Source organism: Myotis nattereri (assembly GCF_964212035.1).
Source record: "Myotis nattereri genome assembly, chromosome: 14".
NCBI classification, from domain to species: Eukaryota; Metazoa; Chordata; class Mammalia; order Chiroptera; family Vespertilionidae; genus Myotis; species Myotis nattereri.
In genome coordinates this window covers 30,229,459-31,382,891 of record NC_138089.1, presented here as the reverse complement: position 1 = coordinate 31,382,891, position 1,153,433 = coordinate 30,229,459, and the positions used below count along the sequence as shown (strand labels likewise).

Genomic DNA, 1,153,433 nt, shown 5'->3' with positions numbered 1-1,153,433 from the left:
TTCAAAACTTCAAATTGAACGAAAACATTGGTGAGTTAATCAATAAGATATTGGTCCATATACTCTCCCGCCATTTATCAAATGCTGTTTGATGTGTTAAAATCAATGGAGATGTGCCCTTTCAAAAACGTTTATTACATAGTGTTTTGTTTCCAATAAGTGGGTTCACCCATGATTAGAATAACAATGGTGACCTTTCCTTACGTGTGTTGAGCCCTTGGCCAGGCTTGTTCCATTGAACTCTCTTAACAACTTTTCAAGGGAGAAGGTGTCAGTGAATTCCCACTGGTATAAGCATGATGAAGAGGAGGGTCACAGAGCTTAGGTTCCTCCCCAAGGTCACACAGCCAGCAAGAAGATGGTGGGTTTGAACCCAAAGACTTTTCTTTCTGAACCATTAGGTCTTTGTTTTTTAATTGAGGAACATAATATTTACCTCTTAAGGCAATGGTGAGCATTAAGTTAGGTGATGTTTGAAAAGAATTGGGCACAGGGATTCTCCAATTGTGGTCCTATCAGAACCACTTGGTAAACCTGCTTTAAACACAGGGCCCAGTGCCCACGCGACTTGAGGGATCCTGGGCCTCTGTGCCTTACCAGCTCCCAGGGGATTCTGATATGCACCAAAGTGAGAACCATCAGTGCAGCACCTTACACAGGGTGGGGAAAAAGTAGGTTTACAGTTGTGAGTACACAAAACACAGAGTTTATTCTTGCATTATTATTTATTAATTATTGTATTACTTTGCATAGGAACAACTGCAGACCTACTTTGGCCCCACCCTATATCCACAAAAACATGGAGGAGCTAGAAAACAAGCAAGCACAACATTCCCCTGAGGTCCAGGTGTAACGAGAGAGCAGAGGGTGGACAAAGACGTGGGGCCAGAGAAAGCATCGTGGTCCCCTCTGTGCCCTATCTTCTGCAGATGCCGCCCCCTGGACGTGGGAGGGCCAGGCCTCAGGAGCTGGCATTCGTAATGCCCATGACCGCATGGCTGCCCTTGTGCCAACAGGGGCCCCGAGGCGGCCACTGGCAGCATGCCTCTGCGTTCGGGCCACTGCGGGCTGCCGGAGAGGAGCACCTGGTTCTGCTGCTCTTCTTGACTGTGCAGTTTGCCTGCTTGTGAGTCTGATTGAATGTTTCTCAACCAGAGCCCCCTGAGGCTCCCGGGGCCAGGCAAGTCTGTTCCCCCTGCTGACAGAGGTGAGACCCCCGCAGACCCAGAGCCCCGCCCGGGCCCTGAGTAAATGTCTGGTGCTACCCCGGCTGGGGTAGGAGCCATCAGGTTTGTCTCCACCTGGAGACTCAGAAAGAAGGGGACCTGGAAGTTCCTTCAGCCACCACGCAGCACTGGGCCTTGCTTTAATTTTTATAAAATTGTGATTCTTCACTTTTGCTCTCAGAAGGCAGGTGAGGAGAGCAGGAGGTCACAAACCCTCATTCCTCCCAGAGCTACTGGGATCGAACTGCTCTGGCCCAGGAGTGTCCTCCCCACCCTCTCCCACCCCCTCACCCACACTCAGGAGGAGGTAGGGAGCTGGAAGCGGTCACTCCAGGCCACCTCTTCCCAATGGGGCTGTCCCCGCTTGTCCTCCAAGAACCCCTGGACTGCCTTTGGCAACTTCTTCCCATTGACCTTTCCTTCCACCCCACCTAAGGAGTGCCTGACATTTGCATTTAATAGACCTTGGAAATACTTTCACATCAGCACATATTGTCTACTTCATTCTTATTTATTTATCTCTTCCTATTTCATTGCATTTTGAATGGTAACATATTCACACCGTTCGAAATGCAAGTCGTATGAAAAATTATACAATGAAAAGGCTTGTTCACCTATGCTCAGTTCCCATCGCTGCTACTCCCAGACAAGAAACCGTTTGTGTGAACTTGTGTCTTCCAGACTTTCTTGATTGCACTTAAAGTCACATATGAAGGTATTTTCTTCCTCTTGCCTTTTTATCCAAACAGGAACATGTAACAAACTTGGGTGCACATTTTTCTTTTTCCTTCTCTTGGCCAACTTTCCACATCAAAACAGAGAGAGCGTTCTCATTTTTTCTGACTGCTAACAAGTACCGTCATTAATGTAGCCAGTCCTGAGTGGAAGGCCGTTGGGGTTGTTTACTATTACTTGTAACCACAAGCATGGCTCTTCTGATCTAGCTTGTACATGTGGTTTTGTGCCCATGAGAACATATCGGAGTGGTTTCCACGTAGGTTGTTCAATGTATTAGAGTTCTCGTGTCATCATGTTCTTGGCAACCCTGTGTATTAGCAAATCGTTTAAAAAAATCGTTCTCATTCAAGTAAGTACATAAAAATGTATTTTTACAGCTTTTAAATGGATTTCTTTTATTATAAGAACAAGTGAACATATTTTCAAATATTTGTGGACCTTTTTTTCTTTTTCTGTGAGCTGTCTTTTCATATCCTTTGTTCATTTGAAATTGGGTTGTTAGTCATTTTTATTGATTTATAAAGACCTTTCTATACACTAAGAAAATTCATCTGGCCATATAACTGTTATAAATAATTCTCTCAGTTCCTTGTTTGCCTTTGACCTTTTTTGATTACATTTTCCTGCCAAATTTTTCTCAAGACAGTATCTGCAGATAGTATAAGAGTCTAGGAACTACAAGTTATCAAAGAGAAAGCCACAGCCCCAAAAAGGCATCACTTGCTGAAAGTCCATGACACCAAATGTAGATTTAATACCCGATTTGATTGCAATTTCAACCTCTATCTGGAATATAATCTTAAACAACCAACCTGGAATTTTCTAGTCAAGCACCAGTCAGGTAAATTGTCACCTGGGCCCAAAGGAGGAAGAGGTGGCTTACATGACAAAACCCTTGCTATTCTCTTCCTCCCAAAAGAAGATGTTCTGGTCTAAAAATAATCATTTATTTGCTTTTGCTAATACCTTCCCTGTCACATCCTTCTTCCTATAAAAAACTTCCATTTTGTCCAACCCCTAGGAGTGCCCTTCTGGTGGCCACATGGGATGTTACCTGATTCATGAATCACTGAATAAAGCCAATTAGATCTTCCCACAAGCAACTGTTTTTTGCCATGTTTAGCTGTTTCACTGGCACTTGCCTCCACATTTCTAAATAAGCGCATATCGCTTTTCTTTATCGTACCAATTTTAGACATTTTCTATTGATTTTTGTCAATGATGTTGAAGATTTAGCGTGCTATACCCCCTTCCCTTCCCTCTCCTCTATTTGCTCTCTCTCTATGTAGATTATCCAATTTTTGGTTAGGTCAATATTTAGTGTTTACATTCTTCAACTATTTAAATATTGTTTATAATTGAGCTGAATAATGTATTGTGATTAGATTTCCATTCCAGTACAGATCTTTCCTGGAGTTAACAATTGCCTCCGTTTGTTTTTTATGTTGTTCGCTTGCAATTGTTAGTTTTGGTAGGTCCAAAACAGTTGAATATTATCAGTTTCATATGTTTCAACTTCAGAGGTTCAGAAGGAGTCACCCCAAGATGTGCCTCTGTAGTATGCAGATTGTTTTGAGTTAGTTTCTCTGAAGGCTCAGGAGAATCTTCCTTTCCCCCTTTAATTACCAGAAGAACCTGAATCAGGGGCGTCCTCATAGTAAGAGATGATCACAGATAACCTCTGTTGACCTACCGATAGGACAGACAAACGTCTACTTACTAAACTTCTGTTATCACCCTGAAATGACCTTTTGAAGCCCCCAATGTGCATTATCTCATTCCTAGCTCAGATGTCTTCAATCCCCCTTTCTGTCTTTGAACCTCTGTTGCATGGAGGGTCTCTGACTTTCTCATGTATGTGGGGTTCCCATACACGTGTATGTATTAAATTTGGTTATTTTCTCTTACTAACATCTCATGTCTATTGGATTGTCAGATCAGCCAGAAGAACCTTGAGGGTGGAGGAAAGTTTCTCCCTCCCCCACGTATATCTTTTTTTTTTTTTTTTCAAACTCTCAATTATAATGTTAAATCACTCTCAATAGAATCAAGCACATGAAGGAAGACATTTGTTTTCTTGAAGATAGCCATAGTCAATTTCCTGGATTGAACAGAGGTGAAAATTCAGGATCTTAGTTCCTTTTGTAGATACACATAAAATTGATCCTTTTGCTTTCAGTCTTCCTTGCCTTCTGGGACATTTGTGCTTCTGACTTCTGTGTCCCACAGAGGGTTCTGTGGGTACACTGGATTGTTTTTCATTGGGATACGTCTTTGTGACACTTGAGTTTCCTTTCCCTACTCCGCTACATCAATTACCACATGTATTCAACCACTTTTCCATTTTTCCCATCACGCAACTGCTCTTCCACTTTCTTCACTTTTGTGGATTTATACCTCTTTTATTCTTTTCTGAAAAATTGTAGACAATTTTGAAATGGACAAAAATATATGAGTGGATGTTCTGGCTAGCCCACCCACTTAGGTTATCTTTGCTTTTGTTGTCTTTGATTAAGCTATTTTCCAACTTCATAGAGACAGAAGTTAACTTGTAGAACTAATTGTAATGCAAATTTCTGGTCCATAGCTACACAATTGATTCCTGATCATGGCAGTATAAATAGGTTTTATCCAGTAGAGAATATAAATTTCTGTAAACCCAATTTTCATTTAAGCCAGTTGTAACATCTAACTGGTTGCCTAATTAATTAAATGAGTTAATTTAAAATCTTTGCTGTTCATTTTATATTAGTACTAGAGGCCTGGTGCACGAATTCGTGCACAGGTGGGGTCCCTTGGCCTGGCCGGTGATTGGGGCAATTGGGGCGTCTTGCCCAGTCCTGATCAGGACCAGCCAGGGGGAGGGACCATGGGAGGCTGGCTGTGGGAGTGCACTGACCACCAGGGGGCAGCTCCTGAATTGAGCGTATGCCCCTGGGTGGTCACTGCATGTTAGAGCTACCAGCTGGTCCTCCAGTCATCCGGTCTTAAAGGTTGCTTAGGCTTTTTAGCTCTATAGATAAGGTTATGATTTCATCTTTTAGAAAAACTATCTTGTAACAATTTTGGAGTTCCTGTTGTTATGGATAATAGAGTCACCTGTAAGAACCAGGTAGACTGTGAGCTGTGTGCCCAGAGAAGTATATATAGTTCATGAGTAGTTTAAGCCAAGGCACATTTTTTTGGTGCTTATTGGTGAATCTTAAGTGTCAATAGAACTTCAACTTTGCCAACTCTATATCCTCTGTGTATTTTTCCCCCCCTTCATCTCAATTAATTCTGTGTTTCAGTTTTGGCTCATTTACAGCCCATAAGTTATACCTCTTTTGTGATAGAAATGACTGGGAATTTGGCTTGATGGTCTGAATGTTGATAATTTCTGTAGATAAATAATAGATATGTGTTCTCTGCTGGTGAGAGATAATAGAGAATCTGGTTTGTTAGTTTTTTTATTTTATTTGTTTGCTTATGTGTTTGTCCATTTTGAAAACAAATTAATTTAAGAATTCATGCCCACCAGCAAGGAGAACAGCTCTTTTTGTCTGTGTCATGTGACCTGTGGCTGAAATTGAAGAATTAAAGCTCTCAATGTGTATGTATGTATTTCCCTATGTCTGGAGGGCATAAAAAATTAGGTTGCAAAGTTTTTTAAATTAAAGGATCTTTGTTCTAATTGGTTTATAGGGTAAATAAGTGCCTAAATAAAATTCTGAAAAGTAAGATAAATTCCTAATCATTTAAATGTGCTATAAAAATGTGCTAAAAATTGTTCTTCCTGAAGCTAATTTAGAACATTTGTAAGAATCCAAGTTCACATAAAGTAAAATGTTAGGCACACAAGACCCATTTACTAATGTGGGTTTAATAAAAACAGCTTTGCCTTCTCTGATTTATCACTCATAAATATAATACAAGTAGATTGGAAGTGAAGACTTACAACTGTCATTATTTGAGGTGATATAATCATTTACCTAGGAAAAATCACAGTCAACACACAATCTGTTAGAACTGATGAAAGTTCAGAAAGTTTTCCAGATATCAGAGCCAACTATAAAATAAATAGCATTGCCTTATATTAGCCATAACTTACTAGAAAATATAATAAAAAAGAAGAAATTGTTCACAAGAGCAAGAAATCTATAAAGAGTATAGGGATTACCAGAAACAAAAACATACAGGATCTCCATGGAGAAAAAAAATTTTTTTTTAATTATCTTTTACCCCTCATTCTTATATTAAAGAGGCCTTTTAAAACAGAATTTATCTTTCACTCTAGCATGCAATGTACCTAATTTTTTTCAATAATTCCATTATTGAAAAAAAGTGAGAAAAAACATAGATGGTGATTAATCAACAATAGGAACCACACCTGGAGAGGGGAGCTGACAGGAGTCCTGCAGCAAAGATGGGGACCAGCTAATTTTGCTGGAGCCTTGGGTAAGGGCTGTGAAGCCATCCATTTGGTACCCTTCTTGGCCTTAACTCCAGATGCTGGGATGGAGCAGGAAGGAGATTCCTATGGAGAAATCTTAAAACTTCTATTAAAGGACATCAGTAAAAACAGTTTTATAGTTGTAGTTATGCTAAACACAGGGTTAATAAAGCTATTGTAATAATTATAACCTGCATATTTTTTTTCCTTATGAACTACTGTATTTCTACTTTTGCCCACCCCTGTATAAGATGATTGAATGAAAAGGAAGATGCTTGGATTAGATAACTTAACAATCTGGAGTTTTCTCATCACCACAGATTCACCCATAAATTCAATGTGCTCCCAAACAAAATTCCAGGTGGAATATTTTTGGGGGGATTGAGGAGAAACATGATAAAATTGCTCTAAAAATTACATGGAGGAATAAAAGTCCATGGGTAGCTTAGTCTGAGATTAGAGGGTGGGAATTGTCTTAACAATATTAAGATACACCACAATGTGAAAGTACAGAGAGAGAAACCAAAGGAGCAAAGTAGAGTTCAGAGACAGACCCCATTACTTATGGGAAGTTACTGTACAACAGACCTGACACCACAAATCCATTGATTTGTCTATAATTCTTTGTTGAGCAATATTAATTGTTTAAGGGTATAAGTGTTTCCTCTGAGCTCTGTTTTAATCATATCCCTTAGATTTATATGTAATAGTTTAAAAACTTTTTATTTTAATATAATTATGGACTCACAAAAAGTTGTGAAGCCTACAGAGAGGTCCCATGTACCTACCACCCAGCTTCCTCCAATGGTGACATCTTCTATAACTATAGAGCATTTTTAAAGCCAGAAAATTTATTGGCACAATTAATACAATTGAGTCTTACTCAGCTTCTACCATTTTGTATGCCTTCATTTTTTGTGTGTCTTTGTGTACAATTCTATGATATTTAATCACATGTATGGATTCATGTAACCACCAGCGCAATCAAGATATGCACTGTTCTGTACCCACAAAGGAGCTCCCTCAGTATTCTGCCCATTTATAGTCATATCCACTTAAGTGTCCTCCATTTCTCTAATTTTGTCATTTAGGTAATGTCATATAAATGGAATCAAATTGTGTGCAACTTTTAAGATTGGCTTTTTTCACTAAAGATCCATCCAAATTATTGCAAATGTCAATAGCTTGCTCCTTTAATTGTTGAATAGTATTCCATTGTATGAATGTACTCCAGTTGATTTAACCTTTCATCTGTTGAAAGACATTTGGGTTCTCTTTTAGTCTTTGGTTATTACAAATAAAACAACTATGGAAATTCATGCACAGTTTTTGTGCGAATATAAGGTTTCATTTCTCTGGGGAAAAAATACCCGGGAGTGTTATTTTTGGGTTGTATGAAAAGTGTATATGTAATTATAAGAAACTGCTAGGCCCATTTGTAGACTGGTCCTGCCATTTTATATTCCCACCCAAAATGTATGTGTGGCCTAGTATTAGCAGATACTTGGTATTATCAGATTTTTATTTTAGCCATTCTAACAGGTCTGTTGTGGTATGTTATTGTGATTTAATTTGCATTTTTCAATAGCTAATGATGTTGAACATAATATGTTTATTTACTATCCTTATATCTTCATTGGTGAAGTGTTTATTCAAGTTTTTTGCCCATTTTCTAACTGGATTGTTTGTTTTCTGACTGTTGAATTTAGAGAGTTCTTTTCATATTTTGTATAGAAGTCCTCTGTCAGTTATGTGATTTGCAAATATTTTCTCCCATGTAGTCTTTTCCTTATTAATTTCTGACTATTTGCCATTTCAGTTTTGATTTCCTGTTTGATCCATAAGTTTTTAAAGAGAGTTAATGGGCCACAAAAAGAATTGGAATTTAATAACACAGCGTCAGCCAACAGAGAAGTTTATCGAGAGCTGATGGGGAAGGCATGTTGCTTAGGGAGGGCTTTTAGCTGAGTCTTGAAGAATAGGTAGTGATTACGGCAACCTTGAGGATTATCAGTTAGGAGCTATAAAATGGTGAGAGTCCTAAAGTGCAAAATAGCAGAGACTTTCTTAAGACATCTCAACCATGATCTTGATACCCCAAATTAGGTGATGCAATGCCCATTTCATCCGAAGGGCAGCGCCCCCTCAGAGGTGGCCTGTTTTGTGGACCAAAGGTCTCCACTTAATGCTGCGTGGCAGGAAGATTTCTTAACATAGTCTGGAGGTCTCCTCCGAAGGGCCATAAATGAAAACGTGGCCAAGGTTGGGCTGATAACTACAGTGTGTGAAGTGCAGGGCTATTAATTAACGTACTTGCACAGTCCAGTAACTCAGAGGACACAGGGCAAAGTGAGGAGGATGGAGGATGAGGAAAGCAGCATGAGACTAGGTGCCGCCGGCTGGAGGAGGGCTGATGAAGGCCACGTGCTGATCAACAAGAAAGAACTCCTGGGATGTGCAACCTGACTCGGCCCTTCTCTGCCAAGATCATAGCAGCACCTGGACACCGGGACCCGGAAGCTCTGCCTCGATGCCATCCCCAAAGCCAAGTCCTCTGCTGCCACTATTTCCAAAGAATTGAATCTGCATTATCTACCTGCTTCACATGCTTCTTTCCAAACCTCTTCCCTCCGGTGCATCTCATGGAGGGAAACTTGGTCTCACACCGGGAGCCTAGATGCAGGGTAGACTGGGAAAGCTAGTTTTCCTTCTATGAATACTTCGGGGAGATGGAATTCCTAGCGAAGGACGCTCCCCAAACATGGGAGAGTTGCTCACAAGAGGACAGACAGTCACACATGTGACACATGCCCACTAGGATTGTCTAAGCCAAAGGTAAGCCTGAGAGTTAAATGTGAGTTCAAACAGGGCCTCCGATGGGGGACTATGGTGTCAGGGAAAGGACCCATTTGGCCCAGACATCACATGCATGAAGGGCTTTTCAACTTCTGACATTATCACCAAATGAAGTGACAATGAAGGTCGCAGAGAGACAGTCACGGGACAGAATGAAGTTCATTCTCCAGCTTCCAACTTGTGCACTGTGATTGGACTAGACTGCCTCGGGCACACGACAAACGCGTACATTTTATAAATCCCATAATTATCTTGGAATTAACACTACATAATTACATTATAGCGTATGTTTGTGTGCTAAACTATTTAATTTGTTACAGGCAACCATTTGAAATAAAGCACACGTTTTGTTATTCTGATCTGGCATTTCTTTCTAGGGGACATCTCAGAAAGGGGAAATGGCTTTGAGATGCTCAGAACTCAAAGAAGGGGGGCGTTGTGGGCTATGAAGGCAGGAAGAGCACCCCAAGGCCATCTTTGGGGGGGAAATGGAGATGGCTTCATTGGTAAGTGCCCTTCCCAGAGCAAATGAAATCCTTTATCCAAAGGGCTTTACAAAGTCATTTCTGTCCTTGACTCAGACCTCCCTGAGAAGGAAGCCCATTCCTGTGACCTGGGGGATTCGCAGGTTCCCACCACCTGTGCAGACCCTGCCCTGCATCCGCAGCTCAGAGTGGGCTGTGGGCTGTGGCTGTGGCTGACCTGGTGGAGCCCCTGGGAACTCAGGGTGGGAAAGACCCAGGTCTGCAGGGGGGAGATCTGAGGCGATGCTCCTGTCAGTGTGGGTGTGGACAGGGACCATGAGGAGAATTAAGCAGACTGACTGTAATTGCAGGGCAGCCTTGAGCTGTTTAATTTGCACCTGAAAGGAGCAGCCTGGGGTCCTAATTAACTGAGACAGAGGTTATACATCAGGGCTTCCAGAGAGGTGCTTGGGGTTTGCCTTGTCAGGGTTTCCTTGTGGGAGGGTTTTGGAGGTTGCCCAGAGAATGACGTTGATGGGGCCTTGGGGATTTAGGGTCCGAAGTCCATCCTCCTACCAGCCCTGGAATGGAGGGTCACTGTGTCGGGCCCCAGACTCCAGGGTCCCAATCAGTGTCCCGTGTGTGTGTTGGTGGCCAGGGTGGCAGACCCTACACTGGGCGGTCAGAGAGGCCCTGCTCTAGCCCCTCCCTCTGCCCGGAGGCCACTGGGGGCCTCCTGCCCTGGCCAAGCCAGCCCTCCTCATTTCTGTTAGATGCTTCCTGCTGTCCTTGAGCTTCAACCCTCCTCCTCTTCTGTCACCCACACCATGAAGTCAGGTGGATCCCCCCTGAGGTGCCTCTCACATCTGTGCGGTTTTCATTTTTGTTTGTTTTTAAACTCACAGGTAAATAGGCTTGTTATATGCCTGCCATTGTTCAAATCTCTTTGCAAATAAAATGTACCGTATAGCTATTCTAAATTGCTTACATGTATTAGATTCATTTAATTCTCACAAAGTCTGGGAGGAATTGTTAGGCCCGATTTACAGATGAGTAAACTGAGGCACGGGGGACGCATGACTTGCCTTAACCTCACAGAGCCAGGAAGGAGCAGAGTTGGGATGCGAACTCAGGCCACGTAGCTCCAGAACTTGGACGCTTAGCCACCCACCAATGCTCAGGGGGCCGGCCACCGCCCGCGGCTCAGTCTTGGCACTTCCTGCCCGAGTTGCTGCACATGGCGGTCCTAGGTTTTGAAAATTTGAAGTTATGTGATGTAAACATATTAATAAGTCTTTGTTTGGAGTACATTTTGAAATACTGTAACTCTTCAGTTAAAAAAAATAAAGTCCACAAACCTTTCCAAGTTGGCAGGCCCAGGGAATTGCAGACACAGTGATGCTGGGCCCACCGCCTGGGGCACCGGGCCAGCGGGTCAGTGCTGTGGGCACCACGGGATGCTGCCACGCTTTGGACATTCGGTGAGCCCATGACTAGTGCCCGGTTCTGTTCTCAGGCACTGATGTTATAATTGAAAATCTTTTTTATGTCCTGTAACAATGGCATCCCAGTGACAGTTAAGTGGTGGAGCCTGCAGTAGTGTTCCAGGAATGGAGCTGACATCAATAGCTTGTGACCGGAGGTGAGAGGTGCCAAAATGCCTCAAAGAAGGCTGAACAAGCTGGTGCATGCTGCTGCCACGTTCAGGAGCAAGCCCCCTGCAAAATACTGGAGACGCTGCTGAGCAGTCGGAAAGCAGCTTTAAGCCAGAGGCCTGGCTCTGTGGCTATAGATTTAGGCACAACAACAAACATCCCTCCCACTTTACACATCCTTCTTTGGGAAGATTAGCCTCATAGAAAGCAAATTTTGAATTAAATGGAACTGCCCTGTGCTAAGCTCCAACTGTATTCTTTGCTATTTTTTCTTCTTACCACCGAGAGAACAGCTGCCAGATTAGTTTTGCTGAAAGGCTGATCATGCCACCCTCCTGCTCAAAAACCTCCTGTGGCTCCCACTGCCCACTACAACAGGTCCTGTTACTTAAGCCATTCAATCAGAGGCGGGCTGAGTCTCCCATTGGGGCCAGAGGCCCCTGAGGATGGAGCCAAGACTCCGACATGGGGTGCACAAGCACACTAACAGGGTCACACCGCTGACTGTTGAGGGAGGTACTGGGGTGGTCTGATGGGGTTCTCAATACCTGGGATGGGGTGGGAACTCCTGAATGCCCAACAGGTGAGGCACTAGCTCAGTGCCTGGCACCTAATAGGTCTTCATTAACCATTGTGGGATGAATGAATGGATGAATGAATGAATGGTTGTTACAGGAGTCTTTGCCTTTGAGTTCTCTATGCACAGGGACAGAGACCAGCGCCCTAAAGGCAAAGGGGCCTCCCAAATCTCGGGCAATTCTGAGTATTCATTTCCTTGGTCTCCGCTAGAGAAATGACCTTAATAATGAAAAACATTAAATATTTCTTCCGTTTGTCTAGAGCAAACGGGGGGCTGTCTGGGCATTGCAGGATGTTCGGGAGTATCCCTGCCTCTGCTTAGCAGCTTGGGTGGAGGGCACTACTGGCATCTAGTGGGCAGAGGCCTGGGATGCCAGTAGAGGCCCCATCCAAGTTATAAATGAAATGTCTCTAGACATCGCCAAATGCCCCTGGACGGAGGCTGGATCAGCCTCAGGTTAGAAACGCTAGTTTAGGGCAGCGATTCTCAACTCCAGTGGCCTATGAGAATTACCTGGGAGCTGAACAACAACTACAAAAGGTGCCCGGGTCCCACCTTGACACATTCTGATGTAATTGTTCTGGGCCGTGGCCTGGACTAGGGAGTTCTGAAGACACCCCAGGTGCTTCGAATGCTTAGCCAGGTCTGAGGGACACTCGTCTAGTGCTCGGCCCGGGAGATGGATCATTACGGCGGTTTGCTGACTGGAGAAGTTAGGTCCAGAGGGGTGTGGTGTTGCCCTGGAAGTGGATGTGTTGGGATTCGAACTCAGCTCATCTGACTCCTAACCCAGTACTGGTTTCAAGGGGGCAGTGCACAGCCTGGACAGACTTGATATTAAGGGGGTCCTCCATGTAAGCCTCCCCTTTCCCCGGGGTTTCCCCCACCCATGGTCTCCCACCGCCTCACCACACTTCAGTTTCCCTGTGTTTCTTTATACAAAGGCACAGCAAGCCATCGTTGCACTTTAGTGTGAACATGAGTTGCTTTCCCTCTTCCAGGGGAATTTGCGAGTTATGTCTCTTCTATAACAGTGAAGGGGTTGGGGGATGTAGTAGAGGGTAAAGGTGGGATAGATGGTGATGGAAGGAGACTTGCCTTTGGGTGGTGAACACACAATACCATATATAGATGATGTACTATTGAACTATAAATCTGGAACCTATATAATTTTATTAACCAATGTCACCCCAATAAATTCAATAAAAATTATATATATATAAAATAGTGAAAAGGAAGGCTTTACATCAGCCCATAGGTGAGGTGGGGATGGTTTTGGGTGGGTTCATGACACCTTTGAAATCCAATCAAATAGGTAATTGCCTCTGGTTAAGGCTCACCTCATTCTAGCTGTTTCCCAACTGCAACCCAGTTCCATTTCATCCACAGGTAATTTTAGAGCATCTCCTGTGCACACAGAGTTAGAGATCTCTGCTGGTGGGGTCCCCTTCACAGGCTCTACGTCCCCACGGGGAGAGCACCTTCTCCGGCTTCTGTGGCACCCACTGCACTGTGGCCCTGAGTGGACCCGGAGTGTGGGAGGCACACAGATGTCAGCCCCCAGCCAGGGCCCTGAGGAAAGATCACACAGGTGCACCATCACGACTAAATCTTCAGGCTGCGGCGGAAGTCCCCCCTACTGGCGGGGTGGCACCAGGGGAAGCCAACTTCCGAAGCCCCAGAGAAACAGAGCACAGAGGGGAAGCTTCTCCAGAGAGACGTCTTGAGCAGAAAGCACTTTTATTGGGATGGTTTTGTTCTAAGAAAAGGGAAAGGGACAAGGCCAAGAGACAGACTGCTAACCGATACCTGGAGGTGGCTGGACGTTTCTGCCCCATGCTGTGCAGAGCGGGGACCCCCGCCCACATGCCCATGCCACTCACTCCCAGAGACCGAGGTCTGCCCCGGCTTCAGTGCACCTTCTTGAACACTTGCTTGCAGACCACACCCTCCACTCTCATCTCCTGAAACAAAAACAGATGCCTGTCATTGGCCAGACGAAGGCCACACGAGGGGTCAGTACTTCTAGGGGCAGCAACTTAGGAAATACTCAGTGGCTGCTATTCTTCCCAAGAGTTGGTTTGAACTAACCAATTCCTTGGAGAGTTGGTTGAACTGGATCAGTGCAGATGAGGCTACAGCCTGTGATGAGAGCTGGTTGGGAAACTGATGTGGCTCAGAGCTGACCAACAAGACTGACCCTCTGATGCTCCCACTGCCTCCCTAATGGGCCCAAAGACTCTCCGAACCTCAGGCCTAAACCCAGGACAGAGTCTGTGCCCAGCCTTGGAAGAAATCAGGTCCAGACACAAGACTCGACCCCTCAAAGGGCTCAATAAGTTGCCACAGACTTGGGTGGCAAACTCGCATGCTGCTTCCAAGCTTCACTTGCATGCTGAGTTAGCTGGGGAGCTTGAAAAATGCCTGGGCCCAGGTTAGACCAGTTCTATCAGCACTTCAGTGGGTGGGGTACTGAAATTGCTATTATTAAACACTCCTAGGTAGTACTAAACACTCCCAGGTAGTACTCCCAGGTAGTACATAGCCAAGAAAGCCATGCCCTGCCTGCAGGCAGCCCTGATGATTGCTGCCAGGGGGAATGACAGCACAGTGTTGCCACCCCTTCCAAGGGTTTTTTGTTTTTTGTTTTTTTTGAAGGCTAGAAATCAAAATATTCATGTGACATTTCCTGTTAAATTGTTGGCTGAAGAAGTCTGAAGCCCATTGATGGCCAAATAAATGAGGCCTGTGGCCCCAGTCTGCACCCTCTGTCACGGAGCCACAGAACCACTGAGCGGAAAGGCCCGGGGAGATCACACAGCTACCCGCTCTCGTGCAGCTGAGGAAGGAAGGCCCAGGGAGGAGATGCCCAAGGCCGGGCACTGCAGCCTGGCTCTCTGTATCTTCCTAAGCCGCCTCTGAATATAATGCTCTCATGTCTCTTCGCCCGTACACGTCCCAGAGCTCTTGCAGGCCCTGATCTTTGCAGAACCCCTATGTGGTAGGAGGGCATTTTGCAGATGAGCTGAAGGAAGGAAGGTACCGACTCAAAGGCACTCAGTGAGTCAGGACTAGAACCCAGGTCACCCGGACCAGACTCCTTTCTTAGAAGGAAGATGGTTAGGGAAGTCCAAGGGCACAGAAGTGATGAGAGGTCTCCTCTCCGAGGAAATGTTTAGCCCTCCGGATGCTAAGGTCCCTTCTCTGGATTTGTGGGTGCTTTTTCCAGGCAATGAATGGAGCAGAAGTAGCTTTGACCAGAGGTCCCAGGCTGGAGGGCAGGGTGAGTGGGGCCCACAGCTGAGCTGAGAAAGGCTTCACCTCCCTGACCTGGATTGTTGAGATCATGTCTTGCTTAGAGAATTGTCCTGGGTGCTTGCCTGCCACAGTTGGCATGGTGAAAAGAGACATTACTTGGGAGTAAATTTAGTTCTGCCACTTTCTAGCTGTGTGACTTGGAGGTGAGTCTCTATGCCCTCATCTTGCAAATAGGAACCACAGCAGGACCGGTCCCACCCTCGCCCCAGGAACCTACCAGGTGCAGCTCATCACCCTCAATCCACTGGGTCCAGCCGCGTCCTTCCTTCTCACCCTTCTGCACACACTGGAGCCTGTCCCCATCCCAGCTCACCGTGGTCTGCCAAGCAAAAAACCAGTTTATGTCAGTCTTGAGCTAGCACCCACCCCGAGGGCTGGAGGAAGGGCAGCCCCAATCGATCATTCAGTCAATTTCACAGAAAGTTTGCAGCCTAATACTCCTTGTCCATCACGTGCTCTTTAATACTCCCCGTCCATCACATGCTCTTATGAAAATATACAAATCAGACCTAGCCAGTCTGGCTCAGTGGATAGAGCACTGGCCTGAGGACTGAGGGGTCTTGGGTTTGATTTCCAGTCAAGGGCAGGTACCTCAGTTGTAGACTTGATCCCTGGCTCCTGGTCTGGGCTCGTGCAGGAGGCAACAGATTGATGTTTCTCTCACATTGATGTTTCTCTCTCTCTGTCTCTCCCGTCTCCCTTCCACTCTCTCTAAAAACCAATGGAAAAATAACCTTGGGTAAGGATTAACAACAACAAATTAAAATATGCAAATCAGTTTAAAAATTACATCAACCTTAACAAATTTCATTTAAAAGGACAATTAAGAGAGAAAATGTCATTGAGGCGGGGCAGCTGAGAATGGGGCTGGAAGGGAGGAGGGGCTTCGGAGGGCTGAGTGCACACTGGGTGTGTGGGGGTTGGAGGGACAGTGAGGGCGGCTGTCCTGCATCTTGCTGGTAAAAAGCAGACTTCACAGACTTCTCTGCCCATCCCCAGAATTCACTCATTCATTCACTTGGGACACCAATAAGACCACACCCCTGCCCTCAAATTGCTGTTCATCTTACGGAGAACAACCCAGACACAAATGCCAGCTACAGGTAGGAGTGGCAGCTCCTGCAGGCACTCCAGTGCGTCTCTAGATCCTCCTGACTGTCCATGTGGAACATGGATTAGCATCTCCGTTTTACAGATCCGGCTCAGAGACTTGCCAAGTTCATCCAGATGGTCAGTGGTAGTGCCAGGTTGGAACACAGACCTGCGGGGCCCTGAAGTCCTCCTCCCCACCGACCTTCACAGCTTCCCTAGTGGCCCAGGGTCACCAGTTACAGACCAAGGCGGCGGGAATCCAGATGAGAGTCAGGGAAGGTGAGGCTCTGGGAGGGGGAGGCACCAGGGCTGGGCCTTGAGCAACAGAAGAATGGAGCTGAAGCAGAGGAAGGGAGAGTGGGGAGCAGGCTGTTGAGAGACCACCATGAGACGAAGGCCCAGAGACGAGATAGCACAGATGTGCTCAGGAAGCTCTCGGGATGGTGGGGAGAGAGAAGGAGGTCCCCTTTCCTGTCGGTGCTCACTACCCATCTGCACCCACCACCTTGAGCCCTCACATCTTCCTTGAGCACTGGGTGCCCTGCCAGGCGCTGGGTGTGCGGAAGGGAGGACAGACCGCAGGAGGCCCAGGCTGTGCCAATGGGAGACATCACGGTCTTACTGGAGCGGCAAAGGGCCCACCCAGAAATATGGGGCTCAGAGTGTTGGAATTTAGAGGTGAGACAATCCAGGAGCTCGTGGTCTAGGCTGGGGCCTGTGCACAGGTGCAGTGGGCATCTCTCCTACCTGCAGCCACCCGCCTCCCGCCTCCAGCCCTTCCACACGGTGCCTGCTTCCTCACTAAAGCAGTTAGAACTCCTCTGCCCCTGGTTCCCTGTGTGACTCTGAGCAAGTCCCTTCGCTGGGCCCTAGTGTCCCCATCTGTCATGCCAAGGGGTCAGAGGCCCCGCTTCACAGAGGTAAGGTTCTAGGGTTCTTGTGCTCCTGCCCTGGCTCAGCTGAGTCAGGACAGTTAGCAACAGCCTGGTAAGCATTCAGGAGAGAAGGAGAAATCTGGGAATGGGTGTGGGGTGAGTGTGGCCACTCCCTATAGGAGGACCACCTGCTCCTGGCTGGTAACCCATCTCTTTCCTGGACTTGCTGATCACTACTGCCCTCTGCTGTTGGGATGACGCCACAGGGAGACACATGCACAAGGGTGACAGGTGGAGCCAGCTGTTCCCCCACCTTTGTTTGCACAGGAATAAATCGGACTTCTGCCCCTGGAGCATGTCCCCTGGAGGTGACGGGGTACAGGAGGACTTGGGTGGGGGCTGCTCTTCCCCTGCAGAGCTCACTCGGGGCACATGGCCAGCCCCAAACCTGAGAGAAGATCCCACCTCCAAGTCAGAGCATAATGAAGTTCATGTCTGATGAGGGTTGACATGGGTCATGACCATTAATGACCTCAAGTCACAAGACAAGATGCCCATTCACTGGCCGCCTTGTCCATCCCCGGCCTGTGAAGGGGAGAGGGGACTGAGAAATCAGGCAGCTCTGGACTTCAAGGAGCTGCTAAGAATACCAGAACAGCTTCTCTTCGCGTGCTAATCCAGAGTCTACTCTGCAAACTGAGGGCTCCAGACTCATCAGAGGCCAAGAGAGACTCACTGGGTCTCGGTTACGATATACATACTTCTGCCTCTACCGGAAACAGAAGCGTCAATGAGCATATTCACACCCTCTGTACTGGAAAACACAAGAAATGCTCTAAAAAGAACATAGTCATGCAAAGAATGTGTGGGATCTTGCTTCTTCAGAGATAATTACTCTAACTTCTAGACTTCTGTCTAGTGTTATTTTCTATTGATACACATATACATATTTCTGTTTTTTAAAAATTAGGGCTGGCATATGAGGCAGAGCTCAGATATGAATGGGATTTGCTTGCTGAAGTTGGACAATAACTAAAGTCTTTCGTGAAGACTGATGGGCGTGCTATTTATCACGACTAAATGTTTCAGAAGCTCCTTCCCTTCCCAGAGACGTGCTGAGCTGGGCGCCAAGGAGCACGGCTATGTCCGCTTGCTGTAGAATTGAATGCGTCTTTGTGCAGGCAGAAGATCTGTTTGGAGCCTTCCCACAGATAGCTGTGATGACTCCAAAAACGGGACTTAGTTCTCTTGCCTCTACTCCACAGTCACTTCTGGTGGGAGGGAGTTCCTTTTAAGCTTTGTGTCCTGTGGGAATAAACTATCCATTGCCCAGAGGATCAGATTTATCCTAAGAACAGAAAAGGGGGGAGGGGGAGAGCCAGGGAGGAGATGATCACCCACAAACAATGGAGAGGAAAGAAAGCAATGTTGCAAGGGGAATGGGTAACAAACAATGGTCCCTTGTTCCCTTATGACACAAAAGAGATCTTCTGATAACCACCTTCCTGGGACCCAGGAAGAGGCCATTCTGTGGCCACCTTTGCTAGAGCCGGAGCAGTGAGGTCTGGGACAGGGGCTCAGCTTGTCCCAGATCTCAGTCTAGTTTGGACCCTCACCCTGCAGAGTCCATTTAATCGGGGTCTCACGGGGGAAATTTCAGCCAAAAGGATGTTCCTGAAGCTTCTCAAGCGGCAGATGCTCTGAGGCAAGCATGTCAAGCTCGCGGCCTGTGGGCGGCATGTGGGCCACAGCGAATATCTTTGCGGCCCAGCCAATGTAACGTATGTAAGAAATGTTTTAATAAAAATTTTGTAACTTAATTTTTACAATATCCTGTTATACATGATTATTAATAACGAACTACAATGCTCGCTAATTGACTGATTACTATAATTGTGTTGCATTCATTTCCCTTCTGTGCCTTCTGCACAGGAGCACCATTTCTCTCCACTAATACTAGCAGCGAATATTTTAGCAGCCGATTGCCACGTCATTAGTCTTGGACTGACTTGTTTGGTGTGCACAACAGGAAATATTTCGCTTTCGGAGAACAAGAAAAACAGGTTTATTTGCGTAATGCTTATGAATTTGTGCAGTTATTCAGTGTCTGGTAAGGTAATGTTCAAGAAAAAATATTTTTATTAAAATGTTCTATTATTTGATGTTAACGATGACTCATTTATTTCAGCCCTTTGTATTCAGCATGTCTTTATCGAAATAAACTCACGTTTCTATGAAAATTGAAGCTTTTGTTTTTTTGTGGTCCACATAAACTGAAACCTTGTTTATTTGGCCCGTGTTAGCCTTTGTGTTTGACATGCTTGCTCTGGGGGCTGAGGTGAACATGGTACAAAACACGGGGATGGGCAGTGCTGCCTCCAGTCCTCAACCCTATGAGCTCTGGGGCGTCACCTTGGATATGAAGCCCAGACAAATCCAAGGACAAGGGGGGAAGTATGGCTACACTCAGCTCCCCTTTCAACAGTACTTCTCATCGCATCGTCCAACTAAAAGTCGGCCAATGGGCTGGAGCCCAGAGCAGCTGGTTGTAAAGCAAAGCCAGTCTAACTTTTCTATTAAAAATGAATAACCTCCAATACTTTGGCCTTGTCAGCAGCTTTCCCCCAAAGACATGCACCAACAGATGAATGCAGACAGCTCTGCATCACTCTGACAAGGGACTGTCACCTTAAAAGCCATTGTCTAGCTCCCCTGACCACTTAGAAAGCCCCGCTGGCACAGCTGCACGGGGACAGTGACAGAAAACCTGACTCCTGCAGGCGGCCCGAGGGAGGATGTCCCAGGGAAGTCTCGAGCCTCCTGGCCCTGTGCTAGTGACCTGTACTAGAAGTGACAGGCCATTCCCATTAAATGGATCCATTTTTGGTAGTGACCTGGCATGAACCACAACTAGTGGGATTCAAGTTGGCTGCCAAGAATTTGTGACATTTGTTACAGTTCCCACATGTCCAAACTCCCACTCCGGTGAGCAGGGCAGGGGGACGATCAATCACTCGTCCTTTCACTCTTACCCGCCCAGCTCTAGGAGGCCCCCTGCTTATGAACCCAGAGGCTGGGAGTGGATCTTGTTTTCTGTGGTTGTAGAGCCAGAGCTTCACAGGGCAGGTCTTGTCCACGCTGATTCTGCCTGCAGAGGCCAGAGCCAGGACTGACACAGGCCTGACTCCAAACCTGTGCTCTTTAAATGTGAGGGATGAATTGAAAAACCCAGACAGTGTACTCCTGCATGTGGTGTGAATTACTACACGAGGCCAATTGGCCCTTCCTCCTGGGGTTCGAGCTTCCAGTGTGCTCTACCCTTTGAGGGTTCCTGGGACAATGAGGACGTTCGCAGCCTCTGGAGCTTGTGGGAAGGTCAAGGAGGGTCACACAGAACCCTGTGCGGGGAGGGTTCCATAGTGCTTCACTTGACCTTTAAAGCTGATAAAAACGCAGCTTAGTTAAGTCACCAGCCCAAGCCACCTAGGGGTTAGGAGTCCAGCCATCACTTAAACCCACTTCTCTCTGGCTGAGGAGTGCACTCGCTGCCGTGAGGCCAGGCTGCTGCTGAGTGGCTGGGCTGGCTCCACTTCCTCTGATCCATTCCTAGGGGGCTGGCAATTACCTAAAATCAGCACATGCGAAGGGAAAGCCAATTCGCTCTAAAAGCAGATTAAAACTAAATTAATAAGGCCTTAAAATGTGAACAAGTAATTAGGGACATAAACGCTGTTAAAAGCAACTACTACAAAGCAATGAAGCCACAAAAAGGCCTTTGTGGGCATGAAGAATGCAATTCCAATACCACAAAGAAGCTTATAGCAAATGATAACTAATTCTTAGGACAAACACAATGATAAAATGTTAAGACTCTGTTGTCTCCGCTCAAAAAAATAAAAAACCAAACAACATCAACAAAAAAACACCAAAAAATGTTGACTCTTCTTGGCATGTTATTTTTCAAACCTCCTTAAACATGTAAGAAAGTACCCTGAATCAATTTTAAACAAAAGACTGTCCGAGATCCCGAGGCCCCAGGAGGCCATGGTCCTGGGTGGGGAGGAGGGCAATGGGGCTGGAGATGGTCGCAGAGCTCCTGTAGAACTGCACGCTGTCCTAGGGGACCAGCACTGAGGGTGGCCCTGAGGCTGGGCTCAGCCTGCAGGGAAGGCAGACGTGGACACGTCTGGGATGCTGGGAAGGCTTCCTGGTGGAAGGGGATCACTGTCACCATCATCATCCTAACAACACACACTGAACACTCACTACGTCCTGGACAGGACATTAAACAGAACATGGGTCGCAGCAAGTTGATTCCTTAAACCACCTGGAGCAGTTATGCTTCTCCCCATTTTACGATGTGGAGACTGAGGCTTCCAGGCCATGCACCCAGGAAGTGGGCAGATGAGATTGCCCTCTAGCAGCACTCTTGGCTACTGTGCTCTGCCGTGCCCTGATCTGACCCTTGAATGAGCAGTAGGCTTTTGCAGCACGGTTCTGTGCAAGGAAACAACAGTCAGCCATTGTGGGTTCCACGCCTGCACACCAGCGTCAGGTGCAGGACATAGAGGCAGGTCACACACTACTGGAAAAGAAGACAAGCAGACAGAGGATTCCAGCAAAACAGGAAGTGCTGGTTAAAGGCAGGTGCCGGCATGTAGCTATGCAAGGGGGAAGCCTCCTCATCAGCCTCTGACCTGGGAACAGAGGTCCAGTAGGGAAGGGTTCCTGGAAGAGGTAATATTGGGGGTCATGCTGGAATTGACACCAAAAACTTCATAAAGTCTGGGTTATAAAGTAAAAATTGAAAAAGAAGCCCAAGAGACTCCCAGACAGAGGGCACAGCCTGGACAGATGCAGGCTGTGCAGGGGCGACATGAGGGGCATTGCCTTGCTGGACTCTCTTGGCATAACCCTCCCATGGAGCCCGAGCCTGCACCTCCCACCCCTGAATTTACTGGGGAGACCACTCACGGCCTCTCTTCTTCCTCAACCTCACATCTCTGTGGCTCCACCAGCCAAGCCTGGTGCAATGGAGAATCCAGATGTTTGCTTCTCCGGCAGGCAGAGCCGGCTCTGCTACTCAGTCAATACAAGGATTATCGGGTCCATCCGAAGTGGGGGGGGCATAAGGGGATGCCATCCTGCCAAAAAGGCTCAGAGGGGCTCTGAAAGGCAGAGTCCGCCTCTATTTTTTTTTTAATCTTTCAAGGAGGACAGAAACAAACAGCTCCCAGAAGATAAGAGATGCTGGCTCGGTAATCGGGGAAGAGGGAGCAGGTCAGGGGTCTGAATCCTTTCAGTCCCAGAAGGATGTCAGCTCCCACCTTAGAATCTCTGGCAGAGAAAAGGTGCATCACCATTGCTGAATGAATAGGGATACTCTAGTTATTTTTCAGGCCATGAACACCCATTTTTAAAAGGCAAGATAGCCCAGGCAATGTGGCTGTTCATTCTTCCTTAGGTCAGCCTTATAAAATGGGATTAGCCCCTGGTATGACAGGGCCCTGACTTTCTCAGGCCCGGAGCACTTGGTCATCATGCAGGGCCACACAGCCAGCGAGAGCATCAGCCATGGTGTAACCCCCTTCTGCCCAACTCTGAACATGCACTGCCCCCTGTGCCCATAGGACTATCGTGCTGCCATGGATGCCGTCACCGGGAAATAGCACCTACTGCAGGCTGTGGGCCTGGGTTCTCCTGCCGGAGCTGGGCACTCAGGAGAGACCCAAAGAGAGCCTTGGGCAGGACTGAGCTCCAACCCATGCCCACCTCCTTCTAGCGGGGTGACCTCGAGCCACTTACTCCACATTGGAGCCTCCATTTTTTCATCTGCAAAATGGGTTTGCCATGGAACGGAGCCAAAGGAGGAAGTGAAACAAGGGGCTGCAAGGACCAATTTCAGTGCTGGGCACATACAATACTTGGTAAGCAGTGGTTCCCCTCTGCCCTCGCCCAGCCTGTGTCTATGGGCCTACCTCTGCTCATGGGACCCTGTTAGCTTTTCTCTGGACGGCCAGGTGTCCCTCCACACGTTACAGGCCCCAGAATTTGTCTTTTGATGGACATGGTTTCCAAGGTGCGAGAATTAATAACTCATATCACTAGGACAGTTGCGTGCAGGCTTTCCTGCATCTACTCCTCATCAGGGAGTAGGTATCTCTCACTGTATAATTATCCCCACTTCACGGACAAGTAAAGGCACAGAGAGGCGAAGTAACTTGCTTAAGGGCAGTAGGTTTTAAGTGGCAGAGATGAGATTCCCAAGATGATAGTCTGGCTCCAGAGCTAAACTGGTTACAAATCAGCCTGACTGTCTCAGAGGGAGCTGGGCTGTGGACAAGCAAGAGCTTGAAGGAGGGCCAGGAGCAGCTGCCCTCAGCCCTTGAAGCTGGGTTGTTGGCCTGCAAAGTAGCCTCCACCATCGGGGATGGCAAACCAGATGTCACTCCTCTGCACCCGATGAGTCCACTCCCTCACACGACCGCTTTGCAGAGGGACACTGCATTTCAGATTGCAAGAGCTTCACAAAGGGATTAATCCAGAGCTTTGACCCCCTTAGCATAACAACGACGTCATCTCTCTCTAGTGACAATCTAGAACAGGGGTGGGCAAACTTTTTGACTTGAGGGCCACAATGGGTTCTTAAACTGGACCGGAGGGCCGGAACAAAAGCATGGATGGAGTGTTTGTGTGAACTGATATAAATTCCAAGTAAACATCATTACATAAAAGGGTACGGTCTTTTTTTTTTAGTTTTATTCATTTCAAACGGGCCGGATCCGGCCCGCGGGCCGTAGTTTGCCCACGGCTGATCTAGAATCAGACCAGCAGGAGCCAAGCCCTGCTCTGCCAGCTACCTGATCTCATACAAGACACCTGTTCTGCCTTTCATTGTCTTCATTGATAATACAGGAAGAATTCTGGCATTTTCATCAGGGAATTGTGAGGATTAAAGAACGAATGCGTGGAAAGTGCTTAGAATTCCCAGCACGTGGGAAATATGAACACGCTTTAGCTATTATTAAATGGCAAGTGGGTCTTGCAGTGATAGGATCGATGGCGACCATTTATACTCTTTGAGGGCCTGCTATCTGTACTTAACACTCATTTGACAAACACATTGGAGCCCCTTGTGCTAGGCACTGGGGATACAAAGGAGTAGGCCCCACTGTCTGGAATCTCAGATGCATTAAGAGGTGTCACAGGTTCCTGGGGAGCGGCACCTGCAGAGAGAAGCAGGGAGGAGAAGGCAAGAATGAGGATGGGGAGTCAGGACAAGACTGATGGAGCAGTTAAACCTGGGCTGGTCTTGACCAATGAGAACTTACCTTCCTGGAGGAGGAGGTGGGGGCCTTATCCCAGGGAAGTGAGCAGAGAAATGCAAAAAGGGGATGGCAAGTGAAGGCACCTGCAAAGGGTGAGGGGGGCAAAGTATATGGTGTGAGGTAGGGAATGGGGCTAAAGGGCAGGTGTGGCCTGGCTTTGCCTGTGAACCCTGGGGAGCCTCTGGTGGTGTTGAGCTTTGAGTAGCATGATCAGATTCCCTTTTTAGAATGGGAAGGTTGGGCTGCAGTGTTGAAGGCAGAGGGAGGGGGACCAATGCAGTCATTAAATAAAACAATCTACGGAACACAGCCTGGCACACAGTAAGCACAAGAGATGCTGCTATCATTACTACAGGCAAGAGGTCGGCAGAACTGTGGGGATGGGGAATGGGGAAAGAGACGCTAAGCTGCAGAATGTGTGGAACTTGTTGACTGATTGCCCATAAACGCTTTTCATTTATCTTCATGGGGATCATTTACATGGCTACGCGGTGCTCTATGGAATTAAAACACCAGTCACTCCAACCACCATGGTCACCTGGCAACTAGGAACACCGGCAGGAGGCAGTCTGTTCTGTAAACCACACAAAGCAGGAATCTCGGAGATCTGAAGGAGAGTCACCAGTAGTGTGATGGGGGCAGGCCCCTCAGGTCTGTCTGTGAAATGGGAGAGCAGCATCCCCTCTAGGATCGCTGGAGGCAGGGCCTGCCACAGAGTAATAGCCCTCACGTGGGGTGGGTCGTTGAGGATTATTACCACACAGCTACAGATACCTTTCTACCAACAGTTTGTTTTTTTCTTTTGAATGATTTTCCTGGACTATAATCCCATAAGCAGGATCTCTAAGGTGACTCTTTTGACTCATTGCACATTGTAAGCTGGGATTTCTCCCCTCATTTGCTGAGGGTGCAGCCAGTCTGTTGCAAGGCTGACAAAGGTGGGTGCTGCAGCCTGGGCTCCCCTGCACCCTTACCCCCTGCCTTCAGGCCCATCTTCTTTATACAGTTCTTCCCCAGAGTGCTCCCATCTGACCTAGGATCCTCAGCCAGGAAAGAAGGGGGAAGGCAGGCAGGAAGGAGAGCATTGACACCCAGGTATTAGAGCAGCGGTTCTCAACCTGTGGGTCGTGACCCCTTTGGGGGTCAAACAACCCTTTCACAGGGGTCGCCTAAGACCATCAGAAAACATATATAATTACATATTGTTTTCGTGGTTAATCACTATGCTTTAATTATGTTCAATTTGTAACAATGAAAATACATCCTGCATATCAGATATTTACATTACGATTCATAACAGTAGCAACATTACAGTTATGAAGTAGCAACGAAAATAATTTTATGGCTGGGGGTCACCACAACATGAGGAACTGTATTAAAGGGTCACGGCATTAGGAAGGTTGAGAACCACTGTATTAGAGGCAGCTAGCTAGCACTATTAGAGGAACACAGAAAGAAGTCTTTGGATAGTTAACCAAAATTAATGTGCTCTGATGGAGGCATTTCAGGCAGCAGGACAGGGACCTGGGGTTCCCCTTTGGAGGACAAGGGTGTGTGTGTGTATGTGTGTGTGTGTGTGAGTGTGTGTGTGTATGCGCGCGAGCTCTAGCACAACTCAATTTATATAACAGAGACAGCAACAAAAATATCAAAAATGCTTCCCAGGGAGGAAGCTATTGTGAACCAGGCATGGTCCTTGCTCTCTGAGAGTCCCATCAGCTCCAAGTCAAATATGAATAAATCCTAATCACATGTGAAATGTCTGCAATAGGACCCGGGCTGGAGGGGTTGGTTTCCAGAGACTTCCATGGGGGAAATGGGGCCCTAAGGGCAGTGATCGAGTTATAGACTCTGGATGCCTGCAGGGGAGAGTGGAGGGGTTTTCTGCCCCACCCACCTCTCTGCTTCCACGCCCTGTGGCGCCAGGGCTCTGGGTTGACTGTGAGGGGCTGGACATCCTCAGAGATGGGGATGGTAAACCTTCAGTCTAGGGCATCAGAGGGCTCTGGCCCTTTGTTGCACACAGCATTGTGGCTTCACAAGGCACAGTCCCCTGAACTAGCTCTATGGTCCTCAGAAAGTGCCTTGTAGGCAGCAGTCATGATGCCCATTTTGCAGATGTGAAACAGAGGCACTGTGTGAATCCTTTAAGGTCACTCTTCTCCACATCGTCACGCCTTGTCAATACTGACTACCTCCAGGTTGTGATGGGGCTCACAGTAAGTGCCAGCCCTCAGCAGAGCTCCACGGGAGGCTTTGTAACAGAGACTATCTAATCAGAATCCCTCCTCGGCCACCAGCTGGTTCTTAACCTCTGTCAGCCTCAGATTCTCATCTGTAAAGTGGGTATAATGACACTTTCAGAACAGCAGTTGTGAGAACCAAAAGAGGAAAATTGCGAAAATCATTTGGTCCGGGCATGGCACTTAGTAAGAACCGAGTACATGCTATTTTCCTTTGTTGCAGCCTAACAAAAATCAAAGCCTAACAAACCAGTGGGATTTTTGAAAGCTACTTTGTGAATTTTATTTGGGTTGCTTTAATTCTCCCTTTAGTAATCCTCACAAGCATGCTGCTGACACGATTTCAAAGGTCGGAGAACTTCAGCTAGGAATGAAAGAAACTCCGTGTTCCCACCCGGGAAAGGCACCAGCCGAATGCTGGGGGCCTGATCTGGGCAGAGGAGGCTCCCACGGGCTGCCAAATCCGACGGCATTCTCAGCTCTGCAGCCCAGGGAGTTACTTCTGCCATTGGCATTGTGTTTTTAAAAAATAAGAACCAAAAAAATCTCTTTAATCATTAAAGCAGTGGTTCTCAACCTTCCTAATGCCCTTTAATACAGTTCCTCATGTTGTGGTGACCCCCAACCATAAAATTATTTTCGTTGCTACTTCATAACTGTAATGTTGCTACTGTTATGAATCGTAATGTAAATATCTGATATGCAGGATGTATTTTCATTGTTACAAATTGAACATAATTAAAGCATAGTGATTAATCACAAAGAAAATATGTAATTATATATGTTTTCCGATGGTCTTAGGAGACCCCCGTGAAAGGGTCGTTTGACCCCCAAAGGGGTCGCGACCCACAGATTGAGAACCGCTGCTCTAATGAGTCAAGAAGAGGATCAGAAAGCTGGCAACAGTTTATACCCAAGTGTTAACAGCAGTTTGGTGGATTTCATGTATACCACATATAAGTAGATGGACGGATGAATGGATGATGGACAGATGGAAGCAAGAAAGTCAGGGAGGGAACGGAAGGAAACATAGATGGTTAAAAGGGACAGAATTCAGAAAATCTGTAAGTGCTGATATAGAAAGATGCCTAGGAAATATCATTGAGTGAAAAACCAATGTACAGCACTGGCCAGTAGCTCAGTTGGCTAGAGTAGCGGTCGCCAACCGGTGGTCCGTGAGGTCTGAAAGGTTGGCGACCACTGGGATAGAGCATTCTCTTGATACAACCAAGGTTGTCAGTTCAATCCCCGGTTAGCGCATATACAAGAATCACGCAATGAGCACATAATTAAGTGGAACAACAAATCGATGTTTCTCTCTCTTTCACCAATTAAAAAAACACCACCGATATTTGAAGTGGGCCTTTCTTCCTTCCTTTTTGGCTTTAGAGATATTGACTAATTAACTGATTAATAGATGGAGGAAGATTTCCAGACAGATCCACCAGAAACAGTAACAGGAATAACCTCTGGGAGTGGGAATCAGGCCCAGAGAGGGAAGGGGTCCTTTCCATTTCAGTCGACTGACTCTCTACTCTGCTATTTGAATGTTTTCCCCTTTACAATCAAAACAAAGGACTGCACAGGAGGGCGGAGGCTGGAAGTGGAAGGCAGGCTCTGGGGAAGGGGTCATCCTGAGTTCAGAGCTGAATATGAAGGTGAGGCCTCAGCTAAAGGAACAGGCGCCAGGCTCCTGCGTGAACAAAGCCACCCCCTCCAGGGAAAACCTGACCCGGTGTCCCTGGTGGGATGACAAATGGCCCTTCTGCCACCACCACGCAGAGCAGGCTGGCTGTGGTTCCTGGGAATCAGCTGCTCGAGCTAGGGGGAGCTGGGAACAAAGAACCCCGTCATTCCTCATTCCCAGGGATTCCCTGGCCCCAGAGTGGGGGACACTATTTGAAGTTGAGGAGCACCTTCCTTTTTCAAGGTCCCCCACCCTGCCACAGCCTACAATTGCTCCATTCAATAAATGATAATGGTTCAATAAATGGTAATGGTTTCAAACTGGGCTGGAGATGTCATCTAGATGGATAAGGGCATGCAGGAGGCAGGGGAGAAAACCTGGGTCTCGTCTATACATTTCCACCAAAATGACAGCCTCTGCTGCTTGTGGGGCGTGTCAGAGCTGAACAGAACAGACTGAAAACGTTGTGAGTGACTCTGGCTACACGGATCTGAATCCCTGCATGCCTCAGCCTGGGCAGAGACCGTGAGCCATGTCTGTGATTCTGGGCATGGATGGCAGTATCTACAGGGGTCAGGTGATGGACGAAACCGGCCAGCGGCACATGGCTCTCTACACCTGGTTTAGAGAGGCGCAGGCACAGAGATGTTTCTTTACTCCAAAGCAGTGGATCAAAAGCTTTAGTTGCATCAGAACCACCTGGTGGGCACCATGAAACCCGGATTGCAGTTTCTGATTCACAGGCCAGGGGCGTGGCCGGAGAACCTGTTTCTAACATTCTTGTGCTGCTGCTGCTGCTGCTGGCTTGCCCTTAGGGAGCCATTGCTTAGCGAGCTGCTCAGGAACCCAAGGCACAGCGATGAGGATGGGCCAGCTGATCCTTGAGTTCAAGGAACAGGGTGGGGTGAGCGGACTTCGTAAACTGGAGACTGTTCCATCTAAGGGGGCAGCTGTGACAGTGTCTCAGGGAGCCACATGGCACAGACATAATCAGGCACCCAGTGTTTTTAGCATCTTGATTTTTTTTTTTTGGTAAAAACAGCTAGAAATATGGATTTTTTTCTATGAAATATTACAATCTTTGGCAATAACTGGCAACTGGCTTTGAAATTTTTCAAACATTGCACAGGCCAAACAAAACATATCTGCAGGCCAGATTTCACCCTCTGGCTAGGAAACTTATCTTGTTCCCATGGAAGAGAGGCAGGGTCAGAGATCTCTGAGCCAGGGAACCTCTGAGAGGAATGTCAGCCTGACCTCTCCCAGCAGGCTGACCACACCTCTCCCAGCAGGCTGACTACGCCTCTCCAGCAGGATGGCCACACCTCTCCCAGCAGGCTGGCCACACCTCTCCAAGCAGGCTGGCCACACCTCTCCAAGCAGCCTGACCACTCCTCTCCCAGCAGGCTGACCACGCCTCTCCATCAGGATGGCCACGCCTCTCCCAGCAGGCTGACCACGCCTCTCCATCAGGATGGCCATGCCTCTCCCAGCAGGCTGACCACTCCTCTCCCAGCAAGCTGACCACTCCTCTCCCAGCAGGCTGACCACTCCTCTCCAGCAGGATGGCCACGCCTTTCCCAGCAGCCTGACCACTCCTCTCCCAGCAGGCTGACCACTCCTCTCCAGCAGGATGGTCACGCCTCTCCCAGCAGCCTGACCACTCCTCTCCCAGCAGGCTGACCACGCCTCTCCAAGCAGCCTGACCACTCCTCTCCCAGCAGGCTGACTACGCCTCTCCCAGCAGGCTGACCACGCCTCTCCCAGCAGGCTGGCCACACCTCTCCAAGCAGCCTGACCACTCCTCTCCCAGCAGGCTGACCACACCTCTCCCAGCAGGCTGACCACGCCTCTCCCAGCAGGCTGACCACGCCTCTCCAAGCAGCCTGACCACTCCTCTCCCAGCAGGCTGACCACGCCTCTCCCAGCAGGCTGACCACGCCTCTCCCAGCAGGATGGCCACGCCTCTCCAAGCAGCCTGACCACGCCTCTCCCAGCAGGCTGACCACGCCTCTCCAAGCAGCCTGACCACTCCTCTCCCAGCAGGCTGACCACACCTCTCCCAGCAGGCTGACCACGCCTCTCCCAGCAGGCTGACCACGCCTCTCCAAGCAGCCTGACCACTCCTCTCCCAGCAGGCTGACCACGCCTCTCCCAGCAGGCTGACCACGCCTCTCCCAGCAGGATGGCCACGCCTCTCCAAGCAGCCTGACCACGCCTCTCCCAGCAGGCTGACCACGCCTCTCCCAGCAGGCTGGCCACACCTCTCCAAGCAGCCTGACCACTCCTCTCCCAGAAGGCTGACCACTCTCTCCCAGCAATGGGCTCCCTGAGGCTGTGGGCTCCTTAAGTCCTCATCACTCTCCTCTCCTTTGGCCACATTTTGCACGCCAGCCACACTGAAGTCTTCCAGACTGCACCTCTCTCACCTGAAACCTCCTCCCAACCAGGCCTTTTCTGACCTCTGGGCCTTTGTGCACATGGTTCCCTCTGCCTGGAATGCTTTATCCTTTCTCCAAGTCAGCCCTAATTCTTACTTGTCCTTCAAGGCCTCACTCAGTTGTGACCTCCTCCAGGGAGCCTTCCATGACCACTGCCCCCCAAACCCTAGTTCTATGCTCCTCAGCCCACTGTGCTTCCATCACAACACTGGGCTGCAACGGCCTGAAGTTGCATCTGTCTCCTCCACTGGCCTGGGGGCTCCAGGGGGCCGTGCTACCTCCGTGACCCCACACTGAGTCCAGGGCCTGGTGTGGGATAAGTCCGAAATAGCACTTACCAAGTGCTGCTCTCTTGGCCTTGGCCTTCCTCTCATCCTCTTCCTGTTTGCCTGGCGACTTCCTGTCTATCCTTCAAGCCACAGCTTAGACTCCACTTCCTTGGGAACTTCTCCTGACCCCCCAGAGCCAGGAGGAGGTACTTCTCTGCCTCTCCTCCCTCCATGGCACACATCACAGTATGACTGGCTGCTGCGGCCTGTCTCCCCCACTACCCTGAACTCCGTGAGGGCAGGACTCTTACATGATTCATCTCAGTAACAAAGGGATGCAAAGACAGAGCCGGCACCTCGAAATACTTGTAGGACCCAGAGAGCAATGAACACACCTGAGTGAATGATCCCAGGTGAGAAATGACACCTGTAATTTGTAATGTGCTGGGAAGAACATGTTAGAATGAAGCCACCTGATGCTGAGAACAAACTGGCTTCCTCCCAGCTGCTGGACTGGCTGGTGGGTGCAGAGCATGTGGAGCAGAAGGGGCCACCACCTTGCTCAGGCCCCTGAGGGCCCAGAGACCGCTGCCAGCATGGCATCTTGGCATGCAGCTCCCCTCCATTCACAAGCCTCAGGCTGGCAGTTCCTGGAATTCTGTTCTAACCCTCCCACAGAACGCTCTTCACTATGGCCTGCCATCCAGCTGGGCAGTCAGGAGAGAAAGGCGAGGTGGGGGCCAAGGGCGGGCCTGGGCAGAGGGGCCTTCCCTCCCCAAAGGGCAACAGCAAAGTAAAGAGTGGCCATCTAGTGAGTCCTGAGACAGCAGAAGGGACCATGAATCTTGCCCGACGTCATCCGGTTTGCCCAGCCGCTGGGCTCCCTGATCTGCTCACCTATCACTGTCCTACTGCTGGGTTAAGAAAAGAAGGTGGCCTTGTGTCCCTTCCCTCGTGTCCAAAACCCTCCCTTCCTCCTCTTCTTTTATAATCAAGTACAGAAGTGCCCCTCTCCAGAACTCCTCTGGATCCCTCCTCTGCGTCTTCCCTTTGTCACCACTGATCTCACAGTGTATGGACTGTGTGTCTCCGCCACAGACTCTGAGTTCCCGCACATCAGGGATTGTGCGTGCTGGGCTGTGTCCCGGCCCCTGGAGCAGTGACTACTAGCATGTCAGGAAAGCGGCGGGTACAGTGCAATGGTTAAGGGCAGGCACTCTGGTGCTGACGGACCAAATTCAAATCCTCCCTCTGCCATTTACTCTGCTTCCCAGAAACCACACAACAAGCCCTGCCTCAGTCTTTTTATCTGTAAAATGTTGTAAAGACCGAATTAAAATAAAATGTGAACAGTACCAGGTACATAGTAAGCCCTTGAGTATTACCTAGTATTCCTGGGTGATCAATGAATGTTTTCCGCATTAATGGAGGGAATAAAAGAGCAAAGATAATTAGCCAGGTTCAAGCCAACACATTCCAGAGGCTGTGGGTGACCCCAAATAAACAGATGTTTTTTGTGCTCTGTGAGTTCCCCAGGAGTGAGCTGGGGACGACTGTTCTTACAGTGCAATTCCATGCAGCGGGCCAGGGGGCGGACCATGGGCAGAGGTCTGAAAGGCAGGGCAGGCCCCCACCTCACCATGGCAGACCTTTCCCACAGAGCGTCTGGGCAGATGAGAGGCCTTGGGTCTTTACAGACACAATAGTGTTTTCTCCCACTACCGGCCTCTCCAAGGACACACCAGGGCGGCCACCCCCTCTTCCGCTATCATGCCGAACAGCAGGCTCGAACTCACTCCTGACTGCCTTCAGATGAATCGACAACAGAGGACGAGTCCTCCAGGCCTGGGGTTCCTCAATCCGACACCAGCACTCCTCAACCCCTGTCCTAAGGAGCCTCGGCCGTCTGGTTTCTGCACAAGCTACCAGCAGAGAGGAACCTGGCCGAGAGCCGGAGTGTGGGCTTCAAAGTCCAAAGACCTAGGGCTCAGATCCCATCTCTCGCCAGTCCCTTCTCCTGGGGAGCCTGCTATTGCATAATATGGGGGACTAACCCCTCCCTCCCTGGGCTGTGCGCAGTGCAGGGCAAACAGCAGACCCCCCCCCCCCCCGCCCTAATAACAGAAGGGGGCGGGGAGGACAAGAGGGAGGGCCTCATCGATAAGCAGAAACCAGCTCTGGACCCAAGACTGAAAGGGAGACCCGAGTACCCTGACCTCCCAGTGACCAGAGAATGTTGATGGAGGCCTGGGGCTGCCCTTCCGGAGTTTGCTGTGGCAGCACTAATTGGGGTCTCCTGGTCACCAGCTTCCCACCCTTGGGGGCGGGTCTCCACCTCCTCCCCCCATTGCTGCAGCCTCTGGCTGGAGCTGCAGAGGAGCTGACCTTTCCAGTAGGTGTTGGCTGCAAGGTTCAAAGGAAGCTCTGCAGTGCAGAGCGGAAGACAGGTGGGGACGGAGATGGATGGTCAGGAGCCAAATCCCAGTTTGGGGACAGAAAGGGGCAGGTCAGAAGGCTTCTGGCAGGGATCACGGTGGCCCCTGCTTCCTAGAGTGGCTTCATGCTCGGTCATATGGGAAGTTTACACTTTAAGAGGGTTTCCTGTGTTTCTTCTTTATTTCCTCCCTTCCTGCTCTCTCTCCTTCCTCCACCACCCAGAGTGCAGCCAGAGAACAGTCAACAGACATGCCTGGAATTCCAGCCCACCCCTCCCTCTTGGTGCTGCTCCAGGCATGTTACTTCATCTCTTTGAGACAGTTTTCTCATCTGTTAAATGGGTGTACTCATACCTCCCTCAAAGGTTGTTGGGAGGATTAGGCGGAGTCAAGTGTATAAAGCACATGTCGGGACACAGAAGAAACTAAAGCAGCCGAAATGTTTAGAACTATAACCATCGGGTTTGCACGGAGGAGGATGCTGGATGAGGGGTGCTGCCTACTTGGGGCACCAGGCTAAGATCCCTGGTCCCTAAGAATACAAGGGTCCTTGCTCCCCTCTCAAATGAATGAGCCCAGCCCTTGGTCAGCGACCCCCCCCCCCCCCCCCGCAGGAGGTCCTCACCATGCACTTGCGGTCATCTATGCCCGTCAGATCCTCCTCAAACTCCTTCCCAACCTGGAAGTCCATGATGTAGTTTCTAAAAGTGCTCAGCGTGCGGATGATCATATGGTCGCCGTCCTGCACGATCTCTTTGTCTGGCTTCAGCAAGTTGGCGATTTTGCGCAAGGCCACATTGACATCTGCAGGGGGCCGGGCAGAGAGGGGCAGAGAGTGGGCCGGAAAACTCAGAGAACTGCTCCTCAGGGAGAGGGGCCCGGGAGCCTGCTCCCGGGAGCACAGCTGGGGTTCCCTCTCGCTTGCACGCTGTGCGCAGCCAATTTGCGCCTTTTTCTTTATTTTGTTCTTTGCAACAAAGTTTTCCGCCCTTATGCTACCCCTTGAAAAACAACTAGGAAAACAAGCCCAGCGTTCCTAGTAAAATCATCCACGTCTAGAGCCAACTTTTAGAGCCAACTCTCTGATATTTACCACTAATGAACCCTGACCACCCCACCCTCCAGTTCAAGCCTGCTGGCCACCCGGGGCCCCGCGGCCGCCCTTTCGCGCAGGCTCCGGGGAGGAGCGCCTCGGAGGGGCTCGCGGGCGCCCCGGGCCAGGCTCGGCGAGCAGTGGCTTACCGAGCGCGCGCAGGTACTCCTCGAAATTCTCGTTGGCCAGCATCTTCCAGTACCCGGTGAAGTCGACGGGCATTTCGGGAGGCGATTGGGGCCGGACGGCCGCGGAGAGGGCGGGGGTTGGCTCTTGGCTCTGCCGGGGCAGCGGCTACCGCAGCGACCCGGCCGGTGGGCAGCCCGGAAATGTGCGCCCTCAAGTGGGGCGGTGACAGCTGGATTCCAAGCTCGCACAAAGCCCGCGGGAGGATCCATTGTAGCCGTCGCTCCTCCTTCCTGAGCGGGGGCGGGGGCGGGGGCGGGATGTTGGAGGGCTAGGTTTGTCCCTGGCCCGCGGCCACCTTCCATCAGACCTTCAGTTCGCTCATCTATGGGGGAAGAAATGGGGGCGCGGGCGGGGGGCATGTTGCTTCATTGGCCCCAACTCTTCGGTTCCTGCAGGATTCCTTCAAAATCCTTGAACGTCTCACATTTGGCGGCCATTGACGGTTGGGAAACAGTCTCTCTGGGTTGCTGGAGCCATTAAGGAAAGGGGCCACTTTAGAGGCCTTTGTCTAAAGCGCTGCGCCGGTGGCCAGGCCGGTGGGCGCCCAGTCAGGGTCGGGGAAAGCTGGGCAGCTCTACTCTGGGAGAGAAAAGTGGGCCACTCTCCACATTCCCCCCCCCCCCCAATAAAAACAAGGTTGGTGTTGTTTGAAGTGTAGCTAAAAAGGCCCCCTGGGAGGTTCCCATGCACAAGTTTGAGATCCACTCTTTATGCAAATGTAAGCAATTATTAAGACACTGCTGTCACCTGATGGCAGCGCCCACACCAGAGCTCTGCACGGTTTTTTACATTCTGCTTTATATGTTCTGGAGACATTTCCCTATCTGCACATACACAGTGTCCTGCTTCTGCAGGATAGTCCACTGTATCCAGCTTGTCCCCATCCATGGGCATTTGTGTTGTTTCTCATCCTTTGCAATGAAGATCTTTGATCACACCTCATTTCCCACCTGGAGTGCTTGGCACAGTGCTTTCAAGCCTCTCTCTGTGCCAACAAGGAGGTGCCATCATCATGTGGGCTGACTTTTTGACCCTCTATTAAAGACTAAATATCTCTTTGAAATTGCTTTTTTGCACAAATCATAGCCTAGGTGACAGCAGATACAGTCTCTTTTCCTGACAGTGGCTCCCTCCCAACTGCCTCTCCCCCGCCCTCGCACACACACCATTTAGTCTCCACATGCATCAGGCTGCATTAGGAAAGGATGCCTCCTCTTGAGGGCAGGGTCACTTCATCCGAGGGAGCGGCCTGGAGTTCAGCCCCTTACCCGCCTTACTCTGCACCGGGGTGTCCACCTTGGCACTGTTGCCATCTTGGGCCATATCATTCTTTGTTGGGGCGGGGGTTGTATTGGGGGATGTTTAGCAGCATCCCTAGCTAGATCCCAGTGGCACCTCCCACAAAGATGTCTCCAGACAGTGTGAAATGCCTGGGGGGGAGGGATGCGTGTGGGAGGAGATCACCCCTGGTTGAGACCCACTGTTCTGACAGCTGTACCCTCCTCAGGCCAGTCTCCCCCTCCTCAAGGCGGTCTCCCCTCTCTTCTCACCTGGCTAGGGATGCTCAGGCCACCAGTGGTTACCACAGGCCCTGGCTTTATCCCTCCCTAGCCAGCCCAGAGCTCATCTCAGGGGGACAGCCAGGTGATGGGACAGCCAATCCTGGCCCTGCCCAGCCTAAATGTGCAAGAAGAAACCCCTTCAGCTCAGGGAGGTGGCTGGGTGGGGCCTGGCTTGGCCTAGGTTCTCTAGGGCCTCTAACCAGGGCCAGCTGGGCTTCCCTGTTGGCTTGACTCACTGGGATGGAGGTGCAGCCAAAGGCTTAAACAGTGAACTGGTCATTCCTTAGTCACTTCCAACTAGTCCAAACTCCTTTCCCTGTTCCCCTGTACCATCCACTCAGCCGACTGGACTCCTCCCCCTCCCCAACCTTCTCCCTTTGTGCTGAGTCTGCTGAAATGGTTCATGCCCAATGTCCAGCACAGTGCCTGGCACACAGCGGGCTCTGCCAGTGCCAGCCCTCTGCCATGCCCAGAGCAGTCCCTTCACGCTCTAGGCAGAAGCCTGCCTCTCCTCACCATCCCCATCCTCCCAGGTCCATCCCAAAGAACCAAGATCTGGCCGCTCCTCCCTCCTCTGGCTGGTTGGGACCTCTCCTATTCCCCTGACCTCACTGTGCCCAACTGGCCAGCTGGCACATGGCAGTTAATTCAGGGGGTTTTTGCCCGTTCCTGTCTGCCTTTGTTTAGTCCCCCAAAAGGTCAGTATACTCCTGCCCTCAGGTCTCCTCCCAGGAGGGCTCTCCTGGGTGCTGGCTGTGCTGCTTCTTGCAGCTGGGGCTGGTGGTGAGGGTAGGCATTAGAGGCAGGATGCTGGGTTGGAAGTTGTCTGTCACTGTCTACCTGAGTGACCCTGGGTAAGTTGCTTATCCCTCTGTGCCTCAGTTCCCCCATGTAAAATGGGGACATTCCGAGAAGCAAAGGAGAAAGGGGATATAAAGGGCATGGCACAGAGTCCTGCTCCAGAAACAGTGCTATTTGAGGAGCCTTAGAAGTGAGGGAAGAGGCAAGGAGAGAAGGGTGCTAGCCTGTGCCCCCTTCTGGGGCCTTGAGATTGTTCCGATGAGTTGAAGTGGGAGTGCCCTGCGGAAGGGTGGAAGCATTAGGTATCACCACGGTTATCCTTGCTCAGCCACTCCGTCATGCTCAGGTTAATCCATTAAGCAGTAGTTTTTGGAGCTGCTTTCTGTCTGGGTGATCACCTGGGATGTGTTAAGTAAAGAGAGCAACCGAGGACAGTGTGTAAAGAGAGAGGGGATCTGTGTGGGGTTGGCAATTAGTGAGGTGGTGAGCACAGCCAGGATCAGAGAAGTCAGGAGGAAGGAGGACAGGTCAGGGGAGGGGAGAGATAGGTGAACAAAGCAATACAGAGGTGGGGGCAGAGCTGATAATGATTGGGGGGAGAGAGAGAAAGAGAGAGAGCGAGAGCAAGAGAGAGAGAGGAGAAGAGAGAGAGGAGAAGAGAGAGAAGAGAGAGAAAGAGAGAGAAAGAGAGAGAAAGAGAGAGAGATATCCTAGGACAGTGGTCGGCAAACCGCGGCTCGCGAGCCACATGTGGCTCTTTGGCCCCGTGAGTGTGGCTCTTCCACAAAATACCACGTGCGGGCGCGCATGTACAGTGCAATTGAAACTTCCTGGCCCATGCGCAGAAGTTGGTTTTTGGCCTGGGCGAGTCTATTTTGAAGAAGTGGCGTTAGAAGAAGTGGGGGGTGTCGGTCGGTCAGGCGAAGGGAGACACTGTGCAGGCAGGCCGCGCGATTCATGCACGAGTTGAGTGAGCCAGAGAGTTGAAGGGGTCGACCTCAACAAACGTACCTCAATCAGATTGAGGACGTTTTTAGCAAAGGCCAGCTTAGGAGTACCCTAATTAAGTTAATAACAATATACCTACCTATATAGTTTAAGTTTAAAAAATTTGGCTCTAAAAAGAAATTTCAATCATTGCACTGTTGATATTTGGCTCTGTTGACTAATGAGTTTGCTGACCACTGTTCTAGAGCAGCAGAGATATGAGATGAAGGATTAGTCCCAAAGCCCTACCAAGACCACAAGGAAGGGATCCAGCCAGTGGGAACCTACCCTGAGGGTGCTGGGAGGCACACAGAACAATTCTGGGTTGTGGGGGAGGGAAGACAGGACAAAGCCAAGGACCCCCAGGGGGCTTCTGGGGGACAGCTCAGAGGAGCAGGAAGGAAATGTGCTGGCTCTTTATTTAGCAGATCCATGGGGATAAATTAGAGCTGAGGGGACCATCTCCATGAAATCCCGCGATTGGATTGGTCCTGATCTTACAGGTTCCTTGTGAGGTGGGTGGTCCCACCTACATTGTTGAGTGGTCAAGCAGCTCGCCCAGGGTCCCAGCAGCTGGGCCTGCAGGAGCTTCCCCAGGCCAATGGGGCTGCAACAGAGAACCCAGAGGCAGACCCCGAGGCTCCAACCTCCCCAACCCCTGCACCCCCCGCCCCCTCAAAAATGATCCTCACAAAATGCTGGGGCAGGAGTCTCATCCCCGCCCTCTTTGTTGGCTTCCCACACCCAGAGACCCCTAGCAGGTGACAGGTGGCCTTGTGCTCTTGGTTTGTGCTCATGAAGAAAACCTTCATCTGGTACCACATCCTTGCTTCTCTTCTCAAGGGCTCATTTATTTTGGAGACCTGTAAAATCTTCTCCTTTCCTGTGTGCAAACATGACTCTGGGGAGCAGCCCTGCTCCAGACCCTGAGTTGTCACGGCGCCATCTGTGAGGTTAATGATTGAAAGGACAAGTGTGACCCAACAAGCTTCCTTACTGTGTCCACCATGTCAGGGAGGGAGAGGGCTGGTCAAGAGACCACAGGGAATGAGGGGCACCAAGGTCTACTGAGGACACTCGCCTTTGATGATGCAAATGTGCAAATGACACACTATGTCCACAAGCCCCAGAATCTTAAATCCACTTTGATGTGTGTGTGTGTGTGTGTGTGTGGGGGGGTGTAGGGGGGGAGAAGGAAGGGGGTTGGATGTGGCCTGGGGATTTTTTATGTCTAGAAAATGTACATCAGTCACCTGCCATCCATACATGGAAATTGTTTCTACAAATTGTGGCACACTGCATGGGAAGGGTTTCCTTTTTACTCTTTTCTTTCCTTCCCTCCCGTCCTTTCTTCTCTCACTTTTTTTTTTTTTTTAAGATTTTAAACAATTGATTTTTAGAGAGATGGGAGAGGAAGAGAGAGAGAAACATTGATGTGAGAGTGAGACATCAATTGTTGGCTGCCTCCTGCACACCGCTTCGCTCACTCTTTTTTGCTTCCTTAACTATTTCATTATGGAAAAATTTAAACCTATATAAACATAGAATTATATATTGAAGTTCCATGGATTCATCACCAGCTTCAACAATTATTAATCCATGGCCAATCTTGTTTCCTCTATTTTCCCATCCGTTCCCATTTCCAAAATTATTTTGAGGCAAATACCAGACATTGTATCATTTCATCGGGAAACATTTCAAGAAGTATCTCTAAAAGATAAAGGCTCATGAAAAAAATTATCCAACACCACCATTAGCAATCTTGTGTTTTCACTTTGATGAGACTCTTAAAATACATTTTTGGCCAGTAATAATAAATTTAAAAATATGAATTATATATATTCACAACTTTCCCCACTTTCCCACATTTCAAGAAAGATTGTGGCCCAGCCAGTGTGGCTCTGTGGTTGAGCGTCGACCTATGTACCAGGAGGTCACTGTTCAATTCCCGATCAGGGCATATGCCTGGGTTGTGGGCTTGATCCCCAGTGTGGGATGTGCAGAAGGCAGACGATCCATGATTTTCTCTCATCATTGGTGTTTCTATCTCTCTCTTCCTTTCTCTCTGAAATGAATAAAAATATATGTTTTTTAAAAAAGATTGTGTTTCATGTACTTTATCCTGGGACGACTTGGCTAATCAGAAGTGCTGGGAGGCAGGGAGGATTGGAGGTGGCCCTGAAGGCCGACTTAGTGGACAGAGGAGAGCAGGCAGCTACCCTCAGGAGAGGAGGGAGAGTGGAAAAGGCTGAGGGATGAAGGAGTGCAGTGAGGAGGCAAGAGTCTGAGCACAGAGTTAAGAACTTTTCAGAAGTAATGTTGTGACCACATATGAGCTTTGTGCTGATTATAGAATCCTGGTATGATTCCGTAGGGTCTTCATCTTCGGAAGAGAATGTGGTTTAAAGAGGTCACATAGATGGAGTGTGCCGGGCTGGGGACTGAATTTGTGTCTGGCTCTGTCTGACCCTAAAGTCCAAGATCTTAACCGCCAGTTGTCTCCTGAAGAAGGCAAAGATCTATGGGGATCTTGCATGCTGGATCTGATAAATAAGCCCACAGAAGAAAATCCCAGAGAGAAAATAAGTCTCCTAAGTCATCATCAATATGGAAGCAGAGCTCGAATCCCCAGGTGAAAAGAAAGCATAGGGCATATATTCTAAGCAGAAAAATCTATAAACAGTTAAAGATTAATGCACCTTAGTGAGGCTCCAGCCAGCTTTAAAAAGAACAAATCTTGCCCGAGCAATGTTTTGGCATTCTTGGGGCAGAACTACACAATGAAGAGATGAAAGGGAAGCAGCTGGTCAAACACATTGATTTCCAGGAAGCACGTGGCCCAGCCCTCTGAGGACTTCCTGAGACCTGAGAGTGAATGCAGAGCAGGGCTCATGCTGTCCCCTGAGGAGGGGAGGTGGCCTCAGAGGGAGGATTGCAGGGGTAGGGTGGGCCAAGAGCCCCTGTTCAGGCCTGGCCTCAAGGCTTCAGTCCATGTCCTGTCTCCTTAGAAGCAGTCCAGAGTGAACGTGCTTTTTAGGCAGCTGATGGGGGTTTGTGCTTCCAAAAAGGGAGAAAATAGGCCAGGAGCTCATGGATTCATTGACAGAGAACACACTCCAACTAGCATTAGAATCATCTTTGTAAAGACCCTACTGACCTGTGACCTTCCTTCCTCCTCCTCCCTACCCTCTGGATTGATAGAGCCCAGTGATTTACACACAGCTGGGTTACAGAGTCAGACTGGTTTTGAACCTCAGGCCTACCATCTCCTGGCTGTGTGATTTGGAGTAAGTCAATGTCTCTAAACCATCATCTCGTAGGGTCGTTTCAAGGGGTCTGGCACACACATCTTCAATAAATTCTAGTTTCTTTCTCTTCCTTGTCATCTGAAGCCCTTGACCATCTGACCTCAACATCTGTTCCCAGCTCTATGCTCCGTTCCCTTTCAGTCACCCTCCCATGCTGGTGGCTTGGTCTTCTATGCCCTCTTAGCCAAGCTCCTGTAGATACTGGGCCCAAGTATCCTGCCCCTTCTCCTCTTCACCCATCACAGCCTCATGTTCCATCTTCACCATGATCTCTGCCGAGTTCCGAGAGCCATGAACTCCCCAATCATGTTGTGTTGCTCACACCACGTGGGGTGGACTGAGCTCTTTCTGGGTATGTGTGCTCGTGCATGCCTGCTTTCCTCCCTCAACAAAACTGTGGGTGCTTTGTGGCCAGTGACTGTGCTTTAGATTCCTTCCATATTTCTCACGGCTCCTGCTCATGAACTGGGCACACAGTAACAAGAGCTCCATGGACACTCACCAAGAGAACTGGGGGAAGTGTCAGAGCTGTGAGTTTACGGCTCCTTTCAGCAAACAGTAAGCACCTTGTAGGGAGGTGGTTGGAGCTGGGCTTGATGCTGAGGGTACTGCCATGCGTGAGGCAGATCCTCAGGAAGTTAAGTCTAGTGGGAGACAGAAGTGTAGCAAGTTGAGGTTTGTGCTTCAAGGACAAGGTGGTGGTTGAGCACAGGGACAAGGTTTAGAAGGATGAGTAGGCGCTCGCCTGGCTGAGGGTGGAGAGGGTGCTCCCAAGAGGGAATGGCACATGCAAGAGCAGGGAGGAGTAGGAAAGGCTGTGGGATAATCGGGGAAAGTGGGATAATCCAGGGAGGCTATAGCATTGGATTATCTGAGGGGAGCAGGAGGGGGGCGGGGCGGTCGGGGCGGGGGGGGGGGGGGGGGGTGTACCAGGAAGGATGGCATGTTCTGACACAGTGGGAGAAAATGTTGGGGAGATGAGTGTGGCCAGGCCACGGGCAGCCTGATATGCTATAACTAGCTGCCTGGGCTCTATCCTGTTGGAAATGAGGGACTGCTGAAAGGTTGAAGTACAGGAGCGTCACCAAAGGAGGGAAGGAGAGACATGCAGTCCTGTCTTGGGGATGAGCGTCTGTGCAAGAGCCCAGAGAGATGGAGCCTAGCGTGGGGGTGCAGTGGGCAGCAAGGTGGCTCATTCCACTGCCAGCAGATCGCAAGGGCTGTAAGATGATGAGCACAACTGTCTTGTTCTAATGCCACCACAGCCCTGGGCTCTGGCGATGAGAGGAGGATGTGAAAGTTATCTGCCCACCCATTCACAAATCCACCTCCATCTAAACAATCTCCATGTATCCACCCGTCTAACGCACCACCACAGAATGCACCCTACCGCCTACCCATCACCCATCTGCCCACTCATTCATGCACAGCGCTGCCCACCCAACCAGCCATCCTTCGGACCATCCTTCCAACCATCTAGCCATCTTTATTTTAAACAAGTTTTCACTTCAAGGCATAACTAGGAACAGAGGGATGCAGAGAAATTCCTGAGGCCTGTGGCAGACTGCCAAAGTGGCTATCTCATCATCATGAGATGGGGATATTTGCCACCCCCGAGACTGTGAGCTGGCCGCATGACTTGCTCTGACAAGTAGAATTCGTGGTGGAAGTAATGTTGCACCAGTTCTGAGCGAGGCCTCCAGAAGCCTTTGCAGCTTTTGCTCTTTGTGCTCTTGGGACCCTGCCACCTACACCGAGTGAACAAGTGTGGGCTGGTCTAATGAATAAGAGATACACAGCCCAGTCACACCTGTGGCCCCAGCCAACAACCGACAGTCAGCCACCAGACATGAAATGCGCCCAGCTGAGATCAACTGATACTGGCCCAGAGCTTCTCGCTAACTGCTAGACCAGTGGTTCTCAACCTTCTGGCCCTTTAAATACAGTTCCTCATGTTGTGACCCAACCATAAAATTATTTTCGTTGCTACTTCATAACTGTAATGTTGCTACTGTTATGAATCGTAATGTAAATATCTGATATGCAGGTTGGTCTTAGGCGACCCCTGTGAAAGGGTCGTTCGACTGCCAAAGGGGTCGCGACCCACAGGTTGAGAACCGCTGTGCCAGACTCACGAGGAGACATACATGGTTCTTGTTTTAAGCCACGAAGGTTTGGGGTGATTTGTTTCACAGCAAAAGTTAACGGATACAAGTCCTCAAAGTCCTGCCTGTCTCCACGTGGGCTCCAGGGCCCAAGGCCCCTGCCTTTATTTTCCTTGGCAGACGGGTAAGTGGATGTGGAGTGGCTGCAGACAAGACGCGGTAGAGTTAGACCAGGTAGGAGAACAACACCCAGCCTGATGAAGATGATGATGAAGATGATCCCAGCCATTGTTTGAGTGTTCATTGGACAAACATGTTGAATACATTATCTAATTTAACCTTTAAACCACATTGTGGGGTAGGTGTTCTTATCAGTTTTTAATGGATAAAAACAATGAAGTTTGGAGAGATTAAGTAACTGGCTCAAGGTCACATAGTTTTAAGTTAAAAAACCCGTGATTCTAAACCCATTCAGGGAGACAGCCATGGAAACAGGGCAAGCAGGGGGGCTGGGCTGTGGGAGCACGGAGAAGAGGCTGTCTCCAGCTCTGACTGCAGGGGTGGGTGGGGGTTAGGAAAGGGACACCTTGAGATGAGAGGGAAATCCACATCTTACAAACATCCATTTGTACAAACTTGCCATCCTTCTCCCGAGAAGCCAGTTGAGTTTTGGCCAAGTTAGGGCTCCCAAAGAGGTTGTGAGTCGAGGCAAAGCTGTGGAGGATTGGGACCCCACGCCTGGCTCGACACCCCATGTCCTGTGCTCAATGTAGCTTCCCGGGAAGGACGACCCTGGGTCCTCTGCAGGTTCAGGCTGAGAGTGACCAGCTCACCAGTCCAGCCGCAGTCCATTCACTCTGCCTCCTCCCTGCAATCAGGCTGCCCCAGACCCATGCTCACCTAAGCACATGCTACAACGTTGCCTGTGGGCCCAACCTGCCCTGGGCCCAGGCCTGTCTGCCCACAGCGGCGGGAGGGACAGAGAAGGAGGTGCCATCCTGCCCATCCATCCCTTTCTCCCTCTAAGGGCATGCTTTTCCCATCACTGTACCAGCTCCTACACAAAACAGGAGCAGGAGCGGTGGACACACTGCTGGGTTGCTCCTGGTTTTGTGGGCACTTGCTAGAGCAGTGATGGTGAACTCATTTTTTGGGTTGATTTTTCTTTGTTAAATGGCATTTAAATATATAAAATAAATATCAAAAATATAAGTCTTTGTTTTACTATGGTTGCAAATATCAAAAAATTTCTATATGTGACACGGCACCAGAGTTAAGTTAGGGTTTTTCAAAATGCTGACACGCTGAGCTCAAAAGGTTCGCCATCACTGTGCTAGAGCAAGCATGTCAAACTTGCGGCCCACAATGAATATTTTTGCGGCCCAGCCAATATAACGGTATGCAAGAAAACATTAATTTTATCATTGCTCTTGTTTGATTTTATACTATACTTTTTAAAATAAACCTACGTTTCTATGAAAATTGAAGCTTGTGTTTTTTTGTGGCCCAAATAAACTTAAACCTTGTTTATTTGGCCCGTGTTAGCCTTTGAGTTTGACATGCTTGTGCTAGAGTATTGTTAGTGCCCATCACATCCTTCCTGTCAGCCCTTGCAGACATGTTGCTACCACATGGACCAGGGTGTGGGTCTCTCCCTGGTAATCTGGAACTGTGACACTGCAATAGGGGGTGTGGTGGGAAGTCACAGGGGCACTAGGTGATGAGCAGTGGCGAAGGAGCATAGAAGCCAGTCTGGGGACAGAGGGCAGGGAGGGTGGGAGAAAGAGGAAGAGAGGAAAAAGAGGAGGACGAGGATGAAGAGGAGAGAGAGGGGAAGGGGGAGGGAATTCAGTCTTTTTTCTTTCCAGCTTCTTGTGAACCCTGTAAATGTGTCCTGTCCTTGGGCCCTTCCCATTGCTGACATCCTGGTGCCCCCATCTCTCTTATTTAGGCTAGTTTGAGGAGCTCCTGTTTATCAAAATGAGAAAGAAAAAAAAAAGGCCTTGAAGGTGCCCAGCAAACACCAGGAACAATGTTTGCTTACAAATTGCTATGTCTCTCTATGGCAAGTGAAATTCATCACAAATTATCTACTGAAATAAAGAGATTGTTTTGGCTTGCATGAAAGATAATGAAAGTGACATTCTGAAAAAGAATAGGAAATGCGAATTTCAGCAGCTCTATGAGATTCCCCTACTCCCCCCCTCCCGCCCCCCGCCCCCCCCCACACACAAAAAATCAATTTACTTAAAAAAAATCTAGAGGCTACAATCTGGTAACATCATTTAGAATGAAAAATACACATTACACATACCATTTGACCCGGCAATGCACCCCTGGGAGTCTTCCCCACAAAAACACTGGTTTGTGAGGGCTGATGTTTAAGGGTGTCCATTGCAGCATTGTTTGTAGCAGCAAAAAAAGGAAAATCTTTAGATGAGAACTTCCTAAACTCTCTTGAGTACTGTGTTCCACATATTATTAAGTGTATGCGTAAATAAAGGATTCTGTGTATAAATAGACCGTATTTTTCCGTGTTTTAGACATTATTTTTTTCTAAAATCATTAGACTGAAAATCGAGAGGTGTCTCATACATGGAAGTTAGCTGAGGAGGGAGCCACGCAGGTGCGTCACTGCCCATACTTTGTCACACAGGCTTCCTCCAATCACAAGTCTTATTGTTACTGACATCAGCTGATGCCGTAATTGCAGGTGGAGGTGGAGAGTGTGCAGATGCGACAGGGACCTGAGCGTTCTGAGCCCATAAAGATGTCAGAAAATAAAAAGATAAGTACCAGTAGGTGATTGTCTTACTCTGCAAAATTCAAACAATGCAATCAGCTATGCAAAAGAGCATGGAAATAGAGCTGCAGAGAGACAATTTGGACCTCTTCCCACTGAGTGTATGATCAGGCAGTGGAGAAAACAGGAAGAACAACTCCTTAAGGTGCCAAAAAAGAAGAAGGCCTTAAGAGGAAAACCAGCAAAATGTTTAAAATATTGATTTCTTAATTTTGGGTTGGAAAAGTGGGGGGCGTCTTATACACGAAAAAAATACGGTACTTCAAAAACACTGATTTACACAAAGTGCAGCAGGCGCGTTTAAATCATGGGCTTCTCAGCACTATTCAGATGCCTATTCAGATATTATTTCACGAAGTATTTATTGAGCTAGAAATTGTATTGGAGGAAGAGAACAATGATCAAGACGAATTCTTGCTTTCAGGGAACTTTGAGTCACTGCTGAATCAATAATTTCAAGAGTGATGAAATTCTCGTCCAAGAGAAGGGCAGGGAGCTAGGAGAGGCGTGGGCAGGTCTGACTTACTCAGGACTCCCACAGGGCTTGGGGGGGCGGGGGGAAGCGACTTGAGGTGGAAAACTGAAGAAACCGTGGGAATAAGCCCAAAGAAGGGAGAGAACCATATGCAAAAGGGCCAATGAGAAAGAGAAGGTTGAATGTGAGAAACTGATAAAAGCAGTGGCTGGAGCAGAGAGAGCAAGAGCTGTGGGGGTGGGAAGGTGGAGGGGGGTAGGCTTGAGGGTGGGAGGATTGGGGGTGTGTGGGGCAGGCCACCGCAGGAGGAGTCAAGTCTTCACTCCAAGGGCAAGCAAAGGAAGCACCAGAGGATTACACACACACACACACACACACACACACACCCACACACACACACCTTTGTTGAGGTATAAATACCACATCATTTATCTATTTTTGTTCATAGTTTGATGAGCTTCAGCAAATGTATACAGTCGTGCGACCATCAGCACAATCTAGTCAGAACATTCCTGTCACCTCCGCAAGGTCCCTGTGCCCACTTGCAGTTAATCCTCACTCCCACCCTCAGCCACCACCGGCCTGCTTTCGGCCTCTATAGTTTTGCCTTGCCTAGAAATTTCATATTAGTGGAATGATACGCTATGCCATCTTGTATGTCTGGCTTCTTTCACCCCGCATATTTTTGAGATCCACTCATACTGGGGCAGGTGCCTCTTGCTAGGTTTCTCTTTTAGTATTCCATTGTGCGGATGAATCTGTTTTTCCATTTACCCATTGATGGACATCTGCATGGCCCCAGGTTCTGGCTACAGTGAATAATGCTGCTATCAACACTCACACACACGTCTGAGTGGACATGTTTGCATCTCTTTTGGGTGGGTACCAAGAAGCGGAATTGCTGGGTTGCTTTTAACCATTCCAGTGGGTCCGAAGTAGCGTCTCACTGTGGTTCTCTCATTTCTGACAGTGGGGAGCTTCACTTCGGGTGCTTCTGTCCTTCATGTATCTTCTTTGGTGAAGTGTCTGGCTTCTGGGATTTCACATTTGATGACTCACTTGAAGGACTCAGAAGCAATTATTTATGCCTATGGTAATGGGCTATCACAGCAAAAGGACACACAGCAGGACTAGCCTGGGGAGAAGACGCGGCAGATGGAGTCTGGAGGAGCCCAGGCCAAGGCTGCCCAAGTTCTCCCTCCTGGGGAGGGGGTCACACAGAGCACACTTTCCCCTCCAGCACTGAAATGCAGCATCAGCATGATTGTTTCTGCCCAGGGTTCGATTCCTGGTCAAGGGCATGTACTTGGGTTGCTGTTCCAGGGTTCAATTGAGGCTCCAGGGTTCGATTCCTGCTCAAGGGCATGTACCTGGGTTGCAGGTTCGATCTCTGGCCCATCAGGGCACGTGTGGGAGACATTCAATCAATGTGTCTCTCTCATCTCTCTCTCTCTCTCTCTCTCTCTCTCTCTCTCTCTCTCTCTCTCTCTCTCCTTCCCTCCCTCCCTCGCTCCCTTCCTCACTCCCTTCCACTCTCTCTCTAAAAATCAATGGAAAAAATATCAAGTGAGGATTAACAACAACAACAACAACAAAACAAAAAAACAAAACAAAACAAGAACTCTAACAATTCCCCCCAAAAGAAGACTAAAACCCAATTATGAATGATCCAAATATTTGACTGGACCTGTGTAGGGTTTTTATCATGGGCTGGTGATGAGGGCACTTTGCCTGCACGACCAGCCATGACCACCAAAATTCCGGGCTCCTAGAAGGAAAGCAGGTGTTCATTATAAATTACGTCTGCACAGTCGAGGCAAGCTGGTACAGGATTCAGTGTCACTCAGACATGCAGGCAGTGCTCCAAAAGCCAATTTCTCCGGTGCCAGCCAAGGGTCACCCCATGAGCAGGTCCTTCCAAAGAGCAACACCGGGCCTGCTGCACACGCCCAGTCAAAGCTTTGGATCATTTTTAAACTGGGTTTTAGTCTTCCTTTTTTTGGGAAATTTTTAGAGTTCTATTCTTGTTGTTGTTAATCCTCACTCAAGGATTTTTTTTTTCCATTGATTTTTAGAGAGATTGGAAGGGAGGGAGGGAGGGGGAGAGGAAGAGAGGTGGAGGGAGAGAGAGAGGCAAACATCGATGTGAGAGAGACACATAGACTGGATGCCTCCCACATGGGCCCTGACAGGAGGAAGCGATGGCTCCCCCAACTTGTCCACAGAACACAATATTGTCATTGTTTCTCATAGTGAAACTCCCATGACTTTGTGGGATTTTAGAATTTTGATCATTTGGGGAAGTTGGGACCAGATGAATTCCCTTCTGGTTTTCGGTCTATGGTGCCATGAACATGTCCCTTTGGGGTTATTTGAATAATTCTAAAAACTTTTCTAGGGTGTGCCTAGGTGCATTATTACAGATTGCTTATTAGTTACACACGTGTGTCTATAACGCTGAGTTCTGGCCCAAGAAAATAACTTCATGACTGAAATGGAACGCAGTCTATGCAGGGAGACCTTTGCAAAAAGTGAAGGCAGAAACACTCAGCATAGGAAGTGCGAGGATGGGGATAAGGACATTCATAGTCATGTATTAACCCAATTACCAAACGCACCTTGCAAATCCGGAGCGCTGTCAGTTTAAAATGGAATTTCACATCCTTCTGTCCCAAATGACACAGAAAGCATTATAAATGAAAATGTCTTTCCTGAGGCTAGACACAGAGCTCCTCTCCTTCGGCAGCACACGCTATCACAGGAGAACCTTTATTTAAGGCTGGAAATTCTATTTACCCAGGAGCCCAAGCCACTGTTTTTCTATTCTTGCAAAATCAACAAAACACCCAGGCAAACCAGATGCAAAGAAGGCCCCAGTGAGTGGAAAGGAATGTGAAATCAGGTGTGTTGGTCAGAGTCCAGGCAGCAATCAGGAGCTCAGCAGTGATACACATTTTCTCTTCTCTGATACTAACAAGGGGTGGTTACGGGCATCAATGGGACAAAGGGAGAGTAGAGAAATATATATATGAGTGTGGGTATTGTCTGGTATTCGCTGGCACCCTGCCCCAGGGCGAAAGGACCCCCTCCCTCTCTTGGGCCGGTGAGAAGCTGACCTGTCCACACTGACGTCTGAAAACCACCCCACCCCGGTGAAAAATTCCTGCCGGACAAACGGCTCCCGGAAAATGACCAAACCGCAGGACAGACCGCAGGTTTCACCTGACCCTGGAAAGCCCCGACTGCCACCAGTTTCGGCCAGCAACAATTACCTCAGAAAAGTATAAAACCTTGCCCCTGCCCAGGTTTGGCGCGGCTTCTCCGGCTCCCCTCTCTGAGCCGGTGAACCCGCCCGTGTGCTCCCAATAAAGCCTGTTTCATCTGGTCTCTGTTTGGACTCACGGTTTTTCCTTGCGGCGGCGTAAAACCTAAGAGGTATGTGGGTTTGTATGTGTGTTGTTTTATTTTATTTATTGATTAAATATATTTTTATTGATTTCAGAGAGGAGGGGAGTGGGAGATAGAAACATCAGTGATGAGAATCATTGATCGGCTGCCTCCTGTACGCCCCCTACTGGGGATCGAGCCCGCAACCCAGGCATGTGCCCTTGATGGGACTCAAACCTGGGACCCTTCAGTCTGCAGGCCGACGCTCTATCTACTGAGCCAAACCAGCTAGGGCTATTGTTTCGTTTTAGGACAATGTAAAGGCTCAGAAGTGAATGTTTTGCTTGATGGAGTCCCATGATATAGTCATGAATCAGAGAGATGGAGGCATCTACTCCCAGCCTTGTTGGGCCTGGAGCTCTGAGCCTGTAGAAAGGCTGGACAGGGAGATGGTGGCATGTGAGGATACCGCTCTCGGGTGCATACTGTAATAATAAACCCCTTCTGAAGGGGGTGATAATAAATCAAGCTCATCATGCTGCTTATTTTGCCCTTTCCTGCCTCAGGGCCTTTGCACATGCGGCTCATTCTGAAAGCCAGTGGCCTTGACCCATTCCCCAAGTCTTGTGAATTCATCTTTCAGGTTTCAAATCCATCTTCTCTTCCCTGCCATAGGGGGTGAATCCCTGATGTTTTTTAGGGTCTAAACTCTGTACAGTTTTGAAGGTCCCTTTTCAGAATAAGAATAAAAATTATGATGTGAAAGTCAGACCCCTCCAAGGGTGTTGGAAAGTGAAAAGCTAGCACTTACGCTTCTCGGTGAACCTGCTGCCTCTTGGTGTCAGAGCACACAGTGTATTTGCTCTCAGAGCCCTCATCACAGTTCTAACCATGTCTAGTCCTGTGGGTATTTGATTCCTGCCCACCTCCCCAGTGGACCACAAGCTTTTAGGGGGGAGAGACTGTGTCCATTTTGCTCATTCTTATACCCTTGGGGTTTAGTCTAGTGCCTGGCACATGAGAGGTCCTCAATAAATAGGATTTGAATAAATGAATCCTGACTTTTGAATCATAATAATCAAAATCATACAACTACTAGCTTCCACCCATTGACAGTCACCTCTTGCCAGGCCCTGGCTGGCAGTTCTGAAGGTACAGGTACGTTGGAAGCCTCAATCTGTGAAAACGGGAGAGAAAGCCACAAGGGCCCTGGGAAGTGAAGGGAGACTGAAACCGAGGTGCCCCTGATTCTTACTGTCAAGGGCATCGTGACCCCCAGAATAAACACGACTTCATGAGTGGTAGGGACTGCTCCCAAACTTTTTTATTTTTTACTTTTTAAAGAGGAGACTCTTCTGAAGCTGCTTCTTCCTGCTTTTCCCTCTTGGGAAACAGAACCCCTCGTCCTATACATACCCCTGCAGCCACGTTAAGCCAGTGGGTCTCAGCTAGGATGATTATATTGCGCCCCAGGAGGAATATGGTAATGTCCGGGGGCATTTTTGTTGTTACAGCAGGATGTGGGGGGATGTTACTATCAGCATCTAACGGACAGAGGCCAGGGATGCTGCTAAGCATCCTGCAACGCACAGGGCAGCCCCTCACAGCGAAGAATGATCTCAATATAGCCCAAGCTGAGAAACCCTGCCTCCAACCCAAAGGCTCCCTCTCCACCCCTTTTCCTGAACAGCACAGCTGTTTGCAGGGTGTGTGTGTGTGTGTGTGTGTGTGTGTGTGTGTGTATGTTTTCCTCCTTTGCCTTCTACACTCCACACAGAACAGTGGGGCAACACTGCTCAGAGAGCAAGGAGGAAGATATTCAGCAGAGTAAATGTGATGTCATTTCAGTTATGCATTCAGCTTGTTAAAAGAAAACTAACATTATTGTAACAGGCCCTGTTCTAGGCCAGTACATCGGGTGGCCTGGGAATCTTGTAAAAATGCAGAATCAGAATCAGGAGCCTGAGAGCCTGCATTGCGAACCAGGCCCCCGGGGATGTCCGTGCTGGGGCCCGGCACCACACTTGGAGTAGCAGGTTTCTAGGTACGGAGGACAGATCAACAAACAAAACAAAGACCCCCCGCCCTTGGAGAGCTCCTAGTCTGGCTAGAAATATATTGGACCCTAAGAAAGGTAGTCAGGCTGAGGTCAGAGGCACTCGGAGATGGTAGAAAATCAGAGCTGGAAGAGAACTTAGAGGATGTCTGTTCCTATTTTAGAGGCTGGGAAACTGATGCTCACAGTGGGAAGGGAGTTAGTCAAAGTCGCATCCTTTGCTGTGGCAGCTTTTGGAAAAGGCTGTTGGTTTCCTATTCCCTTGCATTATCAGGGTACTTAGGGACCCCTTTAGGGTAGCAATCAATCATGGTGGTGGGGTGGGGGAGGAATGGTCAGCAGCTTCAGAGGTTGCAGGAGTACAGGTCTGGGGGACCCCCAAGGAGGCCCCCACGGCTCTGGACCCAGGAAATCAATTTCAGTCATCCCCCTAATGACACATGCAAACACTGGCATATATTTTGGGAGATTTTAGGTTTCTTCGACTGACCCTCTATTTTTCTGCATGACTAAATCTGTAGCAAGGATGAGCCAGGAGAAAAACCTCTTCCTATTGGGAATGGAAGGATAAATCCTGAACCCACGCCAGGCTCCTGTTCCCATCTCCCAGGGCCCAGCTGAACAAGGCCACCTACCCAGAGTTTCAGATTGGAGAACCGTTCGCATGGTGTTAAAAAGCAACTGCCTCCTCCACTGCTAGGAACATAAACTTTTAAATTCAGGCCCGTTGTAGCAAATTTCATGGAGTAGCTAAAAAGAAGAGCAACATCTGGCACACTGGTCATTAATAATACAACAAAGGAAGAAAAAGAGAAACTTTTCATTAGTAGTTTTTGATGTCAATTTATTTTATCCCTTTGTCAATATTCAAACAGGCAGGCCAGCATTAAACATTCAGAAAGATCCTCTAACAGAGTCGAGGCATCTGTCTTACCTCAGTTTCTTCTTAGAAACCTGGACATCAAGAGCTCGGGTATTTATAGAATAGCTGTGTTAAAAATATCTGCTGTGTCAAAAATATTGTTTGAGGATGACTGCTTAGAAATATTTTAGTTGAAATTTTATCAATGGCCAGTAAGCAGGCAGATCCTGGTTCTTAAAGGAAGATCTGGTGTAAATCAGCAAAAGTGTGGCTTCCAAACTTTTAAGTCCTCAGTTGGTATTTTGTTTGAAATCTGGTGTTGACAAAGCCCACTGTTTGTTAATTAGCATCCTGTCAAATCTCTCAATCAAGACCACGCTGCACCTGGTCCTAGTTAAAAAGTGCATTGTGGGCAACTCTGATGTGACCCACAGGGGACCCTGCCATGCGCAGAACCACCTTCAATGTGCATGTCACAAGTACCCCTTACGAAATGAGAAGGCCTCTTCACCCAAAGGTGCTGAGAGCTTTTGCCTACTCCTAACGGCCTGCCACGCCATGTTAACTTCTTTGATAAATGTTCATCCTCCAGACACTTGCTCTTCCCGAAAGAAGGCATCCCTTCCTGGGACAGAAGACTCCTCAGAAGTAAAATTATTCTTGAAAGAAAACAAATGAAAAATGGAAAAAAAGAAAAAGAAAAACAAAGACCGAATGCTCTCTCCTCAGGAGGAGCTCAGTGAAGAAGAGGCTGGCCCTCCTAGCTTGCCTCTCCTTCGCTGTTCTGGGCACTGTTGCCTTTCCAAGAACTGCCCGTGGAATAGAGGTTGTGGTCCTTGATGTAGGCAATGACGGCGTCCGGGAGCAGGTACTTCACGCTCTGCCCGTGGCCCAAGGCCCTCCTGATGTATGTGGAGCTGATGTCGTTCTGCACTGGCTCCCTGACCAGGAGGATGTTGTGCTGGCACCTCTGCAGGATGGGAGAGTCTGAGATGTACCCTTTCAGGTCGTGGCCAGCCCGGCCCACGCACACCAACCCGAACTTCTCCACTATTTCCTGGATGTGCTCGTCTTTCCAGAGGTTGGGGGTCTGGAAGGTCTTCAGGATGTCTGCCCCGCAGAGCAGCTTCAGCTCAGGCACAGCTGGAAAGACAAGGGCAGATCCCAGCAAAGTTACAGGAAGGGTCATGGCCGGGAAAGATAATGTATTCCATTTGCAATGTTCATAAACGCTCCTTGGAATGTATTGGAAACTCAATGTCTCCATGCTCATGACTTAAAAAGAAAAAGCATGAATCTGAAGCCACTTCAGGGACACACAGTTACAGGTAATAATTCAATCAATAAATCTTTGTTTGCTATTGGTGAAGTGCCAAGTGACACAAAATAGTTTTTATTTTTAGTGGTTGCTGGGTCCCACGCAGAGTGGTCCAAAGGTGGCTGTGCTGTACCCAGAACCCCATCTTCTGACAGAGGAATCCTTCTTTAAGCCCGAGGACTAACAAGCTGTGGGCCTCAGACAAGTTACTCCCTTCTCAAAACCCATTTCAGCTCTAACGTTTGTGCTTCTCTAAGTAAGCCCTCATCATAACGGTTAATTGTAAAGGATAACCGAAAGGTCTCAAGGCCCCAGCTGATGACCTTGTCATCTGTTTTCAATGAAACAAAGCTCTAGTCTAGAACAACTGATCAATGTGGATAATCCTTTGACATTTGTTCTAACAGAATGGCGATATTGCTGATAAAAGAGTACTTAACATTTATCGGGTGCTTACTATGAGCACTACTGGGTGCTAAGCACCTTTTGTGTATAATCTCATTTGAGCCTCAGAACAACTTTATGAGGCAGGTATTATTGTTGCGCCCATTTTGCAGAGGGAGAAAGGAAGGCACAGAGAAGCAAGTGACTTGCCTGAGGTCACTCCCTCATCCAGGCAGTTAGTATTCAAACCTGACAGCCAGCCGCTAGGTGGGGCATTTGTAACTGGTAGGCTCTGCTGCCGCCTGCTGGCAGGAATTGTACATGCACCAGAACCGAGAAGCCCTTCCTGGATTGTACAGGAAAAATCAAGTCCATGGGAGAAGCAACCGGCAGGATCTCCGGCCCTTCTGGAAGGGGATCCTAGCTTTGGTAAACAGCAAAGGCTGGGGTCCTAGAGCGCTGGCATCTCAGTCACCAGGAAACCTCAGCTGGGAGGGGCTTCAGGGATACCACCTGCTGGGGAAAACCTGACGTAATTGCTCAGTTTAGGCTCCTCTACTGTGGAACCTTGAAAGGAATCTGGACCTGGACCAGAGAAAGGAAGTAAAAGAGGGGCACTAGGCCAGCTGTGGAATGGAAAGTGACAAACCGAGTATCACGGGGAGGTCCGAGTTCCAGCCCCAGTCGGGCACAGGCTTCTGTGGGGCTAGAGCCAAGGCCTTCCTTCTCTGGGCCTCAGTTCCCCACCTATGAAATGGTGGGCACTGGACTTGTTTACTCAGCAGATGTAATTAGAGAAACACTTTTCAAACACTCTAGCAGGATGATATTGGTATAAGGGAATGACATTCAAACGTATATTAATGCATGATGCACGAATTCTCCATGGTTAAGAACAGGATTCTAGACACCTTAGATTCTAATCCTGTTATTTAACAGTGTGACCTCAACTTTAAAATGAGGATATTAATAGTACTTATCAACTAGGATTATTTTAGAATCAAACCAGCTTATAAATGTAAAGTACTTTGAGTAAGTGTGGTATGTGTTACCTGCATCCATCAGTCCATCCATCCACTCACTTATCCACCAATTCATTCATTGACACATCCATTGAACACTTACGGGGTATCCCACGGCCTTTTATAATCAATGAAACTGCGTTTAAAATTTTTCCAATAACTCACACTTTTCACTAATTTGGGCTGGTCCCATTGCTCCAACATATGTGTGGGTTTGAATTATTCTGCACCTGTGAGGTTTTTACTCATTTCTTATTTATTCAATCATTGTACTACAGCCTAACACCAGAGTTTGTCCTTTCAAACAGTTGGGTGGTTTTTATATGGCCTTCCTCTGGGGGAGGTTAAATGATGTACATTTAATTCCAGGGTCTCTGGAGGCCTAGGGCACACACCCCTGTTCCTATAGGTCAGAGAACAAAGACACTCCCTTCTCCTCCCAGTAGATATTTGTGGAATGATTTCCACATATCGGCTTCATTATTAGATGCCGCTTGACTCATTAACAATGACAGTAGGAGCATGATTCACTCTGAGCCCCTGCTCACTCCTTCTCTGGTCCTCAAGTCAAAGGCATGTCTTCTTCCGGCCACAGGTGCTCAGACCCCAACTCTGGGCAGTCCTGTCATCGGGCCTCACAGAAGTGTTCCCATATCCCTTTCAAATCCACTCACATCACTGCTACACAATCTTCAGGTCAAGTGGGTCTCACCATCCTAGTCCACAGTACATAGTCTGAGGTGTTGAGTAAAGGCTACCACTGGACTTGTCCCAACAGTGATGCAGTGACTCAAACAGGAGGTGCGCTGGCGTTCTCGGGCAGGGTGCTCTCTCTGAATTGCCACCGGCTTTGAAAAGCAGAGATTCACGTGGAATGTGAGGGAAGTGCCCCCAGGACCTTTTCCTTTGAATGTCCAGCTGCCCTAACACCTTTTAAAATGTTTTTTTAATTGATTTTGAGAGAGAGAGAGGGAGAGGGAGAGATAGAGAGGGAGAGAGACAGAGAGAAACATCATCGATTGATTCCTTCCTGCACCCCCCCTACTGGAGAATCAAGCCTACTGTAACCCAGGCATGTGCCCTGACCGGAAGTTGAACGGATGACTGTGCGAGCTGCCCTCTTTGACATTAAAGGGCACCAACCTTGAGGTCAGTCAGTCCTGGGTTCGAATTTCAGACCTGCTGGGACTCTGGGATAGTTGTAGCAGACAAGCCTGCTTCCTCAGTTGTAAAATGGGGATGATAAAAACCTCCTGAGGAAGTTATGGAAATCGAGTGAGGGAGGGAATGCTATGTGCATTCCTGCCTAGTGCCGGATATGCCCACGGCCACGTGGGCCACACGGACACACACAGGAGCGTGGGACTTCTGGGCCTACACAGGAGGACACCAAAGATGAAGCCAGGTACTGGCATCTGTAGGACAGCACCCCGCTTAGCCAGACAAGTCAGTGTGAAATGGAATCGGATGAAGTGCCTGCTCGGGTTACATGGAAAGGGCGTCCTCTGAGGGCCACTGGGCTGTGCTCAGCCCCATCAGCCCAGGGCGGGGACCAACTTCACAAAAGACAGACACAGTCGGCTGTTAAAGGACCCAGGCATCCCCCATCCCAGTGTGACACCCATGTAGCCCAGGACGCAGCAAGCAATCCCCATGACTGGTGAGGCCAAGGAGGACTGCAAATCACAGGAGTGATGGGCAAAGCAGGGCTCTGGCAGCCAGAAAATGCTGAGCTCAGCCTATAATTTGCAATCCCAGAGTAGAACAGCACACAATAAAATACACAGCACACAAACGGTCCTTTAGAAATATGTCACTAGTAACATACAAGCCACCTCATCAAAAGCCAGACTTATGCTGAGAAAAACTCCATCTTCCTCTTTTAATTGCTCTACAATTTTTTTTCCTGATTACAAACATATCTGTGTCAATTATGGAATATTATGGAATATATAGAAGATATGTGTTAAAAGCAGGAAATAATAATCCTATATAATACAAGCCTAATATGCTAAGTGTCTAGTCGTCCGTTCAACCAATCAAAGTGTAATATGCTAATGATATGCTAAGGCTGCTCAACCACTTGCTATGATGCGCACTGACCACCAGGGGGCAGACAGTTGACCAGTTGCTATGATGTGCGCTGACCACCAGGAGGCAGACACTCCAACTGGTAGGTTAGCTTGCTGCTGGGGTCTGGCCAATTGGGACTGAGTGAGAGGGGCCGGACATGCCCTGGAGCCCTCCTGCAGTCCCTCCCCAGCTGGCCAACCTCTTGCGTCCCTCCCTGGCCTGGCAATCATACACCGGTGGGGTCCCTCAGCCTGGTCTGTGCCCTCTCGCAATCCGGGACCCCTCGGGGGATGTTAGAGAGCCCATTTTGGCCCGGTCCTGCTCAATACAGGAGCTGTTCCCTGGTGGTCAGTGCGCTCCCACAGGGAAGTGGGCCTAAGCCATCAGCTGGACATCCCCCAAGGGCTCCTGGACTGTGAGAGGGCGCAGGCTGGGCTGAGGGACCCCCCCGCCCGAGTGCACGAATTTCGTGCACCAGGCCTCTAGTTATATATATATGAAAGCCTAAGTGATCGAACGACCAAATGACCAAACAATTGGTCGCTATGACATGCATTGATGACCAGGGGGCAGACGCTCAACACAGGAGCTGTCCCCTGGTGGTCAGTGCGCTCCCACAGTGGGAGCGCTGCTTAGCTGACTGACAGGCTCCAGATGCTGGGTTCACAGCTGGCAAGTGCAGCTGTAGCGGCACGAGCTTCTCCCACCTCCGCCTTAGTGCTACTGAGCAGTGGTGGTGGCAGGCGTAGGGGGGCTGGGAAGAGCGGGAGTGGCACAGTGCCTGGCTCGGTTCGGGCTCCTCCCTGGCCACCTGCTGCTTCATGGGATGTTGGACTGCCAGTTTTAGCCTGATCCCTCGAGGGTTCCCAGATTGCGAGAGGGTGCAGGCCAGGCTGAAGGATCCTACCAGTGCATGAATCTATGCACCAGGCCTCTAGTAATAATAATAATAATAATTCTGCTTTCTACAAATCATCAATAGTTTGGTATATTTTAAAATATTTATATTTTTCTATATACTTGAGATTATATATATAGAACTGTATCCTGTTTTTTTCCACTTACCTCATGAGCATTTCTCTAAACCAAGAAAACCTTTTGTGTAGATTCTTCATCCAGGTAGCCTATCTAGTAATAGACAAAGATTGAAATTGACCGTACCTTCGCTACACCTCCCACTGGCTAATCAGCAAAATATGCAAATTAACTGCCAACAAAGATGGCGGTTAATTTGCATACATAGGTGCGAAGCGGCGGAGCGAAGACTGAAGGTGGCTCCAGCCAGAGCAGCAAGGGCTGTGAAGGCGGCTCTGGCCGGAGTGGCACTGCTTTTCCTCTGGCACCCGGGACCCAGGCCTACTGCATGAATCTTTTCATGCAACAGGCCTGTAGTACAGTATAATTTACTTACACATGCCCTTATATTTAAACACTGAGGTTTCTTTTATTTTCTGCCATTATAAAAACTGTGTGATAAACATCTTTCTGCATACATCTTTGTCCTGATTTCTAATTATTTCCTCAGCTAGATTCCTGAGAAGGTGGGGTGGGAACTATATCAAGCAAGAGGCATGGACATTTTTCCCTCCTCCTTTAAAAAAAAAATTTATTGATTTTTAGAGAGTGTGGAAAAGGAGAGGGAGAAACATTGACCGGCGTCTCCTGCATGTCCCGTGAGCACCTGCAACCCAACTCAACCCCACCTAGGCATGTGCCCTGAGAGAATCAAACCAGTGGCTTCTTGGTGCACGGTTGACACTCAACCACTGAGCCACACTGGTCAGGCAGGGGCATGGACATTTTAAAGCCCCTGATACATTCTGGTCAACTGAAAGCCCACTTTTCATTCAATGTAAACTTCCTTTTTTAATAGTTACTTTACATGAGAACAAGATGAGTAGCATTTAGGGTTTGAACAGAAAGAAGGGATATGAGACAAACCCCAATGTTACAGGGCCAAGCAGAGTGGGCTAGGAACCCCTAGAAAAATAAATCCCAAAAGAGAGTGTTGTGAGCTTTGGCAGAGGGAGTGAGGAGTCCATCTCAATGAAAGCAAATGGGATTGTTTTCACGGGGAAGGTAAGTTCTAAACTGTGCCTCAAGGTCAGACAGGTTTCGACAGGGGAGCTGAGATGGGAAGGGGAGGAGGGGGCAGGCCAGGTAAAGAGCCGACAGGGATTCTGGAAGCATGTGCAGAGGTAACATGCGAGAAGATGGGAGCCTCAGGGGGGCATGCCTTCCACATCACGGGCTGGGGGACGGGGGGGGGGGGGGCTCCCAGCCTCTCACTGGAGGCTCCAGCATTCCCCAGAGGCACGGAGTGCCCAGCATCCATGCTGTTTCCTGCCTTTGTGCCTTGCTCAGCTGCGTTTCTGCCCAAAAATGCCCCCAACTCCAGATAACCTACTGATCCTATGAGTCTCAGTGCAGGTGTCTCCTCCTCCAGGCAGCCTTCCTAATCCCTGCCTGGACTCATCACCATTCACAGCCTGTCTCCAGCTCAGGTCTAGGGTGGGGGCAGGCTGCCTCTGTTCTCAGCCTGAGCCCAGAGCCTGGTCCGGGGCAGTGCTGAGCGAGCATCTCTAGACCCTATTAGGAGTGACTGCTGAGCCAGAGATGATTCAGAAAGGAGGCAAAAGGCTGAGAATTAACACTTCTTGTGCTCATGACTGTGACAGGGGGAAGAGCCCATGCAGTCCGGGGGAGAGGCGGAGAGCAGAAGAATATAATAAACACTGTATAAACTGGTTACACAGGACACTCTATAACTCCTTCCTCCTTAGATTCCTGCTCCAGTACACAGTTCCCCAAACTGGCCTTAAAGCCTGTCCCCAGAGTGACCGTGAAACACCCAGATTCCCAGGTGCCATTTCCACTTGGGCGGTCTGGGGTGTGGTTTGGGAATTCCTGTTTTTAACAAGCCTCACAGGTGATTCTGCTACGAGGGATCCTTTGACCGGCATTTGGGGACTACCGCATGAAACCTTTGGGGCCTGCTGGCATTTTCAAGTCCTTTTAGAAGACTGTCTCTCAGTCTGTGTTCTGGGGAGCACTAGTTGTGGGAATTACTAACATGCACCATAAAGAGTTCCATGACTAAAACATGACAATGCCTGCTATTTCCTTTTCCTGAGGGGTCACAATGCTCATGAACATAATAAAGGCTCTGAAAGGCCTGCAGTAAATAAACCATTTTAGGTTTGTTTAACCATGACATTCCCAAGCCCCATTGATCTGGAGATAGTGTCCCACCAATCAAAGTTGGGAGAGCTGCAGATGGGTTGCTGGAATTTCAGCCCAGTGGGAAAGTAATTAATTCCCTTTTGTGTCAAGTCCTGCCCTCCCATCACCTGGTGTTCCTGTTTGTTTGCAAGAGTGGGCCCTGTTTGACTCCCACCCCAGTACCATAGCTGCCATTAGAGAAAGAAGGTACTTTGAAATCATAGCTGACAAGGTTCTATCATACACCAGGAGTTGACAACAGGGTAGAAACCCAGGGTTATAAACTGAAAGGACAATCCAAATCAACTTTAAATTCCCTTAAAAACAGGTCTTCTTTCCCGAGTAAAACACTGAGTTACACTGTTGTATTAGTTTCTCAGTTTACGGGTTATAATGAAACATTTTGTATTCAACAAGAAAAAAACCCACCCTGAAAAAAAACAAAAAGAACAAAACAACAAAACAGAAAGGCTAAGGCTTTTAAAAGAACCCCAGCATCACTCACCCATTTATCCCTGTGCAGCCCTGACTGTAATCCATGTCACAAGCATAAGTCACAGGGTAGGTAAACCCCTCTGGGGCAGGAAATCCCAAGTTAGCATAATGATTTACAAGGGGTGGTGGCAGACTGATTAATTTGACCATTCAGCCTGGGTAGCGTAACCCCAACCAGGCAGGCCCCAGAGGTTCTCCTTCCCACAGAGGAGGGGGTCAGTACCCACCTGCCGGTGCTGGGGAGACAGCTCTGCCTTGGCCCCGACCTTCCTCCTGGGGCAGATATCTGAGTAGTTCGCTGTGATGATGCCTGTGTTGTAAACATAAGGCTCAGGGTGTGTCTGTGCGGCCTACTGTCCCCCAAAGCCACCCAGGGGCTCCCAGATGTTAAGTCTCAGCCTGCTTCTGTCCATTTTAGGTAGCACATTCCACAATTATTTGCTGAGGGCCTACTATGTGCCAGGCCCTGTGCCAGGTGCTAGACAGAAAGCAGACACTGTGGGGTCGTCCAGAGAGCCCTATCCAAGACAGTTCACTGCCTTCTGTGAGCCCAGCATGAAGGGGGTGGGGGGAGTTAGCGTATTCCTACTCTTTTCACATTTTCTTTCAATATTTCACTTTTTAAAAAGAATGAGTAGCGGTTATTAGAATCAGACAGACCTGAGTTCAAAACACCAATTTTCGTTTGTAAAGCCGGGACAAAAAACACCCACTTTTTAGGCTTTTGTGAAGGTAAATGAGCAACTACACAGAAGGCACTGACAGCTCGATCCCAAAAAAGATGCTCACTCTTATCCTAAGTTACTATCTTAGAACTAGAGAGAGTGATGGCTAAGAGTCTGGCTCCAAGCCAGGCTGCCTGGGTTGGATCCCAGCTCCTCCCCAGGCCTGCTGTGTATCCCTGAGCGAGGGTTTCAAGTCTGTGTGGATGGTTCGGCATCTGCATGATGAGGAATAATGACAGTGCCTGCCTCCAACGGGTGGTTATGAACATTAAAAGAGCTGTACATGCAAAGTGCACTGAACAGTGCACACAGAGCAAATCTCGTTACACGTTAGCATTTCAAATATGATTAGCCTCACCAATTTGGCATGCGTGGCTCTTTTAGCATTCTGTCTTCTGCAAATCAAGAGACAGCTTTGTCTTCTTCTTTTTTCAAAAAAAATCAGACACAGGTAATCACTATGTCATATCAATTTGATCTTCCATCTCCTACCTACTGTACTATGCATTAACTAGAGCTGTATTTGAGAGGGAGCAGTGCCTGGTGGTAAAAGCATACGCTTTGCAGCCAGGGCAGGTGGGTTCAAGGTTATGTTCTCCTGCATGTCTGATCCTGGATGGGTAACTAACACCCTCGGAGCCTCACTGACTTTGTCTGTTAATTGGTCATGAAAGTTCATGCCGGCCTCATCTCCACTGAGTATCCCAAGAACATGAAGAAGGAAGTGCTCTACCCTGCCAAGTGCTGGGAAGAGGCTCAATGCTGATGATTACTGGGGGTGGGCTCAGTGTAAAGATGAAGTTCTAGCATTAGACTGCCTGGGTTGGAACTCTGGCTCCAGCTTGTAGCTGTGCAATCTTGCTGGGTTTCTTATGCAATCTGCCTCCAGTTTCCTCATCTGTAGGATGGGGTATAATGACAGCCCCATCCCAGAGAGCTGCTGTGAGGATTAACTGACGAGCTTAGCACTGGCCCATACACAGGAAGTGTCCAATAAATGTTAGCTGTTATTATTATTGTTGTCAGCCTATCTTCCCCATAAGATTGTGAACAGGGAGCGCATCTAATTCATCCTTATAGTCTTAGTATTCAGGAACTGCTCACCCAGAGTCAGCTAAATTCAGAAATGATGGAAGGAGTGGATAAAGAATACATTTAATTCTGGTCCAAAGTCCTTCCTGATAATCTCAGAGACTCAGCTAAATTTTCTTAAGGCCTAGCTGTGCTCCTATATTGCCTTTCTAATTTGGTTTTAGTAAGCTTCATCTCTACAGTTTCACTCCTGGCTTAGTCTGAAATCTCACATCAGATTGAAGTAGGTTTGGGTCTCACTTCTGCTTGCTTACTGCAGGACTTTGAGTATGTCCCTGACCCTTTCAGAACCTCCATTTCCTTATCGGTAAAATGGGGCTAAACCCACCTACTTCTCAGAGTTGCTGAGCTGATTAAATGTTATATACATGCAAGCATCTAGTACACACACTAGGTGATCAATAAAAGTACTGAATGTCATTTAGTTTACTTACCTTGAAGCTTCTAGTTCAAGTTAACCTATTTTGAGTATTAGCTAGATCTCTAAACTCTGGTGTGCAAATGATTACTTACAGTGTGAATGCCTCTTCCTCAGAGATCTCCACTCTGCCCCTGTGGGAAGTGGCCATCACTTCCTCTTGTTGCCTGCCTGAGTGGTACCCTGGTGTGCCTCGCCCTAAGCCTGAGGACTGATCCTAGGAGCACATTCTCTATGTCCTAAGAAGCCCCAATAGTCTCTGGGGACACCTGATCTAAGGGTCACTGTGGCAGGAGCAAAGTCAGCCACATGGTGTTCCCACCTGCAGATCCCTGGCTTTGAAGATGGCCATGAGCCTGGCTTCAGAGTCCAACAGACTGGGGCTCCACCACTTGCCTCCTTGTTGTGTGACTATGATAAGGTTAGCTTCTCTAAACCTCAGTTTTTTCATCTGTAAAGTGAGGACAACCTAAGATCATGTTTGCGAAGGGGTACATGAGATGATGATGGACCATATCAAGTCACGTGACCAGGGTTCTCCTCCCACAACATGGGGAAAAGGTGAGATATAAGTTATCAGATGCCCTAAAAACCTGAAAGCTGGCCTAGACTTAAAAATAAGCAACCTGATAAGGAGAAAAAGAATCCTCAAGAAGCCCCACAGTGAGTTTACTTTACAGTGATATTTGTCACTGTTACTATGATGGAAATCCACTGTTGACTCTATCAGGAAGATATTAAATGGAGCAAAGGATGGGGTAGATTTATCATGCCTTCTAGAAATCACCTAAATTTACAATTAACCAGATTTTCAACCTTAAAAAAAAAGAGCTTCTGGTAGTTTTCGATAAACATTAGTAATCAAATTTTCTAATGCAATGAATAAACTTGGAGATGAAGCTCACTCCAAATACTGAAAACATATCTGCTAATCAGCTACCTAATAAAATGGTGTTGACTATCTGTATCAGGGGCTTCTCAACCTTGATTGCACAAAATAAATCATCTGGGTAGCTTTTAAAAATGACCTGTGCCTATACCCCAACCTAGACATATCATAAACGCGCACACACGCGTGCGTGCGTGTGTGTGTGTGTGTGTGTGTGTGCGCGCGCGTGTGTGTGGCGGGGGGGGGGGGGGCGGGCGGGGAGGGTGTTTAGAATTTTTTTAAAAAAGCTTCTCAGGTGATTCCTACAGCAGGGTTGAGACCACTGGCTTGGACAGATCTCTGTATTAATGAAAAACCTGGAAAATATGGCCACAGGTTAAGATCACCAGGGAACTCTTAAAAATCCTGACAACATCCCAGCCGCTGGGGTAAGACTCAGGCACTGATACTTTCAAAAGCTCCTAGGTGATTCAATGTGCAGCCAAGGTCCTTAAAAAAATGTATTTGGTAAAATTTAGCAAACACCTGCATTTTTCAGCAGAAGCACTAGTAATATGATGTAGTACTGTGGTCAGTTCCTATTTATCCAAGAATGGCTTCTCTGTTTTGAGGATAAATTACAGGCCAGTGTTAGGGATGCAGGGAAGGTAGCAAACGTTAAGCATCTACGAGAAACCAAGTGTTTTTTCCTACACTATCTCATTTACTTCACACTGTACCCCAGTGAGGTAGGTGGTGTCACCCCCATTTTATTAGGTGAGTAACTGAGGCTCAGAGAGGCTGACTCACTTACATCAAGACACTTAGCCCGTAAACTGGGCTCCAAAAGCGGGGCCCTAGGCCACATTCCATAGCATCTATCTGTTTCTGCTTATGTCTCAAGCTAAATTATCTGTTGGATTGTCTATTGTTTTGTTTCCATTTCCTTGTTATCCTAGATGAATGAGAGCTAACTATAGGGCTTATTCTGAATGATGATCTAGGCGGAAATTCATCCCTTCTGTTAAAAAAAGAGAGAGCACATGTCCTAACAATTATTTCATATTTGCTCTCCTTTTAACTTGGCAACAGGTTCTGAAGTAGCACTGGAACTGCTGAACGCTTTAGCTGGTTCAGTCCCCCCTAGAAGGTAAATAATAAGCACCAGGGTATGTAGCTAAATGTTTACTTGAACTTTTTCTCCCAAGTGACTTTGAAAATAAGTAAAAAATGAAAAACGTCCTGCTTCTCTAGCAAACTCTCAGTGACGTTTCCCAGATACAAGCCTAACCCATCGTCCTAACATGCAGGGCTTGCCAGGGCTTTTACACAGCAAATTACTTACCCTGAATACTAACAGCAACTCCAAAAGGGAAAAGAGAGTCATGTAACTAGTTCTAGATTCATAGGCCCTCTCACTCTCCCCCTCCCCCACCTTTAAAGTCTGAATTTATAGAACCCAGGACTTGTATAATTAGAAAAGATAGCTATTATGTACCCACAGTTTTCAAACTACTCAATGCTGACAATAATGAAAGGTCCCACTTATTGAATATTCTTATGTGGTCCTGGGTCAGAAAAGTTATTTCCATCTTTAAAATCCTAATTAGGATTTATTGTCCCCATTTTGCAAATGAGAAATGTGTCTCAGAGAAGTTAGGTCAAGTGCCTAAAGTCACTGAGTGCCTAAAGCTACCCAGTGGTGGCACTGGAGCCAGATGGTACATACAACCTGCTGAAGCAAGACTGGGCGTTTCCAGAAAGCCCATCCCAAAGGGCAGTGGTTTGTGATTTTTCTCATTCAGGACCTCTCTGAGATCGTGGGCCTGTTGGTCTCTCTCCCTCTAGGGCAGCGGTTCTCAACCTGTGGGTCGCGACCCCTTTGGGGGTCGAACGACCCTTTCACAGGGGTCGCCTAAGACCATCCTGCATATCAGATATTTACATTACGATTCATAACAGTAGCATCATTACAGTTATGAAGTAGCAACGAAAATAATTTTATGGTTGGGTCACAACATGAGGAACTGTATTTAAAGGGCCAGAAGGTTGAGAACCACTGCTTTAGGGTGAAGCACTTCTTGGATTTTAGCTGTGAAGGCCTGGCTGAAGCCCCAGGCAACACTCCATCCCTACTTTTCACCCCCCGGGCCCTGCAGACATGTCCCATGGCCCCGGGTCATCTCAGGAAAGCATGCCCACTGTTACCTCAGCACCTTCACCGTCTCTGTCCACTGCGCCTGCTCACTCTCCCAGGGGTCCACCCGGATCCAGTCGGACGTCTGCAGGGCCAGCCGGACCATGGCCACTCGGTGGTGGGCAGCTGCAAGGTCTTTTTTCTTGTAGTTGTCACTGACAGGAGAGATGATACCCCCGATCACCTGGTACATTCCTAGGCAAAGTAGAACAGTGGTGTTGCTCGCCACCTGCCTGACTTCAGGCAGGTGCTCAAAATCTCCGTGCCTCATCCTGGCATTCTCTCCTGAGTGGCCAGCTCCCTTAGGCATATCCTTATTTTAAGGATATGTTACTGCCTATGTATTTATTACTCTTACATACCTTTCTGTGAATTGAGCATCTTTAACTCTAACAATACTTCTTGACTTAAAGTCGTTATGTCTGATATTAATGTAGCCTCAACAGCTTTATATATGCACTAGAGGCCCATTGCATGAAGAGATTTGTGCAACAGGCCTTCCCTTCCCCTGGCTGCCAGCACTGGTTTTCCTCCGGCACCCAGGACCCAGGTCTTCGCTCCTCCAGCCGGAGCCTTCAGTCTTCACTCTGCCACTTCGCACCTACATATGCAAATTAACCGCCATCTTTGTTGGGTTAATTTGCATACTCCCATGATTGGCTGGTGAGCGTAGTGGAGGGAGGGTCAATTTACATGTGTGTCTATTATTAGGTAAGATGGTGTTTTTTTTATAACCTTTCTCTTTCAACCTACGTATGCTTAAGTTTCAAACACATCTTTTGTAAATAGCTGAATTTAAAAATATTTTGGTCAAGTATGACAATTACTGATTTGTAACTGGAACATTAAATTTACCAATATTTAATGTAAATGTTGACATATTTAAGTTTCAAGCTACCACCTTTTATGTTGAGGTGTTTTTTTTTGGTCACAAGCTTTATGTTTTTTTCCCTTTTCTGCCTGTCTTTGGACTTCATTTCATTTTTTTCCTCTCAGACTAAAACTTATATATGCAGTCTTATATCCAAAGTAAATTAAGACCTTTACCCTCTTCCTCAACAACACAAGGACTTCAGAACTCTGTAACTCCATTTAATATCTCCTTACATGTTATTGTTGTAGATATTTTAAGTCTATTTATTCCCCTAACCTTAATAGAACATATTATTATTTTATACACCGATCACATTTAAATTAAAAAACCTTTTATTTATTTTAGAGATCAAGGGAGAGGGAGAGGAAGAAACATCAATGATGAGAGAGAATCATTGACTGGCTGCCTTCTGCACGCCCCACACTGGGGATCGAACCCACAACCCAGGCATGTGTTCTGGCCAGGAATCAAACTGTGACTTCCTGGTTCATAGGTCAACACTCAACCCTGAGCCATGCCAGCCAGGCTGTTTTTATTGATTTTAGAGAGAGAGGAAAGGAGAAAAAGAAGGAGAAATATCAATGTGAGAAACATTGATCAGTTGCCTCCTATATGCTCCCCACCTGGGAATGGAACCTGAAACCTGGGCATGTACCCTGACCAGAAATCAAACCCAAGACCCTTTGTTGCCACAGGCCCTTTGTTGCCACAGACGATGTTCCAACTGAGCCACCCAGCCAGGGCGAAAGCATAACTTTTAAAATCTGTATATGACCGATGCCAATTTCCAAGTCTATACAGGTTGTTTTTGTGGCCTGTTGTTTGTTTCTTATTTATATTGTTTCATTTTTATTTATATTGTTTCATTTGTGCTTATTTTTGACTGCTTGCTGGTCAATGTCTCTAACTGGTTACTTGTAGAGGCTCCCCCAGGCCTAAGATACATATATTTTCTTCCAGAAAGGCTTCACATTTGCTTTTGACAGGCACCTGGAGTGGCACGCATGGGCAGAGAGGGCTTCAGAAAACGTCCCCTCCCCTGCCCTCCAAGTTCCTCTCAGCTGCAGCAGGGCATGGCAGAGATCCATAAAAACTCCCTAGACTCCTTGAGAGGAGTAGTGGAGGAGGCTGAGGAGAGTTAGCAGGGTTACTTGTGGGGAGATAGGGTACAGGGCACCGAGTGTGCAGCCGAAGGCAGGAACCATGGTGTTGGGAGTACCAGGGAGGGCCCAGGCATAGGCCCAGACAGCAGGAGTAGTTAGTGCTGAGCCATGGGACGCTGAGGAGGCTTCCATTGTGGAGGCACAGAGGCCAGAGGCCAGTGCCGAGGTCGAGGGCAGCCCCCTTGGCTAGAGGGCATTCAGGGCCAGGCTCCCCTTTTCGGATGCCAGGATGATATGCTCCTATGAAGCTTAACTCAATCTTGGGGAGTAGGCAGGAAGAGATTAACTTGATTAAACACTGACTTGTAAAAGTAAGCCTAACATCTGAAAATAGTTATCTTGAAGTAGCATTTTTTTTTTTTTTTTACTATTCATGGAAATGGTGGCTTAAGAGCAAGTTGAGTGTTGTAGAAAGCAAAGAAAGTTATATTTCTACACATCTGAGTCCCATGTTATACATGGAACTGGTTAAGTTCCTTCTCTTTCCCTTTTAGAAGAGAACTAGACTCTGCTAGGTGCTAACTCTCTTGGGCAATTTACATACATTTAACCTTCACATTTGTCTTTGTTTTACTGAAGAAAACAGGGTGTGAGGCACCCGGGTCCCTTCCAGGTGGTTCTGCTAGGCACTTGGATACTCAGGTGCCACCTGTGATGGTTTAGCTCGTCTTGACAGGGCAGGTCATACGCTGAGAAATCATTGCTGTGTTACAGCACTCGGGAGGAGAGTCGATAAAAATAACAGTTTGGGCTAAAACTCCTTCTTGCCCTTTGAATGGTAATGAGTTCAAGCCTTTTTCCTCTCCCACAATCCCAGTTTTTCCTCTTTTGTGACCTCCCCTCTTCCAATTGTTAGATGCAGGTATTTCTCTGGTGACCCCATTGCTACCCAGACACACCACCATTATGGCGCTTGTATGATAATGATCTGTTTGACTTCGTCTTTCCCATGAGACTGATGGCTCCCTAAGGGCTCGTAATTGTCTTCATTCTGGTAACATGCCCAGAACACTGCTTAGTATGAAGTTATACTGTCCTTACCTTGAGGTTACCATAGTAATACATGGCTGTGAGTTTAATAAGGTGGATAGAGCTCCTTGTTTATCTCCACCCCCTGTGGAAAATCTGATACAATGGCAATAAAGGAATAAAAGAAGTATGAAATCACAAGGGCAAAGTGAGTGAGAAAGGAGACAACAATGGATGGAAAGGTGAACAAAATTTTGGAAGCTAGAGAGCTGATGAATAAAGGTGACAGCAAGCAGAGTCTGCAGGCAGGGAAGGTGGTAAGAGGGAAGGTGCCCTGCTAGGCATAGCCCAGAGCAGCTCAGGAACTGCAGGAGCCAGCAACCTCTCTGGGTGGGGCGCCCGAGGACTGGAACTAGTTGAGAGTTTGCCTAAGTAGCCCTTAGATCCAATCACCTACCTTTTTCTCCCATCCTGGCTGAAGGCCATAGGTCTGTTTTCTGCTGAGGTTGGACCAGAAAGATTCTTTTTTTTTTTTTATTAATTTTTTTTTATTGATTTCAGAGAGGAAGGGAGAGGGGGAGAGAGAAACATCAATGATGAGAGAGAAGCATTGATTGGTTGCCTCTGCATGCCCCAAACTGGGGATGGAGCCTGCAATCCAGGCATGTGTCTGACTAGGAATTGAACCACAACCTTCTGGTTCATAGGTCGACACTCAACCACTGAGCCACATGGGCCAGTCCATAAAGACTCTTGACTCCCAGATACAGGCACAGTTGAGAGGAGGACTAAGTTTGGCTCCCACTATAACAGACTGGAGATGTCTCTCTGGGAAATAGGCCTACCCAAGAGAAGACAGCTACAGATACTCACATTTGGGGGTCTCAGACCTAGGACCTGGTCATATGGCCATGAGCCCCACCAGCTTCACCCAAACACTCAGAGCCTCCAGCCAGCATTTGCGGCCTGACCTGAAAATATGAGTGGAGAGCCTAAGAAGAGACACATTTTAGAAAGGTGCTGATCACGAGTGGCAGAGACCAAAACCACCACCAGGAGAAAAGGAACTCGGACACAAAAACAATGCAGAGAGCCACAGGACATTTCAAAAATCTCCAAATAATGTCAGAGAGATAAGAGATGACATCCCCATCCATGAAACAAGAATGGGATGCTTTATAAAGAAATAATCAGAAATATTATACTGACTGAAATATAGAAGGTAGGAAATCAAATAGATGTTTTTCTTCACATACTTAAGTGACTGTCCCATTTCCTGTTATTAAATAATCTGTCTTCCACTGACTTTGTTTTTCCCTTAGCATATATTCTTTTTAGAGAGATTTTATGTTTCATTATGCTGACTAGAGTCAGAATCACATTCATTTAATCACTTAAAAAAATTACAAATTACATTTTAATGTCTGAGAGAGCTTTCTGAGTACCTGGTTAGTTTTCCAGGAGAATCTTGGGATACTTGCTCAAGTTAAAATAAAGAAAAATAGCCAGGGGTATTTTCACTGGAAAGCCAATCGATAAACACTGTGCCAGTGAGGAGTTGGCTATATTTCCACTTAGTTGGGTCTCTAAGCAGAGGAACAGAGCTGCTGCCCTCAGCGCCCTTCATGTTTCTGGCTGAGGTTAGCCCTGGGGACTTGTGTCCTTGGCTGTTTCTCTTGTGAATGGATCTTTTATTCTCAGGTCTTATTATATATACACTAGAGGCTTGGTGCACAGATTTGTGCATCAGTGGGGTCCCTTGGCCTGGCCTGTGGGGATCGGGCCGAAAGCAGCTCTCTGACATCCCCTGAGGGGTCCTGGATTGCGAGATGGTACAGGCCAGCCCGAGGGACTCCACCGGTGCATGATTGGGGCTGGAGAGGGACCATAGGAGGGCTCCAGGGCATGTCCGGCCTGTCTCACTCAGTTCCAATCAGCTGGGCCCCAGCAGCAAGCTAACCTACCGGAGTATCTGCCCCCTTGTGGTCAGTGCGCATCATAGCGACTGGTCGAATGGTCAAACAAGTGGTGGGACACTTAGCAGGCTTTTATTATATAGGATATTTTTTCATTACATTATATTAAAACTGTTACTTAGAAAACTCTACCTTTTTAAAATTATAGTTGACATATCTATAATAATAAAAGCATGATATGCTAATTAGACTGGATGTCCTTCTGGGCGAAGCCGGGGCTGCAAGGGAACCCCGGGCCCTGGGTACCTGCCAGCGGCTGGAGGGAAGCCCGGGTCCTGGGTGCCAGAGGGAAGCCGGTGCCAGCAGCCGGGGGAAGGAAGGCCCACTCTTGCCAGAATTTTGTGCATCGGGCCTCTAGTAATATTATATTAGATCAGGTATACAACACAGTGATTCAACAGCTATATTCCTTACAATGTGATCACTCTGTACTTCAGTTTGTTTAGTTTGAATCTGGGCCACCTTACTGAACTGATTAGTTCTAATAGGTTTTCAAGCTCTTCTCTTGGATCTTTTTTTTTTTTTTTTAGGAACATGGTAACATCACCTGAAAATAATAAAAACAGAGTATCCTTTCTATAACCATATTACTTTTGACTGATGCCGTGGAAAATAATAGTGGTGAGTAGGCATCCTTTTCATTTCCTTGCTTCTGTGGGAATGCGACTGAAGTGTTAGGCCACTATTTATCATAGCAGATAAGCATCCTTACAGTTCTAATTTAAAAAGAGCTTAAAAAATACCACCCAAGCAGGTGTTGGGATTTTACTGAATGACTTTTAAGTGTGTATTGAGATGATGATTTAGGTTTCATAAAAATATACTGTCTTAGTAATGTGATATATTAATAGATATCTTTATGGTATACTGTCCTTGAATACCTAGGATAAATGCTACCTGGCCATGTTGAATTATTCTTTCATTAGCAATTTCATAACCTACTGTTTTATATGGGTGTTTTGCATCCAAGATTATACTGTTAAACACTAGCTATAATGTCACAATATCCTTATCCAATTTTCTTTGTTCTAGAAAATGGCTATGGTAGATTGAACTATTGGTCCTAATCCTCTGTCTGCCATGATGAGATTACACACCCACACCTCTGCCATTACCTCACGAGGCAGAGTCCCCTCCCCTTGACTTTGTACTTGGACATGAGACTTCCCTTGGCCATTGGGATATTACCAGATGTGACACGAACAGAAACTTAATGACTTGCTTTCTTGTTGGCCATCCTGCGATTGTGCCATCTGAGAGAATATATGAGGTAGCCAATATCCCATCTATTCTCCTGGATCACAGCATTATTTAAATACTATACTTTAAACTAATGAGAATTAGATAACATATGGACAGCTGTGGCACTTAGCTGGTGCTCAGCAATTGTTCCTTCCTCCACTCCCCAGCCTGGTGAGTCAGCAGAGGAGAGAGCTGTGGTAGACTCCATTTCCAAAGATGGTCAGAACATTTATCTCCCAGCCTGTATGCTCCTCTAGAACCTGGCCACTCCTCCACCAAGAGGTGAAGTGTGTGCCTCTCCCCTGGGACCAGGGTGGACACTGCTAAGAGCTTTACCCAGTGGCAGAAAGTGGTACTGTGTCACTTCAGAGACTGTGCCATAAAAATGCATGTACTTCCACTTTGTGATGTGGGGAGACTTGGTCTCAGAGCCTGGCTACCAGACCGTGAAAGCCCAAACTAGCCTACGCTGAGAGACCCCACAGCGCAGTCACATGGACGTGTTACCGTCAATGTTAACACCCCATCTGATACCCAGCATCAACTGCCAGAGTGAAGAAGTCTCCAGATGCTTCCTGCTCCCAGCGGTGCTGTCACTCCCAGCCGAGTTCCCAAACATCCTGGAGCAGAGACAAGCCATCCCACTGTGCTCTGTCCAAATTCCTGATCCACTGAATCTCTGAGCGTAACAAAATGGTCAATTTACACCACTAAGTTTGGGGTGGTTGTTATGCAGTAATAACTGGAACAGGAATGGAGATTCAGAAAGGTTATGTGATTTTCCCATGGAAACACCACCAGAAAATGGCAGAGTTGGGATTTAAACCCAGGTCTGCCTGCACTTTCTCTATTGCCCTGTGCTGATGACTGACCCTGAGGTTTTGAGAACCCTTAGTCAGCCAGGTCTACGAAGGGTGCCACCAGGCATCTCCGCCTGTCTATGCAGAGCCCCACACCAGGTCACTGTGGTGCGTGACAGAGATTCCGCCCCCTCTAGAGCTGACCTGAACAATGAGACCATCTCCCCTTGCAAGACTGGGCTGCAATAAAATGTTACTGCTGCTTAAAATGCTAGCAGCCTCACAAACCATGAAGTAAGACTTAATAGCATTTCAAAGTGTAAAGACTTCATTATTTCCACAGAGAATGCTTCGGCACATTTATCAGCATTGTATTAAGAACGAGCATACATATTTCAAACAAAGCTACACTTGTCAAAACAACTGAGAAAAGTGTTGGGTAATGCTTGGCCTTGCCTGCCCTGTCCCACAAGTTCTGGGCTTTTGCTCAGAAAGCTCAGTGTCCCTGTGGGCACAGGTACAGCCAGGCCTTACCCATTTCATGGACCCTTCTGTCCATTTTCTTCTTTCTGTGGTTGTGCTGGCCAGAAAACAAAGCCTTGAAACGCAAAATAATAATAATAATAATAAATAAATAAATTAAGAACTATTAGGAGCAGTCCAAGGAAAAGGAGCCAGAGTGATGATAAGCAGGTTGGGGAAAAAAAAAAAAAGACAAGAACCTCAGTTACTAAATGGATCTGCATGCTTTTTAAAAAAAGGTTATTTTGACTAAACTTGGCCTCCAAGCTAAGCCTGGAGAACATGACCTGGCTGAGGTTATTAAGGCTTCGCAGCCATTCTGGTACCCTTTTATTTTCATCAGATTTCAAGCCTATTTAACAAGTTTCTCTCTCTCTCTCTCTCTTTTTTTTTTCTTCTTATTTTGTTTCTTCAGCCAGATTGCTCTTTGCTCTTTTGGCCCAAATGGACTTGAGACTGCGTATTTATTGCTCTGCTCTGTGCACTACTGGCCAGAAGCACCCATCAGTGTCACAGGCCACGGTGTGCCGGGATCACAGACATCTGGAGGAGGGAGAAGAATACATCCAGGTATTCTCATCACCCCAAAGTAGATTGGTGGCCCTCTGGAACCACAGCTGGGACCGTGGTGGCCATTGCTGGAGGTGTCGTCATCCTTCCCCCTCTTCAGTGCCCTCGGAGTGTGCAGCTGTCTGCCCTTCATTTCCCTCTTTCTGTGCCAAGGCTCTTTCAACCAGCAAACTCTCCCTGCATGCGGCAAAGCACTGGTCTCCAGATCTTTCAGTGCCTGAGCTTGTCAGTGTGAGGTTCTCTGCCTTTCACTTCCAAATGTCCCGCTTTCTTTGTGTGCAATTTCCTAAAAACTTGGCAAAGTAAACAACAAAGCAGCAATATTTCCTGGAGTTTAAACTTCCCTTCTTCGTCTGGATAGAAAGGACTGCTTTGTTGTCTCTCTCTACTGCCCTGTTTGCTACAGTCATTTCTCTGAGTCTCAGGGACTTAGTGTTGGTCAGCTGGGAGTGCCTTCTGTTTATCTGAGTACTGACAAAGCCTCCGATGGGGTGGCTGGCTCCTTGGGGTCCTACGTGCTTTCAGGGTATTATAATGTTTTCCTTTTGCGTGTCTCTGTTTTCCATCATTTAACTCCTGCCTGTGTCTCTCTGTCTGCTGAATAGAATGAAAGTCCTTGCAGAGTTGGTATGTTTTAAAAAGAACTCACCGGAACTCCAAAATGTGAAGGTATTGGCTCCTCAGAAACTTCTCTTTGGGGGCCTTAGATCTGGCAGGAACTCCACAAAGAAAGGCAGTAGGGGGCAGGTTGTAATCAGACAATTCTGGCTTGGTATTAAGTCCATTGAAGGAGTCATGGGAAAGCAGCTTGAAATACTGCCTTGGGCAACCTCTCTGTGTGGAAGCTATGCAAAGCAGCCTCATTTCCTGTAAGGAACAAGGAGTCCCTGGCAATCTGTCATTTCAGTTGTCCTCTCAAGATAGGCTTTTTAGTGGCAGGAATGTGAAGGCAAGCAGACAGAGGCACATCTGAGCAAGAGACTCAGCCCTGCTGCTTATGAGCTGTGTGACTTGAGGCAAATTGCTTAACCTCTCTGTTCCGAAATCTCTTCACTTGATTCAAATGAGCTAATAATATAGGAGACAGAGACCAGTTCAGGCAAACACCTGGTTGAAGAGCACACTAGAAACATCAGTTGAATATATCCCTGCCTCTCTTGTTTTCACCACAAACACCATTGCTCTTCTTAAGGCAAGAGGGGACCACATTCATTTACTTAGCACGTGTTTTAAGGCAGGCAGTACACCAGCACGTGAATTCTGAAATAAAGTGGGAGCCCTGCCCTCAAGGGGGTTTCAGTCTTGGGAGAGACAGACAGTCACCACGAGGTGGTCAATGCAGGCAAAGGTACATGGGGAGCCCCAAAGAGGCTCTGAACAGGTGGAGCAGATTTTCTGGAGGAGGGGGCATTTAAATTGAGTCACATTACAATGCAGAAGGCAGCGGGTGGCCTAAGAAAGGTGAAATCTTGTTAATCAAATCAATTCTTTCCACTTTAACTGTACTGAAAAGAGACCTTCTTTCTTTTTTTAAAATCTGCAGAACAACTGAAGCTTGATGACTCCTTGATTCTGCACTAATATCCTTGCCCATTTCTTGATACTTTTTCAATTTTCCTTCATGGTAATTTACACCCAAGGAAACTGTCCAAGATCTGCTAAGAGATTCAATAAAATAGGTCATGGAGTTAAATGCTGCGGTGAAACACAAGGCTTAATTTTATGGATAAAATTTAAACTGCTTAGCTGCCTTTTTGCATTATTCGTGTTAAGACTAATGATGACTCAGGAATGGGAAGGGATCACTGTAGGAATCAGGAAGCCATTTTCCTAATTCTATAAGCTCATCTGGGGCGGGGGGGGGGGGGGGGGGGGCGGGGGGGGGGCGGTTGTGGTCTTTGCCCTTGAGGTTAACAGACATGGCATTTGGGGAAGAGACCTGACCAGCCTGCTAGCCCATTTCCACCACCAGGGCTGCTCCTGGCCCTGCTTCAGGTACAGGGAGCCTGAAACTGGAATTCTTCCTAAGATTGACATTGGGAGGAATGAGAAAGAGGAGGACAATGTTTCAATGTCAGTACTTCCTGGTATCTCTCTGAGTGAGGTCCACATTGATGTCATCGTTAACAATTCTTGGCAGTGAGGCCGTAAGAACTGCAATTTCCCCCAGCCATCCCAGGGCAATGGGATTCTTATGCATCAGTGGAGAACCATGGGTCAGCACTAACTCTGGAGGGACCACTTCCTTTCTATTATCCAGGGTTCTTTTATTAACCGAGCACTGGACTGTAAACAAGACCTCTTTTCTATAATGACCACAGTACCAATTTTATGAGAATGGAATAAAAGAATATATCTCAGTCAATTATCTCTCAGCAAAAATATTTTTAGAAAAAAAAGGATATGGGTTTCTTAGGTTGTAAATACTTTATGGAGTTTAACGCAATTTCATTTTTGTGGTTTGTTTCTAACAATACCCTAAATTTACATGTCTAATGTATTCAATGGTCAATTCTGATTATGTAAATGATAGATGATCTTTCCATTTGCAATATAAGATACAATTTAGAGTTGAAAAACTACCTTAAAGCTAACCATTCTCCCCAAGCACTAAAAAAGTAGTCCAGGTGGGAACATTTTTCTTAAAAGTTTTTATTTTTCTTTTAATTTCAAGTATTATTTAGATTAGTTTTTCTGTAGCTGTTCTGTGTAATATAGTAAATGGGCACCTACCAGCCCCAACAAAGAAAAAGGGTTCTGTGATCCAATGGTAACATCCTGCATTATTATACTAGAGGCCCAGTGCATGAAATTCGTACACTCGGTGAGAGACGGCGGTCCCTGAGCCCAGCCTGCACCCTCTTGCAGTCCAGGAGCCCTCGCAGTCAGGCATCCTTAATGCTGAGCGGTGCTCCCCCTGTGGGAGCGCACTGACCACTAGGGGGCAGCTCCTGTGTTGAATGTCTGCCCCCTGGTGGTCAGTGTGTGTCATAGTGACCGGTCGTTCTGCAGTTGAGTCTATTTGCATATTAGCCTTTTATTATATAAGATCATACAACCAGGATACTGAGATTCATATAATCTACCAATCTTGTTCAGATTTCACCAGTTTTACATGCACTCATTTGCGTGTGTGTGTGTGTGTGTGTGTGTGTTCATCCATCTGGAGGTTTCATGTATCCACACCACACTAGACATACCTAACAGTTCCCTTACCACAAAGACCCTCAGGTTGCCCTTTTATAACCATGCCCACTTCCCTCCTGTCCTTCCACCCCCAACCCTAACCCCTGGCAACCACTAATCTGTTCTCATTTATTTAATTTGATCTTTGCAAGAATGTTATATAGATGGAGTCATACAATATGGAAACTTTAGGACTGACTTTTTCACTCAGCATTATTTCCTGGAGACTCATCAAAGTTGTTACGTGTAGCTTCTTTTTATTACTGAGTCAGGTTCTACGGTATGGGAGAATCATAGTTTAACTATTCAGCCCTTGGAGGACATCTGGATTGTTTTCAGTTTTTAGTCATTATGACTGAAGCTGTAATGAACATTGTGTACAGGTTTCTGTGTGAACGTAAGTGTTCATTTCTCTGGGATAAATGCCCAGGAGTGCAATTGCTGGGTCGTAAGGTAGTTTTGTTTCACATTATTTACTTTTCCAAGGAACTGCCAACCTTTTCCAGAGTGGTTGTGCCATTTTACGTTCCCACCAGCAATTCTGAGCAGCTCAGTTTCTCTGCATCCTTTCTAGCATCTAGTGTTGTCATTAGTTTTCATTTTAGTCATTTTAATAGGGATATAGTAATACCTTCTTATGGTTTTAAAATTGCATTTCCCTAATGGCAAATGTTGTTAGATGTCTTTTCATGTGCTTCTTTGCCATCTGTATATCCTCGTCAGTGAAATGTCTCTTGGTGTCTCCTTCCCATTTCCCAATTGGACTGTTTGTGTTTTAAGTTCTGAGACTTCTTTATATACTGTAGGTACTAGTTCTTGGTTGGATACATCGTTTGCAACTTCAACTCTTTTTGAGGAATAGCAGAAAGTAGAACGAAATAATAAAAAAGTTAAATAAATAATTATTGATTTGTTTTCTTTTTATCTTCAGCTAGGGGGAAGGAGAAAAGGATGAGAAAACAGGGAAAGATGCCTCTTATAGTTTCTGGGGACATGAGTAACGGTTCCCATTTTTTCATAGCACTGTATATATGAGCAGTAGTGGTGTAGAATGAAAACCAGAACGCAGGGTTCATTGGTCTGAGAGCCATCGGTTAAGTGCTGTTTACCTCTAACCTGGCGTAGTCAAGTCTAGTGCAAGAATAATGTCATAGAAACTGCCCCTCAGAGACCTGTCTAGAGTCTACTTCATTTAAGCCACATCCCAAGGTAGACATATAAGGATAAGAAAAATGATGATTTGTTATTAACAGCACCTTCTTTTGAAAGGATTTGAATGTTAACACATGTGTAGCCACAAACCCTTGAAACCTCACAGGATAAGGAAAAACTCATTTTGGTCCAAACAATTGCTGGAATAATCCAACACCCCCAGAAAAAAAAAAGTTTTAAATTAGAAATGTGAAATAAATAATGTTTCAGACCAGGCTGGCGAACTGTGCATGAATATATATTAAAATCACTCTACTTCATTAATAAACATCATCTGTGAGCCCAAGATTAAAGTAACATGCTGGGATTATTTAAAATTTACTCAGGCTCTCATGGTATCTCGTAAAGCTCAGAAGACCCAGAACTGGAGCTGTCACTGCCTTAAATAGAATTATTACAGCTTAATTTCCCCCCTTATCTCAGATTATGCAGTATTACCTGATCATGATGCATTTAATTCTCTTTATACTCACTCTATATTAGAGAATCAAAATTAAATCACAGGGGTAGCAACAGTCATGTGCAATACACTGGACACTGATCAGGTGTTTTTATTTAACACAGAAAACCGCTGATGCTCAATAAATATGCTTCCATTTAAAATGCAAGTTACTGAGAGGAAAACCTAGGAGCCATAAAATACCTTACCCCTCCTCCAGGTTGTCCAAAAGGAGAAAAAGAACAAAGCTTTTGACTGGTTATCTTTACGATGCAGTTTAATCCGGGATGCCACACACATGTGGGGCAAGATCATGAGGAAATAACTTCATAAAGTATCAAGAAAGGGATAAAGGAAACAGGAGAAGTTGTGTGGTGGTTTCCTCACTTCCATGCATAGATGTGAGATTATTATGTGAACCTGTCTGCTCATGGTCATAGGAACAGGAGCCGCTTTAAGCCAGCTCTGGGCTGGGGCCTGCTCTGGATGTAGCGGAGAGGCCAAACATGTATTGGATATATCCCGCAGGCTGGATACTTTATGTACATCATCTCATTTAGGCCTTATAATAAATAACAGTGTAGGGTTAGGAGATTTTATCTCCATGTCGCAGCTGAGGAAACGCAGGTTGGGGGTGAAGGGCATTGCTCAAGATCATGAACTAGTGAGTGGGTTTAACAACCAGGTTAACTTCAAAACCAGTGCTCTTTCTATGACCCCCATGGTCACAGGGAGGGGCGTTTGTCTCCTCTGTGGTTCACTATTCTGCAATCCTTTCTTTTATAGGTTGTGGCAACCAAGAGAGAGCAGAAATAGAGAATCCAGGACCCAAGAGCAACGAAGTCAGAGCTGAGTGGCTGGGTGGGGTCTGTGTGCTGGCAGGCTGCCAGACATAGGCCCCCTGGATTCTGCCTAGGCCAGAACAAAGATTTGACGGAGAGCAGACCTGTGGCCACTTTCTCTCCATGAGTCTAGAAAACCAGTGTTCTCTTTCTGGAGGAATCTGTTGAGCTGACTATAGAAAAAGCAAAAAGGATAAATTCTGGACTACAGTTTGAGACCCTGAATTCAAACCACAGCAAAATCAGGAACAGGGTCTGAGACTGATAATTTCTAAGCACTTAGAAAAAGTGATGACTGCTCAGAGCTAGCAAGAGTTCATAGAGAATAAGTCATTTCCCTATTTGGGGGAGTTTCCACATGAGCAGGCAAGTAACAGCAATGAAGGCAGAACCTTATCCAGGCATCAGACAAGATTTTACAAGATCACCTTAGCAATGAAGTGGGAAATGCATACTGGGCCAAGTTGCAGGCAAAAGCTGTCTGGGGCTGTGCACCTGCCCTGAAAGCTGCATCCAGTTTGCTCTGGTGAAGGGGGCCTGAACCAAGCATGTCAAACTCAAAGGCTAACACGGGCCAAATAAACAAGGTTTAAGTTTATGTGGGCTGCAAAAAACCAAAAGCTTCAACTTTCATAGAAACATAGGTTTATTTCCATAGAGATCTGCTGAATACAAAAGGCAGAAATAAATGAGTCATTGTTAACATAAAATAGAACATTTTAATAAAAATTATTATTTTTTCTTGAACATTAACTTACCAGACACTGAATAACTGCACAAATTAATAAGCATAACGCAAATAAACCTATTTTCTTGTTCTTTGAAAGCAGAATATTTCCTGTTGTGCACACCAAACAAGTCAGTCCAAGACTAATGAATGACGTGGAAATTGGCTGCTAAAATATTCACTGCTAGTATTAGTGGAGAGAAATGGTGTGCCTGAACTTTTAAGGTGCATAAGGAAAATGAATGCAACACGATTATGGTAATCAGTCATTATTGAACGTTGTAGTTCATTATTAATAATTATGTATAACAGGATAATGTAAAAATTAAGTCACAAAATTTTTATTAAAACATTTCTTATATACCATTATATTGGCTGGGCTGCAAAAATATTCATTGTGGGGCGCATGCGGCCTATGGGCCGTGAGTTTGACATGCTTGGCCTGAACTCTCAAGTCAGCAATCCAGGCGCTGGATGGGGATCTGGGCTATCCAGGTATAGGTTGCTAAGAGTATTCTAGCAATGGTTTTTCCAGAGGTTCTCTGAGGATTCATGTGCCAAGATCTCACCTGGTGGCCACTTGGTTAAAGACTTCCACAGAGTCCCTTTCACCTAAAGTCCACATTCCTTACTTGGCATTTCAGATTCCAAGATCTAGCCTCCACCACTTCTCTGTGTTCTGCCATCCACCCCGACTCTCTGCCACACATCTGTCGTCTTCGGGACTTGCACATTCAGAAGGCCTCACAGAAGCCTGCTGCTGCATCTCTGCAGGGGGGGCAGTGGGAAGAACACTGGCATTTGGGTAACGGCCTGGGTTCATGCCCAGTTCCCCATGATTAGCTGTTTAAGTGACCACCTCTTCAAGCCTGTTTCCCTATCAATAAAGGTAGGGAGAAAATGGTCTCCTGACCATTGAACACTTTCTTTTTTTGTTAATTCTCACCCAATGATATTTTTCCATTGATTTTAAGAGAGAATGAAAGGAAGGTACAGAGACACAGAGAGAGAAACATCTATGTGAGAGAGACACATCTTTTGGTTGGCTCCCGCACATGCCCCAATCAAGGCCAGGGATGGAGCCTGCAACTGAGGTAGGTGCCCTTGACTAGAATCAAACCTAGGACCCTTCAGTCCACAGGACTATGCTCTATCCACTGAGCAACACCAGCTGGGGCAACTGAACACTTTCTATGTTCTAGTCCTTGTACTTAAATAACCTTCTTTAACGATTATAGTGTATGCGGCGTTCTCTTGCACATGGTTGTTATTCTTGTGCTTAAAGTATTCCTTCTCATCTCAGCCTTTCCCCTTGTCCCATTTGATTCACAAGTTCTCAAGAGTAGGACTAGAAGTACCTTCATTTTTATAAAATCCTTCTATACTTTGAGATTTGCACATTAGAAGGTTCTTATGTTCTACCCTTTGGTAACTTGCCCGAGGTCACACAGGGACCACTTTTGCTCCCCTATTATGCCTGCATGTTGCATAGTTCCCAGCTCAACAAGTAACTTGTTGAATAAATGGAGGAAGCATGGGTTGGTGGTTATGAGCACAGATTTTCTGGGACAAACTGTCTCTACTGGGTGTGTGACCTTGGAAAACTTACTCAATCTCTCTGAGCCTCAGCTTCTCCATCTGAAAAATAGGGAGAGTAACAGTACCCACTTCGTAGGGTTGTTATGAAAGTTAAATGAATTCGTGTAATGCAGTTAGAACACTACCTGACAAACAGTAAGGACTATATGAATTTGTTAGACACAAAACAAACAGGTGCTACAGAGTCATTAATGACCAAGTATTAAACTCACAGAAAGTTTGATTTAAAAAAAGAAAATACAAGTGGACTGTTGTTGAAATATAGGCCAATGCTCAAATTAAGTTGATTAGAAATAATAAACGTTGAAATAACAGAACACAGAATTCAAATTGAATTCAATCTCCTTTAGCAAATTTGTGACTACATGTTGGGAAAACAACTGCTTACAACTGGGAATACATCCAACATCTTAAGAGAAATTCAGTCTTGAATCCTTAATATATTCAAAGAAATGCTTTAGGTATGTCTGATGCTATTGACTAGTCCAGTGATGGCAAACCTTTTGAGCTCGGCGTGTCAGCATTTTGAAAAACCCTAACTTAACTGTGGTGCTGTGTCACATAGAGAATTTTTTTGATATTTGCAACCATAGTAAAACAAAGACTTATATTTTTGATATTTATTTTATATATTTAAATGCCATTTAACAAAGAAAAATCCACCAAAAAAATGAGTTCGCGTGTCACCTGACACGTGTGTCATAGGTTCGCCATCACTGGACTAGTCATATGTTGGGTTGAATCGTTTCTGTCAAAAATCAGCAAATCTAGAAAAAAATGCCAAATGTACTTCTTCAAAACCACCCATACCTACTATACATCTTCATCCATCAAGCCTTTGAGAATCCTCTCTGTGAGTGTTGTACAGCATGCAGTGCAAGGCAAGGAAGTGCCTCTGGTTAAAGGATACAGATACAGAAAATCCGGACACCACACATTCCTATAAGCCCGTATCTTATTCCCAAACAGTCTTTCAAGTAAAGGAGAGTAAAAAAATAGCTGGTTCAACATTTTATCCTGTATGACTTTGTTTTACTATGTTATTAATGAAAATCTACAGATACAAGTTTTCACAGGACTAAAGACGGTTACAAGTTCTGATATGTTATAGGGCCTCTGTCAGTTTTTAAGGTTTCCTGTTGTTTCAGGAGGAAAAGGAAGCAGTAAACAAAGGAAGGAAAGGACAACTGCAGTTTGAAGAAAGGATGCTTATGAAAGGAGAAAACGTTCAAAATTTGAGCTACTGCTGCAAACTGGGAAGACACTGTTAATTTCTATTTAAAGGTACTAAACAAATTGCTTTAGCTTGTTTAATTCAGTTTATATGCATGCAACAGCAAATGAAAATTGTGAGTTGTTTTAGTAAAAATACACCAACAGAAGGAAGATTTTGTTTTCTTCGAGAAAAAAGAAGGTCATCTGTGGGGCCAGGTTTTCATCCACCCTTAGCCGTGAGCTGATTCTGATTGAGAGAAAGGCTCTGTTTAAATATTTGCCCCTGGAGAGGCAGTGGGTTGGATTGTGCCTCCGTGCACAGATGTGCTGGCTGGGGAGGCTGCAGTCAGTGGCTGGGACTGTGGGTCAGGGAAGATGATGCCTGACTATACAGCAAAGGGAAATTCACACCATATACCCCTCATGGTGGCAAAAAGGTCCCCTTTTCATGATCTGGTCCTCCCTACCTTCAGCCTCGTCTCTCTCTCCCATGTGCTGGAATGCGGTCTTTTCCACCTCCCTGTCTGCCCGTGCTGCTTTCTCTGCCCACAATGCCCCTCAACTGCGCCTGCCTAAGTCTTTCACATTCTGCAAGCTTTCGGTGTCACCTCCTTCAAGAAGCTTCACTCCACTGCCAGGCGAGAGACATCCCGCCTTTGCACCTAGTGCCACAATCACCTGCTACTGTGCACCTCTGGCCACCTACACCGTGCACTCCTTTGGGGCAGGGGAGAAACTTTAATCAACTGTATTTCCAACCACAGTGCCTGGCCTGGGCGAGATGCAGTAAATACCTGTGGGATGTTGAAAGGTGTCAACTCGATGTATAACATTCAAAGACATGGGCAGGAGAATTCATTCTGGACTTAAAACTGACCAAGTTCTTCCATAGAAAAACGACTGAGAATAAAGGCAAAGAAGGTACTGGAGGTCATTTGTGACCAAGGATCCTTTACCTATTAGTACCCCAAGTGATAGAAATCATATATAATATAATGTGTCCATGCAGTCTGTGGTTACTGTGACTTTTGGGGACCAGGAATACTCTCTGACACTCACAGGGTCATGCCAGAGTCTTACCGTGTGGCTAAAGCAGACTCTGCAAGTACATTAAGTATCTGAAGTCCCCAATACAGCTGTCTGTGAAACAGCACATTCTAGAAAACAGAGTACAGGCCCTGCCCTGATAAACCTCACAGCAAAGATAATGGCCACAAAGCCAGGGGCATTTCTGATGAGTCAAAGTTGACAGGAAAAGCCACTCAGTAGCTAAGAGTCAAGCAGATATTTATAGAAAGCCAAGTAGAAGCTATATACCCTGAAAGAACATTATTCCACACACTATTTAAAAATATATAGGGAGTATATTCCTTCTTTCCCCAAAATAGAAATATTCTCCCCACCCCCAACATACTTGCTTTATAAGAAATTGTGGAAAATGGGATTGCTGCACCAAGGGTATATACTTTTTTCCTAAGAGAAAAGGACATTTTTTATTTTTATTTTAAAACAACAGCAATTATTGACCTTAAAGTTTAAACAGTAATTTTTTAACACCATCTAATATCTAGTCAGTGTTAAGATTTCCCCAACTCATGAATATCATTTTATAGTTGATTTGAATCAGGATTCAAATGAGGTCCATACATGATATTTGGTTTCTATGTCTTCAAACCTCCATTGAATCATACATTTGCCTATTCCTCTTTCTTGCATGCTGCTTATTTGTTAAACAAATTGGGTCACTTGTCCTACAGAATTTATCCCATTTAATATATGACCGAAGCAACCTTGTGGAGTCTTTTTTTTAAAGTTTGATATTTCTGTTATCAAGGTATAATTTGCACTTATATACTTATATACATAGCCCATGGACACAAACAATAGGGTGGTAAAGACCTGATTTGGTGGTGGGTAGGGGCTGAATGGAGGGGAGTTAGGGAGGGGGGGAATGAGAGACATCTGTAAATACTGTCAACAATTAAAATAAATAAATAAAATAAAAAAGGTATAATGTGACAATAAGTCACATATATTTAAAAGGTATAATTTGGCAAGTTTTGACATATGTATACACCTGTGAAATCAACACCACAATTGAGATAACGAATATATCCATCATCCCCCAAACTTTCCTTGGGCCACTTTGTAGTCCTTCCCCAGGTTGCTCCCCAACCCCTCAATTACTAATCTGTTTGCTGTCACTGTAGTTTGCATTTCGAGAAATTTATATAAATGAAACTCATATAGTATATACTCTCTTTTGGTCTGGCTTCTTCTATTCAGCATAATTGAGATTCATCTGTGTTTTTGGTTCATTCTTTTTTATTGCTGAGTACTACTCCGCTGTATGGATACAACACCATCTGTTTTATTTATTCACATCTTGGTGTACGCTTGCATTGTTGGCAGTTTGGGGTTATCATAATTAAAGTTGCTCTGAACATTCGTGCACATGTCTTTGCATGAGCATATGCTTTCATTTTGGGGGGAGGTGGGTAAATAGGTATGGAGCAGTTGAATCTCATGGTAGGTAAATATTTAACTTGTAAGAAATTGCCAAGCTGTTTTCCACCGCCGTTGCACCATTCACTTTCCTACCAGTAGTATATGAGAATTCCATACAGCTAAGTTTTGGGGGAGTCAGAAATTATGTGTGGATGTTTGACTGTGTGTATGTGTGTGTGGTGGGGAGGATCAGTGCTACATAACCCCTTCATCGTTCAGTGGTCAACTGCAGAATGTTTGCTTACCCACTGAGGAAGAGCAGAGGTTCTCAAGGGCACATGCTACCTCTTCATCTGGCTGTGTAGGCAAATGCTTTCTGGGAGCACCTGGAAGGGTGCCCTGACCAAGACACAGGTCCTATAAAATATTCAGTGTCTTTAGCATTTATGGGCAACGTGAGATGGGCAGGGGTATGGGGGGACTCTGAGAAGGATTCCACTATATGGTCAGGGATATGTCACACGGCTAAGGAGTGTTAAACCTTGGAATATGATGGAAGAAATGTAAGCCACCAGCTATGCTGTGAATGAACAAACCAAGCAGTTTTAATAATGGTGATGATGACAGTAGCCAGCAGAGCCCCAGGAGGCCCAACCCACCAGTACTGGCGTAGGCCCCTGACTGACCTGTTTGGTGCAGGTGGTCTCTGGCCACCTCAAACAAGCGCAGGTGCATGTTGGTGATGGGGTTGAAGGAGCCACAGGCCAGGAGCACCACGGGTATCCGGCTCTTCATCTTGTCAGGCACATCCGCACCTGCTGCAGTGGCCACCCTGCCTAATGGGGACAAAAACTCACGTTAGGGAGTTCACATGAAGATCAATCAGTGTCTCTAAACCACACACAGCACATTAGTTCTCACTTATTAGATGACTGAGGAGGCAATAATAATAATAATAATAATAATAATGACATTTATGGAGGACTCCCCATGGGCCAGGGACTGTGCTAAACACTACATCAAAGTATATCCCTCATCTCACCAAATCCTTTCAACAACCCCCAATGGTTACTTATACGGCACAGGAACCTGAGAAGCCACAGGGCCAGGACTGAAACCCAGAAAGACTGACCTCAGAGACCATGTTCTGCTCATAAGTACAATACCCTCCCTGGCCTCTGATGGGTCTCCCTGTGGTCAAAAGGAGGTATGTAATGTCATCTTTGATAGTCCAAGTAGAACTCAGGTCCCAGAGTAGACCAACACTTTTAAAAAAACGTATTTTAAAATAATTTCCAACTTACAAGAAAAGTTGCAAAACTTATGCAAAGAATTCCCATATACCCTTTACTAAGATCCCCCAAATATTAACATCTTACCACATTTGCTTTATCATTCATTCTCTCTTTCTACACACACACACACACACACACACAGAGACACACACGTATGCATACATATATCTACCTACAAATAATTTTTTTCTGAAATGATTGAGAGTAAAGTCTAGACATAATACCTCTTTATTTCTAAATACTTTAACAGCACTTGCCAACTGGTGGTCTGCAGACCACTGGTGGTCCGTGAGTTGCAAAAGGTTGGAGACCGCTGCTTTAGTATATGTTTTCTATGAACAAAGACATTTTCTTATATAACTACAGAGCAATGATTAAAATCAGAAAATGAATTGTTGCAGGGCTATGATCTATTTTGCAGATCTTTTTTTTATTTTACCTATCATTCATCTAGGCCCAAGCATTTTGAGAGGGCCTATCCCACCTTCTTGTCTCTGCATGCTATGGCTTTCAGCACTGGTGAGGTTAGAGGAAAGCAGAAAACAGCCTGGGCTCCAGGGCAGGCTGGCAGACGTGGCTCTCCTACCTCTGAGATGCTGCCTCCTGGAGAGACAGTGAAGAGCTCCACTGGGGTTAGGCCTTCGTTTGACTCCTACTTCTACCTCTTACTGGCTGTGTGATGTAGGGTAAATCACAGTTCCTCTCTGAGCTTCAATTTACTAAAATTCAAGGTGGGGGTAATATTACTTACCTTTATATATTGGTTGTGAGGATAAATGAACTATATATGTTATGTGTCTGGTACCTAAGAAGTGTTTAATAGATAATCACTGTGGCTGTGGTGATGATAATGACAATGATAAAACAGATGTTGCTGCATGACAGGGGGAAGCGAAGGAGAAAGGAGGTGGCAGTGGGCTTGTGGGTGGCAGCTGCCAAATGGTTCCCAGTGATCCTCAATTGCCAGTGTTCACCTGTACTCCCCTCACCATGAGTGTGGGCTGGACTTGTAACTTGCTTTTAATGAACAGAATGCAGCAAAGGAGTGGAATTCTACTTCTGAAAGAAGTTACAAAAGAACGCAGACTTCCCTCTTCTGCTTTTTCACTTGCTCACTTGATAAAGTCAGCTGTCCTGTTGTGAGTTGCCTCATGGAGAGACCCATGAGGCAAGCAGCTGAAGGAGACTTCTGATGCCAACAGCAGATAAGGAACTGAATCCTGCCAATAACCATGTGAGTGAATGTGCAAGTCGATCCTTCCCCAGCTGAGTCTTCAGATGAGACTGCAGCCCTGTGTCTTATAAGAGACTCTGAGTCAGAAGACAGAGTTAAGCCACATCTATATTTCTGACATATAGAAATGATGAGATCATAAGTGTGTGTTGTTTTAACCTGCAAAATTCAGGGGTAACTTGTTATGCAGCAACAGCTAACTAATACAGTGGCCAACAGGAGGAATGCATTCACTTCCTTTCTCACTCCTCTTGCTATGGTGGCCTTGGCTGTAATTCTGCAATTTCAGGGGTAACATGGACAGTTATGTCACTGGAGCCTGGGACCCTCTTTGTATCTAAGAACATTGTTTAAATCTGGCCCCAACTGTCTGCTTCTCCAGGCTTGCATCCAACCACTGCCTGCCTCTTTATATTCTAGGAACAATGAATTACTTGTGAGTGGTTCCTTTGTGAGCTCCTCATGGCTTCCTGCTTCAAGCTTCTGTTCATGCTATTTCAGTTTCCTCCAACTGAAATAACCCAGCACACCCCAATCTGTTAAGACTCAACTCAGGTGATCGATCACATTATTTATGGCTTTAATCGCAATTTCTTGACTGCCTGCTAGGTGCCTGTTATCAGTTAGGAATGCATTTGGTTGCAGATTTTAGAAGCCTAACCTCAGTGGCTTAAACAAACAGAGGTTATTTGTTTCTCACATGATGAAAAATCTAGAAGTTGTCAGTTGCTGGCATTGGATCACTGGCTCTCCAACGCGCTGCAAGTTTCTCAGCTTTTCCTTCAGATGACAAGATTGCTGCTATAGCTACAGCATCATGGGTACAATCAAAGAAGAAGACTCAAGGTGCTATACTAGTTTGATTGTCCCCCTTAGTCAAGAACACAAGAGCTTTTTCAGAACCTCCCTCCCCCACTATAGATTTTGCTTCTGTCTCACTGGCCAGAACTAGGTCACATGGCCACTCTTATAAGGGAGGCTGGAAAAGCAAGTATTTAGCGTTGTAACCTCTCCAGTGAGAATCAGCAAGGTAAAGGGAGCTGGGAATAGGATGTCCACAGTGTCCGCCACAGAGTTGGAGATATAATTGTCAGGGAGCTCTCCTGACACTTAGCTTGGGCTAGCTACTCTCTACCTTCAGCAAATCACATACCACATCAATTGCAGAAACCTGCTCTGTGTCCTTCCTCCTCACCAGACAGTAAGCTCTGAAAGAGCAGGGGCCGTGTTTTCTCTACCTCAGAAGCTGGGCTTCATGCACAGAGACGGGCTCCCTGGAAACTGAAAAGGGCACTGCCAGCCGGAGAGCAGACCCGCACACTGTGGCGGGAAGGCCCAGTGCACCTCCTGGTGCACAGAAGTTGTTCTGGATGTATTCCGAGTTGCCGCATGAAGATAAAAAACTCTCAACTTAGGTGGGCTCCTTTTGAGGCAGCAGAAACACCCCCTACAGTATGAGAAAAAGGAGTCTGCAAGCTGCTGCTGCTAGCTCTTCCCAGGGAAGTTGGATGATTTAATGAGATACTATTTGCAGAGAGTGCTGAACTATTCACAAGAGCAGCCTTGTGATGGGTGTTATCTGGAGAGGCTGGCTGTTTTTCACAACGACTATAAAGCCTTTCAAAATTCTATTTCATTTTGACAAAATATAATTTCCCAGGGCCATTAAAACATGTAACTGCCCCATTTCAGGTAACCTGGGGTTTGGATCCACTTTTCCAAAAGTTCCCAGAAACTGTAAATTAGGACATTTATTTGAATGGTGGCAATGAAGTGTGATGTTGGGAAGAATAAGTGATATTTAATAAGTGGCTTTCTTTTCTCTCCCTGCTGTGAGTGCACTGAGCCACCCTGCTTGAACAGTGACTTACACTGCCTGGGCAGCACCCCAGGCAGGAGGCGACAGTGAGCACACAGTCCCAGGCTCAGGAACGAGGTCAGAGCACCTGCGTCATCTGTACGCTCTAACTTGCCTCAGCTACACACCCTCCCAACCCAAGCCTAGAGAAATACAGTGGTAGGGTTGAAAGGCACTCACTCCTGCAGTCAACCAGGAGAATAAACCAGGCTCTGATTTGAGTGTAAGTCTCATCAGACACAAGGCCAGAAGCTTCCTATAAAAGTGACTTGTCTGCCCTATCATGTAATAATACCTTGGGAGAGGAAGCAAGTGTGGGCGACTTGCTATTGGGAAAGGCTTGTCATCAATGAGCATTTAATGGAAGTCCACACATGAGCAATAATTGCTGTGGAAGGATTTAACAAGTTGAGAAGGCAGCATACAGCCTTCTTGGAATTCTTCATTAAATAGGAGACAAGGCAAACAGATTCCACTTCTGGCCCCAGCCCCCTTTCCAGTGTACTGCTTCCGCCGCTATAGTCACCCAGACAGCATTTCATCTCGCTCGTCAAATACAGCGTGCAGCTTCCTTTCTCCTTGCTTCTGCAAGTGCTGTTCGAGCACCTGAACTGCCATCCTCACTGCTGCCATCAAGGTTTCTCCTTGGAGTCCCTACCCAATGCCCCTCCACCCCATCCTACCCCCATGCCCCGCCTTGTGCTAATGTATTTGTTACACATTTGATCACTTCCTTCCTTCATCAATCACCGAACCATCATTGCTTTGTTTCCATGTCACTCTTCACCAAGTAGATGAATTCCTACTGGGTGGTTTCTTATTCATCTAGGTTCCCTCAACTCCTACACTGTGCCTAGCACACGGGGGGGGGGGGGGGGGGGTGCGGGACGGTGGGAGGCCCTCAGAAATGTGTGGAATAAACGAGAGAATGACTGACTATCCCCAACCATGCATAGTCCCTTTCAGATGACCACCTTCTCTCTCTGGTTTTGTCACAAACCATCACTAGACAGGGTCTTCCAGAGATATAATCTGACCTTTCTGGCTTCCTAGAGTAACTTAAGACCATGCTCCAAGACCCCACCCCACCAGACCAACTGAAATCAAATAAAGCATTCCTGCCCTGTTGTGCCATCTTCAATGCCAGGATCCCACCAACAGGAACATACCAGTCTCCTGCACATGGACACCAAGGTCGTCCCTCTGTCCTGGACAACTGGAGTGTTGCAACAGGCTGCCACTGTGCCAGGCAACAGGACTTTGCAGCTGTGATTAAAGTAAGGGTCTTGAAATGAGAGGTTATCCTGGATTAGCAAGGTGGCCCAATTTTATCAAGAGGGATGATGAGGGAGAGTCCGATAAAGACGTAAGGACCAGAAAGGAGAGAAGATGTTGTGCTGCTGGCTTTGAAGATGGAGGAGGGGCCCTGAACCAAGCAGTGCACGCAGCCTCTAGTTACTGAAACCCGCAAGGAAACGCTTTCTCCCCTAGAGCCTCAGCAGGAACCCGGCCCTGCTGACACCTTCATTGCAGACCTCTGAAAGCACAGAACTGTAAAACTGTGTTGTTTTAAGCCAACAATTGGTGGCCATTTGCTACAGCAGCCATAGGAAAGTAACACCTCACCTACTTAGGGGCTGGTTCTCTGAAGTAGCCTCTGCGCCGGGGCAGGAAAGGCTCAGGAGTTGAGCTGATAAGACAGATATTAAAGGGTGTGCTGGGCACAGGGACCAGCACTGCCAAAGTCCAGAAACCACTACCTAAGGTGGGTCATGAACTAAAAAAGCATGTCAATGTGGTTGTGTGTCGGCGTGAACTCATGTGTGGGTGGCCTGAGATGAGGCTGCAGAGGGTGTAAGGATCATGCAGGCCCCCAAGGGTGCTGTGCAGGATTTTATCCTATGGACAATGAGAAGCCTCTGAAGGATTTTAAACAGGGGTGTGACTTCCTCATATTTCTGCTTCTGAAGGAGCTCTCAAGTGCTCCCAGGATGGTGCATCAGGAGGCTCCAGGATGGCTAATCCCAGCACCCCTCACTGGGTGAAGGTCCCCGGCTTCCCAGAGAATGCCTTCCCTGCTGCCCACATTTCACCTCAATCACCAGGTGATGCGATGCTGGCAGATGCCCCACATGTACTAAATTCTAACTAAGCATGTGCCCCTCGGCCCATTTGTCACAGGCCGTCGCAGAGACACAGTGAGGAAAGGCGAGCTGGGAAGGTTAAGTGCCCGTTGCTGCTGATGTAATGTGCTAATACGCATCGCCTGGGAGGCAGTCAATTTACCTTTCCTTGCCGTGAGTGCCTCTAACAGGACCCAGCCCGGGAGAGTGGCTGCAAACATCCTTGTTTATTATAGACATAAAGCAGATGGCTTCGGGCAGAATGGAAATGGATTCTATAAACATCTTTCATTACACGGACCTCTTGACCGGACTCCTCATCTTAAAGAAAACAAGAGACGTGGTATGTACAGGGTTGGGCAAAAGTAGGTTTGCAGTTATGAATATGCAAAAACAGTTTATTCTTGTATGATTGTTTATTAATTAGAGTAATATTTTCCCATACAAACAACTGTAAACCTGCTTTTGCCCCATCCTGTATTTGTGGGGTCGACGAGCACATTTTTCAGGACCCAGTAAAACCATTTCCATCTGTGGGAGTGTGTCAACTTCTCCAGGGCAATCCACCTCCACATGAACTCTGGGCGCTTTTTCTTTTCAACTTTGTTGGATGCACTCGCTGTTGCTATGGGCACACAGTGCTGCTAAGAACAAAAGCAAAGCGGGCCTTCTTTGTCAGTGTGAGGATCCTCTGCCAGCCAACCCTTGGAGGAAACAAACATGCCAATTAAGCCCTCGTCCCAATTATGAGACTCCCAGGAAAGCAGGCAGCCTGGCTCTTCTGTTTTGAGAACTTTCAAAAGATTTGAAGGAGCCCAGGAATGGAACAAGGTCTCTTGCAACCCTACCCTCAGGAGTTGAGACTAATTTCGACAGCTGCAGGAAGGCGGAACTGAGTGGCAGCTACCAGCTTTACTGAGTGACAGGCGGGCGCTGTGCTAAAAACTACACACATCAACGCTGATGCTTTCAACACACCCAGAGGGGAAGGGTTTGTGCTTGCATTCTGGTGAAGAGTCCCAGCCTCAGTGAGCCACATGGGAAACGGAGATAAATCCCCTGCATCCTAGGTCTATCATGGGGTGATCGAAACTGACCCATGTACCTGGCCCATAGGGGGTTCTCCAGAAATATTAGCTCCTTTACCTTTCCTTTCATTATGTTTAAAACAGAATTCACCATTCCCGCATCTGCTGCTATATGCTGTTCACTTTGTTCAAAATAGGCCCCACACTTTTTATATTCTCCCACAATCAAAACCTAGCAGCCCTTAGGAAGCTGTCAGCAACCCCCCACTTGTTAGGCAGCTCATTCAGACCAGCTGGGCCTGGGAGGTGGACCACAGAGGAGAGCTCCCGAGGAAGGCCACTTCCATCACCCTGCTGTAGTCATCCATCTAGCTCCAACCAAATTAACTCAGCTGTAAGCATCCCTGAGACTGAGTTAAGAGTCAATACTGAGGAACTGAGGAACAGAGGAATGAGTAGTTTGATGTCATTCTGGTAGAAATAACGTCTTCTGATAATGAAGAATAAAGATGCCCCACATCACAACGGACTTGCTAGCTTGGAACAAAGAAGATGTAGAAGAGTAGGTAGAAGGTGAGAAGTGCCTGGGATCTGCTGTGAGGAGTGCAAACTATCAGATAATTAAAATAAAAGAACCACCAGCCACTCTGCTAGTGCCTTGGGGACAGGGGCAAGTAAAACCTGGTGCCTGTCCTTAGGATTATAATTTAGCAGGAAGAACAAATATTTAGAACCTGTAGGGCAGAGGCTGCTGGTCACTTCCCAGTATCCATTTCCCCTTCCTTTTTAGGTACAGAGCCCCTGTCTTTCGCTGGCACATTGCTATATTCCCCACCTCTGCAGGAGGGTGAGGCCAGGTGCCTAAGGTTTGGCCAGTAATCTATGAACAGAAGTGTTGGGTGACACTTCCAGGAACTCTCTTCAAAAGAAAAAGGCATGACTTTCTCCTCTTCTCACCCCTGCTTTCTAGAATGTGATGGCTGGAGTGCAGCAGCTCTCTTGCATCCTGAGGAGGACTAACTGCAGGTTTGACAGAGAATAAGCCAAGAGGAAGGCAGGACCGTAAGAAACCTGACACTGCCATACCAGGCCCAGACTGCCTACCTCTGGATTTCCTTGACCCGCGAGGGAAATAATCTAAGCCACCATTATTTTCTATTTTCTGTTATAGCAGCTAAGCCTAATTTTAACTGATATACTGACACATAATGCATGTTCACTGAATTAGTATGTAAAGAAATAAAAAAGTGTGCAAATTTTTAGAAGTTTCTCTTGCCCCAGTTAGAAGTATTTTTTATATGCAGAAACTCAAATGGATATTGTTTGAAAGGGAAAATACACCTAAGGAAAAAAAATCTACCATAACTTAATTTCTCATATGAATTTTTCATGGGAGGAAAAAATCCTTATTCAGGACTCTAGGAAGCTGAAATGTGCAGCAGCAAATCTGCTTTTCTGTAGATCACAAAAACCAGACTCTGTCCTATCTCCTTGCCCAAAAAAAACAGATTCATTATGGCGCACTGTCGCACTCTGCTTCGAGTGGGCATTTGCCATATGGCTTGGCAGTTTAATGGTTTTCTGATACTTAACAAAAATAAAGCACAATCATTTTGCAAGAAGTTTGAGTTCCTAGATGGGTCTTTTCCAAATAACAGCTGTGCCTCAAAATTGAGTTACTTAATTTGCAATTTGTGGACACAATACTCAAACATTTACAAGTGAGCAAAACCGCAAATCACTTGGGCTATTTCCAGCCTTCAGAGTTTATGAAGTTTTTAGCAATGTTATGAGTGTGCAGCTGTCAACAAGCTCAAGCCATTGTCTCTGAACCACCAGACCCGGCAGGCAGCAGTGATGTCCTACTTAGCAGCAGGCCATGCAGAGCCAACCACAAACCCTCTGGAGAAAAAGGATGTGAGGGAGAGAAATAAATTTCACCGCAAAGCCCACAGACTACATTCCTATGCCACTCTCTCCACTCCCTCCCACATTTATGTAGGTGACACCTAACTCTACAGCTCTAGTCCTGACCTTGCTTATGGGCCCCTACAAGTCCATGGGTGGCCACCTGGCACTAGCTTAATCACAAGCCAGACAGATGTGGATTCAAAGCCAACTAGCACTTCCTCAGCGATCCTGACTGAATATATCAGCCAGGAGAAGCCAGGCGAGGTGCATTCACAAACGACTCCCCAAATATCAGTAGCTTAAACCAATAAAGGTTTACTTAATGTTCTTGTTACACACACATTCTGTTCGGGGCTCTGCTCTATGTTACCTTTGTCCCTTAATCCAGAACTCAAGCTGATGGTGCAGTAACTACTTATAATGACTAACTACAGTCAGTCACTGTAGCAGTGAAAAAAGAGGGACCTCCCCAACCAGGAGTATCTGCTTGGCCTTAAATTGGCACATCTTACTTCCAACAACCCACCCAACCTCAGTGAGTTAGAAAAGACAATTATACTCTGGGTCCCAAAGGTGGAGAGCCAGAAATATTTGATGAATAGCCCTGAGCCCACTACAGTGAATTAATTGAGCCTCAGTATGAAGATACAGTAAGTCTTCACGTAACACTGTGGATAGGTTCTGCAACTTTAAGCTAAACTATGCATAACGAAACCAATTTTACCATAGTCTAATTGACATAAATAAGAGTTAAGTCCCTCTGGCATCTCATCAACATTACAACAAGATGACGTTATTCAAGGACCTGCTATAATTACACGTTTCTCCTGAGACTGTCATGAAGGGTATCTAAGTTGACCCACTTAGAACAGCAGCTGACCCATAGGAGGTTCTCCAAAAATACTAGCTCCTTTCCTTTCCTTGTGTTCAACACAGAATTCACCATCTCACACACTTGCTTCCTGCTGCCCATATCCCTTTTCTGATAAAAATTCCACTTTTCCTAGTCACCCGTCATCAAAACCTGCCAGTTATCTAAGACATCTTTTCATCCTTCATCATATTCCCCCAATATAGTTAGCCTCCAAGTGTGGCCTATGTTCCCTACAGAAGGTCTTCACATTCTGCCACTAGTGAGACCCACCCCACTATAGCATTTCATCACCTTCTCATGTCAATTAGGGCTTTTAAAATTGTGGGAGAAAGGAGTTCTGGTTATCTTGGTGCTTCTCCACACCAAAGGCAAGGCAGTGAAGGGGCAGAGGATTATCAGAAGGCTACCAGGCCATTCCAGAGACTAAAGGAAGAGCTGAACATGAGCGACCTCAGGGCGGACAAGGGATAGGGCAAGTGCTCTGGTCTCAGCCTGGACAGGGTCCCATGGTACAGACATGGTCACCAGTGTCCAACGCTGTTCCCAGAGAAGGGAAATGGATGTGGGCTGGACAGCTCCCAACCCCACGCCTATGGCTTCCACAATGATAAGGAAAGAAACTCTAGAATCACCTCCCCGCACTGACCTGGCCCCAATCTGCTAAACTAGATCAACCAATTTGAAAGTGTGGATTCAGTCACTCAAACTAATGTGATAAACTACTGAGTGTTTACCATGCACCAAGCACTGTATAAAATCTGGGCCTTTGTGCCAAGCCAATGACAAAGTTCTCAGTAATTTGTTCTCCACTGGTTGATTTGCTAGGCCACGTCCTTCATCTGGCATCAGGGAGATTTTGGCCTCATTCTACCACTCCTAATTATCTCCTGACCACCCTTTCTTCCCTACATGTGCTCCATATCCTCACCAAGCGCAGACCATCTGCCATTCTGACGTGTCCTCTCCATCTTCCTGCTCCTTGGGCCTCCGTGTATGCCATTTCCAGGAGCTAGAATGGTCTCTTCCAGGACAACCCTCCACAGAGCTTCCCCTGGTGGCCCATCTGGAAGTCAGTGCCCCCTCCTCTGACCTCTTAGAGGTGACACTGTCTATATTGTTGCACCCCTACACCGAGGGCAGGGATTCCCATGGGATCCAATGCAGAGTGGAAGATGAATAAGGAATAATCACCATATTCACTGGGGAACAAGGTAAAAGTGAAAATAAAGTAAGAGCCAGAGAGTACCAGCCACTGCCCAGTATGGTCTTGGCTGAGCCACTGGGGAGGAAGAATTCCCCAAATCACAATGGCAGAGCCCAAGTTTATCTATCATTCCATCCCTTTCTTCCAATACTTCCTGGTCTTCCCAGTTTGCTTACCCATCTAAGTTTCTAGCTCCCAATCTGGGGTGTCAGCTCCCTTTTGGACTAGAATTTTGCTCTTGCACCATAAATTGTGTCTGCTGCCTTGGCTAGACCTCATCCTGGGATCCTGATTTCTGATTCTCACCTCCGAGGCACCTTTTGATTCTTATGTCCTTTCCCTGTTTCTGTCCAAGCCTTATCCAGGGCCCATGCCCAGGGCCCCACTCCAGTCCAGCAGTGGGCAATGAGCCACATTTAGTATTGGGAAGGCAGTCCCACACCCTCGACAGCTCCGTGGACTTCCCTGTATGGCAGCAAAATGCAGAACAGTTCATAATGATAACAGGGGATGGCACAATGACCCATCTAGTGCCCAAATCACAAAGCTGGCAACCATCCGGGCTCTTCCCTCTCCCTGGCCTTGACAGCCTGTCCGCTCCACCTCTGCAATATCTTTATTATCCATCTCTCTCCCTCTCAAACTCCACAGTCATTGCCTTGAACTGGGGCTCATTATTTCTCAATTGGACCTGAGTGCACTCTTCACCTGTCTCCTCTCTCACCTTCTCTGATCCATCCTCTGCTCAGCTGCTCAAGGGGATCTTTAACATGCACATCTGATTCCTGCTTAGTCCCCTGCCACCCAATCACGTTCTGGATAACGTTGAAACTCAGCACGGCATCCATGGCCCCTTATAATCTGGTCCTGACCTGTTTCACAAACCTCATCACTTACTTTCCAACCTCCTCCCTATGTCTGCTCCATCAAATTGCTTTCCATCTATTCTAATCTCCTTGGACTGAATTTTAGGACCAGCCCTAAAAGCAAATAAAAAATTCTAACAAAGAAGGCAATTTTGTTTAGCTTGCCTGTTCATTCTTCACTAAAAAAGAAAATGCGGCCGAAACCGGTTTGGCTCAGTGGATGGAGTGTCGGCCTGCGGACTGAAAGGTCCCAGGTTCGATTCCGGTCAGGGGCATGTACCTGGGTTGCGGGCATATCCCCAGTGGGAGATGTGCAGGAGGCAGCTGATCGGTGTTTCTCTCTCATCGATGTTTCTAGCTCTCTGTCTCTCTCCCTTCCTCTCTGTGAAAAATCAATAAAATATATTAAAAAAAAAAAGAAAGAAAATGCGCTGCCACTGCCATCAAGCTCCTCAAGACAACGGGGGGGGGGGGGGGGGGGAGGGGATGACAGGAAGATCCCAAAATAACTGGAAAGGTGGGAAGCTGGCCAGGCTCTCCATGAAGGCAGAATAGACCAGTGGAGACCCAGGGAACCACAGCAAGGAAGAGGCAGGCAAGAGATTTGCTGCTCAAGGAGAGGTGTTCACTTGAGAATTTCACTGGGCACAACATAACCAAGTCTGGAGAAATCCTTTCCCACTTCATGTCATATAATTTCCTCCAGAAATTATAAGCCAAGCAGCCAATCTTCCCTTCTTCATTGAGCTATAAGAAGACTACCATGGTCATGAGCAGATAACTGCACATCTGAGCAGTGATCTATGAATTCAGAGCAGACCTGAGCCAGGTTTGGGGTAGTGATTAATTAAAATTTTTAACCAAGTTCATCCAACATATATTTCATGGTGTGTATAATTGCTATTGTGTTGGCCAGAAATTACATCCAAATCGTGGGCAGTTCATAGAAACAACTGCAGTCTCTATGATTCTTAAAGAGACAAAACTTATTTTGTTTCTCCCCTCAGCTACTGCTTTAGAATCCACTAGTAGGACTGGCAGAATATCCCCCCCTAAACACATGCATAGGCTAACATTTCTCATGTGTGGAGGATACATGCATTCAAACAGTGGAGGGCAAGGGGGCACTTCTGACCTTGAACTGAGGTTGCCTGTGCTTGCACTTGGGGCACTTCTGTAATGGAAAAAGCTTGGCATTTACAAGCTCTATGACCTTGGATAAGCCCTCTAGTCCTCTATAAAGTGAGGATAACACGATACTCATTCATGGGGGTGCCATGAAGATAAACTAAAGATACACATTAGGACTATACCTCCTACTTAGGTTTAAGAGGAAGAGGAAGCTTTTCATCACAGAGTTAGGAAATAGGATTCACGTGTGCCAACTTTGTGTGAAGATACCACTGTCCCTGACAGAGTCTACCCGTTCCTGAAAGAGCAGGTCAGATGAAGCCACTATTGGTCTGAGGGCATCCAGCCCTTCACAGTATAGATGAGGGATACAATGAGACAGTGTTCCAGCTCACTTGGGCCTGGGCTGGGGCAGTCCAGGAAGCCCAACATATCTACGAGCAGGTCATACACAACACTCCAGCTGACCTACACCAGGCTACCTCCCCAGGACTTGCTGACTTTCTTTACTATGCATGAGGTTAATTTGCTTCTATGATTTCTGTAGAACTAATGTATTTACCTGTACACTTTGGCTGATGGCTCTTTTTATAGGCCATTAAAAATTATTTTTTAATCCTCACCCAAAGATATGTTTTTATTGATTTGAGAAAGAGAAAGAGAGAGGGAGGGAGGGAGGGAGAGGGAGAGGGAGAGAGAGAGAGAGAGAGAGAGAGAGAGAGAGAGAGAGAGAGGAAGAGAAAAGTGTGTGTGTGGGGGAGAGAAACACCAATCAGTTGCCTCCTGTACTCGCTCTGACTAGGGATCAACCCCCACACACAACGTTGGCATGTGCCTTGACCATGAATCAAACCCACCACTTTTTTTGGTGTATGGGATGATGCTCCAACCAACTGATCCATACTGGCCAGGGCTACGGGCCATTTTAATACATGGTGGTTGGTGAGTGTGCATGCCACAAACACAGGGCTTCCAGGAGCTGGAGCAGGGAAGCCCTAACACATCAGCACAATCATCTCCAGTGAGTCCAGTGTGCAAAGTACGTACTTTCTGCAGAGGCTCAGGCAAGGAGTGTCCTGGCTCCAGGGGAACAGGCAGATCCTGGGGCCTCAAGGAGCCGAGCTAGAATCCAGTCAGGCCAGAAGAACTAAAGAGCAGCTCCTGCCCAGAGGTTGGAATAAAGACAGATGCAGACATCTGGAGGTCTGAGCGCCAAAATGAAGACAGTGAGACTTCATCCCATAGGCATCTAGCTCATGTGAATTCTCTCTCCTGCATGTACTGGCCTCACTAAATCAATAAAATAAAAATTTAAGTGTAAAAGAAAATGCAGCCAAAATGCAATTATTTAAGCTCATGGTCTTTCTCAAGTGATGGTCCAGGAGTGTGGCTGAGAATCTGCTGCTCTTTCCTGTGGCACAGTGGCTCCCTTCTCCTTGCTAACAGACCCAAGTTTTGTTCAGCTTCATGAACAAGGGACCCAGATCCATCTAGGAACCATAGCACCACACCCCTTTGCCATGATTGGGCAGGGATAAGCATGTGACCCAGTGCTAGCCAATGAGATGTAAAAGAAAGGGCCTGAAGGCCTCTGGGAAAGATTTTCCTACCTGATGAAAGAGCAATGATGAGAAGGTCCTTTTTTGACCTGGACACTGTGATGTATGGGTGTGACAGGAGCCCTCTGTCTCCATGAAGAGAAGGCCTAAAAACTGCAGAGATGAAGGGCAACCCAAAGGCTTGGTCTCATTAAGTCACTGCATTAACCTAGTACTACCGCTCTCTAGACTTTATTATGTGAGCTGTTAAAATATCTTTATTGCTATAGCTCCTGCTGGTCAGGTATTCAGTTACTTTGGCCCAAAGTATCAAAACAGATATACCTCAGGAAGCCATGGTTCTTGCCTTCCCCCAACAGTGTGTGCACATTCCTGGCCCAAGTGAGAGTCCAGTGTGCAAAGTAGGTACTTTCTGCATAACGTGGCCCCTCAAGTCCAGGCATCTACTTTGCCTGGGTTGCACCTGAAGAGAGACTGTGCCTGTGATTGAGGGAATCCCGCTGTGTGGGATCTGGGGAGGCTTGGTGTGTTGAATCCTAATGTGGGACTGTACTGGGAGTTTTGCGGGACTACTTTGAACAAGCATGATTTTTGGTTGAGCTCAGAACCTAATCTCAGAGGAAGCTGCCTTTTGAGCCTCTTACAGACCCCACTCAACTGCATTCACTGTCCCCTTGGGCACCACAGGGACCTTTCTGAGGGCAGCTCTGTATTTGGTGGGATTGTCTTCACACCATGTGCTTCCCAGGAGACATCCTCCTTGCTCTAGCTCACCACAGGCAAGGACAGCTGTGCCTCTTCTGCTTCAGTGCTGACTGCTTGCCTATCTGTGCCTTTTGCCCAACACAGCCTCGTGACTCAAGGAAGCCCTAACACATTGGTACAATCATCTCCATGCCTTTGGCTCCCGATGGTTCCTTTGCTTAGAATGCCGTTTCTACCCATTTCTACCTATTAAACTTTGTTCCTCTAGCACTAGAACATATTAGGCCAACATAAAAGGTCTTAACAACAAGAACAAATTACTCGATTAAAAAATAGACGAAGGACTTGAATGGACATTTCTCCAAAGAAGATATACAAATGGCCTAAGTACATGAAAAGAGGCTCAACATCACTAATCATTAGAGAAATGCAAATGAAAATGACCATAGATGCCACTTCACACCCATTAGGATGTCTACTACAAAAAATACAGGAAACAAGTGCTGGAGAAACTGGAGCCCTTGTGCACTGTTGGTGGGAATGTAAAATGGTACAGCAATTATGGAAAACAGTATGGCAGTTCCTTAAAAAATTAAAAATAGAATTATCATATGACCTAGCAATTCCACTTCTGGGTATATACCTAAAAGTACTGAAGGCAGGTCTTAAAGAGATAATTGTACAACTATGTTCATAGTAGCATTATTCACAATAGCTAAAATGTAGAAGCAACCTAAGTATCCATTAACGGATGAATGGATAAACAAAATGTGCTACATACATACAGTGGACTATTATTCAACTCTCAAAAGGAAGGATATTCTGATACATACTACAACATGGATAAACCTTGAGAACATTATGCTAAGTGAAATAAGATAGTCAGAAAAAGGCAAATACTATAGGATTCCACTTATATAAGGTACCTAAAACAATCAAGTTCAAAGAGACAGAAAGTTGAATGGTATTGCCAGGGGCTGGATGGAAGAGGGAATGGAGACTGGTTGTATAGTGGGTATAGTTTCGGTGTTGCAAGATGAAAGAGTTTTGGAGATGGTGTGTTAACAATGTGAATGTACTTAACATTACTGACCTGTATACTAAAAAATGACCGAGAGTAAATTTTATGTTATATGTATTTTACCACAATTAAAATCTATATCTACAAAAGCCGAAGCGACCGTTCAGCCGGTAGCTATGACACGCACTGACCACTAGGGGGCAGACGTTTAACACACAGGCATGGAAACATGGAACAGACTGATGAATCTCAGAGGGAAGGGGTAAGAGGGGAGAGTGGGAAGAGATCAACCAAAGATCTTATATGCATACTAGAGGTCTGGTGCACAGATTCGTGCACTGATGGGGTCCCTCTGCCTGGCCTGCGGGGATTGTACTGAAACCGGCAATCCAACATCCCTTGAGGGGTCCCAGATTGCGAGAGGCCACAGGCCAGGCTGAGGGACCCCACTGGTGCACGAATCCATGTACTGGGCCTCTAGTTTGGTAAGCCTTCTCTGATACTAGGCTCCAAATGCACTCTACTGCTCACCAACCTCTAATTTGACTTCTTAGTTTCTGTGCTTTCAGGATTGTTTTGAGACTTACACAGTTGTCCAAACCAAGAGAATCGCAGAGAAATAGAATCAGAGCCCTGATTGAACTGTTCTCAAAGTCCATTCCACCTGGAACATTTCAATGACCATGAACCAATAAATCGCCTTTTTTACATTAAGCTAGTTTGAATTGGCATTCTCTTGCAAACAAAATCAACCTAATTGATAATACACTCTATCTGAAATACTAGAACACTAAGAATAAAGAAAAGATGCTAAAGACTTCTAGGGAATAAGAAAAAGAAAGTTCATAGACAAAGGAATAAGACTAGCATCTCACCTCTCATTTACAACATAGATGCAAGAGATAATGAGCAATGCCTGCAACATTTCCAAGAGAAGATGACTATGAATCTGGAATTCTCTATCTGGCTAGACCCGTGGTCGGCAAACTGCGGCTCATGAGCCACATGCGGCTCTTTGGCCCCTTGAGTGTGGCTCTTCCACAAAATACCACATGCGGGCGCGCACGTACAGTGCGATTGAAACTTCGTGGCCCATGCGCAGAAGTTGGTATTTTGTGGAAGAGCCACACTCAAGGGACCAAAGAGCCGCATGTGGCTCGCGAGCCTCAGTTTGCCGACCACTGGGCTAGACTATCATTTAAGTATGGGGATAGAATATATTTTTAGATATAAATGGACTCCAAGTTTATCTCTCAGGCACTTTTCTTAAGAAGTTCTTTGAGGATGTATTCCACCAAAACAAGGAAGAAAAACCAATAAAGTAGAAGAGAAGAGATACAACCTAGGCTGAGATTTGCACAGGCTGCAGAGCAACAGCCCAGAGCAGAACAGGAAAAGGTGGGCCTCTAAGAAAAAGGTGAATGCTGAGAGGTTGGGTAAACTGAGGTTACAGTGAAAACTTCTCTTCAAACTCTAATCATGCATACATATATATATTCTGATAAAAATATAAATTAAAGTGTGACTTTACTTTAAGCCCTTGATGGAATAAGAGAAAAGAAAACTCATTTGACCTTGATATTAGGAATTTCCCTTTGGGTGGTCCAGGGCTACTTGACCCCGGAGTGAACATTTATGTGATAAAAATGATTTAAATGCTATTTAATGATATTAAACTTTTACTGTCAATCTGGTAAAAGGCATAGAATGCTTAACTGTGAAGACAGAATTTTTTTAAAAAGGCAATTTAAGAATATAGCTAGCTACCAGAAAAGAAGTAGTTGGAAAAAGAATGAAGAGTCTAAATACTCATGAAGAGTCTAAATACTGATTCCAGTTTATGAACAGGAAAGAAATTTGGTTATGATATATATGGGGAAAATAGTACATTAAAGATGGGGCATTAACTTTTCTCACATAAAATGAAGCTGGAAGGTAGGCAGCTCAGGGATAGTGCAGAAGCGCTGATATAATCAATACTGAAGAACCCCTCTAGATTTTTCTGTCATTCTTAGAATCTGCCTTTCACCTACCCTCAAGGTTCTCTCATGGTCACATGATGGCTGCGGCAGCTCCAGGCATTTTATCTGTGCTCCAGGTAAGAAGGTACAAGAGGGGAGAAGGGCAAGAGAGTCCTTCTTGCTGAATCAGCCCCTTTATAAAAGAGTCTTCCTGAAGCTCCACCCAACAACTTCTGCTTACATCTCATTGACCAGCACATGGTGATATGATTGTCTCTGTCATAAGGAAAACTAAAAAGTGCAGTTTTTTTAGATGACACATTGCTACTTCCAACAAAAGTGGGCTTGTTTGTAAGGAAGAAGGGGGAATGGATATTGAATAAGCAATTCACCATTTGTTATTCAAGAAACAGAAGTATATTATTTAAAGTAAAAAGGTAACCAATAAAAGAATAAAAAATAATAGAACCATCAAAAATGAGAGGAAGGAGGAAGGGTAGAGTGCAGAGTATAAATGAGTTAAACCAGTTTTTCATAATGGAACTCAATGACTATCTTATCAGAATACAATTTAGAGTTGTGTATTTAACCTCCAAATTAGTAGGACTAAAGACGCTACTTTTGGGAGGTAGGCAAAGGGGTAGAAATGGATCAGTAACTTTTTATTAAAAGCCCTCCTGAATTAGTTGAATTTTTAAAAACCATGTGTGCTCATTATTTTAATTACGTAAGTAACAGTGTTGTCTATTATATTGGGAAGCAGAGCATCACTATTTCATTTACTCTTGGCAACTTTGCTAAGTGTTGGGTATTTTTTTAACTCCCCTCACTGGCTTAGAAAGTGACAAAAAACCAGCCATAACCAGGGCTTTCTTTACTTTACTTCTTTCAAGTGACTTATTTTTTTTTTTTAACTCTAGCTATTCACATTCAAGACCCTTTATGAGAAGACAGACTGGCAGGCACATCACCTCTTTTGTTTCTGGTGGGGCAGGTCCCCCTATGCCTCACTTCTCTTAAGGAGAAGCCAACCTCTCCTTGTGCTCATTACCCCAGCTGCTCCCATCTGCCTTCTGGGCAGGGGAGTAGGTCTCTACCTGGCTGGTCTGTACTCTCAAATTGCTGTCCTAATGTCTCTATAATATGTTAGCAGGCAGTGGCCAAAGGGAGTTCTGCTGAAATAGTCAGTAGTTTAGGCCATTTTGGACTAAATCCTAGAATGCACACAACAGTGCTGAGCGATGCAGTTTAATTTATGAGCATGCAGGTCTGCTGTGAAATTGGGAAATGGAAGTAGAAGACATTAGCATTCACATGGCAAGGGCAGGCCACGTCCAAAACGGTAATAGGCCTTTCACAGGGGGGACTCTCCTTCGGACACACTCTGCCAGTTAAATGTGTGCTCACGAACCTCATCCGTTTATTTTGATGCTGCCGACCACCTGAGAGGTAGGTATGTGTTTCTCTTGTCCTTATGCCCTTAATGTTGCCCAACACCCTCCATTGTTTTTAACAGTAGAACAATTGTATCCACATCTAAAAAGAATTTCATGGTTTGGATGTGGTTTGATCTTCAGGAGGGAAGGCAGAACAGATGGCTTCTCAACTTCCTTCTAGCTAGGCATGCAAACGATTAAACAGCTAAGTATTTCCAAGTTAAAAAGGGAAGACAGACACGTTTGTAATTTAACTCACAGCAGTTGTACACGTGGTTCATGCCATATAGTCTCCAGTTTAAGAAGTTCGTCAGCCGGAGATTTTTGTCTGACCCTGACCTTTGAGTCCATTTTTAATGCACAGAGTAAAAGAACATCTACTTCTGCCTTCCTTATGAATGAAAATACATTCTTCCAAAGAGTTCAATGCAAATATTACGTGTGCCCCAGCAGTAAGTTAAAGTATATTGGAAAAGAGGTTGGAGAATAATGTTCCCCAAATATATCAGGTTCTAATTCCTGGAACTGTAGATGTTACCTTATTTGGAAAAAGGATCTTCACAGATGTGACTCAGTTAAGAATCTTGAGATGAGGAGATTATCCTGAATTATCCAGAGGGCCGTAAAAGCAATCACATGTATCCTTACAGGAGGAAGGGAAAGGAAGATTACACACACACTCACACACACGCGAATACACACACGAATACACACACATACACACACGAATGATGGAACAAAGAGAAATTTGGAAACACTGTCCTTAAAGATTGGGGTGATGTGGCCACAAACCAAGGAATGCCAGCAGCTACCAGAAGCTGGAGGAGGCAAAGAACAAATCCTTCCCAGAGCCTCCAAAGAGACTTTGGTTCAATGAGACTCATTTCAGTCTTTTGGCCTCGAGAATTTGAGAGAATACATTTCTCTTGTTTTAAATGACCACCAGGTTTGTGGTAATTTGTTATAACAGCCTGGGAAACTAGTACACCCACAGAGGTACTGGAGGGTAGGATTTGTTTGTACAAAATTCATCCCTAACACACTAGAGTTCTTTTGATGGCATTTAGCAGAATTCAAATTTCTGCCTCCAGTAGGTGGGACATGCGAGGGTTGAATGCAGGACAGTCAGGCCCATGAAGCACAGGTTAAGAAAAGCAGGCTGCCGCACTCCTGGGTCCTTGGGAACAGCTCTGAGCAACAACCCCTCCTGAAGTGGGGGCTGAGTGCATGAAGTAAAACATGGCTGGTTCTTAAAGCAAATATCTGAATAGATAAGAAACTTTGCATAAATTAACCTCATAGCTCAGATAGAGCTGAATAGGTTTGTGTGTGTTGGGAGAACACGTCTTTAAACAAATGCAGTGTAATTATTAAACATAGCCAGATGCCTGCAAGCATATGGTGCCAGGCTGTTCTCTGAGGGTTTATCTATAATAGTGAAAAATTTAGAGACCCAAAATGTCTAGTGCCAACAGGGGAATGGTTAAATCCTATATAATACTATGCAGCTCATAAAAAGCTACGTATTGCTTCATGTACTGACATCAGAGGTTATTAATGAGTGAATGTTAAGTGTCTCTCCTATAGGCGTGAGGGTTAAAAAAAGCAAGTTGCAGACAGTATTATAGTTATTATCTCATTTTGGTTAAAAATGCTATATATGTTGTCCTAAAAAGAAATAATATATAATATATGCACCTATATACCATATGTGCATACATCTATTGGATGGGTACACATTGCACAGTAAGTCATTACCTCTAAGGAAAGGGGAGGGCTGTTGGGGAGACAGACTCAAACTTTTTACTTCATACAAATACATTTTTTCCCCCTAAGTGTGGACTCTTTTTGTACAAAAGAGAATATGCAGTGAAGACACACTATGAGAACCTTGTCCAGTGAGGTGTCTGGTAAGCGGTGGAGACCCTTATCACTGTGTGCCTGACGAAGCTGTGCAGCAGGTGGTTACTTCAGAAAGTGGCTGTGGCCTCCTGAGCTTGCCTGGGAGCCAGCTCATGTCGCAGGGCTACAGGCAACAACGTTGGCTTTTACATCAACCTCCCTAGTGGTGCTGCCATTTAAAAAAATAAAAAATAAAAAGAAAGAGAAAAGCAGCCAGCAGACCAAAGTCCCAGGCAAGTGTGTCCTGTCTCTCCTATAGGCAGGGGGCACGAACCCAGCGATTCACGTGGAAGCCAAGAGGAATCTGTCTTTTGAATGCTTTCTGCTGAGAAATCCTACATGAGAATGTTTATAAAGATTGTCTGCCCCCTGGAAGGGTGGTTTTCTCACCAGATGAGAGACAGTTCCTGTGCTCAGGAGTGAACACAGCCCTCCCTATGTTGGTGAGCTGCCCAGCAGGATGGGAGGCTGTGCCTTAGAAAAGGACCCTCCTAGCCTCCCTCTTTGGAGTACACCCCAAGTACACCCCAACTATGCTCCAGCACATATGAAAGCAGAGCTCTTGGATGAAAAGAGTCCCCCAGTTACTAGCCCAGTGGAAATGCTGTTTTGGATTCATGTACAGCCAGGCTGATCAACTGTCTACCAAAAAGGTGTTATTACAGCTACGGAAATATGCATTGAACTCACACTGTTCAATTCAGAGGCTCTGAAAGATGAATGGGAGTGTGGCTCAGGACCCGAAAGCAAAGATGAGATTTCTGGACAAGAAACTACGAGCACAATTTCCTTTTGGATAAAAGCAGGGGTGTGCATCGCTCCCATCTCAAACACACGCTACATGAATGCATTGCTCTGAAGGCGACAGGTCTCTCCAAACACTTCTTAAGTGATGGCTCTTAGTGAAATTACTGCTTTTTGCAGAATGAAAGGAACCAATTCTCTCTCTCACCTATATAATCTGAAGTGCTTCTTTTTAAAAGTACATTTCTCCAAGACTTGCTGCAAATCTTTAAAAGTCATGACATTTTATGATTCCTTAATACAAATTTCAGGAAAGACTTTCATCTCCTGTATTTTAAAGAAATTGTCACAAAAACAAAGGTTGGGAGCTGGATTTTTCCTTAAGCTGGGACTGCTGTATGTAGAAGGCTTGTTTTTAATCAAAGCATTGAACCCTGCTGGTCTGCTGCTCTCATTTGCAGAATGTTCATATCTAGTCCAAATCCCCCATTTTACAGTTGAGGAAACTGAGAACCAGAGAGGTGAAGTTAGTTACCCAAAGTCACACAGGAAGGTATAGCTAGAATAAAAACTCAGACTGAGACTTCTATCACACCGTGACAACGCCTTATAAACCAAGCTTTTTGGTTATAGAAGATAATTTTAAGTTTTACCCAAGGAATGCATCATGACACAACCCTTGTCCTCAGGCCTAATGAGACCGGCACAAATGCAGAAGACCCCTTTTGTGCAGGTAAGAAATTCAGAGAAACGTAAGGTTAGGAAGGACCTAGAGTGATTCTCTACTCCACCTCCTTTCCTTGAGGCAGAAGTCACTGACATCATGCTATGTGAGGTGTAGTTATCTTATTTCTAAAACCCTTCAGGAAAGATTTCATAACTTCACTTACAAAGAGGAATGCCTGATTTCTTCTCAACAGTAGGATCCAAGAAATAACCATAAAAAACCATTGCATTGTCTTTCACCTAAAAACACAAAGTTTTCCTCATCTCAACACCTCAGAAGTGATTCCTTAAAATCACCTCCTAACTTAGTACAACATAGACATTTCTACTGGAAAAGGAAAACATTTTGGAAAATAAGAGTATGAAGTTGTCATGAAAGCTTAACTATGATTTTTGTAAGGATCTGTTAAGAATGTAGAAGACTCATTCAGGCCTGTTTATATGAAGAACTTTGACAGAAATGATATTTCGAGACATAAAACATTTGTAACACAAAAACTCCTAAGTTATAAACTATACAATGGCTCCTGCCGGATGGTTTTCATCTCTAAGTTTTATAAAAAGTCCTTTTTTTTTTTGCAAAGCAGTTTTTGTAGTACGTCTTAGCTAGAGAAACTACATTTCTAAGTAATCTAAAGGGGGAAATAAAAAAAACAAAACAGATTAAAAACTCCACCCATGATTCCACACATATTCATGCCAAGTGATTCAAAGGCCAGAGGTAGTTCTGAGAGGAGGAAGTCTAACATCCGTGATATTAAGAGAGGGGAAGCTAATAACGTGCAGCACTTTATCTGAAGATGATACCGCTGACCCACTGCCATGGCTTGGAACTGCTTTTCCATCTCTGATGAGATTAAAGGCTCCTGAGAATCAGGGGCTGCTTCCCAGCGGCAGCTGCTGGAGTTGGGACGGCCCACATCTGTGGCACAGTGCAAGCTGTTGTGTGAGGAGCTGACAGGTCTGAGGACAGGGTAGACACCAGAGTCTTGGACTCAGGGTCCTTGGGCAAGGGTATAAAATGGCCTCTTTAATCTCGTCCCCCCCCACTCCAACTCCCTCCCCCCCAACCCTCCATTTAAGAGCTTCTGCAGCCATGGTTCAGTGCTTCTGTTCCAGCCATTTCTCCTCTGCTGTTCCAGGCAAGGGTTTCTCTGAATGCCCCCACCGCCTTCCCCCAATGTTCAGGAATCTTCCAAGCACTGATTGATGGTATCTCTGGGGCCCACTCCTTGATCAGTGTCCAGCCCTATCTTTAGGCCTGAAGGGAAAGTTCTATCTCAGTCCTCACCTAGAACCCAGAAAGCCCAGGCTGGAGGTGATGCTGGGAGGGCACTGTGCCAGGGAAGACTCTTGCACCCTAGGGTCTGCCCTAAGCCAGCTGTGACGAGGCCAGGTGTGGGTCCCAGAGGAGGTTCAGTAGCATTTCAGCCTGGAGACAGCCCACAGCTGGTGGGAGAGCCAGAGGAGTCATAGCCATAATCCAATTTAGCGTGGGTACCCAGGAAATTCGAGGTGCCCAGAAATGAGGTCACATGGCTCCGAGCACAGGAGGTGAGGATAAGCGGTAGAGTTAGCATGTAAGAGGAATATCATTACTAACCATTTATGGGACGCTGCAGTTATTTCATATTATTTTGATTAGATGTTATTATTCCCCTTTTGCAGATGAAGACACTGGGGTTGAGAGAAATGAACTAATTTGTTCAAGGTTACATAGGAGTGAGCTCAGTTTGACTCCACACTCCTGGCTTCCTCTCAAGCTGTCTCCCAACACTTGGGCATGAACAAGGCGACAACAGCACTTCTCAGTTCTGCATGGACCTGTGAGCACATGCTTGGGGGACTTTGCAGCCAGGTTTCCCAGGTCCCCAATAGAAAACTGTTTAAGTGGAACTGCAAAATTCTCACAACTAAATTAAATTCACTTTAATTTTGAGAGCAAAGCAAACAGATGCCCTGCAGCTTTTTCCTACGAGAGGAGATGGCGATCCAATAAACTGCCTCCACTTCCCTCCCTTGAGAAAGGTTGGTGATCACTGTAGAACCAAATGCAGTTCTGTGCTCAGAGAGCAAGCAGCTTTAGCTGGAACTTTAGAAGTTAAGAAGTAAATGCAAAAAAGAAAAAAAGAAAAAGAAAAACCTGAGCTTGAACCAGGGAAATGCACATTCACTCAAGAGAGGATTTAAAAAACACTTGAAATACAAAATGGGTTTCATGATAAGCATCTTACCCCTATTTTACTGAAACCATGGGATTTAAAATGTTAAGGGAACAAACAGATACAGGGAGAAAAATCTGCCAGACATTACAGTTTAAGGAATCAGGGCTTCATAAATGTCACCTTATTGCATCATTTTCTGTGTCTACTTAATTTTATAAATATACTTATACTTAGATAAAAAGGTTCCTAAGAGGTCATCCTGAAAATAAAATGAGGCTCAGAGATATTTTTTCTTTAATCCTCACCTGAGGATACGTTTATTGATTTTTTTTTTATTTTTTATTTTTTGAGAGAGAGAGAGAGAGAGAGAGAGAGAGAGAGAGAGAAACCACATCGGTCAGTTGCCTCCCTTATGCACCCTGATTATGGAACCCACAACCTAGGTACATGCCCTGACCAGGAATCGAACTTACAACCCTTAGGTGTATGGGACAATGGTCTAACCAACTGGGCTACACTGGCCAGGGCTCAGAGACGTTTTTGAAAATCCAATGCAAAATACCTCACAATGTGTCATTGAATAACACCAATGATAAGTGATATTAAATCCTCATAATTTAAAAAATCTTTAATTAGAAAATAATATGCTATAAAATGCTCAAACTATAAAATGCTTTTTGAGTTGCAGCTATTATTTTCTGAGCAATCAAACAGATCATTTAGCAGTAGTTTCTCAGTTATTGTTTCTCTATATTATAATCCTGTGTGCAGTAAGAAAAGCCTGCATTTGAGACCCCAAACCCTTTCTCCTTCCATGTCCACGCCGCTGTGAGTCTTCCTTTTGGCCTGAACTCTCCCTCCCTTCCTGGCCCCCACTTCCTAAGGTGAGTTTCTGGCCTCTGTCCAGGGCCTAGCATGCTGGCCCCAACATGCTTATTCTTAGATTCCTGGCCCTCAACCTGGTCCACAGAAGGTGCTAAACGACGCAGGCATCTGGCCAGGAGCTACTTGCCTCCTTTCTTTCCTTGGGGTTCTTTCCTCCATGTAGAATGCCCCATTCCCCAGTTTATTCATACCACCTGCTCCAATTTTCCATAAACGAGCAGCACCACCATCCAATCAGTGGTGTGGGAGTGATCTGGCCCCCTTTCTTTTCCTCCCCACCCCGCCCAATTCATCCATCACGGAATCCTGTAGACTCCACCTAAGTCTCTCCCTGAACGCCCCTCCTTTCTACCCCCTGTATAACACTGGCTTTCCTCACATCTATGGGGCCACTGCTTGGCCTGCTCCCCACTCCCCTTCCAGCTTCTCCTGAACTCATTCCTCCCCTGCTCCTTTCTGTCTTCAGGCTGGAGTCAGCGTGTGGAAAAGGCAGACCGGTGGTCTGTGATATGGTTACTGCTGGTTCCATAAGTCTCAGCTCTTAGCAGTCAGTCCCCGCCTACTCATGTAGTCACTCGGTACCCAGCAGCCGAAGAAGACCTTTTACCCACCCTTGACTGGTTGCCAAAGCAGGCTCAAATGGTTAAATCAGGGAATAACTAAAAAAAATGCCTTAGTGAATTCTAACTTTAAACTGAACCCACACAAAGAGGTGATTTGACGCAGGGCCAAGGCTTTGTTTTGGGAGCAGGGATTGGAGCTTTTACAAACCCCATCTGTCAGCAACATGCCCCTTTCCAGTTCCTTCTCAGTGGAAAGGGTATTTAGAGATGCACAAGAAGCCATGTGAGGTAAAGCACCTGTCCTGACGGTCTGACTTCCCATGCCTCTCCCCCTGCCAATCTTTCATAGCCTAGTGCAGCCGTGGGCAAACTACGGCCCGCGGGCCGGATCCAGCCCGTTTCAAATGAATAAAACTAAAGAAAAAAAAGACCGTACCCTTTTATGTAATGATGTTTCCTTTGAATTTATATTAGTTCACACAAACACTCCATCCATGCTTTTGTTTCGGCCCTCCGGTCCAGTTTAAGAGCCCATTGTGGCCCTCGAGTCAAAAAGTTTGCCCACCCCTGGCCTCGTTCCTTCACCAGCACCTCCTGGGGGCAGGGATGGTGGCAGCCATTCTCACATTTTTTTAGTCTTTTCAAAGCATTCACTCATTCCTCAAAAAAACCCTACTCTTTCCTTCTACCATACTCATAGTCTATTAGTTTATGGGATATTTAATAAAGCCATATGGTTTATTAATAAGTACAGTTGGCATTAAACTGGAAACAAACACGATTGACTGTAGGTGTGGAGCGCAGGAGCGGGGCAGAACTTGGGCAGAGAGCTCAGCCTAGGCCTGGGGGTGGGGAGCGGCAGGCAGACACCCCCAGGTTTTCCAGGGCCTGCATGTGACTATATGTATGGCCCATCTCCCCAACTCTATTATGAGCTCTGGACCAGAAGAACCTGGCTCAGTTCACTGCCTTTACGATCTTTGTGTCGGCAAAGGACTGGGACATAATCTGTGTTTAGGAAATTCTGGCTGCATGGAGAAAGAAGCCTCCCCACAGACCAGCCCTATGCCAATCCCAGCTACTCCTCTAGCAAATCCAGCTCCCAACACACCCCTTCCTCTCCTGACTTGGAGTCATTCATGGAGTCAGTCACATAGTCAGCAACACGTTCTAACTCAGATCCAAGGCATGACAGCATTTCAGGGCCAGATGCAAGGGACCAGACACTCTCCAGCCTCATGGCTTACAGATCAGGAAGATGGAGACAGGCTAAGAGATCCGGTCAGAGGCGCACAGCACCTTGTGACCAGAGCTCCCCTTACCCATCTTCTAGCTCAGACTCCTGTCCTCTCTTGTCCCTGGGTCCCAGGAGCTAGTAGAGCACACAGAGTCCCATGATGGCACAGCCCCAGGCTAAGGATGGCTCTGGAATAGCTCCACTCTATATGAGTGTATCATAGGTGAGACCCTTTGGGCAGGAATCCCGCCTTCCTCCCCTCCCCGCAAAGCCTGGGACATGAGAAGTACTAGATTAGCTGAAAAGTGAGCCTGCAGCAAGTTAGCCTGCAGATAAAAATAAAGTCAACTTCAAGCAAGGGGTATAATTTTAATGTAAACCTTGCACCCCAAATGACCCATGAGGAACCTAGTGACTGGCAGATGTGCCCACTCACCTGCAGACACAGAGAGCTGGCTACTGGGTTATAGAGTGAAAGAATAAATAGAGATAAACTTGCTTCCTGGGCTTGCAAACACTTCATTAATAACACTGACCTCCTTTTAATGCTGAAAGCATTTGTTCTACAATACTTCTGATCACACAAATAAGATGCAAAGCAGTAAATCCATTATTGTCCTGATTATGGTAAAGACGCATGCAGAATTTACGACAGAAGCAAAACTATGAAGTCTAGGCCGATTTTGCTTTTGAATAGAGAACTGGCCTACCTCACGATCCACCCCTTAGTTCATCACAAAAATGAACATGGATGCAGAGGATCCAAATAGCCCAGTTGGCTAAGGAATGTATTATGGGATTTATTTTATCAATGACTGTGATAATTATGCTTTTTTAAAGACAAATTTTAAAACTCCTTCACTGCCATTAATAATCCCTTCATTCAGCAAACATCAATCAACACCTACTAAGTGTCAGGCAGTAGTAGGCCAGGAACCACATTCCTGCCCACAGGGCTCACCTGTCTGAGACAGTGGAAAGCAGATGGGCTAACCAATGTTCACAATCCAGTGTCGTTAAGAACTGGCATAAATGGAAACAGAGGGAGCCTGAGTACACAGAGGAGGCCCCAGCCCAACGAGGCTGAGAGGGGTGTAAAAGGGGTATGAAAGGGTTCCTGCAGGAAGTAACGTAAGTTTTGCGTTTTGAAGGATGAATAGGAGTTAGGTAGGTAAGTGAGCTGGGAAGAGAAAACAGTGTTTGCAAAGCATGGTAATGTGGAAGGCCAGGGGCATGTTGGGGCCACAAGAGGGTCAACAGAATAGCCAAGGTTATTGACAAGGGGATATTTGGGATGACAAGGTTTTCCAGGGTTGCCAAGGGCCGTGTTCTATGTTAAGGTTGAACTTCATCTTTTTAAAAAAATCTATATTTTATTGATTTCAGAGAGGAAGGGAGTGAGTGATAGAAACATCAATGATGAGAGAGTCATTGATCAGTTGCCTCCTGCACACCCCCTACTGGTGATCGAGTCTGGCACTTGGGCGTGTGCCCTTGACCAGAATTGAACCTGGGACCCTTCAGTTCGTAGGCTGGTGCTCTATCCACTGAGCCAAACTGGCTAGGGCTGAACTTGATCTTGATGGTGGTGGCTGGTGGGCCCCTGCATAGTTTTATGCAGGGGGGTGATCAACCCACAAGTGATTACCTGAGGGTCTCCTGAACAGCTGGGCAGCACCCAGGGACACCTTCCTTTATTCAGGGCTCCTGAGGCAACAGCGACTTAAAAGCCTCATTAGCAGGCTGGTCTCCAACAAACAACTAAGCCTGCCTTCCCTTCCATAATGCCCTCTCTTTGAGGCCGCAGGTACTTTAATGGCATTCTAATTTTAAGAAGTGATAAACATATGCTATGTTTCCATTTACAAGTTTTTGATTATCAGCCAGGCATTGTAGTTGCAAATTACCCATTTCTATTGTAATTATTTTTACTTCTCTAGATGAAGAAGAAAAAGAAGCACTTTTAAATTACTAAAGTGCTCGAGCCACAGAGGGAGGGAAGAATTAAACACTGCTGCATCTTCCACCAATGGCACTATAATATTAAGAGTTTGCAAAATGAAATGCAAGCTTGTGGGCTGCGTTAGGCCAGGCCTGAATAGGAGCCTTTGCTCACCGCCATCATAAAACATGGCCCCGACTGCAGCAAACCAGGGAAGAGCTCGGCTGGTGGCAGAATTGCTGCTGTGAGGGGTCTCACAAATGGCTCCTTAGAAACCAGCTGCTTTAGGTGACAGGAGTGTGCTCTTGGACTAACTTTTTTTTTTTGCTTCTAGGAGAAAATTTTAAAGATGTAATGGTCGCTAACTCAGATGCACCCAAGCATCTGAATGTCTGGTAATATTATGACTGGAATTCCACAAGGATCCAGCCAAGCTAACTGGCGTCAAGGACCCCGAGACCCTGCACTTCCTGTCCTGGTAGGGACTGGCTGGGATGAGGGTGAGGAAGAGCCTTGGGAATGGATGGGAGGTGATGAATTCAGGCCTCTAACTGAAGTGAAGAGGAGGCTAGCATGTGGAGATGCGTGCTTATTGGCAGCTTCACGGTGGGGTGGACTGTGCAGTGAGGACCCTAGAGAGCCCACTACCAGGCCTGAGAAGGCCACTCTTGCCCATTGCACCTGCCTAATCCCCATGATGGTAAACTCATGCCTTCACACCCCCACTTTCTCCCCACCATGTCCCTGGGCCCAGTGAGACATTGGGGTGGCATGTTCTGATGGTTGGGGAGTCTGGGAAGAACCCCTCTATTCCTCACCCACTCACATCAGCCTTTCTGTGAGAGGGTCCAGGTGGTATTTGCAGGTCACATCTAACAGAGTCTCTTCACAGCTTCACCCAGGCTGGTTGCCAGGGCGACCCCACCATGGAACCTCCAGGACATAGCTCATGTGAAGGAAGGAGTGCCCGTGGCTATCGCCTCTGGCAGCAGAGCCAGCACAGGGCACCCACAGTCCTCTCTCCCAGGATAGCAGCCTCCCTTAAGAACCACCCCCTAATCCTATAAGGTACAGAACATCCCATCACCCCAAAAAGTTCCCTTATGTCCCTTGCTACTCCATCTCCCTGTCCCCTTCCCTCAAGCAACCACTGAACTAAATTTTTCCACCACAGACTAGTTTTGCCTGTTTTAGAACTTGAAATAGAATCATACAGTGTATAGTCTTCTGTGTTTGGCTTTCACTCAGCATATTGTCTGTGAGATTTGTCCACGTGGTGTGTGCATTAGCGGTGTGTTCCTTTTCATTGCTGAGTAGTATTCCATTTTTTGGCAATACTACAGTTTATCTATTCTTTTGATGAATCCTTTTTTTTTTTAAAGTGAAGATGATCACCTAACCGAGGTTATCTGTTATGAAGTCACTCTCACTTGTATTCCAAACTGTTTCTCTTGTGGGGAGAAGATCATCCTGCTTAGAGTTAGCAGAACCCTGCCTGTTCCACAGAGGGGATGAAGAACCGATGTAGTATATTCCATCACCTTTGTGAAAAGAAAAAAAGAAAAGAAAAAAGAACACAGTTCTAGAGGAGAGACTTCCAAAGTGTGATGAGATGCAAGATGAATCCAGGCTAGAACTTTAATATTTGTTTTACATGTGTGTCCCATATCTGGCCTGTGAAATTAGTTTTCCTCCATGAAGGAGATAGTTTGCTTTTAAAATAAATTCATATGAAAAGCTTTACTTAAAGAAATATTAAATATAGGGGGATAAAGATATGGGAAAAATTGTGAGACTTGTATGTAGATGACAAAGGACTGGAAAACATTACCTAGATGCACATTAAGTTCAACGGGGAGCTTTAGAAACACCCATGCCTGGGTCTCACCTCCAGAGCCTCTCACATAATTGGCCTAGGTGTTATCTAGGCATCAATAGGTTTAAAAAGCTCCCTGGGTGACTCTAACGTGCAGCTGGGATGAAAAGAATGGTCTGGAAAGCCATGGTTCTCCAAGTGTGGTCTTTCGGATGGCTGTGTTAACATCACCTGGGCACTTGTTGGACAAGCAAATTCTCAGGCCCCACTGCAGACCCACTGAATCAGAGACTGGGGCTGGGGCCCAGCAATCTGAGTCTTCACAAAATCTCCAAGCGGGTCACCTGGAGCTCAAGTTTGAGAATCACTGACCAAGGGGCAGGTGTGACAAGCCCTATAAGCAGCCTTCACCAGCTACCAAGACTGAGGTCTGCACTATAATGGTATCTGTCCAGGCAAGGTCAGCCCCTTCTGCCAGATCTAGCCCCCAAGAAGCCCTTCTATTCCCTGAGACAGAGAGGGGGGGTGGAGGCCAGGTGGTGAGCAGCTGCTGACCAATTACAAAGGCAATGACATCCTAGGGTCCACTGTGTCTTAACCTCAATTAATACACAAACAAGTTGGTCATCCCCAGAAAATCCAGTGTTCACTGTAATTTTATTTTCGTCATGATTTGTGATTATCACTGACCTCCTTCCACTCCATTATCCTTGTTAATTGAGAATTGACTATGCAGTTAAAATGAATGTTTCTTCCACTAACAGAGCTATACCAGATTCATCTTAAAGTCCCTCGCAGCTCAAAAAATTTGATGAGTCTACGAATATATTGATCTGATACAATTCATTTCACCAAGAATTCATGAAAATTACCACTCAGAGGTCACCTATTATGCGATCACATGTCCAAAGGCTTATAGGAAAGAAATCGAATTTTAGATGAAGAATAACATTGTATTTAGAGAGCTAAACCAGTGCTTGGCCAAGTCTGACCTCTTGGTTAGCAGTGATGTCTGCTTTAAAAGATGCTCAACACAGTCAACAGATTTGGCAAAGTCCTTGGAAATATTGAGATAATAAGGCAGGAACAAAAACTCTGAGGGCTGCTCACCTCCATTGGCTGGCTATTTTGACAAGGAAAAAATGCAAAGAAAGAGGAAGCTAAAGGGAGATCGGGGAATCTGTTTATCTATTCCAACGCTAAGTCTGAAAAATAAACTTCCATGTGAAACCCAAAAGATTAAAGGACTTGGCAAGGAAAATCTGCTAGCGAATCGGCAGTGACAAATGGCATTCCTATTGAGTAGTATGTACCATGAGAAGATGTGTGATAAGACACCACAGTCCTTTTCTCATATCATAACACAGCAAAGGAATAATGCCACCACGAAGGATAATTCAGCCCACCTGGGGACGGACAGTCACACACTGCAGGAAATCTCAGTGATCAGGCATCAAAACAGACCCAGCTAGCTATCTCGTAGTTACTTGACTCAGGACTGACTATAAACAGCTAGACAAAAGCAAGAGTACACCTGGAGAGTCAGGCATGACTTCCTGCCCCGCTGAGGACTGTCCCACTTGGCTCGATCATGCCCCTCCACCTCTGCCCCCAAGGCCAGCCCCACCACTGTGGTCATTTATCTGTGGGTCTCAGGATGTCTAATTCAGCCAAAGATTGAGCACCTCCTAAGGGCTCAGTGATGACTTTAAAATAAGATAACTTTTTATTATAAAAAATTACAAAATAGCCCCCCAAATTAGAGAAAATAATATAGTGAACGGCTACAGAGAAGTCTCTAAGCAATCGTTAACAACTTTCCATGTTACTTCACTTCCCCATCCCCCACCCCCGGAAATAAAAGCAGATGTGGATGCCCCTACAAGGACCCCAGAAACAAATGTGCCCCAACCCCATCTCACATGGGGGCTCCATCATTCCCAGAGGTGCAGGAGGGCGGGGGATTTCCTCTGGAGACTTGGAGAACCTTGCTCCTACAGGCCCACCGAATGCAAACACAGCCCCAGGCCCTTCCAGGCAGCCTGTGGATGGGTCATGTCTCCCACTCAGTAACTAGTTTGGTGCAGGAGGCTGGATCTGGAGTCAGACAAACCTAGCTTGTAGTCCCAGTTGTGTCACTTGAGCAAGTTGCCTAACCTCTTGGAGTCTCTGTTTGCTCCTCTGTAATATGGGAAATAAGGCCTGCCTCAGAGGGCTGTTGTGAATACTGGCTCTGTCATAGGGCACCAAGCATATTGTCTGGGCCATAGCAAGCTTAGTGAATTTAGCTGCTGATACTCAAGATTGGAGTAATGATCTTTAAGACCATAAAGGCAGCCAAAGACATTAGGGTGAGTGAGGGCCAGGCAGAGTGAGGCCTGCCTTCTACCAGATCTCTGGCAGCCCTTCCCCAACTCCTCACTAGGGGGCGGCTCCTGTGTTGAGCGTCTGCCCCCTGGTGGTCAGAGTGTATCATAGCGACCAATTGTTCTGCTGCTCGGTTGATTTGCATATTAGCCTTTTAGTATATAGGATAGTTCTGATGGTCAGAAGTCCAAAAAGAGTTTCACTGGGCTAAAATAGGTGTTGGCAAGGCTATATTCCTTTCTGAGGCTCTAGGGGAGAATCCATTCCCTGCCTTTCCAGATTTCAGAGGCTGCCACATTCCTTGGCTCATGCCCCCATCCACCTTCCAAGGTGGTGCTTGTTCTGGCTCTGACACCAGCCACAGCTGGTCCAGTCTCACTCACACTGCGTCACTCTGACTCTCCTGCCTTCTTCTTTCACTTACAAGGACTCTTGTGATTACATTGATCCTATCTGTATGATTCAAGATATTTAAGGTCAGCTGATTAGCAACCTTAATTCCATCTGCAACCTAACAAAGCCACAAGAGGCACCATTCAGCGGGCTGCTGGATATTCCAGAGAGAGTGGGTGATGGAGATAAGGATGCAGGAGGTATTTATATAAAGGTGAGAGTTAAAAACCAGGGACAGGGATGAAATTATCCAGGCGGAATGTACAAGAGGAGAACTGAAGAATCCTAGGGATTCACCACTCAAAATGCTAGCAGAGGGAAGGCAGCAGATGGGGAAATCAAAGAAGAAACAATTAGGCTAGAAGGAGGAAAATCTAAGAAAGAAGGGTCAAGAGGTGGGCATGATCAGAGGTATCACATGCTGCACATGTGGCACAGAAGATATGGGAGATTTGGCAATGTGGAGGTCACAAGTGACCCACAACAGAGCAGTCTTCCTGAAGAGGTAGGAAAAAACCCCTCAATGTATTCCCATTAATACAAAGTACTTCAACCAAACTTTATGAGACCAGATAGCAAATAATTTTGGACTCCTTGCTTGATCTTCTGAGCAATATTTGAGGAAGAAAGGAAAAAACAAAATGCACATGATAGAAGGAGAAAAGGAAGGGAGACAAATGTTGACAAACTGATTAAATACCATCTGCATAACAGAGCGGTGACAAAAGGCACAAGGTGGTCATACCCACTGCTTCTTGAATTCATCTTTTTTTTTTTTTTTTTTTAGAGAGACTGGGAAGGATTCTTTTGTTGACCCTTCACAGCAATGACAAGAACAGGTAAGAAGGTGTGCGTGAGCACAAAGTACGCATAGGCTCCATCTGGTGAGCCAGTGATGATGGACTGTAGTGGCTGAACACTGCAGTTGAAGATGCAGACTCAGGATGAGTGAGTGATGTCTGCCGTGTGCACAGGACACGGGAATAGGCCCGAACACCAGGAATTCACTCTCTTATCCTTTATGGAATGCATGTTGAACCAAAGGGAAATGGTTTCATTGCTTTAAAACATCAGGATCATGAGTCCTTTTTATATAAATTCTAAAATGCCCATATCTCAAAGCATATAAACTTTAGCCACTAAACCCTATTGAACTTGCTACGTGAACAATTTTAAATCATTCTCAGAGTAAGTCCTTCATTTGTAGTGACAAATATTCTAATAGACTTAATAATAATAAATACATGGAGAATGTTTCTAGACTCTGCATCATGCCCCCAAACTCTTGTCATTATTCCTCCTCTGTGTAGAAAAAAACAAGCATCTAAAATGGATTGGGACCCACAAAATTATAGAGTGAATTAAGTTGAAATGTCAGCACAACCATCTTGTACGCCTCAATTGTGAATAGATATTTTGATGAAGAGCTTACTAAATCTTTAATTGGAGATGGAGTGTTACTATATAAAGGCAATGACTACAAAGCATTTATCACACTGCCTAAAGCCATCACTACAGAAATTCTCTCCCATCCTCTGATATTAGTGTCAGTACGGTGAATCCAGTATTAATATTAAAACGTGGCACTGGATACAAATGAAGTTAAATGTTTTCTCCCAATGAATTTTTCTTTTAAGACCATCTTTAATGTGCTTGAGAAATTAACAGAAAAAAACTAAATTACAACAACGGGAGAAACATTGCCACAATACAGATAAATCTTATTATACACTCAGGCCCTCTTTTAAAATGCTGGGTCTCAAACTGCACAGCTGCAGAACACTAGCCTTCTGCCACTTCAAATACTGGTGGAACATCCCAATTCATAGGAAAAAGATATGGTATTATTTTTCTAATTTAAAGGTTTCTTCCCATAATTTTCATAAGCTTCTGGGGTTGGTTAGTTCTTAATACAGTCTTTGATTTGGTATAAATGGACCTCTGATTCAGCATTTGGTTATTTTCAGTTTATAACGTTCATGGTGTTTAGGGAAGAATGCCACAGCAGACATTGTCAGTGCTATGCCCTGACACTTGGGCCTCACCACTTTAGAGAAGCCAGCTTGACTTCCATGTGCCAGCGTCTGCATCCCTTTGCCCTGGTGCTTCACCTAGTGACTGGAAGCTGCCACCATCCTGGAGAATTCATCTCCCCCCAGGAGCAGTGCTCAGCCAAGAGGGACATCAATGATGTGTACATAACCAGCTCCAGAAAAGGCTAACTCTGAAAGGGTGTTCTACACTGGCTGCTGGGGACTCCAAGCAGGTGTAAATTCCAGTGGTCCACAGTGGTGACCTACTTGATGGTGAACTCTTCTGGCTTACTTCTCTACTTGCTGGAACTTCCTCCCAAATAAACCATGCGGACTTAAATCCTTGTCTCTAATAAAGACATATGCCATGATTTCTCAATGTTTGGCCAAATGAATGAGTTTGAGAACTGCTGTTTTAGGACATGCCCTTGGCGACACTCTAGGCAGCAGAGGATGATGGGTACAAGGGCTGACACAGGGAGAGTTGTCATTAAGAATATACAAAGCAGGCCCAGCTGGTGTGGCTCAGTGGTTGAGCATCAACCTATGAACCAGGAGATCACCGTTCGATTCCTGGGCAGGGCACACACCTGGGTTGTGGGCTCGATCCCTAGTAGGCGGCATGCAGGAGCAGCTGATCAATGATTGTCATCATTGATGTGTCTCTCTCTCCCCTTTCCCATCTTCTCTGAAATCAATAAATCAATAAAAATTATATATATATATATATATATATATATATATGAATATATAAAGCAGACTCTGAGTTACTGAGTACCAAGGCCTGAGCAGGACAAGAAGCTGAGTAATATGGGGCTACCAATTGCTGGCAGTGTGTGTGTGTGTGTGTGTGTGTGTGTGTGTGTGCGCGCGCGCGTGCGCGCGCGTTGGGGTCAGAGGTTGCTAAAACTTCACCAATGAGGCCCCAAAGGGAGTAAGGAGGAGAGAGGCTGGCAGAGGGATATGAGTTTGTAGGGCAGGAAAAGGGCAGTTGCATTCTTCATCTTAAAAACCCTGAGAATATGAGTCTACAAGGCCAAAGTGAGCACATCTGCAGGCCATTCAGCCAGTGGACCAGAGTACAGGCCTCTACCAGAGACATGGAGGCAGGCAGACAAGCCCAGCTTTAGAAACTGCTGATTAAAAGACTTACTCAGATTAAGGTCACAAATGCCATGCCCTTGATACTGCAAATAGAAGAAATATCATTAACTTGGCTCATTTGAGGGTCTTTTAAAAAAAAGTTTTGGGAGTAATAAAACAAAATAGCAAGTTCGAAATATGTAAAAAAGTTATGCATAGTTCTACTGTTCAAATGCAACTATTGTCCCCTTTGAGGCTTCCCTCACAGAACACATCTTAATGTAATGGCATTCTGTTTACTGAGCATGTAACAACTTCCCACATTACTGATCCTCACATTTTTTAAATACTGCACAATATTCCATCAACCTGGTGTTCTGTACTTGGACCATCTTCCTATACTGTATATTCAGGTCATGTCTAAGTTTTCACTATTATAAAAAACAATGCATCTTTATACAGTAGCTCCATTCACTTTTCAAATTATTTTCTTAAGACAGAATTCCTTAAGAAGCCAAAGGAAGCCCGTTTCCCTGAAACAGGCAGCCCTCCTCCTTGTATCATCTGCGGTCCTTTGATTATTCATAAAATATAAAGTGGGTAACAGACACTGGCATCATTTTTTCACAAAAACATTAAGGCAATAATGACCAAAAGCATTATAAAAGTTACATAAAAGAAGGCCTGATGCGAGAATTAAGAAGCAAAGCAGGCTTTGATACTAAATCTCTGATAGGATTCATGCCATAAACACCTATTTCTGATCTTTAAAGTGAACATTTGAAAGTCAATAATTTAGTTAGACTACTATACTAATTCATGTAACAGGCATTCTGTCCTAATGATCACCTGCTCGTAGAGAAACATCTAGCCTTTTCAAGTTTGCTCTTTACCTGGTCTGGTGTGATTACTTTACTGACACTGACCTTCAATCTCTCCAATATGGAACTTATTGGGCCCAAATTGGGGTTTACATCACTTGTTTTCATCATTTTCCCCCCACCAAGTGCAAACCCATTTCAGCGAGCAGATTGGCTGCCAACAGGGCTCTGATGGCTGTGGTTAGTATGCAATTAGGCTGACAGGGGTGGTCAGTCTTGCTCCATACTCCCCTCTTCTGAACATTGTGACTCGGTGGGAAGGACTGGAATCAAGGTATTAAACCCCCACACATCTGCCTCTAATATGTTCCAGCACTCCTACCTGGCTGTGTCCTGCCTAGACGGTTCCTTTTGTAAGAGGAAGCAAGGGAGGGAGTGCTGATGGGAAAGGAAAGGCAGGAAGAAAGATTGGCTCTAATTTAAAACCATCTTAGGAGCTCTGAAAAGTTCCAGGTTGACGATGGACACGTTTACTCCTCGGAACCCCCAGGCCTTCTGGATTTCTGCACAGTGATGCCAGTCCCCTTCCTTTGCTTCAGGGAAGACGGCAGCTCATCTCTCATAATGAGGTCTACATCTGAGACTGGAGAGGATCAAAGATGCGCTTTGTCAACAGCTCTGGCCAAACAAAATCACTCTCTAATAATATTCGGTCATGGAAAGAGAATGTTTCTTGGAGCTGTTTGGATCACATCCTATTTAAAACCAGCCTTTTAGTGTTATTTTCTCCTTGTTCTCAGTGGAACTGAATGGGCTTGCAGGCAGGTGTGGTGCCCCTCTGGAGGCTGCAGGATGCTCATGAGGGATGGTGCTGGAACGGCACAGCTCCGCGTGCAGACAGGTGTCCCTGCGCTCTGGACAGCAGCAGTCAGCTTTGCCCTTCTCTCCTCTCAAATGGCAGGTCACTAGCTACAACATAATAAAACCTGTGCCGACCCCGTGTGCCCAGAGGTATCAAAGAAGGAGAAAATAAACAGGTTCTCAGGTGGACCCTTGTCACCCAGGAGAGGGCTCCAGCACCCACTGCACCAGGGCCACCCCCAGAGGAGGTAATTCCAGGGCAACTGGAGACGGCATGCCTGGCAAGGTGCCCACTGGGACTATAGGAAGGCAGCAGCTCCAGGGATTCTGGCTTTAGGGGCAACTCTGGCCAGAGGCAGGGATAGCAGGGAGGCAGACATGCAAATCAGATTTTCACTGGGCAGGTGGCCAGACGCAAAAAGGACACTCCTGGGTAATAAGAGCAGACAGCTCTCACTTCCAGAAGACACTGCCAACCTCATGGAAGGCCCTTTCACCCAAAAACCCATCATTGAGAAACTTAGACTTCCCTGAAGCTGATTTCTCCAGGTCCGTACGCGCAGCAGAGTGCCTTCCCACTCCTAGTTCCCCGATGGGCACTGTGGGTCTATGTGCACGTGAGAGACAGTGATGAGAGAACCACGAGTCCACTGTGGCTTGTTAGGCACCAGCACGCAGTACTGCACTGCTAAAGCTCTGGGGCTGCAGCTGCCATCCTGAGGCCTGCCCTGCAAAATGGAACCTGTCTGTCTTCACCAGGGAACTATGATAAACGAGCCAAGACAGACACTGGTCAGGACAAGCCACTTTATTCAAGAGCTTCGACAGCCTAAAGCGGTTTAACATAGATGCATGAAAGATTTATCCGGATGATAAAATATCTAAACTTGAAAGGCACATAAGTTATAATTTTGCGGGTTTTTTCTTTTTTCCTTTTAAGATTTCACAGAGTCAAGCGCTTTAGGTAATGAATGAAATGCACATAAAGTTGACTTCATTTCACACAACCTGTCTGGTTAGTGTCTGCCGCGAGCCCTTTCCTTCCCGATGGGATGGAGATCAGAATCAAGACCACCCATCGGTTTCTGTGGCCTCCCATCCCCGTGGAGAGCACTGGGAGGATTAATAAATATAACAGCGGCTATTACTGACTGAGCACCTACTATTCCATGTGCTGTGCATTAAGACTAGCACTTCATATACTTATAATATGAGCATTACTCAATACTCATAAAAGCCTTATGAGATAGGTACAGTGATTCTCATTGTACAAATGTCCAAAGTGAGCTTCAGAGAGCTTCTGTGACACATATGAGGTCACACAGGTAATTTTATCTGACTCCAAAGCTTTGGTGTTCACCACTAAGCTGCAACATAAATGAAAATGCTTGGCCCCTAGCAAGGGCTCAAAAACACTGGTTATCTTTCTCTATCTTTTAATAGCACACTTTCTCTTAAGAGCACACTTAGATGGTTGCCTTGCAGGTTTTTGTCCATTCATTCATTCATTCATTCATTCATTATGGGCCCAGTACCCTGCTGGATTTAGTACTGACTCTAAGCTCCTAGCAATTAACACATGAAGGCGAGGGTCAGCAAGGGGGTAGGCGTCAGGGACAGCCCCTCACAGGAGACCCACACCCAGCTGTGGATTAGAGACACAACCAGAATAAGACAATTTTAGATCTTTTTCAACTCTAGTTTTCCCCCATGACTTCTGCTGTTTTCTTTGGCCTGAGCTTTGAGGCCTGCTGACAGTGTGACTGCCTAGGAGGCCCTTTATCATGCAGAACACCCCTCTTCTCCACACAGGGCTGATGCTTTCTGGTAAAACCACTGCAACAGATAACTCAACTCCCCTGCTAATCACCATGCACAGTCCCTCAGAGCCACTCCCTAACCCCCACATCTTGCCCTCTGCCTGCCTCATTTCACCAGTTTTTGCCCAGAATAAAGAGTGATAATAATAGCAGTACTAGTAACTTCCTACATATTGGGCACTGCTGTGTGTATTTTAGATACATTAACTCGGTAGATCCCATAATTACCCTCTGAAGTAGGTACTATTAGTATTCCTATTTTAGTTCATTTAGGGGAAGAGGGTAGAAGTTAATATTTCTTTAGGGCAAACTATATGCCAAGCACTGTGTTCAGCTTGCACAATTATACCATAAGTGACCTGCGCAGGGTCATTCGCAGAGCTGGGAAGTAACGAACATGAATTTGAACCCACGTCTGTGACTGCCAAGCCTAGAGCTCCCTTTCTTCTCTCCCAGTCTGGCACTGACATGGTCTGAGAGGGAAAACAAAGATTGCCCTCCCTCCCTCTCCCTACAGCACCCTTCTGCTAATGTCTGTTCTGGTGTGTTGTTGCTTTTAACCCCCACCTACAAATGGCACCAGACTCCTCTAAACTGTGCTCCCCCACCCTCTGAGCCTCCCAGCCACTTTTCATGGAGCAAATCCAGAGTTTACACCAACAGTGTGCCAGAGTCAAAAAAGGAATTGGGGTCATTCAAGCGAATAAAACACACCAAACAGCTGGCAGGTGTTTCCTGAAGCCCAAATCCCTCTCCTAAATCCCTGGAGTTTTAAGATCTCAGGGGTCCTCAGCGAGGAGATTTCTGGACAGTGTTAAGGGGTGGCACTACCAACAAAAGTAAGGAAGTAACTGATGCTCAGTGGAGGAGTGTGAGCCTTATGTTGGGGGCGGGGGGGGGAGGGGGCTCATGCAGCTGGCAGTAACAGGTGAGTCTTTCTGGGAAATGGGCACCTGGCTGGAAGCAGAGGGGCTTTCCTGGGCAAGGCCAGGGGGTCAGAGCCCCTCCTCTGGGCTCCTAGGGACCCAGCGCTGCAGGCTGGAACTGTTTACCTCACCTGGCCCACCCCAGCTGAGCTCCAGGAGGGCAGGGCCCTGTCTGATTACTCCTTTTAATCCTGAGAGCCCATGTACCGTGCGCACCAGTTGCATGTTTCCAGTCATCATTTTAGAGAACAGGCTGTTGGGGAGCCTCAGACAAGGAAACAGGACTCAAGGAAGGGAGGGGGGGGAGGGGGGCGTGAGGCACTCACGATTTAAAGGATGTTCCAGAATTCACACAAGAAGTAATTTTGATATAAAACACAGGTTTATAATTGAAAATTGTAAATTTTGTATTGATTCATAAAGTATACAGTATAGGGTTATGTATGAAATAGCATATCGGGTAAACGGCCTCCACGGCTTTGCTGGCACATACGCACTCTTTTGTTGAAATTTTCCACATTTTGCATAAATGTGGCTGAATTTCGATGAGGCTCATTTTCATCTTGATGGCTTGGTTAATCGACAAAATTGTCGCATGTGGGGTTCAGAAAATCCACGAGTGATTGTTGAGAAACAAATGCATCCACAACGAGTCACTGTTTGGTGCGGATTTTTGGGCTGGAGGCATCATCCGACCATTCTTCTTCGAAAATGCCGCTGCTCAGGCAATAACAAAAGAGTACGTATGTGCCAGCAAAGCCGTGGAGGCCATTTACCCGATATGCTATTCCATACCTAACCCTATACTGCATACTTTATGAATCAATACAAAATTTACAATTTTTAATTATAAACCTGTGTTTTCTATCAAAATTACTTCTTGCGTGAATTTTGGGACACCCTTTATTAGGATCAACATCCTGCTCCATCCAGAAAGGCCCCCACGTGCCTTCACTCCCTGCACACCTGGAACACCGCCAGGTCGCTTCCGGTCGCCCGCTTCCGGTCGCCCTCCACCTTCAGGGAGTGCGAAGACGCCCATTTTACAGAGGAACCCCCTGTCCCCCAGTTCTGAGCAGACCAGCCCCACCGACCGTCCTCTTCACTCAACTGGGTCACATTCTCTCCCGACGAGACGTGTCTGCTCCGCTGCCCTCCACCCTGGAGTCCCTGGCTTCATATAGAAGCTGGAACCCCAGCGCCCCCTGCAGACGGGGCCCACCTGTTGAATGCTCGCCCCGCGCCCTAGGGAGCGCTGTCTGTCTTCGCGGCGCGGGTCTTTCCCACCGGACTGTGCGCTCCCCGCGACTGTGAGTTCCTTCGCCCCCAGCGGTGTCCCCGCCCGACGCGCAGGCCAGCGGCGGGCCCTCGGGCGCGCGGTAAGCAGGCGCGGGCCCTTCTGTGTAGCGGCCAAGAGCACCAGCGCCGGAGGGGGGATTCGAACTCACGTCGGCCGACCTCGGGCCAAACTACCGGAGTAACAGGGGGCGGTGGACGAGGCGGCCCAGGCCAGAACGCGCTGCGAGGCTCGGCACCCCGCCGCCACCTGTCGCCCCGGCGTCCAGGTCCGGGCGGGCGCCCGCGAGGGCACAGGCGGGCTGACAGGGCGGCCGGGTGCGCTTACCTGCGTCCCGAGGCTCCTCAGGGGAACTTCCGGGACTGGGACTTCGGAGGCCGAACCGGGGCTGTGCCCGCGCGGCCCGCACCCACGACCCCCGGGAGGGGAGAGCCGGGGCGCGGAGTGCCAAGCCCCCTTCAGCGGGCCACCCCCCGACGCGCCCGGTACGACCCCGCGCCGGGGCCGGGTCTCCAGCGGTCTTGACCCCGCGCTCCGCGGGCTCCCCCTGTGGGCGGAGTCACAGGAAACTTAGCTCTTCGCCCCGCCCCCTCCCTGGGGTCGGCCTCAGGAGACCGGGTTCTGCGCCCGCCCCAAGCCCCGCCCACGCGCCCCTCCCCCTTGCCTGCCCCCACCCCCTGACAGTGGTGTGCGTGTTTATTTGCTTTTTATTTTCCTGTTTTGTATTGCGTTTTATTTCTTAAGTCATTTAATTTTACTTTAATTTTTAAAGATCAAATTAAAAATATATATCAAAGTAATGCAAGAGCAGCACTTTTTACACAATAAAATGGTCTAAGTGTTCCCGAAATGAAAGCAACAGGCCCCCCTCTCCTGCTCCCCACACACAGCCCTTTATATCAGTTCCTCCATTTAGTTCTTCTGGTGGTCACCCCTTGTCGCTACAAAAATAAGCTTACATAGCGATATTTTGATTTATCTATTGACTTTCTGCCATGTTAGATGAGGATTTACTCTCTTACTGTGCCCTTGCCTCCCTTCTCCTGACAAATTTACACCTTCATTCCCAAGTCCTGCCCGGGTGAGCTCTGAGACCTCAAACCAGGAGTGGATGAAGGTTTTTGGGACATGAAGCTTATAGAATTGCAGGGGAAGGTAGAAAGGAAGGCTGTTTTAGAAAGCCCTACAGAATTGAGGCTAAGAAAAGCAATCACAACAAAATCCTGGGGTCTTGGAGATTCGAATCCCTATCCTCTGAGATCTTCTTAGGTAATTTATTTCCTGAATTTGTCTGTCCAATGTGGCCTGGCTTCCTCTGCCCACTCAGGACCCTCCATAAATCCAGATCCTCTCAGGAGTGGTAGGGCAAAGGTCCAGATTCATCCGTTTCTGCCAAAAGAATTTCCTAATGGAGTGGATTGGAGTGTGCAAAAAACAGACATCAAGAGTGATGTCAAGGTTTTGTGATTGCTGCACGCATAATACCCAGCTTTTCCTAGTATTGGTGACAAATTGTTAGTATAGAGAGTGTTTTTATAATGCTGGCTCTGGGCCCCTGCCTGGTCAGCGGGTCCTCACAGTGCTTCCATGAGGCTGGCTGGACAGGTACACTGTCCATGTGCCTTGACAAGGTAACCTTAGGCAAAGTCACTTTACCTCTCTAAGTCTCATTGTCCTTCTCTGAAATTGGAGGTAACAACCTCTACCTCTTGGGGAAGATTAAGTGGCTTAGTATCTACATGTACAAGGTTAGTTATTGGTTGTGTGTGTGTGTGTGTGTTTCTTCATTTTAAAAACTATTTTTAACAGCTCAAAAATTTTAAATATTGGTCAAATTTATTGTTCTTTTCTTTTTTATTGCCTCTGGATTATGTACCATACTTAGGCCATCCCCACTCTGAGATTTAACAAAATTTAAGGATAATTATCTTTGGATATTCTCTTATTGATACCTCAGTTTGTCTCCCAGCAGAGTTGAGGCTCATGAGAATTAGGGACTTCTAAGAATCTCTGTGTAGCATGTTGGTTTCACAGGTTGAATTAAAGTCAAGGGCTAATTCATTCTGAGTCTGGGCCCTGACCTAGGGAAGGAGAGGCTGGACACAGAGGGCGAGACAGACTGGGCATGGCTTCCTCCTGCAAGGGGCGCTCCTTTGCCTGGGTAGTGAAGACTAACCAAAGCTTGGTCAGGGCGGGAAGCTGGCTTCCTCGGCACAAAGTAGTGCTTCTTAATGGTGGGAGGTAGGAATAATGGCCACACTGTACCTCGTCTAAGTGGGGAGGGGCAAGAAGCAGTAGTTGAGAAATCCATTCTGGAGAGGCAACTGGCTCCTAATATTTTTAGAGAGGAAATGTCTAGATAAGAATTATGCCCTGCCCTAGTTGGTTTGGCTCAGTGGACAGAGTAAAATGGATGGAGTAGAATAAAAATATTAAAAAAAATAATTATGCCCTTTTTTTGAGGGCACAAGGGGGCTACTGGATCATGGGTACATTTGGGATCATATATTTGTATCTCTCCTTTATTTTTTATTTTTTAAAGAGAATACTTTTTTTTAATTTCCTTTTTATTGATTTCAGAGAGGAAGGGAGAGGGAGAGAGAAATAGAAACATCAATGATGAGAGAGAATCATTGATTGGCTGCCTCCTGCATGCCCCCCTCTGGGGATTGAGCCTGCAACCCGGGCATGTGTCCTTGGCTGGAATTGAACCCAGGACCTTTCAGTCCGCAGGCCGATGCTCTATCCACTGAGCAAAACCAGGTAGTGCTGTATCTCTCCTTTATTGGAAAGCTTTATTTCTCCAGAACCCTATCTGCCCTTATGGCTCAAGGAAGTGGGCAGGTAATGCTCCCTATGTAAGAGGATGCTTGAGTCTGGCTCCCTCAGAAGCAGATCTCGAGACAAGGGTTCAAGTAGTTTATTTGGGAGTCCAGTAAAGGATGCATTGTTCAGCCAGCTATAACAGGTGTCTGGAGCTTAATCTGTGGGAAAACTAGAAAGCAGTGTAAAGAACATGCCTCAAAATTGTCCACTAAAGAAACAGGCTGTTGGAGGGAAATCTCAAAGGGGAAAAACTTGAACCGCTATGTTACCTCATTTTTTTAACATTTGACAAATAATTTCTAGGCATATAAGTGCATTACCAAATGAGATCAAGCTATAACATTACTGTGCAGTTTTCTTCTATGACTTAATGGTGTGCCAATTAAGCTTTAATAGGAGCACTTTAAGCACACTGTCTCTGGCCTAGAGGTGTATCCCAAACACATTCTGGAAAACTTGCTCTTGGGCAGATCATGATGGGACTGAGAACTGGGTCAGCTCTGTGTTGGGATGGGCCCTTGGCTTCTGAGTGCTCAGAAAGGAGACTGGTAGACTTTTTAAATGATCGAAGAGGGCAGACTTGTCAAGCAGTCCAGGTCCTGCACAGGTGGGTGTTTTCTTACCACCAATGAACAGAGAGTGCCAATGCCAGCTCTTTCTAATATGGCCATTGAAGCAAGCCTCCTCTAGAAAGCCACCATTGGCCATACTTACTATGAAGTGCCAGTGATCCCTTTAAAATATGAATCAGTTCACAATACTTGCCCTCTCATAAGCCCTCAGTGGCTTCTACTACAAATAAGATAAAATACCCAGTCCTCCCTGATGGCCTCCAGGGCCCTGACAAGCTCTCCCTGACATGGTCTCCTGACAGTGACCATTCCTCGCCTCCAGTCTCCCTGGCTTTGTTGCTGTCCCTTGAACACACCGGGCCTGCTTGTCCCCCAGAGCCACTGAAATGGTACACTTTCTCACTCCCAAGGGAACTTGTCCAACTCATTAGCTTTCTAATAGACCACCCTACCTACACAACCAACAACAGACCCCCCCCCCCCGTATCACTCCATTCATAGCACTCATTATTTGTCATTGACATATATTTTTATTCATTATTTGTCTCCCTCACTTAAGAATAAGGTCCAAAAAGGGCTGAGTTTTAAAATATTTTGTTCTGTTTTGTTCCTTGATATGTCCCCACACTTAGAACAGTGCCTGGCACCTGCTAGGTGTTCAACAAATATTTGTTGAATGAATGAATAAATTGAGCCAATGAAAACTAAACAAAATCAGTAAATATATATTTCAAAAATGTTCTAGAATGCAGACTTTAATTCAGATTGGATTCCTCTTAAATTGGGGAGAATTGCCATAGTAGAGAGAGAAAAAAATAAAATGAAGTGGCTGAGATACATTATATAATATGATTCATAATTACAGGTGAGTATTAGATTGAGAACTTTTACTACTGTATATTTGACCCAATGTCTGTGTTAAATATTTAAGCAAAGGTTAGCTCAGAAGGCTACATACTCATTTAAAAGTAGTAAGAAGAAAAAAAGTTTCCCCTAGTCATTTTAATAATTCAGAATGGTGTTCTGTAGTGTCTGTTGGCATTTGGGGGCCCAAGATGGTAACTGCTTACCTGAAAATAGAGGCCTTGATGAAATATTTATGATCTCACTCATTTTCATTTTCTGCATATTTTTTATTCCTGCTTCACACATTTTTTTTTTTTTTACCTATTCTTCAGCTGCACAATTCACACACTAAAGTTAATAGAAATTGTTTCATGGATTATTAAATGCAGCTAAGCAATGAGCTTTTGGTAGAACATAAGGCCAAACTGGGGCCATTTTGCTGTTCTAACGAAGTCATGTTTCCTTAAAGGTCCAGACTCCGAATTTACAGAGGCCTCTGCTCTGTATTGTGACGTTTCCTTAGACAGATGCATGTCTGCTGCAGAAGAGGTTTTAACATGGGAAACAGAGCCTCCCTCAAAAACAGGGTTTACCCTGGTTCAGGTAAGCAGTCTTATAATCAAGAACAGTTGGAATCATGGGATTGATAAGTGGACCTTTGAAATTATGGAAAGAAGACACCAAATTGTGCCAATTTGCTAATAAAAACATTGCCCTCTGGTGCCAGCAGCAGTCGAGAGCATTTTGGTTAGCGTCTACCTGGGCTTAATTGTCTAAGGAATGTTCCAGTGGCAGCACTCCAATGCTGTAAATTATATCCCTTAATGGAGCTTTTATATTCTGCTCCTGTTGCTAAAACTGTAATCTGGGCTTTGATGTCCATCTGGGTCCACTTGGTACAAAGAGGCCTTCTAAGGAGGTCAGAGTCATGATACATTGTTCACAGTGGAAAGCACTTTAGGACTAACCCATCATTGTTCCATGAGAAGAGAGTATCCAAAGAGGTTCGATGATTTTCTCAAGACCACACACAGCTGGTCAGAGTTGGGGTTGGAGTATCAGTCAGGATCTTTGTTGTTGCTGTTTTGTTGCTGCTGTTACAAAACAACAGAAATCGTCTCTGCTAACTGAGTAGATGTGAGTTTATTGTAGGATTGGAAAGTTGGAGATCCAGTCTTGGGAAGGGATGGGAAGAAAGCAGTTCTGGAAAGTTAGGAAGTGAAATCCCTAGGAATGATCTCTGAGCAGAAATGGTCTAAACCAGCGGTCACCAACTGGCGATCTGCGGACAACTGGTGGTCCATGAGGTCTGAAAGGTTGGTGACCGCTGGTCTAGACAGAATGCCACTGCAGGGGTAGATGATTAAGTTCTAGCCATTTCTTCCGTATTATTTCACTTATTCATGAGTCAAAGTCCTGGGAGAGACTCTCTGATTGGCCAAGATTAGGACATACTCCCTTGTCTGTCCTGGGGAAGGTGTTGGCTAAGCTTTTCGACTTTGGATGTTGGAGGGAAGGTCCCTGAATCTAATCCCTCACTAAGACTCTCATAACAAATCCCCAAAATGACCCCCCAAAATATGCTGTTAGGGAAAGGCAGAGATGCAGGGAAGCCAAGATACAATGAAGCCCACATTTAGTTTGGAGTGGTAGACTCCTGTGCAGCTACAAGTGGCCATGAGAAGCAAACAGGAGTTTGCTTGGAATTACTAAGGAGGCTTTGTCTTCCAAACACAGGAGCTCCCATTCCCTCTCCTTCCTTCTTCTGTCTTAGAATGTGGGTATGATCCTGGAGGCCAAGCAGCCGTCTTGAGTCTATGAGGTGACAAGCATGAACTACAAAGTTACTTGCTACCAATGGTTAAGTGGATAATTAGACGGCGTCTGATAGGCTAAATACATCATAGAGCTGCTGTGTTAGTTCTAAATCGCCTGCCTACAGACTTCTTATTGTGTAAGAAAATCAAAAAGTTATTTGGCCAGGCCAGTTGGATATGAGTAACATGCAGCCTCACATAATATGATAACACCTATTGGTCCTAAAATTCTGGTTTCTTGATTCCTCAGGCAACACCATTTCTGTTCCACTTACAAAGATGTGATTTCATGCTTTCAAGGAACTGATGGCTGAATGGAGCTTAAAATAACAACAAGGGCACAGATAGAGTTCAAAGGCCAGTCCTTCTGCCTAGGCCCTTGCCCCATCCTCCTGCCTCGGACCTTGGGCTGTCACAACCATTCTCTTCTGTATCTTCGCCTTCACCTTTTCCCTGGTCCTTCCTCTGAGCTTATAAAGAGGCTCAAGTCTAAAAGAATCCTCTCTTTACCCCTGAGCTTTCTAACAACCAATCTCTTGCCTTTTCTTCTTATTCAGACTTCTCAAAGAAGTGGCCTGTCCACACCTCTCCTCCCATTTAATCCTCTACCCAGAGCATCTAGCTTCTGTCCCTGCCTCCACACTGACATTGCTCTATGGGGAAATTTTTGTCCTCATTTCACTGGCCTATAGGCCGCCTTTGATAATGTTGGCCACTGCCTTTGTAGAAACCTCTTCCTCCTTGTATCTGGGACTTCACATTCCTCTTTTTCTCTTCTTATCTCTTGGAGTATGCATACTGTCTTGCTGGGCCTCTTAATCAAGACATCAGACCATACCCTAACTAATGGGAGGACACTACCTCTGCCCAGAACCTGAATTGTGAGCAGAGAAACTCAGAGACTAAAAATGGTGGTGCCCTGGCAGGATTATTGAGGAGCTCCTGGCACATAGGGCCCCAGAACTTCCAGGTTTCTGTCTGCCCCCTGCTTGGTTCTTCAGCTGCCTAGTGGCCTCCCTGCAAATCTTTTCTTCTATATTAGCCAGAGTCAGTTTCTGTTGCCAAGGGATACTTTGGGCTAGGTTCAGATCTCTAAAACACATGTCTGCAGAGCAGGCCCTGGGCCCTGGTGTGTGCCTGCATTCCCAGGGAGCTCATTCTTCAAGGCTCAAATCAAATATCACCTCTTCCATGAAGCCCTCTGTGATGCATGTCCTTGCAGTTGAACATGTTGGTGTTTCTACTTGACTGCCCAAAGCCCTGACCTCAAATGGTTCCTTAGGGTCGGCAGCACTCACTGGTCCCTTCCGAGCCACCTCTAATGCTCACAGAGTAGTCTGTCCAGCTGGTCGGTTGGAACATAGAGCTATGTCCTGGTCTTCTCCACTAACCCAGTGTCTCCTAAATGATGCTGTCCTGCCTCAGGTGAGAGCTTACGAAAAAGATGACAGGATCCTTTCAGCAAAATCATCCTTGGACTTTGATCTGTCCTCTGAGAAGGAGCTGGGAAGAAACTGCCCCATCTCTGAAGAGCCCATTCACTCTTTCCTCCCTTCCATATCCGCCCCCCCCCCCCCCCCCGCGCCCTTCTGGGCCTGATTGGGTCTCCATGAAGCAGCCACTGAGGTGGAAGTAAAGGTACAAAAGGTTTACGGGAGAGAGAAGGGGCAGAAGCAGGAATGGACTAGGGCAGCTGACAGACCATGATGCTGACTGACAGTCTTTGTCATCCCGTGGCACTCCGGAGCTTAGATTACCCACTAGAGAAGCCCTGTGTTGGATGGAAATGGCCAGGCCCCTGAACCCCACTTTGCTTAGTCGTTGGCTGGGGTCTGGCCTGAGAATAGCTTGACTTTGCCTTAAAAACTGGGGCAGATCTTGCAGAAATTAGCAGCTGGAGGCTGTCAGGAAGCCATGCCCCTCCCACTTGGGAAGCAAGCCTTTTCGGGAGACGGATCTGAGCAGTGTATATCCACGTCTGCCACACCTCCTACCAACCAGTATTTGTCCACAGGGGCCCATGGAGGGGCCCAGGTTCCCATGTGGCTCCTGTCTCTGTGCCTAAGTTTCTGCGCGTGATGTAGTGGGTAGGGCTATACCTGTAGCAAGGGAGAGGTTTTGTACTGGGATGTTTCTCAGCAGCTAGAAGGGTTCAGGAATCTGGAGAAGGGCTGCGAGTAAATTAATAAAGAGACTAGACATGAAATATAAATGTGGAATGCATTCTTGTGGGAGCCAGAGGAGACCTAGCTTCAGTAACCAAGTTCTCCGAATCTCTGGACCCCTAGCTTTTTAGTAACACAAATTACCCTAAAGCAAAGCAGATATACATATTAAAGGCAAGGTTTGGTATACAGTAGGCATTGTCAGGTTGGGGGAACTGCCTTCGGCCGTCAGGCAGCAGGCAATAATATATGCAACTCTTTAGGTTTGGGGAAATGCTTTCAGCTATTCCAGCAGGCAATAACATGTATCTTCAGTCCTGCCGAAGCCTCAAGATCCACCAACCTTTTGAGGAACTTTTTGCATTTATGACCTGCTGGAATTAGCCCCCAGCAGTTTTTCCCATATCCCAGATCCTAAAATAATAGCCAGGACTGCAAACTTCACCACTGAGTAGCAAAGGCTCAGCTGTGAATCATGGCTCTGTGTCCTTCCCTCTCCCGCTGGCCCTGCCTGCCCTCTTGCCCACACCTCCTCTGTGTGCTGCCAGTAGTTGGAACAGTACTGTGCTCAGAGGTCTCACTGGCTGAATGAGTGAAGGGATGAATGAATGAATTACAAAATGAGTGAAGGAAAGAATGATGGCCCGGATGAAAGAATGCGAGAATGATGAAATGGCCTGACAAAAGAACAAATTGAATAAAGATACTTCAGCAACAGAACTACCAGCTGAGTCACTTAGCAAGGAGATGACCAGGTCCACCCTCCAGGGATTCTTTGAAAGATCGCTTAACTGCTTCATCCAGTAGCAGAAGCAACGTCTGCTTTCTCTCCTGCCCATTTCCCAGTGATAACAGCTATTCATTTCACTCCAAGCCTTCAGCTTTTTGGTGAAGTTGCCATTCTTCCCTCCAAGGCAGCTTTGCTAAAGGCATGTAGAGCACAGACTGTCTGTGAAGGCTGGTGGCTCTATAGAGCTCAGACCAAAGGTGGTAATGCCTGCATCGCCCCAGCCTTCCTTTCATTGGTCTTTATTGCTTCATGCTTTGCTCAAATGGCATCTGAGCCTCCAGCCTCCAGTTGTGGCTGCAGTTGGTCAGAGCCCAGTGCCCCTAGGGGAGGAGAGAAGGCTGAGTGCTCCCTTTCACATGGTCCTCTGATGACTGACAGCCATGCACTAATTGGCCTGTCTCTCCTTGGACAGTTCCAGAGCCTGTAATTGGGACTGATTCTGACAGCCTGCCCTATCGGGAGAGTGTGCTGCAGAAATGCATCCTAGAGGAGGGCATAATTTTCCCAAGATCATTTTCAGAAAGGACAAATGGCCCTGCTGGTGTGGCACAGTGGTTGAGCATGAACCTATGAACCAGGAGGTCATGGTTCGATTCTTGGTCAGGGCACATGCCCAGGTTGGGGGGCAAGAGGGAGCATGCAGGATTCTCTCTCATTATTGATGTTTCTCTCTCTCTTTTTCTCTCTCTTTCTCTCTGAAATCAATAAAAATACATATTTTAAAAGAAAGGACACATGGAACTTCACACTAATGCTTTAGTCAAGACTCCCTCTATTTTGTCTTCCAAGAGAAGGGAGTACAAAACAAATTACTAACTGCTTATGCATTTGCAGTTTTGCATATATTGAGTTAGTCAACTTAGGCTAAGTTCTGCTGTGGTAACAAACAACCCCCATAGCTATATCTCCTACAAAAACAAAGATCTATTTTTTGCTTGGGCCATATGTCCATCATGGGTCAACTACAGCTCTGCTCTACTCCATGTTTACATAGTGGCCATCTTGGGGACATTGCTTTGTGGCAGAGGGGAGAGTGACATGGAAAACCATAAGTTGGCTTTTATCACTTATATGCAGAGATGACATATCCTTTCATTCATGGCTTATTAACCTTAAGAAATCATATGCCAGTTCCAAGTTCACAGACTCAAGATGTATAGTCCTCCCACAAGTTACAGACCTGGTGTTAGTGAGATAGGAGAGCAGGATTCTCCCCCAGAGAAGGCTAATATTGCAAATCATATTGAACAGAACCCCTTGCATTTACAGTGAGGAGCCCATTGAGACAGTTTGGAGAATCTAGTAAGCTCTCAGGTGTGTGAAGGGCTCTGTATTTACAGGTGAAGTAGAGGCTGGGCCTCTAGAAGCAGCATGATTTAGTCGCCGAGGTGTCCTTTAAATTTCATCTCTGCTTGTTTGACTTTGAGCAAATTGCCTAAAATTTCTGAACCTCTAAATGGGCATATTAGTATCTACCTATTAAGGCTATTGCAAAGATTACATCAGAGATCTGGCAGGTCCATAATACTTTGGAGATTTTACTCTGATAAAATAGTTCATGCTTGCCTTGGACAATGGAAAATTCAGAAAAATAGGGGAAAAAAATAATAACATCAAAGCACTTCTTGCCACCCAAAGACAGCCAGTGTTAAAATTCTGGCATGTTTCCGTCAAAAGATGAAACATGCTATTTTTAAAGCTGCAGCTGTTTCTGCATTTGGGCTGAAGGACAAGGGAGACGTTTGCTGGGGAAGACAACTTAATGGGCTTACTAGCTGCCCTCCCTTGTCGTCTTTGGCGAGTCTGGGTGGGAAACACGGAAAGTTCTGTGAGTTCTCTGCATACTACTAATCAAACAGAAGTCTTTTAGTCCTCTGCTGGGCGCCAGAGGAAGGGAGGTTCCCTGGCTGGAGCTCTGGCAATCAGAAAAGAAACGATGTGAACACAGTGGGAAGCGTACGCGGTTATCTGAGACAGGAACACACAGAGGGAGAAAATGAGGGATTCCCAGGGAGAGATAGACAGGAGGGATGGAATGGAGAGCAGGGGACACAGACAGACACAGAGAGCGACCCGGACTTGGGAGCCAGAGAGGAACAGGAGCACTCACAGGCAGAATGCGAAGCTCGGTGACACCAGCATCAGCCTGCCTCTTCGGTGAGGAGAAGCCAGACCAAGTTTGCTTGGGGCACAGATGGCCAGCGACCCTGAGAGACCGAAGCCCGATTTCTAGCTCTCAACACATTCCTGCTCTCTGCTGCAGCCCACCCCCTGACTCTCCACAAACCTTTAGGATAAAGGTCTGTTTCACAAAACGGCCTGATGTTGCTGGTGCTTGGGGAATGCAGGAGGGTCTTTGTCCTGAGAGGGACAGAGTGGCTTAGGGAGAGGAGCAGGTACAGTGAGACTGGGCTGAGGTCTCTTCAGGGGATTGATAACTGAGCCGAAAAGAGAGTTTGGAATAAGAGATGAGGGACAACCCCTAGAAAAACAAAATCCCCTTTTCTAGGGGAATCCTTGAAATCTCAAGGAAGAGGCTTTGGATTCCTGCATTTCTGTAAGCTTGAGGCTTGAGTTATATTTGGGTATCAGAAAATCTGTTCCTGGATATGTATTATATCTCAAATATAGTCAAATATCATAATGATGGCTGTATATCGAGATATATCTATTTAACGCGGTTGGACTCAACCTGTCCACATGTTGCATACCCTGCTTTCTCTCCTGAGCATTATATTTTGAACGTTCTCCCACATCATTAAAAACTCCCCATAAACATCATTTTAGGGCGTGCACTTTTTAACAGCCATTGTGTTACCCTCCCTCTGCTCCCCCTCCCCCAGCCTCCTCCCTGCCCCTGCCACCCACTGGCTTTGTTTTATGAATTCCTCTTGGCTGAGCTGGAGGAGGGGCCTCTGACAAGGTCCTGGGTGGATCAATTATGGAAAACATGGCCTGAGTCACAAGATGAGTGATGGCTGTGTCTCCCCCACCCGTTCTGGGAGCCATTGCAGAGCTGCTTCCAGAGTTCTTCAGCTCTTTGCCATTGTGGTTAATGAAAAGGTGAAATCGGAGCCAATGAGCACAACATGTAGGCAGCACCACAATTAGCCCTTTGGAAGGTAAAGGATCCACTTTAAAATAAAAGAAAATAGTTTTACTCCCACCATGAAATGGCTGCAATTTTCTAGCTTATGCAGAACCTGCAGTATTTCTGTAATTATGTCCCCTAGGTCTTCTATTCACTGTAATTTCCTCCTTTCTTTTCCTCTCTTTTGCCTCTTTCTTTCTTTTTTTTTTACTCCTAAGTAAATTCCCTTTGGTACAGAGAAGGCTAAATAACATTATTTGCAAACAGGAGAAAAAGGCTTTTACATGATGAATGCATTTTGCTTGGAACAGTAGAAAATGAAAGGCCAGATAATTAAGTTCTTATCGTAGTAGAGCTGGGCTGTCTAACATTCAGCCCAAGCTATGCAGGTGGGACTTGCAGGAAAGGGCAGGTGCCCTGCTGGTTTCCTGGGAGGTGACTGACAGCTGTGGCAAATCACAGGCGGGATGAGGTAGCAAGGGTGGCGGGGCCAGACCAGGCCTTGAGATTGTGGTCTCACCTCTCTGTGCCTCGGCTTCCTCACCTGAAAAATGCATAAAACTCCCTGCCTTGCAGGCCTGTCTTGAGCATGTGAAAGCGCCTGGCACCGTGCCTGAGTCAGGTCAGGGCTCAACAATGCTCACTCTTCCTTTGACCTGGTGACCACTGAATGAAGGAACATTTATCACAGACAGGGAGAGCCCGAGCTGACCATGACTCACTGCCTTCAGGAGGCTTATGGCTCCAGGAACCTAGAAGGCGGCCAAAGTGAGAATCTCTGAATTTTCTCAAAGCAGCACTTTGAGGGGTTTTGGCGCCGACAATCTTGCAAAACAGGTGCTGTTATCCCATTGTATACTTGAGGAGGCAGAGACTCAGCAACTCGCCCAAGGCCACACATCTTGTAAGTGGCAGGGCCAAGACTTACATCCACTCTGACTCCAGAGCTTATGCTCATTTCCCTGCACCTTTGCTCGGATCCTGTCCTGGTTCTACTGTGCACTACTTTTTCATCTGCCCAAAGGGGTCAAACTGGTCAAGGGCTGGCCTTTGTTATCACACAGACATGGATTCAAGCTCCCGACCCCCATCCCCTAGCTGTGTGACTTTAGGCAAGGAACTTAACATCCCTGAGCCCCAGCTGTAAAGTAGAACCCAGATAGAGGCTGCCTCATAGATGCTGTGGACATAAATGAGAATGTTTGGAAGGCAAGGGTGGGCGGTGTCTGGCACCTGATAAGCATCCAGTTAAATCATAGCTTTCATGACCTCTCCTATGTTGTTGCTGTGAAGATTCATTGATGTGAAAGTCTTTAGAACTAGACCCACATTGGCCCTTTCTGCAAATTTTCTTTCGCTGACTTCCATACCCCTCCTGGTAATAATGCCCGTGGGACCCTTTTCACCCAGCGTGAGAAACCTACCCCTATCCCTCTTAATGCTCTGCACTGTCCCCTGAACTGAGGGGACAGTTACCATATGAAACTGTTTGCAGGAGGCTCAGCAGCCAGTGCAGAGGCTTAAGCATCAATCCCCCTTCCTGATTAGTTCCCCTGCAGATCCTAGTCAAACAGAGTCCCCAGTCCCTTAGCGTAGGCAGCGCTGAGACGTGGCAGGGGCAGGGGGAGGGAGAGTGGCTGGTCTGTGATTAAAAGATTCACCGCCATCACCGGCCAACAAATCATGCCCTTTGGGAAGACTAAAAATTGACTGCAGTGTCAATTTACTGCCGACGCCTGGGAATCTGTGCCCTGATCGGGGATAGAGAAATCAGCGTCTTTGTCAGATCTCAGAGTCAGGTGGGGGTGGGAGGTCAGACCAGGTCAGGCTGGAAGGAGGGGTGTATGATAGGCTTGTGGGGGCCAGGACTCCCACCCCTTTCTCTCTCCTCCCCTCCCTCCTTCCTTCCCTCCTTCTTTCCTTTTCCTACCAATAATTCTTGAATCCCAAATGAGAATGAATCTGACCCAGCTCTGGCCTCAAGGGGTCCAGAGAAATAAAGGACAATGACATTCATTGATTAGCCATGATAGAGGTAAGCTCAGCCTGGTGGCAGTGTGGGAGGGAGGAGGAAATGTCCGGGGACGCCTTCTAGAAGAAGTGGCATTGGAGCTCAACTTTGAGGAATGTCGGACACACAGGTGTGTGAGATGAGAAGAGCCTAGGCCATGGACCGGGGACACTTGGGGGATACAAACAATTCGGCACGGGTTGGGAGTGGAGTGGCAGGACAGGGAAAACAAAAAAGGAAAAGGGAGACCAGGAAGGCAGGCTGGGGCGGAGGCCAGGCAGAAGCATCCTGCAAGCCAGGCTGCAGTGAGAAGAGTGAGTCAGACAGGCCCAAAGCATGTCTGATGGCTTCACATTCCAGTTCTGCCATTGAGCAGCTGTGTAGCTCTGGGCCAGTCTATGAAGTAGGAATTCTCACACCTACCACACAGGGGTAAACCTCTGAGCCAGTGTCTGGCCCAGTAGAGCACTCCGCTAATAATACCTCCTTCTTTTCCCCAAGTGCGGGAATTGGAGAGAATGTGGGACAGGAAACCAGGCAGGCCAGTGTCTGGCCAGTAACCCTTTCCTCTCTGGTCGAATCATCTACTATCAAGCCCTTTCAAACTCATACTGTAGCTGGAACCATAGAATCTGTAGCCTCTCACTGGTCTCCAACTAAGGGGAGTGGCTTTTGTTGGAAGGTCTCATAGGAAGATGGAGGGGGAAGTTACATCACACATCTTACCTAACTTTTTAAAATATTTTCTTTAAAAGATTTCTTCACCGACTGTCTCCGGCCCCCGCCCCCCCCCCCCCCCCCCCCGGCCCCACACACACTCTTTCTCTAAATCTCCACTTTACAGATTCCTTTGTTCCTACCCCAGGGAAACCATGTTGCACAGCTCCAGGGGGCACCCTTCACACGTGTCTGGTGTCCCCTGTTCCCTGTGAGGCTATAGTTGGCAGCCCTGCCACACCCGCCTCAACAACCCAGCACAGCCCACTGTTCCCAGCAGGCCAGAGCTCTGTCAGAACGCATTTCTTGCCCCAAACCTGGGCCTCCATCATCCCGCCACAGCCACTTCTCGAAAGTGACCGCTCACTGCAGGGACTGTTCACCCGCGGAGCACAGCCCTCTGCAAGGAACGGAAGCTGTGCGGCAGCGCTTAGCTCCGTTTTGCATGTGGGCAGACTAAGGCGCCGAGAGGTGAGTTCAACCGCCAGTTCACACAGCTGCCAAGAGACAGTCCCTCTCCTGTAAGCCCGCTCTCTGCACCATTGTGCAGTATTGACCTTTCTATCCTATTTGGGTTATGGAGAGGAAAGACTGTGCCCTGCATGCCTATTCCTTGAAGATGTATCACAATGCTGTGCACATATTAGAGACTGAAGGAAGAAATTCATGGCAACAAAGTTAAAAGCCTTTAGATCAGTAGGGACACAATCACATGTTGCGTTCCGACTCCATATGAGGCAGTTAATGCGACGACTGTACGGTAGTTCACAGACGGCGGCACCAGGCGGCCTGGTGTTCCAAGTCCAGTTCCATCACTGGCTGTGAGAACGTGAGCAAATTTTTAACCTGCCCGTGCCTCAGTTTCCCTGTCTGTCATGTTGAGGTAGTTTGTGTGACTATTGTCATTCAATAATTTCATAGGTTTGAACATTTAGAACAGAGCCTGCATGTTAGTAAGTGCCATAGAAGTTTAGGTTGCTTTTACGGCTAATAATTTTGGGTGCTCACTCTCCCGCTGGACTATTCTGGAGAAGGGTCATAAAAGGGATCGTAGCTAGATCCTGTCCATTCAAGAGGTTTTGAGGCCTGGGCAAAGGTGTTGAGGGCATTTTAACAACTTTGCTGATTCGTGAAGAAGAGAATTGATCAGCAGGCCAAACTTTTCCAATCTTGGCCCAAGTACAGGTTCAATCACTGTGGTTTAAATCATAAGCTCTGGCTGCCCCAGGAAACACAGGTGTCCTCAGTGCCTGGCTCCTGGGCCCATGCTAATTTGTAGGTTTGCATTCAAACCAGCAAAATAGAGCAAGTAAAAGCAATGAGCAAGGCAGGGAAAATCAGGACATTTTTTTCCCCTCCACTGTGTCTAACGGAAGAATAGAGTCCACTCATGGAATAAATGAATTTAGTCATCATTGCTTTAGGAGAACCACTAACATTAGAAAATAGATCCCACATCCCAGAGCCAGGAAAATTCCAACGACAAACTCAAGCTACATCAGGAAGGCAGTCTTGACAACTAAAGCAGTGGCTGGAATTTTTAAATAAATGGATATTTTTATGAAACAATACATTAGCCATCAGATCCTACGCTCAGCTTCTACAAAAGACTGAAAGAGACATCTCCCCTGCCTCCCCATTTGCCCGTTTCTAGAACGTGATTTCATGGCTGGGTAGAGGCCACCGGACTCGGACTCCTTCTCTTGCTGGTGGGCACCTCTGTTCCAGCCAGCCCCCTACTTCTGGTACAAACACAGCCAAAATAATTGCAATGGGTAAGAACAGTTTTCCCCATTGCCCCCCCCCTTTCTTTTCTTAAAATAATTCTTTATCCCCTTCCCCTCTGTGTCAATCATGCCATGCCAACCCTGCTCAGCGTCTGAGACCACAAGCAGAGCCGGTCCTTCCCAGGAGAGCAGCCTGCAGGACGGTGCGCCCAGTTCATCACAAAATTATGCACCATTTGTGCTGTTTTGTGGTGCTTCTCAACTTCCAAACCAACGAAGGCAAGGCGGGAATTCTATAGGAGGGAGCAGGGATTTTTGCTTCCACAGAGAAGTCAAGACATAAGCATTTGCTAATACCTGCTTCCCCAGCCAACGCACCTCGGCCGACTTCCAACTGGGAAGCTCCAGGGCCTTAATGGGCTGTGAGACTGTTCATTTTTGTTAATTTCGCAGCTGACAGTTTCTCCTCTGGTTTAAGCGGGCCTGTGGCCGGTGATTTGTTAGTTCTCATTGGAAGGGAAAAGGTGTAGCCCTGCACTCCGCGGCTTCCATAAATCACATTTCCAGGCGGCTTTAGCATGCCAGGACATTTCTGAGCGCAGGGCCTGACATGAATAATCCCCAGGATGGGGCCCTGTGTCGGCAGCAGCACTTGAAGCACTTGTACGATCCCATCTGTGATTCACCGAACATTCGTGCTGAGGCTCAGACAAAGGTGAATTAGTTCCAGACAAAAATGCATCACTGCTCTATTGAATAGTCAATTATTAAACACATAATGGAATCTGTGGTTAGCAAGGCATGCTGAAGATGTGCCGGGCTTGCACAATTTCTAAAAGGAAAGGAAGATTGGCAGCTTTCGAAAAATGAAACGATTCCGTGATATTTCAGGTAAACTTGGAAACACACATCTTTCCTTAGAGAAGTAAGTGTAGGATTTCTGTTCATCTTTCACATCTTCTTCCATTTCTCCCTTTGGTGAGACATTGTGGCGGTCCGCTCTTGAAACTCAACAGTCAGGAATTCTGGAGGGAACGATTAGGGGTGGATTGTCCAAAGTGGTACACCATCTAAGTCTTTATATTTGGGGGATATTTGGGCCTTTATCCAACTGATGTGCGAATAGATATGTGTGTGTTTTGAAATTCATAGGGCTTCAAGCAAAATAGAACATCCATAGTTTGCCTTCCTACCTGGTATCCTGGTCTCAAATTATCAATGGGTGCAAAGCCCAGAGGGTAACAAATGCCCGGATCTACATGTCTTAGCACAAGACGTTAGATACAGTCTGACATGGGGCAACAAGGACTAGCCTCCACCTTGTGACTCAGGGCCCAGCCTCCCTCCATTTGGGGATGCTACCATGTTACTGCATGTTCTCTGAGGTCTCCCTGGCCGAGGAAGAGAGAGACGGAGCGGATCCCTTCATGAGCCCGCCTTGGGTGCCCCAGGCTTTAATCTCCATAATGAATGCTGCTTTCTTCACAGGCACTCTAGACATTTGTCATGTGCAAGGAATATTTCTATCTCCACGATAGATGATTGTAATGCACACTAATGTTACAATGAGTTAGAACCGGACTCATCTGAGCCTCTCTAGACCTGGTAATGGCACTGTGCATTTATATAGCCCTTTTATTTTCTAAGAGCGTTCAGATTTATCATCTCATTTTACTCCTTCAACATCTTTCTGAAAGATGAAAGCCCTCGGCCTCCCTGCACTGTCCAGTTGGAGAAACCATGTTCAGAAGGGCTTTATGCTTTACTTATGCCCCCCAGGAGTGGCTGGCCCATCCATGTTCCAATGGCAGTGAAGTTAGGGTGACAACAGGTGGAAGGACTCTCCTTGTGAGCACCCCTCTCCCTCCACTCTCCCACCTCCTGTCCAGGCTGCCCCGAGGTGTCCCCTTTACCACCTGTCTAGAATCTGTCCTTCTGCACTTACTGCCACCACCTCAGATCTTGCAGAGACTTAAGTATCCAACTGAATACCATAGTAATAATTCAGTCAACTCTCATGGATTACTTCATGATTGGATCTTAAGCGGAGCATACAGAGCTGGAAGTCAGGTGAATGCATCCTTTCTTAAAATTCCCAGAAGTCTTTAAGGCTCTTGAAAATATGTTAGAACTGTCAAAACTAAGAGGTTTGGCATTTTAAATTGTGAAATACAAATCCCAGCTCTGTTTGGTATTAAATAATATAAAATTGCAATTTTTGAAAAAAGGGAGACATAAAAGTAGAGATTTAGAATTAAATAAGGTCATCTGTAAACATACATTTATCCCTACTCTCTCCTGAGATACCAATAAAGTGTCAAGAAAGAGGAATAAAAATGTTATAAATCTGCCAAGACAAAGACAACAGGACCAAAGATGACAGTGAGAGAGATCAACATGTTTCGGAAGATGGGGTGTGGATGGTGGAGGCAGCTGAAATGAAGGCAGTGGATGCCATGAGTGCTGGTCATTCACACTCAGAGCCAGAGGTTTCAGGGATGGGAAGTCAAGTTATCTCTGAAGACAAGGATACGACTAGAGACAGGTAGATAGATTACAAGTCTGTGTAGGGAGCAGCTAGACCCCCGCAACTCCTCTTCTTGGCTGGCTATGGGAGATGGCTCTGAAGAAATTCTCCAGGGAGGCCCTGAACTCAGGACACCCAACACAGAGCAGAGGGGGGTCTGGGGATGGTGTTGAAAACAAAAAAATCAAGTCCAAGTTCATAATTGATTGGGGAGAGTCCAGCCCCTTTCCTTTGCTCAGCTCCCACAGGAATGCTGATTGTAGACTCTAGCTTATAACCGCCATTCAGAAGTCAGGAAAATATTCCAGAATGGAGAACAGAAAAAAGGTAGAAGTAGGACTCCCCCCAAACAAACAAACAAACAAGCAAACACAAACAAAACACACACACAACAACAACACACACAAAGAAACAAAACCAATCTCTTGCAAAGAAAAGAAAGAGAAAGAAAATTATGGACTCAATCTACAAGGTCTAAATCTAACTGATAGGAGTTCCAGAAAGAGAGGACAGAAAAGATTGGTGGGAGGAAATTTTCAAAGAAGTAATAAAAATACATTTCCCAGACTGAAGGGCTTGAGTTTCAGATAGAAAGGGCCTGTCACATGTCCCACACAGTGGATGAAAAATGACCCACGCCAAGGCCAGAGTACCAGAGATGGAGCAAAGATCCTACAAACGCAAAGGAAGAGCAAGGGAGGGAGGGAGGGAGGGAGGGAGAGAGAGAGAGAGAGAGAGAGAGAGAGAGAGAGAGAGAGAGAGAATGAATTATATAAAAATAAGTGGAAATAGCATCAGACTTCTTAACAGCAACCCAGGATGCTGGCGGATAAGGAGCAATGCTTCAACATCCTTAGGGGAAATGTTTTTCAGTCTAAAATTCTCTGCATGGCCAAATTGTCAAGGACAAAACAATGACTTCTCAGGCACCCATTTTTAAAGAATGGTGTGCTCCACAGAAATGAAGGAGTCAAAGAAAAACCACTGCAAAACAAAAAGCAAACACTATGGGGTTCAGGAAATGGAGGAGCCAACGCAGAGAGAGGCGAAGGGGGTTTGCAAGCTGATGACAAAGGTGTCCTTGGTGGCAGCCATGCAGCAGCTCTAAGAAACACCTTTTTCAGATGAGAGCAGGGGGCTGGAGGGATCGACAGGGGGGAAAAGGAATGGAGATTGTCTCATATATTTGACTATAATGAGAATTGTTTTACAGCTGGGTCAATGTTTAGCATGAAGTAATGACTGGTGCCCAGAAAAATAAGCAAATGTAAAGGTAAGGCAATGTTAACTTCAGGAAAAATGAAAACGTGTACAAGAAAAATAGATGTAATTATAATACACTATCTATCTCAGTCGTGGTTCTAGAAATGTGCACACTAGAGTAATTCGTCCAAAAGTTGTGATGTGATTCTATTGGGAGGATGGGGCAGAAAGAGAGTGAGATGGCTCGGGAGCCAGGAGGAGGGAGAGAGAGCTCAAGTCTCACCTTTATAACAACAGTTGATGGATACTGACTACAACACACCAAGGGCTTGCCCTACAAGTGTCCTGCTTAGAGGGATAAAGATGCCCACCAGAAAAGACATGCACAGACTTGGAAGTATTTTCCTCTGAGGAGCCGGAGAGGGGTAGAAGGGACAGTGAGAAAGTCAGACAGGAACAGACCCAGGTTTGGTGGTGCCTGGAACTTGTACAATTGGGGGCCCTCTAAGAAAATTACAAATGCAAAATTAAGAACAAAGGTTTAGGAGGGGCTTTTCCAAATGAGGGGCTCTGAAGATTGAGCGTCAATCATTTCCTGATGCAGCCACTTCTGAAGTCAGGAGACGCTGCTTTTCATGGTAAACTTCACGGCATTATTCATTGCTTAATGCCATGGGTGTAGTATTATTTTATGTATATTTTAAAAAAGAAAAACAATGAGCACATTGCTAAAATCCAACTGACTGTCACTTGAATTCCACCATTTCTGCTTGGCTTTACATAGTGCTGCTGGGACCAAACCAATCTGTGCAAATTGACACTCGCTCGCCACTTTGCATTGCTTAGTGCATGAAATGCTTCCTCTTCTGTTTGCAAAGGATAAAAGTGAATTTTCTCATAAAGCTTTGGGCCTGCTTAGCCAAGCGCCCTAACACTAATATGTTTAAAAAATCTGCCCCCTTCTGGGGGGGTGGGGGGGACAATGTGGGGGGGGGGGTAAGGACACATTTGTAATACTTTAATCAATAAAGAAAAAAAAAAATCTGCCCCCTTCTCTTACCGGCCCCTGTGCCCAAGGCTCCTTGACACAAAGACAACTCTCCTTAGCTATTGGGTGAGTTCCTCTAAGGAGCAGAAACCCTTAATTTAGGGGAACCTCAATTGGTACCTTAGATGCTCCATATTAGGTGACAAAACTCAGACCAGAACTCAGGGTAGGGGGTAGGAAGGGGGCATTGGATGGCTGTAAATTTTGGTGGGATAGAGCCTCTCACAGAACACTCTTGCCAGCCCATTCCCAGCTCCCCCAAAGTCATCTAACAAGAAGGCCATCGTGCTGTCAAAATGGTTCAGTTGTACTTGGCCGTCCTAACGGTTTTAGCCACATTCAACAGCCGTGCATTGAGCATCAACTGTGCACAGGGCACCGTGCAAGGCTCTGTGCTGCCCGGACCCCAAATGAGTGGCACCTGGCCCCGCCCATAAAGAGTCCTCACCTCGGTCTCAGGCTCGCCTCATGCAGCTCAGCCTTGAGACTGCCCTCCACCTTCCAATGCTAATCAGACCCTTTCTGTGGGCCCGACTCTGCTGTCAGAAAAGATGGAGTTCCTGGAGGTCACTGTCTTGCCAGGGGCCATGGAAGTCAGAAGAGAGTGCTAAGTTGTCCCTCCTTCTGAGAAAGCGACCGTCCAGCTGGGAACAAGCACACCTGTTTCAATCTGGAGCTGGTGGAATGGAATTCAGAGGTGAAGAAAGTGCCCATAATTGGAAAATATCTTATAGATCCGGGTTTTGTCCCTTTTTGACCAAGATTTAGTAAATGTATAAACAAATATAGAAAAGTATCAAAAGTCCAGATGTTCACTTATTATTGATCAAATAAACTTGCAGTTGCAATCACTGCAATTTCCCCCCTTCCTGGGGCAGGTACTGGCTGTGTCCTGAGCCAGGGATGCCTGAATGACTCCTATTACATCATTAAGAGCCAGACTGGGGTTCCTCTTCCAGGAAGCCTTCCAGGACATCCAGGTGGAGCCAAGCCCTCCCACTGTGCCCCTAAACCTCCTGGGAGACTCTCTTTATTAAGTGCAGATCACCTGGGACAGAAACTGCCTGTCTTCCCACCAGATGGTGATGAACTGAGGTCAGGAAATGGTTTGCTGCAGACTGCAGTGCCCAGTCCAGACCCTGGCAGCTGGTCGATGCTCAGAGGATTCTTCTTACACTGAATGAGGCAGTCTGTCATCTCCTGCTATTTGAACCCATACGTAACTGACCCCCTTCAGGCTGGCTGGGTGACTGTGTGGACGTGAAGGAATAGGTGGATGAATGGGTGGAGGACTGGAGGGATCACAGACGCTCCCCTGAGGTATGAGTCATTTCCAAACTTGGTGCTTATAGGTCATGCTGGGCCTCTGCCCCAGAGGCAGGCGCTGTGCCATTTCTCCTCGCTCTCAGGCCACCCCCCACTCTGCTGGCCTGGCCTTAAGAGGATGCCGGCACTGATCTGCCTCGCGTGGCCAGTGCAGGCCTGTCAGGTGAGCCACAGGTGTTCAGACACTCCGGTTTGTACGCTGCCTGCTTCGACCTGTCCTCCTGACCGTTCATGTCTGTCCCTCTGAATGTCTGATGAGCTGTTTCTTAACTTTGGAATGTTATGCGAAAAATTGGATACAATGTAGGGCATGAGAGACAGAAACATTTTAAAATGAGTATTTCTAGATTGGACTGGCTTGAAATATTTACAAATCCTAACATAATTGAAAGTCAATCCATTTGGAAAGGGCTAAGATCCAAGCAGGCAAATAACCTAATTTTAAAATAGGCAAAGAAACCTAAATAGACAGTTTTTCCAAAGAGCATATACAAATGGCCCATAAGCACAGGAAAAAATGTTCAACATAATTAATCATTAGGAAAATGCAAATCAAAACCATGATGAGATAATACTTTGTACCCACAAAGATGGCTATAATAAAAAAGATAGTAAGTCTTGGCAAGGATGTGGAGAAATTGGAACCTTCATATATTGCTGGTGAGAATATAAAATGATACAACCCCTTTGGGAACAGTCTGGTAGTTACTCAAAATGTTAAACATCGAGTTACCATATGACCCAGCAATACATACTAACTTCTAGGTATATTTCCAAGAGAAATGAAAACATGTCCACAGAAAAAATTGTCCTCAGATGTTCAAAGCAGCATTATTCATAATAGCCCAAAAGTGGAAAAACCCAAATGTTTATCAACTGATGAATAGATAAACAAAATGTGGTCTATATGTACAACGGAATATTATTCGGTCATAAAAAGGAATGAAGTACTAGAAACGCTATAACATGGAACATTATGCTAAGTAAAATTTTATGCTAAGTGAAAGAAGCCAGTCACAAAAGACCACACATCGTATGATTTCATTTATATGAAACATCGAAAACAGACAAATGTATGCATACAGAAATTAGATTAGTGGTTGTTCAGGGTGGGGGGAGGGGTAATAGTGAGTGGCTGCTGGTGGGTACAGGGTTTTCTTCTGAAGTTATGAAAATGTTAGAAAGTTGATCGTAGTGTTGTTTGTACAACTCTGTGGATATGCTTAAACCCATTGAATTATATGCTTTAAGTGGGTGATGTGTATGATATATGAATTATATCTCAATAAAACTGTCATTAAAAAATTTCAAACAGGGCACCTCTCTGCGACCTGCCCTGACACCTAGCTTCTCTCACCACTGGGGGCCTTCTCCCAACCAGGGCTCATCCATGTTCCTGGGTCTCATGCTAGGTGTTCCTGGGTCTCATGCTAGGTGTTCCTGGGTCTCATGCTAGGTGTTCCCGGGTCTCATGTTAGGTGTTCCTGGGTCTCATGTTAGGTGTTCCTGCGTCTCATGTTAGGTGTTCGTGGGTCTCATGCTAGGTGTTCCTGGGTCTCATGCTAGGTGTTCCTGGGCCTCATGCTAGGTGTTCCTGGGTCTCATGTTAGGTGTTCCTGGGTCTCATGTTAGGTGTTCCTGGGTCTCATGCTAGGTGTTCCTGGGTCTCATGTTAGGTGTTCCTGGGTCTCATGCTAGGTGTTCCTGGGTCTCATGTTAGGTGTTCCTGGGTCTCATGTTAGGTGTTCCTGAGTCTCATGCTAGGTGTTCCTGGGTCTCATGTTAGGTGTTCCTGGGTCTCATGTTAGGTGTTCCTGGGTCTCATGTTAGGTGTTCCTGGGTCTCATGTTAGGTGTTCCTGGGTCTCATGCTAGGTGTTCCTGGGTCTCATGTTAGGTGTTCCTGGGTCTCATGTTAGGTGTTCCTGGGTCTCATACTAGGTGTTCCCGGGTCTCATGCTAGGTGTTCCCGGGTCTCATGCTAGGTGTTCCTGGGTCTCATGTTAGGTGTTCCTGGGTCTCATGTTAGGTGTTCGTGGGTCTCATGCTAGGTGTTCCCGGGTCTCATGCTAGGTGTTCGTGGGTCTCATGCTAGGTGCTCCTGGGTCTCATGTTAGGTGTTCGTGGGTCTCATGCTAGGTGTTCGTGGGTCTCATGTTAGGTGTTCCTGGGTCTCATGTTAGGTGTTCGTGGGTCTCATACTAGGTGTTCCTGGGTCTCATGTTAGGTGTTCCCGGGTCTCATGTTAGGTGTTCCTGGGTCTCATGTTAGGTGTTCCCGGGTCTCATGCTAGGTGTTCCTGGGTCTCATGTTAGGTGTTCCTGGGTCTCATGTTAGGTGTTCCCGGGTCTCATGCTAGGTGTTCCCGGGTCTCATGCTAGGTGTTCCTGGGTCTCATGTTAGGTGTTCCTGGGTCTCATGTTAGGTGTTCCTGGGTCTCATGTTAGGTGTTCCCGGGTCTCATGTTAGGTGTTCCCGGGTCTCATGCTAGGTGTTCGTGGGTCTCATGCTAGGTGTTCGTGGGTCTCATGCTAGGTGTTCGTGGGTCTCATGCTAGGTGTTCCTGGGTCTCATGCTAGGTGTTCCTGGGTCTCATGTTAGGTGTTCCTGGGTCTCATGCTAGGTGTTCCCGGGTCTCATGTTAGGTGTTCCCGGGTCTCATGTTAGGTGTTCGTGGGTCTCATACTAGGTGTTCCCGGGTCTCATGCTAGGTGTTCCTGGGTCTCATGCTAGGTGTTCCTGGGTCTCATGTTAGGTGTTCCAGGGTCTCATGCTAGGTGTTCACGGGTCTCATGTTAGGTGTTCCTGGGTCTCATGCTAGGTGTTCGTGGGTCTCATGCTAGGTGTTCGTGGGTCTCATGCTAGGTGTTCCCGGGTCTCATGTTAGGTGTTCCCGGGTCTCATGCTAGGTGTTCCCGGGTCTCATGCTAGGTGTTCCTGGGTCTCATGTTAGGTGTTCCTGGGTCTCATGCTAGGTGTTCCCGGGTCTCATGTTAGGTGTTCCCGGGTCTCATGCTAGGTGTTCCCGGGTCTCATGTTAGGTGTTCCCGGGTCTCATGTTAGGTGTTCCTGGGTCCAATGTTAGGTGTTCCTGGGTCTCATGCTAGGTGTTCGTGGGTCTCATGCTAGGTGTTCGTGGGTCTCATGCTAGGTGTTCCTGGGTCCAATGTTAGGTGTTCCTGGGTCTCATGTTAGGTGTTCCCGGGTCTCATGTTAGGTGTTCCCGGGTCTCATGTTAGGTGTTCCCGGGTCTCATGTTAGGTGTTCCCGGGTCTCATGCTAGGTGATCGTGGGTCTCATGCTAGGTGTTCCTGGGTCCAATGTTAGGTGTTCCTGGGTCTCATGCTAGGTGTTCCTGGGTCTCATGTTAGGTGTTCCTGGGTCTCATGCTAGGTGTTCGTGGGTCTCATGCTAGGTGTTCGTGGGTCTCATGCTATGTGTTCCTGGGTCTCATGTTAGGTGTTCCTGGGTCTCATGCTAGGTGTTCCCGGGTCTCATGCTAGGTGTTCCCGGGTCTCATGCTAGGTGTTCCCGGGTCTCATGCTAGGTGTTCCCGGGTCTCATGTTAGGTGTTCCCGGGTCTCATGCTAGGTGTTCCCGGGTCTCATGCTAGGTGTTCCTGGGTCTCATGCTAGGTGTTCCCGGGTCTCATGTTAGGTGTTCCTGGGTCTCATGCTAGGTGTTCCCGGGTCTCATGTTAGGTGTTCCCGGGTCTCATGTTAGGTGTTCGTGGGTCTCATGCTAGGTGTTCGTGGGTCTCATGCTAGGTGTTCCCGGGTCTCATGCTAGGTGTTCCTGGGTCTCATGTTAGGTGTTCCTGGGTCTCATGCTAGGTGTTCCCGGGTCTCATGTTAGGTGTTCCCGGGTCTCATGCTAGGTGTTCCCGGGTCTCATGTTAGGTGTTCCCGGGTCTCATGTTAGGTGTTCCTGGGTCCAATGTTAGGTGTTCCTGGGTCTCATGCTAGGTGTTCGTGGGTCTCATGCTAGGTGTTCGTGGGTCTCATGCTAGGTGTTCCTGGGTCCAATGTTAGGTGTTCCTGGGTCTCATGTTAGGTGTTCCCGGGTCTCATGTTAGGTGTTCCCGGGTCTCATGTTAGGTGTTCCCGGGTCTCATGTTAGGTGTTCCCGGGTCTCATGCTAGGTGATCGTGGGTCTCATGCTAGGTGTTCCTGGGTCCAATGTTAGGTGTTCCTGGGTCTCATGCTAGGTGTTCCTGGGTCTCATGTTAGGTGTTCCTGGGTCTCATGCTAGGTGTTCGTGGGTCTCATGCTAGGTGTTCGTGGGTCTCATGCTATGTGTTCCTGGGTCTCATGTTAGGTGTTCCTGGGTCTCATGCTAGGTGTTCCCGGGTCTCATGCTAGGTGTTCCCGGGTCTCATGCTAGGTGTTCCCGGGTCTCATGCTAGGTGTTCCCGGGTCTCATGTTAGGTGTTCCCGGGTCTCATGCTAGGTGTTCCCGGGTCTCATGCTAGGTGTTCCTGGGTCTCATGCTAGGTGTTCCCGGGTCTCATGTTAGGTGTTCCTGGGTCTCATGCTAGGTGTTCCCGGGTCTCATGTTAGGTGTTCCCGGGTCTCATGTTAGGTGTTCGTGGGTCTCATGCTAGGTGTTCGTGGGTCTCATGCTAGGTGTTCGTGGGTCTCATGCTAGGTGTTCGTGGGTCTCATGCTAGGTGTTCCTGGGTCCAATGTTAGGTGTTCCTGGGTCTCATGCTAGGTGTTCCCGGGTCTCATGTTAGGTGTTCCTGGGTCTCATGCTAGGTGTTCCTGGGTCTCATGCTAGGTGTTCCTGGGTCTCATGTTAGGTGTTCCTGGGTCTCATGCTAGGTGTTCGTGGGTCTCATGCTAGGTGTTCGTGGGTCTCATGCTAGGTGTTCCTGGGTCTCATGTTAGGTGTTCCTGGGTCTCATGCTAGGTGTTCGTGGGTCTCATGCTAGGTGTTCGTGGGTCTCATGCTAGGTGTTCCTGGGTCCAATGTTAGGTGTTCCTGGGTCTCATGCTAGGTGTTCCCGGGTCTCATGTTAGGTGTTCCTGGGTCTCATGCTAGGTGTTCCTGGGTCTCATGCTAGGTGTTCCTGGGTCTCATGTTAGGTGTTCCTGGGTCTCATGCTAGGTGTTCCTGGGTCTCATGCTAGGTGTTCGTGGGTCTCATGCTAGGTGTTCCTGGGTCTCATGTTAGGTGTTCCTGGGTCTCATGCTAGGTGTTCCTGGGTCTCATGTTAGGTGTTCCTGGGTCTCATGCTAGGTGTTCCCGGGTCTCATGTTAGGTGTTCCTGGGTCTCATGCTAGGTGTTCCTGGGTCTCATGCTAGGTGTTCCTGGGTCTCATGTTAGGTGTTCCTGGGTCTCATGTTAGGTGTTCCTGGGCCTCATGCTAGGTGTTCCTGGGTCTCATGCTAGGTGTTCCCGGGTCTCATGTTAGGTGTTCCTGGGTCTCATGTTAGGTGTTCCTGGGTCTCATGCTAGGTGTTCCTGGGTCTCATGTTAGGTGTTCCTGGGTCTCATGCTAGGTGTTCCTGGGTCTCATGCTAGGTGCTCCTGGGTCTCATGTTAGGTGTTCCCGGGTCTCATGTTAGGTGTTCCTGGGTCTCATGTTAGGTGTTCCTGGGTCTCATGCTAGGTGTTCCTGGGTCTCATGTTAGGTGTTCCTGGGTCTCATGTTAGGTGTTCCCGGGTCTCATGTTAGGTGTTCCTGGGTCTCATGTTAGGTGTAGGCCAGTATCTCTCACCTGGATTGCGAGTTCTTTGAGGGTCAGCTTGACACCTTCTGCCTCTTTCATTGTCTCATTGAAGAAAGCACAGTGCTGAGCCCCAGGAAGTTCACTTTTATTTGATTGGCAAATATTGATAAATTAATAAATGTCCTTTAAAATGCGACGAGAGGAGAGAGAAACAATCCCCTCATAAACTATTATCAACAGGTGGTGTGTGTGTGTGTGTGTGTGTGTGTGTGTGTGTACATGCAGGTGGAGAGAGAGAGAGAGAAGAGAGAGAGAGAGAGAATGTCCTTGGGTTTCTGAGTGGAAGTTGTTGATACCTCTCCAGTCCTCCTAAAGCAGATAGGCAGGCGAGTGAGGAGAGAAAAGGCAGCAAGGAGTGAAGGAACCAGCATTTTAATTCCTGTTCAGCTGATACCTGGCCCATGGCTTGGGTTCTGGGACTCAGCAACTCACCTGTGGAAGAAGGGACTGGAGATTAAGTCTCAAAGACACCGTGCAGCCTGGATCCCACGTGACTGGGTCCCGGGGAAAGATCCGGACTGAGGTCTGGAATATTGGTTCAGGCCACAGACTTTGGAGGACTGAAATCTCTTTCCCTCCAGAGCAGGCATGTTCCTAGGTGCACTGATCTGGGTGGGGCTCTGGTCCCCCTGGGCCCTAGCTGTGCTGGTAGCCACGTTTACTTGAGTCAAGAGTATTCAGGGGCGGTTCCCTTCCCTCCCACTTCCCAGCCCCATCCTGAGTTTTCACTTTCCTTCTGGTTCCAAAAAAGAAATGAAAGAACAGTGTGATTAGAGCACTTTCCAAAGATGTGCCCATGAGGTGAAGTGTGGGGGTGAGAGTGCCCTGCGATGGGAGAGCGTCCTGTCCAGGGTGGGTGCCAGCCGGGATAGGCTCTGGTCACCCACGATCCTGAACTTGTTTTGATTCCTCTTTCTTTTTTATAAAATATATTTTATTGGTTGTTTGTTTTTTTTTTACAGAGAGGAAGGGAGAGGGATAGAGAGTTAGAAACATCGATGAGAGAAAAACAGCTGCCTCCTGCACACTCCCTACTGGGGATGTGCCCGCAAACAAGGTACATGCCCTTGACCGGAATTGAACCTGGGACCTTTCAGTCCGCAGGCCGACGCTCTATCCATTGAACCAAACCGGTTAGGGCTGATTCCTCTTTCTTAAGTGTATATATAGCTCACTTTTAATTCAAAGTTAAACATTAGTATTTGGGGTCTTTATTAAATCAGAAACATGCTGTAGGAACTTAGTTCTAGTTTAAATTAATTACTCTGTGGTAAAATTGGTTTTGATATACGTACATCATTTTGCTTAAAGTTAGTTTCCAAGAACCCTATGGACATTGAGGACTTATTCTAATAGTGATCACTCCCACATTTTTAGTATCAAGAACTGTAATTCCTTACCGTATCCCCAGGGGGCAGTTGTCATCCCCACTTTTCAAATGGAAAACCGGAGGGCAGAGATGAAGGCACTTGCTGAGGCTCCACAGAGCCCAGGTGCGCTTGCCTCTGAACACCAGCTCCTTCCACCCATGATGCTGGCTTCAGTGACAGGGTCTGGGCCCTTCCCTCTGTGCACAGCCCCTCCTCCCCGCCCAGCCCACCACTTGTGTACAGAGGCACGCAGCCTATATCCGCTGACATGTTAGGCTTGATCTGGACTTGATCCTGAAGAGACAAGGCTCCAAAAAAACAAATCACTCTAGGGCATGTCCCCAAAGGGTTTTGTTCACTGCTCCCAACAGAGCCGGGGGCATGGTGGGAAGAACACCCCCTCATTCGGCCGATCCCACCTCACACTCCTGGGAATAAGTGCCGGCTGCAGGAGGGAGGCTTCTACCCCATTCCCAAATGGTCCTCCTGAGCCAGTGTCCCTGCTGCCACTGGCATCCCCTCGGAGGGAGCTGCAGCCACTGGTCATTTGGCTGGAGCCGGGTCAGCGTTCACACATGCTGACTCTCCAGGCTACATTCTCTGGTCTCCATCATGGAGTCTGTCAATGCTTCGGAAGACTATTTTTATAAAAAGTCCTATTTAGCATGGAAGTAATGCCAGAAATGCAGCCTATAAAGAAAGGCGACAAATGATCACTTCCTCTTCCAGTCTGTCCCAGGACTGAAGCTGGAAGGCTTACTGCAGAGTCTATTCTTGGACATTCAAGACAGAAGTCTCTTTTCTTTTTATTTTTTGAAATGCCAATCAAAATGTAGTGCTGTTGGCAGTCTTTGGGAGTCAGTGGCTAGCATGTGAGCCAACGGGGTAGATTATAATCCACAGACGAATTGTGGTGATGGAGATAAAGTCAGGGTGTTATGGTAATATACAACATATATTTATGTAGATGAAAGCCAATCTCTGCCTGAATGCTATCGTGTTCCAACAGTGTTTATGGGGCAGCTATAGTGTGCTAGAGGAGACCTGCAGGCAGTGTTATATGAAGGCCCCAGATAATAATAGCAAGCACTTCTGCAGCACTAACGCTGTGCTTTATACACTAGTAGGTCAGTACTATTATCTCCATTTTACAGATAAAGAAACTAAGGCTCAGAGAGGTTAAGTAACTTGCCCAAGATCACACAGCTAGCATGTGACAGTGCTGGGAGACAAAACGTGGGCCACCAGGCTTCAACATGTGGGCTCTTAACCACTGCACTGACTGTCGCTTAGATGCTCAGATGCATGTTTGAGGAGCTCATACTGGCGAGGTCAGGAGAGGCTTCCTGGAGGTGGTGGACAGAGCCCAGCTTGGGGCCTCCTGAGCCTCTGTTGACCCCCTCCCCCTCCGTGCCTCCTCCATGCCATGTGCTCTTTCTTACTATCTTTCTAACCACACCATGCACCCAGTCCTTGTGGCATATCTCTCATCCTCATTCCTCCTCCTCACTAGCTCTGTGAGGGCAGAAGCTCTGCCTTTCTCTTCTCTGTGCCCTTGGCTGTCAGCCCAGGGTCTGGCCCAGGTCGGGGGAGCTCAGTGAACTTAGGGTGAATGGAGCTGTTGTTGAGAGGTCGAAAGGAGTGGATGGGGCATTTCAGGGTGGGACTGGGAATAAATGGGGTGGGGGTCTGAAAATCTCCGGGCCCATGGGGAGTCCAGGTCAGAAAGGCAAGATCATGGAGGCCCTTGAATGCGATGGAGGAATAAAATCTAACAAAAGTAGAGCTGCTCTTGGGCAAGTAGGCTTCAGGCAGGAACAGTTTGAGAAATTTGAATGGACTTGAGGTCATGGGGGACATTGGAGATACCTAAAACATGGACCATCAGATGCAAACAAGAACCAAGGGAAGACTTCCGATATCTGTGAGTGGGAGGCTTAGAGGAGGCCAGACTCGGGGCTCAGGGAAGAAATCAGAACTAACTCTAAATTGATTAATAGCAGAAATTGATGGAAACTTGCCATGTGGTGAAACAGGGGGTGACTCCAGTGGGTGTTAGGGAAGACTTACCACAGAGGCCACACCAGCTCCCCTCCTTCCCGGGGCTGTCTTGGAGAAAAGGCCAGTGGCCCTGTTCATTCACCAGCTGCCTGCATCCTTCGGACTCCCTCAGCCTCACCCAGTGTTTCCCGTGACATTGGCTGAGCCAACAGCCTTTCATTTCTTGTCTCCCGGGCTGCGGCTTCAGGCACGTTTTCCTCTCGTGCGAGGAAGCAGACTTTTTTTAACCCACTCCATCATCCTGGAGTGGGAAAGAGGAATTGCTGGCCCTCAGCAAAATTGATGCAAATGCCAACTCTGATTTGAAAACAGTCCCGTCACTGAGAAGCTGAGTTTCTCTCTTGAGTTCCCAAGGAAAGTAGAATAATCATTTATTAGGATAATAAAATTATGTCCCCGTCTGACGGTGTCTGCTTTCCCGCACTCAGCTACGAAGCAGGTGCTGATTCCCAGGACTCTGTTTTGTTAACACCTCCCCCCCCACCACTTTTAAGCACTGGGGTCTTTCAACACTGGAAGCCCCACTGCACAGCCCTACCTCGTAACTTAGAGGCAGAACTGAGGGCTCCTTGTAAATTTCCCATACACTCTTCCCTCATCTTCTCACCTTTGCTGGGGTGTTCCCACCTAATCTGGATGTCCTCTCTCTCCCCTCCGGCCTAGAGCGAGTGCCACCCTTGGCACTAGTAATGGTAACTGTTATTTACAAAGCACTCACTCTGTGCTCAGAGCTGTCTGCACATGATCACATGTAATGCTCACAACAACTTTGAGGGGATACTGTTTTTATCTGCATTTCCTAGTATGAATGAAGACAATAGACACGAGAGGTTAAGTGAGTGTAGATCAAAGACACAAAACCAGGGAGGTCTCTGGCTCCAGAACCACGCCCTTCCCGTGCTCTCTGCCCAGCTCTCAGCAGCACTGCCCAGGTCCTGTCCCATACAAAAGAGGGAGCAGGGGAGGCCATTGTGGTTTCTGGGGCGAAGGTAGTTGTGACAATGTCCAGGGTGGAACTAATATCCGGCGGGTAGAATAAGATAATTTGTCCGGTGGCTGATGAAAAGACTCCACGTGTGTTCTCATTGCCATGTCACGTTAGCCCTTTAATGTACTTGACATTGCAATTGAACACGGGATTCCTATAGAAACCATCTCGTTCGCGGAGCCCCTGCTATTTACTGGGTGCTGTGCCTGGATCCATCTAACCATTCATCCCAAGGATCCCTTGACATACGTCTTGCTAGCATTTCCACTTTACAGTGAAGTAATGTGCTCAAGGTCAAACTGATTAAGTGGCAGAGCCAGGATTAAAAGCCTGGCTGGCTCCAGAGCTGTCGGGGGCACTGGCTCTCTTGCCCCTGTGCTATCCCTCTGTGTGCCTCCTCCTCGCTTCCTCCGTTAGGGCCGCAGCTCCTCAGACCCTCGGTGCACACCTCACCGCCACCCTCCATGCAGGTAGGGCCCCTCTCTGTTTACTACTGCTTAGCTGCGTATTCCCTCCCCATCTCTGAGCTCCATACCCCTCCCCCCAGGTCCCTAGAAGCTCTTTCTCCAATGAATTTTATGTAAAAGCTTAAATATGCATGCCTTTTTGTAAACAATCTGGACTTCTTTTCTACCTGCTTAGCTTTTAATTTGTTTTAAAAGTATTGTGCCACACACCCATTCTGGTTCTGACTTTTCCTATTCAAAACCATGCTTTTAAGATCTTTCCACGTTAATTTATATGTGCATCCAGTCCACAGCTTCTCACTGCTGTCTCATATTTCATTCTCCAGCACATTCCACTTAATTATCCCCCCCAGTGATGGACCCTCAAGTTCAACTTCCTGCTATTCAAAATAATAATGCTGTCGACAAACATCCTCCTATTGGTTCCCTTATTAGATCTGTGGAAAATCTCCGGGTTGTATAAATGAAAGTGGAATTGCAACATCACTGGATATAAATACCCATAATTTTACTAAATTCTGTTAAATTGCTTTCCAAAACAGCTGTACTGACTTAAAACTCCCAGCAAGCAATGCACAAGTATTTCCATCTCCTCACATCCTCACCTAAACTATGAATTAACCACTTTTCCAATTTCTGCTACTCTGATGGCTGCAAAGCACTGTCTCATTCATGATTTAATTTGCATATCTTTGATTACGAGAGAGTAAGAGCATCACCTCATTATCATTTTCTGTAAATTGCCTATTCATATTCTTGCCCCTCTAAAAAATAATTGGGCTTACTGTCTTTTTTTTTCTTGACCTGGAGTTCCTTGGTGGAGTCTAGTGTAGACATGAATGCGTTATTGGTAGTCGATACTATAAAATCTTTTGCCAGTCTGTCATTGACCTATTAATGTTACCTATGGTGCCCCTTGTTAAACCCCATGGCTACCAGCTCCTTGTTAAACCCCACGACCACCAAGTTGTGACGTTTACTTTTGTTTTCAGTCTTATGGTATCTGCTTTGGAGTATATGATTACAGATATTTAACTGTATTTTCTTCTATAAGGTGTATAGTTTTACTTTCCATGCTTAGGTGTTATTCCATCTGCAATCTCTTGGCATGAAGTGACTATGTATGTAGCTTTCTTTTTCTCTTCATGACAAGCCAATTTCTCTAATACCACCGACTAAAAAATCTTTACTTCTCTGTTGTCTGTGGTACCGTCTAAGTCAGGGGTCCTCAAACTTTTTAAACAGGGGAACAGTTCACTGTCCCTCAGACTGTTGGAGGGCCGGACTATAGTTTTTTTTTAAAAAAACTATGAACAAATTCCTATGCACACTGCACATATCTTACTTTGAAGTAAAAAAACAAAACGGGAACTAATACAATATTTGTATTTGCCTGTGGCCCGCGGGCCGTAGTTTGAGGACCCCTGGTCTAAGTCATCTATAAAGTTCTCATATATACATGGGAGGAGGGCCCCTTGGCCAAGAGTGTCCCTCCTGATGCAGACGGGCATTTCTGGGTCCTGTCCAGGCAGTGAGGAGAGATCTGGACACTGATGGTGGGGCCATGCTTAGTAAGGATTACTCTCAGAGGGCATTGCTGACCTCCAGACTGCTGAAAACACAGCAGGATGCTAACATGGACCCTGAAATGGCCTCAGCTCAGTCTCTGGCTCAAACCCAGCTTCAGGGGAGCAGTCTATATTGCAGATACGAGTATCTGTAGAACCAGACGCAGATCACAGTGCTCTGAGTCTGAAGCCCAGTTGTACTACATATAAGCTGGGTGAATTTGAGTTAGTTACTTAATTTTTCTGAACCTTAGTTTTATCACCTGTAAGTGGGTGGGGCTTAGAATACCTATTTTATAGGGCTATCAAGATCAAATGAAGCATCTTGCACATTTCCTAGCACATGAAAAGTGTGTAACAAATGATAGGTACCTGGGGGCCAAAAGGAAAAGCTTCATAGGAAAGGTGCTGCTTGAAAGATGAATAGATGTTTGCTAGGAGCTAGGCTGGTGGGGCTTCTAGATGGGAGGGAGGGAGGGAGGGAGCAGCAGAACACAGGCCCCGAGGCATGAGATAGCTTGACGTTTCAGGACACTGTAAGTGGTTTGGTTTGGCGGGAGCATCATGTAAGGGAGAGGAGGGACATGCATTGCCTGGGCGTACACATCCATGGGTAATAATATATTGTCTCAGGCAGCTCTCTAACTGCTTCACATGTGTGTCTGGCCATCTGGAGAGATGGCTGCTTTTTCAGGACTGGGGGCTCCTGCCTGAATCCCTGACCCTGCGGGACTCCAGGTCACCCCCAGCCAGAGCCCTCCTCGGTCTCTCTGAGGGTTGGAGGCAGGTTACAGTGTGTGGCTCTCCCTGGCCCCACTGCTTCTTTACCTACTGCCTGCCATCTGGTCCCAAGCCAATGCCACTTGTTTTTATTTTTGCTTTTTTACAGCAGCAGCTCATTTCTACTACCGATTTTTGTCTTAGGACTTAGGGAAGTGGAACCACTGTGCATGTCATGGAATAAGGGGTTTGTTATAAGAACTAGAATTTCTACCATTGCCTGATGAGGTAGTGGTAATTATCTGTGTTCTGGGCCAAAATATGTCCCCCCAAATTCATAGATCAAAGTCCTAACCCCCTGGTCTCTCAGAATGTGACTGTATTTGGAGAGAGGGTCTTAAAGAGGGAATTGATATTAAATGAGGTCACTAGGGTGGACCTTAATCCAATCTGACTGGTGTTCGTACAAGAAGAGGAGATTAGGACAAACACACACAAGGGGAAGACCATGTGAAGATACAGGGCGAAGACAGCCATCGATAAGCCGAGAGGCCTCAGAAAAAACCAACCCTGCGGATGTCTTGACCTCAGACTTCTAGCTTTCAGAACTGTGAGAAAATAAATTTCTGCTGTTCACTTCCCTCAGCTAGTAGAGCTTTGTTAAAGCAGCCTGAGCAAACGAACACAATCCGAAGGATATAGAGCCACTGTTTATCCTCTGGTGTCCCTGGCATGGATGGGGATGTTGGAGCTTGCAGGGAAAATCTGAGACACTAGGCACGTCTGGCCCCTGAAGGGGGAATGTGAAGTGGGGACTCACGGAGCGGTCTATGGGAAGCTGCTGCGTCTCTGGCTGCCACCTCCGTGGTACCCATGGCCCTACTGGCGAGGCTAGGGCCACTGGTGGTGATGACGGCTAGAATGTGGGGGGGGGGGGGAACTAGGCCCAGAGAGATGGAGAACAACAAATTGGACCCCATCAGGCACCTCTGGGTCTGTCACCTTCTCTGACTTTAGAAATTTTCAGAGAGAAAAGTGTACTGCTTCACTACTTCTTCCACATCTCATATAGGCGCCACTTTTAAGTCAATTTGAACTTGGGGCCATAGAGAAAAGGGGGTTCTGGACAACATAGCTTCCAACTTGACCCAGCTGTCAAAGGAATGGTGCAGCTCTCTGAGATGCTCTGGAAAACGAAAAGAAAGGCAGGCAGAGACCTACCAGGCTTTTGTAAGTACCACAAACTAGAACCCTCATCATTGGCACATTAAAGGCCCTTGGAAGTCTCATTAAAAAGAAACCCATTTAATTTTGATCAAGCATTTCCCAAAATTCTTTGGCCACTCAGCCTTCTTTCTTCGAGCTTAGCAACTCTTGACAACCTGGGCGAGCTGGGTGAGTGAGGTCGGGCACTGCTGTTGAGCCGTTGTCCACCTTCCTGCTCAGTCCCCTTTTTGGCCTGGTCTGCTTCCCAGACAGCTCTTCGGCTCAAGGGTCTCCCTCTGCCTGCTCTTGCTAGCTCCTGTCCTGCTCCCGGAGCCACACAGCACCCGCCCCGTCACTGTCAGCATGTAGAATGGGACAGGGCTGAGCAGCAGATCAGGTGGATGACATGTGTGAAGGGCTCTGGAGGAACTCGGCCCGTGAGTTTCTGGCTGGCCAGTATGCAACAAAGCCTTTCCCTGAAAATTGTTATTTGTGACAGGTTCACTCTTGGAAAAAATTTTGAGCAGATTTCTTGCTGTTCCCATAATAGCATCATGCTCACCCCCTTGCATGGCAAGATGCTTCCTTGTGTGGGAGAGGATGGCGTAGAGTGCAGTCAGGAAGGGAATTCCTGTAGCCCAGGGAAGCCCCCAGGAGTGAGGCACACACATGACTCTTATCCAACATCTGGGTCTGTTGCCTCAGGGTCCAGGCTATCGCAATGTTCACACTTTGTCCTACCAAGTCCTGTGGATCTGAACAAATACATCCTCACCCTCCAAAACCAGAGGTACCAGAGGTGCCAGAAATGCAGGCTGTCAGCCCAGATAGAAACCAGAGCAGGCACAGCAGGCGTTTTGCAATGTGTATTGACGCTCCTAATTCCTTTGTCCATTCAAACATCCACTGAGGACTTTAAAGCTATGTTTGCCTAAATCTGATCACATGTTGGAATTGGAAAAATAAAAATAAAAAAGGCAGACATGTTCCTGACAAGATTGCAGCAAGTGCTTAGCTCGACAGGGCTTTAAATAACTGTTACGGGGAAAGAGCTAAGGAGTCTAAAAAGAGTGCATTCCGCTTCTCCTCCCGAGCCCCACTCCCAGGGTCAGCAGACAGAGGGGCTATAATTACACCTCAAGTGGGTTTGATGACACAGGAGGGAATTCTGCAGCCCTAGGTTGGAATAAAAGCAGAGGCCTCTGTTCAGCTAGGCATAGCTCACAAATCTCCCAGCTTTCTCCAGATAAAAACAGTCCTGAGAATTTCTGGGGGTGGTGATGGGGGCAGAGATGGATATAGATGGATTTATTTTAAGCAGCTTTAAACCCTGGCCTCAAAGACCACCTCTCCTTGACCCTTCAAGTCTGTATAAATTAGGGTTGGTAAGCCAGTAGTATTTAAGTATTTAGGGTGATTTTCCATATTCTTTGGGAAATCTATTCTGTAGTTGAAATTGCCAGTTTCTCTTTGAGGAACCAGAACACGTGTGTGTGTGTGTGTGTGTGTGTGTGTGTGTGTGTGTGTGTGTGTGTGTTGGGGGTGGGGGGTGTGCCAAAGTGGCCACTCAAAACTTCCCTCTTCCCCCGGCCTCTGGGCTCTCCTGCGGTGAGGCTGATCAGGAAATCCCTGCTGGTCCCCTGGGAACTCCGGGGAAGAGATGAGAAAGGAGGGCGTTGTGAAAGTTAGCTTTCCAGCATGAAACACCCTCCCTAAGGCCGGTTCAGTCTGGAGCACAGACACTGGCCCAGAAGACGCATTTTCCAAAGAACCAGCAGAGGGAGCTTAGAGTGGCAGCCAAGGGCCTCCAAAGGCCTCAGGCAGAGCATTAGCAATTCTGATTTCCATCTGTTTGTCTCTGTTTTTTTGACATCAAACAAATAACAAACAACCCCTCCTGAAGGTTGTCAGTGGGTTTGTGCTCCTCAGCGGATCAGCGGCACCCAGTCTCGCTTTGGGGGTGGGCTTCCCACAGAGCACCGCTGCCTTAATGAAGAGCAGTGTGCTCACCTGTGCGTGTCCCTGTCCAAACCCAGGCATAGCGAGCCCTGGAGGAGTGGGAGCAGCTGCCCCCGGGTGCAGAGGCATGGCCTGCTGTCACGACCTGACAGGCCAGGTGGCCTCTCAGAAAAGAGTCCGTCCTGGTGGATATATTTTCCAGGACAGGACCCCATGCCCACCCATCAACACACTTTGTCCTGGGTCTTGCTCTTTTCATTTTACAAAATGTGCTGGCTAGCTTTTCACTTAGGTCTACACCTTCATCCATTACCTTTCAGCTGTGACAGTTTGTGGTTGGGGCTTCTGAGTGTGTGGGACTGTTATCGGGTTATTGAATCACTAGTGGCCCAGTGCACAAAATTCATGCATGGGGTGGGAGGGGGATGGTGTCCCTGAGCCCGGCCTGCTCCCTCTCTAATCTGGGACCCCTTGGGGGATGTCTGACAACCTGCCGTCAGACATTCCTCTCGCAATCCGGGACCACTGGCTCCTAACTGCTTACCTCCCTGCCTGCCTGATTGTCCCTAACCGCCTCTGCCTCGGCCCCTGCCACCATGGCTTTGTCCAGAAGGACCTCCAGAAGATCTCCCAGTATAATTAGCATATTACCCTTTTATTAGTATAGATTACCATGTAAACACACACACACACACACACGCACACACGCACACACGCACACACACACACACAACTTTATGTGGTTCTTGGGAGAATGCAAACGTTCTTGGTGCGTTTTTTACTTTCCACTCAAACTTCTTACATACTCCCAAACTAGGAATAGGATTGGTCTCAAAGGCAGGCTTAGCACAGGGCTCACAGTGAAACCCTACCTGAGGGAGGAGCCAGCTGTGGGTAGGGATGAACCGAGCCCCTCCTAGAAAAATTTCAGGCACTGTGTCTGATGAATGGCTGGATACATGGGGCATGGGGGCTTCTCAGTGCCCTGCAACCTCGTCTACAGATGACACACACAGACTCAGCAGCCCTCAGCCTCCACATGGAGCCCCTCCCTAAACAGTAGGCAGCAGGTGGAAGAGATGCCTCTTTTTCCTAACAAAAGGCTCCTGACGACCACAGCCTTCATTTACATTTTTTGACTTATTAAACTGAGTCATTGCTCTCAATTACATTTATTAATGGAAACTAAGATCTTCGGAGTGGGAGGCTTATTGGAACATATGGTCAGCTTTCCACTCGGAGAGCCTGGGGCTGAGGAGCACAGGGAGGCGAGCGGCTGGGATTTTAATAACCACTTGTGTTCCTGGTTCCCACTTCCTCAAATAATGAATTAAAAGGAGCTCTGCTTTTTACCTTACGAGGAAGGATTGGACAATTTAAATGAGAAAAAAAATCAAGAAAAAGCTAGGAGATATATATATATATATTTTAATATTTTTTATTGATTAAGATATTACATATGTGTACCCTCTACCTCCCCCCCCCCCCCGCTCATCCCCTCACCCCCCCGTTGTCCGTGTCCATTGGTTAGGCCTATATGCTTGCATATAAGTCCTTTGGTTGATCTTTCCCCCTTGCCCCCACCCTCCCCTACCTTCCCTCCAAGGCCCGACAGTCCAATCAAAGCCTCTCCGTCTCTGGATCAGTCCTTGTTCATCAGTTTATGTTGTTCATTATATTCCACAAATAAGTGAGATCTTCTGGTATTTATCCGCTCTCCAGTTCCATCCATGCTGTGGCAAATGGTAAGAGTTCCTTTTTCTTCTTCCTCTTCTTAAAGAATACCTTTCAGCATTTCATATAATGCTGGTTTGGTGGTGATGAACTCCTTTAGCTTTTTCTTATCCGTGAAGCTCTTTATCTGACCTTCCATTCTGAATGATAGCTTTGCTGGATAAAGTAATCTTGGTTGCAGGTTCTTGCTATTCATCTCTTTGAATATTTCTTGCCACTCTCTTCTGGCCTGCATGGTTTCTGTTGAGAAATCAGCTGACAGTCGGATGGGTACTCCCTTGTAGGTAACTGACTGTCTTTCTCTTGCTGCTTTTAAGATTCTCTCTTTATCTTTTGCTCTTGGCATTTTAATTATGATGTGTCTTGGTGTGGTCCTCTTTGGATTCCTTTTGTTTGGGGTTCTCTGCGCTTCCTGGACTTATAAGTCCATTTCTTTCACCAGGTGGGGGAAGTTTTCTGTCATTATTTCTTCAAAAAGGTTTTCAATATCTTGCCCTCTCTCTCCTTCTGGTACCCCTATAATTCTGATGTTGGTACGCTTGAAGTTGTCCCAGAGGTTCCTTACACTATCTTCATATTTTTTGAATCTCTTTTCTTTTTTCTTTTTCGGTTGGGTATTTTTTGTTTCTTCGTATTTCAAATCTTTGACTTGATTCTTGGGATCTTCTTGTCTGCTGTTGGATCTCTGTAAATTATTCTTTATTTCAGTCAGTGTATGCTTAATTTCTAGTTGGTCCTTTTTCATGTCCTCCATGGTCTCACTATACTCCTTGAGGGATTCATTAAATTTATCGGCGGTTTCCATAAAATTCTTGACAAACCTTATAAACGTGGCCTTGAACTCTATATCCAGTCGTCTGCCCTCCTCCGTTTCTGCCAATTGTGACCTGTTTCTTTGTCTCCGCATTTTGGCTGCTTCCCTGTGTTGATAGAGTGGCCCTGCGCGCCAGGTGTCCTGTAGGGCCATGGCTCAGCCTCCCCAGTTACCTGGGGTGGACACTCTTGGTGCACTCTTGGTGCCTTGGTTGTTGTAGGATCACTGGGAGGAATTGACCTCCAGGCCAATTGGCTGTGGGAAGCAGCTGTGTCTGAAGTGGGAGAATGGTCCCCCTCTGCCCACTGGGTACAGTGGCTCCTGGATCTAAGGAGGTGCTAATTCAGCCCCTGCCTGAGGCCACACAGCCGGAGCCACGAAGAGGCTCAGCTGTGAAGCAATGCAAGCTGCTGCGGGGCCTTGGGCCTTCTCTTGGAAGTTCCGGGTCTGCCTGGCTGGGCTGTAGTTAGGTACATTCACCTGCAAAAGCCTCTGCCGCAGCCTGGGTGGGGCGGGGTCCCAGGGAGTCAAAAGGGTGGAGAAAGAAGCTATGGCTGATTCTCCGCGCCCGGAGTCGCGCGTCTCAGTGTCCCGGTAACAGCTGCAAGCACCTCTGAGGGAAATCCACCCTCAAGTTCGCCCGCTGCCGCCTGACAGACCAGCCTCTCCCCGTATGAGTCCTGGGTCCCCAGAGACTTCCCGGAACCGGAGTTCAGAGCAGTCGGGAGCTTGTGATTCAAAAAGACAGCCGCGTCCTCGGGTGCCACCCCCTTTCCGCGCGTGCGAGCCGCCGCCGTACCTCTGCACTCAGCCTCCGCAGCTTCTCTGGCTCTCAGTGTGCTTTTCTTTTCTTCTAGTTGTAGAAATTACACTCAGCCAGCCTTCCTGTTGTTCTGGATGATTTTTGCTCCGTCCTTTGGGATATTTTTCAATTGTTGTGTGAGGCGACTATTTCCCGGTGTTTATCTATGCCACCATCTTAGTTTTTCTAGGAGATATATTTAAATACTATTAATGATGTCTATGGATATCGACTTGAGAGTTATTTCTCTAGCTTATTTCTCAGTGATTTTAATACATGGTGGAATAAAGGTTGTGGATTTGGGGCTCCATAAAGGACTCCATCGATGCCTGGTTCACAGATGAGGAAACCGAGGCTCAGAAAGGTAAAGCAGCATGCTCAGCGTGACCATGTCTGGAGGAAGAGCTCGAAGTGTGAGAAGTGAAGAGAGAGGCTGATGGATTGGGCTCATTAGGAACGCTTTTGGAGAGGAGGTGGGCTTGAGATTTGATTTGAAGGATGGGTAGAATTTGGTCATGAGAAGAGTAGGGAGAAGGTACCGAGGTAGGGGGACACTAATGGAGCAAGGTTTCAGGTGTGAAAAGATGTTTGTGGTGGTGATGGGAGGAAGAACAGATGAGAGGCCAGGGAAAATGATGGGATATTGATGACGAAGAGGGGAGGAGCTAACATTGATTGAATGCTTCACAATAACCTTTGAACAGGGTTCCTCAACCTCGGGGCCCTTGACAGTTTGAACTGGGTAATTCCTTGTTTTGTGAGCTGCTGTGCATTGTACCATGTTTAGCAGCATCCCTGGCCTCAATTTATTAGATCTCAGTAGTACAAGGGTACTCTTGGCCAACTTGTGACAATCAAAAATGTCTCCAGACGCAGTCAAATGTACCCTTGGGGCAAAATCACTCCCAGTTGAGAACCATTGCCCTAGAAGGTAGGAAATTGAATGTCAGGGAAGTTAAGTAACTTCCCCAGGATCCTTTAGCTAGAAAGTGCAGCAAGCAGGCTTTGGATCAAAGCAGTCTGGCTGTGGAGCCTGCATTCTTCACCACACCACAGCGAGGCTGGATGGGTGGGAAGTAGAAGTGATTCCAGCAAGGAGGCCAGGAGAGATGGCTGCTGAGCCTGATGCCTCCCAGAAGCCATTCCCCTTCAGCACTCTTGGAATGGGGCTGGCAGCAGGATGGGGACAGCCCAGCACAGTAGGAGGTGGCAACTGGGCAACTACAATTTCCCCAAGCCAATAACTCTCTGAATATTAAAGAGTCAAAGAGAGAAACATTTATTTTTTCATCAAGCCAGGCTCTCAGGCTCCGGGGGAATCTGTTACTGCTATGTTGCAATATTTCAAGAGTAATTACCTAGCCTGCTTTGGATTAAAAATGCACTTGCAGTTAAAAAAGTTGATGGGCTAAAAAAAAAAAAAATTCTAAATCTGGAGATGATGTTTGTTTCTCTCCAAATCTAATTCGGGCCCCACACTGCCGCTATAAAATCTATTGATCTGTCAGCTCATCTCACACTGGAATAATGTAAAGTAAATTTATAAACTCAAACACCTGGTGAATCAGTTAAAAAAACACATTGCTTCTCAGAGCATCTTCCCTGACGCTTCCAGCCCATTTCATGCTGCTTCTTTGCACTCCTTTAGTTACTTAACCAATGTGATGTTGTGAAAGTAATAGCAATAAGGTTTGGAGCTACAGATATATAGGTAAGATACAGTTTCTGCCTTCAAGGAGCTCACAGTCTGTTGATCAATCTGGGGTAAGCATGTGCATCATAGGAGGTGTGCAAGGCAGCCCAGGTAGTGGACTCAGCATGTGCAAAGGCCCTGAGGCCTGGCAGAGCTTGGAGTTTGAGAGGAATGGCGTGTCGTTTAGCATGTCTGCGAGGCAGAGTGCAGGTGAGAAGACAGCTTGCATTGCAGGCAAGGTGCACCCCACAGCATCCTATTTCTTTCCATTCTGACCTTTGTCTCTGTTTCATGTATCCTTCAGTCTATCTCCCAGTACCTTGCCCCCTGTCAAGTATCAAGTCCCCTCTCCACATGCTTTCCTAAGGACTGCCATTTTTGTTGCCCCCTCACTGACTCCTTATGGCTCTCAGGGTCCATTTTGGTAGTAATCAAAATTCTATCAGCATATTGAGGTACTTTGATTATAATTTCCTGGTTCCTCAGCAGACTTTTAGGAAAAGGTGGGTACTCAACATTCTATTGATTATTTATTTTGGAATTTCACAAATCGACTTGAAGAGCTGGTGTTGCTCATTCTGGGTGAATGTGACTGAACTCCCTCTGGGGATCCTGGCTCTGCTTGACATCACATGACTCTACTCTCTTCTGGGTTTTCTTCCACTTCTTTGGTTGGTCCTTCTTGGTCTCCCATGAGACCACTGCCTCTGTGTACCCCAGCATCCAAACGCTTCTGGCCTTGGCTCTGCAGCCTCTTCATTGGTCACCTGCTGCCTGGCTGAGCTCCCACCCTTTGGCTTTAACCACCATCCACTTGCTGACAACTCTAAGTCCAGCCCAGAACTCTGCCTGCATCCCGGACCTGTTTCCACCAGGGCTGCTTCTGCCCCGGGTCCTCTGAACTTCCCACATGCCAAACGGAATTCATCATTTCCACCCTCACACCTCCCCTGACCCACTTCTCCTCCTGTGTTCTATAGCCTGGTGAGTGCATCAATGCCAATTCAAGATGCCAACCCAGAAATCTAGACAACATTCTGGAACTCTTTTTCCTCTCCCTAGTCCTTCCAGACACAAGCCCAGTAGAGTCTCCCGTCAAATTATTTCAGGAGCCTGCACCTTCCTCTCCATTTCTCTTAACTATGTATTCATTTTGACTCCATTCTCTTTTGCTGAGATACCTGCCTTTCACTGCTCTTCCTATCTTAATGGGAGTCCCACAATCTTTCTAAAGCCCAAGACTGATCTTTTCCTTCTACTATTTAAAAATTTCCTGAAATTTTTAGGAATGATATTTAAAGCCCTCAGTTGAAAGATCAAGCTAGATTATTACCTTGCTCTTGCCACCCTTTCCAACAAGCTCCTGGATGGCAGACATCATGGAACGCTGGGATTCCACAATGTTTGTTGAATGAATAAATGTTTTTTTTACTCTCTTGGAAGTGACATAGGTATATTTTCAGCTTGGAGTTGAGTAACATAACCTCCCACCCACCATCGTCTCTGAGCCCTGTTGTTTAGAACCTAAACTTTAGATCAACAGGGTCTGACCTGAGACCTCTGCATGTTCTGACAGCTCATTATCTGCCTCACAGAAGGTGAATTTCCTATTCTGTCATCAGGTCATTGTCAAATGCCCTGCCTTGTCACTCAGGATATGTCAGGGATGAATGTTCTTCAAAAGGGAGCTGGCCTTCTTTTTATTAACAGGCTTGGCTGATACCATAACAAGAGGACTTAGAGCTTTTCTTTACAGTATTTGTGAGCGAATCAGAACCATAAGATCTTTTTATTTGGTAGGAATAAATCTGTCTCAGCTGGCATTGCTTGCTGCGCTATTTATTACTCTCCTAGCAATAACACAACCTTGTGTGTTAATGCTTTCATGATACAAAGGGCTTTCTCATGTTGCGTCTCATTTTTATTTCTGATCTTTGTGAGGTTGGAATGGAAGTCATTCTTCTCTGAGGAGCAGAACTGGGATTTGGACTAGAGTTCAGTGGACTCACAGTCCAGTGCTCAGTAAACGATGGCCGCCGTGTCTTCTTTGGAAAACAACCCATCTTTATAAGAACACCGCCATTTCTAAAGTGGTCTCCTGTATGTTCTTTTTAAAGTTTATTTTATTTAAGTGAAATCTTTCACTTTCTGCCTTTATCCCTTTGATTCTTATTTTACTCTCAGCACTGGTAAAATGGTTGAATAAAATAAAGGTTCTCTTTCTGTTCTAGCATTTTCCGATGACCAACCAGAGAAACTGCAGCTCTGGTATCAGTATATGAGCACCTTGGACAGTGCCCAGTTCACTGCTCGGGACTCAAGTCCCTGTTTTCAAATTCCCACCTAAATTTCGGTCATGCAAGATGAAAATTCTAGAAAGCTTCTGTACAACCTACAGCTAATAATACTGTACTCCACACTTGAAAATTGTTAAGAAGATGGATTTCATCTTATGGGTTGTTGTTGTTTTTTGCCTTTAAAAAAATTTTTTTTAAAATTTTGTTTTATTGCTTAAAGTATTACAAAGAGTAGTACATATGTCTCCCCCCTCCCCCTTGACATTCCCCGGCCTCCCCTACCCCCCAGTGTCTTGTGTCCATTGGTTATGCTTATAGGCATGCATACAAGTCCTTCGGTTGATCTCTTACCCCCCGCTTCTGCCCCCCTCCCCTCCCCGGCCTTCCTGCTGTAGTTTGACAGTCTGTTCGATGCTGCTCTGCCTCTGTATCTATTTTTGTTCATCAGTTTATAATGGTCTTTATTATCCATAAATGAGTGAGATCCTGGGGTATTTTTCTTTCATTGACTGGCTTATTTCACTTAGCATAATGCTCTCCAGTTCCATCCATGCTGTTGCAAATGGTAAGAATTCCTTCTTTTTTACAGCAGCATAGTATTCCATTGTGTAGATGTACCACAGATTTCTAATCCATTCATCTGCTGATGGGCATTTAGGCTTTTTCCAGATCTTTGCTATGGTAAATTGTGCTGCTATGAACATAGGGATACATATATGCTTTCTGATTGGTGTTTCTGGTTTCTTGGGATATATTCCTAGAAGTGGGATCACTGGGTCAAATGGGAGTTCCATTTTTAACTTTTTGAGGAAAGTCCATACTGTCTTCCATAGTGGCTGCACCAGTCTGCATTCCCACCAGCAGTTCACAAGTGTTCCTTTTTCTCCACATCCTCTCCAGCACTTGTCGTTTGTTGATTTGTTGATGATAGCCATTCTGACAGGTGTGAGATGGTACCTCATTGTTGTTTTGATTTGCATCTCTTGGATGATTAGTGACTTGGAGCATGTTTTCATATGTCTCTTGGCTTTCTGAATGTCCTCTTTTGAAGAGTGTCTATTTAGGTCCTTTGCCCATTTTTTGATTGGATTGTTTATCTTCCTTTTGTTAAGTTGTATGAGTTCCCTATAAATGTTGGAGATTAAACCCTTATCAGTGATAACATTGGCAAATATGTTCTCCCATGCAGTGGGCTTTCTTGTTGTTTTGTTGATGGTTTCGTTTGCTGTGCAGAAGCTTTTTATTTTGATGTAGTCCCATTTGTTTATTTTCTCTTTAGTTTCCAATGTCCTAGGAGCTGTATTGGTGAAGAAATTGCTTTGTCATATGTCTGAGATTTTGTTGCCTTTGGATTCCTCTAGTATTAACCACAATAAAAATGTTCTTATCTGAGTATCTAAAACAGCGGTTCTCAACCTGTGGGTCGCGACCCCTTTGGAGGTCGAATGACCCTTTCACAGGGGTCGCCTAAGACCATTGGAAAACACATATATAATTACATAGTTTACAGTAGCAAAATTACAGTTATGAAGTAGCAACGAAAATATGGCTGGGGGTCACCACAACGTGAGGAACTGTATTAAAGGGTCGCAGCATTAGGAAGGTGGAGAACCACTGATCTAAAGGTTTACTTGCATCGGGGGAGAGAAAATGGCGGAGGTTTAGACAGACGTGTCGGTGCCTTGTCCCGGAGCAGATAAGGGCGGGCAGCTGAAACGGGTAGCATACAGCCCGAATAAGCAGAGGAGATTCAGCTGAGACAGTCTGCAGCCAGGAAAGACAGAGAAATCCTAGATAAAGGGAACGGTTAGAGGCTGAGGCTGAAACCTCTCCAGGTGCGCCGGCACAGCCGCGGAGACCGTGCCATCTTGGGTGACTGTCGCCGGCATCCAGAGACCAGCTACTAACCCGGCAACAACGGCTCTCAAGCAGCGCGACTACGTGAACTCAGAGGAACTCGGCTTCTCCCCACAGAAAGGTTAGACTTTCCCCAAAGGTGCGGTTTGCAGTTTAGGTTGGAGAGTGGAACGCGCACAGGGGGGTGGGGGCTCTGCGCCCCACAAAGACCGCGGCCGTTGGAGCCAGCGTGACCCACGAGTGTGGAAGGGCACCCCCAGGGCTGCTGGCAGAAGGGAACGCTATAAATAAGCCCACAGTTGGACGGGACACAAACGGGCAGCCTCAGATTACGCCAGTTTGCCGGCTACTCGGTGCCAGGAGCCAGAGCGCGCGCAGAGACTTCGCGCAGATTTGGAAGGTGAAGCGTTGCGAGTACGCACAACTTCCCAGGCTCTTAAATCTGTGCGTTTGATTGTTGAACCCAGTGCAAGGGACTACCCAGTTGGGGTCAGTCACGGAGCTTGTAAGGGAAGGCTGTTTTGGGGGAGCCTGGGAAACAGAGCGGGGAGTGACTACTGGAAAACCAGCTCTGGGCGGAGGACATTCCCAGACCAGCTTCCAGTACAATAGAGAACACCTGGTCAGAGAGGTCCTATACCCTCGGAGGTCAATCCCGACGCACTGCCACCCAGAGGCAGAGCCACGAACTGACTCTTCTGTAAATACAGATAAGGGCTGTCTGGGAAACCAATGTAGCCTGCCTTAAAATCAGGACTGTGGCTTACAACACAGAGGAACAGTGTATCAGAGGAAAATTCAACATTCTCCTGAATACCTGGTGTGCCAAAAAGAGGAGCAGAAGATCTGAAGCACCTTCATTACAGCCCATTTTTTTTAATTATTTTTTTTTAATTATTGTTTCACCTTTTAACTAAGAAACCATTTATTTTCTTTTTTCATCACCTGATATTACCCTTTTAATTACTACATTTTTATTTTTAACCAGTATTATTACTGCTGCCATTTTACCATTTTTTTTTTAAAGTGTCATTTTATTTTCTCTTTATTTTATTTTGGGACTAAGGTTCTCCATTCTATTTTCATCGTTCCTTTAGCATCATTTTCCTCTACCTCAATTGTGCTGCTGTGCTAAAACTCTCTTCCCCACTTTTCCCCTTTTGCTGTCCTGTTTCTCTTACCCTATTCCTGCTTTAGATTTTTCCTATTCTTCATACGCCCTGTCTAAATTTCACCCTACTTATATATCCCTTTTCCAATCACCTGCTCTAAATCCTTATCCACCTCTCCCTTATCTTTCTTCACTATCCAAATTTTTTATTCTCTCCTTTTCTCTATTGTTCTGTTGTTGCTTGCTCGATTGTTGAGTATATTGTGTTTTTTTTTCTTTTCTTTTCTTTAAGGATTGTATGTGAGGTTGTTCTGCTTTTTCTTTTTCTTTTTCTGTCTCCCATTCCCCCTCCCCACCCCACCCCCGGCCAGTTATTTTTGTGCTTCTGCTTTCCCTTGCCTCACTTGATATTATTGGCTGTTTGTAGTTTGTATTCACTCCAGAGATCCGTTGCTGGAATTTGTTGGGATTAGTGGCGGTTCTATCGGAGTTTTCTCCTCATATGAATAGTCTCCTCCCCTCTTCTACTTCATTCTATTTTTCTTTTTTTTTCTTTTTCTTCTTTTTTTTTTTCTCTTTTTTCTGTTTTTCTCTCTATCTTTTTCTCTTCTTTCTTCCTTACCCCCCAACTCTCTTAGCTTGGGTGGCCATCTTTATTTGGGGTTATTAATACCGTAATTCATTTGTGTTCAGTGCCTGGTACGTTGTGCCTTGTTGTGTTGTATTTTGTGCCTTTAAATCAACGCAGCAGATCCAAGCAACAGCGGCCTCCTGATCTCCACACGCTCTGTCTGAGGAACAGCTGCTGTGGGTGAAGCCTCCCTCCACCAGCCAGAAGAGCCACAACAGCTGTGAACAGCACCCATCAGAAGACCCGCTAACAACAGAGGAGCAGCTGCTACCACAACCGCCCAAGGAGCAACCACAGCCCGAGGAGCCACTGCCACCTAGGGAGCAGCCACTGAACGACTCAATATCTATATACGTCAGTGAGATCAAGCATGGGTAGACAAAGAAATCCCCAAAGGAAAGAAAAGGAGGACTCACCAGAAAAGCAGCTAAGTGATACAGAGGCATACAACATGACAGAAAAAGAATTCAGAATAAGGGTCCTAGAGTGCATACACCGGATGGAGGAAAAAATCGACAACTTATCCAAGAAGCAAGAAGAAACAGATGAAAAAATCGACAACTTAACTAAGACCCAAGAAGAAATGAAGTGCGATATAGCTGCAATAAAGAACACCATTGAAAGTATCAACAGTAGACTAGGAGAAGCGGAAGACCGAATTAGTGAATTAGAAGACAGGGAAGCAAAACACACCCAAACTGTACTTCAGTTGGAGAAAAAAATTAAAAGACAGGAGGAGAGCCTAAGGGAGCTTTGGGACAACATGAAACGAAACAACATACGAATAATAGGGGTGCCAGAACAACAGAAAGAGGAACAAGGATTAGAAAACCTATTGGAAGAAATAATATCAGAAAACTTCCCTGAGGTGGGGAAGAAAAAAGTCACACAAGCCCAGAGAGTCCCAAGCAAGGTGAACCCGAAAAGACCCACACCAAGACACATCATAATTACCATGGCAAATGTTCAGGACAAAGAGAGAATCTTACAGGCTGCAAGAGAGAGACGGAAAGTTACATACAAGGGATCTCCCATTAGATTATCAAATGATTTCTCAACAGAAACACATCAGGCCAGAAAAGAATGGACGGAAATTTACAAAGTGATGCAAAGCAAAGGACTGAATCCAAGAATACTCTATCCAGCAAGGCTATCATTCAAAATTGAAGGGGAAATAAGAAGCTTCACAGACAAAAAAAGGCTAAGGGAGTTTATCACCACCAAGCCAGCAATGCAAGAAATGCTAAAGGGACTGGTGTAAAAAGAAGAAATAAAAATCCCAGAAAGAAAACAGCCACACACACAAAAAAAGAAATGGCTACAAACAAGTACCTTTCAATAATAACTTTAAATGTAAACGGGCTAAATGCTCCAACCAAAAGATATCGAGTGGCTGAATGGATAAAAAATCATGACCCATACATTTGCTGTCTACAAGAGACCCACCTCATTAGAAAGGACTCACACAGACTGAAAGTGAAGGGATGGAAAAATATCTTTCAGGCTAATGGAAAAGAAAAGAAAGCTGGGGTAGCAATACTTATATCGGACAAAATAGACCTCAAAGTGAAGGCCATAACAAGAGATACGGAAGGCCACTTCATAATACTAAAAGGATCAATACAACAAGAAGATATAACCCTGATAAACATATATGCACCCAATGCAGGAGCACCCAAATACATAAAAAATCTTCTGGAAGATATCAAAGGAGAGATCGACAACAATACAATCATAGTAGGGGACTTTAATACACCACTGTCATCACTGGATAAGTCCTCTAGACAAACAATCAGCAAAGATACAGCAATACTAAATGACTCACTAGATCAGATGGACTTAATAGACATCTTCAGAACACTTCACCCCAGTGCCACGGAATATACATTCTACTCAAGTGCTCATGACACATATTCAAAAATAGACCATATATTGGGTCACAAGCAAAGTATCCCCAAATTCAAGAAGATTGAAATCATAAAAAGCGTCTTCGCAGACCACGATGGCATAATATTAGAAATAAACTGCAATAAAAACAACCCAAAATACTCAAACACCTGGAAGCTGAATAGCATGCTATTAAATATTGATTGGGTTACCAATGAAATCAAAGAAGAAATTCAAAACATCCTGGAAACTAATGACAATGAAAACACAACAATCCAAAACCTATGGGACACAATGAAAGCAGTCCTGAGAGGGAAGTTTATAGCTCTACAGGCCTATCTCAAAAAACAAGAAAAAATGGTAGTAAATCAGCTAACTCTACAACTCAAAGAATTAGAAAGAGAGCAACAAGAAAACCCCAGAGTGAGCAGAAGGAAGGAGATAATAAAGATTAGAGCAGAAATAAATAACATAGAGACCAAAAAAATAATACAGAAAATCAATGAAACCAAGAGCTGGTTCTTCGAAAGGATAAACAAGATTGACAAACCTCTAGCCAGACTCACCAAGAAGCAAAGAGAGAGGACCCAAATAAACAAAATCAGAAATGAAAGAGGTGAAATAACAACAGACCCCACAGAAATACAAATGATTGTTAAAAAATACTATGGACAGCTCTACTCCAGCAAACTAGACAACCTGGAGGAAATGGACAAATTCCTAGAAAAATACAACATTCCAAAACTCAATCAGGAAGAATCTAAAAATCTCAACAGGCCAATAACTATGGAAGAAATTGAAGCAGTCATCAAAAAGCTTCCAGCAAACAAAAGCCCAGGACCAGACGGCTTCACAGGGGAGTTTTACCAAACATTCAAGGAAGAACTAAAACCTATCCTCCTCAGACTACTACAAAAAATTCAAGAGGAAGGAACACTTCCAAGCTCATTCTATGAAGCCAGCATCACCCTAATACCAAAACCAGGTAAAGACAACACAATGAAAGAGAATTACAGGCCAATATCCCTCATGAACATAGATGCCAAAATCCTCAACAAAATCTTAGCAAATCGGATCCAGCAGTACATCAGAAAGATCATACACCATGACCAAGTAGGATTTATCCCAGGGATGCAAGGATGGTACAATATCCGCAAATCAATAAACGTGATACATCACATAAACAAATTGAAAGAAAAAAACCACATGGTCATATCAATTGATGCAGAAAAAGCATTTGACAAAATTCAACACCCATTTTTGATAAAAACTCTCAGCAAGGTGGGAGTAGGAGGATCATACCTCAACATAATAAAAGCCATATATGACAGGCCCACAGCCAACATCATTCTCAATGGACAAAAACTTACACCATTTCCCCTAAGAACAGGAACAAGACAGGGATGCCCCCTCTCACCACTCCTGTTCAACATAGTACTGGAAGTGTTAGCCATTGCAATTCGGCAAGAAGAAGAAATAAAAGGCATCCAAATTGGAAAAGAGGAAGTAAAACTGTCCTTATTTGCAGACGACATGATATTATACATACAAAACCCTAGAGACTCCATCAAAAAGCTACTAGACTTAATACATGAATTTGGCAATGTAGCAGGATACAAAATTAACCCCAAGAAATCTGAGGCATTTCTATACACCAATAGTGAACTTTCAGAAAGAGAGATTATAAAAACAATCCCGTTTACCATCGCACCAAAAAAACTAAGCTACCTAGGAATAAACTTAACTAAAGAGGTAAAAGACCTCTACTCAGAAAACTACAGGACGTTGAAAAAAGATATAGAGGAAGACATAAACAGATGGAAGAACATACCGTGTTCATGGATTGGTAGAATCAACATCATTAAAATGTCCATACTACCCAAAGCAATCTATAAATTCAATGCACTTCCCATTAAAATACCAACGGCATACTTCAGAGATCTAGAACGAACTCTCCAAAAATTCATCTGGAATAAAAAAAGACCCCGAATAGCTGCAGCAATCCTGAAAAAGAACAAAGTAGGTGGGATCTCAATACCAGATATCAAGTTGTATTACAAAGCCACTGTTCTCAAAACTGCCTGGTACTGGCACAAGAATAGGCATATAGATCAATGGAATAGAATAGAGAGCCCAGAAATCGGCCCGAACCAATATGCTCAATTAATATTTGACAAAGGAGGCAAGAACATACAATGGAGCCAAGATAGTCTCTTCAATAAATGGTGTTGGGAAAATTGGACAGATATATGCAAGAAAATGAAACTAGACCACCAACTTACACCATACACAAAAATAAACTCAAAATGGATAAAGGACTTAAATGTACGACAGGAAACCATAAAAATTCTAGAAGAATCCAAAGGCAACAAAATCTCAGACATATGCCGAAGCAATTTCTTCACTGATACAGCTCCTAGGGCACTTGAAACTAAAGAGAAAATGAACAAATGGGACTACATCAAAATAAAAAGCTTCTGCACAGCAAAAGAAACCATCAACAAAACAACGAGAAAACCCACTGTGTGGGAAAACATATTTGCCAATGTCATATCTGATAAGGGCCTAATCTCCAAAATCTATAGGGAACTCATACAACTTAACAAAAGGAAGATAAACAATCCAATCAAAAAATGGGCAAAGGACCTAAATAGACACCTTTCAAAAGAGGACATTCAGAAAGCCAAGAGACATATGAAAACATGCTCAAAGTCACTAATCATCCGAGAGATGCAAATCAAAACAACAATGAGGTACCATCTCACACCTGTCAGACTGGCTATCATCAACAAATCAACAAACGACAAGTGCTGGAGAGGATGTGGAGAAAAAGGAACACTTGTGCACTGCTGGTGGGAATGCAGACTGGTGCAGCCACTATGGAAGACAGTATGGAGTTTCCTTAAAAAACTGAAAATGGAACTCCCATTTGACCCTGTGATCCCACTTCTAGGAATATATCCCAAGAAACCAGAAACACCAACCAGAAAAGATATATGCACCCCTATGTTCATAGCAGCACAATTCACCATAGCTAAGATCTGGAAACAGCCTAAGTGCCCATCAGTAGATGAATGGATTAGAAAACTGTGGTACATCTACACGATGGAATACTATGCTGCTCTAAAAAGGAAGGAACTCTTACCATTTGCAACGTCATGGATGGAACTGGAGAGCATTATGCTAAGTGAAATAAGCCAGTCAATGAAGGAAAAATACCACATGATCTCACTCATTCATGGATAATAGAGACCATTATAAACTTTTGAACAATAATAGATTCAGAGGCAGAGCTGCCTCAAACAGATTGTCAAACTGCAGTGGGAAGGCCGGGGAGGGTTGGGGGGCAGGAGGTAGGGGGGTAAGAGATCAACTAAAGGACTTGTATGCATGCGTATAAGCATAACCAATGGACATAAGACACTGGGGGCTAGGGGAGGCTGGGGGACTGTCTAGGGCGGGGGGATAAAATGGACACATATGTAATACCCTTTGTAATACTTTAAGCAATAAAAAAATTAAAAAAAAAAAATAAAGGTTTACTTGCATCAAAAAGTCATTGCGAACCAGCGAACCAAGAAAGGGACTATGATAACCTTGGAAGACAGCCCCGCACTTTCAGATGAAGAAAGCTAGTTCTCCTGGTCTCCTCACAAAGCAGGACCAGGCTGCACCGATGGTGGGCATATTTGGTCCCGTGGGGCCTGGGTTCCCAGGGCTTTGAAATGCAGGTATCGCCATGCAATTATAAGGGAAATAGTGACTGGTCTACAAAGCCAAGAATGACACCAGATAACTGTTCGGTCACTCAGGCGATTCGCTTTCTCTGTCCTCCGAGTCTGCTGACTGAACTCTCACTCTTCAGAACTCAGCTCTGGCACCACCTCCTCTGGGAAATCTCCTCTCCTCCTTCAACCCAGACTGAGTAGTTCCTGCCTAGATGATCTCAGGCTTTGTACACTTTTTGGTTTTGTCTCTTAGCAAGAGGGGACTCTGCAATCATACAGTGGTTCTGAATCCCGAGGCTACCACTCACTAGCTGTGTAGACTTGGGTGAGTTTGTTTACTTCTCTGAAGTGGGATGATGATGATGATGATACCATACACCATACAGAGCCAGTGCAGTGAACAACATCTCTGTGTGCCCTGTGACGGCATTATTATGATTGGCACAGTTTGGCCACAATCAGAGCTACTTATTTGAATCCCATGGCACCTGACCCATAATTGGTTTAAGTAGGTATTTGTTGAGTTCCAGTATTTACATAATAGGTGCTCAATAGGCATTTGTCGAATTGTTTATTGAATTGAAATTAATCCAGACTTATACAGGAAAAGCAGTATTGAGGCAGCCAACCAATCAATAAAAATGTTATTAAGTGCTGACCAAGGGACTAGCTTTGTGTGAAGATTTATAGCCTTAAAACAGCATAAAACTTAGTGCCCTCTGTAATATAAGCTTGATGTTTACAATAATTATAATTAATAAATTCCTTTAAGTACCAAACTCAATAGTCTAGCACAGAGCAGGATACTCAGTAGACATTTTAACAAATGTCTAGTAAATCAAATTTTCTTCCTGAGTTTAACCTGAGAAGAACAGTTTACAAATAATAAAAACCCATGACAAACCAAAAAACCAAAAACAAAACCACCTAACCCTTTCAGGACATGATTCCCTATGGCAACAGGTGACAGCCCCCTTACGTCATTTGCCCTTTGCCCAGCAGCTGAGAGCACAATCCTCAAAGCCTGCTGTCTCCCTTTGAATTTTTAAGAAACTTTTATTTTGAAATAAGTATAGACTCACAGGAAGTTGTAAAGACAGTGCAGAGAGGTCCCATGTGGCCTTCCCGAATTTCCCCCAATGATTACATCTTATGTCACTTTAGTACAATAAAAACCAAGAAAATGACATTGACACCATGTGTCTGTGCAGTCCTCCTTCTGAACTGTGACTTTACCTTAACCAAGACAGCAGGGGGAAAGGCTTCGGGGGAGAGAGCCTCAACCCCCCCCCCATACATGCATTAGCCCCAGAGCCCCTGGAGTGGGGGTGTCTCAGCCGCTGGCATCCACAGAGACCCCTGCAGGAGATGTGTGAGGGAGTTTGAGATCGTCCCGGCTCTCCGCCACCAGACAAACAGAGATGCGGGTATGGAGGAGGGAGAGGACAGTTCAGACCTAGAGAATTATGTGCTGGTTCTCCCTAACCCTGTCTCAGCTTGTTTCCCCCTCAACTCAGAGATTACCCGGGGCCCTGGGACATAATTCTCCCACGGATCCCCAATCCTAGCTGGGCTCGGTGCCTTCTGCTAGGCTCATAAACATGTGTTCCCGGGGCCTGATCCACATTTAGGAGAGGGAACCGAGGCAGAGCCCAGTGCGGTGGAAACACCCCACGCGCCCTGTTTGTGAAGCCTCAAATAACTCGCTTACCGAGGTGTCGGCGATGGTATTTTATGGGGGCTCAGAACACCTCGTAAAGGCCTTTGATTCAGCATGCTTAATTTTAAAGAGATCCTTAAATTGTAGGGCGTCTAAATGCCAGTGTCCTTTGAATATTTATACACCTTCTTTGAGGAGAGAAATAGCAGAAATGGCCAAGACAGAGGGAAAGCCCAGGCTGCCACCCCCAGTGGCTTCCAAGGGAAAGGCTGGGGAACGAGGGGCTGAGAGAGAGAGAGAGAGAGAGATGTGGCCGTTCAGAGTGCTCCACACCTGTGTGCTGAGCTGGAGGCTGAGAAACCTGTTCTGCAAATCACATGGCAGCCGGGGTGGGGAGGGGGGCGGTGAGCAGCCCCCACAGAATATGTGTAACTACAACAGAGCCAGCATGTGTTGAGGGGCCTACTATGTGCCCGATTCCTTTCAGAACTTAATTTAATCCTCACTGTAACCAAATTAGGCAGCGGCTTTTATTTCCTCTCTAGAGAGGACAAAAATGGGAATGGTAAGCATTGGACCAAGAATTCAATTTATGTTGCTCTGGGGGACTCACTCCCCAAGCTTCCTCACTGCAAAATGAGATGAGAAGAGAAACAGCAACCTGGGTGAGAATCCAATGAAATCACCACAGCAGAGCCCAGTGTGTCTTTGATCAATGTTAACACCCACTGGTATTTTATTTTGATGAACAAACACTTACTGAGCGCTTGCTATGTGTAAGGCACTCTTCCAAGCACTTTACAAGTGTGAAATCATGTGCTCATCAGAACAACCCTATGAGGTGGGGTCCTTATCATCTTACAGGACGTATTTCAGTTCCCACTGCCCTTTGCCCTTAGTAAGGCGTTGGCTGTCTTTACCACCCATTGATAAGCTCACTTAAAACAATGTGGTGGCCACCTACGGGTGTGTCAGTGGTCCAGGGGGAGGTAGAGACTAAACACTGTTCACCGTTTCAGGGAAGTGGGAACTGAATCTTAGGAGATAAGAGTCCTGTGCTGAAGTGTCAAATTGTTAAGAGCATAGAGTTTATGGTAAAGATACCTCAGGTCAAAATCTTTGCTCTGCTGCTTACTAGCTATGTGACCATGCACAAGGGACTCAAAACTTTTCTAAGCCTCCATCTCTTCATCTGTAGAATGGGTACAGCAAATCATACTTCGCAGTAATACGTTAACAGTCCTCAACAGCTGGTATCGCCTGCGATGACTCAGGTGTGGGGCAGAGCAGGAAAGGCATGCCAGGTGCGCAGAGCAGCGGGAGCACAGGCGAGCAGTGGTGCATCAGCCAGAGCTTCAAGATGGCTGGAGAGTTGGATGCAGAGGTAGATGTGGGGCGGGCTGGAAGGCAGTGACGCTGGACAGAGGGTGCTCCTGAAGGGCCTTTGGGACAGTGAGCTCTGTGAGTGGTGGCGGAGTCACATGAAGCACTGCCGCCTGTGTGTGCTGAAAGTACCCTTAAAACCCTTTCTTGGGGACCCGAGGCCTGGCAACTGCATTGCATCTTGTCCCCTCTGTTGTCGATTTTCATGCCCCGTCTCTGGGTGGTCCATGGCAGTCAGTGGGCACCTTCTTGGAAGGGCAAATGGTATCACAGCATTGATAGAGACGCCAGGCCCAACCTCCAATGGAACCTTTTAGTTAGAGGGAGCCAAGAGCTGGCACAGAGAGAGAAGTCAAGCCCAGTTCACCAATTATACTAACTTCAAAACAGACAGGAGATCTGGGCTCCGCAAACAGTGTGGGGAGAGATGAACATGCATAAGCAGGAAGGCGTAGGAGCCATATGTTGGCATGCTCCACCCACAAAGCTTCCCCAGAAACCGGCCACTCATCCAGCGCTGTCTGGGAATGACTGGCAGGGAAGCATACACACGGATCAGGAATGAGCAGACGCATCCCCTCTACAGCAACTGCTGCCACAGTGGCCTCCGTCTCTGCTGTGCGTGCTGCCCTGGGTACTGGTGTATGCGGCAGTCTCCTGGCCAGGTGGGAGGACAAGCCATCTTGGGGACATTTGTGGGCTCCTCTCTTGGGAATCTTTGGGTCTTGAGAGTGCTGACCCTGCAGTCAGAAGTGCTGGGTTCAGGGGATAGTTCTGCCCCTCATTGAGAGGATAACCTGGGCAGTTCTGCTAATCTCTCTGGTCTTATTTCCTTTAACTGTAAATGGAGACAATGATGCCCACTCACAAGCAAGTATGAGTCGCTTATTCTTTCAGTAAATATTTTCTAGGCACGTACTCTGACCCAGACTATATGCTGGGCCCAGGAGATGGATGGGGGTCAATGAGATGGCCCTCCAGGAACTCCTAGTTTAGCAGAAAAGGCAGCTCCATAAACTGGCAGTTGTGCCTAGGGCATCATGGCTGCCAGGGTGGTGTCTAAGATTGAGAGGCTGTGAAGGAAGTTCCCTGGAGGTTCTCCATTTCCGTGTGAAGTGAAACACAAGCATATATGCTGAGAGCAAGGAGCTTGCGGAGATGGCAGGAGCGTGAAGACTATGGGAAGGATATGAAGTGATTGATGAGGAGAATATGAGAAGCCATCGACCACTGAAATGCGGCTAAGAGGATCATTGGGCAATTGAAGGAAGCTGTGTGTATGAAAGTGATAAACAGCTAAGGGCAATGGCGTTGTCAGTTTTTGCTAACAGTTGTATTGGTACTTACTAATACTTCTCTATATGAGACCTTCACTTGGTCTTTGGTGGCTAAAGTTGCCTCCCCACTCTGTGTTCCCTGGTACATCCATATCTATTCCTGCCCTGCCTCCTGCCCCTGCTCCTTCCTTTCCATTTAGATAAACCCACCCTATTCTCCAAGACCCAGCTCTGGGCTACCTCCTCCAGGAAGCCACCTGGGATGCCACTGTCATTATCTGCTATGTGAGTACCTTCTCTTCCATCTAAGGGTCCAGTAGCCCTGGCTGTCAAGGCCTTTCATTCAGTTGAGTCCCTATGCCCTTGGGTTTTTATTAAGCAGCTTCCTCACTTCAGGGTGCACTCTCCACCCCTCCCCCCAGCAGAATAGATGGGAGGGCCTGCCCTCAGCAAGCTGAGTGGTGAGGGGGGAGAAGGACCATCTCAAGGACTTTGATGTCTGAGCAATTAAGGCTCTGCAGGATCAGGGAGCACTTATCCATCTCTGGATCCCAGATCTTGGCATAGGATAAGGCACTTGGAAGGGCAAGGCCTAGGGCCTAAGATATGTTAAGACTGGCAAGGTTTTCTCTTTGACCAGAGGAGAGCAGAAGGAAATGAAGCTGGAGAGGCCTGGGGGTTCTGAACACTTGGGGGTATTGTGAGAAAGTGGGCTGGCAGAGGTAGCAGGGTGGGTGGGCAGTACATCAGCAGTCAGCAGGGCCCTTGGCCAGTGGTGCATCGGCCCATGCACTGAAGGGTCTCGGGTTCGATTCCCAGTCAAGGGCACATGCCTGGGTTGTGGGTTCACTCCTCACCCCCTGTCTTGGCACATGTGGGAGGCAACCAGTGGATGTGTCTCTCTCATATCAGTGTGTCCTTCTCTCTCTCCCTCCCTCCCACTCTCTCTGAAAAGCAATGAAAAAAATATCCTCAGGAGAGGATTAACAACGGAAAAGAAGTCTGGCAGGGGAGGCCACACCATACAGTTTGGAGGAGCAATTTGAATATGGTAACCCACAGCCAGCATCAGGCAGCTGCAGGCGCTGGTGAGGTGGGGACAGGGGCAAAGGGAAGAAGCTTCCAGTCATGATGGGGCCTGCATGGAGATTTATGCAGTCATGTTTGGAGCTGCTACCTGAAGCAGAGAGAGCAGGGCATGCTACCTGGCTTCTCTCTTCTCCTTCCTGCCTTCCTCATTGCTCAGGTATCCAGATACCAGCTCATCTCGGAGCTTGGGAAATGCAGCCTTGCCCTCAAGGTCAGTCCCTCTGTCCTACAGAACAGAGTGGGAGAAGAGTAAGTCATGGCCTGAGGGTACACAGACCCAGGACTAGATTGTCCGTGGAAATGATTCCGTGGACTGATGGACACTCTGACTCTTACTCTCTGGTCTTCGTGTGCAGTCTTTGGGGGCCATGGAATCCTGGGGTGCAGGTTCAGCAGCTTGTTGATAACAGAGAAGTTGGGGTGACCCTCAGGGACAGGATAATCAATGAGGGCCCCTGGGCTCCAGGATTCACTTCCCATCAGCTCAGGCAGCAAGCGGCCCATTCCTCTCACTCCCTTTTTGCGCAGTCAGCACTTCCCTGCCTCTTCACAGTAATCACCATGGACAGCTATTGACTGGTGAGGATAGGTCTGAAATCTGAAGGTGAAGATTCCCTCACATCTAGCTGTGCCACTCCCAATGCAGCAAGGTGAAGCGCTCATCTCTTGTCCAACTCCAAAAGCACAGTGCTCCCTCACTCCCATCTCTCCTTCTAAAGAGGATCTCTGAGTTCCTAGTGAGGATCACCTCCTCCAGGAAGGAGTCCCTGATTGCTCCAACCCAATGGCATCTTCCCCTTAAGTCTGACACCAGGTGCAGTCGATATCAACCCTTTAAATGCCAGGACTAGGATATCTGGAAGCAGATGTTCTCAAATTTAGTGTGTATCACATCACCTGGAGGGCATGTTGCAGCACAGATTTCTGGGTAAGTCCATGGTGGGGCTGGAGAATTTGCATTTCTAACAAGTCCCCAGGAGCTGCTGCTGCTGCTGATCTGAAGTGATAATTACTGCTCAGTGGGCCCATGCCATTTCCTTAATGACCCAGTAAGAGCCTGTGGGGAGAAGGGACCCTATTTATCAAGAGTCTTACTGGTGCTCTTCTGCTAGAAGCAGGTGCTCAATAAGTCATTGCTCATATAGTAACCAAAAACTTTTTTCTTCTTCTTGTGAGTGGCAGGGAAGGGAAGAGAGAAGAGTTTAAGGTTATTGGGATGAATTTTATGATGCTGTAAAATCTTGAAATTCATCATCTAGAATGGCTCTTTCTCCTGCTGTTAAATGAGTTAATTAATACGTGAAATGTTTAGAATAATATTGGCAACATGTTAAATACTACGGAAATGCATTTTATTATTATTGGAGGGGGCGCTTGGAATTCTGCTGGCCCCCTTGACTTGAGGAACAATCTTTGAACCAGGGCTGCCTCGGGTCTTGGACTATTTTCTCTTTTCTTGGGATGGAATATGCCCCAGGAAAATATGTCAGCAGCACCTACCTCTTGAGGGGTGAATTAAGGATGGGTTTTATTTTCTTCTTTACACTTCCCTGCACTTCCCTAATTTGCTACTGCAAACATGTGTTATTACTGCTACAAACAGAAAAATGTCATTTACAAAACCCTGAGTATCTGTACCACAACAGTACACAAGACGCAAGTTCCATTACCAGTCCGAACAATCACTTCCTTCACCACTAGCACCAATGCCATTTCTTATTTATTTATTCATTTATTCACTTAAGATATTGATTGGGTATTTAACATGAATTACCCTTGTTCTAGGATTCAAAGATACACAGGTAGTACCCAAGAGGTCAAGGGCATGACTTTGGCATTGGCAAGACCTGGGGTGTAATCCTGGCTTTGCCACCTGCTGGCTGGGTGTCTGGATAATGGACTTTCCCTCTGTGTGTCTCAGTGTCCTCGTCTGTCAGTGGGGATCGTATGCTAACTTCCCTGCAGTGTGTCTGTGACATGCAGCCAACACTTGCTGAATGTAAGCTGGGTCCTTGTTCTGAGCTGATCCCTATCATGATGTCGTGGTAACATCAGTGATTCCAGGATACCCACATGCATGGCTTTCTCGGCTCCCACAACATACAATTTGGGGGTTGTTTTCACCCACATCTTTGAGATGGGGACTGTAGGTCTAGAAGACCAAGGGACTAGCTCAGAGTGTCACACAGGCCCTCAGCCTCCTGCCCTGATCAGACCTCTGTGTCACATCAGTGGGCATGCAAGGTGGCACAGCGAGGCCAACCTTCTCAGGAAATGGCTTTGCTATTTCTGCTTTGTATCAAGGAGCTGAGTCAGTTTGGCTGCCTTGGGTGCACACTCTCCAGCTCCATTGTCCACTAAAATAAGGGAGACCTTCCTTTCTCAGGAGTGAAGGCCAGAGGACTGATTCTAACGTAGTCCCTGTGGGGGGCATCTCACACCTGTCACTGCATGAGGCCCCACGGCACTGCATTAAGTGTGTCGAACTGCAACAAGACCCCTTCGTTGCTGAAAGCTGCCACCTGCAAATAAATATTTCTATCTGGGGAGCCCAGTGAAGCCTAAAACATTAGTGAAAACATCCTTCAACATTACTAATATGATTAGGATAAATTGGGCAGCCATGGCATGCTAAATGAAAGAGTGGGTGCCTGGGGAATTTGAGGTGGTGGGAGGTTGGGCTTGCTTCAGGCAGGATGTGCCATTTTGGAGATGGTGGTGCCAATTCTCCAAGGGAGAGACTTGGTGTGTCCATTGGAGATAGATGGATTGGTAGATACACAACCGCTCTGCAGGGGTGTAAGAGACCCAGTCTGTGGCCCCAGCTCCAGCACCAGCCATCTGTGGGACCTCCGTGTCACTTCGCTGGGCGTGTGAGAGCCCTCTCACATCTCTGAGACTCAGCAGTCTCCTCTGTGGGATAAGAACAACAGTGGCATCTTCACAGAGATGTTGGAAACACCACGTTAAAGTGTGTGAAAAAGTTGCGTGACATCTGGGGAGTGTTGTATAAATGGCATGTTTGCAGTATATAAAAATGTGGTGAAGCTTCATTTATGGTGGTGTTAAGGGCTAAGTCTTGCACAAATAAAATTTTCCAGATGGGTGGAACTTAGGTGGGTTTTTTGTTTCATTCTTTTATTGAGAAGGTTTTTTTTACAATCTAGTCTAAGAAATTTATCTAGAATAATGAAAGTGTGATATGCTAATTAGACCGGACAGTCAAATGACCTTCCAGACAACCTTCTGGACAAAGCCAGGGCTGCGAGGGCCGAGGCAAGCCGCTACGGCTGGCTGCGAGGCCGAGCCCTTTGCACGAATTTCATGCATCGGGCCTCTAGTATATACATAAGGGTGTAGGGAGGTGAAGCAGGGAAAGTACTGGGCTAGGTGAATGGTCTTTAAGGAAGAAGTATTTGATGTTTCTGGATTGGTTGTAGGCAATAGTCCAGAAATTTCATGTGTAAGCAGAATGCGGTGGCCTATGGTGGTTGGCTATTCTTTCTATATAATTACTGAACTAGCTGCCTGATTCAACAGACATTCGGGAATTTGAGCAGTGTTTTGTTGGTTTCAGCCCATAGCTGCTAACTGATTAACTTCCCTTGCCTTCCTCCCACCCTCCAGCCTGCTGTAAGTTAATTTTAGGACATCACAGAATTTTTCTCTGGTCTCCTGCATTTCTTATAAATTGGTAGTTAGCTCTAGGCAGCGGTTCTCAACCTGTGAGTCGCGACCTCTTTGGGGGTTGAACGACCCTTTCACAGGGGTCGCCTAAGATCATCGGAAAACACATACATAATTACATATTGTTTTTGTGATTAATCACTATGCTTTAATTATGTTCAATTTGTAACAATGAAATTGGGGGTCACCACAACATGAGGAACTGTATTAAAGGGTCGCGGCTTGAGGAAGGTTGAGAACCACTGCTCTAGAGTCTTTATTATGTTCAGTTTTATAGCCACTCGATAGGTGGTGCTGTGTTCTTCTAAGCGTGCAGTGACTGGCTGCCTCTCTCTGTGATGGTGGCAGACAGGGATGCTCATTGCCCAGCTCTGTTAATGCATCCGCAGTGGCAGATGTCGCTGTACCATTTCTATCATGCCATCTATGTTTATTAGCTAGAATTTGTCTATAAATAGATGCTTCTTTTCATCAAAGCTGCAGTTACCCTGAGGGATAGTTTATTTGAAAAAAGCAAGATACTAGTAAATTGTTTCCCCCTCGGCTCACCAGTTTAAAAGATAATTAGTTGGTTCATTTGCATCTTCCAATGATGATTAAATAGCGTGTTTTTGATTTGGGGGAACTCATGGATTTGAACCTATTTGAAATCTTTTCATTTGTTTCAGTTACCATCATTATTAAAGTTTAAATGGCCTCTCCTTGGCCAATGGGAGCTTCTTCGAGTTGGCGCCTGAGTCCTTTTGACATAAGCCTGCACGTCTTTGATAGTTTTTTTGTTTAAGTAGGATAAGATGTCCTAGACTCAGCTTGTGCAATTCCCACCCCAGATCTTTAATCAAACACTTCTCCAAGGATTCTTGGTTTCTTTTAGTGAGAAATGGGCATGAGGGGTGCTCAATATTCCGGATTAGTCCTTATTACTATGGCTTTTCAGTCAACAGAGATGGGAAACATATATGTGTATGTATATATATTTAAGATAAAATATACTGTGAGTTAATACTGCTGCTACCAATTCAGGTTTATGACTATAGAATTTTACTAAACCTCATTGGTCTTATATGTCTATATGCTTTTTCTCCCATACTGAAAATAACAATTTTTTTTAAAATATATTTTATTGATTTTTTACAGAGAGGAAGGGAGAGAGATAGAGAGTTAGAAACATCGATGAGAGAGAAACATCGATCAGCTGCCTCCTGCACATCTCCTACTGGGGATGTGCCGCAACCCAGGTACATGCCCTTGACCGGAATCGAACCTGGGACCTTTCAGTCCACAGGCCGACGCTCTATCCACTGAGCCAAACCGGTTTCGGCTGAAAATAACAATTTTTAATGTCACCAGATAAATTACTTATTTGCTTTATTGCGCAATATACACCTAATAGTCTAAGGATAACAATACAAATACCACCATGACCATTATGAGTTAAACATTAAATACAGGTTTAAGAATTTTTGCAGTGCTTTTTGTCCTTAAGATACATTCCACTAGGGATGGATGTAGGTCAAATTGCCGTGTTTAAAAATTTCATGGAATAATCTCTATGTGATTATGCTACCAACTGAGTTCAGAGTTAAGTTCACTTATTTCATTTTGCTTTTGCTTTTTAAGGGATTACTTTTTACAAAATTTAACTTTGTTTGATAATTATGTAAAACATGTGTATGGCTCCAAAATTAAATCTATGAAGCAAGGCATATTTAAAGAAATCTGTGATTTAGTTTTAATAGAAGCAAAAATATTTTACATACTTATAAGTTCCCCTTTTGTAGATAATTGGTTGCATACTATACATTTTCTCTGCCTTGCCTTTGCACTTAATATGTTCTACAGATTTCTCCATAGTTGTATATAGATTTATTCCTCTTTCCTTTTTATATATGATAACATTTCTTATGAGTATCACTGTAATTGTCTATCGCTATCTACCTTCTACCTTAAAGTGGTGAGATCTCCCAGCTTACAGGAACTGTGTGTAACTAAGAGTTAACAGCCTCTGAGTTAGGACCCATGTTGCTCTGCTGTAAGGAATGGCTCTGGTCTTTTTGGTAGGTATCATGACTACTGAGCCTGTAGTACATTTCTTGCTCAGTAAAAATTAGTTGAATCAAACTGCTTCAAAATGTTCTAGACATGTTTACAATGATCAGAACAGTCACTGTAACGATAAAAAATTATATTCACAGCAGACTTATCCATGGCATTTGGTCTCTTTGGCTGGTGAAGACGTTGGTGTCTGAGATACGTTATTTTGCTATTAGAATTTTTTCTAGAAAACCTGTCCTTTCAGGGGATGATGCAGGCTGAGGGATAAAAAATTTATAATTTTGCAGGATTCATCTGAATGAGAAGTTGTTCTGTAAACCAGGAAGGGGTTCATTAGTTTTCTTCCTTAGCATTATTGAATTGGTTGATCTATTCATGTGTTCTCTTAATTTATAAAACAAATCATTTCCTGTGCATATACTACATCCAGACACAATGTTGAACATTGGACCTCTTCTCTGAGCCCAGGGGCATCTTTCCTTGTCTTCCTGAAATATTCCCACATGACCTGTCCAGTCTTGGTCCCAGATGATGATTTCTCCGTCCCTAAAAGTATATGGAAACCCAGGCAGGTGGCGAGGACTGGCTAGTGTCTGCCAACACCTGTTCAGACGCAAGGAAAACACTGGATGGCTTCAGCTGTGTGTGCTGTTATCCGGCTGAAAGCATCTGTTTATTTAAATCTTGAATGGACTCCGGTCAAATATATTCAGGTCTTCATAAGATACTGGGGTATTTTTAACAATGAAAGCCTTTATTAGTTAAGCATTAATAATGTAGTTGTTTTGCCCTAGCTGGTTTGACTCAGTGGATAGAGTGTTGGCCTGTAGACTAAAGAGTCCCAGGTTTGGTTCTGGTCTGGGGCACATTCCGGGGTTGTGGGCTCTATCCCCAGTAGGGGGTGTGCAGGAGGCAGCCAATCAATGATTCTCTCTAGCTCTCTCTCTCCCACCCTCTCCCTTCCTCTCTGAAATTAATAAAAATATATATTTAAAAATAATGTAGTTGTTTTTAGCATGAAAGCAATGGGCCCTTTTCTAAATATAACATTGTCTTTGTTTTCTCACAGCTGACAGCCGTCAGTTCTGGGACTTAGCCTTGTTCTGTACAGAACCTACTCTTTTTTTCAACACAATCTGAAGGGGTTAGGAGAGTGCTTGCTCTTATTGTGCTGTAGCCTTCTACAAAAACAATTTGCTTGTAAAGGCTGTTACAAATTGCTCCACACACACCTTCAGCCTGCCATTAAATTGCCCCTTGGGTTTACTGCGAGGATCCAGGATCGTGCCAAGGAGAGAATGTGAAGACCAGCAGGAGGCAAAGCAGGAGGTGAAAGGCAGGAATCTCAGGAAGGTACACACAGGCCTGCGCCTGCACACATTTTCGCCCGTATACTCACATAACCCACGGATGCACTCACGTAACACACACTTGTGTGTGCACACATATACATGTACTGTACATGCACATTCTTTACACACATGCACACCAACTTGTGCACGCACACGTTCATGTCTGCACGTTTACACATTCACCTACCTACTAACAACTGTATACACAGACTGGCAGGTGGGGAGGGCTGGCTAGTGTCTGCCAACACCTGTTCAGAGGTAAGGAAAACATTGGATGCCCACTCACATCCACCCTCTCACACACTCACACATAAATACTCATAAAACACACACTCATATAGACGTGCACACACTCCCGCCCAGGTTCAGATAACATACTCGTATGCCATTCTTCATCAAACTGGAACATTGAAATGGTCATTTCAGATGAAAGCTGTTCTATTTTTCCAATGCTACCCTCTCCACTGTGTTCAGAAGTAAGACATCTGGATAGAAAGTCACCTATTGCCACTAACTTTATCCTGAGTGTCCTACTGGGCAGCAGGCAGGCTCTCTGTGACTCAAACCCAAGAGACTGTGTGTGTGTGTGTGTGAGTGTGTGTGAGAGTGTGTGTGTGAGTGTGTGTGAGTGTGTGTGTGAGTGTGTGTGAGTGTGTGTGTGAGTGAGTGTGTGTGTGTGAGTGTGTGTGCATGTGTGTGTGTGTGCGCGCGCGTGCGTGTGAGTGTGTGTGTGTGTGAGTGTGTGTGTGTGAGTGTGTGTGTGTGTGTGTGTGTGAGTGTGTGTGAGTGAGTGAGTGTGTGAGTGTGTGTGAGTGTGTGTGTGAGTGAGTGTGTGTGTGAGTGTGTGTGTGTGCATGTGTGCATGCGTGTGCGCGCGTGCGTGTGTGCGTGTGAGTCTGTGTGAGTGTGTGTGTGAGTGTGTGTGTGTGTGTGAGTGTGTGTGTGTGAGTGTGTGTGTGTGAGTGAGTGTGTGTGAGTGTGTGTGTGTGAGTGTGTGTGAGTGTGTGTGTGTGAGTGTGAGTGTGTGTGTGAGTGTGTGTGTGTTTGTGTGTGTGAGTGTGTGTGTGTGAGTGTGTGTGAGTGTGTGTGAGTGTGTGTGTGTGTGTGAGTGTGTGTGTGTGTGTGTGTGTGTGTGTGTGTGAGTGTGTGTGTGTGTGTGTGTGTGTTGCAGCAAACTCTTGTCCCAGAACCAATGTCTGAGAATCAAGGGGGCAAGTGTGATACTTTCTGCTTCCCAGCTGGGGGAAAAGGGGCAGAAGGAGGGCCTGCAACTTGCCCAAGGTCATCAGCGAGGTCACAAGCAGCTGACACAGCCCAGAAGCCAACTCCCCCGAAACCATGCCAGTCAGGCCTTGAGGATGTTACTTGCCGGACACTCCCAGGAAGAAATGCTTGTTTTTGATTTCTAAACATTCTCTACTGTTAATGAATCCTTTAATCAAACTCATTAGTTGTGTTTTTCATTATCTAAAATGACCCCTGGAATAAGGCCCCCTCCATTGTTTAGAGAAAGTAGCTGTATAGTTTGCATCTCATTTATCAAACTTTTATAAAGTAGCAATTATGTGCATGCTTCATGAGCCAGGCACGCTCTGAAATTGCTGGGAATGTAATTTTTCTGGGCACTATTTCATTGCTGCCTCCCCGAGTGACAGAAAATGGAGCTGATAGTACAAGTGAGACTGTCTTCGAAGAGGAAATTAAAGGCCTGATTGCTTAACGCGGGTCCTCTCTCTGGAAGATGAGATTTACACTGAGGTTGTCTTTTTGTTGTTCTGGACGGAAGGGGTCTAAAATCCAGACCCTCACACCCTGGCATGACACCCCCAATTCCCCCCACCCCCAACTCTGTGTCAGGTCTTAACCAGGGACTCATGAACCCATGAACCAAGGCCAAATCAGGCCTGCCCCGCCCTGCCCCCACCCCTCTTCCAGCCTCTCCTGTGCTTCAAAGGAGCTGGAGAGATGAGGTTTCTTTTTATTGAGAATCATTTTGCATTTCTCTGAGCCCCCTGCCAGGTGCCCTTGTCAGACCCCTGCCAACTACTGTTCCGTTAACTTTGTTAACCCATTTCCCTTTCTTTCTTCTGATGAGTAGCTCTCAATGCCTGGTCCCTTCTGCCAGCAGCATCAGCAGCACCTGGGACCTTTTCAAAACGCAGGTTCTCAGGCCCCGGCCCAGAAAACACTGAATCAGAATTCCTGGGGCGTGGGGACCGGAGATCTGTGTTTAACAACCCCCCCCCCCACCCCCCCCCCCCCCCGGGGATTCTGAGGCTCCCCTGCTCTGGAAGAGAGGGCTGGGTGCAGAAGAAGAGATACCTGTCAGCCCAGTGGGCGTTTTTAGAACTGACCTCAGCCCAGTGAAGAAGGGAAAAAACTGTGTTGTGGGCAGCCACAGCCTTCCTGGGCAGGAGAGAAAAAATTAACAATCTGGGTTATGCCGGGGCACCAGGTGGGGGCAGTGACACAGAGGAGCAGTAAAGGGTCCCGCCTGCTTCACTATGAGAGGGGTTTGCTGAGAGCAATGCCAAACTCACCGGCTCTCAAATTTTCTCACACGTTGAAATCACCTGGGGCCCTTAAAAAGCGATTGACGCCTGACTCCCACCTCCAGACATTCTGATTTAATGGATCAGGGGTGCGACCTGGGCTTTGGGAGTTTTTAAAACTCCCCAAGTGACTCTGATGCTCAGCAAAGCATGGGAGCCAGTGGTTAGCCCTAAGGCAGGAGGTCCCAATGGTGGGAGTTCAGACGGTGGGGAGCTGGATGTGGGAGGCAGCTGACTTTCTGGTGCCTCTGGGATTACCATGTTGAGGCGGTCACCTGCTCAGCCTGTGGGGAAGCTGGTCTGGGTGGGCCGAGTTGCCTAACACACGTGCACACGTGGAGGAGGGTCTAGGAAAATCATGACTTTTCTGAGGCAGAAAACACATTGCTGACTCCTGATCTGATTCATTAGGTTGTAGAGGTGCCAAGCCCAGCCTGGCCAGAGCCCCTTGGCAGCACACCCTGTACCCCGATAACAGGACAGCTACAGTGCCCCCAGGTGTAGGAACCTGTTGTTCCTTGTCCGCCATGCCCGTGGAGGGGGAATCTTGAGTAGGATGGAGGTTCTGAGGTCCATGGGGGAGGGGGGCGGCTCTCTCTGCTGTTTCACTTCCCCCAGGAGCTCCGGACCTCTCATCGCTGACCCGAGGATGATACAGCCCCTCATGTCTGCTGTCTGCATGAGGACAAGGTGCACTGGACCTATGGTTCCTCCACACCTGTGTGTGTCCCTTGCTTCGGAGTGGGCTTCCTGGGAAGCTAATCCCACCAGGGCCTGGGTGTGGGGATGCTCACCTGAGTGCACTGGGAACACCTGGAGAGTTAACATGCTCATGCCTGAGGCCTGCCCCAGAGATCCTGTTGTCACGGGCCTGATGTGGTCTGGGTCCTGGCTTTGCAAACGCCCTAGATGTGCAGTCAATGGGAGGATAAATAATGATTCCCTAGAGTGCTCTATGATCCTGTCTGAACCAGGGCCTGAGGAGTCCTAGCCCAGAGGGGCAGGTAAGGGCACTTTGGGGCTCTGAGGCGGGACAGAGTGAGGTGTATGGTAAGAGAGGACCGCCCCACCCCAACTCCAAAAGCAGTCACCTCCTCTGCTGTCCCAGAAGGCCAGCCTTGGCTGAAGCATCTAAGGGCTGGTCTGGTGCCCAGCTCCCTGCCCACACTCACATTCTCAGCTGCCACGATTCATCTTCCCAGCAGCCTCAGCAGCCAGCTTTTCACCAGCACTGATCCTGAAGGGTGGGAGGTGCTCACACCTACGTCCTCCAGAGTTCCCAGGGCCTTGCCAAGCGTCCTCTTCCCAGCTGCCTCGCCTCACCCCTCCCTGGGAGCGAGGTGCTGCTCCATTGTTCCTGGGCTTCAGACTTAACCACAATGCTTCATTCATGGTTCTTGAACTTGCTTAGACCAGATGGCCAAAAGCCATGAGGAAGGACAGTGTTTCCAGTAGGAAAATGACTTGGATTAGACCAGCACGTCGTTTGTAGAGGGGGTGGTAGTCTAGGGCAGCTTACAATTAGAGCTATTGTTAATCCAGGAAAAGCTTGGGGAAATTTTTAGCACTGGTCATCGGATATACAGCAGGTGTCAAGCAAGCCCTTCTCCAAACCTGGCAGGGAGAGACAGAGCATTTCACCAAGTTAGCATGAGTTCCACTTGCTGCTTCTCTCCCATTTACCAACTTCCCAGCATAGCCACAGAGCTGCCTAAAACACCTGTTATAATGGGAGGGGGGTTCGGGGTGTAGGGGGAGAAGAAGGAACATCAGAGGGCCTGGCTACATTAGAATGAAAGTTCCCTTCTGTCCCTAGGTGGGGCTCAAGGGTTGTGCATGTTCTAATCATTAAAATTCCAAAGAGGTCATATCTACAGGCCTTGGTGGCCACAAGCCGAACATGTACTAGTACATATGAGCTAGAAGGCATGCACTGGATGTCTGGTTCATCCTGACAGGCCCAGAACCTGGCCGAGGGCCTGGAACACAGTAGACACTCAGTAAACACTTTTGAGGAAGGATGGAGGGTGGTCCAGCCATGCGAGAACAGTAGCACAATGGGCAAGGCCATTTGGTCCAACAATTATTGGGTGATGACCTTGTGCCAGGTACTGAGCTATGACAGTCAACAAAAATAGACATGCCCATGCCTTCAGGCACTGACAGCCCAGTGGGGAAGGCAGGCAGGAAGCACCGTGTAGTTTTTTTGAGGTGCAGTCAGTCTAATGTGCTACTGGGAGGGGGTGTTAGGGAAGGCCCCTGAGGACATGACACTTGCAATGAGATAGGCAGTGAGAATTAACTGGGTCAGAGCTTTTCCTGCAGAGGGTACAGCTCCTGTGGAGACCTCAAGGTGGGAAGAAGAATGGCTCATTTCAATTCCTTGTGGCCAAAGCACAGACCGTGGAGGAGAGAGCCAGGTGGGATGTGGTTAGAAGGTGGGGGCTGTACCTTGAATGATCTTGAAGGCCATGGGTCAGGAGGTTCGCCTTTATCATGGGGACCACAGCAGCCAGGTCTGTGGATGAGGTGTTCCTGCGGGCAGTGTGTTTTTAGGATCAGTGTATTTCTGCGCTCCGCTGAAAGGAGTCCATGGTTAGTCAGGTCCGCTGCCTTGGCTGAAGGAGAGGTTCACGTCTAAAAATTACATCCTAGAGGAGGGTCTTGAAGGCTCTTCCAGCTCTGGCCTCAGAGAACGCTCCATGGAACTTTCCCTGCCTTGGGCCAAACCCATTCTGCTTCCCTCTTTCAGCACCTGAAGCGTTTGTTTCTATTTATTTTCTTTCCTATTCAAGCTTGTATTTCAGTTTTTATTTTGACATGTCATTGGACTTTTCTATTGTTGTGTAATTCGTTTATTTCACCACTTAACTCCTCAAGTAGATTATAAGCTCCTCCAAGGCAAGGTCCCTGGTCGCCCTACATCCTCCCGAGAGTGTCCTACACAGACGGTCCTTCCTATAGGCCTGTTGAAAAGGATGTGCAAAGACCTCTTTGGTCTGATTTCACTTTGACTGTGGTTCACTGGAAAGCCCTTAGCACTTGATTGTTTTTGGCCTGAAAACTTGATTTATAATTTAAACAATTATGACACACTAGAGACCCAGTACATGAAATTCATGCACTGACGGGGAGTGGGGGGTGTTCCTCAGCCCAGTCTGCACCCTCTGCAATCTGGGACCCCTAGGGATCAGGCCTAAACTGGCAGTCGACATCCCTCTCACAATTCAGGACCGCTGGGTCCTAACCACTCGCCTGCCTGCTTGCCTGATTGCCCCTATCCGCTTCTACCTGCCAGCCTGATCACCCCCTAATTTCTCCCCTGCTGGCCTGATTAACACCTAACTGCTCCCCTGCCAGCCTGATTGCCTCCAACTGCCCTCCCCTGCCAGCCCGATCACCCCTAACTGCCCTCCCCTGCCAGCCTGGTAGCCCCTAACTGCCCTCCCCTGCTGGCCTGGTCCCCCCCAACTGCCCTCCCCTGCAGGCCTGGCTGCCCCCGACTGCCCTCCCCTGCCGGCCATCTTGTGACGACGCGGGGGTGGCCATATTGTGATGACGTGGGGGCGGCCATCTTGTGATGATGAGAGGGTGTGAGGGTCAATGTGCACATTACCTCTTTATTATATAGGATGCTGTTGGTAGCCACCAAGATCCCCTCCACGAGGCACAGATGCCCATCCGCCAGCACTGACTGCCCATGGTCCACACCCCTGTGCTCCAGGGACTCGCCCTCAGATGAAAGGAAACCGCCCTACCCACCAGGTTACACCAGGGGCTGTCCATCGAAGACTGAGTCTAGTTGGGAGCCTGGTTGAGCCTCAAGGAGGAACCAACTCTCCAGAGCAACCCGTGGTCAGGCTGAAGCCAGTCTCCCCAAGACCACAGCTCACCAGTGCCTCCCTGACCCGTGTGCTTCTCTCACTCCCCCTCCCCTGAGATCACAGCTCCAGGAAAGACCCATCCTGGGCTCTGCCTCTGGGGAGCAGGATCCAAGACAACAATCATGTTTGCATTTTGTTCTCCTTTGACTCTTAATTTATTCCATTATGAGAAAAAATCGGGGGCGGGGGGTGTCTATTCTGCCTATTCCACTAGTTCTGGGCTAGGATCTGCAGAAGATTTTATAAAAAATGCCCTGTCAGTCCACTTATGAGCCTCTCCAGCAGCATCTCATTTTAGACATCTTGTGTCATGGCCTCCCTTCCTTCTGGAGATGACCCAGGAAGTTCAGTATTTCTGTCTCTTTCAACCTGAACCTCCCAGGGTGCTTCCGCTGTGTAGCATTAGCCCCCAAGTTCTTTGTCGGACCTTAGGTTACCATCGCTATTTCCCTAATTATGGCCATTGTTGTATATTTTCTGAGTTACAAATTAGGACTCAGGGTAAAAACTGGCAGAAGACTTTAAATTGGGAATTTGGGGCCAATCCATAAGCCAATGATCAGGCAGGCTCAGGGGGTGGGAGGGATCCCCTAAAGAAGTGATGGGTATCTAGCTCAGGGGCAGGTGCATGGGCTGATTTCTGAGGGAGCAGAGTTTTTTGTGTCTCTCTGATCTGAAGGATTTGAAGCCAGATGGCCTGGATTGAAGTTACAGGCTAGAAAAGAAGTGGGTTTGGAGCATGGCAGAGGGGTGAGGGCGTGGATCTGGGTGCGGAGGCTGGGTTATCAGATGTATGATCAGGGCTAATTATTTTACTCTTCGAGTCTCAGCTTTCTCATCTGTAACAATAGGCATGATAGTAGTACCTACCAGTATTCGCAGGGAGTTAGGAAGATACAATGTAATAATGTATGCCAATGTCTCAGCATTGAGCCTGGCCCAGTAAGCATCTAATAAATGCTTATCATTATTATAAGGCCCCACGCATGTATGTCAAGCAGTCGGTCAGCTCTGCCACTAGGTAAAGGCGGCCCTGAGGATTCTAAGAGCTTTGTTTACTGCCCACTTCTAGACCATGAGAAACCTCAGATCCTGGGAAAAATCTCACATCCTATCAATCAGACCACTAGCATCAGCCTTCCCAAGGCCTGGTATGGCTAGAAACTAACCAATCAGTCGGTCTGGGCGGCCTGATACTACTTGAGTCAATTTAGCAGAGACGGGGTTGAATCATATATGAACATTTATTCCAATAATGCCGGCAGTATGAGAGAGCAGCAGGTCATCCACAAAAATCTGCTCTGCCCCCAACCATAAGCCAGCTGCTTATATTGGGTAGAAAGACAAAGATTACATGGGGAATTAGGCAAAAGCAATAAGAATGGGTATGCAAAATGGACTGTTTACACAGGTTATGCAGGCTGGGGAGTTGCAAAGGCCTCGGGGTATGCAAAGAGCTGGTGGCTCTGGTTTCTGCAACAAGGTTGCTAATCTTTCCATACTAGGCAGCTCTCGGATGTGGAGGAAGGGCCACATTTCCAGGTGAGCTCACAGGTCCTGCATGCAACTCGCAGCAAGATTAGAATGTGTTTTCTTTCTTTCTTTTTTAAAAAAATATATTTCATTGATTTTTTACAGAGAGGAAGGGAGAGGGATAGAGAGTTAGAAACATCGATGAGAGAGAAACATCAATCAGCTGCCTCCTGCACACCCCCTACTGGGGATGTGCCCGCAACCCAGGTACATGCCCTTGACCGGAATTGAACCTTGGACCTTCAGTCCGCAGGCCGACGCTCTATCCACTGAGCCAAACTGGTTAGGGCAGAATGTGTTTTCTTTAATCAGAACAAAACAATCAGAGTTAACAGAGCACGATTAGTATTTTTTATAATTATAGCTGGTCCCCAATATTCTATTTCTGCCCCTAACAAAACTACAACTGGAGAGAGATGCAGAGCACCCCCATCCCAACTCAGGACCACGGACCGAGGGGCAGTCAGGTTGAGAAGGTGGAGAGGGCTGGGGAAGGAGAGAAGATGGGCAGCCAGGGTATGTGGGAAACAACGGAGCACACAGGTCTGGGTCCCGACCCCCGCTCTGTCGCACAGTAGCTGTGTGGACTCTGACAACTCACCAAACGTTTCTGAGCGTCAGTTTTCTATGTAAGATGGGTACTCTCTCCCCCGGAGTAAGAACCTGTGCTAATGCCTGTAAGATGCCTGATGTCTAGCAGCTTCTCAGGAGATAGTCAGGGCTATATATTCTGGGTCAAACCTTCTAAGCTGGTTTTGTCTGCAGCCACACCCTGTCTTGCCCCTCACCCTGTTGACAAAGCTCTGATTCTGAACGGCAAGGCTACAAGGTTCCCTCTCTCATGGGGTGGAGGACGAGGCCCCAACCTACGGAGAAGGGTGCTTGTTTTGATGGCTCTGAAGCCTGTTCAGCCTCTGTGGCCCGATGCCCTGGGGTTCACATTGCTGACAGTCCTCGGATTCCCCTGCAGTCGGCCCAGGAGACCACCAGGGTGGAATGTGGGCAGACACTCAGCCCCACGCGCCTGCCTCGAGGTCTGCAACAGCTGCTTTCCCATTAAGCATCCCAGTTCAGACGGGGCCTCACACCCTCAGGTCACCGAAATGAATGCACTTCTTCAGGAATGCTGGGGATTTCACACTGGCCCCACATGGCTTCCCCTGGGGCTTCTGAGTTTCAGAGACATTCTGTGACCACGCACTGGCTGCATTGGGCATGGGCGTGGCTATGGCCTCAGAGCCCCAAAGCCGGGAGGGCACGTGCATTTACAGAAACTATGGCGAGTGTGGGCGAAGCTTCCCCATCTGAGAGTGGTTACCCTCTGAGGCTTGTCATGACTGTGTCCTCTTTAACCCTTTTTTTCACACTCAATACGGGAGGCCCTTCTCCCTGATGTGAGATGCCCCCCACCAGGGGATGGAAACTATGGCTGGTGGGTTAAATGTCTGAGGTCCTCCACCACCTGTTTTTGCAAATAGAGGCTTATTAGAACACAGTCCTGCACATTTGTTTACATAATTATCGCTGCCGCAGAGTAGCTGCAACAGTGACCACGTGGCCTGTCAAACCTAAAACATTTACTGTGCAGCTCTTTACAGAAAAGGTCTGCCTACCTCTTCCCTGCACCTTGTAGGCAGACTTAGTGCCAGACCGCACGCTGGGACTTGGCTAGAAAGGGGTTTGGTTCAGGGAGAGGTTGAGCCAGAGCTTTCCTCTGACAGGAGGCCCCTTCTCCTGGGAAATACTGTGCACACATGGCCGAGGGACATCTGAGGCTGAGAACCCAGGGTGCCCAAGGTGTGTTCTGGAGACCCCTAGTCCTGCAAGAAGTTCCCAGATAAAGGGGTTAGAAGTCAAAGATGTTTGAGAAACACATTCCTTGGCCTCCTCTTGAAAAGTCACGATGTAAATTAGTATATTAAAGGCTCTGAGAAGTCCTGTGGGGAGCAAACCTATGTACTTTCTCTACTGGAAACGGATCACAGAATGTTTTTGTATTTCTATCCCAATCATAGCCCACAAAATCTCCAAAAATATCTGGGAGGCAATGGGGAAAGGCAATTAAGCATCCCAGTTCAGACAAGGCCACTGGTCCTAATTTCACTGATATAAGTACCCTGGATATAAATGGATTTAAGGCGTTATTTATTGGTTAGTTCTAGAGGACTCTCGCCTAGTTTTAGAAAAGAGCAGAGACCCTGGTACAGCCTTTCCCTGCACTACCCCCCACCCCCCCTTCATGGGTGTTGCAGAATCTGGGTGCTAAGGGTTCTCTTTCCCTCAGTTGATGACTCTGGGCCAGTGAGCTGTATGTCGTGCAGGAGTCAGGGAGGGGCCTCAACACCAGCATTAGAGATGGTGAGGGTGGATAGTAGAGGTCATTTTGTGTCTGAGGTCTTAGGGGGCCTTGTTGCTCCTCGTCTCCCCTGAACTGTGCTGATGTTGGCACCAACCACTAGGGAAGAGCCTCTGGGGGTCACCTCGTTCTCCAGGGCCCGGAGAAGGAAGGGCATCTTGAGGCCAGCATGAGAGAGACCCCCGAGCATGGTCTGAGCTGTGCATGTGCCCAGGCCCTTCTTGCCAGCCCCTCCCCCTTATTGCACATTCTGGCAGGAGCGACTGGGAAATGAAGAAGGATATACACCTCTAAGTGGCACTTCTGGTTGGAGTTGGGGGTTGGCCATTGTATTTTGGGCCAAGGATACAGAGTCCCTCGTGGAGCTTACTGTCTAGTGGGGAAGAAGCCTGAGAAGCCAGCATAACACTCCAACGGGGCTGCCAAGCCCTGGTGTGTGACGCTGGCCTGAAGGTCTCTGAGGTCCTCCAGCCAAAGAGATGCCAGACACAGCCACAGGGCAGACAGCCGAGGTGGAAAAGTGATGGGAGCATATTGAAACCTGTAAGCAAGGGACAGAGAAGGGATTTTGGTTCGCTTCACCACGGTGGGCCCAGGCCTTGTCTGTCCTATCAGATATAAGATACAGGTTGATACAACGGAAAACAAGCCAACACACACATCTACAAAGAATGAAACCCACTGAGAAAATGAACAGAACACCTAATAAGGAGTTTTTAAAAATCTGAACAAAGCAGCCATGAGAATCCATTTAATCTGGATCAGAACAGTAAGATGTTTAAAAAGGAAAATCATGAAGCGATGGAAAGGTGGTGGGAGGTGGGCTCTGTCCCACCTCGCCGATGAGAATCAACATTGCCAGACATTTCTGTGTGCCATAAGAGCCTTCAAATGCTGCTACCCTTTGACCAGATGGCTTTGTTTCTAGAAATATGTCTAAGAGAATGATCAGAAGCGAACTAGAACATGCCTTATGAACAAAGATGTTCACACAATACAATTTATGATATCAGAATATTGGAAGCCTTCTAAATGTTCAACAGCAGGGGAAGGATTAAGTAGATCTACCCTTGCACACAGTGGAATATTTTACAGACCAGAAATATGATGCTTCCAAAGAATTTTTTTTTCACTTTTTCATTATTTATTAACCAAATTATACAAACAACTGTCATTCATTTTTTATCCTCACCTGAGGACATTTTCATTGATTTTGAGAGAGGGGAGAGAGGAGAAGAGAAGAGAAGAGAAGAGAAGAGAAGAGAAGAGAAGAGAAGAGAGAAACATTGATCAGTGGCTTCCTGCATGCACCAGAAACAAACCCACAACTTAGGCATGTGTCCTGACCGGGAATTGAACTCACGACCTTTCAGTATACAGGATGACACTCCTACCAACTGAGCTACACTGGCCAGAGCCAAAACAACTGTCATGCTTAAAATGCCCAAGCACCCAGCTGGTCCTCTCACTCCCAAGGTCACACCCTCCTTAGCCTGTCCCCCACCTCTCGCCCACTTCCCCTGACAAGCCCAAGGTCAGTCCTGGGAGGAGGCTGGGGCAGAGCTGGAGGTGGGAAGAGATAGCATTGGACAGACAGTTAGTTTGGATTAGGGAAGAGATAAGGAGGGCTAGGTTCTTAGAGACCTTTCTTAATACCAAATAGCCAGCCCTATTCCCAGCCCCTTTTGAATCATTTCCCATAGCTCAGCTTCTCTCTGCCCTGCACACACTACCAAATGGTGTGGCCCTTACGTCATCCTTACTCCTCCACATCCATCCCTGGTCCCAAGCCGCCACCTGAGCCTCCCTGTAGTGGGGATCCCTGGACCCATGGGCTCCACAGAGCTCCCAGGGATGAAGTGCAGAGAGCCCGGGGAAGGGCCGTTAAGAACCGGAACCTTGCAGAGCTGAGACAGGTGTGGGCTGGGAACCAGCATGGTGATGGAAAAGAGGAGTTTTCTCTGCAGGCCCACAGTCTCTAAGGCCCCCTTTCCCAGCATCCCACCAAGAACCCCAGGGGAAGGTCCTTGGCTCCCCCGGACAGGGCTCTCCAGCTTCACGCTCTTGGCTGCTTCTCCAGTCAGCTCCCAGAAACTCCCAAACGCCAGCTCAGAGTCATGACAGCGGCCAGTTGGTGCTTCTCTCTCCCAGCCCATGTGCTCGGCAGGAGGTGGGGCAGCGGCTGGATCGCGTTGCCCAGAGTTGGTCAGCTTCTCCTTCCACCCTCCACCGAGTTCTGGAGGAGGTTCCTGATGAGGGTCTCAGTGGCCTTCTCCATGTCCCCGAATTCCCGGGCATCCTCAGCATGGGCTGACCCACACTGTCCCATGGTGCCTGGTGTGCTTGGTCCTGTGGTGAGAGTGTGCCGTCTGCGGCCTGCCCCGGGGAAGCCGATGGCTTATGATCTGCCTGCAGGTGGCTGCTGAGATAGGACAGGCGGAGCCAGCTCACCCGAGCTCAGCACTTACACCTCCAAAGATGATTTTAATGACACCAAATTCTTCTGATATAGCATTACATTAAAATGCAAAACTGTAGAGATTTCTCTAAATAATTTACATATATGTATAACATGATAGATAGAAAATGTTAAAAGTACATATTTATCAATGGTGAGATTATGTGTCATTTAAAATTTTTCCTTTTATGTATTTTCCAGATTTTCTGCAATGATCACGTTTTATGTTTATAACCAGAATATTTGAGCAAATTCTTTAGCAGTTCAGAGATGTGAGAGACCATTGGCCTGGAGTAATCAGATGTTTCCTAAAAGACCTGAGTTGAGAAAGGCCCTGTAGACAATGACCAGTGTTGTTACAAGAGGTTGATCAGGTGGGTCCTATTCTCCCCACTGGACGGCCGGGGAGCCTGAGACCTTGGCCTTGCTCAAGGTCGCTCACCAGCGTTAGTAATCAGGAAGAGAACCCCGCTCCCGATTCCGGGCACGTGGGTTTTTCATTAGGCCCAGCTGCCTGGTGATGGGAGGAGCCTGTGGGCATCTGCTCATTAAGCTCTCAGCCCTCGCCCTCTGATTGTTTATCTGGAGCGACTGCAGAAGCAAGCCTGGGACGCCTGCCCCTGGGACGCCTGCCCCTGGCCCGGCTGCCTGGCTTGCATGCATCTCCTGGTAGGTCTTAGCAGCCATTGCTCCAAATCACGGGGCCTGCTGCTCGGGGCTGGCAGTGTTTGGGAGCACGCTGCTCCCAGGTCCACTAAATCACTCCCAATGCAGCAAGCGCAGCAGGTACTGTGAGCTCACATCAGCAGTGTCTTGTGCTGGGGGGACTCTGCAGGTGGGGGACTCTGCAGGTGGGGGACTCTGCAGCTGTTTGTTTGAGCAACACTTGATCAGAACGTGCATTCTGGGTCCTTTGCAGGTTTCCTGGGGGAAAACAGCAGCAGAGGCTGGCACCAGGAAGCGAAGGTGCAGTAAAACAGCCACAGGGACGTGGAGTGAAGAATTGGAACTTTGGTGCCAGACAGACTTGGGTTTGAGTCCTGACACAGGTGCCTTTCAGTTAAGGTTCTTTGGGCAAGCCGCTGAATCTTTCTGAGTCCCGATTTTCCCCATCTGTCAAATGGGTATGATGATACCCATCTCACTGGGAGTATTAAACACTGTGATCACGATGCTCCATAATTGTACTCCGATGGCTAATGACAATGGACTTTATTTTTAAGAAGTTACTACTTACTATTACATATAATGGGGTAATATTTCATTTTAAGCATATTATAACCGAATGGTGCAATGTGAAACATGGCAGAGCAGTTTGGAACAATTGGAGCTGTTTGAGAGACTTTGAGAAGGAGGAGACATTGAGACATTGTAGTGGCTTTTAGGAGGACAGCCTTGCTAAGGGGAGAGCAGTGTAAATAGACTTGCCAACATTAAGAGAACTGTTAATGGCTCTGCGTTTGGCTTAGGTTGTGTCCTTGCTGCAGGAGTGGGAAGACATATGGGCCCCTCACTCTGCCCTTGGGCCACACCATTCCTATCTTGTGCCTCTGCTCATATCATTCCCAGCCTGGAGTGATCCCCTGGTCTTTCTGAGTCCCATTATCTCCTAGATCTTCTCAGATCTCTTTCCACACCACCCCTGCCTTTCTACCCAAAAGTCATCGAATTGTTCAACATGGTTTCCTCCTCTCTCTCTCTGCCCCTATTATTTGTGTCTCCGTCTGAGAGGCTGTGCAGAGTAGTGGGAAAGGCAGTGGTACCGGATAGAACCAGACTGTCCCTGCCACACATTTGTTCTGTGGCCAAGGGCAGGTTATACAACTGCCCTGAGCATCAGTTTCATCATACAAATGTGTGAATTGTATTTATAGTGATCAACTCTTGAGCACTCATATGCCAAGCACTGTGCAAAGAGCTGTAAAGACGTTATTTCCCTTAGTCTTTGAGTATATGAGGCACGCAGCGGTGTGCTGGCAGATGTTTAACAACTGGCTCTCTGAAAAGAGCAGCCTTGATTTGTTGTTTGCCAATTTCTGGGGTGTAAATATTCTCACTGTGGATAATTTCAAGCTGTCAACTTGATGTCACTGAATAGAGTTGGGAAGAGAAGTGGACAATCAACTCCCACAAACCATGAGAGCCAGTATCTCACATGCTTCAGGAGGTGCCACCATCCCTCTTCTATGGGTGAAGAAACGGAGTCTCTGGGGCTTAAGTGACCTGCCTAAGCTCCCCCAGGTGATGAAGGCAGAGCAGCAACTCTAACTCAGGCTGTTTACCTCCACAACCTTTGCTCTCTCAGCTTCACTCAACTAAGGGACTGTTACAGGATCCCATTTAACTAGGGTACTTTCGATGTGGCATGGTGCCCAGCACACAGTAGGTCTTCAAAGCTAATGGCTGTTGTTGAAGTCATTGTCAATGGTCATGTGGCCAGGTGGTTTCCAGGCCCTTCTCTGAGGCTGGGCCTCAGCAACTCGGGAAGAGCCGGGGTGGAGGACTCTGAGGCCGCTCCTCCATCTCTGTCTCCTTCCTGCCACAATTCAAATGTTCCTGTTTCCCTGGTGAGAACATTTGGAAAATGCCTTCTCAGTTCAATAATGACCGCTGCAGCTGCCGGAGGGCAGTTGGTTATTTCACATGACTTAGTACAGTTTCATAAACACATTTGAGATGGTCCATGTCCGAGAGGAAGGGAGAGGTCGGTAATCCCGCAGGTCCCTGTGGGAGTGAGAGGGGAAGAGAGAGCACGTGTTCCCTTGGAGTTCGTTTCGTCTGCTGGTGACAGAAGTTGCAGGGAAGAATGTGATCGCCCCTTGGCCACTTAGAGAAAATCTCTCCCCAACCCAAGTTATACACACATACACACCAAACCCCAAATACTACAGTCAGGGGCGCTGATCGCGCTGTCAAGGAGAGGGTTATGAATATGGGCCAAGGGTTACTGTGGGTGACACCAAGGGAAATCTCAGGGGAATTGTGTCTCCTCCGACAGAGACATAGATGGAGGGACACAGCTTCCTTCAGGGCCTGGGCTGGAGGTGGGATTCTCCCCACGGGGCAGCTTCATCACAGAGATCAGTATCAGGGCACATGGTTCTGAGTCTAGAAGCCTAAACAACAGTGAGGACAACTAGAACAAACACACCAGATACTTATCCTGTGAATCATCTGCTTTAACCCTCACAGCCACCCAGTGACATAGGGGTACGTTATCACCCTACTTCATGGCGGAGGGGACTAAGGCTTAGGGATGATAAGCAGATAGCACCCTGCTGAGGGTTTTACAAGCACAATATCTCACTTAACTCAGCCAGGCCATCATGCAATCAGTGCTATTGGTTTTTCGTCTGTTAGAAATGGGGGTTCAGAGAGGTTAAGTGAACTACTCAGAGTCACAGAGCTCATAGCGATGGAGTGAACGGGTACTCAAATGCCCTTGACTCTGTCTGTACTCATGACTGCTGGGTGGGCTTCCTGGAAAACCTGAGGTAGTTGACCCCGCCCAGGTCCTGGCCTCCAGTCTGCCTGCTAGATAACTGACCCAGCCTACGGCCCCTGGGGAGAAATGTGTTCCTATGTTTTGATATGAGACCCCTAAATGCCTTCTCATTGCTTTCAGGTGCTGCACAAGTTCTTTCTCTCTCTCCCCCAAAGCATGCCACGTGGGTGAGAACCGCCGTGTTTTGTTTGAGAGTCTCATTCCAGTTTGACTAGGGCAGCGGTTCTCAACCTGTGGGTCGTGACCCCTTTGGCAGTTGAACAACCCTTTCACAGGGGTCGCCTAAGACCATCCTGCATATCAGATATTTACATGACGATTCATAACAGTAGCAACATTACAGTTATGAAGTAGCAACGAAAATAATTTTATGGTTGGGTCACAACATGAGGAACTGTATTTAAAGGGCCAGAAGGTTGAGAACCACTGGACTAGAGGAAGGCTGTGCATTTCTCTTTAGCCACTGGACCCCTTCACTCGGTCAACCATGTTTTGTACGAGACCTGCAACAATCAATTCCCTGCAACCTCAGCCCCTGTCCTAGGCTAGTGCCCAGGACTTTGGGGAGCTGAAAAAGTGGGCAGTGCTCTCTCATTGAGAAGGGTGACCCTTCTGTTCTCATGGTCACTGCCCTGGTTCAGACCCCTATTAGCTCTCACCCAGAACCCAGTGTGAAATGAAAATGCTGGTCCCCTTGTTCAGCAAGTACTGAGAATTTCAAGACAGTGACAGCAGAGCATTAAACCAAGCACAAGCCTTTCCAAGCATGAGGCCCTGTGTGCCTGCACAGGTCACACAGCAAGGAAGCCAGCACTGCTCCTACTTGGACTATGGTAACGACCTCCTAACTGGTCTCCCTGCCCCTCCTCTCATGCCCATCTTCAGGTCTTTCTTCACACAGCAGCCATAGCCACAGTTACTTCCCTTGACTGTGTTTCTGTGTAAGCTGGTTCACACCTCCACAGAGGGAAAGCTAAGTGAATACAGCAGGTGCTCCAGAACTGGTCTCACTAGACCTGTGTTCCCCGATCTCAGCACTATTGACATTGTGGGACAGACCATCTTGTCATGGGAGATTTTGCTATGCACTATAGGATATTTAGCAGCATCAACATGTCTAGATAGTTGGCCGCTACTTACTGAATGCCAGAAGCATTCCCCTTCCATCCCTTACACATTGTGACAATCAAAAATATCTTTAGACATGACTGAATGTCTGGGGGGACAAAAATCACCCCAGCGAGAACCACTGCTCTAGGCCCAGAAGCCCTGAGTTGGGGGCAGAGCCCACGGGAGGCATGGGCAGCAGGTGAAGAGGAGGCCATACACCATCTGGCCCTTGAAGTCACCATCCAGGCTAGGTTTGTTTCTGTGGGATTTGGGGGAGCATGGTTGTCCTTCCTGACATCTCTACTTCATCCTTGAAACCTGAACACACCCAGGTAAGACATCAATTCTAAGTCACTACAACTTTAAAAATGATGTTTCAATTTTTAGCTTTTGTATCATTCTCTGGGTATTTTACAGGATTTTATCTCTGTAATTGCCTGTATTATAGATGAGGAAACCAAGTCCTAGGTAGGCACAGTGATTTATTTGTCCAATGTGGTGGACATCTGTTACTTTTGCTGGCCTAGTTTGCATGTCCCTTCCACAAAGGGGTATTGCTGTGATTTTCTTTGGGGATCTGGACTCCCATGCCATGTGATAGGCTTGAGCCAAACCTTCCTTCCTATTTTGGGGGTGATCATATGACCCCAAATTGGCCAATCAGAATTTGTCCCAGGTTTTGTGCTGAAACTCATGTGAGCCAGGCCCCTCTTTGCCTCCAGGGTTGCTGAACTTGTAGGATGGAAACCTGGGGTTCTTGGGGTGTACTTATGCAGGGAGCCTGGATGGAGGAGGGAGGCAGAGTGGAGGGATGGAGAGCCTGGGTCCGACAGGCCTCGGTTGAAGCTTGATTCTTGTAGGGTCTGCAGGCAGATGTACCACTGAACTTGGCAGTTTTGTGAGCCTGTCATGTCCTTTTTGCACTTCAGCCAGTTTGAGTTGAGATCCTGACACTTGTACACAATCGATCATGACACATCTGGGGTTGCGAGCACACTGAAGGCCCATGTCCAGGTCTCCGCCGACTCCAAGCTCAGGGCTTATTTATAGCAAAATGCTGCTCATAAAGGCTGTGCAAGAGCTTTGATGCAAGGGCAGTTTTGTTGTGTGATGGCCCCAGGAATCAGTCCCCAACCTGGCCAGGGTCACAATGAGACAGTGCTCTGGTTCCTGGTGGCACATACTTACCACGTCCCTTTGAGGTTTCTTTCCCACTCATTAATGCATTCACAGGGAACATCTACCCAGAGACACAGCAAGGAGCAGGCCTCATAAATCTTTTAAACTGACATAAAAGAAAGACTTTGATTTTTTCAAATCCAGGGTAGGAAGGGCAGCTTTTTTCTGTTTCAAATATATTTATCTTTTAAGCATCTTCAGGCCTAGAGTTCATCAAGTGAATCTTCCTTTAGCCATTAAAGTGAGCTCTCAGAAGCAGCCAGAATGCAGATCTATTTGTCTTTCATTTTCTACTGCAAGGCTCCAGCTCTTACAATGGGATCCCTCCTCTTCCAGCCCAACTTCTCTGGCCAATGCTCCAGGTTTTGTATAACCTTGTCTGGTCCCAATACAGCTACCGTCCAGTGGGGAAGATGAAGAGTAAATAGGAAATTAAAATACAGGGGCGAAGTGTGCCATTGAGGGAAGCATGGGGGCTGTGTGAGCACAGTGGGGGGGTGTCCAGTCCAGCGTGGGGATCAAGAAAGACTTTTCAGATGATAGGGATTAGATGGCTAGAAAGGGGAGGGGACATCACAGGCAAAATAAATGTGTGTCTACTGGGGGGGTGGGCGGGAAAGAAGAGCTTTGTTTATTCAGCCTCCTACCCCATGCTCAACATCCTGGAGCCCCGTGAAATCAATATCTTTGAAATGGACTGAGGCAAGCGGGGGTCACGTCCTCAGGCCCTGGTCCAGAAATAGTAGAGCCCGGTCTTAAAACAAATCTGACGGGGTGAGTTACAGGCAAAATTAACAGGTGACAGCTGGAGGTGCAGGTGGGTGGCAGGTGATTCATTTGTTACCACTGCCAGCCCACATTTGTCACTGTTCTCTATAAGCCAGTCCCTGGCTGGGCCCTGGGGACATGGAAACCCTGCCTTCGAGGAATTCATAGACCAGATGAGTGAACAGATGAATCCAGTCCTGTGTGGTGAGGAGGATTCTGGGATGCTGGAACTATGTGATGATATCTCTGGTAGAGACAGTGCAAAATGTTTGGGGGCCCCAATGAGGGCAGCCCCATCTACCTGGAGAAGTCTGAGAAGGCTTCCTGGAGGAGTTGGCATCTAAGTAGAGTCCTGAAATGCAGGTAGAAGTTAGCCAGTCGAAGAAGAGTATATGGAAGGGGACTTTCCAGGTGGAGTACAGAGGGTAAAGTCCTGGAGGGAAGAACAAAATCCTTCCTTCAGAAAATTGAAAATGTCTCAGGGTAGCTGGAGGGCAGCATTCTAGGGGAGAGGAAGGGGTGGAAAGATGTGCCACTTAGGAGGTCAACTGGGACAGATCATGACTGACAGTGTGGGGCAGGGGTCCTCAAACTATGGCCCGCGGGCCACATGCAAATACAAATATTGTATTTGTTCCCATTTTGTTTTTTTTACTTCAAAATAAGATATGTGCAGTGTGCATAGGAATTTGTTCATAGTTTTTTTTTTTTTTAACTATAGTCCGGCCCTCCAACGGTCTGAAGGACAGTGAACTGACCCCCTGTTTAAGTTTGAGGACCCCTGGTGTGGGGCATGGATGGGGAGAAGGATTGGGGAATGTTACACAGGTGTGGGGAAGGGGATGTGAGTGAGATTGAGCCAGAGTTCTGTGCTTTGGATCAGGAAGGGGATGTAGAAGGAGTAGGTTTGGGAAAAAACGGAAGAATTCCATTTCACCATGAAGAACTGAGAAGCCTGTGGGATATCCCACAGTGGAGGCTGGAACTGTGGGCCTCAAGCTCTGTGGGGAGGCTGGCGGTGGAGGGACAGGTGTGTGAGTCATTGGCAGGGAGTGGAGGTTGAAGCCATGGGGTCAGCTGTGTTCATGGTGGGAGTTAGGGGGAAGGAGGGATATAGAATGAGCACCATGGAACTGGAAGCAGATCTCTGGGCACTAGCAAGAGTCAGGGACTGGCCAAAGATGATTAACCAGAGAGACGAAAAGAGAGGGAAGGAACCAGGAACAGGGACAGAGTGGTCTCTGGTGCCCACAACTACAGAGAAAGGGGTCATGAGGTTGAGTGGGCTTCCGCCCGGCAGACAGACTGGTACTTGGGTTCTGGAGGGTCTGTGTCAGATAGAGGGGACATGGGTCATAACATGGGACTTGGTCACAGGATGGGAGCCAGACTGTAGAAAATGTGCAAAGATAGGTGGTGAGCTGATTGGGGTTGAGGCTCTGTATGACCTAATGGGGGGATATGGAGTATTTTCTTGGGTGGGGGGTGTCATTGCTTTTTCACTCCTTCCATTGTTCTCCTTTCCCACATCATGGTATCCAGACAGGATATCCAGGCTCTCTCTGTATTTCATTCATTTATTCATTGGGTTCCTTACCTCATTCATTTGTCAGATAATACTTGGAGAGGGCTTAGAACAGTGCCTGGTATTATAAAGTAAGAACTCAATAAATGTTAGCTTTTTAAAAATGATTTGTCACTTGTCACTTTGAGTTGTTATAAATTGTGCCAGACCACTCTCAGGTGACCCCCACTGACTCATGCCCTTGTGTAATTCTCTCCCCTTGGGTGGAGATGGAACCTGTGTCTCTCTTCTACCCGGTAGATCATGGCAAAGGTGACGGGATGCCTCCCCTTGATTAGATTACCTTGTGTAGCAAGAGTGATGGGCTATGACTCCCGAGGTTCTACTATGTTATGTGAGACTCCTTCTTAGCAGGAGAGAGAGAGCCTCTCCTGATGCAAGTTGCCTACCTAACTGAGGCCCTCAGCCCCTCAACCCCAGGCACTGGGTTCTACACAACCACGTGAGCTTGACATGTGTTTCCCCAGCTCCAGAGAGAAACACAGCCTGGCTGATGCCTTGATTGCAGCTGTGATCAGAAGATCCTTCGAAGCTGTGCCCAGATTCCTGAGCCACAGAAACTTGGAGATAATAAATGTGTTAAGTTACTCTGGTTGTAGTAATTTGTTAAAGCAGCAGTAGAAAACTAATACATTGATATTCACACACTTAACAAGGAATTATTAAACACCACCTGGCCCGGTGTTAGCCGCTGTGTTGGGGAGAAGATACATAAGACACAGTGCTTCTCCTTGGGCTCCCAGTGGGTTCCTGAAACAACGAGTTCCCAAAGCAGGAGTTTGTCTGTCAGTGGAAGGAGAAGGGTGAGGGAGGACTTCTAGGCAAAGGGAATCACTGCGGCAAGGCTCACAGGCCTGAAGGGACTGGAGTATTCTGGTTGGTGAGAGCTTCAATGGAGGGCAACTTGGTACTTTAAAGAGCAGACTTGAGCGAGTGTAATGTCTCCTAAGACCTTGACAGCCACACTGGAGAAGCTTGCAGAAGGATCTGAGTGGAGGAATGAGTGTGTGAGTGAATGCTGGGCTGAAGGCTGGCATGTGGGTCTTTACTGTTGGCTCAAGGCCAGCATGGCACTGATGTGCTTGTCCTGGGATGTGGGTGTAAATTCTGCAGCCTCCCAGGAGCCCCCTGGGCAGGAGGTGGCCCTGGTAAGCATGAGGCTGAACTACTGTCTGTCAAGGTTCTCAGAGCACCTGTGGATGGTCCCTCCTCCCAGAGCCATGGCTACAGCCAAGGCCTTTCTCAGTGGCTGGGGAAGGTGCTTTTGCTCTGTGCCACACAGAGAAGGGGAGGGATAGTTCCCAGAAACCTTCCAGACCAGATGATGTGGGCTGGTCACTCTAGCAGCAGAGGTACCATGAGACCTCTCCCTGTTCTCCCGTCAGCCTTCCAGAGATCCAGAAATAAGGCATGGATTCCCCTGCAGGCTCCTAATCTACCTTCTGAACTCAGCCTTTCTTCTCTCCCCTGAGCCTCCCTGCTAAGAAGAAACATTGGCTCTGTGTCTCGAATGCACCGCCCTCTGCGTTCGCCAGCAAGGAAGCATTCACTTCTTCGCAGGACAGGGACCGAGCTGGGGCAGTGGTTGGCGATGGGTGTTTCTCTGGAAGGAGGAGAGTGTGGGCTCTGCCCATGATCAGATGCCTTTCTCCGGCCTTCCCTAGCAGGCGTCTGTGCTGGTGGTGTCTGGCAATCAGGCCGCCCCTGGAATGCAAGCAGGAGGGCCGGGGCGACTGGCTTTGGCCTTGGCAGCCCTGAGATCAAGGGCAGTTGTTATTTTCATTTGGATGTCTCAGAGTTGTGAGACCGGTGTCGCCTCCCATCTCAGCGTGAGCCTGGGGAGTCACATGCCCAGTGGCAGCTGTGTTGCTGTAGATGTGACAGTAAATATCCAGAAAATTGAATGCTTTCTGGTCCTCAATTTAAGAAGTCATTTGCTGGATGGTGCTAAGAACAGTCATTAACTTGAGAGAGCACCCTCCTGCCTCATTCCTTAATTAAAAGAAAGACAGAAACAAAAACCTGGCTTTGGGAAGACCGGGGCTCTGAGCATAATGCCCTCGAGGGAGGAAACAGACAGGGTCTCGCTGGGTTTTCCCTTTCACATGAGGCTGGGCGCAGGGAGTGAGTGGCACAGTGGCACAAGGAGCGAGTGGGCACGCCCCTTCAGAGACCTGCGTCCTGCCTTATCTTCTGGCTGGAACCAAAAGGCAGGGGCAGGATGGAAATGGGGCAGGCAGGAAAGGGACAGGTAGGCACTGCATTGTGCCTCCCCAAAATTCATGTTGAAGTCCTCCCATGGGACTGTATTTGGAGATAGGGCCTTTAAGGAGGTAATTAAAGTAAAATGAGGCATAAAGGTGGGACCTTAATCCATAGGACTGTTGTCCTCCTAAGAAGAGGAAGAGACACCAGGGGCGGTGCACACAGAGGAAGGGCCATGTGAGGACATAGAGAAGGTGGCCAACCATCTGTCAGATGAAGAGAAAGGCCTCACGAGAAGCCAAACCTGCCGACACCTTGATCTTGGACTTCTCGCCTTCAGAGCTATGAGAAAATAAATCTCTGTTGTATGAGTACCCAGACTGGCATTTTGTTATGGCAGCTGGAACTGACTAATACAGGGCCATCCTTTAATAGCAGAGTTGGCTGTGCACAGGAAGGCAACGATTAGAGGGTCAGACAGGCCCAGAGGCCAAGGCTAGTGAGGCCCCTCAGTCCGCTGCTCCTGGAGGGTGGTGAAGGCTACGGTACCAAAGGCGAGCTGTGGCTGTGGTGGGCATAGGCGTTAGGGTTCAGGTTTGCATGAGTCAGTCTCTCTCTCTCTCTCTCTCTCTCTCTCTCTCTCTCTCTCTCCCCCCCCCCCCCCCCGCCCCCCCTCCTAACCCCCGACTCTGTCAGGCTTTTCCTCACCTGCAGTAAGTCCTCCTTTTGGAACTGCCTTTCTGGGCACTCTTCTCTGGTCTGGCTAGTGGGGTCAGAGGATCCCAGAGCCCCTCTGCTTGGGAGGACGTACCTCTTTTTGCCTCCCTGTGAAAAGCCAGGGAGGAGCCAACTCATGTGTCACTCATGCAGGGAGGCCCAGAGGTACCTGGCTTAGGCCAGGTGCCCCTGGGCTGATAGGGGAGTAGGAAGGCCCTGAAGGTCAATATTGGGCCATGGGCCTAGGGAAGGGGCTCTGGAGCTGCTGGGGCTGGCTTGTGTCCATTTGGCTTAGGCTGGTCTTCATTTCCAGCGGCAGGAATCCTCCTGTTCCATGAAGCTGCTCCCACAGGGTGTGGGGCCAGACTGCTAGCGTGACGGTGTGAATGGGCTAGAGTAACCCCTCTGCCCAGTCCTCAGAAACCTTAGGAGCTGGGTTAGGGCACAGGTCAGGGGTCTTAGTCATGACTATTTCTGTCTAACACAGAGCTGCACTCAGGTGGGGGGCAGGGCGTGAATTCAAATACTTCCTGGGCTTCTAGGAGGCTCATCATGTCCAGTGGTGTTTGCCCCATAGCTGAAGCAGTAGGCAAGGAGACACTGCCCTTCCCCCTCAGCAGAAGGTTCCTGAAAGGACAGTCCTCTATAGGAGGAAATTTGTGGCCCGAGTATCTGACCTGGGCTCCCCAACACTTCCCTCCCGGGTCCTCTGCACCTTCTTTCCTGACCTCAGGTTCAGCCATTGCAAGCCTTCCTGAGACTGGCCGGCTACACCCATGGCTGGGTCTCCTCCACTACTGAGGGGCTGTGGTTTTGTCTGAGGTGTGGCGGGGTGGAACCCCTGGTCTTTCTAATCAGATGAGCCAACACATTTGCTGTTTTCATCAAACTGGTTTGAGCATGATTTCTATCACATAGCATCCTGACAAATACTGCAAACTGGGCATTTTCTTAATTTTGTCTTGTTCTCAACATGAGGATTCTCCAATCTACCTCAGGAGAGGTAGGTGGGATTAAGGAAGCTGGCGTGTGCACCAGCTTTGGAGGAGTTAGCCTCTGGGCAGAGTAAGCGCTCAAGGAGTGATTCCCCCCATAATTATTGGCAGCGTCCTCAGGGTCACATTTCTGTACAGCCCTTCTCTCTGTTTTTTCATCTCTCTTGTCTTTGTAATCAGCCATGGCACCAGTTCTCCTTGAACCCTCTTATTCCACCCTTGCCATCATTGCATCACACACTGAAGGGACAAGCAGGTCCCTGGTGGTTTCTGACCTCTGCCCTGTGCCCATGCTCCCCCTGCCCACTCCCACGGCCCACAGCCCCCCAACATCCTGCACCTCTCAGAGGGGCTAAGAGTATACTCTTTACGATGCCCATTACATCCCTTAAAGACTTGATATTTGATATTTTTGTTTTGATATTTGATATATTCTTTTCTGCAGAGAATCTGTTATTCTAGTGTGTCTGAAAAGACTCAAAGTTCTGTTTCAAATTGTATTGTGTGAAAAGTTGTTAGGCAATAATCGTGGACCGATGAACACAACACATTGAATTTGAAGTCTTTGTCAGTGAGTTTTGTGCCTCTTGAAAATATACTTTTGGTAATAAAACGAAAGCTTTCAAAAAATCTAAACACTAGGTATGTATTTGTTGGTGAGGTGTCCTGATTGTTTGTGTCCTACTTAAACACTTAAGCCAAACTATTTGAGAGAGAAAAATGGTAAACATGATGTAATTATGTGGCAAAAATATACTTGGCTATAGATGAAAGGGATTTGGGTGTTCCTAATACTATTTGTTTTCTTTTCTTTAGGGTTAACATTTTCTAAATAAAATGGAAGGAAAAAAAAAGTAGATAAGACCCATCTGGCGCCATGCAAAGTAAAAGTGGGTAATGCTAATTGTCAATAAGCACCCTAAATCAGGTGTACATATATTTTAAAACTGACGCATTTTTTATTAGGCATTTTCGGTATTTTTGTTGAACCATCTGGCATCTGGAGGCACAGTCTCCGCGTTCCCAGCTCTAGTTCTGAACAGTGTGCCCTGACCTATTTCTCACACCTGCTGTTTCCTGCCTCCCACACCCTTGGCTGTGACCTGGTAGCCATTCTCCCCTTCCCCGCTTCCTTCCCTGTCTCTGAAGGTGGGTCCTTGGGAGAGCACATCTACCTCTTGGAGCTGACCACGCTGCCTCTGGTGGACTTGGGTAAACCCTCCTCTGGGTGGTGAAAATTCTCCTGTTCTATGGGAGCTTCCTGATGCTCGAGAAGTTGAACCAGAATTTTATAGAAATGAAACCCAATTTCCCTGTGCTTATCTGTTACTACAAAACATAGACGTGATAGATTTCCTTTTCGCTAAGCTTAGGGTGTACGTTTGGGATGGACGGCTCTCAAGTTCAGGCCATGTGTCTTCTGTGAAAGCCTTGAGGTCTCAGGGGCACCCCCAGGCAGCATGTAGATGGCTCCATAGCAGCAGAAATGAGGTCCAAGAAGAGGCCCAAGGGACTGGCAGCCAGAGGACACATGGTTTGTCTCTTAACACACTGTGGGCCCTGAAAGCAAACATAGGTTTCCAACACATACCCCTAAGTCAAGAATCCCAAGTGCAGGTCCTCCCAGAGGCACAGAGTAATTGGTGACTGAGCTACTTCCCACACGGACAATTCCATGCAGCATGCTCCTGGGTGAGTAGCAGTAGGGATTTCATTAGTTAAAAATGGGGACAGTCACAAACAGCCCAGGGCAAAAGCTGGCGAAAAATAGGAGGGTTCACCTGGACATCCTGTGGCACCTCCTCTCAAACATTACCATTTTCAGGCCCAGCCCAGGCCCTCCTGTTCCCACGAGTCCCTCCCTGCCTTCTTGGCTGACGGAATGCTTCTCAGGGTCACCCCCTCTGGCCCTGCCATGCCTTACACAGAGGGATCAATCTGTGGGTTTCAGTTTAGTGAGATGCCCTGGCTGACAAGCTGATTTTGTCCATGATATGACTCTCACCTTACACACATTCAGGGGTTCCATTCACAAAGTATAATGTTGGGAGGAGACAAGAATGGGTAAAAGCCACAGGCAGTGTGGTAGCACTGGGGTTTGAGGTGTAACAAATCACTTGCTGAACATTATGCACAATAATGAAATCTCCTCCTCCATCAGGGAAGAGCCACGTTGATTAGCTGCAATATCTTTGTATCTATCCATCAGCAAAGCCTAAACTAAATTAGACAAGCACAATCTTTGAGTGGACCTCAGGGCAAGGGTCATGCTCGCTCAGAGGTCACAAAGCCTGGGTCTGTAAGCCTGGGCCCATGGTGCTTCATTGTTCTCCCTTCAGCAGGCACTGGCTGACCAGGGACAGGCAGCCTTGGATGGAGACAGCTTTGGTTGTGGGAGGGGGGGGTGGCGGGGAGGAGTGGGGGGCAGGGGACTCACATAGTGCCATGCAAAAGACTGGCTATCCATCCACATGGGCAGGTACTGAGTAAACAAGCTGGTGGCTCTTTGGGGAGAGGGTATAAATGGCGTCCAAGACTGACACTGTTGTCACAATAGCTACATTTTGGAGGAAACCATGAGCTCCTATTTAGAAAGCAAGGCCTGGGAGAGGATTCCTTCTCTCTAGAGTCCTGTCTACTTCAGAAGATTAATCTGACCCTCCAGGACTAGTCTTAAACTCTTCTATATCGGCCCTCAGGAGGGATTCATGTGTCCTTTTTTGGGGAGGGAGGCCTGAGAAGAGAACCCCTGACCCTACCCCCCACTTGGCCTCAGAAAATCTACCTGGAACATTCTCTTCGTTAGGTGCTGCATTAGTTTCCTGCGTCTGCTATGATAAATCACCACACACTGTGAGGTGAAGAACAACAGAAACGTTTCCTCTCACAACGCTGGAGGCCCAAAGTCAGAAATCAAGCTTCAGGACCCCGCTTCCCTCTGAGGCTCCAGGTAAGAATCCTTCCTTGCCCCTCCTGGCATTTGGTGGCTCCAGATGTTCCTTGGCTTGTGACCTCATCCCTCCAACCTGCCTCCATGGCCATGTTGCCTCCTGCTCTATGTCTTTTCTGTGTGTCTCTCTTATCAGGGTGCATGTAGTTGCATATGGGCCTACCCAGAGAATCCAGGATGAGAACCAATCCTCATCAAGATTCTTAACTTAATTCTATCTTTTGCCAAATAAGGTAATATTAACAGGTTTCTGGGATGACAACATGCACACATTTTCAGGGTGGGGAGAGGGGAGGGATACTATCATTCAAGCTACTGCAGGTTGTTAGCTACTGGAAGGGTCTGCATCTTACCATGCTCTCCACAGGAGAGCATAGGCCTGGCATACAGAGAGCGCTCCTTTGACACTGCAGAATGGGCAGATGAAATGCACACACAGAGCGGCCATGAATCTTAAGAGGTGCCAGCGGCTGGAAGGAAGATGGTGTAAGTTCTACACCTGCCCTTGTCCTTGACAGAGCAGCCTTCTTTACTGGTAACAGGTTTTGAGACAAAACATGGCTTGAGTCTCCCAGGACCAGCCTCGAGCAGGGCAGCTGTATCACCTTCCACAAGTCATAAATATTTGGGGAGCGAATCAATTCCTGTGGCTGTTGTGGAGGGATGGATGGTAAGCCGAGCATTTGCTTTTTATTCTGGCTCAGTCCAAAGCACCTGAGTGTGTTCGAAGCTGAGGCTTCTGCTTTTCTTCCCAGCAAGGTGGTTGCTGCACTTTGACACAAGCCAACTACCTTGTGACCAGGCGAGGTGGCTTAAAGACTCCCCAGGAGGTGGGCCTTCATCTTCGGCCATGGGATTGGCCATGGGATGGTGATAGAGGGAATTTACCAGCAGTGGCTGCCAGGAAGGGCACCCGCAGGATTGAAATGGATAGAGCCAGGAAAGCTGGGGTAGGGGGCTTCCCTTTGGGACTCTGGGAGTGAATTCTGCCTGAGGAAGAGTGAAGAGAACCAGAGTTAAGATGGGTGTGGCCTGAGGGCCAAGGCTAGCTGGGAGAAGTTGACAAGCATAGAAGTGATTCCTCCTGGGCCCAGAAAACAAAGTGTGACTCCCTCACTCGGCCACACTGGGTGTCTTCTATGTACACAACCACTGAACTCACTGGGCAATGCTAATCCCTGTCAGCCATGCTTAGCTGGTACCAAATTGGCTGCATGACCTCCTGAGCCCTGAACAGGAAGCAGGACGAAAGCCCCTCTGCCTTAGTTGTCCCTCAGCCAATATACAGTTCTCCAAAGGGGGAGTTCAGAACAGGCCTCACGCCATCTGTCTCTTCTGTTCATTTCCCTTTCCTTTCTCTCATTCACCAAGGGTGAGCTTTCTACCTCTGGTGTCTACTTAAAGGGATATTTCCATCTACCATGTCCACTCCCTCTGTCCCTGCCACCATGCTGGCTGGCTGGATGCCGAGAAACCTGGTTTATGCAGGAGAGGAGAAAAGCACATGAGTTTCATGGTTTCTAAATATTAACCCTGTTTTTCTTACTTTATCTGCAAGCATGTGTGACTATGTTGTGTGACTAATTGTGGAGATAATGGTTTCTTTCATTGAGAAGCTTACATTTACAAAGAGAGGAAGAACTTTTAACTTAACCTTTTTTTAAACAAACAAACAAACACCAAACCTGTAAAGGCCACCAACAGCAAGAGCAAACATTCTAATTGAGGAGAGCAGAGCTCTCTCTGGGGTGTGGAACTCCAGCATAGAATGTGGCCTGGAGCTAAGAATCAAAAAAGATGGTGGCTACCGTGTCCTAGCTGAAGACCACACCGTGTGTTTGCAATATGCAAGTACAATAACCACTTCCTAAGGCTTCCACGACATTTCATTGTCAAGCGGAATCATTTGCCCCCCTTGAATCAGAAGCACCATTGCCAATGTATTTTTTAAAAAAATATTTCAGAGAGGAAGGGGGAGGGAGAGATAGAAACCTCATGATGAGAGAGAATCATCGATCGGCTGCCACCTGCATGCCCCATACTGGGGATCAAGCCCTCAACCCAGGCTTGTGCCCCGACTGGGAATCGAACTGCGACCTCCTGGTTCATAGAGCGTCGCTCAACCACTGAACCACGCCAGCTGGGCACCAATGTATTTTTAATAATGCACTCGTCTTTCCTAGCAAAGATTCTAATTCAGCTTGCATTTTCCTGTGGCTCCATGTTTGAAGTCTCACTTAAGCTCATAAAGGGAAGTATGAACAAAATTCTGACTTGCAGTGTTGTGGTCATTACTGCTGGAGACGTGCAGTGGCTCATCATAATAGCCATGACCGTCAGATCTTTATGGCACACTATTTTAGCTGGTTTGCAGTTAATTCAGCCAGTTACAGATTCTTCACAGGCAAGGGCTTAGCTTTTAATCTGATGCCATATCCATCTCATGTGGCTTTAAGATGGTCCAGTGATTTCCCTATCTTAAAGGTTGTACACAATTTGATTGATACCTCAGAGCTCAAATGTTTCCAAAAGGGAAAAAAAAAAGTCATTTCACGAATCAATTTCCCCAACTGTTCAATATTTTTGTCATGAGTTCTCAATTTAACCACTGGAACTGAATCATTTTAAAAAATCTATTCTCAGATTATAACATCTGAGAGACCAAGTATACTCCTTAAAAATAAATGTCCAAATAGACTTTTAATGTTTCTAATTATTCCCACTTTTTAAATAGGTTTTTCTGATAGGGAGCAAAGCATGCACATTGTGGAAAAAATTTAATCATGAAACAGCACAGTGAAAATGTTTTTTGAAATCACCAATAACAGATCCACAATTAGCATTGTGGTGTACATCCATCAGGTTTTTTTTCCATTAGGTTGAACCACATGAAATTGCCAATAGTTAATCATTCTTGGTTTACAAAATAGCAATTTCATATGGTTCTACCTAATATAAATATATGCATACAAACCTCTATATTTATTTCAAACTTGATTCTTGTCTAATATCTGCAACAATTCTCCATGTCTAAATGTACCTTTTAGAAAAGTATTACTTGGATTTCATCAAGTGAGCCTCACAATTATTTAACTAGTTTCCTGTTATTGGATAGCAGGGCTGTTCGCTCCCCCTATCTTTAAAATTTGCTATTGTAACTAGGACTACAATAAACATTCTTGTTCCCGTCTGGTTGTTTTCTAAACGCATTTTTAGAAGTAGATATTCTGGGTCAACGGGTTTGAATGTTTTAAGTTATATTGGCCGCACAGTAGGGTCTTGGAATGAGCACTAGACAGGGCTTTCCACGTGGATGCCCAGGTTTGAAACCTGTCTCATCTAAGAGCCTAACCCAATTCTATCCTTTGGTAAATAGTGTTATGTTGACTTTAAAGAGTGATTTTGAGATTAAATAAGATACTTTATATACAGTGTCTACTGCATTTATGGTCTCTAAAAGAAGCTCAAAAAGTGGTTAGCTCCATTCATATGAAGGCTTTTTACCTTAGACCATGACAGTATTTTGTCCAGCGGCATGTACTAACCACAGACAATGGGACTTCAGGCATTATGGAGTCCACAGGGGTCCAATACCTTTCCCTCTTCTTTCTCATTTTCAACTTCTCTCTCTTTCCTCCAAGTTCCCAATTCCAGAGGCCAAAGAGTTTGTCTCATCTCTTGTAAGGCTAAGACTTTTCCTTACATACCTCACCTCTGACATTAAGAAAGGAGCCAGGAAGGAGCTCAGCGTCGGATTCACAGCACAGGGATGCCTGGGACCAAATCTCAGCTCGCCCACTCGGAAGCTTTGTGATCCCAGGCAGGTTAATGGACTGTTTTATGCTCAGTTCACCCCTTTGTGAAGCAGAAATAAAAATAATAGTCCTTAGACGGCCAGCAGAAGTTAACATAGGTAAAACACGTGGAACAGTGTCTGGCGCACAGGCAGCATTGAATAAATGTCAGTGATCGCCACTCCTTCCTCACCAGAAAGCAGGCTCTGGGAGAGCAGAGACTGACTGTCTTGTTCACTGCCCATTCCCAGCGCCTACAGCAGTGCCTGGTGGGCAGCAGGCCCTCATTCAGTATTTGTTGAGTGAATGAATGGCTCTCTGAACCCCTTCGTTGGCAAAGCGTGGCTGTGCCTGCTGGAGGTGCCACTCGTGTTGCTGTTTTTCACTCATGACAGAGCCATTCTAGAGTTTCCTTCTAACCTCTCTCTCTGCGGGAGAAGATGCTACAGTTTCTCGGGTATAAATATTTAATGTGACTTGAGCTGCAGACGCACGCTCCTTTAGTGCACTTGGGTCCCTTGTGTGTCTGCCCGATCCAGCAGGCACTTGCTCTGTGCAACAAATATTTATGGATCTGAATCACAGGGCGCAACGGCCCAGGCATTTCACCATGTAGCATCCTGTGGGAGGGCGGTCACCAGCCATCAGACACGTGGCTTCGGGCAGAGCAGATGTGCACATACCCACACGTCCCAAGTCCCCTGCCCTCAGCTGGGGCCCCAGTCTAGTGGGAAGCATCTCTCCCCTTTTGCCACGAGTGATGCAAAGGATGGAGAGAGCTGGGAGAGAGCAGCAGAGAGAATTTATGGGAGGGTGATGATGCCAAGCAACATCTCAGATCACTTCCACTCAACACACACTTCACTGAGCACGTGCCATACACCAGACAGGGGCTGGGTAGCAGGGAAAAATATGAACAAGACACAGGGGAAATAAGGAGACCATAGGCCTCTCAAGGGAGGGACTCTGTGTCTTATTCATCTCTGTGTCCCAGGCTGTCACGGGGTCCAGCACAGAGCAGTCAGTGCACGTTGAATACACGGACCAATAGAAAAGGAATGCTCAGCTGCAGCTGGATTGTATGGGCTCCCCAAGGCGTTTTACTGAAGGAGCAGCTGTTTCTAAGGGGATAGGGGTGGAGCACAACCATGGAGATGTCTACAATGCAAGGCTCTTTATTGAAGAAAAATGACCTTAGATTACAAGGAGTCATTTTCTGCACCAAAAATCATTAGGATGGCTGTCTCTTGAGAGAGGTAACTGTTAAGGGGTGATTAGAAGTGAGGAGCAAGAGAGGTGAGGTGAAGAGATCCGTCCAACCAGACTGTGCTGGTTCTGTCCCCATGATTGGGAATTTGGGTGTTAATCCTGGGCCACTGGAGGCTTAGAAACACTACCTCTCTGGATGCTACGGTGATGGGGAAGGGGCGATGAGAGCAATGGCCAAGACCAGCCAAGGCCGTTGCTGCAGAGACCCAGGTGGGGCGGTGCAGAGGAAAAAGACACCAGAGAAAGTTATAAGAAGGGTTTCTTTTCTGATCCATCCTCCAGATGTCTGAACACCCATTCCGAATCGCCTCCCTCTGAACATCGTGATTAACAAGTCTTAACTGAAGCAGGGCAGGCTGCCTCCCTGAGCCAGGGGAGGGTCAGAGAGCATCCCAGGAGCAGCCCGTACTGCGCTCTGCTCTGTCTGGAGGCCTGTGGGGGATTCTTGGGCTCCACACATGAGGATGGGCTCTGCCTTGCACCCACACATCTTATCTCATCATCTGCATCTTTAAGCCATAGCAACCAAAAGAAGGTGAGTTAAGAGGTTGCTTCAGAGTTCAGCAGAGCTACAAGTTTTCTATGAAAATGTCCTCTTACCCTGGTCCATCAGTTAATGGGAGAGAAAAGGTCAGAGGAAGAGGGAAGGAAGAAGTCAGCAGGCTTTTCAGGAAAGGGCCGAGCCACCAGCTGGGCTGTGCTACAGAAGAGCTTCTCATTTTGTCAGATAGAGTCTGAAAGAGGGAGGTCAAATGCAATTCTTACAATGATAGAAACAGAGAAGCAGACTTTTCTAAAAGCTGCTTCCTCACTTAAAAAGAAGAGAATGCAAACGCTAGAGAGGCCAGTGAGAACAGGAAAGAGCACCGGACACGGAATAACAGACCTTCATTCCACTCCCGGCTCCTTCAGGGAGGCCCATGGGTTACTCACTGTATGTTGGGAAATGCAGAATGAAGGCAAGGTCCGGAAGCTTCTCTGAAGCATCTCACGTCTGGCGGGGAAGGAAAACAAGTAGAGAAAATTGAAACATGAGAGGTGTCATCGGAGGATGCTCTGAGGACAAGTGCGGATGCCTACAAATTCAGGGACTGTCAGAAATAGCTTCCCGGAGGAGCTTATGGCTGACCAGAGTCCTGAAGGGTGCCTGAGGGTCAGAGATGAGAACAGGGTGTACTAGCTCTCTGTGGCTATGAAACAGATCACACCAAAACTTGGATTAAAACACCAGTGAACACTTAAACAGTTTCTGTGGGTCAGAAAGTTGGGGGCAGCTTAGCTAGGTGGTTTGGCTTAGAGGTCTCTCAGGAGGTTGCAGTCAAGACTTCTGCTGGGAATACAGCCTTCGAAAACGCTTGTCTGGGACCAAGGATCTGCTTGCAAGATGGCTTCCTCACGGGGCTGCTGGAAGGCCACCTCTGTTTCTTGCCTGGCATGCCTTCCCAACCTTCCACCCACAGGCCGGTCCTTGCAGGCAGGACCACAGCACTGCTCCTGGGCCTCATGCCCTTTTCCCACCTCTGTGATCCTAAGACTCACTGCCCACCCAGGGCAGGCTGAGGAGCCGGAAGCGGAAAGAGGACCACTGGGTCAGAGAGCCGTTCACAAAATTCCAGGGGCAGGATGTTTCTCAGCTGGTTTCTGGGAATAATAAACCATCCCAAACTCAGCGGCTTTCATAGCAGGTATTTATTCTCACTCATGTGACTGCAGGTCAGCTGGGTCGGGGGTTGGCTGATCTCGCCTGGACTGGGCTGGGCTCAAACAGACTTGGCTTGAGGCTGCAGATGGTCTGGTCAGTGTCCCATGTCTCTCTTCCTTCTTGGACCCATTTTTCCCATGGTGATGACAGAAGCACAAGGAGTCAAGGCCGACCTCTCAAGCACCTTGCCCAGCTTCAGGTCATCAGCCCTGCCCCGGGTCAGTGGTTGGGGAAGCACACCTGGCCCATCTTGAGGCCGTGGCGAGAGTAAGGATGAAATCCTACTACAGGGAACATGGAGAAGTGGGGTGTGGGTATGCACTGGGGGAAGGAGTACCTGGTTGGGGATAGGCTCTTCCAATCAGAGTTTAGCCTGAGTTGGATTAATTAGGTTCTCCCTGGTGTTCACCAGCTGTAAATGGAGTACTTCCAGGGCACAACAGAGAGCCCCCAGGGAACGCGGGCCAGCTGCTCACGGACGAGAAGCTGGCCTGCTCCACACCATTGCGCAGGAGGCCAGGAAGGCCTCGGGACGGGAGCAGCAGCACTGCTGTTTGCTGTTCCCCCATTAGAGCCTCATCCCTCTAAGCAGGGTGTGGGTGACAGGAAGATGGGGACACAGGTGAGGGTCGGCCGAGACGGGTAGCGACCTGGAGATGATGAGCCAGGTGTGGCATGGCGGGTGAGGCTCTTCTGTTGCCCTGTGAGGAAGCAATCGTCCTGCTTCTCAGGTGGAGAAACTGAGGCCTGGCTGATTAAGGAACAGGTCCTGGGCCCCCACCAAGTGACAAGCTACAAGCCAGGGGCTTCCTGACTCCCGGCTGAGAGATTGTCCCACCAGAATAAAATCAGGGAAGCTGTGGGTCCAAGTTGGAGAGCAGGCTGTCCTGGGGCACCTGTGCCTCTCCCTGCTCATTGGGGATGTCTCCATGTTTTTGGTGCTAACAGCTCCCAGGTCAAAAACTCTACTGCCTATGGGGCCTCCCCCACCTGCCTGGCCCCACAGGCAGTAGAGGGTGGGGAGTTCATATTCCACTGAGCAGAGCAAGGAATGCTTCCAGTGGCTACCCTGCCTAGATGGCCTTGGTGTTGTTGTTTCTTCCAGATTTTCAAGACTATCTGGAACTCTGGATATTAAAGTGATTTTTTTTAAAAAATTGCTAATACTGCAGCAAAAGAAAATGTCTTTGGGCTTCGCTGGGCCTTCAGACCACCAGTATGTAACTTCTACAAAAACCCTTTGTGTCACATTATGTGCCACACAGCTCACTAACCTCCTACAAAATTAGATTTTCCTCCAAACCAGCTCCAACCACTCTGGGGAGCTTTGGGTGGTTCTGGCTGCGATGCCCGACTTCCAGAGGAGGCATCTGCTGGCTGCCAGTGATTTCAGAGATCATGTTCAATTGTATTCATTCAACCAGTATTTATTGAGTTGCACACAGCACTGGCGGTACAGTGGTAAATAGGACAGACATGGTTTGTGCTTTTAGGAACTCAGAGTGTACCGGAAGGCATGTATCACAGACGCCTTAATCACATTAATAAATATGAAGAATGAAAGGCAGAAGGTGTGAGAGAAGAGTGTAATGGGGTCAGTTTCATCTGGGAAGAGTGGTCAGAGAAGGCCCAGGTGACAGGGCGGAAGAGCTTTTTGGGCTGGGTATCAGTGGGTACAGGGCGGTGGGGGGCCGATGACCTTAAAGAACAGGGAAGGGCTGCCCAGCAGGGCAGTGAGAAGGATAAACGCAGTCCAATGATCTATTTGGAGGTAGAGCCAACTGGACACAGTGGTAGCTGTTTCCATTAAATGTTACTGTTTGGGATAAGTCGAGAATTGCTGGCTGCTGCTGGCCACAACGCCCCTGGTTAGGCCGGATCTGGGTGGAGGATGATAGCTCACTCTTCATTTCTCAAGTGTGAGGCGGGGGGGGGGGGGGGGGGGTCACTCCCCTTTCCTGAGAGAGGTCCTTTGACCCGACGGCAGCTGCAAGCCTCATCAAATGTGGGCTCAGCGTCTGCAGGTCAACATTTGCCTTTTGGATTTGGTTTTAACCAAGTGGTTTCCAAACACGTAACACTTACTCCCCCTGGGCTGAGTGGAGTGTGGGGAACCACAACTTCTCCACTCATGGCTCCCAGGAGAGCAGTGATAGTAGTTGGTTCGTTAAGGGCCTGGCACTACTTGAAGTGCTTTACATGTGGTTAACCGATTTAATGGGGTACATTGTTATCCCCATTTTGCAAATGAGAAGACTGAGGCACAGAGAGGCCAAGTAACTTGCTCTAGGCCAGCGGTTCTCAACCTGTGGGTCGCGACCCCTTTAGGGGTCGAACGACCCTTTCGCAGGGGTCGCCTAAGACCATCGGAAAACACATATATAATTACATATTGTTTTTATGATTAATCACTATGCTTTAATTATGTTCAATTTGTAACAATGAAAATACATCCTGCATATCAGATATTTACATTACGATTCATAACAGTAGCAAAATTACAGTTATGAAGTAGCAACAAAAATAATTTTATGGTTGGGTCACAACATGAGGAACTGTATGAAAGGGTTGCGGCATTAGGAAGGTTGAGAACCACTGCTCTAGGCTGTACGTGTAGCAGATGTCAGAACCCCTTTAGTCCATTCTGAAGTCCATGCACCTAAGCCCTACTCTCCATGTGCCAGCAGTCACAGCGGTCTTGTGATGACCCCTCAGAGAGAGGGGTATGTCCTGTGTATGCATCATACTGTGTGGCTGTGAAAGGCTTGTGAAGTGACTGTTCTCACATCACCCCATCAGTCCACCCAGCAATGCTGTTAGAGGGGATTTGTCCTGGACATGCCCATCTTGGCACCTTTTCTAGCTGGGGGGTGGGTGGGGGAGATGCTGCTGAACGACACAATGGGGTGTTGTGCCTATTGCAGGCAGGGCTGCTGATTGAACCAAGGATCAGCCCTTAACCCAGGGGGGTTCTGTTTATAGGGTGCCAAGGTGGCCAGAAAGGAAGGACTGACCCATCAAGGGGGAGGGTTGTGAGCTAAGCCCATCAGCAGGTTCCCTGTAGGACTTTGCCTGGAAGAAACACATAAAGAGCAAGAGGCCAGCAGGGGAGACCGCAGAGTCTTGTGCGGAAGATGGATAGGACAGCAGGCAATGACAAACAGAGACGTCCTGCTGCCCTCCCAGGGCTGAGTTTCCCTTCCCAACATTCCCTCAGCACAGCCATTGCATTTTTGTTTTAAGAGGAGGGTCCTCAGAATGCTGCAAAGGCCTTAGGAGTCATTTTCCTGATGAAGAGACCGTGGGCCACTGGGCTGCCCATGCTGCCAGAGACGGGCCGGCTGCTCTGCATTTACATCTCAGGGAAGCTGGTGCAGGAGATGGTGCAGCAGGTACCTGGTTCCCTGACTGCAGGCTCCAGTGACAGGTGACAGAGGGCCCGCGTTTGCTCTTCCAGTGGAGCGGGGACTGTTGGGGTGTATGGTCCAACCCCTCAAGCTCCCCTGATGCTGTCTTTCCTGAGGACCATGCCTTTGACAGAGGCTGCACCTTTGTCATTGCTTTGCTTCCTCTTTCAGATCCTTGGATTTATGATGCCCTCCTGCAAGGACAGTGTTTTCTAAAGTGCATTCCATGGAATTCAAGGCGTGTGACACTGTTCCTCCCTACTCACCCCAGCCCCCTCCTCTCCCCCGCCCCCCCAAGTGTTTCAAGTGTCCACAGGTTGGGGAGGCCCTGCCCGCTAACTTGCCCTTCGATATTCACAGGGCACGTTGGCATGTTCTATAGCTCCCAGAATTCTGGAAACTTCCTTAACATTGCCTTTTTTTAAGGTTTCCAAACTGAATCGACCACTAATACTCTTTCTCATATAATAGCTACTAGTAACCCAGGGCACCAGATTCTGTGGAATAGACTGGGGAAATCTTTATCCGGGAGATCTCAGGCATGTCCACTGAGCATGTGATAGACTACTGGCAGCTAATTCTGTCTCAGGCCTTGTGCCAGGTGCTGGGGCCAGGCCACAGAAATATCAGAGCCAGCTGGCCCTGTGTGAAGGATACAGACAGGGAGCCCCAGGCCATCTCGAGGCAGGGAAGGCTCCCTGAGGGGGGGACTCCACTTGAGATGAGTCTCCAAGAACAGGGAGTGTCACAACAGACAAAGGCCAGGACCTAGACTCCACTCCTCACCCACCCCTGACCTTCTCATCACCAAGGAGAATTTCTCCTTTCCCTCCTATGCTTCTTGCACAGGAGCGTAAACTTTCACCTTGACCTGGAAGGTGTTTCCTTCCACAAAACTCCCCCCTCACCCTCAAAAAAACCATCATCCCCACCTCTGGATAAGCTGGGTTCTTACTTCTCTTCTGAAGTCACAGGCTCCCTCTGGAAGAAGAAATGCACTCAGTTCCTCCTGTTCTCATTGCATTGTTCCAGCACTCACAGCACGGCTACATGGCAGAGAGAAGGAGTCTGGGGCTCCATGGGACCTCTTCCATCCTGAATTGCCCCCAGGCTTTCAGTATGGAGCTACAAGCCCCGGGAAGCATACCCCAGGTGAGGAGGCTCAGACTCTGGGGTGTGGTGTACTGGTTTCATGCCTTCTGATTTGTTTTTATATAAAGAATATCTGGTTGAAAATCTTACATGGATTCCCCAGATGTACAATAGATCAAAATGCTCTGCTTTCATTGGCATAGGGGAAGTGTGTGAAGCTCCAGCCACATAGTCCCACTCCCAGGAAGACCCTTAAGACTCTGTGTGGATGCCTATGGGTCCATGATACAAGCTTTGAAAACCACTAATGTTAGTCTAATCTTTTCCTGGCCCTTGACTAATTATTTAATTCCTTTTTACCATTTGAAACTAAGCTCAGGCCACCTCCTACAGGAAGCTTTCCATGATTCCTAAGCTGAGTTAGGGGGTGGTACTCCCCTGGCCCCATGCTTTCCTTTATCACTACCCTGATCACTCTGTTGGAACCAGAGATCATTGAGGACCAGGATCATGTACCTTGAACATGGAGTCTATACAATGAATACTAATAGGCTGATATTTAATGAACCTCCCCCTGAAGGCAAAACAGGAATTTATATACAGCATTCCCAAGAAATAATTTCACAGACCCTGCATCAACACCTCCAGAGACGGGGAACTCACTCTAAACTGAGCTGTCCCTTTCTACATTCAGACCACTGTGATAGTGAAAGCCTTCCTCTTCACGTTGAGCCAGAACATCTTCCTGTATCTTCTACTTTCCAGGGCTCTCTAGAGCAAGGCTCACCCTCTTCCATAACTGGACCTCCAAATATTGGGGGAGAGATATCACAACCCTCTCTTCTGGGCTAAACTCCACTTATATAAACATACACACATGTACACGCACACATACACACATACATGTTTGAAAATAAATGCAGATGTGTTTTCTTAAAGCCAGCTTTCAATAAATTGAAATTTAATGCTTTGAAAGCAGGATTTTCTTCTTATTTTTTTAAAGTCAGCATTATTGAGGTATAGTATTAAGACAGTAAAATCTCCCTGTGTTAAGTGTACACAGCTCAATGAATTTATGACAAATGTATACAGTCACAACCACCAGTACAATCAATACATAGCGGGTGTCCCCAAAAATGTATACACACACTTTGAATAATTATAAAGGCAGTGTTTATTAAAATACATTTCATTTTCAAAATTGAGCTATCGGCTGTTAAAGCATGTATACATTTTTGGGGGATAACCTGTAGAACAGCTTCACCCCAAAAAAGAACCTGTGTGCCTCTTGCATCCAATCTCCTCCTCTCACCCCAGCCTCTAGAAACCACTGATCTTATATATCTGTCCCTATAATTTTGCCTTTTCAAGATGCCATGTAAATGAAATCCTACAACATAGAGCCTTTACGCCCGACTTCTTTCACTTAGCACAATGCTTTTCAGATTCACCGTTTTTGTTTCATGTATCAATAGTTTGTAGCTTTTTATTGCTACCTCTTCTATCTTATGGAAGAATTTGTCTAGTTGGTATTACTTTTTCCTAAAATGTTTGGCAGAATTCTCCAGTGAAGCCATTCGGGTCAGAAAAATATATTTTAAACAACAGGAATTTGTTGTTATTTTAGATACTTTGACACTGGGTGGAGGGGTTGCTTGACCCTTTCTTCCCTCACCAGGGAGGGGCTGGGATGCCCACATAATCTGCAGCTGCTGCTGGGTGGGCTGTGGATCAGACTGTGGAGGGCGGGGGCAGGAGAAGAGAGAAGGATGAAGACTCAGCAGCGACTCTGGGAGGAAACTGGTGGGAGGAGTGAAATGTCAAAGAAACAGCATCCAGGGCTTCCAGAGCAGAGCGCAGGGAACGGGAAAACAACGATGATGCCTCAGACCTCCTCGTGGCCTGTTCATGCAGGAGACCATCACACCATCAAGGCCGCACTGTTATTTGTTTGCTATTTCCATCCTCTGCAGAGAGAGAAGAAGCAGGCGCCAGAAAGAGGCTGTTTCTCAGGAGATTTCCCGCCACGCATCCAGAGCAAAGTGGTTTGGACAGCGTTAGAGAAGTGTCTGATTGCTTTATGGGCTTGGTGAGGCAAAACTTCCCCCTGCTTTGAAGTGTTCCTGATGCTACTGAAAATTCTCAGTATTTAACGCCCCAGGGCCTTCCCAATGGCAACAGCCTTGATTTGATCATCCCTGGTCTTGTTTCCTAAGGACAAATCTCCGGGGCTGCTTTCAGACAAGTTTGCTGCGCTTTGCGCCTTTGTAAAGCCTTTCTCCAGCTACAGCTTGGATTGGATTGGATTTTAAAGTGACACCCTACTTACGTGCTCATAACATATCCCTGGGGTACAGCATGGCCATCACTAACATTCCGATTCTAACGTACCACTCCAGAAGGCAGAGGCATTACAAAATCAGCAAGGAAGTTGGTAGATCTCGACAAAGGCAACCCACAAGGATACAGGGGGGATTTGATGCCAGGCTCAGGTGTCCTTAGAAGGTTTCCCAAGAAGCTTGGCTTCACCCCTTGTGCTCACTGTCACCTCTCAGCTACCCAAGTGTCCCATGTTCCACCTCCTGCTATTAGCATCCCAGTCAGTCTACCTTCCCAGCTCTTTACTGGAGGTTTCCGTGTTGTTTCTTTTTGTGTGTGTGTTTTTGTGTTTTGTTTGTTTTTTTGGGGGGGGGAGTCTTTTTGCTTTAAATAAGCTATTATCACCCTGGCCTGTGTAGTTCAGTTGCTTGAAGCATCATCCCATGCACTGGAAGGTCACTGGTTTGATTCCCTGTCAGAGCACATACCTAAATTGTGGGTTCCATCCTCGATGGTGTCACTGGGAAAGCCCTGGTCGGGCTCGGGCTGCCTGTCGCTGTGTCCAATAACAAAGGCAGGGCTGAATCCTATAAGGCGTTTATTGAGAAGGCTAGCTAACCAAGGAGGCAGGGTGCTTACAAGCGTCAAATCCTGTCTTCCAACAAGGTGCGGGGGACAGGATTATAAAGGAGAGTGGGCTGGGGTGAGGAATGCAGCTATGTGCAGGCCTGGGGGTCCACAGATGTCAGCTACTATAATTAGTCATCAGGCAATTGGATGTTGTTGATGAGATGATGTTTTGACTCCTGTTGGGTCAGTCTGACCCTGCTTATCAGTTCTGCTTGCTGGAGTCACAGCTGAGTCACCTCCTCAATCGCTTCACACAGGCCTTGGAAAGGAAACTTAAGAAAAACTTAACCCCCTATTCACATAAGTATATGTGTTCTAAGATTTAAAATAATACGATTATTTTTCATATTAATTCAGGTGCTCTATCTATCAGATTATAAGTCCCCCCCTATCAGTTGGGGCACCTACAGCAGGCAACTGATCAATGTATCTCACATCAATGTCTCTCTCTTTCTCTCTGTCTCCCTTCCTCCCTCTCTAAAATAAAAAATAATTTTAAAAAAATAGTAACTTGTAGCATCAGATCAACCAAAAAAAAAAAAAAGCTATTATCCCACTCACTCTTTTCTCAAACATTTATTGATCAACCCTTATGTGTTTGCTTCATGATCAGTTAGGGGTCTTATCTTTGTGCTCCCATAGCATCATCAACTGTGTGACCTCTCCCAGGTGCCCTTGCCTGGCTGATGGGCGAGCTATTAATGACGAAAAGGGAATACACACTTCACACCCATTAGATCACCTATTATAAAACAAAACAAAGTTCAATTTGGTGAGAATGTGGAGAAATCACAATCCGTGTGTATTCCTGGGGGGAATGTAGGATAGTGCAGCTTTTATGGGATGCAATACGGCAGTTCCTCAAAAATTTGAACATGGAATTATCATATGATCCAGCGATTCCACTTCTGAGTATATCCCCAGAGGACTTGAATGCAGGGCCTCCAACAGACATTTATACACCCATGTTCTTAGTAGCATTTTCACAATAACCAAAAGGTGGAAGCTATCCAAGTGTCCATCAGTGAATGAGTGGATAAACAAAATGTGGTATCTACATACAATGGAGTTTTGTTCAGTCTGAAAAAAGAAGGGAGATTCCGTCACACACTACAACATGGATAAACCTTGCACATGGACAAACATTATGCTCAGTGAAAGAAGTAAGTCACAAAAGGACAAATACTGTATGATTCCATTTATATGAGATACCTAGAGTAGTCAGATTCATTGAGACAGACAGTGGAATGGTGGCTGCCAGGGGCTGGGGGAGGGGTGGTGGGGAGTTTTTATTTAATGAGTACAGGTTCAGTTGGGGGAGATAGAAAGTATTTTGGAGATGGATGGTGGTGATGGTTATACAACAATGTGAATGTACTTAATGCCATTTCGAAATGGTAAGATCTCATGTTATGGAGGTCTCACCACATAATAAAACACACGAATACACTCAATCATCCTCCTTCCTCAACACAAGACAGAAACGCAGAGTGGCCAAGCTGCTTTCAAGTACCTACTGGGAGGACACGTGAGAAAAGTTCTGTATCAGCTCTCTGACTATCAAGTGCTGCCTATAAGGGGGTCTGTGTTAGGTAGGATGTTTTGAGTTGCAGATAATGGAAAGTTCCACATACACTGGCGGATTTCCTGGATTCCATAAGTAAAAATGTCTAGTATAGGTGCAGTTCATCAGGGCTCTGACTCAGTCTTCCTGTAAATTATTTTTTTCTACCCTGCAGTTCACCAAGAGTCAGTTTCACCATCTCTAGGTTACCCTCCGTTAGCAGTTTTCTTAGCAACTGTGTCTCTCATGTGCTGAGAGAAGCAGAGAAAAGAGGTAGAAAATCAGTGCCCGTGGCCTCCTGCCAGTTTTCTGATGCTGGTTATGGACCTTTCTGGTCTCCAGCTGCGTGTTCATCCTTGGGTGCTGACAGCCAACGCACATTCTTAAAATATAAATGTTCATTTTCTGTTTAGGCTCAGCCAGCTTCTATTATTTGCAACCGAAGAGTCCTAACAAACATGGAAGAGCTCCTCTTTATACCTGAGTGAGTTACCTCCAGGACAGGAACCAGACTCTGGAACCAAGCCATGCTCACGATTGCATGCCATCTCTCCCCCAGCACCACACGGCTCATTGTCCTGCAACCAAACGTGAAGGCCTCCAGCCCCTCATGTAAGGCTGATCTTGCGGAGGGTAGCCCCGCTGCCCTCCTGACGACTATAAGGAGAACCTTTTAGGATCAAGGTGTGGCCTTTACTAATCATGTCTCCCCACAATTATGGTAAATCCAGAGAGGACAGTGGCTGAGTCAACCACTTCCAGGGCCCAGCATGGAGTTGATGCTTACAGCTGGTTTTAGAGACAAATTGATGGATTGATGGTGAAGAGACTACCTTACATTTCCAATTTCTCACTGGTAACTGTCATTCTTTACAAAATAGATCCTTTGACATTATAAGAAGCTATATTCAAGTAATTGCTTACGCTGTTCCAATTACTCTGCTTAACTGCTTCTCAAAGTGAATGAAACTCAAGAAGGGGAGAGCTGCAAAGGCCGAGTCTGTTCTCCAGCTGGATCCTCTTCCAAGCAGGTCTGAGTGGCTTCTAGTTTGCTAGAAGCTGAATGATAAACTAGAGGCCCACCTAGTTTCCACTAGGTCCCAAGGGTAATGGCAAAAGGAAGGTGTGTCTGTCCTGAACAACAGATAAACTTTTGATTGCCCAGTCTCTTGCTAGTAAACCAAATTATAGAACACATTGGGGACCTCCCTCCTCCACAAAACAAAACAAAACAAAACTTCTGTTCATGTTTTGCTCATCCTGCTATAGTTTTTTTTATTTCTTTATGTTCTCCCAAAGCTGGAATCTGGGAGAAAGTAGTTCTCATGAATGTACTCATTCACTTATTATCTATCTATCTATCTATCTATCTATCTATCATCTATCTTTTTAATTTTTAATCAACAAAATGAACTAAGCAGTTCCACTGAGTAGGAGATAGCAGGGGATAGGCATGCAAATTAGAAATAGAGTCTGTTGAATTGTTGTGTGTTAACTCCGAGAACTCTTGATCTCAAGATGTACTAAAGAGGAGAGGTGTGTCTAGGAATAATTGCCTTCTTTGAATTTGAAGAAGAGAGCTGAGGCAGACAGAAAACCTCCCAGAAGTCAGCCTTCATGGGTTTGCAATGTAGTTACCTTGAAAGAATATTAAGCAAATAGGTGGTGTGATGGGGTGGGGTGTCGTTTGGGGGGAGTGGTGGGAGTGAGAAAATAATGTTTTCAAGAAGCATTAGGACAGAGAAAAACAATTTGCAGGCTTTTCTGTGCAGTCTGAATAACAGCTCCTATTTTCTCTACAAAATGATCAAAGACAAGATTCAGGAGGGAAAAGGCACCACCAGCCCAATCTTCTGCAGGATCTCTGGGCTGGTGATAAAAGATTCTGCAGTTGGAAACAGCTGCGGTGTCAGCCCAGTCCAGTCCCTTCGTCAAAGCTCCCACACAGATGTTCATTAGCAGAAGACAGACGACCCTCTGCTGGTCATGGTCATGCTTTATTAGTGACAGGGGAACTGGACAAGGGGTCACTGGCCAGACCAGTGCCCACTGCAGCGTATGAGGTGGTCAGAGAGTGCCTGCAGCCATACACAGGGGTTCAAGGGGAGGGGTAACTTAGAATGGACCTACAACATGAGGGCTTTGGGAGGGTGTATGCCACCCCAGAGCCTCCTGAAACATGAAAGAAAGTGTCATGGAATCCAGGTTTTGGGGGTTGACTCTGATCTCTCCTCTTTCAGAATCAGCTAGCCACTCCCAAAGAACAACTATTTCCTGAGAAAGACAGAACTTCAACTTTGGAATGTAAGTTTCACTTTCTGTCATCTATCATATCAAGGTCATAATGTGCCTACCTCATGAAACTGATTGGCACATGTAGGTGCTCAATGAAGCTTAGATACTCTTGGTATTAATGTTAGCATACGTATGTAATATTTTCCCCAGGACACTCCCTGTCAGGAAAACAGAACCCACCCTAGATCTTTCAAATAGAGGAATTTAACACAGGAATTGGTGATGCAATAATGGAAGAGCTGAGAAGCCAAACCCTGGGAAAGTGAGGGAACCTTGAGATTAGCAACAATAGGAAACTGCTATCGGTTTTAGTGCTGAAGGAACAAAAGGAGGGTAGTTCCGAGGCCGAGGCCATCAAGCTGGACTTAGAAACATGGTGGGGCCTGTACAATGGGAAGTGAGACAACGAAGGAAGGCTCTGTCTCTCCAGAGCTGGGATCACAGGACAATAGCAGCCATTGCCTCTCTCTCCTGCTGAGACAGCACCAGGGGTAATGCAAGACAAGAAGTAATACTCTGCTTTCTTCATTCCCCCACCCTCCAGCCTTCTCCAGTGTCTCCCATTAGCTGAATCTACCCAGGAGCAAGTTGGCAAGGGAGCCTGGGAAGTGTAGTTCTGTACCACACAGAGTACCTGTTTAGCAGAAAAAGAGAAGGGAGTGGCTACACCAGCAAACAAGCGCTCTTGATGAAGGCTGAAGAGTTGACATTCTACACATTCCTGGAAGCTACTAGAGATGGTTATTGACATTATAAGAAGCTATATTAAAGTAATTGCTTATGCTGTTCAAATTATTCTGCTTAATTGCTTCTAAGAGTGAACAGAACTCAAGAACTCAAAAAGGCTGGTCTTCCCAGCCTTTTGCCCTTGGGCTTGCCCTCTGCTGATCATTTCATGCTCCTCTTGTTCATTTAAGTCTGCGCTCAGGGCATTTCTTTCCTCTCAGGGGTCAGTGGCTGGCAGTAGTTGAAAAAGCCGCCTCTGTGGAGATTTATACTGTAGTATGGACCAGGACCCTGAAGTAAGGGGCATGTTCTAAATGGTGGCATTTCATGCTTTCAGTGAGGTTTTTTGTTTTTGGTTTTGTTTTCAACCCCAGGGTCTTTATTTCTAGAGTCTTGAAATCACCTCATTTTATTGCACTTCGCTTTATTGCACTTCACAGGTGAGCGTTTTTTACAAACTGAAGGCAAAACCTTCACCAGCAAAAAGATTATGACTCACTTTATTGCGCTGCTCGCTTTATGATGGTGGTCTGGAACTGAAACCACAATATCTCCGAGGGGTACGCCTGTACAACACAAGCTCTGTTTGTATATACTGATTATTTTATTTGTCATCACATTCATGTGAGGTAGATGGACATGAATTGATTTCTTCATTTTTTCAAAGAAAGCTCAGAGAGTTAGAGAAATGTGTTTAATGTGATAGGTCTTTAACTGGGAGAGCTGGGATTCAAATCCAGGTTTCTCTGACTCCTATGTGAGGGGTCTCCCCACTCTGCATGGTGCCTTTCTCAAGTGAAAAAGAGTGGGTTCAGGGCAATGTCATTCATTGGAGTAGTTCATTCTTTCTGCTAGTGAAATGCCTCCTTTAGCACATCTTAAATTCCCATATATGTGGGGTCTGTTTCTGTAATATTTTATTTTCCCCAATCTGTAATAATAAAAGTGTAATTTGCTAATTAGACTGGACGACCTTCCGGATGAAGTCGGGACTGCAAGGGAAGCACTGGTTCCGGGGGCCTGCCAGCGGCCAGAGAAAAGCCCGAGTTCCAGGTGCTGGAGGGAAGCTGGTGCCAGCAGCCGGGGGAAGGAAGACCTACTCTTGCACAAATTTCATGCATTGGGCCTCTAGTTTAACATATTTATATAAGACTAGGGGCCCAGTGCATGAATTCGTGCACCTTGAAAGGAACTGTGGGCCATGAGGCTGTGGTGGGCACAGGGGCAGATCTCAGCCCATCCTCCGCTCCCCCTCTCCCCCCCCCCCCGGCCCCTGCTGCCATGGCCCCCAGTCTCCTGTCTGCCGGCAGCCCTGCTCCCGCTGCCACTGCTCCCACACACTGATGGCGCTGGCCCCACCCGCACCCGCTGATGGTGCAGAGTGATTGGAGCTGGTGCGAGCAGTGTGTGCAAGTGGCAGCTGCTGCCCCGATCACCCTTCAGGAACAAGGGAGGTAAAGAAGCTCTTAGGGGCGATCGGGGCTGGCAGCCACCACTCGCACCTGCTAACGGTACCAAGTGATCAGGACTGGCACCAGGTGCCAGCAGCGGGTGGGAGTGGTGGCTCTGGTACCAGCAGCAGGTGCAAACGGGGCAGGTGCTGGCAGTGGGTGCGAGCACCAGGCGGGACTGCGGTGCATGGGAGCAAAGAATTTTCAGTAACCGCCAGAGGCTCGCCTCGATGATAGCGACTAGTGCTCTGCCTTGGTCTGGCGCCCCTGCTCATCTGCTCCACCATCCCACCACAGCCGCTGCCTGCCATGTTCTGTGCATGCCTCCTGGTGGTCAGTGCACGTCATAGCGACCGGTTTTTCAGTTGTTTGGTTGTTCTGCCATTCGGTCTATTTGCATATTAGCCTTTTAATATATAGATTATCATGCATGAGTATCATGCCGTTTTAATTATTTTAGCTTTAAAGTGTGCTACAATATAGGGAAAAGAATGCTCCCTCTCCCTTCTTTTCTTTTTCCTTCCTCTTAACATTTTTCTTGGTTCTTCTTGAATATTGCCTTTTCCAGGATAAACTTGGAATCTATTCATCAAATTCCAAAAAGAAATCGATTGGACTTTTTATTAGATTATATTGAATAGCAAATTAATTTGAGGAGAATTGTCACTTTGCAATAGTGAATCTTTCTATGTAACGTCTCTCCATTTATTCAATTCCTTTTTATGTCCTTTGGTAAAGTTTTATGGCTTTATTCAAGCAGGTCTTGCCCATTTCTTGTTAGATTTATTCCTAGATTTAGAGTTTTGGTTGTGGACATGAATAAGGTATTTCCTCCCCTGAGATTTTGTAATTGCTCTTGCTGATGTAGCGAAAGCTCCTGGCTGTTGTATGCCCTTCTTTCCAATCACCTTCCCAAACTCACTTGTTGGTTTTAATGGCTCTGCAGTGCCCTAGCCTGGGTTTTCTAGGGATGGAATCAGATTGTCTTCCTTATCATATTTAAGCGGTTCTTCCTTTCATGCCTTTATTCCCCCACAAGCACTCTATAATTTATTTCATTGCCTTCATATCCCCTCTTGAATTGTAGTTATGTCTGTGTATTTTATTGCCTTTACCAGATTGTCTGAGAGTAGAAATTGTCTTATTTACTCTTATGTCATCTCTCCCCATCCCCCCAAGACCGTAGCATATTACTTGGCATAAAGTAGATAGTATATGCTCAACAAATGTTTCTGTACTAATTAGTCATGCTTTGTAGCGTAGTGAACGACACAGATTAAATTCAGATTAGGTTGTGTGAAAAGAACATTTTGTTTGAACCACCTGGATCCTAAGATGACTTCCTTGTATCCTGAGGAGGTTCTCCTAGTTCAGCCAACTAAATTGGAATCACACTGCCCCAAGGAGGGAGGGCTTCTGTGTACAACAGGGAACAAAGAAGTCAAATTCTTGGCTTTGGAATGAAAAATTCAGGCCCAGACAAAAAGGCAAGCATTGTGGTTCAATGAAGTTTCTTTCTCCTTCCTATTCAGCCCAAACACACACACATGCACACCCCTAAGACAACAAAGATTCTGCAAAGAGGGAAGGGGAGTGACTTTGAAGTTGCACCCAAGTCAGCAGGGAGAACCCAGTGCCTACAGCTCTGTCTCATCAGCGCCATCAGTGACCCCAGGGAAACTATCCATCTCTTTGGGCGTGAACAGAGGACATTGCCCCCCTGAGGAGCCACGTCTGTTATCCTAGAAGATGAAGTCAGAGAAGATCATCCCAGTCCCAGTGTCAGTCAGCAGGTCAATGATGACGAACTGGCAGGAGTGATGCTCTTCTGGGCCACACAGCTTTGCTAAGTCTCCATCCTACCCACCCCATGCCAACACTGCTCTGCATGGGCTCGGGCACTCCTACGCCCCAGAGAGGAGAGGGGACCTTGACACCTAAGGGGGTAGCCATGACCTAGAAGGAAGAGCCCTTCTCCTCTGCACCCAGCCAGCCCTTGGCAAGGCGGCCTAGAGGAAACCTGCTCCATGTCTCCCGCCTTTTGGAGACAGAGGGTAAACAAACACAAACATCCGTTTACAATTAATCAGTCTCTCAAGGGACCAGGTTGGCTGAGCCAGCGGTGACTCCTCCCCTGTATCCACCCACCACCCCCCTGGCCTGGCAAGGAATCTGGTACATCAAGGAAGGTTAGTAGCTCTCTGCTGGGTGAAGGCCTGGAACTCAGCCCAGAGGCTGCTCCAGAGATGCAGCTGGAGGGATGGCTTAGAGCAGCAGGACCAGAGGAAGGCCCTTCCTCTCCTCCTTCTCAGACCATCCACCTGCCTCCCCCGCTCCCTCCTATAAGGTACCAGGCAGGGTGTGAGGCTGTTGGCTGTCTGCTGCAAGGGCCTTCGGGGGAGCCGATGCATTAATGGTTCCAGTCTAGCTCAGCCTGGTGGGGGGGAGTGGGGGGAACGCTTCAAAGCTGGTTTCCGTGGTCCTGTGAGCTCCCTCCCAGTGCACTGCCACGTCCAGGATTGAGAAGCAGAGCGAGGGCAGCACTGTGCAGTCTGGGGAAGTGAGATGGGCACCATTAAGGTGTTTTAAGCTCACCCACAGCCCCAACTACAGTAACTGTAGACAATCGGAGAATGTCTAAACTGGGAGGGCTTCAGAGATGTTTAATCCAGCTTCATTTTGGTACTGCTGGGGTCCCCTGAAGGGTAGTGGCAGGCCTGTGGTCAGAATATCCTATTAATCAAACACACAATTTCTGTATCAGAAGCTGTGTAGACACCAGGTTTAAATGTAAATATTTTTTAAATTGTTGTTTATTTTATACCTATCCCCATAGGGCTCTGAGGCAACTTACTCATGAATTAGGGCAATTAAGACAAAGATTTTTAAAATAGCTCGCTGAAATTACATAAAAAGAAAGAGAAAATTGCATCAGGAAATCAGAATAAGAGGTCATGATCTCTAAATTTAGCTCACAGCTCATGGCATGCCTATTGAAAAGGGATACACACTGGTTGTTTAGATTTTTGTCCCCGAAAAAGGCGAGTCGTGCAGAAATAAACATCTGGCGAAGTGATGTGCCATATGGGAGGGGAAAAAGTGCCTTAGAGATAGGCAGAGGTCTAAGAGCCAGGCGTGACCTTGGACAAGACATTAGCTTCTGTGAGCGTGAAGTTTCTTATCTTACAATGAAGGCAGTTACGGTAAGCAGGGTGCCCAGTAGGCACTCTCCCCATTCCTGGCTCAGGCTCCTAGGAGGAAATGTGTCATGGAGACTTTACATAAGAAGCAGTGGGTAATAGATGAGACTGTGCCATCTGGTTAAACCCGCCTCCTCTCTGGCCTGGTGGCCCAACCATATCTTGGAAGAACACTCCTTTCCAAAGGGAAGAAAACACCCGCTAAGCCCTGGAAGTGGGAGCAGAGACTTCTCTGCCTGGGCTGTTTCAGGCCCCCGGTGCGGCAGGTGTGGGGTGATTCTGTCTAATTCAGTGTTTGCCGCTTGTATTGAAGCAAAAAGCAGTTGAGGCTGTGGAAGGTGCCACCATTCCTTAGACACGTCTGTGCACCTCTGAGGCTGGCCACGTTCCCAGGACCCTCCCAACGTGTTCTGTGGAAGCCTGCTCCCTGTGACGCCTCCTCTGTGGGCCGGTGTCCTCACAGGACCCTTCTCTCAAGCCCTGTTTCCTATCAGACCTCGTGGGGCAGAAACACGTATTGTAAAATTACTTTTGTCCGTTCACCTCTCATTAAAACGGCCCCCTCCCGACTCCCACCTCAGCAAGGCTGGTGCTCTGTGCTAGGCACCTGAAGAAAAGAAACAGAGAAACAAATTTGCAATAAGGTAACACCAGGAATAATAATAATGATGTCAGCAGCAAAGATTTACTGAATGTTCATGGTGGACTCTACAAGGATTGTCTCAACCCTCAGGACAACTCAATTCTATCTCTATTTTACACAGAGTGAAACTGGCGCTCAGAGAAGTTCAACTTGCTCAGGGTCACACAGCTGATGCATGGTGGGAAGGGAGTAAATTCATGAACCTAAAGTTTTCATCACCTCTTTTATCCGTGCAGTGGTTACTCCATGGCTTTCCTATGGGGGACATTTCATTGCAAAAGAGCGCTTAACTTTTGTCCTACAAAAGGGATGCACTAATTGTAAAATTAGCTATTGGTGGAAGAGGTATTTTCAATCAATGAGTACCCTCCCAGAGCCCCTTGGATGGCATCCTGGGCATCCAGCCTCACCAATAACATAGAATAGGAATACATACATACTTCATGGATTGTTGTGAGGTTTAAATGAATTATTGTGTGAAAAGTGTTTAGAACAATGTCTGGGGCAGGGTAGGTGTTACATGAATATGTTTTTGTCACAGTCATCATTGTCAGGGTGGTGGCTTCCATTCCCAGCCATGTCTGAGGAAGTTCCTCCGACAGGGGGAGCAGGTGGGCTCCCAGGAGAAGGAGAGCAGCGGGTGCCAGCTGCACTCCCCGGCCTGGCTCCTCCTTGGCGGCCAGAGCACGGAACCAAGGGGCTTTGGCCAAACATGGGTGAGATGGCTTCTCCCAGGCTGGGCATTTCCCAGCATTCCCAGATACAGGCCTCTTGTGGTGCTGATACTGGATTGAGCTGACTGTTGTTATTTTCTGTAGTGTTACCCCGAGAAGAATATACCTGTCAAAAAGGACTCTTCATGGTTAATTGGGCTCAAATTCATAACCAGAGCCTAGCAGCCATTGTTTGCAGAGTTCGCTCACGCACGCTGCATTTCAGGGAAATGCCACAGATTGGGCTGCCAAGCCTCTTGTACTCTGTTCCTGCTGTCTGAGTTGACCCTAGTAAGAGAGCTCCTAGGACCAAAATTCAACTAAGATTAAGATTTTCCCCATCCCATCAGAGCTGTGCAGCTATATCCTTATTTATAGTTTCACCAACCAATCAGAGTGGCTCCATTTTAACCAATCAGAGCAGTGCTCTTTGGACCAATCAAATTGAATAGATTTGGAGTCCTTATTTGCATATAAATGGACCAATCAGAGACTGGGGGTGGGCACTAATTTTATATAAGCCAGCTTTACCTGTGGTTTTCATCCAAGACTGTTTCCCATGCTGGTGCTGCCTTCCCTGGGCTGCCTCCTGGCTAAGCTGCATCACAATTGAGCTGTTTCCACTAAATAAAGTCTCACCCCTTCACTGCATCCCAAATTGGGGATCCTGTTCTCCTTGAATTGGCCTTGATGAACTTCGTTGACAGCAGTAAGGGGAGAGGAGGATTCCCAGCATCCATCCCTTGCATCAGAAGGGAAGGATCATCTGGATCATCACAGAACTGTCAGGTGTTACCTCTTCTGTGCCAGAGTCCTGTCTCCTCTCATCCTTTCATTCTGAGCTGGATCATTTGATGCCTGATGGACAGGGCAGGTGACAAGGAGATGTGGGTAAGGAGAATTTGCTTGATGTAGTAGCATGCACTCCCAGCCTCCCCACTGCTTGTGTCCACAGCTATTCCAGTTATGGCCCTCCTGCCCTGAGCTGGGCTCCCACACAGGGCTGGCCCTTCTAGCACCGTGGTCAGCAAACCGTGGCTCGCGAGCCACGTGCGGCTCTTTGGCCCATTCAGTGTGGCTCTTCCACAAAATACCACGTGCGAGCGCGCATGTACAGTGCGATTGAAACTTCGTGGCCCATGCACAGAAGTCAGTATTTTGTGTAAGAGCCGGTATTTTGTGGAAGAGCCACACTGAAGGGGCCAAAGAGCCGCATGTGGCTCGCAAGCTGCGGTTTGCCGAGCCACAGTTTGCTGACCACTGTTCTAGCATATTCTCTCGGCAGCCTCAGCATCCACATACATCTACCATCTGATCGCAGCAGCTGTTGAAGGTCTGACTTCACTCTGTGCACAGCCCAGTGCCAGGCACGGAGCATCACAGGGCCCAGAGGGGCCTCAGGAGGCTGGGGCTGCAGTGGGCACTGGCATCTCTCTTTCTGGGGAGGCTGGGCCATTTTCACAGAATTGTAACATCTCTGGACACTAGGAAAACGTGGAGTCATTTGGTGGATGCAAATTCAACCCCATCGTGATGTCCAGACTCTCCTAATTAACCTAATTCATGAGATCAATTGGGGTCAACCCACCATGGTGCCCGCCCTTTACCTGTATCATTGTTCAATTCAGGAAATGCGTCCTGAGCACCCACTACATGCTGAGCACTCCTAGAGTCCAGGGCACAGAGGAGAATCAAAGAGGTGCAGACCCTGTCTCCTGGGAGCTGGGGGCCAGGGGAGTGAGGTCTAGTCAGGGATATGCCTTACCATCACATGAGGACAGAGACAAGAGAGGCAGGAAGGACAGCGCCATGTGCAAAGCACAGCCTGGTGACTAGCACATGAGCTTTGGGGCCATGCCCACTGCGAGTCAAGCCCTAGCTCTCCCCTTCATAGCTGCGTGGCCTCAGGCGATCTCTCTGAGCCCCAGGTTTCACTTGTAAATCAGAGCTGATAATGTCCTGGCGCACTGTTGTGAGAAGTATGTCTGCAGATGCACATGTAAGTATTCACTAACTTAAATAACCTAACAGACCCATGGCCTGGGTTCTATTACACATTCTGTTGTACCTTGTAAGTGTTTGATAACAGCTGCGCTGTTGTTGCTATTGTTATTGATGAAGCTCAGATGAAGGAAGGACTGATTCTGTTGGCAGAAGGCCAGGAAAGACCACACTGAAGAGGTGAGGTCTTTGCAGAGAGCTGAAGGGTGACAAGATGTTCACCAGGCTGTCATCAGGGAGGAGGATGTTGCCGGCGTTAAGATCAGCACACGTGCCAAGAGCACTGGGGTGAGACCCGGCGTGGTGTGTTCGCCGAGCCAGGTGGCACCATTGTAGCCTGACTGACGGCTCCCATGATCCTGCCAGTCCCACCCCGCAGGCTCGTGGGCTGGGAACATGGAAACAGCTTCCTGTCCACTTCTGAGAGGAGATGCCACCATCCACTCAGTCCTGTGCTGACTCCGGCACAGGCAGCTGACGGGTTGCGGTGCTAGTGCCCTTTCTGTTCCACCCCCGGCTCTGGCCGCCTCGCCCGGAGCCCACGCTGGCTGGGGAGAGCTAATTGGCAGATGAGGCATCGCAGGAGGCACGCTGTCCTCGCCCCTGGCTGTCCCTGACGCTGTGGCAGATGGCCTGCCTTCTCCAGCCCTTCAGAGACACCCCCTCGCAATTACTGCTCCACAGCTGCCCCGCACAAGGTTAGTTTGGTGCTTCCAATGTGTGCCTGGAAGATTATGTAACCCTCTGGCAGGAGAAAGCCACCACACTTGGTGAGTTTAGAAAGATTAAATGTGTCAACAGTGGGCTTTGAATATGAAATAATGCAAATGTCTCCTTAGTCTCTTTTGAATTAAAAATAAAAAAGTCAATACAGCCCAGCTGGTGTGGCTCAGTGGTTGAGCATCTACCCATGAACTAGGAGGTCATGGTTGGATTCCTGGTCAGGGCGCATGCCTGCGTTTTGGGCTCCATCCCCAGTGGGGGGCATGCAGGAGGCAGCCAATCAATGATTCTCTCTAATCATTGATGATTCTATCTCTCCTTCTCCTTTCCTCTCTCTGAAATCAATAAAAACATAGCTTTTTAAAAAAAATTTAAAAAGCTATGTTTTTAAAACAAAGTCAAGATTGGTTCACATTCTGCCTTAAAAGACTACAGATTGAGAGTATGTTGAACTCAGCCATTCATTCTGCAAATGTTTATTAAGGATTTATTATGTTGCAGACAAATGCAATACATTGAAAATCAAGGATCATAGTTAATGATCCTTGCCCTCAAGGGGCCTACATTCTAGTAAAATGGGAGATAGACAATAAAAAATACACACAATAATTACATACATTACCTATATGACAGAAACTGAAAAATGTCATGGAATTAAAAAAACACACACACAAAAAAACCCCAGCAGGGGAAAAGAGATCAGGAGTGTCAGAGGCTGGGCAATGTGCATATTAAATAAGGCGAAGTCAGGTTTTTATTGAGAAAATGGATTGGATGTAGAGTGCATTCAGGTGCCTTTTCGCTCTCCTGGGAACGGGTGCTTGGTAGGGAGGTCTGGGTGGAGGGGCTGAAATTGCTCTGGGGCATCCTGAGACATCTCCCCTGATTGTGATGGGAGCTGTTGGGGAGGCTGGAGAAGCACGTCTCCCCACAGAGGGTGACCAGCTATCCGGGGTTGTCAGGGATGGAGCGGTTCCCAGGACATGGGAGATTCAGAACTGAAAGCTAGGAAGTCCCAGGCAAATGGGGACAAATGGTCACCCTATCCCCACAGCAGTGCCTCTGTGGGATCTTCTAATCCAGCCCCAGCGAGCCATCAGCCTTGCCACACAGAGCGGGCCAGCTCCCTGAGGCTCCAGCCTTGTCTTGCCCATCCTTAACCCTCCCCCGTGCCTTGTTAAAATGTCTTATTGTCTTAAACCCAAAGCACCTTTTCTCCCAGATGTCCTGTGAGATATACAACAGGGTGTCCCCCCAAAATGTATACACTCTTTTAACCTATTATTAATCCCAGTGGTCTAAATTTGTAAAGAAAGAAACATTGATTGAGCTATCAGCTGTTAAGTCTGTATACATTTTTTTTTTGAGGGGGGACACCCTGTATATAGCACTTGTTGTTTGGCTATTGAGACTTTGAGGTTGTTTGTTATCAGAACATACTGTCGCCTATCCTGATTGATAAAGTGTGTGAATGAGCTGTGTGGAGATCCTATGGCAACTTAGGCTGAAGCCATAGCTGGTATTGCAAACTGAGGCTGCTATGAGATAGATGCATGGGACTCTAACTTACCAGAAACATCCATGTTCCGTGTGGGAAGTGGGAACTGGAGTGTGAGGCAGGCGCCTGGAGTTTTATATGTTAAAATGTAAAGGCACTGATGAAAGGTACAGGCTCTCCTTCCTCAGAAAGGGTTGTTTTGAGTCTGGTGTTAAGCTGCATCCAGGACCAAGACAGATACTTGTGAGCTGACCTCAGTTCCAGGTGCCTGGTTCATGGGTTCCCGGAGCCACCTCCTCCCTCGTGCTGGCAAACTGGCTTTAGATTGTATTTTTGCATGAGGCCTGAGAATCCTGGTAGATTCAGGGACCCAAAATGTAGTTGTTTTTTTTTTTTTCTCAGAGAAGTGGAAGATGTTAATCCATGAGTGGACAAAGAGGCATGAACATTTGCTTATGCAGGCATATGCCGTTTTCCTGGATTTAGGTACCAAAATATTAAATGGAATTATTTCAAATCCTATGTCTAAAAAAAGAATTAATCCACCGCTGTCTCCCAGCATCCAGGACAGTTCCTAGTGCATAGCAGGTCCCTTGAGATATTTCGTTAGAAAGTGTTTATGATAGAAGCAACTGGGGAACCCCTGCCTGAGGCCTGAGGTGGATGCAGGATGGGGGTTACGGAGAGTTTGCGTCCATCTGAGAGGGGAAGGGTGGTATCCCGGGAGAGTAATGCAAGACATCAAGGGCAATTTTCAAGGCGAGACACTCAGGAGGGGGAAAGTGGGCCTGGCACAGGTTTGGAAAAAATGTGTCAGAAAAACATACAGATTTGGGGTTGGAAGGGAAGCTGGGGGGCCAGTGGGTGAGTCACGGCTGAGCGAAGTCCCGGTGAGATGTAGGAGGGGTCTCCTGAGTGTGAGCCCAGGAGGGCAGGGACTTTGTCTTGTTCACTGCTGTCTCCCAGCATCCAGGACGGTTCCTAGTGCACAGCAGGTCCCTTGTAGGCATCTGCTGGATGACTGACTATTGGGAAAGTACATCCTGGTGGACTTCCTGTTCTCCAAGAGGAAGTGACAGAGAGAACGGCAGGATAGAAAGGTATAAGAAACCCAGGGGAAGCACCGGGATCCAGCAAACAAGACTAGCCCCACACATAGAAAGAAGGGAAGGAGAGAACTGAAGAGGCAGGTGGTATACTTGTAAAACGCAGCCTGAAAGGAGTCAGGGATGCCAGAGAGATGGAATGGCAGAGGGAACATACAGGAAAGGAGGTGACGGAAGAAAACTTGGGAAGGGAGAGGAAGGGAGGGGAGGGGAGGAGTGGTTTAGGAAAGGAGTCTTTGGCATGAAGAGATTGGTCTTCTTCAGAAACATCAACAAACAACAACCTTGGTTCCTGCAGCTGAATCAAAAGTAGGGAGAAGGGAAAGGCATTTTCCTAGTAGACAGGACTCACAAAGCCTGAGCAAGAAGCCAGGGACCGCTCAAGGATGCAGGCGACGGTCACAGGGAAGAGTGGGGGTGTGAGAGGAGCTGAGCCACACACACTCGCTTGGGCAGATTCCTACTCCCAGGATGGAAGGGGCAGGTGAGACTGACCCTGTGAGGCAGGCCCCGGGGGTGCCAGGAACGTAAGTCTCCACGGGGCCATGGGAATCAGGAGGTGTTAAAAACACAGGTTAGACTTGGTGGAGATGAAACCTCAGGTAAGACCTGGAGGCGGGGGCTGCACCAGGGCAAGTGCCAGTCTGACTGCTAGAGCGCCTGAAATCCAGAATTCGTTCTGCGTCTCACATTTGTTCTCTCCGCCTCCTCCCCCCAGAAGTCATGCTGTAGCTCATGGCTGGCGACAGCAGCATGGGTTCTGAGCACATCCCATTGTGTGGCTAAATTTGGTGGGTGTGGGGCCGGGCTATTCTCGTGTGCCCTGCTAACTTGCCAAGTCTTTGAAAAGCAGGACACGTGCGATTTGGGATTGGCAAATCCAAGCTCCTTTGGCTTCAGGAGTCACACCTGGTTCGAGTCTCCATGTGGAGGGCGGCTGCTCGTGAAGGAGACGCTCAGACTCAGCTGGGGGAGCTCTGCTGGCTGAGTGGGGGAATTCAAATCTGGGGGGAAGGCCTTTCACTTGTTTGGATTTTAATTTGCACAAGGGTGGGGGGAGGACTCCAGTTTTGAACTCTGATTTCTCCCCTAGCATTTAATAATGGAGAGAGCGCCACAGAGCTCAAGTTCAGGGTATTTTTAAGTTGCTGCCCCTCTGCGCTTGGGGTATTTTTATGCTGGCATGTGGTACGGCTTCCTCTACTGAGCTATATCGGACAGTGTGGCTTGCAATTTGAGATGGGAAATATAACCGGGGTGAATTTCTGGCCTGGGGTACAGTGGGGACTCGGAGTGATTTTACCTAATACAGTGGGGTCTTGACTTACGAGTTTAATTCGTTCTGAGACTGAGCTCGTTAAGGAGCTCGTTAGCTCAAGTTACTCTATCAACTCAATGCAAAAAATCAGCCGAGAGACAGCTGGTATCTCAAAAAACTCGTTAGTCGGGACACTCGTAAGTCAAGGCCCCACTGTATTCTGTTCTGATCATTTTAGAAGCTTCTGGGGGTAACAGCTAAACTGCTCACCCCACAGGCTGGCCTCTGCCTCTGAGAGGACAGGGTCCCCAGGCCGGCCCTAGGCGTGGCTGTTTAGCCCATTGGGTAGGTCTGCAAGATGTGGGTGGGGTTAGGCCAGAACCCTAATCCTACCTGCCTCCTGTTTCCACAGGGAGGAGGCGTCCATCCCGTCATCTCCTACCTCAGAAGCCCCGGGGACAGTGAAGCTGCTGATATGCAGCTGGGCGTGTCTTGCCCAGGAGAAGAGTGGGAGAGTTAAAGGGACTGCTTACCGATGACACATTAACCCAAAGGCGCCTCTGCGTGAGTTTGAAAATGCTTCATGTGGACAGGCAGGGCTCGACGGGACAGCGGTTAGTGAATAGATGACCTCTGTGCAAAGACAAATGTGCCCCTTTAGCTTTCCTAAGATGCTTGCTAAGGGGAGCTGGGGCCAGACTCCACTTCCCACGTGCCCCTTCAGGGGGCGCTTTGGGGCAGTGCAGAACTGCACAGCCATACTGTCCTGTGTACCCTCTTCTGTTCTTGCACTGGCCACCCCTCCCCGATTCTCCCTTCATTCTAGGGCAGGGGTGGGCAAACTTTTTGACTCGAGGGCCACAATGGGTTCTTAAACTGGACCGGAGGGCCGGAACCAAAGCATGGATGGAGTGTTTGTGTGAACTAATATAAATTCAAAGTAAACATCATTACATAAAAGGGTACGGTCTTTTTTTTTTTTTTTAGTTTTATTCATTTCAAACGGGCTGGATACGGCCCGCGGGCCGTAGTTTGCCCAGGGGCACTTGCATGGTGCATGAGGCCAGGCCTGCCTCAGGAGGCCCAGCCCAGACCAAAGCTCTGGCTGCTTGCGCCTGGCCCAGCCAGCCCCCCGTGTCCCCCTGTGCCCCCGAGCCACCTGCACTGGGAAGTCTACTTTTTCCCTCTGCCAAGTACTGGTCTTTGTTTCTCCAGTCCTCAGCCATTATTATAGGCGGCCTCTGAGGAGGCTTTGCTGTCTCCCCTGGAGCTTTGGGTACGTCTGCCTTGGGTTTAATTCAGGAGCGGCTGCTGAGGCTGCAGTTCCTGCTTCTCTCTAAACTGAGTGCCCTCGAGCTAGGATTTGCCAGGGCCTGAGGTTTCCTGGGACGTGGGCTTTCAGTGTGAAAACCAGGAAAGTTCTGGGGGAAATGGGAGTGTTGGTCACCCTACCTAGCGCCCCGATTCTCCCTTCATTCTAGGGCAGGGGTGGGCAAACTTTTTGACTGGAGGGCCACAATGGGTTCTTAACCTGGACCAGAGGGCCGGAACCAAAGCATGGATGGAGTGTTTGTGTGAACTAATATAAATTCAAAGTAAACATCATTACATAAAAGGGTACGGTCTTTTTTTTTTTTTTTTTAGTTTTATTCATTTCAAACGGGCCGGATTCGGCCCGCGGGCCGTAGTTTGCCCACGGCTGTTCGAGGGGCTAGTTCTCTGTACTCTCATGAGAATGAACTCCTCACACTAATGCCTCCCCTTTTACATTCTCGCTTCCACACTGGCCAGCAGCTGAGGCCTGACCATGAGGTGTGATGGCACTTTCCTGGAATATTAAGTGTGAGTTTGAGTTACCATAGACCAGTGGTTCTCAACCTTGGCTGCACGTTAGAATCACCCGGGAATCTTTTTAAAAATCCTGATTTCTGGGCCTCATCCTCCGGAAATTCTGTTTCTTTGTTATGGGGTGGGGCCACAACATTAGTAACAAAGAAACAGAATTTCCGGAGGATGAGGCCCAGAAATTAGGATTTTAAAGAGATTCCCAGGTGATTCTAATGTGCAGCCAAGGTTGAGAACCGCTGGTCCATGGGGTCAGAAAGCCCCCAGACACAGGTGTTCCTGTTGCTTGCAGGGCCCACCTGAAAAGCTGCCTCAGCTGTGCCGCGTCTCACGTTAGCATCCAGCTCCGTCATGCTTAGAGGTCTTGCTGTGCTTCTCTGGGTTAAAATAACATTGCTGCTGCTCCTGTGCCAAAGCGGCATTCCTCCTTTCAGATTCACTGCCGGCCGAGCGTTCCGAGGTGGGTCTGGGAGTTGCGTCACTGTCCTCTGTCTCTCTTGTTCCCAAGGTGCTCACATGGCCGACTGCCAAATCCTCGGGTGTTTTGGTTAATTTTTTCGGTTAGGACAGTCTGGTCTGTCGTCATGCCGCCTACAGCCATACCTTCCAGCAGTAACCATGTGACGTGACGTGACGTGACGAGGTGGCCAAAACGCAGTTTATAGGATCTGCTGAGAGTCACGTGACAAATCCGTGCATAAGGGGTTTGGCTTGGGTGGCTAATATGCTGACACCTTTCACTCCAGGGCAAAGATAATCTGTTTGCAGCCCCCAAGCCATTATTTCTTTATTTGCATTCAGTATTGCAAAGCCATTCATGAGAAACACATTTCTAAAGCATCGTTACTGTAAGATGTGTTAAACTGAGTGTAAACATTTTATCAGCAATATGTTCTAGAGAGGTTCCCCCCCCCCCCCCCCAACACACTTCTTCCCCTTCTTTTTCTTATTTTGTTTTTTAACTGAAACCTCATTTCACAGACGCCTGGCTCCTAGGCTGGGTCACAAGTTAATAACGTCTCCACCTAGGAATAAACTTGGGCCGTTGCCGCTGTCTTGTCATGAATTAGGCCACGGTGAGCTTTTCATTCCTTTCGGCTGCGGCAGGAAGCAGTGCATCATCATTACGAAGCTTTCTTCCTTACTTTATCTGGCACCATCGAATGTCATCAGAGGCCCGGAGGGCCCGTGTTCCTTGGCAGGAGATTCCAGGCACACGCCACACACACGTTTGGTTTACTAGCCTGGGAGGGGGGAGGGTGGGCGGCGGCGAGGGGCTGGCACTCTCTACACCGACGGAGTCTGCTTGGCATAAATGTTACTCAGACAGCAGAGATGTTCTTGGAAAGAGACACCTTTCAAAGGGCAGAATCAGATTTCCTCTTTGGCGGACAGCATTCTAGAGTGAAAACAGCTTTGACCCTTGGCCTGTTCTGATGTTACAGCTTCCTCAGTTTAGGTTTACAAGTTTAGGCTTCAAAATTGTGTTTGTCTCTTCCGAGGCACATTGTTTGCAAATGGGGTACGGAGCACCACCTGAGGAAGGGGCGTGACTTGTGCTCAGAGCAGTGCGTTATTGCCACACAGGCGTGCGGGGCCATCAGGTTCACCTGAGTTTGACCTCTGGCTCCATCTAGCCGTGTGACCTTAGACACACGAGCCCCTCCGCTTCATTTTCCGTTCTTCCAAAGCAGAGGTCGCCTTGCCGAGCTCCTGGTGAGGATGAAGAGGTAGGCCTTGTCGGAATTTCAGTCGCGGTTATTTGCAGAATGATTATTGTGTCAGACTCCAGTGCAGGGCTGCGCTGTAGGCTCAGTGTGTGCGGGGTGCGCTGTGGGGTCGGTGTGTGCGGGCTGCGCTGTAGGCTCAGTGTGTGCGGGGCTGCGCTGTAGGGTGGGTGGGTGCGGGCTGCGCTGTGGGGTCGGTGTGTGCGGGCTGCGCTGTAGGGTGGGTGTGTGCTGGGCTGCGCTGTAGGCTCAGTGTGTGCGGGGCTGCGCTGTAGGCTCAGTGTGTGCGGGGCTGCGCTGTAGGCTCAGTGTGTGCGGGCTGCGCTGTAGGGTCGGTGTGTGCGGGGTGCGCTGTGGGGTCGGTGTGTGCTGGGCTGCGCTGTAGGCTCAGTGTGTGCGGGGCTGCGCTGTAGGGTGGGTGTGTGCGGGGTGCGCTGTGGGGTCGGTGTGTGCGGGGTGCGCTGTAGGCTCGGTGTGTGCGGGGTGCGCTGTAGGCTCAGTGTGTGCCGGGCTGCGCTGTAGGGTCGGTGTGTGCGGGGTGCGCTGTGGGGTCGGTGTGTGCGGGGTGCGCTGTAGGCTCAGTGTGTGCGGGGTGCGCTGTAGGCTCAGTGTGTGCGGGGTGCGCTGTAGGCTCAGTGTGTGCCGGGCTGCGCTGTAGGGTCGGTGTGTGCGGGGTGCGCTGTAGGGTCGGTGTGTGCCGGGCTGCGCTGTGGGGTCGGTGTGTGCGGGGCTGCGTTGTAGGCTCAGTGTGTGCGGGGCTGTAAGAACAGAGCTTGAAGGCCACCTGCGATTTGCCACTGAGAACAGCCTCGTTCTTCCCGGGTGGGGGACAACCGCAGAACCGTATGAGAGGCTCCTTCTGTTTGTATAATCGCTCCAAACGGACTTTGTAAACACACCTCCTGGTGTAGGATGAAACTGATTAGCGACGGAGGCATTAAGAGGAAAGATCAGTTTGGGGAAAAGCGCAGACGTTTGTAGAGCGTTTGGAAAGCAGTGACAGCCAGCTCCCAGCTAGCTTTACTCCTGGCCTGCAGTTCGAAGAAAGGCCTTTGGGAGTGTGCTCCTTATACTCACGACCTCCACGGGGGTTGGAAGTGGAACCCGGGTTTCTGCTCTCCTGGAGTTGGTGTGAAGTGCTGCGGAGCTCCGGAGGCGCTGGGCGAGCTGGGCTTGGCATAACTCCCAGCCCTCCGCGGAAACTGTCCTCACCCCAGGGACCTAGGTGGGTGGAGCCAAGTAACTGCAGTCTCAGGGTCATTACCTGGGTCCTAGGTGGGCCTGCTGATGTGCTGAATCCTTCAAAAAAATGCCCAGCTTCTATTCTCAGGACCCTGTCTCCCAGCCACCAATCTTCAGGCTTACCAATAGAGGCACACCTACTTTTAGTGCACTTCACAGGTACTGTGTTTTTTACACATTGAAGCTTTGGGGCAGGCAAGCATGCGTCAAACAACAGTGCAGTTTTTCTAAAAGGTTCAGATGATGGTTAGCATTTTTAGCAATACAATATTTTAAAATAAGGTATGCACATTATTTTTTAAGATATCATGCTATTTCACACTTAATAGACTGTAGTATAGTATAAACATAACTTTTATAGGCACTGGGATATTAATTCGTGTGACCTACTTTAATATGATATTTACTTTATTGCAGTGGTCTGGAACCAAGTCTGAAATATCTGAGGTGTGTCTGTAATGTAACTTGCGCAAACTCTCAGGGGACCTGCTATCAAAGAACTCATAATTTGGCGAGGGAGCTATGCATGTAGACATTTCATTACCATTCAACATCATAAATGCTCTGATAGAGGTCATGTTATGTTAGGAGAGGGCTCTAGAGAGGTCCTGAGGGATGCGAGAGAGCCTCTTGGAAGGCATGGTTTCTGAAGGGTGGCAGGGAATTTGCTAAAGGAAGAAAGAGGAAAGGTATCATGATAGAGAAATACTATATGAAAATTTCAGGAGGTAGCAGGGTGCATTTGAGTAACTGAAATTAATTTACTAGAGTTGATGGACAAGTGCTTGCTGGGATGGGGAGTGGTGAAAAGAAGGGCCAGGTAACGTGGCCTAACAGAACACAGACAGGCGCTCGCAGTTTATTCTGAAGACAATAAACAGCTGATTCTTTACGAAAAGGAATGAAATGATAAGATTTACAATAGAGAAAGTTCATTATAGCTCTATTTATATTGACTCTATTTCCTGTTTTAGTGATTTGTTCTTGTTTACTGGTATGCCTGGTAATTTTTTTTTATTGCATTCTGGACATTGTGTTTAAACAGGTTTAGATGATATTTTCTTCCTCCACAGAGGAATAAGTCTACTTTTTTCTTTTGTTTCTAAACTTTAATGAGAAAAAATATATATTCGCGTCGAGCTCAAGAAAATGTGTTTGGTGTGTCATTACGTCAAGGGTTGGAGATGCATATGACAGAGCCAGCAAACAGGATATGCATAAACAAAGATATGTGTGGTCTCAGAATGAAAAAGTGGTATCTGCCATGGTTAAGGCTCAGTTTCCTCATCACTCAGCAGCATGTTGGGGATCCCACAGCTGATGGGGACACATGTCAAGACCCTGGGCATTGCAGGGCACCCTCCAATACATCTACCTCTTGCAGTATGTGGTGCATCTTTCTCAGCCCTTTGGATCAGCCCTTTGGGCACCTTGTTGGCCAGCTCCATTAGTCCTGCCCACTCCACCTTCAGCATCATATGTGTCACAAAATTGGGGTTGAACTCCACAGAGTTAATGTAGACTTTGGTGGCATGTAGGTGCAGGGGGAAGCCACGGGACCCCATCTCCCAACATATAAGCTCAGCAGGTTTGGGTGAATAGCTTCATGCTGCCACAACATGCTCTAGCCAGCCAGAGTGGAAAGGAAATAAGTCTTCTTGCAAGCAGATAGGATATAGCAAAACCACCTTGATTCATGGAGGCTTTTCTATTTCTGCCTTGACCTTATTCCTGAGATATAGCCTTTCTGGGATATCAGCTGAGTCCCTGGATGCTTACCGAGCCTTTACTCAGGGTCGGCCCCAAAGTCTAATTATTTTGTCTTTTCTCCACTGTGAGGCTACAACATTCCACAATTAGATTTTTACTGTCTTGACAGCGTCTTTGCACTTGGTTTTCTGTGTGTGTTCCATGTGTTCTTTCTCATGCTCCAGCATGTAGCTTGGAAATCACAAATTGACTCAAGGGGAAATTCAGGGTCAGGTTTACCTCTCTGTGGTCCCTTTTCTCCAAGGTCTTGGGCCTCAAGGCTTGGTTTCTATGTAGCTCGAACTCTAAGTTATGTCTGTCCAGACAAGGAAGACTACTGTAAGCTCTAGACCGAGCATGTCAAACTTTCGGCCCGTGGGCCACATACCTCATTTATTTGGCCCCTGTTAGCCTCTGAGTTTGACATGCTTGCTCTAGACCCGTGGTCAGCAAACCGCGGCTCGCGAGCCACATGCGGCTCTTTGGCCCCTTCAGTGTGGCTCTTCCACAAAATACCACGTGCGGGCATGCACGTACAGTGCGATTGAAACTTTGTGGCCCATGTGCAGAAGTCGGTATTTTGTGGAAGAGCCACACTGAAGGGGCCAAAGAGCCGCATGTGACTCGTGAGCCGTGGTTTGCCAAGCCACAGTTTGCCGACCACTGCTCTAGACCAAGCATGTCAAACTCAGCCCATGGGACACAAGTGGCCCACAATGAATATTTTTGCGGCCCAGCCAATATTACAGCATGTAAGAAGCGTTTTAATAAAAATTTCATAACTTAATTTTTACAGTATCCTGTTATACATAATTATTAATAATGATCTACAATGTTTGCTAATGACTGATTACTATAATCGTGTTGCATTCATTTCCCTTACACGCCTTATGCGCAGGCGTACCATCTCTCCACTAATACTAGCAGCGAATATTTTAGCAGCCGATGGCCACGTCATTAGTCTTGGCCTGACTTGTTTGGTGTGCACAACAGGAAATATTTCACTTTTGGAAAACAAGAAAAATAGGTTTATTTGCATTACGGTTATTAATTTGTGCAGTTATTCAGTGTCGGGTAAGTTAATGTTCAAGAAAAAATACTAATTTTTACTAAAAAGTTCTATTATTTTATGTTAACGATAACGCATTTATTTCAGCCCTTTGTATTCAGCATGTCTCTATAGAATAAACCTATGTTTCTATGAAAATTGAAACTTTCGGGTTTTTTTGCAGCCCACATAAACTTAAACCTTGTTTATTTGGCCCGTGTTAGCCTTTGAGTTTGACATGCTTGCTCTAGACCACTGCTTTTCCCTCCCCTGCCTCTATGTCCATGCCAGAAAGGAATAAGTGACTTAAGGAGAAAAAAACAATGTTGAATGCAGGCTTCACCACAAAGCATTTCCCTTTTTCAAGGATTTTGGCCCCTCAAGTCTTGGAGGCTTTGGTTATTCTCTAAGACCATCCAATAGCTGTTTCTAGCTTGTTATCCAGCTCTATAGTTTTTTTCTTAGTCAGAGAGTTAGTCTGATACAGTCAATTCTGTCTTAACTAGGAGCGTAAGTCTGGACTTTAATATATGTCTTCAAAGTGTATAAACAGAAAACTAGATTCAATTCTTATAATACTTATAGGCTTATACAAATAAAAAAAAAAGAAAACAAATTAATAAGTTTAAGCCAATCTAACCAATTTTGTTAGCCAATTTAAAAATGGGTTAAAAACAAAACCAATAACATAAAAATTATTTTTAATTTAATATGATGAAGGATTAAGATAAGTGACTATCTTGTAGTGTCAGGTTTTTAATTGCGCTGTTGTGATGATTCAATTGTCCTATCCCTTTTCTCTATTCTAGCCACTGAGTAACCTAAATTCCAATGTATGCAGTGTGCTGTGACCTTATTTGGCCTTTACTTTCCATGAACATATTTATGCATAGATCAAACATGTTCTTTTCTCTGGCTCTGAGCACTTCAAGTAGTGTTCCTTGGCATCAACACAGTGATAGAAATGAGCACAGAAGTAGGCACTGACATGGCACGGCTTCCTTGCATCTGGGGGGTCATCTTGATAGTTCAGGATGTACTTATGTTGATGTTCTTAGATGATCATTGAAATGAAAACACAGATTTTAAGAATTACCCTTATTGCAGCCTTGACAACTCTGTGAATATGACAGCGGACTCCAGTTATCGAAACCACTCAACCATGGGTCCAACTCTCCTCCCCTGTCCTTCTCAGCCTTTTCACACCCACAAGTGAGAAATGCACCAGGCCCAGCTGATGGGCACAGGGAGCAGAGGGCCAGGCCGGTGGTGCCTTCCAGTCTGGCTGTTTTCCGCTCAGTGGGGTCTGTGCTTTCAGAGGAGATGACACCCTGCCTGGAGATTCAGGCTTTTCTTCTGGGATCTGTAACACAACAGCAGCAAGAAAAAGCGGGGAAACTTGCTGTTCCTGAGCTCCATGTCTCCTTCTGGGCCTGGCTGACCTTGGGGTTGAATAGACAGGAATAGACAAACCTATAGCCTAGAGCAGGAGGGAGCAGGGAGAGGCCAAGAAGCCTAGAGAAAACAGAACTGACCTAGATGCCATTTTTAAAATGTTAAACACACACACACACACACACACACACACACATTAAAACAAATTTTCTGCAAGGTGGCCATCAGCATGGGGTAGTGGAAAAGATACTGAACTTAGAGGCAAAGAGGCTTAAATTTAGATCCGGCTCTGCCACTGACTTGATATAACCTCAGGCAAGACACTTAACCCTTCTAAATCTGTGCTTTTGAATGTATAAAATGGAGACACTGACATCTGTTTCACCACATCATGAGAAAAATATGTGGTCAGGGGCTTAGCCTCCTGTCTGACACACAGTAGGAACTTAACTGATGTACTTTTCTCCTTTGAGTAGATATAAAGCCTTTCCTTTCACTACCGAAGTGCAGAGTCTTTAATGTGTAGCAGCCACTTTAAAGTGTAAATAAAAGATACCTGAGCAAGGGTGTGGGGCACTGGGGCTGGAACCTGGAGTAAGTGGAGGCAGGGGCCAGCGGGCTCAGGAAGCCGGTGGCGACTAAGGAGGGAAGAGAAGTCGGGGCACACCAGAGAGGAGGTTTCTGACTGTGTTATGCCCAGATTTCAAGGTCCCCAATAGACCACCAGGGAGCCAGCCGAGTCCGATGCAAAAGCAGAGAGTCTTTATTCGAGCTAGCTTGGCTCCCTGACCACACTCCCCGACGCAACGGCAAGCCAAGTGGCAGAGAGAAAGAACTCTGTGTAGAGAGGGGTTTTATAGGGGGTTGGAGTAAGGGGAGGAGAAAGGACTGTGGGCCCTGCCGATTGGCCAGGCGCAAGTCGGGGCCTCGTTACACAGGATGTGGTCATATCTATGGTGCGCACTTCCCTTGATTGTCATTGGTTAGTTTAAAGAAGTCCTGGGTGTGGCTGGCAGAGGCTTGGGCTTCTGGGAAGAAGCTCCTTGCCGAGCACATGGCTGCCCAAAAATGGAGGATCCAGGGTAAGATGGAGGGCGTAGCCCTTACCCTGGGGCAAGATGGAGGGCGTAGCCCTCGCCCTTTCAACTGGTGGAGGAGACCCTAGTATATCCTTGCAGACATGCCACAGGTTGGGTGGACCCGGAGGTAGAGTGAGCCGAGGTGAGTCTCGTGCCCGCACCGGGCAGCTGAAAGGGCAAGGTCAGGTTGAGGAGCTAAGATGGCCTCAAGCTGAACGAGGGGTGTGATCTGGAAGAGCAGGCAGTGTTCTTAGTCTGGTTTCTGAGACCCGGTCACCGAATGAGATAGGGCAACCAAGGCGGCCAGAGGCCCTCTAAGAAAGCCGGGAGCAGAGACCAGGCAAGTCTCTCTGTCCTAATTCCTGCTTCTATCAGAGAACAGCCGTGTAAAAAGTAACCCAAGGGAAGAACAGACGCAGGCAAAACCACCAAGGCTTGGCTGTCACAGTCGCGTTGGCAGTGTGAGAAAAAGCTAGCAGTACCTGTGGCATGATAGACCCTGAGGCACATTTGTTACCTGCTTTAAATGCCTGTTTTATGAGGGAAGTGAAAGAGGTAAAGTCGCTTGAACAAGGCCGCAGGTGGTTGCCTCTAAAGTGGGGAAAACCCCAAGTTGTGAGTGTAAGACTCCCAACCATGGGCTGGAGTGTGGGCTCCTGGATAAAATGTGTCAGAGATGAAACAGGAAGAAGACCCAGCACTGTGATGAGCTAGAATGCTGCTTGTGGGGCGTGTGAAGGAAGAAAGGGCAAGGATGCTTTTAATTTTATTATGTGTGTATCTGTCCCAGTATCTAGCTGAGGGCTAGGCACTTAAGTGTTCAATACGAGCTTGTTGAAGAGAGAGAGAGAGAGAGAGAGAGAGAGAGAGAGAGAGAGAGAGAGAGAGAGAGAGAGAGAGAAGAAAAGGAACTATCACTAAAATAACTAACATTAGCACAGTGCTTATTCTATACATATGTTCTGAGTTTTCCATATATTAACTCATTTAATCCTTCCTCCCATTATTATCCTTATCACATAGGTTTGTCAGTATTACTATCATCATTCCATTTTAATGATGGGGAGACAAGTACAGGAAGATTAAGTAACCTGCCTAAAGTCTAGTTGCACTAAGATACAGGATGTCCAATTAAGTTTGAATTTCAGATAAACAATGGATACCTTTTATATGTCCTATAATATTGCACAGGAATATTTCTACTGCAATATTATTTGTTGTTTATCTAAAAGTCCAATTTAATTGAATGCGATGCATTTTTATTTGCTAAGTCTGGCAACCATATTCTGAAGAGACACAGCTAACAGGTGGCAGAGCAAAGAGTAAAGCCAGTCTCCACTCTTAACTACCACACAATGAATTTTAAATGCCTTGCTTTTGTTTTTTTTGAGGCATATCTTTGATGATATCACTTTTTCTCTGTATTTTTTAACATTTTGGTCAGTTTTGGTAAGTTATATTTTCTTAGGGAGCCATCCATTACATCTAGGTTTTCAAGGTAGTTGTCAGAGTGCATTGTCTTGAAATTTTGGAATCTTAGGGTTTGTGATTTTCTCTTTTTTGTCATTCCTGATCGATGTGCTGTCTTTTCTCTTGTCAAAGGCACAGCCTTTCCATTGTTTTAAATATGTTCCTGAGAACAAACATTTTATTTTATTATGTATGACCATAGGGTTTTCTATTTCAGTTTTATTTTTATTATTTTCTTCTATCTCATTTAGTTTTCTTCTAAACTTGTTCTATGTTCTTAAATTGAATGTTTAGTTCATTATTTAAAATTTTCCTCATTTTCTAACACATAACATTAAGGCTACACATATTCTGTTAAATATCACTATTTTGCTGATTTCCCATAAGGTTTTTTGTGTAATATTACCATTTTTTTCTAATTAAAATTCTGATCTTGATTTCTTCTTGAATTTACAGATGATTTAGAAAAGAGTTAAAATTTCAAGTGGATGTATTGTTTGTTTTTTATAGACTTAGGTTTTTAAAAATATTTCCTGGTTTTATTATATTATTTCTATTTGTTTTGGAAATAGCTGACATATTCTTATGCACTAATATATAAAGTTCTAAGGGTGTTTTAAAAGAATGTATATTTTTCTATTTATTGAGTATGAAGTTCAATGTCTGTGTATGTGTGTGTTTGTCATTATTTATTCAAGTGCTCTATAGCTTTTTAAATATATTTTTACTAGAGGACTGGTGCACAAATTTGTGCATGGGTGGGGTCTGGCCGGCCCACCCCGTTTGGGGCCAATCAGGCTGGGCCAGCTGGGGAGAGGGGCCATGGGCGGTTGGCCAACCGGCACCGCCCCCTGGTCAAACACCCAGTCAAGGGGACAATTTGCATATTAGCCTTTTATTATATAGGATTGTTGATAGTATTACAATAGAGTTTTATTTTATATTTATCTACTAGATTGTATAAGTTCTGAGAAAAGGGTTAGTTACTAAGTTATATTAGAGTTTCTTAATGTGATTGTGGATTTACCTGTAATACTTCTGGAAGTCATTGCCTTATATATTTTAAAGTTATGTTATTGGCTCATTAAAGATTGTTGGCTGTCAGAACATCTTAGTAGGCTTTACCTTTTATTCTTACAAAATGCCTATGTTGTTTGACAATACTTTTAGCCTCAAAATCTACTTTATGTGATAAAAAGTACTGCCATCCCTGTTTTTCATTAGTTTACACTTGCCTTTTTCAGTCTTTCTCTGTCTTTTTAAAATATATGAGTCTGCATAGAGCATACAATGGCAGTTTGCTTTTTCACCCAATCTTAAGGTCTTTGCTGTTTTTAAAAATAGCTTTATTGAAGTGTAATTATGTACAGTAAACTGTGCTTATTTAAAGTGCACAATTGCACACCCATGAAATAATCACCAGGTGATTGTTTTTAATGATTGCCTAATGATTTTTTCATTATTATTTTTAATAGCAACATTAAATGCAGCGGTCATAACTGAAATAAAAGACATGTTTGTGTTGGTCTTAATTTGTGCTTTTTGTACTACTATGTTTTTTTTTTGTTCCTGTTTCTTCCCTAACCAATTTTTACTGCCTTATTAGAGTTTTTATTTTTAGTTACTGTTTTTGCCTCTGGTGTTTTGCAGGTTTTTCTAGATGTTTCTAATTTTTAGTGAGATGGTATATTTTGAAGAGAATATTCATGTTTGTATTTCTCTACCAACAAGCTGAATGCCCCAACTTCCCAAGAGAAGACCTTTATAGTGTAGTTCTCTTCAACTCAATTTCAGCCACATACCCAACACCAAAATGAAGCCGTTAGTATGTATTTACTTCCATTCCTTCGGTCCCTCCTTCACCAACTCCTGGGTTTTGTTGGAATCCTTGGGAATTTTGACTCCCAGTTTTGTGTTTTGTTTTTTTTAAATATACTTTATTGATTTTTTACAGAGAGGAAGGGAGAGAGATAGAGAGTTAGAAACATCGATGAGAGAGAAACATCGATCAGCTGCCTCCTGCACATCTCCTACTGGGGATATGCCCGCAACCCAGGTACATGCCCTTGACCGGAATCGAACCTGGGACCTTTCAGTCCGCAGGCCGACGCTCTATCCACTGAGCCAAACCGGTTTCGGCGACTCCCAGTTTTAAAAAAAATGTTTTTATACCTCTTAATCCCTCATATTGCAGGTGACAATCCCTTTACACTCATCTGTTTGGATTTAGCCGTGATTGCCACTCTTTCTGTCCTCCTACTTGCTGTACTCACTCCTTTGTCCCTTCCCTCACTCACTGATGCTCTGGCGTCTGACTCAAGGTTCCCCCTTCTCCACTCCCATCATCATCCTCGGCTTCATCCCCCATGCTGGTGACACAGCTCACATTCCTGAGTCCCATGCCCTCCTCTCCTCCCATGGGGTTTTCTCAGACGTCACCTCAGTCACTCACTCCGGTGCCCATTCCCCAGACTTTGTCATGGTTGATAACTGAACTCTGTCAGCCATTGTGATGTAGCGCGTCCCTTTCCCACTGTCTCCCCAGCTCCCTGGCTCGGGTTCTCTTGCTCAGCCACTCTCCAAGTGATCTCATCACTCTTCACTCTCCACGACCCTCTCACATCCTCCTTTCCCTCTCATCCAGCCTGGATTCCATGATCCAGCCCTAAAGGCTCCCGTGCACATCCTTTGGACTCACTGGCCCCTGCTCCTTGTAGGAGCTGAATAGTGCCCACCCACGTAATCTTCTCCTCAACACTTGGTACCTGAATAGGAGCTTCATGGGCAGGGGCCCCGTCTTGCTTATCACTCTATCCTGGAACAAAATAGGGATTTAATAAATAAATTTTGACTGACTCCTACTCTTTGAATATATCATCTTACCTTAAAATTTTTTGTTTTGAATTTTTTTTAAAAAAAAATTGTTTATTTTTGATTTAAGAGAGGTGGGGGGAAGGGAGAGAAAGAGAGAGAAACATTGGTTTGTTGTTCCACTTATTTATGCATTCGTTGGGTGATTCCTGTATGTGCACCAACCAAGGATCGAACCTCCAACCTGGGCATATCTGGAAGTTGCTCTAACCAACTGAGTGAGCCGGCCTGGGCCTGAATTTATTTTAATTAGAGTACTTGCTGAAGTGATTTACTTGGTATGCTGGGTGGCATGCGTTATGACTCTCCTAAGATGAACAAATTTTCTCTTTCCATCTGAATATTTTATTGGATAGTATAAGATTCTTGGGTTACAATACTTTTCTCCAAAGAAAAGTCTTCTGGTGTCCAAAGTTGCACATGAGAAATCTGTTGTGCTCTGATTCTCTTGCCTTTGAAACTCACCTTCTCCCCCTGTTGGGATGCCTGTAACCAAATCTCTTTATCCTGAGAGTTCAGAAATTTTATCAGGTGTGTATCTTTTTTTATTTTATTATTTCTGCCTGATACTATATGTGCCTTTTCAATTAAAGTTCTTATATATTTTTCAACTCAGAGATTTGCCTCCCTTTTATATTTTTGCTTTCCTAAGTCTGTTTATTTATGTATTTCTGAAACTATGCATTTTGCATCTTAGGTCTCCTGGATCTCCATGTCTCTTATTTTTTTTCACTTATTTTTCCTCTTGTGTAGTTAAGATAGTTTCCCTACCTGTTGTTTTAAATGACTAATTCAGTTTTTAGTACAATCAATTCTATTTTGTAGTTCTGCAACTGCGGTTTTCAAATCAGAATTTAAAAAAATTTAACCAAGCTTTTTAAATTTTCTAACTATATGGCTTTATGCATTTCTATGAATGTTTACTTAATATTTCTTCTGTTTCTTTCACTAAAGCTTCCTCATTTAGAAATGAGTGCGATCATGTGATATTTATCTTTCTCTGACTGGCTTATTTCGCTTAGCATAATGCTCTCCAGTTCCATCCATGCTGTTGCAAATGGTTTATCTGACTCTTTGCTTGATCTCCCTTCATGCTACTATGTAGTGCAATGATTTTCCACTGTTGTGCTGCAAGAATTTTTAAAACGTGCAATATCTGACTATTTAGTCTTTTCCCTTAGATTGTCAAATAAAAAAATGACACCAGCCAACACAATAGCGGTCCAGTGTGAATAAATCAAAATTATATCTAGTTTTTTTGTCAGATCAGCAAAAAAAAATTTTTTTTGGTGTGCACGGAATTTTAGGAATTAGTTTATGTGTGCCATGAGATGGAAAAGGTTGGAAATTGCTGATACATTGACTTGTAATCATTCATCCTATACTATGTCTTGGGCATGGCTTTCTCTAGCACATATTCAGGTCTGGCTAAAGTTCTCTCAAACAGTGGTAGATTGAAGAATTGGAGAGCGAGAAGGAGGAGGAAGGGAAGGACTGTGGTTTTCTCTCAGTGCTGAAAGCAATGAATTGGTGGCTACGGCAGCTTTCTCTCAACCTTGGGAGCTCACAGCTCAGTGTCTGGGGCCTGCTCATGTTGCTGGTGGTCAGATGTCCTCAACCCAGACTTTGTGCCAGAAAAGTCCTCCCCTCCCTTGTCACTGGGTCCTCCATCCTCCAGGTGATAGAAGCAGGTCCCACATAATAGTCGTTGACCCTGCCCACACCTGTCCAGCCCCCTGGGAACCTGAAACCTCAGATGTATGTCGGCTCCTGTTTAAGATTCGGCATCAAGGCTGCTCCCATCTTCATTGTTATTTTTGCTTTCTTTTGAGTCAGTGCTGCAGGGAATTTGCTGATAAAGGGCATCAGGAATAGGGGCTCAGACTGCCACTTTCTCAGATCTCCTTCTTAATCGGCTTTATTTTTTTTAGCTTTTATTTTTTTCTTTATTAAGGTATTACATACGTGTCCTTAACCCCCACTGCCCGCCCCCCCCACACACACACTCATGCCCTTACTCCCCTGGTGTCTGTGCCCATTGGTTAGGCTTATATGATGCATACAAGTCCTTTGGTTGATCGCTCCCCCTTCTGCCCGCCCCCTTCCCTCTGAGATTTGAGCATCTGATCAAAGCTTCTCTGTCTCTGAATCTGTTTTGTTCATCAGTTTATGTTGTTCATTATATCCCACAAATGAGTGAGATCATGTGATATTTATATTTCTCTGACTGGCTTATTTCGCTTAGCATAATTCTCTCCAGTTCCATCCATGCTGTTGCAGATGGTCAATTCACTTGTCCAGTGTGTAAGGGTAATCACCCTCTCCCTGTTGGCCTTACCACTGCCCACGCCCCCACTCCCTTCCCGGGATTGGCCAAGGACTCATCAATAACAAGGGGATCATCACCTTTTCCCCTAGGGAGGTGAGGTGGGATGAAGGGGTTAGGGCCAGAAATGGAAGCGGGGAAAGAAGGGCAACATCCATTGTCTACCTGTTAGGGGCACTGTGGTCAGTGAGGTCTGAGAACACGCCCTGCTCAGTGGGCATGATCCCAGCAGGAGCCAGAGGGTGACGGGGCAGGAATAGCACCGTTGGTTGGGCCTCAGTGTAGGCCTCAAACTGGAGAGGCCCCCGATGACACCCTCTCTCCAGGCAGGAGGCCCCAGGCAGGAGAGCATGGGGAGCAGCATTGTTTCTGAAGTGAACTTTCCTGGAGTGTCATCCTGCTCTTCTGCTCAGAGGACCTAGCAGGCACCTGTGGGAAGTGGGCTGGCCAGAGATTTGGGATGCAAATCATGGCCACCTATCTTTTAAAAACTTTTGGTTGCGGGATAAGATTGAAAAGTGGAATATATTTGGGAAGCAGGTTAGAGTTCATTGGGGAAAACTGATGGTTCTTTAGTGTTCAAGTGTCTTTAAGGCTTAGGCAATCTGCAAGTTTATCAGAGAAGAGGTCCATGCTTCCTTCCAAACCACAATGATGTCAATCAAAAGTCAAGGAATCATATTTGTAATGGAAGCTGTTGCAAATAGAGATGATATCCAGGACCTATTACTCAGATTCTGCTGGTATCACTGTTCTAATAAAATGAACTGTTTAGCTGTCTGTCTCCCATGTGGCTGATCTGTGCTATGTGCTGAGGATACTGAGATGTGTAAGACAAGCTTCCTGTTGGGAGAGGGATATGAATGGGAGAAAGGCAAGAGAATGCAAAGAAAACGAAGTAAGTGGAATGATACAGGGAAGTATAGGATCCTAGAGGAGAGGAGGGGCACCTAACCCGGCCTAGGGAAGAGGTCAGGAGAGTTTCCACGGAGATGCTCTCAGCCACCTGGGGAAGCCAGCTGCCTGTACTTTGCTGAAGGAACCTGTGACCCATGATATTATTTGCAGGTCAGTAAACAGTCCAGCTGAACAGAATCTGAATCAACTCTCCCAATCCTACCCTCAGCCCCCAAACAGAGGCACCACGTGGGTCTGGTCAGTGTTGAATACTGGCTGACCATGGTCAGGGCCAAGGACCTGCATGGGTGACCCAGAGTAGTAAGTCAGAAGAGAAAGGATAGAAAGCCAAGTGTACCCAGCCTAGAGGGCAGGAGCAGGCCAAGAAGAGTAGACAGAGCCAATTTTAGGGCCAAAAACTTGAAAGATTATGTATAGGTTGGAGCAGAGGCGTGAGTGTCTGCAATGACAACTATCATGAAGCTGAGAAGCCACACTTGCTATGCATGCAGCAAGGTGCCTATGAAAATGACCAGGACTGGAAAAAGACCGAGGGGAGAGCTAAGTGGTTGTTCCCTCAAAAACTCCAAAGGATTGGGTAACAGCTCCAAGTAACAAATGCTTCCCAAGAGTCATTTTGCCAAGTGAAGGAAGCCAGCCACAAAAGACCAATATGTGGTTCTATTTATAAGAAGAGCCCAGGAGAGACAAGTTCATAGAGACAGCCAGTAGAATGGAGTTGTCTAGAAGGGAAGGGTCCCAGGGAAATGGGGAGTGATTGCTAATGGGTCTGAGGTTTCTTCTTGGGGTAATATAATTTTCTAAAATTGATTGGGTGATAGTTGCATAACTCCATGAATATTATAAACCATATTATAAACCATTGACTTGTACATTTTGAATGGGTGAATGTACTAGTATATGAATTATATATCAATAATTTTTTCTATTTAAAAAATAAAAAGTAAACAGTAAAAAATATAGTCTATAGTTTTCAAACCAGGTAAGGGTAAAAAGAAAGAATTTTTAAAATATTATCAATTCAAGGGAAGGCAAGAAAGTTAAGAAAGAAAATTAAAAGAAACAAAGTAAATAAAAAAATGTACCTGGTAACAGCTAAGTATAAGATATCAGCATTCATAAGTTTAAAATCACCTATCAAAAGTAGAGTCAACTGATTGATTATAGATAATAAAAATCAAGCTTTTTTTTTTGTTTTTCACTAAACACTTCCCTAATATAAAGTCATGGAGAATATTGGCAAATAAAGACATGGGTAAGATATATCTACCAATACAAATCAAAAGGAAGAAAGCTATGTGGCATTGCCAATATAAGAGAACATTGAATTTAATGGAGAAGAATATTAGGGATAAATAGGAGCCCTACATATTGATCAAATATTCCATCAAGAAAATATAACAATCATAAACATATAAGCCATGATAAATTCATACAATGGAAAACACCACAGCAATGAAAATGAATGAGCTAGATCTTAAATGTATCAACATTGGTAATCTAAAATATGAATTACTGAGTGAAAAGAGCAAGGTGTTTCTCAAAAACATAAAGAATGACACTTTTATCTAACTAAGTTCTAGGACATAGAACAATGTACATTGCCTATGAATAAATACATAGTCCATGATTTTATAATTTTATGACATACCTGAGCAAATGCTTGAATCCAAGCACTGCTCCTTTAAATACAGGAATTACAGGGGTTTAAGGAAGTGGCTGCCCCCCTGGCAGAATCTGAATTGTACAAATTTCACCAATAACTTAACTAAATTCACATCAGATTCAAATGCCAGAAAATTCACAGGACGCCTACAAATCCCTAGTCTACTGTTCTGCACTGGGCACAGGAAGATGAGTGAGGTACAGCCCCTGCCCTGAGGGACCTCCCAGACATCAGGGCTGAAGGGAAAGTGAACACAGTATGATGTGACAGATTGGAGGGATGGGGGAAGTTCAGAGAAAGCACATCCATTCCTCTCTGTGGGCTCCGGGAAGACTCCGGAGATGTGTCCTGCACAGTCTTAAAGGATGAGTGTAGCTCTCCGGGTGAATGAATGCAGGTGATGGGTGAGGCTGGCATAAACAAAAGCATGCAGCCAGAGCAGCATGGGGTATGTGGACCCCTACATGGTTTGGAGCCCCTGGTTTGGGTATAAGAGTGCAGATGGTGGGGGTAGGGGAACACCTGGTCAGAGAGATGGGCAGGGGCAGATCACAGAGGGCCACGTTGACATGCCGAAGAACTGGACCTTGAAGCTAGGGCTAAAGGGGGCCACTGCAGGGTTCTCAAGCTGGGCAGGGGCACAGCCAGATTAGCATTTTGGATGCTTCCTTCAGGCCGCCAGGGAAGGGACCCAGAGACAGCAGGTGGCTTTAAGACATAGGGAAGGTCTGAAACAGAACCTGTGGTTGAAGAAGTAGGTAAACTTGGTACAGTTTAGTGAGATTGGCATGAAAATAAGACCAATCTGCAAATACAACCAGGTTGAGCTTGGGTGACTGCTAGGCAGCCATCAACAGGGTTTAGGGGAGGGTGGGTGGGTGAAGACAGTCATGAGCTCATTCTCTGATGCTTCGCAGTCCTGAGGGTTATGAGGAGTTCAGTCAACCCCCTTCATTCTTATGCCTGCAGATTGTGTGATTTATGCAGGTCAGCGACCAAAAGTGGGGGGAGAAGTGATTTGTAAATTATTTCAGCTTCTGGCTTTTTGATATATTTTTTTTGGTAATAATTATCTTGAATTTGCATTATCTATGACCAAAAAAACCCATTGATACAAAGATTGCAGTGAGATGTTAAGCATAACTGAATTGTATTGAAATAAGAGAATTGCTAATGGGTATTCCTGACATTTTTGCAATATAAAACCTGACTTTGTCACATTTACAAGCTACCGTGAGCCGGGATCCAGAGGCGGTGTGTTATCATCGCTTAGCATAGTGTTCCTTAATTATCAGCACTCTCACACTTCCTGCACAGCAGATTTGAATCTCTAGAAATAGCACAAACTTGAAAATTAGCGTTTTTCCCTTAAATAATCAGGACGCTATATTTATAATTTTCATGGGATTGATGTCTTAACGAAGGTAAGCTAACTTCACACTCAGAGGTGAGGTATTCTTCCCCGCTTACTGTGTGATTCCCCCTTCTCTGGGGTCTATTTTTTCAGTCCTAAAACTTCCCTAGTATGACTCATCCTCACCATTTCCCCCTCCCCAGAGGTGTTTTTGCACTTGGCTTGCCCTTGCACTCATTTACTGTGTTGGCAAGGAACCCTTGATGGAATGAAAGGTTTGCTTTTCTTCACAGTTACTCACCAACCTGTGACATTCACAACACTTGATCACAAGAATTGCACCATTTTTTAAACTTTGACTGAAGTTGAAATGCCTTGTCTAGGTTATTGAACTCTAAATGACATATAAACTACTGCCCATCACCTGTCAGTTGAGTGGGAGAGGAAGAGAAAAGAGGATGAAGATGAAGCAAAGAATAATCGATGGAGAGAATTCTGAGTAGTCCTTAGAGCAGTGAAATATATGGATTCAACTCTTGGAAGTGTCCTCCCCATATGGGTCCTCATCCTTCCTCTGTACCCACCTTACCCCACTTCACAGGCCCACCACACCCTCAGGGCCCCCCCCCCCGCCCAGGCCCACCTCCCCAGCATGCATCCCTGCTCCCAAGTCCCTCTCCTACCACATTATAACTGCCACCTTGCAGTTTGGTCGATACTGCTCATTTAGAAAGAAGGCAACCTTTGGGGATGAATTAATCTTCCATTATCAAATGCCTGGTGTCAAGCATCCTAGTGATTCTCCAGTTACGGCAATTTTTCAGGAGTGTGAAGAGGTGAAGTGAGGAATTTCAAGCCCCGAGGCTCTGACGCCGGCTTTCAGCCAAGCTGTCTGTGCACAAGGCCAGCCTCTGGAGAATCAACAGCCCGCACTGTCAACATGGCTCATGTTGCACATGCATGCTATCATCCTTTTGCAGCAAGCTTCCCCATGAATGAAAGGTTCTTTCTGGCAAAGACATTGCGAACTTGAGGGGAAGGGATGGTAGCCAATACATCTTTGCTTTCTGCAGTGTTGGAGCGATGCGCACTTCCTGACGGTTATGGGTGTTCAATCAATAGATCCCGATAATAGAAAGAGAAAGGCACAGAGAGACAGAGAACGCCCGGCAGAAACAGCACAGCGAGGTCTGTCAGAACGGGAAGACAAACAAATGTTAGAATAGAACATTGCCGAAAAGAGGAAACGGGAGACTGAAAGGAGACAAGAAAAAGTGAAAGGTGAAACAGATGAGAATTTGGAACTTTGGGCTCTTAGGTGTATGGCTGGGAGAGGCCCCAGAGGGCACTGAAGCCTGTTCCTATCCGAAACCAGAGCTCTGTGCCCGAGTCATGGGGCTTTGTCTGTCTGGTATCATTGAGAACTCAGCAGGGCTGAACGGGCAGGGAGGGTCTCTCTGGAGCTGGTAGGCATTGCAGCTGTTGGTCGCTGGCCCGTGATGCGGTCCTTCACACGGGGAATCACAGCTCCGAAGGGAGTATGTAGTGAATATTGACTGTTTTTGCCACCTTGCTTGCGTCTTCTTTCAGGGAAAACTACCCCAATTCACTTCAGGAGGACCAGCCCTCGCCACTCTCAGGCTAGGTGCTGTGGGAGTCTATTCCTCTTAGACTCTGGGGGTCGGCATGGCACCCAGGCTTGGCCAATCATCGTGTTGCAGTCTCTCGGCCAGTGGAGCGGTTCAGGGATGGGCGAATGACCCAATTCCGATTCAAGACAATAAAACACAGCTGTGGCGCCTGCTGGGGCTGTTGAGAAAGGAGCCGCACTCCAAATGGTCAGAAATATACCAAGCGATGCTTCACAACCTCTGGCAGGGAAGAGTGAAGAGATCAGTGAATCCTCTCCTCAAAACACAACAGAAAATTGGGGAAATTGTCAAAATAACTATTTCAGAGCTCTGGAAATGGACCAGAGGCAAATAGCATATTGAGAAGCGTTTATTCATGCAAAAGCTGCTGCGCTTCGGGTAAGAACAGTGGGAGTGTGTGGCATTCTTGCCTGGGACTGTTCATAATCCTCATTTCCCTTCCTCTAAACTTGGTTGTAAAGTGATTCTTCCACAGTGGCGTGGGGTGTGGGCACCAGCAGCTTAATCACAGCTGGGAGAAGGAATTTGTAAGCATGTATATATAAAGGATTTGCATTCAAAAATATCAAGAAGTCTTACAACTCAATAATAGGAAGATAAGCAGCCCAATTTAAAAACAGGCAAAATATTTGAGTAGATATTTCACCACAGGAGATAAATGAATGGCTACTAAGCACAGGAAAAGGTGCTCAACATCATTCATCACCAGGGAAATGCAATTAAAACCACAATGGGATACCATTGCACACCCACTGGAATGGCTCTAATTCAAAATGACAAAGTCAAGTAAGTGCTGGTGAAGGTAAGGAAGTCCTTTTACCTTGCTGGTGGAAAAAAATAGATTAGTATAGACACTTTGGAAAAGTTTGGCACTTAAAGTTACCTGTAATGTGGCTTAGCGGTGGAATATCTGCCTATGAACCGGGAGGTCACAGTTCAATTCCAGGTCAAGGCACATGCCTCAATCTTCGCTGCTGGGGCATACAGGAGGCAGCCAATTGATGATTCTCTCTCATCATTGATTCATTGATGTTTCTATCTCTCTCTGCCTCTCCTTTTTCTCTCTGAAGTCAATTTTATATATATATATATATATATATATCTGTAAACTTACCATATGGCTCTTCAATTCTATTCAGATATCTAATCAAGAGAAAGAAAAATATATATTCACACCAAGGCTTGCACACACATTTTCATAGCTTCATTTATAAGAGCCCAGAGTTGCATTAATTGGTGAATAGACAAATAAAATGAAGGGCATTTATATAATACAGTTGTATTGAGCAATAAAGAAACAAACTGCTGATAGATGTTACAACATAAATGAACCCTGAGAATATGATGCTAAGTGAAAGAAGCCAGACACAAAAGACTGTATGTCATTTGATTTTTTAAAAATGTCCTAGAAGGGAAAATTAGTGGTTGCCTAGAGCTGGGGTAGGAACAGGGGTTATTACAAACAGGCATGGGGAAACAATCTGGGGTGGGGAAAGAGCTTTAAAATTGGATTATTGTGTTGATTGTATAACTCTATAAATTTACTAAAAATCGTTCAGTTGTGCCGTTCCAGTGGATGCATTTTATGGTATGTAATTTATACCTCAATAAATCTGCAAGAAAAAAAAAAAAAAACAGAGATGCTTAGCTTCACTTGTGGTCAGAATCATGCAAATGAAAGGACTTGAGAAATAACACTTGTCACCAATCAAATGGCAAAAAACATTAAAGAAATAAATTACATACCACTGGCAAATATGTAGGGGAAAGGTTGAAATAATTGTTTTAGCTTTTTAATATAAAAACACGGAAATAATTACTGTAATTAAAAGCATCTATGTTCTCTGGATCTACCATCCCACACCTAGAAATCAATCCCATAGAAATAAAGATGCAGCATTCAAGGGTGTTTTAAAGGGTTTTGTTGCAGCATTATATTTGGTATCAAAACTGAAAAAACAGTCTGGAAACAGAATGGTTGCCCATCAATGTGGAAGGAATAAATGGTGATGAATCCATACTGCGGCTCCGGTGTTCAGTTACGGTTAATCTGAGGAGCGCCTGTGCTGATCCTGGGGAATTAGTTAGCGCCCAATCCCTGGGCGGGCTGGAAGAGCAAGGTTGAGTTTTCAGGCACGACTTCTAGGATAGCAGCACAGAGCTGGTCCACCAAGGTTTCTGTCCTCTCTGGTATCGACGGATAGCCAGCGGTGGTGGATTGTGTGATTGTTCTCAATTATTTGCTCCCCTTCCTTGCAAGGGGAGCCACATGACTTGCTTTGATCAATGAAATGTCAGTGGGAGTGAAGCGTGCCAGTTCCAAATCAAAGCTTTAAGTGCCTTCTCCTGGTTCCACTATCTCTGCAATCTGTCACAACAATGGCGTGTTCTAGACAGGGGCTAATGTCAGCCTGCATCCTAGGACAATGAAGATCCAGGGGTAAAGAGTCCCATCAAATCTACAGCAATGGGCACCCTCAAGGAGAAATCACTCTTTGTCATTAGCCACTAACTTTTTTTTTTTTTAAAGAAGCATAACCTAAAAAAGCTGACTAATACAGCCAGATATTCAGGAAGCTACAGCCCCAATAGCTGGATCCAAGATACAATGCAGCAGTCATCTAAAGCAGCAGCACTACTGCCCCGTGCCCTGACTCTGGCTGTCCATGAAGCTGGGCATGAGGTCCTGGGATTCCTAGTACAGCTCCCCTGCCACAGCTTCCATGACCACAGCTGAGAGGAGAAGCAGCGAAAGCACAGCTCTTCCACAACCTGGCTTCCAAATCCCTCTCAGGTGCCTGTTTGCCAGAGACTAGATCCAATGAGAAACTGTAGGTCCAGGAAGGGTTGGAGATGTGTACCATGAGACCGATTCCAATAGGACTAGAATGCAATTGAGTGTGCTCACCTACAATACCTGCTACTCATATTGCGCAATATCACTCAGGCATTAAAAGAGTGTGTTAACCCCAGTCACTTAGGTTGTCATCTGCCACTGGCAGTTCATACTACAGGAGGCTATAAAGTAAGCATATCAAACTCAAAGGCTAACAAAGGGGCCAAATAAATGAGGCATGCGGCCCATGGGCCATGAGTTTGACATGCTTGCTGTAAAGGCCAAAAGAACATAGGAGCCAATCAGAGGGGCTCCCATTGGCTAAAGTTGGGAAAACTTGAGTATTAAAAGAATTGTAAAAGATTAAAATGCATCAAATATATATGCAAATGAGTTTCAATGATACTCAAAGAGTGTTAGTGAAATAATAAATTTAGGCAATTGACTTCCAATATCAGAGGGTGAAAGGCTTTGGGAAGACTATGTCATGGATGGATAAGCTGACAACACCTGAACCACCAATCCATCTCCATATCACTCAAAGTGGAAAAAAACATGCAATACAACAGGAAGTCCAAAGAGCTGAATCTAAGTTTTATCAAGCCTCTAGATCAGTGATTCTCAACCTTCCTAATGCCGCGACCCTTTAATACAGTTCCTCCTGTTGTGACCCCCAACCATAACATTATTTTCGTTGCTACTTCATAACTGTAATTTTGCTACTGTTATGAATCGTAATGTAAATATCTGATATGCAGGATGTGTTTTCATTGTTACAAATTGAACATAATTAAAGCATAGTGATTAATCACAAAAACAATATGTAATTATATATGTGTCTTCTGACGGTCTTAGGCGACCCCTGTGAAAGGGTCATTCGACCCCCAAAGGGGTCGCGACCCACAGGTTGAGAACCGCTGCTCTAGATCTAACTGCCAGTTTACATCGACTATAGGGGATACAGGAACATGTTAATTGTTACCTTGAGAATGTGGTCATCTAAATTTAGAATGTGGTAAGTCTACATTTACTTGAGTAAATGACCAAGTTTTTTTTTTCACAAATAATAGCCTGTGTAAAAGGGGAGAAGGGAAAACTATTATGAATTAAAAGTCACCCAAGGGAAATATCAATGGAATGTGACTTGAAGTCATCTTTAGAACTTGATTAAACAAAATGTAAAGAGACATTTCCTTAGATAGTAAGAAAAATCCAAACACAGATTATTGGATGATATGAAACAATTATTCATTTTGTTAGTATCATAGGTATTGTGATTATTTTTTGAGTCATCACCTGTTAAACTTATGTGGGGAAGTATTACGGGTAAAATGTGATCTCTGAAATTTTCTGGGAACTACTGCAGGCCTTGCTAGAAAGGAAGGAGGGAGGGAGGGAAGGAAGGGAAGGGCGGTATATTTGTTTTCCATTCTTGTAATGAATTATTACAAACTTAGTAGCCTAAAAAGACCCCGCAGGTTTATGATCTTGCAGTCTGCTGGTTAGCAGTCTGACATAGTTTCCATTGGGCTAAAATCAAGGTGTTGGCAGGCTCTGCTCCTTCTGAGGCTCTAAGGGAGAGTCCATTTCCTTGCCTTTTCCAGTTTCTAGAGACCCTGATTCATGACCCTCTTCCTCTACCTTAAAGTCAGCAAGGTTGCTTTTCTCTGTCATCCTATACAATAAAAGGCTAATATGCAAATTGTCCCCACCATGGAGAGTTCAGCTGGGAGTTCGACCAGGGGGTGGGCCAGCCAATTGCCCACGGCTCCTCCCCCGACCCCTCCCCTGATCTGCCTCCCCCACCCCAATCAGGGCAGGCCAGCCAGACCCCACCTGTGCATGAATTCATGCACCAGGCCTCTAGTTCTAACATAATTACATCTCCTTCTTAACTACAGTTAAGAAAGAGTCTCCAATTTTCAGGACTCACATGATTAGTTTGGGCCCACCTAGATAATCCAGCATAATCTTCTCATCTCCATGTATTTAATTACACCTACAAAGTCCCTTTTGCCGTGGAAGGCCACATTCTTAGAGGATAGAATGTAAACATCTCTGGGGGGCCATTAGTCAGCCTATCACAGAAAGGACTAATGAAACAAGGTTGGCAAAATGCAAATATTGATCATTGTTGAAGCTGGGTGATGGGTACCTGAGAGTTAATTATACTTCCCTCACTTCTTTTGTGTTATGTATGAAAATTTCCATAATAAAAGCCTACAAAGAATGAGTTAGGTCTACTGCAGCTGACTATAGAGGATTTACATGATGAATTATTAGGTAGGAAAAGCAAACTGCAGGGAAGTATAATATAATCCTAGTTTTATAAAATAAATAATGCCTGAAATGTTATATATTTGTTTGCTTGCGCATGTTGCTCTTTTCTTTTCTTTTCTTTTTTCTTTCTTTCTTTCTTTCTTTCTATCTATCTCATGTATACATCTATGATTAAATGAACCTGGAAAAAGCTAGAATAGAATATTTACGTAGGCTGTTAATATATTGGTTACATAAGATGTGTGTATTACAGTAGGGGAGAGGGAAGGAAACTCAAAAAGAGTTCCGGTAAAGCAGTTGTTTGATTTAAAAACCAAATATATAAGTCTATGAAAATTTTATGCATGAAAATATATAAATGTATATCTCTTTCTGTGCATTTACTTATAGAAATACACGAATGGATGGTCACTCAATCTAGTTATCTCAGCGTAGAGGATATTTTGGGTGACTTTTTACTTTCTCCTTATACTTTTCTGTAGTTTGAAAATTGTTTATGCTAAACATATATTCTAAAAAATCATGAAAGATACAGTAAAGTGATTTTAATTGTGGAAAATAAGAGAAATGTATTATTAATGTTCTCAGTGTCAGGTGCTTACCCTTTGCCCCCTGACCCTTCCCTCTCTTCCTACTCCTCAGTAGAGGCAGCGAACTGAAATTCTAAGCAGTAACAATGAAGTTAAATTCATGTGGCTGAGAGTAAGAAAGATGGGCATGATACCCTCAAACTTTAGACTTTGTTAGAAAATATTTACAATTAAAGATATTGTATTAAGTTTCTTGAACAACCACTAAAATAATGGAAATAGACATTATAACCAACAATGGAGAAAAGGGAAGTTAAGAAAAGTACAACATAATCAAATCACTGGGGAAAAAAGTCTGGACAAGAGAAAAAAATGTTTGGGGAAAAATGCTAAAAAAAAATTAGCAGCGCAGGTATAAACATATTCAACTAACCTATTAAAATACAGCGGCTATCATGTTGACTGATCAGAAAAAATATTTTTAAAACCATTTATTTGCTGCTTTCAAGAGTATCTAATAAAATTAATATAGAAAGGTTAAAAATAAAGGATGGAAACAGTATATCATGCAAATGTTAACCAAAGGAAAACTGTTCTACTAGATGAAATAGATTTTAAGGTGAAAGGCATTAAAATGCTGCATGACAAATGGTAATTCATCAGGATATAATTATGACCTTACTCTCCTAATAACACTGCCTAAAATAGGCAGGATTAAAAGAAGAAATGGAAAATGCCCCGTCCTAATAGGGGGTGTGAATACACAGCTGTCATAAACTGATGGATTAAGAAAGGAGACAAACATTAGGGGCTCTAGGGCCCATTAGTCACATGCTGAGAGGCACAAAGCTGTAGACTGAATGTCTGTGTCTCCATGACCCCACCCCCTGTTCATATATTGAAACCTAATCTACAATGTGATTATATTAGGAGGTGGGGCCCTAGGGAGGTCATTAGGTCATGAGGGTGAAGCCATCATGAATGGGATTAGTGCCCTAATTAAAGAGATCCCTCTCCCCTTCCATCATGAAAGGTTATGGTGTGAACATGGCTCTCAGTGCCGAAACAGACTCTCACCAGACATGGCATCTGCCTTGATCTGGGACTCCCCAGCCTTGAGAACTGTTAGAAATGAATGTGTGTGGTTGGAGCCACCCAGTATGTGCTATTTTTGTGATAGCAGCCCAAATGGATTAAGACTTGCAGAGACGGAAATGGGGAGGGAGGATCAAGGTTTCAGGGGCTATGGAGCCTGTTTCCAGTCACCCCCCAGGTACACCTCATGAAGATCATATGACCCTCAAATTACATTTTTTCCCCTGAGCTCATTCTAGTTGTGTTTCTGAAAAAAATCTGTCACTGTGAAGATGAAGAAGTTCAGCCAAATCTTTCAGGCCAAATCAACGCCAATCCAGACGTTGGAATACAAATTGAAAAACATTATTTGCTAACCAGATACATTTTTTCAAGTATATGTAAGTTTTGGACCAGAGACAGAGGAAGGAAAGTTTTACTTGGAAAGTGTAGGATTGAAAAATACAATATTAAACGTGAATGATGTGTATAATGTGCAGTTAACATTCCTTGTGAGTGAAACTCAACCCACAGAGTGATTACTCACTCTGCAAAGGGCTGGCTTGCTTTGCAAATGGTTTGCCACGGGGGACCTTTGAGTAATGAGTTCCTCAGTGCCTTCTGTGCGGGCTCCTGTTCCCAAGGTACAGCCAGCTCTGGGGCCAGGAATCCTTGAGAGGGAGGCACTCCTAACCTGCTGCACCTGCTTCTGGCAGAAAGGAGCCCAAGTAGTTTCCTGATCTGGGAATGGAACCGCTGCCCGCTCACTCCAGGTGGCGCTAGGGAACCAGGGGCCGCTGGTATTCCTCAGTTGTCATCCCTGAATGAGTTACAGGGCTGTAAACGCACTGCAGTAATAACCAGAGAGGGTTATGGTTGTGATGCCAGGCTTAGAGAGAGTGCCAGGCCAAGCGGATGAGGGGTTTACAGTCCACTGTGGGCAAAACACTTTTGAAAGTTGTGAGTTAAAAAAAAAAAGTTGTGTTACAGAGACCTTCTGCACAATGGATGACTGGACACATTTTAATAAATTTGAAATGAATGAATGAATAAGTTCACTGCAGAAAAATAAAAAAATATCTACAAGTAAAAATAAAATAATACTTTTATTTTTACTTAATTAAAAAATACCTCCCCACTCATAAGCAGATAATTGCAATTAGCATTTTGGTATTTCCATTTAAACTTTTGGTTCAATGAATATATAGCTACATATATATGTGTGGTTTCTTAACAAAAACAGACTCATTCAAATGTGATATTTACCTAACTGTAGAGTAAATATTTCTTGCCATTTATGTGTGGATATGTAGTATGATGATATATGATATGATATGATATGATATTCCATTGCATGGAAGTACTATGCTTTGTTTCATCCATCTCTTAATGTTGGTAGCTTGTCTCCATTTTTGCCTATTGTACTAGAAGAATTTGTACAGCCATCTTTGTAAACATTTCTGTTGGCTTCGCATAAACCCCCAGAAGGATTCGGTCCAGGTCAAAGGGACTGCTCATTTTCCAAATCCCCATACAGGGGAATTTACTGGTTGATTCTCTCTCCATCAGGATGAAAACATTCAATTTCATTTCATCACCCCGGGGCCTTGATATGTGTTTCATCTCTCCAGTTTGAGAAGCGCAGAAAGGTACCCTGTATGTGTTTAGGTTTGCATTTATTTGGTAGTTGGTAAGATTGTGCCATTTCTGAGTGTAGGCCTCGAGAACACTTGTGTGTTTTTCCATGCTGTCTTGCACTTCTCTCACCTACATGAGAACACATCCAGGCAGATGACAGACACCCCAGTTGCCCTTGCAGAGGACAGCCTGGATTAGCGCAGAGCCAGGTGGCCCCCAGGAGTGGAGCAAACCCAGACAAGATAAGCTCACAGCTGATCCCAGGCATATGAGCAATGAATGCTTATTTCTGTGGACATGAAGCTTTGTGATTGATTGTTATGCAGCATTATTACAGCAAAAACGGATACAACCAACACTGGTTACTGCAAGGAAACTGGTTTGTGTGTATGGAAGGGATGCAGTTATAGGAAAAACATATGCAGCAAATGCCCATGATGCAGACATTCGGACTTGTATCTCTCCCTCTCATATTCAGCTGTTGACGTTTTAGAAGCAGACCCTGAAGAGGACAACGCTTAACTCAAAGGGATGACTCCCCAAGGATGGCATTTAGGCGGTGCTGGAGGCCGAATCGCCTGGTCTCTCTTTGCAGGCAGAAAGGGATTTGTAGCCAGACCAGAGTTCTTCCTGGGCTCCTACGAATATCGTTTAGTGTGGGGTGAAAACGAATAGTGAGTGCACTTTTAGCAGAAGGGCAATGGGTTGCTCAAGAAAAGACTTTTTTCTCTTCTCATTAAGGAATCTCTGTTCTTAATGTTTCTGTCAATAGTGTCTCCTAGGACAGACATGTGGTAAGTGGCATTTTTATGGAAGCTGATTGCCAAGTCCAGCCCTAAGAGCTAAATTCGGAGAGCTGGCTGGGATTGACAGGAGAGACACAATTACAATCCAGAGGAAATCTCTCACTTGAGTTGTGTAAATGAGGTTAAATTTCCACAGCGCGTTACCCCCTTATTTATTTCTCAATTATGTAGCACATTTCTTGGAGGAAATGGGATTATACTGCAGCAAAAGAAATACATGCCCATCGTAAGGATGGATTTCTTCTTGTCGGTAGACTTGGGAAAGGGATTTAGTAGGGGGGCTGTGAAGTCTCTCCTCGGAGGCTCATGAGAATGGGTTCAGGCATTGGCTGCTCAGTGGGGCCGGGGGCACTGGTTGGTCAGTTTGGTTTTCATCTTTTCTGGAAGCAGAAACAGAAAGATCAGAGAGGCTAAAATCCTAAAATCCAAGTGCCTGCCAGTTCCTCCCCTGCCCCACTTCGTTCAGCCTTATTAGATTCTGGGATTTTCTCTCTTTAACCCTCACGCCGGCTTCCTAGTTGAGGGCCACCTTTGACCTTTATTGTTAGTCCCATTTCCCCCTTATTTCCTTCTCCAAATTCTGTTTGGGAGCCATGGGTGGTGCCATAATGGAAAAAACACGGTCTGGGCTCAGACATCCAAATAGGCATTCACAGACGTTCATGGGCCAGGTTTTGTGCAGAACATGTGATTCAGAAGAGTTTCCTGCCCTCATTCTAATGTGGGAGACATAAATAACCAAAATATAGATAATGTGCTGTCAGGTAGGGACATTCGTGTTAGAAACGAAGCAGAACAAAGCATTAAACATGATGTGTAAAGGTGGCACGTCAGAGAAGGTGCCAGGGAAGGCCTTTCTTTGCAGGTAACATTGGAACAGAGACCTGAGTGAAGGGATGAATAATGCTTATAAAAATGGGGGGAAAGGCTAGTGCCAAGTCCTGAGGCTGGAATGTCCCGGGGATGCTTTAAGAAACAGCAAGGAGGTCAATATGACTGAGCTGAAAGAACCAGATGGAGAGTGATCTGAAGTGAAAGTGGGAAGGTAACCAGGGGCCAGGCCATCGGGGCCTTGCAGGACATGTACAAGGACATGTAAGCATTTTGGGTTTCATTCTGAATGGCATGGGACTGGGACAGCCTTGAAGGGTTTTGGGTTGGGAAGTGACAAGATTTGACTTGAATTTCTACAGTGCTTCTCGGGCTGCTGTGTGGAGTAGACCCAGGGGCATGGGTGTGAGCAGAGAGGGCAGTGAGGAGGCTGTGGCAGCAGTCCGAGGAGGGGCCATGTTGGCTTGGGCCAGCACAGCAGTTAAGTGATGCCTCATTTTGATACCGAGTCGGATCTGACACTGCTTCTAACTGTGACCTTGGGCCAAGTTGTTTGGCTTCTTGGAACTTCAATTTCTTGTAAAAAAATCCAGAATGAAGGCACTTCTTTGTAATCACTGTAGGTCCTCAGCCTAGTGACTTCCCAGGCCACATTCTCCATTCTGGATGACAGTCCTCCCTCCCCTGAGAAGGAAATCCTACAACCAGTTTAAAGCTGTGGGTGCAGAGGGCTGAGTTAGTCCTCTTCGTAAGTGTGTGGCCCATCATCATCATGGTCCATGCACGGTCCCTCTGTTTTTTTTTTTGTTTTGTTTTTTTACTGCTTTACTCTGCATTCCCTAGTCCCATTCTCCTTTCCTTTCACCCTCAACCAATCATTCTAATGTGTTTTATGTGTATCATTTTGCAAAGGGCATATTGTTCTTCTGTGTGCATGTATTTTAAATTTACCTCAATAGTGTTATATATTTCATTCTCTTATATATGTTACTGAGCTCTGCGATTTCCAGGTCCAAACTCGTGGCCATGTACATATTTGATCCATTGCTACTAACTGCTAACTAGTGCAGGCACCATCATGTACGTCCATTATGATGTGCGTAGCAATCTCCCAACCCTCTGCAACCTGGAATAACTCCACATCCTCATACTTGTGCCCTTGCTGGGTGAGGATTTCTTGGGTTTGTATCAAAGGAGCAGTGAAGCTGGTTCATAGGTATTTATATATCTAATTTGACTAAGTACTCAGCAGACCTTTCCAGAATGGCTGCACCACTCCCACCAGCTGTACATGGAAATTTCCATCCCCTGCATCCCCTCCAGCACTTGGCATTATCCAGTTTTTTAATTTTAACAGTCTAATAAGTATAAAGAAGTGGCTCTTGGTTAATTAGCATTTCTCTGACTACTAATGAGTTGGAGCATCTCTTCAGATGCTTATTAGCCTTTGAGTTTCCTTTCCTAGAAAACATATCCTTTGAACATTTTTACTTGGGGGTTGCTATCACTATGTATTTTTGTATATTCTAAATAATGAATTCCTTGTTGATATTAAAGGCCACAAATATGTTCTTTCATTCTGTCATCTATAACTCTTTCCAAAATGTCTTTCATTGAGTTGAAAAATAATTTCGATGTGATCAAATCTATGTAATTTTTGCTGTGTGGTTTGTGCTTTTGAAGTATTGTTCAGAAATTGTTTTTCCTACCTCTCTGTCACACCAGTCATCTACATTTTATTCTGGTCATTTTAGATGTTTATCTTAACACACTTTTAGATCTTTTATCTACTTGGAATAAAATGATATTAGGTAGTAATCCAACTCCATTTTTCTTGTTTTCCAGTTTTTTCAACACTGTTATTAAACAGCATTTCCTTTGATTTATAGTGTTATTTTATCGTATCAGAGGTACGATAATGGGTCTGTCTTGGCTCTCTATTTCATAATCTGTTTGTAGAACAATACCAGACTGGTTTTATTACGATGCCTTATATTTTATTACTTGATAAAGCAAGTTTCTCCTCATGTCTTTTCTTTTTTTTAAAGGTGTCCTTTTAAACTATAGATTCTTATTCTTCCATGGGGATTAGTGTGGTATAACTTACATACATCAAAAGTTACATATAATTTTCAAAATTCATTTAACTGAATCTTTCCAAGTTCATTACATGTAAAATTATATCTCAGTAATTTATGTGGAAGAATAAAAATCCAAAATTAGGCAAGGTAATCTTAAATATAGGATATCTTTACCTCCCAGAATTTTCCTTGTGCCCATCTTTTCTCTTAGTGTTAATTTTCTTTGTCCCATCCTTCATCATGATTATTTTCTGTTTATTTTTACGGTAGATTAGTTTTATGTGACTTAGAACTTCATATAAATAGAATGAGTCGCGGGGGTAAGGGGAAGAGATCAACAGAAGGACTTGTATACATGTATATAAGCCAAACCAATGGACATGGACAACGGGGGGATGGGAGCATGAGTTTGTGTGTGGGGGGGAGGTTGGGGGTTAGTGGGGGGGATGAGGACACATTTGTAATACCTTAACTAATAAAAAAAAAAATTTAAAGAAAAAAAAAATAGAATGAGTCCATATTCTTTTATACCTAGATTTTCATTTTCTTTTTAGATTCATAGATGTTGTTGCAAGTGCTAGCATTTCATTCCTTTTCATTGCTGAGTAGCTTTGCTTTTCGATTTGCCTGTTGGTAGACATTTAGGTTGTTTTCAATTTTTGTATGTTATGAAAAAGGTCATTATAAACATTATCGTTGAAGTCTTTTTGTGGATGTAGGTTTTCGCTTCTCTTTGGCAGATACCTAGGAGGAGAAATTCTGGGTCTTAGTGTAGACTTGTATCTTACTAGAAGACATTGCCAAGCTATTCTTAAAAATCACTGTGGCATTTTACATTCCACCAGCAATGTCTGAGAGTTCTAGTTGCTCCCCACTCTCACCAGCTTTGGTATTACCAGTCTTTTAGATAGAAGCTATTCTAGTGAGTATGAAGTGTATTTCATTGTGATTTTAATTTGCATTTCCCTAATGACTAGTGAGGTTGAGCCCTATACATGTGCTTATTGGCTAATCTTTTGTGAAGTGACTCTTCGAGTCCTTTGGCCATTTCTTTTCTCTTCAATTACTATTTATCTTTCATTATTAACTTGTAGGAGTTCTCAAGACCCCCCTTCAATCTGTTGAAGAAGAGTCTTTGTTAGATGAATATATTGTGAATAATTTTCTAGTTTGTGGCTCGCCTTTTCATGTTCTCGCACCTTTCATTTGATTCAATTCACCACTGGCTTTACATCTTTTGAGAGTGGATCAAGCCTTCCCCTTCAATGGGACTGGGGATCTGGGGACCAAGGCTCTGGGTATCTCTCTATACTTGGCAGCTCAACTTCCAGCTTTCTGAGCCAAGGGAGTGTTCTCTGCTGTGGGGAGCTCCTGCCAGTTGCCACCCCTTCCTGTCCTTGTGCCCCGGGAGACCTCTCTCCGCCCTGTTCCCTGATCCAGTTTGCAGAGAGCCCCTCAGCGTATCTGGTGAGGCTCAGACACTTCACAATGTTCTCAGCCCTCCTGTCCTGTCCCCAGTGGTCAGCGGGCACTGCCTGGGAAGGCTCGGAAGACCTCAGAGGGGATTCTTTCAGTCCCCTGTCTCCATGTGAAGTACAAAGTGTGTATATACAGTTCCTTTAAAGCTCCATGTGGAAAATTTATTGTAATTGCCTTGAATTTATATACTAATCCGGGGAGGATTAACATTGTCATAATACTAAGTTGTCCTATTCATGACCTTGGAATTGGTCTTTATGTGTGTGTTGGGGGGGAGGGGGTGTTTATTAGAATTTAAATTTTACTCCCTACAAGGTCTTTTTATGCTTAGATATTTTATGATGTTTCTTGATATTGCAAATTGTATCTTTTTAAAAATTACATTTGGTAATTGGTTATGACTAGTGTGAAGAAATGATACTGATTTTTGAAGTTGCCCTAAAATTCAACAATTTTGTCAATCTTTCTTAATGCTGTTTGATTCTGCTAGTGTTTCTAGTTAGATGCTCATAATATTTCCAAATAGTGAGCAATTTTTTCTTTTTTTCCAAAGTCCTTTTACCTCTTTTTATTTTCCATTGGCCAGAACCTGAGTGCTCTGTTGATCAGTAGCATACAATCATTTTTATAGCACCTGACACTTCCCTGCCCTTGCTTCATGCCTTCCTGGCCACAGTGGAATTGAATCAGAAATTAACACCCGCACCAAGCTGGGCTAATCAGATCCTTTCCTCCAAGAATGTGGAATTGGAATTCAGAGTCAGTGGTCAGCCTCTGAATTGGAAAATGGTGTACAGGTGGATAGGAGCAGTTTGGTCATTTGCACACAAAGCAGAGAGAGAAGGAAAGGAGCCTGTCAACGGAAGTAGTAGGAGATGGTGCAGCCAGAGAGAGACAGGGACGGATGGAAGCACACAGATACTCCTGAACACACAGAGAGAGAAGGAGAGAAATATCATGGAGATGCAGACACGGGGAAAGTACACATTCATATACACAGCCACCCAGCCACACAGCCAGAGAGAGAGAGACAGACACACAGACAGATACAGACATGGGGAAACATGCAGAGACAGATACAGGAAACAAAGAGAAAGAGACAAACAGATCAGAGTCCGACTCGGCGAGGTCGTAGGAGCTCATCAAAGAAAGAGAGGCAGAAAGGCTGCCTTGGCTTAGGGTCCCTGGGAGGCCGGCCTGGAACTCCTGCCCTTGGCGTGGTGAGATTCCTCTGAATCCTCAAAACAAATCCCACTTGACTTGAGGCTCGCTCCAGGGGCTTCTCCCGACATTAAATGCACACGTCAGCCCAGAGCGCTCCTCGGCACACTCCAGTCGGGCACAAACCTGGCTTGTACCTAGAAAGTTCAAATACATCACATACCGAACCCTTCCCCATTGGAACTGATGACTGTTCCCTCCAGAACACACCTTAAGCCTTCCTGTTTTCCCAGAATCCTGGGAGCCGCCTATGATTCCTCCCTTTCCTCAGCCCCTACAGCCAGCAGCCCTCCGCCTGATCAGTTGTTTCTCTAACCCATGTCCACGGTCCCTGTTCTGGTCTAGCCTCCATTGTCTCTCACGTGGATCACTGCAGCATCCTCTTAACTTATCTTTCTGCCTTCGCATTGCTCCCTCCCATCCAGTCTCCACACAGCTACCAGAAGGGTTTTCTTAATATTTAAATTGTCTGATAATATTCCCCTGCTTTTAAAATGCTTTAACAGCTTCCCATTTCACTTTGCACAAAATCTAGCACCTACCATGGCTTAGCAGGCCTACATGACCTGCCCCTGCCCCTCTCTGTTTTCACCTCATGCCATCCTCCCTCAGTCACTGGGCTCCACCTCGACACACCAAGCTCACATTGACCCCAGGGCCTTTGCACATGCTGGGCTCTGCCTGGAATGACACTTTCCATGACCTATTTATTTATTTATTTATTTTTATTGTTGAAAGTATTACAGACGTCCCCCATTTTTCCCTTGCCACCCAGGCCCTCCCCCCGCCTTAGGCCTTTACCACATTTTCTGTGTCCATAGGATATACATATAAGTATATAAGTTCTCTGGTTTCTCTCTCCCCTCCCCCCCTCCACCCCCCGTGTCTCCTTAAGGAGAATAGAGGGACAACTTGCTAGTGCAAGACCATCTAATGTACACCCTGCTCCTTTTTCCATAGCTCACAACTTGATGGTTTCCTTTGCAGCACTTACCTATCTTAACGTTTACTGTTCTGTTTCCTCTGTATATTTGCATGTGTTTCTGCTGTCACTGCTCAAGAACTCCGTGAGGAGAGGGACATCCATTCTGACCATATGGTCCTCATGTAGTGCCTGACAATAGTCGTAGTGCAATAAACATTTGATGAATGAATGAGTGAAGGAAGAGGGAAAGGAAAAAAGAAATGAAGGAAGAAGCCCTCACTGAGTTGGGAAGTGGGAAGGTGAATAAGGATTGAATGGCAGTGACCTAAGTAGGCATCTCATCCTGTGGACACTGGCCCCAGCTGACACCTAGCCCCTATCCTGTCACAGAAGGTCAGCCCCAGCAAGGCTGCTCATGGGGGCAGAGGGCAGAGTGGAAGGAGCACCCGATGAGGAGTCTGGAAAGCCTGCCTCCAGGCCCAGCTGTGCGACCAGGGCTCAGGTTCCTGTGGGTGAACTGGTGGATGGGATGTTGATGGTTTCTTCTAGGTCCCAGCCCTCACCGATATCTATATAACGAGTTTTCAGGTCTGTGAGAACCTGTCCATCTTGCTGGGATCACAGACTGTGGAGACCGTGTTTGACACTCCAGATTCCTCTCTGGGCTGGGACTGCTTCTGGGAAGAATAAGGTCTGAGGGTGCTGACCTCCCCATCCCCCCAAGGCGCCAGGGCATGGTCATCTCCAGGGAATGTGCTAGAACAGGGCATCTTGAGTGAGGAGTCTGGTCAAGCTGACTGTTTTTGTCTTTCCCCCAGGGCCATGGTCGGCAAACTACGAGCCACATGTGGCTCTTTGGCCCCTTGAGTGTGGCTCCTCCACAAAATACCACGTGTGGGCGCACGTACATGCAATTGAAACTTCGTGGCCCATGCACAGAAGTCGGTTTTCGGCCTGGGCGAATCTATTTTGAAGAAGTAATGTTGATATTTGGCTCTGTTGACTAATGAGTTTGCCACCCACTGTCCCAGGGGAAGGGTGCAAAGAGCCTGGTGTTACAGTCTATAGATTAGGTAGTTTCAGAGATTTCAGCCTCTCTTCATTTTACTTTATTTGCAGAAATTAGCAGATCACAAAGCCATGGTAGGTGCTGGATTTTGTGCAAAGTGAACAGGACGATATTTCAGTCATTTATGAAAAGATAGAGCCATCCCTGCGAGATGTGGAATCAGTCCTCCTTCCCAGTCTGTCTTTGCCGTGGGTGCTTTCCCTTCATTTAGACTGGATGCCCTCCCACGTGTCTGGGAGTCCGGATCCTTGATGGCAGGAAGTTTCCAGGCACTAACAGCTGTGAGTCATCTTATCCTCCCCTGCACCTCCAGACCACGTGCCCTCCACGCTCCTGACTCCCCACAGGCAAAGGAGGTACATTTTAGGGTGTCTTTCTGCCTCACAATTGCCTCCTGTTTGGACAGAGTGTCACTTTACAACCACAGGGGAGGTGTCCCAGAGCCAGTTACACCCCATGACCTGTCTCCACATGTTCTCCCCACAGTTGATTGAACCAGGCTGGGCAGCTGAACCCAGTCAGGCCACCTGGGCTCTCTGTCCTGGGAATTCTGCTTTGGGTCTGAGAGGCATTGATTCCAAGCAGTGTTTTGAGGTGTGGCTGGAACCAAGGCAGGTGGGGCAGCCACAGCCTGGGCTGCAGAGCGGCTTGCTGGCCGAGAGAGGAATGGTGCACAAAGAGCTGCTTCCAGGCTCCCGGGCCAGCCCTTGGGGAGGCCCAGCTGCCCTGCCCTCTCCTGGGTCCCTAAACCACATCTGTATCCTTGTCATAACATGAACACATCCATGGACTGTGTCTATAATGGTTCTAGCTAATCTGAGTAGGTTGCTGCAACGTAGGACCACACGAGTCTTGACTCAATTGGAAATTTGTTCGGAATATTTTCGTTCTCTCATCTTTTAGTGTTAAGCTTCTGGAAAACAGGGATCTGAATTCACACATCTTTGTATCCTTAGGGTGCCTAGTGCAGTGGGATACATTAGTAGCGATTCCATTGCAAATTTGTCAAATAAACACACTCTTCATACTAGAAAATATACCCAGATGATCTTATTTACATTATCCATTAAAAAACAACAACCCGTATGCATCAATAATATTTTTTAACAAAAAGTGATTATTCTTGAAACTTCTTAGTATTTAAACAGTAAATACTTAAGAAAGACATCATTTTAATGTAAACTTGGACGACCATGTCTTGTAAGGAACAGCTTTGCCAGAACCCTCTGCTCCAGACCCTTCAGTGGCTCCCATTGCCTGCCTCGTTATATTCAACGTCCTGGAGCAGGCGTTCAGAGCCTCCCAGAGTGTGGTCCTGGGTTTCTTTCCTTCTAACTCCCCCCTCACACTGCAGTCACGTTAGCTCTCTCCCTAGTCCTTACTGTCACCATGTACTCCGACTTCTTTTACTCGTTACAACCCCCCCCCCCCCCATCCACCCATGGCTCTCAAGAACCTTCCCTTCTTTTGGGAGACCAGTTTAGAATCTCACGCCTCTCTATAGCAGTTCAATCTGCTCTCTCTCCCTCCGGAACTTCTCAAAGCGGTGGGCAGGGGGCCATGGTAGGGAGGCAAATTCACACGCAGGGGTGTGAGCTCAACGAATTGAGGGGCAAGAGGTGGTTCAGACCATCAGTCCATCGATTAAGTGTCCACAAACTCTTCCTGGTACTTACCATAGGCAGCTGCTGTGCGCCAATTGCTGGGGTTTTCCTTCATCTTCCCATGGCCCCTTCACCACAATTGTCAGCACAGACAACTGGTATTTCCTCAGTCCCTTGGGAAAGGACAGGGACGCCAGCCCTCGCCCACCAGATGAAAGCCTACTCACCCATTCCTGTGGAGACATTCTGAAGCCTTCTATAATAATAAAAGGCTAATATGCTAATTAGACCGGATGTTTTCCAGACATCATTCTGGACGTCCTTCCTGACGAAGCGGGGCTGGAGGGAAGCCAGCCCGGGTCCATGGTGTCTGCCAGGGCCAGAGGCAGGAAGCAGCCTGGGTCCCCGGTGCCGGAGGGAAGCCAGTGCCGGCAGCCGCGGGAAGGAAGGCCTACTCTTGTATGAATTTTTGTGCATCGGGCCTCTAGTTAATAAATGAGAGCTTTGCGAGTTTAAGCACTGGAGACAGTGGGAACACCAAGAAGACCTCCCTAAGCCTGAGGATAGCAGGAAGGACTTCCTAGAGGAGGTAAACTGAGTTAAATTTGAAATGTACGGGTGAGCGTGTTTTCTGGCAACCATTTTTGAACTGCCTTTGTGCTTACCCCACCCCACCCCCTGCCAGGCCTGGAGCGGTGGCTGAATGTGAATGGCTCCCTGCAAACCCTTTAGCCAGACCAGAAATACCCCTGTGACGGGTATGTATGTGCCTGATTAACCCTTCTGCCCTGCATTTGCTTGTCATTTCTTTCTGGTGCTCATTCATAGGAACAGAGTTTGCTAAAGGCGAGGAGGGGCCACCGGACACAGGGTGACCGTGGGTCAGGATCAGCATTTGCCGTTTTCTATATTCAGCATCTTCAGGCGCCTGGAACAATCCATCCTGCCCAGCTCGTGCCTGCTGCACAAGTCTCTTCGGGTCATAGGAAACTCTGTAATACTCATTTTTCAGAAATCGAAGTTCCCTTCAGGTAGCACATCAAGACTGACGGTAGCTTGGACAAAACCAGGCGTTGGGTGAGGAATGCAATGCATGGCAACCTGTCCTCTTTCCTGAGAGACACTGTTGCGCCAATCAGAAAATCATAGCCTGGCTGTGTAATCAGCAACATCTCACTCCGGAAAGCATCTTAGGGCTGGAGTGATAGCCACTGAAGCTGTGGATGGCCTTTCCCGAGATTTCCGAACAGCCACACTCTCTGGCAGCCCCGGCGGTGTTTCCAAACACATTGGAGCGTTTTCTGAGCCAGCTCTGTTCTTTATAAACCAGAACCGATGCAGCCAAGGTCGTGGGTTCATTTCCACCAGAGACTCTGTTCTTCACTTTCTGCAGCTCTAAACATGCTCCAAGCGAATCGAGTTCATTTAGTTAAAAAAACAAAAATTAATGGATGAACCCCACATTCCATTCTTGCCTAATTCTATGTGTCGTGTTTACTATAATTGCCATTTATTGCACACCGACTCCTTGTCCAATGCACTGTTTTACCTAATCTTACTTAATTACAACACCCCCAGAAGGTTTCTAGGTTGAAAAACAAAAGTTCAGGTGGGTCAAGAAGATTCTTGAAGGTGCTGCAGCCCCTCGGAGGTGACAGAGAGGGGAGGGATTTCCCCAATGACACCCCCCGCCCCACGCCAGTAGCCCAGCTTCCTCCGCCATGGAGCCGCTGCCGGGCCAGGCCAGGGCACCAGTGACTGTTGCCAAGTCCAGTGGAGAGCTTTCTGTCCTCACCTGGGCGACTCTGTCTGCAGCATTTGCCTTGGCGTCTTCCTGCAGCCTCCATGGCCCACACCCTGTGGCTTTTCCTCCCTCTCTTCTAAGTGCTCCTGCTATCTCCTGAGTGACTCTTCTAATCTCTCCTCTTAATGTTGGTGCAGCTGCGAATTCTGTGCTCGGCCCTCTTCGCATCTCAGTGTCCGCACCTTGGCTTGTCTCCTGCATTCCCACGGCTCTGACAACCATCTACAGGCTGCCAACTGTGCCATCTGTGTCGCCAGTGTGGCCCTCTCTTTTCTGTCTCAGACCTGCAGCTCTCACCACCCACGGCACCTCAGTGTCTTGGATGCCCTGCAGGCACCTCCAGTTCAGTACACCCCAAAGAGAGCTTGTGACATGGCAGTCCCCAAAGACAATCAGGATTACTCTCATCAGGCCCTCCATCGGTGTGGGCCTCAGTCACGGGTCTCTTTCTTCATCCACGCAGCTCTGTCAGCTCTGGGCGGTACACGCCTCACCTGCCAACCCCCTTCACACTTCCCTGTGCCTTCGGGAAAGCATAGACCTCTCCTCTGAACGATCCCTCCACTCTTGCTCACAGTGTCGACTGGCTCTCCTCCAAGGATATGGCTTCCTCAGTAGCTTCCTCGAGTGGAGATTGTTCTTACTCCTTCAGAGCCTAGACTAGAGGTAGATGCCCTCCCTGCTCCTTATTACCATTTCCTGATGATCATTTCTTCCTTCTTCCTAGACAAGCCTCCATCCTGTTCGACTTGCATGTCACTGGATTATACACCCTCTCTCGCTGTGTGTTGACCTCTTACTCATCCTTCCTCACATAACAGTCATCAAAGACTTTTATACCTGGCTCAATGTATCTCTCTCTTTCCAATGTTTTCGGTGATTTTTGGCATTCATGAAATGAGGCATCCAACTTCCTGACCTCTCAGGTGCTTAACTGCCTCATCTCCAAAGTCTTCCTCCACTCGTCAGTCACCCTCTCCTGTGAGCACACCTAAGGTCTTCTCATTAGTAATTACTGCAACCTGAAAGTCTTAACTTAAAGCAGAGCAAGCCCTGACCACTGCCAGCTGCCCAGTATGTTCTTTTTTCGTGCCCTCACTCTAGCAATTTGTGGACTCCCTGAGATTCTAACATTGAGGCCTGACACAGTTTCACTACCCATCACCCAACCCCCCTTATTTTCAAACATATATTTCATCACTATTTACTTTCTTGAATACACTACTCCTCTTCCCTCTCACTGTACTTTCCTGGAAAACCCCAAATTCTACTGATTAAAGATAACTTTCTACCCATTCTACACCTGCATTTAAGAAGCTAAAGATGACTGGAGAAAAACAGTTGGTCTCATTTTAAATTTATCATCGCAGATCTCAAGTGGGCCCTCAGATTGAGATAACTGTTTCACAAGTCTCTTTTCTCAAACTCCCAGCATCTCCTGACTCTCAGCTTGTAATCTTGCTTTTTTCATTAATAAAATAGAAGAAATAAGAAGGAAACTGCCTCTGTCTCCCATCAGAACATCCATCAACCTACATGCTTTTGAGTCCAAATGCTCTGTCTTCGGGTATTACAATGAACACACGCTCCCTGCTTCTACCCAAGGCCAACCATCCCTCCTAGAGACTGGCTTCCTCAGGAGCTTTTCTCCTCTCGTGTTTTACTCTCTCTTTCCTACAACATCAAAATTCCCCTCTCTGTCAACTCATTCTTATCAGCATACAAGAATGCTGTGATGTTAACACAAAACTTTTCTTAACCCCGTATTCCTCTCTACTGCCCTATTTCTTCGCTCCCCACCATAGCAAAACTCTTTGAAAGATTCTATCTTCACTTTCTCCACAATCTTACTTCCAGTTTTTTGTTTTGTTTTGTGTTTTTGGAGCCCACTTTAAATAGCTTTTGTCTTCACCACTTTATTGATTCACTCTTGTTGAGATCAATACCCTCCACGTTGACAAATCCAATCATTTAGTCTCAGGCTTTGTCCTGGTGTCTCAGCAGCATTTGCATTGCCAACCACTCCCTCTTTCTTGAAAACCTTTCTTCACTTGACCTTCAGGGTACCAGGGTAGACCTCTCTCCTGAAATCTACACTCTGACTACCTTTCCAGTAGCTCCATATGTATGTCTCAGCTACTCATTAAGTTGTGAGATATGGGGGGAAAATACTTAATATCTCTGCACCTCAGTATCTTATTTGTAAGTTAGGCATAATGATCTTACCTACTTTATAACGATGTAGTGGGGATTAAATGAGGTAATAACATGAAGAGCATTGATCTTAATGCCTGGTGTATAGTAAGCGCTCAAGAAATGGCAGTTTTTCCTGTGTCCCTGCCCCACACTGGTGCCTCTTTTTGGATATTTTCCACTCAGTGGATGGTGTCATCCTGTCACTGGAAGCAGAACCTGATATCACTCTTGATTCCTTCCTACTCCTAACCTCCCATATCAATCAATTACCAACAACTCACAAGTCTACCTTTTAAAGATTTCTCAAATCCCTACCACCCCCTTTTTCTATTCCTGCTACCTCTTCTGCAGTTCATCTCTTGTCTGGCTGTGGCCTCCAATTGGTTATCCTGTCCTTTCTCCACCCTGCAGCCACAGTGAAGCGATCACTTTAAAATACACATCTGTTCATGTCACTCCCCTTCAATTTCTCCCCACTGACCTCAGGGGAAGGTCTAATTGCTCAGTATCACTCTGCATTATTATCCCTATATAAGACACTCCGCACTTGAGCCTTGGCTCCTTTCTCCAGCTTCCCCTCTCACTGCGTCCCACCCAATCTCCAGATTCCAGGTTCAGGTTTTCTGAACCACTTGCCATCTACAAACTTTGCCGTGAGTTCTTACCTCAGGGCTTTTGTAGGTGCGTAATCCTCACATGTGGAAACAAACCCTAAAGGCTGAGGCCTCCCAAAGCCTGAGTCTGCAGGGGTCCCGAAGCCTTTCCTGCAGCCTGGCTCATCTTCCTCTCTGGCTGGAGCCATCAGTCCATCCTGACCAAGGGGCGGGGAGGGGGTAGCTCTTCTCTGTTTTTCAGCCTGTGCACGCTTAGCCTAGCTCAAGCCTGGGGCACAGCAAGGAGCTGGATAAATACTTGCTGAATTCAATTGAGAACCGTCCTGCAAGCTGGGACTTGTGATTTGCTCTCCAGCCTGCTGGGAGATGTTCCAGCCATGCCCAGAAGGGGGCTTTTGTGTAAGATGGCCGCTGGCTCTGCCTCCCAGGCAGGGTAAGAGTCCAGGGAGGGTAAACTCCCGTTGGGACCCAGAAGATTAACCTACAAGAACAAATAATCAGCCCTTTGTTGTTCCCGTTGAAGTTATTTTCACATGTGGTACTCCGTTAGGAAGCAGGATAGAGTCATGTTTGTTCCTACATCAGTGGATCAAATCTCTCAGTTTTTAGAAGGCTTGCACATCCTGAAAAAAAATAGTTTGTGTGTGTGTGTGTGTGTGCATCTGTGCATGGGTGAGTATGTTAAGGCTAAAGAGATTAACCTCCCTGGGAGCTCCAAATTCTTTGGGGGCTTTGTGTATGTAAGTCAAACATTGCCATATTTGAGATGGGATTCTCTCTTCAATCCCTAATCAGTGGTCATCGTACTACTTCATACAACACACACTTGTGATTCAGTCTCCTTAATTTTAAACTTCTTTTGAAAAGCACAAAACCTTCCGATGAGAGGGGCTTCCTTTGGAGTGCCCTGCATAAGCCATAGCCTCTTTGGTAGGTCCAGGAGGAGGCCAGATGCCCACGCTGCCGATTTGTGTTCTTCCACTTGTTTCCAAGCTGCCAAATCGCATGGAGAGCCCTGGACACAAGGCCAGGCAGGGCTCCACCAGCTGGGAGGGCGGAGAGCCTAGAGCGCGGCAACATGCTTGTCAAGGAGTGCTCTCCAGGCCAGGCCAGGAGGCCCTTGGCAAGTGGAGACATCTGATGGCCTGCTGGGTGCATCACAGTCTGAGGACAGTGGCATGGAATGCATTCCCAACTGCCTACCACCACGGGCTTAGGTGGAAATGGCCAAACCAGACACTCCCTCAGGCATGGCCAGCATCTAACCAGTTTAATTTGGAGCTTTCTGTCCAGACCACAGGAGCACAGCTTGTCCATTATCCTTTATATCTTTTTTTTTTTTTTTTGAGTTAATCAGTTTTTACAAGATATGTTTCCTGTTCTACGCGAGCTACAGGACCTTATTCCATGGGTGGGAACTACCAAATTCTTCTCTCTTTTTTTTCCCCCCAGGAGTTTGTTTTTATAAATAAAACTGGAAGTCCAATTTCATTTTATTAGAAGTGAAAATTCTGTGCCTCTTTCAAGTGCATTTCTCATCCGCAGAAGCATGTGTTCCTCTGGAGTCTTTGGGCAGGCATGGCATTTGTTTTCACACCAGTTGGGGCCATCTTCACTCTCCCAGGAGTAGATGTGATCGGGAGGTAGGGCTGGCATGAATTGAGTCACATTGCCTCATGGTTTTCTCAACACCCACTCTAGTCTATCCTCCTCTTGTCTCCTCAACATTGCCAGGAGATGCTTCTACCTTCCCCCAACCAACCCCTATCTGACCGTGCAAATGCCCCAGGTGGAAATACATCTGGGTTTAAACAGACTGCAATGACAAGCCTCACAGCAACATACCACTTTGGATATTTCCATATAGACTGTTATCCATGGGGAGAGATGCTGGTCCCTGCTGGTTGTTCTTGTGATATCCTGAGAACAAGAATTTTCTGAGACTCTCATGGGAGAATGTGATATTGCAGACAGCTTTATTTCTGTGGAATCAAGCCCCTGGGCTTCCCTTTGTTCCCCCCAAGGAAGAAGTGTGGCTGTGGCTTCAGCAGAGCTGGAATCAGAGCCAGTGTCCAGAGCTTTGGCTCCATGTGGGAGCAGCGCCCAGTCCAGCATCAGGCTAGCTTCATTTGTGTGCCCTGTTGCAGTCCATCAGTCCATTGCATCAGTCCATTGCATGACCACATGGCTTGGAGGGAACACACAGGAAGGAGCAAAAAAATAGGAACAAGAGAGCCAAGAGCCAAAAGAGAGAGTTCCTTTGTCTGTGGGAACAGATAGTCCCAAATTTTCACAGGCTCACAATGGCCTTGCCTATGCTAGCCAATCCGTGGTTCCCCAGGCTTGACTGACAGGCCAGTATCTCCCCCATGTCACCCCAACTTCACTGTGTATGCATCTGTCTCCCCTTTGTTGGATCCCTTCCCCCATTGATTCTTCCGGGAATGGGCTGGTGGTTCCCTGGGGAGTGCAAAGTTGCAGGTTCCTGGTGAAGCTGCCCAGGTGTCATGCCTCTAATGTCTGACCTCCCACTTTGCTCCTTTCCTATTATTAATGACTAGCTAATCACAACGGTATTGAGACCTGACCATTTGTTTCCCTAAAACCCCACTTAGCAGTTGGGTGAGATGTAGTTGGAGAGGCAGTGCTTGCAGGCATGTTCCAGTCCTGGAATCTCAATGCCTCACTGATATGTTTTTGGACTGAAAACCCAACTGGCAGGAGGAGAGCTAGACTCTGTAGACAGGGAGCCCATCTGCTATGCCTTTGTTTCTGCGGTGACCACAGCAACATACCTTCACGGGGCATGCGGCTGCTCTCCTTGGCATTTGAAGGAGCTGCCTGTCCTGGGCTCTGGTTAATCATTATTTCCCCATAATTTAATTAAAACTGGCAGGCAAAGGTGATCTCCTTTTCATAGCCTGGATTGCATGCTGCGCCTGACATTGGCCCCTGGAGTCTTGGAGTCTGGGAGTGAAGTGCTCTTCTCCTGAGCCAGCCTGGGCTACAAAAGGCCCTGGCCCCTTGGTTTCCCATCTGAGTGGTTTGTTCGTTGTTGCCTCTAAAACCCCACTTGGAGATTCAGCTTGCTTTCTGTCCTCTGGGGAGTCCCGTCTATGCTGGAGGTCTCCCTTCCATGGGTTGGTGACAGCAACATAGCGCACAGCTGTTGAAACACAGAGCAGGAGCTGCTGGACTTGGAAGCTCCCTCGGAAAGTGACCGGCAGGGACTGACTCAGGAGCATGCCCACACGCGCTCCCCACCTGAGAGCGACAAATTAGGCCTCGGGAGAGAGGTTGGCTTCTTAGACGACTCTCACCCTGGGTCTCCACGCCTGTGTTCTGTGGAGCCACTGACAGTTGTCTCAAATTCCCTTTGAGATATATTTGGAAAAGAGGTTTTTACAAGCCCCATCTGTCCTGCTCTGTGACCACCCACTGTGCCACTTACTCCAACATCCTCCTGCTTCCCGGGGAAGTGCAGTCTCCTCTTGAGAAACAGAGCCCCTCTGCCACCCTGTGTTGGCCCAAAGTCAGCCGCCCGCCCGGGCAAAGCAGACCCTGCTGGCTCCAGCCTGTCATGTGGGCAGTGGGAGGCCGGGAAGGGCGGGCTTGAGGCCCTGATTCCTGTTTCCTGAGGTTCAGCTTTCCCTTGGAGACTCCTGGCAAGTCACCACTGCCATCACCAGGGTGGCCTCAGGCAGTGCCACTCCCCTTCTAAATCTTAATGATTTGCAGCTTTTGCTTATTTCCCTGTGGGCAGCAGCTGGCAACAGGCAGGAATATTTAACCAGTACTCTCCCACAAGCTTCTGGATGACACTAGCGCAGTGATGGCGAACCTTTTGAGCTCGGCGTGTCAGCATTTTGAAAAACCCTAACTTAACTCTGGTGCCGTGTCACATATAGAAATTTTTTGATATTGGCAACCATAGTAAAACAAAGATTTATATTTTTGATATTTATTTTATATACTTAAATGCCATTTAACAAAGACAAATCAACCAAAAAAAATGAGCTTGCGTGTCACCTCTGACACGCGTGTCATAGGTTCGCCGTCACTGGCCTAGAGAAAGAAAACATAACTAATAATTGGCAGTTCAATCCATCTGGGCCCCTAAGGGAGGGACGCCTCTTGAACCACCTCCCGTAGCCAGAGGCCATGTCTGCCCTCCACAATGGCCAGCACACCCACATCCTCAACTCCAGGTTCCTCTAGGGATGCTGCGCCTCTTCAGTCCCGTCCTCCTTCCAAGAGACAATATCTTGTCAGATGACCATCTGCTTCCATAGGTGATGCTCCTCCCTCTCTTCTCAGGTTTCTTTCTTTCTTTCTTTTTTTCATAAGCCTCATCCAAGGATATGCTTTCATTGATTTGAGAGAGAGAGAGAGAGAGAGAGAGAGAGAGAGAGAGAGAGAGAGAGAGAGGTGAGAGAGAGAAAGAGACAGCAATGTGAGAGAGAAATATTGATTGGTTGCCTCCAACATGTGTCCTAACCGGAAACTGAACTCGCAACCTTTTGGTGTATGGGGAGATGCTCCGACCAAATGAGCCATCCAGTTAGGTCACCCTCCTCAGATTTCTTGATCCCAGACCCTTATTGTCAAAATCCAGCACAAGTTTCGCAGCCTGTCTTGTACACCGAGTAGTGGTGGTGGGAGACGGAGTGAGGTGAAATCAGCAAGTCTCTTTCTAGAAGCAGAAAGCATCAAGCAGTCGAGGGAAGTAGAAGTGGTAAAATTTGTGATATCCTATAAATCTCTCTCTCTTCCCTCCTCATTGGCCAAACTAACTCTTACAAACCTCTTTCGGCAAGTGCCTGGCTAAAGGATTGAAGACCCCTGTTAAAAACAATTCATTTTCAAAAGAGATGTAACATATTTAATCATTAACAATACTTTACTTCCCTATACTTTTTTGTCATAGTCCTTTTTTATTTTTCTTCCATTGCTTCCTCTTTATAATATGGGGAAGATCCGTGGGGTTTTTTGTTTGTTTGTTTGTTTTTTACTATCCATTGCCTAAAATACAGTGTTGCCTCCACGAGCTCTCAGCAAACACTGCACGAGGGAGTTGAAATTAGCAAGGGCTATTTTGTCATTGTCCTGTCTGGAACCAAAGCCTGGAATGGAGACAGGCTTAGACACAGGATGTTTAACAAACTTAAATAATTTATACTGTAGCTACCATAGCATCTCATTCAAATAAAAATTTGTCAAGTGCCAACTGTGTGTCTTGCCTGTGCTAGATGCTGAGAATAAATATGAAAAGACCTGACTCCTACCCTCATGGGGCTTATAGCTCCAAAGGAAAGACACGCCTGGCTTTTGTCATCATCGTTTCTGAGGTTTCCTTTGAAGTTTTACCATAGGTGAATGCATCTGTAAGAAATATAATTCACTGTTGCCTAGGTCTCAAACTTGGTATGAATGGAATAATACCATAATTGGTCAGCCAGTCCTTTGGATTGTCTTGGTTGGCTCTGTTTGTGGAATTTACTCATGTTTTTAGTTTTTCATTGCTTTATTGTATCCTATTGAATAAAGGTGTTACAATTTATTTATCTCTTCTACTGTGGATTGATCTTTGGGCTATTTCCAGTTTGGAACTACCACAAGCTGTGAGGCAGTAAACCCTCTGATACCTGCCTGCTGGTCCATGAGTACAAGGGTTTCTAGAGTAATTATCTAGGAGTGGTACTCTTAGGTCACAGGATGTGTATCTTGAACTTTACTAGTAACAGTTTGCCAAAGACTTGTGCACTTTCCATCCCCACCAAGAGGATAAGATAACTCCATCAGTCCATGTTCTCAGGAACAGGCTTTTGGTTTTGGAAAATCTGGTGGTTAAAATTTTCATTATCCTATATAATAAAAGGCTAATATGCAAATTGACCGAATGGCGGAAGGACCAGTCACTATGACGCACACTGACCACCAGGGGGCAGATGGTCAATGCAGGAGCTGCTCCCTGTTGGTCAATGCACTCCCACAGGGGGAGCGCCGCTCAGCCAGAAGTCGGGCTCATGGCTGGCGAGTGCAACGGTGGAGGCGGGAACCTCTCCCGCCTCTGTGGCAGCGCTAAGGATGTCCGATTGATGGCTTCTGGACTGCAAGAGGGCACAGGCTGAGGAATCCCTTCCCCCCATGAGTAGACGAATTTCATGCACTGGGCCTCTAGTAAATTAATAAGTGTCTACATGCATTTGGGATGATAGAACTTGGGCACTTAGATATCTCACAAATATCTTCTCCCAGTTGTTGAGGCTCCTAGTTTTACTCTCTTTATGGTACTAGATGAATGCATATTTTTAATGTAATCACCTGTAGTAATCTTTTCCTTTATGGTTATACTAGAGGCCTGATGCATGACATTCATGCAAGGGGCTCGGCCTTCGCAGCCTTGCCTCGGCCCTCATAGCCATGGCTTTGTCTGGAAGGTCATCTGGAAGGTCGTTCAGCTGTTCTGTCTAATTAGCATAGTACGCTTTTATTATTATAGATATTGTTGTTGTTGTTTATTAACGTTTCTCTATACCAAGGTCAGGAAGATATTCTCCTATATTATCTTTTAAAAATTTTAGAGTTTTGGTTATTTCTATTCATTGATTTAGGTCTGTTTGATGTCCCAGTAATGTTTTGTACTATTCTCTGTAGAGGTCTTTTATTATAATTATTCCTAGTTATCTTTTGATGTTTGTAGTTTTAAATTTTTAATTATTTGTGGCTGGTATATAGAAAGGCAAATGATTTTGTATATTATTTTTGTATCCAATAATCGTGTTCAAGGCTCTTATTGATTCTAATGATTTTTTGGTATAGATTTTTTTAACTTTCCACATTCAGTTATATAATCTGCAAATAATAATGGTTTGTTTCCTTTTTTCACAATCTTTATACCTTTTTCTTCTTTATTTTTAAAAGAAATCATGTTTACCTAGTTTTTCAGTGCAAACCTGAACAAAAGAGGTAAGATTAGCATTGCTTTAGTCACAGAAAGGAAAGGTTTCAAAATTTCACAATTAAACATGACATTTAATATGAGTACTATTTGTAATAATATCTAACATATAATATAGACATATACATAATATATAGATACATGCAGATATTCATATACTTATTTTAAAAGGTGAGGAAGTTTCTGTCTATTCATAGTTTTCTGAGATTTTTTTAAAAAATCATGAATATATATTGAATTTTAAAAATACCTTTATCTTTCTGCATCTTTTAAATTAGCATTTCATTTATTTTTTTTTAATATATTGATGTGGTAAATTATATTACTCTGTTTTCTAAAATTAAATGAACCTTGCATTTCTGAAATAAGCCCCAATTTTTAATACTTTACTAGGTAAGGGTTTTTTTTAATTTTTTTTTTTATGGTGGAGAGAAACATTTGCAACTAATTTCATGAATATGTTTGTCTAATGAATTTACCCTCCCTGAACTGTCCTGGTTAGATTTGGTCATCAGATTATGCAAACTCACACACACAAAAAAAATTTGGAGCCATTCTTGCTTTTTCTATAATTTAGAAAATTTCTGTAAGATTGAAATTATTGGTTCCTTAAACATTTCTTAAAATGTTACCCTACTGTTTTCATGAGAGAAGATTTAAATCACTGGATTTCTTTCTTTATTGTTTGAGCCAATATTCTTAATTATATTTTTATGGTATGTAATGCTTATATTGCTAATTTGCATTTAAATTATTTTGAAACTTTTCAGACCTTCTGAAAGTTTTAAGAATACCTCAGTGAAAATTCACACACCTGTCACCTAGTTTCACTGATTGCTAACATTTTGCCACATTTATGCTTTCCTGCTTTCTTGAACTCTCACTCTCTCCATCTCTTTCCCTCACACACAAACACATACTTAATGATTTATGCACACACTCACGTTTTATTTTTCTGCATTACTTACGAGTTCGCTGTAGATATAATATTTTACTCTTAAATATTTCAGAATGTAGCATTTTCCTACTGCCACTCTCAGGTAATTTGACATTGATATCACTCAATTATCTAATATTCAATCTATATTCATATTTCCCCTCATATCACAAGAGTGTCATGTATAGGTTTTAGAAAAATTTTATTGACTTTGGATCTAAGACAGAATCCCATGTGGCATTTCCCATTTCTCCTTTACACAGAATAATTTCCAAGCCTCTTAAAGATATTTTTCATAACATTGATGTTTTAAAGACAATTTTCAGTTTTTTAAGGAATTTATTTATTTCACCAATTTTAAAATTTATCAGCATAAATTATTGATAATATCATCTTATTTTTTAATGTCTCTAGCACTTGTCGTTTTGTCTTCTTTTTCATTTTTAATATTGTTTATGTGTGTTTTATCTCTTTATTTTCTGGATTAATTATGCCAGATTTTTTTTCAGTTTATTTAAGTTGATGTTTCAAATAATTCAATGATATTTTTAAAGCACCAACTTTGGCTTTATTGTTCCTCTTTTCATTGTTTGCTTTTTATTTCATTATTCTGTCTTTTTATCTTTGTTATTCTTTTTATTTTATTTTAGGGATTATTTTAATGTTCTTCTATTGACTTATATTGAATGCTTAGTTCATTAAATGTGGATAAACTTTATTTTCTAATGCAAGCATTAAGGATATAATTTCCCTCTAAGTACTGCTTTAGGTATTGCTAAAAGGCTTAATATTTAATACTTTTGTTCAGCTTTGTAATTCTAGTATATTTTTTTTCTTTGATTTATGAGTATTTTAGTTTTGTCTTTAAATATCTGAACATAAAAGTGTAAAGCCATTTGTCTTCTTATATTTTTGTTTTGTACCTTAATTGCATTATAGATAGGAAATACGGTATATTTGTCAGTTTTTGAGTTGAATTGAGTCTTACTATATTGATTAATATAAATGGTTCCTGTGTATTTGAAAAGAATACATATCTTCTAGTTGTTGGGTGTGAGGAGCTATAACATGCTTTTTATTCATTTTAATAATGTTGCTATTTAAATCTTCTGTATCTTTACTGTTTTGATTTTTTTTTTTTTGGTCTACTTAATATCACTTAGTAAAAGGAATCTGTTAAAATTCCCTACGATGAATGATATTTCTACTTTTCCTTTAGTTCTTTCAGCATTTTGCCTCATTTCTAGGCTCTTTTCTTAAGAATCTAGAAGTTTAGAATTGTTTTATCATCCCTGTGAAGTAAACATATGATATTGATGTAGTAACCTTTTTAATTTGAAGTTTACTTTGGAGGGTATTAATATAACTACTCTAATTTTCTTTTGGTTAGCATTTGCTTTATATATTTTTACTAGTGGCCCAGTACACAGATTCATGCACATTAAAGGAAATTAATTAGCAAAAATATTTTAATATCACTGTTCACCCTTTCTCTATAACAGAAGTATCAACCAAATTCCCGATTGACAGTGACAGATGAAAGCACACGTGTGTGATTGGCGCCAGTGAGAGCTTATATGTATTGGGAATGCATGAGTCAACATAGCCTTTTATATATATATAGAATAAACTTGCTTAATTAGACCTGCTTTCTGATTTACATAAACTTTTTCTGGCCCAGTGAAGCACCCCAACTTCTCTTTCAGGTCATTGTCAGCAACACAGCAGTAAATATCAACATGAAGCAGATTATTATTGTAGACCACGCAGGGAGAGCAAAGGGTAAAATATTTAACTGCAGTTGTGTTTGACTATATTCTGCGCAGTGAGAAACTGCAGTCATTTTCAAGGACCATCATTTTTTACTTCTTTTCAGTTGGTTCAAGTTTCTAAACTTTTTTAAAAAAAAATATATTTTATTGATTTTTTACAGAGAGGAAGGGAGAGGGATAGAGAGTTAGAAACATCCATGAGAGAGAAACATTGATCAGCCGCCTCCTGCACACCCCCCACCGGGGATGTGCCTGCAACCAAGGTACATGCCCCCGACTGGAATCACACCTGGGACTCTTCAGTCCACAGGCCGACGCTCTAGCCACTGAGCCAAACAGGTCAGGGCAAGTTTCTAAACTTTCTAAATCTCCATTTTCCAGCTAATGAAAAGAAAATGGGATTCTACCAAGTCTCCTATCTGCCTAGTCCAGGACTTCAGTGTGGGTCAAATGAGATGAGGCACGGGAAAACTCTCCACAGAAATTTGGTTAAAGTGTGAAGAGTTTGCACCTCGCTAGAAAGCAAGTCATGTTCCTGGGCTGAAGAAACTATACGGAGGCTAGTCGTTGCTAGAGAGAGGAAGCTGAGCATTGCTACGTTAGGTCATTACTCGGTGCCCACAGCAACCATTTCCGGGCTAGGCTGGACTGTGGGCCATATTTTGTGCCATGGGGTCTTGGCAGCATTGGCTGAGATTTGTGGGGTGTCACTTCGGGGTGGTGGCGGGGCCTGTGTCCCACTTAGGGGAAGCTGAGTGTTGCTTTGTGGGCAGCAGGTCCACGGTGTCAGTGTGCATCATGGCAGCTCCTGCATTGAGCATCTGCCCCCTGTTGGTCAGTGTGTGTCATAGCCACTGGTCAGAATGTCAGACACTTAGCATATTAGCCTTTTATATATACAGATACATACTTTGAACTTCATCTTACTGAGTTCTTAGTTTTTAGACAATATGTTTTAGTCATATCTCTTGAAATCAACACATAGTAGAATTTTTTCCCAATCTTACCATCTTTGTGTTTTAACTGAAGTTATTCCATTTACATTTTGAAATGTTTGCATTTATCTCTATCTGCTAATTGTGTACGTTTCATTTGGCTCACTTTTTCTGTTCCTACTCTCCTCTACTCTAACCTACTCGAGGGATAGTGACTGTTTCTCATTTCTGCTATTCCTGTGTTTTTTATAATTCTTTTTCATTTTCACTAGCCAATTCCATGTTACTCCAGGTCCTTGTCAATAATTCTCTATATTAAATTTTCTGTCTTCAAATAACTGTGGGGTTTCTATCTCTTGACATGACACTGACTAATATATTTTCTATGACATACGTGCTCTTATTGCTTAATATTTTAATTCTCTCATTTTTCCCTTGAAATTGACATTGCTCTTGTATTTGATACTCAGCATATTTACATTTAAAAAGATATTTATTACCCAGCCAGAGTGGCTCAATGGTTGAGCATCCACCTATGAACCAGGTCACAGTTCGATTCCCAGTCAGGGCATATGCCTTGGTTACCGGCTCAGTAACCAGTGGGGGGCGTGCACGAGGCAGCCAATCAATGATTCTCTCTCAACATTGATGTTTCTATCTCTCTCTCCCCGCTCCTTTTCTCTCTGAAATCAATAAAAATAATATTTTAAAGAAATAAATAAATAGGTATTTATCAATACAGTTGTCCCCTCCCCATTTGTATTAGTTTCCTATTGCTGCTGTAACAAATGGCCACAAACTGAGTGGCTTAAACAACACAAATTTATTATCTTACAGTTTTATGGTCCGGAAGTCCAAAATGGGTCTCACTGGGGCCCAGATCACAGGCGTTGGCAGAGCTGCATGCCTTTCTGGGAGCTCTAGGGAGAATCCATTTGCCTGCCCTTTCCAGCTTCTCACAGGTGCCCACATTCTGTGGCTGCTCGCTCTCTTCCTCAGCCTTCAAAGTCAGCACGTTGGGCCAAGTCTTTTTCCTGCTGCTGACCTCCTCTTCTGACTTCCTCTTGCACAGTTAAGACATCATAATTATATTGGGCCAAGGATTATCAGATAATCCAGAATCTCCTTATTTTAAGGTCAACTGAATGAGAGCCTTAATTCCAGCTGCCATCTTAATTCTCTTTGCCACGTAAGGTAACATATTCACAGATTCCAAAGACTTGGATGTGGACACCTTGGGGGTGGAGGGGTGAGAGCTTTATTCTGCCTCCCACACGCCATTTCTTCCTGCAACTCAATAGTTTCCACCTAGGATTCGTTTCCTATGTCTGTATAATTTCTGTTCATAAGAGTAATTTTGATGATAACCTCTTTCTTTTATCTTTTCTTTTTCTTTTGCTATGAAAATGGCTCTATTTCATTTTCATGGTTGAAAGACAATTTTACTAGGCATAGAACTACAGCATGCGCATTCTTTTCCCTTTTTTTGTTTTTTTTGGTGTTTTTTTTTTTTTAACATTCTTTTCTTTTAGTATTGGTGTTCTGACTCCTACTGTCTCTACAGAAAGTAAGGATCAAATGGCTTTTTTATTTTTTTATTTTTATTTTATTTTAATTTGTTTTTATATATTTTATTGATTTTTTACAGAGAGGAGGGGAGAGAGATAGAGAGCCAGAAACATCGATGAGAGAGAAACATCGACCAGCCGCCTCCTGCACATCCCCCACCGGGGATGTGCCCGCAACCCAGGTACATGCCCTTGACCGGAATTGAACCTGGGACCTTTCAGTCCGCAGGCCGACGCTCTATCCACTGAGCCAAACCGGTTTCGGCAAATGGCTTTTTTAAAATTAAATTTTCTTTTACTCCCCCCCTTTCTCATTAATTATTTGGAAGTTATTTGTTCTATCTGATATTTAACTGCTTACCCTTAACATTTTAGAAAGAATACTTGATGAGCAAAGTCTAAAAGTAATCTATATCGCTACTCTCCTTTGAAGAGTACATGAAGCCTAGAATATTTTCATTCTATTCTCTCTATTCAAGTTTCTATGTTACTTTTGCCTAGTATTTTATTACTATCTTGTTTATATACTAGTACCACTAAAATTTCTTATTATTTCAACTATTGTTTTTATTTTAATGTTAAATGTTGTTAGATTTACCCACATGTTTTTTTTTTGTTTTTTTTTTATTGGTCACTATTTCTTCTTTCATCTTAAAGTTTCCTTCTGTGAGGGCCTGTTGGTAAATTAGCACTGTGTATCCAAAAGTGTCTTTATTTCATACTCACTCCTGAATAACAACTCAGCTATTTAAATATTTTTTTAATTACAGACATGTTTTAAGCCCTTTAAAGATATAGACAGCTGGTCAGTTTCTATGAGGAGTTTTAAAAAGCCCCAATCTCTGTTTGTAAAGTACGAAGGTTAATATACATGTATATATGTCTTCTTATATAAATCCTGAACATCTTTAATCATTGTTTGCATAGTTGCTCTTTGGCAAACCCTTCCTCCCCCCTCTTCTCTCTCCTTCCAATATAACTGAAGTATTAAATCAACCTTTAGACCAATGTTAGGGCAATGTATTTAGTTGGATTTTAGTAGTACTCATCCCCACTTGGCCAGCATGGCTCAGTGGTTGAGCATCAACCTATTGACCAGGAGGTCATGGTTCAATTCCTGGTCAGGGCACATGCCTGGGTTGCAGGAGGCAGCTGATTGATGATTCTCTCCCATCATTGATAATTCTATGTCTCTCTCCCTCTCCTTTTCTCTCTGAAATCAAATATATATATGTACTCATCCCCAAATGCTCAATTGAAAAGTAGCTTGATGTTTTTAACAGTAGAGCCAGTTTCCAATATTCATGGCTGCAGCAGGGACGGAACCACACTTTGCCATTTAGGCAAGGCATTGGGTTCTGATGTCCTGCAATTCCTCTGCTGGAAAATACATATCGTTTATCACGTGCTGTCCAGTCGACATTGCATTTTGGCATTCCTGATATTGTAGAACATCATGTGAAGGGGATATAATATATACTGTCCCCTTTGGACACATGATTCACTACACATAACCATGCCTACCTCGAAAACATTTCTTAAATACTAAGAAATTGAAAGACATAAAACTTTAAAATGACTAAGGTGAAATGATTTCCTTGGAGCAGTCTGCCAAGTCAGCTCGAAGCTGTGAGAGGGGGAGCGCAGACACGGTCGATTCTCTCTTTGAAGTGGGAAAGCAAATGCAATGTGTACCCCTTCCTTTCTTTCACAGGGACCTCCCCATGGGGCTGTTTGAGCGGAGGGCATTTCCTGTCTTCGATTCCTGTCAGCTCCGGACATTATAAGCGTTAGTGTTTGTACACTTATTACCCCTCATTATGTAACTGGCCAGGGTGTGGAGAACGAGCTCTGAACTAGGACTGAGAACTAAAATCTAGCCCAGGCTGTGTGACCTTAAGCCAGTGATGGAATCTTTCTTTGCTTCCACTTCCTCATGTACAAAATGAACACTATCTCTGCACTACCCACCTCTCAAGCTACTCTCACGCTCTACCACCCTCCATCCACCAGTAAGAATTTTTTAAATGTTCTAGCAAGATGCTCAAGCTACTTGAAAATATAAGTTCTAGATTTCTATAAGAACGGTGTATATGTAAGTGATTTTGCAATACAGTGTTTGGTGAAATAGTCAAAAAGCAATGATGCAGAAAAAAATCCTCTGTTCAGAGAAGGTAAACCATCCACTCATTCATTCAATAACTATCTAGCCATATGTCAGGCACATTAGTCTCTCCTCTCCTAAAGTCTATATTCTACTGGGAAGAGACAAAAACATGAGCAAGAAAACAGCAGCAAGGAGTGATTGCAGAGAATAAAAGAGAGCAATGTTACAGAGTAACTGGGTGGCCTCTCTGGAGAGGTGACACTTAAGATGAGTCCTGAATGTCTTGCAATAGTCAGAGGGACGTACAATCCTAAGAAGTGGTCCAACCCTAAGGCAGAAAAGACTTTGATGTATTCCAAGGACAAAAGGCCAGTGGACAAGGAGAGAGTGATGTGAGAAGCCAGCAGGAGCAGGTCAAGTAGGGCTTTCTGAGTTAGAATAAAATGTTTTTCTTTTATTTCAAGTGTGATGGACAGCCTCTTGGGATTTAAGATAAGCATGTGCTGGGAGTTAGGAGAACATGTCTATTGGAGGTAGGACTGCGTAGGTTAGATGGGGAGGAAGAGGGAGAGACTGTAGGGCTGCCATCATAAAGAGTCAAAGACTGGGTAGCTTAAATCATTTATTTTCTCACAATTCTGAAGGCTAAATATCTAAGACCCAAGTGTTGGCAAGGATGATCTCTTCTGGTGCTTCTCTCCTTGACTTTTAGATGGCTTTCTTCTCCTTGTGTCTTTACATGGTCTTCCTTCTGTGATGTGCGTGTCCAAATTTCCTTTTTTTAAAAGGGCATTTCTCATATTGGATTAGGGCCCACCCAAATGACCTCATTTTAACATAATGACTTCTTTTAAGACCCTATCTCCAAATACAGTCCCATTCTGAGGTACTGGGAATAGGACTTCAACATAGGAATTTTGGGGATATGCAATTCAACCCACATCAGCCGAGGATAGAGTGTGAGCAAAAGAGTAGAAGAAAGGTTAGTCTGATGCGTTTTGACAGACAGTGAAGGGAGCAGCCTGGCTGGAGCCTAGTTTACACATAAGAGAATCACAGGAAGGCAGGTTGGGAATGAAATGAAGGCCAGGCTGATGAGGGTCTTGAATCCTGATTAAGAAACTTCAACTTTCTGCTACAGGTTCTTGGGAGCCTTGCAGAGTATCTGAGCAGAGGGGAGAGCTGGGTATGGGTGAAGGGGCAGTTGATTGTGCGAAGGTCATTCAGTAGAGGATGGAGACAAGGGGCAACCGGGGTATGGGGTTCAAGTCAGGCTCCTAGAGATAGAAAGGGAAGAAAGGAGTATGGAGCATCCTCAGGGGAGAACTGCCAGGAGTGCCATAGACAGCAGACAATCAGGACCCGATTGCGGGAAACTGTGGAAGCACGCTGAAAGACAGGCTGCTGTGCAAAACTGGCCCTGGGCTTATGGTCAGGGCGACTCAGGGCAGCCCACTGTTCTCTGTAGCCTCCATGGAGGCGGAACACCTTGCCTCACTTGGGTGGAAAATCATGACTTCAGAGGCAGACAGACCTCAGTTCAAATGACAGCTCCTTCATTTACAGCAGTGTGTGACGATTCATTTTATGTGTCAACTTGATCGGCCCATGGAGTGCCCAGTATTTGACCAAACATTATCCTGGGTGTTCCTCTGAGGGTGTTTCTGGATGAGATTAACATTTGAATTGATGGACTGAGTAAAGAAGATGGCCCTGCCCATTGGGGGGGTGCCCCTCATCCAATGAGTTAAAGACCTGAAAAGAACAAAAAGGCCGATCCTCCCTGAGCAAGAGAGATTTCTGGGCCTGACTGCCTTGGAATTGGGTGGGGCATTGGCTTCTTTCCTGCCTTTGGACTGGAACTGAAATGTCAGCTCTTCCTGGGTCTCAAGGCTGCCAGCCTTAGAGGGAAACTGTATCATTGGTTCGCCTGGTTCTCAGACCTGATTTGGACTGGAATTACACAGTTGGCTTTCCTGGGTCCAAGAATCAGGTCTTGGAACTTGTCATCCTCCATAATTGCATGAGCCATTCTTTTTATTTTTTATTTTTATTGATTTCAGAGAGGAAGGGAGAGGGAGAGAGTGATAGAAACATCAATGATGAGAGAGAATCATTGATCGGCAGCCTCCTGCACGCCCCCCACTGGGGATTGAGCCCACAACTGGGGCATGTGCCCTTACCAGGAATTGAACCGTGACCTCTGGTTCATAGGTTGACGCTCAACCACTGAGCCACCTCGGCTGGGCTGAGTCAGTTCTTTATAATAAATCTCTACCTATCTATATATCCATCCAACTAGGTAGATATAGATGTAGATGTAGATACACATATACATATACATATATCTATATTTATTTCTTTTTAAAAAACTTTAATTGTATTTTATTTTTTACTTGCTATTTAATTGTAATTTATGGTTAATATGACACAGATGGACTATGTGGTTGTGTATCATAATGCTAGAAAAAGTAGGGAGCTTGTCTCTTGGCTCTCTCTATATCTCTCTATATATCTATATCTATATCTATATCTATATCTATATTCGTCTATGTCTATATCTATATATCTATATATCTATAGATCTGTATGTCTGTATATGTATTTATTTCTATAGATATATAGATGTGTATATCTGATATCTGTTTCTATATATCTTTATCTCTTTCTATATATATTGTAAATGTTCTGTTTCTCTGGAGACACACAGTGTAACTTAATCTCTTCAAGCCTTGGCTTCCCCAGGAATCTAATGGGAGTAATAAATCACCTTTCAGAGTTGTTGGAGGAGTAAATGAGGCAATGCGTGTAATGTTTGGCTCATAGTAGCTGCTCAATAAATGGAACATTCCTTCTCATTCCCCTTAGTGGAACAAAGCCCTGGAATGACAGAGCAGAGCGATGTAGTTACTCACTGCACGTCTGAACTTCTCTGGTGGGACATGTGGCTGGTGCTTCCGTGGCAGGGCTGGCAAAGGTGCTGGTAGGGCTGAAGCTGGCATGGTTCCATGTGTGTCCATATCTGTCCACATCTGCCTGCATAGGAAACCACAAATACTGGTTAAAAAAAAAAAAAAAAAAAAAGGAAAAAGGCCACCAACAACCGGTGTGGCCCTGGGTGAGTTTCCACTGTCCCTGGCAATGGCTGCATTTCCTGTGTCTCTACCATCTGACAGGGAACGCTCTTTACAATTCATTTAACCTCAAAATTAGTCCTGTTATATTAGCTCCAATTTGTAGATGAGGAAACTAAGGTTCAAATATAGTAAGTAGCTTTCTTCGGTCATACATGGTCAGAAAATAGGAGAGCTGGGTTTGGAACCGAGGCTTTTCTGATTCTAGAAATCATTTTCTTTCCATTCAGCTCTGGTCCCTTTTATGAGCTTCCATAAGTCTCAACATTTGTGCTACAAAATGGGATTAATTACACATGAATTACCTCACATATTTCCCTTTCTTCAGTCTTTGTTGTAGGGAATGAATGAAAATAAGTATTTTCCAGGTACAGTGGGGCCTTGACTTAGGAGTTTGATTCGTTCGGAGACCGAGCTCGTTAAGGAGCTCGTTAACTCAAATTACTCTATCAACTCAATGCAAAAAATTGGCGGAGAGACAGCTGGTATCTCAAAAAACTCGTTAGTCCGGACACTCGTAAGTCAAGGCCCCACTGTACTCCTGATGTGTTATAAACCACCCAAAAACTTAATGGCATAAACAATTGTTTTCTTCGACTCATGGAACCTGTGGGTCAGGAATTCCGGCAGGGCACAGTGGGAATGGCTTGATTCTGTTTCTTGATGTCTGAGGCTCAGTTGGGAAGATTCAAACGGCTGAAGGGGACTCAGCAGCTAGGAAATGGAATTATCTGGAGGTTCTGGGATGACTCAAATGTTGGACTCACCTGGGACAGGCAACGCACCTGCATGGAGCCCTTCCACAGGCTTCAGATCCTCACAGCATGGCTGTCTCAGGGTGGTTGGACATCAAGGCTCCCGGCTCCCAAAATGAGCATCCCACGTACAGGGCAGAGGCTGCATCACCTATATGTTCTAGGCTGGGAGGTCACATAGCATGACTTCTGCTGAATTGTACGAGTAGAGGCAGTCACAAGACTGCTCAGATTCCAGGAGGAGAGAGAGAGAGAGAGAGAGAGAGAGAGAGAGAGAGAGAGAGAAGAGAGAGAGACCCCATCCCTCAATGGGAGAAGTGTCACTCAATTTTATGGCTTTTTTTTTTTTTTATTTTTTATGCCACCACAGGAACAGTTTCTTGCTATAATCAATGATATCTTTGTTTTTGGTTTGGCCACTCTGCCTTACCAAGCATAGAACACTCTTGTCTAAACAATGTTGAACATGAACCTGATTTGATGGTGAACAAGCTTCCTTGCTGTTTCCTGAAGAGAAATGTCTGAACTTTAAAAAGCTGCTTGGCAGCAGCAGAGTCTGCAGAGCACCACAACATCTGAGAGCAATGCTGAAAATTCTGTAACCCGTCCAGTCGCCTGTGGGATGAGAAGACCTGGCTTTGCCTGCCCAGATGGGGGAGGGGAACAGTAAGTGACTCCAAGAGCTTTACGAATCAGCTTTTCAACCTCTCTTTTAACGATAAATACTTTAGTTGAATTAAATTTGGGTCATGTAAAAAACCTCAGTTTAATTTTCTTTTTAAAAGTAAGTTTCCATAAGCTGGTATGATTTATTTATTTTCTTCATTTAGCCAGTTTAAATTATTCAGGGACTGTGTTTTAGTGCTTAATTGGGCAAGTCATTAATGACCCTGGTGAAAATGAGATGGAATAGCTGTGTTTACATCATGCCTGTTTCTGTTAGATTTTTTTTTCTTCTTTTTAACAGGAGAGTTATTTATTTGAAACTATTGACCCAAATACATTATCTGAGATTTATTTCTGCATCACCAGGTGGGGCTCTGGGCTTGGGGCTTAAAGAGGCCAAGGTCTTACATCATCCTGTTTATCATTTATTTGAGCAAGGGCTTTAAAGCAGCGGTTCTCAACCTGTGGGTTGCGACCCCTTTGGCGGTCAAACGACCCTTTCACAGGGGTTGCCTAAGACCATCCTGCATATCAGATATTTATATTACGATTCATAACAGTAGCAACATTACAGTTATGAAGTAGCAACGAAAATAATTTTATGGTTGGGTCACAACATGAGGAACTGTATTTAAAGGGCCAGAAGTTTGAGAACCACTGCTTTCAAGAAACATGTCCCAGTGGTGAATCAAGAATAAAGGGGCAGACTCAACAAATTCAGAAGCTTGTATCACTTTGGTGACAATTGGTTATTCAAATGGTCATTATTCAGAGGTGATAATGGATAGAGATTAAAAAAATCTAACCTCCCCCCACCCAGGATACCATCTCTGATTTGAAACTATTCTTTTGTTGCTTACTTACCTTGCATGCTTCACTCAAAACCATGATGTGTGGGAGTTTGGAATTAGGCAGCTGTGAATTCATATTCTGCATAATTTATGTGGATGCAGATAAATTTCTCAAACTTTGTGAGCCAGTAATTTGGTTATAATAAAATAGGGAAAATAACACCTGTTATTGTAAGGGTTAAATGAAGTACGGGACATAAAGCCTGGTTGCAAAGCCTGGCACGGAGTGAAAGGGGACACATTAGCTGTTGGGTTGTTTTATTCACTTTTTGCAACTTCAATAGCCCAGCCGAAGCAGAAGACACAGCAGTGCTCCATATAGATGACGTGGCCTTGAAGCTCTTGTGAGCTGAGTATTTCCAAGGAGTGAACTTACTCGCCTTCATCCCTTCTAAGCCAGGTTGTTAGTGCCTTTCTCCCAAACAAAACAAATCAGGGTTATGACTGGCATTTCAGAGACTTGGGCCGTAAGGATAACAGGGAGACCGTTTTACAGCTATTGGACATTGGCTATGTGCCAGACAACTTACTGAGTTTTCATAAACGTTTTCTCATTTACTTCTTACAATGACCTTAGAAGATGTAATACTCCTTAATCAACTACCCTAAACTATTAGTGGTTTAGTGGGCAGCTCTGCTGTGAGCCAGGCTGGGCTGATCTTGGCTAGGTTTGCTCAGGTGTCTGTGGTCAACTGATGGGGCAACCGGTACAGACCAGACTAGGATGGCCTTGGCTGGCTGAGACAGCTCAGCTCCACCCAGTGTGGTCTCTCACCTTCTTACAGGTTATCTTGGGCTTGTTCTCATGGTGGTGGCAGGGGTCCAAAAAAGGAAGGGGAAACATGCATGTCACTGTCGTGTGGCCAAGCTCTGCGTTAGGGTGGGAGAGCACATTCAGAGGAATGGATTCAGGAAAGCATGAACAAATGGGGGCCATTAGTATACTTGTTCTTCCGCAACAGGTAACATTATTACCTCCATTATAGAGGAGGAGATGGAGGCTAGCAGTGCTGTGCCTCTAGTCTTGGGCATTGGCCGAGCGGCTCCCTCGTGTCTTGTTCTGCTGTGTACTTTCTTAGTGATCTACTACATGGGTTGGGAATGTTTTCCAATAAGCTATATGTCTCCCTCTCTCCCATTATTTGGTGTTCATTTGAAATTTCAGGTAAGACTTTTAGGAGTAACCAATTAGTCCTGATGAAACCCAGTCGAATGGCATGGAGGCACAGTGCAGGTAAGATGGTGAGGTAAGTCTACTTATTAGAGAAAATGAAGGGGAGGCAGATATGTAATTGGATGGAGCATAAATTGAAGAATATGATACAAATGTATGCTTCTGTTTGTCGGTTTCCCTGATTGTGCCAGGTCTGCTGCCCCTTCTCCAGGCCATTTTCTCTGAATCCCGACACCCAGACTGAAAAAGGCCAGACCTTAGCATTGGCTTGGGGCATTTATTTGCTCTTTGACCTTGGGTAAGGAAGTCGCCTAACTACTCCGAGCCTCCATTTCCTCCTGTGTGCAATGAAAATAAAGCACAGATGTTCGTTGTGTGGGTTAAAGGAGACCTGCAGGGGAAGCGCCCTGCCGGATAGAAGCCTCCATGATTCATGGCTGCCTCTCCCCCCCACTCCCCCCAGCTTTTCTTGGTACCTGGAAATGCAGCAGCTTGGCCTGCAGAACTGAGGGGTCTCCTGGTGAGCTGCCAGGGTGGTGCAGAGAGGTTGAGCAGCAGGAGGGCTGTTAATGGATTTCATGGCTTTGTTGAGCACCCCAAACTACAGTTATTAATTATGGAGTGATGTTTAGACACTGTTGTGATATATACATTTTGTTAATTGATGGGGATAGCTCATATCTAGCAATATAAAGAATATTCAGGCCCATAACACTTAGAAAGCATGGTAATTGCCGTTTACCGCCCTCTCTTGCTTCTCAGGCAGGAACAAAGGCATTGAGCAGAGGACAGACAGCTCTCCTTGGTCTGGCTCTCTGTCTAATCTGGCAGGGTGATGGTAAATGTGTTGCATTAATGAATAAATAACTATCTTTGTGTTTGTTTCTCTACTTCTCTATCTTATTTCTTATTTGTTCTTTATACTAGTAAGCCCTGAGCTGTGTATGATATAGGCACTACCTATATGCAAATACGTATGGTCAAGGACTTATTCTGAGCTATTAGTTAATGTTCATTGAGAACCTTTATGAACCTGGCACAGGCTAAGAGGCGCCGGATCCCTGCGCGCAGAGAACTGACATTACTCAGCCACGTAAGGTGTTTGTTACAATGCATGATGTCAGGTGCCCTGGTCTTAAGACGTGTGGAGTGACAACATCAAGGTGGTAACTTCTGGCCTGGGCACCATACTGCCGGGGAGTTTGTGTGTGCTCCCACCGAACCGTCAGCAGGCCCAGCACCCCAAGTGTGCCTTTTCTGATTTGGTGTATCAGCGTCTGAGGGCCATGGCAGCCCCGGCCATTGCCCTTTGGGTCTGCGGGGATTTACCCGGCCCGACAGCTCGGAGCCACACTCCCGCTTTTCAGCTCTCGCGTGGGCCTGGCGCCCTCCCCAGACCAGACGGCAGAGAGCTTCCAGAGACCCCGCCAAGGGCCAGACCCGCAGCGACGCCCGCCACCCCTCCGCGCGGACGTCAGCTCCAAGGGTGTGGCGGGGCAGGTCCCCAGCGCCCCCGCGGACCAGATTCAGGCCGCTGGTGACCACTTTCCCAGGGGGCCCGCCATCCCCGGAGGCAGCTGTTTGCAGAGCCGGAGCTGGCGCGCGGGGCGGAGGGCTCCCCGCTGCCGCCCGCCGGGGCTCCGGGACCGAGCGCGAGGAGGGCGGAGGAAAGTTGGGGTCGGGGCCGCGGAGCCGGGAGCGCGGAAGCCGGGACCGCTGTCCGCGGCTCATGAATATGCAGGAGCCACCTCCCTCCGTCCGTGACGTCACGGGCCGTCCCGGGGTGAGCGCTGGAGCCGCGCGGGGTCCGAGCCAGTGAGCGCGGCTGCTGCCGGCGAGCGAACGGCGCGGCGGCGGCACCGGAGGCCGAGCGCGGCGGCGCCCGAAGCGCACGCAGCGGGCGAGGCGAGGCGAGGCGAGGCGGCCCGCGGCCGGGCGGGCTCGGGAGGCGCAGCCGGCGCGGGCGGCAGGCGGCAGACAGCTCTGGGCGGCGGCGAGGATGCTGACGGGGAGGCTGTGCTGGGTGCCGCTCCTGCTGGCGCTGGGCGTGGGGAGCGGCGGCGGCAGCGGCGGCGGCGGCAGCCGGCGGCGCCGCCTCCTCGCGGCTAAAGGTGGGTGCTGGGGAAGTTTCCTTCTCTCCGAGGAGGGAGACGGGGCGGGCTTGCGGGTGCCAGCGGCGGGGACCCGGCTCACGCTACATTTGCTCACCCTCCCTTGCCGCAGCTCCCCGGGCTTCGGTGCGGCCGGGATCCCCGAAGTGAGCACCCTGCGCCGGGGACCAGAGAGGTTCCACCTGCAGACGCCGGCCCAACTTCTGGGCGGGGTCCAGGGGCCGAGGAGGAGCGAGCTTTGGGGGAGTCTGGACAACTTTGGGGGCTGTCTTGCTGGGGCGGGGGCCGCAGCGCGTCGCGGGCGCCGGCTCGGAGCGGAGGAGCCGGGCGCTGGCGCGGGGAGGAGAGGCAGTTGTCTGCTGTGCCCGGAGGGAGGGACCGGAGCTCAGCCCCCAGCTCGGGGATGGGGCGGAAACTTGTGGGCCGCAGGGGAAACCCCCCTGGCTGGCCTCAGTTTCCCCGGGGCGGGTCTGCCTCCCCTGGGAACACGCGCCCCCCGGGTGGGCCGTGAAGGCGGGTAGAAGTGCGGCAGGTGACGCTCTCCACGGTCTCTTCACTTCGCTCTGGCGCAGGTGGCGGAGGAGCCCGCCCCGTTAAGCAGGAGCTCTTGACCTCCCTACGCCTCCCGCCCCGAAAAAGCCAGATCTCGGCGAAGGCCCGGCGCTGCCTGGAGGCTAGGCTGGCGAGCGGCGGAGTTTGACCGCTGCCTGGAGAGCCGAGCCGGGGGAAGCGCTGGGGCGGGGGCGCCTGGAGGGCGGATCTGAAAAGAAGGTCACGTGCTTCAAGGACCTTTGGGAGAGAGTGTAGGGAGGAGTAGACAGGGCGGGGGCGGGGGGGAGGGGGCTAGGAAGGGGGCGGTGGGGAGCCAATACAGATCTGGGCTGGAGCGCCCGGTTTAGTGAGAACTTGTTGATTCTCTTCGCTGGCGTGCATTTGGTTTGAGGGCTGTGGCCAAATCTGCCAGGTAACATGGTCGCGGGAATCCTGTCTGGCCATCATCAGGGGTTGAAAGGGTTTTCATCTGTAGGTAAAGAGGCTCCCTATTAGAGGCAACTTGATTTGCAAACTGGCTTTGAGCCATAGCTTACCAGTCAGGGAGGGAATGTGTACCAGGCTTAATTACTTTTTGGAAGAGGAGGAGGAGAGAGAGGCCGACCATTAACCTCCTCTGGGCCTGGGTAATGCTGGTCTTGCAACTTGAGTGGTACATGGGAGACTAGGAGAGTTGTTGCTTCTCCGGTAATCGTTTACTTCTTTTGGTAACATGATTTCAAAACTATTTTATGAGCAGGCATCCTATTTCTTTTCATCAAATTCCCCCAACCCCCTCTACTGGAGGGGCCATTTCATTTTTGGGAAAACAAAGAAAAATTCATTATGAAAATGAGTTGCTGATAGGAAGGGGTCGTTCCGAGAGACTGTTGCTTTGCTGAAACAAATATAAACCAATGAACTTCAAACCTCTTCCCCAATATAGACACTTGGCTAAATAGGCAAATGATTATTTTTGGAAATTTTCCATCACTTTGTAGTAGAAGGAATGGTGTATTTATAAGCAAATGTCTGCAAACAGGGGAGTTCACAGCAAGTGAAGAAAGGGGAAACACTTGTGTGGGAAGAAGATCTGGTGTGCCCATCATTGCAGAGGTCTCAGGTCAGCATGGAAAGCTTTGTAGAGAAAAGAAAGATTAAAAAAAAAATCCAGGCTAACGTGATTTCACGTTTACCTGAACAATTGTGTTCATTTTAACTAACACTTTTCATGTCCCCCACTTAGAATATATATGTTCATTTCATGGTGAAACAAGCCATTTGCCTTTCCAATGTAAAAAGTTGATTGGTTCTGCAGAGTGAGGCTGCTGTGGAATACTCCATTCTTCCTTCTTTCCCATCCCAACCACAAGGGGGCTGCAAAGAGCGCCGCATAAAAGCAGACAAATGTATAATATTTGGTCAAAACAGAAGCGTTTATTATGACACTTTCGTTGGTATTTATAGAACTGACTTTTCTTATTACAGTGTACTTGAATCTTACATTTCCAAATCTCTCATGATATGTGAAGAACATTTGAGAAAATAAAGGTAAGGTTCACGTATAATGCGCCCTGCCGCTGACTTTGCCATTGCTAAGGTTTATGTCATTACTATTTCCATCACTGAAAAAGAGGAGTCAGGACGGCGTGTGAAGAATAGTGAACAAAAATGGCTTTCCTCTTCTATACAGTTCTGTTTTCACGTGCAGGAGAAAATGGGGAGTGTGGCCGCGTCAACTGCCTGGCAGGGTTGGGTGCACCCTCTGGACAACTGTCTGGAGGCACATCCTCTGGGCTTTGGGCTCGCCCGCGCTGTGGCCGTGGAGCACAGCCTGTCCTGCCTTTGTCTTCCTGGCTTCTTGCTGTAGGGAGCTGAGTAGCTAATCTCAGCAACTGTTTAGGCTTTTCACAGAATTACTGCACGTTCAGTGTAAACATATTCCCGATTTTGGAAACACCACATTGGCCCAGCATTTATTATAACCCCTCCCCTCTACTCTCCCATATATTGGCTATTCAGAAAGGACAAACACTTCTTGAAAAGATGAGTTCCCACACACATGTTTTATAAACAAAGCCTGGGAAGTGTTGTGGGCCCAAAGAGTCTCTGGGGGCAGACGAGACATGTCTTAGCCCAAGGAAAGACAATGCAATTGAGACAGACTTCTTAAGGTGTGTGCTAGATTCAGCGATGTGTCGGTGGTCTCAGGTTTCAAGGACCTGGTACACAGTTTCTTTCCCATTCTCAACAGGTCGTTGAGGACAGTAACTCAGGATATACCATCAGTTGTTGAAGTGCCCACCGGTGTGCCCAGAGCCGGGCCCTAGTGCTCAGGAGGATTCTTAGGACATATCGGAAGACCATCCCCACACCCATCTCATTCCTACTTTTTTGAGAACTTTGATCTAGTTGGAGAGATAAGATTTTTATGTGGAAATTTTAAGAGAATGACAGTAGACAGAATTTTCCAAAGTGTAGTACTATATGGCGGGGACAGACAAGGGAAGTGGAGGTAGGAAGAGGGCATGGGTTTGGTAATGAGGAGGGGGGTAGGAAGAAGACAGCAGAATTATAATAGTAGTGGTATAATTGTAGTAATTGCAGTTTAAGGAGCCCCTCCTTACTATGTAACAGGCACTATGCTACTCCCTTTACCTGGGCTGTCTCTAATTTTTAACACCCATGGAGGGCTGGTGTCAGTCCATTTCACAGATGAAGAGCTAAGTCTGAGACAGGGTAAATGCCTTGCCAAGACCGCCAGTAGAGGGCAGGGCGCCGGGGTGAGAATAAGGAGAGTCACCTGCTCAGTGCCCCTGGCTGTCATCAGATATTCTCCCCTTTGGTTTTAAAAGCTGGTCTAGTGGCCACAGGGAAGCGGAGCTGATTCTATATCTGAGTTCCCCATGAGCCCCGGGGCCCTGCCCACAGCAGCAGGAGCGTCCCAGGATGTTGTTCAGAGCCTGCTGGTGAGGTGAGGAAAGTGGGCCTTGCGTTCATGAATGGAAACCAGTGTTTGTGCTTTTGAGCAGCAGCCTCATCCTCCCTCCCGCAGATTCAAAAATCATTCTTGCATATTCCAAATGGCACATTGCAGTACTTCCCGCAGTGGGGAAGGTGGTATGGAATTTTTATGGTGAATTGTCCTAAATCATCTCTGGGCAAGTAGCATGTGTCTCACAGGGGCGTGACAGTTATTTCTCACAAATGACCAGAAGCCCTCAGCAAGGCGTCAGAGGGTGCACTCTGACTTGCTGTCATCCTGAGTCACCTGAGTGGTTCCTGGATCAGGCTGTGCTCATTCCTGCCCTGGATCCTCTGGACTATGTCTTTCTCAGCCCAATTCTTTCTGTTACTCAAGACATGGACAGGCTTAGACATGGTCTCCCTAGGAACCTTCCCAGATGGTCCCCAGAAGGCCATGGCTCTCCCCCTGGTGTGCCTGGGTGCCTTGTCTGGCTCTAGCACTGCTCTTTGAGGCCCGATGACCGGAATCTGAATCCTGACTCCCCTGCATCTTTAGGGCCACCCTGCTGCCTGGCCTCCCGAGGTAAGCTGAGCAGTGAGGAGTGGTTGCCACGCTATCATTTCTTGACATGGATATTTTGGGTGTTTTCTCCTGCCCTACATGAAGTAAAATTTGGGCTTAGTAGCCAGAGAAATCTGGGTTCCAGTCCTGGCCCTGCTGCTTCCTAGCTAGATATTCTTGGGCACATTAGTTAACCCCTTTGAGCCTATTTCCTCATCTATAAAATGGGATGCAAAGATCTACCTTGCAAAATGGTCATCAGGATAGTGCTTAGAAACCACCTAGCCCAGTTCATGGCATGTAAACAGCACTAAACACAAGTGCCTGTAATTGTTGATTGCTGGAAGACTGTGCCCTAGTGTCTGAGTTTGGGTGAAATTCCCCCTTTCTGACCTGTTGGCAATTCAGTAGCTTTGTTCATTTCTTCTCTCAGTTCAAACTCTGCGCGCTCTCTCTCTCTCTCTCTCTCTCTCTCTCTCTCTCTCTCTCTCTCTTTCTCTCTCTCTCTCTGCATGTCCATGGGTGTGGAAATATATAGAAATGTAAATATACGCCCATACACATACCCACATTTGGCTTGACTTGAACCCCTTTCACTAGTGTATGTATGCCTTGCAGACCAGGGCCAATTCTCAAAAGCAGGCCCAGCTCAGAGTAAGGACTCAGAAATGTGTGCGCTATGTAAATAAATAAACATGTCTCCATGGGCCAGCACTGGAGGTATGGGGTTTGAGTCTCTGGGGGAAGACCTGTAGTGTGATTTTGGTCATAGGAAGAGGTCCCCTGCCCAGTTAGCATTCCTCCCGGAGTTGCTGTTCAATGAAGCAGAGAAGCATTCTTTTCTTGTTTAAGACAACCTCTGTGATGATACCTGTTTATCTGGAAGGGGGTTTGTAACCAGATGACAGCCTGAAAAGGTATTGTTTTTATTATGTGTTACCTAGCTCACCACTAATTGGACCCTGTGGGACATGGTTCCATTGCAGTGGTAGGTTTGAGGATGGACCCCGAGAGGACTGAACTAGGGGAGGAGAGCTGAGCTGAAGACATAGGACAGAGGGTCACTGTCCTCCTCAGCTAGGGCTGCTGTAACAAAAATGCCACACAGACTGGTTGGCTTATAAGCAGCAGACATTTATTTCTGTAGTTCTGAAGGCTGGAAGTCCAAGATCAGGGTGCCAGCATGGTCAGGTTCTGGTGAGAGCGCTCTTCCAGGTTGCAGACTGCCAATTTCTCAATGTATCCCCACCTGTGGAATGCAGAGACAGGAAGTGAAGTCTCTGAGGAGACTCCTGCAAGGGCACTAATCCCATTCATGAGGGCTCCATCCTCATGACCTCATCTAATTCTAATTATCTCCTAAAGCCCCTGCCTCCAAATAACATCAATTTGGGGGACACAAGCATTCATCCATAACAGTCACGCTATGAACTTTGGGGGAGCAACAGGCACAAGGCAGGAGAGGGTGCTGTCCAGAGGAGGATGCCTGGGGTGAGAGTCAGGCCAATCCCAACATGCACTGGGCTCTGTTCTTTAGCCTTATCAGCCAATAGCTACTTCTCAGTATCCTGTTATTCTCTGTGAGGGGAACGAGCTATCAAGAATTCCAGATATCACAGTCTGTCTAGCACAAACATTGCACATAACACCAATTATTGGAGAATTTGATAACATAGAACATGGGAAAAGGGTAGACTGTGCATTACAGCCACTCAGGTGTGTGCTCTTATTATTCCCATATTACAGGTGAGGAAACCGAGACCAGGGTGGTGAAGCTCCTTACCTAGTTCACCCAAGTAGAAAAACAGAGCTGGCTTTTGAATCCACCGAGGCTAGTTTCAGAGTCTGCCCTCTTATTCATTGTGCCAGCCATTCTCAACCCTGGACGCACAGCAGAACCAGTTGAGAGAGTTTTAAAATAACACTAATGCTGCAAACCCACCCCCTAAGATACTGGTGTAATTGCTCTAGGTTAGGGCCTGGGATTTTGTTCAAAGCTTTCAGGTGCTCCTGATGCCCAGTTAAGGTAGAAAAGTGCTTCGCTTGACTGCTAACAGTTCCCCAGGGAATACTTTATATCTTTGCATGCTGTAAGGCTATTCCCAGGTGGGGGCCTCATTCCTCTATATTTCACCACCTCCAGTTTTTCCCATCACAGTGCCCATAGCCTTCCTATCTCCCCAGGCAGACCATGAGCCCCTTGCGGGGGAAGTATCCTGTCACCTCTGTGTGACCAAGTTCCTGGCAGTGTCCAGGCAGGGTCCATAGTGGGTGCTGAGTATTGAGGGAGTGTCTGTATGCCAGTGTGATGCCAACCACACCAGCTGTGAGTCCCTTAGGACTCTGCACATGCACAGTTCTCCTGGTCAGTGCCACTTTCTGCCTTTGGCCACTGGTAAGAGCTACTCACCAGGCCTCTCCCCTTTAGTTATCAGCTTGTCCTTCCAAACCAGTTACAACATCACTTAGTAAAGGTCAGAGGACATGAACCACACCACTGTGTGCGAGGGAGTCAGATCCAGCAGGTGCCATTGGAATTCTCACTGAGAAAGGCTGTAATGCCACTCTCATTGCTTCTAAAATGCTTCACTGGCTGAAATTTGATACACATTTTGCCAATTAAAAAACACACATCAGTTTTATGACTTCTTTGCATTTCCATGATGTATGTTGTATTATATAGTTAAACAAATAGGTAGTCTTCAAACAAGTCTGACAAGAAACTCACTGTGGAGAATTAACAAAGGCATGGTCTCCAGGTCATGTGACCTGATCAGGGTGAGGCTTGGGGCAGACCACTCAGCCCTCTGGCGCCTGCTTTTGCATGTGCAGTAAGGATAAAACAGCACCTCCCTTCTCTACTCAAGAAAGTTCTCTACCCACATGGATACTGGAAACCCTTTGAAAGGATAAAGTGCCTGAGAAAATAAGGTGATGAGATTTAAGAAATTTGTGTTGAAACTTTAGGACTCAAGCCCCCCAGATGAAACTCTGCAATCGTTCTGTCTTTATACTGTCTTAGCAATGTAGTTAATTATGTTTTCAGGAGAAGTTTGAATTTAGCATTAATTTTCTTCCCAGTTCTGTGATGCAGAGCCTGCATATGTCACACAGCTGGTGGTCACCATGGTTACACAACGAATGCAGCAGTTGCAGACCCATAGATTTTCAGGGAAGAACCACTCAAAACTGTTAATATTATGCCATGTGTATGTGTCATTTTCCAATTTGCATGGGTAACTGCATTGCAGCAAATTAATTAAAACATATGTTAATCTAAGGCATGTCTCCTCGTAATTAATGAAATATAACCATTATACGGGTATTTGATTTATTATTTTAATTTATAAAATGCTAAATTCTCTTATAAAGTTACATATAGTAATAGGAGAAGCTGACCCATATATAGCATTAGGAAAAATAATCACATTTCTATAAATTAATCACTCTCTAAAAGGATATAGTTCATTAACACCATGAACTGAAAGTGTTAGATGTAAATTAGATTAACCTTTTTAGTGACACTTCCATTTATATTGCATATTCTCCTCAAACTCAAAGCACTTTACATATATTAATTCAATTAACCCTCCACAGACCCTTGTTAAGTAAGTACATATATCAAAGTTGGAAGGGAGGAGAAATGAAACCCTTCAGAAATATTGAGGTCCCGGTCTTCGGAGGTGTTATTTATGATTTCCTCTGCAGCAGCACAGTTGACCCTGGACTGTGTAGCTTGAGAATACGTATTCAGGCTTCCTCTCTAGTGCTGCCAAGAAACACTTAGCCTGTCACTCCATACCTGAAGCTGGAGATGCTCTTCCTGATCCTCAGGCCAAAGGCTTTCAGGAAACTTCTGCCTTGTTTCATAAACTACACCCCAGCAACCCTGTGGACATGTTTGGCTGTGGGCAGGGTGTCTCCAAAGTGGGTGTGGGTGATGAGACCTTAGTGCCCCGTTCTGGCATCTGGAGGGTCATCTTCCCCTGGGCCAGCTGCCACTCCCCCTTGAACCTCCTTCCCTTGACCATGAGGACACTGTGAACAAGGCCTTGAGATGCGAACGGGAGAAGAACAAGGAGCAACAGGGAGATGAAAATGGCTCCTAACTTCTTCATCTGGCCTGCCTCGGTGGGGTGCAGACTGTGGTCCCTTTACCAGCTGGGGTAGAGAGTGAGGGCGGGAGAGAGGAAGGATTCTCTGTCTAGCTAGAAGTCTGTTTCTTGGGAAAGTTTTCTGAGCTGGGTCTTCTGCTGTAGCTTTCACCAGGGATGCCCATTCCTGTGGCAGCCATGCCTGCTTGCAGGGCTTAGTATCATGGCCCCAGTGCTCCTGAGGTATGTGCGTGGGGGAGAGAAAGGGGATTGGGATGGAGGAGGGCTGGCATTGGCTTCGTTTGATTGGATGTGTATTTGGTGGTTGGAGGTTCTGAATGTTTATTTTTCCAACTCTTTCTGTTCCTTTAAGTTCTGTTACCCACAAATGCTCTCCTTGTTTATTCTACAAACAAGTCCCCATGAGATACAGTGCAGCTAGTGGTTTTGAACCTATCACGGGAAATGCTAACCCAAAGGAATGGATAACGAATGGTTAGGCATTGCCTAGAGTGCAGGAGAACAATTCTGGAGTGTGGCGGAGTCTTCTTCTTGCCTCTGGAATTAGAAAACCACTTAATCTGGTCTTCTAAGCAAACGTGCAAGGATAGTTTAAGCCCGTCCAGTTCTAGAGTCTCAGTTCATTATGCTCACCAGCACTTCTTGGCATGCGTCTCTGCTGCAGATTGCCCCGTTTTCTTCTATCCAGACCCTGCCTGGGAGGGATTTAAGAATCAGGATAGAGAACCAAGAGCTAAAAGATAAGCCGTCACTTAGGAAATTCACAGAAGTACTGGGGAATGAAAGTATTCAGTTTGTAGTTCATGGTATTTTAAGAGCTTCCCTCCCTCCCTTCCTCCTTCCTTCACCTTCTCCTTCCCTTCCACTCTCCCCCTCTCCCTCCCTCTCTCCTTTTCTTCCTTTTTTTTTTTTTTTTTTGGTGGTGGTGTTTTTGTTTGTTTGTGGGAGGGTATATGGTCATTTGGAGTAGGAAAGGAGGCTGGACGTCATTAATAATCAAAGTTGAGATAATTTCACATTCAAGACATAGATTTTACCTTCCTAGCTTTCCTTTTGTTGTCACTTTTCTCCCAAAGGAAAATTAATTATTTCAACTTTATTGCACCATCATCAGAAATATCAAGATAGTTGTATCTTGTTTGGTTATTAATTTTAAAACTATATTTAAGACTTTTTAGTGATTTATTATTCTTTTAATTAGATGTCATGAATAAAGCATTTTTATTGCACTAGCATCATTTTTCTCTTTGAACATGCCTCTTCTCTACCCTACGCTTCCAGCAGTTTTAATTCCAGCTCTGCTACTGAGAGGAACTCGAGTCAGAGACCAGCCAACCATCTTTGCTTGAAGCTGTAGCTTTTCCTGGAGTTTTGCTTTCAGACATGTCCCACTACCTCTTTGTCCCAGAGCCCCAGAGGCGCGGTGGGGGGCAGGGAAGGTCTGACAGAACAGTTGCCTCAACCTTCAGCACCCGTCTTGTCCCACCATTCCTTCATCCTTTGGCATCTCTTCCTGCCCTCTCCCCCTTATGCTCTGGACTGCTCTAAAGCCACTCCGTAAAATACTATCAGTAATGATGCAAACCATCATCATCCTGGTCTTATAATTTTTTTTCTCTATCCAGTAGAAAATGTGAATAAAACTATCTTTAGAAAACTTCACTACTTCTATTGATCAGACCAAGTCACCTGGTTCACACCATGGGCTCCTGAGTAGGAAATCTAGAGCTGCCATGGCCCCTGCCCCAGTCTGCATGACTGGGGTGCGCTAAAGGTCTTCAGACATCACCTTATTAGAGAGGACGCACTTTCTTGTAAACTAAGATCACGGGGAACAACGCACGATCTCATTTGGTGACATTTTCATTTAGAAAAGGAAGGAAACTGCATTTTCATTCATGCAATCGCACGTTGGTGGTGTTTTAGGCAGCATGGCAGGCTATCTGGAAGGTGCAGGCATGTGAGGCCAGTGGGTTTCTATTATGGTGCTCAGACCTTATGAGAGTGATATCAGCAATTGTGCCCCTATTGTGTGGACCCTCTAGGAGTGAGTCTACGAGACACACCTTCTGTGATCTAAAAGTTGGCAGTGGCTGCTACAGATCCCTAGGAAACTGGGCTCCTGCCCATGCTACCTGCACTGATGCATCTACAGTGTCTTCAGCCTTGGGTCCTGGCATGAGACAACCTGGTGCTTGGCATAGGCAGCTTTTGTGACTGTACACTTGGACATCCTCTCTCTCCAGGACCAAGGCAGCCTCAATATCTGGGGACTTTGAGCCCTGTCAGTCCCCAGCCCAACTTTTCCCTGTGGATTTCAAAGCTGGAGCTTGGACCCAACAGGGTTTTACTAAAACAGGGTGGATTTTTGTAAAGGATCATGAATCTAGACCTCTGATTTTCATCCCTATCAGAACCAATGGCCCCCTTTTACAACACACATTTTGTAGTGCCCCTGTTGTTACCCTGAAATGAAATTTACTGATACTATTATTTGCTTGTGTACATAATTTAACAAATCAATGTAATGCCTCAATTGAAATATTAAGGAACTAAAAGGAAAATAATGTATAATCCAATAATATGTCATGCTTAGACCTAACTATACCAGAAGAAGCAGTAAATTAGATGCTTGCTGTGAATTCCACAGCTACAAACGCAAATGGACCCAGGTGTGTAGCATTGAGAATTCAGATATCTTCAGCAGTATTGGGGTGATGTAATATTTAGAAACTAGCGGCTCGGTGCACAAAAATTTGTGCACTGGGTGTGGGGGGTGGGGTGTCCCTCAGCCTGGCCTGTGCCCTCTCGCAGTCTGGGACCCCTTGGGGAATGTCCACCTGCTGGCTTAGGCCCGCTACCCGGGGGATCGGGCCTAAGCTGGCAGTCAGACATCCCTCTGGCAGCCCAGGAGCCCTCGGGGGATGTCCACTTGCCAGCGGGGACCAGGCCTAAGCTGCAGTCGAACATCCTTAGTGCTGCTGAGGAGGCGGGAGAGGCTCCCACCATCACCGCTGTGCTGGCAACCGTCAGCCTGGCTTGTGGCTGAGCAGAGCTCCCCCTGTGGGAGCACACTGACCACCAGGGGGCAGCTCCTGCATTGAGCGTCTGCCCCCTGGTGGTCAGTGTGTGTCATAGTGACCAGTCATTCCCAGTCTTTCTGCTCTTAGGGTCAATTTGCATATTACCCTTTTATTTTTTTTTCATATTACCCTTTTATTATATGCCTGGTGCATGGGTGGGGGCTGGCTGGTTTGCCCTGAAGGGTGTCCCGGATCAGGGTGGGGGTCCTGCTGGGGTGCCTGGCCAGCCTGGTTGAGGGGCTGAGGTCGTTTTCAGGTTGGCCACACCCCCTTCAGGGTGGGGGTCCCTGCTGGGGTGCCTGGCGAGCCTGGGTGAGGGGCTGAGGGCTGTTTGCAGGCTGGTCAAGCCCCCCAGCAGGGGCCCTCACCCCTTGAGGGTGTGGCCAGCCTGGGTGAGGGGCTGATGGCTGTTTGCAGGCTGGCCATAGCCCCTTCAGAGTGGGGGTTCCCCCTGGGGTTCCTGGCCAGCCTGGGTGAGGGGCTGATGGCTGTTTGCAGGCTGGCCACGGCCCCCAGACATCCAAGCTCCCAGTGGAGGCTGGCTGGAAGCAGGTATCTGGGATTTATTTATCTTCTATAATTGAAACTTTGTTGCTTTTAGTGGAGGCCACAACTCGCCAGGGCAGGTGGGAAGCTTGGCTTCCTCCATCGCCAGGGCAACCAAGCCTCCTGCTTGCTCCAGCTCCGTGGCTGCTGGCCGCCATCTTGGTTGGGTTAATTTGCATATAGTCTCTCTGATTGGCTGGTGGGCGTGGCTTGGGGCATAGCAAAGTTATGGTCAATTTGCATGTTTCTCTTTTATTAGATTAGGTGGTGAAATACTTCTGGTGAAGTTCTGAACAAGAAAAGTATACTCTGGCTTCAATTCACAGGCTGGCTCTATTCCTAGAAAACTCATGGTTTATTAAAAGCTACACAAGAATATTTAGTTGACCCAATCCAGTGCCACCTATGGATTGAGAACTCTGGGGCTCCAGATTGGTGTGCTGGGGGACGCTCAGGCCAGAAGGTGCTGGCACCAGCAACACTCTCTCTCTCACAAGTTCCTGGATCTAAGAGGTACCAAAGATGGACCGCCATGTGTGCTGGCAGATTGAAATTGCTTTAAAGGGTAGACAGCTTCTGAAATTATAGTCTTTCTGGGACCCTTCTGGGGAAAAAGGGGAGAATACCACTAGTTGGTAGGCAGCTAGAAAAGGTTGTCCTATGTCATAAGAAGAAGGCCTTCTCAGTGGGGCATGTTGGAAGACCACACGGAGTCCGTAAACCATATGCTGGAACATCATTCACCAGCAGAAGGAAGGGCTGGTGCATCTCTTAGTCTTTCCCCTTTCCTTAGGCAGAAGAGCAGGGTGGAGGGACGGGCAGAGGGCAAAACACTCGGCTCCTCTGGCCTGAGACTGTGGAATGCCCACCTTTGCAGGGGAGCGGGGAGAGTAGAAGAGCTTTGGATCCAGTAGGAGATCGAAGTTTAGAAATGAACTGGATTGAGTCTTAGTAATAGAAAGGAAATGAAAAGCTATGTAATTGGACTGGAATATCCTTAAGGCACTTGCCACCCAGTGGTAAAGAGGAGCTTGACATAGCACTTTTGGGGGCAAAAAATAACATCATTTCATGTTTGTAACCCAATGGATTAATCTCCAACACTCTGCCTAGAGTGTTTATTATGGTCAATACTGATATTTCAGAGATAAAACACTGTTGTTCTCTTGGATGGAAAATTCTGGGATGCAGATTTTTATTTTGTTTTGTTTTTAATCCCTAGATGTCTGTTATTTCCCCTGCTTCCTTTACACGAGCTTGTGGTGGTACTAGGAGAGAGGCTGAATTGCCAAAAAGGGTTTCAGTAACTTTGAGCTGAAAATGCACTTTAATATTTCGATTTAATGGGAAATGGTACATCCCCTTAATAAGTAGTTCAGTGACATTTGGCAGTTCTGTAATATTTGACTTGGGGTTGAGTTTATAAAAATTTCAGTCGAACGGTAACTTCAGGGCACTAAGGGATGTATGTATTTCTGAAATGGGAAGACCGAGTTGACATTCTGATTCTAAAATCAACATCATCTCTGATGCGTCACCATATTTTCAATTATAATGGATGATGGGCTGAGAATTTAAAATCGGCTTCCCTGCAAATGCCACACAGACCCAGCTTGTGTGGGATAAAGAGAGGAGCCTGGTGGGAGGGGGTTCTCGGGCCCACTCTTCCAGCTCAATGTATGAAAATGCTTCCTTCTCTGAGGCTGCTTTGGTTTCTCTGCCCCTCCCCCACGCTGCCCCTGCACCCCAGGGGTTCCTTGGGGATTTTTTAGAAAGTGGAATCTTTTCTAACTTTGTGGGGAATTTATGTCCTGGTTCACCTGAAATGCTTCAACTTGGGAAAGGTCAAACCATGGCAGTAAAAGCCTGAAGTTGTATGAAATACCTCGGACAGCCAGACAAAAGTATTTCTAACAGAAAATTTGGGGAGTAAAACAGATGGGTAGGGGCATGGGGCTCTATAATCTCTTTGGCATTTAAGGATAAATTCAAATTTTCTCCACCTGTTTGTTTCCCTTTTCAGCCTTATCTCACTCTCCAAGTAAAAAATGCCTTAAATTGATTATACCAAGTTCTCAATAAGGCACTCTTGGGCAGCAATTATGGTCAGGGATTATGCTCAGGCAGTCCTAGGATGCACTGTTTTTGTGGAGTACTGTTTTTTTTGTGTGTGTGTGTTTTTTTTTGGTGTGTGTGTGTGTTTTTCCAGGAGCCCCAGGAGCAGACCTCCTTGTACCAGAGGGTGGTCATGACAAAACCAGGTCTGTCGAGGCCTATTCTGCCCATAGCCAGCCCAGGATGGGGAAGGGCCAGTCACCTTCCCCACCCCACTCAGCTGGGCCTGGAGCAGCTATCAAGTTAGGTGGAATTTGCTACCCGTGGCTTAGACATAGGGGCCTCCTCCCTAGAGGGGATGTGAACTCCACACTGGACCTTACAGCAGGTCTTGATCGCATCATCTGACTCAGTAAGATGCTGGTTGGATAAAGATGAGACATAGCCAGCCCTAGTGTGTGGGGAGCGTGATTGTGTACTCACAGGGGGTGGTTGTAACAGACGTCATTGGTGTCCTGCTCACATATCCTCGGCTCCTGCCATTTGCATGCATCGAGGCCCCGCTTCTAGCACCACCAGCCCTTTGCCTGTGAGCTTTCTGTGGTCACTAGACCTCTCTCTGCTTGACTGTGTGGCAGGTCAGAAGTCCCGGGAATTACCACCAGGAAAGGTCCTCAACCAAGGACTCACAGCAGTTGTAGGATCAGTACCTCCATCCCTTCCTCTTCCTCCAAGTGAGAGAACATCTGCAGCTTTTCACACAGCCCCCAGGGGTCCCCAGGAGGCCTGCGCTCACTCACCCACATGGTGACTTGCTCCCACCCTTTGTTCCTGAGTCACTTCTTCTCTTCCCTGTTGGTCTTTCCTGGGATCACCTCCTAGGTACACTCCCTGCACTCAGATCCTTGGCTTAGGGAACCCAACCTGGGAGAGGGATGCACAGAAGATAGTTTATAACGTAAGTGCTCTCTCTGGATTCTTCTTCTATAGTAAATATTATATTTCAAGGTCTGAATGCTGGGGTTCCTTTACACATACAGTCAGACATGCTTGGCATCTGTGAGTGGACATTTGGAGGGCCCTGCTCACCCCTGACAGGTGTCTCCCTTCCCTGAACCTGGAGCACTCCCGGGCAGCACTTATTCTACTTGGCTCACACCCATCTGGGGTCAGGAGGCTTCTGTGCAACAAACACACTGCAGTGTCTGCAGCTGGGGCGGGCCCTGGGCGTGGTCGTGGGGGGTGACTTTTACTCTGGGCCCAGGACTCTGAAGGCTTCTTGAGGGCAGGGTGGCCCCAGCTCCTTCCCCAAGATCTGGGCTAAGGCAGGCCCCATCCTCCCGAGGTGAAAGGAGTTGAGTTAGGCTGAGCGCCTGCAGCACACATCATCGACGCGTCAGGGGGAGCACTTGGCGCCTCTGATCGCAGCCAGATTTCTCCAGTGCCTATTTGCAGCATGTTCCCAGAGCACCTGTAAGTGAATTTGCAAAGCAGATCCCTCTGTCTGCCTCGCTTCCTTCTCTGATGTGGAACAGCCAGCAGAACTAAAAATCTATCCCTACACCCTCCTCCGCTGGCCCAAGGGTCTGAATTACTGTGGTCGTGCAGTTATTTCAGGTAAGGCACTGAAAAATCAGATTGATACAAATTCTGCCCTTTCTCTGAGAGTCTTAATGCACCGAGCCATTGTCAGCTGAACAGTGTGATGTGAATTGGGCCATCAGCTTGGCTTTCGTCACACAGTCCCACTCACGTGGGTGGGATTTAGTATTTTTTTATTTTTGACAGCCAAATGACTTTATTTCAGAGGTGTGTGTTATCAGCATATAGAATAAGGTAAATAGGCCATCTCGGACGCGGTGTACAACATCTGATTTATTTAAAATGTTCTCTTAATTCTAGGTGCCTGACTGATGTGTGGTGTATGAATCCTGATTTGATGTGTGGATTCTGATTATGCCACTTAGAAGCTATGAGGTCTTGGAAAAATTGCATCACTTCTCTGAGAGTCAGATATCTCATCCCTAAGATGAGTATGTTAAATCCTAGCTCAGATGCTGTTATAAAGATAAAGTCAAAGGCTTAAAATACTTGGCATACAAAAGGCCAATGTTCTGGTTATCTACCGCTGCCTAACATATTACCCCATAACTTAGCAATGTAAAACAGCGGCCATTTTACTATGTTCATAAATCCAGTGGCCTGGGAATTTAGACGGGGGGGGGGGGGGGGCGGGATAGCTTGTCTGTGCTCCATGATGCCCGTGGCCTTGAATGACAGGGTTGGTTGGGATCATCTGGTGGTTTCTTCACTCACATGTCTGGTGCCTGGGCTGGGATGACTCGAGGACTGGGCTCAGCTAGGGCAACTGACCAGAGCTGCATGTGGCCTTCACCTGTGGCTCAGCCTCCTCCCTGCATGAAGACCTCAGGACAGTCATTCTTCTACTTGGCAGCTCAGGGTTCAGTGCACAAAGTGAGAGGGAGCTGCAAGGCCTCTGGGGACCCAGCTGGGCCCCTCTCCTAAGTCACCTAGAAGCAGGCCCTGTGTTTCTCTCACTAGAGGATGACTTTTGTGTTTTCTCCTTGATTCTATTTGTCCATGACCTTGGCCTTAGTCTGTCATGGCCCAAGAAAGGATGGGAGGCACTCACTTTCTGGGCAATAAGTCTGGAGCACATCCATGAGGGGGACCACATGTAGGGTGGGAACTCTGAAGGAAAGATAGGTCTCTGTTGGAGGTGAGACCCAAAGCCAGTGGGAAGAGGGGGTGACAGGGTGGAAGAACCTGAGGATAGTTGCCCTCATTCTCCGACTTTACACACATCAGCTCAGCTCATCCTCACAGGGATTCCGTGAGGTGGGTCTCCTGACTTCCCCGTTTTATAGTTGAAGAAGCTGAGTCTTTGAGAGCTTTAGTAAGTCTGTAAGGAGTGGCGTTGGGACTTGAAGGCAGATCTGACTTCAGAGCCTGTGCTCTTAATATTGTCATGGCTGGCAGCCTCTCACTTAGAGACTTCTTTCCTTTTCTTTTCTTTCCTTTTCTTTTCTTTCCATCCTTCCCTCCTTCCTGCCCTCCCTCCCTCCCTATTTATTAAATTTATTGGGGTTGACTTTGGTTAATAAGATTATGTAGGTTTCTAGTATACATTTCTATGATACAAGACCTGTATATTGCATTGTGTGCTCACCACCCAAAGTGAAATCATCTTTCATCACCATATATTTGTCCTCCTTTACCCTTTACCACCCCCGCCCCCTCCCTATTTATTATACAGTAATCATTTTCCATGACTCCATTCTGTACTTATAAAAGCAAGAGTGTGCCTTCTCCTCCTGTATTCCCCGCCTGTGCACATGGAGTCCCTCAGAAAATAGCCTGGGGCTTGGCAGAGAGGCCACCACCTTCTCCAGGGGCCCAGCCTGGCGATTGTCTTGCTGGCCACACCAGCTGGGCTCCGGTGGATTGGGAGCAGGGAAGGTATTATTGTTCATATCATAGTCTCCAAAAGGAATTTTGTTCTTGTTTATTCTGAAGTATTGGTTTTGAAATTGAAACACAGAAGGGCTATACAAGGCTGTCCCATTCGGAAAGGACTCTCCCCCCCCCCCCCCTTGTTTTCAGGTTAAAAGCAGTAACTATGAAGCAAACAGAAAGAAACCCTCCAAAGAATATTGTGAATGGCGCTGACAGGTTAAAGCTGTTGGGTAAATGCAGAATTTACATGACAAAATCCCGAGCACAATGCTGATTGTCATTCACCAGTAATAGGATTCCCTGAACAGCTAAAAATCTTAATTAAAAAACACATACATTAATTTATTTTTGCTAGTAAGTGTCCTTTTGCTTTAAGAATGACTTTGGGTAGAATATTGCCCTCCCCAAACTTAACTTTACCAAGGCTGGATCTGCTTCCTCCCCGACCCCTCACCCCCACTTCTTTTTCCTGATTTAGCAGGTTGCATGGAACATTGAAGGCTTTGGCCAATGCTGTCCATTGGAGAGAGAATTCTGCCCTCAAGAAGATCTAAGTTTTGATGGGAAAGCTAACAATCTAACAGATTAAAATATTAAATCATGGTCTGGACAGGAGGGCAGCACAGGCATTAGCTGAGGCTGGAGAGTCAGGGCTGGTAGAGGTGATGAGGGGAGGTGGTGCCTCCTCTGAGTGGGAGCCCTTGGAGCCACCCAGATCTCCAGCCTTGTCTCCTCTGGGACTGTGCCAGCCCCATTGGACACTTAGACCTCAGGGGAGGACACAGGTGTTTCACCCTCCAGGCAACACCCCTTCCTGTCCCCGCAGGACCTGGGGTGCCTTGGTCTCCTCCCTATCCGCAGCCTCCATCCAAGTCTTCACCTGAGGACAGAAATCAAGTCTCCTTATCTGGGACTTTTCTATGAAGCTTCACCTTTCTTTTCTCATAATTGTGTCTGACTGTAACTTGTACCTACCTCAATTAGAGTTCATGCAATCCTTTTTTTTTTTTTTTTTTAATTTGAAAAACTGGATTTGCCAACCAGGAAATAAAGTCTATAAAGGGGTTGGTTTTGTGTTGCAGATTATCTCTGTTTCCCAGCACCTGGTAATTAACTGTTGACTAGACAGAGGAATGAATGAATGAATGAATGAATGTTGATTCACTGAGCTACCTCGGAGTGTGTAGGACTCAGGGGATTTTGGAGAAGGCAAATGATGTTGGGGAACAACCCAAAGTCAACAGAGAGCTTGTGCTACGTGAAGCACAACCTGAGACCAGCCTGTTTTTACCATGGGCTTCCGTCTGAAGGCGTGGGGAGCCTGGTGGCCTCCTTTCTAATGCTGGACCCCATCGCCCTGAGCTAGGGGGCTGGGCCAGGGCAGGAAAGGTTCTCAGGCACTGACAGTCTCAAACACCACGGGAGCTCTTGTGTCAAACTCATCAAAAGCAAGTACTTTCTCTTGTTTTTCGGATTCTTTTTCCCTGCTGCGTTACTGCCTGTGAGAAAGCCGCTATCCACCCACCCGTGGGGGGGCCCCGTGTTTGATGTTGATTCTCGCTGCTGATGCAGCCAGGGCTGTGCAGAACCAGGGCTTAGCTAGGACGCCAGGCTGCTTGTTCTCCTTCCCAAGGAGGGCCTGGGCCAACTCTCACTCTGAAGTCTGGTCAGAGCAAATACCTGCTCCTGCTTGATTTGCAGCCTGGGTGTGTTGTTGCCCTGGATAGAACCCTTGGCCAATGTCTCCTAGGAGCCTGGGGCTGTGGGACTATCAGTGAGGACCAAGAATACTGCGGGCCTGCTCTTGGGAGGGCTTATTGGCCACAGGGTGTCTGTGCCTACCTGCAGCACATGCCCTGGAGGTATGGGAGTGAGTTATGTATGCTCATTTCCCCCTTAGCTTTATCTCCCTGCTGTCCACATTTCCCCTTCATCTGCCTCAGTAATTACTTTCCTCATTTGGCACAGCATGCATTTCTATATAAAAGGCTGAAATCCATTGCAGAATGTGATGGGGCATCAGTGGATAAAGTAATAAATTGGATTTCTGCCGGGGTGACATGAGGAACTTGAAGACACGGCTGGCCATGATGTACCAGGTGGGCTGCGGGGGGATGAGCTTTGGGGAAGGGATGTCCATTAGGAACCTGCAGAGAAACAACCCGTAGCCTGTGCTCCTTTTAAGGCAGTGGCTCTCAACCTTCTGGCCCTTTAAATACAGTTCTTCATGTTGTGACCCAACCATAAAATTATTTTCGTTGCTACTTCATAACTGTCATGTTGCTACTGTTATGAATCGTAATGTAAATATCTGATATGCAGGATGGTCTTAGGCGACCCCTGTGAAAGGGTCGTTCGACCGCCAAAGGGGTTGCAACCCACAGGTTGAGAACCGCTGTTCTAAGAGGTGGGTGTGTTTCTGTATAGTCTCATGCAGTCTCATGCAAAGGAAACCCAGCATATCTGGGAAACAGATCCCCTGTGAGGCCTTGCGCCATCCTACCAATGTGACATCATTGAATATGGACTTGGGAAGTGAGGTGCATGGTGAGTTTTTGTGAGCGGTTACGAGCCAGCTCAGCGAACCGCCACACTTTCCCTCCTCTTTTCCCGTCTTCTCTGTCTCACCCTCGTTCAGACCCCTGTTGTTATGTCTCCTCACTGTGTGTTCAGTCTCTTTTCCCTTCCACGCATCCTTCACCAGATCTGAACGTATCAGCCCCTATCAGAGCGGTGGGGGTTTCCCATTGCTTAGAAGAACGCCCGAGAGCCTTCTTGGCATTGATCCTGGACGCCATGGCCATGCCATCTCTGTACCCTTCGCCTTACTCCCAGGCTGAACACTGGGCTTGAACCACCAAGGGACCAGTACCCACTGCTGTCTTTCTTGACATTTTGCCTATTTTATTTTTTTGTACCTTCCATCACTTTAGCTAAGTATTCAATCATTTTAGAATATTTGCTTGGTATGCTATGTAGGGATGAGCATGTAGGAAGCCAGGGGCTGATTCAGTTTTGCTTCTGGGTGCCAAGGGATTCTTGAGAAGAGGGGACTGTCTCCTCAGTGTCCATCATCTTGGGTTGTTGCAAACACTCTTGTGAAATAAGTTACAGTTTAGAGGGTCACATCGTTGGTCTGGAAAAACTTAAGATTCTCTTGGGTATATGTTAAGTTAGAGACAATGGATTCAAATGTGTAGCTGTCCCTTTGCCAAATTGTTAACCCTTTCTTCTAGAAATAATAAGAATTTATCAAAATTTCTGTCTGGGTTGAGTAGTGGAGATACAGGGAAGAATAGGGCCTGGTCAGAGTTCACAGGCTGTTGGCTGACCCTGGAGTCCCAGTACTTCTGTCAATTGTTCGAATAGGGAGCCAGAGAAAGACTCCCAAAATTAGCCTCAGCAAAAGTCCTACCAACTTACCACCCACCTCCCAGGGCTCTTGTTTTGTTGGGGTTTTGATTAAAACAAGAGAGAACTCTGAAAAGCTGACTGTGTATAAGAACGTAAGATGGGATTATTATTCATTTATGTTATCACTGTGTGTGTGTGTGTGTGTGTGCGTGCGTGCGTGCGTGCGCGTGCGCGCGCATGCGTACACGCACCTGTCCCTGCACCTTCAGCTCTTTTCTGGATATTATGGGGCGGTGTGATGGGAGTGACAGGAGAGGCATAAATGAAGAAAAAGATCCCACCTCTGCCTTCAAGGGGCTTACACTCAAAATGTGGATAAAAGTGGAGTTTTAACAAGACATAGAACCCTAGCCAGTTTGGCTCAGTGGTTCTAGCGTTGGCCTGAGGACTGAAGGGTTGTGGGTTCGATTCCGGTCAAGGGCACCTACCTGGGTTGCAGGTTCAATCCTAGGCAACCAATTAATGTCTGTCTCTCTTACATTGACGTATGTCTCTCTCTGTCTCTACTCCCTTCCACTCTCTTTAAAAATCAATGGAAAAAGTATCCTTGGGTGAAGATTAACAATAACAAACCCCCCCTCCCACCCCCACCCCCCACACACAAGACATAGAATAAAATTAGGTGACAACATATGGTGTTCATCACTTGGTTCTCTAGGTGATCTAAAAGTGGAGAAGGGAACGTGGATTCAAGTTACAGAGTGGCAGTTTCTACAGTTTCACAGATGCGAGGATTAGAGAAATGCAATCTGGTTTTTATCTTTATAGCAGAGCTTGCTTTTGCAAGAAATAAGACTAGAGGATTTCCTTGAATATGGCTTATTTTATAATTTAAAAAATGCATCCTCCTTGTAGAAAATTAAGGAAATACATAAAAATAGTAACAACATTTTAAAATTTGCATTAAAAGATTAAAAATTATCTATATTCCATATCACTCAGAAATAATCCTAAAAGTATTTCAGAGATTTTTCTATGCATATTTTTACATAATTTCATTCGTACCATACATACAATTTACACCTTACTTTTTGTCATTTAACATTATCATGTAAGGATTTTTCCAGGTTATTAAGAACTCCTCATAAGCATTGACTTTATGGCTACGTAATATTTCAATATGTGAGTGTACCATAATTTGAGCACTCATTTCGTCACAGATATTAATGGTTTCCATTTTTTTCATTATAAATAATTTTGCAGTGAGAATTTCATATCTTTTTATATCCTTAAGAAACAGTTCTAGAGGAGGTATCAACAGATGAGGACATTTTAAGGTTCTTGATAAGTTTGCCAAACTGCTTTCCAAGAGGAATCTATTTATATTCCTGTTTGTATTCTTCTGTTTCTCCATCCTCTATCATTTTCTTAACAAGTATAATTAACATACAGCAAACTGCACATATTTAAAGTGTACATTTTGATAAGCTTTGGCATACCTGTTCACCCATGAAGCTGTCATTACAACCAAAATGCTGAACCAATTGCAACCTCCAAAATTCCCCTCATGACTATACTCTCTCCCTGCTGTGGTTGCCCACCTCCCTCCCACCCTCACAGGCACCCAGGGTTCTGTTCTCTGTCACTGTAGTTGATGTCTTATAGAATTTATATAAATGGAATTATTAACGTATACTCTTCTTTTTGTCTGGCTTTCTCCCTCCCTCCAGTATAATTATTTTAAGATGCATCAGTTGTAGCATGTATACACAGCTCATTCCTTATAATTACTGAATAGTATCCCATTGTATGGAGGAACCATAATCAGTTTGTCCATTCAGCTGGTGGAAATCCGGTTTGTTTCCAGATAAAGCTGCTGTGAACGTTCATGTACAAGTCTTTAGTGAACGTGTGTGTTAATTTCTCTTGGGTAAGGAATGGGATGGATGAGTCATATGGTAGTTGTATGTTAACTAACGAGCACCTTTTGTTAGCAATTACCTTTTAGGATATTAATAGTATTAATAATTAAATCGCAGAGACCCCTTTAGGTATTTAGCAGAGAGTAGCCACGAGGATGCTCTGTGCACAGGGGCTTCTTCAGCCCTGCTCCCCACATGGGCCCAAAACCCCAGCTCTCCTCAGGATACCCCAGACACCTCCCCATTTTCCTCAGAAGAACAGGCTCAGTCCTTCTGGTCTTTGATTGGAGTGTTCTGCTTGGATTCAGCTTTTATTCTCCTTACTACACTTTGTGGTAAAATGACCTCGTCCTCCTCTGCCAATGATCTCGCCTCCTTTTCCTCGTCTACATCCATTTGCCTTTTGAATATGAGAAGTGGGGTGTAGAGACGGTGGAAATAACCATAGTACAAGCTTGCCAGGGAATTCCATGAAGGCAGACTGGCTCTTCTTGTTTGCTGTCTTTGGCATGAAGAGACATTCAGTGGATAATTGTTGAGCAAATAAATGTGCGAATTTACATAATAAGGGAAAAGCTAAGCATTGGCAGCAGTCAGAAGAGGGAGTGAGCAAACCTACCTTCCTTGGGCAATCCGAGAAGGTCTCTTTGAAGCATATGGCACGCTTGTGAGAAAGTAGTACAAGAGGAAGTATGAAATGTTAGATTGTGTGGTTCAGAGAGCAGAAGTAGAAGAAGGGAACCACATTTTGTGTTCTAGAAACTTTCCATACACCCTAACGTGTAATGCTGACAAACATGTGGGCTGGAATTATCATCTCCGTCTTTCTGATGAGGTGACCGGAATGCAGAGTTTGCAAACCCTGCCCAAGGTCCAGCTAATAATGAGCGCGCTGACAGAGGACACAGTATCTCTGAGGGACCGGGAAAGGCCTTGAAATGGCAAGAAAAAGGGTGAGATCATTTTTGTCCTCTGAGTGGTGTGAGGCACCTGCTCTTGTTTCATTGGTTCTGCAAACATGAACCCCTGTGCTCTGCAGAGGAACTTGCTGTGGCTGCAAGGTTCAACCACCTTTTCCTCTCTTCTTCCTGGGAGCCCATTATCAGGTGAGATGTGGACCCCACTGAAGCAGCCCAAGGACACCCAGCTCACACACGGCCTACCTTGGGGCCTGCACCCCAGCATAGCTGGGCTTATTTAGGATCCAGGTAGATGGGCAGGGAGTGATATTATCTCCATGCTAATCTTTTCTAGTTCTTTTGTGGATCTCTGAGAGTCACTCACCACACTGATTCTAAGGAGAAGAGTTTCTGCTGTGTCTGATAGGTTTTGTTTTTGAGTTCTGTAGATTGTCAGTTCTGTGCTGGTATTTCTGTTTGGGAACTGCAGTCATATCCAGAAGGCCATTGCTTTCTGGCTTCACATTCCTGCCCGCGGGAGGGACGATGGCTGTGGTTGTGTCTCTCAGTATGATTGGTCAAGGAACTCTTCCTTGACAGCATCTTGCAGGGTTCTGGGGCATCTTGCATGGTGCTGGGTTAGGTGCCAGTAGGCCATGCCTTTGAGAAGTCCATCTCTGTGGCCCAGGGCTGAGCACAGCCCTTGGCACTTGCTGGAGGAACTCAGCAGATAATGAGTGAATAAGGTTGCTGGTGGGCCTGGAGGACATTGCCTAGCAGCTTCACCTCAGGGCAGAGGCTCCCCATTTTTCTCAGCTCACAGCGCCTTTGTGTCTTAGTAATTGCTTTACAGTGCCCCTCGGCCAAAAAATACCCAGAAGTTCCACTTACTAAATAGATTGGTCTCCAAACTTTAATAACTATTTATGTTCTAACAGCTTAGTGCCTGTAGGGCTCCGCAGTGTCTCAGACCATGGAATCACATCGGGCACTACCATCCTCATGTCTTGTTCCGCTTTGATTTCCACACAGTTCTTGCCTTTTGTCACAAAGATGTGGCATCATGGAAGCGACCTAGTGTTGAAACGGAGAACAACGTGTTTGCATGGTGTCCGACAGATGTCCCTGCAGTTCTTTCCAAAATCTGAGCTACTCAGTGAGTTTGCATCTCTGTGAGTTTGCTGTGGCTCCCCTTGCCGCTTGCGCACACACTTGGGGAACCATGGCCCTAGTGTCCCTGCCCTCCCTCAGCTCACTTGAGTGTTTGTTGAGTGCTGACAGTGTCCTCTGTCTCAGGGATGAAGTTCTGCACAAAATGCTTTCACAGGTCTCCTCATCGAGATTATATTACATGTCACAATATCATCCAGTCTTGGCCATGCTGGAGGTCGGTGCAGGTGCTATGGGCAGAGCGAGCTGCATCTAAGAGAGTGCATGATGAGATAAGGAGGCACGGGTATGGTGCACGTACATGTTCTCATCCAACCTGGAGAGCCAGAGGAAGCTGCAGGGTGGAGGTCTCAAAGTGTGAGCTGGAGGGGAAGGGGAGAAAGCACTCAGGGATGAAGGGGCCGCTGTGCCTCAGCACCCAGTATGGGCCAACCAGCCCAGAGGGGCTCACGGGAGGGCCGTGGAGTTTGGATGGAGGAATGCACTTCCGGGCTGGGGTGCCTTCTGAAGAGGAGGTAAGACAGGCTCAGATACTGAAGGGCTGAGTCCTGTGCCTTCTCCCTAGAAGCTGCGGGCAGCACAACCCCAAACCTTTCCCAGAGCAACTTTTCTTCTCTCTTTCTTCATTTTTATTTAAACAGAAGAGGAAAGCATTTTTTGGCCAATGCCACAAGCCACTATTTCCAGGACGTTTAATTCCTTCCACCTATCAGCCAGCCACACATCTCTGGCCGTAGTGGATGCCTCGCTTCTCTTCTATCGGGGAATGACCTGCTTGTCCTTCAGAACAGCAAGTTGACAAATGCCATCTGATGTTTCTCTCAGGCACCCCCATTCATCTTGATGGCAGGCTTTAGACACTACCACCACGGTTGATATTTTATACTTTGGGAGTTTTCTTCCGTGACTTCATTTTATGTGTTTTTTATTTTAGATCCACCCTTTCTTGGTCCCCAGAATGTTTACACAGGGTCATTTGGTGAAGAAACTGCTTTTCCATAATTCTGTTCAAAGGCTGTTGAAAAGAGTTAGTGAAAAGCTCTGTCATTTACACAAGCCCGGTTGAAGGCAGCAGTTCTTTCTGCAGGTGAAGGATTGGCATCGATTCATTCTTTGAGCAGTAGAACTTTCTGAACCAACCTCTTTGCTTTGGTATATCAGGCAGTATCTCTCATAATCTTTGCTGTGGCCCAGAAGAGAGGTAGAGGGGCAGGAAGGCACAATTTGGACTTGTGAGCAAGCTGTGGATCCTGTGTCGTTCTGGGCTGATCTGTTCTACTCTTGTGTTCCTCCCAGGGGTGGAGTGAGCTTGACATCCTCCACACCTGGGGCCTGGGCTACTGGGTCATGGTCTTGGGACCTCTGCTCTGATTTGCATTGAGGGATAAGATGGGCAGGTAAATGAAAATGCGCCCCCCCGGGCACCCCAATTCCCGGCAGGGTGGCTAGCTCTGCTATATGGTATCAAAAGACAGGAAGGCAAACACATTCCTTTCTTAGGGTGTCAATCCCAGGTCTGGCCTAGCCCTCTTGAGAATCAGGATATGCACAGAGCTTAGCTTGCTTCCTTTATGGGACCCATCTCTTTCTCTTGTAGGAGCCCAAAGCCCCCATCCTGCCTCCTGCTTTCTCCAGCACCCTCCGGCAACCTGAAGTCCCAGTGTGCTCCAGTAGTATTCTGAGGCATGTCCATTCACTCACCACCCGTAAAACCCATGCCCTTCTCCCTTGCTCCTTTCTTTCAAGATCAGCTTGCCTGAGGACCTGTAGAACAGTGGCTTGATGATTGGCCCACTTAGGTAGTATTCCTCCGTTTACCTCTTGAATATGCTGGCCCGTGGTCAACGCTGGCCTCAGAGAGGACAGGGAGGAAAGGTTGGAGCATGGGCCACACTGCACTCTCATGGTTAATTAATTAATTTGTCTCACACACTACAGCATGAGATAGTTGAAGTCAACAGTTGCCATCCTCATCCTATATAATAAAAGCCCAGCGACCGACTGGCAGAATGACCAGAACGACTGTTCGACCAGTCACTATGATGCACACTGACCACCAGGGGGCAGATGCTCAATGCGGGAGCTGCCCCCTGGTGGTCAGTGCACTCGCACAGTGGGAGCGCTGCTCAGCTGACCAGGATGAGCAGCTGCTACTGCAGTGGGAGCAGCTACTCAGAGGGCGGGTCCACAGCCACTAGGCTGACCAGGATGAGCTGCGCTCACATGGTGGGCCAATCCCTGCAGGCTGATCCCTGCAGGCTACGCCCCCCAACAGTGCACGAATCCCATGCACTGGGCCTCTAGTAGGTACATAACATTTGTTGATGGACTGAATGAGTGGAAAGAAGGTGCTTAGAGTCAGGCCTGTGGCTGAGTCATGTTTTGGCTGGCCCCAAAGCCGGGGCTAGGGATTGAAGAGAAGAGTCATTAGGAAGAGTGAGTCAGGGATCAGCACCCACTATGCAGCCTGTCCCCAGTAGGAAACCGGAGTACAAATCGGGATTGGAAAATGTGTAGGCACATAGGCATGTGTAACCGTGTTGAGGGTGGAGGAAACCTGCAGCTCATTAAGGGTCTGTCTGATAAACCGCTGCCCTCCTTGGTAAAGGGCCTCGCTGGGCTGGTCTCCATGCCAGGGCTCCTGAATCTGCCCGATCGTGGCAGGAGTAAGGCACTGACTTGGAAGCTACAGGGATGTCAGGAGCCGTGGAATAAAGGCTACTTTTGAGAGATCATGTGAGTGAGAGATCTCCTGCTTTTCCTCTGCCTTTTTCCATGACTGGTCCAACTGCAGCCTGCCTGGTGGCCTTGTCTTCTGAAGTTGTCCTCATTCGGATGTGATGAATTCAGTTGGTTATACCCCCATGTGACCTTCTGGGTATTGAAATCAGATAAGAAGCGGCCAGGCCGGCCACTGTGGCTCAGTGGTTGAGTGTCGACTTATGAACCAGGAGGTCACAGTTCGATTCCCAGGTGGGCCATGTGCCCTGGTTGCAAGCTTGATCCCCAGTGTGGGGTGTGCTGGAGGCAGCCAATCAGTGATTCTCTGTCATCATTGACGTTTCTATCTCTCTCTCCCTCTTCCTTCCTCTCTGAGATCAATAAAAGAATATTAAAAAAAAGAGAGAGAGAAGTGGCCAGCAGTGGGCACTGTCATCTTCCAGCTGCACCTCAGCAACAACCCGTCTTCTTTGGAAGGACCACTAGAGACCGGTCATGGATGTTACCACATTTGTCCTTCAGGAATAAGCCAAGGGAATTAGTCATATGGGACTCGAGGTGGCCACAGGGGAAAAGTCCCATACATTCCTGGGAGCCTAACTGTGCTTTACCCATGATTTTGTTTCTAAGACTTTGAGTGCCTTTCTGTCTTCCCTCCTGCTTTAGAAAAGGCTCTTTTGTTATTAAAGGTGGTTGCCAACCTTTTCTTTGCCTGACAAATGAGAACTCCCAGTTTCCCAGGAATAAAATAATTTCAATTGTGTTTTGGAAATTATGAAATTATGGCAAATAGCTATTCAAAATGAAAAATTTCCTCCATGCTTTTACAAATCTCTGCTAATATTTATACATAATAACATGGATGCAGACACTACCCACTTGTCAGGTGGTCATTTTGCCAAGTGGTCCTGCTGGTTCTATTGGAGTGAAGAGAACCACTGCTGGGGTCCAGCCCCAGCAGGTCCAGGGGTCCCCAAAGGTGTGGATGGAGTCACCGAAGAGGGAAAGACTCAGAGGCAGCGTTCAGTTGATCAGCATGGTTGGGTTCTCTAGCCAAGTTCTGGTCGGGATCTCCAGCCAGGTTCTGTAGCCATGTTCTCTCGCTAGGTTCTCCAGCCAGGTTCGGTTGCCAGGTTCTGTTGCCAGGTTCTGTAGCCGGGTTCTTCATCCAGGTTCTGTCTAGGTTCTCCAACCAAGTCCTGTAGCTAGGTTCTGTCTCTAGGTTCTGTGGCCAGTTTCTGTCCAGGATCTTTTGCCATGTTCTCTCGCTAGGTTCTGTCTCTAGGTTCTGTGGCCAGTTTCTGTCCAGGATCTTTTGCAATGTTCTCTCCAGCAAAGTTCTTCTGTCTCTAGGTTCTGTGTAGGTTCTGTGTCTAGGTTCTGAGTCTAGGTTCTGTGTCTAGGTTCTGTGTCCTGTTGTCTTGTTACATCTGTGTTTATACCAGTTGATTCCAATCCTATCAATCTCTATTCCAAAGGTTAGGGCGTTTCTTATCTCCATTCCAGGGAGTAAAGATTATGTAGCTTAAGCATGATTGTTCGTAGTTAAAGTGATTAATTACCCGCCTGGCACTTAGTTAAGGGGTTTTATTCCCTCCCTGACTTCAGGGGAAAATCCCTACCTGGGGAAACAACCTTTCTCAGAGAGATGACCTTGGTTAAAACACATAGTGCCAAGAAGGTGAGCAAACATATTAAGAACAGTATGCCATATATGCCAGGTCCCTTGAAACAGCAAGGATGGACCGGCTCCCTGCAAACCACATGAGACGATGCACACCTTAGGCCCCATAGTCTCACATTTAGGTTCTTGGAAAATGGGAGAGCGAATGCAGGGTGTTGGGTCTCCTGAAGTGTTTTGTAACACAGGATCCATGCTGTGTGGTACTTGGAAAGTTATAAAACCTCCTCTTCTTTAAAATGTGCAGTAATTCTAGTTCATTTTAAAGACAAAATAAAGATGTGTATGTATATAATACAAACACACACATATATATGCATATATATATATATATATATATACATACACACATATATATCTGTTGAAGCAGCAAATATGACTAAATATTTTGCATAAAAATATTAATAATTGGTTATTTGGTTCAGAATAGGTTGAGAGAAACTCAAACGGGTCTCTCCACTTGGAGAGCATGTATAGCTTCTTGAACATAGGAGGAGGTGCTGGGGGAATTTAGCACTCACACCAGAGGCAACAGGGACCAAAGAATTAACTGGAGTCCACAGAATAAACTGGAGGTCAGAGTTCACCAGATTCCAGTTCTAGAAACTTGGTCCCTTGAAACTGTGGAATACTAGTTAATGGAATTCTGGGGATAATTGAGGATTAGTCTTCAGACCTGTTCTCTTTTGCAATCCCTTTTCTCTGTTATCTAGGTTTCAATAAATATAATTTATTGAGGATTCTAGCCATAAACATTATGACCCTCAAGACCACCATCTTCTGAGAGCTCCAGTAACTAATATCTTTTTTTTTTTAAGAGGAAGACAGAAGGTAACTTATTTATGACTTTGTGTTCTGATTAGTTTGGATCTTGAAGCATTTCAGAAACTCAATATGTAGAATAGATTACTGCATAAAATAAGGGGAAAATGGAAAAAGAAATTAAATATATTTTAAGAAACTCAGATGAAAAATTATTGACATTTTAATTCATATTCACGTTGGTAAGTCTGTTCTCTAGCAGCAGCAAAAGATATAAACTGCTTTTATTTGTTCATAACTTTGAGCTATAAAAGAGTTATTATTAAAATGTTTTCTCATATGGTAGCATAGCCTTCAAGTTTAAGAGCTTGGGAAACTGAAGAAAACATGCAGAGTATTAATAATGTCATGAAATTGTGTAGGGTTTTGTATATGATGCTTTTTTACCCCTGTCAACATGTTTACATTCATTTTCTCATTTGCAACTTACAGCCTGTGAGGTGGGCAGGGAGGGTTTTATTCTCTCCATCCATCAGAGCTGGATACTGAGACATGGAGAGTTAAGGGACTTGCCCAAAATCACCCAACTAGTAAATGACAGAACTGCTACCAAAAGCAAGGCCTCCCACATGTCAGTCCCTGAAGCGTCTTGTTCACCCAGTGGCTCCCACTCCCCCAGTCTCGCTGGCCTACCCGGGGTCAGTTACTCATTCTTGGGAAGGTTGCATCTTCATCCTGGTTGAGACCATTTCAACCCATCTGTACACATACACATCTTTATTTTATCTTCCCAACAAACTAGAATTATTGCATGTTTTACAGAAGAGGAGATTATATCACTTGTCAAAGGCCACACAACATGGATCATGTGTTACAAAATATTTCAGCAGGCCCGACACCCTGCACTCGCTCTCCCATGTTCTGAGAACCTCTTCATCATTGTCTTGCTCTACAGTAGACCTTAACTGCCTTCTGGTGCCAGGGCCAGAGGCCTCTTCCTAGAGCATATCCACAGTCACATCATTGCCACTTGGAGACTTTTCGGGGGCTTTCTGCTGCCAAGCACAGAAATCACCTCCTCCCCGCACCCACCTGTCTTTCTATCTTGTCTCCGCCTACTCCCTGGTGGTCCTCTAAGGGTCAGCCTCACTGAGTGATTGTCTTCACGGGGGGTGGGGGGGGTGGGGGGTGGCGTGGCTGGGCTTGCACTCCTGCCTCTTTGCTCTGTGCACGGTATGTTCCACCTGTAATTGACTGACTCTCTGACACTGCTGACTGGCTAAGTTGTCTATGGACAACCTGAAGGCAGGGGCCTATGGATAGAGTGACATAAAGGATGTCACACTGACTTTGGAGTCAGGTTTATGTGGGTCCAAGTCACCTGGTCCCATCCAGTTGGCTGTGGGAAGTAAAGCCAGTCATTAGGCAGTTGCAAGAACTACCTGTGGGCTTAAAAAGAGTGATGCTTATATCCTACTCAGAGATTTTATTATGATTTGGGCTCGGGAGTAGCCCAGGCATCAGAATTTCTAAATGCTCTTCAGACAATTCTGATGAACAATGCAGTTTGAGAGTCAGTGATGTAACTTTCTTGAGTTGCTAGGTTGGAACTGACTCGCATCAAACGCCTCTCAGCCAGGCCTGCATGGCTCAGTGGTTGAGCCAGGACCTGTGAACTGGGAGGTCATGGTTCGAGTTCCAGTTGGGGTACATGCCCAGTAGGGGGAGTGCAGGAGGCAACCAATCAATGATTCTCATCATTGATGTTTCTATCTCTCTCTCTCCCTCCCCCTTGCTCTCTGAAATCAATAAAAATATATATAAAAAAATAAAATATGAAACATCAGTTTCTGACAGAAGTGTGGTCTGTCAGTAACCTCTGGTGACAATGCTTGCTGCAAGCAGCCTACAAACCGCTTTGCCTTGCTCATCCTGCACCCAGCTGCAGTTGTCCAGGGTGGGCCTTCTGCAGCTGGGGCATGTAGCAGGCTTTCCACCCAAGGCTGCCTCCTGCAGTTCCACTCAGAAGGAGCTGACTGCGTGCTGACACTGTTGTTTTCAAGGGCAATTGCAACCTCTCTCTTCACCAGGTTTCCTGATGGGTCAGTGGCCGGGAGAGGGATGCCCATTTTAGAAATAGCTCTTAAATGTAATGATGGGATTTGGCTTCCAGAAAAGCTAAACACATGATGAGGAGACCCATTGTTCGCCTGCCCTTTGCCTCAGGTCAGATGCATCACATCATGTTATGGAGGGCTGATGGTCTTTGTAAAAACTTGGGTAGGCAACACTGCCTTTAATGGCGAATTTTTGCCTCGAGGAAATCAATCAAAGGGAAGATTATGGCTTAGAATTATCAGGCTTCCTTCTTGGCGTTCACTTGCTCTTCTCAGAACGGAATAGCTATTAGTAGTCCTTCCTGATACCAGAGGAAAGAAATGACCACTGAAGATTTGGGCTCTTGGTGCTGTTCAATGAAATGCTGATAGAATAAATAGCACCTCTGATTAGGAGGGGCATGAGGAGCTTCATTGCTCTGCAGGGCTAGAGAAAAATGAGAAGAGAGGACTCATAAAAGAGCAGTCAATTATTTTAAAGATGAGCTGGCATCTTTTAATTCCTCACCAGATAATGAAATATCTATTTGAGCCTCCGGCTGTTGTATCATTTCTGGTGGATTCAACAAAATTTATTCAACAATCATTTATTGAGTGCTTCTCTGTGCTAGGCCCCGGGCTGGGGGCTGAGGAATGAGCCCTGGTTGCCGCCCATGGAGACATCAGTGGAGACATCAGTGTTGCTGGGGAGAGGTGTGGGATGGAGAGGTGGGCCAACTTCTTGGAGGAGGTGTGGCCTGAGCCAGGCTTGAAGGAAGGGGAGGGACTACCCAGGTGGGAAGAGTTGTTGAGCAGGTAAGGGCTCTCTGTCCAGGTGAGCTGGTCTTACCTAGCCATGAAGCACTGCCTTCATGACCAGGCAGGTACACTGGATTCTGAGCCCGCACATGGCTGCAGGTTGTAGACCAGGCCCAGGTCCCAGTTACGCAGTTACAGGGCGGGACTGAGCCTCCTTGATAGTAGATAGTGGAGTCAGGAAAACAGGAGACAGAGACTCTAGCTGCAGTTCTGCCTCCGTGCCTATGTGTGACATAAGCCACCAAGGCCCCTGGGCTCCAGGGTCACTGACTGCCAATCGCAGCCCCTGATGTTCCCTAAACCCCTGACTATAGGGCTGAGGCTGGTCAGGGACATGCAGCATCTGCAGAGGCTTCTTGGAGGAAGGCTCTGATGGGGCCCTGGGGGATGTAGGTTTCACAGTTTGGGAGGTTCCCATTAATTCTCCTTTCAGGCCTCCTAAAAGCATTTCAGTTTCTGCCCTTCCCCTAGGCTGCAGGCAGGGGCTGCATGAAGAAGGAAGTTATGATGCTATTATGAGCCTCTCTCTGAGGATTTGAATCATCTGATAGTTCTAAGTCTAGTGGAGAGGAGAGAGCATGGGCTGAGGACCCTGGCAATGGGCTTCACATTCAGCTCTGTCTCTTGATGACAGCACCCACTCCCCCACCACCCACCCCGCCCCCCACCAGCTGCTTCTCAGTAAAATGAGGGTAATCCCAGGTACCCAAAGGCTTGTGAGGATTTTATGAGATCATCTTTGAAAGAAAGGCCTTAGCAGAAGGCACAGCCAATGGCCGGCACTTAGTAAACTGTTGTCAGTAATATTAATAAGCCATGACAGTTCCCACGGTGAGGGGGATGCATGCTGAGGCACGAGGGGCAGTGCTGGAGGTGCCCCCACCGCCTCAAGCCACGAGGATTACGGCACCATTGCTTCCTCCTGCCTTGCTCCCCAGGTAGCTCTCAGTAGTGTTTATTGAACAAATGACTAGGTGAATGAATGAATAACAGAAATGGCCCTCTGGTAGGAATTTTGTCTGCACATCTGTCTTTAATGTTAGAAATCAATTGCTCCTTTAGTCTACCTTGAAAAGTAAAAACGATTTCTGTAGAGTTTTAATACAAGTGACTGTTGGGTAATCAGGTTCTTGATCAGGCTAGTGGGACAGGAAACTCATGCTTATTTGGTGCTTACTGCGAGCTGGGAGCTGAGGGCTTTCCTGGTGGACACCTTGGGTGAAGCCTTGAAGCCAGCAACCCTTGATGCGGAGGGCTGCAGCCCAGAGGTGGGCTCCGGCAGGGCGTGGTCTTCAGGACCCATCCCGCACCTCTGCCAGGTTTCCTTCATCTCTGAGGAGCCACAACTCGGTGACTGCTTTTGAAGAACACTTGTGGCTGAGAAGGAAGGCAGGTATCTGGGCCTCCCAAGCTGAGATCCAGCCACAGCCTCATTGGTAGCTGGCGTAGGTTAGTGGCCTAGGCTTAGAAACTTTGCTGAGGAGTGGAGGACTCATTTCAAAGGATGGCTCCAAGAGAGGGGTCTTTCTGACCTAAAGGCCTGGCATTGGGGAAAATTGGGGGGTTGAGTGACTTGTCCTCAGGAACAAGGGGCCATCAGCTGGCCTGCAACACCTGAGATTGGGCTGTGGGGCAGAGGGAGGCTGGGCACTTGGGGTGCTGGCCCTGCGTGGCTGGGAAGAATAGCATCTTCAGGAATCTGGTGTTGCCCACTATGGCAGGTTACTGGGGAAGGAGGGGGCCTGGGTCTATGTCAGGAGGAAGAGATGAGCTTGGAATTTGTGAAGTCTGGTGTTGGGATTGGGGTGGAAACTGCCGAATTCTCCATGACAACCCAATCTTTGTTGCTCCCGTCCCAAGTGACCGCTTTTGTGGTTCTACTGAAGCCCGAAGTGGTAAGGCTGAGAGATAGCAATTTGCTTAGCCACAGGACTCACCCTCTCTCCTCCTGTCCACGTCTACATAATGGTCCCGTACACTGTGAGTTTTCCGCTCTGGGGGAAGTGACACACCAGGCCTCATTTGACCCTGCTTCCCAGCTTTCCCCAGGGGTCACTGTGCTATCTCCCCAGAGCCCCATGAAGGGGAGATGGGCTGTCTGTGGGCGAACAGCAGTGCCCTTCAGAGAGCTTCACTGGCTGAATTTACACTCTTGCTTAATGTTTTACAGTGTATGTCATGCTGAGTAAATTGAAATTGGACAGGAAGGTTTTTAACCAATTCATCAGTCCAAGTAAATCCCTGTTAAGAGGTAGAAATGAGCTCTTATGGGGATAATAGCCGTAGGAAAACAAAGCACAGTCATATTCTCCTCTTTCCAAATTGTATATAAAATCAATTGTTGGTTCCCTGCTAACGAGCCTAATGTTTTGTGCTATAATTTATTCCGGGAGACCAGGTCTGCAGGGTGTTGGCATGCCAGTGGCCCTCTAGCACCGCACAGAAGTCTCTGATATTTGTCTCGGAGAGGCGAGCTGAGGATGCCCGGGTTCAACCTGGCGGGTAGCGGTGTGGCCCGAGAGTGTAGGGCTCTAAGGAGGAGACTTTCCCACTCACCCTTACCCCAGTGTGCCTGGCGCTGAGCACCAGTAGGACAGAGGTCGTGCTGTCTTTCATTTAATCCCCAGGACACTGTGTCACTCTGCAGAGGCGGAGCTGACTCTAGTGAGGAAGTGTCTCCTGAAATGCCCCTCAGAGGTTGGAGAGCTGGGGGTGGTAGCCCCAGCGCTGGGCCTAACCGCGAGAGCTGCAGCTTTCTGGAACCCAATTAGGGAGGAGGGGGCAGGCATAATCCCAAGAACCGGAATAGGAGGCAGCACCTGGGCCAAAGGTCCAAGCCGGCGACTCAGAAGGAGCCCATGGAGGTCGTCCCTCAGGCACTGGGATGGTGCTCTCCCTCCAGGCAGAGACCATCTGTCATGGGCCCACTGGCTCCCAAGTGTCAGGACTAAGGGGCTGATGAAGACCTGACAAAATAAGATTCAGGGGATTTTGGTTCCAAGAAAGCACCTATGAAGTCTGAGTTTTAGACACAATGGTGATAGGAGCAAAAAGCCTCAGGCTTCTTAAATCACAGTATCGTCAAGACCAGGGACTGGGCCTGTTGACATGGTGTCCCGGCCTCCAGGCCAGGCTGATGCAGGCCCGTGAGAGCTTGTCTAGTGGATGAATGAATGAATGGGCCATTTTCTCATTGCCTCACTACAGGGAGTGCATCCTCACTGAATCCATGTCATGGGCAGACTTCTTGCCATCCCTGGGGAGCGGGCTGGAGCAGGCCACAGTCCTTACAACAGTGGCCACAGCACAAGAGCCACCGCCTTCATGGTGCTCTTAGAGCCTGTCAGGCTCTTGCCGAGGACTTCTGACACGTTCCTTCAGCAATTCTCCTGACACAGTTAGGAGGCCGGTACTGGGATGCAGAGACTGAGGCTTGGGGGCAGCATTAAGCTGACCTTCCATGGAGGGAGCTCTAATCGTAAGGCTGAAGAATGCAACCAAATTACCTGACCTCTGTGCATACATTATTGACCTCTCAGAATCTATCCCAGATGCTGTCACCAAATATTTCTGCAGAGCGGTCAGCGCTGACAGACAGGCTGGAAACTGTGGGAAGAACCTGTTCGGCCACCCAGGGTCAGGACATTGCTTTTAGCTCCCTCCTTGGCGTACCCTGACCCCCTTCTCTGGAACAGCCCAGGGATCAAGGCTCGGCCAGGTGGGGGCAGAGCCATCTAAATTAGCCACAGATCTGAATATTAAGGCAAGAATTACTAACATCTGCCACTTAAGGGAGCAGCTGCTTGAGGCACTGCGCCAGGTGCTGCACCTGTGGGATCTCACAGAATCCTGGAAACCATGCAGGCGGAAGGTGCTCCTCTCCTCAGCATACAGATGAGGGAAACTGAGGCTCAGGGAGCTTAAACAACCTGTCCAAGGCCACTCAGCCAGTAATGATAGAACCAAGCTTCAATTGGAATCTGCCGGAACCCAGAGTCCCGCCTTTCCCACTCACCCTTACCGCAGTGTGCCAAGCAACAGTCCTGTGATGGATTCACCCAGCAGGTGGGTGGCTGGGCCAGAAAAAAGAACCATGGTTCTAGCTGAACAGGGGTCCTGCCACGGACGATCATCTCACCTCTCCAGGCCTCTTCCCACACCTCTAATATAAGGTCACTAAACAAGCTGAGGGCTGGCGACTCTGGTACTGTTTGTGTACTAATATGTGTGTATCGATGGGAATGTGCATATGTGCATGTGTGCACGTGCATGTATATTAGCAAGTGAGAGACCTACAGCCTTCCCTCCCCACAAGCGTGCTTCCTAGGAGGTGGCTATGCAGTCTGCTCCTTTGGGGACCTCTAATTGTGAAGTGCCTGCCCCTTCCATCTGCCTCCTCTTCCGGCTCCAGCCAGTTGCCACCTGGGCCCAGGCTTGGGGGCAGCATTAAGCTGACCTTCCATGGAAGGACCAGCAGCCAGTTGCAAATAGGAATCAGTGAGAGAGAAAGGACAAAACCTCAAATCCTCCAGAGCCTGCCTCGCAGCACGAACGTTTGATTTGTAGACGAGAATGGGAGACAGTTATTCCTCCTGTTTGCTCAGGTCTTCCTGTGTCCTGATCTGATCTCACCTCCTACCACGTTTTCTTCACCAAGGGCTGGGCAGCAATTCAGAGCCTCATGGGCGAGCAGTCTGGAGGTTTGGGCAGGGATGGGATGGGAGAGGGACTGAAGGAGGTCGGGCCACTGAGAATACCAGCTCCTGGTGGGGAGAACCCCATGGGTGGGGACACTCTTAATAAGCACCCTTAGGCCCCTGTTGCCATGAGACTTCACTACCTGAGTCTCACTCTCTGCCCTGTTCTCTTGTTCCTTCCGGAATTTCAGATTGGTCTCGAGTAAAATAGTGGTGTGGGCCATAACATTGTCAGTTAGTGTGGATATTTAAACCTGTTCCTTTCTCTCTCACCCATGAATCTCCAAGGAACCTGCTGGATTCAGTATTCTGCCCTCAGGATTACTGCGTCTTTGCTGGCATCATTCTAATTCACATGCTTTGCAGCATTTCAGGGACCCTCCTTTCCTGTGCTGACTCTTTACCAGGTCTGTTTGGCTGCAGGCTGGGGACAGTGCCCCCGACCAGGCAGTCTGGGCATTGCAGGAAAGCCAGTGCCTGGCACAGGACAGACACTGCTTCTGTGTACTGGCCAGGGCAGAGGTCAGTCACATTATCTTTTATTCTTCACCTGCTGAGAAAAAAAATAACTTTGGAATTGAGGTTATTTTCTGATGCTCTCTGCTCAGCGTGTTTTTAATGTTTCCCCCGCTGGCCTGTTTCTGTGACACGTGGGAGGGCACTGCTGTTTCTCATTTTGACTGGGAGAGGGGGCTGGTTCTGGGAAGGCCCCCAGCGAGCATCAGCTTCCGGGGCGCCCTGTTTTGAGTTCAAACACCAGAGATCGGGCTTGTACGAAGCTGAGAAATGACCAAAAGGGGATACTTTGTCTTAACAGAAATAGGGAGCAGAGAAAAGCATGGGCTCCTTTGAGCACATCTGGTCAGTAGTTCAAAGCACTTGAGTTCAAGGAGATGCAGTGCCTGCTGGTGCCAGATGTCACACTAGGCCAGCGGTTCTCAACCTGTGGGTCGCGACCCCTTTGGTAGTGTAACGACCCTTTCACAGGGGTCACCTAAGACCATCCTGCATATCAGATATTTACATTACGGTTCATAACAGTAGCAACATTACAGTTATGAAGTAGCAACGAAAATAATTTTATGGTTGGGTCACAACATGAGGAACTGTATTTAAAGGGCCAGAAGGTTGAGAACCTTTCCCAACCCAACTGGTTGTAAAATCATTTTCTTGTGAGATAGTCCTAAATTTGTTTTTGAAATGTTGCTCTGAGGATAATATCTCCTTTCTGACTAAAAACGTCTCGATGTGTGAGTGCATGGGACAGGGTCAGAGAGCACGGCCATATAAACTTAAGGTGTACAGGCTTCGATTCTGCTTCTCCACCTACGTGGCTTCTTCACAGAAAGTACATGGAAACCGAGAAAGCCAGAAATCAGGATAGTTACTAAATTTGAACACCCACAGTAATGTACAGAAGAGGAAGTGACTAGAGACAGCTATCTGTATGACTTAGCTGTGAGTGGCATTTACATAATCGTAATCTTATAAACACTGAATGTTGGGCTAAGCAGAGTGAAACATAACTATTGCAAGGACCGGGGGTGTGGTGGTGTGTGTGTATATGCAGCTATATACATGCCTGTGTGTATGTATGTGTATATATGTATATTTGTGTATGTGTGTATGCATGCCTGTGTGTATGTATATGTATGTAGTTATGTGTGTGTATGCATGCTTGTGTGCATGTATATGTGTTTATGTGTGTGCTGCATGCCTGTGTTTATGTGTATATGTATATTTGTGTATGTGTATGTGCGTATGCAGGCCTGTGTGTATGTATATGTGTGAGTGCTTATTTGTGTGCATGCCTGCATGTGTGTCTGTGTATATGTATATTTGGGTATGTGTGTGTGCGTGTGTGTGTCTGTCTGTGTGTTTAGATGTATGGAAGGGGAGAGAACAAGCACTAAATTCTTATCTTCTAAAGTGGAAGTCAATAGATAATGCTTAGAGGTGAAGAATGAGGCAGCAATGTACACATGCTTATTTAGAGATACGGAAGTAAATAATGAAAGCACTAGCTGAGATAGTTAACACAGTTGCCTCTGGGAAGTAGGCAAGGGGGCAGAGGGAGGATTCAGGATAACTGTTACTCTTCTGTGAAAAGCCCTGTAGAACTGACTCTTCTAACGATATGTATGTGGAACTTTGATAGAAGTAATCATAAATTTAAAAAGAGAAAGATATTAAAAAGTGGATACCTAATACCTAGTGATTCCCTGCTCTTGTCCCAGGATGTGCATACCCACTTGGAGAACAAGGCGGTGGGCCTAGGGGTCTGTGAGCGCTGGACCCTCTGACTTCCAAGGCTTCTACCGCAGCGGCCTGGGACCCCAGTAATGACCAGTATTCCTGAAGGTCCGTGGTGGCTGCTGGGTCCTGCCTCCTCTCTGAGGGCTTCATTAGCGGAGCCCTTGGGGTTTGTCACCCGTTCATGAGGGTGTCATGGTGAATGTGGGACAACTCAGTTGTTATTTGTCACTCATATTGCCTTGCTCATGAGACTCAGAAGAACTTTAGTCCATTTCTTTCTCAGTGTGCAAGTAGTTGGCGACCAGCTTCCTGTGGAGAGCTCCCGATGGGGTTTTTTGCTTGGTTTGGTGAGGACTCATTTTTAATTTTTGAAAACCGGGACGAACTCTTCTCTCTGCTTTTTATTACATCACTATTGTCATCATCTTTAGTCAGTGTTTCTCTCCAGCACTGAATTCTTCCCCCTCTCAATCTTCTCCTTTCTCTCCCCCAGTGATCCCCTATTTCAGTAAAGTCATTTTCATTCCTTCACTTGGTCAGGACATCTTATAGTCATAGTTGACTCTTGTTTGTTTCTCTCACTCCACATCTCAGCCGTTAGGAAATCCACTGAGCTTTCCTTTCAAAATGCATCCATAATCTGTCCATTTCTCTACCTGTACAGTCACCGCCACCCTAGTCCAGGCCACCTTCATTTCTCCCCCGGATCACTGTAGTCGTCTCCTGATAGTTTCCTGCTCCCACCTTGGTGTTACAGTCTGAAAAAGCAAATCTTAAAACTAATGCCTCCTATGGTCACCTAGAATAGAATCTGACGTCCTCACAGTGATTCGCAAGATTCTGCAGGATCGGCTCACCTGTCTGGCTTTCTTTCTCATCATTCCATTTCCAGCATTCCCTGCTTCAGCCACACTGCCCTTGTAGTTCCTTGACCACTGCTCCTGCCTCAGGGCCTTTGCACTCGCTGTTGCCTGCTAGACTCTTCCCCAGATATCCAAGTGCCTTGCTCCTTCATTTCATTTAGGTTTTTGCTTAAATGTACGCTCATCAGAAAGGACTTCCATGACTATCTTTCCCTGTACATCACTGTCTATCCGGTCCTGCTTTCTATTTCTTCATAGCATTTGACATTTCTACTATATTAGGAATGTATTTATTTACTTATCTTCCTCTTTGGACTGTAATCTCTATGAGAGTATTTGTCATTTTGACCCCTGATACATCCACCACCCAGAACAGTGCCACTACAAAGTAGACAACTTGATAGTTATTTGTTGAAGGTCCCAGTGAATGAATTGTGCACCCACAAGTTGGCAGACACTTCTAGGCACCACATAGAGACATCAGACTTGTGCCTGCATCAGATATGTCACGCCATGGAGAATTCTGTGATCACAGGGAGTGGTCCATATGACTTCCAGCAGGAATTGTGGGTAGTGTGATGCCTTCTTAGTTCCCTTCAATAACTTGCCTAGAAGGCTGGAATGAACAGTGTGTAGTTGTATGAGGGGTGGGGCAGAGAATTCTCTGCATTCAGAAAACCTTTAAGGGTATGTTTGATGGGGCAAATCAAAGTGATCTCTGTCTATAGGCCACCTGTACGTATTGGAGTGTACTGATGTATCTCAGTGGCATCCATTCTCTCAGCGTTTTGGTAAATGTCATTTTCTCAACTGTCTTTTTGAGTAGATGTGGCTGTGTGCATGGGGAGTGAGGCAGGCCCCACTCCCAGATTTCCTGCTTTGTGAAAATGTAGTGATATTTAACCAAGACTTTTGAGTATCTGTCATAGTCTTAGCTCTGTTCTAGGCAGTAGAGATGCAGATGGAATATCAACTTAGAGTTTAAGCCTCTGGGTAGTGTCAAGAGTGACCCATGGCAAAGAGCATATGTCAGTGTGGGACTGATGCCTTTTGAAAGTATAGGTCCCTGTGTAACTTTTAGCATTGCCTGTGCTTCACGATGGTCATGCCAAGCTTCCATTACTTGGGCTTTCTTCGTTGACAAATGGAATGCCAGGCATTAATTAAATGCCACCGACTTCCTGCCAGCTCAGTTTTCTGGCTCTACTTAGAATTAAGTGGTGGGAGAGGTTTGGCAGACTAAGTCGAAGGAACAAAGAGAGTTCAGGCTTCCAAACTGTGTCCCTGCATTTGCTGAATCAATTCCAATGAGTTGCATAAAGCTGTTCGGCTGCTTCGTGGAGCAAGATGGTTGCCTTTTCAGAGAGAAGCCACTCCTCCCACTGATCCACGTTGACTTTGGGCCGCCCGTGGCCCCGAGGACCTCTGTCTCTCTTGGGCTCATGATGCAAGATGAGTAAGTGGAAAGGTGGGTTTCCAGGCTGGGCCTCACAGGTGGGGAAGGAGAAGGCAATTCTGTCTGTTTTTCAAGGCTGCCATGCCCGCCTCCCCCTTTTGCTGTTCAGTATCTGTTCTGAGTATTCAAACAGGGTTGGCAGGAGCATTGCCATGATTGGTATATCCCCTCCCTCTGTTGGCAGAGTAAGAATAATAGGCCCGAGAGATGAGGCACTTGCTAATACAGCCAATAATATATATATATATATATATATATATATATATATATATATATATATATGAAGCCATATGCCCTGGGGGCAGCTTTCCCCAATTGAATTAAGTATTCATCAGCAAATTAAAATATACTACTACTTTTCTCTTTGCATTTTTGTTTCTAGTTGAATTTTTATATTTTTAGGTATGTTATTATTATTACTTTATTTTTAGATTACAGGTGGCCAAATGAATTTATTACATGTTCTAATTATTGTTTAGAGAGGGCTTTTGATATTCATTTTTAATATGTTTATACTTGTGAGTGATAGTGTATCTTATTAATATTAAAACATCTTTTTTTTTTAGTTATGAATTCCCATGGGTTCCTAAGCAAATATATTATTCTTGGTATTAAAATGCTTCTGTGGGGTCTTAATCCCTGTTGATAATTACTGATGGTTGGAAATGCCGGCAAGTTAGAAATGTTCAGAGAGGCTTCTTTATTTGGCATCTGCAAATTACAAACTATCCTAGATCTGAGAAAGCTGTTAGGGCAAAGGCTTGCCAACTCTGCCCCACCACTGGGTGGCAGGATTCGGAACATAACCTGTTAGTGAGTACAGGTCCATCTAGCACTGGTTCTCAACCTTCCTAATGCCGCGACCCTTTATACAGTTCCTCATGTTGTGGTGACCCCCAACCATAAAATTATTTTCGTTGCTACTTCATAACTGTAATTTTGCTACTGTTATGAATCATAATGTAAATATCTAATATGCAGGATGTATTTTCATTGTTCGCGACCCACAGGTTGAGAACCGCTGAATAGTTTCGTTGTATTGTTACTAAAAATAAACAACCTCCTGTGAAGTATTTACATCATGGCTAAAGTCTAACACTAGCTTTTGTTGCAGCCTGTGGAGAAGACATGTGCATACAATAAGAGTACAAAAGAAAAAAATTATTAAGGACTCGATTAAAATTAATAGGAACTAGGCATAACCAGATAATTATAAGATAAGATGACTAATGTTGATATTGGGTAGATTCCAGATATTTGTTCAAAGAGAAAAATATATCTTGATAGCTATCCATGAAGGTTCCAAATGAGCAATACTCCAAAGCAGTCATTGATATTTTAGAAACAAAAACAACAAGTAAAAACTTCAAAGATTAGCTCTCTCCTATGTGAAGTCTGCCTCTAATCTGGTGTTTTTCCCCTTAACTGGCAGGATTGGGGGTTGGTTTTGGCATATTCTATCTGCATGTTTTGATCAGTGAAACTTGATTATGTATGTGTCACTCACCTTTCATAAGCAGCCATTCATGTGGAAATCTGTTTACAAAAAGAGTGAACTGAAAAAAAAAAAGATTGGAGGGATGTTTTTTTATCTGATTTAATATAATCTAACCACATTAAAACCTTAATTTGCAAAGACATTTTAAGCTGTGGGTCTCATCTGGAGAAATACGCCTGAAAGCATCCCTAAAAGAGAAATGAGCTCTTTTTTAAATTTATTGTTGTAACCTGGTTCACATATTCATTCCAACGCTTAGAAGTAATCCCCTGTTTTAATCTTACAGCCGTGATAATCCACTTGCCATTATACTGTGAACTTCAGGGAGAGGAGAAATTATTGCGTAGTACTAAGACAGTTACTCATTGTATTTCTTAAAGTATAGACTTTATATATAGCTTATTTCCATTAAATCTTTAAATATCAGCGTGATTTCAATTGCTTGGAGAATCAAAATGCCACCTTTCTTTCATTACAATATAGTATTAAACTATGTAATAATTTAATATGTGATTTTTAAATGTCTTTTAAAATTAATTCCCAGATTATTTAGATGGTACTGTGTACCTTGTTTTGTTTTGTGTAAAGTGCTTCACATTTTAAATGGTAGCTTACCCAATCAATAGCATAGCATGTTATTAACTTTGCATATTGGTAATAACATGAAATTAAAACCCAGTAGTCTGATGCTTCCAAAGATGAATATATAAAGCAGTATTATTTTTTAATCATTTGTAATTTGATTTAACCTCCCCAAATGTTCTCCCTTCATTACATTTCTTTTTTTCTCCCTTGGTTCTCTCTCAGAACCAAAGTAAAATTTATTGGAGTCAGTCCATAAATTGATCCATCTCTGTAATGAGCCGAGCAGTGGGTTATTTATAGCAACGGTGTGTGGTAGGAAATGCTCCTCATGGGAGTTGAGGGAGGGGCAAGAGGGAACTTGGGAAGTGTGTTTGAGGACGCCTTGGAGACCAGGGTTTGTAGGCACCCACTGCACGGTAACTGAGGAGACCAATAAATTCTGATCTTAGTGAGGAGCCCAGATTCTTACTCCAGGATGACCTATGTTTATAGAGGCTACAGGTGTCCACAGAAATGCTTCTCCAGGACACTAAAGCATCAGCTACCGAGAAATGCATCTCGTCACTCCCTCTCCTCCCTTTACCCCATTCCTGGGTTTCTGTAGTCACACACCACTGAGACTGTTCTCTACTCACTGCTCTCTCCAGTGGGTACTCCTCCAGTCTACTGTTGCTGGACCTCTCAGCAGTGTTTGACATAGGCTACTGCCTCTTCCTTTCGGAAACACTGCCTTCTCTTTGCAGCTGGGATACCAGATGTCCCATTCCTCTTCCCTCCCTCCCCACCACCTTCCCTCTTTCCACTCCTCTGGCCATTTCACACAGACAGCCCCTTGGGCTCTGCCCAGGTGCTCTTCCAGCTCTCCCTGCACCATCCTGAGGTGAGCCCACCCGGTCCTGTGAGGAAATGTCTTACATACCAGCTCAGCATGCAAGTTTCCAAAAGCCACACCTCTAACGCCCACCTTCTATCTCCAGTTTTCTGCTAGATATTGCCACTTGGGTTCTAGTTGAATATTTCAAAGGTCAAAACAGACCTCTAGGCCCCCTATTCCTCATTCCCAATCTCTGGCAAATCTTTTCCTTTTTCATATTTGCACCACACACATGCTCCAGCCAAAGCAACAACAAAAAACACACAAACACTCCTTTTTTACCCATTATGTCCAAGCTAGCAACAATGCCATCAGCAAAAGGTGTCCCTGGTCTGTCCCCTTCCCTCTGTCTCCACTGCCACCGTGAAGTACAAGAAGGTGTTGTCTGTCACCTTCACCTGCATCACCTGTTACCTGGTTTCCTGCTTCTGCTTTCCACACCTTCTCAACAGTTCTTTCTCCATAGGCGTTCTGAACTTAGCAGATTTTTTAAAAAAATATATATTATTGATTCCAGAGAGGAAGGAAGAGGGAGAGAGAGGTAGAAACATCAATGATGAGAGAGAATAATTGATGGGCTGCCTCCTGCATGCCCCCTACTAGGGATTAAGCCCGCAACCGGGGCATGCGCCCTGGATCGGAATCAAACCTGGGACCCTTTAGTCAGCAGTCTGACACTATCCACTGATCCAAACTGGCTAGGGCTATTCAGTAGATTTTTTTAAAAGACAAATAATATCATATTCTTCCTTAAAACCCTCCATTGGCTACCCACTGTATTCTGCCTAAAATCCAAACTCAAGCATAAAGCACAAGGTTCACAGGGCAGATTGGAGCCTAGCTCCGGAGAGACCACTGAGGAGCTGACCATTTCTGCCTAAGGAGGGAGTAAGGCAGGAACACTCCCAATAAAATGGGGTGGAACAGAAAAAAAAGAGCTTTTTAAGTTTGGTTCCTTGTAAAACCTCTTAGATATTCATCCCAACTTTCTATCAGCCCACCATTTGATCAACAGGCCTTCTAGGCTGTTCTCTAGGCTGAGGTTCCTCACTGGGGTCCATGGCTGTGTACATCCTGAAACCCTGACATTGTTTGCAACATTGTGTGTTAGTGTTCTCACAAACATTATTTTTCCTGGGGGGAGAATCCATGAATATATGCATGTAAGTTCTTTGGTTCATCTCTTCCCGCCCCCCTCTTTTCCCCTCCCCTCTGAAATTCATCAGTCTGTCCCATGCTTCTGTGTCTCTGGGTCTATTTTGTTTGCCATCATCTTCTCCAAGAGGTCTATAGCTGCCACTACAAATAGCTTATTTAAATACTGTGACTTTGTTTTTTGTTTTGTTTTTAAAAGTCATTATGGGCCCAGCCAGTGTGACTCAGTGGTTGAGCGTCAACCTATGGACCACGAGGTCCCAACTCGATTCACAGTCAGAGCACATGCCTAGGTTGCTGGCTCGACTATGTACAGTCACGTTTGCAGTAGGGGGTATGTAGGAGGCAGCCGATCGATGATTCTCTCTCATCATTGATGTTTCTATGTCTCTCTCCCTCTCCCTTCCTCTCTGAAAAAAAAAATTGTTTTAAAAGTCATTATGATATTTTATTGCATATGTTCAAATTATATAACATTTTAAAAATAAATCCAAAATTATCACATAACCATTTAACATAGATATTCATATATTTATGCATGTATGTATACAATGATGATATATGTCACTGTGAGATAATTATCCCCATTTTCATCACGTGTTAAAAGAAAAAAAAAAGAATTAGAAATATCATAGTATTTCATCTGTAAATAATACGAATGGCAAAAATCATGCCTGATTTGAATCATTTTGTTTAAGTTATTTAACTGTGACAAATTTTTTGGAATTGAATTTTGCTAAGTAATATTTTCATAGCAGGATTTGAAGAATTAATTTAAACTCTTCCTTAGATTTAGAGAATCAACATTTCTAATTGGATTGGGCAGACAAGGCCAATTTTACAATATCTAAATAGTAAGATGATTTCAACAACAACAAAACACTTTGTTTTGTTTATAGCTTTGGGATCATGCTCTGTCTTGTGTATTTTGCTTGTCCATATTGCGTATTTTCAATAAACTTGGAAATTAGAATTAGTTATTTCTATCCTTAAAAAATCAGAAATTGTCCTTTGAGGAATGACTAGAGGCAAAGCCAGCTACATAATTTGTCCAATCCAGTGCAGAACTAAATTGTGGGGTTTGGCAAGAATGAAACATAGATTCAAGTACAAACTACAAAATACAAATTGTACAGTTTTGTTGTGTCTGTATATCTGTTTATATTTGCCCTTTTTTAAAAAAAATTATCTTTATTGTTGAAAGTATTACGGATGTCCTTTTCTTCCCCCCTATAGCCCTCCCTCTTCCTGGCCCCTGACTGCCCCCCACCCAGGCCCATGACACTATTGTTTGTGTCCATGGGTTATGAATATCCTATATAATAAAAAGGTAATATGCAAATTGACCATCACTCCAACACAAGATGGCTGCCCCCATGTGGAAACAAGATGGCCACCACAGCAGGGGAGGGCAGTTGTGAGCAATCAGGCCATCAGGGGAGGGCAGTTGGGAGGGACCAGGCCTGCAGGGGAGGGCAGTTGGGGGCGACCAGGCCTGCAGGGGAGGGCAGTTGGGAGGGACCAGGCCTGCAGGGGAGGGCAGTTGGGGGGCGACCAGGCCAGCAGGGGAGAACAGTTAGGGGTGACCGGGCCGGCAGGGGAGGGCAGTTGGAAGCGAGCAGGACTACAGGGGAGGACAGTTGGGGATGACTGGGCCGGAAGGGGAGGGGAGTTGGGGGCGACCAGGCCAGCAGGGGAGGGCAGTTAGGGGTGACTGGGCTGGCAGGGGAGGGCAGTTGGGGGGTGACCCAAGCCTGCAGGGGAGGGCAGTTGGGGGCAACCAGGCCAGCAGGGGAGGGCAGTTGGGGGGGGACCAGGCCTGCAGGGGAGGGCAGTTGGGGGCAACCAGGCCAGCAGGGGAGGGCAGTTGGGGGCGACCAGGCCTGCAGGGGAGGGCAGTTGGGGGGCGACCAGGCCTGTATGGGAGCAGTTAGGCGTTGATCAGGCTGGAAGGGGAGTGGTTAGGGGGTGATCAGGCTGGCAGGCAGAAGCGGTTAGGGGCAATCAGGCAGGCAGGCAGGTGAGTGGTTGGGAGCCAGCAGTCCTGAATTGTGAGAGGGATGTCCGACTGCTCTTTTAGGCCCGATCCAAATGGGCAGTCGGACATCCCTTGAGGGGTTCCAGATGGGAGAGGGTGCAGACTGGGCTGAGGGACCTCCCCCCCCCCCCCCATGCACAAATTTTGTGCACTGGGCCTGTAATATGCATATAAGTTCTTTGGTTAATCTCTTCCTGCCTCGCCCCCCCCCCCCCTCCCTTTCCCTCTGAAATTCATCAGTCTGTTCCATGTCTCTGGATCTATTTTGTTTGTGATTTTATTAGGGATGAACCTGAGGAGAGAAAGGTGATAGAATCTAGGTTGCTGTGGGATTCCTTTGGGGTCTGTGTTTAGGGCCTGGCTGTGAGAGGGCCAGTTTGTGTTACCCGTCCTGCAGCACTGTCTGGTGGGACTCCCTGTGATGCTGGGAATGTTCCATATCTGTGTTATATTCAGCACATATTCCGGATGTTGCTGCCAGCAGCATGCACACTTGCAATGTAGCTGGTGTGACTGAGGAACCTGAATTTTTAAACTTTATCTAATTTTAATTAATTAAAATTGAAATAGCCACACATGGCCAGTGGCTACCACATTGGACAAAGCAAATTCAGCCCCTGTTGTCTGAGTCTAGCTAGACGTTAATTAATTATTCCTGATGTCCTTTAGCATTCTAGAGCTCCCTGAGCTCCTCACCGTCTCTCCCCTCCTCTGACCTGGGAGGTGGGTTGGACATGTCTTCTACAATATTGTTAAGGAAACACAGTTACGTTTGCATGATTTGCCTGCGTTTCTAGGAATAGAACTGAATTTTTATAAAGCAAGTTCCAGAATGTATTGAACGTTTTAAATAAGTTATTATGTATGCTAAGGCTTTTGTTGTGAGTCATTACTGTAATTATTAATAATAACAGCTGCCCTTTCTCACACGTCTTTCTCACATGCTTCTCTGGTACGAGGAGACGTGCTGTGTTAGGTCATTACTTTCCATCCCAGCCTTCTGGGGGTGTTAGATCCCGACCCAAAGAGTCCTGGGATCTTGCCCGCTGTCAGTGGCAGAGCTGGGTGTCTGCATTCCTGCGGGTGGTCCCCAGTCCCCGTTCCCCTTCGCTTGTCACCGGGTGCAGCATGCGGTGGGGAGGGATGTGCTCCGTCCACGCTGCTGCCCCACCTCCCTGGAGCACATTCAGCTTCTCTCATGTCTAGTGGGAGAGACCCTGCTTCCCTCCCCTGCAGCCCACACTGTTCAGGGCCTCCCTTGAGTGTTCTGTGTTGCTCTGGATGGCCTCCCGCAGCCCTATGTTTCTTTATGGAATTGTGCCTTCCTGTGTTGCTCGGTCGCTCTCAGCTCTGCTGTTAGTGGCAGGGCAGTGTTGATATGCTTTTACCTGGCTGTAAGGAGAAGCACATCTTTCAAGATCAATGCAGCTCTGGCTCCAGCACACAGAGAGCCAGAGAGCGGTTGGGTCAGCAGTAGCCATCGCACTCCCGGGGGCTGGCTGCGGACTGGTGTTACTGGGCTGTGTTTGAAAGATGGCGGAGATGCCTAAGAGACAGAGTTGGTGTGAGGGCTGGGTATCTATAGGGAAAGTTACATGCAATCATCCTCAGCGATTGTTTTCATACACCCTCCTCGCCTTAGGGATACATCATACATGCCTATTATCTTGCTTGAGGCTGTTTAAAAGATTCCCCTTGCCATACCAACCTTAAGGACAGGCACCCTCAATGATTTGATTTAGTTCCTCTGCCTTTTGGAAAGTCTGGTATTTTTAATAATCTGATTAATGCAAACTGAAAGTGTAACTGCCTTTTCCTTTCTGCTTATATCATTTCAAAAGATACCAAGCAACGACCATGCCCAGAGCTGGGCCCTTACAAACTGCTGGTGGCAGATGCCTTGGCCAAATGTATCAACTGGCTTTAAACTGCTTATCCCCCTGCATTCAGTAATCAAAGTCATAGAAATGTATCCTAAGACAGATGCATAAGAGCTGGGGAAAGCTTATGTTTACAATGTTAATCGCCACATTATCTATAACAGGAAGTACTGGATGGCAGTGGAGCCCCTGAAAACAGGAACCAATATACCTGGCTGCCTTCATCACTCTCCTCTTACATCTTGGCTCCAAGTAGTCCCACCTTTCTCATCATTCAGGGTCTCTTTCCAGAGACGGCCATTATGTCATTGGTCTGGAGATTATATTTTATAGGTGAGGGAAATGTTACACAGAAAAGTAAAAATAGTTCCTTAAAACTGTTTTTTTGTGTTTTTTTTTTCTGCAAACCAGCACACAGCACGGGGACATTGTGGCTGGCAGTGGAATTTACCCACCTCGAGTGGTAGCAGGCTTCCTGGTATCCTGTCTCCAGTGCCCTTGATCCTCCTGGTGAGATCTATTGAGGTGCCAGGCACACAAAAATCAAATTGCACACGTTGAGGGCAACAGGTGAGGCACCCGACCTTTGGTGAGGTCAGCCTCTGAGCTGCAGGAACTGGAATAAATTAAATAGGCTGCTTTTGATTTTGTTCTTGGGAACCTGGACTCCCTGTTCTGCAGACGCAGTGGTGACTCTGAACTCCACGGAACAGCGAGGAAGAGGGAAGCAATGCTCTTGGGGAATGAGAAGGGTCAGGCCGAATACTCCGAAATAGAAATGGGCCAGGTTGCGATTTAGTATCCTCACTAGGTATCTCCCAGCTTTTCTAGGTGTGTTAACATTGTTCAATGTACAGTATTCTCAAGACATCTCACTGGAGTGCTGCTTTGACAACCCAGGGGCATTTGCTGAGTGGAGATGGAGCAGGTGTGGCTTCTACCCTCATGGAGTGTTTTGCCCCCCAGGGAAATGCTGACTTAGAGCTACCACCCAGGGTGGCAAAGATTTCTTTTAGCAGCTTGCTGGGCCTAATTAGACTCTCCCTTTAAATTTCATGCATTAAAAACAAAGAAGCAAGAAAAACAAATCATGCTGTCTTCCAAAAGATAGGCCGTCTTCAGCCGGGTGGAATTGTAAAATTACCAGCATTGAGAGCGCAGCCCCAGTGGAATGATGAGAACCTCCAAATGTGGTGGCTCCTTGGTCCATATCCCACAATATTTGAGGAGCATCAGTCATCACATAGTCACTTTTCAGTTATCACATGTTTATTAAGCATCTACTATGTCCTGATTGCTCTGCTAGGTAGTGAGATACAAGGATGAATGCGATGTAATCCTTGCCCCAAGGATATCATAGTCCGCATGGGGAGACTAAGAAGTAAACAGATCCCTGGAAGTGGTAGGGGCACTGGGGAGGGCCACCTGCCTGGCCTGCGGGATTAGGGAGGCCTCCTGCAGAGGCAGGGAGCGAGGGGTGATAAGGATGTACAAGCAGAGAAAGTTGCTAGTGGTCACCAGAGCATGGTGGGGTTTGAGTGTTTGGGAGCGAAGTTTTGTCCCTGTGCAAATAAAAGTCTACTGCTGGCTGGGGGCCTGCCTGGATTTGGAGATTTTTCTATGAGTAAATTTTATCAAGGGTCTGGACCTTGTGACAGATGAATTTGTGTGTAATTACTTAGTCACCCCTCCCTGGTAAGATCAAGGACAGCATGTGATAGACACGGGTCATCTCGCGTGTATAGGGTGGAAAGGAGTCCAGCCACCCTCCCTCCTCAGCAGGGACAGGGAAAGCCCTCCGGCCTGGGACAGGCCTTCTTATCTGCTTCACAGTTGGGGGAGCACCTGGACTTGGTTATTCAGTCCATCCTTGCAGTGGTCTTCAAAGGCAGAACTAACAGCCAGCCCAGGTCACAAAGGTGAAAAATGGCCAGTTGGGTCCAGGACCTCTCTGGAGTTTCAGCTGTGATGTTGCAACCCCTATCAGCGCCCTCCAGCTCTGAGCATCTTGGCCTCAGATGTTGTGGGGCCTCGCAGGCACCTGAGCCCCACCTTTCCACCTTCTGCGCCCTTTTCTCAGCCTGCCACAGACTCGGGTTTCTTCTGCCTCCTCTCCTCCCAGGCCCTCAGGCTGCCGTTTCCTCTCCCCTGCCTTCCTGAAGGTTTTCACTTCTGCGTGGTGTTCGGCTCTGTTTAGGCAGAGAGCTGTTGCCCTCTGCAGTGGGTTGTGCACTTCTCTCCACATGGCCTGCCACAGAGCCCTCCCACTCTCGTCCCTTGGGGTCTCCCTCTGCCTTGTCTACCCTCATTTCCCCAGGCCTGGAGTAAAGGCTGCCTTCTCCTGGTTCTGGGTCTCTCAGAACCTGCAAGGTGCGCATATCCCGGAATCTCCCTGAGGCCTTTGATTTCTTCCCTCTAAAAGGGGGATGTGAAAATCGATTGGGATAACGTTTGCAACAGTTCTGCACTGAGCCGACTGCATCTGGGGTGTCAACAAATGGCAAGCTTCTCCCCATCCCATACTAAGCAAACCTCCCTGTAATGTACTGACACAGGCTTTTCCTGCCCACCCTGCCAGTCCACAACACTCCCCAGGCCCCTCCCTTCTAAAAGACCCCTGTCAGCAACAGTGTAACCCATGTGCAATTGAATAAGCAGATTTGAAAAGTGTGATATAAAAGTTTTTAAAGCCCTAGCTGATTTGACTCAGTGGAGAGAGCGTCAGCCTGCCGACTGAAGGGTCCCGGGTTCGATTTTGGTCAAGGGCACATACCTTGCTTACAGGCTTGATCCCTGGCCCTGGTTGGGGCGCATGTAAGAGGCTACCAATTGATGTGTCTCTCTCATCATTGATATTTTATCTCTCTCTCTCTCTCTCCCTATCCTTTCCTCCCTGAAATGAATAAAAACATATGTAAAGGAAGTTTTTAAAGTGTCACTTTATGCACAAACTTGAAAATAATTTGACCCAATTTTTTCTTACAAATGGCATGATTTCAAAGCCAGGTGGCTGGCCTATGAACTGCTCCCTCTTGCCCTGGTAAACAGAAATACCTCATAATTTGTCCACATTCTGTGAATCCTTTTGTTGCTTGCCTGCACTGAGGTCTGCAGGCCATTTTGGTAAACACAGCGCTATTATTTTAACAATCACTGCTATTATCATTGGGAGCCTTTTTTATACCCTGCAGGGGTATAAATGTCAATCAAGTGTTCATTAAGGAGCATTGTTAGTCCTGAAAATTTCACCCAAATGCCTGTCTGTACGTTTGATCCAGGAGGTAGTTCTGATAAAAACCATGAAAGAAGTCAGACCACCATCATGATATGCTACAAAGGGTAAGCAATCCATGGAATATTAGGGCCAATGCCGAGAAAATAAAAAACAACTATAAAATAAAATATGTGAGCGAGCTTGCGGATTTACGTGCTTCTGGAGTTCAGCCCCCTTTCTTCGTATTTATCCCTACGCCTGGAAATGCACCTGTTTTAAATTGTCTGACTCCTTCAGAAAAACCATCCTTTGCTTAAAATACAATTGTCCTGCAAGCTCAAAGATGTCATCCACCATGTAAAAGAGGAGTCTAACTTTTTATTGCTAAGTCGCTGGCCTTTCAGTAAATAACCACCTGCTTATTAAAGAGGAGGAGGCACTACAGGTAGGGCCAACATGGAGGCCCCGCCTGGGTGTTTTAGAGCTAAACAGTAGATGCTGTGTGACATGGGTCATCTCATGAAAGTGCCAGACAGGATGCCCTTGTAGTTCTCACTGGAATGTGTTAATTCACGTGTTTCCTCCAAATGTGCCATGAACACCATTGTTGGTATGCGGGGTGACTTTAAATGAATACAGAAATAAACTGTTTTTATGTTAATAGCTATGCCTCTATTTTAATATTGTCTTAAAGCATAGCCAGGGTATCATGCTGGTGATATAAAATTTCCTTTTTTAAAATAAAATTATTTAAATGAACAAAAGGGGTCTATTTAAAGAAACATTTTAAGTCATTAATACCACAGGTGGCACTGGCTCTAGAAGAGATCATGAAAGTATTATGCAAACGATGAAATGTTGGAAAATGTTGATTTTAGCTCATTTAGGTAAATATAGGCATTGTGTTGAGGGAGATCCTGGCAAGCACGTATTGTTCTTTGGGGGCAATATGTTGCATAATTGTATGTAGTGCTATTTTATATGCAGCTAATTTCAGAAGCTAAAGCAACCATATCTATTAAATGCTATTTTATTTGATTAATAAAAATGCTAGACTGTTTTAGGATTGAATAAATATAAAATGCTAATTGGATATAAAATTCTTATTTATGTGATTATGGGCATTGCCGTAAAACTATGAGACACTTATTACTGTTTAATATTGCTTTAATTAGAAATGCTCTTCCAAAAGTTAGAAGACAATGAGCTCCTTACCAAACAGTTCCCGTGGAGCCAACGTGATGTCGCAATAAGATCAGATGTCAACAGGGAGACTTCCTTTATCCCAAGAAGGCACAGGGTGATGTGAAGTTGTACTTTTGAAGGCCAGGGTTTAAATAGGCTGCCACCAAGTTGTTGAATTCAATTTGGTATTTATTGAATGCCCGCTCTGTACCATGCTCCGTGAGGTCCCTGGGGGAGGTTGTGATGTTTACATGAGCCAGGATTGTTTCAGGAGCAAACAAGAGAAAACCTGATTCAAACCGGCCCAGACAGACAGACGAGGAATTTACAGGTTTACACAAGGAGAAGCGGAGGTGTGGGCTTCAGCCATGGCTGAATCCAGGCGCCCAAGCAGTAATATCGGGACATAGCCTCCTGTGTCTCTCAGCTCTGCTTGCTTCTTTACTCTCCCAGGTTCTGTTGGGAGAACTTGAGGCCAACGTCTACTTGGTTTCAGGTCTAATAAAAAGAGAGCTTTATACTCTAATAGAATGGAGACTCGTTGGCCAGGCCTACTTGCTGTTTCTGTTTCCTGGGGTGCGGGTGGGATCACCACTGTGGACTGAGGGGAGGGGTCAGGTGTTTCTGGTACCAGCAACCAGAAGAATGGTAACGGACAAGAAGCGTTCTGTCTTCAAGGGGCTCACCGGTAACTGGGGACAAGGTGCGCTTGCACGAGACGTTTCACACTGGGCAGGAATGGAGGGGGCGTTGTAGGAAGGTGGTCACAATGCACAGAGGCATGGAGGAGGAGTGGGGATGGGGCTTTCGGTAAACTAAGGATCAGGGATTGCTGGTGCCGTGGTTCTCAAGGATGGAAAAGTGTGAAGTGTGTTCCTGTCACAGTCTTCCGGGAATTGAAAGATTGTATCCTGCCATTGGACAGCCCCTACTCTTACCTTCTGAGAGCTGGTGGGAGTGGGGAGCGGTGGGCAAGGAGCCTGTGGAGGCTCAGAGTCTGCCCGTACAGCTCAGAGCTGAAGCTCTCCTGCAGCGGTGCTGGCCTTTGCACTGCTTTCCCTGTAGGGCAAAATGAAGAGCCTCCTCCAACAAGTACTCAATCCAACAAGCACTTACTGAGCACCTACTGTGTCTCAGGCTCATCGATCGAATCAGAGCTATGCTGCCCCTTACTTGCATCACCAAATACTGATGGAGCTCCTCCTGGTTACCCAGGATTCTGTAGGTTTGTACAATGAAAAGTGTAAGTGTGGACTTCAGCTTTGGCTACCATGGGAGAGTCAACCAAGAGGAACAGGGATGTGCCCTCAAGGAGAAAGGAGGAGGAAGGATGCACAGGGGGCTGCCAGGAGCTCTGGAGACGTGAGGGACTTCTGGGAGTGCGGAGCTGGAGAGTTGGTGATGGCTGCCCTCCTCCTTACCTCCTTTTCTCCTATGTTTCTCTCCTCTCTTCCTCCACTTCCCTGCGGGAGCCCAGGCTCCACTCGAGAGAGGACCTTCAGAGGCACCTCAGCGTCCATCAGGACCCAAGACCACATGTGGTCAGGCAGAGTCCTTATGCTTCTCCTCCCTCGTTTCCCCAGGTGCCTTGTCTTATGCACCCTTTGAAGTCTTTTCTATTGGGACGAACAGGGAGAGTAACTTTATGTTCTTTTCTTGCAGTCCTGCCTTTCTTCCCAAGCCCATTTTCAATCCCCCCTATAAGAGAAGGAGGGCTTGCAGCCACTGTGGAAAACAGTATGGAATTTCCTCAAAATATTAAAAATAGAATTTCCATTTGACCCAGTGATCCCACTTCTAGGAATATACCTTACAAATCCTAGAGCACCAGTCAGAAAGAATATATGCACCCCTACGTTCACAGCAGTGCTATTTACAACAGCTAAGATCTGGAAACAGCCCAAATACGCATCAGTAGATGAGTGGATAAAAAAGCGATGGTACATTTATACCATGTAAGATGATGCAGCTATAAAATAGAAGAATCTCTTACCCTTTGAGACAGCATGGCGTTACCTGGAGAGTATTATGCTAAGCGAAACAAGTCAGTCAGAGAAAGACAAGTGTCACATGATCTCACTTACATGTGGAATCTAATGAACAAAATGAAATGATGAACAAAATAGATTCAGAGACGTGGAAGCATGGAACAGACTGACAAATCTCAGAGGGAATGGGGAGAATGGGAAGAGATTAATCATAACCCATGGACACAGACAATGGGTGTGGTGAACACCTTTGCGGGGAGGGTGGGGGGAGGCAGAGCAAGGTGGAGGGAGTCAGTGGGGGAAAAAGAGCAGACATCGGTAATACTTTCAGCAATAAAGATAAATTACAAAAAAAGAGGGAGAGCTGATAGATCAGTACCTGAGATTTTAATTGGACCATGATTCCTGGTGTGTGTGTGTGATGAAAGTCTGGGACACATGCTTTCTTTCTCTCTTATGCTCTCATAGGAAGATCTCTAGCCTCATCTTTCCTCTTTTCCCAGGAACACCTCTTGGTGGGTAATTTATGCTGAACCCTTCTTGCAGGCCTGGTGGTCTCTCTTTATCTTTCTCCTTTACCCACAGAGGTTCTGGAACACACTAATCCCATGTGTCTCTAGATCCATGTGGCCTGTGCCTTGTGTCCCAACCTCTGTACTGGGGGATTCTGGGAGCGGGGGGCTGTGTTTCCCATTACCACTGCTTCCTGTCTTGGAGTCTGCAAGGAGGGATGAGCTATGCAGTGCCCAACTAATTCTTAATCTGCTGATAATGAGCAAATGGGCACCAGAACCTCATCTTAACACCCAACATGCCCTCTCCCGAGGGCATTTTGCCCAAAAAGTCCCCCCTGCCCCCCCCAAAAAGAAACTCAAACTGTGCCTGGGTCTTCCCGAGTATTGGTCTCATTAATTTATTATCACTAATTCCCCAAACAGTGGACCAACATATGGGCTTTGTGGGAAGCACATCTTGGTTTAAATTCTGACTTTTCCATAAAATAGTTGTGTGATTTGGGGCCAATTTTAGTCTCAGTTTTCTCATTCATCTGGGAATAAAAATGCTGATCTGGTGGGGTCCAGAGAAATCACACAGGTGTTTGGCAAGTGAATGGTGAATAGCAGGGTGCTGCACAGATGCGAGTTGTGACTGGTACAGCCCCATTACTTGCTGTAGCCCAACCCACAGGACCTGCTGTGGGATCTTCACAGGAACCTAGGGAAGGTCTCCCAGGGTAGCACTGACTTAGCCTCGCTGAGTCCCCAGGGATGCGGGCTTTCTCTGCCGGGCCTCACCCACAGAGGTGTGCAGGCTGACCTTGTACTTTTCTGCTATGAAGGAACTAGTCCAACTCTTGGATTTGAGCATTGTGTCTTCCTGGACTGAAGTGCATTTGCCTCTAAGAAATGTCAACTTGCCTACATCCAGTCCCGTCTGAGAGTTGGCTTAGCACTCGCCAGTGACCTTTCCTGTGTCCCTACAACATTGCATACTGTTGTCCGACTTTTACATCCCCGTCACTTGGTCCTTACACAACCTCGGTGGGGATTATACCCATCTGGCAGGTGAGGAAGCTGAGACAGAAGCCTTACGCTAGATCTCCTATAGTAGGAGCCCCCACATTCTGCCTTTATTATTCCCACACGGAGATGATTTTTGTGAGGATTTAATGCTTTTATTATTCTGACCTGGTTGAAATCCTGGGCTGCAAGCAAACCTTCCGAATGTGCAGTGTCCTTGAGAGGACTGCTTCCCTTTGCCTCCTACCCAAGTCTCTGCTTCTATCCCATGCTTGCATCACACTTCACACCAGGTGCATCCTTCCCAGGTGCACTTTCTGTTGCTCCCTGGGCCTCTTGGATTGGAGAAATTGACTAGAAAATCAACAATGTTTAGTGAGAACACTAGAGGCCCAGCACGCGAAAATGCGCAAGACCCAGACCCTGCCATGCCGTGAGACCCATCAGTGCACCTCCTTGTGACTAGTCGTTTGGTCGTTACGGTGTTACGGCCACTGGCCTTTTATAAAATATAGATACTATGCCCCCGTGCACTGTTAGGCAGTGAAGGTGCTGTAAAGAATTAAGAGAGGTTTCCTTTGGCACTAGGGAATCTCCAAAGATGGTTCCCTCCTTATGATTTATTTCATTTCTTCCCTTCATTAGAATCCTAATGTTCTTCCAAAATGACTCAGGTCTCAGGCTCAAAAGACTTTGGCTTTGAACCAAAAAAAACCCCTTGCGTTCTGGTGTCCTGGCCTCCATCTGTCTGACATTTGCTGGGTGCCGGTTTCTGAGCTGTGGCTCTGACTTTGAGGAGCTGGGGGCACATTTGGAAAGTTGAAGGCTGGTGATATCAGCCCTGCCCCTGGGACTCCCCTGGCATCCATCTGTCCAGGCCAAGGTCCTGCTTGCCGAGAGCATCCAAGGATGCTTTAAAGGCATCACATTTCCTTCCTGAGCTCCGAACATCGAATTTTCCCTCAGGGACCCCGAATGACCCAGTCACCCATGAACAGAGATATTTCTTTGGGAAATTGGTTTTCATTTCCAGCCTCCACACCTCACAGCATAGCATATATTGCACACGTCAAGTTAAATATGCTGTTGTCTCTCCCGATTTTCTCTTCCTCTCGGGGACCAAGCAGGCAGGGGCTTGTGCTCAGGGCTCTGTCAACCAGGGAGCCACAGGGAAGTTTTATCGACTTTGCTTCCTACTCCATCAGCTGACCTTTCTCCTCGCTCTTGCCTGCGATCCCTTGAATTCTTCTTCTCTGGATTGCTCGCACTGGGCATCCTGAGTGGGCTTCTGTATACAGAACTTACCCACTTTTCCACATACTTCTTTTCAAGTGACTAAGGGAGAGCTGCGTGGAGAAGGAGTTTGAAGTCTCAGGAGGTCTGTTATTGATGTCTACCACGGTTGTGACAAGGAAGAGTAGTCATAAGGTTGTGGCTGCCTATCTATCTGCCTTCTGTGTTCAGGTGTAAAGGGGAATAAGGAACCTTCTGGCTGCAGGTTTCCTGTCTGCAGCAACATGTATGGTAGTAGGTACTTTTAAAAAAATATATTTTTTTATTGATTTCAGAGAGGAAGGGAAAGGAAGAGAGAGAAGCATCAGTGATGAGAGAGAATTATTGATTGGCTGCCCCCCTGCACGTCTCCTACTGGGGATTAAACCTGCAACCCGGGCATGTGCCCTGACCAGGAATCAAACTGTGACCTCCTGGTTTATAGGTCGATGCTCAACCACTGAGCCATGCCGACTGGGCTATAGGTACTTCTTATAGGTGCATTTATAGATGGTGTTTTGATAATTGCCAATATTCCATTGCATCTGTATCCCTGATTTTTTACTTTGAGCTTCACGTCTACAGAATTGGGTTAATCCTAGTTCTTTTCATGGCACACTATTATTATTATTGCTTCTCTTTTATTTGTTAAAATGTAATGAACACTTGTGAACCCACAACAACCCAAAATTGTATATTACCGGTAACTTATATCTCCCAGCCTACTATGTCCCTGCCTCCCTTTCTCTGCAGAATCTCATGATTCTGAAGGTTGTGGTTATTATTCCCATATTTATTTTTTTAAAAAGTTTTAAAATAACCTGTGATACCTAAACCTTAGTTGTTTAGTTTTACTTATATTGAACTTACTAAAAAATGTATCTTACTGGATATTGTTTTCTAGGCCTTCTTCCCCCCCCTCCCCCCCTCCCCCCGCCCCGTCACCTTTAAGAAGTTAATGTATATATCTGTATAAATTCCAGTATGTGACATATCCACACTTTATCACTTTATTTGTCCCTTACACTATTGATGGGCCTTTGGGTAGGTGACTGTTTAAATTTACAAGATGATGCCAAACTGCTTTTCAGAATACTTGTACCATTTTACACTCCTACTGGCAATACATAAAATATCCACATTATACTGCATTCTCTTGAACATGGAATATTCTCAGACTTCTTATTTTTCCAGTTGAATGAAATCTCATGATCTTGATTTTCCAATTTCTTGGTGGCCACTAAGGCTTAGCATTTCTTCATACGTTATTGGCAATAATAGTTTTTTGCTTCTGTGAAAATGCCTGATAATGTCTATTGATAGTTTTTCTACTGGGTTGTTTGTATTTTTCTATTTTTTTAATAGGTGGTTTTGTTGTTTTTTAAATATAATTTATTGATTTTTTACAGAGAGGAAGGGAGAGGGATAGAGAGTTAAAAACATCGATGAGAGAGAAACACTGATCAGCTGCCTCCTGCACACCCCCTACTGGGGATGTGCCCACAACCAAGGTACATGCCCTTGACCGGAATGGATCCTGGGACCCTTCAGTCTGCAGGCCGATGCTCTATCCACTGAGCCAAACCGGTTAGGGCTATAGGTGGTTTTCATAGATTCTTGACATTAATCCTTTGTTGGTCATCTATTCCATAGATATCTTCTTCTATAGTTAGATCTTTCTCTTTCCTTGAGTCATCTTTTTTAAATTTTTATTTATTTATTTATTTATTTATTTTTATTTTTTCCCTTTATTGAATAAGATATTACAAATGTGTCTTGATGAATACAAGTTTTCAATTTTGTTGAAATCAAATGTAACAATTTTTTTCCCTTTTGTTGCTAGAACTTTCTGTATATCGTTTAAGAAGTCTTTTTCTATCCCAACATCAGAAAGATACACACACCCACACACACACACACACACATACACATACATACACAGTTGAATTTTGTGAATGATGAGTTAGAGATCTAATTTCAGTTTTTACATATGGAGAACCATATTTCCTAGTCCATGGATTGAATTACCCCTTCCTCCCCCTTGGATGAGCATGCTGTTTAGTCCTATGCCAGCACCATTCTGTCCTAATCATTACACATCTGTATTGAGTCTTTGCATCTGGTAAGGTTAAGTTCCCCCTCTGCATTCTTCTGTAGAAGTGGTGTGGCTGTACTTTGTCTGTGTCTCTTTAATATCCATTTTGGCTCAATGTGTCAAGTCCCTGGAAAAAGCTTGTTTTTGTTTTGCAGGGAGTTGGATCAAATTTACAGGTCAATTTTGGGAACACTAACATTTCTTTAATTCTTAAAACTTTTCATGAATGTGGTATATCACTTTATGAGGGAGAGGTTTTGGAGTTCATAGTTCTCTTAGGACCCTGGAATTACAGGGCGTATGTTTAAAAGGTAATGCCATCCTCTTCCTCCTTGCGAGTCAGAGGTTTGGACGCCTTATATTAGAAATTACCATTAATAGGCATCAAGTCTGGTCAGAAAGTTTTCTTTCCTGCTCCGAGGGGGATTGTGAGACTTCAGATGAAACTACGTCTGGTGTAGTGTCTGGTCCAGGGTGATGCCTCAGTGATCAGCATTGAACATGATGTAGAGAAATGAGCCTCTCTGAGCTTGGGAATCAGACAGACCTGGCTTTGCATCCTCCTCACACCTACCGACCAGGAGGCCTGGAGCAGGGATTTCACATCTTTTAACCTTAGTTTTCTTTGTTAAATTGGGGATAATAGTGTTTAGACCACAAGGCTGCTGGGAAGGTTCTGTCAAGTGTGCATTTGAGTGTTAGTTGCTTGATACAAGGAAGGAGCTCAGCAAAGAGAGGTTATCTTTCTTGAATCAAGGCTGGGCAAGGACATGGACCATCTCCCTTTAGCTTCAGGAACTGCCTGGGCCCTTCTCATCAGGGTCTTGATGCTGCCCTGGCCCGGCCCACAGTGGTCTCAGGAGCTGGCAGCCCCATGGCCTCAGCTGATTTTCTGGCTTACAGTCTCCAGTGGTTCTCAACCTTCCTAATGCCGCGACCCTTTAATACAGTTCCTCATGTTGTGGTGACCCCCAACCATAAAATTATTTTCGTTGCTACTTCATAACTGTAATTTTGCTACTGTTATGAATCGTAATGTAAATATCTGATATGCAGGATGTATTTTCATTGTTCGTGACCCACATGTTGAGAACCACTGGGTCACACATTTATACAAGATCTAAATAGGTTTCTAAAAACCTCAAGGCCAAGTTTAAAACGAGATGACCTCTGATGGGAGGAGCAGGAGCTTCCACTCTGCTTTCCCTTTCTGCCTGGATCTTGTGATTATTGTTTGTTTGGAATCCCCTAATGGGCACATTATGTTTACCTGGACCCACAGGCTGGTCTGCTGGGGCAGACAGCTGGCTGCTGTGAGAGCCTGGGGAGAGGCCTGCCTCCAGGCCTCAGCCATTTGGGGCAGTGTCTTTGGTGATGGCCTGGGGTGCCTTGAAGTTTTCTGCTCTTTAAGGAAGAACCTGAGCCTTGGTTGAGGCCTCTGAGGGCAGCTGTTCTGGGAGCCTCAAATTGACCTCAGATGTGCCCGACAGAGGTGGGACCTACTAAGATAATGTTTCTGATACATCCCCGTTAGCTCTTATGCTCCAGCTGACTCCCCTAAACCAAATCGGAGACCAGACACATTCGTTATTTATTTAAATTCCATTAAATTCCATGAAAATATGTGGCAAGAAAAGTAGATATTCCTCTGTTTCATTCTCTGTGCAAATTATATGTGTGGGACATTTTAAATCCCAGCTCTTTTTCTGAGATCTGTGTTGTCACACAACTGAAAGCTAAGAGACGGCATGTCCAATGAGAGCTGACAGTGCGCTGCTCAGTGTGATGAGTGCTTTAAATAATCTTTTCCTTTAAGCTTCACAGCAGCGCTGTGGGGGTAGTGATGGTTAACAACATAAGTACATTGCAGACGAGGGACTGAGCCCCAGATGTCACTGTTTTGATTCAATCCGACCAAGTATAAAAGATTCTGCACATACAGTGGCACTCAGCAGATACTACCCTTCCCTAGGGTCATATTTGAGAGCTGAGGAAGGACCTCATTAACTGGTTGGTCTTTACGAAGACATTTAGCTAGCACTTATCTTAGAAAGTTGTTGTGATAAACGAGTTAAATGTAAATTGTTGAGACCAGTGCCTGGCACATAGTATGCACTTGTTAAATATTAGTAATTAATGAAGTAATAATATACTAAGTCCTAATAGTCAATAATTGATACAATTGTGAATAATATTACTGAAGATTAGAATTATTAGTTCATTTTATCCATGTCTTGACCTGTAAAATGGGGGTTGCCTAAATGGAGAGGACCAGATAGGAGACTTAACAGAGTGTCAGGGCCCAGTGAGCATTGATCCTACCGCAAACTCAGGCCAAGGGTTTCACACGCTTGCTCTAGATCAGCGATGGCGAACCTATGACACGTGTGTCAGAGGTGACACGCGAACTCATTTTTTTGGTTGATTTTTCTTTGTTAAATGGCATTTAAATATATAAAATAAATATCAAAAATGTAAGTCTTTGTTTTACTATGGTTGCCAATATCAAAAATTTCTATATGTGACACGGCATCAGAGTTAAGTTAGGGTTTTTCAAAATGCTGACACGCCGAGCTCAAAAGGTTCGCCATCACTGCCCTAGATTGTCCCATCTCAGAGGTCATTGCTGGATAATGGCCAAGTGAAGTGTCTATAAGAGCGGAACTGTTTCCATGTGCTCTCTGTCCTGGCAGGGATGGTGCTTGCTCTGATGGAATAGTCCAGGTTTTTTCTCTTGCCTACCTTGTCTCTCCTTTCTCCAGTGTCCCATCTAGTGCCATCTTGCATCTTGTCTGAGAGACAGGAAGAGCCACCCCAGGGGTATTCATCTTAACTTCCCATCTTTCATGCTGACTAAGGGTTTGTGTGCCTAGGAGTCCAGTGTTAGGGGTCTTTAATCCAGGGTTCTGTAGTTGTTGATATGTATCTTGATTCTTGTGCAGGAATGTTTGAGAGAAGTGCACAGATATACTTCAAAATATCCTGCCTTACTTAAAAAAAAACAAAAAACAACACCTATAGTGTTGGCTTATTTGTTCTCATTTTGTATATGCAGAAACTGAACCTCAGAGGAGTTAGGCCACCTACCAAGCATACCCTTCATCATTCAGTCAGCGATCCAGTAAGTAACCTAAGAGCAGGGTGAGATTTAACCCAGGTCTCTCTGAAGTCACAACATAGTACAACTTTAAATATGTTAGACTGTTTGGCTGTTTCCCACATTTCTCTTGTGCTCTTTTGCTTCCCCCATTCTTGTTTCTTTCTATACACTAGTGTGGCTATCTACTAATCTTGTCTTCTGCCATGTCCAGTTTGCTGTCCTGATGAATTCTTGACTTGATGCATTGCATATTTCAGTTCTAAGTGCCTTTCAAAACTCCTTCTGTGCTCCAATTTCTGTTGCAATTTTACTATCTTTTAGTCCATTTAGTTCATCTTTTCTTCTAATTTCAATGTGTTAGTCTCAATTATTTTAAAATTCTTGTCTGCTAACTTGACTATCTGGATAATCTGTGGGTCTGTTTTTATGGTGTTTCTTCCCTTGATTATTGGTCAAATTTTCTTACCTCTTCATATGTCCAGTAATTTTTTATTGTATGCTGGTCATTGCATACCAAAAACTGTGGAGACTTTCATACAAAACACTGTATTTTCTACCAGAGAGAGTGTCTTCTTTTTTCTGTTAGGTAGATATGGTGAGAAAATGATTACCTCAATTGAGTAAGACATACACTCCTGTATTACACACCAGTCAATGCTCAGCGCCTCTTTGAGGTTTTCATAGTCAGGCAGTCTTCCTCATTGCAAGGATGAAGCTGCAGCCTTTCTTATGTCAATTAATTAAGTAGGTACCTTTATTAATATGCAGTCCTCTTATTCATTCACAGAATTAAAGCCAAAAAGGGAGATCTTAATCATCTGGAAGGTGGCTTTCTTAATGTAAGCAGATGACTGACCTGACCTTGGTTTCCACTTATGACAGGTGCCGTCTGGAGAGCCCTCCAGAGACAGTGCGGACAGTGATGAGATAGAATGAGGGAAAAGTCTGTAAAAATTCACTTCTGGATATCTGCATCCCAACAGGGAAAGTCTATATAGCAATTAGTACTCACAAGGGCAGTAGGAAGGGTGAAACTTTAAAAATATTTAGGTCTTTCTTTACAGACCTTTTCTGATGCTGGGGAACCTCTCAGAGACCTAATTTCCTGCCTTCCTGGCCTTTCAGTAATACACTAGCATAATAAAGGTCTTCATTTGGAGATGTCTGAACTGGAAAAATAACCATACTTCTAGTCAGAAACATCTCTGGTTTCTAGTACCTTCAGCCAATACAAGTAAAATTGTGTGTGAAGGGATTCTTGTACTAATTTGGTTGTGACCTTTGGCTAGTTCATAAAAGACCCACTAGGTTGTTTTGTGGGGTCTCCATGGTTTTTATTGGGTGCCAAGCAACGTATAAAAATCTAAAACAAAACCTGTTTTCCATCCTGGAACATGCACTGCTGTTCAGTTCTTCACACTATGGCCATATAATACACCCCTTTCGTTGGTGTATTGAAACCAAAGTTTAGAATTCATAGACATAGGAGATGGGTAGCCTCCATCTCCTATGGCCATTGGAGAAGGCTAGGGAAGAGAGAATGGTAGTCAGGGGTTAGCCCTGTATATCAGCACACCTGGCAAAGGAGGAGCTTCAGCCGGGCCCAGGAACCCAAGGGAAAGGAACTACAGACACTTCCCTGGGGGTGTCGGAAGTTCTTGGCAGGGCAGCTCTGAGAACAGTGTTCCATGACTCCTTGGCCATCAGAGTGACCTCCAATACCCTCAGGTCAGGCCTGGTCTTGGTCCTAAACCACTTTCATGGCTTGGTTTTTGTCTCCCTCCTCACTCCAGATCCTCCCAGCTTGTGTTGTGATTATTGGTTCCCCCTTTCACAGTATTTCCTGTTTGTACTTACTCCTTGATAACCTTGGCCTCCCTCCCCATCTTTCAGCCTCTGGCTACATTTCCTCAGGCTGCCCTAGGCTCCTAGATCTTCTCTCAGCCTCCGCCCACCAGGACTCCCACACAGAGTCCCCCTACTGCCTCCCTCTCTGTCTCCTTGGGGCCCCAGTAAACCTTTTAACTGATAACCTAATATGAGCTCATCCCAGAGCCAGTGCTGAGAGGCACTGAAATATAATTCCTGCCATTGAGCAGTGACATTCTACTTGAGGAGACAAAAGTTTCTCAGTTCTTAACAAGATGGGACTATATTTAATTATGTGTTAAATGGTCTGCTGCTGATAAGTGCTAGAGAAAAGCGAATGAGAGAAAAGTTAATGTAGTTTGAAGAGGCAGAAGAAATGGATTTTGACCTGGGTTGTGTGTTCCCACCTACTTCTAGACTTTGGCCAGTGTCATCACCAGCTGGCAATGTGTTTGGCAAACAACGACTAAGAATGAAATGATAAACAAAATTGTAGAGGTGCCAACCCACATAACCAGGATGGTGATAACTCCTAGTCTCATATTGACAGCTTAGTCTGGACCGTAATGTATAGTTGATCTAGAGTTAACAATATCTAAGTTCATTCATACTATTGCTCATATTAGCAAAATTATGGTGAGGGAGCCAGTTAAATCCACGTTTAGGTTTTATGGTTTCTCAGTGGGGTTTCCGTGGTTCTTGTGTGGTAATGAGAATGTGGTATTCATGAACAGACAAAGAAGACTGACTTATGGCTTTAAATCAAATTAGACATTTTTTCCTGTGAGACATATTTTATTCTATTCTAAAAAAAAATTAAACTGCAAGAAAAATACGTTTGGCCACAGATTTCATAATAATCTTCCTCCCACAAATCTAAAATAATCTTATGAAAAATTCAAAGCCTGGTTTTTAAAATACCTATCAAGCTTTCTTCAATATGTGAATCCTCTAGCAGAAAAGCCTTTGGTTTAGTCCAGTGGTCGGCAAACTGCAGCTCGCGAGCCACATGCGGCTCTTTGGCTCTTTGAGTGTGGCTCTTCCTAAGCCTTAGGAGTACCCTAATTAAGTTAATAACAATATACCTACCTATATAGTTTAAGTTTAAAAAATTTGGCTCTCAAAAGAAATTTCAGTCGTTGTACTGTTGATATTTGGCTCTGTTGACTAATGAGTTTGCGGACCACTGGTTTAGTTCTTATGCGAATGTTCATGGAAGTGATTGTTCTCCAAATCTCTCTGAACCTCTGCAGGCACCGCGGGCTCCATGGACATCACCGGCTGGCTTCACCTGCTTCCCCCCTAAGTGCCATTTCTCCCCTAAGTGAGATACCCAGTTGATTGAGCGAGGTGTGCCTCCTGAATTGGTGTCCCCGCTACTTCTTGCCAGCTGTGTGACACTTCCTATGCTGCTTCCTTTTCATGCCTCAGTTTCCCCAATTTGCCAAACGAGAATGTTCCTAATTACTGATAGGATTATTGTGAGGCTGATATATAATTTTTTAAGTGCAGTGTCTGGTATCTTACTGACAATAAATAGTAGCTCTATCAGTAAAGACTAAGGTAAAATGAGTAAGGCACTCATCTCGGGTGTAAAATTAAAGAAGGCATCAAAAAAACCTTATTAAGATCAATAATATTTAATGTAATATTTTAGAAAAGTAATAATTGCAAAAATCCATGATAAATGTCAAAAATTTAAATACATAAGATCAATGTTATTGATTTTTTTTTCTTTTGACTCCAGTTTGGCTCAGCATGGCACTGGAAATGAGGAGTCACTACACACCTGTGCCCGTGCCTGTCCCTTTACTCCTGTTTGGTCCACTGGGAAGTCCCTCTTCCTCTATGCCCACTAGGGATCTGAAAATGAGATGGAAGGGGTTGAGGGATTATCCATCCATCGTGCAGGGATTGCTTCACCAAGCTGTTGAAGAAATAGCGTTCAGAGCAACATGGGTATGTCCAGGAGTACGCAGGCCTGAGTTGGGACCGAATGGTTAGGAGTGTACACCCAGGCCAATGCCTGATTTTATGGGTGTGGAAAAAGGACACGGGAGCAGGAGAGGCAGGTGTGCTGACAGCTGGTGTGGCTAGAACAGCGGGAGTGCTGCCAGTGGGTGCTGCTGGCCAGGGCTGCCTGCCAAGGGGACAGCCTTTTTCCTTCCCCATCCCATCTCGTCCCAGTTTCTTTTTGAGTTTATGCTTATCCAAGGAAAGGCGTGCCATTGAGTCCCACCACATAGGAATTTAACTCTGTTTGTGCTACCAGCAATTTTGAGGAGAGGAAAAGAACCATTGAAATAGTGCTGGGGATTTAATCCACCATTCCACTCCAAGCGGGTGGACTCCAGAGTGAGCACGCCTGGGGGTAGCAGGAGGTTCAGCCTGGCCTGGGCTCCCGTGTACCCACTACCATGTAAGAATCTTGCGATGCTGGATGGTCCTGTGTTTGTGTACTTGTGTGTGCACAGGTGAGGCTGTGCACCATGGTAACTCTACATGAGCTGAGTAACCACTTCCCCTGGCTTTCAGCGAGAACCGGGATCTTGTTTAGGAGTGGAAGAAAAATGTTGGCTGGTTCTGTGCGAGGGCAATTTAAGGGATTTCCTGGAGGTAACTCAGACCACCCGTTGATTTTCACAGCACGTGCTAACTTAGAACCTAGCCTTCGGGTGAGATACAATTTTGTCATTTTATGCAGGCACCTAATCACTCACTTAACTGCCAATAGTGACTGAGTGAGGACTCTTGGCAGGGATGCCAATGCTAATAGGATATGGTCCCAGCTTCAGGAGCTCATGTTCCATTGGAGAATGACGGCGTGTAAACAGCTGATTCCAGCACAGGGTGAGCATCTGAGTGGTGCTGGGGGCATGATTCTGTGGGGAAATAGCTCCTTTTCTTTCCCAAGTCCTTGAGTTTGTCCAGTGAATATCCCATGCTTCTTCCAGGGAGCAGGTATGAGCAGACCGGCTGTCCCCAGGAGCTATCGCCTAGGTCTTTGCAATGGCTGGTGTGACCATGCCCCTGGCATCCTTGTCCCTGGCATCCTTTTTTCATTGGCCGGTTCCCCAAGACTCTCCTCACTTCTTGTTCCCGGAGTACACCTCTCCTGACCTTCAGCCTCCTATGAACTCCTCCTATGCTTTGCTGAGTGAGGAGGTGCAGCAAGGTGGGCGAGGCAACCCCAAGGAGGTGGGAGCCGCACTGCTTGTGTGGGGCTTGGGAGGCCATGTGGGATATAGGCAGCTGTTCTTGCAATTTATGGAGGTCCCTGAGGCCCACGTCCAACATTTAGCCAGTTTTCTCTAGCACCTGCTGTGTGCTTTCATCAAATCTGCCAGAATCAGAGCCAATGCGTTGCCTCCATCAGGACTTCCAGCGTTTCAAAGTTAACAGAATTTTCCTAATGATATGAACAATCAGAGGATTACAGTTTGGCTGCTAAAGGACATCAGAGAGTCGGCAGTGTTATTTGCCCAGCATGTGCTTTTAGTGATGGTGGTGGTTTAGCTGGCTGCAATTCTGCTCAGCCACTGGTTTGATGGTCCAAGGCCACATTCTCTATTATGCTCAAACATCTGGGCGAAACATGGACGATGCAATCACTCACCCCAGAAATTGATCCAAATGCCATTTGTTTTGCAGATTTCCCCGTCTATTTAGGTGTTTGGCATACATAGACTTTTTTTAATGTGTTTTTTTTTTTTTTGGCATCATACAAATAGAAGCCTTGTTGACTTTATTTTTGCATCAACATGGATGTTTTCCTTTGCTGATATTTAATGTGCTGTGTGACAGATAGCTGAATAAATATGAAACGTGGAATGGACTTATGCTAAACAAATTCTGGCTGTGACATTGAAGAAAGGTTTATTTCTCTCTGATGTTTACAGGAGGAATATTTTCTCATTCCTTAGATTTATCCAGCCAAACTGTTCTTTCTTGAGGTCCCAGTTCCTAATTATAAACCTTGATCTTTAAAACTGACCTTGGTGAGTCATTGCTTGCTTTGGAAAGATTTCTTATTTATTCCCTTTTATTGTGAAAGTAATTCATGCGCACTAAACAAAAAATTAGATCGTTCAGATAAGCAGATACAGGAAACAATTTAAAATCATCAATAATTTCATCACCCAGAAATGAGGACTGCAAACATTTTGTTTGGTGTTTATCTGTCCAGATATATTTATTTGCCATTCATTCTAGTAAATATTTAGTGAATTCCTATTTTGTACTCAATGCATGGAATCATCCTGTATATGTTCTTTGAGGCCTACTTATTTCTCCTAGAAGTGTACATCTTTCCAAGTCAATAAATGTGTGTTTACAGTGTCTTTTAAAATGTTTTCCAGTTGTAAAAGCATATTGATATATTCTGTTGTTATTTTTTGTTTCAATTATCAATAGGTTTCTGCTGTTATAAACATTGCTGCCACACTGGTCCATATACATATTTCTTTGCATGCTTATCTGACTATTTGGAAAGGTTTTCATATATATGTACATTCAAATGATAAATAAGCTGTAGAATCCACCTATGTTCCCCCTCCCCCACCAAATGCACCGATATGTGTGCGGCACTGGTGATGAACCTGCTGTGTCAGCAGTGGTTCTCACCTGTGCTGTGGCCCCTCCCTGTCCAGACTGGGCTTCAAGAGGTTTGCCTTTTGATCATCCTTCAGTTTCAGCCGAATGTGACATTCTGAGAAAGAGTTTTCTGATTCCCCGTCAGTCCAGATTTGTATCATTATTGCTGCCACTCCCAACCCTCCCATAGTATCTGTACTTCTCCAGTCTTGTTAAGATCAATGAAGACAGAGACCCTTTCTGTTGGGCTCACCATCACCTTTCCATCCGTTAGCATGGAGCTTGGCCCATACATATTTGCTGAATGAAGAAAAGTAATTGTCTGTGGTTGTCTCCTGCTTTTCTTTGAGTTTCACTTCTATCTTTTAGGGGGCTTCTGTGCCTGCCACCAACGAGAAGGCCTTGGTTTTATTCTTTATGTTGGTGCAGACTCAGTCGTAACAAGATGAGAACATACTGACTCACATATATGAACATTCCAGAGGTGGGACTGGCTTCAGGCAAGGCGAATTTGTGTGCTCAATGGTGTCCCCAGAAACTCCCCTTTACATTTCCGGGATTAGCTTTCCTGCAAGCTGACCTCATTCTCTGGCAGGGCTCTTCTGGTGAGGCTAATGGCCCTTGGTTGATGTAGGTTTACATCTTGCTCTTTCCTGAGATTCCCATCAAACATCCTCGGGCTGATTCTGAATGGCCTGAGTAGGTGCACAGGCCCTTCCCCGAACCTTCTGTTGTGCCCAAGGAGAGTGCATCCTCCAGGCCCCTGGGTCCCATGGGAACCCAGAGGTAAGAGAGGGAGACAGGATTGATTGTATCACCGCTCGCTGCACTCTACAATTGCTGTGAGGTCTTCAGCATGCCAGACCTCTCAGAGTCTTGCTTTGTTGTTGATCTGTTCATGTAGAAAATTAGAAAAGTGATGCTGGCTTTATTGTTGTGCTGGCTTTGTCCAATGAAAGAATGGATATGAAAGCATGTTGGCAATTACAAAACAATTGGAAAAAATAACTTTTCATATTTCAGGTTTGGAAATCTCACTGTCTTTACCCCAGGAGCAGTGAGTGGCCTGTGTGTTCCAGGGCTACAGAGGGTGTTGGCCAGAGGAGTGGTCTGAGCTCGTCCACGCCAGGTCTCCTGCACCAAGGGCCGTGAGGCATCTCCCCACAGTTACAGCATGTGCAGACCCACTTGGACAGACCCAGGGAACTTGCTCAGGTAGCTCCAGGCTTGAGCCATGGTGCTGCTCCCTGGCAGTGTGTTAGGGTGCAACGTTTCCAGGAATCTGTAATCCCTTGATGGGTGGCATGGCCACGTTAGAGTCAGGCGCGTTATATCCCCCTGCTATTGCTTTGGTGGGCACCTCACTGCAGGAAAGGGTCTGAGCAGCCTGAGGAGCAAGCGGCAGAGGATAAGGGAGAGGCCATCCCCTACTCCAGGACATGCCCAGCAACTCCTCCAACCCCATTTCTTTTTAGCTCAGACAGCTGACCTGCCCATGGCTTGCTGTGTGATATTAGACCCACTACTGAATCTCTCTGAACCTCAGAATCTGGTCTCTGTGAAACTATCCCAGTTGTGCACTTTGAAACGAGATAACATGCGGCCATCACCTAGCCGAGGGCTCAGTATATGGTCTGTGTTTACTCAATGCTCATTATCTCCTGGTCTGACCCTTCCAGTGACTCCCCACAGGACCACTTGCTCTGACTGATGAGCCAGAGTGTAAGCCTGGTCCTTCTTTACTCTCTGGACCAATGGGACTCCTTTCTCTGCTGATGCCCTCCCCCCACACCTCCTCCCACAGCAGAACTTCCCTGTGTCCCTGTAGGAGGGTGAGTGTCTGGGGAGTGGGATGTAACTGCTGAGCCCAGGGTTTGAGAGACGGGGACATTGGGTGTGGCTCAGAGTGGGGGGGGGGGGGAGGGGGCTGTGAGGGAGAGGACCCGGCTCTGAGTTGCAGAATGGTTCTAGTTAGAGCAAGAAGCCTCTGGGAGACCTGAGGGCCATTGCAGTAACTCAGTGGAGAAAACCTGCGAATCTGATTTTGCTGGAGAAGTGCAGGAAACTCTTGAAGACAAAGGGAACAGTGACAGGAGACTTTGTGAGACTTTGCAGGATTTAGATGCTCAAGGTGGAACCTAGTCTGGGCGCTTCCCATGTTGAGTATGTGGCCATCTCCTGATTTCTCTCCACTGTATGGCACAGAGCCTGTCCGGAATGAGTGCTCAAAAAGCAAGTGCTTAAAACAGTGACCGAGAAGCCCAGCTGGTGTGGCTCAGTGATTGGGCATCGACCCATGCACCAAGATGTCTCTGGTTGGATTCATGGTTAAGGCACATGCCGGGGTTGTGGGCTAGGTCCTCTGTGGGGGGCATGCAGAAGGCACCCCATTGGTGTTTCTCTCTCATTGATGTTTCTATTTCTCTCCTTTTCCCTTTCTCTCAAATCAATAAAAAAATAGAATCTCTCTTTTAAAAACAACAGTGACACAGAAGGGTAAAAGGGGGAGAGAGAAAAAGAGGAGGGAGCCATTGAGCAAGAAGGTGTGCTGTGAGCAAGGGGAGGGAGAGGAGAGAGAAGCAATAAAGAATGACTATGTGTGTCTGTAAAGACACTTCCACTCCAAGCAACAGAAAACACAGCACAAACATCTATTTATCTCTCAGGACGAGCTGTCTGGAGGCAGGCTGTCCAGAGCTTGAGTGGAGACTTAGCAGTGCCACCCAAGGCCCTGGCATTTTCTCTCTCCCTGCAGCTCAGCCCATGTGCTTGCTGTCCCCTAGGGCCTCGGGGCTGTGGCAGCAGCTCCAGACACATAATAGTGTTGGAGAAAAGTTGGGGGAAGGAGAAACTGAAAGGAAGAAGGGTAACCAGCTGCATTGGTCCCTATTTTCAGGAAAGCAATGCTTCCTCAGACACCCCAGCAGACCCCTGCTTCTAATTCATTGGACAGACCCGTGTCTCATGATCAGCTGTAAGGAAGGAGTCATTAGATTTTGCATCCTCTGCATTGAGGCAGGCAAGTCAGAGGCTGGAAGAGGGTGTGGGGTGAGTGGTAGCAGGTTTTGAAGACCTCATGGGCTTAAGCCTGGGTGACTGAGGAGTTGAGGGCTGAATTAACATAGTGAGACAGACCAGGAGGCAAGGGAGACTTTAGAGGGAAACTGGTGAGCCTGAAATTCCAAGGTGCATCTAGAAACACTGCTGGCACTGCCTGGAGGTGGGGCTGGAGATAGACACATAAAGGTGGCTGTCACAACTGGGGAATGTGGCCTGGGGGACAGAGCTCAGTCCTCCTCTGTCTTCCAGGCAGTAGGAGGGAGAGGGGCCAGGGGGGTTGTCTAGGCCAGCGGTCGCCAACTTTTCAGAACTCAGGGACCATCAGTAGTTTGCTGACCACCAGTTGGCAACCGCTGGTTTGGGCCACACAGCATGGTGGAGGTGAGGGAGGCAGGAGGGCCTGTCCAGTAGATAGATGGGTCCAAGAGCAGTGGAGGGTATGAGCGGGGTGGGTGGGCAAACTGCCGCAGGAGAGCACTGCCGGGGAGAGTGGTGGGCCATGGAGTCCGTAAGAAAAGCCAGGGCAGTCCAGACAGACATGGTTCTCTGAGAACCTTGCTAGGAATTGATTAGTCTCATTCTGGGGAAGGGAAAGCTGTAGAAGGAACTGTAGCTCAGGAAGCCAGAGGCTGGGGGCTGCGTGGGCCCTGGGCCCTGCCCTGAATTTCCAAGGCTGTTGAAAAGCCAGCCAGTTCCGGCTTTGAGAGAGGCCTGGCTACTTCTCCCAGCACCTTTGTTTTGGCTCACAAGGCTCCGGAGGGCACAGTGTAGGAATCGAAAGAAGTACATGGAAACATGTGGATGATATGGAAACAGGGATGTTGGGGTGCTAAATACTGAAATAGCTTTTCTTCTGAGGTTTTCGTCACCCAGATACATAAACTGCATATATGAACACACCGTGGTACATTATAGACAATCTGATTCTTGGGTCTAAAGTTTTAATTTAAGAAAATTTAATTGAAAAATACTAAAAATAATCAGAAACATAAATAGAGCAGGCCTGTCAAAACCACTAAACTCAAAACTGTATTGAAAAGAGTATAGATGTGGTAGGGGCAGAAATAGAATATTGGGACCAGCTATAATTGTAGGAAATATTAATCATGCTCTGCTAACCGTGATTGTTTTGTTCTGATTAAAGAAGGCACATTCTAACCTGGCTGGGAGTTGCCCTCAGGACCTGGGAGCTCACCTGGAAATGTGGTCCATCCTCCCCATCTGGGAGCTGCCTATTACCATGGAAAGACTAGAGGCCTGGTGCACAAAAATTTGTGCATTCGGGGGGGTCCCTTAGCCTGGCCTGTGCCCTCTTGCAGCCTGGGACCTCTCGGGGGATGTCCACCTGCTGGCTTAGGTCTGCTCCCTGGGGGGATCAGGCCTAAGCTGACAGTCAGACATCCCTCTGGCAGCCCAGGAGCCCTCGGGGGATGTCCAATTGCCAGTGGGGAGCAGGCCTAAGCTTCAGTAGGACATCCTTAGTGCTGCTGAGGAGGCGGGAGAGGCTTCTGCCACCACCACTATGCTGGCAGCCGTCAGCCTGGCTTGTGGCTGAGCAGAGCTCCCCCTGTAGGAGCGTACTGACCACCAGGGGGCATCTCCTGCATTGAGCGTCTGCCTCCTGGTGGTCAGTGTGTGTCATAATGACCAGTCATTCCCAGTCAATCTGCTGTAGGGACAATTTGCATATTACCCTTTTATTATATAGGATAGAGGCCTGGTGCACGGGTGGGGGCTGGCTGGTTTGCCCTGAAGGGTGTCCCAGATCAGGGTGGGGCCTCCCACTGGGTTTCCTGGCCAGCCTGGGTGAGGGGCTGATGGCTGTTTTCAGGCTGGCCAAGCCCCCAGCGGGAGCCCTCACCCCATGGGGGTGTGGCCAGCCTGGGTGAGGGGCTGAGGGCTGTTTTCAGGCTGGACACACCTCCTTCAGGGGAGGGGGTCCCTACTGGGGTGCCTGGCCAGCCTGGGTGATGGGCTGATGGCTGTTTTCAGGCTGGTCAAGCCCCCTGAGGACCCAAGCTTCCAGACTCTCCTTTTTTTCTTTTTTTCCCCCCTGGGATTTATTTATCTTCTATAACTGAAACTTTGTAGCCTTGAGTGCAGCCTAGGGCCAGCCAGGGCAGGCAGGAATCTTGGCTTCCTCCATCGCCGGGGGCAACCCAAGCCTCCTGCTCGCTCCAGCTTTGTGGCCGCCACCATCTTTGTGATGGAGTGATGGAGTGATGGTTAATCTGCATATTACTCTTTTATTAGATAGGATTAACAACCTTGTTGCAGAAACCAGAGCCACCAGCCCTTTGAAGACCCCCAGTCTTTGCATACATGCAGGCCTTTGCAAATCTCCAGCCCCTATTACCTGTAAACTGCCCATTTGGCATATCCTTTGGCTACTTCCCATGTAATCTTTGTCCTTCTACCCAATATAAGCAGCTGGCTATGACAGGGTGCAGAGAAGATTTTTGTGGATGACCTGCTGCTCTCCCATACTGCTGGCAATCCTATATTATAAAAGGCTAATATGCAAATTGTCCCCCTTGACCAGGAGTTTGACCGGGAATTCAACTGGGAGTTCAACCAAGGGTTGGGGCTGGCCAACTGCCCACAGCCCCTACTCCTGGCCATCCCCGACCCTCATAGGCACCCCACCCCCACCCCGATCAGGGGCAGGGCCAGCCTGCAAACCACCTGCGGCCCCTCCCCCTGGCTGGCCCCACCCATCGATTGGGGCAGTCTGGCCCAACCTCACCTGTGCACTAATTTGTGCACCAGGCCTCTAGTATTGTAATAAGTGCTCATATATGATTCAACCCTGTCTCTGTTTAATTGGCTCAAGTAGTGACAGGCAGTGAGGACCCATTGATTGTCCAGTTACAGATACTGTAGAAATGTCCCAGCCTGAGCTGTAAGTGAGGGATAGGGCCCATGTGTGCCTGGGATGCCTAAACCTCTATAGTCTGAACCTCCTTCCAACTCCCTGGCAGGAGCAGAGCTCAGCCCTGTGCCAGGTCCCCCCTTCTCTACCCTGGCATTTCTGCAGCTCCTTGGGATGCCAACATTACACTAAACAGAGCAGTCATCCTTTGCTCCCTCTGCCAGCCTCTAGGGCCAGGACAGTGTTAGCCCTTTTGCTGAATGGAAAGCTGGTTCCTTCTCTCTGCTTTTGTTTCCTGTTGCCATTTTCTCATTCCACAGCAAAAAGAATCGCAGGTGCCCTTCTGTGTCACCCATCATTGTCTGGGCAGTGGGGAGTGGGACCCGGTCAGTTTGCCTGGGGCAGGGTGGTGGTGAGACTTGGTAAACTGATCCCAGAAGGCCATCTATGAGGAGAGACCTGCACAGGTGAGGAGCAGGTGGCCCTGGGGGATCCATGGGTTGTGTTGAGGTCCTCTGATGCCAGGGAGGATGTGATTTTAAGTAGGGGGTTCAGGATGGTTTTGGTGAGAAGATGATGTTGAGCAAAGGCCTGAAGGAGGTGAGGGAGTGAACCATGTGCATATGGGGGAAGGCCACCCAGGGAATGGAACAGCGAGCATAAAGTCCCGCAGACAGCGTGTGCCTGGTGAACCTGTGGCAGGGACAATAGAAGAAGTGCCCTGGGCAGCGTGAAGTCCTGGATCCCATGGGGAGCTGTGGGTCCCAGAGAATCCTTGTGCTTTGGTGGCATTCTGGGTAGCAGAAAGAGGGTAGACTTTCTGCGGGCCCAGGTTCAAGGCTGAGCTTCCCACTTCCCACCTGTGTGGCCTTGAATTGGTATTTCCATCTGTGTCTGGTGTTCATCTTCTGGGGAGAAGAAGCCCCACTTTGTGTGCAAACAGCAGCACTTCGGAGCTGGGGGAGGTCTTAGGGGCTTGTTCCTGTCATAATCTTCACTCGTCTGCCCCACATCACTTCAGATACGGAGACAACCTAAGTAGGACGTGTGCGCTGGCTATGGAGACACTGCTTTAGGGCCGGCCCCAGGGCCCCCACTCCTCCCTTTCCACTGATTGCTGCCTTTAGCGCCCGCCTTCTAGGAACTCTGGGCTCCCACCATCCACACGCAGTGCCACACGGACAGCACAGGCCTTGGCACTCAGTAGGCACTGGGCCCTGGGCAATAGGCACTCAGTGACAAGTGCCACATCACCCAGGAGCCGGAACTTTTATCTTATTTTATTTGTTATGTTACTCATATTCTAAATGCTCATTGAATTGATTCACAGTACACTTCACCTTCCCAGTTAATGGACTGCTACATGTCTGTGGGACATTCACCTTCTCTACATCTCTCTCTTCTCATTGCTTCATTTGGAGCTTACATCTGAGGATCAGGGGTCTCTCCAGCTCTGAGGGTCTGATATCCTCTGTGGTCACGTGGGGGCCTCTGCACTGGTCATGCAGGAGGGAGGTAAGTCCTGCTCGCTTCCAAAATCCTCAACTCCATCACTATAGGAAAGAGATATGTGAATGGTTAATTTTATGTGTCGTCGTGGCATCGCCACAGTGCCCCAGTATTTGGTCCAACATTATTCTGGCTGTTTCTTTGACGGTATTTTTGATGAAATTAATATTTAAGTGAGTGGACGTTGAGTAAAGCAGATTGCCCTCTTTGTGGGTGGGCCTCCTCCAACCAGTTGACGGCCTAAACAGAACAAAAGAGGGGGGCGTTCTTTGAGGAAGGAGGAATTCTGCCTCCAGAGGGTCTTTGGACTTGAACTGGAATATCGACTCTTCCCTGAGTTTCTAGTCTGTTGGTCTAACTTCCAGATTTTGGACTTGCCCATCTCCTAGTTAATTGCATGAGCTGATTTCTTAAAATTTTAATTTCTTTACCCCTCTCCGTGTGTGTGTGTGTGTGTGTGTGTGTGTGTGCGCGCGCGTCCTATTGGTTCTGTTTCTCTGGGGAGCCCTGACTAACACACGTGGCGTAGTCGGGTCTTTTTAAGAAATGTGTCAGACACAGTGCCAGGCAGAGCAGTGTGAGCCTCATCCCGATTTTGGTGGGGGTCCCATGGAAGCATTTAAAGCAGAAAGACGTGCTTGGATTTATATTTTAGGAAGATGCTGGGGAGGGTCAGACGGTGGGTGTGGAGACTGAGGTTAATGGAACCAGTGTCCTTACCCGCCCAGGTGGGAAATGACCTATGTGGTGGCAGAAGTGGGGGTGGAGAGGATCAGAATGGGGAGATGTATAGGCAGAGGAACCTAATAGGAGCACATTGCAGGGCTGTGCCTCAGGTAAGCTCATTGCATGAGGGGTGAGGAGAGCGTCAGGATGTGTCTGTTCCTGGCTGGGTAGGTACCCTGGGGGTGCCGGTGCCTGGCAGTACAGGAGGAAAATCAGGCTGGGGTAGTAGTGAGGGGAGGTGATGCGCTTTATGTGGAGCATGTCCAATCGGAGGATTCGTAGGGAGCACAGCCTGGGTGTCACAGCGTGGTGGGGGGTTGGGGAGGTGGTGGTGGTGGTGAAACTCTGGGGCGTGTGTAGAGCTTACCTCTGCATGTTCCACCAGAACATCATTGCCACACCGCCATTCCAGTGCCTTGTCCGGCATGAGCCCAGCCTAGGACTTTGCCCAAGGGCCCAACACGAAGAGCAGGCTGGTGATGCTGAGGGGACACTTTCAATACCTGTCACCAGAACTCTGCAAAGGTGTCAGACATGGTAGGTGACAGCCAAGAAAAACAAATAAAAGAGACTCAGAACTTAGGGTGGTGGACACACAATACAATATGCAGATGATGTATTACAGAATTGTACTCCTGAAATCTATGTAATTTTATTAACCAATGTCACCCCAATAAATTCAATAAAAAGGTAAAAAAATGCTCTGAGAAGATCCCACACTACAGGTATATTGCTTTTGTTAGAGGTAGTCGGAGAGGGGGTTTCTGTGTGTGTGTGTGTGTGTGTGTGTGTGTGTACACACGCATACTCAGGTAGAATCCTCATGCACACACACATCCATTTATGAATAATTGAATCTCTATAAACCTACCATCAAGTATCTCATTTGAGCTTCACAGACCCTTCCCTTAGCCTCCCTCTGGCAGCTATATTGTCCCCGTTGACAGATGAGCAGGGTGAGGGTGACCTGCCTGCAGAGCCCCTCTGTGTGCTGGGAGGGAGGGGCGCAGTGGTTCTGGCTCCAAGCCTTCCCTTTGGGGGCAGTGTAGGCCCTGTCCCGGATGGCAGACCCAAGGCCAGACAGCCTCTGGGCTCTCTGGTGTGACTGGGATGGTGTTACCTCCTCCCTCAAGCTGACCAGCCTCTGAGCAGGACTCTGACACCTGGATTCTAAAGGCCTCTGTCCGGTGCATTATCTAAATTGTTACATGTCACCCTGGGCAATGACAGGAGTAAAAGCCACTGCTAGCCCAGTGAATAAATTCTTGGTGTTGATCAATCATCGCACAGTGTAGACTCTTAATGGGCACAGTTTACACGGGGACTTGGCAGACTTTCATCTCCTAATTGCAGATGGAAAACGGATGCCGATCTCTGCTGTGCCATAAAAATGTAAACTAGAATCCTCTCCACCCAGCACTCATTTGCACCTCGTATTTAAATACAAGTCAGAGAAAAACTACTCTCCGGTGAGATAATAACTTTTATGACATGTGCTGGGGCCCCATGCTTCTCTCATCTGATGCCCCCAATTCTTCCTGGAGCCATGGCTTCCCCGGGCCTCTCTCTGTGGGGAAAGCAAGGGTGTTAGTGATGCAGACAGTCCCCAGCCTCGTAAGTGCCCTGCTGTTACTGCACAGGCTTAAGCACTCTGAGTGACTGCCCTGTGCTCATTCATGTCTCTGTGCACTGACGGGGTCACGAGCTTTCAGAAGAGCTTCGCTCCAGCACGGAGCCCCGGGAGAAAGTGGATTATCATGGCCATGCATGCAGTGATGGCCTGAAAACAGGTCAGGAGTTCCAGGTGGGCACAGGTGACTGATGTGGTTTACCTGCAGCCTCGCCAGGAACCAGGCTTACTTCACTCCACTCTTAGCTCTCAGACACCAATGAGTCCTATTCTGCTCAAAAATTCCCCTGCTAGCCCTAACCCGTTTGGCTCAGTGGATAGAGCGTCGGCCTGCGGATGCAAAGTTCCCAGGTTCGATTCTGGTCAAGGGCATGTACCTCGGTTGCGGGCACATACCCAGTGGGGGCGTGTGCAGGAGGCAGCTGATCCATGTCTCTCTCTCATCAATGTTTCTAACTCTCTATCCCTCTCTCTTCCTCTCTGTAAAAAAATCAATAAAATATATATTTTTTTAAAAATTCCCCTGCTAGAGGTAGGGCCATGAGTGTGGACCTGACATTCGAGTATGGCCTGGGTGGGCTGTGTGTGCATGAGTCTCTCTGTATGTTGGGGCTGGTTTTTAATTCATATTCCAGGAGCCCTATTTTAGGATGGTTTGAGGGGGCACCATAAACTCTCCTCTCTTCATGGTCCCAAAAATCTTTACTCAGCCACACTCCACTGTACTTGATATTTCACCCATACGTGATGTATTTCTTTGCAGTTTAAGGCAAGCAGACCCCTGTTAGGTCCAGATGACAGACTCCCTGTGAGCCGTTCTCCATGGTTAATACATTAGGTCAGATTAGAGTGTGGAGCCATTGACTGTACACATGAGGTAATGCCGGCCAACACACTCACTTCTGGGGTAAGAAGATCCAAGACCACAGTGGGAGTGCAACTCGCCCCGCCAGGCAGAGGGTGGACTGGGACCCAGGGCAGCTCTTCTGTAGGGAGGCCCCTGAATGAGCGTGGCACATGCCAGGCTGTTTTGATCTGTGGAAGTGGAAAGCTCTGTTGGGAACTCTGCCTTCATTCCAGGGAGGAGGAATCAGTAGGAGGCAGTGGGAATGGGGAGTAGCCTGAGGCTGGGGAGCAGCCTGAGAGTGCTCTGAGGGAATGAGAGGAGCACAGGGGTGCTGGAGGCCCAGCCTGCTGGGCGGGAGGGGACCAGTACAGGCCACAGAGGCCTTAGCCATCCCATGTTCAGGTGAGAGTGGCACAGAGAACTCCTGTGACATTAGCATGTGCTGGCCCCTTGGACTGCCTCAGGCTGTGTCTCAGGCATGCTTTGCTTTAAGCCTTCCTTCCATGGGCTCCCAGTTCCTGCTGCGTTCAGTCCCAGCCCCTTAGCTGTACAAATGCTAGTGAGAGCGGAGGGCGGACTCTGTAGGCTGATCAGTTGTGTGGGCCGTGGGTTGGTTCCTTTGGACTGATATCATAGTCCATGTGTGACCTCTAACGAAAGGACTCAGCATCATTCTAAGTAAGATTTTTAAATGAATCACGTGACTCAATGTGGGCAAATTGAGGAGCATCGTTAAACACTGTGATTGATTTTTTTGTATGTTTTATATATTTTGTAAAGTCCCAAGTGTTTATGAAGCTCAACTTGTCCTTGGGCTCTGGCCTCTCTGGTCATGTCAGAGCTGAATTGGGACTGACAGTTGGGAGGGACAGATGGACTGACAGGCAGAGTCACAGTGTCACTGTGGTAGGTGCCAGGACAAGTTTATGTAGGATGTGCAGAAAAGAGATGAGCCCCATCCTAGAGATGGAGGCAGACTACCCAGGAGAGGTGCCAACTGAGGAGAGGAACGGGGGAGAGGGGCCCCCACAGAGAGCAGTGCATGTATGGAGGCCGGACGGCGAGGGGGCGTGGGCCAGCGCAGGTGTCCTCAGGCTGAAATCGATGCTCGGAGACCTGGGGTGGCAGGTGAGCTGACAGTGAATTAGGCAGGGGCATTTGGTACTGGCGCTACATGATGTTCAGCCTGGAGAACACGGGGAGTGGGGAGGGGCTTAAGTGGGCGAGTGGCGCCATTGTGAACACATCAGAAGGACAGGAGGTGTTGCTGTGTGGAGAATGGGTTGCAAGTTGCAGTGGCAGGCAGGAGTTACCTCCTCTGCAGACTCAGGCAAATGCTGGTGTGCCTTATAGAATATTAATCGACTTTATTGTTAATGTGATGCTTGGCTGTCCTCATGGGAGCTAGGTCTTGTGTCTCTCCAGCCAGGCCCCAAAGTGGACGTTTTGAACAAGACATATGAAATGAAAAGCGCTCCCCCCGACACACACACCCCGCTTCTCTGTGTGAGCTCTCCTGGGGTTGGTGCCCTCAAGACCCCACCATGACCCCCCTGCCAATATAGGAAAGGTGCTGGGTGGGTGAGGAAAGTGAAGTAGAATCGGGAGGAAAGCCTTCAGCCTTCCATGGTGACCTCTGACCTGCACTGGGAGATGGTCCCTGGTCACTACCACTTGCTCAAGGTCAATATGTCAAGGAGCAGGCCCTGGATTCCACAGGTTTCACCACCTGGGGAAGGGAACCAGGCCCAGGACAGCAAGAGGAGAGCCTATCCTGCAGGTGGGAGTTACTTCAGGACGGGAGACTGGCAGAGGGCTGCTCGTGTTGCAGTCCAGGTGTGTGATGCTGGTGGCAGGAATGGGGGGTGGGGGGGGGCACGGAGGCAGAAAATCGGTCTCCAAGAGGAACTCTAGGCTGTGCCAAGCGTTACTGGAAGAAAAGGAAAATCTCAGAACACGTCTTCCTTGAAGAACCACTAATTTGTGGGATGAATTTCTGCTATGATTGAAAAATGTTGTCTCTTCTATGCAAACTACTTATTGGGTGCCTGCTATGTGCCAGCTCTGCCTGGCACTGGGGATTCACTGGTGTCTGTGAGAGACCCACCTGCCTTTCTGGAGTAACTGAGTGTAGTGGGAGAGATGAGGAGTAAGCACAAGAGGTTTAATTCCCCCCCCTGATATGCATCCTGATTGGGAGAGCTCTGAGTCTCATTTGTGAATCTGCTTCTTTCTAGTGGCCAAAGCAAAGAGTAAGGAGGTGGTGAGGGAACCAGGGAGAAGCCCGACATTTGGTGCCAGGATGCAGAGCTCCTGATTCTCTCCACCTGAGACCTGGGCTGGCTCTTGTCCCCAGCTTCTTCGCTGGGGACTTGCTCTGTCCCTGCGATGCAAACCCATTGAAGAGAGCAGGTGGAAGTTTCTCAAACAGAGATCGTTTTTCTTGAGTCTTGAAGAAAAATGGCACTTTGGCCCTGGACCTGCCTTTGCATCCTCGGAGCCTGTTTTCTATTTGTGAAACAGAGCAGACTGGATGATCCTCCGAGGGGGGAGCTGCTCTGTGTCCCCCTGAGCATTTGACTTCTCATTTGGAGGCTGCACAATGCCCTGCCCCTTTGCAGGGTCCTGGGCCTATGTCTGAGACCTCTGCACAGACCAGCTCTGCAGAGCACACTCCCTGCACCCAGCGTGCGGGGCCTGGCTTCCTGGGGCAGAGGCGCCTGCTGGTTCAGTTTTCAGTGCTTTGAGCCCAATCTCTCCATCGGGAGGTGCTCAAGCTGCCACCAGGAGCCTTTGTGGCTTCTGGGGGTCCCTGGGGAGCTCTGAGCAGAGTCTTTGTTTACCAGGTGGTTCTCCCTGGACACTGTATCTCACTGCCACCTCCCCTGCTTCCTTCTCAAGCTTCTTCTTGACAGAAGCCTGGTTCCCAGAGAAAATTGCTTAAGCTGGGAGCTCTGAGCCTGGGTGTGGCCTCCTGGTGCCAGGCCTGGGGTTCTGAGTCCTGCTCTAGGCCTCAGAGCCACCGTCCTCCCCAGCTCACCCCAGCAGAAGGGTCCCGTGGCGGGGATATGGTTGTTTGGAGACAGTCAGCAGGAGGCTAAGTGCTGAGCCTCTGAAGCCAGACTGCCTGGTTTGAATTCCATCTCTGCTCACTGTATAGTAAGCATGGCCAGTCTGGGTCTCAGTGTCCTCATCTGCAGAATGGGGATAAATGGTCACGGAGAGCTGATTTGTGCAAGATGAGGATTCAGTGTGGGGACATATGTAACGCCCTTACCCACTTCTGATGCATCATTAGCACAGGAAATCCCAGTTGCTTTGTGGTTATTGTGAATAAGACATTATAAAGTCTGAGCACGGAGGTAGGAGAGTTCCACGGTGTAGGCATCCCATGGCACACGGGGCCTCCTGCGTCTGTGCTCAAACTGTGGGCAGCCTTTCCCCAAGGTGACCTGGAGTGAGCCACAGGCAGGGCCCGCCTCAGCTGGATGTCCTTCTTCCTAGGAGGCGAGGGTTTTTCCTCCTGCTGGTCACCGAAAGTGGTAAATGAGTTTTCTGCAGCTCCCTGGGCAGCCTCAGTGGGGGGTTGGTCACTAGCAGACACCCCGTGGCTCAGACTGCAGGCTGGATCTCTGTGTGATGGCTTCTTGTCAGCACCGGACTATCTGTTTTGAGTCTCATGGTGGTCCTGCGAGTGGATGTAGAAATGTACAGACGCAAGTCTCAGGTTTGGAGACTCAAGACAGTCATTTGGGCTTTCTGAGCCTCAGTTTTATCATCTATAACATGGGGATGATAACACTTATCTTACAGGATTGTTTTTTCAGGCTCAAGCTACTGCATATAAAGCACCTGGCACATATTTGCTGCTCAATAAATAATGGTTGCTATTTTTCTTAAATGAATATACCCAGTGCCAGGGATTTGGCCCTTTTGAGTAAACCTTAGTGATCACTTACAAAATGATTTGAACTAGACTAAGAATTGTAGATCTGGAAGGAACCATATTCAACTTCTCCCACTTGGCAGATGAGAAATTAAGGCCCCAAAGAGGGTTGGTAACTTGTCTGGTAGGATCTCTCGGGTCAGGCACCTTACTGTTTCTCAAATCCTTTCCCTTCAGCTCCCTATTATTTGTTTGTAAACAGGAACTTTGAAAAGTAACTACATTTCAAAGTAACTACAGCCTCCTCCTGCAAGTGGTTTTGTTTCTGTTCGCTTCTTGGGTACATTAGAGATTTGCTCTGCAAAATTTTATTTATGGGTATGCTGACCCAAACCAAAGATGTGTGACCTAGAGGTAGGCCTTAAAACACATGCAAATGATGGACACACAGACAGGCGATCCACTCAATCAGGTGCTTGTGTTATAGCACAAGCAGAGGTACGCTCTGAGTTTGGCTCCCGACTCTGCTACTTGTCCAGCTGTGTCACATCATCCTGTCGAGCTTCATCTGAGAGAGAAACTACCAAACAGACAACACGACCGTGCAGGGTTTGGTTATTGTTAATGTTACAGATGGCTGTTTCTAATCTCCCACTGCCTCCCCATGATATTCTTGTTGCTGGGGTCAATAGCTGACAAGGAGAGTGTAAAACTGTTCTTCGTGAGCAAAGCAGGAGGAGGGGAGAGAGGGATGAGGCAGCTGATGGCTGGAGAGATGTCCAAGGACCACTTAAGTAAAAGATGTTTTCAGCGTGATGTATGACGTCCTCCCCAAAATCTTCACTGATGTCTGTTTTGCTGGGTTTACTACAGGAGGTTAGGTTTGCTTTATCAGGATAAGGGCAGAGTTGAGTCCTGCTACAAGAAGGGCTTGGGATGGGCACGGAAGCAGCTTACTGGGCTGTGCATGGAAATGGCCTATGACCCTGGGGCCTGGCGCTCCTGGGGACAGAGGAAGTACCGTGCACATGGAGTGATGCTGGATCAAGGACTCTGGCTGCTGCTGCTAATAGTGAAGAGGATCCCCGCCCCCTCCTCCTCCTTCCAGATGCTGGCTCAGTCCTGCTAGGTCCTGGAGGGGGCAGTGAGTGGAGGTGTTTGCTCTCCTGCACCTCTCTTCACCCCTGAGACCCCCCAGTGGGATAGGAGGAAATTAAGTTCCTAACCCCATTGGCAAAGTATTGATGAGTTCTGCTGGATGAATCCAAGCCTCAGCACTTGGGTATTCTTGACATGAGGATCTATAGCTATGGAAAATATTGGAGTGGGGAACTATTAAAGTGTTTTCTGAAGTCAGGCCACGGCTCACAGATTTATAGGGAAGGGTTTTGTTTGGGGGGAAAGTGCCGAGAGCATAAAAGCCGACCGTACCCAGTGTCTTTTCCAGACAGAAATGATATTTCAGTAGGTAAAATAAATAGTGTATAGAAGTGCTTGCAAATACATCACTGCGCCCTTTATGGACTGTGTGGGGTGTGCATGTGGTAAATGTGTCCCAGGGCTCAGAAAGCAGAAATAAACTAAATGGCCAAAAATTTTTGCCTTCCCATAAAGAGCCATTTTTTTTTTCTCTGCTTCCCCTCTCCATCATAGAATGTGGTGCTGTTTGAGGAATGAAACTGCCACTTGTTTCTTGTTGGATTGGTCACAGGAGAGGGTTAGCCAGAGTCTAGTCCTCAGAATGTCCAGCCCCACGGGGTGATGCTCCGGGGACTGGATGGGCTGAGTATGGGACCCAGTTTACCCGCAAGGCCTCCCTTCTCCCTTAGCTCACTGTTTCCAGACAGGAATGTTTGAGATCTAAGAGCTGACTCCTCATTTCACAGGTGGGTGCAAGGGGCCCATTGAGGGGAGGTGAGACCCCCCCATCTTGAGGCCTCCTCACTGGACACTGCCCGTGCCTGGGATGCCAGTTTTCCTCCGGGCCAGGGGTTCAGGTCCCTGGGTCAGAGGTGTGAGAGTGGCCGTGGGAGCCCCGTTCCGCAGCACTGCAGGTGATGGCCTTTCCCCCACTGACTGGGGCTGCAGGGATTGGCACTGATGGAACACACAATGGATTCCATGATGAGACTTGCTCTTCAGCTGCCTGTCTCAGTATAACTTTGAGAAACAAGTGTCCACCCTGCTTTTGCAGTTGTCAGCCTAGGGGCTTCGTCAGGGCCAAACTGACCCAGGAGGCGGTGGGATGGGGGGGGGGGGGTGGGAGGAAAAATAGCTTTGCCTTGAGCTCAGGCGTGGGATGACGAGTGTGTTCCCCAATGCATGTCCACCCAGAACCTTATAGACATAGAGTGTTTGCAGATGGAACTAATTAGGACGAGGTTGTACTGGATGACAGTGGGCTGTACCTCCAAAGACCAATGTCTTTACATGATGAGGAGAGGCCACGGAGACACAGAGGAGGAGGCCACGTGAAGGCAAAGGTCACCGAGAAATGCCAGGAGCCGCAGGAGCTGGGTGAGGCAAGGAAGGGCCTTCCCTAGTGCCTTCAATGGGAACATGGAGCTGACAACACCTTGAATTTGGACTTCTGGACTTTTACACCGTGAAAGGACAAGTGTCCGCTATTTAAGCCACTCAGTGTGTGGTGATTTGTTACTGCAGCTGTAGGAATGCAAATAGTTCGAGAGGGGTTCCTGGGTTTGCTTCTTTGAGGAGGGTAATGGAGTGTGGGACTTAGCCATGGGGATAGCCGTCCAGAAGATGAGAATGTTCCAGACTGGGTTTTCTGTCTCTGAAGGTGTATTAGTTGGGTTTTCCAGAGAAACTGAACCAATAGGACTTATGTATATGTATGCATGTGTAAACACACACACACACACACACACACACACACGACTTTGTTAGGAGGAATTGGCTCGTGCAATTCCAGAGGCTAAGAAGTCCTCCAACCTGCTGTTTGCGAGCTGGAGAGCCAGGGGAGCAGTGCAATTGAGTCTGAGTCTGGAAGCCTGAGGACCAGAAGGTGCGAGGGCAGGAGAAGATCCAGGCTCCAGCTCGGTGGGTCAGGCAGGAAGAGAAGAATTCCTACTGCCCTCACCTTTCTCTACAGATTGGGTGTTGCCCACGTGCCTTGAAAAGAGCAAACTGCTTTACTCAGTCCACTGGTTCAATGTGAATTTCCTCTGGAAATATCCTCAGAGGGACGCTCAGAAATAATGCTTTGCCAGTCCCCTGGGCACCGTGTGGTCCAGTCAAGTTAGCCCCTAAAGTTCACCATCCCAGCAGCTCTGGTAAAGGAGAGTGTGTCTCCTACGGAGGGAATAGTGGGGCTTCCAGGTGACAGCTGTGAAGCACCACTGCCTAGCATGGGGTTGCTTCTGCAGAATGCCAAGGCCTTCCTCCTGGCATTGCACGGTGGGCTCCCTGGGTCCCTTCCACATTCATGCTGATGCCTTTTCTTACAATTGTTTCTATTTCCTCTTCTCCCTTGCTCCCCAGACTTTCTTAGGATCTGAGACATTCTCACTCTCAGAATTCAGTTCATTTACTCAGGCTTTTTAGAGGTTTTTCTTGGTCTGTCTGGAGTGGAAATGGGGAAATCTGGAATAAATGGAGGAAGGAAGCATTTTTTTTTTTTTTTTTTTTTTTTTTTAGGAAAAGTGAATTCTCTCCTTTGTTGGTTCTTTTCCCACATTTTTACTTTTCAGGGTGGCAAAAATAATGAGTTTTGTGACTAAAATAAAACACATGTGTTCTTAAATTCACAATTGAATTTAGATCTGTAAAGGATGCTGGGGAAACACAGAACAACGGATGAGAATGTGTAGCCCATACATGCAATACCTGTGCCCCAGGTTGTATTGCCTTTTAACTTCCTTGTTTGAAATTTGAAGTCATTATCATATGATTATGGTCAAGCCTTCAGAGCAGTATACCTGAAACTACTGGACTCAATGACTCAAGAACTGGGTAGACACAGAGCTGAGAAATGCTGTATTGCTGCAGAAGTGTAAAATTTATAAATTTTAAAATGACATTTCCTCCACATCTTTGGAGTTTGGGGTATTAGCATTTCTGGCCTTGAGGTCACTATTCTCTGCCCCTTCTCGGGTTCCTCTTTATTTCTGCTCCCCATCTGCAGATCCCTCTGCATCACCTGGATAGTCTAACGCTGAGTCTCCACAGACCTAAGTAGGAGACGTCGACAGATTTCAAAGTTGCCAGAATACAGCAGATGGCTCATAGAGTTCCCGAAGGCTGAATTCAGAGAAGCCAAAGCTATTTCTGAGCGATCACAGCTTCAGCGGGTTCTCTCAGCATTTCACCTTGGCCCCATATTTTCTGTGATAAAACACACTGCCCGCCACAGCATTTGGCAGCACCAACCATTGTCCAGAGCCGTGTGCTGGCAAAAGCAGCAGAGCAGGGGCAGCAACAGGACGTGGAGAAGAAGTTGCCTTTCCCATCTGGAGTGCTAACTGCCGGGCACCACCCTAGCTGCTTCCCATGCCCTATGACATGCAATCCTCTTGTGAGACACATAATATTGTACCCATCACAGAGATGTAAATGGAGAGTTAGGAAACTTCTCCAAGGTTATACCTCTGGTAAGAGTAGAATTCCCAGGATGGCTGCCCCCTGAGCCCCTGCTTTCCCTGATACCAGCTCTTTAGAAGTAAATATATGCTGAGCTGCATCGTTGGGAAGCTAGGGTGTAGCCAGAAGGAGGGGGTGAGGTTCACATTTTCAACCTTCATTTTCTGTCTCCTAATGAGTCCAGGAGGTCTCCTCTCACCAGGCAAGTGGGAGATTCAGAGCACATTGGGCCAAAGGGGCTGGGGAGAACTTGTCCCCCACATTCTCCCATTGAGGAACAGTGCCAGAGTGGGGAGGACACAGGACCAGTCATGTACCTGACACTCAGTGCTCTTCCCACACCCCTCCTCAGTCCTTTAGCAAGAAAAGTGGCTGTCATCTCACTGGAGATAATTTAACTGCAATCAGAACGCCTTAATTCACGTTTGCAATTGTTAATTAAAAATGTGTGCCCAATAACATTTTCACTAAGTACCCAAAATGGCAAATAAATTGCATCTTCTGCCTTGAATTCTCTTTGGTGGGACGCGATATTAAAGTCAGAGGCAGCATAATGGCCCTGCAGTGTATCTTAGGTGGAGGAAAAGGGGAGCCCTAGATGAATGAGCACATTTCTGTCGCTTTTTCATCCTGGCCCTTCTGTGGAGGGGATGTTGGCTCTGCTGCTACCTCTTCTTGCGTTTGTTCATCTTGGAAAAGCTCAACAGTGCCACACAAAAGGCTAGACTGTCCTTCTGCCAAAGACTTCAATGACAATGCCTAATGCTTTTTAAGGACCTCAAATAAATCCAGTTAAAGGACTGGCATTCCTAGGAAGCCAGCGTGGGCTCATGTTTTATTTCCTTTGGGTATGCTGTAAATCAAAGTAGATTTTGCATGTGGCACCTTGAGGGAAGGCATTCTTGGACTGTGAAAGGTGAGAAGAGCCTGGTTTGGTCTTTCTTGATTCTTTGTTAATGCGGAGCAACACATCATTCTCAAGTGGCAGGGACAGATGGCCATCACATCCATGGGGTGTTTGAGGTGTTGGCTGCCTACGTCATGGTGGCCACTTGGAAGGTCCCCGGGAGGCACTCCTCACTCCCTGAACTCTTGTTGTCCAAACTCAGGAGATTAATAGTTTGGATAAACATTTTTGAGATAGGATAGGTATCCCTTGCTATTCAAACTCTTGCTGTTTTGCTGTTCAACTTCCAGGAACTAAATAGATTCAGATGATTAAGCATTCTTCTATATTTGGGATAAGCATCCAAGTTCTCTTCATCCAACTCTCTAGGTTTGAATGTCAAGGGCTGTTTGTAGTTTCTTTATTCCAGGCACTTCTTGACAACAAGGCCAGCATATGTGATTTGGAATTTGGTGTAATGGAGATGAAACAGACTCAGAAGATGTTTGTGAGACCGGGTCCCACTGCTCCAACTGTATGGAGTGTTGCTGCCCAAAACTGGCCCTGGGACGAAATCAGATGGCTGGCAGCTTGCACGATCTGAGATGAGATGGGGAAGATTCCTGTCTTCAGTAACTGTGCTGCACACGAACTAATCTGTCCAAAGTCACATGATTAGTAAGGGGCAAAGCTAGGATACAGGCAGCTGGTTCTAGTATTTCTGTCTTCAGCCACTGCACTGGTGACTGTGACCTTGGGCCAATTCCTTTTCTTTCTGGACCTCAGGAGCCCCCTTTAAAATGGGGAACTTAGACTCCAGGATTCCCAAACCTCTCACCAGTCCTAGCACTCTGCAGCACTGGGGACATTATGATATGCTGCTCTGTACCCAGAGGTGTAAGTAGAGGTGGGAGGGACCCATTGACCTTCTTCCCCTGCCCTCCACCCAGGCTAAAGGAGGGTGCTGCCCTGGGCATCTTGCAGAGAGCTTGTCATGAAAATTATGTCTGTGCTAAATGAACAGGCTTGCTGAGGAGAACAGGCCCATAAATTTACTCACAGGGACTAAATGAACTTGTTAGAAATATATTTCACATGTAGCCTTTTTATGAGTCTTCTGCAATATATTCTTGTTCTTTTGCTCTGTCTTTGCTCCCACCAAACCTAAGTTCTAGGGCCAGGCAGGACCCTTGCTGGGTGGTCCAAACTGGTAGAGAATCACAGAGGCATGGTGCACGGGCTGCAGTGGCCAGGGACCTGGCAACCTGGCCTCCAGTCTCATGTTTACCATGTTTATCTGCATGATCTTGGGCACGTCAGTTGGTATCACTGCCCCTCAAGTTCCCCATTTACGAAATGAAGGTCTAAGGTAACAAAATACTCTTCTGGGTTTGGTTGTGAAAAACGTGTGGACCTAAGTGGGGTTGGGGGTGGTGGTGTGTCCTATAGAGATAGGAGGGGCAGAGTGAGCCTTGGTTAGACCAGTGGCATTGGAGTCAGACTAGGTTCAGTCGAATCTGGCTGTACCAGTTTCCAGCCGGTAAGTTACCATGAGTGCCTTCATCTCGTCGAGCCTTGGCTTTCTTATTTGTAAACTTTGAATGATCACCTTTAATGAAGGGAGTTGTTTCAGGATTAAAAGAAGAAATTGGAGGCCTGGCATGGAATAGTATGCCAGCATTACACTATGCTCTGAGACCCATCCCAACAGAATGGCGCCGCACAGACCTCCTGCGTAGACCAAAGGACATGGCATGGTGCAGGGTGAACCTTACTGCCGCAGGGGCCATGCAGGAATCAGGGTCTGCTCCCAAGACAACAGCTCCACAATGATAGCAGACATTTTTGTGGCACACCCCACTTGTGCCAGGGGATGGGCCACAGAGAAGAGCCTTCTGCTGCTGTACCTTCCTTAAAACACCAGGCAGGCCATCTTTTTCCCCCAGTCCAATGGTGCATTTCTCTAACCGCCCCCTCCAGAGGCCTTTGGCACATTTTAAACTGTGTGCAAAACACCTGGGTATTTAATCCTATATAATAAAAGGGTAATATGCAAATTGACCCTGACAGCAGAACGACTGGGAATGACTGGTCACTATGACACACACTGACCACCAGGGGGCAGACGCTCAATGCAGGAGCTGCCCCCTGGTGGTCAGTGCGCTCCCATAGGGGGAGCTCTGCTCAGCCACAAGCCAAGCTGACAGCTGCCAGTACAACGGTGGTGGTGGGAGCCTCTCCCACCTCCTCAGCAGCGCTAAGGATGTCTGACTGTAGCTTAGGCCTGCTCCCCGCTGGCAAGTGGACATCTCCCCAGGGCTCCCGGGCTGCCAGAGGGATGTCTGACTGCCAGCTTGGGCCCAATCCCCTGGGGAGCGGGTCTAAGCCAGCAGATGGTCATCCCCCAAGGGGTCCCAGATTGTGAGAGGGCACAGGCAGGGCTGAGGGAGTGCACAAATTTTTGTGCACTGGGCCTCTAGTAATGCAAATATTGCTTACCTTCCTGCAAGCCTCCTTCACTCAGTATCGATACCACTAATGAAAGGGGCCACCCCCAGTTTAATAAACAAATTAGTAGACTGAGAATAGAAGAGAGATAGAATAGCCCTGTCCGGTTTGGCTCAGTGGATAGAGCATAGGCCTTCTGACTGAAGAGTTCTGGGTTCGATTCCAGTCAAGCGCATGTACCCCGGTTGCAGGCTTGATCCCCAGTAGGGGCTGTGCAGGAGGCAGCCGATCCATGATGTTCCTTTCTCATCGATGTTTCTATCGCTCTATCCCTCTCCCTTCCTCTCTCTCTAAAAATCAATGAAAAACATTTTTTAAAAAAGGAAGAAAGACAGGAATATCCTTCAGGGTTCCTGGGTTTTCAAGTGGGCCAGGCAGTATCTGAAATTGTGTTTTATGTTTCTGAAAAAGTATCTTTTTTGTGTGGGAGTGTGCACACCTGAATCAAATGATGGGTTTTACTGGGGAGGGGCACTCTTAATATTCCTAAAGGGCTAAAGATCAAAGTGTTGCAGCTCATTAATCTACTGATTCATAATTTTTTTAAACAGGAGGAGTTTGAAATAATTAGTTGTATCATAATATATAGGGGGAAAAAACATCTCTCATTAGCCCTTTAACAACTTGAAAGGGGATAAACTTTTCAGGCTTTATCAGTGAACGTTTTCAACTAATGCTGAGTAAATTTGCGTTTTGTAAATGTGAGCCAGTGTGTATGTCTCTATGCTAGAAAGGTTTCTAGACTCTGAGAGCATGGGGTGTACGCTGACAATCCCGAGTCAACTCTCTGTTTGTTTTAGAGAGAGTTCTGCAGTGCATAGAAATAAATAAGTCATTTTCTTGGTGACAGCCCAAGGCAACTGAATGAGTGCTTAAACCCAAATCTGTGCAGTGTGGAAAGGAGCAAACACTTTTTATAGAGGGTGTCTCTAGCAGTGGGGGTGGGGGTGATGCTATGGAGAAGCATTTAATGGAAGTTCTCATTTTTCAGTCATTAACCTAGAACAGGGATGTCACTCTCCTGTCAGAGAAAGGCGGTAAAAGTTTCAGGCGTCTTGATTCCAAACAAATTGGAGTCAAGTTTGAAATAGAGTTTGCCCTCTCCACAGAAGCACTCTGTGCTGCTTCCTTGGGGATGATCCTCATGCTGCCAGGAGGCCTCCCACATGGGTGACAGGCCTGCAGTGGCTGGGCGTGGCTGGGCGTGGCTGCGGAGGGCTTGCAGCCTTTCCTACCTCCTCTCCTTAGAGCATTTCCTGAAGCTGGAAGGAGATCCCAGAGAGGGCAGAGCAGGGAGGGAGAACACAGGGAACATTTGGCTAATCAATCAACCTTTTTCCTCCCACCTCTTCATTCAATAATTCATTGACTCCAAGTCAAGTAAGACCTAGATCCAAATGTACATTTCTCATCCATGAAGTGGGGATTGCAATGCCTCCCTCGCAGGGTGGCTGTTGGGAATATACCGATGCCAATCCCAGGGTGCATAGCGGGTGCACAGTACAAGTTAGGACTGAAGGATTGTTAGCCAGTTCTGGTCCTCAGGGTCCCATTCTTGACACTCTTATGCCCCTCATTGCCTTTATAGGAATTCCTGGCAGCCAACCCTTACCTGGGTTAGGGAAGCTTGACACACTAAGGCCATTGTTTCTGCCTAATTATTGGAACATACTGGAATTTTTCTGAAATAAACATTTTCCATGTGGAGTTTTGAATTCTAGCCAGGGTGCCCACCCCAGGCCTATGTCGGCTAAGGAACATTGACCGGATCTCTGCATCCTCAGGGATTCTGATCAGTCCCAAGGACACGGCCGAGGACATGGAGACCCCAGGGGCACCGTGTCAGGGAATCACTAAGTAGGTAGCAATCGCCCATGAGTTGGAATGTTCTTCATTGTCCTGTCAGCTTTCTGTAAAGTGTATGGAGCAATAGGGAAAGGTTGACTGCAATAGCCTCTTAGACCTTCCCTCCTGCCCAGCCCCGCTGTCCATCCTCAATACTGTGAATGCAAAGGTGGCAGGGCATTCTGGCAAGAGGGGGACTTGGGAGTCAGGGTTTGAGTCCCAGCTCGAAATCTCACTGCTGTGGGCACTGGTGTCCGTTATTTAATTTTCCTCTGTCCCCATTGCTCCACCTAGGATAATAATGGGCTCACAGGGCTGTGTGTGGATGAACTGAGAGAATTCATGTAGTTCCTTAATCTCCTTTACTCAGAAATAACTAACGTATGTTTTGTGTTCTGTGTATGTATGGATTTTAGTATATTCGATGTGCTTCAATGCATTTAAAGGGTCTTTGTTCTTTTCATTGGAAAATGTTTTCTAGATAGTAGGTATGTTGATTGCGACTGAGTTTTTTATTGTTTCCAGTCTTTTCATTAGATAAAGATAGGAAAATTGTATTTGGTTAAACTGTATAAAATTTTTATGTCATTGGTTAAAATTATTTAATATTGGCACCTTTACATGGTGTAAACTATTTTTATGAAAAGACACAGTGTGAGTCCAAAGTGACATATGCCAATAAGTTTGCCTTTACTTAACTTCATCAATCCTGACAGTCTGGGCCACTCTTCCTAGATGTCTGCTGGGGCTAGTTCCTACTCATTGCTCTCCTTATCTTAAGGGTTTCCAGGCTGTCCTTTCTCCCTGCCGCCTCCCTCCCTTCCTCCCTTCCCCTCCTTTCCCCTCCCCTCCCCTCCTTCCTTCATTGGCTGTGTAATGGATGCAAGTCCATTACTTGCCTACACTATAATTTAATCCGTATTTTTCCTGGGTATTGTGATTTCAGTTTTTCTCTATTGCAAATGTGGCTGTGGTGAACATACTTGAATAATAATCTTTGTTGCAAATTTCTGATTATTTCCTTCAGATAAATTCCTAAAATCCGAACTTTGTGGATCAAGGTGCAGAGACCTTTTTAGGTTTATGGTACATTTTGCCAAATTACTTTTCTTCTCCTGCTTCCACCATTATTCACTGTTAGGTTTTTAATCTAATTTTATGTTCCTCGTCTCATGGATAATTCTGGTTTCTATTTTCATTTTTTGTATAATAGTACTTGTGTTGTTAATACTAACAATACTAAAAAGCATGCTGAACGATTTTGAAGTAAATTAGAGTTTCCAATTGCTAATTCAGGTTTAGGGCTTATCTTAAAAACACTATTGGTTTCCTTCCCCACAGCTCTGCCCTGATGCCTCTCTGCTGCCAACAGGCAGTTTGTGGGGTGAGAACAACTCAACATCTGGCATATATACACACACACACACACACACACACACACACACACATATATATATATATACACACACACACCCACACATATATACATACACACACACATATATATATGTACACACACACACATAGAGTAAATGCATATATATTTTAAAGTATTTAAGTTACTAAGTAAGTATAAACACATGACTTAAATACTATCAACTAGATTAAAAGTCAATGGTAACAACTTCTAAGTATCAAAAATGTTGAACGATGCCTAAATTATTTTGAGTTAGATGCATTGGAGCTTTCTTTTCCTTATTTTAAATTGTTTTAAGAAATCAAATCTCTGATATTAAGTATTATTTTGTAAATACAAATCATTGTTCATCCCCTGTGAGCAGGCTTTGTACCAGGTGAGCTCACGCCGTGTGTGATATTGCTTCCCCAGCTGCTAACGCTGCAGTACTTTGCACTCACCTGGCCTGAGTCTCCGTGTCTTGCACATCAGCCATTCACTGTAGCTCGACCTTGCTTTCCTCATCCAGTTTGGCGGCTTTTTAAAGCAGGGCCCTCCTGCACACAGCCGAGGCAATCCTCGCCCCAAAACAGACTGTGCTGCTCAACCCAGGGCTCCTCTTTGCTATTTATCATAGAGACACCTCGCAAAAGTTTTAGTCAACACTCTTGGGGGGCTAATATGCAAACAGAGGAGTAGCCTGAACCTCTTCAGGGAGCCAGGCCATGCATTGCACAGGCTAAACATGGTCAGAGGATTTAAGAGGATGTTACCAGGTATGTCATAGACAGGAGCAGATCTCCATCCCTGAGATCACTCTCAGGGGCTGTTTCTGTGCCCGGGCGGTGGAAAAAGGACCACCAGTGACTGATGTCCCCAGGTGTGCACAAGTTAGTATTCCTCACCCAGCAACCCAGTCCCACCTTATCCAGATTTTGCTGGGGATCTGAATGTTTTATTCAGCCCTGGTAGCTTTTCCCATTGGTGAAAGGAAAATTCCAGTGGCAAGCAATTAGAAGAAATCAAAGAAAACGGAACACTTCTTGAGAAACGTGACTTTCCTTCTATTTAGTTGGAACCCAGTGGCAAAAGAACAAGAATAAAGTCATGGCTTGGAGGCTGTTGATAATGCAGTTCTAGTGACAGTCCCGTTGCGAGGGAGAGAGTATTTTTCATGATTACCAGGTGGGATGTGCTGGGTCTGGTTGTTAGGAGGCCCTGCAGTGAATCAGTCATGTCTAGCAGGATGGGAGGATGAGGGAAGAAAATAGGACTTTGACATCCAACTCCTGTTGCTGATGGCAGTGAAAAAGTGAAGGAAATGAGTGCCCTCCAAATCAGGCGGCCCGAGTGGGGAAGGGCCACTGTAATGAGGACCGGCGGTACCTGCCACCGGAGCTTCTGCGTGCTCTCAGAACAGTCAGTTGGCCCTTCCATTCATCACGTTAGGTCCAGGAGAAGTAGAGAGACATAGCTGCTCATTTTGATCATCTTGAGATACACAAGCTGAGAGTGTGACTTTAATTAACTGACTCGAAGCAAGTTTATTTAGAGTCGCTTCCCAACTGTCTCTGAGGGCCACGTGGCCACAGACAGCCTGCTCATGGCTGAGATGGCCATTGACTCTGCACAGGTAGCTGTCTGGTTCACATACACAGGATGCTTATATTCCGGAGACCAGAGGGTTAGCAAGAGGCTTCTAGGCAGGCCCTGGTCTCTCCACGTCCAGGAAGTTGGAGCCAAAAAGAGAATTGAGTTCCACCTTAGAAAGATCTTGAAAGAGGACAGACTCAGAAGAAAGGCAGTTTTCTCTTTTATACATTACTAGAGGCCCGGTGCATGAAATTCATGCACGGGTAGCGTCCCTAGGCCGGGCCTGCAATCAGGGCCAATTGGGGCCTCCCTTCCCTGGCTGCCTGCTGGAGCCTTCCTTCGTTCCGCACTGCCCCCTGGTGGTCAGCACATGTCATAGCGAGCGGTTGAACTCCCGGTTGAACTCCCAAGGGGACGATTTGCATATTAGGCTTTTATATATATAGATGGAGACGGGGTATGGGAGGGAAGATGGGAAGCTGGGCCTTCATGGAGGTTTTAGCATTTGGGCCCAGGGCTCTTCATGCCCCTGCCTCTCTCTTTAGAGTCACCTTTTAACACTTACATCCTGCACAGATTCCTTGCAGAGCCTCGCTTCTTCTTGCTTCCGACCTTTGCATGTTTCCCCTTCTGCCTGAAAGGCATTTCCCCACCTTGTGGACCCGACCATTTCCTATGAAGTTTGTAAGGCACATCTGTGTCATTTAGATCATCAGTGTTATTGCTTCTCTCAGCTTACCAGGCTAGAACTGTGCAGAGAAGGGGCCTTGTGCGTCTGGATTTCCACTGTGTATGCAGCATCCCTAGCAATAGCTTATGGCGAGTGGGTGAGATAAACCTTTGCTAGGGCAGGATGAGGGGGCTAAGCTGCCTTGGTGATGACCACACTCTCCTGCATCATTCAAACCCCAGGCCCGAGTCTTTATTTTTTTATACAACAATTGTATTGAAGTAGAATTCACATATCATAGAATTTACCCATTTAAGGAGTATATGATTTGATGATTTTTAATACACTCACGGGGTTGTACCACCATCACTCCAATCAAGTTTAGAATTTTAGAACATTTAGAACATCAACAAAACCTCATGCCCATTAGCAGTCAATACATAATTAAGTTCGATTCCTTTTGCATTTGAAACCAAAAAGAAACCTGTACCCATTACCAGTCTTGCCTCCACCCGCACGCCCCAAACCCCCTCCCTCCCACAGTCACTAACCTATTTTCCATCTCTGTGGATTTGCTTATTCTGGCCACTTTGTAAAAATGGATTCATACAATATGTGTCCTTTTGTTCTTGGAATCTTTGATATAGCATAATATTTTTGAGGTTCACCTGTGCCATATTAGGTATCAGTTCTTCTTTCCTTTTTATTGCCAACCAACATTCTATTGTACAGATTTATCACATTTTGCACATCAATCCATCAGTTGATGGGGGGCACCCCTGACTCTTACAGACAGTTCTGGTGTCACCTCCTTCCGGAGGCCTTTTTTTGCTCACCTCTGTTACAGAATTGGGAAAATTTCCTTTCTCTGTGTCCCATTCCGGTATGACACTGTGAGAGCAGGGCCATGCCTTTCATTAATGCACCCTGCAACTTGGCAACTGGCCTAGCTTGGTGCTGTCCGCCTTCAGCTGTTCCTTCTGAGTGAGTTTTGCATATCTGCATGCCATCTGTGTCATCGTTTATGTTGAAAGATTTATAAAATAAAGGAAAAAAGCAAGAATATTTAGGAAACAACCATGCTGCTTCCATCCAGATTGCTAACATCCTTCAAAGCCACCTTCTCTCTCGTTAAAAACACGAAATTTAAAAATTTTAATAATTTATGTTCCCTTTGATCATCAGTCTTAGTCAAATCCCCTTTTCTCCCTTTTCCTTTCACTGTTGTGGGAAACACTGTTCTTCTACTACATTTTTTTTTTGTATCTTTCCCAATACATATTGTAATCATGAGAAGTATCAGTTGTAGTATTTGGGGCATATGCTAAGTTCTTCCTAAGTGATATCATAAAGTACATATTGCCCTGCAATATTCTGATCATTCAGCTGTGCTTCTATACATAAAAATCGAGTTCATTCTTTCTAACTGCCCTATAACATTCCACCCGTGCTTTTTATTTATATAACTAGAGGCCTAGCACATGAAATCGTGCGTGGGTAGGGTCCCTAGGTCTAGCCTGCTATCAGGGCTATCTTCTGTCCGCTCGCCAGTCCCCAGTCCTGCAGGCCATGGGGAGGGACCAAGAGGTCTGCCTTCCGCCCGCTCGCCAGTCCCCAGTCCCACCCCCCCACCATCCACCCAGTTCCCCATGGTTCCCTGTTCGCCATGCTGCGATTGGAGCCTGCGGGCCGGGGGTGGGGTAGGAGGGACTGAGAGGTGGTCAGTGCACCTCATAGCAACTGGTCAAGTGGTCGTTCCAGTCGTTATGGTCACTGGACTTTTATTATATAGGATATTTTCTTCTAACTCACTTTTTATGTAAGTTAATTTAAGAAGTAAACTTACGTTACCACTATAAATGAGAAGTCGTTATTATTTGCCTTAAATAATGATGCGAGGCAATAAATAAATGTGTAGCTATTAAAATTAAAGTCTAAAGTATAAAAAAACTTGACCAGAAGGATATTGTTCCCATGGTAACTGAGAGGAGAAAGGAGGCGATAATATGGCTAAGGAGCATGATCTAAAGGGACATTAATCTATCTGCGATGTTGTCATTGTTTATTTAAATGGAAAACGGATATTCCTTACCTTAAATATTGATATAAGGAAATTAAAAAATGTGTGGCTGTTAACATTAAAACAACCCTCTCCAGTGTAACTCCTGTTGTCAGTGTGCATACGCATTTGTACCTGGAGCATACCTGGGCAGGTACATCTTTTTATTTTATTATTATTATTAGTTAAGGTATTACAAATGTGTCCTCATCCCCCCCATTAACCTCCAACCTCCCCCCGCCCCGGCCCCGCACACTCAGGATCCCATCCCCCCGTTGTCCATGTCCATTGGTTTGGCTTATATACATGTATACAAGTCCTTCTGTTGATCTCTTCCCCTTACCCCCGCCCTCCCCTACTTTCCTTCTGGGGATTGATAGCCTGATCGCTGTTTCTCAGTCTTTGGATCTGTCCCTTTTCATCAGTCTATGTTGTTCTCTATAATCCACAAATGAGTGAGATCATGTGGTACTTATCTTTCTCTGACTGGCTTATTTCACTTAGCATAATGCTCTACATCTTTTTTTTAAAAAAATATTTTATTGATTTTTTTATAGAGAAGAAGGGAGAGGAATAGAGAGTTAGAAACATCAATGAGAGAGATCGATCAGCTGCCTCCTGCACACCCCCCACTGGGGATGCACCCACAACCAAGATACATGCCCTTGACTGGAATTGAACCTGGGACCCTTCAGTCCGCAGGCCAACGCTCTATCCACTGAGCCAAACTGGTTCAGCAGGGAAGGTACATCTTAGTTCCTATTTACGTGATTGAATAAATGCAAGGCTGATTGAAAGTAGTAGGATTTCTGGCATCAATCCAACAGCCCGGTGGTGAGCTGTGCTGACAGGAAGGCGTTCCTCCCATCCTCCTACACACAGGATGACTCTCAGACTTGGCAGCATCCTGCTAAGAGTAAGGCAGCTGATCCATTGTAGCATTGATCAGGGGCCAGTGCTGTTCCACACACTTTACACATATTAATTTGGTTTTCATTAAAGCTCTATTAGATAGATACTCTTATCATCCCCATTTTAAAAATAAGGAAACTGAGGCAAAGAGGGGTTAAATAGGTTGCCCACGGTCACAGAGCTAATGAATAGACAAGCTGGATGTTGACGTGGGCAGGTGACTCCAGGCCTCTCAGATCCTTCCCTCTGCCTATTGGGACTCTCTCCATCAGCTGGCGGGGCTGTGCTGCGCCCTCCTCCGGGGTGGTCCTGTGTTAAAGGCCTCAGAGCAGGCTGCAGTGGGAGCAGGAAACTGCAGGTCCACTTCTGCTGAGTCCCCCCAGCTGCCTCAGTTGTCCCTCCAGCTGCTCCATACCCAGTGGGAAAGTCCAGACTTCACTCCTGGCTGTCGCTGCAGCGCAGCTACACTGACAGTTTCACCATCTCCATTCTCTCCTAGTTGACCAGCTGCACTCGGCCAGCCAACAGAAATGAGCACCCCCACCCCTTCCATGTGGGGCCTTGCACACTGGGCTCCCTGGGGAGAGGCCCATGCCAGCTGGAACTGGAGGTTGAGCTGAGAAACAACTTAAGGGACCTGCAGCCTGGGAAGCAGGGGATTAACTCTGAACAAGACATGGCAAACGTCTCCACCAGGGACACAGCGACCAGCATGTCCTGTAGAGGGCCAGGTCCAAGGAGAAATAAATCACCTTCCACTCTCACAGCTCCTCCTCATGGCCTTTGACTGCCTTCTTTGTCTTCCTGAAGGCAGTTGCCTAGGAAATCCTGGGATTTAACAGTAAAATCAAGAAAACCATCTTTTATGGCAAGTTTTCTGATCCCAGGTGTTTGAAATCAATGTGTGAGAAACAGTTTGGGCCTTCCTTCTTAAATATATATTTTTTTATTGATTTCAGAGAGGAAGGGAGAGGGAGAGAGAGAGAGAAACATCAATGATAAGAATCATTAATCGGCTGCCTCCTGCATGCCCCCTACTGGGGATCGAGCCCACAACCTGGGCATGTGCCCTGACCAGGAATTGAATGGCGACCACCTGGTTCATAGATTGACACTCAACCACTGAACCACTCCGGCTCGATTGGGCCTTCCTTCTTCAACCGCCAATGATAATCTCCAGATTAGGAATATGTATAGAATGAGAGAGCAGAAGCAGACATTTATTAAATGCTTCTTAGAGGCTACACATTTTACCTTTGCTTCCCTCTTTCAACTTCTCAGCCTCTCAGAGGGGTGGGGAGGGGCTTTGAGTGCAGGGTGGCCAGGTGACAGGCCAGGGTTTGCACTTAGAAGGTTGGAGGAGAGTCACGGTCTGTCTGGCTTCAAAACTTCCTGTCCATTGCATTGCTTTTGAGAGAAGCACCGTGGAGTCCCAGGGGCTGGACAGGGGCTGAACAGAGTCTGGGAAGGAGAGGCAGGCTGGGTCCCGAAACAAAGGCTCAGGATAGTGGTGACTCCAGTGACCCCCTTGCAAGGTGACCCCACTTGAGCTGCCTCACTTGGCATTCTCCAGGCTTACTCCTAGCTGTGGTTCCATAGCTTCCAAAAGCCGTGTTACACACCAGATCCTGTACTAAATCTGTAGGTCAGCTGGCGGAGGGAGCAGGCCCAGGGAAGATAGCAGCATTATGATTTCTTAGTGAAAGACAGTGGAATACAGTGGGAAGGAACATGGGCCAAGAAGCAAGCAGACTTGGGGGACACAATTGATCTTTGATTTGGGGTCTGCAGTCAGGCAACCTGCCCACGGTTGGACCCTTACCGTGCCTTCTTTTATCTTCACCAAAAGCACGCGAGCTGGTTCTTCCCCTCCTGTCCTCCAGACCCATTCTCCACATTCTATACTCTGCTCTGTGCCCCAGGAGGCTGAACTCTGTAGACTGCTTCATCCAAGCTCCTTGCCCTCTTGCTAAATTTGACCAGAAGGAGGCTCCTGGATTAGGCATGGGGGCGGGGGGCGGGGTAGGGAGGGAGGGGGCAGACCACTGTTTTCTTAATTGATTGATTTTTAGAGAGGGAAGAGGTCAGAGGGAGAGAGGGAAGGAGACACAGAAACATCGATTTGTTGTTCCATTTACTTATGCATTTATTGGTTGCTTCTTGTATGCGCCCCGATCTCAGATCCAACCCACAACTTTGCTGTGTTGGGATGACCTTCTAACCGACTGAGCTGCCTGACCAGGGAAGGGAAAGGTTTCTCTTAACTTACCCAGGCCTCCACGCCCCCATGTGTAAAGTGGATGTAATACCAATGTCCTTGTCTCAGCGTTTTGAGGCTTAAATGAGATCATCTGTCCGAGCTGTTAGCACAGTGCCTGGCACATGGCAAAGCCTCACCCTGTCCTTATTGTTTTCTCAGCCTTATGCTGGATGACCTGGGTGAGTCAGTGAAGCCCTCTGAGCCCCTGTTTCCCACCTGTGAGCGGATGCTAACAGCACACACTAGGCCTACTGTGTGGGTTGGGCAGGCGACCCAGAGGCTTGCTGGGAGGGATTAACTGAAGAGAATCAAGGAAAAGACTATTTACTAGATTTAACCACATAAAATTGCTAGCGATTTGGCTCTTTTTGACCTACAAAAAGCAGTTTCCCATGGTTTAAAAGTGTGGGCAGTGTTAAAGGGACAGCATTAAGGGACAGCGAAGCACCCAGGGCTAGCAACAGGGAGGCCGTTAGCAGCCTCAGGATGAAAGGAATGATTACTGGGCTTTGCCAGGAGCTATGACCATAGAAGAGGCTGGCCTGCAGGAGCTGCGACCCCTCCCCCCCCCCCATAGGAGTGTGGAAGGCTACGCTGGGACCAATGGAGAGGGAGCCAGAGGAACAGTCACCCCAGCCTCTCCTTCTGCCCTTCAGTGTTCTCCTGGTGCCTGCCTGAGGTCACACCTGCCGGAGGGAGGGCGAGGGAACTTGGGTGAAGCAGTCCATAGATGTCAGGCCCACATACATGAGAGAGAGGTGGAGAATGGGTCTGGAAGGGAATGCTGTGCTTTGGTTCAGAGAATATTTTCTGAGGACCCAGTACTGGCCTGGAGCCAGCTTCCTTGTCATCCTTATTGTTAGTATAGTTGAGGGCTGGAAGGCCAAGCTGGAGTGAACAGGGATGCAAAGGTTCAATAACATCAAAGAAAGCCCCCTCCCCCCAACCCCTTCCTGCCAGAGGACACCTTCTGAGACTGCCCTGGATTCCATACCGCCTCTTGCGTTCCCTGGCTGGTACCTGAGGCTGGCAGGCCCACTCCCTGTCCCCTGCCTTCCCTCCAGGCCTCCTGCAGCCCCAAGGGAGTAGGAAACATGGCCTCTGATGCCTGTGCAAAGCCAAGGCCAGGCTGATGGCTGGAACGGCTTCAAGGTCTTTCATAGAACTGAGGCTTAAATGGCAAATTGCTCCAGGGGGAGGCTGTTGGGAGAAGCCATCAATCTCCTGACATGTGCAATTTGCACCAGTTCGCAGACCTTCAGGACTTTTTCTGATGAATGAAAAACTGTCAGACCTGGCTGAAATATCGCAGACTTTTATGAAGCCCCATGAAAAACAAAGATGAAGACCCCTCCTGCCTTCAGGCAGTTCTCCATCCATCTTTGGCTTGGCCCCTGTGCATCGTCCTAAACAGCTCTCTCGTCCTTCATCCATACGCCACCTGCACGCTTGCTGGGCCTGGTGAGGACTTGCCCACACTCCTGTTTCTCCACCTGTGGTCTCAGTCCTGCCTCTGCTCCCTGCTAGCACTGTGTGATCAGCTCCAGAGAACAGTGCTTCTCAACCTGGAATCAGCTGGAAGGTTCCAAAAAGTACTGATGCCTGGCGTCTCACCTCATTCACATCAGAGATGGTGATGTCATTGGTCTGGAGCGTGGCCTAGGTTCCAGGATTATTGTAGCAACTCCCCAGTTGACTCTAGCTTATGTCCACGCATGAGGGCCACTGCTTTCAAGCCGGGTTCTACGCTTGTGCTGCATCAGAATCCCCTGGGTGGTGGTGGTGAAGGGATTGAGACAAAAAGTAGAAAAAAAAAAAGAGAGAAAAAACTCATGGACATGGACAATAGTGTGGGAATAACCACAGTGGAGGAGGAGAATTGAAGCCTTTTTATCCCCTTTTAGGCTTCACTGGTTGAGCCTGTGCAGAGAGCCAGTATTTTCTTCAAATGTTTCTGGTATCAGATGATCACACAGTCAAAACCTGCTCCCGCCCATCTAGTCTTATCCTTAGAGACGAGTCTTGACTAGACTTGCGGAAGGGGAGCGGGTATTTGTTCAAAGCTGTTATTTCTAGCCAGTTGTGTCTCCCGTCACCATGAAGTAGGCTTGGAAACAACTCCTCAGACACTCATTGGCCTCCCTGTGCTTCTCTTTGGAAGTGTAGCCCTTCCTGTCTCCTGCTTGGAAAACCCTGGGCCTGGGCTCTGGAGGCCAAAAAACCTGGGTTCCAAGCACAGCTTCTCAGTTCATTGGCTGTGTGGCTTAGATCTGTTACCTAACCTCTCTGAGCCCACGTTCTTTCTCTGACAGCCTCCCTTCCATACAGTGAGGATTTGGGGAGGACTAACTGGCATACCTCGGGTGTGGGCACGGAGCATCGTTTTTCCCTCCCCCGTGCAGCACATAGTCAGGCAGTATGGTAGGGACCAATCGGCACAGCTGCCATGAAGAAAGCACAGCTACCAGGCTGGTTATGGTTCAGTGGTTGAGTGTCGACCTGTGAAGTAGGAGATCAGGGTTCGATTTCCCGTCAGGGCATGTGCCCGGGTTGAAGGCTCAATCCCCAATGTGGGGCATGCAGGAGGCAGCCAGTCAATGATTCGTTCTCACCATTGATGTTTCTGTCTCTCCCTCTTCCTTCTCTCTCTGAAATCAATAAAAATATGTTATTAAAAAAGAAAAAAGAAAGGAAGCACAGCCAATCATGAGCCTGCAGGGGTGAGCACAGACCCCTCCCATGGGTGGGGCTGGCAGTCAGGACATCCACAGGGACTCTCCGTCACTCCTGAGGGCAGGGAGGACATAGCAACCCACCACCCAATAGGCCAGCTCTCTCGGTCAGCAGCCTGCCGTGCCCTCCCGAGCCCTGTTATCCTCTGGGCTCTGGGCGTGAGGTAATTTCACGCCCTGGCTCTCTGCATCCTGGTGATGGATGTGTGTAGGTGACCTTGGCTCCTCCAGCCACTGTCTGCACACATGATGATGTAATTGAATTTGTGTACACTGTGACATTTACTAGAGGAAAGCAATCTCGTTCCAATCCTGGGTCTCTGGAGTTACTGGATTGTTTTCGAGGATAAACTAGCTGGTCAGCTGGGTGGGGACAGAGGTCAGGGCCGTGGTAACTCTCTCACTAGCATCACTGAGTGTGAGGAACAGAGGAACAAAGGTGTGTAGCAAGACCCAAGAGTGCCAGACGCCTCCAGTGTGGTGCTGAGTCTTAAGGGAGGGGACGTGTGCAGATGCCAGAGCAACAGCGACTCACGCAGGAGCTCAGCAGAAAGGAGTCTGGGTTTGCCTTTCTTGTTTGACTCTCCGGTCAGATGTGTGGCATAGGTCTGACCTCTCTGAGCAACTTCTGTCTTCCCTTCTGTCTTCCTCACTCCTCTCCTTCCTGGTTCTGCTTCCATTCCTGCCCCTCGGAGCTTCGAGGCTTCTGGAAAACAACTAGCTCACCTGAGCCTCAGTTTCTTCATCTGTGAAATGGGATCAGTAACCTATCCCAGAGAGGCGTTGCAGGCATGGAGTGAGATGATTACTATAAAGTGCCTGACTTGTAGTCAGGACTCAATGCACCTTCCCTTCATTGAAACCTTCCTTAGGTGTTGAGTGTCTCATCTGTTGACACATACCTATGAATCGCCTACTCCTAGTGAGGCTTGGTCCTGACTCCAGCGGTCACCACAGTTAGTCCTCAGGCAGCTCAGTCTGACTGGGAAATCCCAACACACAGACATTGCTCTGTCACAGGACACAGTGATGGTTTATTTGTGGCTGGTAATGACCAGTGTTCCCATAGAGCTCTTGGGAGGGAAAGGTCCTTGGGGACCAATATGGTCAGGGCTTCTGTGAGGAGATGAGGGTGAGCTGACTTCATTATGGGCTGGAGGTGGGGAAGTCGAGCAGAGCAAGGAAGCCAGGCATTTACCAAGTGCTTCCCTATGCTAAGAACCTACATGGTCAATTTATTTAGTCCTTACCTAAACCCCCCAAATAAGCAGGCTTTTCCCCCCTGATAGAGGCTGAAACACCAGTAATAATGAGAGGGTAAGTGGTTGTTCCCCGAGAGCCCGGGCCAATAGTATAAGGTGTGCAAATCCAAGGCCACGTGGCCAGGAAGTGGTGGGAGTAATTTACAAATCTCAATCTGTTTGATCCCACAGACGTCCCTGTAACCACCTTTCTTACCACTTACACACCCACCTGCTCATCTCTCTGCCCGAGGTCCCTCCTGGTGGCCAGGAGAGGAGACAACACTCCCCCAACTATTGACTAATAGACAAGGGTGTAGGTGGGTCTGTCTGAGGGACAACACCTCACAAGAGCTACATTGTGTGTGTGTGTGTGTGTGTGTTCTTCTTGGACAGGTTTATTAGCAGAGGTTGGTTCACTGAGAGCTCCCCCCGTGCAATACATGTTTGCCGACTACTATTAATTCCCCATGAGGTTGGTCCTCACCGGGGAGGGGAGGAGGAGAAGGAATTAAGGAAGAAAACGTAAAACCAATGTCATAAGAGGCACCATTCCTATTCCGTCCCCCAGTGACAGGGCAGCTCTCCCTCACGTGGGTAGCAGGGACTAGTTCACCCCAACTTTGATTTCACCCAACTTCTCAGGAACACGGCTATTTCTGGAACACACCTGGGAACGCCTGCAGGTTTATGTGCTGCTGTTTCTGAACCTGACAGAAAATTGGTTTTGGTTTTGTTGAGGGTTTTCTGTTTTATTAACGTTGGGTTTTTCCCCTAGATAGGGAGGCAGCTCAGCGATGTGTGAAATCTCGGTTTTCATCCTTTTCCCTCTCAGAATTTCATTCCACTTCACCTGCTGCTTCCTTCCTGAGGCCTCCCAGAGATGGATGGCAGTGTCCACAAACCATTTTCTTATTCCTCTTATCTTTTTTGCTTAAACCCTGACCCAGAAGGGCCCACCTCTCCCTTGAGGAGGCCTTGGATTTTCACTCGATTTTGAACAACCATCACGCAATCAACAAGTTCTGTACATCTGTCTAGATTGTGGCATTTAAGCAGGTCTTTGGAGGTAAAAGGGGACATATGTTCTTGAGAAAAAGCCTCATAGAGGAAGAAGAGCTTAGATTTCAGAATCACCTAATTGTGTAAATCTCAGTGGTGAGACCTTGGACAGATGAACCAACCTCCTTAAGTCTTGATATTTGTACACACAAGGAAATAAAAATGCTCACCCTCAGGATTGTAGTGGAGGGTAAAAGAGGGATAAAACAAAAGCATCCAGCATGTAGGAAGTAGATGCTCAGTAAATAATCCCCCCCTTTTTTTCCGTCTCCCTGAACAAGGAAGCAAAATGTGCTCTGTTTTAGCACTAATCTTAGAAAGGTGGTCACAAGGAAACATCTCATTTTCAGCACCTTGGTAGTTAATCAGTCTCCCAGTCTACTCAGTGTCTACCGTAGAGTTGACTTTGGCACAGTCCTGTATAATAAAGAGCTAATATGCTAATCAGACGAGATGGTGGAACCACCTTCCCGAACAACCAGTGGGTGGGGCCGCGAAGCAGCTGGGGCTGTGAGAGCTGAGGCAGCCAGGGTTGCAACAGCTGAGTTGAGATCCTTGCACGAATTTCATGCATCGGGCCTCTAGAAAGGTATAAAAGAAGGAAGCTCCAAGGAGTTGAGGAGGGGTATGATATGATTGGACCTGCAATAGTGGGCGTCCCTCATGTCGGCCCCATCAGGAGCAGAGGTGCACAGCGGCACCTGCCATAGATATAAAAAGGTTTGAGAAGAGGCTGACCTTAAGCTTTGGACTAAATTTGGATGGGGAGAGGGAATCTAGAATGGAAGGGACATTTGGGGGAAGAGAGCGAGCTTGTTCATCAAGGAAGCCAAGCCACATTGGGCAAGCCATGTCAGGGAGGCAGAGGTATAGAGAATGGACATTAGAGTGAGTGACCAGAGTGAGCCATGCAGACTCTTAGTTAGGAAGTGTCATGGTGACATCCAGTGTTACAGCCTCAGCATTCAGCACAGTGCCTGGTACCCAGTAGGTGCTCAGTAAATAGTTGCTGACTGCTGTCTGGATGAATGACTGGTTGGATGACCAAGGCTCAGCTCAAATAGCACCTCCTCCCGGAAGCCTTCCCTAACCCTCCTGCCAACCCCACTCTGGTTGGGTGACCGCTCTGTCCTACACAGCCCTCGGTGTACCTCTCTGTCAAAGACCATGCCTCCCTGGGTTGGCCTTGTCTGACTGTGGTCTGTCACCCCCACTGGACTCCAGTCTGCCTGAGGACAGGACTGTGTGCTGTGTCCTCAGCCTGGCTCATGGAACACATGGGTTGGGTCAGTGCCCACGAACTTGGGTTGGCAGAATAGGAGTCATTCTTGGATGGGAACTGAGAAGGAGAGGAAAGAGGATGTTTACAAAATGTAGAGAGAGCTCCTTTATAGGCTACAAATTATGGGCACCTACAGCAGTGGACCTAACCAAATACATCGAGAATAGGCCATATTTGGAAAGATTCAAACTACTTAGCAACAACCTATTTAGAAAAAAAAAAAAAAGGAAGTATTTTGCAGCATTGAATGGTGCTGGGTTCCTAGAATGGTGTCTTGGAACTTTAGTGAAATGATGTCATGGTATGGATGTTGAAAGCATGACTTTGATGCCCAAGATCACTTGTCTTGAACTTGGAGGGTAGGCTGGGGCCCAGGATCCTGACTATTGAATCCTCTTTGCGAGAGCCCTTGCCTCGTGCCAGAGCCTCTTCCTGGAACAAGTGATTTCTCTTCTCTCCCTACACTGCAGCTTCAATAGAAATTTCCCCAGGACTCTCTGGCCTTCTCTTCTCCGTATCAGGCACTTTACATGCATCAGCTCATGTAATCCTCATAATACTCATTTCACAGATGAAGAATTCGAGGTCCAGAGCAATGACATGGACCATCCTAGGGCGATCAGCTGTGACCAGTGGAGCTGAGATTTGAACCTGGTACTCCTGACCCCTGAGTCAATGCCAGTCTAGTGGTGCCATGTTGAAAAGAACCTTCAAGGCAGCACACACGCAGCAGGGACCTTTGTGACAGCACATGTTTTGTGGCTGGGAAGAAACGGACGCTTTGTGTGGCATTTCTCTGCCCTTCTTGGCTGTCCCTGACAGTGGCAACATCTTTTCTTCCTAGATCCCTTTGGCCACTGATACCACCGAACTGAATCTTCGTGGGTGGAAATGTTACACCCCAGGAATTGATTTTCCTGCATATTTCCAGGAAAGTTAACTGGCTCATGAGTGCTATTTACAATCTGTTTTAATTGCATCCTTGAGAGCAAATGTATTCCTTTTTCTTCCATGTTACAGTTCTCACTTGAACAACCTCTTACCACAGCAGAGAAAAGATCAGAGCACATGACCGGTGCCTTGCTTCCTTAAAATGTGCCACTTTTCCAAAATGTAGGGCCCAATTATCACTGCAGCTATGAGCTAATTATCAGATATAAAATATGGATCACAACTAATTATCAAGATCTGACCTTATTTTGAAGTCATAGATTCCTATAAACTAGGTTACCATGACTAACGAGATAGAGATTTAAGTAGGAATTCAAGAACTGCAGTAACGAGGGGTTATAAAATGTTTATATTTTTAACAAATGGCACAGGCAAGAGATACTTTTCCTAGGCTTCTCTCTGGTGAAATTTTCCAGAAGTCCACCCCCTGCAAGGTCTTATTAGTGGGACACAGAGGATGGAGAGTCCATTTCGGTCTCATCCTAGAATCTTCTATTTTTTATTTTTAAATTTATATTTTTATTGATCTCAGTGAGGAAGGGAGAGAGAGAAAGAAACATCAATGATAAGAGAGAATTGGCTGCCTCCTGCACTCTCCCTACTGGGGATCCAGCCTGCAACCCAGGCACCCGACTGGGAATCTAACTGTGACCTCCTGGTTCATAGGTCAATGCTCAACCACTGAGCTACACCGGCTGGGCGAATCTTCTATTTTTAAAAAAACCTGAACATTGTATGCCTGCTGTCTTCAGAGCTCTGTGCAAGGTGAGATGTGAGATTGTGAAACAGCCAAGCTGTATACTCCCCTTCATGGGGCCCAATGGGTAGGTAGAAATGAGATGTGGTCACGCATTCCAGAGAGGGGAGCACTGAAACCCCATGTGGGGTGCAAGCATCGAGGGGAAACTCTCATCTGGCCTAGTAACAGTAGAAATGGGGTTTGATGAGTCACTAGGTTTTTATGAGAAGGAATGAAAAAGGAGCATCATGGATGGAAGAAATGGCTTGAGCAAATATTGAAAGGGAGATGGAAAGACACATGATGTGTTTAAGGAAGTAAGAAACAGCAATAAGATTTGCGTGTCTATAGCAGAGGTCTTCATTGTGAGCTAGGACAGTCCAGAAAGTGTGTTTCAACGTTGTAAACAGCTTGCATTGCACATGTTTACTTTCCTGGGGAGGGATGACCTATAACTTTTGTTGGCTTCTCAAAAAGCTAGTAATTCCAATAAATTTTTGGCCTGGAGGACAGCTTTTGTGAACTGAGCACTGGTGAACAGAGGGAGAAATGCAGAAATGTATGTGAGAACAGACTACTGGGGGCCTTGAAACCTAGGGTTAGACATCTGGACATTACTTGGGACTCCGCTGGGGTGGGGAGAAAGTCAGAGTGGAGGTGAGAGAGGCCAGGTGGTCGCTGTTCAGATGATGGAAGAGGCAGGAAGGCCAGAGGGGAGCTGCTGTGCTTCCAGAAAGGTGGGTGAGGCCTGGGCAGGGGGACAGGGGAGACACGAGAAAGGAGAGCAGGAGAAGCTGGAGAAGCTGTGGAGGAGCAGGTGAAGGGTTTGGTGGCCTTGGGAAAAGCAGGGAAAGATGCACGACAGCAGAGTATGATAGTGTTTGGACCAGACGGCGAGATTCTAACACAGCTCCACTGCTTCCTGCCTGTGCAACTTGGGGCAACTTACCTAACCTTCTTGTACCTCCGGTTCCTTAGCTGTAATACTAGCTCCTCCCTGAGTTTTGTAGGCGGGGGTCAAGTGAGCAAAAAGACCCACCAAGTACCTGGAAGGCCCGTGATGAGTGTGGTCAGCTCTGTTTCCAGAAGGCTGGCAGCCCCCCGAGGGCAGGGCTTTGATGCTGAGTGCACGGCCATCTCCCCAGGGCCTGGGACCGTGCTTGGAATGGAAGGGGGACTCCACCCAGGTGTGTTTCCTGGTGAATGGAGCACTCAGGGTGATGTGGCCAGGACCCGGGACACAGGCATGCTCTTGATAGAGATACGTGTGCTCATGGGAGCTCCGTGGGGATTCCACTCAGGTCGCCTCCTCAAGTCTGTGTGTCGAGCCCTTGATTGCTCACCATCTTGTCCAGCCCTCATGATGGCCTCCCTCAGGGTATGAATATTCCATTTCAGGTGAGAGAGTGAGGTCTGGGCAGTGAAGAAAGGGGCCCTTTTAAGATATTGGTTGGAAGCCGCTGAGGTGGGCCTGCTCCTTGGCCCTGTGTCTTCTCATTCTGCCTGTGGTTTTCATGGATCCTCAACCCGTGGTTTCCCAAAGTGCATTGGAAGCAATTATTTTACTAAGAAAACAAAGTTGTAAACAATAAAAATTAGGGACACTTGGTAATGTAGCAGGAACTCATTCAGGATGTGAGTAGATTTGCTTACTGATGGGGGTAAGCCAACACCCTGTCGCAGATTTCAAGAGGAATGGCATCACAGCCTAGCCCTGCCGCTGACCAGCGCTGTGCGCCAATGAACTGCTTATCTCTGGGAGCCTCAGTCTCTTCACCTATAAAGTGAGGATAATGAGGCCGCTTCCTGGGCTGTTAGGATGATTAAATAAGATGTTATAAATAACCCAGCAAGAGGCTTGGCATAAAAGAAAAGTTCCATAAGGGTTGTTCTCTATCATTTTTGTATTATTATGCCTTATTTGTGCCAATAGTCCAGCTTCAAGGGAATAATATTGGCACGGTTGTGGGATAGTTTTCCAGATATAAGAGAATAAACTTGGCAGGGAGGAGGGGGTGTGCAAGGAAGGGAGTGAGGGTCAGGGAGGAAGGCCTCCCACAACTGTCACCAAGGCTGCCCCACTGACAACATGCAACATTGACAAGGAACTGCCTGATCTATTCCCCAAAGTCTTCCTTCAAATGACCTCTGTGAAGGCAAGGGCAGCCTCAGCTTTCTCAGACATGCGGGAGCTCTGGACCTCAGGGGGCTGTAAGAGCAAGCCTGTCCGGCCCATCCCCTGTGAGCTGCAGGGTGGGGTTGGGAGAAACAAGACCTGTGGTCGACTTGGGTAACTGGTGTTAAACCAGTGACGGACAACACAGGAAACCTTCGGGCTTCATAGACATAAGTACTGAGTTCTGAATCCGAGTTTCAAGGATGTGTCATGAAACTGTCATTCCTGCCATTTTTTTTTTTTTGACATTTTCTCAACATCTCTGGGGGCCAGGTCTGTGCCAAGCTAAAGGAGCCTGGGACAGGATGAGTCATGGTGAATTTCCAGCCTGCAGAGGGAGACAGACGAGTGAACAGACTGGAGCTGGACACTGGGTCAGGGCTGGCAGAGGGAAGCCCTAAGTAGAGAGGAGCAGGGAGCTTACTCAGCTTGTGGGCCAAGAAGCAAGATTCCTCAAGGCTTTCCTCCAAAGACTCTAACCTTCTCAATTCCCATGGAAATGGTAACTTTGATCATTTCCTCAAACTGAGCTTTCCCGGATCAAATTCTATTTTGCAACCAATGTGGTAGGTATACCTTCAGAGGAGAGGAATTAAAGGCAGGCAGATAAATGCATTTGAATGCACGGTTTTCTTTATTCGGAGCATTAATCAGTTGCTCACACAACGTCCACAAATCTATTCATCCCCAGGCTCACTAACAACATAGGAATGAGACGAAAAGCTCAGTCAGTCCAGCAGCGCTTCAGTTTACCCTGTCTGATGATACTGACTTTCCCAATAGAAGAGCTCTCCAGACTGTCCCGGGGGACTCCACGGCCCTGGTTAGCACACAGGAACCTGGCTTCCATTCCCCCACCTGCCTACTTCTCTGCAGGTCTGGAGTGGGTGTTCTCCTAGAACTGGAGGTGGGAAGTCCCCTATATCTTTTCACTTTTCCTCTCCTATCAGAACTCCCGATAGGCTGTAAGACCAGAGTCAAGTTCACTTCTCCAAGAAATCCATTCAGACTGGTGGGGCCTACCGGGACACCACACAGCTAGTTTCATTCTGCAATAGGCAGATAGAAAGTCCTGCCAAGGCCTGAATGAGTCATGCTGTTTCTTGCCACAGTGCCTTTGCATGTGCTGTTGTCTCAGCCTGAGGCTCCTTTTGCTCCTCTACTTCTTCAAGACATGGCAAAGTGCCTCAGAAGCTGGTGCTCACCTCTCACACAATATTTAAAGTGTTTGTTTATGCAGCAGCCTCCTTTTGACCAAGAGTTCCTGCCTGCTAGCAGTCCCCAAGCTAGAGGAATTGTTACCTTATTTATTATTATTATTATTATTATTATTATTATTATTATTAAACAGTGGTGGTGGTGAAGTGCAGAGAAGGAATCCTAAGCAAGGACTCAGCATGAGTGGAATTGAGACAGTCATTCAAGGAAGGCCAGGGGCATGGTGAGTGTGTGCTAAGAGTCCCAGGCTCCCAGTTTGCAAAATGCTAGCGCAATGATGTCAGTCTTCCTAAACATCCTCCTATGAGAGACCCTTTCTCTCTGGTTACAATGGTTGATCTCAGAAAGTCTTAAGTAGCAGAGAAAAGGACCATTCTCCAGATTGAGGGGTTTCTGTGCTACAGGCAAGCATCCCACCCTTGCGAGATATGTATTATACTGAGGGATTATCTCCCTATACTGCTGATATGCAATGATACAGAACACACATACATGATGTGGGTTTTGACTGTAAAGACAAATCAAGCCCCACCACCCTCTCATGTGGCCACTGAGGGAACATTTAATCTATTACTTGGTTCCATGTGATCAGACTTCAGAAAAGTAAATACTAAATATTTATAATTGCTGCTCTGAAGTCTACCTGGCTGAGCACACAGGGCTGCGGACTGGGCGTGCCCCTCCGTAGCTGAGCCGCACCCCTGCTCCCACGGCTCTCGTGAGTCACCATGTGAATGAGTTGTGTGCTCACCACCTGCACCCCCAGACTCCCCGCTTTTTTAAGATTATCGTATGTTGGGAGGGTTGGAAGGCATGGGTTCTGGTCCCTGCTCTGCTGTGCCCTTAGGTGAGTGCATCATCTCTCCTCTCTAGGACTATTTCCTCATCTCTGACCAGGGTTCTTACACAGGTCTCTGTACCATGGACCTCTGTAACGTCTGAGGAAGCATATGGACCCTTTCTCAGATTAATGTTTTTTTGTTTGTTTTTGGGGTTTTTTGCTGCTTATGGAATTCATTTTTATTTAATTTAAATTCTTTATTGTTTAAAGTGTTACATATGTCTCCTTTTCCCCCCATTGACCTCTCCCCGGCCATCCCCACCCCCCAGCATGTGCCCTAACCCCCCCCCCCACCCGTCCCCCATCCCCGTCCCCTGTCTGTGAACATTGGGTTTGCTCATATGCATGCGCATGCATACAAGTCCTTTGGTTGACCTCTTATCCCCTCACCCCCCGCCTTCCCTCATAGGTTGCACAGTCTGTTCGATGCTTCTATGAATCTGGTTCTATTTTGGTTCCTCAGTTTATGTTGTTCATTATATTCCACAAATGAGTGAGATCATGTGATATTTATCTTTCTCTGACTGGTTTATTTTCATGTTTTTAAATCAGTAAAATAAAATGTATTGGACTATAGAAGAAACTAATTCTATTGAAATAGTTATCAAAATATTTATAAATTGTGATATTGGTATCCATATGCTTATTTATTAACATTAAGTGGCAAAAATCTAGTCCTGGGTATAATGCCTATCGTAATTCTGAGGTAGTGATGAATGTAAATGAGATTTTGAGATGTCTATGATAACTGCAATGTGCCATGCAAACACCTGTGATTTCTATTCGTCACAAAGTCCCAGGTCCTAGATCCACAGCTAGGCCTACTGTAGTCTGTTGCTTACATGCATATTGAAGAAAATCCTAAATTTTTGTGAGATTAGTGAGGATAATGATGCAAGTTTTCCTATGCAAATTTTAGGTACCCCCCCTGAATTCTATCCATGAGCCCAAAGACTAGATGGTGTCCCTGGGCTCTCTCAACCCTCGTGCTTTACTGGTGTCTGATTCTGCAAGAGTTGGCCGCCATCTCCCAGCCTGAGCCCCAAGCTAAAAGGAGAAAGGAGAAAAGGAATTTCCTCAGCTCCCCATTAGTTGAGCATCTGCTATGTGCTAGGCACCATTCTAGATCTTCCATATGCATGATTTTCCCGAGGGCTGGGTAAAGTCACTCCTCCTCTTAGGTAGTAAGAAGTGTGTAGGGAAAGAGTGTTGGAAATAAACCATTTAAAGTTAAGCGGTTCAAAACCCTGGTAGAACTCCATGGGTTCATCCTTCAACAGTTCCTCCAGAGACCTGCTCTGAAATAGGAACGTCTAAATCTCCACCATGTTCTCCTGCAGTATCTTGTCACCCTTTTGTAGGAGGTGCCATCCTACACCATCAACCCTGACCCAGAGTAAGTCCCTTAATCTTTCTGAGCCTCGGTTTCTGTATCTGTTAAAGGGACTCATAAGTACCTCATATTGAATAACAATGATGGAGTAATACATCTGGGGCAGTGTGGACTCTGGGCCCATTTGGACGAGTCTAGCCATGATGTCTGGGTGCTGTCCTCGCATCTGGAGTGTGGTGCACGAAGACCCTCTAGGGCCTTTGCTGTTGCTGCTCTGGACCTGGTGTGAGAGATGGAGCACTAACCATCTGCCACCTGCCACCCTGTCCAGGGAACAAGCAAGAACAAGGAGCAGAGTGCTGGGGAGGTGTCTCTCAGCATCACTGGGTGGGGGGTAAGGGGGCTGCTTGCTCTGTTACAGGCCCTGCTTCTCGCTGCTGAAACCCTTGACTTCCTTCCACAGACCTAGAAAAGGCCCCCAACAGTTGTGGGTCCCCTTTTGCTGAATAAGGATCTGGGGCAGTATCTACTTAGGCAAAAGGTTTTGATTCTCATTTCTCCTTCCCTGGCATCATTGGCAATTATCTCTGAAGCTTTGGGCTGGTTGCTCAACCTCACCATACTTCCAGTTCTTCCTCTGTGAGAAATGGAGTAAGAATGTGGAGAACCATGTTGTAGCGCTTACAATGACATTCAAAACCCAATAAAACCCAATCATATAGAAAAAAAAATGGATCTTTCTTAAATGGCTTTTGGGTACAAATGAAAATCAAAACCACAATTAGAGGCTATTAATAGAGCTAGACACTATATACCAAAACTTACGGAATGTGAACGAAGCTATACTTAGAAGTAAATCCATAGCACTGAATGCTTCATAGTCAATGACAAAAGTGAAAACAAATAAAGCATTCCAAATAAAAAGTTAAAAAGGAGACATCTGAGGAAATTAGGAAGCAATCAAGCATAAATGCTGTAGAAATCGATATATTAGAAAACAGAAAAACATTAGAACTTGTAAGTGAATGCAAAGCTGATTCTTTGAAGAAACAATAAAATGGACATGCTCTTTTAGATATAATCAAGAAAATAAGAGAGGAAGCACATGTACACAAGATTAAAGATGAGAAAGGGAATATAACCACCACGGATATGGAATAGATTAAATCAAATTACAAGAGGATATAATACATATAGCTCTAAGCTAAGGTATTGGGAAGTCTGAAATGATGGCATTCTGAGAAAATGTATGCGGTGAGATTTGACTCAAAAAATTAACTTGGCTCACAGCCATGGATGCAATTTAAAATGACGTCTAATGAGTTGTTAAAAAGTGAGTTTCAGAGAAGGGTCAAAACAGACCTAAAGTTAGGGTTTTACTGTAGCAGGCGAGTGAGTGGATGGGGCAAGACAATGAGCAGGACCCAGTCAAGGGCACAGGGAGATCAGAACGTTGTCAGGTGGGTAAGGGCAAAGGCAGGTCAGTGGGATGTGAAGGGTCCTGGGACAGGTTGGACCTGGAGACCAATCCAGTGTCTGCTTTTTGAGACATAGGCGTGACTGTTCGTATCCTGCTTTTCCTTGTCTTCATGGTCAAACTTCCTCACCCCTGAGTTTTGTGGCTGCCAAATGAGAAGCGGTTTTTGGAAAGCTTGAGCACTTTTACTAATGCAATTTTAACAGTAACTTGAGGGAAAGGACTACCCTTGTCATGGTCAAAAAGTAGATTTCTGCAAAGCTGTTGTGTTGATAACTTCAGACTGCCGATGCTTCCTATGGGCTTACATGTGTTAACCTGAGGGGTTGCCAAGAGGGTGAGGGCCAGAGGGAGATACCTGGGAAGCAATTTGCCTTTCTTTCTAGGTCACCGATTCAGCAGTAACTGGCTGCTGAAACGCTCCATATATCTCTCAGGAGGTCAGAATAAGCTGGGGTTTTAAAGGCCCAATTCCCAGGGACCATTAAATGCATCATCTTGCTTTGCTTCATTCATTTAAAGAGTGAAGTTGGCAAATGCAGCCTTGGGAGTGAGGGGCACCAGACCCAAAGAGGAATAAAATGCTACATAGGAATATTAGATCTTAATTGGCTACTTTTACTATCCCAATGGAAGGGTTAATCTTACATGATCTACTCTGTGGTAAAGAGAAGGGGACTAATGATGGTCAAGTTCTCATGATTGGCAACCCATTTTGCATTCACAATTCCATATAACACTCACCTTCACCAACTGATATGCAGATATTCATATCCCTGTTCAACAGAACTGGAAACTGAATAAATAGCTTGTCAATGGCCTTTTAGCTAGAAAGTGGCAGAACTGAGATTTACACCTTAATTCTAAGGCCCTTGATGTTTCCATTCCACCATCCTTCAATTGTCCAGTAAGGAATAAGCTCAGAAAAAATATTTTCTGGAATCTTCCATCCTGTTTTTCACAGTGTTTGTCTGGGAGCCCAGCAACAGCCTGTCTGTCTGCATGAACGGCTGTGAACTGAAGAAGCAGTCTCCCATTTTCTACTTCTTTAGGGAGGCTGCACAGCCTCTGTCCTGGTATGGTTTTCTTTTTTTTCCCAAAGCTTTCTCTTCTGTCTGTCTCTGCGACCAGGAATTCTGTTTGCAGGCCCCAGCCTTTTGTTTGATGCCATAATTGAGAGAAGGCACCAGGTGAGGAAAGGATCCTGTGAAGGAAGACACGTGTCTATTAAGATCAAAGCTGCTTTCTGCAGATGTTCTGCTGGAAGAAGGTCTAGACAGAAAAGTGACCAGGGCTGAAGGCACCAAAACTTTTGTGCACAAGGAGGAGAGGCTGGTGATTGTCAAACACTCTTCCCATTTTACAGCTTTGCCACCTTGGGAGAAGCACCCTCTACTTAGGCTCTTGGCATAGTAAACTGAAGCAGTCGGCTATCGGCTTACAGTCTCTTTGACCACCATGACCTCCACATCTCCTTCTCATGCATGAACTTTATTGCCCTTCACTGACAGACACTCACAGATGCTTAGAAGTCAGAAAACAATGGCGAGGAAGTAGACTGTGCGATGCTGTTTTTTTCCTTTCTGTGGTGATCACCCTGGACCTGTTGTCAGCAGCAGCCCCATCACTCACATTTCCATGTCAAGGAGTTTGGTTATTTATCATCCGTGTATTTTAATCAGTGCAAGAGATGCCTGGAGTAGATTTCATCAATCTTGAGGGAAGAGAGGTTTGACCCCAGACCCTCCCTGCACCCCCAGTCTGTGGGACTCTGATGGATTATGCAAGGTAACGTGAAGTAATGGGAAGGTGTCTCACTAGCTCAAAGAAAGTCATGGTGATGTTACAGCGGTTCGAGGGACCTCAGCCTCCTCCTTTCTATACTTGGACGGCCATTCTGAAGATTGGGTATAAAAGCTCCCAGAGCAATGCCAGCACATGGTTGGGGCTGAACAGCTTTGGGTTCCTTACCGCTCTCAATTTGTGTTTTTAGAACAGTTACTGCTGTTATTCTCTGCAACTATCACTTTCTTATTTAGTTATCCAACTCCACTGATGGGGTGATGCACAGCCTTGATCTGCTTCCAGAGGTTTCTGACTAATACCTTCCCTGTCCCTGCAGTCTTATGTCGATGATACCTCCTTAGTCCCAAAGAGGGAGTCGCCACACCAGGCATCCACTTTGTGCCAAGCACATTCCATTTAAGGCTCCAAAAAGTCCAGGGAAGTAGGTATTATGACCATATCAGACAGGAAAAGATGGAGTCTCAGGAAAGTTAAATGATGCCCCAGTGATCACTCAAAGTAAAGAGGTGGTGTTCAAATGGGAATTGGAGTGTGTCTTACAATCAAATGCCGGGATCACAGGCACTGTCACCACTCTTGGTCTTGAGAGCTCCTAGGTGGCCATTGGAGGAAGGGCACTGTCCTGGGAGAAATGGGGCTGCTTGCATTGTTTTGATGTTGGTGCCTTTGCCTCATTGGCTTTGAAATAGCTAGTCTCCTCACCTTATCCTGCCACCTTCCTAACTAGACTCAAAAATAGGGATGCATGTTAAGTTTCCTTCTCTCTGGTTGACACAAAGGCTCTGCCTTCTTGGCAGAAGTTGTGTCTGTGCAGTCTTGACACTGTTTGTAGGACACTCATTTGGTTCTATTCCAGGCTCTGTGTTGGGCACTGAGGACACAGCTCTGTTTCTCTAGGGCCCCCAACACCCAGGCAGTGGCAGACACATCCAGATACTTCTCAGGAGATGGTTTAAAGGGTGGCAAAGATTCTGGTCTGGAACAGGGCCATTCCTGGTGCATTTATGCAGGAAGCAGGATTTGTCCTGGGTATCTGCCACTCTTTCTTTGGGCAGCCAGGTGGAGGGTGGTACTAAAGTTTGGTGCAAAGGACCTGAAGCCAACTGTTTTTGAATACCAGGTCTACATCTTACAAATTCCAGGAATACAGGCAATTTTCTTAACCTTTCGGGTCTCAGAATCTTTGTCTATCAGCAGACCCAGGGAACCCTTTCAGAGGTAAGGCCCAGATAGACTGATGCCTGGAGGTTCTTGGCACAGTGCCTGGCACAGGGTAGATCACCCCGAGGTTCCATCTGGACTGCCTCTATAGTTTATGCCTTTGCCACCGTCTTCCCATTCAGATAGACTTCAAGAATAACTGAGAATTTGGATTTTAGATGCACTTGGTGGTAATGTGCTTTGTTCTCTTTCCACTGAAGAGTAATGCACAGTGATTGAATTGAAGTCTGCCTTGTGACAGTTCACTTCCTGGGCCGGCATTAGCTGGAGCATGACCTTTTTGAATCATCCTGATGGATGACTAATTTCTGGTGGGATATCTAGTTCCTGATGGAGTGGCTAGTTGGTAAGAGGCCAAATCCTGGTGAATTGGCCAAGTTTCTTCCTCAAGAAAGGGCAACTGTCATTATAATTTATTGAACATCTGCTATGGACCTGACTTTGTGTGGGGCACGTGTGAATTATATGTAATTTAAAGCACTCCAAGAAATTGGCATATCAGTAACAGCAATGAAGAGCTTGGGTCCTAATATAATATTACCTGGTTCAAATTTCGTTTTTGCCACTGTAAGCATGTGACTTAGCCACTGTGTGTGTCTGTGATGATAATAGGATCTGTTTCATAGGATTTGGGGGAGGAATTGTCTCATGCCACATAGGAAGTGTCCATTATTAACATTGATCTACCCTTATCTTGCAGACAGAGAAACCAAGGCTCAGAAAGTGATGAGAGAGTCTTCCTCTTCTAAGAAGCAAACTCAAGTTTAAATTTTGCCTTAAATCTTGCCCAATATCCAATTCTGGATCTCAGAATTGTCCTATATTCGTTTTCAATTCAGGCAGCTCTTTGCAATGTGAGGACATAAGCCCTCCGCTCATTGGGAGTGATGCCCCTAGCAGCATCCTAGAGACAGCATGGCACTGAGGCATGAAGCCATGGCAGATCCCTCCTAAGTATAGACTACTGAGGCCACCTTAGAAAACAGACCCCACTGGTGGGAAGAGTAGAGTTCACAAAACCTCCATAAGTTTCATGGGCTGAGGCTTGATTGATGCCAGGGGCTGTATGAGAAGTAACTTATGACCATCCCATTGATGAATAATAAGCTCTGTGTCATAAAAGTGGCTGGCTTTTAGCTCTATGCTTTATCTCTGTTAGTCCCTATAATCATGCTAGAGTGGCATGCATGTTGTCCTTGCGATAAGAAAGCTGAGGTCTGAGAAGTTCACATCTTGGCCTCATAGCACAGATTGGCAATGGCAAGATTTGAACCTGGATTTCTTGGATCATTTAGTCTGTTCTCTCCCTTCACCCATGCTGCCTTTCTCTATGAGGATAGGGTTACAGGGTTAACAGAGGGTCAAGGGAAGGCCCTGGCAGGAAATTAGGGAGATGTTGAGAACAGACAGTCCGGGATCCCAGTAAGAAGTTAGATAGAGCAATGCTTTGTGGGAAGGAAGTGAGACTGGGCATGGTATATGGAGTCTATAGGATGGATACCTCAACCTGAAAGTCCAGGAAAATTGCATGAGGGCAAGATTGATGGCCACAGGTTTTCTGGGTTGCCTCAGCCCTTAGGCAGCACTGTCCAATGGACAACAGTGGGAAAGCACTCCATAAACCAGGCTATCACCCCTGGCTATAACTGGGCCCCATAAACCTAGCTATACTTCCATTCTCAAATGGCCAGGGCAGGTCAGTGGTTCTCATTTTCCCTGGCCCCACAGTTATTATTTTATGTTACTGGCTGTCTATATTTGGAGTCCATTTCAATTCCAAAGCCCAGGTCTTTACACACCTTAAGTCATGGGATCTCGTATTTGGGGCAGGGAAATGGATGACACTCATGAGATTCTGGTGGAAGCTATACACTCTCTTCCCAGGAAAATATACTTCCTACAAATGTTGCATACAATTCCAGAGTGTATCTAGGACCCATTGGATTTTTCCATCAATCCCAGAAAAATCTGTAGATTAATTGTAAGCCTTGTTTTAAACTATTGGGTTGAACTAATAGGTTGAGCAGAAGTCAATGGGAACAAACAATTCCATGTGGTAATAAACAAACAAAAATGGATAAAATACCTCCCACTAAACAGGAATGTGAGGGCATAAGCCCTCCGCTCATTGGGAGTGATGTCCATAGGAGCATCCTAGGGACAGCATAGCACTGAGGCATGAAGCCATGGTAGATCCCTCCTACGTAGAGACTACTGTGGCCACCGCAGAAAGCAGACCCCACTGGTGGGAAGAGAAGCTATGAGGAAAACTTCAACATTTTATTGAGAAGCAAAAATAAAGCTATGAATAAGTGGAAAGAAAGACTATGTTCTTAGATGGTAAGAGTCAACATTTAAAAGTATAAATTCTCCCACTATTAATCATAAATTTAAGCAATCCCAGCTAATAGTTCAAAATGGTTTTGTTCTGTGGGTGGAGGAACTTTCAAAGATGATACTAAGAACAGAGGTTGGCAAACTATGGGCCACCCAAATCCAGCCCACTGCTGTTTCTGTAGATACAGTTTTATTGGAACACAGCCACATTCATTTGTTTACTATAGAGACTATATGACCCACAGAAAGCCTAAAATGTTTATTATCTGTCTCTTTAAAAACAAGTGTGCAAACTTCTGACCCAGAAAATTAAACACATAAAAATATCCCCCAATGGGCAGACTAGCCTTACCAAATTTCAAAATGTTTTATAAATACATATTACTTAAATTAGTTTGGTATTGATACAAAAATAGAAAATTGCTCAATGAAACAGAAGAAATAGGTCCAAATATTGGGAGAACTTACATCTAGTATTTGACAAGGAGACACCTCAAATCAGCAGTGAATGATGGACTATTCAATAAACTATGTTGATATGTAGAAAAAGGGGGGGATCTTAATACTTTCCTCATAGTTTACATGAAAGGAATTCTAGGTGAATATAATATTTAATAACAATGGAATCATAACAAAGCTTAAATGAAACAAAATCTACAAAGGAAATAAGGTGAAGTATTGACTTAAAAAATTTTTAAAACCTACCCAGTAACTTTACCATAGCAAAGCCAAAAAGACACATGAAAAACAAGACACAGTATCATCAATAGGAGACAGAGGTTGAATGTAAAGAGTGCCAACAAGTCAATGAGAAAATAATAAAACTAATAGAAAATCTGCAAATCAGCAGAGATCGTCAACAGGCAGTTCATACTAGACAATAAAGAAATAAAAAATCTCAGATAAACATATGGAAAAATTCTCATTCCACTCTTGATTAAAGTGTAAATTAAATTTATTGATTTATTTTTAGAAAAGAGAGAGAAAGAGGTGTGTGTGGGGGGGAGGGAGAAACATCGATTTGCATTTCCACTTACTTATGCATTAATTAATTGCCTCCTGTATGTGCCCTGACCTAAGATTAAACCTACAACCTTGGTATATCAGAACGATCAACTAAGCTACCTGGCCAGGGCTAAAATGTGTAAATTAAAACAATTTTGATATCTTAATATACCTGTCACCTTAGCAGATTGTTAAAGATATAAAAAGTGTCAAGGGTATGTGGAAACAGACATTAGCATACATAGTTTGGAGGGATTAATTACAGTCTTGTTGGAGGGTAATTTGTATTTATGAACATTGAAAATTCATCTGCACTTTGACATGGTGTCCCCATATTTAGAAATTTATCCTACAGATTTATTCAATACACAAAGATATATAAAATAGGAGATTAATTGCACATTGTTTGCATTAGAAACAATCTTAATACTCATCATTAGGGCTTCATTGTGTCAGTGTTTCTCAAACCTGAGTAATGCATCAATTTCAGTTAAGGAAAAAAATTCTCAGAAACTCTTTTTATTGAGTTTAATTATTTTTATTATGATGTCCTCTAAATTATTGAACTAAGTATAAATTTTATAGATTTAAAGTTCTTATAATGTATAAATTATATACAATCAAATACAAAACTAATAAAATTCCAGTAAACAGTATTAACTCTACTAGAACATTAATGGAGTATTCCGCTGAAAACTACAGGGTGGATGTTAACAGTGGGACTGTGTAGATATGGATTCAATTTTATATATAAAACCTATACTTTCAACAATACTAAGGCATGCTCACATAAATAGGCTTTAAAAGTCTATTAATGCATTAAGGCTTTGCTTGTTGGTTCAGGCTGTTCAGATCCATGGCTAATCAGAACCTACTTATGCCAGTTTAAATGCCCTGTCCTTGATAATCCCATGAAGCCACCCAGCTATTTGAAGATAATTTTAGCAGTGTGGCTTTTTGAAATATGTGTTCAATAGTATTTACTCTAATTATCACGGTAATTGGGACCAGCAACAATCTTCCTGGGGCATTTATTGCTGTTTTGTTGTTAACCTGTGGGGCATATGCTGTGCGTGCACAGATGCAGATGCTGTGGAGGGCGTGGTTTGAGTTCAGTGGCTTCCATCTGGAGGCCTCAATTTCCCTTCTTACTTTTCTCCTTTCAAATGATTTTGAAATCTTTACTTCATACAGACTGCCATTATGCTGTTTGAACTTCATTTGTAGTGATTTGCATGGTAAAAAAGGAATGATGGTGAGAATGATGTTGCTGCAACTTTGGGCAGTTCTTGGTTAAAACGTGATCCAGACGTGGCTTTTACTCACTGGCTTATGAATTATCATCAAAATGAAAATGCAGAAACCACAAAGTCTGAGTTCCTGACTAACAGGCTCACTGTAATATGGTGAAATTGGAAAGTTACAGAGAAAGATTTGGAACAGAGGGGAGATGGGAGAGGAAGTCCCAACTCCAATGTCATAGTCACAGGATATATTTCCTGGGAAGGCCTGGTGTGTCTGCTTAAAATGTGCCTGAGCTTTGGAACCAGGAGAAGAAGAGTTCAGATCTGGGCTCAGCCACTTCCTCACCAGCTGACTGATTTGGGCCTTGCAGAATGGGGAGTGCCAGAGCTGGTACCGTGGCAGCCTGGCCCTCAGCTCAGGGTCACCCACTCAGCTCTTCTGCCAGGCCTTATTGACCCTTGCTCCTCATTCATGATGCCACCTTGAGCCCCTCCAGGCAGAGTCCCCCAGGGCAGAGGTCAGGGGCAGTGGCGATATGGGGGAAGATGTGCACCATGGTTCTCCTGAAAGATCGTGAGGACGCAGCTCTGGGTGGTTCAGTAGATGTTGGCGGAGAGCATGTAAGCATTTAAAATCCTTACATCAAATGTTTTCATGCACTTCCCTGCCAAGAAGTCCAAAGGGTGCTTGGTTTAACTGTGGTTATTTACAGCCGAAAGAAAGTGGCTGGCAGTTCGCAGGAAGCCAAGGGTTTTATTTCTCACTCCTGTTTTCCATTTCTGTGATTTATGACCCTTGATTCTGGCCGAACTCGCCTGAGAAGCTCTGTACTCAGTCCACTCCCACCCAGCCCCTGTGGGAAGCAGGCCTGTTTTCTGGAGGTGCAGGGAGGGCCTAGGGGGTGTGCCCTTGGGAGAGGAGGCCCAGATGCTGGACCTACTGTCAAGGGATGGCTGGTCCACCAGGCTGCCCTCTTCTCTTTCTGGCCTGGGGCACACTAGCCACAAAGCTCTTGGCATACAAACTGAGGTCAAAGCTACATACAAACTGAGGTCAAAGCTACAATTCACTGTTGTTGTTTTTCCCACCTGCCATTTGACTTCTGGTTTTCCTCAGGTAAAATGTTTACTTTTGAAAGACTGCCCGCTCTGCTCAAGGCTATCATCCTCCACTTTTATCTGCATTCTTTGGCACTTCAGTATCTGAGAGATATGTCCTCACCTTGCCTACCCCCTACCCATGACTTAATTTAGGGAGGAGGTCCAGTCTGGAGTGTGCACTGGCCTGGGCATTGACTGAAGGTTCCTCTCCCTTCCAGGCAGCTCCACGACAAGCAGGGTGGAAATGGTAGGTATTCTGGGCACATAGGAGGTGCTTCATGAATAACTGCTGAAGGGACGAGGGCTGCCCAGTTGTCTGGGCCCATCCACAGAAGTGCAGTTCTGCCTCTCTGCCCAAATCGGTACATTCAACTATGTTCACTGAGGTGTAAAAACAATAATATTCATAGTAATTCTCAGTGCAACTGAGCATGACCTCTGTACTAATCTCTTCTAGTGCTTACGACAACGCTGTAAGAGAGGTACTATTATTATTCCCATTTTACAGATGAGGAAATAGAGGTGAAGCAATTTGCACAAGTTCTCAAAGCAAGTTAGTTGTAGAGATGGGACGCAAACTCGGTTCCCTTTGACTCCCGAGCCTGCACTTGAGGTCCCTATAAAATAGACTTCTTTCAGGTCATTTGAGTCCCTTAGGCTTCAAAGGCTCTTTTTGTAGGAACCTGCAGGGGTTCTGCTCCTGCCCCTGTTGGAGTTGTTTCTTGGCTTCCCAGTCAGGAGTTCTCTCTCTCTCCTGAACATCCCGCCTGGCGCACTCACCTGCCCCAGATCTCTTCCTGATGCTTTTCAGGGGCGCTGTCTTGTCTGCCCCCTGCATTTTCAGCATCCTGAAGTAGAGGCTACATCTGGGAGTACCAACCATGCCCAGCAAAATGCCTCCACCCGTGATCCTGATCCTGGCTGCTTCCTCCTCCCTCTTTTATCAGCCGTTCCAGAAGTTTATCATTTTTATTAGCTTTCTCAATGAACCTGCTATTGGCTTTCTTGACCCTCTCTAATTTACACTTATCTTATTAGTATTGGCCTTAATCTTTGTTCTTTCTTTCTTCTACTTCCTCTGGGCTCATTTTACTCTTCTTTATCCAGTTTAGGAAGATGGATGTTTTAGCTCATCAGAGTTTGTCTTTTCTTCACTTAAGGCTGTGCATTTTCCTCTAAATACTTCTTCAGCTGAATCCTGTGAGCTTTGATGTGTGTAATTCTTATATCATTGTATTCAAAATATTTTCTTAAATTATATATTAATTCCTTTTTTTTTGACTTTTGTGTTATTTAGAAGCGAGTTTCTTAACTCCCAAATAAATGGGGGGATCTGTTTTGGTTTATCTTTTGATAACTGATTTCTCCTGAAAAACTATATTACTCTTACTTCAAAATAGAAACACCTCCCTTTATCACTCCTGGCCCTGTGACAGGAACTTACTCCTCACCATCACAGTTTCTTATAGCCCCTACCACACCTCCCCCCGCCCCCCAAGGCTGTGTCAGTTTCGCCACTTACAAGTGAAGAAATTGAGGTTAAAGACTTCACCTGATGCCTCACAGCTATGATGTGAGTTGGAGCTGTGGGGGTGGTGAGAAGATGGTCCAGTCAAACCCGGCTCTTTCAGATTCTAACGCTCAGCTCTGCCCCACCTCCTCTCCATTCCGTAGTCATGGGGATGTGAACAGTGAGGAGGCGTGGGAGTGTCCACGTCAGCATCACCACGCCAGCTTCTCCCTCCCTGCACTTACCCCTTCGCTTTCTGCCCTGTGCCTATTTTCACTAATTACAGTGCTCCCCCAGCCTTCCTGGGTGGTGGTTTACAAACTCAGGCTCTGGTCACTGGCTCTCCTTGTTTCAGCTCCCGCAGAAAGGAGCAATGCGCCTACAGCCAGAGCACCAGAAAAGGAATCATAAAAGTGCAGAAATAGCTTGGAGGGAAGGGCCTGGCCTGTCTTGGGATGTGAGTGACATGTCAGTTGAGCAGCCCATGGATGTGAGCGCTGCCTGCCTCCCACACTCCACGTGACGGGCAGACCTGTCGGCCAGCCGCTTCTTTGAGATTCCATCATAAAACAAGCCCATCCGGGTAGTTCATCCTTAGCAAACACCAAAGAGAAAAACGAAGACTCTGGCCATTATTTGCCACACAGGCTTTCATTACGGTGTTGTCCCCAGCATGTTTCCTCTACCCTCCTGGAGGCAGTCTCTTTGCTGTCAAATTACTCAGGGCAGGCGGAGAGAGAATATGCTCCTGCACATGTCCTTTCCTGAGATCCGTCAGTAAATAATAAATGAACTCGGGAGTTTCTAGAGCCTTCTGTTTTATAATGAGGTGGTTTGAGCTTGAGGTAGTAAGAGGGAAAGTCCTTTAAGGAGAAATGGAGAAAGGACATGGTCCAGATATTCTGAGTGTTAGGGATCTAACCTGCTAGGTGGCAATCCTTTAAAAGGTTTTAACTGGTGGAGGTAATGCTGAATCCACACTGGCCAAGGGCTGGGGCAGGTGTTGGATGGGTGATCCGGCAGGGCTGTCCCCTATATGCTGTGGTGTCTTCTCTGGCTTAATGTGTGCTAAGCAGCCAGTTTAGTTTGTGGTGTGTGTTCAGGGTGTGTATAGGGCAGGAGGAACTGATCATTCTTTGTTAAAATAACATTTTTTTCATCTTATACAAAAACTATGCATGATCATGCTGGGTAAGATCTAATTAAGTAAAAAAAAAAAAGAAACCTTCCTTTAATTTCAGCATTTATAGTCACTTTAACACTCTTGAGTACATTTTTTTCAGACTTTGCTCAAGGAAAACATATTTATGCAAATGGATCTTATGGTGTGCATTTTCTTTTGAATCTTACATTTTCATATAACTATATGTTAGAAACATATTTTTGTGTCAATAGCTATTCTGGTGTAGTGTGAATGGCTGCGTTGTATTTCAGTGAACCATGATTGATTTAACCAATATTGTATTGTTGGGCTTTTAGTCCCCCACAACCTCCCCGCCATAAACAGTATTGCAATCGGTAACCTTAAAGTTAATTTGATATGCACATCTTTAATCTTTATAACCCTGGGATGAACCCTAGAAGAATTGTTGGGTCAAACGGTAGCCTCTTGTTCTCAATGCTTTTCATCTGCATTGCCTAGACTTGGATTCGTTATGCTTTCACTCACATACTTTCAATGGGAAGAGTCTGTGTGTTTTCTGTTCTCAATATATTACACAATAGACAAATGAGATAGACATTCCCAGGCCTGGAGGGTATGTACATTCTGAGCACAGCCTCATGATAGCACTTAACACTTCGCATTGTAATAATTTGCTTACCCTTCTTTCTCTCCCAATGCCTGGTGCATAGTAGGAGCTCAGTGAATATCATTTCATTCAATTATTGAATAAACATTTATTGGGTGCCTACTATGTGCTGGGGACACCTCAGGGAGCGAAGAAGATTAACATCCCTGCTCTCGGGGAGCTTTTGTGGAACTGAGCTCTGTGGTCAGTGACTGCGCTCTCTCTAGCAGTGGTTTCTCCATCCATCAAGGCCCAGCTTCTCTTCTCAGGTCTTCCCTGATCACCCTGGGAACTCTTCAGCAGTCAAAGCCTGAATGATTGATTTGGCACTTGGCCTATGCAGTGTGAATTGTTCTCTTTATTTTTATAGCTCTCTCTGGCTCCCCCAGCTTGACCTAGGACAACTTGAAGGGTGAGAACACCCTGAAAATGGAGACCATGGCTTCTGCATCTGTGGGTTCCCAGCTCCAAATACTGCCTTACGCAGAGCAGCTCACGGGGTGATGCTGTCCACACCTAATCATGCCCATCCTGGTACCCTGCCTTGGAGCGACTAGTAACACATCTTCTCTACCCTGGCTCTCCAGCATTTAGTGCTTGAATTGCATTTTCCACCTCTGAACTTACGAGGACAAGTGGCTCTAAGATGAGTAGAAAAAGCCAAATTCTCTCAATGAAGTAGACGGCATATAAAACATATTAGAAGCAAACACAAGCCAAAAAAAAAAAAAAAAAAAAAGCATTCTGATCAAGTGCATGTGATGCCCGAGAGAGCCTCATGGTGTGCCTCAAGTTCTCTTAGCCACAGCGAAGCATTGGGTTTCTGGCCATAGCTCTGTTCTATCCTTGCCCTTCTCTGCCTACTGCTCTCCCTCTGTTCTTTGCTGGGCTACCCTCCCCTCTGATGTGTTCCAGGCCATACCAGGCTAGTTGATTAATTTCTTATCACAAAGCTCTCATACACGCCGTAGGGTTCTCAGTCTTTCTGTCAGCACCTGCTCAAAATTCCTTCCTTAAAACAAGATTCTTAAGAGCCTGTGAGTTCTGCCAGTGTTTTTGTTGCTCTAGTTATTTCTTTCTCTGTTGGTACCACACAGACATTTTCAAGTGTCAGAGAGGTGGGAGGTCCCCTTCCTCTGTGGGAATGGGCTCTGCTAAGCCCTGTGCGGAAAAGCCTGCCCCTCACTGCTGGGGAGGCCTTCCCACAAAACCACACCATGCAGCAGTGGGAGGGGTTTGTCAGCCTCCCCCCTCCCCCCTTCATTTAGAGGAGAAGGAAAGAAAAAAGACACTGACACCTCTGGTTTGAAAACACTCAATCCTAGAACACGCTTTCATCTACTGCCCACAAAGCCCTTTCCTCTTGTGTCCTTTCATCCAATATCAAATGCTCACCTGGCCGTCACTGTCAGCATTTGGAATGGCGGACTTGCTCCTCTGCTGGAATTGAACTATTTGATGATTTACATGTGGACTCACCAGGAATCCAATCCAGATCTGACTGTGATTATTAAAGCTTGCAGCTCTATTTCAGGGAAAGCGGGTAAAACTGGCGGGAAATGAATCTACCATGGAACATTGCTGGGGTTGGTAGAGAAATCCTCCTGCAAAAGGTCAACGGGAGAAGCTTAATTTGGGGGTATTGGGATGGGAAGGAAGGGGTGCGGATGGAAGGGGAAGCAGGGTTACTGTCTGTGTGGGTGGTGTTTGGGGGCTTCCGCAAGCCCACTTGAGCTTTATCCTCAGGACTCGTCCCCACCCCCATCCTCCTTTGGATCCCTGTGATCAGCTCTCATCCTTAGCTTTGCATCTGTGCGTGGCTTAGCCCCTCAACGAGGTGGCAAGCACAGAGGCACTGAATTAGCTTCTGCTGGTTGCTTGGTTGATGGATGAATTGGGAATAAGAATCTGGATCTGCCCAGTGCACAGTGCTTGTCACTGTGTTTGGGGAAGATGGTTCGGGAGAACTGACCCATACTTTTTGCCAACGTGGAACCAAAGTGTGATACAATATATTGTTGGGAGCACTAGAAAATTAAAGGTGGCCTTTCAATTGGGATGGCAAGCCAACAGCAGCCTGTGAGGAGCTCCCCGTAATGCGTGTATTGTCTCCAATAGGGGCCCTTGATGACTGATTGGTGAAAAGCTGTGGCACAGCCTAGAGTTATTATGCTCACTCACAGAAGAGGGCAAGAGTGACAGCACGGTGATCTATTAGTGCTGTCTGTGGGGTTAATGGTGAGCTATCCTGCTGCTAGTGGTCTATGAAGAGAGCAAAGAAAAGGGAAATGGTGCGGGGGAAATCAATAGTATTAGCAGAGTCATAGTAATGAATGCAATCACTTACTTCCGGCATGGTTTTTATTGAACAGGTTATGAATTTGATACTTTTTTTTCTTTTTCTTTTTTTACTTTACAATTTGGAGAGAATGAGAGTTTGGGAAAAATAATTCAACTTTCTGGTAGTCAGCAGGCACATTGAGTTGATTGAAGCTGGGTTTTCAGCCCTGGCCGGGTGGCTTAATTGGAGCATGGTCCTATACACCAAAAAGTTGCAGGTTCCATCCCCGGTTGGAAGCACGTATATCAGAGGCAACCAGTTAGTTTCTCTCTCTCTCTCTCTCTCTCTCTCTCTCTCTCTGTCTCTGTCTCTGAAATCAATGAAAACATATCCTCCAGTGAGGATTTAAAAAAGAAAAGGTAGGGTTTTCATAATCTTTGAAAAGGAGAACTGAGAAATGACTGTATATATAGAGGAGGCGATCTGGGATGCTGGGGTATAAAGTATGAGCTTTGATGTCAGAAAGACCTGTTTCTGAATCCTGGTTGTTATTAGCATGGCCATTGGCTAATTTATTTATCTGTAAAACAGCATAAGTCGGTTTCTCTAGCTAGGATGGTTATGAGGCTTGGGTAGCAACATGCATATTTGGAAAGGTGTCTAGCACAGCAGCTGGTAGGAAACAGCTACTCATCAAACCATGTCTCTGGTTTGCTGATGCCATCACCAGCCTGGCATTTCGTATTTCATTCCAGTCACAGTTCTGTGGCCTCTGAGTCACAGGCCAAGAAAGCATTGTGTGGTACATGTGACTTTTTGAATCTTTTGATTAACAATAATCATATTAGTATCAAAAGCTTAAGGAGAGAGCTCAAGTGTCTAAGAGCTATAGAAAGTCCCTCGAAAAGATAGCAGTAAGCCCTGGAAATACCCACGCAGAGATGGAAGGTTCAGGTATTATGGACACTATAGAGGAGATTACGAGGCTGTACAGAAAGGAGGAATGAGAGTCTACGTGTAGATTGTTTTTTTTGTTGTTGTTTTTTTCAAAATGAGGTTCACATCGTTGTTTTTTAAGAATTGAGAAAAAATTCTGAGGAAAAATATATTGGTTTTCGTGTGTATCTTTTTAAATGCTCCAGTGCATAAAAGTTGGATTCTTTTTGATGATTTGGCAGGGAGAGATTGACATATACTTTTGGGAGATGTGTTTATATACATAGTTTTCACAATTCAGTGATATGAGGTGTATTATCCACATCTTTCAGCTGAGGAGACTGAGAACAAAATATTGAATATGTAGACTCAAGTGGCCCAGCTGGCAGGAGGCCAGGGTTCACTTCAGTCTTAGGGAAGCGAGAGGCTACTGGCCCCTGAGCAACTTTCCTGGAAACGCCTTCCCTTCCCAGGCCCAGGGGGTGCCTTTCCTTAGGCTCCGACAGCAGTTGGGTCTTCCACCATCACCTCATGTAATGCACGTATCTGTCTCGTGCTTATCTGTTCACTAGTCTTTATTTCCGGAATGAACTCCTATATCAGAGAAACCATGTGCTCTTCATCTCTGGACCTTTGGACCTTCCTCGGGGTGGCTGGTGCATAGTAGGTGCCGGAGAATGTTGTTTGCATGCATCTTGGAAGACAGCACCTTGGTGTCCTTTAAGCCACAGTGTGTGTCAGCATCCTCTATTCAGGGTCCTGTTTGGGCTCATGCTCATCCCAACTCATCAACCCTAATGCTTTTCAAGTCCTCATGCCCGTGGCCTCCTAAGATCCTCAGCTTCCTGGACCCCAGCTTCCTGCTGGTTGTTTCCACTCTTTCCAAGGGGCTTCTGCCTACACAAGCTTCCACGCTCCCCTGCAGCTCACACTTGGCCGTGTCTGCTCATCCCTCGTGAATGAAGCCACCACTCCGCATGCCCTCAAATCAGTCCTCTGCAGGGTCTGGTGCTCTGTAAGCCCACCTAGCTGGGCAGCATTCAAGGTTTGCTACAAGAATATGATGAGTGCAAGATGTGCTACAAGGATACGTAGGATGATGTAATAGGGGCCATTTCAGTCCACTTCTGCCACTTCCCAGCTGAGGGACACCTAACACTCAGAGATTCCTTTCCTCATCGACAATAGGGCTAAGGTTTGTATCATGTAGCGAGTTTATCAAAGCGCAGATCTGACTCTGTCACTGTGGAAACGCTGTGTGTGGAAGTGAACCACTAGGTAGAGAAGCTGGCTTACCTGACCTCCCACATCAGCTCCACAACATACACTGATTTGGGGGATCTAGGGATCCATCAACAGGCTATTTCTTTGTGGAAATTGAACCTCAGAAGAAAGGAAGGTGCCTCTGTTGATGACAGAATGGAACAAAAGGCGGGGATGTGTGAGAAACGGCTGGCTCTCTGCAAGAAGACACACATTTTGTACGATGGTGGCATTTGCCAGTTTGGGTTTTTCCCTGCTGAGGGCAAACCTCTCATGGACGTCGAGACACCACTAAAAATGAGCGATGAAGAAAAGAGAGAGAACACAAAAGGAACGCACTTGGAAGTTTCATTCGTTCCTTTGTTTTGAAAGATTAATTTCTTAGTGCCAAGGGTGATGTTTTGCCGCGTGCATGTTTGTCATTAGTATTCCTCCTGAAAAGTTAAACACTTGAAACGGATAAAGATTACCTGCCAATGCTTTCCCCATGAATCAGATTGAAAATGCAAACTGTGACAGGAGGCAGAGACATTCATTTTATTTAGTAGGGAATCTGGAGAGGAAATTGCTGGGTTTCTGCCCTGCAGCCCCAGGGGCTGGTAGGTCACACCGGCAAATTCCTCACCCACTTCCCCTGCCCCCATCGCTGCTCATGTCCTCCTCTTCCTTCTGGCTTCTCTCCTTTCCAAACTGTGCCCCATGATCACGCCACCCCTACCTCAGTTAATAGCACTTGGGACCTCTTCAGAGATGACAAGATTCTCTTTCGGGGAGGGACAGAGCTTTGCTCATTTTTATCTATTGAATTTAGCTATTTTTCTCCTCTGGAGATCAGAGAAGGCTAGGGGTTAAATGAGCAAACTTTGCTATTTAATAGCCGTTTGACCTTCAGAAAATTACTAAACTCTTCTGAATTTAAGGTACTTCATTTATTATTATTTTTACATAAAATTGGCTGATTCATTTAACTAATTCTACCCACTCTGTTGCTCACCACCTTCACCTGCCTGGAGTTAGTGTCAGGCAGGGCATTTCTCTCCAGCTCTTTGGAGACACCAGTTTTTAGAAGAGCTACAATGACTGAAACACCTTAACTCAAGATGAGGCCCAGAAATCAGGATTTTAAAAAGATTCCTAAGTGATTCTAAGGTGCAGCCAAGGTTGAGAACCACTGCCTTAACTGGAGCAGCAGATTGGGGCCAGGTCAGCTCTAGACTCCCAGCAGGTGGGGGCCCAGTGAGAGGTGTCTGGTGCATTGTTCTGTGCCCCGGGGTGGGGTGGGGTAGGGTAGGAAAGGACAGTAATGCAGGAATGTAATTCTTTCTGCTTCTTCCTGCAGTCTGTCTCCTGACTTCATTCCAGGACCCTTGGCTCCTCTCCTGTGGCTGGATTTTGACTTGCCTTCTTCTCTCCTGCTCCTTTACCTCAGAGGGCTGTGCGCTATGTTGGGAGGACTGGCAGGAGGAATAAGGGGAATATGCATTGCTGTTTGCATAGGGGTTTACCTGTTGAGAAACTGTGGGGTGGGTTCACTTCTAGACTGTGCTTTACAGATGGCAGGCAGAGGAGCCTGGGATGGGCATTCTTAGAATGGCTATGTTTTCATTCTGCCGCCTTTCTGGGGTCGCAATGAGATAGACTCACCTGGGATCGCCAGATCTCCATAAGCTGCTGATCTTTGTTTACCTCTCCAAGCCCCTCCCTACAGTCTAATGGTTAGTGGAATGCCTCCACACAGGCCCCTCCAGGCAGAGGAGGGGCTTCCTGGTCCCCGTCACACCTCACAGGTGGGACTGCCTCCCAGCCTAGCTCTCACCATGATCCCCCTCAGGAATGCCTCTGCTGCTCTTCTGTGCCACTGCAAGTCTTTCCGTTCAGTCCATGAACGTTCCCCTGATCTCCCATAGTTTCCTGCTATTTACTCATGCCGAGGCTTGACCTTTGCCAGCGGCTAGGTTAGGTGCTGGTGATACAAAGAAGAATTGTGCACGGTTCCTGGCTGCGGTGAACTCCCACCGAGGCTTTCTCTTTTATGTATTCCCCATGTTTGTTTCAGTCCTTAACGTAGGGCTTGATGTCCAGGAACATGCAGAAAATGTGTGCACTCCCCAAATGGGTACCGTCATGGGCAACATCCTTCTTTCTACCCCAAGGCCTTTGCGCATGCTGCCTCCTCTGCCTGGATTGTTCTTCCTCTGCTTTGGACAACGACACTCCATTATGTCTTAACTGAAATAGTATTTCCTCATGGAAGCCTTTTGAGTGCTGGACACTATATGTTGGGTCATTTTTATAAACACTTGTGGCTTCTTATACTCTTCTGTCATAATATTGATCTGCTTGTGGGATGATTTGAATCCTTAGGTCTCCTTTTCCAGATTGTAAGCTCTGTTAGGTAAGGGTGATCTAATTTGTCCACTGCTCTTTGTTCAGTGGCAAGTCTACTATGGTGCTAGTTGCTGTTTGGTTCATTTGCATAAAATAAATGGCTGAGTGAATGATTGGTTGAAGACTAAAACCAGGCCTTCCCAAACAGCAATCCTCACCATTCAGAGACATCCGGAGTCTCTGCCTTTCTTTTCCTTCCAGCTGCCTATAGGCAATGCTTTGTCCCCCCAAGTCTTCCATCACTCAAGCCCTTTGTTCCTGTGTATTTCCAGGTGCCAATGTGGTTCTTGTGTTGATTGGCGCATAATGAGCTTGTGTTTTCTGTGTAAAATGTTCCCTCCACTGGCTTTGGGTCCCCAGCTGTGCTGGGGAGTCCTTCTTGAGCACAGGGTGTGACCTATTCTGGTGATCTTGCTGCTGAAGGACATCTGTGGGCAGGACAGAGCCATGAGTAGTAACAGGAGTGAGAACATTGGTGTCATTGTGTCTTGAGCTCAGCAATCATTTCTGAGTACTTTCCCCCCCCCCCTTCTTTTTCTTTATTTCTTTTTTTTAAGGTAGTAAACTTTGATCCTCTGCCTCCATTCAGTAAGCATCAAAGGTAGATTCTTGCTACTCATTTTTTTTTAATGTGACACAGAAATCAGAGCTCAGTAAGAGACATTCTTCATTGTCTTTAGAAGGCTCGTCTTACCAAAGAGAATAGGTTGGCTTAGTGTAAGCATGTTGGCTTTTCATGGTGTTGCATGTGACTGCAGAGCAACAGAAGGGCAGATCCCAGCGAGTCAGCATGTCTGGTGTGCTCTTTGCCTTTCTCATGGCAAATCGGGCATGTGTGCCTCTCGCATCTGCCCTCCTGAGAGGCACCAACACGCGCTTGCTGCATCGTTCCCCTGTGCTGGCGACGAAAAGGGGACAGGTATGTGCGTGGGGCCGGGATTGAGGACACAATTGTGTTAAATAAATAAGCACAGCCTTCTTCCTTAAAAGCCCAAGGGCATGACCAGAGCACCAGGCAGGGAATGGGAAGCTGGGACTCCTATTCAGTGAAGCCCTTAAGCAGCTCTATGAGAGCTTTAGTGTTTGTGGACTTTCCCTAAGGTGAGAAATAGGGCTTTATGTGGATAAATATTTATTCATATGCATTTCAGCTGCCTGACAAAAATCTAATTTCCTTCAGTAGCTGTGAGTCTGCTAACATCTTCCAGAAAGCAGGCCCACAAACAACTGCAATAAAATCTGCTGCTGTTTCATGGTGATTTTACCCTATTCACAGGTTCAAGGAGATAATATTTGAGGGCTCTCTGATATGCTACACTGTGCAAGGCACAGTGATGTAGGCTACCACCTATTGCTGAACTTGAGTAAATTCCAGAGTCACAAATTCTTGGTGTTTGAGGGAAGCATGAAGGCTGTCTGTTCATCACATACTTGACTCCCCTCTCCAACATCTGCAATAAGCTTTTTCCACCCCTGCTTACCCATTTCCAGTCACAGGGAACGCTGTACCCTCCTAATGAAGCCCAGTTGCTCTTTGAATTAGGACTCATCCAATGTGTGTGTTTGTGTATGTGAGGGTGTGTGTGCGCGCATGTAAGTATGAGTGTGTGTGTTTGCATGTAAGTGTAAATGTAAATGTATATGTAGCATGTATCGTCCATTATTTTATTTCTAGTGTGTGTGGATGAATCTCCCACACATTTCTAAAGACAAATAGAATTTTTCTAGGGATTGTCAGATATTTTGGATTCTTGCAGCCTCCCTCCACTGATACAGTTAATTGAGGGTTGATCTTGTTTGCAAATGTTATGCATTATTCATCCAGGGTCTCTATGGACACCTCATTTCCTGCCTTATAGAAAGGAAATCAACAAACAGATGGGTGTCATTGCTGTTGCATTGTTGCACTGAAAGAAAAATGGTGGATTTGTTCCCCTGTTTGCACAAGGAGCCTTCTCCTGCCAGCAATCAGGAAGCCTCACTGTCTGCCAGGGACAATATTTAGACCCGCATTAGATCTGCTTGCTTTCCTCGTTATGTACATGCAGCCAGGGCTGTGGTATAAGCCGATATTCAACACACACATAAGCATTTGCTGTTATTGTAATTATTACAATATTACTAATGTGCGCCCCTGACCTTCAATCCAATGAAGGAACTAAGGTTAACCTGGTGTATTTGTCATAAAGGAGTCCATTTTGGGTCCTCAAGATGATCACATTCCTTTCTAAAGGCTCATAAACTGTCTATTTAAGATGTTCTCTACAATTTTCCAGAGCACCACTGTGTATCTTGCGACAAATGTTTTGGGGTTCATGCTTTCTCATTTCTTAAAAGTGAAGACTTTTGCCATTGCCTGATCTCTAGGCATTGCTCTGGTTCTGTTATCGCACAGCTGTCTCTGACAGGTCGCAGCGATGGTGTATCACACACCACTCTGAGAGCTTCTCATTCATTGTCTCATGTACTTCTTGCCTTTTCAGGTCAGCACCAGGATCATCTCCAATGTACAAATATGAACACGGAAATATCTTAGAGATATATATGCATCTCTAAGGTTTAAATGTGTTTTTTATTATTGACTTGAGAAAGAGAGGGAGGGAGGGAGAGAGGGAGAGTAGGGGAGAGAGGGAGAGAGAGGGAGGGAGGGAGGGAGGGAGAGAGAGAGAGAGAGAGAGAGAGAGAGAGAGAGAGAGAGAGAGAAGAGAAGAGGAGAAGGAGGAGGAGGAGGGGAGGGGAGGGGAGCGGAGCGGAGGGGAGGGGAGGGGAGGGGAGAGGAGAGGAGGGAGAGGAGAGGAGAGGAGAGGAGAGGAGAGGAGGAGAGAAGAGAGAAACATCAATTGATTGCCTCCCACATGCACCCTGACCTGGAATCGAACCAGGGACCTTCTGGTTCACAGGATGATGCTCAACCAACTGAGCCACACTGGCCAGAGTAATACCTCTCAGGTTTAGAGAACTTAATGTCTTGCCTGAGAATGTTCAGCTGGCAAATAGCAGAATCTGAATTTGAACACCCACATCATTGTTCACATGGAAGGTGGTTTGAAAACTGTCTTGAGAAAATTTTAAAAATGGAGGGAAGAGGATCACAGTTGTCATCTGAGAAAGGGTTTGGGAGCTGGATCCAAGTTCTGGATCAGGAACCAATGTCATTTAAGACCAAGCAGACAGGAGTTGTGATGTGCCGACTTTACCTTTATTGAGTTTAAGGGAAGGAGGTCAAAAGAAGACCCTGAGATTGGATTAAGCTTCCCCAGTAGGTCAAGAAACAGAGATTAGGTCAGAGTCCAGGAAGGGGTATGGTCAAGGATTAGGCAAATAAGCTAATTAAAGGTTAATAAGATGAACTGTGGCCATCCTTCTTATTGGATTTATATTTTTAAGATCCTAGGTTAATTTATATGCCCTCTTGCTTTTTAGCTGTCTCTCAGTGACTTACATTGGAGGTTCCATTTTCTACCTCCCAGAATCATTCTCTCGGGATGACTCCACCCTTTTATCCAATCAAAACTTTATCCATCCAGTCAGCCCTGAGCTGGGTGATTGTTTAGGGGATAAAGAGGTGAATAAGATAGACTCCAGTTTTTAAGGAATGCACTTTTCAAAGCAGAAAAAAACAAAACAAAGCAAAAAAGTGAACCCACCTTATACAGTAGGTTGAGGCTTATATAGAGATTGTCATTAGGTTCTGTGAAGTCCCCTAAAGGGGCAGCTAACCCAGCCAGAGATGGGGCGAGGAATGCCACTGAAGGCTTCTCGAAGAGGTGAGTTTTGAGTTAACCAGGTAAGGCCAGTCACTAATAGCATGGGAAGGAGTTAAAGAAAGCAGCATGTGAAAGGTAGGAAGATATGGGAATGTCTGGAACATTTAGAAACTTCAAAATGTTGGCAGATTCGAGTATAAATTACAAGGCCAGCAGTATCATCAAGCAAGACTCAGGCCCTATCCCTTGGGGCCCTACAGTCTAGGTTAAGGAGTCCAGATTTTAAAGAGTTTGGAGCCACTGATCTCATGGGCTCATCGGAAGGCTGAAGGCAGCAGGGTTTGCTATCTCAGCAGCCATTCAGTCTTCCGTGAGATCTCTGACACACGGGATTCTTCCATGGCCCATTATTCTTTCCCCCCAAGAAAAACCAGATGCAAACACAATCACTTGGTTAAAATAAGATTTAGAACACTTTTATCACAGAAGAGATGGTGCTATCATAAAAGTCTCTGTCCCACAGGCAACATTTTCTATTAACAGTGGAAGATTTAACAGATGTCCATTATCTGAGAATGGGATTTGTTCAGATAATGGCCAGACAATGAGTTCCAGACAGAGTTTATAATCCAGAGTCTCCTTTATTCTTGTGCAGAGCGCATATATCAAGGTTGACTTTTATGTGGCACCTGGACGCATCATAACTTGTTGGGGAAGACATTGTTCTGAAGGTCTTATATTTTTTATCTAGATTACAGCTGAGTCACAATCCCTCACCCCACCCCATTTCACATTCATGTCTACCAAGTCTTCACTAACATTCAAGGTCATTTTAGATGACCTTCACAGAATTAAAACTGCAGAAAAATTAAGCAAGCTAGCTCCCTATTGCAGCTGTTACTTGGCCTCCTCTTTGCACCCCTCCCAACTCCAGGTCTTCCCACCCCAATGTGTCTGAGGTGCCTGAGAGACAGACCATCAACACTGGGATGACTTGACCTGTCACAATGGATGTGGTGATGTCATCCATCATCCCTAGCTCTTCCCCTGGGCTCTCTGGGAGAGGTAGTTACAGCTTGCAGGAGGATATCTGAGGCAAAATCTAAATATGGGACTTCACTGGTGCTTGCCCCATTCTATTTTCTCTGCCTTTGTAGTCCATGTCCCAGCTTCCCGGAGACCTGTCAGCTCAAAGGCTACTCATTTTCGACACAGCCTGAACTCAATTACACAAGCTGGGTGAGCCCTGGTCTCTGCTCACCCTCTCACCTCACATTCCACGTGCCCAGACCTCTTAAGATTCTTCCTTGGGGCTTGTTTTCCCATCTGTGGTCTCACGCACCTTTCAGAAATCAAGCTTGGTCCTTCTGCTCTTTTGTGGTTGATCTCTGGCTTCCCTTCTTGTCCAAGGTTCAGATTTGACCTTGGATTATATATTCTCTGAGTGCCCTGATTGAACACTTCGGTGGCTCCCCTCAGTACAGGCCCTCGAGTCCATGCCCCAACCCTGGCTTCATAATGAGGGCACTGGTCCCAGGACAGCTCTTCTGATGTGCCCAGTGGGCAAAGGAGCACATTAGTTCAACAGGCTATAAAGAACCAAGACATTGAAAGAGAAGTGAAGTCCCATATTTTCAAGCCTACTCCATTTTGGTGATCTTTCCCCCTCCTCTCCCCCGCTTTTTTATCAATCTGTTCCATCCAGGATGAGTGTGGGAAAACAAAACAAAACATGGCATTATTAAAGAATAAGCAAATGCACATCAAATTCTCACTGGTGGCTAGCATAGTGTCAGGTGATACAGGGGAATGGTGAGATGGAGCCATGACACCTGTGCTCAGAGAACTTAAGTTCTAAGGGTCACACAACATAAACAGAATCTGCAGTGGAATCTCTTGGGGAGGGAGGGCTGGACCAGCGAGGGAAGACTTCGTGAAGGAGGTGAGGCTGAATGTGATCCTTGAAGGATAGGACAACTTGGTCTAGGGAGAGGGGTGAGGATTCTGAGGGGGGAAGTTAAGGCTCATAGGCAGGCTGCACATCATATTCCTTCATAGTAGGAAGTTGGAGGCCACCGAATGCCAGGTTGGAAAGTGTGAACCTGACCCTGACCACAGTGGGAGTAATGAAGGTGTGCAATTCAAGTGGAAGGATCTAGAACAAGGCCAGGCTTTTGGTGTGGTGAAGTGGACAGAGTAGGGCTCTGTCACCAGTTGTGTCTCCTTAGACCCATTTTTGACTTGGAGCCAGTCACTGTTTCTTCATTAGAAAGGTGGGCTGATGACCACGAACTCCTAAGGTGGTTGTGGGCATTGCTGTGAACAAACAGATAGTCAGTGCTCCATAAACACTCGGCCCCTGTGGCAGGGAGGAGACTGTGGACTGAGTGGCATGGGGTTAGGACAGGATAGGCCCAGGGGACTGTAACCAGGTTGAACACACCTTGTTGACGTGACCTGGACAGAAATTCTTTAGCTTTAAAAAAAGGAGTGACTAAACCAGAGACCAGAAGAAATCTCTTCCCCAACTGTGCCCCTCACACTGCTGGCTTCCAAGGAGCTACGCCAGTGAACAGGTTTCCACGTTCCACCCACTGGGTAGTGTCAGCTCCCAGCTTCCTTGGGGGAAGGAATTTCTAGTAAACATCCAACTCTTCTGGGGCACCATGTGATGGAGACACCGAGAGCATGTCATTACCACGGCCGTTAGCAGTTTGAAGACATTTGGAAAATGTTGATGGTGGCTGGCTGTACTCCTTTCTAAAATCATTTTCCAAAATCACTCAGTAAATGAAAACATTTCTTCATTTTTTTTTTTTTTGATGTTAAAATGCAACCAGCATGGGCCATCCATGACTCTGGGCCTTCTGTAGTGCCTCTGAGCCAAGCATAAAGCCTCAGAAACAATCAGGAAAGGAGCAATATCTCATTAGGGAGCCTGTTGATGTGCTTAACAGTTATATTGTGTTTTAAAGTTCTGTTATGAATGGAAACAGCAGCCCCCTGGTTCACCTTTATTGCTCACCACACAATAGAATGCAGTTTCCATTTGCTTTCTCTGATTTTCTCCCTTCATCTTGGTATTCCCAGTCCCTAGTCCTTGCCCAGCTCCTAGTGGGTGCTCAATAAATGTTGCCTAAAAAAGGATGCAATTATTCAAACCTGGCTGTGCCTCAGAAGTACCCATATGGGGCTTTTAAAGAGAACGTGTCCTGGGCTTCCCTCCTGCCCACGGCATTGGCAGCCTCCTGGAAGTCTGTCCATGCAGGTGGCTGTGGGAGAGATTCGGAATCTGTATCAGTGATGAGACTGAGGCTCCTGGGGGCTGAGTATCTGCCCTGCAAACCTCCTGGCCCTTTTTGGGAATGTTTAGACCTGAAATGCTCTATGGTGTGTCTCTTCAGTTCACTGAGGAATCTTCTCAGAATCAACCCCTGGGGAAATACTTTGGATGAACTGGGTAATCCTGCCCAGAAGAATGGGTATCTTGCTAAGGTGGTAAGGGTGGCACTGGTGCCATGTTTTGCCTGCGTCCTGGGCATAAAGTAGTGAACAGTTCATGGCAAGACGTTGCTGTCCACTGAGCATGAGCTTGTTGTTTACAAATGTTATTCCTTTGCTCCTTGCAGGAGCCTGGGAGGGAGGTGTTATGGTTTTTCTCATGAGGAATCAACTCTTCCAGGGGTGGAGGGTCTTATCCTGAGAGCTGGGAGGCAGAGCAGGTGCCCAATGAGGATGTCGGCAGGCATTGCCATGTGCTCCAGACTGGTAGGGTTTGGGAGACTGAGTTGAGGTCACCTTGCAGAGAGCAATGGGCTAGGAGTCAAATGGCCCCTGTTGGATTTCTGCCACTGTGGCCTCAAACAAGTAAATTACAACACGAGGGAGTTGTATTAACAGTGAAAACTCTGCTCACTGTGAGCTTTCTCTGCTCGCTGCTCTGGGGCATACAGAGAGGGGATGGAGCGCCAGAGAGGGGGATCCTCTAGAGTTCCACCCCACCTCCTTCTCCACAGTGTGGGGGTGACATGGGCAGGGAGGGCTGAGTTGAGTACTGCCTGGCAGGGCAGGTGGACTCTCCTAGCCAGGGGTCCTCCTCTCTGAGTAATGGCCAGGGGGCCAGGAATGAGTCTGCTCTGCCCTTCCAGAAGCTACCAGACCCACTCACCCTTCCCCACAGTGTGCGCACACTATCTGGGCTGCTGAGCAGATTTAAACCCTTTGTTACCCCACATGTTCAGGTGGGAGCTACAAAGTTGGGCAGTGACAGAGGGAGAGAGGGAGGAAGGGAGGGAGGGAGGGAAGGAGGGAGGGAGGGAGAGAGAGAGAGAGAGAGAGAGAGAGAGAGAGAGAGAGAGAGAGAGAGAGATCTCACAGCCTTTAGGCCCATGACTTTGCTACCGGAGTTTCTCAACCACAGCACAGCCCAGGCTTTCTCAGGTGGGGGGTGGCGGGGCGGTGGAGGGGAGGAGGCAGAGGCATTGCCCCCCATTGCTGCTCCCTGAAAAATTATTCTTATTATTACTGAAGGCTAAGTAAAACAACAAAGTCCACTTAAAGTCAAGTAAATGGTAAAGTAAAAATAATGGCACCAGACCCTCCAGCTAAGAGGTGGCCCGACTACGTTCCACACTCACCTGGGCTCACCTATTTCCCCTTCTCAGTCTCTTCTTTTAGCGGCTGTCACCACTGACCCCCATCCCTCCTTCTTTCCCCTCAGCCTTAAACAGTGGAGTCCAGGTTCCCTCGGATCCCCTTCAGGTCCTGATTGTTTCATATTCTTGGATGCTGAATTTCATTGTCCCCGAGGCCAATGTCTGAGTGTTGGCAGAGCATGTGGTGGGCTTTGCCTCAGCGTCCACATGGGGTGGACAAGGGGCTTAGATCTTATCACGAAGCCATGGTGGTCTTCCACTCTAACCCCTCTCAGCAGGCAGCATGCAAAATGATTTTGACTGGCACAGGGTGAAGACATGGTTGACTTATAGTTCTGTATTTATTTCATTGTATATTAAAATATGCAAGGTGGGACAAAAGTAGGTTTACAGTTGCAAGTATACAAAACAGGTTTTTTTTTTCGTGTTGTTACTTGTTAATTATTGTATTACTAGAGGCCCAGTGCACGGATTCGTGCACCGGTGGGGTCGCTTGGCCTGGCCTGTGGGGATCAGGCTGAAACTGGCTCTCTGACATCCCCCGAGGGGTCCCAGATTGCAAGAGGACAGTTATCAGGTGACACACTGGGAATGGGGCTCTCTCCTCTCTGGTTCCGGGTACATCACCCAAGAACCACAGCTGCCAAATCCCCGTAGCTTGGCAGCTCCTGCATTGAGCGTCTGCCCTCTAGTGGTCAGTGCGTGTCATAGCTACCGGTCAGATGGTCGAACAGTCGCTTAGGCTTTTATATATATAGATTTTTCATATTAACAACAGTGCATCTCCTTTTGCACCGCCTTGTATATGATTAGCATGCCAACCTATTCTCAGATACAAGTTAATAATATCTTAAGACAAGGATTACTCAATAGGTGAGTTTTTTCAAAGTCAAGTAGATAATAAGAACAAGAAGTAAGTAAAATTACAAATAGCATCCGGATAGGGCAAGAACCTGAGCAGGGAGAATGGGGGTGCCAGGACTGTTGGAAACACGGCTCTGGGGGATCTACAGTACAGGATCTACGCCTTGAGCAGATGCAGTTCCTCCTGATGCCAGCCCATAGAGAAAGTCAAACTCTTCTCATTAACAGGGCTTTGACTCCGTTTCCTGTCACTAATATTCTTCGTATTATGAGAGAGACACCTGCTCCCAACCCCCAACACCAAGATGAAGCAGAAGCACATGTTGCGTGAAGTTGGAGTCAGGCCTTTGCAGCTAAAAGAGCTCTCTATCCAGCGGGGCAAGGAGCGGAGAACCGTATCTAAGGTCACAGACTCCAGAAGCATCAGAGCCAGGCATCAAACCTGCTTCTGTCTGGGCTCTTTCTCTCTCTTTCCTGGAGGAGATGTAAGGTCTTTTCAAACTCTACGGAATCTATGCCTTGACTTAAGTGTATTTTAATTTCTCTCCTTGCCCTTTGAGAAATAAAATTGACCTTCTATTTCCCCGGGGCTGGCTGATTCCTTTAACTTTCACAAGCATTTTAATTAGCATCAATTCCATGTATTCACGGAAATGAATTTTTATTTCAAATGATGTGGGGACGAAAGGAAAAACATATTCGCAAATGAAATGTTCAGCACTCAACTCTAATTTAAAAATGCAACTTTATAAGTGCCTAAATTAAGTGGCTAGAGTGCTGTGCAATATTAATGTCATATCCTTCAATCTGTAGCAGACTCACGTTGGAAAAAAGCAGACCACCCCCCCCCCCCCCGTCAATATCTGTGCCCCCAAGTTATACTGTCAGAAAGCTCCCTTTGAATATGGAAATTGGTAATTTTATGGAGCACGCTGTCTGCTCCTGGTGGCAGCCTTCATTTGTAGCACACTAACTCTGAACGATGTTCTAACACGTTTATAATCCGGCTGCAGACAGGGGGACTCTCAATGCCCTTTTGAGTTCTTGAAGTGACTTAAATTAAGACCAAGACTAATTATAGAACCTTAAGCAAACTTTAGTGATGCTCCTTGATTATGGGAGCCAGGCAGTGTCCTCAACCCCGTGAGAGACTTTCAGAAAGATTGTACGAGCAAGATTTCTCTATCCTTTTCCAGTTAATTCTGTCTGTCTCTCAGTACCACACCATAACTGCCCATACAGTAAGGCTGTCTGGGGTGAGGAGCGATTATGGTGGAGAGAATGTTAGTGGAGTGGTAGAATCAATCAGTTTGCAACACTGACTTTTGTTCTGAAAGTTCTCCACGAATTACTACCATGTGGGGAGGACAGTCTCTGAAATTGCCTTGGCAAATGGCCATGCCCCTCATTTTGGTACCCAGGATGGCTTGACCATATTCCTCGATGCCCTCAAACCAGACATCAAACATTAAAAATTAGTTATCTCTTGCTAACTTGGCCATCATGTGCCTGTTTAACACAGGAAGCCCAGTGCCCTAGGGAAGAGCTGGCAGAACCGGTGCGCTGTTTACAACTATCCCACTCCTGGTAGCATCAGCTAACGGAGAGTGGGTAACACGCCTCTTCCGCCTTACGCAATAATTAGTAGCATCAGGCCTTGACGTGATGATTGCTATTATTTCACATACACTACAGACACCTCCGATTCCCATGAGGTGTGTGGAGACTTGGTCTGGCGTCCTGACTGTGAGCGTCAGTCGCACCGCACTAACACGTCTGCACTGGATGGTGGAGGAAGAGTGAGTGTCTGGAAGAGAACACCTGGGGTCTGGGAACCATGTCAGTGACCAGTGACAAATATCTGTGTCTCTCTAGTGCTATGTGTTTTCCAGGAACAGCGACAGCCGTTGCAAACCCTGTAAATTAGCTTTAGAACTTGAAAGTAATTGAGCTACAAGCCGGCAGCCACAGTGTTGGTGAGTGGGTTGCTGTTTATTTGTCTGCGATGGGCTCTTGTTTCTAATGGCTGTGCAGTTGTGTCAAGCTGCTCTCCCAGGAGACAAAGCACAGGGTAGATGAGGAAAGGTCAGGACACTAGGTGATGATTTAGGCAGCTTCCTGCGAAAAGCAAAAGTGCCTTTCCCAGAGGACAGGTTCTAAGGGAAAGTGAGTTCATTTCACCAATGACTTCAAATCCAGTTTTAGTTCTCAGACTGGGTCCTACTTATTTTTGCCCTCCTGCTTCTGGACTCTCATTTCCTCTCTGATGTCCAGGGGTTTCATGCTGTCCAGCTCCCCAAACAGCTCAGGGCATAACCAGTTCTCCTTCTAACTCCGGCCCCTTTTCTCTCAAGCCAGTGCTAGCTCATGAACATCATGTTCTGCTTAGAAGTTTCCCAGCCTTCCTGGTGAAAGTTTTCCAGTAGTTCAGTTGACAGTAATGGCTTTTAATACATACGTCTCCCAGGAGCACTTGTGACATGCCAGCGGATGAATGCCATAGCAGGAAGGAATGAGGCCCTGATGGCTGATGGCAGGCGGTGGCACTGGGGTAGGGAGCTGGGGAAGAGTTTTGGGCAAGAATACTCCCTGGTATTCTGCTCTTTTGTTGAATGACTGGTCCCCATCCCCATGGCTTCTTCTGTGCTAGTTGGATGTGGGGAAGTCTTCTAGGCCACCATCCAGGGCCACATCAGTGAGGATCATTAGCTGGCTGTGTGCTCTGGTGCAGATGGGGCTCCATAAAACACTGAGCGTTCGATGTGGCTCGTGTTGGAAGCTGGGCAGTGGGCCCAGGCTCCTGATTCAGAGCTTATCTTATTTCATCTTACAAGGGGTCTGCTGTGGTCCAGTTGGTTGTGTTGTGGGGGAAACAAGAGAAGAAGGGACAGTTCTTATCCTTTTGGACGTTGTGCTCTGTTTGGAGAGACATGAAGTGAGAGAGGCAGTAGGCAGGTGTAGGTAGAGCTGATGTCTGCGTGCAGGAGACTGGGGCGCTAGCTCCTGCTCAGCCATTAACCCTGAGTAGACTAGTTCCTGGTTAAGCTTGGGTAATCTAACTTCTTTCTCTGAGCCTTGGTTTCTTCATCTGCAAGATGGGGGGTGGGGGGCGAGGGAGAGGGGGTTGGGCCAGCTAAGCTTTCAGACTCCTCCCAGCACTAATATTGGGTATAATATTATAGAATTATCACTTAAAATGAGTGGACACTTTTGCAGTACCTATACTGTATCAGGGACTTTACATATATTTTTATACTAACCACTACATTATTATACTTCAATTTCTACATAAATACGCTAAGCCTCCAAGAGTTTGGGTAACTTATTTAAGCTTACAAAGTGGAAGCGCTGGGACTGGCACTTGAGTGTGCCTGGCTCTGAGCCCATCAGTCCTTTCTTCCTTCCATCTCACGTTTAAATTGGAGAGAGATACCAAATTTCTGGTTTGGATTTTCTGCTTCTTTTCTTAGGGGCTGCTTTGCCCAGCCTTACTTAGGGGCTACTGTTTGTCTTGGCATAACCATTATCATCATAATAATCAAAGCAATTAATTTTCTTTTTTTGTTAACCCAAGGATATTTTTTCCATTTATTTTTAGAGAGAGTGGAAGGGAGGGGGAGAGACAGAGAGAGAGAAACATCAATGTGAGAAAGATACATCAACTAGTTGCCTCCCACACATGCCCTGACCAGGGCCAGGGATTGAGCCTGCAACCAAGGTACCTGCCCTTGACTGGAATTGGACCCATGACCCTTTAGTCCACAGGCCAATTCTCTAACCACTGAGCAACCGTCTAGGACTAACTAATTTTCTTTAGCCTTTATTATGTAACCTTGAGCAACTCACAATGAAGTTGAGGAAATAAGACATACTCATATGAAACATTTAGGTAAAACCACATAAATTATTCAAATAGATAAAATGATGCATATTAAGTGAATGCAAAGTGGCATATTAAATCATGTTGTTCCCTTTCCATATGCTTTCAAATTCTAGAAGAGAAATAGATGGGGTGGGCCAGAGAGCTCACACAGACCTCCTATTCTCAGCTATGCTCAGTTCCAGTGCAGGGACAGGGTTGGAAGGCGCTGGGTTTACAGATGGGATCCATTGAATAATTTGTGTGTGTGTAGTTGTACATTTTCATGGTCACAGGTGTTGGGAGTTTTCTGGAAGTGATTTAAGATCAGGAGATAAAGAACGTAATTATTTTCCCCAAATGCAACTGGGCAGCTTTGATTACATTGGATGTGAATCCTCCTATTTTTCTTCTCCATCTAAGATACAATGAAACTTTATTTCCTGTTCTTCCCCTCAGAGAAAAGAATTTCCTAAATGTTCAGCACAATACAGTGATATAAGACATTGGGCAGAATATTCCTGAAAACAGCATTGGGAAGATAATGTAAGCTGAATAAATTTGTCTATTCAGCTTAAAGGCCAGTAATGGTGAGAGAAGAAGCAGAGACCAATGGGAAACTTTATTTTGTGCAAGTGTAGAGCTAGAGTTTTCAAGAACCCCACAAAGCAAACCACATTAAGTATTATAGCTCAGTGGATAACTACGTCTAAAAACTACAGTTGTTTTTACAACTTCACTTGGCCTTCCACAATCCAAGTTGATATTTTCTACCAACTTCTGCAAAAATGGTGCAATCTGCAAAGTTAGAATAAGCCTTTCCACACAATTAAATTTTAACATTTCACATTTCCAAGTATTTGGCTACTAACACAGCATTACTTTTAATGAGAAATCTCAAAGCTGATTTCTCGCCAGCTGTCACTGTTGAATTGCTTGACGTTAAATCCTTCAGCAAGGCTGAGAGAGGAAGAAAGAGCCATGTAAAGTGACATTAATGACATAATCGAAATATGTTTGTTGGGAAATGTATAGACACTGCATATTTACTATTTTGAAGGCAGTAAATTTTTTTTCTGAAGATTTTATTCATCCCCCTGGCTTTGGAGGCGATTACTACATACTCAAAAGCATGCAATCCTTCCCGATTTTAGTTCACTGTCTGACAATAGACATGAAGTCCCTTGTCCTCTTTCTATGCGGCTTCCAAACATCTCACTCCAGGGCCTTGAATTACTGAGCTATAGTCTCTGTGCTCCTAAAAGTGTTGTTGCTGTTATTAGTTTATATCAGGTGAAAGCATTAGGAGTTCCAGTGTCTGCACAGGAATGGCGGGGAGAGGTGAAATTCACTGGACTGCCCTGTCAAAAAGAAAAGGGCAAACACTTTTCAGTCCAGATCATAAATCCAGGACTAAACCATAGGTTCAAGCCATACTTAGAGGTGAGATCATACAAGGACACGTGAGACGACGAGAGTCACATGTTGGCACAGAGAGCCAAGCGAGGGTTGTGCCAAACCCCACAGCCCAGAGAAGGATCAAATAGTCTGCTGATCTCCCCATGGCCCAGACAGTCTTATCCAATAGCAACCTTCTCTCCTGGGGCAGATTTTAATGAACTGCAGGGTGAGAGAGTGGCTGCCAGCTTTTAAAAAGCTCTCCTGGAAATCCCATTATATTAGTTCCCTAGGGCTGCGGTAACAAATTACCATGAGCTTGCTGGCTTAAAACAACAGAAATTTGTTCTCTACAGACTGGAGGCCGGAAGTCTGAAATCAAGGTGTTGGTAAGACTGGGGCCCTCTGAAGACTCTCCAGGACAATCCTTTTCCCCTCTTTCAATTTCCAGTGGCTCCAGGCATTCCTTGGCTTGTGGCTGCATTACTCTAATCTCTGACTCCATCTTTACCTCTTTCTTCACCTCTTTCTTCTCCCTGTGGCTCTCTCAGTGTGTTTCTTATAAGGACAATTGCCATTGGATTTCGGGCCTACCTGGATAATCTAGGATGGTCTCATCTCTAGATCTTTAGCTTAATTACATCGGCAAAGACTCTTGTTCCAGATAAGGTTGCATTCACAGGGTGCTGGATGTGACATATCTTTAGAAGCCACTATTCAACCCACGACACCCACCAAACTGCTGCTTTTGTCTCATTGGCAAAAACTGGGTGTCACAGCCATTTGTATCGACGAGGGAGGGTGAGAGATGTGAATGTCTAGCTGGATATATTTCTGCCACAAATTCCTTGCAACCTTATGCTGCAGGTTCAATTACAGCTGGCAGATGCAGTTGAAGTCAAGTTGTCAATCTCAAAAAATGGCTGTTGCAGGTTAAGGGGTAAGATGAGCATAGGGGCCAAAGGTGGATGTAAGAGACTGGATCACTTTCTGTAGGTTAGGCTCTGGGTCAACCTATAGGATGTTCCTGAGGCAGAAGCATGCTGCTATTGCAACCTAATTTTGTTGATAACTGATAATCAGATCTTGCAGAGACGTAGGGGCTGGCAGCGCTGGACTTTTCTCATGCCTTTTCTTCTCTTCTCCCGCAAGGAAGGTTACACAAAGTATTCTCCCTCCTATTTCCCATAGAAGCACATGCTTGCATACACGTGATGAATCGCTTTAAAATCCCACATCATCACATCCTCCTCCACTGTAAATTGCATTTCTTGTTTTTAGAACAGGGAACTTTTGTGAATGCTCTTTTTTTTTTTTTTTAAAGAACGTTTCATCCTTCTTTATTTACCCTCATCTTTTGTTGTGAACTCATTTCCCTTCTTGACTTGACACGGGGTCTTTTTCTATTCTCTCCTCCCTTCATATGATGTGCAGGTGGCTCCCTATTCAAGCCCCTTGGCTCTCTGAAGATGGTCCCAAGATATTAAAATAACCATCTGTGACCCCAAGGCAATGCACCTCATCCTCCACTTGTTAATCTCAGGCAATGATCAAGGTGGACACCTTCTTCTTAAGCAAAAGAAAATAATTTAAAATGTTGCTTTCATATTCACTTTTAAACTCTAAAGATAGGAGGGAATGACTGAAATATCTGAGAGTCTCTTAAATCCTCTTTAAAACCTGACCTTGCCATAGGAAAATATAAATTTGCAGTCACTGAAGGCTTTACTCATTTTTTTCTTTCTTAAATGTACATCTGACTGTGTGGCCTTCCACACAGCCAATATACCACTCTTGGTCCAGGCTGAGTGTCAGGAGGATGCAGGGTCCTGTCTGTGGATGGAGGTGGGCTGTGAGGTGACAGGATGTGAGAATGAGCCACACCATTGGCCACCAGGCTGCTGTAGAGAGTTGAGAGACTCCCAGAAACGTGGAAGTAATACTTCCCAATGGCACTGATGCCTATGTGTGACTACAATTACCCTTCTACTCTCATCTTGTACCCCCCGCCCCCATGCTCCTAGAGAGGATGCCAATTCAGTCTTTATTGGTAGCTTTGGTGATGCCCTTGTGGACAGGATGTTTCATTGCACGTCTCTGTGCAGGGCAAAAGGAAAGGCAAGTTAGTGGGGAGCCTGTTAGGGAAAGGACAGCAGATGTGCTGGGGTCAAACTCGGCTTTCACTCCTGATGTTGGGGACTGTAGGTCACATGTCCTTTAACCATTCTGTCAGCCTTTCATTTGTAAAATAGAGTAGCTAATATCTATATTAGGATTTTTATAAAATTCATGAGGCAGCGTTCCTGGTACACAGTAAGCACCCACTGGGTAAGTGTAAGTTTCTGTCTCCTGCCCTCCCCAATGGATTGCATTACTTCATGCTAACCAGACTGTTGTTGCCATTGTATCAGTCAGTCACCAATAGTAGTGGTGATGTTAATATTAATGCTGGTCATCCCTGCATTAGCTAAGCTACTCTCTCCTAGGGGATATATCGCTCAGGGATTTAGGCCAACCCCATCTTACAGCTGTGCCACCTGGAACATGTGACCAAGGGAGGGGCAGAACGGTAGAAAAGGCGCAACTGCTTTGAACTGCATTAGCCTAGAAGTGACACTATTCAGTTCTGCTCGTAGACCAGTGGCCATGACTTGGCTTCAGACCAATTGTGAGGGAATCGGGGTCATGTAGGAGAGAACATGCATAGTGGGTGAACAGGAACTCTCTCTGCCACACTCTGGGTCTATAATGTCTTTCATATCTGGTGTCCACAGCTCCCTGATATCTTCCCCGAGAACTTCTCTGTTTAAATTGTTGATGAAGAAAGTTATTTTCCCAGGTCCTTATCTTCCACCAGATCACACAGGTCATACGGAGGTTGCTGGCTAGCCACTTGGCTTCCTACTCACAGCCGTCCACCCACTTGGCACCGTCATTTGGGACTAGGAGGGGCATAGTCACATGATCTGCTGCCTCCTTGGCAGGGGCTGTGTTAGAAACATGTTCTGTAAGCAGGAGATTTGGATGGAGCTGGCGTTCCCAAACAGAAGTTATATCAGTGAGCTTGGCCTGATTTCCCAGGGACCATCTGGGACCAATAGTCCAAGATTTGGGAGCAAAAAACCTATTGTGCTCAGGCATCACTCGAGCCACGGAAAGCTCCTGTGGTCATGCTTCTCAGCAGGTCCTCATTTCACGCCAGACCACACGTGTCACACAGAGGGCTCTGCAGAGGCTGAGCAGCCTAGTTCAGGCCCTTGGGAAGCAGGGCAGGGGCAGGTAGAGAGACATATTGCAGAGAATCTTGTCAAAGGTTCTATAAGTAGAAACTTGAAATATCTTACTGTGGGTTGCCTAGCAAGATTTCCTATAAGGGGGAGGTAATTTCCTTGCCTAGATAACAGCAGCTGGTCTGGAAGCTCCTGTCGTCTCGTGACCCAGACGGCTCCTTTGTTATCTCATGTTCTTAATGATATTGATATTCAGGGCTGGAGAACAGAAACCTCAGCTCCACTCAGGTGGTTATAAAAGAGCCTTGGAAAGAGAACGCTGATTGTGGTATTCAGAATGGCATATGCAACAAACTAAGAATTCATAGGCAGAAGAGTTACAGAATGACTGGTATTTGGAAGAGCATTTTAGTCAAGTGGGGTCCAATGCGTAGATCCAAAACTTGCTGTATGATCATCAGTTTGCTCAGTCCCTCAGGCCCTCAATTTCCTCACCTGCCAGATAGAGATATCAATATCTATTTGTGTTCATTAGCATTTGAAATAAAGTATGAAAATCCTGTGCCTCGTTGTCTGCAAGAGAATAGCTGCTCAGTGAAAAGTAGCAGCTAGCATTACTATTTGAAGGCAGACCTGTACTGGGCCTGACCATGCTCACAGTGCCCAAGCATCAGTGATCGCCTCGTCCAGGGGGTCCTCAAACTTTTTAAACAGGGGCCCAGTTCACTGTCCCTCAGACCGTTGGAGGGCCGGACTATAGTTTAAAAAACAAAACAAAAAACTATGAACAAATTCCTATGCACACTGCACATATCTTATTTTGAAGTAAAAAAACAAAACGGGAACAAATACAATATTTGTATTTGCATGTGGCCCGCGGGCTATAGTTTGAGGACCCCTGGCTAGTCTGTGGGTTGCAGCAGCTGAACAGAACGCCTGGAGATATCGCCTTCTGGCAAGATGGTCTGCATGTTTAGCCAAGCCCAGGGATGGTTAACTCTGCGTCACCTTCCCACGGCCTCCTGTACCCTCTGGCACAGATCTGAATGAACGACGCACAGCTGGCCTGCAATGAGTGGAGCAGAGGCAGCCACACCCTCTGCAGGGGGCTCTCAGAGGGGACAGGATGCCTCTGTCCACAGCGTTCTCTCAGCCTCCATGCCTGCCACAGTGCCTCCAGTTTTATCACCATGGGCTCTTTGTGGTGTCACTTAGCGGTCCTACATTCACGTTTCTGTCAGCGGCATGGATGAGTGAGTCATGTACCCATGTATTTTCCAGGGTCCTTTTGAAGAAACTATTGTAGCTGTGACCTCAGAATCCTAGTCACAAATATATCCAATTAAGTCTCAGTTGGGTACTATGCTCAGCCATGTCTAGATTGTCAAAAATAAAATACCGAGTGATTTCCCAGGGGGGATATATTATTTTCCCTTGTTTTCTATGACTTTATTGAAGTCCTGGAGAATCACACCCCACATGACAGGCATTTGTAGGGCACCTACTGTGTACTCTGTCCCAGCTGGGTCCTCAAAGAGTTTTTGAACTTGTTGAGGAGAGAAGATAAACACATAAAAAAAGGATTCACAATACCAGGGTCATGCAGCAATAGTGAACAATGCCTGCCGGTAATTGAAAAACTGTGGTATTCTGATCTTCAGAGAACTGGGGCATGATTGATGGAGAAGGTACAGGGAACTGTGAGAGCTGATTAGAACTTTATCTTCACCTTGTTCTTATCAGGGAACAAGGAGATACTTGTTCACATTAAAAGGCTGGTAAATTTAGCCGAGTGGAGGGAATTGTACAGCTCTAATCAGAAGATTGCCAACTCCTACAATTCACTATCATGTGGTTAGTTAGGGTATCTTTCTCCCCTGCTGACTCCAAAGGTCATATGAGTTCAATGGCACCCTTCAAAGGATGACCTGGATTCTTCAAAGACAGTCCCTCCTTCCTGACCTGATCTTCACAGGAAGGGACGAGGGCACCAGGGCACCAGAGAAAGAGATAAACTCTCTGAAGTATACCGCCCACACTTGGAAGAGCATTGTTCTTCTCCAAGTGGGAGCTGCCAGCAGCAGAAGCTTCTATTCTGTTCCCAGCCCATACATCAGAAAGGACCTAGGATTTTCTTTGTTGCCAACTAAGCAACACCCAGTGAGGAGCCTTGACTTTTTTCTCACCAACTTAAAGGTATGGTGGAGTTCTCTGGGCTGACGTACAGGTGACAACAGTCAGTGCGAAGTGTGACACTTCTAGCTCGTATCAAATACCCATCGATTTACCCCAGAAAGAGTAGCTGTTCACAATTAAGGGAAAACTCAAAGCCAGGTGGGATGAAAAGAGACACTGTTGCTGAAACAGAAACCAAATGGCAAAAAACCTGAATTTCTGGTGGTAACCTGGAAGGAATCTTATTCCATGGCAAGGACGCGGGGTGGCTTTCAAAGAAGTGTTCTATTCACGTCTTGAGCTATTTCCAGGTTTAGGTTAAGCAGTGACTAATAGCGGTTAAGAATTGGTGAGATTAGTAACCAAGTTTATCCAGAAGTTTATCCCTTGAAATTCTTCCTCTTAAGATATACCATTGTTAACTAGTTTGTTCTCTGCGACTTTAATGGTTTTACTAAAGTTACTGACAAAGTTCATTCGTGTCCCTGACAATAACAGTGCTTATGATAGACCCTGGTTGGACTTCAGGCTTTCGAGGCTCAGGCCCAAGTACAAACAAAGTTTCTGGAATGAAGTCATCATATTCTAAGACAGCCGGAACCTCTCAACCCAATTATTTAAAGAGCCAGCACCTGGCACACATCTTGGTAGGTTTAGCAATAACTAGTAGTAGTTGGGCGGTAACCTCGGTTCCTCCTCTCCTAGCCTGCGGTCCCCCATTGAAGGCTAACATGTAGGCAGCCTATCAGCTTTGTATCCTCTTCCCCCTTCAGAGCTCTGACTGCCAATTTCTAACATCTACACCAGTCAGCTTTCTTAGAGTCATTCACCAGACTGGCATTTTCTGAGCACCTCACCGGTGCCAGGCTCCTTCCACATTGTAGCCCTATAGCCCAGGAGTGTGAGGCAGTGGGGGGCATTGTATCAGCAGACTCCCAGGCACCCTGGGCTCCAGCTTGCCTGGAACTGAGATGTAGCAGGTCGCATAGACACCTGATGTGGCACCTCTTGTGTCCTGGGGTCTGGGCCTGCTTTCCCTTGTCCCCTGAAACCCAGGCCGCCCCTGAGAGGGGCCTGATGTGGGTGGGTTTGCTGCCGTGCAGCACATGGAGCCTCCTCTAAGGAGAACTCGTGCTCACTGACCTAAGAGGTGGTGCGGCCTGGTTCTACTCTCTATCAGTGCAAATCACACTCTTCTCAGTCTGTGAGGGCCGAGGTGGGAAGCCTGATTTCACACACAGAACACCTGCAGAACATGGCATGTTCCATAGGAAAGAAAGACCACTGGCTCCCTTCCTTCTCAGCTAGCCATGGGTATGGCCGGCATCTGTGCTTGTTTTGTAGTATCAGATCTGGTCTTTAAAGGCAGGCATCTGAATCCATTCACTATGGACTCTCTTTGCACATACTCACTTTAGAAGGTGAGCCCAGCGAGGGAAAACCTTCAGCCAAAGGAAAAGGAAGGGATGGGTATCTGTTGCACCCCTGCTGGCACTGGGCACAAGAAAAGCTCCATTTATAGCAGAAGAGCTCTCTTCCTGGGCATAGCTTTATGGTCAGGGCACTATGATCCCATGTGAAAGGTGGGGAAAGTGTGCCTCAGAGCGGTCATGTAATTTGCCCAAGCCAGGCAGCTATGAAGTGGTAGAGCTCAGATTTGAACACAAGAGACTGAGACAGGTGGACTCTGATGGTAGAATCCCAGGTGCTGTGGCTTGTGGCTAAGGGAGGGAGTTCTGGCATGCGGATCTTTCAAGGGTCTCAGCATATTACATGTGGAAATGACTCTTCTCTCCCTTGCCCATACAGAGCAGTAGACCACTGACACCATTGCCCCTGCCATAGTCTGAGGCTGCTGGCCCCAGGATACTCTCCCTGCTTTCCCAGAAATCCAGGTGAGGTCCTGGAGACCACAGCCAGGTTCCTACAGTATCCCTGACTGTTCCCCGGGAAAGTCTGGGACTCCTGCTTTAGCTGGACCTGTGCCCTGAGGAGCTGTGATTGGCTCTAAGTGGGACAGAGAGGCACTCCTGTGTGACTGGGAGAACTGTTGGTTCAGGTTCCTGTAGCAATGGGCGGAGTGTGGGCCTCTTGTAGGCTCTGGAGGCCAGCAACGGACGTGTTGGAGATACTTTTCAAAAGAAGACATACAGAAGGCCGAAAGATATAGGTAAACATGCTCAAAGTCACTAATCATCCGAGTATGCAAATCAAAACAACAATGAGGTACCATCTCACTTGTCAGAATGGCTATCATCAGCAAATCAACAAACGACAAGTGCTGGCGAGGATGCGGAGAGAAAGGAACCCTCGTGCATTGCTGATGGGAATGCAGACTGGTGCAGCCACTGTGGAGAACAGTATGGAGTTTCCTCATAAAGTTAAAAATGGAACTCCCATTTGACCCAGTGATCCCACTCTAGGACTATATCCCAAGAAACACTAATCAGAAAGGATATATGCACTCCTATGTTCATAGCAGCACAATTTACAATAGCTAAGATTTGGAAACAGCCTAAGTGCCCATCAGCAGATGAGTGGATTAAAAAACTGTGTTACATCTATACAATGAAATACTATGCTGCTATAGAAAAGAAAGAACTTATACCATTTGTAACTGCATGGATAGAACTGGAGAGCATTATGCTAAGCGAAATAAGCCAGTCGGAGAAAGATAAATATCACATGATCTCACTCATTTGTGGGATATAATGAACAACATAAACTGATGAACAAAAATAGATCCAGAGACAAGGTAACACTGAACAGACCGTCCAACCTCAGAGAGAAGGGGTGGGGAGTGAAGGGGCAGGATTAGAGATCAACCAAAGGACTTGTATGTATGCATATTAGCAAAACCAATGGGCACAGATACTGGGGCGGTGGAGGCTTGTCCTGGGATGTGGGAGTGGAGGGGGCGTGTCAATCAGGGAAAACAGAGACATATGTAATACTTTAAACAATAATAATTTTAAAAAGGCATGTACCTATAATGAAAAGGCTGCTTCTTGGTCTTTTCAAGGCTAACTGACTTTCAGAAAGTCCCTGGGGGGCCTGCTCTGTTAAAGGACTGGTGGAGAGGCCCCCGATCTCCACAGAAGGATTTGAAGGTGATGCAGAGTTAGGACCAAAGGATCAGCCTAGAGCAAAAGTGATGGTGAGGACTTGGGTTTCGTGCGCTGGGGTCAGGAGACCCAGGCTCCAGTTTTAGCTTTACCGTTAGCACTCAAGTGCTTCTCTCTGGGCTTGTTTTTCTCAGCAGTAGTTGAAAGGAATTTGGTGAGGGCTCTCCAGGGTTCCTTCCCGTTCAACCATGACTAGAGTCATCCCTCCAACTCCGCTATCATGCTAACCCTCGTCAGCCTTCCCAGAACCACCAGTCTCAGATTTTCTTATGTCAGTTTTATACCAGGCTTTGCCACAGTGTATCTTTATTTTAATAGGATGGCAATTTCGAGTCACTATCACCACTAACCTTAAAAGCTTCAAATGCTGAAATAATTTCGCCTTAATGTTCAGGTTTTACCTTGCATTTTTCAAACCTTTTATTTTGAAGAGATGCCTCTTACATGGGTCTGTGCTTCCTTGGGCTTTTGAATCAGGATGAACTTCCCGAATTCCAAATGGATGTTAATATGACTAACATCTTCCTTACAGAAGTGCTCACGCCCAGACCTTCAATGAGGAAATTCAAAGGATGGTGAGTGAGTCACTTTGGGAGAGAAACCTTATAGCATATTGGCACAGTAATATTCTGGCAATAATCCAAGAGGGAAATGTAAACATTAAATACCCTGGGGCATCCTGTTAATAAATTAAGAAATTCATTTCTACACTTTTGTAGAGAGAACAGAATATTGATTTTAAGGTTAGGACTTTTCACTTTGCTGTTCCTTCAAATTATTTTATTCTTCATTATTGGGAAAAATTTTAAAAAGCTAACTATGGATACTCTAAAATAATTCCCTTGGAAGGTTAATGTATTGCTACAAGTGCTGGGATCATTATTATCATTTTGTTTTGTAGCTAAAGGAAAGCTGTGTTTCCTCATGGTTCATTGACCTCACGGTCATGCAGGCAGGGAGTAAGGGCACAGCTTTCTAAGTCCTTGGGTCCCTCTGTTGCTCCGCAACCTGATAGTAAACTTTTGGAGAGCTGGTTGATGGCTTTTCCTCCTGCTCCCTGCATGGCTCCCACCTGGGATGGGTCCTGCATCTGCTTCCAGCACAGAGAAGCAGGGTAGTGGGACAGAGCCATTTCCAGTCTCTGATTGTGCTCCAGAGGATTCCTGGGTTCCTCAACCCATTCTGCTGTTCTTGGGGGAGAGGCTGCTTCCCAGCTCATGGGCTTTTATTCTTGAGGTCACTAGTCCCAGAAGGGACAAGGATTCCGTGGATAGTCTGAAATAGTCCTGTGCCCTGGGGTGTCATCTCTCTTTTTATGCTTTCTATCTACCCCGTCTCCACAGACACGGCTCCTGTACTGCTCTGTGAGTCTGTTCTTCTTGCCCTGCCCTCTCCATCTGAGACTGTGCATCATAGCTCATGTCCCCCAGCCAGATCCCCCAGTCCATGGTCAAGAGCTCCTGGATGTGGTCTCTGAAAGACTTCATCTTTGTTAGTCATGTGAGAGAGGTGATCTCTCCAGTGGAAACATGAGCCACCAGGGCAAGCCACCCGGGGATGTCTCCTTAGCACCCTTGAAGCCACCTGGTGGAGGAGCAGAGTTCCTACTCAGGTCTGAGCCAGGATGTCTCAACATAGCAAAGTGCCCCCACCTCCACAGCACAGACACCCTCCTCCCTTCACAAGGGCTCCCTTCTTTCTTCTTGCTCCTACCTCCTGATTCTCAACACTTCAGTCTACAAGATCTTGCTTAGCACCTATACTTCCTGTGTTTCTGAGACCTACAAGAGGAGATCAAAATGACCTATTCCTTAAAGTATCAATATGTAGTTAAAAAGATGAGGCACATGTGTTTGGAGCAGCTAGAGAGCATCATTACCATCATCATCATCATCTGTGGAGTGCTCACTGTGCCAAGGGCATCATTGTATGCACTGTCGTCTCACTTAATCCTTAGAATGCTCCTGGAAGCTCTGCTCACTCTACAGATGAAGAAACTGAGGTTCATAGAGTACAAGTGACTTGTCAAGGGCGATAGAGCTGATGGGCTGCACAACTGTACTTCAAACCCAAAGTCTGATCCCAGGATCTATGCTCTTGACCACATCATCTACCCCCTCTCACAATACAAAAGCATGTGCAAAGTGTGGGAGTGAAGATGCATGGCTCAGCTCAAAACCCCAGCAAAAGACATGGGAGGAATTTTTTATTTTATTGAATCCATTGTCTTTCTTCAAAATAGACTGCTTTCAATTTCCTATTTAAGGAGATGGCTCTTTCCAGCCCTCTTGATGGAATTTTCACCTCTATTCTGTGAGGGGGTGGCAAAGGAAAGAGAACGCATCCTTTAACAGCTTGTCTTCTAAGTGATTTTAGGGACGTCATTATTTTTGAAGCTTATTTTGCTTTTGAAATCACAGATGAAAGCGAGGTAACAGGGTAAAGGAGCAACAAAAAGGGTGGGTTTTTTTTCACTACACCCCAAATAATTGCTTTCCCCCTAAATTTCCAGGCATAACATATACATTTTTAGAGCCTGCAATCATAAGGAGCCTTATAATTTACAGGAGTGCATCTTCATGGGGGAAATCTTCATGAGCAAATGGTGGAGGTGCAGCCACCTGCTGTATATCACGCACAATGCCATGCTTTCCTTCATAAGCTTGGTAAGTGGGAAAGAGTTATTCATATCTCTGTCAAATATGGATGAATCTGAGGGCTGCAGTCACTCTCACCTCTGGCTTCTCGTGGATGTGTATCATCTGGGGGAAATCTTCAGAGCCAAGCAAAGGCAAGATGAACTCTGTTACGACTGCCCGTCTGGCTCAGCAGGCACCATGCGAGAAAGAAAGTGACAGTCTGCCCGTTAGAGCTCTAAGCAGATCATGCTTACGGTCACTACGGAAAGGCACCTTAGAACATTCCTCTCTGCTTTGCAAACGCACCTTTAGAAACAGAACATGGGAAGGACACACCATAAAAATCCCTTTGGGGCCCCTTTTTTTTTTTTACTTATTTATCCAAACTGAAGTACAAATGCTTATGACAGAAAATGGCTCATAATGTGTTTGTAATAATTTTCTGGAGTTTGATGGAAACAATTGTTAAAGTTCATGGCATTTTTGGAACGAGTTCTTAAATCATTGATGGCTTGAAATTGGCTATGGTTGGAATTTTTCCACCATAGAAATCACCTAACCCTAACCATTGAGGTTTTAGCGTTTGTTTTCTGGAGGGACTGTGTATTAGCATGCCACTGTGCCCAATTCATGTCAAATTCAGAACATTCAGCACCCCACTGTGCCCCTCCGTGGTGTGTGGAGACCCTCTGAATCCTGGAGGTCCAGCCTGGGTGCCGACAGACCCCAACTCTTTCCCGCTCCCACCCCCAAGTGCCACAGGCTCTGGGGACTCCACTGCAGCTGTAGGATAGGAGCGGCTTCTGATTCAGCACCATGGCCAGGGGTCCTCACTGCATTCACAGTGTTCCCTGTTCTGGACTTGCCCTCCTGGTGCTCAGCCCAGAGAGCGCTTCCTCCTCTCCCATGCTCACCTTGGCATAGGGCACCAGCCCCCTTCCCCTCTTCCCCCACCGGCCCTGTTTCTGCATCCTTCACACAGGTGGGGAATGGAGCTGTGGGGGTTGGAGTGTTGGTTTCCTAATTCCATTTGCCTCAGGTTACATTTTTCAGAGGTTCCCGGGAAACATATACATTTATAATAACCCTCCAAATTAAGTTGGACATGGTCATTCCTATTTTACAGATGAGAACCACATGGTAGGTAGCATTTGGATAGGTAGATTGTGTGAAATTATGAAACTAATTGGTGGTAGAGCAGGACTCTTTGACTGAGCAAAAAGATTAATTTTAAATAGTACAGTGAATGAAGCAAGTGTGTGTGTGTGTGTGTGTGTGTGTGTGTGTGAGTGTGTGAGTGTGTGATATGAATCAGTGACACGAAATGTGGGAAGTTACTCATGACCATGCAGAAGGCAACAGATGTGTGGGATAACTGTAGTGAGTCAGACCAGTGAGCGTACGAGGCTCTGGGGACCTGTGGTGGCTGCGTCTGAACAGGTATTGATAGTTACACTGTGTCAGTGTCTCCTTGTTGACCTTTAGGCAAGGCCCAGATTCCTTGCCCCTGCCCACACAGCCTCCAGGCACCCTGCCCTGGCAAATATCATGTTACTCTCACTCACCTTAGGGCAGTGGTTCTCAACCTTCCTAATGCTGCGACTCTTTAATACAGTTCCTCATGTTGTGGTGACCCCCAACCATAAAATTATTTTTGTTGCTACTTCATAACTGTAATTTTGCTACTGTTATGAATCATAATGTAAATATATGATATGCAGGATGTATTTTCATTGTTACAAATTGAACATAATTAAAGCATAGTGATTTAATCACAAAAACAATATGTAATTATCTATGTGTTTTCCGATGGTCTTCGGCGACCCTTGTGAAAGGGTCGTTCGACCCCCAAAGGGGTCGCGACCCACAGGTTGAGAACCCCTGCTTAAGGGGCTCCCCTTTCAGTGGCTGGCTCCTCATCCCTCCTGCCCTCTCTTCAGTTATACTAAACTGCTCACCGTCCTTACCTGTGGGCTGGGTTAGGTGTGTTCCATGGCGCCCCCACTGCCCTGCCTGTCATGAACCTCGCCACTCATATCCAGGCCTTTCTCTGCCTTCTGTTCATGCCCATCACTTGCCTGTGAGTTCTTGGGGGGCGGGTTTTCTGAGATGAGTCTCTAAAGCTGCATCCCCAAGGCCAAGCTTTTCAATAAATTTGTGTGAGAGAATGAAAGGATTGTCTTAGACAAAGGGATAATAACTCTTACAGTACGTTCCATCTGATTTCCACCACAGGACTTATATATTCAGTTGACTGCTTTCATTCAAAGGGCCACTACACACCTCTTCCAGGTTTGTGGGTTCTAAGGTTTCTAAGGATCATGGAAGCAGGGTGTAATATTTCTGTCATTGCTATTCCTGGGGCCTGGCACACAGTAGGTATGCCACTAAGATATTTGGAGGAACCAAAATAATGAATGAATAACTAATGGATTGATACTGTTTTCACTGTCCCGGCTGCACGGCAACCTTCACCCTTCATTGCAGGGTTAGCATTCTCCCGTTTCTGGTGCCAGCATTTCCAGGGGCTCCCATGGGAACCCTCTTGGTGACAGCAGCTTCCGTGTCCCCTCTCCTGCCATGATGTGTCTTATGGTTGACTCTTCCTGACCTACTGCTGGGCCTGGGCACTCTCTGTTTTCCTTCTTTACAACAAGGCCTCTGGTTTGGCCAACACTTCATTTCCATATGCTTTCTGATGATTAGATCAGTTGTTCCCCCAAAGGATGGAAGCACCAGCCCATTTTACAGTTGAGCAAATTGAGGATCCAGGACTTACAAGGCTTATTCTTAATCACATGCTATGAACAAGTGAGAGGTGGGCCTGGGAATTGCACCTCATTACTCAGCCCCTAAGCCTATTTTTCTTTCTGTGATTCTGTCTTCACCTTCCCAATTACAGGAAATATAGAGGTGTCCACGGCATTTTATGAAGCATAGCTTTCCTCTCTGTGTGTGTTCAGTGTGCACAGCATAAAGTCATGAAATGCTGGGCAGCCTCATTCCTCGCTGGGGGAGGGGGTGTCACATGGTTCCTAAACCATCCTGTCTTCCTCTGCTCACCAGGACTAGGAAGAGGCTCATTCTTCACCGCCCCGGCACAGGGCTGAGCAGAGGTATGTGAGCGGGAGATTGTCCACAAAGGACAGGCAGACAAAGCCTCTGCTTCTGATTAGATTTTCTCCCCAAACCAGCTTGTCCCCTTCTGATCTCTGCACACCAGCAGGGCAGCCTGGGCCCAAAGCCTTTTTGTTGGGGATTCTTTTCAAGTGAAGGCACCAGAGCCATATCCTCATTGGTCACCAGGGTGTCACGTCCCGAGAGGTGGGTTGACACATCAAGGGCGTCTTTTATCCAGATACTGTCCCCATCCAATTATTCCCACCGAACAGCCACTGTCACGGGCTCTCGTTCTTGAGGAAATGGAAAGTGGCTTTCCTGGGCGTGATCAGAAATTTGCATAGAGGAGCTTGTGGAACTGAGAGCATGGCAGGCTGAGTTGTTTATGCTGAGAAATCCAGGGAGCAGCAAGCTTCCCGCCTCATTTTTTTCTGGCAAAAGTGCTTTTGCCAGAAACAAAAGCCTGCCCTCCCCTGTCCTGGGGCCGAGGTGGGTGCTGGCTCAGTGGGCAGTGCCTGCTGTGCTGGTGTTTAATGCCAGAGGGCATGCTCTCTCCCTGCCCCTCTCAGATGAACCTGCAACAGCTGACGTGGGCAAACCGAAAGTTTCTCAGCCGTAGTCACATACTCCAGCCTTCACAGTGGGTCCTCACTGCTTATCTCCTGCTCTGCCATTGACTTCATCGTTTCTTCAGAGGAACTTACTTTTTCAACTTAATTAATTTTATTTTAAAAGAAAACTTGGTATTTCAGCCATGAATGGAAAACCAATATAACTTGCTCTGAGTCTGTAAAAGTAAATATGATGAAATCAAAGCAATATTATTAAATTCCAGCTCCACACTGTTGCCTGGGGGAGGCTCTAAGCATGAGGCCTGCTCAAAGCCAGAGCGCGTGCAGCTGGGTTTCCAGACGTATTCTCTCTGAGGAGTCGGCTTTGATCGTGAGTTGAGAAGGGACTGACTGTATTGCCTGGAGCAGGGCCAAGAGGAGGGTGAGGTCAGGGCAGAGCCCAGGACACAAAGGGAAGTGCTGAGTGTCGGGGCAGACCCTGCACCAAGGCTGGGAGGGAGCCCCTCCTTAGGTTTTGCCCCATGGGCACCTCACTTTGCCTTACTCTGGTTCCAGCCTCTGTGAGTGGATGTCATTCATCACCAGGTCCCCTGACCACCTAAATTCATCACTGGAGCACCAGCCACAGACTTGGGAGACATGACTTTTTCCAGCTTCCTGCTCAGTCAGAAAAGGGTTTGGGGTGGTAGCTCTTAGCCATGGCTGTGTCCTGTTCCAAGTACCCCTGTCCCCCCCGGTGAATACCCACTGGGAAAGTGTGCTAAGTGCTTTCATTGGTTTTCCAGCTCTCGTTTCTAGAATCCTTCATTTTGCCCCTTTTGAAACCTGGTCTTACTTGCTTTGGATCTATCTCCTGGCATCGCTCCTGTTCTCCAGATCACCCCCGCCCCCCGCCCTTTCTCGGGCTCCAGCATCCCATGCAGGCAGGGGATGGACAGTTCTGCCAGGATGGCCCTGTGTCTGTCATGCTGTCCTGTTCCTGCAATGCCTCAAAGCCCACTCAGGTGTCCCCACTCCCTCGTGAATGCCCCTCTGCCGACCACATGACACAGGAGACACAGGCTCAGTCTGCTTCTCCTCTCCCCTGCCGTGTGTTGCATCCTGGTGGCCTCGGCAGCCGGGGACCCCCTCGAAGCCAGGGAGGTCTCACAGAGCTCAGCGTTCTCAGTGCACATGCCTGCTCCACCGCCAGACCTGCAGCCCGCTCTCCTCTGTGAAGCAGAGCTGGCAGCACCTCTCCCAGGGCAGTGGTGAGGATGCGGTGAGGCTGAGCTGGAGGGTCCCTTGACACAGAGTGGTCCAGGACAGTCCCTGTGACTGTAGCCCCTGGAAGGGAGCTCACTGAAACATGGGCCTCCGGTCAGGGAAGGGAGGAGGCAGAAATCAGTTCTCTGTTCACAATGCTATCACTATCTCTTTTCCTTTTTTTTAACTTTTAATTTCTTTATTGATTAAGGTATTACATATGTGTCCTTATCCTCCCATCCCCCCACTCATGCCCTTACCCACCTGTTGTCTGTGTCCATTGGTTAGGCTTATATGCATGCATACAAGTCCTTTGGTTGATCTCTCCCCCTTACCCCCATCCTCCCCTACTTTCTCTCTGAGGTTTGATGTTCTGATGGATGATTCTCTGTCTCTGGACCTGTTTTTGTCATCAGTTTATGTTGTTCATTATATTCCATAAATGAGTGAGATCATGTGATATTTATCTTTCTCTGACTGGCTTATTTCACTTAGCATAATGCTCTCCAGTTACATCCATGCAATTGCAAATGGTAAGAACTTCTCTTTTACCACAGCATAGTATTCCATCGTGTAGATGTACCACAGTTTTAATGGGAATTTTAATATCATCCACTTAGCTCCAGTGCTTTTATTTTATTTATTTAATTAATTTATTTAAAATCTTTATTGTTGAAAGTATTAAATATTTCCCTTTTGTTCTCCATTGACACTTATAGTCTGCCCCTGCGCCCCACCCAGGCCTTCACCCCCCTATTGTCTATGTCCATGGGTTATGCATATATGCATACAAGTTCCTTGGTTGATCTCTTTCCCACTCACCCACCCACTCCCACCTTTCCTCTTGAGATTTGACAGTCTCTTCATGCTTTTATGTCTCTGGATCTATTTCGTTCATCAGTTTATTTTGTTCATTAGATTCTGCATATGAGTAAGATCATGTGATACTTGTCTTTCTCTGGTTTATTTCACCTAGCATAATACTCTCCAGTGCCCTTCATGATGTCTCAAAGGGTAGGAGATCATTTTTTACTGTTGGGTAGTATTCCATGGTGGTATAAATGTACCACAGCTTTTTTATCCACTCACCTACTGATGGGCACTTGTGCTGTTTCCAAATCTTAGCTATAGTAAATTGTGCTGCCATGTGTTTCTAAATGGTGTGTTGGGTTTCTTAGGATATATTCCCAGAAGTGGGATTACTGGGTCAAATGGGAGTTCCATACTTAATTTTTTGAGGAAATTCCATACTATTTTCCATAATGGCTACCCCAGTCTGCATTCCCACCAGCAGTGCATTACAGTTCCCTTTTCTCCACAACCTCGCCAACACTCATTTGTTGATTTGTTGATGGTAGCCATTTGACAGGTGTGAGGTGGTAACTCATTGTCATTTTAATTTGCATCTCTCTGATGATTAGTGACTTTGAGCATTTTTTCATGTCTCTTGGCCATCTGTTTGTTCACTTTGGAGATGTGTCTATTTAGATCCTTTGCCCATTTTTTAATTGGATTATTTGTCTTTTTTTAAGTTGTATGAGTTCCTTATATATTTTGGACATTAACCCTTTATCAGCGGTATCACTGTCAAACCTGTTCTCCCATAGAGTGGTCCAGTGCTTTCAGGTCCTCAGAGATCTTTTACAGCCACAGATGATAGGATTAGCAGAGCAGCCCTGGGACAGGAGGGAAAGATCAGGCTCATGTGACAAATGGGGAAATCGGGAGGTGAAGCGACTTTGCCTAATGTCACAAAAGAGCTCAAGGCAGAGTCAGGCCTGGGACTCGGTTTCCCCAACTGGATTCTGTTTTCCTTGTTTGGTCCCTTTGCCTGCAGGTAACCGTGTTGTTGGGATATGCTGCTGCTAATTGCCTCCTTCTTAGGCCATGTTATTGGCTGAACGGTGTCCCCCCAAATCCATATGTTGAAGTCCCAACCCGAGTTCCTCAGAACGTGACTATGTTTGGAGATGGAGCCTCTTAAGAGGCAATTAAGGTAAAATGAGGTCCTATGGGTGGATTCTGATCCAATATGACTGGTGTCCCTATAAGAAGAGCAGATTAGGACACAGAAGAGAAGGGGTGGTGTGTGAGGACACAGCAGGAATAAATGGCCATCTGCAAGCCAGGAAACAGGCTTCAGAAGAAACCAAATTTGTCAGCACCTTGATCTCAGATTCCCAGCCTCCAAGAACTGTGAGAAAATACATTTCTGTTGTTTAAGCCAGTGGTTGCCAACCGGTGGTCCGTGGACCACTGGTGGTCCGTGAGGCCTGAAAGGTTGGCAACCGCTGGTTTCAGCCACGCAGTCTGTGGTATTTTGTTATGGCAGCCGAAACTAATTAATATAGGCCATCTGTTGAATTGAAAGACAGAAAATAATAATAGTAGTAGTAGTAAATGAATGGGTTATTGGCCAAGGACAATGATGGGAAGACTTCTCAGTCCCAGGAAAAAGGAATGATTCATCATTTGATCGCATCGCTGCTGGGACTTTCTGCATGTTTCAAAGCTAAATGCTCTTGAGGACCTGGACGTAGATAGGAAGCTATGAGTTTTCTTTCATAAACAACAGTGGTTAGAAGCAGCAAAAATGGGCACCATTCATTGTGGAGCAATCTGGGCCGTCTCTTGGAAAATGTACAGGGTCAGGTAAGAGGACGGAGGAGTAGTGGGCCTCAGAATGAATTCTGTTGCGAAGTCTGTGTTGAGGGCACGTGGTCCAATTTCAGATACTCCTGGGTTTGCATCACAGATGCTGGGCAAGGTAACCTCTTCGAGGCTCCGTTTCCTTATCTTTAGAATATGGACAATGCATTCCCTCCTGAGGCAGAAATATGTATCATGTCTGGAATTGAGTAAGAGGCTCTTGAAGGGGAAGGTGCAGTCATTATTGTTACTTCATTTATCTGTAATTCCTCTCAAGTTGTCCTTGCATTCCCAGGACAGACAGAGAGAGCAGGAGTGATGGAGATGAAGGTGCAGAAGCAGCCTCAGAGGCCAAAGAAACCAGCAGAGTGGCCAGGTGGAAGCCAAGGAGGGCAGAAGTGGGAAAGAGAGAGAGAAGACTTACTCCCCAGTAGTGATAGGGTCCAGAAGGAGTGAAACGCTTGCTCAGGAGCTATGGTTGGAGATGTCACAGCTCAGAGTTCCAACAGGTCCTTCTCAGGTTTCTCCCCCTTCCCACTGCCTGCCTCTCCACATGACTTCCTCCTGGATTATAAGCAAAGACATGAGTGACTCTACGGCCCTCCTTCAGCGGAATCCCAGAACCAAGTCAATCCAGGGTCAGTCAGTAATTAGTCATACGCACCATGTGCGTGCTCACCCCTGCATTAGACTCTGAGGAATGGAAGGAAGGAGAGGCCTCAATTCCTCGGTTACTCCAGCGAGGCTGGTGAGCTGTCCAGACGAGCCACCATTAAGTGAGGTAATGGGTGTGGACCAGCCAGCATGCAGCCAGTGCTCAGTTCAGTAAGCCGCGAGGCAGAGCACAGTTGGTTGCTGGCTGCGTGGGCAGCAGGGCATCCTGCAGCTCAGATAAAGCAGTGGCCCTGGATGCCTTTGCTGTCACATGGGTGCTGGTGGAGGCTGCCGGGGCCTCGGTTTCCACATACATGAGATGGGTGTCTCCAGGGCTTCCTCACTGGGCTTCGAAGAGTTCCCAGCGCGAGTGCTATTCGCTCTGGGCTGGATGATTCCTTCACATAGGACTGTCTGCAGGGATTGAGAGCACAGGTTGCACAGATTCTGAGCAAAGGGAGGCCAGGAGAGCAGGCAGAGTGGAGGAATAACCTGAGCTAGCCCTCGAGTCTCAGAAGCAAGAACCGTGGTGTCCTGGGGCCCCTCCAAGTGCTCAGTGCCCTCCTCAGCTCCATCTGCATGTAGAGAGAAGGCTGCTGCAGGGGCATGCTGTGGAGGGAGGGGGCGGGGGAGCAGGAGGCTCAGCTCACACACTGTGCAGTGGCCAGAGGAAGCAGGCCGCTTGTCACTGGGACTATCCCCAGCAGGGAGCTCCCAGCTCTATAGATCCCCCTGGAAGAGCTAGGCCTGGGCATTCAGGAAGATGGCGTCACTGCCAGCACAAGGGTGGGCAAGCAGAGGAAGCCTGAAGCTTACTCTTACCTTTCTTCCTGAGAAACCAATTCTCACCAAGTCTGAATTGGTAGGAAAATACACAGACCTGATGTTTGAAATTGACACCAGTAATAGCTTTGTGGGGAGTAAAAAGGCAACTGTAAGGGGGGGGGGTGGGGGGTTGTTAATTACAGTTTTGATCCAATCAGGAGCAGAGTGAAGCTGCCTGTGGTTCTCTGGCAGAAGGACATTTCTCACGCTGCCCTTAGAATATCGCGTAGGTTCGACTACAGCTCTGACTCCCATGGGCGCACATCAGCTTTCAGCTCACGTTTTGCAGCCGGGGGAGGCTTCTCCCACTGCCCGAGCTTGTCAGTGCGTCTTTAACAGGACGAATCTATTAGCTGTGCAGGTTTGGCACTTATGAGGAGGCAAGCCTGGATGGCCCCTCTTAACTTCAAAGCCAGGAAAATGCCGTGGCGGGGTGTGAGAGGAAGCACATTTGGTGCACAACAGAAGCTAAATGGCTAGGAGTGGCGATAACCGCTAATGGAATCACGTTAGCTGAATCATGGACTCCTGATTCACAGTGTAACTATTTTATTAGGTAATAAAGAATGCCTTTACTCCTAAGAAATGGATTCCTAGGAAATGCTCCCGAAGAAACCTCTTGAGCACTCTGCTGTGTACCGCATTAGCTCCCCCCGTGGGCTGGAAACGTGGCATTAACAGCAAAGGGAGAGTGTGCACCACTCAGGGCCACGTGTGGAGAGGGTGTGTCTGAGAGGCGACATAGCAGTGGGCACAGCATGCTCTCCAGAGGGCCCCCGAGAGACTGGCATGCCCGCCTGTCACCTTGGCCTCCTGGAGCGGGGGTCTGCAAACTCTGAAGGTCAGGATGCTTAAGGCTTTGTGGGCCATGGGTCTACCCCATATTCTCGGTGTTGGTTGTTGCTGCTACTGCTGCTGCTCCTTCTCCTCTTTTCACCCCGTTCTTCTTTTACAGCCCTTTGAAAACGCAAACACCACTCTCAGCTTGTGGGCCATACAGAACCAGGGCACAGGCTGGCTGTGGCCACCAGGCTGTCGTTGGCCACCCTTGTCACAGAGGCGTGGTGGGTTCATGAGGCTTGCAGATGGGGACACAGCACAGAGGGAGCCTGCATGGAAGTCAGTCACTCAGGACGAACTTCCCCACGGGGCGCCCTCTGCAGGCCAGTGGGCAAAGTAAACAGGGACCCCTGCCCTCATAAATCTCACATTCTGGTGGGGAGAAAGAGAAACTAAAAAGAATAATAAATAACTGGGAGGGTGAGAAGTGCCGAGAAGAATGTAAATAAAACAGTAGTAACGGCTGGAGAAAGGTGGGTGAGGACGGGAGGGGTCTGGTCCACCTTGTTTCAAAATCTAGCTTGTCCAGGTCTTGGCTCTGTGAGCGTGGGTGATTTCATTAACCCCTCTGAGTCTCAGTTATTTATTTTTTCTATAAAATGAGGGTAATTTTTAAGGGCAGTTGTGGTGATTAGATGGACATGTGAAGAACAGGGTTATAGTAGGAGACATTCAACAGTCTCATCGTCATAGTCATCATCATATTAGAAGTAGTAGCAGTCACAGTGGTTGTACTAGTAGTACCTACGGCACCTGGGTAAACTCTCAGATCAGCCACCTACTTGTGTCAAGGCTGCCAAATCATCATGGTCATGGTGGGAAGGCACCGAGTCCGCAGTCCTCATTTCACTGATATAGAAACTGAACCTCTGAGAGAGGAGGACTTACTGAAGGTCCCCTGGTGAGTCTTCAAGCTCCTTCCTCTTCTAGCCTAGGGCACATCACACCGCTTCATGCCTATGCTAATGACTTCTCTTCCTATGCATCCCCCAGCCAGCAGGGCCCCTGGAAAGCACACACTCCAGTGTCTTCACCTGAGGGCCAGGGCTCGTCCTGGCCCAGATGCCTGGAAGCTATAGGACCTTAGGCAGGCTACCTAATTCCTCTGGGCTTCAGTTTCCTCATCTGTAAAATGGGGATAATAACAAAGCTAATCATATGTACCCTTGAGTTATACATGTGTTACTATTTGTAACACACTTAAAGCAGTGCCTAGAGCACTGTAAGCACAATATAATTGTTTGTTAAAGGAAATAAGTGCTGTAGGAAGAATAAATAAATGGGGAAGGGAGCCACCAGGAAGGAATGACTACTTGAGCTAAAGTGGTCAGGGGGGACCTCTAGGAAGATGGCACCTGTGCTGAAATCTGAACGCTAGGTGCCACCTGTGAACAGATAGAGGGAATAACATCCCAGGCAGAGGGGACAGCACATGCAAAGACCCTGGGTGGAAACTCATTCAGTGTATTGAGAAACAGAAGCCTAGCATGGCCACTCAGCATTTGGGGATGGGTGAGCAATGAAATGGAGAAGAAAGCCAGGGCCACATCAGGGAGGGCCTCCTAACACAGCTGTTGTTTTATCTAATACCATACACAGCTGCTGGGGTGTTAGCAGACTGCTGCTTAAGGATGGAAATGGAGACACAGGGACACGGTTAACAGCAGCAGAGTGGCAGAGTGTGGGGGGCGGGGGGCAGCGGGCTAGAGGGTCCTGTGGAGTCAAAGAATTGTTAGTGCATTTATAGTGGAGTGAATGAGCATGAGGGATAGGAGGTGATGGTCAGGAACGGACGCTTGAAATAGAAATCTCAGAGTTGGTTCAGTGATTGGTGATGGTGTATGGCCTTAGGAGCAGGTACCGGAAGTGGGTGGAGAACAGACTGTTGGGGAGAGGAGGTCAAGAACCAGAGAGGCCACGGTATTGTAGAAACAGTTCCCACGGATGTTCAGGTCGCCCCACATGTGGACAGGAGTGACCAGGTAGGGAGACAGGGGGGCAGGTGTGAAGTCGTTGCTGATTGGCCGGGTGTGGCTGGAAGCTGGCAGGTGACAGCAGTGTGATGTTAAAGCTTCAGAAGAGTTGGAGGTTCTGAATGTGGAAGGGATGGGGGTGGGGATCCAGAGGACGCCTGCCACCTTCAGACCCTGAGAGATTGAGCCTTTATTGCTAGAAAGGCCTGTGCAAAATGCCCTGAGGGACTTCTGGGTCTTCTTTGAAATATGAAGGTAAAATAACTACCCAAAGCAGAGCCTGGGGATTGACTTGAGTTTGCTGTTGATGTCCTTTTCTGAGTCCCAACAGCCCGGATGATGAATTTGAGGATCAGGGAATGCCTTTGGCTGGCATAAGAGGAGGCATAGGCTAGCAGGCTTTCTGTGGTACTTGCTTTTCCTCCCAATCCTTTGTCAATTTTTTTTCTTAAATACCTGTGCCACTCCAACTTTATTCATTCATGCACTCTCACTTGCATTCATTTAAATATTTGTGGAGAGCCTGTGCCAGGTCTAGGCTGGGTTCTGGGAACATAGAGATGGTCCTATCTAGACCCTGCTGGACATAATGGGCCCCAGTTACAGTGGGCAGGCACACAGGTAGGCTGGCATCCACCAGCAGTTGCAAGCACTGTGTTTCTGGCAATGGACCAAAATAAAAATTGCAATCAGCAAATTATTGACTTCAAAAAACTTAGAGCAGGTTTAAGGTTATCATTCTCATGTCAGCCTTCCTCATCTTCCTCACTTCCATACCAGGATACATTCCCTTGGCGGAGACAAGGGTGACGTAAGGACCAGCGGGCTGGGATATGCGGACGTGCCCCCAGCACCATCTTAACCATGGAAGGCAGCACCGATCTGGGGCAACCTTTTAAGGACAGATCCCAGACCCACTACTCCTTAGCCATTTAGTCCCGGCAGTTTGCTTAACCTTCTCAAGCCTCTGCTTCCTCAACTGTAAAATGGGAATAATAACACTCCTAATGATGGAATTATTGTGAGGATTAGCCAGGGTGCGAGGCCTCTAAAACTTTTTGAACAGGGCTAGTCCAGGACATAGGATGCTCTCAGTGCACTCTCGGTTTAGTTATTGTCATTACTACTACACTGCAGTCTATATTCTGGTCACGTGTGTCACCGTGGGAAAGGTCTGGTGCCACTGGCAGTGCACAGGCAGGTGACTATCGTGCAGATGGCTGAGCGACATGATGGTGGTGAGAACAAGGTGCTGTGGAGGTGGGGAGGGGAGGGCTGTCAGGAATCCTGGCTCTCGGATCCCTCCAGAGTCTAATTTCCTAGTCAAGAAGGGATTTCCTTGCCCTATCTGGTTTGGCTCAGTGGATAGAGCATCAGCCTGCGGACTGAAAGGTCCCAGGTTCGATTCCGGTCAAGGGCATGTACCTTGGTTGCGGGGCCATCCCCAGTGGGGGGTGTGCAGGAGGCAGCTGACCGATGTTTCTCTCTCATCCATGTTTCTGACTCTCTATCCATCTCCCTTCCTCTCTGTAAAAAAAAATCAATAATATATATATATATATATATATATATATATATATATAATCATATATATATATATATATATATATATATATATATATATATATGATTTCCTTGACCCTTATGGGCAGAAAGAGCCAGACTGATCCCCAGGGCTTGAGGAGACTAGGATGGAATAAGACGAGGACAGACTTCGTGGAGTTGTTGTCAGCATTAAATGAGCTAATATTTGTAAAGCAGTTAGGACAGTGCTGGGCATAGAGTAAGGGCTACAGAAGTGTTCCTGTTATTTTTCTCTTCTCTCATTTCTGGGCTTCCAGAATTTTTATGTTTCATTGCAGACCTTGGCAATACCACACTGACTTGTAAATGCAAGTGTCATCCCCATTTAAATGGCAATAATAAAAATAATAAAGCATTTAGAAATGACTGTGCTTTAACATTAGGAAGCAAATACATGGTAACAGTATTCTTTGCTTTAATAAATAATGGATTCATTGCAGGGGTTCCTAACCCGTGGTTTATAAACTGCCTGAAAATTTATGCAAACATTCATCTGTGTATTTTCTAGGTTGAAGGTCTATAGCTTTCATCAGATTTCCTAAGAGACCTGTGTCCCCAAAGCAGATTAAGAAACATTGAGCTCTCCCAATTAAAATAGAATTCCATTTGCAAAAAAAAAATCAATTTAAATAAATTTGTTATAACTCTGACTCTTGGCGTGCAAGGAGATATCCACTCAGGCAATTCCCACCCACTGTGGGTCTAACTCTGCTCTGTGGTTGATGCCATAGATACTGAAACAATGCATTAAATCGAGTTTCTTCTCATAAAGATCGTATCGGATAGTATCCTTGCAGGAAACAGATGGCAAATTCAAATGAGGTAGCTTGAAGAAATGTTCATGTAAGGGATTATTTACAAAAGTGTAGGTAGGATCTTGGGAATGATAAGATAGTGCCCTATCCAAGGCTAGATAGGGTGGGGCACAGGGACCACCCCCAGGCCTGAAGGGGAGGGCCTCACTGGGGAACCTGAAGATAAAGCTGGGCAGGGGGTTCATCTGACAAGAGCTGGGATCTTCCTTTAGGTGCTGGGACTCAGCCATGTTGCAGTGACCTAAGGGGAGGGAGCTGGGGTAGTAAGTAACCTGCCATCTCCCGTCCTCAGTCCCTGCAGTGGTCCCCATTGCTGAACCCAACCACAAGAGGGCCAGAAAGGGAGCCCACTGATGTGGTTCAGATGGCCCCTGGGGCCAGAGCCAGGTGGAGAAGGGAAAGGCCATGTGGAGGGACCGATGGACGATGTCCAGCTCGAGGACTTTGTCCGAGGAAGGGGATGAAGCTGAGTGGGTCATGTGAGATTAATACATGAGATCATGAGAAATGCAGACCTGGTGCATAATTAGGTTCTCAGCGGGGAGAGTAGATAGTGCGTTCACAGTTGGGAGATGCGAGAGCATGAAGTCATGACATTTCAGGAGATGTGAGTCTTAGCATACCTAAAGGCTTGTAGTCCCAAGTCTGAGTGGCTCTCAGTTTCCCCTGACAGCAGCCCAGAGGTGACCCCAGATTTGGTGTTTCGTCAGAATTGATTTCTAACACTCATTTTTAAAAATGTTTATTTTGAACTAATTATAGACTCATAGAAAGTTGTAGAAATAGCACAGAGTGGTCTGGTGTACCCCTTCCCCGACTTCTTCCATGGTGACATCTTGACAATACATTATCCATATCAGATTTCTGCCACTATATATATATATATATATATATATATATATATGTGTATATATATATATATATGTATATATATATATATGTATATATATATATATAATATTTTTCCCTTTTAATCATGAAAATTTATATATACATAATATTATATTAGTCTGTTTGCTCACTTCCAGGATTTTAACAAATGTGAACAGTTGAGGCTTTTGCTTCAGATATCCTTTTTAAAAAAGCGTACCCTTGTGTGAGGCTCACATTTGGTGAGGGTGTTTATTTGGAGGCACCCACTTTGTAGACCAAAGGCTTGTAAGCACCTCCCTGGCCACTCCCCTGGCAGCTGTGTGGGGCACTTGGGAGAATTTGTGATGCCAGCATGAAATTTCCAGTCTCTTAAGCTGTGTGTTCTTGGTCAAATGTCTAACCTCTCTGAGTCCTGGTTTCCTCATTTGAAACATTGAGAGAATAATATTTACCTCATGAGGGTGTCATGAGAATAAATGTAGACAAAGCATCCAGAATGGGACACATTCCAGGTTCTCCTTGTCTGTAGCTGCTTTTATTTGCACAGATGCAGAAGGTCCATTTGCAAGGACTGTGGTGTCAGTAGACCTGAATTCAAACCCAGGGTCTTTTACTAATTAGCTGTGATTTCGTGGGGTGGTTAGTTAATCCTTCTCGGTCTTTGTATTTTTATTCTTCGAGTGAAAAAATACACCTTCCCCATAGGGAAGTGGTGAAGATTTAAGGAGATGTAGCATGTACAATGTATGGGACACAGTAAGTACTCAGTAATTGATGCTCTCATTATTAGATGTAGATTATTAGTAGGTTAAGGGTAAGGACCAGCAGCATCTAGCAAGCAGTGGCTCAGACAAGGTGCTCCGTCAGTTGTTGACAAGTGGCGAATGTATGAGTGTCTGGGTCTGAGTGGGTCAGTGCTCTGGAACCCCTCATCAGACGGGCCTGGTGTGTTGAAGCGGGGCGCCATCCGGAGCCCTTCCTCGGGGAGCCCCATTCATCACTCCTGACTTCTGCATGCCGCCCAGCCAGTGATGCATCGCCCAGCCCCTTATCACAGGGAGGAAGCCCGCTCCCCAGGCCCCTCTCATGTAAATGCAAGCGAGACCCCATTCATCAAGGGACGCTGCGCTCTCCGGGTAAACTACACCGCCTAATGGACAGTGAACACGAGCTCCCTCCACCGCATACTGAGCAGCCAGAGCCAGGCACCTGGTGGGATGGAGGCCGGGATCGTCCTGCTGACATTCAGGAGATAAAACGCGTGTCATTCTGTGATGGTCTCTGACACAGGTTTCCGGAGGAGGCCGAGGGTCAGTAAGTGTAGGCAGAGTGTGAGTTTTACAGTGAGAGCTGCACTCAAGCTCCCGCTGTACTCCTTACAGAACACTGTGCACTTGGGAATGTTACACAGCCTGCGTGAGCCTGTTTCCTCCATTGCTTTGTGGGAGTGGCGACACCAGACTTCAGTGGCGGTGAGAAGCACCAAGTTTAGTGGGCACATGTAATACGGCGACTGCGTGGTTTGTCATGTACTGAGCATACCACTTTCTTCGTTTGCTTGTTTGCTTTTAGGGAGACGTTGAGGGGAGCTTTGCTGACACTCCAAGTAGGTGTTTAGTGCACATTCCAGGAACCCCTCTCCGGAGCCCTGCCAGGAATCCGAGATCATGGCTTAGGGAAGGTTGCCTGGAGTACAACGAAGGAGCATTCATGTTTGTCCTCGTTTATTCTCGCAATAAACGTTCACAGTTACAAACCACATTGTGGGAGAAACATGCGCATAAAAATAGCCCCTACTCTTAGCGGCTCTCTTTCTTCTAATGCAGTGGTTCTCAACCTTGGCTGCACATTAGAATCACCTGGGACTTTTTTAAAAATCCTGATTTCTGGGCCTCATCCTCCGGAAATTCTGTTTCTTTGTTATGGGGTGAGGCCACAACATTAGTCACAAAGAAACAGAATTTCTGGAGGATGAGGCCCAGAAATCAGGATTTTAAAAAGATTCCCAGGTGATTCTAATGTGCAGCCAAGGTTGAGAACCACTGTAATAGCATAGGAAGCATGAAACAAACACAGAGCATGGCCAGCTGAGTGCTGTGGGCCTGGAGCAGGGAAAGCTGAGCTGGCTCTGCTTTTCCACATGTAGATCATGTTCTATTTTGAATCTTCATTTTCAAGGAGTTTTGACATTTGCAATTTTGTAGCCAAAATGAAAGCACCACTATATTTGGATCCCGTGTTTTACTGGTTTCGGAGCTGACAGCCCTTAGCTACTGTCCCTGAACTTTCAGTTTTGCTTCTCTGGGATTTGATTGGACTGAGTTTGTATCCATGGTCCCCCTTCACCAACACTCTGACTGAGCACAAAAGGGACACGCTTTCTGAGCCCGATGGGCTGAAGACAGCATTTTCTCCGCCATCATACATGAAGGCCAACATGGTTGCTGCTCCTTGGTGGGGTCCTAACAAGTCTGCCCCTCACAACTTGATAGATCTGTGTCATGGCAGTTAGTGTACCCCAGGCAAAGCCTGAGGGCGGCCTGGCTCTATTTATTGGGCAGAAAACCCATTTTATAAATTTTTCTGGGGTACTTCTTAGACCACATTTTGTCCTTTCAAATCCACATTTTTGCAGGAGGTTACTAAGAGTGAGTTTCTTCAAAGATTTTATTTTATTTATTTATTTATTTATTTTAGTGTAGTGATCCTCTTAGGTCAGTATTTGGCTCCACAGATTTCTTTTATATCTTTATTTGTTGTCTCTACAGAGTATACTCTGTGGTAGTGTTTTCTTCAGGAATAAAGTTACGTTATGTTTACAGTTTTTGTATTGATCTTGTTCTCTATCGTGGATTTTACCGTTTTTGTCCTTTTCTTCTGTATTGTAAGAGGGGTGGTCAAGTTTGCAGTTCACAATCAGAATATTTACAGCCCCTGAGAGACCACAGACAGGCATGGCTCCCTTCAGCCTGATGTTAACTACTCCCAGTGTTGTCTGTAATTCTGCTTGAAGACGGCGGAAGGTGAGATATGGTGAGAAGGGCAGCTGATGGCTGGATGGTGAGAAGCCTTGTGTCTTCTCAGTGATGGGGAGCCCTTCAAGGGTGTTCGGTGAGCATGGCCCAGGCAGCTGTGTGTTTTGGGAAGCTCACTGTGCATCCGTGTAAAGGAGGATGGGCCAGAGGAAAGACACAGAGGTAGAAACACTGGCACAGAGAGGGCCCTTAAGTCGCCCTACCGTTGACCAGTGTCTTATCTGAACTGGCTGGCAGATGGGGAATTAATGTAGACACAGGCGGCAATGTTTAAAACATTGAGACTAAATAGATCATTGCAGCAATACTTGTGTGTGATTTAGAAGCAGGTAATACAACACCCCCAAAGTAATAAGCTTCTCTCAGAGATAAATTAGGATTCAGCCTGGCAATTACATTAAGGTTTCTGATAGATAGCTTACAGGGAGAGCTGCAATTATGATACATATCGCTGTTCTGCATGGCAGGCTCACATAACTCATCACGTTGGTTGAAGTTTAACAGGAGGATAGAATGTAAAAGACTCCGCACTTTAAGGGGAATTGCCTTCCTCTGATTTCTGTGATTTTTACTGTAGTGCTTAGATAATTAATTCGTGTGTGTGTGTGTGTTTGAAGATGAACAATAAATAGATCCAAATGTACCTTCCTTCTTATTGTTTCAAGCTAATACTGGTAAGCTCACTTAGGATGCATACATCTTTTTTTAAAATACATTTTTATTGATTTTAGAGAGAGAGGGAGAGAGAGAGAGAGAAACATAATGAGAGAGAATCATTGATCGGCTGCCTCCTTCATGTGCCCCACTGGGCATCAAACCTGCAACCCAGGCACATACCCTGACTGGGAATCGAACTTTAACCTCCTGGTTCATAGGTCGACGCTCAACCACTGAGCCATGTTGGCCCTGCAGGATGCATACATCTTCTTAAAGTACTTTGTAAACCAATTTCATCTTCCAATCAGGCAAATGAGATACTATACTTTTCCCATTCTATAAAATGCAGAGGAAGGAAGGTGTGAGGTAGGAGAAAACCCCTGGATCATGGGTTTTAGAGGACACAAATTCTGGTCCCAGTCCTGCCACTTTCTGGATGTGGCAAGCTAGTGTGGCTGAGACTTAGTTTCCTGGCCACAAGAAGTTGTCACGAGGATTGAGATGACATGTGAAAGTGTAGTGCAAAATGGGTACAGAGAAGAGAGTTCTGCTTAAACATTTTTATATTTCTTGAAATTGAGATACATTATTAACAGCAAAGAGCATCCAAAACAGTTCTTGCAAGAGAAACTCAACTAATACCCACAGCGAGAAAGTGCTCACTCCGTTGTGGCATCTGTGTCCCTGTGGGAGATACCGAAACCTACCCCAGTGCACTCAGGGCTGCCCCCATAGAGAAGGTATTGTATTACAAGGTGTTTTCAGTGTATTTGGAAAAGTATATATTTCATCATCATTTTAATTTTGCTCAATAGAGCAGGCATCTCTCTACTGACTTGAAACCACACAGAGGCCCGATTCTTTAGTGGAATCACAAAGTCCTGATCCTTGCCCAGGCTACTTGCGCTTATACCTGTCAACCGATGCTCATTGTCTCCAATTCTACACCAACAAGAATCCCCAAATTGGACTGGGCTGGAGAAGGGAACTTTATTTAGTGCAAAACAGCTCAACTGTGATACAGTTCGGCTGTGAGGCAGCCCTGGGGTCAGGCCCCTCTCTGGCTGGACAGCTCTGCTCTGTTTGCTGGTCTGCTCTTCTCTGTGCCGGTCTGCTGTGTGCTGCGCTGTGCTCCACTCTGCTCTGGTGACACATCTTCATGTTTCCGCTCAGCTAGGGAGACACAGTCTTCAGTGGAAAGGGAAAGTGCACTCCCCAGCCAGAGGGGAACTGGCTTACATGGACAGAAGTCCCCACCCCTGGTCCCTGATTGGTTTATCCTCATGCAAATGAGGACTCCAAATCTTCACAGTTTGATTGGTCCAAAAGGCACCATCCTGATTGGTCAGAATAGAGCCAAAATTGGTTGGAGCTGCACAGCTCCAATTGGATGGGAAAAGCCTCAGTACTATTGGTTAAAATAAGATTCCTGGAACTCTTTTATAAGGACTGGCTCAGATGGTAAAACACAGTGCAGACAGAGGCAGGCAGTTCAGCTCAGCACAGGCTTCTCTTTGAAGTGGGAGAGGCCCCTGTGCGGAAATGGGTGCTAGGCTGTTTTTTTTTGTTGTTGTTGTTTTTTTAATTGGAGCCCAGTTATCCACCAGGACCCCTTCTTATTAGGTGTCTTTTTCCTTAGTGTTTACAAACTCAGTGTCTCCAGAGAAACTTGGAAGCAGCTGACATTTGGTAAATCAATAACCAGGGACTGGGGTTGAAGAACACCCAAGATTAGGTTTTATAAAGCCCAAGTCATTCCCATCTCTGAAGTTTGACTCCTGGAGAATGGCGAGTGGGGCAGCGAGGAGTCTGCTGCCATTGCCAGGTCTGAGAACATTCGTTGATGATGTTGCTGGGAGGCCAACCATATTTCATGGTCCTGGAAAAGCGTGGGAGGTAGGAGTACCGGTACTCCATGTGGGCATTTAATGCAGCACAGAAAACCTGGGGAATTCTCCCTGGAAATGAGAGAATAGACTACACTAGCCACAGCCCACTGTGGAGGCAACAGGGCACGTCTGGCTATAATTTGGACCTCAGGAGCTCAGAGTTTGGATGGGATATCTCCCTACTCATGGTCCTTGGGTAACTGATTATTGTTAGAGTGGAATGAGCACCTGACTTGAAATTCACTGTGCCCTATCTCCATCTTTTACTTGTGGGGCCTCCAGGATATGTAACTTTGCCTCCTCTAAATCTCCGTTTTCTCAGTTTATCACACAGTGTTAAGCACTGAATAGGCCCTGATTTTCCCCTCTGACTTATATGCTTATGCTCTGAGCTGGGTGTTTCCCCTCTGGACATGGAAGTCTTTCCACTGGAGTTGCAGCGCTCCCTGTACCCCGAGTCTGTGTGTCCCCTGCTGGAATGGCTCTCTGCTCTCAGACTGGAGCCTGGACAGCCCCTCTTCCCCTGCTCCCCACTCCCTCAGCCAACTGACTCCTTGGGAAGAGCAACCATGTACAGGGATCTGAATGCCATCCAAACGGCCTGGAAAGCTAAATTAAAATATGCCACTTAAAATAATGTTTCCATGGAAACGGCCTATGCTAAAGCTGAGAAAGCTTGGGTTTTTCATCGGGCCTCTTTGATAGAGGAAGTTATCACTTGGGCATCAGTTTAGGCCAGTGATGGCAAACCTATGACGTGCGTATCAGAGGTGACACACAAACTCATTTTTTTTGGTTGATTTTTCTTTGTTAAGTGGCATTTAAATATATAAAATAAATATCAAAAATATAAGTCTTTGTTTTACTATGGTTGCAGATATCAAAAAATTTCTATATGTGACACAGCACCAGAGTTAAGTTAGGGTTTTTCAAAATGCTGACACACCAAGCTCAAAAGGTTCGCCATCTCTGGTTTAGGAGGATAGTTTGACACTTGCTGAGCATTGTCATTACAGATTTCTCCCAGTGCAGCACAGGAGCCCCCAGACAATACATCGTGCAATGCTGATCATCAGGAGACCATCAGAGCGTGGCTGGAGCAGGGCGGGGAGGGAAAGGGAGCAGCTGTCACTTAGCACTTGAGATGCTTGCTCTATCATTTCACTAATCCATCAAGGAATATATCCATCAAAAGCTCTAAAATACATGCAACAAACCCCTAGATGTGAAGAGTGTCCCAAGCTGGGTTGTAGAAAGAAGGTTGAAAGATGCATATTAGGGACATTTTAGATTGGAGAACACATGGGATTTCTTGCCCCAGGATGTGTCCACTTTGAAAACAAAAATGGGTTCAAGAAAGGCTCAGATAGCATTTCCAAGAGGGTGTTTCTCATAATAACAACTGTCCAAGGTGAGGCCTTTTAAAATAATTGAATATACTGGTGTATACTGGGTATCATAGTCATCCTTTGGAGCTATGCAATACCCATTTGCATATAAAAGACTCTGAGATCTGTCATAAAGATAACTGCTTAAATACTCTTTGGTGTTTCCCAAACTTAATGATTCTGGAACCTTTTTGATGTCCTGAATCGTACCCCATCCCCCTTTCGTGGCACACACTTGGGAAACCCTGAAGAGTTTCCATCACATTTTCCTCACTGTAATCTCTGTGACCATCCTCATAGGTGGGATCTGGAGCTGAAGGTTGAATGAGGTTGACCCCAAGTGTCCTTTCTGTGTTTCTAGTCTCACATCCTCTAAACATAGGCTGGTTTGGAGAGGAGACATTCATGAGCACCTAAACGTCTAGGAATGTCAAAGAAAAGCATCTGGAGGGGAAATGAGAGCAGATATTACAGGGCCATATGGACAGCTCGAGGCACTGCCTTAGCATACGCTGAGAGCAGAACCTAGCAGAGCACCGATGAGCACACGTGGAACAATCACATTTGGCTTTTTGACAGATGGTGATGATACTCTGGTGGAAGCATTTTATGATACTGAGGTTGAGTGTATATTTCAAGTGGTTTTTTTTTTTTTTGATAGCTGAAGTCATTTTATAAAAGAAATGCCCTTTGTTGTGTGGGTCTCTTCTTATCTGCCTTACCCACCCCCACCCCCCATTTTAGGAATCTGGCTGCAACCCTAATCTCTAAAATTCTACAACCCCAAACTAAGTTATATCTCTGATATTTACCTTGAGAGCAATGGTGAGTGCAGACATATGCTTAGGAGATTTAGGTCTCTATCTTGGAGCATTAATGTAAGTAAGTCATTATTTATCTAGGCCTTAAGAAGATTTGAAGGTTTTAGATCCGGGAAGATCAGAGTGAGGGTCACTGTCATTCTTAATGAGAAGTTCCTTCCGAGCTTATTAAATAGGACGAGGCTGATTATGCCTGTCGGCCACAGCTCCCTGAAATGATTTGGATGGATAACTGCTTTAGTAATTAAAAATATATATTACTCTTCCTCATCAAGCCCCAGTAGGATCTTGGATTCCTGTTGGAAACAGGCAAATCTTCACCTGTATTCTTGTTGGATTTGTAGTTAGCACTGAGGTGATATTGTGGGGAAGAGCAAGTAGGCTTTGGAATTAGACTTAAGTCCAAAATTTGATAGCTGTGCCTTAGGGAAAGTAACTTAACTTTTATGAACTTTAGATCCATGTCTGTAAAATGGAGACAGTGGTATTTATCTTCTAAGAATTGTTTGGGTTAAGATGATAGGTAGTACCTTGCTTTGTCAGTGAGAGGTTTGACACTCAACATCTAGTTCTTTTTTGTTGCTATTGTTATTATTATTATTTGGTCTGTGGCCCTGCCCCCTGACTTTAACCTATGTGAAAGCTTGACCACATAGGGAGTAAAGTCCCCAGGCTTGGGGGTCAAAGAGATTTGCATTGGAATCAAATCATTACTCTGTATTTTTTAATCAGCTGTGTGAGTTTGGGAAAAGTACTTTGCTTCTCTGAGCTTTAACTTCTCCTTCTGTAAAACATGATGACTCTCAACTGCCTGCAGGGTTCTCTGGAGAATTGGGTGGGAAAACTTAAGGAACTCCCTGAGCACAGTCCTGGCAAGGAGCAGGTGGTCGATGAATGACTGCTCTTCTGGAACCCCTCTGGAGTTTCAGGAGGGGGAGTTGTGGATAGAGCCAGGGTATCACTAAAGAGAGAGCTGAAGTCAGTTTGTAAGTGAAATGGTTATAAAAATGTATAACTACTTGATATGATACTCCATGGTTATTTTCATCATCATCATAGCCTGCTACCTCTAGATTTTATTGGGGGTTGAAGATGCATTTATTCAACAAATATTTTTTGAGAACCAAACATGTGCCAGGGTTTGGACTAGGTACCGGGGATGCATTGATTATTTTGGAGAGGAAATCATTGATGAACGTTAGCTCTGTAATCAAAAGCAAAAAAAAAAAAAAAAGTCCTTTTTCCTCTTGTCCCAGCCCCTGCAGGGCTCAGGATCTCCATGATATGAAATTACTTAGGCAAGGAGCTGAAGACCTTTGCAGATATGAGATTACTGGAGTTCCAAACATAGAATATATTCATTTTTTATTAAATTTAGATGCTCAAAACTCGGAGGGAAGGCAGGGGAGGGTGGGGGTGAGTGGGAAAGATCAACCAAAGGACTTGTATGCAAGCATATAAGCATAAGTGATGGATGTGGACAACAGGGGGTGAGGGTGAGGGCAGGATTAGGGGGATGAGGGGACATTGGGGGATAAGGACACATTTGTAATATCTTAATCAATAAAGGGGAAAAATTATTGGGGTGACCTTGGTTAATCAGATTATTTATGTTTCAAGTGTACGTTTCTATGATACATGATCTGTATGTATATTACATTGTATGCCTACCACCCAAAGTCAAATCATCTACCATCACCACATATTTGGCTCAAACATAGTATATTTGTTCTTTGCTCTGTTCACTATGCATGTTATTTCTCTGCATCTCTAGTTTCCCAACCTGCATTGTTCTCAAGGGTCACCTCCTCCATGAAGCCTTCTTGGACCACAGTCTAGGTTAGGTGTCCTTCCTCTGAAACCTGCATTCCTTCCCCATGCTTCCTTCCCTCCAGTTCAGCACCCACCACGCAGGTTCCTCTAGTTGGGAATGTCCTCCTGGACTATAAGTTATTGACGGCAGACACTGTGTCTAGCTCAGGGGTTGCAATGTGTTAGGGGTGTAATGATGTGATTTGAATATGTGTGTCATAGCATACTTGCAAATCATCAAGAGGCGTAATAATGGTAGCTGTTGTTATTTCTGTGCTAATATTTACATAAAGCTTTGCAGTTTACAGAGCTCCCCCTCAGCCTTTCCTCCCTTATTTCTCCCCAGCCTCATGAGGGACAGTGGCAATAGAGCAGGCTCTGCCCCCTCTCCCCTGTCCTGCAGATGAGGAGTCAATGAAGGACTGATTGTGTGGGCTGTGCTGTGTCAGGGTTGGAATTTAGATCCAGGTCTGTGTGATTCCGCATTCTGTTGCTTTCTCTATTACAGTAATTTGTTCAGTGTTTTGCTGAACAGAAGTCCTAAGGGAGGGCCACACACAACATGTGATATATGCATACACACACACAAAATCCAGGGGCCAGCGCAGCAGGTGAGGTGCTCTTCCGAAAGGAGGCCCTTACTCGGGAGCTCTCCTTCCCCTAAATTACTGACCTGTGCCCAGTTCCCTGACACTGACATACCTTAATGGGGACAGAAGTCTAGCATGATGCAATAGGGCTTGGATTGAGAACACTGCAAATACCCAAATGGCAGATAGCCAATTTCTCCGGCCACCCACGTGCTTGAAGGAATAACAGAGTACCTTGTAACTTGTTACAAGGGGCAGAGACAGGTAGGCAGGAAACAAGCTTTGCTGGCCCTACAGTGCTGCTTGTCACAGGGTTCTTTTCTGGGTTAGTCCACCTGTCTGACTCTGGTCCAGCGAGGTAAGGACCCCATGCAACCACTGGGCCAGTGCTTGGGATGGAGCATCCTGCCTGGGTCAGTCCCTGAGGTAGGTACACTTCCAGGTGTCCTGAAGCAGCATGGCTGGAGAGAAGGCTGAGATTAAGGCTGAGTGAAGCCTGGTAGACATGAGAACCTCAATCTGAACCTCAAATCTGAAGGACAAATTCACTAAGTAGGACATTGGAAGAGATGTCAACACCTGACCCTGGAGCTTGGCGGGACCTGAATGCACATGGACACTTCTCTGAATGGCTTTCTCTTTGAGCCATTTCATATTCCTGGGCTACTCTCTTCTCGCACAAGGTCAGTATGGCCATCTGAGGTCATCCTTCTCCGCCTGGTCCAGCCAGGCCTTGTGTAAAAAAGATAGAGGATGTACAAAATTAGATACACCTCTTTCTGGTTCTGAGTTACGTTGTTGTGATGGCTTCAAATTAAAGTCTATTTTAAGAGGCTATGCTGACATTTTCTCGTATCCTCTCTCAGAAGGCAGTATGGTATAGTGGAAAAGAGCACTATATTTAGAACCCAAAAGATCCAGGTCCAAATCCAGCTCCATCATTTACTATCAGTATGATATTGGGCAAGTGAATCACTTTTCTAAACTTGGGTTTTCTCTTTGCAGAATGTGAATAAATCATAGCTAAGGATTAGGGATGATGTCAAGTGCCTGCCATATAGCAGGTGCTCAGCATATGACAGCTTTCTAGGCAGAAGGGGGTGAGAGCACATACAATAGAGTGAACTCTTGCTTAGGATAAGACACAGCCAGTTCTGACCACCCTACAGCTCAGGCAAGCTACTGGACACATCTCGGAATCTCACAGGGGCACTGTTCATTTTTTTTAACTCACAAAATTGAAAAATTATTGGCCCTTCCTTTTTCCAAAGATTTTTAAGTCCAAGTGACTTCCAACTCACGAGCTGGCTTTCTGTTTCTACAAAGAAAATGCCTGAGTCTGTGACCTGAGGGTAGGGACCCAGAGGAGAGAGGGATGGGGATGAAGAAGACGGGGGGCTGGCATCTGCCTCTGCTTGCCTGTGGGTCAGCAGCATGCCCCCGGGATCAGGGGTTCGCAGCCCTGTGCTGCATGTTGGAATCACAGGGATGGGGGGGGGGGGGGCTTTAAAAAGTACTCATGCCTGGTTTCACCTCCTCCCAGAGATGCTGATGTGACTGGGGTGCAGCCAGGGTATCTGGATTTTAAAAAACTCACAAGTTGATGCTAATGTGCAGCCAAGGTTGAAAATCACTACTTTTGGAGAAAGATCTAAAGAAATTTAAGTGGCATGTTTAACTGGCCAACTCTATCAGCATGTGCTGAGTGCCTGCTTTTAAGGTGAGTTGATTACTCTATTATAATAGCACCCACTCAAATTCTTATCAGAGTAAATGGAATTAGACATTTTTTAAAAGAAAGTATATATTTTATTATTTATTTATTTTAAAAAATATTTTTATTGATTTCAGAGAAAAAGGAAGAGGGAGAGAGACAGAAACATCAATGATGAAAGAGAATCGTTGATCAGCTGCCTCCTACATGCCCCACATGAGATCGAGCTCGCAACCCAGTCATGTGCCCCAACCAGGAATCAAACTGTGTCTTTCTGGTTCATAGGTTGATGCACAACCACTGAGCCACACTGGCTGGGCTGGAAATAACTTGTGGATCATGTTTAAGTCAATGAAACCACACTCTCCTCGTTCACCCAATGACTTGTCCCAAATGATCACGGCTATGTCATGCCTGCTGTGGCCACTCGCCACCTCCTCACTTCAGTTCTGTTTCTGAACGCCAGCACAGATAAAGGTCATTTCTTCATCCCTGGTTGGTGCCCGACCAGTGTTTCCTGAGTGCCTACAAAGGTCTTAAACCTTTAGTGCATCAAAATCACCCAGAGGACTTGTTAAAACACACGTTGCTAAGCACAAGCCCAGGGTTCTTGATTCAGTGGGTCTGAGGTAGGGTTGAGAATTTGCATTTCTAACAAGGTCCCAGGTAATGCTGCTGCTGCTGCTGGTGGTCCAGGGTCCACACTTTGAGAACCCCTGGTCTAGGCATGCTAGGTCCTTTTATTACTTACCTCTAATTTCCCACCCTCATTTCAGAGAGTTCTTATTGTTAAGTAACTTGTTAAAGGGCACACCTTTTAAGTGGCAGGGTCAGGATTTGAACCAGTTACTAACTCTCCCATCTGTCCCTCTGCAAGCACTGTTCTGCCTCCTGACGGGCCATCACTGGGTCTCTGCAGTAATCTCAGCCATGTTCCAGGCACAACAAAGTCACAAGAGACTCCTCTAACTCACTTCAAACCTTCTCTGTGTCTCCATCAAGGCAGGAAACTCAGAGCTGCTCCAACTCTGGTACGAAAGCAGCAGCAGTAGGAGACTGCCAGTGAGCCAGGCCCAAGGCCCCTTTCCATGGAGCACCTCCTGTGGGCTCGGCCGGTGGGGAGAGGGCTAGAGAGGCCAGGCCAGGCTCTTGGGGAAGGGGGAGGAGGTAAAGTGGGCCTTGAGGGACATGGTGCTCTAGGTTTTGTTCCTGCATCAGTTGTGGCTTTTGTCACAGGATGAGCCTGAGAGGAGATGGGGTCCCTGCTCCAGTTTTATGCCTGGTCCTTGGACCTGGACTGTGTCCCCAATCCTACCTCATGCTCCTGGGTAGACTCCTGATCCTGGGCATCCCTCCCAGCCTGGTGCAGTCTTTCTCTGCCCTTTGCTCTGACCAGGTGGACCCGTTTCCCATCAGCATAACTAGATGGTGCCAGAGACCACACCGGGGAAGGAGTGGCAGGGACAGGCTCATCACAAGGGCTGTTTTAGGAGAAGCATGGCTGTGGTTGTGTATTCTAGAAGTTGCTACAGTTGAGTTTGGGGAATAGGAAACTGGCCTTTCTAGGAGAATAATAGCAATAACAATAAGGGAGAGAACCCTCTGGCCTGGCCAGTGTAGGAAATAGCTGTTCACAGAATCCGCCCCCTGACCTCCTGAAGGTGATTACCGGGTTAGAGTGCATGTGTACTCCCAGAAGTTGAGCCAGTCAGTTCCCAGCAGTTTCTGCTGCCTTGACACCCAGCCTGTAGTTCTGCCTGGACACGGCAAGTCCCCTCACACAGCTCCCTCTGTGCAGCTGCTGGGACCTGGCCATGGTCTCCCCTTGTCCTCACCACCTGAGGATGAGGAGCCAACGTCTGAGCTCCATCTGGCTCTGCTTGTCCTCGACTCCCTGTGAGCTCCATTGCTTCAAGCGCTGTGTGCACCCCATGAAGGAGTCTCGTCCTGAGCCGTTTCCAGTCTTATCTCCCCTGATTAGTGGAACACCTTCCCCCCCCAAAAAAACAAGAAGAGCTGCTCCATTGGGGCAAAACAAGACGGGGCCCCAGGTTCTAAAACCCACTTAAGAGCACTGACATTTTGGACACGTCTTCATTCTTCTTGGACTCAGTTGCTTCCTTTGTCTGATTAATAGACTCGCTAGTGATTTGCATGGGAAGTCAATAGGCAGTGGGTGCACCTTCTCCGGTAAATCTTGGTATCTAGATACCTGCTGGCAAAGCCACAACTTGGCTCCTGTTCCTTCCTGTTTGTGGACACTGAGGACGGAGTTCATGGTTTCATTGTTAAGATTGTCAGAACTAATGGAGGTGATTGCGGGGGACAAGGGACACCCAAGGGAAGGAGCCACTGAGCCCACGAAGCCTGCTCACAGGGGATCCCCAGCCCGAGGTGAGACTTGGAGGCCATGGCACTCTTCAGGCTGCCCAGGCTGGGGAGGGCCTCTCAGTGGGCAGGCTCCACCCCCAGGGTGTGAGGAAGCAGGATGTCCTTGGTGAATGCCAAGGAGAGGTACAGAGCCGGGCCCACCTAGCCAGACCTACGCCAGGTGCCAGAGATTCGCAGGTTCCATCTCCATAAATTATAGGAAATGTCTTGAGGGACCAAATTAAAAGTCTAGATTTCTGTGATAGTTTTCTTCTTATTTTTTAAATTCCCTTTCTTGTGTGGAGAATTATCATTCTTTCTTTGCCTCTGGACATTTTGGATGAATGTCTAATGCTGTTGAGCCCCGTGTGACCCTGAGAGAAGGTCTGAGAGGCAGGAGGTGGCATCTGTATCCTGGCCTACTCCATTGTGATTTCAGTACCGTGTCCCTTCGGGCCTCAGTTTCCCCAGCTATAAAATGGGAATAACGATACCTCTTCAGTTCACTCATGGATAGTCAGAGGTGAGGACCCATTTGAAAAGCATAGGATGTGGCTAGCAATTTTAAACTCTGCAGGTGTAAGGAGTAGTAGATCAGCCTGTATTTGGAAGTATCTCCACATTTTGTTAACATTGCGACCAGGGAGCTCTCAGACCCCATTTTCTCATCTGTCTGATGGGGATAATAATACCCTTTTCACAACAGAACTGTTGGGCTGCAATGAATCAAGATTTTATCTTATCTAATAAGAGGGAATATGCAAATTGACCGCCATGCTGTAATGGTCAAGATGGTTGCGCCCACAGTAGAGGCAGGGATTCCGTAACACAAGATGGCTGCACCCACAGTGGAGGCCAAGTTCCTGTAATGAGCCTTAACAAGCAATCAGCAGGGACCTGAGGCTGCATGGCGCTGGGCCGGGGCACCTCAGACTGCACCCCCCACCAGGCACCAGGCCGGGGGACCTCAGGCCTCGCCCCTTGCCCCTCGCCCTGGCGCCCAGCAGGGCTTGACAAGGGACCTCATGCCATGCCCGCTACCCAGCGGGGCTTGACGGGGGACATCAGGCCGCACCCTCTGCCCTGGTGCCAAGCTGGGGGACCTGAGGCTGTGCTGCCCGCCCGGCGCCGGGCTGGGGGACCTGAGGCTGCGCCCCCCAACCTGCAGGGTTTGATCAGGGTCCTGAGGCTGTGGTCCCAACCCAGCGGGGCTTGACGGGGATCCTGAGGCTGCCCCCCCCCTGCCCGACAGGGTTTGACAAGGGTGGGGATGGCCAGGTATGGATCTCTCCCAATGGGGTTGGGGCCGGCTGGGTCTGGGTCTTGATCTCGCGCAATTTTGAGGCACCATGGGTGTGTGAGGACTTGACTCTGGGTCCTGCAGTATGCCCCAGACTCTGACAGGAGGAAGGTTTTAATATACATTTTACTAATTTTCTTTCATCCCTGACACTTCTATTCTAGAGAAAGGGCAAATAGCAATATTAAAATAAAATATTTCCTCTAATTAATCCCCTTTTAATGTGCATGAATTTTGTGCACCGGGCCACTGGTGTGTGTGTGTGTGTGTGTGTGTGTGTGTGTGTGTGTATACACACATACATACATGGCATATATATATATGGCATCTAACACAGGCCAGGTATATAGAATATAAAGCTGTAACAGCAGCTGCTGTTATGATTAAAATCATCAGACTGATTATAATAGGTATATATGTGAATATAGATATTTCTGCCAAACAGACCTAATTCTTTCATGGAATTTCCTTCCCATCTGTTTCATGACAGCAGTTCCCAGTACCTCTGTTTAACCCTGGAGCCAGCCTTGCTACTTTCCTGGGGCCTGAAGAAAGAGCATTTCCTCGAGCCCGCAGCTCACTCATCTCATGTCACCCCATTCTGTCGTTTGGGAAGGACGTTTTTGCTTGCAGGATAGGCCCCAATAAAGAAGCCTGATCATTTGTGTAGGAACTTAGTCTGCTCTGATAGCAAACTTCCCATCACTTCTTTGCCTAAAATCTTCAATGGAAACACGCAGAAAGACATGTTATGACTCCTGCGTTCCTAAGCAGTGTGGGCGCGCAAGGGTGCTGTGCTAATTAGCATGCTGTCTCCCTTACATCGGGCCTTTGTACTGTCTGTCAGCTTCTGCTCTGTTGATGCTAAACACTGCAGAGGCAAATGATATCGTGACTGACAACTTAATAGATGTCTTTTTGAGCTGAACGTGCCTCAGCCAGATAAAATTAACAGAAGCCTTCAAGACCGTCTTCTGTGGGCTGATGTGCTAACAAGTGCCTGTCTGCTCACGTGGAAGACATTGAACTCAGTCCAATGGAAGATGAAGGGGTTGGGTGTTTATCAACAGGCTGCTGGCTGGCTTGCTAGATAGAGAATGGATATTTCCACAGCTATTTCTGATGACAAGTAACAAGTATGCGGGGTGGAGACAAGTATAACTCCTCTTAATGTGAGCGGGCCTCCAAATGAGGGTTGATGTTAAAAGTAGTCCCCTTTGGAGGTTGCACTTGTATTCTGATTACCTTGAAAGTACTGAGAGTGTCTCTTTTTCCCCTTCTTTTTATAAGAAAAGATCGCTTTGAGAACCCATAACACCAAAAATAGGTTGGTGAGATTAGGCTCAAAGTGATATTTCTTTTGGAAGTCTGTGGTGTTGGGCTCCTCCTTCTTTCTTTTAGCTTTATTGAGGTATAATTGATATACAAAAAATTGCGTACATTTAATATAAATATTGATGAGCTTGGACATATTCAATACACCATGATACCATACTATCAACATATGGTATCATGATGTTGGTATCAAACCACCATCAACATACTAAACATATCTAGCAATCTAGCATCTCCCAAAATTTCCGTGTGTGTGTGTGTGTGTGTGTGTGTGTATGAGTTAATAACACTTAACGTGAGATCTATCCTTGAGATATTTTAAAATGCACACTGCCATATTGTTAGCTGTAGACACTAGGTTATACAGCAGCTCTTTAGAACTTATTTATTATACATAAGAGAAACTTCATACCCTTTGAAAAAATAATTCCCCATTTCTCCTCTTCTTTAGCCCCCGCCAACCACCATTCGATTCTCGAACTCTAGGATTGTGACTAATTTAGATACCTTATATATGTGGAATCATGCACTATTTGTCTGTCTGTAAGTGGCTTATTTCAGTTAGCATAATGTGCTCATGGTGTCAAGAATGGCAGGATTTCCTTCCCTTTTCAGGCTGAAGAATAATGGATAAAGAAGATGTGGTAAATAAATGCACTGGGCTGATCTTTAAATTCCCAGCCCCACGCGACCCTGTGTCTGAAATTCAGGTCATACCAAGCCATTTTTATTTGCCCCGCAGAGTGCATATTCTCTTGCCTCTGGGTGTCTGTAGCTCTTCTGTGGCCTGAAACAACTTCCCTCTCTTTTGGGTCTTGATAACTCCTTGTTCTCTTTGAGGAGATAATTCTATTCCTGTCCTCTATGGAAGATGTCCGAGTCTCTGATTTTCCTCCAAGAAAACCACTTCCTGTCCTTGTCCCCTGCTGCTTTGGTCCACTCCTTGGTGGTTTTCCGGTCTCGGCAGAGATGAGTCATGGGATTGCTCCCTGTGCTCTGATTTCTTTTACGTCAGAGGACACATCAGTATAGACCAGTGATGGCGGACCTTTTGAGCTCGGTGTGTCAGCATTTTGAAAAACCCTAACTTAACTCTGGTGCCGTGTCACATATAGAAATTTTTTGATATTTGCAACCATAGTAAAACAAAGATTTATATTTTTGACATTTATTTTATATATTTAAATGCCATTTAACAAAGAAAAATCAACCAAAAAAATGAGTTCGCTTGTCACCTCTGATACGCGTGTCATAGGTTCGCCATCACTGGTATAGACCCTCTGTGAGTGGCTTGTGGCTCAGCATCTGGCACGTGATGTCACCTCAGTAGATGTTTATTCCGAGACGGTAGATAGCTAGAGATAGGAAGCATGGGTGGGTAGAAAGAAATTAGGCTTTGACATGAGAGAGCCTTGGGGACATCCTCTATGTCTCTGAGCCTAATGTCTCCTGATTTGTATACGGGAGAAAATGATTCCCAAGGACATAGGGTTTCTGGGAGAAATAAATGGCGTGGGTCAGGTCTCTGCACAGCACATATGGGCCCTGTCAAGCAGTTGCTGGAAGGATCATAGCTTCTCAAGGCAGTTCTCAGAAACTCTCCAAATGGCCCCAGCAAGGCCGAATCATTGGAATAAGTACATTTGCTCCCCAGGGGCCACTTAGACGAAATCTCCCTCCACTGTCTCAGCAAAGGCTGGTGTGCGGTGGGGGATGCAGTTCTGCTTTCCATCAGCCAAGGCTCAGGCTCAGACAGCACCAGGGCTGCCCAGCCCTCAGCCAGTGCTAACACGTTCTACCCAGCCTTCTGCAGCTTAACAATTCCAGGCAGGATACCAGTGCCTCTGCCAAGCACAGGGAAATTTCTTGGGTTCAAAGAATATCATTCCTGCCCTCCAGCACGGCTAAGTGGTTCAGCGTTGACCTATGGACCAGGAGGCCATGTTTTGATTCCTGGTCAGAGCACATGCCTGGGTTGTGGCTCAATCCCCAGTGTGGGGGTGTGTGGGAGGGAGCCAATCAATGATTCTCTCTCATCACTGATATATTTATCTCTCTCTCCCTCTCCCTTCCTCTCTGAAATCAATAAAAGTATAATAATTTTTTTTTTCTTTAACTCCTGGAGCTGACAGAATGATCTTTCTGACACCTCCCCCCTCATGTGGGGCAAAGGCATTGCAGGACATTGTGCCTGATGAAGCCATTGCCCGGGTGTGAGATGGCCCAGCTCCACCTGAGATGGGCTGCCATTTCTAAGTGCTCTGTTTCTGGCAGTCGGTGGGAGAGACTTGGACCTGGGATGCCAAAATGCTTGGAGTCCCAGTGCACATGCTGGGGGGACCTTTCCCCAGACCCCCTGAACCCACCTGCCACTCCCTGGTCAGGTATCACTCCCTGTCGTCCCTGCTGGTGTAGAAAGCCTGTTGAAAAATACAGACAGAGGGGCACAGAATCTATTACAGAAATGAAAATAAACAAGACTGGAGACAAGTGGGATTTAATAAATTCAACTAAGCATGTAATAACTTACAATAGCTGGGATGCCTTAAAGTTGCTGAACACAGGATAAGGGGGAGGAATTTCACTGTAGTTAAAATGCAGGGTGCACTGCAGGTTGTTTTATTAGGAAAAGGATATTATAGAAATAGCAAAAGGTCAGCAAAGCGTTGGGATGTTGCTGAAAGCAGGAAAGTTAGATGACAAAGTGAGTCCTGGCATCCAGGGAAGTGGAATGAAAGGGTTTTGTGGAGTAGGCAGCACCACAGAGATAAATGGGGAGCCGTTCTCCTCAAAGGCTCCTTGAGGTTTTGCTAAATAAAGCAGGTAGGTAATTCAGAGGAAGTTCAATCGGGGGAAAGGAAACCTTGAAATTGTGTTTGCACGTATAAGGCAAAAGTCATCTAGCAAACATTTTGCTGGCAACACACAAAAGAAAATGTCTTAATCTGAAAGAGAAATGGTCCTGGGAATATAAGAGTTTTCATGAATTGGGATGGAGCAGCAAGGGAGACATTGCTGGTCAGTGGGAATATTTATGTCGTTCTAGTAGACTCTGAGACTTTAACCACAATGTCATCATCCTTTCCTTCCTCCCGCAGCCACCTGGGAATATAGCCCCTTTTGTAAATCAAGTCCTAGGTCACGTGTTCATTTATTCGTCAAGATTTATTTAGTACTGCTCAGGCAGTGTGGCTAAGTGGTTGAGCATGGACCCTTGAACCAGGAGGTTATGGTTCAATTCCTGGTTGGGGCACATGCCCGGGTTGTGGGCTTGATTGCCAGCAGGGGATGTGCGGGGGGCCAGCTGATTGATGATTCTCATCATTGATGTTTCTATCTCTCTCTCAATCAAAACAAAAACTATATTTATTTAGTACTTACTGGGTGCCAAGCTTTGTTCTAGATGCTGGATATACACAGACAAGATAAGCACCTGGCAGTGTGAAAGGAACATATTGACTCTCAATCTGTTGAGGGAATAAGTGATTAAATAAGTGAATGGGTGAATGAGTAAGTCTGTTTGGATATTGCCCTAACCTAGCAGAGGCCAGAGTCAAATGGACGGAAATAAGTAGGTGCAGCAAGACTACTCAGATAGGAGTATGTACAAGACCCAGTGGGTGCCCTGGGGAGTGGGCTTCTCCACCTGGGAAGTCAGGGAGAGCATCTCAGAGGAGGATGGAGGAATCCTGAGACCAAGCCTTCAAAGGCTTGATTGTTTTATCTATTGGCTGCCTTGTTCCTTGCTTGCGGCCCCAAATGCAGGCCCACCCTTCGGTGAACCCTTGCTCACAGGGAGGCTCAGCTTCTCTGCTGGACCCTCGGCCCCTTTTCTTGTGCCATTTGCCCTTGCCCGCTGCTTCAGTCTGTTTGTGGCCACTCGGGGATAACTGTCCCACCGGATCTAGCCTGTGTCCAAGGACCTGCCTCAGTATTGGCCCATGTGATTGAGCCACAAAGAGGATCACAGTAAAACAAATGGACGAGTGGAAAAGGACAGGATTAAAGAAGGGTGGCGGGTCCACCATGTACCTGCTCCTCTCCACCCTCCGTTGCCCCTGAGCTACCTCTGAGGCACCCCAGGGCTGCCAGGAACCTTGTGAGGACCACAGAAGGTCATCTTCCAGGTGGCGGCTGGGTGAGGAAGGTAAAGGCAGTGCGTGTTGTCATAGGGCACCACGAAAAGCCCAGAGCACTCTCTCACTTCGCTGGGGCGGGGGGGGGGCGGGGCTCCTCTTTCTCCATAAAGCCTTTAATTGCTAACGACTTTGAGTGGGGTTTGTTACACTGATTTTTAGTGTTCAGCCTTTTTGTTCAAAGTCATTACTCACTGTGGTTAGGTTAGTTTGGATATTTGAGGTAGTCCAGCCTGGCATATTCCCCATCATGGCACTTTAAAAATGTTCATGCTGATGAGAACTTTTACTTTTCATTATGACCCACTAATGTAATGGTAATGCAAGTAACAGTCCATGTCTAATGGCTTCTTGTCCAAGGGCTGAGGGACTTCATTTAATGTATTTAGTGCCCAACTTCTAAAATAAAACTGTTTAAGTGGTAGCATTCACTTAAGCATTTTTATGAATCTCTGGTTAATAAAGGGAATGGCTCATCTGGAAAGTTGGGAGAAAGGAAGAAGTCCAGGTCGCTGCGGTGGCATTTTTGATGGTCTACGCACAACTTCCTTATCACAGAGCTGCTAAGAAGATTCAGTTTGGCCAATGACAGGACAAGGAGACTCTGAGTGGGAAGAAGGGGTTTGCCATACCTGAGTCTGTTCCAGGTGCCACTGGGAACCAAATTTCTTGGTGGCCCGTAAGCAGGCCATGGCACAGCTGGGTGCTGGTGGGCAGGGGTTTATTGTGGGGAAGGGGCTAGCGTATTACCCTCCAAGTCAGAAAGAGAGGCCATGAGCCTGTTCAGCACTCTTAAGAAGACTGGAACCTGCTTCTAATGGAGCCTGACTGAGAAAAATGGAGAAGCTCCCAAGGCTACCTTGCACACCATCAATGTTGTCTTCTCATCCTGAGCCCTGCATTCCCTTAGTAATGTCCACTCCCGGCCATCCCTCCTCTAATCTGTGCTCTCTTGGGTATGTTCCCCAAAACCTGCTTTCATGAATACCTTGAGGGTGAATAAGTGTAGTTCATGAGCCCACTCTAAGGGGTGTGCACACACTAAGCATTGGATTTCACTGTACAATGAAGAGCTTTGGTTGCTGGCAAATGGATTTCAGACATCAGGCTGGGAAAGAGTTTGGTTTGAGGAAACTTTTGTGTCATTGAAATTATTTTTTGAACAGGAGTGGATGTTTTCCACTTCACCCATGAGTACAGTCTCCAGATAAAATACCAGGCACCCAGTTAATTTGAATGTCAGATACACAAAAAATGACTTCTTGGTGGAAGCATCTCCCAAATATTGCATGGGCATACTTATACTAAAACATTTGCTGTCCATCTGAAATTCAAATTTAATGGGTGCCCTGTATTTTTATTTGCTAAATTAGGTAAGTCCATCCATGAGTCCTAGCCCTGGTACCATGTCCTGGGGTCCTGAATGTGACCTAAGATGAGGCACCACCCCAACAACAAAGGTATAGGTGAGTACACTTGGTGTTACACTGCATTCACACCCAGACTGATACTGCTTCTGCCTCTTGTCCTCCTGGGTATTCCAAGAAAAGGTAGGTCTATATGTGCCCAGGCTGTGAGGGGGCACAGTTTGAGCCACTACCCACTTGTGTGGAAGGAATGAATATTGCTCAGTAACACAAGCCAAAAGCTGTGACATCAGAGCTGAGTTCAAATCCAGTTGTAGAACTTTGGTCGAAAGATACTCTCTCCATGCCTTGGTTTTTCATCTGTAAAATGGAGATGATATCTACATTTTGGATTGTGAGTTTTCAAAGTTATATATGGAAAGCACCTATTTAATGAACCCTGCAGTGTTCCACTTAGACACCATTTCAAAAAAGTACCACTTGCCCCAGCTACTGGAAGAATGGTTGGCAGAGACAGCTCTCAGCTGTCAGCCCCTTCAGGAATTGCCTCAGCTTCGGAGAGGCATCTTGCCCAAGTTAAACCCCTTCCAGGGTGGCCCCCATTTAATGACTGATGAATACAAGAGCGGTAAGGCTCATTCATGTTAGGCCGTCCCAGGACAACTCGGAAAGAGCCGTTCAAGCTCTACAGCATGGCCGGGGTTTGCTGAGCCTGCTTCCAAGCTCCTCTTCGCCCTCTGCCCTTCCTGCTTCCTTTCCTTCTCTTCCACAGCTGTGATCCCAAAAATATTCCTAACGAAACATCCTGCACACTAAACTCTAGAGTCTGCTTCCCAGGGAACCGAACCTGCAACAGCACGGTACAGTTCCCGGCACATAGTGTCGGTGCTGCACCAATAGAGACCATGGCTGACAACAAGAAAAGCATGGCAACAGCGGAGTCAAACGCCCGTTTACCTAGTTTCACATGGCATCTCCTGCACCTTCTTAGAAAGGACTTGCTTCTTGTGGTGATGTCCCTGACATTAGATTGTGACTCAGTGACTGTGCCTAAAAACACCGAGTTTACAGCAGGTGCTCAATATACGCTTGGGCAACATTTAGCTACGAGGCCTCTTAAAATCAGATGGAGCAATAAACTTGTTTTGGAAAAGTCATTTACAAACATAAACAGCTGCAGGAGAGTTTGCTTGTAAGCATTCAGAAGAGAGAGATGAGCGGTTGCAGCAGGAAAGTGAGGGGTTTGGCCATACCCATGTAGAAAGAATGGTGAACCTCCTCCCCGCAAGAAACCCTAGGAAATGGGGAGGAGAAAAGATCTGGGCTTAAGGCAGGGCTGGAGAGAGAGCAGGGCACTCTCAGGTACTGGAAGTAGCTCAAGGTATTAAGAGAGATCAGGCAATAAGTGGGAGTCAGAGGCAAGTGTGCCCGGCTAAGGAGTGTGGTCTTTGCATACAGGCTGATGGGAGCTAGTGAAAGGGAGGAAGTAGGGAGGTGGCATGGTTTCATCTGCATTTAGAGGCCCCTCTGCTCACGAGAGATGGTTGGGGCAGTTGCAGCACTCCAGGGGCAATGGCAGGGGCTTGGCCTAGGCAGTGAGGATGGAAAGCAGGCACCGAAGAGGCATTTCTAGGAGGGGTGACATATATGAGTAGTCATGGTAATGGATGGGTTAACAGATGAGAGAGAAGGGAGGAGTAGAGGTGTATATCCGGATTTTTGACCTTCCTTCACCTCTCTGCCTACCCAGCTCATCATGCAAGACACACCTGAGGTCCAGCCTTCACCTCATGAAAGCCCACAAAGATTAATTTATTATTGACCGCCCCTTCCTCCGAAGTTCCTGCACCATTACATCTGAGCTACCCACTTGCATAGAATTCCGAATCCTGTTCTCAGTTTCTTACATGACTGGGAGCTTCTCCGAGCAGAAGCCATGCCTTATCCCCTTCATCAAACCTACTAGATTGTCTCTTTATAGTTCTTCAGTCAGACTCTTTCCCATGCATTTCTCTCTTCTCAGAACATCTTCTATCCCTCTCAGTTGTCACTTTTGAAAGGGGGTCCCTCCAACCACCTCAAATAGGTCACTTCCTCCAACATACATCCTAATAGGATCCTGTACTTACCTTTCTTAGTCCTTATCCCAATTTAATTCCTGGTGTAATTACTTAGTGCTATACCTCCAATACTTAGCATAGCCCCTCCCACATACAATAGTTACTCATTAAATGAATATTTGTTGAATGAATTGTTACCCGTGGTCTACACTGTGTACATGGGCAATCAGTGTTCACATTCCTGGCCTTATTTGTGGGTGGGAGCCATTTTGAAAGTTACTTGCCATGGGATGGAGTTGCTGCCTCCCTCAACCCCCAGAATTAAGCATCCATATCATAAAGATCTGCTTGACAGCCAGTTCTTGGCCCCTGTGCTGTAGGAAATCCCCTATTCTCCTAGTCCATGCTCAGTGGAATTGGAGTTGCCCTACATATCCCAGACATAAGTGTTTCATGAATCCAAGAGCTGCTTAAAGAGAGCCTGCTATGTGCCAACCCTGGGGACAGGCCCTAGGTCCAAGGTATGTTCCCACATGCACTAACTTCTACTTACACATTCCCAAAGGACACCTGATCTACCTGTTCCTGGAGCCACATTGGCTGTGGAGCTTGGGTGACTGCCTGGTTTATGTGGTGTCTCAGAGAGCTTGGTTTATGGAGATTCCAGAATTGTATGCCCGTGCACAGTGTGGCACTTGTTAAATTCATGTGCAGGAGGAGATGAGATTTCAGCTTTCACTGTTGAGAGCGGGGGTCCTGGCACTGTCTCCTGCGTGGCTCCTCTCAGCTCCATTTCTGGGTCTTGTTGCTCAGACTGTGGCAGAAGATGCTTTACAAAGATGTAGGGATGGAGGAGCAGATGTATCCATTGGTGCAGGGAATACAAAAGTCTGCCAGGCAGTTAACAAAACAAATCACTCTACAGAAACGCATGGGACCTCCCTGCCTTTGACTGTGCCACTCCTCAGGGCTGGAGCCACTTACCTATGGCGGGCATTTGGTGAGAGCTCTGGCTTGGAGCTTTGACATTCTGCCCAGTAGTGTGCAGAGCTGGCCTGCCCACTTCAGTGCTAGGCAGGCCCTGCTAACTGGTTACCAGCTCAGGCAGCAGGCGCTGTGGAAAGAGCTAAGGGCTGGGTGCACCTGTATGTGTTGGGAGGTTTGAGGTTAAAAAATCAAGGTCCAGGTGAATCGAAGAGGCCATTCTCAAAATCGTTACTACACCCTGAATTCCTTCTTTGGGAGCCTCATCCATTTGATTCCTTTGCAGTTCTCAGATTCTCTTTGAATGAAAATGAGAACCTTAACATGGAGAATGTCTAAGTATGTTCCATCATTGGTGTCTTGGGGATAATGAGGAGGTGGAAGAGAGGGTTGTGATGACAGCCTGGGAGATGAGAGATAACATCATGGTGGGAACGGGGCCTCCAGAGGGAGCTGAGCTGAATCAGGAAAGGGCTCCATAAGAAGAGGACTAGTGTCAGAAGGACATTTTTCTGATGTCATCCATAATCATGGTGGTGCTAGTTCATTCAATGACTCAGCATGTATTTATCGACCATACCATGGGCCAAGCACTATCTTAGCTCTGGAGAAACAGAGATGGGTAAAACAGATAAGGCCCCTGTTCTCAGGGCCTCCATTTCAGAGGAGCTTCAGACAATAGCAAAGTCAAGACTTGTAAAAGGTAATTTTAGGTGTGATCATTATAATGAAAAGAATGCAACTGAAATAGCAGTTGGGGTAAGGAGAAGATACTTCAGATGAGGTCTTCAGGAAGAGGTTCTTTGAAATCTGAGCTGTGGGCTGAATGATGAGAAGGAACTAGGCATGGGATAGGGGTGGGGTGGGGGCGAGAATTCCAGACAGAGGAAACAGACACCCCAAGGTAAGACTGAGCTTGGTGAATTTGCGTAGTAAAATGGAAACTAGTGTGGACCACAGTGGGTGAGGAAATGCAGTGGGGATGAGTTGGGAGTGAGTCTCATAGGCAATGGGAAGAAGTTTAAAATTGATTCTAAATGGGATGGGCAGTTGGAGATGGTCGAAGCAGAAGTGCCCATGGCCTGCTTCATGATCAGATTTTCTTCTTGAAACCATCATTCTGGAAGCGTTATGGAAAAGGGATTGTAGGGGATGAGTGGAAACATGGAGGCTAATGAAAAGGTTCTTACAGAGTTTCAGGCAAGGGGTGGTGTTGGCTGGGAATGGGATGTTAGCAGGTGAGGGGAAGAGAAGTTTCACATTCTATTAGGTTGATGTAGAAATGACAGAACCTGCCGAGGGATTATGTGTGGATGTGGAGAGACTGTTAAGTTACGAATGGCAGGAATCAAGGTGCCTCCAGGGGTTTTCTTGAAGAGCAACAATGGTGCCATTTTCTGAGATGGTGACATTAGGTGAGGAAGGGGCGGGGGGGGGGGGAATAAAAGTTACTTTCTGTTTTCAAATGGCAGCCAGAGGTGAGGGTTTCCTGGACATTTGAATGGGAATGATAAATTATACCTGAGGGGACTCATCTTTAAGGAAAGAGCGGTAACTCACTTGTATTCAAAAGCTGAACATTCCTGCCCTGCCTTTCTCACAAAGCCAGGGGCTGCGTCTAGGGCAACTTGAGTGTGCCCAAGAATTCTGTTTGCCTGGTGCACTGGAAAATCCTAGAGGATGGTAGTGAAATGGCCACCATGCAAATACACTGTCAATCAAGTTCATTACACACTTGATGAATGCCCACCATCACTGATCCCCACAGTCATGGAATGACCTAGTAAGTCAAGGGATTCCAAAATTCCAGGATGAAGTCGTGAGGTTTGCTGCATTATGATTACAATCTGTCTCAAAAACCATTTCCAAGCTTTTTAGGCCCAAGACATAACAGTAAGAAACATTATATCCTTATCCATGCTTTCTCTCCCCTGCCCTCCCCTCCTTTCCCCTCCCTTCCCTTTCCCTTTTCTCCTCTTCTCTCCTTTCCCTTCCTCTCCCTCTCCCTCCCCTCCAAAAGCCTTACCCATGACCTTTGGGAAATAGAATGAGTTCCTGGAAAAATGTCCAATGGGAGGAGGCATCACTAGAGAAATTCAATCCTAGTTTTTTAAAAAAGGAGAAAATGATGTTGAGAATTAACATATAAACATTTTTGTAAATATCAAATTTTCACCAATATATGGCACACTAAATAACACACTATCAATGATATGATACTCATCTTAAATCCAATATAATGAGCTCTGCATAATTAACTTCATGTATCATTCTGTATTCATGAGAATCTTTTAGACTCTCCCAACCCTAAATCAGCTAACTGTAATATATTTGTGTGCTTTGCTGCTGATAATAAGCATGTCTTGTTCCCCATCCAAATGCCCTGTGACCATCTGATTTCATGAGTCAGGAGTTACTTTTCCTCCTGGGACCTTTTCAATTTCGTGGAATTCTTCCGTTACATGCTACACTGTTCTAGGCCAGAGCTTAGCTTGGGCCAGTTTCCTTCATGGACTCTGTCCATCCATCTTCTTTGTTTTCCCTGTTTATTCCTCGTTCAGTTATTTCTAGAAATAGTATTGGTGTACATTGAAAACAAAATTCTCTTGATCAATCAAAAGTAAAATGTCCATCAGAAGTAAATATGTTCAAACCAGAAATCAAAGTGAAAAGAATTTATATTTGGGGAAGAATCGGTGTACACGGGTCTTTGCACAGATAATTGGCACATGCAGTAAGAGCACATTCATTCATTCAACACATATTTGCTGAGCACCTATCATGTGCCAGGCCTCACACCTAGAACTGGTGAGATCAGAGATCAGATCTCATGCATCTCTTTTGGGAAGGAAGCCATAAGCACAGAGAGAATCTTCCAGCTGTCAAATCCCTAGTCTGTTTACCTCTAGCAGAAATTGACACCTTAAACAATGGTGTTACCCTTTAAAATCTCTAAGATCATGATTTCTCTTTTGAGACACCCTGGTTGCCTCCCAAACACTCTGAAAATTCAGAGCACAGATTTATTTCAGAAATTCATCATGATGCTTTTAACCTTTGGTGCCTTTTGCAGGAATGATTTATGAAGTTTATTTCTTTTTATGGCGGTTTCTCCAACCAGGTTGCAAGAGATATAAGGACTGTGATTTCAGACAATTATTCTCTTGATAGCATGCGCTCAAGTTCACACAGCAAGAGAAGATGATCCTCTTTCTTTCTACAAAAGAATCAGAGGCTCTTTTACCTACATGATATCTCAACCATCGGTGTGCAAAAGCCATTCAGTCAACCGGTTGCTTTTCTTTCACAACCAGAACCAGAGGAAGGACTGATATTGCCACCACATCGATTGACTTTCCCCCAACTGAGTTGAATCTAAGAAGTGACTGTGAGTTTAGCCTTGACAGTGTTAGGTATCCCCCCCTCCCCTCTGTCTCTTTGTTCTCTCCATGCACGCCCTTTCTCTTTCTTCCTGCATTAGTAGTATGTACTATGTTGTAAGTCCTTTGCTAGGTCATATAGCAAACTTTTTTTTTGTCTCAGAACCCCTTAAGGCCCTTAGACATCATTAACAACACCAAAGAGTGTTGTTGTTGCTGTTTTTTTGTTTTTTGTTTGTGTGTGTGTGTGTGTGTGGGTGTATTATACCTATTGCTGTGTTGCATTAATTAAAGCTAATAAAATATTTTAAATATATATTAATTTGGTTAAAATTGTAATAAATCCATTGCATATCGACAAGAATAACAGACTTTTGTTTAAAATAGCTACATTATAGAAATTAAAAAATAGTGAGGAGAGTACCATCGTTTTACATTTTCTGCAAATGTCTACCTTAGTATAAGACAGTGGCATTCTCGTATCTGCATTCAATCTGTTGTAATATCATGTTCTATAGCCTCTGGAAAACCCCAAAGAGAATGAGAACAAAGAAAGCAAGTAGTATCTTAATACTTTTATAAAAATAAAACTACTAAGTCTCAGGGATCCCCAAGAATCCCTGGGTTTACTTTGAGAACTGTTGTACAAGGGTTAGAGACACGAAAAACATAGAGGAAAGACACAGAAGCGTATTTCCAGCCCCGTGGAGACCTTACTGTGCTAAGGATAGCCAGGGGGGCTAAGGGAGGATAAGAAGAGAGACCTGACTCAGTCTGGGGTATGTGTTTAAGGAGAGAGGAGGCGGAGGCTCAGAGAATGCTTCCCTAGGTCAGTGGTGCCTGAGCTGAGCTGAGCAGGGGGGGGTGCAGACATTGAATGTAAATCGAACCATCTTGTCTGCGAGCCAGATGCTCAGGGCTGATTGTGAGGATGGCTTGCAGCTTTATTATGATTGTGTAATTTTTGGTGGAGGGAAGGCTTTTTTTTGCCCATCTTCCCCCTCTGATATTCCACAAGTTCCCGGGAAGGAGCCAGGGCTGGAGACATGCAGATAACAGTCCACATAAATAAGCAGTGAAATTGGCCTGCCAGTGCTCTCTTCCTGAAGCACGGAGGAGCAGGTGAACGTTTTGCAGTGAATATACTGTAAACCAGATAATTGCCATTCGTCATTCTGAACATCTTGGGATCTAAGGCATGAAATGGAATTTACAATAAAAATGTATCACACATTTGCTACCCTCTAGAACAAAGCTGATAGCGCATACCACCAAGGCTTTATTTATTAGTTTACCAGGAGAGAAACAGAAAGATGGTGTTTCTGCCTGAGGTTAAAAGGAATTTACACTGTCGCCTCAAATCTTCTCACCCATTTTGAATACAGCATTTTAAAAGATTCCTGGATGGGTGTGATGGTTAGTTTTATTTGCCAATTTGGCTAGGTTATAGTGCCTAGTTACTCACTAATCTGGTGTTGCCGTGAAGGTATTCTGGAGATGTGGTTAACATCTACACTCAATTGATTTCACATAAAAGAGATTACCCTCAATAACGTGCGCAGCCTCCTCCGATCAGTTGAAAGGTTTTAAGAGCAAAAACTGGGTTTTCTTAGAAAAGAAGAAATTCTGCCTCAACTGCAGCATCAACTCCTGCCTGAGCATTCAGTCTGCAGGCTGCCCCATAGACTCAGATTTGCCAGCCCGCACCCTCCCCCCCTTCCCTGCCATGATTGTGTGAGCCAATTCCTTTATTTTTTTATGTGCCTGGAAAACCCCAGAGAGGATGAGTCTAGAGCAGGGGTGGGCAAACTTTTTGACTCGAGGGCCACAATGGGTTCTTAAACTGGACTGGAGGGCCGGAACAAAAGCATGGATGGAGTGTTTGTGTGAACTAACATAAATTCAAAGTAAACATCATTACATAAAAGGGTACGGTCTTTTTTTTTTTTTTAGTTTTATTCATTTCAAACGGGCTGGATCCCGCCCGCGGGCCGTAGTTTGCCCACGGCTGGTCTAGAGAGTTCAAGCTAGGATGGACTAAGGACTGTACATCTGCGTTGCCCCTGATTGATATCAGAGCAATATCACCAAACAGGTGTCTCCTTGCCCATTGCTAGGGGTGAGCCAATTCCTTTATATATACCATATACCATCTATCTATCTATCTATCTATCTATCTATCTATCTATCTATATAGATATATACACACACACACACATACACATATATATATGTATATGTATATACGTATGTATATATACACTAGTAGCCCTGCACACGAATCCGTGCGCCAGTAGCTCGCCAGTAGCTCGCTGCTGCCCTCCAGTAGCTCTCTGCCACTGCCCCACCCTCCTGTACCTCCCCCTATCCCCCTCATAGCTTGCTACCCTGCCCCCTCCTGTAGCTCTCCATGGCTGCCTGCTTGTAGCTTGCTGCCCCACCCTCCTGCTGATCCTTGGTCTGGTCATTACATGGTCAGTCCTTACGTAACGACCATTTGCATATTACACCTTTTTTTTCCTTTTTTAAAAAATTTTTAAAATATATTTTATTGATTTTTACAGAGAGGAAGGGAGAGAGATAGAGAGTTAGAAACATCGATGAGAGAGAAACATCGATCAGCTGCCTCCTGCACACCTCCTACTGGGGATGTGCCTGCAACCAAGGTACATGCCCTTGACCGGAATCGAACCTGGGACCCTTCAGTCTTCAGGCCGAAGCTCTATCCACTGAGCCAAACCTGTTAGGGCTGCATATTACATCTTTATTATATAGGATATGTGAATGAATGTTGATCTGTGTCTGTCTCCGTCTCCGTCTCTATCTCTATCTACCTCCTATTGATTCTGTTTCTCTGGAAAACCCTGTTCTTCAGTTGGTCTTAGTCATGGCTGTTTTGTCTCCTTGTGTCCCCTCAGAGCACTTGCTCCAAGGCTTGACCCATAGGAAATGGAAACAAGTATGTGCTGTGGCACTGACCTCTGCTTAGGGGCAAGAATTACCAAGTGGGATGGGATCTCAGTTTTTTCATCTGGACCATGACATTATATGATTTCCTTAAGTTCCCTGGGCCCCCATAACCTTATCCATGAAAATGAGCCTACGCTTCCCTCTCACAGGGGCAGTAGTGAGGATTTAATGAGATCACAACTCTAAAGCCTGGCACAGAGTAGGCCCTCAGGAGTGGCTGTACCTCATTCATTATGTAGTGGTTGAACAATGCAATTACGGAACGAGTTTTAGACAATTACATTTAGTAGCATAAATTCTAAAGTAAGTTAGTGCTGGTTTTAGGGGTTAAGATGTTTAAAATGCAGTGAAGTATGAGATACTGAAGTAATAACAATCTTGAGGAATTACAGATATAACAATTTAGTGCACACTTCACTCCAATAACGTTGTTCAATAGGTAAGACATTTTGTGTGGAAAAATGGGCTGGTTCTTGCAACTAAATGAGAACATTAAACCATCACAGTCTCCCCCTTCCCCTTTCATATTCTTTTTTTTTAAATATATTTTATTGATTTTTTAACAGAGAGGAAGGGAGAGAGATAGAGAGTCAGAAACATCGATGAGAGAGAAACATCGATCAGCTGCCTCCTGCACATCTCCCACTGGGGATGTGCCCGCAACCCAGGTACATGCCCTTGACCGGAATCGAACCTGGGACCCTTCAGTCCGCAGGCCGACGCTCTATCCACTGAGCCAAACCGGTTTCGGCCCCCTTTCATATTCTAAATGATCTTTTACTGAATGGCCCCTAACCTTCACAGATTTAATATAATCTTCCCAGACCCTGGGTATGAAGCCTAGGGCTCTGTTAGATCTTTCGCCTGCCAACACCTGTATTGGGTGACTTGGACATTGCCTACTCTGGGTCCCATGTGGGTTCTCACCCCAACCTGTGAGTGTGGAGGTTCAGAATCAAAATGCTTTTGCTGGGGACCTATGAGGTGCTGGTCACCACAGAGTCAGGTCTGACTCAGGGTCTCATTTTATCTTCTCCCCAACAACCCTGGGGGATGGTGTTACCTCCATTTTATAGAGGAGCGAGAGCAGAGATCCAGGAAGAACTGAAAGACTCAGCTAGGACACCCTGTTTACACAGTTGCTTACCTAGTGACAGCACTATGACATTGAGCACAGTATACCCGCACCCAACTTCAGGATCTGCCTTAGAGCAAGCTTTGGGCCATTGGCTTTATCCAGATCTACCCTTGAGTAGAGACAACTGAAAATCTCACTCTTGTAAGACTGCACAACCCCCAGTGCTCAATTCTTCCTGGCTCTCCTCCTGGCCCCGATGCCAGCACCCAATGATAATGGCTCATGGTTCATCCCTAGGCTTCCAACAAGTGAGTGTTTATGAATAGAAAGGGACAGGAGGAAAGAAAGAAAAATTAGGATTGATGGATAAATGGATAGAGGAAAAGGAGGGAGGAAGGGAAGGAAAGCAATGTTCCACCCTCAGTGAAAGCACCTACCAAGCACTTGAGGATTAATGACTCGGTCATCTTTCCTCAAGAGCTTTTCCACCCAATTAAAACAGTACAATGGAACCCTCATTTTCTGTGAATCTTTGCATATGTGAGTCACACACATGGAATTTGTATTTAAAACTCTCTAATTGGTACCCTTAGCAAGAGGTATACATTGCCTCTAATTAAGTGATGGCAAATGTCACCCTATGATTTGGGAGGCATGCCCTTTTTCTACTTGGGTAATGTAAGGATACCTGCTCCTTGGAATCAAAGTGCTGCTAATTGCTTCAGGCATTACAGGTGCCAGCAAGGCAAAGGTGTGCTCAGCTCATGTATCAATGTGCTGGTCACTGTATTGGGACCTGTGGACATCATTACACCTGGGATGCTGCCTTCCCCTCAAGAGGGCTCACAGTTCCATGGGAGAGAGGGACAGGGAAACAGCTAATAGCAGTGAGAGCAGGCAGTACAGGGTGACGTCGGGGCGCGGAGGAGCACAAGTGGAGGAGGTGGGGCTGGAGATGCCTCTGGAAGGAATTAGAGGAGAAGAATGAGATGTCACCATGAAGGCAAAGGCACGGGAAATCGAGGGAGTTGAAGTCTTTTGGTGGCTTCACCTGATCTTGTGGTCGAGGGCAGAGAGTTGCTGCTGGATCCCAGGCAGGGGAGTGTAGGATCAGCTTTGCTTTTAGCAGGCCTACCATTCACCTATACAGGCCACTCCCACACTCACTCTGAAGCAGGAAACAGAATGACTTTTAAAATGTGCTATTGTAATTATTGTAGTTAGGAATCACCTTATAGCAAGAACAGACACCCACTCAAACTAGTACACATTTTTGTAACCGGTGGTTGTGAGAAGAACTAGTGAGAGGCTGCCCTTGGCAACTTCTGACACCCATGGCAGGTGGACACACCCATGAAGGGTGAGCGGGGCCTAGCTGGAAAGCAGGAGTGGGAGCCTCCAGCACTGCTGCAGCTGCTCAGGTGCTTCTCTTCTCTCTGCGTGCTGGCTCTCAGCTTCTCTGTCTCCTGGAAGATTAGCTTCCTCTGATTTTCATGGCTTCTCAGCTTCCCCTAAACCTTGACTGATAATTGCACGAATGCCAGTCACAACTCCTTCTGAACTTTTTTTCTCACGTGCCCACCACCAAGCAAATTATAATTTCTGGGTCTCTTAAATGAAAATTTAAATCTCTAAGCAGCTGGCCTAGCCTGTTCTACGCATCATTTTCTTCATGAGTTAGATCAGCCGTGGGCAAACTACGGCCCGCGGGCCGAATCCGGCCCGTTTGAAATGAATAAAACTAAAAAAAAAAAAGACCGTACCCTTTTATGTAATGATGTTTACTTTGAATTTATATTAGTTCACACAAACACTCCATCCATGCTTTTGTTCCGGACCTCCGGTCCAGTTTAAGAACCCATTGTGGCCCTCGAGTCTAAAAGTTTGCCCACCCCTGAGTTAGATGCACACTGGTCTACACAGCTCTACCAGGGAATCGGGTTAGATGGGGGAGTTGGGCATGCCAGGGTAAGGACCAGCCTAATGTCTAGAATGACCTCTTTACTAGGGTGTAGTTAACCTCACTCGAGCATTTTGCAGTCAGTACAACATGTTTTTTTACTCACAGTTTACTTTACCCAGGGAGAAATATTGGAGTTCTGAGGATCAAGGAGCTAACAATGGCCAGAGGGTCAACTCCAGGATGAAAGTAGAAAGATTCAAAGGGTAAACCATCAGCTACTTGGCCCTGATGCTTGCATTGAGTATTAATGCGCTTTTTCAGAGGTGGGAGCAAAGAGAAGAGAGCCAAGGTGTGCTCCCAAGAATGCGTCTGTGCTTTAGTTAAAAGCACGTTGGGTGGGAGATCTAATTTCTCTGTAAGTGGAGCAGAGATATCACATTGTGTTTCTTCTGTGTGAGCACGGGCATTTTCTAGATACTGAAACATCACAGAGAAAAAGACAAGACAGAGTCAAAAAGCAGTGTTAAGGGGGCATGATATGACAGAGCGCAGGCTCAAGAAGAGTTGTAGCAAAGAGGGATATTATCTTGTGAAGAATTGAAGTCAGTTCTGAAGTTATATCTAAATGGAGCAAAGCATGAACTGATTGGCTTCGATCTCTTGGAACAAAAAGGGAAAACATTTGTCAGGGGAGGGAACTGATTAAATAAGAAATAACAGCTAAGCCCCAGGGTCAACACCTATTGCTTCTCTCTGGAAAGGAGATAGTTCTCGAGTGTTCCATGAAGCCAGGGTTTGGAAGTGTCGCTGGATGATTCTGTGCATGCCAGTGAACCCTAGGTGATGCAGATGCTACCTACCAGTCAAGCCTCTTGGCTGGCTTTGCCCTTCAAACTTTGTCCTCCAGCCAAATGGATCTGTTCACATTTCCCCCCATGGTGAACCAGGTGCTTTTACTATTGGGCCTGTGCCTATGCATGTTCCTCTGTCTGGGATCCTCCACATCCTTTATCCTTGGTTAATTCCTATTGCTCATGACTTAGAATCTACTTTTTCCAGGAAGTAATTCTGGATAACCAGCTGGGTTGGTGCTTTTCCTCTTCTGACTGACCTCATACCATGCATAGGTTTTCATTATGTGATTTCCTTATCATGGATCCCTCTCTAGTCTGAGAGTCTCTTGAGAACGAGGACTTTATTCTTGCCCCATATTAATTGAGGTATAATTCACACATAATAAAATTTTGAAATGTCAGATTGATAAGTTTGACAAAGGCAGACAGGTGTACCCATCACCACAATCCAGAGGCAGGACAACAACAATAAAAAGATGCGGGACAGTTCCAGCATCTTAGAAAGTTCCCTTGTGCCCATTTACAAGCATACCCCACCCCCAGACCCTAGCAACTACTGATCCGTTATCTGTCCTTATCCTTTGGCATTTTTTAGAATGTCATATGAATGTCATCAAACAGCATGTAGTCTTTTGTATCTGACTTATTTCACTTCATTTCACCAGCAAAATGCTTTGGGTATTCATCCACTTTGTTGTATGAATCAATAGTTGATTTATTTTGATTGCTGAATGTGTGTCCATTATAGGAATATATTGACATTTGTTTATCCTTTCACTAGTTGATGGCCATTTTAGTTTCCAGCTTGCACTATTTTGAATAAAGATTCTACAAACATTTATATACAAGTCTTGTGTAATTCATGTTTTCAGTTCTCTTGGATAGATTCTGGGAATGGAATTGCTGAGTCATTTTACAAGAAATTGCTAAACTATTTTCCAAAGTGCTAAAACATTTTCCAGAATGTCTTCTTTTACATTTTTACCAGCAAACGGACCAGTTGCTTAACATTGTCATCAGAACTTGGGATTGCCAGTCTTATTTTAACCATTCAGTGAAGGGGTGCTGTTATCCCATTGCATATGCTTGAAGATGATTAATGTTGAGCATCTATTCTTGTTCTTATTTGCTGTTCATATATTTACTTTGGTAACAGGTCTGCTCATTTTTTGTGTGTGCCATTTTCAACAGATTATTTGTCTTGTTATTGAGCTGCAAGAGTTCTTTATATGTATGGGTAAAAATTCTTTATGAGTTATGTTTTGCAAATATTTTCTTCCAGTCTGTGTTTTTAAAAATATTTCCTAAGTGTGTTTTTCAAAAATTAGATATTTATACTTTTTATGTATCAATTTTATCTTTTATGGTTCACGCTTATTTTGCCCCTTCAAATCTTTGCCTAACCCAAGGTATTAAGATTTTTTTCCTATGCTTTCTTTTATCATTTTAACTCCTGTGTTTAGGACCAAAATCCATGTAGAGCTGATTTTTGTATAAAATGTGCAATAGGATTGAAAAATTTGGATATGGGTCTAATTTTTCCAGCAGCATTTAATGGCAAGACCATCCTTTTCCTCCATTGAATTATCTTGGAAACTTTGTCAGAAATTAATTGGCCATTATGTATGTGTATCTGTTTCTTCACACTGTAATCCTTCTTTTCATTATATGTCCATCTTCATGTCAATAGCAAACTCTCTTCATTAAGGTAGCATTATAATAAGTCTTAAAATCAGGTAGTGTAAGGTCTCCACCTTTGCTCTTCATTTTAAAAATTGTTTTTGGTGATGTCAAGTCTTTTTAATTTTCATTAAAAAATTAAAATTAGTTTATTCATTAACAAAATTCTACTTTTTTTGATTTGCATTGACCTTATAGCTCAATTATGGGAGCATTTACATCTTACCTATATTGACTCTTCCATTAAGACTGTTCCAGTTCGTCTTTAAGTTCTCTCTGCAATGTTTTAGAGGTTTCACTGTACAGATCATGTATGTATTTTGTGAAAGTTATTCTTAAGCATTTCATGTTTTTCTATGCTATCACATTAGTATTTTTAATGTAAATTTTCAATTGTTCACTGCTAGTGAATTGAAATATAACTGATTAACTCTTTATACTGAGACCTTCTTAAACTTACTCTCTAGTTCTAGTAGCATTTTAGGAGATTCCATAGAATTTGCTTCATTGATGATCATGTTCTCTGCAACTAAAAACAATTTCAATTTCCAGCCTGATTTTTCTTACGTTATTGCACGAGTTAGAACTTTTAGTCCAATGTGAGTAGTATAGCACAAGATAAGCGTGGGCATGCTTGTATTCTTCTTGCTTTTGGGAAGCATTCACTCTTTAACCATTAAGCATGACGTTTGCTACAGGTTTTCATAAGTGTTCTTTATCCGATTGAGGAAGTTCCCTTCTATTCCTTATTTTCCAATAGTTTTAATTATGAATGGATGTTAAATTTTATCACATGTTTTTTCAGGGACTTTCCCCCATGTCAGTCCCAACACTTAAACTGTTTTTGCATATTTGAGGCACCTCCATAAATACTTGTTGAATGAATGAAGCTGGGCTAAATACCTCTGAGAGTGCAAGGCCACACTTGAGCTACTCAGAAGCATGAGATGAGCTAGGAGACATGAGAGAATTTGAATGCCTATTGGTCTGGGGGTACTAGATTTGCATAAATGATTATATGTGTAATTTTTATAACATTCCTATGAAGTAATTATCTCCATTTTAAAAAAGAGGAATGAGTAATAGATGGAATTATTAAAAAGCTATAATATGGTTGGGATGTGGGGAAGAAATCCCTGTGTTTCATAACTCAATAAAGAGACATCATGAGGTTCAGAAAACAAAATAATATGCAAAAGAGGCTGGTTTCATATATAATGCAAGTTAAAATGGAGTGTGCTTTGTTCATTTGATGGAGCAAAAGAATCAACAATCCAGTTGGTCTGGTTACGAGGAGCGTTGTCCTTGGAACAACTGTTGGACCAGTAAGAAGGAAACGTAATGCTTGCAAAATACTTGTCTCAGCCCTCTATGGTATCTTCATAGTCAAAATAATGTAAATTTAAGCTACTCGTTTTGCAATCCTGAGGATTGGATTTATAGAGAAACCAAAAAATGATTTAATTTTTGTTCCATGTCAAAATGCAGATGTTTATCGACCTTGACAAAGCAAAAGTTGAGATAGATCTGTAGGAAGTTATAAAGTGGGAAAGAGCCCTGGCCGAGTTGCTTAATTGATTAGAGCATCATCCCATACACCAAAAGGTTATGGGATTATTCCCAGTCAGTGCACATACCTACATTCCAGGTCAGGGCATGCATAGGAGGCAGCCAATTGATGTTTGTCTCTCCCCCCTCCCTTCTTCTCTCTTTAAAATCAATAAAAACATATCCTTGGTGAGGATAAAAAACATGTATGTCCTTATGGGAGGATTTAAAAATATATATAAATAAAGTGGGGAAAGAAATGAGAACATTTTAGGGATGTTAACATTCATATTTTCCAAAATGGGAACATTTAAACCCTTCTGAGCCTCCGTTCCTATCTGCAAAATGAGATACTAATAAAGTTGTTGTGAAGATTAATGACTGTATGTAAAATGTCTAATATATGATAGGTATTCAAATAGCTGTAGTAGTGATAGGAGCAAAGAGAGGCAGGCCTGTAGACAGAAGGAAAGAAACCCATTCCCACTAAGAGGGAGCAGAACCTCAACTTTAAGGTCTATAATCACCTCTCCTGCAGACACTGTCACTGCCCAGAGAGCAGGTTGGTGGACATTAGAGTGTGTGCCCAGCCCATCTGAATGACATGACAACCCTGTAAGTGGTGTTATATTCCCCATTTTGCAGGTGAGAGAGTAAAATGTCTTTGTGGCCAACTGGTTTGCAAAGGACCAGCCCTGAAGTGGCTAAGCCATGGCTGACACCCAGCAACTGTGACTGGATTCTGTGGTCTGCCACTGAGCCAAGTGGCATAATGAATCTGAAATGCTGGGTGAGCTCCTGGCACATCCTCTGGCCACATTTCTAATGAATAGGCCCGTAGCTTTAATGAAAGGGGGAAAAGCTTATTTCCTTCAACAGCTGCAAATTATTTACATTGCATTTGTGGTGATGGCTAATAAAAGAGCAAAGGAGTGTGGGGACAGCCCAGGTGGCTGTCATTATTTTGGGTCCATAATGAAGCACTGGATTAAATACCAACAAGTGAGCATGGACGAGTATGCGGCCCCTTTCAGACCTGCCGTAGACAGAGCTGCTGTCTGCCCTGGGAATGATTCAATCAGCAGAAATGGACATCAGGGGACAAGACTTGAGAATAGCCAGGCATAGGTCCCTGCCCCACTAAACTACCTCTGGGTCAGTTCATAATTGCTGTGGAATCAGTGGGAAGGAGCAAAAAGGTGGCTCGGGTTAAGGGCACAGGAGCCATTGCAGAGAGGCTGTTCTCAAATCTAGAAGCTCTTGCTTTGCCATGTTTCCTGAAAAAATATGTAATAAAACATGTATATATATTATAATGGGTGTGATATATTAGAATGTGTATAACATATAATATGAGTGTGTGTGTGTGTGTGTGTGTGTGTGTGTGCGCGCGCACGCGCGTGCTTTTTGGATATGGAGTATGGAAGAGTTTTTGGTTTTTCTCACTATTAGTTATTAATGCTGTGGTCATCTTGGAAGTCACACCTGTGGAAGTAGCATCTTCATTGCTTTATAATAATCACATCTACCTCTTGGGTTGTTGTGTGGAGCATTATGTGTGTGATGGCACTTTTAAACTGTGAAGGAGGGGGTGAGACTTGGCATCAGGATCCTATCCTTCGATGATTCTAGAGCTCCCTCTAACCTGTCATTTTGTATCTAAAGCACCTGAGAATAGCAAGGCATAGGTCCCTGCCCCTGAGGTTACGTGGGGAATAAAAGGTCAAACCGAGGCACTCACAGTTGAGTAAACCAATGAATATTTTAGGAAGTTCACTCAGCATCCCAGTGTGGAGGGTGAATTAGGGTGGGGCAAGACTTCTTACTGGAAGACCAGTCATGGCTGCTATCTGGATAGGAGACAGTGGGGCCAGCACCAAATCAAGGCGATGGCATTGGCAGAAATGGAATATTCATCAGTTAAGATTCTCACACAGGAATAGTACACCAATAAGGGCACGTCCCACTGTAATTCTGTGCCCTTTATTAGCCACTGTTGACTATAAGTATCTTGTATTCATTTTCTAGGGCTGCCTTAACAAAGTACCACAGACTGAGAAAAACAGAAATGTATTGTCTCACAGTTCTAGAGGCCAGAAGTCTCCAATCAGGTTGTCAGCAGGGCCATACTGGCTCAGAATGCTCTCTCCTGGCTGCTGGTGGTTTCTTGACTTGTGACAGCACAACTCCAGTCTTCCCATGGCGTTCTCCTTGTGCTCATGTCTTGTCTCTGTGTTGAAATTTTCCCTTTTTATAAGGACACCAGTCATTTTAGATTAGGTCCTGCCCTAATGGCTTCATTGTAACTTGACTACCTCCATAAAGACCCTATTTCCAAATAAGTCATATTTCAAGGTACTGGAGGTTAGGACCCCAACCTATGTTTTGGGGGACACAATTCAACCAGTAAATGATCAGGAAATATTCAAATGTTTGTTATATCTTTATAGATAGGTTGGTACTTATATGTACATGTATGTATATGGGATGCAGTACCAATTTCTAATTGTGGATCACATTAGGCTGATGTCAGAAACAAGGTTAGAAATCCTAGCACACAGCCATAATCTACTAGTCTGTTGATTGATCATGGACTTAAACTCTGAAACATCTATTAATAGATGGCAGTTTTTGAGAATGAAAGCTTTTAATCCATTTTTGACAAGATCTATACGGGGCATCCAGAAATAGAAATAATGGGGTTGTGGTAAGGTAAACGGTCCATGACCTTTTACAGCCACAACCCGTGTTTGCGTCTCAGTGCTGGCCTTACTTTCTGTGTGCCTGGAGTCAACTGTCGCGCCTCTCTCTTTAATTCTCAGGAGCCTCCTTGGCTATAAAATGAGATTTCACCTGCTCTATGGTGGTTGAATGAGAGCCTACGATTGGATAAATATACAATATTAATATTATTATTATGGATTTGTTATTCAAATGACGATCTTAAATGTCAATCTTTCTTTTCTCCCCCATAGTCAACAAGCACAAGCCATGGATCGAGACATCATATCATGGAGTCATTACTGAGAACAATGATACAGTCATTTTGGACCCACCGCTGGTAGCCCTGGACAAAGACGCACCAGTTCCTTTCGCAGGTAAGGTGATGGCTTAGCCTGGCTGGGCTTGGCTGGCTCTGGAGACGAGCTGGGGAACCTCACAAGGCCCAGGCTCCAGCTTTATAGCTGTTGTCACTATGCATGCGTCTTACAGGTCAGCCTGTGATTCTAAAGCTGCCTGCCTCTTCTGATTTCTGGTGCGGATTCTGTATCTCCGTACGGTTTTTTGTCCTCGGTGTCACTCCCCACGCAAGATGCTTATTGCTTCTGCTTCTGAGAGGTGGTATATTGCTGAAGAGGCCCCTGGACGTTGGAAAAGTTGGACTAGTACGTTCCGTAGGGGAGTTGTCTCTAGAAAGATGACCTACAGACACAAGAAAGTGTATGACCACTGTCCCCACTACCCACATATCCTGGACAGGTGGAAACTTGTAGCTTGGTAGATTGGTAAGAGGAAAGGGAAGGAAAAAAGGCCAGGAAATACTTGCTCACCGGTAGGACAGAGCCGAGCCCTTGAGCTTCAAAGTGGGTGTTGCGTGTGGAGGAGGAACCCAAAGGCATGCCATTTGGCAGTGTGCAGCTTGAGGACAGAGAGCCTTCTCGTTGTTTTCAGGGCTACGGCTACTTCCTCTCTAACCTGCAAAGTCCAGGTCCCAGGTGGGGTGTGTGAAGAGTACGGCCATGTCTCATGTTTCCATAGATTTTGGCAAAGAGAAGGGGATGGGTGATGGCAGGGGGCGGAGAGACTGAACAAAGACTTCCTGAAGATGCCTGCATCATGAGTAATATTGTTAACATTTTATAACTGTCAGGAGACAGACAGGAAATTTAATGAAGGTTTTCAAGATTTCTAGAAGATTGCTTTATGATAGATGGGTGCCCGGCTGAGGTTTTCACCATGATGAAGTCTATTTTTTCTGACAGTTTGTCTGCTACATTATGAGCTCCTTGGGCAGAAAAAAAAAATTGGTTCTTTTGCACTTTGAAGAGATAAGCTTTGTGAAGGGCCTTTTTTCCATTATAGAATATTATAAAGTGAGGAGCGAGGGGGTGGGTTAAATGGGGCAAATTCAGCCTGATGTGAAGATAAACCCGTAGGCATTCTTGCAGAGCATGGGGGAGATGCTCTGGGCTCTCGGAAGAGGCTTTATCTTGATTTTATGTCGAATGATAACCACCGCGGCCACCTGACTGTGACTTCCATGGTGTGGGAGTTGGGACATTTCTATACATCCTCCCGCCATCCTCAGAGTCTCAGCTCAAGCAGATTCCACTGGGAAGTTTAAATCCCACGCTGTTTTTTCCACAAAGGACGAGGCGTCTCCCCCACCCCTTTGCCGGCCTGGGAATATTCCAACTCATCTCTTTCTTGGACATAACTAAACGGTATTGGGGTTAATCAGCAATTCTTAACACTCTCCGGAAATGAAATTTTAAAACAAACACTAGCAAAAACGTTTGGGTTATGAACATGTTGGGTTTGGCTTACACTGTGTGCTGAGTAATCAGACATAACCTTTAGCGATTGGGAGATTGAGCATAAAAAAGGGAGGATTCTAGTTTATGTTGATGAATCAGGTCAGAATGCAGAGCCCAGTTGCGACTTCCCTCTCCAGACACGCCATGTGCTCCTGGCTTCCGTCCGCCCCTGCTACCCCAGAGCCCATGTGCAGAGCTCTCTCAGTCCCCTTTCCATCCCAGTGTGTGATCCCTGTTTAAAACCAATGACATTTTAAATGGTGAGCAAATGGATGCTGTTCAGCCACATTAGCGTAGTGAGGCCAGCTCTTTAAGGGATGAGGGAGGTGTCTGATTGTTATGTCTGCCCTCGGTACGGCCCTGTTTCATCGTTTAGTGACCTAGAAAATGAAAGTGTTTGAAAAACTGTTCTGCAGTCCAATGATAAGCTTTCTAATGTACAGACCAAAATGGGGGTGGGGGGGTGGGGGGGGGTGGAAGGACCATTTCAAGCAAATCTGATCCTTGAAAGTGTAGATTTACAGAAGATCACTTACCTTCTTTGGAGGTAGGCCTCAGGGACAATTATCAATTTTACCTCAAGCGTCCCCAAAGGACTTCCTTAAATCATAAACCTACCAAATGCAATTAAACTTGAATTTGTATTCTAACCATCGTATGTGCCCATGGGTTTCCAGGCACATCTTGAAATGAAGGTTTACTTCTAAACCAAGCCCTGACTCGTTCTTTTCATCTGAAGGCAATTTCTATACTATCCCTGATATTTGCTGCTGTATTAAAGAAATTCTTGCTTAATGCATCAAAATATAATCTTCCAAGCTCTTAAGAGCAAAAAAGAAAGATGCTTTTTAAAATGGTCAAAGCTATTTTTCTCCATGTTATTTATGATTAGCTCTAAGGCAGAACACAGGCACTAGCCATCCATCTATGCTGCAGGCGTTTATTTTAAAACATTTATCTTAAAAAGAAAATACAGATTTATTTCAGATCCCTATCATTCTCATAAAATTGAAAAATTCATATCTGCCAGCTCCATCACTCCTTGAAGTCAACTGCAGCCTCTAGTCCCCCCTTATCAACTGCTCTTGTATTCTGTCCTGTTCCACCCCTTTCCCACTGGTCTGGATTTCCAATTTAGCCTGCGAGGTAAGCTAGAAGCTTTGAGGGCGATGGTTCCATTTGTATTATTTTTGTTTGTTTGTTTTTCTTGTGATTTCCACTTCTCCTTTAAAAAAAATTTAAAGAAAATTTTCTATGTAAAGTGCCATTTGTTTAAATAAAAAGCATGATTCCATTTTCCATATAAATGCAGGGCTTTAAAATAATTTTTATTGTATAGCTCCTGATTTTGACAATAATAAGTGTTTATTGTAGGAAATGTGAAAAATATAGCAAAGCACCAAGAAAAGTATGAAAAATGTTTTCTTATCCCCAGAGCCTCTGTTAACAGTTTAGTGTATTCCCTTCCACTGATTTTTCTACTTTGTTTACAGTCAATATTATAACTTATTTTTCCCACTAAAAAAACGAAAATACACCATTTTATTAAATACTCTTATGCATCTGATTAAGTGGATAAATGCTTCCCTATTCAATTAATAGTCTATAGTTTATTATTCTTTTCTCCAACTTTATTGAGATATAATCAACATATAACATTGTGTAAGTTTAAAGTATACGATGTATTGATTTGATAAGTATAGGTATTGTAAAACGATTAAACCATAGCCTTACCTAACACATCCAGCACCTCACATAATTACCACTATGTGTATGTGTTTGTGTGGTGAAAACATTTAAGATCTTCTCTCTTAACAGTTTTCAAGTATCAAACTCAGTGTTGTTAACTATAGTAATCATGCTATGCATTAGATTCCCCAGACTTAGTCATCTTATAACTGAAAGTTTTTCCCCTTTGATCAACATCTCCCTATGTCCCCTACCCTTCTCGTCACCACTATTTTTCTCTTTGTGTCTGTGAGTTTGGCTTTTCAAAGCTGATTCCACTTATAAGTGAATACACATATAAGTGATAGCATGTATGTGATATAAATGATTCCACATAATAGTGATAACACATATAAGTGAGGCCATATAAAAGAACTTACACATAAGTGACACCATTCTGTATTTGTCTATCTCTGTGGCTTATTTCACTGAGCATAATATCCTCATTGTGGTCCATCTATATTGTAGCAAATGGGAGGATTTTCTTCTTTCTCGTGCCTGAATAGAATTCCATTGCATTCACATACATGCCGTTATCCTTTCATCTGTTGGCGGGCACTTAGGCTGTTTTCATATATTGGCTATTGGGAATAATGCTGCAGTGAACATGGGAGCATTGATATCTGTTTGCTATCCTGATTTTATATATCCAGAAGTGGGATTTCTGGATCCTATGGTAGTTCTATCTTTAATTTTTTTAGGAACCTCCATACCATTTTCTTTAGTGGCTGTACAGCTTACATTCCCATTAATGGTACACAGCAAGTGATTTAGTGACAATATAATGGAATCACCAATTACAGGAGCCTCACTGTCTTTATCGGTAAAATAATATAAGCTTTCCAGGGTTGCTGTTTTGATTAAATTTAAAGACCGTCTTTGATGCATGTTGTAGTGATTCGAGATGTAGAAGTTTAATAAAGTTTAGTTTTCTTTTCCAGATCCTTCTCACTGCCTTTCTCATAGATAAGACATCTAACTCACAGGGAGACCCCGCCACTTGCTCAGTATCCCAGAGCAGGCTAGCTGTGCGGCTGCGCCTCTCCACCTGCTCTGAGTCCCTCTTCCTATTATATCACCTTTTGTACCTGCCCCACCTGATTAGTAGAGGCACCAACTCTTAGTCCAAGAGACTTCCCTCGGACCTCGGTTAAGTCCGTTAGACCTGATTTAATTCTCAACCCAGTATCTGAGCCCAGTGGACATGACCTTCTAAAAGAATCAGAAACAGAAAAATCCTTGAGTAATAATGAAAATTCTATCCACTGCATGGCAAAAAAAAATGATAATGAAAGCAAATTGGGTACATTTTGAACTTATTAATTTCTACATGAGCCCCACGGAGGCTTGTTAGGAAACTGTGGAGACTTTAAAATTGGAAGGAAATTAGACTGCTGATCAGAGAAAATAGAACTATCCATTTGTCCACATTGGGTCGGTCTGGACTTGTCTTTTGTAAGGAGAGAGCTTCAGAGAATGATCCACATCATTGGCTGGTTTCTCCGGCTGGGTGCCTCTCCGAAGGCTGCCCAGGAAATTGCCTGGGACAGGGTTTGGCCGGGTTTGATTGGCTAGTTGCAGCAGACGGTGCTCTTTGCTCCATGATTAACTCCATCTGTCCTTCTTCTGCACATTTGTCTGCCCCTCTCTTGGGACCTGTCCAGGGCCCTTGTTTGTGCTTTGGACCCCACAGGTGCCTGATGGCATTGACCATCCCTGAGGGCTTGCAGTGCCATGGTTTCTCATGGTGAGAAGGGAATGCTGGTTGTGAACAGCTGGTTGACCGGTTGCCCATGGTTTTACATTTAGGCTCTGCTACTGACTAGCTGTGTGGTCCCAGATACATTACTGAACTCCTATGTGGGTCAATTTCCTCATATTTAAATGGGGAGTAAACAGAGTGCTTCCTCCCAAGTTACCGTGTGGGTTAAATAAGATACGAATGTAAAGTGCCAAGAGCACTCTCTGGAAGCCAGTAGATGGCCAATATATCATAATTCTGATCATCTTCGCAATGATAATGGGATAATCAGAGGAATCATAATTCTTATTATCAGCAATAAGCCACATATGTTTTATTCATTTCAGATTGGTTATAGTGATGTGATTATAATCTGCAATAATGACATTAAGGAAAGGAGAAAAGTAACTTTGGAGTTTGGTTGATACAGTCACCATCAAGCTATGTTGCCTAGATTGCTGGTTTGTGTGGCAATGTGGTGACAATCAGTTAAGTAAAGTAGGGGAAACTAGTTTGTGAATTGTGCAGAACTCTATAAAACTATTTGGAAATACATTTCCTTACATTCTGCCTATAATTTTCCCTGTGGAATAATCTATTAGTTGCAAGATATACTTTTAGATTATTGCGAACCCTATGCCCTTTTATTAATCAATACACACATGTACACACATATACACACACAGAGGCACACATATGTGTGCCAGCTGCTGCACACACAGTATTGCATCTGAGTCTCACACCAACCCTGTGAAACAGGTAGGCCAGCTATTGTGATTCTGTTTTGCAAATGAGAACATTGAGACTTAGAGAGAGAAATTAAGTTACTGTTCAAGATTTCCTAGCTGAGAATGGATCAGCTCTGTCCCTCAGTTCCAGACCCTCCGTCTCCAAATCCTGCCTTCCTTCTCCCTTGCCAATTGCCCAGTGTGTGTGAGACATAGCTCATTGGCATTAGAAGATTTATATGGTACCTGGACATAGAGTTAAAGAATGGTGAATCCCATTTTAAGTTCCCTTTTAAGTTCTTTTCCAATCTTTCTGATTATGTCAAGGAGAAAGGTGCAGTGTGGGATGGTCCAGAAGTCTTCAACACCTCTCAAACGCTTGCTAATCACTCTTATTGACAAAAAAGCAAGCTCAGTCTCATAACATTCCATACAGTGTCGAGCTAGAGTTTGAATGCTCTGCTGTATTTTATTTAGGGTACTTTCTACTTGAGGCAAGTGTTGCCAGCATTTCAGTTCTCTTTTCAAATAAATTCATTTGAGATTTTTTTAAACCCCCATGTACAGAAAAATGTAAGGGAATACGTGTTTAGGTAGTTTATGGCAGTGGCAAAAACCATAAAAGAGGTCTATGACTGAGTTCCATGTGGGGGACAACAGAATAACCACATCTGGGCCTCACTCCCCCATCCAGCAATCTCAGGACCACCGTACTGGACCCAGCCTTCTTCTGTCTGACCTGCCCCGTTGCTCTCTGAGTCCCAATCCTGGCGGCAGAGGAGCCATCTCTATCAGCCTCACAGCAAATGTGTCTTGCTTTGTGTTGGGGATCATTCTGAGGACCAGAGGTAGGGTGCTCCCTGGTATCCCACGCTGCTCTCTGAGCATTCACTTGGCCTCAGAGGCCACGCCATGGCCGTGCCTGTAGAGAATCAGGTTCAGACCTCTCTGGAATCTGAAGTCCGGGCACTGTGTTGGACCTCTCAGTGTTGGAATCAAGAATAAACAGGAAGCAGGAAGCAGGAAGACATGGGCCAGTGTCTATTCATTCATGCACATGTAAAAATTACTAAGAAGGATACAGAATAAGACAAAACCAACCCTCACTCCTAAGACCCTGCTAGATGTTTTTTCTGTTCATTCTAGATCATAGTTCTCATTAGTTTGGATCATAGTATATATGGTTCAGAGTCTTTGTGTTTTCACTTCCACAGATATCTTCCAAGCTGACTAGAACATATTCAAAAGTATGACTAAAGTGTGGGCATAATTATACATCATATGGTAGTATCACAGTTTATTTAACCATTTCACTATTTTTGTATATTTAGATTGTTTACAATATTTTTCCATGTTCAGAAATCACACTGCCATAGGCAGCTTTGTTTGAGATATCTTTCTTATACAAATACGGGAGTTAGTATTTTATGTTATGATTTAATTCAACTATAGTGAGTAAACAAGTGTGTTCTATTTTCAGTGACAAATTAGATTGTGTTGTCGAATGTTTTTGTTGATATGATCTGTGATTGCCCAATTTTTGAGCAGATGGTGGGGTTCAGATTAGACAGGGAAGTGAGAGCTAGACTCAGCGCCCACACCTGCCTGCAGCCTGTGGTGGAGCGCGCAGTCCTGTCTCTGCAGGCTTCAGGCCTTCAGCCCTATGACGAATTCTCCTCTCACTATGTGACTGTGACCGAAGGGTTTCCAGCTGTAGGCAAGATGCGACTTGAGAACTCATCAAAGTAATACAGAAGTTGCTTTAAAGCTGAACAATATTGCCCCAGTCAGTTTGGCTCAGTGGATAGAGTGTCTGCCCCACAGACTGAAAGGCTCCAGGTTTGATTCTGGTCAAGGGCATGTACCTCAACTGCAGGCTCAATCCCCAGCCCCGGTCGGGGCGTGTGTGGGAAGCAACTCATCTATGTGTCTCTCTCACATCGATGTTTCTCTTTCTTTGTCTCTTCCCCTCCCTTCTACTCTTTCTTAGAATTGATGGAAAAATATCATTGGGTGAGGATTAACCAAAAAAAAAAAAAAAAAAGGCTAAAAAATGTTGAGGGGTGAGGGCACAGCAAACAGTAAATAAGTCAGAAGACCTGGTCACGTTGATGCTTGTGATCTTTGGGGAGGGTGACAATGAAAGGAAGGGTCCAATTTTAGTCTCTAGGGTCAACAAGGCTTTTTGGACCACACGGATGGTCCTGATTCTGCTGGTGCTGGAGAGCCTGCCAGGCAGACTTGGAGAAAGAAAGACCTGACTTATCCATAACTCTGGAATTAGAGTATTAGTTTGGCTTCGTTCCTTGGTTGTCTTCTGCCAGCTTGGCAGCTGCCAGCCCTAACAGTGAATGATACGGTGTTAGGGGCATATTTGGGGCCCTTTCTTGGTTAGCCCACCACGGGCATTGCACTCACTCCACTGTTTCCCTTTCACATTGTGTCCTCCTTCCTCTGTGTGCTGATGGCCAAGCAGATCAGGAGGCAGATCTCAGCCCTGTTTAGGTGGACGGGGTCATTCACATAAATTCTGGGCTCCGGGAGCCTGGGACACAAAATCCTTGCCTTGCTGAGAAGAGAACGAAGCCTTTCTCCAGCCGTGAAGAGGGTAGGTGGCCCCTTTCTAGGGTGGAGCTTCTCTGCTGGAAGGAGAGTAGGGAGCTAACCAGGTTTTTGGTCTTCGCCTTGAATTTTTTCTCACAACAGTAACAAATCCTTGCAAACCTTTCTTCTCATAAATTATCCTCTTTCCTGGCTCTCAGTGTTCCTGAAGCTGTCTGTCTGCGTTGGCCTTTTGTTGTTGCTGATTTTAATTTCTCTCATGTTGAAGGTCATGTGTATTTTTGCTGCAAGGCAGCTTAGCCTTGGTCAGTTTAGGATGGCCCCTCTCACCTGAGAGATTCTACTGTTCGCCATTCCTGCATCATGCTCAGCCTTCATCCTGGTGCCCCAAGCTCCCCATGGGAGTCTGGTTGAACGGGTTCTTTGGCAGCAGCTGTAGACTCTTCAAGTGCGGTCAGACAAGCTGCTCCTGTGCTCCGTGGCCAGGCGCTAGGGGGAGACACCCTATGGGGTGGCTGGAGGAGAAACAGAGTACAGAGGAAGGAGGGCAGAAGCAGGAGGTGACCAGGCAAGGAGGAAAAGCGGGCGAAGGTCCCAGGTAAATACCCATAGCAGGGGCTGGGCTCCAGGGTGTGAAAGGGGGTCGGAGGCTACTCACCAGTGACCCTGGCCTTCTCAATGAGAAGACTCTGGTGAGGTCCTGCTCCAGTTCAAACTGATGTTTAAGGGAGAACCAGTGTTGGCTTGTGGGCCTTTCTCCATCACTGAGGCTGAAGAGTCAGGGACATTCAGGAAGGAGAACCAGCATGGTTTGCCTTTGACACAGCGGTTCTCAACCTGTGGGTCGAGACCCCTTTGGGGGTCGAACGACCCTTTCACAGGGGTCACCTAAGACCATCGGAAAACACATAGATAATTACATATTGTTTTGTGATTAATCACTATGCTTTAATTATGTTCCATTTGTAACAATGAAATTGGGGGTCACCACAACATGAGGAACTGTATTAAAGGGTCGCGGCTTGAGGAAGGTTGAGAACCACTGGACTAAAAGTTCCTTGGGATGTGATAAACCAAGAAGGTCCTGGTTACCCGTGGGAGCTGGTCACCCCAACAGGAGGGATGTGGAGTTCCATGTTAGAAAGCTTGAGAGAAATCCTTGAATGTAGGAATTTCCCATCTTCTGCGATTCTGAGTTAATCGCCCTCAAAGTGGTCCCCCCATTGTGAGGGTGATTCTCTTCCCTGGGAGCGGTTTCCCAGTCCGTCGTTCTCTACTGTTCCCTGTTCACCGCCGTTCCCTTTTGCCAGCATCTGGTTCTGCTCCATCCCACAGCTGCCGGACTCGGCGGGAGGGGGCACAGTGCTCAGGGTCCTGGCCTCGCTCCATGGGGACACTCTTAGCTTCATTCATCTTCCTGTCAGTGTCCCTGACTCCGCAGCATCAGCAAGAAGACAAAGGGGTCAGACTTGGAACTCTGGGCTCCATATACGGTGCATCAGGAAAAACAAAAATTAAGAAAAAAGCCAAAAGCAACCCCACCATTTTCCCACTACTGGAGATAAAACAGAAGACACAGACCTCCATCAGGCTCCAAGCTTGAGGGCATCCCAGGGTATCAGGGACTCCAAATCTATGGGCTTATTGACAACTGTGATACAAACATGTTTATGGTACTTTCCCACTCACTGGCCCTGGTGGTCAGAGTCCAGCCCACATGACCGAGCTCCCCTGCCCAATTGGGACTGGACCTGAGGTGGGCACCTGACTCAAGGTGGCCAAAGAGATGGCTAGTGATAGGCTGGGACTTGCTCCCTGGATAGAAAAGAACATGTAGGCCCACGGGCTGCCTGTTTTGAGTGCTGCGGGGCCGTGTTGGAGGTCGGGGGATGCTGATGAAGCTCCTGTGCCATGTACACATCAAAGTTACGCTTGGGCAGCAGGCGGAGGGGCGGCTCCTGTCCCAGAGAGAAGCACATGTGCGCCGAGGGAATAGAGTGAGTGGTCCCTGACCGTGGCCTCTGTTCCCAAGCAGTCCTGGTGTCCTGGTGACCTTGGATTTGCACGAAATCGTGGCTGCACTGGTATATTCACTCTCACCTGAGAGGGCTGGGTGTGTCACTATCCTTGGAAACCACAGAGGCCAAATGCAAATCTCTAGTTAATATGGCTTTCTGTATTGAAGGCATGGGGCATTGTTTGAGCTTAGGGAAAAAAAAAATAATCCCAAGGAATTTCAGATAAGGGGGCAGCGCAGAGAAGAATGAACTGGGAATCTGAAAGCATCAAGGGAATCCTCTTAAGAAGCTGTAACTGGTGATCATCACAGTGAAATCAACGGTGATTGAAAACCAGCTCCAATCGTCAGTAATTAGATCGTTAAATAGCCAAGCTTAGCCACATTAATGCCGACGCAAATCCCTTCTCCAGAAGCCTTTTTCACGACTTACGACAGTGGCCATATTGAGTGCACCTGGAATCAGACCTCATCACAAATATTAATTATGAACATGCATTTGTAAGGTCAATGGCTTTACTTTAATAGGAATTTGGGGCCTATGAATGCAAGTCCTAAACGTCTTAGACTCGTTTGAGATTCCAAATCAAAGAACAGGAGTACAGGCAAGCAATTATAGTTTATTCTGCTTGGCACCAGGTCCAGCGTGAGATCAGTGAGTACCTTGGCATGAGTTCAGAGCTCAATTTTATTATCTTGTAGCTGCCTGTAATCACAGATGAGGCATCAAAGGCCAGCTGTCCCCCATGAACCTTGACAGTCTATATAAACTAATTACTTTTTTATGAGCCATCCTTTCAGAGGTTTGGAGAGAGGGCCTATTAAGCCAAGTTCAGGATAATCCACAAACTTTGAAAATTATTATTATTTATTGAAGTTCCAGCTGAGTGTCATAGTCAATGACATCCCTTGCAGTGGTTGACTTGGGCGGTCATCGACTTCATTAAAACGTAATATTTTTTGGAAAGGTGAATCCCGGTGTGGCCTGAGTGTTTTCTGCATATTAATGATACTAATAGCAAATTTTCAAGGGCAAGGAAGAAAAAATGAGTAATTTGGAAAGTGAGGGCACATTAGCAAAAGCCCCTCTTTTGGCTTCACCAGGCTATGGGTTTTGGGGGTAGAAATTTTGCATTCTTTGCCCGTAGTCTAATGCACAAAGAGCACCCCTTGGCCCTTACCCTTTCTTGTCTATGTCTCTTAGAATCAGTTCTAAGGAGGTAAAATGACAAATCTAACATTTGCCATCTCTCCACCTGGGCCACCCAGTGGGCCATCCCTCCTGGCATTGTTCCCTGTCACCTTTGGTGTGGGCCCTGGGCTGTCCACTCTGCCTCACAGCCTGCTCCACTCCCTCCCATGTGGTGCGCTGGCCATACCATCCGAGGTGTATTTCTTTGTCAACCTCTGCCACTTGGCGCTCCATCCCTGCCTGCCTCTGGGTGCTCGTTACTCTGATGCTGTTCTCAGCGGTCCACCCTGATGCTGGCAGCCCTGGGTCAGCTCAGGCGGTAGGGCACTGCTCCATGCTGACCCCCTTCATCGTCTCTCTGCCAGCCCAGGAGGAAATGGCCTTCCTCTCTTCTGGCCCACACTTGCTCAGGGATGCCCACAGAAACATTGTCTGGACGGCTGGTGCTACAGTTCGCTGTCTTACCACAAAGTCCTCCCTTTCAGAGATGGGTGGGTACTCCCAAGCTCTAGGTATGCAAGGTGGGTTTGCATGTAGGCCCCAGCTGTACCTAACATTCCACTCAAGTCTCTGCCGCTGACTCTGCCATCTGAGTTTTTTCTCATTTGTGGAGTTTTTCTTTTCTCTCACAAGCTCAGGTACCCCTGCCTCCTACCTCATTTCCATGGGGCTCCTCCACCCATCCCAGCGTTCATGCCAATATCCAGTCCATCAGACATGCCTCTAAATGTCTGAACTCCATTTACAATGGGGTCCTGAGCCCAATGCAACCCAGTGTGTGCAGCCAGATAGCAGGCGAGTGGTGAGTGGGGCCATGTCATTCCATGTGCCCCATATCAGAGTGTCCTACCCACCCCCACAGGACTCCCACACTGACAAGTGGAATAGCTCTTCAGTAATTGGACTGAGGAAGAAGCAGCTGCTACTCAGTGCTGGCTAATTCCTTTTAAGAAGGTTGACATTTTTAAATTTAATTATTTTGAAGTAAAGGTAAGAAATAACACAGAGAGGGTAGTGCCATTTTGGGGCTCAGCCCATCTGGTATCCAGATGACCTAATACATTTATAATCCCTTACACACACAAAAAAAAAAAAAAGAAAGGAAAAGAAATAACAGAGAGATCCTGTGTACTCCTTACTCAGTTTCCCAGTGATAACACCTTGAAAAGCTATAGTACAATGTTACAACCAGGATATTGACATTGGTAATCAAGAGACAAAACATTCCCGTAACCATAGGATATTTCATGTAAACTTTTTATAGGGCACTACTTTCTTCCCACCCACTACCTCCTTTAAAAAAAATTAATTGCGGTATAGGTGACATAACATCATGTTAGTTTCAGGTGTATAACATAATGACTTCATACTTGCAAATATTGCAAAATGATCACCACAATAAGCCCAGTTGGTATTCATCACCATATATGCTTAAATTTTTTTCTTGTGATGAGAACTTTCAAGATCCACTCTCACAGCTACTTTTAAATATGCAATACCATATTATTAACTATAATCACCACGCTGTCCATTGTGTTCCCATGACTTAATCATTTTATAACTGGGTGTTTGTGCCTTTTGACTTTATTCACCTACTTCACCTACCCTCTACCTCAGACAACCACCAGTCTGTTCTCTATACCCAGGAGCTTGGTTTTGTTTTATCTATTTTATTTTTTTAGATTCCATGTATAAGTGAGATCATATGGAATTTATCTTTTTCTTTCTGACTTATTTCACTTATAATGCCCTCAAGCTCCATACATGTTGTCACAAATGGCAAGATTTCATTCTTTTTTATGGCTGAATAATATTCCATTGTATGTGTGTGCCACATCTTTATCCATTTATCCACTGATGGACATCAGTTGATCCCACTTCCTCCTTAGCTCCTGGCATCCACTAATCTGTTACCATTTTAATAATTTTGTCATTTCAAGCTATGTTATATAAATGGAATCATATGGTAGACAACCTTTTAGAATTGGTGCTTTTTTCCCTGGGCGTCATAGCCTGTATCAATCAATAGTCTGTTCTTTTTGTTCCTGAGTAATATTCCATGGTTTAAATGTACCACAGTTTCTTTTTCTTAATGTTATTTTCTATTTATTTTGGAGAGAGAAGGAAGGAGAGGGAAAGAAAGAAACATCAATGGGAGAGTAGGGGATCAAGCCCACAATCCAGGCTTGTGCCCTGACCAGGGCAATCCTTCGATGCACAGGATGATGCTCAACCAGCTGAGCCACAAGGGCCAGGGCGGTACCACAGTTTCTTTAGCCATTCATCCACTGCAGGATATCTGGGTCGTTTCCAGTTTTTGGCTATTATGAGTAAAGCTGCTATAAACATTTGTGCACAAGTTTTTGTGTGCACTTAATCTTCAGTTCTCTGGGGTAAATGTCAAGGAGTACAAATGCTGAATGGTATGGCAGTTAGTTGCTTTGTTTTTTTAAGTAAACTGCTAAGCTGTTTGCCAGAGTGACTGTACCCTTTTCCTTTCCCACCATCAATGTATGAGAGATCCAGTTTCTTTGCATCCTCACTGGCATTTGATGAGTTACTATTTTTTATTAAAGTCATTACGATAGCTATGAAGTGTTATCTCATTATGGGTTTAATTTGCATTTTTCTAATGGCTAATGATGTTGAATATCTTTTCATGTGCTTATTTGCCATGTGTATATCCTCTTGCAGGAATTGCTTTTTATGTCTTTGTCCGTTGTCTAATTGGGTTGTTTATGGGTTTTATTGTTGAGTTTTGAGAGGTCTATACATATTCTAAATACTAGGCCTTTGTCAGATATCTGGTTTATAAATATTTTCTCCCATTAATTAGTTTGTCTTTTCATCCTTTTACCAGGGTTTTTCTCAGAGCAAAAGTTTTAAATTTTGATGAAGTCCAATTATCTTTCTATGGATTGTGTTATATTTTAGTGCATAATCCATTTTTAGTTAATTTTTGTAAAAGATGAGACACTTGGGTTGAGAGTTTGTGTGTGTGTGTGTGTGTGTGTGTGTGTGTTTTGTTTTGCCAATGCAGGTTTAATTGCTTCCACCCCATTTGTTAAGAAGTTTATCTTTCCTCCATTGCATTGCTCTTGCACCTTTATCTAAAAGCAGATGGGCCTGGTTGTGTGGATCCATTTCTGGGTTCTCTTTTCTGTCCCATCAGTCTATATTTCTACTACCCCATCAAAACTACACAGTCATGTTTACTATAAGTATATAATAAGTCTCAAAATTGGGTAAGTGAATTATTCTTATTTTTTTCAAAATTGTTTAAACTACTCTAGTTCTGTTAATTTTCCATATGAATTTTAGAATAGTTTTGTCTATATCTACAAAAAATCCTGCTAATATTTTGATAGGAATTGAGTTAAATTTGTTCATCAGTTTGGGGATAATTGGCATCTTTAGTTGAGTCTTCCAATCCATAAACGGTTTATCTCTCCATTTATTTCAGTTTTCTTTGATTTCCCAAATTGGTGTTGTGGAGTTTTTACCATATGAATCCTGCACAAGTTTTGTTAGATTTATACCCAAATAGTTTTTCTTTTAGTTACTATAAATGTTGTTGTATTTTTAATTTTGTTGTTCATTGTTATTTACCCACATTTTTTGCTTGTGTTCTTCTTTCCTGGTGTTCCAAGGTTCTTTCTTTTACACTTTTTTTTTTTCTGTTTCAAAAGTTTTCTTTAGTCATTTTTTTTTCAAAATAGGTCTTCTGGTGACAAGTTTCCCTTTATCTGAGAATGTCTTGGTTTCCTCTTCATCCCTAAAGTAGAGTTTTTTCTGGGTATAGGATTCTAGGTTGACAATTATTTTCTTTCAGTGCTTGAAAAATATCGTGCCCTTCCCTTTGGCTTCCTTGATTTTTCTGTTAGAAATCCACTGTCATTCTGGTTGCTTTCAATATGTTGCTATGTTTTTCATTTTTAAAAGTTTAATTATGCCACCTTGCCATTGACTGTTTAAAATTTGTACTGTTTGATATTCACTTGATTTCTAGACTCTTTAGGTTTGTGTCTCTTGTCAAATAATGGGGACTTTTCAGCCTTTATTTCTTTGAGTATTTTTTCAGCATTGCTCTCTTTCTTTTTTTCTCCTTCCAGGACTCCAATGACATGAATATTATATCTTTTCTTATGGTGCCACAGATCCCTAAAGTTCTGTTATTTTGTTGGTTTGCTTTTAATCTGTTTTCCCTCTCTAGTTCAGATTGGGCATTTCTGTTTTTTTCTTTTCTAGTTTATGGATTCTTCCCTCCATTCTGCTGAATAGTCCATCCACTAAGCCTTTTATTTATGTTTTTCAGCTCTGAAATTTTCTCTTTTTTTGATTTTACCTTTTGTTTCATTACTGGGATTTTTTCTAATTCCTTGCTTAGGCTTTTTGTTTGTTGTTTTTTTTTGGGGGGGGGATACTCATAATGCTTATAATGGACAATTCAAGCACTTTTTATCATGACTATTTGGCTTCTCTGACATTGCTTCATCAAGGCAATGGGTAGGCACCACCTCCTTACTGCCAACTGGAGGTAAAACTCCAGAGTTTCTACTGGCTTCCATTGATACCGAGGGGGCCCTCCTATTGCTGCTGGCTGTGGGGAGATGGCTTTGTTACACCTGGGCAATGGTGAGTACCCTGACTTCCTACTAAGTTCATTCTGACACCTGCGGTGAGCAGGGGAGAGAGTTCCTCATCACTGCCAGGTGAGGGTGGACATACAGGCTCCCCACTCTTCTCCACTGACCCTGTGAGAGGGATCTTCATTTCTGGCCCTTGGGGATGAAAATCTCAGCTCCCCACTTGACCTTTTGTAACATCACCTCTGCGAGGGTTTTGTAGTACCTTATTATATAACCTTATGAAGGTGCAGGTCTAGGCTCCCGACTCAGCCGTTTTGGGCATATACAGGGAAGAGGCCACATTTACTAATGTCGTGTTTATCTGAGTAGAGTGGCTGTTGTCTGAAAGTTATCTGTCTTTTTCTGCTGTACCTTTTCTTTGGTTAGAGAGAGCAACCTTTTCTTTGGGGCTTTTTTGTTTTTATCTGAACCTGTTGGCATGTATGCGTTGCTGTCTTCTTCAGCTCCAAGTTTAGGATACATGAAGCTAAGACCCCCCTCATACTCCCCCCCACACACACACACACCCCAGAACAACAACAACACAACACAAAACAAAACACACACACACACACACACACACACACACACACACACAAAACTCACCACCATGTTGTTTCTTGGGTCCCTAGCTCTCTTACCAGTTTAACTTCTCTCCAACCTTAAGTCTTTTTATGTTTGTCTTATACATCTTGTCTAGGATTTTTAGTTGTACTTAGTGGGAAGAATAAGTAAAAGTTTAAATTTTTGTTTGTAAATATAAGTCTAGAGCTACTAGGTCTTGCCATTTTCAAAAGATCCCAGCAATACAGAATTGTGTGAAATTTCCATTTTTTTTATAAAAAGTAATTAATTTTATCTATAAAGTGCTGTGTAAGACAGACAATTCATAGATTAAAATAACTGCTGGTTGAATTTGGCTCCAGGTCACTAGTTTGTGACCTCTCGTTTAAGCTAGTCGGGCAATGAGGGATGAAGATTTGCACACTGACAAAGAGGGGTCTTTGCCCTACCCCACATTTGTTTATTCATTAATTCATAAGACATTATTGAGTGTCTACTGGTGTGAAGTACAGTGGTGAATGAGACAGACAAGGGCTTCTCTCGATGGAGCTTTCATGAATACGCCCTTCTGTAGTGGGCCTCATGATGAAGAAGTTTTCAGAAGTAGAGGCAACTCTACGGGCAGCTCCATAGATAAACCATCTTTCTGATGGTTAGTCCCAGCCGATTTCCTCCAGAATCTGAAGTCATCTTTCTTGCTGTCTAAGAAGAATGCCTGGGGGAAGCTCCGTTGGTGCTGATGACGCTAGAAGAGAGAATAGGTTCCTCCTAGCTTCATCTGAGCACCCTGTCCTGGCAGCTGGCCATTGTCTAAGATAGCAGAGATTTTGCCAAACCTCATTGTGGGGAAAGCAGGAGTAAAAATACAGAGTCCCAGTAATGCAAGTCAAGGAAATCCGAGGGCTGACATCTGGATGTAGGGTTTGCACGTGAGTTACCATTGGATGGACAGATCCTGGAGATGGGAGTGAAGGTCACGGGCAGCTGTCTAGCATGGATTTGCCTGGTCAAACCAGGGGTTGGAATGGAATGGGTAACAGTTAGCATTTTTAGGGGACAAGGAGACAGGGATAGACCCAAGAAGTCACCAACAAAAATTCCCTTGACTCTTTTTGGGCATCAAGATGGGTATGCAATGGTCATTCCTGGCTCTGAAGATGCATATGGTGTCTTCACGTCCCCCGGAATCCCAACCAGCATGGACACCCATAGAGGGGTGTAAATAGAGAGAGACAGCCTGAACGCAAGGGCTGTTCCCTCTCATGTATTGTACAGTATTGAGTTTCTGCACACAGATTTCACGGTAAAGCCGAAGTTTGAAAACCCCAGAATTGAACTTTTTATTTACACCCATATTAGAACATTATCTGTGATCACAACAGCAGCATGACTATTTTGTTATGAAAAAATTACTTCTCTCCTTTTACTCTCAGGCCTTTTCCATCTCAAAACCTTGAAATCTTCAGAGGTCTTTGGCAATTCCACATTTTTTATGAGTTTGGCTATAAAAGAAGTTGACTTACTCAGCTAGGAACAGGATGATAAATACTAATTGAATTTTACTTTGCAGAATCCTGCAGCTGGAGATAAGGAAGCTTAGAGACATGACAAAAACAAACAAATAGCACCCAGTTTGTTTTCCTGCACAGCAAATACAATCCCGCCTTTCCTCCAAAGTGAGAAGGCCTCTGTGTCAGCTCACGGTTGCCCAGGTAGCTGTCCCAGCTATGAAATGACTGTTCCGTGGCATTTACAGCAAATTACAGAGAGGTGAAAGAGCTTGCAGGAAACAGACTGGTGTCAGGCTATCACAGGTCATAAAAATAATAAAAAATAATGGCTGCTGTCAGCCTACTGTGTGCCTGCTACTTTACTGAGGGACTTAACATGCATAAATTCATTTACATTCACTGGTTACATGGGCTTGTAAAGTTGACACTATTTTTACTTTATAGGCAAGGAAACTCAGGCTCAGAAAGCTAAGTGACTTGCTGAGATCACACGCCAGGTAAATATTAGAGCCAGAATTCACATAGATCAGTATCATGCATTCAGATAATTGGTTCTCAATTGGGGGTGAGTTTGCCCCCTCAGAAAACACTCAACACTGTTTAGAGACATTTTTTGGTTGTCTTAATAGAATGGAAGGTTACTGTGGCATCTAGTGGCTAGAGACCTGGGATGCTGCTACACATCCTACCATATACATGTCAGCTCTCCACATCAAAGAATTATCTGACCCAAATGGCCATAGTGTTGAGATTGAGAAGCCCTGGTCTGGAAGGGAAGGGCCTCATTTTTAGTTTACATCCTGTACTAGCTGAGAATGTCACCTTGGGAAAATCACTTTCTCTCTCGGAGCTCAGTTTTCTCACGTGTAAGTCAAGGGGCTGCAGGGGTGGGCAAACTTTTTGACTCGAGGGCCACAATGGGTTCTTAAACTGGACCGGAGGGCCGGAACAAAAGCATGGATGGAGTGTTTGTGTGAACTAATATAAATTCAAAGTAAACATCATTACATAAAAGGGTACGGTCTTTTTTTTCAATAGTTTTATTCATTTCAAACGGGGGGGCCGTAGTTTGCCCACGGCTGGGCTAGAGTATTAGACTGGATTATCTCTAAGGCATTTCCACCTTTAATACCCTCTGGGTCCTGGGGAACTTCAGAATTTCATCTGTGGGTCTTAAAGTGGTCTCGGAAGTGCCTATGGATTGTACTGAAGCTCTCAGCAATAGTATGGAGAGTTTTGGAAGGCATCAATAAATTATAGAGCAAGGACACATTTGGGCACCTTATGCATTCTGCAATAGGAAGAATGTCTTTACATTGTGTCTGTGCTATCTGGACTTGGTTGATGGTTTTATTAACTTTGGACTTCTTACCATAATGAAGTTGCCCATTCTGAGCCAGCCAGCGGTTGTGTCTCCATGGGCTGGACCAGCTGGGTATTTCATAGTGTTTTGTTACCTTTGGGGAAGGCAGACCGGTGAACAGTGGGACTAAGATACTTGTGTTCATATATGGACACACAGGCTCTGGTAACCAGAACAGCTGAACTTCATCATAGGGAGACCCCATAAACCTTACTTACCATGGCTTCATTCTGCTGGGTCGGCCTTGTCAACCAGGAGGTCTGAGGAAAACAATTACTCAAAGGCCAAACATAACTTCTTTGCTAACAAATCACATACATACACACACACACACACACACACACACACACACACGTGCATGCACACTCAACCCCCTGTACACATAGGTTAACCCACACATTGTCAACAGATTAAATCTTTCAACCATTTCATTTATGTTTGTTTTATGAGGATTTAACTTCATCTAGTGTTTTTTTTTAAAAGGGGGCTCATTTATTGTCAGTGTTCCAAATGTACAAAATAATTAGAAAATAACCCCACCTCAATTTCCCACATACTCACAACACAAACGTTTTCCCCCAAAACCACAAACATAAACCAGCCCTGGTATTTCAGACCTTTGGTGCATTGAAGATTCATTGCTAACGTTTTTGCGAAGATTCATGGAAAAAAAGCAGGTAGGAATTTGCTTGAATTTTAGAGAGGGGGGCATTTGAGAATTGGTAAATTCAATTGTCTGCTTTCTATGAGCCATGGAATAGAATGTAGGAGTGGGCATGATTCAGTTCCTGCTCTAAGGGACTGGCAACCTCTCAATGAGGAGGCATTTCGAGCTGGGTTGGAGGTAAATGACACTGCGGTAGCCTTAGATGCTCTGAGGCTGGGCCAGAGTCACAAGGCTGGGTGAGCTTTTTGCAGGCTGAATAGACTTCTGCATCATCAGGACTGAGCAGAGCTCAGACACACAGAAGGCCTCAGAGAACACTGCCAGGCCCCCAGTTCTGTCTCATAATTGTACTTATGGGGCATTGAAAGTGTTATTATATGCCTGGGCTGGGAGCTCTGTGTAGGCAGGAACTCTGACTTGTTTTTCTCAATATCCCCTGCATCTGGCCTTGGGAGACCCTGAGGAATGAATGAATCCATGCACAACTGAGTGGCACTACCAAGTGCCCTGTATTCCAAGGACTGCAAAATCCCTTGGCAAGGAACTTGAAACTCAAAACATGGGGCAGAGAAATGTAGGGGAGATACTTCCAGAGTGTGAGGGCAAAGTCAGAGCGCCTTTTCCTGGTGAGAAGGGTCAGCTTTTCATATGTCTGAAGGCCTGTATGAGTTTTCACTTGCTGCATAACAAAGTGCTATTCGTTTAATGACTTAATAGCCATGTATAATCTCACAGTTGGCGTGGGTATGAGTCAGGAGACTGGGTGCAGAGTGGCTGGGTGCAGAGGCTCATGGTCTCACCCAGGCCTGAATCCACTGTGTAGGTGGGGCTGCGTCCACATCTGGAGGCGAGGTCCTCTTCCAGCTGTTGATAGGCTTCGGCTGCTTGTGGCTGTAGGACTGAAGTCCCTGCTTTCTTGCTGGCTGCAAGCCATAGGATGTTCTCATCTCCCAAAAGCTCTTGTAAAGAAAATAACATGTAGTATGTGCCGGGCACTTCACATAGATTATTTCACTTAGCCTTCTAAACAGAGGTCAGCAGTTTTTTTCTTAAAGCATCCAATAGTGAATATTTTATGCTTTGTAGGTTGAGAGGGGACCACAAGGCTATTAGGAGGTAATTAATATAACCATTTAAAATGGAACCATTCACAGATTTCATAGAAATCACTCATTCTGCAGGCTGTGAAAAAACACGCTGGCTGAATTCAGCCCCGTGGTAGCTGTTTTCTGTGCCCCTGCTGGAACAAGCTCATTCCTGAAGTCAATACTACTCCCACCTTAAAGATGAATATATGAGGCCCGGTGCCTTTGGGTTATTTGCTTCTTATAACCTGGAATAACCTTGGGTGACTCTCAGCGCCCAAGTGGGTCTGATGCTAATTCCCAGGTCGGATTCCTCAAGGCCTGACCAGAATGGACATCTGCTCATCTCCCACCTAGGTGCTAATCCCTCCCCCTCTCTCAGGTCCCCACAAGGGCGACAGGGCCAGCAGGTGGAAAAACAGTCTATCACATGCAATTTTTGTGGCCTCAGGCAGTCTGCAGCCTCTGTTTCCTCATCCCTGAAGTTGGTGGGGCATTGCCTCAGACTTGTTCGGGCCCCTTGGCCACTGGCCAGTGGGGGAGGTGGTGGCGATGAGAGCTCTCCATGGGAGGAAATGAGAGAAAGGCTTTGGGGATGTCCAGGCTTCCCCTGTCAGAGTGACCCTTTTAGCTGATCATCCATCTGCGTGCCTGAACATCAGAATCACCTGCTAGTAAGTAGCTGTCTAAATAACACACTTGTGGGCTTCATCCCTAGAATTCAATTCAGTAAGTCTGGAGTAGACCTGGGAATCAGAATTGTTTTGAGATCGTCTAGGCCAGTGGTTTTCAACCTTCCTAATGCCGCAACCCTTTATAATACAGTTCCTCATGTTGTGGTGACCCCCAACCATAAAATTATTTTCGTTGCTACTTCATAACTGTAATTTTGCTACTGTTATGAATCGTAATGTAAATATCTGATATGCGGGATATATTTTCATTGTTACAAATTGAACATAATTAGAGCATAGTGATTAATCACAAAAACAATATGTAATTATATGTGTGTTTTCCCATGGTCTTAGGCGACCCCTGTGAAAGGGTCGTTCGACCCCCAAAGGGGTCGTGACCCACAGGTTGAGAACCGCTGGGCAATTCTGATGCAGAGCCAGATTTGGAAACCACTAAGTAGATCAGTGTTTCCAGTTAGCCGGACTGCTTTTCTAATTTCGAGCCACCCAGGCCACTGCCCAGGTAGTTCTTGTCACCAGGTATGGTTGGGACACACTGGACAACTTTTCTCTCAGTCTTCTTCCACCTCAGAGTGCACACACGTGCATGCAGCCGACCTCAGAGATTGCGCCGGTGGCCCTGGGGTGAGCTTGGGATAGCTAGGCCAGGAAGAAGCACCACCGGCAACTCTGACGCTTTCTAAAGTCTGGGGCCCATTTGGATGAACAAACTAAATGGTGCACCTGGCCATCACCTGGACTCAATAGAGTTCACCTCTAGCAACCACTTCGTTAGACTTTAATGACATTTAATCCAAGTCAGACAGTGGGTGTTAGAAACTGCAAAGGTCTTTTAGATCTAGTGGCACTGAACCCAAACACTTTGAACAAATAGAGTTCAGATTCCTGCTGGAGTGCATTATTTATGTTAGGATTGGAGCAGCTGGTGGCTGGTTCCTGGTGTTTCCTAGGAGACCTTTGGTGCAGGCACAAAGGCAGGTCAGCCCAGAGGCGTCTGCATTCTGCATGCAGTTTCATGCTTCTTGCCCTGGGAGCTTCATTCTAGGCAGAAGCTGTATCAATCAGTCTCAACTTTGTCTTGGTCAAGGTCATCATAAAAGCCAAGATTTATTTGCTCCTTCAAAAGGACTTGGTTGTTGCATGGTGCAGTGGTTTGTACACATTTTAAAAATCACAGTCCCTGTGAGATCTAATGAAAGATACAGAACTTAGTGCCCTGACAAGGGCTTGGAGAATTTCATGGAAGTTTTAAGGAACTCATGAACCCCTAAACTACTCCATCCTGAATGGTAATGACCTCCAAACGTAGCAGAAAGTCTTGGGAAGGGGGGGGGGGGAGAAGAGAGAGGGCTAGTGTTTAAAATAGAGTTAGCTTAAAAAAAATAAAAAAATTAAAAAAAATAAAATAGAGTTAGCATGCCTAGCCTGTGTGGCTCAGTGGTTTAGCGTTGACCTATGAACTGGGAGGTCACGGTTCGATTCCCAGTAAGGGCCCATGCCCTGGTAGTGGGCTGGACTCTAAGTAGGGGGCATGTAGGAGGCAGCTGATCAATGATTCTCTCTCATCATTGATGTTTCTATCTCTCTCTCCCTCTCCCTTCCTCTCTGAAACCAACAAAAAATATATTTAAAAAATAAAATAGAGTTAGCTTGCTTGTCAGTGGTCAACAAATCATACAAAATTTTCAATTTATGTCTAAATCTGTGAAATGAGAATGCTAATACCATGTTCTTTATATCTAAAGTTGTGAAAATAACAAAATATATCATGGATTTGAAAGTATCTGGAAGCATTGGAAAGGTTATTTTGACATGCAAAATCCTGCTATTAGGTTTTTAAAAAAAAGTATTTCTTGTTCTAAGGTGTGAGAATTTTTGCTCAAGCTCATTAAGGTATTATTATGTATATATAATAAAAAACTTAAAAGAGCATCAAAGACAACATTTCTCAATGATCAAATGGAATTTAGCAAATACAGGGGTGGGCAAAGGTAGATTTACAGTTTTTGCAGTTGTTCATCTTGGAAAACAATACAATAATGAATAAATAATAATACAAAAATTAACGATTTTGTGTACTCACAACTGTAAACCTTCTTTTGCCCACCCCTGTATGATTGAGTCTCTCACTGGTGTCTATTTCCTGCCTCCCCTCCCTGCCTCTTCTTCTCAGTACCTACTTCTTTCGGCCTTGGGCCTTGGAGGAATTTACTCAAAGCAGGAAGCAGACATGAGGGACACACATAAGACCACCTGCCATTTAAACACTGGTGTGGTCCAGGTGCAGTTGGGGACATCAGAGGAGGCGTCAGTGTGGGGATAATTCTCGAAGTGACGATGGGAAGATGAGTGAGCCCAGGGGTTTCATTCAAAGGAGAAGGAAAGCCAGGAGCAGAGACACAGGGGAAAAAGCTGTGGTCGTGTCAAGGTAGCATCCTTCTGCCCCTCTGCCTGGCACACAGGCCCTGCGTGGGGGCAAGTGAGAGCCGCAGTGAGCAAGGAGCAATGGGACAAAACATGGAGTGAGTTCCCTGCCAGCCTGAGAGCTTGTCCTGAGATGGGGGCCAGGAAGGCTTTTGAGTGACAGGCCCGGAACAGAAGCCTGGGAAATTCATGTGGCATATCTTGGCAAGTTTACAATGAATACTCTGCAACTTTTGGTAATGCAAAATGCTAGTTATTTATTTAAACGATATGTATTGAGTTCTTAATACGTGCCAAGCTCTGTTTTTTTTCTGGCCAGGGAAAGGCTGGAGGTCAGAGAGGGAATGGGGTGAAGCAGATCAAGCAGGGCTTGTGGACCATAGGGAAGGCGTTGGCTTTTCCTTTGAGTGAAATGGGAGCCATTTCAGGGTTTTGAGCAGAGTCACATGCTCTGGCGGTCTGATAGGACCTCTGTGGCTCCTGCGTGGAGAGCAGATTACAGGAGAGCAGGGCAGCATCAGGAAGGCCAGCCAGGAGGCTACTGCAGGGAGCCAGCAGGGGGCGCTGGTGGTTTCCATCAGGGGCGAGAGGCAGTGGGATATTTTCGGTGGGTATATTTTGAAGGTAGAGCTGACAAGACTTCTCCATGCATTCTATTTGAGGTGTGAGAGATACAAAAGAGTCTAAGATGACTCCAAGTTTGGGGGACTAAACAATTGGAAGGATGGAGGTGCCATGGCCCAAGTTGGGAAAGGCTGTGGGTGTAGTGGGTTTGGGGAGGAGAACTGACATTCACTTTAGAATATTCCATTTGCTGTGTCTTCTAGCATCCAAGTGACGATGTGAGGTAAGCAGCTGGATACTCAGGTCTGGGGTTTGGGAGAAAGGTCTGACTGGAGAAATAAATCAGGGATTGTTGGTATACAGCTAGTCTTCAAGGTGTGGGATAGTAAGATGTTCAATAGAAGAGATAGAGTGAGCCAAGGAGACTAAGAAGAAATGGTCATTGTGTGAGGAGGAAGCCACGAGAGTGAGGTATCTGGAAATAAAGTGAGGACAGTGTAGGTGAAGCATGTAGGGATGGTAAGATGCTCCCAAACCAGTTCCTCTTTGTTCTGGGCACATAAATGGACCACATTTCTCACCCTCCTTTGCAGTTCAGTTCACCCATTTGGCTGAGTTCTGGCCAGGGAAATGTGGGTGGGAATAATGCATGCTACCTCCAGGCCTGGCCAGTAGAATCTCCTGCATTCTTCTTAGTGGGGGACCCCTGGTGCCAGGGGATAGTGGAGCCTCTAGATGGGAGGACTGGTCCCCTAGTGACTATGTGGAGCAGTGCCCCCTCCTGCCCCACCACACACACACACACACACACACACACACACACACACACACACAAACACACATGTCGGAATGTGTCACGGTTGAGAAATAAACCTTTATTTTTTCAGCCACTGAGATTCGGGGATTGGTTGTTACAGAAATTAGTGTACTCTGACAAAGAGCAAGAGTGTTCGAGTTCTACTGGGTTGGTCAGGGAAGATGAGGACTAATAAAGGGTTATTGCACAAAGCAACCAGAGGTCATTAATGACCTTGAAAAGGATAGAGTCAGCGGGAGGGTGGGAGTCTGATTGGTGCAATGACAAAATGGGAAGAGAGGAATGAGTAACAGTGTGTGCAGACCCACTGTCTTCTGAGGAGCATGCTTGTAAAGGAGAACTATTTGATGGGGAAAGGGGTCAAGAAAAGGGTTTATTTTGTTTTGTTTTGCTTTGCTTTGCTTTGCTTTAAGATTGGGGAAGGGAGCACACATTTGTGTGTGGAAAATATCAGCTCTTTTCCTGAGACCGTAGTGCAATTTGGCACATGGCCCTTGCCTCGGCCACACTCACCTGGGATAGTTATTTGTTTCCACCTGAATAGCAAATGATATCATTTTGAAAGGCCTCCTGGTGCCTGATTGATTTGTTAGGGAGCCTGACAGCCTTAATGGACTTCTATGACAAGACAATGGCCTCTCCCAGCAGTGCTTGCCTTGGAGGTGTTCCAGGGATGGTAATGAACAGCATTAGGCTCCAAGATGCGAGAGGAAGAGGAGGAAGAGGAGGAGGAGGAGGGAAATACCGCAAAGGCTTTACTTAACATGGAACGGAGGCATGGGGAGAAAATAAGCTTGAAGGCTCTGTTTAATTGGCAGATGCTGGAGGAGAGACCAGAGAAATGAGAGGAATGTGTCTCTTCAGGGTCTTGGTTAGGAGAGGGGAGCTGGGACCATTTCCTTTTGTAATTAATTAATCTCCGTAGCTCTCCTCTTCTCCCCCCCCCCCCCCACACACACACTTTCTAAAGGAAAACTGCCTCTCAGGAGGCAGTGTGGCCTGTTAGAAAGGCTGGACTTAAAATTCCTGCTTCCTCACGTTCTGCCTCTGTGATCTTGACTAAGGCTCTTAACTTTTCAAGTCTCCAATCCCCCCTTTTGAAATACAGAAATCATAATATCTGAAGACCTTATGCACGTGGCAGGTGCTCACACGTGGTGGCTGTGGTTCTTTGGGACCATCCACGAGGATGTGGTGGGCTGGAGAAGCCAGACCTCCTGGGTTATCCGGCTCTTCATCTCCAACCTTGCACAAGTCACTTACCTTCTCTGTGCCTCCCCCTCCTTGTCCATAAACTGAAGGTAATCACAATGCCGACCTCACGGATTTGAGGGGAGAATGACTGAATGAATATGTGTAAAACACTTCAGTTGTGGTGTCTGGTATACCATAACTTCTTGGTGAATTTACTATTAGAATCATTTGCATGTGTGTCGGTCGTCATGGGTTAATTTGAGAAAAGGCACTCCCTTGGTTGGTTGGTTGATATACTGTGGAACCTGGTCAGAACTTGGGGTTGGGGTGAGGGATTTGCAACCAATGATAAGAGTAGAATGCGCAGCCTACCACCCAGGTATACCCATATGTCATCCAGGGGGAGCCAGGTGTGCTGAGGGGCAGCATGGAGGTCCTTGCAGTTGCCTAGGGTCTTATTGCCCTGGGTGCTGCTGCCACAGGCAGCCAATCTGCAATGGTGCTTGTGAGTAGTCAGGCCTGCCTGTCCCTCAATCTGGTTCTATGAGGCAATTGGGAAGGCACTGGCAATTCCTGTTGACACTGCATCGGTGCACTATGGCATTAATAACTTCCTAATGATTCTTCAGCGCTCAAAATATGGTGGGGATTGTGGGAGTCAGAAGGCATGTGAGAAGAGGGCAGGGGCTTTTTATAAGATATGGCCTTTGTCCCACCGTGACAAGGTAAACATATGTGTATCTTCAAGTTGAGGAAATTAAGTCAGAGAGGTTATTTAGCTTGCCCAAGATCACACAGCAGCCAAAGGGATTAGCTAGGGTCTGAATTCAGATCTCCCCAACACCAAATACCAGTGTGTGTGTTTTAAATTTCTTTATCATTAAACCTATGCATGGTTCAACTTTGTTCAAATGCTTATGGAGCTCAGCTTGAGTTCTCAGTACTGGAAAGGGGGAATGCATTCGCAGAGGCAGGAGGCATGATGCCGGCTGTGAGTAGTGCTCAGTGTGGTCAAGGAGCCAGAACATGCTCACGAAACTCCTGAGCATGTGGTAAATGTTCAGCGATCAAGGCACCCAAACAGTGAAATAGAGGTTCAGAGAAAGGCAATTCTAGGTACTTCCTGGGTCATGGAAGATGGAATATTAGAGCTATATTAAATGAGGTTGGAGAGCAGATAGGGTCAGGAAAGCCACAGAGAAGGGCTGAGAAGACAGAAGCCTGGGTGAAGTTGCTGCTCGTCCTCACCCCGCACAGCCAAATCTGTGCATGTTCCCGATGATGCAGGTCTCCATTATTCAATGAGCTCTTCCGTCAGAACACCCCCTATTGAGTGCAGGCACAGTGTGTGGGGCGGGAGCCCTAGGACAATATGGCAAGCTTCCTGCCCTAAGGAGTGCCTACTCCCTGATCAGTGCACACTGCATGCCTCCTAAAGCTCCAATCAAGCAGTCCCCACTACTGAGCCCCCGGCTGCCATGTGGGTGGGTAGAGCAGCCCCCTCCCCTGGGCATGCCCCTGGCAACTGGGAGCTCTGCGGTCTGCCCCGAAGCAAATGCACTAGACTGCACACTGCACAGGAGCAAGGGATTTTATTATAGATCTAACCTTGAATCTATTCCTATTAAAAACATCAAAAGGAAATCATTCACAAACTTCAGAACACTGACTTTTATTCGTAACAAATTACTGCCCATAGAAATACTGCTCCTGAGATCCACAGCTATAAACAACTGCAGGTGGATCTGTGCATGGGGGCAGGAGGGCATGCTGACTGCTAGTGGAGTTGGGGATTTGAGAGAGGCAGAGAGGAGTGGACACCTGGGCTCAGCAGGAGGCAGGTGCACGGAAGGAAGGAGATGCTCCCTCAGTCGGGGCAACTCTACAGAGCCCATCAGCTCAGCCTCCCCCCCCCTGGGGCCAAAGCTTAGGCAGAGAGAGGCTAAGAATGAGTGGCAGGGCAGGGATAGGCAAAGCAGCCCAGGGAGCTGATCAAGGACTTGTGGGCCCAGCCAGCAGGAAGTGAGCTTGAAGTACTTCAGGTGGACTCTAGCTTCCTTAAAATATGAGGACACCTGACACATGAAAACCAAACACGACTTATCTTCCAGACCTGAATTAGCTCCCCAAACCAACTCTCTAGGCTGCTGCTTCTTATTTTTTCTTTCAATAAAACATAATACATTTATTTCTGAAAAGCCACATCTGAAACTAAATTCCTCAAAGCAAAGGACTATGAGGAGTTATCTAAGGTTTAAGAGGAAAACACTATAATTAAAAAAAATTATATTAAACAACAGGTAGTACTAACTTCCATGTTTATCATTAGCTCAGGCACAGGGTATTTAACACCTTCTCCGGCACCGCTGGGTTCTGAAAATGAATTGCCAACCAAAACACTAAGTGTGGTTTCGGGTCAACAAACTTTTGTTTCAAGAAAGCATCCAGGGTCTGACCTTTCGAAAGTGTCCTTCTGTCCAGCAGGCTTCTTCTTTTAAATAAGAAGGGTCTGATAAATGTGCTGCCGGTGGATTCCGAGCAGCCGAGGAGAGCAGCTGAGACCAAGTTTTTAAATCTCCCACTACAGCCCACAGACTCTCTGGGGAGACATTTGTACTTGCTCTGTTAGAAGCTCTGTTTAGGGAGGGTCTGATGGGGTTTTCTCACTGGAGTCTGGAGCCCTAAAGAAGTGCTGTCCATGGTGCTAGCAGAGCACCCTCAGAGACCAGTAGACATGAAATGGCAGATGTGGAATCTACTAGTATGATGCAGCTGCCTGAGCCAGGAACTGCTAGTCCTGGGGGGATCAGAGCCTGCCCTGGCCTGGGTGGTAGATTGGGCAGCTGGTATTGGCTTCCTCTTTCTCATGTATACCTTCTTCTTTACCCACTCGGGTGCTCACTGTTTACCTAGAGCCCTCCAGGGTGAGGGTGGGAGGTTGGGAGATTCCCAGACCATTCTTCAGGCTTTCCTTCACCTCTTATTTTCTTACCACAACTGAGCCATCATGTCTCCCATTTCCTACTTCTGAGGTGTCTGCACGTTAGCTAACGAGCCAACAAACAGCAAGGAGAAGAGCTTTGAGAGTTCTGTGACCTTTATCTCAGACTACTCTTGCCCTACCCTTTTTGTCTTCCAGTGTCTCTCTGTGGGGATAATGATAATGCTAGGCAGCATTATCATTGGGGAGCTGCTTAAAAAATTAAAGAAGATGACACTTAGGAACATTCTCCACCAATTCAGCAGGTCAAACCACCTGTGAGAACTGACGTTGATGGTGATTTTTAAAATAGCTGAGCTCCATGTAGATAGAGCGTTCTTTGCTTGGTGAAAGTCCTCCTGTGTACACCTTGAGGGGCTTATTTGGTTGTTGCACAGGATATATTCCTAGGAAATGAAATGGGTGGGTCGGATGAATACTAGTAGTCTTGGCACCCAGTGCAGAACTGGCTTGCAAAGAGGAACTAACCAGCAGTGAAGAAAGGAACCGCTCCCTCCTTTGTTTTGCCAATTTAGTAAGCAAAATTATGGCCACGTTTTATTTTGCATTTGGATGATTGTTAGGGGTTGTGGGCATTTCCGAAATGGTTATGGGGTGTGTGTGTGTTTTGTTTTGTAAGTTTCATATGTACTCAAAGTGATTATTGTTTCTCTATTAAAATGCAACATATCTATCTCTAACTTTCTTTTTTAATAGTAAGCCATTGCTATTTTTTTTGCAAGAAATATTACTCTTTTGTGCTTTTAAATTGTGATTATGTTGTTTTTGATACAAGTTTTAAGTGGTATTCGTCAAATCTATTGGTGTTTTCTTTTGTGATTTTTTTCCATTACGTTTTGCTCTAAGTGAAAAGAAAAATGTTCCTCATTCAAACACAAACAATACCAGTACAGTTCTTTCCAAGGTTATACATGGCTCATTTTTAAATTAACTCTTTAAATTATTTGAAATTTGTTTTGATATAGGATTGGAGGTGAAGCTCTTAGTTTCATATGTGTAAAGACATTTAATTAATTGTCTTGAAAATAATGTTATTCTTAATTTAGTAAATTTAGCTGGTTAAATGTAGGAAAAGGTTTATTTTCACTGATTGTTTTCTCCTTTTTTTATAGATTACAATGAGATTTTTTAATCTCACTGACTTAATCTTTTTTTGTTGTGGTTTTGCTTTATTTCAGCCAAGGGAGAAATGTATAATATCTTTGTTTACTGATTCTGTTCCCAACAAATACAGATAATGCAGATAGAATCTCTGCCCTCTGTGTGTATTGTGTGTTCTGATATTGTTGTTTGGTGCTTCGACATTTTCCTGCCTTCTTAGACATCTTTTCATTTCATTTTTTGCATCACTGACTCATCTTTCAGGGCTCATTTTGCTTTTATGTGCTGCCAATGGGAATTTTTATTCTGATGCTACAGTTTTGGTTTCTGTTGCAATTCTTTTTATTTCACTTATCTTTTTTAAGTCAGTTCTATTGGGTTTTCACACTATTTGTTTTCTTTTAACCCAGTTCTGCAACCTGTAACTTTGAGTGGCCTGTGTAACTTCTCTTTACTTCTCAGAGGCTAATTGTGACAATAAAATGAGTCAATACTCATAAAATGCTTGCAGCCATGTCTGGTTCATTAATCTTACATCGGACAATTAATGCCCATCACCACTTTCTGGTTCTTTCATACTCTGGAAATATACGGTGGATAGAAAATGACAATTCCCAGTTTGAAATGCCCCCAAGTTTCTTCATATCTTTGTCACTATCATATCATCTTCCTTTGAGACCATATATTTTGGAAAAATATGTCACTATCATTACATCTACTTCAAATCCATTTCTTGCTCTCAGATTTTTGAAACTCAAGGACTCCAACTACCTAGAGAATAAAAAGCCATGATGAATATAATGATGTACATATTGTGGTGGTCGTCGGCAGTAGTGGGGGTGGAGAGTGTGGGGTGATTCATGGGAAACAGCATTCTGGCTGAACAAACCACTATCCATTTAGTTGAAAAAAGATGGTTCAGTATTTGGGTAGGCATTGGCTTTGCATATCTGAATCAGGGGTATATTGCGGAGTGAATGGACTGTATAATTCTTCATGATTTCAGGTCAGCAGCTTTGCTTCCTTTCAGCCACATAATTTTGGTGACCACTGATGGATCTTTTCATTTCCATATCATCGGTCAGAAATAGCATTTTCCTCTCAATTCAGACAGTACGGTAACTGCCTAGCCCAGATTTTGGTGCTCTATGAGTGGTGGTTCTTGCTAGGACTTCGTACATACTTCCGAGGGGCACTGAGGGAGACTGTCAGCTGCTGCTAATCAGGGGACCTTCTAGAATGTAGATCCCTATTGAGGTGCAGAGATGCCCGTGTTGCTGTCTGAATTCAGGCTGAGGGCCTGGGCTGAGAAGGTAACAGGGCCCTTGCACGCTCTCTCCTGTGGCTAGAAGCTGGAGAGGGAAGGTGGCATGAGAAGCCAGCAGGATGAAAGGGAGTGAACTCTTAGTGAAGGTGCTGATGGACAGAGGCTTTTCAGTGGTTCTAAATCTTTATGTATAACTTGGAGCCTTAATTAATCGAGTTCTCCCTACAAGCATGGATTTCAAGGACTTTCCTAAGCGCGCACAGAGCTGCAAATCAGAGACCATTCAGGTGCTCATTTATCCACTCCATTACTCATATTTATTGAGCTCCCAGTCATGTACTAAGTGCTGGGCATACAATGGTGAACAAGGCAGAGCCTTCCCTGTGTGTTCTGGAAAAACACCTACCCCTCATCGCACACCCACCATGTCACCCCCATTTATTAGGGGCCTTCATGCTTTACTGCATCTGTGTAATGACTGTGGGAAGGTGCTGCCATTGTTCCTATTTCACAAATGAGAACTTGGTCACAAGGGCTTGCTGGTTGTGCCAGTGGAGGACCAGGATTTGACTCTCTGCTTGACACGAAAGCCCTTCGCTTGTGCTTTGTAAATCCACCAATTCCCACATCCCACGAATGACCAGAGTATGTTTGCAAGGATGTGACGGTAGAACTGGAGATTCAGTGTTCAACTTGATAGATAGAAGCTGGAGTAACCGGAGCATACCCTGTATCTGGATGCTAAGAAACATCTGGAAATATGACACACTTTTAGGCAGATGTTTGGCCTCCATGAGTCAGTCAACCAACATGCTACATGCCCAGCAGGAAAGAGGCCTTCCTACCTGGAGTACAGACTCCGAGTCTGAGAGCAGCTTTCAGTTTTGCTCTTCTTATCCTCAGGGCAATCACATAGGAGCCTGATCAGAGGTCATAGAGGCTCAAGAGGAACATCAAGTGCTTCTCGTTGGGTTAGATAATTCATCACAGTGAAGCCACACTGGGTTCTGACCAGCCTTTGCACCATTACCATGGGAGGGTGCCACTCGCCTGGATGTTTTGTCTTGTGTTGGTCTCAGTGGGCCCTATCTCTACAGTGGGCCCTATCTCTGCAGTGGGTTTGAGGGAGGAAGGTCTTTATAGAAACATGCAGAATGGACTTACTTAATAACTATTGAGGTGGAATTTGAGGACAAAGAGGGAGTTGTAGCAAATACTTAGACAGCCATGAAGCCAAGGATCACAGCATTTCTCAGCTTCCAAGGAAGTTTTGAATCTCCAAACTCATAAAGGTCTTCCTCCCCCTTCCCAAGTATTTCATTGTCAGGAACCAGAGACTCTGCTCACTACATAATGTTGAGCATGATTTTTAAGAAAGGTTTATAGACTTAGGGTTGGATGGGGGTGTCTTATTCCTTGGACAGACAGAGCCAGGCTCTTGTGGAAGGTCAGCCTGGTGCAGCAGAGGAGCTCTGGACTGGCTGTCGGTTGAGTTGGAGCTTTGTTCAGCTCTGCCACTCACTCACAGTGTAGCTTTGATAGATCATCCCCCTCCCCAGCCTCAGCTTCCTCCTCCATAAATTGGGCAGTCCAGTTTAGATTATTTTAAAGGAACTTCCAGTTCTTATTATTTAAGATTCATTCTAGAGTGACTGGTTTGGAGGGATGAGCAATCTATTCTCAATTATCCATGGCAAATACATAGAAGGAAAGGCCCCAGACCACAAAATATATGTTGGGTAATTTATATATACTCATTTAATACCCACAGTAAAAAGCTTTAGGTAGTTGTACTAGTTACAGTGGTACAATGAAGTTGAATCATAATGCACATTTAACTTACTTGAGGGAAATTCAATATGGATAGTGAGAGAGAAAAATCTCCACTTACTGCATCTCTATATCCCAGCCCTCACTCTACCATTTTCTATCCCTCCCTCAGCCTTTCAAACTAGACCTTAACCTCCAGGGAAGCAGGAAAATATGAAAAAAGGAAAAAGAAAAAAATAATAATAAATGGAAGCGTCTGGGCTTCCAACTGCCTGGTATTTGCAGTTCACAGTTTAAAGAGGATTTAAGGTTTAGTTGTCTTATTTTATTATTTTTTAAATCATCACCTGAGGATATGTTTATTGATTTTAGAGAGAAAGGATGGGAGCGGGGGGGAGAAATATCAATGTGAGACAGAAACGTCCATCAGTTGCCTTCCATACATACAACTACTGGGAATTGAATCTGCAACCTTGGTATGTGCCCTGATGGAGAATTGGACCTGCAACCTTTTGGTGTATAGGACTGCACTCCAACCAACTGAGCCACCAGGCCAGGGCTGTTGTCTTATTTTTGAAGTGCAATTTTAGCTGTGCTTGATTTTCAAATCTCAGCACGCCTGCAGACTTTTGACCCTAAATCTACATAGATTTTTCTCTTTATCATCCATATTAGTTAGCAGGTGACAAGTCTGATGCCCAGGGATCAAGTAACCTGCCAGACATGAGGGATCTAGTGAGGAGCCAGGATTCCAATGCAGTCTCACCAATGACCAAGCTCCTCTATCCCCGCTTCCCATCAAACACTGAATGCATGGACCTTGCCTTGCTCAGAAGCTGATGGGTGCTTGCTGTGGGCATTCCCCTGAATGAGCAGTCATTTGCAGGTGGCTTTCTCATGCATCATGTTAATCATTTTAGCAGGGATTTTCCTTCTGCATTTGGATTGGCTGGGTCCAGTGTTAAAATGAGTTTGCAGTCCTTGGGGAGCCGATGACTGATGACAGAAAGGCAGTCATCAGTGTCCTATGCAAGAATGGGAAATCAGTTTAGAGTTAACATTCTTCATTTGCCACAGGTAATCCATAGAGCAATTAATCTCCATACAGATAATTGCAAGTTCATTTGGTTGCCCTTCTTTGAAATGAAAATCGTGGTGTATGTAGGTAGGAAGCTTATGTGCTTTGTTCAGAGGACCACCAGGCTCGGAAATCTCCTTTAGCTAGCTCAAATCCTACCATTAGCCGCTCATGCACTTAAGATTCTTCAGTGGCTCCCAGCTACTTCTAGGCTAAAGTCTAAACTCTAACATGACCCATGAAACCCTCTATCATCTATATTCTCCCTATATCTTTAGCTTTGTATCTCACCATCCCTCCTATCCTCCAGCAGCTGTAACAAGCTTATGTCATTTTCTCAATAGATCATGCCTCTGTTCACTCTAGACCTTGCCATACATTGTCCCTTATGCCTAGAATGCTCATACCCACTGGGCCTCAGCCCTCCGGCTCTGGGCAACTCGTGCTGATGCCCCCTGCCTGGACTGTGCAATCCTCACAGGCCCCCTCATACTCTATTACCATTGCTGGTTCATCTCCCATAAGCCCCTTGTGGGCAAGAACTGTCTGTTTTTCTACCCTGTCCTGTGGATGAGTATACGTGGGCTCACTCAGTGGCTATTGATGAATGAAGGGCACAAGCAGCAATCGTGATTAAACTTCACATTCCCCAGCTGTGAAATAGCTTCATAACCATCATTACTTTTTCTTTCATTTTTAATACTATGAGTAATACAGTAATATATTCTTGTTAAAGAAGAAGAAGAAAGACCAGGAGGAAAAAAGGGGAAGGAGAGGAGAAAAGAAAAGAAACACTGCAAATAAGGCTACATTTTTCTTACTATCATTTCCAGTCCCAGGCTCCTCCCTTGTAATTAGTGTAATTTTTCTCTCTCTCTCTGTGTGTGTGTGTGTGTGTGTGTACACATTTGTATTAATGTATCAACATTTCTGGCAAAGAAAACATATAGTGTTACTATATGGAAATGTCTTATTTGCAGCTCGCTTTCACACATTTACAACATGTTGTAAATTCGGTCTGTGTTAGTACCCTTAGCTCTAATTCATTCTTTTTGGAGGCTGTCGAGATTTCAGAACATAGATAGAACAGCTTATTTACTTACTCCCCTATTGTCCATCAACATTTCAGTGCAAAATAACCCTGGAATCTTCAAGAGAGAGAGAGGGACTTCAGGAGTCACATGACCCGATCCCCTCTAGAGCACTAAGTCCCTACGATAGCATCTCTGTGCAGAGGCCACAGACCCCACAGGAGCTTGAAGGCCCAGGACTAATTCTTATCCTTGAGCCAGTCCATTTACGATTCAGTGACCTGAAAAGTTCAGTTGGCGTGGCAGCTTGGTTTATGATTCCAATTAAAAATAATCTATACTAATAAAAGGGTAATATGCTAATTAGACTGATAGACCGGACGTCTTCTGGATAACCTTCCAGAACGACCAGTGGGTGGGGGGCGAGACTGCACCGCCAGGCCAGCCATGGCGGCCCCAGCGATCTCCCTTCCACAGAGGCAGCATGGGAGAGGCAGCAGCGTGGGAGAGGCCTCGGCACTGGCCAGTCCAGCACTGCAGCCCCTTCCCCAGAGGCAGCGGGAGAGGGGGCTGTGCGGTCCTGGTTCCAGTGCTGCCCCTTCTGCAGAGGCAGCCACAGAGGCAGTGGTGCAGACCCAGCACCCCATCTCCACAGAGGCTGTGGGGTGGGGGGAAAGGGAGACGGGTTGGCGTGGTCCTGGAGCCTCTGCAGAGGCTGGACAGGGTGTGGCCTGCTGTGCCTCAAACTCCCACAGCCCCTCACCCAGCTGGCCTGGCCCCAGATCGCCCCCTACCCACCAGTGGGCAGGGGCAGGGCCAGCACTAAGAAGCAGCAAGCCCAGCTGAACCACTGAGCCCTGGCTGCGTTGCAGAGTTGGTTAGAGCAGCAGTTGCCAACTGGTGGTCCACTGGTGGTCATGAGGTCCGAAAGGTCGGCGACAGCTGGGTTAGAGCATTCTCCTGTACACCAGAAAAGTTGTGGGTTTGATCCCAGTTAGGGCACATACATAGGTTGTGGGTTTGATGCCCAGTTGGAGTGTGTACAGGGGGCAAATGTTTCTCTATCACATCGATGAATATCTCTCTCTCTCTCTCTCTCTCTCTCTCTCTCTCTCTCTCTCTCTCTCTCATCGATAAAAATATATCCTTGGGTGAGGGTTTAAAAAAAGGTGAAGGGATTGAGAAGTAGAGATTGTTAATCACAAAACAGTCATGGGGAAGTGCAGTACAGCATAGGGAATATAGTCAGTAATCTATACTAATAAAAGTGTAATATGCTAATTAGACTGGACAGCCAAACGATCTTCTGGACATCATTCCAGACGTCCTTCCAGACAAAGCCGCTGTGGTGGAGGCAGAGGCAGAGGCAGTTAGGGGTAATCAGGCAGGCAGTGGAGCAGTTAGGGGCAATCAGGCCAGCAGGGGAGCAGTTGGGGGTGATCAGGCCAGCAGGGGAGCAGTTAGGGGTGGTCAGACAGACAGGCAGAGGGATTAGGGGTGATCAGGCAGGCAGGCAGAGGGGTTAGCATGATCAGGCAGAAAGGCAGGTGAGCGATTAGAAGCCAGTGGTCCTGGATTGCGAGGGAGCTGTCCCACTGCTGGGTTGGGCCTGATCCTGCAGGGGTCCCAGATGGGAGAGGTTGCAGGCCAGTCTGAGCGACACCCCTGCCCCCCCATGCACGAATTTCATGCACTGGGCCTCTAGTTAAAAATAAAGACCAATGAGTGAGTGTACAGTATTCCCAAAGCAACCATTCTAACTCTGCCTTAGGTTAAGTTATCTAAACTTTTGTTCCCTCATCCATTAAGACAAAAAACAAAAATGAATGAATGTGCCCACCCACTTTGAAAGGGTTTTTAAAGTGCCTAGTACAGAGCAGGTAATCATCAGTATTCTTTAGCTTCAAGATGTCCCAGGGACTAGAGGGAGAGCTTGCATCCTCTCCAAATTGCCTTGGCACTACTCGTACCAGCTCATGTGACCCCTTTCTAATATATTCTCACTGATCACAGGCCTTCAGTAAAGAAGCTTCTAATTATTGAAATAGAACCTTCAAGGATCCCTTCCAGAGACAGAGGGAAAATTCCCATCCCAAGTGATTGCTCATACAGCAGACAGCTTGGAGAATAGGGAGGGTATGGCAGAGGGGAAGAAATTCAATAACGGCATAATTTAATGAAAGCAATCTTTCTTTGACTGTCTGAAGGCTTATCTGTTTCCTTACACTTTGGAAGAGCACAGATGCCAAATATGTTTTGAAGTCTTTATACAACGTAATCAAATTAGACTATTTATTTTATGTGCATTAATCAGAATGTATCAAATTTTTATCAAACCACCAAAATAACACTTATAGATTGTGTATTCTGATGTAAATCTAGGGCAGAAGGATGAATATTTTAGCAACTGCAATTCATCCCTGCAATGACAGAGATCTGGATCCCCTGGTAGAAATCAGAGGCAGGCTTCTCTTTTCTGGTAGGTTTGATGATCAGAAAAGCTGTCTGTTACTTTGCCATCCTCCTTCCTCCCTCTTTCTCCTCTGACCTTATCTTTTCCTGTCTCTTACCTTTGCTCTTCTTGCACCATTCATCTTCTCCTATTTCTCTTCATTTCATTTTTCCATTCTCCCCGCCCCTCCTCCCCACTGTTGGCTATATGGCAATAATAAACTACCCCTGGGCCTCAAGAACCACCACTTGGAATAAAACAGTTTCATTGGTAAAATGTGAGGCGCACATAGAACAGGAGGCAGATGACTGGCTCTTAGCCAGACACCCTTTAACTGGAACAGTCTATCTGGCCTTATCACCATGGTGGTTGTCTCTGTGCAAGATGTACCAGAGGTTTGAGAATGAGAAATACTGGAATGCATTAGGAAGGGATGGGAATCCATGCTTGGCTTTAAAACTACCTTGGAAAACCTGAGACTCACTGTTCATTTCAGCACACAGCACAACACAGGGCATATATAGAGTAAACGTTCAGTAAATCAAGAGTTGGTAGAGCCTAGTAATAATCTTACACAAGTAACATGCCTCTTTGTGCCCCAGTTTCCTTATCTAAAGAATCAGGATAATAGTACCATTTTTAAAACTGCATCATTGTAAGGATTAAGTAAGTTAATTCATATAAAATGCTTAAGACAGTGTTTGGCATGTAGTGCGTACTCAATGTGTGTTATCTGATGTAAAGTAGGTATTGGGCTCAGTTTGGTGAGGACAGTGGAAAACACTCTAGGTCAGTGGTTCTCCACCTTCCTAATGCCGCGACCCTTTAATACAGTTCCTCATGTTGTGGTGACCCCCAATTTCATTGTTACAAATTGAACAATAATTAAAGCATAGTGATTATCACAAAAACAATATGTAATTATATATGTGTTTTCCGATGGTCTTAGGCGACCCCTGTGAAAGGGTCATTCAACCCCCAAAGGGGTTGCGACCCACAGGTTGAGAACCACTGCTCTAGGTATTTCCAACAGGAAGGGATTTCATGGAGGGTTTAGAGGACCCAAGGTCTTCAGTGAAGCTGAGGGGGTGAAAGAAAGGGAAAGCCACCACCAGCATTTAGGAAGTCAGGAATTGCAGGACCAACTGGGCTGATTCGCAGGTGGATGCCCCCGTGCTACTGGCATCACTCCGCCCTGGCTGCCTTGTGCGGGAGCCCGCATGGCTGCCCTCCGCTGCGTCAGGAGGAATAGGGGCTCGGCTCCTCTACCTTCAAGCTCTCACTGGCCTCTCTGCTGTCACTCTTACAAAGACAGAAAACCTGCCAACTGCTAGTTAGAATTGTAGGAAATCTAGTTCCCAGAACTCCAGGCCTGTGGTGTAGGATGCGGGGAAGCATAGAGAAGAGAAAATGGTGCTAAGTATCCAAAACAATCAGGCAGAGTGGGTTTAATCCCCAGGGTCGATAGGAAGATTATGGGAGACGGAGAGTGTAAAAGCATTTTGTCAATATCAACGTTCCATGCAGATGTTAGATGGTGGTGGGGGAATGGGCATGAAGTGGGAGCAATATGCCCTCACAGTGAATCCAAAACCAGGTAAGGAGACCTAGGAAACAAGCGACAGTGCAATGAAAGGCCGTTCCATAGATGCCTGGACCCATTCAAAACTTGACTGTATGCAGGGCTCTATTATAAAGGCTTTATATGTCCCAATACATTTAATCCTTACACAACCCGTGCAGGAGGTACTGTCATTATCTACATTTCACGGATGAGGAACCATGCATGGTTCAGAGAAGTTCAGTAACTTGCCGAAGATCACACCGCTGGCAAATGGTCAAGCCAGGATGTGAACCCCAACAATTTGACCCCAAGGTGCAAATTCTTAGCACTCACAAAAATGATGGTGAAAGGAAGGGATGGTATAGACTGCAGTCATCTGACTTCACAATTCCCTGGGAGCTGGCTCTGGCTATAGCCAAAAGGTCTATTACACCCTTCAGTCTGGTTTTTATATCCTTAGAGCAAAGATTATTTTAAAAAGCACAGGTTCTTATTTCTTGCTTCTTGGTACCATGGTTGGGGATGTGTTTTACTCCATAGAAGAATTTGTCCAGGTAACTAAGCAACTTTGCCCAGGACAGCGGTCCAGGCAACAGAGATATAACCTGCCCCAAGAACTAGTTTTTCTTGTTAGAATTCATCCTCATTCAACCCACGCTGGTACCTCCTCCATGGTTTTCTGAGATTCAGAAAGAAAAAAAAAAGATTGTCATTCAAAGTCACTATTTAAAAAGTTTTGTTAATGACAAAGATAAGAAATGCAAAGGAAACCCTTGCTTTACCATCTGATTATGATATTTCCACACCTTTTCAAGATCTGGGAGAAACAGAAATGGTTGGTGTCTTGAGAGAGGGTGTGGCCCTAGGACTTGTAGCACTTGACACTTCTCATAGCCTTCCCTCACTCTGCTTTTCTCCTAGTCACTGCTTCTCGTGCAGGCAGGGCCATATTTGCTTCAGAATGAGCTCTTCGGAATGGGCTAGACAGTGACACTATTTAAGAAATGCCAAGTGCAGAGGAACCTCGGAAATGATGGTTTTAAGTTTTCAAGGTTCTTTACACCAGAAAAGCAGGAGGAAACCACACCACACCACGCTCTGCTTCACCTCAGAAGCACTGTAGCAACTTGTGTGGCCCTGGAACGAACCAGACCCTCCACCAACCTTCATCAATGACTCAGCGTACATGGATTGACCCATTGTCCATTTGCCCCAGCAGAAGGATGACCAGGAATAGGACCTGAAGGCATTTTCCAAGACCTCCTCGATGGGCTGGAACTCAGGAAGTAAAAGTAAAACTAAGATATTGATAAGAAAACATAGCAGTTATCATTTTTTATAACACAGTGTTTTATGTTATTAAGTTCCTGTCATCAGAAACTTCCTAGTTTTCGTCAGAAACATGGCCACCCCTATTAGCTGAGAGATTTCCAGTGTTTGGGAACAAGACTCCGAGTAGTCCATGCCTTTGCCACTGTTTAGCCTGGATTAATCGTAATGCTCCCCATGCAAAATAATACAGCCCATCACATCCCCTTGGTTGCAAAGTCGTTAAGGCTCTGGGTGGTGCTCTCAGCACAATCCAGGCACTCAGAAGCCTTTGCTCACTTATTTTGTTCTTACTTCTTGGGTTGGAAAGACCCATCCCGGGGCCAAGTAGGAAGTGAAATTGAGCAAGACAAGCAGAGTAAGACAGAGGGATGCTGGGATCATGGGGAGCTGGAGAGGGCTGCTCTCCTGAAAGCAGGACCTGTTGCCGGTGGAAGTGGAATTCTGATGGAGTGGTGAGAAGACACATTTTCAGGGACCCACGAGAGAGGATGAGGTCTGGTGGTAAGATTTATTTGGGTGCTCCATGCAAAATCAAGAGTGCCCTTCCTGGGTTCCCAATGTCTCATCGCTGTCCATCCTGCCATGGAAAATCAGGGCCAGAAATAGGGCCAATGCCCAGAGACCCCGTGTCATGCTAAGGCTACTTCAGCCAGTCTCTCTCACCATCCATTGCTGTGCTGCTGTATCCAGGCCCCCATCTGGAGCCTGGGTTAAGATTCCATGGCCATTGGCCATGCTGCTGCTTAAGGCCACATGGTCACTGAGGAAAGAGAAGGCAAGAATGAACGGGAGGAATGCAGGGGTGGGGGAGGGGGGCGCTTCTTTGGGACAAAGGAGCTTTTACAAAATAACCAATCAACTTCTCAAGCTTTTGTGGGCTTCTAATGCATCTACCCCCTGACCAATCTATTATTTTTCCAGGCTAGACTGACAGGCCTCAATGGTCAAGTACCAGAAGGGGGAAGGGACGGGTGTTAATACCCATGGAGGGACAGTGCTAGGGATACCCTGGGGGTGAGGGTGAAGCTGTAACTTCCTGGTGAAACCAGGAGGCTTATGCTCCCCAGCCCAATAGGCTCGACAATGTCTGATTCCGTTTGCTTTCTCCCTTTTTAATAGCTAGCTATCTACACTAACAAACCCAGCCCATTGTTGCCTTGCTGGATTGTTGGCCCATATTGCTAGATATTTTGATTTTCAAGAGGAACCTGAATTAATACATAACAACCTCCTGAATTTTACATAGCAACACTAGTTCACATTTTAAACACTGGGTGGGTAAAACAAGCCTGTCTTTAGGCCAGATTTAGCCCGCAGGAACCTTTTCCCCAGAGGCCTTTCAAGGCAGGAGGCCGCTTTATAAAATAACTAAAGCCCCATCAAATGTGGAGCAAACGTAGTGTTTGCCACAGGATCTGTTGAGGAAAATGATGATTTGAGTTTGCTTCTAATAACAGATGAGGTGGAGTCCCTGAGGGGAGAAGAATATAGAAACAGTTTCACAAAAATGGTCACGTGAGGCAGGATTAAACGTGTCTCTATTTGAACCACCTCGGTGAACAACCGAGAAGAGGTGGGGGAGTGGGAGTGGAGGGGACCCAGCCTGGATGGAGGTGGAGCAGGCAGCCCACCTGGCAGTGTTTGGTTCACATGCAGGATTGTTGTGGGTGGCACGTGGACCTGTTAAATTATTTTTAATAATTGGGAATTTATTTTAATACCGCTAGTGCATCAACTCCAGCCATGCTCTGCCTCATGCGTCATTTGCAGAAATAATGGACATTCAGGGGCCCCCAGGTGGATTCGTGTCTGAAAAGTAGTGTTTCCTAATGAGTGCAAAAGACGGAGTAGGCTGGGGTAGAGGGACCTGGAGTGCAGGCTGAGGACTTTGGAGTTTCTCCTGTTATCAGAGACCTTCTCTGGCCCGCCTTCCAGGAGAGCACTCGGGGACCTCTGGGCTCACACATTAGTTGCACATGAGTGAGTTTTAATTAAAGCTCAGGCCTTTAAAAGCTCCAGATTTCCCTCAGTAACCTTTCAAGCCACAGTTCCCCAATTCAGAGAATTCAAAGCTCCTTACGAAAACAAGGAGGCTTTTATCGAGGAGAGACCCTGTTTCCAGAGTTCTGTTTCTTGATGTATTTTTTGATGTTCTTTAGATGCTACTGTCTCCTCGTTCAGAGCCAGCCCCATCTTGGCATCCTAGAGGCCAAATACAGTGGGAAGGACTCTGGTGATGCCCGATGGAGGGCCAGCGTCCAGCCCACCCACACGGCCCAGGGATTCAGCCCTGGCATCTCGGCAGCAGGGCCTCCCCACTTCCACTTGTAGAGGGAGTCTTCTAGAAGTCACCTCGTGGCAGCCTGGCTTCCTCCAAGCTTTCTGGCTGACGTCAGCACCTTGCTGGGGTGCACTCTGTCAGATAGTGGGGCGTAAGGTCTCTTTAAAAGACAGCATTATCACTAGCATCTCTGTTGCCCACTTAGAACTTTCTCTGTGCTCCACACTGTTCTGAAACCTTTGGCCATATTTACTCATCTCTTACCGCTCCAACTCCAGGGCCGTTGAGCACTAGTTTTGTCTTCATTTTATAGAGGGGGAATGGGAGACAAGAGGCTTTGATTACCTTCTCAGCTGACCATTCGCAGGGGTTAGACAGGAAATGTCAAAGGGGGTGCTCGCTCCCTGGCTGTTTCTTGAGTGGGCAGTGCTGTATCTTCAGGTCAGCTCTCGTTCTTTTCATGAGAAAAGGTTTTAACCAGATTAGTGGGTCTAGCTCAGGCAGCATTTTATCATTAAACGTTCTGTCTTCATGATCTCAGTAGTATGTATGGCCTTCAGCAATACGGAGCTCAGAGTTTAGGGGGGCCTTGTTGCCTCTCCTGTCTAAAGCCTGGACCTTTGATAGGTCTAGTGGGGAACACCATTTAGTCTGGCCCTGCCAAGGCATTAGGGGTGAGTTAATGAAGTGTTTTGCCAAATATGGCAGGCTAATTTTTAAGTTAATAGTTTTGTATGGCCCGCGAATAATGTTATAAATATCCAAATGGCCTTTGGCAGAAACAAGGTTTCCCACCCCTGGTCTAGATCATAGCCCAGTCATTGCTTCACCTCTCTGCTTCTCATTTTTCTTATGTGTAATATGAAAGAGTGGTATAGCGCTCAGGAGGGTGAACGCATGGCAGGTGAGAATGCCTAGCACAGAGCTGGGCTCCAAAAGGGGGCATTCTTGTGGTCACAGGACAGCTTTCAGGTCCTCTGTGGGATTCCCCTCCTGCTCCCTCCTCAGGAGTTAGAGTCAGGGAATGTGTGGGTGGACAGGCATCCTCAGGAGGGGATAGCAGATAGCTGGGTGGGCGCTGAGCACCCATATCCACGGAGGTCCCAAGAGAAGTCCACCTTCCCACTGCCTCCCTCCTCCTGTTTTATATTCACCACAAATGGTGACCCAAGCACCCGAGGCCCCCTAGGCAGGAGGACCAAGAGGTGGTCCTGGACCGGTCAGGTCTTGGTCCCTCCAGGCTTCTGGTGCATAAATTATTACACCTGGGTGGCATTTTTGTATAGTTTGGGTGGGGGGGAGTGGGCTGGCGGGGAGGGGGGAGAGATTGACAGGTGAGCCACTGCTTCCGTCCCAGCTAACTTTAGGGCTGCTGTGGCAACTAAATCTGCTTTTGTGGACTGAAGATAAATGCCTGTTCGTGGAGCATGAAGAATCACACTGGGATTATTTCTCATTCTTTAAGAGTTAGACTGCCATGGGCTTGGGGAAGGGGCTCAGACAGCCGCCTCCAGGGGTCTCGGGAGGGAGGAAAGGAGGAATTGGTCTTCCACTTAGGGCAAGTGTAGAGCACAGGGTCTGGCCTGTAATCCAGGTGCTCCATCATTATTAGCTGTATCACCGTGACTTTCACCTGCAGGGGGTTTGCTCCATAATACCTTCCTGAATGCCAAAAAGTTCTGAATTCTGCAACCCACCTGGCCTTAAAGATTTGGGATAAGGTAATATAGACCAGATAGAGCAATAATGCCAGTTAACACTCAGGCCTTACTTCTATTTTATTTTTTAATCCTAAGAGATTGAGCGCTACCATTTTATCTAGTCTGAGAGATGGAAAAACTGAGGCCAGAGAAATAAAATAACTTGCTCAAAGGGGACACATTTAGTAAGTGGCAGAGTTAATAGTCAAACACAGGCAATCTGGCTTAAAATCTGCCTTCTTAACTATGCTTTGTGGGGAGAATGTTGATTAAGGAAAGGTCTACTCACCCAAATGTCCTTATCTTCCTGGGACAGAGCTGACATGTTGCTTAGAGCCAGTAACATGTCTCCGTCTTTGGCTCAAGCACAAGGTGTGTGGAGGAATCATGCACCTGACCAAGCAGAAGTTATCTATTGGAGTGTGCCTACAGCACGTTCCCTAATCACAGCAATACTTCCATTCATTTGTGCTGTTCGGGCATCTGAATACGGGCAGTGGCTGCTTCTCCTCAAGTCAGGGCCATGCCTAAGGCTAGGTTGAGGGGACTCCTCCAAGCAGCCCCCTGGACAGCTTGGAGCCTGCTGGCAGCCTTTGGGAGGGAGGCGGGGTGCTGAAGGGGACTCTTGAGTGTTGGGGCACTTTCTGAAAGAGGAGATGCACTTTCCGTTTCCAAAGAGGCATCCTCAGAATGCCTTTCTGCACCTGACTTTTTACCACATCAACACTCAGTTTCCTAGGCGAGTTCATTACTTCCTCTCTGCCTCCGCGCTGGGGAGAAGTGTCTTATAGACACACTGGGAACTCCGAGAGGCTGGCATGCCCTCTCTCCATACACCGAGCTGAAGTAAACGCTCCTAATCTCCTGTTAGGAAGTGTTAGTGATTGTGTGACTGCCTCCCAGGTCTCCATCTGCGATGCCTCTGACCCCTGTTCCTGTGGCTGTTTTTTTCCAAATGCCTCACTGTTCGGTGTCGACACTTTCAAAGAGAACCAGACAGAACGAAAAGAAAATCAAGTGCTTCAGGTGAACCTCGCTCTTGGTGATGCTGCGGTTCCCATGGGGGTTTGTGCCCCCCTCTGCAGCCACGAAGGTTCTGGAAATGTGGGTCATTCCTGAGCACTCTGGAAGGACCGGTCAGCTATGGAAACGGGTACATTGGTGGGGTCTCTTAGGCTAGTTCACATCCAGGGCGTGGTCCCCGGATGGGTTTCAGATTCCTTGATGTATGTATCCTTTCCTTCCCAGGAGCAATGTAGAGAAACAGCTGCCAGTGGGAACTTGCAGTTTTATAATCCGGACTCAAGCCCCAGCCTGCCCCCGCCTGGCTGTGTGACTTTGGGCAAACAGTGAACACTCAGTTTTCTCCCCTGAAGAAGGGAGTAACTAGTGCTCAGGGTTATTTTGAAGGTTAGGTGAGATAGTACCTAGAATAAAAAAGGTTTAGCACAGTTCCTCAAACTCAAGAGATAGTAATGTTTTAGTCAGTTAGCCAGCATTCACTGTGAGCCAGGCACTGTCCCAGGCAGCGGAGATGCGTCAGGGACACAGTGGCAGCCCTGCCGCAGGGAGCTTTCCTGCTCCTGGTCATCGTGTTCCTGTGCCCACGGGCCTCACCCACCCTCAGGAACCAGGCCGTCAGCCTTCCTCAGAGGGGCACCCAGAGCTTTAGTCTGGGTGAGACTTCACAAGACATTGAGATAAATTATTAAAAATGTATCTGGTAAGATACATTATTAAAAACCCCGATTATAATCATATAACCCATAATTGTAACTATGCAATCTTACTCATAATAATCTGTAGAGGGCCTGTGTACACTCACCTATCGAAGGGTCCCAGAGTCCTGCAGTGAAGATACCTTTGATGAACCAGCATTTCCCAAACTTACGTGACCACAAAGTCTTTGCTTGCTAATTACTATTAGATGGACTGCCATGGATCTATGTTCTGAGGAACACGTGGAGGAAAGTCCTGAGCTAGAAATGACTGACAAAGCAAGGCCTCAATTATGGTGGAAATACCAGGTCTTTGCCTCCATCAAATAGCCCAAGCAAGGGGCTTTCTCTGCTCTCTGGGGTGGGAGGCTCTCTCCACTAGCAAGAGCCAGCCAGCCCTCAAGGCCGATCTCAGGTTGATCAGCCTGTGTGCATTTGGTATTAACTTTGAGGGGAGCATCAGTCCAGCCATGCAGGTCAGCAGCTTCCCAGCCCTGAACACAGGCTCACCGTCCTTCCCCCAACCCCCCTGCAGACCGCTCTGCTGCAGCCACCTGCGAAGGACTCCTCTGCTGGGAGCCCACCACATACCTCCACCCCGGGAGTCACTGCTGTGGATGGATGGGTGGCCCGGCTTCAGGTCCAAATGCTCAACTTCCCTCCTCATTCGGAGAAGTCCATAAATCTCAGTGATGTTTGCCCTCTTTGGAATAAACTCCTAATTGATTTCTAAAGATTGCTGTTTGCAAATTAAATTATGCTTCTCTTACACATTATATAAAGAAGAATAAACCAGTCACTTCTCCTGGGCACACCCCCCTCCTCGGGCTCCCAGATTACATTACTCCAATTACACTGCTTGTGTTCAACTCAGGCTACATGAATTGTTTCCCCTGCTCGTTTAATTGCCCATGTCTTATTATGGAGACAATTCAGTGTTTTAGTGCAGCATAGAGTTCAGATATTTTATGCAAGATGAATATGGTCACTGACATTTCCTTCTCCAGTTCACACACACACACACACACACACACACACAATCACACCAGAAACTTTTCAAAATGTTTGTGGCCAGTACCACAGAGTGCCAAAACCTCAATAAGTGGATTGTGTACTTTTTAAAGTAAGACTCTAAATAATATGTTTGCTCCTGTAACATTGCTAGGGATTTTATGGGGTGATATTGACACAGCTCATGAAGAACTTCCCTGGGGTGTGACAATGCCTTTGAAAGCACAGTGGGAATGAACTGTTGATAACGTGCGACAACCTGAATCTGTAAAGAATGATGCTGAGTGGAAAGAAAGAATCCCAGAGGCTACCACTGCATGATTCCATTTATATAACATTTTTCAAACACAAAATTATGGAAATGGAGAATAACTTAGTGGTTGCCAGAGGTTAAGGCGCAGGCGGGAAAGGAGAATAGTAGGTGTCGCTTTAAAAGGGTAGCATGAGGGATCCTTGTGATGATGGAAATGTTTTGTATCTTGACTGTATCCATGTCAATAACCTGATAGTGAGAACATATTATCGTTTTGCAAGATAATATGTTATTCCTGAGAGAAAGTCAGTAAAGGGTACAAGGGATTTCTCTGTGTGATTTTTTACAACAAAGTGTAAATCTATAATTATCTCAAAATGAAAAGTTTATTTTAAGAAGCACTGCAAAATGGGGGACTTGATGATTAGATAAATGGGTAGGTATGTAATAAAGGTAGATTCGTTGTACAATTGAGTATTGTACAAAAGAAAATGAATATTCATTGTAGGATTCGTTCAACATTTCTCCATGTTTGGAAGTTTTCATATTAAGATGTTGGAAAAGACATGTTGGAAATGTGAGCAAAAGTCTAATGGAGAGCAGACGCAGGGCAGAACCCAGGTATGCAGCGTGGCAGATCAGAGTGACCCCTTGGCCCTGGCATGGAGCAGAGAAAGAGCACTGCCCGTTCTGCGTGTAAAGGAGGAAGGCGGTTTCTGAGGTGAGAGACTGGGGTTCAGATTGTACCGGCATCGCCCTGGTCTTCCCAGTAGTCAGAGCAGAGAGCCTGAGCCCCGCACAGCACTATGATGGGTGAATTCCCCTGAGCGGAGCCATGCCTGCTGGCGTGCATTCCCGGACTGCAGGAGTCTAGGTGCCCATCTCTTCACCAGGACTCCCAGCATCTAGGGGTGTGGATAAGAACAGACCAGGAGAATGTGTATTTGCAAATGTATAAGCAAAATAATCAGTCACAATCGAGTTCCCACTGTTTCTCAACAATGGCCATGCTGTTGCTTCATAATCAAAGTCATAAAATCCAGCGATGTCCATCCACCTGCTGCTCTGGATCTGTTCCAACCCGCTCACTCAGAGGATGGAGCTGCTAAAGGGTCTGAGATGTCACATCTTCACATTCCAGGGACCACATGACCCAATTTCCCTGCCTTGTGTCCTTTTCTCTCCCCCCTCCCTCTTTCCCTCCTTCTTCCCTCCCTCCTTCCCTCCCTCCCTCCCTCCCTCCCTCCCTCCCTCCCTCCCTTCCTCCCTCCCTCCTTCCTTCCTTCCCTTCTTTCCTTCCTTCCATTGTGGTAAAAACCATATAATGTGAAATCTACCCTCTGAACAAATTTTTTTGTTGTTGTTAATCCTCACCTAGGATATTTTTCCCATTGATTTTTAGAGAGAGTAGAAGGGAGGGGTGGGAGGAGAGAGAGAGAGAGAGAGAGAGAGAGAGAGAGAGAGAGAGAGAGAGAGAGAGAGATGGATGTGAGAGAGACATGGATGTGAGAGAGACACATCAATTGGTTGCTTCCCACACATGCCCTACAGGGGCCAGGTATCGAAGCTGCAACCCAAGTAAGTGCCCTTGACCTGGAATCGAACCCCCCACCCCCTTTGGTCCACAGACCAACACTCTAACCACTGAGCAACCAGGCAGGACTCTAAACTAATTTTACTGTACAATATATTGTTGTTGACAATACTCGAATTGCTGTACATCAGATCTCTAAAGCTTTTTCATCCTGCATGACTGAAACTCTATGCCCATCGAATAGTAACTCCATATTTCCCACCCTGCTCTCAGCAACTACCATTTCCCTTTCTGTTTTTATGAGTTTGACTACTATATATACCTCATGCAAATGGACCCATGCAGCCTTTGTTGTTTCATAACTGGCTTATTTCACATAGCATAATGTCCTCAGGGTTTATCTATGCTGCAGCACATGACAGGATTTCATTTTTAAGGCTGAATAATATCCCATTGTATGTTTAGACCACATTTTATTTATTCACTCATTGATGGACATTTAGATTGTTTCCAACTCTTAGCTATTATAGATAATGCTGCAGTGAATATGGTTTACAAAGACCTCTTTGTGATTTTGATTTCAATTTATTTGGATAAATACCTAGAAGCGGGATTTCTGGATCCGATGGTATTTCTCTTTTTAATTTTTTGAGGACCCTCCATACTGGTTTTCATAGTGTCTGAACCACTTTACATCTCCACCAACAGTGCAGAAAGGTTTTCTCCACCTTTTTTTTTTTTTTTGACCGTGGCCAACCTAACAGGTATTAAGTGACTGTGGTCTTCATTTACATTTTCCTTTTGATTAGTGATGTTGAGCATCTTTTCATATACATCTTGGCCATTTTTCTTCTTCAGAGAAGTGTCTACTCAAGTGCTTTTCCTATTTGTTATTCAGGTCATTTGCATTTTTGCTATTGAGTTGTAGGAGTTCCATATACTACTATATATATTGTATATTAACTCCTTATCAGATAGGTGGTTTGCAAATACTTTCTCCCAGTCCATAGGTTACTTTTTCTCTCTGCTGATTAATTCATTTGTGACACACACTTCCAGAACCTTCCTGGCAAAAAATCTCCCCTGCCACAGTCCCTCTTTGAGAGGGCAATTTCCGGTGCTCTAGAATAAGGATGACAAACTATAGCTGGAGAGCCAAATTCAGCTCAACACCTGTTGTTGTGAGTAAAATTTTATTGGCACATAGCCATGCTTGTTCAAGTCTGTATTATTTACGGCTGTTTTTGTGCTCCAATGGTAGAGTTGAGTCGTGATAATGAAAGCATATGGCCTGCCGAGCCTGAAATACTTACTCCCTAGCCCTTTACGGAAATAAGGTGGCCATCACCTGCTGTGATCTTGCTGGAGACCTCCTGAGCCCAGTCAGCTCGGTGCTGAGCTTCACATATGCAAGGCAGAGCCCAAGGAAGGGTCAGGGTCTTATATTCCACGTCCATGGCTGAAGGGGATTTCTGATCCTTTCCCTTCGATAATTCCTGATATTTTTCTAAACATTTTCGTATTGATTAAGGAAAAGATCTTCAAATACGAATATTCTGGCTCCCCAGTGAGACGTGTGCTGCTGCCCCGCAGACCACATTCTGAACTGTGAGGCCCTCGAGGAGAGGCGAGGGAATCTCACTGCCTAAATCTGGCTGCTGCTCACCAAAGGTATGAACAATTGAGGTACCTTACCCTCTGGGTCTCAGTTCCCTCCTCTGTGAAATACACTCGGTGGTAGTAGCTTCCAGCTACCAAGGTTACAGTGGAAAGCAGATGGGACCTGGAAAGCTCTTATCACAGTGTGGGGTTTACTTACAGTGCTTACTGTCAGCTGTATGGATGGTCTTGGTCAGCTGTGTGCTAGTACCATGGAAAGAAAATGAAGGAGATCTCTTGGATTTTGAGGTTCCCTCCCCAAAAGGAATAGCCTATCTATCTAAGGAAGAGCCATATTCCTAAAACTTTCCTCCGTACCTTTTCTCTGTATGAAATATTCTATATGTCTCAGTGTCTACATGAGAGGATCAAAGCTGGCATTCTATTCGTTTCATCCACTCTGATGTTGTTCAGCCTTCTTCGCCATCAGTGGGTCTTCCCACTGTCCTGTACACTTCCTGATCACTCTTGCTGTTTTGCCTCATTCATGCTGTTCTTCTAAGTTTGCATTCCTTCATCCCTTCTCTCAGCCTGTCTCTCAGAGGCCAGGGCCACACCACTTCCTGCAGGAAGCCACCCAGGCCTGTGCTCTCCTCTTCCCCAGGAGAGACGCTGCACTGCATATGAGACTTGCCTCCTTTATTTAGCTGTAGGACTCAGCCTCTCTAAGCCTCAATTTCCTCAACAAGAAATAGGAATAATAATATCTATCTTTCAAGGTTGTGGTAAGAATTAACTATAATATAGTAAGTGTTTTCTGCACATAATGGTTTAAAAATACATTCATTCTATCTTCCATGCTTTTAGCATGGGCTCTTTGCACATAGCTGGGCACATGGACTGATTAAGGTGCATTGCCCCAGACAGCAATGCTGCTCCCAGAGTGGGGGCCCTGGCAGTCCCGCACAGGCTCTATGCACCCTCTCCTTTCCCTAAAGACTTTCCAGGTCAGCCATGTAATCCTCCAAGCAGAAGGGTGCTGGTAGAGGAGAGTTTCAGTGCTGCTGGGTGTAGAAGTGGGTCCTTCTGTTTGGAGAGAAATTTAAATGCACATTTAGTGATAATAGGGTTAACTGATAGAGCAGGACTGTGATGTGTACAGTGCCATGTAGCTCTGTTGGTCTGAGTAGCTTTAATCTTTCTTTTATGCCTAAATATATGCCATATATATATGATTGTTGATAGTATTACAGATGTCTCCGATTACCCGCCCCCCCTTTACCCCCTCCTCCAGCCCGTACCCACCACCTTCAGGTCTTCACCACCCTAAGCTTTAATTAATCTTTAAGTTTGCTGTGACTGACATAGTGTCTAATCTTACCATTCCAAATATTCTCTGGTGAGGAACTCTTACTGTCTATCTTGTCTGTGCCAGCAGGCTCCAGAGCTGTTCTGCCAGCAGAGCTGGAGAGGTAAGGGACCTGCGGGGTAGCACCACAACATTCCTGGGGTTCTTAAGCACTCTCCTAGTGAGCAGATCAATGCCTTTCCAAGCTGGCAGGGAGTGGGGGCTTGTCTTCAAGTTAAACCCTGCTTTGAGAAAGAGGGTGAGGATGCTTGATTTGCTAAAAGGAAAGGGATGAAGAAGAATAAATTGCTTGAGCAAAACAAATTCTTAGAGAAGTAATTTCTAGAGAAAAGCCACAGACATGAAGAGGAGGTATCAGTGAATAGTAATAGTAGCAAATGAGATTGGAGAAAATCAAGTGGTTGGTCATGGATGATGACCATGGCTTATGGTGTCAAGAAGTCCTGCAACTGCAAGCACCTCATTGTGTGGCCTTGACCAAGGGCCACCCCCTTCTGAGCCTCAGGGGTCAATTATGTAAAATCATTCATTTGAATTTGATTATTTCTAAGGGTTTCTCTACACACCTAAAATTCTGGGATCTCTTGGGAAGGAAGCCGACAACTGTTTTTGCTGTTCTTGTTGAATTTATTAAATACTTAAATAGCACCTACTTTGTGCTAGTCTAAGAATTCTAAAGTTAAATATTGCCTCTTTTAAACTTAATATAGCTTTAAGAGTTAACTCCTATTTTTTAAAAAAAACTATAAAGATATTACTTCACTGTCTTCTGACTAGTGTTGTTTCTGACGAGAAGTCTGATGTCAGTCTTTATTTCTATGTGTAAATATGTCTTTGTTTCTAGATAATTTCAAGATTTTACTTTTGAATACCAATTTCAGCAAGTTAAGATGTTCCCTGTGTGTTTTCTTAATTTTTTCTACTTCATGTTTATTGCATTTTCTGTGGGTTATGATTTTCATAAAATTTGTTAAAATTGCAACCATTATTTCTTCAAACATTTATTTCTGTCTTGAGTTGTATTTTCTGGTATTCCAATTACATGTAAGGTTAGCTTGCTTGATATTGTCCCATAGCTCACTGATGCCTGATACTCTGCTCATTTTATTTTTTGATCTTTTTCCCCTCTTTTTATTTCATTTTGAATAGTCTCTGTTGCCATGCCTTCAAATTTACCACTGTTTCTTCTGCAGTGTTTAATCTGCTGTTAATCCCATCCTGTATATTTTAAACCTCATGTATTTTTTGTTTATCTTTAAAGGTTCTATTATAAATAGTTGGATAGATACATAGATAGAGATATAAACAAAAGAAGGAATGAACAGATATAGACATGGAAATTAGATAGCTAGATATAATAGTATACCTTTATCTATCTATCCATCAATCTGTTTAATTTTCCATACTTTTTCTTATCTGACCATGCTTTCTTTTCATCTACTTATTAAACATATAGAAGACATACTAGTATATAATAGTTTTAAATTGCTGTCTACTAATTCTATAATCTGTGTTACCTCTGGGTCTGTTCCTTTCAATTGGGTGTTTTTCTCATATGTTTTCTTGCTTCTTTTCAAGCCTGGCAAACTTTTATTGAATTATGGACATTGTGAATTTTATGTTGAGTTGTGGGATTTTATTTTATACCTTTAAATATTTGGGGATTTATCCTGTAATGCAGTTAAATTACTTGGAATCTGTTTGAGCCTTTCAAGGCTTGCTTTTACGTATTGTTGGGGGGGGGGGGAGGCGCAGATCAATTGTGAGTCTGGGGATAATTTTTTCCCCCACTGCTTCATGCTTCATGTACCTGCAGTGTTTCTGCTCACTGGATAGTGGGAGAATACAGACTATTCCTGCACCATGTGAACTCAGGGGACTCTTCTTCCTCCTCCTTTTAGTGGTTCTTTTCCCAGCCTTGGTGGTTTTCTCATGTGCATGCTCTGATTCATACTCAAAGACTTAAGGGGAATCCTCTGACATCTCAAGAGATATATATATATTTCTGTACATTTCTTAATATATATGTATCTCCTTCCTCTCTGATACTCTTCCCCACAAATGCAGGCTGCCTTAACCCGTCTCAAATTTCAGAGTCTGACTTCTTGACTTAAGGAAACTGCTGAGCTCTCTCTCTCTACCAGCAGTTCTCAACCTGTGGGTCGCGATCCCTTTGGCGGTCGAACGACCCTTTCACAGGGGTCGCCTAAGACCATCCTGCATATCAGATATTTACATTATGATTCATAACAGTACCAACATTACAGTTATGAAGCAGCAACGAAAATAATTTTATGGTTGGGTCACAACATGAGGAACTGCATTTAAAGGGCCAGGAGGTTGAGAACCACTGCGTCTAGACTAGACACTCCCTGTGCTGCAGCCTGGAAACTCTCTTGCCAGGCAGTGAACAGGAGCATAAGGGTCCCCTCCTTTCTTTCTCTCCTCTCAGAGATCACATATGTGTTGCCTGTTGTTAAATACCTGAAAGCCACTGTTTTCAGAATACTGTTTTATACAGTATTCTGTTATGTGTTTTTTTTCAACAGAAGGTTCCTTTTATTCCATTGGAAGCCCTATTAGATACTGTTTTTACCTTTGCTTTACAGATGGTGAAACTGAGGCACAAAGAGTCTGAGTAATTTACCCAAGCTCGCATGGATAACAGTTGGAGTAGCCAGGGCTTTGAAGTTGTGTTCTTAAATTCTAGGCTCTGTCCCAAAAGTCTTTCTTTAAAAAGTGAGAATTTTTATAAATGATAATTTGGTATTTCCCAATTACAGAAGAAGGAACTCAACATGGTTTTTCCTCCCACATAAATCCATTCAGCATTCAAAGGGACCGGCCCATTCTGCTCATCCATGTGCTCAGAGCTCAACATGGATGCTTTCCAAAGTGTCAACCCCGATGCTATACTAGTATTTGTGTCCTGTCTCAGAGCATAGGACAGAAGCCGTTTCTCCTGAACCTTTGGGCCACGGGATAGATTGCCAGAGCCTTCGGTGGTGACAGATGCTTGCATTGCAGAGAAATATAATCTGACTTTTCACTGTTATATGGAAAATTCCTGTTTTCAGAGCACAAACCATTTACCCAAACAGTGTAAAGAGATTATGGCTCACTCTCTATGCTGAATTATGCATGGTTTTTCAGCTAAGTAAAGTTCTCTGTGTTCTATTTTAAGAGCATTTCCTGCATGGAGTGGGGGGAAAAAATCTATACTGTCCAGAAGCAACTACTTTTGATACGTTTTACTTCTACGAGGAAGAAAAGGAAACAATAAGCCTGAATCTCATACATTTTTCTTGCATCTTGTTTAGTAATTGGTCATCAGAGACTTCTCTTCATTTTTAGAAGTGAGACTTTCCCTTTATGTTTCAAGACAGTAAAGGAAAAAATAGAAGTAAATTTGGCCTAAATTTGAAAACATCTATCGTAGCGTACTCCTTATGACATCTTTTTGGATTAGGCTGACTAATCCTGCTTAATGCATGGGAAGTATTTGCTATTAAGCGCTGTGCCTTCTCAGAACACCATGTCAAAATCATTTTAATTTGAGTTATGGGAGGGATTTAAAAATATCATATTTAAAAGAACTATTTCAAGAATGCCTCAGAGCCTTGAGTTCAGCTACAAAGAAATGTGTAATGCATTGAAATAACAGAATGATTAAGGCAAGAAGGGATTTAAATTTCAGAGTTTTAGTTCAGCATTTATGGTGTAAAGTACAATGGATGTGGATCTAAAAGGTAAGTTAGATTGCTCAGCTGAATTGAAGACATTTATTTTGGGAGAAATCAAAATGACACATGGAAAAAATATTTCTGTACATTTCTTAAATGTACTTTGCATCTTATGATCTATCCTAGCAACCTTTTGCCATATTTGGATTGCAGAAAGGCCTCAATAAGCGCAGTTTTTGCTGTCAGTCTTACTAAATATTGCCTGTGAGGATGGGGCAGACTGGTTGGTGCCAATAAAACAAAACGAGATAACTCTGCAATTTTGACTCAGTTCAGACCCGAAACTCAGTTTTCCTTTAGGGTTACAGAATAAACACAAAAGTACATGAGTACATAAATAATACATATATGAGCTCTATTTATTGAGGGTAAGATGCCGTCAATTGTAAAATGTAGCATTCTTTTGTGTAACATGAAAAAAGGCAAAACATTGCCAGTTAAATTATGATACATGCTTTTTTAATACTTTGAATTTTTAAATTTACTATGTATTAAAAGAGTTTTTAAAACAAACTGAAGAATATTATCACTTCTATGCATACTTTAAGATGAGAATGCAATATAGATAAATGAGGTGTCCCCAAACTATCTTCATATTCAGAGGCTGAATTTGCTAATCAACTGTGATTCAGAGTTACCTAAGCCCAAGTTTTTGATGCAATACCATCCTCCGTGCCATTAGAGCATTTTGAATGAAGCATTCTTAAAAGTGCTCCATTATTGTATCCAGGACTTGCTCCAAGTGCTAAAAGCCATTTTGCAAAGTTTGATGTGTATACCCTGTCAATGACAATGGCATCGTCACTACAGCCCAGCCGGAAATTGTGAGACGCCATTGATTCACTGATTATAAGACACATTCTTATTTCAATGGTGATAAAATAAGAAAAATGTGCATCCTAGAAGAGCTGAAATTTTATATATTTTATGTGCCTTTATATGTGTAAACACACACATATATAAACATTTTTAAAAGACAGAAAAGAAAATTATATCTTATAAGATCTCACTCCAGAGAATAGAAAATCTTCCTTTCCTGGTACAGATTTCATCTGTGCACTTACCTCTGACTTTGGCATTTCTCTAATTGCTGACCCCAGCCCAGTTATAGAACTCTACCTTAGTTGTACCTAGACATGTAGCTTTTTTTCGGGAAGTACTTACTGAGCAAGTTACCATGAAGAAAGAAAATAAACAGGGATGACAACATGGCATTGTGGGAAAAGAGTGAGGTTTGGATAAAAAGGGAGAAGATTTGAGCCTCACTGAGCTGTAAAATTGACCAGTTATGAGACATTCATTAAGTCACATACCCTTCCTGAGCCTCATTTCCTCATCTGAAAATAGTGGTGCAATAATACCAACTTGACAGGTTTGTTGAGAAAGCAGATGAGATAACATGTATACAGATGTAAAATTAATACAAACACAAATCTCACTTGTACTGCCAGTGTGCTGTGGGTCAAGAAATGGGGCCTTTGTTGATGGTACATGATCCTTGACTTTGTCCCTAGCAAAGCAGAAGAATAGACATCTAGGAAGGAAGTGAGCCAGCTTTGCAAGATTGAAGCAATGAAGACTGACCAGGGAATAAGGGATGTTCTGAAGCTGGGGTAAAAGAGGAAGCCAACGTTTTATGTAGCTCTATTAGGACCCCTGTCTCTATACCTACCTTCTCCATGAAAACCTTCCTCATCCCAGGTGATAGGCTGACCAGATAGGAGACTTGAAGTAGGAGAAGTGTTATGCATCTCCCATCATCTGGTTGTAATATACTGACATCACAGGAAATGAGGATTTGTAACTGTTGACAATGTGACGGAACATGAAAAATAATAATGTATAAAATCAGCTGTATAAATTATGAGTTGTCATTTATGTGTTGTTTGTCAATATTTTGGCAAGATTGTTTTTTAAAAGGAATATTAAGAGAGCCATTCTCATATTGTGACTTACACCCATTTTGTCAAATTGTGCCTGCCCAATTCCTGTTGCCTATAGTCAGGATGGTTAATACATTTCATATCTCCTATCATGTCCAATTAATTGGTGGTGACTTCTAGGCATACTCTGTTGAAATATATTCTCAGGCCATATTCATGTTCAGCGAGTAAGTGTTCTGTGAGGACTTAAATATTAGTATCTTCCATGGATGAGGGAGAGGAAAATGTATTCAGTGCTCCATTAATCCACTGACCCTAGCCTGTGACCCAGGCCAGTTGTCCATAGCTTAGAAGGGAGTTGATTGTGCACTTATTCTAATCTTGATATCAGTCCGGTAACTGTCACTAGTCATCTGTTGCCCTGATGCTAGTGTCCCAGACTCTTCTGAAACAAGTGATTAGTCTATGAATTTACTTAGTAATTTAACAAATTTTGATTGGTTGCTTATTGTGTATCAGGAATTGTGCTAGAATCTGGAGGTATATCAATGAACAAGAGAGATGGAGTTCCTGCAGCCCTGATGTCAGGAAAGAAGATAAACCTTCAACAAACACACGTAATATTTAATACAATTACCTTATGTACTCTTGAGGACAAGACCTGCACAGTGTATTATGAATATATAAAAATGGGGGAAACCTGGCCTATTCCAGGCATCAGCGAAGGTTTCCTTGAGAAAGACTCATAGCAACCATGCTGTCACTTTTAAATGTGTCTTTAATATTTTCCAGGAAAACCTGTCTGTGAGACATATGAGCAGCAATATCAAGAAAGCACATTTGAAATATAATATTGTGAAAGGTTGCCATGCGTCTTCCCCGGGCCATCTTCTGAAAATATTTACTTAAATTTACTTTACATTTTGGAAGCAGAGCATGCCTTGCCCCAAATGTACATTCTCTGTGCTCTAGCCTCCCGGAGACCGGGGAAGTTAACGTTTCCCTACCCAGGGCACAGACCTGCCTCCGCCACAGCGCCTCCCCACTTGACTGAGAACCACAGGGTCTTTATGGGCCTTGAGGGTTTGGCCACTGGGCCATCGCTTTCCCACAGGGAAACTGAGCAGCAGCGAAAGCTCACGGAACTCTGAACTTTATGAGAGGACATGACTCCCATTCCCCAGGCTGCCGTGTCTGGCATTCACAGAGGCGATGGAGCCTGACCGAGTCCTCGCTGCCCAACAGCCTGTGGAGGAAAAGCGCTCATTCCCCAAGTGCTTCTCTCCCAGAGGAATGCCCGCCACCTCTTCCTCCCAGATGATGGCCTGAGACGACACATGTCATCCCTCATTCTGGATTCAGTACAGGAGTACGCACACACTGCCACGGTGTCTGTACTTTTTACGTGCTTGACGTTGTTTTCTGCTTGTTTGTTTGTCACCACCCACTTCTTTCTCTTCTACACGAGTCATGGTTAATCTCCGATTCTTCTAGAACCCTTGCAAGCCACTGCAGCCCCCAGCCCTTTTCTCCTTTCCTGATTCTCAGAGGCACATATTTGCATTCATAGCTTGGAGGCTGCCAAGGGAAAGAAATCTTTGATTCTTACCTACATGCTGACCGAAATATGTTTTGGAAGGATAACAGAGTTGACCTGGTTGATGAAGAGAAAGGAGGGCAATTCAGGGGGAGAGTCCCGTAGGGTCAGGGGCTTCCAGACATTGGTGGAAGCGCATTGCCATGTGCCAGAGACTAGTGGCCTCCAGAAAGGAAAATGCAGTGACGGACAAATGGTGGAGTAGAGGACGGATGTCCTTGTCACGACCTGTATTCTTTCCTCCTGCGGAGGAGGTGCAGCTCTGCGGGGACCGTGTCTTGTTCTGATTTGGGGAGGCATCACACTTCCTGGCTTCAGGCATCCACGGTGGCGTTGGACAGTGGCCTCCCCTTGTGAACTCCCACTTAACTGCTGTTCTCGGAAGGTAGAGAGGCTGCTGGAGGGTGTGGCCCCGCACTAGCCAGCTGGGCTGGTGGCATCTGCCGAGGGCGTGCATACCATCAATAGTCTTACTTTCTCAGTCTTCTTGTTATGCAGTACAGATCTGTGTAGCCTTTTTTTTCTAAAGCTCACAATCAATAAACTGTGAATCTGTGACTGTAAATAAGAGAACTTGTAAAAATGCATTTACGTTGATATTTCCAACTTAAAATTTATTTTGCTTTTACTTCAGTTTATTTATGAGTCAGGAGCAATACTGATGGAGAATCTGTTTCCACACTAATAACACTAAAATAGATTTAGATGCATATCAGATGGAAGCTGAGTATCATTTTTAATTATGATTAAAGTGACGTTTCATTATTTTCCCCAGGGGAGTCATGAATTTTGACTCTGCATGAAATGTTAATTGAATGCACCTCCTGCCCCTTCAATCAGAGGATTTTCTTGGAAAATAATTGTGGTTTTGTGTGGGCAGTTGCTACAGGGGGAACTTTCACTGCCATGAGTTCAAAGAATCATCCCAGATGCCTTTCCCTTTCTTGCCTGTCGCAGCCAGGAGACAAATCAGATGCGTGGGATTTGAATCACAGCTCCAGCACTAGTTAGTTCATCTTTCCGAGCCTGAGTTTCCTCAACTGTACAGTGGGCATGACACCTACCTCACAAGATGAGGGTTTCATGAAACATGTAAAATGCATAGTAAAATGGCTGGCACATAGTAAATGCACTTAGCAGTGTTGTTGTTATATTATCAAAGTCTCAATAAAAATGGGAAATCTCAAACTAATAAATCCGCCCATGGAAGTGCTGGGCAGAGAGCAACGGGCACAGGTGAGCAGGAAGGAAGGTGAGTTTGGAAGAATTCCAAAAGGGGGTGTTGATCCCCTTAGCAGCTCTCTCTGGGGCTGCTTTTTAATCTTTTTTAAAAAATCTTTTTGGGGCACCTTCACTTCAGAGAGGCAGAATAATATAGTAAAACGAGCATAGGCTGTGAATTCAGATGGACATGGGATCTAATCCTAAGGTTATTAAAATGGGAATAAAATGCTATTTTTGGTAATTGTGACGATTATGTATAATAAAAAAAATAAGAATCATCAATATAGTTGGTGCCAAATACCAGGAGCCACAGTTATGAACTGATCCAAGAAAGCATAAATGGGGAACACATTCACCATGATGAGCTTATGAAGATTCTTCTTCTAATTAAGGGAAAATGCCATTGAGCTTTTGGTTGGTTTTCAGAAAAGGGAGCTGAAGATCATGAAAGGGCCTTGACATCAGCGTTGGGGTCTTGACTTGGCCGTCAGTGATCTCTGTCCCTCAAGAGTCCAGTTCTCAACCCCGTGTCTCCTTGACCATGTTAAGAGCCCAGCCACCCGCCATTAGGACCTAATTGTTGGGAGGGTGACCAGCTTGTTAGGTTTTCCTGGGACTTTCCCGGTTCTAGCATTTGAAGTCCTGCCTCCTGGGAAACAAACTCGAAGCAAACGGGATGGGTTCATGGCTACTTGTCACACTAAAGATGAGAGGGGACTTTCAGAAAGCCCTGGCATCATTACAGTGCCGAGAATTACATTTATGTGAAGCTACTTTTTCCCTAAGCCTAACAAATTTCCATTTTAAATTGGCGTATTAGACAGATGGCTTACATTTAAAACACAAGCGGGAGAGCACTGATCACCTGATCTCTAGAGTGAAACACGGTGATGTGAGGCATTCGCTTTGCTGTAGTTCTCCCCAGCTAATGGTTTGGGCGTGCTGGTGTCTTTCTTTCTCTCTTTCTTCCTTTCTTTCTTTCTTTCTTTCTTTCTTTCTTTCTTTCTTTCTTTCTTCTCTTTTTGTTGTTTGTTTGTTTTTTCTAAATTTTTATTTATTTATTTTTATATATTTTTATTGATTTCAGAGAGGAAGGAAGAGGGAGAGAGGGATAGAAACATCAATGATGAGAGAGAATCATTGATTGGCTGCCTCCTGCACACGCCCTACTGGGGATCGAGCCTGCAACCCAGGCATGTGCCCTTGACCGGAATCGAACCTGGGACCCTTCAGTCCACAGGCCAAGGCTCTATCCACCGAGCTAAACCAGCTAGGGCTTGTTTTGTTTTTTAATGGGTATCATTTGAATGGGAAATGTGGGCATTTCAGTGTCTGAAGGGGTGTAGGGCACATGGACAGTGAAACACTCGAACCCTCCCCAGACAAAACCTTTGTCCCTGTCATGTGGCAAGAGATGAAGACTGAGAGTAGCCCCAGCCCCTGGCTAGGCGCCCCCTGCCCCAGCCCAGTGATTCCCCGCAGAAACCACTCTTCCTGCCTTCAGGAGCTTTTTAAAAAGACTGACACCCAGGCCACACCTTCAGAGACTCTGATTCCAGGGTTGGGCCAGGCATCAGGATTCCTCCAAGCCCCCTGAGGGGATTCTAGCATGCTGCCAGACCTGAGAGCACTTTTCTAATCAAACAGGATGTTTGCACAGTAGGTGACTCTGGATGCCAGCGCATTCCTAACCTGCTACCTCCCAGGCATCACAGGGCACAAATTAATGGGCAGGCGAGAAGGGAACTTCAAAGACCTGTCTGGGGCATCTGAGGGGAGATGAAAGACCATGATGCTCATTCCCTAAGCAGAACAAAGCATTGGATTTGACATCCCACAGAACAATGGGCAGGGGTTAAGCCTGTGCTGCTTAGGAGCCTCTTGGGAGTGTCACCCATCAGGAACAAAGTGTCTTCTCCTGACCCCTGCATGCAAGTCCTGATGGTCTGGGCCATTTCATGGGTGTAGTTAAAGCGGACACAGAAAATAGAACCTTTTGATTTGCATGATTTTGTGAGATCTTCTGGATCAAGTGAATAGCAGTCTGTTTTCAGCGATCACCTCAGGTCATTTCTGGGAAGAAACTGCCTAATTTTGTATTGGACACTTGGGAATAATTTGTGCTGTGGCGGGATGTAACAAAACAAGGCTAACAGGCAATGTATTAGGAAGACAGACATTATTTGACAAGTAAACATTTGGTGTTAACAGCAAGCCTATCTGAGGGATCATGCATTTACTCAGCACAAGTACCCTGGTGCTTACTCTGCCTGGCACCATACCAGGATCTGGGAGCACCGAGTGAGCCTTCCAGGAGCTTGCACTCCTCTAGGGCCCTTCAAAAAGTATGCTGACCCTGGATGTGGAATGGGGTGGATCGCTTGAGAATGAGCAAAAGAATATCTCCACACCAGACATTGACAGCTGCGAATCACAGCTATTTGGCTGTGTCTCTTAGGGGGTTTGGAGCTAATGCTTCATGGAGTTTTCATAGGGAAGAAATGAGAGATATATTTCAATTACTTTTTAGAAGTCAGATTTACATAATCATTTGATGAACTGCTGTTCGCTATGGGCTTCCTGAAGTGGCATTAGAGCAAGGGCCTTGCCCTGGAGTTGCAGCCAGACACCTCCCCGAACAGGGCGAGTGAGCCCACTCAGCTGCGATGGATGGCCCTGGGCCAGGGATAATTAGGCCAAATGGGTGTGAAAATCCACCCAGGGGGAGGAAAGAAAGGAAAGCATTCTCTTTAATTAATCACTCTTTTTCCAAACTTGAGAACAAAACACTAAGATTAAAATCCGTTTTAATAATATGGTCTTCATTAATGTGAAATATGGTTTTAGGCAGACTTTAATTCAAAGCCTCGCTTTTCAGTGGAGAAGAATATTGCTTTTTGTGTGACCTTTAATAAATCCAGAACTGACAATATGGAATTATAGGGGATTTCTTAAGCACTGAATTCCAAGAAGGGCCCTTTCCCCACAGACTGGCTCCCTGGGTGGCTGGTGAGTCCACGCTGTGACATTTGTGCCTCGCATAGGCTGGCTGTGACTTCTGCAGGCTGCACGTGAGAGAATATGTGAGTGTGGGGTCCCTTCTCTTCCTGCCAGAACCACATCTTCTGGGGCTGGTGTGGTCCGCGTCCGGCCTGGTTGGCATCCAGGCCCTGTCTGTAGACGGAAGGGATGACTGAATGAGTGACGTTGCCAGAAGGTAACTTCACTGTCCTCAGTACTAAACTTTGGCATCTCCCATGGGTCAAGGCTATTGAGTTTGCCATTTGTAAAATTTTTTACAAACTATAATCATAAGTCTCTTCTTCCGTTAACGTTTGCTCCAGTCTGTATGATTCAGTCAGCATCTGTTTCTGTACTTTGGTAGTTTGCCCAGTTATTAAACGCAGATTTTGTGACAAAGAGTCTGAAGAACTAATTTGCTTTCCTTAAAATTTCGGCAGGAAGACCTGAAACCTTTTTATGACGTTTGGAGGCCACAGCTGCACTCTACCTGGTGACTGACACCTGGTTCCGTGACTGGGGTGGTAAGAGAAAAGGGAAGTCACCAGGAGCAGCTGCTGGGCTGGTCCAGTCAGTGGCACACTGTGTATGTGATGGAAAGGACATGCAGCCCCCACCTTCAAGGGTCTCTGTCAAGTGAGGGTAACGAAGAAATACACAGACAGCACCAAGACATGGGCCTAGGTCCCGAGGCAGTAGGATCTGCGCCAAGCACGGAGGAAGGAGTAGGGGTTACTCTGGCAGAGAGGGGACGGCTGGTGCAGGCAGGCAGAGTGTGGCTGCCATGTGCTTAAAGCCTGAGGGCCACAGCCATGTCACCTCGGGGCTGCAGGGTGTTTGGTTTGACAGCAGCTCAGGACAAGAAAACGGCAGTGGGGAGGCAGGGCCTGCGTTATTACAAATCTCAAGAAGCCATATTAAGAAAACTGTTTTCGCCCAGCAGGTGTGGCTCAGTGGTTGAGCGGTGACCTATGAATCAGGAGGTCACAGTTCAATTCTCAGTCGGTGCACATGCCCAGGTTGCAGGCTCAGTCCCAGTGTGGGGCGTGCAGGAGGCAGCCAACCGATGATTCTGTCTCATCGTTGATGTTTCTATCTCTCTTTCCCTCTCCCTTCCTTTCTGAAATCAATAAAAATTAACAAATCCAAACGAAAAAAGAAAAGATATTTGTTGTCTAAGTGCAGTGGAGACGCATTCAGCAAGGGAATGACACAGTGACACATCGGTTTTATTTATGAAGAAAACGTTGGGAACAGAATGGAGGGGGGCAGAGACAAGGAGGCCCATCAGAAGGCAGGTTTAGTGGACAGTGGGGGGAAAGACGGAACTGATTCTAGAAAGGGACCCAAGGCTTGAAATCACATCCTCTGTAAAGATTTGAGCAGTTCAACCTTGATGGGGTTCCAAAATAGCCCTAGAGACCCTCACTCCTCACAGCATGGTTCACAGACCAGCAGCCCGGGCCTCGCCTCTGGGCCTCTTGGAAACGCTGAGTCTCAGCCTCACCCCAGACCTCCTGAGTCAGAACCTGCACTGTAACAAGCTCTCTAGGTCATCGGATGTATGTGCAGGTTTGAGAAGCACATCTGTAGTGGGTCATGGGAAGGATGAATGCATCACTACAAGGTGTAAGGGAGTTAGGAAAGTGGGGTGCCCACTGCACTCTGTTAAGTTAATAAGGAAGGAAATGTGGGAGCCTTCTCTACCCAAGGTCAAGACCTTCCCTACCCAAGGTCAAGGGACGGAGGGCAGAAGACAGAGTCAAGGTTACAAAATTATGGATGCTAAGACGGAGTCAGCAAACCTTGGTCATGGGCAGGATATAGGAGTAGCATTGGGGCTAATCAGGTTAGCACTTGAGTTCTGCTGTGATTAGTGTCTGTGAGAGGCAACATGGGAGTTTTCTCCACAGGGTTCCCTTAGGAGCTGTCTCCGTACCCAGGAAACCTTTTATCATTCTCTCTGAGCTCATGGGTGCTGTGCATGTGGCTCCCAAGGAGTTAATGCCCCTAATTAGTGATGGCAACTCTACATTCGTGTATGACATTACATAATCAAGTTTGTATCATTGCTCTTTTATAACTCACTTAAAATTTTCAAAACAGCACAGTGTGGGCAGGGAGAGCGTGTGCAGGGCCCCTGACAGGTCGCATTCCAGCCTTTCCTCACGGGGGGAGAGAGAACACAGACAGGAGCGGGGAGTGGAAGAGCTGTGTCCAGGTCTGCCAAAATCAGGGATGGCGTCCTTGTCTGGAACAGATCCTAGTTGAATTCTTTTCATTACAAGCAGATACAAAGTTCAGGATCCCGGGAGACAAGGGCCCACCAAGAGCTTCAGTCTTTGTTTCTTTTCTCACAGGTAAAGCACCACCAGACATGACCGTCAGCACTCTTTCCTCTGACAGATGCAGGGCTTTTTTGAATGAGTGACACTCCTGGAACCCGAGCTCCCATGCTTGGTGATGGGGGTGAGCGTCAGGGTTCTGCTCAGAGCCACAGGCAGGCCTTTGGTCGGGGCAGTTGAATAACATTTTACAGTTGCTGGGGCCATGTTCTGCCTCTTTGGGAACTTTCCTTGTGTAATTTGGACACATTTCTCCTCATTCTTTTCTAGAAATCAACTACGTAAGGAGGGCCTCTTTAGAAGAGACTTGAAGACCTCCCATGTTCTCACCTCTTGTTGTAAATGCATGAGAAATCTGGGAAGAGATGCAGATCTTTGCAAACTTTAAGAGCTAGAAATAGTCAAATTGCTAATCTTCTTGGCTTCTTACAAGAAGGAAAAATCATCACATGTAGGGGTGAGGAGGCCTTGGACCCCATGGAGGGGGATTTTATGAGAGTTCCCTATAACTAATTTATAAGAGAGGTTCTCAATCTAGGACTTACCGTGGCTTCAAAAATTCCATGCACTATCTGAAATAATTGTGCTATGTTTGTATTTGTGCATTTGTACATGTTAAGGGGAAGCAGAACCAAGTCATTCATAAAATTGCCAAGGCTGTGATTTCAAGTAGCTTAAGAACTTAGAGAATGTTTAATGGTTTTAAGTATATGAAGAGCCTTCAGGTATATCCTGCGTAATCCTCATGTCATCCCTGGGAATGGGGCAAAGCAGAGAACATGATCTTCAGTTGATAGCGAGAAAACTGGGGCATAGAAATATTCAGTGCTCATTGGCCACATTCCTATTTATTCTCAGATACTGGACACAAAGCCCGGGTTCTGACTCCTCTTCTTTCAACTCTGACACAGGCTCTAGGAACAGAAATTATTGGCTCCACCTACCTAACCCAGGGCATTTGGACATTTGGAACCATTTAAGGTTCCAAATGAATCGAGAAAATTGATTCCTGTGTGTGCAAGCTAGATCTCCGCCAATTGAAATATGCCCCTTCCCCATATTTTGCTGACTTGAGGGTCATGGGTCGTGTGAAGTGACAAAGCTATTTCTAGGTCAAAGCTGGTTCTGGGTATGACAGCTGAAGATAAGAGAGACTTTTCCTCAAAAAAAATACCCACAAGCACCCCTCTCCTGTTCTTTTCCTCAGTCCCCTCCTGGGCACTGGAACGAACCTCTCCTTTGAAAAAGTAGATGCCTCCCCCTCTTTTGATGAAGGTGGACCTTAAACTTTGTTTTGAGCCACACTGCTCCAAAAAGCTCCATTCACAATCAAATTCATTTCTAAAGGAAAATATCTGTGTATTTGAATGTTTGCATCCTGTTCCAACATATGGGAATGGAAGCCTGATGCGTCACCTCCCTGAGCTCTGTAAAACCGGCATCACCACATGAACCTCGCTGGGGTACTTGTGCAGACCGAGTGAGGTGAAGGGAAAGGGTGCCATCCATCACCATGCCCGGCCCAGAGTAGCAGCATTTGTCTTGGGAACTTTGTATTTGTGCATTTGTACATGTTAAGTGGAAGCAGAAAGTTCCCCAAAGTGGGCATTTGTCTTGGTGTCTTTCAGAATGAGTTTCAGGTTGGTATTTCTGTTCTGTCATCCCTGCTTTACAGCCTGGAACAGTGATGGCGAACCTTTTGAGCTCGGCGTGTCAGCATTTTGTAAAACCCTAACTTAACTCTGGTGCCGTGTCACATATAGAAATTTTTTGATATTTGAAACCATAGTAAAACAAAGACTTATATTTTTGATATTTATTTTATATATTTAAATGCCATTTAACAAAGAAAAATCAACCAAAAAAATGAGTTCGCGTGTCATAGGTTCACAGTCACTGGCCTAGAAGAACGTATGCTGGAACAGACATTCTAGGAGAGGAGTGTTTCTCCCGTCTTATAGCTCTTCCCTTTTGAACATGTCTCAAGGTTAAACGTTTCTGAATGTTTGATATTTTTATTGGATTCAGTCCAATAGAAAGACAGCCAAATAAGTAGCATTAACTAAAATGCCACCAGAACCATTGTATAATTTGTAGTGCACTGAGGTTTGTTTTTTTTTGTTTTCAATTTCACTCTGATTCAAGAAATGGATGTCTTTCCAAGCAGGTGCTCACTGGACACGTGTTTGCTCTATGCCTAACTCTGTGCTACATGCTGGAAGTTGGATTTCACATTCCCAGGTCTGACTGGGGAGACAAGATTAATGTACAGGAAACTTTGGAGAGCAACTTGTATGATGTAGAAAGGCATAGATTACATGCTTAATGAATATTTTAAAAACAAATTACTGTTTTCATGAAACTGTGAATCCAGCTCACTGGAATGATGGGAGGAGAGTATAGAAGATCAGTTTCTAACTCTTAAAGCTAATGTGCTTCAAACTAATGAAGGGCCCTCCAATAGTGAAGTGTGTGCTCCATGAATAACCTTTGGTGCACATGGCAAGTGAAAAGTCCCTATGGGTGACTTAGGAGGTTAAAGTGATTAAATAAGGGAACGTGTTTCGGTGAAAAGTAGAAAATCATGATTCAGGCAGTGGACAAGGCATAACCAACAGTAACACAGTCAGCCTGTGCAAGGAGGGGGGTCTCAGGTTACTGAGAGAAATGCAGGAAACGATTTACTATGGATCAGCTGTCATGTCTTGTATTTTAAAGTCATTATTGTTCAGTTATTTACAAAGAAGATAATTAAAATTACGAGGAGTCTCCCTGGCTTGGAGTGGCAAGTAGTGTTAGTATTCCAGCCTATTTCTTTCCAGTGTTTGGTAAAGATGTGTGTTTTGTGTGTGCTCTGAAATCACATTCTATGTATAAAATTATTTTTTTTATAATATTAAATATTCCCATATCATTAAAAATGTCTTGAGCTATGTTTTCAAATGGCTGCAAACTGTTCTGACTTACTGATGTGTATGCATTTCAGATTTCTTCCTTAAGATGAAGTCCCAGTAGATAAATTACTGGGTCAAAGGATATACACATGTAACACTCTTCTTTCCAGATTTGTCATTTTACTTTCCCACTAGCCATAGTTAGGTGCTCTCCCTTTCACAAATCCTGCCAACATTGAATGGTATTAGTTGGTGTGTGTGTGTTTTTACGTTGGTAGCAAAATCACCTCATCTTTGTTTTAATTTGTTAGTCTTTAATTATCGATTGAGCCTTTCCCCAGGGCTTAATAGCATTTTTAATTTCTTTTTTTACACATTCTCTGGTCATAGCCTTTCAGCTCCCTTTTATTGGGTTAAACTACCTTTAATAAAGTTATTTAAACAGACAGTGAGATTAAGAAAAGAAGGCCCTGTATGGAATCTTCTATCTACCAATTTGCTAATTCCACGTGGCAGTGGCTTCCTCAAAGGCACGTGTAGCTGAGGATCCTTTAATACGTTGTACTTAGGTCAAGTATTTATGCAGAGGTTTTTTATTTGACAGCTAATCCATGGCTTCGCTTTGGGAAGGCATTATTTCCTCCATGTGGCCATAGATAATGGATGAGGTCATTTCCAATTCATTTGTCTTTTCCTTTTTTTCTTCTTCTGGCTCTCTTGAGTCAAATCCTTAGAAGAGCTGTAAATGCAACACAATAAGAATAAAAAGTCGTGTTTCTGATGGGAGATTTGTCACTTTCCCATTTGCTGCTGTTGTATGTATTCTTTTAAGACCTGAGAGGATGAATTTTCTACTTGCAGTTAAACTCCATTACTTTCTTCTTATTCATCATTTTTTTAAAAAATCCCTTCAATGTTTTTTGTGGAACCTCCACCTTAATACTTTTGAACTGTTTTCTACTGTGGGCAAGGCTTCTGTGGGTTTAAACAACATGTTGGAAATTTCCATTATTCTCACACTTGCCATATGATTGCTAGAAACTTTCTGATGACAGGAAGTACTTAAGAAGGGTCTTCTGTGTGATTATCTTTATTTTAAAAATCTGTTCACAGTATTGGTTTTTCATTGATTGAAATCATGGTGTGTATATAACATGTTCATGTAGATGAGGCAGTAAGCAACATCCGGACACGTCCTTGGCAGTAAATTGATAACCTCACAAATGTGTTGTCTGTACCAAACTATTGACTGTCATTTGAGTCACTCCCTTTGGTAATTTTATCTTGGCCTCCACATATCTTACATGGGTTATCTTAGCTATCAGAATGTGTCTTGAAAGCTTGCTCTGCTAGTTGTCATTGATATTGATAACTCAATATCAAGGTCAGTCATACAGCTGGACTAATTAGTATAATTCTCTAAAAACTACAAATTTTAGAGTCACTCTATTCTGTTCTGTGACCTCAATAAATTTCTTAACCTCTCTGAGTATCAATTTCTTGATTTAGAAAGTGGTGGTTTTAGTAAAAACATGCAGAATCATTATTTATATATATATACAATGTTTATGTGAATGTTATTTGTAGTTGAAAATGCTCCAGTAGAGTGTGAATATACATATGGAAGCAAGGAGGCTGATGGCAATCAGATTCAGCAGGTGAGTGGTGAAGCATCAAGACACCTCTTTCCATTCCATATCAGAACAAAACACTAAGATTAACTACTCACTGATAATTGCAAGAAGGAGAAATATCCCTGAAGGAAAGTTTGAAGTCGAACTCTGATTGTAGGAGAACATCTGAAGCCACGATTCTACACACATTCATCATAAATGTCATGTCAAGTGTTTTCCTTCCAGATTTCAGGATCCTATATAGTCAATCCTCATTATTCACAGATTGCATACTTGTGAATTCATTTTTGCAATTATTAGCAATCCCAACATCAGTGCTTACAGTGCCTTCACGATCATTGATGGGTACATGAAAGTGGCAAAAATTTGAGTCACCCGCTGCACAGGTTTCCAGCAGGGGTCAAGAAAGGCGACGCACCACCTTCTTGTTCAGGTCTCGTATGTACACAAGTATCTGCTTCACAGTCTATTGAGTACTGTGCTTTGTGCACTTTTGTGCTTTCTGGTGGTGATTTTGCTGTTTGAAAATGTCCTCCACGTATAATGTGGAAGTGCTGCCTGATGTTCCAAAGAACAAGAGGCCGTGGTATGCCTTATCTTAGATAAGCTTTGGCCATGAGTTCAATGGTGATAAATCAACAACATATATTAAATACGGTATTTTTAAACAGGAACACACAGAAAACAGGGTTATATATTTCTCAGTTGATGAAAATGCTCTCCAGAGGCTCTCAGGAACCTAGCCCTGTATTTCCCTCAGGAGCAATGATGCCGCATTCACTGATCCAGTGTTTGTAGGGCTCTATTGGATGTTAACTACTGTGAATAATGAGAAGTGACTATGGTTGATGATGATTTCCTTCGAGGGTGATTCCCTTGCATTGCCTTCCATTGATCTGCCGGCAAGAGATGATCTCTAGCCTGTTAGGAAAGTGCCCAGGGAGCACAGGACAGAGAGAGAAGAGAGTAAGAACTGGCCGTGGTTTTTAGAGCAGCTGAAAAACTGGGCAGTCTCATTGAAGATGACTGTCCATTGAGAACTAGGCTAGTGGAGGGGGGGTGGTGGTCTAAGAGTAGTCATGCTTCCACACACATTTATTGACAGCTTTCTCTTTTTCAGACCAGAGGCTGAGATTACAGATGTGACTTAGATAAGGCCCTACCCCCAAGGAGCTCATTGTTATTGATCCCTACCTCTCCCCCTCCTCACCGCCCTAGGGATGGGCTGGCCATCATTGAGTACATGACACATCACAGATAGTCCATTTATCTCCACAGTGACTCTATGAGGAGATATTATTGTCGCTTTTTAGAGGAGGTGACTGAGGTCAGATAACTTGCCCCAATTCACTGAGAACAGAGCAGAGAGGAACTGGGTCCAAACGGTGGAGCTGCAGACACAGAGGCCTTCAGCAACGGGCCTGCGCTGCCCTCCCCGGCTCAGGGCTGAATGCAGAAACAGCCAGTTCCAGGTTTTAGGTGCTGTCTGCAGCGGGTGCTCACAGGGGCTGAATGAGCCCAGAGGAGGGGCCCCAGCTCAGCCTCACCTCCAGAGGCTCGGGAGAGAGAAGCCTAAACTAACAACTTCTCAGCAGAGCAGAGAGGGCGGGGAGACGCTGGGCGACACCTGCTTTGTGGGGTCAGCATCCTAAACCACAGCTGTGCATGGTGCATCCGAGGCCCCTTGAAACCGGTCTTCAAGAAAACAAGCTTTTGTCCAAAAGAGGCAATCACTCTGGCTAGCCTGCCCCTGTTGAGTGTGATTAAGTGCAGTTTGAATGCACTTTCTACCGGCATTGACTTTTAAAAGTGGCTCTCCTGCTGCAGATATGAAATAAAAGCCAGTTTTATCTGGAAGACAAATAAAACCAATAAAACCAAAAAGTGTTTTGAGTTTTCTTAGGTAAGGGCTAGGTTTTCTGCATTCTTCCTGCTCCCACACAGCTCCTGAAGAGGGAAGTCTGTGTGTCAGCAAGAATGTTACACATCAAAGGGATATTCAGGACTAGAGGCCCTGGAAAATTAGGCAGATAGAGGCACCTGTGCCAGTCTGAGTCCCCCTCCTGTGATCTATAGCAGTAAATTCAGAGAGCATTTCCAGATTGTGGAAATTAGGCTCTAGGGTTCGTGGGCCGCTCGCTAGGTAGGTACAGCTGGTGCATACATCAACACTGCACTCCTCGGCTTAGCCAGTGACAAGGGACCCACTATGATCATGGGATCCTAACAAATCTTCTAGTACTGGACCTAACACCCTTCAATATCTAACACCAGAAACAGAGGGTGACTTACTCCACCATCCTACTGTCTGTCCTCCCTCTGATGCCCCTCATTGCCAGAGGGAATGCAGGGATGTGGTTCCAAGAGCATACTCCTAAATTCTTAGTCTTATACTGAATAAAATCAATAAAAGCATAAACGGGCAAAAGAAAGAAGTAGAGAGAAAGAGAGAGGGGGAAAGAGAGGACAGAAGTAAGGAAGGGAGAGAGGGAAGTAAGAAGGAAGACAGACAACATTGGAAATCCCACAGCCACAGTGAGATCCAAAATAAACACAGAAAACTTGAAGAGGTATTGAGTTCAGATTAGACGAAAGTAGTTTTGGTGCTCTATAAAAGTAAGAGGTCATTTTCCAACTTCCCTTCATTTTAAGTGTAAGAAATACCCGATTTCACCCACATGAGTATATACCTAAAGAACAACCCCAGTTCTCAGCAACTAGAGAACAATCGAAGATGTATCAGTTGGTATCCTGCTTACATATTGGTGGCTAAAACTCTTGGTTTATGTTAAATAGATTGTTCTGCCTCCAGTAGAGACTGAATCAATGAAATGCGTCTGGATTTCCCCTGCGATGTTTTGGTTCCGTTCCTCCTGTTTGCACCAGGCATTAAAGTTCTGACAATTTAGTGTTGGACACTGATTAGTCTAACAAGTGCTCATCCTTCACGGTGAGATTAAATAGACCCAGTCTGTAGGTCCACTGGGTGCTCTACCTGGCTGTCGGTGTTAACCAATGATTTGTCTTTAGCTATGTGGAGAGCATAAAGAGAGCACATATTTCATGTGCCAACTATGATTGTTAGTTATTGTCTGGAACGTTTTATTGGAGAGAATTCCAAGGCTGAAATTATCTCAGCAGGGACCAATATCATGATCAATTAGTAATGTCTACCATGAGTACAGGTGGAGAGAATTAAGACAAGTGAGACCCATGTCTTTCATTCCTGGATTAGAGCTACAACATTGGGAAACCAGCTGTATCTGGAAGTCCTAGGTGGATGGAGAAGGGACCGTGTTCCTCCCAGGCCATCAAGTTGAGTGTGTAGCTGTTATGTTCCTCTCTGTTACACTTCGGCCTCTCCTTTCCACCCACCAAGGCTTTTCTGAGTATCTATCACTCTCTTGAAGACTTAGATCCTTTCTTAAGAAGGAGGGCAAGGAGAATGCAGCCTAAGGAGCAAATACAGAGAAAGGAAATTTGGGACCAAGCCCGGCTCTTTGTTGTTCCTCTGTGAGTTCCCTTTGATGTAGAATGCCTCCGCCCTGGCCTAACCCTCTCAGGTCAGAGGTTCCAGTTTCTAGATCTGCGGCACATTTCTGGGTTTCAGAGAAAGAAGAAAGCCTGTGGGTATTGAGGTAACAGTGAAGGTCAAGGGGGAATGCTGAACCTCACTGAAGCAGAGTCAGCAATAATGATTATCAAAGGAAGTTGAAGGTGGGTGGGATGATGGGATCGTACCTACATTCCCAAAGTGCAGGCTGCTTAAAACTACCCTGTGCTTCGTTTAGGCAGAAGGGCTGGTGGTCTGCCATGCACAGGAGAGCAGACAGGCAAACCTTTGAAGTACAAAGGAAGACGTCAGTGATTTCTAGGTTAATTGGCCTGAGAAGGGGCTTTGCCATTTTTTGTTACCTCAGCTCCACATTTGCACTGAGCTTTGCAGGTGAGAGAGGTCTGGTATGATCCAGAAGCCCAACATTGGGACAGGACAGTGTGGATAAAGGCCTTGGGAGAACACCGCAGAAGAGTGTATTCGGAGAAGGTACAGCTATTTTGGACTGATTGATTCTGTGAAATCAAATTATACACACATTGACATCCATTAGCTCCTGTCACATAAGCAGAGCATTTGTCCTTAAGAAACAGACTACATGAAAATGGGGAATGAATTAGAGGAAAAGAGGAGGGAAATACTTTATACCAGACTTTGAGCTTGGTGGTAAAACATCTCCCCAGCATGCCCCTGTGGCTGCCCTCACAGAACCTACTGTCTAGAAAGAGTCCATAGTCTAGTAAACACACAATGACCTGAGAACCAACATGTGGGACTGAGAATTCTGGGTCCTTGGAGGAGAAAGGACCACCCAGCAGAAGGCTGGGCCAGGGATGTGCAGTGAAGGAGCACTGGACGTGCATTGGTGTGTGCATTTCCTCAGGCCTTCGACCAACCTTTCATTCAACATTTAGAAACCCCGTGTTGGGCCCTGGGGACATGGAGATGACCAAAGCTCAGTTCTTCCCCTCAGGAAGTTCAGGGAGTGCATATGGAGAAACATGTGCACGTTACAGTGTTGTGGGTGCTGAGAGAGATCTGATGGGCAAGGACTGGCTGCTGCAGGCTTCCCTGTGGCACCTTTAGCACATTAGAGAGCGACACCTCTTCTGGACAGATGCCACCCGCAGGCATGTGGTTTGGCAAGCAGAGGCATCGTTGCAAAGATTAGGAAGAGTTCCAGCCTTCTGGCTGACTCAGTACCCAGAGTTGGTGTTGACTTAGCCAGTGAATCACAGGAGCACGCAGGCACCCTTGTGCACAACTATACACAGTGCCCCAGTGGCGGTGGGCTGGGAGCATACAGCCCATGTCTTGACTTTGATGCTGTGTAACCTCATGCAAATACCTTGACCTCTCAGACCTTATTTTCTATTTGTGAAGAATGGAAACCATAATATAAACCCACCTTGACTGTTGTGAGCAGCAGCAGTCAATTGAGATAATGTATGTAAAAGTGTCTGAGCCCTGGAAGATTCTACACACGTGTTAAATATAATTATTCAATGGAGACTTGTCTATTGATTAAGTGATCAGATATATATATATATATATATATATATATATATATATATATATATATGCTGCTGCCGAGACCCCATGGTGCAAAATGTGGCCCACAGCCCAGCCCAGCCCAGAAACAGTCACCATGTGTGCCAGGTAATGATGTCACGTAGCAATGCCCAGCTTCCTCTCCCTAGCGACTAGCCTCCTTGGAATTTTTTTAGCCCAGGAACATGATTTGCTTTATAGCCAGATATTTTACACTTTAACTAAATGTCTGTGAAGTGTTTTCCCATGCCTCATCTCATTTGGTCCTCACTGAAGTCCTGAAATAGGTAGACAGGAGAGTTGGTGGAATCCTATTTTCTTTTCATTAGCCAGAAAACAGAGATTTAGAAAGTTTGGAAACTTGACCTGACTGAAAAGAAGTAAGAAATGGTGGACCTTGAAAATGACTTCAGGTTTTCTCACTGTCAGAATATAGTCAAACACTGCTGTAGATAAGTATTTTACCCTTTGTTCTCCCTGCGTGATCTACAATAATAATCTGCTTCATGTTGGTATTTACTGCTGTGTTGCTGACAATTACCTGAAAGAGAAGTTCGGGAGCTTCACTGGGCTGGAAAAAGTTTAGCTATATCAGAAAGCAGGTCTAATTAAGCAAGTTTATTCTATATCTATAAAAGGCTAAGTTGACTAATGCATGCATGCTACTTATAAAGCTCTCACTGGTACCAATCGCATGCATGTATTTTGATCTGCCATTGTTGATCGCGAATTTGGTTGACACTTCTATTATAGAGAAAGGACGAATAGCGATATTAAAATATTTCTTCTAATTAATTTCCTTTCAATGTATATGAATTCGTGCACTGGGCCACTAGTCCTTAATAAATCTACTAGGGGGTAAACCTTACCTTCCAAAGCTTATTTTTTTCTTGCTCTCTCTTTCTCTCCCCCCTCCACCCTCCTGAGTCTCTCTCATACTCACACCTGCCTTCCATCACCAGCCCTGCCAATTCACAGGCCTACTTCCTCTTTGCTGAGAGATCTTTATCTTTGTTTTTAGGATTTTAGTCTAGAGGCAGCTTATCCATGGAATTATAGAACTGGATACAACTTAGAACTTAATAGTGTCCTTTAGGCCATACCTTGCTTAGTTTCTGGCAGAAAGAATTTTTTTTTTTGAAGTGGACATAGACAATAAATAGGAAGTGTTTGTCCCCAATAGCTTTATTGGAAAGCATTATTGGGCCAAATGAACCGAGCTGAGCATTTGCATTAATTAAATTGACCATAAACCCAGCTTAATGTTTCACTTCACCTTTCTCCTGGCATGATGGTGCCTGAGAGTTTTGGAACTCAGGTACATACCCCCCGGCAGGGATGTCTGAAAGATCAGCAGCAATCAATGTTTGCAATCAAAGAAGATTAAACTCCGTATTAATTAATGGAAATCTAATGGTCAACACTCAGTGGGGCAGAGTGGCCCAAGCCTGCGGTGCTTTCACAGAAATGGAGGTAATTGAACAGTGGACCCTTCTGGAAAGAAAAGCTTTTGTTACTGTTGAGTTAGATTCAGTGTGCGTAGTTTAATTCTTTATCCGCTGGGGGAGCAAACCAAGTGTTGCAGAAAATTAGGACGGTGTGAAAGGCAGCTCTGACCTGTGATCCTACGTTACTTCTGTTCCCCTAGAAATTTAGAGTAGCATTAAGAGAGGGGCTTATTTCTGGGTTCAAAGTCTAGCTCCCTCACTCACCAGCTGTGTGATCCCAGGGAAGTTACTTAAACTCCCTGAGTCTAAGTTTCCTCATTTGTAAAATGGTGATAATTGCTGTATCTCAGAGGCATTTTGTGAGGATTTGAAGTGGTGGCGATAGAAAGATGGGAAGAAATGTTTGATGGGGGGGGGGGGGGGTGGAGAGAAGGTCTTATTGAGCAAATGTTCCTTCCTGGGCCCCCATTTTTGCAGACAGGAGTCCATTTAAGCCTCAAAGCCAACCTCTGAGGCACACATTAGCAGGCCCATCTTCCCGATGACCAGGTCAAGGAAATTAGAAAAGAGTCAATATTAGAACTGCATGAATTTCCTAGTGAGTGAGGATTTGCTGGCTCTCATTTATTCAGAGGACTACATCTGACCTCTACTATGTGCTACTCATGCGTTACTTCATTTCCTCACCCGTGATACTCTGAAACGGCTGACACAGTGAGAAGATGGAGACTAAGAGAGGTCAAGGGTAAGAGTCCATGCTAAAGCTGGACTCCCATCCAGATGCACCTGGCTCCAGAACCGTGGCTCACCCCACTTTGCAGGGTGTCTACAGAAGGGAGGAGGATAAACACAAGATGGCAATTGTCTACATTCTATGTCAGCCCATTTATGACAGGATAAGACAAGCCCTTGTTTGGGGTGTGTCTGTGGTGTGTGAGGACAGAATTCACAAGCAGAGGATAGAAGAACATATGGGACCCACCGTAAACTCGGCGTTAACCCCAGTGTCCCCCACGCCCCACCCCCGGAACCATTCCCGCATTGGGTCAGTAAAGAACATGATCCTCTGTAGCGAAGCCAGGTTGTAAGTGTACAGGATGTGGGGAGAGGGGTTTGAGGGTGTTGCAGGGGTCCCCCTGGTCCATCCTGTGGGCTTGTGGATCTGTGCTTGGAAACCCTGGTCCAGGAGGTGGCAAGTGCCACAGGCGCACTCAGCATTTCCAGATGATTGTATTGTGGCCTACAGAAAGGCTGGAGCTGTGCTTCACTAGAAGAGCACATGCATTATCTCCTGGCTGCTGATGGCAGAGTTCTGGGACCTGCAATCCAGAGCAGTCCCCAGGGAGGACTCACAGCTGCCTCCCCATCATTATTCCTCCCCAGCAGACCTGAGATGATGTCTGCATTTGACCTCTCGGCCTAGCATGGAGACAATTTAGCACCATTGGCTAGTCCTTCCACAAAGTAATCATTTAAGAGAAATTACTCCCTAACATCCGCATACCAGATAATTCTTTGCCGGCGTCTCTGGGTGATTTCCTTCCTGGGGAGCAGCATAATCATTTTGCACTGGCTCACCAAACAGCTGATGGCTCAGTGCATCATTGCCCCCATTCGAATGGATTTAGAGCGCCATTGCACTCCGTGATCATTTATCCCTGAATCTCTCGGAGGTCACCTCTTCCCACCAGGGTCCCCAACACAGGAGATGGCAGAAGCCTAAATACCAGCTCACATCCAAGCAGAAAAGGGCAACTGGCTGGTTATTCGAGGTGCTTCTCTCTGCTCCCCTCTCCTCCAGGCTGTTTATTTCATCAAAAGTCCAGCCTGGTTAGTAGCACCCGAAGCTGCGCGCTAGGTCTGACTGGTTTCAAAAGAAGGAAAGCTTGTGAAATTCAACCTGTGTGTGTCTGTGTAAGGCAGACACACAAATGTGTGTGGGTTCCCAGCTGAGGCAAACTGTGTTTGCTTAAACCAGTGAACCCGCAGCCTCTAGAAAAGAAGTACAAACAGAAGCCAACTCTGCCTTCTCCAGCTCCCTTCCTTCCTATTTCTTGCTGGTCATGGTACTACACAGAGTTGAAAGCAGCTGCCAGGGCTGTGTTTCCAGGGGAAGCCTCCACTTTCTGCCCTTCCACAAGGGGGGAGGGGCAAAGGAGATGCTGGTTAAAGGACTACCTGCCCTGCTTTTGTCTTGCTCACACCTAGATTCACAACAGCCTGTGGAGTGATGTGGGGAAAGAAAACAAGGTTTTTGAACAAGTTAAATCTAGGTCCACCTTCTAGCTCCTCCACGAATAGCTAAGTGACCTTGAGAAAGTTATTCAATGTTGGTGGCCTCGGTTTCTACCCCTCTGATATGAGACAGAGTGACAGGTTAATCACTATGCATAGGGCATGAATGTGGCCAGCAGTTAATACCTCCTGGGTTATGTGTGAAAAGAAATAAGATCCTGTATGGGAAGGGGTGTGCACAATGTCCAGAACTACATTAGCCAACCAACAAAAATATAATAATTAGAACGATTAGTTTTAATATAGTGTTCAGTATTTTATATTTCCTTGTGATATCTAGATGGGAAAATCATAAAATGATTAAGGAAGATTGTGATTAGCAGTGATTTCTACAGTCTTGGCTCAGTTTTGAAACCCAAAGGAAATAGTTCTTACACTGACCTACTTCTTGGGGGTCTGGAGTCACATCCTCATGTCTCGTGGGCTCTCTCATCTCATCGTCATCTGTGACACACTCAGAGGAAGACAAGAGCACCCACCCTGAGGGAATGAGTTCACATTTGGGGAGCAAACTTCCTACAGGGTGACGTTGCCTTTGAAATCAGACTCACCATCTTCGAATTCCTGCTGGTTAGAAAATATACTCACTTCCCTCTTTTTCTTTAAAATGTTTATCACCCATGATGCTGGGAGATACTTTATTCATGTTCATTCAATGAACCTTTCCTACAGTGCCATGGCTAAGGAAACTGAAACCTCGCAGGTATGACTCCAAACTCATATTTTTTTCTGTATCACATACGAATAAGGATGATATTAAGGTGCAGAGGAAAATCTATACGAGCTGTTGTCAGGAGTCAGTGAGCTGCCATGTCAGGGCCCGGGGCCTGAATAAAGTTGGGATGCTAGCTTGGCTTCCTCTCCTCACAGAGCCAGGACTCCACAGAAAGCCTGGGGAAACAATCCCTCAAGATAACACCTTGATCGACTGTAGCGGTAGGTGTCAGAGCACTGGAAACACCTTCCAAACGTGTAACCCTAACTACTTAATTGTAGGGAGGGGTTCTGATGTGATCAGTTCCCATCTCTAGGAAGGGTGTCCTCACCCACACTCTCCCTTCAGCATGTGGGACACTTTGGGGGTCTGGATTCTTTCCAGAAGGAGGCAGGATTGGAGGTGCTCCCAGAACCTCCGAGGATGTTCAGTAGTTGAATTCATGACGCCCAGGAGTGAGGCTACTGGTTTCCTCTTTGATGTGTGTTGAGCAAAGGTTAGAGTGCAGCCTCCCACCTCCCATCTCCAGGGTAAGAGCCAGGAGGAGCCCGCCCACCACACTGAACCTGAGACGTCTGTCCTGGCAGCACTTGCATAAGGGCATGCTGGCCCCTTCTTCAGGCCCTTCGTGGGGGGGTCAGAACAGGAACCACACCTGCATCAGGAAAGGCCACGCAGCTTAGCGCAGGCTCTGCTTCCTAGATGAGGAATGTCGGGGGGCAGTGCTTCTCCTGAACAGCGAGAAGAATTCTGGGGACACCTTAGGCACAGACCCTGCTGCTTGTGAGGAGGCCGGGTCAGCTTCCCAAAGCCTGACGACGCTTCCCCACCTCTGTCCATTCAACCAGTGTTGATGGTCATTTTAGGTAAATTGGTCCTGTTAGGACTTACTTTATAAAACAGCCAGCCCTGGGCTGACGTCTTCACACAGCAACAGAGGAACAGAAAGTCGGAAACACGCATTCTGAAAAGCCTGGGGTCCAGGGTGTTGGGAGAGTTGCGATGGGGCAGACCCGCCAGGCATGTCCTGCAGCAGGTCCTGGGATGGGATGCAAGGAGGACAGTTCCCAGTGCTTAGAGAAATGGCGTATTCAGGGGGGAGGAGGGACGTGTGCTCATCTTCAAGGAGGTAAGTCAGAGGGGTCTGGGCCTTCTAGACTGTGGTCTCATCAGATCTGAGGAGTATGCTGTCAGGACCAGAGGTCAAAGGATAGGCATAAACGGCAAAGCAGAGTGTAAAGTGAGTTGCGGCGAGTTGGTCAGAATCTAGGCTGGGGACTGGGAAGTTCCAGGTTCCTGCCTTTATGTGGCTGCCACTTGTGCAGAGCATGGAGGCTTGCTGCGCCCAGGTCGCCAGAGAGCAGCAGGGGACACCTTAGGCACAGACCCTGCTGCTTGTGAGGAGGCCGGGTCAGCTTCCTCTCAGTGGCCAGCAGCTAAATCTCTTCTTCGGAGGGAGGACTGCCTTAGGGCTCCTGGTAGCACGGCCTGTAGGCAGAGAGATGGAAGTGCTTGGGGATCCGCGCACCCCACTCCAGGGCGCCCACATCTGCAACTGCATAGTTAAGTATGAAAGCCCAGCTCCCTTGCTTCAGGTCAGGACTGCAGTGCTCCCCACAGGATCCCAGTGAAGCCAGCCTTCATGGGACTCTGCCTGAAATTGCATCCTTGCCTGGCTTCCTCCCCTCCCTGTCCTGCCAACCCCACTAGTGAACCCTGACATAACAACCTGCATCTCAGAGTCTGCTTCTCAGGAGCCCCATCTCAGAGGCCATCTGACACATCCATGGTGGCCCCTCACCTCACACACAGGTCCTGACCTCTCACGCAGGACCTGAGCTCTCCCTGTGCGCCCCATGCAGCGCAGTGCTCAGATGCCACGCCTTGACACTCACCTCTAGCTGGGGAAGCTCCCAGCCACAGTGAGGACATAAGAAGTGGTGCAGACAAGTGTAGAAAGGTTGAGGTCAGTGTGGGCTGGGACCATTAAAGAAGAGCTTCCTGGATGATGTGGGCTTACACTTGGTCTCAGAGGGTCAAGGGAGGATGTGAGCAGGTGGACACATGAGCAAAAATACAGAGGCGGTGGCCAGCACTCGGACACTGGAGACCAGAGATCCAAGAGGCCTGGTGGCCTGGGCTCTACCGTGCGTTGGGTAGAGAACCTGGATACAAACTAGAGACCTGCCTTTCATATTCCACCCAGAGAGCCAAGAACTCACCTTTCTTCTCTCCACCCAGCGTTGCTCCACGGGCATGGGAACAGTGGGGCATGGCCAAGCTGGGAGCTGGCCCTTGTGTCTATAGAATGAGCCAGAGGCAGCACCTTACCCATTCACAGGCCACGAAGGATGCAATGGGATGTGTGTCCCCTGGGAATTCCCAGTGTGAGGGCCCTGAGACTCTCCTTAACTTCCAGCAGGCAGTCTTTCCTTGGTGTTATTTTTTTAACACATCTTCCCTGCTCACCTTAAGAACCCACACGCTTGCCCTAGCTGGTTTGGCTCAATGGATAGAGCATCGGCCTGTGGACTGAGAGGTCCCAGGTTCGATTCTGGTCAGGGGCACATGCCTGGGTTGTGGGCTCAGTCCCTCGGGGGGTGGGGGGGGGGCGTGCAGGAGGCAGCCGATCCATGATTCTCTCTCATCATTGATGTTTCTCTCTCTCTCCCTCTCCCTTCCCCTCTGAAATCAATAAAATATATTTTAAAAAAAAGAACCCACACTCTTAGCCCAGTTATGAGAAAAGGTTTGAAGCTCAGCAAACATCAAGAACAGAGGGAAGGAGACCACCACGCAGCCCAGTGCTATCTTAGCCTGGCTCCTCTGAGACAGGGACTTGGATGCAGGCAGTTTATGTGGAGTTTGAGCCCAGGAAGCTTAAGCACAGGAGTGGAGACCATGAGAGAGGGGAGGGAGAAAAGCCAATAAACAGGGCAGTAATGCTCAGGTCCCTGCTGTGGGCCTCTGGGCTCCATCCCACTGAGGACCCTCTGAGATATAATTTGGGTGACCAGACATTCCCATCGGATCAGACTGACCCAGTGTTAGCACTGAAAGCCCCACCTTCTGGGAGTCCCCTCAGCCCCTCGCAGACCAGGGTGGATGGCCCCTGGCACCATGTAGAATGTGCGCCAAAGGGTGGGGAAGTTGGAGTATTTGGCGTCACAAGTTCCTCAGTGGCTGAGGTAAGAAGCTGGCAGCATACACCAGAACAGCCCATGCTGCTGCAGGTACACTCAGACGTGGGCCAGGGGGATGTGGGTCGAAGCATCAGTAAGGCCAGCTACTAGGACTTGGGGTATGTCAAACGGTTTCATTGTCCCTGGAACTCTGTAAGGTAAGGATGAGGAGGCAGGTTGCAGGTCTGAGAAGTTAAGTTGCTTCTCCCAAGGTCACTGGGTTGGTCTTGGCAGCCAGGTGTGTCCAGCCTCAAAGCTCATGCTCCTTGTTGCCACCCGCAGCCTCCAGTTACCTGTTTATCCTCCAGCCATCTCCAATGGCATCCACCCAAGACCGATTCCTTCTGAACAGCTCTGCGGACAGCTGCTGCAAAGAGAGGATGTTGAAAGCCATTCTAGAATTTGGTAGTAGCTCACCTTGAAAAATGACAAGGTTGAGGCGGAAGAAAGTTCTATTTCATTCTCTTGTAATTAAGAGAACTTTTCTACATTGCATGCTGCATAATTGAATTATACCACTGATTAATTTCTAAAAATAATTATTTGCAGATTTATTTCCCCAACTTGTGCACTTTAAAAAAAAATATAATATACTTGGCCACTTCCTGAAGCAGATAGATGCAGGGGGAGAGATGGTGGAGGAGATATCGTTTGTGTTCAGTGGTTCCATCATTACTATTGATTGCACAGCCTTATTATTCAGCTCAAAGACACTGCAATTGATAGAAATGGAAATGAAGGAATGTTGTGTTCCGAGAGGCTTTATTGAAAGAGGAAATAAACAATACGTGTAGACAAATAATAATTCTTTGTTGGCCATGACAGCGGTGCTTTCAGAGGCAGGAATAATGTGCATCGTAAGCAAGCAGCCTATGGTTTCCACTCCAAGTGCTCACTGCACTGGCCAGATGTCAGGTGCCAGGCACGTGGTGCTGGAAAGCCGGCCCGCCGCCCTGTCTGCAGCCTGCCGAAATAAGGAGGCAGCATGATCAGGGCGTCTAAGATGGCCCTTCTCTGAGCTACTTCATCTGCTTGGTATTCAGGTCTGCGGCTGTAAATTAGATTATGGTAAGTCATTCTCTGGATCCCTGGAGACTTGTGGCCTGAATAATGAGGTGAGATAAGTGGGGGCAGGCCCAGGTACTCAGGGCCTTATTCTGAGGTCTGGCCCCACCTCTTCCCTGCCCCCCACCCCACCAAGCCTTGCTCTCCTGCTCTCCTGCACCCCACTGTTCTGATCCCGCCCGCCCCCACCCCCACCCCCACTCCCCACTGCTTCTCTCCAGCTGCCTCCTTGCCCTCCAAGCCCTGCCCTTTTATCTTTCCCAGGCCAATGGCTGCTCACCCTTCCAGGACTTGGTCTGCTGCTGTCTCCCCACCTCCTCCAGCTGCCTCCTTTCCCAGGTCTGAGTGCAGAGCTGTCTCCTGGCCAGACTGTGAGCTGAAGGAGCAGCACTGTCTCATCCTTTCTGTCCCTGGGCCCTAGCACAGCGGGGTACCGAGGAGTGCCAGGAACCTCATCTGACTCGGGCCAAAGTACCTGTGCACATTTACAATGAACTCTTCGCTGACGCCCACAGAGATGTTTGTTTTTTTAATAGAGGTATAATTTATGTAAAGTAAAGGTCACCAGCCTACAGGCACAGGATTATTTTGTACATATATAAGCAAGCATGTAGCTACTCTACAGATAAAGGCATGAAACAGTCCCAGCATCCAGAAAGCGCCCTCCTGCTCCTTCCAGCCCTCCTGCCTTCCCCTTCCCCCCTCCCGTAACCACTCTTCTGATTTCTATCACGTTGATCAGCTTTGTCCATTTCAGGCCTCCGTATAAATAGAATCATGCAGCAGGGACACTGGCTCTTTCCTCCCTCAACATTATGTCTCTGAGGCTCATTCCGGTGGTGTTTTGGGTGCCCTGAACTCCTCCCCAGCAAGGCTCCCCTATTCAGATGCCTGGGGAGCTCTGTGTTGGGCGGGGTGGGGGTGGGGTCGGGGGGGGGGGGAGACAGGGACAAGCCCAGGGCTGCAGGCAGAGCTCCCACTGGCTGCTGTGGGCTCAGCACTGGACTTTGGGCACTTGGACCATGATCAGGTCACTGCTGGGTGACCAGGCTCATGCCCGTGAGGTGAAGTTGCCGTAGGCCTCGGTTCGTTGAGAAGCGGTGGCCCAGAGTGCATTCCAGGAGGTGAGCGAGGAGCTACATGGAGGAGGAGGAACTCTCTGATGGCTATGGGCAGATGGCTGTGCTCTCAGAAAACCCCGATGTGCTCTGCCAAGTCCCAGCTTAGAAGGGACCGCCTTCTCGGTCACCGCAGCAGTGCAGCCTGTCTCTGCCCCGGCCCTGACCTGGTGAACTGAGAAAAGCAGGTGCAATCTGCCTGACTGCGGTGGACATGAGCCTCTCAAGGCAGCGGCCTGCCGTACTTGTCCCCGTGTCCCCAGCAGCTAGAAGATGCCAGGCGCAGAGTCTGTGCTCAGTAACGTTGTTGCCAAATAAACGAAGGGGAAAAGAGCAATAGTTTCACCTTTTGCTCCTTCAAATAACCCTTGAGTTGATGATCATTGGGCCTCTCTTCCTCACACTGTGGATCTACACCCATCAATGCCCCAGGGGTGAGCAGGACTTGGCAGGAGTACGATGGATGGGCCATCACCTGGCAGGGAACCCAGCCCCAGGCTTGCTTTGCCATCTTATCAGCACCCCCTGCAGCCTGTGATCCCAGTCTGGGTCCCCACTTTGTTCACTCTGTGCCTGCCCCAGCACAGGGCCTGGGCCAGAGAACAGTGCTTGGTCAATCGTACGGGTATCAAACCAAAATATCCACGTCCTCTCTTACTACAAGGAAGTTTTGGCATAGAAGCAGAAATGTCCAAAGTAGGCTACACCCTGAGATTCCTGAATCTTGTGTAATGATATGTGTGCAAAATAGGTAATTACCATTTCAATATTCATGTCTCTTCCTCCTCCCTTCCCCCCACCCCACACCTTCCTTTTTCCATAAGTGGGACACTGATTCTGCCGTGTCAGGTCCTGGGTCTTTTGGGGGCAGAATCATGGTAATGAGAAAACAAAAAAGTGAGGGGAAGAAAGTCTTGCTGGGTTTATTTGCCTTGAAAAAGGCATACAATTACTGGTGGGAGAGAGTAGGACACATCCTGATGGTACTAGGAGAGAGGGCAACAGAAGGCAGGGAGGGGAAGTTTGAGGAGAACTTCTGCTTTGAGAGAGTGAATAAAGTAATTGGGAAGCAGCTCCCATGCTGGTGAGGAACTGAGAAAGATAAAGAGAATGTTCAGGGTGTTTTGCTGTGCATTGTAAATGAGCTTGTGCTTGGACAGTTTCAGAACAGCTCAGTAGAGACTTGCATTTCTGGTCCATGGTCTTGCAGGTAGAACTGGAGCATCTTCCAGTGTGCCATGATGCCACGATGCCACGCGGGGCTGCGGCTGGGCAGGCCAGCTGGTGTAGACTTCACCTGCAGGGACACATACCTGGTGGGGCAGGCGAGGGACACTGCAGTGGGAGCGGGAGAGCCAGGGCTGCTTCAAGGGAACTTGGAGGATTGGTACAGGTGACCTAGCATATCTGGGGACAGCCAGCCTTTGCAAAACAAGGACTTTGGTACACTAAACTTGATCTGGGCAATAAATAACTTTTATTCTTAAAAGCCAGGTCTGAGGAATTGGTATAGTTTTCCTAGGAGACTGTATTGAGAAGGATTCCAGGCTCAGTAGGAAGAATGACGTGATTTGGCATAATTGGCCAGCAATATCTGTCCTGGATGCCAGGGAGAGCATGGTGGTCATGGGTTAGAGTTTTGCTAAGACACCTTTCAAGGTTCAAGGTCGATGTGTGAGTGTGAGTCCTAGTGGGTCTGTGTGTGTGTGGCAGATGGCTTTACAAGGGCTTGGGCAGCATCATTAAATACTTAAATTCTCATTGAAAGAGCACTTCGTATAGAGCAATAACTCTTTAAATGTGTTTTTTTAATCTTTAATTCAAGTATAGTTGACATACAATATTGTATTAGTTTCAGGTGTACAACATTAATGATTCAACATTTATACCTTACGATGTGATCACCACAATGAGTTTAGTAACCATCAGTCACTGTACAAAGTTATATAAGGTGATTTACTATATCCCCTGTGCTGTGTGTTACACTCCTATGACTTATCCTATATAATAAAAGGGTAATATGCAAATTGACCCTTACAGCAGAATGATCAGGAACAACCAGTTGCTATGATGAACACTGACCACCAGGGGGCAGATGCTCAATGCAGAAGCTGCCCTCTGGTGGTCATTGAGCTCCCACAGGGGGAGCTCCATTCAGCCACAAGCCGGGCTGATGGCTGCGAGCGCAGCAGCAATGACAGGAGCCTCTCCCGCCCCCTTGCAGCACTAAGGATGTCCGACTGGTGGCTTAGGCTTAAACCATCAGTCAGACATCCCCCGAGGGTTCCCAGGCTGCCAGAGGGATGTCTGAGTGCCAGCTCAGGTCCGACCCCCTGGGGAGCGGGCCTAAGTGTGCAGGTGGACATCCCCTGAGGGGACCCAGACTGTGAGAGGGTGCAGGCTGGGTTGAGGGACCCCTTTGAGTGCATGAATTTTCGTGCACCAGGCCTCTAGTATAATTATAACTGAAAGTGTGTACCTCTTATTTCCCCTTTACCTTTTCATCCACCTCCTCACCCCCACCTGCCAACCATCAGCTATTCTCTGTATCTATCTATGAAGCTGTTTCTGTTTTGTTTTGGGTTTTTTTGTTTGTTTGTTCATTTCTTCTTGTTTTTTCTACAAATGCTTTTGCGTTAACTCTTGAATAAATGCATATGGGTGCCTTGATTACTGGAAGATAACAGGAACAAATTCTTTTCATTTTATTAAGTATTTATTTCGTTCCAATAATGTGGCAGGTGCAGCAAGAGGGACCAGAAAGGAGAGTGTTCCTGCCCTCAGTGAGCTCATGGGCTTTGAAGAACTTTCAGAAATGAAAAACAAAGCCAAACAAAAAACTTTAAGCTCAACCTGATTACATCAGCCTCAAGTCAGCTGGTACCTGAGAAAACATGAATAGGTCCATGGGGCTAATCGCATTACCCTCATTTTTTGGAGGAGGAATAAGGACTTCGAGAGGGGTTAGGTCAGTGGTCGGCAAACTCATTGGTCAACAGAGCCAAATATCAACAGTACAATGATTGAAATTTCTTTTGAGAGCCAGATTTTTAAAACTTAAACTATATAGTTAGGTACATTGTTATTAACTTAATTAGGGTACTCCTAAGGCTTAGGAAGACCCACACTCAAGGGGCCAAAGAGCCGCATGTGGCTCGCGAGCCGCAGTTTGCAAACCATGGGGTTAGGTGATAGACATGAGTCCCCCAGACCTCAGCAGGGCCAGACAGGCGCCCCTCCCTCCTCTGCCTGGTTCTGTGCATACCCGCCTCCCAGCCTCAGCAGCATCTGCTCTTTGCTCTGAGTCATTCACTCAGTTACAGGCAAAGACGATGGGATGAGTTCAAACAGGAAAGTCAGACTGAAAACAGCAAGCTTCCATTAAAGTTTGTTTTTCCAATTTATTTAATGTTTTCTTTTTTCCTTTTAACTCATCTCATTAATTGATAATGTCCTCTGCCCAATCTCTTTCTTTTATTGCTTCTCTCTTTAAGGCTTGGGGCCAGGAGCTAGGTAGGTGGCATTTAAGTTATGACTTGTTTAGGAAATTGATATTGGCATTTTCTGCATGAGCTGCCTTTCTTCAGTGAGTTACTTTGCTCTAATTTTCTATTAGAAGCTTCAACTGTAAGGGAGATACAGGCTAATTAAAAATTGGAAGCTGGTAAATTTCACCTTGGGCAGCTAGTATGCACTTTTGGCAGGAATTGATGCAATTATTGATCAAATAAAATTGTCATCCAAAAGAACATCTCCTTTTTTTTAAAAAAAAAGAGAAAGCAGCAAGCTATTTATTATTGAAATCAAGCCTTTACTTCAAAGATGCATTAATGACATATGAAAACCAGGTAGATTTAGGTCAAAATGAAGAATTATGTATATTTTAAAAGCTAGATGCTATTAGATTTTTTTAAATGAAAGAATAAATTGAACTTCTAATATATTGCTGGGCTGAAAAGCACCATTCGAGGCCCAGCAAAATTACTCAATAAATGCTTGTCAAATTGAACAGAATTGAAAACCCATCAAGACACCATCACCCTTAACCAGTCTTCAGGGTAAAATAGCCAACTGCAGGGCTGGTCCACATATATAATATTGATGGAGTCCTAAAGAAGATGTGAGAGTGATTGTTTTTTAAGGAAATTGCATTATGCACAAAATGCATGGGGTTGTGGGGTCAAGGTCTCAAATCAAGCGGCTATGGATGTGCTAGCTCGGAGCCATTGCTTCCAGATGTTCCCAGTCCCAGGTGCCTACATTCTGTGGAAAGCAAAGCTCCAGCAAATCCCTCCTCAAAGTCAATGCAAACCTCTGCCCATCCCAAGGCTTTGTTCTCCAGTAATCTTCCCCTCGCATTTCTCGGTGTCAAGACCCCTCTGTCCACAGCTTGTGTTTGCCGGCTGGTGGCAGAGCCTGCGCACGTGCAGCTGCTCAGCCGGACACCAGGACGGGTGTGGACGGAAGCAGGGACCAGAGGCAGGGCTGGGAGTCAGGACAGGCTTCGTCCTGGTGGTAACACTCTAGGCTGGCCTGCCACCTCTGCCCCAGGACAGCTGAGCCTCAGACAAAGGCCTGCGTGGTTCCAGGGGACAAAATTGGGGGTCTGGTGGAGTGAGGCAGGAAAGGAAGAAAGCCCTCACAGAGGGACATTCTCCAGTGGCTCATCACTGTGGGTAACTGGGGCCAGCTTCCTGGGCCCTTCTGAGGAGCCGTGTAGAATAGGCCTGTCCAATAGAACGTTGTGCACTGAGAATGTCCACTATTGTTTCCACCAGCCACATGGGACCGGTGGGCGATGGACATGTGGCTCATGAGACTGAGGGATGGTTGTTTTACATTATTTCATTTTAATTAATTTTTATTATTAATTATGTATAGACTGTGCTTTCAAGTTGCTGGTCCAAGGAGTGGAAGAGGGTACCACCCACTGGCTGTGCCTCCTGTTGCCTCAGGGGGTGTTGTACTCTATCCTGCCCATCAGCCTCTGTGGTTGCAGGTGGTTCCTGCAGCCCCTCCCCCCCGCCACTCCCACCCTGATGCCGCTTACACAAGTGCCAAATGGGAGCTCTAGGGGTCTGAGGCAGGAGAGGGTGGCCAGCCCTTGTGAGGCTGTTTGCAACAGACATGGCTAGAACAAGGCCTCTCAAATCTGAATGAGCATCAGGAGCTCCCGGGGACTTGTTAAAATGCAGATTGCTGATAGCCACCCCGAGGGCTTTTTACTTCCATGCCACTGGCTGGCGATCACATTTCCCGAACTCCTGGGCTAAAGTAAAAGGTGGGCCAGAGGATATTGAATTGGAGCAAAAGTGACCAACTGTCTGGGTTTGCCTGGGACTGTGGGGGGTTGGATATTCTGGAACAGGAGGCCTTCAGAGTTAAAACCAGAACAGTCCCAGAAAAATGGAGAAAAGACCTTTGCCACCTTTACCTCAGTGACTTCACCTGCCAAAACGGAAGCTCAGACACAGTCCTGCTTGCCTCCCAGAGTGCTTGGAGTTAGGGTGTTGTAATGCCTGTGACATTTTAGTGCTGGCTCTCGGTTGAACAACTTCTCCGTCAGCAGAGAGTCCAGGTGGCTTCTGGAGCAACAGGGGCTTCGTTTTCGCCCCGACCTCCGAGCAGGATCCAGAACGGTAGCAGAGCAAGGAAGTCAGCCTTAGTGCAGGTCCCGATTCTAGGGTGGCAGTGCTGGGAGCCTGTGGAATGAGCAGGGTTGGGCTGTTCCTGGGGCCTTTGAGTCATACCTGGCTGTGGGTTTCTTTTGTTGTTAGGTTCGGTGTTTTCAAGGAGAGCTGGGAGACTCTTTGGACCATTTCTCCTTCACAAATCAATTAAATATGTATTGATTGCCCTCTGTGCTGCCTGTCTAGAGATGTTTGCTAGGGAGGGCCTGGCAGGAGGTGCATAAACTTGGTCCTTGCTCCAGGGATGGCCCTGACAAATTGGGGAGGAAAGAAGGGTTTGACAGTGTCCATCCCCAATTCCAAATCACAGACAGACAGACGTACGCATGTCCCCTCACTCTCACTCTACTTTCTGGCTATGAATGTGCAGGATGGTGCTCCTGTCTACCTCCCTGCCCAGCCTGGGACTGTGACCCTCAGGACAGGGACCCTGTCTGGCCTCTCTCTAGTCCCGTGCTCAGCTCAGAGCCTGGCAGGGATCTGGCAATTGGAGGTGTTTGCTAAAGGGAAGGGGGGTTTGCTGGGCTGTACAGGCTGAGTTGTGAGACACATATGCCCCTAAGAGAGGCTGAACGGCAGCCGGAGAAGCAGCGGGGTTCCTGAGGAGATAGGGCAGGCACTGGGCCATCTCTATGGGTAGACTTTTTAGAGGCGAGGAGGTGAGAGACTGTATACCCAGCCATGGATTAGCCACGGACCCCGGAGAGATCTTGGAAAGTGTGGGTGAGAGGGAGGGTCCAGCATGACTGGAATGAGGATGCAGGCTGGTCAGAAGGGAAAGAGATTGACTCAATCTAAGGAACAGATAATGAAGGGCCTTAACCGCCCAGCTGAGGAGTGGGCATCATATATTTAAGTAGGAGATAATAGTAAGCAGAGATTCCTGAGAGTTAGAGATAATGGGATCTTTCTGCCGTCCTGACTTTCCAGGATGTCATATGATTTATTAAGGCATGCCATTACAGCTTAAAAAGTGCAGTTTTTGAAAGATTACTCAGCAATACAAAGCAGTAAATTATTGATAGACCCAACAACATGGATGACTCTCAGAATCATTATGCTGAGTGAAAGAAGCTAGACAAAAAGAAAAAAAAAAGACATCCTGTATGATCCCATTTATATGAAATTCTAGGAAATGAAAAATAACCTCGGAAGACGGAAAGCGGATCAGTGGTTGCCTGGGGACAGGCACAGGGAGAGTGGATTGGTGGGCTGTAAAGGGGCACGAGGAAATGTTTTTGATGTGTGTTTATTGTGAAGCCATTACTCCATGATGGTTTCATAATTAACACACATCAGAACTGATCTAAACATCATGTGTGCAGTTTCTTGTGCTACAGTTATAGCTCACTGAAGTTGGTAAAAAAAAAAAAAAAAGGCTATCCAGTTAATAATGTAAAGAGAAACCATAACAACAGTGGAAGTTGAGAAAACACAATTTATGTTCTTAAGGAAAAGGGAATAATTTCTATGTCAATTTATGTAATTTTCTCAAATGGCTCAGTGATGTAGGTATTAAATTCCCATTTGACAAATTCAGAGGATCACGCAGCTTGTGAGCAGTGAGCGGAGCCAGAATTCAAACACAGGTCTATCTGATCCCCAAATTGGTGTTCCATTCACTGTACCTGTGCCTCTCGAACTCAGCTCTCCATTGAAGAGCCTGCCAGATGCACAGGAGCAGGGAGGGGCACCCAGGAGCCAAGCAGCACTTCCCAACCTCTGAGGACTCCGATGCTCATCGTTCATAATGGGTTTCAACTGGGAGAGGGTTCTACCTTGTAATCATTAAGGCGATCATAGCTCAAATTTTTGACCCAAGCAACTGAGCTCTAATCATTTCCTCTTCCAAAGACAAGGCATAACCTCAGTTTGGAAAACAACCAGAACAGCAAACAGGCGCATCAGAGATGGATGTGAGCAACTTGTGTTTCAGGTGTATATACTGTTAAGTATACTTCTATTTACTATTATTTCTATTAATATATACTGTTAACCTAAAAACAAAAGGCCCAAGTGTGAGGCAACAAGTCTTTATTCAAGATCCAAAGGAACAGCTGTTCGGGAAGCAGTTATCAGACAGAAACCCAAGTCACGTTCTGATTGGGAGGCGAAGGCGAGGGGTGTTCATGAGAAAGCGAAGGGGAGCATTTACAGCAATAGAAGGAAGGCATTTCTATTGATGCAGATAAGCCAATAATAGTGATGTTCATTCTAAAGAATGTTTTTAATTTTCACCCCAGTAGTTATAATATCTGCTTTATTGTTATCTTTCAAAAACAGTTGCTTGGGATGCAGTGAGATTTAGACCCTGTGCAAAGGTTATCTGGCCCAGTTCTAACTCTCTAGAACAGGGATGGGCAAACTTTTTGACTCGAGGGCCACAATGGGTTCTTAAACTGGACCAGAGGGCCGGAACAAAAGCATGGATGGAGTGTTTGTGTGAACTAATATAAATTCAAAGTAAACATCATTACATAAAAGGGTACGGTCTTTTTTTTTTTAGTTTTATTCATTTCAAACAGGCCAGATCTGGCCCGCGGGTCGTAGTTTGCCCACGGCTGCTCTAGAAGCTTGAGGAGTAAGACCTGCAGGGCAGTTCCTGTGGGATAGCAGCTGCATTTTAAAGGGTCTCTGTTTATAGTGGGGTTTTTTTTAATAATACCTATTGTAATCTTTAAATATTTAGTTATTAACACGTACCACAAAAACAAAATAGAAGTAAACGTTTGAGGAAAGTAAGGAAGGAGGGAGAGAGAAAGGAAGGAAGAGGTGGAGGGAAAAGGTTCATGCTTTCGGGCATATGTGGAGATCAGTGTACAGCCAGCTCACTCTCCGCGCTCTCCCCTTTTCTACCCAAGACAGTAAGATGTGACGATCGCACCAACTGCCTCAGAATCTCTCAGACACCCAGCTCTTTCGGGAAATATTCTCTTTCAATCACTGAGCACCATTTCCCGATGTTTGGGAAGTCTTCAGTGATGGCTAAGAAAAAGCACAACTGATTGGGACACTGCGATCCCCTGAGTATTTCAGTGGCCTTCAGCCTCCCAAGTCCGGGGCAGAATTTCTGAGGTTTGTATATTGAATTGAGGAAATGTGAATCGATTGTTTTGATTTTCCTTTTTCTTTCCATGCTCCAGTTAGCCTCCCGCCAACACCACTGGCTAATTAGCTCTTGCGATGCCATAATTGAAGGCAGGGAAGGTCCCATTAACACCTTCCAAGGGATTGATATGGAAATGACTGTGAACCAGGCTTGGACACTAATGAATTAGTCCATAAATGGGGGGAAATCCAGCTGATTCCGAACAGGCAGTGACATTCCCCTTGAATGAGCTGGATTCCTTCTATCCATCCCGCATACCAACGCCTTGTCCCTGGCAGCCTCTGCAGACTCCTCTCCTCCCCAGCCTTGTTCCTTTTCGCCTGGGTCATGCTGCTGCAGTGGCATTACTGCCCTGGTCACGCGGTGCCGAAACCCTCTGGGATCTCCACTGATTGCTCCGTGAGGAGAGGGACCATAGTAATTTCCCTTTGTGTCCATAGACCCAGTACAGGGCCCAATATAGGCAATAGGATTATTTACTGTGTGCCAGGCATGGTTTCTAGGGCCTTACCTGTATTCCATCCTTTAATCTTCAGAACTGTAATGAGGTGAGCTGTGGTATCATGCTCAATACATAGGACACTGAGGCACAGGCAGCGTAGTTACTTATCCAAGGTCACACAGAGGGGTAGGGATTTCAACCCAGACAGCGAGGTTCAGAGTCTAGTTTTGAAGTTTGTTGGCATTCATTCAATTGTATTTTTTGGAAACTGAGGCACCTAGTTAATTTCTGTTTACAACTAGCCAAACACTGAAGCTGAAGGAATCCTATATAATAAAAGCCTAATATGCTAAGTGTCCGGTCAGTCGGTCAGCTGTTCAACCAATCAAAGCATAATATGCTAATGATATGCTAAGGGCGCTCAACCGCTCGCTATGATGACCAATGAACACCAGGGGACAGACACTCCAACTGGTAGGTTAGCTTGTTGCTAGGGTCTGGCCGATCCATACTGAGCAAGATGGGCCCTGGAGCCCTCCCACAGTCCCTCCCTGGTTGGCTAACCTCCCGTGTCCCTTCCCTGCCCCAATCCTGCACCAGTGGGGTCTCTCAGCCTGGCCTGACCCTCTTGCAATCCGGGTTGAGGGACATCCCCCCCCCCAAGTGCATGAATTTTGTGCACCAGGCCTCTAGTAGCACATAAGGGGACCATAGCCTAATTCCAAAGCACAATCCCATCTGTGGCAAAATGTCAACTGGGCCTGTGTCCTATTTTCGACCCTCCCATGGCTCCTCATTGCCTCCAGAGTCAACGCCGAACACTTGAGAAAATCTTTACTCTCTTCTGTCTATAATAGACGATGACTGATATAGCATAGGTAACATTATGAATGAATGAATTCATACATGCATGCATGCATGCACTAAAAGATATATCTGTGGACAGAGTTCAGCAATTGTTGTCTTTCTAAAATCACATCCCTGCCAACTTGATCACGAATTACAAATATAACCCTATCAGTAGACTCTTATATAAGTTTCTTACATATCAGACAAAATTTAAAAACCCAAAATATAGGGTTTTTATCAGGATTCTAATATATGTAAATGACAAATTTTCATATGGAGTCAGGCAAAATTGTGTTTTTAGGTTAGAACAGGGCTTTGGAGGTATGTAAAATATTCTCTGAAGCCCCTTTGACCAGTCTACTAGATGCTGACCAGACATTTTTAAGGCTTTTAAACCTAGATTTTATGTAAAAGGTGGATAAAGAAAGATCAAAAGTCCCTTTAGTGCTCTAATTTTACAAATAGGCCTCAGAAAAGATTTTCATTATCTTTTTGCATTTTAAAGATAAGGATGGATTCTGGAATTGTCTCAGAACTCCCATTTTATGAATGTTTTTGAGCCTAGTTTGGGATGTGAGTTCATCTTGCAGTCCTTTACTGAGACACTCCCATGAGTCAGGCACTGCATTCAGGCCCCATGGTGGTTGGGACTGGTAACAGGGAGCTCCAGGTGTCACTAAGAGGACAGAGCCCTGCCTTCTGGAAGCTTCCTTGGGAGCACTAATATGGCGGGAGTAGCCTGCAAAGCTCTATGGAGCATCCATAGGGAAGGATTCATTGGTTGAGATACAGAAGACAGTTCTGGCCTCTTGGAGGGGTGAACTTTAAGGTGTGCTTGCAGGACCAGTGAAGAGATTGCTGCAAATGAAGAGGAGTAGGTAGGGAAGAAAGGTATATTCCCATATTTTCTTCTGAGAAGCTCGCAGTCCATGGGGGTGTGGGGGGTGGGGGACAGACCCAGGCATACTCAATCATAGTGCACTTAGCAGGTGACACAGGAAAGGCTACCCCTGGTTGAGATCTTAGCAGGGTGCTGGCCCGTATTCCACTTTGGATTGTGGCATAGGTCATTCAATGTGTAGGCCTAAGTGTCCTGACTCCCACTTTCTCCTCTGTTCTCAGACCACCTTTAGCCTCTAGTTCTCTTGATGACCCCACCCCATTCTTTATTGTAAAAACAGAAGCCATCAGAAGATTGCTCCCTCCCCTCCCCTCCCCTTCCCTCACCCCTCCCCTCCCCTCCCCTTCCCTCCCCTTCCCTTCATTTCCCTTCTGTCAGAGGTGAGTCCTTCTATCAAGGCGAGCCTTTCACAAGACCTGTAATGGTACCCTTTTCCATGACCCCTCACTAAAAGATCATTCCCATTAGCTTGCAAACAGGCTTAACTACCAAACAGTAAAAGAAAAAAAAAAACATAATCCCTCTTTTTTCTTCACCTTCAGCTGTATCCAAAGGTCTCCACTGGCCCTAGCTGGTTTGGCTCAGTGGATAGAGTGTCAGCCTGCAGACTGAAGGGTCCCGGGTTCGATTCCAGTCAAGGGAACATGCCCAGGTTTCGAGCTTGATCCACAGTAGGGGGCGTGCAAGAGGCAGCTGATCAATGACTCTTTATCATTGAGGCTTCTATCTCTCCTCCCTTTCTCTCTGAAATCAATAAAAAATATATATAAATAAAAAGCAACAACAAAGGTCTCCCCTGCCCTTCCAAGCAAAACACTGCTCATCACTCTGTACCCCAGTTTCCTCCTCTATAAAAGGGAACTGTCATTAATAATCATCTCATAGGATTAAGTCAGCAAATGTGTGGAAAGCACACAGAAAGGGCCAGGCCCGGGATGAGCTTTCTCTAGATGTTAGCAGTTATTAGTCTCCAACAAATTGCCTGTACTCCTTGCCCCATGTCCTCACTTGATTACTTACTCCCCACTCCCCTCCAATCTGTCCTCCCTTCCTAACATGTAGCTGAAATTGTTTTTGTCAAGGTCACCAGTCAACGACACGAAGCTCAATCAGATGAACGCTTCCCTGTCTGCTCCTGTTGGACCCCATATCATTCAACAGTGCCCACTGCCCTCTCCTTTTGCACCCCGTTCTCCCTCAGATTCTGTGATTCCATTGTCTCATCGCTAGTTCCTTCCCCATCCGTTTGCTGTTTCCTCTTCCTCCACCAGAGAGCCAAATATTGGGGAGTTTTTATTCCCTATTGTTACCTTTTCTACCCTCTCCAGGCCAAATCTCTAATGAACTCAAAGCCTGTATATTCCCCTGCCTACGTGGCATCTCTGCTCCACTGTCTCTCAAGCACCTTGAATCCAGAGCTCTGCCCCCTCCTCCCTCCTCACATACTTGTCCCTCAGTCCTCTCCATCTAAAAAGCAAGCTCCCAACCATTCAAACTCACACTCATTCTTGATCCCTCCCTGCCTACCCACACAAGACAGGTCTTATCATAGGCACCTTGAAAATGCCCTCCCCACTCCTGGAAGATCTCCTGAGAGTCCCAACTGCTCTCCCTGCTCCATCTCCTGCCTCCTCAGTGCATTCCCCATTCAAAGCTGGATGGTCTTTCAATGCAAATTCCAGATCTTTTCCCTTCCTTGTTTCATTCAGTTCAAAGATGTCCTGAAGATAAAAAGCACCTTCCCCGTGGCCTCCAAAGCACGCTGGCCTGCCGAGGCCTGCCTCCCATGCTGTTCTCACTGCTCTTCCCCTTGCTCAGGATACTCAGACCCTGTGGTGTCTCTCTGTTCCTCCAACAGGCTGGTCTTTGCACTTGCTACTCTCTCTCTCTCTCTCTGGGACGCTGTTACTCAGCCATCATCTGCTTCCTTTCCTATGAGCATCTTAGCCTACGTGTCTCCTCCTCAATTAGGGCTTCACTGATGCTCCCAGTTAGCTATGCCATTGATATTGGTTTGTTTCCTATCTGCCCCACCAAAATAGAGCCCTCCTTACATACAAGAATACTATATGCCTTGAACACAACTGTGTCCCAAGCATCTGGCATCTTGCTGGCCACACATGAACTCCTCAGCAAGTCTTGTTGAAGAATGAACCAATAGATACCCTATTCACATGTACCATTCATCTCTATTTACCCAAGCATTTCTGTGTGCCTAGAAGAATCATACAGGATGCAGCATCAGAAAGACTTGTATGTAAATCCATATTCCAACCTTTATTAATCAAGTGGCATTAAGCAAGTTACTTAACCTTTCCCAGGCTCAGTTTATCATTTGCCACATAAGGGTGAGAATAGCAATAGGTTCCTCACAGGGTTGCTTGGAGAACTACACAAGAGAATGTGTGATGGTGCTTTATAAACTAGCGAGTATTTTTCAATACCCTATATTTTAAATAGTGATAGGCTTTCAGGTAGCTATTGTCATTTTCATTTTTAGCCAATTGGGAAGCAGAAACTCCTTGAGCCTGGTGACCAATTTTTATTCTTTTTTTCAAGTGAATACCACCATTTTTATTTTTTTTCTGATTATGCAATTTAATGACATCAAATCATTACTATATGTGACCCTTGCTTTTTAAAAATTATACATATTTTTTTTATTGATTTTAGAGAGGGAGGGTGAGGAAGAGATATAGAAACATCAATGAGGAGAGAATCGGCAGTCAGCTCCCTCCTTCACGCCCCCTACTGGGGATTGAGCCCACAAACCAGGCATGTGCCCTGATCAGGAATGGAACTGTGACCTTCTGGTTTATAGGTCGATGCTCAACCACTGAGCCACACCAGCCAGGCTATATATTTCTTTGGTGATCAACTTTTAACCCAAGATGAGTGGGTACCTCTACTCCTGCCATCAATGAGCATTCATTTTTTCCTCTTCTTCCCTCCCTTTTCCACAAAATTTTCTAGCAATACTTAGTTTTATACATACTGTTTTGCCAATTTTCTAGGAAAAAAGAGAAACCTGTTTTTATATTCAGTTTATTATAAGCAAGGATGAGCATGTGATCATATTTTCATGTGTTTATTGATTATTTCTTCTATAAATAGCCTATTTGTTTTCTTTGTCCATTTTGCAGACGTTGTGGGGGGGGGGGGAGTGGTGTCTGTTAAACTTTTCCTTATGAAGTCAGCTTGTATATTGGGGATTTTAGCCTTTTATCCATCACATGATTCAAATATGTTTTCTAGTTTTTAAATTTATCTTTTAATCTTATTTAGCAGAGTATTTCCTTCATAGAAAGGCTTCTACAAAATCCTAGAAGGGTTTATCCATATTTTTGTTCAATATTTATGTATTTGTATTATTTGCATGTAAATCTTTGACCCATCTATAATTTATTTTGGCTCAAAAAATGATATAAAGACCTCGCTTTATTTTTTCCCCTGAAGAGTTATACAACTGCACTGACTCTTCCCTGTTGAATAGTCATCTCTGCCCCTCCCACTCTGATTTCCGATGCAGCCTTTCCGCCTGGATTTATTTATGAATTCTCCACGCTGATCTCATGATCCATTAGTCTTTTCGTGTCCTTACAACCCACAGCTTCCTCTCTTAACTGCCTTTTGTGGCAATGTGCCCTGACAGTCCCCACATTTTTATTTCTAAAGAGGATCTTTAGAATCACTGTGCCGGGTCCCTAAAAACTATCCCATGGGAAGGCTGACAGAATTTGTATATTTAAGATGTTGAACACACTGGCAAGTTAACCTCTGGAAAGTTCGACCTAATTTAAGTTCTCATCATTTCTTCACACATCCGCGGCCCACATCAGACGTTTTCTCTCCTTGCCTTCATTGCTGTAGTGGAATATGACATCCATTGTCATTTCAATTTGCATTGATTTGATTAGGAGTAAGGTTGAGCATCTTCTCATATGTTTATGGCTCACTAGTTGTGTTTTTTATGGATTGCCTAATTCACACCCTTTCGTACTTTAATTGGAATGCTCATCATTTTCTTACTGATTCATAAGAGCTCTTTATAAATTAATGATACCAACTCTTTGTCATATACAACACACACAGTTTTAGAATTTACATGACATTCAAGTTTGTTTTCCCTATAGAAGTTTTTGAATTTTTATGTTGTGCCTGACATATAATCAGAGCTTAATAAATGATACTTGAATGTTGAATTAATAAAATCAAATCTACCAGTATTTTCTTTATTGTTTCTGGCTCTGACAATTTCTCCTGGGATGGCCGTGTTTTATTACTTCTAATCATAGCAAAGGCTATACTGTCACATCCATTTTTCCATTAGTTCCTCATAACCACCCTGTTTGGTAGAGAGGAAAGGAGCAACTTGAGTTGATTTTCAAATGTAGAACGTGAGGTTCAAGGGAGAAGCAGGAGCCAGCTGAGATGGAGCCAACAAAAGCAGCCAGGCCCACACCAAAGGCAGCCTGTGCCTCCCCTGCTGGATGGGCAGATGGACAAGGGCTTGACTTCAGGTGCCATCTCCTGGGTATGCCCATTTTCCTTCAGGTGAAACTTAGACCTTCCAGCTGTTCCTCTAGGGGGAGCTCTCTGGGCATTACTTAGAATAATCAGCTTCTTACTAATATTTTGACTAATGGGGGAACCTTTGGACTCAATTTGAATTGTTTGCCAAGTATTTTGGCCAGTTTGACATTTAGTCAGCCAGCCTCTGTCCTTGAAATGCTCTCTGCATCAGCTCTGAGAAATCAATCCTGCACAGAGATCACAGGGCACCTCTGAGGGTCAGAGGAGATAGGATCTCAGGCCCACTCTTTCTAAACAGGTGCAAAGGACGTTGGGAAAGTCAGCCTCCTCTGGCATCAAAATTATAACTAATAGTAATTTCTTTATAGAAGATTTCTGCCAACACCATTCACAATAAACTTGTGAATTAATGACTACATAGATCAGGGTCAGCTAACTTTTTCACTAAGGACCTAGATAGTAAATATTTTAGTCTTTGTAGGCCAACGGGCGAAATTGAGCAACTGTTTTCTTTAAAAGTTTGAGTCCTTTCGACATTTGACGTTGAAAAACATGGAAATCATTCTTAGCTCACAGGCTATACAAAAATGGAGGATGGGCTGGGTTTGGCCTGGGAGCCATAGTTTGCTGTAGTTCAATATATAGTGGCATGACCAGTGCATAGATGGTGAAACCGAGTCCCCGAGGAGCCATGTGACTTACATGAATAACCTTTTTCTGAGCATATAACGTAAGGGGCTTTCGCGTTCCATGATGATGGCTCAACCTAACAGTCATTCATTCATTCTCGACAATTTACTGAGCATGTAGTCTGTGCCAGGCCTCACGTTAGGAGGTGGGACGATGTAAAGATCTCTGGCTTTGTTTTAGACAGACCTGCTCACAGTTCCTGCCCTGCCACATCCATGCTGTATGGCCTCAGGCAAAACACTTAGTAACGCTGAGCCTCAATGTTCTCATCTGTAAAATGGGCACAGTGTAGTTCATCTGTAGAATACATATAATAAGCTCATTGGACTTTTGTAAATATTGAAGGAAATAGTTTATGTAAAGTATTTAAAACAATAAGCACAATATAGTACCCATTAAATGGAAGCTAACAACAATAGTAATAGGAAGAAGAAGAAGAAGAAGAAGAAGAAGAAGAAGAAGAAGAAGAAGAAGAATCATTTACATTGATTGGCCTATGAACCTTCAAGGAGCTCACCATCTATAGAAAAAGCCAAGCATGGAAACGCCTGGAGCAGTACCCTGTGATAAGAAATGCTGAAAACACAGAGGGGCTGCAGAAGAGGTCAGGGGAGAAGCTGCTGTGGCGCATCTGGAGTGAGGACCTTTGTGCCAGGAACAGGCTATCCAGCAGGAGCAGGAAGCACTGAGTAATTAAGAAGCTCTGGCTGGGCCTGACCGGTGTGGCTCAGTGATTGAGCGTCAACCTATGAAGGGGAAGATGAAGCTCGGGGAGGGGACGATCACATAAGGAAACTCATTCAGCTGTTCACTCATTCATCCATCCATCCATCCATTCATTCATTCATAAAACCTTTATTGGACAAGCAAAGGGCAATGTACTTCCTCAGAAAGTTCACTGTCAGGTGGAGTGGCAGCGGGGTGGGTGGGCCAGAAAAACACTCCAGGAGCAGAATATAAGGCATGAGCTAAAAGGAAATGCAAATGAGCTGCAGCGGGAGTGAAGAGGCAGGAGAGCAGAAACCCAATTAGGCGGGAAGGGGAGAGCGGGCACTGGAGCTGAGCTAAGAGAATGAGAGGGTTTGAAGAGGCCAGGAAGGCACTTCAGGCCTGAGCAAAAGCTGGCGTGGGAGATCTGTGGTCTGGGCATGGGCAGAACAGAAATAAATGAATGTAGTCCATTTGCAATAAAAAGACACTCTAAATAGTGCCTCACCTGGTTGACCCACAATGAGTGCCCAATATAAGGTTGACCTTGACCTTCTCCCACTTCTTGGCCTCAGTGCCTCACTATCACCTAGACTCCACTGCCCACTTTCCCCCTCTCCCCCACTCAGCTTTATACCTCTGGTTTCTAACATCCATGTCCTCTTGCAGGAAGCCCTCCTACATTACTCCAGTACATAGTTTTCAATAACTAGTATATGACCCAACTGAATGGAAACAGGCCCTGTCCTTGTAGCCATGTTATAGGAAGGAGCTGGGTTCCTGGACAGCCACTTGCTCTCCAGGTCCTGTCTTGAGTGATTACATGGGCACCCCTACTTCCCATCATTTTTCCTTAACCAAGCCATCAGGAGTCCTTAGAAAGTTTGCTTAGTCCAGCCAGCATGGTTCAGTGGTTGAGTGTCAACATATGAATCAGGAGATCATGGTTCCATTCCTGGTCAGGGCACATGTCCGGGTTGTGGGTTCAATCCCCAGCGTGGGGCATGCATGAGGCAGCTGATCAATGATTCTCTCATCATTATGTTTCTATCTCTCTCTCTCCCCCTCCCTTCCTCTCTGAAATCAATTTTAAAAAAAATTTTAAGTTTGCCTAAAAATTAATTTAGAATGAAACTACATTATATATAATGAATTCTATCCAGCTTACTAAACCACTATTTTAATCATAACATGCTACACTATATGTGTGTGTCTGCATACAAATTCACAGAGAGAATTCATGTTTAAGTCTGTCCAACTGGCAGGCTGGACTTGTATTATCCACAATCCTTGTTCATATGGAAGTGGTGAAACCCTTAGCCAGGCACAACGTGTATGTCATTCGCCATCCTGTCCAGATCCCCTTCTTTGTCATCTTTTACTGTCTTTTTTCCACCACTGATCTTTGCCTGTGCCCCAAGCCGCCCTACATCCCACTTGGCTGCATCGTGAAGGATGCTGCATCGTGAAGGATGCTGCGTGTATGGCGATGGGAAAGCGACCTGCAGAGACAGTCACACTGGCGATTCCCCCTGATCGGGTTTGCTTGGACTTGTACAGGTCTAGAACTTGGCGTGAGCAAACTTGCCTGCTGGCGCTCTCAGTGAGCTTTCTTTCCCTTCTCCTGTGATAATGTTTCCATTAGCGGTTGGCAAAATGCCACATGGGATGATGGTCTGTGTACAGCCTTGTCTTTTGATGGAGGAGATCAACTTCCAAATTGTGAACACCCTGAAAATGTTTCCTCTTGTTGCTCAGAAAACTACAGTTCTTGGCTTCTTCACTGGGAGCTACTGTCCAGAAAGCAGCCTCCCCTCTCCACCTCTCCACCACCTGCCAGCTCTATAGGATTCAGTTTAATGACCTCTGGGGATAGGGTCTCAAAATCTGTAGATTTACTAATACCTCCAGGTGTCTCTATGCGTAAGGTAGGAGAATCCAGACCTTGACACAAGGCTGAGCCAAGATTAGACACTTGGAGAATAATTGTGATTGAGAGTTTTATGGGCCTTGTTACATTTTTTATGTTGATGAACACCCTTCAGACCCAAATCCCTACAAAGCCCTGCTCTCTCACCTGCCCCCCTTCCTTCTTGCCTTTCTCCCTTCCTTCAGCACTTGCTGACATCTTCGTGGGAACCAGTGCTCTTTCTGGCACTGAGAATGCAGGAATGAAAACCCCAGCTCTGCCTCGGCTCCTTGGCATTGGGAAGTACAGAAAAGGAATTCTATGAATGCAACACTAGGAAATTGGTGCAATTATAGAGGCCAGCCTACGGGTCATTTGGGGTCTGGGAGCTGAAGTGGCTCTCTGGAGAAGGTGTGTTGGAGGTGGGTCTGAAGAATGAGTAGATGCTGGGCAGGCCCATGAAGAGCTGAGAGGACCCTCAGACAGGGCCAATCCTGCTCTTTGGTCTCAGAACTGCTTTAAGCTCTTAAAAAATTATTGAGGACCACAAAGAACTTATTTACATAGGTTTTATCTAGCAATACTTACCTTATTCTGAATTAAAACTGACATAGTTTAGCAATACTTGTTAAGTCAACAATAATCAATCCATTACATAGTAACAGAGATAACAGCTTTCATGAAAAATAACTACACTTTCCAAAACAAAGTGAATCCAGTGAGAAGGGTGGCCTTGCTTTATATCATCGCACATCTCTTTAATATCTAGCTTAATAGGAGACAGCAGAATCCTCACTCTGCCTTTTCATTCCATCTGTTGCTTTTGTAAAACTGCACTGTGCAGCCACGAGGTAATAAAAATGAAAAAGACAAAACATCTTTTGAAATGATGAAAATAGTTTTGAGTTTGTGGGCTCTTCCTCCAACACGGCTCCTAGGGAATCCCGGGGTTCTCTGGACCAGTGTTTGAGAATTTCCACTTTGGAGACAGGAGCTCAAGGGCTTGTAGTTGGCTCACTCGCGAGGCTGCGGGCTTCTGCTGTGTAGGCAGGGGGCCAATGCGTTCCTGGAGGCTGTGAGTCTGTCAGGCAGCAGCTCCCCCTTCCTCCCCCTGCCCGGCGCAGAGGTGGAATTTCCTCAAGCGCGCACAGCACGTGTGTTGGAGAAGAGTCTTCGCTCCTAGGGTGCTCCGAGTCCTGCAACTGCTTCAGGCCTGTCTTTAAAGACATTATTAGGAAGGCATGTGTGAAAGTATTCTGTGCACAGACTGGCCTTTGTTTCCCATCAATAGCATGGTTCCTATGCTGTTCTATAGAACAACAGTAACAATTATTTGATTAAAAAGCCATTAGTCCCGCATGTTAATATTTGGAACATGGTAATCATTAGAGGCTTAGTTGGGTTTTGCTAGTTTTTGTTGTTGTTGTTGTTGTCCTCCCTCTCCTTCCCCCACCCCCTACCCCGCCCCGCCAGCCACAAAAAAATCCCATAACCACAGCCGTGACTCTGTTATTGCAAGGCTGGGTGAGCTGTCAAAAGGCTCCTGACATTGGACACCATTTGTTAGCTGTGCTGACACACAGGGGTCATATTTATGAGCAACGTAATTGAATAAAGATGGGTTTTTGGATGAAAAAAAATGCGAGAGAAAATGGTGAATAACTGTGTTCATTTGACTCCCTTGGGATCGGGCTTGTTTTCTGCTTCCTTGCTATTAATGAAAAGAAATCCAATTTGTTCTACATGGTGAGATTTGTAATTTAGATGCTTATTAATTCTGGGTTTGCGTAGGAGCTCTTTGAAAAATATGGTCTTCAAAGTATTTACTCTCAAAGGCCAGCAAACCTTGGCTGAAAACAAGCCAAGCATTTGTGGCTAAAATGTTTTCTGTGTTTAACATAAGTAGATTGAGTATCTGCAACCAGCTTTACCCTAATCTAGATGTTAAGATGGTTAGGGGAGTAGGAAAAAAAAATGCCCTTCTGTGGCCCATCATCCAGTTGGGAGAGCGAGGCAGGTGTGCAGAGCAGACAGGGAGTCCTCTGCTGTGGTAGGTCAGGAGGTGGTGTGGGGTCCAATGGTCGCTGGTAGGGAGGAGGAGGGGTTGGCTCAGTGTGGACAGGGGTCAGAGTTGCAGATGCGGGCCTTCGCATTCTGGAATGGGCCAAGAGCTGTGTGCTAACCTTAGAGAGGCAGTCCGTCCCAGAGATGGTGCAGGACTCTCATTCCCCAGCCATTGCTTAGTCCCCAGGCTCTGTCCAGCCCTGCCGTGCACACAGCCCTTGAAAGTGTGCAATCTTGTTGGGGATTCAGATGAATACAGGGAAGATGGTGATAGGAAAACTGGAGTCATGGTTGGATGAACTCTGACCTCAGGTAGGCAGTGTAGGTTCTAAATGTTCACAAGAGGAAACAAGAATGTCAGACCTTTGAAAAAGGCTTGTTCTGTGTCAGGCTTACCACGAGGCTTGGACAACCAGGGACCATCAAGAGGTGGTTCCTGTCATTCAGGGACTTGCATCTTGTCCTCATTGTGCCTGGAAAGCTGATAGGTACACAGTAGGTATTCAATTCGTGTTTCACCAACTTGAATCCAAAAGAGAGGTCAGGCTCTGGTTTCATGTCTACCACTAACAACCTTGTGATCTTTGACAAGTCATTTAGCTTCTTTGGACAATATTTTTACTTAATTAAGTGGGAAGTGGGAAAATCTCTAAATAAAGCTCCAGGATTTTTTCCAAGAGTAATTATAATAACATCTTCCAAGCATAGTACTATGTACAGTTTACAAAACACTTTTGCTTCCAAAATTTAAAATGCATCCAGCTGAAGGTCAACTGGGGCAGAGGAGGCGAGTTTCTAGAGATGTAGGTAAAAAACAGCTGGTTGGAGCATCGTTCCTTACACCAAAAGGTGGCAGGTTCGATTCCTGGTCAGGGCACACACCTAGGTTGGGGGTTTGATCCCCGGATGGGGCACATACAGGAGGCAACCGACCGATGTTTCTCTCTCCCATTAATGTTTCTCTCTCTCCCTCCCCCTTCTTTTCCACTCTCCTCTCTCTCCCTTCCTCTCTCTCTAAAATTAATAAACATATCCTCAATGAGGATTAAAAAAAAGAGTCAGACAAATTTGAGCCTGAAGGGACAATTCAGGACCTCATCCTGACCCTCAGCCACTGTAACCTGGCCCTCATAACTCAGAGGCCTGAAAGGAAACAGCAGTGCTCCTGTTTCCTAGGCGGTGTCAGCCTTCTTTGGCTGGATATGTGAGGAGACAACCAGCCACAACCAAGAGCCATGCTCTGGCTTTGTACCAGGTCCCCATTCTCAGGCCCGGGCTGTGGCCATGTCACTTCCGGAATCTGGAATCTTGGGAAAAAGGAGTCCACAGCAGTGCCATGGCACTCTTTTCTCTGTGATTTTAACTCACCTTTTTCTCTGAGTCTCCTTTTCTTTGTCTTTGAAATGGTGATCAAAACCCTACTCACTAGGGGATCCTGTGGGCTCAGTGGACAGGACATCTAATACTCCGGCACTGACAGTGGGAAGACTAAATGACTCCGGACTGGAATTCCATGCAACGTTATTTCTTTGAATGTTCTGGTAACTGTGGCTCTACCCCTTCATGGTTCTTTCTTCATCATAGGTATTCTTCCAAAATGCTGGGTACAGTTCCGAATGGAGTCCTTTGCAGACGGTGGGGCTCTGGGTTTCCGTGTGAAGTGTGGACCCTGCCAATGGGTCCAGGGCTGAGTTGTGTGCAGGGATTTGGGGGTGGGTGTCTAGCCTCATTGAACCAGTGCAGCGGGTGGAGGTGTGCAGTGGATCCAGTGAGTCCCGACACCAACCCCACCACTTGGTATGTCATGCTCCACCTGTCTGCCTCTTCAGGTAAGAAAGGCTAACAGTTTCCTTCCCTTACCTGTTGTTGTAAACCTAGAGAAAAATCATCTAGATCAAGAGCCTAGTATCCTACATGTTGTGTAAGTAGTCATCTATGTGGATAATTCACTTCTCCCTCGAGGACAGAATCAGGTGGGCTGTGGGACACACACACACACACACACACACACACAGGCATGTGTGGTACGTCCCCTCCCACCACCTGCAGCACCAATCACTGTCACCAGGAAGCGTCTGCTGAGTCCAGGCTCCTGTAATGGGTTCAAGCTGTCACCACACAGGACAGGTGAGAAGGGGCTCCCTTTGTATATGAATAGTCTGATAGGCTCATTTCCAACAAGGAGGTGAATTAGAAATTGCATCTCTTCATACTTCCAGAAACCTGAAACAGGTCCCTTTAAACTCCATTATCTCTAGGTGAGATCTTCTAAAATCCTTTCATTGCTGTGTTTAGAAGAGGGGGAGGGGTCACAAGAGGGGGTATAGGGAGGTCCCTTGTCTCTGAAAGGAAAGCAGATTCTTCCTTTTGTTCCCTTTCAGTCACCCCTAGCAAGGCAGACACTAGGGCAGGAAAGAGGGTGGGGAGCATGGCCTGGCCTTTGGAAGTGCCCAGGTGGGGCCCGAGAGGCCTTGGTGAGCTTGCCTGTCTGTTCCAGGGAGCTCCGTTCTCATGTGCCAGTGCAGGTTGACACGCTCGCAGGGCCAAAGAGCCAGGAAGGGCCTAATAGAGCACCGTGCTGCCATGGAAACCGGATCTCGAAAAATATTTTAGGAAAACAAAATACTTTCAATATTTTGTTAGATAAAAGAAAGCAAGCCATGGGATTATATGTACAGTCTGATCATGATTTTTTTTTTAAGTCCACAAAACAAAGTCTGGAAGGATAGACAGCAAAACTGATGGGTGACATTTTAGATTTTTCTTTATACTTCTCTGTCTTTCCAAGGACTATGGATGTGAGCATATGTTATTCTGATAATCAGGGAGGGAAAGGTATTTTGCAGTGTCCTTCTCTCTCCTTTGACTAAGAACAGGCCATATATATGCCACTGATTCCCACCCCCAGTCATGCTGCAAAACCAGACAAGGTAGGCTGATCGTCACTAAGCAGTTCCCTCAGGGCTGGGCATGAGGTGTGAGGTTTACAGCGAGTGTCGGGCCGCACTTAGTCACAGCCATGGGATGCTGCCTGACTCAGGGCAGGGCACAGAGTGAGTGCCCACTAAACGTTTGTTGATTGAATGTTTGCTCTTCTGATCCATTATTTCTTGCCATTTCACCCTTCTCAGCCCTCCCTCTATCTTGTTGAAATCAGCGTTCCTAAAATGGCTGGACCCTAGTTTGTGAAGTTTCTGCTTTCCTCCACCATACAGGAGCAGAGGTGTCCCAGTCTTTTCTACTTCCTGGTATATTTAAAAAATAGAGCAACTACCAAGCTACTTAACGACACCCTGGTGCATTCAAATGCTTATATTTACCAATTAGAGTCAGGCGGCCTTTGCCTTCCTTGAACATCTTTTGAAGTATTCCTTTAGCAGGGTCTGCAGATAGAACCTGTGTGGACCGTTACAGCAAGTCTCAAAAGGAGGCTCTTCTTGAATGTGAACGATGGGCCAAAGCACCCCCACTGCCCACGATAATCCCTCTGGCATTTGTGCCAAGGAGGTGGCTGGCTGTTCATCTCGGAGTTGGCTCTTGGCATCAATGGGAGGCTGCAGACCCCTTCATTCTGGGACACGGGGACACTATGGTACTGATATCAGCCTAGGATCTCAAAATAATGGAACTAGAGAATGAGGACAGGCTTCTGGGCCAGAGGCCTCAGGGGCGCAGGCCTGCTCCACTCCTGTTACATGTGGGGACCCAGGCAAGTCGCTTAACTCCAGGGTAGGTATAAGGGTCAGCAGTGCAGAGTGCTGCTCAACGCTGAGGAAGGAAACCTGGGTGGAGGACCTGCTCAGTGCCTGCACATAGTAGGCTCCTAACCATGATCCCTGTTGTCCTGAATCCTGTGAAGTCCCTCCTTGAAAGCGTTCTACATTCTGATAACTAAGTGTGGTGTTTTGGAGGAGGCCGAGTCTTTTGGGAGAGGCTACCTAGTTCATTCTTGCAAGCACATTTTGAAGCGAATGAACACAATTCCAAAGCATTGTGCGAGGCGTTGAAATCAGATCAGTGGGCTACTCCCAAGAGAACTGGTGAATTTTTCAAAACCACACTGCTTACTTCTCAGCCAGCTGGAGTGCTGTGTGTCCCGTGTTGACAGAAACCCCTCATGGAACCCCCATCGTGCAGTGCCAAGTTATTAAACAAAGCTTAACATTTCAGAGGCACATCCTCACTCCAGTTTTATGCTAAGCCATCCAGCATTCTCAGAAAACTGGCATTCCTTCCCCCTCCCCACTGCTTCCCTAAGGGCCATCCTAATAAAGAGCCAAGGGCAAGTTCTCCACCAAAAATCATTTCCCCATTGGACTGGCCCAAAGACAATGCCAATGCAGCATAGGGGATTTGAGTCCTGATTCAACATTTTGCTAACTGTGATCTTTGAAGCATGGTTGCATCAGTTATTCATTCATATGTCTATTCAACAAATATTTATTAAGCTCATGCTGTGTGCTTGGATCTGTTTTAGGTGCCAGGCATATGGCAGTGAATATTGCTGGCCTGATGCCTTCCCTCAGGGAACTTACAGTCAGGTGGGAGAATCAGACACTACGCACGTGATTAAGCAACTAATTATTTGCATTAAAATCTTGACAAGTGAGAGAAAGCAAACTATAGGGAGTCCAAGGGAAGGCTTTTCTGAGGAAGGCCCATTTAGGCCCAAACTGAAGACTGAGTGGGAGGTGGGGGCAGGGCGTGGGCAATGAATACACCTGTGAGGGCCTGCGGTGGCAAGATGCTTGGAATATACAGGGTAACAGGGGGATGTCTGCTTCACCTACTGCTCCCAGGGTGATCCCAGGCGAGGCCGGTGAGAGGTGGCACCAGGCAATGCAGACCTGGCAGGCGGGGACCAGGACTGTGATGTGCATTGGTGAACTGGCTCTTGGACTTTCTGAAACAAGAAAAGGTGAAAAGACCTTGGACATGGGTGTCTTCAAACAGCAAGAAGGAAGATGCCCCAGAGGATGCTGGGGTTGGAGTAGGGTGAAGGGAAGCTCTAGAGACTAGTCTTACTATGGGTGTCATCATATTTCCAAGGGCTGGTCCTGTCCTCAGGAGGGTGTAGCTGGTGGCAAGGTGGGCAGACAAGAGTACACAGGACCTAGGGATTTCAGCAGACCTCTTGGGCATGCTGGGATCAGTCACTGATCAAGGCATTCAGGCCAGGATTTCAGGTCACCGCTAAAGATCCAGGCAGCCGAAAGAGCCACCCCACATGCCCTACCAGAAATTACCGTCTGGTGACTCAGTCTTTCCTCAGCCCCTCTGCTCCTTCCCCACACTGTGGGCTCCATGTTCTGAATGTGTGTGTCTTGCTTTGGCACTTGGCCCTGTCTTCCCATTTTCTCAGGCCTGGGTTCTGTCCCCTTTCCCATCTTCACCGTGCACCCACAAACACATGTGCCCACTTCTTCCAGGACAGAAGCCTCAGCGTTTGGGCAGGACTGGCACTCCTGCCTGTTGTTGGTTGTGGCATGATGATCCTCCTGGGGCCCTCAGCCCTGACCTCCCTATTTCACTTCCCAGAAGGTCTGGTCTAGGTGTTCTGCCTTCCCTGTTCTCTTCTCCTCCTCCTTTCCTTCCTCCAGTTCTTCCTCCATCTCCATCTTCTTCTTCTAACGTGGCTTTCCTTTCCTTACAGCTACTGCCTAGGTCTGAACACATCTCTTCAGGCTTCCAGCTTTTCTCCTTGTCTCCTGCCTGGTTTCATCCCATCTAGACTCAGTGCTGTAGCCAGAGATATATTTATGAGACATACCTCTGGTTGTCTACATCGGTGAGCATTCAGGCTGCCCTGCCGGCCCTCCCTGGTCTGGCTGCACCCCATTTCCCCTGCCCCTTTCCCACTGTTCCCTGGCCAGCTGCCTCTGCCTAGTTTCATACACTGTTCAGTTCCCCCAGGCTATCCTGGGCCTCTTTGCTTTTGTAGTTGCTAATGGTCCTTCTTGAAAGGCTCACTGCTTCCTGTAGACAATTCCTACTGGTCCTTCAGCCCTTGTTTCAGGATCTGAGCATCTATGAGACCTTCCTCAGTGTCTGCAAGTACAGGTGGGATATATTTCTGGGGCCTCTCATGCCTGCTGCTCTCCCTCATCATGGTGTTAACTCGCTAATGACACTGGTCTGTTGACAGGTCTCCCTCCCATAAAGACTTAGGCTAGGATCTCCTATCCTACCCTGACCTGTCCTGGTCCAATGCATTGCACTTCAACTTCCCTCCACCCCCTTCCATTCTATTTCATTCTGTTGAAGATGAATGGATATGAGATAATACAAGAAAAGTGCTGAGAACAGTGCCTGCCACGGAGCAAGCACTACATAAATGTTAGCTTTAGCACTGTCTGATGTATTATTTTCATCTTTAATTTTATTTATCTGTTCATTTGTTCAACAAGTGTTCATTGAGCACCTAGTACACACTAGCTTCTAGGTTAGGTGTTGTGAATGCAAGAACAAAATATACCAGATTCAGACTGTGCCCTCCCGGGGCCTCTGAGACTGACAGCCTGTGCCAAGGCCCCGGGAAGAAGGTGGTGACTAATGAGAAAGCCTGTAGGGAGGCCAGTGCCACCAGAGCAGAGAGAGGAAGGGATAGATGTGGCTGGGAGTCAATAGAGTCTTCATTTTAAAAAACAGTGGGAAGCCACTGAATCGGGAACTAACATAATCAGAATTGGGAGCATTGAAAATGTATCATAGATGCTGTTTGAGTAAATAGATGGTAGATGGGTGTGTAAATATATAACAACTAAAATTTATGAATACTCATTTTGTTCTAGGCACGACCCTGAGGGTTTTATATGAAGTAACTCATACCATACCAATGAGACCCCTCTGAGGTCAGTGCTAACTTCCGCCTTCTCATCCAGCTGATAAGGAAAAAGAGCCAGTGAGAGTCGGTAACTTGCCCAAGTCTCACAGCTGGTGAGTGTGGGCCCAGATCTCCACCTAGACTTTGTACCAACAGACCAGCCAGGGGATGAAGCGCCTTATCTTCAGTTGCATCTGTAATTATGAAGATTATTCCGGTTCCTTCACTATGCACTGTGTCTTCAGTTCCCATTGAGTCTCGGGATTAGAGGTAATCCAATTAAACCTGGTCCTGCTTTCTGTGGTTCATCGGGACCCAGGGCGCCTTCCCTTTCTGCCTTGCAGCCTGTAGCTGTCTTCCCCAAGTGCTTGGAAGCCGTGTGGACATTTATGTCTAATGAGAAAGCCCCGAGTTTCATTAGAATGAGAACCTGAGATTGCTTCCCAGTATCTGTTTGCTCTCTGCTTGTTTTTCTAACAAGTAATTGGTTTCAGATCGGTAGGTGGGCATCACTTCACAAATCGGATCCCAGTTAACACACAAATGAACGATTTCCTTTTTTTTTCCACCGTGCACGCGTTCTGTGACGTGGGACCACCCCGGGAGGCTGGTTCCGAGCTGTCACTTGGCGATTGTCTTCTCAGCCCCGCGCCCTTGCCCTTCTCTATCATCAGCACATGCAATGAGTCTGACTTTCTTTCTCTTTATTTTTCTTTCAAGTAGTTTTTCCCTCGGGAAATAAGCAAGCCCTTGTGACAGCCACGGTTATCACCTTCAGTCTGCAACTCCTTCTGTGGGGTTCGAACTGTGTTGCTTGTTGGAAGTCATCGCTCTGTGTTAGGAGCCTGCGAGACAAGTCTAAGCCACCTCAATGTTCTTCTCCTCTTTCTTTAACATTTCCTATTGTAATTTATTTTTTTTAGGCTTTTAAAGTAACATTTTTTTTAAAAGTTAACATGTGCATATATAGGAAACTGAAAAACACAAGCAAAGAACAAAGCCATCCATAATCACAAGCAGTTTACAGTTGGACCTGTCCTTCTAAGTCCTGTGTATCTACACAACTAAGCTTTCGTTTGTATGTAATTCAGATGGCACAGTTATGTATCATGCTTTCTCACACATCCTATTGTAATTTAAAGAGCCATGGTGATAAGATCAAAGGCTTATTAAGGAAAGACTAACAGGCTATGCAGAAAAGGTATTCAAGGAAAAAAAAAAAGGGAGGAACACGGAAGCCGAGCACCTAGCAGGCCTCTCCTTCCGTCGCGTCCGCATTGTCAAGAGCCAGGGTGAGCGGGCGTGTTGCCATGGGCAGCCTGTGACCTCTGGGAAACCACAGTGAAATGGTCATTCATTGGGGTCAAGGAGAAAACCGGGGACTGTCAGAGGAGCCCCATTTGCCCTGCCAGGTACCTGGGAGACACGGAGATGGGAATTTGCATTTGTTTTGAAAATTGAGAGCAAAACCTTTTCAGGGTTGACATTTGCAACAATTGGATTGTTTGTTAGCTTGTCTCCAAAGGTCTCCACCCAAATCCTGGGCAATTTCTGTTTTGTGTTATTGTCATGTTTGTTCAGTTCCTTTTGAACATAAAGAAAATATTTTAAAGAAGCTATGGGAGGACTCTAGGGGGGGCAGTTCAGGCAGTTACATTCAGCGAATCAGGTAATGTGCCGTTCGTGGTGCTGAGGGCTGGGGTTGTGAAGATGGATGAGTCAGGCACTGACACCACCATCCAGAAGAGACAGGAGAGCAAGCCCAGCGAATCATTTACAGCTCTTCATGGAATCCCTCTCCATGGCAGATGCTGTGCATTTCATGGTGCTTCATCTTCATAATAACCCTGTAAATGAGGGACTACTAGTCTTTTTTACTGAAGAGGAAACTGAGGCTCAGAGATGTTGGGCCAGGATACAAGGCAAGGTGGGGTTGGATGCAGGGCTCCCTAACTCCCAAGGCCAGTGCTCCTGTCACCCCCCAGTGCAGCCCCATGGTTCTCACAGGAAGCCAAAAGGGAGGAATCTTTTCTGCCTGGGGAGGAGCCTCAGAAAGGCTCCCTAGAAGAGATGGCAGTTCAGGGGAGCGCAGTGAATTACATGACAAATTACTGCTGAGAGAGGCTGAGAGCAGAGGTGAGCTGAGAGTGCCTGGGGGAGGTAGCAGCTGTGCTCAGTGCTTTGGAAGGGTTGCGGAGTTGTACAGAGGGCCACCATGATTCCAGGAGTGAGACGACACACAGATTGACAGGGAGGCTTTTATAACTTTCAAGTGCCTCTGCACCAGCCACTCAGAGGCGATCCCTGTGCTCACAAAGTGAAGTGTGTCATTGGTAAAGAGTCTGGACATCATAATGGCTCCGTGACACAAAGCACAGCACACCGATCTCCAAATTCCAGCCAGTGCCCCGACAAGCTGCCCTGCCATTGGTCCGCGGGCCTTTGGGAAGTGGACATCTATTGGTTTAGGAATAGAGAGGGCAGCTCAAAGTGGGAAGAACAAAACAGGCTCTGCTTTCTGGGGTTGTGCCCTTTGCCCCACCCCAGCCCCAGTCCTTGGTGGCCACAGGGCCAAGGGACTGGAATGGTCATACAGCTGGTTCAAGGAGAGGGTGTGCTTGGGACCGCTGGGAGTGTGTATTGTTTTGACAGCAATACACACTGTCACTTGCAGGGCACGCACATCAGCAGGTGATAGGTCCTGGACATTCCCCACATATGTCCTCATGGAAACTGTACAACCGTCCATGAGATGGCTTCTTCTTGTTTCCACCTTCCATTCGAGAAACTAAATAGCCATCCTCCAAGCCCAGCTCTCAGCAAAGAGTTGGGTGAAAGTGAAATCTCATGAGTATCATTCAATGGCACAATCCTGGAGAACTCCTCAGGCAGCCCCTGCCCTGCAGTTACCCCTGGGACCCCTGCTCTCATGCCAAGACCCCTGGGATGTGGAAAGCATTTATCCCTTTGAGCCCATGACTTTGTATGTGTTCTTTCCTCTGCCTCCTGCCTGTCCTCACCTCCTTCATCTGGGTAAGAGAAGCTTATTAAAATCTAATCCATGTGACTTCTCTGCTGGAGACCTCAAGGACTCCACAGATGGGACAGTTGGATTCTTTTCTCTTTCCCTCCATTTCCCTGCAGGGGCCCATGTTTCCATGTTCCAGTGTTTTTGTTTTTTTAATAAACCAATTTAAAAATGAAATAAACAATGACGGGTTTTTGCATAAGGATCTGTCTAGATTTCTGGCCTTTGAGTAAACCCAGAAGAACCAGGAATGGGGGCTCATATTCCTGATGGGAAACCAGCATTGTGAGTTAGTCGTGGCCACTCCCGGAGGAAGGAGCCTGTGTCCTTCCCTTTGCCATACTCCCAACCTTCCCTGTTTTTCTTACATTAGGCTCACTTCCGGGTTTTGTGCCTGATCTGATCCCTGGGGCACTGGGGTCATTATCTATGTGAATGTCTGTCTTCCCAGAGGAAGCACACCTATGCTCCTCAGGGCAGGGGTTTGGCCCTAGTTCATGGCCAGCCTCCGTCACAAAGCATGTACCTGGATATACTCTCCAGGGAACCTGATGTTGCACTAAGCGTCTATTTACCTCAAGGGTTAGATCACTTTCCAGCCTGGACCAAGGAAATATTAGATTGGCCTGAAAGTTGCAGATGCTCCTGGTGAGGGCAGGATCCCTGGGGTGGGAAGGAAGCAGTGCCTACACAGGGAAGGATGAAGACCCGGGGAGGAACCCCTTCTCTAACGCCCCTGGATCCTACCTCGGACCTGGAACCACTGCATGCCCCAAACAGATTGGAAGGCTTAGGAAACCTTCCCCAAACTAAGCAAATGAAAGCATGTGGACAATGATAGAAGCCGTGGAAAGAGACCCTTACAAAAGTCCAGTTTAGAGAAACACCTGTGACTTCCCAGCTGGTCACGAACCCCCCCTAATTGGGAAAGGTGTATGCCAAGAGGATTTGCTTGGAAGAAGTCACATCCGGCCTAATTAATGACTCCAGAGCAATCAACCAGGCTCCTCTGATTTAAAGCCCCACAGAACAATCCATGTTAATTGGATTTGATTGTATTGCTATTTTAATTAGTAGGCAAATTATGAAAATGTTTATTTGCTCATGTGCATGCTGTTAGCCTCTCACTGTCATGGCTTCTTTGCCTTCCACATGTGCCAAACATGAGCCTTTCCATTGTTTCCTTGCTCAGGTCCTGTACTTAAGAAGCTGTTGTTATTGTTATTTTGTTTTTAATATATTTTTTATTGATTTCAGAGAAGAAGGGACAGGGTGAGAGAGATAGAAACATCAATGATGAGAGAGAATCATTGATCAACTGCCTCCTGCATTCCCCCTACTGGGGATCAAGCCCACAACCCAGGGAATGTGCTCTTACCTGGAATCAAACCTGGGACCATTCAGTGCACAGGCCTGCGCTCTTATCTACTGAGCCAAACCAGCTAGGGCAATGAATGAGTAAAGGGCACTTAGAAGTTTTATGTGTCCTGGAGGCCCCATGGTGGTTGTTTCCTATGGGGGCTCCCCCTAGCAACTTGCCTTCCAGGGGGACCCAGCCACCACTTCTGTCTGCACCAAAATTCCACGTCAAAGCCGATGCTTTTAGCAAGGTCACAACCCACCTATTTAACCAGTTTCTGGTAGCCCATGCTATGGGCTCGGCATGGTACAGGGTCTGGGCAGAGGGCGGGGAGGACTTAAGGTGGGGAGCATTGGGCCCCTACCTCCGAGATGACTTCTGTCTCACTGAGGCCATGGGCAGAGGTGGAGGGGCTCGGCAGAAGGGGACTCAGGCTGGGCTTGCAGAGCAGCATGCATTTACCCAGCCCCAGGGCAACGGGATGCCTTTAGACTGATTCTGGAGGCGTCTGCTGAGTGCCAGCTGGGAGTCTGGCTCTGTGTGGGGTGCCAGGGGTATGGTGATAAATGAAACCCACTGTGAACTTCACCACCTGCTCTGAGGGCAAATTAACATGATTACCATTCAGTGTGCACTGTAGGGTGAAGGAGAGAACCCCTTCCGGAGGGCAGTACAGGAAATGGGATCTCACCTGGCCTGACTCCCCAAATCTGGACTCCGGGAGGCACACCAAGGCCATGTCCATTGCAACAGTGACAGCAATCCGAGCTTGGGTGAACTCAGACTTATCGAGTTGCCATCAAGTCTGAATTCAGAGTGCCTAGCCTGGTGCAGGCACAAGTAGCACTTGCTACATATTGCCTGTGCATCGCAATTATGTCATGTCTTTTCTGTGGATCCCCTCCTTCAACTCCCTCCATCTTCTTTTCTCAGCATCTCCTGGTATCTGTGGGGTGGCATTTCCCTGTGCCTCTCGATCTCAGGCCATTTTAATCATCAGTTAGTTCTGCAAGTGTCAGCTCCCTAAGCCAGAGAGGGTGTCTTGGGTCTCTCAGAGAGGGTGGGACATGGGTAGGTGCTCAGTGAACGCTGGTGGGGGTGATTGACAGAGGGGCTCACACCTTTCCCAGGGGTGGCAGTGATGTGTGATCAGATACTGTACTTGCCTTGGAGGTCAACGATATTCTAACCTGTCACCACAATTGTGAAGCTCATATTTTACATTACACAGTTAGGGGGGCATCGCTAAACTGTTTTACCACTCCACTTTTGAAGAGACACCTCACATTAATCTCATCAAACTATACCAAGTTTTGAACTCAGTGTGAATGCAAATAAAGCTTGCCATGAAATAATGTCGTCAGCATGCTGATAGGAAAATTGTCTCACTTTAGAGACAATTGAAGGAAATGAAGAAAATAAGTTCTTAGTGTTAGGCAGAGTCATAATAAAATGAATTATTAGAGGCATTTCCATCGGAGAGTTTCAGTGATTTCCCTGATTAGTGGATCTGCTGGGAACAACGCTTCTTCATAACGAAGCCGAGCCTTTAAAACAACAAAGAAAGAAAGAAAGAACAGTCTCTGAATTATACCAGAGAAGTAAGTGTTGAGTGGACCAGATGGCTCAATTACAAACAGGGTTGTTGCTCTTTGCATCATCTTTGGAACGTGCAGGTGCTAAAGCTCAGGGAATCTTCTGGGAGGGCACATCTAATTAGTTGCCTCAGACAGTAGGAAGCCACAGCTTACTGACTCAACTGGAGCCAAGGGCTGAGGCGGTAGACTGCAGTGATGGCGAACATGTGTCAGAGGTCACACGTGTCAGAGGTCACACGCGAACTCATTTTTTTGGTTGATTTTTCTTTGTTAAATGGCATTTGAATATATAAAGTAAATATCAAAAATGTAAGTCTTTGTTTTACTATGGTTGCAAATATCAAAAAAATTCTATATGTGACACGGCACCAGAGTTAAGTTAGGGTTTTTCAAAATGCTGACACGCTGAGTTCAAAAGGTTCACCATCACTGCACTAGAGGCCAGAGGCCTCTGCTGGGTGCCTCCCAGCCAGGTCTGCCTCCTCCCTGGAGAGGCCTGGCTCGGCCCCAGGCCACGTGGAGGAGGGGCCTGCAGCCTGATGGCCACGGCCTCCCAACCCCAGTATCAGCCCCACCGGTGCCCAGCATGCCAGGAGTCACCACTTGTTCAGACTTTCTTTTTCCTCCATGCAAAATAGAAAATCTATCTGTCCTGATTTTTCTCTCGGGGCCACTGAGGCTGAAATGGGACAGTGGATGTGAAACTTTGGGAGCTTAACCTACTCTCCCAGTACTATAAGGGCTCATTACTATTATCTGACTCAATATCCAACTGGAGTTCCAGGCAGTTACTGTGATACAGGAGCTGGCCCAGGGACCCTGCTGGGGGACTTCAGGTGTGTCATTGAATAAACACACAGCGAGGGCCTGCTGTGTACCTCGCTGAAGAGGAAATGAGAAAGAGGAATCGGAAGTGCACATGAAAGATGCAGGTATGCCCTCCCTCACATCCAGCGCCAGGTCTGCTAGTTCCTTAGGAAGCCTTTCGTTTGTGGGCCTCTTGTGACCAAGGTTTTGAGAGACTGCATCTCCTCCGTGACATAAGCTCCGTGCTGAACACAGCCCTGGGGGGCTCTTCCCATCCTGCCCCCTTCTGTAGGGACATAGCAGCCAGGGGACAGCTGGGACCACAGGGAGGGTTCCAGGGAATTCAGTCAATGAGAGTAATAATAAAACAATTATAACATCTAGTATGAAACCTGTATTAACTGCTTGTTGCCTGCAAGTCAGGACCACCTTGTGCTGATGTGCAGCTGCGCACCACACCAGCAGCGCCCTCTAGAGTCCTGCACCTCATTACACTGCTACCTGGGAGCAGAGCCTATTGGCCATATGAGCAGGGACTATTAAGGCTCCCATCTTAGATGAGGACAGCGATGAACAGGGAAATGACCTGTCAAAAGTCACTCAGCTTCTAAGTGACAGGGCCTGGGGACTGGCACCACAGGCCATGCTCTTAGGCCAGTGATGGTGAACCTTTTGAGCTCGGCGTGTCAGCATTTTGAAAAACCCTAACTTAACTCTGGTGCCGTGTCACATATAGAAATTTTTTGATATTTGCAACCATAGTAAAACAAAGACTTATATTTTTGATATTTATTTTATATATTTAAATGCCATTTAACAAAGAAAAATCAACCAAAAAAATGAGTTCGCATGTCATAGGTTCGCCGTCACTGTCTTAGGCGGTATCCTGGAACGGTGTTACCAGGCGAATCCCATTGCCTTGGGTGGATGCAGACTTGGAGTCCAGTGACCAGCCAAAGCCATGTGGCAGGGAGAAGGGAGAAGGAGGGGCTTGGAGAGGCTGAGCGCAGTGTGGGAGAGCAGAGGGCAGGGGCAGGCTCAGCAGAGACGGAGCAGGTAGATTAGGAATTCTGGTTTCCCAACAAAGGATGGTGTCAGGAGGCTGGATTTCTGCAAAAATGGCTCATGACACCGAGCAGAGCAGAGCCGAGCTCTTATTGAAGAGCCCCCTGGGACGCCGATGCCTTGGGGGATGTCCAGGGCCCCTCAGGTCTCAGGTTGTGACCTAAATATTAATGGTTATTTATGAAAACTTCGCTACTGCTGAAAGCTGATTATTTTTCCCCCCTATTGAATAAATAGACAGCAGCATGAATGTCTCCACATGCTGGAGTTCCAGGGATTTATTGTGATACAGGAGCAGGTCAGGGACCCAGGGGCCCTCCTGGGAGCCACCATCCCCCAATGGGGGGCTCAGGTTGACCACCAAATAAACACAGTTAGGGCCTCCTGTGTACCTCGCTGAGGAGCAGACTGGAGAGAGTGAAGTGGACAACTTTAACTTTAAAATAATTTTCAAAAGCATTTCATCCTGCAAAATAACCTACGGTCTGAGTTCTTGAGGGACAACATTGCCTTCCTTTCATGAAAGCAAACTGTAAAACTTCCAGGTATTATGACTGTAAGAACCTATTTGTAATAGTAACTGAGAGTGTGCACTTTGGAGTCAAATTATTCTTGGATGTTACACTGTTTACTTGCTCTGTAATCTTAGGGAAGTTAATTACTCTCTTAAGCCTTGGCTTCTTCATCAGTAACGTTAGGGACTAGTCCTTGATCAATTAGAACTTTTGCAAGTACAAGAGTAATTCCACCTTATTCTGAATCAGGAACTAAGAAAATGTCTCCTTTCATTCTTCAAGAAGCCCAGGAGCAGGTGGACAGAGGCAGCAGCCCAGGAATGCTCTAGGGACCAGGTCTCCCTGTCCCTCTGCTCAGCACAGGTGCCATGCTAAGGGTGGTCCCCTGAGATCACAAGGTGGCCACCAGTGGCACCTGGGTCTGTGCGCCACTCTGTCCTCACCCCGTGGGACTAAGAGAATCAGCTCCCCAAGTACGATACATGCGCCTTTATCCTCAGTCTGGGCCATGGTCATGAGTCCCCTCCCAGTCCAGTGTCAGTGGCCAGAGAAACGCTGAGCACGGATTTGCCTAAGGAAGCAGATTGCCCCCGTGGGGCTGGGGAGGAGCTGGCTGCAGGGCAGATCAGGATGCAACATGGAAGGGGGTGAGGACGTGGCTGTTGGGAAAGAAGGCAGCCGACAAGTGTCCACTGCAAGTTCCACGATAGAGGTTTATCACGAAGAATAACGAGATGACACATGGAGAGGTCTGAGCATGCGCCTTACTTAGCATGACTGTAGGGCCCGTTAGTAAGAAGCAGAGGTGCAAACCCTTCTAGGAACTTCTGTCTGTCTGTCTTTCAAATAAGAATCACTTTGCTCTTTGGAAACCTGGCCCGGGCACTGTGCTGTGCTGATGCTTTGGAGAAACGGCGACTCAGCTGCTTTGCCGCAGAGAAAGGCCCATCTTGTGGCAAATTCTTCATTGCCTGATGCCTTTTACATTTCATTGCCAGCGCACTCCCACCCGTCTCTGCACAGTGTTGTAGTGTCCTAGGCCAGTGTCCTTGTCCTGCCATGCGATGTGTCCGTGTCTGGAGTGTCATCGCAGACCATGATGTATGTCTAGGCTCTGACCACAGGCAGCCATGCATGGCGTCGCCCCTCAGCCCAGCTGCACTGACAGGCTTAGTGATGGGGTGCCCGCAGGAGCCTGCACGCTGCAGTCTAGCCCGGGGATCTGAAAATGGGAGGAGGGACAGGGTTGCCAGGACAACCTCCCACCTGGAGAGCATCACACACCTGTTCCTGGGGAGCCTTGTCAGAATGTACCCCCAGGTGTAGAGGCCAGGTAGGGGGTAGGGAAATCAGGTAAGAAGAAACACAGGGAAGGGAATGAAAGGGACAGCCCTATCGCCTTCTCTCAGTGAGAGAGGGAGGGTGTGATAGGTGGATATGGAACGTGATAGAGTGATAAAGACAGGATTCTGACTTGGCGATTTTCAGATGCAGCTGTCTCATGCTCCAGGGCGCAGTGTTGGCACTGAGCGGGCACCTGGGGCCTGGCCACACAAAGGCAGCCTGGCAGTGTCCCCGAGAGCTGACTGGCACTGTGCAGGCCCCGCTTCTGGATGGATAATGTCTGTACTTCCTTTTTATTTGGGAAGGGGGCTCGGTTTCTGGATCTTCTGGATTCTGGAAGATTCCGAAGCCTCTCCTTATTAGTTGGAGCTCTGAACCCTGTCAAACAGGAGAAGGCCATTTGGGGGGATGGAGTTGCAGTTTAAGCAGCCCCAGAAATGCAAGACTGGATGGCGGAAGTGAGAGAGGCGAAAACAGAAGGCAATGCTGGCCCTGAGAACCCGGTGGCTTATGTTTGCTTGTTAAGTTGATGGGCGTTGAGCAGAAGCACCATCAAAAGTATCTGAAGTCATTTTTCCTGGGTGCCAGGAGCAACACGCCACCCAGTGGCCCCATAGAGAGGATAGGCTGGGAGAGTCACAGGTGCTCCCTTACCTTCTGGGAGTTTGGGAGCTGAAATCAATGGGCTTGGTCACCGAGGGTAAGAGCAAGGGTGTCCTAGATGACTGCTGGTGAGTGTGGTGGCAGAGTGCAGCTTGTTCCTGGAAAGGGAGCCTTGGGGCCTTGAGGATGAGGTTAAAAAAAATATTCCCTAGGACCCTCCAGAGTCCTGGATGCAGAGTAAGTCCAGAACCATGCTCAAGCCTCCTCAGCCTCCTCTCCTCTGACAATAAGTTCAAGACTTTCCATCCAGCACAACCCAGCTCCTACATATTCCCTGCTAGGTGGTTGGTGAGCATGTGGCCCAGAGTCCCATTTCCTCCTCCTTTTCTTGGACCTTTGCAGCCCTGGGCAGTGGCCTACATCGCCCAGTCTTTCCACTTGCTTCCTACGCCCTCAGGTGTGGGTTCCCTCAGGCCTGCGGCTCTCCCTCAGCAGGGCTAGGGAGACTGCTGAGAACCCTAGAAGCTAACAATCCTTAAAAGGTTGCTGGCTGCCTGTTTATTTAGAAGTGAGGCTGAGAGCAGGGCTGGGGAGGAGCTGAGGATATGCACAGCCCCCTGAGAACCTGGAGCCCTTAGGTAAACAGAGCTACCCTCCCCAGAGGCAGTGAAAAGACACCAGTGGTCCCTCAACCCCATGCCACCCCCAGAGGTGATCAGGTCGTTCTCCTTGAAACGAGTTCGAGAAATGCGTTTTCCCCATTTCTGCTACTTTATTGTCCAATTCAGACTGCACTCAAGGGGCCACTCCTGCTCCTGGCTTCCTGGGGAGTCCAGGGTCCAAGCGGAGGAGGGCCACAGCCTTGCCCAGTCCAGGATTGGTACTTGCATCAGAGTGACCAACGAATGTCTAACTCAAGGGCAGACGCCAGGCCTCACTGTCACCTCTGCCACCATCTGTGGCACCCTCTCTCCAGACTGCAGACCCCCAGGAGAAAGGAAGCCCTGAGCTGGGGACTGTCTAGGGCAGAACCTTAATCAGAGCTAAGTTCCCAGTAAAGAACTTCCTCGGTGAGGGGAAAGAGACATGTCAGTGTCGGGGAGCGGCGGGGCTTCCCTGAGATCCCCTGGCTGCAGCGCCCCTCCTGAACTCTGACCTATGGACCAACACTGAGTCCTTTCCCGTGCGCCATGCAGGAGAGGTTGAATACATAATGTGTCACACACCTCTCCCCGTGGCAAGGCCTGGGGGTACCCCCACATGCATGACACAGTGTCTGCTTAAAGGACCTCAGAGTCTAATGGGGGCAATGGAGAAGCAAACAGTCACATAGGATGTGGAGGGACAGATGCTGAATGGGGTCGTCTCCAGAAATTGCGGGACTATCAGCCCGAGGGTGGAGCGTGTTGGGGTCATGTTCTAGAGCCGATGTCAATAAACCGGGTCTTTTGGAACGAACCCTCTTGTTATTATTTCTTGTTGAACCTTCCAGATAAGTGAACAGAAAGATCCAGATGCAGGCGGTGAGAGACACACAGGGGGAGAGGGAGAACCCAAGGCGGATCTCAGACTCACGCGCCCACTGGCGGGCGATCGCTCCTGGAATCCCAGTCCAATTTGGAAAGCCTCCAAGGGATTTCTGGGTTACAAAGTTCTGACACAATCAGTGAATCAAAAAATAAACCCCCTGTTTGCACACCGGCATCCCGTCATGTAAAACCCCGTTTTCCTAAGCAGGAGTCTGTCACCCCCCAAAAACCCTTTACATGATCTGAATTAAAATCTAAGGGAGAAATACAAAGCACACCCATGCTGGGTTGATTTTTCTCTAATGATCTGATCCATGCCCCTTTTGGGGGTGGGAAGTTATTATATCCATAAATATTTGTAATTCTTCCTATGATGTATGACATTTGTTAACAGCGCCACAGGCTAGAGGCTGAGCTGCAGAAAATAAGAGGTTGGCTGGTGGGGACTGAAGAGAGAAGACGGGGAAGCGGGGGCTCTCCCTCTGAGCGGGCTTCAGCGGTGGGCTCCCGTGGAGGCGGCTCTGGACCGCTGTTCGGGGAACTTGGCTTCCATTTCAGCCCCAGATGCCAGCTAGCATTTTGCTTTGGGACAGAGCACTTTAAAGCTCTGTGGACCTGTATCCTCTCCTGCAAGATGTCTAAATTTAATAGATGCCCAGGGAATGTATAGAGCAGTAAGTTTTGCACATGTGCATTTGAACAAAGGGCACAGAAGCGAAGGCAGCTACCCGCTTCCTCCTCACCCTCATGGACAATGTGCTTGGAGCCCTTCACTTCTCTAACCTGCCCATCAGCAAGGCTCCACACGCACACAGATATGGAAGCAATCCCAGCTCCGTGATTCGGGGCAAAGGGCATAAATAGTGTCTCCAATATTCAGTCTCTTCATGTTCAGCGAGGGGAATTACTGTTCAATTAAAGACACAGTCTGTAAAATAAGTTTGTAAGCGGTAGCCATTATTATGATATGTGTTGGTTTTACTTTTATCAGTTAGGGTGCTCTCAGCTGCAGTGAATAAAAAGTCCAATTCAATCAAGAGAAACAAGGAGGACAATATATTTCTCACATAATAAAATGTCAGGGGTCAGGACAGCACCAGGTTGAGTTGAATAACAGCTCAGTGATATCACTGAAGATCCACGTTTCAGTATTGGCTTCTGTCCTAAGACGGGTCCCTTGCTTTACTTCAAGATTGGCAGTTCCCAGTATCACATCCCCACCCAACACTGCCCCCCCCCCCCCGGCCATGCCCAAAGCAGATGTCCTCCTGCCACCAAAGCATAGGGAATTCACCCGTAAGGGGAATGGGCAGGTCTCTCAGGGGCAGCCAGATGGCAGCGTCTGCCACACCCCTTCCAATAATGCTCAAGGAGAGGCATATGGTCTTACACTCTCAAGCCTCTCCCATACCACCTTGAAAAATACTGTGTACGCTCTAGGTCTTCACTAAAGTGTTGCTGCTAATTAAAAATGGTTAAGGGAGCACTCATTTAAAAACGTGTCATGCTCACAACATTTATCCTCTTTGCAGGAGGCTGTCAACTGTGGCATAATTTCTAAAAGCCAAAAGGAAAAGGAAGCAATTGTTCAACATCAAAAGAATGGTTAAACAATAATATACACCCCTAATCCTGCACTATTAAAAATGATTTTAGATGACATAAAAACTCTATTATGTAATGTAGAGTGAGGAAAAGAAAAATACACATATGTTACGTTATTTCCAATAGTAAACAAACAAATGGACAAAATAAAATTAGGCGTAGGGAAAAAAATTGCTAGAAGAAAACAACAAAATGTTGACAGTAATTTTTCTATAATGTTCCAAAATTTCTATAACTCACATGTTTATTCTTTTTTATTTGTTTTTATTTTTTTATTGTCTAAAGTTTTACATATGTCTCCTTTTCCCCCAATCGACCCCTCCCCCGCCGAGTCATTCCCACCCCGGGCAAGCCCCCACCACCCCAGTGTCCATTGGTTATGCTAATATACATGCGTATTCTTTTAACTTGGAGGAAAATAATTTTTTAAAAATAATGGTGCTTAGCTTGACCATAGAGAATGCCTTTTTGGCATGGATCTGTGTATATATTTTTATCTGTCTATTCTATCCAAATCGATGTAAAAAGCCCAGACTTTGTGTGAAAGTCTCTGCATCTCATGCATTTTTAACAGATTTTTGCAAGTGAGAGATGAGGGAGAGGATCTCTTTGCCCTGAGAACAGGTTATATAAACTAGAATTGATACTGTGGTGACAGCTTCTATGGAAATGTGGGTTAGGGGACCCTCCTGGGACTGCAGATGTGTTAAGAAAATGCTGAAAACTTGAGAAAACACAGTTAATATCTATGAAAATTTTAAAAAATAACCTTATTAAATATCCTTATTAAACAATATTCCAAAAGTTTATATGGACCACAAAAGACCCCAAATAGCCACAGCAATCTTGAGAAAGAAGAATGAAGTTGGAGGAATCACATAACTTGATATCAAACTATACTACAAGGCCATACTGATCAAAACAGCATGGTACTGACATAAAAATAGACATATAAATCAATGGAATGGATTATAAAGCCCTGAAATAAAGCCATGTACTTATAGTCAACTAATATTTGACAAAGACGGCAAGAACATACAATGGGATAAAGAGAGTCTGCTCAATAAATGGTATTAGGAAAATTGGACAGATATGTGCAAAAAAATGAAACCAGACCACCTTCTTGTCCTATTCACAAGAATAAACTCAAAATGGATTAAAGACCTAGACTTGAAACCATAAAAACTTATAAGAAAACATAGGCAGTAAAATCTCAGACATTTCTCATAGCAATATTTTTTTTCTGATGTATCTCCTTGGTCAAGGGAAACAAAAGAAAAAATAAATAGGACTACATCAAACTAAAAAATTTTGCACAAAAAAGAAAACATCAAAATGAAAAGACAGCCCACTGAATAGGAAAACATATTTGCCAATGATACATCTGGTAAGGGATTAATATCCAAATTTTATAAAGAACTTATACAACTCAGAACAAAAAAAAAAGCACACAATCCAATTAAAAAATGGGTAAAGGACCTGAATAGACACTTCTCCAAATAGGTCATACAGATGGCCTATAGACATGAAAAGATGCTCAATGTCACTAATCATCAGAAAAATGCAAATTAAAACCACAATGAGATATCATCTCACACCTGTCAAAATGTCTATTATCGATAAATCAACAAACAACAAGTGTTGATGAGGAAGGGGAGAAAAGGGGATCCTGGTGCACTGTTGGTGGAAATACAGATCGGTACAGCCACTATGGAAAGCAGTACGGAGTTACCTGAAAAAATTCAAAATGGAACTGCCTTATGACCTAGTGATTCCACTTCTGGGAATATATCCAAAAAAGCATGAAACATTGATTGGAAATAATATATGCACCCCTATGTTCATTGCAGCACTATTTACAATAGCCAAGACTTGGAACAGCCCAAGTGCTCATCAGCAGATGAGTGGATAAAAAAGCTGTGGTACATTTACACAATGGAATACTACTCAGCTAAAAAAAAAAAAAAGAAGAAAATCTCACCTTTTATGATAGCATGGATGGATCTGGAGATTGTTATGCTAAGTGAAATAAGCCAGTCAGAGAAAGATAAATACCATACAGTTTCACTTATATGTGGAATCTGATGAGCAAAATAAATGAAGAAACAAAATAGAAGCAGACTTTCAGATACAGAGAACAGACCGACAGCAGTCCAAGGGGAAGGGACTTAGGTGGTTGGGTGTAAAAAGTGACAGGATTAAGCAAAAACCAAACAAACTCATAGACACAGACAACAGTGTGGTGATTTCCAGAGAGAAAGGGCTGTGGGGAAGGTAGAAGAGGGTAAGGGGGGGATAAGTGGTGATGGGAGGAGACTTGACTTGGAATGGTGAACACACAATACAATATACAGAGAACGTATTATAGAATTGTACAGCTGAAACCTGTATAATCATATTAACCAATGTCACCCTAATAAATTAAATTTAATCAACAAATCTTGAAATTCTTCAAATAAAAGATTCGTTTTTTATTACAAAGATATTAAGATGCTTAAGCTGCTTCTAAGATAAGAAGTTTGATAAGATAGATCAGAAAGCATGAGATGGGGTTGCCAGAGGATAAGTTTGAGGTGTAAGTAGACCGTGCAGTTCACTTCACCCATGGGAGGATCACTCATGAGGACCACCCATTTTCCCCCCAAACAATTCACCCGTAACTTACTACTGGATCAAAGCTTTTTAAAAAATCCAAATGTACACTTTTCCTCTTCACAGTCCTACCCCACAACAAAGTGTTAGCTGCAAGAAGTACCATTTTAGAGCATGATGAGAAACACTGGGTGTGCCATAATTCCACCCTCCACACATCACATACAGACTCAACCTGCTGCTTGGCACCGTAACTGAAGTACCATCATTGTGGCTTTACTCCTTTGAGCCTTGACTAGGCCCTCGTAGTTTCTTAAGGTTCTCCAAACAGTTCTTTCTCCTGGAGGATAAAACGTTATGCCACTATCAGAGCATCTCTGGAGTTATTAGCTGACCACCAATAGTGTCTGGATGTGAAGTTGGGGAGGCAAGACAAGAGGGGGGAATTAGGCTCCAAGAGGCAAGATCTTCACAACATTGTGTGTCTTGTGCCCAAAGCTTGCAGAGAGCATGTTCCCATTGGTTGTGGCAGTCATCCGAGGCTGGGAGTTACCTCATGCTCACATGGGACCGAGGGACAGGGCGCCTAAAATGGGTTGAGCATGTCCAGCTCAATGTATGATATCATTTCATTCTCCCAGCTTTATCTCGTATTCGGAAGAAAATCAGCTCTGATTAGGGAATTTGGAAGTTTGCAGGTTAATACATGGCAGATAGGAGATTCAAGGCCATGGTTTATACCTCCAACCCAGATTCCTCTCAGGGACTCAAGAGCTTGAGAGAATTTTCCAAAAGTTGCCACCCTTTCTACCCAGCTGCCCACTTCTTCCAGGTAGGGCTTGCACTGGTGCTGTCCGTGGTACTGAATATTGTTGTGTTTTTTTTTATGCCAGTTATGAGGAACGGAAAGAATGGAAACTTAGGGCCTCATTAGAATCTACTGCAGCTTTCTTTTTGCCTCTGAGCCTCCAAACAAAACTCTCTAATTGACCTGTGCAATTTGGTGTGACATTTTCCCAGAGCGCTCTCTACAACCGTGCTTGCTTTAGACATCAATTTTAAGAGTGAAAGGTCGACTTTCTGGATGTGAAATATTTTATACATGACCTTTTATCTGTCGTTGCTAAGATTAATACAAACTGTTTGCCCTGGAAACAACTAAAAATGCAATCAAATAAGATTATCTATTACATAGAAACAGAATTTACCTCATTACAGGGACTGTGTATGTAGCTCTTGGCACACAGGTCAGCACCATTAAAGCAATGCCAGAAAGCACTCCGAAGAGAAAGAGGGGGAGACTATCTTGTCTCATCCCTGAGTGAGACAGGATTCATTCTTATGGGGGAAACTGAGAACCATTAGAATTGAAGCCCAGCTTACTGGTACCCAGTCAAAATCTGATACTCCCCGTGCACTATGGCAACAAGTGCTCTTATTGCTCTTCACATCACAGCCACCATCCTGCCCTCCAGAGGGACAATAACAGGGAAAATATCTCCAAACACTCACAAGTTACCCCAGCAACAGGTGCAGTTTATGAGCGCCTTTATGTAGGAGAGGGACTGCAAAGCCTCCTTGTACTCACATAGATTCCATGTGCTGCTGACCTCAAGATTGGGTGTAGGTCTTCTGAGTTCCGCTAGCCAGACCTCCCTCATACCTCTCCTCAAACTTTAGGAGATGGAGTCAGGAAAAAAACTCTGTATGTTCTGCCTGATATACTTGAGAGCATATGGCGTTTGGGGATAGACCGGTCTCTGTTCACATACTGGCTCCACTGATAAACAGCTGTGTGATCATAGGCAAGTCACCTTCACCTTCATGAAACTCACATTCCTGATATATAATGTGGGTATCACTGTAAAGCTGCCCTCTGGTGTTTTGGGGGGGATTACTTGAAATTAGTACCATGCACTTCATAAATTTTGGTTTACTTGCTAACCCATAGAATACTGTGGGATCTGAAGAATTCAGTGTAACATGTTAATTTCTTACTATAACAAAGAAATTTGTTTCGTGAGATTGTACTTAGAAACGCAACATGTAAACTAGTTGAAAGCTAAGCTGTGGTATGGGAGACTGTAGTCCCATGAAGTTGGGCCAATTGTACTTCAATCCCATACTCTGAGGGGATCCCAGAAGCCTGTGGGAATTGCAGGAGGATGGCTTATCAATTTCTCTGGGTACCCACTGTGCCTTCTTTCTTCCTACACTGGGCTTGCTACTGTTTTGAACTTCTTCAGAAGGAAACTTGGTACCTTTTCTAGCCCTAACCTACAAAGTTCTACGAGCTGGACTCTGTCCCCAACCAAATCAGCAAAGACAGACACTTCCTGGCATCCTGGAGAGCAGATAAACTAAACGGCATCTGAGTTGTGATCTTCCCCACAGTTCCCAGCACAGCAGACAATCAGCAGGCAGACTATCCCCTTAAGCCATGTCCTGTTAATTCTTCAGAACTCAGGGCAGACCCACCTCTACAGAGAAGTGTTACTGACCTCTTCTTCCCGTGACCTTCTCATTGGATTATGAGACGACTGGGATCTTCGGGGATCGTATGTGTTCGCTGTCTTCCCATGGTTCTCACTCTGGGAATCCTGAGTGGACCACAAAACTGGGACCTCAGTTTTTCCCAATTTTGCCTAAAAAAACTCTGCAGAACTCAGCACATATATGATGGATAAAAGAGAACTGAGACTTTTCCTCTCAGTACAGTCTTTATATTGTTTATAAGTGGGAGGCTTCCTTGAAACATGGAATATGGAGAGTCCTGATGAGCTCATTGTGGTAGAGTTAAGACAGTGGACTGACTCCGAGTCAAATAGTGTAGGTTCAAACCCCGGCGCTCTCACTCGATGGCTTTGAGAAAGGTATCTAACCTCCCCTTTCCTCAGTTTCCTCATGTGTAAAATTAAAATAGTAGTTCTGTCTTCACGGGTCATTGTGAACATTCAATAACCTAGTAAATGTAAAGGCCTTAGAACAGTGCCTGGCATGTATTGTTTCATAAATGTCTCCTTGACACTTTACCTCATGGATGTATGAAGTGAGTTAATACGGGATTGTCAAAAGAGCACTGGACTGAGAGTCAGGATCAGATTCTCATCTCAATTCCCCCATCAACTTGATGTGTGGCTTTAGCCAAGTTACCTTTGCTCTGTGAGCCTCAGTTTCCTCCATCCATATCAGTGGCTTGGAATAGATCATCTCAAAGGCCTCCTTTCTTCTGTATCTTTTTTTAACTGCGGTAAAATATACATAGCACGATATCTATCATCTTAACTATTTAAGTATACAGTTAAGTGACATTAAGTACATTCACATTGTTGTGCAACCATCACCACCATCTATCTCCCAAACTTTTATCTTGCAAAATTGAAACTCTGTGCCCATTAAACATGAACTCCCCATTCCTCCTCCCCCAACCCCTGGCAACCACCATACTTTCCTTCTCTGTAAATTTCATTATTCTAGGTACCTTATGTAAATGGAACAATACAAGATTTGTTCTTTTGTGACTGGCTCATTTCACTTAGCATAATGTCCCCAAGGTTTATCTATATTGTAGCACATGTCAGAATTTCCTTCTTTTTCAAAGCTGACTGTTCTATTCTATGGATGTACCATATTTTGTTTATCCATTCATTCATTGATGGACACGTGGGGTACTTCCACCTTTTGACTACTGTGAATAATGCTGCAATGAACATGAACATGCAAATATCTCTTGGAGTTCCTGTCTTCAATTTTCTTTGGTTTATACCCAAAAGTGCAATTGCTGTATCTTATGGCAATTCTATTTTTAATGTTTAAGGGACCACCATACTGTTTTTATTGGCAGCTGCACCATTTTACATTCTCAAGAAGAGTGTGCAAGGGTCCCAGTTTCTCTTCGTGCTCACAGCATTTATTATTTTCTGTATTGGGGTTTGTGTGTGTATTTTATTTTACTTTTAATATTTTTATTTATTTTAGAGAGGAAGGGATGGGGAGAGAGAGAGAGAGAGAGAGAGAGAGAGAGGGAGAGAAATATGTCAATGATGAAAGAATCATTGATTGGCTGCCTCCTGCATGCCCCCAACTGGGGATCGAGCCCACAGCCATGTGCCCTTGACTGGAATCGAACCCAGGACCCTTCAGTCCACAGGCTGATGCTTTATCCACTGAGTCAACCTGGCTAGGGCTGTCTGTGTATTTTATAATGGCCATTTTAATGGGTGTGAGGTGTCTTCTATATCTTTTAATTTTATAACTTTGTGCTGGATGTTTCAGAAATGGCTGGTCCTGGGGTCTGCTGTCCAGCCCCCCCCGCCCCCCGCCCCCCGCTTGGTGCCTCTTTCCCATGTCTGTGTTCTGTGTGAGGCACTCGGTATTCACAGGACAAGCTCTAGCCCTTTCCTAAAAGGATTGCAATTTATAAATACATATGATATATCTTGAATTTTTATTTGTTTTTTAAATATGTTTTTTTGATTTTACAGAGAGAGGAAGGGAGAGGGAGAGAAAGAGAGAAACATCGGCTGGCTGCCTCCCTATGCACCCCGACTGGGGATCAAACCCATAACCTGTGTATATGCCTTGGCCCAGAATCAAACCAGCAACCTTCTGGAGGATGATGCCTAACCAACTGACCCACACCAGCCAGGGCATATCTTGAATTAAAAAAAAAAATCAGCCCAACCTCATAAAAATTCAACTTCTTTCCTTTGATTTTATGAGTGTAAGCACTTCGGGTATATTTATGGGTTTAAAATCCAAGCTCTGATCGATGGCCTCTCATCTGCTTCCTGTATTTGTGGCATGGCCCCAGCAAAGCAGGCCTGGGGAATCTATGGCTCAGTGCCACCAAAATATAAACGTCCCTTCATTTCTAATAGATGCTGAAGAATACAGCTTACATCATTATGCCTGCCATCAAATATTAAATGGGAGTAATTCAATGTTACCCAAGAGCCAGAGCCAAGCTGGTGCCTTTTCCTTCCCCTGTTCAGGGAAGAATGGCCCTGAGTACCCAGCCTGACCCCTCCAAGGCGCCCCCAAGTATGCCTGCACCTTTATTGTTCATGACCCGGAGGCTGCCCTTCTTTAGGTCCCATGATGCCGGCTGCTGCATGGAATGAATGGCAGAGAGCCAGGCCTTTACCCAGCATTTTGGCTTTTCTTGGGAGCGAGAGGGCCAGAGATGGCTGCTCCTCTTTTGACCGCTTCAAGTAAACAGAGGATTTGCTGTCTGGTTTGACCGATGAATGGCTGTGGCAGGTACCCTTGTGCCTCATGCCCTGCCCCCTCCATAGGGTCTCAGTGTAGTCACAATGACAGTTTAGTGCACACTCTCAGCGTCCCTGCATCCACTGGAGGCCACACCTCACATGCAGGCACTTTCTGGAAGTGTGGGGAAGATAATGTTCTCAGGGACAACTCCCCACAATGGGAGGCAGGGAGATGGGGTGGATAGTCATTATCCCAGCTGCTCATCCTTTGTAGGGACAATGTTGATGTACATTCTCCATGTTTCCTCCAAGGATCCCCAGAAAGATCGAGCCCCATTTTCCCCCCAGCATAGCCTGATTCTACATTTTCCAGGATTCCTTGCATTGTTTTCCTTGCTGCTCCCCTCCCCCGCCAGCTCTGGCTTCCGGAGACACCTCTCAAGTTAACTTCCTTGCTCAGGTCCTTGCCTCAGGCTCTACTTTCAGGGGGACCCACATCAAGACACAGGCTCAAATCTGGGGAGGGTTTCTGGAAGGGGACGTGAACTTTGAGGCTTGGGGACTGACAAAAAGGCCAAATAGCTCTAAAAGTCAGGTTTCATGAAAAGAATTGGGCTTGGGTTGTGCTTCTTGTTCTCTATACAGCTTACCTGAGCTGTCAAGGTCAGGCCACCCATACAGTTTTGCAGATTAGGCACCTAACACAAGAGTTCCAAATGTGGCACTTGTTCTGCTCACCAGGCCACATCCTCCAGTGCTGAGCTGTACCCACCAAAATAAAAGTCTCCTTTCCTTAACACAAAGGTAAGGACCATTTCCCGAGCCACATGGCTTCAGGTTGACATCTGCACAAAGAGGAGACCTTTTTGTAGTTCACACAAAGGCATCTCACAGGCTCGTTGTGGCCCACAGTCACCTGGAGTTCTGCCCTCCGTTTGACTATTTTTATCCATAAACTAACACGGTAACAAGGCTGTCTCTCTCTCTCCCATGCCCCGTATGGCATTTTCACTGCTGCCTCTGCCGTGGCTAATGCTGACTTCCTCCCTTAGTCTTTTACCCAAAGCTGCTCCCATGGTTCCCAGTGTTTGTTTTTCACATCTCCACTCAATCTGGTAAGCTTCCAAGCTCACCTGAGTCATTACAGTACTAATTGGAAGTCATCCATTTGTTCATTTGTTTAAATGTTTGTTCTTCAAGAATGCATTCGGTGTTTTCTAATAATGTGCTTGCTCTGTACCTGCAGGCATTAATCAAGCTGACGCCTCTCCCAAGGAGGGACGAACAAGCAGACAGACAGACAGAGCAGTGATCAGTGCCATGGTAGAGCAATGCCCAGGGCTCTGGGAGCAGGGGTTCCTTCCCCAGCCTAGAATGAGGTGGTGACATAACCTGAGCATCTTAACGCTAGCAGAGGAGTGGGAGATGGGAAAGACTTTCCAAGTGAGAACACCAAGTTCAAGGAGAAAAGAAACGTCCACCGAGGACTCTAAGCTGTTTAGAGTTGTTGGCGTATAAACGTGGAGGCAGGAAAAAGAGAGAGGCTGGGATGGGAGAGGCAGGGGTAAGCAAGGTCCTGTCCTGCAGCCTAAGCCCATCCAGGTAATGACGCTGAACCCTGCAAGGCACAGGGCGACATGCCAGGTGCTCACAAGGGCTTTGCTCTTGCTTATATTTTGCAAATAGTAGAAATGTACTTTCTTTTCAAACTCTACCTCTGTTTCTGGATGGAAAGCCACTTGAGTGGGGGTTCATTGGGCTGGAATTAATATGTGGCTGTGATGAATGGATGAGCAATGTCCTGGATCTGGACTTGGTCTTCGTAACATAGAAGGCGCTGAGTCAATGAAGAAGTGGAGAGTGTTATTACCTCTGTCCACCCCCATTCCTTGTCACATGGTGAGCACTGGATTTTCTGGTCTAAACAGACTAGGGAAATTCTAGTGTCTTTTTCTGGTGAAAAGTCGATAGGAAGGATCCCATTGACCTTCCTCTAGAGCAGGGGTGGGCAAACTTTTTGACTCGTGGGCCACAATGGGTTCTTAAACTGGACCGGAGGGCCGGAACAAAAGCATGGATGGAGTGTTTGTGTGAACTAATATAAATTCAAAGTAAACATCATTACATAAAAGGGTACGGTCTTTTTTTTTTTTTTTTTTTTTTTTTTTTTTTTTTTTAGTTTTACTCATTTCAAACAGGCCGGATCCGGCCCACAGGCTGTAGTTTGCCCACGGCTGCTCTAGACACATGCATGAGACAGACAAGAGCAAGGACAGGAGAAGTAGGCAATGGGCTGGTTGGAGGAGTTCAATCCCTATTCATTAGCTCAAATTCTTAGCAGGACCTTGAAAATTTTAGGAAGATTCAGCTGGACAAAAAGAGCATGGGGTTCTCTATTCAAAGCCAGGTTCAGATTCAGGCAAGTTATCCAACGTCTCTGAGCCTCCACTCTCCTTTCAATGGGATTCATGGCCCTTCACTTAAACGTTCCTAAAGGGACAATTAAAGGAGACACTATGGAGTGCCTGGCACAAAGCCTGATTCTGAGGGAGACCTTGGGTGGTGCTCATTGGCTGCTGGCTCATTCCTCCTTTAGGGGTCTCTTTCTACTTCTCCCTGCCTCTCTTTCTGTAAACGTACAAGCTCTGTGCCAAGGTGTGTTAGCATCTTCTACCTTATCCATCTCTCTGCAGGTTAACCCAGTTTCATGTCGCCACCAGTGAAGACTTGCTAAATCAGAGTTCTGATTACATACTTCCTTTGCCAATAATTGGTCATGTGACTTTTGGCAAGGCACATCCCCTTTCTGGGCCTCAGTATATCCATCTGTAAAATGGATGGTTAGATCAGATAATTTCTGAAAGTTCTCCCAACTCTAACATTATATGATTTGATATATGACCTTTAAAAAATGACCATCCTATGATTCCATGGTGCCCCACTGTGTAGAAAATAGGGCCCAAATGCCTTAGCATAGCATGCAAGCTTTCCCCAGGGCCCCGTCCCCATGATCTGGTGACAACTTTACTTTCATTATCCCCAGTGTCTCTTTCAGGCTACCCAGTCCCTTGCCTTCTCACCCCAGTGGAATTATCTGCTACCACCCTGGACCCATCCCACACTTTGTATCTCATCCTCACTCATTCTCAGTTTCATCACAACTCACAGTACTTGGCAGAGAAGAGACATACAACAAATGTGTTTGCTGAGTTAATTTGAAATCTCATTATGAATGGGCATTACTGAGGGGAAGGCAAAGAAAGCCTGAGCTAATCGTCAGAGATCTGGTTGATGCAGTCATTAGACCAGGCCATAGAGAGAGTTGTTAGGGCAGAAACACTGGTCTCCAGAAGTCCTTGCAGCTCCACATCTGGCCTGTCGGCCTGTCTTTGAGACTGTTTTGAGCAGATCAGATAGACTAGAAGAATGTTAGAAGTTACCCATGGATGTTGTGTCTGGTGATCGTCACTTTGATCAAGGAGAGGCAGGCTGGTGTGGGAAGTACAACAGAAGAAAGCAAGGGTAGAAGACTCATTGCAGCCTTATCTTCACTCACCCTTTGACCCTGAGTTCAGCTGGTTAATTTCTCAGACCTCAGTTTCCTTGTCTGCAAAATTAAGATATTCTTACCCCAGGAGTGGTGTCCCACCCTGACTGAGACATTGCATATAAAAATGCATTGGGACCCAGCCTGTGTGGCTCAGTGGTTGAGCATCGACCTATGAACCAGGAGGTCACAGTTCCATTCCTGGTCAGGGCACATGCCTGGATTGTGGGCTAGATCCCCAGTGTAGAGCGTGTAGGAGGCAGCCGACCAGTGAATCTCTCTCATCAATGATTTCTCTGTCGCTCTCTCCCTTTCCCTTCCTCTCTGAAATAAATAAAAAATATACTTTAAAACATGCATTTGGAAAAGCATCCAAATGTGACCCCAAAGGGAGGAAGCATTATCATGAAGTCATTGTTTGCCATCCATTACAGAGAGGCTTTCTAGAATGAGCAAACCTAGTCACCCACCCCGGCCGCTGAGAAATGACTCATTCTCATGGATGTGACCTGACTACATGGGGCAAGTGTGGCAGCTCTGAAGTATTAAAACGCAAGAACAGCCCGGTGGCCTCGTCCGTCACTGCCCAGCTGGAAGTTTCTGTTTCATGCAGTTACTTGTGCATTTACTGTTCCGCGCTCCTTCAGTGAGCACACAACGCTTACTAAAGACCTGCTCTGCGCCAGGCCCTGGGCTAGGCTGAGGAGGCGCAAATGGAAGGACAGAGCTCCTGCCTTAGAGGACCTCAGAGCCACGGGGGAGGCCCGTGAGCAAAGGCAATTGCAGTGTGTTCTGATCAGCGACAGAACGAAGGGGCATTCCAGGTGAGGCTGACTCATCCAGAGGAATCCAGGAAGCTCCACAGAGGAGGTAGCATTGGAGGGGAAACTTGCAGGATGGTTAGGGCATTTGCTGAAGGGGAAGGGGGAACCATAGCATGGCAGGTGAGATGAGCTTTGGGGTTTGGGCTGAATGTCTATTGGCAGAAGTTGGCAGGAAGGTGTGACATCAACCAGCAAGCAAGCTTAAAGCCAAGCCAGCATCTGGGAAGCTGACCCCTTTCCCCCAGAGCCTCAGGAAGGTGCGTCATTATTACCACTGGTCGCAGGTACAGGACCAGCGTTTTCAGGGGTCCAGGTTATGTCCAGGAGAGTGTGGATGCCAATAGAGGAGTGGCCAGGGCCTTCTTGAAGGAATGGCAGGACTTGTGGGGACTGACAGATTGGTGAACCTTCACCCTCTAGGTCAGTGATGGTGAACCGATAACACGCGTGTCAGAGGTGACATGTGAACTCATTTTTTTGGTTGATTTTTCTTTGTTAAATGGCATTTAAATATATAAAATAAATATCAAAAATATAAATCTTTGGTTTACTATGGTTGCAAATATCAAAAAATTTCTATATGTGACACGGCACCAGAGTTAAGTTAGGGTTTTTCAAAATGCTGATACGCTGAGTTCAAAAGGTTCGCCATCATTGCCCTAGGTGGAGAAATGCTGCTGAGATTCCTGACTGGATGGGAAGTTGCTTCCTTTTCTTGATTAAAATCCAAGCACGGGACAGGCAGCCTGCGCCTGGCTACCCAGGACCTTTGGCCTTAGTGAACCATTTGGTGTCTGTACCGGGAAATGGTGCTGAGGCACAAGGAATACTCATCTTTAAGAATCATATACTTTTAGGATGTAGTAGTTAAAGAAATACATACTTTAGTACAACCTGCTAATTTGTAAAAAAGATCAATTATGGCGGGTGGGGAAACGTCGTCCAGGGACCTCAGAACCCTGTGCACTTCTTCAGAAGATGTGGAAGCAAACAGAGCCCCATGGAGACTCCGGGTGGCTCTCCTCTGACGTGAGCCAAGGAACCCAGTGCATCCCAATCCTGAGGCCTCCCTCCTCCTCAGGCCCAGCCCCACAGAGCTCTAGGACAGAGCCTGCAGCTCCTTGCCCTGGATTTGGTCAGCCAGCATCTCAGGTAGTTAAAGGCATGATATAGAGGTCTTAGATACTGTATTTCTGTGGTAAAGACAGAACAGCGAATGCGATTAAAAAAATCTTCTCAGATGGCTGCCGATTCCCACAATGCTGATATTAATTCAATCTTACACCTATAATTCTGGGGCCATGAACTTCAAGAAGTCAATTCTTCCAAGAGGAAGGGAGAAATGATCTTGCAAAGACTTGAATATCACTCTGGGGGTGGGAGTGAATGAGACGTTGGGAAGCCCTGCATGGCCGTCTCTCCTCTGACCTTCACTGCAGTTAGAACCCATACCCCTCCCTCAGAACCAAGGCTTCAGGCCGCACCAGAATCCAAGTTAAACTAGATACCAAGAAACTGCTTTTTAGTTCCTTACAGTGTCATGGTTGAGCCTTTGGAAGCAACTGGAGAGCTAGAATGAGTCACATGCTATGTTTTGGGGTGTTTTTTTGTTTGTTTTTACATTTTGGTGATTCTGTTGTCAGTCAGCAGAGTTATTTGTAGATCGAATACTATTGAATTAGGTTATTGATGAATAAGTTAATGATGATCAATAATAACTCCCATCGAGTGCTGACTGTGTTGGGTACCATGGAGGCACATTGGGCACTTTATCTCATGTGATCCTTAGAATAACCAGAAAGAACAGATATCGATCTCCCCATCGTAGAGATGGAAACTGAGACTCATGTCATAACCAAGCTCACATAGCAGCTACCTGTACAGACAGGATTTGAACTCAGGAGCAAGCAATTGTTCAGCATTTCTGGCCTGCCTTGTGAGGGAGGCGGAAGATGGACTAACCTTGAAGATAAATGATGATGGGTCTTCAGTGCCATTCCAGGGGCTTGGCCTTCCTCTCTCTAGATTCAGGCTCTGCCTGTGGTGGCCTGCCTCTCTCGGCATCCCCGGCAGTGTGGACAAGCCCCGTGGAGTGGCAGAGCTCTTCACTGCTCCGCACCCGGGTTCTGGGAGTGAGTGTGGTGCAGCCCCACCCTGCCTCGCCGAGGTGGGGTTGGGAACTGACCTTCTGCCAAGTGCACAGACACCCCAGCTCTCAGCAGCCTGTCAGAGACAGCGTAGACTTGCCAAGATTTTGTTGAAAGCCAACTGCTTTAAGTGCATGAAAAGCTGAAGTCCTGGAGGGGGAGGGCTTGTGTGTTCTCTTTCATGGAACCGTTGCTGCTGCTCTGTGTGAACCCTGCTGCAGAGTTGGCTGCCAAAGGCTCCGATCGTCAGCATTCAGTGGACAGTGGGACTGCTGAGTGGCCCTCACTCATCGCCAACCTGATGACAGAGCTTCATAGGCGAGGGAGGGACTAGTGGGCCTCACACTCCCCACCCCCCATCCACCTCCAGAAAAGAGCTGGGCAGCTGCCTCTTCTGGACCCACAGGGATTGTCTCCTGAGAAGCCTTTGCTCTCACTGATGCTCCGTAAGCTAGACTCAGGGTCCAGATTTCAGGAATTTGGAGCTTATTTCCTGGGAGGTGTCATTCAGCCCTCTCTCTTCAGTGCTAGAGCCCAGTTACCACCAGTTCTGAGTTGGCAGACGTGCTAATTTCCTAGGGCTGCAATCACAAACACACACCAAGTGGCTCAAACAGCGGAAATGGATTGTCTCACACTTCTGGCGGCTGGAATTCTGAAATCAAGACATTGGCCAGGTTCTGAGCCTCTCCCCCAGCTTCTAGAGGCCTCAGCTTTCCCTTGGCTTGCAGTTGGTCTTTCCCCCGTGTCTTCACATCTTCCTCCCTCTGTGTGTCTGTCTCTGTGTCCACATTTTATTAAGCACATTTGATTAGGGCCCATCCTACTGACCTCATCTTAACCTGATCATCTGCAATGACCCTCTTTTCCCAATAGGTCACATTCACAGGTACCAGGGCTAAGGATTTCAATATCTTTTGGGGGAGGGGAACACAATTCAACTCCCAGCAGCTGAGATGCTGCCTTTACATCTGAATCTGCAGCTAAGCGATGGATGTGTTGGCTGCCACAGGTGGCGGAGATACACCCAGGTTATAGGACCGCCCCCCTGAAGCAGAGAATAGAATCCCCTTCAGGCTGAGATCTTGAGCCCTGGAAGCCCTGAGGAAGCATCCCTGCTGGTGTGAGCAGAGCCCCAGCCTCCATTAGTTGACGTTTGGTTTGCATTAGCCCCTTCAGAGGCCCCGGGACATTCACGGAGCTCTCACTCCTGGAGAGCTCAATGGGAGTAGTTAGAAGTTTATATGTGCTGACTGATTTAACCATCACTTCTACATGAGGCAGATACTAGGTGATGCCTGTATTACAGACAGCAGGTAATGTGCCTGGACTCACTGACATGACAGGTCCCAAGGACCTGCCTTAACCCTAAATTCTTGAAAAGGCACATTTCTCAGCTTTTGCCCCAGAGCTTCTGATATAGCAAATCTGAGATGGAGCCCAGGAATCTGAATTTTACGAGCACGTGTAGTGATTCTGATACTGATGGTCCATGGACCACACTTTGATGTGCAGTGCCCTGCTGTTTCCATGGAAATGGCTTGTCAGGTAGGGCCTTTGATCCGCAGGCAGGGGTAAGAGGAACAGCCTGGTTTTCCTCCTGTGTCTCTGACAGCTGTCTCTCTCCTTTCAGGCACTTACTGATGGGTCTCCATGTGCACTCACTTTACTCTCTTCTCACAGCAGCCAGAGGAATCTGTTTGAAATTCAAACCTCGGGTCACAGAGCAGTCTGTGATGACCCCCCATCAATCTTAAAATAAAACCTGAATCCATAGCACTGCCACGGGCCTTCTGTGAGCCACCCTGCTCATGCTGGCCCGAGGCCCAGCTCTACCAATGGAGCAAGAATTTTAACCCCACTGAACATCGTCTCTAACACGGGATGACTTCTATTCCACAAGGGTGGCAGCAAGAATGAAATGTGGGAATGTCCACATGTCCAGTTCCACTCCTGGACCCTAGGGGGCGCTCAGGTGCCTTTCACAGTAGGTGCACCTTCCGAATGTCAGGCACCCTGTGACACTATCTGGAGGTCCTAGGAGAATGTTCAGTACTAGTGCCCTTTACTTCACAGGCCTAGTGATAGCCCCTGAGGGGCGTTTCCTGCCTGAGACCCAGAGGAACACACATCTTGTAGAATAGAAGTGGGGGGTGTGGCCTGTCCTTGCAGACCTTAAAGTTCTCAATGCACCAATGCCGTGCCCTCCCCATTCCCCCAGGGCCCAGCCAGCTGCTCTCTTAATCCAAGTGCCCTGTGCCGGTCTTCCTTTTCCAAACAGACAGTGGGGCAGGCTTTATGGGCTCATAGTTAATGAGGTGGGAGCAGGGACGGCCTGACACAGACCCACATAGGCGGCTCTATTAGGAGGGAAGGGGAATGTGTCACACTATGCACTGGCCCCACTGGGGGAAGCTCCCCGTGTCAGTGGGCGTGACCAACACACATCTGCTGCTTTGAGTGCCTGTCTGAGGTGGACTGTCCAGGTTTGAATATGGTCCCTGGAACTTTGGTGCCTTGTCTGTGCCATAAGGGGTTGGATTAAGGATCTCAAGCATGGTTCTCTCTCTCTCTCTCTCTCTCTCTCTCTCTCTCTCTCTCTCTCTCTCCTCCCCCCCTCCCCCCAGGAAAAGTTATTAATAAACCAGCAGAGATGCTTTGGAATTACAATGAGACTTGTGAAGAGTAATTACAGGGATTTTGTTTGCTGCTCAATTGCTCTTCGAATCTTAAATCTAAGAAGGAACCATCCATCTCAGTGGTTCCCACATCTCATCAGCGTCACCTGGGGGACTTTAAAAAGATCCCAGTCCCAAGGCCATAAACTAGACCTACTAAATGAGGTCCCTGGGGCTGAGGGCCAGGAATCTTTGCATCCAGCTTGGCATTGTGCTTCCTTGGGATCCTGGGAGCCTTGAAATGGAGGCTTAGAAGTTTTCATCCTTAGCTGAATTTCACCCTTTGCCCTGTGGTTTCCCAACACACACACATAAAACTGCTAGACCCCTCTGGGGCTCAAACTATGCAAAACCAAGTACTTGGGACACATGACTGGTTTAGTGGGCATTTTCCTAGCAGCCACACTATGGCTGCTCATACACCCATCTGGCCGTAGTTTCCTTATCTCAGAGTTAGACCTGATCCCAGCAACAGTACTGCACGTGCAGGAGAAAGAGCTCAAGTTGTGGAGTTGGACTTGATTCAGACACTGGCACCGCTTACTAACTGTATGACCTTGGGCAAGGGACAAGTGTCCCTCAGGCCCCTAGTTTTCCTCACTGAAACTGATGATAAATAAATAAGTCGACCTTGTAGGATTTCTGTGAGAATTAAAAGAGATGCTGGTGCTCGGCTACTGTAACCTATGAACCAGAAGGTCACGGTTCGATTCCCAGTTAGGGCACATGCCCAGGTTGCGGGCTTGATCCCCAGTGTGGGACGTGCAGGAGGCAGCTGATCAATGATTCTCTCTCATCATTGATGTTTCTATCTCTCTATGCCTCTCCCTTCCTTTCTGAAATCTATAATAAAGCAAAAAAGAGCTGGTGGTTGTGAAGTGGGTGATGTGGGATCTGTCAGGAGTCAGGGACTTGGCCCACTCTCTCCCCGATAGGTTGTGTGTATCCATGTTTAATCTTATGGAAACTAGTACTTGCCTAGCACATGTCTTCCTAAAAGTTGCAGTTAATCTTGGTCCAGGCTAATTGGTGAAGTAGACCTAACTTTAAGAAGTTCTAATGTACTTCTTACAGTATTCTACCTTCCCCTGGATATGAAACATCACCCTGTATGCTGACAAGATTTGCAATTGAGGGCCAGTGCGTGAATCAAAAGGGTTTAAAAAACTTATTGACTAACCCTATTTTTTATTTAAAAATGAAAATAATACAAATATGCATACATATAGAATGATTGTATATGCAAAGAGAAATAAACCATATTAACTGTAGTTTTTATCCAGAGGGAATAATTATAGATGATTTTCAATTTCTTCTTGTTCTTTTAATAAACTTCAATTTTTAGAGCAGTTTTAAATGTATAGAAAAATTTCAAATGATCATACAGAGAATTCTCATCAACCCTACTCTCAGTTTACTCTCCTATTCACATCTGACCTTAATATGGCGCATTGGTTAATCAATGAACCAATATTGATTATTATTAACTAAAATCCACACTTTATTCTTATTTTTTTACCTAATGTCCTTTTTGTTTAGGATCCTGCCCAGGATACATGACCTCTCGTCACCCTGTCTCCTTAGGCTCCTCTCGGCTGAGACTGTTTCTCAGACTTTCCTTTTTTTTTATGACCTTGACAATTTTGAGGGATACTTGTCAGGCATTTTGAAGAATATCCCTCAATTGGGATTTGTAGCATATTTTTCACATGATACAGCTGAGTTTTCGTGAGGAAGTCCACAGGGGTAACGTACCATGTTCATCACATCATTTCAAGGGTACATCCTGCCAACCTGCCTTACCACTATGGAAGTTGACCTTGATCACCTGTAACTGTAAAGTTACTCTTCCACCCCCTTTTCTGTAGTAAATCCTTTTAGTTCCTCTTTATCGTTCCGTATTATCTGAGGTGTTTGTGTTTGCTTTGTTTCTTAATGAGCAGAATTACTCTGATAATCAGGGAGGAAAAAAAGCTATTTTTATTTTAGGAAAAAATTTGTAGTCTCACAAGACATTCGCCCTTTCTGTATATTTTGTCTTGGCTTGGCTTTCACACTATTGCCCATGGCTCCTCCAGTCCTATCTGTTGGGATTTTGTCTGGTCACTCACCTCAGTTCCTTCTGCGTGTGACTCTGACCTCTGCCCATGCTGCTCCCCGTGCGGAGGGGGGATGTATGTGCAGAGTGACTTCCGATGGTGCCGCGCGAGTTGGCCTATAAATCAGCCGGCGAGCCTTGCCCTCGCTCTAAAAGTGAAGAGGACTTTCAGCCGCTTTCCAAAGGTAAACAGAGCGTAAATCTTGCTGAAGTTGGAGGTTCTCAGGCAGCCACCTGAAAACACCCCAGCAGTTTGGAGGACAATCTGTCCCACACCTCCTTCCCCTCAAAACACCCAGCACCCAGGGCGGGGCACGTGTGTTCAATTATCAGTGGGATAAATGCATGAAGTGGTTTCCTCCTCCTCTCACCCGTGGCTTGTTGTCAAAGAAGCCAGCGAGTATGATGCATTGAAATCCGACAGCTTTAATTACGGTAATAGTTTCCTGGCCACCTGCAGCAGGCACACGGTCCTAAAATTTACTATCCTTAGTGAGGTGGTGTTTTTTTCCAAATGAAACCGTTCTCTAGAGTGTGTCTGAGAGCAGGTGGCTAATTGCTCTGCTTTGAAGGGAGCCTGGTGCGGAAGGCAAGGTTCCGAGAGGACACGGTGGGGGCTGGGGGCCCGGGTAGACAGCCTGCAGACACTGCTTCATTTAACACCTGAAAGAGAAGAAAAGAGTCTTCAATCAATCATACCCTGCCGCAGCCTTGTCTTCCTGGCCCAGGTAGCATTCTCTGTGCAAGGGGGACATTCTTAGCACATTGCACAGCTCTGAGTGCTTGCTGTCTTCTGAAGTAGAGGTTTCAACCTCAGTGCTATCGGCATTGTAGACCGAATCATCCTTCGCCGTGGAGGGCTCCTTGCGCATTGTGAGATGTGTAGCGCCATTCCTGGCTAGGTGACAGCAGCACCACACCCCCAAGCTGCGACAATCCAAGTTGTTTTCAGACAGTGCCAAATGTCCCCTGGGGGGAAAGTTTCCCTCTGTTGAGAACCACTATTCTAAAGGGGAGGGCATCTCTCTAGGTCCTGTGCAGTGGGACACACTTGCACCCCTTGGATATGCTTGTGTTTCTGCCTGTGTAGGGCTGATGAATTGTTAACTATTAACTGCAGAGGGGAGGAGGGGAACCAAGGAGGCAGTCCCATCATGGCTCCTGTTACAGTTAGCTATTGCTGTGAACCAAGCGCCCAAACTCAGTAAGATAAAGCAGCAACCATGTCTTGGTTCTGTTGACTTGAAAAGGGGCACAGCAGGGTTGGTTTGTCCCTGCCTGATGTCTGGGACCCTCAGTCGGAAGACTTGAAGCTTGGGAGTGAGTTATCCCCAGGACATGAAATCATCCAAAGCTGCCTTTACTCACAGGGCTGGCAGTGGATGCTGGCTGGCGTTGGGATCTAAGCCGAGGCTATAGTCAGAACATCTACTTGTGGTCCCCCGGTGTGGTCTGGGCTTCTGCACAATACGGTGGGTGGTCTCCGCACTAGATGCTCACATGGTGTCTCGGGGCGCCAAAGGTGAGCATCACAACAGAACCCAGTGAGAACTGTATTGCCTTTTGTAGCCAAGCCTTGGAACGCACACGGTGTACCTTCTGCTGGGCTAGGAAGCCCTCCCAGATGGGAGGAGGGTCAAAAGTCACATCGTATGAAGAACACATGGGCATGATAGTTGTGTGGCCATCTGCCCAGTTTCCTCCCTAATTGACCTTTCTGCAGAGTATGTTCCCTTCACCCCGTCCCAGGGGCCCTGGCTCCTGACTCTTCTTGCACGGCTCTCTGCTCTCCTTTAAGTCACCACAGAGCCCAACCTCCTTAATAAGGAAACAAAAAATGTTGAGGTGAAATTACCTACCCTCCAGGTCTGCCAGAAGAGGATGATGTTGGGTTTTTGTTTGGTTTATCCCCTCTAATTATTCCCAATGGCTTTGAGAACCTTTTCATTCTCAATTCTAGAGATCCTAAGAATAGCTAACTCCATTTCACCTTGAGAAAGCTCATTTTAGGGCAAAATCACAACATTGATGACTATGAGGTTAGCTCAGTAAAGAATTATGGTGCTGGTGTACTTGAAATAAAATTGTACATAATTCTTTGCTTTTTAAAAGACTGTTTTAAAGAGTGAACTTGTGTCTTCCAGAGTCCACCAACGTGCAGGGCACATTCTGGGTTCTTAATAAGTGTTTACTGAACAAATGTTGCTGACGTCAGTGACGGGGCATTTTATTGTAGCCGATATTATCTTAATTAGAGGCTTGTGAGAGTTTCCTTGAGCCTGGAAGTTCCAGACAAAATATAGTTAAAATGTGAAGTGTTGCTCCTCTTTAATCCTCATGCAGATTCTGGTTACCTTAATAAGTTCATATGATTTGAACATGCTTCTAGGCTGGTCACAGCCAAGTTTCGGCTGGGATAGTTTTGAGTCAGTGATTGGGGCTGTGATAGTCTATTGTTTCTGTTGTATGTATAGCCCATTGTTTATTCATGGCTGAGGAGTCATTGGTTTGGTCATTGAACTGTCTTTACTGAGTAACTGCTATGTGCTTATTAGACTTATGCTAAGTGTCAGGCATGGGTGACCATCCTAAAGGAGGTAGTCTCAAGTCTCGGGGTCACTTCTTGCTTGCTTTGGTTCTTTGCTGTGTTTATTTCCAGTTGGCTGTATTCTTTCTTCTCCAGCCTCCTTGCTTCTCATTCTTTGTCTTTTCTAGCCTGCTGTATTTTCATTCTGCTATATTTTCAGTAATGCTGCGTAACAAACCACCTCAGTCTCACTGATATGCAACAATAAACATTTATTTACTGCTTACTTATCTAACTTCATCTGGAGTTTGGCTGATTTAGGCTGACCTCAGCTGAGATAAGGTTCAGGTCTTCTCTACACATATCTCATTTGCTGACCCTGAAGCTATCCAAGACACATTCTGATGGCAAATGGCAGGAGCACAAGACAGCAAACCGGACTTCACGTTTTCAGCCTCACATCATGTCTACAAACAGTGTAGTGGCAACAAGTCACACACTCAGCCCGAAGTCAAATTGCACGGCACTAGACTTCTCCCGGGGAGCAGAGGGAAAGTATGTGAGTATTTCCCAAACAGGGATCTAATCCATCACACCCAGTACTTCTACTACGAGTGTCTGGGCCTTCGGTATGCCCTCTCCCGTACCTGAGATACCCTCCCTTAGGGGGTCAAACCATCCACTCTCGAACTCATTTCTGCTCCTCATTTTAGATTCCAGTCTGAAGCCACCTCCTCTGGGAGACCTTCCCTGATAACACACTTTAGGTTCCTGGACTCTCCTCTGGGTTCCCATAACGTTCTGCACACATGGACACCGTCTGCTACCTGTGGTCTTTTTCTCCCTCACATTCCATGAATGCTGAGCCATGTCTTACTGACCTTTATGTTTCCAGCATGGAGCACAGGCTCAAAGGTATTGAAGGGCAAATGCATGCTTTGTTTGAGGCACTGGGTGAGGGGGTTGTGACTCTCTACACTGGCAGCTTTAGGGAAGCACAGAAAGAACTGAGTTTTCGGCTCGTCCAAGTGGGAGGGCCGTTTGGAATGAACCGTGTGAGCCGTCTGGGCATATCTCACCGTGTCCAACAAATGCCATCTGCTTTTGAGGCATGTGGCGTCCGGGAAATCACTGTAGACCATGAGGCTTAGGTTCTTTCTGGGCGCCATCAGATCCTCACTTGCCTTTTTTGCTTTTTGTTCCTCCTCTTACCTTAGAGGGGAGGGGGTCTGATGAGCTGCCAGTTTTTCCTCAAGTAGTAGTTTTGGGGGATTTGAGAGAGGGAGGCATTGGGTAAATACAGGCTCTTTTCTGCAGGATTTGTCATTGATTTGTCATTGGTGTTACTGGGTTGACTTTGGGGGAAGGGGTGAGGCTGGGAGTGTGAAGCAGAAGGTTGTGCATGTGGTTAAAGGCAGGAGCATGTGTGGCTGCCACTCAGCTCTGTTTGAATTTTTCCAGAGGCGATGGAGAGGGTGGAGGGGACAGACTTGCAGGCTGCTTTCAGACTTCAGTTTCTTCAGATCGGGGCTGGGCATGTGAATGTGCATGTGTACCGGGTGGTACTTTAAAGTCACAGCTGCTCCTCATTTAAAGGAATCCAAAGCTTTTCACTGCGAGTGATCATTTTGAAGGTAACTCAATTATCTGTGTTTGCTGGTACAATATGGTCCTTAAGATATAATAGCCCATCATCTCGGCTTCCTGAAGCCACACATGGCTTCCCCGGCTGGGGCTTCATCCAGAGACAGGCGTGGAGACATTCAGAAGCCCCTTCCAAATCAATACACAGAGTGTGAGATGGCAGGGGATGGCAGAGCCCCAGGCCCCGCTATCTCTTCGTGTGCCATTTCTAATTCCCCTCGGCGTGCAGACATTCAGATGAGTCTTACCATCTCAAAGGTATTTATTCTGTGCCAGTCGAATTGGCTGGAAAATTCATCAGACAAGATGTCACACTGTTTATTCAAATTTAGAATTGCACAGTAGCCAAGTCCCTGTAGCCATCCTGCAAACAACAGCCCAAGCAGGTTATTTGGGGCATCCTCACTCACCTACTACTCATGGGACAGGGGCAGTGTGTGTGGCACCGCCATCTTGTTTGCAGTGACCTCTCTGCTTGTTGCTCCCTTTCAATCCACTCTGTGCTCCGCCGCCTCATGTTCCAGGTTCTGCCCATTCAGATCTTCTGAGCCGTGTGCCCAGCTGACACAAATGCTTTGCACACAGGACTTATTCAGTATGCTTGTAGGATGGAGTTATGAGAATTAAGTCAATTTAGGAATAATAAGAGTCAAACATTCAGAAACTCTGAACTGAGCCATTTGCAATCCCTACTTATCCAAAATTGGGGCTGAAGGCTTTCTTTGACTCCCCCTTTCCCCAATGACTCCTAGCCAATGACTTTATCCTTCAGCATCTCCTGGTGATCACCTGCATAAATGAGATAACGACAGCCTTGAACATGACTATGAGAATTATGGGTATTGGGTAGAGAGTGAAGTGCATGTGGGCTGTGGTAGATGCTCCAGAACCTGGTATAATGGTGAATATTGGGACCCTGCATCTACCAATTTACTCAACCTGCCTAAGCTAGGAGCATAGCCTTGCCTATACTGTGCCTTAGTCCACCATGATTTTCTTTCCTTCTAATAAATAGATAGCAAACACTGAACAAATATCTTACCTAACCTTCATTGATTTATATGTTTCTCTCCTTGGAGAGATTTCACAGCTCTACCAAAGTTTTGCTTTCTTTTCTTTAAAGGGGACCAGATTCTGTTTTCTCCTGTGAATAGTACAACTTTTTGAATAGAGTTTTTTTCTTTTTCTTTTTTTAATCACAAAACATCTTTGACTAAAAATTGAGTAAAACATATATTATTTGGAGTCTCCTAATAGTAAAAAAAAAAAAAGAAAGAAAGAAAGAAAAATTTACTCTTGAACTTACCCTTGCTGAAAAGGAGAGATTAAATCATTCCAGGGACATGGAATGAAAGAGTTGAAGACCCTAAGGCAGGAGTGCTAACGCTCCAGCCCACTGTGGCTTTTTTTCATGGCTTCTTACACGATGCTGATCCAGAGTTGCATCAGATTAGTGAGCCCCAGTCATCTTCCCAGAAACCTAAACAGAGAGAGACCAAAGAGGAGTCACCTGCACGAGCATTTTGCATCCCAGTGTCTCTCTGCAAAGCCTTCTCTGACTCTTCCTGCCTCTCCCCTTGTTGACATCTCTCAAGACTGGGAGGGTCATTTGGCTGACAGTTTTTGAAACTTCGCCTGATGTCCAGAAAGGAGGGCCAAGAGCAAGGCAAAGGCCTGAGGGTAATGAGCCTGTTTCTACACACACACACACACACACACACACACACACACACGCCCTGCAGTCCCCAGGGAAGATGCACTGGCTGCAATAGTAAGTGTGGCTCTGCTGGGGGAGAGCAGAAAGAAAGATAATAAGTTTGTAAAGCTGAAGGAGCACACTACAGAAAACCAATCTTTCTTTAATGAGGCCAAGAACGCTAGCTACCAGGAAGCCAAGCTAATCTCTGAAGGTAATAACGGCTAGAGGAGTTTCACTCATGCAAAACGAACTTGAAAATGCAGGTATTACGTGGAAACTAAAACGTCAGCTACAGATTTCCACGTTGGCACAAAGCTTTGCTGTGGCGGCTGGGTTCCTGAAAGTCCTGTGGTGAAGAATGAGATCTGATAGAGGAAATGGGCTGGGCCTGGGGCCTGTGAAAGCCCCTCCTCATGTTTTCTCTTTTCAGATGTACAACATGGAAGGACACACTAAATAATGAGGGTATCAATGACATATTACCATCTCAAAGTGGTAAAAGTGGATGCTGTGTGGGACTATGTGCCATTTACCCATTTGCTAGAAACTTCTCGGGTTGTCCCTTCCCAGATGTTTTGAATATGCTTCTAAGTTCATGTTAGCTTTTTGCAGATGAGGGGCACTTATTTTGGTCTCTCCTTTCCAGGTAATCAATGATTTTCTGCCTTTGACTCCAGGTTACTGAAGCCTGGGGCTCTTGGTGTGGAGAGTTTGAGATTAAATGCTGGAGATGGCGAGAGTCATTGAGTAACGTTATCAAAAGGCTGATTAGGTGTCTCATAAGCACCTGGACCCATCAACACCAATCTCCAACTCTCCTGTGCATAGCTGAGCAGTATCTCCTCTCAAACCCTACAGTGTCCTTCTCATTTGCTTGGCATTTCTTGTTTGGCTCCCAAACTGAGAGAATGAGTGCTGGGGAACACGCACACGGGATGCTTCAGGTGCAGAGAAAGGGGCCAGGAACCAAGACAGGATGGGGGAGGGAAGACTTCTTATCTGCAGCACTCCAGATTAAGTACCGAAATATAATTAGAAGTGGGTGGAAGAGCTTGTCAAAAATAAATTTCTCAAAATGAAGACACACACACACAGATAGAGTTAGAGAGAGAGAGAGAGAGAGAGAGAGAGAGAGAGAGAGAGAGAATATGTATCAGAGTTTCCTTTAACTTTTTAATGAGGGAACCAGCAAGGTGACAAAATCAGTACGAAAGAAATATGAGAACTAGAGTTTTATATAGTCTGTGAAATAAAAAGGAACGATGAGAAGAGATAGGTAAATTAGTGAGGCCTGAAGGGCAATAAAACTATAACTTTCGAGATTCTTTTCTGACAGCATCTCCCCTTTATCAGTTTTCTATAAATTAGCCTCTAACCTTTATAGAATGCAAAAAATGTGGGTCCTAATCAGTAGTAAACAATAAAGAAAACACAGTTCAGTCCCTCTAGAGCAGGGACAGCAAACTCTTTCATAAAGGCCTAAATAGAAAGTATTTTAGACTTTGTGGGCCATAGGGTCTCTGTTCTGCCCCTGCAGCACAAGGTCTGCCCTAGATAATATTTAAATGAATGATATGGCTGTGTTTCAATAAAACTTTATTTACAAAAACTAGTAGTTAGCTGGATTTGGCCCATAGGCTATAGCTGACTGGTGTTCAAGACAACCTTGAAGACACATAGAATTGTTACAGAAAAAACCGGACCAGAACCAAACAGCGCTCTGAGAGTTTGGAGTTACACTTTATTCACCGCGGTGGGCTCAGGGAAATGCATCCAAATCTAAGCAAAGCTACAAGCAGAACTTCCCTTTTTATAGAAGAGCCAGCCCTTTGTGTGCTTGCTGGCGGCGGCCTTGAAAACTATACAGTTCTATCCAATTAAAAAATGCACCTGGCATGGCATTGGATGTATCTAGTCTCTGGCCTACAAGGTCAGAGAGCTAAGTTTATCTCCCCCACTATTCAAGCAGGCTAGAAAGCAAAGTTACTTTTTCAGAATAAGAGGCCGTCCAAAGAATAGCAGAGAATTCCAAACAGTAGTTTTACAGAATAGAGGTTTTCCTTCACAGAATCATCTTTTTAACTTTTTTCTAAGTTTTGATTTTTGGGTGTGTGTGTGTGTGTGTGTGTGTGTGTGTGTGTGTGTTTTAAATAGATTTAAAGTAAAAAAAAACAAAAACAGCAAGTGCAAAGGCACTGGGGCATGATTTCATACATTGTATTGGAGAACTATAAGCAAGCGAAATTCCTGGAACACCAATATGGGTATATTAGTGATACAAAGAGGGATGAAGTTGGATAGTTAGGGAGGAAATCACCCATCTTTACCTGTAGCAATAAGTGTACTGAGCAATACACCTAAGCAAGAAAGTGAGGTAGACTTGGTTGTAATCCCAGCTCTAATCCCAATGCATGACCTGAGAGGATTGAGCTAAATTCACTAAACCTTGTTTTTCCTGCTTCAAAAAATAAACATAATATTGGACCTACCCAGAGTGTTGCTGTGACAGTTTAAAGAGGCGATACATTTCTCAGTACTCAGTAGATGATAGTTTTAAATTATAAAATTATTGTTCATATTCCTTATTAATCAAAGCCAAAGGGAGGTCCTAGATAAATGACCATTTGTTGGGAAAGATGGGTACTGGGATCATGAAGGGCAAGTGAAAAGTCCTATTGCTCACTTCCTTCCCATTTATGGTCTTTGGTCCTTGAGACTTTGTCCTAAAACCACTCAATCTTTCCCTTCAGGACCCAGCAGTGTTCAGAAACCTGGGGTTTCCTGGAATTCCTATTAGGAATCTCCTCACCCCCCACCACTAGCAATTTACAAACAATAAGCGCTCTGGGGACAATTACCTTGTAAACAAGGACACAGTTAGTGTATTTAGAGCAAAGCTGCTGGGTTAACAGCCACATTTGCATTCCAACAATGGATGTGCTAATTACCCATGATTCCTACCTAGTCATGAAAGCCTTAAGAGATTCTTTAAGAAATATAGCAGCCCCTCTCGATTATGGCCCTGTCAGCAGAGTCCTGTCCTTACTCAAAGTCACTCTTTAAAATTATACCTAGTATTGGGATTTTTTTTCTAATTGGGACCAGTTATCTCCTTCAGAGCAGAGGATTTCATCTCTCTCCACCCAGCCTCCTGGCACCCTTCGCCAGGCTCCATCTTTTCAGGGAGCTGCCTCTGGCTTTCTCAAGTTGCTAGTATATCTGCCCTCTGTTAGCAGCTCTAAAGCTTCCTCAGATTAACAGATAATAAGGATGAAGTGTTTACTCAGGCCCATCCTCTAAGAGTAATAATACAAATGCCATGTGGTGCTATTCATGTTTGCCTGGATTCACCAACAGGCTGTCTGGAGACCAGAGTACCTGGGCAGCCTCAAGGTCTGAGGCTGCATCAGACTGCAGAGATGCTGGACTCTGAGCGTGGACCCAGGGCAGATCTGAAGGCTTAGAGGACAGAAACACGCTCAGCCCGGGGAACTGGCCTCTTCCATCCATTGCACACTCACCACTCAGGAGTGTGCTGGCTTGGGTTGCAATGGCTCCTTGCATTTGGAGAGTAACGAGGCACATACTTGGTAACTAGGAAAGGGGAGAAGTGGAGTAGGTGAGGCTGGAAAGAGCTATGACAAATTCTCCTGAAAACAGTGAGGGGAGCTCCTCACAGCTGACAGTGCCCTGCCTCCTCGTGATGATGTCACCCACTGTTGTGTCATCAGAAAGGGACCAGGACCTAGGTGGGTCTCCCGGCATGGTCTGGATTGTGTGGGTTCTTGACTTTGTGCAGGAAAGATTTTATGACAGGAGTCCAGGTGATTTTTGGAATACGTTTAAAGCAAAGATACATGCCTGAGGAAAGAAGGAAGGAAGCACTGGGTCCTTTGTCTTAAGGGTTTTTCTCTCTTTATTAAAGTCGGTAATTTTAGGGGAGGTCTCAGTGAAGGATCTCAGTAGAATATTCATCAGCTTTTCAGGTGTGTCCTTTAATACAGTGATTCATCAAAATGTCGTTCTCTGGTCAGTTTGTCTTCAAACAATGTCATCGAAGAAGGACCAGGACTTAGACAGATCTTCCCTTCCTCCCCCCTCCCCCCCCCCTCCCGCCCCCCCAGCATGGTTTGTGTAAACCATTTTCTCCTAGGTGTCCTTGGTTAGGGGAGATAAGACCTTTAGATTTATTACCTGGCTGTAAATTGCTCAGCCATTTAACTATCTGTCTCAGTTTCCCCATTCCACTTGCCAAGGAATTTTCCTAGCTTCTTACTACCCTGCCTCATTTGGGAGGATCTAGAGTTCCACCCAAGGATGCATCAGACTGCAGAGATGCTGAGCTCTGAGAGTGGACCCAGGGCAGGTCTGAAGGCTTCCATCCGGGAATGGGTTGTATTGCCTTCTGTTTGTGTACCTAACTCTGTAAGATTATGTATCGTTTATGCTTAAAGACACTTTATGCCTTTAATTATGAGTCAATGGTACCTTTCTACCCACCACATTGCTGTTCCTTGTGACAACTTTATTTCTGAGTCACTTTTTTGATCGTTTGAGACTTGCTTTCTTTCTCTGTAAAATGGGAATATTAGCACCATGGGATGGTTGTGAAGCTTAGTGCTTAGCTGGGCATCTGGCATAAGGAGGGTACTCTGTAGAGGTCAGTAGGTAGAGAGCTGTCAACAAGGTGGGCTGATGGGATGCAATGCTGGGGCCGCCTGGACACGCTGCCAGCTTTCAGGGGTGAAGGGTCAGCATGATTTGGAGCAGCCTAGGAAATGTCCTGCAGAAGGAAGGTGTTGTGCTACACGCCATGGACCAGGCAGGTTGAAAGGGAGTCTGGCTGCATGGAGCATTAGGAGGTGACAAAAGGCAGGCTGTGCTGGGTCTCCTCCCTGTCTCCCACTCACAGCACCTCCCACTCACATTCCCAGGAGGGGTGGGGATGGACCCTCGTGTCCAGGACATCACAGGAGAGAGGTTTTATTCCACTTGAGGACTGTGCTTATTTCCTCAGTAGGTGAACATCTGTTTGTTGCCTTCAATAAAGGTAAATTAATGTAAGCTCTTGTCCTTGTGTGAGATTGAATAAAAAGTTAACCATCATATTTTGAGCATCTAGCAAAACTCCCATTAGTGCTTAAGCAAAAGATCCTACAACTGAAAGAACTCATTATGAGCTAAGACATGATTGAGAGCTTTTCCCTACAGGGACCTGAGCTGGGTGACACCTATGAAACAGTTGACCTCAATTAAAAGAAATCTTCAAAGATATTACACTGAAGTTTATATGATCATTTCAGACAATGAGAAGGAGAAAGGGAAGTGAGAACTAGCATGGACTGGGTACCAGTTACTGTGACAGGCATGTTACATGTGATGTCAGTCCTAACAATGCCCCAGCCATGTAGTTGGCATCACCATTTTACAGGTGAGGAAACTGAGGCTTGCGGAGGAACAGAGCCCCAAGCCACATGGTTAGTAAAAAGCGAAGCAGATCCTAGCCCTGGCTGGTTTAGCTCACTGGATAGAGCGTCGGCCTGGGGACTGAAGGGTCCCAGGTTCGATTCCGGTCAAGGGCATGTACCTTGGTTGCAGGCACATCCCTAGTGGGGGTTGTGCAGGAGGCAGCTGATCTATGCTTCTCTCTCATCGATGTTTCTAACTCTCTATCCCTCTCCCTTCCTCTCTGTAAAAAATCAACAAAATATAAATTAAAAAAAAAAAGCAGATCCTAAATTGGACCTTAGCTTAACCACATAATAAAGTCACCTCCCTGGACCTCAGTCTGGAAAATGAAGATGAAATGAGATATTTTATGTTAAACTAGTGGCCCGGTGCACAGATTTGTGCACATTGAAAGGAAATTAATTAGAAGAAATATTTTAATATCGCTATTCGTCGTTTCTCTATAATAGAAGTGTCAGAGATGAAAGAAAATTAGTAAGATGTATATTAAAATAATATATACATTGGTTAATAAATAAACAATAACAACATGATATAATAACAAAAACACGATATAAAAACAACAAAAACATGATATAAAAACAACATTGATAAAAACAATGACTGATAAATTGATTAAACTTATTCTAATATCTCCCTGTATACCACATTAAGAGTAAAAACACTTTCAGAGTGCTTGACTAATTTCCCTTATGATGAAGTATTTACAACTTTAACTTTAACATCACATGCTCTTTGAACTCAAGAGAAAGCAACATGTAATTGCCCATGTCCGAAAATGGGTTCAGGTATGAATATTCCTACTCTCTCAAGAGTTTGTCCTTGTGATTTATTAATAGTCATTGCAAATGCTGGCATCATGGGAAACTGTCTTCAAATTAATTTAAATGGGAGGCCAGTGTCAGAGAGGGACAAATCAATTCTTGGAATCAGAACAACCTCTCCTTCCACAGATCCTATTAATACTTCAGAGCTTTATATGTATTGCGCATACGCGAGTCAACATTTATTTTTAAATTGCCAGTGTGCGTCATATGTACCGGCCAGTCGGCTGGTCAGAAGGTCAGGCAGTCGTACAGTCAGTCACTTAGCCTTTTATATATATAGATTACCTAGCAAACGATCAGAGATGTAGTAGGTATCTTAGTTTTTGTTCAGTTGTCTAAAATGTCACCAATGAATCATTTGGTCCCATGAATCTTCTAAGGTAGCAATAGTGATTACTTCCCAAATAATGGGATATTATATCTCATTTTCAGATAACTATCTGATTCTATATCATATATTATCTCCCATTAATATCAGAAAACCATCTGATGTTCTATCCAAGGGGTATTTTATCAGATGGATAAAGACTTGCCTGCTAGGAAGGGCCAGAGAAGTTAACTGACCCCACATTCCTGAACGCCGCCCCTGGACCAACAACATCACGAGCTCACCCTCCAGTTACCCTTCCCCAGGGACACACGCAGGCTCGCCAGTTACCCATTCACAGCCAGACGCACAGATGTGAGCAGACTCAGAGGCCTGTGGGAGAGGCATGATGGAAAGCCCACAAACCCTCTTTGGACTGTGGTGGTCTGGTGTGTTAGTTACCATGGCCCTAAACCCTCCCCCCGTCCCCCGCCCCCCTCTCTCACCCCCCCCCCCCGGCAGCCAGAATAGCTGCTGGCAGAGCAGCCTGCTGCTCACAATCAGGACAGGCCTCAGAGGAGGGTAAGTGGGGAGAGAAAGGGCCTCGCCAACCCCCAGCACACTCAGAGGTATACTCTCAGCACTCAGCAGATCCTGGCATAAAACCTAAGAGCCTCACAGAGAGCAGGTCTGCTCCAAGCAGAGCGCCCAGCAACTCAGGATTCAGGAGGCCCCGTCCTGGGGGTGGCCTAGAAGACACCAGCACAAAATCATTCTGCCTCCCTTAAGTGTGAGAGTCACAGTTCCCACTGGGCCTGCTGCCTGTCAGCCCACCCCAGACGCTGGCTGTGGTGTGAGATGACTCCATATGCAGTTTCTAAAGACAGAAGGGGCACCTCATGGGCCTCCTCAGGAGGTTGCTGTACAGCTGTGGCCCCACTCATCTCTGCCAACATTCAGGGAGCACCTACTGTTCGTCCCTCCTGCTGCTCAGACATCTTCTCCAGGAGGCCTTCCTGGCCTTCTACTGGGCTGGGTGGTGTCTCGGTGGGTGTCGTCTCCCACCCCAGCATAGAGATTTTTAATGATGTTGTCGCTTTAGCACTTACCACTTGACCCAAGATGGTCTCTGAATGGGAGGGAGGCAGCATGGACAGGCACACGGAGCCTGTGCAGAGGAGGGGCTGCAGAAGCTGCTGTTTGCAGGGCTCAGAGCCTCATGGAGACTCTGTCATCCGCCTCATTCCATACTTTCTCCATGCGCCTTTGGGATGAGGTTCAGGGAAGGGGCTATTTGGAACCGAAACTGTCTCACGTGGAGCATAAAGGACTGTGGTTTGAGGGTATCTGGTGCCATCATTCCAAGGGTCATCACTGTGAGCCAGTAAGCCCGGCGCTGAGCTGACCAGCCTCAGTGAGCTAATACTGAGGAAAATAGGATATGTTTCTGGATGGCATGGCAGAAATACAGACTCTTTTATTAACCAATAGCTAGGGCTTAAGTATAAAGAGTCCCAGGAGAACCTCTCTCCCCTGTTACAGCGGGAGCCAGGCTGAGGCTGAGAGAGCTGCTCTCTCCACATCCACCTCTGGGTTAAGCCATCTCTGATCCCCCATCAGAGCTGATGGCTGGAAGGATGCCTGCTGGGCAGGCTGGGACTCCCACACTCTGTCAGAAGGTCTCCTCCACACAGGATTCTGTGAACCCTGGCCCTGCAGCCTCAGTGTCAGGGAGACATGGCCAACCCCCTTCCACCTCCCCTTGGAAAAACTTTCTGGAAGCTTCTTGGCTTTTGGGAGCAGCTAGAACTCTTGGAGGTGCTCTGGGCTGGGGGTCCACTGTTGTCTGGATTCTGGTCCCAGTGTGTGGCTAAATTGCCAATGACCTCGGGAGAGACTGAACTGTTTTTTGGGAGGGTGGAGGGAGATGTTTCATGTAGAAAAATGCCTGAAATACTTACCTTGCTATAGTACTAGTATTTAAAGATCATTCCCTTAATGAATATGAAAGCACTTAGAAAAAGCGTAAGGCAGTAGGCAAGCACTAAGAATGCCGTTCAGCCATGGAAATGTGATTTGAGAGGCTGTGACTCTTTCCTGGGTCACACCTTGCATATGTGAATCTCTGCACAGAGCTGGAAGTGACCCGAGAAATTATTCCAGATGAATATTATTCTAGTTCTCAACCCTGGTAGCCCATTATTGTCACCTGGGAGCTTTTTCAGAAGTATCAATTCTTTACCACCACCCCCTCCCATCACTCCAACCCGCCTTCCCCTTCATATTTTGATCCTGTTTGTCTGGCGCTGGGGTAACCGCTTGTTAAATGCCACAGATGATGTGCACTGGGAGGGAAAGGCGGAATTGACCCAGACTTGCTTTTTGTAGATGCTGATGCAGTGAGGCCAGGGACTGACGGGGCTTCCCGCACAGGTAAACTCCCAGACAGTCACCAGGATGCAGAATAAGCCCAAGGGCAGAAGCCAGAGCCAAATGGTCCCCCCCAGGCAGGGCTGGCAACCAAACCTCCTTCTGGCATTCAGGCATCGATGCCAACAGCAATGATCCTGGCATTTAAAGGTGCCATCTCTGAGTCTATGATCACCCCATGACCCGCCCACAACATCTGCCACCAAAGCTGCCCGGGAGTTAGTGCGGAAGCAGGAGAAGGCAGTTTGTTTGCTGGTGTTTGTGGGAAATACACCTTTTATTCCGGCTCTCCCTCTGGACGCCAAGCTCGTCAGGTCAGAGCTGGGTCCTCTCATCTTTGCATCCCCTGATCCAGGAAATGAAACTAGGAAAAATGTTCGGCGGGTGAATGTTGGGGTGGTTGTGTGAGTGAATGCACAAAAGCATTGGGAGTGCTCAAGTGCAAGGCTTCAGTCTAAACCATGAACGCCATGTGATGAAATCCTTTCCACACTCCGCTATCCCTCCTGTCCTAAATTTTAATTAAGTCAGCATAAAAAATCATTTTGATACTTAGCTAGGGCTGCACTGAGGCTAAACATAATGTGTACTCACACTGAGAAAGGAAAAGGAGAAAGAAATTGGGCTTTTGATTCTTTGCCTAACTCACAATAAGCCATCTATGGTGTTAATTTTTTATAATAACTTAATGACATAATTACTCCCATGTAGGTTGCCTGGAATAGGGAAAACACAGGAGGATCTCAAAGCCTTTGAAAAGGTTTATAAGGAGTGCTGGCTGGACCTCTTACCAGCTGGGTGAGGCTGGTCATATTGCTTAACCCCTGACACTCCACAGCTTCATCTTTAAAGAGGATAATGATGTCTGTCTTGCTGAGTTATGGCCGTAGAGGCATAATATGCTCACTTCCAATTACATTCTATTGGCGAGAACTAGTGGCTTGACCCTGACCTCACTGCAAAGGGGATTTGGAAATGTACAGGAAATATCCACTTCCTCTTGAAGGGTGGTGACGCTCAATGTACATTAATTTTCCCCTCCGATTTGCTCATGTGTAATTTAGGAAGGAAGAACCGTGGACTAGAAAACCACTGCTCTGGAAATCAAGTGCCCTAGTTTGAGGCCTTAGCTCCTCCTATAATCCTCCCTTTCTATCCCTTCACTCACTCATTCATCAGCACGTGTTTATGAGGTTCCTCTGTGGGCCAAGCAGCTGTAGGCTTTAGTTGAGGGCAGCGTCTGCATCCATGGCCCTAACACTCCGGCAGGGATGCTTGAGGAGGCATGGAGTAAGAAACAGAGAAGAAATAAGTGAGGAGATGACTGGATAAGTAGAATAAGCTCGGGTAGTACGTGCTGTCATAAAAGAAACTGACTGATAGGATGATGCGTACCTGGAGAGGAGGAGGAGAGGCCTTTGAGATGAGAGCCACTAAGAACAGCCTCTCACAGGAGTGGTCACTTGAGTGGCAACATGAACGTGTGAGTTCCCCATCCAGTCTCCTTCCCTGAGAACTGAGGGCATGGTACCAAAACCAGAAGAGAAAGGCGTGACTTCTGCAATGGTGGTGGGGGGGGAGAGCTTAGCAAAAAGATGACAAAACTAAAACATATTTATCCAAAGCAGTCATTTTAGGTCTCTGGAAATTGGCTGAAGGCAAACAAATTGGAGGAATATTATGGATGATTCTGTGCCAATAAATTAGACACTTGTAAAATCTCTTTAAAACACAAATAATGAAAACTGACTCAAAAAGAAAATAGAAAATCTGAAGAGACTTACAAGCAAATAAATTGAATTAGTAATTAAAACTCTTCCCACAAAGAAAGCCCACACCCAGATGACTACACTGGCGAATTCCATCACAAATTGAAAAAGAAATGCCAGTTCTTCAGAAAATATAGGAGAATGGGGGGCTAGTACGATACCCAATAAGACTAACATCATAAAAAAAATGACAGACCAATATCTCTCATATAAAATTTTTCAAAATATTGCCAAATCAAACCCATATCTATAGAAAAGTATTATATGCCATTACCAAGTCAGATATTTATTCCAGGAATCAAAGGTTGGTTAAACATCCAAATATCAATTCATGTAAAATACCATCTTATTGGAGTGAACAAAATTAGCAAGGACAAAAGCCACATGATTATCTCAATAGACACAGGAAAAGCATGTGAAAAAAATTTAACATCCACTCAAACTAAAAATAGAGAAACTTCCTCATTCTAATAAACTGCATTTCAAAAAAAACCTACAGCTAATATTATATTTGAGGATAAAAAACTGAAAGCTTTTCTCATAAAATGAAAAGAAGATAAGACTGTCCACTCTCAACACTTCTATTCAACATTGAACTGATGTTTTTTTAGCCAATGAAATAAAACATATACATATATATGTAATATATATTTAATATATAACTCTCTATAAATAATTCTCTCTCTCTCTCTCTCTCTCTCTCTCTCTCTCTCTATATATATATATATATATATATAAAATGATACTCAGGTTAGAAAGTAAGAGGTAAAAATTGTCTGTATTCACAGACATGACTCTAGATGTAGAAAAATCTTCCAAAATAAAATAAAAAATTCTACTAGAACTAATGGACAAAGTTCAGCAAGTTCTCAGATACAAGATCAGTATAAAAAAGTCAATCAGGTTTTTATATACTAGCAATGAACGATCCAAAATGAAATTAAGAAATTAATTCCATTCAAAATAGCATCAAAAATAATAAAATTCCTAGGAACAAATTTAACAAAAGTACAAGATGTGTACACTGAAAATTATTTTTAAAAAATTGCTGAGAAAAAGTAAGAAATATCTTAATCAGCAATTTTCAACCTTTTTTATCTTGTGGCATACACAAACTAATTGCTAAAATTCTGCAGCATGGCAAAAAATATATTTTTGTAATGACAAAAAAATAGGTATAATTTTGATTCATTCACACCAGATAGCTAGCTATTGTTGTCTTGGCTGTTGTCGCATTTTTATTTGACAATCTAAGGAAAAAGAGGTCAGTGCCCCTGACTAAATAGTCAGGTATTGCATGTTTTAAAAATTCTTGTGGCACATCAGTTGAAAATTGCTGATCCAAATCAATGGAGAGATAGTCCAAGTTCATGGGTTGAAAGATTCAACATTATTACCATGACAATTTCCCACAAATGGATCTACATATTCAATACAATCTCTATCAACATTTCAGCAGGATTTTTTGCAGATAATGACAAGCTGATCCTTTAAATGCATAGAACTCAGAATAACCAAGAACAATTTTGAAAAGGAAGAATAAAGTTGGAAGACAGACTTTGTAATTTCAAAACTTACTATAAATCTACAATAATCAAAACAATGGGGTACTGGTGAGAGGATGGGAATATAGATCAATGGGACAGAAATGAGAGTGTAGAAAAAAGACCCTCACATTTGTGATCAAGTGATTTTTTAGCACAGGGGGAAAGGGTAGTCTTTTCAACAAATGCTGCTAGGATAATTGGATATCCACATGCAAAATGATGAATGTAGATTCTTGCCTCACAAAATACAAAAAGCTAACTCAAAATGAATCGTTAATTAACTAACATGTAAGAGGTAAAATTAAACCATTAGACTAAAACATAGGAGAAAATTTTCATGACCTTGGGTTAGGCAAGGAATTCTTAGATATGACACCAAAAGCATGACCCCTAAAACATTGATAAATTGGACTGTATAAAAGTAAAAAACTTTGGTGCTTCAAAAGGTACCATGAAGAATATGAAAAGGTAAGCCATAGACTTGGAGACAATATTTGCAAATCATATATCTGATAAAGGACTTGAGGCAGTGCTGAGAGAAGTGCCGTAGGAAACACGAACTGGCTCCTCTCCCAGGACCACTGCACCCCCTTCGTCTGACTCACTCACGTTCTTCCTTCCAAAGCCGCTCACCTGTGACCTCCCTGACACTTGGCCCTTATCACCTCCCCAAGTGCATGGGGACTGTCTGCAAGGAGCAGAGAGGGACAACACTACAAGGTCCGATTCCAGACCCACCACTTAGTGGCTGGGTGGTCCCACACTGCTTGCTGAACTTCTCGGACCTTCTGTATTCTCAGGTATAAAGGTGACGTATTCTGGGCTGTGGTGAGAATTAAAGAAATCATTCATAGATAAAACACCTGGCATGTGATCAGCACCTAACAAATGCTTCTGGGCAGGAGCATCCATAGGAGGCTGAGGGAGACAGAGGGGCTTCCTGGAGGAGACTCCATGGGACTAAGGCTAGCCTCACAGGTATGTGGCTTTGGGGATGTGCAGAGGAGGCAGGGCCTCTGTGACTCCAGGAGGAAAGGCTCAAAAGTGGAGTAACCCAGGTGAAGGGCAGAAGCTGTCCTAGATGGAGGAAATAGCATCGGGAGGCAGGAAGGATGGGACACAGAGCCATATAGAGCCCGCTGGGGGGCACAGTCCTTAGCCTGAATGGAGCCCCACTCCTAGTGTGTCAGACCCAGGCAGTCTCATCTTTCCTGCTGGTTCCAAGTTGTCATTAATTCTCAACTGGTCCTTGTCTCAACCTATGCGTAAAGGCCCCCCAAATAATCCCTGGGAGTCCTCGGAAAGCTGCACCAGCACCCAGCACACACCCGGGTCTCTCCCTGCACCCTCCCCCACCTCTGTCTCGCCTTTAGTAAGAAAGCAGAGACGTTGCCCTCTCTCCAGAGAGCCCACTGCGTGCTATCCATTTACTGTAGAAGTTTCAGAATTGTATTTTATAGCATCGCCATTCATTGATTTTCTTACTGTGTTCTGTGAGAGCTTTAAGTGAGAACAATCTGGGAAGCAGTTAGAAAGGTGGGTGACACCTTCCTGTACTTCCCGCATTGCCAGCATGTAATTGAGGCTTTTAACTGACAATTTCCTCCTCTCTAGGAGAGCGGACCTTGAGGGCAAGGACTTGCCATGCTTCCTGGGTCACGGTGCCCACTTCAAACAGAGATTCGGTAGCAGTTTTTAAGTAATTGAATGTATTTCTGGCTAGGTTATGGCTGTTCTGTTACCTGGCAGCAGCTAAGACCAGTTGTTTAGGTGAGGAAGAGTAGTTAGTAAATTCAACTAAATTCTAGGCACTTTGGCTTACTATTTAATTGTCTTGTGTAAAATTCATCAGCAGCCACTATAAGTCAATACTGAGTTGGGGAAAGGTATTTTCATGTCACAAGTCTTTATGAGCTTCATCCCTGCATTTCCCAGCAGGCAGCAGGGTTTGCCCGCCTCTGGTGTCACTAATCAAACCTGGGCCACAGATACTAGCAGCGATACTCCATCCCGGAAGGTCTGTGTGTGGATGGAGCCCCGCTTGGCCAATATACTTGCTGTCCTTTTGGCTCAGAAACCAAATCTGATCAGTTGACGTATCTACCTTGCATTGTCCAATGTGGTTTGGTTTCATTAGCTTTTAATAAAAAATTAAAAAAATGATATGCTTTAAACATTTTAAAATTGGGAGATTTCACATAAATAATAATCTGAAGAGGCCAACATAAGTTCCTCAATTTCTGCTTGGCCACAATTAGTGGGAGCCAAAAATTGCCCATTCATTTGGACCCAGCATTAGCACTCCTGTGGCCACAGCTCCCACCACCACATGTCGTCCTTAACTCAGCCTCCTGCACTCACTTTGTCACTTAGCCTTGTATTACCTCCAGGAGCTGAAATTGCCGACAGTGAAGGATCAAGCCTAGAGATGGACACAACCTCCCCATCATGGGTAGCGCCATGCACAGCAGATAGTAGGTCCCCTATAAGTTGTTTCTGGGTATCATTTTATGTTACAGGTGTGTAAAATTATCAAAATGTGAAATGATGTAATTATTGTGGGGATTAATAAGGATTATTTCCATGGGATTGTGGGTTCATATCTTCAGTCTGCAAGTCCCCTGCTTCAGGGAGGGTTCACTTCCATGACTTGTCCAGAAACACCCCCTATCAGTCATGCAGTCATGGGACTAACCAAGGTGGCTTCAGAAGACAGGACATGACGTGCCAACAGATTGTCTAGAGGGGCCTGGGGGTGGCCCAGGGCCGGCTTCTCAACCCTGGCTCTGTGTTAATGCAAAGTCTGAGCCCACCCTTTCCCCACCCCACCAGTATTGATTCAGTTGCTCTCAGGTGAGCCCTTTACCAGCGTATGTAAAAGCTCCTCGTGCTGACTCTCATGGGCTGGCCAGGTGGAGCATCACTGGTACCATGGAAGTCTGTCTTCTTAAGGTCAAGTATCATGGGGCTGTAGTGCAGTCGTGGATGGAGAGCATGGGGCCTCTGCCTGCCCCACCAGACCAAAGACCTATGGTGATTTCATGCTCACCTGATCCCTTCAACCAGCACAGGGCCTGACACATGGCAGATGCTCAGTATATATGGATGGAAAGAAGGAAGAAGGGGAGGGAGGAAAGAAATTCCTATGGAAAGCTTGTAACCCCTGTTTGTACTGATTTTGTAGTTCTATAATATGGTTGTGTCAGGTTTGAAGGAAGAGGGAGGAAACCCCAATATAACTCCACTGGCCTGAGAGCACTTTATTTACCCAGCATGCCCTCTGAGCATTTTAGAGTAGAGCATAAGTGGGAAGTACACACAGCTGGAAAAAGAGAGCCATTCTGGCTGACAGAAGAACAAATACAGCCACACCTTGTTCTATTGCACTTTGCTCTATTGCACTTCACAGATGTTGCATTATTTACAATTTGAAGGCAAGACCTTTCACCAAGAAACAATTACAACTTCGTTTATTGAGATATTCGCTTCATTGCAGTAGTCTGAACTGAGCCTGCATTACCTCCAAGGTATGCTCACATACACTTCAAGGATGAGCTGACTTTGGGAGCTGAACGACTTTTTCGAATGCCCATCTCCCAGTAGGAGCCATGGTGGGCACATGATATTTCTTCCATCAGAATCCCAGTACCGCCACTCCCAGTCCCACCACACCTTCCTGCCCCCAGCCAAACACACACTCCACACCCACCTCCAGCCACTCAGCTGGGAAAGCCAAGTGACTCTAGATATCAAACACTCTCTGAAAGTCTGCAACTTCCACAAGTGTGTGTCTCATAAAAATTTAAACACCTGCTAAGTGAAAACAACACCTTTGCTGTCTTCCTGGCAAACACCTTCTTCAGGAATTTTCTCACTTCTCAGAGGTGACATATTTCAACAGCAAGTCCCCTGGCACCGAAGCTGCTAAAAGATAAAGGGAGTCAGGTAAGGTGTGCCCTGTAGGAGCACTGCAGGTGCCCCTGGAGGCCAGGACCTGAGAGGGCTTTGGGAAGCAGAGGGGTTCAGGACCACAGGCAGGTGGACCTTCGAAGATAAGGGGTGGCTGGCCCTGGGAGACATGGGCCTGGACGTTTGTTGCAAAAGAAAATCTCTTCAGAGGACTAAGGAGAAAACATGCGCAGCTGGAACACAGGGTGTGAGGGTGTGGGAGACAAGGAGCTGCCACATACTAAGGGCCAGACACCTGCCAGGCATTTTTATATGTAAGCTAGTTTCTCCAGGCCTCGCCGATCTTTAATATAAATGAGACCTCACACCAGTAACTGGTAACATGCTATGAACATGCATGTTCATAACATTCAGGCTGTTCATGACATTGGTATGATGTTCTGCAGTTCCCAGAAGGTCTCATATGACCTTCCTGAGTCATCTACATACCTCCAGTTATGGGTTGAATTGTGTCCCCCCAGAACTCATTCCCTGAAGTCCCAATCCCTCAGACCTCAGAACATGACCTTATTCAGGAATAGGGTCTTTGCCGATGTAATTACTTAAGATGAGGTCGTTCAGGAGCTAGTCCAATAGGACTGTGTCTTCATAAAAGGGGAGGATTTGGGCACAGACGCACACAAATGGAGAACACCATGTGAAGGTAAAGGCAGAGATTGGGGTGATGCCAGCAAAGGCTCAGAGAGAGGCCTGGACAGATCCGCCCCCACAACCCTCAGAAAAACCAACTCTGCTAATGCCTTGCTCTCGGACTTCTAGCTTCTGGAACTGTGAGTCAGTAAGTTTCTGTTGTTTAAGCGCCCAGTTTGTGGTACAACCTGAGGAACCCCATACACTCTCCAACCCTGGCTTTCATCGGGCCCACCAAGGGGCTTTCCTGTAAACCCTGCCCTGCCCTCCAGGTGGCCACCTGGGTCTGGGCATATTGAGTCCAGCCTAAGCTCATACTATAGCGTCAGCACCCATCATCCAATGTAATCCTTCCTAAAGAAAGCCTGAGAAGGAAATGAAATCTCTATTTTCAGCCGAGTAACTGCAACTGAGTGAGATTATAGGACTAGCCTAGGGCCACACATTCCTTAATTACAGGGTTTCTCCATCAAACCAGCTATGGCACATCAGCCAAATAGTGCATGTTCAGCAAATCTGTGGTCAGGGAGCTTCCTATTAAACAGTGGCACTGCCTGTAAGTAGGCATGCTGCCTGCATCGAACCCTTACCCTAGGAACACACCCACAATGTCCGCCTCTCCCTTCCTGCCAGATGTGGAGTTGTGCATTGCTGCTTCATGATGGGCCAGAGATGCCAAGCGAGCAACTCTCGTGTGGCACTGGGTTTATTATTGGGGGATCTGGGAGGAGCAGGAGTAACTGCAAGGACAGAATGTGGGATGCATCTGGAGAGGGTGTGAGCAGGTAGGGATGTCCAAAGCCTGAGAAATCCCGAACCAGGGAGGGAGGGAATAACAGGAACTCAGTTTACTATTGTCTGCCTGGAATTCCACACCTATAGATGCACGCCTTTGCCCCTGGCCATATGCTCCTCATCATTCCCAGGATGGCATCAACATTCCTTACTCCATGAGAACATCTCCAGTCTGGCCTCTACCTCCTTGTTGGCCTGTCTCCAACTTCTCCATAGTCATCCCTTTCTTCCGCTGTGCCGAGGCACTTGCTCTTCTCTCCCAAGCACCACGTCCTGTCTCATTTCCCAGCTTTTGCTCATGTCCTTTGTTTTGCTGTAGCCCTTTCCCATTTCCCAGTTAGGGGGGCCTCCTTCTGGAAGCCATCTCTAAATGCATGGTTCTATTGTTCTTGAGGTGGGCGGGGTGTCCCTTGTCTACTCCCAAAGCTCTTGGCTCATCCCCCTCATAGCATATTGCCCAGGAGGGCAATTATCTGTCTAGTTCTCTGTCTCTCCCACTGGACTGTGATCTTCTCAAGGGCAGGCCTGTAACTTACTTTCACCTGCATCCCCAGTACCTAGCATAGTCAGCACTGAATGGTTTGAATGACTAGGCCAGTGGTTGGCAAACTCATTAGTCAACCGAGCCAAATATCAACAGTACAACCATTGAAATTTCTTTTGAGAGCCAAATTTTTTAAACTATATAGGTAGGTACATTGTTATTAACTTAATTAGGTTACTCCTAAGCTGGCCTTTGCTAAAAACGTCCTCAATCTGAGGGGTCGACCTCAGCGAACGTACCCCCACTTCTTCTAATGCAGCCGTGGGCAAACTATGGCCCGCAGGCCGGATCCGGCCCATTTGAAATGAATAAAACTATTGAAAAAAAAGGCCGTACCCTTTTATGTAATGATGTTTACTTTGAATTTATATTAGTTCACACAAACACTCCATCCATGCTTTTGTTCCGGCCCTCCGGTCCAATTTAAGAACCCATTGTGGCCCTCGAGTCAAAAAGTTTGCCCACCCCTGTAACGCCACTTTTTCAAAATAGACTCGCCTAGGCCGAAAACTGACTTCTGCACATGGGCCACGAAGTTTCAATCGCACTGTACGTGCATGCCCACTCGTGGTATTTTGTGGAAGAGCTACACTCAAGGGGCCAAAGAGCCGCATGTTGCTCGCGAGCCGCAGTTTGCCGACCACTGGACTAGGCTAACTAAACCTGCGAACAAAGGGATGCCTGTGTGAGTGGCTAACCCAGTGAGCGGTCTTAGTGTGAATATTTACATCACCCCCTTTTTATGAAAGAAAACTTTGATAGCTTTGTCAGGAGTGAACATGAGGGCACTTGGCAGAAAAAAAGAAGGGGAAGGTGGGGAAAGGTGGGGAGGCCCTTGCCAATACATTTTGCTGATTTAATAACTTTAGGCCATTTGGTGTCACCAACTGTCATGCAACAAAATCCCCCTGAACCCAAGAAATTCTGCTCTAAATGCAAATGAGGCGGGAGGTGCATCTGAACACAACCTTCAGAACACAGGCATCTCCATCAACATGCTGGTGAGACGGCCATTGGACCATCCTCCCAAACAGTATTAGTTACATGAGATACTCTGTGAAAAGGTAGTTCCAAGAATGCATGGTCTTGGAAACACTAGTTCTCTTGGAAATTGACAATACAAATTAGTACATTAACTCTTGCAGTTAAGAAACCTGTTTTTAACTCACCTTTTTCCAAACATAGGTAGCCGTAAAGGGATCTGTGAGTGTGTATGAGATCCATTAAGAAATGGCAAAGCAGCCCAGCCGGTGTGGCTCAATGGTTAAGCATCGACCTAAGAACCAAGACATCATGGTTTGATTCCTAGTTAGGGCACATGCCTGGGTTTAGGGCTTGATCCCCGGTAGGGGGCATGCAGGAGGCAGCCAATTAATGATGTTTCTCTCTCATTGATGTTTCTATCTCTCTCCCTTCCTCCCTGTCTAAAAATCAATAAAAACATGTTAAATAAAAATAAATGGCAAAACATACTCTAGCAAAGATGGCCATGATACTATTTCAGCATGGACAGTATGAGATAACCTCATTGGAACTTTGAGGACTGTTGTTGCTTATTCTTGGGAAGCTCAGCTCAGCCATCAGGAAATTATGACCTCTTCTTTCTTCTGCTCCTTGAGTGAGTTCCAGGCATAAAAACATGGCCAGTGTTAACAAGGACCTTTCCGGATGGAAAATGATCAGCTTTCTGCCTCGCTGCACTCCCACTAAAGGTCCCCCTGAGCGCTGCGCTCTGATGTGCTGTCTGTCACAGGAACAGGACAATCAGAGACCAAGGGCCAGAAGAAACTCCCTCCTCCCTTGGCTGAGGCTGGGGGGTGCCGCTGGCACATGGAGACATCCTTTGGGGAAAGAGCTCTCTACGTGTGCAGGCCACAGGCAATCAGTGCTGTTGGCTCAGGAGGGAGACAACTCTATTTTAGGGCGAAGGAACAATCACGCTGACCTACATACACCATCACGCATGAGGCTGTAATAGTGAGAAAGTCAGGGAGACGGAATCGTCTCTTTGAAGAGTGAAGTGGAGTGTGCCTTCCCCGTGAGCGGAGGGAAAGGGGTCAGAGCAAATTGACCGGAGGCTCCTGACAGCACTGGGTACAAACACGGGCCCCTCATCCCTGCCAGGACTTTCTGGAGGCCCCTCGGGGACTGGACATCCCACAGCCCTCAGCTGCTTTCTCTTCCTAGTTGCTCAGGCTCCAGACCCCCCTCTCCATCTCTCCGCAGGCCCTCATCACTGGCTGGGGGGCCTCCATTGTCTGCTGCCGGTCCTCCTGTCCAGCTCGTCCCCTCTGCTCCTCTGCAGAGCGCTCTCCTACAGGACAGAATCCTTCACCTGCCAGACTCTGCAACTTCTGGATGTGCCCGAACTCCTTCCCATTGACTTTCACATCACCGCCTTTTGTGATCTGGCCCTTAAACATGTATTGTTTAACTCTGTGACCTTAAATCCAATGACAAGAGCTAGGTTAATTAACCTGCCTGTTCTATGCCTTTGCTCAGGCCTTTCCTGACTCCTCTTTCTCCTTGCTATCTTTTTCTCCTCCTCCTCCTCCTCCTCCTCCTCCTCCTCCTCCTCCTCCTCCTCCTCCTCCTCCTCCTCGTCTTTCTCCTCTTGCTATTCTTCGTCCTCCTCCTCCAAATACTATCATTCTTTACAACCAGCTGATGTTCTACATCCTGCCTGGGGTGTCTCCACAGAGTGATCTCTGCTAGGACCTCCTAGCAGATACGCTAGTAACATTGGTCTTCCTCTCATGTCTTCTTAGCTAATTTCCATAGGTATCTTTTTTTCCAAAATGAACATACCTATTTTATGTTTGTTTGTTATTTCATGAATTTCTGTTCTTTGGGTTTGCAGGTTCTTTGAAATACTAATAAAATTGATAAACTTCTGCTAAGGATGATCAAGTTAAAAAGAAGATATAACCTATAGCAGGAATGAAAAAAGAAGCCATGAGATGTTATATGATAATAAAATGGCATTATAAATGACTATGACAATAAATTTGAAAATGTAACTGATGTAAACAAATGTCTAAAAATACAACTTTTTAAATTGATGCAGGAAAAAATGGAAAACCTAAGTGATCCTATAATTCTTCCATAGATGGAACCAGTAATTTTTCACAGTCAGATACCTTTCTCTTTGACTATGCTGGGAGCTCCCTGATGGCATCATAATCTGTCTCAATATTGCCTGAATGGTGTTGGCTGTCAGACCCTTTCCAGTACTGGTGAGGGCTGGGAGGAGGCCAGCTGCCCGCAGACAACTCTATCACCCCAGTGATTTCCTCTGGCCGTACCAGCCCAACCCAAAGCCTCTGTGCACTTTGCAGAATTTGCACAGATGGACAAGCTTCAGCCTTCTGCCTCCCTCTCCCCCTCCAGGAGCCAGGGTGGTGGTTCTGGATCCTGATGCGCGGACTCTCTAATGGACTGTATGTACGGGCACTGCTCTTTGCTGCTCGCCAATGTAGTTGAGGGACCGAAGGAGAGCAGCCGATCTGGCTCAGGTTTCATCCTGGTGCATTACAGAGGCTGGCATGGGAGGAGGCGCACATTGCAGGGGAGAGGATTAAAGGGAAAAGGAACGGACAGATGTCCTGCTCTGTAGCTGGTGGGGCTCTCTAACCATAGAACATGTGCTGGGGACACCTTGCCCTGGGAAGACAGTCCTGGGGTGGGGGTTCTGTGCCCCCCCACAGCGGCTGTCTTGCTTGGAAAGGCCCTGGCTATCTTTGTTCAGGGAGTCAACCCTTTGAGTCTATGCCCTGGGGACAAGTGAGCTCTATCTTCTTAGCCATTTTGTTTTATTGACTGATTTACCCTAGTTTTATAGTTGGTAGATTATATTCTTTCAGTGTTCACTTTGCTCTTTTGTTTCATTGTTCTTAGCTGATGTACGATCTAATGATTTTTTTTTAATCTCACATTTACTTTTATCCATGGCTTATATTTTATCTGGTTCTCTTGTCATATTCAACTTTTATTTTGAGATTTATTTTTACGTCGTTCCTTTTGATTTTAGCCTTGTTACTTGCCTTTTAGGCTGTTTTTAAATGACGCTTGTTTTGACTTATCTCATGTTGACAGCATACTATTACTGTATTGTCTTTTGTGCTCCTTAATTACTGAGGTGGAGTGGTGAAGGAAGCAGTTGTGAGGATTTCCCAGTGTTGGAGAAGAAACAGATTGAGAGGCCAGAAATAGGAAGCCACTCGGGCTAACTCCATACACTGAAGGCTTATTGGAAGGATAGAGGCAAATAGCAAAGAAATGAAGTGCAATAAGGATATTCAAGTCTCATTCAAAATGGAAAAGTATCATCAGCAGCTACCTTCGCCGGGTGCCTCTCACTCTCAGGTTTCTTGCTTCTTCCTTTCTGCTTTTCCGTTTCATGCACCCTCTGCGAGCAGTTGAGGTTGGCTTGCCCAAGGCCCAGCCTGCCCACCAAGCTCCAGGGGGCAGGCCCGTAGTCCAGGACCTGCGGCCATCTAACTGACCCCGTCACTGTTGACCAGTTCCAAATGCCAGGGAGAGAGGATCGCGCTCTCTCCCTGGCAGCTCAGCTTGGCTCAGTTTTCAACTTCCAACCCCCATCCCACCTCCAACAGCTTCGCCATCAGGGTGGCAACACGTAGTACTAGCAGCTGTACCTTCTGGGCTGTGCCGGCACGCTTCCTAACCGAGGGCAGTGGTGGACAGGGAGGGAGGGAGGCTGGATGCTTTCCTCCTCCCAAATGATCCTGCAGCGGCAGCATAACCTCCCCCAGAGATGCCCGTCCTTCCTCATCATCCCTCCTCTCATTTATTCAGTTAAGTAGAAACTGGCCAGAATACCAGTTCCCCTTCCCAAGGTGCTAACCCTTCATGGATTTTGCTCTTCAATGCTGGAACAAAGTTGTGTTATCCCATCACATTCTAACCAGTCCCCGTGAGGAGTTGTGCTGTAGATCCAGTGTCTTGTCTGACTAGACAATCCCAGGACGTGTGGCAAGATTTGCCAACAGGAGAGCAGTGGCTCGGTTTCACTGAAATAAGCCACGATGCTATTTGCAGCATCCCCATCAGACTCCTTGGAAGGAGGCATGATGAAAGGCCCGTATGCTCAGTGTGGGATCATTCTTCTGTCAACATGTCTTGATGAGGTCTTAAAGCTGACATGGCTCACCTTCCGCCAATTGGACTCTTGCTCTGAGTGCTTCCTCATTCCTTCCCCCTGGTAGCAGATCCATCTAAGAATTACATGGATGGCATGTAGTAGATGCTCAGTAAATAGTTGGTGCATGAACTGCAAAGCCATCTGACCCTAACGGAGGAATGGAAGTAATATCTGCACATATCTATTATGTTCCGGGCATTTTACACACTTGGGCTGCACACAGCCAGTGCCTACAACCTTCCAGACTTAATGGAATTTCCCCCAAGGACTAAGAGTTCCCTGTTGACACTAGGAAAGATGGAGTTGAAATGCAGTAAACTTAACCTGTGTATCTGTCATTGAACCTATACTGTTTGTCAGAAACCTGAGACCTAGACTTTCTCACTGACACCAGGACTCCGTGGCCATTTGAAAGTGACTCTGGGGAAAGCAGCAGGGCCGGGGGGGGGGGGGGGGCGGGGGGGTGTTAGGATCCATCAGGGAGGCCTTCTGTAGAGTGGGGGATGAGCATGAGCATGAATGAGATGGTGACTGTAGCCTAAGGGTCACTTGCTGGTTATGTGGCCTTGGGTGACGCTCATAACCTCTCTGAGCTCTTGTTTATTTTTCTCTAAAATTTGGTAAAATAACTAGCTCTCGGGAGTGTAGCCAGGATTAAGTGTGCCCATATGTGTGAAACGCCACATCTAGTGCTTGATTATAGACGGCTCTACCCTTCCCTGGACCGTCCAATCGGTGCGACTTAAATCATAGTCTGAGCCTGGCTGCCGCCCGCTGAACTGCGCGTGAGGCCTGAGGTCTGCAGCGGTCGTTGTTGACTGCCAGCATTAGATTAGCAGCCGGGCTTCCCCTGCGATAGCACATGCTGCCCCATTCCCACCTGCTGTCTGGAGGGAGGGGTGCTAATTGAAAATCCCCAAAGGGCCCCCACATTCTGGAGGAAGGAAGAGGCAGAGATGAGTCACTCTCCCTTCCTTGCTACTGGGTGTGTATCAGCAGGAGTTGAGACCATCTCATTTAGCAGACAGGGCCCTGCTGCTTTCTTTCCTTTAAAAAAAATTGTTTGCTTTTTCATTTATTTCAGAGAGGAAGGGAGAGGGAGAGATAGATAGGAGCATCAGTGATAAGAGAGAATCATTGATCGGCTGCCTCCTGTATACCCCACACTGGGGATCGAGCCCACAACCTGGGCATGTGCCCTGACAGGGAATTGAACCATGACCTCCTGGTTCATGGGTCTACGCTCAACCCTCTGAGCCACACCAGCCGGGCAGCCTGCTGCTTTCTTGCTGCCAGTCTCAGCTATCAGCCTGGCCCCCAAACAAGCAGATGATCTCTGGATCCTACTGAGAGGGTTGTGCTCCCAGGGGACTGATCCCTGGGAGGTCAGGGTCACTATGGAGGTTACTAAGGGGGGAAACAGGAGACCGTGGCTCTTCAGAGTAGCTCATTGGCTGAGACACGCTGAGGGTCACAGAACAGGCCCTGAGCAGGAGTCCACCCCACAAGTGGGGAGGCCGGATCCCTTTCCAGGGAGGCTGGCAGTAGAGTGGTGGAGCTTGGTGATGAAGTCTCCTGCTGGGGAGGGAATGGGAGGCTGTACTTTAAAGTAAAATAGCAAAACATAATAAGAGCTTTAAAATAGCCTTCCTCTTTGACTCAGTATTTCCACTTCCAGGAATTAATCATCATTTTCATGATATTTTAAAAAATATAAAACTGTTTATCTCAGTGCTGTTTATGTTGGGAAAAGGTTAAAGATGTTTGCCACATTCATAGAACGGAACATTATGCAGCCACAGGAAGCAATTCTTGGAAGAAGTCTTTAATAAGCTAGGAAAATGCTCTTCTAATAGGAAACACCAGGACACGGAATTGTATGTAAAGCCTCGTCTCTGCTGTTTAACAGAAGTTCACTGCAAGAAGATTGAACATAAATATGCCTAAACGTTACGGTTGGTTGTTTCCCAGAAATAGGGCCACCATTCTTTTTTACCTTTTTATATTTCTAACTTTTATCTACAGAACATAAAGATAAAAATGGAAAATGAGACAATAAAGCCAGGAGATACAGGTATGAGTGATACCAGCCCTAAAGCAGCGGACTCCAGCAGCGGCATCCAGGCACCAGCAGGGACTTCCTGTGGGATCGGCCCCCTGCTGCCTGTGCCTATGGAGTGACCCCACCCGCACAGTGGTCTCTGCCACGGACTGCTGAGCCCACTCTGACTACGCTGGGCTCTGGGAACAGCCAGAAATGTGTGTGAGGGGCCTGTGGGAGCCAGGTGACCCCATCAGAATCAGACCCTGTTCTAGGGCCCTGGTGGGGAGCAGGCCCCTGCTGTGGCCAGACCCTGTTTTTTGAAAAAAAAAAACAAATAATGCGTCCACATGTGCTCCGAGAGCGTCCAGCCAGGTGTAAATGGGAACGCTTATCAGACTGGCTCCCTCAAAGGACAACACATAACAGTGAAATAATAGCAGGTTTCTGTATGGTTCCTTTTGTTAAAATCCTCGAGAATTCCTTTTTTTTTTTAAAATTCTGAAATTCCTCCAAGTTTTGGAATTGTTGACAAGAATTATTTTTGTTTCCTCAAGAAAATCTGGTCAGAGGCATAAAGCCTAGTTAAGCACCTTCAACAAACGCTGGAGGGCTCTCCTGGTGATGCCAGTTGCTCACCCCACAAAGAAAAGCCCTCCCCCACCTGTGACCCACGGCCAGGCCTCTGTGGCTGGCCCTGATGCATCATTCCCCATTCATTTCAACCAGCACAACCTGAGCTCCACTATGTGCTGGAACCCTCTCTGAGCAGGACACAGATAAGAGACCCTCCCTGGCTGGACTGAGTGTCCCTTCCAGGATCTGCCCCCCCTCTCCATTCCCAGGCCTTCGCACGGGACCCAGGTGGAGTCAAAGGGCAGTGTTGCCACTCAGAAGGCAGGGCGTGTCTCCCTCTGGTTTGGTTTCTGTTCGTTTCCTAGGGCTGCCATAACAAAGCGCCCCAAACGAAGTTGCTTACAACAATACAAATGTATTGTCTCATGGTTCTGAAAGCTGGAAGTTCCAAGTTAGGTATCAGCAGGGTGTGCCCTCTCGGATGCACGGGGAGGACCCCTCTGTCTTTCCCAGCGCTGGCATTTGCTGGCAATCCCTGGTATTGCTTGGCTTGTGGATGCCTCACTCCAGTCACATGGTCGCCTTCTCCCTGTGTCTTCACACCATCTTCCCTCGGTGCATGTCTGCCCCTGTGTCCACATTTCCCCCTTTCTATGGGGACACCGTTATGCTGGATTAGGACTCACCTCATCTCCGCCTCGCTACCTCTGTAAAGACCCTACCTCGAAATAAGGTCGTGTTCTGAAGTTAGGACTCTGACATGCCATTTTGAAGGGACACAATGCAACCACAGCAGGTTCTGAGACTGACTCGGCCGCCACTGAGTGTGGGGCCTTGGATGTCTGACAGCCCCTCTGCACCTCAACCACACCCTGCTTTGTAAAAGGAGAGTAAAGGAGTGTCTACCTTGAAGGCCATTGTGAGGTCGAATTGAAGTAACATGTGTGAGCATATGACATGCTGCCTGCCTCCTCCTCGGTGTGACATCTGGTCCTTGTTATCAAGCTAGTTACTGACTACGTAACTGCTAGTTACTGCATTCAGGGGAGAGCTTTGGCCGGGCCAGCCAGGCTGACACGGTGGCTATGGCTTCACACCAAGGACCCAAGGGGGCAGCAGGGGCCTTACAGGCTGACCAGCTACGTCCCCAACAAGAGCACATGGCCAGGCACGATGCTGGTGATGTATCAGTGTTTGCTGAGTCGAACAATTGGACCTCGCCATTTTAAAACAGTCTCACACAGGCCATCTTTGCCATGAGGTGTTCAGAGATTACATTTGGGGTCAGATTAGAAAGCCTCAAATTGGAAAAACATGATGTGTTCATTCCTATCTCTCTGACTCTTTTCATGCCACGGATATCATGTCACTGTGTTCAGACTCCCTTTCTGTTGCATAAAAAGAGGCTTGCACCCTCCCACTCAGGGCCTTTGCATTGCTGTTTCTTTTACCCAAAGTGCACTCTGCAGCTAACCTCCATCCTCCTTCCCAATTCCCCAAATTAAATTGTTTACATTCCTTACTCACTCACTGTCCCTTCTCCCAGCTATTGCCCTGTTCATTCCCTTCCTAACATTTAACCCAACGTGAAACCACATCTTCAGTCTTGTACTTATTCAGTTGGCATCTACCTCTTTCATTAGAACAGGTCCCAGATGACAGGATCTCTTGTCAGTTTTATTCACCATGGGCTGCCCCCCACCTCACTCAGATCCTGTGCACAGCAGGTGCGAGGGGCTGTTTTGCAGGTATCCAATGGATGGACACAGTCACTATTTCCCCATACAGTGTGTGGCTCTAGAACGCTGAGGGAGGCTGATCATCCAGAGAAAATGAATAATTCAGAGCCTCTACTTTCAAGTGAGTAACATTTAATCAATGTGATTTGTCAAGGAAGTCAGTTCATTTTCATGGAACTTGACAAGCTCCCTGCAGCCAGCACCATATCTGTTTGTGCCCGTGGGCTGTGCTCTACCTTATGCCTTTTGGGGCTCCGGTTAATGGGGTAACCCTGCTAAAACCAGCCTTCTATGAAGGAGTGATAGCAACCAAAGAGGAAACACCAGGGCTGCTATTCTTTGCATAACTTCTAAGCCAGTGGTTCTCAACCTGTGGGTTGCGACCCCTTTGGGGGTCGAATGACCCTTTCACAGGGGTCGCCTAAGACTATCGGAAAACACATATATAATTACATATTGTTTTTGTGATTAATCACTATGCTTTAATTATGTTCCATTTGTAACAATGAAATTGGGGGTCACCACAACATGAGGAACCATATTAAAGGGTCGAGGCATTAGGAAGGTTGAGAACCATTGCTCTAAGCCTTCAAGCATGTGCTCTGGGAGAGTAGTGAGAGGATTCTAGTCCCTCAGGAGGATAAGGGAAAGAACTCCAGCTCAAAGGTTTAGGGGGCTATCCCCTAAATGACAATCAGGTGACCAGGAAATGGATTCAAAAGCTCAGAGCTGTCACCACAGCCAAACCTCCAGGCCTCATTGAGCTCGGTGCACTTGGGAAGTTGTGAGGTTCAGGGCAAGCTAGAGAGATTAGGCTTTCCACCCTAACAGAGAATCACAGCCCAGAGAAAGTGAGAGCAGCCACAATGGGGTCTCTAAACAAAATCCCACCCATCAAAACAAATGGAGACGCTGAATGTGAGAGCAGACATTTAGAGCTGCCCCACAGGACGAGTGATCAGATCATGTCACTCTAACCTAACGCATGAGCCATTTGAAAGTTTGAAAGAAAGAAATCCATTTTGATGTCCAGGTTGGATCATCAGTAATTTACTGTCTCTGCATTGTTCCCGAGAGGACAGCAGGTAAATCAACACCGTGACATTTTGGCTGGCTCCATAAGACACAAGGAAGACCACAGGAAATACGGAAGGTCTTCCTGTCTTCCTGATGAACTCCGAAGCATCCCTCCAGCCCAACTTAGCTGTTCCTCCTCCAGGAAGAACTTCCCTGGAGGGAGTTCATTGCTCCCTCCCCTCTCCTGTCTGTTATACGTATCATACTCTGTGTTAGTCAGATGGACACATGTCTGTCTCCTCACTTTGAGGGTATCACTGTCAAACTAGAAATAACACCTAAACATTGCCTTCCCCTTGTGGCAGACAGTTATTCTTCAAACTATAATAATAGTTTCCTTTACCAGTTATTTTATTTTTTAAATATATTTTATTGATTTTTTTACCGAGAGGAAGAGAGAGGGATAGAGTGCTAGAAACATCGATCAGCTGCCTCCTGCACACCCCCACTGGGGTTGTGCCGCAACCAAGGTACATGCCCTTGACCGGAATCAAACCCGGGACCCTTCAGTCCGCAGGCCGACGCTCTATCCACTGAGCCAAACCAGTTAGGGCTACAAATTACTTTAAATAAAAACAAGCAAATCTAGTTGAAAGTACAAAGTAAAAATATTACAAGTCTTCCTCAATTATAGCCGAAAACATAAAAGTGATCCTTAAGAAACTGAGGGTTGAGAAACATTGCAATAAAAACTGGGAACCTTTCTCTGGTCTAAAACCTTGGGTGCTATGCGCCTCCTACTCCCTAAGGAAATGTCAGCATGGAGGACAGCGATGGAGTGCTCCTTCCTCTGCAGGGCCTGGTATGAACAGATGTTCAGTAATTATTCCTAATATCCTAAGTATGAGCATGGCTGGCTGGGAGAATAACAAGTGACAAAAGAGATAAGTGGTTAAATTCTAAGCTTATCATGGACTTTCTAGGAGCAGGATGAAAAACTACCGCTGATAAATGTGTGCAGCAACATGCAATGACTTCCCAGTCAATAAAAACAAGCAATTCCGCGGAGCTGCAGAAATGACTCCTTCTGTCAATTTCACTTTTCTGAGGCATGCACAATTTTGGATCTCACTGGGGATCAAATAATTATGTGACCTTCGCTGCTGGAAGCCAGGAATTAAACTTTCCTGGGTCTTCTACAAATACCCCTTACATAGAAAGGCTGGAGTTCCATCTGTCTTTCCATTTCTAGGCAGCTTAAAAAGTGAACTTCAGCCCTACCAGTGGCTCAGTGGTTGAGTGTCGACTGATAAACCAGGAGGTCACGGTTCAATTCCTGGTCAGGGCACATGCCCGGGTTGCAGGTTCGATCCCCAGTGTGGAGTGTGGAGGAGGCAGCCGATCAAAGATCGGCCCTCATCATTGATGTTTCTCTCTCCCTCTCCCTTCCTCTCTGAAATCAATAAAAAATATATATATATTTTAAAGTGAACTTCATCCACATATGTTTTGCATGAAAGCAAAGCAGCGCAAGTGTATTTACTGTACAGTGAGATGGATCCCAGGGCTGTAATTCATCGTGCATTGGCCCAAGGGGGAAATGAAGCATCCTATTAGCATTGCTGGTCCATGCGAACCACAATAGGCAAATCAGAGCCAGAGCAAGGCAGTGATAATACAAATATCTGTGTGCAGCGAAGGGAAATGTCAAAGCAGATTCTGGCTTTGCTGGAAATGGGTTACATTTAGGACGCATTAGCTCCTGACACCGAGGGCCCAGGTAATGTGCAGCTCTTTCAAATTATTTACTGTAAAGTTAGAAGCAGCCAAGCTTTCACATTTGCATTGACTTTCTGTTGCAAGTGGGGAGGAGAGGAATGGTACATGAAAAGAAAATGAGAGTTGTCGTGAGTCAGTTTGCTGATTGACTGGCTCACCCGAGTGTGTGTTCGTGAACTAGGAATGCTTCGGGCTTCGTGGTTCTCAGCCGGGGGAGCACGCTCAGTTCTACCATTGCATTCCCTCTCCAGCCAATTCCTTAGAAAAGAATGCTTTCATTTTACCCCAGAATTAGGAAATAAAGCAGCTGAAGCTGGGAGTTTCAAGTCTTAATTATCCTCCTTGGCCTTTTCTTCAGGAACCTAAAATTGATTTTCAAATTTCTCTTCGGAGTTTGATTTAACATTTTAATCTGCATGCCTTCTGTGGGGGCTTTTGCTGGCAGAATTGATGACAGGGAAATGAAGAACTAGCCAGCCACATCGGAGGTGCTTGTTATCAGCCGAGCAGTCCCAGCTGTAATGAGAGGTGCCCGGGGGGTTGTCTGGTCCACGGGTGAGAAGGCCCTTCATCTCCCTCTCACCTTGGTCAGAATGAAACCTGGAGTCATGCCTGACAGGCAGCGGCCTCTGAACTTTTGTTTTAAACTACGAAGCTGTCCCCTGAGATGCTGACTTATTAGCTCCAGGAATTGATAGAACAGTAAAAGAGTCCATATACTTCTGTACTATTGATTGGGCTGCCATTTCTCTTGCTTCTGCAGCTCAAAATATGGATTTTCCTGACACTTGCCCTAACTTGAATTAAACATTTAAAATATGTCTCTGGCCCTTTGGGGTTCCCCACCCTAACATTTGGGAACTTCAGTACAACGTATAGATTATGGCAGAACTTGTCAGGGAGTGGAAATATGCGGTCTCGTGTACCTGCAGTTGTTCATCGATTTCCTCCTCGCCGCACAAGGAGGCAGATCGGTGTAGAGCGTGAGCAGCAGAGGCAGGAAAATGGGGTCAGGTCCTGGTGTGACCATGAGCAAGTCATTAAGTCACCCTGTTCCTCAGCTGACTCATCTGTCCAGTGGGGTGAATAACCCCTGGTACGGGGGATTGTTGGTAGGGTGAGAGATGGTGCAGGGAGTGTGCCCAGGCATTGGCAGTGAATTTGGGGAGGGCAGAGCAGTGTATTCAGCTCAGGAGACGTGAGCCATGGCGTGAGCTTAGGGATGGCATCAGACATAAAGGGGCCCTAGCACCTGGATGACAGCTCACCAGAGTTGGCTCATCCCATAAGATCCCAGTGTTACAGAAGACCGAAGAAAAACCAAGCAACGCTTAGAGAAATGGAGTTACACTTTATTATTATTGTGCGTGGGCCCAGAGAAAAGTGTCTTTCAAATTCTGGGCAACAACATGGATGAAGCTGTCCCTTTTTATATCTTTTCAGTTCTTTGTCTCCCAAATAAGGGTTTTCCAGTCCCCTTTGCAAGTTCTTAAAGAGCTCTATGTGCTGGGGCTTTGAGACCTCAACCAAAGGCTTGGCCTGGCTCCAGCACTGGTAAGTTCATCTGGGGAAGGTTTATAAACAGGTCTTGCAGGACCAGACAATTAAAGGGGCAGTGGCTAGATTCAGATTGCTAGCCCTCCAAAATGTCTCATTTTCCCCATCACCAGAGCAAGCCGGGGTCTGGGGCAGGGGCTCAACAGACCTTGCAATGAGGCTGGTTGAAAGAAGTAGGGCTTGACAACTAGCAGAGAGAAACCCAGAGGTGAGGTCCTAGTGATGCCCTTGTTGGGATCTCCTTGACACCAGATGGTGACCTTCTCTGAGCCTTTTTCCCTCCAAGGAAGTCAAAATCAGAAGAACATGAGTTTCCGCTTCCATATGAAGGCACTACCACGGATGTTAGCAATTGCCATCACTTACTGTGTGCTTTCTCCATGCAGCATGATACAAGAACTTGATGCACTTTGCCTGGTTGATTTCAAACTTCACAGTAGCTCAATATACTAGTAGTAGGATTTGTTATTTATGAATGAGGAGGTTCAGGTGTAGGTAAGTTAACGCATTTTGGTCATGGTCACAGAGTCAGGAATGTCAGAGCTGCTACTGGAAGCCAAGGCATTCTGATGCCAAAGACTCTGGTCTCAGCTATGATGCCCCACTCCCTTTGAATTGATGGAGACTCTATTGCACTGACATCCAGTGAATGTTCTCTGAGCACCTTTGTTGAGTCAGGCTTTAAGAGAGGCAGTAAAGTCAGGGAGAGGAGTGAGTACAGATTTTTTACTCTGGAGGCTCTATAAGAGGAAAAAGGTGTACACAGTTGCCCATGTGGGAAGAAAAGTGCAGGGAGGCAGGAAAGCAAGGAGGTGGTGCTCATTTCAGCTTGAGAAGCCAGAACAGGCTCCTCAAAGGAGATGATGTTAAACTGGGCTTTGAAGCTTGTGTAGGAGTTCTAGTAGATATAAGGGAGAGCGCTTTGTTAGTTGATCAAGAACAACTGGGATGGATCGCTTTCTTGGCAACAAAGGCTGCTGATGGCAGTAACAGCTGCTTACCAACCTCTCAATTAGACAGCTTGTAAGACTTTCTGTTTCCACAGGTTCCTGTTTGCAGATAAGTTGTAAAAGCCTGCTTATTAGGGTGTTTTCTTCCTCCCCCTTAACTTCAGATTTAAAAACCTGGTGCATTAACTGCCAGTTGGCTCTGATATTCTCTCCTTCAACCAGCAATTACAAGCACGGGTTTCCCTGCCTGAGGTGCCCTCACCAAGCAGGTATCGAGTTGCCAGGTAAACACGACACATTTTCTGAGAATGTTCATTCTACTCAAAGATGCAAGAGAAAACATTAGCTTCATATTTAAAAAGATATTTAGGTATTTTATAGAGTGAATTGCAACATTAACATGACTGTTAAGAAATTATACATTAGCTCTTTTAGAAACGTCATAGTGGACGTGGGCCATTTTTTGACATTGCAAGCCCTTCTCTATCATTAGGTGAGAACGAAATGGCTAAATGGGCCTAGGATTAAGGTTGCCAGTCTCTGGCCAGTATAACTCTTGCAGTCAGTCTTTCTCTTGTTCAAAAGCCGAACCCCCACAGTCTGCCTGTAGATGGGTGCATTCCCTGGTGGATAATCCTTTAGGGCAGCGGTTCTCAACCCGTGGGTCGCAACCCCTTTGGGGGTCGAATGACCCTTTCACAGGGGTTGCCTATGACCATCGGAAAATACATATGTAATTACGTACTGTTTTTGTGATTAATCACTATGCTTTAATGATGTTCCATTTGTAACAATGAAATTGGGGGTCACCACAACATGAGGAACTGTATTAAAGGGTCGCGGCATTAGGAAGGGTGAGAACCACTGCTTTAGGGTCTGCTCTTTCTTTTATTTTCTTTTTTTTTTTAATATTTTTTATTGATTAAGATATTACATATGTGTACCCTCTACCCCCCCCCCCCCCGCTCATCCCCTCACCCCCACGTTGTTCGTGTCCATTGGTTAGGCCTATATGCTTGCATATAAGTCCTTTGGTTGATCTTTCCCCCTTGCCCCCACCCTCCCCTACCTTCCCTCCAAGGCCCGACAGTCCAATCAAAGCCTCTCCGTCTCTGGATCAGTCCTTGTTCATCAGTTTATGTTGTTCATTATATTCCACCAATAAGTGAGATCTTGTGGTATTTATCCGCTCTCCAGTTCCATCCATGCTGTGGCAAATGGTAAGAGTTCCTTTTTCTTCTTCCTCTTCTTAAAGAATACCTTTCAGCATTTCATATAATGCTGGTTTGGTGGTGATGAACTCCTTTAGCTTTTTCTTATCCGTGAAGCTCTTTATCTGACCTTCCATTCTGAATGATAGCTTTGCTGGATAAAGTAATCTTGGTTGCAGGTTCTTGCTATTCATCTCTTTGAATATTTCTTGCCACTCTCTTCTGGCCTGCATGGTTTCTGTTGAGAAATCAGCTGACAGTCGGATGGGTACTCCCTTGTAGGTAACTGACTGTCTTTCTCTTGCTGCTTTTAAGATTCTCTCTTTATCTTTTGCTCTTGGCATTTTAATTATGATGTGTCTTGGTGTGGTCCTCTTTGGATTCCTTTTGTTTGGGGTTCTCTGCGCTTCCTGGACTTGTAAGTCCATTTCTTTCACCAGGTGGGGGAAGTTTTCTGTCATTATTTCTTCAAAAAGGTTTTCAATATCTTGCCCTCTCTCTCCTTCTGGTACCCCTATAATTCTGATGTTGGTACGCTTGAAGTTGTCCCAGAGGTTCCTTACACTATCTTCATATTTTTTGAATCTCTTTTCTTTTTTCTTTTTCGGTTGGGTATTTTTTGTTTCTTTGTATTTCAAATCTTTGACTTGATTCTTGGGATCCTCTTGTCTGCTGTTGGATCTCTGTAAATTATTCTTTATTTCAGTCAGTGTATGCTTAATTTCTAGTTGGTCCTTTTTCATGTCCTCCATGGTCTCACTATACTCCTTGAGGGATTCATTAAATTTATCGGCGGTTTCCATAAAATTCTTGACAAACCTTATAAACGTGGCCTTGAACTCTATATCCAGTCGTCTGCCCTCCTCCGTTTCTGCCAATTGTGACCTGTTTCTTTGTCTCCACATTTTGGCTGCTTCCCTGTGTTGATAGAGTGGCCCTGCGCGCCAGGTGTCCTGTAGGGCCCAGTGGCTCAGCCTCCCCAGTTACCTGGGGTGGACACTCTTGGTGCACTCTTGGTGCCTTGGTTGTTGTAGGATCACTGGGAGGAATTGACCTCCAGGCCAATTGGCTGTGGGAAGCAGCTGTGTCTGAGGTGGGAGAATGGTCCCCCTCTGACCACTGGGTACAGTGGCTCCTGGATCTAAGGAGGTGCTAATTCAGCCCCTGCCTGAGGCCACACAGGCGGGGCCACGAAGAGGCTCAGCTGTGAAGCAATGCAAGCCGCTGCGGGGCCTTGGGCCTTCTCTTGCAAGTTCCGGGTCTGCCTGGCTGGGCTGTAGTTAGGTACATTGACATGCAAAAGCCTCTGCCGCAGCCTGGGTGGGGCGGGGTCTCAGGGAGTCAAAAGGGCGGAGAAAGAAGCTATAGCTGATTCTCCGCGCCCGGAGTCGCGCGTCTCAGTGTCCAGGTAACGGCTGCAAGCACCTCTGAGGGAAATCCGCCCTCAAGTTCCAGACCAGCCTCTCCCCGTATGAGTCCTGCGTCCCCAGAGACTTCCCGGAACCGGAGTTCAGAGCAGTCGGGAGCTTGTGATTCAAAAAGACAGCCGCGTCCTCAGGTGCCACCCCCTTTCCGCGCGCACGAGCTGCCGCCGTACCTCTGCACTCCGCCTCCGCAGCTCCTCTGGCTCTCAGCGTGCTTTTCTTTTCTTCTAGTTGTAGAAATTACACTCCGCCAGCCTTCCTGTTGTTCTGGACGATGTTTGCTCCGTCCTTTGGGATATTTTTCAATTGTTGTGTGAGGCGACTATTTCCCGGTGTTTATCTATGCCGCCATCTTAGTTTCTCCGGTCTGCTCTTTCTTAAAGACGAGCACCACAGTTGCTTCTCCTGCTTCACCAGCAATGGCTGGGTCCTTACAGTGGTTTAATGTCTTCCTTGAAATTGAAATAATGGGAGATTCAAACATAAGAACTCCACGATGGGCCCTGTCAAGTCATAAAACGGCAATATTGTAAAAGCACAGCAGCAAGAAATCACTGGTGATGTGAAGGGAGCAAAATACATATCAGCTGGGATTTTAATTAACTGCCTCTAAATAATGAAAATGAGCAAATAAGACTCACTTTTAGTGGCAAAATACCATTGTAATCTGAGTATTCCTGTTGATGGATGGCAGGCGTCCTCAATCGAGATGTGTAAGTCAGGCGGTGGCTCTTCAGCATCCCCTGGAAACCACAAACCTTTCAGCCTGTTTGCTTCGTCCCTGGTGGACTGTGTCAGCATTATTTTTGCCTCTTGGTCTGTGGAAACAGAAAATGTGAAGAAGCCCAACACATAGGTTTCTCCCCTGCCTCTAGATTCCAATAGTAATGATCACTAGTGTTCTACTGAGAAAGACGGTTGTGGTAAGAGGTGAACTCTGACCTCAGGGAGATCTGAATTTAAATGTTGCCTTGTGATTACTCTGTGACACTGAGCAAGTTTCTTAAACCTCTCTGTGCTCCAGTTTCCTCATCTGGAAATGGCAGAAAACTTGGTACTTGCATAAAGAGTTGCTCTACTAGTAAAGCCATTGGCACAGGATCTGGCACAAAGTAAACACTCAAAAAGGGTGAGAGCAAAATAAAGACTATGAAATGGTGAGAGCAGTCCTTCTGCCTTGTTGCTGATTTTAGGAACAAAGGATTTAGTATTTCACTGTTGGTGTGACAGCTGTACGTTTATCACAGAAGCTTGTTATCAGTTTGAGCAAGTTTTGTTCTATTTTCTAGTTTGCCGGAAGAAGTTATTATGTAATGGTGTTGCATTTTGGCAAATTCTTTTTAACATCCATTGAAATGACCCTATGGTTTTTCTCCTTTATCCTGTTAATATGGTGAATTACATTGACTGAATCGTGCATTTCTGGGATAAATTCTACTTAGTCATAGTCCTTTTTATATATTGTTAAGAATGTTTGTGTCTGTCTATGCTCATGATAGGTAGAGGTCTGTAATTTTCTTTACTTATAATATCTCTATCAGGTTTTGCTATCAGGGTAACAGCAGCCTCTTAAAAAGCCTCCTCTATTTTTTTAAAAAAACAATTATCTATGATTGGTATTATTTCTTCTTTGGATTTATGAAACAATCTGGTCCTGGAATTTTCTTTGTGGGAAGATTTTTCAATAAAAAAGTCAAAGTATTTAATGTATGCTATAAGCATGATGATAAGCAATAGGGATTTTTTAGTTTCCTTAATTTGGACTTACTTTACTCTTCTTTTCCTAGGTTCTTGACTTCAGATCTTTTTTCTTCTATAATTTATGCATTTAAAGCTATAAATTTCTAAGCACGGATTTATCTGCATTCCACAAATTTTTGTGTTGTATTATCTTCTTCAGTCCCAATTACTTACTAATTTTCCTTTCAATTTCTTCTCACTCATGTGTTGTTTAAATGTGCATTGTTCAATTTCTGAATATCTGGGCTTTCGCTAGACCTCTTATTGTTAAGCGTTATTGATTTCCAATTTAATTCCATTGAGGTCAGAGAACATACTCTAGGATTTCAGCCTTTTAAAATGCTTAGGGCTCATTTTATGACCCAGCATCTGGTCTTTGTGAGCATGACATTGAAGTTGAAGTGATATGTGTTCTGCAGTTGGATGTAGTGCTTTTTTAAATATCAGTTAGGACGAAGCAGTTTATAGTGTTTTTTTAGATTACCTTTGACTTTATTGATTTTTTTTGTCTTGTTCTATCAATTATTAAATTCTCCTACTATGATTGTGGAATTGGCTCTTTATTCCTTTAATCCTATCCATTTTCCTTCATGTGTTTTGAGGCTTCAAAATAAGATGCATGTTCTTTTATAGTTGCTATCTCTTCCCTTTGTAATTATGAAATGTCCTTTTTTAGTAATACTCTTTGTTTTGACATCAATTTCATCTATTAATTTAGCTGCTCCAGCCGCTTTGTACTTGCAGTTTGTGTCAGATACCTTTCTCGCTTATTTCTTTGGACATATCTGTGCTTTTATGGTAGGAGTGCATCTCTTGTAGACAGCACACCTATACCGTCATTCTCCAAATAACGATGTTCTGGTTAACAGCGGGCCACGTATGCAAAGGTGGTCCCATAAGATTGTAATGGAGCTGAAAAATTCCTAGTGATGTCATGGCCATTGTAATTCGTAGGGCAGCACATAACTCACATGTTTGTGGTGATGCTGGTATAAACAAACCTACTGGGCTGCCAGTAGTATAAAAGTATGGCACTTACCACAATGTATACAGTACATAGTAATGTTTAGATATGCTTAGATGCTCAAATACCATTGTTAGAATTGCTTATAGTATTCAGTACAGCAGCATGCTGTACGAGTTTGTAGCCGAGGAGCAGTCGGCGTGTATGTAATCCAGGTGTGTCAGGGGCTGTGCCAGCTAGGTTGTATAAGTATAGTCTGTGATGTTCGCGTAACAATGAAATCACCTAATAAAGCATTTCTCAGAACATATCCCTGTCATTAAGCGACACGTGACTGTGTAGTCGGGTCTTGCGTTTTTATCCATTCTGGTAATATCTGCATTTTTATTGGAATGTCTCATGTAATTATTGATATGGTTGAATTTAGATCTACCATTTTATTACTTGTTTTCTGTTTAACCTCTGATGATTGTTTCTCTGTTGCTCTTTTCCTGCTTTCTTTGGGATTATTTGAATATTCTTTAGAATTTCACTTTCTCTATAGTGTTTTTAGCTATATCTTTTTTTTAATGGTTACTTGATCTCTGCATATATCTACAAATGTCCAGTCTTCCTAGAATTGCTATTTTGCTACTTTATATAAACGACAGAAACCCTGCAACCGTATAGATCCATTTACCACTCCCACCATCCTTTTTTGCTATAGTGATCATGTGTATTGTAGCTGAACATATTATAAGCCTCACAGACAATGTTATAGTTTTACTTGAAACAGACATATGTCGATTTAACAATTAGGAGGAAAAAATTATCTTTTAGTCTAAATACTTCGAATTTCTGATGCTCTTCCTTCATCCTTGAAGTCCCATGTTTTCCCCAGCATCATTTCTCTTTCGCCAGAAAAAAAAAAATCCTTTAGGATGTCTTATAGAGATGAACAAAAATGTCCTCACTTCACCTTCTGTCTCAAAGGCTATTTTTTCTCGTTATAGAATTATGGGCTGATAGTTTTTCCTTTGTCCTTTTAGTCCTTTAAAGATGTACCACTGCCTTCTAGCTTCCGTGGTTTGTGATCAGTTCACAGTCATTCAACTTACCGTTCCCCTGTGTATAATTGGCGGCTCTCTCCTTAACTTTGGCTTTGATGTGCATAGGTGTGGTTTCACTTCCATGCATTCCTCTTTCCTGGCATCTTGAATATATAAATATAGGTCTTTTACCAAAATTAGGAAAATGTTCAGCCATTATTTCTTTAAACACAGTTTTTGCCTTGTTCTTTCTCTCCTTTTTTTCTGGGACTCCAATTACCTGTTATGTAAAACTTTTGATATCAACCCATTGGCCCCTGAATTTATATTTTTCTTCAATATTTTTTCTCCTTCTACTTCAGATTTCTCACTGGTCACCAAAACTCTGTTTATTTTTTTATCTTTGTTCTTTTTTCTTCACATTGGATACTTTTATAATCCTCTATTCTTCTGTCATCTCCTCCCGGGGGCATTTTATTTCAAATAAATATTATCTCTTAAAGTTACAGAATTCATATGCGTGATTCTTTTTCTCTGTTATATTTTTCTGATGAGGTTTATATCTTTTCATTCGTTGCAAGCATATTTTCTTTTATGACCCTGAGCTTACTTATTTAGTGTATGTGTTTGAGACTACAAACATCTGAGTTATTTGGGGGTTGCCCTTATTGTCTTTACCCTTAAGTAAGAGTCAAATTTCCCTAGCTCTTCATGTGTAAAATAAGTTTGGATTACATTCTGGACATTTTTAATGTTATGTTGAGAGGACTTTGGATTGTCATATTCCTTCAAAAATTGTTGGTGTTTGGTTTAATAGGCAGTTAACTTAGTTCAACTCAAACTGTAAACCCTTACCTACTATGAGCAGCAGTTCAGGTCTCAGTGCAGATGCTTCCAGTCTGTCCCCCACATGCATAATTCTGGAGCCTGTTAGAGACTTGGGTGGAATTTAAACAGAATTGGGGCTTCTCCTTCCCTGGCTCACTCCTCTCCCAAACTTCTGCCCCATAGGCCGCAGTCCAATTTACCTGGCCAGGAAGACAACAGAATTTTAGACACCCCTCCACCAGGGGCTACAGCTGCCCTCAGGGCAAAAGATCAAAACAGAAAACTTGTGAATGTACTTTGTAATACTTAGTAATACAATTAAAAGTAGTTAAGATGATAACTTTTATGTTTTGTGTATTTTACAATTTTCTAATGATTAAAACCCAGAAAGCTCACTCATTGCTAGTAGCTTTCTCCAATTTTCCATTCCCTTCCTTGGTTGTTTTTTTAGGGGGGGGGCGAGTGGAAGGGGGTATTTGTCAGGGGTTATAGGTGTTATTGTGAGAGACTCAGTGTGACAGGAACTTACTCATCCACATCAGAACCACAGTTCCTTAGATGCCTTTACGTCTACATTTTACAACCCACATTTTCTTTCCTCCCATTTGTGGAGAAACAAGCGCAGAGCATTACATTTTGTGAGAGTTTGAATTATTCTAATTAGAAAAAGAGCAATAAGAATATTGTCATAATGACTTGCTATGCGATATATAATTATTATTTCATGAAAGTATTACTTTATTAATATAATGCTAATGTAATTTATTAAATTTATTTTCTTAAAATAAAGTTTTCTTTATAAAGATTTACACATTTTTCATTCCAATGACTGAGTGGATTACAAACTAGAATCCTATTGCCAAAAGACTTCTGTATTGGCTGATAATTAATAAAAACCATTTGTCAGTACAAATATCTGAATTTCTATAATTGACCAATGTGCTATTATTTAAATATTCAGTGTCATTAAAATTTCAAGATTTTTTTTTCACCTTATAACAATGTTCTCATTAAGAGGCAATGCTAATTCAAGGCCTGACAATCAGGACTTTGGGAACTTGAGCTAAATTTGGCTTAATCATCTGAAAAAGGCCAGATGGGCTGATATTTTAAGAGGAAACATTATCCTAAATATTAGGAGTAATGCTGAGAAATAAAAATCAGCATTAAAGCAGGACAATTCTACAGTTATTGTAGAGTGCACTCTCTATACATTTATTTCCATGGAAAATTAGCCTCTAGTGATGTACACTGTTAATTATGTAGAGCAGCACTGTCCAACAGAAATATAATTCAAGTCACATACACAAGTATATATTTTCTAGTAGCTACAGTAAACCAAGAAGAAGAAACAGGTAAAATTGATTTTATTAGTGTATATTATGTAACCCAGAATACCCAGTAATTCATTGCAATGTTATCAAATAAACGTACTAATGAGAAATTTTACACTTTATTTCTCATAAAAATATTTTTCAAATCTGGTGTGTATTTTCCACTTACAAGACATTTCAATTTAGGCTCTAAATTTTCATCGGAAACACTTGATTTATATTTCACATAATTTATAGCTTAAAAAATTGATTCATGTACCCAAGCTTTTTAAAAAGTTTTCCAGTAACTGAATTGAGTAAATTTAAAATTATAAAATTAAATAAAATGTAAAGGTCCACTTCCTTGGTCACGCTCAGCCACATTTCAAGTGTTCAAGAGCCACATGTTGGCGAGTGGCTTCCACGTTGCAAAGTGCAAGAGTGCAGCAGGTAACACGTCATCCTCTGAAGGGAAACTTTTCCTGTGCCTCTCAAGTTCCTAGACACCTTCGATGAGAAAAACCCGGAATGAAGCAGAGGACAAGAAATACATAAACTGGGGGGTGGAGATGGGGACAAACAAAGCCTTCAGGTTTGCTTGGATTGCAACCTCTGACTGGTTCAATCTCGAGGTCACATGTGAGACCCCTGTTTGGACACTGAGGACAGGGGAGCAAGATTCCAAAGTTTTTACCTGTGAGCATGATTTGTAGCAAATTTATTTGACTATTGGGTCTTCCTCTGGTAAATTGAAGAGGCTGTAATAGCCCCTGTATTTCCAGAACTCATTAGCACTCATTAACCTCTAACACCTTTAATGATTTGGTCCCATCTATAGCGTCTGTGTGTGAAACCCAGTGTAAGTTCCTGGAGAGTAAGGATAGAGACTCAGGCTTCTGGGACCCTTAGCATCTACTAAGATACCCTCCCTGCAGGACACAGACACGCGCGCACGCACACACATATTCTTGATGGAGACAGTTGAACAGCAGTAAAGGGCCATTTATCTGGATGGAACTTTTTCACTCTCTGAGGGACATGCATTATTTTCCCTAAAGGACAGGAAGAGTTAGTAGAGACAGATTTCAGGTAATGATTGTGGGGTGGACCTGACTGAACTCCACCCAACAGCTATAGGTAAATGAGATCCCTTGTTTTTAAATAAGATGCTCCATACTGATTTGACAGGCCCCTGTCTTTGCTTGGCAGTGGGAAAGAGATTTAGTCCCGTCTGGTAACTGCATCCAGGCTATAATTTTTGAGACATAGGTTTAACAGTGATGTCATTAGGAGGCCTGAGTTGCTAACCCTGGCAAGGGTGCCATGGTAGAACCAGGAACATACCAGTCTGATCTGGTCTGCCACCACTTCCTGTTGGCATTCTCATACAGCTGTGGTGAGAATTAAGTTATATCGTTTTACCCAAGTCACTCAGCCCAGTTTATGCCATAGTAAATTCTGTTTTTTAAAAAAGTACTATTCTGATTATGTTACCATAGAAGGGAGATGGCTTCATTCCCACTTCACAGATGGGAACATGGAAGTATGGAAACATTAACATTTTGAAGTGACAGAGATGACAAGAGAGGAGTCAGGGTTTGAACTGAGGTTGACTGACTCTCAGGCACTGACCTGCACTACCCTTCTACTAGGAATAGAAGCACTGACACTCCTTTGTGAAGAGAAAGACGTGGAAGTGTGCGTAGGTGGTGTAAGACTGGCCTATCTGGGGCAGGATCTTGTCTCAAGCAGAGTTATTTCGGCTGAAACTTCTTCCTTCCTGCACCTACTGCCTTCCTCGTGTGGCTACGTGACAGGAAACAACTGATTCCACAAGTACTTCAGGGTGAGATTGACCGAACAGTCATCCCTTGTGTTCTCACAGCACCCAGCACAGACACCTGCTGCAGCCTTTGCAGTACTTTATTGCACTTAACTCCTCGTTCATCTGTCTCCTCCTGTCTGTGAAGACAGACATGGTCTCTGACTCGTCCCATTCTCCACCCCCTGGCCAGGCGGGTCAGCACATACAGAGATGCAGGTGGTTTTATTATAAGTTTTAAGTGTCTGGTCCATCATAAATGCGTGGTAAATGTGAGCTGCAGTTGATTATATAAATTTTTATTATTCACTCATTTTTTTTCCCACCATATTATTTATGCCCACGGAAGGTTTGCTGAGTGAATGATAAATACAGCACATTTTTGTGCCTTCAACTGCAGACTATTGGGCACCCTCAAGACCAAATGACCGCCCAGCATGTCTTCAAGCTCTGCCTGATCCAGAGACCAGACACTCTTTGAGTCTCTGACTATATATATATATATTAGTTGTCACATCATTCATTCATTTAACCAGTATTGCCAAAGAATGAAAAATGCATTGTCTTCATTGGTTTTTAGCAACATAATAATTGTGCTATGTTCATCTTCCCAAGGGAGGGGGATTTTGATTTCAGCATAAAGCTTTAGGAAAATGACTTCTTAAATAAAAGAGTTATTTTTACTGTGCTCAATACTAAGTAGACAGAAAGCCATAAGGGTGACACTCTCCCCCACTTTGGTTTCTAATAGAAACAAGCTAGGTTGCCAATATGCATCTAGTTATTTCAGGCTCGAGGGCGGACTTATTATAATAATAAAAAGTAGATCTTTTTACTTCCCAGGGCTCTTTCTCATTTAGTGTGTCCTTGCAGCCTCATGGCACTTTGTGATCAGGCACGATATAGTCTTAGTTATAATGAATCACAAAAGGTAACGCAGTCCAGAAAGGAGGAGCTGGGATTAAGGTTAAGGTCATCTGCTTGCGGAACTGAGGCCTTTCTGAGATCTCCCTGCCACCCAGACACACAAGGAAACAGCCAAAGTGGCAACCCATTGAGTCTTTTCCTTTAGCTTTCTACTTTGAGAAATGTAAGTTTTTACCTGAAGTGAGAGAGCTTAAAATCCATTTTTCTTTTTTAAGTATAGATTTTTTTTACTTCTTTTTAAAAATATATGTTTTTTATTGATTTTAGAGAGAGAGCAAGGGAGAGAGGAAGAGAGAAACATCAATGAGGAAAAGAAGCATCCATTGGCTGCCTCCCGCATGCTCTCTCCTGGGGACTGATTCTGCAACCCGGGCATGTGCGCTGACTGGGAATCCAACCTCTCGGTGATGGGAGAACACACAACCGATTGCCCCACACTGGCCAGGGTTTAAGTATAGACATATTTCTAAGTTCAGCCCTAATTTGCTATGCAGAGCATGATCACCTCTTGATGTGATTAGCATTTGTCCTTTTCCGTTTTATTATTCCTAAAGTGACTGCAGATGACTCGGTGTGGAGGTACAGAGTACACGTTACAAAACTCATCTGCCCAGACCTCCGCAGTATAGTCAGTGTCCACTGCCTGCCAAGCGTGTGAACGGAGGAGCACAGGGTGTGTGGCTGAAAGCAGATGGTGTCACACTCCATCTGGAGGGACCTCACGGGTCTGGAGAAGCCTTAACAAGATCTATCACTGTCCTCAAACCTGGGGTCATGAACCTGGCCTGGTGCTTCCTCTTGGAGACTAGCTGCATGCTTGAGGTACAATGTTTCTCAAGGGGCCTATAGCCATTTTACGTGAGATGGTTCTGGTGATATGACTGACCTGCCCAGGGCAGGATATTTAGTATCCTCGACTCTTGCCCAGTCAAGGCCATTAGCAACTTCTAGTCATTGTGAGAAGCAAAGTCAAATAAACAAACAGCACCCACCCCCCACCCCACCCCCAGGAAACCCTCCCTAGGAGGCAGTACTGGTCCTGGATGAGATTTGGCAAATGCACAGGCTGCAGTCATTGGCCAGGGATGTTCAGGAATATAAATATATGTAAGCTGCGGCTGGTAGGTGCAAGGCACTTCAAGGAGCCAGATGGTTTTTTAATGACACATGTGACATACATTCAAAGCATTTCTGATGACAAAATGATCTCGTCAGTTCTCAAGTACAAACAGAGAGTTTGCCAGAAGTGTGTGACTTGCTTTTCTTTAATATAAAGACAGTGTAAGAGCCAACACCGATAGTAATTACTTCGTACCATGCACTGTTAAGTGCTTTGCTTATATTAGTTCATTTAATGCTCCCAACAATTATCAATCCTGTGAGGTGACTATTAGCAATATATCCCCATTTTACAAATGAGGAAACAGGCACAGAGAGGTATGTGGCTTGCCCAAGATCACACAGGTAGTTAACCACAGGGTAGGACGTGAACCCAGCCTATGTGGCTCCAGAGCCAGATTTTAAACATTTGTGATTGGATAAAGAGCTTTCTACCCTCGGCACTCTGTGGTTATCAAGGTCGGCCTGCTTCCTCTCATACAAATACTCAGCTGTGAGATACATAGCAAATTGGGTTGCTCTGAGGTTGGAGTTCTCTGAGAGGCGATGGGTCCATTACAAGCATCAGGAACAGCACAGGGAAACTATGGTTGGGAAATTAGAAGCCTTTTGGTCTCATGACATCTTCATGTTCTTAACCATGATTAATGGCCCTCAAGAGCTTTTGTCCATATGGGTATACCTGTCAATATTTACTGTATTAGAAATTAAAACACAGACTTTCAAATGCTTATTTCTTAATTTATATAGTAACAGTAATAAACTCAAGTTAACATATATAACATAATTTGACCCAAAAAATACATTTTCCAAAATATGATTAGTGTGAGAAGTGGCCATGCATACCTGTTTGCAATCTCTTCCATGTCCGCCTCAATAGAAGACAGCTAGGTCCTCGCATCTGCTTCTGCCTTCAATCTACTATGATGTGTTGTTTAGGTTAAAGCAGGTGAAGAAAAAAATATGGACTTACCCAGGAATGTAGTTGGAAAAGGAAGGAGTATTTAATAATCTTTTCAGGTAATTGTAGATATTCTTCTCTGATACTATACCAAAGCTCCCTAAGTAAAAGTTTCTTAAAGGTTAGTCACAATAAAGAATCTAAAATCACATGATTGAACTTATAATGCGCCGTTACACTAAAATTCTTCAGTCAGTTTTGCACTTTGAGTCTTTTACCCATGGGTGACTATATAGCATTAGGCACTTAGTCATTTGGAAGATATTGATTGATTCATTGCTAAGTACACATTTCAAAAGCTGACATAATTCATTATGTGATTTCAAACAATCACATTCATTAATATAATTATCCATCTCATCAAAAAAGAATTGGTGTATTGATGTATTGTCAAGTTCACTGTGGCAGACACAAGTTTTCCAGAACTGAAAGCTTGGATTTTATTTTTGGCAACAAATGCTACTAGTTCTTTTCCGTGAAGTGACAGGCTTACTTAGAAAGAAAGAAAAAATGCGTGCCACACACTCAAGTTTGAATAAACATAGTTTGTCTGTCAATCATTCTTTTAAGTAAAATTGGCATTTCACAAAGAAAGGTCTAGTTCAGCTCCCAACTCATCTGAAATCACAGGAATGCTTTTCAGAGACACATCAGCATACCTGAGTACAAAGGTGCCCCAGGAGCACTTCCCGTTTTGTCACACAGACATTAAAATGCAAGCGCCCGAGGATTGAGACTTAATGCAATTAATGTTTACTGCATCGTTAGAGTCATTCTTACATGGAATTGGCCTTGTCATTGTTTTTATTTCTGTGACTATATGTGGCGAAGAATCCAGTTAGGTGCTACTAAGACACCAACACGTTCATTCACCGTTGTTTTTATACCAATAATGCAAATATCAACACAAATGGAAAAGTCAAATAATGTCTTAGTGTTAACAGGATGCCAGATTGGACTTTGTGGACCCTGCAGAAAGGGTCATGGGGACCCCAGGGATACACCGATGGCACTTTGAGAAGCTCTGTCCTAGAACATCACAACGGCCCAGGGATAAACCCCTGAAGGAACAAAGAGAGTGCCGCATCGAGATGCAGAGGGTCTAGCCATCGGTCCTTCACCCGCTCCTTACTATCCAGTGACCTCGGGTAAACCACTTAACCTCTCTGAGCCTCAGTTTCTTCATCTGAAAAATGGAATCAGTGCAATCTGTAGTTCTAGGTTATTCAAGGGTAGGAACAAAAAGTATTCTAAAGATCAGTTCTAGTCATTCATTTATTCATCAATGAATTCATTCACTCATAAGTTTCCCCCAGACTCTTAATGGGAGGAATTAAGAGACAACCACATCAGTGCCTGCTGGTGTGTGTGTGGAGAGGCGTGTTACTGCAGAGGAAAAGGCATCTGGAGGCACAGAGGTGACTGGAGGGCTGGCGCCACTGGGGCTGGAGGCTGGGGCTCCCCTTCGGATCTGGACCTCATGGGGCCTCTTGGTGAAGCTGTAGCCACCTTCGACCAAAGCCAGTGTTAGACGGCACTCAGGTCTGGCAGCTGCTGGCCTCATTTTCCCAGGGCTGGTCCCAAGGGCATGGTCATCTGGCTGTTGCACTCCCACGCGTAGCTCCCGGCACACCCGCTCTCCCACCCAAAGAAGTATGTTGGAAAGCATGATTTTAAAAGTGATCTTTTTATATGGAAACCATTAAGTCTGATCTTTTCCTTTTTAAGTGCCTCACCCTCCCACTGCAGTGCTTTATTAATTATAACAAGTTCTAGTGACAGGCCTCCCGAAAGATCAAGACAGCCCGATGTGTCACACACAGACACTGGGACTGCAGCTTTAGATACTCGTCCTTCTCGGGCTCCATCCTGGGCTTTTCGTCCACAGTCTCTCTCTCTCTCAGCTTGTGGTGCTGTGAATTTACTATTGGATGCTATTCTGAGGAAAGAAAAATTAAAATTGTAATTTATTAGCATGAATTTTACCGTTGATATCTCTATACTGTGCAATGCCAGTTTCCCAATGTAAGCATACCAGCAGTTAAGTGCTGTGCAGAATCTCTGAACATCACAGAAATTGCATTTTGTAGCTCACATATGCATATGTATTTAGTCCTTTACCAGATCAATGTAAATGCCATGCAAACCAAACTCAACTATTTTTACTTCCCTTCTTGATATGTACACACTCTCTACTAACACTCTCTCCCTTTGGCTGACAGATAGAAAAGACAGTCCAAACAGAAAAGGAACTGTGGGGTGTCTTATCTTTCCTCCTCCTGCCTGTCATCATTGTCAGCATACGTTGTTGGCTACTACCGAGAAGTAACAGGAGTGAAAAGGACAGGACAGGGCTCTTTGGTTGGTCATGTTTCTTAAAATACCCTGTCTTCTTTCTGTGGCCTAAACAATTTTGGTTCAAGCAGAAGGGATGGCCTATCTGGGTTGTCAGCTCTGCGCTCACTGGGTCCTCAGTGCCACAGGCTTACCGTGTTATCCCTGAGTCCTGCTGAACTCCCATGCATCTGGTCCACCTGTGCTGTGCTCAGGGGGCAACCTGGATGCTATACCTGAATGAGGCAGCAAGGACAATGAACAGGCACATTGCTCCCATCTCTCTGCTCACAACATGCTCCATTGTCCATCCGACTTCATTTACAGAACAAAAATCAAAGATAAAATTATTAAGCATTTCAAGATGGTGACAGCAGAAATTTAAACCAAGCTCAGGACCTGTTTGAGCCCAGACCCTGCCTGGTTGTCTGGTCACATCCCCAATGCAGCCGGCCCTTCCCATTGCCTCTATGCCTGCCACTCTGGCCCTGATGTTCCTTCAGGGCCTGCTTTGTTCCTTCCTGCTGAGGCCCTATGGGGTGCTGGCCCCACCGCCTGGCACTCACTTCCCTTCCTCGCGGCCAGGCTGTGCTCTTCTGTCTCTTCCTGTGGTCTCAGCTCAGCGTCACATCCTTAGGTCACATTCCGAGGTCACATCCTTAGGTTAGCTCTGCCTGCCGACAGGTCAGGACTCTCCTAGCACCACCCACCTACCACAGTCGCCACTCCTCACTTAGGTATGTGATTCTCTGGGTACTCGTTTCCCTCCCCTACAGGACCGCCAGCAGCTTGTAGGCCAGGGCTGGCCTGGTTTTCTTCACTGTTTCACCAGTGCTGGGCACATAGTCCCTAATAAATATTTACGAGGTGAATGAATGGATGAATAAATGAATGAACGTCTTTGCCGCAGGAACCTAGGTGTCAGATGAAGAGGTGGGATAAATGAGAGTCACATGAATTCCAGGTTTTGTTCCAAGGGGGACTAAATCCTGTCTCCGTCTGAGCCGGTGAAAAGTAGGTGAGCATTGTGTTGCCCTGGTCGACTGTCTCTTCCACTAAGTGATGAGTGCTTAGGAGTGTCCTTATGTTTTCCGGTGTTCGAATCATTTTCTTTGTGTCTCCAGGCCCAGCATCGTGCCTGGCACTTCGCTCTCAGACACTGCAGGGTGTATCGAATGGAATTGAGCTGAATTGAGTGAGATGAAAATATGTCGCCCCGAGGTTTACTTCATCTCACCCTCCGCTGTGCCTCCTCTTCCCCCTCCTCTTTCTCCTTTTCCTCCTTCCTCTCCTTTCCTCTGGTGAAGGATTTCTGAGTCTTGAGAACTACTTTAATTGCAATCAAGTGTTTCCAACAGAAAATTGCCCTCTTTTATTTTTGGTTTAACGGGTCTCTTCAAAGAGAAATGGTCTGATTAGTCTTATAATCGTGGCGGTGGTTGGGCACTTCAGATAATGTCCGAGAACCAGTTCAGACATTTTCGGTAGTAATATTCCTCTGTTGGCATTGATCTTCGGATAGAATCACAAGGCAGGCACTTTAGAAGTTCATCCAGTTAAGCCCCAGATAATTCCGAGCAGAAATAGCTGTCCTCCTGCCCCGAGGGCTGCAGAGCAGCTCTGTCAGAGAGGCAGCAAGGAGCTGCTGGTGATCCCGAGAACACTGCCTGCTTGTTAGAGCCTGGCCCACATCTGTCTCTCCTGTCCATTACTCCACAACTCCATTTGAGAGATGGCCAGGAGGGGATGTAGTGAAAATGGAGTGTTCATAATGAAATTGAGGATCAATGAAATCATAAAAAATCAAAAGCCTAAAGGTAAGTTTGTTATCGATTGGCCATCTCAGAAAATATAGTTAGTGAGAGATCAGGGCATGCTTCCTACATGTAAAACGGGGGATTTCTCCCTGAGTGCGGCTTGAATGGGGATATAGAATGGGACGGGAAGCGGTGCCCACAGTGGTCCCTCAAAGGTTATGGGGCTGCCCAGGCCAAGTGGCTCAGTTGGTGGGAGCGTCGTCCTGTACACCAAAAGGTTGCCGGTTCAATTCCCAGTCAGGACACAGACCTCGTTTGTGAGCTTGATATTTGGTCCTCCTTGGGTGAGGATTGAAAATAAAAGTTACGGGGCTACTTGGAGAGGGTGCAGTGAAATAGACAGGGCATGGACTTAGAAGTCAGCCACATCTGGGTCTTAGACCACCTTTAGCTCTGTGACCTTGACCAAGTAATGACCTACCTCTCTGATCTGTTTTCCTTTTTTAATTTGTACAAACTGGTATAAAACCTCCGCCTTGCAGGCTTGTTAGGAAGACTGAATGAGGTCACCTGAGTGGGGTAGGTACCAAGCTCAGTACCTGGCACAGAGCAGGCACGCAGTCATGTTATCCCTTCTTCTCACAGTGTCACTTTGAAGCAGCGGGGCAGGTGCCCGGTCACCTTGAGGTTAGGGCCCCCCTAAACTGTGCACCCTAGGTGCCTCACTGGGGTTCCAGCAGTGCAGCTGGGGCAATGTCAGACCAGGGTTGGGGTATCTCAGGGTAGGTGCCCTCCTCCCAACACTATCTCCTGGATCATTTTACAAGTTACGTAATTGAGAGCCAGAGAAGCAATATAATTCGACTAAATCATGGAGTAAGTGGCAAGCCTGGAATGTGAATCCAGACCTCCAGACCAAGCCTGCATTTAACTCCTTGCTGCCCAGGCCACGTGACACTCACACACCCCTTCGCACTCTGAACGGCCTTTCTGGACACCTAGACATTGTCTCCCCAACAAGCCTGTAAACTCCCTCAAGACAGAAGGGAATGTGTTTCAAATTTTCAGCACCTCCCAAGGCACGCAGTACAGGGCTTACTTGCAGTCAGGTTGCAAGAAACAAATATCCACCTATTGAGACAAGGAAGGTATATGCATGGCCTTATCATTTTAATGCAGAGAAATAGTTATAATACACATTAACCCAGCTGAGGGGGAGAAAATGCATTAATTTCACAACATGTTCAACCCTTTAAGAAGTTAGCTTCTCGAGCTCCACAGGGATTCTAGAACTCGCACAGGCTCACCCCTACTGTTTTGAAATAAAATTGCATCTCAGAGTGGAGTCCCTCTCCCCACAGGGAAGCGGTGGGTGGAGAGACATGCAGGCGCGGGGGGAGTGTGGCTGCAGCAACGTGGAGTGTGTAAACCTGGAGCAAAGGACAGAGCAGAACAGTGCGGCTCTTGGTTGACGAGCAAACAAATCACCTAGAGACCCTGTTAAAACGCAGATTCTGACTCAGGAGGCCTGGGTGGGACCTGGGCATCTGCATTTCTAACTAGCTGCCAGGGACGCTCATGCTGCTGGCTCATAGCGCACATGGTCAGGTAGCAAGGATGTGGTCACAGGACCAAAGGCTGTGCACACTTGGGCCTTTTCCTCCTTTCCTCTGTAGTCATTTGCCTTTTGACTGTGGGCAATTGTTTCATATATATATTTTTCTATTGATCAGAGAGGAAGAGAGAGGGAGATAGAAACATCAATGATGAGAGAGCCACTGATTAGATGTCTCCTGCACCCCCCCCCCCCCACTAGCAATGGAGTCCGCAACCCAGGCATGTGCCCTGACCAGGAATCGAACCATGACCTCCTGGTTCATGGGTTGACGCTCAACCACTGAGCCACACTGGCCAACGTGGGCAAGTTTTTAGTGTCAGACTGGGCAGATGGAAACCTGCTCAGAAAAGTGGGAAACCAGGATCACCAGCCAGTCCCGCACGTGGCTCTCCCCTTTCCTTCTCCCAGATACACTTGATGGGTGACACTTCCATGCGTGAATCACTTCGGTTTTACCATCCATGAAATGAACACGTTGGGCTGGGTCTCTGGAGGCCTCTTCTGGTCTGACAGTTCTGGGTGGAGGAAATGGTCTGGAGGCGTTAGCTTTGCAAATCTGGTGCGAAGGAAGCTCTGTCTGCAGTCGGGCGGTTCTCAGGATCCCGGCTCACTGCTCCTCTTTCTTCCCTCTGCAGGGGAGATTTGTGCGTTCAAGATCCATGGCCAGGAGCTGCCCTTTGAGGCCGTGGTGCTCAACAAGACATCGGGAGAGGGCCGGCTCCGTGCCAAGAGCCCCATCGACTGTGAGCTGCAGAAGGAGTACACATTCATCATCCAGGCCTATGACTGTGGCGCGGGGCCCCAGGAGACAGCCTGGAAGAAGTCACACAAGTGAGTCACCTGACACAGTTCCTGCACCCGCCCCCCCTCTTGCCCACCATCTCTGTCACACACTACTCTACAGACATGTGTACCCAGTGGCCATACCATGGTGCTCCAGCCTACACAGGGGTTGGCCAGTTCCTAGGCCACTGCAGGCACTGGTACGGGCCACTTTCTCCACCTGAAATCCTCTACCCTCTGCTTCCCAGGGAGACAGCTCTGTTCCACCCTCAGAACTGAGTGCAGGTGTCACTTCCTTGGGGGAGCCTTCCCTGAGCCAGTCCAGCCTGCAGACTTGTTGAGAGGTTGAGACCTTTCCCTGGGTTCTGCCATGCCACGTGCTTCTCTGTCCTAGCAACTCTTCATGTTGGGTTGTAACTCTCTCCCTAATGGACTTTGACTCAGAGGCTAACAGAGTAAGAGTACTTAAATTCTTACTCATTGGAGGAGTGAGTGAACAGATGACGGGTTGATGAGGGAGAGGAGAGACAGTCCAGAGGAATGCTGTTGTCAAGGGCGACAAGGAAGGTCAACGAATGGGGAGGAGTTGCTCTGGGGTGAATTCATCGCAGGGGATCAGGACGAGGGCCGGTAGAAGGGTCTCTAGTGAGATGGCAGACAGAACACTCAGACAACAACTGCCTGACTGGCTTGTGGTTTCTCCATTTTCTTGGTGTTGGGGCCTGAGTCGGTGTACATGGGCGGTGCGGAAGATGGTACAATTGTTTCTTTACCACCATCTCTTCTTGTCTGTGTGTGGTACCAGGGCCGTGGTCCATATCCAGGTGAAGGACGTCAATGAGTTTGCTCCCGCCTTCAAAGAGCCCGCCTACAAGGCTGTGGTGACCGAGGGTAAGATCTACGACAGCATCCTACAGGTGGAGGCCGTCGATGAGGACTGCTCCCCCCAGTACAGCCAGATCTGCAACTATGAAATTGTCACCACCGATGTCCCTTTTGCCATTGACAGAAATGGTGAGTGTCCTGAGAGGACCCCAGTGGGGGCAGGGAAAGAACCACCTCCCCCCCCATTCTGAAGGCCAAGTGGGGGCCTGAATGTACTCAGCAGGCAATGCCTCCCATGCCATCCCTGATCTAGGCTCTATAACCCAGAACTCAGCCCTGCTCTGGAGAGATGGCCTGGCATTATTAGCAGCCCAGCCAGATATAAAACACCCCCAAGGCACCTACTCATTGGGTACAGGCTATAGAGCTCACAAGGCCACTCATCTGCACACAGATTGGTTTTCTGCTGGAATTTTTCAGTTGTCATCTAGACATGAGTCATGCCCTCAACTCGGCCATGTGTGCGTCCCTTTCTTACATAACCAGTTGTAACATCACCTCACACAACAATCTGTTTCTGGCTCCTAAACAAAGAGAAGGTAGAGATTTCTGAAACACCTTCTAAGCTGTAGATCCATTCATGAATCTTAAAAGGTCTTGTCAAAGTCCTTTGAGAATTTCTACTCTACTGAGAATGAAGGATGGAAGAACCCTCCCACAACATCCCAATCCCAAACTGAACTTACTGAAGTAAAAACAGTCCTAATAAAGCCTTGTGGACATTTCTCCATCATCATTAATTAAAAACTCATTGTAGTGTAAACATGACAGCCAGAGGCCCAATCAACTCAGCCCCTTTTAACTGCAATTTTCAATAACTTGATATCAATCAAATGAAAATTATTTGTCAAGTATATTATTTCATTATTAGCATGAGTGTATGGGTTCATGTATATTACCCCCTTTGTTGCAAATAGGATTTAAGTTCTGCACAAAGACTCAAAAGCAGCAAAACCTGAAGTTCGTCCACTCTGTAAATAATTATATTTATTCAGTGCCAAGCACTGTGCTTGGAACTGGGAATGGAGATAGAGTAGGACCTAAAACAGACATGGGCCTGTCCACATGGAGCTTACCATCTAGTGGGGGAAATTCAGAATAAAAGATACAAAGTCCGTTGGCATAAAGGTTGGTATGCAAAGCATGCCATGAGCCAGGGCTGGGCAACAAATTAGCTCTGAGCTTCCTGGTAGCCAAGACCTAGAGGGAAATATCATCGTCACCTGCTTGCAAGTCTTCAGTGATTCCAGTGCTTCTCGATGTTGAGACCAGGGAGTAACCGGCCCCATAGAGTGTCTTCTGCCTCCTAAGGACTGCAGCAGATTCCAGAAGGGAAGGAAGCCAAGGAGAAACCCTCCTCCCTGACCTCCAGTCATCTGTGATGTGTCTTGTAAGAGGAAATAAGGATTCCTAACAGAAGGCAGTTTCCTTATAAAATGCTAAAATACCTGGACGTTACCAGATGCTGATTGTGTAGGACACAAGATCAGTGCATAAAAAAGTAAGATATAAAATGCTAGACTTCAATTAAGGTTTGGTTTGGGACTAAGAAATAGATCATTTCGACTAGTAGAACGTGCCAGAACTGCTCTCTGATAGCTTTTCATACAGATGGGTGGCCCATCCCCACCACACAGACTCGTATCTCACAACACACACACACACACACACACACACACACACACACACACACACCTCTTCATATGAACAACTCTTTTGTATTTTTTCTGTTACTCCATAACCAGCTGTTGGGTCTATGTCTGCAAAAACTAGCATTTGGGGAGTGACAAGTCCCTCATGAAGAGCAGGACTAGAGAAGGAGGTGTCTGTGATGAGTGGTCAAACTCCCCTTGATCCCCTGCCTTAGTCCTGGAGAGCCACAAGCCAATGAGAGATGAGATGCAAATTCTTTCATCAGAGGGTAAACTGCCCCAGTCATGGAGATAATTACTCACCTTGATGAGCCATTTCACTAACATATGCCAATTTATTTCCCTCACTGTCTCATTAAAAGTGAGTAATGGTTCTTTGCCAGGCCTCTGCCTCCAACATTGGTTTACAACATAAGATGAAGAGGAGAGTGGGCACTCCCAGGGAGTGTGGGCCCCTGACAGTGAGGTTTACATAAAACAGTTCTCCAAGTAATGAAGGTAGGACCCAGGGGCAGGCACAGAAACAGCTCCCATTCTAATGAGCTTCCCAATTGGCTCTTGTCCATCACTCCTCCAGCGACCTTACAGGCTCCTTGAAGAAGTTCTTTGCATGCATATCAGAAAAAGTACTACTGAGTTGGGGCCCACTCACTGAGACTGCAGGGCTTCAGGTAGATGGCTCCTGCTCCCCTCCTTCCCCCCAACCTGCCAGGCTCTTTGTTTGTGAGGGAAGGAAGGGGAGCAGGGCACAGGGAGGACAGAATACAATGTGGAATCAGAATGACCTGCCTTAACTGAAGACTCGACCTCTTTCAACAGAAGTCCTCAGCCTCCCTCCCCTGTGAAATCAAAGCAGGAATAGTTCCTGCCTCCGTGTGGGGTTGTGAGGCCTCAGGGAGAGGCAGTGCCCGGAGCTAATGCCTGCAGGCACATAGGGAGTGCTCAATTCATGGTGCCATGATTACTTAGGCATTTACTGGGGGATTGGGACATGATGGTTACTCACTCACTCCCCATGGGTTTCCAGGATGAAATTAGAAACAGGTAACTCTGAGCTGGTGACATCACTCACCTCCTGGGAAGTTCTAGATCGATTACAGATGGCTGCCAGGCCCCCATCTTCTGGCATTTGGCTGGTCTCTCAGAGATCAGTAGGGCCTAGATGCTCATTTCCATTGAACAGATGGAAAAACTGAGTCCCCAAAGCATAAAGCGCTTGCCTGCCAGCACCTATCATGCAGGTGGCAGAGTTGGGACTAGAGCAGCCTTGGGCAAACTATGGCCCGCGGGCCGGATACGGCCCGTTTGAAATGAATAAAACTAAAAAAAAAAAAGACCGTACCCTTTTATGTAATGATGTTTACTTTGAATTTATATTAGCTCACACAAACACTCCATCCATGCTTTTGTTCCGGCCCTCAGGTCCAGTTTAAGAACCCATTGTGGCCCTCGAGTCAAAAAGTTTGCCCACCCCTGGACTAGAGCCTACATCAAACCCCCCCCCTGCCCCCCCCCCCCCGGGTGTTGGCCCCAAGGCCTTTCCACCAGTGACATCATCGCTCTCCTTACTGATATTTGACAGGAATGCATGGCAATGGTCTTTAAGTTCAAAAACACAAAATTGCATCTTAATCCTACATTCATTCCTGCGCACGTGCGTGCGTGTGTGTGTGTGTGTGTGTGTGTGTGTGTGTGTGATCCTTGACCAGTTGCTTAACCTTGCTCAGATCCTCATCAGTAAAATGGGAATTACACATGTTGCCCGTGAAAGGGGTGGATAAACAGCAAAGGAGACATTCATCAGAGCTTTGCCACAGCCAGACTCTCAACCACATTTGAGACTGACCACAGAGGGTACAGCAGGGACACAATGACACCCACTCACCACTGGACAGACTTCTCTGATTCTCAGGGGTGCCTGGTCTCAGCCGAGTTCTCTGCCAGCCGCTGCCCACAGAGTAATGGGGCTGATGCCTCTGAGTGAAGTGCACCCTGGAGTCTGTGTGTTCTTACAGTAAATGAAAACACTTCTTTTCCACCTGAATAGAAGAGTAGCACAAGCCCTCGTGGGAATTTTGGAAAGCATAGAAAAGTGTGAAGAAGAAAATCAGTCACGTACAATCCCACCAAAGATAACCACTAGTAAACATTTTTTTAAAAGGTAACCACTATTGACACTTTACCAGTAGTTTTCTGACTTTTTAAATAAAAGCGTGGCCCCACATCTCTTGCCTTTCTTTATCCTCCCATTTTTTGCTTCACATTCGATAACATGGATTTTTTCCCATCCTTAAAAGTGCTTCATAATGACCGGTTTCAGTGCTGAACAACACTCCATCTCACGCAGACTCTTATCCTTAGCTCTCCCCTGCAACCAGACATGCTGTTTCCCTCCTATTTTTTCGAGGTAATAAATAATGCTGCGATGGACCTATTTTCACATGTATTTACAATTTTTCACAATAAACATCTGAAGTTTTTCTGGAACCGATTTTTAGATGTGGAATTGCATGCCCCACAGGTATGAATAATTGCAAAGTGACTGGCCCATATAGCTTTCCAAAAGGGTTGTTCCAAGTTCAGGTCCAGGGGAGGGAATGCGCAGGTCACTGTGCTTGCCTCATTGCACCCTCCCCACCTGAGTTTTAAAAAATTGCCTTCACCAACTTGCAAGGTACAGGCTAACTGTTCTTTGAGAGTTAGCTGGACAAGGGAATAGGCCCCAGGGGCAGCCATTCACCTGGACTAACTGTGGACTCAGCTAACTGAGAAAACACTACCAGGAGAAATCACTCATATGTGAGGGGGGAAATAGAATTGTAACAGAAGCAACACGGACGGCTTCTTCCGAGCTATCGAAATGTGCTAAATGGGTGTCTTATCCAGATGTTGCCCTCCCCACGGGATGGTGGGTCCCAACCTTGCCTCTCATGGTGACCCACTGCTGCACATCTGTGCTCTGAATCTTATCCTCACAGGCCTGAAGGTGGTGGTGGCGGCGGAGAAAGTAAATTAGTTTCTCAGACACTTTCATTAAGACAGTTACGGGAGAGGAGCGGCAACAAATTGAGCCCGGGATTGCCGGCCCGTGTGTTTATTTTTCTAGCACAATCAATAGTGTTTGGTCTGCTTAATGTCACACGGATTGTAAACCCTAAGCCTTCCTCTTCTCAGAGATGCATCTTTAGAGAGCCATTTCACTTGAAAGAAAGAGAAAGCTAACACTTTTTGTTGAAAATTCAATCTGATGTCGCTGAAACCTCCTTCTCACGCTTATATTCCGGTGCCTGCACCTGCAGAATCCCTCCCCTGTGATAACTGTAACCACAAATGAGTTTGTTAAGGGACCCCCGAGGGAGTGTTACCTACCCGATTCTGAGCCGTCCCAGACCTGTACGGGCTGCACGCTGACACTGAAACAAATATTTGGGGGGAAATGAAAAGGATTCTGAATACCAGCCACAAGGCCAAAAATACCTCAAACCCATTTTCATTCAGAGATTTTTGACTGACTTTGTCAAAGTAAATCTTACTTCAAATCCGTGGTTGCAGTTGCATTTTTAGAAACAATCCAGAGAAGGTAGCAGAACAAATGATTCGAATGCTTGGTCCAATGTCATGGGCAAGTTCATCCCTCCTCACCACCGCTGGCCTCCACTCCCTCCTCCTCCTCCTCACAGGCACTCACGTTTATTGCACCTGCTCCTGGACTACTGCTGAGTACTGTTTAAGACTGGGTGACTGGTGGATCAACTTGTCTGATCTTTAAAACATTCTGTGACTTTTCTAATTCCCCAGGCTTTCTTGCCTTCGTCCCTGTTATCTCAGTTCACATGAACAATAATCAGTTGGAATGGAAGAAAGCTCATTAGGTAGTTTTCCCTTAGTTTGGATGAAATCTAAAAAATTTGTGTGAGTCAGCCATTCCACATTTGTTTATTTGCTTGTTAGTTTGTTTTGCCTTTAATTTCCACTTTCTTAATTTCACTTCTGGTAAAGGATGATGATAGCATTTGAGTTCTAATTTGCTGTCAGCTCCACCATCAGGGAAAAAAATGCAAGAATGAAATCAGTCTCAACAAAGGAAGACTTGCATCTCTTGGATTCCAAAACTAAAAATTATTCAATGCGTATTGGCCTCTCATTAGTTTCTTGGAACCAAAATGGTATTTTAGCAAAAATCGTCAATTAAAGTTTTGCTTGTTATTTATCAAATATTTATTCCTGAATCATAATCTCACACCCACGGGGATAAAAACACACAAATGGCTCATAAAAAAACGGTTTGGTCTTTCTGGGAAAAGAAAAATGTCTTTGCCACCAGGGCAAGAAATCGGTTATTCTGTGCAGCTTTGCAAGAGAGGTCACACGTTTTCTTATTGATTTTACTTCCTATTTGGTAGCAAAATAATGTGAGAAGAGACAGTGAACATTCCTGGCAATGAGCCCAGATGTTAAAAAATATGTGTCAGGACATTTCTGAATTCCATCTTTTTTCCCAGAGATTTCATGGCAGATGAGCTCTGGGCCTGGCATCAGGGCCGCAGCCGCATGGGGCACTTTGAGAGAGAGTTTTCCAACAACCCATTACTTACACACACAAACCAGTCGGGTCCCAAATGCGTGCTTGGGATTCGAAGCAGCCCTGCCCCACAGCTGGGGTGGCTCCAGTCAACTGATCCTGGAGTCTGCCACCGAGGAACAAGCAGGCTGCGTGTGGAAGCCATGGCCTCCTGTACCCTTGACCTTACCAAGGGGTAGGGCAGGGGCCCATTTCATTCTGGTGGAGGTTGGAGGAGGGGGGAAGGGATGTGGGAGAACTGCAGCGTGCTCAACGTGATCTGAAACAACGCTGAATGTCTCTGTGTCCTCAGGCAACATCAGGAACACGGAGAAGCTGAGCTATGACAAGCAGCACCAGTACGAGATCCTGGTGACCGCCTACGACTGTGGCCAGAAGCCTGCCGCTCAGGACACCCTGGTGCAGGTGGACGTGAAGCCAGTGTGCAAGCCTGGCTGGCAAGGTGGGCCTGCTTTTGTCAGTCGTCTGAGGAAAGGCAGCTGGACCTGGTGCGTGGAAGCTGCCAGACCTATCCTCAAATCGGCATGACTCGGGGCTAGAGGGATTTTTAAAGTGCAGTCACTCTGCTGCAGGAAATAGAGTGGCTGGTTTATTCTGACAGGTCCTAGGGTTATAGTATCTCCGTTGCACAGGTGAGAATGCCCGAGGTAACTTGTCTAAGGTCACATGCTCCGTTTGTCCAGTGTGCTCTTACTCAGATCTCATGGCATCTTTGGATCAATAGTAATTACCCATGGTGCTCAGCAGGTGGCCAGCGAGCCTGTTCACTTTATCGCAGAGTGCTGAGTCGGGCTGGTGCATTTCAAATGTGGCCTCATTACTCAACACCCCGGGCAGGGGGGGCTTGCACAGAGGGCGTCCAGGCAGAGGCTGGAGAGCCACACCCGGACTCTAGGCTAAGGGGTTTCTAAGACGTTGGCTCTGGGAATGGCGAGACAATGCCTCGGATGGAGGATCCGCTCTGTGCTCACTTAGATCTTTAGGGTGCAGGGATAGAACGAAGGACTGGGTTACCCTTGGATGGCGGAGGTTTGTCACCGAGCAAAGGGGAAACCAGGAGGCAAGGCCAGCTGCGTAGATGGTCTTACAGAGAATTGGATGGATGGTGCATGGAATAAGAACGGCTCTAGCAGTGACATTGATGGTTCCGGTGGCAGAGCAGTTACCTCTGGGCTACTATTTTGGCTGCTTGACTGCTCCTGTTTCTGCTTCGTGTGTTGATGTTATGGGAGGCTACTGCTTATCCATGGCTCACGGTGCTTTGTGGAGTCCTCCACTCTGTGGCTGCTGTTTATTGCCTTCCCTAGGTGTGTCTTTCAGCTTCAGGCCCCTGTTATATTTTCTCTCCCTCCCTTCCTCTCTCTCTCTCTCTCTCTCTCTCTCTCTCTCTCTCTCTCTCTCTGTGTGTGTGTGTGTAGGGGGGGTATAGGTGGGTGAATCTTTCATTCTTAAATTCCCTCATAGCGGGTGCAATTCCCTATGTGGTCACTCACATCGCTATGGGGCAGACTGATGCCGGCCACCATCTAGGTCACTGGCCGGACTCCGAATGGTAGTCAGGCATTTATCCCTAATCCAATTTATCAGGGCCAGACTAGCAAGACCTCGGGGTGCAAAGCAAGGGCACCTGGGGTCACGCCCCTCACAAGGCAGCTCTCAAAGTGCTCCTCTGCTGCACAACCTGTCCCCCTTAATCTTTCAACTGGAAAGCTGGGAGGAGCAATAAACCCACCTCTGGACAGAGTTAGGGTCATCTGCCTTTGAACAAAGAGGTGATGAGCTCAGTAAGACACATGAGACATGAAGAACAAAGTGGAGACGTCTGTGTGTCGGTCCGTTTAGGATGAAGCAAGAAACAGAGAAAGAGGGACAGGCAACCGTGACAAGCTGTGTTCCCAACCTCAGGGAGCCTGAGCTCTGTTTGGGGATAATTCACTGAGGACCCTGAGGGCAAGATTCTGTCTCTCTTGTTCACCAGCAAATTCTTCAGGCTTAGCACATATCTGGTCCCGACGTTTAGGTGCTCAAGAAATAGCTGTTGAAGAATAAATGAGCTAGCCGAGTAAAGAACTCCTCTTGTTTTATTTTAAGTTATAAGAACTGGCCCCAGTGAAGGTCTGGCATTTGAAGAGAAAAGCCTGGAAAGAAGATAAAATCTTTCTAAGCATGAAAGAAGCTCACAGGGGGATTTTAAGCAGGAAAAACCAAAGCCAAGCCTCGTCTGGAGAACGGTCCCAATGGCTTTTGTCTTTGATAAATGAGACACCTGTGACTTGGGATTACATTTCTGTAACTGTATTTAAATGTAATTTTCTAACAGAATTGGTGCTTGTTTCAGTGTTAAATGTATGCAAAGAAAAACATTTTAATAACGTTCAGTTCTGTGTGCGAAGGCTGAAGGGCACCTCCCCACTGGTGCACAATGCTCTTTGCGGCTCTAGACAGTGACCTCCTGAAGTGCCCATTCATTGTTGTGTCTCCAGCGCCCAGCACAGGGCCAGACACAATTCAGGTGATTAGCAAGTGTTGAATGGACAAATGGTGAAAAATCATAACTTTCTGCCCTGGCTGGGTTGCTAAGTGGTTAGAGCATCAGTCCACGGACTGAAGTGTCCCAGGTTCAGTTCTGGTCAAACGCATGTACCTCAGTTGCAGACTCAATCCCCAGCCCCAGGGCATGTGTTGGAGGCAACCAATCAATGTGTCTCTCTCCCATTGATGTTTTTCTCTATCTTTACCCTTCCCTTCCACTCTCTGTAAAAATGAATGGAAAAACACCCTAGGGTGAAGGTTAACTATATATGTATATGTATATGTATATGTATATGTATATGTATATGTATATGTATATGTATATGTAGCTTCCTGTGGAACAGAGAAAAGCGGGAAGCAGCAACTCCATGTATCAGTTCACCATGTCAGGCAAAGTGACTCAAGCATGTGTAACATCAGAATCAACCCCTTTAGTTGGCTTCCCTGCCTTAGTCAGCCAGCCTTTGGTGGCAGAAGCTGGCATTGGATTCTGCATCGCGCCCCTCCTCCCTCCAGCTTACCCCTGTACACAGCTATAGGTCCCTCTCCCAGCCATTGTCCCAGCAGGCTTTCAGATCATAGGGCCTCCGGCTTCTTAGGTATGTGGAGGTCAAAGTGCCTCCCTGCCATGCCTATTCCAGCCTCCATATCTACAGGAAAATCTTCTCTCCTTCCAGCATATGGCCCACTTTATTCTTCCACTTGGGCAACCTCATCTCTGACCAATCTTGGGGCCTGTTCTCTCTTCTACCCTTGGCCAGGGCTACAGCCTTGTAGCTGGAAATACATCTTTCTCCAGGGACAAGCAAAGCACCACTTGTCCCAGATGTGTTTCTCGTCTGGCCTCTCTCCCAGCTTTGTAGGGCAAGCTGAGGGAGCCACAGTTTACTGGCTTTCTTTGCTAACTGCAGACGAGGCAGGCTGCTCCTCACTGTAAGAGGTAGCCAGGTCCTGGAGGGAAGATTGGCTCTTTTTGAAGCTGGTGTGGGTGAAGCCTGCACAGTATAGAATAGGAGAAGAGAACAGAGAGGGGAGGCCTTCAGGGCACCAGTGAACAGTATAAGGAAGCCAGTCTGGCTTGGGTTGGGACTGGAGAAAAGTGGGAAGCCAGATTGGAGCGATCAGGGGTAGGGTGGGGTGGGCAGTCAAGATTATGAATGCCAGAGTGGGGAGCTGCAAAGTTTCCAAACTCTAATCAACGGGAAACTCACAGAAGAGAACCCTGATACCCAAGGACCAAAGGTGGCGACTGCATAGAGACTGGTAGGAGGGGCAGAGGTGAGAAGGGGCTGGCTGGGCGCTCACAGACAGCAGCTGAAGTCCTGGAGCGATATCTCAGCTGTGGAGGGGTGCCACTGAACTCTGGGATCTAATGCCCAAGCGGGCCTCCCCAGCAGAGAGCACCAAATCTGAGAAGGTACCCACATAACATCTAGCTGTGAAAAGCAGCAGAGTGCTGCTGCCAGGAAGTGGCAGCTGAAAGTTCGGGTACCCTCTTGAAAGGTCAATGCACAAAATTCCCTGTGGAGCCACCCACCTTGTGCTCTGGCAGAGGGAGGGTGAAGTGGACTGGAGCTGTGAGAGCAGAACCTGGTAAAGGAAAAAGTCACGCAAGTTCAGGAGGCAAAGAGATCCCAAATAAGAAGAACCGGGGATGAGGACACATTTGTAATACCTTAACTAATAATAAAAAAAAAGGAAAAAAAAAAAAAAGAAGAACCCAAACAGACCTACACCCAGACACATCATAATTAAAATGCCAAAAAATAAAGACAAAGAGAAATCTTAAAGGCAGCAAGAGAAAAGAAAACTGTTACCTACAAAGGAGTTCCCATAAGGCTGAAACTTGATTTCTCTTCAAAAACTCTATAGACCAGAAGGGAATGGCATGAAGTACTCAAGGTAAGGAAAGCAAGGATCTGAGACCAAGATTACTATATCCAACAAGGCTTTTATTCAAAATAGAGAGTCAAATAAAGAGCTTCCCAGACAAAAAAAATAAAAGGCTAAAGGAGTTTACCGTCACCATGCCAGTATTACAAGAAATGCTAAAGGGATTGCTGAGATGAAGAAACAGAGAAAGAAACCTAGCCATACAGAATTGAAATAACTATAAATAAGTATCTCTCAATAATAACCGTAAAGGTAAATGGATTAAATGCACCAATCAAAAGGTGTAGGGTAGCTGAATGGATACAAAAACATGACCCAACTATATGTTGTCTACAAGAGACCCACCTCAAAACAAAAGACACACACAGGATGAAAGTGAAGGGATAGAAAAAAAATTTCCATGCAAATGGAAAAGAAAAAAAAAGCTCATATCCGACAAAGTAGACTTTAAAATAAAGGCCATCACAAGAGACAACAAAGGTCACTACATAATACTAAAGAGATCAATCCAACAAGAGGATATACCCCTGGTAAACATATATGCACCCAATATAGGTGCACCTAAATATATTAAACAACTTCTGGAGGACTTTAACAGAGAAGTTGACAACAATACGGACGTAGTAGGGGACTTTCATACCCGTCTGACTTCACTCAACAGATCTTCCAGACAAAAACTTAACAAGAACACAGACTCTAAAGGACACACTGGATCAAATGGATTTAATAGACATTTATAGAACATTTTACCCCAACACAGCAGAATATACATTGTTCTCAAGTGCACATGGATCATTCACAAAGATAGCAGGTGTGCCAAAAGAGGCAGAAGACCACATGTTAGAACACAAAACAAGTCTCTACAAGTTCAAGAATATTGAAATCATATCAAGCATCTTCTCAGATCACAGTGGAATGAAATTAGAAATCAGCTACAGTAAAAACACCCAAAATCATTCAAACACACGTAGGCTAAATAGCATGTTATTAAGCAATGAATGGGTTACCAACAAGATCAAGAAAGAAATCAAAAACTCCCTGGAAACAAATGAAAATGAACACACAACAACCCAAACTCTCTGGGACACAGCAAAAGCAGTCCTGAGAGGGAAGTTCATAGCACTACAGGCATACCTCAAAAAAAAAAAAAAAAAAAAAAAAACCAACAAGAAAAATCAGCAGTAAACTACTTAACTCTACAACAAAAGAACTAGAAGAGAACAAGAAAAACCCAGAGTAAGTAGAAGGAAGGAAATAATAAAGATTAGAGCAGAAATAAATGACATAGAAACTAAAAAAAAAAAAAATCAATGAAACCAAGAGCTGGTTCTTTGAAAGGATAAACAAAATTGATAAACCATTACCCAGACTCATCAAGAAACAAAGAGAGAGGACCCAAATAAATAAAATCAGAAATGAAAGTGGAGAAGTAACCACAGACACCACAGAAATACAAAGGATTGTAAGAAAATGTTATGAACAACTATATGTCAACAAGCTGAACAATGTGGATGAAATAGACAAATTCCTAGAAAAATACAACCTCATGAAACTGAATCAGGAAGAATAAAAAAACCTGACTATGCCAATAACAACCAATGAAATAGAAGCAGTAATAAAAAAATAAAAATAAAAATAAATAAATAAATAAAAACTCCCACAAAACAAAAAAGCCCAGGTCCAGACATCTTAACAGGGGAGTTTTTCCAAACATTCAAAGAAGAACACCTATACTCCTCAAACTATTTCAGAAAATCCAAGAGGAAGGAACACTTCCAAACTCTTTTTATGAGGCGAGCATTATCCTAATTCCAAAACCAGATAAAGACACTACAAAGAACGAGAATTACAGGCAAATATCCCTGATGAACATAGATGCTAAAATCCTCAACAAAATATTAGCAAATTGCATCCAGCAATATATTAAAAAGATAATACACCATGATCAAGTGGGATTTATTCCAGGGATGCAAGGCTGGTACAATATTCACAAATCAATAAATGTGATACACCACATAAACAAATTGAAAGGCAAAAATCACATGATCATATCAATAGACGCAGAAAAGGCATTCGACAAAATCCAACACCCATTTTTGATAAAAACTCTCAGCAAAGTTGGAATAGAGGGAGCATATCTCAACATGATAAAGGCCATATATGACAAACCTATGACCAACATCATTCAATGGGCAAAAACTAAAGCCATTTCCCCTAAGAACAGGAACAAGACAGGGATGCCCACTTTCACAACTCCTGTTTGACATAGTACTGGAAGTTCTAACCATAGCGATTAGACAAGAAGAAGAAATAAAAGGCATCCAAATTGGAAAAGAAGTAAAACTGTCCTTATTTGCAGGTGACATGATAATGTACATAGAAAACCCCGAAGACTCCATCAAAAAACTACTAGACTTAATAAATGAATTCTGCAATGTAGCAGGATACAAAATTAACACCCAGAAATCGATGGCTTTTTTTCTACACCAATAATGTACTCACAGAAAGAGAAACTAAAAAAAAAAAAAATCTCATTTACCATTGCACCAAAAAAATTAAGATACCTAGGAATAAACTTAACTAAGGAGGCAAAAGACCTGTACTTGGTAAACTACAGGACATTGAAAAAAGACATAGAGGAAGACATAAACAAATGAAGAACATACCATGTTCATGGATTGGTAGAATCAGCATCATTAAAATGTCCATACTACCCAAAGCAATCTACAGATTTAATGCAATCACCATTAAAATACCAATGCATATTTCAAAGATCTAGAAAAACTCTCCAAAAATTCATCTGGAATAAAAAAAAGACTCTGAATAGCCACAGCAATCCTGAAAAAGAAGAACAAAGTTGGAGGGATCACAATACCAGATGACAAGCTATATTACAAAGCCACTGTTCTCAAAACTGCCTGGTATTGGCACAAGAACAGGCATATAGACCAATGGAACAGAACAGAGAACCCAGAAATCTACCCAAGCCATCATGCTCAATTAATATTTGACAAAGGAGGCAAGAGCTTACATTGGCGTCAAGATAGTCTCTTCAATAAATGGTGTTGGGAAAATTCGACAGATACATGCAAAAAAATGAAACTAGAATACCAACTTATACCATACACAAAAATAAACTCAAAATGGATAAAGGACTTAAACATAAGATGGGAAACCTTAAAAATCTTAGAAGAAGACATAGGCAGCAAAATCTCAGACATATGCCAAAGCAATTTCTTTACCAATACAGCTCCCAGGGCAATGGAAACTAAAGAGAAAATAAACAAATGGGACTACATCAAAATAAAAAGCTTCTGCACAGCAAAAGAAACCATCAACAAAATAATAAGAAAGCCCACTGCATGGGAGAACATATTTACCAATGTTATCTTCGATAAGGGCATAATCTCCAATATTTACAAGGAACTCATACGATATAACAAAAGGAAGATAAATAATCCAAAAAAAAAAAATGGCAAAGGACCTAAATAGACACTTTTCAAAAGAGGACATTCAGAAAGCTAAGAGACATATGAAAACATGTTCAAAGTCACTAATCACTCAAGAGATGCAAATCAAAACAACAATGAGATACCATCTTACACATGTCAGAATGGCTATCATCAGCAAATCAACAAATGACAAGTGCTGGCGAGGTTGTGGAGACAAAGGATCCCTCTTGCACTGCTGGTGAGAATGCAGACTGGTGCAACCACTGTAGAAAACAGTATGGAGTTTCCTCAAAAACTTAAAAATAGAACTCGCACTTGACCCAATAATCCCACTTCTAGGAATATATCCCAAGAAATCAGAAACACCAATCAGAAAGGATATATGTACCCCTTTGTTCATAGCAGCACAATTTACAATAGCTAAGATTTGGAAACAGCTTAAATGCCCATCAGCAGATGAGTGGATTAAAAAACTGTGGTACAGCTACACCATGGAATACTATGCTGCAGTAAAAAAGAAGGAACTCTTACCATTTGCAACAGCATGATGAACCTGGAGGGCATCATGCTAAGCGAAATAAGCCGGTCAGAGAAAGATAAATATCACATGATCACACTCATTTGTGGAATATAATGAACATAAACTGATGAATAAAAGTAGAGCCAGAGGGGGAAAAAATTTAGAATATAACAGAAGTAATCCTGTTATTTGCAGATCTTTAATATTTCCTACAACTTTTGTGATATCATACTATGTTAGCACAGTTTTGGTAATATTATTATACTTAAAATCCTTTTTTTCTTGAAATATTAATGTTTATTGCATGTAATATTATATTTAAGATAATTTTTCTTGAATAATTATTAATTGCATGTCACATTATCTTTAAAATTGTTTTTCTTGAGATATTGTTTATTGCACGTAACATTATTATATTTAAAATCATTTTTCTTGAAATAAAAAAAGTATAAAAAGGTCCCCAAACTCCTCAGCCCACCTGTGAGTGACAGGTCTGCAGGCAGGTGCCAGGTGTAATTGTCCAGAACAGAGGTTCCTTCCTGAGCTGACTTCTCACAGGCAACCAGAGTCACCAAGCAAACGCAGTTTGGCAGTTCAAATTCTTGTACCTGTTCCAAGTCATTTCCCTACGGCAGGAGGGGGCTTCAGCCCATGAAAGCAGTCCATCATGTTCCGGAGCCTCTTGTCTCCTTGAGAATTCCCAGTCAGCACCGCTTCTCCCGCCAGCTGCCTCAGAGGACCAAGTGGTCCTGCTACAACTAGAGCCTTCTAGGGGCTTGATAAGATGCCAGTCAAGCCCAGGCCAGTGGCCCCATTTTCCAGCCCAGCCTTTCCCAGCATCCTGCTGGCCTCCCCCCCCCACCCCCTTTGCATGGATAGGCATCCCAGACCCTGGCTCTGCTGCCCCCTGCCTTTTATATCTTGGCAAAAGCATCTCTGCTCAGGCTATGGTTTTCCATTCTCTGTCTCCTTTTATGGATTGGTCGTACCTTCCCTGAAACAGTTTGAGTTCCCTGAGGGCAGAACCATGCTTCTCACAGCCCCTGGTACTCGCTAAACCTTCCATCCATCACATGAGCATAAATTAAAAGCTCACTTACCAGCATCACTCACCAATGACAGAGTGGGGCTCATTGGGAGGAGAAAAGCTTTGCACCCAGAAAATGACCCCAGGGTGTCACACATGTGCCGTCTTTGTCTTCTAGGAGTTTGGTCTAATCTGCATTCTGAGATTATGATTCTGATAAGTGAACTCTGCAGGGTTAGGTGGAGTTTTGTCCAAGAGAACGTCACTCCCATTCTCAGTTGCCCAGAGTCCCCAGAGTATCACCTAGACCTGTGTGAGTCGGAGGGGGAAGTGAATCGCTTTGTTGTGTCCTGAGCTTTGAGAACCATGGTATCCCTGTCACCCGTTCAAGGAGATGGAAGGTCATAGTGAGAACAGGAAGAGGTGCGCCTGCAGCTGGCCACATGCTCTATGCCAGGAGTCCGGGTTTGCAGTCTTCTTGGTGTCGGTTCCCTTCTGCCAGGCAGTAATAAATGCCCAAGCCAGGGCCCCTTGTGCTCTGAGGACCATCCTTCAGGAAGCGCAGAGCATCACAGAGGACACAGTGCCCTCGGAAAGACTGCGCAGCAACAGCAGCGGTGGGACCCAATGGAGATGACCCTGCTGACCCCTCCTTATGGGGCCACAGATTGCGTCAGAGGATCCTTTGTAATTCAGTTGCTACTTTGGGCGGTTTTGTTTGTCTGGTTATGTTACGTTGTGTTATGTTATGGTATGGTATGGTATGTTATGTTATGTTATGTTTGTTTTGTTATGTTAGTTATGAGATACATACCTCCTTTATGCCTTCCTTTATTGTTTTTTACAGTCCCTTGGCCCATCTCTTTCTAGGTTTTAAGCTGGAAACTTTGTCTTTACAATACTTACTTAGTATATGCCCCCTTTTATTGTTGCAAGTCAGATTTTGTGTTTATTACCTGTCCCTGCCAGTTTAGACCCAAAAAGCAGTATTCTACCCTCCCTTTATGCAGAGACAATTCCCCTTTAAAGAACCACTTCAGACTTTGCTCGTGGCCCTTCACCACTTCCTTCCCAGACACGTTGCCGGCTGGACATCCAGTCCCACTGGTCTCAAGGTTCCCCTATCAAGAATCAGCTCTCCAGCCCAGCTGGCATGACTCAGTGGTTGAGTGTTGACAGGAGGTCATGGTTGGATTCCTGGTCAGGGCACATGCCCAGGTTGTGGGCTTGATCCCCAGTGTGGGGCATGTAGGAGGCAGCCGATCAATGATTCTCTCTCATCATTGATGTTTCTGTCTATCTCTATCTCTCTTCCTCTCTGATATCAATACAAATATTTTAAAAAATAGAAGTATCAGCTCTCCAGATTCAGACTCCTGCAGAACCTCATTTCTGCCTGCCTGCCTCGTCCCTGAGCATGATCCCGAGGCAATCATTACACCTGGCCCAGCACCAGGTCACCCAGTACCACCAGCTCCCAGGGACTCTCCCACAGACCAACTCCTGTTCTTGCCACCTTCACAGTAAGGTGTCTCATTTCCAGTAGAAAGAAAAGGAGACAGTCACACAATTGAACCATTTCTTCTCTGTTCTTTGGATGTGAGTAATTCTGATGTGTCAGATGGTCTCAGTGCTTGTTCCATTCCAGGAATCGGGCCTTCTTTAGGAAGGAGGCGGGGTGTCATTTAGAAAAGAGCTTCTCAAACCTAAATGTGCACCTGAGCACCTGGTGTAATGCAGATTCTGACTTGGAAAGTCTGGGGTAGGTCTGGATGTTGCTGGTCCGTCCACACAGAAAATGTTTCCCACGCCCCTACAGGGCATCTAACACTTTTGTGTTGAAAGGATAGCGGCATGAAAGCTCTGGTTGAGATGAATTTTCCCTTAGTCATCTGCATTGGGAGATCATTGAAGTTGACACACATTACACTTGGGAAATATTTTCGTAGTGAATTTATTAACTCTTTACTGAAGGCCCACTGTGTGCTGAAGATGGGATAGAGGCACACCAACCTACCAGGGCTCATAATTTAGAAGGACATGATGGCAATGCTGAGGACATCAGCAGGATACAAAATTAACACCCAGAAATAGATGGCTTTTTTTATACACCAATAATGAACTCACAGAAAGAGAAACTAAAAAAAAAAAAAAAAAAAAAAAAAAATCTAATTTATCAGGGCCTTCCAAGGGATGCACCTGGGCCAAATCTGGAAGCTAATAGTTTCAGTGCAAAGAGGAAGGGTGTTGCACACGAGGGAGCAGATGTCAGCAAGGCGGGCATTCCGTCATATGGCCCAGGTATGGAGAGAAGATGGCTATTGGGGACGAGATCATGGAGGGGGGGCCTCCTGAGTTACCCCAAGGGCAGTGGGGAGCCCAGAGCTTTCATGCCTAAGCATGGTGAGGGCCTACTGGGATGCAGAAATCCGGGCAGGGAGACCAGCTGAAAAGGATGATTGCTCCTGAGTGCACTTTTAGTAGGAGCACTTCTAAAGTCCCATATTTTTCCAAAACCAATTCAAAGTGCTGCTCAGCAAAGGAGGCTAATTTCATGAGACTCTGTAGACAAGGAGATAGGTCGGCAGTCAGGCATGTCTGAGGTAGAAAAGACCCCTGCTAAGCCTTGTCAAGTGTATTTCCCAGTCCCCTCTACAGCTGTCCACCTGTCCACCTCCCAGCCAAGGAGAAAAAGCCCAGGTCCTCGGGGTCAGACGGCTGCACCCTGCCCTTTCCAAAAGTCAGACCAATTATTGATCAAGTGCACTGAAGAGCTGGCTGGGGTTTTACTAGAGGAAAGGCATTGATTTTGAATCATAGGGTGATAAGCCCAGGAAGGTGCCCAGCTTTGGTGAGAGGAACAATTGAGCAGGGATCAGAGGTGCAGCTGGGTCCATCAGGTTTCATGATGATGTTACCCTTCTGCAGGTGGATGCGTGGGGACTTGGCCAGAAAGACAGAGGAGAGAACCCCCAGTTCTCTCCTTCACTGTCCTGCCGGGTATCCAAGATCCCACCATTAGGGTACCAACATTTTGTTCTAGAGCAGTGGTTCTCAACCTTCTGGCCCTTTAAATACAGTTCCTCATGTTGTGACCCAACCATAAAATTATTTTCATTGCTACTTCATAACTGTAATGTTGCTACTGTTATGAATCGTAATGTAAATATCTGATATGCAGGATGGTCTTAGGCGACCCTTGTGAAAGGGTTGTTCGACTGCCAAAGGGGTCGCAACATTACAGTTATGAAGTAGCAACGAAAATAATTTTATGGTTGGGTCACAACATGAGGAACTGTATTTAAAGGGCCAGAAGGTTGAGAACCACTGTAGAAGATGATTTCCAACTAATATGCAAATGCCGCCGGCAGGAGCCACTATTAAGCCAAGGGCCTGCAAAGGAAAATCACAAGTCAAATCTAGTTGACCACCTGTTTTTGTACAACTGTGAGCTAAAAAAAAAAAAAAAATGCTTTTTACAGTTTAAGTGGTTTTAAAAAATCAAAAGAAGAATCATATTTTGTGGCACATGAATATTATATGAAATTCAAATGTTAGTGCCCATAAATAAAGTTTTATTGGCACACAGCCATGCTCATTTATTTACATACTAGAGGCCCAGTGCATGAATTCATGCACAGGTGGGGTCCCTCAGCCTGGCCGGTGATCAAAGCCTATTGGTGGGCCGGGGGAAGGGACCCCAGGAGGTTGGCTGTGGGAGCGCAGTGACCACCAGGGGACAGCTCCTGCATTGAGCAGACACTCATTGCAGGAGCTGTCCCCTGGTGGTCAGTGTGCATCATAGCAACTGGTCGAGCAGTCGTTCTGGTCGTTCGGTCGTAACGGTTGCTTAGGCTTTTACACTTGATCTTAGCCAAAGGGCGGAAGAGATGTTTAGGCTTTTATATATATAGATTAGCTCATGGCTGCTTTGACACTACCACAATAGAGCTGAATAGTTTTGACAGAGAGCAGATGGCTTTCAAAGACTAAATATTTACTATCTAGTCCTTTACAGAAGTTTGCTGACAACTGCATGAAGCTATTATTTTCCACTGACACATTCATGAGAAGTAGTTTATTGGAGTACCTAGCACAGCCAAGAATGAATGGACATCAAATGGACATATGTAGATAGAGGCAAAAGAGTATAAAGTTTAAGGCAATTTTAGCATATCTTACAGGTGATGAAAACTTAGGCTAAGAGTGATTGAGTGACTTTCCCAAAAGCTAACCACTGGTAAATGGCAGAGATAGAATTCAAATTCATGTCAGTCTATCCCAGAGAGCACCAAGGTATCAGGAGGAAGAAGGATCGAACAAGGAGGTTGGGAATTCCCGAAGGAGCATGTAACCAGCTTCAACAACGCATCTCAGAAAAGACACAACCTGTGTGCCCGTAGGCAACATATTTAACCTCTCAGTCACCTTATCTATAAAATGGCAATGAAACTTACCTTGAAAGGGTAGCAAGAGTTGAATGAAAAAAGTAGCACCTAAGAGGTGCCCTAACATTCATTCTCTTTCCTTCCACCCCCCACCCCCACCACCAACTCACATCCCCTATTGAACCTGGCCTAGTGCACTATCCCCTTGAAATTATAACTTTTAGAAATAATCCCATGCTTGTAGACTGCCTGCTCTCAGATACTATTTGCCTGAACCTAGAGTTGCCTCTGGTTATCTTATGGGTCAGAGAAACAAAACATGAGCCTGAGACTTGGGTGTTAAGCTTCAAACCCAAAGATTCTGGAGACTTCCTTCCTCTTGACTCTCCTCCTCATCAATGTTTTCTCCTTTCCTGTGTCTCCCTTCCCTACCTTCCTCTCCCCTTCCCTTTCATTCCCTCCCCGTTCTTGCTCTGGCTCCTTCCCCCTCCCTTTTATCCCAAGCATAGCCCTGAACCCAACACTGGAGAAGGCAATGGGGTGTGGGGTGTGGGAGTTAATACAAAGTGGTGAAGGTGGAGCTGGGTGTGGGGTAGCCCTTAGCTCCATCATGATCCACAGGCTTTGCTGAAACGGCTTCCCTGGCTGACCTAGGCTACCTCAGTTTAAAGAAGATCCTTAAAAGGATTGTTAAGAAGGCCACAAGATGTTCTAGGTATGGAAGTGCTCTACAAAATGTAAATCACTGTACAAAGACACACACACACACACACACACACACACACACACACTGAAATCCATAGAATTGGGTATGGCTGTGTGGTTTGACCATCAGGTCCTTGGTGTTGGAGCTTAAGACTGGAACTAAAAGGAGACGGTGGGCTGGGTAGAACGAGCACAGTCCAGGGCCTGGGACCCAGGCCTCAGTCCCAGCTCAGCTCTGCCCCAGTCTGCAACCTTGGGAAAGTCTCTCCTGACAGGTCCAGCTTCCCCAGCAGAAAACGGGACAATGCGGGCTTCTTGTGAGGACAAGATGAAAAGCTGCGAGCAGCTCTTTTTAGTTCCCTTGATTTTGATGCTTAAAGTCACAAAGGAGAAGTTTTCCTGAAAACAAAACACTGAGGCCTGAATTCCATTAACTCCACACTGACCCAGGCAGGTGGTCTGGGTTTGCTCAGATCTGCCAGGCGAGCCCCGTGTTCCTGGCTGTGGCCTCGTGGGGCCCTCCTCCGTGAAGTACGACCTCTTTGGCATCACTAACATCCCCGATCATTAAGGGGAAAAAACAGCCTGTGTGCACGATGCTGATTTACCTACTCGGCGGCGACTTAATGTGCTTAAAGACCTGCTGGATAAAAGCGCCCAAGCTCCAGCCTGCTTCCACCTGCCCCTGTGGCTCCGGTGTGAGCCCTGGGCTCAGATCATCTCAACCCTGAGGAGGATGTGTGGGTGGACTGCTCACCTCAAAAGGTACTCAAGCACAACGTAGTCACCACTGACAGTTTCCACTGTTTGCCAGGCCCCGTCTGAGGGTGTTGTATGCACGCTCTCGTTTACTGTTCACCACACCGGAAAGTGGTTATTTCCCCACTTTGCAGATGAGAACAGTGAGGTTAAGACTCTTGCCACACAGCTAGTAATACGCAGGGGCAGCAGCAACCCCACTCCTGTCCGTCTGCAGACATGGAGCTCCTGCCCTTTCACCTGCAATGCATCTCAAGGCAAAGGAGGACGCACACCGGCCATCTTTTGAGACCATTGGAGGAAAGCTATTTTGAGGAAAATTCTTCAGTTAGAATCCTTCCCTCGTGTTATGAAGAAAATGTGTCATTGCACGGCAGGGCAGCCTCGAGAGAGAGGTGTGGTTGGGGTGTCACTCTGCCCCACAAGCCACAACTGGGACCAGCTTTCATTCAGGATAGAATAGCCATCCCTCGGGCTTCTTCCCTCTTTGGGGACCAGGAAGGGGTTGGGGCTTGCTTATGGACACACATGGCGAGAGGTAGAACCACAGCTGGTGTCAGGTCTCCTGACTCAGAACCCCACTCTCTACCCTATCTCTCTGTGGACCTGGGTCGGCCCCTGAGCCTCATGTGCTCAGCCTACTGCCTCTTCCACTGACAGTTCTTGCAAATATTTGCAGCCAGGTAGAGTTTATCCCTGCAGGGAGTCAGCAAAGGATAGGGCTTCAGAGGGCTTGCTCTAAAGCCGGAAATATCAGGGTTCAAACTCAGGTTCCATCATGCAAGGAATAGCTCAGTGCTGCCAGTGAGGGAACTGAAGGAGAAGAAATTGAAGATACTAAAGTCAGTTTAGGAGTCAGGCCAGCCTTTCAGTGCCATGTGCTGGCTGCGTGCCTTTGAGCAGGTTTGACTTCTCAGCCTCAGCTGTCTCCTTAGTGAAATGGCCCTCCTACCACCTTTCCTCAGGCAAATTGATAACACCTGTAAGAGGCCCAGCGAAGCGTCCTTAAATGGAGGTTTTCTCCCTGCTCTCTGCATGGCTGGGTGGTGTCAGCTTAGAAACCAATATCACCACCTGCACACCCCAGACACGGGTTCTAGTGATGAATGTGACCCACAGCAGGCCACCCAGCTCTCCTTGCTGCACTCGCCCTCAATTAAAGTGGGCAGGACACTGCCTCCGTCTCCCCACATGGATCTCCAAGACATTTCTCTCTTCAAATGGCTCCTGGTGGGTAGAAGGACAGACTGGACAGTGATGAGGCAGCTCAGGTCTGCCAGGGAGCCCTGGATTCCCAAGGTTGAGTGTATTACGAGCCTTAAAATGCCAGTACAGGGGCTTGGAGCATTGATCCCACTCTAACCACTCGGCGGGACAGCTGTGCTCACAGCACAGCAGAGAGGCTCGCAAAGCTGCATTCAATTCAAGGAACTTACCTCTGCAGTTCATCTGTGCCAGGTGGGAAGGAGTCCCGGATGAGGGCAAGCAGGTGAACCACTCATTCCAGGACCGGAAGTCAGGGCAGTGACCAGGCAGGCAACCCAGGAGCTGTGAGAGCAGAGAGCAGGGGCTCCTGACTCTGTAGAAAACCTTCCCAAAGGGGGTGGCACTGAAGCTGAGATCTGAGGGCATCAGTGCACTGCACCAGGTGCACTGAGGGGTGCGGAGGAGGCCACAATGGGAAAGGGCAGGGAGAAATATCCACGGGAGAGCGGCACCTTCCAGGAATCGGTGTGTGTCCCTTGATCAGAGGTAAATGGACTTAACGTTTGTCTTTTGTCTCCTTGTCTGTTTTCATGACTGATGTGGTGAGATTTCCAGTGCAGACAGTGCATGAAGTAGACAGAACTTTCCAGAGAGATTCTGTAGGGCTGTGGGCATAATAACCTGGCTTCACCAAAGGTGGCAAGGCGGGCCTGAGTGGGGGGGCGGGGAGGGGGTGTCCTTCTGCCTGCCTCTCCGTGGAGCCCAGCCAGCCTGAGGTCCAACTGCCTTCAGACAAATATCTTCTCCCAATGTGGGGTCCTGGGCCGGGAGACTGGTGTCCACTGGTCAGGCCAGACAGAGCAAGGCTTTGCCCTGGGTGCAGCAGGCATGGACAAGCGGGCTCCAGCAGAGGTGAAGGCTCAGGGAGGCCTATGGGGCCGGCAGCTGCCCAGTCTCACTGTAGGCGAATGCCGGGCACCTGTCTGGGGCCCCTGGAAGCTAGTACACTGAGAGAGGACTCACGTCTTTACTTTTTTATCAATTTATTTTCCAATTACAGTTAACATACAATATTATATTAGTTCCAGGTGTACAACATAGTGATTAGACACTTATATAACTTACAAAGTGGTCACCCCTATAAGTCTAGTACCCATCCAACACCACACATAGTTATTACAATTTATTGACTATATTTCCTATGCTATACTTTACATTTTCATGATTGTTTTTAAAACTGACATTTGAACTTTAATTGACAATAATTTGACATTAATCCCTTTCACCTTTAACATCCATTCCTCCAAACCCCCTCCCATCTGGCAACCATCAGCTTGTTCTTTGTATCAGTGAATTTGTTTGTTTTGTTTCTTCATCTGTGTTTTAGCTTTCCCATATGGTATTTGTCATATGGTATTTGTCTTCCTCTGTCTGACTTATTTCATTTAACCTAATAACCTCTAGGTTTATCCATGTTGTTGCAAATGGTAAGATTTCATTCATTTTTATGGCTGAGTAATATGCCATTGTATGTGTGTACAACATCTTCTTTATCCATTCGTCTATCCATGTACACTTAGGTGGCTTTCATATCTTGACATTGTAAGTAAAGATGCAATGAACATAGGCGTGCATATATCTTTTCAAATTAGTGTTTTGGATTTCTTTGGATAAATACCTAGTATTTATCCAAATACTGGGTCATATGATAGTTCTATTTTTAATTTTTTGAGGAACCTCCATACTGTTTTCCACAGTGGCTGGGCCATTTGCAATTCCACCAACATGTGTGAGGGTTCCCTTTTCTCCACTTCCTTTCCAACACTGTTGTTGATTTTTTGATGATAACCATCCCGATGGGTGTGAGGTAACACCTCATTGTGGCTTTAATTTGCATTTCCCTGATGATTAGTGACAATGAGCATCTTTTTATAAGTCTATTGGCCATTTACATGTCCTCTTTGGAAAATGTCTATTCCTGCTCATTTTTTCTTTGATTTGTTTGTTGGTTAGGTGTTGAGTTGTATGAGTTTTTTATATATTTTGGATTTTAACCCCTTTATCAGATATATCACTGACAAATATCTTCTCCCAATTAATAGGTTGTCTTTTTTGTGTGTGTTTATGGTTTCCTTTGCTGTGCAAAAACTTTTTAATTTGATGTAGTTCCATTTGTTTATTTTTGTCTTTAACTTCCCTTGCCTGAGGAGACATATCCCCCAAAAATATTGCTAAGAGCTATGTCAAATACTGCCTAGGAATTTTGTGGTTTCAGGTCTTACATTTAAACCTTTAATCCAGTTAAATTTATTTTTGTTTGGTGTAAGAAAGTGGTTTAGTTTCATTTTCTTGCATGTATCTGTCCAGTTTTCCCAACACCATTTACTGAAGAGATTGTTTTTATTTACCCCATTGTATAATCTTTCCTCCTTTGTCATTGATTAATTTACCATACAGGCATGGGTTTATTTCTGAGCTTTCTATTTTGTTCATTGATCTGTGTCAGTTTTTATGGCAGTCCCATGCTGTTTTGATTACTATGGCTTTGTAATATAGTTTGATATTAGGTAGTGTGACACCTTCAACTTTGTCTTCTTTCTCAAGATTGCTTTGGTGATTCTGGATCCTTTGTGATTCCATTTAAATTTTAGGGTTATTTGTTCTAGTTCTTTGAAAAATGCTATTGCCATTTGATAGGGATTGCATTGAATCTGTAGATTGCTTTGGGTAATATTGACGATGGACATTTAATTATGTTAATTATTCTTATCCATAAGCACAATATAGCCTTCCATTTATTTGTGTCTTCACTTTTTCTTCTTCAGTATCTTATAGTTTTCCAAGTGCAGGTCTTTTACCTCCTTGGTAAAATTTATTACTAAGTATGTTATTCTTTTTGATGCATCGTAAATGGTATTGCTTTCTTTTTCGTTATTCATTAGTTCAATATTGTTACATAAAAATGCAACTGATTTATGAATATTAATTTTGTATCTTGCTTCTTTACTAAATTCTTTTATTAGTTATAATCATTTTTGGTGGTATCTTTAGGGTTCTCTCTATATAGTATCATGTAATCTGTAAATAATGGCAGTTTTATTTCTTTTTTTCCAAGTTGGATGCCATTTCTTTATTTATTTGTTGGTCTGATTCCTGTGGCTAGGACTTTTAATAGTATGTTGAGTAAAAGTGATGAAAGTGGACATCTTGTCTTGTTCCTGATCTTACAGAAAACGTTTTCAGCTTTTCAACTTTGAGTATGATGTTAGCTATCGGTATGACTTATATGACCTTTATTATATGAAGATATGTTTCCTCTATCCACACTTCACTGAAAGTTTTTATAGTGAATGGCTGTTGGATTTTGTCAAATGTTTTTTCTATATGTATTGATAAGATATATGATTTTTATCCTTCATGTTGTTTATGTGGTATACCATGTTAATTGATTTGTGGATATTAAACCAACTTTGCATCCCAGGAATAAATCCCACTTGATTATGATGTATGATTTTTTTTTAATATATTGCTGAATTTGGTTTGCAAATATTTTGTCAAGGATTTTCGCCTCTATGTTCTTCAGGAATATTGGCCTATAAATTTTTTCTCTTATGTTTTTGTCTGATTGAGGTATCAAGGTAATGCTGGCCTCGTAAAATTAATTTGGGAGCCTTTTCTTGAGAGGGCTCATTTTTGATAACCTGGTTGAGTCAGGTCGGTATTTAGCGTAAATGTGACCTCATTTGCAGCCACAGTTTAAGACAAGTTGGTTGTTTGGTTTCAGTAATGAGGCTTTATCACCTAGATAATGGTCCTTCTATTTTTATTTTTTATTTTTTTAAAAAAGGTAAGCTTTGCAGTCATGTACAACTGATCTACAGATTAAGGAGATTTACATTTCTGGAATATGGAAAGTATACATAAACCATTTTTACAAAAAGACTGAAAATGTGTGCATGAAAAACTATACTCTTGCATTGTAAATGCTTTTCAAAGCCATAAAAGTAAAGATTCTTGAAGAATAGCTACTTTATCTTTCGCTAATCACACATTTGTCCCAAGATAAGAAAATTGCCTGGAAAATGCTCATGTTTATTGGACATAGGAGAGAAGAGCTTCTATAAATCCAAGAGAAAGTACCCTGGCTGGTTGAGTTAATGATTTCCCCTTTGGGGAAATTATCTTTCAGAAGGCCTGCTCTTAAATTTGCCTGGTTTCCATACCTCTCAGCATCATTTCTGCCAGATATGCTTCGGTTTGGGTACTGAAAAGTACGTGAACTGAGGGGATTAAAGAGGATGAAAGGGTTGGGGAGAAAGCAGCAGCCAAGCTTTGGGCAAGGGTCCTGGTTTCTGAACACCATAGGGTTCACTTCAATGGCAGCATTGGCTGCGCCCAACTGCCCAGGAGAGAGCTTGAAGCTAGGTTGAAAGGGGAGGCCACAGGGTTTAGAGTAATGGTACGTAACACTAGAGGCTTACAGAGGAGCTGAGGTGCTCATACAGGCATCAGAGAACCCTGAAGAAGAAATGACCCCTTCACAACACGTGGACAGCCAGGATTGGGGTGCAGTGTCTAACCATGGGGGCAGGACAGAACTTGGCTCTCTGGGGCCCTAGAGAAGCAGCGTGCAGCCCTTAAACATAGCCCGGTAGACTGGCAGTAACACCTTCAATTCCGAGGGGCAGGACTGAGCAGGAAATTTCACAAAAAATGCAACGAGAAGCAAGTCCAGCCAGAGCAGGGTGCCAGGGGAGTTCCCTGAGCCCCAGAGTCTGCACACAGCACCTTTCACGAAGCACCCTTGTTATTCATCCCCCAGGCATTTAGTGAGAACCCACTATATTCCTAGAATTGTACCAGGCAGTGGACATGTAAAACCAACTAAAACAGACACAGTCCCTGTGCTTGCGGGACGTCTGATGGGCGCAGGAAGTGGGTGGGCGGAGAGTTGCGGACAGACAAACAAGTACAGAAATTAATGAATTGTTGGAAGCCAGCATGGTGCCATGAATGACGGGAGAGGATGCTCTGAGAAGGCGGGAGCACTAAGGGACCTAGACTGACTCAAAGTCAGCACTCAGTTTTATGTGTATGATGAGCAGAAATCCCCTATGTGTGTGCGGCACAGAGCACAGCCCAGGAGAAGGAACTGAACTCAGGAGCGGGTCCTGAAGGGAGCGCCCCACCTGTCTCACCTTGGGCATGTTGCATAACCTTTCATGCTTGGAGCTCCAGAGCTTCATGGTGGTCAGGTCAGGAGAGGTGGCCCCACAAGCTGAGCCCCTTTCTCCCCTCCATGATCCCTAGAGGGAACTTTTCCTCCCGTTCAAGGAGGAACAGCCACAGGAGGAACTAGGGGTGACTGAGCCCACCTTGTGGGCTGAGACAGCCACGGTTTGCTGTACATTAGATGAGCACAAGTGTTTTGTACAATCAACTCCAGTGCTGCTCCTGTAAACTTCCCAACCTGCCTCTCTGAGGATAGGGAGAGCGTTGGGGTGAGGCGGGGGGCGGCATCTGGCTTCGGACCCTGTCTCTATTACAATCCGGGATGGAATGGTTGGCATCTTGACCTCCCTGCAGGAAGGGCAGGGCCTGAGCACAGCCTTGAGGCTTAACCTCTGTGCACAATAACATCTGTCCCTCCTCCTTCACTGTTGTAGTTAATTATGGTTGGCTCCTTTCAGTGGGAATTCAAAGGTAATGAAATGCTCTTGTGAAAACAAAATATAGTCAATGGAAAAGGGTCAGGAATAAAGGAAGAGAAGGTTCCTTACATTTGCACATTGAGTTCAGAGAGTTGGTGTTTTGGTTCTTTTTAAATTGTGCGTGTGTACTTGTTTGTAATTGGAGAAGACAAAACCACATGGTTTACTCCTCAAAAATAATGTGCTTATAGTGTGTTGGGCACAGGGTTAAGCGGCTTGCGTTTTTTATCTGACATAAACCCTATCCGCAGCTCTGAAATAGGCGACAATATCACCAGTGTCCGCATGAGTAAACTCGGATGGAGAAGAAAATGACTGGCCCAAAGTACATGGTAGCAAGTAGCATCACTGGATTCACAGCTGGGTCTGACGCATAGCCTGAGCTCCTCCCTTTAGGGTAGTTAATTAATATCCCCATTCTGCAGATATAGAAACTGAGGCTTAGAAAGGTTATGCAACATGCCCAAGGTTACTCAGCGGGAAGGGCAGGACCAGCTATTTATGGGTCTCAATGCAAAATGAAAGTGGGGGGCTCCTTGTTTTAAAATTATTAAGAATTTTAAGGCAATGACAGCGGAGCATAGACCAACCATGGGGCCCTTCTGAGCATGAAGCTAGTCTTGGATCCAGGACTGGATGCCCAGCCTCTGAATCTTCACCTCCTCCTTCCTCCTTCCAGCTGAAAGTCCCACCTCACAGTTGCAGACAGCGGTTTTGAAAATGTGAAGAGAAAATCTGGAATAATGTAAGAATGGTATAAAAATGATCATAGTAGTAGTAACAACAGGCCTCTGTTCCTGGTGCTTTGCATATTTTTTCTCCGATTCTCAAAGCAACAGTGCAAGGTAGATTTGTATTCATTCTGCAGATGAGAAAATAAGACCAGAGAGGTCTGGTGATTTACTCAAGGCCACACAACCAAGAAGAAGGAGAGCCAGGGTTCAAACCTGAGTCTGTTCAGCTGCAGACTTAACACTCCTCAATGTAATTAAATTGAAGCTAATTCCCCATGGTGTGGCCCTGTCAGAGGGGACCCTCTGTCTGGATGGCTCAGGAGGTGGCTCTCAGGAGTGTCCTGATGTTCTGCAAATGAATACCAGGCCTAACCCAGCTGCCAAGTGACCTTTCCAAAGCACAGTCTGGAGACTTCATGCTCTCACTAAACCCCCATTTATGGGTCTTCCCTGGCCCTAAGATGAAATCCAAACCTCTTAGCTACCATCCTGCACCTGACCTCTGCTTACCTCTCCAGCCCATCTCTGCTTCCTCAGGCGCCTACAATTCAGAGGCACTGGATGGCCAGAGGAGATAAGAGTGCTTACTGCTGAGCAAAGGTAGCTCCATAGCTTCCCCTGTAGGAGAGGAAGTCCCTTGATACCCAAGGCAAAGTCACAAATCTCTTGGAGAAAGTCTTGAAGGATGCCAGGTGGTTGATGCCTGCAGAGATTGGTTAGACTGTCAGCTGCCTGAACAATCGGTATTCAAGGAAGCCCCCTTCCCTTCCCTCCTACTCCCCAGCCTCCAATGTCCAGCCACTCACCTTGTAGGAATCCAACAATTTCCTAAAATCCTGATTCTTCTTCAGCTGCTGAAAGCTGAGATCAGGAAGAGCTGGAGGCCCCAGAATAGGCACAGTTAGGGAAAGAAGAACGTTTTGACACACTTGTGTCTTTCTCTTTCATGCAGAATTGGAACAATGGGCCTGAATGTCTTGGATTACAACAGCCCACGAAGCCTATGCCTTCCAGAAGTCTCAGATTAGTTTATTTCCACCTCCAGGCATATATATGAGAATTCCAAGTGGTTAACATTCTCCTAATAAGAAAACATGTTCCCCAAATTTAATGGGAATTATAATAAAATCATCATGTTTCTAAATCTGTAATCCACAGAGAATGATTTTAATTCCTGAAGGCATTCCACTGTTAGCTTTTTCAGGAACACTTACAGTGTGATTGAACCTGATTATTAAAACAATAGGTGGTCTGCTTCCTTTCTCTTCACTGAAGAAAAAAAAAATTGAACCACAATTGGTAAACTAGTCTCTAGGCCCTTTATAAACTGAAAAGATTTTGTTTCCAAGCAGGACAGCTTAGAGAAGTATGGGGAGCTTGTGAACCAAGGAATGGAATGTTCCTATTATGAAACTTCAAGAGGAGGATCTCTGTGTTGGACTCTTAGCTTTAAGTGCTCACAACAAGCCTACAAGGAGGTGTAATCATCTCACATCTACAGATGAGGCAATGGAGGCCTAGAGATGACAACTGCTTTGCAATGGTCACATGACCTGCATTTGGGGGAGTTGAGATTCAAGGCCAGTTATATCCAGCATTCAGTGTCAGAGCAGCCACAGGGCCCACACAAAATGCTCTCAGGATCAAGCAGTGATGAAACAGGCAGCCCATCTTGATTCCTTGCTAACCTCAGAGATTATCACCTTTTTCATTTTTATATCAGTATAAATTGAATGTTCAAAAAATGAACGTGTAAAAATTGCCATTGTTCTCAATTCTGGAAAATCCTCAGAATTATGGAGGAGTTATTTTAAGAGTTGTGTGGCCTTGGGCAAAGTCATGTCAACTTTCAGCCATGGTTTTGACATCGGTGCAATTAAGATAGCACCCACTCACTGGTTGCTGGGCGGATTAAATGAAAAAATAGTTGTAAAAGAGCTTAGCACCTTGTCAGTGCTTAATAATTGTAGGTCCTCTTATTTCCTGCAATAAATATTATTGAATAAACTAGAGGCCCAATGCACAAAGATTCATGCAAGAATAGGCCTTCCTTCCTTCCCCTGGCTGCCAGCACCGCCCTCGATCCAGCCCGGAGCTGCCTTACGCTTTCGTGCACTGCCCAGAGGCCTGGAGCAGCCAGGTCAGGGTGGGGCAGAATGCCTATGTTGTTGCCATGGCGACAATGCAAGCATCCAGGCCACTGCCATCTTTGTCAAGTCGATTTGCATATCCCCTCCTTATTGGCTGTGTTCGCCACCATCTTGGTCATGAAGTGATGGTCAATTTGCATATTCTGTCTCTATTAGAGAGGATGGTATTTGCACAATAATATAGCTATTGGATATGTCCCTTGAGTTTGGTGCTGAAACAACTATGTATCCAATCCTCCCTACAACCTGGGTGGTAGGTACTACTTTTACAGAAGAGGAAACTGAGGCTCAAGGAGGTTACACAGGAAGTGGGATGACTGAGATTTGAACCCACACACACTGAAGTTAGAGGGCATATTTTACTATCATGCTATCCTACCCTCCAGGAAATAAGCATGGATAGACATTTCATGTGGCCAAGGCTGACCTTGATGACTTGCTTTTGTTCTTTTAACCCCCATCCAACTCCTTCTTGGGAAATGAATGATGTTTGTGTGAGATCCCCACTCTCTTAAGGATACTATACTCAGAAAGCTTCATCAATTGCTTGCAATTTTGCCTGCTCCTCATAAACCCTCAAAAGCAAGCCACATGAGGTCACCGGAGCCAGTGGCAGATGTGATGCTCTGCAGTGCCCACAGAATAAAGAGGATATCAAGGTTTCCTGGTCTTCGCCAACAGAAGAGGCTTCCAGAAGGAGGCGCTGTGGGACACCTCTGACACATGGTGTAGGTCTCACACCAAGGCCCGTGCACAGAAACACTTTCTCCATTTTTTTATCTGCTCCTCTAAAGGAAGGGAGGACCCAAGGAAAGAGGAGGGAGGGAGGGAAGGAAAAGAGACCTCCTCTTTATTGTCACATCTTGTTATTAGGAAGCAAATTCTTCCACATCAATTCTGAACCAATTGCTCTGCTGAGAACAAAGAGAACCAAGCATGCCATGGCTGCCGTGGGATGGCTGGCTCCATAGGACTGAGGGCAGGGGCTGCGCACAGGCCATGGGTTCTGTCTGTGGTTCAAGAAGGGCTGTCATGGCAACGGTTAGTGCCAGGTGTCTGGGGCTCCCCAGATTCACGTGGCTAGTATTTCCTGTGTACTGAGCTAGGTGTGGAAGCATAGAAAATAAATATCACAAAGCCTGACTTTAAAGAGTTCCCAGTTACTGGAGAGGCAAGCACACAATGGATATCCTATAGGATCCATTAACACTTTCTGCCACTATCTAGGGAGCATCTATTCTGTGCCAGGTATTGTGCACCATGACAGGGATTCAGAGTGACCATGAAGCTTGGAGTCTAATGTCATAGTCTACTGTTGAGGATGCTGTGCGAGCACAGGGGAGAGTTTCTACCCAGACTTGGAAAAATCCTGATACGTTGTGTGGAGATGCCAGGACAGAAGAGGGTAGAAAGGAAGCTCCGTGCAGAAGGAAGAGCATGATCAAATGCACGATGGCATGAAACATTTTATACATAGGACACTACAAGGCTGGGTGTGTGTGTCCATCCTTCAGTGGTTGGTCCTTAAGATTGAACTTGGAGCCCCTGGAGCACGGGCTATAGCAGCTCCATAGGAAGGTGATGGGCCAGTCCAGGCACAGCTCCTGGGGGCTATGAGGGAAACCATGTAACTGGGTATGTCCTCTTTTACATGTAGTCACCCTCATCCGAATTTCCTCCCATGGCAAGTTCCCTGGAGATGAATCTCACGCCCCTGGTGTGCAATCTCTGCTCATGGCGTGCTCTCATAAACCCTTTAAAGAGCAGCTTGTTCAATTGGGGGTGGGGTGAGCGGGGGAGGGGAACATCTGTAATACCTTCAATGACATACATTTTTTAAATTTTTTTAAATTTATTTTATTGATTTTTTACAGAGAGGAAGGGAGAGGGATAGAGAGTTAGAAACATTGATAAGAGAGAAACATCGATCAGCTGCCTCCTGCACACCTCTTACTGGGGATGTGCCTGCAACCAAAGTTCATGCCCTTGACTGGAATCGAACCTGGGACCTTTTAGTCTTCGGGCCGACGCTCTATCCACTGAGCCAAACTGGTTAGGGCAAAATACATTTTTTAAAAAAGAAAAATAGCGCAGCTGGTTAATGTGGGGGTTCAGTTATTGAGCATGTGGCGAGGTTGCCGTGCAGGGAGATATGCTCCCCCACCCACCCCCCACATGGACCAAACATTTCCTTTCTTCTCTCAAACATCAGTCAGGGCCCTACTGCAGGCCAGGCTCACATTGTCATACTTGGTCATCACTCAACTCTGTAGGGTCAACGCAGTGGCCCCTATTTTACCAATGAGGTGCCTGGGGCTGGGAGATGTTCACTAACCTGCCCAAGGTCTTTCTGTCCTGATAGAGTCAAGCCGAGATCATAGCTGCGTCAGCTTCACACATGCTTCTCTGAGGCTCTCTACACATGCATCCTTGGCATTCAGGCCTCAGCTCAGACGGGAACTCTCTCGATCTGAAGAGGCCCCCTCTGCCACCGCTTTTCCTTTCATAGCACTAATCCTCTCTGCTAGGACAGCCCCAGCTTCTTCATCATCTGCCTCTCTCCCCCAACTCCATGAGGCCAGGACCTCTCTGGACTCCTGTACTGCTCTATCCGTGATGCTCCAAGCAGAGCCTGGGACTTGGAAACCCCCAACCAATGGTTGCTTTGTGAACAAAGCCATCTGGCTGGCCCCTAAGCCCGGCCCTCTCCACTCTACTGGTGTAGCTCATACTGGTGGCCAGTGGCCCACTGGGAGCTTGTGAGGAGCCCCCTGGTGACTGAAGACTGACTTTCTGAGTCGAGGACTTTCTGGGCTTCTCATGGGTCAGGGCAAGCAATTGCATAGATTTTCATTTCTACTTCAATAAAAGGACTGTCCAGCAACATTGTGACAAACATTTGAGATTCATAAATGAATAGATTTCATAAGTTATGTTTCTGGATGATTCAGACTCACTCTTCTTTCTACCCTCGAGTCAGCCTTAGGGTCGCACCGACCTCTCGGACGCGCATCCTTGCAGAGCGTAGGATGCTCGCTGTTGTCAGCAAGCACTGGTACCGGCCGCTGTGAGTGTTGCTCTGCATGGGCTCTGACTTTCAGTCGCTGGTATTGCTGTTTCAATCAGTTCACGTGTTCACTCACTCTTAGTGTTTATGTTGGTTGATTGCTGTGTTTCGTGTGGTGCCACCTTAATTGTGATTTTATGCCTCTCTAACGCTTTCTGGTCCCCAAATTATGTTTTCCACCAAAAAACAGTGAGGACCATCAGCCCTATGAAAGTGGGTCACAGTCCCAAGTGTTAGGGAAAGAATCCTTGCACCCCACCTCAGGACCTCGCGTGATTCGTGAACCACCATTTTTTGTTTGTTTATGACAAGACATGTGCGTTCCTAAAAATCAACACACTAGGGAAAATGAGGAAATTGGGCGAGGGGCACAACCCTCAGAAACATCATCAGTGACGCATCACAAGGAGTGAGAGGAAAAACATTAGCCTGGTTTTACACGGCTTCATGGCTAAGAAACATAGGTGCTACAGTAAATACGGCACTTTGCCTGGAAGAGGCCCGGCCTTTGCTCGTGGAGGTGGCCGTAGGAAGGGTTGCGGCTTGTGCGGTACTGTGAACGGGTGGGAGGAGGGTGGTCTGAACGGGATGGAAAGGCATAGCCACAGGTGCAGTGGGTGCAGCTCCTAGCAAGGTGAACCGAAGAGCTGGTAGATGTTGGAGGTGTGCACGTGTTGTACATTGCTGAATGGCTCACTTCAGCTGGGCAGTCTCCTGCAGTCGCCCAGTATGTCTCAGAGAGGCAATTTTGCATAACAAATGGGAAATTCCTGTCATCGAATGATTCCCTCATATGTGAGTTGTGTTGGAACAAATTCACGTATTGAAAACAAGTGCCCTAGCGGAACTGGCTGTACCCGATTGACTTTCCTCCTCCCCTTGTTTATTCAGACTGGACCAAGAGGATTGAGTACCAGCCTGGCTCGGGGAGCGTGCCCCTGTTCCCCAGCATCCACCTGGAGACATGCGATGGAGCCGTGTCCTCCATCCAGATCACCACGGAGCTGCAGACCAACTACATTGGGAAGGGATGTGACCGGGAGACCTACTCGGAGAAATCCCTTCAGAAACTATGTGGTAGGTTTTCCCCTGTGGGGGTTTTCTTTAATTAATTGCTTTTAAATGATATATACAAAGCATATCTGATTATACTATGAGAGTGTCAGCCCTTCCCACCTCGTTGTGACTCCTGGATGAATATTAAGTTTATTTCGTGTGGTTAAAGGGTCAGAAGACACAGCTTTTGGCATCAGACACACCTGATCTGACCCCGCCATTTACCCATTGTGTGGGCAAGGGAGGCGACAAACAGGGATTAATGGCACAATGTGTTTAAGAGCACTTAGCGCAGGGCCTGAAGAAATATGGGTTTCCTTCCGCTGTTGGTTTATAGAGGCACCTGACAATATGAAGGGGGCTGTCAGTTACCTGGGGAGGGGGTGGGCTCCTCTCCCCTGGACCAGCTACGTAATTTGCAGGGCCTAGTGCAAATGAAAATGAGGGACCCTTATGCAAAAAATCCTGAAGAATTTTAATAATAAAATCACAAAGCATTCAACCAAGCTGGGGGCTCTGTGGGGCTACTCAGGTCGCATGCTGGTAAAGCCCGGCCTGGCTGCCCACATCAGAGAAGAAGGGCTTGGGTGGGGAAGGGGTGGGCAAAGTGAAGGTGTCCAAGTGTGGGGGAGGGGCCTGCCTCTGTGAGCGGGGAGATGGCGCCACAGGAAGGAGCAGGCTGGGAACTAGGACAAGGGCTGAGAGTGGGGGCGGGGGGCACGGGGACACTTAGCTTTATTGAGCCCCTACTTAATGCAGCCTGCCAGACTCTTCACATGCATCACTGTATGTACTTCTCTCGTCCTCACTGTGAGAAGGATGTTATTCACCAACTTTAAAGATGGAACATGTGAGGCCCAGAGAGGAAACATGACTTGTTCAAGGTCACACAGATAGAAAGTGACAGAGCCAGAATGTGAAGGTGGGCCTCTCAGAAGGAAAGTCTTTTTAGCTTCCGAGATGTTAGGCCAGGCCTTGGGAGCTAGGATGGGAACCCGTCCAGTCAGCCTGTGGAATGAGAGGATGCTCATTATGGTGGGAATGGTCGCGAAGACATGGTGAATGAGATTGTTGATGTGTTGATGGGCTTCATTCATCCCCACCCAAATATGTGTTATTTCTTCTTTGTTCTCTTCAAAAATACTCAGGAACTCGCTTTGACTCTGCAGCAGTGCTATAGGGAGCTTAGTCTTGCACCAGGCCTGTATTTGGGGGCAACTACATTTCCACAAAGGGAATGGGGGCTCCTGAGCATAGTCTAGCCTGCCATCCCCTCCTGGGGGTCCCTCCACTACTGCCTTTGGAACATTTTCCCCCATCAACGTTATTTTACACACACACACACACACACACACACACACCACCACGACCACACCCTACACCCCACACCCCTGCCATCAAAATGCTGGTTGCCCAAAGAGCCAAGTGAAACGTTTGGAACTGAATGTGAAATAAACCCTGCTTGGGTATCACTGTGTTTCATTTACTATGTCACCAGGCCGGCAAGGAAGGCCTGTGGGAACACAGACTTCTCCAGAATGATGTAGCTGAGCAGGGACATCACCACACCGCCAACATCCCAAACAGCCCTTGCAAAATGGATATAAGGGGCCCGCAATATTCAGAAAACTGCCTCCAGTCCTCTCCCGCACTCTGCGGACAGAGAAGCCACCCCGGAGGACATCTTACTTTGAATGAATATCCCATTTCGCTCCCTGTGCACCTAAATGATCACCTAAATTATGAGTCCACGCGACCCCGCACCACCCTGTGGGTTACAGCCATTTCCTAAACTCCTCCAGGTTGCAAGGCAATGATGGAATCAGCTTGTTAAAGACCAGGTGGGCCCAAGGGCACACACTTGTGATTTGATTTTGAATGTTGCTGGGAGAGATGAGGAGATAGGGAGAGTGAGAAGGATTTTCTGTGGGAAGAAACTTTAGCACAAAATTGCATCTGGTGTTAACACAGCTCACTCCTCTGGGCTGCCAGCTCGCCTTGCAGGAGGGCAGGTTAATTCAGTCAAGAAAGCAGTTTCCCTAAGGTGCGTGCAAGATTATCTGGTGCTCAGATAGAGAGAGAGAGCATCAGAGAGAGTCTTTGTTGAGAGGTCTTTTTGGTGACCTTCCCGATAGTGCCACCCTCTGCCTGATGGGAGCTCTGAGTAGCCTGATGGGAGGGCCAGGCCAGCCGCCCTGTTCCGAGTCTGGGTCTTGAATTCTGCTGAGGTGGAGCTCAGGGAAAAGGGCAGAGGCAAATGAGGGGGACTCAGATGCCCATCTAGTGCGAGAATCTCCTTCAGAACGAGGCAGCTCATCAGGCCCCGTGGTTTCTGCCAGCGAGGGAGACGCAGGCTGATGGCTCCTCAAACGGAGCCTGGGTTGTCATCTCTGACCCCTGCGGGACCCCGAGGTGCTGGAGGTAAGCCTCTGTGTGCCTTCGGTGGATGGTAGGCAAGTTTCTCGCGGGGTCTCTCAACCAGGGAACTGCCATGACACCGTAAGCCTCAGCATTCATGCATTTTTTTATTCTACAAATCTTTATTTGGGTGGAAATGGGGAGACCAATTAGGATGTTATTGCCACAGTCTGAGAAAGAGATAACAGGCTCTGAACCCGGGCAGTGGCAGTCGGGATGAATTTAAGACAGAGTTAGGAGGCCAAATCGACAAGATTTAATGATTCATTGGCTGTCACGAGTGAGAAAGAAGGCATCTAAGATGACTCTGGGATGCGCATCTCGCTAGATGAGGGTGCCTCCCATGAGAGCTAGGAGCCCAGGGCAAGAGCAGGGTTAGGGGGCAATGGTGGCAGTCACCTGTGGAACCTCCAGGTGTGGTGCCTTGCTCTAGCCTTACCCTGGACCCTCCTGAAGACCTGCCTCCACCTGCCCATCCATCCTCACGGCCCATTTCCTCCTGATGTTCTGCCTCTCTTGGCCAGCATGGCTCCTTTATCCCCGCGCCTGGCTTGTTCCCATCCATAAGGCTCATTCATGTTTCCTTCTGCTAGGATGCTCTCCCTCCCCCTTCATCATTCTAAACCCTTCCCTTTAGTCAGTATTCTCTGCCCTCTGTGCTCACTGGGGTGGCCGCCCTGGGGTGCTGCCCATGTGCCTTTGAATCCCCGCATCTCTTCTATGATGCTGAGGCTGTGTAGGGACCTGGGCAGGGGTGTCTCCTCAGAGGAACGCAGATGTCTGGTCATTGCCCACCTGCTTCCTCCACCTGCAGCATCGGCTCCATGAGGAGCAGTGATAGCATCCTGGTTAGGGGGAATCAGACAATGACTGCACAAAGCTTGCTGTCAGGGGGTAGCTGGCAAGGTGATAGCATCCTGGTTAGGGGGAGTCAGACAATGACTGCACAAAGCCTGCTGTCAGGAGGTAGCTGGCAGGTGCAGCAGCACTTGAAATGGCCTCTCTGGTTTTTTGCTTGTTTTCATTTATCTTTATTGTTGAAAGTATTACATAAGTCCTCTTTTTTTCTCATTGACCCCTTCTAGCCCAAACCCACCCCCCACCCCGTCCTTCACCACCCTACTGTCTGTGTCCATGGGTTATACATAGTGCATATAAGTACTTTGGTTGATCTCTTCCCACCCACCACCCACCCCTGCCTTCCCTCTGAGATGCCGCAGCCTTTGCTCCCAGTGAAGTGCTGGATGCTGGACGGCAGGCGTATTGCTGCCTGAGGTTTATACACTGAGACTCTTCCACTCCGCCTTGAAGTAAAAATAATCAGGGCCCCGAACCCGTGTCCCCTTCATCTTGTGGGGCTGGACGTAGCCCCTACTGCCCTTGCTTTGCAAAGAGCCAGGCTTCTTGGAGAAGTTAGGCAAACTGCGTACCATTTCCTCTTAATTCCGAGATTTAAGATGAAGGTCTCTGCCATCTCAGCACCTGGCTTTCCGGAGGTGAAGTGTCACAGAGCTGCCTTGAGTAGGAAATGCGTGGGGAAACCTTTGGGAAGACCTCTTGGCCAAATTAGATTTGACATTAACAAGGGCCCAGGAAAAGGCCTGCTTCGATGACCTTCAGTCACTGCATATTACGGTAAACAGAAAAGTAGTTTGTGACGCACATGCCTTCCGAGCCCCGAGGCCAGGGGCTGCTCCTCCTCGGGATCACAGGAGTGCTGGCAGCGGCGGCACCTCCCGCACCCGTCACCCCCTCAGCTCTTTTGTACGTGGAGGCGTGAACTGCGAGGACAGGTCTTGTTGAAGGGAAGACCACAGGATAAGAGCTATTAAATTAAACGATGGATCTTTCAGAGCAGCTCAGGTCACTGGACATTACGTTGTTCTCAGAATTCACACACTTGTGAGCCAGGAGACTTTCATAGAGGATCCATTCATTCATTTAAGTATTTGTTAATTCAACAAATACCTATGGAGTGTCCACATGCTGTAAGCTAAGAAGACCACTTAATTCAGGCTCCTGGGGAAGACAGACAGGCCGAAAACTACATGTGGCAGCATAATAGCTGCCCTCGCCGAGAATCACCGACAGAGGTTTTATACCCTCAGAATGGCCCCACTGCAGGGAGCTGGAGTCTCTAGTGCACCCCTAAAGAGCTGGGGCTCCCAAGGGACAGAGTTGGTCCCCTAGTCATAGCCAGTGCTTCCATTCCCAGAGAGCTGAAGTGGGCCTCTTACTTTAAGGAAAACGTGTGCACACCCTTTGGGAATGTGATTAAATCATTAATCATACAGCAGCCAAAAGCTGCACACACTGACTCACGGATCGCGACAGTGAGCAGTGAGTTCCTCTCCAGATATGCCTATTTCTTTGAGGTTTTTCAGGCAGCTACCATACAATACAGCATGCCCCCTGTCCTGGGGAGAAGCTTTTTGCCTACAGTGACCTTGCCCAGGCTGGTCAGCAACTGGTTATCTGTGGTCCTGCTCCAGGAACCTGGCTGACCGCTCACCCAAAGCCCGGCTCGCTTCACCTAAAAATCCTAGTTTCTGATTCCAAGGCCCTGGAGGAACCCCTCTTGTCCAGGATTCCAGAGGTAGAATGATAGTGTGATGGTAGGAACCATAGGGTGTGAGCTCCTGAGAGGACACCAGAAAGTTGTCCGTGTCCACGCTGAAGGTATGCAGATGGAGAAATGGGAGTTCTAGCTGCTGAGGTCACTTAAGTGGATTATCAGTCAGGATAGCAGGGTGTGCTGTAGTAGCAGAGGACCCCCAAATCTCATTGGCTTAAAATAACCAAGGTTTACTTATTGTTTCTACCCCATGTTTTTCTTGGGCTGACGGTGACTCTGTTCCATGCTAGCTTCCCACTGGGATCAGGCTAAAGGAACAGCCTTTCCTAGAGCATGGTGGCTCTCATGGCACATGGAAGAGACACATGGTGAACCATGGCCTGGCTCTCAGAGCACCTGCCCTGATATGGTACATGTCTCTTGCACTCACATTTCATTGGTCAGAGCAGGTCACATGGCCAAGTGATATCAGTGGGTCAGAGAAGCATGTTGAGAGCTGGATGCACTCTCCCACCATGCAGTCGTAATAGGGCGTGTGTCAAGAGAGCCTCCCCGCTTCCCCTGAGACTCTGTCACTGGACTGCTCTACCCACCAAAAATAAAAGACTCTCTACTGTGTCCTTAAAGGTAGGGCCCATTTCTGTCTACTTTATTGCTGCGTTCTCACTGCAGTACCTGGCATAACTTAGACGTTACACAAACAGTTATTGAAATAATGTGGAGTTGATATTGCCATTTGTGAGAGCGAGGCCTCTGTCCTTGATCACAGTGGTTCTTCTCCCCTGAGACCTTCCCGCTCATCCTCATCCTTTCCCATGCTGTGGTGGACCATGAGGAGGCATATCCATCACCACTGCCACAGTCCCAGCTGGAGGTGCTAAGGATTCTCTGCCTTCACCAAGACCTTCCAGAGCAGAATGCAAACCTTTCAGTTAAGAAGTCCAGACAGTGACAACTGCCCCCAGGCTCATTTGGGTTCTCACAACCCAGTGTACCCTGGAATCTGCCTCATTCACACCAGCTCTATCTACTTGCTGGCTCAGAGAAGCTGCCCCACCCTGAGAGGGCTCGGGGACCTGGGATCAGACCTCACCTCTGATTCCCAGCCCTCCCCGGCCTCACCACCACTGCAGCTGCTGTGCCCAAGACCAGTGTGGCCTCTCAGGTGAGTCCCAGGGACTTTGGAAGAGTCCCAAGGAGCATCTGAAATACGCCCAAATGTGCAGACGATGCCATACCATCTTTGCAAGTGATGCATCTGTTTGCCCACTGCTCTCCACAGAATCCCTCGGGGAGATGAGAGAGAGAAAAAAACAACTTTGGGAGAAGGCAAATCTCTATTTGTTTAATTGCATGGAGAAAAGAAATACAAGATGTTGAGTTTGCAGGAATCTGCACCATCTGCTTAAATGCAGCCTGATGCGTCCTTCCCTGTAGGCAACATCTGCAGATGAGGCAGGGTGGCCGGCTGCTCCCCGCCCCAGGGAAGACGAAGGAGCTCTGCATGGATGGCCTTGCAGGTCACATGCTGTCTTCAGTGTGCACTTCTGTAGACAGTGGCCTGTATAGGGAGCCGGGTCCCAGGCAGGACACTCCACTGTGTGGTAGAAAGAGCATTAGCTAGGTGTCTGAGGGCTGGGCCTGCCTCTAGCCTGCTGTGTGGCTGTATGAGCTTGGTCGTTTTCTCTCCCTGGGCCTCAGTTTCCATGTTTGTAGAATGGGCAGGAGGTTCTAAGGTTCCTCTCCAGGTTCAGTGACATGATGTGTGGAGAGGTCTGAGAGGAGAGGAAAGAACTGGAAAGTCCTGGTGACGGGTCCACTCCCTAGCTGGTTGTGATCCTGGGCTTGCTGAGCTTCAGGGTTCTTATCTGCAAACTGGAATCAATGGTATTAACTGCATAGCTGAGTAACTAAGAAACAGCACTTAAGTACTTAATTCTGGTCTGGCACTCAGTGCCCCAAAAAGTTCCCTAGGAAAATAATAATAAAGACCTGTAACCATGAAAAATAAAGTTCTGTATGCATAGGATATATGTATAGAATAATCCTGACCAGGGCTGGCCTTTGGCAAATGCAACCAATTTTGCCTCCCAATCTCTTTATATCTTACCCCCATCACCTCACTCCTGTACCTACATGGCATATCTCTTCTATACAAACCTGTTTTGGGGGAAATTACAGGCAGCCCCTTCACTAGTCTAAAGTGCTAATTGCAGTGTGAATTCTATAGGAACATTTGCTTAACAACAGCAAGGTCCTTAGACAAAAAGAAGCCTCAAGTTATAGGGTTCTGATCCCTGGCAGTCCCCACCCTGACTCCACACACCTCTGCACTGGGCCCTGATACATAGTGTTGGCTGCATTGGCTGGAGCCAGAAGTCAGGAGCCCTGAGTCCTCAGCCTGTGTCTCCCTGGCTGCCTGAAGTTTCAGGTACTAACACACACTCTGTGTGTGCCCCAGTCGGCAGGCTGTCTTCATGCTGAACAAATCCTGGTGTCAGAGCCAACTTAATTATGGATCAAAGAAACTGTTGCCATGTTGCACTAGTCTAGGGGTTCTAAGAACTTGTTCCAAAAACCACGTATCTCTCAAACCACTCCAAGTCTTAGCCTGTTACCATCTTGGTAGCTTTCTTTCATTCAAATAGCTCTGGAGGGTGATAACTCTTAAGGATTTGTTAGTCATTAAAACATTAGTCTTGCCCTAGCCGTTTGGCTCAGTGGATAGAGCATCAGCCTGCGGACTGAAGGATCCCAGGTTTGATTCTGGTCAAGGGCACATGCTCAGGTTGCAGGCTTGATCTCCAGTAGAGGCTTGCAGGAGGCAGCCAATCAATGATTCTCTCTCACCATTAATGTTTCTATCTCTCCCTTCATCTCCCTTCCTCTCTGAAATCAGTGTGTGTGTGCGTGTGTGTGTGTTAAAAAAAAACAATTAGTCCGAATTAACAGATAGGTAAAATAGATACCAAAGGAGGCTCTAGTGCAATGGGATGAGAACAAATATTGATGAGCAATGTGGGACATGGACAAGAGGCTGGATGGGCAGGCTCACAGAAGCATTGGGTAAATGGCTAGAACATCTCTTGGAGGCACTAGATGGGAGGAAAGGCAGTCAGTTGTACACATTAATGCAGTGTCAGACATGGTACCAACCAAACACTCTCGGAAATATGCATGTAAATAATGCAGTCAACACTGCCCACATTTGCCCTTGATGCACATAAGCCACAAGGTGATCATGAATTGGGAGACCGAACTCTTCCACACACTCAGACTGTGGTTCTCAGAGGCCTCTCCGAGGTGAGCCTCTCACAGTGCTGAAGAGAGCATACTTTTCACACAGCATAACTTTTGATTGCAAGCCAGTGGGTGCTCAATCTCGGGCTCAATGGTCTCTTCCAAGGCTGGAGGCAAAACTGGCTGGGCTGAACATTTGCAAAGAAGTATATTGGTTTCTAATACGGCACTTTCCTGAGGGACTTTCAAGGGTCATTTTAACTATAGGAGATGTTTGTGGTTGTTAACTTTGGAGCCCAGTCCTTAGGCACTGATACACAGAATTCAGGAGTCCATGATCCCTGACAAATAGCAGGCAATACACCCAACCACTGTCCATTAAACTCATCGGCATTTATAACTAACTGGTCAGTCCGGAGCCAGGAGACAGCCCCACACAGTAGCCCCCAGCATCGTGCACACCTTGGGTTCCCTGGCTCTTCCTTCCTGACAGTATCAGCACGCCCCTGCCCTCCTCCTTCCTGAGTAGCTGAGCCTTGCTCCCGTGTGGAACGCATGGATGTGGAGAACATAAGGGTTTGGCAGCATTTGAGCTTCAATGGGAAGTCGGTGGAGGCCCAAGGATTATCCCACTCACCTCAGCTCCACCCTCCACAAGGTTGCAGGTGTGATTCTCCTAAGACACAAGTTTGCCCTTACACTACCACTGCTTCAGGTTAAGCCCCCATGCGTTAGTCTGGAATCTTAATGGTAGCAGAAATAATAATTATGATGATGATGATAAAGTTATAGCTAACATGGAGTGAGCATCACCTTGAGGTGAGCATGCTGCTGCAAGCTCTAATGCAGTTTCTTATTCAGTCCTCACAACACCCCAGGCAGGGAGACGGTAGAAAAGGAGGTGGGACATCAGAAAGGTTCAGTGACTTGTGCACAGTAACAAGACTACGAGTCATTCTGCCAGGCATCAAGTTCTGACTTCAGAACTCAACCACTGTAGCATTCGGCCTAAACCAATGGTTGTATAAAAAGGAAAAAACAAACAAGTGTGGTGAGTACAAAGTGGCTTACACTCCTCGTGGGATCAGGACCTAGACCTTCCCCTCACGGCCCTGATCACACGGTATCACAGCTGTCCGACCACTTGTTGGTCCTGTGCTCCTCCAGGTCGGGGGTGGTGCCGATTCTCCTTTACATCACCAGCACCTGCAGGGGGTCTTGGCATCTTGTCCTTGTGCAGTCAGTGGCTGACAGGTTAATGGATGGATGAGTATGTGAATGAATCCACGGATCCCAATAAACCCTGGCCTTCTCCAGGAACCTTGCCTGCTTATGAAAGCCCCCAGGGCCACCCCATTTTCCTGAATTCCTCCAGCACTTCTTCCTTGTATGATAGTTTATTGCACTCTGGCTTACCACATGCAACACTTCTCTGTGTAAGTTCCTGATGCCTCCCCGAGCGGACCATAAGCATTTCCCAAGTCACCTAGCTCAGGGCTGGGCCAGACCTCTGAATAAGTGCACTGAGTACAGCTGAGCCTTGAACAATGTGGGGGCTGGGGGTGCTGACCCCCAATGCACTCAAAAATTCATGTATAACTTTTGACTTTCCAAAAACTTAATAGGCCATTGCTGACAGCAGCTTTACAAATAACATACATAGTTGATTAATATCTTTTTTAATGTTATATGTATTAATATTTTGTTCTTACAATAAAGAAAGCTAGCGAAAAGAAAATGTGTTTAAGAAAATCATAAGGGAGAGAAGATACATTTGCAGGATTTATTGAAAAAAATCCACATATAATTGGACCCACACAGTTCAAATCATTGTTGCTCAAGGCTTATCTATAGCTTATGCTGATCTAGGAGCAGAAAACAGAAGGCAAAGCCACCCCCTCTGGCAGGAATGACCCTTTGTCCTTCTGTCCCCGCCCCTGCAGGAGCCTCCTCTGGCATCATCGACCTCCTGCCGTCCCCCAGCGCTGCCTCGAACTGGACTGCGGGACTGCTGGTGGACAGCAGCGAGATGATCTTCAAGTTTGACGGCAGGCAGGGTGCCAAGGTCCCTGACGGGATTGTGCCCAAGAACTTGACGGACCAGTTCACCATCACCATGTGGATGAAACACGGCCCCAGCCCTGGCGTGAGAGCCGAGAAGGAAACCATCCTCTGCAACTCAGACAAGACTGGTGAGTCTCGCCCGGCCCTTCGGTGCTGCCTGTGGTGTCCCAGCAGGTTAGGCAGAGACACAGCCACCGAAGATGTGGGAGAAAGGCAGGGGCGAGAGAGGGGCCCTGGGAAAGGCTTCTGGTCTCTCTGTTTGCTGATTCCTGGGCTCAGGGTAGAGTAGCACCAGGAAAAGGGGGAAAGATGGCAAAAGCTGGCTCTGGGGTTGGTGGTTTCAACTTCAGAGGCCCAGCCTCCCAGAAGCAGCTTGGGGCTGCTAGACACGAGATGGGTGGGGTGCATCCTTACTTCAAGTAAAGCAGCGCCATCTTCATTGTATTATATACAGGGGTGGGCAAAGGAGGTTTCCAGTTGTGAGTACAATAAAGCTGTTGTAATAATCATAACCTGCATGTCTTTTTCCATGAGAGCAACTGTAAACCTTTTTTTGCCCACCCCTGTATAGTGAGACTTCCAAACGTTTATTTTCAATAATAGGGCCCTGACAGATTAAATGAGTATTTTTAATGTCCGTGACATACATAATAATGGTAGCTAACCTGTGTTGGGCATTTTCAGCATGCCGCTGTGCAAGGCAGTGCACAGCTTGGCGGTTAAAAACGCTCTACCGCTTATTGGCTGCATGATCTTTGACAAGTTATCTAATCCCTCCGTGCCTCACTTTCCTGTTTATAAAATGGGCATTAGAATATTATCTACCTTGCAGGTTTGGTGAGGATTTTGTGACTTAGTGTATGTATAGTGCTTTAGAAAGGGCCTGGCATACAGGAGTGCAATCTGTGTTAGCTGTTACTCTCCTCGCCGGTGTCTCACATCTCCACAAACAAGTTTATTAAGGCATTGCGGTGTTTCCCATTTTTAAGGATCAGGAAACATCCCTGGCAGGTTCAGTAACCTGTCCCAAATTATACAGCCAGTAAGTATCAGAAGTAGAATGTAAGCTTAGAGTCAGCTAATTCTAATCCTGTGCTCTTGTCAGTACACCCCACATGCGCGTGTGCGTGTACACACACACACACACACACACACACACTGACATCTTATGCAAAGTTTACAACTCCATCTTAAACTATAATTTCACAATTTCCCATTTCAAATACTGCCCTTGTTAAGTTACCCCAAACACATAACCACAGCCACAGGAAGACAGTACAGAAGGAAGGCCGGCAGCTCAGCCTCTGCTGATGGACAGCCAGAGTTCGTAGGGTGTGACCTTGGAGAAGCTGCTACGCTCTCTGGGCCTGTTTCCCCTGGTCACCTGCTCACTCGCCCCTCATTTGTGGAGCATGTGCCGTGTGGAATATTTCTGTGTGGGCTACTCTATCGTAACTGTGAGGTCAAAAGACTCCTCCTCCCAAGCAGCGGGTGTTATCTGGTGGCTACAGGGCATCATGGCTGGGACCCATGGCATGAAACTTTCTAAGCAGGAAAGGAAGTTTCTTATCAGAAAAGGGCAAAGTCCCACCCGTTGTCTGTGCATGGAGGAGAGAAGGCTGGAAAGTCACAGAACTCTGTGTGATGTTGGAAAATCAATCTGTCCCCCCCCTACCCCCCGCCCCCGCCAGCAACTAAAAGTGAGACAGCACCCGCTCCCCACACAGAGATCAGAGAAGGAGATGTGCCTGGTGGTCCCCCTGTCAAGCCTGATGAAATAAAAGCCCGGAACTGAGGAGAAACCAGCTAGGTTAAAGGATCCCAGAGTGAATGATGGGATTGTCAGAGGGCTCCCTAATTCTCTCAGAAGTATATGTACCAAAAATAAGTAAATAAAACCTGCTAACCTAAGGAATTTTTATTGGGGTCTGATGCAGTATCTGAGCTTAGGGTAGGTTGATCTCTAAAGCCCAAATGACACCTTAGGAGTTTTACTGTGGGCTTTCTTGAATCTTCCTCTTGCATTTCAATGAGCTCCACCATGTATGTTCTAGAACATTCCTCAGAACCAGTTGTAAAAGAGAGACCAGAATGTCAGTGTCCTTGGAGGTATGCTAGGTGATATGGCCGAAAGACTCCTCTGCTGAGACTGACACTGACACAAGGACCCTCTCCCCCCCAAACCCTCGCTCTGTCTGCAGAAATGAACCGGCACCACTACGCCCTGTACGTGCACAACTGCCGCCTGGTCTTCCTCCTGCGGAAGGACTTCGACCAGGCCGACACCTTCCGCCCGGCCGAGTTCCACTGGAAGCTGGACCAGGTATGGCTCGCACCTGGCCCGTCGCCCCTGCTCATCCCTTTGCAGGGGGTGGGCGGTGTGCTCCAGTGAGGATGGCAGTGGGTAGGCACCTCCGGGTTCTGGTCACTTGCTGATACTTGGAAGAATTAGCTCTGGGAGACAAAGAGCATCGTAAAGTCCGGATGGAAACCGCCACCTTAAAGACCAGGCAGAAGTGGGGAGGGTCAGCTAACCTGCGTCTTGTCCTTTTGGTCTGCATTGAGCTCCTGGGAAGCTGGTTCTCTTTCCCTTCATCCGAGGCTCACTTTGTGATCGTTGTTAGCGCATCTGTGTGTCGTAAAAGCTCTGTTATCTCTCTTGGATGAGGTGCGGCCTTGCTTTAGGTGGCACAGGTTGAGAGCAGGGGCCTGAGGACTTTGAAGTGAGCAGTGACATGGCGCACTGTGAGCAACACGTGCTCTCGTCTGAAGTGGAAAACTATGACTCACTTCAGAGCCTAATGGCTTGTGATCACAAGGACCACTGTGTCACACTTGTCAGTGACAAATGAAGTGTCTCGTTTGAATCAAAAGCTGTGAAGTGTCTGTTTCCGACACTTGTAGCACTGAGATCGCGGAGGTGGCGCTCACTTCTCTGGGTGGCCGTGCCACTGAAGAGGCGACTGTGCAGCAAGCCTGGAGTTGGCCTTCAGTGGGATCTGCAGAGTGACTTTTTAAAAACGGTTTTAAATGACCAAGAGGGAGAGTGGCCAGCAGACAGGGAAGGGGAGTGCAGAATGGGTCTGCTTAGTGAAGCAGGTGGAAGGATGCCCCTTCTATGGCCTTACTGCCTAGGGCAGCGATGGCGAACCTTTTGAGCTCGGCGTGTCAGCATTTTGAAAAACCCTAACTTAACTCTGGTGCCGTGTCACATATAGAAATTTTTTGATATTTGCAACCATAGTAAAACAAAGACTTATATTTTTGATACTTATTTTATATATTTAAATGCGATTTAACAAAGAAAAATCAACCAAAAAATGAGTTCGCGTGTCACCTCTGACACGCGTGTCACAGGTTCGCCATCACTGGCCTAGGGCCTCAGCAACTCCTTTTGCTTCCTTTTCTGCCCCACCCATATCCTGGGTGCCTCTGGGGACCTCAGTCTTCTTTTCTCCCTCCAAAACCACTGTGTGTTCCTGCCTCACCTTGTCTAGGGCTGAATGTCCCATAATCCTTTCCCTTCTCTCTCCTTATGACCGCATCTTCCCCACCTCTCCTGGTACTACCTAAGCTCCCAGACCTCCAGTGGAGCTGACCTCAGAGAGTGTTCCTGGGCAGCGTTCCAGGAGGAATCCATTTACACTGAGATGAGAATGACGGCTGCCCCCTGGTACCCACACGGAAGCACAGGCCTACGTGCTTTCATAGAGAGATTCATTAACTCCAGGCAGCCTCTCCGTGGTGGAACATCAGACAGTGCGCTAAGGTCGGGGAGGCCAAGCTTAGGGAAAGATGTCTGAGGGAGCCCAGGGCAACTGACTAATCCACTCCCAATCAATCCCATTTTGCTGGATCCTGGTTTTTTGGAAATATGGCATCTGATTACTGTATGTTTCTCTGAACTAGGAATTCTAGGTCTTGCCGAAGTGACAAAATCTTGACATTATTTATTTGATTTCCCAGCCACCTCTCAGCTACCTTCTAAAGTTCCATATGGCTTATATGAGATGTTTTTAATACACAATATGAATTGAGATGAATGAAAATAAATTCCATATTGTGAGGGCTTTTAATAAGAACACTGATCTAGTTAGTGTCTGGGATATTTATAGATGCCCTGCAGCCTTTTCTCTGATGGGATTGAGTGATACAGGCAAATGAAGTCACAGGGTTTGAAAATAAAACTGAGTGAAGGAAAGAGTTTTGGTTCTACAGATAAAGATATGGTGAATCTAGGAATTCTGGAATGTGTTCCCAAAGTGGTGAGTTGAAGGGGGCGCTGAGATCCACTGAGCATCCTGCCAGGCACGCTGTGTGTGTGAGCTCATCTGGTCTCTGCCACCATCCTGCCCAGTCCTACCCAAGGTCAGTACCTACCCAAGGTCACGCAGCACACCATGGGGAGGACCTGCCTTTTCCATGATGCTTTGCTGCTGCTTTGGTGAGCTTGCTAATTTAAAATTTAAAATGTTTTCCATTTTTAAAGTTTATCGTTATTGTTGAAAGTATTATTGATATCTCCCTTTTCCCCCTATTGACCCTCTCCACGCCACACCCTCCCAGACCCGCACTATTGTCTATGTCCATGGGTTATGCGTATATGCCTGTAAGTTCTTTGGTTCATCTCACCCGCCTTTCCTCTGAGATTCATTCGTCTGTTCCAAGCTTCTATGTCTCTGGATCTATTTTGCTCATCAGTTTATTTTGTTCATTAGTTTCCATATCTGAGTGCTATCATGTGATGCGTGTCTTTCTCTGACTGGCTTATCTTGCTTAGCAGGATGCTCTCCAGGTCCCTTAATGCTGTCTCAAAGGGTAAGAGATCCATCTTTTTTACAGCTGCATAGTGCTCTGTGGTTTAAATGTACCACAGCTCTTTTATGGGCACTTGGACTGTTTCCAGATCTTAGCTATTGTAAATAGCGCTTGTATGAACACAGGGGTGCATATATGCTTAGGATATATTCCTAGAAGTGGGATCACTGGGTCAAATGGCAGTTCCATTTTTAATTTTTTGAGGAAACTCCATACTCTTTTCCTTAATGGCTGCACCAGTCTGCGTTCCCACCAGCAGTGTACTAGGATTCCCTTTTCTCCACATCCTCGCCAACACTTGTCGTTTGTTGATGATAGCCATTCTGGCAGGTGTGAGGTGATACCTCATTGTTGTTTTAAATGCTCCAAGTCACTAATCATCAGAGAGATGCAAATTAAAGTGTTTTAATTTTTAAATTTAAAGTATTTTAATTTAGAGATCAGAATTATCACTGAAATGCAAAATGTTTACAGACTTAATGAAACTGTATGAAACTGTCCAATCTTCACATTGTTCACACTTGGTCTCCTTTGTCTTAATCAGCTAGGGCTGCCATAACAAAATGCCATGGACTGGGTGGCTTTCACAATAGACATTCATTTCTCACAGTTCCAGAGGCTGGGAGGTCCATGATCAAGGTGCTGGCCAGTTCCGTTCCCAGGGAGGGCTCTCTTCCTGACTTGCAGCAGTTGCCTTCTTGCTGTGTCCCCACCTGGTAGAGAAAGAGAGCTCGGGGACCTTTTCCTCTTCTTAGAAGGCACCAGCCACTTGGGATTGGGGCCCTACCCTCTGACCTCATTTAACCTTCACTGCCTCCTAAAGGCCCTGACTCCAAATGCAGCCTGGAGATACGGGCTTGGAAAAGCCCCTAGGAGGGGCAGCATCTGAAGGGAGTGTGGAGGGCTCAGTGGAGCCAGGCAGCCGGGAGGGCGGAGAGCTGAGCAGGAAGGAGGGCCATCTGCAGGGAACTGGCAGCTTCCGGTGTGGCAGGGCTGAGGAATGGGGCAGAAACAGAAGACCTTGGCAGTTAGGACCCAAGTTTGGAGGAGCAGGTGGAATTCGATCCCAAGAGGCCGTTTATATCATGCTGTTGAGTTGGTACTGTATCCCCAAAAGAATTGGCCACAAAGTGAGGCATTTTGCTCTATAAAGAAGACTGAGAATTTCCGGGATGGGTAAATGTGAAGAAGGCTATATGAAATTCATAAAATGTATCAAGTGTACGCCAGCATAACTCAGGCCAAGTCATTCAATGGGACCAGGGGTGGGAGTCGCATTAGAAGCAGGGTCTCCCCTTCCTCTCTCCACAGCCAGGCAGGGACAGCAAGCACTTGACAGATGCTGCTGTGGGCATTGAAACCAGAGCATGCAAAGCAGGAAGGCTTCCATATAGCCCTTCAGGAGGCGCCCACAGAGAGAGGCAGGTGCCCCAGAGGAGCTGTGCTCTTCCCGCAGCCCAGCCCTTAGCCCAGGGGTGGGAAAACTTTTTGACTCGAGGGCCACAATGGGTTCTTAAACTGGATCGGAGGGCCGGAACAAAAGCATGGATGGAGTGTTTGTGTGAACTAATATAAATTCAAAGTAAACATCATTACATCAAAGGGTGCGGCCTTTTTTTTCAGTAGTTTTATTCATTTCAAACGGGCCGGATCCGGCCCGCGGGCAGTAGTTTGCCCACAGCTGCCTTAGCTCCACGCCCCAGAGGGCCTTTGCCAGGGTGGACAGACTGCCAGGCCAATCCATCAGCAGGCAGTTTCAGGAAATGCCCCTGAAAACCCCATGCACCTCAGTAAAGGGATCCTAATGATGAGGAGAATGTCATTTTAATGGGACTTTTACTTATGATCTGCTAACGCAAATCCCTGGAGCCAGCTGTTAATCATGGGCAGACCCAGACTAGAGCAGAGGAGGATGCCCGGCTGCCAGCTCACACAGGAGAGGGTTAGTCATTGGCAGCCCCTTCCAGCTTCAGTATTATTTAGATACAGTTGACTCGGTGTCACGAATTCTAATGATCTTCCCTTTGGATGTGTTGGTGCTCAGAGGGAAACCTGCTGGTGTTTTACGGCGTGTCTCAGTGTCTCAGTTCCTGGGAGGCCCAGCCTGAGTGACAGCCTCAGTTGACCAGCACGAGGACAGGTGCCCCCAGCTCCTAGGAGGAAAAACTATGCATCTCTGAAAAATTCCACAGGATGCAGAAGTGGGCTTACTCTGGTGGTCCCATTGTCTTCTCTGCGCCAGCACTTGTGACAGGCACCAGGGAGAGGGAAGTCAGATGTGACCCTGCCCTGGGGCTGCGCACAGCCCTCCCTGCCTAGGTTATGGGCCCAGTAGAACATCCTATGGGAGCACCAGCTCTAGTGATCATGGCAGGGAGAAGCAACACAGGGCATGAAGAGGCCTCACTGGGTGGAGGCCGGTCCCCACTGGAGATGAAGCCAGCACACAGCTCCAGGCCACCCGAATCCAGGCCTGGTGTTGCACCTCCAATTGTTCAGAAGTTGGAAATCAGATTTATGTGTGAAATCTCTCAATTTTTAATATTTTTCTCATTTAAAAGCATATTATCATCAGACCAAACAAATGGTCTACAGTATACCTTTATGCTCTGGTCACTAGTTTGAGATGACTGATAAAAAACAGACAAAATAAAACCAGTTATTTTGACAAAGGAAAACTATGCTACAATAGGTCTATATGAGAAGTTGGATCTTCTTAATAAGGCCCACCTGTCCTTTGTAAACACCTCCTGCTCTCCTAGCCCCCACCCCACCCCACCCTCCTTTAAGAATGCTGGTTTTCCAGGGGTGAGATCATGGGTGGTGGGCATGTCTGGTCTCCACCATCCCCTCACCACACCCAGAGGGAAGAGGCAGGTGGGAGTGGGGCAAGGTCCCCTGGTCTCAGGCCCTTGGTGTTGGAGGTGGTCTTCCTTCCTCTTGCATAAAGAGGAGAGTAAGTCACAGGCTCAGTTCCCCCAGGAAAAAAAATAACACCTAAGATTTTACCCAGATGCTTACATCTGTCTTTGCCCATCAAGTCCGTTCTATTTGCCTGGATTCTAAAGCTCCTAGAAAAAGCTGCAAGTGAATAAATCCTTTATTCTTGGTGAGGAACAAGTGTTAGGATGATGCAGAGTCAGTTTACTCGTATCTGCTCTTTCAGCCACACTGGGAGTCAAATGGGTTAGTTCAATCATTATTATAGCCAAGTGCCAAGGAGTTAATTGGAAAATGGTCAGTCCAGTCCAGACCAGTCATCTTAATGAGCACAATAATTGGGCATTGTCAGCACTCTAATTTCCGCTATTACAGACTAACTCTTAGACACGTTGGCCATGTTCCCTCGAACGCAGTGCCTCCACCCTGCTCCCTGGCCTGCCCTGCGCACTGGCCTTCAGGGAGCCCGCTTTCTTTCAGGAACCGGTGTCCTAAACAAAGTGGGGAGGATGCCTAGCACCTTTTTTTTTTCTCTCCTTTAGGCGGAACACCTGCTTTTTCTAAGATGCCAACTTGCAGGGTGGTTCTGAATGAATAATGGGTGAGGAAAGGTACAAATGCAGTGACTCCCACTTCTTTATTTCTCTACAGTACATAAATCAGGGTCCCTGACAAGCCCCCACTTCTCTCAGAGTCCGTCTCCCTTCTCTTTCCATCTCCATGAGCTTCCAGACATTTGGGAGCAGGTGGCTTCCATGAGTTCATGTTGTTGGCAGGGAGGGTCTCAGAGCCGCCCAGGACACTTACTCCTCCCGGATCAGGACTGCACAGTGACTGGATCTTCTGCTCTCTGGCAGGGTCACTGTTGACATGGTTAGCTCATTGGTTCTGTTTTCTTTATAGAGGTTGCCCACCCATGGCCTAAGCCATGTCTCCTCCACCGTGAAGTCCCTTCCATGGCAACCTTGCATCATGCCCATCTCTGCTGATCACCTCTATGCCCGGACACCCCTCCTGGTCTCCCTAGGGCCCCCTGTCAGCTACTTGTGATCAACACAATAGTGTCTCCCAAAGATGGCTACCTCCTCATCTCTGAAACCTGTGGATATGTTACCTTAACATGACAGAAGGGTCTTTACAGGTGTGATTACATTAAAGATCAGGTATTATCTAGAGAATCCCCGAGATAGAGATTATCCTGGATGATCCAGGAGGGCCCAGTGTAATCACAAGGGTCCTTACAGGAGGCAGGCAGGAGAGTTACTGGCAGAGACATGAGCATGGAGGCAGGGTGATGTGGAGCCCTGAGCCCAGGGTTGTGGCAGTCTCTGTGGCTGGAAAAAGACAAAGAAACAGATTGGACACCTTGATTTTAGCCCAGTGAAACTCACGTCAGATTTGTGACCTCCAGAGCTGTAAGATAATCAGTTAGTGTTGTTTTAAGCCACAGAGTTGGAGGTAACTTGTTACAGCAGCAATAGGAAACTCATACATCACTCCTGAGGCTTGGGGAGGCCTAGAGCTGCTTCAGGCTCATAGATCCAGCCACCTCCCGGCTCTGCACAGGTTTCTGAGAAGGCCTAGGCTAGGCAGGCCCCAGACTCACCCCCGTGTGTGGTTGCCTCTGCTGCAGGTGCTGCAGGTTGGAGGTGTGGCCCTGGGAGGGCGGGAGAAAGAGGCACTACCTCCTAGCAGCCCACATTTACCTCTTGCTCCTTGCTTTTCACCAGGCTTGCTTCCTCACAAGTCTCTGGCTGAGGACCCCCAAGGGCAGATTTAGCCTTTCCTTCCCCTCTAAGCCAGTATTCTCCTTCCAGCCTAAGGTGTGGGCCTCCTTGCCAGCCACTATAAATAGGAAAGGCGCCTTCTCTGCCTTCAGGGAGGAAACGCTGAGTCCTCCAGGCTTGTTTCTGGAAATGCTAAAGCAAACTGAGCAAATCCTTTCTCTTGACAGAGCCTCACCTGGAAGCTCAACATTGACAGCGTTGATACACCGATGAGATTCCCTAGATAATCTGCCCTCCCCCTGAACCACAGAAACCTGCTTCACTGGGGTCCACTCTCAAGCTCGCCCCTCACTCTGCTGGGCTTCCACTCTTCTGCCCCAGAGCTTGATCCAGGGCAAGAGGATAGTCCAGAATGGGCCGCACTGTCGCCCTGCAGCACCCTTGCCCACAGGGGCAAGGAGCAGCTGGGCTTGGAGGTGGGGAGCACTTCTGGGTGGCTTCCCGCACTCTTCTCAGGAGTCTCAGGGCAAGCAAGGCCCCAGCCCACAGCGATGACCTGGCCGGTGCCACCCTGTTGGCTTGTCCTCTTTCCCTAACTCACTCTCTCACTGTCTTTTATCCTCCCTGGAACCACCTCCCAAATGAACTCTGCCCTGGTTCGTTCCTATAGCTCAGGGAAGGTTCCCAGCTATAGTGGGCGGTTAACATACTGCAGCTGCTGTTATTATTGGGAAGAAATGGGAGTTTCTGCAGAGTTCCACAGGCAGAACCATGACTGAAATGAGGATGTTATCAAGACACTGACTCGCACAAATAAAGGGAAGGAAGGGAAGTCCAGCAACGTGCAGGTCAGTGTTGCCGCGTGTTACTGGAGCTGACCCTGGTCCTCACCAGCAGTAAGATCCGATGACACGTGGATCATTCAGTGTGTGTCCTATTGCGGACACAGTCTCCACAACCCACTGAGGGTTCCATAGCCTCACTTGTCGACACGTCTTGAGCCTTTGTTAGGAGATCTGACTTCAGGGCTTTCTTGGACGTCCATTATTACTCAAAGGGCTGCCTTTAATGTCTCTGAAGAGCCTGTGCTCGCGGAGAATTTAGAGCTGCAGGAATGTCACTCTCTTCCCTGCTGCAATCTCACCGGCTTCTCCCACCTTCTCCTCCTGACTTGTAAACAGCTGTTCCGTTTAAACAAATCAAAGGTCCGAATTATTCTCCCCCTTTTCTCCCTTTCCTGGCGGGCCGGCTCCTTTCTGGTCTCCCTTCCCCTGACGAGCACCTGCTCAGCAGTTCCTTTGACTCCTGTGAAATCATGATTTGTGCTTTAGCCTGTACATCTGCCCAGAGGCAATGAATGCTTTTTTCCCCCCAATAGACATCCTAAAATGCATATTTAAAATCAGTGTCTCTCATTTTAATGTTGGGAAGGAAATAATGTCAACACAATTAAAATATTTAGTGACTCAAATCACCTTTTCAATAATAAATGATGATGCGCGAGCCTTGGGGTGGTCCCCTTGGGAGCAGCATGAAATGGGTCACAGCACTGCCTGGCTCCTGCCTCCCTAGACTGCTTTGGGGATGGGTGCTGGTAGGAGGGAGGCTCCTCCTTGGCATCAAACCCAAATGCCTGCATGTGTTACATGAGAGATATTTTTCTCTGTCACTTCCTCACTGTGGAAAGACAAGAAATTGATGACATCGAATCCTAATATAAAGTGGGAAATTCTGGTACTCATCCCCCCATCTAGGGGACACGAGGCAAAGGCACTGGCCACCGTGCAGTCCCCACGTAGAGAGGAGAATTGGAACCACATTGCTTCAGTTCTTAATTTGCACCAGGCACTTTCTTTTAATTCTAACAAAAACCTTGCCGTTGAGGCATAAAATCCAAGTTAGGGACGGAGAATGGGCAACAGAGCAGGGTGCAAGCCATATCTCTTGTCTAATAAATGGTAGAACCCTGAATATGACCTCAAAACACACAGACTCCAAGAGAGTAAAAAACACCACTATTGACTTAGGAGAATTTACAGCTTGAGGGGATGCACAAGATAACAAGAATGAACCAATATCCATACTGATCCCTAAGTGTTTAGAACAGGGCATGGATGTCCATCCAGAAGCAGAGTTCAAGTTCAAAGGATCAGGAATCACATTTTAGCATCTTTTAAAGAAAAGATCAACTTGCTCCTAAGGTACCTGATGAGAGGGCAATTCATCCCATGAAACAAGAGAAGGCTGTAGAGTTGACTTCTCAGGGAAGACCACCCCTTTCCGGAAGTCTTGCTAAGCAATAACCCTGGAGGCCCCGGGTGTAAGATTAATTTGCCCCAGCTTACTCCCAATCTCCTGTAAGTCATCTGTTTGCATCCTTAATGTCTAAACATGCAAATATTGCTGCACTTACTGCTCATTAGTTTAGTTAAAGGAAGTGCCCTTTAATTATGCCTTTAAATAATGAACCTCCTCCATCACCTTGACAATCAGTGCATATTTAGAAGCAAGCAAGGCCTCATTATGAAACAGCTTCTGCATCCCTGGGTTACTTAGAAGATGGTAGCTTCCTTGCGGCAATAGAAATGGGAGTCTGAAGACAAACAAGCCTTGTGATTGCATTAAATCCTCGTAGCTGTAGATGCCAGAATGGCAAACAGTTAGCCAGTGATATATTACATGTGAGGGAAAGAAGGGAAATGAGCATTTTTTGAGAGGCTATTGTGCACCAATCCCTAGACTCATTGATTTACATACATTACGTCTAAGCTGCACAGTTACTTTTGAAGTTATTTCTTAACTTCATTTTACACATATTGAAATTGAGGCTCTGAAAGATGAAGCAATTTGCCTGAGGTGTTGGACCAAGTCCACCATTCTCCGAAGCTCCATGTTCCTTTCCCTTCGGTACATCTTGTGGACAAGTGTTTATGTGCCTTGGCAGAACTGGGAACCCTCCCAGTCTTCACCCTATTTCTCCACCCATTGATCTCAGCAGAAACGCAAAGGGATAGTTTGCCTCCATGTAACTGCTAGACACAGGCAGACTGGACAGTGCTGTGTTTGCGCCTGTCTGCATGGCCCTGGGAATAAAGCAGAATGTGCCATGGACAGGCAAGTCCTGCCTCCAGTGTCCAAGATCAAGACAGAGGACAGTGCTAGGGCCATCCCTGTGCTTGACCCTATGGCTCCACATGCTTTCTTCTCTTTGGAGGGTAGGTGGTAACTGCCATGTGCTCAGGGGAAAGATAGGACTCTTTCTTCTTCAATAGGAAAATCTGAGTCCGCCTTCTTGCCATTATATAAAACGTTAAATTCAGTAGCCCTTGTCCTTTGTGTAGACTGCCTGGAAATGGAGCTTGGTGTGAGCTTGCAATGTTGTCTGCTTCTATTAAAAGAGCCACATAACTTTTCTATCAAATGCAACCTTGTCAGAAGGTTTCATTCCCATCAGAAATACTAGGGGAGAAGGGGGCTTTAGCTATGTGGGCACAAAGCAAAGAGAGACGCATACCTATTTACCTAGACTCACATCAAAAGTGAGCCCATAATTAAGGCATAAATGTGAATTTAGACTTGGATTGCTTGAAGAATTACCTGCTATCACCTACTTATATTTTTCATCTTAAGCATATAAATAAAATGAGCCTTCCAAGCCAAGAGTAAAAATATACCTTAAGGTTTATTCCAGAATACTAAAAGATATCCCTCTGCCATATCTAGCAAAAATGTGTCACATTGGGAACAAAAAAAAATAATAATGACAAGGAAAGACAGCATTCTGTAGTGGGCAGAGCACAGAGCCGGGCTGTGTCTACACTCTGCCCCAAGAAGTCAGGCAATCATTCACTCACTCACTCGCTTATCAGCAAATCTTGATCAAGAGTAAATTAAAAATTAACAAACATGTTTCATCAAGGAGCAGGGAGAGGCATGCAGGCTTTGGAGTCCCTCAGACCCGAGACTCTGCAGCTCAGCTCTGCCCCATGTTCTCCTGTGTGACTGTGGGTGTGTCAGTTCACCTCTCTGAGCCTCACTTTCCTCATCTGTGATGTGAGGGGAATTCTCAAACCTGGGAAATGTTACGAGGATTTTAATATAATGAATGTAAAGCAAGGTTAATAAGGAAGTGGCAACAGGGTATTTGACCCATGGAAGTGTTTTATTGGGCCAGCGCCAATATACATTGATAAGTAGACAGGTCTCTGATCTCATTATCCAGACTGTCATCTTCAAGTATCATTTGCACTAAAAGAAACAGTTGGTTTCGGGTTTGAGGCAGAAAGGGAAGGGGATGAGCCTGGATCCAGTTGCCTGTTCGCAGGAAATCTAGGATAGAGCAACACTTTGAACTGCATGTGAGTGTGCAACTAACAAAACCGGACTGGAAACTCCATAGGTCCCATTCCTGGGTTCGCCAACAGAAAAATTTAAGGAAAAGAAAGCAATGGAGGAGGGTTCTGTAGGTTAAAAAAAGACTTACAAATATAACAAATTCGCTTTTCAAAGGGAGAAATTGAACTATAGTGACCAGGATTTAGATTTGAGTGATGAACTGTGGAGAAGTGAAGACTGTAAAGGTCAGGAGAGGGGACCCTCCCAGGAGGAGGGCGGCTGCCCCTGGGGTGGGGCTCAGGGTGGGCTGCTGGGACCTGGAAAACTCATTTCTCGGCCTGGGTAGTGGCTGGATGGATGTGCACTCTATGATAGTTCCTCACTTTCTATGCTTGTTGCAGTGGCTCTTTGCATCTCCTCTTATGTTACAACTAGGGGCCTGGTGCACGAAATTTGTGCACAAGGTAGGGTCCCTAGGCCTGGCCTGTGATCAGGGCCTATCAGAGCCTTCCTTCCCCTGGCTGCCGCAGCCATCCAGGGCCTTCCTTTGTTCTGTGCCACCTCCTGGTGGTCAGTGTACGTCATAGCAGACTGTCAAACTCCCAAGCAGACAATTTGCATATTAGCCTATTATTATATAGGACTAGAGGCCCAGTGCACAAAAATTTGTGCACTCGGGGGGGAAGGGCCCGGCCTGTGCCCTCTCGCAGTCTGGGACCCCTCGGGAGATAATGACCTGCTGGCTTAGGCCTGCTCCCGGGTGGCAGAGGGCAGGCCCAATCCCTAGGTGCAGCCCCTGGTCGGGCTCAGAGCAGGGCCGATTGGGGAGTTGGGGCGCCGCCCCCTGTCATGCACAGAGCAGGGAAGATCAGGAGGTTGCGATGCCACCCTCAGTCACGCTCAGGGTAGGGCCGATTGGGGGGTTGGGAAACCGCCCCCTGTCACGCACAGAGCAGGGCCAATCAGGGGGGTTGGGGCTCCATACCCTGTCACGCACAGAGCAGAGTTGATCAGGGGGTTGGAGAGCTCCCCCCTGTCACACACAGAGCAGGGCCAATCAGTGGGTTGAGGAGCTCCCCCCTGTCACTCACAGAGTAGGGTCGATAGGGGAGTTGGGGCACTGCCCCCCGTCACACACAGAGCAGGGCGGATCAGGGGGTTGGGGCGCCGCACCCTGTCACACTCAGGGCAGGGCCAATGGGGAGGTTATGGATCTACCCCATCACACACAGAGCAGGGCCCTTGGGGGCGGGGGGTTGGGGTACCGCACCCTGTCACACACAGAGCAGGGCCGATCAGGGGGTTGGGGCGCCGCACCCTGTCACACACAGAGCCCGCAGGGCGATCAGTGGGTTGGGGAGCTCCCCCCTTATCAGGCACAGAGCAGGGCTGATCAGGGGATTGGGGCGCCTTCCCCTGTCACAAACAGAGCAGGGCAGATAGGGAGGTTGTGGCTCCGCCCCCTGTCACACACAGAGCTGCAGGGCGATCAAGGGGTTTGGGTGCTGCCCCCTGTCACACTGATTCCCGTGCTGAGAGGCCTCATGGCTCCGCTGATCCCGGTGCTGGGAGGCATATTACCCTTTTACTATATAGGATAGAGGCCTGGTGCACGGGTGGGGGCTGTCTGGTTTGCCCTGAAGGGTGTCCTGGATCAGGGTGGGGGTCCCCACTGGGGTGCCTGGCCAGCCTGGGTGAGGGGATGATGGCTGTTTGCAGCTGGTCACACATCCTTCAGGGTGGGGTTCCCCACTGGGGTGTCTGGCCAGTCTGGGTGAGGGGCTGAGGGCTGTTTTCAGGCTGGCGGGTGACTGAAGCTCCCAACTGCTTCTTTTTTTCTTTTTATTTTTTTTTATTCTGGGCCAGCTTTAGCTCTGAGGCTTGGCTCCAGCTCTTAGGCCTCCGCTGCTGAAAGCAGGTATCTGGTTTGTTTGGGTTCTATAATCAAAACACTGTTTCAACTCCAGCTCTGAGATCCCGGATGGCTGAAAGCAGGTTTCTGGGCTTTTGTTTAGCTTCTATATTTGTAACAATGTTTCAAACTGCAAGCTCAGAGGCCGGCAGCGGCAGGCGGGGAATATTGGAGTCCTCTGTCACTGAAGCAAGCAAGCCTCGTGTTAGCTTCCAGCTGCCTGGCTGCCGGCCGCCATCTTGGCTGGCAGTTAATTTGCATATCGCCCTGATTAGCCAATGGGAAGGGTAGCGGATGTACAGCTAATTACCATATTTCTCTTTTATTAGATAGGATTTTTTAAAAGTAAGTTAAAAAGGAAGAAATCTGTGTGCTGGTGGTGGTGCCAGTTGCTATGACTCAGTCCTAGCCCTGAAGGAGCTTAGGGTTGAATGGGAGAGAAGGGTCATTAGAACACCCTGATGGGGTGAAGAGAGGGGGAAATTCAGAAAGAAGCCTGGTAGGGAAGGGTCACCCACCAGCCCTGTGGGTGGGAAGCCCAGGCTACAGGGGTGACGCTGACAGAGTTTTGACTCTAATGAGCTCCAATACAGGCTCAATGGGGGCTGCAGGCTGGCAACTGCTCTTCGGCTGGCACCTTACCACCCACTTTGCACAGCTTCACCTCAGTGTCTCAGTTCATTCTCCCCAGGCATCATTACCCTCTCACTCCGACCGTCAGTTAACTGACTTAGAGAGGGTATAAACAACTGGCCACTAAAGAGTGGATCTGAGAATTGAACCATACCGACACTCTTTTTCCAGGGGAGTAGAGGGCCTAGGGTCCCTGACCAGTCCAAGCGGTTAGTCTGTAGAAGCAGGCAGCCCAGGCCAGGAGTTAAAGGGCTTAGCGAGAGAAAAGCACAAATAAGATTTTTAAAAATGTATCTTTATTGTTGGAAGTGTTACAGATGTGCCCCTTTTTTTCCCATTGATGCCCCACCCCTACCCCGCACCCACCCCTCTCAGGCCTCACCACACTATTGTCTGTGTCCATGGGTTATGCATATAAGTTCCCAGGTTAATCTCTCCCCACCCCTCCATCCCTCTGAGATCCATCAGTCTGTTCCATGCTTCCGTGTCTCTATTTTGTTCATCAGCTTATTTTTAAGAACTAATTTCACCAAGTGAAACAGAAAAGTGGAGTTTGTTCTCATGAGAATACCAAGTATGGCAAGGGTGCATTACAGGCATGCTGCTAGGGGTGCGTGTGATTGTCACAGACTGGCAGGGCATCCTCGGGCCTGCAGTCCCTGTCCCAGGCGCCCCTGGGAGAGGACGCACAGCTGAACGTGTGGTATACCTGGAGGAAGTGTAAGGCCTCATGAGGGCAGAAGAAAGTGTGTGGAAGTGGGAGCATGGGTTTAAACAGAAAACCTCAAGTTCCCACCTCACTGCGGTGACTAGTGTGGGAACTTTGCGATATTGCCCAACCCCTCCACGCTCCCTGTCTTCGTGTATAAAATGAGCTGTATGAGCAGTAGATAATGTGCGTAAAGCAGCGGACTCATGCCAGATGATGATAAATTGCATCGTTTTTATCATTGTCTTTATTTTCCTTTGTTTTGCACATACTGGAGATCAGTCTTGGCTTAACCAGTCCACATCTCGTACAGGATTCTGGAATTCTGGGTTTTGTGTAAACAAAAGGCCGTGCCCTTTGGCATACTTTTCTGTGGATGGCAGCCCAGCTTAATGGCTAAGTGCATGGATTTTGGAACCTGGTTTCCTGAATCCCCGCTCTGCCACTACTGGCTGTGTGGACCTCGGGGGAGCTGACTGAGGTCACCGTGCCTCAGTTTCTCCATCTGTGAAAGGGATAGAATGACACTTCATAGGATGGGGAGGACTAAATGTTATCATACAGCACATTGCACAGCCTGTTGCTTCTGCATTTAGGAGCTAAAGCGAAGCCATCCCTAAGCACCCAGCACAGTGGTCCCTGCCGGTCTGATGGAAGCCTTCGCTGGGCATCCCAAGCATCATCGAGGGCTGAACACTGACACCATCCTCAGCTCAGTCACCATGGGGCAGAGCCCACACCCCACAGGGCTCCCACAGCCCAGCCTGTCTGATATGTGGCTGCGAGCACTCGCGCTAATGGCTGATTGAAGAAGCCAGGGCGGTCCTCGTTACACATTATTACTCCGCGTGGCGCCATTTCTGTATTTCATCTCACCACAGCTTATCTAGGGAGAGAGAACAGTTAAAGCCTGTTCCTGTCATAAGATTTGAACACAGCCTTAACTCCTTCTGTCCCTAATACACTTAGGCTTTTCATCACTGGAGTAAAGCACAATTGGTCACTTCAGGTCTTGGAAAACATCCTTTACACCACAGCCAGAGTCAAGTGATAATTTGTTTTCCATGTCTTCACATGTCCCACCAGCAGACAAACATCTAGGGCCTTCAGAAGGCCCAAACAGGCACCTCACAGAAATTATACAAGTAGCCAAGAAACACATGAAAAGGGGCTCCAATTTATTAGACATAAGGGAAATGCAAATTAAATTCACAAGGAGTCATCCTAAACATTCACTGGAATGGCTAAGAAAGAAAAGAGAAAAGAAAAAAGATGTGGATACATGTGAAATAAAGTCAGTATTTTTATAAAGTGAAAGAAGAAAGAAAAAAGATTTGGCAGAACCACTGGACCTCTTGGGTATTGCTGGTGAGAATATAAATGTACAACCACATTGCAAACTGGCAGTTACCTCCAGAGTAGAGCCAGAAGTTTTACTCCTCGTTTTCCAAGCAGCAGAAACACATCCATACGTTCACTAAAAGACATAAACAATGCTTGGGAGACTAATCAGTCTCGGAAAATGCTAGCTGAATGAATTAAAAGTTATTCGAGAGCACTCTAAAATTTGTCCCTGTCCTTGAGTAACCCCAGAGTGGAATCTCATCATGGAACACACTTTTCCTGAGTGTATACTGTGTTCTGGGTTCCATGCTAAGCACTAGGAATACAGGGCTGAGTCAGGGTACCCTTCCCCTCCCAGGAGACCCTAGTCTTTGCACTTTGCTCAAGGAAATTTGGTTGAATGCATGTCACTGTGAGTGGACAGCCCTGGTTTATATTCTATAACTCTTTGGTTAGGTAATTATGTAGTATTTCTCCAGGAGATTCTTGTCTGTCTAGTCCCAGGACTAGAGAAGCATCTTGCTTAGAATAGGGGCTCAGTGAGTATATGCTGGATGGGTGGATGGATGAGTGGGTGGATGGATGGGTTGGTGGGTGGTTGGGTAGATGGATGCGTGGATGGATGGGTGGATGGATGAGTGGAGGGGTGGGTGGATGGATGAGTGGAGGGGTGGGTGGGTGGATAGGGACATGCATGAAAATTAAAACATAGGTGGGAAGAGCTCAGGAGTCCATAGGTAAACTCTACTCCCACTGGAACCAAGCGCCTCCCACCATAAGGAATATTTCAGTTTGACAAACCCTACTCATCGCTGCCAAGGACACTCATCAGCAGTTTAAATTGTTACAATCAACCCAGGAGTCTTTTTTTTCCCTAAGACATAGATTAATATTTCAGGAGAACGTGGTTCTAATTTACAGCCAAGACCTTTGGTTTAATCAGCAAAAGGAAAGAAGAAAAAAAAAGTCTGTGAGCATCATTGGCTCGCTCATGTTTCTCTGCTGCACTCCTGGCTGGGCTTACCTCTTTGGCCTTTAATTATTCCAGTCTCTGACATGGCGTTATCTCTGACACTTTGGGATGAAAGTGTGATTTGCTATTCAGAGGTTTCAGCAAAAATCACACTCCAGTCAGCAAATTGAGAGTCTAATAAAGGAGCAGAGGGTTAGGGAGAGACATTGAAAGGATGTCTTTAAAGTGTTTTTAATTAAATCTGTGTTATTATTTAGGACGGTGGAGAAGCATTTACATGCATTATGGGGTTTGCTTGGATTCTCCGCCATGCTGTTCTCTCAGCTGTGGCATTCGTCATGGAACCTAAGGGCATTCTGTCAAGTTTGCTTCTTTGGTCAGATATGTTGTGAGCAGCACCAGCTGTGTGTACCTGCTTTATTTGAGGCATGAAGCTAGGTTCTGTGGGGTCACAAAGAGATCCTTGTCAACGTTCCCGCCCTATCGTATCAGGAGCTAGATGACAGCCAGGCTGTAATAAAATGGAAAGGAGAAGAGAGGATCAAAGAAATGAACATTACTGAGTCTTTCTCTGCTAGGATCTGCTCTAGGTGCTTTACCTGCATTTATTCTTATAATCATCACAGTGGTCATTATCCCCATTTCATAGATGGGAGAGCTGAGACTCAGAGCATTGAAGTGGCTTATCCTAAGCCACATAGCTCCTTAATTGGTCTAAGAGCCTGTGTTCTTTCCACTGAACACACTGCCTCCTGGTGGGGCTGAGGGCTTGCTTGTGTCCACTATTGTGAAGGCTGGCCTTACCCACAGCTGTGAATCCCATTGTCCAACGTACTAGTCAGAGGAGGGAGGCATGTCCATAGGCTCATTCTCCACCAGGAATCCCTACCCATATTCAGCTCGCTTTTCTCTAGCCCCCAGACTAGAGGACCTCCTATTAAAACTCTGTCACTTCCTGTGCTCTGCCTTCAAAGCATTTGTCACAATTCAGAATATATAGTGTTTGTATGATTATTTAATACTAGAGGCCCAGATTTGTGCACCCGTGGGTCCCTCGACATGGTCTGTGGGGATCCGGCTGAAATCAGCATGTAGTAGTGCGTGGAGGGGCAGGCAGCTGGGGAGGAGCCTGAGCCCAAGCCAGGAACCACACCGTTCCTGCTCATCCGCCACAGCTCAGCTGCTCAGCTGCGGTCTCTACACGCCCATGACCAAGAAGCGGCCATGGGCTCGTGCCCAGTCAGTCCTGATCTGGGTCTGGTCCCTATGGGGGAGGGGCATGCAGGGGGAGTGTCCATGGGAGAGGGTTACGCTGCCATAGCTGTGCTCGCCAGCCATGAGCCCAGCATCTGGCACAAGCGCTCCCGCTGTGGGAGCGCACTGACCACCAGAGGGCAGCTCCTGCGTTGAATGTCTGCCCCCTGGTGGTCAGTGCACATCATAGCAACCAGTCGAATGGTCACTTAGGCTTTTATATAGAGAGATTTGCGTTTCCTACAGACTGAGCTTCACGAGGGCAGAAACCTCCTCTGTTGTGGTTACCACTAAATCCCCAGTGTTGTTAGCACAGTAACTGTACAGAGTCTTTGTAGAATAACACATGGAAAAAGGAAGGAAAGAGGGAGGGAGGGATGGAAGTAAAAAAGGGAGGGAGGGAGGGAGGGAGGGAGGGAGGGAGGGAGGGAGGGAAGGAAGGGAGGGAGGGAGGGAGGTAGGGCGGGAGGGAGGAATTGTTCCTCGTGATTGCTATAGCCCTCCCCAGTATTCTTTTCTCTGTACTTCTCTAACATTTGTAGCCAGTAAAAACAAACATAGCATCCTAGAGTTTAGTTATTCTCCAAAATGACTGAAATATGGGGAAAAAATTGGTATATCTCAGTCCCTAGGATCCCCAAACCATGGAGCCTTGAGTAACTTTGATGGTTTTTTTAATTCCTTGCCCTGCTAGCTATGTCACACACATAGTCTGTGTGTACTTCTGGGTTTCAAATGGTATGGTCATTAATAAAATAACATTCATATAAATGTAAAGGGTAGATTTAGATCACTATCTTTTTCTCTCAGAACTTAGGTATTAAAACAACTATATGTAATACCTGAAATGCTTGAAATTCAAAAGCAGCCCTCGTTGTAGCTCAAAATACACTTACTCTACACTTAGTCCTTGAATTAAGATAGGCCATCTGAGAAGCACATTGCACTTGGACTTCATCCCAGGGCTCCTCTCAGAACAGTGCTGTCAATAGCAGTCTCTACTGAACACTCACCGCGTGCTGAGTGTCCCTGAGCGGCTTTCACTCATCCTCTTGTTGATCCTTACTTACCACAATCCACTGGACAAATGAAGAATGCCGAGACTTGGGGCATTTCATTTGCCCGAGGGCACACAGATAGGCAGTGGCAGAACTGGAAATCATAGCTAAACCCGCGCCACTTCCAAGCCTTTGATGCCAACCCCTGCACTGGAATACCTCATTAGCTCCATGATCTGACTGGCACACGCCTTGATGTTAACCTTTCAGCTCACTCTGAAGGGTATTATCAGAACCAGCCCCCAAACTCATTGTTAGATTCATGAAGGGCGAGGCTGAGGACAGTGGTGTGTGCATCACACAATGTCTTCTTTTGAGAACCCCCAGGAGAGACTTCTGTCTGGACTCGGTATAAGAACAAAAGCTCCGCTCTGTCCCACAGAAGGTTCCTTTCCCTGCGGTGGCCGTGGTGAGACAGTGTGACTCATCGAGCATCCTCTTCTCCTTGGCTTCTGCAAAGCTGGGCACCACGGGCTGCAGCGCTGCTGAAACAGTGCGGACCCTTTCAGCATATATTTAGGGGACAAACCACGTGCACTCACTCCCAGACTTCCCCTAACGTCCTATGTTAGCCTGAGCCCCCAGAAAGCAAAGCCTGAGGGAGAAGTTTATGAGTTTGCCCTTTACAGTAAGGTTTGCAAGTCCAGGGAGGTGATTGTGAGGGAAAGGGAGTGAGGCAGGGAATGAGGGAGAGAAATGAAAAGGTGTGTGGTCAAGCTGGACACGGCCTGTGATCAAGTTCAGCCGACAGCTCTTCCGGCATACACCCAGAACGTCTGTGAGGGAGAGAATCTTTCTAATAGACATGGGCGATCCCACCATGGATGCAAGGCAAACCATTGACATAGGATTCTACAGTCGTGAATCTAACACATGGATTGGGTTAGAGCATGAGAAATGGGATTAAGTACTCCTGAATCATATGCAGAGTTTGTTCTATTTAATTAGTGTTGTGTTGTTACTGATGGTTTGGCTTTCATGTTTGTTAGTTGGTTGGAAACAGCCAGCCAAGGAAGAAACGCCATCTAGAATTCAGGAGACCTGACGGGGTCCCAGTCCCCACACTCCATAGCTGCCTCTGTTGAAATCATTGTGCTTCTGCAGGCCTTCTTTTGTAGAATGCATATAATACTTACCCATTCATCCCCTAGGGACTCTGAGGAAAAAGCAGGATAATATTGTCACTACTGATGGTTAGTAAGGATCTGTTATTAATACAAATTAATCCTAAATCTGATGAGGAATGAGGTGGGGATGAATAAGTAAGATATAAATTAATGGGTTTAAAGGCAGTAATGATAGTGAGTGCCAGACTTGCTCCCCTCTTGCTTCTAGTTGAGTATTGGGGTGAAGGGAGGACCCTCTGATGCTACTTAATAGAGTGAGTCTGGCTGTTGAGAGAGCCAGTTCTTCACTTGTCTGGTGCAGAAGGCACCTCCCCAAATCGATCAATCCCTTCACCCACTTTGCTTTTGCTTGCTCATGCTCTCTGTCTCCTCCCTCTCCTGAGAACTTCCTAGCTGGCTTCCTCCATAGGCTAAGGGATTGAAGATCCAGTCCAGACAGGGATGTTTGTAAGATCACTCAAATGCCCTTTACAGGGCATCAGCTCCCAAGGCTGCCATATAAGGGAAAACACCCAGCATCAGTCCTCCAGCAAAGCTGTAGGAGCAGCCCTCCCCTTCCCGGCCTGAGGTACAGGGAGGACGGACTCCCCTGGCAGCTGAATGCTTAGGGATTACATGGAATGCTTCTGGAAGCCAAATCTCCTCTCCAAAAGTCCTCCAGCCTCCCACAGAGCCCACTTCCACTTGCCTTGCAGAAATCTCTGCCAGACAGGCTATTCCAATTCACATCCAATAAATGATTGTTGTTGTTTTTCTTCTTGAGTGATAGTACCTCATAATGGTTTAGGGAAGAGGTTCCCAAACTTTAATGTGCAGGCAAATTGGCTACAGATCCTGTTAGAATGCAGATTCTGATCTAGAAGGCGGGTGGGGTCTGAGATTCCAGTTTCTAGTCAGTTCCCAGGTGATGCTAGTGCTGCTGGCAGATATTAAAGCTGCTGACTGGGGCTAACTCTTTGAACAGCAAGGCTTTCCAGAAGGGCTCTAGACACAAACTCAGGTGTGACCTTGGGCAAGTTACCTAAACTCGCTGAGTCTCAGTTTATCTGTAAAGAGTTTATCTCCCAAGAGTTGTTGGAGAACTAAATAAGTTCTTTGTCCAATGAGTGGCACAAACCAAGTGAGAGAGGGCAGTACTCACGGCATTGTTGACTACAGTTGATGAAATGGGAGCCTTCTCCTAAGATAGCCTTTCCCTGGGAAGACATTTCAGAGAATTTGAGGGGCACATCTTTCAGGCTTAACCATGCCTGGGTCCAAGGCTAGCGAATTCCATACTCTGAGTGGAAAGCCTTGTAGCAATAAAACACACCTTAGACAGGCTGAGAGGCCCGTGTTTGCATAAGGTGTGAACAAAAGACAGCTGCTGAGCTTTCCATATAACAATGCACCCTTTCCATGCAGAGGGGCTCTGTGGGCATTTCAGGAAAATGAGCCCTGAATTAAATGCATTTAGTTCATGGGGAACCTTGGCTTTGGGGAGATTCGGTAGGTCTCCAGCTGTGTTGTCCTTGGCATCAGTGAAGGATTTCGGGATTGGGGGTGGGAGTGATACCATTGTGCTCAGTTAGTTATTAATAACTAAAGGCCTGATGCACGGAATTTGTGCAAGAGTAGGCCTTCCTTCCCCCAGCTGCTGGCACTGGCTTTGCTCTGGCCACCAGCAGGCACCCAGGACCTGGCCTTCCCTCCACCCCGGATGCCCCAGCTTCATCCGGAAGGACATACGGAATCACATCCAGAATGATGTCTCGTCTAATTAGCATATTATGCTTGTATTATTATAGATAGGAAAGGAGCAAAGCGGGAAGGCCAGACAGTATAGGCACTTCATTTGGGCACCTTCACCAGGAAGTTGAAATTTTGCACTCCCCAGGGAACCCCATAGGAAAGATAGATGCAAGGCCAGTAAAGCTGGGGGACTAAGGAAGGTACTTGCCTGCCAGTCAAACCTGGAACAAAGGTGATTGGCCAGAATTGGTGTGGCCACTGCAAGTGCACCAAAATTCAGGAATATATAATCCTCTAAACAAAGGAACTTTCTCCTCTTGCTCTTGTTGCTTGGGGTGTGTTATCTTGATTCTCTTGCATTTGCCCATGTGGCCCACAGCCATGTGGACCCCCACATGCAATGGACTGCAGTGGGAAATACAAGCTAAGCTAGTCTGATGCTGTATTGGACCCAGCTCCAACATGGAAAGGAAGCTCTGGGCACTGGCTCTAATTTTAGCTCTACCGAAGCCCCAGCTACACTTTTTCTATGGCTGGACTAAGGGAACTGGGGCTTTGGAAATTCCGGGATTTAATTCCATGCAAATGCAACTCACTTATTCTCCCGTGTGAGTCTCAGAAAATTCCTTTTTTTCAGAATATCGCAAGAACCCAACCTCAGCAACAACCAAGGGAGACAAGGCCCTCTCCCGTCTGTTAACAGGAGCAGTGTGCGGAATGAAGTGGTGGGAGCTGGCCTTGGAGGGCTGACAGGGTGGGAGAAGTAGGAGGAGGGGAGAGCAGAACAGAAGTGCGGTGTAAGAATGGAGCCTACTACAAAAAAAACAGTGAGGAAAGCAGTGTTTTTGGAGGAACAGTTACAATTTACCACAGACGTAGAGCTTCAAACAACACAAATTTCACATCTCACAGTTTGGAGGTCGGAAGTCTGAAATGGGTCTCAGAGAGCTGACATCCAGGTGTCAGAGGGCTGTGCTCCTTCTAAAGGTTCTGTGGGAGAATCGGTTTCCTTGTCCTTCCCATCTTCTGGAGGCCACCACATTCCTTGCTCATGGCCCCTATATCTTTAGAGTCAGCAGCTACATCTCTCCAACCTCTGCTTTCATCATCACCTCACCTTCTCTGCCTCCCTGCCTCCTCCTTTCACTGATACCCCCTTGTGATTACATTGAGCCCACCTGGATCATCCAGGATCCTGTCCCATCTCAAAACCCTATACTTGATCACTCCGAGGAGTCCCTTTGCCATGCAAGGTGACAGTCATAGTTTCAGGGCTGAGACTCCAGGCTCCCCAAGCAGGATCTCAGCTTCTTCCTCATGGAGCAGGGTGCCTGGTGCATGGGCAGCCTCCATGCATATTTATTAAGTGAATGAATGAATGAAGGAATGAACGAACAAATGGTTCTCAGACTCTTTAATGGGAGCCTTTTTAAGTTATTTAACAAGGGATTCTTCTATTTAAAATAGCACTTCCTAAACACATATAACGTTGCAGAGTTTACTCTTATCATATGAGAGTCAAAGAATTTTTTTTCCTTATACAAAAAAAAAAAAAAATATGGTGATCCACTATGTAGCCACTTTGCTTTTCCTATCATGGTAAGTGGTAGGATTGAATGCTGTGCACATCCTCTGAGCACTTTCTGTGTCCCTAGCCCTGCACTTTGGGAACATGGTAGGAACAAAAGAAAGCTGCTTGGGGTTGAATTGTGTCCCTCCAAAAAAGATGTTTAAAGTCTTAACCTTCAATACCTCAGAATGTGACCTTATTTGCACATAGGGTTGTTTCAAATGAGATTAGTTAAGATGAGGTCATACTTAACTGTAGGATGGGCCCCTAATCCATCTGACCTGTGTCCTTATAAAAAGGTGGCCATGTGAAGACACACACACATAGGGAGAAGGCCATGTGAAGACACACACACACACACAGGAGAAGTCCATGTGAAGATACACACACACAGGGAGAAGGCCACATGAAGACACACACACACAGGAGAAGGCCATGTGAAGATACACACACACAGGGAGAAGGCCATGTGAAGACACACACACACACACACACACACACACACACAGGAGAAGGCCATGTGAAGACACACACACACACACACACACACACACAGGAGAAGGCTATGTGAAGACACACACACACACACACACACACAGGAGAAGGCCATGTGAAGAAACACACACACACGAAGAAGGCCATGTGAAGATACACACACACACAGAGAAGGCCATGTGAAGATACACACACACACACACACACACACGGAGAAGGCCATGTGAAGACAAACACACACACAGGAAAAGGCCATGTGAAGATACACACACACACACACACACACACACAGGAGAAGGCCATGTGAAGACAAACACACACAGAGGAAAAGGCCATGTGAAGATACACACACACACACACACGGAGAAGGCCATGTGAAGATACACACACACACACACACACGGAGAAGGCCATGTGAAGATACACACACACACACACACACAGAGAAGGCCATGTGAAGATACACACACACACACACGGAGAAGGCCATGTGAAGATACACACACACACACACACACGGAGAAGGCCATGTGAAGATACACACAGGGAGAAGGCCACATGAAGACACACACACACAGGAGAAGGCCACGTGGAGATGGAGGATGGAGCGATGCATCTATAAATCAAGGAATGCCTGTGGCCACCAGAGCCTAGGGGGTCGCATGGAGCAGATTTTCACTCAGAAGGGCCACCCTGCCAATACCTTGATTTCGGACTCCTAGCCTGCAGAACTCTAAGAACAGTAAGTTCCTGTTGCTTTCAGCCACCCTGTGGGTGGTGGTTTGTGGTAGCAGTCCTAGCAGACGAATAGGGAGACCAACACGGAGGCATGGACTTGGGCATTCTCAGCATTGTTCAAAGGCTTTGTGAAATCCGGTCCCTGGATAGTGTAGCTTGGGTGAAGCCAGGATGAATGAGTGCCACTTATCTCAGTGAATGTGGAGGGCCATTTATATTTTCTGACATGTGCAATCAGACTGAACTTGGAACCAGCACATGTTTTGCACCTAATCAGCACTCAGAAAGTCCACATTGAGTGATTAATCTGGGCATAGAGCTGACTACCTGCACCTTTTCTCCAAAGCAAGGAGGGTTGATGCTGGTGTAGTGGGGAGAGGGGTATTGCCAGATTTCAGACTGTTCCCAGAGCTTTGTATGAGACTAAAACCCAGGTTTGAAAACTCCACTTGGCAAATATCCACAACAGCCTGGTCTTAAGATCTTGGATGTTCTAATGGATTTTAAACTGCCTCTGTTCCCTAAAGATTTCTACAAATTCTCCCAGACCTAATGGACTGACTTGTCATTCAAGGAGAATACCCGATTTCTCTGCTGTAGAATTCCAAGCTGAAGCAACCTGTTCACGGGCCTTCCCTGGAGGCCCCTGTGAAATGCAAACCACTGGCCTATCCACAGAAATCGCTCTGCAGGGGGAACAGGTGATCCACAAGAAGCCACAGTGGATCTTTTCGGGAGCAGTGATGGGAGGCCCACTGGCAGCTTTAGTTACAGTCAGCACTCAGATTCCACCAGAGCAAGATCAGTGCGGGAAGCCGTGTAGCGGAGGGTCTGTGTGCAGCTCCAACAGCTCCGATGGATGTGCACAGCTGCTCCTCCGGGAGCTGACAGACACACACCAGGCAGACGTGTGGCTGAAGGCCAGGCCAACCAGCCAGGTGGTGGCTGGTTTGAGAAGCCAACCCCTGAGGAGGTCCTTGTGAGATTTGAAATGCAGGATTCACTTGCTGGCTGGCACGTGCTATGTCTTTGGAGATGGAAACACTTAACCAGTTCCATTCAAAATCAGCTCAATTTCCAAAGGGGGCAGAATTTGTTATTTGAATTATTCAGAGGAGGTTTATTTACCAGCACCAAAATAGGAGATATGTCAACTAAATTATAATTATGTTTCTCTAAAGATATCCACTGAGATTCTTTTTTTTAACTTGCAAGGAGAAGTCAGACTGTGTATTTATGGAGAGTCAGCCTTAATATTCTGAGTGACAGAATGAAAAATTAATTTTCTTCAAATACATTACTGAATAGTTAACTACATCTCAGTAAGCTATTTGCTTAATATACTGAGGTCCTCTTCCGAGGGCCTATGATTTATTCTTATCTTTGCCAAGAGATCACTTTCAAAAGCACGGGCCTAAGGATGGGAAACAGGAGTTCTGGGCTCCAGCCCTGCCACTAACCAGCTGTCTCACCTTGAGCAAGTCCCTGCTGCTCTCTGGGCCCGGCAGGCTGGTAAAGTGCTTAAAGGACCCAGAGCCCAAACAGCAGCAGTAGAGGGACGTGTGAAGAAAGAGAGGGGGGTGGTGAAGATTTATGTTGGGTCCCCTTTTCTTCAGAAGGTCATTTGGCACTTGGTACCCAGGGTTTGACCCCATTGTAGCTGAAAGGCTGTGTGCCAAGTAACAGAGAAAGTGGCTTCAGGGGTCTTTGCAGAGCATGGCTGCTGTTTATTCGTGCCATCAGCATTCATCAAGAACCGACTGCATACCGGAAGGTACAGACGTGGTCTTTGCCCTCATGGATCCCACAGTCAAGGGCTGGCCTGACCAATGGGAGAGCCACTGGCCATGTGTGTCTGTCGGGCACTTGAAATGTGGCAAGTCTGGACTGAGATGCGCTGTAAGTGGAACACACACAACGGATTGCAAAGGCTTAGTAAGAAAAACGAAGTACAGTATCTTAATGAGTTGTAATATTGCTTACAGGTATGCCTAACTTTTTTGTGCTTCTCTTTATTGCGCTTTGCAGATATTGCATTCTTCTTTTATTATTTACAAATTGAACATTTGTGGCAACCCTGCATCAAGCAGGTCTATCCATTCTTCCAATAGCATTTGCTTACTTCATGTCTCTGTGTCACATTTTGGTAATTCTCGCAGTATTTCCAACTTTTTCATTATTACTATATTTGTAAGATCATCTGTGATCATTGATCTTTGGTGTTACTATTATAGTTGTTTTGGGGGCCACAAACCATGCCTATATAGGATGGCAAACTTAATTGGTAAATGCTGTATGTGTTCTGACTGCTCCACTGAGCAGCCATTGCCCCATCTCTCTCCCTCTCCTTGGGCCTCCCTATTTCCTGAAACACAACAGCATTGAAATTAGGCCAATTAATAACCCTAAAATGGCCTCTAAGTGTTCAAGTGAAAACAAAAGTTGCATGTTTCTCATTTAAAAGCTAGTAATGATAACACTTAATGAGGAAAGCCTGTCAAGAGCCAAGATAGACCAAAAGCTAGGCCTTTTGTACCAGTTAGCCAAGTTGTGAATGCAAAGGAAAACTTATTGAAGGAAATTAAAAGTACTACTCCAGGAACACACTAGTGATAAGAAAGTGTAATAGCCTTATTGCTGACATGGAGAAAGTTTTAGTGCTCTGAAAAAAAGATCAAACCAGCCACAACATTCTTCAGCCAGACTCTCTTTAATTCTATGAAGGCTGAGAGAAGAAAAGTCTGAAGCTAGCAGAAGTTGGTTCCTGACATTTAAGGAAAAAAGCCGTCTCCATAACATAAAAGTGCAAGGTGAAGCAGCAAGTGCTGATGTGGAGGCTGCAGCAAAGTATCCAGAAGATCTAACTAAGTTAATTAATGAATGTAGTGACACTAAACAACAGATTTTCAGTGTAGATGAAACATTGTTATATTGGGAGAAGATGCCATCTAGAACTTTCATAGTTAGAAAGGAGAAGTAAATGTCTAGCTTCAAAGCTTCAAAGGACAGGCTGACTCTCTTGACAGGGACTAATGCAACTGGTGACTTTAAAGTTGAAGGCAATGCTCATTTATTACTCTGCACATCCTAATACCCTTAAGAATTATGTCAAATGTACACTGCTATGCTCTATAAATGGAACAACAAAGCCTGGATGACAGCACATCTGTTTACAATATGGTTCACTGAATATTTTAAGCCCACTGTTGAGACATACTGCTCAGAAAACAAGATCCCTTTCAAAATATTACTGCTCATCAACAATGCACCTGGTCACCCAAGAGCTCTGATGGAGCTCTAGTACAGTGAGATTAATGTTGTTTTCTTACCCAATAACACAAGAGCTATTCTGTAGCCCATGGATCAAGGAATAATTTTTTACTTTCAAGTCATATTATTTAAGAACTACATTTCGAAGGCTATAGGTGGTGATTCCTCTGATGGATCAAAGTACATTGAAAACCTTCTGGAAAGGATTCACCATTCACCATTCAAGAATATTCATGATTCATTGGAAGAGGTCAAAATATCAACATTAACAGAATTTTGGAAGAAGTTGACGCTAACCTTTATAGATGACTTTGGGGAGTTCAAGACTTCAGTGGAGGAAATAACTGCAGATGTGGTGGAAACAGCAAGAGAACTAGAATTAGAAGTGGAGCCTGGAGATGTGACTGAATTGCTGCATTCTCAGGATAAAACTTTAATGGAAGGGGAATTGCTTCTTATGGATGAGCAAAGAAAGTGGTTCTTTGAGATGGGATCTACTCCTGAGGACAATGCTCTGAAGATTGTTGAAATGACAGCAAAGACTTTGGAATATTACATGAACTTAGTTGACAGAGCAATGGCAGGATTTGAGAAGGTTGACCCCAATTTCAAAAGAAACTCTACTGTGTATAAAATGCCATCAGACAGCATCATGTGCAACAGAGAAATTGTTCATGAAAGGAAGAGTCGATCAATGTGGCAAACCTCATTGTCATCTCATTTTGAGAAATTTCCACAGCCACCCCATTCTTCAGTTACCACCCTGATTAGTCAGCTGCCATCAACATTAAAGTAAGACCCTCCACCAGCAAAAAAAAAAAAAAAAGAGAGAGAGAGAGAGAGAGACTTCCTGAAAGCTCAGATGATGGTTAGCATTTTTTTTTTAGCAACAAGGTATTTTTTAATAAGGCATGTCCATTTTTTGGACATTATGCTCTTGTACACTTAAGGCTATAGTATAGTACAAACATAACTTCTATGTGTCTTGAGAAACCAAAAAATTCATGTGACTTTCTTTATGACAATATTCACTTCATTGCGGTAGTCTGCATCCCAACCCGCAGTCTCTGAGGTTGCCCGTACACATGGAAATGACAAATAGATACATTGGATTAAATGAAGTATATTATTAAAGTCAATATCGCTTGGGTTGTTTTTGTTTTGTTTTTAGTTATTTGATGTGACCACTGGAAAGTGTGAAATTACACTTGTGCCTTGCGTGTTGTGGGGGCCTTAGGAGGGTAGGGTGGGCAGAGGATCGTGCAGGCTGGCACCGCCAAAGTAGCCCAGGTGGCATGGTGAACAGAGACGCAGCACAAGTTGGTTGGGCATGTCCTGACCAAATGGGGGAAGGTCAGAAAGTTCAAGAACAATGCAAGCACTTGAGGGTAATAAGGGGCAGGCACAATACCCCTAGGAACACCTACATTTTTTGAGCACTCACTGTGCCAGGCACTATTCTAAGTGGTGTAGATGTACTAACTCATTTAATCCTCGCAACCCCATGAGTTATCAGTTAGTTGCTATTACCATTTCCATTCTGTAGATGAAGGAACTGAGGCACAGAAAGGGGATGTGATTTGCCTGAGATCACACCATCCGGAAGTGGTCAAATCAGAATTTGAACCCTGGAGGCTTGGCTCCGGAGCCTCCGTGTTGAACTACAGCCTCTCTCTAGGGTACAGCTGAGGGGTGAACACTTTGTCTGTGGGGGATGGGGATCCCCACAGATTTGGTGCAGCACAGAGCCCAGTCTGAGTAGGCAGGAAGACTAATCTGGGGACAGGGAGTTGGGGATGCCCTGGGAGCATATTGGCAGCAGTGGGGCTGGGAGAAGGATAGAGGCTGACACTTCCCTGGCACCTACTCTGTCAGATCCCCTGCCCAGCATCTCACAGGCTCTCCCTTAGCCCTCTGGGTTCCAGCCACAGGCCATTGCCTGCACAGTTCCTCCGCCTCGAACGTTCTTACCCCCGCTGGCCCGTTCCCCTGCCTCCTTTCCTTCACCATCACTTCCTGACTCTAGAAGAAGGTCACATCTCCCAATGAGGGGCTCATACATTCCTACCCTTCATAGTCTTTCTTTCAGATATAATGTTGCATTTAGTTATATGACTTTTTTTTTATTTTCTGTCTATTCCCTTAGGAAGGAACTGCATGTGTTTTTGCTCACTTTATATACTCAACCCCTGCAATAATTCCTGACCTATAATTGCTACCAGTAAATATCCATTGAATAAATAAATCTTCCTGCAGCATAGGTAGTCTAACTGCTTTACAGATGAAGACTCTTCCTCGCTCAGAAACCACACTTTGACAGCAGCTGCTCCAAGGAGGCTAGCTAATAGGAATCTGTTTAACTCTGTTAAGTGAGCTTTTTCAAAGCATTTTGACCCTGGACTCTTTCGTTCATGGTTCATGTTGCAGGAAATGTTTGTCAAAACTCCATTTGGGAAAGAAGCCTGACTGGGTCTGATGACAACACTTTCCCAAGTGGTAGCCTGTGGGCGGCCTCATCTCCCCTGGCTGGTCCTGGTCCTGGTCCTCTCCCTCCCTCCCCAGGGAGACTGAACACAACCCCACTTCACTGAGAGCAACTTTCTGTCCTAACCTCTGACACCCCTGTTAACCCCATCAACCTACCTCCTGGGGCTTTGCAGACTGTAGATCAGCCCCAGGCTGAGCAAGAGAAGCTTTCACTTGAATGAGAGGCTAATTGAAGTGCATTTTTCAATATATGACCATCAGTAAGAGCTGGAAGTTGAACAGTCTTCCCAGGGTGTCTTCCCGGGGTGGAGATGGAAGAGCTGGTTGACACTGTTTAAAGGCAGTGGTGGGAACGAATAACCCAGCTGGTCCAGTAAGCTGATCTCATCGGCAAAAACCATAGCATGGTGGGAGGGTAGCAGCATGTCCTCAGTGCCTATGATACAGGTGTGTTTGCCCTCCCCATGGATGAGTGTAAATCCCAGGTGCTAGCAATTCTTGTACAAGTGGCACAGAGTGCAAGGACAGCTTTCCAGGATTGTTTTGGGGCTTTGCCCAAATATTCCTCAACCCAATAACCAATGGGCTGGTCTCTCTGACACAGCCTGCCTTTCACGTTTCCTCTCCGCCGCCCAGGGTCAGCAATTGCTTTCTGACAGGAGGCCCGGCGGGTGCTCTCTGAGCTGTCATAATCACCTTCCGCTGAAAATACACCGAGCTTCTCCCTGCCAGTTCGGAAGCGCCGGCGACCTCCTGGGGAGATCTTAAATAGATTTGCAAATAAGACTGGCATCTTTGCTTTGGCATGAAGTTGATCTTGGCATTAACCAAAACCTCATCCTTCTAATGTTCCAGAACAGTGGCCTCAGGCCAAACGGCCTTGCTAGTCTGCTGTGAGAACAAGATTTGCCTGGTTTCAACCCTCCTGGTTCAGCAGCTCTGCATTTCCGGAAACCAAGTTCCATTTTGGCCCACCCTTCGTGTATCTCCTGTGGGCTAGGGGCTTACGTAGCTCTATGTGTCCACTGTCATCTGAATTTCACACATGATGAGGCTGTTGAAGTAGAGAACGGCTTTCTAGAACGCAAGGCAGTAAAACAGTGACATGCACAAAGCCCTCAGGAGCCCAACCCAGCCCAGCCCTCCCCACCAGCTCACCTCCACCTCACACATCTGTCAGGGTGTCCGCTGGGATGTGTCCTTCCATCAGCCAAAGAATCCAGAGCTCTTAACTGCGTTATCAAGTTGCTCATTTTGCTACCATCTCCTCTGTCTTCCAATTCCCCGATTCTGTTTCCAGCTTTCTAGTTAATGTGTAGCCCATAGATCTAGTTCAACAACTCTCTTTTATTTCTGGAATTTTTGTCTGGTGCGTTTTCCAACCTGCCTTCTCCGACTCCCTTTCAAATTGCTCCATCCTCTGTGGTTCCTGAATGTGAACGTGATCACTTGTTTTGTCTGTTTGTTCTCATGCTCGCAGAGTCCTTTCCTCTTTGTTTTGTAAGTTTACACTCAGAGCTCATCTCCGACAGGAACTGTCCTGCTCAGACCCTGGGTTGTGGGGACCTCTCCAGGGAGAGGTTGTTTGTTTTTCTTTTTAGGGAGAGGTTTTGAGTATGTTTTTGGGGTCCCTACAGACCTCGTGCACACATTTTTATTTCTGCGTTCTGGATTTCCACACCATGTGGGCTGGTACCTTTGGACCCTGTGCATGGACATGCGTTTCAGGGTGGTTGGCTGGCTTACTTCCCGTGTTCCTAGGTCGATGGCAGTGGTCGTCCCAGGACTGGGCTTGAGGCAGTCCCTTTCAGCTGTGGGCTTTGTGCAGACATACCTGCCCACTGGGCTTTTCTTGCACAGGGGACCCGAGTCTCCATTCCTCATTCCCATGGGCTTGGAAACCATGACTGAATAGTGTGGGCCACAGCCCCTCAAGCGGCCACTGTTTCAACTCTCAGATGCAACTTTGGTTTTTTTTCTTTTGTTTGCTTTTATATCTAAGGATTTCTCTTCCCAGCTCTTATTTTTGTTTTATTGTTGTTACATTTTATCCACATCTCAATGTATTTGGAAAAGGAAAGGAGTTTCCTTATCTGCTTAGGCTGAAAATATGTGCTAAGTATTGGGTATGGTTTATTTTAGCTTGATTGACACAATCAACCTATGACATATATACGATTAATATCCTCACTTAACAAGTGTAGGGACCCAGAATTAGGAAGGTCCAATTAGTTTCCCAAAATCCAGAACACAATTCCCCAGAAATCGCTAAAGTAGGTGTGACACCAGCCCACTACCCACAGGCCTGGCCTGCATGGACCCCCTCTGGCCCCTCCTTTGCTGCCCTGCCCACCTCATTCTGCCACTCCCTCCGGCCCATGGCAGCTGGCCACGAGCAGGCGGCTTGCTCTGTTCCACCCACACTCACACCACAGCTTTCTCACCGTTTCCCTGCTACAGTGGTCCTCGCTCCCTGATAAATGCTTTCCACCTTGCAGTAGCCTGTCCCCGACACACTTTCTCAACCTCACCCCTCTCTGGTACATATTGTAAGTTCTGAGTAGCAGTGAGGGTGGAGGGGTGAGAATGGACAAGAGAGGCATCGTCAGAACTTGGCAGTAAGTTAACTAGAGGGAGAGAAAGAGTCGGGGTGTCCCAAACAATGCCCAGTGTTCTGGCTTGGACGACAGGCCAGATGAGGAATCATTCGCTGAGGGGGATCCAGGAGGAGGAGGAGCTGAGGCTGGACACAGAGGGTGTTCAACTCAGTGTTGGACACAGTGAGTTTGAAAAGCCTGTAGAACATCAAGTGGGGCCATTCAGGGACAACGACATACAAGTGCATCACGTAAGAGATCAGCCTCTGCTGTGAGGGGGTGTGTGTGTGTGTGTGTAGTGAGTATGTGGAGCTGAGCCACTGGTTGTGTGTGAAATGGAAAGACACACAGTGGGGGGGTGTGTGTTACACCTACTCTTATAATTCCTTGAGATTAGAAACCATGTCATTTCTTCCCTTTATTTCCAAAGGTGCCTAAGACACAGCTGGCCCTCCTACTTTGTAAGATTGCAGCAAGGATTAAATAGGATCAGGAATCTGAAAAGCTGCTTCAAAATGGAAAAATGTGTTCTAAGATTCATTGTTGTTATGACGACCACCCTCCTCCTCTGGCCCGGAAACACCCAGATCTCCCGTTGCCTACAGAATAGAAGTAGACCACCTCCTCGGGGTTCAGTTCCACATCTACCCTTGCAGCCTCATCGCCCACTCCTCACCTTTCCCAAGCCAACCTGACCCTCCCAGCTGTGTCTTTGCCCCTGTCCTCCTGCCAGTGCAATCAGATGCCCCCTCCTCCACAGGGTGAACCTGGGACCTTGAAAAACCTGTGCAGGCATGAGTCACAACAAGGGTTTTGTCAATTCTGTGACTGGACTGGAAGCTCCATAAAGCAAGTGCTTTCTTTCATTCACAGAGCAGGATGCACATTCAGTAAACATCTGCAGAAGCGAATGAATGCGTGAGCCTCCACATGCCCCAACCTAGTACTTTCCCTGGCAGTAGAAAAGCGAGATGGGTGATTCAAGGAATAAAAGGTGCCTGCTCCATGCACCTGGAATGTTGTGCTTGCCGTCTATTCTGAGTGGCATCTTAACAGTCCTTCCATATCCACCCTACACACCCCTTCTCCCTGCCGGAAGCCCTCTTTCCCCTCCCTGGGGCCTCACAGTGCTCTGCGTCTTGTCTATCACTCTCATCTCCATTCCCGTTCCGCTGGAGTCTTTTGTGTACTTGATGCCATGAGACTGAAGCCCTTGAAGGCAAAGCACGTGTCTGACAAGCACTGCGCCCTGTGCAGCCCCTAGCGCGCTCCCTCGCACACAGTGGTTGGTACATAAATGCACCTCGCCTTGAACGGCGGGGACCAACTCAGAACTTCAATGTGGCATTTAAAGGACATTTGGGCCAACCCCTCAGCCGCCCAGCCTGCTCTCCCCTCTCGCAAAGGCTTCCCTGGCCCCTGACTCACCCTGGAGTACCAGCCTACCCCCTACTCAGACCTCCTCTGACATGGCCCTGCTACAACGCCTCCTGGGTCTCTGGTCTCTGATTCACTCCCAGCTAAGCAGCCCCACCCCCCTCAGGAGCACACCTGCGGGTCAGAGAGCAGGGGGTCTTTGGTCCAGGGCAGGCTCTGGGCACCAGGGGATGACGTTGGACATGCTTGGTGCGGCTGCATTCTCCAGCGAGTCACAATCGGGAATTAAAGTCCTCTCCCCCAGGAAAGAACTCTGCCTACTCCCCTTCTTTCTCGGTTGAGCTATGCATTGACACATTGACTTCTGCCTCCTCCTGGCTCGATCATTTTTCAGCTGTGGTTTTTCCCTGCAGTTCTAGCCAAGGGTTAATACGGGTTTTCTTCTTGATCGTAAATCCACATTTATGAAACCCTAATTAGGCATTTCCTTTAGCTGCCTTCATAGATTACTTGGTGCGAGGAGTCCGCAGGCATAAAGCTAGGCTGAGCTAAAGGCCTGTTTGGATGCCCAATTAGAAGCTGACGGGGGAAGTTTCTAATCATTCACACCTCGGAGTCTTGACTCAGGCTGCTCCCCACTCCCAGAGGCCCTTCCCTTCTGACCTTGGATACTATCCTTCTTGCCATCTTTTGTGACCCACATAAAATCCAAACGGCCAGGATTTTCTATTTTTTAATGCCTAATGTAGTAAGGGTGCAATGCACTACTCTGAGGGCAGAGGAGTCTAAGGCACAACCCTTTGCAGGAAAAAAAAATTGACAATATGTACCAAGAGCCTACAAAATACCTCCGACCTTTGACCCAGTAATTCCACTTCCAGGAATCATTCCTGTGGATTTAATCAGATATGCAGACAAATATTTATACACAAAGAAATTCATTGCAGTATCATTTATAATTGCAGTTGCATATGAATACCTGATAATTGGGAACATTTAAGTAGATTATAGCATATCCATATTATACTGCCATGTAAAATGAAGTTGGTGAAGGCATTTTAATGCTGATGTTAAAAGCAGCAAACTTCCAAATGGTTTGTGCAGGTGATCCAAACAAGCCTTCCCAGCTATGGTTTTGTTTTCAGGGATGCTATAAGCAGAAAGGCCCATTTCCAGCAAGGTGGGAAAGTTATGGCAGGCGCATAGGGTGAGGCTGCTGGGAGTCTTGGATATGCTAATGAAGTGGGAAATTCACGTAAAAGGAGGCTGCTTGTACAAGGTCACTGTTTTATGCAGACAGCCCCTGGGACTGCGATTCACACTTCAGAAAAGAGCATTATGCTAAGTGAAATAAGCCAGTCAGTGAAGGAAAAATATCACATGATCTCACTCATTTCTGGATAATAAAGACCATTATAAACTTATGAACAAAAATAGATACAGAGGCAGAGCTGCCTCGAACAGACTGTCAAACTACAGCAGCAAGGCCGGGGAGGTTGGGAGGGCGGGGGGGGGGGGGGGGGGCAGGGGGGGGTTAAGAGATCAACCGAAGGACTTGTATGCATGCATATAAGCATAACCAGTGGGCATAAGACACTGGGGGGTAGGGGAGGCCAGGGCATTGTCAAGGGCGGGGGGAAAAAAAGGAGACATATGTAATACTCTTTGTAATACTTTAAGCAATAAAAAAAAAAAGAAAAGCTGGGCGGGGTGCCTAGGAAAGATGTACTACTGGGAGGGGCTGCTGCTGCAGCTGAGCTATGGAATTATCTCACTTCGCCCTTGGGAACTTTTTGTACTATCCTACGCAGATGTGATAAGTGTTATGAAAGAAAGGGAGCCAGCGGACCACCCTCCTACCAGCGTGGGCAGACGTGGAGTGCTGTAGGGGCAGCGGGCACATGGATCCAACAGGGCAGTCATGCTCCAGAGGGTGGTCCTCGGGGAGGGGGTGGTGGCAGCCAGGATAGGGGCGACCCCCAGGGCTGCCTGGTTGATGCTCATGCTCTGCCTACATTTCAAAGGGCACGGGGTATGTCAGGGTCCCTCTGCACTCTGAGCTGACCAGAGGTTTCCTGATGCCTCAGAGGACATCCCTGGATGTCAACCATAGTCCAGGTTCTGGAATCTGCTGCCTGGCTGTTGCAAACCTCACGTCCAGGGTGCACTGGGCCTCCTCAGATTGATGCTTCCTCTTCCTCGTCCCTCACTCTCCCATCACCCCTAGACTCTGTCTCCAGGTCTTCCTTTGTGCCACATCTACACGCCTGCAGCAGGCCCACCCAGTCACACAGGCCCAGCCTGTGGGCTCTGCACCCCGCCCAGCGTCTGGTGTCGAGCCTGGAGCAGGAGGGGAGTGTAATTGGGTTAGGGCCTCTGGTGAGCTGTAACAGGCGCTGGGCTGTACAGTCAGTGGAGCGTAACAGGACTTTGGAGAATCTGCCTGGGCCCCTTCTGCTTATCTTCCACGGACCCCTAAAATATTCATCAGGCTTTATCAGCCTAATGGGCTTCAAAAGGAGCAATTTTCTGAGACATGAGATAGGACAATATAAAAAGAACATTAAGGAAAAATTCTTACTGCAAAATGAAAGGGAAAAGATCATTTAGCGTCCCCATTGGTGTTATCTATTCATGAGAAACAGCGCGTTTAATCCATTGTGGGATGTGGGAGGGCTTTGATGCCCTCACCTTGGGGTCACCTTCACGCAGAACTCATCTGTCTCTGCTGCCACAGATGGCAGGGGCCATGGAGACAAGAGGATACAGATGGGAGACATTTCAGAGATGGACTCGGTGGGGCGCCAAGGGAGGGCAGGGACAGGGAGTGTGGAAGAGAGAAAGTCTACCGTGACTTCCAAGGCACTCACTCGGGATTCGAGGGGAGCATTGTTCCTCAGCCTTTCTTTCTTTTATGCTTCCGATCTTCCTTCCCCAAAATACCCCCATCTTGGTTTAACATTTTGGAGCCTGCTGGGGGTTCAGCCCCTTGAGGTCAGGAACTGTGACTCCCTCCCAGTCCCCAGTGTTCCTACCCACCGACTAGGGTTCAGTTTTGGTTCCCAGCCCTAAGACCACAAGTCTTAGTGGTCAGGAGGACCACGCCCAGGCCAGGAGGGCCTATCTGTGGTCCTTCTGAGCCTCCCCAGGTGCCCCAAGGTAGGACAAGGCCGAGTCCTCTGAAGGAAGACTGTCTCTCTCAGAAGGGATTTTGCTTGAGTTAAACAGAGCATGAGATTACAACAGCACCCCAGGCAAAGCTTCACACAGAGACAAAGGAATCGGGGGGTTCCTTTTCTTCTGCGTCTCCTCCCTCTTCCTCTTCCCATGTTCATTGCCTTTTCTCTTACTCCTTTTTTACTCCTAATTCTTTCCTCTTTCATTTTCTTCTTCTTTTTTTGCCTTTCTCATGCCCTTCTCCATCTTCATTTCTACTTTTGATCTAGCATGTTTCTTTTTATAGCTTCATCTATCCCCAAACTTAGAAAAATAATTTCAATTTAATTTTTCTCTAGTAAGAAACATTTTATACAAAGCAAATTTAAGCTGACACTGCCCCACCTGTCCACCAAGAGCTTTCCAGCCTATATAGCTGGTAATTACGTGACCTGCCCTCACTCAGATGTTTGCCTGATGATTGCATTCTCAGGCATTCCTCTACCCCATGGTTTGCCCCATCCTGTTTGATGTGAGCTTGTATAACTTCAGTGTTTATCAATCACTATGTTCATTGAGTTCTTTGCAATAAAAATTGTTGACCCAAAAATGCCTTCTCCACTCTTGATAATTCGAATAAAAGCCTGTTTGCTATTTCATTGCATATTCAATTTTAAGTGTTGCTTCTCTTTCTTTTCATTAGATTTGTGACAAAGAGTGGCATTACTATGTCATCAATGTGGAGTTTCCTGTGGTTACCTTATACATGGATGGAGCAACATATGAACCTTACCTGGTGACCAACGATTGGCCCATTCATCCATCTCACATAGCCATGCAACTTACGGTCGGCGCATGTTGGCAAGGTAATCCTAACTCAAGTCCTTCTCCCTGGCCCATCTGTGTGCAATCTATGAAGGTACTGATAGAGAAAAGGGAATAGCAAATGGTGTTGGAATTGGCCAAGAAAATGTACTATCACTTACTAATAAAACAGGACTTATAAAAATATGGATTCATAGACACTAAGCTTGTGTAATAATAAAATACTTAGCTTGAAACCAGATTTTAACTTTAGATCATCATGAGCAGTTCCATGGTTGCCTCTGAGTTGCTAATGCCTTTTATTGTTCTGGAACCTTAGCCAGTTTCAGACTGGGTTATGAATAGGAAAAGGTTGAATACAGAATCCTGTATCAAAATGGCCAGTTGGCTCTCTAAAGTACCACATTGGCCACACAAGTTGCCCAAGTCCCAGCCCTCTGTTCATGGAAGTCACAGAGCTGTGGGCAATGAATTTCCCACAAGCATGAGGCCATGGGAGGCCACTCTCAAGTTCAAAGCTCTCTGCTCCCTTCTCACTTCCTTTCCTCCAACACACAAACCCAGGCTAGTCTTCTGTTTGGAATCAGGAAAAGCAGCTCTCCTAAGAACAGGCATGTAACCCTTCTTTCTCTCACTCAGATCCTTTGGACTCTGTTTTTGCTCTCGTAAGGGCTGTGGTGCTTGGAAGTACCAGTGAGAGAGCAGAGGGGAAGGAAAACACTCCCCAAATAAGCAGATTAGTCCTTTGCGATGACCCACCTCATGGTGATGGATCCTGTGAAAATACTAAGGTTTGTGACTTGGACCATTCACCATGGAGGACTGAAGGGAGAGGTGGGCTCTGACATAAGAATATGCTTTCAGAAGACCAGCCAACCAAAGGGTGAGCTAGAGGAGACTGGGCCCCTCTGGAACAAAGAGTGAGTTCTGGAGAGATCCATGCAATAAACGATGGGGTCAGTGCATGTACTGGTAGTGCAGCTCTGGGAGCAGGAATACAAAACCCAGGAAGGAAACAAAGCATGAACGAGGCAAGGAAAGAAAATGTGTTTTTGAGCTGAGGTCACCTACTTGATGTCTGACATATGTCACATGATAGTAAAAAGTTCCTTAATCATTTCAATAGAACTTGACGAGAGTTTCCTCAGTATGTCAGAATTCCCTAGGATACCAGGAAAGAGAGACTGTCATCTGGCAAGAGTCCATGAAACTAATTAGTATAGCAAGGCACTGACTCAGAGGTTGCACAGGAATCATTAGTCACTGAGCACAGCTGTGCTAGAGCGATGGCCCCCTGGTGTGGCTCGATGCCCTACCCAGCACTACAGCCAGCCTGTGGATACTTTGGAGCATAGCCTGGATACTTCCCATACTATATGAGGGTCCTACTCCTGTCCTGACCATGAACCTTACCATGACTTTCCTTAATGGTCCTCAGAGACCATATCTGGATTTCTGTCACCCAGCCTGCACTGGAAACCTGCCCCCAGTTCTACAAGGCCAGTAATAACCACTGCTGTCTACTTTCATGCTCGCTGGGTAGGAAAACAATCCCACCAAAATAAAAAGTGATTTCATAAAGAATTAATATGATCTCTTTGAATCAAAAATAGACTAAGTGGTACTGCAGTGACAAGCAAGCCCCGATTTTCAGTTACTGAAAATAATTCTTGCTTCATGTTCATTGCAAATCAATGGAGGCTCTTCTCTGCTTTTACTTCATCTGCATCCCAAGCAGACAGGGCAGGCACACTGCTGGATACTGAGGAAGAAGAAAAAGAAAGCCCAAGCTCTTGAAGTTTTCACCTACACGTGACACCAGTCATTTTTACTCACCTTTTATTGGCCAAAGCAAGTCATATGGCCATACTGAAGGACAGGGAAGTGAAATCTATAATGTGGCTGGGAAAAAAAACCAAAAATATTTTATGAACAGCATTAATGAGAACCACAGACTGTCCACCTAGTCAACAGATATTTTTTGACTGTCCTTCCCACATTAAAAAAAATACCAACCACCCTTCCCTAAATGAGACAACCCCAAGTCCCACCTGTTACTGGCTCCCAGCTCAGTGTCCAGGCTTTCTGAGTGATTCCTGGTGATCTCTTCATCAGGATGAGATACCTGGGAGATTCCATACCCAGCATAGATGTATAGATGTGGCTTCACTTGATCTAGATATGAACTAATAGAAAGAATCATTTTTCACAACCATAACCATTATCCTCTACACACACACACACACACACACACACACACGCTATGCAACAGTGAAATGAGACAGAATAACTGAAAAACAATTCCACTAAGAAAGAGGAAGAATTTGAGAAATATAGCAGTCTTTGGCCCATAGCAATTCTGAAATCCCTCTGGGCTAATGCTCTGCAGGCCTCTACCCTAGGGTGGGGAGGGCTATCTGTGGCCCTGGAATCCATTCTCAGTGAGGTGTTTCCTTCTCTAGTATCCTGGCCACATCTAACGATAGAATTGTCACTTGAGAAATAGCTCTCATATTGTATCTGATTACAATTTATTTGAAAGCTATTCCACAAAAAAAAAAAAGTTTTCAAACATTAAAACAAAGTATATGTTTATTTTACAAGAATGTGAGAGAAAGAATGATTACTAAGGTATTCACTGAGTATTTCTGTCCTCTTCCCAGATAGATGTTAGGACCAATCTTTGTTGGAGTTAGGTGTGGTCATGTGACTTGCTTTGGCCAATTAAATGTGAGTGGAAGTCCTTAATGTCATTTCTTGGTGGATATTTTTATAGCCAGTGTTGCAAGGAGACTCTTTACATACATGGGATGTCTACAGTCACATCAGAAAGTGTTGTTAGTCACAGCTGTAGATAAACTGAGGCTCTGACAGGTCACCCCACGTCACCCCATGAAGTCAGCCTGACCCCACATCTTCAAAGCATGCCCTCCTTTCACTGTGGCTCACTGCCCCATTGCTAGTTGATCATTAAGTTGATGTAATTACATGTTTAGGAAAATGCAGGAGCTGATGTACATTGACACAAACACTATAAGCCCTTTACCTTCTGACACGTCTGACAACCCTGGAACTGAAAAGCCACAGGAACGCTGCACGCCCTTTGCTAATCCCCTGCTGTATACTCCCTTCCGTGGCCCCCCCACAAACAAAAAAGAATTTAGGCTTTGGAAATAGAAAAGTTTGAGTTTGAGTCAAATCCAAATCCCAGCCCTGCCACTTACCAGCTGTGTGGACCCAGCAGAAATCCTAACTTCCCTGAGCTTTTATTTTCTTACGCATAAAACTTGGATGACACCTAATTCACAGTTGTTATGAGTTAGGTTTTGGGCACATGCAGTGTGCTTGGCATGTTTGAGTCAAATGAAAGTGACAATTTGAAACCATCTGTGGTCCCCTCCTCCACCCGCTTTCTGCTCCTTGCACTTAAACTCAACATGGCAGACACTTTGCAAGATCTGGGCGCTCTATGACTTCTGTGATTCCAGCCTCCCCAGGGCTCCTTGCATGCACTGACTTTGATCTGCTTCTCCAGGACTAACCCTCACACGCAGACCTGCCCTCTCAGCTCCACCTGTAGATCAGAAAGGCCATTGAGGCTCAAGAGTAGTCAGAAAACAAGCCTTGGAAAATAGAACTTGTGGTGTAGGCACGAATCTGATCATGCACATTTTGAGCCTTGGGGAAGATTTGGGTATCTTCCCTGAGAGGAATGACAATCCATTAATAAATTTTCAGCATCGGAGAAAATCCTTTGACTCTTTAAAATTGGGCTTTGTAGGACGAATAGGAGTTCACTAGGGATACAAGGAAGGCAACAACCTGTGCCATGGCAGGGAAACTTGATGCGGTCATGCTCAGGGTACCTTATCACTAGAATGTACATGCACCAGAATGAGTGGAGAAGAGGCTGGGAAAAAGAGTTGAGACCAGACCGTAGGATGTCATGCTGCCTCATTAAGGAGCTTGGATTCGCATGAATGCTCATATCCTCCTCGGAGCCACAATTGTCTTGGAAGGACACATCCCAAGCTCTTTCAATAGGACATGGTGCTGTGAAGTTAATGGCCTACACTGTAGCCCTCATCTCAGCATGTTTCTAAACCTTCCAGAGCCCACTTATCTCGGTACCATAAGCCCTCTGTGTGGACCTCCAATTGGGGTTGCAATTGAAGGGAGTTGTTCAGGTGCGTTTAAGGTTGGCAAGAGAACTGGCTCCCATTTGTGAAATGTCCAATTGGGGCTGAACGATGGGGATGGAAATTATTGTGTAGCAGCTGCTCGTTGGTGCCCCTGGGAGCTGGCTCTCGCACTGTGGCCGGGCAGTGCTCTGCAGCTCCAATTAGCCTACTGTGTTCTTTTAGTGAATTTAAAGCCAAAGTCATCAGTGGACCTTCATTTTTATTGGTATTTTCCTAGTAATTAAAAAATGTGAAAGTTCATTGACACTTAAGAAATGTCACCAGCACAGCCTAGAGCACATAGCATACCTTATTTGTGGAAAAATTGTGGTCAGGATGAGCCACATGTCACAAAGGAGCCCTTCTTTCTCCATGGGGCCAATACACACGCCCTCACCAGCCCCTCTTTGCTTCGTTTCATGGGTTCTCAGGGCAGAATCACACCCTCCCTCGAGGCCACACTCGGTCTGCGCAGACTCAGAAACTGCTGCCTGTAAACAAAGACCAGGTTCCTTGTCTTTTTCTGGGTCAGGCCTTGGGAGAGGATCATTTAAAGACGAATTTGTCCTTTTCCTTCTATCTCCTACTCATCCACTTCTAACAACAAACATTCAAGTTCTACTCATACATAATAAAAATGGTACACTCACATCTGCTTCACCCCGGACCCGTTAACTGGGCCCAAGCACCCAGGTCCTCTAACCCAGCTTCCAGGGGAGTGAGCCAGCAAGGCTGCAGATTGTGCCAGACCAGGGCCTTCGGGGGCCCCTGGGGTTTTAGGGAGATGCCCCCCGCAGGCGACACTTCAGGGCACCTCTTCCCACACTGCAGCCAGAGCAGCTGTTTTATCTATTGTAACAGCATCTGGGCAAGAGTACTTTTAACAAAATGTTGAAACATGGCACCTCCTCAAGAAGCCACAGCCCAGCTCCCTGAACCCCTAGAGCCTGCCTGGTCCTCAGAGTCTGTGCCTGGTCGTCTTGGTAGATCTCATCACAGATGTCCCTACTGACCACCTCATCCCCCTCCACTGGGGACTCTCCTCCAGCATCCTGAGCCTCGGCATTCCTAGGGTGTCCAGCTTTGCCCACTCTTGACCGTGACATCCCCCTGGTTTCTCTACCCTAGTGCCTGGTCTTACTGAGTCTCACCCCTACTTAACGAGAAAAGCAGCAGGAGGTAGAAAAGGGGATGGTTCTATAAATTGGAACCTGTTAGGGACACACACAGAACCCCCATTGTGGCGTTTGGGAGGAGCCAAGGCAAAGAATCGGAATGGACAAAAAGGGGTGAAAGGCAGAAATAGCCCTGAGAGCTGCAGGAATGAGAGCGCGTGATCCTGAGTCGGGGGAGGATGGGAACCGCACGTGCTCCTGAGGTCGGGTGTGCATTCCCAGGTCCCTTTCTGCCAGACACTAAAATGAGTGCAGACACGTGAAGTACATGCCTTTATTTAATCAGCTTGGCCTAATGCAGTACAAATTATCTTAATAAAGTCTGTGTTGAAATTATTCTCCATCCCTAGGGTCTGAGCTCTGCAAGGAGGAGGCACGTGCCAGCGCAGCCTGCCTTGCGTTCAGGTGGCATTTCCCACAGGCGGCTTGAAGCGGCTCTGGTGCCGCAGGGGCCCGTCCACCAGGAGGCCAGGGTCAAGCTTGAGAGTCACCGCGCCTGTTAGCTTATTAAAAGCTCTCCAAAGCCCACCAATAAAGCAACCAGTCTGACATTTCTTAGGCTAAATTCCTTCATCTTCTCTCACTGCGGAGCTGCCCTTTGTGGAGTAGTGGCCCAGGATCGCGCTTTGGAAAACATCCCACTGGAGTTATTTATTTATTTATTTTAATTTTATTGTTTAAAGTATTACAAATAGTAGTACATATGTCTCCTTTTTTTCCCCATTGACCTTCCCTCAGCCTGGCCCCCTGGCACATGCTCTCACCCCCTCCCCGCAGCGTCTTGTGTCCATTGGTCATGCTTACATGCATGCATACAAGTGCTCCGGTTGATCCCACCGGAGCTATTCATATAGATCTCCATCCCCTTCTAGGCCATGAGTTTGCAGAAGGCCAGGACCGTCTGCTCTCCCGGATGCTCCTCTCTTCCCCTTCCCCCGCTCCAGCACCTAGAGGAGGTCAATAGTTAACGTTTGTTTAGTTACAGCCCATTTCCCAGGCTGTTTTGACGCAAGTGTATGTGTGGGTCATGGTCCAACACACAGGAATGATTAACAGGGGGTCTCTCAGCATTGTCTGTATTTAAAAATCAAGGGAAGATTGTTCTAGGCCCTGGAATTAATTTGACACGAGCGTGCATTGGTTTAAAGGGAATGCGCATTAAATCAGCTTTAAAATTCAGTGACTCATGCCTGGAAACACAGTATAATTGGGTTATAATTCTAACTGTATCTTATTTTGAACATTATATTAATTAGAATATTTGGCAAGGGCCTTAGAGTAAAAACAGTATCATTTTCGCTTCTCTGAAGGACACACCAGAGGGGAGGAAAAAAAGGGAGAAAGGCCACTGAAAAGAGAGATGGAGAAACTCGCATGGTGCAACCCTACCCAGGAGTTCCCTGGCTCTTCATGCCACTTGACTAGCTGCCCCTTTGAGCTCCTGCGCTGTGCTCACCTCTTGGCACCTTTTCCTTTAACACCCAGGCGGCGTGGGATGGTTACAGTCCCCATCTTGCTGATGGGATAACTGAGACTTAGATCCTTGGCAAGGGTCGCAAAGAGTCTGCATTTGCACCCAGGTCTGTGCCACCACAGCCCCCAGCCTTCCTTATGCTGCGACCCCACCTCTGCTTCTAGGGTCATGGGAAGCCAGATGGTGTTTCATAGCCAAGGAAGGAAGGCAGAGGGTTCCGGAACCTGGGGGTGAATCATTTGCCCCAACTTTCTGGGCATTTTCCCCCACAGAGCATACGAAGTCAAGCTGAGGGCTGAAGGTAGGCACAGGCCTGTCAGGTTTAGCACGTGCCTCCTCCTTGCAGAGCTCAGACCCTAGGGATGGAGAATAATTTCAACACAGACTTCATTAAGATAACTTGTACTACATTAGACCAAGCTGATTAAATGAAGGCATGTACTTCACGTGTCTGCACTCATTTTAGTGTCTGGCAGAAAGGGACCTAGGAATACACACCAGACCTCAGGAAGGGGAGTTTGGCGTCTGAAGAGGAGGATCCCGAATCCTCGCTGCTGCTGGTGTTGTATCTGCTCTGGGTCTTTGAAAACGGTGTCTTGCCGCTGTGCTCCTCAGTTCTTCACCAGGAGAATGAAGGAGATTTACTGGTGACATACGAGGGCCCTTCCATTCATTCCCGCATGAATGTAGGTACACAGGGAGCTGACTGTCGAGGTCAATCCTGAGCTGTATGCTTTATGCACTTAGAACATGCTATATAAATGTTTGCTGGAAAGGTTAGAGAGTGGATACGTAAACACTGAAGGGTTGGGAAGGCCTACTGAGAATGTGTCTTGGCCAGCCATGATGGCAGATCATCGGTCTCCACAAGTTGCCCGCGACCTACAGCTGCCACCCCCTGGTGTCGTGTGGACAGTGTTTAAGCTGCGGCTCATAGGGGTCTATTACACACTTCACTTGGCCTTTGCGTTTCTGTGGACGTCTCCATCGCTGAAATGAGGAAATGAGAGAGAACAAGATTTCAGATTGTCTCACCATTTGCATTGCTCAAAACTGATACCCAGCCATCCATGAAACTGTGTTCATGGAGAGGCGTCCCCACCAACCAGCCACGCACAGAGCAGCATCCGACTGGAGCAAGAGGGAGCGTGGCCCCCAGCCCTTCCCGGGTGTGTCTGACTAACTAGCTATGGGAATGACAGCAGGAAAGGAAAGGCCAGCCGCACCGGCCCACACTCTGCAAAGGGAGGAGACCTAGGACGCTCGCACGCATTGATCCTTGACTCACCCTTAAAGGAAAGGGAACATTAATGATTCAAAAGCTCTTTTTAGAGTGCGTGGGCCCCACCTCTCGCTTGAAAGAAAGCCGAGGGGGACCCATTCCCAGTGCAAACTCTGGCTCCGAAGAGACTGACTGTGTTAGATCACACTCGCCAAAGGCTGTTTTTCCCAGCAGACCTGGCACACGTCGCTGGGAGTTGCTGCTGAACTCATTCATTGTCCACAGAGCCCAGTAGAACTGGCCATTCTCCTGGCAGGTGTCAGTCCCAGCCTGTCCCCATCTTTATGAAGCAGCCCAATTATGACACCCCCAAGAAATCCTGCTGGAGCCCTTCCGGCCACATCTCATGGTGTGGCGTGCAGGTCAAGGGCTTGGGAGCACGCAAGGCCTGAATTTGAATCTGGGCTTCACTAATTCCTGGCTGTATGGCCTTGGACAAGTAGCCTAACTTTGAAAGCATCATGTCAAAGGAGTTGTAAGTGAAACAGGGAAGAATCTGGATTCACAAAGGAAAAAAATTAGGTGTTTTTTTCACATCCATCATTTCAAGTTCCTCTTCCATCTGAGTAGGGACTTAACCTTCGCAGATTTAGAGTCCTGCCGCTTCCTTAGGGTGCCAGCTGATTGCAGGGGGATTTATATGATGTTTGGGTGGTGAGGGGACCTCCAAGGGGTGCTCACCTCTCTGGTCCTCAGTCACTAGTGGTGCTTCAGGACTGGCAGCTTTCTCGGGGTCTCCTTGCCTTACTTAGAGGCACAGAACTATCTCCTCTGCTCCTCATGCTCTCTCCGTAAGAGCATCTGTTCCTCCGCCCTGATGCCCAGACCAGCGTCCCCTCCCAACATCACACACCCGTCAGCGCTCAGCCCAGTGTCAGGCTCAGGTGCCCTCCCCCTGCATCTCTGTGGTCTACCCTCCCCCACACACCCCTGCCTGGGGAATCACTTCCTTGTCTGGGGGAATCCAAAGTTTCTTCCTCTATTTTCCCCTGAATGTTGATCCATACCCATCTCCCTGTCACAGCCCTCCCTGTGGTGATGAGCAGAAGCCAGAGAGGGAGGCAGAGGGGAGAAATTAAAAGAATAGAGGCTAAGATCTCAAACATACTATCTTACCACTTAAGGATTAAACAAAATAGTATATTTTGTTTAGGAAGGAACTCACCGTGTTTTAAGGACCTCATAAATGATGGCTATTATTTTTCCCCTCTGTGATCTGTTGGCCACATTATCTACATCACTTTTTTGAAAATTAATCACGCTCAGCCTTGAACCATCTATTCTATTGGCAATTTGCTCTTTTATATGGTCCCAGTTTCTACATTTTATTCTCCCAACTAAATGTGAGCTCCTGGAGAGCATGGTCCACATCTTACAATGAACCGAATCTAACAGAAGGGGAGGCGTACAGCAAACGCTTTTAACTGTGTGCAGATCTAGCCTCAGGAACCCAACATCATGTTCCCAAAGACTGAGCGGAGGTCCTGTGTGTTAGAAATCAGGTTGGTTTTTTTTTTTTCTTAAGATAATTCATGAGTATGTTTATATCTAAATATTAACAGAGGAGCCATGTGGTGTCTGCAGTCACTCTGGGCTAGATAGTAAAAAGAGATTTTCAGTGTATCCATTATATTTTAAAGTCCTGCCTCACAACAACCCCTGAGTGCAAATATATTTCAAATTTTATGCTGGCCTCCTATTGCAAAATGCTAATTGAATTGATTTCCTGGAGCTACATCACTGATAAATAGAGTACATCACAGATTGGGATTTCTGAGTCAAAAATATAGAACGTGGATGCTTTGCTGAGAGAAGAGAATGCGTAGAAAAATGTCTTTGCATTCAAAAGAGTTGCAGAGTTTGGTTTTTAAGGATGGAGCTGCTGAATGGGCTCTCTGAGCTTCACTGGACCAGGCTGGCCAGCGCCGCCAGGAGGCCTCCCTGGATGGATATATTCACACTGAGGCACATACTTCACCACTTCCTACTTTTGTGTTCTTGGGTCACTTGTTCCTCCTCTCTAAGCCTGAATTTGCTCACCTGTAACTATAGAAGAGTACCCACCTCCCAAGAGTCTGATGAAGGTTCAATAATAGAATGTATGTTGAGGGCTTCACAGGTGTTAGAAACATAGTCCACACCCAGTTGGGGGATGACCATCTGGATGCCCTGGTAGTGGCAGCTTTGCTGTTCATACCAAGCTCACACCTTCTTCCTGCAGGTCAACAAAAGTGCCCTTTTGCTGGGGCAGGCGTGTGCTAAGGACTTGGAGGGGCATATTATCCATGGGGGCTTTGACAGCCCAGAACAGAAGGCCCCAAATTGGCCACCTCAAGCCATGGCCACCTCAGGTCATTCCTCAAAGCCAGATCTGTTGAGAGTCCCCTGTGGACTGAGCAAGATCAAGGTTAAGTGTGTTGGAGTAGGTTGCCCAGAGAAGGAAGGGGTCTGAGCTCCGTGAAGTCAGTGGGGAAGGCCTCCCAGTGGAGGTGAGGATCCAAATAGACCTTGGGGAGGTGGGGAGTGATTTGGAAAACCATGGAGAAAATACAAGGAGGTAACTTCCAGGCTGGCTTTGCAACATACGCCACATTGGACAATTTCGTGTGCTGAGAAGTGGCCCCCAGCTCAGACAGGACTCGGCTCAGTCAGTAGAGAACAGGAGAAGAAAGTCGGAAGTAGATCCGAATCAAGGACGTCCATATCAGCCAAAGAACCTGAATGTGAGCTGATGTGAAGTCACCTCATTGCAAGAGAGCCAGCGCCTATTGGTGTGTGGGCTTTCTGGGATTCCTCAGTCCCTGTCCGCTTCTTAGTGGAACGTAGGGGAGCAAACGCCAGCTTGGGAGCCAGACAGGCCAGGACGAGAGTACCAGCTCCAGCGTTCAGCTGTGTGTCCTGGGGCAAGTCCCTCAACCTTCCTGAGTCAGGGACTCTTCAGGTGTCCGTTGGAAACAACGATCCCATCTTTGAAGGCTTACTCAGGTGAAGTCCCTTGCACACCCCCCGGCGCACAGCAGACTTTGAATCAACGGCAGCTTCCTCTTCCCTCCTGTCTTCTCAGACAGTGTGTGTCTCTGAAAGTAACTATTTTAAAATTCACAGATTCCAGGCTTCCTAAACCAGGTGCAGCTGGGAGTGTCACGGCCTTGGCGGCCTATTACATCCTCTTGTTGAGAACCTGGCCACCAAGCTCACCACCTGGAAGGAAAAGTTCAGGTGTAAGGGACACAGTCACTGTGTTCTTGGCCCCAGAGCCAGGCGGTGCCTTGGAGTGGCGTTTCATCCCCCATCCCCACAGAAACAACAGCGCTTCTTTCTCTTCCAGGAGGAGAAGTCACCAAGCCGCGGTTTGCCCAGTTCTTCCACGGCAGCCTGGCCAGTCTCACCATCCGCCCTGGAAAGATGGAGAGTCAGAAGGTGATTTCCTGCCTGCAGGCCTGCAAGGAAGGGCTGGATATCAATTCCCTGGAAAGCCTCGGCCAAGGAATAAAGGTAAGGAAGGAGCCAACATCACCCCCAATCAGGTTTATGAGCAGGAAGCTGCCCAGGGCCAGTGCACTCTGGGAAATGGAGTCCTTTCCTGTCCAGTGGCACAGAGCCACATCAGGAAAAGGTGCTGCCACAGCGGGGAGGCTGGTGACTGTGACTCCGAATAGACACTGCTGCCATCTCCTGAAATTCCAGAGAAAGCCCCTGTGGATGGATAGTCAGGCTCACGTTCAGGGTCTACCTGGAGGGACTCAGTGTTTCACCTGTTTGTTGGTTGGTTGTTTATTCCCCTAAAGGAGCCGAAGCAGCATGCAGGAAGATATTTTAAAGATAAAAAGTTTGGACCATATATGGTGCACATCAGAAAGGAAGGTCAGAACCGGCAGGCTAGAATTAGAAAGCAGATGTGGAGGTCGCTGGGTCTTTCATTGTTGAGTTGAGGCATAGATTGAGCCTCAAGCAATCTCTGGCGATCAGAGGGAATGTAAACGGACTCGGGATTTTGATCATGTGTGTAAAATACAAACATTTGAATAATCCAAGAGAATCAAAGCTGCGTTCTGAACAAAGCTCCTCGGGAGGGGAGGGGAGGGGAACTCAGGATGTGGCCGACTCTACCTCTGCAAGCACCTGCCTGACATGCAGGCATGGCTCTGGCCTCACCTGGATCGCAGGAGCCCCTGACTGCAGGAAGGCTCTGGGGTCCTGAGAAAAGAGCAGGATAAACATCCTGGTAGCCCTCACTCCATCACCAGGGATCCCAGCCCCCATGGAGCTCCGCTGCCCTCCAGGCTGGGAGGCAGCCCAGGAGTGGAGAGCCCTCTGACTGGAGCTGCGTGGGGCTTGTGCAGCCCTGATGGGTGCCTCTGGAAGGGCTCGTGAGCTGAGCACATCGTGCTTTTGTCTAAGTGGAGGTCGAGTCAGCAAACATTCCATGGACACCCATGTATTTGGTTCTCGGCTGCGTAAAGAGGCACAAAAAGGAATGTTCCTAGCTTTTTGTCTTCAGGAAACTCAGTCCTCCTTCAGAGCTCCAGAACCTGGGGAATGGCAGTCAGGGAAGGCTCCTTGGAGGAGGCAGTGACTGCGCTATGGAAATGAGAACAGGGCTTCTTCAGGAAGGTGGCTATTCCACAGAGAGTCATTATCTTTTACCTGCTCTTTGGTTGGTTGGTTGCTTACTCCCCTACAGGAACTGAAGCAGCATTCAGGAAGGTATTTTTAAAAATAAAAAGTTTGGGGATGGGTAGGAACCAACCAGGAAAAAGGCAGGGGGTAGAGGAGGGGGAGAGGACAGGGTGGTCACTCTAGCCAGAGCCAAGAGCCTGAGTGGTGGTAGAGGGCTGAGGAACCCGCAATGCACCCTGGGACTCCGGGGCCAATGTTCAAGTGCCCAAATTGCAGGACCAAGGTAGAAAGTGTGACCAGAGAGGTCGACAGAAGCCACGTCAGGGAGCCTTGTTAGCTATGTTTAGGTGTTTACTTTTTTTCTGTCGGCCACAGGCAACCATGAAGTACTCCGGGCAAGGGAGCATGATCTGGGCCCGTGTGGGGTTTAGGATGCTCACCTGGAGACTGGGTCAGAGGGGGATGATGGTATAACACACGCAGGATAAGGCAAGAATAGATTTCCGGGACCTTAACATGCACTAAACACACACACACACGCTTCAGTAGCTAATCACCACCAAGGAAGGAGACTCAGAAGACCAACTCCTAGTGGAACGGCAGTGTGCTATGGCAGCTGGTCCAGGCAAGCCCCTCCCGGCACGTGTCACACACACAGCCCCAATGCACAGCCTGGGGTCTGATCCTTGACCTGCCGTTTGTGCTGCTTCCTCAGTGTGTTGTCAGACCAGCGATGCAGAAATCCCTCTGCCCACCCTCCCTTCTCTGTCAGATTCTGGGTTTGCTCCTGGTCCCTGGGTGGGTCTCCGATTTGCCGGATCATCCCGTGGGGAGGCTAGTCTGATTTTTCGGGGTACCACCTGCTCATAGCCAGTCAGTGCCAAGGATCATTTTACGCCCTTAGGGCACCACTCGCAAGGACCGGAGCGCCCTGTGAGAAGTCAGTGACAGGCGCACGATTTACAGCGCGCTCACGGGGGCCCTCTTAAGTTCATTATCCCCACTCCTCACAGCAAATTAAATAGTATGACCCCATTTCAGAAATAAGGAGAGTGGGGCTCGGGGACTGGTCCCAACTCAGATTAGAAGGCATTCTTAAAATGATTAAAACTGCCTGCCTGCCTGCCTCCATTTATCCCTCATTTTGTTGCTGAATAGTGGCTATTATTTTCTCTCCTGGCCCCCTGCCTTCTCTCTGGCTATTTGAAAGAAGTGAAGTCCTCCTGGGATTAAGGACACTTCCTGTCGGCTCACAGGGCCCAGTTCGGTTTCTCTTTTTCACTGATTTTCCCCGGATCATGCACATTTCCGAATCCCTCTCCAGTGTGTCTGGAGTCATTAAGTGTCTGGGTGGCTGCTGTCTTGTCTCCACACAAAACTCTGTGGGGTAGCCATCTTCCTGAAGAAAGCCCCGCTCTGATCTCCATGGCATCATCCCTGTGGCTGTCATCTGCACAGTGTGGAAGAGAGGGACAGGGCAGGGACTTCGGAGCAAGACTGTCCGTGGTTCAGATCACAGTGTGGACATTTACTAGCTGGGTGACCTTGGGCAAGGTGCTTCTATCCCACAAGCCTCACTTCCCTCATCTAAAAATGGACTTAATATTTTGCAGAGATGTTGTAAGAATTGAATTTTATGCATATCTTTATATATATTTATATATTAGCAAAGGTATAGCTATAAATACAGATATAGACATATAGTTATAGCTATAGAAATAGATATAAATATTGATTATATAGATGTATTTATAGCTATAGAAAGAGATGTAGAAATAGATATAGATAATATAGATATAGATATAGTTGATATATATAGACATAGATACATAAATAGATATTGATATAGATAATATAGATATAGCTGATAGATATAGGTATATCGATTATAGATGATACAGATATAAATATATAGATATAGACATATAGATATAGATATAGATATAGATACATAGACATAGGTATATAGATCTCCCCTAGCAAACCTAATAAATAGGCTCTCAAAAACCCGGTTTCCTTCTCCAGCTGGGCTGGGCTTGCATGTCTTTTGAAAAGTAAGCCTGGGTGACAGTTGTCGCAGAGGCCAATCTTCTGGCCCAGTCCAAGAGGCTGGCAGGTGTCCAAGGGAGTAATGGCAAGGTGCCTAGACTGCCATGGCCGGCCTGTCCTCGAAGAATAGGTCAGAGCTTTGAACAGGAATTTCACCCCTGTTCCAGCCTGTTAATGGCTGGTGACATAGGCCCCTCAGATCTGACCACTCTGCAAAGCCCCTCTGTCCAGCAGCTTCTTGGCTTAAAGAAAGGAATCACCGTGGCTACCACACAGCTTCTCAGGGCAGAGTGAATGCTGGATCCCCAAAAAGCCATCCCTCTGGTAATACCAGTATCACCCTTTGTCCCACACACCTAGAGACCAACCTCAGTCATGCCACAGGGCTGTGAACACTGCAGTTCAAAAAACAAAACAAAACAAACACCTATTCAGTAGAAGGCCTTATTGATCCCACAAGAACTATGGTGAAGGCTATGGCAGTCCTTGGAATGCTCTGATGAGAGTGTTACCTAGAGATCCAACACGTTCCCTGACCGGTCCTTCCGAGGTGGTTGCAGTAGGAATGTGCCCTCTGCTGACTTCCCGGGGAACTGCTGATCCGTCCTGGGGAGGAGCTGTGTTGCCTGTTCAGCCCCGATGTGATGCGAGGCTCAGAGATTGGCCTTCTCGGCAGGGTCATCCCCTCGCTTCATGCTTTGATGGGCTAGCCCCTGTGATGATGCTGAGAAAAGTCAGTAGACCCTACCCTCCAGGTGCTCACAGACTGCCAGGGGCAGCAGGCAGAGAGACAGACAGCAACTCTGCTATCCTATAGCAGGGATGTGATGGGACAGAAAAACCGCTGGGAACATAAGTAGTATCTTGAGAAGAATGACCTTGAATCTGCTCAAATCTGAAACTGGTGATTTGTGAGCACTCAGAACTACTGTATCATGACTCATCAGTGCATGGCGGCCAGTGAATCATCCCGGGCGAGAGAGAAGCCGGCCGGAGGCTGACTGCAGCGTCACCTGCTCTAGGCCAGGGGACTCTGCGTCCAGCACAGGGAGTGCTGCTCGTGACCAGACGTCACAGCGCAGAGACCCTGCTCAGGGCTTTCAGGACAGGAGGGACCTGGAGCGTGGGGAAAGGTGGGCAGCGAAGGCAGGGGAAGCAGCACAGGCAAGACTCAGTGCAAACATAATTACAATAATAAGAATTATGACAAAAGCTACCACAAATTGACACTTTATATGTGTTATTGCATTTAAGCCCCAGGCAGGTAGATGCTAATATCCTCACTATTTTAAATGAGGAAATGAAGTCCAGAAAGGAGAAGTGTGCCCCAAAGTTGTATCCGTCTGTAGTTTGTACCAGAACTGGGGGATGGCCATCCATACAATCCATCACCTTCCAGGGATACCACACAGCCTTGGGGAAGTTCGAGTCATGCCTAGAAGGGCCCAGTTCCTCCAACGGACTAAGTCACCACAGTAGCAAATGACTCCAAAATCTCTATGGCTCCATGCTTAAACGTTTATTTTTCTCACAGCAAGTTGGGGGTGGGGAGAGGAGGGATTTCTGCCTAGAATGCCATAGGCCACCAGAGCAGAGGAAGAAAAAGGCTGGCGTGCCCTGCAGGGCATTTTACCAGAGCTGCGGCTTCACTTTCTCTCACATCTCGGCCAGATGCAGTCACATGGCCTTGCCTTCAAGTGGCAAAGGGGAGCTGGGAAGTGCAGGATGCCCTGGAAGGGAAGAACAGGATTGGATGACTCCCACGGAGGCTTGACTGAAAAGACACATGACTGCAAAAAAAGAGTACCTTTGGGGAGTAACAAGACGTGATCCTGAGTAAAATGTAGGCTGGAGGGGACCGCTCACCCATTCATTCACCCAGGAGGGGCTTACAGGGCCTAGGCCTAGGTTCTGGGATTCAGGGATAAGGCTCGCTCAGCTCACGGTCACTGCACTAGGATAATTATGCTACCACGTCACGAGCACTGTCGGAGCCTCCTGGGGACCTGGATGAGGGAAGACGAGGCAGCCTCAGGAGGGAACCGTGAAACGTTCGCATGCAGGTGACAGAGACAGAGATGAAGCTGTCAGATGGGTAGGGGCCACAACGCAAGGACGTACGTGCGTCAGCGTCACCATAGTGTTTATGAGACATCCACCTCCCATCATGGCCAGGCACAGAACAAGGAACTCTTATAAAGACATACAAGTCATCTCAGAGAAAAGCTCAAATGGATAGATTTTTCCTTAGGCCCAGGAAACATACTCAGTCTCCTTCATGGTAAGAGAAATGCAAACTTAAACTACACTAAGATGGTATGTATATCACCCACCAGATTGGCCAAAGTCCCAAAGACTGACAGCATGCTCTGTTGTTGAGGCTTTGAGAAAGGCGTTCTCACACACTACGAGAGGGCGTGCATATTGCTATAATCCCTAGCCAGGGGGGATCTGGCAACATTTGTCAAAATTTAAATGCATATACTCCTTGATCTAGCAATTTCATTTGTAGGGAATAACTCTACAGATATATTTACACATTTATAAAATGTTATGTGTACAAGGCTATTCATTGTGGCATTATTAGAGAAAAACTAAAAAAACAACCCAAAGGTCATATAAGGAGAACGGTTAATAACTAATTTTATTGATATTAAAAAATACTATACAGCTGTATAAAAGAATAAGGAAGCTTACAGAAATAGTTGCAAGATATAAGCTAGATGAAAAAAAGCAAAGGTATAGTATTAGGCATAGTATGTAAAGAAGTTACCCTTAAGAAAAGAGAATAATGGAAATCAATATTCATTGATTATATATTCATAAGAATAATTTGTTAGGATAGGCTAGGTTATGCTGCAGTAACAAATGGCTTGTGATTTTTCGGTGGCTTATGTAACAACTATTTTTTTATTGTTCACACCGCATGTCCATTATAGATGGGCTGTAGCTCTGATTCATAGCACCCTTGCTGTGAGACCCAAGCTAACGGACCAGCCCCTGAGGGAACTGTGCAGGTTTCCTGGCAGAGGGAACATGACACACTAAACCATGAGCTGGCTATTATTCCACCTGGGTATCAACCAGACAACCCTCTGCCCACTTTTTGGTGGCCAAGCAAGTCACTTGACCACTACTGAGTGCAACAGGGCAGAAAATATATATCCAGCAGGGAAGGGGGCTATAAGTCACATGTTCAAGCCTGTTGACAACAGGACAGGCATGGATAAGCCTCTCACCAGGAAGGGGGGCAACTCATTATGAACAAGAATGGGATTTGTCGCTCAGAAATTAGTATAATCGTGGTTACCTGTGGGATGAGCTTGGAGAAGGTGGTCGATAGGAGATAGACATAAGATGGACACTTTCACTTAGCACATACGTCCATTTGAACCAGGTGGATATATTATCTATTCAAAAAATAACAGTTGCCAGGTAGGTACATAAAAGTATATTCATGTCCTTCTTTCCTATCACACGAGCATTGGAAACATAATCTGAACCCACAGATAGGATCCTGACATCTTATTCATAGCAGTTCCCAGAGTGGCTGGAGGGTTAGAACAGGCGCCTGTGCACACAGCTGCTGCACAGGCAGACAGTTTGGAGACGCCGGCGCTGGCCTGCGTGGCCTCTTCATGGAGATGGAGGGTCTCCGTGGGACTGGGTACACTGTGGTCATTCTCTCCTGTTTTCCAGTATCACTTCAACCCCTCGCAGTCCGTCCTGGTGATGGAAGGTGACGACATCGGGAACATCAACCGCGCCCTGCAGAAGGTCTCCTACATCAACTCCAGGCAGTTCCCGACCGCGGGTGTGCGGCGCCTCAAAGTCTCATCCAAAGTCCAGTGAGTGGAGGCCAGCAGCCTGGGCCCGGCTGAGGCAGCGGGATGGTCCCCCTGCAAAACAGGACTCGCCTCTCTCAGCGTCCCCAGCTTCTCTGCCATCCCTCTGAGGAGGCCCCAGTAGATCTTTATTCTCCTGTTTTCTTCTTAAAGAAAATATTCTGTTTTGCCAACTCAGATGCCTGGCAGGCACTGTTTTTCTATAAATTCTCAGGGGCTGGGTTTTAAGTGGTGTCATTTAAGGGTACAGCATGTGGTACATAGTAGGTGCTTGACCAATGTATATTCATTAAATTAAGGAGCCCAGCCTTGACGTGCTCCTAAATAGCATGAGTTCGAGAGGAAGAGAAGGCACGCTCTTGTCCCCAGGGAGTGGAGGTAATTTAAGGAGATGAGACTGTTACTGAAGCCTGTGGATAACGCCCTTACTCACCTGTCAATCACTCTTAGCCACAGCAGCTGCCACAGAGGACTAGAAAGGGGACCCCAGAAAAATTCCTGGGAGGTGAAAGGGTATCTCCTGGTACCTGAAGCCAGGAGAGGGACCCAGAAAGACAGGAGCAAGGGTGGGAAATGGGGTTTGCTGATTGCCCGTTGCTGGGGTCTGGGAGAGGTGCCAGGATAAAGCCCACAGACAGCAATTATGTTCAATAGTCCTATGGATGGACGGGCTCCCCCATCCTTTCTAAAGGCCCTCCCTAGAGGCCTGGGGTAGGGACCGGGCACCTCCAAGTCAGCTTCACTTTACCATGAAGAGGGACCAGACTGGCCAGTCTCCAGCTCTAGAACCAGGTTTCCTTAAACTGGCAAGGGGAGGGGTGTCCTCTATGAACTGGGGGTTTGGAGCAGCAAAAGCCAAAGAAAACTGGGACCAGGAACCCAGCACCATTCCCACACCTCACCCACCCAGAAAAGAAGACGGGAGCTCGACATGGGATCCACCCAGCTTACTACCCTTTCTGCGGGGACTTTCCAGGGGAGGCAGAGGATGGCTGCCACAGCTGGAGCCCATCCAGTATTCCCAGAGCATCCCCCTAGGCTCCCCACTGTAGCCTCGCGTTTGGCCGAGATGCCCAGCAGAGATGCCAATGGCAGGCGCACCTGACCAGGTCACAGGAGGGCATCAAGTCTGTCAACATTGACTGAGCTCCAACCATGATGCAGGCTCTGGGTCCGATTCTCACTATAAGTTGTCACATTTAATCCTTCCTGTTATAAGTAACTAATTGTTCTATAGGTGAAGAATAGTGAGTTATTCTAACGTCATTCCCATTCTATAGATGCAGAAGCTGAGGTTCCCAGGGTTTGAGCACTGTGCTCAGAGTCACCCAGCCCAGGAGGGGCAGCCAGGCCAGGGACCCTTCTCTGTCTAATTTCCCGGCTTTGCTCCTGTCACCACACCATTCTGCCCCCTGGGTATTCTGTGTGTATCAGGGGAAATACACGTGGTGACAGTGGCGCTCCGCGGGCACACCTGGAACAGGTCGCTTGTGTGATATCCTCAGAGATCACAGACGGGCGGTGGCAGGAGAGTTTAGCCCTGCGGTCTCAATAAGATGGCTGTAACCAACCAGTTAGACAACAATTTGCTTACCAACTCCTAATGCACAAGACAAGCAGTTGCTATCTAATTAATGCTGCCATTGATTACTTTGTTAAAGGATAATTAAAGGTTTCATGGTTACTTGTTGCTGGGATAGAAGATTCCCATTTCTCCCAGGAGCCAATCTTATTAAGTCCCTAGATTGCTAGTCGTTTTGACTATAATGCGTCTTTAAACTTAAATGCCTGCTGCCACCCCGGAGCCTTGCAGGCAATCAGGATGTCTTGGGGGGGGGGGGGGGGGTAGGAAGAGGTGTCTGCATCCCTGCCCATGGATGCACGATGGGTGGTTCCATCATGTGCTTCCCAGGTGCTTTGGAGAAGACGTGTGCATCAGCATCCCCGACATGGACGCCTACGTGATGGTGCTGCAGGCCATGGAGCCCCAGATCACCCTCCACGGCACGGACCGCCTCTGGAGACCCGCCGCCCAATTCCAAAGTGCCCGAGGCGTGACCCTCTTCCCTGACATCAAGATCGTGAGCACCTTCGCCAAAGCCGAGGCCCCAGGTGACTTGAAGCCCACAGGTACCGATGCATCCTGGGTTGTGGGCAGTGGGCCTTAAGCTCTCACAGCCACATCAAATCTCACTTCAGGACCACAGTATGGTACCCCATAGCAAGGTAGTTACAATAGCAAAACAAGCAACCCCACCCGGCAACAACACAGATAAATACAGGAGGGGAATGAATGGCTCAGCGAGTCATCTACCCCCACATACGTGCTGTGTTGTTGGAGGAAAGACATTTATGCTAAATGGTAAGTGACAAAAAACAAGATGCAAATTACAGAGTATCTATGCATAGACTGATCTCAACCACATAAAGGAAAACGTAACACAGGAAAGTGCCCACAGGGAAACACGCCTTAAACTACCAGTGACATGCTCGCTCGGAGAAGCCTGGGGCCGGGGGTTCTGCTCCCCTTCAGTTGTCGGCAACTGCAGAATGTTCTGTAGTGAGTGCGATTATTTGGATGATCAGAGGAAAAGTGAAAGCAGCACAGAGAAAAACACATAACTGCCTCCTAATATATACGAGCAAAAGACTTGTTTGCAATATTACTCTGAGCTGAGCTCTCAGGAAACTTCCCAGTTGTTCCTTCCAACGGTTTCATTATTGGAAAGGGCTGTTCAGTGAAAGTAGGTAATTGGCATTATCTGCCAGGGAGAAACACTTAGTTGCAAAACAGCTACAGATATCGCTGCTGGCTTGAGGGAGGTGGAGGGAGGCAGAGAAAAGAAAGAGAAGGGGGAGGGAGGGAGGGAAGGAAGGAGGGAGGGAGGGAGGTCTGGGGTTCAGATTTACAGGAAACACCCCTGTGAAAATTGTCCTTTGCTGCCCCCTCCCTCTCCAAAGGCGGCTACTAATGATGTTTGGGTGCCAGTGGGCCCGAGTCCCCAGGGGCTGCTTCTGCCGTAATCCTAAGTACCTGTTGCCTTAAGCCACCCTGGCCCTAGCCAATGGGCGGTGGGGGTTCACAAAGCAGCCTTCTTAGCTTACAAATCAGGTGGAGTTTTACCGCCTGTCAGGCAGGACGGTTCCCTAGTTACACTCCAAGGTGCATTAAGTCAGTGACCTTCCCCCTTCATCTGATTTGTGCCTAAAATCAGACAGAAAGGGGCCTCTGACCTCAGTGGTCTCCGGCCATAACTGAGAGCGGCTGGATTTGCTGGGCCTGATAGCAGCACATGGGCAAGGCAGGGGAGAGCAACTGTCTGGGTCCCTATCTTACCTTCTGTTTATGAGAGATGCATGCAGAGCACAGGGCCAAGTGCCCGAGACCCATATTCATACTTTTAAAAATTTACTCCTATTGTTAGGATAGTCATTATCATGGTGCCTTCAACAAGCAGGCTAATGGCATTTGCCACTAGGCCTGAAAGACCCACTCTACCATCTACTGCCCCCATTGACCCACTCTTTGTCCTGTTTCCTCCCCCTTGCACGGCCCCCCTCTCTCACACACACATTTCCGTGTCAGTTCATATGTTTGCTCTTTCTCTGCCCTCTGCCTGGAAGGTTCCTCTCGCACCATCCTCGTTATGGCTGGCAAACATCTCGGCCTCCCACACCCCCTCCAGAAGGCCTCCTCCACCACCACCCCGACCCCAGCCTGGGCCAGGTCTCCTGCTCTGTACCCCCACCCACCAGTGCTGCACTCTAGCACGGCGGTCGCCAGCCGGTGTTCTGAAAGGTTGGCGACGCTGGTTTAAGGAAACCTCTAGCACACAACTTTGGCCATGTGTTTACTAAACGCCCCCAGGAGCTCCATGAGGGCTCGGCCATGGCTGATTCAGCTCTGAGTCCCTGAGCCCACACAGTCTCTTCAGCACAGTGGGGATCAAGGAAAGTGCAGATGGAACATACTACCCACACGCAAGCACAGGGAACAGTGAGAAAATGGCCCCCTACCCAGGGTGAGCCATCAGTCAGCCACATGGGGAGGTGGAGCCAGGATGCCCTGGCCTAACCCAACCTGATGGGAAGCTGGCAGAAAAAGCCCAGAAACCAGGAGAAGACTATTTGAAATAGAGATACACATGCACCATTGCTAATGATAGACCTTGTCTTAAATGTGTATTTTGTTTGTTTTTAATATATTTTTATTTCAGAGAGGAAGGGAGAGGGAGAGAGAGAGATAGAAACATCAATGAGAGCGAATCATCGATTGGCTGCCTCCTGCACTCCCCACATTGGGGATCGAGCCCACAACCAGATATGTGCCCTGACTGGGTATCAAACCATAACCTCCTGGTTCATAGGTCAATGCTCAACCTCTGAGCCACACTGGCCTGGCTTAAGTGTATATTAATGTGCTTTTAGATTTTGCTGATGATACGTGAAGCCATTGAGATTGGCAAGCATTTAAAAATTAAGCATCTGAAAGTGCTTACAATAACAGCTATCTAGGGAGAGGGAAAGATACTTTTGATATCACAAAAAAATATACTTATTTAACATAATTCTCTCATCTTTAGTGAATCCTTTTTAATTTCTATTTTTATAAATGTTTTATAATGCACAAAGTATATTAGTCTTCATAAATAAATAAGTACACTTATTTCAATTATCTCAGTTCACACATTTCCACGAACAAGCTGCAAGATCAAAAATATTTGGAGACTACTGGCCCAGAGGTGAAGAGTTTACCAACTGTGGAGTCAGAAAGTCATGGTTTCTGTCCAGCTCCACTGGGAGTCCAGCTGCACTCCCAGTGCAGTATCCACAGGCTACTATCTATCTGTGTGATCCTAAGTGATGCACTCCACCCCTCAGACCTTCCATGTCCCATCAGTAACATGGAATAACAACAGCACCCCCTCCAATGTCTGTTAGGATTTCATTTGCATAGTGCCTGGTACGTAGCAATCACTCCATACATTCCAATCACTTTCATTTCAAGGTGAGGTTTTTTTTTTTTTTTTTTTTTTTTTTTTTTTTTTTTTTCCAATATTTTTTATTGATTAAGATATTACATATGTGTACCCTCTACCCCCCCTCTCCCCGCTCACCCCCTCACCCCCCCGTTGTCCGTGTCCATTGGTTAGGCCTATATGCTTGCATATAAGTCCTTTGGTTGATCTTTCCCCCTTGCCCCCACCCTCCCCTACCTTCCCTCCAAGGCCCGACAGTCCAATCAATGCCTCTCCGTCTCTGGATCAGTCCTTGTTCATCAGTTTATGTTGTTCATTATATTCCACAAATAAGTGAGATCTTGTGGTATTTATCCGCTCTCCAGTTCCATCCATGCTGTGGCAAATGGTAAGAGTTCCTTTTTCTTCTTCCTCTTCTTAAAGAATACCTTTCAGCATTTCATATAATGCTGGTTTGGTGGTGATGAACTCCTTTAGCTTTTTCTTATCCGTGAAGCTCTTTATCTGACCTTCCATTCTGAATGATAGCTTTGCTGGATAAAGTAATCTTGGTTGCAGGTTCTTGCTATTCATCTCTTTGAATATTTCTTGCCACTCTCTTCTGGCCTGCATGGTTTCTGTTGAGAAATCAGCTGACAGTCGGATGGGTACTCCCTTGTAGGTAACTGACTGTCTTTCTCTTGCTGCTTTTAAGATTCTCTCTTTATCTTTTGCTCTTGGCATTTTAATTATGATGTGTCTTGGTGTGGTCCTCTTTGGATTCCTTTTGTTTGGGGTTCTCTGCGCTTCCTGGACTTGTAAGTCCATTTCTTTCACCAGGTGGGGGAAGTTTTCTGTCATTATTTCTTCAAAAAGGTTTTCAATATCTTGCCCTCTCTCTCCTTCTGGTACCCCTATAATTCTGATGTTGGTACGCTTGAAGTTGTCCCAGAGGTTCCTTACACTATCTTCATATTTTTTGAATCTCTTTTCTTTTTTCTTTTTCGGTTGGGTATTTTTTGTTTCTTTGTATTTCAAATCTTTGACTTGATTCTTGGGATCCTCTTGTCTGCTGTTGGATCTCTGTAAAGTATTCTTTATTTCAGTCAGTGTATGCATAATTTCTAATTGGTCCTTTTTCATGACCTCCATGGTCTCACCATACTCCTTGAGGGATTCATTAAATTTATCGGCGGTTTCCATAAAATTCTTGACAAACCTTATAAACGTGGCCTTGAACTCTATATCCAGTCGTCTGGCCTCCTCCGTTTCTGCCAATTGTGACCTGTTTCTTTGTCTCCGCATTTTGGCTGCTTCCCTGTGTTGATAGAGTGGCCTGCGCGCCAGGTGTCCTGTAGGGCCCAGTGGCTCAGCCTCCCCAGTTACCTGGGGTGGACACTCTTGGTGCACTCTTGGTGCCTTGGTTGTTGTAGGATCACTGGGAGGAATTGACCTCCAGGCCAATTGGCTGTGGGAAGCAGCTGTGTCTGAAGTGGGAGAACTTCTGTGCTGAAGACACCCTTCTGGCGCAAGACTTGCTTCAGTGGGGCTCTGGTGCTCACTGAGTCTGCTCCCTGAGTGTGTCCCTTATGGATCTGAGGAGTTGCAATCTGGATGGTCCCCCTCTGACCACTGGGTACAGTGACTCCTGGATCTAAGGAGGTGCTAATTCAGCCCCTGCCTGAGGCCACACAGCCAGAGCCGCCCCGAAGAGGCTCAGCTGTGAAGCAATGCAAGCCGCTGCGGGGCCTTGGGCCTTCTCTTGGAAGTTCCGGGTCTGGCTGGCCCGGCTGCAGTTAGGTAATTATCAGGTTGCAAAGGGCCCGGGCATTCACATGCAAAAGCCTCTGCCACAGCCCGGGTGGGGCGGGGTCTCAGGGAGTCAAAGGCTGAGAAAGAAGCAATGGCTGATTCTCCGCGCCCGGAGTCGCGCGTCTCAGTGTCCCGGCAATGGCTGCAAGCACCTCCGAGGGAAATATGCCCCCAAGTTCGCCCGCTGCCGCCTGAGAGAGCCGCCTCTCCCCGTATGAGACCTGGGTCCCCAGAGACTTCCCGGAACCGGAGTTCAGAGCAGTCGGGAGCTTGTGATTCAAAAAGACAGCCGCGTCCTCAGGTGCCACCCCCTTTCCGCGCACGCGCGAGCCGCCGCGTACCTCTGCACTCAGCCTCCGCAGCTCCTCTGGCTCTCAGCGTGCTTTTCTTTTCTTCTAGTTGTAGAAATTACACTCAGCCAGCCTTCCTGTTGTTTTGGACGATGTTTGCTCTGTCCTTTGGGCTAATTTTCAATTGTTGTGTGGGGGACTATTTCCCCGTGTTTATCTATGCCGCCATCTTAGTTTCTCCTCAAGGTGAGGTTTTAAGTTAGTACTGCCAGCCTGCCCAGCATTCAAATGCTCAGACATACCCTTGGGAAATTTAGGGCCCAAAATAATCAATCAGGGCCAATTTACCTAAGCATTTAACTACAGTAACAGTTTCGCTCCATTCGAGCCATGTGTAGCAATGCTGCTCCATGCCAGGGCCTGGGCTGGGTACTGAGGGCTCGTCATAAAAAGTGCTTCTGCCCCTGAGGATCTCAGAGTCTACCGGGGGCAACAGACACACACCACACCCGCCGGGAGAAAGCTGCATGAGCGAGTGGGGAGGGGTGCTCACTCTGGCCTCAAATGAGAGCTGTTGCTTATTGAGCACCTACTATGTGCCAGACACTGTTTCAACCCTCTCAGGGTCCCTGCCCTCTTTACAGGTGAGGGAATTGAGGGGCAGGTATTTCTCCAACACTGCACAGCTTCTCAGTCGCAGCACTGGTATTCAGATTCACATCTTGACGACCGTATTCCTGTCTACACACACACTCATGCTGCCCAACCTCAGGAGCTGCTGGACTTCCATCCCGGCAGTGGAGGTGGTACCTAGGGCTACACAGCCTCTTCGGACCCAGCCCTCACCTGGGGTGCAGTCAGAGAGGAAGGAGACGATGCCGAATCTTCCTCCGCTGTCTGAGTGGTCCTCACGCCTGTTTCCCTGGTGTTGGTCTCCCCACAGCCCCCAAATCAGCAGTCTTAGAAGAAATGCTTCACAACTTAGATTTCTGTGACATTTTGGTGCTGGGAGGGGACTTGGACCCAAGACAGGAGTGCTTGGAGCTTAACCACAGTGAGCTCCACCAGCGCCACCTCGACGCCACCAACTCCACTGCAGGCTACTCCGTCTACGGTAAGCACGCCCAGCCCCTTCTCCTGGTGGTCTCCTCCTACACTGGCCTGGTCCAGGAAGGCACTCCATCCCCACGATGGTGTCAGGTGGGGGCCCTTGACCGCAGAGCATGGGCTTCTGGCCCTTCCTTTGTTAGCTACTCTAGCATCTTGAGAACCTGGACCACATCCCCACTATTGGGAGACTCTCCTGTAGAAACAGATATTATAGCAACATCTGGCAAGTGAGGCCACACATTGTGGTCAGAGCCCACTGTCTGTGGAAATCCTGTGGGTCCGTTTCATTAGCTCCTTAGAACTTTTGCTTCAATACGTTGTCTGCCCCTAAACATCTCAAGCTCTCGGCCTGGCCAAATTCAGGAGACGGACCAGCCCCAGCAGCCCCATCTCCCCGTCTCTTCTCTGCCTGTTTGAGACAGGTGTGGTCTCTTGGCAGGTGTGGGCTCCATGAGCCGCTATGAGCAGGTGCTACGTCACATCCGCTACCGCAACTGGCGTCCGGCTTCGCTCGAGTCCCGGCGGTTCAGGATCAAATGCTCTGAACTCAACGGGCGCTACACCAGCAACGAGTTCAACTTGGAGGTGAGTGCACCCTGCGGTTGTAAGGGAAGCCCAGGCTCATCCATTCTTTCCCTCCTGTATTCGGGAGGACTGCTGCCACTGGCCCACCTGCCACTGGTCAACAGCCCCTCTCCCTCCTCGCCCAGGTCAGCCTCCTCCATGAGGTCAGAGTCTCAGACAATGAGCACGTCAACCACCTCATCGTGCAGCCTCCCTTCCTCCAGTCCGTCCACCACCCCGACTCCCAGACTAACGTCCAGCGCAGTTCAGGTACGTCACCTGGCAGGAGAGACCGCAGGACAACAGGTAACTCAAGACCATCCACTAAAAAGACATTTAGGGAGCAGCAGGCATGGGTGCCCAGACCTGAGGCAGGGACCTGATAATGGGGGAGCTGTGGACCCTGGCTCTGAGGCACTCACACAGCCTCCAAAGGGAACTGGTCAAGTAAACAAGTTACAGACAATATGTAATAACAGAGGTTAGTACAAAGGGCTGGGGTAAAATTTTGCAAATCCTTTTATTTTTATATTTTTTAATCTTTATTGTTGAGAGTATTACAGATGTCCCCCTTTTTCTCATTGTCCCCCCTCCACCCGGTTTCCGCCCTACCCCAGGCCTTCACCACCTACTGTCTGTGTCCATAGGTAGGATCTCGCCCCAACCTCCCTCCCCTTCCCTCTGAGATTTGTCAGTCTGTTCCAGGCCTCTGATTCTATTTTATTCACCAGTTTATTTTGTTCATTAAATTACTTAATAGCCATGTATTTGTTGCCATTTTATTCATATATTTTTTTTAATCTCTTCTTCCTCTTCTTAAAGAATACCCTTCAACATGTCATGCAGTACTGGTTTGGTGCTGATGAACTCCTTTAGCTTTTTGTTTATGAAGCTCTTTATCTGACCCTCAATTCTAAATGAGAGCTTTGCTGGGTAATCTTGGTAGTAGGTCCTTGCTATTCATTACATTGAATATTTCTTGCCACTCCCTTCTGCCCTTGTGTAGAGGTGTCCTGTAGGGCTCAGTGGCTCAGTCTCCCCAGTCACCTGAGCTGGGCACTCTAGGTATACCCCTGTGTGAGCTGTGTGCACAGTCTTGTAGTTGAGCCTTGATTGCTGTTGGCATCACTGGGAGGAGTTGACCTCCAGGCTAATTGGCTGTGAGGACCAGCTGCGACTATAGTAGGAGAGCTGCTATGCAGGAAACACCCTTATGGAGCAGGACTTGCTTCAGTGGGGCTTTGGTGCTCACTGAGTCTGCCCCTTGAGTGTGTTGCTTGTGGATGGGAATATGCTATAGTCTGAAGCTGTCCACTGGGTACACTGGCTCTAGGGCCTCCAGGGTGGTGTAAAGTCAGCCACTGCCTGGGGCCTCCCAGCAAAAGCTACAGAGGGATTTTCAGACAACTGCTATTTGCTATTTGTGTTGGGCTTGGAGGTGCCCGGGCGAGGCCCAGCTGTGAAGGAAGGCAGGCTGGTGCTAGTGCCGGGTCTTGATTGATAGGTTTGGGGCACACTGTCACCAGCTGCAGCTTGAGAGATTTTAGCAAAGTCTGAAGCCTGAGCCAGAACAGGCCATTCTTATGGAAAAGCTGCTGCAAATTGGGTGGAGTGGGGTTCCTGGGAATTCCCAGTGTGGGCCAAGCTGATGGAGACTCAGATATGGCTGACAGTCAGCTCTGGGACCAGAGAGGTCCCAGCATAGGAACAAAGACCCCTGTGAGCACCCCTGTCTGGGAGAAAGCCACCCCGAGTTCCTGCCCCGATGCCAGACTATCCAGTTCCTCCTCGTATGTATCTGGGTCCCCCAGAGCCCAGTGCTAGAGCTCAGAGGGCTTGAGTCCAAGTACATTCCTGCGTCGGCCTTTAAAAGGAACAGCTGGGTCTTCAGCAGCCTCTGTGTCACTGAGCCCCAATCCCTGCTGGTTTTTACAGCCTGTAGTTTTGAGGACTTCTCTTCCCAGCTCTGCGACCCTGGGCTGGCTGGCTGGCTGGTGTGGGGCTGGGACCCCTTGCTCCTCACAGGCGGCCTCCACAGAGTTGATCTTCCTCTCCGCCCCTCCTACCAGTCTCAACGTGCTTTCTTCTTTACTTCTCTAGTTGTAGTATTTCCATTCAGCCAACTTTCAGATGGTTCTGAATGATTGTTCTGTATTTTAGTTGTAATTTTTTTTATTTCTTTATTGATTAAGTTATTACATATGTGTCCTTATCCCCAAATTACCCCCCACCCCCTGTTGTCTGTGTCCATTGGCTAGGCCTCTATACTTGCATATAAGTCCTTGGTTGATCTCTCCCCCTTATCCCCACCCTCCCCTACCTTCCCTCTGAGGTTTGATGGTCTGATCCAGTGGTTCTCAACCTTGGCTGCACATTAGAATCACCTGGGAATCTTTTTAAAATCCTGATTTCTGGGCCTCATCCTCCGGAAATTGTTTCTTTGTTACTAATGTTGTGGCCTCACCCCCATAACAAAGAAACAGAATTTCCGGAGGATGAGGCCCAGAAATCAGGATTTTAAAAAGATTCCCAGGTGATTCTAATGTGCAGCCAAGGTTGAGAACCACGGTCTCATCGATGCTTCTGTCTCTGTTAGTTGTAATTTTGATGTGGTGTAGGAGGTGGCGAGAACAGGCATTTACCTACGCCTTGGTTCTGCAAGTCCTTTTAGGTCCAACTCAAAGCCACATCCTGTATGAGGCTTTCTTTGAACCCCTTACATATGCTCACATATATACACATGTGCACCACACTGCAAAGTCCCCTACCTGTACTCTGTCCCAGCACTTGCCATATTGTATTACTACTGTGTTGTTCCTGCTAAACTCCATAGCACCTGGCTCTCAGTGAGAGCTGTCCTGTAATTTGAGGGGGAAAGCAAGAGATAGAAAAGAACTTGCATTTATTGAGTGCCTGCTATGTGCCTATGTGGAAGTGCACATAGATCATTTCATTTGCTCCTCACAACTACCCCTGGGATAGGAATTCTTAAGCCCATCATTTGGATGACGAATGGGAAGCCCAGACAGAGAAAGGCGCTGACCCAGAGTTCTACAGCTGGAAAGGGGGAGGGCAGATTTTAGCCTCTGCATGGGTGTTGCACTCCGGCTCCATGGTGACGTAGAGCGAGCGAGTCCTCCATGTCACGCGGATTCCTTCCTCATTCCAGTGGTCCCGAGCATTGCCACGGTGGTCGTCATCATCTCCGTGTGCATGCTAGTGTTCGTGGTGGCCATGGGCGTGCACCGGGTCCGGGTCGCCCACCAGCACTTCACCCAGGAGACGGAGGCTGCCAAGGAGGTTGAGATGGACTGGGACGACTCTGCGCTCACTATCACAGTCAACCCCATGGAGGTAATCCTCACACCAGGGCGGGAGCTTCACTCGGATGCTTCCCCTCCACCCTCTATCTTTCTTGTGCCAGAAGCCCTGCCCCGTCTTACCCAGCCCCCTCAGCCTGAAAGGACCATCCTTTCCCATAAACTGCACTCACGGGTTAAAAACGTGTGAATTGCTCTCACCCTGCAAGCAGAACCAGACATTTCTGAAGGCGAGCAGCCATGTGGTGTCTATCGGTTGCCACCCCCGTTAGATTTAGCTGGGAGCTAGCACTTAGGGACTCAGTATTGAATTTTTGATTAATTAACAGTGCAAATTAAATGGCTTTGCTCCATGCTGCCTGCAGAGCTCATTTAAAGGCTCAGAATAGGTTAAAACAGAAATACAACATTAATAGCTGCCATTTATCGAGCCCCCCATTATGCCAGACGCTGCACAGCGTGCTCTCTATGCGCATCTCATTCAATCTTCCACCCACCTGTGAAGTCGGAGGCATCACCCTCATCTGCCAAGGCGCAAACCGACAGAGAGGGAAGTGCTCACACCCCCATAGCTGGCAGTGGCGGTGCCATTTTCAGACTCCAGGTTGCCGGATTCTAACGTTCAGATCTTGCCAGTTAGCCAGCAGACCCCAGAACCCACCCATGAATGTCCAAAGCCCCTGCTCTGGGCATATGAGTATCAAGGGAAGCCATGGCATCTTGCCCGTTAGTCTGCCCATGGGCACTGAGTGGAGGTGGAGCCACTGAGACATGAGAAGGTTATCCAGGCCTCATCCTCAGTGTCCCCTGCAACTGGCCTTATGCTCTGATTTTAAAGCCTCCCAGTTGATGTGGCTCAGCACGTGCAGTGGGTCATGCTGAGCCACCACTGTGGAGACGCCAGCATCTCCACCCCGGAAGAGCTGAGCCCTAGGTGTGGGAAATAGCCCCCAATCCTAGATCAGTCTCAGTACCAAACCAGCATGTGCCTTCCCAGGGCTAACCTGGTGATGCCAGCAGTCAGTAAAGCCTGAGTTAACGAGAGCCGAGGGGGCTGGAGGTTCAGGGAAGACTTCTTGGAGGAGGCTAGCTTAAGGGAGGTCTTGAAGAATGGGTAGGATTTGGGGGAGGCAATGGTGGAAGTGAAGACACTCCACAAATGGGATGTGGCCAAGGAGGGGCACATGTCTTTTACGGCCGGTTCATCAAAGCATAAATCCAGAAAGACTTGGTTAGAATCACAAAAACTGGGGGCAGCAGAGATGGGCTAGGGCAGTGATGGTGAACCTTTTGAGCTCGGCATGTCAGCATTTTGAAAAACCCTAACTTAACTCTGGTGCCGTGCCACATATAGAAGTTTTTTGATATTTGAAACCATAGTAAAACAAAGACTTATATTTTTGATATTTATTTTATATATTTAAATGCCATTTAACAAAGAAAAATCAACCAAAAAAATGAGTTCGCGTGTCACCTCTGACACGCGTGTCGTAGGTTCGCCATCACTGGCCTAGGGCCTCAGAGGGTGAGGGTCCTCATGAAAAGTGAGGACCATGAACTCTGTCCCTCCCAGAGGAACACTTGAAGAGCAATACACCTGAGTCTTGGCTCAGATGACCTCCTGCTCCTGGAGACATTACATTCCTACCTGAGAAAGAAGGACAGGCTGAACCGCCATCCTCTCACTGAGAAGCAGACACTGGGGACTTGGCCAGCTCATATCAACAGGCCCCAGTAATGCCAGAAAACAGACGTGGGCCTGAAAGCCTCACAAAGTTACATGTGGAACTGGCTTAAATGTCCAGAGTCTAAAACACACGCCTCACCTTGACTTCATGGCCTGGAATTAGCTGCTCTTTCTTGTCTGCGTCCTCGGCCCTCTGCTCTACCTTTCACCAGAGGACCTCCCTTCCAGGCCCACGGGTCAGCATTAAGCGGAAGGGATGCCAAGGGGCCCTACGTGTGGCCTCTCCACAGCCCCTGACCAGCATTTCCCTTCTCTTCCCAACTCCCAGAAACACGAAGCACCAGGACACAGGGAAGATGAGACGGAGGAGGAAGTGGAAGAAGACATCAGCTCCAGCAGCAGCGACTCAGATGCCAGCGACGACGAGGAGGTGGAGGGAGGGGTGGGCAGGGGCAGACAAGGGCAGAGCGGAGCCAGGCAAGCCCAGCTGGAGTGGGATGACTCCACCCTCCCCTACTAGCGCCCCTCCTTCTGTGTCCGCCCACTGTCCCTTTTGTAAGCCACAGCTAATGTATGTGAGTCTATCACTGTCGCCTCCGATTTCAATGACACTCTGGCAGGCCTTCCCCAGCCTCCTGGAACCCGCCCTCCATGCGTGGGCACTCCCGTGCCCCAGCCCTGGGCTGGTTCCAGGAAGCCCAGCCTCATCCTCAGTGGGGACTTCGGGGTGGACTGTCCTGCCACGCCCACTGCTCCTCCCCGCCCATCTGCAGAGTTCTGCCTTTGCTCTTCTCTGCAGTCACCTCCCTGGGCTCCGTGTCCCCAAGACCCTGGGGTTCCAACTCACTGTGTGCATCAAACTCGGTTGTCTCTCCACACAGACCAGCGGGTTCTCCTTACCTGACTCTTCCTTCAGGCAGGGTGGTTGGATTTCACACACCTGAGATCTTGGTCCTCAGCACTTTAAAGGGAAGTCCTTGCTGAGGCGGGAACTAAATTCACAGGGAGAGGCTCCCCACTCATGCACACACACACGCTCCCCAGTTTGCAGACCCTTTCCCTTTGACCTTTCTGAGACCATATAAATGTATGTGAAAAGTCCAAAACCTGGGCTACCACAGGCCTGGTCCCAGACAATGCTCTCTGAGTCTGCCTGCCTGGGCAGCCGCTGAGACCCACATGACTTCCCTGCCGGGGGCTCCCACCCCATGAAATCACGGAATCCAGGAAGCATTCCACACAGGCCGACATTTGTGAAAAGCCTGCAGCCAGGGATCAGAAGGGCTGACAGTCCAGTGGTGGTGACCATTGGGCTTCATGGTGGACACAGATCTGGGAGACAGGGCAGCCCCAGGTGGACAAGGCTCTCGCCACCCAGTCTTAGGATCCTCATCCCCTATGTCACACGGGTTTGCCGCTTAGGAAAACACATTCCTCTTGGATGTGTTAGAACAAGCGTGAACTGCATCAAGCCTAAAGCAAAAGTTTGAACATTTAACTGCTAGGAATCAGAAACATTTGCTATAACAGCTGCTTCATTTTCTTTCCATTAAAAAAAAAGGGAGCAGCACTTTGGGTGGAGGGCAAATATAACTGAAAACCTAATTTATTTCTTTTTTTTAATAAGGAAATCTCTTCCATCTCCCTCCTAACATGGACACCTTGTGGGGAAAACTGTTGCTATAGTAACTGGTCTGGGATCTTTTGTGGCCAAGAGAATAGCAGGCAAGAATTAGGGCCATTAGAGGACGTCCGCAAGGCTCGGACGTCTCAGGCTTTGTCCTCGCATATGTGATCTGTCCCTGTCCTCCAGTCTCCTCCAGCCCACTCCATATTGGCTTGGTACAGGCACAGGTCCCCTGTCACAGTGGCATTCAGATTCAAAAGTTCAGAATCTGTTCATTCTAACATCCCCCACCCCCCCACGCCCCACCCACAATTGAAACAGAGCTCCTGAAGCTTATGTCAATGTCCTCTCATTTGACCTTCACCCAGTGAGGACCCACTGTAAGCCTTTGCAACCCCTGATTCCAGAAAACATCCTTTATGCAGCCCTTTCCATCGCTGAAAGTGCTTTTTGCATCTGCTCCTTCCTCTGAGCCTCGCAGTAATTCTGTGGCCTCTGCTGTCAGGCACATTTCCATTGTGAGTAAACAGAGGTTCGGAGATTCCAGCATCTTGCTTAGAGTCATTCAGAGAGATAGACTAGACTGGACTCCCCACTTTCCACTTCGGGTCCAGTGCCCACCATCCTGATTCTATGTCTGCTCATCTTTACCCAGCTAACTGGCATTGCTGAGGACCTACTATGTGCTGAGCACTCGCCCAGCAGCAGTGGGAAGGAATGGAGCTGAATAAGAGACGCCCCCGGGCCTCAGAGGGCTTGATGGTGGCAGAGTAAAACTAAAGGGCATGGAAATGATACAAGAGGCAGATGCAGAGGGAGGGAGAGAAGTCACAGGAACAAGAGGGACACGTCCACAAACTCAACCAGCGCTCTTATTTTTCCCTTAGGGAAAAACGCTGGCAGGAGTTTGGGGTTTTATATTCATTGACTGGAAATAGACACCTCTGTGAATTCTCCCAACCAAATAGCCTTTTCTCCCCTGCTGTGTCCACACATCTACAGGGAGAAAACCTGTAGGACTGCGTAGTCCTCACATTACCCCCATCTCCGGGTGGCTGTGTCACTCATTCGTGGCCGAGGGAGCGGTCTGGGACATGTCAAATCCTTGGGGGAGGGAGCAAGGGAACGTGGCACTTGGCTAGGGAGCAGAGTCATGGACTAGACTTACATGCAGAGAAACAACAGGCCATCAAAGTCCTTTCCGTCAACGCCTGCTGAGGAAAGTCACACTCTGCACCAGTTCAGAGAGGAGGCACTAGAAATGGTGCTGCTGGGCCAAAGGCCATTTGTCATGTCCCCAGCACCCTACTCATAACCATGGTGAGAACAGGAAGGGGCGGTTATGTAAAACAACGGAAGTGTCAGGGATTATCCAGGTGAGTGGCGAGTAATGCCACTTGCCCTCCACCAGATACTCTATCCACAAGTGGAAAAGGTCATGGTCAACCCAGCATTTTCTAGTCTCTATATGCTGGCACCCTGGAACCAAACTCCCAGATGACCTGGACATGCTGTGACCTCTCACCCAATGTCACCAGTGGCAGATTCAGCCTTGAACCCAGGAGGAACAGCTGACTGGTTTGGCCAGCCCATTGCTTGTCTTTCCAACTCCACCATCAGGTTCTGCTCTCTGACGCTTGAAAATAGAGAGGCTAATGATACCTCTCCAGTGGTTCAGGTGACAGGGAGGAGAAGGAGGAAGGGTAAGAGGTTGAGAGAGAAAAGGCCAGCACAGAATGTATTGCCCTAGTGGAGTAAAGCAAGCAAGGAGCCGGCCACCTGTCTTAAAGAATGCTAAAAGTACATATATTCTTACAGGTGTAATCAAAGGCTATAAATCTGACCAAAGCCCAAATTCATCTACATAACAAACATGTGACTTCAGTGAGACCTTTTCCCCATCACTTTCCTGAATGTACTCAACCCCGTCCAGCAGGCACAGGCCACATATCTGCAAGTAGCAAGGCTGTACCTGCGCCCCGGGACCCTCCAGGGAGCGGCTCCTGGTGGGGAGCAGTGTTCTTTCTCCTCTCCTTTAGTAACACGTATAGCAGTGCTCCACAAGCTTTGTCTGTAAAGAGCCAGAAAGGGAATATTTAGGGGTTTGCAAGCCACGTGGTCTCTGTTGCAAGTATTCCCCCTGTCCTTGTAGCATGAAACCAGCCACAGCCTTTGCTTAAACAAATGACTACGAACACATTCCAAAAATAACTTTTATGAACACTGAAAATTCAGGCAAATTTAATTCATATTATTTTCACATGTCATGACATTTTATTGTTCTTTTGATTATGATTTTCAACCATTTAAAATTGGAAAAACTTTCCTGAGCCGACGGGCCATATAAAAACAATAAGGTGGCCAGATTAGGCCCTTGGGGCGTAGTGTGCACATGCCTGCCCTGCGTGTGTGGAAATGGCTATCTTAGACCGTCCCTTAAACTACTCAGTGGTCTTTGCCTCTAAAAGGAACCACAAACAACACCAGGTGTCTACTTATGCTGTTTTAAAAGTCTGTCCTAAAGAAAATGAAAGCAAAAAAACACACATTACTTGTTGAATTGACTCAAATGCAGGTGAGCATTTGAGCTGAAGGCCCTGGGTCCAGGCACTGACTTACCACTGAGCACTAACCCCACTGAGCTGAGGGCTAACTCCCAGGCTCACGGCCTTCTCTGCAACACGCAGCCCATCCTGACTTCTAAGCGGGAGTGTTCGTTATCTCAGGCTGACTTCCATTTCAGCCCAGCTCATGCCATCACTCTGAAAGTGATTCTAAAGACTTGTGACTATTTGAATCAATAGGGATGTAATCAGTAGAGAGCCCGACCCAGCACACTTCAAAATAACAGTCTTCTTGGCTCTATGGTTCAATATTCTTAACCATCCCTCGTTTAAATGAGCCACATCACTTTTTTAAAAAAAAATGAGGGAATGGGTCTAATTTTTTGAAAGGATTGACCAGTGCAAAGTAGATGCTTTTCAAGTAAGATCACCCTCAGGCCGCTGGGAGACCCTCAGAGCCTCCTGCAGGGTGCTCTGGTGGGCTTCCCGGCAGCACGCGATCTCTATCTGCCTCAGATGTTGATCGAGGCTGACAAGCCAAAGCCCTGGGCACAGTTTAGTTTTCATGGAACTACTTTCCCTTGCCCAGCTGTAGGCAAAGGAAATGAGCAATGAAAGTGTGAGGTCGGCTCCAGCACCTTCAGTTCCAGGTCTTTGTTTGCTTTCCTTCACAAATGTATTCTGTGCCTGCTTTAAGGGTCTTGCTCTAACTTTCCTTTTGGCACCAGCTGCAAAGGACAGTGGGCTTTGCCAGGGCTGTGGATTTGAAGCCACTCTTGACTTTCCCGGGGAGATAAAAAGAGACAGAAGAACTTACCTCCACCAGCACCGCAGAAAGCTCTCCTGCATTGCCTGTGAGCCATCAGTGAACAGATGGGATTCTGTGTTTGCAGCTATGCTCCATGTAATTCAGCAAATCCTTGCTGGGCACCCGGGGTGTGCCAGGCCCTGTGCCAGACCCTGTGCCAGACAGAGGAAGAGAGGAAGAGTTAGGCATGTCTCTGCCCATAAGGAGCTCCTGGTCTTGCAAGCTGTTGGGACGTTTCCTTTGCAGTGTTAGGGGCTGTCTAGGGGGAGTCGGGACTATTGGGGACAGAAGTTGGGGGTTGGGCCAGGTGAGGTAACTTGCTTTGGCCATTCTCCAAAGTCAGGTGGTCAGTGTAGTGCTGGGAGCCCTGACGCACATCGCTGGGCCAGCTGAGGCACTCTCCGGGGAAGCAGGCCATGCTGCCCCCTGTGTTTCAGACTCATTCACGGGGTTGAAATAACCTGGCTGAGAGTGACAGTAGGTGGAAATTAGGAAGGGTGACCAGGTCCGGGGCTGGCTAGACCTAAGGCCACGAAGCCACCTGACATGAGGGAGCAGCTCTGAGGCCCCACAGTGTAGCTGAGGAGGAAAAGAGGACCTGACTCCCGAGGACCTTGTGGGGGTTCACACTGGACGCTGTGGAGCAGAGCCTCTGAAAGTGCGTGCCTGGACGGCAGCAGCAGCTCCACCTAAGACCTACCGAGTTGGAAATTCCGGGGTGGGGCCCAGCCATCCGAGTTTTAATGAGCTCTCGGGTTCTGATGCCCACTAAGGTTTGAGGACCACTGACACAGAGGATGAGGAGAGTGACTTAAGCTGGCTTTGGGAGGAGAGGACCGTTAGCAAGATAAAACACTCAACCACTAGTGTGGTGAGGAGAGGGGCCTGCCAGGCTCCAGGGCACACTTCCGGAGGCGGGGTTTCACAGAACCCTGGTCCTAGTCCCAGTTCCACGCCTCCCCTCGGGCAGGACCCGCTTCCTGCCTGTCTGGCCCCTTTCCTCCTGGCAAGGCTGTCGTGAGGCCACCCATCCCTAAGGAGCTGCTACCCAGCTCCCTCCTCAAGAGCTGCACTTTAGGGGAACAATGAAGCTGCAGCATGACCCTGCATTGCCAGGAGAACTGCTCTCTGTGCTGCTGGAGCCTGGCAGACTGGGCATGGTCACCTAAGGACACTGCAGGTTGCTGCAGTGCTGCTGTGTGTGTGACGGGACTGGGCACACAGCAGCATCACCCAGACACTAAATCGGGAGGAAATAAATGGCTTCTCTTGGAAGGACAGTCACTCTTCCTACTGAAAGTAGAAAACCAAAACCAAAAACAAGCTTGCAGCCTTCCCTACAGACAATCAGTCTTGGCCCTTGAATTTCTAAGACCAGACTCCGCCAATGCCCCTTTTCCCACTGATCAGATACCCAAGGTCGACCAATTATTGATTTATTCTTTTGATTTATGCTTTAAACTAGGAAGCTCCACAAGCCTTTGGGAGAACTATTTGGTGCTCAGTCAGTCATTTACAACCGACTGTGGTATAGAATCTGTCCTTGTATGAGGATTTCTGAGACTGGGAGTCAGAGGACTGGGGCGCTGGGCCTTGGGGTGGAAGAACTGGGCAACAAGGGGGGCTGAGAAAGAGCCCAGGCACATGGCCTTGGATAGCTTCCCCTGCTATGTCTACTTCCTAAAAAGCCCAATTCCCTCCAGAGACACATTCCTGGTCCTCTCAGCAGTCGCCTTGCTGGGTCCTCCCGCATGCCCTTAAGGACACCTCCATTTTCCAGCCCAGCTTGGAAGACAGCTTCTGATTAAATGCCCAGCCAATCTCCTGAGACCACAGAGATCATACTAACACATCTCTATGAGATTAGAATATGCGACAAGGACTAGGGCTTGCCGGTTGCTGGTGAGAGAGCTTGGGAAAACCTAGAGGGGCAGGTAGAGTGCTGCTTCATGCCACTTAGATCCAGAAGAGCTTCTTCCTCACAGCCTGGCCTCTGTGAATTCTCCAAAGAAACATTATTTTCCCCAAGATCTTAAGGCAATTTTATGTGTTTCCCTGAGGTTAGTCATTTGTTGCAGAAAGCCTGCTGTGGGACTAAAGGACGAGGGATGGATGTCAGGCAGTGGATGGAGAGCCCTTTGCTAGAGCTGGGAGCAGAAGGGCCCTGTTCTGGTCGGCCTCCTGGACCCGTGTAGTCAGGTATGGACTGGGGGTGAGGAGCTCAGATCCAGCCAGGACACCAGATGGAGTGAGTGGGTAGTGAGAGGACATTTACTGGGAAGGCTGGGCACAGGTGAGACATGCATGGTGAGTCACTGACAGACCATATCAGCCACTTACATGTCAGAAATGTGCAAAGAACCATGACCCAACACCAACTAGTCCCTCCCCTCCCAAGAAGCAGAGAGGAGCTGGTACCTCTGCACCCCCAAAGTGACATCTCCAGAGGCAGGGACCTACTCCACTAGAATTTTCAGTTGAATGAAATGGAACCACAACTGTCTCAGGAACCTGAGGGGTGTCTGACGGGACCCGTGGAACTCACGGTGGTATGAGGCAAATGTGACTCCCCAACTACTGCCTCCTCTGCTACACCAGCCCCTTCCTCAAGGCAAGACTGACTCCTCTATCACAGCACCCTGGTGTCTAGCATGGCACCTGGCCCATAGCATGTGCTCAATACATGCTGAAGTACAGGGAATGCCAGGGATCCCTTGACCTCAGTGAACGGACAGGGTTTGAAAAATTAAGATGCTCCAATGCAGAAAGATGCCTTTATCTTTTTTCTTAATGCGTAAGTCGAGGTCCTGTATGAAATCAGATGGAGGAGGAGTAGAAGGGCAGTGGGTGGAAGATAATCCCACAAACCAATGGGAAAGGTACAGGAGTTGGGGTGCTGGGAGAGTGACCCTCCCAACTATGACCAGTGAAAGGAGCCCCTGAGCAAGGAGCAAGGGTTGATGGGCCTTGATGAGCCCACTTGCTGTGCCCTGTCAGCCATGCGCAGCATCCCGACTGAGAGAAAGCCTCCATCTGTTAGTGACCCCAGCCCTGTGCTGCTCTCCAATCCCTTCCATCAGATTCTCTGCAGAGGAGATTCATCAAGGTGAAGCTCAATTCCCAGTAGACTAATGAAAAGAGGACAACAGACGTGCCAAGAGCCAAAATGCAGACGGTGTATTTAATCACAGGCAACAGAAACATGTCAGCTTTAATGTCCACTTGCTTTTATCTTGAAATGAAAATGCATCTCTGCTGCCCAGACCCTTTTTTCTGATCATTTCAGAGCAGAAATGGGAAATGCGCACACACACACACACACACACACACACCACAAATGTTGAGGGTTCCTTTCTCCAACAGAAAGAGCTATCATATATGAGCCCATAGGTCGTATCTTTGTGTAAAAGCAGAGAACCAACCCCAAGTCTCACCTACAGACTCCAGTCCCTGTGTGGAGAAGGGAGGGAAGAGATGAGGAGGCATCTGCCTTTGGGAGATGAGGGGCTCTGCTTGTGCCGCTGGGTCAGACATGAACATACTGTGCACATCACCCCTGGACACAAAAGTGCATTGATCTTGGTCAAAATGGAACCCACCCCCACCCCCAAGCTCCCTTTCTCAACTGCAAAGGAGCAGCTGATATGCGGGATTAAGAATCGGTCATGTTCATCGTCACTAGTAAACTTCAAGTGGGAGAAACAAGGCGAAAGCTTTTTGGAGGTCAGGAAATTAGACTTGCAGAAAAGCAAGAAAAGAAAGATGGAGGTGACTCAGTTGGAGAGGGAACGTGAGGCAGGAGAGGAGTGACAGTAACCAGAACCCCCCTCAGCCAGGAAGCCAGAGCACCGCTCCATCTTGAAAGCTGCATCTAAGTGTCAGCAGACTTTGGGGTGTGTCTGGTGATGTGACCACAGAGGTGGTCAAATCAACTGCTTCTGAAGTCAGAGCTGTAGGAAGATGATTTCAGTTCTAAGTGAAATGGTCATGATGGATCAAGCCACCTGATTGCTTCCAAGCTGACCTTGGTGGCTTCCAAAACAGGTGTCTGGTGCCCTGAGCTGGACAGGCTTGCGGGGAGATTGAAGAAAACCAGTTGGTGAGTTTAGAAAAGAAAGTGCATGTAGAAGTTGGTTGTTTTCAAAGGAATTTGTAGATATTAGAGTTGGTATGTTATTGGCACGGACATTATAATGTTGGTAAGGTCATATTTGGAGTGACTTGGTGGTGCTTTGTTTGGAATATTAGTTAATGTATTAAATATAAATTATTAGAGACAAGTAGGCTAAAGGCAGCAACATATATGTGTCATGTGCATATATAGTGGAGAAATAAGTAAGATATAGAATGAAGATGTCAATGGTCCCAACAAAGTTTAAATTCTTTAGAAGCACTGGTTTGGATGGGATACTTTTTCATATTGTTGTTGTCTACTTTTAGCTCTCAAAGTTCCGGGAATAGTGCCTGGCACATAATAGGAGCTTAGTAAGCATTTGGAAATTGAAGGTCCGGCTTGTCACCACTGGATAGATATTCAGTAGTATCATCAGACCCTAAGTTAAGTGAGCCACAGAGAAGCTCGGCCACATCCCCTCCCCTGATCATCATGACCTGGCTGAGGACAAGCCTCTGTGACTCACAGATTTGGCGCAGTGTCCAGCCGGCTGTTAGTGAGCAGCGACAGGACATTGCACACAGTGGGTTCACACCACTTAGACCACACCTGCATCACACCCAACAAGCTGTTTCTACAGGGAACCGGGCTGAGGGCTTCCCTTCCATCACCTCTGCCATTCCCTGGTGAAATGCTGTTGAGTTTTGCCAACTTCAGGCACAATTCTGCAACTAAATGTGAAGGTCCTGAGCTCAGTCAGTCTAACAGGTCCCGTGGTTTCCTCTCTCAGCCCTTACCTTTTCCCCTGTCAGATGCCACCACCATTTAGAAGTCTTGATCGGCTGTTTATCCCCAGCTGCCAACCACAATGTGTGTGAGAAAGGTCCGAGGTAAGGAGGCAAGCCTTCCCGCTCTGAGGTGTTGATATTGCAGCAAAGAAGGACCAGCAGCCTCATTTTGCAGAATCACCTCCAAACACTGTTACCATCTGGGCAATTACTGCCAGTCTGGCCAGAGTGGCTCCGCAGTGGCTGGGGGTGGGCCAGTGTGTACCTGACACACGTCACATTTCTGAGCACTTCCACTTCCTCAGAGAGTGAATCATTTTAGTCCAGAAAATGCATTCATTTTCCAACTATACTAGTGTGTGTGTGTGTGTGTGTGTGTGTGTGTGTGAGAGAGAGAGAGAGAGAGAGAGAGAGAGAGAGAGAGAGAGAGAGAGAGAGAGAGGGAGAGATGCAATGCCAACTCTGGGACATCTTGTTAGAAGAACTGTCCATATTTACGGAATGTTGACTCTAACTTCAGGAGAGCACTTACCACCTTGTCCCGTGAGAGAGGTTGCCCAGTGCCAGCAGACCACAGAAAATGCCCTCTCCCTGCCCACACCCTCAGCACCCGCCCCTGTCTAGTGAGCTGCCCTGTCCAACTCAGGCTGATGCAGAGTGAGGGCCGCTAGGAGTGTATGTACACAAAGATATAGGAAGAAATAACCACCATCACGGGAACCTGCTGGGCTTCTTCCCATGACTGTGATCTTACCCTTGTTGGAATCTCAAACTTTAACTTTCTAACAATTAAGATTCTTGCTGTTTCCAAGTAATTTGTTAAATGCTATTCAACACAGATATTTATTTTCAGCCTTGGCTTGTAAATGCCTACAAACTGATTCATGTTGGTGGTCATTCCGACACTTTCTGTGAATTGGTGAATAAATATGATTTTAGAGTTTCACAGTAAAGATGACCTCTGAGAGTTTTTATTCTTCAGCATATTTGATGAGGTGAGATGATGAGAACTGCTTTGGCCAGTCAACATTCTCTAGGACTCTGGGTTGGGGGGGTGACATGGAAAGTTGGCCCCTATCAGGGCACCTGGTACACTCAGAGCTGAATTCCGAAGCAGTGTAACTGGAGACCAATACAAAGACACTCCTAATGTGTTTGTTTTGCACCTACAAAGGGCTGCAGCTCTATGTGTGCGGTCTTGATTAATCCCTGACGTGGGTAGTTATTGTGCCTGAAGGTGGCAAAACATGAAGAAGATGAGACACAGAGGAGCTGGGCGATGTGGAGGGCAAATGGGACCGAGTGGCTGTTTCTCTCCAGCCCATTCCTTCCTGCTCCTCCATACTGGCCTTCCCTTTGTCATGCTAATTATTATTAATAATATGCACTTTATTTAGCTAACTAGTGCCTGGAACTATGCTGTGTGTTATGTGCAGTATTTTATTTTAATCCTGCAACAGTCTTACTAGATTGATATCTCATTTACAAATGAGAAAAAGCACAGAGAGGCTAAGTAAGTAATCCTAGGCTACAGAATGCCAAAGGTCAGGATTGCTCAGATTTTTTACCCATATAGCCACTCTAGACAGCCCACTTCAGATCAGTCCAAAAGCAAACGCCTATATTCTGTGAGCCCCAGGATTATTATAACTACGGGGCTACTTGGAAGCCTTTCAGAGGGAGAGCTCTGGGTGCTGACACAGTGCGGCCACATTGTAGAGACTACAAACCTCACCAGCACCTTCATTGGACACAGGCCCATAGCCTAGACTCCCAGGGTCCAAGAGCATAGCTTTCTGACTTGCTGGGAGCCCTTGCCTTCTTCTCTCTTCCCTAAACAACAAAAAGTAGTCCCAGGAGCTGTGTTTTAACCTTGAAATTCCTTCCTCAAGGCTACACTGTCAAACTTTCATTCCTGTTCTACCCTTCACTTATCTCACTTTACCCTTTTAATTACCACCAACATTTACAGTCATTCAGTTACTGTACAATAATGTCCTGAGTGTCTACTGTTTTCTTGGGACTAACACCACACACACACACACACACACCTGTAAATACTCCTGTACACACATACTAGTATATATCTGTGGTCTTCTATTTTCATGATACTTTAATAAAACCACTACTAGTCATAGCTCCACTGTGTGACAACCTCCCTGAGCTTTCATTTCCTCATTTATAAAATGGTAACAACGGTACCTTCCTTAAAGGACTGTTAGGATAATTAAATGAAATAATTTCCATAAAACATAACCCTTTAGGCATGTACTAAGTAATTGCTGTCACCACAACTAAGACCAATCCTCTTCCAACACGCCCTAGCAATGGATCAGCCCTTGCTTCATCCACTCATTCATTCATTCATTCAGTGGTTCTGGGGTCTAGCCTCCACAACATTCTCATGGGTGGACTCCACCTTATCTCCTCAATAGGGACGTTTTCAGAAAGAGGGGAAATGGAAAGGGCAGAGAAATGTACAAGGATTGCTGAACATTAGTGCTGGATCTCTAATCCTTCCTTCAACACCATGAAGAAAGCATCTTTATCCCATTTCATAAATGAATGAGTTCCAGGGAAACTAGATCTCCTGTTGAGATCACACGGCTGGTGAGTGGCAGAGCCCAGAGCCCTTCACAGAGGTGATTTTCCAAATACTGTGCTTGTTGCTGAGCCCGATGTCGGCCCCATCGCTCGGGAATAGCCAGCCCCAAAGAGTGAAAAAGCAGAGTGTGCAGGTGCCAGAGCCAGTGACAGCCCTGTTTTCCTTTTAGCATGAAGGGCTACAACCAGTTCCCAAACACGCCAGACAGGAACTGAGAAGCCCTGGCTGGACAACTATAATTCCAAAAATAAAATGAGTTTAAAACTATGTACAACAGAGCCTAAAAAACCAGCAGGAGAGCACAGTCTATGGAAATATGCACCTAGAAACAGGCAAATGTGCCTCCTCTCCCAGAGCAGTGACATCGGAGGGCTGTCCCCAAGGTCTCTGTTGACCTCCATGTCCTGGAATCTGTGATGATCCTGAGACTCAGAGAAACTTGAAGTCTCCATTCATTCACCTGCCTATTCTTTGCCCAAAGATGTTCCAAAGGTTCTTACTTGGTGCCTCCTTTGAGCCACACACTGTGCTAGGCACCAGCTCCTGCCCTCACTGAATGGACAGCCCAGTGGAGGAGAGAAACAATTGTCAGATAATCCCATAAATAAATGTACAATTACTATGAGCATTGTCAAGGGGGCTCCTCTGAAACCCTGAACATCTATAACAGGATGAATTGCCGTAATTAGAAAGGCCAAAGTTTTCTTAGAGAAATGAAGAATAAGAGGAGATGGAGAAAGGGGAGGTGTCCTGGTCAAGGTTCTTAGTTGCAATTGAGGAAGTCGCCTTTAACCAGCTGAAGACAGCAGGTATTTATGGGCAGAATCACTGGGAAGACTAGGGAATCTGAGCTGGAAACACCTCTCAGCAGTGCCTTCCCCAGCAGAAATGAATCGAGGCATGAGTACAGATGTGGGCTGTATATCTGGAAGGATCTCACCTTGCTCTCTCCCCTGTTTCCTCATCTAAAACTTTCACTCCAAAATCTTCCCGTGATTCTACCTCCTGAAACATCATGTCTCACGGGTTGAGCCACCAGATAAAGAGTGGAGTGGACATGGGGATATTTCCAAATAGGCTCAATTTTGGTCAATCCAGATGATGCTACTCCCCTGTTCAAATTCCCCCAAGAGAGCTACATGACCTCAAGATCAAGGGAACCCCACTGCATGGCTCATGACATGGTTAATGAGCTGTTCACAACCTACATACACAGACACGTACCCACCACTGCTTCCTGTATGGAAGTCTGCATTCCAGACCTCATCCACATGTCCATCAGACCTCACTGAGCATGGAGGAAGGCTGCTGGCAGTTGAGTCCTGAGCCCAAGGAGAAGGCTGGTGACGGGCAGCCACAGCCTTCTCTGACAAGATGTGTTTAAAAAATCGAAAAACTGCATCGTGTATTTTCCTTCCATGAATAAATGACAAAGTAACTTCACTTTATTAAAAGATGTCAACCCTGTCACCTGGTTCTAGCAGACATTGACCCAAACACAACCTGAAGCATGCTTCTTCCACCACAAGGTGCCTCTGACTCAGAGAGTGTGTGACAGAGGGACAGAGGGACAGACTGCTCACTACCAGAAGCTGGTAAGGGCTTTCAACACGTGTGTGTCCAGATGGCGGGACCAGTTTGCTGCCTAGTTTCCTCGACTCATGTAGGTAAGAAGAGAGGAACTATGGTGTGTAGACTCAAGGATAAAGGTGGGATCAACGAGGTGAATTGAAGAACAGCCACTTCTAGGTAAGAAAATCAATTTAAGGTAACAGTTTCGGAACTGTGTGCTGGCTGGGGTGGGACCCCTGAATTTTCATGAGGCTGGGGAATGCGCTCACCTTGAAGGCAACCTGGGCTGCTACAGTCAGAACCTCAGGATCATTTGATCTGTACACAGTGAAAATCTTAGCCCAAGACAGATGGGTTTGGATGTATTCTCCCTGACGTAAGCTTCCCCAGGAGAGCAAAGCAGGCTGGCCCGATGGAGCTCCCTCCCTGTGGGAGTGAGGTCTGAAGGGGGAGTCCAGGGCTGTGCCCACCGGGGATGACAACACATTTGTGTGCACACACACCACACAGCACAGAGGCTTTACATTTTCTGGGATGAAAACCATGTCCCTCAAATGGGTCACCCTTTTTGAAAAAATCATGCACTTTAAAAACATCCCCAAAAGCACAGCACTTGGGGCTTCCAGGCAGGACTCTTATTTTGACTAACACACCAGAGAGAAAGAGATAGAAAAGGAGAGAGGGAGGGGGAAGTGAGAAAAACCAGCCTTTCTACCTTCTTTGGCTCCTTTATAGATTCAATTGACTAGAAGATGGGACTTCTAACCCCAAAATGATAAGAGAATATTATAAGCTTTTGCAGAGTTAATGTATAAAGGCTTAAGAGTCAGCACAGAGAAAGCAAGGAGTTGTTGTTTTTTTAAATCAGCCACTCCAAAGAAATCCTTAGTTAAGACAAATGTTATATAATCAAAGTGATAATTTCTTCAAAAATACATCATAATAAACAGCATTGTGTGTGAGAGAGTGAAAGAGAAAAAGAAAGAGAAAGAGAATAGTTAACACTTGAAATATTTTGAGCAGGAGTCCACACTCCAGAGAGAGTTGCTTCCCTCTTAGGATATCATTATTTAAATCTGAGGTTTGTTTACCAGCTTAACAAAAATCAGAAGTATATTTTTTAGAACTTCGTAGAACATGGATAAAGAATAGGAAGACAAGTCACGGCAGAGAACAATCAAGGGACTAAAAGGCATATAAAGATATTCCCAAACCCATCAGCAATTATCAAAATACAAATTTAAACCCAAATCAGACACCATAGACCCATCTGATTGGCAAAAAATTAAAGAGCTGGAAAAGAATCAAAAGTTGGTGGAGCCCAGGATACTACTAGACTTAGTAAATGAATTCATCAAGGTAGCAAGATACAAATCAACATCAACAAATCAATAGCACTTTTATACACCAATAATGAACTCTCAGAAAAACTAAAAAAGCAATCCCATTTATCATTGCAACAACAACAACAAAAATAAGATACCTAAGGAGGAAAAAAGATGGCGGCTGGCAGGACGGAGGTGAGGGATAGGAAGTCAGTGAGTGAGGGGATGAAAGGAGAGTGTGTGGCTGTGTGTGGTGTGTGTGAGTGAGTGAGGGACAGTTAAATCTGGCAGGAGCAGCAGAGTCTAGCACACCAGGCTCTCTGGGACAGGGAGAGACTACCACCACTGAGGACACTCACCGGTCGGGCACAGAGCCCACGCCATCTTAAAGGGGAGTGCGGCCTCTTCTAGGAGCTCATCAGCACCACCACCCAGACAGGCCTTGGACACTGCCCGCTACCGGGCAGCCACTCCAGCCAAAGTCCTGCTGCCACACCCGCAGACTCGCAGACCCTGGGATCCCCACCTCCAAAGGTGCACCGCGCCCCGCAGCAGTAAGTGCAACCTTCCCCCTCCCCAGCGGCAGACCTCCTACATCACATTCGCGTGTCTCCAGCTCGCAGGCCTCCGAGGCACACCACTCCATACCTTCTCTTAGGGGTCACTGGGAGCCCCAGCTGGGTGTGATTTTGTACAGACACAGGCACACTGCCCCCCAGTAGAAATTCTGAATTCCCTCTGCCTGAATAACTGCCCACACACACCCAGCTGAACAACTTCAGCGCCAGGGCCCCTCAGAGTGCATCAGAGCTCAGTGCCCCGCAAACGCACTGCCACAGTTGCTCATTCCCCCTGAGCCCATCTATCCACAGGGCACTTTGGGAAGCCGCAGTGAGCCTCTGCTGGGTCCAATCTTGGACTAATAGGGACGCACTCCCCTGGGCAGTAGAAATTCTGAATTCACCCATCCTGGATACCTGCCCAAAGATGTCTCGATTGAGCATGCCAGGGCCCTTCAGAGTGCTTCAGTGCGCCTGTGCGATTGAGCATGCCAGGGCCCTTCAGAGTGCTTCAGTGCGCCTGTGCTAGCAACTCACTGCAAGTGCTCCTGTGTGCCACCACCGGGAACGGGAGCCTACCCACCACAGGTGCAGCAGCAAAAACTGAGGTTCCCCACCCGACAGCTGCAGAACTCGGGACACTACAGTTGCATGCTTTTCCAGCGTGCTGGTCTCTCAAGACCACTGCTCCACAGGCAGCCCTGGGGCCACGCTGTGAGCCACGCTGTGAGCCCCGCTGGACACACACTTAAACAAACAGGGGTGCACTGCTGGGCTGTAGAAACGCTGAATTCCCTCTTCTGGGATACCTGCCCACAGACACTGCAATCCAGTGGCTTCAGTGCCAGGGCCCTTCAGAGTGTATCAGTACACCCTGCTGGCAAACACACTACAGGGCCCTGTGAACTGCCGCTGGGTTCGCGTGTATCCAACCACGGAGGCAGCAGCGAAAGCTGAGTCTGCCCACCCCACAACTACAGAACTCTGGACACCACAGTCACGCCTTTCCAGAATGCAGGCCTCCGGAGCCTCACCACCCCAACAGACGGTTCCTGGGTGCCACTGTGAGTCCCCGCTGGGAACACGTGATTTCAACCAAGGGCAAAAGATAGCAAAAACTGGGACACCCCCTCCATGGCTGCTGACTTCTAGACATCTCAGTTGCGCCTTTCCAGCTCGCAGGCCTACATCAAGAGAACCCATATAGCTCAAGTAGGGAGCTACACTAGACTACCAAGCCCAGGAGACCTGAGAGGTCACACCAATAGCACAATACCCAAAAGAAACTGGGTAGCAAAGCAATCGGAGCTATAATTAAAACATTACAGCAAAACATGGGAAGACAAAAAAGCAATCCACAAAGGAAAGAAAAAGAGAAATCACCAGAAAGGGAGTTAAATGAAATTGAGGCTACTAACTTATCAGAGAAAGAATTCAGAATAATGGTGATAAGGATGCTCAAACGGCTGGATGACAAATACACACAACTCAATGAGAATTATAAGGAGCTGAATGAGAATGTCACCAACATGAAAAGGAAATAAGAGGAAATGAAGACGACATAGCTGTAATAAAGAACACAATGGAAGGCTTAAACGGCAGACTAGAAGAGGCTGAGGACCGCATCAGTGAATCAGAAGACAAGGTAGGAAAAACACACAAGCACAGGAGCAACTGGAAAAAAAAAACGTAAAAAGCAAGAGGAGAGTCTAAGGGAGCTTTGGGACAAAGTAAAACGAAACAACATTCACTTAATAGGGGTACCAGAAGGAGAGGAGGAGAAACAAGGAATAGAAAACCTGTTTGAAGAAATAATGACAGAAAACTTCCCTGATACTGGCAAAAAAAAAACTACACAAGTCCAAGAAGCACATAGAGTGCCAAACAAGATGAACCCCAAAAAACCAACACCAAGACACATCATAATTAAATTGGCAAACACCAATGACAAAGTAAGAATCTTAAAGGCTGCCAGAGAGAGACAGAAAATTACCTACAAGGGATCTCCTATTAGAATATCAGCTGACTTCTCAACAGAAACACACCAGGCAAGAAGGGAATGGAGCCCTAACCGGTTTGGCTCAGTGGATAGAGCATCGGCCTGCAGACTCAAGGGTCCTGGGTTCGATTCCGGTCAAGGGCATGTACCTTGGTTGTGGGCACATCCCCAGTGGGAAGTAGGCAGGAGGCAGCTGATCAATGTTTCTAACTCTCTATCCCTCTCCCTTCCTCTCTGTAAAAAATCAATAAAACATATTAAAAAAAAAAGAAGAAGAAGAAGAAGGGAATGAAATGAAATATACAAAGTAATGCAAAGCAAGGGAATGAATCCAAGAATACTCTATCCAGCAAGGCTATCATTCAGAACTGAAGGTGGAATCAGGAGCTTCACAGACATAAAAGGGTTAAGAGAGTTTATTACCACCAAACCAGCAATGCAAGAAATGCTAAAGGGACTGCTGTAAAAAGAAGAAACAGAAAGACAAGAAGAAACACAAACATTAAGAATAAAAATGACCGCCCTAGCTGGTTTGGCTCAGTGGATAGAGCGTCGGCCTGAGGACTGAAGGGTCCCAGGTTCGATTCCAGTCAAGGGCATGTACCTTGGCTGCGGGCACATCCCCAGTAGGGGATGTGCAGGAGGAAGCTGACCGGTGTTTCTCCCTCATCGATGTTTCTAACTCTCTATCCCTCTCCCTTCCTCTCTGTAAAAAATCAATAAAATATAAAGAATAAAAATGACCACAAACAAGTACTTTTCAATAATAACATTAAATGTAAATGGATTAAATGCTCCAATCAAAAGACACAGGATAGCTGAATGGATAAGGAAACATGACCCATATATTTTTTGTCTGCAAGAGACCTACCTCAGAACAAAGGATTCACACAGACTGAGAGTGAAGGGATGGAAAAAAATTTTTCAGGCAAATGGAAATGAGAAAAAAGCTGGGGTTGCAATACTTATATCTGACAAAATATCCCTCAAAGTAAAGGCCATAATAAGAGATAAGGAAGGCCATTACATAATACTAAAGGGAGCAATTCAACAAGAAGATATAACTCTGGTAAACATATATGCACCCAATACAGGAGCACCCAAATACATAAAACAACTTCTGGAAGATATCAAGGGAGAGATCGATAGCAATACAGTCATAGTAGAGGACTTTAATACCCCACTGACACCACTGGATAAATCCTCTAAACAAAATATCAGCAAAGAAACAGCAATCTTAAATGACTCACTAGATCAAATGGACTTAATTGACATCTTCATAATATTTCACCCCAAAACTACAGAATATACATTCTTCTCCAGTGCACATGGAACATTTTCAAAGACAGACCATATATTAGGACACAGGCAAAGTCTCTTAAAATTCAAGAGAATAGAAATCATAACAAGCATCATCTCAGATCACAATGGCATAAAACTAGAAATCAACTACAATAAAAACATTGAAAAAAATCAAACACTTGGAGGCTAAATAGCATGCTATTAAGCAATGACTGGGTTACCAGAGAGATCAAAGAAGAAATAAAAAGCATCCTGGAAACAAATGACAGTGAAAACACAACAATCCAAAATCTATGGGACACAATGAAAGCAGTCCTGAGAGGGAAGTTCATAGCTCTACAGGCCTACCTCAGAAAACAAGAAAAACTGATAATAAATTATCTAACCCTACAACTCAAAGAGTTAGAAAGAGAGCAACAAGAAAAGCCCACAGTATCCAGAAGGAAGGAAATAATAAAGATCAGAGCAGAATTAAAGACATAGAGACCAAAAAAAAAACAATACAAAAGATCAATGAAACCAGGAGCTGGTTCTTTGAAAGGATTAACAAGATTGATGAACCTCTCGCCAGGCTCACGAAGAAACAAAGAGAGAGGACCCAAATAAACAAAATCAGAAATGAAAAACGTGAAGTAACAACTGACCCTACTGATATACAAAGGATTGTCAAAAAATACTACGAACAACTCTACTCCAACAAACTGGACAAACTTGACAAAATGGACACATTCCTAGAAAAATACAAGCTTCCAAAACTCAATCAGGAAGAATCAAAAAACCTGAATAGGCCAATAACTACTGATGAAATTGAAACAGTAATCAAAAAGCTTCCAGCAAACAAAAGCCCTGGACCAGATGGCTTCACAGGGGAGTTTTACCAAACATTCAAAGAAGAACTAAAGCCAATCCTTCTCAGGCTATTCCAAAAAATTCAAGAGGAAGGCATACTTCCAAGCTCTTTCTATGAAGCCAGCATTACCCTAATCCCAAAACCAGATAAAGACACCACAAAGAAAGAGAATTACAGGCCAACATCCCCGATGAACATAGATGCTAAAATCCTCAACAAAATTCTAGCCAACTGGATCCAGCATTACATTAGAAAGATCATACACCATGACCAAGTGGGATTTATTCCAGGAATGCAAGTCTGATACAATATCCCGCAAATCAATAAATGTGATACATCACATAAACAAATTGAGAGACAAAAATCACATAATCATATCAATTGATGCAGAAAAGGCATTTGACAAAGTCCAACACCCTTTTCTGATAAAAACGCTCAGCAAAGTGGGAATAGAGGGATCATACCTCAACATAATAAAAGCCTTATATGACAAACCTACAGCCAACATCATACTCAATGGGCAAAAACTAAAACCATTTTCCTTAAGAACAGGAACAAGACAGGGATGCCCACTTTCACCACTCCTGTTCGACATTGTACTGGAAGTGCTAGCCAAAGCGATCAGACAAGAAGAAGAAATAAAAGGCATCCAAATTGGAAAAGAAGAAGTAAAATTGTCATTATTTGCAGATGACATGATACTGTACTTAGAAAACCCTAAAGACTCCATCAAAAAATTATTAGACCTAATAAATGAATTTGGCAATGTAGTAGGATACAAAATTAACGCCAAGAAGTCTATGGCATTTTTATACGCCAAAAGTCTATGGCATTTTTATACACCAATAGTGAACTTACAGAAAGAGAGATTAAAAAACAATCCCATTTACCATTGCACCAAAAAAATTAAGATACCTAGGAATAAACTTAACTAAGGAGGTAAAAGACCTCTACCCAGAAAACTACAGGGCGTTGAATAAAGAGGTAGAGGAAGATATAAACAGATGGAAGAACATACCGTGTTCATGGATTGGTAGAATCAACATCATCAAAATGTCCATACTACCCAAAGCAATCTATAGATTGAATGCACTCCCCATTAAAATACCAACAGCATATTTCACAGATCTAGAAAGAACTCTCCAAATATTCATCTGGAATTAAAAAAACAAAAACAAAAAACAAAACAAAACAAAAAAACAAAACAAACAAACAAAACCAAATAGCTGCTGTGATCCTGAGAAAGAAGAATAAAGTAGGAGGGATCTCAATACCAGACAGATATCAAGCTATATTACAAAGCCACTGTTCTCAAAACTGCCTGGTACTGGCACAAGAACAGACATATAGACCAATGGAATAGAGAACTCAGAAATCGACCCAAACCACTATGCTCAATTAATATTTGACAAAGGAGGCAAGAACATACAATGGAGTCAAGACAGTCTCTTCAATAAATGGTGCTGGGAAATTTGATCAGACACATGCAAAAAAATGAAACTAGACCATCAACTTACACCATACACAAAAATAAACTCAAAATGGATAAAGGACTTAAATGTAAGACGGGAAACCATAAAAATATTAGAGGAATCCACAAGTAGCAAAATCTCAGATATATGCCGAAGGAATTTCTTCACTGCACAGCTCCTAGGGCATTGGAAACTAAAGGGAAAATAAACTAATGGGACTATATCAAAATAAAAAGCTTCTGCACAGGAAAAGAAACCATCAACAGAACAACAAGAGAACCCACTGCATGGGAGAACATATTTGCCAATGATATCTCTGATAAAGGTTTAATCTCCAACATTTACAGGGAACTCATACAACTGAACAAAAGGAAGATAAACAACCCAATCAAAAAATGGGCAACGGACCTAAAGAGACACTTTTTGAAAGAGAATATACATAAGGCTGAGAGACATATGAAAACATGCTCAATGTCACTAATCATCTGAGAGATGCAAATCAAAACCACAATGAAGTACCATCTCCACCTGTCAGAATGGCTATCATCAACAAATCAACAAATGACAAATGCTGGCAAGGATGCGGAGAAAAAGGAATCCTCGTTCACTGCTGGTGGGAATGCAGACTGGTGCAGCCACTGTGGAGAACAGTTTGGAGTTTCCTCAAAAAACTAAAAATGGAACTTCCATTTGACCCAGTGATCCCACTTCTAGGAATATATCCCAAGAAACCAGAAACACCGATCAGAAAGGATATATGAATCCCTATGTTCATAGCAGCACAATTTACAATAGCTAAGATTTGGAATCAGCCTAAGTGCCCATCAGCAGATGAATGGATTAAAAAACTTTGGCACATCTACACAATGGAATACTATGCTGCTGTAAAAAGGAAGAAACTCCTACCATTTGCAACAGCATGGATGGAGCTGGAGAGCATTATGCTAAGTGAAATAAGTCAGAGAAAGATAAATATCACATGTTCTCACTCATTTGTGGATTATAATGAACAACATAAAGCGATGAACAAAAACAGATGTAGAGACAGAGAAGCATTGATCAGATGGTCAAAACTCAGAGGGAAGATAGGGGAGGGTGGGGGGAGGGGAGAGATCAACCAAAGGACTTGTATGCATGCATATAAGCATAAGCGATGGATGTGGACAACAGGGGGTGAGGGTGAGGGCAGGATTGGGGGGATGAGGGGACATTGGGGGGATAAGGTCACATTTGTAATATCTTAATAAAGGGGGGGGGGGAGAAAAATAAATAAATAAATAAATAAAAAGATACCTAGGAATAAACTTAACCAAGGAGGTAAAAGACCTGTACTTGGAAAACTATAGGACATTAAAAAAAGAAATAGAGGAAGATACAAACAAATTGAAGCTTATACCATGTGCATGGATTGGAAGAATTAACATCATTAAAATGTCTATACTATTCAAAGCAATCTATAGATTCAATGCAATCCCCATTAAAATACCAATGGCATACTTAGAGCTAGAACAAATACTTCAAAAATTTATATGGAACCATAAAAGACCCTGAATAGTTGCGGCAATCTTGAAAAAGAAGAATGAAGTAGGAAATATCACAATACTGGGTATCAAACTATACAACAAAGCCATTATAACCAAAACAGCCTTTTACTGTTACAAGAACAGGCATATAGACCAATGGGTCAGAACAGAGACCCCAGAAATTGACCCACACCATGACGGCCAATTAATATTTGACAAAGGAAGCAAGAACATACAATGGAATAAAGACAGTCTCTTCAACAAATGGTCACACTTCCAGGGCAGCCCACAGTCAACAACTGGTTGATGCCTTGAGGCCAGGACCCTAACCTTAAGTCATAGCAACTCAGCAAGGCCATCCAGCTCTAGAGCTCCCCATGAGGTCAGTTCTTCCTCTGCCCAGTCCTTCTCCCTTCCTTTTCCTCCCCTCCCTTCCTCCTTCCCTCCCTCCCTCCTTCAAAGGGATTGATTTGGAGAACAGAAATTCCTGGTAAATTTCCTTCATGCTCATCTCTATCTCAGAGTCTGTTTCCTGGGAAACCCAACTTAACCGACATAACAACATGGGTAAATCATGTACGAATAGTTATAAGGAGAAAATAACATTAAGTAACAATATTTCTACTCCAACAATCAATAAAAATTAACAATATATGCACACAAAACTATACGTTTTTAAGAACACATACAGATTAAAAAAAAAAACACCTGCCTCCACACATTAGGATTGCCTATGGGACGAAGGAACAGGAGTGGGATAGAACTGAGGCCAATGATGACAGCATGACATGAGTGGAGTCTATGTTTTTGTACCTCAGGTCCAAACTAGTACTGCTACTGCTGGTAATAAAAATAAAGTCATTGGAATTGATGAAATGAGGGGTACTTGGAATATGTGGTTGCCTAAGAAATGGCTTGGGCCCTAGCTGGTTTGGCTCAGTGGATAGAGCGTCCGCCTGTGGCCAGAGGCTGCAGTGGGGCAGGGGCAGAGCCGGCGATCCCAGGGGCCTGGGCAGGGGCAGAGCCGGCAAAGCAGGGGTCTGGGAGTCCCCTGCCCAGGCCCGGTCAAGGGCATGTACCTTGGTTGCGGGCACATCCCCAGTAGGGGGTGTGTGCAGGAGGCGGCTGATCGATGTTTCTCTCTCATTGATGTTTCTAACTCTCTATCCCTCTCCCTTCCTCTCTGTAAAAAAAATAAATGAAAAAATATTTTAAAAGGAAAAAGAAATGGCTTGGGTTTCCGTGGCCCTTCATTAACAACAGGCAAAAAGGCAAACGCAGCAACTGGCCTCCTTAGGAACAGCAGTGAGGTCCAGAGCACCACTGCCTTGTGAGCCCCTACTTTCCAGAGCACCTCACCAGCCCCCCACTTTATGGCTGGCTGGTCCTGCTCTCAGAATGTCTGGACTATCTCCGGGCCTGTCTTGGAGTGAACCTTGCATTTGAGGTGCTCACAGTCACTGAGAACAGAGTGGATGGAGGCTTCCTTGTCTACCAGCGGAACTCGTATCTGTTTAGTGATTTCTTGTACATTGATCAGAATTGAGTTTAAAGCTTGATTTTGGTTTGTTGTTTCTTTTTTGGGGGGATATTCTTGGGGGTATTGTTTTTTGTTTCAGAGATCAGAAGCCCAAAATGAGTCCCCCCTTTTTTTCTTCAATTTACAGTTGACGTTCAATATTATTTTATATTAGTTTCAGGTCTACAGCCTAGTGGTTAGACATTTATAGAATTTACAAAGCAATCCCCCCACAAGTCTAGCATCCACCTGGCACCGTATAGTTATTACAATATTATTGACTATGTTTCCTTTTCCACCCAGTCCCCCAACCCCTTACCTTCTGGCAGCCGGCAGTTTGTTCTCAGTATCTGTGAGTCTGTTTCTGTTTATTTGTTTAGTTTGGTCTTTAGATTCCACATAAAAGCTTGTCTTTGCTGTGATGTTCCCGCAGCAAGTTGTGGAGGAGAGAAACGCAGTCCCACCAACCGCTAATCACCAGCCTCGGCCAGTATTTCCCAGAAGAACCTGGTAATTGTTGAGCAGCCAAATCAGCTGGGAGTTGGACACAGATTGGCTCTCCCCACCCCCTCCCCCTTCTTCCTGGGGAGCAGTTCTCCATCCCCCTCCTTGCCACGGGGCTGCAGTTGACATGGTCCTATGTGAAGTCCTCGTCAAAGGCATGTGCGTGGACATGATGCCAGCCACTCCCAGCCTGGCCTTAGAAACTGCTGTGGACAGTGTCCTCCGGGCTCTTTCCCGTCTGCTGTTGGATGCAGATTAACACGTATCCTTGTGAGCCACGGTCAACGAGGAGGGCAGAACCACGAGATGGACCAGGTGTGGGCGAGCTGCCCGCTGATCAGGAACATGTGCTTCAGACTCAACACGGGCAGGGCCAACGGGAACGAAAGCACATGATAGAGCAAAGCAGGGAAATGCAAGATTCCAGTCTAGCGATCATCCTGCACACTTGGGTCCATGGGTTAAAAGGCTTCAGCAAAGCTTCAGTTAGGTCTGTTACATCTGCTTGGTTGTCCCCCAATGTAAGGAAAAGCCTCCCTCATTTTATTTTTAAAAATAAGCAAAGATCCTTTTATTTAAAAAGAGAAAAGGATCCCCAGGTGTCAAATACAGAAAGTGAGAAGAAGAGAGCTGGGAAATGCTCCAAGATGGCTTCTTTATAGGAGGGAAATTATAAAAAGAGGCCAATTACAAATAAAATTGAATGTTCTTTACATACTGTTAAAATATGTATACATTAAGCTTTAAATTATATAAATAACTTTATTTTCATTCAGGTAAGTTTAGCAAGTCCTGCTGATTGCCTGTTCAGTATCCATTCCCACTTTCTCACTTATGAACAGAATGGTTAAAACTAGGCCATCTGCCGAAACCGGTTTGGCTCAGTGGAGCCTGCGGACTGAAAGGTCCCGGGTTCGATTCCGGTCAAGGGCATGTACCTGGGTTGCGGGCATATCCCCAGTAGGAGATGTGCAGGAGGCAGCTGATCAATGTTTCTCTCTCATCGATGTTTCTAACTCTCTCTCTCCCTTCCTCTCTGTAAAAAATCAATAAAATATATTAAAAAAAAAAACTACGCCATCTCCCAGCACCCTGGTGGCTAAGCAAGGCCTCAACTCTGTTCTGGCCAATAAGATGCAGGTGGAAGCCCCTGAGAAGGGTGCTCTTGCCTGGATTAAAAGGCAAGGTTTTGCTAGGACAGTGGTTCTCAACCTTGGCTGAACATTAGAATCACCTGGGAATCATTTTAAAATCCTGATTTCTGGGCCTCCTCCTCCGGAAATTCTGTTTCTTTGTTATGGGTTGAGGCCACAACATTAGTGACAAAGAAACAGAATTTCCATAGGAGAAGACCCAGAAATCAGGATTTTAAAAAGATTCCCAGGTGATTCTAATGTGCAGCCAAGCTTGAGAACCACTGTGCTAGGATGTCACCTGTGCTCTTCGCCTTCTTTCTCACTCCAAACTGGAACATGGAGGGGATCTGCCGGGCAGCAGCCACCTTGTAACCACAAGACACCACGCCCGAGGCAGAGGCATGCATGCTGAGGGTGACAGAGCGGAGACATGCAGGGCAGCTGCCCCCCCCCCCTCCCCCCCGTGGCTGGGCCAAGCTGAGTAACAGCCTGGGCCCTGCTGCCTCCCCTCCTCACCCCAATCAAAGGTTAAGAGGTGTTGATTGTTTTTTTGTTTTTGTTTTGCTATTTGCAGATAAATGGATTCCTGATACCAAACAGGATCTCTCTACTCATTTTCAAACACAAAGACGTCTGTTAAAAGAAAAGAAGGGGGATAAAAAGGCTGTCAACTTGGTGCTCTATAATTTATACAAATGTTCCATAATGTAACTTATAGCTTCCAAATGATATTCAGAGATAGTAAGTCACAACGAGAGAAAGAGACATTGCCTGATAACTAAGGGCATGTTCCTAAATATCTGATATAAAATATGTAATTGAAAATCTAAAACCCCCATTGTAAAGTGATTTTTAAAAGCTTCCTTTTAAGTCTTCTTGAGAAATAAACATGTTCTGGCCAGGATAAAAATGAAGTATAGGCAAGTATTTACAAAGAGCTACAAGTTATGACTTTTAGTAACTTCAAGATAGATTAAAAAATAAAAAACTGTGGTTTAGTTACTACTTTTATTTTTAAATATAACCTTTCGATAAGAAAGTAACTTATTTGTTATGAAAACTGGCAACATCCCAAAATTATACAGAGCTATAATAATAATGTGCACTTAAGAGAAACATAAAATAACAAAAATTTCTTTCCAGGTGTGAATAATAGAAAATATATGTGTGTTACCCTCTGCCCCTGGTTCCTGGCACAGAGCTTCTAAATCCCTTGCAAGTTCCTAAGTGATAAGAGCACTAATATGTGTTCTAATATTTGGTCCTGGACTCCAGTTCCCAACTCAGGGTCCTAAATCCCTTGGAATTTCCTGAGTGACAGGAGTGCCTTCTGTTCTAATGGGGTGACTGTGGGTGGGCTCCTGGATGGGGGCTCATCACCAGGAAGACCAAGCCAGCACTAGAAGCTTAAGACTTTCAACCCCACTCTCCCCCATCCTCTGGGAGGGGAAAGGGGCTGGAGATTGAGCTAATGCTCGATCATGGCCACCTGAGAAAGCCTCCATCAAATCCCAGTGGTGTGGGGTTCGCAGAGCTTCTGGATAGGTGAGGGGATTGGTACACCCCAGCTCCACGGGAATACCAGCTCCTGGGCTCAGGGCTCCTCCAGACTCGCATCTCTTCATCTGGCTGTTCACTGATACCCTTTATTATGTCCTTCCCTGAGTTCTGTGAGCCATTCCAGCAAATTCTCAAGCCCATGGAGGGGGTTGTGGGAACCCCAATTTATAACTGGTCAGTCAGAAGTGCAGGTGACAACCTGGGCCTCTCAACTGGTGGGATCTGAGGCTAACACCAGATAGATCTCGTGGAATCAAGGTGAACTACAAGATACCCTCTGGTGCCACAGAGAAGTCCTGGATTATGTGAACAACCTACACATCTGGTGTCAGAGTGTTGTGGATGTGAGAGTAAAGGAGAAACACGAGAGGAGTGCTGTTCTTTACACATAAGAATAAAAATTATTTTTTCTAAACTGTCACTTTCAATCTTGGCCTATGAAATGGTGGGCTCTGAGCCAAGAAAAAGAAATAAAACTATCTCCTGGCTTTAAAAAAAATGTATATATGAGCTTTATTTTCTCCAAGTAATTGGGAATTCCAAACTTAGGAACTTTGAATACTTTTAGTTCCCAATAAAAACATGTTGTATAATAAGAACTGGTAAAATTTAACATTTCATAGTCTAGTAATTTCCTTATAAATTGGAATCAGAAAAAACACATTTATTAGTGAATTAAGTTATTGTTGAAACTCAATTCTTTGTAAGAGGCTGTGTGTTTTATCTCTGCGGTATTTGTGCACTTATTAAAAAAAGCAAAGATAGAAACATATCATGACATATTTAAATTATACTAAGATTGGGTTTTACAGAAAAGGCAAAATAGCTGAAAGGTTTAATGGCTGTAATTGTTTGTATTTTCTATACGTACTTTCTTATAAAAGCAACAACAGTAAAACCTATTTTACTTATTCTTAATTAATATTAGAAAATATATTAATGTAAAATCAATGTGTATTATAATTAATATTACAAATATGTCAAAATCTAAGTAACTAAATTTTTAAAAAATAAATGGCTTCCAATGAAAACATTGATGTATTTCTATTTATATTTTAGATAATTTTCAATAGAAATATGTTATTATAAATTGTTAATATTATTAAGGTATTTTATTATTTACATGTTCTGATCTAAAGTGGCTTTGGCCTGGCTGGTGTGGCTCAACAGGTGAGCATCAACCCAAGAACCAAGAGGTCACCAGTTCCATTCCTGAGCAGGGTACATGCTCGGGTTGTAGGCTCAATCCTCAGCAGGGGGTGTGCAAGAGGCAGCCTATTGATGTTCCTCTCTCATCATTGTTTCTCTCTATTCCTCTCCCTTCCTCTCTCTCTCTCTCTCTTAAAAAAAAATCAATAAAGTGGCTTTGGGACTTTGGATTTATAAGGTATTGAGTGTAGCAGGAACATGTAGCACCCACCATATGTGGATGGGCTCCTCCATGCTTCCCACCCCCGTGCAGTTAGATGGGGCTGCATGACTACTCCTGCCAAAGGGCTATGGATCAAAGTGGTTCCTGTCCCTTCTGGGACTAGCATGGTAGAGCCAGGATGGGACACGACAGCTCTCTCTTTCCCGGCGAAGGCGACTGAGGAAGCCAGGTGTTCCAGAGCAGGTGGCTCTTGATGGTGGACTTTTAGTCAGACTGGATCCGGAGTAACCGTGTGGAGCAGAACTCTCACTGATCCATGGGAGATATGAACTATAAGTGAGAAACAACCTGTGTGTGTAAAGCTACATAGTATCCTACTAATTAACTGAGATGAGAGATATCAGTGTTCATCTAAGTAGAATATGCAAAACAAAACTAATAAGAGTTAAAATAATGTCGTTAGTAAATATACATGTGTATGTAAAAGCTAGGTTTACATTTTAGGCCATGGAGATAGAGCTATAATTTTAGGCAAAAACTCACATCTTATATTTGTCCGCGTTCTCTACTAATTGCATGGAATGTCTACCTCAGATACTGAGAGTCTTGTGCTTTTCTATTTCCTTGAGTCCCCCTGGGGAAATATAAAAAGAGAATGAAAGTGGTTTTCCCCTTCAAATTATTGGTACAGTAAGTAGATGATTCCAACATGGAAACCTGCCTGGAACTGTGAGATGGGAAGCATGCTTGCCTTCATGTGGCTTCCCCAACCATCAGGTGCTCCTCGGGAGCTCTGTCTGATCCCACCCTGTTCTGGGATCAGACCCAGATTCAGGAAAACTTCCCTGAACACAGACCTTTCTCGACGCTTTGCACATTTTTTCCCATTCTCCGACACACACTTCTCCTCTCCTTTGCCTTTCATGTCCGGGTTTCGGGTTGGTGCTATGTCCTTGACTCTGATGCACCGCTCTCTCCTGTGAAGAGTTCGTGCATGTGCCGCCTCACTGACTCCAAAGTCAATGACGTTGCAGGTCCCTCCCCAGCACTGGGGGTACCTCCGGTGTCCCTTCTCGCAGAATCTTTACTGAGATGTCCTTTAAGACGCTCAAGTAGCTTATCACCTGCCCCCAACAAGCCTGCTTCTCTTCCTCTGCCCCTCCCTCGACATCCCATCGATCCAGACACCTGGACTATTATCTTTAGAAATCCCTGCTCGTCCAAAGTCTTTCCCCCCACATTTCTTATTTCCCCCCAATATTTGGACCTTTTCTTCTCACACACAGCTCCTCTTACTCATTCTATTGCACCAGCACCATCCCTACTCCATTCCTATCCAATTCAACACTGCTTCAAGTGAGCTTTCTACATGTAAATTTAACCTACCTCTTTCAATATCTCCCCCTCAGGCAGGGTACAGCCCCCTTAACATGGTTCTCCAGGCCTTTTGTGACCTCACCCCTGCGTTTTTATTGAGCCCCTTTTCTCTCCATTCCTCTCCCTGGACTCTGGGTGCACCCACACCCCTGGACCCTTGCTCACACTGTACCCTTCTCCTGAAATGCCTCTCTCATCCGGCTGTCTGGCTAAGCACTGCTCATCATCCAGGTTTCAGTGTGAACACCATCTCCCCAAGGATGCTTTTCCCGCCCTCCAAGCTGACCCGGGTCCCCTTCACTCTGACTCCCCATATCCCTGGGCTACCCTCTGACATGGACCTATTAGATCATGCTGTTGTGGCCTGTCTACTAGCCTACCTCTCCTCCTCCCTCCCTCCCATGTAGGCTGTCTGTGGGCGGACGGAGATAAATCTCCAGGAAGCTGAGCACGCCGCCAGCATCCTGGACAAAGGCACAGGTCCAGAGATGGTATGATGGTGTGAACATGTCCCACAGCACCTGGAGCTGGAAGAGAAACGAAGTTCAGAATGCATGGAGCCAAAGCCAGTCTCTAACACTCATAACCATCACAGGACCAGTGCCAGTGCAAGCCAAGGCTTCGGCGCCCATCCACACCTAGATACAAATGCCTCTCTTCTCAGGAGCCTATTCAATAATGCTGTGTGCACATTATGCATTTGGCACACATTTTAAAATTATTTTGCATGGGATATAACAAAATACATGTTTATCATAATCCTCTGCTCTAGGGCACAAACCTGTAGTGATACGACAAACAGAGCCCACCCATGTCTGTGTGGGAAATCGCATGTTTTAACCATCCCTGTGTACCAGGGCAAATCTTAGTGTATCTGACCCAATTTGTCCCCCATGACATGGGAACGTTTCAGATAACACTGCACACAGAATCACCATGGATGCAGGCAAATGACTTCGGGAAACTTGCCTGGCAAAATTCCTCCACAGCCTGTATAAAAGCACAAGAACGACTTGGTTTCGCAATTATGCAGTTAACTACAAAGCACTAGCATTTAAAAATGTATTTGAGCCCTAACCGGTTTGGCTCAGTGGATAGAGCATCGGCCTGTGGACTAAAGGGCCCCAGGTTCGATTCTGGTCAAGGGCATGTACCTTGGTTACAGGCACATCCCTAGTGGGGGTGTGCAGGAGGCAGCTGATTGATGTTTCTCTCATCGATGTTTCTAACTCTCTCTCTCCCCCTTCCTCTCTGTAAAAAATCAATAAAATATATTTTTTAAAATAAATAAATAAAAATGTATGGGAGCCCAGTTGGTTGGAGCATCAGCCTGTACATCGAAAGGTTGCCCAGTTCCATTCCCAGTTAGGGCCTGGGTTGCAGGTTCAATTCCCGGTTGGGACACATATGGACGGTAACTGATTCATATCTCTCTCTCTCTCTCTCTCTCTCTCTCTCTCTCTCTCTTCCACTCTCTAAGCATGTCCTCAAGTGAGGATTAAATAAATGAAAATGAAAATAAAAAATAATTTTAAACATGTATTTGAATTCTTTGTGTGTAGTCCTTACTTACAGATCAATTTTGTATATTTTTTCAGAATTAATGATCACACCAAAACTCAAAACACAACAGAAAGGAATTATCTTAGTAGAAGCTAAAAATATCAACTGAAAAACAGACCAGAAGAGGCTTCAGTGTGTCAAAACCTTTTCTGTCACACTAGACTAAAATGCTGCTGGCCCAGGGGAAGATAAGGAAGAATGGTGATGTCCACAAAGCAGAGGTAATGAAATAACAGAAGAGATCAAAGATTATGAGGATGGCCCTGGCCGGTGTGGCTAAGTGGTAAGAGCGTGGGCCTGTGCCCCAAAGGGTCCCAGGTTCAGTTTCTGGTCAAGGGCACTAACTGGGTGGCAGGTTCGATTCCGGCCATGATCTGGGTGCATGTGGGAGGCAACCAATCCACGTGTCTCTCTCTCACACTGCGATGTGTATCTCTCTCTCTCTCTCCGCCCCCCCCTCCCTCCCTCCCTCCCTCTCTTGAGCACACACATGGACGCTCCCTCTCCCTACCTTCCACTCTCTTTAAAAATGAATGGTAAAAATATTCTCAGGTGAAGATTAACAACAACAAAAAGATTATGAGGATCAGAACACCACCACACAAGATGCAAAAGAGCAGAATGGATACAGCGTAGAGCCATACACTGGAGACAGAACTTTCTTCCAAATTTACAACAACCCTCGTATTTTCATGACTATAATGATACATGAGGATGAAAGAAACTTGCCTCAACCACCAATAATATACAGCAATTTTTGATAACTATGCAAGAGGAAAGAGTGAGTCATCTTTCTGTCCTCCTTGGGAAATAACATGACAAAATTGTTGCCAGATGAAGATCAAAGAATATGCGATCAACTATGTTAGTAAAAAATATTATAGAGCTGTGTCTGTTCATTCAAGCACACTATTATTTTTCTGGTGGTATCAGCTTTTAGAAATATGACATTTGATGCAATTTCTTTCTTATTCTAAATAAATATCCACATTTTGCCTACTTTTGTATGCATGATCTCGTATTACTCTCAGTAAAGGACACAAAAAATCTGGGTTCACACCCGTGTTTCTGTGATTCTATCCAGTCTCCGCCCGGGGCCTGGCACCTCAGACTCGCTCAGTGAATGAAAGAGGGGTGGCTGGGGAGCCGGTGTTATTATTCCTGCCCCTGTGACTCGCCGAGCTCCTCCACAGTCTATTCCTTTGCCAAGTAAACTGGTGTCCTTTCTTGTCCCAGTGGCTACGACACCGGGAGCTGGGGGACATGCTTCAGCCTCAGCCGAGTCATCAATCCTGCCCAAGCAGCCTGCCCTCGCTGATAAGCTAATGTCCCGGGAACCCTGGTTCTGATGGGCGCAGCTCAGCAAGGAGCCCACCTCATGATCGGTAGAAACGAACAGAACGGCCCGGTGCAGGTCCCCACTCTGTGGACAGGCCAGAGGCCCCTTCGCTCCTTCTGAGACGGAAGGCTTCTCACTATTCACCAAGCAGTAGACAACTCTCCTCTCCCACTGCAGGTCCTTGGGAGGGTGCTCAGTGAGGGTGCTCAGGCTCACAGACGGCCAGGTCTCCTATTGGCTGCCTGAGTCCAAGAGCAGAGCTGTTATTCATCCTCCTGCTCCGGGGCTTTAGTAGAATTAAAGGCATTTTTCTCCTGGGCACGTTTAAAGGGACCCGGGCACTGTCGTAATGGCTGGCCTCAAACCTTACCTTCCAAAGGGAGGCTGCGGGCTTAATAATTTCTTTGCAGCTTCACTTTCTGCTGCTGTCTCCCTCCAGCCCTCGTACTGAGCAGAAGCTGCGGGTGGAGCCAGGCCTCACCAGCGGGCCAGCCCGGCCCAGTGCAGAGAAGGACATTCACACCGAACAGGCAAGGCCCGAGGAAGCTGCAGGCTGTGCACTGAAGGACCCGCAACCTTCCCTGCTCTGGAAGAAAGAACCTGGGGAACTTCTAGGGAAAGTAACATGCATGGCCGAAGTGCTTGATTTTGATAGTTAATCTCCTCAACACTCTATGAGACTGTTTTATTCTTAATCCCATTTTGCAGGTGTGGAAATGGAGGCCCAGATGAACTGACTGGCCCGAGGACAAACAGCTGATAGTAATATTAAGACAGACAATGAGACCCTGTGTTTAACACTGTTTTCTTTTTTTTTTTCCTTTTTAAATATGTTTCTATTTATTTTAGAGAGTAAAATCGATGAGAGAGAAACATTGATTGGCTGCCTCCTACACACCCCTCCTGGGGAGCTAGCCTGCAACTTGGCATGTGCCCTGACCAGGAATCGAACCAGGGACTTCTCAGTATGGGGACAATGCTCAACCTACTGAGCCACAGCAGCCAGGGCTAACGCTGTTTTCTTAATTGTAAAATAACAGTGACCACAGCCACCTCATGATCGCACACCTACTTCGTGCCAGGCCCTGTGCCAGGCAACGGAGAGTCCAACCTGGGAGGCCTCTTCTCCTCCCGCGGCCTTTAAGGAGCTTGTGGGCTGGTGCCAATGCGGCTGTGGGGGTTCACCCAGGGGGTTCACAGCTCAGTGAAAATACCAACACAATGTGTGTCCGTGAAGGGCAGCCTGGGCAAGTAAGGAAATATTTGCGAATGCAGGTTTAGAAGGAGCTAGTTTGCTTCCCACAGTAATTTTCTGCAGAAATCCTTCCATGTTTATTTAAAATAGAGCTGCTTTTAAAGAAGGTGGGAAGCCAGAGAGGTGGAGAACCCGCATCAAATCTTCATTCCTGTCTGTCTCTTTGTATTCTTCCTAGCAACCCCCGTTATATTATCCCCCATTCAATTATGTCTATTTCTCAAGCAGAAACAAAACACGAGGTTCAAAGCACACTTTGTAAAGTACACGATTGTCTAACTACTATGCTGTACGCCTGAAACTAATACAAAATAATACTGAATGTTAACTGTAATTGAAAAATAGGCCGGCTGGAGTGGCTCAGTAGTTGAGTGTTGACCTATGATGAATCAGGAGGTTACAGGTCAATTCCCACTCAAGGCACATGCCCAGATGGCAGGCTGTGGGGCATGCAGGAGGCAGCCGATCAATGATGTTTATATCTTTCTCCCTCGCCCTTCCTCTCTGAAATCCATAAAAATATTTTTTAAAAAGAAAATTAAAAGAAAAACAAGATCTAAAAAAAAAAAAAAAAAAAAATGCCCAGAGCCAGGTCACATAGCAGAACCCAAATCTGATGGGTGTGTGACATGGCCAAGTGCACTGTCCTCGAGCACCCAACCCTGCCTTTTTCGGGGATGCAGCCGTTATGGAAGGGCCAGCACTCGGACCTGGGACTGAGAACCCCATCAGAGGCTGTGCGCCTGCTTCTCCGGCTCCTCCTCCTGCCCCTGCAGCTGCCTCACATCACCAGGCCCGAGATTCATTGCGGGCGCTGGGGCCTGAGCTCAGCTCTCAGGGGACCGAGTTCGAGGAGCTCGGTGGCTCAGGGCCTCTGCTCTGATTCCTGCTAAGCACTCTAGGTTTAATAGCTGCTATTAATACAAAGTATGCTTCATTAAGCATGAAGCTAAGGAGAGCGAGGCTTGGAGGCTTCAGTTCAATATGGGGCTGAAGGACAAACAGAACGGCTATTTTTAATCCCGGCAATGTCACCAGGGAGAGAGCAGCCGGCGCTGCCTGCGCCTGTCGCCACTGCTGCGAATTTCACATTTTCTAATAAATATCTCTTGTTTGCAGCTCCAGGTGTGACAGAGGTAAACCTTCCTAATCCTTGAGGGATGGTGATACCCAGAACATTTTCCCTTTGGAAAACTTTTTTCCAGAAAACTTGAGAAGGAACAGGGGGAGAAGCTCTCAGCACGTCCTCCAACAGACGCCTGCCCTGCACCTCCACAGAGGCCCCAGATCTCCCCCTGGGGGTTCGCAGGGCTGGCCACGCTGCCTGGACTGTTACCTTGCTGCCTTTATCCAGAGGAAGCTGGAGAACAGATGAGATCATACCTGGGTCATTCTTCTAGATCAGGGGTCAGCAAACATTCCCTGTAAAAGGCCAGAAAGTAAATCTCTCAGACTTTGTGGGCCCTGTGATCTCTGTTGCAACTACTCAACCCTGTCATTGTAGCACAAAGGCAGCCATAGACTACTTGCAAAGGAATGTGCATGAAAGTGTTCCAATAAAACTTTATTGACAAAACGGGGGGGGGGGGCTAGATTTGACCCCCAGGCTATAGAGTCTCCCACCTCTGATGCAAAGTTTCTGTTCCATCCTAGATGTTTTTGCTCTTTTATGAACATGCTGATATCAACTATATCTGTTTACCTACAAAGTCGTGACAACTGACATTCTTTCTTTTCAAATCTCTGTCCATCATACCTGCACAGGATTATGGCTTTACCATGTTTGAATTAGTGGGATTCACTTATTACCTTCACTATGTTCAACGAAGTCTGCGATACACACTTCATGGGATACACATACAATTTGCAATGAGGACTTGTGCTGCGAAGTCCGTTTGCACGCTTTTATATTTTATATAGTACATGGTCCTCTTATTTGTTCTAAGCATCTGACAATGAGTGCACTGCAATGAGTTCTGCTAATCAAATACCCCAGTTTATTAGAGTTCTCCAGGAAAACTGAGAGCCAATAGAAGGTAGATGATTATAGACAGATAGATGGGTGGATGGATAGATGACATATAGAAGATAGATAGATGATAGATAGATAGATAGATAGATAGATAGATAGATAGATAGATAGAGGTATTGGCTCCCATGATTGTGGAGGCTGAGAAGATCCACAGTCCGCTGCCTGCACACTGGAGAAGCCAGCAAGGCCAGTGCTGTAGCTCAGGGCCTGGGCAGACTGGATGATGCCCATCCCCAGTGAGGAGGGCCTTATCCTTACTCAGTCCACCAATTCAAATGGTAATCTCTTCCAGAAACATCTTCACAGACACACCCACAAGCAATACTCAACCAGCTATCTGACCATCCCATGGCCCAGCCAAATTGACTCAAAATTCGACCTAACTGTAGGTTAGAGACTGTTCTGTTAATATCTATTCCCATCTCCTTTGAGAAGTTCCTTACCCTTGAGTTTGATGTGTTTTGCTTTGGCCAATGAGAGGTTAGAATACCTTAAAGGAGGAGAGGCTTGAAATAGTAAGGTTGGGCATTCCTTTCACCATAATTACAAGCCAGTAAGATGATAGAGCTGCTTCCAAGAGTATACGAGGAACAGGGTCTGTAGAGTCCATCAATAAAAGGCACTTTTAAAAAGAATGCTTGAATAAGATTGCTAGAAAAAAAAGAAAAATGTTTTTGAAAAGATTGCTAGGCCAGATGCAAAAACTAGTTACTGCCCTACAGAGCAATAAAACCTCTGTCGAACAGAAATACCAGTAAGTATGTAATTTTACAATGCCTGGACTCTAATCAGTAGTAAATAGCAAGGTCAAACACAGGGACATTCTCATAAAGGCTTAAATAATCTTTGGTTGAGCCAGTTAACCATTCAAAGGACATCTGCCTACACTTTTGCCTTATTTCAAACTCTAAGTATATTTTCTTTACCACAACCATGGAGAACAGCCTTGCTTTGTGAGGGAAAAGCTGTGTCTTTGATCCGCATGCTCAGAACTCCTCTCTCACAGCAGACCTGGTGCCATTTGCTGATGTGGTCACCAGGGTAGATAAACCACAAGTTTTGGACACCATGTTGGCCCAGCTATTCTACCAGGAGCAGGGGATGAATGTGGTGACTTATTCTCAGACTGACAGCTATGGCAAACCATAGCTCTGCTGTGTTCCTTGACCTTGGGGACCACCCAAGGGGTTTGAGCTCAGACAATAGATTGGGATGAGTGGTCAAAGGATTTTACTGTCTCACCATATCTAGTGGGATGTCACCCTAGCAAATATTGTAACATCCCAAACCCTTCACCAAGATGCAAATAACCACAAATATTTACTGTTCCTAATAGTACAATATCTTCTTTAACTCCATCCTTTCCTATTAACATAACATCCTTGCAGGGGATCAAAGGGGCACAGGCTATCGGGCACAGGCAAAGTTAAATGCACGTAGATTTATCTCAGTGCATGGTGAGCAACACTCACACTTCAACACCCAGGACAGATATAAGGGTGCTGGACAGGCTGCAGGAAGGCTTCCTGAATCTCTTAGGGCTTTGCCAGAAGTCTCACGTTTCTTCCCCTCTACAGACCAAAGATGAGGGGCGGCCAACTTTGGCTGCAGAGAGCGAGTCAGTAAATACTTTGGGCCCTGCGAGCCCTGCGATCTCTGCTACCACTACCCGACTCTGGCTTGTAAGCAGCGATGCACAAAACATGAACAAATGAGTGTGGCTGTGTCCCAGTAATTTACCGGAACAGGTGGCAAGCTAAATTTGGCCCATGGGCCATCTTTTGCCAACCCTGATGTGGACTACAGCAGGCTCCCTTAATCAACACGACAAAGACCCCTCCCATGGTTGCATAACCCTGATGTGCTGGCTTCCTGCACTCCTGGACCTCACCCTTAAAGGGAGGTAACTGTGGGTGTGCTTTTTCCTAGCTTATGTGAGATCCATCCTGACATGCAATTAGCTCAACCCTCCCCTCCCCTGGGCAGCAGTTGCAGGGGTGCATACAATAGCTCCTTAGAAGTGAGCAAGGGGAATGTGAAGGCTGGAGACCATGTGTTGTGGTAAAATGGAGCCTTAGGAACCTCGGGTTATAGCTCCATTCACCAGGAGACAGAACCGGTAGAGGCAGCTCCAAAGGCCACTGTCTCAGCTGATGGGGGTGGAGGCGGGGCACTGCACTCCTGGAGGAGCTGTGGGGTTGAGGCAGTCTGTGGCCAGGCTCAGAGCAGGCCAGTAGCTGACATGGACATGAAGGTGGAAGTGGTCAGAGGCTGAGCTGGGCCTGAGCAGCAGCCGGAAGCTGAGCGGCTGTAAGGCAGAGCCCCAGCGTGTGGAAAGGAGGTAAGGAGGTGGGAGACGGCTGCTGCCAGCAGAAGCCACAGCCAAAGCCCCTTTCTGCCTGCACAGCCGCGGACCAGGCGCTGGGAAATGAGTGATGCAGGCTTCGGCAGCCCTTCCAGAAGCTGTCCTGGAATATTCTTAGAAAACTTCTTTAATAAGCCGTATGGAACTAACTTTGTATCTTTAAAAAAAAAAATAGCAGAAAGAAAAGGATTCTGAAAACAAGGCCTTTGAAATGCTGAACTTCAATCCCCTAGGAACAGCTGCTAGTAAATAAGCTGCACAGAAGTAACTTTCCTTTTCCTTTGAAAGAAAAAGGAAAAAATGAGTTTCCAAAACAGAGTCTTTGAAAGAAAGTCTTTGAAATAACCCCACCTCTGTTCCAAAATTGAACCAGCCAGTCTAGAAAAGACAATGAGACACAAATCAGTGCAGGCAACATGGAATGTGTTGTTTGGTTGCTATTGTAACTCATCTATAAAATATGTGCTCCCAGGGGAGAAATAGAGAAAAGACCCTCCTATTCCACCCTCCAAGCCCTCCCATCCCATGCCCTGTGGAGGGGAATGCACACTGGGCAGGCAAAAAGGGTTTTGGGGTCAAGGTATTGCTATCCTACCCCTATCATTTCCAAATGGTATATCACATTCCAGTTAATTAATGTGAAAATTAACCAACCAAGACTAAATATTGATCCTCTCCACAACTGCCACAGTGTAGCTAATTCAAAGCTTTGGAGGTTGATTCTGGACTTCAAGTTCATATGGAAGGTATATCTGGGCTAAAACTCTGCCCTCAAGTGTTAGTAAGTTGAATATGCAGGTACAGCCTTTCAAATTGTATATGTATCACGAAGGTATTTATTTGTATCTTGTTGTTTTGAGCTTCGCCTGTGCCTCACACGTCCAGGAGGGTTATGACAGGTGGCTGGCTCCTTGCCCCATTGGCCCACATCCTTCAATCCAAGTGAACTGCATCTCCATTAGTGGTGTGAGTTTGATCATTCACCCAGCACATGACTCACATCCCATAACTTAAAAAAGAAAAAAGAGTAGGATTTGGATCAAGAGAGCATTGTAAATATATCATTTGAAGGCTCCTTCCTTTCCTCCAATCTAAGCACACAGTAATAACACATGAAATATAAAATGAAATTGCTAAAAAGTCATAGTCAAGTTCAAAATCAAGATGACTGTGTCTTTGCTGTGAAGTGGTTAGTAGACGCTGAAGCTGCTGTGTTTAAGCGCTCAGTTAGTCTGGGGTGTCTGGGAGTTTTATTCCTGCAGAAAGTAGATGTGGGTAGAAAGTATATGTGCTGAATAGCCAGTGGGGGACCTACAGGCTCACTGCTTAGGGCTTCTAGGAGAGATTTTCTTACCATAGAGCATTTGCAGGGGGAAAAGCTACTGTTTTCTGCCTACATCAGCCATCTCACCTGATACGTTACTGTGTGATGACAGCATGCCTGAAGCTGAGACATGAGACAGGCTCTTGCAACTACTGAGGAAAAGAAGGCAAACTGGCCTGGAATCCTGACGTTGTTGGACCACTCAGTGTGTCCCGGCCACCAAGCCTCTGTACTTCTGAAGTAAATAATACACTTCACATTGTTTAATCCAGGGGTGGGTGCCGGAAGCCGGTCCTTCCTTGCTGCTTGACACAGTCGCTACAGGGAAGAAACATCTGCACAGCATATGTTTCAAGGGACCTGGCGTATATGGCATACTGTTCTTAATATGTTTGCTCCCCTTCTTGGCGCTATGTGTTTTAACCAAGGTCACCTCTCCAAGAAAGGTTGTTTCCCCAGGTAGGGATTTTTCCCTGAAGTTAGGGAGGGAATAAAACCCCTTAACTAAGTGCGAGGCGGGTAGTTAATCACTTTAACTACGAACAATCACGCTTAAACTACATTATCTTTACTCCCTGGAATGGAGATAAGAAACGCCCTAACCTTTGGAATAAAAATTGATAGGATTAAAATCAACTGGTATAAATACAGATGTAACAAGACAATAAAACACAGAACCTGGCTGGAGATCCTGGCTAGAACCTGGCTAGAGAACCTGGCTAGGCTGGTGATCAACTGAACGCTATCTCCGTGTCATTCCTTCTTCTCCAACTCCGTCCACAACTTTGGGAACCCCTGGACCTGCTGGGGTTGGACCCCAACAGGTGGGGAACCTTGTTTCTGCCAAGGAATGTTTGGATATTTATAACATCATCTTCGGGCCATACAAGACTGTCAACTTTAAAACTAGCCTGCTATATTTGGTCAAACACCTAATCACCACTAATGCTTTGGCAGGGCCAGACCAAATGATTTCTCGGGCCTTATACAGCCCAGGGGCCAGAAGTTCCCCACCCCTGGTTTAACCAGTGTTGGTTGGATTTCCTCTCACATGAAGTCAAACACACCCTAATTGAAATAGTATCTGTTTGGATAGGGTGGTGGTACAAGACCTCCTTTTCAGATGAGCTTGCAAACAAACATTTCAAAACACATTAGGAAATCAAATGCAACAAAATATAGGAAACAAAATAAACTAATAAATAATCAAACATGAATTCACTCAAGATGAAAGTAAAATTATAGACAGTCTGACAATGACTTTAAATAAAGGCCTAGGATCCTCAGTGAGAAGAAAAACATAATAAAAGGGACAGAAATTACAAGAAAAAATTAGGCAGAAATTAAAATAACAGTAAACTATTAAAAAAAACTAGAAAATGTGAAAATTAAATATGTAGTTATTGAGATAAACTCAGTAGGCAAAGTGCACACAGTATAAGAACTGACTCAGAGGAAATGACCCAGAGGGTAGCGGTAATGGAGAGAATTATCAGAAAGAGCAGATAAGAGACACATAGGAGAGTGAACAAGCAATATTTCAGAGATAAAAGTAGAACATTTCCAAGACTGAAAAGAAACGTAACTTCTCAAATTGAAAATTTGCTCTGAGTAGAAAGCAGGATTAACACAAATTAATCCAAAAGTAGACATGTCATAGTGAAATGATAAAGAGAAAACTCTTTAAAATACTCAGACAAAAAAGAAAAACATGGCTAACTAAATAACAAGAGGCCATTAGATTGCTGTGGGATGTGGCTGGGAACTCCCCCCTACCCCCTTTCCTGAGCTGGCTTCATGCTCTGATTTCAGCTAATACTCTCTCAAATCTTGATCTTAAATCTTGATCCCATCTATAATTTCCTATTCTTGCCCCCTTACCATTCCCCTCCCTATCTCAGTTTATTTTTAAATATCTGTATTGACTTTTAGAGAGAGAGGAAGGGAGAGGAAAAGAGAGAAACATGGATATGAGAGGGAAACACTGATTGGCTGCCTCCTGCAGAATCCCTACCGGGGACTGAACCCACAACCCGGACATTGTCCTGACTAGGAACCTTCCTGTGCATAGGACAATGCCCAACCCAATAAGCCACACCAGCCAGGGCCCCATCACAGCTTTGTAAATTTATAGCTACTCTTGCTCAACTCCATCTCAGCCATTCTCTCTCCAAAAACATTATATTTATTTTACTTATACCTCTATTATTTTTCCAAATAAGCTTTATGGTGCCTTTCAAATCTGTATACAACAGACAAAAAAGAAAAATTGATTAGCAACTATTAGAATAAGCCACTGAAACCAGAATTCCTAAACATCGATGTCACAAAGTCCTTCACCATTACTAAGGTCACATGGTTTGATAGGAGCTTCCAAGTGTCCAAAGCAAAAAAAGAATACATTCAGTGCAATATGTAGTTTCCATAACACAGAAGTGTACCAGTTGGTAAGGAGAAGCATTTCCATACAGAAGTCAGGGACCCAAGACCCTGTCACAAAATCCTTTTTGCTCCCACCTTCAGTACTATCTTTCTATCTATCTATTTATTTACTAGGGGCCTAGTGCACAAATTCGGGCACCTTGAAAGGGACTGTGGACCACGAGGCTGCAGTGGGCACAGGGGTGGGTCTCGGCCCATCCTCCGCACCCCTGCCTGGCCCCTTCTGCCATGGCTCCCAGTCTCCTGTCTGCCGGAAGCTCCATGCCCTCAACCTCTGCTCCCATCTGCTGATGGCGCTGGCCTGCTCACCCCTAACTGCCCTCCCCTGCAGGCCTGGTCCCCCCCAACTGCCCTCCCCTGCCAGCCATCTTTGACCACATGGGGGTGGCCATCTTGTGTGTTGGAGTGATGGTCAATTTGCATATTACCTCTTTATTATATAGGATTATTGACTACCTTCCCCTTCCATTTTTTTAGCCACTCCCCCTTCCCCTCTGGTAACCATCCCTTTGGTCTCTGTTTCTATGAGCCTGTTTTTGTTTTGGTTGGTTGGTTTGTATGTTTTAGCTTCCACATATAAGTGAAACCACATGGTATTTGTCTTTCGCTGCCAAAGCAGGGTGGGCAGGCATTAGGGCACGGAAACCCAATCCCCTAGTGGCCTGTTACGGTCTCTGAAGGACTCAGCCTGGGACTCAGAGTCAATTCGGCTACGTGGCTTCTCCCATCAAACAAACAGCTGACCAAGGTGCGCAGTTCCCCTGAGCCAGCCTGGCTGGTGAATAGGTTCATATCACATGTCCAATCCTTCACAGTCAATGCAGTCAGTCTCGCTCCTTTAAAGCATTGTTTTCATCTTCATTAACTTTTCTCTCTTGCCTATTTTTAAACATTTTAAGGATGGTTTACTCAGTTCCTCTAACAGCATATCCATGTGATTTGGTAAAGATCTTTGAAATATTAAAGAAGACAAAGGTGCCTCTAAGAATGTAGAAATTATATAAAGAACCAAACTGTCCAATTTCATGGTTATGCACAAATATTTAAGCACATATGTCAACAGATGAGACATATAAGAAAAAAACGTATCTGAGCATTTCCCAAATGTGACAACTACCCTAAAAATTTACATGACATTTCCAAAAATAAATTGTTAAACTGAAAGAAATCTTTCTAAAACTACCAGTAATAAAAAGCAAATTTGGATCAACCATGCTAGAGGAAAGACTCAATTCCCAGTTAATTCTCTCTGTAAACAATGATATTACAGAATTACTGACATATGAAAAGGCAATCAAAGAGTATGCAGCCAGAAAGGTAGGGAGACAAGCTTGTCCAGGAAACTGTCCTCCTATTTGTGAGATGAGGACGCTGAGGGCAGGAGTGGTTGCTCTGTGTCCCCATCACCTGGGAAACTGCCCAGAGTTAGAAGCTGAATCACCAGCCCCTCTGCACAAGGCCCCTGCCCCTGACCTTGCAGAGCACGTGGGACATGACTCAGGCTCTGAGTAATGGTGGTTGGACCCAAACTTGGCCCTGGGATTTGCTCTCCCACATCTCTGTGCCTCTCCACGCAGCTGCTTTTTACAATTTGAAACCTGAATTAATAAATCAGGGATTGGGGGGAGGGGCCTTATAAGATGCATGCAAATCCAGGCATTCTGTTCATTTCCAAGCATTACTGGGAGCCAGGTCAAATCTTCATTCACTGACTCAGAAGTGGTAGCCTTCAGGTCCTCAGCTTCCTGGCTTTGACCCTGAGGCCAGTGCTGATTAATGGAGGTGTCCCAGGCAGCAGCAGAAGCCTGACTTCAGCCTTTCCCTGAAGCTTACTGTATGAGGGCTGTGGATTCTGGAAGACAGTAGTGTCTTTCCCAGGTCCCTGGGTATTCTGCTGAGCTGTGGTCTAGTGACAATTCAAATGTAACACAGTCCCCAAATCTAAGACAGCTGATTACAGCCCCAATAATCACTGCTCCTGCCCCAAACAAAGCCCAGCGCCGCAAGCAAAGTCTCTTTCTGTCCCCATCTCCTCCCCCTTTGCCTGCTTCCACCTACCCCCCACCCCCCTTTCCCTCTATCACCACACTGTTGTCTGTGTCTATGTGTTATGTATGTATGTTTTTTGGTTGATCCCTTCACCTTCTTTCATCCAGTACCCTAACCCTGCTTCCCTCTGACAACTGTCAGTCTGTTCCATGTGCCCATGCCTCTGTTTCTGTTTAGCTCATCAGTTTATTTTGTTCATTAGGTTCCACATATAAGTGAGGTCATTTGGCTTTTGTCTTTCTCTGACTGGCTTATTTCACTTAGCATAATAATCTCCAGGTCCATCCATGTTGTTGCAAAAGGCAGGATTTCCTCCTTTTTTTTTTTTTTTTTTTTTTTTTTTTACAGCCTAGTAGTATTCCATTGTGTAAATGTATCACAGCTTTTTTATGCACTCATCTACTAAGGAAAGAATATTCCACTTTTAAATTCAGATTTCTGCTTCTCTGGGAAAATGAGAGGAGCTGCCACATGGGGCTGGCACCCATGCTTGACGAAACCTGGCTGGAGGTGAGGAGCTGCTGGCTCCTTAGACAGGGTGAGTTCCTGCCACTCCGTTCCCCCAGCCCACCCTTTTCACAGGCTGACATCCACCCCTTCCCCTTTCACATGACCAGCCTACCTGGCTCTTGTAGGCAATTTGGTTTGTGATCCTTGATAGCAACATGAGGAGAACAAAGCCTCAGGGTAAGACGAACTAACAGAAAAATAAAAGGCGTAGGACCCTGCCTTTCTACCCATCTTCCACCAGAGTCAGCGCTCACTGGCTGCATGACTTCTGACAAGTCTCTAACTTTTAGGAGCCTGGCGTTTCCCCTGGGTCGACTGGGGCCACTGGTACCGATCCTGCATGAGGTTTAGCAATATTGAATTACACAGTGTTTGCACGGCACCTGGTAGCTATTATTATGATTAGTTTATTCAGACGCAAGCCATTACTCCATATGGGAAAGTTGGGATTAAAGCCAGCCAGGGCCTCACAGAGCTCAGAAACCTGCTGGGAATCCTGCTTCCCTGTGCAAGTTAGGCAATGTATATTTTGAAATGTATCATTTGAAAATGCAGTTTTAGAGATGTTGTTAATTCCTCAAGGTGATCCTGGGAAGTGGCTATTGCTAATTGCCCACATTTAATAGGTGAAGGTGTGGAGGTTTGAAAGTCCCAGCCTCGATACTTTCCTGAGCACATCTTCATACCACAGCACTTACCAGATGCATAATGATACTTATAAAGACCTACGGTCCACTTTTCCTCCTGTGCCATGAGAACCCTGAAATTAGGGAGTCCTCACTGTAGGCTGGTGAATTGCCAAGGGCCAGGCCCAAGCAAATGCTAGACCAGCCCTGGCTGAATCAGTCAGTCCATCGACAGAGGAAAAGCCTCCCATCAAAAAATCAGCAAGAGGCCCTGAGTCAGAGGCTGCCCTGACCTGACTCCCAGACCACTATTCTGCCCCCTCAACAGTAGGGGGGATATTTTTCCTTTAACTTCCTTACACTTCTCTTGGGATCACTACCTCTTTGCTAGATGGACATTGGGAAAGAAATGTGACATCTTCCCGCAGGTGCGAGAGGAGGCAGGTGCCTTCCATGAAGCTGCAGACACCCTGGCAGCCCGGTTGCTCCCCTTTTTTACAGTCCTGGCCCCACAGCCAACCCCAGCCATGCAGCCCTCTGTACCAGATCCACTGAACAACAAGGATACATTGCAACAAATACAACAATGATTAAAATCAGATTCACTGGAGTCTAACATACAAAAGAATCACCCACTTTAAGTGTACAGTACAGTATGATGAGTTTTGATAGAAGTATAAAATCTTGTGACTACCACTATGGTCAAGATATAGAATATTTTCATCATTCCAATAAGTACCCTTTACTCCACCACAGATATGCATCCTGTCGCTATGGTTTGGCTCTTTCTAGAAAGCCATAAAATGAAAACATAGGATATATAGTCTTTGGGGTCTGCCTTCTTTCAATTAAAATATCACTTTTTCCTTTTCTTTATTTGTGGGGTGCACCTATCATTACATTGTTCCTTTTTACTGCTGAGTAGTATTCCATTGAGTAAATATACCACAATTCTCCTGTTAATGGACATTGCATTGTTTTCACTTTTTGCCTATTTTGAATAAAGCTAAGAACTGTCACATACAAATTTTTATCTGGAATAAGTTTCATTTCTCTAGGATAAATGTCTAGAATTGAAATGATTGAGTCATATGTTATGTGCTTAACTTTAAAAGAAACTGCCGAACTATTTTCCCAAGTGGCTATACCATTTTGGTCTCCCACCAGCAATTTCAAGAGTCCTGGTTGGTCCACATCCTCTCTGACACACAGCATTGTTTAATCTAGCCATGCAAATGTGTTTGTACTAGTATCTCATTGAGGTTTTAATTTGAATTTCCTTTATGAAAAATGTTGTTAAGCATCTTTTTATATGCTTATTTGCCACTCCTATATTTTCTTTGATAAAGAATCTTATCAAATCTTTGCCCAATTTTTAAAATTGGGTTTAAATCTCAATACTGAGTTTTAAGAGATCTTTCTATATATATGCTGAACACAAGTCCTTTATCCAATATAATGTTCACATTTTACTTGTTCGGTTGGAATGGTGATTTCTAAATTCCTCACATGCAGAGTCAGAAACTGGAAGTCTCTTTTTTCTCCCCAGGAATGATTTTTTAGGATACTGAAAATATATTCAGTATATACAGATTTTGTGTATATTTAAAAAAATCTCACCCTACATATTTATAGTTTCCCTAAATAATTTTATAGTTTGATGCTCTTTTAAATGGCTTTTTAAATTTTCAATTCTGTTGATTTTATTGCTAGTATATAGAAATATAATTTATTTTTGTACATTTGACCTTGTGTCCTATGAGCCTATAAAATCACTTAGTAGTCTAATAGCTTTATTACAGGTTAATTAAGATTTTCTAAGGAGATAATTATGTCATCTGTGAATAAAGACAGTTTTACTTCTTCTTTCCCAATATTTTTCCTGCTCTATTGCACTGGTTATGATTTCCAGTACAATGTTAAATAAATGCCTTGAGAATGGTCATACCTCCCTTGTTTCCCAAACCTGGGTGGAAATCATTCAATCTTTTACCATTGAATATGATGTTATCTCTAAGTTTTTCATAAATACTCTTTCATAAATAGTTTTTCAGGTTTATTCCTAGTTTTTCTGAGAGTTTTCATCATGTGTCGTATGTTGTCAAATGTTTTTTCTTATCTATTGAGAGGAATACATTTCTTTCTCTGTTAGTCTGTTATTATAGTACATTATACTGAGAGATTTTCACATAATAAACTAACCTGCTGCTTTATCCCAAACTGGAAATGACCCATATGTCAATAGGACAGTATTTAAAGAAATGGTGGTTTACATACACCCTTCTCCTTGATTTTCTCTATCACATCAGCGATTTTAAAAAGGCAATAAACCTAAAAATATATAGACAAATGATATAGCAATTCACAGACAGGGAACCCCCAACAGCTGACAAGTATATGAAGAAATTCTCAACCTTAGTGGTAATCAGAGAACTGCACATTAAATTAAGAAAACACCGTATTTTATCCAGTGATCTCATCAGCCACAGACTTCTGATTGCTTCCCTCACGGTGGGACACCAGAACTGATGCCATGATGAAACACCCAATTACTGACAAAAACTAAAGAATTACTATCGAGTGCCTGGATGGGAGGAGTCACAGGTGTTTCTGTGGCAAGGGTTAAAGACAAAGAGAGAATCTTAAAGGCAGCAAGAGAGAGAGTTGGTTTACTACAAGGGAGTTCCCATGAGGCTGCCAGCTGATTTCTCAACAGCATCACCTCAGACCCAGCAGGTATATGAGTGACAGGAAGCAACCCACACCTTCTAACTTATCTGGAAGAAACTCTTAAACACGTCCAAGACAAGGATAAACATGCAAGTATGCCTGTCACTGTGCTGTGTGCGATAGCAAAGAGAACAACCGAGTTGTCCCTCTGGATGAATAATTGTGGAATTTGTCCATGATAGAATGCTTTGCAGGAGAAGAAAGTAATGGATTTGGTTTTAATACAGCAACACAGATAAATCTAAAAAACATATTGAGTAGAAAAAAGTAACAAAATGAGGTCCTTCGCACGGAGTCATTTTCATAAATTAAAACACACACTGAATTTATGTTTTTAAGACTAGACTTATCTAAATAAACACATGGAAAGTGGATTGGAGGGATGCACATAAAATATTCTAGAATGGGCTTCTATGGAATAAAAGAACTGGAGTGGGCTTGTGGGATAAAGTGAAAAAATGGAAATAAAATAAATGAAAGAGGGTCCTTGCACTAAACAGGGAATAAAACTGTGCCTGAGCTGAAACATACTATCAGCTAAGCCTAGGTACATGGGTCTTACAAAAAAAAAAAAAAGTTCAATTTTAAATGAAATGTTAGCCCCTGGACAGACCCGTGGGGGGCAGATTTGGGATCTGTGCCTCCTTGGAGCCCTTCCACAGACCAGAAAGAAAAGCAGCCATGTCCTTGACTAGACCCAAAGCTACAAACTGTCACACTATGAGCACCAGTGATAAGGTGCACTGTTCTGGCGCCATCACATTACTCAATGCTGTCTCCTCAGATGTGTTATTTTGCTGATACTGGTGATTATCTCCCAATACTGTGAACCATGAACCATTTGCACATTCCAAAGAGGCTTCAAAATCCAACATCATCTCAGACATCTCTTGGGTTGATGACCTGGAACACATACAGGAAGCCGCTCTGCGCATCTACAAGAGGAAAGGCCGTTCTGAGGTTCTGATGCCCTGAAGGAGAGAGGGAGTGTGCCCTCTGTTGCTTCCGCTGGAGCTGGTGCAGTGAGTTACCCTACCTGAGTCAGAGCGCCATAAAGACAGAGAGCGAGGAAAACATGCTGATTTTCAAATTAATTTTACACAGGAGATGCAGATGCTGTGCTCTCGTTTGAGTGGGTGAATAGCTGGCATCAACTTCTTTGTGTCCCACCGAGAGGGAAGCAACCAGAAGCCTGTGTCTATCAAGATCTTTGTGGGAAACATGGTAAAGGCAGAGGATTCACCTTATCCATCTATCATCTGTCTACTGATCATCTATCTACCTAACATATTCCTATCTATCTCTGTCACACGTCTATGATTCTGTAATCATTGCCTTTGCTGCAAATGGCATATGTGTATGAGGGAGGGGAGTAGAAAGAAAATGTTATTTATTTAAATACTTCATTTTCATAGTAAATTTTTGTTATTCACTTTAAGTGTTCAATTACTTGGAAAACACTATTACATATTCCAGTAATAGCTTGCCTTGAGCAAGCAGCACCCTTATAAATGCTACATTTGGACCAACTATTTAATATGAATTTCTAGTACTATGTTTATAAGGCAATTCATTAATTTCAAAAAAAGAACAATGGGTTGTGCATTGCGGTACCATACCCATTCCAGCTGTGGCCCTGCATCTGTACTGTTGGTGTAAACATGATTATTTTTCTCTTTCATGCACTTAGCACAGCATGGATGCACCTGTCCTTTTCCCTGGTGAGAGAGTGACCAGCCCTGGAGAGGGACATTGGTGGCTGCACATGCCCCTGCTTCCCACCAACACCTATCCCTCTCCTCTCCTGTGAGTAGAAGGCACAAGGTCTGAGTGAAATTGACCTACCATTCCCATTCCTGCCATTGGCTTCAAAAGTCCTAGAGCAATCAGCATAAACCTCTCCCCTTCACCAGAGTAATTGGTCCAATTAGAATAAAACTCAGGGCTTTTGATGATTTGGGAAAGAGCAGCTCTCTTGTTCTGGATGGAGTGGTGTGTGGATGTGAAGCCTAAAACTGCTGCAGCCACTTGAACTCCAAGGCAAGCCAGTCTGGGGCTGCAGCTGAACCACAAGATTGCAGAGCCGAATAAAAGCCAGAAAAATGGAGCCAGAGCCCTGGTCAGACTGTGCAGAAGGTCAGAGTATGCCTGAAGGTCAGGCTATGCCTGAAGGCTGCACGCTCCATCTCCGACAGTTTAGTCATGCAGGTCTCTATTTGGTTTAGCCAGGTTTCCCCCTATTATTTGGAAAGCTAACGCATGCTTACTATATGGGCCAAAGTGCTAAAGGTAAGTAGAGATTGGTGGAGGTATTTCTTGAAAATCCAACTCCTCATTTGTTTATCCAGCCACGAGCTTTCTTTGCTCATTTGTGACACTGACTAGCTCATAAGGAACCACTTTTTCTTTCAAAACCCACCTTTCTCTACTTCCAGTATCTCTGCCACACTAGTGTTCAAACTAGAACTAGCCATAACTTGGTTGTGGGGACCCTGAGACATCTACTAGGAACCTTTTCACTCTGCACTTTCCCCAACTGACAGTGCAGAGGCCGCAAGTCCCCAGGACAGCAGGGAGTCGGCACTGCAGCCTTCCGTGTGGCAGTCATGGAAATGGAGCCTGATGACCACCGTGGCCACCAGGTTCTTGTCCCTGACACTGTCCTGTGTCTGCTCAGCTTCCCAGACCACTCCATCTGCTTCCCAAAGACAGAGCCCCTTTCTGGTTGCCGTTTCTCCACCTTGACTTCTCATCACCACTCTCCAGGAGCCTCGAGTCCCAGCACGGAGGTCCCTAATTGTCCTCTCCCTTCTATCCCTAGTGCTCCCAGTGCCTTCTCAGCCTTAGGCCTTTCCTTGTTCTTCCACCCCCTCCGGAAGCCCCTTTCTTCATCCCTCTACCCTTCCAAAGTCTTCCTGTATTTCATGGCCTTGCTCCTAAGAAGCAACAGTTTAGAGAAATGGCATCAACTTTGACATCAGATTGACCTGGGCTTAAATTCCACCTCAGGCAGTTATGCGTGATGCAAAGAGGCCGAATTTTCCTGGAATAGGGCCCCCAAAACTTCCTGGTCCACCTCTGCATGGCCACCTGTGCCAGTTTCCCCTTCTTCCCGCATGGAAGGCAGATATCCCAGGAACGACACCCTATCATGAGGCACCTTATGTGCTACCATGAGCCCCCTGGAGCCTGAGCCACGTGGAGGGCTTCCTTTACCTGAGTGAGAGGCAGCCAACGCCACCCAGGATGCTTCCTTTCTGGATCTCATTTCTCCAAAGGCGAGGAAAGGTGTTCCCCAGGAAAGGCCCCCAAAAATAGGAAAGAAAAAAATGTGACCACCACAAGTAGAGCTGTTCTTCTCAGGCCACCACCCAAGCCTTTTCTGGGTGAGGCCATTTCCAGGAAGACGGCTCTCACCTTTACATGAGACCTGGGTGAAGGGGAAAGAGAGATGAAACTTAGCTCAGACATCGGCCTCATAGCTCTGGGTCAGATAAGGCCATGAGCCCCTTCTGCTTCTAATTTCCTTCTTGGCTGTCTAAGTCCCTAAGCTTGTCCCTTAGAAGACCTTCCGATCCTAGGAGTGACCACTGACCTTTGGCACAAAATTCCTCTAAAAAGTAATACATCCTGTTAATTTTATTTACAAAAATAAAATAAAATAACAAAAACCTGCCAGCCCAATGATTTTACCACCCAAGACCCCCAGAGACAAGCTTCACAGGTCTGTGATGCTCCAGAAGCTCACCAGGATTTGTCTTTATGAAGTTGCCCCGACACTTCGCAAGCTGGCATGAGACCCTGCATCTGCCGGAACAGAGCTTTTCCATGGGCTCTTGGATGGAATGACTTCTACTCACCAGCATCCATTCCTCTGTTGCCCTGCCTTCCGGTCTATGCAGCATGGTTCTCTCTCTCCAACACTATTAGGCCACTGTCCTGACATAATTTCCCTGTTCTGTGTTCACTCTAAAATGTGTGCAATAATAACAATGAATATTTCATGATTAATAATTTTACTTGCCTTCTTGGAAATTTGATGAGCTTTTGGGGAATCATTTGGTTAGTGTAAGTCTGTTTATAAAAGATGCCCACATAAGTATATGCTGAGGGCTCTTTACCACAGTAAGTTTTGCTATGCAAGCAGAGGCATTTTCATGTCTTCAAAGCTATGGGTAGTTCCCTTCGAATTACAGTCATGAAGGTGGCATCTCTCCCACTGAAACCATTAGTAAAGCACTTACTCAGCGTTTTATTCCTTGAGCCTCTTCCACCTCCTTCCTTAGGTCAGCTGCTCAGATTCAGCTGGCCTGTAAGCTCGTGGGAAATCACGTCTTGTCCAAAGGTTTCTCTTCCTTTGTCTGTCAATGCGCTGACTTGACGTTTTGTTGGCAGCCTTCACAACACTTCACATTTCCTTGGAAAATGGTGAAAGCGATTTGTAGGTTCTCAGCACATATAATACATGGGTTTTCAAACCAGCTTTCTTAAAACTGCCAACAATATCTAGACTGGGTAAGACACTGTTTGTTTTTCAGTTGGTTTCCCTCAGAAGATATTACCAAATAATTATAAAGACCGTAGGGATTTAGGTAGCAGTTCAGTGACCATAAATCACAAATATTCTGACAGGCTTGTCATTGCAAAAAACATATATCCCAGATACGGCAATACACTGGAGTCATATTACTTCTCTCAGTCTGGTTTTTATATATACAAGTTAAAAATTCTTTGTGAATAGCTAGAGTTTTTGCCTCCCACCATCCATTTGCTGTTGTGCTGGTAACTTATTCCTGTCTCCCTCTGGGGCACCACCCTCCCACACTCATTCCATGTGCTCTGGTTGGGTTCAGCTACTGCTCAGCTACAGGAGTAAACATATAATCTGAGCCTAAGCCAATCAGAACACTGCATTTCTCTGGCCTCTGTGATTGGCTTAAGAATGATCACACGACTCAATCAGACCAATAAGAGGCAATAAGACACTAAATGGAACTTCTGGGAGGGAGGGAAAGAGATATCCATGTGAGAGAGAAACATCAATCAGTTGCTTCCTGAATGCACCCCAACCAGGGATTGAACCAAAAACCTGGGCATGTCCCCTGACTGGAATATTTGAGACCCTTTGGTGCACAGGATGATGCTCCAACCAACTGAGCCAGGGCTTAAACAGGTTTTAATTGGGATTCTTTTACTTCAAAACTAAACAAAACAGAAAACTGTGAAGACCCCACCAGGTACCCTGATTTTAGGTTTAAAAATACATTCAGTGAGGGTAGAAGTGTAAACTGGATGATGCAACAATGAGTCTGCATTTCAACATTTCCTAAAGTAGCTAGCATATCCTGGCTTTACTCAGGCTTCCCAAACTGTGTGTGTGTGTGTGTTGGACTGACTGAATGAATGAATATACAAGGAAAGTCAAGAATAATTTATATCAAGTATTAGACAATCCCTGGGTTTCAAAGCAACAATCAGTGGCATTTGGAATCTGGAATCTTTAGGGTAAGTATGCAACTGCCTGTGAATGTTGAGTGAGCTGAGCCACAGAATAAAATGCCTGTGAGCAAGAAGGCTCTCAATGATCAGACTCTTGGCAAAGCCCCGTCTCCCTGAAAGGGAAGAGACAAAACCTAAGGGAAGCCCCCCATATTGCAGATGCACTCCTGAAGCAGTGACCAATCAGATTCGGGCTTTCAGAGTGACTCGCATCTCAGAGGGGTGTGAGGGTGTGGACTGAAAGGGGGCAGCATGAACTTCTGGAATAAACTCACGCGCAGCCTGAGGTCCATGGCAGGATGAAGCCGGCTTCCTCTTGACACTGGCCACTTAAGCATCCTTGGTAACTCAAAACTCTTTCATATAAGGAAGACCCAGGACTCCAAGGAAGAGGAGTCCTCACAAAACCTGAAAATGAAGGAAGAATCGACATGAGCAGGAATAGCTTTAGAATTGAAATTTGTAAACTGAGCAAAGTTTTGTGGTCAGCCTGTGTACTCTATCAACATCTTCCTCCCAGAGGTACAGGGCTCTTCCGGGGCTGTAGCCACAAAGGAAATGGGTCAGAGATTTCTTTGTACAAAGAAGTTGGGAATGAGCATGAGCAACTAGACACAAAGAATAGAAAACCAAAGAAAAAGAGTGAGGCCAGCCTTCGATTCAGCTCAGATACTAAAACTCCTCAGGCTCCTACATGTCCCAAAACTTCTTTCTTTGAACAAAAAATGGAATTCCACTGCTGGGGTTATATTCTTTTATCTTATCACTTTAATCTTATTCAAATACAGCTTTCCTTAAAAAGAAAATAGCTCAGACATTAAACTGTTGTCAGTCATCTGCTCCTCTGTGTGAAAGCTCTGTCACTATAGGGGGAAAAAGTGTGGTAACTAGAAACATAAACACCTTAGGAGAATGAGGAAGTGGGGTACGTTGAGGGGGGATGGTATCTGGGCAGGGGCACACTGGACTGGGCAGAGCATAGGCTTTGGAGTCAGAAAGGCCTGGATTCAAATCTTGGTTCTATTACCTACTAACCGTTATCTTGGGCTAATTGCTTTACTTCTTTGAAACTTAACTACCTTCTTTGTGAAGTAAATATATATAAACTAGAGGCCCGGTGCACAAAAATTTGTGCACTCAGGGGAAGGGGGGGGTCCCTCAGACCGGCCTGTGCCCTCTCGCAGTCTGGGACCCCTCGGGAGATAACGACCTGCTGGCTTAGGCCTGCTCCCGGGTGGCAGAGGGCAGGCCTAATCCCTAGGTGCAGCCCCTGGTCGGGCTCAGAGCAGGGCCGATTGGGGAGTTGGGGCGCCTTCCCCTGTCATGCACAGAGCAGTGCAGATTGGGAGGTTGCGATGCCACCCTCAGTCATGCTCAGGGTAGGGCTGATTGGGGGGTTGGGGCACCGCCCCGTCATACTCAAGGCAGGGTCGATGGGGAGGTTGCGGCGCCACCCCGTCATGCACAGAGCAGGGCCCATCAGGGGGGTTGGGGCTCCATACCCTGTCATGCACAGAGCAGGGTCAATCAGGGGGTTAGGGAGCTCCCCCCCGTCATGCACAGAGCAGGGCCGATCAGGGGGTTGAGGAGCTCCCCCCTGTCACTCACAGAGTAGGGCCGATAGGGGAGTTGGGGCACCTCCCCCTGTCACACTCAGGGCAGGGTGGATCAGGGGGTTGGGGCGCCGCCCTCTATCACCCACAGAGCAGGGCCGATCAGGTGGTCGGGGTGCCACCACTGTCACACTCAGGGCAGGGCCAATGGGAAGGTTATGGCTCTACCCCGTCACACACAGAGCAGGGCCCGGGGGGGGGGGGGGGGGGGTTGGGGCGCCACCCTCTAACACCCACAGAGCAGGGCCCGTGGGGGGCGGGGGGGTTGGGGCACCGCACCCTGTCACACTGATCCTGGTGCCGGGAGGCCTCTCAGCTCCGCTGATCCCGGTGCTGGGAGGCATATTACCCTTTTACTATATAGAATAGAGGCCTGGTGCATGGGTGGGGCTGGCTGGTTTGCCTTGAAGGGTGTCCTGGATCAGGGTGGGGGTCTCCACTGGGGTGCCTGGCCAGCCTGGATGAGGGAATGATGGCTGTTTGCAGCTGGTCACACACCCTTCAGTGTGGGGGTCCCCACTGGGGTGCCTGGCCAGTCTGGCTGAGGGGCTGAGGGCTGTTTTCAGGCTGGGACTGAAGCTCCCAACCTCTCCTTTCTTTCTTTTTTTTTTTTTTTATTCTGGGCCAGCTTTAGCTCTGAGGCCTCGGCTGCTGAAAACAGGTTTCTGGCCTTTGTTTACCGTCTGTATTTGATACAATGTTGCGGTCCAGCTGGCTGAAGCTCCGCTGAGTAAAGCAGGTTTCTGGGGTTTTTTTTAGCTTCTTTATTCGCAGCATAGCTGCTTAGAGTTGCAGCTGAGAGGCCGGCAAGTCAGGCGGGGAACGTTGGAGTTCTCCGTCACTGAAGCAAGCAAGCCTCCCTCTTCGCATCAGCTGCCTGGCTGCCGGCCGCCATCTTGGCTGCCAGTTAATTTGCATATCTCGGCCCTACTCTGTGAGTGACAGGGGGATTAGCCAATGGGAAGGGTAGCGGTCATATGCCAATTACCATGTTTCTCTTTTATTAGTGTAGATACCTATCTCCAAGCCTTTGGTCAAAGCATCCTCTTTGCCTTGCCATTTGCTTGGCTAACTCCTGTCCAGGCCATGTGTCACCTCTGTCACCCCCTCAGGAAGACTGATGGGGAGGTGCCCCTTTTCAGGGTCCTGGAGCGTCCAACTGCACAGAGCAGAGGCTGCATCTGTAGCTCTTGCTCCTCTGTCCTGTGACCTTTCCCTCCAACTGGCTCCCTAAAATGAAAGGGTCTTATGATCCAGGGTCTGTGTCTTATTCACCAGTGCACTCCCCATGCTTAGGAAGCCTGAAGACATCAGGTTGGTGTCTGAAGGGCTGTCACCTAGGAGAGTTGGAAGCATTGCACTGGGGTGGGCTGGGGAGAGGCAGGACCCCAGCGGGAGGCTATTCCTCCACCACGCGGGGAAACTACGCAGGAAGAGCTGAGAGAGAGATGGGCGGCAACACTTCTCTCCTCAAACCAACTTCCTAGCCTGGTGCAGAAGCCTAAATGGAGACAAGGCAGGAATTATGACACTGGTATTAGACAAAGGCGAGGTAAGAAATATTGCATGGGGGCACTTGAGGTCCCTTCATAATGATGAAGGCTGCCATCCACAGTGGAGATAATACTGTCACGAAACATTAGAAATCAAATAACAAAGCACCAACATTTGTAAAGTAAAGCCATAGGAAATACGAAGAAAAACGACAAAAATATAAAAGTAATAAGGTTTTAATACACCTCTTTAGATCCCTCTCACATCAACTATATGAAAATAGATAAGGATACAAAATATGTGAACAATGTAATTAAAATTATGTCTTTCTAGGTAGTTAGGGTTCATTTATAAAAAACACCATCTTTTTGAATAAGAACAGATCCAGAGACAAATGGCAGGTGAGGGGGGGCGAGGGTTAGAGAGCAACCAAAGGACTTGTATGCATGTATATTAGCATAACCAATGGACACAGACACTGGGCAGTGGGGGATTACCCGGGGTGGGAATGGCGGGGGCGGGGGGAGAAGGGGGTTCAAGCAGGGAAAAAGAAGACATATGTAAAACTTCAGACAATAAATAAAATTTTTTAAAAATACCATCTTTTAGGCATAAATTCCAAGAAGCTCTTATAACACAAACTACATTCTAAGATTGCAATACAATAAAACAATAAATAAGCATAGAAAGGCCAAACACTTGGAAATTAGAGGGGGAAACATCTCTCCTAATTAACTATTCAGTCAAAGATAATAGATAAATTACAATTGTCAAATACATGAAATAATAACATTAAAAATTAGAACTACAATACATTCAAAATTGTACCCACAGGAAAAGCCATAATCTCAAACATATTACCAAACAAACAAGAATAAAAATAAATAAGCATTCAACATAGAAAATTAGAAAGGGAAAAAATAAAAAAAAAGTTTAAGGAAAACGAACTCAAAAGACAGTAAGTCTGCAATCAACAAATAGTAGAATTAAATATTTTAAGAGTGGATTCTTTGCAGAAAAAAAATCAATACAACTAATACATCATTAGGCAGCCTAATTAAGAATGAAGGAAAGCACAAAATTATAAAATTAGAAATGAAGAAGAAAATGCAAAGAAAAATCCAGAGATACAGAGAACATTTCGCCCAACACTGTGTTAGTAATTTTGAAAAAATATAATGTATGATTTTCAAAAGAAAACATAAATTACCCAAACTGCCAAGTTAAAAGGGAGGAAACCATCACAGACACTAAGAAATATGTCCAGCAGCTAGCCTCTCAGCATCTCACATCTGCCCAAAACGACCCATAAAGTAGGTACCCCTCTCATCATCCTTCCAATTTCACCGATGAACAAACAGCAGCATAGCTAATTAGTAACCAGACTGAAACCTGGGCCCAACCAGGCAGGCCGACTCAAAAGCCACACCAGTGTATCCCCAGACTGGAGGGTGCCAATGCTGCTGGTCCAGGGACTGCACTTGGAGTGCCAGGCACGGTGCTCTCCTGCCTCCCAGCAGAGAGGTTCGCTGATACTTAGCACCTACCCCAAGCCAGGCAGTGTGCAAGATGCTCTATAGACTTGCCTCATTGAACTCCCACCTCTGTGGGGTAGATACTGCTTTAATTCCCTTTTTACTAATGGGAAAACTGAGCTCGGGAGCTAGTGTTACCCTAAGACAGATCTAAGAAGCAGAGGCGGGATTCACATACAGATCTGCTTTCTTCACCTCTCACCAGGTTGCTGTGACCTGCTTGTCCTCAGAGGAACTGCCAGGTGTACTTACAGTGCAGCAGGTCATGGATGGAGAAATAAAACATTCCCCAACAAAACGAGGACGCCAGAGTCAATAATGACTTCAAAAATGTCACTACAGACTGTGGTGCAATCTTGTGCTTTTGATAAAGCTCTCAAGAGAAGATACATTATGTTAGTTTATCATTTTAAATAAATTCTCAACGAGCTATTTACCCGTCAGTCTGTGTCTGCGGAGACTGTTTTTGTAACATCAGATAACCAAACAATTAAGAGACTTTCAAAGGCTCTTAAATAAGGTGGGAACTTGTAAACTTGAACTCCCAGGGACAGTAAATGTCACATCAAACACATTTCCTGTCTCCCCTTGGTTTCAACAGCTGTAATTTGACACTCCTCACCATAGGCTAAGGACACCTGCCTTCCAGCAAGATGTGAAGGGAAAATTGGAGAACTGGGACATAGGTCACTTGGATTCTAGACCCAGTTCTCCTTGGATGACCTTGACCAAGTCAACATTTCTATCAGTTATCTATAATAATAAAAGCGCAATATGCTAATTAGACCAGATGTCCTTCCAGACCACCTTCCGGATGAAGCTGGGGCTGCGAGGGAAGCCCAGGTGCCAGGTGCCAGAGGGAAGCCGGTACTGGCAGCCGGGGGAAGGAAGGCCTACTCTTGCACAAATTTCGTGCATTAGGCCTCTAGTTTGTTAATAAAATGAGAAGGTTGAAATTAGAATATTGTTAAACGCTGTCAAAGCTCAAACATCCCATGGCTCCATGAATTGATGGCTTTGACTATGCGTAGCTTAATTCTTTACAATATACCAGTCAGGAAATTGCCTAGGCAAGTTTAGCCCTCAATAAATATTAGTTATCATTGTCACCATCATTATTATTTGATGAAGTTGGAAAGTCTATATAGAGATTTTCAAGCAGAACCAGGATCTAATATTTTACCATTAGAGGTAATTTTTTTATAAGAGTTGTAAAATATCTCAGACTGGAGAAGTACTTTATGACAAGCTTCTGTTTTTAAGAGGCAGAAATATTTTTAAGAGTAAGACTCTTCAATGAGTCCCTGCATACACGATATTGAGTTTTTCTGGATGAAGTGAGGAATGGAGCAGGGATATCTGAGAGTTTTCCCACCAAGCATTTCCTTCCCCCTCACATGGGCCCCAAGGTACCGCCTCAAAAACCGAGGATTTAGAAGATCACTGAAAACTCATTTCTCTTTGGAGATTAAGATGAGTGGTTGGGAATGGAGAACTGTGGGGTGGGCACAGAGCAGGTCAGACTCTAGAATGGGAGAGAGAGAAAAAAATTAACGTTTTTTGAGAGTCTTCTGTCCACTGTGTATTTTACTAGATTCTTTAAATGTTCAATAAGAGGAAAGTGTTTACACTACATATGCTTAAAGAGGCACAGTGCCCATGCCATGGCTTTCCACAGCCAACACCTCTCCTTGTACACCAGATCCCAACTCCCTTCTCTACCTGAGACACTGCTCCAGCCGTCCTCCTGTCTCTCCTCCTTCAGTCATCTCCTGCCTGGATCACAGCCATAGCTCCCCATCTGCTCCCCCACCCATCTACAGAATGCTGACAGCCAAGCCACTCTGCCAGTAGTTTCCCATTAGGCTCCCAGAAAAAGCCAAGATCCTTCAAAGGCCACCAAGGGCCACATGATCTGGGCCTGACCCCAGCAGGCCTCCTCTCCTGGTTTATTCCTTCTCGGTCTCTGCTGCAACCACACTGGATTAGGTTGGGCCCCTAATCTAACCTAACTGGTGTCCTGATAAAAAAGGAAAATGTGGACACCAAGAAAGACATGCACAGAAGGAGAACACCATGTGAAGCTTGAAGTTGTGCTGCCACAAGCCAAGGACCCACCAGAAGTCAGGAGGGAGGCCTGGACTGGACCTTTCCCTGGGGCCTCAGAGGGAGCATGACCTTGCTGACATCCGGATCTCGAACCTCTGGCCTCCAGCCCTGGGCCAATAAATTTCTGTTACTTATGCCACCCAGTTGGTGGCACTTTGTTATAGCAGCCCTGGCAGACTCATACACTTCCCCTGCTCTGCTTTTCCTTTTTTCCGTGGAACTTTCTATGCATCACATCATTTATTCACTTGTTCCTTTTACTGTCTACTGTCTATCTCCCCCTTCTAGTTATAATCGCTGAAGGGGCACAGATCTGGGTCCATTTTGTTCACTGACGTATAATATAGTAAGCATTAAGTGAATGCTTTCGAATGAATGAATCAATTTACCTCCTTTCTTCTATGGTGTCAAGAAACCATCATAAAATTCTACCTTACCCTTTTACGCCTTACTCTCAGATTTATTTTCCTTAACTAACTCCCCCTCCTTCCTTACTCACTCTCACTGCCTGTCTTCCCACCTTGAGAGACTATAACAGCATGTTGATTTGGGCCTCAGTGAGAGACGTGTGGCCAAGAGGGCACGATTATACTTGTGTTGCACATTTTTAATCCTCAGAGCAGCCCTCTGAGCAGACACTATAATCCCATTTTATGGATGAGGAACCTGAGGTTCACAGAAGTTAAGCAACATGCCCATAGCCTCCTGTGTATAAAACACTTATACATGTCGACCTTTCTCCTCCCCTCATTAGCATGGCAGCTTCCCAGGGGCAGGCTCAGCACCGTCACCTCTGTATCACAAGCTCGCAGGCCAGACCGGGCACACAGTAGGTGCTCCATGAGCACTGCCAAACTCTCCACTGTGACACCATGGGAAGCGCAAAACTGGACTATACCTCAGCCTGACCCACAGCCATGCCCTTGCCACAGAGCCCACCCAGCCAGCAGACCATGGGCCGCATCGTAGCTTCCTTTTGTTTTTACCCGAGTTTTGCAGAAGCATCATCTCCTCACCATTCATCCAAAACACCTTCCCACTCTCCCATCCCAGACCCCAAGTAACCATGTTCACAGCCCACTGGACACCCTCCCGTACACACATGTGCACATGGAGAGTTCTCATCTTTATTTTTATTTTTTAAAAACTTATTGAATCTATTTGACCATAGAAAGCTTACATCCCAGTGCATTATACCCTTCACCTAGAATCTGCACTTTTTTTTTTTTAAATCCTTACCCAAGGATATGTTTTTATTGATTTTGGAGAGAGAGGAAGGGAGAGAGAGAGAAACCTTGATAGTTTTCCTCCTGCACAAGTCCTGATCAGGAGATTGAACCCACAAGCTAGGTATGTACCCTGACTGGGAATTGAACCCGCAACCTTTTGGTGTACAGGATGATGCTCTAACCAACTGAGCTACCCAGCCAGGTGCTTTATATATTTTAATGAGGTCTCATAAATTCATGTGTGCATCCTGCTTTTCTCATTCAGCAGCATTTCTGAAAACCCCTTCAGATGACTGGTTTGGCTCTAAATTATTCTTTTAATGACTGCCTGAAATCACGATTCATTTAACCATATGTCATTGTTGGGTATTCAATTTACTTCAAGGATTTTTTTTCCTTTTTCTTAATGTCATCACACTACCATCCTTTCATAGATATCATCTATGGATAGATTCCCAGGAGTGAGATCATTATATTAAAAATCAAATTTATATATGCTTCTACTTGTTATAACAGAAATTTTCAAAGATATAAAAGTGAAGGAAATAGTATAATGATCCCCCATAAACCTAGGGCCACGCTTCAGCAGTCATCAAATCATGGCCAGTCTGCTCTCATCTAATCTTTCCCAACTTCCCCACAGTCTACATTATTTTGGAGGACAGATACTTCATTAGTTAATCTATAAATATTTCTGTCTGTTACCTCTAAAAGTTGAGGACTCTCTTAAATAACATAACCACAATACCATTATCAAATCTAAAAAATACTAATCATTTCTATCATCAGTGTTCAAATTCTCTCAACTGAACCATAAAAGAATATTTTTACAGTTTGTTCAAAGCAGGATCTTAATAAGGTTTAAGAATTAAAATTGGTTACGTGTCTTATCTCATAGATCTCTTTTCATTGATAAATTCCCGTGTGTGTGTGTGTGTGTGTGGGTGTGTGTGTGTGTGTGTGTGTCTTCCTTGCAATATCTTGTTTGAAGAAACCAGGCCATTTGTCCTGCACAGTTCCCACAATCTGCATTTTGCAAATTGCCTCACGACAATGTCATCTGTTCCCTACAACTGGTACTCCGGTGGATCAGATTCAGGATGCAACTTTTTGTAAGAAGACTTATAGGTAAGGCTGTGTGCTTCAGTCAGGGGCACACCATGTCTGGTTGTCTCTCTTTTGTGCTGTTAGCAGCCACTAATGAGCTTGCCTAGATTCAGCTCTCCAGTAGGAGTTGCACATGGATGGTACCTTAATTCCATCATTCTTTATTTATAAGCGCACACACACGCACACACACACACACACTGACAGCAATTCCCAGAGAAAGATTAAAGTGTGACCTGTGAGCAGCCAACACTTCAGGCAATGGGAGAAATGAGTCTCTCGGTCTTAAGAAGGGTACCTGGCCAGTGCACCACAGCATCACTATACCACTCAGATGGCCTCATTCCTTCAAACCTGAGCCATCACACCTTTCCCTGCCCTGATGGCTTGCTGTCCTTTCTGTCCTCTATCCTCTAGCAAAGCTACGTAACCTGGAGACAGAGGGGATCTGCTCAGTTTTGTGAAATGTACCTCTGGAGCAGTGGTTCTCAACCTTCCTAATGCCGCGACCCTTTAATACAGTTCCTCATGTTGTGGTGACCCCCAATTTCATTGTTACAAATTAAACGTAATTAACGCATAGTGATTAATCACAAAAACAATATGTAATTACATATGTGTTTTCCGATGGTCTTAGGCGACCCCTGTGAAAGGGTCGTTCGACCCCCAAAGGGGTCGCGACCCACAGGCTGAGAACTGCTGCTCTAGAGCTTTCCAGGGGTGGGCAAACTTTTTGACTCGAGGGCCACAATGGGTTCTTAAACTGGACCAGAGGGCTGGAACAAAAGCATGGATGGAGTGTTTGTGTGAACTAATATAAATTCAAAGTAAACATCATTACATGAAAGGGTACGGTCTTTTTTTTTTTTTTAGTTTTATTCATTTCAAACGGGCCGGATCCGGCCCGCGGGCTGTAGTTTGCCACGGCTGGCTTTGCCAATGAATCATTCTCAATTTGGGGGAACTGGGGTAATCTGGTGGATGAAACATGGCATCTCAGTGCACGTTAATTTTGCATGTCACTTATTATAAACAAAAGCAAGCAGCTTTATACAGGGTTAAAGACTGGTAACATCTTTTCCTGTAAACTTCATATTTTTGGTTCATTTTTCTTCAGAAAACTTGATCTTTTCCATCTAAAATTTTTAGAAGCTCTTCAGATGTTAAGGAGAGCAAATCTTTGCCTATAACATAAGTTATATACTTTTTTCCAATTTGTCATTCGCCTTTTTACTTTAATAGTTGGTGGGTTTGGTATTTTTGTGGGTTTTTTGTTTCATTTTTTTGTTTTGTGTTGTATGTTTAGCCCTTCAAAAAATTTTTATTCATGCAACCAAATTTATCAATCATTTTCATTATTGCTTTTGCATTCTGTCATAATTAGGTTTTCCTCACACCCAGGTTATAAAGCAATTAAACATGTTTTCTACTATTACTTGTGTGATTTTATCTTTTACCATATTTAAATGTCTGATCCATTCAGAATTTATCTGGGTATGAAGAATGGACCCAATTTTATTTCTTTTACATAACTGTCTGGCCCTCCTCACTTTGTTAAATTATTAAACACTAGAGGCCCGGTGCACAAATTCATGCACAGTGGGGTCCTTTGGTGTGGCCTGCGGGGATTGGGCCAAAACCAGCAGTCCAATGTCACCTGCTGCTCCTGCCTGACACTCCTGTTGATCCCAGCCTCACTGCACCTGATGCAAACTCGTGCCCAGTCAGTCCTGATCAGGAGAGGCTCACGCTGCCACAGCTGCACTCACCAGCTGTGAGCCCTGCATCTGGCACCCATCCCGAGGTGGGGGGGTGGATCAGGACATGATCAGCCCTCCAGCAGGCAGTGGGATGCCCCTCCCCCCCTCCCCCCCCCCCCCCAGATCTGGATCCGTCCCACTGACTTTTGCGCAGGTTGCCAGGAGCCACCTGGGGGCCGCTTTTACATCATTTCCTTGCAAAGCATCTAGGGAGGGGAAGCAGCCGCGGTGCCCAAGGCTGAGTTCCAGGAGGCCAGTGGCACTGTCAGGATCATGCTGGCAGCACCCGGTCCATTGGTGCCTGGCCCATTCACCAGAGATTGGACTTCCAGGACTACTGAGGGAGTGAGTGGCTGCTGCCATGCTGGTGGGCCACCAGGATGAGGTCAGTCAGCTGAGTGGCACTCCCATTGTGGAAGCGCACTGACCACCAGGGGGCAGTTCCTGCATTGAGTGTCTGCCCCCTGGTGGTCAGTGCATGTCATAGCAACTGGTTGTTTGGTTGTTCGGTTGTTCAGATGCTTAGGCTTTTATATACATAGATTAAATAGCTTGCCTTTCCCCCCACTGATTTGAGATGCTGCCTATATATACTCACTAAATTTTCATATGCAATTTGACCTATCTGAGTTTTGTTTTTTGTTTTTTTTTAAATATATTTTATTGATTTTTTACAGAGAGGAAGGGAGAGAGATAGATAGTTAGAAACATCGATGAGAGAGAAACATCGATCAGCTGCCTCCTGCACATCTCCTACTGGGGATGTGCCCGCAACCCAGGTACATGCCCTTGACCGGAATTGAACCCAGGACCTTTCAGTCCACAGGCCAACGCTCTATCCACTGAGCCAAACCGGTCAGGGCTGTTTATGGTTTTTTAAAAATGTGACTTCATTGATTTTAGAGAGGAAGAAAGGGGGAGGGAGAGAGAGAGAGATACACCAATGTAAGTTTTGTTTTTAAATATTGTCATTGATTTTTTTATGTTTATTTTCACCAGCCTTATTGAGGTATAATTGACAAATAATTTTGTGTGTGTGTTAGCAAACTTCAAGTAAACAATACAATATTATCTATAGTCACCATGCTGTACATAGATCCCCAGAATGCATACATCCTATAAATGAAAGGTTATAATTCCTGACCAACATCAGTTCAACTCCCCAACCCTGCCCCCCAAATCCTGGAAACCACCATTCTATTGTTTTGATTAATATGACTTTTTTTCTTATTAAATTCCATGTATAAGTGAGATCATACAGTAATGTTTTTTCTCTTATTTCACTTGGCATAGTGTCCTCCAGGTTCATCCATTTTGTCACAAACAACAGGATTTCCTTATTTTTAATGGCTGGATGTGTGTGTGTGTGTGTGTCACATTTTCTTTATTTATCCATCGATGCATACTTAAATTGTTTCCATATCTTGACTATTGCGAATAATGCTGCAATTAATATGGGAGTGCAGTTATCTCTTTAAAATACCGATTTCATTTTTTTCAGCTATAAATCCAGAAGCAAGATTTCTGGATCATAGGATAATCTATTTTTAAATTTTTGAGGACCCTCCATACTGTTTCCCAAAGGGACTATATCCCATAGTACAAGTGGTCCCTTTTCTCTACATCCTCAACAACTTGTTATCTCCTGTTCTTATTGTTTTTATAACAGCCATTCTAACTGATGACAGGTGATATTTTATTGTGGATTTGAGTTGCATTTTTCTGATAACTAGTGGTGTGGAGTACCTTTTTATGTACCTGTTGGCCATTTGTATATCTTCTTTGGAAAATGTCTAATTCAGGTTATTTTGTCAATTTTTAATTGGATTATGTCTTGACTTATTAATTACATATTGTTTTTGTGATTAATCACTATGCTTTAATTATGATCAATTTGTAACAATGAAAATACATCCTGCATATCAGATATTTACATTACGATTCATAACAGTAGCAAAATTACAGTTATGAAGTAGCAACGAAAATAATTTTATGGTTGGGGTCACCACAACATGAGGAACTGTATTAAAGGGTTGAGGCATTAGGAAGGTTGAGAACCACTGATCTAAACAGTAGTACCACTGTGAATCAGATATACACTCACTGATGCCCAGTTTGCCTGGAAACGACTTCATATATTTTAGAAATTAACACTTTATTAGATATAGGTCTTTCAAATATTTCTCCCATCCCATTGATTGCCTCTGTATTGTTTCTTTTGCTATACAGAAGCCTTTTAGTGATATAATCCCACTTGTCTGTTTTTGCTTTTGTTGCCAGTGCTTTTGGTGCAATATCCAAAAAAAAAAAAAGCATGCAAAAGTATCTCTATTCAGAGATGACATAAAGTTATATATTAAAAATCCTTTAAAATTAACAAAAAGATTAGAGCTAATAATGAGTTCATCATGCCGTGGGATACATGGCCAATATAGATAAATCTATTGTGTTTATACACACTAACAATGAATAATTCAAACATAAAATTAAGAAAATAATACCATTTACAGTAGTATCAAAAGAAAATATACTTAGGAATAAATTTAACCATGGAAGTGTAAGACTTTTACACTGAAAAAAAACATTATCGAGATAAAATTAAAATGGCCTAAATAAATGGAAGGACAGCTTGTATTTATGGATTGGAAAACTTAATATTGTTAAGATGACAATATTTCCCAAATTGATCTACACATTAAATGAAATCCCTGTCAATATTATAACGGACTTTGTGCACAAATGAAGAGCTGACTCTAAAATTTATATTAAAATACAAGGGACTCAGAATATCCAAGAAAATCTTTAAAAGAAGAAAAAAGTGGAAAACATACTTCCTATTTCAAAACTTACTACAAAGCTGTAGTAATCAAAACAGTATGATTTGCATAAGGATAGACTTAAAGATCAAAGGATTAGGGAGTCCAATAATAAACCATACACCTACTGTCAACTGAGTTTCTTATATCAAATATAAAAATTAATTCAAAATAGATCAAAGATCTAAGAGTATTTGCTCAAACTATAAGGAATAGTATAAATCTCCATGATTTTGAGTTAGGCAAATATTTCTAAAATGACACCAAAAGAGTAAGCAATAACAACAAAAATATAGATAAATTAGACTTCATTAAAATTAAAACTTTTGGGCTTCAAAGGGCACTATCTAAAAAAGTAAAAATACACTCCAAAACCGGTTTGGCTCAGTGGATAGAGCGTCAGCCTGCGGACTGAGAGGTCCCGGGTTCGATTCCGGTCAGGGGCATGTACCTGGGTTGTGGGCACATCCCCGGTGGGGGATGTGCAGGAGGCAGCTGATCGATGTTTCTAACTCTCTCTATCTTTCTCCCTTCCTCTCTGTGAAAAATCAATAAAATATATTTTAAAAAAAAATAAAATAAAATAAAAATAAAATAAAAAAGTAAAAATACAAACCACAGAAAGAAAACATGTTTACAAATTATACACTTGATAAGGTATAATATCTCTATTATACAAAGAACTCTTACAACTCAACAATAAAAAAGACAACTCAATTATAAACTGGACAAAGAAGTTGAATAGACATTTCTCCAAAGAAAATATACCAATGGCCAATAAGCACATGAAAAGTTTCTCAGTTGTCATTAACCATCAGGGAAATTCAAATCTAAACCACAGTGAGATCCTACCTCATACCCATTCTGATGGCAATAATAATAACAATAATAATAATTTTAAAAGAAAAATAACAAGGCCCAGCCGATGTGGCTCAGTGGTTAAGTATCGTTCCATGAACCAAGAGGTCCCAGGTTCAATTCCTAGTCAGGGCACATGCCCAGATTGCAAGGCTCAATCCCCAGTAGGGGGCATGCAGGAGGTAGCTGATTGATGTCTCTTTCTCTCTTGATGATATTTTTATCTCTGTATGCCTCTCCCTTCTTCTCTCTCTCTCTAAAATCAATAAAAATATTTTTTTTCAAAAGTAACAAGTTCTGGTCAGGATGTGGAGAAATGATAACTGTCATACATGGCAGGTGAGAATGTAAAAATAGAAATGGTGCAGCTGTTTGGGAAACAGTTTGACATTTCTTCAGAAAGTTAAACAAAATTACCATAAGACCCAACCATTTTACTCCTAGTGTACTCTAGAGAGTTGAAAATATATGGTCTATAAAACCTCGTACACAAATGTTCACAGCAACATTATTCTTAATAGCCAAGAAGTGGAAGCAACCCAGTGTCCATTAATTTATAATGGATTCCATTTATATGAAAAGCCCCAAATAAGCAAATCCACAGATATAGAAAGTAGTTTAATGGTGGCCAGGGAGTGATGGCTAATGGGTTCAGGGTGTCTTTTGGGAGTGATGAAAATGTTCTGGAATTTGATAGCGGTTTTAGTTGCACAATCTTGTGCATATACTTAAAACTATTGAATTGTTCAATTAAAAATGGTGAGTTTAATGGTAAATAAATTATATCTCAATAAAATTTTAAAAACAAAAAACAAGAGGGAGCCTTGCACAGACCAATGATGAAAATGTACTATACATTCAGGAGTGAAGCTCAAACTCTGGCCTGGAGAATAGAGAAGAGTAGGTTAAACTGAGCCTGGGAAAGCACGAAGGGGCAAAGATATCTCTCATACATTGTTGGTGTCGGTATAAACTGGTACATTCATGTAAGTAAGTGATTTAATAGTATTTATCAAAAAAAGGAAATACAACATTCTGCCTATGATGCAGGATTTTCATTTGTAGGAATAAAATCAATGTGTGGCTGGCACAGTTAGTACCCAGTGAATGTTCTTCCTATTACAACGATGATAATCACAGGGAGAAACAATAACTTATGCAATTAACTCCTGCAGCCAATTCAGCTCTCACTTCTGCTGCTTTTGGTAAAAATAATAAGACAGTGTTTATGCCACAGGGTGATATGACCATGGAATCTCTGCTCTTTTAATCTTTACAAGCTGCATAAAATGGAAGGTTCTCCCCTAACATATGAGGTCATTTCTAGAGATAAGGAGCAGATACTAACAGAAGAGTTAAAGATTCTCATGGAGAATTCCACCTCTTGTAAAAGTAGGGGTGGGAGTCGAAGGGAGGAAGCAGATTGAGCCTTAGCCAAACCCCATGAAACTGCAAAGCCAAGAAATATCCAGAGCGATTTATGCACGAAGCCTCATGAAAATCAGCAGTGACTGTACAGCAAATGACAAACCCAATGAGTACTGAAAGAAGTGCCTAAGTGAACCTACACCTTTTTTCCCTTTAATTCTTTCTCCAACTGGGAACTACCTTTCAATGGGCCGTGCTATTATTTATAAACACTGCGCTTTGTTCATCCAGAAAAGAGTTCTATCAAAGCAGAAAACACCCAAGGAGAAGACCATCACACCAGCCTACTTATCCAATTAATCATACCCAAGCCTTTCAGCCTATAAAGACATATCCTAAAGTCAACTTGCCCGAGTTGCAGGGAGAGAGAAATAGCTTCTGAAATCCGCCTCATAACTCGAAAGATGACAGCTAACCCTCCAAGGATGCTCAGTGCCTTCATACTCCTTGGAGCTGGTCCTATGGGAGCAGGGAGTATCCATTAGCCCACCTGCCCCTAACCCCCAGATCTCAACCTCTCACCCACCCAGCAGGTGAGAGATGGTGGGGAGACAGGGATTGTGACATAAGCAAATGGCCTCAGGCTGATATATGTAAATGCCAGCCCAGGAGCTTCCTGGGAGGGACATGACCTGAGAAGTCCTCATAACAGCCAACCTCTTGCAACCTCCAAGGGGGAGGAGGAGCCCATCCCAGGAGAGCTGACAGCAGGATCCGGTAGAGGGGGGCAGGTGACACTACTGTAGGAACCATGGAGACGGCTATGTGTGTCTGCTCTCCCTGCTGCACGTGGCAGAGGTGCTGCCCTCGCTTATGCTCCTGTCTGTGCTGCAAGTTCCTCTTCACCTCGGAGCGGAACTGCACCTGCTTCCCCTGCCCTTACAAGGACGAGCGGAACTGCCAGTGCTGCCACTGCACCTGTGCCGAGAACCCCAACTGCCACTGGTGCTGCTGCTCCTGGGCCAATGACCCCAACTGCAAGTGCTGCTGCTCGGCCAGCAGCAACGTCAAGTGCTATTACTATGAGAGCCGCTGCTGCCGCCACGTCACCTTCACGTTCCACAAGGGCCGCCTCAGGACCATCCGCGTTTCGTAAGTGCTGAGCACCCCAGATGGGCCGCACTGGCTCAGAAAACTGGGGGCCCCCTGCTGGCTGTGGAATCCACAGGGCAGGCCAGTGTCCCTGCCCCAAGTCCATTTCTCTGTCTGAAAGAAGGAGACCAAGAATTTTGTAAAATTAAGTGTGTCCTAAACAGTTCTTGACCACATATAGACCTGAGTTTCAAATCCATGCTCCACCATCGTGTGCCTGCGCATCATGCTCTCCTGAGCGTCACTCTCTCACCTGAGTGTCTCTCAGTCACCTGTGCAAAACAGTAACAGCTAGTACTCCATGCTCAAGCAGCTTGCCAGGCACTGCCTGTGTACCCCACGTAACCCTCGTCCTGTGCTCACCCTACCTCATGCCTCTAAGAAGTCTGAGGAAAGCGAGCCTCTGAGAGGTTAAGTTGCCCAGGATCATATAGCCAGCCAGATGCACTCAGGATTTGAACCCAGAGTCTGTGTATTCTTAATTTGAAAATGCACTATTGTAAAAGAGAGAGAATACATGCCATGACTCATGGGTATGAGGATGAATGCTTGTGCTTTGTAATCTGCCATGTGACATAGAAAGATAAATTGCTCTTCTTCTTCCTCCTCCAAACTCTTGACATCTGCAATGCTTATTAGAAAAGCAATCACTTTCCCAGGGCGCTGCTGACCCATGGCCTATATACAGGCCCAGGTGGTTGTATATTCCCGCCAGCCTTCTCTTTGTTCCTATCCAGAAGCATGCCACTGAGGGTCACAATCACTCTTTGAGGACATTAAGCCTCTGTATCAGGCACTGAATATCTTCCTCCTGCTCCAACCAAACCAGTCTTTTTACGTCACACATGAGGGGAGTCTGGAGTGCCAGAGACAGACTTCTTAGAGGCATAAGTTCAAAGTCTGGCGCTATGACAGGATTTGGAGAGGCAGGTTTGAAACCTTACAAGGTCAGAAAAGCACATCTGTGAGCAAAGGTTCAGTGAATTTGGGGGCGAATACAATCCATCTTGCATGTAAGCACTTAGTAGATGCTTAATGAACGTTACTCTCTGCTTGTGGTCCTCTTATGGTCCTTGCATGAGTAACAAACCCAGAAGTGTGGGTGCAGAAGTTCTAAGGTGTGTGTCCACACCTCTCTCTCCTCTCAACTGCCCCATTTTCTGTGCATTGGCCAGGAGAGTCCCTGAGCCCATTTCAACAGAGGAGGGATGACACTGGTGCTTTGGGAAGATGCCTTAGGTCAGCAGCTCCCAAACTTTGCCTTGCATTGGAATCACCTAGGAATCTATATATAAAAAAGGCTAATATGCAAAGTGTCCCCACGGGAGTTCGACTGGAAGTTCGATTGCTCGCTATGACGTGCACTGACCATCAGGGGGAGGCACGGACTGAAGGAAGGCTCCAGACAACAGCCAGCAGCCAGGGAAGGGAGGCCCTGACTGGCAGCCGGAAGGAAGGCCCCAGCTGGCAGCCGGAAGGCCCCAATAGGCCCTGAGCCCCAGCCAGGCATAGGGACTCTACCCATGCACGAATTTCGTGCACTGGGCTTCTAGTCTTTTTATAAAATAGTGATGCCTGGCCCCCATCCCCAGACATTCTGATTTCATTGGTCTGGAGTACCACCTGGGCATCAGAATTTTAAAAGTTCCCACTCCACCCCCAGTGATTCTATAATGCAGAATGGCCTGGATAGTATAAGGAGGGAAGTCAGGTGATACAAAGAGAACCAGGTGGAGGAACAGGCCTGAATTTGGGAGAGGGAGAAAGCCATGCAGAGGAGCAGAGGCTGGGTGTCTCAATAAGATAAGATTGCTGGGCTAGATGATGGTGTTGGCATGAGATCACTGCTCCTGAATGCGCAGGTCTATGCCTGAGGCTTTCAGAAGACGGTCAGAGTTGCTGTTACAGGTGTCAGGAGATTGGCTCTTGGTGCATGGAGGTTTGTCTTCCATCTGGCCTCTTTCCTGGTTTCTGAGCCACCGTCTCCCTGTCCCTCACCACTACTTACTGCTCAGCATCTTGCTCATCCCACCCCATTCTGGTCCATCCATCCCTCTCTGCCTTACTCATTCCTTTTCCACCTCCACCCCAGCTCCCTGGACCGTTTACCACCTGTCTCTTAGCTCCTCTCTCCTTTCTCTTACCCCAACAACACCTTCCCTCCCTTCTTTCTGATTTTCAATGCTGTCTCCCTTTATATTACACCTTGATTCTCAGAGCCACCTCATCAAATTAGAAAGGTCCATGCAGCTAACAGGTGTACAATGGAGCTGTTCCTCCAGGTGATCCCTTCAGGACCCAGGCAGGAGGCTGGGAAGGCCGAGAGGGAACATGACTGAGAATATTGAGGCCTGGGTGCCTAGAGCCCAGCATCTAAATCCTAAGGGATGAGCTTTCCAGGTGCCTGAGACTCCACCAGGGGCACTCTCTGTCACCACAGGGCCATTCATTCCAGAATACTTGAGTAGCAACTTTGATTGTCTGGGATCTGAGATATAGGTCCCTGGCCAAGGGAATGGGGAAGGAGATAGGGGCTTATAGGGACGACAAGAAGGCAAAAGCAGAAGAGGACACACTCACAATGTCAGGATCAATACCCAAACATCTCTAATGTAAACAGAGGAAACGAAATAGAAACAGTCACAAGCTGTGTATCTGTGTATGATACCGCCATCCCCACAGCTAACTCATTTATTTTCATAAATTGCTTTTCCCCAATTTGCACTTGAATTTTACAAGTATGCTTTTATTTTGTTCAGAATTCTTATAGTCCTTGAAATCAGCCTCAGATATTAGACAAATAAAACATACACAGACAAAAACAGTACAAACACATACTTTCATGGTTTCGCTCATTGCTTTTCTCTACTGTGGACATCGGCTGGCTAGTACCAGAGGGTAGTACTTGCAGTGGCCACATCTATGGAATGTTGTTTAGTAGGTACCAGCAGTTAAGCACTTATCATGGATTAGCTCATGCAGACTTTGTAAAATTCTCACAAAAGAAGTAGTATTGCCAGCCTCAATTTACTGATGAGGAAACTGAGAATGAGAGAGGTTAAGAAACTCATATCAAAATTGTACCTCTACTCTAGTGCATTCTACCATGTGCAATCCGCCCAGGTCCTTAGTTCCTACTTGCCTAGTGGCGAGACACCAGGTTTTAGGCTTCACTCAAACACTGACCTCCTGGTCTCCTGGGAAGGACACTTTTCCCATCCTCTTTGTGTTCCATCCTATACAATAATGATGTCAATGCCCTCCAGGCAAAACCCACCAACACCACACCTGTAGTTGGACAAAACTGGATTCATTGCCTCATGGCAACAAGTGAGAACATGCACCATGGTTAAATGTGAGGTGTCTCAATAAGAAGGCATCAATAAGTTATGATAGGTTCACATTAAGTGAGGGTGCAGGGATGAATCTGCTGTTGGGCATATTAATAAATCGCGTCTAGAAGGTGGAAAGAACAGAGAGAGCCTAAGGCTGCAACTGGTGAAAAAGCAGCAGTCACTCCCATTAACCAGGAGAGGAGATGTTTGGTATTTGTGTGGTTTGGATAATGTTCTTGCTCTTGTCCGACTTTAAAGATGATGAAGCGGTCTTGTGTGTGCTTTGTTTCATCAGCGTCCCAGAAAGGCCTTGCCTGGTGGTGGTGTTCTGGGATACTGTTATGACCACAGAACATCAGAGTGAGCTGATACTGCCAGGCCAGTTTCCAAGGTTTTTCTCTTGCTCAAATTTAACAACAAGTTCTTACTGAGTTCAGGGCTTCTCTCAGGTCTTGCAGGTATTCAATTCAATTGTAACCCTCAAGAAACCCCCTAGTGTGGGTACTAGTTTTATAGTGAGGAAACGGGCAGAGACAGGTTCATTGACTTTTCTGAGGTCCCCCCACTTAAACACAGTGGAGGCAGGTTTAGAACCCTGACAGCCTGGCACCCAGCCCATGCTCCTCGCCATCCCGCGGGCCTGCCTCTTGGGAGCCCCCCGCCACTTTCCAAGGTGGAGAAATGAAGCAAGCCCTGGAGCCCGCCTTCTGAAGCCCTCCCTGTGTCTGCTTCTCCTTTCAGCTCCAAAACCGCCCTGCGCATCGGGAGCAGTGATTCGCAATTGGATGAGATAAAGCTGACCACGTCGGGGAAAAGCCACCTGGTCGACCATCTCTTGTGTCCCATGTGCAACCGGCTGCGCCTGCATTCATTCATGCTGCCCTGCAACCACAGCCTGTGCGAGAAGTGCCTGCGGCAGCTGCAGAAGCACGCGGAGGTCACTGAGAACTTCTTCATCATCGTCTGCCCGGTGTGCAGCCGCTCGCACTGCATGCCCTACAGCCACAAGATGCAGCTGCCCGAGAACTACCTGCACGGGCGCCTCACCAAGCGCTACATGCAGGAGCACGGCTACCTCAAGTGGCGCTTTGACCGCTCCACCGGGCCCATCCTCTGCCAGGTCTGCCGCAGCCGGCGCATCGCCTACAAGCGCTGCACCACCTGCCGCCTCAACCTGTGCAACGACTGCCTCAAGACCTTCCACTCGGACATGGCCATGCAGGACCACGTCTTCGTGGACACCAGCACCGACGACCAGGACGAGAAGATCTGCATCCACCACCCGTCCAGCCGCATCATCGAATACTGCCGCAACGACAACCAGCTGCTCTGCACCTTCTGCAAGACCTCCTTACACAACGGCCACGACACGGTCAGCCTCATCGACGCCTGCTCTGAGAGGTCTGCCGCACTCTTCAGCGCCATTGCCAAGTTCAAAGCAGGTTCTGGTCCCCTTCTCTCCCCTCCTCTCCAGAATAGCACTGAACTAGGCTGCGTCACTAGCTTGGTGCCCATACCTGGCAACTACCACCAGCCGTTAACCTTCCTGTGCCTTGGTTTTCTCATCTGTAAAATAGGGAAAAATAGTAATACCTCCCTCATGGTGTGATTATGAGGATTAAATAAAAAAAATTTAAGAAGGAAAAGGGAAGGGGAGGGAAGGGAAGGGAAGTAAGAAAGGGGAGAGAGAAATCTGACACATAAGAAATCCATAAAGATTCTATAAATCTAGATATAACCTTCGTGACCTTGGGCCCTATTTTCCCCTTTGAAAGATGGAGAGTTTGATCCTATGGTGTCCTGAAGTCCTGTGGGCCTTTCTAAGGTGTTCTGTCACTAGGTTCAAACTTGTTCTTAAGGACTCAATTCACTTTCTGGGGAGATGCCATGAATATGCATTTTAAACAGATCTCCAGGTAATTCAAAAGCCAGTGATCGGAGGGCCCTGGAGAGAAATTGAGTGTTTGAAGCTGTGGTGTCACCCCAGCTACACACTGGCACTGCCCAGGGAGCCTTACTAACTAGGACCAGCATCAGTAGCATCACACAGGGGCTGGGGAGACATCACCCCATCCCGTCTACATGGAAATCTGCACTTTTATCAGAATCCCCAGAAGATTCCCTGCATTAGTTCGAAACTAGCTGCAAAGTTCCTCCCCTGAAGTCCTGAGCCCCAACTTAGGCCAATTTAGAGTCTCAGCAGGTGAGGCCGAGAGAAGAGCGGTTTTTACAGTTTCCCCGGTGATTCTGGTGCTCACAGAGGGCTGAGAACCACAGCTGGAGCAACAGAAAGCACAGCCTTTGGAGTTAGACAAAAATTAGGGACAGGCTCTCATTTCTCCCACTTACTTGCTGTGTGACACTGGACAGTCACGTAACCTCCCTGAGCCTTTGATTCCTCATCTATAAATGGGAACAACATCTTCCTGGTAGAAAGATATGTGTAATATATCATAATATATGGATATGATCCATAATTTGTGTAATGCATGCATCTGGCACATATAAATGTTTAATTTAAAATAATAGCCACATTTAAGTATATTGCCTGAAAGAGACCTTGATTGGACTTTTCTCTAAGACCAGCTCTTGCAAAGCTGTCATATTTGTAAGGGGGATGGGTGCTCTGGCCTCCTCCTTCCTCCTCTCCTGGCACTGCCCCTTTCCCTTCCTCTATGAAATTTTTATCCTGCCTCTCAGGACTTTGCTCTACTTAAGCTTAACTTAAGCTTAATCCCTAATAAAGCAAGAAGTATCCTATCCAAGTATCGTTGACAGTGAGTGACTATTGAATAGTTAAATAAATTAATGCATAAAGTGGAATTTCAGCTGCCATAAGTCACAGTAGGGCTTGCATTTGGGGAGGGCAGGGGGCATTCCTCAGCACCACTGCAAGCCCACCCTGAGAGTTTCCTGTTCGGCCCCCATCTGCTTCACCACCTCATTCTTTCTGGTCCAGTGGGAGGCAGGAGCTGGGCAAAGAAAATGGGGACTTCAGGAAGTAGGCCAGAGAGTAACAGTGCTGACAGCCCCTCCTCCCACACACACAAAAAATGTTAGAACATGGGACATAATGGCTTTCACTCAACAAATACCTTTCAAGCACCTCTACACATCCTGGTCAGAGTAGTAACTAAGACAGCCTTGGGCCCTGCCCTCCTGGTTTCTCTTACTCAAACGCATGTTTTTGTGACAATGACCACCACCCACAAAGGTCCAGCTTACTATGAACCCATGACTATGTTAAGAACCAAGTGCAAAAAAGACTTGATCACCCCACCCCTGAGTATAATTTGCTGAGGACTGTAGCTCAACTCACTGCAGAGGTGGCCCTTCATGGGAAGGAGCTTACTCTGGAATAGGCCACATGTCTTCAAGTTGCTACCTAATGCCTAAGTCCCTGTAAAGCTAGCAAAGGTGCCCATTTCACAGATAGAGACATGCTACCAGCTCTCCTGGGCTGCAGTATCATTGGTTTTATGAGTGCCCTGCACATCCATGCCCACTCATATTCATAGCTGTAATCCTAATGCCTAGGAAGGCATGTGCCATGGACCGGGTGTCCAGTCAATGTTTGTTGAATGACTAAATGAACTTAAAATCCAAATACCATATATGAGGATGCAGGATGGATTGGGTTCTCCTTAAAGTGTAACAGCAGACCCTTTATTGGAAGGAAGTGGGGGAAAGGCAAGAGAGGGAGCCCAGATGAATCCAAGAGAGTAGAGACCCCAGCAGAGAAAAAAGGCATGTGAAAGAGCAGCCCTGTTGTCGAGGGCTGCGTTTTCGGTGAATGAGGCAGGGCAACATTTAGAAGAAGTCACCAGAAATTTAGTCCTTTCTCCTACCCCTGCAAAAGCTTAGCCTTCACACAGGGAACACCAGTCACTTCCTGTTGTCACATCTTCTCAAGTCCAATTTGCTGACAAGTGAAGTCTGGTGAAAATTCCTATCAAGGGTGGCCTTGAACTTCCAACTTCAGACTCAAGGCCACAGGGATTACTGTTATAAGATAGAAGTGTGCCAGGGAAGGGTGACTCTTATATCTGAGGGAAGTACTAGAGAAGGAGGAAGAGAGGAGTATACTGAGGAAGGCCAAGTGCATTTTATAAATCATTTTATGAAGTGCGTTCTGGTGTGTTTCAGCCAACCTACAAGTGCCTTCCCTGCCTCCCCACCCACTTCCTTGGAGTCCAAGGTAATTTGCTCCAGTTTACTACAGGCTTTGACATCTGGGGAAATGAAAACTTTAACAGAAGTTACTAACTTGGTTGTTTTGCAGTCCGATATGAAATTGATAATGACCTTATGGAATTCAACATTTTAAAAGGCAGCTTTAAAGCTAACAAGGAGGCAAAGCGAAAAGAGATCAGAAATGGATTTCTCAAGCTACGCAGCATCCTACAGGAAAAGGAGAAACTGATCATGGAGCAGGTAGAGAATCTAGAAGTGTCCAGGCAAAAGGAGATTGAAAAATATGTGTACGTCACATCCACGAAAGTGAATGAGATGAATGGCCTGATCGCCTACTCCAAGGAAGCTCTCAAGGAGACAGGCCAAGTGGCGTTCCTGCAGTCCGCCAAGATTCTGGTGGAGCAGATCGAGGACGGCATCCAGAACACCTACAGGCCCGACCCACAGCTCCGGCTACACTCCTCGCAATGCCTGCCCTTGGACTTTGCTGAGCTCTCCAGTGCCATCCATGAGCTCTTCCCCATGGGACCCAAGAAGGTATGCTCCTCAGGGGACTCCCTGCCCTCCCCCTATCCCACGCACTCAGAAATGATGATTGCCAGGAAGGTCACTTTCAGCACCCACAGCTTGGGCAACCAGCAGATATACCAGCGAAGCTCCTCCTTATTGTCCTTCAAAACCACCGGGGGAGAGAAGGTCAAGGCGGGTCTGGAGGGCTATGGGCGAGCGCAGTCCACCGCACCTGCCAAAACCACAGATGGCCTCTACACCTACTGGAGTGCAGGGGCAGAAAACCAGTCTCTACAGAACAGCAGCAGCTTCCACAACTGGTACTCGTTCAACGAATGCCCTGTGAAAACCCCAGGCCCAATTGTTATCTACCAGACTCTGGTGTATCCAAGAGCTGCCAAGGTGAGAAAAAAACTCTAGGCTATTGGTTCTCAACCTTTTGGCCCTTTAAATACAGTTCTTCATGTTGTAACCCAACCATAAAATTATTTTCGTTGCTACTTCATAACTGGAATGTTGCTACTGTTATGAATCGTAATGTAAGTATCTGATATGCAGGATGGTCTTAGGCGACCCCTGTGAAAGGGTCATTCGACCGCCAAAGGGATCGTGACTCACAGGTTGAGAACTGCTGTTCTGGGCTCTGTGGGGAAGGTGAGAGGGTGTGGGGTGTGGAATGGACGTGGGTAGTCATTAGTGCTTTGACCTCTGGGGTCTGGTCGCTCAAATTGGTGCCTCTGGACTCTTTGTGGTCAATCCACTCAAGAGGGATACATTTCTGAAATCTAAGCAGCCCAAGACTGGCTTAAAGCAAACAATGTAATTAACTCATAGTGAGAAATATGTCTAAAAGCCCAAATCCCACTTCAAAGGCAGCTTCTCTATTGAAAGAGAACCCAAGGCCAGAAGCAAAATAAGTTGAACAGACTGTTTGGAAAGTGTAGTATTTCCTAGAGGAAGGCCTGTAATAGTAGAGAGAGCCAGAAATTGGGATTAGAACTGCAGGTTCCATTATCTATCAGCTATAATTCCACTAAACTGCTACCATTCCTCAAGAAAATACCCAGACTCAGCATGATTTGGAAAGATTGGAGGATAATCCCCACTGGCATTCCAATTCTTATCTCATAAGATTCAACTTTTTGTGGGGAGTAGAGGGGTAGATCTCTCACAGACTCTACAACAGTCACCATCTGGCTTCAGGGTCATGGCCTCTACTTGATTCTCTTGGCCTAACTTAGACAAATAGCCTTTCCTTGTTAAATTCCTTTCAAATCCAGCTGAACCTAAATTGAACTGTTTGTAGAATACTCTGTTAAAGTTCAGGGAAGAAAAAAGATTAACATGAAACTAGAAACTAGATACTATTCTACCAGAGGATATCTTCTCTCCTCTTAGGATTCCCTACAAGGACCTCTCCAAGGCAAGCCCGTGGCCTGCTTCCCTGTGGCAGAGCTCACCCTTTGCCCCCATAATCTGAGAACACTTCCAAATACCTTTAGCATCCTTGAAGTCTAAAGTAGGAGTGCTCAAATATGAATGTGCACTTGGGTATCTTGTTAAAATGCAAGTTCTGTTTCAGTGGGTCTCAGCAGGGCCTGAGATTCCTCATTTCTAACAAACATCTAGGTGTTGCCATTGGGCTGATCTGCAGGCCATACTTTGTATAGGGCCTTAAAACAATAAAATGAAAGCCAGATACAAGCCAAGCTATCCTTTTCCTCTCCCCTAAGACACCACAATCTATGTTTTAGAGGCTATAATTGATACTAAGAATGATTTTATGCTGCAACATGGGACATACCCTCCCATAAGCCATCAAAGCCAAGTATTTCTGCCCTTCACATAAGAGATACCACAACTGAGCAGCTAAACCTACACTTCCAAATGGTACTAGATCAGCAAAGCCTGCAGCTCAGGGATGACATTAGGTCTCATCTCCACGCAATTCAGGCCTCTTGGGAGGTTGGCAGGCTCTTGCCCCAGAGGAAAGGACTGGTGATGTCTGCTCTCTGCTTGGGCTTGGAGAACAGTCAGTCACTCCATGCCACCTATTAGTGGTCCCCGAATGAGCTCAAGAAAGGAGCCTAACCCAGCCAATGTGGTTCGGTTGGTTGAGTGTTGTCCCATGCACTGAGAGGTCACCAGCTCAGTTCCCAGTCAAGCCGCATGCCCAGGTTGTGGGCTTGATCCCCAGTACGGCATGTGCAGGAGACAGCTGATCAATGGTTCTCGCTCACAGATGTTTCCATCTCTCTCCTTCTCCCTCTCTAAATATATATATAATAAAAGGGTAATATGCAAATTGAATGAACAGCAGAACGACTAGTCGCTATGATGCACACTGACCACAGGGGGCAGACGCTCAACACAGGACCTGCCCCTAGCCCTCAGGCCCCGATCGCCCTATTGGAGCCTGCGGGCCAACCTCTCAGTCCCTTCCCCAGGCTGGCAAGCTCCGATCACCTGATAGTAAACAGGGAACCAGGGGTGGGTGGCAGTGGGAGGGGAGAGAGAGAGAGAGAGAGAGAGAGAGAGAGAGAGAGAGAGAGAGAGAGAGAGAGAGAACTAGAGGCCCAGTGCATGAAATTCATGCATTGGGGGGCAGGTCCCTCAGCCCGGCCTGCACCCTCTCACAGTCCGGGACCCCTTGGGGGATGTCTAACTGACTCTTGCAATCTGGGACCGCTAGCTCCTAACCACTCGCCTGCCTGCCTGATCACCCCTAACCACTCACCTACCTGCCTGCCTGATTACTTCTAACCACTCGCCTCCCTGCCTGATCATCCCAACCACTCTACCTGCCTGATTGCCCCTAACCGCTCGCCTGCCTGCCTGCCCCTAACCACTCTGCCTGTCTGTCTGATTGCCGCTAACTGCTCGCCTGCCTGCCTGATCATCCCTAACCACCTCTGCCTTGGCCCCGCTGCAGCGGCTTTGTCTGAAAGGACGTCTGAAATGACATCCAGAGGGTCATTTGGCTGTCCGGTCTAATTAGCATATTATGCTTTTATTATTATAGATATATTTTTAATTCTAAAGTTTAAAAAAAGAAAGGCGCCTACACAGGAAAATCTAGCTATGTCATAGACCAGCCGTGGGCAAACTACGGCCCGCGGGCCGGATCCGGCCTGTTTGAAATGAATAAAACTAAAAAAAAAAAAGACCGTACCCTTTTATGTAATGATGTTTACTTTGAATTTATATTAGTTCACACAAACACTCCATCCATGCTTTTGTTCCAGCCCTCCGGTCCAGTTTAAGAACCCATTGTGGCCCTCAAGTCAAAAAGTTTGCCCACCCCTGTCATAGACTGTCAAGAGAGTGGTATTTGATGGGAAAATATCCTTGATCCCTATGTTAAGATCATGGAATGGAATACACACAGAAATCATAGTGCTTAATAATGCAGAAGATGAAATCTCTCAAATGATGGTTGACTAACAGTCCCCTTTAGGCTTTTGCAATAGAAAGTATTCTTAAAATTTGAGTTATGTATCTTAAAAATCCTAAGGAGTTTTTATAAAACTCAATTTTACTTTCAGAAATTCCTCCCAAAGAAATGATTAAAAATTCAGATCAAGATTCATGCCCAAACATGTTTATTGCACCATTATTTATTAAAGGATAACATTAGAAACAACCTAAACGTTCGACTATAGAAGGACTAAATCATTTGTGGGGCAGTTATTAAAATGGTGCATTACTGAATTTTTAATGACGCAAGGAAATATATAATAAGTGAAATAAAGCAGGAATCAAATAGAATCCAAATTACATGTATTTCTGTGTTTGTATATATTCAAAAATTGGAAAAAAATAATAATTATTTATTGAATTGTGGGATTATGTGTAATATTTATTTTCTTATAACTTTTCTGTATTTTCTAAGTATTTCACAGTGAGTACATTTATTTTGATAAGCATAAAAATAACTTTCATTAAGTTTTAAAAGCAAGAATAAAAAAAACCCTCATTGACACAGACAATAGTATGGTGATTACCAGAGAGAAAGGGGGTATGGGGGAGATAGAAAATAAATGGTGATGGGAAGGAAACTTCATTTTGGCATCTTTCTGTTCTTGAAACACAATATAATATACAGATGATGTGTTGTAGAATTGTATATATGAGATCTGTATAATTTTATTAATCAATGTCACCCCAATAAATTTAATAAAAATTTATAAATAAAAAAAGAAGAGACTCCAAAGAACTCTCTTACCCCCTCTGCCAAGTGAGGACACAGGGAGAGAAAGGATGTCTATGACCCTGGAAATAGGCCCTCATCAGACACTGAATCTGTAGGTGCCTAAATCTTGGACTTTTAGCCTTCATAACTATGAAAAATAAATGTCTGTGTGTTTGTTTGTTTTTAAGAGTAATTATAAATTAATTTTATTAATACTACAACATTTATTAAAATGTAAATAAAGCATGTAATATCTATTTAAAAATACAATTATTATAGACTATTTACATGCCAGGTACAATCTGCCAATTGATACTTGTTAATATATCTCTTCCCAAGGATTAATATTTTATGCTTTGAGTATGAACATATATCCTCCATTGCTTAAATAAGTCAGTTCACCTCTGTAGGACTCTGTGTATTTTTGGTATATAAAATAGAGGGTTGGAATATATACACCTTTAATCTTATAGGATTCTGTGCTTCCTTTGGAATTTGCTAAAAGTAAGGTTTCTGAGCCTCAACTGTAAAACGGAATAATAAAATCTCCCTTCCAGGGGGTTGTGAGGATGAAGTGAGTTAAGAATGTCTGGCACAATCTGATGCATGATGGGTGTGTAATAAATGATAGTTACCTGATTAGTGGTGTTAGGAGGACTACGGTCACCTCCATGGAACAGAACTTAGAAGATCTAATTCAAAGTCAGCAGCTAGAGGTGGTGGGTGGGTCAGCTTAAACTCCCCACACAGATAGTCAACGACACAAATCTTTATGGGAGAGAAAGCTGAAAGGTGTGTGCTAGGAACACACCCACATGTTCATTTCTCCATAGGTTTACTGGACATGCCCGACAGAAGACGTAGACTCTTTTGAGATGGAATTCTATGAAGTCATTTCTTCCCCTCCAAACAATGTGCGGACAGAGCTCTGTGGACAAATTCGGGACATAACGCAGCAGAGTCTGGAGCTGCACAACCTGACCCCCAACACCGAGTATCTGTTTAAAGTCAGAGCCATCAATGATAGTGGTCCTGGGCAATGGAGTGACATCTGCAAGGTACTGGGCACATTCCTTTCAGACAGATTTTCATTGTAAGCTCTGGATGCAGGCAGGTCTGCTAGGATGATCATGATGCCACAGAACCCACCCTGTATGTGGCTGCCCCTTCTAATCCCAGAAAACTTAACTCAGGGCCTCAACCGACTTTGCGAATGTGGCCTAAGAATCAGTTTGATTAAAAAAACACACATTTGTGCTAGGCGTTGTGTTAGGTTGTAGAGATTCAGAGGAAAATAAGACATAATCCTTGCCTTCAGAGTCTAGTAAACAAAGAGTCATGGTGTGAGAAGGACAAAAAACAGGGGGGGTTACCTGTTAGCCCTGGTGGTGACTGAAACTAAGGATTAGGTGTCGGATTTAACAAATACAAATACAAGATGCCCAATTAAAGTGAAACTCAGGCAAACAACAAATATTTTTAGTAGATGTATATTTGGGATACAGATAGCTAAAAAAAAATTCACTTGCTGCTTAGCTAAAAGTCAAGGAAAGCCACTGAAAGGGTCAGGATGGACGCCACAAAACAGGGTGCCAGGTGATTCCTGCGCTCTTTATGATGCAAGGCTGGCTCTTCCATAGAGCCCCAGGGACATACATTCATGAATATAATTTTATGGATATTCAGAGGAGGAAAGGAAGACAAATACCAAGACTGTGCAGAGCTATCTTACAGTACAACAATGACAGTATTCTTTGCAGTTTGAGTAGATTATGTTTTCATCAGGAATTTTTTAGAAAGAAAGAGATTAAGTCCATCCATTTCAGCTTTTGAAAAGGGAAATTTATATAGATAAATAGAACAAACTGATGTCTGCCAGAGGGGAGGGGAGCTGGAGGACTGCATGAAAAGGGGGGAGGGATTGAGAAGTACCAAGTGGTAGTGACAAAATAGTCACGGGGGTGTAAAATACAGCCCAGGGAACATAGTCAATAACATTGTAAAAACTAGGTGGGTACTTGAATTCTCAGGGGGATCACTTTGTAAATTATGTAACTGTCTAACCACTCTACTGTATACATGGGAACTAATATAATATTGCATGTCAACTGGAATTGAAAAATAACATATTTTAAAAAGGGAAATTTATAGTACAAAGAGAGGGGAGTCTCATGAGACCACTTCCAGCCAGGGCATGCATATGACACTCAAGGGAACTAGAAGGTCATTGTCTCTCAGTCTCCATCAATCAATCAATCTCTCAATCAATCAATCTCTCTCTCTCTCTCTCTCTCTCTCTCTCTCTCTCTCTCTCTCTCTCTCGACTGGTGACATTCCCTTTCTTTCTGGTCCATTGTTTACAGAAGAGAACCTGATGGGTTGCTACCTCTAGTGATAAAAGGAAGCAGGAGGTAGAGTGTGGACAGGAGTCTACCAGTAGCAGGCCTCCTGCCAGGAATGGGGGGAGGCTCTCTACTCCCTCCAGGTAGCCAGCTCTTGGGATCATGCTCTGTTTCTGGAGCCCAAGACCCCCATGGCCCCCTCCCTTTCCCCCAGAGGTCAGACACCCACATGGGAAGGAAAGGCTGTTCCTCCTGCCACACCCCAGCCAGTCACTGTGTCGGTCAGTTGCCCCAGAGCCCTTCTTGTTGCTACTCTTCTCTGCAGAGCCTGGAACACCCACAGCTGCTACCACATTTCACAGCATGTCCTCTGACCATGATTTTTCCTTCAATCTAATGTCATCTGCCTTCTCATTTAAAAAAAAAAATTTCCTCAAAAATGTGCCCATGAAGAGCACTCAGTACTGTTACTAATTTTTTTCAGTGTTATCCTCTGACGTTTTTATTTTTTAAACATATTTCTGTTGATTTTCAAGAGAGAGGAAGGGGGAGGGGGGAGAGCGAGAGAAACATCAATAAGAGAAACACCTACCAACTGCCTCCTGCATACACCCCCTACTGAGGATCAAACCTGCAATCCAGGCATGTGCCCTGACTGGGAATCAAACCAAGGACATGGGACAAAGCTCAACCAACTGAGTCACACCGGCCAGGGCTGCTCTGTCACTTTTAGATGCTAGGGAGAGAGATGGGGCTGGAAGACTGAAGTATGTTGGCTTTAAATAGATGTTTGTCATCCCTCTTTAACTCCTTGAGAATGGAAGTCATGTGTGATTCATCTTTCTTTCTCCCACAATGCTTACCACAGCACTGTGCAGAGCAGGCTCTTAATGGTTATTGAGTGAATACATGAGTGAAATGTGAGCAAACAAATGGATATATGAATGGATGTCTAAATTAAAGAGTGAAGAAATAAATTGATAGACAAAATTAATAATTACAAAGTAGCAAAAGCTGCCTGAAAGCTCCCAAGTGTCTTACACAATCAGTCAGGAATAACACTCCCCCTGAAATGGTGTGTATGTGATTAATCTGCCCTCCGTGTCTGGGAAGAAAACTCATCACAATCCTTTTGCTTTTTAACACAGTTTCTAAATGAGCAGAGCACTAATTAATGAGGTTTTCTGGAGGCTTCATTTTTACGAGAGTCACAGAGCTACAATATAGATTTTTCCTTCAGAAGTAATTCTTCCTCCCTCTCTGTGATTGTATTAGCATTCCAGGAGAACACTGGCTTCCTTAACATTTGTCATGATTTGCATAAGTAAAGGCTTCAATGGCAAATGAAAATAAGATGGTGTGTCTGAATGACATTTATAAAGCTTCATAAAAGTAATGACTTCAGCTCTTTCCTATAAAATCGAAATATTTTTCCTTTGGCATCAGTTCAGTGCAGGTATTCCTGAAAGGTTTCATTTAAAATGATGTAATGAGGCAGCAGAATCATTGCTTCTCTGAAATGCAATATTTCTATCAGATGTACTTTTGTAAAGGAAGTGAAATAGCACCTTTTGTATTTGATTTTCATAGTCTGGGGCTTGTTGATTTTTTTAAAGGGATTTTATTTGAAGTGTAGCACGTGAAGCATGAAAATTAACTTTAATACTTTTTAAAGGTGCCATTTACTGAAGGCGACGCTGTGTCAGACGCTGTATAGTCATGATCACTGATCATCTTAACTACTTGGCAGGTGGGGAGTGACAGCCTCCATTTTACAGATAAGGAAACTGAGGCTCACAGAGACGGGGTGTCTGGCCTCAGGTAACTCAAAGGAATTGAGTGGGAAGCTAGGTCTCCTCCAAGGCAGGAGCGCTTTGCCCCCGTGAACCATACATAATCAGGTGCAGGGCAGGCTCCACCCTGGGGACCTGGCACCTCATTCTGGGAGAACGTCATCCAAGCCAACAGCAATGAGAGCCAGACTTTGGTTTCTTTGAGAGGCGAGAACGTGCATTGGGAAGAACATTGGACTGGGGCTGGCGTACCCGGGCCCAAGCCCCAACGCTGCCAGGCTGCAAGTGCTGTGAGGCCAGACCCCATGCTGGCCTTACTCACCCCCTTGGTCCGCAGTCCAAGCTGTGAGCCTCTAACGTCCAAGACCCTAATGATATTTTTGAAGGAATGGAGAAATCTGTTTGTAGGCAAGTCCTCCACCCTTTGGCCTCAGTTTCTCCTCCTGCTCTTCCTCTCATCCTCAATGTACCTGCGGACCACCATCCCCATTTCTGGAAATGGTCTCCTTACTTTGCCTGTTTCCCTCTGACTTCAAATCACAGCAGACTTCCAAGAAGTCTCCCCATGACAAAGGTAACTTTCCACCTATGCACTGGTTTTCTGTTGCTGCTGAAACAAATCAGTGGCTAAAACAACCTAAATGCATTTATTATCTGACAGTCTGGAGATCAGAAATCCAAAACGGGCCTTTTTGGGTAAAATCAAGGTGTCATCAGGGCTGTATTCCTTCTGGAGGCTCTAAGAGAAAATTCATTTTCTTGCCTTTTCCAGCTTTTAGCAATCCCCCACATTCCTCGGTTCAGGGCCCCTTCCTCCATTTTCAAAGACAGCACCGTCAGGCTGAGTCCTCACCCTGCCATCTCTCTGGTTCTCGCTGGCCTTAGACCCACCTGATGATCCAGAATAATCTCCCTGCCTAAAGGCCAGCTGAGCACCAACTTAATTCCCCTTTGCCACGGAACATGGCACAGTCACATGTTCCCGGGACTGGGACAGGGACATCTTTAGGGGACATTATTCTGCCTACCACAATCTGTAAATCAGATGACCCAAGTTACATCAGATTTGGAGGTAAAAATTCAGACCCAACAATAGTCAAACTGGCATTGTTCTAGGTCTTTCTTCAGGAAATGCGTCACCCCGCCCCCACCCATCCTCTCAAATTCCTTCTCTGTCTGTACTGGAGTTCCCCCCACCCCACCCTGTGTCTGACTTGTGCACAGGTGGTCTTGCTGGCACTCTGAGTCTCTGCAGGGCTGCTCCCTCCTTGCTCGCTGCCTTCAGGATGGAACTCAGCCATAGATCAGGGTCTCCTGGCCTTCCTGGGCATCTTACGTGGCTTCCATACAATGCTAGTTCTGGTTTATCCTCTGTCCCTACTGCAGGGGCTGGGGAGGACCAAGAGGGCTGGTTTATGGTGAAGCCCATCTGACCTCACAGCCCCAACACTGTCATCAGCTCCCCTTCACACGAGGTGCCTTAAAGAACATGTAACCTAGTCTGTAAAAGCCCAATCCCACCACACATTAGTTGTGAGACTTTAGAAAAACTACCCAATCCTTCTGAGCCTCAGTTTCTTCATCTATAAAATGGGGTCAGTGGCACCTGCCTCGTGTGATTGTCATGAGTTGTTAATGAAATGACGTGTGTAGCACCTGGCACACAGCTGGGGCCCAGCCCCGGGGAGCTGCGGTTTCCCGGTGGCTGATGCCATGGCTCTCGGCTTCTGCTTGCAGGTGCAGACACCCGATGGGCATGGGAAGAACCGAGCTAAGTGGGGCCTGCTGAAGAATATCCAGTCTGCCCTCCAGAAGCGCTTCTGAGCCCCCCACAGAGCAGGCAGCAACGTCAGAGACACACCACAAAATAGACATATAGACACACACATAGGTATATGTATTTTCTCACCACGCGCTTCAATGAGGCTGCAGATGATGTTCCAGAACCAGAGCTGTGTCAGCAGGAATCTTCTAAGAACTAATAAAAGGAAATGCCTGATGACATGCCTCACTGTTTGTTCATTATTATGACACAAAGATACAAAATATTCAGCAAGTCTCCATGTCGCCATTAGCTCAGGTGTGGCCCTAAGTCGAGAATTCTGTGGTGTTTTGTCTGCAGCTCTGCCAGGCTGCGGGTGGTGAAAGGGTGCTCTGTGAGTCAGGCCCTGCTGTGCATTCTAACGCTAGTCTAACCAGCTTTCAGTGTGTGGACAAGTCGCTGATGGGCAGGGAGCTCATTACCTCACCATGCAGTCTATTTCAATATTAAGCAGCCACATTGTTAGAAAGTTTTTCCAAATTATTGGGCCTGAACTTGCCTTTCCATAACTTTAATCCATGGCCTGAGGTCTGACTGAGTCATAAAGACTGAGAACTCCCCCTCTCCTCCCGCTCTACTCCTCTGGGCCCCAGAGCAAAGGAGGAGCAGGGAATGCCTAGTCCGAGGCTCCGCTGTGGGGTTTTGAAGGAAGGCCCCGAAAGCACGGCAGAGTCACGCGTCAGCTACAGTCTCGCTGAGCTTGTCCTGGCCCTTCAGACAATATGAAGCCCCTAGCGCTTCTTTTTTTTTTTTTAAATATATTTTATTGGTTTTATAGAGAGAAAGGGAGAGTTAGAAACATAGATGAACAATCAAATGTTCATCTGGCTGTTCATCTGGCTGTTTCAAGAACAACAAGAGTTAGAAACATAGATGAGAGAGAAACTTCTATCAACTGCCTCCTGCATGCCCCCTACTGGGGATCAAGCCCACAACCAAGGTACATGCCCTTGACTAGAATCAAATCTGGGATCCTTCAGTCCACTGGCTGATGCTCTACCTACTGAGACAACCCAATTAGGGAGCCCCCAGTGTTTCTTGCCTGTCAAGGCCCCATCTGCGTGGAATGACCCTCTTTCTAGAGCACACCCCATTTCTGATCCTGTTCAACCACTTCTTCCAGGCTTACTCTCCAGGTGGGGGTGACATGTCCCTCCTGCCACCCCTTCCCCTAAAGAGACAGGTTTCGGGTATTCCTGCCCATGGTACTCAGGAGCTCTCCTTGTCCCCCAAGCAAAGATGGTGTCTCATTTATTCTGTCCCAGTGCCGGGCTCAGTGGGGATCACATTGCACGTTGGTACCGGGGTGAAAGGCCCTGGTGCTGGGAGGCAGGCACACACGCTGACCCTCCTCTGAACACCCCACCTGCTACGTGTCTGTTTACACAGACGTGGGCGTGAATGCAGAAAGGCATAGCAGTCGCTGGTCTCCACTTCCTCTGATCCCATCCTGTTCGTGAGCTGTCCCACTGGCAGCTGCCCTCTGGCCAGCCCACCTACCTTCACCCAGAGGACTGCTGCTTTGCAACCCTTTATTTTGTCCAGAGGCTCAGCATCAGAGTCAGAAAAGGCCTTTTCCTTGAGGGAGGGCCCTAGTGAGGACCTTCTGATAATGTGGAATGAAGCCAAGCAGATTCCTGCCCTGCCCCCCACAGCATTACAAGAACTGCCCCGGGGGCTTCGTTATGATCCCATTACTGTAAATGATGGCTCAAATCCACCATCAGGTTTGGTATTACCATATAATCATTTCCATAAAAGCCTTCAGAATTAGCATTAGCACAGGGAGCAAATTAAACGACATGCCAGCAGGGATTTTACCACTGATAAACCAAAATGAAATTATACTAAAAAAATAGAACGGTATGAATGTTGCATTACAGTGATCACACCTACTCACAGAGCCAACCATGAGGGCGAGAACCAGGCAAGCCACAGCACCCTGCTCCTGCCTCTCTAGAGAACACGTGAACTTTAGTGCAAGGACCACGACAGCTAGCTGGACTCGCTGAGAGGCCCCCTTAACCAACAGTTGAGCCATTCTGCCAAATGCAACATGGAATTCTTTTTTAAAAAATTACACTGTAATTAACAAATACCGTTGTATTAGTTTTATGTGCCCAACATAATGGTCTGCTATATGTATATATTGTGAAAGAATCACCACAATAAGTTGAGTTCACATACCTCATCATACATAGTTACAGGATTTTTTTCTTATGATGAAGACTTCAGATTTCTCTTAGCAGCTTTCAAACGCACACTACAGTATTGTTAACTGTAGTCCCCATGCAGTACATTACATCCCAGGACTTATTTATCTTATAATTGTGTACCTATACCTTGTGATCCCCTCCCCCCACTTGCCCTCCCCCAGCCCAAGATTGGATTTCTTAACGGCACAGAAACCCCGGCACATCATTTGGTCTCTGAGGTGATGAAACACATGGAGTCCCCCCTCCTGGGATCCTTCCTGAGGTATAAAAAGGGAGGCAAGGATCTGGTTTTAACACTATCTCTTCACTTGACACTAACTTGCTGGAGACCTCGAGCAAGTCCCTCTCTCACTCTGGGTGTCAGCATCTTCATCTACACAGTGATGTGGTTTGATCAGATATTTTACCGACGATCTTTAAGAAAATGAGAATGATGCTCCTAGCCCTGCCTGCCTCTCCGGATTGTTGTCAGATTCAAGTGAGTAATGGAAGTGAAAGCAGGTTGCAACGTAGAACATCACCTTTAAAGTATGAAGGTGCTTGAGGGACAAGTGAATGGAATCAAACAGAAGCCGCTGATTCGGTCAGAAACACAGAAACCACACCAGCCTTTTAACAGAGAGAACTGAATGTGGGTGTTGGCTAAACAGAGACTGGGGGACTGAGGACAGAAAAGGGACACTGGGCTAGCACAGAGGTGGCAATGTCAGGGAGCCGCTGTCACCCCAGGACTGGGTGACTGAGGGGACGGGGAGGAATTCCCTAACTGGAAGCCCAGAGGAAGAGCCCTGCTGAGCTGGGACCAGACCTCTGAGCAGGAGCCACGCCAGGCTGGCGCTGGTGGATGAGGGCGTCCCAGGAGGCCAGGTCTGGGGGTGTGAGGAAAAGCTGGGAACTGACAGCAACAGCTAACCTGCCCAGAAACTGCTGCAGTGACTCCGCCCAGAGGAGTGAGCAAGACAGAAAGCAGCACGTCCCTTCTGCCCCTTCGAGGCTCCCTCTGGGGCCTCCTAGTAGCAGGGCCTCCCGGGGCCAGCTGGCAAGGGACAGATGCCATCTGCAGAGCCACATTCCCGCACCACAGACCGAGTCCAGAGAGGCGGGGTTATTTCATGATCAGCACAGTCATTATGTAGGACTAAAACTCAAAGGACAGGCCTGGCTGGGACACCAATTCAGGAGTCACGGGTGGGCGTGACCCAGCCATCTTCACTAATGCCATCAAGTGCCTTGAACTCAGCTATGCTCTGCAGGGCAACCCAGAGAGACACGAAGCTAGTTCTGTCTTTAGGCTGCTTCCTAAACTCAAGACAGTCACAGGGCCAGCTGGAAAGGACTTGGGCATTTGGATATGTCACTTTGCTTCTGGAGCTATGGGTCCCGCTGGAATCGCCTCTGTGGAACTTCTAAAAATGCAGATGCCCAGGTCCCACCCCAGACCCACTGATCAGATTATGCAGTGCAGGGGCCAAGCAAGACATTTGTATTCTCTAAAAGCCTTAGCGATTCTGAGGCACAGCCCTTTCCCAGGCCAGCAAGCATTTGGGACCCACGAGACGGTGGCCAGAATTGTTGGGAGATGGTTCCTGGCTATAGGAGGTGCAGAGTTAGCTTCTAAAGAATGGGCAGGAACTGGGTAAGGTGTGTTCCAGAGGAAAGGCTGCCGTGAGGACAGTTTGCAGAAGACCAGGCGGCAGGAATGAATGGAGAACTGGGTACAATAGGTACTGAAAAAAGGCTCATTGATTTGAGTTGTGACCCATAACTCTCAAAACACAGAGAGGGAGACATGGTGAGTGAGAAACAGGTTATGTGGGGACATGTTGATGTTTAAACCGTTATCATTCCAACAGGTGCCCCACTCCCAAACAAATAACGTGTTTCACAGGGAGCAAAGAGGTAATGAACACCAGGGGGTATGGGTACTCCTACACACAGCATCCCTATGTCTGCCCACTGCCATGTCTTCCTGGTTATAGTCATCACCAGCACCCAGCATCCATACTCAGCTATGCCACACACACACACTCGGACTCACAGGGCACGTCAGCAGACGCACACTGGTTTACACACAAGCGCACACACAGATGCACAGATGCACATTCCACATTCACTGCCTCTGAATCATGTCATCCATTCAGAGCTCAGAGAAAAGTTCCTGAACCAATAGGGACCTGCCTTGAGGCTGGAAGGACCAGAAGATCAAAGAGGTGTGGTTCTGAGAGAATACTTCAATATCTGCCACAGGAGATAGGATGGGGGAAGGGACGGCTTGACATGATGGAAGGGGTGAAGGGGGCCATTTCCCTGTCACCCCAGTTTCCAAATGATCTGTGAGGCCATTTTGGTTGGAAATCAAAGGGTTTCTTTGCAGCAAATGACGAGAAGAATCAGGTGGTATAGGAATTCTCAGAAAAGCGAATACATTCCAAGGCAAATCATTGACTGCATCTAAGAAAAGGTGCAATTTGCTGAGAAGCCCAAGAGACACATGTTACTGCAACGCTGAACGGGGCCCGGACGGGTGAATTTTTTATAGCAAGCTGTAGAAGTAGGAAAAATAAGGGTTCAAAACAGAGTTCGTCAGATGCTGTGAATCTGTGCGTGACTTCATTTCCATCCCTCTAACTCCACTAGGAGCTACAATTTCTAAATTTCCCTTCAGGAAAAACAAAATCATTTAGCTCAGAAGTAATGCTTTCTATATAAAACTGTAGCTATTCCAGGGCTTATTTCTTTGATTTTTTTTTCCTTCTAAGAAAATCAAAATAAAAGGAGTCTTTCATCTTCAGAAAGCCAGACCTGGGAAGTTTCTGAGCACCAAAGCAAACAACAGTCGCTCAATAAAAACTGACCAAGTGCGGCGTCAGCCTGGTCCTGGGCACGTGGAGCAAACTGAGCAGCCTCTGCCCGCCATGAGCTTCCACGCGTGAAACGCTGGGAGAAAATCAAGTCCAACCTCCATGGGGCCTCCGGTGCCCAGGCCAGGTTTCACGGAAAGAGAAAGTAATCAAATCTGGATTTGTGGTCCACAAATTGCAGCACAGTGCCTGCAACTTGGTACTTACAGTGCTGCTGAGGTCATGAAAATGGAAGAAAAGTAAAGGAGCAGAGAGGCGAGAAGTAGGCGTGCTAGGTGGGGAACAGCTCAAATAAAGGCGTAGAGACTGGACTCGTCTGTCAGATGCATGAGTGCGAAGTACATATGTGCATCGGTCTCTGGCCCCAGTTCCTGGCCCAGAGCTCCTGAAACCCTTGTCGATTCCTACGTGATCAGAGCACTGGAAACATCTTTTGTCCTGATAAGGCAGCTCTGGGTGGGCTCCTGGGTAGGGGCTGGCCCTGAGAAAGATGGAAGGATGCTTAGAAGCTTGGCCTTTTCAGCCCCACCCCCATTCTCCAGAGAGGGGAGCGGGGCTGGGAATGGAGTTCATAACCGATCATGCCTACATGGGGAAGCCTCCACAAAACCCCAACAGCACTGAGTGGGGTCAAGATGCTTCCAGGCTGGTAAACACATCCATGTACTGGGAGAGCAATGCCCCCAACTCCATGGACCTGCCCAGAAATCGCCTTAGGTTCCCTTCATCTGGCTGTTCATTCGTATCCTTTATTATATCTTTTCATAAACTGGTAAACGAGTCCTAGCAAGTTTGGCTCAGTGGTAGAGCTTCAGCCCTCGGTCTGAAGGGTCTCAGGTTCGCTCTCTGTCTGTCCCTTCCTTCCACTCTCTCTAAAAATCAATGGAAAAATATCCTGGGGTGAGGATTAAATAAATAAACTGGTAAATGTGTTCCTCTGGGTTCTGTGAGCTATTCAAACCCCAGGACAAGTTGCAGGAACCCTGATTTATAGCCAATCTATCAGAACTAGAGGTGACAACCTGTGACTTGTGCTTGGGGTCTGAAGTGCGGGCACTCTTGTGGGACTGAGTCCTCAACCCGTGGGATTTGCCGCTGACTCCCGGTGATAGTCAGGACTGAAGTGAATAACAGAACTCCCAGCTGGTGTTGTGGAGAATTGTTGGTCTGGGCACCCCACCCCCATGTGGGGACCAGAGTGTCGGGAGTGAAGGGAGGCTCTGAGGTGAGAGGAAATGAGAGATGCACAGCAGGTGTGTTTTTCCTCTCCTGCCAGTGCTAAGCCTGGATGGGGATTGTGGCCAGATTATAGGGGTCAATGAAAAACAGGTTTTGAGTTTATGCTAATGGGGAGCAAATGTAAATTACTGAGCTGGAAGTGAATAATCATCCTAACTAATAAAGAGGGAATATGCAAATTTACCATCACTCTGTCACAAAAGATGGTGGCGCCCAGTCCCCTCAGCCCCGCAGGGGGAGGGCAGGCAGGCAGCGTAGCCGGACCCACCCCCAGGAGTCCTCCAGTCCTTTCAGTCCCGCCTGCGGCCAGCCAGCAAGTGGCCCCACAGAGAGCAGACAGCAGGGTCTGCTTGCACATCACGGCAGTGACCAGGCGAGCAGGCAAGCCCTGCAGAGAGCAGAGAACCACGGGGAGTGGGCCTAACCCGGCAGTAGGACATCCCCTGAGAGCTCCCAGATTGGACAGGGTGCAGGCTGGGCTGAGGGAACCCCTCCCTCCCTGCACAATTTTCATGCAAATAAATCCCATTTCCAGTGTCTGCCTGCCTGCATGGCACGCCCCATCTCATGGAGAACTGAGAGGGAAGCTGAAAGGCAGGAGGGCCCGCGCTGCTCTGGGGAGGGGAGAAAGGCTCTCAGGGGCAATGCCCTGGTGATAGGGATGGTGAATGGAGTCTGCCAGGTGACACTGGGCAAAGAGACACTGGAGGAGGGGCACATGTCTGCTCCTGTGCCCACCAAGATCCTGTGACAGGTCCTGTGACATTGTTGCCTCATGTCAGTAGAGCCTTTAGTGCCCACCAACGCCACCCCCCCCCCCCGCCCACAGTAACCAAAGGCACACTAGTGTCCAAGGGTCAGACAATCAGTGTCCTGAACTAGCATTTGTTTCCCAGTTTAAAAGAAGCTGCAGGTCCTGTACAGACAAAAGTGAATGGTTATGGTTTTAATGAAAATAAGAGCCAAACCCAGTCAGTGAATCTCAGTGGTTGGGCATCAACCTATGAACCAGGAGGTCACGGTTCAATTCCCGGTCAGGGCACATGCCCGGGTTGCAGGATCGATCCCCAGTGTGAGGCGTGTAGGAGGCATCCATCCAATCAATGATTCTCTCTCATCATTGATGTTTCTATCTCTCTTTCCCTCTCCCTTCCTCTCTGAAATCAATAAAAATATTTTTTTAATAAAATGAGAGTCAACTTCTTCCAGGACCAGCCCAGCCCCCCTGTGGGTTTAAAGGTGAGAATCCACCTGTCGGGTGGGAGGGACCTCACTCAGGCCTTGCCTGAGAAGACTAGATTTCTGCCATCGATTGTCCCGAAAACCAGGCGTTCCCTCCCAGCTCTCCAGGAACAAGCAGGATGGGAGGTGCGGTCCGGGCACATTTGCAGGGATTCCCAGGAGGCCTCCCACAGTGATGCCCCAGAGGGAGCACCAGCCTCGAGGCACACAGACCAGGCCCACGTCCGTCTCTGCCACTGCCTCTGGAGGGCCCTAAGGGGCGTTTTACACCCCCTCTGTAAAAGGGATAGGCACACCCCTTGGGAAGGGTGGTCATGACAATAGGGCCATAGAAAGAGAACATATCCTCCCCGACTCATGCATGGTGTCTGGGCTGGGGCAGATGCTCAGTAATTGAGATTTGCTGCTACAGTTACAAGGATCATCCACCCAGTTGAATGTGAACTGCCTCTTTTAAGGAAAAGCAGTCTGAGCGTTTTCCAAGTTACTGGCCCCTCTTCAAGAACCTGAAAAAGTGACAGACCCTGGCAAAAAAGCACATACACACAAGATTTTGCACAGGATTTCAGTGGAGTCAGGAAGTGCCTCATCCCACCTCCTGCCCCACCTTGCAGGGGTCCAGGCGAGTTCAGGGCCCTGCATTCAGGAGGACTTGCCTTTGTCTGAACTCACTTATGTTCTGCTGAGATGAGAGTGAGGTGGCCTCTGTGTCCATTGTCTCAGGCCAGTCACCATACTACCATGAAGGGCTTACGGAGATCTCCTGGCCCAGAGAGGCCCAGCGTTGGGCCACAGAGCAACCAGAGAGCGGCAAGAACTGGGGTGCACACCAGGCACCGTGTGAACAAATCGCACACACACCCCATGCACGAGCTTGCATTTTTCAAACACAGGAGACTGCCTTGGCAACAAACACAAAATACAAAGCGACTAAAAGCACAAGCACCAACCTGTGGAGGTACCAGAAACACTTGACATTTAGGGAGACCCTCAAACTTGACAAGGTCAGACATCCCTGCTGTGGTCTAGCTGCCCTTTCTGGACGCCCAGTCCGGGGTAGGCATCCATGACAGGGGGTTGCCTAGGCAATGCCTGAGCAGTTGGCCTCCTGTGGCAACTAATATAATTAAAGTGGAGACCTTTTAGAGCACAGTTTAAACAGAATAGAATCGTGCCACATCCAAGGACCCCTTTTTTTTAGATCCTGCAAATAAATCCCATTTCCAGGGTCCCTGGGTCACGAACTCTGCTCACAGCCACTTTGCCAGTCTCCGTGCCTAGACTCTCATACACAAAGAGAAAGGTTTGGGTTGGGTTTGTTTTTGTCTTTGTTTCTTTTCTCTCTCTCTCTCTCTTAAAGTCACAGAAACTAAAGTTACAGAAAAAGATGAAATATGAAATAGTGGGGGAGGGTGTGGGGACTGAGTGAGATGGGCAAAGGGATCAAGCAAAGAAAAAATAAAAAGACAGGTTCATGGACACAGGGCTGCTGCTTCGCTTTCAGTTTGGGCCCAGATGGAACACACATGGAACAGACCTGAGCCCAACTAGCAGCAAGGAGCTACTAGTAAGACCACGTGGACTCATCATTTGAAGCTGAGCTGCCCAAGCAAGGCAAACTTGTATCAGTCGAACTGCAGCCCCATGATCATGAAAATAAGTGCTTATTGCTACATGTCACCGAGTTTGGGGTGATTTGTTATGTAGCATTACTGCACCAATAGCTAACCGATACAGTGCTGAAAGTTCTTCAGATACCTTGATAACTGACTTTACAAGTTTATGACACAGTGACCCTAGAGTGTCATGCCAGGAAAATGATGAGGGCAGAGCCTGGCAAAAGCTGCCCACCATGTCAGGACAAGGAGAAATGGGACAGAGTTGGGCAGGTTGCACTGTCACCATTAAAAAGGGCAAGAATGGCCCTGGCTGGTTTGGCTCAGTGGATAGAGCGTCAGACTGCGGACTGAAGGGTCCCAGGTTCGATTCTGGTCAGGGGCATGTACCTTGGTTGTGGGCACATTCCCAGTGGGGAGTGTGCAGGAGGCATCTGGTCTATGTTTCTGACTCTCTATCCCTCTCCCTTCCTCTCTGTAAAAAATCAATAAAATATATTTTAAAAAAGGGGGGGGGGGCAAGAATGTATGAGATTCCCATGTGTTGAGTGGACACAGAAGTCAGTGGGTTTGAGCCATCTTGATGGAATCTTACTGCAAAGTAGTGTCTGCCAGGTGGGGAAATCCATCAGTAAGAGGCAGGAGGTAGACCTTTGGGGCAAAAGTAGGAGGAGAGGAGCTGCAGCAGATGTAGAAGGACAGCAAGGATGAATGGCGAGGTCACCATGCTCTCCTTTCCCACGGTGGGTCCCCGAGCTCGGGTCATTCTAAACTGGAAGGAGGAGACGAGTGAAATGTGAGATTACAGCTTTTATCTAGATTTGACTAGACCTTTTAAAATGTGGGAAACAGGGTTCTTGTAACCAAGAAGCGGCCAGAAAACTATGAACTCTGGGGAAAGAAAGAGATCTGACAGAACAGATTGGAAGACGATGTTGGGATTAAACCATTCAATCAAATGGTTACAGTATTATATGTTACATATAATTTTACCATTGTGTATATATATTGTTATGTATTAATTGTGTTATATATTACATGTACTAGTATCTTTAGCATGTCAAGATATTTGTGCTTTGGGTCCGAGACAGGATTGTCTGTTGGGTGGGGCTCCTGCAGTGGAAAAGACTGCAGCCGTTTCCTCTCCTTAGTTCCCTGGGCCCTAACAATATGGCTCACTCCTCAGCAAATTTCCCTTCAAAGGTACAGCCTGGACAATGAGATATTCTTATAGCTTTTTCTTTAACATCCCCCTGAGAGTTATCATTTGCATTTATAAGGTAATACCAAGAAGCAAAGGCACATTTTCCCCCCAACAGATTTGGCTCTTCTTCCAAATAACGGAGGAATCAGAACCCAGCAGGGCAGAGAACTGGACCCCGGAGTTTAAAGACGGGGATTCTTGTCTGGTCAGTGGCCTAGACTCCCTATGTGACCTCAAGCAAGTCCCTTGGGCTTTCCTCTTCATTTTCCTCTCATGTAGATCTGCGGCAAGGTGTGCCCCGAACACCCTGTGTACCAGGATGTCTTTTGTTGTGGGAAACCCCTGCACTGGGTTGATAATCAAAACGTGTGTTCTAGTCCTTCTATTCCACCAAGGATCACTATGACCCCAAGCAAAGAATTGAGTGTCATTGAGCATCAGGTTCCTTGGCCTTAAGATAAGTCACATTTTACCAACCTCCCAGATATTACTGTTAACTTAATGTTTTGGTTACCTAGTGCTGCATACCACCTCAAAACACAGTGGCTAAAAACAAAGCCATCTATTTTGCTCATGATTATGTGGGTTGAGGATTTGGGGAAAGACCTAGCTGGGTAATTCATCTTTGCCCTGCGTGGCATCATGGGGGCCTCTGGGGCTGGAGGATTCTGTTCCCCAATGCTTCCTCACTCACATACCTGGCACAATAATACTTACTGATCTCTGTCTCTCTCTCTCACTCATTCCTCCCCACTCCCCACACACATCCTACATGGCATCTCATCCTAGAGCCTAAATATGGTAAGCAGGAAGCAGAGCTTCTGTCAGTTGGGAACTACTCCCAGAAGTGGCACAGCATAACTTCCCCTGGATTTATTCTATTGGTCCAAGCAGTCAAAGCCCAGCCTGGGAGCAGGGGTTGAGAAATGAGCAGCTCTTGATGGAGGAATGGCGAGTCCACGTTGCAGAAGAGCAAATGGGGTGGCAGCTATTGGAAAACAGAATCTGTCACATGTGGTTTTGGTTGTTCTTCTGGGCAGAAATGATAATAGATATGGAAAGTCTTTGAAAAATTAATTCTCCAAGTATCAAGCAAGTGCCATTATAATTTTCATTTCAACTTTCCATTTTTAATCTACTTTGGTTAGAGTGACTTTGAGGTAAGCAATAGCTCCATCTCAAATCCAGCTGCGGTGGTCTCCAAAGCATTATCGGCCCCTGAGATCGACTTCAATTAGAGACCAGGGCAATGCCTCCAGCAGGAGGACACAGGGATCTTTGGCTGAGCAGAGATTTGATGTACCAGTCATGACATGACAGATTACGATCTAGTAACTGACAATCCCGAAATCGATGGCTTAAGAAGAGTGTACCTCTCACTGTGTGCTGGGGCTCTGCTGTTCTGAGCCCTGAGCTGGCAGAGCCACCTGCAGCCTTGCTGGGCCCTGCAGCAAAGGCTGGCAGCATGGCTTCCACCCAAAAGTGAGACACATCACTTCCACTCACATTCCATTGACCAACACAAGTCACGTGGCCACACCTGACCTCAAAGGGGCAGGTGTGCGCAACCTTTCTATGCCCCAGAAGGAGGAGAACCAAAAATACCAGAGAACTGGGTGCCTAATGATGACCCTCTGATCAGACTTTTTCAAGATTCTGCTCAAGGACACTTTAAGAGCCCCTTTGCAATGCACAAGCACCTGTTTGAAGACGCAGAGAGAAAATGCATGCCGTTATCCTATATTCTCCTGCTCTAATGCGCTATTTGGTTTTTGCAAGCTTTTCTTTGCTGTTTCTTGTAAGACATTTCCCAGGGGAGTGGCAGTGACTGAAATCCTGACCTTGCATGGAGACTGAGATTCACGGAGAACAAAATGTTCCGGGGGAAGAGGGGGGGTCGAGTTCACAATAGTATCCGTCTGCTAGCTCCATAGACAAACACATGGAGCTGCTACATGCGACCCACATTAGTGAGTTTCCAGCCAGAGTTTCATGCTCCTGGCTTAGATGGCGGTGTGTTCGCCGTCAGCACAGCCGAGCGGAGAGGGCGGTGCGGAGGGAATCACACTGCCTGGGGTCAAAGCCACCACTGCCTAGGATGTGGCCGTGAAAAATGGACTCAGCTCCTTTGAGCCTGTTTTCTCAGCTGCAAAATGACAACAGTAATAACACCTTCTGGAGCCGCTGTTAGAATCGAATGAGATAATATATACAGAGTACTTAGGCAGCGCCTGGAACTTCTAAATTTGCTAATTTTGCTGTTGCTGGTATTGTTGTTGGTATTTGGCCTGGCGCTGCAAGCCTGAGACGGGCGCTGAACCCTGTGCAGAAACTGGCGGTCATTCCCTGATAGGCAGGCCCTTGGCGTCCTGCAGGAGAACCCAGCCACTGGTGCTGTGAGGATGAAATGAAAGAAGGTGTGGAAAGCAGCAGCCCCTGACATTTAATTATCATGGGGTGATTATGGAACAAGAAGGTGGTTATCTTTCTTATCCAAAAATATCTCTCCTACGAACCTGCCAAGATGCCTGATATTTTACCATTGGAAATCCATCCCCCTGCTTTAACCTTTGGTTTGTCTAAGTGCCTCATAAACATTCATTAAGTAAATGAGGGACAGAGGGAAAGGAGTAGCTGCGGCATTTCTGACAGGTACCTTGGTGAAAAGGACTAGAAAATTCTCCTGCCCAATCATCTCCCAAACAACAAAGAATAAGTAAAATTCCACCTTGTGTGATGACATTTAAAAATTCTTATTAAAATGTTTTTTCCCATTGGTCTCACTGAAATGGTTTCTGCTGAACCAGCATTCTTGTCTCCAATCAGCCTCCTCTACTCCAGCCTCTATATTACTGCCAAGGTCATCTTTCTACAAACAGGTGTGATCATGTCATGCACCTGTTCTAGTGATCTGTGCTTCCAAGATAGATACTGGTTCCTTGAGACGGCATGGGAGGTCCCGCATGGTCACACTCTTGGCCCCTCTTTAGCTTTGGCCTTTACAGCCACCTCCAGCTCCCTCCTTGCCAACCACATTCTAACTCACACACACAAACTGGCTAAGCAGGAACTATCACATTCTTTTCTTTGCCTGTCACCTTTGCAGGAGTTGTCCCCTTTGCCTCCATCACAGTTGATGGAAATCGTAGCCCAGGGAGAACTTTCCTCCATCAGCATGATCATGAGATTCTTGCGGGACTAACAAGACTCATTCCTTCTAGACACAGAGAATGGGCACGTGACTCAGGCTCAGCCAACCAGAAAGCTGTTTCTCCTTGGAAATGAGACTGGTCCAGGTATGGCCAAGTGATCCAAATAAGGCAAATCAGAGCCTTCCCTGTGGTTTGATTAAATGAAGTCTGATCTTTCTGGCCAGGAAGCAAGAATAATGCACACCAGGGGCTGCCCGAAACTCTCCTCCACCTCCAATGCATAGATATCATCAGCTGGAGGAAGTGAAACAGTAAAGGGAGAGAGAGAGGGAGGGGAGGAGTGAAGGGAGGGAGAGGGAGAGGGAGAGGGAGAGGGAGAGGGAGAGGGAGAGGGAGAGGAAGAGGGAGAGGGAGAGGGAGAGGGAGAGGGAGAGAATATGAATTTATGACAGATCTTTTTATCCATGGATCCAGTCAAAGCAGCTGTGGTGAATTTAAAATAGGTTCAAAATTTTTTGAGACCCCACTTCCTTCAAAAGGTGGGGCTCAATTTCCCTCTCCATGTGTGTGGGCTCTATTCAGAGTCTTGCTTCTACTGAATAGAATGTGGCAGAAACCACAGAGCATGGCTTTTGAGGATGGGTCTTACAGGCATTGTGGCTTCTACTGCTCTCTCTTTTGTGTCACTTAAGCCTGGGAGCAGCTAGCTGCATGTGAGGGGACACTGAAGCAGTCCTGAAGAAAGGCCCACATGGGGGGAACCAAGGCTCCTGCCAACGGCCAGAGAGGAACTGAAGGCCCTGCCCATGGTCTCGCGTGAGTGCGCCACCCTGAAGGTGGGCCTGTCAGCCCTAGCCAAGACTTCAGTTGCCTCGGACAACATCTTATCTGCAGCCTCCTGAAAGACCTGAGCCAGGACCACCCACTAAGCAGCTACTGAAATCCTGACCCTCAGAAATTGTGAGATGGTAAACATTTGTTGTTTTAAATCACTAAGTGTTGGGGTAACTTGTTTCTCAATTAGGTAACTAATACATGAAGCATCTCTGGGTCCACTCTTGGATAGCCCATTTTTCTGTAGTTGAGTTAGGTTTCCATCTTTTCCATCTGAAATTTCCCTAATTAGAATATCACCTTTCCCTTGCTCTCCTAACTTCTTCACCCAGCTAAGTCCCTCTTATCTTTCTGGTTCTTACTTGGTAACACCTCCTTTGGGAAGCCTTCCCTGTCCCCCCTCCCCATGCCCCGCCCCTCCATGCTGGGATAGTCCCTTCTCCCCGCTTCCTTCCACTCAGTGCCAATGTCATTTTGTGGGCCTCCCCGACTAGACTTCAGGCTCCTGAGGGCCAGGTCCATGTCCTTTCAACACTGACCACTGCATCCCCACTACAAAGAAGAGTTTTTATATAGCAAGACCCCAGCCGATATATTCAATACAATCAGTGCCTCCCACACACCTCCTCTGCTGCCAGGCGGGATGGACCACTAATGCCGGACTGCCCAGTACTGAAAATCCTGCGTCCCAGGACCTGCTCAGTCCTGGGTAAATCAAGTCATCCTGGGAAAATCAAGGCCACTGTAGGTCACCAGCTCCCAGCTCCTGCTGCAAGGGCTGGTGCCCAGAGCTGACACATGTGACCATATTCAGAGATGGCCTTTGGCTGACAGAAGCTGCCTCTCCCAGAGACACTAGGAGGGGCAGTGACTGGCTGATACAGGGGTTCAAGAGCACAGCCCCCTTATCTAAGGGGGGGCAACTTGTGGTGCTATTTATGCTTCAGAGACCCCATGATGGTTCAGGTCAAGGTAAGACTCCACCTGAGACCACATCCTTGCTCCGTGCTTTCCCCTGCTTATCCTGCTTCCCCATTTCCTTATGTGATCTGAGCACCCCTCATTACACCACATGTGCCCAGTCCCTGCATCAGGCTTGGCTTCAAGGGACCCCAAACACGGTGGTAAACAGCTGCTGAATGAATGAAAAGAATCTTACTCACTAACCATCTCTGAGCCTCAGTTTCCTCACCTAAAAACAGGGATAATAACACTCACCTTACAGAGTTGTCATGAGAATTAAAGGAAGTGTGCTTGCAAATTGCCTGGAACTGTGCTATCCCCATGACAGGTTGTTACATAGCAACCCCTCCTCCCCTCTGCCACACACACACACACACACACACACACACACACATGAAAGAAAGCCCACTGCAGGGGTAGTGACCTCTGAGCCCTGGGGTGAGTCAGGCTCTTCCCTCTGCCCGCAGTGACTGACAGCTTTCCTGAGCCTGACCCAGCCCAGAGGTCTGACTGTGGAGAACGTGGTTGTTTCTGAATTTAAGGGAGGCTCTGTCACTGCAAAAAGCTAGGAGGTAGACAGGGAGAAACTGACAAGCCATCTGATGGCAGGTTTGGGTAGAAAGCTGTGTGGGCCAAAGCACGTTTATTTTCTTGACGATGAAGGGGGCATGCCAAGGGCCCACCAGCCAGTAAATGTAAGTTCCCGACTTGGAGAAAGGAAATGACCAGACTTCTCCCACTTTAAGCCTCGCCAAGGTGGTTTCCCTGATGGCAAAGAGGTCCAGAAGGGGCAGGGGCTCCTGTGCCAGCAGGTTCATGTAAAGGCCGTGGACAGAGCCTCCCCAGAGTCCCACAGCAAGCAGCACCCGCCCCACCTGCTGACCACAGGCACCTGCCGCAGCCACCTCCCTGGGAAATTCAGGGTTCCAGGGAAAATGGTAACTTGTCACTTCATTGGAAGTTTAGCTGAAGAAAGACCCTTGACCTTGCTCTAGAGCAGCGATTTTCAACTGGTGTGCCGCAGCACACTGGTGAGCCATGAGACGTTTTAAAGCATCCAGTGCTTGACTACTTAGTCAGGGCAGTGACCGCTTTCTCCTTACCAGCGGTTCTCAACCTGTGGGTCGTGACCCCTTTGGCGGTCGAACGACCCTTTCACAGGGGTCGCCTAAGACCATCCTGCATATCAGATATTTACATTACGATTTATAACAGTAGCAACATTACAGTTATGAAGTAGCAACGAAAATAATTTTATGGTTGGGTCACAACATGAGGAACTGTATTTAAAGGGCCAGAAGGTTGAGAACCACTGCCTTAGATTGTCAAATAAAAAAATGACAACAGCCAACACAACAATAGCCATCCGGTATGAATGAATCAAAATTATTTTTTGTCCGATTGGCAAAAAATATGTTTTATGGTGTTCTGCAGAATTTTAGTAATTAGTTTATGTGTGCCATGAGGTGGAAAAGGCTGAATGTCGCTGCTCTATACCACAGGCCTCTGAGGGAATGAGCAGCAAGCCCTGGTGATGGCCCTTTAGGGGAAATTGCCCTTCCTCCACCACCCAAATGTGTGTGGCAGGTCTCTGATGCCAAAGGGCAGCTCTTGTGATTGGGAGGTGCCGGGGAGAGCTACCCCCAGAAAAATGCTTAAAGTCTCAGCTTAAAGAGACCTGGCTTCAGAATTAGGCGGACATGGCCACAAAGCCTGGCTCCACTCTCACTGTCTCTGCGACCTTGGGTGAAGTCACATCTCCATATCTCTGAGCCTCCATTTACTCATCTATAAAATGGGTGGCATCATCCTTGCTTCACAGCACTATGGGAAAAGATTAGCAAACGCCACAGCAGCAGAGAGCTTGGCTTGCCCCGGGCACTCATGTTGCAGAAGCTATGGTCTCCTTGAGCCTAAGAACTGAGCCAGGGCACCCAGGCTACTTCTGGACCCACAGAGTCCAGCCTCAGAATCCTCAATCTGTTTTCTCTGACCCTCCCTTCCCCTCATCCACATGGCCAAGGCTTCAGACTAGCTGGGCCCTATCCCCAGTAAAACCTGCATTCTAAAGTATATTTTTATTGATTTCAGAGAGGAAAGAAGAGGAAGAGAGAGATAGAAACATCAATGATGAGAGGGAATCATTGACTAGCTGCCTCCTACATGTTGGACCGAGCCCACAACCCAGGCATGTGCCCTTGACCACAATCAAACCTGGGACCCTTGGTCCGCAGGCCCATGCTCAATCCACTGATCCAAACTGGCCAAGGCAAAAACCTGCATTCTAAAAGGGGCGTTCCGGATAGCTTAATATCTAACCCAAAGAAATAAACCGGCCATGATGGGATTTCCACACAATAATAAATGTTGGATCTTGCCAGTTCTGAGTACCTATTACTGCTTAACAAGCCAATGCAGAACAGCACTTAAAATAAAACTATGCATATGAGTAAATAATATAATTATTATCTGGGTTCTAGGGTTGACAGAGTGGCTCTCACTTGGGTCTCCCCTGCAATGGCTGGGGTTGGAGCCACTGAAGGCTTCACTGGGCTGGATGCTCAATGTCTCACTGGCATGGCTGGCAACTGATACTGGCAGTTTCCTAGCAGCTCGGCGAAAGCCAGCCCCAGAGCAACTGCGCAAGCTCTCTCCACCCAACGACAGCAGCTGGGTTCTGAAGGCTGCGCCCCGCGAGCAAGCGTTTCCGGAGGCCCAGGAGCAGTTGCGAGGCTTCAGCTCTGGTGACCCGGCCTCGGACACCACACAGTATCACGTCCACTGCCTCTGCTGGTCAAGGGCCAGACACAGCCAGCCCAGCACAGTGTGGACGTCGGGAGGCCCGGTTCACTGGGTGCCATCCTTGGAGACCACTTACCACAAAAATAAATTAAGGATGAGAAGAGGAAGGTCAGCGTTTATCAAGTGCCTGCTCTGTGCCAGGTTTTCCAAACATTTCACCCCTGAAAGGTGTGCTTGCCCCCATTTTAAAGAAAAGGCAACTGAGGTGCAGAGAGATGATGTGTTTAGCCAAAGTGATAAAACCCCAGAGTAGCCAGGCCAGAGTTTGAACTTGGGTCTGTGGGCTTCGGCGCCTGTGGCCTCGCCTGGGCTGTGAGGATTCCCCAGGCAGCCATTTTCTGGCTGTTCTGCCTCAAGATGCTGAGGGCTTCACAAGCTGATAATTACTGTCTCCTTTCTACTCGGACAAGTTGCCCTTTCATTGGAAAGGGAAATGACTTTCAGCTCCACGCAGTCCATCCCCCGGCGCCCGCTCTGCCCTTGGAGACAGTGAGGCCTGTCCATCACCGCGGCCTGGCTCACCTGCTCCCTTACTGCTATATTAGCTCAGACCCTGGCCCTGCCAGGAGCAGGGGCAGCCACGTTCCAGGTCCTCCCTCTGACCCAACTTCCCTCCTTCCTGATGAGATGAGCCCCTATTTCCCCATGGATCTCCCGGCCTGCTTTGCTGGCTGGCTTCGCTAAGGTTCCCTGACTTTTATAGACATAAGCCAGAGCTAGGTCATTAAGCCTGAATCTTTTGAAATCCGAGATTCATTTCAATCTAAGGTCGGCAGCGGGTGGGGGGCCAAGCACAGGTAACCTGGCAGCACAGATTCAGAGCCTGTAAGCTGGAGTTTGAGGCCACCCTGGGAGGACTGGCTAAACTCCAAAGGCCCCCAGAAGCTGAAGACCAGGACATACCCCAACTTCTTGCTGAGCACCCCTGTGTAACCAGCTGAGAGCCAGGGCCTGTGGGATTCGAGAAAAGAGTAGAGAGCTTTGCCTCCAAGACCTTTGAGTGCTCAGCAGAGCCCTGCACATAAATAGATAAAAGAATGAATGAAAGAATGAACCTTATATAGCTCAACAACAGATTTTATAGGAGTACTAGAGGCCCGGTGCACAAATTCGTGAACCAGTGGGGTCCCTCAGCCTGGCCTGCAAGACCAGGCCAAAACCGGCTCTCCAACATCCTCCAAGGGGTCCAGAATTGTGAGAGGCCAGGCTGAGAGACCCCACCGGTGCACGATCGGGGCCAGAGAGAGACACGGGAAGTTGGCCAACCGGGGAAGGACCACAGGAGGGCTCCAAAGTGTGTCCAACCCGTCTCACTCAGTCCCGATCGGCCAGACCCCAGCAGCAAGCTAACCTACCAGTCAGAGCATCTTCCCCCTGGTGGTCAGTGCACATCATAACAACTGGTCAACCGGTCAACTGTCTGCCCCCTGGTGGTCAGTGCATGTCATAGCGAGTGGTTGAGTGGCCTTAGCATATCATTAGCATATTACACTTTGATAGGTTGAACGGACAACTGGATGACTGGACACTTAGCATGTTAGGCTTTTATTATATAGGATGTGCAGCTCCCATCAGAAGGTAGTATGGTAGGAAAAACACTAATTCTATTAAACTGAGCACCTATTAGAATGATCAGGTCCTGACAAGTGGCCCTAAGTCATCTTAATCACTTAACCGTGTGGAGTGGAGGAAAGGCGGTGGTGGCCTTAAGCTGAGGGAGGCTCTGTCCAGGTGAACTTTCCTAGGGCCCACAGCCAGAGAGAGGGAGCCTGCTGCCCTTGGGCCCAGCACACAGGGGAAGCACCCCCAGTAATATGGCCCCACTGACCCAGGTGCTCGTTCACAGAGGAAATCAAAGCAGGATGGGTGGCAAGTTTTAAATGTCCCCCCTTGGTTCTTTCCTAATAGACAACGACTGAAATGTGAGGTGAGGGCCAGAAACTGTCCCCACCCCCACTGCACAGAGTGATGGCCAAACCAGGGAGTCCTCAGTGACAAGGCCTGTTCACACAGGCCGCCCACCTGCAGCTATGAAATCATCCGTATCCCTAAGCAGCGTGCCTCTCCTTGGCTGTGAATCCATCCCCGGAGTCCGTGGGAAAGGCCCCATGGGAAAGTAAGGATACACAAGCTCCATGGGCTCATTTGCATCCTGGTTCCAGGACTCACTCTCCCTTTTCCCCAACTGGGGCATCAATGCCCTTGTGTCTAGCCCTGGAGGGTGGGGGCCTGGGAGGGTGAAACCACCTCCTCCGGCCTCTTTATTCCCAGAGCACAGAGCACCGCCTACCTACTGCAGCACCTGTGCTCATTTTCGCCCGATGCTATGCTAAAATTCAGCTGTTCTAGCTCACTGTCCTCACCTGTTCGGTGAAGGCTTGAACTAAATAAAGGTTCCTCCCAGATCTAAAATCCATGATTTTTATGTCAGAGTGATGGAGTGATATTAAAACAAATTCGCCCACAGAGAGTTACCATAATTTTTTTTCATTACCGTTTTTTCTCTGCTGCTTCCAATCCCAGGAGTCATTATGCGTTCACTGGTACTGGTTTCCATCCCTGCTCTGCCACTGTGTCACCTTGGCCAAGTTACTTGCCAGCTCTGAGGCTCTGTCTCCTAGGAAAACGGGGTTGAAGTTAGCTGACTCACAATGTCATTACAAAGATCAAATGAGATCATGTCTGCAGAGCACCCGGTTCAGGAGGGACTCAGGAGACGCTCACCAAATGTTAATGCTCTCTGGTTCCTCCCGCATCCCCTGCTCATAAAGAAATCCCCACAGGAACATTCCCAACCCGCCCAGCCCGCCCAGCCCCAGGCCCTTTGCTATGGGAATAGGGTTTCTTCCCTCCCATCCACGCCCTTCCCTGGCAGACTGTGGTGGTACCAGCCAGCTCATGCCAGCTTGTGAGAGCTCACTGTGCTCATTTCTTCCCAACTCTGCGTCCAGTGCCCTCCTACTGACAGTCTGATATCGGCCATGGCGGTCTTCACACTACAGGACTCAGCAATGCTACGAGTCAAAGCATCCATCCCCCAGGCTGGTCCACCAGCATGCCCCTGCTGGCGGGCTACCCTTCTCCACTGTCCTACTCACCCAGGCCCGCCCAGAGCCCACGAGGGAGGCAGGAGGCTGGACACCGTGGGGAATGTTGGGCGTACTAATCAGAGCTTTTCAACTGCTTACGTGGGGCCAGTCCCAGCCCACTGATAGCCAGATGCCATTGATTTTCTAACAAGAGGCAAAACCAGCAGAAAGAATGTGGACTCAGAAGCCAGTCGACCTTTTATTGGATCAGATGAACCCAATTGAAAAACAACTGCCAAAAAGCTTCTGGCTCAGACAGGATAATAGGGGCTGTTTCTGAAACAAGACCATTTCGTGGTTTAAGCATACAAAATTGATGGGTTCTTTTCTCTCCATGAACGGAAAAGAAAATTTTCTAAAGAAGATTTTAAAGCAGATGCATTATATGTAAGGAAAGGCAAAAAAATTAGAGGCCACAGATTGTTCATAATAATACATACACTTACTTGGCCCTTAAGGTTCACCAGGTCTGGTTTTAAGCACTTGACATATATGTTAACTTGTTAAATCCTCACAGTCAACCTGTGAGATATACACTAGCATTAACCCATTCTGTAGATAAGGAAACTGAGGCAGAGAGAAACTCTTTGAAGTCGAGATCCACAGCCTTCAACAAGGTAGCCCCTGGTAGACATTTGCTGAGGGGGGGAGGATGAGAAGGGGGTCCTGGCATGCTCATGCCCTCCCTACATTGTTCCTCCTCTCTGACCATCTCCTCTGCCTGGACCACCCATCTCCTCTTTGATCTGGCAAACTCCTGCTTACCCTTTCCATCATAAGCTGTGGGGGAAGGAGGTTTGCCTTTCCTCTCTTGGCCTTCTTCCCTTGCCACCTACCTCATACCTGGAGAAGAGATTCCTATCATGATAGCCCGACAATGGAATTCTAGGAAATGCTGTTGGTGGTAGGAGGAGAAAGGCTTGCTTGTCTCCCGGCGCTCCCTGGAAGGCTCTGGAACCTCTAAGCTTCCTGGGGGGCTGCACAAGACTCAGGGTTCTGGGCAGGACTCCCAAGAAGCATATGACCCTAGAGGGGGTGGCAAAAAGAAAGAAACGATGAGGTGGGAGGGAGATCAGAACATCCACAGGCGGGACCTGGGAGACTAATCCATGTCTCTGTGAGAACAATGGGAAAAATGTCTGCATGGACGCTCCCAAATTCTGAGTGCAGGCTTCATCAGCGAGGACAAAACTCACAGATGCCATGGGCAAGACTGAGAGCCCACTAACCAACTTAAACAGTGCAGTGGGATGGAAGGTGCAGTGTGAAAATGGAGAGCATATTTCAAGTTTTATTTACCTAAAAAGCAAAACAAATCATAGGGGATCAAAGAATAAAAAGGAACATAAAACTTTAATAAGTCACCCAAACATTGATTTTTACATGAATAGGGAAATTAATCTAAAAGTATAAGAAAATGGAAGAATCAATATTCAATGATCATGACTAAAAGCTGTATTTTAAATACTGAGCCACGAGTCAAGAAGTCTAGAAATGAATGCCTGCATTTAGGCTTTTACTTGATGACTATGTTATTTTCATGAGATTAGAAGTGTCACTTAAAAATCAAATTTCAGAAAAATTGTGTATCAAAACTGCATTGTGACTGTTCCTATAAAGAAAATATATCCGTTACTCCCTTTCACCTTTTCAATTTTAACATGAACAAATACAACATACATTCATTTAAAAAAAAACTACGTCCCTCATTAACCTTGCCTGAATCCCCAGGGGACTGGTGACTTTCCAGGTCACTCCTTCATTCATATACGCCTACTGTTTTCTACGTAGTTGGTATCATACTCTATATATTATTCTGTGACTTCACGTCTTAGAAAATCTCCCTGTCGATACATTCTAGATGGATAGAGGTCCTGTTTGCCATTACGCTGCATTCCCTAATATAATGTGCTCATTTCCTCATAGAAGAAGCATTAGATGGTTTCCAGTTCTCTACTAACGCCAACTATTGCCAAGAACTTGGCCATGTCTGTGCTCACTGAAAGCTGGCTGAGGGATAGATTCCTAAATATGGGATATCTAGGCCAAAAGGTGTGAGATGGTAGATACTGCCAACTTTCTTTCCAATAAGGAAGTAGCAATGACTCTCACACTAACAATGCATGTAAATTATGGAATCTATAAAATAATTTGAGGAGAATCGCCATCTTTACTGTCTTCTCCCATCTAGAATGTCCGTCTCTTATCTCAAAACTTGTCTCATATGGATCACATACCTCTCTTGTCAGGTTTATTCCTAAACATTCAGACTTCTGAACTTGCTACTAGTTCTAATGGTTTCTCAATTGACACGACTGAATGTTATTTTTAAAATACCCGTGTCGTTTCACCTTTTCTTGTATTACTGTGTCAACTATTTTTCTTTACAGAGCCATCTCCGGAAGCCATCCCTTCTCAGCCTGCTTTCCTCCAACACATGGCACTCAGCACCCTGCCCAAGATCACCTGTGTACTGACAGTTTCCCATCTGAAAGTCAGCTTCTCGTCACCGCCATGTGTAAGCATATGCAATGTGCCATGGCCTGCGCTGAGCAGTTTCCATTCACTGTGTCATTTAATTCTGGTATCACACCTCTGGGGAGGTTATTAGCATTCCCATTTGTCAAGGAGAAAACTGGTACTCAGAGAAGGAATGTGGCAGTTCCAGGTCTGCAGAGCTAATAGTTGGGGAGTTCACATTTCAACCTCTATCAGACTGTCACAAGCCAGTACCCCCACTCTGCTACGGCACCTTCCTAAGGCAGGAACTCATGTTATATTCATCTCCTCATCCTTTCCTCTAGCACAGTGTGCGTCGCATCTTAGATCCTTCCTAATGCCACTTCTTTGAGATGTCAGTTAGCTCAGAAAGGTTCCAAATAGTTCCCTAAGCTCGGACAAAGCCCATCAGGTCCCTATTTGTGGTCTCCAGTGTATGGAAGATGCATTTGCTAACAACACAGGATTGGGGTTTCAGCAACAGAGAAGAACATTCTGGTAGAAGAAAGTATCAGACGTCTCACATCCTCTTTGCCTGCCTTTGATCCCCCCCATCAGGGCAGCCAGCACTCAAGCATCTTTCCTTCCAGCTGTGTCTCTCTCTCTCCTACCCCCAGATTTCCCCACCCTTGCCAGAGAACCACCCATGGCAATGTAGTCAGCCATTCTGAAGCCTGAGCCAGGCGAGAAGAGCAAAGGTTGTAAACCTGCCAGATAAGGATTCCCTCTTAGGGTGGACCACTCGGAGGCACATCCTGGACAGCTCCACAGAGGGTTCCACAAGGCCTGAGCCCACTGTCCACAGCAAGACCAGCTTGGTGACACACCTTGGGTTGGCTTTCCCACCTTCTCTGTTTCCCTTCTTTCAGTCTCCCACTCCTGTTCCCTTGAATCACTTGCCAAAATCAGCTACCTGCACACAAACTCTCATTGTGGGCTCTGCTTTCTGAGGCTTCCTAGTCCAAGTGAACAGAGGACATGGTACAAGCGCCAGCTCATGTGGGTGCTGCACACACATGCTCACCTGCACCCCTCGGTCATGTGCACACATGTACACTACACATGTCAACTGGGATCAACCAGGGTTTGCTTTTTTAAAATCTGCATTAAAGAAGTCAACTGTAGTCAAGGAAAATGAAGCATTTGTCCTTTCAGCCTCATCAGGGCTCACATTTAGATGCCATTATTCTTTACACTACAATAGATTACATCAATTAAAAACCAGAGTCTACTTACCTAATATCATTAGAGCCCATGCTACGCTCATTTAAAAACAATCTTTTTTAAAAATTTGTCTATCTGTGCCCAACCCCTAGCTCTGTCTCTTCACCCCTATAGGAGGCAAGAAAGCTCAAGGTCAAAGAACTAGTCTTGGGTTTGGTGATCGACAATAGAGTACATCTTACTAATGGTAAGGAGTGTTCAACTGCAGAGACAGAGCTACGGTCAGGCTCTGTCTGACTTGTAGTATTGACCCTAGCGACACTCAGAATTTCTCTGAGCCTCAGTTTCCCCACCTGTAAAATGAAGAACAGCCTAGAATTCAGATTTTGTACTAATTCACAATCATTTCCCCAGTTACTCAGAATATCAGTATGTATCTGTGTATGGGAGAAAGATGAGGGATTTAAGATGGATGAGGCACTGAGCTATCCATGACTTCATCACAGCCCTTCTTTCATTTAATGTTCACAGCAGCTACATTCTTCCCTTCATTTTATAATGTGGCCACTGAAACTCAGAGGTCAACACTCTCAAAGTCTATCAGATGGTCAATAGCAGCACCAGGACTTGGACTCGTGTCTCTGAGACTAAACCCATTTGCTTCCCACTGCCCCACCCACACCTTAGAGCAGTGGTTCTCAACCTTCTGGCCCTTTAAATACAGTTCCTCATGTTGTGACCCAACCATAAAATTATTTTCGTTGCTACTTCATCACTGTAATGTTGCTACTGTTATGAATCGTAATGTAAATATCTGATATGCAGGATGGTCTTAGGCGACCCCTGTGAAAGGGTCGTTCAACCACCAAAGGGGTCACGACCCACAGGTTGAGAACCGCTGCCTTAGAGTGTGGGAAACAATAAAGTGCACAGTTAGCTTTCAAAAATTCCTCTGGGTCTCATCTCACCTGCTACAGTGAAAGCCGCTTAAAGGCCAGGATCCCATGGATGAAAATTCTCACCTTAGCCCATGTATTAGTTTCCTGCGGCTGCTGTAACAAACTGCCACAAACTTGGTGCCTTAACACACGTTTATTCTCTTAACAGTTCTGAGGTCAGAAGTCCAAAGTGTTTTCACTATCCCAGACCCAAGTGTAGACAGGGCCACACTCCCTTCAGAGACACTAACCTCTCTCCTTTCTTGCCTTCCCCAGCCTCTAGAGCTACATCCCTTGCACTCCTTGGCTCATGGCCCCTTCCTTCATCTCCAAAGCCAGTATCTTCTCTCTATGACTGTAACTCTGCCTCCCTCTGCTGCTGGCATAATGCCTTCTCTTCTGCCTGTAGCCAAGTCTCCCTACCTCTTCTAAGGAAATTTTGGATTATGATTAGGGGCTACCTGGATAATCCAACATCACTCTGCCCATTTTAAGATCCTTAACTTACTAGTAATCATATCTGCAAAAACCTTTTTTCCATATAAGGTAACCTTCACAGTTTCCAGGGATTAAGGGGATCATTATTCAGCCTGCCACAGTCCCGTTCAGACAAATCCTTATGACTTTTTGTGTTTTTTTTTTGTTTTGTTTGTTTTTTGGGTCCCATTTGCTTTTATTCAATTGAATACACATTTGCCCTTTAAGAATGCATAAAGCATATCAAAGGTAAAGTTTGATAAACAGCAACAGGATTATCAGGGTAAAGATTGCCCTGAGCCATTTGGCCCATGCTGGGGTCCAACCCCAGCGGGTCCAGGGGTCCCCAAAGGTGTGGACGGAGTCGGCGAAGAAGGAGTGACACGGAGACAGTGTTCAGTTGATCAGCAGCCTAGCCAGGATCTCCAGCCAGGATCTCCAGCCAAGTTCTGGTCTGGATCTCCAGAGAGGTTCTGCTTAGGATCTCCAGCCAGGTTCAGTGTCCATGTTGTCTTGCTAGGTTCTCCAGCCAGGTTCTCCAGGTTCTCCAGCCAGGTTCTGTAACCAAGTTCCCTCGCTAGGTTCTCCAGCCAGGTTCTGTCCAGGTTCTCCAGCCACGTTCAGTCACCAGGTTCTAGTCAGGTTCTCTTGCCAATTTCTGTAGTCAGGTTCAGTCCAGGATCTTTTGCCATGTTCTCTCGCTAGGTTCTGAGGCCAGTTTCTGTCCAGGATCTTTTGCCATGTTCTCTCCAGCGAAGTTCTTCTGTCTCTAGAGAACGTTCTGTGTAGGTTCTGTGCCTAGGTTCTGTCTCTTAAGTTCTGTGTTCTAAGTTCTGTGTTCTGCTGTCTTGTTACATCTGTATTTATACCAGTTGATTCAATCCTATCAATCTCTATTACAAAGGCTAGGGCGTCTCTTATCTCCATTCCAGCGAGTAAAGATTATGTAGCTTAAGCATGATTGTTCATAGTTAAAGTGATTAATTACCCGCCTGGCACTTAGTTGAGGGGTTTTATTCCCTCCCTAACTTCAGGGGAAAATCCCTACCTGGGGAAACAACCTTTCTCAGAGAGGAGACCTTGGTTAAAACACATAGTGCCAAGAAGGTGAGAAAACATATTAAGAACAGTATGCCATATATGCCAGGTCCTTTGAAACAGCAAGGATGGACCGGCTCCCGGCAAATTCCCCCTTTTTTATTTTTTAAAAGCAGGCATTAAAAAGAAAAACCCGAAATGCTCTCTTGTATCCATTTTAAGAGTAAGATTGGCGCTTTCCGCTATTACCTGAGTCCTGATCTATCACCCCAGGGAGAGCTTGCCAATCCTGCACTTTCCCGGGGTGGAAAGGATGCAGTGGGGTTAAGGATAAGGCTCCTTGGGCCTACCTCCTCCCATGCCTTTACATTTACCTTTCCTTCCTCAGAAAAGCATGGACATACTTCTTGTATAAAACGTTCTGTCTGACTGGGAGTAACCTTAATTCCTCTGCTAGCAAGCATATGTGTTAAAAGATCAATACAGAGTCTTATTTCTTTAGACTCAGTATGGCACATCTTCTTAATCTAAAGATCAATACAGAGTCTTCTTTCTTTGGACTCAGTATGGCACATCTTCTCAATCTAAGAATCAATACAGAGTCTTCTTTCTTTGGACTCAGTATGGCACATCTTCTCAATCTAAGTTCTGTACTATCCACCTTCTTACCCTACTTATCCTCTGTAGGGGGGTTTGCAGCACCCTGGTGGAGTCCTATCCGTCCTGAATGTGGGGGTTCTCAATGGGGGGGGGCTTACCTATGGGAATCCTGTTTCAGGGGTTCCCAAAGGTGTGGACGGAGTCAGCGAAGACTATCCACCCTCTTCCTACGGTGGAGTCCTATCCGTCCCGAGTGTGGGGTGCTTACCTAGGGGTCCCTGTTCGGGCGCCATATGCCGGGGTCCAACCCCAGCAGGTCCAGGGGTCCCCAAAGGTGTGGACGGAGTCGGCGAAGAAGGAATGACATGGAGGCAGCATTCAGTTCATCAGCGGCCTAGCCAGGATCTCTAGCCAAGTTCTGGTCAGGATCTCCAGTGAAGTTCTGGTTAGGATCTCTAGCCAGGTTCTATGTCCATGTTCTCTTGTTAGGTTCTCCAGGTTCTCCAGCCAGGCTCTGTAGCCATGTTCCCTCGCTAGGTTCTCCAGTCAGGTTCTGTCCAGGTTCTCCAGCCACGTTCAGTCACCAGGTTCTAGTCAGGTTCTCTTGCCAATTTCTGTAGTCAGGTTCAGTCCAGGATCTTTTGCTATGTTCTCTCCCTAGGTTCTGTCTCTAGGTTCTGAGGCCAGTTTCTGTCCAGGATCTTTTGCCATGTTCTCTCCAGCGAAGTTCTTCTGTCCCTAGAGAACGTTCTGTGTAGGTTCTGTGCCAATTTCTGTCTCTCCAATCCTTATGACTTTTTGAAGCCAAACAAAGCCAACCAACTTTGGAGCTGCTCTAGAAAATTAACCAGAAAATGACTGAATAATCAGCCTAGTCAGTCATGCACACTTTAGACCTGAGGAAAGGAGGCCAACCCACAATACACTCATGAAATCAGCAAAGTGCAAAGATGTCCCAAACACCTCAGCTGGCCTTGCTACACCTGCCTGCTTGCCCCAAGTGCTCAGAGTCCTCCCATTTCAATGCTACCCTTCCTCACCTGCACAGTAATAGACTCTCGGAGAAAAGGATATCCGGAAGTTACTCTGCCAAGGATTTGCAGCCTCGGCCTAATTTTTAAAATAGTATGAAAGGCCTTATCCTCTGCCAAAGGGATGTCCAGCATCAGAGACCAACCGGGGCTTCCTACTGCTCATGCAGGCAGCCAATGAGGCCCTTGGCATTTCTTCCCCCCAAGGAAGTATTCAGGGTTAAGCCAGAGACTTCTTGCCCTCAGGAAATGCATTTCCATTGCAGGCATCTTCTGCTGAGTGAAGATTCTGCTGAAGGCTTGTCTTCCCTCCTCCACCTCATCTTGCTAGCAACACCTGATACACTAGCTTAACAAACCATGGTAGCAGGGATACCAGCTGCAGAAATGGTAGCCTCGCTGAGCCAGGGTACTGAAAACAGGTGCAAAGCAGAGTCCTGAAGACTTTATGGTCCAAATCCAAAATCTGGATTCTCCCTGCCTCCCAAGGCTGCATCAGTGACCTTCTGCCTGCCTATTGGCCTCTTCCCAGCAATGAAGGCACAAGGGAACCAAAGCTGGCCTGGGCACCCTGCCACTTCCAGGCGTTCATCCTCCTCCCAAATGGCTCTCTACTCATCCCTTGCCAGGTTTGATAGATCATCCAGAGGATGTTGAGAGACTGAAAAAACATTTTAAACTCAAGGGAAATAAGAACCAATGGTGACATTTGGGGCATGGTAACAGGCCAGAGAGGAAAATGTTTGGGAGCAGGAAAGTCTCCCAAGTTACCCTTAAATTATACCAAATAGGCAATGATACACCTTCTTTGAACATGTTCGACTAGGAAAATACCAGAGGTTGTACTCTGGGCTTTGTCTGGTTCTCACTGAAGAAAAATTTGAGGGATTCACTTCAGTCAAGGTTCCCAAGATGCACTGCTTCCAGCCATCCACCAGGCCACTCCTCCAGCACGTTGCTCTCTGTGGCCTTGAGCCCTTTGATAGTCAGATCTGATTAAGTGTAGCAAGGCATGGCCCAAACATGAGCCCCAAAGGGACTGTGAGACCTGGTCCCTGTGGACAGGGGTCCAGGAAAGCTGCCCTATAGTCAACCCCAGAGCTTAGCCAGCACTAACTTAGAACTTGAGAGGGTAACTTAAACATCCTGAGCCTTATGTTCTCCCATGTGGAAAATGGAAATAATGCCTCCTAAACTTCTAGGGGAAACTAAGTGATGTACACATATACAGCACATAGCACTGCGACTACTATATATTAGGCACTCAACAAATGTTATTCATACTAATATTAATACAAAGTCACACTGCTAGTTTACTGATTACACTCTAAGATCATAATCTATAGCTATCTGAGAACAAGAGCAATGACCCACAGAAATCTCTCTCTGTCTCTATTTCTCAGCCTTTTGAATAGGGAAGCAATGTTTTATTTCCTTTGGGACAGCCACAAAAATCTACCAAGTGCTTACTGTGTGCAGGTAACAACAAGCTCAAAGTATGAATTTTACCCTTAAAGGAATTACCACCTCAATGTGGAATCAAGAAACAACAGGTCCAAAAAAAGGTGGATCACGGTCATATTTCTCAGTGCGCATTGAGTCAGAAGAGCTTCCAAAATTCAGAGAAGGTCTTAGTTCTTGGGGCAGAAGGTATAGAAAAGGCCTCTTTGGGAATTGGACCTTGAAGAAAGGGTAGGATGTTAACATGCAGAGAGGAGTACAGAGTCATCCTATGTCCAGAACTTAGTGCCAAGGGACAGAGTAATGAGAATTTAGGTTGGGTACTCTTCCTCTATTTGTCCCCAGATGCCTTTGTGATTGTCACCAAGATGGTGCCCAGGAGCTGGAGTCCTCAGTGAGCTCTGCATTTCTGTAAATCTGCACCAGAGATATGAGAAGCTCGGCCTGCAAACTGATTCACCAGTTCGTGCAGAAACCGCTCCTACCAACAAGCTGGGCTCTTCTTAACTGGCTGAGGGATGGAAATGGTCTTGGAATCGGCTTTCTGAAAGATTTTCTCAGTTCAAATTAGCTACAGTGGTGTTGTTAATCTCCTTTGTTATGGGATTAGAATATATCATTGCACTGAGATTAGAGCTGGAGAGATAAATTTGGAGGAGTGTGGATTCAACTGAAAATTCCAAGCAATGCTGTCTTCCCCACAGGCTTCATGGTCTTTGGCTGGAACAATGGCACCATCTTGTGGCCATAATGACCCCTATTTGGAAGGGTTTCCTTTGGGGCACATTTCATCAACTCTTGAGCCAGAAATACAATGATGACTGACATAGGCTAATTCCTCCCGCAAGGGGCTTGCAGGCTGATGGGCCTAACTGATAGTCCCAATCCCATGATTCCCATCAATGATAGCCCCCAGGGACTGCATGCTGGGCAGCATGGACTGACCTTTGCAGAGCCCAGTGCTGACATTAATGTGGATGTCTACAGAGTGGGATTTCAGTGATTATAAAATAGCCTCTTAGATCCACCTGCTCTCTGATGCCTTAAGTCCCTTCCACACACAGTTGACTGAACCTGTTCCTGTGCTTACTCATTCATCAGCACATATTTATCATTGGCCTCTATTAACTGGACACTATGCTTAGAGCTGAGACATAGAAATGTTTAAAGACCAGCCCCTACCTTCCATGCATGGCCCAAGAGATGAAGATAAGTCCTCCCTTTGGCTCTGGTACAGACATTGCAGCTTCATCTTGCTTCCCCCAACACATTGTGCCCTCTGCCCCACTCCCCACTGTTCCCCGTGCACCCAGGCCCAGGCCTGCCACCACGCCTTTCCTGGGCTGCTCCACCTAGAGAAAGGCCTTCCTTCTCTCCTCAGGGGTGGCTGCTTCTGGATGCTCTAGGCAGGGAGGGCCAAGCTTGTTAGAGAAAAGTGACCTCCCAAGCAGTACGTATGTGAGCAGCTGCACTCTGGCTGCTGCTCTGAGTGGGCAGATGAGGCTGGACCCAGGGAGAACAGAGACAGAAGCTCAAGGGGCAGAGAGGGGAGAAGAGCATTCCATGAGCAAAGGCTCTGGTTCCACCCAGGGACTATAGGAAGGACATAGCGAGAGGGTTTGCATCTAGCAGCTATTAAGCATGAGGAAATGAGAAGGCTGTGTTTTATCCTGAAACTCAAGAGAGCATGGGAAAGGAGGAGATGGTAGTTCTGTGGGTAAAAGGTGAGGGAACCCTATAAGGTAGAGAGTGAGTGTGCCTGGATCTGATGACCACAAGATAATGTAAGTGTGGGAGTGGCTAGTGTCAAACCTACCTGTATTATCGGATGGAAATCCATCTTCTGCCCCCCTCCCAATCATCCAGGAAGGGTACTGCATTCACATTAATGGAAAGCCTTGTGTGCATAGAAAAGGAAACACCTAAGAAAAGGAATGTATTTCCATACCTAAATCATAGAGAAAGCACCACAGGCCCAAGAATCTGAGCCACATGGAGGCAATGGGTACATAAGCCGCTTGGAAATCCACTAGCTAGAGGAGGGCTTTGAGCTTCCACGTGGTATAGAACAGGGTTCTAAGCCAATCTGAGGTCCCAGTGACCAAGAATGCCAGCAGATATCTGGTCCACCCATGCATTTCTACAGCCTTTCTCAGATGTTGAAAATATGGACCCATTTTGATGTCCATTCTTTCTCTGTTTTCTTTTTGTTAACAACCTGGTCTTGAGATGTGATGCTACATAGAAGAAATAATTCAAGTCTTTAGATCTAAAAATGTATGAATATTCTTCCTATCTAGGTGAACTTAACAAATTGCTCAACCTCTATAAGCCTCAATTCCACATCTGTACGATGGGGCTGTTGGAAGTCTGAGAGGTAATGTACAGAAACAATGTTTTTGAGAGACATCAGCTTCATCACTATAGATGGAAGCTCCTGATTTGTTGTGGACCTTACCTAGTGAGCAACTGGTCCAAGGAGGGAAAAGAGAACCCAGTTTGGGGGGAGGGAGGAAGCTGGTGCTCCCAAGACTAAATCAATAGCATAAGCCCTAAGAATAAGATGATAAGCATCTGAGACATAGGTCTAGTCATAGCTCCACCTGGAATCAGAAATATGTGCTCTGTGTCCTTCCCAGCCCCTTTCCATAAGTAGGTATTTACATACTTCCCTGTCATAACTTGAATTCCAAGGCAGCAAGAGTCAGAGCTAGTTATCCATTTGTGGGGTGAATCTGGGCTCTTGCTAGCGATGTAATGGGCACTTCTTGGATTATCGTCCTACTATTGCTTCCTAGGAATTGATCCTTCCTCACCCCATCCATAGGGTTGTAGCAGAAGTTCCATGTGACAATGCAACCCACCCCCTACTTACTGTGGACTGGTCCTGGGAAGGGCACTGCATTTGGGGAAGGGTCAGACTCTCTGGGAGGCATGTAAGTTTGGGAGCTGGCAGTGATGACCGTGTCCCAGCAGGAGAAGTGGGGAACACAGGAGGCTGGACTAAGGGATGATAGAAGGACAGAGAGAAACATGAGTGACACAGAGTAGCATCCCGGCCCAGGATAGCACTACGGGCCAGCTGTTGTCTGTTGCCTGGCTTCATCTCTGAGGCTGGATTTAGCAACACACCCTGAGATTCTTCCAACCAAGTTCTTTTCCACTTGAAGTAGTTGGAGTGAAGTTTGCAGAGCTGACATCCAGAAGAAGCCCAAGTAACACGCAGACCGAGGTTTCACTGGGAGGAGGGGAAGGACAATGATATTGAATGCATGTGTCCCCAGATGAGGAGCAAATTGCCTGGCAGCTCAGCAGTTTGGGAGCATGGACTCCAGTATTGTACACCTAACGAGCTGACGTTTCCGTGGATGAAAATTCCACTCAGGCACAGGAGTCACATTTTACTGTTTAATAGGCTGCTTAGAGAGGCATTCCTCCACAATGAGGCCATTTCCTATTACAGGAGCAAAACGAAAAAGGAGTCATTCATTCCCCACAAAAAACAGGGGTGTCAAAAAGTGGAAACACTGTCAACTGGGCAGAATCACAGCTGGAATTAAAGACTCCACACTTTTCCCCATTAATGTGTGAGCACATTTGAATTTTAGCCCAACACCAAGCCTGTACTACAGAACGTCTGATATCTTTTGCTTTGAACATAATGCCAAACATGTTGTAGAAGTAGAATACTTATCGCCTAAGTTCAAGAAAATTTTGGTCTTTTATTCAAGAAACAGTCACAGCACCTCATTTACAACCTTAACTCAAAACTAGGTCTTCCTAACCAGGGAAATGATGATAAAACTGACTTTGTTGGTCTGGTGTGTGAAGCATCATTTGTGGAAGAAAAGCCAGGCTCTCCTGAGAAAGGCAATCTTCTACTTCCAGCCCATGACTGCTGTGGCTGGCGATGGATCCATTTTGTTGCTCCGGACCAACAATGACTGAGCCCCTGTCCTGGGGACTGAGAATATAAGTGAGACATGGTCCCTGCCCTCAAGGAATTCACCAGCTCATAAAGGATGACACACAAGTGAATGGACAATTAACTTTCCCAAGAGGCTGTGGGCACACAGAGGAGAGGCCTGGGGCAAGAGGGCCTATGGGAAAAGGCTCCAAGGATGAGCAAGGTTAGTCCTCAGAAGAGGGCGAAGGCCTTCAGGCACAGAGAGTGGCATGAGCAGGGGCACAGGTGTGAGGAGCAGAGCACAGGTGGGGGAAGAACGTGTCATATGGGTAGCTCTCCGCCTGGCCACACTTGCCCAGGGGCATGCAGTGACCTCTTCCCAGAACCTGTGAGGCCAGAAACTGAGGGGCATTCCTGCTCTGAGAGGCAGGGGTGTCCAGAGTCATAACCAGGCCTGAGGACAAGAGAGGCAGATGGTAACCCCGAGTTTCTTTAATGATCTGACGTGCTTCCAGAGATGGCCCTGGTCCAACTGGTGGGCCAACTGAGGAGGAGATTAGAGAGTTTTAGCCCAATGCTCTGATGTATCGAAGGGAAAGGCCAGCAGAGGCCTCAGCTCAGAACCCATCAGCTTTTCCAACCCTGGGGCAGGTGCCTTTGCTCACCACTCTGGGGCCTCTGCTGACCTCAGGGGCAGTGAGGTCACCACTTCCTACAAGGTCAAGGCATCTTCCTTGAACCCATTTCTTCTTCTGTACCCCTCCCCCAACATTCATCAGCAATTCCTCTCACCTTTACCTCCAATGCCGTCCCTCCTTTGCCCATGCCTATCCCTCTCCTCTGCCACTGCCAAGTCCAAGCCACCATCAGCTCTCACCGGGACAACTACAACAATGGACTGTGTTCACTGTAAACCAGATCACAATGTTTCCCCACTCAAGACCCTCCAGAGACTTTTCTTCCCACTTGGAATAAATGTAAGCTCTTTTCCATGGCCCACAGTCCCTACCTACTCAGGGCCCTAGCCCAGCTCTCCAGTCCCACCGTAGACCAGCCTGCCAAGCTCACCAGGCCAGTCCCCATCCCCTCATTCCTGTGCCCGCCTTTGCTCTAGCTCTTCTCTCTGCCTAGAAGGTGCTTCTCACCTAATGTCTGTCTCAAGAAGCCAATACAAAGCCTGACTGATTGTCTTCACACAGCATCACTGTTTCCTTATAGTCTGCTCTCCCATCCCTGCTACTGATCTGTACACGAAAAAATGGTTAAGCTGTTTCGCATGATGTGTATTTTCACTACAAATATTAAAAATTTTAATAAAATAAAATCAGATTAATACTGCCAATGGTAAGAAGAAATAGGCTGTTATCCCTGCAGGTCAGCCAAGGAACCTGACACTGCCCAGACAGTGAGGGAAGGGCCCTCCGGCTCTCAGGCCTTCCGTTTACAGGGGTGGTAACTGGAACCCTGAAGGAGTAAGTAGCGCTTGCTCACAGCCACACAGCAGGGAGCAGGGCAGGGACTCAACCCCAGCCAGTCCCGCTCCACAGCCAACTCTTTATCACTGTGCTACCCTCTGGAGATCAATGCATACCCCGTGGGCAGGTCAAATCACAGAGCTGATGTAAGAATTAGATGAGATAATGTAAAGTGCCTCACATGGCTCCTGGCCAATACTCAGTGCTCAAAAATGTAGGAGAAAATGAAGCTCCACTGGGAGCTGTCACTGGATCCCAGGGCAGGAGGAAAGTTCTCCCCTCTCTCCTTCCATCCTCCATTCTCTAACCCCTGCATCATCTCATCACCTTCTCTTATAAGGACCCTGTGATTACACTGGGGCCACCTGGATAAACCAAGATAATCTCCCATCTCAAGACCCTTCACTTAATCACATCTGCAAAGTCCCTCTGCCAGGTGAGGTAACATATTCACAGGTTTCGGGTTAGTTAGAACATGGACATCTTTGGGGGGACACTCTTCTGACTACCACAATGGCCAAAGACCACACAGCTACTAGGGCAAATATCTCTAGGATTCAAACCCAGGTCTTGCTCACACAATCTAAGGTTTTTGTTTTATTTTTCCACACTACTCCACTCTTCCTTCTAATATATGTGCATATGTTGGTAGAGATACTGTGTTTGAAAACAGAGTGAGCCATTGTGTGGGAGGAAAACGGACTCATGCAATTTCATTTCCTTCAGCTGTGGAGCCATCTGAGTCCCCTGCAGACAGCTAAGGCAAACATGAGGGAGCTGCCCCTTTAAGCTCTAACCTAGACAGAGCATCAGGAATGCAACCAGCAGCCGGAGCCCAGAAAGCCCTGCGATAAGTCACCTGGAGAGCACAGGCATGCATCTCAGGAGTGACGGGGTTTTGTTCAGCAAGGACAATGTTCCTTGGCAGTGTTGAATTTTTATTCCTGGGCAGATGGATAAATAGATATGTGATTCTTATCAGCAAGAAGAATCGCCTGCACACAGTTTCTGCAGGAAGACATTAAGATAATCCAGCAGCAGCAATCCACTGCCGGCCCCAATCAATTCTTCGTGGGAAGCATTTATAAATCAAACACAGAGGACTCCAGAATACCTCAAGAGCTTGTTCTGTGATGTGTGGTTGATGCAAACGCTGGCACCATCCACTGTGTGGGGGTTGTTAAATCAGAGCGTTTTGCTCATTGATTCCACCTTGTCCCACATCAAGCCCCAAGACCATCAGCCCCTCCTGCGGGGTGTGGACTGCCTCCCAGGGCAGCACTGGGAAAGTACAGCAGAGACACTGCTGGACACACAAGACCAAGAGCTCCCACCTCGCTGTGCTCCTGGGCCCAGAGCTGAGAAGCTATCACTTCTCTCCAGCCCTGACTAGTGGGGTTGAGGTGTCAGGGCCTGAACAGGAATAGGCACCTGGCACTTCCTGTCTAACGATGTGGCTCAAGGAGCTGAGGAGCTGTTCCAGAGTCCTCCAGAGACTGCAGACCAGAGCCAGGACCCACCCCAGCAAGCCAGGACCAGGACACAAAGGCAGATGGCGCTGATTCTGGAGCCAGAGGATGTAGAAGAGGAGCTGGAGTCCTCCCTGACCATCTCAGGAGCTCTTTACCTAATCCAGAGTCACCAGGCTCCGGCAGTCCAAGAGCATTGAAAGGGGCATTCTGGGCCAAGAGACATATGAAAACATGCTCAAAGTCACTAATCATCAGAGAGATGCAAATCAAAACGACAATGCGGTACCATCTCACACCTGTCAGAATGGCTATCATCAACAAATCAACAAACAACAAGTGCTGGCGAGGATGCGGAGAAAAAGGAACCCTCGTGCACTGCTGGTGGGAATGCAGACCGGTGCAGCCACTGTGGAGAACAGTATGGAGTTTCCTCAAAACGTTAAAAATGAAACTCCCATTTGACCCAGTAATCCCACTTCTAAGAATATATCCCAAGAAATCAAAAACACCAATCAGAAAGGATATATGCACAATTTACAATAGCTAAGATTTGGAAACAGCCTAAGTGCCCATCAGCAGATAAGTGGATTAAAAAACTATAATACATCTACACAAGGAATACTATGCTGCTATTAAAAAGAACTTCAACCATTCGCAATAGCATGGATGGACCTGGAGAGCATTATGCTAAGTGAAATAAGCCAGTCGGAGAAAGATAAATATCACATGATCTCACTCATTTGGGGAATATAATGAACAACATAAACTAATTAACAAAAATAGATCCAGAGATAAAGAAACACCAAACAGCCTATCAGAATGGCTATCATCAACAAATCAACAAATGACAAGTGGAGAGAAACCAAGATGGCGGCATAGGTAAACACCAGAGTTTGCTGCCTCGAACAACCACTTCAAAAATACAACTAAAAGACGGAACGGACATCATCCAGAATCACAGGAAGACTGGCTGAGTGGAAATTCTACAACTAGAAGGAGAGAAAAGCATACCCAGACTCAGAGGAGGCGCAGTACGGAAGTAAAATACTAAGGTGCGGAGGTGCATGCGGAGCGGGCTGGCAGCTGAGGGCACGGTTGTCGTTTTCAATTGGGAGGGAGTCTCAGGCTCTGAGCTCCAGTTCCGGGCGAGTCTCTAGGGACCCAGACTTATACGGGAGAAGTGGGACTGTCTGGCATGGGTTGGAACTCGAGGGCAGCTTTCTCTCCAAGGGGCTTGCAGCAATTACCGGGACACTGAGAAGCAGAGCCTCTGAGGGCAAGACTGAGAGCAGCCATAACTGCTAGCCCCACCCTGTTGATCCCATGGGACCCGCCCCGCCCAAGCCCTGAAGGGAGGCTTTTGCTGGATAGCCTCAGGCAAAGGCTAGATTAGCACCTCCCTAGAGATTCAGGAGCCAGGAAACCCAGAGGTCAGAGTGGGACCATCCAGTTTGCAGCTCCATGGAACCATAAAGGACACACTCAGGGGGCAGACTCAGTGAGCACCAAAGCCCCATTGAAGCAAGTCTTGCCCTAGAGGGGTGTCTCCAGCACAGAAGTTCTCCAACTGCAGACACAGCTGATTCTCGCAGCCAATTGGCCTGGAGGTCAATTCCTCCCAGTGATAACTACAACAATCAAGGCTTAACTACAACAAGACTGTGCACAAAGACCACAAGGGGGTGCACCAAGAGTGTCCTCCTCAGGTAATTGGGGAGGCTGAACCACTGGGCCCTATAGGACACCTAGCACACAAAGCCACTCTATCAACACAGGGAAGCATAAAAAATGTGGAGACAAAGAAAGAGGACACAAACGACAGAAATGGAGGGAAGCAAACTACTGGATATAGAGTTCAAAACCACACTTTTAAGGTTTTTCAAGAATTTTCTAGAAACTGCCGATAAACTTAATGAGATCTACAAGAAATCTAATGAGACCCTCGATATTGTGATAAAGGACCAACTAGAAATTAAGCATACACTGACTGAAATAAAGAATATTATACAGACTCCCAACAGCAGACTAGAGGATTGCAAGAATCAAGTCAACGATTTGAAATACGAAGAAGCAAAAACACCCAACCGGAAAAGCAAAATGAAAAAAGAATCCGAAAATACAAAGATAGTGTAAGGAGCCTCTGGGACAGCTTCAAGCATACCAACATCCGAATTATAGGAGTGCCAGAAGAGAGAGAGCGAGATATTGAAAACCTATTTGAAGAAATAATGACAGAAAACTTCCCCTACCTGGTGAAATAAATAGACTTACAAGTTCAGAAAGCGCAGAGAACCCCAAACAAAAGGAATCCAAAGAGGGCCACACCAAGACACATCATAATTAAAATGCCAAGAGCAAAAGACAAAGGGAGAATCTTAAAAGCAGCAAGAGAAAGAAACTCAGTTACCTACAAGGGAGTACCCATACGAATGTCAGCTGATTTCTCAACAGAAACTTTGCAGGCCAGAAGGGAGTGGCAAGAAATATTCAAAGTGATGAATGCCAAGAACCTACAACCAAGATTACTTTATCCAGCAAAGCTATCATTCAGAATTGAAGGTCAGATAAAGAGCTTCACAGATAAGAAAAAGCTAAAGGAGTTCATCACCACCAAACCAGTATTATATGAAATGCTGAAAGGTATCCTTTAAGAAGAGGAAGAAGAAGAAAAAGGTAAAGATACAAATTATGAACAACAAATACACATCTATCAACAAGTGAATCTGAAAATCAAGTGAATAATCTGATGAACAGAATGAACTGGTGATTATAATAGAATCAGGGGCATAGAAAGGGAATGGACTGGCTATTCTTGGGGGGAGGGGAAGGGTGGGGGGATGTGGGAAGAGACTGGACAAAAATCGTGCACCTATGGATGAGGACAGTGGATGGGGAGTGAGGGAGGAGGGTGGGGTGGGAACTGGGTGGAGGGGAGTTATGGGGGGGGGGGGAAAGAGGAACAAATGTAATAATCTGAACAATAAAGATTTAATAAATAAATAAATAAATAAATACATAAATAAATACAAACAAACGACAAGTGCTGGAGAGAATGCGGAGAAAAAGGAACCCTCCTTCACTGCTGGTGGGAATGCAGACTGGTGTAGCCATTGTGGAAAACAGTATAGCGTTTTCTCAAAAATTTAAAAATGGAACTGCCATTTGACCCAGTAATACCACCTCTAGGAATATATCCCAAGAAAGCAGAAACACCAATCAGAAAGGATATTTGCACCCCTATGTTCATAGCAGCACAATTTACAATAGCTAAGATTTAGAACCAGCCTAAGTGCCCATCAGCAGATGAATGGATTAGAAAACTATGGTACACATGGAATACTATGCTGCTAGAAAAAGGAAGAATTCTTACCATTTGCAGCAGCATGGATGGAACTGGAGAGCATTATGCTAAGTGAAATAAGCCAGGCAGTGAAAGAAAAATACCACATGATCTCACTCATTTATGGCTAATAAAGAACATTATAACCTAATGAACAAAAAGATAGATACAGAGGCAGAGAAATATCGAACAGGTTGTCAAATTACAGTGGGAAGGCTGGGCATCATTGGGGGGAGGGGGGGTAAGAGATCAATCGAAGGACTTATATGCATGCATATAAGCATAACCAATGGGCACAAGACACTGGGGGGGTGGGTAAGGACATGTGCTGGGGGGTAGGGGAGGCCAGGGGAAGGTCAATGGGGTAAAAAAAAAAAAGAGAGAGAGAGAGAGAAAGACATATGTACTACTATTTGTAATGCTTTAAACAAGAAAAAAAAAAAGAAAAAAAGAAACACCAACAGACCGTCCAACCTCAGAGGGAAGGCAGGGAAGGTGTGTGTGTGGGGAGCTGGGGGTGGTAAGAGATCAACCAAAGGACTTGTATACATGCATATTAGTATAACCAACAACACTGGGGCAGTGGGGGCTTGTCCTGGGGGTGGGGGTGGCCGGGGAGGGGTCGATGGGGGGAAAAGGAGACATTTGTAATACTTTAAACAATTAAAAAGAAAGAAAAAAGGGCCCTTCTGCAGCAGTATTAGTACCGCCCTCCCCGCTCCCTTTCAAGACTGCACCCACCTCTGTCTTAGGCCGTCCCATTGGGTGTATGAATACGTCTTTACTTGTCCGCAGGGCTGCTGTTTATGGATGCTTGGACTGTGCACTGTGCAGGGCACCTCACCTAAGGAATGCCACTGAGATCCAAACATGCGCTCAATTCTCTGAGAGCTCACTGGCCAGTGCATAGGCTCCACACCCCCCAGCCACTTTGTGTGCCCTGGGCCAGCAGCCATGAGCCATCTGACATAAACCCTTCGTGGACACAGCCATCCTCGTGCACACTCGGGAGAGAAGGCCCACACACGGTCACTGGCCCGCCGAGGTGTGCAGCTGTGCTTATTCCCATTGCGCTTCGGGCCTCTCTTTCTCTCGTGGACCCATGGCTCTGGCACATGTAATTCCACTCCCAGCGCCCCTGCTGCAGCTCTGATCTTAACTCAGCTGCTTGCTGGGAGGTGGAGGCCAGGCAGGGAACCTGGGCATCCAGCGGTGGTAGGTGGGCGTGTGTGTGCCTGCAGCCCCAGGACTGCCTTGTGGGTTCTAGAAAGTTCCCCCAGAAAGAGACACGGCTGCTGGGCACATTGTTCAGGTGAAACAAACTTATTGATTTTTTTTTCACTTAAAGAAATAAAGCACCTTTTTCTTCAATAAAAAACAAGCACCTCTTTAAACTTTTCAGAACGATGGGTTCTGCTCCAGCAGTAACCCTGATTGTCTCCCCCTCCCTAAGTTGGCTGTGAGCTCACTGAGAGTTTGGATTGTGGGCACTGCTCTGTGTCCCTGCAACCAGCAGGTGACTGGCTCCTAGACTGATTTATGGAAAGAAGGAGGAAAAAAGGAAAAATGGAAAAGAGGAAGGGAAGGAAGAAAATAAAAGGAGGAGGAACAGATAAATATTTGAATAGGTGGATGGAGGGATGATGGATGATAGATGGTGGGTGAATAGATGGAAGGGTGGATGAATTTCCTGTACCCGTTAGACACAGAGATACAGCCTGCTCTCTCCTGCTCCTTCTGTTTTGACCATTTCAGGTCATGCCCACCACCGTCCCCTTATACAGTATCTTGCTTCCTTTTCACCCTCTGGGCTATCCCTGAGCCAGCACATCGAGACTGAATCACTGCTGGGGTCCATGCACAGCCCTTCCACAGGTGTGGCCTGGGACTCTACCCCTATTTCTACCTCCCTCCCCTGTCAAGGAAGCACAGCCCTGGAGCCAGACCCCTGGCCAGAGGGTGCCTGTGGTATGGCTATGCACAGCTCTGTCCTCAGCACTCACCCCAGAAAGTAAGTGGGTCTCCCTCTCCCATCTCCCTGGGCAGCAGGTACCCCAGACAGATCTTGCTACCATCACCTCACTCCTGGAATACCGAACACCCTCCTCTATTCAGCCCAATCTCCCCAAACCCTACTTCAGCTTCATTTTTCTTTGGGGAGTTATTGTTCCATGACATTCTTAGTGCCTAGTGCTCTGTTTCTTATGAAGCCTATTCTAAAGAACACTGAGCATTTTCAAAGCTCCAAGAAGTTAACTCCAAAATGAATCCCCTCAGGGGGCCTTCCAGTGGACACCCAACAGGCTGACGCTGGGCAAGGTATGTTTTGAGCACCTAATCTGTGCTGGACATTGTCCTGCACCCTGGGTCACAACAGTAGACAAGAGAGATCCCAGTTCTCATGGAACTTCCAGTCTGAGGGATAAGAGAGAAATAATAATTAAATGGTAATACGTGCTGCATCATGTCAGATATCATGGGTCATGATTGCATGATGGGGGCAGGAAGACTCTTGAGCCCAGGTGGTCTCTGCAGAGATGACTTAAGATTTGAGACCTGAGTGATGAGGAGGAACTAATGAGTGCAGATACAAGGGTCAGGTGAGAAGGGAATGGGCTTGGACACCTGGCGGGACAGGCTGAGGCCAGTGTGGCTGGAGCCTTATTGAGCCATGAGAGGAGAGGGGGTGGAGGTGACAAGTGGACAGGGACCTGATCAAATACCTACTCAGGCACAGCTATTGATATCTACATTGATTACTCTGTATTGTGCCTGCTGTGTGCCCACCGCTATACTGTCTTTCACATAAGCTCTGTCATGTAATCGTCACAACAACCCTCTGAGATGGTGATTATTAGCCTATTTAACAGATACTAACAATAATGACATGCACTGAATACCAATTATGGACCATGTACTGGGCTGAATGTGTCATGGGTTATCTCATTGGTTCCTTCTGACAACCTTATGAGGTTCAAGCATTCTTACTTCTCGCTTTGCAGAGGTGAAAAAACCGGCTGGGAACACGTGAGTGATTTGATCAACGTCCCAACACTACATCCGATTGCTCACACCATAGGGGCTCTCCCTATACATCACCGCCCTCTTGTCCGCTTGCACTTCTGGACTGCCTTGATGGTTCACTCTGGAAAAAATAGGGGCATGGTCCCCACCAGAGGAAAACACTGGGGACATGTAAGGATGTGTACTTCTGTCCGGGCTCTTCCTGGGGCTGTGGGAAGGCTGCTGTAGAAAGGCCCCAAGACGTACATGGTGTGGGAGGTGTAGCTGTAGCTTCAAGACTCCCCCAAAGTGGGCCTGGCCCACACTCCATCTCCGAAGATTCAATCCAATCCTACACTGCCTTTAAAACCTCTGCCACGCTTGAGGAATATTCCTCCTCCAAAGCAAACCTCCCGACAGCACCATTTTCATTCTTCTCTGTCACAGCCCGGACCAAGCCCAATCGACTTTAAAGCGATTTGCCTTCCAGAACTCTCCCAGTCCTCCTCAACAGTTTTCAGGCCAATAGATCATTTGGAATGTTTTTATAACATAAAAATCCAATCCTTTATAGCAAGCAATCAGCAGTCTTAAGATAATTACCCGTAACTAAAGAGAAACCACAGTAAGATCAAATGAAATGTGATTAATGGTGGGAAAGACCAGTGTTCTTTAAATAATTCCTTAGAATAAATTACAATGAGATAATGTCTGCATGAAGATATTTCTTTAGGGGCTTAAGATAAATAGACTTTTTTTTCCAAAGCACCTCACAACTAAATTACACACCGTTTGGGGGAGGTTCTGGTTATTTTTCCTAAGCGGAGAATTTTCTGTGTGCTTCTGTTTTCCCTCAAGGCCATTACAGAAAGAGAATAAAATTTCATTTTCCCCTGCAATTATGTAGCTATATTATTTTTGTAATAGGCTTACAAAGAACAAGCTTCCGAAACGCAATCCTCCAGCTGAAGTTCATGGGTTGAAATCAAGAAACAAATCCTCTGTGCTTCTTACCGAACTCTTTTTTTTTTTTAAGGTCACCGTTGAGACAATTCAGAAAACTCAATTTCTCCTCAAGTACCAAGGTTTCTAGGACACACCTGGTAAAAATTTGGAGCAGGCCCACGCTGCTATATGAGTGAAATGGAGGGCTGGCAAGATCCAATTCCTACCCCAACCCTGCCCTCCACTGGCCTCACACTTTGAGCTCCAAAGTTCTATAACACAGGGGTTGGGGAACTTAATGATGGGGAAATTGCCCAGCTGATGAGGAGGTGAGAAATCCAAAGGTGATCAAAGAACCCTTCCAAGATGAGAAGAATAAGTGGTGTTGATCAGGTAGAGGGAACAGAATGTGTAAACACGAGGAAAGGAAAATTGAAACCCAGTTGGAGCAAGTGGTCCTCCACCAGATCTTTTTCCTTATGAGACCAGAAAGAAAAAGACAAAGCTTAGCGGGGGTAGAGGTGGTTTTGGAAAGTGGAGGAAGACTCCCCTCTGAGCATCTACTTTCTCAGCTCAGTCACAGGCCAAGTCAATCCCCAATGGTGTAGGTAGAGGTACTGGAATAGAAGGTTTGAAGAGCGAGGAGAAACTGTGGATGAGCTTCTGAGTGGAACAGAGGAGAGTACCAGTAGGGAAACATGTCTTCTCATGCAAGGCTGAGCACCTAACTCAAGTAGTACAAGTCCTGGGCCATGAGTTTCTGGTGGCCCGATCAGCAAAGTTGTGTAAATGTGCCCAGCAGCACTTGGCTGCCCAGCGATGGAACGGAGAAGGTAGAGAGCCAGACTGATCCAGTGTGCAGGATATTCGTGGTGTGGGTGGTCCTGAAGGACAAATTAGGTAAAAGGAGGAATGATAAGAGAGAGATTGAAGTGATGGACCCCAAGATTGGGAGTTGATAGGAAAGGAAGTGAGTAAATGAAGGGTGAAAATTAGAAGTATAGGGGATAGAAATCTTAATATGAACAAAGAGCAGATGAGGGTGAGAGGGATAGAAAGATGGGAGGGGTGGTCAGAGAATAACCACAGTTTGGGATGTCAGAGTGGAGGAGATCCAAGTGATAACAAGGTTATGGCCCCTGGTGTGGCCATGAGAATAGATGGCTGAAGTGGAGAGGAGATGAAGGCTTCTGGAGTTATGGAGATCAAGACTCTGAGGGGGCAGAGCATAGAATGGACCACCCATGAAGACTTTGAAGTCCCCAAGAATGACAGCAGGACTTGACATGGGGAGAAACTCTGCCTGTGCCTTCGTGGAATCTTGGGACAATCACTTTGAGGGACTGGGACCCACTTTACTCCTACCCATAAAACAAGCAAGCATTTTTATAAGAGAACTTTCTCCCTTTGATCAATGAACTGTATTATGAATTACCTGTAGACCTTAAGCTAAGGAACTAAAAGTTATTCTTTTTTTTTTTTTTTTTTTAGTCCTCATCCAAGGATATGTTTATTGATTTTAGAGAGAGGGGAAAGGAGAGAGAGGGAGAAACATCAATCAGTTGCCTCCCACATGCGTCCCAACCAGGGATCAAACCCAAAACCTGGGTATGTGCCCGGACTAGGAATGGAACCCGCAACCTTTGGTGTGTGAGACAATGCTCCAACCAACCAAGCCATACCGGCTAGAGCTAGAAACTAAAATTTAAAAGCAAGTGTTGTGTTTAAAATGTTAACTCTCAAATATGTCTTAAACAGACTAGCTGCTCTCATTCTGCATGCCCCTTGATCCCTATTCCCCTGCTCTTCCAATAGCTTCTTACTGATCCTTCTTTTCTCACACCCCCACCCCCAAAATTGATCTCTGCACTTCAGTCCACTTAGTCTTAAAATGCAACTCTGGTCGTCTCCTACCATAGTGGTGGTTCCCAAAGCCTCACCCCAGTGGCATGTTATGGAGAACTTACATATACAGCAGCACATCAATCTGGAATTTCTTGGTTGAAAAGGGAACTTTAGAGACCTGCCCATTTAGCCTCCCCCTCACTTGGTCTTCCACATCCCCATGAGTCTTAATGCCTATTTTCATGTTCACATACATAAAACAACGACCACATAAGAAGAATGGCAGTAAAATCTGACACAAAATAGCAGAGTGGGTACCACTCTATTAAGGGTACAGTACAGCACAGAAGTTACAAGCAGGGGTTCAGGATATAGGTGCTGGGTTTAAAATCTGGCTTCTTCACTTACTGTGTGATCCTTAATCTCTTAGTTCCCCATTTCCCACCATAGTTCAATGAGAATAACAGTACTTGATAGTTGTTAATAACTTACACCTACCAACCCTTGCAACAAAATTCTCAGGCCTCCCTTTCCAGCCGTGTCAAGAAGACACTGGTAACTCTGCAGGATGACTGAGCATGCCGAGAAGGACCTGGGTTGGTGGTCCTCCTCCAGTGCTCAGGGGGTTAACCCTACCCTCTGGAATCTTCAGAGACCAAGACACCCAGAACCACCTTGGAGAAGCCTTCACTTGACCCTTTGAGAGGTTTTACTCTGACCCTCTTCCTCAAAGCCCAGGGCTGTCAAACTTTGATCACCTCACCGCATGACCCATCCTGGCAACTAACAGACTCACTGCTGTTCAAGGGCTAGAATTTACTCTCCTTTCAGCATCCTTTGTTTTTCTTGTAATTTCAGGGCTGGCTCTTTTCTTCTGTCTTTATCAGCTCAGGCTGCTATAACAAAATACCACAGACTGGGTGGCTGAAACAACAGACATTTGTTTCTCACATTTCTGGAGGCTGAAAGTCCAAGATTGAGATGCTGGCAGATTTGATTCCTGGTCAGGGCTCTCTTCCTGGCTAACAGATGACTGCCTTCTTGCTGTGTTCTCATATGGTGGAGATAGTGCGAGCTCTGGTATCTCTTCCTCTTCTTATAAGGACACCAATCCCATCATAGGGGTCCCACCCCAGGATCTCATCTAAACCCAGTTACCGCTCAAAGGCCCCACCTCCAAATAGCATCACTTGGGATTAGGGCTTCAACATCTGAGTTTGGGGGACACAAACATTCACTTCGTAACATCTTCCCTTTAGCTTCCTTTTCCACCCCAACTCTTCCATGAGGAGCTAATAACTGCCACAAATATACTCAGTTACTAAACCCCAAATTCTCATGAAAGTTAACAAAAATGCACAGATATGAAAGTGCATCTCAGAGAGTGAAAATGCACATTGGGGAAAGCAGGATCTAAGGCCACAAGACTGGGTTGGAGCCTCGCTCAGCCACTAGCCTGCCCTGTGTCTTTGGATAAATCTGTTCCTGTTGTCTCACCTGTGATAAGAGAATAACACTCACCCCAAAGGGTTTCTATGAGGACTTAATGAATTAGTTTAGGTAAAGTGGGTAGAATAATCCCTGGTACATAATAAGTGCTAGCTCCATGTTTTCATTATACGAGGTGATAAGTGAGCCATGCTATTGATGATGAATCAACACAAATGAGGAGCAAGTAGCCAAGCTTAGCCCATTTCCAGACTCACAGAAGGGACAATATCTGAAGAACATGGGCTCAGGAGGCCACCTGTCTTAGCTTGGTTGCCCCAGAAGCAGATCCTGAGACTAGCCATCTATGGCAGTGGTTCTCAACCTTCTGGCCCTTTAAATAGAGTTCCTCATGTTGTGACCCAACCATAAAATTATTTTCGTTGCTACTTCATAACTGTAATGTTGCTACTGTTATGAATCATAATATAAATATCTGATATGCAGGATGGTCTTCGGCGACCCCTGTGAAAGGGTTGTTCGACCGCCAAAGGGGTCACAACCCACAGGTTGAGAACCGCTGATCTATGGGGACGTGCAAAGAACAGGGGTTGGAGAGAAGGCAAGGGGTATGGGAGGCAAAGACAACCAGTAAAGGCATGTTATTAAGCCAACTACCACAGTGGAAGATTAAAGCTTAGTCACATGGGGAAACTAAAAAATAGCACAAAATCATGGCTCAGTATTATCCAGGCCAAGGTGCCTAGGGGTTGGAATACTCTTATCTGATCATCCGTCAGCCAGTGATGGCGGGCTGACCCCAGGGGAAGTTAACTCATAAGCACCTGCAGCCAGCTGTGCACAGGGACACACTGGGTTCCAGTAGCCTAAGTGCAAATCCAACAAAGATGCAGGTGTTGGCTCCCAGATATCAGGCTGGCATCCAGGTGAAACAGTGAAAGCACCTGAGGACATATGAGCAGAGCACCTACTTGTCAAGCTTTTATCAGCTTCCTCATTGGGGTTACAATGCTGATGCAGTTGTCCTAAGGTGCAAATGCTGTTTTTCATTCTCAGCCCATGCCCTGCCCTTCCACTTCCCTTGAGACCTGTGTGATTGGTTTAGTTGATTTTCTCATGATAGCGCCCACTCTGCCCTAGCTGTATGTACTGCTGAGAATGTTCAGGGTGAAAGCTCTGGGGACTTCCATCAGTAAAGGTTAATGTTTGTGCGAAGAACACTGTGCAACACTGATACACTGATTCTGTGCCGTGAGTGTTCAATGTATTATTTACAGTGCCAATCGGGGGAGGTGGGGCAGGGGCTGAGCAAGAAGAGAGGGAATCATATTTGCTGAGCACCTACTATGTGCCAGCACTGTGCTGGGTCTTTTCACCTTACTGAATCTGCAGCCAGCCCTGGGAGCCAGCCAAACTGAAAGTGACAACTGATTCATCTCAGTGCCGTTTGGGCTTGAGTTTGCTTATAAAGGAGGTTGAGCAGCGTTTTGTGTTTATTGTTCCCCAGCCTTTTAGCCTGTATATCTTTGCCTTCCTCAGCATGCACATACCTCCCTTCTCCTGTTCACACTGTTCTCCTGGGAAAGCAGACTCTGATCTGAGATGCAGTCTGGAGGAGTCAGCTGTGTTCCAAGCCTGCTGTGCTCACAGGAGAAGCAAAGTCAAAGGGCAGAACAAAGGGGTCAGGGCAGCAGTTCCTCTGTGCCTTTGGGATGGATCCCCTGCTACCCCTGACTCTGAACTTGAGGGATATGGAAGCCAGAGGCAGGGCTGGCTGTACTTATTCTCCACTTACAGGCACCCTCCACTCACCCTCTGCCCTGCCCTGTGCCCAGAGGCTGACCTCTAGGGACCACATAGCCACTTCCCTCTCCTGCTTCCAGGTGGGTGTGGCCAGTGAGAAGCACCATCATGAGAGAAGGCAGGAGGCCAGAGATGAAGGAATTGTTCCATTCCTGCCTGTTTTGGTTCCCTAGGGCTGCCATAACACTACCACAGCCTTGGATGGCTTAAAACAACACATATGTATTGTCACAGTGCTAGAGGATGGAAGTCCAAAATCAAGGTGTTGGCAGAGTTGGTTCCTACTGGAGGCTGAGGAAAACCTGTTCTGTGCTTCGGTGGTTGCCTGCGATCCCTGGTGCTCCTTGCCTTGTTGACCTATCACTCCAATCTCTGTCTCCATCTTCATATGACATTACCCCTGTGGGTCTGTATCTGTGTCTCTGTCTTCTCTTCTTATAAAGACACCAGTCATTGGATTAGAGCCCACTTTTATGGCCTCATCTTAACTTGATTTTATCTGCAAAGACCCTATTTCCAAATAAGGTCACACTCACAGATACCAGGGGTTAGGCCTTCAACTTATCTTTTTTGGGGGGACACAATTCAAATCATAATACACTCCAACTGGCCACTGCTCTAGCTCTAGCTGGTTCCTTGTAGCCACCACATCTGTCCAGTAGCCTGTCTTTCAAGTACACCCTTTCCTCTCCTATTCCTTTGGGGGCACAGTGCTAGGATCTGGGAGCCCTCCTTGGTTGCACTCTGAATGCCCACAGCCAAATTGTGAAGTCGAAAAAGTCCAAAAAGGACATCGTAAGGACTACTTAGGGAATTTGCCTTGTGCCTTTGGAGTGAGACAGGTACAGAGACAGGTGCAACACCTCGGTCTAAAGAAGTGTATGAGAGACTTGGCTTGAATGGCCTGGGGGAAGTTGCCCTCCACCAACAGTGGTGCAAAGAGGCGTGTTGTATTTTACCCAGGGCAACATCATGGAAACTGAATGTTTCATTTTTAAAAACCAAGACTGTTTTCTATACCAGGACAAGGCGACCTCTGGAGGTGGAAGCTTCCAGGTAAGCTGGATCTCCCATCCAGCTCAGGAGCAGCAGGAAGCAGTCTGGAGAAGAGGCTGGGAGTGGTTAGAAGAGCAATGTTGACTAGATGCTGGGAACCCCCAGTCCCACCCCCCAACCACCTTTAACAAAGGTCCCATCCAAAGTAGGCTCAGAGCTGAAGACGTTTAACCTGGAAGGAAGTTCTGAATTTTGGTTAAAGCTCTGGACTGGACATTGTCATTAAGATGAGACCAATTTTATGATTGAAAATGAACAAAGGATGATTTTCCCTAAGAGTGACAAAAAAACGTTATGGGACTTAATAGCAATTTCATCTAAGGTGCAGGGAGAATGGTCAATGAGTGGGTCTGCTGGGACAATGATGGAAAAAAAGAAATACAAAAAAAAAACCAACACCAAAACAACACTTGTCTTCTGCTAGCACTCAATTGGGATCTACTCATTCTGTATGCTTGATAGAAGGAGCTAGAGCTAGAGACATGCATATAAATATACATCAAGTAAAATCAGAAAAGATGAGGTGTTAATAAATAGAAAGATGAATCAAGGGACAGCAAATATAAATATGAGCTCCCAGGGTCGTCCACTGGTAAAAAAGTTGGACTGCAAACATGGCCCTGAGTTTCCTGGCAGCCAAAGCAAGATGATCAATTACAAAATTGAATCTGTCCACAGAAAATGAAGCATAGCAGTTTTTCAAATGAAACAATGCCCTTCTTGTACTCAAGCCTTAAATTTTTCATGTGACTCTCCAAACAGGCTCCACTGATTTAGTGGATAATATCCTCCGCAACAAGCTGCGATAAATATCGTAGAGGGTTTCACCCATCAGTTCCTCGCATCATCTATCAGAGGAAGCCTACAGCAGGGCAGAAAGGCGCGTTGTGGGAAGTTCACACAATTGGATACAAACAAGTGGTCTGACTTGATAGGTTTTTACTGTTGTGGTCGGAACTGCGATAGAACAGCGTACACCTGATGAATTTCACACAGCGGGAGGCGGGGGTGGGGGCAGGTGGAAGGGTCCTGGGCAAAGCAGTGGGGTCACTACTTTTCATCAGCCACCTTCTGCCATGCCCAGGAAGGGAAATTCATTCATCACTCATTGCAAACACTGGCACAAATGGCCTCACCAGCTTGGCTGATTGAAGCAATGTCAGGTTTTGCAGGGTACCCAGAAGGCACCATATATAAGAATTCTATTCTCTTTTTGAGGCAATTTAAAATTTTTTTTCTCTAGGTTTTGATTCACAAAGCACAATTAGAAGCTCATTCATGTTAATTCTGGCTCAAGTGAACACTCAAACCAAATGGTGTCAGCAAATGGAAAGATAGTCCACCCAGATTACATATGTGTGTGCTGAAAGGCTGTTTCAGAAGTGTGGAGTTATTCTAACAAGGAATTGATTTGGATGTACAAGTATACTATTATTTAAATAACTTTCAAACATAACGGGGCTTAAAGAAAAATACCATTTTCTACCTCAGCAGAGCATGTAATGGTTTGTCACTGCATGTAAAGTTTAATTTGTACAAAGGCTCAATATGCCTTTCTGCAGGCCTCCCTCTCTGAGACTCACGCTGGGTTATCTGGACCTTCTTTCTCCTCTCTGTCTGCCTGTGAAGTTTTAGGAGAGAATGACAAAATAGGAGAAAGTGTGTCATCAGCTGGGCTGCTCCACTTAAACTAAAAGAAAGATCAAAGGTGCTGTTTGGGCCCAGCCGGCGTGGCTCAGTGGTTGAGTGTCAAGCTATGAATCAGGGGGTCATGTTCAATTCCCGCTCAGGGCACATGCACGGGTTGCAGGCTCCATCCCCAGTAGGGGGCATGCAGGAGGCAGCCGATTGATGACTCTCTCTCAACATTGATGTTTCTATCCCACTCTCCCTCTCCCTTCCTCTCTGAAATCAATAAAAATCCTATCTAATAAAGAGGGAATGTGCTCATTGATCCTCACACCATTGCAAAGATGGTGGTACCCACAGCCACAAGATGGCGGTGCCCAGTCCCCTCAGCCCCGCTTGCCTCTGGAGTTTCCCAGTCCCCTCAGCCCCCCAGCCGCCCAGGGCCAGCCTGAGGTGCAGGCAAGCCTCAGATGGCGGCTGCACAGCCGCCCAAGGCCACCTGAGGCTCAGGTAACCAGGGCAGGCTGAGGCTTGCACTGCCGGCAGTGGCAGCAGCAGAGGTGTGATGGGGGTGTTGCCTTCCTGATTGCCAGGTTGCCTCCCACCACTGAGGGCTCCCAGACTGTGAGAGGGGGCAGGCTGAACTGAGGGTGCCCCCCTCCAGTGCATGAATTTTCATGCACCGGGCCTCTAGTTAGTGTGTGTGTGTGTGTGTGTGTGTGTGTGTATAATTTTTTTAAGTTCTCTTTGGGAGGAAATTCCCAGGCCCCATGGGTGTAGCGATGGGTAGGAACCAAGTAAGAGCCAGATGGAGAAGGGTAGCAGGGGTCAGGTCAGCAGGAGGGCACATAAGGGCATCTAGACAGAGAGAGCAGCATGGCCAAGGCTGAGAGACTGCAGAGCCCCAAGGGCAGGACCCTGTGGATAGTAGTCCTGGAGCACCCAAGGGGCTGGTGATGGCAGGGATCAGGTCTCAAAGGGTCTCCTTGTGTGTCCTGCAAAGCAGCTGGGGATTTCTTTCTCCTGAAGGTGACGAGAGGCATACCAGTGAAGGGCTTTGAGCAGAGGAGCAGCCCTGACCATCAGGAAACCTGGTAGAGCATGTCCCCAGACAGAAGCCCAACATCTAAACTACCAGCTATATCGCCGGTACAGTACACCATCACTGCATTTGGTCATTTGCTTACACTTATCTCCGGTGTGTGACTTTCTCCCCAGGTGGACTGTCAGCTGCCAGAGGCAGGAGCCAGGTGTTCTTCAAGGTCCCAAGGTCCTGCCTCACAGCTCACGCTCCCAGGGTGTGGAGTTCTCCTAGCTCCTTGCACACATGGCCTTGGATCACCCTCCTGCCTTGCTCCAACATTACACTAGTTTTGTCTGTTCTCTAGTTACACCAGTAGCCTGGAACTTTCTCAAGGAACCAATGCCTTTGTTGTAATTAGGAAAAGCCATCCCTCCTTCCAGGGCCCCTTCCCTGGATGAATGAAGCTGGGGGGTAGGGGGGCCATGAACTTGGGCAATAGCACAGAGCACAGCCTGTGCAGCCACACCCAGCAATCCCCTTTGCTCCATCATGCCTCATCTCCCTACTCTCGGGGACTATGCACTGTCACACCAAGCCACAGGCACACACAAATGTTTCATAAATAACTACTCAAATCCTTCCACCTAATACATAGGATGAACTGGGGCGGGAGGATCCTTGTGCTTTATTTGTGGCTTGGATGTGTGTGCTTATATACACTAGAGGCCCAGTGCACAGGTAGGGTCCCTAGGCCTGGCTGGCGATCAGGGCCGATAGGGGCCTTCCAGCTGCCGGCCAGGGCCTTCCTTCATTCCGCGCCACCCCTGGTGGTCAGCGCACGTCATAGTGAGCAATCGAACTCCCGATCTCCCGGTCAAACTCGCAAGGGGACACTTTATATGTTAGCCTTTTATATAAATAGATTTTAAAAATATCTGGAAGGATAAAGAGCTAACTGCTATGAGAGGTTATCCTGCCGAAGTGAGACCAGATGGAAGGGAGTTTTATTTTATTCCGTAGTTGTTTTTTATACAAAGCATATATATCTATTGTAATGTAATCTTTTAAGTTAAAAAAATTCTTCAAGGCATAAGTTTAGGTCCCAGCCTCCACAGGAAACCTCCGCAGACTCCCAGATCTGGTGTCCTGTCCTATCACCGAACACCCCTCAAGCAGATCTGAGTCCCCAGCCAAGTTCATCGCCACATGTGATCTGATGCTGCCCACTTGTCTGTGCATGAACAGAGGGTGAATGGGGCCCAAAATCGCAGCCTCATGGCGAAGGGTCTTCAGTATTAAGTGCCCCAAATTATAAAGCAAGCACCAAGATTCTTGTTAAGAAACAAATTAGTGATCCTGGTGTCAACCCTGTTCTCATAAAACACCTGAGGACATTTAGAAAATACTGTCCTACGCATCACTGACCCAGCATATGCCAGGGCAGCTTCTCCCAGCCCCCAGCCATGCGACCTTCCTTGTTTCATTTGTTCCAGAAACATTTCAGCATCTGTACTCTGCAGCAATGTATTAGGGCTCTCTTTCCCTCTCCCTTCCTCTCTGAAATCAATAAAAATATGTTTTTAAAATTAGCACACTGATGCTAAACAAATTAGTGTCCTGTAACACTGACCCCACCACCTCACCCTTCCTTGTACACAGCTGAAATAGTCATGGAGGGGAGAGGCAGCCCTTGGGGGAGATGCCTGGGAAAGGGAGGTGGGTGTCTGTCCAATGGAGACAGGTGAGGAGGGCTCTTGGGGCGCCACTCGGAAAGGTGGGGGATGCTGCCCAAAAGGAACCTGCGTCAAGGCTGCCCCAGTGCAAAAGGCTGGGAGGCCTGATTTGGGGAGGCCTGGCCATGGGTCTTCAGGACGTGGGAGGAGAGGGGCCACAGTCTTTTGGGTGCTACCTGGAGACATCTGAAGGCGAGAGGCTGAGCAGAGCAGCCCACGACAGCCCCATGAGGTGAGAGAGCCGCTGAGTGGAGGCCGCAGCCAGTGCCAGGGGAGGAAACAGACTGGCAACACTGCAGGGGACAGCCTGCAGGGCAAGGGGCCCCAGCAGAAAAATCTCTGTGGGAGGGGCATGTCACAAAGGGTCAGGGACATGGCAGCCCTCTCCTGATGGGCTTTGAAGAGCTCACAGGTGTACCTGCAAGCCAGCCAGCCGGTCCCTGCCTGTCCCTGGAGACTCTATCGCCAGCCCAGGAACAAAGAGCCCATTAAGCAAAAAGGCTTTGGCCCTTTAATGTTATTCTCCCCCTCCTGCCCATCAGAAGAACTGACAATAAGGAGAAAATGAAAGAAGTGCCCTAGCTGGTTTGGTTAAGTGGACAGGGCCTCGGCCTACAGACTGAATGGTCCCAGGTTCGATTCTGGTCAAGGGCCCAAACCTGGGTTGTGGGCTCGATCCCCACTAGGGGGAGTGCAGGAGGCAGCTGATCAATAATTCTCAGAATTGCTGTTTCTTTCTCTCTCTTCTCTCTTCTCTTCTCTTCTCTCTTCTCTCTTCTCTCTTCTCTCTTCTCTCTTTTCTTCTTCTTCTTCTTCTTCTTCTTCTTCTTCTTCTTCTTCTTCTTCTTCTTTCTCTCTCTCTCTCTCTCTCTCTCTCTCTCTCTCTCTCTCTCTCTCTCTCTCTCCCTTCCTCCCTGAAATCAATGAAAATATATAGGGGGAAAAAATTTTTAAAAGAAAGGGTCACAGGCCACCGCTAAGCTGGGGGAGGAAGAAGCACTGGATGGGGGCAGGCCAAAGTGGTAATTCAACCACCAAGGACTGCTGCTGCCTGAATGTGTCAGCGGTGAAGATGGCCATTCCTGCAGCTAAAGGGACCATGAAATTACGGGTCTACAGAGCCGCTGCCAAAGGGTCAGGAAGGAAAGCACAGCATGTTTGAAGGCCGTGGCTGGGAAGTAAGTTTGAATTTGGACTACCTAAGATCCCAGTTGCAGATAAGTATCTGTATCCCCAACACGATGAGTCTTTTGACAGGGAAGGGTTGTGTCTCCTATGCAGCTGACATCACCTTGTCCAGCACAGGGAGCCCTTGAAACGCCCAAGAAATCCATGTTGGTCGGGTGAAAGGGGGGGAGGAGAGAGAGATGCTTGGATTCAGTAAAACTCACGACCCAAATAGCCTCCCCCGGCCCCGTTTGGAAACCTTGGCCGCAGTTAAACAATAGTTACCCTTTTTAAGCAGATCTGGCAGAACCTTTACCGTGGTGATGTGCACCTCAGCTCCTAGAGGGGAACGAAATATGCCACTTTTTGAAACTTATTTACCCACCAACATTCCCTCTGTTAGAATCTTTAATAAGTTCTCATAAACCAGCTGAGGAAGGTTAGAAAATGCTGTCCTACGCATCACTGACTCAGCATCTGCCAGGGACAGTGTCTCCCAGCCCCCAGCCATGCAACCCTCCTCTCTCCTGTTCTTTCATTTAGTCCAGAAACATTTAGCGTGTGTGCTCTGCAGCAATGTTCTGGGTGCTGGAGACACGGCGGAGGACCAGACAGATGCTGCTGTCTTCCTTCTGGAGTTTACGCTCCAGTGAGGGAGTCATGGTGCACGTGCACCATCAATGGGAGGGGACACAGCACTGAGGACAGCTGGGGGCCATTAACAGGAGACTTGACGCAGGCAGAGGGGCCAGGGACCGGGTCGCTGAGGAAGGGGCATTCAGGCTGAGAACTGGAGGACGGGTAGAAGGTAGTGGAGGAGAGAGAGAACCGGAGGGAATTCCATGCTGGAGAAGCAGCATGCCCAAGAGGCAGGGAAAAGCTTGGCTACTTTCCAAATGTGTGTTTAAGCCCCTAAAACCAGTGGCACCATCAGACACTAAGGAGGGGAAAAAAAATACTCAAAGGGAAAACTGCACTTCAGAAGTCTCTTGAAAGTTAAATATATATAGACAATCTTAGTGTTTTGCAGGAACCACTAACATTTTCCTTCCATGCAGAGCCTACCGAATTTAAATTACGGAACAGCACCCTCCCTGCGAGTCTGGGCATCTCCTATCTCCTCAAGTGAGGAGGCATTGATGGATGTGCCAGTGTTTCCCTTTATTGCGTGGCCCAATTCATCACAATGCGTTTTATAAATTAGTATTCTTAAATTCCCATCGTGCATCCATGTCTTTTGATTTATATAATACAGATCTAATTTATGGATCATTGCAGTAATTTATAGCTCAGATAACTAATTTGTCTACTCTGCACCAAAATGTGTAAGTCACCTAGTACTTTTCTCAGTGACACAGATGGGTCCTAAATGATTCGGATGATTTATAATGGCCGGGCATGAAACCATGGGAAGCCCTCGCTTGCAATCACGCTGAGGATCCCTCCTCCAAAAGGTCCCAAAATGAGGGGTGATCAAATGTCCTTGAACCCACACACCCCACTCCCAGCAATTTACTCTAAAGCAAATAAACAGTTGAGAAGAAATGGCCATCAGCATGTCTCCTGCAGTGCAATTTAGAATGGCAAAATGTTAGATGTCCAGTAATAGAAAATAATTTGACAAAGAGTCTTCAACTAAATGTATATATTGCTGGGAAGCGTATAAAAATGATTTCCAGAATTCAGTGGTTCTCAATCAGGGAAGATTTTGCCTCCCAGGGAACATTTGGCAATGCCTGCAGGCATTTTTTATTGTCACACTGGGGGGCTGGAGTCTACTGGAATCCAGTGAGTAGATATCAGAAGTGCTACTAAGTATCCTATAACACACAGGAAAACTTCCCACAACAAATTATGATCAGGTGCAAAACGGCAATAGTGCCAAGGTTAATAAAGTTTGCCGTCATTACATACACCATAAACAAGGTGCTTTACTGATTTAAGTGAACAACAAGGGCACAAAATTGTATCCATGCTATAACTTCAGCTATAAAAACTATGTATGCATATGCACCAGGACCACGGAGAGACAAGATAAAAAGAAAGAGGGTGTGTTGTTTGGAGGGTGAAACTATGGGCAAGTATTTAAATTTTATTTTTGCAAACCAGTTTTTCAAGAAATAGAAATGGACAAAGTACTTTATGGCAAATTAATAATATTGAAGAGGAAGGAGATAGATAACAGGATGAAAGAAAAAGAAAGAAAAAGTAAAGAACTCAAAAACAAAACAGCTGAGTTAGGCAAATAGTTCATCAACCTGACTGAAGCTCAAAATTCCTTATAGAGATGTTTGAACAAAAATGCAGCTCCTCACTATGAAATGATCCATTTATCTCTGGTAATGCTCCTTATGTGAGATTAATATAGCTACCTCAGTTTTTTTTTTAATGCTTAGTATTTACATAGTATTTAAGTGTGTATCTCTTAAACCCTTGTACTCTAGGTTTGAGCCTTGGTTTTTTATCCAGTTTTAGAATCTCTGCCTTTTAAATAGCATGTTTAATCCATTTATAGTTAATGTAATTCTTATTTTCTACTTATCTCCTCTGTTCTCTTTTCCTTTGTTCCTCCTTTCATTTGAGTTAATCAAGCACTTTTTAGTTCTATTCTATCTCCTCCATTGGCTATATAACTAACATTTTTGTTTATGTTTTGTGATTGCTCTCATAATTGAAATATGCATCTTTATACAGTCTATCTGGTATTAATATTACATCACTTTCTTTATAATGAGCAAACTTACAAAGTATAATTCTCTTTACACCCTTTCCTACCCTTGCACTATTGTATATTTCACTTCTACATATATTTTAAATTCCACAATATATTGTTATTATTTTTGCTTTAAACAGTCAATTGCCTTTAAGGAAAATAGAAAATAAATAAAAACAGCATTTTCTATTCTCCATTTCTAGTGGTCTTCTATCCTTCTTATAGATTCAAATTTCCATCTGGTATCATCTCCATGCCACCCAAAAAACTTCCTTAGCATTTTGTGTAGCATAGGTCTGCTGGAAGCAAATTCTCACAGCTTTTATCTGAAAATGTTTCATTTCACCTTACATTTTTTTACCAACTTCTTACTCTAAAGGCTTTCAAACACATAGGAAAGTTGAAAGTTTAGATTCTACATGTCAACACATGTACAAGGCATGCATCCCCAAGTCTCACTCCACCCCTTCCCAAGGCTGGCGGCCCCAAGTCTGCCCTGGGCCACTGCAGCAGAAACTGTTTGGGTGTGGAGCCCAGCGCTGCCATGGACTGGCCAGGTGATCTTGGCTAGCTTCTTATCCTGTCTGTGTGTCAGTTTTCTCGTCTGCAAACTCAGTATAAACATAATAACACCTACCCCTTTGAGTGGTTCTCAGGATTACACTAGTTATTTGTAGAATGTGTTATGTGTCAGGGGATGTGCTAATCATTACCAACCCAGTTAAACTTTGAGGTGGGTGCTATGATAATTCCTGTTTGGCTGATGAGAAAAATGAGGTTTAGTCAGGTGAAGTAACTTACCTAATGTCATCATATGGCTAGTAGGTGAAAGAGTCTGCTTTCAAACCCAAATCTAACTAGAATCTAATCTCTTAACTATTCTGCAAATGTTCCCAAGACTTACCAGAGTGTAAGAATCCCCTGCAGCACAGAGTAATATCACAGATTCCCAGACCTAACCCCAGACACACTAAATCATCTCTGGGGTAGGGCCAAGAAATCTGTATTTTACCAAGGGCCCTGGGTGACTCTTACTAGACAGTCTTGGAGGCACTGGATAAGCTCTACCCATATGCACTGTACAACTTCCACTAAGGACAGCCATCTCCTATTTGTTAAAACAATGTGTGCTAATGACAGCTCATGGAAAACCAGATAGGTACATGCATAGTTAATTCTGTAAAATGTTTTCCCTTCATCTATAGAGCTAAGCGTGGGCATTCTGGGAGGACAGAGGAGGGACACTCAGCTCACAGGGAGAGATTCCCAGAAGAAGCAGTGCATGAGCCGAATCTCAAAATGACTGCAGCCCTGGCCAGTGTGGCTCAGTTGGTTGGGTGTCATCCTGTGCACCAAAAAGTCCCAGTTCGATTGCTGGTCAGGGCACAAGCCCAGGTTAAAGGCTTGATCCCTGGGGTGCGTGCAGAAGGCAATGGATCCATGTTTCTTTCTCTCTACTTGTCCATTTCTCTCTCCTTAAAGAAAGAAAGAAAGAAAGAAAGAAAGAAAGAAAGAAAGGAAGGAAGGAAGAAAGGAAAGAAAAGAAAAGAATTACAGAAGTTATCCAGCAAAGGAGGCAAAGGCATCTCTGGTCAAACTCACAGCACTGGCAAAGGTAGAGGCATAGGAATGTCCTTCTATGTGCAGGGGACCCTATGTTCCAGGCACACATATGGTTAAGTAGCCAGAAACCTGGTGGAGACAGAGCGGGGGGTCCAGGCCTGAAGGGCCACTGGCCTTGGTTTCACACAGCCTGTGAAACATGACCTGTATCTTTTACATCTTTTTTCTCTCCCACCACCAGTTTCATATGAAGTTGGTGGGAACAGGCCTCACCATTCCTGCCTCCCCACCCCCGACCAGGCCCTGTCTCTCACTCCCTTTCCTGTCTCAAGAAACCACTGCTACAGGAAACCCTCAATCAAATCTTCTTATGGGACCCTGAGCTATCACCCTGGCATGGTCTCTCCTTCTAACTCGAAAACTGATGGGAATAACAGGCTCTGGCTACTTTTTACAACTCTTAAGTAAAACTCATCAAAGATCTGTGTGCTGATTCCCGGGACACTAACAAGGCAAATGCAACATAGGAAAGGAGCGTGTAATGTTGGCCAGGTCTATGCGAGCCATGCCCCTTTGTCTAGTGTTGAAGAAAGCGGGAGAATGTCAATTGGATACCACCAGTTACCCAACATTTCTGCCCCAGGAAAGTCATCAGGAGAGTGCCATCCCCTTCCAGCTTTGAAATGGTTGCTCAGGAGTGCTGGCAGAGACTCAGAGCAGATAGCAGGCACCCACTCCGCTGCCTGCCCTGAGCACCAACAACAATAAGAGCAAACCCTTACAAAACACTCGCTGTGCCAGGTACTGTTTTACATACCCCACATGAGTGAGCTTATTGAAACCCTTCAACAGCCCTGTGAGGTGGGGATAAGGGTAAGCGTCTCTAGTTTACAGACAAAGAAATGGAGACACTGAGATTAAGTGATTTGCCCAATGCCACACACTAGCAAATGGCAGAGCTGAGATTTGAGCCCAGAGTCTCTACTCTGAGGCCCTGGACCGACCAACCAGGTAAGTGATCACCTGGCAACATAAATGAGAGCCAGTTTTGACTTGACTTGGTTGTTGGTGTCTGTCCCTTTGCCTCCTGATCAGTCAGAATGTATGATGTGGCCAGGAGAGGGGAGGCGTGAAGACCCCCACTGAGAGGTGAGTAACTGGCAAACACCAGGGTAGAGTTTTTGCTCTTTAACAAGTGAGAGCAGGAAGCTAAAGGGATAAAAGGAATAAAGGGATTTCAGGTTTGATCCAGGAAGTCTGAAAAGATTTGGAGTTAAGTGGGGGAGGGAATAAAGGTCTTGCGAGGCCTACTGTCCACGTGGGCAGGCTGATGGCTGTGTTCCCTATGGCTGCCTATGAGATTCTTCGATGTTCAATTTAACTGAACCACATCTGCATTTACTGAGCATCCACTATGGTTAGATGCTGCACTATGTGTTATGAATAAGGCCTGGGACATAGTCCTCATGGAGCTCCAAACCCAGGGCAGGGGGCAGGGGGCAGACATGCCAATTAATGGCACTTGTGTAGTAGAAAAGTATCGAAAAATGTTAGGGTCCATGGTATGGGAGATCAGATCCCCATCAATCTGACACCCCCTGAGCGACTCGCAGTCTGAAACGGTGATGTGCTGGCTCCCTCGAACCATGGTTGCATCTCCTCCTCATTAACCTCCTGCCCCCATCAACAGCATTAGAGGATGACTTCAAAGCAAACCCTCAGAGCCTGCTAGACTCTCAAAGGCAACAGAGGCCTCCGAAGGCCATGCTCAGCTAAATGTTTTTGCTTCTTGCCTTTTCCTCTTTAATTACAGCACAATTTGCATTTATATGATTTTATCCTGCCATATTGTGGGCAGCGTTGATGATGATCGACACTCCATAACTTCCCATCGTAGCTGGAGAGTCAGGAGGGCGGCCGCCATCTCCAATAAAATTCTTTCCAATTAAACAGTTCATTGGACACGTCATGGTTTGGGGTTCTCATTATCCTCTAATGTGCACGTCTCGTGGATATTTCTTTACACCCATCACCGTAAGAAGGTCTTAGTGCAGAAGACGCTTGGAGAATTATGCTCCCCACTGAATGGCTGTAATGACATTGACTTGAAAACGGGCTTCCCTCAACTTGCACGAGAAGCACAGCCATCCTCCTCCCTTCATTGGAACTTCCTGGGCTTTACTTTCCCAGGTCTTCTGTCCTAAATGGTATCAGATGTGCCACAAGGTGAACCATGACAAAGATGTCGACAAAATAATGTCAGACCACTAACAGAGAGCATCTCCTGAGGGCAATGTGCCTGCAGGTTTCTCCAACCAACACCTCAGCACGTAGCCCCTGCTCTAGATGGTGTGGCTCACCTGGCCAATGTGCTTCACCTGGCCAGATCATGTGGTTGAAAATACAAGGTCAAGAATTGCCTATTTACAACCAAAATAGCATAAAGAAAATTCACCAAAATACCAATGCTAGTTACTATGGATGGTTTGATTATTGGTGTTTTTTTTCTTTTCTTCTCCCTTTGTTTTCATGTTCTCCAAGTTGTTGTTTTTTAACCATTCGGTACGTTTTATTTTTACAATAAAATATTTTAAAATAATACTATAGAAGAGGAAAATAAGCAAATCGTAAGTGTGGTTTATTTACAACTGATTCTATAGCCACAACCGTGACAAAGGGAAAGGGAAAGGGAAATAAACAATGAGAGGCCCCTTTATAGTGTCTGACTGGATCCTATACCTTCAGGGCCACCTAACAAGCCTAACTACATCAGTGCCCCTTCTACCCGCCTCCCCTCTGCACTCTAATCAGCAAACACAAACTTAGAGTGCCCCAGTGCCAGCAGCAACCACCCAGACCACAGCACTGTGTTCCAGAGCCACTCCCATTTCTCCCATGCCCAACCTGACTCCTGACTGTCCGTCCAGGCCCCTTTTACATCCTTCCCCCTGTGCCATGTCTCGCTGTTGATTTCGGCTTTGACTCAGACACTGGTTTCTGATCACTTCCACCCAGACCACCTCAAGAAGCCCCTCCCAGTACTGGCCCCCCTGGTGGGCACCCTGGCTCTTGTAGGAAAGGGCTGATTTAATCCATAGGTGAGATTGTGCCAAATGGCTTGAGCCAGGCTGCCCTGGGACCCTAATTAGTGAGCTGCTTACTCCGAAAAAAGGCATGAATGCAGCTTTTCTTAACTTCCTCCTCCAAACACTCATTATAGCTCTTCTTGAAGCTTGAGGCCTCAGTGAGAAGGATTACCAACAAGAAAGTGTTGCCTCCGGAGGGACCCCAGGGGGAGAAAGAAAAGTTTGTGAGGGTTAGACATGTCTAATGCTTTAGCATCCACCAACCCTGCGGCTGCCCCTCTCCCTGGACTAAGTGATACTTCAGTTATTTTTAATTAGGATAAAATGAAAGTTTTCAAAACCCAAGGTGACCGAGACTGGCTAACAGGTCTCACGCGTCTATTAAATTCTGTCAAACGCAAAATCCAAGCAATACCTTGCTATAGCCTGTATTTCACCCAACCATTTCCCTAAGTCCTGCAGAATGCTCCCTTCTGTGGAAGTCCCTGACCCCAGCTCTGACCTCTCTTCCTCAGTGACTGGAGCCAGTAACAAAGGGATTGCCTGCAACTTTGAGCTGAAATTCACAGGCTCAAGCAAGTTGTCCAGAAAAAGGAGAACTTCAATGTCATGACCTTTTGTGTTCCTTTTCCTGGGCGAAAATTGTGAGTTCAAGGCAAACTCCAACTGAAACTTCCTTTCACTTTAATTGGGAGTCAAAGGAACCCATTTCTCTTTCATTCATTTATTTTTTTCTGTAGGGCTGTAAAAACCAAATACAAATTCCTTTTGCTATAAACTACAGACATATCAAAAGATAAAACAAGTGGGATTTCTAAACATAGGAGCTTGACACAGGAGAATGAGCACAATGTTCTCCCTTCCCCAGTGTGGACACCCAGCAAACATCCCAAGCCAGGGTGCAGTGGTTTGGGCCTCTCTTAGTTAAAGACAAGGGTCTAAAATTATTAATGATCTGTGTTCTTCCAAGAAGGAAAAATCATATATGGCCATCCCAGGAGTTTCGGGCCCCATTGAAGGACCCAACTAAAGAGCCCATATAATACTAACACAGCCTTCAGCTACTGCAGGCACCAACTGTCACTTACACCCCAGCAGACATCATGATTTAGGCAAAAATCTCATATTTCCAAAAGTACTTGGCGGCAAATGACATGAATAGCATGTTCCAAAAAGAAATAGAGCCCGGCCGGCATGGCTCAGTGGTTGAGCATCAACCTATAACCCAAGAGGTCATGGTTTCATTCCCAGTCACAGCACATGCCTAGGTTGCAGGCTCTACTCCCAGTGTGGGGCGTGCAGGAGGCAGGCAGTCATTCTCTCACATCATTGATGTCTATCTCTCTCCCCTCTCCCTTCCTCTCTGAAATCAATAAAAAAAAATTTTTTTTTAAGAAGTAATTTCATTATAAATAGATCAAGAAAGTCACTTCTAGCCCTTTTTGTGGAAATCAAGCCCTTCTATTTCTCTGTGACATACTCTATGCAAGGTCCCACTCACCAGCATGGTCTGTTCATCAGTGCAAAAGCATGAACTCTCAGGTAGCACACTCCAATGCCCTAGCAATACCTCTAAAACCCCAGTTTTCTGGAAATTTTAGTGGCAGCCAAAATGAATGAAGTCCACCTTAACCCTCTTGCCCACTGGTTACAACTAAAAATTTAGGTAAAATGCAAAAAGCAACTACTTGCAGCCTCTGAAAAGTTAACAAAAGTAATTAGATTAGAGAAGGGAACCGACACTTAAAGAGTGATCCATACCAGTGAGTGAGATTCCTAGTTTTTTCTTTTTTTTAACTTTTAAATATATTTTATTGACTTTTTACAGAGAGGAAGGTAGAGGGATAGAGAGTTAGAAACATCGATGAGAGAGAAACATTAATCAGCTGCCTCCTGCAAACTCCCTAATGGGTATGTGCCTGCAACCAAGGTATATGCCCTTGACCGGAATCAAACCTGGGACCCTTGAGTCCGAAGGCCTATGCTCTATCCCAGGGGTCCTCAAACTTTTTAAACAGGAGGCCAGTTCACTGTCCCTCAGACCGTTGGAGGACCGGACTATAGTTTTAAAAAAAACTATGAACAAATTCCTATGCACACTGCACATATCTTATTTTGAAGTAAAAAAACAAAATGGAAACAAATACAATATTTGTATTTGCATGTGGCCCACGGGCCGTAGTTTGAGGACCCCTGCTCTATCCACTGAGCCAAACCGGTTAGGGACTCTTTTTTCTTCTGACTTTGACCAATGGATTGTGTCACTGCAGAACTACACAGTAGTCAAGGGTCCTAAAACACAGAGGAAAAAAAAAAAGCACAAGATGTGGGAAAGGGCTGCTGGGAGTTAAAAGAGTATGGAAGAAATCTTGGAGAGGGGAGAGCTGGAGAAAGGGATCCTTTATTCTGTCACAAGTCCCAGGACCACCTCTAAGCTGTTTGTGCATAAGATCAACCCAAAGCACATAGCCAAGGCCCTGGCCAGTGTGTCTCAGTTGGTTGGGCGTCGTCCTGTACACCAAAAGGTTGCTGGTTTGATTACTGATCAGGGCACATGCCTGGGTTGCTGACTCGATTCCCAGCAGGGCGGGGTGTAGGAAGCAGCTGATTGATGTTTCACTCACTTCTCTCTCTGTCTCCCTTCTCCCTTCCTCTCTATCGAAATATCAAATTTTTTTTAATTAAGGGGAAAAAAAGCACATAGCCAAGACCTTGAAATCTGAAATACAGTATCATCCACTGTCTATATCCCAGGGAGGCACGTGCCTGGAATCAACCCAAAGAGCATAATGAAGGATTGAAAACCAGATTAACATTGAAATCACTGCCCATGTGTTGGCAAGAGGTAAACTTGCAGTTTGAACCAAATCAGATTGATTGCCTGCTAAAACAATAGAATCAACATTTTGCAGAGAATGTAACAGTAACCGAAGATTCACCACACAGTGTTCCAAATTCCCAAAATTATTATAATGAAAAAGCACTCAACTTACAAAGAAGCAGGACAATGTGACGAATTCTCAAGAGAAAGTACCATCAACAGATGCCAATTCTGAGATGATTCAGATGTTGGAATCATCAGATACTTTAAAATAACTATTTGTAAACATGCTCCACGAGGTACAGGTAAACACTCTTGAAATGAACAAAAATGTAGACATTCTCAGCAGAAAAATAAAAGCTATTTTTAAAACGGAAATTTTAGAGCTGAAAAAGAGAATATGAGTATGTGAAATTTAAAGGTCACCAAATGAGCTCAAAAGCAGAATGGAGATGACAGAGGGAAAGAGTCAGCAAACTTAAAAATAGATCAGTAGAAATTATCTGATCTAAACAACAAAGAAAATAAAAGGTGAAAAAATGAATACAGCCCCAGGAACCTATGAGACAATACCAGAGGTCTAACCTTGTAACACTGGAGTCCCAGAATTAGAAGAGAAAGAGATTGATGCAGGAAAAATATATTTAAGGAAACAATGACCAAAACCTTACTAAATTTTTTTTTTAAGGATATGAGAACGAACCTCTGTACGAATGGGCCCAGAAAAGAAAGATGCTTATGTTGCAAGGACAACCACTATAGAGGAGACTCTTCATAACATGGACAAGATGAAATGTTACCCTAATGTTTGCTCAATATATGGTGTACAAAGTGGGCATGTTGGCAGGGATGGCAGCTACCCACAGGCTCAGCACCAAGGCTGCATTAGCTACTGCTACTACCAAGGGTCTTATTTGCCAACAGGGGGCCCAACTCTGAGCCCTTTGTATGGCACAGTTCCCTAAGGCAGCAGTTCTCAACCTGGGGGTCGAACAACCCTTTCACAGGGGTCGCCTATGACCATCGGAAAACACATATATAATTACATATTGTTTTTGTGATTATTCACTATGCTTTAATTATGTTCAATTTGTAACAATGAAATTGGGGATCACCACAACATGAGGAACTGTAGTAAAGGGTCACGGCATTAGGAAGGTTGAGAACCACTGCCGTAGGGGACAAGCCAGCCACCTAGTGGTAAGTTGATAACACTGCACCCATTTCATCATGGAGGGGGCAATAATATGCTCTCACTAGACTAGCTATGTATTTGGGTATGAATGTCTTCTCTAACTGTGATGCTTCTGCCAATCTGACATTCCTCACAAAATGAAACATACTCTTACCATACAATTCAGCAATTGCACTCCTTGGTATTTACACAGAAGAGTTGAAAACTGATGTCCACATACTAGTAAAAACCTGCACATAGTTTGTAACAGCTTTATTTCTAAGTAGAGGCCGGGTGCATGAAATTCGTGCACAGGCAGAGGTGGGGGGGTCCCTCAGTCTGGCCTGCACCCTCTTCAATCTGGGACCCTTCAGGGGATGTCCAACTGCCTCTCGCAATCTGGGACTGCTGGCTCCTAACTGTTCACCTGCCTGCCTGCGTGATCACCCCTAACTACTCCCCTACCGGCGTGATCGCCCCTAACTGCTCCCCTGCTGGCCTGATCACCCCTAACCACCTCTGCCTCACCCCACACCCGGGACCCTGGATTCCCTCCCTCTGGCTGGCAGCAGGCACCCAGGACCTGGGCTGGCTTTGCCCAGGCCGGCCACAGCCGCAGGGGACCATGGTCAGCGGCTTCGACATGGCCACAGCCGCTGGCACCCGGGGACCGCAGGGACCATGGGGTGTGCGGATTGTCTCTCTCCTGGGCCGCAGCCTGGCTGGTCCCCATTCCTCTCTCGCGGGCTCATTTGTGCCTGGCTGGTCCCCATTCCTCTCTCGCAAGCTCATTTGTGCCTGGCTGGTCCCCATTCCTCTCTGCCCAGTGTTGAGTGTCTGAGCCATTATAGCATGACGGCCTGAGGGCATAACGACCATTTGCCTACTAGCTCTTTATTACATAGGATTGCCAAAACTTGGAAGCAAACAAAATATCCTTCAGTGGGTGAATGGATAAATATACAGAGGTGCATCCAGACAACAGAATATTATTCACTTCTAAAAGAAATGAGCTTATCAAGCCATAAAAAGACATGGAGGAAACTTAAATGAATATTACTAAGGTGTGTGTGTGGTGGAGGGAGCCAACCTGTATGATTCCAACTATATAACATTCTGGAAAAGGCAAATCTATGGAGAGAATAAAAATATCAGCGGTTGCCAAAGGGTAGAGGAGAGGTAGACATGACTCATCGGAGGACAGAGGATTTTTAGAAGAGTGAAACCACCTTGCATAATACTATAATGGTGAACACTTGTCATTATGCACTTGTTCAAACCCAGGAATGTACACCACTAAGAGTAAACTCCAACATAAACTATGGACTTTGGGTGATAAACACGTGTCAGTGTAAGTTCATCGATTATAACAAATGTACCACCCTGGTGAGGATGTTTACAATGAGGGAGGCTATTCATGTGTGGGAGTAGATGGTATATATGAAATCTCTTACCTTCCACTCAATTTTGCTGTGAACTAAACTTGCTCTAAAAATTAAGTCTTTTTTTAAAATGCACTCCCTAAAGGTTATATACTATTATATAAATGGTTCCATTAATATAACATTCCGGGAATGACAAAAGTATAGATTCGGAGAACAGATTAGCTGTTTCCAGGGGTTTAAAAGGAGGGGGGTATGAGGAAAGGGAATGTAGCTAGAAAAGGGCAACAACAGGGATTCCCACCTTGTGATGATTGCCTCTCAATGTCAATATCCGGTTTGTGACAGTACACTGTATTCTTGCCAGCTGTTGCCCCTGGGGGAAACTGGGTACAGGATATACAGGATCTCTCTGTATTATTTCTTACAATGCACGTGAATCTACAATTTCTCAAAAATATTAATTTAAAAAAAGAATGGCTTGTTAATATACTCAACAACATGGATAAATTTTAAAACATTATGCTCGGTGAAAGAGCCAAACACAAAAGAAATCGTACTATATTATTCCATTTTTGTGAGGCGAACGTGGTAACCACTACACTACGGAAACGCAGCATGATTATTCCATTTTTGTAACATACAAACTATTCTATACGTGGCCAAAAATAGATCAGTGGTCACATCGGGCCAGGGGTAAGGGGGGAAGGAATGCAATAGGCAAAAGGCGATAAAAATGTTTTTTGTCCTGATGTGGTAGTGGTTTTGTGAATGTAAATAACTGATAAAACTCATTGAATTGCACACTTTAAATGAATGTGATTTATCTTAAATGAATTGTTTTGCAATAAGGTTGATAAGAAATAGAGGTAAGTTAATGGTCTGGAAATTAAGGTCTACAGGTCATGATATTATAACTGAAAGCCTGGGCCCAAGCAGGGAGGATTCACCAAGGTTCTGAGAAAGTTTTAAGAGCCAACCCAGCAATTACTAGTAATCAACAAACATCTTTTTATTCCCTATTCACATGAAAATTACACAAGGAATTCTCCGCAGAACAGAACCCAGAGGAGCAATGAACCCACGGAGATGACCACCTGGTGGAGAGATATGCACACACGAGGGACGGATACGGCTGTGCAGGGTGCACCTGAGCCAAGGACAGTGCTCAGAAAAGGGGACAGCACCAAACACTCAGAAGCTGGGAGGCGGTACCACAATGAAAGAGAGATTTGGACAGGGCCCCATCAGCATCCTCTATAATGGCCTTTCCAACAAACTTATCTAATTTCATCATGTCTTTGATTAAAACTGTCAGATGATTCCAACTGCACTGGGCTAGGCTGGGGGTATCTAGCCCAAACTCTCTCCATCTTCATGTAAAACTCACAATCTAGTCCAAATTAAATTAACCTTCTCTCTCTCTCCTCTCTCTCTCTCTCTCCTCTCTCTCTCTCTCCCCACCCCCCCCCCCTCATTTACAGAGGTGAAGTAGGCTAGTGAGTGGAAGCAATCACCTCATCCAGAAAATTCCACTTCCTAATCCATTCACTTTACAGTGATCCAAACTTCCTCTACCGGTTGATCAAACAAAGCCAACAAGGGCATCTCCTCCTCTGTCACTTTAGCTCTGAAGATTCTGTCACTGAGATCCTGTTTTCTTGCCTCCAGCCATGAAGGGCTCGGGGAAGGTGGCTTGACATGTGAATGGACCATCAGGCTGCCAGGTGTGACATCCCAGCCAGTGAGCTTTTATCCCACATGTCTAATTGGGCTTCATCGCGATCACAGACTTCTCAGGAGGACGGGAGCTAATGCAGTCTGATAGGAATCACAAGGCACCGTCAGTTGCTGTCTCTGGGGCCGCAGGACCATGTCAACATGGTGATGCCAGAACACAGCCACAGCCTCACACAGGGGCATCGGGCTGGCAGCAGAGGCTGTGTCAGCCAAGCACAGCCATCGCTTAGAGATGACAATATGGCCCAGGCTGGTGGCTCAATTAGTTGGGCATCATCCTGGTTCGATTCTGGGTGAGGGCACATGCTGGATAGCAAGTGCAATTCTGGGTAGGGGTGTGCAGGAGGCAGCCAATAGATATTTCATTCTCAGATCGATGTTTCTCTCTCTCCCTCTCCCTTCCCTCCTCTCTTTCTAAAAAATCAATTTTTTAAAATATATTTTTATTAATTTCAGAGAGGAAGGGAGAGGGAGAGATAGAAATATCAATGATGAGAGAGAATCAATTGATCAGCTGCCTCCTGCACGCCCCCTACTGGGGACCAAGCCCACAATCCAGGCATGTGCCCTTGACCTGAATCAAACCCATGACCCTTGGGTCCGCAGGCTGGTGCTCTATCCACTGAGAAAAACCAGCTAGGGCTAAAAATCAATTTTAAAATCTTTAAAAAATAAATAAAAAGTAAAGATGACAATGTGCCATGCAGCTAAGTGCCAGTGCCCCTCCTCAGGGAGGAAAGACTTGTCCCTGAGGGGCCAGCAGATCTGGCCACTCAACCCAGGACCTCTGGATCAGATGCCTACATTGCTCTACCCAAATTTAACAATTACAGCATCCCTGTCACAGAGTGTGGCTCATGAGTCCTTCTGCCCACCGTGTGGTAGGTGCTGTTCTGCCCTTTTCACAGGATGGGAACCCGAGGCTTCAAGACAGCCACCTGCTAGCCCCCCTAGGGCCTGAGATTCACATTCAAACCTATTTCCTTCTCCCAACCATTCTACCCCAGAGAGAAGAAAACAGAACCGGAAACAGAAAGGCTCAGACGAGCAAGACTCAGTCCATGTAATTCCTTTCAGCCCAGGCAAGAAGGAGGTGTTGACATAGGGTTCTAATGACCCTCAACACTGCCTTTTCCGTGTTGTTCTTCATGAAGCAGGGGGGGAGGGGGTTCCCTCTGTACTGCTTTGGGAAGGGGGCCAACCACAGGAGGAGTTCAAAGGCACAAAGTGGGAAGGAGCCTATTGGTGTATTCACCGCGGGGAGGTGGAGCAGAGTGGGTGACCAGTAGCAGAAGGAATGTGAGGGGGAGCCAGATGGTAAGGGGCCTGAAGGAAAGACAGAAGTCATTGCTAGGAGCCCACAGGGGCTTTGGAAGTGAGGATACTGACCACTGCTCTGTCCCCATCACACAGCATGTCACCCAGCTCACAGAATACAATAAGTGAGTAAATAAAGGGGAAATTCTGGAGATACAGAGAAAGGTGTGGCTGCAGAAAGCTATCCTGCTGAGAGCCAGCCCCATTTATCACACCATTTACCAGAAAATATTCTCCTCCCGTAAAACAGCAGTCCTATCCTATAAGCTAGCACCAGGCCAGCTGCTGGCTCAGGACCTGTCGCCTGCCTCCTGCCACCCTTAATAAGATGTGATTGCTGAAGGGAAGCAGCTAATTGCATGATGTTTTATTAATCCTCTCTCCATGAAATATTAATTGCAAACTTTCACAAATACAAAGATCTGCCTGCTTTTTAATGGCTTGGGTTTGCCGTCTCCCAAATGAATGTTTGAGAGTTTGCTGTTGAGGGACAATGGTGACAAGCATGATGCCAGACCCTGTAGAAGGAGGACAGCTGACAGCCCAAAACACAAGGGGATGCCAGGAATGCATCCCTCAGCGAGAGCTCTGCCCGCAGTCAGAGTTCTGTTCAGGGGGAAAGGGAGGGAGCATGGCTATGTCATGCTATGCAATGAATCAGACTGAGAGATTTATGTTCAAATACCCCCCCCCTCCCCCGTGGACCCCTGCAAGAGGAGGTCATCAGCACCAACTCAGCAAGGGCTGTGTTGTGAGACTGGCCTCGTCCTTCCCCTCTTTTCTCTGAGACGGGTTCACCTGGGGGGGGGGGGGGGGAGCAATAAAGAGAAACATGAGCCTTAAGCCAGATGTGACTGAATTCTAAGGGTGGTAGTTCCTGGAAATAGGAGGGAAGAGACTGGCTTGCAGGATGGAGTGGGACAGGTGGAGAGAGCTTTAGGAGGACCCTCAGCCCACTTCACACCAGCCCTGGAAGGCTGCTATGGGATGCCTGCTAGCCTAGAGCCAAGACCCAAGCATTGTACCCCCACAAAGGGACTTCTGTATGAGTGGGAGAAGTGGGCACGGCCACTCCCCTAAATCATCTCCACAGCCAGGACCCAGCACCAGACTCAGAGGCTAGTTCCATGGGAATAAGCGATGATTCCAGGACCTCAGGAGAGGATGTCCAGCCTGGAGAAAGGGTCCCTGGGATATACCTCTAGGAGCCAAAGGGTGGCAGGGCTGCCCCTCGGGCAGATTCCCTAGAGGTGGAGAAGCCACCTCGAGCATTGGGCCTAAACCCCACACAGCACCATCATGGAGACAACCAGCAAAGGCCCTCAGCGATGGCTGGAGCCAGCCTGAAGCAGGGTGGGGTCTGCAACACTTCCCCTGGCCAACATGAAGGAGGCTAAAGAGGGAGCCTTCACCTCCCCATCTCTCCTCCCTACCCCCAAACCCCTGATGAGATACACTGGGGAAAGGGGGTCATCTCTAAACCAGACCACACACACCCTCCTCAGTCTAAGAAGGCAGGGCCACAGCTCTAGCCTGCACTGGAGAAAGGGGAGCTGGAGAAAGGGGAGAATTTTTACCAAAAAGCTTGAAACCAAAGTAGATGTTTTATTATAGAATTGGGGAAACGGTAGCACAGAGAGATGACGTCACTTATCAAGATCCCACAGAATGTGGCAGAGCAGAGACCCAAGCTCCCGACCAGGCGGTCCTGCCTCTGCCTAGCACCTGCTGCTCTGATCAATGCTGAGGAGGAGGAAGATAGTAATAAATGACAAACTCCTCACAGGCAGACGAGACTGGATGAAGACTTTTAAATGTTCAAAGCAATGAAAAGATAATGAGACTCCTATCCCCAAATACCATTAAAATTAAAAATTAGAGCGCTCAGTGAAAAAAGTCACAAAATGCCCATGTATCCTGAAATTGAAATAGCTTTTCTCTAGATACGACTGAAATATTCTGGAGTTCACCAAGCTGAGCATTTTGTGATGTACTTTCCATGACCCTACTTGGCTGATGGCCTAAATACTAGTATATGTTTGGTACCTTTGGGCCCTGAGGGCAGGGTCCAGGCCTGGTGCTTCTGTGTCCTGTGTCCAGTAGAAGGCCTCACACATTCCTTCTCTGGGAAGGTTTGTTGAATGAATGCTTGACTGTGTTTCCCTATCTAGTTGGGCTACCTAGTTAAACTTGAAAATTCAGATAAACAATAACTTTTTAGTATAAGTGTGTCCCATGTAATGTTTAACTGGCATCCTATATTTTTGTTAGCTAAATCTTGCAATCCTACCCTCTCGGTATAAGATGAATTCAGAAAAGGGAAAGTTAAGCGCGGCTTGGAGCCAAAGCAGAGGCTGTCATGAAAGAACAGAGGTTGAGCTGATTCAAGAAGGAAACGTAAAACCCAGTGTTGATGGCACCTCCTGGAGTTGTGCAACCCAGTGACCCTGAGATATGGAGGACATTCCTGGCAGAGAAACCGGCATGATGGAAGGCCTAGAGGCTGAAGTGAGCATGGCAGGGTGGAGGCAGCTGCCTGGAGCACCTACAATCCAGCATTTCCAAACAACTTCCATTTCCCCATTGCCTATTTTCCTCTGTGCGCCCTGCCCCAAACCCCCCGCCATCAAGCCTTTGACCTTGCAGTCCCTCTGCCTGGACTCCTTCCCTTCCTCTCTGCCTGATCACCTCCTTGTGCGCTAATGAGCTTTGGTGTATCAGTTGGCTCATCTCTGCCCCCAATCCTATGTGTGGATCTTAACAAACTTCCCAATGCTCGAATGGCTTTCCTATAACCTTCCAGCATACCTCCAACAAATGTTAAAGGAAGGAGAGGAGGAATCGTGCAGTGACCATATGTGGCCATCATCTGAGGTCTTGCCTGCCCAGATGAAGTCCCCCGAGCCTGTGCCTGCTGGTGGGGCCCCGGCTGCAGGTCACCTATTGAGTGTATAGCCCAGCCTCCATGAGGCTGACAGCAATGGGCGTTAGTACCATCTTGAGAATCCTACTTCAAAAATGCAAGGGTTTAATAAGCCCAAGATCTGGTTTACCTGGTTACACGTTTCCCTGAACCATTCTGACTGGGTTATTTTAAATTCATGACCACTTCTATAGAGGGGGCCCTTAGTGCTGCCCCACAGTCACGTCTCACATCCCAGTCCATGCTCCCCCAGTCTCCTAGTCAGCCACCTCACACATCCTCCTCTTTCCTCACACTCCAACGCCTCCTCCCCATCCTTATGCCCATCTTAAAACGCAGCGTCTCATTTCACTACAAAAGTAGAAAACATCAGAAAAGAATTTCTGCATCGCCCACTCCCCAGGCCCACCCACCTTCCCGCCTTCTGCAGGAATGAGTTGCCCCCCTCCTGTCCATTTGGTTACTGGATCCCACGCTCTCTCGCCTGCTCAAGGACATCACTCCTGCAGTTATCACTCTGCCCTTCATCATCATTTCCCTTGTCTACTGGATCATTCCCACCAGCACACAAACACGCTGCTCCTCACCCACTTGGAAATATCCTCCCTTCACCCCACTTCCTCCACCAGCTGGAGCTTCACTTACCTGCCCCACCCGGAGCCTTTTGCAGCAAAACTCCACAGAAGAGGTGACTCTAATTGCTATCTCCACTTTCCTCTGCTCACCCTCTCTTAAGCCCACTCTGTCAGGCCTTTGCCCCACTACTCCACCACATCTGCTGTGATGGGTCCACAATGACCTCTAGGCCTCATCTCCACTGGCCTCTCAGCAGCATCTAACAAGCTGGCTAGTCCCTCTGAAACCCCCTTTTTACTTGGATTACAGGGCAGCGCACACTTCTTGCCTCCACCTCACCGGCGGCTCCATCTCCTTCGCTAGATCTTTCTTATCTCCCCAACCTCTAAATAACTGAGCTCCCCAAAAGGTCAGACCCCATTTCTTTTCTCTGCAGGCTTACCCAATTGGTGGTCTCAACCTGTCTCGTGGCTTTAAATGACAACTCCCCAAACTCTCCCTTGCATCCTTACTTATTATGTAATGATCTGCCTACATAAAATCTCCAGGTGGATGATTGCCAGACATAATAAACTTCTATCTTTGCTTCTCAGAAACTGTTCTTCTTTCAGTCTGTCCAACTCAGTCAGTGGCAAATCTGGTTTAACAAAATCCTTTGAGTCATCACTGATCCCTTTCTCCTCTCACACCCCCACCTAATCATCAGCAAACCTGGCCGTTCTAGCTTTTAAGTATCCTCAGAATCCAACCATCTCTCCCTCTCTCAACATGACAGGCTACATTGCCTGGACCATTGCAACAGTCTCCTAATCAGTCGCCCTGCACCCACTCTTGCCCATACCAGACCTCCACACCACTGACAAAGAGATCCGCTTAAATGCAAATCTTGTGTGAGACAAGACTGGCTTTATCAAGCCCACAGGTACCTCTACAACCTCACCCATCACTTCTCTCTTCCTAGAGCTCTAGGCACCTGACATTTCTATAGTTCCCCAAACACTCCTAGCATACGTCCTCCAGGGAGACTTTGCTCTAGTTGTTCCTTCTGCCTAAAATGTTCCCCCTCAACCTGCCACCCAGAAAGCCACATGACAAATTCCTTTAATTGATCAGTTCTCACTCAAGTATCACCTTAACCGAGAGGCCCACACCACTCTATTTAAAATCATATGCACACACACATACAAGAACACATACTCTAACATCTTACTTTCGTTTTTTCAATCATATCTAATATATTATCTATTTTTATTTATTTATTCATTGTCCACTCATCCCTATAGAATGTATGCTCATTTGGTTTACAGCTGTTTGGTTTACAGAGCCTGGAACACTGTTTAGACCGTAGACCTGCTCAAAAAATCATTGTTGATTAAACAGATAAGTTGATATCCTCTATATGATGGCAGCCAAAGACAACCCAGCACACTAAGTGCCTGGGGGCTTTCCAGGTTAGATGAGGTACCTCTCAACAGCCTTAGGGAGGGTTTGAACATCCCCAGTCACACCTTTAGGTCTCAGCTTTTCTGACCCCCTCCTCCCCTCAGTAAGATTAAGTGCTTTTGCTGTCTGCCCCCATAGTATTCTGTTTCTCATTCCAAGGTACTTATCACATCACCTTGTAATCGTGTCTTCATCGTCTTCCTTATAAGACTGTATATTTTCTGAAGATACATGTGGAATTCCCAATGAATACTTGTTGAATGAATAGGTGAATGAAGTTGAGTGAGTATTGTGTGGCCATGAAGTTGTAGCTAAGGGAACTGAGCTTGGCATCGAGGAAGAGCATGAACTGAAAGGAGGGGGGTGTTAAGCTTGAAATATTTCATACTAATAAAGGAAGGAGGGAAGGACAAAGGTAAAGGGAGAAAGAAGAGAGGAGAGAGGAAGAAGGAGAGGAAAGATTATTTTATATTCTTGCCAAATGTCAGCAAACTAACTTTGGCTCCCTCAGTGCCTATACACACAAACTGGCGTAATCTGGTCAAATGTCCTCCATGCAGCCACAGCCCTGCCTGGCTGGCTGTACTGCCTTCAGTTTTCCACCTGCCATTCTGATGAGGTGTTCCTATGGGAATTCTCTTCCTCTAGGCAGGGTGCCCCAAAGTGGAATGGAATTGATTCTGAAAGCAGAGGTACAGAGCAAGATACCCTTGCACGTTTTATGGTTCTGCTGGCCACCTGCATGCGCCTCCAGGTTCCTCCACTGCCTATCTAACCTCATTTCTCCCCTGCAATCTCTACCCTCACACTGGGAAATGCAGCCTGTCTCGCCTCACTAAAGCCTTCCCACCAACAAGGCCCAGCACAGCCCTAGAGGGAACTTCCAGACTGATCCAGCCAATACATTTCTCTCTTCTCTGACCTCTAATTGTTTATTTCGAAATATGTTCGAGTAATTTCTTAGTGTATTCTATCAGTATGCACATAGTAAGTAGTAGATAAACAAAAGCAATTAGCATCAACATCACATAATTAGAATTAATGTGGCTTTTGTCCCCAACTAAACCATAGGCTTATCAAGGGTAGAGATCATGTATTTTCTTTCTTTTGACTCCCTCAGAGAACTTATCCCAGGGCTAAACAAAATTAAGTACCCAGAAAATAGTTTTTTAAACCTGTCCTATTTAAAGTTATTATAGAATAAAAACAAGGAGCATAAAAATGGCTTCCCTGTTGTAAGAGATGGGATGTTATCTCACAGACGTCTTTAAAATGCTGTGTGTTGCCCTGGTCCTTTCTGAGGAGCACACGGTTTACTCCAGGAGAGAAGCTGTAATAGATGGAAGGTACATTTCTGCTGAGTCAGGGGTTATCATGTTCCCTGGATCCAGACTCCAGATTGATGGGCTATGCCTCTATGATTTATAATACACTAATCTCACTGGAGAGTGAAGCACAATTAATCTTAGAATCTTGCAGCTTGCACTTAACAATGTTAGAACCTTCTTTGTGTACTTGGCCTGCATAGCAAACACTCATGCCTCCCCCAGACGCTGGGACAACTGGGCACTGAGAACACAAAACGCCCCTCTCTGCAAGGCAGGAGAATGCTACTGCAAATGTTTTCTTTGGGCCTTTCCATAGTATTTCCAAGGGGAGGAGACAATATGATGGAATTTTAAACTAGAGTTACAATGTTCATCACAATAATATCATTAAGCGTATATGTGATCAAAACCAGGAAAACACCTCATGTGTCAGAAATATAACTATTCAACCACCTTTCCCTTTTGTGATATGTCCCTGCTAAATGTCAGCAAGCTGACTTTGACCTTACTAGTGACCTAACTTGATGGCACAACCCAGCTGGTGTAATCTGGTAAACTGGCTTTCTCTGTGGAGCCTACAGCACCTGTCCATCTAGCTGTATTGCATTATTCACTTTTCCACCCGCCATTTGATGAGGTGATCCCTCATGAATTCTCTTCTTCTAGGTGGAGTGCCTCAAAGAGGGATGGGGCTGCTGAGATCCAAGAAACAACAGATTCCCAGGCAACTGAAGCAGTCTGGGCAGTGAGTGTCACTTTATTCATGGGAGAGTCCCTCGGATCATGTCCAAAGTATACTCACTTTTACTTCATATGTATTCCAGCAATCTTTGTTGTCTGAATCATGAGCCTCCATCAAATTCAAAGAGGATAGGCAAATACTATATACAGCAGCAGCAAGAAAGGACCCCATAAAGAAAACGTACTCACAAGATAAAAGAGGGAAAACTATGTTTGACAAAAACACTCAAACATAAACTTCAGAGCCCCTTCTTATGGAAGGCAACACCTTCACTCCTTTAGTAAAATAGCCATGTTTTAGCACAAAATATCCTAATACCCCCTCGTATCCAATCGTCCACAGAGTAGATTCTTCCAGCTCCCAAAAAAGCAAGAAATATGTTAGTGTTTAGAAAGATTTCCTTCCTAAAAGATTCAAGTAGAAAAAATTAGTGCTGAAAGTTTTAACTCAGATTTACCTAAAATAATGCATTATTCCTTTACTTTCCAGATAGCCAAAGTCATGAGTGTTTTTAAAAATCTGTAATCGCCTTTATTATTAAGTCTGGGGTGGGGGGCAGTCTTCCAAGGACTCTCAAACCACAGTTCTTCAATGTTTCACAAGAAAAGCCCTTAACACATTTCGTACCGCTCAGGAGTTTTCTCGTGTTTCGCGCCATCTGTTAAGGACCGCTCACGAGTGTTCTCGTTTTTCACGCCCAGGAAAAAAGGAGCGAATCTAGATACTTATGTAAATTTTGTTTGGTCCCTCTTCATAGAGGAAAATGTTTTACGCAGTACCATACATTAAAAAAGTACTAGGAACTTTAATTGTTTAATTGTTTTTGTAAATAAAAATGTTATAATTATTGAAAAACAACACTCAAAGTGCATTATGATGATTTAAATAACGTGCAGTTTACCCAAAAACGTGCGGTCCCTGGCGTATGTCTTAGAGATTTCTATGCGGTACGCAATGCGTTAATGATAAATAACCTTAAAATCATCTTAGGAGCTTCTTATATGAACATAGCAGCATAGTTCAGCTTATGTGTCCATCCTCTTCATAAAAATCAAGTGAAAGGAGCAAGGAGAATAGAAAAATATCCACAACCTCCATTTTCATTGAAACTAGAAGCCAATTATAATCTGCACACTCCAAAATATGCTTGTGGGTGGACAAAAATAACTGAAATCAGACAGAAACCACATGGGGAAAAAAGAGGAAAGAAGAAAAATTGAGTTGAAAGAGAACTTGATGGCACATCTTAAAAGTGCCAGCAGAAATAACTCCCAGAGGCACGCAACTCACCATGAAGTATGTAAGCTACATACCCTATTTGCAGCAGGGTGCAGGAAGTGAGGGAAGCAGAAATCACAGGAGGAGTCCCCATGGAGTTTGTAGAAACAGAAGAAGTAAGGCTACACAAAGAAAAGCACAGTCAAACCATAATTCTAGCAATCAGTCTTTTGGCGGAACAGCAAAGAAAGAGAAAGTTTTGATTTGTGAAGTATTGCATCAGAAACCTTATATAAATAGCTAGTACTATAAAACTCAACACATTTAATAAGTAATTTTTCAAGGTGAACTGGCATAGCATCTATACAAGGTTACTGTAAGGTAAAAGTTTGAAAAGAGTAGCAAAATTTACCAACAGGTGAACATCATCCACAAAAAAAAAAAAAAAAAAACATGTTGCTATGAAGCAAAAAAAAAAAAAGGTATATAAATATTTCACATGACTTTTTAAAAATTAATAAAGCAACTACCTCTTTAAATAGAAATACCGGAATTCAGGGAAGTTGTAGCAAGAATATAGGAGGATATGAACTGTGAGCTAGCAGAACTACAGAAAGTAATTGACAAAACAGTTTAAAAGCCATCAGAAAAACAAAGACAAAATTGGAAAGTTTATAAGAGATTATACACTGCAGAAAAGACATTAAAGCATACAAAGGGCAGATATAAGAAATGCAACCGTCCTAGCTGGTTTGGCTCAGTGGATAGAGCATCGGCCTGCGGACTGAAGGGTCCCGGGTTCGATTCCGGTTAAGGGCACATGTCCAGGTTGTGGGCTCAATCCCCAGTGGGGGGCATGCAGGAGGCAGCCAATCCATGATTCTCTCTCTTCATTGATGTTTCTATCTCTTTCTTCCTCTCTGAAATCAATAAAAAATATTTTTTAAAAAGAAAGAAATGCAACCAAGATTACATAAAATAAAGGAAGAATTCAAGGGTCTAGAGAGAAAATATTAGCCACAACAAGCAAAGGAGAACCAACACGCACAAAATCAACGTCCATAGGAAGGAAGTAGGAGCAATGATGTTGAATAAACAAAGGAAGGCTTGACTCTACTCAGTAAGGGCATACCATGAACCAGGGAAAACCGAATCAGAACGGCAGCCAGGAGACATAGCCTGCAAGGCTGGAGAGAGAAACAGGAAGACAAAGAAGGGAGAGGAGAGGCAGGGAAAGCAGAGGGAAGACAAGGGAGGGCGGAATAAAGGAAGGGGAAGCGGGAAAGAATCTTCTGGGCTCCCAGGCAAAGAGATAAGCCCTAAATAGAGGGGAAATTCAGACAGGCCTCAGACTTCTCCAGAGCGACATCCAAAACAGGAAGACGATGTAGTTAAACAACTACAAGAAAGAGAGCTAAGGCTTTCTATCCAGCAAAGAATGTCCTTCCAGAAGCAAACAAAGTTAACAGTTGTTAAATCTCTGAATTTGTGTAATCTTGTCCCATGAATCTTTCTTGAGGAATTTACAAAAGGTTAAATATTCATCCACCAAGAGATAACAGGAGACGAATTACAGCAAAAAGATGGGTGAAGGGCACTATATACCACAACTGCAAAGTTAAGGAACATCCGGTGTTAACCAGACTTACTGTGGTGATCAGTTTTCTACATATACAAATAACAAGTCATTATGTTATACATCTGAACTTAATATATTGCTATATGTCCATTACACCTAAAAAGTAAAAGTAATTAATTAAAACATTAAGCAAAGCTGAAGATTGAGGTGAGAGGTAGAATGTAAATGATATATAGTTGCACAATGTATAAATTAATAAAAATGGAACGGGTAAGGAGTAGACAATATAAAAAGCAGAGTAGCTTGCAAGTTGTTGCATTTGTAATAGTGGGAGTCAAAGATATGATTCAAAGCTGACAAGCCAAGTAAGGAGTCCGTGTAAACATCTTTAACAAGACAGTGGGGAACACTAACATTAACTAAAAGTGTGGGGTGAGAGAGAGGGTAGGAAAATGAAACATATCAATTTCAACATTAGTCATACAAAATAATTAATTAATCCTGTTTAGAGAAATAGAGCACTAACAATTTTATGTAAAGTTATAATTATAAAGGTAGTCATGAGAACAAAAATATAAATCCTGCCAAATATCAAAACTGCAATTGTTTTAAAAGCAAAGAAAACTCGTTTTGTAATAACATGCTGATAAACAATAAAAGAGAAACATTGCATAAAATGACATACTAAGATCAAATATATCTGGATCAAATAAATGGGCTTAACTTATCTATTTAAAAATATATTTCCGATAAATCACAAAGCAAAAGCCCTAAGTTATATATAAAAGATACACAAAAAACACAGTGATTCAGAAAAGTTGAAAATAAGAGTAAGGGCAAAGGTAAAACACGAAAATGCAAACAAACAAAGAAGCAGAGGGCATAATGCATAATGTAAGTATCAGACAAGGTTAAATTCAGGGCATAAGGCATTAAATGATACAAAGAAAGGCACTGTTTATAAGGCCAAAGGGTGCAACTTACATTGAATACATAATAGTTATGAATGTCTATGCAACAAGAGACATTAGAAGCAAGAGTCAAAAAACAGTAATTATAGCACCTTCAAGGAGAAATGGGTTTTAAAAAACGGCTGGTGGTAGGGAGATTTTAATTCCTCTCTCCATCTATGATAGATCAAGTAGATAAAAGTATTAAATCAGCATATAAATTACCTAAATAACCTAAATACTCAGTAGACCCGATTGATATATGATGAGCACTATATCCTGAAATGCCCTTGCCATAAACATGAAAACCAACAATCATTTAGGTCACACACAAAGAGAGCACTAGATTCTAACACAGACAATACTCTGGTCACAATATAAAATGAGAAATTAAGAACAGTAACAGAAAAGAGATTTAACAAAATTTTTTATTCTTAATCCCTGGTTCAAAAAACAAATAAAAACTACATTTTTATAATTTCTAAAAAAGAAAAAAATGTATAAAATATTTACATACCAGCACCTATGGGATAGAACTAGAATACTACTCAGAAAAAAATTCAAATAGTTAAATTATTATACAAATAGCACATAAAAATCAAAGTGAATGAATTAAGCATCTTAATTAAATAACTTAAAAATTTAAATTTGAAGAGAGTAAAAAAAGTGACATTATCAAAATAAAAAGCTGAATTGAATTTTTTAAAGAGGAAAACAGATCAAAATAATATTTCAAAGTTAGTTATTTTACTTCACATCATATACAAAAATTAAATCTGTATCACAGACCTAAACGTAAGAGCTACAGCTATTAAAAGTTTTAGAAAAAAACAGAGACATAAATCTTTAGGACCTTAGATAATGCAATGGTTTCTTGGAAAAGACAACAAAAGCACAAACAACAAAGAAGAGATAGATACACTGGACATCATCAAATCATTACCAGTACATTTCAGGTGCCTTGGCCAAGAGGCAAGAAGAGAGGGTTTCTGAGTGTATGTCTCTTGCCCTGCAGATCTGGTGACTAGAGGCATGACAGTGCCTTCTACCCTGTCCCCCAGCTGAGCTCAAGAAACTCACAAATTGGGCCAAGTTAAGTGATGCTGTACCCATGGCTCTCAACTGCTCATCTGGAAACTCCCTGAGAAGAAGAATGTCTTTCACCTGTATATTCCTAGTGCTGAGCACACAGTGGGTCTTAGCAATCGCCTAATGAATGCATGTGTTATAAACTGAATGTTTGTGACCCCCAAAATGCACAAGTTGAAATCTCATCAATGGAAAGGTATTTGGAGGTGGTGCTTTTGCAAGGTAATTAGACTTAAATGAGGTTATGAGGATAGAGCCCCATGATGGCATTAGCACCTTTATAAGAAGAGAGACCAGAGCTCTCACTCTCTCCACCAGGTGAGGACACAGCTGTCTGCAGGCCAGGAAGAGGGCTCTCATCAGGAACCACATCTGCCAGCACCATCTTGGACCAGAGTATTGTCTGTGTTAGAATCTAGTGCTCTCTTTGTGTGTGACCTAAATGATTGTTGGTTTTCATGTTTATGGCAAGGGCATTTCAGGATATAGTGCTCATCATATATCAATCGGGTCTACTGAGTATTTAGGTTATTTAGGTCATTTATATGCTGATGTAATACTTTTATCTAGAGGTCTCCAGACTGTGAGAAATAAGTGTTTGCTGTTAAGCAACCCATTGTGTGGTACTTTATTATAGTCACCCACAATGACTAAGACACCATGTATTGATTAATGCATGAAGGCTTTGGATCAATTGAGAGTTTTTGTATTTTACCCTCAAGAGGCATCATGTCAGACCTCAGTGAGTTGTAGCAAAAGTACAAGGCTATTCAGACAGTGCACCCAAAGCCACCCAGTCTGGTAAGATGGAGAAAGAAAGGTCAGGAGCCCAGCTCTCCTGATGACCAGGTTAGAGCCTTTCCCATGCCACAGTGCTGCTTGCCTGGGTGACAAGGGTCAAATGGAATGCAGGCACAGGACTCACTACTGCACCTCAGAGGCCACCAAGATATCCCTCCATGAGCCAAGTGCCAACAAACACCCATCTGGGCCCTGGGCCCAGCTTCACTGCTAGGAGCTCTCCATGATACAAGTCACATCCCCACCCTGAACCTGAGTTCCCCCATCTGTACAACATAAATATAAGACCAGAGCACCTCAGAGATTTCCGTCTGCTCTAAATTTTTCCAGTACAGAGACTGACTAACGAAGAATGGCTATAATTAGCATTGTCATCTCTCCACTAGGCCCTATAGATGAGTCAAAGTATTTGGAGTGTGTAGGTGGGTGTGTAAGAGATTGAACAGGAGCCTCCTCAACAAAGAGAACAGAGGCAAATTTGAAGGTTAGTTCTGAATAGGCAGTTTTTGAAAACAGATCAGTCAAATCTGAGAAGCTGCCCTAAAATCAGAGGAAAGGGAAACAGCCTTGAAAGGCTCCCTGAGCAAATCCTGGAGCCACCGTGGTCCACCGAAATCAGGAATTCCTCCTTGGATTTATAGAGGAAATTAGCCACACACAGAGCCATGCCACAGATCCCTTCCCATCAGCCCCTGGGTATCAATAAACAACTGAGGGTGCTCTAATGCAGGAAACTCAAAATCACCAAATGCTTTGGCCTCTGGGGCCAGACAGAGCCAAATGAACAGAAATTACTACACCTTCTCAGCTCCCATCAGCCCCAGCCCGCTCATACAGGAACTCCAGCCCCCTGAAAAGTTACCTTGACCAGACCTCTATCAGATATGCTCCCAACACCAGAGGTAGTTGACTACTGGCAGATGCCACTGCTGCCCCACTCACATCCACCAGGCGTCTGCCGGCCATCCCTCCTAGGGCATCTGCCAGTTAACTCAACAGAAGCAGGCTTGCCAGCATTGCATCAGGTCTGTTCAGTCAGGGATTTCATGATTTTATTGCCCCTCTTCCATATCTTATTCCCTGGGGAATGGCAGGAGGGAGGCAACAGGGCAATGGCAGGCAGGAGTCAGGAATGTGGCCCTACTGCAGGACTTTCCTGAGGCTTCAGTTCATGGTGCTGACCTTCCCATCCATTTATCTAGCCCCTCGTACCTCTCTGAACCTCCGATTCTTCATCAGTAACATAGTTTCATAATACAAACCATATCAGCCTACTGTAAGGAAAATATGAGATAATGTGTCCAGGCCAGTGCTGAAAATAGGAATATAATGCAAGCCACATATTAATTTTAGATTTTCTTTTAGCTCCATTAAAAAATTAAGTAAAAATTAATGTTAATATTTTATTTAACCCACTATATCCAACATGTTGATAATTTCAACATGTAATTAATTAAAAACCTAATGAGGCATTTCGTATTTTTTTCTTTAAAATTCTGTAATTATCATATACTTATCATACATCTCAATCCAGTCTGATGCTTTTTGGGTGCTCAATCGCTACATGTGGCCATTAAATGCTACACCTGGACAGCACAGCTCTAGTCTAAAGTTGGACTTCACTCTATGGACAAGGCAGAGCTATGATGGATTTTTGCCAGAGGGGTGAAGTGCACACCCACACAAAAAGCAGTTTAGGGAGCTTTAATCCGGCCTTGGGGTAGGGGTGCAGCTGTTCTGCCTCAGTGGTCCAAGCAATAGACCAAGAGACAGCATCTCTATTTTCTGTCTCCTTGCCACTTACGCAGAGCCTGTCAGAGTCGTTGGTTATTGGGTTGGATGAAACAATCAATCAACAAATCGCTAAAATGGACAGCTGCCTGGGTCTGTAGAGCAAGTTAAATAAAAGGGTCAAGATACGTCTGAAGGTCAGAGCCTGGAATTGGGGCAGCAGGACAAGGTGCTATGAGAAATAAAGAGGCTGGATGAGAAACTGGAGAGTGGCAGAATGACTCTCACTGTACATCTGTGTTCAACTATGACAGGAGGCTTCTGAGACCAATGATTTAGGGAACTGGGGCTCAGAAAATGTGAGGCACCAGGTAGCTGGGAGGCGCCTGGCACTCCTGAGCCACTGGGAGGGAAGCAGTCACAGTAAAGAAGTGAGGTGACAGTGAAGGCTTCAACACATGTAACAATGAAAGAAAAAATTCAAGTTCATGTGGACACTGAGGTCTCAGATGCTCAGAATGGCTGGGAGACAGGACAGATGAGCTGGAGAATGAGGAGCAGACTAGGCAGCTGGTTGCTGCTGCAGCATGCAGGGCATCTTCCACCAGCAGAGCCCTGGTCGAACCGTTTGCATTCATTACCCACTTCTCAGGGTACCTGGGGTGAGGCTGCTTAGCAAAAGCAGCTGCTTTCATGTTAAATAGTTTTAGATCAAACCCAGTGGCATATAAGCTCTGTGACACTGGTAATGAAGAAGAAAGTCTCCCTGCAGCTCAAAAGAAATAATGAAAATAAAAGGTTTTGACACTCGCCTTGAAGAAGCTTGCTTCTCGATATTTGCGATTTCCGTGTGCATGTGTGTCAAGGATGGGAAATGTCAGGGATAATGAGTTAACAGTCTGTGGTCATTCCAGGATCAGAGCATGCTCAGGGAGCTGCCTCAGACAGGGGCTGTGGCCTTTAGACTCAGTCCGGTAACCTCCTAAGTCACCCAGCCCAGGCGCTCAGGCTAACTCCAGATATCATCCTTGGGGAGAACGGAAGTAGAAAATGCACAGTCCCCTGATCACAAAGAAAGATCTCAAAGAACTTCTGTAGACATTCTCTCCTTTGAGCCTCGCAAGAACTCCCTCAATCAACCTGGTTAAACACCATTAACTAGATTTGACGGGTGAGAAAACTTAGGCTCATTATTCAGCCATTGCCAGTGAAAGAAAACCAAAACATGACAGGCATGGCCAGGAAAGGCAGGGTACCTGGCCTGAATGCCTGGACCCAGGGCTCCCAACACCATCAGAACTCCCCCACTCTCTGCCTCATACCTCTGCCTCTCTGGCTTCGTTTTCTTGGGCCAGCTTCCCAGCAGCTCCAAGCCAGCATTCTTACAGCCTCATGACTAGTGAGGGGAAAAAAGTCCTTGTTGTCAGCCTCAGTTAGCAGAACCTTGGGAAAGCACTCTGGCTGACCAAGCTTGAGTCACATGCCCATTCCTGGGTCACATCTGAGGCCATGCCGGGGAGAACCATCGTCTGCCCAGCCAGGTCAACATGCTTCACCCACTCCCTCCCGGGTGTGTTTCTAGACTAAATAAGAAGAGTTGCTGGGCAACCAAGAACAGTAGCATCTACAGCCACTGATAGGAACGCTATAACACCCCAAGGCCAGAAAGCAACCTCCAGGCTGGACTTCATCCATTGTTATCAATTCAACAAGTATATGTTGCTTTAAGTAGGTTTCAGTAACCAAGACACATCTGGTCCCTGTCCAAATGGGCACACAATCTAGGGATAGGGGCAGACAATAAAAAGGTAAACAGATAAATAATTGCAAATTGTGACAAACAGGAAACAAACAGGGTGAAGTGACATAGGACATTGGGGATCTGTTCTGATAGGATGTTTTAAGAAGGTTCTCAGAGGGGGAGCCATGAAGCTGTGATTGAGACCTGGAAGAGATTCAAAGTCAATGAACATTTCAGTGAATTGGAGGTAGATTCAATTTATCTGCTTTATACATTGGCTGTCTGTGGTGAGTTCTCATTTGAACACAATGTTCTTGGGCTTTAAAATGTGTACCCATGAAACTAGATGTTCCCCAAGGTCCCTTCCATATGTGTCATTCTAAATTTCTACAAGAGATCCTTTTTCAAAAGTCAGGAAGCAATTATCCAAGACTGGTGCCTTAGCCTGCTTGGGCTGCCATATCAAAATGCCATAGATCGGGGGCTTAAACAACCAACATTTATTTCTCACAGTTCTGCAGGCTGGGCAGTCGAGATCAAGGGACCAGTAGATTTGGTAGCTGGTGAGAGCCTGCTTCCTAGTTCATAGATGACCATTTCTCATTGTGTCCTCATGTGGCAGAAGAAGCAAAAAGCTCTCTGGAGTCTCTTTTTTCTAAAATATCAAAAAGCGAGTGTATTTAATCATACTCAGCTCATAACAGAGTAAATGGGTGCTTGAAATAATAATTCATGCTGTAGCATGTTTATTAAGCTGGCAACAGAGAAAGTTGGTTGAAGGAAAGTGGAGAAACTTTGTCATTTAAGAATTAGAACTGAAGGGCTCCATAGTCATCTGGTATCTGCACAATGTTGTACCTATAGTTAGAAATGTACATGATGGGAACTCCAGGGACCTCCCTGATTCTTCTTTTAAGGTCCCAGTTGACCGTGGCCACAGTGTAACTTGTGCTGAGTTACTTTCTGTACCAAGCAGCCATGCAGCACCCACACATGTAGTTCTCATTCAATATCCACTCACTAGACATGAAGCATCTGGCACCTGCCAGGCTCTATGTTAAGCACACCTCAGTCAGCTCCTCCTTAAAGTGGGAGAGATAAGACTCTGTTCACCTTTCCTCACAAGATCATTATTAGGAGACTCAAATGGAAAATATGGGCTAAGAAAACCTTTGCAAATACTAGAGTACCTTAGAAAGCTAGAACGCCCTCAGCTGCTTGTAATGAAATTGAGGGAATGAGAAAAAAGCACAGGAGGGGGTGGAATCAGCATAGTGGGCATCAGGCACAGGGTGCTGCACATGTCTTCTCTCAGCCGTTACACCCACACCCTTGATGTGGGCATCATCACTCCCACTATAAAGATGCAGAGACTGGTGTTTGAGAGGTTAAATTGCAGAATTCTAGTCAGATAGTTAAGAGTCAAAAATGGATGAAAAGCTAGGTCTGTTTTCCAAACCCTAACCTTTCAAAAATATTTTCTTTCACATAAAAGTAAATCCTGGGAAGCATTCAAAGTCATGTCCCTGAAAACTGGGAATGGGGTGGGTGAGGGAGGAGGAATGATTGTTTACTGCATATTTATTGAACACTAAACCCTGTGTGTTACATCAATTCTATTTGTGATACGGTGTCTACCCCATTTTTCACACTAACACAAATGTCAGCTGAAGTCCCCAGTCCACTGATGTTTACCTAACATTGGCTCAAGGATTTCCTCTCATTCTATGGAAAAATCCTACAGTCTTTTCAAGATTTTTAAAAATTCCCCATGAGTTCACGCAAAGCCACTCACCACCTGCAGCTTCTCTCCCCACTCTGCTGGGCACCAGTCCAGACATAAGATCAGACCCTTTTATTTCACCCAAATCACTAAGACAGGCATTAAAAACATGTGGTGGGCTTCGCAGTATGGTTGGGAGACAGAGTAGTGGGACATCGCAGCAAAGCAGACAACTTAAGACTATCAGACATCCCTGCTCATCATGTCCTTTGTTCAGGGGCTTCTAGGGGCTTCTCACTGCCCACCTGTTTCTGGAGGCTCCAGCCTTTCCGTCATGCCGACTAGCACCCCTTATTCTAAATCCCTATCCCCTTAGCCATTCATATGGATCCTAGAGTTATGGGAGGTGCAGAGTTCTTACGTGATTGCAGGTGATTGGTCAAGGTGTGGCTAATTCCTGTTCATCCAATGAGACCCTTCCCTGGGAGTTTTGGAATTCTGAACAGAGAAGCAATCAAGTCATCCCTCCTCTGGGCACAGAGGCTGTAACATAACTTTCAAAAGGCTGGCTGCCATGTTTTAGACCATGAAGAAAGCCACTTTGCAGGAAGAAAATGAAGCATATATACAAAAAAAAGAGCCACACCACAAGATGAAGGGGGAGAGAGAGAGACAATCATGCAGATTTCCAAGAGGCTGGTCTGGAAGCTCCTGGAGCCCAACTGCATTCCTGTTCATCAATCCTATCTCCCGGGCTCTTGCCTTCTGGCTGCAGGAATTGAAAGGATGTGGAGAGCAGGTGTTGCTTCTCTCCTCCACCAGACTTGCACATAATGACAGCAATAGACAACTGTATCCCCCTCCCCAATTGATTTATGCCCATCATGTTTGAAGACAGAATGAGCTCACTCTGGGTGAAGAACTAGGCAAGCACAGACCACCCTGCCAAATTCTGAGTAAAGCAAAGGCACAGCCCCAGGGAGGGTCCGGTGTCTGGTTCCTACCCCCACCCTGCACCCAGGTAGCTGCTGTGATGGCCTTATCCATCATCCATGAAACACAAAAGGAAACAGAGTCTCCAGAAATGTAAAGGCCTTTCCAAAGTCGCAACCAGTAAGAAGCATAAGCAGAAGTTGATCCCCGTGTGTGTTTCACTAACACGCTGTTGGCCCAGAAATGCAAACCCAGGAGAGCAGGGCTGGGTATGGGGCTGGAAGAAACCCATCCATTAGGGGACTACAGTGCTCTGCCTCTTCCAGTATTGTTATTCCTTTCTCCCCTCCTCCTTTTCTCTCCTCCTACCATCCCTTTCTTCCTCCTTCTCCTCCAAGGCTTCTGGGGCCCCAATCAGCAGGAAGGGACCCAGGTGTCCCCACTCTGAGTGCTGACCATCCCTCCAAGGCCTGTCAGGAGACCCTGACCACTGGCTCATCCTGAAGAACAAGACAATCTTGTGCAGAGGTCACTGTGCTCCCCTAAGGACAGGTCACCACAGAGAAAATTCTGAGTGAGAAACAAAGGGGCCTGGGCAGAGGGCAGCACTTTGCTCTCTGCAGTCCATGAATGGCCTTCCCTGGCCTCCTTGGGTCCGCTCTCTTCTCGTTTCTTAAAAAGTGAAAGTTACCCCACAGTCTACCATCTATTAAACAAAATGTTTGTTCTTAGTCCTGCACACCATAATCCCAGCTCCCACCCTGCTTCCTCAGTGGGAAAAACAGGTGTTCCTGTCCCCAGCACTCCCTATTCTTCTGCAATCCCCACGCCATGTGCGTGCTCAGCTCTGTGCCTGCTGGGTGGCGGGGAGCCGGTGAACCTGGGCTCCCTGAGGGGCCAGGTGCTGCTCATTGAGAAGATGACCTGGCTCTGAGGCACAAGGGGTCCGACTACACCAGCGGTTCTCAACCTGTGGGTCGCGACCCCTTTGGGGGTCGAACGACCCTTTCACAGGGGTCGCCTAAGACCATCGGAAAACACATAGATAATTACATATTGTTTTTGTGATTAATCACTATGCTTTAATTATGTTCAATTTGTAACAATGAAAATACATCCTGCATATCAGATATTTACATTACGATTCATAACAGTAGCAAAATGACAGTTATGAAGTAGCAATGAAAATAATTTTATGGTTGGGGGTCACCACAACATGAGGAACTATTATTAAAGGGTCGCAGCATTAGGAAGGTTGAGAACCACTGGACTACACCCAGATGAACGACCTGCAGCAGCGCCTCGGGCTGGGGGACCTGGTTGTGCTCCGCTTCCCCTGCAACCAGTTCGGGCATCAGGAGAACACCAAGAACGAAGAGATCCGGAACTCTCTCAAGTACCAGTATGTCAGGCCTGGTGGTGGGTTCAAGCCCAACTTCACGCTCTTTGAGACGTGCGAGGTGAATGGCGCGCAGGTGCACCCCCTCTTTGTCTTCCTGCAGGAAGCTCTGCCCGCACCCAGTGACGACGCCACTGCACTCATGACAGACCCCAAGTTCATCACCTGGTCTCCCGTGTGTGTGCCACAATGACGTGGCCTGGAACTTCAAGAAGTTCCTGGTGGGCCAGAACGGCGTGCCTGTGCACAGGTACAGCCACTGCTTTCCCACCATTGACATCGAGCCTGCATAGAAGCCCTGCTGCCCAAGGGGCCCAGCAATGCCTAGGGCACCCCCACCCAACCCACCCAGCCATCTGGGGGCTTATCTATGAAGGTGTTGCCTCTAAACCTACACGGAGGAATGCCTGATGTCCAGCTAAATGCCCCCAGATGGGCCCTGGTCCTGTCCATCCCAACCTCCCCCTCCCATGCCATGGCTTTTCACAATAAACTGTCTGGTGTTGGCAGAAAAAAAAGAAAAGAAAAAAGAAAAAGAAGAAAAATAAAAGTCAAGAAGTGTGCGCGTGGACGTGTGCTTGCACAAAGGATAAAGGCCACGTTTAAATGCATCACAATGTTCCATAGAAGGGAATTCCAGTAATTTCTTCTTTAGACTTTGCTGTGCTTTCCACTGTTTGTACAAAGAGCCTGCATTACTTTTATAATTAGAAAATCCCTCCCTGAATATCTCTGGGTATCAGAGTGGATCGCACCTGCCATGCTCTGTCATAGTGCTACTTTTGGAATGATGAGATAATGCCCGAATCTGCCTGATCCACATCACCAGCTGAGGTTACAAACACCAGCACGTTTCTTTCGTTTTCCCAATTAATCACTTGAGCAGCTGCAAGCCTTGTTGTTAAGCAACACAGTGCCTGCACTCTTAGGCCTCTCTTTTGTGGCTAAGAATGGGATTCACTGCCCATTCTAAGAAACAAAGCAAATAGAAACAAACTCATAGATGCAGAGCTGATGGTTGCCATGTCAAAGTGCGTAGGAGGATGGGCAAAAAAGATAAAGGGGAATAGAGGTATAAATTGCTGGTTATAGAATTATCCAAATAAGTCACAGGGATGTGAGGAACAGCATAGGAAACAGAGTCCATAATATCGTAATAACTATATATGGTCACAGATGGCTACCAGACTTACCATGGTGATCACTAGGTATAAATTGCTGGTTATAGAATTATCCAAATAAGTCACAGGGATGTGAGGAACAGCATAGGAAACAGAGTCCATAATATCGTAATAACTATATATGGTCACAGATGGCTACCAGACTTACCATGGTGATCACTATATAAGATCTATAAACACCTAATTACTATGTTGTATACCAGAAACTAACGTAATATTGTGTGTCAACTATAACCTAAAAATATATTTTTTAAATGAATGGGTTCCACTACAAGCAACAGGAAATTCAACCAACAATGCCTTACACGAATGAGGTATATTTTCCTCCTATAATAAGAAACCCAAAGTTAAGCAGTCCGGGGCTAAAATGCTGCTCAGAGATATCCTCAAGGATCCAGGCTCCTGGCTCAGCAACCTTAGTTTGTGATTCATCCTTGTGGTCACAGAAAATCTGCTTCCTCTCCAGGCAAGGAGGGGGAAGAGCAAAGAGCAAAGGGTTTTGTCTTGTCACTTGAAATGGGAATTCTACCTACGTATATCCTAATGGCTAGCACTAGATCACATGACCACCTCTAGCTGCAAGGGAAGCTGGAAAGTTCACTTTTTACTTTCTATGGTAGAGAAAAGCAAGTTGTGAGTGGTTTTTAGGTATGCAAGCCCCCAAGTCTACCACATCACTGGAGTTTACTCAACTTAAGGGCTTCCTTTCCACTTCTGAAGGCCAGGTGGGGTGAGAGCTGAAATGTCTGACCTGTCCACAAGAAAGCCCAAATTTTCACTTGTCACTGTGTGGCTGCCTTGTGGGGTTGCTGTTAACAACTGGTCCCACACAATCAATTGACCCTTGTGCTCTTCGAGGTGATGCTGTTACCATGCCAGTTCCCTCCACAAGCCATGGTGGGAGAACAGTCAACAGAATGGAGCATAATTCATCAGCTCCCTCCCCTCTCGTAGAATGAAGATGACAAAGAAGCCTGCAACCCTGAGTGACACAGGCAGGTGGGCAGCTGACTGTACCACACAGCAATGGGGCTGGAGGAGGCACTGTCTATGTTGTCACTGGGGCATCTGAGACTCCAATCCTAAATTGAAAAGCAGCCAGAATCCTTGATAACTGGACCTCATGCCCTCTCCTGGATTCCAGAAAAGAGGACAGGCCACATGCTGGTTGCTGAGAGCCTGCTGGGATGAACTCAGGCTGATTCAATGAGGAGAACCTCTCTCTCCCTCTAATAAGAAAATCATATCTAATGAGGAGGAAACTTTGGAACCATTTCTAGGACCCAAAAGCACTTTTTAAATTAAGATGCTGTCTGTAAAATGATAAGAAAACTGAATATTCGAGTTTTTTAACTAAGCAAAGAGCTTTTGTTCAGCTGATTGACAAACAGAGGTGAAGGTCCTCAGTAAGAGGAGACAGACCACACCCTGCTCTGTACTGAGGTGCCTGATTCCCTTTTGAGTGTTTCAGAGCTTATCTTTACTCACCTAAGTGGCAGCCGTTATCTGTATAGATGTCTAAGTGTGAAACTTGTTTAAGAAAGTTGTGGAATGCCATAAAATTTGTAAGAGTAGGAGATACTCATAGTTCATTAATTGCATTTATGACTTATCATAAATTGAGATGTTGAGATGTTAACTCAAAATGAACATTTAAAAATTCTTTTCCTGACTCTCTGGGTTTTCCAAACCATAAAATCCCAGCAGTCTTCGTTTCTGCAATGGGCAATTATAATTTGTGACTTTCCTTCTGAAGAAGTTTATAGTACATTTAAACAAAATTAAGAGTGCTTCCACTACTTTTTAGATCTAAACACAATGCAGAGCTTGTTAAAAAGGTCCTTCTTGTTACTATTCTACTGCCTGATTCGAGCTATATTTGAATGCTTTAATGTAGCGCTAAACCAGACAGCTTTAAACATGCGATCTCTCCTGCATCTCTACCCCTTCCGTGTGGTCTGTGTGGTCGGGTGGAGGTCCTGGGTGGAAGGCTGACTCTGTGATGGTGGGAGAGGAAGACAGGTTGCCAGGGCAAGAAGCTTCTGAGGGTACCCATCACACCTCTCCACACAGCCTCTCTCCCCAACTGCTGACTGGCTTCCTCTACACCAGGAAATAAGTTTTTATTCTGCAATTAGAGAAGGCAGTGATTTAAATTATTCATTTAAAGAAAATTGTGATGAAGTTAGGGGAGAAAGAATTCAACACTCAACTTGTATAAATTCCAAATAAGGTGGATTGCTACTGAATGTTGTATCCTTCCAAAATTCAAATGTTAAATCTTAACCCACAATGTGATGTTATTAGGAGTTGGGGCCTTTGGGGGTTGTTAGATCATGAGAATGGAGCCCTCCTGAATGGGATTAGTGCTTTTGTAAAAAGGATCCCAGAGAGCTCCTTCCCCCACTCAACAACGGGAGGACACAGTGAGAAGGTGGCCATCTATGAACCAGTAAGCAGGCCCTCCCCAGACACCAAATCTGCCAACACCCTGATCTGGGGCTTTTAGCTCCAGAACTGTGAAAAATAAATTTCTGTTGTTTATATGGTATTTTGGTACAACATACACACATGGTCTTTTTCTAGTCCCCACAAGCCTATTAGGTCAGCAGTATTCATATTCTCATTTTACAGACAAGGACCCCAAAGCTTAGAAATATTCAGCAACTCTCTCCAGGTCCCAGAGCAAGTAAAGAAAGAGTAGGGATTTGCTCTTAGCCCCATGCTCGGACCCTGAGAAATGGTATAGGAAATAGCAAATGCAAACAGATCCTGTCCAGGCTGGGTGTGCAAGTTCTGAGAAGGTACAAGATGAGTGGTTGTACCAACATTCTGTGTCTGCTTCCATACTCATGATACCTGATTAAGAAATGCTTTTCATGCATTTTCATTTGAATGTCATTCAAAGTTGCAACCATGGAGGTGACTGATTACTTTGTTTGCCTAGCCCCGTGGTCGGCAAACCGCGGCTCGCGAGCCACATGTGGCTCTTTGGCCCCTTCAGTGTGGCTCTTCCACAAATTACCACGTGCGGGCACGCGCGTACAGTGCGGTTGAAACTTCGTGGCCCATGCGCAGAAGTCGGTATTTTGTGGAAGAGCCACACTGAAGGGGCCAAAGAGCCGCATGTGGCTCGCGAGCCGCGGTTTGCCGACCCCTGGCCTAGCCTGAGTCTCCTGAGAACAGAGCTTCCTCACCCACCCAGCTGCCCTGGAAGGCCTCCTCCCTGACCCACAAAGAGGAAGTGATGAGGTTAAGGTGGGATTCTTTCTTTTCTCTTGGTTTCACCATTGAAATCCAAAACTGAGATGGGAAAGACAATAAATTTCCCCATGTTCTCAGTTCAGGAAGTCTCGGCAGTGGGGGCAGCATTCCTCGCCGGGGCCTTCAGTTCCAGGGTTCCACTACTCACCTCACCCTTGCCACCCGCACCCACGCCCAGTCAGTGGAAGAAGAGATATGAATGCAACCTGTGGGGTCCTCAGCTTTGGGACATGCACAGTGATCACAGAGAGAGGCTGATCCATGCCCAGCTTTTGCACTTATCTCCTGCGCTGAGACTGGGGCAGAGGAAGGATTTTGCTCTACCTTGCTAACTTCTTTCAGCTGGTCTAACTGTTAAATCTACATGAGACAAATTAACAAAGGAAAATAACCAAGTGTAATTACATACATGCATTTGGGAAACCCACATACATAGATGGAGACCCCACATACACGAGAGGTTCAGAGACAGAAAGGTAAAATGAGTTATATATGGGTTGGCAAAAGTAGGTTTACAGCTGCGTGTACATGAAACACAGTGTGTTCTTGTATTACTATTTATTAATTATTGTATTGTTTTCCAGTCAAACAACTGTAAACCTACTTTTTCCTACTGCTGTGTTTGACATGCTGAGCTAAATATGAGGGAAGGCACCTGAGGTTTCAGAAGGGAGGAAGGTTATTCACAGGATGATAAGAAGAGCAGATGTTCAGTAATTAGAAGTTTTCCCTGCCCTATAGGTAGGTCATAAAAAGTTATTTCTTGTAATTACTCTTATTATGGGCAAGGCCTCCAATTTAAAATCTTTAAGGGAGAGGTAAAAGTTTAATCTGGCCTGGCCGGTGTGGTTAAGTGATTAGAGCGTCAGCTTGTGGACCAAAGGATCTCGAGTTCGATTCCTGGTCAAGGGCACATACCTAGATTTCAGGTTCGATCCCAGTCCCCAGTCAGGGCTCAAGCAGGAGGCAACCAGGCAACCAATCTCAATCTCTCTCTCTCTCTCTCTCTCTCTCTCTCTCTCTCTCTCTCTCTCTCTCTCTCCTCTCTCTCTCCCCTTCCTTACCTCCCTCCCTCTCTCCCTTCCACTTTCCCTAAAAATCAATGGAAAAAATATCCTCAGGTGAAGATTAACAAACTAAAAAAATAAATAAATTTAATCAGGGCATGCAGGGTCTCCATTGCTTTCAGCTCAAAATAATCCACATGTCAAAGTAGCACATCTTGGGGAAACCTGCTCTGAACCCCTTCAAGACCAAGGGAGGAGATTCTATTAGGAGTGACCAAAGCTGCAGGCCTCTACAGGAAGGGGCTATGAGGTGGGTTGCCTGGGCAGGGTCTCCGGGTTGGTGGCAGAAACCATCAGGTGGAGCCAGGTCTCCAACACCAGGGAGTGTACAGTGAGTAGGTCGCTCAGGTCCTCAAAAGGATTCAGTGATGCACCCCCAAGAAAGCCTGCATTTGGGTGTTCTCCATAGAGAAGCCTTAACAGCAGTTGTGTGGATGGACAAACCAGCACTGACCAACAGAAAGGCCTGCAGTCTTCCTGCCAAGTGAGGAGACAGGTGCCCTCTCATGCCCCACCAGACAAGCCAGAACTTAGAACAGAAAAGAAGAGGGGGTTATTGTTAGAGGCAATGTTGGACCTTGGTTCTTGAGATCAGCCAAAAAATAATTCAGGGCCAAGAACTCCTGTGCAAGGGAAAGTTTATTTAGCATGCAAAGTTTAAGTACATTTGAAGAGGAGATTCAAGCAGGTTGCTCAGTGAGCTGCCTTGGCCTTTTAGAAAGAAAGTCAGAGTCAGAAGAAGTGAGCCAGCTAGGCTGCATGGACTCAGAAAACAAGTGATAGAGGCAAAAGAAGGGCCCTTGAAGAGAAGTTCAACAAGTTAGCCCAGGATAAGTTGCCACTGCAAGTTTCATCTGAACCCTTAAAGATTAGGAGAAAGAAAGCAGATACATGCATGAAAAAAGAAGGGGGGGCATGCTCCAGGGAGAGCGAGCACTGGGTCATTTGTCTTGAGGGTTTTTATCTGTGTTCTCAAGATGGGAATTTTAGGGGAGGTCTCAGGAGAGTATCTCAATAGAATATTCATCAGTTTTCCAAGTGTCCTTTCATAGGCTGATGCATCAAAATGAGCATATAGGGTCAGGGTCGAGGTCTCTACTGATTGGTTGGTGCTAGGGTAGTGGGTCATTGGCCATTAAACTGGTCCTGATGTCAGCCATGGTGTCACTATCTGGTTTCGCTGCTTTTCTGGGGCTGGATCTGAAACACAAGTGAGGCCTAGGTGTTATCTCTAGTTTGACCAAAACTTTGTCTCTGTGATCAACAGACCTGAGGCTTTGTTCCTAAGATTATTTGATGCTGATCAGAACCTGGTTGTCCTGAGGGCTTAATGTGTAAAGGGGTGGCTGTGCAAGGGAGAAGGAGGCAGGTGAGTCAGGGTGCTGGATGAGGCCAGTTTGAATTCCCTATTGTCTCAGTTTCCCCACTCCATTTGCCAAGGAATTTTCCTAGCTTCTTACTATCCTGCCCTCATTATGCCTGATAACATAGCTCTGAGAGGGAAGGCGAGTTTAGAATCAGACATGAATTTGCATTTTTTAAGGGAACAGGATTGAGTCTTTAATACTGAAGTGAGATACTTCTAATATGTACAAGTAGCTGAAAAGTTGCATAACCTAGTTCAGATGTTGATGAGGGGACAGCGAATGACACCCGCAAAGAAGGGGAGGTCAAGAGAGCGCAGCCTGAAAGCAGCTATTATAAAAAGTAATTTTTACATTTCAAAGTTGAGATCCTGTGATGTCCACTTCACACTCACTAGGATGATTACAACTAAAAAAAATCATAGTAAGTGTTGACAAGGATGTGGACAAATCAGAACCTTCATTCCTTATTGGTGGGAATGTAAATGGGTAGCCACTTTGGAGAACAGTGTGGAAGTTCGTCAAAAAGTTAAACATACAGTTATCATTTCACACACAAATTTCACTCCTAGGTGTATTATGCCCAAAAGCATGAAAACATGTCCACACAAAAACTTGAATGCAAATATTCATAGTATTATTACTCATAATAGTTAAAAAGTGAAAACAACCGAAATGTCCACTAACAGATGAATGGATAAAGTTGTTAGATCCATATAATGGAATATTACTCAATCATTAAAAGGAATGACATACTGGTGCTAAGCATGGGTGAAACTTGAAAACTTTAAGCTAAGTGCAAGAAGCCAGTCACAATACGTCACATATTATATCATTCCATTTATAGAAAATGTCCAGAATGTATAAATCAGTAAAGATCAAAAGTATACTATTGGTTCCCTAGAACTAGAGGAGTTTGAAAGTAACAGCTACAGGATGCAGGGTTTCTTTTCAGGGTGATGAAATGTTCTAAAAATGGTAGAGGTGGTGGTTGAACAATTCTGTAAGAATTATTCACTCCTACACTATAAATAGGTAAATGATGTGGTGTGTCAATTATGTCTCAATAAAGCTGTTAACAGAAAGAAAAACAAAAAAAAATGGTGACATATAGAAGACAACAACCAGACAGAAACAGAGAAGCAGTTCTGCAGCTGGACAGCTCCGGCCTGGAACTGTGCCTGCCCCCACGCAGAGTGTGCCCTGGCCATGTGGACAGCACCGCCCCGGAGGTGTACCCTCAGGGCTGTGGACACCTGTACCAGAAACCAAGATGCAGGAGACGATGAGAGCTTTCTCCTGCATCCCACTGGGTTTCCGCAGCAAATCAGCTGCTCTCTCTGAGCCTCAGCTCTATTACCTATTCCCCTCTCAATGTGCCGCCAGCATGATCAAGCCTGTCAGACAGGCAGAATCTCAGGTCATGTCCCGGAACTACCGAACCAGAATCTGTGTTCTGTTAAAGTCTAGCAAGCACTGGCTTACACTGTGGAAGTTAACAACACCTTCTACAAGAGGGTTTTGTGAGAATCCATATTAATAGTAATTACTTCCATTTACCTGACACCCTCTATGTGCCAGATACTGAGATAATATAGAGAGCGCCTAGTTTATTGCCTGCACATAGTAGGTGTTCAATGTGTGACGGTTATTGCTTAAAAGAGCCTCACTGGGGAGGAGGAAAGAGCACAAGTATTGGAATCCATTCTTCATATGGACTCTGGCCTTCTGCAAACTGAAACCTTGGGCACCTCAACTTGCTCTTCTGAAAACTGGCCTTACCTCACTTGGTGGTTGTGAAGATTAAGCAAGAAGACGTGTCCAGTGGCCACCTCATACCTAGCAGCCCAGAGGAGTCCAGCAGATGTTCAGTCATTTCCTCCTCCCCCTACAACAGATGGCACAGCATGTCACTGCAGAAGTGGCCCAACCATCTTGAATGTTACTCAGTCCCACCTCTTTCTATTATCCATTCATGTATCCAGGGAGCAAATTCTTCCTGTGCGCCTACTATATGCCAGATGCTGTGCTTGGAGCACAGACATTGCAGCTGTGATCCCTGAGGGTCATGAAACCCTGTCTGGCCTTGAAGAGAGAATAAAACAGACCTGTTTATCCACCTGCTTTGAGAGCTGTAGAAACAAAGCCCATTTCCTCTCAGCAGCCATCTGAAACAATTAGTCTCAACTCCCAACCCTAATGTGCTTCCACACTGTGAAAAAGGGCTTTTTCAAGGGGGGCACGAGACATAAATTAGTATAATAATGCAATTAAAATGCATTTTCCTTCCACTTATTTAAATTACTCTTTTTTACATCTCGAGAAAATGCATCCTTCCTTGGAGGTATTTAAGGAGATTCAAAGAGGCTGTTGAGATGATGCAAGAAATGCTGCAAACAGAAAACACAAATACCTTCCCTGCAAACCAGGAAGAGCCCCCTCCCTGTGATGCCTGTCCGTGTCTACAAAGGCTCAGCCCTCCGGGCTCCACAGAGGCCCTTGGGCAGAATTTCCCCAGATCTGACCACTGCCCTCTCTGTGAACACTCATTTGTTCATTCATTCACTCAACAGGTTTGTTCTGGTTTTTTTGTTTGTTTTCTGCACCTCCCCCATGCCTGGCACTAGGAATAACCTCATGAATAGGACATAGTGCCCACCTTCAAGGGGACTGTCTAGGAGGAAGGCAGCCATGCCAAAAGGCGTAGGACCCAGGCCACCAGTGCTGTGACAGATGGGAGCACAGAGAAGGGGCTCCACCAACCTGGGCATGTTGGGGGGGTGAGGGGAGGGGGAAGGGGGCTGGGCAGAATGGGTGATCCTTGAGCTGAGTCCCCAAGAATGAGAAGGCATTAACCAGACTGGGGGAGGGGGAAGGGGTCCTCTAGGGTGGGTTGTCAGAGTGAACAGCAAGGACAAGGGCTTGGAGTGTGGGAGCGCACAGAGCTCTTTGAGATTAGCAGACAGGGAGTGAGACAAAGGGCAACAGAAGCAGGGACTCAAACTCACCAGACCAGAAGGGTCTAGAGTAGTGGTTCTCAACCTTGGCTGAACATTAGAATCACTTGGGAATCTTTTTAAAATCCTGATTTCTGGGCCTCATCCTCCGGAAATTCTGTTTCTTTGTTCTGGGGTGAGGCCACAACATTAGTAACAAAGAAACAGAATTTCCGGAGGATGAGGCCCAGAAATCAGGATTTTAAAAAGATTTCCAGGTGATTCTAATGTGCAGCCAAGGTTGAGAACCACTGGTCTAGAGCGTGAGGACTTCGTCCTGAGAGCCTTAGGAAATTAGCGTGAGCCTCCAGGTAGTAGAGGCTGAGAATACAGAAACCCAGAAATCACAAGGTGAAGGCAGACCCAGGCAAGGACACAGCAGGGATCCATGACCCCCTGCAGAAAGCCTTGATGGGTATCCTGAGTTACTGGTTTGGGGTCGCCATCTGCTGGCAAGATTTCTTCAATGCAGCCAGTTCTATCAATGTTCAAAGAGAGAATAACTACCTTTTAAAAACAGTAACAGGCACAGGGAACTTCCTTTACCAAATTAGTGTAACACTTATTACAGAAAGAACATTATTAGAGTTTCATTCAAAATTCAAAGAAAAGAACATATGAGAGCCGTGGGTTCAAATCCCAGCTCTGCCACTTATTATGTGGAAAATCACTTCACTTCTCTTAGCTTTGTTTTTAACATCCGTAAAGATAATATCTAACTCACCATTGTTGACAGGAATAAAAGATACCAAGTGTGTAAAGAGAAATCCAACAGATACTAGGTTAGGGTGGTGGAAAGCCATTGTGACATACGGCCACATCCTCCACCTGCCGCTCCCCCTCCTCCTCCTTCTGCTCCTCCTCATCCTCATGCTCCTCATCCTCCTCAACCTCCAACTCCTCCTCTTTCTCCACCCACCTCCTTCAATTCTTTCTCCTCCACCTCCACCCCACCTCATCATCACCATCCTCTACTTCCACCTTCTCCTCTCCATCTCTTCCACCTCCTCCCCATACATAATATGTGATTCCATGTATATAAAATCGAAGCACAGAGAAAACCACTCTGTGGTAACAGAAGTGAGAACAGTGGCTACCTTTGGGGCAGGTACTGGCAGAAGAGTACAGGACAGAGGCTGCTGGGGAGCTGAATAGGTGTGTGCACTTGGCAACAATTCATGGCGCTGTTTACTTCATTTTGACTGGCATAAACCAAGGGAAGTAAGTGCCATATCCACCAAAAGATTTTACAAGAATGTGCATGGTGTCTTTATTTATAATAGTTCCAAATTAGAAACAATCCAAACGCCCTTCAATAAAAAAATAAACTAAGGTATATTCACACAATGGAATATTCCACAGCAATAAAAAACAGCATACTATGGCTATATATATATCTACATTACAATTCATGGTTGAAATCTCAGACATTATGTTAAGTGAAAAAAGGCAGACACAAAGGAGTGCATCATATATACAGTCAGGCCCTGCAAAATGACATTTTGGTCAATGAGAGACCACATATATAAATATGCTCCCATCAGTATATATAAAAGCCTAAGCAACCGTTCGACCATTCAATCAGTAGCTATGATGCACACTGACCACCAGGGGGCAGACGCTCAATGCAGGAGTGGAAACCACAGGCATGGAAACATGGAACAGACTGATAAATCTCAGAGGGAAGGAGGAGGGGGGGAAGGCAGGAAGAGATATTAACCAAAGGTTTCATATGCGTACTAGAGGCCCAGTGCATGGATTCATGCACTGGTGGGGTCCCTCGGCCTGGCCTACTCAGATATCTCTCCCTGGGGTTGCTTGGCTGGTCGGAGCAAGCCTGCCATTGTGTGGGGCAGACATTTGGAGGAATTCTGAACAGAGTTCTTGTCATGGAGCATCAAAGAGCAGGGACATCCCTTTGGACAGGGAATATGTAGGGGCTGTGCATCAGTGACACTCAGGGCAAAGGGACTGGTGCAGGGTATGGCCGCCGGGGTTCCCAAAGCCCATCCTGGGACCTCTAGGCACCTGTAGAGTCCAGGTTAGGAGCTGCTGTGGCACCTGCCCATATAGACAGAAAGTCCGTGTGATACAGGTCAGATAAGGCAGAAAGAGGAGATGGAAAGAAGGGAAGGCAGTTCTGTTCCCACCAGAGGGAAGGCTAAAGGGATGATCTGGGAGCCCTGGGAGTTCCTGGCAGAGTGGCTCAGGTGACAGGAGGCCTCTGCAGAAACACTCAGGAAGGACATCAGGCTGTGATCCCCAAAGGCCCCAGGTAAAGGTGACTGACTACCGGCTTCTCTGCACGTTTCATCAACTCCCACACAGGGCTCAGGATTCCTTCTTAAAATAGTAAAATAAAGAAAAAAATTTTAAAGTGAAAAATGGTAAAATAGTAACTTTACAGTGGAGAAAACTGTTGGATATCACCTTAATCAAATAATTATCACAAATTGTCATCAGTTGACGCATGATGTTACACACTGAGATGCAAACAATACTTTGTAGTACTCCTACAAAAAAAGTGCATAACGTCAAACAGGCCCAGATGGCATGGCTCAGTGCCTGAGCATCAACTTACGAACCAGGAGGTCATGTTTCAGTACCCGGTCAGGGTACATGCCTGGGTTGCAGGCTCAATCCCCAGGGGAGGGGTTATGCAGGAGGCAGCTGATCATTGATTCTCTCTCATCATTGATGTGTCTATCTCTCCCTTCCTCTCTGAAATCAATAAAATATATTTTTTTTAAAGTGCATAACTCAAGCCTAGCCATGAGGAAACATAGGACAAATTCAACATGAGCGACATCTACAAAATAACTATCCTATAGTCTCCAAAATGTACTAGTAAATGTCATGAAAGACAAAGGAATCTCTAAGGGACTATTTCAGATTAAAGGAAATCTAAGAGCAATAACAACTAAATACAGCTTGAATTCAGTTATGGGCCAGAAAAAAATAATGCTATAGAAGACATTGGGACAGCTAGCAAAAAAGTGGAATGTGAACTGTGCCAAAGAGTCTAACCGTTAGATAAATATTAAATTTCTTGAATTATTAAATTCCCTCTGGTTATGTAAGAGAGGGCCCTTATTCTTAAGAAACAAATACTAAGTTAGAAGGGGCATGATACCTGAAACCTACTCTCAAATGATTCAAAGGGGAAAATATTTAAAAAGAAAGACTTTTTCCAACTTGGGCCCAGCATAATGGCTCTTGCAAAGAAGGGTGGCGAGAAGAAGGGCCGTTCTGCCATCAACGTGGTAGTGAGCAGAGAATACACCATCGACGTTCACAAGCACATTCATGAAGCGGGTTTCAAGAAGTGTGGCCCCTCGGGCACTTAAAGAGATCCAGAAACCTTCCAGGAAGGAGATGGGAACTCCAGATGTGTGCATGGACACCAGGTTGAGCAAAGCTGTCTGGGCCAAAGGAATAGCAATGGCCACAGTGTATCCAGGTGCAGTTGTCCAGAAAACATAATGAGGATGAAGATTCACTAAACAAGTTCTGTGTGTTGGTCACCTGTGTACCTTTTACCACTTCCAAAAATCGACAGTTAAAGTGGATGAGAACTAACTGCTGATTATCAAATAAAGTTATAAAACTGCAAGAAAGAGTCCTGGCCAGTGTGGCTCAGTTGGTTGGAGTGTGTAGGAGGCAGCCCATCAATGATTCCCTCTCATCATTGATGTTTTTATCTCTCTCTCCCTCTCCCTTCCTCTCTGAAATTAATAAAAATATATCTTAAAAAAAATTTTTAAGTAAAGGTGAGTTCTACCTAACTTTCAAGGAACAGATATTTTAAACTCCCCACCATTATTCTTTGAAATTATTGTAACTGATATCAAAAGCATAGATAGATAAGATAACCAAGGACCCATCGCACTCATTCACATACATACAAAAATCAAAAACAAAATATTGGCAACCTGAATCTAGCAATTTATGAAAAAGATAATATATTCATTACCAAATTGAGTTTATCCTAGGAATTCAAAGTATTTATATATATAAAACCCTAATATGCAAATAGACCAAACAGTGGAACAACCAAACAACCAGTCGCTATGACATGCGCTGACCACCAGGGGGTGCGCACAGATCATGGCAGGAGCCTGCAGCAGGTGGCAGAGCATGGCACATGGCGAGCCTCAGCAGTGGCAGGATGGTGAAACAGGTGAGCGGGGGGCGCCAGACCAAGGCAAGGCACTGGTAGCTGTCATCGGGCGAGCCTCTGGTGTTTACTGAAAATTCTTTGCTCCCGTGCGCCATGGTCCCACCAGGTGCTCACACCTGATGCCGTCACCGGCCCCGCTCACACCCGCTGCCAACACTGGCCCCAATCACTCAGCGCCATCAGGGGGTGCGAGCAGCGACTGCCAGCCCCGATCGCCCCTCAGGACTTCTCCACCTCCTGAGGTGCCGCTGCTCACACCCACTGTCAGCGATGGCCCCACTCACACCCACTGCCGGCGCCAGAGCTGCCGCTCACACCCACTGCTGGTGCCGGGCGCCGGTCCCAATCACTTGGCACTGACAGTGGGTGCGCGTGGCGGCTGCCAACCCTGATCGCCCCTGAGGGCTTCTCCACTTCCCCCTGCTCCTGAGGGGTGATCAGGGCATCTTCCGCTGCTCGCACTCACTGACAGTACCAGTCCTGCTCACACGTGCTGCTGGTGCCGGCAGCAAGTGTGAGCGGGGCTGGTGCTGTCAGCACATGGGAATGGCGGTGGTAGGAGAGGGCTGCCTGCAGACAGGGGGTCAAGGGGCTATGACAGGAGGGGACAGGCAGGAGGCAAAGGATGGGCTGAGACCCACCCCTGTGCCCACCACAGCCTCTTGGCCCACAGTTCCTTTCAAGGTGCACGAATTCATGCATTGGGCCCCTAGTATTTAATGTTAGAACCCTCAAATCTGTAGCCAGTTATTCAGAAGTGAGGGTGGCCCTGGAAATGCCCTAGCCCAGTGGTCGGCAAACTGCGGCTCGCGAGCCACATGCAGCTCTTTGGCCCCTTCAGTGTGGCTCTTCCACAAAATACTGACTTCTGCGCATGGGCCACGAAGTTTCAATCGCACTGTACATGCGCTCCCGCACGTGGTATTTTGTGGAAGAGCCACACTCAAGGGGCCAAAGAGCCGCATGTGGCTCGCGAGCCGCAGTTTGCCAATCACTGCCCTAGCCTATGGCTGGTGTCTGAAGTGGGGGTCAGTCTGTGGAGCATTGTACTATTTTTTTTTTCTTTTCCTTTTTTTGGAGCACAGTACTCTTAACCTATGAAGTCTGGCCTAACTCTCGGTAGCTAGTGTCAGAAGTTGTTGCAGCAATTAACAAATAAACCAAAACCTAACAGTAAATGGTCATATAATAAAAAAAAAAAGGAAAAAAGGAAGCGGGGGCAGGGAGGAAGAAAAAAAGATGGTCTGGAATAGCACAGAAGCTAGACTTCTCTAAATGTACCTTGTTTTATGGTATTAGAAACAAGACAACAGCCTGGTTGGTTTGGCTCAGTGGTTACAGCGTTGGCCCAAGAACCAAAGGGTCTCAGGTTCAATTCCCATTCAAAGGCACGTAACTGGGTGCAGGCTCGATCCCTGACTGCTTGCAGAAGGCAACCAGTCGATGTGTCGCTCTCACATCAATGTTTCTCTCTGTGTGTCTCTCTCCCTCCTTTCCACTCTCTCTAAAAATCAATGGGAAAATATTCTCAGGTGAGGATTTACATAAATAATAACAACAACAATTAGGATTTCCCTACTGTTACCACTTCTCAACAACATTAGTTCGAGAATAATCAGTAGAATAAGAAAAACAAATAAGCGATATAATGATTGGAAAGAAAAAAAAATAGGAGTTAATTTTCTCAAATGAAATGATTGAATACATAGAAACCTAAAAGTAACAATAAATTATTAGAATAATTCTCAGAATAACTAAGAGTTTAGCAAATGAATGATAAAGAAAACAAAATGGTATTTACCCTCAAAGGGTAGAGAGAGGATTCCATGGGAAAAGGACACAGGTAGCATTCGAAAGTTCTGGCAATGTCCAATTTTTTATGATGGATGGTGGAGCAAAGATCATTTATTATTTCACATGTCCTATAATACGTGTGTATTTGTGTGATTTTGTTCATATGAAATATTACATAATAATTAAAAGCAAATAAAATTAATAAAAAAATAAAAGCAAGTAAAATTAATTTATTTCCTATTTTCTGGAATTTCTAAAGTATAAAACATATGGCCACATCTGTTGGGGATATCATAGAGATAATTCTTTCTTTGACTGAGAAAATCCTAACTTGCTCTTGAATGTCATCTGTCATTTTCAAAAGTCCTCTAACAACCATTATGTTGCCAGATTATTGCCATGTAAACTTGGAGTTGCCAAATATTCAGATATTTAGAAAAGAGCTGGAAATAAAAACATTTTGATGAAACTATTTTGAGGCACTGTACGCATCAACACTGCGAAGGCCACACAAAGGACATCTAGCTGTACAGGCTGCCAGGTTATGACCTCTGTTCTAGACTCACAGTCCTATAGAAGCAGCCTTCCACCCTGAGTGAGTAGGTCATTCCCTTTTAGAAGAGGCCTGAGTTCTCCAATACACCTCACTACTCCCCAGTCTCACATCCTGCTGGCTTCATTCTTCTACAGTTCCTGTTGGGCCCAGCAGGTGGCTGAGTTTGCCACCGCCTCTGCCAGAATGGGACACTGAGAAGAATCTGACTGTATTTCTCTTGATTGACCATCAGAGGGCAGGCATGGAAAAGAAGAGGAGAAAAACCACAGCTTTTGCTACCACGGGTGCTTTCCAGGAAAGGAATCCAGGGATTGACCATGAAAATCATTTTACCTGTTTAGAATTTAGAAGTATTCTGCAAACATAAGGTGTGAGAATGGCAATGTTCATGTCTTGCTAGAGCTGATCAAAATCCATCATGCTCTGTCAACCGTGACTGCCTTGTTCTGGTTAAAGAAAGGACATTCTAACCTGGCTAGGAGTTCCATCCCCCTCTCCCTGGGACATTCTAACCTGTCTGGGAGTCAACCTTCGAATGCGGTCCATGTTCATTCAAGAATTGCCTATTATCATGGAAAGTTTAACAACCTTGTTGCCCAAACAATAGAGTCCCACCCCAGCTTGCATAGCCTGCTTCCCCAGGCCTGTAATCCCTCCTTCCCCATGTAATTTTTGTCTTACCCTATACAAGCAGCTGGTTTTGGGGGGGCTGCAGAGTAGATTTTTGTGGATGACCTGCTGCTCTCCCATACTGTCAGCTGTATTGGAATAAACGCTCATATGATTCAACCCTGTCTCTGCTGAATTGGCTCACTAGTGATAGGCAGCACAGATCCATTGGTTGTCTGTTTCATGGTGACATGATATGACAAATATACCTTCACAACTACCTGTCTAGCTAGGTTTAAATTTAGAATTCTATGCCTAATATGGCAAAATAGAAGAAGCCATCCCTGGCCCTCCATCCCTGGCCACCCCTACCCTTCTCACCCCCACACACATAAGCCCTAGCCCATGCTTCCAAGCGCCATCACATCCTATGCAAACAATTGCCCCTTGGCCATCTCTTGGGCCCGGGCTTGAGCACATTGATAGTGTTGTCTTGTGGCCTGGAGTGGGTCTGCCTCTGGCCAGCCTGCAGTGTGTGGGTTCTTGATTTGGTGTTGGAAAGATTTCACAACTTGAGTCCAGGAGATTTTGAGAGTATATTTATTAAAGCTGGGGATAGTGAAACAAGGAAGGGCTTAGGATAGAAGAAGCTATGGGAGAGAGACTAGATGGGGCTGTTTTGGCTCACTGAGAAGTCAAAGAAAAGTTCAGGGGGTCAGCCCTGGACGAGCTGCATCTGCCCATTGCTCCCCTGTTGCAAGTCTCATGGGTTCCCTTAGAGTAGTGGTTCTCAACCTTGGCTGCACATTAGAATCACCTGGGAATCTTTTTAAAATCCTAATTTCTGGACCTCATCCTCCGGAAATTCTGTTTCTTTGTTACTAATGTTATGGCCTCACCTCATAACAAAGAAACAGAATTTCTGGAGGATGGGGCCCAGAAATCAGGATTTTAAAAAGATTCCCAGGTGATTCGAATGTCCAGCCAAGGTTGGGAACCACTGCCTTAGAGTTTAGGAGATGCACACCTGAGAGTGAAGAAGAGGAGGATGGAAAAGCATGGGAACGCTCCTTCATTTTGGGGGTTTTTAAAGGCTGGGAGTTTAGGGAAGGTCTTAGGGCAGCAGTTCTCAACCTGTGGGTCGCGACCCCTTTGGCGGTCGAACGACCCTTTCACAGGGGTTGCCTAAGACCATCCTACATATCAGATATTTACATTACAATTCATAACAGTAGCAATATTACAGTTATGAAGTAGCAACGAAAATAATTTTATGGTCGGGTCATAACATGAGGAACTGTATTTAAAGGGCCAGAAGGTTGAGAACCACTGTCTTAGGGGAAGATCTCAATAGAATATTCATCAGCTTTATGCTGATGACCTAAAATTAGATTTATTCCCTTAACTTCATCCATCCTTGGGAGTGGTTGTGTGGTAGGCAGTTAGACAGACATGGGCAGAGAAGGATGATCGGCCAGGTACGAAAGGTCACCAGGGCAGAAAACCCTGGGTGCCCAGCATGGGAAAAACTGAAAAAACAAGGACCTCACCCCAAGATAATCATTCCTCCCTAGCAAATCACTGGTCACGCGGCTAGGACTCTCCCCTGACCTTTCCTCCTGGAATGTTGCTAGTCATGCGGTAGACCTCCTTGGAGGAGGAACAAGGGGCTGAAGAGTGGCCGACTTCAACGCCCATGCAGGCCCTTGCACAACACTCCCTTGAGCATTAACCCCCAGGAATAGGAATAACAGCGAGGCCTCAGTGGTGTTCCAGCTCCAGGCCCAGAGGAGCAGTAAAACCAGACAAGCGAAGCCATGGCTGACATCAGGACCAGCTACATTGACTATAGGCCCCTTGCCCTGGTACCAACCAATCAGTGGAGACCATAATCCTGAAAGGACACACCTGGAAAGCTGATGATTTTTTTTTTTTAGATCCTCCCCTAAGACAGCCCCTAAATCTCAAGTCTTTTTATATACTAGAGGCCCAGTGCACGAATTCGTGCACAGGTGGGGTCCCTCAGCCTGACAGGTGACCGGGGAGATTGGGGAGGGCTGGCAGCAGGGAGGGACTGTGGGAGGTTGGCTGGCAGCAGGTTGGCTGTGGGAGCATACTGACCACTGGCGGCAGCTTCTGCATTGAGCATCTGCCCCCTGGTGGTCAGTGCATATCATAGCTACCGGCCAGTCTGGTCATAATGGTCAGTAGGCTTTTATATATATAGATTTTTTTTATTGATTTCAGAGAGGAAGGGAGGAGGGAGAGTTAGAAACATCAATATGACAGAGAATCATTGATTGGCTGCCTCCTGCATGCCCCGCACTGGGGATCAAGCCCGCAACCCAGGCATGTGCCCTCGGCCAGAATCAAACCTGGGACCCTTCAGTCCGCAGGCTGAAGCTCTATCCACTGAGCCAAGCCAGCTAGGGCAAAACCCCAAGTCTTTAAAAGACCTTAGAATGGAGGCTCCAGCAGCTCTCCCCCTGAGAGCTCTCCTGCCCCTCCTCTCTCCTAAGGTCCAAGGGCCCTTCTTTTGCCTCTGTAACATTTCCTGAGCCCATTTCTTCCACAGTTCTTATTCGAGCTCTGTGACTTTCTAAATAAATTCAAGTAGTGAGGTTGCTGAATCAAGGTCTGGTCTGACTCCACCGGTCTAACACCTGGTGTCATTATCACTGCCAACAGTTGAAGCAAATGCTACTAATTGGATTTTTGCCATCTTGCCGAGTAGGGTGATTTAAGCTATTTACTCTCTGGTTGGGGAGGAGAAGTGAAAACCATTTACTCCAAGTACAGTATTCCTGGTTAGGGAAGATAGGATTTTGTGATTTACTAGATGGCTGTAAACTGCATAGCCGTTTAACTATCTGTCTCAGTTTCCCTATTCCACTTGTCCTGGCTTACTAGCCTGTCTCAGTCTGGGCACTGGAGAATGTGCCCAGGGAAGAGGCCACACCAGCATAAAAGTGAACCTGAAGGAATTATGGGGTCCCAAGTACCTGAAGCGTGGAGAAAGAGGTTAGTCTCCAAGTGCATGTGTATCGATTGCCCTGTGGATTCTTCATCCATTGATTTCAAAGCCAGACCAGGACCAAAGGGAGCCTTTTAAAGCACAGGACTCAGGGCAGGGAGCCTTCTCTCCCAGGCCTCAGAGCAATTATTGCAGTAAAGTCCCTCCTGCTGTCAGGGTCTACTGATGACTTTGGTGCTAACATCCCTACCTACTTGGACAGGGCTCCTAAAATTTCAATCCCTCAGGCAGAGTACCGAATACCTACAATTTACTGGGACTGAGCTTTACGGCAAAGGAATGAAAGTGATAGGGGCAGACTTATAAAGCACCTGAATTAACCTGAAAAATAATCATATTAATTCTAAATCCTAGGATACATATACTTATGTGAACAGGGGAGGTTAAGTTTCTTATATGGGAACAGAGGGTTAAGTTTTTCTGAGTTTCATTTCTTAGACCAGTGCACCTGCATATTCCCTTTGATCCCCGGCAAAGTGATTGAGGAGGTGACTCAGCTGGGGACAATGTACCCAGCAAGCAAGCAGAGCCGTTAAGCGTGATCAGGCTGTCCCTACCAGGAGTCAAGACATCATCTCATCGCTTGACAACCAAGAATAACAATCTGCGGACCCACAGCGCTGCATGTAGCAACATTCCATTCCCAGCCTCACCCTCGTCCATTCCCCTTTATAATTCGGTCCCCTGCACCTTGCTTTAAGACAGGGTTTGAATGCTTATAAGCTCCCAGTCTTCTTGGTTGGCTGGCCTTCTCAATAAATGCCTTATATGATTCAACCCTGCCTTCCTTACTGGACATTGCCCCAGGCAGCCTGAGCCCACCCGGGGGTTTCCCAGTAACAAAAGGATCCTTCTGCCCTAAATGTCATTACATTAGGTCCTCACTCTTACTTCAGAGCAGGTTTGGCAAACCCAGAATCACAGGCCAAATCCTGCTGGCTTCAAATGGCTTTTACATTTTGAAAGAGTTGTGGGGGCAGGGTTGAAAAAAAGAATATTTTATGACATGGGAACATTATATGAAATTCTAATTTCAGTGTCCATAAATAAAGTTTTATTGGAACCTAGCCCCGCCCATTTGTTTACACATTGTCTATAGCTATTTTCACACTAAGAGAGCAGAATTGAATGGTTGAGAGAGAGAGACTGGCTGAGAGAGAGAGAGAGACAATGGCAACAAAGCCTCAAGTATTTACAGAAATAGTTTGCCAACAAACTTGAGAGTTAAGTTTCTTGCCTATGTTTCTCCAGAAAAAAATTGGTGATATGTAGAGTATGAAGAATGTGAGCCCCTGGGAAGGGAGGGGAGAGCAGAAGTTCTGACTGGGAGAACTGCAGAACTTCGCCTCCTTCCTCTTAGGAAAGAGAAGCTATATACTAAGTCAGAGAGGGCCTGTGGGAGGGGGGAGGGGGATTGTCACTTAAGAAGAGAAAGAGGAAGGAGAAGGGGGCAAAGTACCCTCAAACACTTCGTTATCGCCCAGACCAGTCTTTGCCTTTGTTTTTCCTATTAATCTCATTTATAGCCTCCACTGAATTGGAACATTAAATCCCAATGGTAGGTGTCACCACAGCCCCTTTGCTATGTGATTATCTTGGTTGTGAAATGGCATTGGCGGCTCATCATTAAACATCTAGAGCAGCTCTGTCTACTAGAAATAATGTACCTTTATAATGACATCATTTTAAACAGTAAAAAAACAAAAATCTGGTGATGTTAGTAAAGTATCTTGTATATGTTACGTGCCATTGAGTCGGCTCCAGTTCCCAGAGACCCTGTGAATGAGCGATGTCCACAATATCCTGTCCTCGGCTCCTGCAGACTCATGCCCATGGCCTCTTTTATGGAGCCAATCCATCTCATGTTTGGCCTACTGCCTTCCTACTGTCTTCTGTTCTCCCCAGCACTACTGCCTTTTCCAAAGAACCCTACCTTCTCACGATGTGCCCAAAGAACAGCTCTGATTTTGTCATTTTGCCTCCAGCAAAATTCCAGGCTTAATTTGCTCTAGGACCCATTTGTTCATCTTTCTGATGGCCCAGGGTGTCGGCAGAGCTCCTCCAACACTATTATCTCAAATAATAATCTTTTTTTTTTCCTAACGGCCCTCTTCACTTTCAACTTTCACATCCATACAAGATTATGGATGATCTCAGCCTTCGTCTCTAATAGCACATCTTTGCTCTTAGTGATCAAAGTATCTTACTTGATCCAATATATCCAAAATATTATCTATTCAACATGTAATCAATATAAAATTATCAACAAGACATTCTGTAGTCTCTTTTCATACTAAGTCTTTGAATCTTGTGGGTATTTTACACATATACCCCATTTCAACTTAAAAATCTAGTGCAAAATATTTTTATCTAAAACACTTGATCTGTATTTATACTTCATAAAACTCAGAGTTGAAAAAAGTAAGCCATATACTCAAATTATTCTAAACATAAACACTTTCTAATAACTGGAAAAAGGAAGGTCTTCTTTGGCAGACACAGTTTTCAAAAGGTAAAGATTCCAAAATGTCCTAAAGGTTGTGATATTTCCATACTCTCCATCAAATCCATAAACAAGTCTTATTGGCTTTGTCTTTAAAATATCAATTATAGATAGATAGATAGATAGATAGATAAATAAAATATCCATTTTAGTTGGAGGACAAACACTTCCCAACTTTAAGCCCACTACAAAGCTATAGTAATCAAGACAGTGTGGTAGCCTTAGCTGGTTTGACTCAGTTTGAGCATCGGTCTGAGGACTGAAGGGTCCCAGGTTCGATTCTGGTCAAGGGCACATGCCCCAGTTGCCAGCTCAATCCCCAGTAGGAGGTGCACAGGAGGCAGCCAGTCAATGATTCTCTCTCATCATTGATGTTTCTTTCTCTCTCTCCCTCTCCCTTTCTCTCTGAAATGGATAAAAATATATATATATATTTTTTAAGAATGCAGTTTCTTTTGGAGTGAGAAAAATGTTCTGGAATTAGCGGTGATGGTTGCTTAACTCTGAGAATATATTAAAAACCACTGAATTACACACTTTGAAATGGTGCATTTTATGGCATGTGAATTATATCTCAATTGAAAAATGTATATGTATGTAAATTTTACCTTCCACTTCTCCCCATTCTCACTGCCACTACTCTCATCCAAGTCACCATCACCTTTCACTCACCTTCAAAAGCCTCATAACCTGTCTTCCTGCCTCCACTTTTACCCACTAAAGCCCATTCTTCACACAGCAGCCAGCCCAATATTATGTGGATCCATCTGATTTTTAAAATGTATTCATCTATTATGTCTAACTTTTTACTTTCTAATAATTTCACACTTATAAAAAATGTTGCAAAAGTAATACAAAGAGTTCCTATGTACCCTTCATCATCTTACATAACCATGAATCATCAACACCAAGAAATGTATGCCCTCCTATTAACTAACCTATCGACCTTATTTAAATTTCACTGGTTGTCCCACTAATGTTCTTTTTCTGCTACAGAACCCAATCTAGGAACCCATATTGCATTTAGTTGCCCTGTCTCCTTAACCTTTGCCAATCTGAGACAGTTCCTCAGTATTTGTCTTTTATAACCTTGACATTTTTGGAGAATAGAGGCTAGTTATTTTGTAGAATGTCTCTATTTGAAGTTGCCGGATGTTAATCACGATTAATGTCAGGTTATGCATTTTTGGCAAGAACACCACAGAAGTGATGCTGTGTCCTTCGCAGTCATCTCATCAGAAAGCACCTGGTGTTGATTTCCCCATTGCTAGTGGTCACTTGGTTAAGGGGGTGTCCCCGGGTTTCTCCTCTATAAATCTGTGAGTTTTCCCTTGGTAATGAACAAGGATCTTGTGGGAGATACCATGAGACTATGCAAATATCTTCTTTCTCATCACACTTTCGCCCACTAAATTGATTAATTGCTGATTATGGCCTACAACAGTTATTGTCAAAGGGTGATTTTCCTATGCCCATCATTTCTTCCACGTTAATTTAATCTCCTGTAATGAAGAGCTGTTTGTTTGTTTGTTTGTTTCTCACACAGCTCGTAAGTGGCCTAACCATCTCCCCTTACTCCCACACCCTGATTGCAGGCTGCTGACAACTTCAGGGTGGCTTCAGGGGTGAAGGTGTGATCTGTGTGAGGACTTCAGGGGGTGGATTTTCCAGGAGTCTCCTTGACCAGGAGGAAGAACTAGCCCAGTCCTAGACAGAGATGGGTCTGGCTCAGTTGACTGTCAGTAAAACATGCACACTCACCTCCAGGAGGCTTGTGGGCATGAAGTGAGTAAATGCCTGGCACATAGGAGAGGCTCACTCCTGCTCCGCCAGCCTGATCTGACCAGACTCCTGCTACCGCGGACACTTTGGTGTCCAGCCTTTGCCCACAGGTGGTGGCTGTGCATCAAGCACGCGCCCAGCAGGAATCAGGCAGTTCGCTCAAACGATTTAACTGAAAAGACTTTACAAAGGCTTTACAAAGGCGCCCGGCAAGAGGTTATGAGCTACTAGTAACATAGTACTACCTGTGCTGAGAAGCCCTTTCTACTCCCAGATCTGAAGGAACAACAAAAGGGGAGAGAATTACTGAGTCTCGTAAAAGCTAGGACTGCAGGGGAAAGTCTGCCCACAGGAACTGTGGGCCAGGTGTCAGCGTTTCTCAAACTTTAGAGAGCATCACAATCCCCTGGAGGGCTTGTTAAAATACAGATTGCTGGGCCCCCCGAAGGTTGGGAGTAGGGCCAAAAACTCGCACTCCTCACTGGCTCCTAGGTGGTGCAGATGCTGCAGCTGTGGTGTCTCTTTGAGAACCACTGCCTCCGAGGAACAAAAACAAAAACCCGTGGGGAGGACAGGGAGGAGATGCAAATAGCCTGACCTCTCTCTCCTCCGCTGCTAGTGTTTTCCATTGGCTGAACCCAACCTGACCCTAGAGCACAAGGAGCTGTGTGCAGCCTCCCCGGGGGCCTGGCAAGCCACCTATGACCATGGGAGAAAGTGTTTCCTTTCCCAGTGAAGGGCTGAGTTTGTTTTGGGTCATTTTTTTTAAATATATTTTTATTGATTTCAGAGAGGAAGGGAGAGAGAGAGCAACACTGATGACAAGGAAACATGGACCCGCTGCCTCCTGCACGCCCCCTACTGAGGGTCAACCAGCCCGCAACCCAGGCATGTGCCCTGATGGGGAACCAAATCGTTGACCTCCTGGTTCATAGGTCCACGCTCAACCACTGAGCCACGCCGAACCGGCTCCTTCTGCTTCTTTAAAAGTTTTATCTTCACAGTTTTTTCAAGTGAAATGCTATTGATTCAGGCCTCCTCATACTAAGCTATGCAGTAGAACTTTTTTTTTTATCCTAAGTGCAAGTTCCACTCGTTCAGTGACTTTGTTGTGGAATACCCTAGAGCAGCAATGTTCATCTGGTGTGCCGCAAGGATTTTTAAAACATACAATATGTGGCCCTAGCCAGTGTGGCTCAGTGGGTAGAGCGACTGAAGGGTGCAGGTGCGATCCCCGGCCCTGGTCGGGGTGCATGCCGGGGTGCATCAGTGTGTTTCTCTCACATCGATGGTTCTGTCTGTCTCTCCCCCTCCCTTCCCCTCTAAAATCCAATGGAAAAATATCCTCAGCTGAGGATTAACGACGACAACAAAAACACAAAAAGAAAACATGCAATAATCTGACTATGTAGTCAGGGGCACTGACCTCTTTCCCTTGGACGGTCAGGTAAAAGAATGACAGAGACACGTGCTTCCTGGACGCCGTGCCCGAGCGTGTCGCGCAAGGAGGCCGCGTTCTCCGACAAGCAGCTCCGCGTGCGCTCAGCCAGAGGAGCCATGTTCCTGGTAAGGTTTGCAAACTCGGAGACGATGGTTTGTCGTCTTTCCAGTAACCAGAGACACCTGCTTCTGGACGGGGACAGCCGCCACGAGGTCGCAGTCACACAGGTCTCGGCCGTGCAGGTCCCCGCGGAAGGCTTCCCCCGCGGCCGGAGGGGCACCGCGCAGCCACGGGAACGTCCCTGCGGCCCTCAGCTCCGGGGCGGAGGGCATGACCCCGCCAAAGCGACTGCAGGGACGGATGCACGTGCGGCAGGAGCAGCCATGCGCAAGGCCGCCAACCTCCCCCACGAACCCGGGACCCGTCACCGCACGCGGGCGCTGCCCACGCGGAGCCTGCGCTCTGCTCCGCCGCTCCCTGATCCCGCGCGTGGTGGGAAGGCAACGCGAGACTTTGGAGAAACAGACGCGTTCGCCGACCCATTGCGGGCGGGCACCGTGTGTTCATGCTCCGAACAGCTTCCGGCTTGAGAAGCTGCCTTCTCTTGTTGATGCTTAGGTGGGTGGGAGCGACCCAGCTACACGACCGACCGCTGCGCTGTGTTGAGCACAACCTTTGCCATGTTGTATGGAGTCCAGGTTTCCCAGAACAGCGGTTCTCAACCTCGGCTGCACATTCGAATCACCTGGGAATCTTTTTAAAATCCTGATTTCTCGGCCTCCTCCTCCGGAAATTCTTTCTCTTTGTTATGTGGTGGGGCCACAACATTAGTAACAAAGAAACAGAATTTCCGGAGGATGAGGCCCAGAAATCAGGATTTTAAAAAGATTCCCAGGGGATTCGAATGTGCAGCCAAGGTTGAGAACCGCTGTCCTAGAAGGTTCTGACCCCTCATCTTCTTCATATGTTCTCTCACAGGATGGTCTGGGCCGTGGGAGCTCCGCGAGCCTAATTAGGGGCCATGCAAACCTTTGGTACTTCACTACGGGGAAGGAGTCAGCTGTGTGTTTTGTACTTTTCACTTACTGTTTCACTTCAATAAAATAATTGTACAACAACAAAAATAAATAATCTGTAAAAAAAAAAAAAGATGATGAGACAACACAACAATAGCCGCCTGGTATGAATGACTCAGATCAGCAAAAAATATAATATATTCTTGGGTGTGCTGCAGAATGTTAGTAATTAGTTTCTGTGTGCCGTGAGATGAAAGGGGCTCTCAGGAGTTGCGCTCATGATACGGGTCCCTGCACGGTGGCCCTGTAATTACGTTCTTTGAGGACTTCTGTAAATAATTGCCTTGGATTGGGTCCAAGCAACTTCCTATTGAGTTCTGGTGTGTACAGAAAGGTGTCTCTGTGACTTGCCAATGTGTTTGTTTGCTTAGTGATGACAAGGGTCACCAAAGTCGGGAAAAATCCTAGAAACCACAGCCTCTAGCCCAGCCACGAGGTGAAAAATCAGAGCACCTTGTGTACAACCAAATGCTTGTGGAGTTTCCTGTACCTGTAACTATTCATGGGATATTATAACTGGAATCTTTCGGTGGCAGGTGACAAACGCCCAAATCAAACTAGATGCAAAAGGGAATTCATTCGCTCCTACAGATAATCATTTCAGGGCAATCCTCAGGCATGGCTGGTCCCAATGCAGGAGTCTCTCTCCACCTCTAGAAGCTCTTGTCTTCCTTTTTGCTAAAGTCACCACGTTGCAATTCTGTTTAATCATTTAGGCAAACAGAGACCCAGCTCTTGGTCAGCGCCCGTTTGGAGAGTGGTGTGCCATTCAGGACGTCATTCTCCAAGTAAGGAGCGAACACATGCACGGGAACCAGGGCTGGGAGAGCAGGAGCCATCTGCCCCTGTGGAAAGAAAAATGTTATCCCTGGCATTATTTAGAATCATTCATGATAATAAAAAGTTTACTGACTTTTAGTCCATTCTTATTACTGTTTTTAAAATTAAATCTTTATTGTTGAAAGTAGCACACATATCACCATGTCCCCTTTCTGCCCCTCCTCCCCCATTGGCCCCTTCTGGCCTGCCTATGGGTTATGCATATATGCATGCATGTTCTTTGGTTGATCACTCTATAGACCGCATGCACCTTAGTTCCTGTGCTCAGGACAACGGCTCCCACCTCCCACTCCCTGCTGGTGGCTTCCAAATATCTCTCCCCTGGTGGCATCACCAGCTGCCTGCAGGAAGGACATTTCCACTTAAATACCCCCCTAGGTCTGATCTTGAACTCCACCTTGCTTCTCCCCCTGTGCTCTGTCTCAAAAGGTGCCTCTATCCAACAAGCAGTGAAGAGAGTTACCATGAGGTTGCACGTCTCTAATCTTTAAGGCAAGTCGGCAAGGGCCTCCCTCAAACTGCTCTGTTCTATACATCCAACGGGGCTGACCCAACGTGACCTGACATTGACACTGTTCATTCACAAATGTCCAAGACACAGAGTGCATGCTTCCCCCAGCCACTTCTCAGACAAGAAAAGGAACAAAGCACAGGTCACGCTTCTCGCTTCTTGCCCTCTGTTGCCAAGTGGACTCCTGCTTTTGAGGTGCCCAGGCCTGGAGGAGTCACTCAAGAATTCTCTGAGTGGCCTCCAGCGTGTGGTTGGCAAGCCTTGGAGCCCATTGGGGCAATGGAGGCAGAGCTTGGGGCTTAGGAGAACCCCACAGCGTTCAATCATTTTTGAAATTTATCTCCAAACCTGACCCCTAGATTCCAGAATTTCAATGGGACTATTTGGATTCATTTCCACAACCCCCCAACCTTTGCTACCCCCACCCCCAGTCCTGACAAGGCTAGTCCCAGCATAATATTGATTAAAATACTTGCCAAGTGCCCAACAGTTTCTTTTACATTTACACACTCACCTGTTCTTTCCCACCACCCTGTGAGGGCTGGAAGACTCATTTCCTCACCTTAGAGAAGAGGAAATTAAAGCTTAACGAAATGAACATGACTTGGCCAAGATCCCACAGCTGGTGGGTGGGGGAGCCAGGACCCAAACCTGGACCTGTGTGCCAAGATCTCATGTGATGCTCATTGGCAGGAAAGAATGTCACCACCCTGGGCAAGGCTCCATTTACAAACACCTACCCACCCCCATCAAATTAGCACTCTTAGAGAGTCATCCCTTTGAGTAACAGAGTTAAGTTGTTACAAAGTGGCTGGTGTAAATTCATTTATCAGGTTGCCCCCTGAGATCACAGCAGCAAGGATGTGGGCATATTGCCAGGAAGAAAAGGAAGGTGCAGGCAGGCAGCCAAGTGCCATGTGGAAAGGGGAGCCTCTCAAGGTGGGCCCTCGTGGGGGATGAGCACCTGAGAGCAGGGATTCTTAGAGTAGAACCAGGATCAGCCAGAGGATAGTAGTCTTGCCTCTCTCGCTGTGTCTAGTAGATTCTCTCCCCGCAAATAGGGACAGAGATCAAGGTGCAGGCATGACCTCTCTGGCTGCATTCACCAAGGGCAACTGTGCTCATCAGAAGGACAGACATGAGCCCTAGCTGGTTTGGCTCAGTGGATAGAGAGTCAGTCTGCAGACTGAAGGGTCCTGGGTTCAGTTCTGGTAAAGGGCACATTCCCAGGGTGCAGGCTCAATTCTCAGTAGGGAGCATGCAGGAAGCAGTCAATCAGTGATTCTCTCTCATCATTCTATCTCTCTCTTCCTCTCCCTTCTTCTCTGAAATCAATAAAAATGTATCTAAAAAAAGGACAGATATGAGAAAGGACAAAAGAGATTATATTCAGGGGTGGGCAAAAGTAGGTTAATAATAATAATAAATAATATGAGAATGAATTAATAATACAAGAATTAACTGTGATTCATATATTCATAATTTGTAAGCCTACTTTTGTCCACCCCTGTATGAGGTTGTCACTTACACTGGTGTTCTTCCCTAAAGCCACTGACCTGTCCTACTCTGTTAAGATGTTGGAGACATCTGCTCTAATCATGTTTGTAGCCATTTAATCATTCATTCAAGCATTACCTGAGCACTCCAAGCGGGCTTCTAGGGAGCCAGTGAAACACAGCCATATCCTCCAGGCCATCACTGACTTCCTAGCCTCTTAAAAATTCCATACTTCCTGGTCAACTTCACCCTAGAGCAGGGGTGGGCAAACTTTTTCACTCGAGGGCCACAATGGGTTCTTAAACTGGACCGGAGGGCTGGAACAAAAGCATGGATGGAGTGTTTGTGTGAACTAATATAAATTCAAAGTAAACATCATTACATAAAAGGGTACGGTCTTTTTTTTCAATAGTTTTATTCATTTCAAACGGGCCAGATCCGGCCCTCGGGCCGTAGTTTGCCCACGGCTGCCCTAGAGTGTCTTAACCTAGGATCCATTGACTCTTGTAAGCAATCAATGGAACGCTTACATGTTTTTATTTATGATTATGAATCTTGCTGGGGAACAGTCCCTTCCTTGGCTTCATCAGATACCCACAAAATGACCTGCCACTTAGGGTCATTACCAGAGGAGGGCTGTAATGTTATTCTTTTGCAAATACTTCCAACAATACACAGTGTGCTAGAAATCCCTCCCATCTGCAGCAGCATGTTCTATAAAAGCCATGGATCCACGAATAAACCAACTCTGAAATTCTACTTTCTCTATACAATGAGTTCCTTTTTTAAATGAGGACTAATTTTATTCACATTTGGTAACAGGAAGCTAGAGCTGTCAACACAGACATTTATACATGTCGTGAAGGCCCTAAAATAGCCCTCAAAGCCAGCCACTAGATTCCATAGAGCTGATGCTTTAATGGAACCATTCTTCTCTTATTGCAAAATAGTCTCCACTTTGATAAACATGTTGTCAACTGCAGCAAAAAATGTAGGTTTGAGTGTGTGTGTGTGTGTGTGTGTATGTGTGTTTTTAAAATATTACCACTGCTATCTGTTTACATTATATTTTCAGATTAATATTAAATTGGTATATTGTAAGCAGGGTTTTAAAGGGTGCAAGCCTGTTTTCCTCTGCAGAAGTAAGATTAATTGACACTGTTGTAAAGAAATGAACCCAATCTGGTTTGATAGCTTCCTTGCTAATTGCTAGCTATACAGTGCTTACAGTTTTAGCAATTAATTTGGAAACCCAATAATATCATAGTAATGGAAAGAACTTTAACTGCAGAGATCCCTGACAGTATTGTACTTAGCTGCAGTACTCTCTCTTCCTTCCCTTTTCTTCCCCTCCTGAAAATTTTTTGAACTCAAAGCAGGGGGTTGACTTTGCCACTAGCTTCCCAAGGACATTTGGTATCTTGAACAACTGCCAAGGAATTGTTGAGTCACTGCTCTATTGGACTTTACTAGAGGCACTTGGGAAAAGGCAGTTAAAATCTAACTGTGAAGACAGGACTGACCCAAAATAAATAGGAAGTAATATAAGATGATAGGTAATTAAGTATTAACTTATGAATAGCTGATTCAGAGTGTTATTGGAGGTTAGGGAACAGAGATGGTGATGTTGGCTTGATTACTGTGATAGATTTGAAGGGAAGGTAGAATTGAGTTGGATCTTGAAGGAAGATGGCAGTGACAAGACCAAAAACAGTACCATTCATTGAGGGGGGAAAATAAATAAAGAAACTATCAATTTTACAACCATTTCCACTAAATGCTTTGTATGAATTATCTCATTGGATCTTCAGAGCACCACTTTTCAAAGATGAAGAAAGTGGGGCTCAGAGAGAGTAAGGATCTTGGCCAATGATGGAATTAAGTTTGTTAGCAACCTAAGCCTGTGTTCTTTCTTTCAGAGAGGAAGGGAGAGGGAGAGATAGAAACATCAATGATGAGAGAGAATCATTGATTGGCTGCTTCTTGCATTCCCCCTACTGGGCATTGAGCCTGCAACCCCGGGCATATGGTTGAAGAATGACCTCCTGGTTCCTGGGTCAGTGCTTAACCATTGAGCCGCATCGGCTGGGCCCTTCCTTTTCTTTAATCCTCACTCAAGGATATGTTTATTGATTTTAGAGAGAAGGGAAGGGAGGGAAACATCAATGTGAGAGAGAAACATTGATTGGTTGCCTCCCATACGGATACCCCCTTCCCTCACCCCCTTTTTCTCCTTGAAGTCAGCGACCACATTATAAGCATTCCTATGGAGAGGCCACATGGTGAGAAACTGAAGCTTACCAGCAAGCACGGGAATGAGCTTGGAAGCAGATTCCCTAACCTGAGTCAAACTTTACAAAGACTCTGGCCCAGGAGTTAGCTTCACTGCAACCGCATGAGAGACCCTGAGTCCCAGGTGAGCTGCTGATTCCTGACCTCTGAACCTGTCTGAAATAATGAATGTTTGCTGCGTGAAGCTGCTAAATTTCATATTACTTAGCTAACAGGGGTATGATGGGCCTTAACCACCAGATAGAAGAGATGGTCGTGACAAACACGGCCCAAAGGAGGAAAAGGAGCTGTGGGGTTTCCCTGCCCCCAGGTCCCAAAGCTCACCCTCCTGTTTCAGGTTTCCTCACAGGTTATTCCTCTGCCTGTGCATCTCCCCCCGCATGTCTTCCTGTCTGCCTTTCAAGTCGGGGCTCAAACATCACCCCCTGCAGAAATCTCCCCTGATCTCCTCAGCTGGGATCCTACAGTCTAGATCTCACTCTTCCTCCCCTCCCCAGGATTCCTTTTATCACAGTCATGACTTATTATGGCCTATTTGGTTGTCTGTCCATCCCACTAAACTATGAGTAACTAACTTGAGGGCAGGGCTGATCCCAGCATCTAGCGAAGTACTTGGCTCACAGTAGGTACCCAGGAAGGATTAGAAGGCCTTCTAGAAGCTCAGTCATAGAAAGTTCCCGGAAAAGAAAAATAATGACTGGCTTGAAAGCAAGGGAGAATCTTTAGGACACACAGGAAAAGGACTTCCTCTCAGAGAAGCCAGGGGCCAGCACAGGGATCAAGGCAACCAAGCCTCAGAGCACAAACACCATTCAGACTGGGCTGGGGAGGGTGACTTGGGTCCCAAGGCCACGCCTGAGACCAGGAAGCCAGCTCTGGACAGGACACAGCATCCAACTAGGCTGACCATTATACCAATCCAATTGACCTTGACCTAAAAGCCAGCCTGTCTTTATTTAGGATCCAGGCCTAGCTGCTGGGAGGGAAAGGAGCCTGGGGCCAGGTGTGAGATCAGCAGGATCAGCCAGTCTAATCTGGGGAGAGACTTTGGTTAATCAGAAACCAGGTTGCTCGAAGGGCCGTAAGCAGTTTGTTTATCCTTTCACCAATTGGATATTTTCCAGTTTGGGGATATTATGAATAAAGCTGCTTGGCTTCACTTTTTTGTTTCATTTTGTTTCTGATGGTTTAACTTTTTTTTAATAGACTTTAGATTTTAGAACATTTTTAGGTGCACAGCAATGTTAAGTGTAAAGTAGGGAATTTCCATCTACGCCCTGTCTCCACACAACCATAACCCACTATCAACATCCCCAAACAGAAGAGTACATTTGTTATCATTGATGAACCTACACTGACACATCATTATCACCCGACTCCATAGTTCACCTTAGATTTCATTTATGGTGCTGTACATTCGATGGGTATTGCCAAATGTATAATAAAACATATCCACCATTATAGCATTATACAGAATAGTTTCACTGCCATAAAAATTCACTGTGCTCTGCTTATTCATCCTTCCCTTCTCCAACCTCTGATTTTTATACTGTCTCCGCAGTTTTACCCTTTCTGAATGTCATATGTTGGAATCACAGTATGTAGCCTTCTCAGATTGGCTTCTTTCTCTTAGAAATATGCTTTAAGTTTCCTCCATGTGTCTTCACAGCTTGATAGATCATTTCCTTTTTTACAAAAATATATTTTTATTGATTTTAGAGAGGAAGGAGAGGGAGAGAGAGTTAGAAACATCAATGATCTACACTAATAAAAGAGAAACGTGCAAATTGGTGTCACTCCGCTACACCCACCAGCCAATCAGAGCAACTAGGCAAATTAACCCAACAAAGATGGTGGTTAATTTGCATACGAGGCATGAAGCGAAGACTGAAGACTGGGCACTGAAGACTGAAGAGGCTTGGCTTCTCCGCTGCGGCCGGACCAAAGGCCTGGGTCCCGGGTGCCGGAGGAAAACCAGTGCCAGCAGCCAGGGAAAGGAAGGCCTATTGCGTGAATCTTCATGCAACGGGCTTCTAGTAAGAGAGAATCATTGATCAGCTGCCTCCTGCATGCTCCACACTGGGATTGAGCCCGCAACCTGGGCATGTGCCTTTGACCAGAATTGAACCCAGGACCCTTCAGTCTGGAGGCCAACGCTCTATCCACTGAGCCAAACCAGCTAGGGCTCATTCCTCCCCCCCCCTTTTTTTAATATGATTGTTTTATTTATTTTATTTTTTAATCCTCACCCAAGGATATTTTTCCATTGATTTTTTAGAGAGAGTGGAAGAGAGAAGTTAAGACAGAGAGAGAGAAACATCGATGTGAGAGAAACACGCAGGTTGGTTGCCTCCTGCAGGAGCCCCGATCAGGGGCCGGGCCTTGGAGGAGCCTGCAACCAAGGTACATGCCCTTGATCAGAACCAAACCCTTCGGTCTGCAGGCCTACACTCTATCCACTGAGCCAAGCCAGCTAGGCAGCTCATTTCCTTTTAATGCTAAATAATATTCCATTGTCTGGATGTAGTAGAATTTACTTATCTATTCACCTACTGAAGGACATAGTTGCTTCTGAGTCTTGGCAATTATGAATAAAACTGCTATAAGCATCATGTGCAGGTTTTTTTTTTTTTTTTAAATGGATATAGGTTTTTCAATGCCTCTGAATTGTATGCTACGAGAATTTCAGTTTTGTAAGAAACTGCCAAACTGTCTTACAAAGTGGCTGTATCATATTGCATTCCCACCAGCCGTGAATGAGAGTTCTTGTTGCTCCAAACCTCCATCAGAATTTGATGGTGTCCGTGTTTCGGATTTTGGCCTTTCTACTAGGTGTGTAGTGATAGCTCATTGTTTTAACTTGTATTTCCCTGGTGGTGTATAATGCTGAACATCTTTTTATATGCTTCCTTGCCATCTGCATATCTTCTTTGGTGAAGTGTCTATTCAGGTCTTTTGTCCATGTTTTTATTTGATTGTTTTCTTATTGTTGAGTTTTAAGAGTTCTTTCTGTATTTTGGATAACATTCCTTTATAAGACATGTGTTTTACAAATATTTTCTCCCAGTCTGTGGCTTGTCTTCTCATTGTCTTAACTTGGCTTAACTTTCTGTATTTAAATTTTGTTCTCTCTGGAATTTGGATTGGGAATCCAAATTTTGTTTGTTTGCTAATGATGTGACAATCCAGTAGTAATCACAACATGACTTATTGAATAATTCATTTTCCCCACTAATTTGAAATATGTATGTGGATTTAAAAAGCAGAATGCTTTGTAAAGTCTGTATCTACTGGCTACTTAAAACAAGAGATGCCTGGATATTGCCTTATACTTCTTCAAATGTGACCAGGCACCCTAGTCATCTTCACGCGTGTGTTCACCACATCCTAGAGTTCATAGTAGATAGTGGTTGTGTGAGCTACATTGGCGAAATTTTCCCCAAGGATGAATTGGGGGCTCCCTGAGAACAGAGACCATTAGCCTAGGACCCCCTTCAACTTATCCACGCCCTCAAACCAGCCATTCACTAAGGGCAGCAATCCAGTTATCTCCTATATCAACATGCCTTCGCACAGTAAGAAATTGCTTCCCCATCAGGGAAAGGGGCCCTTGTGCTCCTATGAAGGTGGGAGTGCGCTGGAGCAGAAGCTGTACCTCCTCTGAAACCCACTGGATAGCTTCCCCCCACACTGGCCACTCCCTCCTCCTTGTTGACTATTTCCTAACACTGTTCCTGGGCTCTCTGAAGAGAAGGTGGCAGTGTGCACTGTGGTCCCAGTAAAATAAAGAGCACTTCTGTTTGGTGTTCATTGCTGGCATTCCTCCAGGCCAGCAGACAACCACCTGGGGCTGAAGGGTGGCCTGGCCTCACCCCACAGCAGGGCAGCTCAAGTCAGGTTCGCTTTCCTCTGCTCAGGGGTCTGGGCAGGAAGAGGAGGTTTTCAGCTTGACCTCGCCCCCTCCCATACCCCCTCCTCCTGGCCGGCTTCTGCTTTCCCAGCCATTGCCAGCTGCCAGCCTTCCCACCCTGGTTTTCTCCTTCTTTCTTTCTTTTAAAAAAATATATTTGTATTGATTTCAGAGAGGAAGGGAGAGAGAGATAGAAACATCAATGATGAGAATCATTCATCAGCTGCCTCCTGCATGCCCCCGACTGGGGATCGAACCTGCAACTCGGGCATATGCCCTTGACCGGAATCAAATCCAGAACCCTTCAGTCTACAGGTTGATGCTCTATCCACTGAGCAAAACCAGCTAGGGCTCTCTTTCTTTCTTTCTTTCTTTCTTTCTTTCTTTCTTTCTTTCTTTCTTCCTTTCCCTTCAAATATTTTGTTTCCTTTTTCATAAAATTAAGTTTGCAGCTGTCTTCAGAAGGGCCGAAGGACAGAGTTGAGCAAGGGTCCTCTGGGTAGAGTGGTTCTCTCTGGTGAGACAGAGTAGAGGCCATGAGATAGAACTCAGCTGAGAAACCAGAACTGGGCACGTTTCAGTACTTCAAGATTATCATAACTCAACGTTGCTCACTGCTCCCCAGACGCTGTGTTCACAAGAGCTTGTGATTAATATTTCACAGAGAGCAAATTAATAAAACATGCAATTAAATGTTCTCTTTTAGCAACTCTATCTTATTAAAGGCCCGCAGCCTCAGGTCTCCAGCGTGGGGCTCACTCTGCTGCAAATCTGAGACAGGGTCAGCTGCTCAGGGGAGAAAGAGCCAGCAGTCCTCCTCTGAGCCCCAAGTGGCAGCCTTGGGAGGGCCCCAGGGCAGGGGAAAGAGCAGGGTACCAGCAGGGCCTGGGGCCTGGAGAGGCATTTCTGACTCTGATGCTCACCAATGTCTTCACCAGAGCCTTCATTCCTTATCTCTACATGATGGTGGCAATTCCCTCCCATGGGATTGTCCTGAGGATGAACTGAAACTACATATAAAGCAAGTATGTGTTACCCTGGCGAGTGTGGCTCTGTTGGTTGAACGGCATCCCGTGCTCCAACAAGTCACTGGTTTGATTCCTGGTCAGGGTACCTGCCTGGGTTGCAGGTTCGATCCCCAGTAGGGGGCATACAGGAGGCAGCTAAATCCATGTTTCTCTCTCACATCTATGTTTCTCTTTCTCCTTCTCTCTTTCTCTCCAAAATCAATACAAGCATATTAATAAAAAATAAAAATGAAATAAAAAGCAAGTATGTGTTAGTGGCACTTACTATTCCAGTCAAATTATCCAAGTTTCATTAGAATGACCCTGCCCTATTCATGGGAAGTGTTCCTAAATTAGCACCTTCTACATGTCGTGATGAGGAATTTTGGCTAAAAATTACACCCAAAAGTACTACATACTTTCTTCCTCCTCCCCTCCACTTACTCTTCCCTTCACCCAGCCCACTCATTATTTCTCTGAGAGGCCTCTGTCCAAGCCACCATCTGCAATAGCCCCCTAATGGATTCCCCAGCTCCTTTCTTGCCCCGCTTCCAACCAGTTTCTACATATTACCAAAGTGATCTTTTGCAATTGAAAACTGAATCTTGCACTATTATGCTTAAAACCCTCCTGTGGCTTTCCATCTCACTTAGAGTAAAATCCTTGCCACGACCTACAAGAGTGTACAGGAGTCGGCCCCTGGTCACCTATCCAACTCCACCTCCAGCATTCTCTTCCTGCTCACAATGCTCCTGTCGCACTGCCCTCCTTTTACCTTACACTCACTCACGGCCTTTGCACTTGCTATTCCTGGAAATGCACTTCCCTCGTCATGAGCTGAATTGTGCTCTCCCAAATTTCATATGTTGAAGTCTGAACCTCCAGTACATCAGACTGTGAATGTATTTAGACATGGGGCCCTTAAAGGGGACATTTAAGTAAGATGAGGGCATATGGTGGGCTCTAATCCAATACGGCTAGTGTCTTTATAAAAGGAGATTAGGACACAGACACACACAGACTGAAAGACAGCAATATAAGGACACAGTGAGAAGGCAGCCATCTTGCAAGTCAAGGAGAGAGGCCTCAGAAGAAACCATGTTTGCCGACACCTTGATCTTGGCCTTCTAGCTTCCAGAACTATGAGAAAACAAATTTTGTTTGCTTAAGCCACACGGTCTGTGCACTTTTTGTTATGGCAGACACAGCAAACTAATACAACCCCATCTTCACATTGCTGATCGCTCTCACTTTCAGCTCTGAACATTAATATCCCCAGAGAGTATGTCCATAAGCACTCAGTCTAAACTACAATCGCCTATCATTTGTTTTTCTTCCCAGTAATTTCACAGTATAAAATTATATTATTCTATTTGTTGACCACCACATTGCCTGTGATATACTAGAATATAAACTCAGTGAGAGTGTATATTCTTTATATCTATCTATCTATCTATCTATCTATCCATCTATTTGATTTCAAAGAGGAAGGGAGAGGGAGAGAGAGCTAGAAACATCAATTATGACAGAGAATCACTGATTGGATGCCTCCTGCAAGCCCTTTACTGGGGATCAAGCCCGCAATCTGGGTATGTGCCCTGACGGGGAATTGAACTATGACATCCTGGTTTATAGGTCAACACTCAACCACTAAGACACACTGGCCAGGCAAGAATATATATATATATATATATATATATATATATATATATATATTATTTTTGAGAGGAAGAAAGATAGATACATAAATGATGAGAGAGAATCATTAATCAGCTGCCTCCTGCATGCCCCTTACTGGGGATCAAGCCCGCAAACCGGGTGTGCACTGACCGGAATCCAACGCAGGACCCTTCAGTCTGCAGGCCGACGCTCTATCCACTGAGCCAACCAGCTAGGCTAGAGCATATATTCTTGTTGCCCTTATCTGTCTGGTTGCTCTACTAGGACAGTGCTTGGCTCAGGGCAGGCACATGGACAATATTTATTGAATGTCCATGATATCAAATGCCAAAGAGGCCACAAAGACAAATGTGGAATGATTCCCAACCTGGAGAAGCATGGTGCCTGTTGTATAAGGATTGGACAGGGCATGGTCTGGAGAGGCTAGCACAGAGCTTTAGAAGGACAAGGAGGGGAGGGAGGTGTTTTAACATGTCTGAAAGCCCAAAGGATTGAAACAACTATGTGAGTGGGGGCACCATCAGCAGTGGGTGTAGAGGGATCTATGCTTGTAGGGAGGGGGAGAGAATGGGAGGAAGAGATAGACAGGGACTTCCCCATGAAGTGCTGCCCTAAGGGAGTTGGACTTCCTTCTCTCTCTGTCTCTCTCCTGTCTCTCCCCTTCTTCCCCCTCCTCCTCTTTCTCTTTTGTTCTTCTTTCTCTATTTCTTCATCTTTGTCTTCTCTCTCTCTCTCTATGAGGGGACCCAGCCTCATAGCTGTGTTCTGAGAACAAAATGAGATAATATATGTGAAAGCAGACACCAATGTATCAGATTCTTAATTGATAAAAAGCAGCTGAATAAAAGTTAGTTGTATAACTATAATAAATATTTTATTTCTTGGACTGAATGGATAGTGCACTATTTCTCTTTCAAACCCACAGTTTTACCAATCCAAACCCTAACCCAAGTATTGCTTTTTAGAGAGAGAGGAAGGGAGAGAGAGAAACATCGATGGTTGCCTCCCATATGCACCCTAACTGGGGATCAAACCCATTTTCTAGGTATGTACCCTGACTGGGAATTGATCCTGAAAGATTCTGATATACAGGAAGACGCTACAATCAACGGAGCCACCTGGCCAGGGCAGAGCCCTCTTAAATTTTTTCAGATATTTTCTGTTGGCCCAGAATTTGTTCTGCCTGGTAAGTGTTCCCTGTACATTGGAGGGGGGGAGAGGGGGCTGTTACGCTGTTGTTAAGAGAAGTATTCTATAAATGTCAATTAGGACAAGTTAGTTGATAGTGCTGTTCAAAGCTAGTATATCCTTGCCTCTTGTCTGTCTACTTGTTCTATCAGCTTTCTTTTGACTTAAAGTTAGCATTGATACCTTTTCCCCTCTTTTTACTTTAATATACTTGTGTCTTAATATTTAAATACTAGGGAGAATATAGTTGGGTCTTGCTTTTTGTCCAATTTGACAATCACCTCCTTTTAATTAGGACCATTTACATGTAATATGATTATTGCTATAGTAGGTTTAAATCCACCATCTTGGTACTTGTTTTCTATTTGTCCCGTGTGCTCTGTGTGCCCTTCTCCTGTCTTTTATTTGATTGTATATTGTTTTATGATTCAATTCTACCTCTCCTCTTGGCTTATTAACTATAGCTTTGTTATATTAGTGGGTGTAAGGGTTTATAGTATACAGCTTTAATTTCGCACAGTTTATCTTTGAATGACATGTTTCTTCTTCACATATATATGAAAATGACAATAGCATATTTTGGGTCATATTTTCCTGTTTCTTTGCATGTCTGGTAATCTTTGATTGGTGCCAGACATTGTGAATTTTACCTTGTCAGGCATAGATATTTTTGTATTTCTATAAATATTTGTATTTGAACTTAATTACACACAATTTAATCCTCTTATATCTGACTTTTAAGATATATTTGACAGGACCAGAACAGTGTTTAATCTAGGGCTAATTCTTCCTCACTAGGAAAGGCCCTTCTGAGTACTGTACCCAGTGCTCCATGACATGTAAGATTTCCCATTCTGATCGACAGGACCATTCCTGGCCCTGTATGAATGCCAAGTACTGTTCCCTCAAATTCTGTGAGGAGGGTTTGTGTTTTCCTTTTTCCTTCCTCAGGTAGTTTCCTCATGTGCATGCACTGATCAGTACTCAGGCTAAAACTTAAGGAGGACCCTCTGCAGATATTTGGGGTTCCCCGGCACTCTGTCTCACAACCATAGCTACCTTGGTCTCTCTGGACTCTCAGCTGCGTGTCCCCAACACACAGAATCTGCCAGGCTCTGCCTGTTGCACTTGCCTGTGCTGTGGCCTGGAAACTTTCTCCAGGCCATAAGCTGGGGCAATTGATGGCATGCTTTGTTTGTTTCCCGTCTCTTAGGAATCGTGTTTCACTGCCTATCAGGTGTCCTCAAAACCATAGGTTTATATATTTATTTATAGGTTTAATGGTATTTCTGATCCCTGTTACTACTCTATCTTGTGTGGAAGTAAAAGTCTTACAGAGCCAAGATTATGAAAAAGCTGTGGGCTTAACTTTAGGTATTTCCCAGCCAATGAAAACATAAAAAACAAGTTGTTTAACTGTGGCCAAGAAGCTGGATGGAGATGGTTTTACTGACATTTTGGAAGAAGACATTATAGGATCAACTGAGGAGCAGAGAGAAACATTAAGCACAGAAAATTCTTAGTATCTTGTGTTTCTGGGAGATTTTAGGGCCGTCCACAGTAATTCTGACGAGAGTGTGGGACTTTCCCTTCCAGCATTGATCTTTGACCCTAACCCAAGTACAGTGAGACTCCCCAGTCCTGCTCTCCATTTCCCTTCTGTTCACTGGGCTATTTGAGGGCATGGCCTGGTGCAGGTAGAAAGCTGCTGAACCGGTTCTCCTTGCCCCAGACTCAAAGAAACTGGCCACTTGAGAAATGAATCTGTTATCAGCTCTTTTCTCCACCAAATATTTATCAAGTGCTGCTTCTCATCACCTTGTTGCCAAAACAGAAATCTATCCTTTTAACCATTGGCCCCTGATTGAGTGCTAACTTCTTGTCAAGTACTGTTGGGGAGAGAAAATATCAACTACACTTTTTGGCTTTGGGGGCTGAAAAGATCCAAATTAGTACATGTGAAACCATTATAGAACATTCCAAGGATAAAATCCTAGATTTCATTTCCAGACTGAAAAGGCCCACTGAGAGTATCTGGCACAGTGACCCCCACCACCAACATGGCACTTTGTCATGAAATTTCTCCAAACCAGGGATTAAAGAAAGATCCGAAAAGGTTAAAAGCAAAAATATGTTCTGTATAAAGATCAGAGGTATGAATGGACTCAAATTTCTCAATATTAGCCCTGGAAGTGGTTAGGTCTGATCAAATAATTGACTCAACACCCCCGCCCCCATGGAAACTGACCTTTAGACCACTTCACAGTCTACACTGCCTTTTGCTTAGACCACATTCCACTTGCTAAGACCACATTCCACTTGCTAAAACTATTAACCTTCCCCTCCAGACTTTCCCAGGATCTGGACCTGCCCAGAGAATTCTCCTCCCGCAAAAGCCCACCTAGAGTCCTTTAAAAACTCTTTCTCCCCAGCCGTTGGGGCTGGCACCATTTTGGGATTCAGCCCATCTGGTTTTCCAGATGACCTAATCTATACTAATAAAAGGGTAATATGCTAATTAGGGAGGACATCTTCTGGACATCCATCCCGACAAAGCCCCGGAGGCTGCAAAGCCCAGGGCTCAGACCTCGCAGCCGCTGCGGCCGGCAGCGGCAGCAGCAGCAGCAGGGTGATGAGGGTGGTGCCTTCCCCTGATCAGCCCAGTTGCCTCCTGCAGAGGGAGGCCAGACTGCAGCTTAGGCCTGCTCCCCATGGCCTAAGCCAGTGATGGCGAACCTATGACACGTGTGTCAGAGGTGACACGTGATCTCATTTTTTTGGTTGATTTTTCTTTGTTAAATGGCATTTAAATATATAAAATAAATATCAAAAATATGTCTTTGTTTTACTATGGTTGCAAATATCAAAACATTTCTATATGTGACACGGCACCAAAGTTAGGGTTTTTCAAAATGCTGACATGCCGAGCTCAAAAGGTTCTCCATCAGTGGCCTAAGCCATCAGTCATATATCCCCTGAGGGCTCCCCGACTGTGAGAGGAGGCAGACTGGGCTGAGGAGCACCTCCTCAGTGCACAAATTTTCGTTCACTGGGCCTCTAGTAAATTTATAATTCTGTACCCTTTTTGGCCTCATTTGTTCCTCCTTTGGTGACTTTAACAGAAGCCAGAGGGGAAATTATTTTCTTTTTCCATTTTGTTTTGTTCTGTTTTGTTTTTGTTTATAGCAGTTTTATTCATAATTGCCAAAATTTGGAAGCCATTAAGATGTCCTTCAGTATGTGAATCGATAAATTATGGTACATCCAGACAATGGAATATTTAGTGCCAAAAAGGCTGTTAAGCTGTTAAAAGCATGGAGAAGCTCTAATCAGTTTTGCTCAGTGGATAGAGCATCGACCTATGGACTGAAGGTCCCAGGTTCAATTCTGGTCAAAGGCATATGCCCAGGTTACGGGCTCGACTCCCTAGTAGGGGGCATGCAGAAGGCAGCCGATCAATGATTCTCTCTCATCATTGATGTTTCAATCTCTCCCTCTCCCTTCCTCTCTGAAATCAATAAAATATATTTTTTTAAAAACAAGTTAAAAAAAAGAGACATGGAGAAACCTTAAATGCATATTGCTGTGAAAGAAGTCAATATGAAAAGGCTACTGTATGATTCCAAATGTATGACATTTTGGAAAAGGTAAAGCTATGAATACAGTAAAAATATCAGTGGGTCAGAGATTGGGAGCAGGGAGTGTCAAATAGGAATACAGAATTTTGGGGGCAGTGAAACTATTTCATATGACTCTATAAGGTGGATACATCTCATACATTCATCAACACCCATAGAATGTAAATCACAAAGAGTGAACCCTAATGTCAACTATGGGCTTTCAGTGATAATGATGGGTCAATGTAAATTCAACAAATTTAACATTCTGGTACAGGGTGTTGATTGTAGGGGAAATAGAGGTGGAGGGGGGTGAGCGGAGAATTTTTGGACTCTTACTTTCTGCATAATTTTTCTGAAAGTCTCAAACTGCTTTAAAAAAATCCATCTTACATTCCCATCAGCAATGTACAGGATTCCAATTTCTCCACATCCTGGCTAACAATAGTTATTTCTTGGTTTTGTTTTGTTTTTTATAGTAGCCACCTTAATGGTGTGAATTAGTATCTCATTGTGATTTTTATCTGCCATTTCCCGAATGATTAGTGATGTTGAGCATCTTTTCATGTAATTACTGGCCATTTGTAAATCTTTGGAAAAATATCTACTCAAATCGCTTTCCCATTTTTTGAATTGGGTTGTTTGTTTGCCTTTATTACTTTGTAATAAAAGAACACACAAAGAATTAATGCTAACAGACAAAGCAGGACTTTTGGTTGGGCCCTTGGATAGGTTCTTCAATGGGGGTGGGGGGTTACTACTTCTGTATTACCACGAACTGTTGAAGTCCCAGGCATTATTCAGATGTAATTAAAAAGTGTGTTACACTCTTATCTCAACAAAATTTATCTTTGCAAGATCTCCCCACCCTTCTAATACTCCTGTCCTAGCTGGTAGACAAAGTTGGTTAGCTGGTGTTTTTCCAAGCCTCCTGGGACACACTCCTGAACGAGTCCCTGAGAGATACAGTTTCCTGCACGCACACTGCTAATTCGTCGTGGGGAAAATCCACTTCTACGAGCTTGTTATCTATTTCCAGGGCTAGCTCTGCTTGTCACCTGTGTATCAGAAGAACCTTTAACCATCACTGACTGGGAATGTTACACAGAGTGGCTGATGGGAGTGGTGGCTCGAAGAGACATCAAAGCTGCATTTGAGATCAACTGCCCTCATGACTCCATCTGGGGCAGAGTCTCCTTCCACGATGGCATCTGAAGGAGGCTCAGAAGGAAACGGTGACATTGTAATTGTAATTGCTCATTATGGGGAAACTGGTCTGCACATGAGAACCCTGGCTCGCTCCTTACCAGTTTCTGAAGCTGCATGAAATATAGTAATTATGGCATTCACTATGTCAAAAACATGGAGCTAAAGCTATTGTCTTAAAAGAAATGCGTTTAAAATGGTGCAGTCACTTTGGAAAACAGTATGGCAGTTACTCTACAGGTTAAACATAGAGTTATCATGCGCCCAGGCATTCCGCCCCCAGGCATATCCCCAAGAGAACTGAAAACACGTCTAGGCTAAAACTTGTACACAGATGTTCATGGCACCATTATTCATGATAGCCCCGAAGTAGAAAATCTAAATGGCCATCAATTGAGAATGGATAAATAAAATGTGGCATATCTATACAGTGGAAAATTATTCAGTTATTAAAAGGAATGAAGTTCTGGTACATGCTACAACCTGAATGAATCTTGAAAACATGCCTAGTTTTAAAAAAAAGACATAAAAGGCCACATATTTTATGATTCCATTACTAGTATATGAAAAGTCCAGGGTATGCAAATCCAGAGCGACAGAAAGGCTAGTGGTTGTCAAGGGATGATGGAGAGGAGAATGGGAGTGACTGTAACGAGTGTGGGGTTTCTTCTCTGGTGAGAAAAATGTTCTGGAATTAAGTGGTGGTGATAGTTGTACAACCATGAGAATATAATAAAACCACTCAATTGTACCCTTTAAATGGGTGACTTTTATGGTATGTGAATGATACCTCAATAAAGCAGCTGTAAAAAAAGAAATGCCTACTCAATGTTAATGCAACTCTCACAGCTACCCTATGAGGTGACATTATCCCCCCAATTTTTCATGAAGAAACTGAAGTGTAAAATAACTGACTTGCCTGATATTCTTCAGTTCATCCAGAGGAGCTTTGGATATGAATCTCCCACAGTCCATCTGATTCCAGAGCTTCAGCAGACCATAGAGGGGAAATTTTTGAAAAAAACAAACACAGAAAAGTAGAAATAAAACTTGCCACCCAGCCATACTTTCCCAAAACTGTTGCATTAACAAGGCAGTAATAAGACTACAAGGCAGTAAAGTACCACTACTGATTATTCTAGGTAGGCCTTATATAGCACTTCTGTAGGTGCTTTACATGTGTTGACACATTTAGTGCTCACGACTACCTAGTGAGGGCGTTACTCTTATGCCTATTTTGCAGAGGAACATATACTGCGAAGTGGATGAACACTTGCTTGCCAGTGGCATGCAGTTTGCACATGTGGTAGGAATTTAGGGGAGGTAAAGAACATACAGAGCCGAGGCAGCCAGGGGGGACCTTCATGAGGGAAGGAATCCCAGGAGGGAAAGGAAGGTGAGCCCTGGAAAATCGCGTCTGAGGAGGAAAGCATGGAGAGGGCCTCGGAGGTGGAATGGAAGTTACTGAACAAAGAGGTGGGAAATATTAACATTTGTTCAGTGTGGGTGATGAGTGCAGATTCTGTTGTTACATTATTCTCTGTATGTTTCTTCACCTTAGAAATAATTAGCAAACATTTTAAATATTTAATCACTGTGTTTTGGAGAAATAAAACATTTTCTTTCCGTGCGTGTGTGTGTGTGTGTTGTGCGTGTGTGTGTGTGTGTGTGTGTGTGTAGGGGGCAAAAGTAGGTTTACAGTTGTTGGTATGGAAAATGATATAATGCTTAATGAATAATAATATAAGAATAAACTTTTGGCCCTAACCGGTTTGGCTCAGTGGGTAAGAGCGTCGGCCTGCAGACTCAAGGGTCCCGGGTTCGATTCCAGTCAGGCGCATGTACCTTGGTTTCAGGCACATCCCCAGTAGGGGGTGTGCAGGAGGCAGCTGATCGATGTTTCTCTCTCATCAATGCTTCTAACTCTCTATTCCTCTCCCTTCCTCTGTAAAAAAAATCAATAAAATATATTTAAAAAAAGAATAAACTTTTGCCCCACCCTGTATATACACACCCATATACATAAAAACATTTGCTGATTAGAATGAGTAAATGTCTTTATTCTTTCTAAAACAAATCTTAGTATTTCAATTGTATTTGCCTGCTTTAGTTAGTAGGTTTTGAGGATTTTTCCCCCCACACAGATCTACCTCACCCTTGTCATAATTGAATAATATTCACAATAGGAATGTGTCATGATTTAATTTTCCATTCTCGTATTGATGCCAATTTTCCACTATTACAAGCATTGTTTGTAAACACTGCACTGTTTGTGGTCCTGAGTTTCCTTGTAGGAGCCTTTTCATGCATTGTTTATTATAACTCTAAGGTAGATACTAAGAGGCAGAAATGGGGTCATAAATCCAATTTTTAAGTGAATCAGTCAGTAGGAAATCTCAAAAAAATTTTTTTTAATTTATCTGTATTGTTGAAAATATTGCAGATATCGACCTTTTTTTCTCCCTATTGACCCCCTCCACCCTGCACCCGCCCCTGCCAGGACTTCACTGCACTATTGTCTATGTATGCATATAAATTCCCCCGTTAATCTTTCCTCACCCACGCTTTTCCTCATTTTTTTGTAAACCTAAAACTGCTCTAAAAAAATCTTTAAAATTATTTTTTGATTTATTATTTTAAAAATATCTTTAAAAAAAAAAAGCAAAGCAGGGACGTGGCATGTTCACCCCCCGACTCTGCTGGGGTACCAGGAATACCGACAGTTTCTCCCTAAGTCCCGGCGGGAGCTTGGTCCCCGGGATCTGTGCGCCCACCCACGCGGCGCGGGGTGCAGCCCCACCGCCCGCGGATTAGGTGCGAGGGCACAATGACCTACTACCCTCCCGCACGCGCTCTGGCCCCGCCTACCGGCCCCTTTCATTGAGAAACCCCTTGGCGATCACGTGAAACAGGCATGCTGGGCTCGTGACGTCAGCCGGCGCGGACCAATGGGAGCTTCTGTTTATATGGAGGGGGAGGGGGTCGCGGAATAGTCTCTCCCCCGCAGCCAGCCGGCCCCGCCCCGCCCCGCCCCGCCCCGCCCCGCCGCGCCGCCTCCCTCGCTCTCCTGCTCGGGTCGTGAGCGCCGGGCTGGAGCGGGAGGCGGCGCCGCTCCGCGCTGCTGGGAGGGCCGCGCCGGCGACTTTCTGCAGACGCTCCTCCGCCCGCTTGTCGTCGCCACCTTGGGTCCCTGTGCGGTTCCAGTGCCGGGCCGAAGCCGCCGGCCGTCGCGGGCGGCCGGGTCCGCGTCCTGCCTCAGCGCCCGGAGGACATGCGGGAGAGAGAATGAGCCAGAGGGACACGCTGGTGCATCTGTTTGCCGGGGGGTACGGCCCGGGCGGGCGGGCGGGCTCGGGCGGCGGGGCTGGGCGGAGGCCGGGGGCTGTGGCCCGAGGAGCGGGCGGCGAGGGGGCCTCGGGGGTCTCGGTCCGCAGAATGACGGGGTGCGGCCCCATCGGGGAGGGTTGAGGGGATGAAGCCGAGGAAGGACGTGAGGTTGGGGGCCTGCGGAGCTGCTGCGAGGCTGGGGCCTGCGGGCGGGCGGGCGGAGTTGGGGCCACGCGCCGAGGCCTAGCGGGTGTCTGCGGTGCGGGCCGCGGCGGGGGTGCAGCTGCGGGCCTCACGTAGGCTGCTCGGCCGGGAAGGGGGGATGGAGGACGGGGCGGGACGTGCGGAGGCCCAAGACAAAATGGGCGCCGGGCCTGGGCCGCCTCCTTCCCTCCCGCCGCGCGGGCTACGGGGCCTCCTGGAGCCGCTCGGGCCGCGCGGCGGACTCGAGCCGCCGGTTTCCGGGGCGGCCCTCGGGGGTTCCCGGCACCCGACAGGCTTCGGTGTTCTCTCTCCCGCAGTGGCCGTGGGTTTCTAGCTCTGGGGAATTTTCCTTCGTCAGCTTCTCCAAGGCGACGAGATGCGGGGCAAAAAGCGGCCATGCCTCTGAGGTCGCATTCTTTGGAGAACCAGCCGGTCCCCTGCTGCACCCGCCGCTTTGCCTTTTCTTGAAAGAGAAAGTGGGGGGCTGGTGTGGGGGGGGGGCGGGGGGGGGTAGGGACAGGTCAGAAGCTCTGGCGGTAGCTAAGTGTCCGCAGGGGTGGGACGGGGCCTGAAGTTTTAGGTTGCCCGCTGATATTTTGTTGAGCCCGTTTAGGTTCCCTTTCGGGTCTGCCCCTTCCAGATTATTTGAAGAATCGTAACAATGTTAAGTTTAGGATCATAATATATCAAAAATGGCTACGGTGAATTATGTCGAGGCATAATTTTTTTCTGCCCATATGTCCGTATAAAGGCACATCCTCTTAGCCCAAGGGTGGGCAAACTTTTTGACTCGAGGGCCACAATGGGCTCTTAAACTGGACCGGAGGGCCGGAACAAAAGCATGGATGGAGTGTTTGTGTGAACTAATATAAATTCAAAGTAAACATCATTACATAAAAGGGTATGGTCTTTTTTTTTTTTTTTTTAGTTTTATTCATTTCAAACGGGCCGGATGCGGCCCAAGGTAGCCCATAGTTTGTTCTTTAATCAACCTTTTTAGGAATATCAAGTTGATGTGTTCGCAGCTCTGCTCACAGTGTCTTCATTGGAGTTGGGCATGTGGACTCCGGTGCCAGCGATGCCATTCGTTGCCTCGTGGCACATTCATTGAACGTTGACTGCACACCAGTTGTGGGCCAACCACTGTTCTGACATTTAAAATGTTTCTTTTAATCCGTGAGACCCAATTTAGGCAAAGTTTGCTTTACACGTCGCTGATTCATTTATTGGTAATCTTGGCAGATTCAATCCTTAAAAACTCATTGGCCATGTAGAGGTAAAGATGCCTTGTTATGCAAATGATTGGATTCCCTGTTGTAATTAGATCGCTAGCAAATGCCTGAAAGTTAGGAGACTGCACTACTTCTGGCCACTATTTTGAGTGAAAAATGGACAAGACCTTTGATTTTAATTGCTTCATCTATAAAATGTGGAAGACATGCTATACCATCTCTAAGGCCCTTCTCTATGTCCTAACATTTCTATTACTCTGCATTTGAGATTCATATATCAAGTTTTCTTAAAAGTAGGGCATATTTATTTGAAATACTACTTTGGTTGCACTAACTTCCCAATTTGGTTTAGGATCAACTTTGTTATCAGTCACTTTGTTATTATTAATACATATAAAGGCCTTTCTGGTTGGCTTTTTCTTCAAAAACAGGAATGGAGAGCGTTTTGTTTTTTGGTTTTTGTTTTAATATATTTTTATTGGTTTCAGAGTGGAAGGCAGAGGGAGAGAGAGAGAGAGAAACATCAATGATGAGAGAGAATCATTGATCGACTGCTTCCTGCACGCCCTCTATTGGGGATCAGCTTGCAACCCGGGCATGTACCCTTGACCTGGAATTGAACCCTGGGTCCCTTCAGTCCACAGGCTGATGCTCTACCCACTGAGCAAAACTGGCCAGGGCAGGAATGGAGAGTTTCTGCAGCTTCTAAACATAAATAGATGTAGGAGCCCCTCCCGGAAAGAACCTAGCCTGGGCCGGTCATTTACAGTATTAAATGAGATACTGGGATGTAGGGTCTGACATAAGATAGGTATTCAGCCTTGTAAATTCCCTTCCTTTGCATGTTGTCTTGATTTTACATTTAAATGTGGTTGCATAAGTCACTCAATATAAAACCTGGCTTATCCATATTAGAGAAACATTAGAACTAGGAAGGATGGTAAAGATCATCTGTTTCATCCCCTTCAAATTATGGGGAAAAATACTGAAGTATGAAAAATTGACTTACCCAAGGTAAGACCGTTTTCCATACATGTAAAATGAGAAGAAACGAATCTCTAAAGATTCTTCCAGCTCTTTATTATATAAAATCAATTCTGTAGAATATTCTGGAAGTCTGTGTGCTAAGCCTGGTGGAAATGCAAATCAGGCTGCTTCCGTGACATCATTCTTAATTGAAGATGTCTAATTCTCTTATACCTCTTAGTGGCTTACAGTTTAGATGTTCTTCACAGAAAACTAAATTTCATTTTTTAAAAATCCTGATAGAATCAAGTAAATTGGGAGTTAGGAAATTTAGTTTTACTTTAATAACTAGGTAGAGAAAAGGAAAGATGTATCTATATATCTATATCTATATATATATATATATATTTTTTTTTTAGCTGTTTGGGCAAACACAAGTATCATTTGGGTTAAATTATGAAAACACAATATATATTAAAAGAACTAAGTAACTTTTCACAGCGACATTTAATCTTAGACAAAAATTGAATGTGAAGCCTTTGGATTGTTTTCCTGATGATTATAATAGTATTTATTGAAGTGTGTGTTTATCAGGATCTCAGATTTCTAATAGCCTAGTGGCTGTATTATTAAATCAGGAACATTTGAAACAGACCAGCAGCACTGGACCTTGTGTCTGGGTGACATACTCACATGCATAACTCGTGCTTTCTTTAAGACACCCTTTGGTCCCATTATGTTTTGCCAGAGTTAACATTCAGAGTTTGTAAGGTCATTGGTTATGTTAATTGAGTTTTGGAGGCAACTCACAGCATCCTGCAAAAGGATGTGTCAGGAAAGTTTAATTTCACTTTTAATAACACTATATGTCCCTATATGAATATATAAATATGAAACATGTTTTAATTCTTTAATAGAACTACACAATGTCTAGTATTGTGTCAGTTGCGTATGTCCACCAAGAGGCAGTTCACTATTTTCTTTCCTATTTGAGAGAAATTGTCTCACATGGGAGGACTACACCTTCAACACTTGATGATTTTTTTCCTTTGTAGCTTCTGTGACAGTGAGAGCTTAATACGTGTAATGAGTAATATCTCAAATTATCCAAAAAACTTTGTTATGGAATTAATCTATCCATTCATTTATTCAGTAAGAAACTCCCACTTGGGTGTCAAATACGTGATTCTGCAGAAATTTGTTAAATTACTTTACCTGGTTCCTTGTAAAATCAGGGCAGAAGTAGAATACTTAAAAGTATAATTAATGGCCAAAACCGGTTTGGCTCAGTGGATAGAGCGTCGGTCTGTGGACTGAAGGGTCCCGGGTTCGATTCCGGTCAAGGGCATGTACCTGGGTTGCGGGCATATCCCCAGTGGGAGATGTGCAGGAGGCAGCTGATCGATGTTTCTCTCTCATCGATGTTTCTAACTCTCTATCTCTCTCCCTTCCTCTCTGTAAAAAATCAATAAAATATATATATTTTAAAAAAAAAGTATAATCAATGTGGTTTGGTTTATTTCCATTTTGTTTTTTATTAGCCTTACTTCCATAATTTTTACCACTTTTTCTTTTCCTTGTAAAAATGCATTCTTTCATTCTAATAGATTACAAGACTAAGGGAAGTTGCTAATCCTAATGTATAGTATTCTTGAAACTATTTTCGTGTAAGTGTGTTAGTGTAGTACAGCCAGCTGGGTCATGGACCACTGGGAGTTCCCAAGACCCTTTCATTGGTCTGAGAGGTTAAAGCTATTTTCCTAAAAATACTAAGACACTATTTGCTTTTTCACTGTGTTGCATTTGTACTGATAGTTCATAAGCAATGATGGGTAAAATTGCTGGTGCCTTAACATGCATCAAGGCAGTGTTGCCCTGTTGCACTAGTAGTTGTTGGCACTAGCAATTTAAAAAACCAGTTTCACTTATGAATGTTCTTAAAGCAGAAAAATTAATTTTATTAAATCTTGACTCTTGAGTGTACTCATCTTTATTTCTGTGTGACAAAATGGGAAATATGAATAAAGTACTTCTGCATACCAAAGTAGTTTTTTAGTTGCTTCAGTCTCAAGTTGAGCTAGCCTCTTTTTTCATGAGAATCTTTCTTATTTTAAGAACAATTAATTGACTGACTTTTGGACTTGCCTATTTGGCAGACATTTTCTCATAAAATGAAGGCAGTGGGCCTGTTGATTCAAGGAAAACCACTGACAACACTTTTGCCATATGATAAAATACGAGGTTTCAAGCAAAAATTATGGTTTTTGAAATCTTGGACTGACAGGAAGTGTAAATTTTTAAATTGCTTAATAAAATGTATCAACACTTGGAAGACCTGTGTAACTCAGTGAACCAATATTTTTCAAATGATCAATGCATGATGTTACAGAGTCGTGCAACTGTGTAAAGTTTATTGGTATATTTCAGATTACAATTTCTTTAAGAACCTACCACTTGTCAGTTTTAATGTGGAATTGAAAAATATCCACAATTATCTGAAAAGGTGGATTGAATTATATCATTAATTAAAAAGGTGTTCATTGCTATGAAAAAAAATGAAAAAATGGAGCAGGATAAAGGGGAATAGTGGAAGTGCATTTATTTCTAAATATGGGGATGGTGATGAGTCTTACTAAGAAAGGTGAGTTTTGAGCAAAGACCTCGAGGAGAGAGCGTTAACTCTTAAGAGAGAACAGGCAGTGAAAAGATCCTAGTGTAGGAGCACAATAATGAGGCAAGTATATAGACAGTAGAGTGTTTTTAGGCCATTAAAGGACTTAGCTTTTTTTGAAATGGAAGGAGTCATTGCACAAGTTTTAAAGGCTAACTCTGGTCATCATCTTATATAATAAAACCCTAATATGCAAATTGACTGACCAGCAGAACAACTGGTTGCTATGATGTGCACTGACCACTAGGGGGCAGATGCTCAATGCAGGAGCTGCCCCCCCACCCACCCAGAGGGAGGTGATGGGGGGGCAGGGCCGGCCAGTGGGCAGCACCAGGCTGCCAGCCAAGTTGGGTGCCAGCGGGGGGGGGGGGGGACTGGGGGGGAGGCGATCACCCCCGCCTGCCGGTCACCCCACAGATGGCCCTGATTGCCAGCCAGGCCTAGGGACCCTATCCTATATATTGGGAACAGTGTCTTAGATTTAAAAATTAAAACTTGGCAAGGCTACTCTAACACTGAAAATAACAGGATGATGCAGTAATGACATGCATGGACTCTGGCTTGCACATTTTATGGTCAGCCCTGATTCTGACACTTATAACTGTGTGACAAAGCCAATTACTTAACTTCTCTCTGCTTCAGTTTCCACCCATAAGATGGGGAAAATGGTACTACTGCCTCAGAAGGATCTTGTTTTGTACTACTTTTTATAATCAGGGCAAAAAAATGTAGCTGCCCATACAATAGCAAGATGCCTTTCACCTGTATGAAAAGTATGTTCACTGGTGCATGCAGCATCCCAGATTGCGAGAGGGATATCCGACTGCCGGTTTAGGCCCAACATCCCCCAAGGGGTCCCGGATTGTGAGAGGACACAGGCTGGGCTGAGGGCCTCCCTCCCCCTGCACTAATTTCATGCATCGGGCCTCTAGTGTTTAATAACTGGGTAAGGGCAGAAGTAAGAGGATGACTTGGCTACTGCAGAAATCAAAATGAGCAATAACAGTTGTTCATAGCACATTGTGATATATTAGATGTATAATAACTCCAAGCTTTTTAGTTAGGGCACTTGGAAGGAGGGTATTGCTGTTAACTGAGATGAGCTAGGTTGCAGATGGAATAGGATTGGGGGTAGGGGAAGATCCATAGTTTCATTTTAGACATGGGAAGTTTGAGAAGTGGAGAGGCCAAGAAGCCAGTTGTTTAGGTGGTTGGTTGGATACATTAGTCTAGAATCCAGGGGAGAGGTGTGGACTCAAGATGTACATTTAGTAGTTATTGGAACATAGATGATACCATGAACCTAGATGAGATCATTAAGGGAATGAATATAGAGGAAAGGACCATAGATGGACCTCTAGAGACTTCAACAAAAGAGGCAATGAGAAACCAGCAAAGTATACTTAGAAAGAGACCAAGAAAATGCATTCTGAAAGTCAAATTAACAAATACAGTATTTCGGAAGGAGTGTAGGATAAGCTGTGGTGTTACTGTCAATTAAGGTGAGATCTGAGAGCTCTTAAACATTGAATTTAACAATTGGAGACCTTTGTTGACCTTGATTAGCAATTTCTAGGCAGAGCAAGGAGTAAAGGTATTGGAGTGGGAGAGAACTTAGAGATAAGTAGAATTCTGAGATTTGTTGCTTAGGGGGAGCAGAGAAACAAAGGAACAGTTTGTGGGGGGAAATTTACCTTTACTAAACCTATCACATACCCTCAGCGTATTTTGTTTCTATATTGAATTTTAGATGCATAGGATGATGCTCAATCCACTGAGCCACACTGATTGGGCCTTAGTAGTATTTCTTAATTTGACTAATGCTCTCAGTCTGATCTCTTACTGTGTTTTCTGAAAGTGCAAACCATACACCTACATCTTGGGCTGTATGATATGACTTCCTTCTGTATTTCCATGTTTACCAACAACTTATCTAAGTTGTTGGCTAACATTTCCCTTTTTTTCTCATGTTATAGGTGTCTTGATTATTGTTCAAAATAAGCCTGGCCTGTTAATTTTTTTCCCTGCATCAGAAATACTATGTATACCCCAAACATAGTTATTTTCAACCACTTTTGTATCTATCTGATTTTCATAAGTTAGTCTGTCAAGTATATGGAGTATGTTCTTCATTCACCATTTCAAGAACTTGTATAGTTTCTTGCCCAAACATTAAAGCTCATAGAAACTACAAATATACTACTAGAGAAACAATTTTGGTAAGACTTCCTAAATGGTTTTTATAGGATTTCAGAAACAGGTTACATATTTTGAGATTGAAAAACTCCTTGGCTAACTTTTTAATGATTTTCTTCCTTAGTGGTATTTCTTTTCCTTCCTTCCTTCCTTCCTTCCTTCCTTTTTTTTAAAAAAAAATATATTTCTATTGATTTCAGAGAGGAAGGAAAAGTGAGATAGAAATATCCATGATGAGAGAGAATCATGGATCAGCTGCCTTTCAGCAGGTCCTCCATTGGGGATCAAGCCCACGACCCAGGCATGTGCCCTTGACCGGAATCGAACCTGGGATCTTTCAGTTCTCAGGCCAACGCTCTATCCACTGAGCCAAACTGGCCAGGGCTTCTTTCTTTTCATTTTTTTTTTTTTTTTAGAGAAAGAGAGGGAAGGAGAGGGAGAGAAAATAGAAACGTTGGTGATAGAGAAACATCTATCAGCTGCCTCCCTGCACACACCCTCTACTAGAGATGGAGCCCACAGCCTGGGCATATGTCCTGACTGGGAATCGAATCAGCAACCTCTTGGTGCATGGGATGATGCTCAATCCACTGAGCCACACTGATTGGGCCTTAGTAATATTTCTTAATTTGACTAATGCCCTAATTAGGAAATTACAGTGGGCTATATTACCTGCAGACAGAAAAATGACAAAATATTTCAGTCTATGCACAAAGCTAACACTGCAGTTGTCTGACAAAATAGGTTTGCTTCAAGTTAATACATATATTTCTAAAGTGTGTGTATATATATACACACACAACAGCATATATTTCTAAAATACATATACATACTGTATATATACATATAGATATACACATACATGCACGCACACATACAACAACAGTAATGTGGACCCAATCAGTATAGGTTTTTCCATTTATAAATTACCTTGCATATTAAAAACAAGTGTCCTGCTCCATACATGCTCAGAAGGTTAAAATCAAGGAAATATGTCTAACGACTACAGTCTTAGAATCCCAGTCTTTTCTATGATCCACCTTTTCCTGAGCAGAATCCTGGGGTGCCTTGAGTTCCTCCCCTGGTGTGGCTAGTAAAAGTCTGCTAGAGCCAGGGAAACTGGAAGATTCAGCGTTGCTCCGCAGCTTGAGGCTATCCCCCTGATGGGGTTTTGTGTTTATGCAGCTGACCTAGGGACTGATGACTCCTGGTGCAATGTGGCTGAGACTGACTGATGACTCCTGGTGCAATATGGCTGAGACTGACTGATGACTCTTGGGGGCAATATGGCTGAGACTAATCTGCTTGTTATTCACACCTAGTGAACAATTTCTCTTACCTCCTATCCCCTTCACCACCACCCTAAACTTATTCCTATGTTGATATAACTTGAGTTGGGAGAGCACTTTGGGGCCCACAGAGGCTTCTTTCTTATAAGACATATTTGCACTGATTTATTTTTGTGTGTGTTTTTTAATTTTAACAAGTCTTTTGGTTATACTGTGCCTGGCTTCAAAACATTTTTTAAAAATCTCCATTCTAAGTAGCTTTTAGCCACTGTTTTACTCAAGGGATCATAGGCCCTTAAGTAGTTAGAACACCTGGCATGCCAGAATTTTTAAACAGTTCTAAATATTCCCTAATATCAGTGCATAAGAAAGCAACCTTGGCCTTCTTATATCTTTAAAATGTATGATATCTGCCTATAACACTCTAAAATGAGCATTGATCCAAGTAGTTTCACCAAGAATATATAGTTTAGGTGCTTTAACCTGGATATCCCAAGATTATGTGACATTTAAAGTATAGTGATTCTTAACCATAGAAACTCCATCTAGATTTCTGTTGTTACAGAATAATGACCTTTTGTGCTCTTCGGCTATCAAGCTTGGCTGTTCTCTTCTTGGCTGTTCTCTCTTTGCTAATCAAAGCATTTAAAGCAATGGAGTGAGCAACTTAACTATAACTTTATTTTAATAGTAAAAGGTCCAACTTAGTCTTTATTAGTAGCAAATTAACTCATTGGCCACATTACTGGATCAGAGGGACTCTCAACTACTTAGAAGGCAAGAAATAAAATGACGGCTTTCTTTAAGGCACTGTCAGTGGGGACTGTGAGGAAAAATACGAAAGGAAGTTCTGATTGTAGAACCAGTGAGACTTGAGGATAGTTGGATATCAAAAAGCCTCTGTATCCCTTTATCTCAGCTGCAACTAATGATTGTCAGCCCTCAATACCTCATACCTAGATAATTATAGGAGCTTCTTCGCTTGGCCTTTTTAAAAACTGTGTGTGTGTGTGTGTGTGTGTGTGTGTCTGTATGTATGTATGTATATGTATACACACACACACACACATATATGGTGTAAAACATATATATATATAGTAATTACTATGTATAGCATATCATCTCAACATAGTTAACATTTTTTATGAGAGTACCTAAAATTTACTTTTAGCAAATTTCTAGTATTCCACATAGTTATATAGTTAGTTATAGTCATTATGCTGTACATTAGAACTTTAGACTTACTTATCTTACATACTGCAATTTTGCACCCTTTGGCCAGTATGTCCCCATTTTTCCCACCTCCTCACCCGAGGTAAGCAACCGTCTACTTTTTGTCTCTTATGTATTCAACTTTTTAAGATTTCACATAAAAGTTGAGATCGTGCATTTTTTTCCTTTCAGTGTCTGGTTTATTTCACTTAGCAGAATGTCTTTGTTGTTGCAAATGGCGAATCTTCCATGTAGCCTTCTAGATTCCAGACTCTTTCCCTCCTTGATCCTGGATTCTTCACAGCCTCAAATTTCATAGCAGCTCATTAGTGGATTATGAAATGAATTTGGTTGCTTTATGACCAACATGTTTATATGGAAACTAGTACAATACTTACTAATACAAGAATAAATTGTTTCATGTGCTCACAACTATAAACCTACTTTTGCCCTGCCCTGTATTCTGTGAAATGTTTGTACCTGTGGGTATACTGCATCTTGATGTAAAATATTTCTCATGTGATGAAGTTAAAGATTTGGAAGCCACTGATAAAAGGGAGAGAAAGAGCTGGACTAAGAATCAGGAGATGTGGTTTGTCCTTTAAGTAACTGGCTGTTAACCTGGAACAAGTAATTTTCCTTTTCAGAGCTTTTGTTTCCTTACCTACAAAATAAGGAAGTTGGACCAGGCACATAGACTTCTTTCTCTTCAATCCTAGGATAACAAGTGATACAGTGTTTATTCACTCATTCAACACATGAGTGTTTGCTATGTCACAGGCATTATCAGAGGTTTTGGTTCACAGTAGTGGATAGAAATTGCTGCTTTCATGATGCTTACATTGTAGCATAAAGGGACACAGAAGTATAACTACATAAAATGTTTAGTATGTTAAGTGGCAGTATGTGCTGTAGAGAAGAATAGTACAAGGAAGGTGAATAAAGAGTTGGTGTGACTTTATATATAGTGATCAGGTAGTACATCACTGAGAAGTGGCCACTGAACAAAGATAAGGAGGTATAGTAGTAATCCATTCCCATATTGCAAGCAGGAATATTATAGATAGAGGCAATAGCAAGAACAAAGCTCCTGGGGCAGGACCATGCTTGGTGTATTAAACTCTAATACAGTAGTTAAGTTTGGGGGGAATCAAAAGTTATATGTGGATTTTCAACTATGTAGAGATGGGGGTTACTGCTTCTACCTCCCCATATTGTTCAAGAGTTAACTATAATTAAGGTATCAGAGAGTCCAGTGTGGCTGGAGCAGTTAGAAGGTGAATAGTTGATGAGGTCAGAGGGATCAATAAAGGACAGATTGTATAAGATCTTATAGGCCATTGTGAGGACTTTGGTTTTTATTCTGAATGAGTTAGGAAGTCTGGAAAGTTTTTAGCAGAGGAGAGACTGATCTGACTTAAGTTTTCAGTACAATCAACGATACAGTGGCTTAGACCAGGGTGGAAATGATGAGAAGTGGTCAAGATTCTGATTTTTTTTGAAGTTCTGAGTCAAAAGACAGTTGCATACTATATACATTATTTTTTTCATGAGGTCCAGTGAGTCCCAGAAATATCAACTACATTCTCTAGTTTAAAAACCCTACTGTTTTTTAAAAATACTGCTAAAATTTTGATAAATTAATTAAATATGTATTCAAAAGGTTAAAAAAAAGGGTGCTGAAAAATAATAAAAATCAGTATTTCTACAGTTCTCCCTCACATCTTCTTAATAGGAACTTCCTATAAGTCTTAGCTATTTCCTTTGGTATTTTCTTCATACTTTCTTTTCTGGATTTAGTTATAGTACACCACTCCCTGTTTACCCCATCTTTTCCTCCTCTCAATATATAGTTATTTACATCACAGTTTTTTGTTAAATCAGTAGTCAGTGCTTACCTTACTATGATAATATAAATATTGTTGATAGCACAGCTAAGGTGTGACTTGACAACTTCATTTTGAATAGCTTCATTTTCTTGAGTAATTTCATTTTCTCCTGTAGAGAAAATAATTACCCCACATTTTTAAACGTTTGCTTAGTTATGTGAGTATTTATACTTGATTTTTTTTATTTTCATATGGTCAAATATACTTGTCTGTTAGTCTTTTTTTCTCCTGGAGATCTTTATCCCTCTGAATTCTGTCATCCTAATCTATCTGGCCTGTTTTTTTTTTCTTCTTTTTTTTAGTAAGTTTTTATTTCTTTTAGAGGTTGAGGAAGGGAGAGAGAGAGATAGAAACATCAGTGAGGAGAGAGAATCCTTGATTGGCTGCTTTCTGCATGCCCCCTACTGAGAGGATCAAGCCACAACCTGGGCTACTAGAATGGAACCATGACCTCATGACTTCCTGATTCATGGGTCAACACTCAACCACTGAGCCACAGCGGGCAGACTGGCCTTATTATTTTTCTGATTCTTGACATTTCACTGTCATCTTGGGACACCATTCTCCCTCTCCTGGGTTATTTTGTTCCTGCATTCAATTCCCTCTTTTTCCTCCCAGTTTTATTGAAATATTGACATGTAACATAGTGTTAGTCTTAGGTGTTCCCTCTTCTGTAACTTGTGGAACAAATCCTTTAGTAGCTGTGTAAGAAAGGGTACAAGAGAGGAAATTTCTTGAGTCTTTCTTGTTGACTAACTCTTTATGGGGTAGATATTAAGCTTAGTTCTTTCTAACTGCCAAAGGTGTTTCTGTATGCAGTCAAATGAAACGTTAAAGGAGTATTTAGTCTTCTAAAATAAAAAAAAGTTACATTTTAGTACCTTGGTAAACTCCTACTTGCCTACATGTGTACTAACTTATGAATTAAGTAGGTACGTTTTGTTCTTTTCATGTTTTGTAGATGTGGTGGTACCGTGGGAGCTATTCTGACATGTCCACTGGAAGTTGTAAAAACACGGCTACAGTCATCTTCTCTGACGCTTTATATCTCTGAAGTTCAGCTGAACACCATGGCTGGAGCCAGTGTCAACCGAGTAGTGTCTCCTGGACCTCTCCATTGCCTAAAGTGAGAGCACAGTACTCATTTTTATTTTTAGTTTATCTACCTTAATGATGTTCATATATTTGTTTGTTTATATTGACATTTTAAAAATTTTACAAATTTAATGATAGAGTTACTCTGAATTATGCTCATTAATAATGATCATCCAACATTTTATATTGGCTAATATAAAGTGTATTATCTTGAATAATATAAAATGTATTATCTAACTCATGTATATTTGGAATAGTTTTTGCACTTATCCGGTGGATGTATTTCCTAAAACTATTATAGGTATTTTATTTTGAATTAAGTAATAAATATGTCCAATTAATGGCAGTCTGTGACTTTTATATAACCTCAACAATAATTGAGATTAAAGCAGACTTCTACTGATTTTAAAATGTGATTCAGTGTTTGGCATTCTTGATGCTTTAAAAAAGATTTGGTTTTACATTTTACCATACTTTATTATGCTACAAACTGGATTGAAATTTTAAAACTATTGAAACTAGGTTTTACATGTTTAAACTTAAGTATGTAACTGAATACCTTGTGTTTCTGCCTTATCAGCTCAATTGGGACATAATCTGTTTGAACTTAGTTCACTAGTGTTTATTTTGTAGTAGCAAATAAGCTCATACTGTGTGTTTACTTTCTCTACCAAAAGATTTTATCAGTCTTTTCTTTGTTTAAACTTACCTAAGTACACGAATAGGTAGAATAAAATTGTTAACAAGTTTGAATTAAAATGACGTAGTTATTTGTAAATACTTCTGATTAATAAGAATATTTTAATACGATTTTGACATATATTACCACTGATTACCTCTCAGAGTTCTCCCTTTGACCTTTGCAACAACACTATTATTTTTTATTATGGTTGTGTGTGTTTTTTGCCTTTTATTTTTAAGATTTTTAAAAATTGATTTTTAGAGAGAGAAGGGAGAGAAACATCAATGTGAAAGCGATGCATTGATTGGCTGCCTCTTGTATGCCTCCTACCAGGGATCGAGCCCGTAACCCGGCATGTACCCTGACTGGGAATTGAACCAGCAACCTTTGGTGCATGGGATGATGCCCAACCTACTAAGCCACACCGGGCTATTCTGTTTTTCTTTCTTTTAAATATATTTTTATTGTTTTCAGAGAGGAAGGGAGAGGGAGAAAGATAGAAACATCAGTGATGAGAGAGAATCATTGATTGGCTGCTTTCTGCAGGCCCCCTACTGGGAATAGAACCCAAAACCCCCCCAGCATGTGCCCTAGACTGGAATTGAATCCTGGCCTCTTCAGTCCACAGGCTGATGCTCTATCCACTGAGCCAAACTGACTAGGATAGGGCTATTCTGTTTTTCAATGGTTCTGCCTTCTCTGACTTTCCTTAGAGGAACTATAGGACCTCTGGCCTCTGCTTTAATTTCTCACTTTTTCAGGCCCTCTTATATAAGAGTTAATTTAACATGTTTCACCTGTCATCAGTATAAAGGTGATTTCCCAGTCTTCATTCTCTTACCCTAGCATCGCTTTACTCTGGGACCCTGTTTCATGGCCGCTGCTGCTGCTTCTCCTTCTCCCCTCAACATCTTTATTGAGATACTAGCCCATGCATGGGTGGCTCTGGCTGGACCCACTCCTGAGTGGGGGGTGGGGGGGCGATTGGGGGTGGGGCCGACTGGTGGAGGGGCCGCGGCCAGTTGGCCAGCCAGCCCGCCCCACCCCCTGGTCAAACTCCCTGGAGGGGACAATTTGCATATTAGCCTTTTATTATATAATTCATATACTATAAAATTCACCCATTTAAAGTGTACAATTTGTTTTTGGTATATTCACAGAGTTATAACCATCACAACATTCTAAATTTAGAACATTTTTATTACCACAAAAATAAATCCTTACCTATTAGAAGTCACTCCTTATTTTCTCCCTTCCCTCTTAGCCTCCTCCCAGCCTTGGGAACTACTAATCTTTTTGTCACTATAACTGTGCCTAAATAAATGAAATTATATAACATTAGAGGCCCAGTGCACGAAATTTGTGCCTGGGGGGTGGGTCCCTCAGCCCAACCTGCACCCTCTCCAATCTGGGAGCCCTGACGGCTTAGGCTCACTCCCTGTGGTTCTCTGCTCTTTGTGGAGCCTGGCAGCTCCACGCCCGCTGCCCGCTTTCCTTGTCACCGTGGCGATGAAGCAAGCATTCCGCCAGGCAGCTCACACTGCCCGCACTTGGTGGCCGCCTCTCCCCAGGTCTGGGGGACTCCGGCGGGACTGAGGGGACTGGGCACCGCCATCTTGTGGCTATGGGCACCGCCATCTTTGTGATGGAATGATGGTTAATTTGCATATTACCCTTTTATTAGATAGGCTAGGATATGGTTTTTGTGTGACTGGCTTCTTTCACTTCACATAATGTTTTTAAGGCTCATCCATGTTCTAACAAGTATCTTTATATTGCCAAATATCTCGTTGTTTATCTACTCATCTGGTGGTGGACATTTGGGTTGTTTCTAGTTTGGGGGTTTTATGAATAATGTCACTATAGGGACATAGGTTTTCATTTCTTTTGGGGCTATACTAGGAATGGATTTGCTGGGTCATACTGTAATTTTATGTTGTTTCACATTTTGTGAAATTGTCAAACTATTGCCAAAAGTGGCTACATTTTACATTCCCAAGGCCAATGAATGAGATTTCCAATTTCTGCACATCTTCTCCAACCTGTTTTATGTCTGTTTGTTTTACTATAGCCATCCTAGTGGGTATGAGTGTTTCATGGCTTCTTAACCAGGAACTTTGGGAATCCCCCAGGGCTCTCTTAATTTCTTAGATGGCTCATAGATGAGCTTCAAGAGGTCTATAAAAATTAGGTGAAATTGTATACAAAATTGTGAATATTTGCAAATGTGTTTTATGTTTTTTTAAAGGATAGCTACGTTTCTTAATTTCTGAAGGGGACTGTGTTATAGAAAGGGCTAAAAAACACTGACTATTCAAAATGTGCTATATAATTTGTTATTCTTAACTGTTTCTATCTAATCTAGTTTTATCAAAACTGATTCTGACACCCTCCCCTTCCCTCTCCTCAATCCCTCTCCCCCCACCCGCCTCTTCATTATCACTAGTAAATCTGTCTTCAGTAACTATACTGTCAAGAAAAACAGATGTTTCATAAGTAAGGAAAATTGACCAGAGCAGCATAATATATTATAGTACAAACATAATGGGATTTAGATGCTAAGTTTGCTATACAAATATAGTACCAGACTTTGAAAGTTATTTCTTTCTAACTAATGTTTTTCTCTTTCAGGGTGATCTTGGAGAAAGAAGGGCCTCGTTCTTTGTTTAGAGGATTAGGCCCCAATTTAGTGGGGGTGGCTCCTTCCAGGTAAAAAAAAAAAAAAAAAAGAGCAAAATTGTCTCAGTCTTTTCTTGTTTGAAGCTTAATGAAGGGAGATGCTGAGGGGAAGGTGGTAAGGATAAAGCAGTATGGTGTAACAGACAGATCTCAGTAAGCATCTGATAGGTTGGGGAGGTCGCACCATGTGGAGGTACAAAGGAACTCATAGTGAGATTATTGGGAAGCAGTTTTTGTACCAGGTTTAAAAGGCAAAGAACAAACTAAAGGAACTAGCAGAAAGAAAGGCGAAGACCTGGATCTCTAAAACTAAGCCTATTTTTTGGTTTAGGGGACAAGCTAAACAGAATGGTTTCAATCCCTATTAAAGAAGCCAAAATGGCCTTCATACATTAATTTGTCATTTTTCTCTGATATGGTTTTATCTTAGATTGACTTCTTCCATGATAGAGTGCTGTGCAGATTTCACATTCAGAGTGAAAATGCATACCCAGCTTTCTGTATCCAAACAATGTACCAGGCCCATGTCTCATTATTTATTTGGTTTGAACTTTTTATGGACTACTTTCTCCCTTAAAAATTACCCAAATTTTGTCCTTATTATAAAGACTTAAAAAAAAAAGTATAGCATAAAACTTCTCCTTCTACCTTAAACACATCACCTCTTTCTCACCCAATGCACATTCCCTTCCCACATACACTTATTCTTTTTTTACAAAACCATCATTAATAAACAGTGCAGTGTATTTCTGGCCTGTCAAGTACATAAAATGTATAATATGTAGACTTAATTACCCTTTATGTATATTTAATCATATTAAAAAATATTTTGCCCAATTTGTCTTGAAGGATTTTTCCATGAAAATGTGTAGAATTTTTTCAAAATTGCATAGTATGAGTATTCTATTATTAATAAGCATTATTTAAATTAATAAACCTTTAGATTTATTTTCAGATTTTTGCTGTTAAAAACAATGGTTTTGTGCCCTGCCCAGTGTGGCTCAGTTGATTGGAGCATCATCCCACACACCAGAAGGTGGTGGGTTTGATTCCTGGTCAGGGCACATACCCAGATTGTGAGTATGTATACATCAAATTGATGTTTCTCTCTCTCTTCCTCTGTTAAAAAAGAACAACAAAAATAATGGTTTTGTGAACTTCACTTTACTTTTATCTTTGAGTACTTAAATTAACATATTTCTTTCTTTAGGATAGTTACCTAAGAGTAGAATTTTTGGATAAAAGGGCACATGCACATTTAAAGTTAATAAATATTCCTCATCAGTCTTCTGAAAAGGCATTCTACATTTTTATTCTCTAATAGTGAATTATTTGCTCTTTATCCAACCATGTATTAACAATTTTGGCAACTATTTATGTCTTTTAATATTTGCCAAATAGACTAAACATGATTTTTCGCTGTTTTAATATACATTTGTTTAATTTTTTTAAAATATATTTTATTTATTTTTTACAGAGAGGAAGGGAGAGGGATAGAGAGTTAGAAACATCAATGAGAGAGAAACATCAATCAGCTGCCTCCTGCACACTCCCCACTGGGTATGTGCCCGCAACCAAGGTACATGCCCCCGATCGGAATTGAACCTGGGACCCCTGAGTCCACAGGCCGACGCTCTATCCACTGAGCCAAACCGGTTAGGGCCATTTGTTTAATTTTTGACCCTCCTTGCAATTATTTGTATCTCTTTTGTGAATTACCTATGTATATTCCTTGCTTATTTTCTCATTAGAATGCCTTTTTCCTTTTTTTTTTTTAATATACTTTTATTGATTTCAGAGAGGAAGGGAGAGGTAGAAATAGAAACATCAATGATGAGAAAGAATCATTGATCTGCTGCTTCCTGCACACCCCTACTGGGGATCCAACCCACAACCCAAGCATGTGCCCTGACTAGGAATCGAACTGTGACCTCCTGGTTCATAGGTTGATGCTCAACCAGTGAGCCACACCCACCAGGCTCTTTTCTTATTGATTTCTAGGAATGCAGTGTTTATTTGTGTTCACAATTTGGCATCATTAAACGTATCCTATATTTTCCTTTTTCATAAAACAAAATGTTTTATTTTAAATTATATTCACTCCCTCCCCCCTTTTTCTTTATTCTCGCCTGAGGATATGTTTTTTGATGAGAGAGAGACAGAAAGAGAAAGGGAAACATCAATGTGAGAGAGGAACATCAATTGGTTGCCTTCCATATGTGCCCCAACTGGGGATTGAACTCCCAGTCTTTTGGTGTATGGGACAACACTCCAGTCAACTGAACAACCCAGCCAGGGCTTAACTTCCCTTTTTTAAAAAAGCACATTTAAAAAGGCACAACAGTGAGACTCTCCATTTGTACTTGTTTGTCTATTCTGTCCCTTACTGGACAGATAATCAGGATTGTTTGGTGATAATAGGATATTTGATACAGCAGGCAACTAATTCAATGCCTGAAAAGGTAAATAATTAATAGGTAGTTGGGGTACATAAAGTCATAGTCAGGAAGTTAAATTTGCAAATTTAATAGAATGTTAAATGTTGGAAAACATCACCTGATCTGCTGGTGCTGATTTCTTTCAGAACTGTTTTGTCTGTTTAAGGAAATTGTGAACTAATCTGTGTATAGTACAGATTAGAATGCACTATAGTATCTCAAAATTGTTTAACATACATTTTGATCGGTTGAATCAGTTTTATCTTTCTTTTCCTATCCTCCTCTCCCCCCAAAATATATATGTGCTCATACCATATTTCCTTAATTCAAATGTATTTAATTTAGCTTTAGTGCTACATAAGTCTTCCAGCCTTATTCATGTGTTTTCAAAATTTTATACAAATACTTTCAGTTATAGTTGTTTTCAAAGTATTGGGGCGGGATGGGGGGGATGTCTGTTTGAGGAACTTTATTTACATTTGAGTTTTTTTGTGTGTGTTTTTTGTTTTGTTTTGTTTTGTTTTGTTGTTGTTGTTGTTGTTGTTGTTTTCGATCTTCACCCAAGGATATTTTCCCATCACTTTTAGATACAGTGGGAGGGAGGAAAAGGTGGTGGGGGGAGAAAAACATCAATGTGAGAGAGACACACCAATTGGTTGCTTCCCACATGGCCCCAACAGACCTGGCCAGGGAAGGAAGCTACAACCCAAGTACCTGCCCTTGACTAGGAATTGAGCCCTCTCTAACCACTAAACCATTGGCCTGGGCACATGTCTTTTTCTTAATGAGTTGATACAAACTCATTAAGAGGGTCTTCATGAAAAAATGTGTAAATTAACCTGATGTTAAATGAGCATATAGCTAATACTTTGTTTTAAAATGCCTCTAAAATTATAAAGATTAATTTACATGTCATTTAAATCTTATGAATTAAGCAACATGCTTATTGATAAAATTTAAATCTTTATTTTAGAGCAATATATTTCGCTGCTTATTCAAACTGCAAGGAAAAGTTGAATGGTGTATTTGATCCTGATTCTACCCAGGTACACATGATTTCAGCTGCAATGGCAGGTATGACTATATAATATTAAAAAAAAATTTTTTCTGAAACTTAGAGACTTAATTATTAAATTATGATAAATTTATATTATAAAGTTAGGACAATGTGCTTCTAATTGATTAGCATCCACAAACATGATTTTTGCATTTATTAGTATACAATAAATTAGACCAGGCCGTATATGTAAGAGCTGTTGTCAATTGGCATTTTGTAGTTAGGAATTTGTGATAGCATACAGGTAATATACTATTTACATTGTCTTGCATAGTTTACTTAATATTTAGTGATCACTTTTTAACAGTTTTAAGAATCCAATCATAATTACAGTATCAGTAAGTTATGGAGCTGTAATTTATTCTTCTCTCCTCAATTTCTGTTAGTGCCTTTTCCTTTCTGCTGCATGTTTTGGCTTCTGTCTGAAATGTGCCGGCAGTTCTTGGTAAAGTATTCATTTTGTCCTGTGCTCAAATGCTGACATTTTTGTGAGTGATGTATTACTGATAACTCAAGAGTTACTGTAATATATGTATATTGAAAAATATGTTTAGCATTTCACATAAATCACACTGGATGGCACTTGAAATCTAGGCACTAGTTATGTACGTGCTTGCTATAGAAATGTTTTCAGGAATTCTTCTGTCATCATTGAGTATGTATGATTCTGAATTAAAACAACCAGTCCTGGGCTTCTCTCTGCCCTGCCTTAAAGATACACTAAACTGGTAGATTGGTTTGGCCAGTCTGGTTCTGGAATCATTTTTTTGCTATGCATGTTAAACAAAGCCATGACCTTTGGTTCTCATTAGAAAAATCTCTACAGTTTTTTGAGGTTTGTTGCATATTGAACCATGTCTCACATTTCTAAATTATGTTACGACTTTATAAAGCAAATTATATGTACTTTCTTCACTTGATCAATTAATTGTCAGTTATGTGCTTAACAATGAGTGCCTTAAACTGTTAACCATTTTCTGTTTAGAAATTAATTGGATCAATTTGAACCACATACTTAACGAACTAAGTGTAAGTTTGAAATGCTAATTTCTGAAAGATCGATTGCCATATAATTTAACATATATCTTATAAAATATTTTCAAGGCTTTTTATAGTTAGTAATTGTTGATTAACTCATTGACGTTTTAAAGCTGGAAGATAAAACTTTAAAGATCAAGGCAAATACTCTTATTTACCAATGTGGAGAGCTCTTGGGCAAGTTAATTAATTTATGTGAACTTCCGTTACCTTATCCTTAGAATGAGTAGGTTGTCCTACATAGATTTGCATCTTGAGAATTAGTTCTTCAGTACCATAGAGGTCACCTACTTACAATGATAATTATTTTTTAATGTACTTTTTATAGATGTTGAATATGAATAGATATGAGTTTCCCTCTGCACATTCAGTGGGTATAAGGTCAAAGTTAGTAGCTAATTACAAACTATAGGATCTTTAGAATATATTTCTGGGTTACCAGTGTTTAAACATTTTTGTTTTTTAACCCCAGAAATTTTTAAACAAATGTTAATCTTTCATTTTTGAAATAATTAAAACCAAGAAAGTAGATCAGCATTCATTTTAAGTGGAGGAAAGTTGGAAGATAGTCAATATTGCAAATTCAATTTCAGAATTTCCTGAGTCCCACTGGATCATTTTTTTTTATTAGCGTGTCTTATCAAAATTTTTTATATTTGATTCACATTGCAAAGAATTTCAGTGGAATTGTTATTTTGATTTTTTTCTCCCAAATATATACAAGTATTAGATTTGTTTTTATTCTAACATTGATACTATTTCTCATCTTGAATTCCTTGAATTTTGGTTATTGATAAGTCTTATACCTGTTTAGAGATTATTGCACTATACACTTCTTGTGTAATTTGAAAATACTTCAGTTTGTTGGCAGTTACATTTTTTTCTAAGATTGTGCTTTCAGAGCTTTCTTGCACTGTTTACAAGCATTAACATTTAGCTTTTCGGTTTTTATATACATAACTACACGGTTGGTGAAACGGAATGGTCCCATGCAGACGCATTAAGGTAGCCTTTTGCCCCCTTCATTCTTGAAATAATCTAGACCAGACTGCTCTGGTTTTTCCTCAGGATCATTTTTAGAGGCCTTATAAAAATGAATTGGGGGTGCAAAGTGCTTAGAGGCAGTCATGTGAAAATTGTTATCTAATTGGCTATTCAAAAAAAAAAATGCTAACCTTGTCACTTTAATATCAAAAAACACTCTAAAAGTAGTCCATTAATGATATTGCCTACTATATTGTGCCACAACAAGTAGCTCACACATTAAGGATTTAGTAATGTACTTTGTACATAATTTTTATTTCAAGTCCTCAGATCATTTGCATTTTATCCATATGAACTATAGTTACTAAATCCTTTTAGCTAAAAGGACATTTTGAAGTGGATTTTATTTTCATTTGTTGTAGTATTTCAAGGGAATACAAAAGAATTTGTATACCTCTAAATTGAGCTCTAAATGTCCATGCACTGATTTTATTTTTTAATTGTGAGGCTATTTAATCAAATTAAGTAATGTTGATTTTTTTTGTGCTTTACCTGCCTTTTTTTTTTTTCCTTCCTACATATGACCTTTGTCAGACTAAATGAAACTTAGCTATTGAGGGTATTTGTATGTTTTTACTTAAATGAACTTGCATATCCCTCTGTATATACCTACACACAGCTGTGTATAAAAAAAATAGAATTAAGGGTTTTTTTATGGTAATTCCCAATTTTTTAAAGTTTTGATCTGGAATATATATACTTTTATATACAGCATTACATATTTAAAGAAAATGACTTCCAACTTTTGGATTATATATTCAAAAAGTTATCACTCAATTTTTTTCTGTTTGACTCAAAGTTTACTATCAAAGGTTAAGTTTTTGAGTAAAAATTTAAATAGAAATTATGTCTTGCATATATTTGTCCATGGCAGTTCATGCAGCCAGACTGATGGGTGGACAGGTGTTTAGTGTGTTTGTCTGTAAACATTCTTCCTGTTTTTTTGTTTTGTAGAGCACAAGAAATTAAATACAAAATAACCCAAAATATTCCATAAAAATGGATGTGCAATATTACTGGCCATAGTGCAAAAGGTGAAAGGTACTACTGTAGCAACATATACTATACTGTATTTAAAAAAGTATAAATCATTAAAAATGAAGTTACTTGAATATTCTGGGGTTTTTTTTCCTTTAAGATTTACTAAGTAAGCTGATTATTGTGATTTCAACTTGGATCATGGTAGATGATAATGGCAGGAAATGGGATACGATAATCCCCTCCAAATATTTTATTAGATTCCCCTTTGACAAGGTTAGCATTTTTTTCTTTAAGGCAAAATTGCTCTTCTTTTAGGTAAGTATTTGGACTCTGAAACTGCTGCAGATGGCAAAATTTTCAGTACTCGGTGCATTAAAAAAAAATTATGGCCCATTCTGGTATTCCTTCCTTTCTTTTTATTTTTTTTTTAACTTAAAATTTTCAAGAAGTTAGATCTCACCGTAAATATTTCTCAAATCCTTCCAATGGGATTCATTTTGTACACATGTTTCTGATGAGGTCACTGCTTGTTGTTATGATACAGAAAAGCCTGTGTCTATTTTAGGCATTTACTGTACATTTCTCCCGAGAAAAGAGTGAGATCGTGTCATCTCATGCTCCCCATCCGCAGGTCACTTCCTGTAGAAATATGGACTAACTTAAACCTCGTGAGTACTGATCTGAGCATCTCTTGCAGCCTCTAGTTATAAGAAATACCCCCTGGGAATTTATAATAGCTGTGGAATTAATAGAAGGTGGGAAATGAACTTGTATTTCCGGAATTTGTGTGTGCATTATCTGAATATTTTATAAAACTTTAATTCTGATCCCTTTATAATAATTCCTTCTAGAAGGACAAATGGTGTAACTTTTCAATCATCGTTTAATAAAAGCCTGGCTCCTCAGGTTGGCCATAATAGTTTTGACCACCAAAGAATTGGTAACACTATTTAAGATATACATAGTTATAACTGGTATCATAGCATCCTACAACTTCTAGAAAAAATAGTTGTTTGCAGAGCATAACCTATTTTAAATGTCTAACACAGTGCTTTCTATTCTCTTGTCTGTAGATACTTGGCTTTTTTCTACTCTCTTACAAAAACATTGATCTTAATAGCTACCATTACTTTCCAAATAAATGCACGATAAGAATATGTAGGATCTTAGCTGTTTTTGTTTTAATTTTCTTTTAGTAGTGTTAATATATTTCCCTTAGAAAGTTAGGGTGGGCTTTGTTACTACTAAAGTTAATTGAAATAAAAATATTAAAAATGCAACACTACAGGTATCACTCACTTAATGAAATAGACATTTTCAGCAAGTTTACTGTAAGTGGGATTTTTATTAATCTGGTGTTTAATTGGTTTATATCAGTGATTTTCAACCAGTGTGCTGCAAGAATTTTAAAGCATGTGATACCTGACTATGTAGTCAGGAGTGCAGATCTCTTTTCCCTTATATTGGCAAAATAAAAAAATGACAACAGCCAACAAAACAATAGATATCTGCTGTGAATGAATCAAAATTATCTTTTTTGGGGGGGTCGGATTGGCAAAAAATGTTTTTTGGTGTGCCGCAGATTTTTAGTAATTTATGTGTGCCATGAGATGAAAAAGGTTGAAAATTGCTCATTTATGTTATCAAGGGGAGTCTTAGATGAAGCAAAACTTAAAATTGTATTTTAAAAGTTTTCCAAAACTTTCTAATAAAACACTAATCACACTACTAACAGTATGGCCAGTGTTATTGCCACTTTGCTTTAACTGACTGTGAAGCAACATTAACTCTTAACCTACAAATAGATTCTTCATATACCTCTAAGTCAGTTTTAATATTTAACAGGGTTCTCAGAATATTACTATGAATTAGCATATTAGCAAAATGTCTCAAAATTTAAATGCCAAAATAAAAAGTATTTAGAAATTTCTAATTTCAGGGGCACCATTCCCAGTATCATTATGTATGTTTTCTTAGAAAAAATAGGAAGATATGTTTAGTTTTGGCTGTTTGTCCACTTCAAATTGCCTTACCATATATAATTCTAAATTAGTGATACATTTTTGTTTCTTCCCACTTACTTCACTTTTTGAATTAATAGATTATATTTTTCTAGATTTAATTACCCTAATAATGTCTATTTAATTTACTGGAGTATCTTTCGTAAGATAAGATCATGAGCTAAAAACCTGTGGATATGTCTAAATTCTTTAACCTAATGGTTTGCTGGCAGTTAGGCTAGTGTCCTTATTAAGAGCTAAAACCTTATAGTAAGCACAGGTTACTGATAATAGCAGTTACATAAGGATTAGATGATAATATTCTCTCACCTGAATTTTAATGTGTTCTGTTCCATAGATTAATTTGTGTCTGGAAATGAATTTTAGTTAAGTGAGAAATACCTGTTGTTTGCTTTCTGTCTTTGTTTAATATGTACAGAGAATAATTAAAATTATAACTTACGAGTATTTTGAAATTTCATTTTTTATAATATAAATGTTTATTGTAACATTTTAAATTTACATTTCTGGAGGTTTTTCTGCCTCTGAGAAATTTTGTGACTTGGAAGAGTATTAAGCTTTGGGTACTAAGTTTATATTTTTAGAAATAGAACATAATTACTTTTAAAAATACTTTGGTGCTTATCTTCTTTTCAAATAAAGTATAATAAGTTGAATGAGGTTTTTACCTAGACAGGCTGGGTTTTTGTTTTTTTGTTTTGTTTTGTTTTATTTAGTTTAATATAAGAATTCCCTATTTTGGCCTTTTTAAATTTTCAGAGAATAATTAATAAAAACCATTAGGAGTAATGTAGACTATTTTGTTTATTTGATCAGCAGTTATTGTTTGTTTTTTTGTTGGTTTTTTTTACTAATAAACCCCTGAGTTAATACAAATATTTAAGTTTAAAAATAAAGAATTATTAAATTAAGGATATGACCAGAAAACTGATGTCTGTCTGGTTCATATTAGCTTTAAAGAAAAATTTGAATATCTTTATGAGATTTAAGAGAAGAAAAAATATGTATACTATAAAACTTTATTTTCAAACTAGATCATGCAAGAGAAATCTTTTCAAAACAAAATATTTAAACTGATCTGACAGTTTCATATTTTTCATCTCTTTCCTGTTGTTAGAATATATGCGTGGAAAGAATCTTATTCCTGGCAACCTATCCAACAATTTAAATTTTTATTATTTAGTACTGACTGATGCTTATCAAATTATTGGTCCCATTTTAGTTTTATACACATGTATGTAGTATTTAAAAGCACTTAGAGAAAAGGGGACTATATAACCATTATAAGATTATTAAAGGAGTTATATCAAACTTTTACTTCATTTACTTGCCTAATAGATTCGATTTGAGCACCCCTTTGTGAAACGTTTGGCTATTTCTACAGTGTCAAAGCAGTGGATTAAAGGAGTAAAATTTGAGTTAGCTAATTATCTGACATTCTAGAAAGGGAAAAGAATCTGTGTAACTGAATTCCATTTTGTATACAATTTAGTAAAATTATTTTGCATTTATCCCTAATGTACACCACAGCATTTTTGTTTTCAAAAGTACTTTACTCATATAAAATGTGTTGGTTATAGTCCACCTTTCTAAAAATAATGTGCTTGACCTGCTAGTATTCAATAGAAAGTATTACTTCAGTTTTAAAAGTAAACTAGAGGTGCCTCTACCCCAAGTTTCTCTCTTTAGTGTCTATAAAAGTGAGAGGGAAGTTTCCATATGTAACTTTCTGAACTTTTGAGTTTTTGTATGTGTTTAAGTGGATGAAAAATAGATTTGTCCTATTAATCCTAACAGAAACCTTTCCTCTTTGATACCATTATTTTAACAGTATTAAGCATATGTTTATGTAAAGTATTCATCAGGCCAAACAATCTTTTCTGTTATACAGTCAGCTTAAGATTAAATATTAGTAAATGCTGAGTCCATTTGAACAAAGTGGTTTGTGATGTTAATTGGACCCCAAGTTTAGTGATTGTAGTATTTGCATGCTAAAAAGCCCTAGAACACACAAAATTTTTGTATATTTGTCTATAGAAATGGGTTTCTGAATTTAGTTAGAGAGTAGAGGCCATTCCAGAGGATATCCTGAATATTTTGGGAGAGAAATTTATATATAGTCAGATTTTGCTCTTAAAACATTATCTTTTAGTTATTATGGTCAGAATTTGAAAATGTAGTTTGGAAATAAAGTACAAATGTTCATGTTTGTATGGATTTGTAAATAAAAGCATAAAGCATATGTCAGTTAATACTTTAAATATTTATTTGCATTTTCTTTAATATAGATTTATATAATTTTTAAAACCTTAGAATAATAGTGTATTCATTTTTACCAGAGTTCATTTTAAACATGTTTGTTTAGGTTTTACCGCAATCACTGCAACCAACCCCATTTGGCTTGTAAAGACTCGGTTACAGCTTGATGCAAGGTATGTTATTTCATTAAACAAAATTTTTTAACTTGGTTTCAACTAATTTTTTTCTACAAATTTATATTAGTGAGATTTCAGTGTCTCCTCTTTTGCTGCTGAATTGTTTGTTTTGTTTTGAACATAGTGATTTGTGATGTTAATTGGGCCCCAAGTGGGTCTACCATCAGAAGCAAAAGCAATATAGTAGTTGGTAGTATGAAACTTTCAGGAAAGAAAGTGTATTATGTGTTGTGTTTTTAAATAAAAGGAGAAGAAAGAAAGAAGAAGGATATATTAACCTAGCCTAAGTAGTGATGGGTGATTATAATTGGTCTCTCAACAGCTAAATAACCAACATGGTCAACCAGTCTAGACTACATCTTTGAGGATCATTGCTCAAATTCAGTAACCTTATATACAGGAAGTCCTGACTTGGGATTTTGCTCTCCTTTATTCGTAGACTTCATCTGTTACCACTGACAACTTTATGGCAGCAAGATTCATTCATTCGACAAATCTATATTGAGCAGGCACTGATGGGTTCTAGAGATATACCAGGAAACAGTGGTGACCAACTTTCATGGCATAGTCAAAGAATAGAGGCAACAATCAGTGCAAACCGTATAGGTTCTAAGTTTAGGGCCTTTAGTATGTCCTGGGATCTGAGGAAAGTCCAGAAGCAATGCAGCTTAGAGTCTTGCCATCTCGGTTTCTGTTGGCCTTTAGAACAGAGGATAGGGAGAAGCTGATACTGTTTAGAGACATGATCCCATCTGGTGTATAATAATAATGTTAATAATTTTGAAACCAGTTTAGCCTTTCAGTCTAGAGTAGACTGCTATATTTTAGGGCTTGGAAAGTAGTGTTATAGACTATAAATAAAACTGATCTAAGAAATGATTAACAATTACACTTGATTAAAGATCTGTTTTCCACATTCTGTCTTGCTGAATTGCATAATGTTTGGAGATTTGAAAAGAAATGTCTGATTCTTTCGTCTGGAATACTTTTTAATGAAATCTTATGTGTTGTAGCAAAAGTTCAAAGTGTATTTCTTAAAGCCAAAGATCTGAAAGATAATAATGGTGAATAAGAAAAACCAAAGGTTAGGCAAAGTGTGAGATGCCAGCCTATTTTGTACTATTATAAACAAGTGGTATTCTTTAGTATGTTATAGGGTGGATTTATAGGGGATCCCGGAAAAGCATGGCTTAAAATTCTTTATTATTATTCTTTCACTATAATTATAACACAAGTTAACACAACTTCTTAAGCTTGGGAGTGAGGAATGGGATGAGGTTGAGGTAATCATGAAACATAGATTTAAAGATGCTAATTTATAACTCTGCAATCAAGAACAGGGCTGATATGTTTGTTTGCATGTTACCCCTCGGGACTTTAAGCTCTTTTAACTTTGTGAGGAAGGATCTGATTGCAGAACTCATTCCAGATGGATGCATGAGTTAATAAACTAAGAAAGTATTTATTCAGTGTCATTAGTTGAAGACAGACCTTAGTTTATGTGTAGAATATGAGGTAGGTGTCTTCATTGTGGTTTTATTTTATGTCAGAAACAGGTTGTGAATAATTTATAAAGAGGTAAATCTTCTATTTCTTCCCCTGTGGGTAGCATTTAAACCCATTTCTTGTAAATGGGGTTCTATTGGAGGAATCATTATATAAGGCTATAAATATTTTTACAGACTCAAACTTATATACTGTAAGAATAGATGCTGTGCCTGTAAAAAGCAGCAGTAAGAACATTTTCTTGGGCCCAATGTTCAATAAATACTTGATAACTGTAGAGGTCCTTGTTCACTACTGACTAGGATACTGAAATGAAAGATATGGCCATGGCCTTTAAAGGATCATAGTAAATTTGTCTTAAATTCACCCAATCACCTTTTGAGAAGAACTGGGTGGGGTTGGAAGAATCCCTCCAGTGCAGAGAAATTAGATTAATCGTGCTTTTGTGATGTACTGTCATCATTAGTGTCTCATTTTTTATGTTATTAAATGCAAAAGAAATCTTCTTAACTTAGAACTGGATTTAATATGTATTTTTTGTTTGTTTTGTTTTTATTTTGAGCTGCAGTCACAGTATATTTTAACTAAAGGATTTTGTTGCTTATCCCTACAATACAGACTTCAGTGAGAACATGAAATTGAAAATTTAGTGCAGTATATTTCACATTCAGTCAAATAAACTACGCACATGTTACCCATCTAATATGACACATTTGGGATAAAAGACTACAAAATCTAAAATGAATGTTTTAAAATTCTGGTTTTATTTCTTCATAAGTTAAATGGAATCATTCTTTATAGCAGAGTGGCATATTTCTACTATATTTTATTTGCTTTATTTAAAAACTTGTACTACTTTATTTACATTAAAAAGATTTTTATTTTGCTTTTCAGGAACCGTGGGGAAAAGCAAATGGGCGCTTTTGAATGTGTTCGTAAAGTGTACCAGACTGATGGACTGAGAGGATTTTATAGGGGCATGTCTGCTTCATATGCTGGAATATCAGAGACTGTTATCCATTTTGTTATTTATGAAAGTATTAAGCAAAAACTACTGGAATATAAGATTGCTTCAACGATGGAAAATGATGAAGAGTCTGTAAAAGAAGCATCAGATTTTGTGGGAATGATGCTGGCTGCTGCCACCTCAAAAACTTGTGCCACAAGTATAGCATATCCACATGGTAAGAGAAGTTGAGTTTCTATAGGTAATATGTTGTTAATTCAGAAATACTCTCCCACCCAGCTATTAGCCCACTTATTAGAGAATTTAGAATTTTACTGAATTTCCACATAACAAAATACAGTCTTAAGAATTCATTATAATGGAATTAAATATGTATAATACAAAGCAATTTTAATAGATCATTATATGCTATAATAGCATGGCAGTGATATAGCAGGAGCTCTGGACACATTTTAAAGCAGAGTCAGTCAGGTTCCAAGCAGATGACTTTGAGCAAGTTTCTTTTTATTTAAGTATGGATATAGTGCTATACTAGTATATACTTTATACATGCTATAGACCAGGGGTGGGCAAACTTTTTGACTCGAGGGCCACAATGGGTTCTTAAACTGGACCGGAGGGCCGGAACAAAAGCATGGATGGAGTGTTTGTGTGAACTAATATAAATTCAAAGTAAACATCATTACATAAAAGGGTACGGTCTTTTTTTTTTTTTTTTTTTTTTTTAGTTTTATTCATTTCAAACGGGCCGGAGCCGGCCCGCGGGCCGTAGTTTGCCCACGGCTGCTATAGACAGACACATTATATACTTTATTGCTAATCTACATAAAAATTCTGCAAAGTCTAGTTAGACAAGAACATAACCAGAACTATCTTCATTTTTAAGAGGGAAACAAAAAATGCTAAGATTATGTAACTTAGTATACATACTCTGTGATGGAGTCCAATTTTTATATTTATACACACACACACACACACACACACAGACACACACACACATACTGATTTCAGAGAGGGAGAGAGAGAGAAACATCAATGATGAGAGAGAATCATTGATTGGCTGCCTCCTGCACACCCCCTACTGGGATCGAGCCCACAACCTGGGAATGTGCCCTTGACCAGAATCAAACCTGGAACCCTTCAGTCCGCAGGCTTACGCTCTATTCACTGAGCCAAACCAGGTAGGGCCTGGAGTCCAAAATTGAATTGAAGTCTATATTCCCAAAGACCAACTATTTTACATTATTTCATGTTGGCAAATAAGTATATATGAGTGATTTATTTATTTCTAAGTTCTACAATGTTAGCTTGTTTCATAAATAACTAAGGAAATAAGACTTGGTCTGTAACATCCTGAGTTTTTCTGGTAACTTTGTTTTAAGTGTAGTCTTTGATTTTGGTGTGTTTGAGGTTTGTTTTGGTTCAGGTGTTTAATCTAAGCACTTCATTTTTTTTTTTTCCAAGCAGAGCAAAACTGGTTTTTGGTGTTTATTTGTTTTTATTTTATTGATTGATTTTTAGAGAGAGAAACATCAATTTGTTTTCCACTTATCTATGCATTCATTGGTTGATTCTTGTATGTGCCCTGACATTGTGGGATTGAACCCACAACCTTGGCACATGGGGATGATGCTCTAACCAGCTAAGCTACCTGGCCAGGGCTAATTGCTTCACTTTGTTACACTAATAAACATTTATATTCACCCTATAAAGCTGAGGCTCCGTAGTTAAAGCTATATTAGGAAAAATGAACAGGTCTAGAAAATGAGTATATGCTTTAAAATGTAATTTATGAATAAAAACAACTCTAACCAAGTTGGACTATGAATTTATCCCAGTTTCCTGAGAAAAGTCCTCATTTCTCTTTGTAATGTATTTTTATTGATTTCAGAGAGGAAGAGAGAGATAGAACTTCAGTGGTGAGAGAAGAATAATGAATGGGCTGCCTCCTACACACCCCCTACTGGGGATCAAGCCTGCAAACCCAGGCATGTGCCCTGACTAGAAATTGAAATGTAATCTGATTCATAGGTTGATGTTCAACCACTGAGCAGCACTGGCTGGGTGGCAGCTTGTATTTTAAACATTTTTAGTCTTATCCACATGCAGTTTATGTTGGTACATGCAGACCATTGTAAACAGATTAGTAATTCTATTTTCTCATTGTGCTGTCCACTTTTCTGCTTCTTTCATCTTTGATACCACCTCCGCTCCCTTTCCTGCTCCTTCACCTGTTTCCGATCACATTTATTCTCCCTTTTATTTATTTCTAGTTTACTAAGGATCCTTTTCTTTCATCTGTCTTTCACCATTCAGGAACCTATGAAATTTTACAAGTACACATGACTTTAGCCAGCTATCTTAGAAGTTTGGTGGCATTATAATGTGAATAGTTTCAATAAGTTACATATCAAAATTTCTTATTTATCCTAAGCTTACGATTCCAGGTAAATGGGATGTATTCAGTATTAGGAGGATATAAAGATATCACTAATGTTTAAATAAAATGATTTTATTTTTTTCCTAAACAGAAGTTGTAAGAACAAGACTACGTGAAGAGGGAACAAAATATAGATCCTTTTTTCAGACACTGTCTTTGGTTGTTCAAGAAGAAGGTTACGGGTCTCTTTACCGTGGTCTAACAACTCATCTGGTGAGACAGATTCCCAACACAGCCATAATGATGGCCACCTATGAATTGGTGGTTTACCTGCTCAATGGATAGCAACATCAGGCCGCTAAAGATAAAGAGGGAAGACCAAAAGATTACAGTGGACCATGGAGTATCGGAACCAACATGATGGACAGAAGAAAAATGGTTTGGGAACGTGTAACTATGTCTAAGTGGAAGTCTGGTTGTCGGAATTCAAATAATCATAACCACATTACTTGATCTTTTCAGTAATGTGAATTAAAACCTGGGCTGCCTTCAAGAAAAAGCCTTTAGAAGCACTCCTTCCTCAAAATTGCCATTTTCTCTACCATGTCCATGGGACACAGCTGCATTTTGTTTATTTGTGACAGAGTATAGTATTTATTCTATGAATACTTTCCAGTTTTCTAAACAAAGCCATCCCTAGTTATATACTAGTCTATAAACTATCCAAAGATAGTATTGGCAGTCGTAAATTTCCAACTTTTGGCTTCTGTGTAATTCTTATAAAATAACAGGAATAGTGTGATCCTCACTATCACTTTCACATTAGTTCTTGAGAGGATCTGGCTCAGTACTTTAAAGTTAATTATTTGGCATCAGTTGACAACTAATGAAATACTGTCCTAAGTATCTTGATATCTTTATCATTAAAATGTTTTGTTTCCCACTGCTGAGCATGTGCTTGCTGTTTAGCATAATGTGGACACTTAGTTAATTTACGTATCAAACTCAAATGGTAATAGTTTGGGATAAAATAAACCAGTAAAAATGTTGATTTTTAGGCCATTTCAGTAACTTGAGCATATCCTCTTGTCTTGAATGAATGCAGTTGTCTTTTCAGTGATTTACTGGTTTTGAACTTGAATTACCACATATCATACCTAAGCATTATTTTCTTAAAGTGGAAAAAAGTTACCACTTCTGGGTCTTTCTCAATTTGCTTTCACATTAAGAATTTGAATCTTTAAATTTTTTTCCAGAAGATCTATATAGATTGCATTTATTTCATAGAGAAAATGGTAATTTTGCCCCTACAAGTTTTTTTTTATTTTTTAAGGCGACATAAATACCTGGGGCCTGCGATCTGATTGAGCAGGTGAGTGATCCTAATTGACATAGGATCATTTTGTAAATGACAAACTGCTTTTGCAAAGAAATTCATTCTATCCTAGTTTCTTGAATGGTAAATGAGAAAGATTCAAGTTAATTCAGATTAAATGTGCTAACAGGATATAGCTTTTACATTTTACTGTTGAGTTCAACAGCACCCTTTAATACTTTACATGTATTATATGTATGGCCCTTAGGAAAACGTTGGCTGTAATTTTATTCAGAGACTTTAGCTTACAGTTGTTGCTGTACTGGTGTAAGAAAATTTCTACAGTTAACCTCCAATGTGGTACTCATTTCAATACACACGAACTGTACATTTGTGCAATGGCTTTACTTTATAAGAATGATTCTGTGAATGCCTTTGTGGCCTTTCGGGGGAGAAGGGAGGTAGTAAAAGGAGAGAATCCCATGTTAAAAACTTTTTTTTAAATCTTGGTCATGTATTAGGCAGAAATAGTGTTCATAACATTTTTTCTGGACTCTTGGTATGTTGTTTGGAGATCTTTAATGTAAATGGTTAAGTATTCTATGTACACTGTAGTGACCTAACATAGAAAATTATAGCATGTCATTGCAAGCTTCTCTGCTGTCACCAATGAAACACAGTGCCCTCTTAAATTCCTTCCCCTTCTTAATTTCCTTGTAATCAACAATAACTGGATGTTTTTTAGGTGCTTTGATTGGAATTGAAAACATTCCAATCTATTTGGAGACCAAAGGCAAAATTGAGTTTCATTACCTTTGGAATTATTCTTAACTTTTATGGTGAATTTCAGCTTTGATATTTATTGAGGAACATGCCAAAAAAACAACCCACAAAAAATGGGTTTCTAACTTAAATCTGTAGAGAAAGTCTCCATCTATAGTGTTTGCCTTTTCAGGTGCCACTCGTCCTGCCTAACATAGTGCCATTTGCCTTGTGAAGATTCGTAAATATTAGTTGTATTGAATGTAGAACAGAGACTCCCCCGTAGCTTAATGATCTCAGTACCCCATAAATGCTAAGAATGATGTGAAAACCAGCAGCTAAAGAACATCTTATTATTTAGTTGTAGCAAATTCATAACAAGTGTCCTTCAAGGATGAACATGTATTCTATTCCTGTTTGTATTTAGCAAGTAAGATTTACGTTGACCTGTAGTGCATCGTTAGCTTTTAAAAGTGAGCTTTATGTGTGCACTGGAAGGAAAATACCTTAGTCTTAGGCTTTTCTTCTTTGTGCAACAACTGGAAAGGAGCAATGTCGTTTGTTTTAATTCATTTTCCCCAAAGCACAGTCTGCTGTAGTTTATTTTATGTATGACAGAGATCATTTGAAAAACAAAAACATTACAAATTATTTATAAAATTTGCCTCTGAAACATTTCTTTGTAGATCTTGTTTTTAATTGATGTAAATGTTTAAAAAGAAAAACGTATACTTAGAGCACTGGACTTTTTTTAAACAGTGTTTTGTTTTCATCTATTTTCTATCAGATAACATTTTATTTCTAATATGGAGGTAGTCAGCACTCTTCAGATGGGTATGTATTTTTATTGTAGAATCTTCTCAAAATTAAACAACTTATTCAGGTTAAAGCAGTAGATACTGAAATAGCATACTCTCATAGAGCAGCAGAAAGCGCTCTGGTACCTGTGGCTCATAGAGAACAGTCCCCTAAATTGCAAAGTCCAAATTTGAGAATTACCAAGCCCTGTGATTGTAGGTTCCCATCAGTGCTTTTAAATCCAGGAAAAAAACTATCACCAAAGCCTTGTCTTAATTTTTATTATGTATGTTACTGTGGAACCAGCCTTTCTGGATGGGGCCCACAAGTAATTGATTTGTAACTTCGAAACCAAGAATAGAATATCATTAGATAATTTAATCCAGCCTTTTGTCTTTTAAAACCTAATGCCCATTGTAGAAAAGCATTAGTATATTAGGGCCAGCAGAGTTTGGGGTTAAAATAATGAGGGTTTACTCTTATTGGAGCATAAACATGTCAGTATTTTTAGATTTGTGTTAAGTCACTAAAAATATTAATTTGAACTTGAAGGATTTGAATACTAGAAATCAATCTATCCTTTACTCTCCCAGTGTTGTTCATGCCTGTCTTTGGTTGTTTACATGCTCTTCTGCCCAGACTATTAGTACAATATTATATATTATAGGGACCTTTTGGGGTCTGATAAATACAGCAGTTTAGCTTTTTACTCTAATATTGATCATGACTTCAACATTCCTAAGAACAGATAGTTCTGAATGATTTGAATTGGAAGGAATTTTAATTATATACAAACATATAATGTACTTTCTGCCTACTCAGATCTCTTCTCTGTCATGCCCTTATATTTCCCATTAAGCTATATACTGCTTTTTATGCTACTCTTTTTAGAAACTGAAAATTCTAGTTTCACTCAGTTTCTGTGTTAAGAAACATTTTGAATGTCTACCCCTGTATATGTGAACAATTAAATCTTGACCTTTCAAAGTCATAGCTAATAATTAACTTCAAGAGTTGATATCTTTTGACCATTTATATGAGGATTGCTATTGTATGTATTCTGTACATGGCTGTAAATTATGTGCATTTCCTCTATGTTTATGTTAACTAGCTGAATTTTATTTGAATTGTGAAAAGTTTAAAAATTAAAATATGCTTATGAAAATATGGTGGTTTTTCTAAAAAATATTTTATTGATTTCAGAGAGGAAGGGAGAGAGAGGTAGGAACATCAGTGATGAGAGAGAATAACTGATTGGCTGCCTGCTGCATGCCCCCTACTGGGATCGAGCCTGCAACTGGGCATGTGCCCTTGACCAGAATTGAACCCCAGACCCTTCAGTCCTCAGGCTGATGCTTTATCCACTGAGCCAAACCGGGTAGGGCCGGTGTTTTAATATATATGTATCCTAATATTCCAGTATGGTGAGGATATAATCATTACTTCTTAGGACTATGGGTAGAACAAGTTGTATGTTAGGCTCCTATCTGCTAGACCTGGTGAAATCTCTGCAAATCAAAAGGTCAAATAATCAAACTCTCTCATAGTTCAGTAAGAAATTTCTGTTCTTCCATATTTTACACAGGTTTATTGATCTTTAAGTCCTGTACTTTTTTAATATGCAGTTTGCAAAGAACATCTGAGAAACTGGAGCAAGATTATGTGATTTGATTAAAAACTTCCTAGGATGTAATGTGTGTATTTTTATATATTAGTAGCTTTTTAAATTTGTTTTAGTTACAGCTTTTAGGAAAGCAAAGGTATTTAAAAGTAAAAAGCTGGAAACTTGTTTAGAATAACAAAATGAATCTACATGTGATAGGTTGAAATACAAGTGACACAGGTATGTGTTATGTAGTACCTACCTGCCCACTTTACATTTTGTCCAAGTTTTCCCAAATCGTAGCTACCATGAAACATCACTCAGCTTTGTAGGTGAGGAAACCAGGACAAATTTGTCATGTTTCATTTCTGAAAGTTTACATAAAGCTGAAATTGTGTGGCCTTAACTAATAGTACTCTTTCCACTGAAGACTGAAATACTGGGTACAGTGAAGACATTGGCAAAGTAATGGTTGAGGTTGGTATGACAGCTCAAATGTCCCAAGTTTAAATTGTATGTATGTGTTCATTACTGAATATCAGGAGCTGTGATAGAGGAAGGAATTTGTGAGTTTGTGATTTCTTAAGGTTCAAATGTGACATCTCTGTACAACTGTTAAAACTTAACCAAGCAGACAATTATAGTTAAATGATTTCCGTTATTTTTTTTTTGCGTTGCATAGACCACTTAGCTACCTTAATATATACAGTCCATCCAGTAATTTAAATTCATAGAATGCTATGTGTACACAATGATTTCATGTGATTTCCCAACAGCCTATAGATTGGGTGAATAGACAAGTGATACTTAGAGGGATATTAGTCACAACTGGGCCTTTATCATTTGGATGTTCTGAATGTTACCCCTTTATTTATACTAGGTTTTTCATCAGCACTTAGGATGACATTGAGATGATTTTTAAAAACCACCTTTCACCCAAAGGAAAGATCTATGTGGATTGGCCCAGAATAAAACATTGGGAAGTAATGAGAAGTGGAACTGGAACAGCATGAACTGTTTTGAAGCTGATTGATACAGAACTTAGCTTTTATCCTGGTGCTACTGAGGAACCACTGGATTTTCCCCCTAAAGCATCACTGTGACATCATAGAAAGTCAGACTTAACATTAGGTTCAGTTTTTCCTATGTGAGCTGCTCTCAAGTCTACCTTTGAGCCTCAGGGATTTCCTATGTTCTCTGGAAGTGTGGTGATTAATTCAGGAAAATCTGGAAAGGTTGCCTGGAGAAGACAGTATTTTTAAAATATATTTTTATTGATTTCGGGGCGGGAGAGAGAAACAAATGATGTGAATCATTGATAGGCTGCCCCCTGTACGCCCCCTAGGATGCGTACAGGATTGAGTCCGCAACCTAGACTTGTGCCCTGACCAGGAATCGAACCGTGACCTGGTTCATAGGTCAGTGTTCAACGACTGAGCCACACCAGCCATATAAAAACAGTATTTTAACCAGGTTTTGATGCAATGATAGAAATTTGAAGGACTGATATGGAGAGGAACATTCCTTGTTGAAGCAAAGATAAAAGTGTAGCAGCCTTCAGGAGAAATAACATCTTTTTCTATTCTGGGACTTGACAACACTGATTTGAGATTTAAAACCAATTGGTAGACCCAGGATTCCAAACCTAGTCTAATTCAAAGGAACTCATCACATTCAGCCCAACAAAAGTTTTGTGCCAAACCTCTGTTTTTTATGTTCTAGGTCCCTACTCTACCAAAGCACCTTATATCTCCTTGAGTCTTTTATTGTCAAGGTAAATCGCCAATTTGCAATCGCTGCTTCTGCATCCTAGCTTTCAAAACTATCCAATAGATTGATCTCCACTGTAATAGGCTGTGAGTGGGATGCTGTGAGTAGCCTAGCATATATGATCTGCACTTTCCTAGATTATATGCTGGTTTTGGATTTGTTTTTTCTCTCTCTCACCCCCAGTAAGTATGCTAGAGCAAGTGGACATTAATATGGATAAAAATGAACCATTATCTCACCATACATGCAAAAAACTGGATGATAGGTTAAAGTTAAAAATTTAAATTGCAAACATAGAAGAAAACAGTATCTTTGCAACTTTGGAGTAGGCAAGGATTAGTGCACTAAACATTTTAAAAAAGTAAAAAGACATTAAGCCACAGACTGGGAGAAAATACAATATATTTTACAGAATATATAATAAAATACATAAAAAGGCAAAGAACTGAACAGTTTCTACAACATAAGCAGAGACCTACAGGTACTACAGATACTGAGAGGCCAATTTAAAAATATGAAAAGTGCATGCCGATAAATGCAACAATTTAGAGCAAATGAATAAATTCCTTGAAACAGGAATCTGTGTGATGCATTTTCCTGTCAGTACAGTCTACCCAGTGCCCTGCAGCTCCAGAATGCCTGTGGGCTGCTCTTCCTGGGGAAATGTTAGGAGGAGGGTTATGTGGTCCACACAGCCCCAAGCACTTCAGCTAGTCTTGGAGATGCAACTAATACCACTCTCCTGTTCCACTATCCATTCTAGATTACCCTCACTCTCAAGTCATGCTTTTACTGGTCTCAGTGGCATACATGGTGGCATGGTTCAGACTCATCTCTCATCTCTGGTCACCATAACCTTTTCAGGACAGTTTGCATTACTTGTCCAGTTACCATCAAAATTGATGCCCAAGTGGATCTTCTGGGTCCCCCTCATATTCCTCCCTGGACTCATTGTGCAATAGAAACCCTGACTTTCTCCTAATGATGAGAGCAAATTGCCCTTAAATTCATCTACTTAAAAGTTACAGTTCTTTTAAAATCAGGAACAAGTCAAGAAAAGTGTCAATACTATTATTCAACATTGTACTTAACAATCCTACCCACAAATGATTAGAAAGAGGACACTAAGCTATTATGATTACCCATGTGGAAAACTCAAAAGAATCTATAGATACATTATTAGAGTTAACATATGTTTAACAATGTTGCTAGGTATATAGAAATGATTGTGCTTTGTAGCAGCAATAAACAATATAAATTTTAAATAATACCATTTATTTAAACAGTAAAAAATAACATAACTAGACCTAAAGTTCAGAAAAATATGAAGAAAATTATAAAACTTTTAGAAAACTATAAAAATTCCAAATAATTGGAGAGGTGTGATATATGGGTAGAAAAATAATATTTAGAATAATACTAATTGCCTCCAGTAGACCTATGGACTCTATAAAATTTAAACTCAACAGCATTTTTCTTGGAATTTAGTTAAAATAATTGCAAGATGCACATGGTGAAACATAGAATAACCTAGATGTGTCTAAAGAAGAAGGGTAAGATAAGGTGAAATTATTATGAAGTTAGACTAATTAAGATGTATGATATTGGTAAAGGGATATATAACTAGAACAATGGAACAGAAGACAGAGCCCAGAAGCAGACATACACTTATACAGAGACTTGACTGTGTGCAAATCAGTGAGAACTGGCTGGACCATCCAACAAGGTTTTCCATATGAACGATTATGAACTTGGCGGGTACCTTACACAATACTAAAAGAATCCATTTCAGATAGGCTAAACTCTTGCAATGTTAAGGAGAAAGTCTTTTTAAACTAGTGGGAGAAGAAAGTTTTCTAAAGGAAGACACAAAAAGTGCATTTCACACAGGAAATGATTGATAAATTAGACTACATCAAACTTTATAATGTCTTTTCTTCAAAACACTTCAAAAGTAACGAAAGTAATGAAAAAATCATTCCAAAGCTAAAAGAATATATTTAAAACATACATATAGCTGACAAGGTATAGTCTCAGAATATATAAATTAGAACTCCTGTGAATCAATCTGGATATATAAAGAACTCCTGTGAGACAACCCAATAAAAACCTAGACGAAAGTCACAAGTATTTCACAGGAGAATAAAACAATATACAATAATGTGAAAAAATGTTCATCTTGCAAATTAAAATCATGACATAGCATTTTATAACCATCAAAAAGGCAAAAATGAATAAATCAGACAAATCTCAGATGTAGAACAAGGAATTCTTTTTTTTTTTTTTTTTTTTTATATAATTTATTGATTTTTTACAGAGAGGAAGGGAGAGAGATAGAGAGTTAGAAACATCGATGAGAGAGAAACATCGATCAGCTGCCTCCTGCACATCTCCTACTGGGGATATGCCCGCAACCCAGGTACATGCCCTTGACCGGAATCGAACCTGGGACCTTTCGGTCCGCAGGCCGATGCTTTATCCACTGAGCCAAACCGGTTTCGGCAGAACAAGGAATTCTTATGCACTCCAGTTGGGAGAGTAAAGTGGTATCATATGACACTTTGGAAAATACTGTGCATTATGTTATAAAGTTGAAGGGCCGCCCTATACCATATAAGCTGGCACTTCCACCCCTGGGTGTATACCCTTGAGAAGCCTTGGCTCATATGTTCCAGGAGTCATGCACGGAAGTGTCCATAGCAGCCTGGTTGCAATAGCAAAACACTGAAAACATTCTACGTGTCCAAGGACAGCAGACGGAGGAATTCACATCAGTGAAAATGAACGAACCATATGATCAACATGGCTCAGTCACAGGAACTTCGTTTTGGATGAAAAAAAAAAAAAAAAAAGGAAGTGGCAGAAGCATATATAGAGTGTGACTTCATATAAAGCTCTAAAACCTGCAAAAGTCAATACAATTTGCTTAGGCAATCATACAGGTGTTCAAATAATAAGGAAAAGCAAGGGAATGATCAACGCAAACTTCAGGAGAAAGGGGGCGAGGGAGGAGAGAGAAAGGCACCCAGGAGGCTTTGAAGGAACCGATGCTTGAGTTCTTCAAGCAGCTGGTGGGTCAAATGATTTTTTTTTAAATTTCTTTTTAGATATCACTGTATAACAAATTACCCCAAAACTTAAGAATTTAAAGCAGCAAATCACTTATCTCAGATTCCGTGGGCTTGAGCCCTCCCCTTCAGGGACTCCAGAGGCTGCGAGCTGTTGGCTGGGGCTGCGATGACTCCAGGCCTCACTGCGGAAGGATCTGCCCCCAGCCTCCCTCGCGGGGTTCAGCCGCATCCAGTTGTGGGATTGAGAGCCCCCATCCCTGAGAGCCGCCCTCATTAGTTCCCTGCGGTGCAGTCCACAGCGGGGCAGATGCTCCGTCGGAGGGAGTGAATGGAAGCCAAAGGGGGAGCCAGAGGGGAGTCCGGGAAGTGACAGTCGCGACCTTTGCCATATTCTATTCCTTAGAAGCAAGTCCCAGGTCTAGCCCGCGCTCAGGCCGGGGTGCGGGGTGAGGGGTGGGAGGTGGGAGGTGGGGGGTGGGAGGTGAGGAATCACACCAGCGTGTGGATGGATGGCAGGAAGCGCGGGCATCCCACGTAAAAGCTGCCCACCGCCCATATCTGTGGCTGCATGTGTTCTCTTATTAAATACTAGGGGCCCGGTGCACGAAATTCGTGCACTGGGTGGGGGTGGGGGGAGAGTGTCCCTCAGCCCAGCCTGCCCCCTCTCACATACTGGGAGCCCTCAGGCGTTGACCCCCATCACCCTCCGATTGCCTGATCGGCCCCTTGCCCAGGCCTGACGCCTCTGCCAGAGGTGTCAGGCTTGGACAGGGGACCCCCATCTCCCCCCGATCACTGGCTCTGGCCCACGCCCAGGCCTGAGGCCTCTGGCCCAGGAATCATGCCTGGGCAGGGGACCCCCATCTCCCTCTGATCGCTTGCTCCACCCCCCACCCAAGCCTGACGCCTCTGACCCAGGCTTCAGGCCTGGGCAAGGGGACCATCATATCCCCCCAATCCCCGGCTCCGCCCCCCACCCAGGCCTGATGCCTCGGCCAGAGGAGTTGACCCTCATCACCCTCCGATCACCAATCACCGGATCGGCCCCTTGACCAGGCCTGAGGCCTCCGGCAGAGGTGTCAGGCCTGGGCAGGGGACCCCCAGCTCCCCGTGGTTGCAGTCTCCGCCCCTGCCCAGGCCTAACGCCTCTGGCCTAGGCGTCCAGCCCGGGCAGCGGGGACCTGCAGTGGCAGCGGGGGGCGCCACGATCGTGGGCTTCGCTTTAGGCCCAGGCAAGGGACCCCTAGCTCCTGGGACTGCCAGCTTCGACCATGCCCAGCTCCCATCGCTGGCTCCACCCCTACTTCCTGCTATCACTGGGCAGGGCGGCAAAGGCGCCTGATTCTCCGATCATGGCTGGGGGGCAGGGCAAAGGCGGCCCCAGGGCCGTCTTTGCCCTGCCCCCCAGCTCTTAGCTCCCCCCTGGGTTTCAGATCACTGTCAGTGGCAGGGGGCTTCTTCCTGCTTTCCCTTTCGCCTCCCTGCATTGTGCCTACATATGCAAATTAGCCGCCATCTTGTTGGCAGTTAACTGCCAATCTTAGTTGGCAGTTAATTTGCATATAGCCCTGATTAGCCAATGAAAACGGTATCGCCGTACGCCAATTACCATTTTTCTCTTTTATTAGTGTAGATTCCGTAACAAAAACAACCTCTGGTGGCCTCTCAGGAACTTCAGGGTCAAGGCAGTTTCCTTACTTAGAAGCCTCTTGCAGGCCTGGCCGGCCATGTCTGCCGCGCAGCCTCCACTGCCCCTCGCATCCGACCGTCGGACTGGCTTCTCTCCCGCATGCCCTGTGCTCTGGCTGGTCTTCACCTGCTTTCTAACCAGCACCACCGCCCCCCAAGCCGCCCGTGCTCCCGGTCCTCTCCCAGCCCTGGGGTGAGTGCTGACCTCCAGTGGCTTGGGTGGCGCGCGTGGCGTTTGCTCTGTTGAACTCTGGGCCTTGGAGGGCAGGGCGCTGACTCTGGGTTCGCCTCCCAGGACCTCCCAGTCTGGCATGTGAGGCTCCCACAGGAGGCGGGCAGAGGGAGTGGGGGGCGCGGATGAGCAGCAGCACCGCAAGGGGTGCAGAGAGGCCGGGAAGCGCCCCGGGCAGTTCCGGTGGAGTTTTGGAGCTAACGGGGTCAGTTTTCAGAGCTTTTGAATTTCAGGTAAGGGGTTGCGCACTCGTGCTGCCGAAAATATCCAGCACTATTGTAAGGAGGGACTTTTTTAAATTAAATTTTGTATTTTGAAAAAATTTCAAACCCACAAGAATATTCCAATTAGCTTCTACGTATCATCTATTGTTAACTAGTTTTTTGTGTGGGGGGTGTTTTTTTTTTTTTAAATTAAATTGATTGGGGTGACATTGGTTAACATGAACATATAGGTTTCAGGTGTGTATTGTTAACTTGTTAACATCTTAATACATTGTTCTCTCTCTCTCTCTCTCTCTCTCTCTCTCTCTCTCTCTCTCTCTCTCTCTTTAAGAATAATGGCCCCCAGAGATGCCCACATCCTAATCCCTGCTGCCTAATATTGTACGTTACGTGGCAAGGGGGAATTAAGGTTGCAGACAAATTTCAGGCTGCAAATCAGCCGACTTTAAGGTAAAGGCGTAGCCTGGCTTATCCAGGTGGGTCCGATGGAAGCACGAGAGTCCTTATAAAGGAGAAAAAGGGAGACAGAAGAGTCAGAACCAAAGAGATGGCATCGTGACAAAGACTCGACTGGCCATCACGGGCTTTGAGGACGGAAGGGTGCCTTGAGCCAAGGAATGGGGGGGAGGAGGGGGGCACTTCCAGAAGCTGGAAAAGGCAAAAAACCCACCCCACGTTCTCCCCAGATGCTCTAAAAAGGAACAGTGCTGCAGACACCTTGATTTCAGCCCAATAAGACCCATTTTAAACTTGACTTCCAAAACTGAAAGGTAATAAATTTGTGTTACTTAAAGCCACTGAGCACTAAATCTGCGGTAATTTGTTGAAGCAACCAAAGGAAGCTAAGACAGTGTGCGTATTATATGCATATTCTCATTCAATTTTGTTTTAGTTTCACGTGTTTTTTCAGTGAAGAGTAAATTTTAGAGATTAAGGGCATCCTCGTATACAACAGTGCAATTGATCCCGTTCAAGGAAAGTAACATTCACAAATACTATTTTTTGAAGTACAGTGCAATATTGAACTATTGCTGGGTGTTTCCGTCAAGCCCTTTACAGAGAAAAGATCCAGTTCAGAATCACACATGGCATTTCGTTGTCATGTCCCTTTAGTCTCCTTCACTCTGGAGCAATTCTCAGCTTTTCATGCTCAAGACACTAATATTTGTCAAGGCACAGACCAGTTCTTGGGCCACATGACCTGCAATTTGGTTTTGTCTTATTTTGTCCTTATGAGTAGATTGAGGTTATGCCGTTTGGGAGGGAAGGCCACATACGTGATCCTGTGTGGTTGCAATGCATTTAAAGAGCTGATCATTCTGTTCCTGAAACAGCTAGAAACGAGTACCAGTGAGTGCAACACAATCCTTAATTTACATGAAAAATATGGGAAAATCCGCCCCAAGGTTTCTTTCCACCTAAACATATTCCTAATTGGAAAGGCCTTAGGAACAGAATTAGCTTAAGGCTTACATAGAAATAAGGTGTCTTGACCCTTCAGAAGCCCTAGGGGGCACCCAGCAGCCGCTCTGGGGCTTGTCACCTCTGTCTCCCAGGTTCAGGTTCCACAGCCAGCTCTTCCCCTCCTGGGCTGGGCCAGAGCCCTCAGAACCCAAAACAGCATTCATCCACAGAGGCACACCCCCAGACATTCATCACATTCACATGTTTTGAAAACATGGGAGATCCCTAAGGGCCTGATAAATTGCAGATGTTAAAACGTGGGGAGAAATAAAGAGTGGTTCTGTCGTCTTCTGTGATGACACAGGGCAAATTAAATATAATTTGAATAAATACATTCACCATTAGGTACTTGTCCTCTAAGGTACTAGTTGGCCCTCTTGTCTATGTGCAGATGTGGGCTGCATGTTATGATTTAAAGGTATAATGTAGCCAGAATGAGATTGTGAAGTTAAAAAGAGCAGCTGGGTGCTCCCAGATTCTCCGCCTCACGGGGGAATAGTCTGCAAAATATTGACATTGTATCTTTAAAACAATTTGATTCTGAGTCTAATTACGGTTGTGACAAATGCCCTCCTTTTATCTCCCGCTCGCCCCTCTCCTTTTGGGGGATGAGATTTCATGCTGACTTGAGTAGGCATTAGAGTAAACTGGTATGTCACAGAGGAAACCAAGGATTTAAAGTAATATTGTGTTTATTGGGGCAATTTCCTCTTTGTTCCTCGAGGGTTTCACTTTAAAGCAACTGGGAGAGGAGCAGAGCCAATGACTGCAGCAGGCCTGTACCAGCCATATAATTGGGAATATATTCTCAGTCCATGGAAGCATGGAATACAGTCACCAGTTTTCTTGTTTATTCATTTACTAGAGGCCCAGTGCACAAAATTTGTAAACTGGTAGGGTCCCTAGGCCTTCCCAGCTGCCAGCTGCCGGCGGGGGCCTGCCTTCCATGCCGGCCCCTTGGTGGTCAGCACACATCATAGCAAGCCATTGAACTCCCAGTCTCCCGGTCGAACTCCTGAGGGGACACTTTGCATATTAGCCTTTTATATATATAGATTAATATTCAGCAAATGTTTACTGAGTTACAGAGGAATCCTGGCAGAGCTCCCTGGAATTAACAACTCCCTTCAACAGTTCTTCACAGTGAGAGACCAGTAGAATCGTACTCAGTTGTATTTGTGAGAGAGACAGAACTCAAAGGGGAGAGAACTACTTTCCAAAGGACTTTGTAGGTAGAATCTGCATTTACAGTTGCAGCTCTCGAGTTCCAGATCTGGGGACTCAGACAGATTCGGAGGACAGGAAGTCCAGCTCATTGTGCCACAAAACAAGTGATGCCTGATGGGCAGTGAACACCTGGTCCCCTGTGCAGTGGTGAGGAGGGCAGAGTTGCTCCAGCAGGTACTTTCCAAAGGGTGGGATAGAATCACCATGGTTTCCTTGTTCAGACACATCTGGGTCCAGAGCCTAACCCTGGCACCTGCTCTGGGAACTTGAGAAGTCATCTTCTCTTATTTTCCCATCTGTAAATGAGAATGATGATGCTACCCGAGCATTAAAGTTGATAAACAACGTGTGAGAAGGCCCATGAGGGCAGTATCCTCCGTGGCCCGCCCTTTGCCCAGTCAGAGGGAAGCAGGCAACTGCACTTTCATGGAAACCCTTTGTCTACCTGACCTATGCTTCGGGAAACTTCTGCCAGCCTGTCTCTACTGTTTCAAAAAAAAAAAAAAAAAAAAAAGCAAAAACTTGTGTTGGGTAAAGAAAGCATTTTATTTACTTTAAAATGAAAAATGGAAACAATGAGAGGGACATGCCAGGAAGTTGAGTGTTCACCCTGTGTCTATGGAGGGAAGGAGAGAAATCACCATGTAACCCACCAGGCCCAAAGTTCGGGGATGCCAATCTGGTGTTGGTAGATGAAAAAAACTGGTCAGGTGTTGTTGGGCTTTTTTGTAGAGGAAATATGAATTTTTGCGTATTTCGTATTGATTCCTCTCATGCCGCTGTTCTTGGGAACTCCTTTAATAACGTTCCTCTTGCCGCTGAATATCAGCCGAGGGCCGGCTGCAGGACTGTGAGTCTAAAGGAGTTCCTGCTCATCCCTCCCGCATTCCGGCTGAGTGACTGTTAACAGAAATGTGCCACAAGTCATTTCCTCTCTATTCCTACGAGCATCATTGGATTATAATTTCACATTATCCAAGGATTAATCAGCCAGCCCAAGGTAAGGGCAAGTGTCTTCTGGGAAAAATGTGCGGGTTGGCTAGGTGTTTGTACACAAAGCAGAGAGCTGTGTGGGTGGTCATTCTCCCTCCTCCTCTGTTAGACGGGAGATTTGGAACTGAGGTATCCAGGGGCTCCAGGCACAGCTCTTTTAGCTCAGTGATTGCCCAGCGTCTTCTGCTTCTTCATCTGGCAAACGGGGGGAGGGGGGGCGGGGGGGGGAACCAGGATACCTGACCCCAGAGTCGCCCTTGGCACCCAGAAGGAGCATGAAGTGCAAACACCACTCTCATTTGGCGGCTGACTTTGCCCTCCTGGAAATGCACAGTTCTGTCTGTCTGCATTTCCCAGAGAGCGCTCTGCCAGCAGTTTCCAGTGAGGACACTAGGGGGCGCTTGGGAAGTTCCAGAAGTGCTCTTCGTGCTCAGGTTGACTGGAGAGGAGTCCCGGCAGGCCTGGGGTCCATTGTGGGGCAATCTCATTATAAACAAAGCTGCCCTGACCCCACATGAATTCTCAGCGTCCCACCAGAAGTTCAGGTAGATGAAAAAGCTGTTCGTAATTAGCTCCTCCTAGAATTTTCTGGTTTATATGTAAACACAAAGCATTTTTATTTCATGTTTACACCCAAATTATTTTTGTGTGGTTTAATGTTATGTGTTCTAGAAATGCACCTACTGTGTAAATCAGGGTAAAGTTAGGCTTTGTTTCATTAGGACTGAAACTTTACCGAGGGTTGTTTGTTTGCCTTTTCAGAAAGTCACACCACCAAGGACAATACCAGTCCTGTGTCAGAGTCACTAACAGCCGCCCCTGTTAGCCTGCATTGTACGTAAGTGGTCACACGCACAGCGATTGTATGTATAGGTGTTGGCATCTCACTGCTTTATTGTGTGCTGCTGTAATTGTGCTAAAGCATTTATATATTGAAATACACTTTTTTTTTTTTTTTTTTTACAAATTACTTTACTTCCATTTCTCCTTTATATTAGAATTATGATCTCGGAAGGATTTTGCATTGATTTGGATATATTACATGTGAATTTGTCTCAAGATGATAAAGAGGGCCTTGCAAAATATTTATCATAAAAGAGAAAGTTTTATCAGGAAGGCTGATAGCCTCCAAGCGAGGGCATCAGTGAAGATGCAGAATTCTGTGCTGCTTCTGCTTCTGAGGTTGCTGTTTATAACAATGTAGATTAGACTCATCTGCCCTGAACAAAACACCCAATAAAGGGCTTAAGCTAAACAGAGATCTGTTTCTCTCTCCCGTAAATGAAGGGCAACGACAGATGTCAAAGAAAAAAACTGTGACATTAAAGATAGTGGTAAGGAAGGCTCTATTTGGGGGCGGCTACTACAGTGGGGTTTTGTAGATGGGGAGAGAGAGCAGGCTGCCCATCAAACAAGGACAGTGTAGCGAAGGGAACTTACAGCGAAGGAGCAGGGTGTGGGGTGGGGGTGGGGGCGGTCAGTGGATAGAAAATTACTCAGAGCAGACATCAGGGGTAAGGGGGCATTCTGGCTGACCTGACCTCACAGGGTTCTTGCTGAAGGCAGGCCAGGGTGATCTGGCATCACCTGCAGGATGGTGGAGGATGAGGAAGCCGATCCTATGTCCAGGGGTCAGGTACTGAGGATGGGGGCTTTCTGGCTAACCTGATTTAGCAGGATTCTTGCTAAAATTGGACAGTGCAGAGATAAACATGGAAACTCAAAAGCCAGGGTCTAGTTGCAAAGAGAGTTCAGGGGAGTCTGGTTAGGTTTGATCAAGGAGAGAGTCTTGGCCATAGGCAGTCCACCTGGCATGGCCATTCCTCTGCCATCAAGGACCCAGGCTCTTTCTATCTCTCTGTTCCCTCACCCTTAGTGCCTTCCATTTTCAAAGCTGTTGTTACAATTCACCCGAACTGGTTTGGCTCAGTGGATAGAGCGTTGGCCTGCAGACTCAAGGATCCCGGGTTCGATTCCAGTCAAGGGCATGTACCTTGGCTGCAGGCACATCCCCAGTGGGGGGTATGCAGGAGGCAGCTGATCGATGTTTCTCTCTCATTGGTGTTTCTAACTCTCTATCCCTCTCCCTTCCTCTCTGTAAAAAATCAATAAAATATATATTTTTTAAAGTATTTACAATTCAAGATGACAGTGGAGTCCAATCATCTTGGCCGACATGTGCGCAGGAAGCTAGGCATGAAAAGAGGGCAATGGGGCACCCTGCAGCTATTGTTCCCTACCCTCGTTAGGAGCTTACGCAGAAGTCCCATCCAACAACTTTGCTTACATCTCATTGGCTGCCCCGAACTGCAAGGGAGGCTGGGAAATTAATATTGGAGTATTGGAGTGGCATTTAGCAATTTCAGTCACTGCTGCTAGCTGCTTTTGTTTGTTAGTTTTTTGTGTGTTTTTTAAAATATGTTTTTATTGATTTCAGAGAAAGGAAGAGAGAGAGAGAGAGAGAGAAGAACATCGATGAGAGAGAACCATCGATTGGCTGCCTCCTGCATTCCCCCATACTCAGGATCAAGCCTGCAACCCAAACATGTGCCCTGACGAGGAATCGAACCTATGACTTCCTGGGATATGGGGCCGACGCTCAACCAACTGACTGAGCCACACCGGCCGCACTGGTATTTTCTGAGGTTGTAACAGTGCCTCCCTGCCCAGGTTCGGGGAGTTTCATTGTTGTGAAGTCCAAGGACTCAGGCCCACTGTAGCCCATCCATCCTCTTACTTATGTGATGACCTTAGTCGAGTGACTGCATCTCTTTGAGCCTCATTTTTCTCATCTGTACAATGGGGATGGAAACGGCACTGCGCGCCTAGGGTGGTTGTGAGGTTTTAACTGCTTGTAAAGCCCCTCCCCAGAGCCCTTGGGAGCATCCTCTGCTCCTCCGCTCCCACAGTGCCGCGCTGAGCCACGGAGCGGGGCCGCGGGAGGAAGCGGCGCTTTGTTTCCGACATCAGCGTGGTGAGCAGAGGAAGCGGGTCTCCAGGAAACCGCCGCCTCACACCTGTCAGCTCTTGGCCAGTGGCTCTGCGGGAAGGATGCGAAGACAGCTGGGCTTGGTTTTTCTGGGCTTTTCTCCACGGTCCTTTCCGGCAGGGCCAGCCAGAGGCCAAAATCTTGAATACAGCTCTGCAGTGTCTGTCTCCCCCCCCCCCCCGCCCCCTCCCCCCGGCCGCCCCCTCCCCCCGGCCGCCCAGAGGAGATCTGACCAGCGGCTGTGGGCACTGGCTTGTCTGCTGCACGTCCGCAGGGGAAGGGCTTGGGAGACGATTGTGTTGTTTTAAGCATCGTTCGCCACGGAAAGGAACCAGGGCTCTTGGCGAAACGGCGGGCTCCGGGGCGGGGCCGGACACAGACAAGATAAGCCTGGAACACCTTGTGCAGAAAGCCAGGAAGCCCCCAGGACGGCCGGTCCTGTGGGTAGGTGCAGAGTGCAGCTTCCAGGGGCTCTCCGTGGCCAAAGATGAGACGCTTAGAGCATCAAAAAGAATGATGACTGTAAGGTATTGAAATATTACATGCACGTTCCCCCTCCCCCCTTTAAATACTACGCATTTAAAACTTGTGGGGATTTTGTTTAAGTTTGGTAGGAAATAAGTCATTATCCTGGGAACAGGGAAATAAAAGGAAGTAAATAAGCATTCCATTCTGTCTTTACCAGATGGACTATATTTAAGGGTTACCAAGTAGTTGCTGGGGAAAAGTGTATCTTTCTGAAAGAATTATGGTTAAGAAGAGCAAAAAACGTAACATTCGGAAAACCACCATTTGCAACCCCTGTTGAAATAATGGATCTAAGCCACAATCATCAATGCTGCTAAAACCATGAGGTGGAAGATGGGGGTGCCTTATGATGGATACATCGGGTTGAGACCTCAACCCTGATCAATTTTAACATCACCACGTGTGATGTGCCTCCACGTGTGGCTGCATAGAACACACACAACACCACGGGGAAGTGCCCTCACCAAGGAGAAAGGAACCTGAATCAAACCGCACCTCCAGGTCTTCCTATACTTTATAGAACACACAAGGGATGGAGGGACATCTTAAGAAACACCGTGGCCGGGCCGGTGTGGCTCGGTGGTTGAGCGTCAACCTATGAGCCAGGAGCTCACAGTTCAATTCCTGGTCAGGGCACATGCCCGGATTGCAGGCTTAATCCCCCTTGGGGAGGGTGCAGGAGGCAGCCAATCAATGATTCTCTCTCGTCATTGATGTTTCTCTCTCTCACTTCCCTCTCCCTTTCTCACTAAAATCCATAAAAAAAAAAAAAAGAGGAAAGAAAGAAAGAAACGCTGTGAGCATGCAATCCTTCAAGGCCAGAATGTTGGAAATTCTACAGGATAAATTACTGTTTCCCCAAGAAATAAATAATGTGGGTTAAGAATA

The 1,153,433-nt window shown here is 45.8% G+C and overlaps 5 protein-coding genes and 3 pseudogenes across 13 annotated transcripts; 5 read left to right on the top strand and 3 right to left on the bottom strand.

Moving 5' to 3' along the window:
• Window positions 1–13,672: 13,672 nt before the first annotated feature.
• Window positions 13,673–35,130, bottom strand: RBP1 (retinol binding protein 1; the record flags this gene model as incomplete). The annotated part of the gene is given in 5 exon segments (XM_081105587.1): window positions 13,673–13,915; window positions 15,487–15,588; window positions 34,265–34,443; window positions 34,882–35,011; window positions 35,014–35,130. Coding segments are annotated over 5 exon segments (582 nt in total). The 3' UTR covers window positions 13,673–13,861.
• A 4,896-nt stretch (window positions 35,131–40,026) lies between these two features.
• On the bottom strand, window positions 40,027–131,248 carry NMNAT3 (nicotinamide nucleotide adenylyltransferase 3). 5 transcript variants are annotated; one of them, XM_081105584.1, is made up of 5 exons: window positions 130,980–131,248; window positions 87,552–87,701; window positions 67,093–67,276; window positions 62,009–62,091; window positions 40,027–40,336 (listed from the first exon to the last, which is right to left on the bottom strand). In XM_081105584.1, the coding sequence occupies exons 2-5, from the start codon at window positions 87,658–87,660 to the stop codon at window positions 40,224–40,226; spliced, it is 489 nt and encodes a 162-aa protein (XP_080961710.1). In that variant the 5' UTR covers window positions 87,661–87,701; window positions 130,980–131,248; the 3' UTR covers window positions 40,027–40,223. The 5 variants fall into 5 exon arrangements, with proteins under 5 accessions (XP_080961710.1, XP_080961711.1, XP_080961708.1 ...); XM_081105582.1 differs by lacking the exon at window positions 40,027–40,336 and adding an exon at window positions 53,231–54,410; XM_081105585.1 differs by lacking the exon at window positions 62,009–62,091.
• A 79,274-nt stretch (window positions 131,249–210,522) lies between these two features.
• LOC308529388 (protein S100-A14-like) lies at window positions 210,523–211,103 on the bottom strand (annotated as a pseudogene). The gene has a single exon. The product of its transcript is annotated as a protein S100-A14-like (transcript).
• A 114,708-nt stretch (window positions 211,104–325,811) lies between these two features.
• Window positions 325,812–872,710, top strand: CLSTN2 (calsyntenin 2; the record flags this gene model as incomplete). Of its 2 annotated transcripts, none has more annotated exons than XM_081105871.1 (17): window positions 325,812–325,938; window positions 546,677–546,799; window positions 751,984–752,179; window positions 752,937–753,145; window positions 759,543–759,692; window positions 788,286–788,471; window positions 798,627–798,875; window positions 800,949–801,070; window positions 839,702–839,864; window positions 851,264–851,430; window positions 858,304–858,452; window positions 860,362–860,579; window positions 866,453–866,623; window positions 867,059–867,204; window positions 867,330–867,453; window positions 870,353–870,537; window positions 872,519–872,710. In XM_081105871.1, 17 exons carry the CDS (start codon window positions 325,827–325,829, stop codon window positions 872,708–872,710), a joined length of 2,862 nt encoding a protein of 953 aa, XP_080961997.1. The 2 variants fall into 2 exon arrangements, with proteins under 2 accessions (XP_080961997.1, XP_080961998.1); XM_081105872.1 differs by having other exon boundaries at window positions 325,827–325,938; window positions 860,362–860,606.
• Window positions 872,711–943,201: 70,491 nt separating this feature from the next.
• On the top strand, window positions 943,202–961,732 carry TRIM42 (tripartite motif containing 42; the record flags this gene model as incomplete). The annotated part of the gene is made up of 5 exons (XM_081105856.1): window positions 943,202–943,542; window positions 947,619–948,319; window positions 951,160–951,983; window positions 956,607–956,831; window positions 961,646–961,732. 5 exons carry the CDS (start codon window positions 943,202–943,204, stop codon window positions 961,730–961,732), a joined length of 2,178 nt encoding a protein of 725 aa, XP_080961982.1.
• Window positions 961,733–1,053,439: 91,707 nt separating this feature from the next.
• On the top strand, window positions 1,053,440–1,054,304 carry LOC308530067 (glutathione peroxidase 1-like; annotated as a pseudogene). The gene is made up of 2 exons: window positions 1,053,440–1,053,521; window positions 1,053,838–1,054,304. The product of its transcript is annotated as a glutathione peroxidase 1-like (transcript).
• A 12,753-nt stretch (window positions 1,054,305–1,067,057) lies between these two features.
• On the top strand, window positions 1,067,058–1,067,434 carry LOC308529378 (large ribosomal subunit protein eL31-like; annotated as a pseudogene). The gene has a single exon. The product of its transcript is annotated as a large ribosomal subunit protein eL31-like (transcript).
• Window positions 1,067,435–1,101,664: 34,230 nt separating this feature from the next.
• SLC25A36 (solute carrier family 25 member 36) lies at window positions 1,101,665–1,136,627 on the top strand. Its single transcript, XM_081106538.1, has 7 exons — window positions 1,101,665–1,101,897; window positions 1,114,519–1,114,683; window positions 1,117,966–1,118,043; window positions 1,121,425–1,121,525; window positions 1,128,958–1,129,024; window positions 1,131,428–1,131,717; window positions 1,134,032–1,136,627. The coding sequence occupies exons 1-7, from the start codon at window positions 1,101,857–1,101,859 to the stop codon at window positions 1,134,223–1,134,225; spliced, it is 936 nt and encodes a 311-aa protein (XP_080962664.1). The 5' UTR covers window positions 1,101,665–1,101,856; the 3' UTR covers window positions 1,134,226–1,136,627.
• The last annotated feature ends 16,806 nt before the right edge of the window (window positions 1,136,628–1,153,433 follow it).

What these genes read in the sequence shown, in the direction of transcription:
- NMNAT3 (XM_081105582.1), bottom strand. Translation starts at nt 87,660, where the DNA reads ATGAAGAGCCGGATACCCGTGGTGCTCCTGGCCTGTGGCTCCTTCAAC. An exon ending in AGACCACCTGCACCAAACAG is followed by an intron (nt 67,277 to 87,551) that starts GTCAGTCAGGGG and finishes TACTTTGCCTAG; the next exon opens with GAATGTACCAGGTGATCGGG. An exon ending in GAGACGGTGAAGGTGCTGAG is followed by an intron (nt 62,092 to 67,092) that starts GTAACAGTGGGC and finishes TTTACAACACAG; the next exon opens with GCATCATCACAGCGAACTAC.
- SLC25A36 (XM_081106538.1), top strand. Translation starts at nt 1,101,857, where the DNA reads ATGAGCCAGAGGGACACGCTGGTGCATCTGTTTGCCGGGGG. An exon ending in GTGCATCTGTTTGCCGGGGG is followed by an intron (nt 1,101,898 to 1,114,518) that starts GTACGGCCCGGG and finishes CATGTTTTGTAG; the next exon opens with ATGTGGTGGTACCGTGGGAG. An exon ending in CGGTTACAGCTTGATGCAAG is followed by an intron (nt 1,129,025 to 1,131,427) that starts GTATGTTATTTC and finishes TTTGCTTTTCAG; the next exon opens with GAACCGTGGGGAAAAGCAAA.